Source organism: Harmonia axyridis, chromosome 5 (assembly GCF_914767665.1).
Source record: "Harmonia axyridis chromosome 5, icHarAxyr1.1, whole genome shotgun sequence".
Taxonomy (NCBI): Eukaryota; Metazoa; Arthropoda; class Insecta; order Coleoptera; family Coccinellidae; genus Harmonia; species Harmonia axyridis.
The window spans coordinates 22853782-24007214 of record NC_059505.1 but is presented as its reverse complement, the minus strand read 5'-3'; the positions used below and the strand labels follow the sequence as shown (position 1 = coordinate 24007214).

The 1153433-nt window shown below is 34.7% G+C and overlaps 18 protein-coding genes, 1 long non-coding RNA gene and 1 other non-coding gene across 41 annotated transcripts; 8 read left to right on the top strand and 12 right to left on the bottom strand.

Moving 5' to 3' along the window:
* Window positions 1-69967: 69967 nt before the first annotated feature.
* LOC123680890 (transient receptor potential cation channel protein painless-like) lies at window positions 69968-73799 on the bottom strand. The gene is given in 4 exon segments (XM_045619009.1): window positions 69968-71437; window positions 71509-71616; window positions 71619-72557; window positions 73769-73799. Coding segments are annotated over 4 exon segments (2127 nt in total). The 3' UTR covers window positions 69968-70388.
* A 45638-nt stretch (window positions 73800-119437) lies between these two features.
* LOC123681189 (POU domain, class 6, transcription factor 2) lies at window positions 119438-233451 on the top strand. 3 transcript variants are annotated; one of them, XM_045619440.1, is made up of 14 exons: window positions 119439-119927; window positions 148706-148803; window positions 152302-152432; window positions 220039-220201; window positions 222124-222261; window positions 222315-222539; window positions 223828-224007; window positions 225721-225949; window positions 228476-228708; window positions 229597-229777; window positions 229976-230032; window positions 230237-230320; window positions 231723-231859; window positions 232188-233451. In XM_045619440.1, the coding sequence occupies exons 3-14, from the start codon at window positions 152325-152327 to the stop codon at window positions 232310-232312; spliced, it is 1860 nt and encodes a 619-aa protein (XP_045475396.1). In that variant the 5' UTR covers window positions 119439-119927; window positions 148706-148803; window positions 152302-152324; the 3' UTR covers window positions 232313-233451. The 3 variants fall into 3 exon arrangements, with proteins under 3 accessions (XP_045475397.1, XP_045475396.1, XP_045475395.1); XM_045619439.1 differs by lacking the exon at window positions 148706-148803 and having other exon boundaries at window positions 119440-119927; XM_045619441.1 differs by lacking the exons at window positions 148706-148803; window positions 229976-230032 and having other exon boundaries at window positions 119438-119927.
* Window positions 233452-268994: 35543 nt separating this feature from the next.
* On the bottom strand, window positions 268995-269762 carry LOC123680889. The gene has a single exon (XM_045619008.1). The coding sequence runs from the start codon at window positions 269760-269762 to the stop codon at window positions 268995-268997; it is 768 nt and encodes a 255-aa protein (XP_045474964.1).
* A 2862-nt stretch (window positions 269763-272624) lies between these two features.
* LOC123681187 (CUGBP Elav-like family member 1) lies at window positions 272625-790673 on the top strand. Of its 6 annotated transcripts, none has more exons than XM_045619438.1 (8): window positions 272688-272820; window positions 303849-303968; window positions 307075-307113; window positions 595532-595800; window positions 659650-659732; window positions 684831-684879; window positions 780679-781362; window positions 789489-790673. In XM_045619438.1, the coding sequence occupies exons 4-8, from the start codon at window positions 595542-595544 to the stop codon at window positions 789758-789760; spliced, it is 1347 nt and encodes a 448-aa protein (XP_045475394.1). In that variant the 5' UTR covers window positions 272688-272820; window positions 303849-303968; window positions 307075-307113; window positions 595532-595541; the 3' UTR covers window positions 789761-790673. The 6 variants fall into 6 exon arrangements, with proteins under 6 accessions (XP_045475392.1, XP_045475394.1, XP_045475390.1 ...); XM_045619434.1 differs by lacking the exons at window positions 272688-272820; window positions 303849-303968; window positions 307075-307113 and adding exons at window positions 428688-428853; window positions 430341-430570; window positions 436818-437082; XM_045619433.1 differs by lacking the exons at window positions 272688-272820; window positions 303849-303968; window positions 307075-307113 and adding exons at window positions 428736-428758; window positions 430341-430570; window positions 436818-437082.
* LOC123681185 (piggyBac transposable element-derived protein 3-like) lies at window positions 281037-283374 on the bottom strand. Its single transcript, XM_045619431.1, has 2 exons — window positions 283139-283374; window positions 281037-282920 (listed from the first exon to the last, which is right to left on the bottom strand). Exons 1-2 carry the CDS (start codon window positions 283156-283158, stop codon window positions 281102-281104), a joined length of 1839 nt encoding a protein of 612 aa, XP_045475387.1. The 5' UTR covers window positions 283159-283374; the 3' UTR covers window positions 281037-281101.
* On the top strand, window positions 463267-463340 carry Trnat-ugu. The gene has a single exon. It is a non-coding gene; the product is annotated as a tRNA-Thr (tRNA).
* LOC123681186 (radial spoke head protein 4 homolog A) lies at window positions 639052-640934 on the bottom strand. Its single transcript, XM_045619432.1, has one exon. The coding sequence runs from the start codon at window positions 640891-640893 to the stop codon at window positions 639121-639123; it is 1773 nt and encodes a 590-aa protein (XP_045475388.1). The 5' UTR covers window positions 640894-640934; the 3' UTR covers window positions 639052-639120.
* Window positions 754674-759785, bottom strand: LOC123681184. 2 transcript variants are annotated; one of them, XM_045619428.1, is made up of 3 exons: window positions 755581-759785; window positions 755158-755493; window positions 754674-755076 (listed from the first exon to the last, which is right to left on the bottom strand). In XM_045619428.1, exons 1-3 carry the CDS (start codon window positions 759769-759771, stop codon window positions 754798-754800), a joined length of 4806 nt encoding a protein of 1601 aa, XP_045475384.1. In that variant the 5' UTR covers window positions 759772-759785; the 3' UTR covers window positions 754674-754797. The 2 variants fall into 2 exon arrangements, with proteins under 2 accessions (XP_045475384.1, XP_045475385.1); XM_045619429.1 differs by having other exon boundaries at window positions 754896-755059.
* A 48067-nt stretch (window positions 790674-838740) lies between the features above and the next one.
* Window positions 838741-887398, top strand: LOC123680277 (inositol polyphosphate 5-phosphatase OCRL). The gene is made up of 16 exons (XM_045618090.1): window positions 838741-838972; window positions 839136-839316; window positions 839520-839654; window positions 839713-839801; window positions 842868-842992; window positions 843051-843221; window positions 844108-844270; window positions 846711-846883; window positions 849121-849268; window positions 850476-850662; window positions 851483-851685; window positions 854586-854682; window positions 857786-857997; window positions 862539-862710; window positions 864296-864423; window positions 886631-887398. Exons 1-16 carry the CDS (start codon window positions 838901-838903, stop codon window positions 886877-886879), a joined length of 2505 nt encoding a protein of 834 aa, XP_045474046.1. The 5' UTR covers window positions 838741-838900; the 3' UTR covers window positions 886880-887398.
* Window positions 887180-888073, bottom strand: LOC123680278 (mitochondrial transcription rescue factor 1). The gene has a single exon (XM_045618091.1). It carries the CDS (start codon window positions 887986-887988, stop codon window positions 887503-887505), a length of 486 nt encoding a protein of 161 aa, XP_045474047.1. The 5' UTR covers window positions 887989-888073; the 3' UTR covers window positions 887180-887502.
* A 256-nt stretch (window positions 888074-888329) lies between these two features.
* LOC123680275 (Ca(2+)/calmodulin-responsive adenylate cyclase-like) lies at window positions 888330-1029801 on the top strand. Of its 11 annotated transcripts, XM_045618089.1 has the most exons (22): window positions 888330-888755; window positions 924592-925213; window positions 929537-929686; window positions 935742-935860; window positions 939703-939814; window positions 940569-940855; window positions 943605-943749; window positions 951573-951755; window positions 956034-956117; window positions 964139-964324; window positions 965230-965508; window positions 970385-970647; window positions 971280-971529; window positions 978102-978483; window positions 980539-980841; window positions 994873-995216; window positions 996335-997857; window positions 1001899-1002025; window positions 1003078-1003095; window positions 1015813-1016059; window positions 1016116-1016146; window positions 1028620-1029801. In XM_045618089.1, the coding sequence occupies exons 2-22, from the start codon at window positions 924635-924637 to the stop codon at window positions 1028630-1028632; spliced, it is 5625 nt and encodes a 1874-aa protein (XP_045474045.1). In that variant the 5' UTR covers window positions 888330-888755; window positions 924592-924634; the 3' UTR covers window positions 1028633-1029801. The 11 variants fall into 11 exon arrangements, with proteins under 11 accessions (XP_045474045.1, XP_045474038.1, XP_045474036.1 ...); XM_045618082.1 differs by lacking the exon at window positions 1016116-1016146 and having other exon boundaries at window positions 951597-951755; XM_045618080.1 differs by lacking the exon at window positions 1016116-1016146 and having other exon boundaries at window positions 978117-978483.
* On the bottom strand, window positions 924998-927715 carry LOC123680279. Its single transcript, XR_006747495.1, has 2 exons — window positions 927042-927715; window positions 924998-926271 (listed from the first exon to the last, which is right to left on the bottom strand). It is a non-coding gene; the product is annotated as an uncharacterized LOC123680279 (long non-coding RNA).
* Window positions 1029802-1036023: 6222 nt separating the features above from the next.
* Window positions 1036024-1039382, top strand: LOC123680888. The gene is made up of 2 exons (XM_045619007.1): window positions 1036024-1037514; window positions 1037619-1039382. The coding sequence occupies exons 1-2, from the start codon at window positions 1036024-1036026 to the stop codon at window positions 1039380-1039382; spliced, it is 3255 nt and encodes a 1084-aa protein (XP_045474963.1).
* Window positions 1039383-1052759: 13377 nt separating this feature from the next.
* LOC123680594 (large subunit GTPase 1 homolog) lies at window positions 1052760-1061098 on the bottom strand. Of its 2 annotated transcripts, none has more exons than XM_045618574.1 (6): window positions 1060924-1061098; window positions 1060442-1060689; window positions 1059111-1060162; window positions 1057801-1058000; window positions 1053916-1053992; window positions 1052760-1053077 (listed from the first exon to the last, which is right to left on the bottom strand). In XM_045618574.1, the coding sequence occupies exons 1-6, from the start codon at window positions 1061008-1061010 to the stop codon at window positions 1052969-1052971; spliced, it is 1773 nt and encodes a 590-aa protein (XP_045474530.1). In that variant the 5' UTR covers window positions 1061011-1061098; the 3' UTR covers window positions 1052760-1052968. The 2 variants fall into 2 exon arrangements, with proteins under 2 accessions (XP_045474530.1, XP_045474531.1); XM_045618575.1 differs by having other exon boundaries at window positions 1060442-1060625; window positions 1060924-1061070.
* Window positions 1061099-1068439: 7341 nt separating this feature from the next.
* Window positions 1068440-1079362, bottom strand: LOC123680591 (large subunit GTPase 1 homolog). 2 transcript variants are annotated; one of them, XM_045618568.1, is made up of 6 exons: window positions 1079176-1079362; window positions 1078792-1079039; window positions 1077461-1078512; window positions 1076221-1076420; window positions 1069612-1069688; window positions 1068440-1068610 (listed from the first exon to the last, which is right to left on the bottom strand). In XM_045618568.1, exons 1-6 carry the CDS (start codon window positions 1079260-1079262, stop codon window positions 1068502-1068504), a joined length of 1773 nt encoding a protein of 590 aa, XP_045474524.1. In that variant the 5' UTR covers window positions 1079263-1079362; the 3' UTR covers window positions 1068440-1068501. The 2 variants fall into 2 exon arrangements, with proteins under 2 accessions (XP_045474524.1, XP_045474525.1); XM_045618569.1 differs by having other exon boundaries at window positions 1078792-1078975; window positions 1079176-1079316.
* Window positions 1079363-1079451: 89 nt separating this feature from the next.
* Window positions 1079452-1082327, top strand: LOC123680593 (mediator of RNA polymerase II transcription subunit 9). Of its 2 annotated transcripts, XM_045618573.1 has the most exons (4): window positions 1079452-1079587; window positions 1079642-1079760; window positions 1079819-1079924; window positions 1081600-1082327. In XM_045618573.1, exons 2-4 carry the CDS (start codon window positions 1079654-1079656, stop codon window positions 1081741-1081743), a joined length of 357 nt encoding a protein of 118 aa, XP_045474529.1. In that variant the 5' UTR covers window positions 1079452-1079587; window positions 1079642-1079653; the 3' UTR covers window positions 1081744-1082327. The 2 variants fall into 2 exon arrangements, with proteins under 2 accessions (XP_045474529.1, XP_045474528.1); XM_045618572.1 differs by having other exon boundaries at window positions 1079565-1079760.
* Window positions 1080051-1081549, bottom strand: LOC123680592 (protein adenylyltransferase Fic). Its single transcript, XM_045618570.1, has one exon. The coding sequence runs from the start codon at window positions 1081381-1081383 to the stop codon at window positions 1080067-1080069; it is 1317 nt and encodes a 438-aa protein (XP_045474526.1). The 5' UTR covers window positions 1081384-1081549; the 3' UTR covers window positions 1080051-1080066.
* A 5399-nt stretch (window positions 1082328-1087726) lies between the features above and the next one.
* LOC123680590 (GTP-binding protein 1) lies at window positions 1087727-1114611 on the bottom strand. The gene is made up of 10 exons (XM_045618567.1): window positions 1114449-1114611; window positions 1113833-1114046; window positions 1107199-1107379; window positions 1106735-1106929; window positions 1106491-1106654; window positions 1101458-1101696; window positions 1091044-1091188; window positions 1090801-1090983; window positions 1090614-1090749; window positions 1087727-1088463 (listed from the first exon to the last, which is right to left on the bottom strand). Exons 2-10 carry the CDS (start codon window positions 1114019-1114021, stop codon window positions 1088189-1088191), a joined length of 1707 nt encoding a protein of 568 aa, XP_045474523.1. The 5' UTR covers window positions 1114022-1114046; window positions 1114449-1114611; the 3' UTR covers window positions 1087727-1088188.
* A 218-nt stretch (window positions 1114612-1114829) lies between these two features.
* LOC123680589 (acylamino-acid-releasing enzyme-like) lies at window positions 1114830-1133512 on the top strand. Its single transcript, XM_045618566.1, has 11 exons — window positions 1114830-1115322; window positions 1115379-1115530; window positions 1115585-1115715; window positions 1117326-1117593; window positions 1125307-1125452; window positions 1125510-1125684; window positions 1125909-1126160; window positions 1128785-1128922; window positions 1129142-1129442; window positions 1133047-1133256; window positions 1133312-1133512. The coding sequence occupies exons 1-11, from the start codon at window positions 1115114-1115116 to the stop codon at window positions 1133418-1133420; spliced, it is 2091 nt and encodes a 696-aa protein (XP_045474522.1). The 5' UTR covers window positions 1114830-1115113; the 3' UTR covers window positions 1133421-1133512.
* A 13401-nt stretch (window positions 1133513-1146913) lies between these two features.
* LOC123680607 (activator of basal transcription 1-like) lies at window positions 1146914-1148972 on the bottom strand. The gene is made up of 3 exons (XM_045618592.1): window positions 1148900-1148972; window positions 1147554-1147770; window positions 1146914-1147412 (listed from the first exon to the last, which is right to left on the bottom strand). Exons 2-3 carry the CDS (start codon window positions 1147735-1147737, stop codon window positions 1146976-1146978), a joined length of 621 nt encoding a protein of 206 aa, XP_045474548.1. The 5' UTR covers window positions 1147738-1147770; window positions 1148900-1148972; the 3' UTR covers window positions 1146914-1146975.
* Window positions 1148973-1153433: the final 4461 nt, after the last annotated feature.

The following is a 1153433-nucleotide window of genomic DNA, read 5'->3' as shown; positions in this document are numbered from 1 at the left end:
AATTCGGATACTTCAGGAGGAAACCAATAAAATTGGAATATGACAGTGACGAATATATCTCTTGCCATAAGGCCAGGTATCTAGGACTCCGTAGCGACAGTCAACTGAATTGGAAAAATTTTGTAGATGAGATGGCTGCCAAGACTGCTTCATTCTGTTACGCACTCAGAACTATCTCGAGAGTGGTGATAGAAGGGCCTGCTTTATCGGCCTACTAAGGCTTTGTTTAATCTTGGCTGAGTTATGGCATAATATTTCACACAGCAGATTTGTGGTTAACAGAATACTCAAAAACTCGCCTTGTTTGTATGTTCTTCAGTGTGCATTGTTTGTAAAGTCCAACACTGATATTTTTAGACAGAATGAAATATCACCATAGTCATGATATTCGACGTAATTCGAGAAGACTCCTACCGAAAAAACTATGATTCACAAGAGTGTTGAAATACCCATAACCATTTACCAAGTCATATGAAAATGAAAGAATTTGAAAAGGAATTGACGAATATACATATACTTTTCAAAGAAGGATTTTATTCCATAGAAGTTTTTTGAATATAAATTTTATTGAATGTGAAATATGACCGAGTGTATCGTTTTGTGTGATTTGATCTATATTTTGTGATTGTTCATTATGTTATATTTTTATATACTATGTTTAATATGACTAACGAAACTATAGCTATACTTTCTACACCTTGCTACAAAATTATAATGATTCTGTCATCTTTGCTTTCTAAGTCCAGAAGAAAAATTCGAACAAAAACCATAATTACTTGGAAAACCCCATTTGTTCGAACTCTGTCGCGAACCTATTTCAAAGGAGCATACACTACTCGATAAAATCAGAACACTATACTACTCAACAAAAGGAATGTATGTAAAAGGTGAGAATAGATTATTCTAACTTTTAAGGTACCTACATATACATAAAAAGTATTTTCTGCATATTACAAATGTCAGTATTAATTACTGCAATATTCAAAATAGACAATATCCAGCATATGAACATTGTTTGGTTGTACTGCATCTCATTCAAAACTAATATAAATGTTACAAATTCCGGTTTTCGTTCATTCATTAAAATTTCGAGGAGGCTAGGAATATTTATCTTTCCAGGATACGCCACTGTTTCTCACTTTTATCAAATTACCGATTTGAATGTAACATACTCAATTCAATCAAATAATATGAATCATTTGAAAATCAATTCGAATTATGAAGTACATTCCATTGAGGAGCGATAACTTTTATTCGAACTTGTTTTTGACAACGGAAAATTGATTTATTCTATTCTTATGCATTAATCAAATTCTAATTAACTAACTCAAAGATATACCTACTGGTAATATTCTGAGCTTGAAGTGGATGTTGGAATATTCAATTACTACAAGTACGGTAAACATTCAGCAAAAACGTCGAGATAACGTATTTATATATTCAGGAATTATTCCGATTCAAATATAAAAAAATGGTGAGGGTTGTACTGTTAATCCTCGAGTGTCGAAACAAGCTATCGAGTTGGAGTGAAGGGATGATGAAATTAAGCACTATTAAGCTTTGTAGAACGGCGACGAAAATAAGAAGAGCAAGGCCTGTAACCCGTCTTTGAGCCATGAAATCAGCATAATGAAACATCTAAAATTCCATAATTTCGAATAACAATAATTACAAAGAAGGCGTCGCGAAATAATTGCCGAGATAGGCCGCACAAAACTCGCTAATTTATTCGCAAAGCTAATTTAAACTTGTATTTGACTTGCACATAAACGGTATTATTGGAAAGTTAGTTAAAAGTTGACAACCCCATCTATTTCTGCGGAACAGAACCGGCTGTCGGTATTCCGTATATATTATATTTTCGTATAAAAGATTCTTTTGTAGAGTGAAGCATATATCTTCTTGAAGAGATGTAGTGAATAAGGGTGCTTTATAGTTATTCGAATAAACGACTTAAACATGGCGCCTATAAAGTAGTGTGAGAAATTTGAGGCATAGTCAATTCTAATAGAAGATTCGGAAAAAATTTTCAATTGTACCGTGATTTGTACCTCTATCATTAGGATGTAATCATTGACAACCTGCCTCACTGTATACATAGACTATCTTTGAAATTTGATCAATTTAATTAGAATGGTGACATAATAATATTTTGCTACAACTGCTATGAAAAGTAGCGTATTCTTCATAGCTTATTTAATTTCAAAACTATGTATTGCTCATACTGTGGAAAATATTATTCCTCACGGCACTTTGCCCAAACCTCGCTTGGTAGACCAATGAAATTCGGCTTGAAATCCGTGATAATATGTGATTCTTTGATACCTTATAAAACTTTCCAGGTAGAATTGAGAAGTTTAGATGTTGGAAGCAAACCCCTTCATTGATTTTACATAGACCTTTTCAGCAATAGTTAATACAAAGTAACTTACCGTCATAAACTATAGTGGCGAGCTTTTTAAACCTTAAATTTGAAAATAATATTTATGATTTCAATTCTTTCAGAAAATTCGGGACGTAATAGTAATTTACGTAACAAGTCCGGAAAATAGGGTTTTTTTGGACGAATAGACAAAATCTATCGATTACGCTCGTCCTGGAAGTCTGTGAGTCCAAAAAAAACCATTTTCGGGCGTGTTGCGTACAATATTTTTTCGGCAACCATGTAAAATAACACTATCGCTGCTGCTTTACATATTTTATTGCGATTGCGATCAAAAAACATGCAAATTTTTGACATCTAATTTCATATGAATTGTCAGCCGTTATCTCGATTGCTATGGATTCTATGATTCTTTTCCGGCCTAGTCCGGGAAGTACGTACTTTCCGGACTAGGCCGGGAAATGCTACTATCTCAGAGAAAAAGCGTCCTGGAAGTGAGCACTTCCCGGACGGTTGCCGAAAAAAAATATTATCTATACAGCTGCTTCTATTATGACTGATTCCACTTTCATCAATTGTAGGTTGAAATTGAAACAATTCTAGTTATGTTAAAAACTCAGACCTTATGGTACTTGACTCGTTTAGTAAATCAATGTTAAAATCACCAGCAATTATAACTAATTCATTTTCTTCATGCACAGATGACAGAACTTTTTCCAATTGCTCAAGAAATACAACCACTGAATTATTGGCACCACATGTTCTATATATTGTGAGCACTATAGCACTCTGATTGCCCAACCTACATTCACAAGCTGCACATTCAAATTGACCTAAGATTGACAGATCCTCAAGTTATTTTTCCTTCTTTTACTTTCAATCTGTTCATGTACATAGTTAGCTGCACCACCATGCTAATTTTTCTCTCTACATATTGATGCAATCAAATTGTACTCCTTTATACTAGTCACCAGCTCACCTTCATCTTTACAATGTTCAGTGATGCACAAAACAGAGTAGTCTGGATGGCTGAAAAGAAGGTGCTGTAGGGAGTCAATACTGTTTCCCATCGATTGGACATTTTGGTGAATGATGGTTCATTTGTTGGTGCCACCTAAAACGTACCAGGAGGGCAGTTTTTTGTATGCCTGGATATGGAATCTTTTAATCCTAACATTCTCTGGCCAAAATTCAGATTTGTACACTTCTTTTTATGGAAAGGTATCTTTACCGAATAACTTTTAAGGTCACCCTTTTTTCTCTCAAATTTTAATTCCTCAACTTCAATTGTATCATTTTCAAAACTATTTTTCGATTTTATATATGTTTCTACAATATCCTCAGTGACATTACTTTTGATACGATTAATGAAAAACCAAGCCTTTCTTTCTTCACCCAAAAAGACTGAATTATTTTCAGTGTTTTTAAACGTACCCAATCTTGGTAGCATAAACTTTCTTGAGCGTCTTTTACGCTTTTCTTGCCAATCATTCTCATTCTTATTTTCTATCATTCCAGTCTTCTTATCTGCTTTAAAATGCGAAGGAATTATTTTTTCTTCGATGAAATTGGTGAGATTCACTATTTTAGTCATTTTATCTTGTGGCGGCTTCTCATAAAGCTCCACATAGCAACAATAAACACAGCACTCGGTGGCCTAGAGGTTAAGACTGCAGACTCACTCACCGAGATGCGACAAGGTGCCGGGTTCGAGTCCCGGCGGCTCCCGATAATAATAAATTCCCCAAGCGTCTGTGACACGGCACACAAAGTCACAGTGATGAGTCCGGTGTGTGTGCCAGGGACGAAACGCATGAGTAGGCATACGTGAAATCCTACATTGGTGACCCCGACGTGATGGGAATGGCCGTCTTAACAATGTGTCCTGGAAAGCAGAAGGTTGATGCGTAGCTCCCATATATCTGCAATTTCCAACGAAACTCTAGACGCCCATTCCCATGACGTGCAATACGTGCTCCTTGGTCTGCCGCGGTCTAGCGGACCTGAATAGGCGACATTCACCGTCCGCACGATGCCGCGAGGTGCAGCTCTGATTAGGCGGTAATCACCCGGCTGCACCGGTGACCTCGTAACACGCATAAGTTTCGTTCCTCCGTCACTGGGGAGGGAGTCATGTGGCGGCTTGTCATAAAGCTCCACATAGCAACAATAAACACAGCACTCGGTGGCCTAGAGGTTAAGACTGTAGACTCACTCACCGAGATGCGACAAGGTGCCGGGTTCGAGTCCTGGCGGCTGCTGATAATAATAAATCCCCCAAACGTCTGTGATACGGCACACACAAATATACCAAAGTCACACTGATGAGTCCGGTGTGTGTGCCAGGGACGAAACGCATAAGTAGACATACGCGAAATCCTTCAATCTCTTTGCATTTTTTCTAGTTCAGCTAATTTCTTGTTCTGTATTCTTGCACTCGATTTCGTTCGATGTTGTTGATTGTTTATGTTTGGATCTTTAGTTACCGAAAATTCAACATACCTATACTCAGCTGTTACTTTCTCGTTTTTATTTTTCAACTGCACATCTGGTTTATTTTGAACCTGAAGTGATACACCTTTTTTTTTACAAAGATGTTTATTCTTTTTTCAAGTTGTAGGATTTTCTTATCTCTATATGCGATTCCATTTTCTAATGTAGAAATTTTAAATATCAATAAACCATTATTTTCATTTGCTAAATCAAATTTTTCCTCTAATTCTGTCAAAATTTTGATTAATAGCTCTAGATGTGTCGTTTCACTGTTTACGCGTATTTTATTACTTCTCATGTTTGATTCATTGCTATCGTTTTCACTTTCCGTCCTTCCGCCGGATTCTTTTTTATTTTCACAACTAATTACTTTTACACCCCTTAAACGCATTGAACAAGATGGGCGATAAGCACTAGCACATTTTGATGATTTTATTACCTTTCTACAGCAATATTTGCAAAGCACTTCGCTCGTATCGTTCTCACTTTCTGCCATCTTGAAATAATTTCAATATACAGTAGGATCATGATATTTTGAATTTTTACATTTCATTACAAACTTATAAGTGATGGAGAGAGTACCATTCTGTCTTAACAGGGAGGATATGTTTCTGATTGAAAAATCTCAATTAGAATTTCAATATTTGCGTGATCGAGGAGAGTCAAACAAATTTTCGAACAATTGAATATTGAAAAAATTTAAATGTATCTTACTTAACCACGGCATGCGTCAATTACATCCCAAATTTCAATAAATTCCGCCGATAATTCTGGTTTTGATGATGATTTCATTATTTCTATGAATATGAAAACTCACCCTGTAGCTTTCTTAAGAAAGGCGGAAATTGATTTTTTGCATTCAATACGTACTCACCTACTCTACCTCTGGTAAGAGTATGTACAGTTACTCCTGGGACACCGTGTATATACACGGTGTCCCATGTATATACATGCAAAATCTCGAAACGATCAAGTCTTAGTCACAGATATATTGGCTTGTTCTTCTCGAATATTATTCTTGACTTTTTCATGGCCAATTTTGTACAGTTATGGTGATATTATCAACATGAAATTTCTCACCACAGAGATTGAAACTGTTCTTCTCTAGATACGCGCGAACTTTCAACTCGATCGGATCTGTTATCATTGAAATATTAAGTATTTATTTTCTTATTCTTTTTCAATTTTTCATGGTTCTGGTTATGCTCTATACACGAAACTGTGCAAAAAGCTTGAAATTGTCATTTCAAATTGTCATTGATATTGATATGCAAAATCTCAATTGGATCTGATCTGTAATCACGGAAATATTGAGTATTTTCAATATTCATTTTGACCTTTATTTAGTTCCTTTTGCATAGATCTGATGACAAGATCAGCCTGGAATTCTGCACGCAGCTTATAATTAGTTTTCTTCATTGAAAACTAAAATCTTTACTCCGTCGGTTTTGTGGTCCCGGAAATATTGGGCATTTTTTTTCGATATTTTGTTCTGTTCTTTTTGAGCGAACAACATGAAATTCTGCACGAAACTTTTTATTTGTATTTTCCAACCAAATGAAAATTTTCATACCGATCGAACCTGCAGTTTCGAAATCAACATGAATTAAAAATTTGGAACGGCCTTTGGAGACTAAACCATTTGAGGTCTTCAATAGCGTAATTGATGGATGAATGAACGAACACTCAGAAGTTTCTCAGTTTCCTAATTTTTTAATATATGTGTACCATGACACTTTCTTTCCACACCTTGACAATCTAAATTTATATTTTTTTTGATAATATTGTTATTGAGGCCGAATATAGAGGTTCTTCTTTCTCCAAAACATTATTTCAAAATATCTCCGCAAAAAGTAAATTTGCCTTCTCAGATAAATGTAAATGAGTGGTGCACCGAAAGTTGGTTGATACATAAAATATACATATAATTATGTTCCGTTGCAGCAGGAATTTAACCGTAAATTGATATTACCAACACTGACTTGTTACCCGAGTTTTGATGTACCTACCTCCTTAAAAAGTATATGAATGATTAAGACAAAACTTTAAAATATAATTTTTCCATGATTTAGATATATTCAACCTCAAGTTGAGGAAACCTCAAGATGATAATTGGTTGGAATCGTATCTGAGTCGAAAACATATTATACTCGTATTGCAATATATCCGCTAAGAATTATTTTCTCGAGCACTCGCTTTACTTAATTCGATAACGGCTATCGTGATTGATATGCATTTAGCCTCTTCATCGGCCTGCTCTGCTTCGTAGACTAGATAATATGTACTGCAGAATTTAAATTCACATTGAACGAAATGATGCAAATCAGTCCCATATATTGCTGGTGATAAAAATCGCCGAGAGATTAAAGTGGTTTATTAAACATTAATAAACTACTGAACAGTGTAGGCAGTGGCAGAAATGAGCGGCTCGTAGCTAAATGAGTTTTACGCACACACAGCTTCGAGAGGTCAAGAGATAGAGTGAGAGAGATGGGATATAACACAGAAGTTTAAAAAATATTTTGTTATTTCTCATGGTGGGTTATTTTACTTCAATAATTAATAATTCAATGATAATTTTAAGACCTATCATATCATATTGCGCCCACTATTGTAACAGAAGCTCACAGGAAATTTTCCACCGATGAAGATCATATTAACAAATCTGAAAATATACAGTAGTTATATCTCGAGTGCTTGCCAAATACTCGAAAATTCGATAATTTGGCAAGCACGAGGTATATGAAGGACTATTCTCCGAAAAAAATTTAATTCAATTTCAATTGTTCAAATACTAACAGTAATTCAAACGAATAAGATCTTTTCGACAATTATCCTTAATGTTTTCGATGGTTCAAAACGTCACAAAAATATTCAACTAAAGCACACGTGCGAATAACTGGATATTTTCACGCTGCATTGATATTCATAAATATTGGTTCGTTCATGAGTAATTTGTATCATATACGTTAATGTGATTGGTTGAAATTTCTTGAGGGGTATAGCCATACAAATTTCATTTTTCATTTGAAGAATAATTCCGAAATGTTGTTTTGATTATTCCGAAATGTTGTTTTGATTATTTTTTTCACATGTAAAAATCTGACATTTTGGTGATTTCAACTAATAGCAATGTATTATTCCAGCCAATCATCCTGAAATTTTTTGACCTCTAGTGGTATTACTAGTGATTATTTTTTTCACATGTCAAAATCTGACATTTTGGCGATTTCAACTAATAGCAATGCATTATTCCAGCCAATCAATTGTTTACATTGAAACGTCAAAATTTTACTTTGAATTCGTCACTATTGACAGTTCAAATTGCATTATTGAAAAATAAACACAAACCAATTCAGTGCCATCACCCAAGAGAATATTGAGCATTTAAATTGCTGAAAAAAAAATTCTCAAATACAACTCCAACTCATTTGTTTCAGGCAAAAACATTCAAACAAACCGAATATAGATAAAATCACTCGTCCTAATGGACTCGTGATTTTATCAATCGGTTTGTTTTCATGTTTTTGCCAAATAAACAAGTTTTCGTGGAAAAGAAAACATTATCGATGATATTTGAAGCACTCGTGCTATTACCTATGATAATACTACCTCCTCATCGATAATACCTTGTTTACATTGAAACGTCGACATTTTACTTTGAATTCTACATTATTCACAGCTCAAAGTGCATTATTGAAAAATCAACAAAAACCGATTCAATACCATCACCCCAGAGAATATTGAACATTTGAATTGTTGAAAAAATATTCTTTTCAAATATAACTCGTTCTTCAAATTTTATCAGGTAATTTTTCATTTTCTTCACTTAAACGTTTTAATTTTTGGCAAAAACATTCAAACAAACCCAATATAGAACCAGTCGTCCTAACAGACTCGTGATTTTATCAATCGGTTTGTTTTCATGTTTTTGCCAAATAAATAAGTTTTCGTGGAAAAGAAAAAATTTACGATAATATTTGAAGCACTCGTGGTATTACCTTTGATAATTCCATTCGGTTCAACTAGGTACCTCCAGGTTACATTTATGGCTTATCTTTTAATTCGTCCGCGTGTGTAGTCACAGATTGATTTCATCATATCGTTAAATTTGGTCTGTTTCAATTATATTCAAAGTATGGAAATTATAACTGAAGAAGTTATACAGGTTACACTTTTTATGTGTAAAATGTGTTTATGGATATCGTTATACACAATTTAAATCATATTTCCTCCGGAGTTTACGGCTGATCCGTGAATATGCTTTGTTCGATCTCGTGAGCTTTTTCACTCGATTTAGTGGTGGGTTTGATTGTATAACTAACTTTCGTTGGGTAATAATCTAGGTTGACACTAAAAACAGACTTTTTGAGTAATATGATTGTATTATTATATATGTATGTATATAAAAATAGGTAATTTAAGATTAAGAAGTGAATAACTGTTAATGATGCTGTTAAGCTGTTTTTCTCGAGCCAAGTTACGAGGTGTGACCTCTCCCAGGGGTTTTGTGTTTTTTGTGTCCCGAGATCGCTTGTGTACTCGTCAGTAAGGCTATCCACAGACAGTGTCACTACATACTCTCCCCTAGTGCCAACGACCTTCCAGCAGAGGAGGGCCGCAGGTGCACTCAGGTATGAGAGAGCGTAAGCGAGCTGTGAAGCGCAAGGCACAGCGTGCCATTGGCGAATCTTTTGCGAGCCAAGTTACGAGGTGCGCCCTCTCCCAGGAGTTTGTGTTTCGTCCCGAGATCGCCTTCTCACACCATCGTGGAGAAGTAACTCTCGTTGCAACGTGACGAGGGCCACCAGGGCCGATGTAGTGTGCAGACAGAGTCACTACAGTGTATAATATGCTCGCTTGACGATTGGACGAAGCTTTGGGGGTGGTCCCTCAAGCTCAAGGAATGCTGATTATGCTCATGGCATAAATGAAGTAATTCGAATTCGATAGAAAACAATACATACCGCCCCCTTGAGAGGATCGGCTTTCAAAATAGTATAATACAATTGTCTACTGTCTCTCCTTATCTAAGAGTTTAGTGGTAGAACACAGACTTTAGTCTCTTGTCGTTTCAGAACACAATTAGCGGTTTTCACTTTAACTAGGCGCAGTGTTCCGTCTTTACCAGGAAATACCTCGATGATACGGCCCATTTTCCAACATATAGGAGCTGTAATGTCGTCTTGAGTAGCACCAATGTTCAAGTTTCCAGGTTCAGGTGATATTGTCTTTGTCAAAAATGTTGGGTTTGTCGTTGAATCCTTTGAAATGGGAAAGGCGGTTGCCTGCAATATGTCTTACGTCATCTTGCGGTAAAGTGGGGAAAAGAAAGCCGGAAATTCGCCAATAAGGAAGTGTGTCGGTGTAAGAGGTGAGAGATCATTGGGATCGGATAATAATCGGGATCTATGGACTGCTTCAATTTGAGTTATTAGTGTGTATAGACCATCAAAAATGAGATGTGAATTGCTAGCTGTATTACAGCTTAACTCTTCGAATGGAATTTTGTCGATTTTACTCTTGATTCCCACAAACCTCCGAAATTAGGAGCATATGGTGGAGAAAAATGCCAATTTAATTTATTCAAACTGATGAATTCATTGAAATGCTTACTATTCTTGAGTTTTAATAAAATCACTTTCAATTCACGTTCGGTGCCGATAGAATTTGTACCGTTATCACTATAAATGTCGGTACAAACACCCTTCTTGACACAATTCATACGACATATTCGATCGCACTGCGGATAAACTTTCGAGAGGTTCATTGCCATCACAATTACTTGCCTCAGATTTATGGTTGCACGGTCCCGATTTTCTTCTTCAATCAAATCTATAGATCTGATATAATCTTAATTCAAAAAAATCATTGCAAATCTCCCTGATCAAAGAAAAGTAGTCCATCTTGTCCAAAATGAGACAGGTATTTATAATATGTTTACTCAGTTTTCTGATTTATTTCGCCTTAAAAGGTTGATAGCATACTGTCTGCGATTCATCAACAACTCAAAAAAAGCATCTAAAAAATTAATTGGTTCATTTTTTGTTTTTGAATTGATTTCGGCAGAAAAATTTCAAATCTATCAATAAAAATATTTTTCCGATGAAATCGAAAGCATTCAAAGGGGAAAAATCTTAAAAAATAAAGATGTGCAAAAACTGAACATGACATGAAATACTGACGGGGAAGTGTTATTAACAACAAATGAGATCCAAGTAAAGAAATGAAGCCGAGTAGGTGAAGCAAGAATAACTTAAACGAATATGAAAAAAGCGTTTTGCACAATCGGCGTTAATATCGATTCAGAATGATAATGTTAATATGTTAGGTTTTCCCTGTACTCATGTACAGAGTTGAATACTTGAGATTAATAGATACTCTTCTGAAGAAAATATAGAATCCTTTAAAATATGGGCCTATTGAAGGATTCTGAAAATAAGCTGGATAGACTGAATAACCAATGAAGAGGAACTACGAAGACTCAATAAACCGACGAAACTGATCAATATCATAAAACGCCGTAAACTTGAGTACTTCGGGCACATTATGAGACATACAGAAAAATATGGCTTGCTTCATCTCATCATCCAAGGAAAAATAATAGGGAAAAGAAACCTTGACAGGAGGACAACTTCATGGCTGAAAAACCTCATAGTTTGGCAGATCAACAGCACAACTGTTTTGCGCTGCAGTGGATAAAGTGATGGTAGCTGATTAGCGGACATCATCATATTATAGTTAACCGGCAAGACACTGGAAGGAGAAGGAATTCTTGTAACAATTTGATAAAACTTGAGTCATGGATTATGAAACTCGCATTCCATTCTTATTCTTCATTTTATTATTAATTTATTTTCATGAATAAAATTACAAATAGAGACCCATTAGAGAAAAAGGTTAAAAAAAATATATTCAAAGAAAAGTTTATTGAAAAAATCAAATAAATATAACCATAAACAGCATAAAGTGTAAAATAACAGAAATTCAATTCAAAAACATTTGGTACATACTTTTTTCGCACATTCTATACATATTGAATTTTTTCACATCGGGCAATTGATATTTGTTTTTCTGACTTGTTAAGCAGGACATATTGATTATTTTTTGTGTTTGGAATTCAAAACAATTTCTGAGGGTTCAATGGGATGTTCGATATAAATTTTGAAGATTTTCGAGGCCACATCTCGTAATTTGCGGTTCAACTTGGAATTGCCTACTCTATGCCAGATCCTCGGCCAGATCTATGGTTGACATAATGAAATCCCAAGTTCTTTGATATATTGGGATCTCTATTCTTCTTTTCCAGATGAGGATAAACGATATAGAACTCTTATCATTGACGGCTGAAACATTGAGAATCATGGAAAATATTGCCATTAGCCATCTACAGTTTCGCCTGGATGTCGATGAATTAGCATATTTTTGATAGAGCGTATCGACACCTGCCTTTGTGCTTTTATGAATAAGAATTACATCAGGTTCCTTGATTTCCTTATCAACTCTGCCTGAAAACCAAAAACGGATTCCTGTTCTCCTCATTTCCTTTGAGGTGAAAATTCAGGTGAAATGAATGTTTTTCTCTTGTTCACAGTTTCAACAATAGTTGACTTCTGCATTAATAGTTCATTCGGTTCAACAGAGGTGAACAAATTGTTGTTATATTTCTGACTATAAATATGACAACAATTTGATTAGTATTACCAGTACGTACATAATACAATAACAATAACAATAACAATAAATTTATTTCAGAAATCTTGTACATAGAATCTGGTACAAAGAAAAGAAATACGTCAGTTAAAGAAAACAAAATCAAATATTCTTACAAAAAAAATCGAATTCTCTCATAGAATAGGGTTCGCATTCAATAATAAGTGATTGAATCTCTCCTTTGAATAATTTAGGTTCCATATTATGAAATTTTCTAGGTAACAAATTAAACAATTTCAAACATATATAAGGTACATTAGACTCCGTTATACTCAGATGATGAGAAGGGTATAAGAAATGTGAGCTTTGTCTTGTTCTATTGATGTTTTTAAAATTCACAAAATAACTTGGATTCTCACATACAAATAATAAACATCTATATATATATATACCTCTAACAGTCATCAGTTTATTCGATCTGAAGACACCTCGACAAGATTCTCTGAAAGATAGACTGAACATTATTCTTAAAGCTTGTTTCTGTAAAACAAATAATTCTTGAATGCCATTGGTACCTCCCCAAATAATTATTCCATAATTTATTATGGATATGAAGTTCGAAAAATACAAATTTTTCAATATAGAGATATCAACCTGAGATTTCAATACTCTCAACGTGTAATTAGCAGATCTTAGACGATTTGAGATATGTTCAATGTGTTGACTCCACTTCAAACCTCTATCCAGCCACACACCCAAAAACTTTACACAGTTATTGACCGAGATTTCTGAACTTCCTACATTTATCTTCTCTGGAATGGTCAAATTTGATCTATCTGTGGTGAAAAAAACACATTCCGTTTTTTCGACATTCAACTTTAGCCGGTTCTCAGTGAACCACAATTCCTTTTTCTGCATTTCTCTGTTAGAATCGCATATAAGTTGTCCAACATTTTTTGATTTTATAATTTTATTGGTATCATCCACATACATATATAAATTTTGAGAGCTCATATCATTATCTGGTAGGTCATTGACATAGATCACAAATAGCAGAGGTCCCAGTATGCTACCCTGAGGAACCCCATCTCGTGATACTTCCTCGCACGATTCAATCACTTCTGCTTCTATCTCCAAAGCAACACGTTGTCTACGATTTTCCAAATAACTCTTGATCAGCAGCAGTTGATTGTCTCTGATAGCATAGCTTTCTAATTTATCCAAGAGAATTTCGTGCTTGACGCAATCAAAGGCTTTGGACAGGTCAAGAAAAAGCCCACATGTTGTTTCACCTCTCTCAAAACCCCCACAATGCTCTCCACAAGCTCAAACATAGCTGTCTCCGTACTTCTGTTCTTGATGAATCCATGTTGTGATGTGTTGAAAATTCCAAATTTACTGAAAAACTTTACCATTCTATCTGCCAACAATTTTTCGAAGATCTTAGAAAAAGTTGACAAGTGATTGATAGGTCTATAATTTATTATTTCTTCTTGGTTGCCTTTTTTGAATAAAGGTTTAATTATAGAAACTTTTAGAGCATCCGGAAAAATACCCACTGTAAAAGATCGGTTGATGATGTAGTATAATGGTTCAACAATTATACTTGCAGATCTTTGGATTAGATTAAGTGGAATGCCATCACATCCAAAAGCTTTTTTATTTCTGATTCTATATATTGTTTTCATTATTTCATGAACTATTTTCTTGACAGGGTTGAAGGTCAGGTTGTTGGAACAAAAACCACTTCTCAGACCATTGCCGACATGTTTCGATTTTATTCAAAAATCTTCTTCAGGGCTCTATAATAAATTACAAGATTTTTTTTTTTTTTAAAACACTAATAAATAAATCATGTTGGAATATACAATGGGACATTACAATTGAATAAATAAATACATGAATATCTGAACAGTACAATGCAAAAAAGGAATTTTTTAAAAAAACGAATAGTGAGAGAAACACTAAAAACAATCCAGCCCAGCATACAGGTACTTGATGATTTTACATTAAAAAGGGGAAACCAATTACTTACAGTCTATTTGCGGTTTTTTTGTCAGAATCATGAAATATATGAAATAAATATCACTTTTTTACACCATCAAATTATAATCTAAAACGAACGAAATGATAAAACGGGAACAGACCACTCTGATAATACATATGCTATAAGTAAATAATGAATAATGTTTATATCTACATACATGACATTGACATTCAATTTGAATAATTAGTTTAAGTTATTTTTCTTTTTATTTTGTTGATGAGATAGTAATAGGCCGTATTCAAACTTTCAATGTCTGTTCTCCTGTTAATGGATTTTCATCTTGTTTAATTGAGATCATTTCATGTAGCAAGCGTTTCTTTAAAATTTTTTGGTGTCCTAATATTTTTATTGAATCGATGTTAAAATCAAAAGAATGGAGTGTATTTGACACATGTTCAGCTAGAGCGGTGTTGTTCTCCTTTTTCTTTTTTAGAGGGTTGAGTATGTTGAGGGAATCTCTCTTATATTCAGAGATTCTGTCTTTAAGATATCGACCTGTAAAATAGATTTTATTTGGTTGAAGTTATAACTTGAACCAAATAAAATCTATTTTACAGAAAAATGACTATCCCACCAAGATTATTGAAGAAATTATTTACAGGAGAAATCGAGAACGGATTCAAGACGAAATAATCGAAAACAAAAAATTTTACGCCTTGACTTACGTTGAGGGTTTATCTGAGCAGATCAAAAGAATTATTTCATCGCTTGGTGTCGACATAGCTTTTCGATCTGATAACACAAACAGAAAGCTTTTCTCAAGGTTAAAGAGTACAACTCAAAAAGAATTGTTGAGTAATGTTATCTACAAGATTTGTTGCAAGGATTGTCAATCTACATATATAGGACAAACAGGTCGATATCTTAAAGACAGAATCTCTGAACATAAGAGAGATTCCCTCAACATACTCAACCCTCTAAAAAAGAAAAAGGAGAACAACACCGCTCTAGCTGAACATGTGTCAAATACACTCCATTCTTTTGATTTTAACATCGATTCAATAAAAATATTAGGACACCAAAAAATTTTAAAGAAACGCTTGCTACATGAAATGATCTCAATTAAACAAGATGAAAAATCCATTAACAGGAGAACAGACATTGAAAGTTTGAATACGGCCTATTACTATCTCATCAACAAAATAAAAAGAAAAATAACTTGAACTAATTATTCAAATTGAATGTCAATGTCATGTATGTAGATATAAACATTATTCATTATTTACTTATAGCATATGTATTATCAGAGTGGTCTGTTCCCGTTTCATCATTTCGTTCGTTTTAGATTATAATTTGATGGTGTAAAAAAGTGATATTTATTTCATATATTTCATGATTCTGACAAAAAAACCGCAAATAGACTGTAAGTAATTGGTTTCCCCTTTTTAATGTAAAATCATAAAGTACCTGTATGCTGGGCTGGATTGTTTTTAGTGTTTCTCTCACTATTCGTTTTTTTAAAAAATTCCTTTTTTGCATTGTACTGTTCAGATATTCATGTATTCATTTATTCAATTGTAATGTCCCATTGTATATTCCAACATGATTTATTTATTAGTGTTTTTAAAAAAAAAAATCTTGTAATTTATTATAGAGCCCTGAAGAAGATTTTTGAATAAAATCGAAACATGTCGGCAATGGTCTGAGAAGTGGTTTTTGTTCCAACAACCTGACCTTCAACCCTGTCAAGAAAATAGTTCATCATTAAAAAAGGTCTCAAACCAATAACTCATTTCATTATTTCCTCTGATGATATCTCGAACATAAAGAAGGACTTAGAAAATCTTTTGATTTTCTTGGAATGTTGAAGTTGCGGAATATTCTGCGTTAATTTAGATGCTGCATTGAGGAAAAAATCATTAAAAGCGTTCGCAACTTGCCTTGGGTCACCTGATATCATCTTTTTCGAATTTGAGTTTGTTTTTCCCCTCAAATTGTTTATGATCTGCCATACAGTTTTCGATTTGTTTTTTGAATTATTAATTTTCTCACCAAAGTAAGCCCGTCTAGATTTTTTCAGTTCTCTATCGAACTCACCTTTGATGGTTTTATAAAGGTTGTTCATATAAGGATTCTTCATTGCTGCAGTATAAACTTTGTCTAAAAGATTCTTCAATTCAGTTGCTCTTGGTGATCTCTCATAGAATACCTTATTTTCTTTAATATCCACTTTTTTTAGAGGAAAATGGTTGTCAAACGCTGACTTATAACAATCAAAGAATCCATCCCACATCTCGTCAATGTTATTCTGCGGGACATCCTTCAAAAAACTCCAGTCGATATTATTTAGATCATGAAGAAAATTGACAATTGACTCTTCCTTGAACTGACGCATTATAACTTGCTTAGAACACTTCTGAAAATTTGATAGAGTTTTCACATCAGATACCAAAGCTAAATGATCCGAAATATGAGACTGAATCGTTCTACTTTGACAATCAATAATATTGGTTATTATGTTATCGATACAGGTTTCCGAGTGATGAGTGATTATCGTTGGTTCATTGATCAATACAGAACCTCCAAAACTTCTTACAACTGATAGAAAATTCATACTATCTCTATTTTTGTGCTTAAGGATGTCAATATTGAAATCTCCCGCAATAAAATACGAAAAATTTTCATGAAAAATTTTGTTGAACAGTCTGTTTAAAATAAATATGAATTTATTCATGTCAGAATTTGGTGTACGATAAATACAAATGAAAATATATTTCTTTGTCCCCGAAACAACTTCAACTGCTGAGCATTCAAATATATATTTTTCACCAAATCCAGAAATATCTGTTCTTACTTTATATTGCATATTTTCCCTACAAAATATGGCGCATCCACCATGCTCACCTTGATCCCTACAGAAAGCATCCACCAATCCAAAACCCCGAATGTTGTACTGCCCTAGTTGTTCTGCAGTTTTCCAATGTTCTGATATCATAAGAATTTGAGCTTTCTCGGAATTTGCGAAATTTTCCAACATCACATGCGAGTTTCCAATTGATTGGACATTCTGGTAAATAATCTTTATGTTCTCCTTCTCAATCATCGATTTTGATTTTCTCTTGACTTTCGGTGGAAAAAATGATGTATACGGGCTTTATTGGGCCAATTTTTTCCATCCATGGCTTTTTCGTATTCTCTACTTGGTAACATAATCCTCTTCTAGTAGCAGGACTGTAACTAGTGGCGTGCCACAGGGTTCTGTGCTCGGCCCACTGCTATTTCTGATTTATGTGGCTGATCTTCCACAACTGGTATCCTCTGAGTGTTCAGCTTATGCAGATGACTTTAAATTGTTTGCCAATGCTTTCTCCTTTACAATCCAGAATGATCTGAATCGTATCTCTGAGTGGTGTCAGGAATGGCTTCTTCCCCTAAATATTCAGAAGTGCAGGGTTTTACATTTGGGCAGGAATAATCCGAGGAGACAGTACAACATTGATGGTGTTCTACTTCAAGCTGCCGAACAACATGGCGATTTAGGAGTGATCATGTCATCTGATTTATCTTGGTCGGCTCATGTCGATGGTGTTGTGTCAAAGGCGAAGAGAATGGTGTACCTAATAAGAAGGACCTTCCCCAGGTGTTCTGTGAGTACAGCTAAGACCCTGTATACTACTTACGTGCGGCCCATCATGGAGTTCGCCGGTCCTGTTTGGGTAGCGGCACTCGCGGGTGATCGCGAGAGGCTCGAGAAGGTTCAGCGGTGTGCAACGCGTGTGCCGTATGGTGCGATTCGCCCGAACTATAGCGAAAGATTGCGCCTGTTCGGTCTTCGTTCTTTCAGTGAGCGCCGTGAACGTGGCTATTTGATAGTGACCTATAGAGCGTTACACGGTCTGTTCGGTTGTGATCTGAGCAACTTGTTTGCCCTCAATACTAACAATCTTCGTGGCCACCAGCTGAAATTGTACCACGAAAACTATCGGACATCTCAAAGGCAACATTTCCTCTGCAACAGGGTGTTTGATAGGTGGAATTCACTACCAGGCTGGATAGCGGACGCCCCAAGTGTGAATACTTTTAAAAATCTGTTGGATGCACTTTAATGTCGTTTTAGCATATTCTTTATTTTAGGGTATTGGTGTTATGTAAATTTTTCTGTATTTTTTTCCTGAGAGTTATAGGCTTGTATGCCTCCTTTCTTATCCATTTTGTAATAATAATAATAATAACTTTAAATGATGCATAAGCTTCCGGAAATTTCGAAACTAAAGCCTCACACTTTACCTCTGTGAAGTTTTTATCTAAGAAAACTTTGAGTTCATCGGCCGTAGTAGTTGGTTTCAGATTTGTTACATGAAAAGCCCTCAGTTTCTCAACTCCTTCAACATTCGTTTGACCTGAAAAATTTTCTCGTTACTAGAGCCTTCCGTATTTTCTTCTTATATTTCCTATCTACTACTTTCCATTCATCTTCTTTCTGTAAATGTTCTTGTTTAGTTTTTGAATCTTTTAATTTTTTTGAAATTTGTGAATTACAGTCATCTTCATTGTCATTCCTTTCCTTTCCAACTGTTTTTGTTTTCATAACCTGAAATCCTTTGTTTACGTCGCTTCCATTCAACATTTGCTTCGCGCTTGATGTTTGCGCAGATGGTTCATTTGTTTGTGCCGGAGTATTAGATACATTCAAATCAATTTGATTATTCCATGCATGTTTTTTTGCCGTGTTGTTGTCAGCGCTGTGTTTTTTACTTGATGTTTTAAATTTCACGTTGAGTTCTGTTATCATTTCATCCTTCTTTATGATTTCTCTCTCTAACATGGAAATCTTATATTTCAGTAATTGGGCATTTTCAATCAAAATAGAATTTTTACCTTCCAATTCTGAAATTATTCTCATCAGAAAATCTTGTGATGAAAAATCTTTCATCACAGTTGGAGATTTCGGATTTAATGTAACGTCTGATTCCGATGTAGTTTTCAGGTCATCACTGTTCTTGTCGCTCACTGAAATAACCATCAAATCTCGATCACAACATTTCCCAAATTTTGTTCCACAACTACTGTGAAATACTTTAGGGCAAGTACCGCATTTCACGGTTATAATACTGGTTGATTTACCAGTATTATGTACGTATTGGTGAGAAAATGGTGCAACGGTCTTCCCCGGGACATGATCTGGTTGTATTCGCGTTCTCATATTTATTCAGATGTTGCTTTGTCCAGTCGTTTCCGCTTGAGAGCTCTTTCAATTGTTGAATGGGAGAGGGTGAAGAACGCTTTCTTGATATGTAGTGTGATAATGGAGTATGCTTGTCTGTTTTCTGCGATTTTTTACGGCGGTATGGAGGGAGATATTGTTCGCGAATACTCCATCTATTTTGACGAAACCTCTTTGGTGCTCATGGATGGGAACAGTTGCTAGTCGTTCAGCGACAATTTTATTACATACCCTAAGGAGGAGACTTGATACAGTGATAGATCTCCAACTGTTGACCTGTTAGAGTTGACCGTGCTTCTTGGGTATAAGGGTGTTTTTGCTATTCTTCTTGTAATTTGTCACCTTGTTAATTATCAGCATAGAGTTGTAGAGGAGGACTAGTTTTTGTTTTGGAATCTGTTGCAGATGACGGAGGGTAATTCCATCTGGACCAGCTGCACTCGGCTTGAGTGTTGCAATGGGTGCAGCTATCTCTTCATCAGTGATCGGTTGGTATGAGGTTATCTCATTAGGTTCTTGTGCCGAGATCCAGTGATCTGGTTTTGATGGGGAAGAGAAAATTTTTTCGTATTCTTCCCTTATCTCTTCACTTGAAAGTTTTATGGAGGATATGGCTGGGTCTACTTTATCTATCATCTCGGTGGCTAGCTGTATTTTATTTTTGTTTCATTTTCTCTGTGTGGTGCGGAACTGTGCTGCTCTCCTTTTTCGTCTTGTAGAGGGTAAGGCTATTTCTGTGTTGGACGTGCCTGTTGTTCTTGGCCTGATTCCGTACCTCCCAGCTATTATGTTCGCATATTGATCTGGTGCGTCTTCTTTGTTTTCGCCAGCACATAACTCAGCGGCAAATCTTATGTCCTCTTCTTCCTCTAGAAGAGTGGCAATGTCCAAGATATCTTGCATTACCTGATAACGACTGGGCGAAAGTTTTCCGGCAGGGGTGGTGATGCAATTAATTCCTCCTCAACATTTTCTGGATCGGATCGTATTATGTACCTACGTATTGGTTCTACTAATCTGAGTAGTTACCACTTTGGTTGCATCGCCTTATTCATTTTTCCTAATTAATGGTCTATTCGACATTCTGAAAAATGCATGTTTACACTGATTACACATCGATTGTCATCACATATAAATCATATCATATTTACCTCGTCATTTCTTCACACCTGAGGTAAATGTCCGAATTATCGATACAATAGCGTGCTCGTGAGAATGAAAAATAGTTTTCGAACACAAAGGCAATTTTAATTTGATTGCAATATACATTATCCCAATCTTTAAACTTTCTATTTCAATAAGCAGAAAAGAAATTGAATCAGGATATAGTAAAAATAATTTAAATTGAATGAATGAAAACGCAAAGCAGATGTCCTAATGATCAACACCTGAAAAATATAAATAACCAATCATCGATATGTGAGAGGGCCAATGTTCGACACTGTGACAAATCGAAAACGGGTATACGTGATATATTTATATTTATACAGGGTGAGTCTTTGACTTGTACATATATTTCAACCGAAGATTCCTGAGGTCAAGAGAAACACTTTTTTCCTTTATAGTTTTTTCCGATTCGGCCCGGTTACAAAGATACAGGCTGTTGAAAATCGATAAAAAAATGTGATTTTCAGCTATATCTCGTAAATGGTTCTATTGAAGGAAATGATTTTTGGAATATAGCTTTTCCTTGTTGTGATACATCTTCTCCAAACACAAGATTCCCTACACATCTTACAGTTTCTTCATTATGAACATTACATCACATAAAAATACCAGAAATTCGAAGAACCCAACTCTTAAAAGTAATTTGAACATTCATTGAACAATATTTGGCTAATTTGGAAAATAAAAGTATTCCTCATATTTTCTCCTACAAAGCGCCGTTTTCGAGTAACTTGATCTTAAAAAAAAAAATTATCTGTGAAATTCGAAAAATTGGGTACTTTGGCTAAATGCAACTCTGTTCTGTTGTGGAAAAAACCACAGAAATGAATATTTACTACGATGTCATGTCTCAGATTTTAGAATTGAAGTACTAGCCAACTTAGTTTGAAAATGAAGTTATTTGAATAAACTCACCTCAACTCTTCTATTTGATTACAAACTTGCTTTGACACAGCTCTTATAATAAGAAGATACTTCATTAAAATCAACATTCTTTTTTGAAAAGTCCAGATTTCCCATAAAGCCCATGTTTAAAAAAGTTTTCACAAAATAGTTCCATTATAATGACAACAGTCAATATCCCACTAAAGACTGCTGCTATCAAACAATACTGTATTCTTCGAGGGTCATTCGAACTCACATCGAAACATACCACTACTACTAGGTACATACTAGACAAATTTTCATGTGATTGAGATTAAATACTTTTATTCTTTTGCTATTCCATAAATTCATCCTAGAGCATATGATTGACATACTTCCAAGAGTGCCATAATTGTTTTAATATGAAAACAAATAGGTGAGTTGAAAGAAACAGGATATTCAACTGTGGATATTTATATTGAATACTTCTCATTTATTTTCAATGGCAAAATCAAGAAGATTCAAGTAGTAGAGTTGGCTATAATGTAGGTACATATTATAGAACAAATTTGATTACAAGTGGAGTCTAACATTTTCCATTGATTACAGAGCCATAAAACTTCATTTCCATATTTTCACACTGATGGCTCCAAAAATATTGAAGCAGATCATTATTTTTATTTTTATGAGATAGTTGGAACAAATCATATGCTTCATTTCATAAAGGAATTACTTTCTATCAGAATGCACACTTATTTATTTTGTATCCACAAAATTATTTTGGAAATTGTTTTTAAATTTCTCGAAAATGTGTATGGAACTTCAATATTCTGTTGGGATTCTTCAAATCTTCGATGATTTTCATTTCATGTTAACATAATATCATAATAACAACAGTGTAATCTGTAAATGAATATTTTAGGTTAGAACATAGATTATTCGAACTGCTGTGTTTAAATTTGCAACACTCGAAGTTTGAGGTTCAAACTTAAAACCACAGACTAGAACTTTTACAGATGAATGAGAATGTGAGGTTAAATTGTACGAAATAAAATAAACAACGATATGTTATAAATGCGATATAATAAATGAATGGATATGAATTATGAGTATCAGAGCTAAGCTAATATGGGTGGTAGCGAGTTCAATTCGTTATGATTATCGAAAATGAAATAGAAAATCAAGAGAAAAATATTTAATCTTTATCGTCAATGAAATTGGGATAACTCATTTATTGTATTATAAATACTACTTTGTTCAACAAATGGAATGTTAAAAGTGAGTTTATGATGGTTTTTCCAATCTAGTAGCTTATTTCCAAGGTTCAAATTGTATATTTTATACTTGCGAAACATTCAGTGTTCCGGTTCCGGGGTGAATTAGCTCATTATGAAAATTTAAAATGGCTATATCTTTTTAACAGGGCCGAATCGGAAAAAATGGTAAATGAATAAAGTGTTTCTTTTGACCTCAAGAATCTTCGGTTAAAATATATGTACAAGTCAAAGACTCACCCTGTATATATATTGTGAATGAAACATTATGAAAAAATATATTTCAATCTATAATAAATAGCATAAATAAATATATCATTATTATTATCTATAATGGATAGCACATTATAAAAAAAACTAGTAAATAAAACTTCTGAATGAATCAATATAAAAAAATATATTTAAATCTATAATAAATAGCGCAGTATAAAAAAATATATTTCAATCTATAATAGATAGGACAGTATAAAAACAAATAAATATAAATTCTTGAATAAACTTAAAAAATAACAAAAAAAATTTGGCACAAAATCAATTTTCAGGATTAATTTTCTCCATTACAGGTACTCCATATATTTCCTCGTTTATTTTCTTTTTTCTCCATTCTTTTTCTGTGATCTTCCTTCCAGCTTGAGGAAGATGCAACTGCACCTAATTCTTCCTTTTTTTGGGGTAGTTGGCTGGACTTCTGAAGAAGGCCAGAACAATGCTCTCTTAAAAGAAAAGGGAATATTTTCTTCTCCAGATATTCCTCTAATTGGTGTTTTTTTTTCACTTAAGTTTGATGCTGATTTATTTTTTCCTCTAGTGTTACTTGATTTCTTTCTGTTTCTATTTCTTCATGAAGCGTTTGAGAGCCGAATGCAGGCGCGGATCCACGGGGGGGGGGGGGGGAACTGGGGGAACGTTCCCCCCCCAAATGGCCCGGGCACCTCTTAAATTTTGCCGGCCCTTCTAGAATTTGACATACTAAGGCTCAAATAATTACAAGATCAGCAAAAATTTGGCGCAATTTCTGAAACAAAGATGTTGAAAGTACGGATACGGAATGGAAATGCAATAAGGTTAGAAATAATATGAATATGGACGAATATATAGGTTCAAACGTTCCGCAATAAACACGTTCAAAGATGCCGCAATTGGGTCATAAATATTACTGTCGCGCGTCGGCATGTGATTCTCTGCTTACCCCGATTTCCAAGAGTTTTTTTGCGCTTCATAAATCCTGTCGGTAACTCTTTGACAAACCATCAATTTTTGTGTGAAGTGTGGCTTCTTTGGTGGGTATAGATCTTTAGGCGTTATCTCTGATATTTCAGCAATTGTTTTTAATTTCAATTCACCAATCAGAATTATGAACCCCAAGAAGAGGGAAAGGGAAAAATATATGAATACTAGGAGTGTAGACGACCAGAATAAGCAGTTGTTTTCTATTTATTAATTTGTACATTGTGAAATTTTTTTGTGACCCCAAAATATAATTGTTGTATTGTACTAGTACAAATTTAGTCTCAACAAGTCTTTGATGTTCTTATTTTTGTTCACCTGCCCAATATATATAAACGTCTGTTTGTATAATGGTGAAGATCAAAATATTTCATTGGTATTCCACTAATGTTAAATGAATATAATTTGAGTACGCATTCTACCAATGCAACAATTTTTGACATGGTGCTGTAGTAACATCTGAAATCGAACAAATTTTTATTATAAACATACCTCAAACTTTGGCTTTTTGCATTTCAAATCACGTTGAATCCAAATCTGCAATACAAAATTAGTTAATCCGCCTTACGCAAGCCTTTTAGTCCGTCGAGAGAGGAGGGGGCGAGTGTGATTTTCCCCGGGGCCATGATTTTTGGCAGCCTGTAATTTTCAACAAAACAATTCCTGAGTGAATTTTTTTTACTTATCACATGAAACATAACAAGACGTTGAATATTTATTTTATATCGGGTCGAGGCCCTCCGCCTACCCTTAACATTATCTATTCCTGTTATTCGGGTCTAATGATGTTTTGAGTTACCTTGAAAGAAAAAATAGAAGGAAAATCACGACATGAGGTCCAGAAAAAATTCAAGAAGAATATTTGAAAAAAATCCTGTAGGTAAATCAAATACAGGGTGGGCCAATAGTGCTCGATCAGTCGATGAAATTTTGGGATAGGAGAATGATTCAAATTTTGAAGGAATCGATAATACTCAGCACATAAGCTCAAACTATTTTCGACTCTACATGCTGTTCCGAAAGTGGTGAAACACGATACCTCCCTCTTCTATCAAATGAGAATACCTAATTTTCATATCATACTCATCTCCATGACATGCTGATTTCGAAATAAACCACTTGTGATCATTTATCTATGTGGTACTTTTTGACGTAGGTCACTTTTGTAGTCAAATTTCATGGATATAGTAATGATATATACTAAAGATCATATCTTGAAAACCATCGAGGGAATTGAATGTTTTTCATCTAACTCCCGAAAAGTTTTCAGGTCAGAAAACTTGTAACTTTTCGAAACTCAGAGAAAACATTGATGCCACAGGTGAAGAACTGAATGACTCCGGATGTGCGTAACTGATGAAGCGATTATTTTGAATAGGTTGCGTTCAAGCCAATAGGCAAATCAAAATAAGCGCTACGCCACCTGGTGACAATCAGAGTAACTGAAAATGTTGACATAGTTCTTGCATTCTGCTTTGTGTTTGTGTGATATTCTACAAATATTTATATTTTTAAATGATTTTAATAGTTATGAGTCATTCAAATAGCTATTGTTCAGTTCTTCAGTGTTCTCCCTGGGAAAAAAAGTTCAAATATTAATTTCCATGCTTTTCCTCAAACTGGTGATAAATATCGTGTTTGGGTGGAAGAGAAATTGGGGAATAAAGTACTGATGGATCGACAAAAAGCTTGGCAACTGTAACTCAAATTCGGTAAACCAGTGACAAGAAATATGAAAGTATGTGTCCTGCATTTTATCGGATTATAAATGAAATTTCGGTTATATTTATGGGGATAATCGTTTACAAATTCCAGTTCTACACAAAGAAAGTTTTTGAAAAAGACTGCTGTGCCTTCCAGAATTCTTCCTGTTGGATCTACTACCACAAAGGAAGATCCTGAATGTTCTAGTAATAGATCTGAAAGATTGAGACAAAAAAGTATCAACAAAGAAGAACTTGTTGCTGAAGAATGCTCTTGTGAAGAAATCATACCTGCTGTACAAACTTCTTCCCAAGATAAAATCGAAGCTGCTCACAGCTTCTTCAGGGTCAGCCTGATTAAAATTGGCATAAAACTTTCAAGGATTTTGAAGTTTTCGAAGTGTCTTCTTTGTGGGACCTGATAACAGATAGTGTTCTAAACAGTTTTACTGGTCTCAATAATATAAAACGTATTAAGATACAATAGTAGAAGCATTACAATATGTTTACAGTGATCAAAGATCACATCATTCAAGAAACAGCGTATTGCTTTAGTACTAACAAAATTTAAATGTGATTTTACATATGTCGAATGGATGATTTGAAGTATTGTCTTCGTTTTCATTATCTTCTTGTTCTGTGATTTCTTGACGTATCTCTGAAAAGTTATTATTAGTATCAGTGAAGTCATGGAGGTCATTACAATCTAGTAGCAGATCTACATTCAAATTTTCTGCCGTAATATTCAAAAGTGACGAATCTAAATTGCACAGAGAAAAATAGCCATTTCTATTGAACTGGATTCGAGATCATCATTTGAAGCATCAGCATATGTTTCTGATAGAGCTGTGATTGTACTGGGCTTCTGAATGAAATCCGGTACTGTCACAATATCCTTTATTTGTTTCTTGTCATTATTAGCTACTAAAAGGGTCGGTGTCTGAGATATATCACTATCTGCTAGTGATTCGCCTGGTGCTTCGGAAAGATCATGCTGTATCTGTTTCCAGAACAAGAATAAATTTTTATCTTCTGTTGCTCCAGTCCATTCACCAACTCCTATAATGCGGAACACGTCCGTTTTCTCTTTGTTTTTCGATTAAAAAAAACCTGAAATCTGTTTCATGTTCCACCTTTGAAACCTATTTCCTTTTTCTGTGCCTTGACTCGACGTTCCTGTATGGACAATTTGTTTTGAAAAATTTATCATATTTGATATTATTCGGCTGAAAAGGATACAATCCACAACTGCGGAATCCATTTTCCAAAATATCAGATGTACTTTTGAATATATTAGGAACTGTGTGAAAAAAAAAGAAAGAAAACTTCTTCCCTAAATCTGTCTCCTTGATTTTCCATTCGTCAGTTGATAACTGCTTTTTTCCATTCATTTTTCAATGAAGGAAACAGTGCCACATCCAATGGTTGGAGGATGTGAGAGGCATTTTGAAACAGTTAGATGGTATTTTTGCTGTGATGTAGTGTGGTTACCTTGTATATGCAAACATTTACATTGGACATGGTAAACCTTCTGTATTGGACATTACTAATGTAGTCACACACTCTTTCTCGTCATTATTGATAAAGGAAAAAATGGCTCTATCTTCTTTTTTCACGAGTGCTTTGTCTCCTTTGGGGCTGAGAAAAAAGGCTGATTCGTCACAGTTGAAGATCCTTTTAGGAACATTCTTCACGTCAGTCAAATTGCTGTCGTCTATATACTTTTGAATTTCAGAAAACCATTTCCTTATTTTCAATTCTGTAACTGAAGATTCGGTCTTGGTCAAGTTTTGGGAAACTCTTTGGGAAATTTCTGGGTGGCGTTTCAAAAATAATTCATACCAGTGCCTTCCTGGTTTGTCATTGGTAAATGGTGTAACGCGGTCTATTTTCTTGAGAAGCATTTGGACACTTTTCAGGAGAACTTCTTTCTAGATGAGAAATCCACATTTGGCCACTTGAAACATCCATTTCACTAGTTATGATTCTTCTTTTTTTTTCAGTATGGTTTCTCGATCTATTTTTTTGTCTAGTGGAACCCTTTCAACAACTTTATCCAGAACTATCGTTCTAGGGACTCTCTCTGAATTGTTTGGAAGCTCTTAGAGCTGGCATTCCAAAATTAATGGTGGACACAGCATTATTCATGTCTTATTTCGTGTATTGTGACCTACTGGCCAATTTGGAAATGTATTTATAACTAAAAATTAAATATAACCAATTCCTGGCAAATGAATGAGAAATTTTTTGAAGAACGGTTAAAAAATCATGAAAATGAATCAAAACCGAATGTCGATTGATGTTAGGGGAAATTTCCAATATTCTTTGAACGGATTATTATAACAGAACTCGAAAAATTATTATTAGTTTTCCGTAAAATTGATAATTGAATCTTACGTATTCAGTCTTAGTTATTGACATAAGGTCTCATCATTTATCGACATGAGGTTGTACGTAGTATCGACACCAACATTGTTATTACTTTCTTTTAATAATTTGACGAAAAACTATATATCGATAATTAGAACATAAAAAATTTGAGGTTTTATCGAACATACCAATGAAACAATCGTTGGATGGAACATTAAATGTGAGTTTTTGATAAAAAATTATCTTGCGAGTCCCTTTTATCGATATATTTGTCGATATTTAGAACACAGCTTATTTCAAATGAACCTATTATCAACACCCCAATTTCTCATTAAATATAATAATAATAATAAGACAGTTTATTCAGACCATAAATACATAAATAAACTATATAATACTGTAGAGTTAAGTTTGAAATATTAACTGTGCACAGCAATCAACATAACAATACATTCTTTAAGTTAGCCGCAAAATAATTCATTTTCTGGTTTATGTACAACTCCCAAGGAAACGTGTGCTCGCCCCCAGATATATGCGAGTAGATACAGTGGTTATCTTCAATCTATATGTCGATCATGTTGTAGTGTCCAATCCATTTTATAAAACTATAAATGTCAAAATCAGGTAAGTGTCGAATCCAGTTTCTTAATTTTTTTATCTATATCGGGTAATTCACAATTTATTTTTGCTTCATTATCTTATGTAATTTTGTTCTATCAAGATTCCGTATCCATTTTTAATTCCGTTTTGAAAGTTATCTTATTACATGAATTGATTACTTCTTCAGGTAGCAAAGAAAGTAGCCTTGGGGCTATGTAGGCGCAGCATCTTTGGCCAATTCTTTTCATCAATCTAGGACGTTCAAAATTTTTTTCACCTGCTATAGTGCGATACTGATGATTCTTTTTCTTTATGTTAATTTTTCTCTCAAAGATGTTAATAAAAATCTTCATTGCATACATCTGTATAACATCCGGTACCTTGGTCAGTTCATAAAGTTGTTTACTAGATTATGTTTGGGGTTTACTGTGTATTATTTTGAGGAAATGTTTCTGTAATACATCTATTTTTCTCTTGTGACTGTCCAGTACTCCGCCGCAACCAATCATGCCATATGATAACTGGGGTTGCACGAGAGCATTATATAATATGTTCAAGTCTTCAACATTTTTTATGTTCTTCTTCAAGTATTTGAACTTATACAAAATACCACGTAGTTTTTTAGATATGTGAATCATGTGTCTATCCCATTTCATATGTTGATCGATTTCAATGCCTAAATACTTCACGGAGTCTGCTTTGGGTATTTTGATGTCATCATTAACATGCAAATCTCCAAGACCTTCAGAACCAGCTTTACTCGACGTGAATGATAAATATTTGGTGTTACTTTGATTTAAGGTGAGTAAATTTAGCTGCAACCATTTACTAATTTTGTCGAAATCTCTCCAGACTTTTGTTTCCAAATCTGGCCACGACTTCTCCTCGTACACAACAACAGTATCGTCAGCGAATCCTATTAAGTGTCCTTCCCCTCCCATTTCTAACAGACTGTTTATATATATAAGAAACAGAAGTGGACCGAGCACTGTACCCTGGGGAATACCGTAAGTAATATTTCTTTTTCACTGACTCTACCATTCACCATTACAACTTGCTGTCTGTTGTTGAGATAGCTTTCAATCAAGTCATATATTGATCCACGGGATCCATAGTTGTATACTTTCATTAATAGTTTTTCAAGACTCACCGTGTCAAATGCTTTCGCAAAATCAATGAATATGGCAAGTGTTGGTATATTTGTATCTAAATTTTCATAAAGTTTTGATGTCAAGGTTTTTATTGCATCCTCCGTTGAAAACCCTTGTCGAAAACCATATTGCCCATTGGATAAGATCTTATTTTTTTCCAGGAAGTTCGTCATCCGCACTTTAAGCAATTTTTCAAGAATTTTTCCCACATTCGATATCAAGGTGATCGGTCTATAATTAATCATTTGCGATTTATCTCCATTTTTGTATATTGGTCCTACGATTCCTACTTTCAATATATCAGGAAAACAACCCCTCTGGAAGCAAGTATCAGCCAGGTAAATCAGCGGTTCAGCTATTTCTTCTTTGATTTCCTTCAGCGTTTCAGCTCTTATTCCATCGAAACCGGTTGACTTTTTAGATTTTAGTTCCAATATAACCTTGATGGTTTCTGTGGGTTCCACTGGTGCTAGATAAAAAGAGCCATCAATTCTGTGATCAATTCCAATGAAATTTTTTGAGCTTTTTATTTTACTAGCATATTTTCCGCCTAATTCACTGTAATGATCATTAAAAGCTTGCGCAATCTCATAATCATCGTCAATCTTCCTTTTATCTATCTGTATATAATTAATTCTGGTTTCAGTTTTATTTTCATTACAAGATGTCTTTCACACGGTCCCATAAGGCTTTCGATTCTGAACTCTCTCGAATGCGATTTTGAAAGTAGTGGTACTTAGCTTCCTTTATTTTTCTGTGTACGTCATTTTTATATTTTAAATATTCACTTTTTAAGTCTAGGTTATGTTGTTCATTTTTCAATTTACAGTATGATTTGTTTTTATGGTTAATCAATTTACAAATTGCAGGAGTGATCCATTTTGTTCTCATTCTGTTATTTCTTTCTAACTTAACCGTATTTGTTCTATCTTCAATATGTTGAGCTAAAAGATCGACAAAGCTGTCAGCGATCTTATTAACATCACTATGTTCATATACCTTTAATCATGATTCGGATTTCAATTTTTTTTGAGCATATAATAACTGATATATCTTTTCACATTTTTTGGATTATTATTTTTGAACTTCATCTCCAGATCCAGACCCAAGATAACAGGGTAATGGTCCGTCACAAGATAATGCAAAACACTCGCATCAGCATCGTCATCTAAAGGGTTAAAACCTCTTACAAAAAAGTGATCGAGACAAGTCCCGCTCTGCGGACGTGTTGGGAGATTTATCATCGAAACGAATCCATATGAAGATAAAATGTTCAAATATTCTTCTGCTCAGGTATCATTACTGAGTATGTTGATATTCATATCTCCCGCAATAATATGTTTCATATTTGAATCTAAATTTTCTAGGTACTTAGATATCTCTATGTTAAAAGAAGCTAAAGGTGTCCCTGGTGAACGATATACTGCAGAAAGTTTCAAGTTTTCACCATTTATTGTTTTTATATTAACATCTACTGAATTTAGGTCATCAATTTTAACTATTTTGTATTCATAGAGTATGTCTTCTTTAATATATATTATTACACTATCATTGTTGTTTACTTTTCCTCTGTTATAAAGGATATTATATCCCCGTTTACTAAATAGCTCTGGGATCTGAACATGATGAGTCTCCGTTAAGATTATAACATCATATTGTTGTTCCGTTCTATCCAATAACACCTCCAACTCATCGAAATTTTTTTGAATGCTTCTTATAATCATTTGAAATAGTTTAAAGTTTTGTTTAATATTGTTGTTAATCTTATGTACATTCTTAACCGCCTTAGTATCATTGTCATCGTTGTAATAATCTCTGATGAACTTATCCATATTTGATTTATAAATTATATTTCAGTACTTTTTTTTGTTTTTTACTATATCAACCTAAACATCCGACAACCATACACACACCTCGCGAGAAAATTATTATTGTTTACTCACAATTTACTTTTCAGGTATTGCTCTAGCTCGAAGTTTCATTACTTTAACTGCAAGCCCCTTTGATGATTTTTTTTCGGTGAAAATTTATTATGGGTAGTTTGCGGCGTGACTGTCTTGGGTGTGAGGATTCTGCTAGTTGAACCTCCAGCCTCATCTTCGGTAGAATATGCGCTCTCCTCTTCACTGGAACTCAGCTCTTTCTCTCTCAGAGGTGTATGAGGAGCACTATTTGTTCTAATCTCCTGTTCGGTATTTTGAAGATCCTCTATAGTATATTCTTTCCCTTCAATTAACAATTTGCTACCCTTGATGTAAGCCTCACGCCCTTGCAGTCTTGCGTTCTTAAGGAATTTTATTTCTTGGCGTTGTTGCAGTGTGAGGTCGTTGGTTATAGACACACCCGTGTCCTTCAACTTTTTTGTGTTTTTGAAAATGAGCCTTTTCTTTGAATGAGATATAAGCTCTACTTTGATGAGGCAATTTTCAGTTTTTCCTAGCAAGTATATATCGCTTAAATCCGATTCCTCCAATTCAATTCCCAACAGGCTTGCAAGTTCTCCACAGACGAGTGGTGCGGTTATTTCTTCCCTCCTCTTCTTCAGTCCAAATACGATGATGTTATTTATTTTTTTTTTTGTTTTTTTAAACGACTTTATTCTTCAATTAGATATAACAAGGCGACATTTAGCTTGAAGCTACTCTTACATGCAACCTCATCATACCATAACATGTACAACACATCCATGACCTAGCCGGGATTCGAACCCGGTACCTTCGGCATCACAGCCGTCTCTCAAACCACTGCGCCACCGAAGGTAGACGTGCGTTTGTGTGCGTTTGCTTAGTTCTAGTTGCTCTCTCAGTTGTGTGTTCTCCTTTTCTAAATGGGTTAATCTTTAGACCTTGAATTTTCAAAATCAATCTTGCCTCGGATGCCGCGATACTGTTTTTCACTTCTTTTCTATTATTTATGATTTCAACAATTGCTTCAAAGAAATTTCTTCCTCTACCCTCTCAGACATCTCACCTCCAATAAACCAGCTACTGTGTGGAACTCTTTATTACCACTTATCTCGTCTCACACCTTCAGGGCGTGATAACGAATTGAGAGAAGTTTGATTATTTCTGTAAGAAGTAACCGATTTATTTTCAATTTGCTGTCTTTTTTCACGTTGTTTGAAACTTATCTACATACATGCACGCATCCCCCTTCAGACATCTACTTATACGAACCTCTGCCCACTTTTTAGTATTTTTAAATTTCTGTTATCGTTGAATTCAAACCGTTTTCATGGGATCACTTAATACACGTACTTATTCTGCGACAGTTGGACGATAATATGAAATGAACATTTAATTTCACATGAAACTAAAGATGATCGACTATATAGAAGTATGTTTATATTCAACAAATTATAATTCACTAACAATTTGTGGTTTCAGGGATAAATAAGTAAAGAGTGCGCTCTTACCAGATCAACAAGGAAAACAGTATACACTCGATGACGACTGACACTCGACAGATCATCAGCTGTTATTGTCAGAGGGATGCTTAGGAGAAGGGGGAGTAGGTCTACTACCTCTGCTCTGGTGCAAATAATTTGATTCGTCTTACAATTGTTGGACGATTCAGAGGAAGCAATACTAACTTGTATGGACTTGACGAAGGCTCCCGATTGCGTCAACCATGAAAAACTTCTATCCAAACTGGAGTATATCGGCATCAGAGGCCCAGCATTCGAACTTTTTCGTTCATATCTGCTAAATATATATCAAATAGTAGATATTAGAGGAAATGCATTGCTACTGGTGTGCCCCAGGGGTCTGCATTGGGTCCGATATTTTTTTCAATATTTTAGGCAATATAGTATATAACGTTGCCGCGGATGAGAGTATTATTTTCGCTGATGATGCATCATTTTTGAATAGAGCACAAAATAATAGAAAACTCCAGCAAAGAGCTGAAAAATCGGTTAAGAAAGACGTAGTTCTCAAAAAATCAAACCTATTGAATTTATTCAATTTAAAGACATCCACGAACATTATCTAACCATTAGACGTGAAAGAATAATATTTCGTTATTTAGGTCGGGTTGAGAAGTACATTTGAAAAAAAAAATTAATTCTTTGGGATGAAAATGATTAGGAGCTGCGGCTGGTGAAAAGTGCTTCAATTAGGCTCGGCCATCTCTAGAAATTCTCATTATATAAAATTTGCTGTCGAGCGAAAAGGTTACAGCCCAATTTATGTCTTCGAAAGTACTCCTGAAAGGACAAATGAAAAGCAATCAGAACTAATATAATTATAATATTCGAGCGATTCTCACTTTATAAGCAGGAGAGGAGTGAACCGAAATGACTCACGCAAAAGTAAATTATACATTGAAAAGGCTTTAATATAATGAATTCATTCATATGCATGAGGCGGAGTAGAATGCTGGAGCAATATTTGGTGGCGTAATGAAATGAATTTATGCAGAGCTGTAATGCTTGAATATTTAGCACATACCCCTTTGCTTCTCCAGAGCAGAACATTGTGTGTTCCCAGCTTCCTTGATAATGCGACACTTATAACGCCACCTCCGAAAAGCGCTACCCCTCATTTATATCTATCGGTATCGGAACCTTCCCCTTCTTCATTTCTTCCTACTTGCAAGTTTCTCTCCGTTAAATTTATGCCAGTGAAATGAAAAGTCGATCACTTTCGGGAGTAGGCAGAACTTTGATAGAATCATGAGATTTATGATGGTTTTCATTAACCCCCTCAATTTTATATGTTGGTGAAGACGTCAATGCACCCGCATCAATAATATGCGATATTATTCAAGTTTGGAACGTGCAACTATAGAGTTTTCAAAAATGGAGTTTTAAGTTCGACTTCGATTATAAAAAAGGATGTCATTTTCGGGAGATTCAGTCAATTTACTTTAGAAATTTCAAAATAACGTTCATGGCTTTATGATATGATATTTCCACATGTCTTACCCAATTAATTCAATGCTTAAAATAATTGAAATCTTCTTTCAAGCATATGGCGATTGAAGAGTTAACGTGTATTTCTTGAGCACCCCGTTTTAGTCGATATACGTAGATATAAAATAAATAGTAAATCTGAACTTTGTTCACCGAGAAAACTAAAAATAAAAAGTGTTTATTGAACCTGTTAATGGACATACTCTTTTTCAATGGTTCACATATAGGTTCATTCACGGCCAAAAAGAGGGGATAGTGATCATTGAAAAGAGTCTCCAGCTTAATCGCTCTAGGATGTATATCGCTGGTCTTGAAACAAATATTATCAATACAGGAACCATGACTAGGGTCAACCACAGATGGCCTTGTAATAGTCTGAAAGCCAGGGATGAACCCGAGTTCCATACAGTTATTCGAATGTTCCTGGCCAAAGCGATCACTCTCAAGAATGTCAATATTAAAGTCACCAACTGAGATATAATTTTTTATTTTCCTTCTTGCATCCAAATAAGACTTTAATCCTGCTATGAATTCATCTTTGGGCAGGTCATGAGGTCTATAAACCGCTGATATTTGCAGATTAGTGTTATTATTTCATTGTAAACATGAATTTAAAACATTTATTCTTCCCACTTTGAGAACGTTAGTATCTTCGTTAATTGAGTCCTTAATATACCTACATTACAACTTCATCCGTTATATTGATGTTTCCCCGATTATAAGACATCTTATACCCACCCTTATGAAAGAACTCACAATGAACCAATTTTTTTGTTTCAACACAAACTATAACAGAAGGTTTAGCCACAAGTCCCTTAACATACATTTGTGAGCCCTCAAAATTGGCATTCAAGCTCTTTATATTTACCTATAAAATCAGATTTTGAAAATTGTCAATCTGCCCATTGAGAGTCTCTAGAGTCTAGATCATGACAAAGTTTGTCTTTATGTACAAAATCATTTTGTAGGTCATCGACAATTTCTATCTATTGGTTACAACTGTTCATAATTATACTTTTAATTCAGTTATCTTGTAGTCCGTTTTATATTTAATATTGTTATCTATGCAGTTAATACATGAAAAATTCCTAGACTTAAATCCTTATAACAATGTACATCTGCACACTGAGAACACTTAGTGGGGCCACTATACTTGCAGTCACTTATTTTATGATTGAATCCATACCACTTAAAACACCGTATCACCTTCACTTTCTCCAGTACAGGGCATCTTCTTAGTCCAATGTATATTCTTCCTTCTGTTATTAAATTCCTAAACGCTGATCCACTACTCTCAATAATTCCTTTCTGTTTCAAATCAATAATTCCATATTGAGAAGTATTTCTTCTGTTAATCTTGGCCAAAACCGAGGCCAAAACTAACTTCATTTGGTCAGTCTCATTGAGGAATGAATTTTGATTTCTTATGCAGCGATAATTTCATCTTTAGAAAAGTTTCACCAATATTTGAAATCAAAATACTCGGATTACGGATTTTAGTTTCTTTCACTTCATAATTTTCTCCCATTTCCGATGATAGTTCATTCTTCATTCGATCTGTTGAGCCACTTGTGTTGCATTTGATCAGAACACATTCATCCTTTCTTATCAGAACCGAATTTATTCCCACAGGTAGTTTACATAAATCATACTTATCTACTATATTTCTTTTTGTTTTAACGCAATCCTGTTTATTTTTTGGTTTGCACACATCAATGTCAGGAACATCAGGTACTAATTAATTTCCACTACCTGTTTTTCCATTCAGAGCCTCAGCATATGTGAAATGGGTGCTTGGAGCCATATTAACCGCAATTTCTAGTACTTCCCGAATTTTTTTATATCATCTTCTAGAAGTTCAACAGAATCACCTCGGTTTCCCTTCAATTCGATCACCGCGATTTCGGACGATGTCAAACTGGCACCTTGTTTACATATATTACGCAAACATCCATCTTAGCTAACCGCTAATCGCGAAGTTGCAGTTTTCTTGCATTTCACACATTCCATCTTCTTTCTTTCTCCACTATCTGTATTTAAGAACAGATGTGGATTTCCATCATTTCGAAGAGACAAATTCCATCAAATCAAGTCACATATATTCCGATAATCAGGAAAAGTCTTACAAAATCATTTAATGTCATTTAGATACACTTTTTATATGCTCACTGTTGGTATGAATTAAAATCGGTATTTTCATTAAGCTAAACAACAGCAAATGAGGAGCGGTACATGAAACAACCATCTCTCTTGTATTCGGGATCGAGCACAAATCTCTTACTTTCCGTTCCTTCTATCTATATTCTGAATGTGTATTGGTTTCTTAGTATTTATTGATTTGGTCGTAGAAAAAGTATAGTATTCAACTTGTGGTAATGGTCATAACTCACTTCATGAATTATAGCACTTGCCTGCGGCTCGTGCTGCAAACTTCATCTGCGTGAGTTATGACCTACATTACAGCTCGTTGAATAATATACTATTATTCAATGCAACCTTCATTATTTCAATAAAATATGGTCAAAATCTCAGCGGAATAATTTGCCCCAAAGGTGGAACAATTCGCCCCAAAGCGGGGTTGAATGTTCCGCTCCGAAATTTTACAGACATTTGCTTGTGCAAAAACAGAATAACTACTATAATATTTCTAAAAACGATAAATGTCCGTTCGAAAATATCCCATGTTGAAAATGAATTCCTTCATTTTCATGATAAAATTTTGTTTATTTGAAAACTTCCAGCCCTCCGCTAATCGCAAATATGAAAGGTGAAAAGACTGAAAAAACAAGCAATTTTATATCAGGCGGACAATAAGGCTCGATGCACTCGTGCGATAGACTCTTCTTCTCGCCACTATTTAGCGGACCAAAGAAACCAATGGAACGATTCACACGTAAATGAAATCGCGGCGTCCTCGAAGCGAGCATGCCAGTAGCCGCCGGCAATCGCCAGCGATCTAGCCAGCGGTTAAGCTAGGTTGACATGGGTAATGCATGGCGTTCGTTGATTTCGCTTTCTTATTCACGGAAATAGAATGACGTATATTCGTATTTCAAGAACCTATTTGCCAAACTTATGTTGTCCCTTCGTCGGCACAAAGGGAAGCCGACCAGCCCTAATGACGGCACGTGTCTTTCAGCGTTAATCTGGATATTTATGACTATGATGCGGCACCTTTTTGATGAGAATTAACTTTGTCGGTATTCTTGCCTGTTGTTTATGAAGGTTTTATTTCTCATTCCGAATTTCTTAACATGTGATTTTTGTTGATCAATCATAAAACGTTTGTGGCTCTATGTACATAGAACTTTTTTATCCAAGGAATCCCTCTTTTTGTTTTCTCGTGCCTTTGATATTCTCACAAAAATGTTTAACTGAGAATTGTTTATATAGTTAGGCTATATACAGGGTATCTCGGGAAGAGATGCCTTGTGCTTAGGGAAACGGATTCCAAAGGCTAAGGAAAGGAAAACCCTGACAGAAAACCTAGGACGGATCTAACTGGTTACGACATGGATTATAATGGACTGGGGATGTGTGCTTGGTACTGCCCCAAATTTTCTTGAAGATGAAAAACAGCAAAAAAGGAAAAAATGTTACGGTGCAGGGATTGGACACCCCAGTGCCGGTTGGTGTTCCTGGTGGTAGTGCAGGCCAGGCCCGATCGATATCCAGCGACTGTACAGCGTCTCCGGTAGGCAACCAGGCCGAGACGCAGGTGCCAATGACTGGAAGAGGAGAAGAGGCAGAGAGCCGAGAAAGTGAGGTGAGAAAGGAAAGCTCGATTTTTGGAAAATCGAGTAAAATAATGAGAACTCCACCAGAAAAAAGAGAAGAGATGACCAAAAACATATACGGAGATGAAGGAAAAAGAGCAGAATCGCTTATTACGAGCTCTATGATAGAAGAAATACCAAAAATAAGGCATGAAAGAGGATCACAACTGTTGGAAGGTGACATGGAAATAATAGAGGTTGATATTTCCACTCCAGAAATTCCGGAAACACCTCCAGGGGACAGGTTTATTGACTGGATATGCACAAATCCATGCAAAAGAAAGACAATGGAGAATACATCAATCGATATCACAATGAACAGCGAAAGGTACGCTTCAATAATTGAAGTGATGGTAGCGGCAGGAGAGCTGATGGCAAAAATGAGAAAGGAATCGCAGACGGCACGCAGAAAGAAATAGGCAGGATAAGGGAAACAATATATGAGGAAATAACAAAAACACACAAGGCTATAGAACCCAAGGAGGGCGTCGAAATAGGAATACAGGTGGATAGCAGACAAATTGAGGAAGAATGAGCGATAAAAGAAATTAGAACACAAATCAAAGATTTTTCGGAGCCGGATGACCTCAAAAAATTGTGGAGAAGGTTTGGCCAGCATCGGTGTATAAAGTAGAAATGAATGAAGGTAGCATAACCAGCCTCGAAATAGTGGGGAGTTTAGCGGTGATGGCAAGTCCAAAAGCGATGAAAGAAATTAAATACCTCGCTGCGAGATTGCAGCGTGCACGCCGCGAGACGACCGCTCGTGTGCATCGAGACTAAGAAACGTGTAATATGGCACATCATGAAAGAGCAACTAAGTTAACAAAGCGAGATTGTAGTTGAAACAAATCGATTGAAACCAGAAGACTTTGGATCACATTTTTCATCGGAGACTTCACGAGGTGTTTGGTGGTTATTTGTCGACAACGTGTACTAGATCTGCCTTCATTCATTCGAACTCGATGTGTGTCTCTCTTGTTACATCAGATGAAATTATTAAAATTATAAATTCATCGAAGAACAGATTTTCTATTGGAAACGTACGATGATGTTTCAATAAGATTGTCAAAGAATGCAAATACGAAATATTTTCACATCTGGTTATGCAGGAAAATTTCCAGAAGTTTAAAAACCTCGTTAGTCGTTCCCGTACGCAAACAATTGAAGACTGATAGTGTCGACGGTTATCGTTCGATATGGTTCCATTTGAATAAATTCAGAATGCATAGAGAGAAAACACAATATATTACCCAACCAAATATAAAGTTTTGGCTTCATACGGAAGATTTCATTAGGAAATTGTCAGTGGCAACGTACACAATAAGAAAATTTAAACAGATTGCAGGAAACAAGCAGATCGACATGTATATTTTGGATACTTCCATAGTCTCATCACCTATGGACTATTGTTCTGCAAACTTGGAAGAGAGGAACAAAATAGACTGAAACAAGAGCTGAAAAAGATATTATACAAAAAAGCATACTACACAATTGACGAGTACTGGACACATCATCTTTGTTAGATAGTTTATCTCCAAATGTTAAAGTGTCATACCTTATTGTCGAATCAATATTGATGTAGGTATTGTTTTTTCTCAAATTGTCACAATGTACTTATTTTCTTGTGAATGAAGTTTATTATTATTATTATTATCTCTTCTGCCGACAATATCAAAACTTTTCGAGAGAGTTTTGGACGATCGGATTATGCCGTTTTTTGAGGAATTTAGGTTGCTCACTTCAAGTGAATACGGTTTCAGGCCAGGACTCTCAACAGAGCACAATGTATTGGTCTTCGTTGAGTTCGTACAGAGAGAACTTGATGATGGGGAGTATGTGATGTGCCTCTTTTTCGATTTAGCGCGCGCCTTCGATTGCTTGAGCAGATGAGTGTTTGCTGCGAAAAAGATGGACTGCTTGGGTTTCAGGGGATTCTTGAATAACATTACGTACTCATTTTTGAGTGATCGTAACAATAGCGTAGGTTCAACAATAATCTTCCGAGGAACAGTTCATGGGGACCATTAACTTTTTTGATATACATTAATGATTTCCCATTATTCATAAAGGATGGGAGAGTATTCCTTTATGCGGACGATGAATGTATAGTTGTCCATGATGTGTCCACGAGTATGTTGAAGGCTCTGAACAATCTTATTATGAATGTAGATAAGACTGTTATATTGGATTTGAGGAGACTAAAGACTTACATCGAGGTACAATTCGACAAAATTTTACTCAGACGCTCAAAAGAAACTTAGTTCCTTGGCGTCATATTAGACGAGCATTAGAACTGGAACGCACAAGTCGATGGTATCTGCAAAAGGCTTAATGGAGCATGTTACGGAATTAGTGTACTGAAAAATTCTTGTCAGTCTGACGTACTGATAGAGGCTTATTACGCGTATGTTTATTCCATTTTGAGCTAAGCAATAACTGTCTGGGGTAAGGCTACCGACACACAAAGTGTTTTTATCGCCCAAAAGAGAGCCATCCGATTAGTTTTTGGACTTCAGTAATGGTGTTGTAAGACCGAAGATGATTTACTGATTCTACAGTAGCTAAGGACGAGAAGGATAGTGCCAATCAGAGAATTTCGGTTTATTGTTTTCAGTATTGTATTAGAATATCATATCACGTATAAAAAATGCATATAAGGAATACCAATATTGAAAAATTCCAAGAATCCAGTCATCTCGTATTATTTCTCCTCTTCCGTGACAAAATCAACCCACATCGCACATTGCAGTAAGAATCGTCTCTTTAACTATCATCGTTCAAATTTTGTTTCGTAACATTTCCGAGTCCGATATAATTCACGTTCTCGTTGTGTGAAACGAAAGATTGTAGCGCCCGTCTCCGTCAATATTCATCCGCACTTGATTAATATTGATATTCTCATCATGGATTTCCCTGATTAGACACTGATTTTCTTTCAATTTCATCATTGAATTTTCCATGTTCCATAGTTTTGATGATGTAATAAGCCAAACCACCCCTATACATTTGTCGCAGAGTCTGCACGCATGTAATGTCCCTCATCATTTTTCAATATGTGCCCTGAAGTTGATTTCTGATTAAAATCGAAACTACTCAGCCTTTATCAAGAAGTGGGTCTGTTGTGAAAAAACTCACCTTTTTTTCTGTTAACCAACAATTAATAAAAGACTCAAATCTGCAGTTATATCAACATGACGTGCCTACATTTTTATTTGAGTCGAAATAGACCACAATTTTCTTTTTCATGTGAACTAATGAAAATAGAGAAATGGGATATGAAAAGGTAAACTCAGTCACATAGATATAATTGAGCTGAGGTCAGAGCGTGTGCAATGTTGAAAAAGAAAATGTGATAAATAATTAACACCTTCCTTTCAACCAAATTTCCACATCTGTATTCGGAAACATCAATATATTATAGTTCTCGAATTTGAAATTGTTTTGAATTTTTGTTTCTCAATGAATACAGATGATGACGTTAGGACAATCTGATAGCAATTTCGAGACTTCTGAAAAACAGATTAGTCAACATAGATCCTGAATGGTATAGAGTCAAAGAAAAGCAACGTATAAAAAGTTTCATAGTCTCCATTATACCCGAAACGTCGTGCTTTCAATTCATATTGCTCCCTTCTGTCATTATCTTATTTGGTTAAGAATTTTGGATCTTCTCTGTTATATATATAGGATGTATACGTAACCTGTTGGTAATTAGTGCGAAAATAACATGTAATTAGAGAAAATGTAACGTTTAATTGCTAATTGAGTTTCTGACCAAAACGATGCTAGTTCCAATTTTAATTGCCTAATTACTTGACTACATCAATACTTACCGAGTTTCCAGGATCTAGGTTAGCCTTGTTGCCTTCCCTTTTCCGTATTCATTAAAAGAGGAAATATCTCATTCCTAGATCTTTTGTGATGGGAATATTTGTAGAATGCATATATTGATCAATTATTCAAATTAACCACAAGATTACGAAAGGAGTAAGTACTATTTTGAATCATTTATATGCACTACAATACAATAAAAATGGGGAAGATCATTTAATTGTACTTTTATATTCATCGATGTTCAGGAATACTATGACCACCAATAGAGAAACCTCTTATCATGAAGAAATATCTCAGTAAAAATCCATAGAAAATTCTAATTCAAAGCTAAATTTTTACTCGAAATAGACAAAGTTCAAAGCACAAGGTACATCAGACCGATATGAAATAATGACTTATATAAACACATCATCAAAGGAATAATATATTGGGTATATAGTCACTTGAGGACCTTATTTGAGCTCTTCATTAAATTAGACAATGAATTATTGTGTAATTTAGGTTTGAATTAGAATATTTTATGGATTTTTAATCCATAGAAAATTCTAATTCACACCTAAATTTTTCTTGAAATAGACAAAGTTCAAAGCACAAGGTCCATGAGACCGATATGAAATAATGACTTATATAAATACATCATCAAAGGAATAATATATTGGGTATATAGTCACTTGAAGATCTAATTTAAGCTTTTTATTAAATTAAAGTACACAATAAATTATTGTGTACACTCAAGATAATTGAATTGTGGATTATACCTATTTTTTAGTTTTTAATTTTATGACCTGGAATTTTTATTTAGAGGTGACTATCATTGTTATGTTTGTGCCTGACTTTGTAAGGTTCAGATTAATTTGCCCTGAAGATGGCCATGTCGAAAGCTTGGCCAAATTTCATGAAGAGCTTAAATAAGATCTTTAAGTGACTATATACCCAATATATTATTGTTTTGATCTTGTTACAAAGTCAAACATTTTTTTCTTGCGATATACAGGGTGTTTCCTAAACATGCGGCAAAAATTCAGGGGGTTGTTCCTTGGACTATTTTAAGCATGTTTTGTCCCTGGATGATTTTTGAAACACCTCTTTGTTTCGAAGATACAGGGCGAACAACATTTTTCATATTTTTAAAATTAATAATAGTTTAAATAAAAATGCGTACCGCACTGTGTTTACTAAGTAGGTACAATTTATTTTTAAATTTGTTTAACAACATTCCAATTAGTAAAAACGGCCAGTTTTTTGACTAAAAATTGATAAGTTCAGATGGTAAAGGAATACAGATTAAACACGGTTTTCATTTGAATTCGTTTGCTGGGTGTAACTTAATAAGAAATGATCCTGGTGTTTTTGAAAGGGTTCGGCAGTCAATGAGGAGAAGATTGGATGCTTGTATGCTGGCTAGAGGTGGTCATTTTCAACAGTTTTTGTAGGTTGAGTTGAATTTTCATGTAATTTTTCATAATAAAATGTTATTATCTGAAATTTTGTTTCCCCTATATCTTCGAAACAAATAGGTTTTTCATCATCAAAGGACAAAATATTCTTAGAATAGTACAAGGAGCAACCCCCTGAATTTTTGCCGCATGTTTAGGAAACACCCTGTATAAATACATTTGACACAAAGTTATCCACAAGGAATACAAATGAATGAAAAGCTGCAGGAGGTGGAGATAAGAAATATATGAGCTGAATTTAAAAGTCTCCATGTCTAGAGGATACGAAACCCCTATTAAGTGAGCAAGAATATTTATTTGTCTATGTTTGTGATGAAGTGCAACAAATAAACCACAAAAGAGAAACTCATCAACATCGCAACAGACAGTCAAGCGTCAATGAATGATTTTATTGTGGCATCGAAGTCAATGGAAAGTCTGTTGAATAGCCAAGAAAGGGAAAAACCTTAATTTTTTTGTGGTTTTAAAAAAGACACCTGTAGTGCAACCATCTAGCAATAGCTGTCGCAGAGAAAGACACATTTCCGTATGAGAAATCCAAGACCAAATCTGAGAAAAAAATTGTCATCCTCCTACAAATAAAAACAAACTTCAAACCTCGGTCTACTGTTGGACTGGTGACAGGACACTTTCGATATAAATTCCTTCAATATCGGATGGGCCAGCTAGCATAGCATAAACTGCATCATTTGGTCAGTGAATTCGAGTTAGATTCAGCAAGTCAGTGGGGGTTTCTACTAATTTATTATCAATTGATAACAGTAATAAACGGCACCCCTTCCTTAGTACATACATCATAGTAACTTTCAAAAGAGGAAAGGAGGGGTACCGATTGTCAACGTATCAATCGATAATAAATTAGTAGAATAACCAGAGATCAGCAACAGACACCGTAGAAGGGTTTGAATTGATTACCAGCAGATTTTCAGAAAATTGATATTAACTGTTCTACATATATCTTCTTGAAAAAGAGACCAATCAGAAACCGAATGGATAAGTAAACCAACAATCCTTAAAAAGTGTATATCCACAAGGAAAGAAATAACTCAGAGTCTAGTCCAACCAAGTATCCCAAATGCACAGGAAGAAAAAAGTGATGCCTCTCGTGATGATCGCCTTTGGACTAACATGGGGAAGAAAATCTACTAGTAGAAGTCTAGTTGCATTCGAATACGCAGCAGTGTCAAAGATGTCAGGTATTCCACCAGGTACATAGAAACTGCAGAGCAGTCTCAAGACGTGCAAACAGTTACAAGATGTGTCAAGTGAGGACGCAAGAATACATGGAAACTGCAGAGCAGTCACAAGACGTGTCAAGTGAAGACGCAAGAACTCAATAAGAAGGTGGCAATTTCATCAATTAAGTGCGTCACATGCTGTGGTCCACACCAAGTCAAGGAATATCCCAAATACCCGAAGCGTGAAAAAGTGTCCCTCAGAGCAATACCTCAAAACCAAGAAGGCCAACAACACCCCTAAAAGTCTGATAATACCACTAAGGCAGGAACACTGCGTTCTTCATTCTGCATTCCTTGAAAAACTCGAATTTTATAAATTTGACAGCATCAAACTCATTGAGTCTTTCTTGAGCAATAGGCTTCAAGCTGTGTGTGTTGATGGTCAGTGGTCCAGAGAAAGAAATATAACCATTGGGGTGCCGCAGGGCTCAATCATAGGCCCTTTTCTTTTTCTGATTTTTATAAACGATTTTCGGGATTTTCTTAATCACTGTTTGACGATTCTTTATACTGATGATACAACTATTAATATATCTGAAATGATTTCAGTAAGGGGATTGAGTTGTACGAGTGCGCATTTTGAGGCATTAAAATGGTTTTCTGGGAATGGTTTGAGTTTGAATAATGATAAAACCGAATGGATAAGTTTTTCACTGAGACCTGTTGATGAAGTTGGAGTTGTGAGGTTTCTCGGCTTATGTCCGGACACTAAGCTCACTTGGAGTGCGCATGTTGGCTTTCTGTCTTTTCGAATATCAAAGAATATATTCCTATTAAGAAGTCTTGCACTCTCTTTATCTCAGGATGCACTAAGGACATCTTACTATTCGCTTTGTGAGTCCCATTTAAGGAACGGCATTCTGGTGTGGGGATGCTATACGGAGTTTTAGAGGTTGTTTGGATTACAACGTAGGGCTGTTAGAATTTTAGCTAAAATTAAATATCGTGAGGATTGTAGGAAATATTTCACTAATCTGAGGATTCTCATTCTGCTTGGCGTGTTCATTCTGGAATGTCTCCTATATGTTTATTCAAACCATGGGGAGAGACAGTTGGGTGCGGATGTTCACGATAATGACACTAGAGCCAAGCATGATATACGTGTGCAATATTACAGACTGAGGAGATCGCAGAATGGACCCAACTTTTTGGCCTTCAAGTTTCTAAATACTCTGCCTGTAGGTTGGAGATCGCTGCCACCTACCCATTTCAAAAATAAAATTGAAGCATTGTTACTGGATAAGGCTCCTAATAATTTTAATAAATTTTTTAATTTGAAGTTTGATTGATTGCTTTGGAGACTTACATGTTTTTTTGTGTGATTTATAGTTGCATTTTAGATGTCTGACGTGTGTAAATTGTACTATTGTATATTAACACCAATAAAGATTAAACACTGAAAAGCAAAGAAAGAATATCGTTGATTTGGAGACAATAAGAAGAAAATCAGCTTAACAAAAAAGAACAGCGAAACACGATACCAGTTTACCGGCATAATCAGTAAATGCCTGAATTTTGAAAAAAACTATAAACATGAGTAAGAAATGTTCCAGAAAAAATACAATTTCTTCACATATCGCCCTCTGGAATGCAGATGGTCTCCGAGCAGCGAGAGATGAACTAAAAGTGTTCGCATCTCAGCTCCTGAGATGAGAACGCCTAGATTTAAACATGATAAGAGAGACCAGAACTGAAGTAATCCCCCGGGGCCGTAGGATCCAAGAATACGACCTGTATCGTTTGGATCGACAAAAATTGAAAAAAATACTAGGTGTCTAATTTGAAAAAATAGACCTGTATCGTTTGGATTCCAACAATTGAAAAATATACTAGGTGTCTTATTTGAAAAAATAGACTTTTTTACAATTTTGTAACTTGGCAAATGATGATTTTTTTTGGTCCGTCCTGTATTATTGACAACCATAATTCAAAAGCAGTGACACAGATCAGATCAATATCTAACGACTTGCAAAATTTCTGAATTAAATCTCAAATATTGAGCGAATTAGAGTCATTTTCGTAATACGCCAATTTGATCTAAAATTTCGAAAAATAATTAATAACTCAAAAACCGTTAAAGATAGGGATGGAAAAGTAAGAGTGAATATATTTAATATTTTATGGAATATCATAAAAAAAAATAGAAATACCGAATGTCCCATTTAAAATAACAAAGTTGTTGCCAAATTGTCGTACATCCGGGAACACTGGAAATGTGAAATTATTTTAAAAATGTACCTTACATGGCCAAATATCTATCCACAAAATTTGAAATCGTCACCATCAACAGTTTCCATAATAATCTAATAGGCCACTCACCTTGGGACACCCGATATAACTTTTTATTAGGACAAATGGTTGAAAAGAAAAGTTTCATGAAGAAAACATTATTCTCTTGAAGAACTAGTATGAATGAGAAAAGAAAAAGAAGAAAAAAACGAAAAATTTCCAAAGTACAACAAGAAACGATTACGAGTAGAAAAATTTTCAATTTTCACTTTATTTATATGCGAGCTCACTCATTAGAATCGAAGTCAACCAAAAACTATACCTACTCTCTTTGAATTGAAAATAAACGTTACGTTATTAACCAAAAATGTCACGTCGACAGATATCTATGGTATATTTTTAGTAGTCTGTGGTATATTCATAACCTCAATTATTATCAGGATAATAAGAAATCAAATATAAGTGTGACAAGTCGGTAAGTAGATTTAGTAGACGCTTGTAAAAAAAAGTTCGTCCTAAAGGTCTCTTGATTTTCAGGATTTTCTGTCCAAAAAGAAGGTTCTGAAGCTTTAATGAAATATTTATTCAGCCGTACTATGTAACTTCAAATCGAATAGAGATGGTATGAATCGAAATGCACCTTTCGAATCGGAATCGTTTCGAATTGGTATTCTATAACTCAAGTCCTTTTCAATCATTGAAATCTATGATAAAAATCGAAAAAACATAATTTCGATCGCCTAGACCCGAAATCTTTCTTGACTGATACATCAATTCTTTCTTACTGAATGAACAGATTCAGTCTCCTTTATAGATTTTCTTATCTACAATCCTAGGTGAATAACAATTCAATAAAAAATGAAACAAAGGATTTTCATAAAGATGAAATGTTGAAAAATTCCGTAATGAATTTCTTAAAGAATTCGCTTCATCGGTGAACAGAATAAACATCAGGAGTTGAGAGATTTGAACCTTTGTGTGCAAAAGCCATTGACAGAAAGCAATGCTAGGAGGAAAATCAACAGAAAGAAGTGCTTGAACGCGTTGTATATGCAATGGATACAACAAATTCCTTCAGAGGGTGCTCTTGAAGAAGTCATTTTAGATATAAGGTTTGCTTAAGTTACCCCCACTATTTTTGTACGTAGGATCGACTGAAATAATAAAAAATATGGGTTCTCATTTGAAAATCTTCAGTTTCGATGAATGTTGGGTTCATGATCTTCTTATGTACACCCTCTACATATTTGGTCCAAACCGCAAACAGTCTCATACTAGTACGTATTTGCATAATCAAAAAAAAATAAAATTCGAAAGAAGCTTTTTCTGCTGAAATATTCGAAAAAATGTGAGTCCTCATCGTCACAAGTTTTTTCATAAGAGTCTCATTAACCGTTGAGTTTTTACCCAAGATATGGCATATTACCGAGATTGTCCTCAAAAAAGCTATCTAATGATGCAATAATATGTTGGGTGTGCCATTTGAAATAAGGAAGTAGGAAGTAAGGAAGTCTCAGAGATCTGAGAATATTTTAGGCAGAAAGATCATAATTTCAAACTCCAATATACAAATTTTCAGCTCTAAATTATGATTAGTTTTCCATGAACCTATAATAGGCTATCCCGGTGAATCATCTCGTATATATTTATTATTATTATTTTTATTATTGTTTCAATAAGAGTAGAGGTACAAATAGCTATAAACTCAAACTTAAAAAAAATAACATTCGGAAACTAAATATAACTCAAAACAAAAATTATGGTTTACAATGACAATGAATATAATTTATCTATATATTAATTTTTTTCTTCTACTTCAGTGGATAATTTCATATTTATCTCGATATTATAATCGGGTATGAAGTTCCTAATAAAACACTGAAATCTTCTCCATCAAATTCAATGCAGAATGATTCAAAATGGAAACAAACTGAACCAGATGCTGATGGAATAGCTACTTCCTTTTTGCTTCCTTGAAGATGTAAAAATTAGGTACTTACTTCGTTGGAGACGCATAAGTACCCGAAAAACTAGCTACCAGATATTCAAATAGGTGGATAAGTGTCGGCGTACCTCACATAAAACTAACATAACTCTTCTGGGAATATAAATAATAATTGGATTCCTTTACGGAGGAGACCTCATGAATTAGGTTCAGAAATGGCGATCGACGTGTCATCGTCCATCAGTCTGGATCGAGTGGGCTTAATTGCGCCCTGTATTACCGACCCAATCCTTATAACTCACTAAGAAATACTTTGATCTGCTTTATGTATATTTGTTGCCATTAATTGAAGTTTATAGGCCTTGCAATTATCATAAGATAATGTGGGGAGTGACCAGCAGCAGCCACTCCGATGCTCTTAGACCCACCGTCTTTGTAGATCCGTAGGGTGGGGATTCACATAGGCGTACATCGAACTAACTAGATGACTATTTTATTTTAGCAATGAAATTCAAATATTCCATTCTTCTATTGATTTTTGTTCTTACTCAGTATAACAGGCATTCTGGAGTTGGCTGGACTTCGATGAAATTTTAAGTCCGGAAAAGATTCATCACATCAGAATATATCAGATTCACCCAAATTCCGTGTTTATATTTTATTATAATATATTGGTACTTTGAACTGTCCCGTCACGGATTTATCTGTCACTTCATCGTTCATTTTCATTACCTCTCAGAAGTCAAGTCAAGAACAACAACAATATCTACTCTACACCTATATAATCCGTTCTGGAATTATTGACATCCCAGGTGGCTGTAGAAAATCGAAATTAAGTTATGGCTCATTCAGTAATATTTGGAATTACTGAATTCGGGTTGGTATTGGAAATGTCTTTGACAGAAGATATCAATAATAATCAGGTTTTTCGCTGAAAATCGAATTATATTTGAAAGTTCTGTTTGTGTTATTTCTTTTGATCCAAGAAATTTTTATCAATTTTGATCATAGAATGCATGCATGAGCTGCCTACACTTTTTCGTCAGCAATGCTGCCTGCGCCTCCCATCGTAGGTATTCATCTATAACCACCCCTACATATTTGACCTGATCAACTCTCAAAATAGATGGACATGTGCACCCCTGAAGGTTACACACTTCATTGTGAATGAATAGGAAATTTTCATCGGGTTGGTTCTCGCAGGTAATGGAAAATGTGATAAGTTTGCTCTGATTGGAGTTTAATGTGAGCAAATTGATGTTCAGCCATCCACAGATATCAGCCAAATATTTCTCGGCAGTTCTATAAAGTGTATCCCATGACTCACCTATAAAAACAATGGCAGTATCGTCGGCATATGAAATAATTTTACCAGGGATGTTTTTCAGCTCAAGAATGTCATTCATGTACATCAGAAACAACAATGGCCCCAACACTGTTCCCTGAGGCACCCCCATTAAAATCATTGACGAATTGCTAACATAATAATCAATTTTAACGTATTGAGTTCGACCCCTCAAATAGTTCTCCATTAATTTGTGACCAACACCTCTTATACCCACATTTCTCAGCTTTGCTAATAAAATTTCGTGTGACACAATGTCAAAAGCCTTAGCTAAGTCAAAGAAAACTGTCATACACTTCTTCGATTCATCCAAACTAGTAACAAGATCTTTTACTAAACTCAAAACTGCATCTTCAGTACTGACACCCCTCCGAAACCCAAACTGTCTGTCCGATAATATCCCCTGCTGTTCAAAAAAAAATAATAGAAATCTTCTCTTAAGGCACTTTTCGAAAATTTTTGCCAAATTATTGAGAAGTGAGATTGGCCTATAGTTAGATGGATCATGTTGTGTACCACCTTTAAAAACAGGAACAACGATTGATTCCTTCCATTGTTAGGGTAGTGAACCGGACGAGAATGCCAAATTAATTATATGACAGATTGGTTCGGTGATGTGAATGTGAATTGCTTTTATTAATTTTACTTGTATAGCATCGCATCAGGTCCAGCTGAAGTGTCGTTTTCAAGACTTCCCATTACCTCTATCATTTCATTCTCAATAACCGGGGTGAGAAAAATAAATTCTTGAACAATCTTGTTGGAGCCCATTTCCTTCAGCATTCCAGGATTGCCGCATTTAATTTTTTTTGCCATCTCTGAACCGATATTAGTAAAAAATGTATTGAACAAGTTTGCCTTTTCTTCATTGTTTATTATTTCACCCCCTCTTCATCCCTCATAGTTATCTTACTTAAACTGGTCCTTGCCGATTTCGAATTAGTGGCGCAATTAATAGTTCTCCATATTTTCTTGAAATTATTAACAAGCATTTTCCATTTGTGCCCTATAATGTTTATCTTTCGCAATTTTTAGTAATCTGTTAAGTCTATTTATATAACGACAGTATTGTTCCTTGCGTTCAATTGAGAAATTTTTGATCAGAATTCTCTTTAAACGGTCTCTTTTTCCTATTAATACGATCGAACCCCTCGTTATCCAAGGTTTTAGCTTAATGCATTTTTTCTTGAGTATTTTTTCTCTTTTGCAACTTTGCAGAAAATATTTTAATTTATCAATGAATATATTGTTACTTAACTGCACATCCTCAGTCCTCATTACATCCTCCCAGCTTTCATTAACTAAATGTCGTTTCAGCCCGTTAAAATCAACTTGATGTATTTTTTTCTGATTTTCGAGCGAACGATTAACTATTGCAGAACTAAATGATACAAATATCGAATAATGATCAGTAAAAGCTGTACGTATTACCTTTGGTCTCATAGAGACAGCATCACCCACGCATCCCATCCTCCGAATGAAAATATAATAATAATAATAAGAGAGTTTATTCATGAAAATACGTTCAATAAACTCAATCAAGTATACTCTTTGATGTCTCTGATTCCCTTGTTACCTCATTAATACACTGCGCAAAAAAATTAACGCACATTATGGAAATCTCAAATTTATTCTACAACTGAAGGTGTTCTCAATGATAATTATTTTTATCAGAATAATGCATGCATATGTTATCCACATTCAACGTTTTTCTTCAATACAGAAGTTTTTTTTCAGCAGGAATAAAAAAAGATGGGATTATCAGATTTTGAATGTATTGGCTCTATTCTGAAATCAGTTGTTCTCGATCAATTTTAGTGATCAATAGTTTTTCTTTCGTTTGATTTTCTACACTCGATCGCTATGCAACGCGAAACATGCAATTTGACCCAAGAGGAATGTGCCCAAACGGTAGTTTTGCGAGAAGAAGGGTGGACATACACAAGAATTGCAGAAAGGTTTGGAGTTTCCCATACAAGTGTGTCCAGAATGTTGCAGCGATTCAGGGAGACAGGTATGAATGTCCGAAGACCAGGACAGGGTAGACCACGGGTAACAACTGCCATTCAAGAACGTTACTTGAGAGTGTCTTCGTTGAGACAACGGTTTGCAACCGCTCGCCTCCTTCAAAATCAGCTTGAGCAAACTCATGGGGTGCAAATTAGCACTCAGACAATAAGAAATCGCCTCAGAGAATATGATTTAAGGCCTCGTGTCGCGGCAAATGGCCCAGCTCTTACTCCAGCCCGTCGAAGGGCGCGGTATGGGGTGGAATATCTTAGACTGCTCGCACAGACCTAGTGTTCGTTGATAATGGAGCTATGAATGCTGATAGGTAAATAAGGAACATTCTTGAAGAGCATGTAGTGCCATTTGCCCCATACATTGGTGGAAATTTCATTTTTATGGACGATAATGCCAGACCCCATCGTGCGCGCATCGTTCAGGAGTACCTTGAAGAGGTTGAAGTCTCTCGAATGGAATGGCCAGCAAGAAGTCCAGATCTCAAGCCGATTGAGCAGGTTTGGGACAACCTCAATAGAAGGCGGTGAAGTTCAGAAAATCATCCAGCTACTCTTAATGACTTAGGAATCCAACTCAGAGAAATCTGGGAAGGATTAGATCAGAACATTTTAAGATTACTCATTTTGAGTATGAACCGTCGTTGCCGAGCTGTAATTAACGCAAGGGGTGGAAATACCAAGTTGGTGTTGTGGACTTGTAATCACTAATTATTATCTAATTATTTGCTATTTCTTCTCTTTCTATTTTGTTGCTTTTCTTTGAATAATTTATATTTGACTTGTCCTATACTGTACTGTCTTAATGGATGAATAAAGTTTATTTATTTATTTATTTATTAAATCAGCATTCCAGTATTTTGAAAATGGTTTATTTCTCTTCTTTCACATAAGATTCAGTGAAATCCTGAATTTTTTTTCCATTTAATGTGTCTCGTTCCGTTCAAAACCTTCCCGAGAGAACATGAAAAATAAGTAATAACTTTCGTTAAAATTGAGATTTTCTGAATGTGCGTTAATTTTTTTGCGCAGTGTATATTAAATGAAACCATTTTCACACAACATACTTCACGTCACGTCCGATTATGATGAATACCCTAATAAATTGAAATTTATATCACCCAAAAATATCTCAATAGGATTTTTCTTCATTGTGTTATTATATTCGTGAACATGCTGAATGTAAACCGAAGCATCAGTAGCTGGAGGGCGATAAGAAGCCGTGATACCGAATTCAAACTTTTCAGTTTTCAGAATTATCCTACTCAAAACAGATTCCGTTAAAGAAACAATTATCACCTGTGCTGTCAAAGTATCACGTTTGTTCTCAATTAACCCATCATTTTGATCAAACCTGGATTCATTGTAAAAAATATTGAAATTTGGAATAGAAAACCGACTTACTTCCTTCACCTCCCAGGTCTCAGACAAAATTATCACGCCAACTCTTTCCTTGACAGTCTCTAAATATACAAGTAATTCTTCGAAATTTTTATTGATACTACGAATGTGACTATGTATGATCGTTAGATCATCCGCTTCTACTTCCCTAAATGCCTCCCAAAAATCGTCCACAACCTCAGTTTCAATTTCATCCACCGCATCGAGTTCATTCAATAATTCCAACATATCTATGAATGAAATTTACATATACATATATGCTCAGCGAGTATATCTCGAAATATTTATATATACTCATTTTCAAAAAATTTTTCAAGTCTTCCATCTTCAGGATTTTACAAATAGAGTTATTTTTCTTCACAAAAACATTCCCATTTTGAGTCCAAACACTTTTAATATTCGTACACTTTATTGCCTCTTACATTTTCTTCAATCTATTTGCCGTGATATCTTCTCTAACAACCAATCCAGTGCCCTTGAGGAATTTCTTGCTATTATAAATTTTTTGTTTCATCTCAAAATTTTTCAACTTGAGGAATATTCCCCTTTGCTTTTCCTTCTTCAATTTTCCAATTCTGTAGCACTCTTGTATATCTCTTTCATCGAGCCCAATATTCATTTCAAGGTTTAAAATTTTTACAACAGCAGTTGCAGTATTTTCGTCCTCTTTTTCCTGCAAATTAAAAACTCGAAGATTACAGCATCGGCTAATTTGATCGAGTTGCTCCACTCTTTGTCTGAGTATTTTCATTTTCATCTTTGAAACATTTTAATTCCGACTTTGCTTCAAACATGTCAGAGTTATATTTGTTTTCAATATCAATCAGCTGTTCCTCAAACATCAACAACTTCTCATTTACTTCTGTCGAAATTCCATCTGCCACTTTAAACTATCATCTTGATAAAATCGGGATCTTCCACAAATGTTTTAATGAAGCATTCACTATAGATTTTAATTCTTTCGTTTGGTCCCGTGTTAAAGGCATTTTTGAGAAACTGTAATACTTTATCTTATAGTATATTTAAGACGCAAAATCCCTATCTCAAATACTAAAATTTGGTAGAGTTAGGGATTTATTCTTTTAATAGTCAAGAGCTCGCGTAGAAACACACCTACTTGAACGAGAGCATGTGTTGGAATGTAAGATATCTCTTCTCTTCATTGGAATGTCTTGAAATTTGAAGGCATTCCACTATATTTTTTGCTGATCATGAATCGTGGTGTAGTTTCAGCAGTAACTAGTGTTGCATCTTCGTCCGTAACTTACGAGTGGTTTATTGCTTTCTGGGACGTTTCAAAAGACGTTTGCCCTTTTTTTGGCTAATATGCAATTTCAATATTTTATCCCGCACTCATGATCCCGCAGAATTTCAGAGGGATCCCGCATTTGCGGGATTGGATTCTCTAACCGAAAGTGATAGGCTGATATAACTCAAAATGCCCTTTTTTGAGTTATCTTGTTGGCAACGATATGACATACGTTTGTCATTGAATGAAACTATTCATCGAATATGCATTACACAGAAGCGGAAAAATTTGAAATATTTCCACTTTATGTGAAGAACAATAAAAATAAGAAAACTACAAGGAGAGAATATATGGAGTTGTATTCAAATCATCCAATTCCAATTTATAGTGAAAAACGTATGTCATATCGTTGAGATATAACTCAAAAAAGGGCATTTTGAGTTATATCAGCCTATCACTTGAAAACTGGTAACTGAGCATGCCAGGTAGTTCTTAAAATTTGAAACTCTGTGGTACTCAGAATAAGAGAGATAGACCAAACATATGTTATATATTCGAAGTCAGGGGAAAAAGAGCTAGTAAAATATAGAAAAATAAACAGGGTGTTCCATGTGAAAAAATGAAGTTGCAATCAATATGTTGCCCACCCTGTATATATTTCATTTTGTGAAATCAATTCAGAAAACACTAGTAGATTTCGTGAAACTTTTGTAGAAAACTTTTTTTTTGTACCTCTTTTAGTAACAAAGTTGAAGGGGGGGGTCAAATTAAGGTGAAAAACCCGGTACATATTACCGAAAGTTTACTTCATTTTTATTGATGTCGTAGTTTTTACTTGTTCAATGTTAAAAGACGACAGATTCAAAAGTGACAGCCGCCCAGATAATGTGTAGCAAAATACAACCTCTAATTGAAAAACCCTGTGTATTCAAAATCCTTACGAATGGAATTATACTAGGAATTACATAACTAAATTTACATTCTCAATCTGTCGAACACCCAATACCAATAATCCGTGGATTTGTATTTCTGCTGAAAATAGTATTCGGTCATACAACATCATAAAACAACATAAAAAATTCCATTTTCCGAGAATCATGAAACGAATTTTTTACGCATTCTGAAAATTATCATACACGATCAATACAATCCAAATAGCGTCTGCATCCGAACGATTGAAATGCAAAAAAGTGCTGAGCGCATCAGGAACAACAAAAAATGTAATTATAAATTTTCACGATTGTAATTAAGGGCAGAGCGTGAGAGAGACAGAAAGAAAAAGGGTGGCATTTCGAGAGCGTCATCTATCAAATTGAACGACCCTATGCGACCGTGATATTTACAGAGGAAAAAATAAAATTTAATTATATGCTACTCAAATTAATGGGTGAGCAGAAGCTTGATTAACATAAGATGATTAGCATTTAGATTAAGTTTACACCATCATAATGAAAATAATTCATGAGGTATATTATGAGTAATGCAAGTATGGAAATATATTTATTGAAAAGTATTTTATGACCCCAGTAATTTGTTTGCACATTGTCAGTTCTTTGATGGCTGATGCAAAAAGGCTGAACATAATTTCAGCACAGGTTGTTGAACAAATAATCGAAACTTTCATTTCCTTCAATGTTTTTTCATCCATCATAATATTATAAAATTTTCGTTGATACAACGAATGAATGCTAACATAATATATACCCTATTAAACGAATGAACTGACCGAGTGGATATAAATCAAATAAATTTAGAAAATCGAGACTGATAACAAAAAAAAGCTCATAAACGATCTTATATAGGTGACAAAATATGTACATTGAGCAAAAAACAAGAATACTTAGTAGGACACAATCAACTTTTCAGGTATATTGGACAATTCGCGTCGCGTCTGGGATTCTGTTTGTTCATTCAAAATAATAAATTGGGAAGTATACTAGTTTATTTCGAGCTCAGAATGTTGATATTGTTCTTCTATTTTGCATTTGGAGATATATTAAAATTTAAATTCATTATTACTGGTAGGTATGGTCCCTTTTTGTGAAATGATTTGCATATGAATGAAAGTAAACTAGCCGATGTTCAACTTCTTACGTTCGTGTATCCTCTTCTTGGAAGATCTTCCTATTTGTCTGATGCAAATTGGAAAGCAATCATTGCAAGTCAACTTGTACACATCGGAATTATTACATTTACTAGTTCTACCTTTATTATTTCTGTAACACCCAGAAGGAGCTGTTTAAATTATATTTTTTTGGTAGAACATATATAAAGGGTGTTTTTTAGAGCTATAGAACTTTAAATTGCAATAAAACAACGATGGATTATTCGATTGACATGAATTTTATTTATCCGCAAGATAATCTTGTGGCATTACATTTTAAATATGATTTCTGGCATATGACCGCCACGGCTGGCTCGGATGTAGTCCAATCTGGACGTCCAATTTTCGATGACTTTTTCCAACATTTGTGGCCGTATATCGGAAATTACACGGCGAATGTTGTCTTCCAAATGGTCAAGGGTTTGTGGTTTATCCGCATGGACCAATTACTTTACATAGCCCCACAGAAAGTAGTCTTCTGGTGTTAAATCACAAGATCTTGGAGGCCAATTCACAGGTCCAAAACGTGAAATTAGGCGGTCACCAAACGTGTATTTCAATAAATCGATTGTGACACGAGGCTGTGTGAGATGTTGCGCCGTCTTGTTGGCATCACAGCTCGTGACATCATTGTTGTTCAATTCAGTAATGAAAAAGTTAGTAATCATGGCTCTATACCATTGACTGTAACGTTCTGCCCATCATCGTTTTTGAAGAAGTACGGACCAATGATTCCACCAGCCCCTAAAGCGCACCAAACAGTCAGTTTTTCTGGATGTAACGGTGGTTCGACATACACTTGAAGATTAGCTTTACACCAAATGCGGCAGTTCTGTTTGTTGACGTATCCATTCAACCAGAAGTGCGCTTCATCGCTAAACAAAATAAAATGGACGTAGTGCGCGATACGTATTCCGCACAGAACCATTATTTTCGAAATAAAATTGCACTATTTGCAAGCATTGTTCAGGCGTGAGTCTATTATTGATGAATTGCCAAACCAAACTGAGAATTAATCACTTGACAGCTGTTAAATCGGTCGCCATCTTGATCAGTAATGCCAACTTAAAGTTATATCTTGACAATATGTCATAACAGTAGTCTATTATGAGATGTTGTCAAGCGTGGTTTGATACTGCCCAAATTTGAGGAAGAGTAGGCACCGGACGTCAAAGGCACAAATTAAGTTCAAGATCGACGTCTAAGACTTATGGCCATTAGAGACCGATTTGCGACAACTCGATCTTTGGCTGATGAGTGGTAAGGAAAACAAGGACATTCTGTAACTGTCCGAACGGTTTACCGCCGGATAAGGTCTTTTGGACTGCAGGATTAACGACCCTATCTTGTGTTACCTCTCACGGTTGAGCATCGCCGGCAACGATTACAGTGGTGCAGAGAACGTCAACATTGGAATGTGGAATGGCATCAGGTCGTCTTTCCTGATGAATCTCGATTCTCTTCGGTGCACATGATGGCCTAAATAGGGTTAGAGGACGTCGGAGAGAAATACTTGAACCTCGGTTTGATGTTGAGCGTCATGTACCGAGTTTTTCACCATAATTTGACTCCTCCTTTAACTTTGTTACTAAAAGAGGTACAAAAAAATGTTTTCTACAAAAGTTTCACGAAATCGACTAGTGTTTTCAAAATGATTCCACAAAACGAAATATATATAGAGTGGGCCTCATATTGATAGCAACTTAATTTTTTCAAATGGAACACCCTGTATATTTTTCTATATTTGACTAGCTCTTTTTCCCCTGATTTCAAATATATAACATATGTTGGGCCTATCTCTCTTATTCTGAGTACCACAGAGTTTCAAATTTTAAGAACCACCTGGCATGCAAGCTGGCAGTTTTCAAGTGGTAGGCTGCGATAACTCAAAATGATCTTTTTTGAGTTATCGCAGCCTACCACTTGAAAACTGATTACTGAGCATGCTAGGTGGTTCTTAAAATTTGAAAATCTGTGGTACTCAGAATAAGAGAGATAGGCCAAACATATGTTATATATATGAAATCAGGGGAAAAAGAGCTAGTCAAATATAGAAAAATATACAATTTCATTGAAAAATGAAGTTGCTATCAACATGTGGCTCACTCTGTATATATTTCGTTCTGTGAAATCATTTTAAAAACATTAGTCGATTTCGTGAAACTTTTGTGGAAAACATTTTGTTGTACCTCTTTTAGTAACAAATTTAAAGGGGGGGTCAAATTATGGTAAGAAACCTGGTACACCGGAGAGTAGGCGTTATGGTATGGAGTGCCATTGCACATGGAAGTAGGGCACCTTTAGTCTTTATATGAGGTAACATGTCAGCGCTGCGTTACCTTCAAGAAATAGTGGAGCCTTTGTTCTCTGTTACCTTAACCGGTTCGAGAATCCAATATTTCCGTAAGATAATGCCCGATCTCATGTTGCCAGAGATAGTTTGAACTTTTTCGAAGCGACCCATTTGAATCTGTTGTCATGGGCGCCTAGATCCCCCGATCTTTCGCCCATAGAGCATGTTTGAGACATCATGGGTGGAAAGCTTGGTAATTTACCCCAGCCCCCACTGACTTTGGCGGCTCTGAGACATAAAGTACAGTTAGCTTGGGATAGTATCATTCAAGAAAATATATACCATCTTATTGCATCAATGCCGAGACGTGTTGGGGAGTGTATAAATAATCGCGGTGGACAAACACATCATTAACAAATTTAGTGAAAACAATTGTAAACCCTTCGTTTTTTCTCCAAATTTCAATCATTTACTCCTTGCTATACTATCTAGGTTTCACCAAAAAAAAATAAAATTTAAACAGCTCCTTCTAGGTGTTGCAGTTTTTTTTTCAGGTAAACAAAATCAATCATATCTTCCCAATAGGTTTATCGATGAAAAATGAATGATTGGGAACATGTTCTCTTTTCAGCAAAAACTAAAAATAAGAAATTATTTATTCAAACCTGATTCGATCTTAATTATCGAATTAGTTGTTTTCTCTGATTGAATATTGGAGTTACACTCACTAGACTTGTTAATTTATCTGTCGGGTCAAACGAATCGACTAAATTTTTTCAATACATAATATAAAAAATATAAAATAACTGGATATTCATTATGATTTGGATATTCCTGAGGTTTACTAGAACTAGAGACCTATTTGAAATGTTTATCTCGAAATCGATAACAGATACGACAAAACTACCAGAGTTTCTTTTTACATTTTTCTAAATTACCAGTGGTTCACCAAAAAATAGTTCTGGGGAAAAGAAGAGGAAACCCTTTCAGAAAAAATATTACTCTGTAGATGTGCATTCAAAATTAGCATATCACTTAATGAATACTCAAATTAGTCAATTTATGTCAATTTTAAAGGAAAGTGAAATAATTTTTGTTTCATTTTATGGAAAAAATTTTGTTCTTCATCTTTGCAAGAATTCTGAAATTTTATATTTTGGAATTCTTGGGGGGGGGGGTGCTAATTACCCCCAGTACCTCCCATTTCTACGCTCTTGTGGAAATCAATGATCTAATAATACCATTGGATTAAAGAACTTGTTCTACAGTTCAATGAATAATACTTACATTCTGTAAGTCTCGTTAGTTTTGAACGATACTTTAACCAATATATTGCCGAAAGTGAATACATTCAATGGTATTTGTAGGTACTCCAAAGTATTATTCAGTATGATAATACGAAACCATGGATTCGTCAACACTGTGAAACTCTTCTGGTGTTGCTAACTCTATGTATTTTTTGTTCAAAGTTAAAAAAAGAGGTGAAAGCTTTGAAAATTTGTTGGTGCTGTCCGAATGTAAGTTGTTAGCAAAATGCAGATTTTGCATTATGTACGAAAATCTATTCCTCGATATTGAATTTTGGATGAGCTTATTACCACAATCAGTACAAGGCTCTTCTGGACATAGTATTGTACCCACTGACCAACAATACCCCAATGAAGCACATCATTTCATCGGATGTCACATCTCCAATGCGTCCTTTCTGGGAAGCATATAAATTTGTATACTGGGTTATCATTTCGATAACTTCGGAATCTAAAAATTGTCTGAATTGCTGTACTGGTGTGAGGTTATTCTTAGGACCAATTGGTTTGACATAGTTGGGTATATTTTTCAAAATAGTCTCACCGCTTTTTCATGGATTCGACTTTTTTCTTTTCATTGTTGGAGGAAAAGTTTCAGCACTCCTAACGAAGGAAGGTCATTTTCATCAGAATACTCATCATTTCGTGTGTTTTCGGCTTCGGCCCTTAGATTACTACTAGGTAGATTTTGAATAGTAACTACATCCTCGATTCCGGAATCTTCATATGTAATTACGGCATTCGCATTTTCAGGTGGTAGCAAAATAATTTAATGTGGTGTCACGCAATCATGTTCTATTTTTTCAATTTCCTCCAGTATTTCATGAAGGCGCAGAGGACGTTTGTAAAAACTGCAAAAGCAGATAAATTGTCAAATTGTATTATCGAGATATCATCATTGCACATAATACCACGGTCCTTTATAAAGGACGACAACATTTACGGAATGCAACGAAATTCATATTGATAATGAACCTTACTCTATTCCTAATAAGTTTATGTGGAAACGGAAACAAAGTATCATACAATAATCTAGTATTGCTCACCTCCACTTATCTGTAGCCGCCATTCTTGAATCGCTCTTTTGAAACCTGCACTTTTATATTCAAACACAGTTGAGGGAATGTTAATAAACAAACCACAGGAGGATAAATATTCAGGGAATAGATACATGTATCTGCCATCATTGACGAAGAAGAATAAACTCTTGTAATACAGGTTTTTGTAGCGATCCTTTTAAAAGGACCCTGGTATAAACTGGGTTAAAAAGTATTGATAGTATGGATAGTATCGAAGCGAGGAGTACCGATACTGATAGTTACGCACAGGTGGTTAATTCTAGAATTGAAAACCTCTATTACTCACCATGCTTATTTATGTTGAATAAACATTATGAGTATGATATCATATCGCAATCGCTTGTAACGATGTCTTCTGGGGCGTTACGACGCGTCTCTGATAGTGCCCTTCAGCACCCTGAAGCCTTACCTCGAGCGCCAGCCAAATTTAAGGGAGAAATTGGCAAACCCTACCAAGGTAACTCAGTGAACACAGGATCATTTGTCACCTTGGCTGGTAGAAGTGATCAAGTAACAAACAACGCAAAAGAATTATTAAATTTACTGATTCAAATTTACAATACAGATTATTTCAGAAAAACGGTGAATAATAAAAGTACAGACTGTATCAATATATAGTTAAAATCGGTTACTGAGATAATTGCACTGTCTACAACTACTGTTTCCTTACCTCACCTATGTAAAGTCAGTCAGAACCGTTACCGGGTTAGTCGGAACTGGAAGCCGAGCAATGATATGGAGATGCGTTCGTGGATATGCGGAGTCGGAAAGGAACGAAAACTAATCCTACAGCGTTGAAAACCCCACCGGTACACCACCCTCTTGATGTCTCTATCAAATGAAAACCCCTGAATGATCCCTTGCAAGAAAAGAAATGAGGATAATGAGCAAACCCCCCGGAATATGACTACAAGGCAAACTGATTGACAGAAATGGCGGAATACTATCAAAATTGACTAAGTCAACTTATTTTTAGTGCTGAAATAATATCTCCGGTCTTGAATATCCCGCGGGACTTCCACTCTAAATAATGCAGAAAACGATCTTATTCTGAATGAGCGAAGTTATCTGAATGAACAAATTAACTATGTCATGTGGTATAAAACCTGAATGCCTATTTTCGGCCGGTTACAACCTTTTATAACCTCGGTGGAGAGACGGTGACAGAATGCAGTCCACGTGACTCCTCATGTACCTAAAAACCTCGTTTTCAAGACAATTCTCTCTGTGGAACGCAATTTACATCTGGAAATATATCGGACGCAAACACGTCGAAATCAATAATTTTTTATGTTAATTCGATCCGATAATTTTAGATCTCTGTAGGTTGAAAACATGAGACATGGACTCTTTTCATTATCGCGGTAAATAATTAATAAATTAATTCCAATATCAGAATAAATAATTTCAACGGAAAATAATGAATGATTCTTTAGAAGGAGCCTGATCATTTTTATTGGAATAATCAGACTTCGTTACACACTTGTAAAAAATCGATACATTAAATATCAAATAATTTATATTAAATATAAATAAAAAAATATATGAAACTGTGGAATTTGAGTATCGAGTTCAATAAAGAAATTTTGAAATTATTATTTTTCAAATTTGATGACGTAATATCATGATATTTGTTATGAATCCAACGTTTTTCATCTTGAAGTCTTAGCACAATAGTTTCAACGCTGATTTCGTTAAAATCGAGTAATTAAAATTTTTCAAATAGGTAACCATTTAATATAAATCAATGAAATACTATATTTAGGAGAGGGGGCAATTCAAGAATTCATAACTCCGAATAAAGGTATTGGAGCAGTGCAAAATGATCAACGCAACATACTTTTAGGATCTCATAATCTTGTGTATAAGTACAATATCTTTCAAAATGGATTTCATTCAAATATACACTGCGCAAAAAAAATTAACGCACATTATGGAAATCTCAAATTTATTCTACAACTGAAGGTGTTCTCAATGAAAATTTTTTTTATCAGAATTATGCATATGCATGCATATGTTATCCACTTTCAACGTTTTTCTTCAATACAGATGTTTTTCCCAGCAGGAATAAAAAAAGATGAGATTATCAGATTTTGAATGTATTGGCTCCATTCTGAAATCAGTTGTTCACGATCAATTTTAGTGATCAATAGTTTTTCTTTCGTTTGATTTTCTACACTCGATCGCTATGCAACGCGAAACACGCAATTTGACTCAAGAGGAATGTGCCCAAGCGGTAGTTTTGCGAGAAGAAGGGTGGACATACACAAGAATTGCAGAAAGGTTTGGAGTTTCCCAAACAAGTTTGTCCAGAATGTTGCAGCGATTCAGGGAGACAGGTATGAATGTCCGAAGACCAGGACAGGGTAGACCACGGGTAATAACTGCCATTCAAGAACGTTACTTGAGAGTTTCTTCGTTGAGACAACGGTTTGCAACCGCTCGCCTTCTTCAAAATCAGCTTGAGCAAACTCATGAGGTGCAAATTAGCACTCAGACAATAAGAAATCGCCTCAGAGAATATGATTTAAGGCCTCGTGTCACTGCAAGTGGCCCAGCTCTTACCCCAGCCCGTCGAAGGTCGCGTTTGGATTTTGCGAGAGAGCATATCCATTGGGAAGAGGCTGATTAGGAAAGAGTTCTCTTCACAGATGATTCTGCCTCTACCATTGTGATCGACGTTCCCTTGTATACAGACGTACACAGAAAAGATATGCTAAGTGCAATTTCCTGAATATTACTGATAGGTATATAAGGAACATTCTTGAAGAGCATGTAGTGCCATTTGCCCCATACATTGGTGAAAATTTCATTTTTATGGACGATAATGCCAGACCCCATCGTGCGTGCATCGTTCAGGAGTATCTTGAAGAGGTTGAAGTCTCTCGAATGGAATGGCCAGCAAGAAGTCCAGATCTCAATCCGATTGAGCAGGTTTGGGACAACCTCAATAGATGGCTGAGAAGTTCAGAAAATCATCCAGCTACTCTTAGCTACTCTTAATGACTTAGGAATCCAACTCAGAGAAATCTGGGAAGGATTAGATCAGAACATTTTAAGATGACTCCTTTTGAGTATAAACCGTCGTTGCCGAGCTGTAATTAACGCAAGGGGTGGAAATACCAAGTATTAAATCAGCATTCCAGTATTTTGAAAATTGTTTATTTCTCTTCTTTCACATAAGATTCAGTGAAATCCTGAATTTTTCTTCCATTTAATGTGTCTCGTTCCGTTCAAAACCTTCCCGAGAGAACATAAAAAATAAGTAATAACTTTCATTAAAATTGAGATTTTCAGAATGTGCGTTAATTTTTTTGCGCAGTGTATATTAAATGAAACCATGTTCACACAACATACTTCACGTCACGTCCGATTATGATGAATACCCTAATAAATTGAAATTTATATCACCCAAAAATATCTCAATCGGATTTTTCTTCATTGTGTTATTATATTCGTGAACATGCTGAATGTAAACCGAAGCATCAGTAGCTGGAGGGCGATAAGAAGCCGTGATACCGAATTCAAACTTTTCAGTTTTCAGAATTATCCTAAAATTATCATTATCATTATCATTAAAATTGAGATTTTCAGTATGTGCGTTAATTTTTTTGCGCAGTGTATTTCATTTCCTTAAAAACATTAAAAATGAAAAACTGAACGTGATATTTATATCTAGCGTTTTCTGCTTGTTGCACTAGTGCTGCACCGATCGAGTGAGTCGTTTTCCGCTTACTTTTTCGGTGCGCACCATTTCAGTGTTCACTTTTTCTGCTTGTGCCCTGGTGCGCCCTCAGTGCGCACCTAGTTCAACTTTTCGACACTGGTTCTGGGAGTCGGTGCATCATTTCCAGCGCAAATATGGCGGATAACAATAAGATAGGCAGAGCATTTAGAATCATCTTCATCTTCAAGTGATGATGAATTAGAATTTTTGACCAAGGAAAATCTAGAAAATGAATTTTATAATTCAATTTCTATAACTTTACATAGTGTTATGGAATTTTCTCGATCAAAATTTCTAAATCATGGATTTCGTAAAATATCTCTATTGGTTTCAAACGTAATATTAAGATTTAGAAATGATAGATGATTTGCGAGATGATTTGTTATGTTTGTGATGATAGTTAAAATTAAGTTTTGAAATATATAAAGAAGTAAAGGTAATAAAATGAAGGGTTTGGCATGAGATTTTAAAATAGGAATTATTATTGGAAACAATAAAGCAGGACTGAGTGAAAAGAACATTGAAAAAATAATTTAAATATAGGTGATCTGAATAATTTAGTATTTTGTTGTAAAATAAATTTCAAATTTATTTGAACCCAATTGAGAAAACAGTTGCATTTATTTTTTGTTAATTAATTTATATTTTATTTGGATCTATCTCATTTTTTTTATTCAATATACAATTTTTATCCATAATAATAGGTATAATATGCTTACCTAGCAATGCATTTTGGGTTTCCATCATTAGATATCTGTATTTTTATTATTATCGAATTATAGTGAATTTAGGGTTAGATTGTTTGGTTTGTGTGTGAAACGTCACGGGAGGTCTCTGGTAAAAGTGCACTGAAAGAACTTTCGTTTTCAGCTTCATTAGTCAAAATTTCTCGGGCAACCCGTAGAAGTGCATAACGTCACAGGTTGCACTAAGTGCACACTTGCCCTGGTGAATCAGTGCGCACCAGTGAAACAAGCAGAAAACGCTATTAGATAAAAGGAGTACAAAACGTAAATTGCTGACATTTCAGAGGATCTTTAATGATTTCATCTTTACTTGTTGCAACGGTTCATTATTGGGAATGAATAGACGAAATGAATTTTTTGAAAAAAATGTGGATGGAGATCCATTCCCACCATATTTTCTAATAGCGAAACTGTATGAAGACTGTATTCGATGGAATTATTAATACTTAGACTGAAACGAAAAATCAACTTTGAAATTATTTCTTATTATAACTTTCTGATGTTTGAATTGTACCTAAATGTTCGTGATATTATTCTAAAAAAAAATATATATAAACAATAATAAGAATAAATAATAGTTAGTTATCATAGAAGCAGGGAGGCATTAGGGGTGAAACAAAGAAGCGTCCGTTTCAAACTCCTTTGTTTGAGAGGCGGCAATTCATCCAAGTTTGCTAGCCGCCTTTTCATATTTTATCTCCGATTCTTAAAAATAAGATGAGGTTGTTCCTCTCTGCTGGGTTTGTGTACATTCCCTGCAATCTCCATACCGCCTTCAATAATTTGCCTTTATAATAAATAACATATTGCAGCCCAACCAATATCAACAGAATGCCCTGTTTCCCTCATTGAAAGAGGGATAAAATCATTATGTATGTCGCAAAGGCGATACACACTTTTTCGCTTTCGAATAATTTGGGAGCAGATGTTTACACATCCCACATATGAAAAATGTCTTCGATTTCGCATTCGAAACTATGTAGTTATTGTTAAATGCCATGTTTTCAGCGGAACATATGTTTCACTACACTTGCAAGATTTTTCATCGAAAGAAGAAAGTTCTGTATCATCATCGGAATAGCTGCTTTTTTTTTTTTTTCTTATTGATGCTTTTACAGTAGAGGCACCCAAAAATGATTTGCTTCAGGCCCGCATAAGCCATCTTCTTTCAGCAATATGCCATACCTTGAATGTAAAAACTCAACGGTTCATGAATCAATGGGATTCTTATGAAAAATATGGTGGCAACAAGGACTCGGATATTTTTGAAAATTTTTACAGAAAAATATTTTTTCAAAAAAACATTTTTCAATTTCGATTCTGAAAAATTATTATGAGACTGTTATATGATTGGTCCAAAAATGTGCAGGGTTTTTATGAGAATATCATGAACTTGGACAACTCAAATTTATCAAAACTCAAGATCTTCAAATTAGAACCTATATTTTTTATTATTTCAGTCTATTCGTTCGTATTAAAAGAGAGGGGGATACCCAAGCAAACCCTAAACCCAATCCTAAAATGAATACTTCAAGAGTTATCGAAGAAAAACTTTAAATGAGAAAAAAACCACAATTTCTAACTGTGTAGGGTAGTCTGTGACTTCCGGAAAACATAGAAGAAACTAAAATTCGATGTTTCGACAACTAAATTTGATATTTCATGAATTGTAATTCATTGTGCGTTGGGATTGTTGAGGAATTCATAAATCAATTAAATTTTTAATTTCGATTAATTTACTTTTCGAATTTTATTCTCTTGCTGTGTTTTCTGGCCACTCCACATAGTTAGAAATTGAGGTTTTTCCTAAATTTCTTCTTAGTTTTCCATAAACGTCTATATCAATCAGAAAACCCAGGCATCGTCACCAAGCCCCGAGCCATCCTGTCTATAATGAGGAAAGAGGATAATACAAAATAGTGGCCTATTTTTTTTTGTATTTTGTATATATGTTTGTTCGGGTTTTTTTTATTCATAAAATGAAAATTCATTCAATGAAATTATAGTTGATCATAACTATTCCACTCGTTTCAAATCATTCCTGCTACCTCTGAAAAGTGGAACAACTTTTTATCAGAAATGTTTCATTAAATTTTCAATTACTCGCAGATGTACAAAGCACCTGACATTTAAACCTTTTTGAAACTTTGTTGCAACATCAACCTCTTGAAAAAAAAATTTTCAATTATATGACAGAAAACTTTCGTCAGCCCTCTCCTGTGAGCCTTTTATAGGTATTTCATGAATCCAGGAATTTTCTTCTGTCATACATTCAGAGGAATTGTGAAATTTTGAATCAAAAAAGGCAAAAGTACCCTCATTCATCTACAATTGACATCGCATGAGCCTTTCACCTTCCAAACTCATCTCAGAACTTCATTTCAACCCCCTTCATCTAAATTAAAATTTTGTAATCAAGAAGGATTTTTATTTATGCTGCAAAATTATATGCATGCAAATTGGGATTAGCAATTGATACAGAGCTTAATGAAGCCAAGACTTTTTATTATGCAAATGATTTGTTTAATATTCCATGTTTTGTAATTGGCCATTTCGGTAGAAAAATATTGAAATAAGAATTCTCTGTTATGGTCACTGATCGGAAAAAATGAAGTTGTAATAACTCAGTGAATCGATTTCTGTCCGAGACTGCGTTCGTCTCCTGAATTCGATTCAAATATCGAATACAGCGATGATTTTATATTTTTGGAAACACTTGAATCCATTTTCATAAATTATTTTAATGTTAGATAAAATAAATTGCTGGAAAATGAAAAGAAAATATACATTCAAGAAACAATTTCTTTTGCTCTTCAAGATGAATTTTCTTCATTCGAAAATTGAGATAATCAAAACGATATTTGTTGGGTATATGATTTTTGCTCGAAAGAGGGTTCTGGAGTTTTAAAAAAATCTACCCACATATTTGTAGAACAGTTGCAGATTGAAGAACAAAAAATATCTTCAATACTGATGCGTGAGAATTCTTTTTGAGGCCAAGACTTTTCTACTCTTCCCAAACAACACACTTTGATCTGAATGATATCTAAGGGGATGATCACCTGAACGATAAAAGAGAACTCATGACTATTTTTTGCTCATCAAAAACACTTTTTTCGACCTGCAGTACAAGGACACTTTTCCTGTTACCAGAGGTCATGCTTCTGAGATAGGTTATTTAGTCAACAATTATATTTAAAAAAGAAAATAATCGAAAAATAAGCGTCTGTCATAGAAAATGCATAATTCTCCACAATGATCAACGAAAATTAAAATATCTAAAAAGAAAAAATATTATGAAAACGCCATTCAAACTGTCTGGCTTAGCTTTCAACAAAATAAATCACGCATCTTGTTTCATTCTCCTCTTAATATCTTCAAGAATCGTTAGAATTTTCGCTTGGTCGTTTTCTATCTGCTTGATTTTATTCTTCACAAACGTCTCATTGCTGGTCATCTTCTGATTCTGCATGACCTTCCTGATTTTCCTCTGAATCTTCTTGTCCAACTTGAGGGAGTTGAAAACAGCCAAAGCGCTCTCTTTCTTGCTGCCCTTCTTGTCCACCTTCATCATTTCGAAATCGTTGGACATAGGGATTCTGATCTCAGTCTTAGGATACAAACTAATGTATGATGTGTTTGGAGAGCGGTTGGCTTATAATAATTTGCAGGTTTTCTTGGAATGGAATGCAACAACACAGTTCATTCAAGAAGTTCAACACTGTGGTTGGAAGAATGTTGCCCAAGACCATGGTTTCCATATAGTGGATGTGTTCAGTCCTGGCCTTCAGTCCCACGCACTCTGCGTCATTTTTTATTCTTTGGGTGTCGCTAACCGCCAAACCGTTGAGAAGATTCAAGAGGATCAAAGCGATCATCAAGACGAAAAGTATAAAGATCACCTTGCTGGTTATGGGAAAAGAATGGAAGTTCATATCACTCGCGTCAAATTCACCAGTCAACATCACCAAGGTTTTGAACAGGGCTCCACCAGGACTTATGAAAAAGTTTTGATTCTCTTCGTCACCTTCCCCATTTCCTTCTTGTTTCTCCTCGACGCTCTCACTGAAAAGTATGAAGAAACTCATGGCAAAAGCAGCGATCAGCAAGAAATACCAGGCGAGGAATTTTATGAAGTTTTTTGAGACCCTCTTGAACATCACCGTTCACACAACGTTGGTTGTGAGCCTAGGGTATTGCCCAACCATTAGGATCAACTCGAAAGTGGATAGTAAGATGGCTAGGGAGGAAAGCTGCTTTCTTGTGTCGTTGGTGGGGTCCTTCAAGAAGATCATGAAACCGACGATGAAAATCAGAATCACCTCGATCCAGTTGTCGATATCTTTGTAATAGTCCATCGGATTGACTAGTATTTGAAACAATTCTCTTAACACTAGCAACACGTAGGTAACACAAAGTATGAAATGGCTAGCATTCGCCAGAGTGGCCAAGGAAGATTCATTCTGCGAAATATAGTGAAAGTTTCCAAATGAAGAAAATATATAAGTAACAAGCGATGTGATGAATAGAAAGTAAAAGAATAAATTCGTGTAGAAGATCATGTTGATCTTGTGCCACTTCAACAGCAGGAATGTATCTATCACAGGGTGGGTTAAAAGGTGCTTTAGGTAGGGTGCCTGGCACATGTACAATACGGCGTCGGTTTCAGGGGCTAGATTTTGGGTATATGCAGGTTTTCCTTCCTCGCAGCCTTCCACAGTTGTGTTCAGTTCTGAAGGAGACGCGGCAGCAAAGTCTTGTACTTCAAAGTGACGTAAATGTTGTTTTTGTCGATATCGTTAATATCCACGCAGTCGTCTAAATATTGTTCCAGCACGTCAGCTTCTATGTCTCGATGGCCATCACTCCAAACTCGTTCTTGTTAGCAAGGGAAGAGCCTTTGCGAAGAAATTCTAAGATGTGCTTGGTCTTGGCGAACTTCACAGCGTAATGCAGAGGGGTCTGCTGGAAATTCTTGCTTGATCCAGAATTCAGAGATGCCTCATCCTGGTTTTTCATGAGTTCCTCGAAGCACTTCTCGTATTTTCCGCCAGATTCACTGAGGTTCATCTTGTTCAACAGGATCGATAGTGTTGAGCTTGGGACCTTCAGGCTTTTGGCCTGGTCTAGGAGGAGTTCTACTATTTCGAAGTGACCATGTTCACCAGCTAACTCCAAGGGGGGACTAGGCTGTTTCTGCGTGGTTCTACGGACGTCTGCCTTGTTTTCTAAGAGGTGCCTTGTTGCTTTCAACAGTCCAAGTTGGCAGCTCATCTGAAGAAGGGTTAGGGTGTAGTCGTCTGCATCTTTGTACTGGGAAATATCACCTTGGTTGTAACTGATGAACGCGTTTTCATTATAGGACTTCAAGTACTTGAAGAGGAGGTCTTTGGGGCTGGCAATGGTGGTGAAATTGTCTGGTAACACTAGATCACCAGGATATTTGGATAAGATCAGTTCTCTGGCACTTTTACCATTCATTGTGTAGTTGTCGATGTCCAAATTGAAGCTGTTGTTCAGGAGCACCTCAATGAGATCCCTGTAGTCCTTCTTGATGGCCCATAGGATAGCAGTGAAGTTCTTCAGGTCAGCGTGGTTGACTTTGATGCCGGATTTAACAAGAATTCTTGCACATTCCAGAAATTCAGTCCTGTAGCTGTATTCTCCCTCTTTAACTAGTAGTAACAAAGCGTTGTTGCCTCGGTAAGTGTGATTTATCTCTTCTCTGGTCAAGTATTTGACGAGTATCTTAAGAACTGCTGAACAATAGATCCATACATCCAGGTCAGATTCTTGAGTTTAGAATTCTCAATTCAGATAACATAGGAAGTGATCATAGTTTTCTGCTATAGTACTATAACGTTCTTCTGATTGATTGGGGGTTCTTTATGTGTAGCATATTGGTTTAATAGGTCCTTGCAATAGAATAGCTTCAATTGTTACGTTTGTTGCATCTGTATTTCCTATAAAATTTTTACTAAATTCGGGATATTGTAAAATTGTTGGTCAATATTTCCTTACACTTGTTGAATGATTTTATAAATTCTATCGTGATTTTAGCATAATCTTTTATAAATTTACGATAATAACCTGTGAATCCAAGGAATCCTTTGGGTTGCATTGGGTTCGAGTCCTTCCGGTATTATGATGTGATCTAAGAATTGAACCTCCTTTTTAAGAATTATGATTTGTCCATCTGGATTTTTAAATTTTCCGCTCTATGACGATCAAATACTTTAGGTAATTTTTCTATGTGTTTTTGTAGTGATGTTGAGAATATTACTGTCTAAATAAACTACACAAGCATCATTCATAATACCTTATAAATTATTGTACATTACTCTTTCAAATGTTCAATTCGAAAAAGAGTATTTTGTATTAATTATGACCTCTTTCTATGGAAAATGCTATTTTAGGTATATCTCTACTCTAGGATGCATTTCGATTTGGTGGTATCCTGAAGCTAGGTCAAGTGTGGAAAAATATTTGCATTTTCCCAATTTGTACAATACATAGACGGTATTTTTGTTCTCCGGAAGCATCCATCTTTTTTGGAACTTCGATGAGTGGGCAGCTCCATAGGCTGCTGTATGGTTGAATAATGTCGTTTTTCAGATGTTCTTCTACATGTCTTTCAACTTCCTTCTTCTGTGTTTCTAGCGTTCTATAAGCCTTTTGAAATATTGGTGTTTCGTCTGTGGTTTTTATTTCATGTTTTACTACTTTAGTAAAACTCAAAAGCAATTTCTTCCAATGAAAAATATCCCTGTATTCAAAGCAAATTCTTCGGATTGCTTCTTTTTCTTTTTTATTCAGGTGCTCTAGACATTTTTCAAATTTTCTTTCATTGAATTTACATTTATTTTGTCTTTTAGGATTACCGCTATTGAAGATTCTTAAATTTCCAGAATTTTAAGTGGGTTTATTGTGATTTGTGTGTCACTCTCATTGCTATTGTTCAATTATCTTCTACCTTATGAACTACCAAAGATTCACTTCTCACCTTTTCTACTAGTACCATTAAATTCTTGCATTTTTATGTAGTAATAATAATAATATGTGTAGTCATTAGCGTCTCCTATACGATATAAATATTCGTTACCGTTAAATTTGCTTCATTATTTTTACTCTTACTAAACATTGTGAAATTTTGATCCCTTCTGTTAATTTTAAATATTCTATAATTTATTCCTTTTTTTTCTATTTATTACACCATTCAACAGCCTAAGCCAATTACAGAATGGGCAAAAAAAATTTCACGAAATCAAACCTTATTAAACTAAATACATTCCATGTGAAAAATAAAAAACAAAAGAAATCGAAGCCAAGTGCGAGCTTTGCAATGATTATACAGCAAAAATAAAAATAAGAAATGCCCACACCTAGCTTCACGTTTGGTAATTTAAATCAGACAAATGATCCAAGAATAGTCCTCCTTAGATGGTCTACTGTGGAAGATATCAAAAACATCCTGAACAGAGAGGTAGCTCTGACATATCCGGTACAGAGGCGAGAAGAGGAGTACATTAGTGCGTAGAATAGGAAAGTAAAAGGTAGTCGGAACACGCACGGGCAATCTTGGCACATGTAAATTAATCAGAGAAAGTATACTTGATACTTGATACCTTGATTGACTTCATTTGAAATGATGGGGGCTCTAATAATTTTTTGAGATCTAGGTGGTAGAGCGTATGAATAAGAATTTCGTTCGAAATATAAAATAATAGGTTCTTAGTACACACCACATTTTTCTTAAGATCGATATTGGCATCTAAATGTGTTATTAAATCCATTCCAATCAATCGATCATATTATTTGTTAAACTCGAAAATATGAAAGTTAAAATGTTCTTTAGTTTTGAAAATTTTCGGGAGAGGTATATGCAGTATGCATAACGTATTCGTGAAAAGTGATTTTTATGAGCTGTTTTCATTTTGAATATAGCTTGAATATAGCATATTTGATATAATTTTGATAAAATTGTTCAATAACAGTTCGAAGACTAATTATGGTTCTTGAGCTTCCAGTATCAATCATGAATTTCAAACCGACTCTAGGAATTTTTATATGTATAGGGCAAGGGGGAATTATTGACAATCGTGATTTCATCATGTTTAATTTTGGTGGGAGGCTGGAACATGAAAATTTTCCTCCGGCGAATTTGAATATTGATTATCATTGGAGAACTATGTAACCTCATATTGATCGTTTCGATCGTAATCGGAGTTGGTATAATAATCATCGTAGAAATAATTATTTTCATCATATTTATCTATTCCCACATCGTCTTAGCAGTTGCTAAGCCATGCTACAGGGAGGCCACAAAATTTCATCTCCCCTTCCGAGTGAGGATATGTGTGGTGCAAATATTCTCTAACTAAAGTGTGCTGGGCAATCGTAGTGTAGAAACCACAGATCAAGTCGCATTTCCAATGGTATATCTCCGAAGAGTAAGGGAACATTGTTCCTCAAAAAATCTAAATAGTTGGTGCGTTTAGTGATTGCGGCAATTCTTTATTGATTAATTTTTGATTGGGACCTTTCCATTGCTTTTTTCAGGTATTTGAGCTCGTACGCACTGCTCATCACAAATAGTTACTAATATCATTATCAATCAACTCAGTAAGTAAATTGGCACCTCAATAACATTTTATTAATGAATTCATTGACTATTTCCAGCAGGTTGTGTAAAATGAAAGATTTTGTGCAAAGGGTGATAAAATCAGTTTTTCACAGAAATGTTCCAGATTCGGTAAACATTTCAATATCTTCTCTTTTGAATAAGGTTATCACCTCTGCATATATTATCATACCTTTTGGTGGTAGAGAAATTAATCCACAGAAGACTGATAGATTTCGTAGAAAAAAAGAAGATAATTCCAGATCCTCTGTTTGGGTTTCGTAAACAGCATTCAACGATTCATCAACTGGTACGCCTAACGGAAAATATTAAGGAGCAAATGAACCTCTCTACAGATACTGGTGTAATATTCTTCGATATAGAAAAGGCATTTGATAAAATCGTACCTGGCAAATAGAAAATTTAGGGTGAATATCGATAGTACCAGGTCAACGATCAGAGAAATAGAAGCCGGAGTTCCCCAAGGATCGGCGATAGGACCGCTGCTGTTCAGCTTATACATGGCACACATACCTAGAATGAATAGAGGCAAGATTGCCTAGTTTGCAGATGATATTGCCATATACTATCACAGTAGAATGCGGAAAACAATTACTAGGCAGTTACAGTAGATAAACCGATGGAATACTTCAAAAACTGTAGATTCAAAGTGCATCGAAGACAGTTGCAATCTACTTCGAAGAAACAACAGTAAAGAAAGAGAAAGCAGGAAACGTCAAAATAGGAAACCAGAATGGAAAAAGGAAGCAAAATATCAGGGAGTAATACTAGATGAAAGAATGAAATTTAATTATCAGATAGAAGAAAACAGAAAAAAGGCAAGGCAATTGCACGGGAGACTGTACCCGCTGCTCAACCCTAAGAGTTAATTTTTCTCAGAAAATGATGATCATCAAAATAGTGCTAATGCCAAGCATAACTTATGCAGGAGTAACCTGGTACAATACGAAAGACAATAATAAGGATCAGTTGCAAAGTACGCTAAATTCAGTAATCAAAAAAGCGAATGGTGCCCCATGGTATATAACTAACCAACAAATCAGAGAAGAACTGAAAATTGAAACTATTGAGGAAATAGTCAACAAACAAAGAAAGAACACAATAGGGTCGCTGAGAAAGCAGGAGAATAAGGAATTAAGAAAGATACTACAAATCAAAATAAGAATGACAGATAAGAGGAAATACCTCTTTCAAAGAACTAAATAGAAGAAAAAATTGACATGAAATAGGGAGGAAAGTCTTCCGATCAGACAGCAGTAGAAAATAGGAGAAATTAAACTAGAGGCGTAGGGAATTTAAATTCCGGACCTCGAACAAAATGAAGATCTGAGTTACTGAAAAGTTAAATAAATAATAATAAATAAATAAGTTTATTGAAGCAGAAAAAATATAACAAAAAACAGTTTCTGAAATACAATCAATTCGTAAGGTACGCATCAATAAACAAATTACAACCTACAAAAGTATATACTTGTTCATGGGGGAATAACATAAAAATCAAAAAAACTCCAAAAAAAAACAACTACCAATGAGTTTAGATAAAACAAATACAATATAAGTACAGTTTCTTGAGATATGTTACTGAAACATTTCTCTAGATATGTCTCACTGAATTATAAATACCTATTGTTGGACAAGGATATCGTAGATTTCTCTGAAACATCTCCACACTATGAAAGAAACGTTTCATGTTGCAAGTGTAATATTATAAATTTTGGGAGATATATCGACTAATATATGAGACAAATTTTTGCTCGAAGGATTATCTTGCATATCAAACAAAATAAAATTTCCATCATACAAAAAAAACACTAATAACCAACGAGATCTGGCGACGATAACGATAATTATGAGAGACCCAGAGCAGAAAAAAGAATAGAAAAAGATATAGTGAATAAATAGCTGCAAGATTATACCCGATCGTGCCAAAATAAATAAAAGAAAATAATAATAAAAATAAATTCAACAAAAAACTAAAGAGATGGCTGATTTAACAAGACCGAACTGTGATACATAATATTATAAATTCCACTTAAAAAGAAAAAAAAGAAGGGAAAAACGATGAAGAGAAAAACACACCGCTAAAAACGACAGGGGGGAAGGATCTGAGAGAGGATAGTCACCGATGAAGACGAAGTAAAACTGATAGAGAGACGTACCTAAACAGACTGAGACAGGGATCACTCAGAGTTGGAATTAATTTATCATTAATTATGTATAGTGACTAGTTCTTTCAGTTTTTTTGTTGCCGTGGAACAGGGAATTAATAATAATTTGAATGCTGTACACAGTTTTCACCTCAGTGTGAATAACTCACAGCTTTATTTTCTGAGTTTATTGTTTGTATTTGTACTGAATTCTATTATATTCAGAAAGGATATATATGAACTTTTAATGAATAGTGAACCTTATGATATTGGAGAATTTTTCAATTTTTGTAGTTATTAGATGAAGGTAATTTGACTTGTTTCATTTTTGTAACATGAAGTTGTTCTCAATTATTGAAATGAATGTATCTGTCTAATAAGGGAATAAAAAAATGTACCTCCAGTCATTCCGACCGATTGAAAAGGAAATAACAGACGATAGCGGCCATCTCCCCCTACCCGGAATTGATTAAAAAAAATCCTCCCCTGGAATTCGTTCCTGTCCGGCTGACGATCCGAGAGCCATACATAAAAAATATCGTGGTCCAAATATATACATTTTCACAATTTCACCCTCGCGCAGGCAGAGTAAACGACAAGCAGCAGAGAATAAAATAGATATGCAAGAGAAATGAGGGCTATGATAAATAGCCGATACCTTTGTTTCGTCTGATGCGGTCGGGCGCGAAAAAAATCGGCCACCGAGCAGCGCCCTCCGCTCGAGTAGGTGTCCGGGCGTTAAAAGGGGGATGAGGACTCGGACCGAGGGCGGGAGTGAGACATCGCTGGAAGGGGGGAGCCCATTAATACTCCCGATATTGAATGATGTATCATTCGGCCATAAAAACCCAGGAAATGTGATATGGGAGAGCGGGCTGCATACACTACAGAAACTAAATTACTGGATTTTTCGAAATGAAAAATAACAAATAGCCAGGCTTACTCCCTCTCTGACGATATGATGGCCATAATTTATACTCCGCGCTCTGCCGTATATGCTACACCGATGAACATTTATTTTCATTTTTATTATCGGGAGATTAAAATTGTTGCAGTGCATCGAGTCATTTGAATATTTGGAGGATTTGCTATCAAGTTTTGACGGAATGAGGTCCTCATATACGGAAATCGAATGGTGGAGGGGGCTCTAAGGGTAGAGAATACTGGGGCTTGATGGCTGAAGGGGTAGGTTGACCAAGGGCGTAGATATGAGGGGGTGCTGGGGGTAATTACCCCCCCAAGATTTTCAAAATATAGAATTCCAGAAATCTGGCAAAGACGCAGAACGAAAATTTCTCCATAAAATGAACCAATAATAATCATTCTACTTTCCTTTGAAATCGACACGTCAGTAAAAAATCGGATCCCTTTACGATTTATGAGTTTATTATTGCTTTCAAGATGAGTACTTTTATTGCACCACGAGCTCGTCTTTGTCCGAGGTTTATTATTTTCCTTTATCTATCCGCTTTCTCGGTATCGTCCCTTATTTTTATTCTCGTTACAAAACTTCAATATGTAGTTATCAAAGAACTGAACTGTGTAATTCGTATCGAAAAATTGTCTGGGCTGTGTTGTACAATTTATTCTGTTTCATTCAAATTGCAACTTATTAGTGAAGACATCAGTTTTGAATTGACTATATCTACAAGGTATTCCTGAATTGGAGGTATAAATTGAAATGACAGATTTCTCAGACTATTTTAAGAGAAAAAGTCCTATTACATGAGTCCCCAAACGCTTTGTTTTCAAGGTACAGGTGTTGAAGTTCAAGTTTTTCTCTAATAGCAACTTCCCTTTACAAGATATTTACCTAACTTGAATTGGAGTAGATATTCCAATTTAAAGTTTTCATCATGTGATACAGGGCGAATTTTCTCTGGAAGCGTGCCCGCTTCTTTCCTCCAGAATTATTTTTTTGTAAACCACTGGTAGTTTGAAAAGAAACTCTGATTCAGTACTACACTTTTTGGTTTGTTGTAGTTTTGTAGTATCTGAAATCGATTTCGAGAAAAAAATTCAAACAGCTCTCTATAGTAATTCTCAGTAAAATCCAAATTATTATAAAGATCCAGTTAGATAGCTGTGATAAATGAATTATAAATTTAGGTACTTATTCACAAAATCTGTAGCGAAGATTAATAAAGATTCGATAAACTGGTTACGCATCACAAAACAGTAGGACTACAAGAAACACCCTGTATCACGAAAAAAAAAGCGTTTGCGGGCTCATATATATGGGCCATTTTATTTATAAAATTACCCAAGGAATCTCTCATTTTCCCTGGTAACCCGAATTGGTAATAAAATGAATTATATCGAGTAATTTGGTTCAAACTTCGTTATCCAACCGCTATTTCACACATTATAGATATGAGTAAACAATGTCCTGGAAAAATTTGTTTTCGATTACCCCCTCCCCCCCCAAGAAAAAAAAAAGTTCTACGCCCTTGAGGTTGACACAGAAACCATAATGTGAAATTACGCCGTTGAAACTCTAACGAATGTAACAAAGTCACTGACTGACTGAGAAACCAAGGGCATAGAAATGGGGGTGGTACTGGGTGTAATTACCCCTCGAGATTTCCAAAATATAAATTGCAGAATTCTCGCAAAGACAAAGAACGAAAATTTTTATATAAAACGAACCAATAATCATTTTACTTTCTATTGAAATCCACATGGCAGTGAATAATGAGACCCTCTTACGTAGCCCGTAGTTTAAGGTTTTTTGTATTATTCCCGTCATAAAATGTCAATACTGTAGTTATCAAAGAACAAAATTGTACAATTTCTTGTGTTTAATTCAAATTGCAATTAATTTGTGAAGACATCAGTTTTGAATTCGATATATCTACACGGTGTTCCTAAATTGGAGGTACAAATGAAAATGACAGATTTCTCGGATCATTTTACCTATAACATGAGTCCCCAAATTCTTTTTTTTTTGAGATACTGGTGTTAAAGTTCAAGTTTTTTCTCATAGAACTTAACTTCTCAAGATATTCAATTTGAATTGGAATATCAATATATTCCAATTCAAAATTTTCATCATGTGATATGCTTATTTTGAATGCGAATCTTCAAGGTGATATTTTTTCTGGAAGGGTGCCTGCTTCTTTCCTCGAGAACTATTTTTTGGTGAACCGTTGGTAGTTTAGAAAAATATGTTAAAATAAAATCTGGTCCAATACTACACTTTTTGGTTTCTTAAAGTTTTATCCTATCTGCTATGGATTTCGATAAAATAATTTCAAATAGCTCCTTGGTAATCCTCAGGATAATCTGAATTAGTATAAACATCCAGTTTGTAAACTGTAATGAATTAATTAATTATAAGTTTCGGTACTTATTTACCCACTATGTTGCGAAGATTAATGAACATTTGATAAACTGAAATAAGCATAACTAAAAAGTACGACTAGAAACACCCTCTATCTCGAAAACAAAGCGTTTGCGGGCCAAAGAATATCTCATTTTCCTACGTAACTCAAATTTAGGAACACACAGTTTAAGGTAAGAACAACCGAATTGGTAATAAAAAAAAATTATTTGTAGTAATTTGGTTCAAACTTCGTTATCGAACTTCTTTTTCTCACATTACAGATATGAGTAAACTTATTCGTCAAAAAAATTTTATTTCGAATACCTACCCCACGCCCAAGATAAAGAAGATCTACGTTCTAGTGAAATGCTATAATAAATATAAAAAAATTGTGCCGTTTGACGGTGGAACGCCAGTGAATAAATTTTATCCTCTCGTTGAAACTAACAAAAAAAATTTCAAATGTTTGTTGGATTGCTAGCTCAATGTATGGAGATATTTCACATGAAAATATCGAGTTGTTTTCACGCAAATCAATTATATCCAAAAGAAATGTTCTGGGGTAGATTGATACAGACTTTCCGGGACAGGTTAGCACACAAATTCAAAAAATAAAAAAATCAAGAGCTTATCTCTAGAAGAAGCTGTCAATTTTTTCTGATGAACCAGTTGCAGGTCCTTCTGATTTTATTTGTTGATTTCGCCGTCTAAAAACCTCTGTTACACTAAAGGCATTGAGGTAATTTCTGATGGCAGCACCCAGAAAAAAAATCAACAATATACGAAAACGATTCACGGCTATTCTGAACGATACTTCAATTAAAAATTGATTGAAAATTGAACACAACTCAGATAGTCTAGAAAATATCCAAAACTCAGCAGTGCAGAAAATGAAAAGGTCCGTATTTAAGTCAGAAAATCCAAATCCAAATATGAAAAGGACGATTCAGATGAAGATGAGGAGGGCTATTTCTTTCTTGTGTGTACGGAAGAATATTCCAATAGTGCATCTGGTAAGAAATGGGTCCAGTACACAAGATGCCTAATGTAGAATCATGAGCAATGCAGTGAGGAAGACATATTTCATATCTATGAAAACTGCGATTCAGAATGATTTTCTCATTATAAATTTTTTTCTCATTTTTGTTTAGCACGAAATTTCCCTGAGTAAAAAGTTTTCCTTATAACTTAATATTGATCTATTGCAGAGGAATTACAAAAGCGCGATGGCCTGTTTGAATGACTATTTGGGCTTTTTGAGCGAGTTTGGATTTCGATATTATATAATATTATATTATATATTATATAAGCCTACGATGGAGTTAGATTCGCAAAAGGGGTGCATTCTGGACCAAGCGGTTGTTAGAGTAGATCGAGGAAATACCCAAACCAATCCCGCTGTGATAAAGCTTGATCTAACTGACCACAATATGCTATTCTTAAGTTTCAATATCGATACAAAATTTGGAAGGCAAGTACCGAAATTGTTCATTTAGAATATAATTGATTTCGAGGGTTTGAATCGGGCTCTTGCTGAGGAGAATTGGGAGAGTATCTTTGATGATAATGATCCAGAATTGTGTTATAAACGGAAAAATTCGATATGTGAAAGGAAATACTTCAACAAAAGTTATCTCAAACAGAAATCGAAAACTCAAGCCTTGGATATCGCAGGGACTGATAGTTTAAATTCGTCATCGCGATCAAATGAAGAGGCGATTAAAAATGTTGTAGATATAGTTTAAGTTTCGGAATATAAGGTATACAGTAATTACGTCACTTAATTAATAAAAATTGCAAAAAACAATTTCTTTAGAGAAAAAATCGACGGTGCGCAGGGTAATGTGAGGAAAATATGGCAAACAATCACCCAAGTCACTGATGGCGGAAAAAGGGGTAAAAAGGCGAAAATTGTATTGGAGGATGGAGGGGTGATACATTCAGTACGGACAAAGTAACATTGCCGAATAAATGGCTAGCAAAAAAAAAAAGGAAATGACGGATACCAGTTGAACAAGGTTTTGATGATGGCTTGATATTTTTGAACCCTGTTTCTGAAAATGAGTTAATATCCATAATTAATGGCTTGAAATCAAAGTCTTTCCCCGGTTCCCCGGTGAGTTTGAGAAAAAATGTCATTTATACCTTCTGAAACCGTTTTTGTATATAAACATAAGCGTGCATATATACATATATATTAATATTATGGATTATAATTAGAGATCGATTATCATTAGAGATCACGCCGAATAAAAGGTTGTATTGTGTTCAGAGAAGACGTATTTTATCTAAGGGTTTAAACACACTACGAGTCTGACCACTTCATATTATAATGTCCGCAAGTGAAAATGAAGTTTTACATAAAGCTATTCGTGATTCACGTGACGATATCAAGAAACACTTCGATTCGGTTATCGCAGGTTTAACCTCTAGCCTTAATGAAGCCAGAAATAAGATATCCCATCTCGAAGAAGAAAATTTGAACTTGAAAAGAGCTGTAGAGGTTTTTGAGAAAATAGAAAGAACAATTTGATCATTTCTGGTCTTCAAGTGAATGATGAGGTGTCTGGGGATCGCTCTCAACGATCTGATACCATTGTGAATTTCTTCAAGGAATATCTTGATTTTGTTTTGGAAAAGCATCTAATAAATAATATTTATTGCTTGGGTGGAACTAATAGAAGCGATATAAAATTGGAGTTGAATTCTTTTCTGACCAAGGCGCAGATTCTGAAGACATAGGGTAATCTGAAGAAACTAGGATCTTTATAGGTCACGATCTTACATTTGAGGGGAACAGGGTTCATAAAATTCTTCTGCAACATCTCAGGTCGGCGCGTTCTAAAGGTTTAAATGCGAGAATTGAAAACAATGCTTTAATTGTTTACTCTGTTGAAAATTTGAAAGAAAGCAACTTGTATTTTTTACCCGAACAAAAATCTAGTAGTGCTCCGCGAACACCGTACCGTAACGCCCATCATTTGGATTATTACCAAGACTCGTATGACTCAGAAATCCAGCCTTCTGAATCACGGATTGTATCTTTGAAGCCCAAGCCTACTGGGACCGGAGAGAAGGACCGATTGCCCCGCTCAATCAGCATAAACAGCTGAAGAAAGTTAAAGCTGCTGCTACGGTAGGTGCTGAAAAAAAGGCGGCGCTACGCAGTGCTTCCACTACTAAATCTCCCTCATTGAGATAATTCGGACGTTATAGAAGTCATAAGGTGGGTGGAACGCCTTAGAATTTTGATATCCCGTGTCGTGTTGATATCTATATTTCACATGTAATTAACTGTTTTTATCATATATTGTGCGATTCGTTTTTGCTGATTTCTTCCTAAGAATATTTATGAAATTAATTGGAGCATTATAATTTTCAACTGAATTGTAAATTTTCGCCTGTTTATTCGTAATAATTCCTCATTGTAACCCTATTCATATTTCATATTGTTCGTATTAAGTTTATTTTAGATTAGTATATATATATATATTTTTGTTTCGTGAGAGATGGGACTCCATCATTTGAATGTTCGCTCATTATTACCTAGTTTTAGTGAATTCAATGATTTGTTTTCATTGAATAATTTTGACATTATTGGTGTGACGGAAACGTGGATGAGTGGTGATGAGCCTTCCAATTCAATTTCTTTGTCAGATTACAATTTATTTAGGAAGGTTAGGAGTTCTAGGGGGGGTGGAGGAATATGTGTTTATGTCAGAAAATGTTATCGTGCAGAATTATTTCTATTGATTTTAGTGTCGGTAAGTTCATATGGTTGAAGATTAAGTCGGAGCATACTGAGTTCATCTTGGGTGTTATTTATAGGCCACCAAATAAGAAGAAGCGCTCATCTAGAATGTCCTTTTTTGTTAGTGATGTTGATGGAATGATAACCCAGATTCTTCCTTTGTCAAATTTTGTTGTCTGTATGGGTGATCTCAATATTGATGTTTCGCTAACCAATTCCTTGTAAGATTGTTTTGGAATGTATGGTTTCAACCAGGTTATTGCTGATCCCACTAGGATAACGGATCGTTCATCGTATCTCATCGATCCTATCTTCGTAAGTTGTCCTGAAGAATTCGTTGAGAACCTGGGTACCTTAAATGCTGATTGTATAGGAGACCATAGTCTGGTCTTTTCTGATTTATGTGTCGATTCTCGCCGCCGTGAGCACAACTTTGTCACTTACAGGGATTTTTCTAGCTTTGATAATACTTCCTTTCTTCGGGATATGCGGAGTCAACCATGGCACTGCTAAGGCAGCCTGATGTTAACAGAAAGGTTGAGATGCTTAACAGTTTCTTAATTCGTACCTTTAATTCGCATGCACCTGTAAGAAGAAGAAGGGGAACTAAGTCGAAAGCGCCATGGCTTGCGACGCCCATCAATGATTTGATGAGAGAGCGAGATTTGGCTCTTTAGAGATTTAGGAGAACTGGACTTGGTACTGATTGGTCTACTTATAATAAACTTCGAAATCGGACATTGGCCGAGGTAAGAAAAGCTCTTTGATGATATGGGTACGAGTGGCCGTCGGGGCTGGCAGGCCCTCTCTGAGCTCAGGGTCACCGGGTCCGCTGTCATTCCTGATGAGTTTTCTGACCCAAATTTGATGAATCAGAATGAAAAATGTTGAGAGCTTTTCCGATTTACGTATAATAAGCATTATTTTTCAAAAATTTTTGAAAAGGCGCTGTATGAACAAATTTATACATTTTTTTCTGTAAATAACTTATCTTTCAGTACTTCAACACTTCAATTGCTTTAGCAACAGTAACTGATTCCATCTTTTATAATTAAGATAAGAAACTGGTCTCTGTCTCAATTTTATTAGACTTTCAAAAGGCATGTGACACTATCAACCATCATCTATTATGTGCAAAGTTAAAGTTTTACGGTTTTGCTCCTCTTTCTGTTGCTTCAATCAGATCTTTTTTGTCATTGCGGAGTCAGGTGGTTCAGGTTGATGGTAGTCTGGGGTGCCGCAGGGTTCTATTTTGGGACCACTTCTTTTCTCAATTTATACCGCTTATCTGCGTGGGGTTCTGAAATTTTGCTTGGCGCAGGCTTTTGCGGATGACAAACAGCTTATTTATTCTTTTGATATAAGAAGTTTGGGTTTGGCTTCCCAGCAGATTAACTATGACCTTGAAAATGTTTGTGATGTAGCAGCCTCACATAATTCAATATTAAATATAAGCAAGTGTAAATATTCTGTTTTTTCCAATGTTCTTCAGTATTCTGTAGTAAGGGACAACCTGCAATTGTGCAGCCTTTTACCTTGTGTGATACCGTAAGGAATCTCGGTGTAATTTTTGATTGTAGACTTGATTTTAGTAATCATGTGGCTGGTATTCTGAAGACAGCGTTTTACCGGCTGAGAGTTGTTTATGGGTGTCGTCGATTTTTTACCTTTGGTATAATGAAACGTTTGGCTGAGTCCTTGATTATTTTTTTGTTCGATTATTGTGACGTAGTTTATGGACCCTGCACCAGTACTTATGTGAGATGTCGTATTCAGCTTGTTCAGAACTGGTGTTGCCGATTCATTTTCGGTTTGAGGAAATATGATCACATTTCTCATAGGATTCGTGAGGTGGGTTGGTTGAGGATGGATGAAATAAGATCGCTACATTTTCGATGTTTTGTTTATAAACTTTTAACGACCCAGTATTGTGCGGCTCTTCATGGAAGGCTCATTCCTAGAAGTTTGGTGCATTCGGTCAACATTAGGCACTCCTTTTCCTTCACGGTTCCTCTGCATCGTACTGCTTAATTTCAGGGGTATTTCTCCTACAATGCAGTAAAAGTTTTGAATAGTATGGTCGGTAGTGTTTTCAGCCTCAGCTATTCACAATTCAGGCGTCAAATGAAGAGCTCTCTCAAATGATTTATTAAAGAAAATTTTTTTTCTCCATTCTCCTTCTCTATTTATATTTTCTATTTATATTAAACATATTTTCATATTTATATTATCTATTTGTTTATCGTTGTTTTTGTATTTATAATCGCTATTTATTCATTGTTGCTTTTATATTCTCTATTTATTTTATTGAAAAATGGCAGCCATACGAGGTTGAGTGTAAGAATAGTCTTTGACTAAACTCCGCCTCGGCATGGTTAGTACAACATCTAAACATATCTTTGTACATATTTCATTAAATAAAGTCGATTCATTATTAGGTACTATTATTATTATAAATACTTGCTTTTCTACGGGCTTGACACTAAGGAATCATTAACCACATCAATATTTAAGAGAGGTAGTAAAAGAAAAGCTAATAACTATAGGCCTATAACGCTGAATGTGATGAACAACTTCGCAAAAATATTTGAAAACTGTCTTAAGTCACGACTTGTAGCTTTTCTGGCCAGGAATCAGATCCTCAGTGAAAATCAGTTCGATTTTCGAGAGATTATGAGCACGGAGGATGCCATTATTGCATTGATCAAATCCATAATTTCAGCTAGTCACTCAGGTGGATGTGCCTTGAATGTACTTGGACCTATCTTAATGAACGACACTACATTGTTAGTGTTGGGGAGGAATAGAGTGAACCACTTCTTGTTTCCATAGGCGTTCCCCAGGGCACAGTGTTGGGACCAATTTTATTATTGGACTATATGATTCTGCTGACAAAGTCGCCTATAAAGGGTAAATACCGTTGTCATTATTATTATTATTGAGGGGCAGAATTAGGCTGCGTCCAGATATTTTATCGGTTCTTGAATGAAAGTCCCCTAAATCTGAATGTATTCAAGACTAAATTAATCACCTTTTCAGTGACTGCAGCGTATGAAAGCCAGTGCATGAATTTTTCGTAAATTTTTTTTAATTTTTGTAATTGTCAAGCGATTGTCAGAGAAAAACTGTGGTATATCTGGGTGTCGAACTAGATCAGCATTTAAATTTGAAGAAACAGGTTTATAACATGATCAGAAAACTAAGGATAGTGGTCTATGAATTTTACAAGTTGAGATTTATATTGGACAAAACAGAAGATTTCTACCAATACTCCTTCTGTGTACCGAAGTTGTTATTTATATTTTAATTGTACCATGAATAATTAGTAATTGTTGTATAGATATTGATGATGGACTATTTGTTAGCTAGTTTATTGGGCTATTACCATCATCTGTGCGGTTGGAAGTTTCCGACGTTTCGGCAAGTGTTCGCCTGCCGTCTTCGGGGCAGGGTGGTGGTCCTGGGAAGCACCGATTGTTTGGTTCTGAGAAGAACCATTTGCCATACTTGGTCTGTCTGGACTTGTACGCACCATACTTTTTTTCGAGTTCGTATGAGGGTATCGAGGTTAGGACTTTTAGTCGTGTCGGTTGAAATCCCTGCACTCCCACCACAGTCTTCAGAACCAGATAGTAATTTTTATGCATTAAGCTTAATTTAAGTTGACCTCACTTCCGGTATGCGCAGTTGGGATGCGCACTAGTCGACTTTTCGGGGTGTGCACGGTTATTTGTCCGAATTCCGACTCCTTTTTAATTTGGTGGTGTCGAGAAGCTACCGACCTGAACCGGGTTCAATTTCTCCGATTAGATCTTATGATTGGTGCCCAGACTTCCTCGATCTCCAGAGACGGTATGCTTATGGGAGTGATGGCCATGGAAGCTGCTTCATCATCTTGACACCACCAAAAAAGAAAGGATTCGGAATTCGGACGGATAACTGCGACACCATCTGCGCACCCCGAAAATTCGACTAGTGCGCATCCCAACTGCGCATACCGGAAGTGATTTGTAACTTTTATTGAAATTATTATATTATATATTATTATTATTATGAAAATTCAAGCCGAGTATCGTAAAAAAAATATCAAAATTTCAGTGATAACAGATCCAATCTAGTTGAAATTTTGTATATATAGAATATATTCAATAATAATTTCAAGTTCCATGTGAAAATTTTGATTCAGTAACTCCATCAGAATCATAAAAAATTCAAAGAGAATAATGAAAATAAATTAAGGAAAGCAGTGACGTGAAGTCTGGAGCTTCTGAGCACTCGTTATTATTAAAATATTATGGTTTCTTATTTCGAGCTTTCTCAGTTTAAGATTGTGTCAATAATTAAAACAGTACCTTGGCATTTTCACCTTTTAACAATAGCTGTTGGTTCAAGCAAGTTCGCAAAATTCAGAATGAACCGAACCAATCATGTGAACTTAATGAGTAGAATTATCGGGGAGCGAAATAGAAAGCTATTCATCTTTTGAAATCATACGTGCACAACTTTGGCATGTAATAATTCACCCCTTCAGTAGATCCGCTCTCCAAGCTCTTTCTCCCCTTCGCCCATTGGTTGGACAGGTATTGTATAATCCCAATACCGTTTTTTTCCCTTTATTTTTAATGTGACCCGATTTATTGTTATGTGTAGTTATGGCTTGCATTCCCAGTAATGCGAATATTTCCAGATGAATATTTATAACTCGTTCCGGCATTTTTTAAAACTGATTCACATACAAATGAGTATTTCCCGAAGTTATTTATTTTTCAAGTGTTTTTACGATCGATACATGTATTCGAAACGAATTTTTATAATACGCAGTACATGTCAGAATAATCTAACTTTATTTATTCACGCCAAAAAAGGGTTTGTCGTTTTTTTGCTATTCGTTTGATGCACAGTCGAATGCAATGCATTAAAATTTACCGATATTAATCCCTTTCTCTCTTCAATTTCAATTGAAATTTTTCATTGGTTAATTTTTCAAATACATACATCAGGCTTTTCAATTATTTTTTCTCCTGCTCATGCATAATATAAAATTGTGGGCTGTTGTTTGGAGTTACGTTCCTAAAAAAAAGTATGTTTCATTTGTATATGCAATTCCTCTGAACTCAATTTCAACGAGAATTGATTCGAACAGCAATGGCTTTGAGTTGAGTTGTTTTATGGTATTTTTTCTGTGGAACTAATGCATATGAAAAAGATTGAATATTGCGATGGATGGAAACCTGCAAATTTCACTTTATATTCGAAAAATAATTAATCGTTTTAAATTCGTCTCTTCATTATCTGGTGATAATTCAAGCTTCCTATAGAAAGTATAGAGCTGATGCCTAGTTGACAGATGATTACCGACAAAAACTCAAAAATTCACAGTGAAATGTTGAAGGAGAAATAGGTTGTAAGTAAAGAAAGAAAAATCCGAAAAAAGCTGAAATAAGGATTATCTGAATGTTTTTGTATAATTTATGCAATACAAATACAAAAATATTTATTTGTCTCCCGTGTGTGTACAAAGTTTTTCACTATCAATATATCAGTATGGAACAAATTCATTTTTAGCTAAATAATCCTGAAACACGTCGATTTTTTATTTTAATTTACCGTATTTTAAAATAATATTCTAATATACTGGGTGAATTACTTACGAGTAATGACGTCACCGTCATTTTTTTTTAAAGGAACACCTCCATTTTGTCTCAATTTTCTGATTACTCTAGCTGAGCTGATTTCAAAAATGTATCACATGTTGATTCCAATTGGTACAGGGTGGACAAAAATACAATAGTTTTGTGTGTGCTCATAAAGTAACGCGTAACATTCTTCATTAGTTGAATTAACAATTTTATCAAAAATACTTATTGTCTATCGGCAATTGGTTTGAATGTAAAACCTTGTAGTTTGTTACATTTTTAGATTAATTAAAATGAGCTGTTTCCAAAAATGTTTGGTACTTGTGGTCTAGCAGACAGAATATGAAAGAAATTATTTCTAATTTTTATATATTTTTATAAATCTAAAAATGTAACAAACTACAGGGTGTTACATTCGACCTAACGAACTCTTGATGTTTTATGTTTGTGTTTTCTTGTTGTTGCATTTGTTATTATTTCTCCAGTTTCGAATAATCTTATTGAAAAGATTATCGATCTATCAGTTAATACATCGACTCCATCAACACGAATCGTCTGCGTTGTACTTCAACTCCTAGATCATCACAGTTCACCCATTTTGGTCATATGTAGCATGCTACATTGCAAATTTGATTTACTCAACGAAACAGGAAAGTTGATGAAAATCTGGGCGTACGCCAATGCGTGAAACTGTGGTATCATTTTTTTTCTGGTTTCTTTGAATGTATATCGATAATTTACTTTTCCGGATATTCTAAAAGTGTGCTTAATCAAACCACTCTACAAAACTGGTGACAAAACTGAAATGTACAACTACAAACCTATATCATTGTTATTTACTATTTCAAAAATTGTTGAAAAGGTTCTGAAGAATGAAATGGTCAGCTCTTTAGAAAAAAATAATGTTTTCGAGGACGCTCAGTATGGATTTAGGAGAGGGAGGTCGACGGAGGAAGCAATAAGAGAGCTAACTGGACGAATATATGAATCTTTGGATAAACGGATTCCCAGCTTATGCATCTTTGTTGACCTTGCAAAGGCCTTCGACACCGTATGCCATGGGAGACTTCTCGACAAATTGTGGAGATACGGATTTGGTGGTACAAGTTATAAATTACTTGAATCTTACCTGGACAAAAGACAACAAATTGTGGATATAAATGGAAATCAAAGTTCCCCAAAAATGGTTAATTACGGCGTTCCACAGGGCACAGTGATTGGCCTGCTGCTGTTCCTGATCTACATCAACAGCTTGTTGAAGTCCGGAAGCACGGGTGGAATACTCAGTTTTGCTGACGATACTGTTATTCATTACACGGCTCCCACGTGGCATGAGTTGAAAAATAAAGTTGAAGAGGATTTTGATGTTTTGGGAAAATGGTTTGAAGCAAATAAACTCACACTGAATTTAAAGAAAACCAAATACATGGCTTTTTCCTCTTATGATTCAGATCTGCCATCAATGGGAGATCTTGAGATAAATGAAATTGTAAGAATACCAGAAACAACATCAATAAAATATCTCGGAATAATGATTGATGCTAATCTAAAATGGGATAAACACATAATAAATACGGTAAGAAAACTGAGAGGACTTCTATATAAGTTCAGACTTTTGAAAAAATATTTGAATGACACTAAACATCTAATGATGTTATTCAATGCATTAATACAATCCCAGATCAACTACGGAATTATAGGGTGGGGAGGAGTCTATGACACACACTTGAAACATCTGAATACTATACAGAAATGGATATTGAAGATAATTTATGGAAAAAAACTGAAATTCCCAAGTGATCAATCATTCCAATTAGCAGGGATTCCCGATATTAGACAGACATATGCACTCCAAATACTCCTGAACATCTTTAAAGGAAATATCAGATTGAATAAAACAGAGCATTTGTATTCTACAAGAAAAAAAGAATATAGCTACCAAACACCAAGAGCAACAAAAAGGATAAGACAAAGATCCTGTTTTTACCTAGCCCCAAGGATATATCAAAAAATTCCTGAAAATCTGAGAAAAATTGAAAATTATATATATTACAGAAGAAAGGCTGAACAATGGTTAATAGAACAAGGAAGAGATTATATAAGCAGAATAATCAATCTGGAAGATTAAAAAATAAATAAAAAAAATTAAATTAATACTTACAATTTAGACTTTTTATGAACCCGAATATGGACACCTACCTACCGATTGGACCTTCACCCCCGAAATTATGTTCACTCTAGAATGGATCTTAGAAACCCACTCGATTGGACTTTTACCCGGAAGTGACTTGTACTAGAACGTGAAACTATATTGTCTGAATGGAATGAATTCACTACTAATTTGAATATTATAAATAATGTATATTTCTTCGAATATTTTAGAAACACTTTTTATTTATAATTACGCACAGGTAAATATTTCATGAAATAAATACCTCTGTAACTTTTTTATGTTTATAGTAAATAAACATTATTATTATTATTAATTATCGTACCGAAATTATTATAATTGTTTCCCTCTATTATATTCGTAAAACCCTCAAAAAAGATTTTTTTTTTGTATTTTTTCTTCAATAAATTCCAGATTGGTGTTCCTGACAAACGCTGAAAGTGTAATTATTACATTGAGAGTCCTTCGTCAAAAGACAGTCCATCATCATTGTCAATTGTCAGCTAACAAGCAGCAGTATTTACTCTCCTAGCTATTGAAGAACTGTCACACATGAGTTCTTATCAACTTCGGTGGAGGAAGATTGGCTCAGTCTAGAGGGAAGTAATTTATGTACATTTATAAATTTCGGATTCACTTATATATATAAATCAAATAATTTGACAACTTTGTGTCTAATCCTTCACAATAATATATCTGTATGATATATTCAGTTTATTTTTGTCTTGGAATATATTCCAATTCTAAAAATGACAAATTTAATAATCAACCAAAAGACAAATTCAAAATGACTAAAACAGTACAAATTGAGTAAACGGTTAATAAATTGAACAACTAAATTAACATAAAGACAGACGTACGTTTCGGAATTTTTGTATTTAATAATACAATTTTTCCTCATCAGTGCCTTATAGTTCAACGGAATTATTAAATCTGAATATATCATACAGATATATTATTGTGAAGGATTAGACACAAAGTTGTCAAATTATTTGATTTATATTAAATATCCTTCATCAAGAAGACTCATTAAACTTTTATAATTCACTTATATATATTTCCATTTTGTAAAATATTGTATGTCAATTTTTCTGGTATCAGATATTTTAAAGATTCAGATTGTGAAATACTTAAATATAAATATAAGAGGTGTTTGCTCGACCTGGGTTTTTGACCCTTCCATTTGGCGAATTTAGAGATCAGAACCACGACTGAAATCAAGAGACTGTACTCGGCCATTTTGAGTTGTAACGAAGAGGTTACACATGTCATCAATTTATTTATACCATCCATCAAAATACTCTTAGAAACTATCTTAATGTTTTGTTTTCAGATTTTCCTTTGATATTCTACCTTCGGAGCTAGAGAAAACTTTTTTCAATTCCCTTCAACTTTTCACTTGACCTTCGAAGATACTATTTCAATCTGAATTGTATAAGACACTGCTGTCATGTAACTTTGAACTTTTTCATCGATTGAATCTTCTTTTTCTTCAAAACTCAATTCCAAATTATATCACAAAAATTTTTACTCTCGATAAAATATAATTCTAATTTTCAAAATATATATATGATAATTTAGTAATATGATCCTTTTTTGAAAAGAACCGTATTTGAGAGATTTATTTTAATTCGAAATTGGAAAGTAATCAAAAGGTTTTTTCTCAGTTATATCTATATCCCATTATTGTTTCTTAGAAAAACCATAACAGTACAGTGCATCCCATTTTGGGTGAGACTGCCAGGTTTCTCGCTTGTTATTTAAGATAGAGCCTTGCGGTTTTCACGTTCCTGTCCTACTTTTTCGTGAAACTCAAGTTGGTCTAATCAGATTTTGCATAACTGTTTCCGTTCAAAAGATACAGGGCGATTTTGGAAATTGATACTTTTCGGACCCCTCCTTTATCTCCGAAGTTATTCAGAATTCTGCGTAGAATCCAGTGGCGTACTCAATTTTTTTTTTCGGGGTATGGTTTTGAAGATTCAATACAAACCTATATTTTTTTTAATGGAACACCCTATATATCATTACTTCGTTGAATTCGTTATTTTTTTTCCTTCAAAATGATATATAATACTATATAGGTAGGATGGTCAGAAATGTTGAAAAATACTAAAACATCAAATAATGATGATTTTTTGTTAATAAGCAATGGATTTCCCATATGAAAAAAAGGATCAATTGGATAATTTTCATTTGTGATTTTTATTTATGGTAGAGTAAGCAAACAAAGATAAAACACTCATCACTAACATGAAAAACAAAACGTAGGTACCTACCTAATAACAACAAATGAATAATACAAACATTTATAGACATTGCATAATATCTTTCAGATTAAACTGTTCAAATTACTGTCCATTTTCCCTAAATACATAAAATATACTACGGTAAAAGACATAACAGTCCCGAATAACTTCGTGCATCAACAGAGGCAGTTTTCCAGGATTTACAAAACCGCCCTTTTATAATATTAAATGCACTCAGGCGTATTGAAAAATTTTGTCAATTATGTATTAGAGAAAAATGGAGAGTAATTTGAACAGTTTAATCTGTAAGATATTATGCAATGTTTATGAATTTTTGTATTATTTATTTGTTGCTATTAGGTAGGTACCTACGTTTTGTTTTTCATATTAGTGATGAGTATATTATTTTTGTTTGCCTAGTCTACTATAAATGAAAATCACAAATGAAAATTATCCAATTGATCCTTCTTTTATATGGAAAATCCATTGCTCATTAACAAAAAATCATCATTATTTGATGTTTTAGTATTTTTAAACATTTCTGACCATCCTACCTATATAGTATTATATATCATTTTGAAGGAAAAAAAATAACGAATTCAACGAAGTAATGATATATAGGGTGTTCCATTAAAAAAAATATAGGTTTGTATTGAATCTTCAAAACCATACCCCGAAAAAAAAAAATTGAGTACGCCACTGGATTCTACGCAGAATTCTGAATCAGACGTAGTTTTAACCTCACCATTATTTCTAATAACTTCGGAGATAAAGGAGGGGTCCGAAAAGTATCAATTTCCAAAATCGCCCTGTATCTTTTGAACGGAAACAGTTATGCAAAATCTGATTAGACCAACTTGAGTTTCACGAAAAAGTAGGACAGGAACGTGAAAACCGCAAGGCTCTATCTTAAATAACAAGCGAGAAACCTGGCAGTCTCACCCAAAATGGGATGCACTGTACGTATTATAGAAGAAGAAGACAAACACGATATATTTTTTTTATTTTAACTCTTTTTTTGAATCGCTGTTCAGAAGCATGATTACTCTGACTGTGAAATAAGACTTGACTTTCCTTCAGTGGAATTCAGAGTCCACTTCCATCTATCTATTACACAAAGTTCCTCGATCCTCATCTGTCATCGACGCTGAATTTCTCTAAATCATTCATCGCAGATACAGATCACTATCGATAATTACCGAGCTATCCGTGGACACTAGCAATGATATGTAACAAGTAGCTTATTGTCGACATATTTGTTAATAAATTACCACATATATGTATTTATTATGCGCGTCTCGCCCATCATATTCACCAGTAGCTAATAAACATTAAACATGAGGCATATTTCAGTCTTACCATTTCCCATTCAGTATTCAGAACTGTCCGAAGCACAGAACCGTAGATTTCTGATTGGGAACAACGCAGCATACATGACGTATGCAGCGATGTCACTGTGTTCGGGTTAATATGAAGTATATTAAGTAATTTATGTATGGCTGTTGGATTTCGAAAGGAAATCTTGAAAATGAATTTAGAATGAATGACCCATATTTGATTAATAAATAATCTATAAAGGTTCTCAATTCTTTTCGTGAGAATTAGTTATGTAAAAAAAATTCAAAGAAAAGTTGATGTACGAATAATTTAATGAAGAGGAAATTCCTTTGGGCGCCCTAGTTAGGGTTGCCAGATCTCCGGTTTTCGACCGGACAGTCCGGTTTTTTCCATGTTTGTCCGGTCGAAAAAATCTGGGTAAATCGGACAGAAGATTGTCCGGTTATCTGGCGCAACCACGTGACAACCAACAGTATTGTTTGTAGTTACGTAGATAGATATTGCCTATGTCACCTCCCCTACTCCTAAAGTCCTACGATTCCCGTATTTCGCGCCGTCTCGCATCAGTCGTACAGTCGTATCTCTCAATCGCGCATGCTCTGTTCCGTCGCTGTTTTGTTTCGTGGGGAGTCACGTTGTAATCTGGATTATTACCTTTATTATTTTGTTATTTTCCTGTTTCAAAATGGAAGATGAGGTACCATTTACTAGCAGAGCAACTCCTCCTAAGAAAGTGAGAAGAAATTGCCACTATAATATTGACTGGGAATCTCGTTTTTCTTGGTTAAATAAATTTGAAGAAGACAACACGAAAGCCTATTGCAAAGTTTGTAAGAGTAAGTTCACTGTGGCTTACGATGGCTCAAAAGCATTAACCCATCACTCTTCTTCAAAGAAACACAAAGATTGTGAAAGTGCTGTAGCTATGTCTCAGCAATTGAAGTCCTTCCTTATACCTAAAGGAAGCGCGCAAAGTGAGAAAGTAGCTATTGCCGAATTAACTACGGTTTACCACAGTATCAAGCATCATATTTCTTATGTTGCCCAAGATTGTTCGTTAAAAGTATTAAGACAAATAATTAACGATTCAAATATCGTGAAGCAAATGACAGGAGGACGCACTAAATGTACGGCTTTGGTCAACCAAGTTTTATTACCATATTCAATGGAACTGGTGCAGCAAGATTTGAAGGATGAAGTTCCTTTTTCCGTCGCTACTGATGCCTCAAATAGAGGAAATAGAAAATACTTTCTGGTAGCTATTCAATATTTTTCCACAAAGAACGGAATTTGTCATAAAATCTTGGATTTTTACGAAGATTCTTTCGAAGATTCATTATCTATCAAGTTATTGAAAAATCACATCTTACATGGAGCAGAGTGACTGCATATGGTGCGGACAACGCTTTTGTAAATTTCGGAGTCAATAAATCCGTTTTTCAAAAATTGAAATCCGAGGAAAACAACGACATAATTGCTGCTCATTGCAATGACCATATATTTCACAACTGCGCTAAAAATGCATTGAAAGTAATGCCTGTTGATGTCGAAAATATAGTAATGAAAGTATTTGCAGAGTTCTCTTGTTCCGCGAAAAAAACGAGAAGAGTTGAAGCAGTGTTTTGATTACTTCGAAAGCGAATACAGAGAAGTTATTCGTCACGTTCCTACAAGGTGGCTTACTTCATTTAAAGCTCTTGATGGAATGCTCTCATCATGGGGGCCATTGAAAAGGTACTTCTTAGAACAAGGTTCTGATAATTGTCCAGCAGCACTTTGGGCCATTTTATCAGACCAAGAAAACGCAATTTCATCAGAAGCTAATCCTACTTATAATGAGCTATATTTGTATTTTACTCATAACTTTATGGCTTCCTTTAAACAAATTTTTCTGATGTTAGAGAAACATTCCACAGCAGCATTCAATCTACATAATATAATGGTTAAATTTCGAGACACAATTGTAAAGAAAATAAGTGACAAATATTTCGGAATGAAAGTGCATATGGCATTGAGAAAAGGCTATCTTTCAGATCACGAAGTGGAAGAATTCATCAAAAACGCAACAAATATTTACAAAAGAACGCTAGATTATATAGAGAAGTGGTACCAATTTGAAAATTTGAATTTTTAAATTTTTAGTTATTTGGATATCGAGTGCGGAAGGTTACCCACGCTGGACCAACTGCTCGAACTATGGTCAATATCGCCATGGAAACAACAAACTCCTTCAGAAAATATTTACGAAGAACTGACTGTCCTTCAAAGGGTTTTTCCTTCACTTGAAGGCAATTCCATTAATTTTTGGTGCAATTTTTTCAAAAAAGCAGATGCACCAAATTTACTGAAAATTGTGCAGTTTGTCTGCAGTATTCCTGTGTCCAACGTTTTTGTGGAACGAATCTTTAGCGTTATGGGAAATCTATGGACTGACGAAAGAAATCGTCTCGACGTAAACACTGTAAAAAGTGAATTGTGTGTTTATTTCAATATGAATGCTAGTTGCACGGAATTTAAGGATGCCATCTCAAGCAATAAATCTTTGTTGAAAGCAGTCTCATCAAATGCTAAGTATACGAAGAAGTAGACTGTAAGCTTTTTTTTTTTAACTAATAAAAATTGTCCGGTTTTTTCCTCATATACATCTGGCAACCCTAGCCCTAGTTGGAATGAAATTGAAAATGAAAAAATTTTGTTCATAGTAAAATCACTTTTTTTTTTTAAAACTAGAATATCAAAAAAGATATTCGAGAAGTCTAAAATAGGAACAAATACTGAAGTTATTTTAATTTCTATCAAATCAAGCAAATTGACCTTAAATAGACGAAATCCAAGCAATTCGTAACATGAAACAATGAATATTAAAAATATCATCGTATTAAATATAAAAAATTTTATCAATTTTAGTTAATGTTAATTATAAATAAAAATTAATAAGTTCCAACTTATACCTCTAACAGCATATTGGATTGTTCGATCATTCAACATACAACCAAATGTGTTCGTCGCAGAGCTGTGACGAGCACTAAAAAAAAGTGTTTGAGCACTAAGCACTCAAAAAAAGAACTTCGAGCACTAAGCACCGATTTTCACATAAGACTCGCGATTACTAAGCATTTTGTAAAAGTTATTCGAAATTTCGAGCACTTAGCACTAAGCACTTTTGTAGGAACTGTGAGGTTTTTTAATCGGAATGAATATTGTCCCTATAAACATATGTAATATTATGGAAGGGTAAGAGAAGAATTTCACCAGAACTTTATAGAAGCGATCTGATTCAAAATATTCAAATTTTCGAATGAAAAATTGGGTTAATATTTTTCAGAGTTGACAATATAAACAGGATTATCAAAATAAAAAAGAATGGGCAAAATGAAAATGAAAGAGAAAAAGTTCAAATTCTTCAAATATGGATTTTGAACTTTAACACATAAATGATACTAGTTAACCAACATATAGATTAATAGATTGAATATCAAATGACAGGAACCTGCATGGAGGGGACAAATGTGATGAGTTATTTTTCCATACTTGAAAATATTTTTGAGCTGTCATGTCGTTCAGGTTTATTATTTCGTCATAATGTCTGTAATTTTGTGCCAGAGATGATCAAAAACAATAAGGTTCGACCGAGGGTTCGACTCACTGATGATGAATCTGTCCTGAAATTCGATTCTGTTCGTCCGGCCGAAAAGTGATAATTCACGAAGAGATATTCAAACTTATTTTAACCATTTTCTGTTTCAAATGCATATTTTCAAGATGAAATTTGTTTTTAAGAGTCCGTTCACGCGGCGCAAATTAAGGCGTTTTCTCAACTAATTCGTTCTTGATTTTCTCAGGAACGGTGGACGCTATCGAGATAATTCAAAATAATATTGGAATGTCTTCTCACCTAGTCTGTTCGTCTGGTAATAATTTTACTTCAAGTTGCAAATTAATTCTTTTATAGAGGTGGAAATTACGATTTTCAATACCAGTTTTGAATAATTTATTGTCGCTTCAGTTGACATCTATTCGAAAATCTAATACAACATGGGCATAGCTTATTTCTTCTTCTTTCCATTGATACCAATAAGTTATTATTACATCATAGTTACTCAAATTTCCATGTGACATTGTAAATCTGTTTCAATTCTCAGAATTGTGAACTGAAAGTCACTGCTCCTCCCTTAGAGGAGAGGCTTTCAGCTATCAGGACCTTCATTTAGGAAAAATAGTCGTGGAAACCTTTGATTTAAATATTCGTCACGAACAAAAAAATTATTGCTCTTGCCCCTTCACGTTGCAACCCCTCTGCTTCCCAAGCAGTGTGGTATAAACAGACTCTTAAACAAGAACAAATCTAATAGAACCGTTCTTTTGGCAAATCCCGAACAGCTTTTATGACTTTTTATGACCTATCCAACCCGCATCGAATGAGTGGAGAAAATATTTATTAACAACATCTGGTAAGAAAGATAGTTCATCTAAATAGAAATTCATTTTGAACCATCCAACCGACTCAAATTATGAACGTCTTGATGATCATAGGATTCCGTAACATCTGAACTATGGGGATTTATATGATATACAAGGTGAATGCAGTATTCGGAGAAAATATTTATCCCAAATAATGGCATTAACAACATCTGGTACCGTATTCTCGACAAGTGATCTTTCAAAACGTATACGTCCTTTCGGAGCTTTGAAGACTGAATGTACGTATACGATTAGAGAAAAAAGAATCACTAAGGAATTTTTTGTGTATGAATCTATATTTCGGGATTCTAAAAATGCAAGCCCGCATGAAATAAACCTGTTTCGAATCTCGGAGAAAAAATCCTAGAAGAATTTGTGCACCTGGGTCTACCATTTTGATTAACTTTTTACATAGAGTATATTTTCTATGATTATTGATGATGTTGAGGTTTGCTGAGTTCCCTTGTAAAAATTGCATTTGTTGAGTATTTGCATAAATATAAATAATTTTCAGAAATAAATTGAAGTTGGAATGTTAGAATATATACTCAAATAATTTCATTTTTTAGCCTTTTTGTGCCCTCTGTTGTATATGCTCCCCATTCTCCATTACAACACAGAGATCTGTAATATATTGTACATAATTCATGTACATAACACATGTATCACATCATTTGAAGAAAGAGGAACAATATAACATATTGTGAGACAGTCTACTGCAGAATTATACGAATAATTCATTGCTTTTATTACTTGTTCAAAATTGAAACTATGAATTTTGCTAAATATACCCACCCATTAAGAAACAAGTTTCATTAAAAATGTGCGAGTATTATGAATAATTTCTAGCTTTATCGGACTAAGTGATTAACTTTTATCTACACTAAATTATTTTCACATTGCGCGGTCATTATTTTATTGCTACCTGACAATTGGGCAATATGATAATAAAACTAAATTTAACGGGTGACACGTTTTGACCAATTAGAGACCACCACGCAGCATGTAGATCGTACGGCAAAGACTAGTGTTTTATAAATCAACTTTATCCAAGAAATCAATTTTAGCCCAGTTTGCAGATGACATCGCTATTTACTACCACAATAGAATGCGGAAAACAATTACTAGGCAGTTATAGATAGTCCTAGACAAACTAATGGAATACATCTAGAAATGGAAATTCAAATTTAAACATCCAAAACAGTTGCAATCTGGTACGGAGGTACAAGAGTTAAGAAGGAGAAAGCAGTGGAAACGTCGAAATATTTCGACGATAGAATTTAAAAAAGGAGCAAAACATCTGGGAGTAATTCTAGATGAAGGAATGAACTTTATTTAACAAACAGATAGAATAAAAGAGTAAAAGGCGCGGGCACGGGAGATTGTACCCGCCGCTCAATCCAAAAAGTGAACTTCTCTCAGAAAAGATTAAGATAATAAAAATAGTGCTAATACTAAGCATTAAGTATGCAGGAGTAATCTGGTATAATACGAAAAACAATAATAAAGATTAGTTGCAAAGTAGACCAAATAAAGTAAACAGAACAGCGGTTGATGCCTCATGGTGGTGAATAAGGAAGCAACAAATCAGAGAGGATATGAAAATTGAAACTATTCAGGAAATAGTTAACAAACAAAGATAGAAGACAAAAGAGACGCTGAAAGAGCTAGAGAATATGGAAGTAAGAAAGATACTTCGAATTCAAATAATAATGACAGATAAGAGGAATCACTCACATAACCCCCTAGTGCTGACAAACTCCTCAATTTAACAAAACAGTTTTTAACATCTTCAAACTTCACAGCTTCACATTTATTCTCCTGTATTGACTTAAAGGATGATCCCATATTCACGAAAATAGAAAAAGTCTAAAATTTTTTTTTCGATTGGAGAATTATTGAAGAAAGCCGATATTGAAATATGACAAAACTTCAAAATTTGAAATTATTCGGTCGATTAGTTGAGGAGTTATTGAACTGAAAAAATTTCACTCATAAGGGAATGTTTATTGATCACCCTGTATGACGGTGCCAAGTAGAGATTTAGAATTTTCATAATGAATTGATACTTTGTGGTTACGAAAACAGAAAAAAATCATAATGTTCACGTACTGGGTGAACCAATATTCACAAAAATAGGAAAAGTCTAAAATTTTCCTAGTCCGGATCTGATTTATTTGATTTCAGAAATATTGAAGTAATACGCTAGTAAAAGATGACAAAACTTCAAAATTTGAAATTATTCGGTCGATTAGTTGAAGAGTTATTCAACAGTGAAATTTCACTCATAAAATGAACATCATCCTGTATATCCCAAACGAAGGCATTCAGGCGATTGAAACTCCTTGATACGGGTCCTCCATTATGACCTCGATTCCTGGTATTCGTTTGTCGCATTCTTCTCGAGACACCCTGTATAAGATACAATGAACTGAGATAGAAAACAAAAAACAAAGGGTCCAATATTCTACCCTGTGGTAAACCAACTGTGGTAACTATGTCATCAGATGTAACTTTTTCTTCTTCAAGCTCAACAATGACCCTCTGCTTTCTGTCCCTTAAGTAACTCTGTATTAACTTCAACTGGTTTCCCCTAATTCCACAGTTGTCTAATATATCCAACAATTTTTTCATGTTCTACACAATCAAATGCCTTCGAAAGATCTAAAGAGAGGCCAATTGGTATCTCGTCTTGTTCAAGTGCCTCAACAACTTCATTAGTGAGTTCGAAAATATTCGTTTCTATATTTCTATTTTTTACAAAGTTGTACTGACATTTTGGGAAGATTTCAAATTTATGAAAAAACTTTGAAAGTCTGTTGTGAAGGATGCTTTCAAACAATTTGGAGAATGATGAAAGTATGCTTATGGGCCTGTACTTATCAGGATCTTCCACATTCTCTTTTTTATGAATGATTTTGATTGTCGCTATCTTAAGGTTGTTAAGAAAGATGCCCTCTCTGAAAGAGCGATTTTTTATTTGGGTGAGAGGTTCGACTATTAGATCTATGTATGTCTTGATGGCCTCAATGGGGATCTTATCATGCCACGTGACTCTTTATTTTTGAAAGACCACACAACAGATATAACCTCCTCCTGAGTGATCTCAAACATATAGAAAAAGTACGTTTTTCGGAAATAATTCAAAGATTCTGTTTTCGGTTGAATCGATCAACTGTAATTCTATTAAATTGGGATAATGAAACACCGGATTTCTAAACTAATATATTGAATTTGGCTGTACAAGTTATGTGTTTACAAGGTAACAGCTACGAGCGTACTGAGGTACCCCGATTTCCTGGGGATGTTAAGTGTCGCTTTGGATTTTGCAAACCAAAGCGCAATCCAGGTCCCTGATTGGTCCACGTCTTTGTTCCTTTGTTCCTACGATGTGACTTCAGGATGACCATATGTGGCGTCAACGTGGCGTCGAGGATGTACCAGTTCTATTTTTTGCCCTCGCTGTAACTGCAGGGGTTGGTTTTTCGACCTAAATGCGTCTTTCTGAATATTCAACTGTCCGTAAAGTTTGTGTGAAATTCACTTGACGCAACATACCGCCTCCCCTGAAAGCTCTGCCTTTCAACAACGTCCGAAACTGCAGGCAGAGTACCCTAACGCTCAAAAAAATGTCAATTTTCGATCAGTAAAACACAAAGTCTCGATACCGGTCGTTTAAATAATCCTTTAGCAGTTCTCACTGTCACAACACGCACTATACTGTCCTTACCAGGATGCGTTTCGATGATTCTGGCTAGGTCCCATTTTTGAGGAGGAGAGTTGTCCTCCTTTAATAATACCATTGTCCCTGGTTCCATGTTGCTAGTTCCTTGATTCGATCGCCACCTTGTTCTACCTTGAAGAGTTGATAAATAGTCCTTGGACCACCTGGTCCAGAAATGCTGTACGATTTGTTTCAGGTGGTGGTACTTCTTGATTCGATTTGGATTCTCGAATCGTAGGTCTTCTTGCGGTGTTGATAGAAGTGGTGATCCAATAAGAAAATGACCTGGTGTGAGAACATTCAGATCCAAAGGAGAGGGGTGTTAAAGGTCGTGAGTTTAAGCACGTCTCTACCTGTACAATGACTGTATAAAACTCATCATAAGTCAGCCATAAGTTTCACCCAAAAGTGACTGTCTAAGTAATTTATCCTATTCTGACTAGTATCCCGCCATAATACCTCCTCCAAAGGAGGCTCTTCTATGTGAGTAGAGCCCCTGAGGTATAAAATATTCGCGCAGTAATATGCAATATTTAGATTTTCAATTTCATCAATATAGTCATCATCTTTAATATTTGTAAATATATAATCAATTTTCGATGTACTTGTAACACCTCATTCATTAGTGAATACTCTTGATGGACTATCATTTTTAAAACACATCGAGGAACTGCGCATTAGGTCATACAATAGGTTCTCATTATAACATTTTTTCAACCAATCAATATTAAAATCACCCAAGAATATCAAATGATCAGATTTAACCATACAATAATTAAGAATTGATGTCATATAACATCTAAAAAGTTGAAATATTTCCGGATGGAGGTCTATAGACAGTAACAATAAAATATTTAACGTCATAATTACATTTACAATTGGGTGAATTTTTGTGCGCTGAGACTCCAAAAGATCTAAACGTTTTCCTTTAACACCTTTGTGTAAAATTTTTGTCTTATTGAAATCTATAAAATGATTGGAGGTGATACAGTGATAGGAAAAACCGGTTGTAGACTTATTTCGAAGAATCGAATTCCAATGTTCTTAAATTCTAATTCCGAGAGATCGACCGGTCTGACATCTTGATCTTATAAGGATGTGGACTGCTGTTATGGATCAAAATATCAGAAAAAGTAGGTTTTCTATATACAGGGTGTCCCGTAAAGACCACGTCAAACCGAGGGAGAATGTAGATCAAAAGATAACCCACCTGCTATGACAAAATTCCTATAATAAAAGTCTTACCGTTTTCGAGATATTTTTTGTTTTTGAAAATAATGAATTTTCGCCACTTTCAATGGTTTTGCCCTTACGGTTGGTACAATTTTACATCTTTCTGGTTAATTTTTTCAGTAAAATATTGCTGAAGAATGGTTTTAACGTTTACATTAAAAACATCCTTCGAAAATGTTAAAGGGGGGCTATGAGAAATATTTTTATGGGAAATTTTGGTAGTGGATTATTTTGTTCATGAAGTTTAGAACATCGTAGTGGAAAAAAAAATGTACCGAGCTACTGCTGCACATTACACCAATAAATTGTCTATTTTATAGTGATTTCACAGAGGTATCACATAAGTCATTTGTTATTCAAAGAAAAAAGATATGGCTGTTTTTAACCAAATGGGTACGTTTCTGACAAAATCAAGTTTGTCAATTCTGTTAAGAAATATTCGATCTTGCATTACTTAGTGAACAATGGCAATTGTTTACGTGCGAAAATATTACTCGCATAATTATTCACCTCAACGAAATTCAATTTTGCCGGCAAATTTTGGAAAACATCATGCAGATCCAGATTTTTTAATAAGATCATTTGGAGCGACGAGTCTTCCTGTACCAAGGATGGGTACATGAATCTTCACAATTGCATAGCTGGAATATCATTCATCCACACGAGGTGAGAGAAGATAGATCACAATATCGATTCAAGATCAATTTATGGACTGGAATATTTAATGGTGCAATTTTGGGCCTGATCGAACTGCCGCCATCACTGAACGCAAACAATTATTTGGAGTTTTTAACCAACCAGCTGCCCATTTTATTGGAAGATGTGCCACTGGCGCTGCGACGTAATCTCTGGTTTCAACATGATGGATGCCCAGCGGCCAGCACATTACGGACTCGAAGTTACCGAACATTCGAATAGAACTTATCCCCACCGATGGATTCGAAGAGAAGGTAAAATTTTGGGGCCTCCTCGTTCACCTGACCTGAATCCTATGGACTTATTATTGGGGCTGCCTGAAAGACAAAGTTTACGCAACACCCATACGTGATGATGCCGAATTGAGAGAACGCATCCGCATTTCGGCTTCATCACGTATGGGTGTTGCGTATACTTTGTCTTTTAGGCAGCCCCAATATTAAAAGTCTAGAGGATTCAGGTCTTCATGTACCCATCTTCGGTACAGGAAGACTCATCGCTGCAAATGGTCTTATTAAAAAAATCTGGATCTTCATGATGTTTTCCAAAATTTGCCCGCAAAATTGAATTTCGTTGAGGTGAATAATTATGCGAGTAATATTTTCGCACGTAAACAATTGCCATTGTTCACTAAGTAATGCAAGATCGAAGATTTCTTAACAGAATTGACAAACTTGATTTTGTCAGAAACGCACCCATTTGGTTAAAAACAGCCATATCTTTTTTCTTTGAATAACAAATGACTTATGTTGTACCTCTCTGAAATCACTATAAAATAGACAATTTATTGGTGTAATGTGCAGCAGTAGCTCGGTACATTTTTTTTCCACTACGATGGGCTAAACTTCATGGACAAAATAATCCACTACCAAAATTTCCCATAAAAATATTTCTCATAGCCCCCCTTTAAAATGTTCGGTGGATATTTTGAATGTAAACGTTAAAACCATCCTTCAGCAATATTTCACTGAAAAAATTAACCAGAAAGATGTAAAATTGTACCAACCGTAAGTGCAAAACTATTGAAAGGGGCGAAAATTCATTATTTTCAAAAAAAAAAAAATATCTCGAAAACGGTAAGACTTTTATTATAGGAATTTTGTCATAGCAGGTGGGTTATCCTTTGATCTACATTCTCCCTCGGTTTGACGTGGTCTTTACGGGACACCCTGTATATTAAATTCAAGATGTTCATTCATTATTTTTACCTGAATGTCTTCGAAATTCAAACACTTATTGTTGTCTTTTTTTTCTAAAGTGAACTGAATGGAGCTGTAGAAGGAATTTATCAACTCTAAAAAAAAATCTAGTTCTGAAGTCGAGCCAGTCCATATACAGAAAATATCGTCCGATATGTGGACGATATTTTCTGTATATGGACTGGCTGTATATGACTGGATGAGAAAATATCGTCCACATATCGCTTCCAGTACAGTTCATAATCGGTCAAACTGATATTGGCAGAGGAAAATATTTTCTTTTCTATGGCTGTCACGAATCTCTCACTACACAAATTGGATGAAGGGGAACCCATTGGTAGAACTTAAAATAGCTTTGCCTTAGACATATTTTAAGAATTCTCATTGTCTCCTCTTTCATATCTACAGTGATAGAAAGGTTTTCATTAAGATGTTGGTTTACTAGATACTCTACTTCTGTAGTTGGTCAACTGGATATTATTTTTGATGGAGTATATTGGACTATGTTGAATCATATTAGGCAATATTGAATTTAAATGTTTGCATAGTTTTGACTCAGGTGCATTGGTATAAGAAACAATGGATCTCATTGGGCAATTTCCTTTGTGAATTTTTGGGAGAGCTTATAAGGAAGGTATTGTTGAGTTCATCACAGTCAAAGGAATATTCACCTGAGATAGCATGATACGGCAATTTTTGATGGTCTTTCTGACTGCACTTTGGAGTTTTGATGTGGGGTCAGATTTTAATTGTTTGAGTTTGTTGGGGTTCAACAAGGCTTCCGTTTCTTCTAAGTAGTCATTTTTGCATAAAATAGTTACAGTATTATCTTTGTCAGCTTTTGTTATTATTAAGTCATCGTCTGTGGCTCTTTTCTTTATTTGTTCCAGAATTTTCAACTCGGTCTTATCATTCTGAAACGTTGAATTGGAGATTATATCTGCACAAAGTGATTTCTCTAAATTTTGTTTATTGGAAGATTAAATTTTGTTTAGAGCTAATTCAACATTAACAGTCAGGTCTTTGAGGTCAGCTGTATTAAAATCATTCGGGAAATACTTCAAACCTTTCCCCAACAAATGCATTCCCGATATTTCATATTGTACATTTGTAAAATTCTTCACCTTCCCATGAAAATTTATGTTTGCTCCACTCACCGATGGTGATGAACTATTCTCACACCTTTTCACGTTGTTCAACGGATTTTCTAGTTTTTTAAATTGACTTAGATATTGATTATGTCCTAAAAACCTCACTTTCTCTCTAATGGTAAAATCCAGATAATCAAATCATATCCAAGGGATATGCGAGGAATCAATTTCGTATAAGGCAATATTCACAATATTGAAAGAATGCTGCCAAATTTCAATACAAGTAGAGTCTGAGGATAAGGCCGGAAGTAATCCAGAGTTACCGATATCAATTAAACGGACATACCTACTCAAAGATTTTGTCACGCAGCCTACAAATGCATGAAGTGCGGATAACGGAATGCCCGAAACCCATGACAACACTACCGAAATGCGTCAAATGTGGAGGCGACCATCTTTCGAGTCTAAATCAATGTTCGAAATATGTCCTAACTATATTTGTTCAAGAGATACAGGATGTTTTATGTATTTTATCAATAACTTTCGATCGGCATCGTAAACGCCTGCATGGATCTTCATGAAAATTTGAGTGAATGAGCACAGACCAATGCCAAATGTTGGCCCATAATGACTTATCGATAGCATAGGTCCAGACTGAGAAAATTACATTCTTTATTCCACATCTTGTGAAATACCCTCTAAATCGAATTTTCGAAAAGTGATATTCTCCTCAAAATCTACAATGAATACTCTTTCAAACAAGCCTATTAGGATTCAAACAAGCCTATTAGGATCAATGGCACACTCCGCATCATTATTTTATGAACCATTGAATATTAGGAATTTTCAATTTATAGTAAACACGGACCTGTAAATCTCCGAATGATGCGTCTATTCATATTGAATCGATTGAAATTCTCAGAAACATGACTTAGGTATGGTGCTGCATCTTATTCCATCCAAATATAGAATGTACGGGCAACATCAAATATTTTTGCCAAACGGAATTTAACCGAAAACTCGAATTAACATTGAAAATTTAATTGGACTATTATGAAATGGACTTAATAATGAAAATATAAAATGTATCTTATAAACATGTGTGGAACCGAAAAAAATTGGGCAATAAATGAGAAATAAAATTATTGTTTTTCTCTCTTCTAAACATTATCTTGCTCTTCAAATGTGCTACAGCTTTCTTCGAAATTTTCGTTCGATTTCGTTTCGCTTCACATGCAGCTTGAATACGATTAATCAGATGATCCCTGTCTATGATTTCATCAGAGTGAACTTCATTTTATTTAAAGCCTCCAGAGAAAATAATCCAAGCATTTAAGATCTGGGGATCTTGCAGGCCAGTCATGGGGTCGCCCTCTACCAAACCAATGATCTGAATAAACATGCAAATGCGCTACAATTCATAATGGAATATTGCTTCCATCATTCAAGAGCCCTGGCAAATTCTCCATTAAAATTGTAGATATGTCCCTCCTTTCAAGAATATACAGGGTCTTTCACGAGGAACCTCACCCATATTTATACGGGAAACTGCTGAACGTATTTTCATGAAATTCAGCACTTATAAGTATTTCACGATGCTGATGATATCTAAAATATTTTCAAGGCATGCGCACCTCCGGTTTTTCCGGAAATGACGGCAACTTCCGTTTTTCAAATTAGAACACCATTTTTTTATTGCAGAAATAGATTCCTTAGAAAATTTCAAGTTATTTTGATGTAAAATTTTTCAGTATTGGTTGAAAAATTCTCTCTGAGCGGGAAAATTCGAAAAAAAAATCGAAAATAGAGCTCCGCTGAAACAATAATAACTTCGAGGTTTTTGGATGGAAAATTTTCATTTTTGGGATTTTTCAAGATGTAAGATTGATGTATCCACTTTAAAAATCGAAATTGCGATTCATGATACAGGGGGTGAAAAAATCGCTTTCAAAATTAGGGATGACAAAATCGTGAAAAATCAATTTTTCAAATCAGAACCCCATTTTTTTATGGCAGATATTGAATCTACGTTAAAAAATAATGTGAGTGTATGCATCACACACTTGCCCTAAATTGGATATTTTCTGAGTTATTCACAAAAAACTGTTTTTCGTCTTGAATTTTCAGCTATTTCTTTTCCCTTCACGCCAAAAAGATGAAATTTTCAGGAACTGTTACTTAAACCTTTTTAGATTTTACTACCCTAATATGCAAGAGAAAAAAGTTACAGGTTGTTCCTAAATAGATGGCGAATTTTGATTCGAATTTGTATCGGAAACCTCTTTATTTCAACTAATCGGCCATCGGTTTTCTCTCCAGTGATGAATAAATAATTCCTTATGAACCATATGCAAAAACTTACCATGTTTTACATCCTTTTTTTTTTAATGATAGATATCATTAATTACATCTGCCAAATTCCTCTTTATTCAGTAGCATTTTGTGTTTACTATTAATTTGGTGATAATTCGTATTAAGTTATAAAATCGATCACTATGCCTAATTTTACCAATGAAGATTATTTAAATCTCATTCTACTTCATGGAGAATGTAATAAAGTTGTAGATAGAAGATAGAACGATTCGACTGTTCATTGAGAGGTTTCCTGACCGACCCAGATTAGTTGAAATAAAGAGGTTTCCGAAACAAATTCGAATCAAAATTCGCCATCTATTTAGGAACATCCTGTAACTTTTTTCTCTTGCATATTAGGGTAGTAAAATCAAAAACATGGTTTAAGTAACAGTTCCTGAAAATTTCATCTTTTTGGCGTGAAGGGAAAAGAAATAGCTGAAAATTCAAGACGAAAAACAGTTTTTTGTGAATAACTCAGAAAATATCCACTTTAGGCAAGGGTGTGATGCATACACTCACATTATTTTTTAACGTAGATTCAATATCTGCCATAAAAAAATGGGGTTCTAATTTGAAAAAATTGATTTTTTACGATTTTGTCATCCCTAACTTTGAAAGCGATATTTTCACCCCCTGTATCATGAATCGCGATTTCGATTTTTGAAGTGGATACATCAATCTTACATCTTGAAAAATCCCAAAAATGAAAATTTTCCATCCAAAAACCTCGAAGTTATTCTTGTTTCAGCGGAGCTCTATTTTCGATTTTTTTTTCGAATTTTCCCGCTCAGAGAGAATTTTCCAAACAAAACTGAAAAATGTTACATCAAAATAACTTGAAATTTTCTAAGGAATCTATTTCTGCAATAAAAAAATGGTGTTCTAATTTGAAAAACGGAAGTTGACGTCATTTCCGGCAAAACCGGAGGTGCGCATGCCTTGAAAATATTTTAGATTTCATCAGCATCGTGAAATACTCATAATTGCTGAATTTCATGAAAATACGTTTAGTAGTTTCCCGTATAAATATGGGTGAGGTTCCTCGTGAAAGACCCTGTATAGTCCAATTAGGCAAATATTGTAAATTCCACACTAAATATTGACTGAACAAAAAAGTTGTAAATTGCGTTTCCTAGTCACTTTCGGATTTACTCTGGACCAAATATGTGCATTGCGAACATTCAAAATGTCATCCTTTGTTAAGATCGCTTCATCAATAAAAAGATGAAGATAGCTTGCTTGTTTCGCAAAACTCATCTGCAAAATAGCATCCTCAGTAGTTCATCGCCTGGCTCCAAGCTTTGGATGGATTGTAACTTAAATGGATGCCACTTTTCACGGTGCAGAACTTGCCAGACCTGACAATGTGGTGAATCTAAACCTGAACCAAGACGCCGAGTGCTGGTTGAGGTATTTTCTTGGAGAGCTTTTCTTGTCTCTTTATGGTTTACCATCGAACTTGCTCTTTGTGGCAAATCTAAAACTGAACCAAGACGCCGAGTGCTGATTGAGGGATTTTCTTGAACAGCTTATATTATCCCTTCATGATTTACCATCGAACTTCCCCTTCCTCGTTTATTTATTGACGGAAAGTGTCCAGTTTCACGAAGTGAGCAATTACCATGTTCGAATGTTTGGTGGTTAGGAATTCAACGATCCGTTTATAGCCTAGCAGCTCCACGACCATTGCACTTACAAAATCCATAAACTAACAAACATATCAGTATACTCAGTAAATGACGGCATTTCGATAATTCTCTTATTGAAAATTTTATGAAAACACAACAATCTACCACTTGTTTATTCTATTTCAATAATTAACCGACAATGGTTTGAAATGTTTAAATTTTTAGCATCAGCCATCTAGATTTTGAAATGGGTTAAATTCAAAATAAACGAATTTCTCCTGTAATCTTTCACATAGCAGTGAAAATAAATGATATTGCTTCAGATCGATTCAAGTAGCATGTTAGAAGATAAATAGTGGACCAGAAAGAAAGGCTAATGAAAGCTGCAGAACATTCAATACAAGAGCAAGCAGGTATCAAAAATAATAGGAAAATTTTTGAGAGCAAATCACACAAGAAAATCTATGGGGGAAGGGGTATGAATGAATTTATTTGCGAAAGTGTGAATGAGATGTCGAATTGTGCAACAAGGGGGGAAAGTCCAACTTTTCTCGCGAGTGTGGAAGCAAACACTCGAGAAAAGGACTTTCTCCACATGTTGCACACTATACTTTTCCTACAACTACAGACATTTCAATAATTCAAGTAATGGACTTGATTCAAATCAAAATGGCCTTCGTTGACAGTATGCGCCAATTTATTGCGTTTCCATAGAAACGACTCAAAAGCCCAATTTCATTGGTCTTCCAAGCGAGGTGTGGGCAAAGTACCGTGAGAAATAATATTTCCCACAGTCTGAGCAATACATAGGTTTGAAATTGAGTAAGCTATGAAGAATACGCTACTTTTCATAGCAGTTGTAGGACAAAATATTTTGTTTTGTATGCGTGTGTCTGATTTCAGTCAGTTAGTATTTTTTTTAAATATCTGAAATTTTTCTTTCGTTATGCTCGTACAACTGAAATTTTTAAAATGCATGTCTTCCAAGATCGGCATCCCGGCTACTTATTTTAGTTATAATTGTATGTACATCACTTTATCTTTGAATCTAACTGATTTTGATATTATATGTTTGTTTATAAAATTGTAAACCATTTCATTGATTGTGAATATTTATTAGGAAGAATAGGCCTTAACACGAATCATCTATCTCTAAGGTATCGCGATCTATTCAATATCCCTTTCAATCCAACTAATATAGTAGGAGACATGAGAGAGGCCAAGCGTGTTTAAGTCGATTCAATCCACATATCAATCTTTCAGCTTAAAAAAAATTTTGAATCTTTGTAACAGTGTTAAGATTAATCTCTTTAATGAACATATTCTTTTGTTTTTTTTTTACTCACTTTCAATGTAAAATGGCTTGTCCGTGAATTATGAATGAATGAATAACTACTGAGGTTTACAACTATCATTCTTAATTAATCAAATATCTAATTTTTGGAAGCACGAAATCGGATGTAAAATAATTCACGAGATCGAAAAATCTTCAATAAATATGAAAATAAGGTTCCTAAAGAAAACTCAAAAGGTACTATATTTCATCGTTTACATTTTGGTTAACTATGACGTATTGATCGCAACTTTGTTTGACTTCCTTCATGCGAATAGTAAAATTTTCATCGATATTTTTCAATTAGAAACATGTACTTCCTGTTGAAAGAAGAGAATGGTTATTGTGATAACTTCTTCATTACCTATAAGATTTGTAATGAAATGTACTCATTTCAAAATAAACTAATATTGCTTTATATACTTCATTTTATAAGAAATATCCCGTGAAATAACTGGAAATTCAATTTCATCTTCTCCTTCTTCTTGACGAATAAATCGATTTGATATTGAATTATAATATAAATATAAATTTCAAGTTATTTAATAAAACTCATCTGATATACAACTGCGCACTAAATTCATATGAAAGTGTCTATCAATGTATTGAATTTCAATGCATGATCAAATAATAATCAGATTATGTAATATGATCATAGGGTACTAAGGCGTCGGCACATGGTTACGACAAGAGATTACTGAGCACTGAGTCTTTTGCATAAGTAGATACTTCGATTACTAAGCACGAAGCACTGCTTTTAAAAAATGCTCGGGGTTAAAAAAAGGCATCGAGTGCTTTCGAAAGCACTAAGTACAATGCTTTGGCACAACTCTGCACCCTGTTTATCGATTTATACATACTAAATTCGAAGTTAAAGTTAGTCAAACAAATTTTCCTGTTGCCCAGTGTAGAGAGTGAAAATGGAGCCAATTTTTAACTCGACTTCGGCTACTAACGTTCATGCTAATCACATCATCAGAAGAAAAAAGGAAAATTTAGGAAGAATATTGAAATAGAAATAGCTAATATGTTCTTCACAATAGATTCGACCGCAATAAGATTTTGAGTGTATTTACAGAATTAAAATTATCGTTCAAATTTTCGTGATGATATCATCGTCAGAACTATATAAAATCTTGACAGGATATCCGCCAGATCCGACAATATTGAGATGCGTGTAAAATATCAAGTTCAAAATTCTTTCAAGAAAAAATTTTCAGTGACGAGAGATCCGATCGAGTAGAAATTTGTCGTGTGGTAATATAATAATTTGAATTATTTCATCATATTCGCAAACCAAATCATCCGAAATCCAAATCTGAAAATAAAATTTGATTCACTTAGAATAATGGTTATTTGAAGAATATAATCATTGCTCCTACAAATTCAAAAATTGATTTTCAATTAGTTTCAAATAGGTACTACCGTGTCGGAACTCATTTGATCCTTTGTGTCACCTTTAAAGTGTCCTCTCTAGAAAGAAACAACTCACCGACTCTAACAAATAATCATATTATGGGCGCATACTCAGAAATTGACATCACTAGTCTCAAAAGAGAATATTTTCAACTGAAATAGATCCCTCTTCTCCAAAGTTCTAGTCTCTATTCAGGGCCGCCGCCAGATATTTTAGCGCCCCGGCAAAATAAATTTTCGCCGCCCTGCTTTACCTGATTCATATGAATTTTGGTTTAAGAAGTCTCTGTTTTTTCAGGAATCTTTTCATTTTCATATGAAATCGTATTTTTTAACTCAAAATCTCCTCATCAAATTTATCAAACGACGTTTAGTCGATTTCATAAAAAACCAATCTGCATTGTTTAAAAGACGACGCTCTATTTATAAGTCCATAGTAAAAATAAGACGTAGATCTTGAAGATGCAACAAGTCTTGTTTGATTAACTGACTTTGCGCCCCTAAAATTTGGTTCCCCGGCAAATTGTGCGGTATGCCGTTCCTGGGGGCGACCCTGTCTCTATTTGACTCAAAAAATTATCATAGTGATAAATCCGCATTGGCAGACTATTTTTTGAAAAGCGGACATCCTCTTTCAGAAAGTTTGTTAGTGGCTGAAAGGTTTTAGGTGAGATGGAAGGTATTAAAATAATCAAAAGAAAAATTTTTCTCAGTGTGAAAGGTGACGGAATCGCGATGGTTGTAGTGGGCAAGTAGTGGAGTAGTTCGAGACTTTCCACCGAAATACCTTAAAGGTCGATTCATATTATCTGACACGTATCGCTCCAGACACTAAGCGAATCGTTTACGACAAATATCATTTGATGCGTTTCATATGAAGTAATTCACATTGTCTTTTACCGATCGTGTCATTCGCCATCCGTTCCGTTCAGTATTCCTCGAGAGAATATTTTGTCTGATTATCGTATGGGCGGTGTCTGTATGAACGTGTCGGAACGTGTCTGAACGGATAATGTGAATTAGCAGACAGTTGCGCTTAGTTCTGAAACAAGTTATTTTCGTTGGTAATGGATTCCGAAAAATTAATATTTAGTGCATGAGCGGAAAATTCTATACAATCTGAATTCTAAATCACAGATTTTAACATGATACTAATGAAAAGAAAAAATTTGGACGGCAATTGCCGACAAATTGAAACAATGTGGTTCTGTTTTTGAATATTGGGTGCACACTAAATCTTCTTACGGACTTTTCTATGGTTTCATCTTCATCCAGTAATAATGCAATAGTACATAGTGTTTTACGTGAAAGTTTTAACATTTTTTCGCACCTCAATTTATTCACTGACTGAATCAAACTGAAACGCTCTTCGAATGAGTATATGAACGCGCTCTCCGTTCCGACAATCGATTCGCTTGGTGTCTGAAACGATACGTGTCGGATAATACGAATCGACCTTCAAGGTATTTCGGTGGATAGTCTCAGTTACTTTTAGTTTCTGAAGATTACAACATCGTTGAAGAAAAGATTTATCCTACGTTCATAAATATTTAGTGGAGTAAAATGAGGTTAATATAACTTCACTATAATAATATATATCCACTCAAAAACCTTCAAGTTACTTCTTACATTGTCCTCTAATATAATTATATAATAATAATAATATAAGGTGTGTGAATAAGTCTTTCCCGTTTTTTTTTCAAATTTTGAGCCTTTATTGTGAAAAAATGGTTACAAATGAATTATTGAAAGTATTGGCCATCGCTAGCTACAACTTTTTCCCATCTTTCTGGCAACATACGAATCCCGTTGCGAAAAAATTCGACCGGTTTGGCCTCTATCCAGTCATCCACCCATTTTTTGGCTTCCTCGTAGGAATGGAAGTGCTGGTCAGCCAGGCCATGCGTCATCGATCTGAAGAGATGGTAATCAGACGGAGCAATGTCTGGACTATACGGCGGGTGGGGTAGGACTTCCCATTTGAGCGTTTCTAAGTATGTTTTCACCGGCTGTGCAACATGTGGGCGAGCATTGTCATGTTGCAAAATAACTTTGTCGTGCCTGTCGGAGTATTGTGGCCGTTTTTCTCGCAGTGCGCGGCTCAAACGCATCAATTGTCGTCGATAGACCTCGCCTGTGATCCTTTCATTCGGTTTCAGAAGCTCATAGTAAACCACACCTAGCTGGTCCCACCATATACAGAGCATGAGCTTGGCGCCATGAATATTTGGCTTGGCCGTCGATGATGATGCATGGCCGGGTAGTCCCCATGATTTTCTTCGCTTCTGATTATCGTAACGGATCCACTTTTCATCGCCAGTCACGATACGATGCAGAAAACCCTTTCTTTTATGTCGCTGAAGCAGCTGTTCGCAAGTGAAAAAACGCCGTTCGACGTCTCTCAGCTTCAGTTCCTACGGCACCCAATTTCCTTGCTTTTGGATCATTCCCATGGCTTTCAAACGCTTGGAAATGGTTGTTCGGTCAACTCCCAATGCTTCAGCAAGTTCTTCTTGCGTTTGACACGAATCTTCATCAAGCAAAGTCGCCAATTCTTGATCTTCAAAGATTTGCGGCCGCCTGGAACGCTCCTTGTCTTCCACGTCGAAATCGCCACTTTTGAAGCGTCGAAACCATCCGCGAACACTTGAATCATCGACACAACCTTCTCCATAAGCTTCCTGAAGCAACCGATGCGCCTCGGCAGCAGATTTCTTCAAATTGAACCAATAAAGTGAAACTTCCCGCAAATGACGTCGACTCGGCTCAAATTTCGACATTTTCACGATTTCAAAAATTTATGATGCGAAAAAATTTCAACTAATGTGTTAGTGTGGAATTGTTGACAGATGAATAAGCTTTGATTATGACATATGTAACCATTAAATACTCGCACAGTATTGGTGGCGCCATCTCTTACAAAAAACGGGAAAGACTTATTCACACACCTGATATAATAATAATAAGAGAGTTTATTCATGAAAATACATTCAATAAACTCTGTTATACTGTAGAGTTTTATAAAAATATAAACTGTGCACAGTAATGAACATAAAATTTACTCTTTATACACCGCAAAATATATTATCTTCTAATTAAGTGGAACAAACGTGTGCTTCATCACAGATAATGGTCGAAATCCTGTATTATATTTATCGAAAATCCTGTAGTATATCTGTCGAAATCGTGATTTTTGTGTCAGTTTCTGTATTTCTCTTTGTCATATTCGTGTGTACATTAATAGTTCTGATTTATTATTTTATGTAATTTTGTTTTATCGAAGTCTATTATCCATTTTTTCAATTTTCTTTTAAATGATATTTTGTTCTTCACATTTTTTATTTCTTGTGGTACTAGGGGAAAAAGTCTCGGGGCTATGTAGGTGCAACATCTTTGGCCTATCCTCTTTACTGATCTTGGGCGTTCATAGTTTTTTTCGGCAGTTCTTCTACGATATTGATGGTCGTTCGCTTTGACATTAATTTTTCGTTCGTAGATGTTCAGAACGATTTTCAGTGCATAAACCTGTCTTATATCGGGTACTTTGGCCAGTTCATAAAGTTCTTTACTGGGGAACGTAATTTTTTTCCGGTGTATTATTTTGAGGAAATACTTCTGTAGTACATCCAATCTTCTTTTATGACAGTCCAGTACTCCACCCCAACCAATTACACCATAGGATAGCTGGGATTGCACGAGCGCATTATATAATATGTTCAGATGTTTCAAACTATTTATGTTTTTCCTTAGATATTTGAACTTATATAAGATTGTTATCTAAAACCTTATATTCGATTCAAAACTATGCTGCATTGAAGAAACTGATTGAGACTATGTATGAAGCATTCAATTTCGAGAAAATAGTGAGATAGTAAGAAATTCATAACATGCAGCAACCGTTTCGGCAATCATTTTTTTCAATGGAAGTAATGAACTAATTTTTGGCGACAAAAGTTCGTGAAGGTCTATAGAAATGTAAACCGATTTTCTCGAAAATTCCCATTCAATACACCCGCTATATTTCTCAATCAAAACACCCTTCAGATAGTAATTCTGAAATATCACAATCATTACGCTCCCAAACTTTAGGAGGATTAACTGTGAAGTCTTAGCAGTAACTTCTCCTCTTCAGTCCATCTCTCTCTCATTTCTGTTCCCCTCACCCCCAACTCTTCGCAATAACAAACTGGACATTACGAATCTAATTATCATCTTTGCTCATGCGTAGCAACCGAAACGTAGATAGGGTTTAACTCATGGGGGATAGAACTGTGGACCGGTAGGGGTAAGTCTACGTAGGTTGTGGAAAGTCGAGACTCACTTGTTATGCACTGCCAGTAGCCTACTTGATTTCGAACAGCGACATAGAGATTGCGCTGCGATACACCGTCACCACATGCAACTTGCCGCGTCAATTCAAACTTTACTCTCCCGTTCATTCTCTATGTTCAAACTTGGATCTCACCCCCAGACTACTCCAATCCCTTGAAGTGACAATCCACCACGTGTTCTCACAGTGACAGTCGATTATAAACAATCTGAACATTGCATCGCTCTCGCGTGTGCTTCTCTACCAATAGGACCGCTTAATTATTTATTATTGTGAAGGAATTCAGTAATTTATGGTTAAATGGACTTATAAACAGTTCAATAAGCTGCTACTAGATTGAATAAGTAGCCAAGTTTGGATAGACGTGACGTAAAGACGATCAAGACGGCTTCCTATTTTCCAGATATTTATCGTTCGAAGTCGAGTGTCATTACTTCTGGTATGTTTCTGATATTTATCACATGCTAATTATTCAATATATCTAATTGCATGCTTGCATGACATTCTCATAATTCGGTAGTTTTTTCTGTTTATCTTCGTTGGATTGAATTAAATACTACATTTAAATCCACTTGGATTTAAAACTTGTTCACCGAGATGTTCATGAATTTAAATTGCCCCGAATATATTATTATTTAAGCCAACATTTTGCCAATAGCTAAATTTGAAAGTTTTGAAGAATTCCGATATGTCTTCTATTCATATATTCATATAAGGCAAAAATTGAAAATTACGAAAATCTCCCTGATACTATTGAAAAAGAAATCATAACCTTTCGTATATTTCGGATTTCATATGGGAATAGTTAAACTAGCACCTCGACTAGCACAGAGAAAACTGTCCGATTTTTTTCGCATAAGTACTTAAGTCTTTCTTTGCGGAAATTGCGAAGAATAAATGTAAAACGAATGAAGGTCAGATCAGCAGATAGATATGCATAGTAACATGATTATCCGATCAAGAATTCACAACTAGTCTTGAACTATCGGAAGGTGTATTCAAAATATTCTAAAACATATCATATTCATCTTTTTTCTTCATGAAATAATCTAACTGTCGCAAATGACACTATAGAGGGTTAATGTCTTTTTTTTTTTAATAACGCATCAACAAATATAATAACTACATTGTATTGTTTCTATCAATTAAATCACCCTTTATTTTTCATTTGAAACATTGTGATCTTTCTATGATTTATAAGGATGATATAGAAATCATCAATTCATGTTGAGAGTACCTACTGGTAGTACTGCTGTAGTATTCACTCAAATTTTTGTAACTGAGTGATCATATAAATATATCAAGGATATTTCAATGAAAATAATATTGTCGAGAATATTGTATTCAGCCCTTTTCTAGTAAATACTAATAGAATCATTAACAAAACGTTAATCATCAGGCTCATCCTTAAGAACCCATTGGAATTTTGTTTTTAAATTTGATGACAGGGTTTTTCACTCAAAGACTTTTTGGCTGAAATATTTTCATTTTAAAATTTTTGGGTTATATGAATGTTTATCATATGTGTCTTTTATGAATCTGATTACCTATCTACTTGATAAACTTGACATCATTGAATGAAATTTTCTTTGATATTATAGGAAGCTTTCGAATAAATAAGAGTGAGTTATTATATATTTCAAAAATTGTAAGTTCTTATTTTCAATTCGAAGAGGATTCTTCAATGACATATTAGACCCGAAGCCACGAAAATGTAAATTTGAAAAAAATTTTTTTTGTTTATTTTCAAACTGAAAAAGGCTACATTAATAGCATATTTTTTATATAACAAAAATTAATTGAGGATAAGTTTTCAAAAACAAAGATAAGATTTATGGCCATCACTCAAGGAAAAAGCGCTAATCGTGGACACGTGTTTGGGATTTCGGTCCTCATCAGTACGGTGAAAAAGTATTGAGATGAGCAACACTTGGTGGAATACAACGAACAAGCGGCGTCAACAACAGAAGTCAGCCAATCATCTGTGTGTCACTTGTCTAGCCTCAACTGAATCATCCGTTATTTCTTCAATATTTTTTGGCACTAATTCTACCAGAGAAGTTTTTATTTCTGCTATTGGCTGAGTGAAACTATATTGAAAGCTCTTGAACGATTTTATTGTTCATAAATCAAAATTCTTCATTAAATTTTGGGTTGACGCAATGGTGTCCGTCCAGGGTTCCAATACGTTGTCGACTCCAGATGATCTCCTTTTTAATTTCTTTGACTTCGACATTATTACGACTGCGGCATGTTATGATAATAACGAGGATAATAAGTATATTGAAGAAGTAAAATTGACTTCATTCAGTCTCAATTGACAACTGTCCTTCTTATTTCATAGCATCTTAGATAACTAAACTAATAATATAACAATATCACAGTTGAAGAATATTTTGAATTTCTACGAATGTAAGAGTAGAGACTACCTCCCAAAGAGATTTGATGGAGTGAATGGGTCTTGAAACATATTGATTTAGCTTTGTGAAATCTACACAAATTCTTATTTTCCCGTTTGATTTTGGTATCACTACCAAAGGACTGACAAAATAGGTGGGCCATCTTTGACAGGCTCTATAATACCTCTCTGAGTCATTTCATCAATTCGTCTTCACTTGCTGTCTTGCTTAGGTGGACTACTCATTAATTTCAAGATTTCGTCATCGATAACATCTTTTAATCCTTCATTAAGATTATTTCGGATTAAACTCACATTGTTCATTTGTCGTTTTGTCGAGAACTGTATAGGATCTCGATATATGTTTGCCGTTAAATATATTGGTAAAGGTTTTGGAAATTGTTGATGATTGATGCCTAGGTTAATCGAATTTTTATCGATTAACAACTCATTCACTCGAAGGGATCCAAATAATATATAAGGTGTTTTACGAAAAAAATATGTGCAACTTCGGATATAATCAGAAGTTGCATAGTGACATAGTTTACATGCCAATATCATTTCATTGAAATTGTCAGAAATGAATGTTTTTAGTTTGAGGATCCAACCTACATAAATAACCCGGTATATTCAATTTTATGATATTTATCAAATTTGAAATTTCATCATAATTAAATCTTTGATTTTCACCTCTGAAATGCAGCAAATTCAATCAAGCAACAAAGTTCTCTAACAACTTCCGTGCGAATACAGAAATGAATGCTGCAAATTATTTATAGGTATATAAGGGCTATTCTCCTCCTCAATACAGAATTTTTTCTGATATCTTGAGAGATACAACGTAAGAACCCTAGAAATTGTTGAATATTTCAATAATTTTGGTTTTTCAATATGGGTGAATTACCAACCAATAGCAAGTTGACTGAAACAGAAATTAGGACACACTTCTGACAAGATATTCGATTTTCTTTTAAGTTGTTATAATATCAAAGGTATTAGTTTGTTGACTGTGGTTTGTCGGAATTTATGACAAAGTGCGAATTTAATCTCCATGAAACATCCAGAAAACGGGGTAGGAATGGCAACATATCGTTTCGGTTTTTCCGAAGCGTTAGTGGACTGCAGATGATCAGGAGGTAAATTAAAGCACGAGATTCCACTACTTTCTGCATAAACAATCATCAGTATGTGTTGCCTCAATTTCCAATCAACATATCCACTAGGAACCTCGTATCCTGCCGATTAATTTTGACAAAAAAATCAAAAAGAAATCTTGATCAATATGTTCGATTTAGAAGATATGCTTAATGAGAGATGACCCCAATGACAAATGGACAATCGAACCTCATATTTGGGACCATATGGTTATATGAAGAATTCGCGTCACAAATAAATTTTCTCCTCTATGTCCATAACTTTTGGTTGTAGAAATTTTGGTGTAGACGTGGAAGGCTGGTCGAATCTTTGATAACTGCAATTGATAATCATATGGACATGCCCACATTCTTAACATCAGAGATCGCTTAACTCCTATCCTATTGATGGATCCGCTGTGTTACGCAAATCATGTTATGCCTTCCGACAATATCTTCTCATCATGTTTAGCATCTCTTATCTAAAACCATAGTGACAAAAATAATTTAATGGCAACACAGCACAAAGGATGTTCTAAGAATGCGCTAGGATCGAAGGAACTATTGATAATAGACTCCTTCCTCGATTCCATCATATGCAACCAAGCTTTCAAAGTTTCATAGTTGACTATAAGGTTATCGACACAATTCCACATGGCTGGCTGACGAAAATTTCGGAAAGATATAAGATCGATCCAATTACAATAAACTGTCTAAGTATGCTACGGAGAAGATGATTACTTAGCAGATTCCAATAGAAGGGCACTTGGTGAGTAAATATATATGTAATATAACACAAAAAGCTGTTTTTTGGGCTAAGCAAGAACTTTGGGAAAATTCTTAGGAAGCGACGGACAAATCAAAAGATCGACGGAATCGCGTGAAAGCGAACCAAAGGATCGACGAGGACCAGAGGGGTCACAAGGACCGGACACAACCGAGCTCTATTCTTCTGATATTTTAAGGATCCGGGATTGAGTGAATACTCCAATATTCTCCTCATCGGGGAGTGAGAAAGCAGACTGCGAATGGAGAGTTCTCCCTACGCTGATAGGCTAAAGTCGGGATAAATTCTACGAATCAACTGTAGTGTTATTTATTGGAAAACTGAAGCATTCGCAGAATATTACATTGCAATAATAGGTCCATCTGATTGAATTTTTTTTTTTTTTGAAATTTAGAATTGGCGTCAGAAATTTTTCAGCATCCGTTCATTCATGCGTCTTTTGGAGACTACATAAGTGACATTAGTTGTAATTTATTACGTTTTAAGAGTTGTCAGTTAGTTCATTCAGATGATGGGCTTTGATGATACGCTTCTCTTGAATACGATGGTTGCATATGATTCTCTCAAATTTAGGAACAATCGAGTTATTATTTTATTGTATCAACTGAATTCCAATTCACTCGAAAATATTGTTTTTTATTCAATATTCGGATTATTATCAGAAAAATTTCATTTTGAACCATATTCGAGTCATATCAACGAAGCCGCTAACCTGATTTACGCATTAACGAACCTAACCGCGGCATTCGATATCCGATCCTGAAGTTTCAAGTTTCTAAGTTCTTCTGTTCCAGAGTTGTGTTGTTTGTGGACGGAAAGAATTGAATTTTTCCACTTATTCGAAATCAGCGAGGAAATCGGTGAGTCGAAACTCATTGTTTTCGACCATAATTCGAAAATCCCAGACACGCGGTGACGAAATTACTAAGGACTTTATTCTCGAGTCGTCAAAAATGAAAAACTGAAGGTTGAACTTCTCGTGGAATGGTATATACAGCTTCAGTTTCCTTATTCACACTGAACTATAAGCCTATTAATTTAATTATATGTATATACAGGGACTCCCGGGAGTAACTGTATATATTCTTACCAAAGGTACAGTAGGACCAGATGAGATTGACTGCACAAAAATTAATTTCTGCCTTTCCTAAGAAAGCTACAGGGTGAGTTCTCATATTCATGGAAATAATGAAACCATCATCATAACCGAACTTATCGGTAGAATTTATTGAAATTTGGGATGTAATTGATACATGCCCCGAGGTCGAGACACTTAGCATTTTGCATTTGAAATTTGTTCATATTTTCAAAAATTACATAAATTCAGCTTCAATACGTCTCTTTACTGGATGTGTTCAGCATTATCCATATCCATCAATTCTTCCCATAAGAAATAATCAAGTTGGTTGAGGTCTGGAGATCGAGAAATCCATGAAACGGGTATTCCTCGACATATCTATATATTTGGATAAGTATTATCAAGGTCTTCTTCTTCTTCTTAATTTTAGCCTAGGGCTTGTATATTCCACTTTAGTCCTCGGTGGATGTAGATATCCAGGAGTCTTTCCAGCGCTTAGGGGGTCTGCCGACTGGTCTTCTGGTACCTGGGATTCCGTCTCGGGCTATCCTAGCAAGGTGATTTCTCACATCTAATCTGAAACGGTTCAACCCATCATGTTGAAAATATATTCCTGTAATTATGCTTTGCAGCATGTCAGGTTAAATAATTTGTAAGAAGTCAGGATGAACCGAATTGGCCAAGCAACCGTCAAAAATCTGAGTATTGAACTACCATCTTTGGTGAACTGAGCCTCGTCTATTTCCCTTAGGTACGCAAAACAAATACAAGAACATAATTTCTGCATATTCTCTATTTTTCAAATTGATCATTTGATGATTCCAAAATTTTATAACAATATGGAACATAACAAGTAAGTAATTACCATCTCAAATTACAGTTTCAATTTTCCAAGGAATAAATATTTTGTCTTTGAGCATATTATTTTTCTGCTTCGTATTGTTGTTTCATTGATGCATTATTTAATTTATTAGCAAATTATCATCATAAACTAAATGTTCACTGTGTTTTAAAGAAGATTTTTTTTCTTTATATTCATTCACAACTTTTAGGAGATGTCTCACTCCTGAATAAATCAAATTTTTCGAACTCTGTCCAATTTTAAAAATTCTTAAAGAAAGAATGTTAGATGTGACAACTTTGGGTGATAGCGCCCAAGTAGCTGACACTGAATTCATGTACTCTTTGATTGATTGATTTCAGATTCAAAATAAAAAGTGTTATTTTCAACCTCAACACTTCAAATGAGAAATAATGAGTCCGGTCCTGGAATATATGATGGTTTCAGTACTAATATAAAGTGTTATTCTCAACCTCAAAACTTCAAATGAGAAATAATGAGTCCGGTCCTGGAATATATGATGGTTTTAGTATTTCCATGGATATGCAAACTCACCCTGTAGCTTTCTGAGGAAAGGCAAAAATTAATTTTTTGCAGTTAATCCGTACTCATCTAATCCGTACTCACCTAGTCCTTCTCTACCTCTGGTAAGAGAATGTACAGTTACTCTCGGGACACCCTGTATATCTAAAAATGTTCCTTGTGAATTGAAAAAAAAATTCACCGCATCTGATATTGTTTACTTCAAGAACTGTGCGAAAAATGATAACATCATATCTTAGATTGAAAAGCCCGAGCTTTTCAGGGCCGATCCTGTCTGTAATTCAATATACACCCATAAATGAATTATCCCGATTTAATCATACAAAAAATCATTAGGCGGTGAAATCCGCCTCAATTACCGAAATTTTCTGTTGAAACTAATTACACACGGTTCTCGGCAATTTGTCGAGTTACCAATAATTAGCTTACTTTATATAATATAATTAGTTTTCGGAATTGAATTACACATTTCCTAAACTTTCCTCGTCATTTCGATTTCTAAACGTGCACATTGGTCCGCGAAGATTTGCCTCTTGCTAATGAAGATTTATCAAATTATTTTGTTGATTAATGACTTCAATAATAACATCATTTTGCGAACAACGGGTCCAACACCTTTTGATTTCATAAAAACGCGATTAGAGATATAACCTAACGATAATTTCGAAATGAGTGTAGATAATGATCATAATTCGTTTTGTATTTCATAATAGCATTTCTTTTCCTCTAGGGGGATCTATTGAATTGAATTTTTGGACTCCAATTGGGTCATATTCTTAAATACAAAGATTCTGATTAATGCAATCATTACGAGAAAAAATAGACAGGCATCAGAAATGCCTAGATATTTGCTGTGATTAATTGATGTCTTTTAACACTGATCCAATTGTTAGTTTAAATAAATTGGAATGGATTCTAAACAATGAGATATTTCTTAAGAAAAGATTCGAACTGAAACGAATATTCTGAAATAGCTTCTATTATCAACTAAATTTCAAAATATCCAAAAATTTATTGAGGACAATCATCAAATTCTCGATTTTTATCCATCGATAATTGTAGGTACTCACAGCTATCTTCTTATTAGAATTCCTTTTTGGTACATTATTTTTACTAATAATTAACCTTTGGAATCATTCGGAAAAAAATTCCAGCCTTCCTGAAGCTCACGTTCCAAAATCGTTCTAATTGAAAAATCTGAAAAAAAAATCTGTCCATGCGCCGTACGATATTTGAAACTTTTCTAATAACTATTAGAGATATTGGAATAAAATTTGCTTCAAAATTTGTTGCTGCAACTTCCTTACTCGAGAACAACTTCCATGATTCTTTTAAACAAATTTCAAGGATTCAAATTTAAATAAACTGTGACGTGAAGTCAGGGGATTAAAATTGTACTTCGACTGTCGTGATTTGTTTATATAACTATTCGTTATACAAATCCCAGTCTCCCAATTGACCTGAAATTTGGCAAGTTTTTGTTATGGGCGAAGTTGCAGAACCCATAATTTTGTTTTAAAGACTCAAGGAATTCAGCAGTGGGTTCTGATGTGAGCCTACAATGACCAAAAAATTATTATGCAATCCGATTTTTCTTATATAATATACTTGTATTTTTTACTGTCAGAGAATATCTATTAGAACCCATGATATTGCGTTAAACTGAAGAGCAAAAAACGTGTATAAGGGATAATAAATTAGCCCGAATAGAGCCTAAAATCACTAAGTAAGTGAATTTGTTCTCCGGAGTTTCTTCATTCATTCTACCTTTACCCTTTTTGAAAAAACGTATATATATATTAAAAAATTTGGCAATGTGTTCGAATGTAAACCTGAAATGGGCCTTATCAGGGATTACCTTGGTGATTCTGCTAGCTTAACTTTGAGCTAGCAGAATCCGCGATTTCTCCGACAATTAGAGAACATTTTTCAATAGGGTTATAAATTAACCTAAAATTATGACAGAGAAAATTCTGAAAATCCAAAGCGGTTCTGATAACTTTATTGTGGTAGCTAGTAGAGTTCGATATAATGTTTATTTGCTACGGCAAATTTTGTCTTTAGCCGGTTGATGTACACATTTTCTGAGACGAACCGGCTGAAAACGTATTCGATGGACACGCGGGCCGATGTTGTCGCGTGGTAGACGATGAGCGCATGAGGCAATGTTTTTTTTATCTTTCATGATGATTGCCTCTGCGCCTGTCTTTCAGTCTTTCAACATAAGATTCTTGAGGTTAAAAGCAAAACTTTTTTTTCACCATTTTTTCTGATTCGGCCTAGATGAGAAGATAGAGCCATTTTAAATTTTCGTAATGAGCTGTGCCACACTTGGAAACATGCACTCTGAAGTTTTTCCAAGCATAACATTATACCATTTGAATCTTGGAAATGAGTAACTTTATTAGAAAAATCGTCATCATCTCACTTTTAACATTTCATTTGTTGAACGAAGTAGTATTTATAATACAATGAATGAGTTATCCCAATTTCGTTGACGATAAAGATTAGATATTATTCTCTTGATTTTCCATTCCATTTTCGATAATAATAACGAAATGAGGTTGCCTACCATTAGCTTTGATAATTCATTAATTATCGTTGTCTATTTCATTTCGTACAAGAATTACCATTGAACCTTACATTTTGAAATAAATGAAGTTCATCTGTGAAAGTTCTTAGTTTGAACTTCAAATTTCGTGTGCTGCCAATGTGCATTCTGATGAAAAGCAATTTTTTTATGAAATGAAGCATTTGCATTGTTTCAACTATGTCATAATAGTATATAAAACAAGTTGGTCAATTGGGTCCTATTTCAACACGAATGCGAAATTCGAAAACGAGCGACGAAGGAGCAAGTTTTCGAAATCATGAGTATTGGAATTGCCTTCTGCAACGAGTATTAGACGATATTTTCTCTATTTCATTGAAGTTTTGTGGAATATTGTCGAAATTCAATGAAAAATTCAGATTATATTATACATCCTAGTGACATTTGTATTGTCTCTTGGCAGTTGGTGTGATTGTTACGTGTACGTGTACGTGATTCATCTTGATTTTGGCATTGAAAATAAACTAGACGTATTCAATATAAATATTCACAATTGAATATCCTGTTTCTTTCAATTCACTCAATTTGTTTTCACATTAAAACAATGATGACCCTCTTGAAAGTGTGTCAATCATATGCTCTAGGATGAATTAATCGAATATCAAAAGAATAAAAGTATTCAATCCAATCCCATAAAAATTTGTCTAGTATGTACCTAGTGCTATGTTCCGATGTAAGCTTGAATGACCTGAAGAAGAATACAGTAATGTTCGATAGCAGCAGTCTTTAGTGGGATTTTCAGATCTAGATTGTTGTCATTATGATGGGACTATTTTGTGAATTTTAATAATGGGCTTCGAGAGTGATCTGGATTCTTCAAAATAGAATGTTGATTTTAATGAAGTATCTTCATATTACCAGAGCTGTGCCAAAGCTCAGAAATTTATAACCGGGCCGAATCGAAAAAAAAAAATGGTAAAGGAAAAAAATGTTTTTTTTGACCTCAAGGATCTTCAGTTGAAATATATGTATATGACAAAGACTCCTCCTGTATATTCGTTGCCATGTAGACGCCGACGCAAAATATCACAACGCTTAGAACGAAGTTCTAACATCAAAACGAACTGATAATAGATTTTATTCGAATAACGAACAATTCGATAAAGTAATCCGAAAAGTAAAATTAGCAACACTCGCCGCTAAGCGTTCTACATTGCAGTACCGATGATTAACAAGATTTGATATTTGCATCATTGACGGCGTAGAAAAATAGCACCAGTGACTGAACAAAACAATAGTATATTATGTGAAAATTGCAGATCTGTTCGACGTGTTACATACCATTCACATTATACTGGTTATGCAGAAAGGAATCGCATGATGAATGAATCCAAAAAATTACAAGAATGTGAAACAAGAAGAAATATTATGGTATTTAAGTTCAAGAAAATCCTGTCACACATAATTAAAAACCAAAAAGAACGGAATAGTCCTCAATCCGAAATGATTCGAAATAAACACCAGGTGTCAAAGTTGAGTTTATTTAAATGCAGAACAGTACGGATGGTGATTTCAAATTCATTTTATTGTACCAACTAGGTACCTGAATTTATTCAAATTCGCCCTCTACTTACAAAAACGGCAACGAACTTTCAAACGTGCTTCTTGACATATTTTGCATATTGAGTGTAGGGATTCACGTCTTGGCTTTATAGTCAAGCTACTTGACTCAAGCTCAAGCTTGACTCGAAAACAACTCAAGTTCAGATCAGTTAGTAGTTTTTCTATGTTAAGTCAAGTACTCAATAAATAATTACTTGACTTGAGATTGAAAACTTACTGTTTGAGTTGATTTCAATGGGGTGCACCATCAATTCTACAATCCGAAAATGGAAGTAAGTTCGGCCAATAGCGATATAGTAGAATAATGTATCATAATTCAAGCCTTTTTTCATTCTTTCTAACTATTTCGTTATAAGTATATATTTACTGAGATGCGGTTTGACATAAAAGGATTTTGTATTGAAAAAAAAAACAGATTTGTGATGATGCAGTATTTTATATACTTAATTTTTCATCATTACATTCAGTTCAATTTATGTACTTCCAACAATTGAAGCATATAAAAACAATAGACCCAATACAATTTCAATTAAAACGTTTGCTAGCGTCGAGCATTTTCACTGAAATGAAACTATTGAATTTAAGCTTCCAGAAATAAAAAGTTCCGTGGAAGTTCTGAAATAAAAGTCATGTTGAATAAAGTTGAAGCAACATGAAAGGCGCGGCCTCGGCCATTAAGGAGTGGTAATAGATGATCAAGAACAGGTTTTAAGTGTTTCGAAAAAACAATCAGAAATGGCTTTTCCTATCCCGGAAGGAAAGTGCAACAATACCTACTACAAATATACCATCGATTGCTAAGAACTTTTGATATCACATCAGTTCTTTCCTCAATTTTTCTTATATATTGCTTTATTCTCTATGGTTTTCTGAAGATGCTATTAACATGAAATTTTGCGCGGCATTTCTATATACAGGGTGAGTTCATCGATCGGTCGATAAATTTTGGACTAGAAGAATGACTAGTACTCAGCGCATAAGCTTAAATTATTGTTGACTCTACAGGCTGGTGAAAAGTGGAGAAACACTATCGTGTTTCTCCACAAAAAATCAGGGTGGTATCTCACTCATATGATGTGCTCAGATGTCTACACACTTTTCTATTAAATTTAATGCAATTGAAATGAGGTGCAGTCCGATTTAATCCTGACTTCAGGAATATAATATAGCACAAAATGGATTGGTCCGAAGATCTAAAATACAAAAACTTAAAAGGGATCGATGGCCATACACAGGGTGTTTCAAGTTCGACGGCCTATTAGACGTTTCTGGAGAACGGAGCCGATTTGAAATCTGAAAATTTGGAATATGCCATTGTTCATGATGCTCTATTCAGCTAAAATATTTTCGAAGTTCCGGCACTTCCGGTTATAAAAGAATTAAAAAAAAAATTTTTCAAAAAAAGCTTTTTTTTTTCATTTTATGTAATTAGATATTCACATTTCTATGGTCATAGAGTATTATTGCTAGTCCGTCTGGATACTGATCGAATGAAATTGATCCTACGTATAACATAAATTCATAAAATCTAGAATAACTCTTGAATTATTGAATTTGGGAGCATAATCATATTTGGACACTACCCTTATTTTTCACCGTAGAATCTAACGAAATCACAAAAAAATAGGGTTCTAATTTGAAAATCGAAAGTTATAATCAAATTTTGTTAATAATTTTTGGCACAATATTTGAAACACCTTGTGATGATATTTCACAAGTTCAAGATATGCATGATATCCCTTCATCATTCTAGTTTGAGAAAGTGAATTGAGTATACGCATAGGATATTCACAGTAAAAATAATTCACGTAATAGTGACTATGGAAATTCTCTCTTTTTTCGGTTTTTCCTTAATATTTTGAAAACTATGAGGACTAACGCAATAATTGAAAAAAAAGTAATTGAATATGGAAATCTCGATAATATCTAAGACATAAAATAAAAAAAAAGTTTTTTTTGAAAAAATTTTTTTTATTCTTGTATAACCGGAAGTGCCGGAACTTCGAAACTATTTTAGTTTAATAGAGCATCATGAACAATGTCATACTCCGAATTTTCAGATTTCAAATCGGCCCCGTTCTCCAGAAACGTCTAATAGGCCATCGAACTTGAAACACCCTGTATATCACTGATTTCAATAGTAATACCTACACTGTGTCCGTAAAGTATGGAACAAATTCATTTTTAGCTAAACAGAAATAATAATAATACTTCACGGACTCAGTGTATAGTCCAGAAGAAAGCTATAATAGTTGTAACTGAAAGGAGGACCAAATAAACCATACATAGTTCAACGGTTCAAATGAGAAAAATGAAGCTCTCGAAGTGTTTTAAATATATTTAAACTACTAGAAATTTGGGTGATCTGAACTTGAAGAACTCATTGTTTCAGAATACTGCAATACAAATTCCCTCTGGGGAGAAATTAATGACGTGTTCACCAGAGCACATAAGTAGGTACCAACTTGAATTTTGCATAGAAAAATATTATGAAATCAACATAATATTTCTACCGTGAAGCAATTACAAATGATTTCGGCATCAACAGTCCTAATGTATGGTACTAATGAGACAATTATGCTCATTTATTTTGGATTATTGAAACTTGAAACATACGGAAATTTCTCTAGGAAATATAAATTAAATTCCAACTATGAACAATACAGGGTGTTTCATTGGGAAACGGAAATACTTAACAGGTGCATAGGTGGCACCAAGGCGGTTCTGGAGATACCCAATTTATTGGGTCTTACTGTCTTCGTAGCCGAGATACAGGGTGTTTTATGAATTTTGACCGTTTCTTTCAGAAGCCATATTAAACGAACCACCCGGTATATCTTCTTCATGTTTGGCAAATATTTTCCTGATTGAGAACCCAAACGTTTCATGGAATAACCGCCTTGAAAATCCAGGTCCGGGTTAACAAAAAATTATGAATCGTTTGAATCCTCGAAACAACATACTACATCGGAATTTTGAAAATATGTTGTAATATTCGGAAACACCACTAAAAACTTGACTGGGACGTGTACTTCAAATTTTCGCGCAGATGGTTTTACTGCACAAATTTTCAACGTGAAAGTGAAGTTTTTGAGAACTTGGATACCTGAAAGTGGTTTGAAGTGACTTTTAACAATTAATTATCAAAAATATTGAATCCATAATTATTTCAACATTACTTTGTAATTAATTTTCACATTGGTTTTCCTTTTTATAGCTGTATACCATTTCAGTTTTGATTTTTGAGTTACTCTCTCATCGTTTCTCATTGCTGCACAATTTTTTTTATGTCTGGGGTCACATAAAATCGTTAGTTTATTCCTCTGAAATCAATACTCGGGATCAGCTAATCAGAAAAATAGAAGAGGCTAGCCAGAAAATGAATATTGTATAATGTAAATTGAAAGGGCAAATTTCATACACTAATAACTACGTAATCAACTTCTTCAAGTTAATTCTACTTAATTGCAGTAAAATAATTCCTTCTTTATAACTTGGAAATAATTCGATAATTTGTACTTGAATTATTCAATACACTCAATAAATTCAAAGACATTCGAATAAATATTGATTGTTCAATGAGATATATATATTTAATCCCCAGCAAGAATATTTTTCATCAGGTTCTTGGCGCTAGAAAAGTTTACAAACCGCGATATAATCAATATTATCAGAGTGAAAAAGATTATTTCTTAATGGCAAAATCTTTTCAAAATGATGATTATTCTGTGACCTAAAAACTGGTTGTATACATACAATTGAATGAATTAGTTTAAATTGTGTATGAAACATAGTGAAATTTCACCCAATTGTTTTATCGTATTAACACCCGTTGTTCAAGCAACTATATTAAAAGTACTTACGAAGAGTGGAACATGCATAATCAACACAGTTCATATTGATCAGAATACTACGTAATATTCCTGGCCTATTATAAACATTGATGATCAGATATGAAAGTTAATTGAATGTAATGAAGGAATTCATTCCAATCGTTAGCTTAGCAACTTGAATCTCAGTAATCGTTAATTATATTAAGATGAACGAAAATGGACGAGACTACTCGAGGTCAATTTGTTCGATTGATATTTCGTGAAGAAATAGTGAAATATATTCATTTCGATCGACATACGCATATTAATCTTGGTGTGATATTTTTGTGTATTTAACACTCAATTCCGCAGAAAAAGAAAATTTTGGCGATTTCTGATATTTCTGGTTTGCCTTCAGTATATTGGTAAATTTAAAAATCCTCTGTCATGCTTCGACAATAAAAATCAACCCTCCAAAGTGTGTTATCGTCGGTCTCTGCAGTCTGCAGGCCACCTATACGCCTCTCATATTCCTAATAGTAATATATTTTCGTATTCCAGTGTTTGGGTATCCTCTCATCTTTTTGATTAGGGTTTCTGTCTGTTTCTTAATATTCTTTTTTATAACTAAATTCAGGTCGTCTCTTATCTGTCGGTTGCTCACGTACCATGCAATTTTTGAACCGAATTTTTCCTCGATGACACATCTATACTAGAGGCACTATACCCTGGCCGGAAGGTCACCAAATTTAACTTCATTCGACCTTTTTAAGTGTCAGTTGAATCCAAAAATTTATAGGTAGCCAAATGAGTGCGGTGTTATCGAATATGAGGATGTTTTTTATTTATATATTGGCTTTCAATGCTTTTTACCTGATATGATGTTTTAATTTATATAATGACTGTTAATGCTATTTATATATTATAATGCTTTTATTTATATTATTGACTATCAATTACTATTTATTAATATTATTAATAATTCAAGATTTTGTTTATTGACAAGCCATGTAAATTTTTGATGGCAAATATTTGTACATGTTAGGATTTTCTTGTGTGCAAATAAATATTATCATTAACCCCGACATTCGCCTATACGCGTAGGATTTCTCCTCGCCGTCGGCTTCTCACTCCTCGCTAAGAGGAACATTCACTCAGTCCCAGATATTTAAAATATCAGAAGGGGTAGAGCTCGGTCGTGTCCGGTCCTTGTGGTCCCCCTGGTTCTCGTCGAACTTCTGGTCCTCTTACACGCGTTCCTTGGACCTGTCCTTCGCTTCCTCGGAATTTTCTCACCGTCCTTGCAGTACCTAAAAGAACAGCTTTTTGCATTATATTACATATATACTCACTAAGTCCTAGTTGCTTGATATTTCTCTTGAGATTTTTGGGTACTATTCCTATTGTTGAGATGATAATTGGAATAGTTCTCGTTGATATCATTCCCCACTGGCGCTTTATCTGAAATTCGAGGTCCCTATATTTTGAAATTTTTTCGACCTCTTTTTGACGCATGTTGTTGTTATTAGGTATTGCTACGTCGATGAGTATTACTGCCTTTTGATGTTTATCAACAATATATCTGGCCTGTTGTGAGGGACTGTTTTATCAGTCAAAACTGTACGATCCCAGTACAGTTTATAGCGTTCGTTTTCCAGGATGGTTTCCGGTCGTTACTTGTAGTATGGCACTTTTTCAGAATGAATTAGTGTTAATTTAGTTACCATTTCTTGGTGTAGTATCTTTCCTACTGCATCGTGTCTTATTCTATATTAATTTCCTGCAAACATTTGACATCCTCCCGTGATATGTTGGATTGTCTCATTCGTTGGACACCCATAACGGCATCAATCGTCAGTAATAGTTCGATCCTTTATGATATGCTTGCAGTAATTTTTTGTTGAGATCACTTGATCTTGGATGGCTAAAAGAAATCCTTCCGTTTCTGGATACATTGCACCTGATGTGAGCCAATAGTTCGACGCTTCAATTTCGACATGATCCTGGTTCACCTCGTTGAAATGTCGTCCCTGTAGGGGCTTTTCTCTACATCTTTGCAGTTTTTCTTGGATTGTCTGGTGGTTGTATGACAATTGCTCCTTGTGCAGCTGTAAAGGTATTGATTCGTCTGCTGCACACAGTACTTTGTAGATCTCTGACATGCCTGATTTGTCTTTGAAGTATGTTTATCATTAATATTATTATTATTATTAAACATACTTAGCCGACGTAGTCTGACGCGACGTAACGCACGAAAATCTGAAGTACTCGACGCTAGTTGACGGTAACCGTAGGCTAACGATGTGGAGGAACAAGATTTTCGTCGAGTCGTCAAGATCATTCAAGCTCAAAGGGTGAAAAGTTCATTCAAGCTACAGGAAAAATCTATCGGCATTCTCTGTTTTCCGTGATAATTTGACTAAAGTCAAACCAAATTTCCCCTTATTCAGAAAGGTTTCGTATATCGAATATTATTTCCTGTGAGGAGATTTTACTCACATAGCTACTGTTGCTTCTTCTAACTCTGACTCACAATAGGAACTTGACGAACTATATGAGCAGAAACATACTTATTCGACGCAACGCAGACCGACGTAACGCACGAAAATCTGGAGCACTGGTTTCCCTATTACCTCCGGAAAGAAACGTCGGAACATAACCATATTTGGAATATAGATTACTAGTAGCGATGTTATTACAAATTGAAAAAATTATCAACTTCCCTTGGAATCCAGAGTTAGTTTCTCCAACCCTTAAATCTCAGAAATTCGTATCTTCGCAAATACGCGTCGTAGCATAACCACGTTTAGAACGAAGATTACTATAGCGATGTAAATCAAATGTGAAAAATGATTGACTTTCTTGGGATCCAGGGGGTAGTTTTTCCAACCCTTAATATTCAAAAATTCATATCTCTGGAAGTATCTGTCGGAGCACTAGCATATTTGGCACATAGATTAGTATCAGTGATGTGAATAAACTGGAAAAATCATTCATTTACCTAGGGATCCAGGGGTAGTTTTTCTAACCCTTAAATTTCGAAAATTCCTCTCTCCGAAAGTAAGTGTCGAAGCATAACCATATTTTGTACGTATATTACACTAAGCGATGTGAATTAACTTTGAAAATACCATTAGCTTCCCCAGGGATCCAGCGGTAGGTTTTTCAAACCTTTAATCTCCGACAGTACTTTTCGGAGCATAACCATCGCTAATATATTCGTACCCCCTTCGCCAAAGGCAAATTTGAAAAATAAATTGTTTAAATGACCGCATCATACTATCCTTAATCAAACAATTGGAGTTTATCTCTGTTCCTCGATCTACTCTATTGAGACGATCCTTGCCAATACTGCTTCTTAGATACTGTAAGAAGCAGTGAGATTGAATATCAAAATGCATAATAAAATCAAATAAAATATGGACAAAGGGCGTCACCTGTGGTATCCAGTGGCAATCACAGCAAACAAGCGGAAAAAAAATGAATGCTTCCATAAGCAGTCGACCATGAAGTATTCTGAAACTACAAAAAATAAGTACAAGTGAACTTACACAAATATACTGAAAAAAGACATAGACAAGACTGACAACTCAAACAGCTTGTCAAAATTAGCAACATATGATAACACTAAACATGAAGTCCAAATTCAACAAAACAAAACTGCCGAACATAAAATATACAGAAATAATAGCAGGAATCAAAGGAACGAGCTCATTACAAGAATTTTAGATGATGCTACAATGAGTGTATTTATAATGTATTTATAAATGAACAAATGGAAGAATTTGAATCAGAAGATGAAGCCAACCGGAAAAAGGTAGTCTACAGAAATAGAAAACAATATTCCACAAAACAGAGACTACTAGCTGCCAAACAACTCAGTTGCCTCTTTCTTTAGGTTTGAAACCAATATCAAAACCAAACAAAGTGAAAAATTATATTGAAGAAACATTTCTAATAGATGTTACGTGTGAATAGATGAAAAAAAAATACAAAAGCTCTTTCAATCATCAAATACCCTTTGAATCGGAGGCAACTGTAATGAATCCAAACAAGTGGGGCAAACGTACCGGTTTGAACCATTTTCTACATCTAAGACGATATCTCAACCATGAGAAGTAAATACATACTTCAATATACTAAATCAAAACATACAATACAAGATTCCAGAACTGAAAATATACAGGGTGCGGCTTTGCCGATTTACGAGTTTCAATTGGCTATAATAGAAAAATTATAGAAGGTGAAGAAAAACAGCTTCATTTATCGGAATCAGTAGGAAATATATTTTTTGTATTCAAGTTTTCAAAACGATATCTTCAATATAGCGACCGTCAGCAGCGTAACACTGAAGTAGCCAGTTTTCGACCACTTGGTAGATGATATGTAGGTTAGTTTTTGGGGTATTTGTTGGGGGTATAGTTGAGTACTCATAAGTGCATTATATTTTGTTATTTTTTCTTGTAACGTGATTTCTATCTGTGGATGTATGATGGATCAAATAAATGAAATAATAATATTATTATACATATATTTAGGTATACATTCCTTTTGTCTTTCAGAGTGCAATAGATGCATGAATGCAAGAGCACTCGAATGTTCCTGTTTCCAAGTCAGAGCCTTTGTTCAATTTCTCAATTTAAAACCTGTATTATTAGAAGAAATCTTATTTTACAATCACAAGACATAAATTTAGTCTAATATTTCATATTAAAATTGGAAGGACGTAACAACTTTACTAGGGGAAATGCGGACAAAATGAACTTTTAGATTTTTTCAAAATTGGCGCCGTATAGCTCGGGATCTTACAGTGATTCAGGTCCCGCTTGTGATGATAACAATCCTGCGAAGAAATTGACATCCTACTGTGTGTTTCACTGGTGCAATAGCTACTAATGTGTTTTGGTCGGTAGCATTTTTTTGTTTATTTTGTTTCTAAATTGCTTCTGGAGAGTGTCATGACAATCTTCGTTGTATATTGAATGCATTCTTGTTATTACGGTTATGACGTAATGATAAGTATAAGTTTGAAGATGAATATTGGTTTTGTTCTGAAATTGTGCTGCAATATTATAAAAAGTGTGTATCAGACAAAATGACATACTATCCTGATGGACAAAATGACATAGTATGTCATTTTGTCCGATACATGTGTAAAAAATATATTTTTGGAAATAATATAGAATTTTATAGATTGATTTTCTCGTGAAACTGATCAATAACATTTTCATGTTATTTTGTACATAGTTTGCATGCGCTATACATGATAGAACGTGAAATTTCTGGTATGTATCTTGTAAAAAATAAGTAAATTACCTATCGATTCCTGATGATTACAATATACCTATCAGGAACTTCTAAAGAATCATTATCTTTTCGTTATGGAATTCTTTCACCACTTCCTCGGGGACAAGGCCTACTTTTGACAAAATCAAGGCTAAATCTGTTGAGAACAATCCACCCAAGAAGAAGAAACAAGAAGTTGCTAAAATATTATTAAATGATACAAAACTCGGTGGCAAAGAAATCAAGACCATTGAAAAATAAACGAGTCGATGACTTCGAAGAATTCGACACTAAACCGTTTGAAAAAAAAGAGGATGGCGATGACTACCCCTGCTCTAATTGGAGTGACGTTTTTTTCGTTCCAAAACTGGTGGACAGTGGCTACGTTGCATTCAGGGTTTTCCCTTGGCTCATACATCGTTTGCTACTGTCTCGGAAAGAACCAAAACGTTCATTTGCGAACTTTCAATTCAAATATTATGTATGTCATTATGTCCATTACTAGTGTGTTATTTTGTCCTTAGTATACGGACAAAACGGATTTTGTTAGAAGTCTTATACTTATATACTTATACTTAACTTCTTATATCTTTTATTTTTGTAGTTCTATCGAATTTTCAGCTTATGATACTTGAAAACAATTAACCAAAGTTAGTATTTAGTACCAAAATGGGAGTAATACAATAACTAAAATATACGATTGAAAAACCAAACAGTATGTCATTTTGTCTGCATTTCTCCTATGCATAACCTGTAAAAAAGCTCATCATAATGATATTATCAGGTACAAAATATTGAATTCAGTGAAACTTATTTCATCTCCAATCGTCCTCCAGAATTGTGCTTATCTCGTCCCCCAATATACCAACACCTGAATTCAGAAATCTGACCCACTCTGGATAGCATAAAAGAAAGAAGTGTAGTAGAGCGAAGATTCCTCCAGTGCCAGACGAGTCCCGCGCGACGCCAGGGACTTTCTCCAACTCGACCTTGACGCCGTCGAGACTCTTTTCGTGAACGCCGCCGCTTGGGGGCAAAGGTCGCGCCTGCCGTGAACATGTGCTTCCTGAAGTATCGTCGTCACGTGGTGTCCTAGGTTAGGAAAGTCACTTTGTCGTGCAAACATTTGACGATCGCGCATTTCCGGGAGGGGGATCATAGAATGGGTCGAGCGAAAAAATTCTCAATGGAGTGTGTGGCTGGGGTTTACGAAGGAGATGAGGGAAGAAAGCGAAAACCCAGCGGGTCGGCTATGTGAAATTGTTCTCATGTTTACAATTCGGACTTTGTGTGAAAAGTTCATTCGGATTTTGATTGTGAAGTTCGGTACTATTACGCTTTATACGAGTTGGAGTGTTTTAATGATGGATTGTTATCTTTTTACTTTTGATATGCGAAATTTACCATTTTTCAGAATGTTCTGTTGTGGAACGTGATGTGTTTTATATTATGAGTAGGTAATATTGTTTCACTTTTATTGACTATTAACTGAATTACTTATACTTCTGTGTTTCAGATAGAATATACAAATATACAAAATATCTATTACCATTGATCTTTCCTTTCAGAGAATAGCTGCTACGTATAACATTTTTTATCATCTGGTTTCTTGATTTTATCTGCCGTAGTAGCAACATCCCAGAATATATAGATCCCTATCAACTAATATTAAAAATTTAAGAGATGAACAAAATTTCAAGACAATAATTATACATGGTGTAACATGAGTGACAGGCCATAGCCTGTGGTGAATGCAGCTCATTCAGGCCTTTCAGAAAAGTAACTTGTTTTGTATCCTACGACTGTTAGCTTCGGATATACAGGGTGATTCATGCAAATTGGCCTAAATTTCTGATTTATTACGGTTTATTTACTTCATTCAGCCCTTCAAAACTATTATTGTAATTTCAGTATTCTCAGGGCAGTACTCAGATTATTGAATTTTTTCCTTCAGACTTCGATATCTATATTTTTACAGGTTTTAGAGCAAAAATACATAATTCAGTCTAATGAAATCAATTTTCACTTTGAATCGCACACTTTTTTCAAAGGAGTAGCAGACAAAAGAATTCATGTGTTATGTAACTTTTTTGAAATACGGTCTTGTCTTTATTCCTTTTGTGATAATATTTGATGTAATCTGAGTATTTTTCATGTAATGTAGCTGGTTTGACATAGCTTCTTATAGAAATAGTTCGGAATTCTATTTATATATTTTGTTATTGTTTCTAGTTTTTTATGTAAGTACTGGATACTGGATATCTAACAATATTTGATTGGTATCTAAGTATGTAAGTATTTCTTTTTGAAATATTATTTGTGAAGGCTGCAGGGCAAATTCTCCTAGTGGAAATAACTGTGTCACTGTACGTTATTTTCGGTCTCAGCATAGCGGTGTTTAAGAGTTTTATCAAATGTTTTCCTCTTTTAGGAGTGAATATATTTATTTTTGATGAATTTATGGATAAATATTACTAGTTCTGTTTTGCTTCCATTCAAGGTTATTTTCCATTTCTTATAAAATTTTTAAATTTGCAGCAAGTTGTTTCTTAATAGCGATTTCGATGCTTGGGCGTACTGAGAATGTGAATAAATAGCTGCGTCATCAGTAAATAGCCCATATTTGATGTTATGGTATTCTTGGAAAACATGAATCAACTGTTGAAAAGTATCTATAGAATGTTTCTTGAATGGGGGAGTGTGACCTGAACTTTAACCGCAAATGCTCTGTTTTTTTTTAGGTGAAAGTGTTAAAGCTTGATTAAGGATAGGAAAGTTTCAAAATTGATCAATTTGAAGAACCATAGACCCTCGAGCCAGATCTTATCTGATGCCTCTTCTATGGCTAGAGCAACATTACCGTGTTTTCCGATTTGTTGAAATCCATTATGATATCAGTGCAACCTCATTTAACGTATTGTTTGCTGGGCTGGAGAAATTGTTGAAACTTATTTGAAGAAACTTGAAATAACACAGAAATGGATTCTGAAAGTCATATTCAACAAGACCTATCATATTAGATAGTTCATTGGGCCATTTCCATCATCTGTGCGGTTGGATGTTTCCGACATTTCGGCAAGCATTCGCCTATCGTCTTCAGGGTGGTGGTCCTGAGAAGGACCAATTGGTTGGTTCTGAGAAGAACCGTTTGCCAAACTTAGTCTGTCTGGACTTGTACGCACCATACTTGAACTCGTATGAGGGTATCGGGGTTTGAACCTTAGTCGTATCGGTTGCAATCCCTTCACTCTCACCATTAGTCTAGAGAAGCAGGTTCTGCTTCTGTAGACTAGTGTATTTGCTCTGCTTCATCCAACCTACTCACGTAATTTTCACCTTATAAAGTGGTAAATTCACTGAAGTCTGTCTCATTACTTTAGAAATAAATAAGACAGTCCGATTTCTAATGTTGTGAATGTAATAATAATTTGTCAAAGCTTCGCATTTTCTTCATTTTCTCTAGAGAAATGATGAAAGTTGATTTTCAAGAACCAGGAAGATGCTTGAATATCTATTTTTTCTCATAAAAAGGTCTTATGCTATTAAAAACATACTATAGCAAAAAACAGCTATCAAGTTTTGCCGAGACTAAACTCGAAAAATGTGCCGGCAAGTGCTGTCCGACAGTTTTTCCATCTAGAAGCCATTTTTCATTCAAAATTGAACGTTTGTGATTGGTGGAAATTAAGTCGAGAGTTAGAGTTGTAAACAGTTTCTAAGTATGTACTCGTACCCCTATTCCGTCTGCATTCAAAACGGGTTATTTCATTTTTTTAATAACTACTCGAGTGTTGTTCGTACTCGTGCTCGTACACAGCCATAGAAGATACCTTTGATTCTGGTATCCACGCCATACGAATAGTAGGATTCGATTCCTCTTCTGAATTCGAAGACGAAGGTTCACGTCTCCTTGCTAGATCAGATAAAGGTTCTTCATCCTCTTCATCCTTATCACCATAAGTGAAATGGTTTTGCGGTTTGGGATTGTGTTTTGTCTTCTAAAGATGTCTCTATTTGAAACTTGTCAGTCAAACTCTTAATTTCATTTTGTGATGTTGATTTGCTATGAAGTGCAAATGTATCTTCTTGGTCATTTGTACACATTGACTGCTATCCAAGAAATTCCAGATATTTGCCTGGATTTTCCAAATACGGTACCATAATTGTCATTAATGATCGGCGCTCTTTTATCCTAAAAAATAAAGCTTTGTCGAGTTATAATGACTTTCCAATTTGCTGATCATTAATCGTAGTGTAGTTTCAGCAGTAACTAGTGATGCATCTGCGTCCTTAACTTATTGGTGGTTTATTACTTTCTGGGACGTTTTAAAAGACGTTCGCGCATTTTTTGTCTAATACGTAATCTCAATATTGATTCCCGCAAATCCTGCAGAATTTCAGAGGGATCTCGCATTTTCGGGATCCATCATTTGTGGGATGATCGGATTCCCTAATCAACATTTTGGTGCCAAAATTTAGATTTTCAACATTAAATTCCTTAGATTTTGAAATGGGGCATACTCAAATAAATTGCTTCATACCATTTTTTTCTATTATATACATGAATAATTCATAAAATAGGGAGAATAAGGTATAATAAAACAACAATTGAATTGAAATCTTAACATTTTTGTATTTTCGAACACAATAAATAATAAATGAATTTAATTCAGTTTCGGAGTCAATTTCAACCCTAAATATTACACACATAGACCGTTATAACCAGTCAAACTGAAAACCCGAGTTTTCGCGTTTCACAGTAAATTTGTTGATATTCTCGTATTATTGAAACGCATGTAGATCTCGCCCCGATATTGTTCTACATATTTGGACAATTTGAATAATACACTTAATTATGCTAGAGAGGAAAGTAACCGCCTAACTGAGCTGAGTCACGCACCCATTGCATGCGAATATGATAATAGTAATCGTTTATTGCTGTTCCGATATCAAAACTTATATGCGGCATTCCAGATTGACATGTCGACACATAATTTTAACGGGCTCCCATTCCATGGGTGTGGATTCGAAATGTTTCATTACACTTAGTCTGCTTATCGAAAGGTATATCTGATTTGTTTTTCATTAAATGACAAGAGGAGAAAATAATTCTACAAATTTCAGAAAAAACTTCTTTATATCCTATTTCTCACGGAAAATCCTGAGTCATTGAAACAGAATGATTGACTGAAATGAATATTTGTGGATGTTGAGACGAAGACAGTTTCGGGATCTATTTTCTTCAAACCTAGTAAATGCATATCAAAGATTCTTCCAATCAATTTAGAAAGAAAACTTTCACAAAACATGACTTTTTGATGATGTTAAACTGTGTATCTGAGTTTGAGTAAAGTTGATCGGGTTGATATTCATTCATACTCACATGAGATTCTGATAAATTATGTAGCAAAGGCACGGGATTTGAATTTTAAAATTGATTTGAATTTTTAGTTCAAACTATGCTGTTCCTACTAACCGTACAAAGGAAATCACCACATTTCATATCGACTTCTTTAGAAATATCCAAATTTCTCACATAATATGAAAGTTCATCAAAATGAAGTGTAATCTATAATATAACGGACAAGCCTAAATTCAGTCAGTGAAAAAAGTTTGAGACTCGTTTTCTTAGATATATAAAGTCATTACGACTTGTGTTTATTATGTGAACCCCCATGAGGATGGACAAATTTGCTTTGTTGACAGATATTGCCAAATAGATTCAAATTACATAGCGAATGCAGATATTCATCAAAATAAATCAGTAGGTGAAGAAAATCAAAAATCTTTCCAATAGTTCTTTAGACATGTAATACCATTGCATGTCGTATCATATCGGTTAAAATTTTTATAGAAATAACTCCAAAACTGAATATCTCACCTCAAATGTTACTTCAAATTTTCAGAAAAATGAAAAATCGAATATAGATATTCTACTCAAATATATTTCAAAGAATTGAAAAAATAGGAAAGCCCTCACTTGAATTCATAAGATTTTAAGCGCTTTTCCATTCTTTCACCTCTGAAGACCACAGAACTCTATATGGGTTATATAATTATGGGATTTGTGCGATCAACTTTTCAAGAATCATTCAATAAAAATACCACCGGATCAAAATATACTTCCATAATATCAATGAACTACTATCAAACTTAGTATATAACAACATACATTAACAACATAGTCTTCGCCGATGACAGTCTCCTACACCTCCAGTGCTTGATGGATCTCATTGTTGGGCATAGCATTCAGTATGGCCTTCACATAAACATTAAAAAAACTAAGGTAGTTGTGTTCTCCAAGACGCCGAAGTAAGTCATCCTCCAAATCAACAACGAAATAGTGGAGCAAGTGTCACATATAAGATATCTAGGAGCCCTTGTCAACGAGGCCAGTCACCAAAAAAAAAAAAAATCCTTTCAAGAATCGAACAAGCTAGACGGTCATTTACTTCGATGAGGAATCTTTTTGTTGATCGAAACTTGAGCTAACAACTTCGTTCGCGTATATTACGCTGTTACATTTTTCCAGTCCTCACCTATGGATGCGAGAGTTAGACCTTCAACAGTACGCTACAAAAGCGCATCGACGCATTCGAGATGTACTTGTACCGCCGCATACTGCGTATATCCTGGGTAGACATTGGGTATGGTCTGTATATCGCCGAGAATTTCAGAGCGGTTACTAGTGGGTTTCAATGTTTCAGGTAACCTGCTTCGTATTTACAGACCGCTTGACAATTGTCAATGGTCAATTTTTCATTGACAGAATTTTGGAGGTTATAAATGGAGGTTACCGAACCTAGCCAGAATAAAAGTGCGGTTGCTCTGGTGACATAACTCACCGAAGTTTGAAGTAATAGTCACCGGTTTTTGAGGAATTTGACATATACGGACCACCAATTTACTAACCGTAGTAACCAAGGTGATATACGGACCATACCCAGAGTAACCATTGAGGAGGTACTTAGAAGAATGGCTAAGAATAAGAAGCTCATGACTAGCATCAAGGAGCGAAAACTACAGTACATGGACACGTCATGAAGGAGGACTGGATAGATTTATTATAGACAATTTCAAGTTTGTGTAGACTCTACTGATGTTCGCCTTTTGTTTCAAAAATGTTCTCTGAAGTGTTTGGAGTATTATGTTATTGAAGGTATTTATTGTATGGCATTGTTTACCCACGTTTCGTCACTGTATATAATACAGAAATATGTTTCTCTTATTTTCGGAAGGTGATAAAATTTTAAGAGGCGACGCACCGATCCAAAGAAAGGCAGGATCGCGAGAATGAAGATCAGCGGGATGATAAGGACCAGAGGGCAGAGAAAACTGGACATGACCAAGCTACAATCTTCTGATATTTAAAATATCCGGATACAAGCTAATATTTTCCTTTAACCGGGAGTGAGAGCGCCGATTGCAAGGGGAGTTCTCTTTTATAAGATGACAGACTGAATTTGGCGATCATAATAGAAATTAAAATGTTAAGCTGCGTGCAAAACTTCAATCTTATCATATATCATCAGAATCATTGAAAATTATATAGATGTTTAAATAGTAAAATAATTTCAAGCGTCGTGTTATATGCATATCGTTGTGTAAATATGTTGATAGCATAATATCACCTTAAAAGGCTCAAACAGAATACGAAAAAACTTACCCCATAATTCCATAAAAATAGAGGGAACAACAATTTTGAGTTATTCAAAATTTCATGTTGACCGAATCATCAGTATTAGGTATAGATAATTCAAAAATATTACACAAAAAAAATAGCCAATATTTTCGTGACTACAGATACAATCGGTTAGAAATCGTTAATATATTGAATATGAACAGCTTCGTGCAACATTTCGTGTTTATATCGTCATCAAATCTTAGCTAACTGAAAAAAATTTTCGACAAAAATTAGATTATATTTCGGTTACAAAGATACAACCTAATTGAGATTTTGAAAGTTTATATGAAATAACAGTTTTAATTTCGTGCAATATTTGGTGTCATTTGAACCACAGCTAACAGAAAAAGAATTTCAAAAAAAAAAAAAAAATCGGTTACAATGAATACGACCTAAGTAGTTGAGATTATGATAGAAAATATGAAATACCTAACACTTTTGAGCATCATGCCAAATTTCATCATAAAAAGATCAAGCAGGATACTAGAAAAAAATGTAGAAAGCACTGACGTGTTATATGGAGCTTATGAGCGCACATTCATTTATATCATCATTGCGCTCTTGGAGACCACATAAATACCTACCTATATATAGCACTCAATTGGTTCTGTGAGTTATTTTTTTTCAATTATCTAATGAACAATATATTCAAGATCAGTTCTCACCTCAGATCACCCTTCGTCCTTCCTGAAGATATCAAATAGTATGTTTTTTCTTTCGAGAACAAGACTTACCTGAAATTTGGGTATCATTTTTGTTATGAAACATATAAGCATATCACATTATTTCCCCCATGTACAGAAATGATCAATACATAAATCAAGAATATTCAGTTTTTACTGTAAATGTTTTGAAATTTTTGGGAATATAGTGAGCGTTATAGAGACATCCATTCTTGATAACATATTATTTCAATGACTACCCACACAAAGGGCTGCTGTTCTCGTTCCCTGACTGATTACTTCCAAGACTTCTCCCATTAGCATTCTCAATGCCGTCTTCTTCGCTTCATTATCGCTCTGCTATATAGGACGGTCACTCACCCAGGACAACCTGGCCGTCTCTGTTCTTAATTGCATTAGCATGACCCCACCCACCAATGCATATTAATAAAACACGTTCTTAATGATTTATTGACTAACTCATAAAAACAGGACGTGCTTTTACGAATTTAATAATTGCACTTTACAATTACATTTACTGGATGTTAGTTTTTTGTGCTACCGGGTGTTAGACGATTAGGTTCAAAAGGAGGCGGTACGAGTCTGTTTGTAGCTTGTGAATTGTTCTTAAAAATATTTATTCTTCCCAGAATATGAAAAGCCTTATCATAATACTTTTTAAATTGCATTCATGAATTTATCAATAAACTGAAATAGGGTACAAAAACACTGTAAATTTTTCGGTTGTTTCCCCTTGCAACGCAAACTATCTCGGCACGTGACATAAATATATAAATTGTAAATATAAAATTTTTTCAGAGCCACCGGCGGGATTTCAACTAGGAGTCGTCAATTCCGAAATCCGAATAAAATATCAAAAATTCATATCTCCGGAACTAAAAGTGCTAGGACTTTTGGTAAGAAGTACTATATGTGTATATAGAATAATCACATCAGTCTAATATATGTACATATTTCCATGATTTTGTGATTCTAATTTTTCGGAAATTGAAATATTCAATATTTTTCCATGAAACATGTTCTCGAGCTAGGAAAATCAATGCGGTACACCACCTGAGTATTTTCAATCAATTTCAGTTGCAGGCCAATATCTTTTATAGTTTCTGAAGAATACTCTGGATGGTGGACGGACAGATTTAATTTTGTTGAGTTTCGGACAATATACATTCCGAAATGTATACTGTGAAAATTTCAAGGGATATTGAAATAATATACCAAAATTAGTTTCTACGCCTCATCTATAATTTAAGTTTTAGAATCACACTTATTATTCGTGCAACATATGATTTTCATGCATTTTGATTCATTATAACATTTTCAACAACAAAGCTCATATCACCTTTCTTACTTAAGTGGAAAATGAGCGACTTATTTTGAAATATTTATTTCTTTGACAAGTACAAAAATTTATTTGTTTCGGCGAATAACACCTCATGATTGTCCAAACACCCATTTTTTGTACTTATACGAATGACAATATTTCGTAACTAATATCAAAATAAGACAGTAAAAAGAAAAATTGCGCTGGGATGTGAACTCGTGAAACCCGTGATCATCATGTCGCACCACGCAATTGACACCACTAAGCTATTTGGTATTAATATAAAAAACAATAATTTCCATCTTAAAGGCATTTCGCTAGCCGCATTCATTTTGTGAATCAATAGAAGGGCCCAAATATGTGTTCAAGAATAAGGCGGTGTTTTTGAACATTTACTCGATATTTTATGGCGCTTTATCAAATCCGTTTTTTATAAATTTTTCCTATTAATACAACTGTCTTATTTTCACCTTTACGATAAAAGTCAAATAAGCTTTGTTGTTGAGAATGTTATTACGAATCGAAATGCATGAAAAAATATAGGGTGTTCCTTTGAAAAAAATATCAATTTATGAAATATAATGACAACGCGACTGTCAATTTTTGTTTGTTTTCGGCGTCGAGAAGGCCACTAAAAATGCTACCAGTTTTCCCCCATTTAACCCACATCGTAGCATCAATAATAACAGAGTTGGTAATGGTGCCGACTTAATTTGGAACACCCTGTATATCGTGATCTTACTGTTGTGTTAGTAATCATTATGCAATTTGTAATTCACTTCCACAAAAAGGTATCTTTATTACCACTTAACATGACAAAGCCAGTATTCAAATACTTAAAATAGGAAAAACCTACCTGAAGCGTATTACGGAAAGAAGAGAACCCAACAGAACGTACTTAGACTTTTGGGACAAAAATTGTATAATATCTCGTCGGAAGAAATAAAGATATTGAACAAAAATGCTTTTAAAACGAAAGCTTTAAGGGGTTGCTACTCTCTAAGAACTATTATTCGGTTGAAGAAATTACGAAAAGAGATCGTAAAAATGCCATATTTATGTAACCGAATTTTGATTATTAAGAGATCACCCCACCACGTAACTGCTCAATTCAAAACGAAATCACAAACAAATCATCGATATTTATGGGGTTTTCACATTATTTCCTTCAACAATAATTTACATCATATATTATTGAACAATTGCCATTCTTTCAGAAATTTTATTGTTGCTTCAATTAGTGTTTCTGAGCTGAGGTTGTCCTTTATATTTTCTTTGAGTCCCATTCGACGACGGAGTTCATCATAATGTAACTACAGTAGTAGTACTACGTTTCCTTTTCTGTAAATACTCATATTTTGTAACATTATTACCTCTAATACTTGGAAGAATAGAACATTGTGCGCGTTCAGCAGACTCAACAGTTGTGGAATAGTTGTCAATATTCTATGAATTTTCTGCTGAACGCAATCAATCAGTTTCGAATTTATTTTATTCTACCTTTTAGTAACATGTTGAGTACCTAACATTAGTGAAAGTTGTGGGAGTGTTTTGGGACGAAATTTAAATTTCAAATATAGCAATAATAGACAATAAAACATACACTGGGTCCGTGAAGTATGGAACAAATTCATTTTTAGCTAAACTGACCATTTTAAGAAATAATCCTGAAACACGTCGATTTTTGATTTTAATTGCCCGTATTTTGAAATAATAATCTACTATACAGGGTGGACAAAAATACAATAGTTCTGTGTGGGCTCATAAAGTAACACGTAACATTCTTCATTAGTTAAATTAACAATATTATCGAAAGTACTTATTGTCTACCGGCAATTGGTTTGAATGTAACACCCTGTAGTTTGTTACATTTTTAGATTAATGAAATTGAGCTGTTTCCAAACATGTTTGGTACTTGTGGTCTAGCGGACAGAATATGAAAGAAATTATTTCTTATGAATAAAAAAAAACATAGCCGTCTAGTTTTTTGTGGATTGTCATTATTTGTATACCGTTTGGGTTACTGCCGAATTCAGCAAGGGCTGCAGTTCGAACATTATGAAGTCATGTATTCGATCAATAATATTATCTATCATTATTATCATATTGTATTTTTGTCCACCCTGTACCGATTGGAATCAACATGTGATACATTTTTTGAATCAGCTCAGCTAGAGTAATCGTTAAATTGCGACAAAATGGGGGGGTCCAATTAAAAAAATGACGGTGACGTCATTACTCGAAAGTTATTCACCCTGTATATTAGATTATGTTTTTAAAATAGGGTAAATGAAAATAGAAAATCGATGTGTTTCAGGATTATTTCTTAAAAAGGTCTGCTTAGCTAAAAACGAATTTGTTCCATACTTTACGGACACAGTGTATACATTCCTTGAAGGATAATATGGTTCGTTATTCCTGACACAATATTTCACGCTTACGATCAACACATTTTGCAAATTAAAAGTCAAACTTAACAAATTCACTAATAAAACAAAACGTAGTGCTGCTCAGCATCAGAGAAAATGATGCCAACAACACAATAAGTACTGAGAGAATCGAGCTGTAAATTTACTTTCTCATTGAACCAAATAGATTATTCTTACCAAAGTTTGACTGATACACGGAAAACCACGTGGTGGTAATCCCTTTCAATCAATCAATATTTTCAATCAAGATATTTACGAATGTACGTTTTAACGAGGCCTTTTTTGTTATCAGTGAGTTGAACGTCATCGTTTGGAACCATTTTCGGTTTAAAATTAGACCTTGTGGCCAAATGATGCTTCTTGATATTTATCCTATAGAAAAGCGGATCACTGAAGAAGTATACTTTATCGAATTTTGGGTTATCACTCTATCTGAAATAATAAACTTTTATTGAGAATTAAGTTTTTAATTAAAACTTGTCCACAACTCTTTCGACCTGCTGAGTGACTGCAAATCATGAATACTGCGTGATTTATTTTAGAACTAAGTTAGTTTACTTAAATGATTCAATATCTGAAGTTCATCAAAAATTTAGATCAATAGCAATTATTCTGAATTCCATTGATGATATTATTTTTTTCAGACGAATCAGGATGCGAGACTGACATGGCAGAGGGCAGTGTAGAAGAGGATAACAGTGACATGCTAGGTCCGACAGCGCCATCTATACAGCAAACTCACGTTCCGCCAAGTTCTAATGATATAAAAGATGAGGTGAGTTTGGTGTATCAAAATATCAAGAAGCCGATTCTAAAAATGTACAACTAAAATCAATGAAGTCTAATGACATTTGGCGAAGTTTCGTGATGATGGCGTTACCCGAACGGAGAAAAAATAGAAAAACAACGATGAAAAACTCCATGTTTCAGTTAAAACAGATATAATTGATTTGAGATTTTGCGTGCAGATTCAGAATACATTTTCAAGCTTGGTGAAAAATTAATCATTCTTAGGTTCTCAGAAAATTCAGACGGAATATCGAAAAAACCTAATATTTCATTGACAATTGATCCGTCTGACTTGAAACTGCTTGTGGAAATACATTAATTAATAATTTCGAGCTGTATATGAAATTTCCGTGACACTAAATTTGACTATATTGAAATTTATTATTATTTTGTGTTATGTTGAATATCTTTTGGGATTTTCATGTTAACTATTAAGAGGACCATGTTGTCACAAACTATATGTCTTCAGTTGTATCGTTTTCAACAGTGTATGAACGAACCAGGGTTCAAAATGAAGACCGATTCCATTGACAATTTGAATTTAGCTGTCAATCGACAGAATAACAGACTACACCCAAGTTCTTGGGTACCAGTTGACTTTATTCATTATTCATTTAGCTTGAAAATAATGAATTTATTAAGCGTAAAAATAATGAATACCCTATGCTTGAATGGTGATTTCCTTTTAGTCCATAAAATCCATGTAAGAACATGGATTTACTATATGTGATAACCTTATTTATCCACCGATTCACATCTTGTGTGAAGATAAAAAATAAAAAAAAGCATTTTTAAAAATATCTCTTTAATGCTTGATTTTTCCTGTAAATTGGAAAAAATACTGACAGTTTAGTTAAGGCTTATCTGAATAAAGAAAAATATTTAAAAGAATAAAATTTCCGCTTCAATCATTTATTGGAGAAAGAAGGTGATATCATGTTCGAACCAAAGCAACACACTTGTCAAAAAAATCGGTATGTATTCTTGTTGAGGCATAGGTCCATAATTCTTCCGACTTCTCTCTGAATTTTAAAGTCTCAGGTCTTCCAAATTATCTGGCCGATTTTAGTAAACATCACTCTTCAAATGGCTCCTCAGAAAAAAGTAGAGAAGGTTCAAATCTGGAGATCGGGGTGGAAATTCGAATGATCCTCTCCTACCAATCCATTTCTCACGAAATGTGCCATCAAGATACCGCCTCACTTCATTTCCATAATGCGGAGGCGCACCATCTTTTTGGAACCAAATATTGTCAGCTACTTGTCCATCATTCACACATGGAAAGACATCAATGACTGCAGGTAATATTTTATTCCTCAGTAACTCTAGATAAGAGTCACTAGTCAATTTTCCTTCTATAATGTTAATGTTAATAAAAAAAAGTCCAATAATATGATGATCAATTGTGCCCAATTACATTTAATTTTTCGGGATGTTGGGTGTGAATGAGGATTTGTCCAAATGTGGATAAGAAGCGACAATTATGTCGATGGACAGACCCATTCAAGTAAAACGTAGCTTCATTCGTTAAAATAATTCTTGATAAAAAGGTATCATCCTCATTGCATCTTTCCTGTATTACTTCACTCAGTTTTTCTGCTTACTCACATGGAATTCATCGACCAGTTTTCGTGTAGATTGTTCCGGATTCTCTTCTATGGAAAGTTAAATATCGAGGTCCTTATCGCTACATGTCATATTGAAGGTCTACCAGATTTTGGAGAGTTTTTAACATTTCCAATGGTAAATGTTTAACTACCCGACAAACAGTAGTTTTACTTATGGGATTTCTGTCTTGATAACGCTCATTGAAAATTTCGCACACTTATTCATAGGTCTGCTAGTCAATAATTTGAATTTCTCCAACAATCTATCAATTGACTCTTCAACAGAAGTAACCTCTGCCTCTTGCACAATAGCAGTTTCATAGCATTCTACAGCAGATCCAATATTTCCCCGAAACTGTTCCAAGGTTGCTCTGCATTCCCAGTACTGTGGATCTTCTACAATTGAAGGGCACTTGACACATATAATGTTCAACCATGCTCCACATTGTTCTTTAGGATATCCGTCTGACATTAAGCAATGCAAATCCTTCATAGCTTCTTTGGCTAATTTATCTAAATCAAAAGGTGCGAACAATAATGTCGTGTCATCCTCATTGGTATACAAAGGTTTATCAATTTTTAAATCTTCATAGCTGCCTTCTCTTTGAATACGAGAGGTATTGACATTTTCCTTATTTTCTTCTTCTATCAAATCAATTTTAGGCACACCAAAACCGTTGAGATGCTTGAATGAGGAGAGTTTATTCATTTTTTCAATCAATCAGACAATCTCCATCTTAAATGTTGTGGGGCACTTGGGGTAATATTAAACAATGACTTTTCATGACTAGACACACTTGCATTGAAAGATTTTTTTTTATCTGAAGGAGTCTGTATATTTCTTGAAGCTTCATTCACCAAACTATGTGGAATGTTATCAAAGGACACTGACCTGTTCATGATTTCTTGGTCCTCAGTTATTGTCTTTACAATATCTTTATTTGGTCTCAAACGGGGAGCCGACATAGATCGTCTTACCACTTTCTTATTTAAAGTTTCTATTTTATTAGGCCTAACTTTGTGTTTTCTTTGTTCATGATTCTCTTTCTTAATTTTGGAGCTTGAATACTTCTTTGATTCTTCGTTAGGTATTAGAGTTTTCCTCACTTTCATTTCTTTATCAATATTTGATGAAATTCCTGCTGCTTCATCCACGACGGATTTTTTTGTGAGTAATACATTATCCAAGTTCAAACTTTTAGCCATTTCCATGTTATTTGTTTTTTGGATTTGATATTTAATGATTGGGTTTGCCTTTAACAATCGTAAGCGTGCTGTTTTTGTCATTCTGGCTACAGGAACTTTGGCTTTGTTTTCTTCACTCATATTTTCAAGAATAAAAAATAATCAATAAAAATAAAAATACTGGGTCAATTGGTGGCAAGTAATATGTGTAAAACTCTTGCCACTCCCACCTTGGAGTACACTCTAAAATACAATGTGCACAATTTTCAATTTATTTCATGGACTTATAATTCCTTCTTCTCTTGAAAAAGCAAAAACTTATTTAAAAACCACTGAGTAACCGATTTCCTTAACGTTAATTTTTGATAACCATATATTTTGTCATCTTTAGTTGATCTGCTAGATTGACGAAAAAATATTTTTTCGTCAATCTAGCAGATCAACTAGAAACTTTAAATAAGAAAGTGGTGAGACGATCTATGTCGGCCCCCCGTTTGTTACCAAATAAAGATATTGTAAAGACAATAACTGAGGACCAAGAAATCATGAACAGGTCAGTGTCCTTTGATAACATTTCACATAGTTTGGTGAATGAAGCTTCAAGAAATATACAGACTCCTTCAGATAAAAAAAATCTTCCAATGCAAGTGTGTCTAGTCATGAACAGTCATTGTTTAATCTTACCCCAAGTGCCCCACAAGATTTAAGAAGGAGATTGTCTGATTGGTTGGAAAAAATGAATAAACTCTCCTCATTCAAGCATCTCAAATGTTTTGGTGTGCCTAAAATTGATTTGATAGAAGAAGAAAATAAGGAAAATGTCAATACCTCTCGTATTCAAAGAGAAGGCAGCTATGAAGATTCAAAAATTGATAAACCTTTATATACCAATGAGGATGACACGACATTATTGTTCGCACCTTTTGATTTAGATAAATTAGCCAAAGAAGCTATGAAGGATTTGCATTGCTTAATGTCAGAGGGATATCCTAAAGAACAATGTGAAGCATGGTTGAAAATTATATGTGTCAAGTGCCCTTCAATTGTAGAAGATCCACAGTACTGGGAATGCAGAGCAACCTTAGAACAGTTTCGGGGAAATATTTAATCTGCTGTAGAATGCTATAAAACTGCTGTTGTGCAAGGGGCAGAGGTAACTTCTGTTGAAGAGTCACTTGATAGATTGTTGGAGAAATTCAAATTATTAGACATTGAATCTTCATTAGATCAAAAAGAACCGCAAAAAGAAAGAGTCAAAGCTATGAAAGATTTCAAAAATGTTTTCACATCAATGATTATTAAATTTGCCATTCAGGAAAAAACCATCAAGAACACGTCAAAGAATAAGCACAACCAAATTGAAGTTCCTAATTCATCGAGTAGACTACTGGTTACTCCTGTTCGAAGGAGCACAAGATTAAGTAGGTCCCTCTACACTTCAACTCCGGGAACTAAACTTTATTCTACCATCCAAGAACTTAATTCTGATGAGAAACAAAAAATGACATTTCAACCAAACTCTGCTCTGTTGAACATGTGATATGAAACACTGAAATATAGTGATTACTCAACTTGGGTTTGGGAGAAAAATTGATATATAATTTCTAAATTGAGTTTTGCACTGTTTGTATATTTTACTAGAAGTAGCCAAGTATATGCCTTTCTGTTGAATGTAATATACCAATTTTATTTTGGCATGAGTGATTTGTTTTAGATGCTAACTGATCTCTCTAAGGCGAATAATATCATATTTCTCGAGAATTTTAATTCGATATGAATCAATTGAGTGAAAAGCAGCGAATATAAATCTTGATATTTCTAGGACAAGAGGATCGCACCTTTTTTCTTCAATAAATGATTGAAGCGGAAATTTTATTTTTTTAAATATTTACTAACTAAAAATTTTCGTAACCTCCTCACCTACATCCTATGGGCTACCCTACAGGCAAAAGAAATTCTGGGCATGCCTTCTGAAAAAATGGACTTATTGACATTATTTTAAAATTGCAGTCTTTGGGGATCACCTTTAGTTATCTATAAATTTGCAGAACACTTGAAAACTTTTCGGAAATACAATGAAAATTATTAGTAAAACTATTTTGAACGGTATGATCTTTAGTTTAAACCATTTCGAAAAAGTGGCCTGCGTCAAAAAGTACCACAGTTGAGTGATGATAAGTGGGGTATTTCGAAATTAGAATTTCATGGAGATTATGAGTATGATATAAAAATTGGGTATTTCCATGGAAAAAAAACAGGGTGGTGTCGTTTTTACCACCTTCAGATTAGCCTGTAGACTTGTAGAGTCAACAATAATTCAAGCTTATCCGACTTCAATAGACCAACTTTCCTCTATTTCCCTTAAACGGTTATTAAGTTCTATGGTCTGTTAAGACCACATGATTCATGAAAATTACTAAAGAAAACATTTGAATTTCAAGAATATCTCGACCAGAGAAAAAAAACGAGCCCGCAATTTTGTATTGTCCGCCATCATGGATTTCAAATGACGTCATTTAGCTACTCATCCGTTGTCATCCTGACCTACCATACTTACGGAATTTCATCGAGATCGGTCTTGCAACTAAATTTTGAAATTTAGTTGCAATATTTGAACCCAAATAGCTTATGAAAAAAAGTACGTAAATCAGCAGAAAAGTTCCATAAATCATACACAAATTGTCAGGACTTCACATGACTTCAATTGAGTACTCATGACCTTCTTCCTGAGGATTTTCCATGACTTCCCATAAAATGTACAATGACTTTTCAAAGCTTTTCGCCCATCGGTTGTAATTAACTTACACATATCTCATCAGATTGAGAATGAGTGTTCTATAAACTCAAATTGTTGAACATTTGAAATTTACATTAGTAACAAGTCAGCTAGTAGTTTTAGTTAAAATGAAAAAAAAAAATAATGTTAGTGTTGATGACGGATATAATGATTCTTTTGAAAAAGAGAAAAATGGTTAACTTCAAATAATGAAGCAGTATCGATAAATCTCAGTATTGGCAGAGGAAATGTGAACGGTTCATCATACATTTCAACGTATGATACAAGAGAACAGTTAAAAACCTCAGCAGATTTGGTATTAAATTAAAATGATAATTAATTGAATCAGAAGTACCTACTCATTAGAATACCTGGTATCGATATTACTGAAATATGTCGTATTTAATTAGGTGGTTTTTTGTAGTGGATTTTTTATTAATAAATGATAAATTATGTTAATTGCAAATTGTTTACTGCAACATTAACTCACGGAAACTACTGAAAGTAAGATATGTTCTGATGAAATTAGGAGCCCCATAAAATCATCACATTAAAATATGGGAGAATGCTGATTTGTTCATTAAGTTATATAATATATGAAGTATATGTTTGTGTTACTATCAATATAGCATTCAAGTAAAATCAAATGAGGAGTTTTTTTCACTATAGTACAGTATGAACCTTACGTACTTTGTCATTCAATAACTTTTCGGAAGAAAACAAAAATATTAGGGAATACTATTCTTCTCAACAATGGAATGAAATTATTTCTCATTCTAGTGAGTACTGTGGTCAGTGCGCAGTACTTATTGCAATATTTCCATGCAGAGATGCAGAACTGATTTGAGTATGTATGTCTTTCTTCATCAATTATCAATAGTTATGTATTATTTAGTTGAACTTGATAATCTGATTCGATTTATTGATCATATGATCATATACGTAGGTACAAATTTTAAGACATCTTCAATGTAATCCTTGGAAAATTCTCTATCTTTTTGAATTATCACTGTGACTGTAAGATAATATCTTGTTGATTGAGGATAAAATATACTCATGATAAATTTGGTTTTGCTGCTTTCTACAGGAGGCGCTAAGTCAGAAGTTCATTGTTTTGTTCATTTTACTCCGAAATATCAAATGTAATGATAGGATTTTCTTGACAGGAACAGAACTTCCATCAAACTTTCATGCAAAAACCTGAAGGTTGCAAAGCGATAGTTTTTCATTGCTTCAGTTGAAAAATATCTTTTTTCGGCCATAACTTCAGAACGCCTGAAGCTATCGCTTTGCGACCTTTTGGTTTTTCCATACAAATTTGATGGAGTTTCTCTTTCTGTCAGAAGTTAAAGAAACAATTTGGGTTTTCAGTGCACCAGTTGAAGAATATCTTTTTTCGGCCATAACTTCAGAACGCCTGAAACTATCGTTTTGCGACCTTCAGGTTTTTTGCAAATTTTATGGATATTCTGTTTCTGTTAAGGAAATCCTATCATATATTTTAAATTTCGGAGTAAAATGAACTTCTGACTCAGCACCTCCTATCGAAAGCAGTAAAAACAAATTTATCATGAGTATATTTTGTCCTCAATCAACAAGATATTATCTCTCAGACGAGATCTAATTTGCTCAAAAATGTTGAGCCGAACTCAAGTTATAGGCATTTCAATCAGTCAGATTTCTCCCTTCCCCCTAACCTTATTTGATGTCGTGAATTCGAAAATGACAAATCGAAAAGATCGACAATTTTCCGACGAGTTCAGGCGACGCAGCTAGATTACGCTATGTTCGCCTATTGTTGAGGGCTTCGTGGTTCTGTTACTTCATTAGACCAAATACTATATATGTATTTATTTTTTTTTACTTGACATTATTAATACATATTTGAATTATCAACTACAGTTATCAGTGTAGTAGTTATTCAGTATTGTTTTGCGTCCCCAGTATTTCCAGCTTATTAATAGAGATTTACAGACGTTGTATGGGGTGAACAAACAGTTAACAGTCTCGATATTTTTTTATTCCTTCGTTACTTGGTAGGTTGGTGTTGTTTAAGGTAGACCTTGTAGGGTATTTGCTGAAAAGTTGCATGTACATGGCGCCCATCGAACATCTCTTTGTAGCTGATAGGGATACACTGTTTAGCTTGGCCGGTAAATACCCACCTGACTCGAATGGAGTGTTGACAGCTGAACCTGTGGCCTTGGTATAATTAGAGTGAGGTCGCACTTTGTTTAACTCGATGCCAACTAGATGTATTCCCATAAATATTTTTTCTTCATATCGTATACGTACTGAACGAAAAGTGTACGTAAATACATTAAAAAAGTACGTTGAGCAATAAATTCATTCATAAAGCCGATGAACGCGTTCATTGTGCCAACGAATTATCATACATTGAGGCAGTAGACCGAATGTTTTAAATATTACTACTATGATACATTGGTTCAACATATGAAAATTCATCGGCCAAATGAATGAGTTTCGTTGTCCCAATGAAATTTATTCATTATATTAACGTTCGTTGGCACAATGAATGAGTTTAACGAAACTCATTGGTAAAACGGGACCAATGTTGTTCATTGAACGTTCACGTTGATTCAACGTAGGTTTTCTTTGCATAAATGGGCTGGCTTAGTGCAATACCTGCAAAGTCTGATTTGAATGAAGTTTAGAAAATAGCCAAAGGTTCATACATATCACATGGGAAACTATAATTTTATCCGAAATATAAGGCCGTCAAATATGGACGTCATATATCGGCATATTTCTTGAATTCTTGCAAAATGGACACATGTGTGACGCTAAGACTTTAGATGATTTTCATAATTTGACAAGAAATTCATCTATCATGTTATATAATTTTTAAAAGAGAAAAAAAAGCAATTTCATTTGTTGTGAATATTTTTATGCTTCAGATCAAAAAAAATATAGTAGTTTGTATTAAAATTGTGTTGAGTATATCGGTGTGAGGGGTCCAGCATTGGATTTGTTGAGGTCGTATCTGAGTGATCGGTACCAGGTGGTGGATCTGGATGGTAAGAGGTCTTCCAAAGTTAAAATTACTGCAGGAGTTCCCCAAGGATCAGTGCTTGGGCCCATTCTATTTCTCATATTTATCGATGACCTGACAAGTAACGTTGCTGCAGACGATGAGACTATCTTTGCTGATGATACGTCATTTTTGAACAGAGCAAAAGACAGAAATTTACTGCTGAACAAATCACATGGAACGATTAAAAGTGCTATCGAATGGTTCCATTCAAATGACATGAAAGTAAATGAAGAGAAAACCCAGGAGATGGTAGTGAGTACAAAACTTCATGAAACGAAAACTATTTCATTGCTCGCGGTTTCAATCAGCGGAAATTTGACATGGATGAAAAAAGCTAATGAGTTATGCAGCAAACTATCCTCAGCATTATTCGCCATACGATGAATAAAAAATATATTAACAGAAAAGGAAGCGTTACTCACATATCACACACACTTTCACAGTAGGATGATCTACGGCATAATCCTATGGGGTGCATCTCCTGAAGCAAATAGAGTGTTCCTGAAACAAAACAGGCATTGAGGTTGATGGCGGGAGTAAGCCAAATCACAAGCTGTAGACCTCTTTTCAAGAAATATGGTGTGCTTACCTTATCATCCTGTTATATCTTAGAGTGCCTACTATATGTACACAAAAATCGGGACACTTTCCAAAGACATTCGGCGATTCACAACCATAACACCAGGTTCGGAGACAACCTTATAACCCCAAGGCATAGATTGACTTAAACCCAAAACACGCACATCTTTAATGGAACGAGATTTTACAACAAACTTCCCCAGCGGCTAACATCGCTGCATGACATAACATTCAAGCGTCAAGTCAAAGCGATTCTCATCGAGGGTGCATTCTATTCCATGGATGAATTTATGGCATACCAGTTCTAGTCACTATTACATCGTATTTTATCTAATTTATTTTATTTTTATTTTTTATTTATATATCTCTGTGTTTTTAGTTTGTCCAATATGTTAAAGTATTGTTTTTTATTAATTTGTATATTTTAGAATTGACATTATTTAGTATTCCACATTTATGGATGATTTTTCTTGAAATATGTATTAATATTTCTTGATTGTTGACATTCCCTGTAAAATTTTGAGGGTGACGAATAAATTTGAATTTGAATAAATGTAATAGTAATCGCACTAAAAATATCCCATGTTTTGGTGGAATACATTACAGAAGCAGTGAAGTCAATTAGCATTGATTCGGTGCTATTGATGAAATATAACTCATCCTCCAAGTGAACCGAGTGACACTTAGTGTTTGGGTCATTCTTCGAGGGCGTCATATCATTATACAGTTTGACCGTTACTTACTTCATTAGAGGTTTCGGTAGGACATGGTAATTCCTGGAAAAACCGGGAGCAGCAGCATCTCGGCGTCTATAATTTCAAGCCGGGACCAGCTAGTTGAGATGGATGTGGGAAAGCGAGGGTTTGCCCTGGGGAAGTCAGTACAGTAATTTCACGGTAACGTGCATCCCAAAACCAGTCCATGTTTCGGAGACGGACTTTGGCTACCCTTTACAGGACCGTATGTAGTTCAACTAGACTGTAGGCCAATTCATTTGCCTTTTTCTGAAGAAAAAATGGGATTTTTTTGACTAACGAGAAAACTTAGCAGGGAATATAAAAGTCATACCTACCCTTCAGTTCTGATTCTGAAGAATTAACCTACACCAAAACTGAGGCTAAGAGATTAGTTCAAAATAACATTAAGTTATAATATCACAAGAACATGGACAACATTCGATTATACACCGAGCTTCGAGAGGTAGTTCGCGAAACATCAAGAGAGCGCAGATCGAGTGGTTATTCGAGAAATACGTCGAGTGAAGAGTGTATAATCGAAATATATTGTCTATGCTCGAGTTGGTATTTGTTATGATTATATAACGAATAATATTTTTATTTCTATAACTATAAAATCAAAGCAATGCATTTTGAAAAATTCAATGACATTTTTCGGAGCTACTTCTTTTTGGCGAATGTTACTATGGAAATGATCAAAATATGACAGGAGGCAAAACACCGAAACGATTATGCCACGTCGTCAAGGGTATATTCACTCATCAATAGGCAGTAACCATGGGAAATTCACGGATTCTATTGGTTCATCAGAACAGGTGTTATTTAATCACTTTTCCTTAAACAAATACACAAATTCATACACAATACCTTTACAGGAGACAAAGTTTTTTCTGAGATTTTTACTTCTTCTGCGTATATATAGGTATGCAACCCTCTCTGACGCCTTTGAGGATTTGTATGTCCGATGATGTCCTACTTCCAATTTTTCTATGAGCTGACTGGTTTCAGTCCTTATGTCCCTTCCCAATTTGTTTAAGTAAAGACATTAGTTTGTCGTGTCTTACGTTGTCAAATGCCTTCTCGTAATCTATAAAACATGCGAAGGCATTACTATGCTCATCGAGGCATTTTTGGATTAGTATCTGCATCGAGAAGAAAGCATCTCGGGTTCTCAGACCATTTCTAAAGTCAAATTGAGTTTCACTTATATTCTCATCACTATATTGACATCCTAGTGTCTACTTCACTGATGCAGTAGCTGCAAATGTATTTAGGTCGGTTGAAATTTTTTTGTTCACTTGGTTTCTGAATTGCTTCTGGAGAGTGTCATTACAATATTCGTTGTTTTTTAAAGTATTCTTGTTGGTACTGTCATGACGTAATAATATGTATAAGTTTTAAGATGGATATTAGTTTTTTTTTGAAATTATGCTTCAATATCATAAAAAGTATGTATCGGACAAAATGACATACTATCCTGATGGACAAAACGACATGGTTTGTCGTTTTATCCGATACATGTCAAGAAAATATATTTTTGGAAATAACATGGAATGTTGTTGATTGATTTTCAGGTGAAGGTAATGAGCTCATTTTCATGTTGTTTTGTACTCAATTTGCACTCACCATACGTGATATAACGTGAAATTCTGGTATGTATCTTGTAAAAGATACGATATCCTTTCCTATTGAAATTCTTTCACCACTTCCCCAGGGACAAGGCATAAGAAAGCCAAAAGCTCACAAATGCAATTGTCACTTAACGTTAGCGCCTTATTTTGACAAAACAAAGGTTAAACCTGCTGCGACCAATTCACCCAGTAAGTATTAAACACCAAAATGGTGGTATTTTTACAATAACTAAAAATATATGATTGAAAAACGCTACAGTATGTCATTTTGTCCGCATTTCCCATACTTTCCTCAACCAAAATTAACCATTTGAAATTTTCATTTATTTCGAATTGGCTCTCATAACGGTATGAAGGCAAGGAGTCTTCATAAGGAATGCTGATCTTTCACAAATAAACGCGAATCAAGAGTTGTTTCAATCTTCCTTCAATACACACACAGTAAAAGCATAATGAAATATGTTGTTAGTTTCAACAACTTAACATCAACAGATTGTAGTTAATCCGAGGATTTGTGATTCCACATTAACCGAATAAAACGTAGTCCAAAGCATTCACCATCAAAGGTGCTTTACGGCCATCACTTGACCATAAATTCAAACAAGGCTAGGAAGGGTGGAAACGCTGCCACCCTACGGCCAACTTATCGCCGCTACTCTCTGAATAAACACAAGCTAATCTACAATGTTGTAATTTAGCCAGCTATGCTCTAATATTAAATCTACTGGGTAATGTGGAACCCCTGAACAAGACCTGATAAATAGATTTTGCCTGGCGAGGATATTTGGATTCAGCTGGGACGACACAACTCTTCAATTCGAATTATATCCTACGTATGAACACCCCGTCACAGGGATGAGCTGGATGGGAGATCAAATCGACCCGAAACAATTTCCACGGATTGATTTTCCAACATGCTTAGCTTTCCACACGTACTTAAATTAGTAAATTGAACATCATATGGTATATTTCTCAAATTATAATCCTAACCCATATATGGCGATGCAATAACTATCAGAAGACATAGTCTATGATAACAACCAAGACAGAAGACAATAGAAACGCGGAAGGAGCATGAAAATAGGAAATTCAGAAAGATGATACAAATCCCAATAAGAAAGACAGATTAGAAGAAATAACTCATTCAAAGAACCAAATAGAAAAAAAAGTGAGATGCAGAAAGGAGAAAAGTCTCCCAATTAGACAACAGTGGGAAATTGGAGAAACTATAGTAGAGGTGTGAGGAATTAAATTCCATTCATATTGAGGAGAATGCTTTCATTGACAATGTCATTTCCATCGATTGATTTTCAGCACTTCAGTTAAAAAAATCACGTGATTTATCTAATCCATTAGTTAGAGAATTTTAGATACCAACAATAAAATATCCCTACAAAGAAGAAAGCTATCATATTATGAATTCCATCACATATGGAATTAATTAAATCTGGCAATGAAAAAGCTGATCGAGAGGCAAACGTCGCTAAATATTCGGGTATTACTTTAAAAGCTTCTACAAGAGAACCGTCAAAACGAATGGAACACAAAATGGCAGCAAACACACTCTAGGCTCAGACAGATAGAGCCAACCATCCAAAACCACACTTCGATATTCGTAACCAACAGAAGAGATCTAATACACTACAGAGATTACGAATCGGACAGACCATAACAACACACTTCTTTTTAATAAAGAAGACGCACCCAAATGCACCTTTTGCAATGTCCATATCCCAGTTGAGCATATTTTAGACCAGTGTCCAGGCTCACATACCAAAAGAAAAATCCAGGATGTTCCTTCGAAGATAGAAGACACCTTCAATTTTAATAATCCTCAAGTCTAGAACAACCTGGATTTCATTAGAGACATTAATTCTAAAATATAATTGTTTAGTTAGTAACTCACCGTAATATTATAATGTTATAATTTAATGTAACATAAACGATAATGACCTAATTGTCGGAGCATTTATTTAATAAATGAAATATATATTCTCGTAAGTGAGCTCCCGCAAGATTAAACCTTGTGTGAGAGTTAAAACAGAAAAATTGAAGTTTATAGGTCTTGACGTCACGAACATTTTTTAACAGACGTCAGATAAATTATTTGCCGAATTTTGCTGATTGTTTTTAGTATCAAACTACTAAATTCGAGCATTTAACTACTAATAAAGATATTAAAATATGCATTAAGTTATCAATTTATGAATATGAATTTTATTAGTTTTATGAGAAAAACTAAGTCAATGTTATGTGGAAAGGGATTTTATAGTCTGAATGGATACCTGAATGGTAACTTGATGTGTTTTTCTTTCATTTTTTCCGATTTGAAAATACTGTGTTCTTTTTTTCTTCATTTCGACCTGTTTCATACATTTTTATGTCTTAGGGGCTGAATAAAGCTTATTATTATATGATGGCCACGACGTACCTCTGCAGAAGTTTTTTCAAGTGCATAAGCGTCGAATCGTTTCGACAGTCATCTTCAGAAATTGCTATAACTCACAGTTACAGTAACTTTTAGTTCTACATGTTTCAATTTATATTTTGAGCCATCAGGCTTTTTTTACAATACGAAGACAACATTGACAATCGAAATAATTGAACTGCAACTTACAGTTAGAGTGACTTTGAGTTTCTGTAAGCAGCAACATTGTTTTCGAATGAATGCGTTGAACGCTTATAAAGATTATGTCGATTAGAGTGGGGTGATTACAACTCTTTACATTATCAATGGAATACATTCATGCAAATTCTTAATTGTGTTCGTAAATATAAAAGGACCTACAAAACCCAAAAAAAAAAATAGAAAAAGTTGTCTATGTAATTATTTTATGTGGAGATTGTGTTTGAACTGATTAGAACAGATGCTGAAGACAGATAGGAGAGAACTCTTTATAAAAGACTTATTGAATATTCATCGTTTCAATACAAATATAATTGGTATTTAACTAATTCTTTCATGGTTTTTGGACCCATTTCATGTTCGATCCACGATATTTTCAAGATTCTCCGGTTTGATTCCATTGTTTAGATACCTTTCTGCTTAATTTTCTTGTTTTAGTGGATCCTTTAGATCGCACTTGCAAATTCGTTCCCATCTTTTTCATTCGGACTCCTATCAAGGGATTATGGTCTGATTGTTTATCGGCTTCCCGGTAGGCTTTCACTGCTCTTCACCTATTTCGGAATCGTTAGTTTACGAGCATGTATCTAACCATCTGATTTTTTATTGAATTTATACCCATTTATATCTATAGAGGCCTTCCATGTACATAACCTTCTAGGAGGAAGTTTGAACCACGTATTTGCTATCACTGATTCCCGTTCTTCTGCAGATAAACTCAAAAAGTTTTCTCTTTCATTCTTTCTCTCATACCCTACGAACCTATAATATCTCCAACCCGCTCTCTCCTAACCTAGGCATTGAAATCTCCCATAACCAGTGTCTGCGCTTGCTTGAGCAGTTCCTTTGATAGTTGTTTTATTTGAGCATATAGTTCTGTTACTTATTCTTCGTTATGTTGGAATGTTTGTGCATACACCTGAATTATATCGGTGCTTTCATAATAATAAACTCGATGTTCATTGATTTTGCAGAAAGAGGATCCCGGCCATCTTATTACTCTGCTTTCCAGGTTGTTTATCATCAATCTTTCTATTTCTTAAATGGCGTTGTGAACCTTTTCAGCCTGTGCCAAAGTCCGAACATTCCAGGTGCCTATCCTAATATCCGATTTAAACTCAAACTTCTTTGGATAATGATAATACGTCATCATTATTCAAAACCTCTGGAGATCCGATTGGGGAACTTGAAACTCCGGTCAATAACATATTGATAGTGCTAGAGATACGGTAAAGCGGTGTGACTTTGCCAACGGAGGGACTTTGCCGAACTGCCTAATATTTTAAGTTTCACTTTGTTTTCGTAAAGTTGCCAACATCTTACAGAAATCACGAATTGGAACCGTTAACCACACTATATACTCACATACTGCAACCGTCGCAGTCGTCTGGCGTACTTTGAATGGTGTGCTACGGTATGTTAATATGTAAGCGGGTAATTTTTTAACGTAGGTATATATACATGCGAAATACTAGAAGTTGTGCAGAAAATATGGCGAACGGTACATCGAAATATATTTAGCAGCTTACTTTACATCCATTAAACGTTATGTGAAAAAAAACTGAAAACATTTGGTTGAGAGGATTTCGACATTTCGGGAAATTTTTCTATTGTGGCTCTTTGACGGGGGACATTGCCATATACCAAATTTGTTTCACCTGTTTTATTTTGAGACACAATTATGGGTCGTCGATACAAAAAGAAGTTGGATGCAACAAAATATAGTAATTATACGGAAAAAACACTAATCCGAGCAATCAATGCAGTTCGAAATGAAAACATTTCAATACAGACAGTATAGAAGTGTACAACATTCCCAAAAGAACTCTTTGGAATTAAATTAACAAAAGATATATAGGTGAATCCGAAGGCATTAGTGCTCTAACAAATACATTAGCACTTCATTAAATTCCCAAAAAACGTGAAACGTAATTTATTTTTAAGGCATTGTAGAAGTTGCGACAGTTGAACAGGTTCGCATACGCACCGACTGACGAACAGATAAAATTGTTCACAATTTTTTCAAATGCATTTTGCGAACAAAAATTCTGAAAGTTCACAGAAATAATCACAAAACTTTATCTGCCTTCGGTAGACTCGGGAACAATAAAGTTTCTGCCTTCGAATTTGCATCTCTTTGAGCATAACATAAGAAATGAATGAATTTGGAAATTCGAATTGAAAATGAATTCTTGAAGGACTTTCGGTGCATTTTGCGAAAAAACATAAGTCATTCCTGTCATTTCATCTAATGAAATTTGTCGATCATCTAAAAATTTGCGGTTAAATCCTGTTTCTTTTGCCGAAAAGATCAAACAATACACGAAAGCGTTAAATTAGTCCTCAGGGTAGAAAAAAACCGCTACTAATGACCTGAGAGCATTCGTTCGAATGAAATTTAAAAATTACCTACACGCAATTACATTCCATTCCGTAGAACGTCGTTCATAATAAAACTCATGGTAATTATCATAACAAAATGAAACATGTGTGCTTTCACAAATAATACACCGTTCTCACATCATTAATTCATGAAAGAACATAAGCACATTCTGTCGCAGGTAAATTTAATGACTTTATAAGTAATATTCTTTCTTTATACATTTTGTGGAGTAAAATTTCATTGGCTTCTGTATATCAAACTTGGTGATATGATATTTGAAATTCAGAAAAAATCGATTCGTAAAATGTAATTGATATAGTATGATGACTTTATCATAATCGATAATGCCATTATGTAGCCAGGTGTAATTACAGGGTTCCTATTCAGAAGAAAGAAATACAAGATCATTAGAATGTGATATAATATGTTTCAAATTATCTGCATTTTTAATTATGGAAGTAGTCTTTTTTTGTAATCTTGTTTTATCAATATCAACTTTTCCTACACGTAAGCGTGAAATATTGTATCAGGAATAACGAACCATATCCTTCAAGGAATGTCTACACTATGTCCGTAAAGTATGGAACAAATTCATTTTTAGCTAAACAGTCCATTATAAGAAATAATCCTGAAACACGTCGATTTTTTATTTTCATTTACCGTATTTTAAAATAATAATCTAATATAAAGGGTGAATAACTTTCGAGTAATGACGTCACCGTAATTTTTTTAAATCGAACATCCCCATTTTGTCTCAATTTTCCGATTACTCTAGCTGAGCTGATTCCAAAAATGTATCACATGTTGGTTCCAATTGATACATGGTGAACAAAAATAAAATAGTTTTGTGTGTGCTCATAAAGTAACGCGTAACAATCTTTATTAGTCAAATTAACAATATTATCAAAAAAACTTATTGCCTGGCGGCAATTGGTTTGATTGTAACACCCTTTGGTTTGTTACATTTTAAAAATGAGCTGTTTCCAAACATGTTTGTAACTTGTGGTCTAGCAGACAGAATATGAAAGAAATTATTTCTTATCAATTAAAAAAAAAACATAGTCGTCTAGTTTTTCGTGAAATGTCATTATTTGTTTATTGCCGCTAGACAATAAGTATTTTTGATAATATTGTTCATTTAACAAATAAAAAATGTTACATGTTACTTTATGAGCACACACAAAACTATTGTATTTTTGTCCACCCTGTACCAATTGGAATCAACATGTGATACATTTTTGGAATCAGCTCAGCTAGAGTAATCGGAAAATTGAGACAAAATGAGGGTGTTCCATTCAAAAAAATTACGGTGACGTCATTACTCGAAAGTTATTCACCCTGTTTATTTATTATTTATTTTATTATTATTTTGAAATACTGTAAATTAAAATAAAAAATCGACATGTTCCAGGATTATTTCTCAAAATGGTCTGTTTAGCTAAAAATGAATTTGTTCCATACTTTACGGACACAGTGTATAGCTGATGAATATATTTGAAACCTACGAATTTTTTATATTTAGTTCAAATGGGGTTGACACACATTATGAATGGTGTTTTGAGTTTAATGGGTAAGCATGTTTTTTCGGACGAATACTATAATTAACAATTATTAATTGAACATCTTATGATTTGTTTTATGTTAACAAAGTTGGCGACCTACTTATTTTTGAGAAGTTTCTAAAATATCCAACTTTTAGAAATAATTATTCTTTTGATATTGTAGTGATAAGATTTTTACGAAATTTTGCGTCAACATTCCAGTCGTCAGCTTACAACTATCCTATTTAATTCAATTCAATAACAATTCATTGTTATTCTGTGCAATACTGGAAATATGAAACTTCAGATATCTTCGGAATCATTGAACTGATTGGGCCGATTCTAACTTATCTGACGAATTCAAATGTAACTACCCTAAAACTTCTAGTTCTTTATTTTAGTGATTCTCCATAATAGAGAACAAATCCAAACTCGAAGTCACTACTCTCATTTCAGATAATTCAATTGAGGTTAAATGAAAAAATAATCTCAAAGTCCAGAATATAAGACGATATGATGTACCAGAATTGAGAAATTTTGATAATGTACAAGTGGGAAGTGGGCGTGATGACCAATTTGAGCTGGAATTTAATGCAATTAGCACTAAACTCGAATGTTCCTTGAATAAGTCTACCCCTAGTAGCCAGGGACGCTCAGCAGGTGGCTGATGAAAATGCACCCCCGTCAACATAATTATATTTCTTTCCATCTACTCGGCTCACTACACTTTTAATTACGAACAACTTATAAAGGATCTTAATTTACACACCCAAACGATTCATCAACCCTTTTTACAAGTCATTTCTTTCATCTATGAGTCACAGACTTTTTGTTCGGCAGCGTTCGATTCAAAATTCATTAGGAATTATTATTTTGCCTCTTCATATGGCAATCGAGAATATAATAGAACGCAATTTTTCAGGGCCAGGGCCGCAATGAGATATATATTTATTATTTATTTATTACCGGATAGGATTCCGTGGTTATAAATATTTGAACTTTGTGGGTTCCGGATTGTACCGTGTCTAATATTTTGTCGTGTTCGACGTTTCGGCTCCGATTTTGGAGCCATTCTCAAGAACCGTTGAATTTACGCCGGGGTATCAATCTGCCTACTCCCAAGGAATCATCAACGACAGTATTCTCGAGATGTGGATATCTTCCAGCGAGGCGACTCGCTGCTGGCATCAGCACCCCATGAATAATCAGATATTATTCCTTGACTTCAATTTCTAACGTATATTTTTCAAGTGAACCTTGAAATTCAGAGAAGAATCAAGTTTAACTCCAAGATATTTGGAAGTATAAAATCATGATTCAAGACAGAATTATTGAACGTTACTTTCAATTTTCTATATTCTTGTTGATTATTCAATTGAAAACAGGAAACTTCTGTTTTATTCAGATTAGGAAATAGGTAAGCGCCACTCAAAAAAATAATTAGTAATTTTCCTCAACTTTTAGATTTTCATTTGAAGTATTTTCATGAACTCAGGATACATTCCATCGTGAACCGGCAGCTTTTCTAGTTGTTGTACATCTAATTGTAGATGTCAACTCTTCCATACTGAATGGACGAGAAATAACATCTACAACAGATGACGATGACCTTAATCTATGTAAATTTCTCCTCATGTCTTTCAGTAAGGTAAAATGTCATCAACAATATCATCAAAGATCTGGAAATTTTAACTGAATTAGAAACGTTCACAAGTCGGCGAGAAATTAATTCTGGATTAATTTTAGAAGTTGATTCGACAATAGGAGCAGCTCACCTAATTTCCGTAGAACATCCTAGGAATTTCTACTGGAATGAGTGAAATTTATGTTAGATAAAACAGAATTCCATTTCTCCTTATGACCTGTATTCAAAGATTCCAATAAAAATTTTTTCAGAAGTCAGTGATTTTTTGTAATCCTCATACAACATTTGCGTCTCAGGAGACCAACCGGGAATATAATTCTGACGATATTTTTTTTCGCAGCAGCTTTTACTGCACCCATAAATCTAAAATAATTCTGAGAACAAGGACGAAACCATCTAATATCACTATCAACTATATTTTTGAAATAATCCCAACGAGCTTCACTGAAATTCTGTCGAGCCTCAGGTAACGAAACATTAATATGAAGAATATTTCCTATGCGAATTGAAATTGATCTATGTTGGCTATGTGGAAAATCATTGAGAACTTTACGACTGACATTAATAAGTTTATAATCAGTATCTCCAGAAACTATAATCAAATCTGGATTATATCCTCTATTCCATCTTGAAGAATGGAAAGTTTGTTCAAATTTTCCATTAAAAATAAATTTTAAATTATTATCTTCAATCCATTCAGTTGATTCTATATCATTAACTGCACCACCACATTTCAAATGGTGACAATTGAAATGACCACAATAAATTAAAGGATGACAGAGAAAGAAATCGAATTCTTTAGGCCAAAGAGTATCAAGGGGTTTGTATATTTCAATGACGAAAATATTACAAAATTTGAAAGCCATAAAAAACACACCGTCAACTTCACCTTTCCGGACCAATTCAACATTAGTAATAAATGATTTTTCAACATTACAAGCCAGACCATAACCATGACTCAATAGGAATTCTAACAATACCTACATAACCTGCTGTAAATGCTCTTGCACAGAGTTGTTCTTCAGTTGCCGTGTGGGTTTCTTGTAGAAAGATCACCTCCGCGTCATTATCTATAGCCAAAAATGGACGAAAACCATTCAGAATGATAATTTTGAGTTTTAGATTTCTACAATATTTTTGTGTTCGATATTCTATTCGAATTATCGTCCTTTTTCCTTATAATCGATTTTCCAAAGCTCGATTGGAGCTGTTCATTATTTAAAGCAATGGCTCCATTCGAAATTGAAATGATGAATCGAATGATTGGATTTATTTTATTATATTATTTATTTATTATTTTATGATAATCATCAACCAAATCATTATAAATCTGACAAATCGACTGAAAACACACGAGGACATCAAAATTTCGACCACAGAAATTTTTATTCTCTGACTGAACAAAATATATGGAAAATATCATTCAGCTTGATTTTCAACCTAACTAACGCCCTTCTTCGATCAAAACGATATCGAGTTTTTCCCGAAATTATGAGGGGCTCGAACAAAACTCGACATCTTACTGCGAATTCGATATCAAAAACAATTATTTGATGATTATAATCATCAAACCAATATCATTTTCAGGGTTTTTATTATGATGAAGATCCTGAAAATGATGTTGGATTTTCCAGAATGAAGGTTCGTTTGGACGAAACTTCTTGTGTCGGTTGTTTAGTATGTTGCTTATGTTTGATTCACAGGCATTTCCTAACAAGTATATACAAATATCTAATCACACTTTCTTATCCTCAAGTAATCAAGAGTTTTTCAAGATTGAAAAGAATTTTAAAACGTTTCACATTTTTCTTTAATCGTTTTCTGTAATGTCTCAATTGTTATTTTTCCGTAATCGTTATTTTTTTTTAATTTTCAAGAAAATATATATCAATAAGAAAACGTTTTTTCCATAAAAAAATTAATCTGGCTCATCCCAAGAAATATTTGCCCGGTATGACTCTCGTCGCCAGTCTAACTGATGTCATTGTCAGAAAAACAAAATTTCGAAGACCAAATTCACGGTTTTTTTCCTTTTCAAGATACGCATTAATTGCGTTCGATGAGGGTCGTCTGTAAATACAGACGGCCGTTATCGAACGTTCAACTGAACTCTTTAATATCCGCAATGGTCATCTTTCGGGATGAATCAATTTATTTAAAACACTTTTTCTTCAAAATTCAGATTTTCCTTGTCGCCACTGTGACAAATTATTCAATTTGGATGTATCTCCAACGAGGTTTACATTAAAACGGATTTATTATATCTGTAATATTAACACATGTGAAACAATGTTTTACCTAAAAAATAAACTCATAACGTTACACAAAATAATGAATTATGCGTTACTCCGCCTTTCTTTCGAGTGAAATATTGCCAATCATGTTGTTTAAAGGTATTGTGGCGCTGCAGGAGATATCTTGAAAGAGGATGAAAACAGACGTCGATAGCAATTGGCCAGCGGTCACGGTGTCCGCACGACGACGTCAATTCCAACTTTAAATGAATACTTCTTGATCTGTATTTTTTTTTTTTAATTATCCAAAAATTTTCTATCCGAATAACCATCGAACATTGATAAATGCTCAAAAATTTATTAACAACATTCTCAAGCTTGTTGCTTATAGGAAACAGACCGACGCCTGCGGCGTCGGCGTTTGTCTGTTTCCAAGCAACAAGCTCGAAATCTGTTTTTTTTTTCTTTCAAATATCAATGTCTTAGGTTTAGTACTACTGATAACAGACGATCTGATAGATACTACAGAGAACATAATAAGCAAATGACCGAAATCTGTTTAAATTTTTTTTCGAATAATTATCAATATCTTTGGTTTAGTACTACTGATAACAGATGATCTGATAGATACTACAGAGAACATAATAACCAAATACCTAGATATAAGTCTCGAATTCAGGGACTTATAATGTGGGGTTTTCTTTGGAGATGATATCCAAATTTAAACAAATATGTATTGATGTAGTTCAATAACTGTAAGAAGAAATATTTACAATATTGAACAATTAATGACTCTTACAAACTACTAACCTGAATCGATACGAATGTCGATATTTCACAACTAGATTTAATAAAACATGACATCTCACTCATGACTTGTGTCGTGATTAAGTTTGGCAGGAATATTCAAACTTACATACACATAAGTTTATTGGAACGAATGAGAACTTTCAAATAGCGAAATATGGAGGAAATTGGAGATTCCGGTTAGAAAGACTGAGAAGATGGCCTTCTTATGCCGCATAAAATAAATACAGAGAGCAGTAGATACCTACAATGAAGCTTACTCCGAAAACACAGAAAGAAAAAAGGGTAAAAAATTATAACAATGTGTAATAGTTGGCGGTGTTTTCAAGTGCGATTTTGAATCTAACGCCGGCCGCTCCGAATATTCAATAATTGTCATTATTTGGGAGAATTGTCAAAACTGTAAGTTTTGAAAACCTTTCTCGATTCAAATGAAAAAAAACGGAAATTGAAAATTAGTTGAATAATTGATAAAGCATGTAGAACAGAATTCGAAGCCAAAATAAATTCGTCGACCGGATGTAAAAATTGAGTTTTAATATTGATAAATGAAAATGGTGGTCTGTCATAGTAGAAAAAAAGAGGAAGGGAAAACAGCAGCGAAATATTTTTCATCATGGTAATGCATTCCTATATATAACATTTTGCTATGCGAATGACAATGGCGGTAATGGCGAAAAAAACATAAATGTATTCTATAATTAGTTAATTATGCAGCATCTGGCCATTACCGATTGCGATTGCCATTGGCCGGACGCGTTACCAACCGAAAAAATGAATTTTATTAAAAATCAATACTAACATTCGCGTGTTTTTAAATTACTGATTGAAGCGTCCACCATAAAAAAGCCATGCGCGAAAAGAGTAAAACGCTGCGGACTAATCACAAAGAATAAAAAATGCGGACGTGTATCGGGGGGTCGGGGTGGCCACCGCGCCCCTATCGTTTTGTACTCCTAACTGATTTTCGAACATACACTCATTTGAACAACGGACAAAAGCTAAAAACCAATAGTCCTTCATTTTCATTTATTCACTGGATAGCGCTGTATTGGAAAAAGGTTTTTGTTTGCGTGGGGTGGACGGGTGCTTTCACCCCCCTCGCCGTTCCCTCTTGATTAGTAGCGAACGCTGCGAATTGCCGGGCGGTCGACGGCGGCAGCGGCTGCCTGAGGGGAGGGGGAGAATTCGGACGGTTGTAATTATCATAATTAATTCGCCCGTCGTAGCTCCTTCTTGCTCTCTCTTTGTCGACCAGTGGCGGGCGGGAGACTCATTACGCGGGAATTGTGTTGGGGATAGGTAAGTTCTAATGAGGGTTTCGACCTTTTTTTTATCTCGACGTAATGGTCGTGAACTCGATACGAAACTTCAACTTTACGACGGTCTCCAACGATTTCTTCTTCTATTTACATCGTCTTTCTCTTTATGATTCGAGGAGTAATTACTTTGCTCTATTCCGCCCTTTGGTACTTATTTTTTTGAATTGTAGAAAAGTGCAAAATGTTCGATTTCCTCGAAAAGCAAATTTTAACCTTCAGATTGAACGTAATTCATATTCCGACATAAACATAATTTTTACTAATATTTACCTAACTAAACTTCAATATTTTGAATTGGTTTATCGGGGAATGAATCAAGTGATACTCAATACCATCTTCATTTCATTACTCTATGCTTTCGGCTAAATTCTTAGCCTTATTCAAAGAGCTTGATTCGAGATAATGAATTTGTTATATGTATGTAATCTCTATTGCATGTACAAATTGTGGAATTTTTCAAAAAAAAACAATAAAAGAAATTAACCAATACTTCTATTGCATTTTGCGAAATATTTCATCATGTTTCTATATCAAATTCTGTATTTCTTTCTCTTCATATACTGTTCTTATTTCGTATTTTATCTATATGATGAATGAACATTTGAACTATCCTTGTGATTAGATGTAATTTACAACTTGAAATTTTCGACGGCAGATTATCGACCACATAATTCCTCAGAAAGTACTCAAAAACCTCCATGTTGTATGATACAAAATGTTTTAAATATTCCGGTATTTGGAAACAATTAGTATTCTCACATGAAATACTATTTTTTTTTTTGAAAATTCATTTCTTAATATTGTGGGTACAAAATCATTCTAGAAAATATATTCATATCATTAAATTGAATCTGAGTCTTATTGTTTCCTTCTTTTTCTGTCCTTGCTATATCAATTACTTAATTTCAAAAAGGAAGAATGAAATTCCCTGATGACATAAAACATTAATCTTAATCTTTATTCTATTACTGTACCTATATCTAATGCGTAGATAAATTTCAATTGTACATTAAGGTACCCGGACGGTCAAATTATTTTCATATAAGTATTCAGATTTTTTTTAGGGACAAGCTTATGTAGAAGACACAAAATTTTTAACCAATTGAAGGAAATTGCCACGCCAATTTTCATTTTCCTTTAGTTGAACAGATCTAACTGAAAAGGTGAACTGATTAAAATCTCAAAAAAGTTCACAAAATAATTTTGAATGACTGTTAAGTGAAGTTGATCGAGATAGCAGACATTGTAAAAATATCGTCTGAACGTGTACCTATATCATATCATCCACGAATATTTGTATATGAGAAGCTGTGTGCAAAATGGGTGCCGTGCGAGCTAACAATCGATCAAAAGCAACAACGTGTTAATGATTCTGAGCATTGTTTGAAGCTGTTTGAGAGCAATTAATCTGAATTTTTGCGTCGATATGTGACAATAGATGAAATATGGCTCCATAATTTCACTCCAGAGTCCAATCGATAGTCAGCTGAGTGGACTGCACACGATGAACCGAATCCAAAGCGAGGAAAAACACAACAGTCAGCTGGCAAGGTTATGCCATCAGTATTCTGGGATGTGCAAGGTATAATATTCATTGATTACCTCCAAAAAGGCTAGACCATATACAGCGATTATTATATAGCGTTATTGGATCGTTTAAAGGATGAAATCGTTGAAAAACGGCCCCATTTGAAGAAAAAAATATGCTGTTCCATCAATACAATGCGCCGTGTCACAAATCAATGGCAAAATATATTGAATTGCTTCTGCATCCACCGTATTCGCCAGATCTGACACCCAGCACTTTTTCCTGTTCTCGGACCTCAAAAGAATGCTCACTGGAAAGGAACTCAGCGCCAATGAAGAAGTAATCGCCGAAACTGAGGCCTATTTTGAAGCCAAAGACAAATCGTACTACTATGTTCAATAATAAAATCGAATTTTGACAAAAAAATGTGATTTACTATGGTAGACCAGGGATTTTTCAATTGGCCTGTTATGAAAAGCACTAAAGTTCCTGAACTCACATCAGAATTTCTCTTATCTTCTCCAAATATTTTCAATTATTTTCATATTTCAGGAGCATGGTGTGAAATTCGCAGTGTTTTTCTAGAATAACTTAAGGTCAATCAGTTTAATATGAATATTCTGAAAAAAAAATTCGAGGCTATGGGTTAATGACTGAACTCGAAATGTTTCGCAGTCTCTTCCTTCCGTTCCGCCTTTGATCTGTGTTCTAAATGCTTTGTGAATAGGCGTCTCTCAGTACTGAAATATATAGCCAGCGGAGCCACGGACCAACACGAGTCATAGTTGGCCACGGAATTTCTAGCGGATTTATTGATGAATTCGTCGAACATCTCACGCCTCCACTCGCCAGGCACTCTACTGAGATGTCGTTTACTGCTTTATTTAATAGGTCAGGAGTGACGATTGATAAGGCGTTGAGCCATGTTGGTATCTGATATTAAAAGAAACTTAAATTCGATTTTCTAAACTTGGATTGTGTTGTTTTCTCATCGGCGATTTCGATCAATTAACTCATCATTTCAATTATTGGCACACTTCTTCGTTAAAGTAATAATCATATACAGGGTATTAATTGAATGTCAATATTTATATGTGTGATTTTTGGGCACATATAAAAAATAATTCATATGAACATATGTCCTAAAAGTCTTTTGAGATAAAATTTTCAAAAATAAATCATTTATTATTAATATCTACAATACCACTACAGATATTTCAATAAAATTTGTCATACATGTTCAGTGCATCCCATTTTGGGTGAGACAGCCAGGTTTCTCGCTTGTTATTTAAGATAGAGCCTTGCGGTTTTCACGTTCCTGTCCTACTTTTTCGTGAAACTCAAGTTGGTCTAATCAGATTTTGCATAACTGTTTCCGTTCAAGAGATACAGGGCGATTTTGGAAATTGATACTTTTCGGACCCCTCCTTTATCTCCGAAGTTAGTAGAAATAATGCTGAGGTGAAAACTACATCTGAATCAGAATCCTGCGTAGAATCCAGTGGCGTACTCAATTTTTTTTTTTCAGGGTATGGTTTTGAAGATTCAACACAAACCTATATTTTTTTTAATGGAACACCCTGTATATTATTACTTCGTTGGATTTGTCATTTTTTTTCCTTCAGAATGATGTATGATACTATGTAGGTAGGATATTCAGAAATATAAAAAAACACTAAAACATCAAATAATGATGGTTTTTTTGTTAATGGGTCATGAATTTCCCAAGTTTCAATAAGAGGATTATTACTTTTGATTTTTAAAAAGTAGTAGGTCATTGATGATACAAACATTCTTGTTGTCATTATGGCTACTATGCATTTGGCAGCATTGTTTTATCAAGCAAGCATTGGGAAGAAAAAACCAATCTGATCTAGCTGTCATCGCAATGAATTATTATTATTATTATTATTGATTCTTTTTTATATAGGAAATCCATTGCCCATGGATCAAAAAAAAACCATCATTATTTGATGTTTTAGTGTTTTTTTTATATTTCTGAACATCCTACCTACATAGTATCATACATCATTTTTAAGGAAAAAAAAACGAATCCAACGAAGTAATAATATACAGGGTGTTCCATTAAAAAAAAATATAGGTTTGTGTTGAATCTTCAGAACCATACCCCGAAAAAAAAAATTGAGTACGCCACTGCATTCTACACAGAATCCTGATTCAGATGTAGTTTTTACCTCAGCATTATTTCTACTAACTTCGGAGATAAAGGAGGGGTCCGAAAAGTATCAATTTCCAAAATCGCCCTGTATCTCTTGAACGGAAACAGTTATGCAAAATCTGATTAGACCAACTTGAGTTTCACGAAAAAGTAGGACAGGAACGTGAAAACCGCAAGGCTCTATCTTAAATAATAAGCGAGAAACCTGTCTCACCCAAAATGGGATGCACTGTACTATGAATCAAGAGGAATTTTTTAATGTATCACTTTAATTTAAATTTTCACCAGTGACATTCGTACGTAATTTGACCTGCCTATTTTGGCAGACATTGATGGTACCTGAAATAAATTATACCTGAATACCTGAAATAAATTATACCTGAATACCTGAAATAAATTATACCTGAAATAAAAATTATTTTTGAAATTCCTAATCATTTCTCACCAAAGTTGAGCACATGACTTTTTTCAATCCGATGCAAGGTTTCCGCTTAAAAAAATGAAAACCGTTTCTCTGCATTGAAATAAATTACATTATGTATGTGAGAAAGAATTGTTACTTATCGTAGTAGACTGTGGCCAAGAATTGATACTTCTGTTGTCAAGGCGGTTTTCATTATTATATGTAACAGTTCATCAGTCTTTAAATTCAGTTCTTCGCGTCTTATAAATTTGGTGTTTAAAATACCACCCAGTATCTCAAAAGGTGAGAGCTTTAGGACATATGTTCATATGAAGTTTTTTCCTTGAAATGGGCCCAAAAATCACTTCCATAAATATTGACATTCGATTATGAAACACTCTATAATGAAGGAATCGTTTGATATATTTCGATTTTTTTTTTTTATATTCGTGTTAGGTGCAAAGAAAGGTACCTACAATCGTGAAATATTTCAACAATTTTGGGTGAAATTTTTTTCTTTGCTTCAAAATCAAAATTTTTTTCACAGAAATTCACAGAAAATTGAGATCATTCGGAAAATGAAATGAAAAAAATCTCAAACATCGTCGTCATGTTGAATTTTTTTTTCACGGTTCTCCCCCTCTTTTGAATTGAGCACCCAAAAATACTTCGACACAACCAGAAAGAAATTCGCAACTTCTTTTTGATTACGCCCCCCCTCGATCACACCAATAGTCCTAATGGCTTTATCCGCACAAATTTCATATCTTTGCATTATTGCAAAACAAATTTTCAGATTTTGAAGTTCAAAGTTGATTGTATGATCATAAAAAAATAACAAAGTCTATCGAGGAGCAGAACAACAATTTTGTTATCAAGAAATATACATTTAACATCTAATAGAATTTGTGGATCACAATGCATAAGGTGATCATTTTATTTTTTGACTCGAAACGGTACAGAAGTTCATTCGAATCAAATCCAAGATATTGAGTTTGGTAGGAAGCAGTAGTTTTGTCGAGGTAAATCAAAAATGGAACGTCTGGTCACCGTAAGTATACATCAATTCGAATATTCTTTCGATAAATTCCAATTCACTGGGTATTATCTGCCTATATAACCTAACCAGTTTTTCATACTATTGAAATAATATATTTACTCTTTTTATCGAGAAAACCTTTATACCATCAAACCAGAGCGGTAGTAAATTTCAGCTTCTGCTAGAATTTTCAAAGCATATCTTTTTCCGGTTTCTTCGATATTCTTATCGAAAAATCAGGATGACAGCACTGCTATTCTTTCAGAAGCTTGCAGCATTAGTTTATTCATGTGCCCATTGCGCTCTTGGAAATCACGGAATTGGCGAATGAATAGCGAGACTTCAAAAATTTCTGACTTCACAAGAGTGCTCTCCTCAAAATTTTTCGATATTCTTCTGGAATTTTCTATGGACTTGGTTAAGTGATCATCTTGAAATTTCGAACGTAGCTTGAAATTATTAGTTCATATTAAGACACGAAATCTCAACGTTTTGTGCAAACGAAGTTATTAATTTTTTTCGCTATCTTTTCAATTTCCTCTAGTTCTGGTGACGTGATCAACATTGGATTCTGGATAAAGCTTTAAATGATTCTTCGGTATATAAGCGCAATATATTATTTCGACCGAATCTGTAGTTTTGAAATTATCAGGAGGACAGAATTTAGAACCCCCAATTGGATTTTTCCCATTAACTAATATAATCAGGAAATGTTCAAATGAACAATATTTCAAATTTCTATACATTCCATCAAGATTCATCGTGTTCACGTACGGACGGTGAGAATCGAATTTAAGGACGAATTCATCATCAGTCAGTTGAAACCTTGGTCGAAACTTATTATTTGAGATCATTTCCGACTCAGAATCCGAAAAAAATATCAATTGTGACGAATGATCTCTTAATGCGTACATTTTCAAAAAGTTGTTTTGATTCAATATACATACATATGTATCGGTTTAAAACATGCGACGACGTTGTCCGATGCCTAGATTCAATTGCTTGCGATCTTCCCATTGCCCTGCTTTCAAGTTTCCATCACTCATTGCTTTTCGTATTCCCTCCATCAATATTGATTCAATATTCCCGTACATAATTGGTTGAAAGTTCTCATATCACTTTTTTCCTCTACTTGGTTCTTTGAAAGAGATATTTCTTCTTCTCTGTCTTTCTTATTGGGATTTATGTTATCATTTTCAATTCCCTATTCTCATTCTCTTTTATAATCTCTATTGTCTTCTTTATTTATTTGTTAACCATTTCCTCAATAGTTTAAATTTTCAATTCTTCTCTAATTGGTTGGTTACTTTTATAAGAAAGGACGCCGAATCACTATATTCAGTGTACAATTTTGTTATACCAGAGCATTCACCGATGCTTCAACTGATACGACTCACTGAAACTATAAATTAAGGAGCAAAAGAACCTCTCTACAGACACTGCTATATTCTTGGACATACAGAAGGCATTTGATAAAATATGGCATCAAGGTCTAATATACAAAACGAAGTTGATGAAATTTCCACCCAAACTTCAGAGATCAATAAAATCGTATAGTATATCCAAAAGTCACTTGAACTAGTCCATAAAAACGCTTGGCCAGATGTACCTTTGAAGTGAATACCTCGATCCCCCAAATACCGGGGTTTATTTGAAAGTATTGTAAGACAGAAAACAGTTGCAATCCACTTCGGAGAAACAACATTAAAGAAACAGAAGCAGGAAACGTCAGAATAGAAATCAGACTATAGGATGGAAAACGGAAGCAAAATACCCAGCAGTAACTCTAGACGAAATAATGAATTTCAGCAACAGATGCTTAAGAATCTAATAGCTTAACATTTCACACACCCATATAAAAATGGCAAGAAGACTCAAAAAGAATATTGAAAGTTATGGAAGTAATTTTACAATAACAAGAAGAAAGTAACTTTGGAGATAAAGGTAAAGGAAGTCGTACAAAATATTCTTTCAATTTTTCACTCTTCTGGAATTCATGTTCAGAAAACGTTCTTTTCTGCATGAAACAAAATGACATAAATTGAATATGTACTAGGGCAGATGTCACTTCTTCATCCACGATATCGGAATATCCTGCTGAAAGCAAAATAATTTGCCTACGTTCTTATGGTTGCAAAAACTTTTCTGCTACTATGTCACCATAATTTAATGGCAAATTCTATTCAATTTCTGAATATTTATTTCCTGCTATCTGTAAGTGACGAAGTCCAAATATTCTCCATATGACATCCATTAAACATTCCACTCCTCGACAATAAGATGATTTTATGGTATTCTTCGGAAAACGGAGTAATTTCGCCGGCTACAAAGGACTCATAATGAGAAATGAGGATAGTAATCCAGTCGGCACCGAAAGCCAAGAGCTGTGGTAAGAGAAGAAAGGGGTTTGAAATTAATGTTATGCAATTCTGCAAAGGTGGGAGAGAGTAAATGTAATTAATTATCTCTGTTAGTAATGACTCTGACTGATGAGGTGTTCAAGCATCGCGTGCAACACCCCCACCCCACCAACTTTCGGGATGTTAAGGGGGTTGTAATCGACCGAAAGCTTCATACCTAAACTATTGGCATCTTAGGTTGATTTCTAAAAGATTGAGAATAGAATATTCGCTATTTACAATTACCACAATGGATATAAAGTGAAAAGTTTCGATTGATAAAAAAATTATAAACCAATGAAGTGTATTCCCTATATTTTGTCAGTCAAAATGTCAGAATACAATTCCTCTAATTCTGTGGTTATTCCGTTCATTCTTCCACATCTTGTAGAGCAAAATCGTGCGAGAATATATTAGAAACGCACAGTTTTCATGGTTATATTTTATTACTCTATGTTGGTACTCCGAACTTTCCGCCACGGCTTTATCTGTCAATTCATCAATTTGCCTTAAAGAAATCAGTTCTGCCAACCAACATTTTTCAATACAAAAATCACTAAATTATATTTATGGAAATATTTCATTAATTTCAATGAAAATGCAATGAATTAGAGAATATAATGTATAATACTCGTACAGAAGGCTCATTCTACCACTCGTTCATTCCAAAACTCGCCAGTTCGTGGCTCGTTTTTGAATTTTGATCTCGTGGAAGAATATCAATGCCTTCTGCACTTGTATTATAAATAACTATATTCGATTACCTGTGCAGTGACGTCATAAATACATACTTTATCTCACAATATTTTTTCGGCTCTAATCTTGTCTTTACTAATTTTCTTCAATTGTTCAATTGTCTAGTTTTCGTCGAGAATAACGCCCAGATATTACTTGTATTCGATTCTTGCTACTTGTATAATCTCTTCCGGAATATCTGAAAAAAAAAATAAATAAGCACTAAAGTGTTCCTAATAATGGAACTACAGATCCCAATGGCTCTAATGGTTTTATAGGGCATCCTAAGCTACAATCGTGTTTTGAGGTACTGCGCTGACATACTGTCATCTTGATTTTGTTCACCATTTAGAGATTCATTTGGTTATGAAAAATTTTACAATTCTGTGTCTGAGAAACTACTTGGAGAATTTTAAACTTGTCCTATACAGATATAATAAGAAACTCGAGTCATGTTTTTGGCATTCTTCAGTTTAAAAAACGTTTGTTCAAACTGAATAATATTCAATAATCAATATACAGAATAAATACTAAACCGAAGATGATAATATATCAACTATAACTAGGTTCTTCTCTTCTTTTGCCACTATTCAAATTTCTCCCATAAATGTTGGAATAAGAGTATAATTCCCTTCTGAAGCTAGGATCAAGGTTCATTTCGGTTATACTTGGACTTTTATCTGTTTCAAATATCGAAGTAAGTGTTGAATTGTATAATTTCAACTCTATTCGAAATACAATGATCCATAAACCATTCTTGGGTTGATTTATATCGGCATATTTGACTCATTGGTTTTCCAATGTTGTTCATTTTTTTCGTAAATGCCATGAGTTATGATATTTGCATGCACCCCATTCATTTCGCCAAGAAATTGTCCATACATAAAACTGTATTTAGATGCGATATATTTACATCAGAAGCGGCATCGGTATCGTCTTGTTGAACGGTATAAATTGAAATATTATACGGAATCGACCAGTGTCCACAGACCTAGCAATGCATAACAAATATACCCCAGGAAATCCTCCTGCTCGGCTATCTCCTTATGCCAATAAAGGGATACTCAACCCCTGAGGGATACAAAAAGCATTACAGTGGCCTGGTCACCACAGTTTACACAGTCCCCTATGCAAATATGAATAAGATTGTCTTAGATGGTCCTCGAAACTGACTTCGAGGGAGGGTTTGTTCTCTAGGATCTCTTTATGATGATGACAAACAGGAAAGTAAAAATGTTGGACCAATAATGTCCCAGTTTCCTGATATATAGTTTACTATTGACCCGACAGGATGCCATAAGCCAACTTATGAGTGGTCACTACATTTTTTGAAATGAAGAGTTTGTACAAATATAAGCCTTCAGAATAATTTATTTGATGTTTCTAGGGAATGTAGATTGCAACCCTTATCTTTATGATTACTAAGACTAAGACTACTACTAAGACTTACTAAGACAAAAAAGAGCCACGGTTAATTATTTAATATGACTTATCAATTTATCGTAACTACAGGAAATATTGAAGAGCACTCATAATTGGAATTCTCTAGGTCCGTATGGAATTCAGAATTTCTGGTTGAAGAAGTTTTTTCAATTTTATGAATAAATTGAAAATGAGTATTGCTAATAATATTGTAATTTTGTTAACTCTAACATAAAATAAATTTTGCTGAGAGAGTCTCTGAGATAATTGAATTTGACTATTTTTTGACAATCTTCTCATCGTACCGTCCATTGGGAATAAGAAAATATCAATCAGATTTCAATTATAATAATCTGCCGTTTCAAAATGAGGAAATGACTCAAAATTCTCTCGATTTTTCGGAAGCAATTATTAATTCTATATGTATTGAAAATTTCGGCATTTCAATGATTTGTAATTATGATTATAATAAAAAATATTCCAAATGGATTTTCATTCCTTCCTTTCAAGCGAGTGTTTGAACACAAATAGTAATGAAGTCATATTTTAAAAATTATATACTTATCGAAGGAGACAATTCGTTGTTTGAAAAAAGTTAATCAATTTCACATTATTCCAAAGAAATTCGAAATGACTCATTTTTTACATATACCTGATTGTGTTGTAGAGCCTCGAATTTGGCATTTCGCAAAAATACTTCGTTTTATTCCAAGAGCCTTGGTCCAAGAGCAATTCACTGAATATTCGACTTATATTGTTGTCCCTGATGTGCTGGGTATTATTCTGATTGAAGATAGATCTCCATAATTTTTGTTTCGAATGGTACATTGCTTGGCAACCAGTTTCGTAAATTCCAGCATTGCCATGAAAGATTCCAATCCATCTATGAGGATTTCTGCCGAGTGTTTTCTACTTCTAAAATAAGTACGCTTTATTTCACGTTATTAATCTTCGATTTATATGAGTTTTTCAATATCATTCATTTTAAAGGGTTCTTCTAATTCGTTAATGTCAGCCCTCAAGCGAAATAGAGCATTGCGTCAATGGTGGAACAGCCTGTATGGGTAATGAAAATGATTTCAATTTATCAGATATAAGCCATCGTTTTATTGCTATAATACTCCAACAAAGCTGAATATTTTTTTTATGAATGCAATGTGCCTTCTAAAAGAGGAAGAAGATGAAGAAAATAAACATATCGAAATCCGGCAAAGAGGAAATATTCCGAACTCATTATTTTTCATAATTGTCTATTTTTATTGCCTTCCCAGAGTCTTTATAATGAACATAGGTATAAGCGAGGGTATAAGTAATACATCATTAGACCCGAGGACCAGAGATAGATAATGTTAAGCGTTGGCCGAGAGTATCGACGTAAAATAAATATTCGACGTCTTATGATGTTTCATGAGATTAGTGAAAAAAATCACTCAGGTACTTTTTTGTGCATCTATATTACGGAATTCTGGAAATGCAGGCCTGGCTAAACTGAACTTGATCCTAAAAAATCTTCAGATAGAAAATATCCTAGAAATGTTTGCACCCGGATTGCCAATAACAAAGAAGGGTAATATGATATTAAGTGATGGTTTCCATAACAACTGAACGAAGAAACAAGTTATTTGACAATTCTGGAACCAGCCTACTACTTTAACAAAAAAATTAAAAGGAAGTTCAAATTTGTGTATCTAGACTCGATATTTTTTTGGAATGTAATATATTGTTGAATTCGTATATTCTTTTCTCTATCACCTCATAAGGAGAACCAATATGGTGTCCATAAGAAAAAAATATGACTATCGCGCCTCTGAAACAATGAAAAATAGAAAAAATCTGATGACACCATTAGAATCTCTATATTGTATTATGGCTAAAAACCGAACTTCGTGAAGTTATCTCCAAAAACAAATGAGTTATACAGAAAAAAATCTCGTTATTCAGTTTTTTCAAGATATCTCGAGAACTATTGAAGATATTTTGGATCTGTTAACACCAACACACTGATCCCTAAATAGAGCAACTTTTTTCTAATCTAAGCTGCCCTGTATCTCTTACAGTTTTCTATATCCCTTCTGAATAGTTTCAACTCTGTATAGTCCTTCGAACATTTTCCCTGTCTTTGAGCATTCTGGAGAGTAACATATTATACCTATGTTTTTAAGCTTAAATGGCTAGAATATCTTTTTTTTTGGGACACTATTTTGCTCATTTCCGCTCATATTGAAAGGAAACTATGTAAAATTAAATAAAGAAGAAGAAGTGGAAAAGTTGTCATTTATCAATATATTATATCTAAATCCTTCTAATTTTTGAAATCCTAAACGTAAAATCATATCAATATATGAATATAACGTGAAATTTTAGATTTTAATCAAAGGTTGTTTGAAATATCAAGTCAAACTCTGTAAAAAAAATTCAGATTATATATTTATTTCAATGAAAACACTTCACAGGAATATTTCCATGAAATAACAATATACTAGCAAGAGGTTCACATCTATCATTCATAAATAATCAAATACCTATCTCAATTTTGGAATATCATCATTGGATGTTGAAAAATGTCTTTTTTCACAAGATCAAAATAGCTCCATTAAAATATGAAAACAAGGTTCATAATTGAACTGAAAAGGTAGATATAGGACATAGGTATACTATATTTCTTGTTAATATACATACAATACAAGCATAAAAAATAAGGAAATTATTTCGGAAAAGTTATTGTGACCGAGTTATATGTTTCTCGACACAAAGCAATCATATTTCCAGTAATTTAAACAATTTTATCGTTTACATTCTCGCTAACTACGCTGCATTGATCGAACGTTGTTAGGCTTCGTTCTATCATGGAAATTTCTATTGATATTTTTCAATCAGAAAAATTAGCTACCTGTTGAAAAGAAGAGAATAATTTTGTAATAACTTTATCCATTAACTTTAATATGTGTAATGAAACAATTTCAAAATATCATAGTGATATTCACTGTATATACTTTGTTTTATAAGTAATATTACATGAAATGTTTAAAAATTCCATATCACATTCTCTTCGACATTCTCCTTCTTCTTGACAAATGAATTGATTTGTTATTTCATTAAAAAATATAAAAAGTGAGTTTCGAGGTACATAATACCTAAAACTCATCTGATCTATACGACTGCGTATTAAATTCTCACAAGTATCAGATATTTGTCACTGTATTGAATTTCAATAGAATATCAAAGAATAATCAGATTATGAATATGATAATATGGTTTCAAGGCGTCGGAACATTTTCATGTTACGACAAACATGCGGAAGTGCTCAGTGCTTAGTAATCCACAAAAGTGCTCCGGAGAACTTCAGTGCTCGGCAGCACTTTTGAGATTTCTAAGCATCAAGCCTTTTATTCTAGTGCTACGATTACCAAGCACTCATCACTGTTTTTGAAAAGTGTTCGGGAGCACAAAAAGGCTTCATGTGCTCTTGAAAGCAGTAAATAAAATGCTTTGGCTCAGCTCTGATCTTGAATGACAACCAATTCATTTCAAATCGACGATTTATTTCCCATATAGTATCAAAAGTCACCTAATACATTTCAACAAATTTTTGTTTCATTCATATCAGAACCAAATTGAAACATTCGGGAATAGTAATTTACGTAACAAGTCCGGAAAATAGTGTTTTTTTTGGACTAATAGACAAAAAAGTCTGTGAGTCCAAAAAAACCATTTTCGGGCGTGTTGCGTACAATATTTTTTCGGCAAACGTGTAGAATAACATTATCGCTGCTGCTTTTCCTATTTTATTGTGATTGTGATCAAAAAACATTATTATTAGTATTAGATTTTAGCTCTCGGTATTTTGTCTCCCTCCGCTTCGCGTCGGGAGACAACATAACCTCGAGCTAAAATCTAATACTTTTTTCCCTTGTATAATAAATAACTATTTTTCGATTAAATTAGTGAATAATTTGTTACAAAAGTTGAATTCCTAATACATACCTGTTTGAAACCCTAATCGATCTCTCGCGTCTGACAGAGCAGGCCTCTGTGGTCAAGAGATAAGACCTCCAGCACTAGAGGACGACATAATACATCCCTGTATAAGCGGCTCAGGAATAAAATGATCGAGGGGGTCCATCTTATAAATACGGAATCGGAAATCAACATAATGGTTAGTGGTTTGAGGATAACTCCGCAGTATAAAATGTTTTGTGCTAACTTAGGAACACTAAAAATAGATAATTCTATTTTTCTCCTTTCTATATTCATCGTTGCTCATGAGGGTTGTGAATTGAAAACAAGAAAGGATTAAATATTGTTTGACAATAATCTCAAGAGTATTCTTGGGAAAGCAAATGTTTCGTAAATTGCTATCATTTTCTAACAAGAAAAAAATAGCATTATTCGTTTTTGGCTTATTATGTTCAATAATGATTCTTTAGAAGTGTCTGTCTCGTAGAACTTTTCTCGAAAACTATCAGAGCTATTAGTATGAATATTCAAAATTCGTTTGTTATATCGCACTGATAATCCCAACTCGAGAACACGATACATATAGCTATTAATATACATAAGTTAATATAACGAGATTACTATGCGATTTATAATAGTCGAGGACATTGCTAGGTTGCGAGGGGACAACAGCCGAGTGTTTCTGGATTAAAATCCATATGGAAAGGAATATCGGCAGTTTTGTGGGAGGTGCAACAAAGTACATGTTCAAGGTGCAGAAAAAACAGTGTCTCTAACGTTACGGATATTTCGTAAAACATTTTGAGGAATATTCTGCTTCATCATTACGGTTGAAGTATTCCATAATACGAGCGAGTTTGGAACTGAAGGAAAAAGTGGAAATCGACAGATACGGCGTCTCAATACATTTCATCCAGAACAAAAACTTTAGATATAGAGCAAAAAAATAATATTCACAATTGAACAAGTCAACGGATTTTCGCTGTGGTATCAGACAGCAAATTAGGAAAATCAAGGCCAGTCCATGCTACTCAGACTCACCGAAGATTGTATCGTATATAAAAGGGAAATGTGGGATACAGTCCTGCCATATTCATTTCTTCTATTAAATAGGTACTTCAAAAAATAGTTTAGTATCTCTTACTTGAAAATCCTGATCTGTATACTAGTCACTGCGTTGTAAGATCTTCGGTAAATTCTCGTGTTAATGGTGGAGGAGATATATTAGACCTATACAGGGTGGCCACTTCTTCAATGGGATTGTATTGGTAACTTTTAAACCATAAGAGTTGGAAGGTCACTCAAATGGAGAAAAAGTTGCATGCATAGAAGCAATATCAAGCAATTCAAACAAATCGAGATTATCAGGGCCGGTTATTTAGATATCATAAGAAAAGTAATTTCTGTCATTTTGATTTTTCTTTTTTTCCCACTTTATTCCAAATATTGACAAAAAATGTTACAGGAATTTTTTATTCGACAGTAAATTTTTCTCAATTTGACGTAATCAGATTTCGTATCCAACGTTTCGTGCTCTCTGGGCCACCCTCAACCTCATTTTTTTCAATACGGACCTGTATATTATATGACACTTTTCGAAATAACTTTCAACGCTAAATTCAACGATATATCATACAATGTAATTCAAAGTTGACTTTCAGGTAATTTTGACCCTTATCCAAATTTCTTTGGGTCGGATAAAATGACAGCAATTTGATATCAAATAGATTTCCATCAAGGGAAGATTGACTGTTTTTATTTCAAGGAATTGTGCATCTTTTTAGTGAAGAGATAAATATCGAATTTTGTGGAATCTTGAAATGCCTAATTTCAAAATTGTTGGATCTGTATTCATGAAACTATTAGTTATGTATGAATCTAGTAACAACATTTTATAGTTCTGGCAACACGATCTATACAAAATTGTGCACACAGCTTGAAACTGTTATTTTAATTATATTTTATTTATATTCACTTTCAAAATCTGAACCTGTTTAGATTTTGAAAGAAGATCTGACCCTGGTCAGATCTGTTAATAAAAAATTTTTTTTTCGAGTATTCTGATCGAATTTTCTCTGGTTCTGATAACATCATCAACACGAAATTATATTGATAACTAGAACTTGATATTATTATATTCACTTGCGAAATCTCAAGGGAATTTTTGTTTTGGATATTTAGCTCATATTTTCTCAGGTTTATGTGACGCTATTAAATTCAGCTTGAAATTGGTAATTTATATCTAAAAGCAATTTCATCTTGACCAGAGCTGTAGTTCCTTAATCATTTGAAAAACAATATTCATGAAGAGATCTTGACGGAATTTCTAGTCGAAATTTGCCCATTAACGAACTTAATCTCGGCATTCAATCTTACGTCAAATTTTATTTTAAAATAGTGACGTTATGAATTTCTAACAAGTTTGAAACTAATCTGAGGAGGAACGAGGTGCAACGATGTTTAGATAACAAAAAAAAAAAACGAAGAAAAGATTTTTTTTTCCTTATACACTGAATTTATGAACATAACGTTAATAGAATAAGTAGAAAGAAAAACAAAATTGAATCACTCAAATCTAATAAATGAAATTTCTGTCCAAAAATCAATGATAAAATATCTTGTTTGTATTTATCACGTTTATTAATGAAGGTACATACCACAACATTAAAACATCAGAAAACGGCTCGAAATTGAACAGAGTAACTTTATAAACATGGTAATGTTTGTATTTATTTATATTTGTTCTTATGAATTTTCTGAAAATGATCGTGAATACTCTGCAGATAGAATAACTATGACTATTGAATATCGCTTCTGGAATTAACGTCAGAATTGTGAAATTTGATGTTTAAGATGGAGAAGACGGTCTTGGAGAGGCGGCTCTCTCTTTAACATTTTCAAAATCGAAAAAATCATTTCCATCTTTCGAAAGAAAAGCTGTTTAAGGCTGTTTTAGACTCAGTGATTCAATTGAACAGAGCGTGTGTTTTCAGTGATGTGATTGTTAAGGTATCGCTTCGTTTGTCCCATATAAAAAACAAATTATATATCGAAATTAACGACAAAATTCCCGCTCATGCTCTTTTTTTTTATGACGAGTGGGTATAAATAGGGGGTGAATAAACAAAGCGACCATCCTTTTTTTGGATGACGGTTTGAAAAAATTACCTGGTCCAGAGGCCAATAATGATCATTCATTTCCTGCAAAAATTGTAGGCTCTCCGCTAAATGACAAATGTTTTCTGTCATCTGAAATACTGGACATGTACAAGGGAACAGATGAAAAAGTCTGGTATGCAATTCAAAAATTGGTTAGTGTTATATTTACCTTATACTGGAAATTCCTGAATTAAAGGTACGGGGGAAAATAAGAGATTCCTTGGATAATTTTAAGAATAAAAAGTTCCATGAACATGAGCCCGCAAACGCTTTGTTTTCGAGATACAGGGTGTTTCTAGCGTGTCGCACTTTTTAGGGATGCTTATATCAGTTTATCAAATCTTTATTAATCTTCGCTACAGAGTGGTAAATATGTACCGAAACTTATGCTTTATTCATTCATTACAGCTTTCTAGATGGATTTTTATAATAATTTGGATTTGGATTTTCCTGAGCTATTTGAATTTTTTTCTCGAAATCGATAGCAGATACGATAAAACTATCACAAGCGGTTCACAAAAAATTGTTCTGAAGGAAAGAATCACTCATCCTTCCAGAAAAAATATCACCCTGTGGATTTGCATGCAAAATCAGCATATTTCATGATGAAAACTTCAAATTGAAATATCTATGGCCAATTCAAATTAATTATCTTTTGAAAGGAAGGTTCTATGAGAAAAAAAGCTAAAACTTTTACACTTTTATCTCAAAAACAAAGTGTTTGGGTTTTCTTGAAATGATCCGAGAAATCTGTCATTTTCATTTGTACCTCCAATTAAAGAACACCGTATAGATATAGTCAATTCAAAACTGATGTCTTCATAAATAAATTGCAATTTGAATGATACATAATAAGTGTTACAACACATCCCAGACAATTTTTCTATGCGAATTACTCAATTCAGTTCTTGATAACTACAGTATTGAAATTTTGTGATGAGAATGATACAAAACAACGGGTAAGTGTAAACCGATGACGAATGCAAAAATCACAGATGGCTAATGAGAGGCCGACAAAGCGGATAAATAAAGTAAAATAATAAACCTCGGACATAGACGTGCTCGTAGTGCAATGAAAGTACTCATCTTGAAATCGATAATAAACTAATAAACCGTAAAAGCGTCCGATTTTTAACTGCCTTGTGGATTGTGAAATAAAATTTGTTCATTTTATACAAAAATGTTTGTTCTTCGTCTTTGCGAGAATTCGCAATTTTATACTTCGGAAATCGGGTAATTACCGCCACTACCCCCCATTTCTACGCCCTTGCCCACTATTCAACGAATTTGGGATACCCGATACATTTTTGACAAAGATCAATCTCAATATTTTGTAGCATTCAAGTAAAGATTTATTATCTGCCTGTACATTTCTGTTCAAAAATTGGGGTATTCCAATATTGTACTATTCTAGTTGTGGGACATTTTGACTATCTCTGTATAGATAATATAGTAAAAGTAAATAACTAGATTTTGTGACAAAAAATTTTCAATTCTATTTGAACATTTAAGGAAGGCAGTCGTGCATTTGTTTCTCGGCTTGCACTTGGTGAAGAATGAACCAAAATGCATGGCGGGCACGCAAATATATAGATTAGTGAAAATCCGGGTTCACAAAATCGATGTATTAAACTCACAACAACAACAACCGTCGCTTTAGGGTTGTGGACAACGATTTCGTCTCTCAAAATCTATTAATATCTTTAAACCAACTGAAATCGAAGAGATGGTCCCAGTAATTCGCCTCCGCGTGTTTCGCCACGGCTCCATTCGTTCCTGGAACTGTAATCTTATTAAATTTACATATTAATCAACGGATTTTAATTATCCTGGCCCTCCACCCCTCTGCCCTGCCACTGAGCACAACGCGTCCTCGTAATTTACATTAATCCAATAATTGCATGGAGGTTTGCTAATTAGAAATTCAAATGAGGTGGTGCTCGCACAGAGAATGAGGACTATGTGCCGGGAAACCCCCCTAATGCCTTGCCTCTGGCCTCCCTTGGCCCACCCCCCGCCAACACTTGCGATTACGGTCCGAATTCGATCGATTTTCTATTGCAAGGCAGAATTAAATTCTGGATAGAAGGGGTTAAGGTATTATCATGAAAATAGGACGTCGTAATTATCCCGAAGATATTTCCTCTTCTTCTTTTCGATCTTCTCTCTCTAACCGCGCTAGGAATCAAATCACGAATAGTTCCACATACGAAATGGACGAATTATGCCTTTCATGAAATCTTGATGAAGGGATCCATATGCGCTATAATATATGAAGGACATCATTATTCAAACTTACTTATACAGGGTATTAAAGATTTGTGGAAAACTAATCATAATTTTGTTCTTGAATTTTGGATAGGGGGGTTTGAGAGATTGATCTACCTCCCTAAAATATTTTCAGACTTTTCCAACTTCCGGTTATACCGTATACAGGCTACTACTTTCTTATTTCAAATGTTACATCCAGTATATTATTGCATCTGAAGATAGCTTACTTGATGATAATTTCAACATTATTCCATCACTTGGGTATAAACTCAGCGGCTCGTGAGTTAATAAGATTTTTATGGAAAAACTTTTTTATTTTCGATTCTGCCAATATACAGGGTTATTCACCGGGATGACCTATTAGGCGTTAATGGAAAACTAACCATAATTTTTGAGCTGAATGTTCGTATATTGGGGTTAGTTTCTTTCTGTGTTGTCCGGAAATCACAGACTACTACACACATTTATAAATTGCGGTTTTTCCTCATTTGAAGTTCTTCCTCGATAACTCTTCAAGTATTCATTTTAGGTATAGGGTTTGCTTCATCAAAGAATCTATCTTATTATGTAATAATATACTGGATGTGCTATTTGAAAAAAGAATAAGTAGTCTGTTTCCAGTATAACTGGAGGTTGTGGAGATCTGAAATTATTTTAGAGAGAAAGATCATTGTCTCAAAACCCAATATGCATATTTTCAGCTCAAGATTATGATTAGTTCTCCATAAACGTCTAACAGGCCATCCCGGTGGATCACCCTGTATAATATAATAAGACTGTTTTGGACCAAAAATGTACAGGATGTTTATGAGAAAATCATGAACTTGGAAAACTCAAATTCATCAAAACTAAAGATTTTCAAATTAAAACCTACATTTTTCATTCTTTCAATGAATTCAACGAGTAAATGAGGGATGTTATACCTCAAATGAACTTTAAAAGTTATTCAGGAAAAACTTGAACGAAGGAAAAAAGGCAATCTCTAACAGAGTGGAGTAGTCTGTGAGTTCCGGAAAACAGAGAGAAACTAAAATTCGATATTTCGATAACTAAATTTGACATTTGAATCGTGAAAATGCAAAAAGTATTCGTGCAAAAATCTTCATCTTTGATACGGATTTTTGTTGCCACCTGCACTCATACTTCTAGTTGAAATATTACTCAGCAATGTGTTTTTTCGAATCATTCATATTCGGTTTCGCCTAATGTAGCATCGAGAATTATGATACATTTTTTCATTCGAAGATATGCATTTGATGATTGAATGGGACTTTCAATTTGATTTGAATATTTACACTCGAAATTCGTTAGTCATTACTCATTAGCAGTTGACTGACAGTGGCCACCAGTTTCCACGCCAGGGAGTGGCATCTAGCGCCCCAAACCCTCCAATCGACTTCCCCATCTCCCTGCCAACTGTCACTGTGAAATGTTTAAAAATTGCCAAAAGCAGACAATTGTTGGATTGTTTGTTCCGTCGGGTGTTTTCGGAGCCATCCAAAATGAAAGTACACGCCACTTTATTTTTCAAAAGATTTGATGATGACCTAAAAACTCCTTCAGTTTGGCAAATCAATTATTTTTGGATCTGTGTCACAAAAATTCACCAAAATTTTCAAATCAACTTTTTTGTACCGTTATTCTCATCGGCTATATTCGATTGAATGAATGGAATGTTATTATACGCTTTTCCAACATTCATACATTAAATAAGAGCCTAGATATGTACTTCATTCTTAGGTGAATTTTCAAAACTTAACTAATTTTGTCTGAACATTGATAAAATCATTAGCAATTTTATAAGAAGGCTACAGTTTTTATGATCTCATTTCAGCGATAATCATAAAAAAATATATATAGGTATTGCTTTTATCATGAGCTAACAGCGAAAATGAAATGGTATTCACAAATCACCCCAATAATTATTCTTCCATATCCGTATCTTTGGTCAATTCCACCATCCACATTTTATGGGCAAATTTTACATGAAATTATATTGTGTGCTTCAGGTTCAAATGATAATAATTTTGTGGAAATTTAGTTTGCTTTGAATGTTGTTGAAACGTAAATCAAAAAAATATTTTGTTTGTTTAATAACGACAGAAGGATCATTTGAACACAGTACTTTGTTTTCTTTGATTTAAGTTGTTATCACATGTACTATTTTGACCAGATCAAGATTGAATTTTGTGTAGACATGGAATAAAAACATTACATTTTGAGTAGTTTCCGTCTCTTGTCAACACATACCTAGATGTTGAAAGCAATTTTTCGAAATTGAATTTCTCATTTCGGTATTGAAACCTACAAAAAGGACAGTGTAAACGATGGCAGATGCGAAGCCTTATCAGAAATGATCAATTTGACAAATAGAGAATATGCTGATATTATGTTCGAGTATTTGTTATGCGTAAGGCAAATAGACGAGGTTCAGTTCACCATAGATAGTGTGTTTAATAGGTACTTAGATTTCTGAAGTCACTTGACAAGTTCGCTTCATACTCTTACAAAATATTTAACCCAAAATGCTACAAGGCATTATTAGGGGCATATATTTTCAACATGATGGGCTGGACCTTTTTGCTCATCCAAATAGAAATATATGTCGGGGAAAACCCGTATTTTGGTCTTCTCGGTCTCAATCAACTTGATTATTTGTTATGGGTAAAATTGAAGGATAGATATGACTAATGTTGAACAGTGAACACATCCAATCAAGATACTAGGTGCATAAAATAATTAACCGTTTTAATATATTAAGAAAACGAATGGTCTCCAATTCGAAAAACTCTGCAAATAACTTCTTTCGAATTCCAATATATAGAATGCATTCGTTTTCTTTCGTTGTTTTATGACTTATTACTGTATTTCGATTTTTTCATTTGTTGTTGTTGTTTCATCATTCAATGAGTTTAATGAAGCACCTGACCTTCTAAATAATTTTTCAGAAAGAATTTAACGTTTCATGTTCAATCAAGAGATATCTCAGTCCTGTTTATGTGAATGAATCAAATTTTTCGAACTTTGTCCAATTTCAAAAATCTATAAAGAAATAATGTTAGATGTAACAACTTTGAGTGATTTGAGCACTTTCTGAAAAATAAATAATGAGTCCGGTCCTGGAATATTGAAGAAATTAACATGTCCCTGACGCGACCTCGACATATGTCCCTATAATTGTGGCATTCGGCTCTACTGTCCTTTTTGTATATAGAGGATGTATGCCACCTACCACTGGCAAAAACTTCCTGACCATTCAGATACTTATTTAAGATTATTGAGCTGATATCAGTTTTTCCGTATAGTTTTTCAACATTTCAGAGTATACTCCCTCTGGTCTAAACGTTTGTCAATTTTTGTCTTTCTGTACTTGTACTTCGTCACACAGAACTCTATAGAGAGTTTGTTTTCTATTTTTACTCTCGTTGTGGCATTTTTGTGAAGATTTTTCAGAGTATTTATTAGAGTTTGGTTAATGAAAGTGTTTTGTAAAATTTCCCATATCTTGTTGGTGGGTATATTATCATATGCTCTTGAAAGATCTATGAACAATATATGTGTTTCTAATTTAACAGCAGATCTCTTCTCTATTATCTGTTTAATTGTGAAAACGTTATCTGTGCACGATCTGCCAGATCTGAACCCACACTGTTCATCTTCTTTTATAATTTCTGCTTCCATAAGATCTCTCAATATCCTTCCATATAACCTGCTTATGGAGCTTGTCACTGATATTTCCCTATAATTGTGACATTCGGCTTTATTGTCGTTTTTGTACTCGTATATAGAGGATATGTATGCCACCTCCCACTGGCAAAGAACTTCCTGATCAATCAGACATTTATTCAAGATTATTGAGCTAATATCAGTTTTTCAACAATTTAGAGTATACCCCCTCTGGTCTACATGTTCGTCCATTTTTGTCTTTGTATACTTGTATGTACTTGTTCTCCCTCAGTGTTCACTGGCATATTCTCCTTAAGTAGACTACTTCCTTGTTCCTGTTGAAAGATCTTTTTTGTGTTGCATCCATACTCCGCTGATATACTCTGAAAGTGAATATTTTCAGTGCCTGTAGTTCTTACCAATTTAATGAATCGTCATGCTTATGCGCATCTTCTGCCCCCGATATATCCTTGGCATTTTTCATCACAAATCTCATTCTTCTGGTGATTTATTTTGTGCTATCTCATATGTCCACCATAGTTTAATGCTTCTTTCCTTTCATTTTTCTGTGCCAAATGCGTCTTGTACAGATTTGTAAATGCTCTCTGTTATGTTTTTGTAGCTTCAAATATTTATTCGCAGATAACGTCAAGTATTCATCTAAACCCCTTTGGTAAACTATCTATTGCTTTCATTGATCAGACTGTCGAATTTGTATTTTGGATAATTCTCGAAACTGTCGCGGCTTTCACTGTTGTTTCTTGAAGTCGTAGGCCTGGAAAACGAATTTAAGGTCTGACCAAATAATGGCCGGTTCTACAAATGGCTCTCCTTTGGACCCTAATATTAAGTAATTGTAAGTTTATTGACTGCTTCACAATGACGAAATCTATTTTAGACTTGAGGTTTCTTGTTCTCTGTTTCAAGGTATTTATGTTTGAATGAGCCATTCGTTATTTTTAATTCCTCTTGTCGTTTCCCATTAACATTTATAGGTTCTTCACTATATGATCCGTCATTGTCATTGGGTTTCTTGCCAATTCGGCTGTTGAAGTCGCCTAAAATTATTATTTCTCTCGTATTCTCAACACTGAATACAACTTCATCAATTTTTTCGAAGAATTCATCTTTTGCTTCTACCGGTTCATTATCGGACAATGCGTATATTCCAAGTAGATGCTGTAATTCTTCTGGCATATATATCTGGATTCATTTTTATTTTGTTCTAAATGGGTTGCCAATCAGTAATATTCCCCTTTAATTTTGTGTTGGTAATAAGCCAAACTTGGCTTATCCTTTGATACCCCACTAAACAAGTGAGTGTAACCTCCAACAAGCTCTGATCCATTTCCGTTACGTTTCGTTTCGGGCTATAATATTATGTCCATTTGCAGCATCAATTTCTGATATTATTTTTTCTTAGTGATGAACTCCCAACCTGGAGGACCAGGAAATTTGTTTTGGAAGTTATTTTATTCGAGCCTTTGATGTTCCATCATCGATAATTACAAGGCTGCAGTTTCATCTGTACCCTAGGCAGGGGCCCTATCAGGGTGCTATCATACGGGCCAGATGAACCCTGGTTTATTAGCCAAATGTTCTCCTGGATCACCCTTTTTTTCTCTTGCTAGAGAAATTCCCAGGCTTGTGACAGGCATAGCGGAGTGCATAATAATCGATGGAATTAAAATCAGTTGATCTCGAAGGCCAGTTGTGAGGGCCCCCCTAACCAATCCATATTAATTACGAGAATTATCTTTCTAAAAATGAGCCTTTAGTGATTGTATTCTTTTCATTCATTTCAATAAAATATTCAAGCTCTCAATTTTGAATCATAAACATAGAGTTTGCCAATTTTTCTCCTTTTAACATCATCATGATCATGGCAATTTCGTTTAGGGGGAGAACATGGGAAGTTGCATACCAGAGTGCGATTTAGGGTTTGCGAGTAGTCTGCGATTCACTATCGGGCTGTTTGTTGACCCTCAATATAGACAAAACTGAGTTTATCGTATTTTCATTTACGACGATTAGTCAAACGGAATGTCAAACAACACCCATTCATCTGGTGGACTAGGAGACAATCTGCAACTAAGGGACTGGGACTATATATTGACCAGCATGTGAGATGGGCTAAACATGCAAATTATCTTGTATGAAGAAAGAATGAGAAATATGTACTACAAATTTTTTTGATGTAAGAAATGTTCTCCCTAGAAAGGCGTGCTTTTGAATATATGAGGCTTTGATTTTGTCGATTCTTAGGTATGAATAACGAATATCTAAAAATTCTTGAAGTGGCCCAAAAAACAATGCAGAAAATTATTTAGAAAGCGAGAAGAATCTATTCATATGATTTGTTCATTTCACACACAAGCTGCTGGTCTTCTTGTAAATGAGCGTCGAACTCTAACAAGTGTTGCTCCATCAATTGAAAGGAAGGCTTCCGTGATCCTATTCTTCATTTCATTTGCAGTCGTAGGTCGATCTCTGAAAACTCTTTCTTTTACGTAGCCCTAAAGAAAGAATTTATAGGATATAGACCTAGGCATCTCGCAGTCCAACAAATGGTTCCTCTTCGGCTAATCCAACTATTAGGATAGGATTGGTCCAAATGTTTTTGAACTAACTAGATAATATCATATGGTTATGCACAGGAGCACCATGCAACCACATGGTTCTTCGGGTATACAGGTCCACTTCTTCTAACGTTCCAGGAAGAAGTTCGCTAAAAACATGTGATTAACATTCACCATTCAGCACATTATCGAAGAAGTAGGCCAAATAACATGATGTGCAATATATCGTCGCCAAACATTGAGATACCATCGATTTTGGTGATCAACTGATCTCAACCAATGAGTATTTTCGACTGCATAATAAATGCATACTATGTGTGTTGACCGGCCCACTGCTTTTAAACGTTGCTCCATCGAAGAACAGAATTTTGTTTGTTTCTTCGTCAATAATGCCATTCATTTCGATACAACACGCAACTCTATTAGCAAAATCACTACCATACAGTTCTTAATGTAGGTTCAGATGAAAAGGATGATACTTGTGCTTCAATATCATGTGCTCACCTCAGGATTTTTTTGTAGCATCAATGAAACCTGTAGTTCATTCTACTAATCAATTCGACCATCAACACTTTTTTTTAGGATAGGAGTTCAAATCGATCTCTCAACTTTTGGAATGTGGAGTTCTTCCTTCCGGATATTCTGTGTGATAGTAGTGTGATAATAAAACATTTCTATCAGCTTTGCCATTACAGTAAACCATTTTCACTAATTCTTCGCAGTGAAATTCATTATTGTTTTTATTTCGACCAATTGAATGAATATTCTATAACTTCAAAATTCAAGGATTTAAATGATAAAAATACTTCACATTTATATTTATATCCGAAAATATCGGTTCGTTGCTGAGTGTTTTGTATCATATAATAATAAAAATTGTCTTTATTTTCACATTTTCAAACTGTTACATGATAATCACAGGTATACTAATAGATATGAGAAAAGGCGAAGTCCAGATATATGTGGAAATAATCAGCTGCACTTAACCCATATGTGTTAATATGATTGGTAGAAATTTTTGCAGGGGAATAGTCATTGATGTTTTAATTTTTTTCAATTGTCTATTTCACTGATTCCACTGAAACTTTTATATGAGCGTTTCAGCTGAATTCTCTTCCGAATGATCAGAGTCTGTAGCCATCACAAAATAAAACAAATTAAATCAATCACAGACAAAAGAACGGAAATACTCGGAACAAAAACCAGGGAACAAAAAGTGGAATATATTTTCAATGTCTCATATCAGTTTAATTTTAACGAACATGCAAGCGGTTTGAATGAATTTGCAATTGATGTGTGAAACCCAAGCCGTGTGTGTTTAATTAAAAAATCCTTTGTTTTTAAGTTTAATAAGCACTCCGTTGGCTAAGCACACCCCATATTGAGGTTCAATAGAAAAGCACGAATGGTCTGGTTCAAACGCGACTGAACAATGAATTCGGTTTCTCCAATGGGGCTCGAAGCTTTCCCTCATCGACTGAATGAATTTCGACAGTGGCACACTTCTTTTGTAGTTTTGGCGTCGAGGTATAAAAAATTGAAAAACCGGGTAAAGTATTCAATCAGACCAAGAGCTGATATTTTGATCAATACTCGCTATAATACAACGCTATACTCGTAGCCACTGCGAATTTTTGATGACTCTTGATCGCTCAGAATAACACATCAAAAAACTTTAACTGTTTTTCTGAATCTGGATTTTATACAGAAGGTCCCAGAGTAGGCGTGAAAATTATTAGAAAAGATAGAACAAATGAAAATAAAAACTGCAGACATGGGTCCTGCTTTGACTTCCAAAATGCATCAGAAATGGCAAAAATAACTTGAATAATGAAATGAATAATATTAATAATTATAATTGGAGCAATTGACTACAGTTATTTATTTTATTATTTCAACTATTTTTTATTTCAAATCGAATATATTTTGATGCTCTTCATTACTTGTTGGATGTGAACTTTCAATGTTTCTTGCTTGTTTTAAATAATTAAATACCGTAAATACACTACTTGATTATTTTCTGAAAATCGAAGCCTTTCAAGCACTGAAAAAAGGTTAAATAATATTTCATATAGTAGTTTCGATGTCTTAAATCAAAATATCACTGAATTCATCCGTGGTTGCTTTTCAGTTTTCTCTTTCAGATCGAATATTTTAGTGCTTTGACACATATTTTCAGGGGCTTTAGTATTTTTGAAAACCACCAGGTGCCCTCAAATTAGCTTTTTTTTTGAATTGTCTGAACTTACCCCCTTCTCAACTGCAGTTAAGTCGCGAGCTGTCTCCTGAAAATGACTTATATGTTATCATATCTGAGAATACATTTTGAATTCAGTTTACTCGTAACAAAATTCACAAATATATTTATTAAATTCCACCTGGTCTTATCAACCGTTGAGAAAGGTTTAAGGTTACGATATTCTATTAATTTAAGTATAATCGAATGGTAAGTATCGTTGCAGAAACCACAAATAAAACCATAACATTTGTTGTATTTCTTAAAACAATCAATTGAAAAGACGATCAATCAAAGGATCTAATATTCGTTTGATCGAATAAGTTGATACATAACTATGAATTTAACACAGATCAGTGTACTTTATTAGCCTGATATATCGTTTTTTATTGTTTGCAAAATGCTTTACACTTCTTTCGTCAGTTGGAATAAAAATAATTCGGCTATCTGCCATTCATTAAAAATTTACTTGCAAAAGCCTGTCGGCAAACTTATCCCTTGAGGAATTAAGTAGGAGCATATTTAACAAAGCAGATAGGTATAATATGTCTCCCAAAATCGTCCGTTCTGCATAATATCAGGAATAATCAAAATGCATATCACGTAGTCGTTGGGGCCACGATTCTGATTCCTCCCAAGTCCCAGGGTCATACCGCTCACTCCTCCAATAGGGGGTTCTTCGGGTGCCCGAACTCCAACTAAAACTTAATTATAATTAATTAATGCGACTGCTACTAAGTCTATAGGCTATGCGCTATGTAATTAGAAACCTTTATACAAAATGAATACTGTTAATTGAGGAACTAAAAAGATATTACACCTTGGATTGTATAGAAAACAACCCAAACCTTTCGTGACATAGGAAGAAACTTTGGGGACTTAATGGTTTTTGAGATTCGAAAGGAAATTATTTACAGATTCCAAGAATAAATCATTGGTAGTGAATATTTTGAAGTAACATATTGATTCATGAAATGATAGTGCCATGATTCAAGTCTAAGTGAGTGATTATATGTCAAAAGTTATCCAAAATCAGGTTGATAACTGCAGGATTGAACAATAAAATTTCTTCACATCAATCATTGGAGTAATCCCAGAAAATGCCATTGAAATAAAAACTAGAATTGCAGGGAGTGAATTCGAAGTTATATACGTTTTTCATCAAAAAAATATGAAAGTTGGAAATGAAAGACTGTAAGCAGTTGAAAAGGAAAATTGAAAATGAGAGACTCAAATTGTATAGGCCAAACATTTTTTTTTTGACTTGTGATCGAGCTTGTGATATTCTTTCGAGATAGAGCAATACCAAAAATTAAAAAACATCAGTGTACCTTTTACCTTTGCCCATAGACCTGGCAAATCTTTTGGTTCTACTGATGAATAAGACTGCCATTTTTGAAAATCTGAGTTTCATTCAGATAAATGAATTTCACATATCGTTGCAAATATTCTCTGTATTTACCACTTTATTTGTTATATTTTTCTGTTGATCAATAAGAATTTTTTTTTGATTAATTGTTTTGAACTTGTCACCAATTACTTTTTGTAGGTAATGTTGTACTGATTCATTGAAATCCAATTTTTTTTTTGGTCGAATGCTATCCAGACTAATTTTTTCGTTGCTTTTGATTCTGGTAACATTCAAATCATTCATTGATTCTTTGAAGGTGAAATCGTATTGCACAGGTTTTCTTCCACTAATAATCTGTATTGACTTGCCCTCTTCTTTTTTCTGGAAGAAATACTCAAATCTAATCGATCGGTATTAAACTCGATACAATTAAGTTTACAATTTCTTGGATTAAAACCAATAACAATAAAACAAACAAACTTAACTAAAATCAGTCTTCTGTCATTGACATTTCCAAGACCGACCCGAATTGTCCAATTCAAAATATTACTGAATGTGCAATTACCAACTTAATTTCGACACCCACAATACCTGAGTACCTAACACTTATTAGCACATCAATAATTTCGTATCTATCAAATTGTTCAACTACTTCTCGAAATCAATAACCTTCGGTTCCGGCCGCGCTGCAATTTTTTATTTGCTTTTTCTATTAGATAATTTTGGATTTTTGGGACTCTGGGCTTTTTAGCCCAACTGCTGTAACTGTAACTGTCTGAGTCGGATTTTTAGTGAACCTAGTCGTATCAGCAGACACACGCAATCATGCATTGATAACATTTTCACAGATTATGACGACTCTACTTACCAACACAAAACTATTGATCCATATTTTTCAGATCATCGTGCCCAGATCGTATCAATGCCTCTTGTTGTATCTGGAAGTAAATTAGTAACTAAAATGAAGTACAGTATAAATAGTCGAAATATACAAAGATTCAAGAATTTACTGGCTGAGATAAACTGGGAAAGTATAAGGGATAATAATGCTGCAAAATACTATGAGAACTTTCATTCTGTACTCCAAGGCTGTTTTGATGACTGCTTCCCAAAAATAGTCGTTAAAAACACCAGTTCTCTGGGAAATTCTGAGAAGCTCAAAAATAAGAACGAGGGACTTCACAAGGCAATCGAGGCTGCTCAAACAATATATGAGGTACGGAAGGATAAAGCCTCATGGGAATTACTGAATGTTCTCAAACGTCATCTACGAGAATATTACACGAATGTTAAAAAGTGTCAGAATGAGATGCATGTACAGCTAGCTGAAAATAAGACTAGAGCTATTTGGAATATCATCAGGAACCAAACGGGTAAATCGAAGGGCAATACTGAGAATGTCAGTGTCTTGAATGCTGAGAAATTCAATAAATTCTTCTCGGAAATTGGAGAAATTATCTCGAAACAGTGTAACCCCTCTGTGGATCAGGCATCAACTATGTTGAAGAAGGACAAAGGCAGGTTATCATCCTCCTGTCAGTCAATGTTTTTAGAGCCAACAACAGCTAACGAAGTGTCGAATATTGTCTGCAATCTCAAAAATAAAAAATCAAGGGATGTATATGGGCTCAATTCTGAATTGTTCAAGCAGATATATCCGATTCTTTCAAATGCTCTCTGTGAAGTGTTGAATGTGTGCATGGAACAAGGAGTATTCCCTCAGGAATTGAAAATTGCTAGAGTGGTCCCAGTTCATAAAAAGGATGATGTGGATGAAGAGGGCAATTATCGCTTAGTGTCGATCCTGCCAATTATATCTAAAGTTTTTGAGGAAGTTCTGAGGAAACGCTTACTATCCTTCCTAGATAAACATTCCTATATTTCTGACTCTAACATGGTTTTAGATCGAAGCGATCCACTACTTCAGCAATAGTTGAACTCATTGCGGGAATCACAGAGGCTTTAGACCATCATCTACACCCTGAAATACTTGCGTTAGATCTCAGTAAGGCTTTTGACTGTGTTGACAGGGAAATACTGCTTGAGAAGATGGAGTACTATGGAGTAAGAGGTATAGCTTTGAAATTCATCAGATCATACTTAACTGATAGAGGGCAGGTGGTCACATGGAGGGGTATAAACTCCGGAATTAGAGAGATAAATGTGGGAGTCCCACAGGGATCGATACTGGGTCCGTTGTTGTTCGTCGTGTACATTAATGACTTACCAGGAAATGTTCCGTGCGACGCAACGAGTTTATATGCAGATGATACATCTTTTCTCAATATTGCTTCTTCACGGGAGGAACTGGAGAGTGTGTGTAATGAGACCCTGCGAGTTGCGGAGGACTGGTTTACCTTTAATGGTCTAAAATTGAATAGAGATAAAATTCAAAGACTGAATTTCAATTTAAACAACAAAGAAAAACGTAGTTTGAACCTACTTGGGATAACCTTGGAGAATGATCTTTGTTGGAGGGCGCATATCTCATTACTTACCAGGAAACTGTCGACAGCCCTTTTTACTATGAGGCGTATGAAGGCCATCTCTACCGATGATGTCTGTAAGCTGACTTATTTTTCCAACTTTCACTCTGTGGCGACATATGGGATACTAATATGGGGGCATAGTCCAGGTCTTGATCGGATTTTCCTGAAACAAAAGGAGGCAGTAAGAATTTTGAGTGGTGTACCAAAAACACATAGCTGTCGAGAACTATTTAAGAAGCATAGGATACTTACCATTGTCTCCGTTTTCATTCTGGAGTGCTTGAAATTTGTTCACTCAAACAAAAATAGTTTCACTCAGGTCAGCGATTGCCATTCGTACAACACCAGACACAGAGATGAGTTCAGGAGCAATTTTCATAGAGCTAAATCCACTCAAATTGCAGTAAATTACTGGTGCATTAAACTGTACAACAAGCTTCCTCAATCTATGAAGAGTTTGCCAAAATCGGTTCTTCAGAGAAATGTCAAGAATTTGTTGTTGGAGAACGTATTTTATTCTGTTGACGAGTTTTTGAGATTCGAGTTCTGACTTGTGTTGTCTTCAGCGTGTTGATGGATTAAATTTTAACTTACATTGAGATATATTGTGCTGTGTTCCTGATGTTTATATTTATATTAGTATGTTTTTTTCTCATTATGTTATATTGCTGAATGTGTTTATATGACGTGCCATGTAATTCTTTCTTGATGGCGAATAAAAATTTACTATTTACTATTTACTATTCAATTGCTGGTGGTATATTGGAGTGCGGAACATTCATCGTCGAGTTACAATCTATGATCTAGAAAAATCTGAAGATGTCTACCGTAGATACAGATAAAACGTCAGGTGTAAAACCTATCAAACTTGAGCTTGGCTTGACTTGATTTTAGATATTTATTGCTTGACTTGTTATCAAGCTAATTGATATTAATTGAGCTTGATATGCACGCGCCGGATGGGATCCATTTCTGCAATCTCGTTCGCGCTTAGACTGAATAAGGAGATTCCATGAGAGACGAGAGACTGAAGCATTCACCAGTGTGACTTTATTAGCAGTTTTCTCACATTTGTATGAAATCTATTGGTAAATTTTGGTAATTTCAGAAATATCTCTCCTAACTTGGCCAAAATAGCCAAGAATTTTTATCAACGCCAGCATCTTCAGCCCCTGTTGAAAGAAAATTTTCCAGAGCTGCTCTTACAGTTACAAAAACCCGCAATAGGTTAGGCGACAAATCTATTAGATGCCTCATGTGTCTTAGATCCTGGATGGAAAATTATTAAATCAAACAAAGCCTGGAGGTTAATCAATATTGAGAAACTTTTTTTTTTATTATTTTTCATTTTGTTATGATTTATCTTGATTTAATTCATGTTTCTATTTCAAAAAAGTTGATATTTTCGGTTTTTTATACAATAAGTTTAATACATGAAAGTGTTTTTTGCAAGGTTCTTTTCCATTTCATCATTTTTTTTATTGATGTGACACTACACAATAAAACTGCTAAAAATCAAGTAGCTTGCTATGATTCAAGTGCTTGACTTTGAGATTGAAAAACTACTACTATTGAAAAACAAGCCAAGCCGTGAATCCCTAGTGTTGAATATTGAATCGTACGATTTCGAACCGCACACTAGAAAAATGAAGATTGGCTCTACATTGATATTAAAAAATTTATTCAACTCTAAGATATCGTCCAATAACATCAAGCATCAAGCGTCAAATAATCTATCCGAAAGAGCGATTACGTGATTGCGAATAGTCCAGTACCGAATATGTTCCAATTCTGTTCAAATTTAGCCTTACGGACAGTTAATCAATAATCTTAGCAAAGTCCTATTATTATGCGGTTTCAAAACAGGCATTGTGATGTAAGGAAAGCGTCTATTCGCCGATTCTCAGTTGTAGAATCATAGGGTCACTTCCTAGCGTCGGTCGCTGCTGAGCATTCTGAGAACGGATAGAGTATTGTTAGTTGTTCTCTTAGCAGCCGAAGGAGATACCACAGTTGGAGAGTATACAGGGTGTATATGAATATTTGCGAAACAATTTTGGGGGCGATTCTTCGTCAAAAAATAGGGTGGGTCTTTCATATGAACTTTTTTTGTGTACCCCCTGCTTAGTTACAGACCCCTAAAGATGGCGCCCGAAAAGTAGTTTTTAATTTGTGAAAAGTTCATAATTGTTTTTTTTTATACATTTATTTTATATTTGTACCAGATCTCAATATCAAGATGACATCCGTCTATTGGATGAATTTAAGGTCGAAAATAATTCCAGCCTCCACAACTCAGGCGTATTATCTGCTGATAATTTTTTTTCCCAAAAACAGTGAATTTTAGCAACAAATTAGAAGAGACCTAATTCGTTAAGAATTAATCGGTCTTTCTAAAATTAATTATCTTATCGTAACGAATTCGCAAAACCTACGCCACTGCCTCTTTCTCAAAGGTACCGGACGCTCCGACAGCTCGATAGAAAGATCAAGTCCCTTCTAGAGAAAGATGCCAGCGGTATATAAACCATAGTAACCATAGTTATAAGGAAAGGATAGTAAGCCAGTGTAGTGCTTTTTTCGATTTTGTTGATGTTGAGCGCCATCTAGTTGTACTCACGTTTTACTCTAATTTTACTGTCAAAAATTGGTCTGTAAAGTGGGGCCCTCTGAAAAAATCGTTGTTATTTTGAAGAACTAAAATATTTGAAATAGAGTGGTCAGAAGATTTCTATATTTTGATATTTTTCTGCTCTGTAATAAGCATTTACGCCAGTGGCGTGTATTTGTGATAACTTAATAATAACATAAAAATTGTTGGCAATGTCATGCGACCCCTTTTCAACCACGCCACTGAATGAATTATCGCATTATTTCTGCGCCATCTATAGCTCATGATTCAGCGCTATCTATTATCGAGTTACTTCTCCAAATCCAACTACAGTAGTGACCCCTGGTGACCATTTCCTTGCCGTCAAACGGCGGTTGGCTTACTATCCTTTCCTTATACTATGTATAAACAAATGGCAGAAGCAGAGGAGGGCAGTGTCGACGTAAACGGCAATCAGTGCCGTACACTCAAGTTGATATAAATAAGTGGAAATAAATAATTGTTGTAGTTGTAATAAATTATCTGTACCTAAATAGTTGTATATGGTTGTGTACCTGTATGAAATAAATTAGTGTTTGTAAGAATTACCGATTTAATTAACCGCAAAACGTTACAATATGAATAAAGAAAAAGTTATTGCGAAACAAGGCTTTTTCTACCCCTTGGAATCATAGACGAACACCACTAAAATTTATTTTGAATGCCTTCTTGCCCGCATAAAATGTCATATATTACCTATATGAAATGTTTTCTATTCTGATGATGTTATTTTTTAATATCGTGTGATGGAAACTTCCCACCACTATTGTTGCCCTCGTTGTTTGCTTCCTCCTCAACATCACCACAGTCTGAGATGTCTATTTCCACGTACTTAAACTTCATCTCTTGTAGGACAACTTTGCCTTTAACTTCCAGTTTGCATCTTAGTGGCGTTTTTGATGTCATGCATTCAGTTTTCTGGGTTGATATTACCATATTGGACGTCTTGGTTATCCAGTTGAATCGATGTGATGAACGCTGTAGATCATCTTCACTCTCTGCCATTATTACGGCATCATTGGCATAGCATAGTATTGCTATTTCTCGGTTACTCATTCTGTTTCCCTTCAGTGCAAGTACATTCCTTATGACCTCGTCCATAATAATGTTGAATAGGAGAGGGCTTGGGGAATCCCCCGTCGAATGCCAAGACCCACAGCTATTGGTTCAGTCAAGACCGCGTTTATTATTGCTTGAATCCAATTTGCCTCATACATATATGTCCTTAATATTTTGGATTAAGTTAGTCGGGATTTGCCTGTTATGAAGTAGGTTATCTGTACGTGATAGAACACCTTCTCTAAAACAAAACACATGTATGCTGACCTGTTGTATTCTATTAATTTTTCCCTTACCTGTCTTATAACGAAAACCGCATCCGTATATGATCTGCCCGATCTGAATCCCTGCTCTTCGTCTGCAAGGGATGTTGTGTTGTTAATTTTATTTGTTATGATTTTAGTGGTGAGTTTGAGTGTGATGCTTAAAAGATTTGCACCTCTGCTGTTTGAGAGCACTTTCTTATCTCCTCTAACATAAGAATAGTGTTACTTGTTGGCCATTCATCGGTTATTTTATGATGGTGGATAATTATTTGAATTTGGAATTCATTCCTGTCCTGGGCTCTCACTGTTCTTTAGTTTTTGGATGGTTGTAAGTACATCGGCTGTCTCAATTTGTACGTTGTCGTTCATCAATATTGCTTGTTTTATATTTAATGCTATCTCAATTTCTTCTGACCTATTATTCAATAAAATATTCAACCCACGTGTCTCGTTCCATATAATTATTTCGACCAGATCATTGATTTCTTTTCTTCGAGTTCTAATGAAGCGTTTAAATTTTTTTTGAAGTCTGTTGAAATCATCCTCCAAGCGCCCTGAGAAAATGTCTCAATGATGAGTTTTTGTTTGTCTTACTAGTGGTGTGGTTGCGTTTCGGATTTGTCTATTCTTCTCGTATATGATTCTGGTGTTCTCAATGCTCTGTAGATCAGATATGTTCCTTCTTTACTTTTGTATTTTTCTAGATCTCTGAGCGAAATTATGGGGTCTTGCTATTCTAACGTTCTTATTTATTTTCTCAGTTCTGGTGCCCAGAGCGTCATATTCAGAGTCTCCCAGGAAGCGTTTATGTTATCTTTTTCTCTTATTTTTTCTTGCAGTCTATTCTCGTATAATTGCCCGATTGTCCTGTAGTAATTATATGTTTGTTCTTGTTTCTTGATTTTCTTGTACTATGCTCTTTTCGGGGTCAATTTTATTTGGATCTTTGCAAGCCACAGACTGTGATCGCTGTCTACATTGGCAGAATTCAGAGTTCTAAAGTCTTGTATTTGAAGTGGGTGTATGAAACTGTTAGTTACAACTCGATCAATTGTAGATCTGAAGGCCCCGGATTTACAGAATGTGAACTTATATTGAGGTCGAAATATATATCGTTGACACGCATCTCATTGAAGATGCATAGATCGATAATTAGTCTTCCATTATTATTCAATACAGTTTCATTGAATTTTTGCTTAATTCCAAGCAGCATTTTTTTCCGATACGGGAATTGAAATCACCAAGTATTACCATCTGCTGGTCACCTGGTAGCGACTGAACTGTATTTTGTATTTGATCATATAAAATTTCCTTTCCTAGATCCTCCGAATACATTTTAATGACCAAGATCCGCGAAAACACGTTATTGCTCTGGCACTTCACAGATACTCCGACTATCACTCCCTCCTAACCCCTTGTCTGCTTTTTCACTCCGCTGTAAACCACCAGATAATCTCAGTATTCTTGTACCTGTCCTTTACCCTTCTTCTTGGTCTCTTGCATAGTGCATATATGATATTATCCTTTAATTCCTTCAGAGTTTCTCGATCCCTGTTGTTGAGTGATTTTATATTCCAGATGGCGAAGCTCATCATATATTTCCTTTTCCAAATCATTATCCTTTTTTTTTCGTGGGTCGTCATCCGTAAATCAGTCCTGTTCCGAGGCAGAGTATCGGATGTGTGATCTACAAAAATTGGTGCTGGAATAGGTAGAGTACCAATCTTGTTCAGTTATTCTATAAAATTGTTTCATTCTTCACAGTTATTTAAAAAAGTAGACAATAATTGTGCACTTTTATGAACAATTTCAAAGGAACAGAATATAAATTTTGTCATCTTGTTACACATCGAACAAGTTGACTGAATTTATAATCTGTACACAATATTTGTGCCCTCGTGGATTACGGCTGTTGTAATAAATCCTAAATTTATCTTTTTTCAGTATGTTGGTGGAATACCAAACTCTTAATATTTATATTGGGATCATCTTCAAAATTTATTCTTCTTCATTGAGAATCATATTTGATAGATCATTCACATATTTTAGAGATGATGATGAAGTATTATTACTTTTCCTCCATTATGGTAGAATCGAATCAGAACATAACAAAACACTCCCTCAGACTAGTCATCTCCTTTCATCCGAAACGGTAGGATTGAAACTCTAGCAATAATATATTCGTCGGAGGATAACTCATTGTGCCATAATGATAATCAAGCAAGCACGGAATAGTGTATATCCCTAGTTTCGGCGACCAAAAGAGGGGCTTCAAGGGGTGGGCTTACCTCGGCCAGCGTCCGAGCGAGGCTCTTTGTGTAGTTAGCGTAATTAGTGCGCCCCTCCGACGTTTTCCCCCAGTCGAGTACCTTATTTAAATGCAAATGAGGTTCATTTCGCAATATTAATGTGCCTCATCCCTTCCTTGATTCTTCCCCTGCCACCCGCACCTACCCCCTACTTCACGAAGGGTTGGACTGGCGAAATAATAGGGTTCGATTCGAACGAACTTTCGAACGATGAATATCGAACGGTAGTTCCATTGAATGTCCTTAGCTATTTATCTCCTCTACTGCCCGTCTAAACCCAAAAAATAAAAAGACTTATACTGCAATCATTTACACCTATCTATTTATCTTTGAATCAAGAACCATTTTGGGTTCTCGAGTATGTAGTTTTAGACACTCCTGACATTTTAACCATGACATTCTGTGATGTTTCATTTTGTTCTCTTTGTTCCCTTTTATGTTATAGAAAAATAATATCATAAATTGTTAAATACGTAGAAGATTGAGAAGATTATGAATTTAGATTCGTTTGAACTACCAAACGAATTGTTAATTCAAAAAGGAATAAATAGTATATTGTGCAACAAGTGGGGAAAGTCCAACTTTTCTCGCGAGTGTGGAAGCAAACACACGAGCGAGAAAAGGACTTTCTCCACATGTCGCACACTATACTTTTCCTACCACTGCACAAATTTCAATAATTCAAGGACTTGATTCAAATCAAAATGGCCTTCGTTGACAGTATGCGCTAATTTATTGCGTTTCCATAGAAACGACTCAAAAGCCCAATTTCATTGGTCTACCAAGCGTGTTGTGAGCGAAGTACCGTGACAAATAATATTTCCCACAGTATGAGCATAACATAGTTTTGAAATTGAGTAAGCTCAATTGAGAAAAAAACCTCAAATTCAGTAAGTGAAATTTGTATGTGTAAGATTTGAAGATATAAGTTTGTAGATGTTTTTTTGTAATTCATGTTGTCCGGTTATTGTAGGAACCCTGAGAAAGGAACAAATTTAGTTCAAAAAGTTTGGTGAATGAATAAAGAGAAATAACATCTGTTTATAGGTCAATATACTTTATCCCAACTATATTTATTATTATTTTTTTAATTTCATACGTTTGTTGTGAAGTTACCCAGGCTACCCGGGCTAGTAAGCCAAGGGCAACCTGTGAGTTACTGAGTAAGGGTAGATGCGAACCGTTCCCAGTACCACCGCCTTCTTCATCCAAGTAATCGTTGTTGGCCATATGCATATGCGCTTATATATTAGGCCAATTAAAGAGTCCCCGGTATGATGCATATATGGCGGTGCTAATATTAAATCCATATGATTTTTGGTTAGTACCAACCTAGAAACGATACGTGTCAAAATTTGACAGCAGTCCGACCATTAGTTTGTGAGATATTGCGTTGTGAGTGTAGCTACTTTTGTTATTTGAAAAAGGATTGAAAAAAAAAATTTCGTGTGCTGATTAAATATTGCTTTTTGAAGGGAAAAAATACAGTTGAAGCAAAATCTTGGCATGATTACGAGTTTCCGGGGTCTGTAAAAGGAAAATCAACCATTATTGATTGGTATGCCATGTTTAAAAGTGGTGAAATGAGCAACGAAGACGGCGAACGCAGTGGACACACAAAATAATTTTGACTGACCGTTAAGTGAAGTTGATCGAGAGAGCAGACATTATGAATATGTATATCATTTGAACGTGTACATCATATCATTCACGAATATTTGTACATGAGAAAGCTGTGTGCAAAAAATGTGCCGCGCGAGTTCACAATCGATCAAAGACAACAACGTGTTAATGATTCTGAGCAGAGTTCGAACTGTCAGCTGGCAAGGTTATGGCATCAGTATTTTGGGATGCGCAAGGTATAATATTCATTGATAACCTCCAAAAGGCCCGATCAACAGCGATTATTATACAGGGTGGCCATTTGAAAACGAAACAGACGAGATTACAGACGAAATAAAGTTTTTCGATAGAAATGCTCGGGCAGGTCGATTTCTGTTTCGAGGGGGACAACTTAAGATGTAGGTTACGGACGCATAGCGCTTCAACCCTTGCTGCTACAACCCCCACCCCCAATTTTTGAATAGGGAAGATGGGGTGAGTGATACCTCAATTTAAAGGTATTTTTATACTGATTTCAGCACAGTAATTGTTTTTTCATTTCATGCATTAGTTCTCGAAATATTCATGCGTTTGTTAGTTAGGAAGGAAGCCACAGTCATGGTTGTTTTGAAGCTCAAAATGTCGAACACTACAAGTGCCATGAAAACACCACTTCATTTTCAAATACTTAGTTGAGAATATTTCGAGAACTAATGCATAAAATGAAAAAACAATTACTGTGCTGAAATCAGTATAAAAATACCTTTCAAATGAGGTATCACTCACCCCATCTTCCCTATTCAAAATTTGGGGGTGAGGGTTGTAGTAGCAAGGGTTGAAGCGCTATGCGTCCGTAACCTACATCTTAAGTTATCCCCCTCGAAACAGAAATCGACCTGTCCGAGCATTTCTATCGAAAAACTTTATTTCGTCTGTAATCTCGTCTGTTTCGTTTTCAAATGGCCACCCTGTATAGCGTAAACGGCCCCATTTGAAGAAAAAAAGGTGCTGTTTCATCAAGACATTGCTCCGTGTCACAAATCAATGAAAACAATGGCAAAATTTCATGAATTGGGCTTTGAATTGCTTCTGCATCCACCGTATTCGACAAATCTGGCCCCCAGCGACTTTTTCCAGTTCTCAGACCCCGAGAGAATGCTCGCTGAAAAGAAATTCATCGCCGATGAATAAGTCATCGCCAAAACTGAGGCTAAGTTTGAAGCGAAAGACAAATCGTACTACGAAAAGTTGGAGTATCGCTAAAATCACTGTATCGCCCTCGAATATGTGATTTTATGTCTCTGGAATCAATAGCCATTCTGTCGAAATTATGTATCTGTATTTCTTATTATCTCGCTTGGATCATTTACAGAACCTACGTCACTGTCTTCCGAACCTCGCGCATACTTTGAACCGTTCCAGATCCAGCATATGAAATGTATGCGGTGTTCTATAATTGAATTGGCCAGAATGTTTAATACAAACTGCCTGCATAATGTGAAGGGTTGCTAATGTTTATTCATCTCTGAGAGCCCGCGTGTGCTCCACACTTCACGTTTCTCTCTCAGACCCTTTTCCTCTTTGTCGTCACTCTTGTTGAGAGGAGAACTTATCTTTATGCTAATCCCAGTTTTCCGATTGAAAAAATTCTCCAAAACATCATTTTTCTGCAGTCGATTCCCTTATTTATAATTTTGAACCGATAATAGTCTTAAACGATAAGGATGAATTTGCTCTGACAATTTAAGAGGAATATTGAAAAAAAATTTAGAGAGTACTGACTTCAGGAGCTTTCGATCCTTTTTCATTCATGCACCAATTGTAGACTTGGATGCCACATATATGGTCATATTATATCGTACAGTTGAATTAACACATGCTTAAATGAGTACCCAAAAGCTCCCGAATGCAGGTCAGTGATTTTATTATTTTTGCATACTTAGGGCCGGTATTATGAAAGATAACCGGCGGTTGAACTGTGCGTCAACTACCAAATTACGTATTTCTAGTAAGGAATTTGCTGATTGACCGCAACAGCCCTTGCATATGGACTCTGAACTTGAAATTAGTAACTAGTGCCATCTAGCTTCAGCTCATATACTTGCATTTCAGTTTTCCGCTCGACAACAGATACCTTTCCAGTATTCTACATAACATCGGAATATGTGTCAAATTGCAGGTATCTATATCTTTGAATAAATCTGAGTTGAAACGATATTTGGATATTGATGAATAACTTTCAAGATGAAGCAAGTTTATCAAGGCTACAACTTCATCCCACAGCTCAAAATCTCAGGTGTCTTTAAGGATGGAATGTTTATTTCAGATTTAGTTTCACCTATTCAACATATACAATTCTATCGTAATTGTATATATACAATAAAATGAAAATTAAGGAGGCAATTAAAAGCCGCATACCTACCTCAAGCGTCTTATATATTATATTTTTATCTTCAGTATGAGATCATGGCACACAAATTTTCAATTTGAGCCCGATAATTTTTCTCAAAGTTGTTTTAAAATCATGACCTTAGAAAATGTGTAATCCATTAGTGGTGAATGAAATTATAATTTTCATTTTTATCGAATGAAGGATTGTTCATCTCCATTTCTATCAATGTTAGTAAGATATTTGCTGAATTGGACTATTATGGGAGAAGTGAATCAAACACAAGTTCCAGAGCCTTCGGTTTCCGAAATCCCAAATATTTGATCTTTTTTTTCTTGTTGTAATTGTTCCAGGTTTGATTCCGTTTTCTGAAATTTTAACTATAATTCCTTGGAAGCTTTTTGAACTGGAGTGATTTCATCTTCTTTGAGTCGTGACTGTAGTTGTTTATATTTTTTTTTATCCTTAATCTTCATCATGACCTGATCAGCTAACTTATCAAGGTAACAATCAAGTACTGAAATGACCGTTTCCTCTAAGATTTTCCTTATTTCATCCTTATTTTCACGGGTTGATACCATTTTCCAGTATTGTCAATAATAATAATAAATATAATAACAGAAACTTAATTCGAACTCAAAATACTTTTTCTTGAAGTGAGAATCAGAAAGGTAGGTATGTGTTTTCTAACTGCAAAACAACATAGGGACCTCATATAATATATATATATATAAAATTTGGAATAATGATATCGAGATGAAAGGATCATTGCTTCCATTTCCAAGTTTCCGCATATAAGCTTTTGTGTACAAAAGATGCTCAGTTGATCAGCACTCATCAGTTTGATCAAAATAGATATTCCATTAGCAAGCATCAGAAAGCTGATGCATGTGAACTCATGCATTTAACTGTTTCTCATAATTATTTCACTCGCCAACTCACAGTCAGTTCATGGAGTTGAAGGCTAATTGATACATAATAAATGACCGAATTACTGAAGTGCCTGAATAGCTACAAATTTAATTACAACACCTTCTGAATGCACTCAAACAACTGGGTAGTGATAAAGTCAAAGTTATATGGGTGTTAAAACACTTTGGAGAATATTCATCGAAAAGTTCATTTGGTAGGAAACGTCCAATGTTATTGCCATAGTCTGGTTATACAATTCTTACGGTGCCTATCAAAAAAAAGCCCTAGCTACCTATTTGAATATTTTCAACAATTACTATACTAGGTCAAATATGGAAATGCAATTTTATTACGATCTCAGAAAGATTCGAGGAAAATAAAATGTCATAAAATTATGTACAATTAAGTTTTTCCAATATCCTATTAATAGAGGAGTTAACAACTTCGAACCCAATATGAAAAATGTTGAACGATTTTTTTTAAAGAGTTATGTAGGTATAGTATATCCAAAGTCACTTGAACTAATTCATAAAAACGCTTGGCCATAGATGTCCCTTTAAAGTGGATACCGCGATCCGCTAAATAACAGGGTTTAATTGAAAGTATTGTTAGGAAATAAATTCACTGGCCCAAAAGAATTTCTAGAAACTTGGACAAAACTTGTACAATCGAAATATTCAGCTTCCTCCAAGTGACTTTATGAACATTCCTATTGAAATTTCGTCCAAAAATCAGCTGGAAAACTATTTTTGCATACAAGAATACCCATCCCAATCTTCAGACTGCAACCTCGGGAAGACCATTTTGATCATTCATTATGACAATTTTCAATTCAGTATTTTTCATTTCCAATTTTTATTACAGGAGAGTGACTGTGATAGCATAGTTAGTTCCCCAGAACCAGCCTATACTATGGGGATCGATTTGGGATCTAATAATGGTAAATCTTATTCCAACAGAATGAAAGAAGAAGATGCAATAAACGAACCACAAGTTCCCCCTCACAAATCTCACATGAATGGTGCAAGTAAGTCCATACTTGATTTATATTGAATACTTATGAAAAAAGCTTTAGGTACTAACAACTTCTCCATAATACTGTGAAAAGGCAAATCTCTTGATTATCTATTGATAACCTAGCTGAGTAACATGATTGATTTATACGTTTTGTATTCATCTGCACTCTCTACTTCAGCAATAGCTGAATTTCATGAAATGAAGTATGGTTCCATATGTTATAACAAAATACTTCTGCGAATTGTGTGGCATTATGCTTCCTCATCCTTCGCCCTCAAAATGAGAGTTTTATATATGCCCTTATATCTTTTAAGATATGAAAATTATATAAGAGGCAAAGATCCTTGCTGTAATATATGCGTAATTTACCTAAATTTAAATTAAGAGAAGCAGTTATAGTAATTTTAGGACAGAAAATATCGGTAAAATATGTTTCATTATAAACTGGACAAATGTATATAATCGTATAGATGTCACCGGCAGAATCATTTTTGCCTTATGACATATGCCTCGTTTTCGAAGCATAACCGAGATACAGAGAGATATATTGAGTGTGGTCAATTATGAAGTTATGAAGATACGATTTCTGGTTGTATAAGAGATTTTTTTCTCGGTTGCCAAAGTGAATTTCATTTTCTGAATAAATTCAATTTTCCTAGAATTCTGTGAAAAAATTTTCTCATATTTTTTTTTTCATGTAGTGGTACAACGAGAAAAAATTCCACTCGAAATTGTTGGAATGTTTCACGATTGTACTTTTTTTTTAATACCTAACATGAATTAGAGAACCGAATCGAGAAATATAAAACAGTTCTTTTATTGAAGCCATTAATATCCTTGGATTAGTTCAAATTTAGAGTCCCAACAGAGATTCATTGATATTACAGTGAGGTAATGAATTTTTATTACCATATGGAATGTTTTGACAGTCCAATTTCAAAATTTTAGCCCTCATAGCCCAACTAGTTGTTTTCCTAAATTATGTTGGAGGTACGAAGTAGAGAATTGATTGACTATAAAGGAGGAACCGTTTGATATTGTTTGATTCTGTTAGGTATAAAAAAAGTGTAATCGTGAAAGATTTCATCATTTTCGTGTCTAAAGTTCATTTTCACAGTAGACATGTGAAAAAAAATATGTATATGAATTTATGAAAAATTCAGAAAATGAAATTCAATTTGGCAACCCGTAAAACACATCCCGAACGTTTCAGGTTTTCCACCATTTTGAATCTTTTCCTTCAGAGACTTTCACCTTTTCTGATTTGAGCACTCAAAGATACTCTTATATGACCAGAAATCGTAAAATCAAAGGTTATATTACATAACTGACCACACTCAATAGATTATTGCACATATATGACGTTGCATATTTACACACGCTGTTTCTTACTTATGCTTCAAAAACTAGGTATACTCGTATGTCAAATGATTTTCCTGCTGTCAACTTTGTACATTTTATAATGAAACAACCTGTATAATTACAAGAAATATGTATTATCTTACTCAATAGATGATTGCACATATATGACGTTGCATATTTGCACACCCTGTATCTTACTTATGCTTCAAAAACTATGTATACTCATATGTCAAATGATTCTCCCGCTGTCAACTTTGTACATTTTATAATGAAACACCCTGTATAATTACAAGAAATATGTATTATCTATTATATATTATTAAAATCTGAATATTTCATTCCAAAACAACAACAAAAATCATTCTGTCATTACGAATAATCTCCTTCATTGATGGTATCGATTCCTGATTTAATGAAAAAACTTCGGCATCAATATGATAAATGTAATGTAATAAGTGAAATCATTGAATATATCTGTAATGACTGAAGTTTAGAAATAATATATCTTTTTATACTGAAATTTTGCCATATCATTCTCTCGAATTGTAATGAGGCCTTCGTTTATTTCAGTGGCTGGTCTGATGACATTACAAAATTTGGCTTCAATTCAACAAAATTTACCCTTGGCGTCCAATGTGCAGAATATAACTTCAATTGGTACAAATAATTCTGCAAATACACCCCTCAATCTCAGCGTCAGTTCTTCTGGTGAGTTCCACCTAGAAAATAATGAGCTTTGTTTTATTTACATTTTACTCCAGCTGCAACGCCTAGGAGTAACCAAATCTCAACACACAAAATGGAGAATCTGTCGAATATGCTGCCTAATCCAATATCTCAGCCTGCAGCTGCCAACGGTCTTCAAGCAACTCCTAACCCAATGCTTGCGGCACAGCAACCTGTACTTATGCCTCAAATGATTTTAGCATCAGGACAACTTGTACCTGGTATACAAGGCGCTCAGCTCTTGATTCCAACATCACAAGGTAACAAAAATTGACAAAACATTATATATACAGAATGATTCACCGCGATGGCCTATTAGAAGTTTATGAAAAATAAATCATAATATTTTGAGCTGAAAATTTGCATTATGATGTTTGAGATGAGGATCTTTCTCCCTGAAATATTTTCAGATCTTTACAACTTCCGGTTATGCTGAAAGCAGACTTCTATTCTTCTATTTCAAAGGCACTCCCAGTATATTATCGCATAATTAGATAGCTTATATGATTGCAATTTCAGCAATATTCACAACACCAACCAAATATTTGGGACAGCTGAAGTTGCCTTCGAGCGCCATCTCATTAATGCAATCTCATTTTGGGAACGGTCAATATAATACGTCAGGTTGTAGTATTACGAACTGAAGTAATCTTGAAGTATGCGTCTGGTTATTATTTGCAGAGTACACAGATTGTTTAAAAAAAATACAAATCGATTGATATTGAAATGTAAATCCTAGAAGGAATTAATGATGTAGTTAAAGAACTGAATACCTTCGGATGTGGACAACTCATCAATTTATTCATACAAACAAAGTTCAATATTTGGACAAGACACCTAAGCCATGCTTGTGTTGTGTAACTTCGTCCAAGTGTACCTAATATAATGAAGCTCAAGCCAGTTGCAAACAATTCTCACATTTAATTCAACAATATTAACATATTGACAATAAATTTACCGAATAAAAGTCTAGAAATGAGAATCCCAGAATGTGCTCCATTTTGATTGAAATGTCAATATTTCTTTTCCTCAGAAAATGATATTTTATCGAAAATTTTACTTGAAAGCCTAACTTTTGGCATAACATGCCGAGTTTGTCTAAAATCATTCTTTCATAACAGAATCGAAATTGGATGACGAAATTTGAAGAGTTGAAAGTTGGAACCATTCATTTTTTCTGAGCATAATAACGCACCTTGGGATAATCAGAAGAAGAATAACAAACTACCAACATTTATATTTGTGGCACTCAGAACAATGACTAAGGTATAGATTTTGACGATTTCGATAAAACTGTCGATGTTTTAGACCCTTTTTTACTAAAATCACTTTTACTAAAACCCACTTTGGATATTCTGGTCGGGCATTACCTAAGCTATCACCATTCGCCAGGTTGACGTCGTTTTACGGAACATCCTGTATATATAAAAGCTACAATTCTTCTCATTGGTACATGACTTACTTATTGTCTCTTGTTATAAGTGAATTATATCAAATACGATAGTATATTTTTTATTGAAACTTTATTATTTCATGTTATATTTGCAGGTTTAGTGACACAGACAGTCCTTACAATTCCAGTTAGTCATGTAAATAGTGAGGATCAAGTGGTCAATCTGGCTTTAAGTAATGGTCAAGTGGTTTCGACAACTCTCGCCAATCTTCAGGCCATGGCTCACACTAACTTATTAAACAATACAGCTGCAGCGGCTGCAGCAGCTAATCCAGGTAATTCATTTAATACTACTTATTGAAACCCATTCATGCCAAATAACCAACCTATATGTAGAACTGTCGATTGAAGACAGGACAGCCTTCGTTGCAAGTGACAGTCACAGTTCAGTTCTACAGTCTTTTGTGTGTTTGACGCTATAAGAAATAAATGTCCAATATTTTGTATTTGACTGCGTTTTAATACTTCTTTATCCTAAAATCGCAAAAAAACTCAAACAGAAAACTCATTGAATCAACGTTTGAAGTTGACCCACTCTAACTAATTTGAATGGTTGATAAAATGAACTACGTTTTCATTTAAGGGAGGAAACATTTGATTGGGATGATGAATATTGTTTATTGAGTTATTTCAGATGCCTTTAATGAACTATGCATCGAATTGCAGCGTCAGCATTAAAGGAGTCAATGAACGCATTGCTAAAATTAAATATACATAATCTAAATGTGCGGAAGATTGATTAAAGATATTCATTGATATCAGGAATATTATAGCTTTCACGAGAGCTTTCATTGATACCATTCATCCCTTTTTTTAAATATTTTCTGAGTACCAAAAGCCATATGTAAATAATAAATGCTTACTTTGGAGGGTTACTTTTTTCTTCCTTCGATATAAGTCATTGCTATTGTCATCAGAGAAAGGCATTATTATATCTTTTTATGATAAAATCCTTAATTTTTTTGAAATTATCAATTTTTCGAATTGAATGCTGCATTTTCTTGCCATGAACTGGACATCCCCGAACATTCCATTGTTGTTATATCTTTTCGCATATTGGCTTCCTTTAGACACTGTTTTCGAATTAAAGAAATAATTCGAAATTGAACAATCGTAATCAGTGTTCCCTGAAATGTATTCTGTGGTCCACTGGAACAGCAGATCCGATTCATCTTTGAATATATTTTTTGGATTTTGTTCTATTGTTTGGGAAGTTTTTCAATCAATTAGAACTGAAAATTTTTTTCCATATGTATAACTCCAGAATCATCTAAAGGATTTTGCCCATCAATGAACTCAGCTTACATATTCGTACCCTGATCATACTCATAAAACTTCTCTAGCACATTAATTTTGACTTCTTCTTCTTCTTCTCTTTAATTTAAGCCTAGGGCTTGTATATTCCACTTTAGTCCTCGGTGGATGTAGATATCCAGGAGTCTTTCCAGCGCTTAGGGGTCTGCCGACTGGTCTTCTGGTACCTGGGATTCCGTCTCGGGCTATCCTAGCAATTCTGCCTGCGTCCATTCTGCTGTCGTGGTCGTTCCAATATCGTCGTCGTTTTCTTCCCCATTTAGCTATGTCCTGAGTCTGGCATTCCTCTCGGATGGCTGTGTTCCTCTTCCTATCTCTCAGCGTGTATCCAGATATGGTTCTCAGTATCTTCATTTCCGTCGTTCTTAGGATGGATTTTGTCCTCTTGTTGTCTGCTCGAGTTTCTATGCCGTACGTCATGATGGGTCGAACACAAGTTTTGTAGATCCTGGCTTTCGAATGTTTACTCATATGTTTGTTGTTGAATATGACGTCGCGAAGTGCACCGGCAACTCTGCATGCTTTCTTTTTGACTTCTAGTTCTAAAATTGAAAGATTATAGACATTTGGCTGAAACAATAGCCACATATTCTCCTGGAACAATAGTACAAAGCTCTTAGTACTTCAGAAACTTGACTTAATGCATTATGTTGAGTAGTACTTTTCTTTTTCAGTCACGAATGGGGCTATAGGACCTAACATGCTAGCCAATTCTGGACTCTCGCACCTCCTGAACAATGGAGCATCCCAAGTTATTCTGCAAAACTTTCCGAAACTCTTGACCCCGCATTCTCCATCACAGTCTCTGCTCAGCAGTATAAATCAACCAGCTGTGATTACTTCACAGGCGCAAATGGCTTTGCATAATAATTGTACTAGTCCACTTAATACGCCTCCTCATAGGTAAGTATAGTTTCTTGAATGGAATACATCTTTAATTTCATCTTTCAACGAATATGTATGTCTTCGCTTTTTTGTCGATTCAAACAAATATTAGTGGCACAATGTGTATGGCAACTTCTATTTCCATAAAATAATTTCGGATGATCTTCTTAGAGTTTGGCACAAATGCATAATTTTTAAGGGAATAATAAGGTATGTTCGAAACATCCAAATCGTTGTAATAATTTACATGTGAGAGTTTTTTTGCATGATCATATATACAGGGTGAGTCCCGGTGAATGGTACCCTAGACTTTTACGGAGAACGGAAGGTTCGAAGATTCCTCATCTAGAGGAATCTGGAAGGAAAATTCATTTAGATCAATAGAACTGAGATATTTGGCGTCTCTCAATTGATTCAAGATAGAATCTATGAGGGGCATAGGATAAGTATCATCCGCTGTAACCTCTTTCAATTTTCCTACATCAAAACAAACTAGGGTAACACCAAGGGTGTTTTGATGGTTGTATTACTTTAAGCTTAAGCATTTAATTTATTTATTCATTCAAGTTGCCATTCGGAAGAAGATCGCTTGATAGTTCCTACTTTTTGGATTTCGTGTTAAACTTTTGAGTTACTTGCTTTTTTGAATGAGGGTTTACTGAAATTCCGGTACTTTTGTTGGTGACAAGGTTCGGTTGTTCGTCACCCTGATGTACGTTTTTTCATTGCACCCAGAACATTTCGATTTTACAATATTCAACGTTAACATACGAAGATTTATCTCCGAAAAATTGTCGAGAGGTTGAGACACGAGAATGAGGGGCGACATGAAAAGGCATACAAAGATTAGACTCCAACAGCCCAGTATGCGTAATGGAAACGAGACTCTTCCAACTTTTTGCAACAAACATTTTGGCCCCACGTTGGGCGCCAAATTGTCTGGCCTCTCCTTTAGCAAAACTCAACACTCTGGCCTGTCGACTTCTCAGTTGTTGCGTTGAGGGGGAGTAGTATAATTCGAGAACGAGAACAGAACGCTAACAACAGATAATATTTACGAATGATCTGATTTTTCTGCTTGGAATGGATTCTTCAATTCCGTATGTGTCTGGGGACTAGGGTTTCACAGCTTCCCTAGATATTCAAGCTACTTGGCTCAAGATCAAGTAGCTCGAGCTTGAATCAAGTCAATTAGTTGTTTCTCAATGTCAAGTCAAGTATTTATTCATTAAGTACTTGACTTAACATTGAATATTACTATTGTAACAATACTGTACAAATTAAAATTATTATTATAATTTGAAAGTTCTATGATTAGATTTTCATGAAATGTCATGGAAATCTGAAATACATGTAGGTATCTTAATATGGGCATTGGGCTGAAAACTTTGCATTCACTGTTTCACTTAGGAAACCTCTCGGGAAACCTTACAAGTAAGGTATAGGAGCATATTGTATCGTCTAAAGGAAATTTTATTTTCTTTCAATACATTTTATGATATGTAGGCACTTTAATCATTTTAGTCTGTGGAAGAACTGTATATGATTAGAAACGTATTTTATCACTCGCATTTGATACACGGCATATTGGTAATCCATACCCGAAATTTCAGCTTTCGAGGATCCCAAGTAGTGAGGCTAAGTGATGACTGCTTAATTAAAGCTTTATTTTGCAAGGAAAAAGTAAATAGAAAAAATATTCGAAAACAGTTAGAGATAAGAACAATGAAGTAAATAGATGAAAAAATCAAGCGGCTACCAAAAAAAAGGATTATATACAGGGTTTTCTATTCGAAATATCGAAGTTTTCAGTACTTCTGATATAAACAGCTCAACGCTAAAAATACTATAAATCGATACTGTAGTGGTTTCAATCCAACCAGTCAAATTTTCTATGAAATCGTTTCTTTTGTTCCCCGTAAAAGTTCGGGGTATCATCGAACGTGTCCCACTCTGTATATAATACTTAAAACTGTTTTTCTTCGATGATTTTTATCCCCTGGTTCGAGTTTCTGTATTATTTGCTATTGATGTGATGTTTTCCAAAAAGGAGATTTCGGAACCCCTAAAGCTGTACTCATTTTCTCGAGACTGTTGTTATGGCTATTCTTCAATTCAATACTTTTCTTAATAATTTTTTTTCTATCTCAATAGCGCAGAAATTTTTCTAGTATATCTCTTCAAAAAATTCATCTTCTTTCGGGATTTCCCTGAATAAATTTTTTTTTTTAGTGTTCTCATATTAGGTACTTTCTTCAGGAGTAAATAATTAAAAGTGTAGAATCCCTTAGAAGATTTCTCAACTGCAGGTTTGAATGGTCCTAATCATCAATAAAGTATGGCTGAGTAGTTGGGGAACATCCTGTAAATGGGTTCGTCTCGATACTGGCCAAAAATTCTAGGTTTTTGAATGAACCGAACTAATTCTCTTCGAAAACAATTATTATTTATATCAAAAGCTAAGGCAGAAGCTAAATCGACTGATTATTTTTATTGCCTGATCTCTAACCAGATGGAAATATAAAGTCAATTGAAATTTTTTAGGAATCCAATGGCTCCTTCGAATCATTATGGCGAATCCAAGTTACATCAGTCATCTCTGCCACAGAGCTGCACTCCTCCAAATATATCCTCTTTGCCCTCTATAAACGGAGAGCTGACAATAACTCCAAGTCATAGTCACAATTCTAGTCAGAGTTACAAGAGATCGCCGCCAAGAAGTGAATCACCCTATGGAAATGACAACTCCTCCAACGACCTCATGATTGATTCTCCAAGTAAGTGTTACTTTTAATGGCTACCTTCCCCTCTGAAGAATTTTGAAATGATTGTTCAGAATATTCGTTTATTTAGAACTGAGAATTGAAGACGTCATTTCAATATGCGATTGGAATCACTCTCAATATGATATATCTACCTGAAATACGAAATTGACAAAGTGACGCCAAGGACAAATGCAATATTTAGGTACATAAGTATATGTTGAAATTATTTTATTGTAATTTTTTTTCCTTTATGGGAAAACCCCGCACAAATTGTTAACACGAAAATTATGAAATGATGAAATGATCATATGACCCCAACGGAAAAAATCTGATAGGATACAATCATGTTAGTGAAATTTCAATACGCATCACGATGCGTATTGAAATTTGATATAGTGATAAGAAATGAAAGTATTTTTTTTTCTCAATGAAATAAAAATTATTGGTTAAAATAAGAGGGAGAAATTATATTAGGAAAAAATGATGAACCAGAATCAATATCGAAGATCCTTTACATTCAAGGAATAGTTCAATAATTGCTGAAATAAAACAATATACAATATACAAAAAAATTGTGAATGAAATCTTGTATATTAATGGTTTAAGATGAGAATCACTCTTTCTGTTCACATCTTTTAGATATTCGAGGATTTTTCTCTCGAATACGAATACGGTGGAATTGATAGGCGATCTTTTCATGTCTAGAATATTTATGGCAGTCTTAATAGCTAACTAAACACAGAAAGATTTACCATTATTACTTATCCTTTCCTACGAGTTGTCAAGTCTAAAGCTATTACTTCTCGTATGATTTCTTTGTTCCATTTTTTTGCGAATGAAATATAAAGACTGAAAATTTGTGGAATAGTTTATAAAGATTCTATATTCACATCTTCACAGATCAACCTACCATAAATCAAGCAAATAGTAATGTTATTGATGGAATCAATCTGGATGAGATCAAGGACTTCGCTAAAGCATTCAAGTTGAGGAGGTTATCTTTAGGATTAACCCAAACACAAGTTGGACAAGCTCTCAGTGTAACTGAAGGCCCAGCTTATAGCCAGAGTGCAATATGCAGGTAAATAGTAAAATATAAAGCAACAATATTATACTTATGATATTTTCATCATCTGCGATCTAAACCTGATTATCAACTGTGAATCAGGCACAGGGCACAGGCATTCTGAAGCATTATCTTAACAGAAATTATTTTATTTTGGTGTTATTGCTGTTCGTTTCTATTGGGCCTTTTCTAATTGAATTGATTTTTTCCCAGTGCCCTGGCTTCACAGATGTTTGCAGCCGCGCAACTCACTTCTCAGCAGCAAGCAATGTACGTAAAATATGTATGTTTGTTGATTTTAATGATTTTCTCAACGCCAGGGCACTGGCATACTCATAACATTTCTGAGCTAATTTTAGCAGCTCTAAAGCAAGAATGGCAGTGTCCTGTGCTTGAAAACTGAGTTAAAATGGTATTTTATCATTATTTTTATTATATATCTCAAATGTAAATCGATCATTTTTTTCATGATAGGTTCGAAAAGCTGGATATCACGCCAAAAAGCGCACAAAAAATCAAGCCAGTTCTAGAAAGATGGATGAAGGAGGCTGAAGATAGGTGAGAAAAACTAATATCGACTAGGGGTCGCCAAATTCTTGAAAATGTCAAGATCTTGTCTTGAACTCAAGACAAGATCATGACAAGAAGCTTATATAGATTTCAAGAGAAGACCAGAAATTATATTTCAAAACCTGAATTTCTTGTCAAGATAACATGAAATCTTGAGATATGTTGACCAACAATGACAACGAAACATATTTATATGTGAAAAAGGTAACATATTATTAACATGACCTTACTTATTTCAATTTATTGAACATTTTCACGAGAGTGTTAATCAGAAATTATAAATGTTTATTCTATTGAAACTAGAATTTCAAACTGGATTTTTAAATATATCATATTCAACACTTTTTCAAAATCGGAATTCATAAGCCACAAATTTAGACTTCCTATGTCCCATGCTTTGATTTTAAGTATCTTTTCAATTCAGAAGTACCGAAATGTTTGATTTTCAGGTGAACAGTTTTGTTATTTCTTCAAACATTTTATACATTCGACTAATTTATCATTTCAATTTTTGCCGTTGGTTCTAGAGTCCACTTCAATGTCACGAAAATTACACTGAATTTCTTCCTGGTTGTATGGATACTAGTACCACCATACTGTGTTGGTAAATGCTGATGCTTTTTCCTTTTTAGCCCCTATCGCAGGTAGCTACTGTTTCAGACTCTGTTTTGTCATTCTCTGTTGTGTCGTAGTAGCGTTAGCCACAATAGTTATTTTAAATTTACTAAAATCGTAACGCTTACATTTCTACATGTTTTTTGTTGATAAATGTTCCGAGCCAGAATCGGAGCCAAATGGCTCTGCAGACGTATTGTTTACTGAGAGTTAACAATACGTCTGCTACGTTTTAGTAAATGTAAAATAACTAGTGCGTCTAACGCGAGTATGACACGACAGGGAATGACAAAATGGAGTCTGAAACAGTAAATACCTGCGATAGGGGTAGCAAAAGGAAGAAGCATCAGCATTTACCAATTATTATTATTGCCAATTATTATTATTACAAAGTAGTATCAGTATCTAGTCTTATTTTACCATGATTTGCAGTGAGTCTTCAAGTATTCACAGTTCCTCGCCTGTGATGAACAACGTGTATCGTGACTACAGTTCACAGCTGTGATATCATAAGCCCCACTTAAAAACTGATCAAAATACAGTTGGGCTACATTTCTTTCTATCAGTGCTTATGTTAGTTCGAAACATATTCCAAATCAAAAATTAATCTTCATAAGTCAAGAACTATTGGAATATCTCTTTTGTTTTCAAAATCATTCTATTCATCAATTCATATTTTGTTTCAGTACGTTTTCTGTATGAGGAATTTGTTATAATGAACAAATTTTAAAGAATACTATAATGACAATGATTTTATTGAAACTCATCATTTCAGATACAAAAGTGGACAAAACCATTTGACTGACTTCATAGGGATTGAGCCTTCAAAGAAGAGGAAACGACGGACATCTTTTACACCACAAGCTTTAGAATTACTCAATGCACACTTTGAGAGGAACACGCACCCGTCGGGTAAGATTAAAAACCTAATATTATAGGCTGACTAATGTGTCCCATTTATTAAGTAAAGCTCACTTCATAAAAACAAGTTTGAAACAACTGGTTTGATATATTAACCACTAAAAAGAATATCAGTTTGGTTGTATTAAAAAGAATTTTCGTGTACAGAGCAAGGTTCAATCATTTGATCTTTGTTATTGTTTCCAATGAAAATTTGTATCTATTTTTAGTTTTGCTAGCATAAGACAATCTATTCCATTTTCACAAGTTCAAATACAAAATTTTGAAGTATCAAAAGCATACCGATTTGTTGTCAAGAGTATATAATTTTTTTTTTCAGGTACCGAAATAACTGGTTTGGCTCATCAGCTAGGATATGAAAGAGAGGTGATTCGAATCTGGTTCTGTAATAAGAGACAAGCTCTGAAGAATACTGTGAGGATGATGTCAAAGAGTGTAGTTTAAACCTGTGATTCACAAGAAACAATTATTAGTTTGTACAGTGTATATAATTTATACCAACCAACAATGTATATTATATCAATAACTTCAAATGCTTGAATCATAAATGGGTATTATTTCTATGAATAGAAAATCGAATGAAAAATAATAATATGAAATACATGTCAATATTGCTTATTGATTCACAACTAATTGATATGGTTATATATTTTTTTTGTATTATTTACGTCATCATATTATATTTGATAGTCCCGGAACTTTTCATTGTTGAAAATATTAATTTATTAGTTTATTTCTTTACTGTTTTTCCGAACATTAATGGCATTGAAGATTTGCATCTAACGATCTCCACATTTTTTGATGTGAGGAAAAATAACCATAGGTATATGGTTATTGTTTCTACAAGAATGTCTTCCACAAGTTTGAATTTCATAAACGATATTTTGAGATGAGTGAGATCTATCTAATTTGGATCAATGTGAGAGAAAGATTGAATTAATCTTATGAACATTCAATTCAGATTTTGATTATTGGGAAAGGAGAAATCCACATTATACTGTATCCATGAAAAAAGTAACAAGTATTTACTGAATGCTTGGATGATATAGAAGTGAATCTCTGAATTTGCCTAATCGAACATCATAATTGTCGTATCCAGTATATAAATTTGTATTCATCGATTGATGTATATTTGAACATAATTAATATACATAAGGAAAAAACTAGCAAATTAATATTTATGAAATTCAAGTGAATCAAAGAGGGTATGGATAAAATGTGATAATTATCTATATCTTGAATTTGGAGTTCATGCCGTTAGTTATATCAAAAATCGATTTGATGAATAGAAATGATGACAATTTCAAACTTATGGATTCTACTAATAAACAATTCTCTGTCATTGCTCTCCTTTGAACTCCCTTCCTTATTTATTTGATTGAGGTCTTGTGAAGTCCCATCAAACAAACCAAAGTTCCTACTAGTTTTATACTGTAATTTTGTATATAAACCCTATTGGTAATGAATATAGACGGCTAGAGAGAAGTGTTGGATTAGGACTTATTGTGAAACTATCAAAAATAATATCATTGATGTGAATGTACTGTTTGTTTGTAGATGTGAAATAAAATATCTCACTGATATTCTTGAAAATTCTTTATTTTATTTTGAAGACAGTCTGGATCTGTTTAAGCTAGCATATAATAATCAGGAGTTTGATTACGACGACATTATGTAAGAAAGTGATAACAATTTTTTGTTACTTAAAATTTCGAAATAGGTCGATACATGAAACCGATTTTAAGATGTTCTATACATCGAAGATGTCACAAATGGCAGACAAACATAAATTGATTCACTTGGCAACAGAAAAAGAAACAGGTACTCAATTTGAAATTACCCGAAGGGAGAAATCGTCTAAAATCATTTTTTCCTATTCAGATTGACACAGGCTGTTGAAAATATATAAACAAATGTAATTTTCGGTTATATCTAGTGCCAAAAAATTGGAGAAAATAGTAAAGGAAAAATGTGTTTCTTTTCACAATAGGAATCTTCGGTTGGAATATACTCACCACAGGGAGCTTTAGCTTTAGCCCAGCTTTAGCTGGGAGCCTATACTGATAGGCTTCCGGCTAAAGTCCAATACACAACTGTATTTGAAGAACGTCTATATTTTGTGTACCGAATGGACAATACCAAAGGGTCTATTCGATAAAAATTACATTGAATCTCAACCAGACAAGAAACAAAACCTTAGATTTATACAGGGCCTTCTAGAATTCAACCATTGTAATGGATGGTTATAATCAGAAAATGAAAACAGTTGTTCAGGAAAAAAATGAATGTTAACCTCTTTCTTTCTTTCAAGAATTCATATTTAGTTGAACGACTGACGTTTTCAAATTGTTTATTTCTTTCGAATCAGTAGTGATCTCAGCGCTTGGTTTCTGAATGCAGCGTGGTCTTTTCCCTCATTACCTTCCTGTTATGGATTTGATATTTTTCCACGTTCGTCACAAGATATTGTGGGGGTATACTGGTTCCTAGAATTTCTGTTACTTCCAAGTTAGAGGCGTCAACATGTTGCACGTGCTTTCGTCATCAGTTAAGCAGTCGTAAATGTTCGCTTGATGAATTGAGAGAACACACATCTGCCTAACTGATGACGAAAGCACGTGAACTTAATAAAAAACAAAGATAATAACAGGTGATTTCAATGCCAAATCAAACGAATGGGAAAATCATAAGGAAAACGAAAGAGGAGATATATTAGCACAATGGATGGCTGCAAACAGACTCGTAGTCCACAACAACGACAAGCGACATTCGTGAGAGGAACTCAAAATCTTTTATAGATTTAACGATCATGAATGAAACTGTTGGATTTATAGGTTAAGCAGAGGATTCACTAATACACAGTTAAAGTTTTAATAGTTTAATATAATCTCTACAATGTCCCTCTTCGAGCAAGCTCGAGGTCGAATAGATTCATCTCTTAGGTTAGACCTCTGTCATTCGCTCTAGATCATTGAAGATCTATTCTTGTGACCGTCTGATGGTTAAGGTTTTGCCATTATGTCTGTCACATTCTCACCATGTGTTTCAGCCATATGTCGTCTAAGTCCAGATGTCTCTCTATCTAGTAGATCGTCATTTATTACCTCTAACCGATCATCGAATACCTTTAGTTTGTGATCACCATCTCTCTTGGTGCAGTCTCCTGCGGATTTGTTATCACACCAGACTGTTATAGGAAACATCGGTTTTTCTATCACAAATCTAAGTGCCTTGTCAAGAGATTTTAATTCTTGACAGGCATTACTTATGGCTAGCTATTCGGCTCGACAAGTGGAGAATGTGACATAGGTTTGATTATGGCTTGTCCAAACTATTACATCTCCAAACAGTCTAATAATATACCCTCCAGTTGATGAAGAGTCTGTATGGTCTTAAAGGTTTCATCGGTAAATACCTCTAAGTCTTCAGTTTGAGTAGTGGATTTAAGGCCTAAATTCAAAATACATTTCAAATACCTGAAGATTCAGGAGAATCTTCAGGTGTAAGGATACACCTTTCCAATCAGCTTCGATGGGCTTTATTTGTTTTCTCGTTACATAGTTCACGACAAACGTAATGTCTGACCGTGTACCATGTGAGAGATACATTAAGCTACCAATCACTTCTCTATAAGGAACTCTATTCATCTCTAATTGATCTGAGACATCTTGTAGATTCTATGATTCATTTCTCTTAATCCTATTTTCAACCTGTCTGGTTACCATAGGAGTGTTTTGGGCATTGCAGTCAAGCATATTAAATCTCTCTAATGTATTAATGATATAATTTGATTTGATCGATTTTTATTTACCTCTCTTCTCGGTTTTTCCCTATTTTTATACCTAGAAAGTTTTTAGTTACTAGCTAGCAGTATATCATCTACATACATATATGTCTAGTAGTACTACTTTACCATTTCTCCTCCAAGTATATAAACAAGGTTCATATAAAGCATTCTCTAAACCAAGTTTCTTGATCTCTTCAGTGAATCTCTTATTCCATCCCTTTGGACTTATCATCAGTCCATAGAGGGCTTTCTGGAGTTTACATACATGAGATCGTTTGATCTCATTATCGATATCTACTCCATCAAGAATCCCCATACTTATAGATTTTCTCCTCTATAGTGCCATTTAAAAAGGCAGGTTTTTACATCTAATTGAGAAGCATGTAAATCATACTCATCTATTATTGCAAATGTAGCTCTAATTACAGGAAATCTAGATACTGGTGCATATGTCTCTTCAAGGTCATAAATATTTTTGATCTTAAAGCCTTGTATGACTAATCTTACCTCGTATCGCCTAAGACCATTTTCCTCTAATTTTCTCCCAAATACCCATTTCGAGTCTATAGTATTGGCCCGTTTTCCAGATATTTGAAGATTTTCTTTATCTACCACTATCCGAACCTTATTTCGTATCATGGAATCAATTTCTTTTTTTATAGCTCTCTCCATAAGTGGCCTTCTCTAGAATTTATAGCTTCCTCAAAATTTATGGGTTCTCTATTTAATGAAGAAATAAGACAAATCCTCAATTTTCTTCTCTATCGGTTTTCTCATATTTCCCTAAAATAATAATATTAATAGCCGATCTTTATTGATCCCTTAGAAAAAGTTCTAGGTTTCAATCTTCCTAGGAAAATTTGGTGTATTTCAAATCGACTTAGAACTGGTCATGGTCGTTGTAATAGTACCCTCTTCAAATGGCATTCTATTGATAGCCCACTAAGTGAGTGTGGTGTAGAAGAGACCATTGACCACTTGGTGAATGATTGTCCGATTTATAAATTTCATGATGGTTTCCAAGCTATCCATTCAGTTTCAGATTCTTTTTTAGAATGGGTAGTTAACTTCAAATCGATATAATGAAAACTATAATAATATTTGGTACTCCTTTCTGCTCCTTTTTTTTTGTTTTAGGATCCAATTGGAAATTAAAGAGTCGTCAACCGAAAAGAGAGGATGAAGAAAATTTTGTTTTGGTTGAAGAGGAAGTTCTTCAATATAAATAATGTCAGCTTATTCTGTAAACGTTTACACAAACCAGTCACTGCACCGATACGGGGAGACAGAGTTTTTGCTGAGGTTTTTATCTGTTCTTTTGTATCATACGTTGAAATGTATGATGCCCCGTTATATTTCCTCTGCTAATACTGAGATTCATCGATACATATGCTTGATTGTTTGAAATTAATATTTTGTATTGCTCTTTCTCAAAAGAATATATATATTGATAACTAGTTATCGAAGGACAATCGACCGAGGTCCATCAGCCCATTCTCTAAAATATTATTCTCTGAGTAATTAAGAAACCTTGCATAGCTTACGTCCTCCACGATTCTCTCTGAGTGTAGCAGGGTACTTGCCTTTTTATCGGCAGTTCCCTTATTTTGTCTCCTCGTATACGGTTTTGTGATATTTAGCGTATCTCAGATTTTTGGAAAATTTGATTAAGTTCCTTTTCTGGGCCTGCCTCGTTTCGTTGGCTGAACCTTCTCTCCCTCTTGTTGTTCCTCATTGGTCTCTTTGGAGTTTTTCATCCAATCCCAGTCAATTACATTTTCCTGGGTCTCTAATTTTTTTCTAGTGTCATCAAGTTGTTTGTTTCTGTAAACATCTTTGTAGACAAGTTTCTCGTTAAATTTCATATGTTGAGATTCAAAGGATTTTCCCGAGCTTGGATGTCACGTCAAGTATCCTTAGCGGGATAACCCACTAGGACAGCTTTCAGGGCACATTCTCCAAATTTCAAGCTGGGTTTTGGAATTTTAATGTATGCAAACATTACAATACATAATAATACATATATATATATATATATATATATATATATATATATATATATATATATATATACATCCAATCACCCACATCTCTTAATTTGATCAAAGTGGCATCTGAATCAATTTGAGACGATGAGTATGCGAAATCTCTACATTTGCATAATCAGAATCTCTTGATGGTGAACATCATCTGAATCTGTAAAACATGTGTATAGTGAAATATCTCATTTCTCCAAGCATCAACGGTCAATAACCGTTAAGAATCAAAGTTGATTCCTTCTCTAATAGATAGGTAAACACATTATTTCTTAATACAGTATATAATTTAAAACAGAAATTCTCTATTTCAGCAATGAATATGAAATAAATCATTACCATTCACTGAACTAAATAAAATATCTCTACCCTCGTAATTAAGTTGAAATTCAACTTAACTCAATTCATTTTTTTTTCTCATTTTGTACACAACAGATTTTCAGCATAAGTGTTTACCTCATTGCGCAGTGGAAGCGTGCTGGGCCCATAACCTGTTGGATTTATAGGTTCAACAGAGGATTCACTAATACACAGTTAAAGTTTTAATAGTTTAATATGATCTCTAGAATGTCTCTCTTTGAGCAAGCTCGATGTCGAATAGACTCATCTCTTAGGTTAGACCTCTGTCATTCGCTCTAGATCATTGAAGATCTAATTCTTGTTCTCTCTCGATAGCCTCGTCACTCGCTTAACGCTCGCAACGCCGCGGTGACGAGATGAAGTAATACTACAAGTGGGTAGGACGTAATGTTGGTTGTCTCTCTCGTAATTTGTTCGGATGAAGTAATATTCTAACAGAAGCATCACATAAAAAAATAAAAAGGTGGCATGTTGCAGAGGTGGAGAATCTTGGCCACCACAAATATATATTCTTCCAAATTGAAGAACCGGTGAAGAAAAACCGGGAGAATAAACAACGTAGATATAACATGGATAAGATGGATCTTGACAAATTAATCCAAGTGGCAGATGAAAGAGGCAGACGAATAAAGAAAAAAGATTACCAATGGATGATTGAAACCACTAAAGCAGCTCGCAATGAGAAGAACAAACACATTAAAAAGTTTGTAAATAGACGACCTTTTTTGCATCAAGGTAGGAGTGAGCTTGACAATATATTCATGATACTGAGTGTTGGGGATTGTGTGGTTTTAAATTCAATTGTAAAACTTAAAACTGCGTTTATTCTGCTTAAGAGCATACAGCGTTAAAATGTATTAAAATTAGGGTAAAATCAAGATGTTAACCCCTAAATTGCTAGCTGCATACTGCCTCCTCGTTCCGTCTTCAGCGTCTCGGTGGTACTTGAAGTTCGGGGTCAGGGGTTGAGTATACAAGGTCGGAGTTAGGCCTGAAACAGGGTCGTATTTAGGCGTAAACACTAAGTAAGGCGGATAAAAATATGAAATTCACATATGAAATGGAGAGACAGGAAACTGAATTATTTCGATTTATTTTTTGATTCGGATTGGAGATAGGATCTCTGTAGACTGGTGGTGGGGAAATTCTTATCCTTTCCTCACCACTGGAGCAGACCTAATTGTCTAGACTTCAACTCCAAGTAAGTTGTAATAACTAATAGTCTCTAGCTTGGACTAATTTACGCACTTTATATGTGAATAATTTCCACTTGAATTATTGCAAAGGGTAACAGTAATAAATACTAAACAACTTACTCGGTAATAGGTTTATTTTCTGTGAGATAGAAAATATTGATTTAATGCACGTGTAACACAAGGTGAATACAGAACAGAGTACACGTGGAATACAAGCTGAATACAAAACAGAGTACACGTGGACTACAAGATGAATAAAAGCAGAGAATATACAAGACATGAACGTTAAACTAGGTTAAGTTCGGCCATAGAACCTCAACTGCTTCATTCTCAATTCTTGTCCATGCATTTATAGAAAATCATATATTATCATACAAATTATATAATAGTAAAGAAATGAATGTAATGAATGATATTATCAGATGAATAAGATAAACGTAAATAATTATACAAACAAAGTAGAATAATAAGTGAAGATATTTGGGTAGGCAACCCAAAAGACATATTGGAGAATTGTGAGTAATATAAAATTCTCCAACATACTCCCCCGCCAAAATGAAGGATCCCTTCATTTTAAGACATAACAAAAAAAATATAGTAACTATAATTTTAACATCAGCAAAGTTTAGGAAATTTCTTTCGTTTTTAGATTCTATTCAAAATCAAAAATATCAGTAATACAACTTCCATCTTCCTCTTTTATGTTTGCATAATTTTCTTTATTTCTTCCACATCCTGCGTCTGGAAAGCAAAGGTACTCTATATTATGAGGAACTTCAACATTGTAAGGATATATGAACATAATTCTTCTCACATCAGCATTCCATTCAACAATTAGGAAACAATTAAACAAAGAACTCTCCTTCAATTACCTAATTTTCACGTAACCTGAAACATTTCTGACATAAGTTCTGAATATGTCCATGGTAGAATCATCAGTAAACATTTTTCTGTCAGACAAACTTCTTTCCCAGATACTGGTTGAACCTGTCTCGTTTGAATCGAAACTATCGTCCATTTCCTCTCGTCTGACAGCCATCGTTTCATTTTCATTATTGGTGTTCTCAGGTACATGAATCTCTTCGTTGTGAGCTTTGTTCAGATCAACGTTATTTGAGTTTTCATTATCATTACTTCCTATATCTGAACTGTATGAAACATCACTTCCTTGTTCAATTTCATTTTCATCATCAGAATCTGCATATTCCATTCGATTGGTAAATTTTTCTGCATACTTCTCATCCATGTCTTCTAGAAGATCAATATTAGAACCTCTTATTTTTTTCCTTTCGTTGATCTCTCCATGATCACTGTCTTCACTATCTGGAGTGAAAACTTAAGCACTAATACAATGTGTATCATCATCTTCCTCAAATTCTTGGGGTTCAGAATTAAAAAAGTTGTCAATGTTTTCTGATTAAAGATTTTTCTTCCTTTATTTTCAATCGAAATACTTCATAGTTGATTGATTTTAATTTCTTTAATAACTTTTCGAATCTTACCTCCAATTCTTCAATGTTATTTTCCATTGTGTCTCGATCTTCGCTATCGAAGGTTTCAAATTCTTCCATTTCTTCAATGGAGTTTTGCCACTTCTTGTATTCTTTTCCTGCTGCTACTAATGCCTTATACTTTTTGAACAGCATCACTTCATCTTCTTCATCTGGTTTTCCATTTAACCAATGTTGGAGCCTAGTAATGGATCGCTTCACAATCGCTCTCCTGGATTTGAACAGACTGTATTTTTCCATTGCTTCTAGTATACGGTTATATACGATTCGAAGGACCAAAATATGTTGGGTAATATAACCGGCTCGAAGGATAAAAAAATGATGAGTAAATTCTTCTAGTTTTATATATATCCGGCTCGAAGGACCAACATTTTAAGGTCCTTCGAGCCGGATATATATAAAACTAGAAGTGTGTGAATAAGTCTTTCCCGTTTTTTTTTCAAATTTTGAGCCTTTATTGTGAAAAAATGGTTACAAATGAATTATTGAAAGTATTGGTCATCGCTAGCTACAACTTTTCCCCATCTTTCTGGCAACATACGAATCCCGTTGCGAGAAAATTCGACCGGTTTGGCCTCTATCCAGTCATCCACCCATTTTTTGGCTTCCTCGTAGGAATGGAAGTGCTGGTCAGCCAGGCCATGCGTCATCGATCTGAAGAGATGGTAATCAGACGGAGCAATGTCTGGACTATACGGCGGGTGGGGTAGGTTTTCCCATTTGAGCGTTTCTAAGTATGTTTTCACCGGCTGTGCAACATGTGGGCGAGCATTGTCATGTTGCAAAATAACTTTGTCGTGCCTGTCGAAGTATTGTGGCCGTTTTTCTCGCAGTGCGCGGCTCAAACGCATCAATTGTCGTCGATAGACCTCGCCTGTGATCCTTTCATTCGGTTTCAGAAGCTCATAGTAAACCACACCTAGCTTGTCCCACCATATACAGAGCATGAGCTTGGCGCCATGAATATTTGGCTTGGCCGTCGATGATGATGCATGGCCGGGTAGTCCCCATGATTTTCTTCGCTTCGGATTATCGTAACGGATCCACTTTTCATCGCCAGTCACGATACGATGCAGAAAACCCTTTCTTTTATGTCGCTGAAGCAGCTGTTCGCAAGTGAAAAAACGCCGTTCGACGTCTCTCAGCTTCAGTTCGTACGGCACCCAATTTCCTTGCTTTTGGATCATTCCCATGGCTTTCAAACGCTTGGAAATGTCCCAATGCTTCAGCAAGTTCTTCTTGCGTTTGACACGAATCTTCATCAAGCAAAGTCGCCAATTCTTGATCTTCAAAGATTTGCGGCCGCCCGGAATGCTCCTTGTCTTCCACGTCGAAATCACCACTTTTGAAGCGTCGAAACCATCCGCGAACACTTGAATCATCGACACAACCTTCTCCATAAGCTTCCTGAAGCAACCGATGCGCCTCGGCAGCAGATTTCTTCAAATTGAACCAATAAAGTGAAACTTCCCGCAAATGACGTCGACTCGGCTCAAATTTCGACATTTTCACGATTTCAAAAATTTATGATGCGAAAAAATTTCAACTAATGTGTAAGTGTGGAATTGTTGACAGATGAATAAGCTTTGATTATGACATATGTAACAATTAAATACTCGCACAGTATTGGTGGCGCCATCTCTTACAAAAAACAGGAAAGACTTATTCACACACCTGATATATCCGGCTCGAAGGACCAAAAAATGATGGGAAAATTCTTGGTACTTTCGTCAACACTTGAGCAGACCTAATTGTCTAGACTTCAACTCCAAGTAAGTTGTAATAACTAATAGTCTCTAGCTTGAACTAATTTACGCACTTTATATGTAAATATTGGTTTAATACTTTCGTTGAATACACGTGTAACACAAGGTAAATACAGAACAGAGTACACGTGGAATACAAGCTGAATACTAAACAGAGTACACGTGGACTACTAGATGAATAAAAGCAGAGAATATACAAGACATGAACGTTAAACTAGGTTAAGTTCGGCCATAGAACCTCAACCGCTTCATTCTCAATTCTTGTCCATGCATATACAGAAAATCATATATTATTATACAAATTATATAATAGTAAAGAAATGAATGTAATAAATGATAGTATCAGATGAATAAGATAAACGTAAATAATTATACAAACAAAGCAAAATAATAAGTGGAGATATTTGGGTAGGCAACCCAAAATACATATTGGAGAATTGTGAGTTGTTCTCCAACAACTGGTATAGGAAATAGATATCTTCGAAAAAATATTTAAACTTCAACTCTGAAAAGAAAGCTAACTTCTTGGCAATTCTTTCAGTTAATTTCTCATTTTATATTTGCTGAATAGGCCATAGATCTGAAATATTAAATCCTTGTATAACGGTAAGGAGTAATACAAAACAAGTTCGTTATTGGAGGGTAGGATCTCAAATTGTGGAATATCTTTTATCTGTGTGCTATACATTTAACAGTATGTTCAAAATTTCGACCGGATATGAGTAGTTCACGAATAATCCTCTGAGTTTATTCGAATTTTTACGGATGAGAAGAGGATTGATTATTTCCAAAGTCTTATTTTTCATGCCATATACTAGATTTATTATCTTTATTATTAATGAAAATTAATTGTTGTTAACTCGTTGTATATTACTCTTTACCATTATACAAGGATTTACCATTAAAGATCTATAGCCTATGTAGCAGCAAGTATTTAAATGAGAGATTAACTGAAAGAATTGCCAAGAAGTTACCTTTTACATTAGGAGACATAGTTTTTCAAAGATCTAAGATAAATTCAGTTTTTAATAGGAGAAATGCCATCTTCATATTAAAATGCAAATACTGTTACAAAGATTCAGTACTGAAAGGTAGGAATCCAAATATCCGAATTGAAGACCATAGTAAGAACTGTAGGACTTTCAGAAAAGTTGAGGACTATCAGATCTTGTTTATGAAACCGACTATGAGATAAATTTTTCAAATCCCCTGATTTTACACGCACAAACAACAGATACAAAAGAACTTTTCTGGAGACCATAGAAATTCACAGTCGTGATAATAATTTTAACATTAGGGCGGTTTCAATATTTGCTACCCAACGGGGTAGGTGTGGATCTTTATTGATCGTGAAAACAAACAATCTTTTGAATGATCCAGCTAATCATTGTTCATCTTATTCTATTTCTAAAATTTTTTCCGCTATTGGGAATAAGAAGGTCTCTGAATGATTTTCGCAAATGTGTATGACATTATTTTTTTGAAATAAAGAAAATGTGTACTGATTGAATTATTGAAATGAGAACACTCCCAGAGGAATGAAGAATAAGATCTCAAACGCTCTCCATTGAAAAATCATAATTGAAATCATAAAATTATCAAACAACTTTTTGTTCATATCACATGCCTAAGAGTTTTCGAATAACTTGGTAGAAGATCTCTGACGAGAAAACACACAAATACGGATGAGGCCGTATTTGTGTATAAATTCAGAATTGAAAATGGTTCATAAACCAAAAACCATGATATAGGAAAATACAAACAGTTCATAGGCGAATCATCGAATTATTGAAAACGAAAATTGTCAGCCTATTGATCGGTGTGTACATCACATTTTTAGGCTTCACGATAATAAGGTCATGTAAAAACTGCTGAGTTTCTGGTCCGTAAATGCGTCGAAGGCAAAATATGTTTTCATGATGAGTTTTTATTGATATTATTAAGATTTTTTTTAAGAAATTTTGCCGCCCGGGTGTGACGTATTACTTTCGCCCCTGCATAGAATTTACTTTTTTTATTGAAACTCAATGTCTGAGTAAGAAGAAAATATTCCAATAAAAACACAGAACCTTTCAAATATATTTTATTGATAGTAACCGGTGTCGAGAAGCTAACAGCTCAACATCCTCAGACCTTCACTACAAAAAAAATTTTATTGTTATGTTCCTTTTGTTGTCAATATGTTTTCTTGTAGTGCAGGTCTGAGGATGTGGAGCTGTCACCACAAAAAAAATCATGATAATCAAGAGTGAAGCAGGAATCACGTCCTTGGTTGTTCATACTTTGACAGGAGCTAGAACAGGTGCTGAAGAACAAGACTAAGGTGAACTAAATACCGACGTTTCGTCCGTATATTCGAACTTTTTTTTTATGTCAGCCTGAATGAACTTAATGAGTTTGTGTACCGCAGTTCTACCTAATTTAATTTCTTATCTTTGCATATTTTGAGTATAATTGTTTATTTTTCATATTTATTGATTGATAACATAATTTATCTGGATTGCATAATTTTGTACTTATGCAATTTATTATTGTAATTTGCTGTCATTTTGATTGTTTATTGAATTGTACTGATGAATGTTTGTATCTTTCTTGTATACAGCCTTGAAAAAGTTCGAATATACGGAATAGAAGAAACGTCGGCATTTAGTTCAACTTCCTAGCAATCCTAGCTTCTGTCAAAGTACTCAGCATAATCAAGAGTTTTGAATACATATTTGGAAGTGGATCACATTAATGTTTCTCTTCTCAGCTCATTTCCATGTCACGTGGCAAGTGCGATCATAAAATGGCAAACGAGCTCCTCTTCTAGACTTTACGGGCAGAACCGTACAACTGTCCTGAATTATTGATAGTTTAATTCGGGGAAATGCCGTAGCATGAATCTTCTATCCTTGTAGTCAGAGGCGGGTATTGCTACTTGAACCAACATAAGATTTGTCCGATCCAATGAATTTCCGATGAACTATTCATCTGGATATGATATAAGAAGTAACCTCGGAAGTAACTCATCAGAAATGGCGACAAACTATTTTGTGGTAATTTTTCTATAAATTTCAGTAATGAGATTTCAAATCGTTCAACGCATAGATCGAGAAATAAATAAAAAAAAAATTTTTCATAAAGTTGCCAGCATATCCTTATAAAATTGAATTGAGAACATGTATTCGGACGAAGAATCATAATCATAATCATAATCATAATCATAATCATCTTTATTGGTGTTAATATACAAAAGTATTTACACACGTCAGACATCTGAAATTCAACTACAAACTACACAAAAAAAAAACATGTAAGTCTCCAAAGCAATCAATCAAACTTTAAATCAAAAAACTCATTAAAATTATAAGGAGCCTTATCCAGTAACAATGTTTTAATTTTATTTTTAAAATGGGTAGGTGGCAGCGATCTCCAACCTACAGGTAGCGTATTAAACTGAATATCATATTGTTTACTTCGAAATGTACTAGGTCCTATGGTTACGTTGATTTAGAAGTAATCCAAAAGTGTTATACATCTGAGAGTTCGTTCTCAATTTATGCAAATCATATAAAGGAATTAGATCCCACTTTTAGTAACAACTTTGAAATTCTCCCTTTAAAAATAAGAGCGTAAGATTAACACTCTTAGAATCCCTAGAAAAAACAGGTATAATACCCAGAATATTATGTTGAACGAACAAACAGATTATTTTTTAAACAAACGGAATATTTTTCTAAACTCATTCCCTTGAAGTTCTTCCCAAAGTTTCGAAATCCCAGGCGACAAATTTTCCAATGTAACTTTGAAGTTTATGATATCCTATCGAATATTTTTCTGCCAATGTCGAATTTTTGTTCCTATATAAATTTCCGAAAAACTCTGTATGCTTATCATTCAGAAATGTAGTCTGATGAAGCCACAGTATGGCGGAACAATTAAATAATCCAGTGTAAATTATTTTGTTTTATTTTATTTTTAATGCTTTCCAATAGGTAAATTATCGTCGGCCAGTCCGGTGAAAAGATGGATATCACCAATCCAAAGTAAATGTTACCTTTCAAATCTTAATTGGCATCGGTTCCTCTCTGACATTTAATAACTACAATAATGTCAAACATCGGCATAAGGCACAAATGAAAACCATAAAATATAGGGGAAATGTGGACAAAACAACATACATATACGGACAAAATGAACTTTTAATTTTTTTCAAAAGTGGTGCCGTATAGATCGGAGTTTCACAGTAATTCAGTTTCTGCTAGTGATGAAGGCAATCCTGTGAAGAAACTGACATACTACTGTCTGTTTCACTGGTGCAATAGCTACAAAGGTGTTTACGTCGGTTGAATTTTTTTTGTTCACTTGGTTTCTGAATTGCTTCTGGAGAGTGTCATTACGATATTCGTTGTTTTCTTGATGTATTCTTGTTTGTAATGTTATGACGTAATAATATGTGTAAGTTTTAAGATGAATATTAGTTTTGTTTTGAAATTATGCTTCAATATCATAAAAAGTATGTATCGGACAAAATGACATACTATTCTGATGGACAAAACGACATAGTATGTCATTTTGTCCGATACATGTCAAGAAAATATATTTTTGGGAATAATATGAAATTTTGTTGATTGATTGCCACGTGAAACTAATGAGCTCATTTTCATGATGTTTTGAACTCATTTTGCACGTGATAACACGAGAAATTCTGGTATGTATCTTGTAAAGAATTCGATATCCTTTCCTAATGAAATTCTTTCACCGCTTCCTCAGTGACAAGGCATAAGAAAGCCAGAAGCTCGCAAATGCACGTTAACGCCTTATTTTGACAAAACCAAGTCTAAATCTGCTGCGACCATTCCACCCAAGAAGAAAAAACAAGAAATAACTGAAACATTATTCAATAATAAAAAAAACCCTGTGGTAAAAGAATAAAAAAGTCGTTGACGATGAAGAATTCGACACTGAACCGTTTCAAATTAACAATAAAAATGAAGACATTGATGACTGCCCCTGCATTTATTGTAATGACGTTTTTTTTCGTTTCATACCTTGTGAGCAGTGGCTGCGTTGCATGCAATGTTTTCACTGAGCTTATACATCGTATGCTACTGTCGCGAGAACCAAAACCTTCATATTTTCGAACTTTGCATTCAAATATTATGTTTTTCATTATGTCTGTACTAGAATGTCATTTTATCCTTAGTATACGGACAAAAAGGATTTTGTTAAAAGTCAAAATAATTTCTTATATCCTTTATTTTTGTAGTTTAATTCAATTTTCAGCTTATAATACTGAAAAACAATTAACCAAAGTTAGTATTTAGCACCGAAATGGGAGCATTATTGCAATAACTAAAAATATATGATTGAAAAACAAATCAGTATGTCATTTTGTCCGCATTTCCCCTAAGTTTTATAGTTCAACTATTTGATTGTTCCCCAGATAGAAATAAAACGGTGTGGAATATTGCAAATAATCTTACTGGAATATCAAGTGATGGCCGAAATGATGTCACCGTATATTTGAATGAGATTATGTGTGGTGATCCAAATAGTTAAGTATTTCTGCAAGACCTTTTGTCACAATTATTGCTTCGAAATTGATAGTTCGTTATGGAGATCAGTTATCACAAACTTGCACATTGACACCTATGGAAACAGTAGTTTTATCTTCAAGCCTGTCTGTAAATTTGAAGTTGAGGATGCCATTGAAGCTTTGAAAAATGAAAAAAAAGCGTCGGTATCGATTTCATTTCTGCTAAAGTTTTGAAGACCACAGTTCAAATTATTAATGAACACTTCGGATATCTCATCAATATTTCAATTTCAACCGCGAAGTTTCCAAATATTCTCAAGAAATCCATAGTAATCCCGGTATTGAAAAAAAAAACCAATCTGGATGAAATAACGATTTATAGACCAATATCTATTTTAAGCGTGTTTTCCAAGGTATTCGAAAAAATTGTTTTCAACAGGATGATGTGTTTTATGAGTCAACTTTCCACCCAGATGGGTTTGAAATGTGGATCCATTAATTCTGCATCCTTTCAGTTTGTTCATTACAGCTATACCAAGTATTTAGAGGAAAAACTTCACTGAAGATCTTTTCGTAGAACTTATCGAATTATTGTGTACATTTAATATTTGTCGGGGTTGAAAATGAACATTGAATGGAGTTTTTTTTGTTTTAGGTAGGTTTAAAGTATTTGTGTTATTGATTCAATTGAATAAATGTTACTGAAGGAAAGTAACATTCATTCAATTCAAGTTTTGTCACTATTTACTATCGCCTTCAATATTTCTGAAATCGGTTGAATCAGATCCAGACAAGGACAATTTTAGACTTTTTATATTTCGTGAATAATGGATGACCCTTTACGTTAATATCATGATTTTTTTCGTTTTCGAAACCTAAAAAAGTAAATTCATTTTGAAAATCCAAAATCTCCTGCTTGGCACCGTCATATAGATTGATCAATAAACATTCTCTTATGAGTGGAATTTTGCAGTTCGCCATTCAGTAGGAAGGGAATCAACAATTCCCGTTATTTTCATGTATGGGCTCAGGATAATCCAAAATCAGTGATTCATAAAAATTCCCAAGTTAGATTCTCGATTAATGTTTGGTGCAGTATCTACAACAGTCGTTTGATTCGCCCTAATATTTTTGAAAATATGTAGACAGAAGAATTTTATGAACATTTTCAGAAACATAATTTTGTTCGTTAAAAAACATTGCAATGGAAACATTGTGGCTGCAACATGAAGGAGCTAATGTGCACTAACAAAAAAAACTGCTCGAATGTTTGACTTTTGAAAACAGATGGATTGGCAGAGTGGAAATGTGGCTTGGACTCCTGGATCCCTTGATCTGACACCTATGGATTATTTGTTATGGGAAGGTCTATGCGGTTCAGACTAACAGTATGGAGCAACTGCTTCAAAGAATTATTGATGTTTGCGATAAAATTAAATCTCATCCGCATACGATATCGAAATCTGTGTAACAACTATATCAATGTGCTCACAGATGTAGGTATTGAAATGGAGGAATACCATTCTGAACAATTCCTGCTTATCTGAAAATATTCATTCATTTTATTTTAGATTTATTGTTTTCAAGTTCAAATATTTTCAATTTATTCGATGGTTTGGTTCCATCCTTTATCCAGTTTGTTGATTAAAAGTTTTTTTGAATAATTTGAAGAAAATTTAGGGAAGGCATTCGTGAAGGATGAAAAAACTGCAATTTTCGAAATAATTCTACCGATAAATTCAAGATATCTTGAACTATGAAATTTCTTTCATAAGGAAATATTTATTGATTATAATAATTTGAAGATTGAATGAACTCCCAGTCCATATTATTGAAAGTACAATTATTGAAAACTTTGATTGTTATATTAGAATGTACGAGGGCAGTTTGATAAGTCAGTGACTTCTTGAATTTCCTGCGCAGTTACTTCTAATGCCGTTATCTGTAATCTATCAGTGGGCAATATTCTAATTTCCAGCAAGAAACGACTTGCAGTTGCTGTTTTATAGCCGTTCAAAGCAGACAACATCGTGAATTTATCGAAAATTGAAAAAAGTGAATTGCGTTTGCTGATTAAGCATTACTTTTTTCGTAAAAAATCGATCACTGAAACTAAGGAAAGACTCAATAAATATTATGAGGACTCGGCACTACCAATTTTAATGGTTAAAAAATTGTTTACAGAGTTCCGTTGTGGTCGTACCAGCACTAGTGACGCCGAACGTTCAGGTCGCCCAAAGGAAGTGATCACGACGGAAATCGTCTATTAAATCGATGAAATGATATTAGAATATCGGAAAATGAAAGTGCGTGAGTTGTTTAATGCTGTATGTATCTCTACTGAACGGGTACATCTTATTTTACACGAATATTCGTACATGAAAATACTCTCCGCGAGATGGGTGCCGCGATTGCTCACACTCGGCCATAAGCGCAATCGTGTGACCACTTCAAAAGTAATCTGAAGGAGTTTTTGCGCCGTTTTGTTACTGTGGACGAAACATGAATCCATCCCAACGCTCCAGAGACAAAGGAACAATCGAAATAGTGGGTTGCAGGGGGTGAACGTGGACCAAAGAAGGCAAAACAGACTCTGTCAGCCAACAAGGTCATGGCCACAGTCATTCACATTGATTACCTCGAGAAAGGTAAAACGATCAACGAAAATTATTCAAAGCTTTTGAACTGATTCGAGGTTAATTTGAAGCAAAAACGGCCGCAATTGGCGAAGAAGAAAGTGCTGTTCCATCAAGACAATGCACGTGTGCACACTTGTCTAATCACGATGAACAAAATCCATCCAGCTTATTCTCCAGATTTAGCCCCCTGTGACAATTTTTTGTTTTCAAACCTCAAGAAATGGCTGGACGGTAAGAGATTTGAGTCGAATGAAGAAGTCATTACCGAAATAAACGCATATTTTGAGAGCCTCGAGGAAACCTATTATTTGGAGGGAATAAAAAATTTGAAAAATGCTGGACTCATCAAACCACCCTAGTATAATGCATCCCTGCATTGAATGATACTGCAGGTTGAGTGGTTACTTTTGTAGTACCTTTGCCAATTGTATTTATAATGGAATATACCTTGACATCGAGAAATTCAAAATTCAACTTTTCAATGTCAAATTTTTTTAAAACCTCAGATTTTTCTGGAATATATTTTTTTTACAAAGATTTCAATAAAGATTGTCATTTTGAATGATTTTCGGAAATAAATATTACGTAACAGGTTGATCATACATTTCATCGAATAAGTTTTCTGTTCCACGAATTTGACCACATTGAGCCACCAATTTTTGAACATAATTCAACAACCTACTTTTCCCTCCGGCTGAGGAGAAGTAGAATTTTTCGATAATCCTGCCAGTCGAGAATAACAACATCATATGTTGTTATTCTACGTTTGAAAAAAAAAATCTTTCTTGAAGGGGATTATCCTCGGAAGTCGTTCATGCAACATTTAATTGAGAAATACCCTATTTTGTAAAATAGGTGTGTTTCTCGGATACGGCTGTTGCCGTATCGGCTGTGTGGCAAATGTGGTGCGCTCTAGAATTATCCACATAGCTTTGCAGGGGTGCATTAGAATTCAAAGCTTAAGAGCTTTTACTGTTCCCAAAGTCTTACAACTAGGAAAGCTTCTTTTGCAAGTGTGAATACATAAAGCTTAGCAGGGAATATAAACTTCTTTACGACACACTCACTTCTTTTCAACCAAACTGTCTATTTTAGCCTCGCCGCTGAAAACATCTATTCCCTCCATTTATATAATCGAATATTGAATGCTTGGGACTTACATATTCATAGAAATTTCGATTTTCACAGGGTACTTTTTATTACAGAGCACGAAAAGCGTATTTACAGTTTTTTAGTTGAATTATTTTTGACAATGTATCGCTTGAAAACCGGAATCTTTAGAAGATGAGTCACTTTTCTGGAATATTCTTCAAAATATGTTGACGATTGTCAGCTGGGTATGTTTGTTCATTATATTTATGAAAGTTTCAGTTTGAACTACAAACTGATCTCATGTGATTTTGAATGTTTTTTGTATAATGCATTCATATAAGCACGGTGTTTCAAGTTCAACTGCCTATTAGACTTTTCTGGAGAACGGGGCCTACTTGAAATCTGAAAATTCGACATATGATACACTCTGACTGATTCTCTGACCCTTCCGGTTATACAAGAAATCAAAAATGTCCTCAAAAACCTTTTTTTGAATATTGTCAAATTATGGAGAAGTCCTTACAATCTTGAAATTCATTGGAAAAAAGTGAACAATTCACTATTTAGTTCAGTAAATAAATACATTTTACCTTGAAAAAATTCCGAACTTAATGAAATTTCTACAGGTCGTTCGGGGATGCTGTTATCCAACACGAGGACCCTGTGCTAACTTGAGGAGGGTCGAAGAACCTCAACGTTCATATTCAAAGTAGTAGACCATTAAATTCTCTATAATTTTGTAGTTCACAGACTTTTTCGTAAACCCAATAATAATTGAGATATAGTCGATCAAAATAATAGTCCAGTGACAAAGCAAAAAAAGTGGGGTCTGCTGGAAAAAATTCCGAACTTAAGGAAATTTCCGAGGAAATTTCTACAGGTTGTTTAGGGGTGCTGTGGGATGATTCTTTCAAGTTATTCAACACAAAGACCCTGTGCTAACACTGCTAACTTGAGGAGGGGCTGAAGAACCTCAACATGTTTTTATGTTGTACGTATGGACAATTTCATCCAATCTTTTTAAAGAACGTTTTCAAACAATATTATATGGGCATAGCGCATATAAAATAAAACTTGAAATTATTCTACAAGATAAAGGTGTATTCATTATTGAAGCCAATAAAATAATTTTTTTTTACTGAATTATTCATATAACTATATTTGAAAGTATTTCTTCAAATTCTTTTTGGTGCGGAAAATTAGAAGTTCTTTCTCAATTGTAAATAATTTCATATTGTGAATAAATGGCATTCTCGAAAATTGCAAAAAAATTTTCAAATTTTGTAATCACAAAATTTGCAAATTTCATTTCAATTTTCAATTATACAGGCTGTCCCGGGAAAAATGCATCAAACGGATACCATGAATGAAGGTCATCACGACACTACTTTGAACTATATCCAAATATAAGATCATTGAAAGAAAAAATTGAAAATTCAAATCATAACACGAAAAAATAAAACAGTCCTGATCCACCAATACTGACAGAAACTTGGCTTCAAAAATTGAAAATGAACTTATATAAAATCAATGGTTGCACAAGTGTGCATGACTGCAGAAATTAAAGAGGTGTGCCTATATTCTTGAGAAATAACTTGAAATATACAGAAACTAAAGGAATCAAAGGTATGTTAAACAATGACTTCAACGTATTAACATTGAAGTTAACTAGTAGATACCAGAATATAGGGATAAATTTCGTCTCAAGAAAGTAAATTCAGACTTGAGCAGAAGATCTGCTGTTTATTTAAGTATACAACTTACCTTTATCTTTGAGACTGTGTGATAGTAATTTAATTTTTTTTAAATGTATCGAATATTATATTCTACGGGAACAAGTTGAGTTGTAGATTGAATGTCAAAATATTAGCTTTTGAACCATTAATTTGAAGTCATGTTTTATTTATGTTTTTCTGTTTATTATGATCATGAATTGTCCTTCGAGAATAGTAATTCACGAAACAAGTCCGGAAAATAGGGTTTTTTGGACGAATAGACAAAATTCCAGGACGAGCGTAAGCGAGTCCTAGAAGTCTGTGAGTCCAAAAAAAAATTTTCGGGCTTGTTGCGTACAATATTTTTTCGGCAACCGTGTAGAACAACAAATCGATGAGACGACACATTTCATTTATATACATTTCAATTCTTATTTAAAAAAACATGCAAATTGTTGACAACTAATTTCATATGAACTGTCTTGCTATGGTAATAATCAACTGCATTTATTAAAAATATAGCTACCAAGATTTTCATATTCACAATGACACAAATGACGTGATTCTTTTCCGGCCTAGTCCGGGAAGTACGTACTTTCCGGACTAGGCCGGGAAATGTTACTTTCTCAGAGAAAAAGCGTACGGGAAGTAAGCACTTCCCGGACGGTTGCCGAAAAAAATGTTTATACGTTTCATAATTATTCAATTTTGACGAAATAATTGATGAACCTGACGAAATTTCTTTTCGATTACTCCCAACCCATGAAAAAACTATTCCCTAGGAGATGGTGACATAAAAAACATAGTTGGCGCTCGTTTGTTCGTATTTCTTTGTCTTATTATATGTGGATTCGTCACAAAGTCACTTCATTCGGCGTCAACTTCAATTTTAATTGGTAGAAAACAAAGTGATATCATTATTCGTCGAGATTATTTCATCATGGTGGAATGAATTAATCATTACAATTAATCACGCCGATTAATTCTGGCTGTCTACCTCATTCTTCGAAAATTGTTATAATTATTGATTTTTTGTCGAACTAAAACATTTAAACACTCCATGCGATCATTTCATATTCCTTAAGACTATTCATATATCAATAAAAATCAGAATCGATTATATGCATACTGTGAATATACGTCAAATTATACCTACAGAATTCAGAGAAATGTAAATTTAGGTGCTTCCTAACAGTAAATATTGCATCAGGGCATCTAATGATACAGATTTCTTTATGTTGAACGGTAAACTTGGGTATATAAAAATATACCGATCCTCCGACTTTCGATTCAAGTTTGTGACAGCAGCACGGAATAGACAAGATGATCAAGGTAAGAGATTTTTTTCTTTCTGAATTTTTGTATTCAAACTTGCCTTGGGAAGGTTTTTTTTTGTCATCTCTATGTACGGCTTTCCATAAGTCAAATGCATATGATAATATCATATAGGAATTTACTATTTATTTTTATTCATTCAGTACATATTGAAAATACTGCATTTCGTGATTCTTTTGCTGTTTTTTTGTAGTATTATGTTCATTATTATTTTATCGCGGAAGGAATTAGGTACCTAGATTTCAGGGAATGAAATTCATGCAATTATTCTGAATATTCTGAATCTAAACTCATTAATTTAAATTGGATAATTTCATGAAATTACTTTTTAAATTTAAATTTTAAAAAATGTTACTTATTTACATTCGGATCACCAGAAGTTATTCACCATAACATGTGGTTACTGTTCAGTAGCTACTTATTCATAAGTAATTGCACAAGTGCATCAAAATTACCGATAATTTTGCATGACAGCGTGTTGTCAATAAAATTGGTTTCTCAATTATAAATTGATCTCTATAGTAGGACAATATTTGGACTAGTGTGATATTGAATTGACGACTGATAGAACTGAATTTATTATGGTCTTCGATGTTTAAGTTAAAATATAATGATTATGAAGGTATTTTTTTGCCAACATTATGCCTAAAATGTTCAATAATCCGGATCTATCTCATTGATTGATATTTGATGGATCACGTCCTCACTTGATGAGAATTCATTATTATAGGTAGATAAAATAATGAAACAATGATATTTCCACTAATCTTTCACTGTTCGCGAAAATTGTTTCGCCAACATCAAAAGATTGGTGGAAATTGATTTGTTCAATTATTTCACATATAATTTTATGGCTACATCATAGTTAGAGAATCGTTTAAAAAAAACAGAACTAGTGAATACAGAACAGAACCTGATTGGCCTTCGAAAGAAGCGAAATTCTTGCAATTGTGTTTCTGACTCTCAGCATATGAATTTACTTTTATCAGCTAAAATCGAAGTATGCGATACTTTGCGGAATATTCACTCATTATATTGAAGTGTTTTGATGAATAATTGAATCATCAATACGTCTGATAGACATAAACTTCTAGATTGGTATTATATCGATTTTTTTTATACAATTAATGATAAGAAGGATTATACAACTCATGTTCTGATAAACCAATAGAATCCGTAATCGGTACTACTTGACGACTTGGTATAATCGTTTTGGTGTTTCGCCTCCTGCCATATTGTGATCATTTTCATAGTAACATTCTTGGACGTTCGCCAAAAACTGAGTCAAGCTCAGTGAAATGTCATTGAATTTTCAAAATGCAGTGCTTTGGTAATAATTGATTATTGAAATTATTCGTTATATAATCGTAACGAATACCACTCGATCATAGACAATATATGAGGATAGACAATATTGAGGATTATACGAACCTCTTTACTCGAGCTGCGCTCTAGTGATGTTTCGCGAACCACGTCTCGTGCATCGGTGTATGTTGTCTTTGCTCTTGTGATATTATAATTGAGTATTTTAGTTCAGAAGTTTTTGATTTGCTTGGAAGTTTGTTGCATTCCCGAGATTTATTTGTTGACAAAATTACCCGCCTTGTGATAGGGTCGATGAATTGATTCAAGTGATCACTGAATAATATAAAATTGAATATATAGACAAAAATTCCTAATTATTTCTTCACTTCAACTTGTAGTTTATGATCACCTGAAAAAGATATTATTATTTTTTGCAGGCAATTTTTTGTATTCTCTTCATTGTTAATGCAACATCAGCTGTGCCAACGTTAAACCTCAACAAATTGCAAAATATTCAAAGGATTATCGACGATCTGGAAGCACCGCCTACAATATACCGAAGCCCATTTCCCTCGACTTACGGAGCTGGACTCAATGGATATATCCATCTTCCAATGATTCGAGCTATACCAACGTTGAGATTCAATGGAGTTAGTTCGTTTTATGTCCCACCACAAGGTTATTATAGCCAGTTAACGGGACAGGTTCTGGGATCAAACGTGCTGCATTATCCCAGCTATGCACACGGGATTGGGTGGAAACACTGAATACGATTCTTATGAAATTGATAGAAGAATGTACATATTTGAACGTATTGATAGAAATGTGATGAAACGGAAAATGAACCTTTTGGCTAGCTTTAATTTTATTTGTAGTAATAGGTAATTTCAAAGACAATAAAAATTACCTTCTAATAATAAGAACCTCTAGAATGCTTATTTTTTTTTGAGTGATTATTCCCAGTACAGATCGCAATAACATTTCGACATATTGATTGTCATTTCGATTCCGGAATGATCTCAAAGGTAAGGTTTGAGTCACCAATAACGAATTCGTGGTCAAATTCAAGAATGTCCGTCCGTACTTGCCCTAAACTTCCGGACAAAGAGAGACAGACACCTGAAATGTTCTGGGTATATTCGGAATTTTAGAAAACTGAGATTGTTTCCCACGGAATATCTGTATAGAGAATCTCAGTTACTGAAGGTAAGAGATCTCTATATAAATCAGTGTTTAGTCTGGGTATTTGAGAACAAATCTGTTTTTCAAGAGGAAAAGGAAAAGCCCACAAGATTTGTGACAAATTCATGCTTAACTTATCCATTCTTCAAAAAGAGTCTCACACACAGTTACCATAAAAATTTTTTCAAATTTCAATATATACAAAAACTCAAAATTTTATCATGCTCAACAGAGAAATTTTCAATTTATTTGGTTTGATTGGAAGTGGCTGTCAGCGTGGTAAATTGTTTTTCCTTCTCGAGTTCTCTCTCTCCCTCTTTCTTTCTATCTATATTTTTGGTTGTATATTTTGCTTGAAAGATCACCAGACTCAATGTTTAGCTTGTATGTGAAAAGAATAAGTGTGTTCAACTAAGGTAGATTACATCTTCACAACTGTTGATTCAGATTTACCCATAACGCTTGTAATTGAATTGAAAAATTGTGTTAGCAGATCGAATGGTTATGCCATAAGAAGCTCTCGTGTGGTGTCTGAGGGAAATCTTGATTATCTCCGATTGTTGATGTATGACGCTGACTTTGACATCGTATATCGTTGCTTGGATGTGGATACCATCTTCAGTGGTTTTTTTTTAGGATACTAACATCTTTAATTGACGAATCTTGCCCCATCAGACGTGTTCCATCCGGTCGTCGTCAGAGTTGGGTCACTCCTCAGATCACAAAAGCTTCTAAGGATCTTAGAAGTTTGCACTGGTTAAGAGTGAACCTGAAATCCATAGAGATGTATAATAGCTACAGATCTGCAAAAAATAAGTATAATATATTACTCAAGACAACAGTGACGGCTCGTGCCCTCGAGATGTGGGTCGGCCACACTCCAGAAAATTACGAACGTATATATCAAATTTATTAAAATTCATTAGTTCCAAAAAATGAAGTGATGAAATGTCTTTAAACCTTATTTCAATTTGAGTTATAATTAAATCCAGAATTTCACAAAAAAGCCGTTTCATTGAGGAATTATCCGTGAGCTGAATTTCGGAATCTATTTTATGTTTTCGACGTCTAGCACTCGGTGGCATTACTTCTGGGAGTTTTTCTACTTCTGAATATAAGCGAATGAAATACTTATCTTCTGTGCGAAATTTTTTCAGAGTCGATAATAAAGAAGTGATTCTGGCGTTGCAATAAGTTATATCTGATAACTTATGCTGGATTATAGAAAAAACGGGATCTGTGTATGTAAAAATCAAATTAAAAGAGTGGAGAATGAACAAAAATTCGAAATCATTCAACATTTTCTTCAGACCGGTAGCTTCACGTATTGTAATATCATCCCATTCATCTAAATATTCTAAATTGTCGCTGATATGATCAAAAACTTCAATTAATTCTTCTCTCTTATCGAATATTGTTCTTACAGCGCGAGATTTGAAATTCCAACGAGTTTCCGAGCTAGAGGGTAATCTTTTTTTGCAAATTTCGTCTAGAATATTAGTGCGTTTACTTGATTTAGTGAAAAACGACGAAAATCCTGAAAGATTCGAAAAAAACACGCGACACTCATTGATTTTCTTGGTCGAATCTTGTAACACTAAATTCAATTTATGTGCATAACAGTGCGTGAATAGTGCTTGAGGAGCAATTGTTTTTATTCGCGCTTGTAACCCATTAATTTCCCCCGCCATCACAGCTGCCCCGTCATATGTTTGACCTACTAATTTAGTCGCTAAATTGAAATCTTTAAAATTGTCCAACAAGGTATTGAAAATATCATTCGCGGTTCGACCTTTACTAACATCGAAAAAACCCCAAAATCGTTCGGATATTTTACCTTCTCGAACGAAGCGGAAAATTACTGACATCTGACAAAAATATTTAACATCCGTTGTTTCGTCTATTTCCCAAGAAAAGCACGCAGAATTATTTATTTCCTCGCGAATTTTCTCCCTCGAAATTACAGAACTTTTGAAATCAGGATGTTTTCAAAGTTAGGAATATATTAATTATATTTTCATGATCAGACAATCAATACCTAACTACTATCGAACGGCATAAATAAGTTCTTTTCTGATTAAGAAGTAATATCCCATAATTAACCATTCATTTGAATATATTAATTATATTTTCATGATCTGAAAATCAATAGCTACTATCGAACGGCATAAATAAGTTCTTTTCTGATTAAGACATAATGTCTCATAATTTAATAAAAATATAAATAAATACATAAATTAACCATTCATTTAATTATCAAATATTTGAAATAAACTGTGAAAAGTTGCTGCTTGACGCTCTGCAATAGGATAACCGGCCAGCCGACCCTATGTATTGGGAAGCGACCTTACATCGAGTTGTTGTGCCGTTCTATTGAGTGGTCGTATTCTGGGCATATGTCGTAGTATCTTTTCCTTTACGTAGCGCTCTCGGTAGCGCTGGTTCCGCCATCGGCTCTTGGCCGACCTAACGTGATGAGATGCTTTCAGTGACATTCCAGGGGTTGCAATTGTATAATTGTAACATTTGTGTTACATTTCAGACCTAATGTTACGGTGTTACGTACAATTCTGAAATAACCTGTTTGGGGTGATGTTACGAAAAGTAACCATTTACTATTGTGGTTTGTTACAATTTATGAAAGGGAATAACAACGCTGGATGCTTTGGAAATCGAATATTAGGTGGGTCCGAAAGAAAATATTGGCCGGTATAAGTTATATTTTCCTGTTCTGAGTGGAAATATTCATTACCGAGGGAATTTGGATATCGAAATCGATAACTCCGATTGAGTTTGAATGAATTGAATATCTAGAATTATTTTCTATTTCCCGATAATTTTTGGGTCGGCCCGGCCGACCCTGCCGACCCTGACGAGCCGTCACTGCAAGACAAGTAAGTTGTCATTTTATGATGAAATATTGGCTGCATCAGACAACAAAACCAAAACAATCTGGAAGCTTGTGGATAGAGATACTGACCGAAAGAGGAACTCTTCGAATGATATTGTTTTGAATGTTTATGGTCGCATTCTCCCTGATCCTGTGGATGTCGCGGAGGAATTTGAAAAATATTTTACATCTATATGTGCTCAAAGCCTACGGCAACATTATGGAGATATCGGGTTTTCCAATAGTGACTTGACAACTTTGAATTCAATTTGTAAACGCACCCTTTCAGTGATCATCGAACTGTTACTTCCAATTTATTCAGTAAACTTAACATTTTCATCATGGTAAAGTACAAGAACAAACAACGTCCGCAAATTTTAAAAATTTACTACAGAAATTCGGAGTTAGTGACCGCTACTTTCAGAGCGTTAACCCCGATTTTCGGTCGTAATTCTTGCCCTAGTAGACAGGCAGTAACACGTTTAGTGCAAAAATTTGAGTCTAAATATTCGTTGTGTGATGTCGCCGTGACAGTGAGACAACGGGTTGATCGAATTGTCGAAAATTTCGCTGCCGTTGAAACGTCCGTAGAAAATGATCCAAATCAGTCAATTCCACGGCGTTCTCAAGAGTTGGGCATGGCCCAGACCTCTTTATGGCGAATTTTGCATGAGGATCTTGGTTTACACCCATACAAGTTCAAGCTAACTCAAGAATTGAAGCCGATGAACCATTCGAAGCGACGTACGTTCTTTGATTGGGCTCTGGAAAAGATGCTCCAAGATGATCAATTTAACGCCTTTAGAATTCTTCAGTTGGGGCCACGTTAAGTAATTGATCTATGCCAACAAGCCGACGACGTTGGAAGAGCTCAGAGCCAACATTGAACGCGAAATAGAATCCGTTTCGGCTGAAATCTTTGGCCGAGTCATCGAAAATTGGGTCCAACGAATCGACCGCTGCAAACGTGCCCGCGGTGGTGATATGAACGAAGTAGAGTTCCATTCATAAATGTTTTGGTTGTACTTCAACCCGATTATAAGGTTTTTGAAATACCTCAAATGGTTTGCATTTCATTTTGAAAAAAAGTTGTCAAGACCTTATTGGGAAACCCGATATAACATCTAATTCCTGTACGACACAAGGCTTATCTGAGAATATATTCTTTTTCTATCCTGTCTTACCCGGAGAGGTTCTTCATGTCATAAATGAAACAACGCCAGTCCTGATCCTGACTTTTCTCTGTGAAAATTATAAAAGAAATTGCACCACCCATTTCGGAACATTTATCCCATTTGATCAAATTATCGGTGACATCAGGAAAATTTCCCTCCTTATTGAAAATAGCCAAAGTAATTCCGGAATTCAAGAAGAACAAGTCCTCATGCTTGGAAAATCATCGCCCTATTTCTCTGCTCAGCGTCATCTCTAAAGTCATGGAAAAAATTGTCTACGGCAGAATGGCGAATTATCTAGAAAAGTTCTGTGTAATATCAGGCTCCTAGCATGGCATCCGCAGAGGTAAATCTAGACAAACTGCCGTCTGCCAATTTTTGGAGTTCATATATGCCAGTTTGGATAGTGGACCCTATGTTGCCGGTTTATTTTTTGATCTTTCACGAGCATTTGACTGTTTATAGTTCTCCTTCATTGAAGATAAAATGTGCAATATGGGATTTCGAGGAGTTTTTCTGAGAAGGATCTCTAGTTTTCTGTCTGACCGCAGTATCTTTGTTGAGAATAAGAGTTGCAGGTTGAGAAGTTATCCCCTATCTAAGGATTACCTCAGGGATCTGTATTGGGACCTTTAATTTTGTTGTTATTCGTTAACGATGTTCCTGATTATATTAAGGCCGACGCTATCACTCTCTTCGCTGATGACACTTCGATGGGGTCTCAGGAAGAACAAAAGAAGAGCTTGAAACGAAATGCAATAGACTTATCCATCAATATTTCGATTGGTGCTATCGAAACTCACTTATGTTGAACCTAAACAAAACAGAGATATTTAATTTCTAATCAAGAGAATCTATTACTCAAGTGCCTTTTGTTATCGAATACAAAGACAGACAACTCAAGTCAACTGATACTGTTAAGTTTTTGGGTGTGGACGTTGACAGCAGTTCAAGATAGCACTACCATATTGATCATTTTGCCCATTTGAAGTATAATGTTGTCCTATGGGGTAATTCAACAGCGAGTACCAGAATTTTCATAACACAAAAAAGGTGTATTCGACTTATATTCAACCTAAGACCACGAGAATCATGCAGGCCGATATTCATCAAGCTTACAATCTTCCCATTGCCTTGTATTTATATTTTGAACTGTCTGCTGTTTGTTCACAGTAAGTTGCCGGAGCTGGATACAACTTCTTGTTTCCATAACTACAACACACGGCATTCCAACCAATTCCACCATCTGTATTTCGACCTATAAGACATCTAGATTTGAATGGTCTCCAACATATGTGGGGATCAAGCTGTTCAACCATCTCCCCAACTGGATCAAGTCCTTGAATCCATCGAAATTCAAGAAGGAAGTAACCAAAATCTTGTTTCTTAATTGTTTCTATAACCTGGATGAATATTTTTCAACTGAAATCAGTTATAATGTAATAAAATCTATTTTGTACTTAATGGACTCTTTATTTAATATCTACTCTACATGATCAGGAGCTCTACAAAAAGTAAAAAAGAAATGGACATGTGATCTCCTTGCAACAACAAAATGGGGACTCACTTGTCAAAATATACAGGTATCAAGTATCATATAGTTTTTGTCTTTTTCATTTTTTACAATATCTTGAGGATTGAACAAAATTTCCTGGTTTAATTCCAATTCTAACAGAATAATCTCTCTCTCAACTACAATAATCATAAATTGCATCGACAGCGTCATACATCTGATATAATTGACAATTCACAGAATATCAAACAATGACATGACATTTGACATATGCAACAGCAACGTTCCGAACAACAACATACAAAACGAATAATATTATATCAGACTCTCGAAAATGGGGTGATAGCTGAGGTGAGATTCGACTTGTGTATTAAGGCATTTATTAGGACATAATTTTAAACTTTTTGCAATCTCATATATTTCCATCAAGTCAAGCAGGTTACCTCTATCTAAGCTGTGTAGAATTTCCACATTTTCATCCTTATCAAATTCATGGATGTTAACTTTGAGATGTTTTCCAAAGGAACTTTTGTTATAGATAGATAGATAGATAGCTGGTCTTTATTTGCAGATCATTATCACAGCAGGGCGAAGTCTAGCAAGCTATTCAACTTAATCCCTGAAGTGATAGAAAATACACAATAAATTTTCCAAAACTTAAAAAACAACCAAAATCCATTTTCAGAATGTACAATACAGGTGTGACTAAGATACGTTAATACTTATTACAGAATTTGGACAAAATAACAGAATCAACACAAGTCATATAACAGATTATAAACAATATTAACCATTATTGATCCTATTATTACACATCAGAAAGTATTTGACTTTAGTTCGGAACCTGGCTACAGGAAGATTTTTGTAATCAAGGGGCAATCTATTATAAAACTTTACAGCATTGTATACGAATGATTTTCTAAATAGCGTTGTACTATATTTTGGCAGGTGAAGATTATCATGATCCCTTAGGTGGTGGTTTCCCGATAGTTGATTTCTCATAATTAAATTTTTTCTGAGATTTCCGGGTAGGCCGGTGAGCAAGATGTTATGCGTTAGTGTCAGAACGCCAGCTTCAGTTCTACTACCCATGTTGAGCCAACCCAATCGACTGATATCATCAGAAATACCGCGCGAGAATTTGGGGAGATTGAGAACAAAGCGACAACATCTATTCTGCAACTTTTGGACTCGAGAGCGATCAGAACTATCGAGACAAGTCCCATATTATTATACGTATATCCCATAGTTAAAGTTAGAAAGCACTAGGCTCTCACATAGGCGCTTGCGAAGATTCGCATCGAGAACTTTTCTATTGATGTACAGTAGCTTTAGTGCAAAAAATGATCGTTGGAGCAGTTTATTGACGTGCAGAGTGAATTTCAATTTATTATCTATTATCACTCCCAAATTCCTACTATTATCAACTCTTTCAAGTTCTTCGTCGCCCACGCAAATTCTCAAGGAATTATTGAGCAGATTCAGGGAATTTGATGGACCAAATATCATGTATTTACACTTAGAAGAATTAAGTTCCAAATTATGCTCTCTAGACCAGTTCAAGACTTTCTGTAAATCAGCGTTCATCTTAGCCATTGCATTCAAGTAGTTGGTTGGCTTGAAAGCTAAATAAATTTGAGTATCGTCGGCAAAGCAATGTAATTGGTAGTATTCCACAGTATTGAAAATGTCTGCTGTATACAATATAAACAAAAGAGGTCCCAGTATTGAGCCCTGTGGAACTCCAGCTCTTATATCAAACCGGTCAGAGAGCTTATCATCCACCTTCACTATCTGTTTTCTCTCAGTGAGGTAATCACGAAACACCTCAATCGCGCTCACTTCCAGACCATAATATTTTAGTTTCGCTAACAGTAGTTGATGATCAATAGTATCGAAAGCTTTGCTGAAGTCTAGAAGTACAAGAGCCACCGCAAAACCCTTGTCCCTCAAAGATATTATATCCCCTACTACATCTGCCAAAGCTGTACCTGAACTATGAGATCTTCTAAAACCAGATTGTTTTTCAGGTAATAAGTCATTATCTTTGATATAACGAATAAGTTGTTGATAAATTACTCTTTCGAAGATTTTTGATAATGTACAGAGTGAACTTATTGGCCTTAAATCATTGAGAGAGGTCGGATTGCTATTTTTTGGAACTGGGATAGTTAGAGAAGTTTTCCAGGCGCTAGGAAATTTAGATTTTTCGATACATGAGTTGATTAAATGAACGAGGTATTTGTCAATGACTGGTGTACAGAATTTCAACATGGAAATTGATATATTATCAATGCCACGTGCCGTGCTTTTTATTTCCCGAATAATTTTAGATAGTTCGACTGAATCGATCATGGTGAACTTAAAAGAATGATTAGGGTTTCTTAATCGATTTTGATAGGCCTTGATGATCTTGTTGTTATTTCTCCCACCCTTACTTACATTGGAAAAAAATGAACATATTTTATTAGGATCTTTTAGACTTGGAGGAATTTTATATTTATTATTTTGCTTAGCTCCTATATCTCCCAAGCATGACCAAAGCTTTTTTGAATTCAAATTGTCATTCGAAATAGACTGTATGTATGCTTTCTTTTCCGCTCTGACTGTGGAAACCGTAGTATTTCTCAAACACTTATAATAATTCCAATCTTCAGAAGATTGTGATTTCTTGTACTTCCGTAAGGCGGTATCTCTTTCCCTCATTAGGAGACGAGTATTTTGGGTAAGCCACGGTGCTCTTGGTTTAGTTATTTTAATTTTTTTCAGAGGAGCATGTTTGTCAAAACAGTATAAAATATATTCAGACAGAATGGCAACTTTTTTATCTATATCTGGTTCATAAAGAAATTTTCTCCAATCTAAGTTTTCCAAATCTCTTTGAAAATCAACTTGCTCAAAACTTTGGAAATCACGAATCTCAACTATTCTTTCCTGCTTTTGGTTAACCTTTAAGTTCACCTCGCAGTAGGTCAAACTATGGTCGCTCAAGTTAGTCCTAACAACACCACTGCTAATAACCAGCTCTTTATTTGAAATTAATATAGGATCCAACAAGGAAGAACTATGTTTCATCACCCTTGTAGGAGTCTCAATGAGCACTAAGCCGAATGAATCAGTACAAGTTAAAACTGGATTTCCCGCATTTAAGAAGTTGACATTAAAGTCGCCAAGACAAATCAATTCATCAGCAGTAGGGAATACGCATGCGAGAATATCGTTTAGCTCTTCAACAAATTTACTGACTTTACTGTTAATAGGGCGGTAAATCGCACCCACACTGATATTTTTTGATATAGAATTCAAAACCGTCGATCTAATTGAATCATTAACAAATATGCAGACGCCCCCGCCTCTGCCTTTATTACGCACCCTGTCTACTCTGAAGAAACTATATCCTGGGATATTGGGAACAACTAAGCAGTCCTATAGCCATGTTTCCGTTACACAAAAAATATTATATAAATTACTTCGAAAGAAGTCCAAAAAATCATCATAATCACCTAAAAGAGATCTAACATTTGAATGTGCTATAGATAAATTCTGACTTGAATTATTCATATAAACAAATTATAATCGAAAAATGAATGAGTGAAAGGAAAAATAAAATATTTCAAACAATTGAGGATAAGAAAAAAGTTATCTGTTCGGAGACGTAAACACCACATATGGCCAGCCCGGAGATAAACAAAACATTCCCGATTAGCAATGAACGCAGGAGAACAATTATACATTCTATTAAGATAACAATTAAAATAATTATAGTTTAAAGAGTTTATTTTTCTTGAGTTGAATTGGAACATATTTTTTCGAATACATGGTTTGAATTGACTAAGGTTTTTATATTACCATGAAGTACAAAAATATTACCATTTATTGTCCAGCAATTTCTTTTGAACTTAGTTTTGCATTTACTGAATAATTGTAATTGACCCGAAGTTAGTACCTCGCTTAACATAATTTTTGTCCCTTTGAGATTTTTCTTATTATTGAATATTTCATTGCGTTTCCATTGTTGACAGAATTCAAGGGAATTTTAACGGAAGATTTACTAGAAAATTTATAGCAGGCATTAATATCACTTTTCGTTATATTGAAGGAGTATCCCCGCAACATATCCAGCACAGCATCAATTATGTCACTTTTTTCATTGAAAACAAATCCATGTAATAAGAGCTTACTGCGATTTTCCTTTCTCTTGAGTGAACTTTGAAACTCCACAGACAGTTGGGACCTCTTGTTCAATTCCTGAATTTCAAGCCTAAGTTGATACAACTCCCCTTCAATTCGTTTTTGGAAGTGTAAAAATCTCTCCCGAAGATCATTGCCCATCTCAGATTCGGAACCTGGTTTTTCAACAGTCGTTTCCAAATGTTATTTGAACTGCTCCATTTCTGAAGAAAATTTGGCAGACAAATTTTCTACTTTATCATTTAATGTAGAGACATCCTTTGAACCAGTTCTTTTAGGTGGTTTCATTATAACAATGATAGAATATAATACAAGTTCGAAATCAAAATAAACAAATTCAAGATATTATCGCCGGAGCCAACGTACGTGTTCACTCGATGAGTATCATCTGCAGAATTGTCGTTGTAGTTCCTTATGTGTTCATATACCCTTGTGCCTAGGGCTCTAAAAGTTTTACCTATGTAAAACTCATCACATGTCTTACAGTTAAGTTTGTACACACCGTTCTTTTCCAATATTGGGGTCATATCCTTACAATTTAGCAAATAGTTGTAAAGGCAGTTCTTGGCCCTGGACAACGCCGGTAAGGTTAGCTCCCGGCCGGCCAGCTCCACGGGCACCATTCATTCCACCACGGTCAAACACACTTTCGTCATTTTCGATATTTGAATTTCTAGATGCGTGAATGTAATAAATTGAGGTTCATATTATAGAGAAATGAAAGATCTAGCGAGTAGTGATTTTTCGTTTACATAAGCCACATATAGGGATCAATTTCAGGATGGAATTGAAGAATTTCATGCCGGCCGAAGAGATTTTCATAATTTTTATATTTTCCGAATGAGCGGCCAAAGATGAAATTTAGTCCATGGTATGAAGGATTGAAAAAGCCATAAATATCGAAATTTTCGTTCGCATTGGTTAACCTTATGGCCCCAGCTCTACGACCTGAATAGTCTGATATCGTGCCTGCCGGATAGTCTTTCGTGTTTTTTATGTTCTTCGAATGAGCGGCCAAAGATGAAATTTAGTCAATGTTATGAAGGATTGTAAAAGCCATAAATATTGAAATTTTCGTTCACATTGGGTACCCCTAAGGCACCATGTCTATGTTGTGCCCTCTAAATACATTCGCAATGGGCTAACACATCTTACCGTAAAATGGTAGCGATAATCTCTTCACTGGTTGTTTATTATCATACATCATTATTGTGTAATTTTATAAACTTCCTCATTAACAACCGGTCAACCACATTTGATTCGTAACCATTTTTGTAAGCAATATACTTGATTATTTCCAACTCTTTATCAAAATTTCTTCTACTCAATGGTAAACTCAATAGTCTGTGTAAGTAAGTGTTGAGGGCAGCAAACTTGTGGTAAGCAGGGTGGTTTGAGCTTTCATTTATTATTGCTACTGTTTGGGATTATTTTCTATATACATCCACAGATATTCTGTTTTCTTCCAAGGTTAGTGTCAAATCTAGAAAATTGATATGGTTGAAACCAATCTCCAACGTAAAGTGAATGTTTTTATGTAGTGAGTTGAACAACTCCAACAAAACCCAAATAAGATCTGTGCCACCTGTAAATATGATGAAAATATCATCCACATATCTGTAATATTTGAAAATGTGACGTATTATGGGAGTTCTCAAATTAAATAATATTTCCTCCAAATGATCCATAAAAATTTCTGCCGTCAGGGACGATAAAGGTGCACCCATTGGTAAACCTTTATATATTTCATTGTTAAATTGGCAGAAGTTTTGTCCTAAGGATATTTTGAAAAGGTTTGTAATATCCTTTTTCAATTCAGGTGTTACATTTTTTTCTGTTAGCTTTTTGTCTAATATTGTAATACATTTATCTGGGGGAATAGAAGAATATAGGTTTTTAGCATCAAGGGAAATCAGTTTAGCACCCTCCGAATTTGTAAGTTCTTCAATGACTCTGCCAATTGACCACTATTCTTTATACTATAGGTGGGTTTGAACTCTGTTAAATCTTTTAACTTGTCACTTAGGAACTTACTTATTTTGTAGACAGGAGTATTTATGAGGCTTACAATGGGTCTTATAGGTATATTATCCATATGGAGTTTAGGAAGACCGTATAACTTAGGAATTTTCGGGTTTGAAGGAATCAGATTCTTATATTTACCAAACTTATCTTCAAACTCTTTAGAAACTCTGAAGTTCTTCACTTTGTTGATAAGTCGTGAAGTGGGGTTGTTATCCAGTTTTACAAATCCATTTTCATTCATAAATTCTTCTACCTTATTGATGTAAAGATTCCTATCTAAAATTACCATGCATGATCCCTTATCTGCCTTAACCACTGTCAAATTATTGTCTCTAATCTTCTTCTTAATGTTATTGACCACTTTTATGTTTTCCTTCGTTTCTTTACCTTGCTTCGATGTTCTCCTCCTCTCGTTGAGAAAATGGCTTGTACAATTTGCTCTAATTTCATTTTTGCTATCTATGTGTAAGTTCGATTTCTCCAACACAGCGTCCACATTCATTGCAAATGTTTCCAACTGTTCGTTAGATGGGTTTGATATGGAATGTTTGAGAATACCAGTTTTCCAGATTCTTAAAGTCTCCACTTTATACCCAGTCTTTTCGATAATTTGTCTGTGCTCGTGATTGCTCACGCTGTCTAGAGTTTTGATCATGTTTCCTAACAATAAGTTACTGTTTCTGAGTTCGGTATAGTGAATTTTATTACATTACAGTGGACCCCCGGTAATCCGGCAAACATTATGCAGGGCAGTGTCGGACTATCGAATTTGTCGGATTATAGAGCACTGCCTAAGACCCCTTAAGTCCGGATTTTTTTACGAAAGAGTACCTTGTAATCCGACAAATTACATATCTAATGACGAGAGTTAATATATTATGCGTACATATGTATGTACTTTGAAGTACAAATCAGACTTAATTTATGTAAGTCGAATTTAGTAAATTAAATAACAATTGAGAGCTTACGTTTTATTATAAAAATAAGCATAAATGCACATATATACATATCTACCAAAATAATCAAGAATTATTAATCAAAATCATGTAGTGAATACTATATCAAATTATGAAGCTTTGAAATATTCATCAATTTTTTTTTGTTTAAGGTTGTTATAACGCGAGATCAGAGCTTTGTCCCTCAGTCTTCTCAAAAGTAAAAGTTCGTTGTAGGATGTACCATTCTCTTCAGCCCATTGTAAACCTAGCTCAAACGCGTTAACTGCGTCTTGATCTGTGACTTGTGGAGCAGTTGCAATCACGTCGTCGTTATCTTCCTGATCGTTTGTTGTATTATTAGAAACCTCTTTTATAATATTTTCGTCAGGCATTTCAAGAAAAACATTTTCTTCTTTATCCATTCCACGGCACCAGACTTCCAAATCTTCCGGACTTATCTGTGTTTCAGTAGAGACTTGTTCTATAACTTCCGAAGTTACACTGATTTGTGGATCGTTGCTAGGAGTGGTGATTATATCTGGCCATAACTTTTTCCAAGACGATTTAATAGTTGATGACGGTAACCGGTAACGCACTCCACGACTGACTAAGAGCAAAAACCAAGTCTTTCATATTAAATTCTTTTAAAGTTTTTTCTATTGGTTGGTCTTTTGATACGGCTCTCAAAAGTAGGTTTTTTTATAGTCTTGCTTAACAAACTGTATGATGTTCTGGTCCATTGGTTGAATCAGTGCAGTGCAATTTGGCGGAAGAAACATCGCAGTGATGCATTTATCCTCAGTTGTCAGTTCTTCTTCAGACGGATGACCGGGAGCGTTATCAAGAAGCAACAACGCTTTCCATGTTTTCCAGTTTCCATGATTCCTATGATCTTGCTACTCCCATATATGACTCTATTTCCCGACATTTTCTCTCCCATGTTTCGTTCCTGTTTTATATCACCATTCTTTTCAACTCCTCTCGTTCATGTTAGTGCTTCTTTGACAGCAGAGTGTAACGTTTTAACTATGTGTTCATATAGTGCATTTAGATTACCTTCTAACAAACTTTCATTTAGTTTTTGGTCTAGGCGGCTTTGGTACAGTGTTTTAGTGCTCTGGTGGTAGAATCCGACCAAATTGTATTTAATAAGTTTTTCTGCTCGTATTTGTGCTTCGTTCTGTTCTTTAGAATAATATACTATACTGGTATAAAGATGTGAGCCTTTATCAGATAATGATCCGACCCGCAATCTGCTCCTCGGTATGCTCTCACGTCTCTGATTTTCCATCTGAGATTTTGTTTCACAATCACATAATCGATTGAAGATCGTAGGCCTCTAGTTTGTTGGCGCCAAGTGTACTTGTGAATATCTCTACTCGGATAAAACCCATTTAAAATTTCAAGACTATATTGTTCGAAGAACTGTATTAGTCGTTGTCCGTTTTTATTCAGGACTTCTTCTCCGAATTATCCCGTGACCTTATAATTTTTCTTTCGTTTTGTGCGAGCGTTGAAGTCACTTAAAAGATCAATTCACGTTGATTACCGTCCTTTACGAGTACATCCTCCAGTTGTTCTTGAAACTGATCCTTTTCAAGGACAGTGGCATCTTCGTTTGGAGCATAAACACCTATGACAGTTGTTCTGTATCATCTTACGTAAATATTTGCAGAGATTATTATTTCGTTTACAGCTTCCCAATCGATTAATTTATGTTTAAGTTCTTTTCTTATTAAAAAGGATACTCCCTCGCTTGCTCTACTGCTTTTAGGGACTCCGCTGAAATATGGATATAGTCTCCAACTCTTCTTGGTTTCGGTTGAAGCAGCAATGCTGTTTGATAATTTTCTTCCTACAATTTAACCTTCAATCCTTGAACATTTCATGTGCCAAAAATCATTTCCTTATGTCGTTGCAGTCGTCGCCGTGAGTTTCCATCCAAATTCCGAGGCTGCTTTGTGGTTTTTTTTGCTGTATTTTTTTTTCAGAATAATGAAAGCCGACCCATTCCTTCAACCCCCAGCTTGAGAGTTCAGAGTTCTCCTCCTAGCCTTTGGTGAACCAACGTCATAAACTGCAAAGCAGCAGCTTCGCCTGTACCCTAGGCAGGAACCCTCACAGGGTGCTATCATACGGGCCAGATGAACCCTGGTTATTTAGCGAGGTATAACTCCTTGATCCCTCACCCTTTTTCACCATGGCTTGGGACAGGTTTCAGTTTCTCGGATCAGTATTGTCAGAGATAACCACTTTATTGTTTTGTCTTGTGGAACTGAAAATTTTGATGATTTTCATTGTTTGATGTGAAATTTATAATAACAAGCATTATATTTTTGAAAATGTTGAAATTAAGCAATATCATTTATGCTTTCAAATGTCCAGACATGTAGTAATTTATATAATTAAAATTAACCTTTCAATCACTCAATTCTCGCTTTTGACAATTTATGACGGAGTATAATATAAAGTGAATTTCTTTCGAGAATAATATTTTTATTCTATGATTTAATATGCTTTTCGTAGTTTACTTTGACAGTATGCCTATAATTTTAAACTTCAAAAAGTTATCAGTGTGTGTGAAGTGTCAAATCAGTGCGTGTCAAAATTTAGGAGTGATTGTTTTTTCAAAATTCGCCGTACTTATTTTCATTAAATTAATCATAAGATGTGGAATGAAATGTGTTTGGCCTGTGAGACCTTCGAGGAAGAATATCAGGATGGTCAGAATGATGAAGATGGAAGATTCCTGATGCCATGTTCATCGACTTCAAAGTGAGTTTATACCAAGTCAAAACATGAGATAAATTATTATCGACTATGGCAGCGATTCGAAATATTATCTAATTCCGGAATCCTTTTCAATATCAATCAAAATAGCTCGATTTTTCAAAGAGAGAAATCACCCATATAACAATAAAATATAATAGGACAACTCAGAACTACTTCAAATTTTTCATTCTGAATGAGAGAAACCAGTATTTGTAGAAAACATGGATTATATTTTACTGCCTGTGGTACACGCCAGTCCCGCAACTATCGAGTTATTTCGTTATTACCATTTCTTTATAATCTTTGTATACGTATCCAAATTCACTTCGCACTATTCACATCATATACTTTGCATAAGAAAAAATTTGAAAGTAAAAAGTTCATGCGAAAATGGCACAATAAAAGACCACTGATTCAAGAAAAATCAATTTCTGACAAATGAAAATACTGAAAAATAATGTTATTGTTATTGTATGCTGAATAGAATATTTCATAAGAAGTGGAGATAAAATAAAATTTCAACTTAAAAAAATAATGTGTGTGATTTATCGATAATAACCTTTTCTACACAAAAATTATATAAATATGACTATCTGAAATGAATAATTCATTTGAGATATCGAGCAATAATATTACCTACATTGTGGAAGAATTGCTACCTTGAACTTAATCATCAAAATTATTGGAATTATACAACTTGATGAATTTTTGGAAACAAAAACGTGCTTTTGAATACTTTGCAATTCATTTATATAACAAATAGCTCATTCGATTGAACAGCTCTTGTTCGGTACTGGAGCGTTTTAGTGATGCTCTGATTCGAATAATTTCGAACTCGGAGCATGCAGGAAATGAGAACTTTCGTGTGACTGCACGGGCACGATGCTTTGCAGATTGTTCTGTGATAATTTGCTGTCTTTAGACTAGTATAAGAATTTAAAATTTGAATGAAAATAAAATAATTAATTGAAAAAAAAAAATAAAAAATATATAATAATAATATATAGAAAACTTTGAATTCCAAAAACCCATTAGTTTTTATGATGTAATTTTCTCGAATGATGTGAAAACTGTCAAAACGAATTCCTGGAAAATTCTGAAATCAAATTTTAATTTTCAATTGTTGAATTCAAACTTTATGAAGAAAAAGTTTAAATAATTTGAGATGAAAAATAAAAATTCATTTGAATAAAAAAAACTCTTGTTTGACCGAGAGTACACAGCAAATCTGGGTACATGTTGAGCGGACCCATAAAATCCACTATCGTGGTTGAAGAAAAAGAAGAAAACTTTGAATTGCTTTTCAACATAACACGAATATTATTGGGTATAACGAATTAATTATGACAGGATCACGCTTATTTGTCACCGTCGAAGTTAAGAGGGCAAATTTCAATGTTTTAGCACTACAACTTCGGAGCTTCGAAAATATTTTAGCAGAATATCATGAACAATGTCATATTCCGAATTTTCAGAATTCAAATAGGCCCCGTTCTCCAGAAACGTCTGATAGGCTGTCGAACTTGAAACACCCTGTATAACAACATAAGTATCCTTCTAACAATCTGATTATTTCTATTATATAATTTTTTCATTTCAAAATGGATTCGAAAATAACGAAAAGATCCACATCTAAATATGTAATGATTTGTGACATTAAGATTTTGTTTCTGGGGACATATTAAGGCAAACCTTACAAAAAGAGTTACGAAAATAGTAATTTACGTAACAAGTCCGGAATAGGGTTTTTTTGGACGAATAGACAAAATTCCAGGACGAGCGCAAGCGAGTCTGTGAGTCCAAAAAAACCATTTTCGGGCGTGTTGCGTACAATATTTTTTCGGCAACCATGTATAATAATAATAATAATAATAATAATAATAAGTTTATTCACTTTAGTTTATAACACTATCGCTGCTGCTTTTCATATTTTATTGCGATTGCGATAAAAAAACATGCAAATTTTTGACAACTAATTTCATATGAACTGTCAGTCGTTATCTCGGTTGCTATGTATTCTATGATTTTTTCCGGCCTAGTCCGGGAAGTACGTACTTTCCGGACTAGGCCGGGAAATGCTACTTTCTCAGAAAAAAAGCGTCCGGGAAGTGAGCACTTCCCGGACGGTCGCCGAAAATATAAATTAACTTAGAGAAAATTTCCTAGGTTGCTTGAACACAGTTGCAAATATTCATCTATTCAATTCGGTGCCGAGAAGACCTGTCGCCTGTGAGGATGGGTTACGACTTGAGCATCTTCTGTAAAAACATTCAAAGTTATCACTGACCGTTATCATTTTTAGGTTAATAGTATGAGTATTCTAGAACAAGTTGCGGAATTTCAACGCGAACGTAAAATTCGAAAACGAGCGAGTTTTCGAAAGCATGAGTGTTAGAATTGCAAAGAGTAGGTATTACACGATGTCTCCTCTATTTCAGTCAATTTTTGTGAAATATTGTCGAAATTTAAATAAAAAAAAAACAAATTTTACGTCCTAGTTACTTTTGTTTTGCAACTTTGCAGTTTGTGTGACTGTTACGAAAACTGACAGATTATGGAATTTGAATCGAACCTTTCGAATTTCGAAAAAAATTGTAATTACATACGGATTAAATTCGTGAATTATGTCTGACGAAATCGATTTAACAACACCAGAATTAAGAGAAATGCGAATAATGTGGCAAATCATTCCACTGTATCCAAATCATATCATATTGACATTAAATTTATGTATGTTGAAATTTTATAGGATCGGAAGTCAGTGTAGACAACCAGAAAACAAAAAATAAACTGAAAAAATGCTGTACCTAATCACAGCTCTGTAATATTCTTGTTTGTTCCTTTCCTAATTGAATTGTTGAGTTTAATCATTGAACACGTTTATTTCATTTTCTATTTGAAATTGATACTTCCTTGTTCGTATTCCGAGGCGTATTCATTCTGGAGACCTATGAAAATAATCTGATGCATCCATCTCCGAGTCCATCTCATCACAACTCTCTCGATTGAAACATTAGATCATGTGGATTTCTTCGTTATTTCCGAATCCATATTAAAATGAAAAATTTATAAAATATATCTAGATTCGAATTTTGAAATAATCATAGCAATAATCAGGTTGAAAAAAGGAAATAACTGTTTTTATAGGAAACCGGTGTGAATTTGGCAGACCGTTTCCAGCAGACTGTTTGACGGAAACACCCGAAGTCGGTGACCAGTGGCGTGCGGCAAACGATTTATTATGGAACTATTCACTAGATCGGATAGAAATTCAGGAAGTGGGTTCTGTATAGTATTCAGAGTATCCGTTGGAGGAAATATTGATTTTCTATAGATCTCGGGATATTTGAGCAACGTTTTTATTCAAATTATCATCAGTTTAACTTGATTATTCATATCTACGGAAGTACGCGTCGAAGCATAACCATATTCGGAATGTAGATTACTATTAGCGATGTGAAAGAACTGTAAAAAACTGATTGACTCCCCTAGGTATCCAGGGGTAGGTTTTCCAACTCTTATATTTCAAAAATTTGTATCTCCGAAAGTACGCGTCGGAGCATAACCATATTTGGAATGTAGATTACAATTAGCAATGTGAATGAACTGTGAGAAAATGATTGACTTCCTCAGGGATCCAGGGGTAGTTTTTTCAACCCTTAAATTTCGAAAATTCGTAACTTCGGAAATACGCGTCGGAGCATAACCATATTCGTAATGTAGATTACTATTGGCGATGTAAATAAACTGTGAATAGCTGATTGACTTCTCTGGGGATCCAGGGGTAGTTTTTTCAACCCTTATACTTCGAAAATTCGTATTCCATATTTGGAATGTAGATTACTATTAGCGATGTGAATGAACTGTGAAAAACTGATTGGCTTCCCTAGGGATCCAGAGGTAGTTTTTCCAACCCTAATATTTCAAAAATTCGTATCTCCGGAAGTACGCGTCGGAGCATAACCATATTTGAAATGTGGATTACAATTAGCAATGTGAATAAACTGTGAGAAAATGATCGACTTCCCTAGGGATCCAGGGGTAGTTTTTCCAACCCTTATATTTTGAAAATTCGTATCTCCGAAAGTACGCGTCGGAGCATAACCATCTTTGGATTGTAGATTACAATTAGCGATGTGAATGAACTGTGTGAGAATGATTGACTTCCCTAGGGATCCAGGGGTAGTTTTTTCAACCCTTATATTTCGAAAATTCTCAACTTAAAAAATACGCGTCGGAGCATAACCATATTTGGAATGTAAATAACTTTTAGCGATGTGAATACACTGTGAAAAAATCATTGACTTCCCTTGGGATCCAGGGGTAGTTTTTCCAACCCTTATATTTCAAAAATTCGTATCTCCGAAAGTACGCGTTGGAGCATAACCATATTTGGAGTGTAGATAACTATTAGCGATGTGAATAAACTGTAAAAAAAATCATCGACTTCCCTTAGGATCGAGGGGTAGTTTTTTCAACCCTTAAATTTCGAAAATTTTTAACTTCGGAAATACGCGTCGGAGCTTAACCATATTTGGAATGTAGATTACTATTGGCGATGTGAATAAACTGTGAAAAAATGATTATTTTTTTTTGGGAGCCAAGGGTATTTCTTCAACCGCTAAATATAAAGAATTTTCATCAGTTCATCCGATACTTGATCTAATTGGCATTAAAGAGAATCGATTTGAATTTTTGCACTCATTTCCACACCACCCGAGAGGTAGAATACAAGGGCGTTTTTTTCACATGGTTTTCCCAGTAGGCATAATCCATTATTTTAATGGTAATTGGATCGATTATATTATTATATTATCGATTATTATATTATCGATTATCGATTATATTATCATTATTTTATTATTATTACATTTTATCGATTATTCGGGTGGTCCACTAAAGACGTCGATCTCATTATAAGGGTGTTAATGAAGGTATTCTGAAATTTTTTTTTCGGCGGTTTGTATAGCATAGTCAGAAGTACAATTCAAAATTATTATATATCTACAGGATGTTGTCTTTGGTAGGTCATTTAAAGCATAACATCTTATTATTTATTATTCCTGCTTATTCTCTTTCAAAAATACTCCATCAATAATTTCGACACAAGTCACATATGCTGTTTTTAAATTCGATTTCAGGTTCAGTTTTATTCGTTAGGCAGGCAATATGACATTTCCTTTTGCAACTTCGGCATGCATAAAATTCTATTTCTGTCACTTTCGAACAGTATAAGCACTTATTTTGCATCGGGGATGATTTTTCCAAGAAAAACCTTTTTACTTCGATTCTGAATTGATCCATAGCTTTCTCCTCATTCAAAGGTTTCCTTAACAAATATTGCCGAAAATAATGTAAAACATACATCCCGCAATTGAAATTAGCGTTTTGATCTACTATTTGCCATTCATTTTGGTTAATTAGGGGTAGCCCTCCGCCATCTGAAAACAAAGAACTTGCAATTTGGACGGATAATTTTTGAAAGGTATCCTCGATATCAATAAGACATATGTAATTGTCAAGCACAAAACTTGACAAATATTTTCCTCAATCGAGGCTGAGGTAACCGCTTATCTCAATTTCTGATACAGGACAAGAAGCATTATCAAAACACGCAACAATATAATTTCGTTGTGTCGATCTTCTAGCCGTTTTTTCGATATGCAAACGATCAGGTTTACTTTGATAAAAACTAATGTCCTTCACCAAGCCATTAGAAAAAAGTTCAATATTTTTCAGAGGTCTCCATTTTCTATTTTCAAAAGTTTCTAACGGAATATGTCCATTTTCAATAATTCTCGGCAGAAAATCGAAATAATAAAATGATTTCAATTTGGGAAGCATCATGTTTTTCCAAAACTCTTCATTTCGCTACACTCTAATGATTTTGATGCCTCCAAATGTATATATGATCAAATCACACCATATTCGTTCAGAAATATTCAATAATCCTTGAATTTGATAATAATAATCGGAGGTGCTTTCAAGCTATTTGAGTCATACAAGAATTTTAATTGGACCTTATTTGGATCCTCATCGTATACTATATGGACCTTTGATTTCGATCATTCCCTCTAAATTGATCAAACCATCGGGAGAACATGCTAAAAAGGGATCTATTTTGTCAACTATCAATCCGCTCTCTTGACATTCAACTTGTGAAATTTTGCAGTACTTTTCTCTTGCGAATTTTTCATTTCTGATTCCATGATTGATAGCAGGAATATTTAGGAATGGAGGTTCAGTTATTTGCTTGAAAATATTTTCTTTCGTAGATTCCCTGCATCTACATATCTTGAAGAATTGCGAAGCTGTTATTCTTCGTGTTATTTCATCTCGCCACATTTTGGAATCCCTTTGCAAAATTGTTGCCTCAAATAACGTGTTTCGTTGTACAGAGGTTAATGAGATCTTTTTAATTTCCTCCATGCATAGTTCATGAGGTTTAGTATTAGGTTCTTGTTTTATTATTGAGGGATATTCAACTTCATCGGGGATAATCAGTTCCTCCATATCATCATCCTGGATTATTTGTCGTTGCTCCGCCAATGATTCAATTCCTTTTTTTATATTTTTCATATATTTCCCGCTGAAATGGGAACATATTGATTTTGGCTTTCTACACCAATTTTCTTGAGAATTCTTTTCATCATTCTAATCTTTACTTTTCGGTTTCCTATTTGTCAAATTCCCTTTCCTAATATTCATGCGTGCTTCCCTGCATAAAGCTTTTATATCATTTTTTGAGCTCTAATAAATCTGGAGCATTTCATATTTCTACTGCCTTCTAATATGCTGTATTCCAAATACCCAAAATAATTTTCCATTACAGCATTACTCAATCTCACTTGATTGGCTTCCAAAAACATGCAAGTTCATAGTGGAGCAAACGGTATATATTTCCTTAATATAATTTCAAGAAACCCCTCATTTGCATACATGTTCTCTTCTGGCGAAATTTGTAAAAAAATTATTTTCTCCCTTATTTCATCTGACATTCTTCTATATCTTTTATAGTACGGACAGGAACGGAAGAGAGATTCCGATGAATTTTCTTTTTCCTGAAGGTTACCATCACGCTCATCAATTTCTGCATTTGATTTAATACCTGCACATAATGCTTGACTTTCTTCCAAGAGTTTATTCTTAGTTTTGCTACAAAGCAGAATCGTAATATTTTTGAACCATTCGTCCAAATCTGACAACTCACGAATATTAATGGCAACAGCTAAAATTCCTTTGAAGATGAAGAGAGATTTCTATCGAGTATTTCTTTCAGTGATTTCAACATCTCTACAAACCATTTTCATGAAATGAGAACAACACAAGTGAATGGTAGCGAGTTGAGTTCTAAGTTTTGAACGATTTTTATTCATTTCAAAACAGGCCTCTAGATATTCAAGCAGAGTCATCCTGTTGAATGCTTTGATGGCGGCATGAATTGAAGCAAAAATGAAATCGATTACAAATCCTGAAAATAATGGTCATTTGTTCTCTTCTTCGCAAAAATACCTAGAATCACTGAGCAATTTGAAAATTGCGTTCGAAATATGTTCAGCAGAAATCAACGATAAAACAGGAAATATTCTATTTATTTTTAGAGTTACTACTGCAGTGTATAGATAAATTATTTTCTTGGTACAATGAGGTCGTCGAATGATCGATCCAGTTGCATCGAAATGAATGAACGTATCACCAGAGTTCGTAAGGAATAAATCATACAGTATCTGAATTTGTTCTGTAAAAAACATTTTGATTTTCAATGGAAATGCTAATTCTTTGATATAATTTCTATTATCAGATTGTAATTTGATCAAATCTAATAAATCATTCGTGTCCCTATCGAATTGGGCCAGTTTCTCAGACCTCATTTTTCTGACAGTTGTATCGGACACAATATTTTTGAGATTTTTGGTCTTCTTTATAAAAGATTAATCATATTTCGTTAGGATTTTCTTTTTATAATTCAAAGGTTTTCGTCTTTGTAGTTGATTCTTGACCATTTCTCGCTCCACCCCTTTAACCCATTAAAGCCCATAATTCCCCCGTGAAGATTTTCAACTGAAACTTTGTCTGATGAGTTATTTAGACTCAAAAAGTGATATTGTGTTATAAAAATAATGATCGAACATGCAGGAGAGTTACTATGAAGCGGCAACTTAAGTTGCCACTGGGATAATTCATGAAGAAATTTTCCAAAGTACAATAAAACTAGCATATCAATCGTATACATCTATTGTGATTCAACCGTATAATATTTCCTATGAAATTACATAAAATATTATTATTTTACATCATGAAAAATTTTGAAACACTCATCAGGATGAACAGGAACTTCACACTTCTTGCATACAAAAATTGTACGCCTGCCACATACTTTACAACGGCGATACTTGGATTCACCTTTTTCGATGAAATGATCTGTTCGATCTTTTCTTATTTCTTCGAGAGCTGGTGTGAACTCTAGAGATGATCGAACTCCTGCTACCATTGGAGGACTGCCGTAAGACTTCAGAATGAAAATAGCACACTGACGTCTGAAATCCAATAGAGGAATATCATGCCCAAGGCGACGATACAGTAACCAACCTTGTGTGCTGCATACATCCACAGTCCAAGAGAAATAAGGCCACCACCATTTTTTCGACCTGATTCTGTTTCGGTAGGAAGCCAAAAATTGATCAGAAAGATCTACTCCACCCATGTTACTATTGTAACGAGCAATAGGACCTGGTACTTTGACAGAAATGACCTTCTTTTCAATTCTGGAGTATCGGTTTGACTTTGACATAGGATGTACATTATCACAATTAGTAAGTACAGTAACAACATTGTTGTCATTCCAACGGACTGCTAAAATATCTCCTGAAGAACTGGTGGATGTTTCACCTCTGGGTTTATTTTTCCACGTTTTTTTATCTGGAAGTTTCATTGAAACACTACAGCGATTCTCACGCAGAGTACCAGTTCCACCAAGTCCTCTAGAACTAAGCTCTTCCAACAACCCAACCGATGTAAAAAGATTGTCAAAGTAGAGTCGAATACCCTTTGACAATTTCATGTGGTCTACAAGTCCAATTACTACGTCACCTCCTTGACCGAGTCCAGTTTCTGGAAGACGAGTTGAACTTCCACAATAGGGTTCAACATGATGGATGTATCCAGATGGATCCGCGGCAACCCATAACTTGAACCCAAATCTGATAGGTTTTCCGCGAATAAACTGTTTGCACCCATGCCTTCCGTAATAAGGAATCATACTCTCGTCGATACTAATAGTGGGCCCAGGACTGATTTGTTTGAAAGAGTTGTTGAGGTGATCAAAAATAGGTCGGACCTTGTACATTTTATCACTTCCATCATTGTTTTCATTGTTGGCAAGGTGAATAAAACTTATCAGTTCATCGAATCGGTTTCGACGGATGGCATCGGAAACTAAGTGCGAATGAACATCTGGATCTTGTTTCCAGTAGAGTCTTCTATATGGAAGAGGGTGGTAACCTGACATCAACATAATTCCGACAAATGTAATCATTTCTTCAGCAGTGGCATTCAGGTTGTGAACGAGTTTCTGCATAGCATAACGATTAGTTTCGGTTACGATATGACTCAATAAATCTTCCGAGAAGTAAGCCCTAAAAGCCTCAATAGGGCTTTTTACCGTTTCTTTCAGAAGATCTTCTGCTACCGGTCGGTATTCGCATTCAAGTTCAGGAATACTTGAAGATAACCCATTCATTTTCGGCTTCCAAGTACGTTCTGTGGGACGCTTACGTTTGGTGCTTCTTACTCTTGTCTGCGAAGAAGTCGTCGGTCTAGGTTCTTCTGAATGGTTCTCATCTTGGACGACTGGATTGCCGTGATCATCATCGATTTCTGGATTCTGCATTTCCACCTGAGAGCGTAATATACGGGCAGGAAGGTGGTCAAAATCTCCAACTACCTCTTCATCCGATAAATCAGAGTCCTTATCTGTATCTGCACCAGGAAGTTCATCAGGTGGACATATGGCTATATTGGTGGCTGATATGTCCTCATCGTTCTCGATAAGGTCAATTAATTCATGAAGAAGTAATCCAGTGCCTGATCTTCCACGAGTATACCTGTCGAAATCATTCAGTAAGAAATGTAAATATTGCAGAAACCGTTGTCACGTGTTCCCGTTGGCCACTTTAGTTGCCATCAAACTTTGCCCGTATGGCAAAAGCAAAATATTGCATGAAAATATTACTGTGAAGAAGAAATATACTGCTGAATTCATATTGAATAAAACTGGTACAAAAATACAAATGTGCATGCATTATTGAAATAGAATACTTACAATCTCTCATCGACGGCCATTATGGTGAATGAAAAAGTTCAAGAGCTCTGAATAAATCGTTATACACTAACTCACTGTTTGACAATATCTGACTGACGTTTGTGCTATTCGAGACAGGACATATCACATGACCGGAATTTACCAATGGAACTTCAATATCTATGCGCGTGCGCATAGAATGTAGTCGAATGCGCCGTGGCAACTTAAGTTGCCACGGGGCTGTAATGGGTTAATATGTCCAGTCAAGTATTCTTTATGATAAAAATTGAAAGAGGTGCTGTATAATTTCACCGATTCAGATATCGTGGAAATAATAATTTTAAACTTTTTACATTGTTTATGTGAACAAGTAGCATAAATATATATCGATGAAGTTCTCAGAATATATATATAAATGAATATATTAATAGCACTTGTATATTTGTTATCCGTTATAAAAGAAATCTTTTATAACGGATAACAAATATACAAGTGCTATTAATATATTCATTTATATATTTCTTCAAGACGAAAGGATATGATGAATCTAATTTCTGATCTATATAAATTTGTTCCCATACCTTCTTATATATTTTATATTGTCCTTCTAATACCGTGCAATTTTTGAAACTACCAATAATAGGTTGTGCTCCGTTTATAGAATTCAGTGGAATGATCACATTATGATTTTTGCGTTCTCGAAATAAATTCATTATATCTGGAGGACAAATTGTTGTTTCCTTTGAGGAATCCAAATATTTTAAAGAAAACTCCATATCTATTGAATGTTTTTTTGTGTGTTCTCGGATTTGAGACACTATTGAAATAGAATTTTCACTTGATATAAGAGACAACTTATCGATAGAAGATGAAGCCAGAGGTTTTTTATTTTCAATGTCGTCAGAAATGGATTTTTCAATGTCCGACAATGATTAATCTATTTTGTTATCTATCGAATTGAATATGTTATCCTCCTCATAATTCTTATTAATTTGAAGTGTTGAAATGGGATCTGATTTGCATGAAATATCAGAGTTGATTCTATATTTTCCAAAACCATGAGCTTCATAGAATGCGTTAACATTTTTATAATATAATTTATAGAAGATAAATCTCTTTTTGATAGTAATTTTTTCGCCGAATTATTTACAGAGATATGCATAAACTGAATTTTTATTTCTATAATTTAAAGTTATTTCATTTTGATCATCAGAACAAATCTTTGGACAACCTTTGTATAAATTTTTGAAAGTTTCATTTTCTAAAAAAATTCTTCTCAACTGACTTGGATACCATTTTTTATTTTTATTACTTATTGTCAGACTTATGTCTTTCAATATATCGTCATCAAATATTAAAACCGTAGGGATATTATCATATGATAGATCTGGAAAACGACATTTTAAGGTGTCAACCAATTTAGTTATTGTACTATTATTCATTTTGGATTGAACTGAAAAATATCAAATTGTAATAATAATGTTGTTCAATGAATTATCATTGAACTCCACCTCAATCAGTTAATCAATAAAAAAAATAAAAAAGAAAAAATATAACAAGTACCTCGAAGTATACGAAAATAATTCACAAAACTTTCACTTTCACTTAAGCTGTTGAAATAACTTCACTGAAAGAAATTGACGAGTTTTAACAAAATTTTTGTATGAATCTGGCCTACCAAGTGCTTGCGTGAACGATGGTTTTTTATTGTTTTACAACAAATAGGCAATTCATCCAGAATCAGGTACAACTCATTTCTTAAAGATATTTAAAAGAGAGGTGTCATAAAATACAGGCTTTTCCTTCAGAACATTATCGTTATTTTCGAATTCATTTATTTGCTATATTTCACAAAAATTCAATTTCAGACCTTTCTATTTGACATGTTTTGCATTAGGTTCTCCCATAATTTGTTTTCCGATAAATGTATTTTCTAAATTTCTACCTGCACTCCTAAAATATAATTTAGGGCAGTGTAGGCAATTATGTTGATAAATACCAAAAAATTTAAGAATTATTCATTTGGATTTTATGATTTTCTATTAATTTCTATATTATTTCTACTATAGATAGATCACCTTGACGGCTACAATAATTTCTTCGAAAGTAGTGATTTCAATTGCATACTGATATTTTCGGAATAAGTTAAGGTAACATATCGGTTTTATGATAAATCATAACTTAATGAATGTATTCCTCTCAATGTAGGTATTCTGCAATTCCTGTTGTTATATAATTATTTTTTCGATCAGACTTGTATAGTATTAATTATTATATGATATTTGTTCCATAATATTTTTCTTTTTTTTATTCATAAAAATATAAATAAAAGTTTATCAAGGTGAAAAAATTTGCTATAAAACTTCGATTCAATTTATGGAATGTTGAATAAGTATGCATTTTGATTTCGGTAATGGTTGAAGATTTAATCAAAATAACAAAGGCTGATTGTCTTGTTGTATGAAATGACTATTTTTAGCGTCGCTGTACTTGTATATCAATATTGATAAATTTCACCAATCGGTATAAATTACAGAAATATTGATGTAAATGTGATTATGGTTGGACAGAATATACTAAAAGATGGCCAGTTTCTATAGCATTAATTTCCGATCTACTCAATAGGTATGTCAAAACATTATAAAATTTTGTGGAATATTCAACAATCGGTGTACCACACCATAGTATGTCACTTACTTTTGCGTATTTTTGACTTTTGATTATTCCAATTAGGTGTCTGGATAAATTGAAAATGAGGGCTGTAAAATATAGAACTACAGATCTGATAGGGTAATTTTCTTTATGAAATTTAATTAGTGAATATGACTCTGATGATTGAGAGTTGCTAATAATTAATTACAATTTTTCTCTTTCTGTGATAATAACTGTGGAATTAGGGAGCTTCGTTTCTGATAAGTCAGAAGTTTTGATTGGAATTACACTTCCGAATTCGTTTCCGATAATTTTGAATCGAAGGTTGAGATACTGAAGCAGAGGAGTCCTTGCCCCGGGCGACAAATTTAGGGGTCGAAAAATTCAAACTTGGAGGACAAGTACTCTAGGTATTCAGCAGGTTTATAATAAGTAGCTATAATTATTAACAGCCAGCTCTTCAAATTCAAATATAACGATTAAAGAAACGTGAGGATAAACGCTTGTCATAAAATTGGCCCGTAATATCTCGTTCGGAATTTCTGAACTCAAATGAGGGTTTTCACGAACGCATTCGTTTATTACCCTCAAGTTTACAAGCATCAGTTTACTGAGAGTGAATTGAAAGCAAATGCAGTAGAGCATTTGGAATTACCCCAATTTGTACCTTTTGCGAAATTCTTGGAATTTCAAACTAGGGTTGTTTTGGATCACTTTTGTGGCACCCCTGACAATGCGACGCCTTATGATAATTGTATTTAAAAATCTTTATAGGATAATAAAGGAATTCCACATTATTTCGAATAATCAATACATTCATAGTGGTAGCATGGGCATGGCATTCTTTATAGCATTTTTTATGATTTCATATGAGTTATTAATTTCGACAATGTCTTGTGTCAGAAATTGAAATCAGCGATTGCCTAAGCCTCGATTAAGAAAATTATTTGTGCTTGACCATTACATAAGTCTTAGTTATACTCAAGAGATCTTTCAAAAATTATCAGTCTAAATTGCAAGATGTATGTTTTCATATGGCGGAGAGACAAATATGTTTACCAATAGTCGATTCATTCTGGTCATAATCGACGTTGAAGCGAAATAGAATTTTCCTATTGATAACTTGAAAAGATTAGAAAATATAGAGAACGCAAGAAAATAAAACTATTTCTTAAGGTTCGAACAACATTTTCATAATAACAGTATTCACTGAAATGGATGTTACTCATCAATAGGATAATTCTAATTGTGAAGAAGAATAAATTATGAATAATGTTATGAAAAATATAAAAAAAAACTTTTCAGGAATGTGGACAATGCCTTTATTCTTCTGACAAGTTTACTTTTGCCAACGTTTTGGAGGCGATTTCCTCCTTCTTCAGGGCTAAAAAACAAAAGTACTTTTATCAAACAATAACAGGGACAGATCCTGAAACTAACCTCAAGAATATCAAGTGTTCGAAAAAACAGTAATCAAGCAATATTTCATAAATTATTTGTTGGATTAAATAATAATAGGTATAAAGTCGCCAGAATCAAAACAGAAATGTCAAACACAAAAACATAGACAAACATGAAATTTCAAATGTCAAGTGTTACAACCATAGATAGATCTTTTTATTTTTGTTAAATTATATTCTACGTGTATTTCTTTGTTGTGTATCACGTCACGCCCAACAAGATATCATAAAAATAGCTGAGGTTGTTTACATCTTCTCTAAAGTTTACAGTGTTGTTTCTCCTGATGGAAATCATCTCACCTATATTCCTCTTGCAACCATTGTTCTCCACATCTAGTATTTCCACATCTTCAAAGTTGGAATTATGACCATCACTGAACACATGATAAGTTAGGGCAGTCTTTTCCTTGTTGTTTATATTTCTTGTATCATATTTGTGTTGTTTTATACGATCTTTTGAGTACTGCCGAGTTTGTCCTATGTAACTCTCGTCACAATCCAAGCATGATATCTTGTAAACCACAGATGATAATAGTTCTTTTTTGGTGATTTCCTTTGATCTTGAGAAGAATCTGTTGGTGGTAGAAATGTTATAGAAAGCACATGTGCAATTTAACTCCCTGATAATGCTTTGAATTTTGTAAGACAGGCCCTCGATGAAGGGGAACCTGTGAAAAGATTTTGTGCCATCCTCTGAGATGGAACGTGATGTATTGTCTTCCTCCCTATTTTTAATTTTCTTGATAGATCTATTTATGAGGTATACAGGATAGTTATTTTGTGTAAGAATATTCTTTACACTCTTCAAATTAGTCTTATGATATTCTCCATCACTCAATTTCAACGCTCTATTAATCAAGTTGTTTACCACGTTTATCTTTTGTGTGGTGCTATGGTTGCTGAAAAAATTCATCAGCCTGTTGGAGTTGCTAGACTTGAAGTACCAGCATGTTTCTTAAGGTTGGTGGATGAATGTTTTGTTTTTTAATTGTTTGTTAAATGACCTTTTGTTTTTTTTTTAGCCCTGAAGAAGCAGGAAATCTCCTCCGAAACGTTGGCAAAAGTAAACTTGTTAGAAAAAATAAAGGCATTGTCCACATTCCTGAAAAGTTTTTTTATATTATATTGTGTATCATGGACGAATACCAAACTGACGTTATGAAAAATTTCTATCACTTGTATCAAGTATTATGCCTACCCGAGACTGGGAAGAAGGGGTTTAGGGCTGCAGCTCCCCCAAGGATACCAAATATTAAAAATTTTGCATTTAATAGTAGAAATAAGTGATAACTACTGAGTAGCTTTTTGTTCAGTGTTAAAAAACCTAATCTCAATCGAGATAAATTCATTAGTCAAATGTACTCAGAATCTATTTCCTGACATAAATAGCGATTACTGATTTTACATTTCCAAATACGCAACTTATCGAAACGTGCTTTATTTGTGAAAGGAAGTTTTTCAATGGAAAGACCATTACGTCTCCAATAGATATTCGTTTATTATTTATAACACAGCATCATGCTTTGCTTCGGTCGGCAACTTCTATATAGAAAAAATTTCTTAGGGGTTGTTTGTCAAAGATAACCATAACATTCAAATTTTATTGCCACCACCTGTCAGGTAGAAACTTAGTAGTTGAACACTATGGTTCAAAAGAAATATAATTATTTTTTTATATAAGGTATTATGGTTGAGCACGTTCCAAAAACCGACAAAGTTGCCAACCGATGCTGCTATTGCTCTGTCGTGTAGAATAAGCTATTATGTAACTAGAAAAACGTTTTATTTCCGTAAAATGAATGTTTTGTTACTGAATTATATGTTCTGTTCTTAATCAAGTTTCAAATAAGGCATAGTAAAAAACCACTGATACTTTCTGAAAATGATATTTTAGTTATAATGGAGAATCAATAGAAACTATTCGAATTATAATTACCTTAGAAAACTTGAAAAATGGTTATGGTTATGCTCTGACGCGTATTTCCGAAGTTACGATGTTTCCAAGTATAAGGGTTGAAAAAACTACCCCTGGACCCCAAGGGAAGTCAATGATTTTTTCACAGTTTATTTACATCGCTAAAAGTTATCTACGTTCCAAATATGATTATGCTCCGACGCGTATTTTTGAAGTTACAAATTTTCGAAATATGAGGGTTGGAAAAACTACCCCTGGATCACCAGGGAAGTCAATCATTTTTTCACAGTTCATTCACATCGTTAATAGTAATCTACATTCCAAATATGGTTATGCTCCGAAGCGTAACGAAATCAATCGATCGCATGGAAGTTGGAGTGAAACCCCCCTGAAAACAACAATCTGGCTCCAGTATCAATTCACACCGCTAATAGTAATCTACATTCCAAATATGGTTATGCTCCGACGCGTATTTCCGAAGTTACGAATTTTTCGAAGTATAAAGGTTGAAAAAACTACCCCTGGATTCAGAGATACTGAGCTCTGGGTATTCCAAATTTGTACCCAGTGGAGTCTTGATTTCGTTTGAGAAGATCTTCGAATCAAATTTCAAGTAAATGAGAGGACGGGTGGAAATTTATTTTTAATAATAATAATATTTATTTCGAAAATCTTACACATACACTTTTACGATATATATAGATATATGTATATAATTAGAACGAAATATATGTCAAAGAAAAAAACATATATAAATTCTATGTTGGAGAATTGAGATACTCATGGATTGTATATGGTTCAAGATCTAGTAAAAACTTGTGTAATTCTTTTTTGAATCTATTTTGTTGATCAATTTGCCTTTTTCTTGGTGGCAATTTGTTATGGTACTTCATGCAAGAATACTTTGCTCCTCTCTCCGTTACAGTCAATCTATGAACTGGATATACATTCAAACAATTTCTATTATTATGAGAATGTGATGGCAAATTTCAACTGAAGTAATCTCTATTCTTGAAAAGAAACATTATACACTCTTCAATGTGTAGCGCTATTACTGTTAAAAATTTGCTACTCTTGAAATAACCTCTGCATGAAGCTTTAAAATCAAGTTTATTTATTGTCCTGACTGCTCTTTTCTGTGTCTCAAATATATTGTCCACTGCTCTGACACTACCATAAAAAATTAAACCATATCTAACGAGGGATTCAAAATTTGAATAATAAATCATCTTCAGGCCATCTTTGCCGAGATATTGTGACATTACTCTCAAAGTATAACAAACCGAGTTCAACCTCTTATTGAGGTTTTCTATATGAGCTTCCCATGATAGAACTGAGTCTATCGTTAATCTTAAGAGCTTAGTTTCAGTACTTATATTGAATTCAGATTCATTTAGTTTTATTGTATTTGGACACTCAAGGTTAGATCTGTTGGTTTTGAATATGACACAATTCGTTTTATTTTCATTTAAAATCAGTGTTTCGTTTGAAGTCCATTCAGATAATAATTCAAAAATCCTATCCGAATCATTGAGTAATGATTGCATTTCTTGAGCAGTTATTAATATGTTCTTATTATGGGCATAGTTAGTTAACAAGCAATTCTGCCCAACAATACACTCCCGAGAGTCATTAATTATATATATTGAACAAAATTGGACCGATTATACTTCCCTGTGGAATGCCCATCTCAACCATCCCTATCCTTGACTTCACAGATACTCCTTTTTCAGTAACAACAGTCTGCTGCAACCTTCCCGATAGATACGACCTCAACCAGGAGATAACAACCCCAGTTATCCCATACAGCTTCAGTTTCTTCAACAAAAGCTGATGATTTACACAGTCATAAGCCTTTGTCAGATCCAAAAATAAACCCATCACGTAGATTTTATTCTCCAGGGCTTGTAAGATTGACTCAGTAAATTCATACAAAGCAGTCTGAGTTCCCCTTCCCTTCATGTAGGCATGTTGGCCCCTATAGAACATATCATTATCCAAAAAGTACTTCATCAATCTGATACTCATGCATTTCTCAAACACTTTGGAAAAACACGGCAGCAAACTTATCGGTCGATAATGCTCCACACCTGACCTATCTCCTTTTTTATGTAAAGGCCTTACAGTTGCCAGTTTTAATTTGTCTGGAAAAACCCCTGTTCTGAAAGATGTGGTGATGGCAAAAGTTAGGGGTGAAATGACCTCATGAATACAAAATTTCATCAAAGAAGTTGGTATTTCATCATAACCACTACTGTGTTTATTACTCAAGCTATTCACTACTTTTATTATCTCAGTTTCTGTTATTGGTTTGAGAAACATTGATCTATCTGCTTGCTCGAAATAAGTTTGGTGGTCTCCTACAGGTGAAGCAGACAACAAGTCTGCTGTACAGTTCAGAAAGTAGCTGTTAAAATGATTTGCAATCATCTCACCATCTCCATCCATCTGGATATCTCTGGGTATACCTGAACCACTCTTTATGTTATTTATTATTAGTATTTTTATGCACAACCCAACGGCTTTGAGTAAAATTGTTATTAGTACCATGATCATTATGATCCATAACGGTTCGACAAAAAAGAATATACATCGTCGAAGAAGAAGTATTATATTATTATCAATTAAACTTCTATTCCAACCATTTAATTGCGATATTCTGTAGATCATTGTAGCTTGGGTTAATTGGGAAATTTCGAATCTCCGAAGGAGGATACGTCCCTTAATATTTCCCTGGTGTGGATTTCTCGATGTTAATTCGTCCTAATAGATGAATGGATGGTACATAAAATATCACTTAACTCGGGCTCCGATTCATACTCGACCTCTAGATTGAATCTGCGAGCATTTCGATGGGACGGTAGACAGAAGAACAACGTCGTTTCGATTCGGAAAGCACCAAATTGAGTTTGAAGTGCTTGAATTCGCAATATGAGCAAATTCGAATGTTTTACGTCGATAGACGAGACATGCTGTTGCTCTTATTATCACAATTCGCTGAAAGCTGAATTGTGTAATTTGGACCTCAAGAATATTAATATATCTTTCATGATAATTTAGAACGATCGTTTCCCGAACAGATCACGATCACGATGATGTGATCTGGGTTGCCGGTCAAATCCGTAAACACGATAACTCTTCAACGGCTCAAATTTAAATCTTTAAATTTTAGGGAATTACGGGTTTCAACACCCCTATAAAGTTCGTGAATTTGCAAAATCCGACTAGGTTTTCCGAATATACTTCTATTAGAAATTTTGTGGTCCTGATCATAACTAATGGAAATGAAATTGTAATATACTGGGTATGACGTTGATGAGATAGTATAAGAGGGATATAACAGATGTCATAATCAGAAATAGAAATATTTATTCATTATCCAATAAACAATAAAAGGAAGGCATGTAAAAAAAAAGAAACTTTACAATCCTACATTATCGAAGATCTCCTTTACAGAATATGGTTCACAGCTTAAAATCTGCTTGTAGACTTCCTTTTTGAAAGACCTCAAGTTACTAAGTTCTTCAATTCTTTCTGGTACAGATTCAAATAGTCTTATTGCAATATAGAACATATTTCTTTCAGTCAGTTTTCTGGAATGCAATGGATAGAAGTATCTGATGTTCCACCTGGTGTCGTTCTTATTCCTACATTCTACAAAAAAGTGACTATGCTTTAAGAAGAAAATCAGCAGTCGATAAATGTATAGACCATAACATGTTGGTATATTGTTCTTTTTGAAAACACCACGGCACGACTCTCTGTACCTCAGTCCATACATTGCTCTGATACCCAGCTTCTGAATCAAGAAAACTCGTTCAGCCGACGTGCTATTAGTCTATTACCCCAAAGGGAGATACAGTAATTCATTTTACTCTGAAAACATGTAAAATAGACTGTTCCTCCCTAGGGGGCCTATCATTGATAGGCACGGGTGTGGCAATCCCGGGGCCTCAGCTGGTTACTTCACCAAAAAGGGCATGTGGTCCCTCCAAAAAAGGGCAAATATGAGGATTTATGCTGTTTAATGCAGCCTCGGAACCCTCGTTGGCCAGTCGAGGTGAAACAGACCCTATGGAATGCTGCGGTGCTGGGCAGACTATAGTAGAGCATCAGCAACCCGGGGTAAGTGGTGGACATGGCAGCGCCACCCCCTGTACTGTTACTGCTAATGCGGTGATGGGCCAGATGATGGAGACAAGTAGTCCTCGGTATCTGGTCATCAAAAGAATCGATGGAGCTGACTTTTCTATAGTCAGCCCATTCAAAATTGCGAAAATATTATATGGTATTGTTGGTGAAGTGAAAGAACTGAGAAAGACAAGTGGAGGACTTCTTATTGAAACTTCCACGAAGAAACGATCAATGCTCTTATCTACTCTGAAAAATGTTTGTGATTTCGATGTAGGAGTGACCCCTCATGTTCAACTGAATCAGAGTAAAGATGTAATTTACTGTCGTGATTTGCTCAATTGCACTGTAGAGGAAATAAAGGAGGAACTGAAAGAAAAAGGAGTAATTGACGTGAGAAGACTCAAAACTAAAAGAAACGGACAAATTATGGATACTCCCGGACACATTCTAACTTTTGGCACACCAAACCTATCGAAAAAAATAGATATAGCAATCCACAGAAGAATCGAAGTAAGTCCATATATTCCATCACCGATGAAATGCTTCAGATGCCAAAGATTTTGGGACGTCGCTTCGAGATGCACAAATGAGGAAATTTGCATATGTGGACAACCGAAACATCCAGATTCGAGCTGTGCTCAACCATATAAATGCCTTAATTGTCTGGAAAATCGCCTAAGTAATGATAGGAAATGTCCAAAGTATATTTTTGAAAAATCTGTTCAAGAAATCAGAACTCTCGAAAAAATATCATTTTCTGAAGCGAGGAAGAAAGCAGAAATAAAAACGCCCATACCTCGAACGTCATACTCCCAAATGTTACAAACAAAATTCGTACAGGAGAGTGAATTGACCTCAAAAATCATACCCGAATTGATAAGAACTTTTGAAACCATCGTGAAACGATATATCACCTCGTCCAATCTATGTTCAGATATAGAAACACAAGAAAAACAAAATCAACACAACATAGATCAATCAATATATGAAGATAGTTCAACTTCAAAAAATTTTAAACCAAAACTATACCAAAGACAAGATCGAAAAAAAATGAGTCACCAATTACTGGTGGAGATGAAACTAGTAACAATATTACCTGAAATTGTTATGCGTGGATTCAAATAGATTTAATGATTATTTAATTTTATGTTATATTCATTAACTTATTTATTTATTTAACTCTTTTTGTAGATTTTATATTTTCCTGTTCTATTTATTTTTATTTATACACTTTATATACACTTATATTGATATATTTACACTTGATGATTCTTTCTCTAATTCTGTGGTTATTCCGTTCATTCTTCCACATCTTGTAGAACAAAATCGTGCGAGAATATATCAGAAACGCACAGTTTTCATGGTTATATTTTATTATTATATGTTGGTACTCCGAACTTTCCGCCACGGCTTTATCTGTCAATTCATCAATTTGCCTTATAGAAATCAGTTCTAACAACCAACATTTTTCAATGCAAAAATCACTAAATGATATTTATGGAAATATTTCATTGATTTCAATAAAAATGCAATGAATTAGAGAAAATAATGTATAATACTCGTACAGAAGGCTCATTCTACCACTCGTTCATTCCAAAACTCGCCACTTCGTGGCTCGTTTTTGAGTTTGGAATTCGTGGAAGAATATCCATGCCTTCTGCACTTGTATTATAAATAACTATTCTTGCTTCTTCATTTTGTTTGAGTTCAGCTTCAAATATTTCTCTGGATTTTCCATTTTTCAGTGATAAATTTGTTATCCAGTTCTTTAACATTGCATTTTTCTTTAGTGTCTCTGTCGAACTTTCACTAAATAAAGTAGTTCTTTCAGACTCACATTCGGAATAATCAATTTCTTCCATAATCTTCATTTTATCGAGCTGTAGTTTTTTCGTTATCAAATTTTCTTTGATTTCTGCAACTGGTCTTTCAGCTTCAAACTCTATTTCTAGCCTTTTTCTTCCGGCAATACTTTTCTTACTTGCATTCGACAATTTCGAACCGGGTGTTCTTTCAGAATGTTCTGTTGCATTAAAAATGGTGTCTTGAATATCTCCTTTTTTAACCTCTTCGGATTTTTTAGCATTACCGGTGGTTAACTTGTTGAACGAATGTTCAGTGTTCTTCGTATTTTCTTTTCTAGTCAAATCACATGTCTCGAATTATGCTACTTCGACGTAGAACGTTTTCATTGGGCATAGGTACTTCTCGAAGTCCTGGCAATGTCACTCATCTGGTTGACTAAAATTTTCACACTTTTTTGTATCCGGCTCGAAGGACCAATGCTGACGTCTGCAACTTGACTTCTGAATGTCTTCCAGGAGTCTTTTTTGGAAAAATTCGACAACTATAATAAATGAGGTTTTCGGTCTGATTTTATTCGAGAAGTCTACTTGACAGTCAATCTAAATTAACAATCTAATAATGAACCCCCCCCCCCAAAATGGAGCAACCTGACACTTTATATGCATTTCGAGCAGACAAGGTACTGAATGGTCCCATTAAAAAACTTGAAGCTCATAACGGCGACTACAAAATTTAGGGCTGGGGCCGCCGTTGGAAAAAAATAAAAAGATTTGGTTTGGAAATGAGCGAATAATTAATTGGAAGTTTGATGCTTACCGGTTTAACGGAAAAGTATGAGCCCATGGTTATCGCCATTGAATATTCCAAGATTAATGTTAATGCAGATTCCATAAAATCTTTAATACTAGATATGAACGTAGGTGGCGCAAGTATTGCAGAAAACTCTGCAGCTGGAGCATTCGCTAACAGAGGGATCATTGAAGGAAACAGAGGTGGCAGCACTAAGAAATCTAAATACGAAGTCAACTATTATTTGTTTTGTTATTGTGGTTATTTCATGATTAAATGTAGAGAAAATAAAAAAAAAACGAGGATAATTCTAAAAGTGCATTCAATGTCGTTTTTCTAAGTGGTTCCCTTGACAAGTCGAATTGATATGTTGAATCTGGAACTGGATGCAGTATTCACATTACATCCAGAAAGGAATGGCTGAAGAATAGTATCTATAGTTGACCGTCCTTCGAGAAAATTCCTTCTCTACACCGAATCTGTCGGTATCTCTTCTGTATCCCTACAACAGGTATGTCTGTGTTAAGGGCATTGTGTAGATCTCGAAACTGCTTGTTGTTGTTTCAAAATAATGGAGGGGATAGCAGTGACGTCATAAACATGGCTGCCGACGGTTCAGTTTATATTGTTAATGACATCGCAACCATAAAGTCTATTTCCTTGTGAATGGTGTCTTTTGAAAGATTATTGAATGTTCTTCAATTTATATTCAGACATCTAAAGCGTATCTATTATATTTAAAAGAATAATCGTGGAAATATGATTTTTTTCAAGGCAATTTCAAAATTATTCTTGTTTTTCTAAAAAACCGATGAGTTCACGTGAAATGTGTAAAAATTATGCTGAATTCTATTACTTATGTATAATGTATAAATGTCAGTTTCTTTAAAATAGGACTCAAAACGATTGAGCTATGTAAATCTGAGGGCCAGTTGCACCATTTGCCTAAACATTGATTAAAATTTAACATTGATTAATTTCTGATTTCTCTTGAGAAATCATAGAGTAATCAACGTTTAAATTTTTAATCAATGTTTAGGCAAATGGTGCAAATAGCCCTTACCCATTCAAGCTGTTTACCAAACGTACTTTGTTCAACAGGTAAGGATGTGTTCAGGGCATTGTATACATGACAAAAATGTTTATATGCCGACGGTTTTTGTTGAATACATCGCATCTTTTAAGTTTATTTGCTACTGTATGGTGGCTACTAATAGATATGAATTGCATCGAAAGGTCACAAACTTTTCAAGACTTAAATAAAGTGAAAATTTTACAAAATCAACAAATGAAAAGGTTACAGTAAATAGAGATGCCTAGTAAGACAAATGTTTTCTGCTGTAAAAAATTGAAGAAATGAAATTGAGTTTGAGTTAAGCGATCCGCCCTTTTCTCTTTTCAATAAGACGGACAGCTCATACAGTGTACAAGTCAATTTTGGCTTACATTTCACACGAGAACAAACTGAGTTTGGATCTGGAAGCTCTTAACCTAAAACTGAAAATTCAGTAAGGCGCTTATCCAAAATATAGGTAAACCAAAAATGCCAAAAACATTCGAAATTTCGCAGACATTTTTTGGAAGATCATATCGCAATAAAAAATGATAAAAGTGAAAGCGTGCATGTGCTTTTTGGTTGATACATTGAAAATTCCATAAACTCCAGGATAAGAGAAAAGAGAAAGCTGTCCATCATTCCTGTGATAAAATAACGGGCGCTACTACTTCACTTCCAACTCAATCGGTTAATTTTACACTTATTCCGGCCAATGAATGAAATGTTATATTTCTTTCAAAATACATCTCCGATTAATCGACAAAAGTTAGTAGAACGAAATTGTGATGCTGGTGGATTTAATAACATAGCAGAAATAACGAAAAATCATCAGATTTGTCCTTCATTTAAGAATAAGGTAATCATAAAGAGGGCGACAGTCGTTTCTTTCTGCAATCTGCATTCTGCAAGAGACAGATTCTGCTAAAGGGGCTTTGAGACACTAATAGTTAACATCGGAGATACTGACGTATTATTATTAATTAATTTTTTTTTAAAAGTTACCAACGAAGGTCTGGATACGATGTAGGACATCCGCGAAGCCGAAATATGTCAAAGTTCGCAAATTTGTCGAAGCTTTCGGTCCAAAAAGACAAAGATAATTGGGGTACCATGCTCTGACGGGCTGCGACATAAAAAGTTTATTTTCAAGATTTTCAAAAAAAGAGTACATGGAAAATTTTTACCGAAAATTACGAATTACTCTTGAAAGGGTTTGAGACTGAAGCAGTACTGAATTCAGATATGGCACAAAAGAGCGAGAAATGGATGACATTGACAATCTTACGGCGGTAATGTTTCTTAACATCAGAAATCTTGATAAACTACCACCATCATTTACGCAGAGCAAATTGTGAAGCTCACGTTTGCTGATGTGGCGTTTCAAATCTTACCGCTACCATCAGGCACGGTTGGAGATTAGCGAGGAGATTAGTTGGCGAGAAGTTGTCACCAGTGGCAAGCTTAAAAGCTCCTTTTCTTAAAAAAAGCTAAAATCATGCCAGCATAAATCACTTTGAATGGGTGAGATTTATCTGACATAATTAAAATACACCATGGCTCCTTAGGCCACAGGTTAGACATAGACCAGTCGTTTATAAATAGGTAATGAAATCCAGCATAATTCCTAACTACTTTGAAAAAATTCCTTGTAAGTTGAATGGTTTCTCAGTAAAAACAGAATATTTTCGAAATCCCTCAAAAAAACTTCATTTTGTCGAAGGGTTTTTCGAATATAACAAATACGCTTTAGGTGTCTGAAAATAAATCGAAGAACATTAATTTGATGAGCTTTTAAACGACATCATACAGAAGCAAATGGGCCTAATGTGTGCGATGTTATTTAAAAAAATAAAAACCGTCGGCGGCCATGTTAATGACGTCACTGCTATTCCATTAAAACCAGAAGTTGTAATCTACCCTATCTACACAATGCCCTGAATATATCGATCCCTGTTAAAGAAAGCACATGTATGAATTGGTAAGATTTATGTGACATAAAAACAATACGCCATGGCACCTTGCGCCACAAAATTGCACATAGCTCAATCGTTTTGAGTCATATTTCAATAAAACTGACATTTATAAATAAATAATGGCATTCTAAAATTTTTTTACATTAAACACATTTGACCTAAACTCATCGGTTTCATAGTAAAACAAGAATAATTTTAATCTCATAAAATCCCATTTTGAAGTGTTGAGTATAAAATTGAAGGAAAAAGTCTATAAAACACTTCTGTTGTTGAAACCTTGTATATTAAATCATCCGGTTACATGTTTCGGCATATTCGCCATTATCAAACCAAAGATTCTGAAAAAGATTATACTCTTAGGTAGAATATATGAAGTTGAGCGAAAAACTTAAAGAAAAGGTGAAAAAAAATGGATAACATAATTCTACAGTTTGGTTAATAGCTCACTGAAATTTACGATTTTAAGGTTCGATAGTCATATGATAAAACATTGATAAAATAAGTATAAGTCACAAAGTGAAAATTAAAAATATAAATGAATAAATATCAAAAATACACTGGTCAAAAAGGCATACTGTGAAAAGTCAAATAATATAAAATGACAAACAAAACAAAACTGACGTTCATGTTGACGGATTCCTCTTCTTCCAATCAAGGTTGACTCAGGTGTTGCATTTCCTTATGATGCAGTGGCGTCCTCGAGGAGCATCAATATAAAATTTTATACGTGTCTTTGAAGTTGTTTGTTAACAAAGCATTTAGTGTCCTGTATTCTTTGTTCTTCATATGTTTAAAAATCTCCACCTCCTCCAGAATTTCTTGTTTGAAGCCGAACTCGCAGTGATGAATAAGTTTGGTGTTATCTTCCATATCAAAATTATGTTCTTCTTCCCTTACGTGAACACCGAAAATAGACTTATGGTTGTTTGGGTTCCTGGCGCTAGTTAGATGTTCTTTTGTTCTCGTTCGAATGGATCTACCACTTCTTTCCACATAGACTACATTGCAGCCTGGTTCGCCGCACTCCAATCTGTAGACGCCAGGTTTGTCTAGGTTATATATAGGGAACCTATACCTTATTATAAACTGACCCAAGATGTTATCTGATTTAAAAGACACTTTGGAGTTCTCAATCTGTCCGATTACGTTGGCAATCTTATGTGAAATGCTGCCATAGAAAGGAATGCAACAGTATTTATTATTCGGAGTTGTACCCGCTTCCGAAGTCGACAAGTTAGATCTTTCCGTGTTTTGTTTCCTCCTTCTCTCCTTAATAAGTTTATCGATGACATTCGGGTGGTAATCATTCTCCTCTGCTAAGTACTTCAGGGTATTAACCTCTTTACTAGAATCATCTTTACTCAGAGGAACAATGAGTAGTCTATTAATATATGTGTTAAAAGCAGCCATTTTATGACTCATGTAATGGCATGAATTTTTGTGGATGTTTGAGAGGGTTTCCTGTATATGCTAAAAATTAATCTATCTAGGTGTCTCTTAACTGTAAGATCTAGGAAGTTGATTTTTGTTCTGACTCGACCTCTAACGTAAAGTTGATATTCATATGGAGTTTATTGATCCATTCATGGAACGCTTTCAGTTCTTCCTCACTGTCAGTCCAAGCTATCAGAATATCATCCACATATCTTTCCCAAAAAAGAATTTTGTCCCTGAAAGGATTGTTCGCTATGAAAATCAATTTCTTCTCAAAGTATGATATAAACAGTTCTGCGAAGAAAGGGGAAAGGCAATCACCCATACTTAGGCCTTCTAGTTGTGTGAAAATTTCTCCTTCAAAATTGAAAAAGTTTTGTTGAAGGCATAATTCTGTGAGTTGGAATACACAATTAGTCAAGTCATCAGACATCGAAGAATTGATCAACTTGTTTTTAAATATCTGTAACGTTTGTGGGACTGGTACTGTCGTAAATATATTGCTTACATCGAAAGAAGCAAGTATAGAGTTGTTAGGGATCCGCAAGTCTTTGATTCTACTTATTAGATCTAAGGAATTATTAACGCTGAATTCGGACTTGAAATTGATGGCGGACATTAGAAGTTTGTTCAGATGTTTTGACAGTTTATAGGCTAAACTACCACAGAACGATACCACTGGTCTGATGGGGATGCCATCCTTATGGACTTTTGGAAGGCCATACAATCTAGGGGTGGTGAATGACATAGGCATAAGTGACTTCCAATTGTCACATAGAAATGGGCCAAGAGAAGAAAGTTTATTTTTGAACAGAATGTTGTACTTGTTGACGCTTGAATTCGTTGTTTTATCGAAACCATTATTGGAAAGGAATTCATGAACCTTATTAATGTATTGGGTCTTATTTAGGATAACTATACAATCGCCCTTATCTGCTTCGGAGAAGAACAAATTATTGTCCTTGATCGTTTGAAAAATAGTTGTGAGACTCTGTTTAAGATCATTTACATATTTATATATGCCGAAACATGTAACCGGATGATTTAATATACAAGGTTCCAACAATAGAAGTGTTTTATAGACTTTTTCCTTCAATTTTAAGAATAATTTTGAAATCGCCTTGAAAAAAATCATTTTTTGTCGAATATTTTTTTGAATATAACTGATACGCTTTAGGCTTCTGAAAATAAATTGAAGAACATTTGATGACATTAATAATACACGAGGAAATAGACTCTATGGTAGCGATGTTATCAACAAAAAACAAAACCATCGATGGCCAATTCCATGATGTCGCTGCATTCCCCTCCGCCATTTTGAAACATTACAACAAGCAGTTTCGTGATCTACACAATGCTCTGAACACATTCAAACCTGTTGTAGGTATACAGAAGAGATACCGACAAGATGTTACAAAATCGGGTTGTGCCGGTTTACTATACAGGGTCCTGCAATAGTGCATTAGGCTACGAACGATGACTAGGCAAATTCTTAAGTTAAAAGAAATTCTGATCGAATTCATATTTTTATCGCTTCTGGAAATCGGTAAAGGGCTTTTACCGAACTACATTTCGTCGAAATTTTGCAGTTTTTTCTGAATAACATCCGTACCGTTGGAAATATAAACCTAATATTTTGCATCATGATGAAGGTATTGAAGAGCATTGAAAATATGCAAAAATATAAGTCGTGTTCCATTCAAAAAATCACTCATTTGTTGAATAATTTTATTTGGGAACACCCTGTGTATCAGAAATGCAGTATCGGAAGTAAAAAGGGGATGCTTTTCAACTGAATTTCTAAAACGTCTAGTTTGGCAGCTATGAAAGCCTAACACACTATAGCAGGACCCTGTATAAACAATGATATGAAAATGGAAGTTACAGTGGCTTATTTTTTAGGTGCCTTCTTCAATACTGAAGGTTGGCGACAATTCCAGCGAACTCCTCCCTATTTAAAGCTTTTCTCAATAGGGTGTGTGTCCAACCCAGTCCACTCTCTGACATTTTTAAGCCACGAGCATTTTCGTCTTCCGGGACCTCTTCGGCCATCTATTTTCCCCTCCATGAGCATTAGCAGTGGCTAATGATGGTAAACTCGCCATAGAAAGCTCAGGTGCTGTAGAAATTGGGACTATAACCAATGAAGAGCAGCATTTTATTATTATCCATGACGCTCTTCCATGTTCCAGAATTTAAAACAAATTTCTTATGTGTAAACCAGTTGATAAAAAATGGAAATGAGGTAAACTCCAAAAAAAATGGAAGTGATATATATATAGGATTGTTGCGTCACTCACAATGATCCTGTCAATTTTTATTGCATTTGACACTAGTCTTGATCAAGTAATGCCTCCAATTCTGCATCTTCGAAAATCTTCTCTTTTCCACCGCCATGCTGGTCTTCGACGTCAATATCACCGTTCTTGAAGCGTTGAAACCACTCTCGACACGTGCTTTCACTAAAAGAGGACTCACCATAGGTATGTGACAGCATTCGATGAGCCTCAGTCGCAAATTTCTCCATTTTGAAGCCGTAAATTAAAACCTCCCGAAAATGACGAAAATTTGGCTCGTAAGCTGACATGTGTAATCGAAAATAACTTTATGATGCAGTCACAAATCAACTAACATGTCGATGGCCTTATGTTCACAAATACCTAAGCTTATTGTATGACATGACTACGATCTATTTATTTCGACTACCACTTATCGCTACATCGATATATTGCAAAACGGCGGAAGCGAAGTTGTACACCTAATAATTTCGGTGGAATTGTAATTTGAGGAATAATAATCGGAATATAAAATCTAAGCATAATGAAAACTAATGTCCACTATCCCATTAGAAATGCCTATATTTAATTGAGAAAAAAATATTGAATTACATTCTCTCGTCTCTTTATATTTTCCCTTCAAACTCTTCTTTTTTTCAATTTTATCTATTTCATTTTCAGAACTTTAACCCCTGGTTCTAAGAGTCATGGAACATCACCCTTTCAGAATATAAAATCCAATGCTCAATTTTTCTTTTTGAATACATATATACCTTCTAAATCTCTCAAATAATTGGACAATTAGCCGTGAAGTTTTGGCGACAGACATTCACAATTATGTTGTCATTAGTTTTTCATTGCAAGGTACCTTCAACATGTTCAACTTCTAGTATCACATCGGAATAAAATTGCTTCACAAGTGATTTTTTTCCTTTTAAAATTAACTAGTTAGTCATACAGAATAATTATCTCATATCAATAACCGAGCTGTAGCATTGTCATTGGCGAACTCGAGAAGTTTTTCAAAAATACTTAATTCTCAAAATCCATTTGTGGACAAGGTTCCACTTTTCTAAATGCCTAACATTTCCTACACCCCAATCCTCTTCAATCAATTGCAACTGGACCAACTCATAGTATACAATCTTCACCTGCTTCATGTCAAGGTTCTCTCTCAAGTGTTTAAATCTAAATAGCTTACTCCTCAGCTTTTTGACCCAACTATCTATTTGCAGGTTCCAATTGAGGTGTCGATCGATTATGATTCCAAGATATTCAATTGAATCAGCTTCTGGGATACATGAGTTTGGTCCAAACAATTAGTGATGGCAGCCCAATAGAATAAAAGGAAAAGGGTAAATATTTTGTTCTCTCGAAATTTAAAGTCAGTTAATTATATCGCAGCCACCTTTCAACATTAATGAAGTTCTGCTTTTAACAATTTTCATGATTCAGCTTCATAAAATACCACAGTATCGTTTATCAAGCTCATAATTTTGCCTTCAATAATAAGTTGATTTAGAGTATAAAAATAATTGGGCCTAGAACTGTTGGCTTTTGGTACTTCGACTTTCACGCATATAGGATCGCCGTGTTCATCATCAATACTCACTTCCTGGTCTCGTTTCATCCAAACGTCATCATCATCATTCTCAGCTAACAACTCATTGTCGGATAAGCCTCCTTTAGTTTTGTTCATCTCTCTATATATTTATCTTTCTACTTCTTTCAAGTTTCCCGTTTTTGAGCTTGCTGTTCCTAGTTTGTGCCAAGAGTCTCTTTATATCATCAGTCCGTCTAGTTTGCGGTCGCCCTCTACTTTTAGAATTGCTGCGTGGCCGCCATTTCACAATTCTGCGAGTCCAGCGATTATCTGACACTCTGGTTGAGTGACCAGCTCAACTGCACTTCAGTTTACATATTTGGGTAACTACGTATGTGACTCGAGATGTGTACGTATTTCTTCATTTCTTATATGTTCTAGTCGACTTACATTTAACATTCGTCCCTCCATGGCTCTTTGAGTGACCTGGAATTTGTGGAGAATTTCTTTGTTTAGTGCCCAACTTTCTGTTCCGTATTATTATTATTTATTATTACAATATGAATAAGACAGAAGGCATACAAGCCTATAACTCTCAGGAAAAAATACAGAAAAATTTACATAACACCAATACCCTATTTATTTATTTATTTATTTATTTAGGGTATGGCATACATGGGTTTAGTCATAATTAGTTAAAATTAACACATTCACATTACGTCATAAAACATATAAGTGTATACCTAAAAATAGAACCAATACCCTAAAATAAAGGAAAAAGAAAGTTTTCGATAGTTTTCGTGGTACAATTTTAGCTGGTGGCCACGAAGTTTGTTAGTATTGGGGGCAAACAAGTTGCTCAGATCACAACCGAACAGACCGTGTAACGCTCTATAGGTTACTATCAAATCGCCGCATTCACGGAAAGAGCGAAGACCGAAAAGGCGCAATCGTTCGCTATAGCTCGAGCGAATCACAACATACGCCGTTGCATACTGCTGAACCTGCTCGAGCCTCTCCCGATCACACGCGAGTGCCGCCGCCCAAACAGGACTGGCGAACTCCATGATGGGCCGCACATAAGTGGTATACAGAGCTGTACTCACAGAACACTTGGGGAAATGTGAATATTTAGGGGGAGAAGCCATTCCTGACACCATTCATAGATACGATTAAGATCACTCTGGATCGTAGATGACAAAGCATTGGCGAACAATTTAAAATCATCTACATAAGCTAAACACTCAGGTAAATCGTCAGGTCCAGGGGCACTGGAGGCATCAAGCTGGGTCAATAATTTTCTCACTTCCTCCTCAGTTACTTCCACAGAATAAAGAGAGGTTGTGGGCCGATGCACTCCAACCTCGGGTATAACTCCGGGTGGCTCATGAGTGAGCCTCAGCGAAGCAATCAGCAAACATGGTGGCTGTTTCATCCTCATCACGACAGTTTACTTCAGATGATCTTCGCAGCAGAGGAATTAAAACCTTTGAATTTAACATGGAGCGCACATGTGTGAAGAATCTCTTCCGATTTCCCGAGTACGCCAAACGATCCTCATAACTTGCTCTAGCCTTTCTGAGGATTGTAGATAGTCGATGACTATCATAATTCTCATGTGTTCTGTACCGCAGATAACGATGCCATAGGTTTGAAAAATCTTCTTCTATACTATTGGATAAGTTCGAGATTCGATAACACAGGTTCTACTTGATTTATTTAGTTCAAGTTCCAGGAATTTCGATATTACTAAGTGTAGAGTAGATATTGTTATTGTTCACGACTTTACTTTTTTTTCTCTCATCAATTGGGCTCAGCAGTAATGCTATGTACCCATAACCAAGTAATATAAGACACCGAATGCATAAACCATCACCAGAAATGTACAACATCCATGACCTAGCCAGGATTCGAACCGGTATATTCGACACCACAGCCAACTCTTCAGTCCACTGTACTAACGAGGTAGTCCACGACTTTACTTCTGAGCAGAAATGAAAATGAACGATGAAGTGATAGATAAATCCGTGACGGGAGAGTTCAAAGAACCAACATATAATAATAAAATAAAAGATGTGCAAATGTGATATATTCTCGTAGGATTTTGTTCTATAGTGGCACAATGAACGGATTAGCTCAGAATTAGAGAAATCTAATTGGAAGGTAATTTAAGGATCTCCAGACTTTTATGAATTTCAAAACGTTTGAAAAAAAATATCATATTTCGTTCGGAGTTGAAGTGACTCTTCATGGCTTGCTAAATTACCCGACGAACGGAGTGAGGCGGGTAAACACAAGCTCGCCATGAAAAGAGACACTTCTCTTCCTTATGAAATAATATACTATGTTTCCTCGTTGTGTATAGCAAAAAATTATATTTTATTGAAAATTTTACTTGAATTGCTAATACAAGGCATAACATGCCCAGTTAGTCTGATATAACTTTTTCATAGCAGAAACGATCAAATTTGGAAGAAGAAATTTGAGAAAATTAACATGTTGGAACCACCTTTTATGAGCATACCATACGCACCTTGGCAAAATCTTTAGTCATATTGGGTAGGGTGATACACCTCTAATTTTCGATCGAAAGAAAAATAGCAAAATACCAACATTTGTAGATGTGGCACTCAGAATAATGACTTAGGTGTATATTTTGACCATTTTCATCAAACTGTTGATATCTCTAAAACTAAGACTCTTTTACTAAAATCAAATTTGGTTATTCTGGTCGGGCATTACTTGAGCTATTAGCATGCGGCGGGTTGACGTGGACTTATGGGACACCCTGTATTTTATGTAGACATGAATTTGAATGTCTGAAAAATTGAAATTCTCATTTAAGAACATAGAGAACCTGCCAAACAAGGTATCCATCATAATCAACAAAGAATTAAATTAAATAAATGTTGTTTCAGTGACATCAGCCAGGACTACGATGAGAACACCGTTTACAAGTAAGTCTCAACTAAATTTAGCTATTTGCCTGGCTAGAAATCAAAATGCAATTTTTAAGACAATACATAGTCCTGTTTTCATTTCCTTACAGAGTGTGAAGTTATTAGAATCAGTGTTTCGTTTTGAAGTAGAACTGAAGATTCCCCAACAAGTGTTTTTAATATGTGAACAAATGATGCAACGCGGTACAAAAAAAGATTTAGAAGCAGATATGTGTGTTTTCAGTAGTAGCGACAAAGGTGAATTGAAGTGAAATTTTGCGATGGGTCAGTTGATTTATTTGATAACGAGAATGAGCACCTTGAGTACTACTAATTCACAAATCAAGAGAAATATCGTATTTTTTTATTGATCAAGGGGTGTCCTCATTGACGAACTACCCGATGAAAGTTCGAACAGTGTGAGACTCTGTGTTTTGTTTGAAGAACATAACTTACCCATTTTAGGTTTCTGTTCCGTTGAATTTCTGTTCCTTCAGTTTCGAATGGGAACTATTAGTTACCTGAAGGTCTGCAGACGATTTCTCCTGAACGGTATATATTGTTTTGACAGGCGATAATGTTTTTAGAAATGACTTTTTGAAAAACATTGGAAAAGAATTGAATATAGATGGTAAGTGAAGAATAATTAATTCCTTCATGAAAATAACATTCTTAAAGCAAATGTACATAATTAAAATAGAATTTTCAGATATTTTTCTGTTGCTATGGTATACTGCTAACTTCTGAACTGAAAAAGTTTTCAAAATTTTTGTTGAGCATGTATCAGCCATAGGTGATTATTTTTCTGTCCTCAGAATAAAACAAACATCAGTTATTAATCTGAGTCGTTGGGGATGCTTATTTTCATCACATTACAGTATTTGAAAAAATTTTTCTTTTCCTTGCAATTTTTACTACTCAAACAAAAAAACCCTTAAAAGTATTAAAATAATGATAAACCATAAAATCCCGAAAATTGATGAAATGGAACAACTTGGTCAACTCAAAAACGAATAAGTTAGATAGGTCATTGGGCTGTTTCCATCATCTTAACGGTGGGTTGTTATCGACGTTTCGGTAAGCATTCACCTGTCGTCTTCAGGAGTTAGTCCTGAGAAGGACAGAATTTTTTCTGGACCTCTGGGTCAAGATTTTTTCCATTTCTTATTTCTTCTGTGTTCCGAGATTGGTTGTTGTTCAAAAGACTTTGTATTTGTCTGTTAGGGTATGCATTTTCAGCCAAAATCTCTTTAGTCTGTTTGTGGCAGATTTTCTGAAAGTTTCATATGTTATATACAAAATCCTCTTCTTTAAAACCAACACAACATTGGTTTTTGTTGAGATGTCCTGGTAGGAAGCATAGTTGATATATCTTCCTGAGCTGATTGGTTTTTGATACCAGTCCGATCTGTTCCATCCAAATCTCTATGTAGTTTGGTATCCAAGAAAGGTATCATCATGTTTATTTTCTTTTCTATCGGGAATTGTATATTAACATCAAAGTCATTGATATTTTCTAAAATCTCCTGATCTGAAATGATATTCTTCGTAAAGTGAATTTTAAAAGATAGGACATCACCATATTAGCCAAAATGAGGATAAGACACCCTAGTAGCCTGATTTACGAAAGTGATTTATTTTTAATATTATTGTGTTTGCTTGGGGGTCTAGATGAAGGAAAAAATAGCTAAAAAAATCACAATATTTATTTTACATATTTATTTAAAAAAAAAACAGGTATCAATTTTGTGATACTTCAGGCATTAACGCCATAAAGAAATCAGATATACCTATGCATCAGATTTCCTCTGCATGAAATAATGCGAAACATTGATTGTTTTTATTATCGCATAACGACACTTTACACTTTTTACAGAACCAGGAGGTAAGTTTCCTACAATTATTAAATTTACACTTGTTTCTAGAATCCATAAATATTTTTTCATGACCAATACAATCGCAACGCACGGGGTCTTTTAGAAGGTACTGTAGTGTCTTGTCGACTATTGGTACTGGATCTTCCCCTTTTATTTTTCGAGTGACTTTGATATCTACATAAAGTATCGGCAAGCTCAGTTCTAAAATCTGCCAACTTCATAATATTCTTCTGAAGTTTTCCTTTCATTGTGTTTACCTTTTTGTATAGTACCCAAGCATTGATGACAGTCATGTCTAACAAGTGGTAGAAGAGCCTCGTTATCCACTTTCTCGACTTTATGCCGATGCGATATCGACAAATGAAACTATCCATATAATCAACGCCGCCCATGTGTTCATTATATTCTTTTATGACCCGAGGACATGATAATTGAACATTGGCCTTTAGTTTTTTTTCGTAGCGGGTTATAGTATCCGCTGGTTCAGCGACAACATACGTGGAAAGTAATAGTACTTGTTTGTTGTCTTTCCAACTTGTGGCCGAAAATTCGTGGCCTTCGTGAGAGGCCACATTTTCGTGATATGTTCCTCTGGGTACGTTAGACTTCATAATTTCCCGTTTCTCCGGCAACTTGCACGACTTTCCAAACGTGTTTTTCTGTACTGTTCCAAGACAATAAATACCTTCGTTGGTCAAGTAATGTAGCAGTGGAAAATTGGTATATAAATTTTCAAAATAAGTTATATGATTGACGTGCCTTGGTACCTACTGGTCATAACAATCGAATAACTGTATTGGATACAGCTCCGAGGTCTGGTTTGCCAGGTAAACGGTCTATGTCCTTAGCTCCTGAGTAAATCTCAAAACTGTAGGCATACCCAGACAGAGAGCATAAAACGTATAATTTGAATCCCCACTTATGGGGCTTGTTGGGTAAGTATTGTTCTATAAAATGTTTAATTTTAGTTGAACACATTTGCTCGTCTAGTGATAGACGATGCTCAAATGGTACAGTAATAAATTTCTTGTACGAATAATCTATCACTGGTCTTACTTTATGTAGTCGGTCGTGCTGGGGATGATCAATGGGCAAATGTTTAGAGTCGTCATTCATGTGAAAAATTTGTCGAATTTTATCAAATCTGTTGCGATTCATTGTTTGTGCTATGGGTTCAAACTTTGTAATGTTTGTAATTTTGGACTATGTCCATATTCATTACTCTCCACACTAAGTTTTTAGAGTTGAAAGGTGCAGTTTGCAGGTTGTTCTGGCTGCTGGTTCTAGGAGTTGGGCTTCGTTCAACAGTCTCTAAATTATGTTGCATGTCGGTATCTACATTTGCTGCAGGTGGATCTGCATCCAAGTTTGGGTGAGTGGGAAAATTACCTATATCCTCTTCATCTTCTAGCTCCATCAGACGATCTCTTTGGCTCGAATAATAGTCTTTGTCATCTTCATTGTCGGTGGAATCGTCTTCCGAAATTTCATCATTTTCTAACCGCTTCAATATGCTCTCAATCTCTTCTGGTCACATTTTTGTTGAATTTCTATAATAAAATAAAAATAAAAGTCATCCCAACACCAAGCTATGCAGAAAAATAATGAATCGGAAGTTCAAAAAGTTTTTATAGCTAAAGAATTAGTAGTTAGGTAGTAGGTTTTATGTAGGGCGGAATGCCTGAAGTATCAAAATTGATACCCACGAAAATAGCACTAGTTTCTTCAAGTAAAACATGCACTCGCAAAAAATAATTATTTCATAGCGAAAATAATATATTCACTTACCTCAAAAGTATTTATATTCTTCAGAAAAAGAAAATATATTAAATTTGTATTCAACAAAACTTTTAGTGAAATGTGTTTACTTGTTCACTTCGCCGCGCAAGTAATAGTCATAGATAAAATAAAACAATAATTACTTTCGATTTTTTTTAAATTTCGTTGGAAAGAATATTATACAACAGTATAATACGTACAGCCAACCTATAAAAAAAAACTAATAGTAATGTGAACATTCGGTTGAAAAGATTGGTATCAAAATTGAAACTCTAGGTTATTAAGGGTTTTGAACATCGCACAATCAGACTTTTGTCTATAAAAGCCTACTTTATAAACAAAATTGTTTTATTCAAATATGAACTCAATTAATGAAAGAAATACCTGTTTTAGGATCTCAGTGTTGGGGAGAATCGATTCCCATTCTCAATATATATAACCATAACTGCTTTTTTGTTAGTTAGTCAAATTTTCTTTTCTAGTTATTTCTTATCATGTTGGAGTGGTTATTGTAGGTTCTGGCTTGTCTTGCTTGATATTCACTACAAATGTGAATAGGGATCAAATTCTCGAGAGCTGCTGTGAATCGTTCTAGTTCTCTTCCAAGTTCGGCAACCCTTCTTTCTGCAAACTTAATCTCTAGAGATAGAACCTTCAAACTTAGTCCTACATTAAAATTTTCAATTTCCTGTATTGCGTGTCCTGACGTGTCCATGAAACCATAGATTCATTTCTTACCCTCCTTGTGTGCTGAGGTAATAAGACACCGTTGTTTTTGCATTGTAGCAGAAAAATCTTTTCATTTCTGAAATTTGCCAGTTTGGTGCTATTGGTTGCTAAGATTTCATACATATAATGTACAGCTTCTTGTGCAAATTAAGATACAATGTCTTGATAAAAGCCCATTATCTGAAGTATAAGTGATATGGTTAAAGTCGTTTTATATTGATGTAGGGTTTTTATATCGTTGTCTAGGGGTTTATATAAAAAGGCCGCCGGTACTAAACTATTGTTTATTTACACTATGTACAATTCAACGTCAATTGAATGTACAGCCACTGAAGTTTCGTCTATTGAACTATCGAAGTTATTTCATTTCGTATAATTCTTAATCGTCTAATTGTCTGATTATTCGAGTTGATCCGTCTATATCTAACGTCGAATTATCTAACTAGCTGCGTCTAATATATTTCACGTCGAATCATATTCGTCTATCACGTCGAATTCTTACTATGTCCGTCTATTCTCTAACGTCGAATTATTTAACCTTTTCCGTCTAATCTCTAACGTCGAATACCACCCTCGTTCCTATGTCGTGCTCCAGTCTCAGTCTTAAGTCTCAAGTACATCTTCCCCTTACGTCTCCCTATATCGATAAATCTGTATGGTCCACAGATTTAGGATCGATTTCGTCAAGTCAGTAGCGTATCATTCAGTTGGGTGTTAAGAATTCGGATCCCACATTGATATAGCCAATGAAATGGTCAATTCGTTCATGTACAAACATGCCAAAATTCAATATGCAATAAATTAATAAGGCTTAAAACTTTTGAATCATGAATTCTCCCACAGAGTAGAATACACCTTCTACCAGAATTTTTTATAAAGCATTTTTGAAGCGCACTCTGGATAGTGTTTTCAAATGCTTGGGTCGTATGTTGAACATTTCCAACCCATAATATATGTGCATATTCTGGGTTTTCTTCGGACGCTGAAATGGTGGCATATAAATGTCCTTTGTTCTGGTGTGGTGGTCGTGAACTCCTTGATGTTTATGGAAGTTGCCCATATTTTCATAGATGTACATAAGATACTCGAGTATGTAACATGACGGAGCTGTAAGTATACCATATTGTCTGAACACTGGTGAACAACTTGTAATTCATCAGCACCAGCAATCAATCCAACAGTTTTTTTTGCTTCAAGAAGATGCTGCCGGCCTGTGGAGATGCAGCCCATAGGATAATGATGTAGGTCATCCTTCCATGAAAATGTGCATGATATACAACGAGTGCTTCGTTTTCGGTAAGTGTGTTGTTTATTTGCCTTATTGCGAGCAATTCTGTGGAAAGTATTTTTCTTAGCACGGTCAAGTTATGTTCTCGAGTTAGAGTCGCATCAATTGTTACCCCAAGTAAGGAGATACTATCCGTACTGCGAGGTTTCGTGCTGACAACTATCTCTTGTGTCTTATTACCATTGACCTTCATGCAACTTTTTTTTGATACTTCTTGAATATCTTGAATACGGATGCTGCCATATTATATATGTCAATAAAACGGTACATGACGTTCTGCGCCGTCTTCCGATTACTAATCTCCATTCCTCTCTATCAGCTCACAAGTTATCTGATAGGCCACTTTCTCTAACCTGACCATCTATTCTTTCCCTACAGCTTTTTCGAGGTCGGCCTCGTCTTCTCCTTTCTTGTGGGGTCCCCTGTATGGTCTTTTTCGGTAGTCTGTCATCTGACATTCTTTGAATGTGCTCGAAGTCCGAACCCATGTGAGCTGTTTTGTTCTTATGTAGTCAACAATGTCGTGTTGCACTCACATTATTTCCCTTATTCGGATATAAGTCACTATTTCTAGCCTGGACTTTCCAGCTGATCTTCTCCAGAAATCAATTGCTGTGGCCCTGAGCATCATGAGCGTTGTGTCCTTCAATGGCCATACCTCGCAACTGTAGGTTATTATGTTATTTAATATTGTGTTATAAATTCTCTTTTCATTTTACTTTGCTATGTGTTTATCCCACCGAATGCTGTTCAACATTGAAATAGATCTTTTTCCTGTATGTTACTTACGCGGATCGCTTCCTCAATACTTACATCGGTAGAAACTTTTTATGCCAAATAATTGTACAGGGTGAGCAAATGAGTGAGGTAAGCGGCTATATCTCAGGATCCTCTCATCGTAGACACTTGCGGTAAAAATTTAAACACTTAAGTGTATAAAAAACACACTGGAAATAGTTGTGAAGTTCATACCTCTACCGCTAGGGGGCGTTATAACTATCGTCGAGTAGAAAAATGAATTTTACTCGAAAATGTTTCATATAAAGTTGAAGAAAAAATATCATCACTATAATCCTTGGAAAATTCTTTATGTTTTTGAATTCTCAGTTTCGATTCTACGACATCTTATAAGGGTGGGGGAAAGGGAAAAAAACTACAGTTTGTTTCAACATTTTTGAGCAAAATATATCTTGTTTGAGGGACAACATTTTGTTGATTGAGAAAAAAATATACTCATGATAAATTTGTTTTTGCCACTTTCAATAGGGGGCGCTTAGTCAGAAGTTCATTGTTTTGTTCATTTCACTCCGAAATTTCAAATGTAATGATAGGATTTTCTTAACAGAAACAGAAGTTCCATCAAATTTGCAAGAAAAAACCTAAAGGTCGAAAACGATAATTTCAGGCGTTCGGAAGTTGTGGCCGAAAGAAGATATTCTTCAACCGATGTACTGAAAAACCAAATTGTGTCTTTAGGTTCTGACAGAAACAGAAATCCCATTAAATTTGTATGAAAAAACTAGAACGTCGCAAAGCGATAGATTCAGGAGTTCTAGAGTTATGGCCGAAAGAAGAACCAATTTGGTTTTTCCGTTCATCAGTTCATAATATTTTCTTTCGGCCATAACTCCAGAACGCCTGAAGCTATCGCTTTGCGACTTTCTGGTTTTTCATACAAATTTGATGAAATTTCTGTTTCTATCAGAAACGGTAAAGGCACAATTTGGTTTTTCAGTGTATCAGTTAAAGAATATCTTCTTTCGGTCATAACTTCAGAACGCCTGAAACTATCGCTTTGCGACCTTCAGGTTTTTTCATGCAAATTTGATGGAACTTCTGTTTCTGTTAGGAAAATCCTATCATAACATTTGAAATTTTGAAGAAAAATGAACAGAACAATGAACTCTGATTTACATGAGTATATTTTGTCCTCAATCAACAAGATATTATCTCTCAGACGAGATCTAATTCGCTCAAAAATGTTGAGCCAAACTGAAGTTGCAGACACTTCAATCAGTCAGATTTCTCCTTTTCCCCCACCCTTATGAGATGTCGTAAAATCTAAAGTGACAATTCAAAAAGATAGAGAATCTTCCAAAGATTACAGAAATTCTATTTTTCTTCAACTCCATATGAAACATTTTCGAGTAAAATTCATTTTTCTACTCGACGATAGCTCTCACGCCCCCTAGCGTTAGAGGTATGAACTTCGAAACAATTTTCAGTGTGTTTTCTTGTACACTTTAGTGGTAAAAATTATTACCGCAAGCCTCTACGTTCAATTTTGATTTTGTCGGACAGCAATATATCCTGTTACGCTATAAAACTTTTCAATGAGTACACCCAACATATTTTGCAGTGTTCTATCTATATTTTCAATAGGGCCACCTTTTCACACACATTTTCCACCTGAAATGTTCAATATATTATTATAGTCATGAGATTATGATAGAATTTTCATCAACTTTTTCAATTCCATTCAAAAGATAATGCTACTAATAAATTTCCCAATTTCTCATTCTAATTTGTCAAGTACAATAAAAGGTGTTGCAATATACTGATAATGAAAGGAAGTGTGGAAGAATATGCAAAATTCAAAGGGTCCGTTCTTCATCGTATCTAATGTCATTATTGGAGAATGTCTATACATATCGCAGAATCAAACGGGCTGCTGTGGGTAAATTCTCCGGTCAATATTACTTCGTTAAGCCGGTATGAATATAATTTCGGGACTGGCTAGGCCGCCTACCAAGCGATTAATCCACTTTCTGTTGTTGGATAATTCAATAACCCGCAAATTATGAGATCCATTCGGCACACAATTCGCAATTTGATTTATACCGAAGCCGCCTTCGTTCGTTAGAAGTTAGATGAGTTCGGTCTTGGTTTGTTGGTTTTCGGTCCTATTATTAGAATTTTAGACGTCGAGTCGTTTTGATGAGGGTTTCGGCTTTCATATTTCTCTCGATTTTATCATTTTGGCAGTGATGAAAATTTTAAAATTGTTTTATCGATGAGCATCCTTTTACTTTTTATTTATCTATATCGATTTTATGTATATAAATAATCCGATGAGGAATATTAAATTATATTTGAATCTCCCCCTTGGACAGACTATAGTGATTCTATTATTTCTTGCATTTTAAATGTCAGCGAAATGAAACTCGGTTACTGAGATGCCCATACTGTCTACTGATACTGTTACCTTATCTCACCAGTTTATTAAAAGTCAGAACCGTTTCAGCGGTTATTCGGAGAATAATGTGGGAATTACAGTAAACTTGACCAAGTGAACAGATTTTCTGACTGGAAGGCGGAAATGAAAAAACCTGATATAAAATATTTGATGGGACGCTTACTCTAAGTAAGGCCGGTTATTATTTCAACCTCAGTGAATGGAGCTATCTGCATTGATATACTCACTAAACCAAATACTTTGAAATTGTCTGAACAAAAAAACTAAGCGACTAAACCTGAATATGGAATGAATCCTAATCTGAATAACTAAACTATCTGAATCTGCTAAACGACTTATTGAATCTCAAGCAACTTAACAGTGGGCTTAATCAATTTCTGAATTCTGATTACCTTAAGTTCGGCCAGTTACACCCGTTTATAAAATAGGAGAGGGGGGCGGTGAAAGAAACCAGTCCACGTGACTCCTCACCTCCACAAAAACCTCGTTTTCGAGAAAATTCTCTCGCCGGACCGCAATTTACATCTGTAACTCATTTATCAGTGGCAAAAACGCTTAAATCAAAAAAAATTTTTATTATGTTATTCCGGTGAGCTGAGATCCTTGTGGGTTTAAGCATGAGGCGTATTCCCTTCTATTATCGCGGTACACAGTTAATAAATTACTTCCAATATGTTCGGCAAAAAGAGGATTAATGTCAACAGAAAATTAATTATAAATATTTCAGACGGAGCCTGATTATTTCTATTGAAATTATCAGACTTCGTTACAAACTGAAGAAAAGTCATCGTGCGCCTGGAGATTCGACTAGAAAATCAACCATCCAAATAGTCAAAACAAGTATCTACTGTATTTCACGCAGACTCTTCTTGATGATTTATTGCTTTGTGAACATAATATATGATATCGTCCGACTAAATTTTATCTCGCATCAAGTCGAAGAATAGCTCAGGCTTGTTTATCGCAATTAATTATCAAAAGAAATAATATATCAGGCGGAAAGTCGCTTAAAGATCTTATTTAAGTTCATTATTAAATTTAGCCAAGCTTTCGACCATTCACATGGCCATATATGATTGCTCATCATCGCCAAACTGTTAACTCGACTCTCAACCAGAACTCCTCAGCCAAGTCTTAATTCTTCGCAGGGTGCTGAATGATCGCTCCACAATGCAAGTAGCGCGATCAAAATTTCCACTGCTGATATTGTGGACGCTGCACAGAACAGTTGGTAATAATATGCCATGACCGGAGGTTCTGGTCGTTCGAAAGAAATGGTGGAATTATATCTTTGATCATTATGCGCAGAATACGTCTGAGTTTTTTCGATGTCTTCAGTCTAGGAAGAATAGGTGGTTTAAAAGGATCAGTACCCCCGAATTTTATGAAATACCAATTCATTGTAGAGGATAATTGCTCTAATAGATACTTTGACCCTCTTCTCGGTTTTCGATAGTTGCGGTTTGTATATTCCGTCGTTGCTCATTTCTTACTGGTATCAAATCTCCGCTGTTTTATTCCTCAGTATTAATTTGTGCATTGATATTGTGTTGGTTTTTTGCACAATCGTAGTTTCCTTCAATTGTCGCTTCGTTGTTAGTGAGGTTCCTATTCCGTAGCCTCAGTTGGGCTTCATTTTTTATGGTGTTAAGTATCTCATCTAGTAGTTTACTTCTCAATATGACCCGGTATTGGTCGGCTACTCTTTGCTCAGAAACTTGAAGTTCGGGGTAGTTTCAATGGAGGTCTGCAAACAGCTTTGGCTGGTAGCCTATTTCATACTCTTCCATTTTAGTTACTTCATAGTATATGCGCAAGATCGTTTCATTTATAGAACTTCTCCATTTCATGCGTCTTTTTGGTAGACTGGATTGGGTAAGTGCTGGTTGGGGATCCTGCGCAGCACCTTCAGCAGTAAAAAAAACTCGTGTTATTCTTCTCCTAGAATGTTGAGATTGTGGGGGCGTAGTATTTTGTTCAAAAAACTCCCGTATCCTTAGCACACTGGCACCGACGTCCCGCATACTGTCGTGCCCATCGCCGGCTCCAAACACGCCCTGACGAACCTCAGGCAGCGGCTCTATATTCATATTCCTTAAATTCACCATCATTCATGAATTCTTCCTGTCGTAGAGGAGACGGCCTTTGATCGCTTTTTACGATCTGCAGAGCTACGGTGAAAGAATTCTTGCGCTGCTTTCCACACGGCTTCGTCCGTTACCCTGGACAGAAACCCTTCGACAGATTTCAGCTTTCCGAGACAGAGAGCTCCTGGAATCTGAGGTGGGAAGGAGTCGATTCAACTCTCCTGATAGGTGAATCGCTAGGGATTTCCTACCGCTACACATTATTATTAATATTTTAATATCAAGACAACAATTCTAATGACTAGTTTTGATTGGGAGTTAAAATTTGAATTTGAAGCTCCTTGACCGAGTCCTTTCCTTACGCGATTTCAAAAGAATAACCAATCATAACCGCGGTTATTTCAGGTCTGGTTCTTGCTTATGGCCCTTTACGAATAGCCACGATTTACTAACTTTGCTTGAATATAATGATAGTTTCTGTTTTCAACAAATTGATGTTGAAAATCGAATTATATTATGTAAGTGGCCAGATGAGACCTTTTTTTGAAGAGTATTATTTTATAATGAATCTGGATTCATAAGTTCTTGATTCCTGAGTTAATCGGCATAACATACACTACTGTAGTGCACATTCTCCGCGATGACTACGAGAAATCAGCACCCTTAGTCTATAAACGTTTGGTGCGGAATGATCGGTGAAGAACTAATTGATCCTTATTTTTTTATGGCGCGCCAAATGGCCAAATGAATTGAGACTTTTAAGATCATCAGTTACCAAGCCTGCATAAAGACCTAGCTCTTGGAGAAATACAGCGCATGTTGGTTCAGCATGATGGCTGTCGGCGCCTTATTCCATAACAGCACGCGAAATTGAGAACCGTGATTACAATAACCACTGGTACCATCACCATTACGTGGCCTGTCAGGTCGCCAGATTCAACACTTCTTTTTATGGCGTAAACTTAAAAAGCGAGTATACCAGACAGCTCCAACCACTCCAGAATATATGACAAAACGCATACGAAATGTAGAAATTTTCATGGGATGTAATGAATCATTCATTAAAAGAATTTGGAGAATGTATCGAAGTCCAAGTTTGTGATTTAAAACATTTACAGAAATGATATGAAGTCAATAAAAACATGTTCATTATTAAAATTATTTCTAAAACAAGTTTTTATTACTACTAAGTTTTACTACCAATTAAATTGGAATAAAAATTTTAGGATTACATTGTGTAACCGCAGTTTCGAACTTCTTCTAGTTCATCTTCAGACAAGATTCTACAAATTATACAAAACGTTTATGTAAAGACAGGTACAAAAAAGTGGTACTTGAGAAATACCCAGGGAAGAAGCTATAAAATTCGGCAAATATTTCTGACCGTTATCTGACTTCCAGGAATTATTTGAAAGCATTGAATATTTCAGAATAACAGAGTTCTGTTTATTCGTTCATAATTCCAGAACTATTTCTATTCAATAATCTATAAATTTCAATGGATTCTAAATAGTTTCCTGCCGTTTGATTCTACATTTTAAATATTTTTAAATAACACAAGTAGCTACACTCACAACGCAATATCTCAAAAATTGACGGTCGGACTTCTGTCAAATTTTGACACATATCGTTTGAAGTTTGATACAAACAAAAAATCATATGGATTTAATACTAGCACCTTCATTTGTGCATCAGATCCGGGACTTTTCAATTGGCTTGATACTCATCGTATTGTGGACAAATTTTGAAGTGATAATTCAACAATTTCTCAACGTTGTTGAAGTGTGTATTTTCCCATGATCAAATGGAATAAACAATAGAACTCCAATGACAAATGTCAAAAAATACTTAATATTGTTGCCATTATAATGATTTTAAATTATATTCTTTCAATTGGAAAACCCAGTATTATTTTCATATTATTAATAGTAGGGAAAGGATGATTATCATCGAAACAATTTGTTGCAAAGGTGGAGAGTCCTTGAATTGTTATTCCAATTCAATAGATAATAAGACGTAGTAGTAATAAAAACTTGTTTTAATCATGATCAACAACCAAATAGTAAGGGCTGAAACTTTTCAAAATTATTTTTGATTTTCACCCGATCGTTTGAATCAAATTTACCTCAATATCTTGAAATCCGATGAAAAAAAATTAGAAAAAAATCAAAAATAAACTAACGTTGAAGTCAAGGCCAAGTTACAATAAAAATGTTCTTTTCTGTCCCCTTTGAAGTAAATAGTTTTTGAGATAATTAACAGTCTGAAAATATATGCCGCACCCTGTAAAAAAAAGAACGTTAGGATTATTTCATTATTTCAATGTTTATCATCCTCTTCTGTAATAGCAAGCGACATCAATACCAGTTGAATTCATTTTTTCGTTTGCAACAGTGCAATCAAAAATCGAGAAGGAATAAAGTTCGGCTAGCTAGGATTCAATCCGCAGAACGATCAGCATCATAATTCTTTGGGTGAAACGCGTAAACAAACATATTATTCTGTTAATCCAAAATTATACGCGTGCAATGATTTCTCTTATCCAGTGCCGCGTTGGCGTATTCGACGGTGGAGCGGAGGACGTGCCGAGTAGAGGTCGGATCCCAAAAGAGTTGATGGCAACGTTCGGATTCTCATGGCTTTGTCGAATTCAATTTGGAAAACACCTCGTCACGGTCTTATCACGATTCAGGCCTTCTCTCCTTTATAGCTTTCGCAGACTTAATGGCGATTAGATTTGTGTACTCCGAGAATCGATTGGTATCTTGATGGGGACTCGTCGGACAAGAGATTCTTCCGATCCTTAGGGATGCTCTTGATCTTCGATTATTTATATATCGGTATTTCGCCAGTTGGGCATCGAGGGATTGGTGTTCCAACGATAACAGGACATTTTCTTTATTATTTTTTTTTCTTGGAGGGTTATGACCGATTCAATCCCACGAGTTATTATAAATTCAACATGTGGAACAGTGGTGTAATCGGTTGCTCTCAATGTTTGAATAGATAGACATGATTATTCTATTTATTGTAATAATTGTGAGAAAAGATCTCATATCAAATGTGTGATGTTATATGGTGAAAATTTCAATAAAATTCGTGAAATCAAATAAATAAACGGACTTGCGATCCATTTAGCCACCAAGGGTCCTGTGGTGGGAACCTACTGATTTATATTATTGATTGATACGTTAATAATCGCTCCTGCCTTCGCCTTTGGTATTGGAATGTCAATCTAAACAAATATAAGATATTAATGAAGAAATATGCATTATTTCAAAGAACAAAAGAGTCATCGCAGAAACGGCTGATTTCGAGATTCCACATTTTGGGATTTCCGAAAGGGGCTCATCTGAAATTTCAAGGTAATACTTTGATGACTCAGAAAGACCAAGAAAATGTCATAAATGAAAAAAGCAGTAGTGGAGACGGATGGAATACGTATAAACAATAAAGATGACTCTTCGGAGTCATCTGATAATCATAAGACTTCTCCCACAGTTTTACCGCCGGTTATTAGGTCATCCACATAAAAATCATGTTTTATCACATAGCTTATTATGGGATCTTCATCTTCAATATGTTTTGCAACCTCGTGCAATGCACGAATGCACAGATAGCTTGCGGATGAAGTGCTGTAAATAGCGGTATTTAATTCTTATTCCGAAAGCACTTTTCATTTTCATTTTAATTTTTTTTCTGGTTTTTGTAATTTTCATTAGCAATCAGAACATACATTCAATGAGATAATTCATTAACATTTAAGAAATAGCCTGACAAGTCCTCTTCATTGAGAAAATCTTCTAGTTCTTCAGTGAGTCAGCTGGCCATTACTCTTCTGTATCTTCTTGGCTGGTTGTATGATAGAAGTGATTGCAGAAGCATGCTCGAGTGTCCTTTCGACCTTGTGTGATGTTTTGTGCTTTTGTTTATTATGACTTCATGGACGTATGGTATTTTTAGATCTTCGTGTAGCGTTTGATTAATTATTTCCCAAAGTGCATTGGTCTTCATTAGAGATTTTGATTGAGATCTTTGGATAAAAGCTACGTTCGATTTGCTATCACATCCCCAAATTTCTATTCCATAGGACCACATATAGGTATGATGATAGTTTTGCACAGCTAAATCTTATTTTCTAATGAAAATTTTGATCTTTCTTAGATTTCTCTTCATTTATCTCGATTTTCCATTTCCTTGTTCATGTCACTAGTACATTCAAGTGGTCTTGAACCAGCTTAGTTGCAGTTGAGGGGTCTTCAATCATCAGCAAAAGTTCCAATAGTTATGTCTGAACATGTTGGAAGATCAGAAGTATTCAATAAATATAGATATAGGCCAAGGACACTTCCCTGAGGAACTCCTGCCTTTATGGGAAAGTTTCTGGATCCTGCTTCGCCTACTTTGACTCTGAATTCCCTATCTGTGAGATATGACCTTAGAATAGGATAATACTGAAGTGGAAGAATTGTGTAATAATCCATCATGCCACACTTTATCGAACGCTTGGCTTATATCTAGGAATGCTGAGGTGTAATACAATTTTTGTTCGAAAGCATGATTACTGTTAATCCATGTGTTTGCTGAGTTGTTAAGTGCCCTTGTGAAAATCCAAATTGATGACTGGGAGTCTATTCGTCAGATGTATCTAGATTTATCCTGCTCAATAGAAGTCTTTCCAGAATTTTATATATTATAGGCAATAAGCTTATAGGACGGTATGGTTTCAATATCAAGATAATTTCTGCTGTTTTTAGCAATTTCAGCCAGTGCTTCAGTCTTAATATACCGTTGAATATGTAAGTAAACAGGATGATACCATTTTTAGATAGTTCTTCAATAATTTTCGCGGTTATACCATCAATCCTCGGGGCCTTTATGACATTTAGGAGCTTTATTTCTACTTGAACCTCGTTTGTAGTAATGGGTTATAGAATTGGGATACCACGCAGGATGTGGGAGATGCTCCTTTCAATGTCTACATCTTTTGTATGGCCATTTGGTGTAAATACTTGAGCCAGGTAATCTGCAAATAAAATAGCCTTTTCAACCTCACTGTTTGCTCATTTCTGATTTGGTAGTCTTGGTTTTCTGATTGGTGCTATTTGTTCCATAGGTTTTTCATCAGATTTTATCAGCCTCCATATTGAGTAATCGTCTCTCTTCAAGCTGATAATATAGCTGGTGAACGGTTTATCCTTCAGCTCCTTGAGTATGAAAAATCCGGTGGTCTGTTTCACAGTATTGAGCGATCATTTTCTTCAGTGTCCGGTTGGCTCTTTCGACAAGGTTGCATTGTGGAGTATGTGTTGGGGTGAAACGGTGATATTCAGAGCCTGGAGTCTTTCCCTGACTGTCATAATGTTTGCCATTCTCAGAAATCACAGTGGCTGGACATCCATACTTCAGAATCACCTGTTCATATAACACTGTATACATACAGTGTCTGCAGCTTCTCTCCTCATTTTACATTTTACCCACGGTCTTGCATCACTATATCATAAGAGTTATCATCTCTGGAGAAAGGTAGAGGTCCTACCACGTCAGTTGATACTTCCTTGAACGGCGCATCACCATCCTACGAGGTCTTTCCGGGCAGTTGCTGTTGTGTAACCTTGAACTTTTGGGACGAAGTGCAATTACGGACATATTTCGCAATGTTTCTAAACATATGTTTATGACAAACTAAACTACATTATTATTATTATTATATCTGGTTTGGAGAGATCCAACTAATTGTCTTGGCGATTCCCAGATGACCAGCTAGTGAGGAGTCGCGGTTTACCTTCGGGACTTTTGTCCGTTGCTCAGTGGGTACACACAATTTCCAGGATTGTCTAGTCCCAGTTTCCCTAGCGTCTGATGACTCCCAAAAATTACGGTGCAGTTTCCCACCGATAATGGAGTATGGTTCTCTCTCTACTTCCTGAAATTTTTGTAACACAGTGATTTTTCTCTTCCTCCCGGTGAGCACTTTTAAACGCCGATAGTGGACTTCGAGGCAGTTTGTTTAGAGTACTGAACTTCAAAATCAAATTGTTGCAGAAACACTGCCCATTGGGCGATCCTCCCAGAGGGTGATTTGATAATGTTTAACCATTTCAAACCCTTTCAATTATGGCCGGAGCTTTTCTATAGAGAACACTATGGCTAGGCATTCTTTCTCGGACACGAAGTAATTCTCCTCTGCATGGTTCAGGCTGACAAGTGGATATACACGATCGGATTTTCACCACTAATCGTTTTCACGAAATGAAAATGAGAGAGAGTTCCTTCCTCAATGATTCCGGTTGTGCTCTTCGAAGTTGAAGATGGTGTTTCAGAAGTAATACCTATAAGGGTTGAAGGGTAGAAAGGATAAGAATGTTACTCCGATCCAATTCCGAAGATGATTCTCCGAACAAGAATTGACCCACAATGTCTTTATACTTGGTCTATTTAATGATGATAAATAAATAAATAAATATATGTTTATTCCCAAATAGATCAACAATTACATAGATGAAACAATACATAAAACACTGAAGGTTTTAGATGAAAATGCAAGAATATTTTTTTAGATGATTATGAAATATTTCAATTATTTAACGATGATAATCGGCGCACTAAACTGTCACTTTAGCGAAACGAACGAATGAATGAATTTAATCAGATGAACATATGAATGGCTGGTGAAATATAGGCCGGCGACGATTGATGTGTTGTCTATAGATTGCAGTTTTCATTCAGTTTTGGAGCGAACTAACAATAGGCGATGACCCTCTCTTCTCCCCCGACAGTTTGAGTTGAAGCTTCTCCCAGTCTTACGTCGCTGGCATCAGTCTGTGAAATAAATGGTTGTTTAAAATCTGGACATGCTAAAATTGGGGCCTCAGTTAATTTATGTTTCAGGATGTCGAAGGCCTCCTGCTGTACCTAGCTCCAGGTCCATCGTTGCTTCTTCTTCAACAACTGAGTTGATGGAGAAATTATCTCGGAGAAATTCGCAATACCACATGGTGACTACCAAGAATCGACGTACCTCCCGGTCTGTCTGTCTGGTCTGTCGGTCACCTTGTCGGGATCAGTACAGACGTCGTCTGAAGTGACGACATGACCCAAGTACTTCAATGACTTCCATACGAACCCACATTTGTCTGGATTTAGACGCAGTTTGGATTCCCACAGTCGTCGGACTACTTCTCGCAGATTCGCCAGGTGTTCCTCGAAGGTTCCTTCCAGTATTACTATATTATTCAGGTAAGCAAAAGCCTTTGGTTCCATTACCGGTCAGATAATGGTATCCAAGAATCATTGAAATGTCGCCGGGCTCGCATGCAGTCTGAAGGGCATCACAATGAACTGATATAGTCCTCGTCCAGGCACATTAAACGCAGTAATGGGCCGACTCTGTTTCTCCAGTGCGATATGCCAGTATCCCTGCTTCAAGTCCATTGTCGATATATATCTGGCCTGTCTCGGTTTGTTCAGAATTCCAGTGATATAAATGGCAGTGGGTACGCATCCCTAACTTGATGCCTCATTGACCGAAAATCTATACAGAACCGGTACTTCCTTTCCTCCTTTTTGACCAGATTCACGGGGGAGCTCCAGCGTAACTTGGATGGTTCTAGTACTCTTTCCACTTCCTGATTAAAGATTTCTGGAATTCTCGAATTCTGAGGTCTTTACCTTTGTTCGATTGGTTTGGTTCCGGGTTTCCGTTTCATCCTTGTGTTCTAACCAGTGGCACTCAGTCTGTTGAATTTTTTCAGTTCTTCAGTGGAGAACTGGTCCAGTCTAGTTCTCTGCGGTCCAGTTAAGTCAGGTAGGTGTTCGGCAGTCTGCACTTCCACAGCCTTTCGTGCAACATGTTCAGCCCTGGGTAAAAGTCGTCCTTCCAAGTAAACATTCATTCTATGAAGATCAAGAGGGAATTTGTGAATAGGTCCATCTTTAGTATTAAGTCCATCGGCAGGATAGGCTCCAACAAGAATTCTAGGTTCGTCAGGGCATAATCAGTTATCAATATCGCTTGGGTGTGACTGCAGTTCAGCCATTCGCTACTTTGACAGATTCTGTGGTTTTTCTCCTTTGAGTGCTTGTTTCTCGCACAGTTGAGCCACCTTCCGTCCACAGAAGCTCTTGGTCGCACAAAAACAGGAACAGTTTCGTGAGAGAATGTTCAACAACTTCAGCCGGACTGCTGTAAGATGTGTCGCCATCCTTCACCACACCAGAAATCCTCGTGCATCCCTTTCTGTCCCGAATAAAAGCCCAAAAACTTCTCGGATCATTACTTATTGAGCGTTTCGCCGACGATATGAAATTTCTGTAGAGTATTTTAGTTCTTGACTTAATAGTTGATCTGAGAGATCGGAATTAAATGATTGACCCTATTATAGCGTTTATACCTATGATGACAGCGCTCCTTCATGCGTACTAGCTTGATAAGCTCTGACGTATACCAGTGCGGAAATCTTCGGGTCCTCAACTTCTTCTAAGGAACAGTGGCAGTGAAAATAATATTCAAGACTGAATAAAGAGCGTCGCAAGCCTCATCAGGGTGGACAGCACCTATCACTTCAGACCACTCCTGGGCACCTATCATCTCATACATCATCCTAAAGTCAGCTTTCTTGAAATTGAACTCTTTATAGGAATCATGAACTCCAAAATTATGAGGATTAGGAGATCGTACACCGAAGTATATTAGGAGAGGGGGATGGTATGGATCAACATCAACTAAACCGGCTGCATTCTCCGGTGGTGACAAAAATAAATTTGTTAGTATAAGATCCAGCATTACAATTAACAATATTATTAAATTGGTTGAGTTCTAATATTTCAGAGAACATCGATACGGTAATGGACCTATCATCAGCATTATGACCGCTGTTGTACAAAGGAGCATTGAAATGAGATGAGATGAGACCTATAATGTTTCGAGCTAGAGAATGGTCTGCAGTTTCATCTCCATTGTCCAGAACGTTGGCAATAATAACATTATAAGATTTTTTCATTCGATTAAGCAATTCAGGGACAATTTCTGGAACATTTGATGGATTGGTTTCGGAGTTGGTGATCTGTGATTTGATGTCAGAAATAGCAAGAGTGAGTTCCACCTGAGCTTCAGAAATAGCTTTAATTATGCGTTGGTTTTTATCAATGCATGATTGATGCTTTGATAGCATCTTGGAATGTTCATTAATGACGGCATTACAACTCGAAAGTAGAGTAAGGATATCATTTTGATGTTCTTCTATTCTCACAACACTCGTTGCCATTTAATTAATTTTTTTCCATAAGTGTATTGAAATGGTGGAGGGTAATTGGACTGTTGTTATCGGAAACAGTCGGAACGTTATCTACTTGTATCTCCTGGCAAAATAGAACGGTTGCAGTCTGCGGCACTGCGTAGCGATCGCGACATTTTACGGGTATAGAAAAACAAATAATGAATACTTTCACTTTCTTGGGACTGTAAGAAAGATTTAACACAGAATAGGAGGGCCACGGATCAAGGATATTGAGAGTGTGATAGGAAATACTCAAATTTCGGCGGCAGCGGTAGCAGGTGATATATTCCTTCAGTCGAAGAGAAAAGTACTAACCACACCCGAACACCGTTGATGGCGATGTCGATTGATGATATCGAGGGCCTTATCGCCATATGTCGTAGTTGAAGGTCTACCCGATTCTGGAGAGATTTTAACATTTCCAGTTTTTTCAAAATGATTGACCACCCGGCAAACAGTAGTTTTCTTATAGGATTTATGTCTTGACAACGCTCACTAAAAATTTCGCACATTTTTTCATAGGTCCGCTTGCGATCCCCATGTCCCAGAAATATCAAGATTTCTATTCGCTGCTTTTCACTCAATTGATTCATATTGAATGTAAAATTCTCGGGAAATATGATATTATTCGCCTTAGAAAGATCAGTTAGCAACTAAAACGATACCATACATTTTGTCATCATTAGATGATCTGGTAGATTGACGAAAGAATATCTTTTCAACAAAAACTGGAGTTTTTTCAACCTCCTTACTCACTTTGTTTCGAGAACACCTACATGTGTGTGGAACCGACGCCAATATCCTTATCTGTTTAGTGTCTCTTTTAATAAGCTCTTCAAAGTCCCGATAAGACTATACAGCTGAATAATAACAATTTCAGATTCGATTTATCAATTAAAAATTTTCAAATATGTCTAAATGTTCAATTCGCAATCCTGGAAATACTTAATAATGAAATTTATATGACTCATTTTCAATTCTGATAAAAAATAATTGAAGATAAAGAGAGAGAACTGTTTGTACCTTGCTAAATTTTCGTAAAGTACAGATCTTTGATTGTTATACAAAGGACATTGCCATAATATGTGATCTAGGTTTTGTTCATTATAACCACAAGAACACGATGGACTTTCTATAATTGCTGAAGACGAAGCTAAATTGTAGTGGTTACTTCTGCAGCGGTTGATGCTAACCACAAGTTTTCTAGGTAGATTCTTTTTTCAAAACCAAGGTTTGGTTGACCCAAGATTAAATTTCTGAAAAAACAGTTTTTCTTTGTACTTCCCATCATTTATATTCTCCTTTTTTGTTTAAATATACATTTTCTGCTTATATTGTTCTTTATTAGACAGTGTATGGTATTTTTATTTTATTTTCGCTTTCGTTCTAAGCTGCGTTTTTAGTAAATTTATCAACTTTTTCGTTAATTTATATGTTGCTATGAGACGGTTTTCGATAAAACTCATTTTTTTTTTGGGTTATTCGAACTTTCTGTTTAGTGTTTTATTTGCGATCTTATACATTAATTCGCAGCTGTTTTTAACTTGTGTATAAATTTTTATTTTCATTGTAACATTTTTATTGCAAGAATTCCTGGTAAAATTCTATTTTCGTTCACATAACTAAATTGATCAACGAATGACCTTTGATGCGATACACAAACATTATTTTTCCAATAGGAAAAAATTGTTGAGGGTTAAGAGTATGAATTCCTAACTTAAAAACTGCATTTATTTCTCAAACTTCCGAAATAGAAAACGGCGGGTAGGAGGATATTTCTCGATATTAATTATTTCAAGGAAAAGAACCTGACACCAATAGTAATAGTAATAGTAATAGTAATAGTAATCTTTATTAATCCTTTAGATTGAGAACATTCAATATAGGACAAGTCATTGAACAATTATATTATAGGTGGTACACAATTAATTAAATTCACTATCATTCAAGAAATCATTAACATGGTAATAACATTTATCCAGTAACATATTTCTCACGCGTTTTTTGAATGCAGAAATATTTTTCAGATCTCCAATGGAGTTTGTAACGAAGTGAAATTCGTTACTAGAATCACCCGGTATAATTTAGCCCAGGTTAAGAATTTAGTAATTATTTTACTAGAATCACCTAGTATAATTTACCCCAGGTGTAGAATTCAATAATTATTTTATTAAAATCACCCAGTATAATTTGCCCCAGGTTTAGAATTCCATCATTATTCTACCAGTCATATGAGTAGGTGAAAATAAAATTTTAATTGAGAGCAGTGAAGGTATTTTTCGTCCAATTCAGAAATTTTCATTTGGAATAATTTCTGATTTATTTATTTCATGAAAATATAACGAAAATATCATCCTATGTATAAAAACTTCCGTGCGACACAGCTACAGACGTTATCTCTTCAATATGTTCTTTTTTACATGTTGTCGTTTGTTTTTCATATTCACACCGCCGATTTTGAGACTCGAAATTTTCCCCTTCCAACCGAGATTACAAGTGAAGTATTTCGGAACAGGAGAATTATTCTTGCCGGTGTCTTCGAAGTATCAAGATATTTTCCGATTTACTCCTGTCGGCGTCTTCGAGCTATATATTTTCATAGTTATTGAGCGGATTTTCTTGAGTAACAATTTAGAGTTTAATTTTTAGTTTGCAATTTTTCTTTTGAACGTTGGACGTTTTAGTGCCGTATTTTATATTCGTGAATTTGCACTTAGCCCGTACACGAAAAAAATTTGAGTTCGTGTAGTGAAGTGGAAAATTCTTAGGATTGGTAAGAACCGTTTTATTCCTGTCTGTATTATCGGTGACTTTCCTGTGTTCCATCGATACTTTCCGAGTGTGATTTATTTGTAATTTATTTTATTTCTTAGATCTTTCTTTCTCAAGTGGAGTTTGTCTGTTCGGTTCCTTATTGCGAGCAACTCTTATTTGGAACTACCAGGCAAAACTCCTTATCTTGGGGAGAGGGGTCGTTTATTTCCGATCTCCGGATCACTGCGGTCTTTAAGGTTAATTATCCTGTCCGGTCCGACTCGAGTCGTTAATTGGTGGATGCGCCGAGGTATACCGTAAGTGAAATTTATTTCTTTGATCTTTCTTTCTCAAGTGGAGTTTGTCTGTCCGGTTCCTTATTGCGAGCAACTCTTATTTGGAACTACCAGGCAGAACTCCTTATCTTGAGGAGAGGGGTCGCTAATTTCCGATCTCCGGATCACAGCAGTGTTTTGGGCTAATTACCCTGTCCGGTCTGACTCGAGTCGTGAATTGGTGGATGCGCCGGAGTAAACCCTGAGCGAAATTTATTTCTCAGATCTTTCTTTCTCAAGTGGAGTTTGTCTGTCCGGTTCCTTATTGCGAGCAACTCTTATTTGGAACTACCAGGCAGAACTCCTTATCTTGAGGAGAGGGGTCGCTAATTTCCGATCTCCGGATCACCGCGGTGTTTTGGGCTAATTACCCTGTCCGATCTGACTCGAGTCGTGAATTGGTGGATGCGCCAAAGTATACCCTGAACGAAATTCATTTCTCAGATCTTTCTTTCTCAAGTGGAGTTTGTCTGTCCGGTTCCTTATTGCGAGCAACTCTTATTTGGAACTACCAGGCAGAACTCCTTATCTTGAGGAGAGGGGTCGCTAATTTCCGATCTCCGGATCACCGCGGTGTTTTGGGCTAATTACCCTGTCCGATCTGACTCGAGTCGTGAATTGGTGGATGCGCCAAAGTATACCCTGAACGAAATTCATTTCTCAGATCTTTCTTTCTCAAGTGGAGTTTGTCTGTCCGGTTCCTTATTGCGAGCAACTCTTATTTGGAACTACCAGGCAGAACTCCTTATCTTGAGGAGAGGGGTCGCTAATTTCCGATCTCCGGATCACGGCAGTGTTTTGGGCTAATTACCCTGTCCGGTCTGACTCGAGTCGTGAATTGGTGGATGCGCCACAGTATACCCTGAACGAAATTTATTTCTTAGATCTTTCTTTCTCGAGTGGAGTTTGTCTGTCCGGTTCCTTATTGCGAGCAACTCTTATTTGGAACTACCAGGCAGAACTCCTTATCTTGAGGAGAGGGGTCGCTTATTTCCGATCTCCGGATCACGGCAGTGTTTTGGGCTAATTACCCTGTCCGGTCTGACTCGAGTCTAGAATTGGTGGATGCGCCGAAGTATACCCTGAGTGAAATTTATTTCTTAGATCTTTCTTTCTCAAGTGGAGTTTGTCTGTCCGGTTCCTTATTGCGAGCAACTCTTATTTGGAACTACCAGGCATAACTCCTTATCTTGGGGAGAGGGGTCGCTTAATTCCGATCTCCGGATCACAGCAGCCTTTTCGGCGAATTACCCTGTCCGGTCTGACTCGAGTCTGGAATTGGTGGATGCGCCAGAGTATACTCAGAACGAAATTTATTTCTTATATTTATTTTGGTGGATGCGCCGACAAATACCCTGATTGAAATCTGTTTCTAAGACCCAACTTTCTCAGGTGGAATCTGTGTGTCGGGTCCCTTATTGCGAGCAACTCTTATTTTGGACCACCAGACGGAATTCCTTATCTTGTGGAGAGGGGTCGCGTATTTCCGATTCACTGATCACCGTGGTCATTTCGGTGAGTCACCCTGCCCAGTCTGACTTAATATCAATTTTTGGTGGATGCGCCGATACAAGACCTGATTCGAAGATATTGTTCAGGCTTGCTGTTTCTAATAAAGAGGTATCGAACCGGACCGTACGGAACACAGGATAGGTAGTCACATCTGACTTATTAGACTGCATTTCACACGCCAATCTGCATGCTTTCCACGCTTGTCCGCACTTAACCGTTTTTATCATCGCTCAATTTGCTTGCTCACTGCTTACTCATTTCTGCTGCTTGATATACGCCACCTGCTCACCTCGCTTAGTTCTCGTTCCGTACCGTGTTGCATTGTAAATATTTGCTTTTGGTGTTTAGTAGCCTTTTGCATTATTGTATATATAGGATAGTATTGTATATAATTTGGTGTTGTACATAAGGGAACGGATATTGTTAAATATAGTGTGTTTCGTCAGGGTGTCTTTTATTTATCTCATAGACATTTACTGCCATTTAGCGAAATAAATCACCACTGGTCAATCGCTCTTACCTTAGATTGAATCGAACCCTTCTCCAACTGTTTAAAAGCTACCCAGGGTCGATAATAGTGAGCGACGTAAGGTATTGCGACCTTATAAAACCTATCGCAATTGGCGCCCGAGGTAATATAGGAGAGAAATAGTAAACAATCATCAATCCGAAGAAAGTCGCCGTCACAAGTTTGGTAGCTTATTGTATAGTAATATACCAAAGTAAGCTGGATTCTGTTCACAAATACTGAGATTATGCCTAGGTATACAAAATTTCTCACAATGCCGTGTGTAATACTTATGATAATCGCTATTCCTCCGAAATTTATCCAAGTTAGATTTAACAAATACAAGAATTTCCAAAATATAAATACAGGGTACTGTAAGCAATCTATACTCAATAAATATGTTTCTACATGGAGTATATCTTTGAACACCTGATATTATGCGTACAGCTCGCTTTTGAAGTTTAAACACTCTTAAACTAAGAGAGGAACATCCCCAGAAAATGATACCATATTTTATTCTGGAATAAAAATGAGAACAATAATAGGTCATTAATATATTCGCATTAGTTAATTCCCTCAATCTATACAAAGCATAGCAAGAAGATGCCAAGCTATTACATACAGTACTAGTATGGCTTTCCCATCCCAAGTTGTTCTCAAGCCATACCCCCAAGAATTTAGTTTCTGAAACCTGGTGTATACTTTTACTATTAATTTTTATCAGAAATGATTCCATGCTGAGTTTAGTTCGAGGGGTAAAGTTGATAAATACCGTTTTTTCTATGTTTAGGTACAGTCTATTATCTTTAAACCAATTAACGAATCCATCTAACATTTTTTGTGCATACATTATGAGTTCTTCTTTATTTTTATGGCTACATAGGTAGCTGATATCATCGACAAACATTTCAATCGAATTTCTCTCATCTATATCTGGTAGGTCATTTACAAATAGTAAAAACAATAGGGGTCCCAATACAGAACCCTGAGGAACACCAAACTCTATATTTTTTTCTTTAGATCTTACACTATCTATCTCCACTACCTGGGCTCTGTTGGTCAAGTAGGATCTCAGCAAATTATTTACTTGCCCTCTTAATCCATAGGCTATCAATTTTTCGAGAAGCAATTCATGATTAACCAGGTCGAAAGCTTTACTCAAGTCCATGAATATTCCTAGAGTTTTCATGTTTTTACCTACACTGTCATATAGTTTGCTCAAAAAGTCGTGAATGGCTGTTGTTGTTGATCTATTTTTCAGGAATCCATGTTGCGCACTGTGAAGGATATTGTTACTAGTCAGGAATGAAATAATTTTATCGAAAAGAATTCTTTCAACTATCTTAGATATGACGGACAGTAGAGCTATAGGTCTAAAATTTTCAACTTTTTCTATATCTCCCATTTTATAGATTGGAACAATTTTCGCCAATTTAAGAATCTCCGGAAATACACCTCGATCCAACATCAAATTTATGAGGTATGCCAATGGGTGGGCAATCAAATCTGCGCATCTTTTCAAAACTTCCGTATTTATGCCATCCACTCCAACGCTATTCGAATTTTTTAGATTTTTCAGTACATCCCTAACAATTTTATCATCTACTGGCGTAAGAAACATTGAATGAGTCAACCTTGAGGGCAAATCACAATTAGTAGGCGTTTGCGGCCGTTTTTTATTCAATTCGACTGGAATATTCACGAAATAGTCATTAAAATAGTTGACAATATCCTTTGTTTCCGAAATAGTGTGATTTTCTATTCTTATTTTATTTACTTTACGATTTTTGTTACTTTTATGTGAAATATTACTGCTGATGACCTTCCAAGCCGCTTTTGATTTACTTTCAGTTTGTTGAAATATGCTGCCTCTTTTTTGCTTCATTAATAACTTTGGAATAAATTCTTTTGTAATTTCTATAGTAATTTTAGTATATTATCGTCATAGTTGCTGTCTAATAAATCACAGTATATTCTTTTCAAGTGTTTTGATGACGTGCGAATGCCAGGTGTTATTCAAGATTTTTTGTTGTTGTGTAAATTTGGCTTGTATTTTCTGAGTGGAAATGTTATATCCGTGTAATATTTCATTGTTTCAACAAAATTCGAAAAAATTCAAAAATTGTTAATTCTAATAGCTTAACACCGCTCAATGTGCAATCGAATGTCCTTTCATATGATTTATCATAAGCCTATTCGAAAAACAGTAGAAGGATGTGGAGCGTAAATTCAAAAAAGCAAAGGAAGACCAGAAGACCTGCTTTTGAAATTAAAAATCCACGGATTCGTGGATTTCCCTCAATAATCACGGGCGTAGCCAGGTTTCAGTTTCGGGGGGGGTTTAAAAAAAAAGAAAGGCTAATGGCAGAAATAAGAATTTATTTCATAGAAATAAATGAGAATTAAAGAAGAAAAAGATCAATAAATTTCGACATCTTGAACATTTCGGGGGGGGGGGGGGTTTGAACCCCCAAAACCCCTCCCTGGCTACGCCCGTGTCAATAATAATCAGTAAAAGAATCATGATCTGATTGCACTTACTTTCAAATCACAAATGGTGAATTATTTCCTAATTTTTTTTTATAGAAAACGGCACAACCAATTCTACTTCTAGCCAAATCGCTTAATATATAACCATTCATTTGATGTATCATAATACATATATTCCCTTTTGAAATAATTAAGAAGTGGGTGTGGGGAGTAGGAGATGAGAAATATCAAATTCAAAAAAGCACAGAATGAATTGATTTCGAAATTAAAAATTGACGGGTGCTAGGATTTTCCTTAATAATTCTTCGTACAAAAATTATTGACGAGTTACATTACTTTTTTGGCACGCTTTATAGATTCGTGAGAGTTTTTCCAGAAGAGTAAATTAGAAAAAAAATTTGACAGCTGACATATGCATTAAATTAATTTTATTTTCACTCTCTGCATCTCTCAAAAAATGATACTTGATATCTATGTGTTCAGTTCTATCTTGAAAGACTAGATTACTCTTTAACTTTTGCCCACTCTGATTGTCGTTATATAGGCCGTCCAATATTCCCGTCAGCTCACATAGAACGTTGTTAAAAAAAATGGCTTCATTTGCTGCCTTACCTAGAGCCATGTACTCTGCTTCGGTTGTCGATAAGGCTACCGTCTTTTGCTTGCAGCTTTTCCAGGAAATAGATGCTCCTGAGAACTTGAAGATATATCCGGAGAATGACTTGCGATCTCTTATATCCGAACCCCAGTCAGCGTCTACAATACCTTCTAAATCAGATTTGTATCTCTAGAATTTCATGAAGAGATGTTCAGGTCCTTTCAGATATCAGATATATAAGCATACGCTTAACACCTTGCCAATTGAGTTTTCTGTAACATGAATTATATTGACTTGTGGCCAAAATTCGGTTTTCTTCCCGTCCGCAGTTCAAAACTTGTTTCCGGTGTCTTTGAACTAGCAGAACGATTCTTCAAATAACAACAGGTGCTTATTATTCGCAGGAATATTATTTGTTATGCTTCCCAGCTTTTATTTGTTTATGCAACTACTTTTCCCAAAATCTCATCAGAAATTAGACATTTCCATGCGTCAATTTCTGAACAAGCGGTGCCCAATAATCTTGCTGGACTTTTTACACCTGAAATATTCCAGGTGTAAAAAGTAATATGATGTTATGTCCTCTTGTACGCACATTCGTCGCGGACTGCGCAGCGCTCTATTTGAATATATTTTTCCGTAAAGTGATTTTGATCTTACTGTACTGGATGTCATGTTAATGGTTGCTGTATCTGTGTCTTCTTCATTATGTTCATTATTCCTGAAATTTTTCGTTGAAATGTCATTTTTCGTGTCTGCTGGACACAGGAATGAAAATAATCCTAAGGTTACTTCTGAAAAAATGTAAGGTTTTAAACTGTGTACATCATCATGAAAAAATACAGGATGTTTCATTAAAAAAACTCGAGAAGAAACAATTTTGAATTCATCATATTTGGACATTGATAACGGACACCCTGTATAAGAGAAGTTGATAATTTAGGAATAATGACTAGGCAATTTCTTAAGTTAAAAGAAATTCTGATCAAATTCATATTTCTATTGCTTCTGGAAATCGGTAAAGGGCTTTTACCGAACTACTGTTTCGTCGAAATTTCGCAGTTTTTCTGAATAAGATCCGTACCGTTCGAAAAATATTCGTAATATTTTGTGTCATGATAGCGGATTTGAAGAGCATTGAAAATATGCAAAAATTTAAGGGGTATTCCATTTGAAAAATCACTCATTTGTTGAATAATTTTATTTGGGAACACCCTGTATATCAGAAAATAATTTCCAGAGATGCAGAATTGAAATTACAAAGGGGATGCTTTTCAATTAAATTTCTAAAACGTCTGGTTTGGCAACTATGGAAGCCTAACACACTATTGCAGGACCCTGTATACGCATGATTGCTTCATTCATAGAACTTGTCCATGTCATGCGTCTTCTTGGTAGACCTGCTTGGGTGAGTGCTGGGCTGGTTGAGGATCCTGCGCAGCACCTTCAACAGTCGGTGAACTTTGAGTTGTTTTTCTCGTAGAACGTTGCGATTCTGGATTAATATTATTATAATATAGGTTATTTGGCTCAACATAACGCTTAATTTGAAGGATTGGATGGGCTGCATCTACCTCAATTTTCAGTGTTTTCACCTGCAATTTCTCTCACTTATATTTCCAATTCTTATTCGGTTTTCAGGAGAACATCGGTTCAACGTAGGTTTCATACAAAAATGCGAAATTAAAAAAAAATGATAGCGAACAAACAGGTCTTCTCTGTATGCACTTATTTCAACGGAATTTTTCCGAATAGTGGGTAGCTCTGCTCATTTCATTTCGGAATGAGGCCAACGAATAATCAACAACGAAATTATTGAATGATATTGAATCATTCAAAACGTTCATTGAGTGTCGTTGTTCATAGAACATTCAAATTCGCTTGGAATACTTCTCGGGCGTTCGCTGCTACAATCGGGTCTTGGGAATCCCGCAGGGCGCAGTTGACTTCATTAGCTCGCCTAGTAGGTTAAATAATTTACGTGCTTTGTTGCGTACCGGCCATACCTGGCCGCCGAGACCGGGGATAATTCCCGAATCCCGGAAGTGGCGGAAGTTACTTTGCGGCCAGCCCAAAGTGACCGAAACGCCGAGCCAACTACGCAAAATTTCAGGGAACAATGCTGCCTCCCTGGCTGCCCATTACAGGATTAGCTGAAATGTACGGCCACGAGTTTCCGCTCGGGTTGCAGACGTTAAATCAAAAGCTATTAATTGTTTCCTTTTGCGGTCGGTCTGGAAGCATAAATACGTCATACACGTCCAGGTACCCAACCTGATTCAGAATAAATGAAGTCGGCCCGAAGATCATCACAACTCGATTCTAATCCACGAAACTAAAATAGCATACGAACTACTATGTCGTGAAAACTTTGAATTACGTGTTAACAACATAACTATAAAGGTTGAGTCTTTGGTACATATTCTTCTGTATTCTTGAGGTGGAAAGGCACAATTTTTTCCGATTGGGCCTAGAGGAAAAGATATAGCCATTTTAAATTCTCAACCGGAACACTGAAGTTTTTCCAAACATAAGATATATCATTCGAGCCTTGGAAATGAGCTACTATATTAGATAAAACTCACTTTTAAGAATCCATTTGTGAAACGACGTAGTATTTGTGATAAAATGAATGAGTTATCCCAATTTCGTTGATGCTTCAGATTGCATATTTTTTTCTAGATTTTTTTTTTTCGTTTTTGATAATTACAACGAGTTGAGCTCGCTACCACCCATATCAGCTTTCAAATCTATTCATATATTATCGTTGTTTATTTTATTCCGTAAAAGAATTACCATTTAACCTTACATTTTCAAATACCAAAATATATACCTATGATCTATATATGTTCTATGTCTAAAATTCAAACCTTAAACTACCTCATGTTATATTTAGTCAGCTGTTAGAAGTGTGAATTGAGAAACCCGGAGAAAAGCATTGTTTTGATTTCTTTCAGGTTTGTAAGCTATTTTTTTTATTTTCTTTCTTTTATTTCTTCGTATGTTATCATATATTTTTTATTTGTTAGCTTGTTATATTTCAAACTGAATAAAATGAATTCAAATCGTCTATTTCTTCGATTATAAAAATAAGAATTGATCACATTCTTATAAACTTATATTACAGTGACAACCGATCTCACTTCATTGAAATTTTGTAATTAAAAATAAAATAAATATTCCGATCTCTATGCAAAAGTCGTATTGTTCGCATCTTCAAATCATTGAGAATTATTTAAGCAGAATATCGAAAGAATGGACTAATCAGAGGCAATCGAGCGCCTATTCATTCATGCATCAATTCGTAATTTTTTGTTAGCTTTTTTTAATATTTTTATTTTAATTTTCTCTATTGGTATCAATGGTGTATACCACATGCATGTTTTTTTCATTATAAAGCTTTTCGACAAGATCGATACAACCGAAATAATTATCAGGTGAAATAAATTGTGCTATTATTCTTTCAAAGTCATACTCATATCAACCAGTCTGAATGGTAACCCTTCTTTGCTTTGATGATCCATCTGGAAACGAAAATCATGCACGATGATACAAATAAGGGGTTCCTAAATCTTAACGTGAATAACGGATAATGAGCGGAATACCACTTAATTAAAAATCAATTTGAATATATAGCCTATCCAAAATGCTATATTTCGAGATTAATAAGAACATTCGCAACTCTCTTTTTCAAAATGTAATTCGGAACAACAAAACACACTATACTCTGAATGGATTCGCGACAAAATTTTGCTACAGAGAATTCTATTTTTGTGTTTGAAGACTTTGCTCGTAACGAATGGTTAGTTAGCTTGATATTCTCTGTATTCAGAAGCTTTGACTTGTTGAACGGTCCATTTGCTTACTGTATTGCGTCCAGTAGGAATATCTTTATACTATTTTTTGTGCAACTTCCAAGCGGGATTTACAGTGAGAAAGAGTCGTTGTGTTTTTATCCCAACCCGATATTCTAGAAATTTTTGGTACAGTCGTATTGGATACAAATTAGGATTGACTCTATTAATTATAAGCTATTTCAATGAAGCGCAAGGTTTTTTCGCTCCTTGCGTCGTCTTAGTAAACACAGGATCGTAAATAATTCTTCCTGTTTTTTCACCTACGTTATTTTCTTCTTCTTTAAAGTAGGAAATTAAGCACTCGTGTCCTTCTCCACCACGCCAAGCTAATTCAAAAGCCAAAATAAAAAATAACTTTTTCTGCAAACCATCCGGGGTGTTTTCGTCATAACCACGAACCATATTTTGGAATTCATCGTACTTCAGAATTACTGCACTTTCCTTTCTCTTCTGTGGATCTGTTTGAAGTTGTTTCCTCTTGGTATTTTTCGCATCTCTGGCTGCTTTGAACTCGATATCAGTAAAAGGGTTAAAATTGATGTTGTATTCAGTGAAATATTTTTCCATCAGTAATTTAGCGGTTTCGTTCCAAATCGTTTTAACTGAAAATTCTTTGTATTCATCACCATTTTGCTTACGCATATTGAATGCCCAGTCTTTTAATATTTCTGCTAAAACATCAATTTGAGTTTTTTCATCCAAAATATAATTTTTCTCAGCACAGAAGCTCATAAACTGACGCCACACGTATTTTCCGCTTTGTTCCGTGTTATTTGGCTCATTTGTCAAAACTTTTTCTCCAATAGCTTGTAATGAAGCACCACCAAAACGAGACATTTTTAATAATGTTTTCGACATTACTTGTCAAACTGCTGTAGAATAGAATTGCCATAGATTCGAACTGTGTAAGAAGCATAGAAACTATGCATCTATGAACAGAACAATTATCGCAGTGCTATTTCGCTTCCTACTATGCAATTATCGCTGAGATTTTCGATAATTGTTCTCCATATACATAGAAACTTTGAAAATCAGTTTTCTGGAGTTTAACAAGAGATTTGTGTCTAACGGTCGATACTGATTTGCATTTCAGTAGGCATATATCCAACTGCTTGTTGAAAGCATATGCAAGTTTGGGAAATTTATATTGATTCAAAGGTATTCTGAGTAAATCCAGTAAAATTCTGCTGTGTGAGTCTACGATACTATCATATATGAACTATTTTGATGCTGTCTACGGTCCCTGCTTAACTGCTTTCGATAAGAATAGGATTCAAGTACTACAGAATTCATGTCTGAGATTGATACACGGTCTACGTAAATATGATTCTGTAAGTTACATCCTTAAAACTACCGGCTGGCTCAGTATGGAGCATAGAAGACGTTTCCATTCATATGTTCTTTTTTGTAGAATCATCACTGAAAGATTACCAATAAACCTTTACGATAAAATAACTTTCCGTTCTGGTGTGCACTCCATCAATATTTTTTCCAAACGCACCATCTCAATACCAAAACACCGAACCGACATATTCACTAGATCGTACTCCTATCAAGTACCCAATTGCATGAATAGCCTATACTTTGAGTATAAAAGCATAACGCTTGATAAGTTTAAATTACATATTATGAATAATTTTCGGAACGACCCGCTTTATGCCTAGGCTAGCTATCGAACATGCTCGTGACTGTTTCTTTCGGCGTTTTCTTTTTATTTGTTTATTGAATTTTTGAATCTGTGTGTTGTCTGAGATGCGATATTGCAATTTCTTTATTTCAATTGTGCGGCAGGGTTTGGATCATATTATTGTTTTAGTGCTCATGGTGAAGAGTTTTGTTTTGTAAGTTAGGTTGAGGAGGTTTAGATGGAAGAAAAGATGCATGGTTAAAGTAGAAGGTTGATTATACGGTAGTATAATATAATATATAGTAAAATATTCTCTATCTAATTCCTGCGAGCTAAATCTCGCCCACAATAGTGTAGTCCAATGTGTTTTCTGAATTTTTCTGAATGAAGACCTTTATTACTTTTAATATTATTATTGGTGGATCACTTCAGAAGACGACCAGTTTTTTCAACGTACACTGCTCGAAAGATGGAAGAAAGTAGTGGCTGGCGATGGACAATACTTCGATTCACAAATGTATAACCAGTTTTTTACAATAAAGCCTCGAATTACGGAAAAAACGGCGGAAGCAAATTTACACGCCCATGTACAATAATAGTGATTTAATTTTTCCGCATACAAGCATAGAATACAGAGAAACATAGGAAACGATTTTACATTCCTGGGGATATAACCAAAGCAATCAATTCAGGATTAACTCTAGATGGAATACAGCAAATTCCTCAGCAAGCAAAACACCTTCCCTAATAGTGTCGCGTACGTCAACACAGGAAAACGATATTTCTTAACCGCGTAATGTTTGCTTAGTGGCGTGCCGGGGGCATATTCCAAGATTTCGGGGGTGTTGCGTAGACGGGGTGTATGTGCAAACACAGACGTCGCGGTTTAGCGGAAACGCCCGAGATCTGGTGTAGATCCACAGATTTACTACGAGGAACCGAAAGCGAACGCCTTAATTAAACTGTGATGGCTCTATCTGGCTTGCCAGTACCTGAATATTTCACGACTTCCCAGAGGACCCAGATCTGATAGTTTCCTGATATACATACCTTCGTATAACTTGTGGTCTGGAAGGGTTCGATGTTTGAAAAATTAATATGAGAATTAGGAGTATGCAGGACCACCTTTCTGGGCCAAGGAAATGTTCGAATCATTCAATTAATCAAAGTATAATGTATATGTACAGGGTATCCCGGGAAGAATGCGACAAACGGATAAATTTAAGTTAGCATGGAGGACACGTATCAAGAGGTTTCAATCGCCTGAGTGTCTTCATTTGGGATATATAATCCCATTTATAAAGAAAAAGGATACAAAAATAGCTGTGACAATTAAAGGCCGATTGCAATTTTGCCATGATTATCTAGAATTTTTGAAACGATATTCTCAGTCTCAGATGTACTGATTGGCTGAATATGAAACATAGAAGGCAGTTACACTCTCTCACGTTATTTTTCAATATAATCAAACGTAATTCACCTTTGTTGCTTGCTAATAAAATCAGGTTTCGTTCTGAAATGCACCATGTTAATGTTCGTTCAAAGGACACGATTTCTATTCCCAAACACTTCACCGCGCTATTTACTAGATCGTTTTCCTATCAAGTTCCGTATCTTATGAAAGGGTTGGGATTTGTATACAAGGGCTTAACTTTAGATAAATTCAAACTACACATATTAAACAACTTTCGTAATGACCCATTGTATTTATAGTAAATCAATGTAATTATTTCAACTAACTGATATATTATGTTCCTTTGAACTCAACATCTTGAAAATTTATTAATTTTTGTTTTTTTTTTTGTTGTGCTATGGCTGTATCTGGTGAATATTCTACAAAGATTTGCTTGTTTTGCTGCATTGGTGAGCTCATTCGATTCAAGTTAGTGGCTAATGTTCAAACATATTTTTCTTTCTTTTTTTTATCTTGTTTCTAGTTCAATTACAGAGGGTTAGGTGGAAGAATAGACGTGAGGTCTCGGGACTTTTAGTAGGTTTTATTTTCAAGTTATAATACCTGAGACAGCGCGAACTAAATCTCGCCCTCAATTCTGTTGCATTTTTTGTATCATAATTTCTATAAATAAAGGCCTTTATTATTATTATTATTATACTAAAGAACCAGATGTTGAATTGGATGGAAAAGAAAAAATATTTCAACGAAAATCAAAATGGTTATAGAAAAGGTAGGAGTACCACTTCTGCAATCATGGGGGCGTTAATAACTTTGACCTGAGCGAAGCGTTTGATACTGTTGCTCAGGATCCTTTACAGAAAAAATTAAATGGTTATGGTTTCAGGGGAAATGGGCTCACATTGCTGGAGTCGTATTTTAACAGGAGAAAACAGATAGTTGATTGGAATGTGGTTTTTTCAACGGAGAAGGGGGTTGAATTTGGGTACCCCAAGGATCAGTGCTGGGGCCCATACTCTTCCTTATTTATATTAATGATCTGATCATCACATCCTGTAATTTCTTATGTTTGTTCTGTGATGATACATCTATTATTGTGCATTCAAAGTGCAAAAAAGTACTAGCTATTAGAGAAGTTGAGAGATGAACAGTATCGTTGCAGTTTGGAGGCAGGGAAATCAGGCTTCTGTGAAGTTCCTAGGAGTTATAATGGACAATAAATTGAATTGCGCTGTGCATGCTGATTATGTTTGTGGTAAATTGTCTAGGTGTCTCTACCTTTTGAGAAGACTGAAGAAATGTGGTACTGAAGATATGGTCAGAATAGCGTATTTTGCAAATTTCTAGAGCATACTTCTCTATGGTTTCCTTCTGTGGGAAAATGCTTCAGATGATTCTGAAATTTCCATCCTGCAAAAAAAGCAATATTTATGATGTATGGAGTGACAAGTAGAATTTCATGTAGAACATACTTCAAAGATCATAAAATATTAACTTTTTCATGTCTACTCAACAGAGAATGTTTGAAATATGTGTATCACAGAGGAAATAATATGCCAAGAAATGGAACTTACCACAGTTTCAACACTCGATGCAGGAACGATCTTCTCACTCCACTCCACAGGAAAAAAAAATGAAATATTGGTGAAGGGTGCATTTTATTCTTTAGAAGAATTTTTATCTTCCAAATTTCAATATTATTGATATTTTGACGAGCCATGTAAATTTTGATGGTGAATAAATATTATTATTATTAATTTCAAATTCTTAAGTTTTGTCAACCATTACTATCGCCTTCCTTCAATAGTTCTGAAATCGAGTAAATCAGATCTTGACCAGGAAAATTACAGAATTTTCCCTATTTTCGAGAATATTGGACCACACTATACTAACACTTTTTGATTTTTCCCTAACCACAAAGAATTGATTCATAATAAAAATTCTAAATATCTGCTTGGTACGGTCATACAGGGTGATCAATAAATATTCCCCTAATATTGAATATTTTCAGTTCAATAACATTTCAATTAATTCACAGAATATATACAAATTTCGAAGTTCTGTCACCCTTCCTTCAATATTTCTTGAATCGAATAAATCAGATCAGGCGGGAAAATTTTAGACTTTTTGGATCACCTTGTACGTTAATATCATTTTTTTTCATTTCCGTAACCACAAAAAATTAATTCATAATAAAACATTTAACGCAGAATTGTAAATTTGCTTCAAGAAATGAAGGGATCCCCGACTCAAGCCTATACGCGTAGGAAAGAAAACTCCCCTCGCTGTCGGCTTTCGCTCACCGCTAAGAAAAACATTCACTCACTCCTAGATATTTAAAATATCAGGGCACAGCTTGGTATTGTCCGGTCCTTGTGGTCCCCTGGTTCTGGTCCTCTTAGACGTGGAATTATTAATTTTATTATAAATGATGAGATCCTATACTGCCTTTGTATGACTTAACCATTATATCTACTGAATAGGAAACTAAACATCCTAACAATCCACTAATCTGTTTTTAGATGAAAAAGGCATTTAAATCTAAAAAACAAAATAATTGAATTCCTGCCATCATTTTCTCAGTATATTTCAGATACAATAGAACCTCTCAAATAAGTTATTTTCCGATATAACGTTCTGGTTTCGTGGCTTGCGCTTCTCAATATGTACTCCATTTAGTTGCTTCCTCACAAGAGGCGAGAGAGGTGCCCAAGTACTTTCCAAACTTCCTCTTGGCGGTCGTTCACCACCGAATAGCGTCGATGAAGAGACGGTTTAATAACCGCCAACTTGCTGAATGGGAAAACTTCCTTAACAAAAAGTCGACGAAAAACTCGTATCGCAAATAATGGTGGACGGAGATCCACAAAGAGGGTTCTGTTCTATTTTAATCCTTATGTTGAAAAATTCAAGATCGTGGGGTTTTCCTTCGCATTTAAAAGACTCTCTCCGTTATTATGAAAATATAGGATGGCAGTCGAGGTCTCTTGGAAACTTTCTGGTTTTTCTCTTTACAAGGTTTTGTCGAAAAGGCAGCTAGCTCGAATCTTTGCTTTACTTATTTTTTATGACTAAGGGCGGGATGTTTGGATGGCGATTAGGTCAGCAGTAAGCAGTAGTTATTTACACTTTTACACATATGGCAATCTATACATACAAAAGAATTTGAACAACAAGAGGCAGTAGATAACACCGAGGAAGAGAGCTATAAAGAATTTCTGACTCATTCGGGAAGAACGGAAAACGACATTTGATCACGAACAGGGAGGACAAGAAAAGCTGGATGACCGATAACATTTTACAACAAATGGAATACAGGAAGAAAGTGAAACACAATAATGAGAGATATAAAAGTACTAGAAGAGTAATAAGGCGAGAAATAAGAAGAGCATACGAAAATTGGCTTGGCACAAAATGCAGGGAAATATAATCGTTTGAACAAATATACGACTCATTTAATATGCACAGGAATTTCATAGAGGCAGCCGAAATATACCAGGATGATCTGGGACACTACATTATGAAAGCGGAAAACCGACGTTCAACAAAAAATGAGCTACTTGAAGAAGTACATAGAAAATAGTAACGTTGTGAATGTGATTTAGATTCGCTATTTCGGATCTTGTTGCCTGGTTTGTTCTTGAAAGGAAAGATATTTGATATTCCCTATTTTTGTGCGGACGTCCTGGATAGGACGTTGTCAAGAGCTTTATTTACTTCGTAAGTTTATGGTTGTATTTTGACTGTCAGAGCAGTCCCTAGAGATCCGTATAGTCCCTAGAGATCCGTCTAAGTCAGTAAATTCGTTGTAACCGATCATTTCTGGATAAAACCATGTTGTTCGTCTATAAATACATTGTTGAAAAGGGGAGATCTTTGCAACAATTAACGAATCAAATAATTTCGAGATGTAATAATGTGAATTTTATGTTGTTGTGTATGGAGGTAATTTGGTCAAGGAAACAACGGAGTTCGTCAGATGTTCCTCTCCATACTATGAAAATATCATGTTTGTATCTGGTTTAAAATTTCATTTTAGAAGAACATCTGTCATACTGACATTGACGACATGTTTAGATTCGAAATGATTAATATAAATATCTGACAAGAAAGGAGCCAAAGCACAACCTCTCGAAAGCCCAAAGGGCTGCCTGTATACCATTTTATCATATTTAAAAATGTTTTGCTGGAGATAAACTCCTAACGAATTGATGAACTCCGTTTGCTCATTTGAATTGTTAACATTTTCTATTTCAAGCTTCACTGAATTGAGGACTACTTGAACAGATCTAATTGTTCAAAAATTTTTAACATTTGATGAAATCATTATGTGAAATCCTATTTATAGACTCTACATTTCGCGAAAGTGTAGTGTGAAAGAATTTCCACCGTTTAGTTGCGGAAAATAGTGAGTTATTTACCATACCTAATAAGGGTGAAACCGGTATATCGCTATCCTCCCTTGATGACATGCATTCTCCTTGGGTTACTTTCGATTATGAATCCTACGTAATGGCGTGGAGACCTTCTGTCTCACAATGGTTGTGTTGATGGCAGTTTTCTATTGCTGATACATTGACCAGATGAAATAATTAATATCGTATGATATTATTACTCTATTGGAAATTGTACTTATTTTTATTTTCATTAATTATTTCCAAATATTAGCCGTTTTATTTGTTATTTTACCATACATTGGAGACTTAATCAGTGTCAGTAAAATTATGAGTTCAACTCATGACTTTTATGCACTACTAGACCTGTTCCCAAAGGAAAATCCATTTCAACACTAAGTCTTGTCGCTAGTGCGACAGGCCTTACCCACACTTTTTCCCTCAATAAAGGAGAAAGATTCAACAAACATCTTTATAACAAATTACCATCCCTTGATCAGATGAAAGCCGCTCTTCTAATGATCACTAGAGGCGGTGGATTAGTACACTTGGTACTAGAGAGCCCATTTCGTAGGTGGTAGTTCTGGTGTCACATTAGAGTTGTTTTCTTTTAAACTCATGATTTTGAAAGTTATTTTTATTCAGCTTTTTAATAATGTTGGTCTCTAAGAGTTCGAACTTTTTATCAGTAAATCATTGTTATCGGATAATTTGTTATCACGATTTATTTTTTTTAATAAAAGGACATTGTTCATACTTAGCAAATTATTAATTTTCTTCAATTCACCTTTCAATTGCTTGAAATATGCAATATTCAACTGCAATTTCGACGAATCCTCATTATCACTTTTGTTCTTGTATTTGTTTTCACTTCTAGCATACGTTTTTCAACTTTCTCGCACAACTGATGTGTTAGATTGAATTACATCTACTACAAGAAACATTCTACATTTTTTGCCACAGCATTTATAAACTCTATCACCAATATTCTCGCAATTTTTCTCGCTATCAATTGACTCCTGGTCAGGAACAGAAGTATAAATTTTAAAGTTCATGCAAAATTTTTTGATTGCGTCATCAAAAGCATAGAATATTCTGAAACAGAATATCGAAAACGTAACCAAACACTTAAGTGACAACAAATCTCACTTGCTTGAGAGTTTGCAGTTCTCTGATCGCAAGGTACCTTATTTTCTCCTGGCTCTACTTATTTTTTTGTCTCAATATGCACCTCTCCTTTATCCTTTCTCAACTCATGCAACTTCAATCCATCGAGAAAAATTTTTTTTGAAAAAATGTGAACATTCGGACTCCGATCTGCGTTTGATTCCATTTCGAAATGAAATCGAATTCTTATCACATATAACCTTTTTATTCAGAATAATACATCATCAAAAATTTTCCACCAATGATCCATCGTTATGCCCATTTCATTAGAAGAATAAAAATATAACGTGCATACTTTCGTATGATGAATTCAAAAAGAAAAATTCAATAACGCAGGCGGCAGCACATGTATCGGATTTGAATAAAATATAACTTTGAACTTTTGCTAATGCTTTCAGGTACAGCGCGAGTAGAATATATAATTGTGATGAAATGGTTGGTGAATAATTCACCTGGATGCTTTCTGAATCTCGAGAAGGTTGAAGTTGGCCCTTCCCTTGCCCTTATATGGAGTCCCTGTCGTCTGGTTATACTTCATGAATTTCTAAGCGAAGAATTCGGTTTGTGAAAGAAATAAGAACAGATTTTATGTACATGCTGCTCAGTAATATCTTAGGTTAGAACATTGATTATTCCAACTTTTAAGCAACCTATTGTTATGGACTTTTCTCAATAAAAAGTCATGGAATATCCTAAAATATCTCAGTTGGTTTCATATATAATATTTAGATGAGTATGGAAAAAATAGATGATTGTAATGATATGAAGTATTGAATGTTCAAAATTAACCATATTCACCGTCGCCATATTGTTGTGCGACAATACCAACTACCCAGTGTTCCCAACGGAGAAATATTGCGTTTACTAGAAAAATACCGCTTATATCAAAAATAGCCATAGAGATTATTCTTCCACTGACTATTTCCAAAAATGGAGCGAAGCCTTCATTTATACACTCGGCCACAGTTAATTTGTATATAAAACTATCTTTCACTAATGTTTTTATTTCCAAAAGGTGAAATTTTTGCGAAATATTGTCCCAAACAAGCCTATCTGGCGTAGCATTTTTCTAGTAAACTCAATATTTCTCCGTTGGGAACACTTGGTAGTTGGTATTGTCGCACAACAATATGATGACGGTGAATATGGTCAATTGCATGATAGCAGTGTCATAGACATCCAATAAACTAAAATTTTATCATCGAAGGCGGAAACGAAATGTTTCTTGACGATCGACGATAGCGGCGTTAACATTGGAAGGAAGAAGTCAAGAGAGAAATTTTGGAAATTATGGAATAAAAAATTGTTTTCAATCTCAGTTGTATTAAATTGAAATAGGAGAAGTATAAATCTGATGATGTAAATACAACACTACTATAGAAAAGTTAAGGTTTCCATCTAAAAATAGAAAATTCAATGATAGAAATAATAATTAATTCTCAATAACAAAATTATAGAGATTCAAATAATTATAATGATAGAAATTACAGGAATATTATTCATCAATATTACAAGAATTTTAATTATAATTAAGTTGAAAATTTTTATGGCAGAAGATGGAAGAAATGAATTAACGATAAAAAAATCTAGACAAGAGATGTCGTAATGAAAGAAATCAATATAGTGAAAGAAAAAGAGATAGTAGAAACCTAAAAGAATTCTGTACAATTGTTAAATGTTTTTAACGTGATTGAAATGAATAAATACCATACCGTGTATATTTCGCTTTTTCAATCACAGTCAATTTTTCAAATCGCTCGTTAGGGACTCCACATACTTTCCTCCAACATTTCTCCACTTCGTAGCGATCCTTATATGAATCGCTATTTTTTTTCTCAAAGTTCAGGCTGACTGCATACTGCATCAATAAGTTGCTCCACATCCAAATCCATCTTGACTATTATAGACGATACTGATTGATTACCGGTAGAATTTTTGGCTCCTCGTGTGAATGCCCCATTCCTCCATTAGCATTTATAGCTGGGGTTCCCAAACTATTTTGGTCCAGAGGAGTCTTTTCAAATATGACGTCATTTCACCAAACCCCATTTTTCAAATTATGAATTTTTCTTAAACTTATTATCGATATTTTGATGTAATAAATAATTGTGCTTTTTATTCTTACAAATAATGCATGGAACAAGTTTACATTGTATTTTCGTATGTCCCGTGTGTAAACAATTTTCAAGGCCTTGATTTTCTGAATTAGAATATCAACAGGTGCATGTGAATGTAAACGAAAAGACACGTGTTAAGATTCATCTGATCATTTAAATTACGTTTCAAATTGTGAATTACTTTCGATAAACAATAATTGCGTGTTCTAAATAAAGTTCATCACTTTGAATAGGATCTAAAACTAGGAGTTCTTCGGAACTGAAATTCATATTAACTGTGGTTTTCAGTAACAGTGAATTCCATAAGTTGTTCAATGAAGTTATGAGGATGATGACAATTTCCGGCAATTACAAAAGACTGAGGCATGCCACAAACTGAAAGAAGCAAATAGAGAAATTAACGACCTGAAAATTGAAGCGAAAGCATAAAAATCAGAAACAATAAGAATTAGAAATAGAATTGGAAAAACGGATGCACCGAATGTCAACATAGATGTCTTAAATCTGAAACCTATCATGAATACAAAGTTCATCATCGAAGGATGGAATTCCGTTCTTCAATAACATGGCCGAAGTTTCTCATAAGAATACAAACCTTCCGAAAATACAGAATACTACTATTGCGGAAGCCACGAAAACCAAGGCTCACAGATTATGAAAATATGGAAAATCAGAGTACCTTATGATTCCGTTACCAAGCGAAATACCCAAATAAGCAAGTTTTGTGCAGCTTACTGTAGGAGAAAACTTGGAAATGGCGGAGTAGCTATATTTCGTAAAAATGGTCTAATTGTGGAAATTACTGATATTTTTTATCTGGTATCGAGGTCTCTAGAACATATACTATTATCTGTTCTTGAGACCTCCATAACCAAATGAGGAATACCAGTAATTTCTACACTCAGACCATTTTTTAATTCAATACCACATAACTCTTTAGGTATGTGGTATTCAATTAAATTTGGCGACAGGACAATAATTGAAGATTATGAGCTTATTATTACTGACTGAGTACGAAGGGACGCATATACAGTCTTGATTTCATAAATTAGAATTCATATTATATAACGTAAAAATATGGTGAAATGCTATCTCATTTCAAAGGAAATCAAATGAAGAGATAACTATTCATTTAAAGGTCGCCCATAAAATATCCCATTGAAGATCATTAAAATATTCATTTTCACCAAAGGCTCTTCAAAAATTGTTGCATTCTTGATGGACACTGGATACCAACATGCTTGCAAAATTCTTATCATATAACTCTTATGGATCATTTTAACTGTGGTGTCTAAACTGGTGAAGAAAACAGAAAAAACTGGTTGATAAATTTAAATAGTGTAGCTTAGTGAATGGAAGAGCTAGAGGAGACAGAAAATGAAATTCAAAAAATCCATTTAGTATATGAAGAATTTTAAAATCACAGTTGTATTGTAACTTTCCAATTGGAACCAATTTATCAGCCGATGTGTAAATTACTATCTGAAGTAACTATTTATTGGAACTGTTCATGACATGAATGATTGATTAAACTTGTATGAAAAATATAGATAGTAATTGTACACTCAAGTTTTCCATTTTTTATTGAAATGCTTTTATACTATTTACTATTGAATCACATAGAGTATTTTACCCATAACAGCCTTGATTCACTCACTGAAAGCATTTTTGCATTAAATTATTTTTAATTTGTGTTCACTGTTGACTAAGACTGCCATATTCAAATAACCAAGTTTTCCCCAGATAAATTAATTTCACATTTTGTTGCAAATATTCTCTGTATTCATCATAAAATTATATTCAACTTATTATATTTTTCTGTTTATCAATCAAGAATTTTTCTTTTATTAACTGTTTTGAACTTGTAACCAATTAATTTTATGTAATTTTGTCTTAGATTAAAATCCAGATGCTTTTTGGTAAAATTTTATCCAGACTGATATATTGGTTGCTTTCGGTAACAATCAAATTATTCAATGATTCTTTGAAGGTGAAATCGTTTTGCACAGGTTTTCTTCCACTAATAATCCAGGCTTTAACGACTTGCCTACTTCATTTTTCAAACAGTACTGTCAGAAATACTCAAATAAACTAATCAATGTGTGTTTGCAATTGATACAAGTTTTTAGTTTCAAAATTTTTTGGATCAAAACCAATAACAGAAACAAACTGAAATCTAACCTCCTGAGAATGACATTTCCAATGCCAACCCGAAATATTCAATTCAAAATGTTACTAAATGAGCCAGTACCAACTTAACTTCGATTTTCCACAGCCACCCGGGTTGTCAATAATCCCTGAATGGACTATATGTCCCAATGGTCTTTCAGATCATTGTTCGCAAGAAGTATCATTTTTTATTGATGTTGGTCCGGATCTTAGGGCTCATAGTTTCACTAGAGCGTTTAGCTCAGACAACCTTGAGGGTAGGTTCAGATGGTCGAGCGTAAACGCGCGATCCACAAACCGCACGACTAAAGATACAGAGGAGTCATATACAAATTTCCATATTGAACGCGACATCGCGCGTATGACTCCTCTGTATCTTTAGTCGCGCGGTTTGTGGATCGCGCGTTTACGTGCGACCATCTGAACTTAACCTAATAGTTTTCAATGTCTCATTTTCAGGGAGTCGTGATTGAATGTTCATGGTGCACAACCTGGTGATTAGGAATTTGAAATTTTCGACAAGAAAATTGTTGATGATCCTAAAATTGTATGAGATCATTTCAATAATAACCTTGTTAATTCACCCTCGGAAATGTAAAAAAATTGCATAATAGCTCCATCAATAGGAAACAAAATTTTGAAAATAAAATTGATGTTTCTATGTTCATTACGCCGGTATTTGAGACTGAAATTTAAAATATTATGGGCGGTATGAAGAGGTCATATTTACGGGGTGTTGATAATACCTCATCAATTCTGCTAAAAAACACTGCCGCCTGGCTTACACCTATCGTTATAGATCTCGTGAATGCGTGTTATCGAGAAAGAGCATCAAATGAGGAAAAACTGCATTTTCTAAGTATGTGGAGTAGTCTGTGACTTCTGAAAAACACAGAAAGAAAACTGAAATTCTATGTTTCGATAACTAGGATAACTGGAGCATACTCCAAACTATCAGAAAGTTCTGTTTTTTCTCATTTAATATTCTTCCTCGATAATTTTCAAGTAATAATAATCTACGAAATCATACGGTATTTCCAGAGGAAAATTCATGGTGATGAGGTGAATGTGAATACAGTTATATATCACAACAATAAATTGCACGCTATACAATACAATTTCATTCAGAAAATAAATTATACTAGGGTCAATCTATTAAACCCTACAATTGAGCTCGCCAAGAAAAACATATGTTGCCGAATATATATTTCCTCGAACCAGTATGAAAATGCGATCAGTTTTGTGTATTTTCTTTGGGAACATTCGTAGGAAAGAAGTTAGGGGCACGTTATTGAAACTATTCGTTCAGGGACCGTATTTTATGCAAGACATTCCACAGTTTTCGCTTTGCGGGGTCCCAAATAAAAGTCCTTCCTGATTGATGTTACGGAGGGAACGAACCAACTTTTATTCCGTCCCGAAACTTACCTTCGTGAAATTTCTTATCTTGAACTTCTGAAAAAGTTATGCGTGATAAGAGCTTTGTAATAGGGATTTCCGATATTGAAATATGTATCACTTCAACTTCAAATTGATTTCTACGGCATTTCAGTGGCGCTCCTCAAGCAAATTGTTCCACACATTAAACAACCATTGTGTAAGATGATCAACGATTGTTTCGAACAAGAGATATTTCCACAAGAACTCAAGGTTGCAGTGATAACACCCATATCAAAAGGAGAACCAATTGAGAATTTTTCAAACTATCGGCCTATTTCAATCCTGCCAGCCTTCTCAAAACTCTTCGAACTACTCCTAAAAGAACGATTGGTGGGTTTTCTTGAGAGCAATAAGTTCATACATGACTCACAGCACGGAATTGGCCTGCATAGACCTGAGTAAGGCTTTCGACAGCGTTTGTCATAGAATTCTCCTCGACAAACTAGAATATTATGGAATAAGAGGAAAAGCTCTTAACATGTTCGATTCCTACCTAGCATAGAGGTCGCAGGTAGTGAGGTGGAATGAAACGGTTTCCAATTTGAAGGAAATAAATGTGGGAGTGCCGCAGGGATCGATTCTGGGTCCGATTCTTTTTATCGTCTTCACGAATGACCTACATGCCAACTTGAAAGCGGATCAACTCTGCAGCTATGCAGATGACACGGCTTTCATGAATAGGTCGAGAAGTAAAAATATTATTGAAATAAAAACATCAACATCGCTATTGAGTGCTCAGAGTTGGTTCACTTCGAATGGTCTACTGATGAACAAAAATGAAACCCAGCAGCTCTTGTTCACTAATAAAGAAAGAACAAATAATTCATTGAAATATCTGGGTGTGACCTTTCACTCATCATTAAGCTGGAGTCAATACATAGACGAATTATGTAGCAAACTCTCGACCTCGATCTACTTAATAAAAAGAATGAGAGTTATTTCCAACAGTGACACAGCCAAACTCGTGTACTACTCGACATTTCATGCAAAAATGATATATAGCATTTTGGTGTGGGGACATTGCAGTGATGCACAGAGGGTTCTGCTGAAACAGAAGAAGGCCATAAGGGCTATTTTTGGGATACATCATACAGAAAGTTGTCGAGATATTTTCAGGAAGGAGGGTATACTCACCTGCTCTTCGGTTTTCATCCTCGCTGCCGTGACTTATGTCCACCGAAATCTCAAGAAGTTTCGAACCAACGCCGACTTCCACGAGTACAACACCAGAAGAAAACATTTACTTAGCATTCCTTTCAACAGAATAGCGAAAGCGCAGCAGGGAGCAAATCACATCGCACTGAAATTATATAATAAATTGCCTGAAAATCTGAAGAGTTTGAATGACCTGAAATTCAGTAAAAATGTAAAAAAACTACTACTGAGAAAGACTATTTATAAACTCGAAGAGTTTTAAATGTTTATTTCATCTGTGATGTATTTATTATGTGATACTCACCTTTTTAGTCCATTGTCGATATTGGCTTTTGCCTTCATATTTGTATTTTACTTTTCTGACAAGTCGTGTATTATTTGACGACAACTATTTATCATGTACAACATTCGCTTATTTATGACAGTTATTAATTATTTTTACACACTGTACATGTATAAATAAATAAAATCGATATGTAGCAGTCAATTCTAAAAAAAATTCGTCCCTAAAAAGGTGCATTATTCTTCAATTTTTAATGATTGATGTTATTTATTCTTTAAGGATTTTGTAAGAAAATGTACCTCTCTTACAGTGGTGATCTTCAAAACTACCTCGATACGCCTAGCAAATGAAACTAATGAATGTTTCGGGTGAATTTTTATTATTATCCGATTTTCTGATGAGTTTCATCAACCACTTTGTATCGACAATATATACAGGGTGAGTCGGGAGGAACGCGCCAAACCCCAGGAGCGTATTATACACGTGAAGAAATTTTTAAAAAACTCATGCTATTCTCATTTGTTTTCGAGATACAGTGTGTTAAAGTTAGAATATTTTTCAAAATTTTTTTCTCGAAATCGGTACCTATAGTATATCAACAAAGATTTTTTTTCAAAGGACCCCGCACGTTTAGTACGGGAAATGGCTTTCCGTGAATTTGGCTGAATTTTTGATATGTTGTAGTTCTTGATGAACTGATCAGAAAAGTCCGTAGCCACAAAGCTCAAAAATGGACAGTTTTCGAGATATGGAGCTTTGAAAATGGATTTTTTGCAATTTTTGGGGTTTTTGCTCATCAATCGGGGAGCTCTCATTTATGGTTTTGATGGAATTTGGATGTTCGGCGGCCAGAACCCGACTGAGAAATGATCTACCTTGGTTATATAAGGCACCGCCATCGATAATTTTTTATACACTACTCCACATTGGCTATGAAATGAGATACAAAATCCAAGATCTTCCATACATCTTTTCATGCCACACAGAATAATTCACATGACCGAGAAACGACATATTGTGAGATTTTCTTAGAGAGACCATAATAACTGAATCCTCATATATCTGATGTCCAATAATATCAAATATGTTAGCCAAAATGTTCATAACCAGGCACCGCTAGCTGTAATGGGGGAAAATGGGAAAATCATAATCATATATCCTCAGGGATAACAATTGTGATCACTATTGATGTCATTTACATATGATATGTGATTTGTTTCTCACAACTCTCGATAATCTGACAATGGGGTGCCAAGACATTTTCCTCAGAATGTCTCGAAATTGATGATAGCATCTCACAGACAAACGAATCCGTGAAAATGTCTGCAGTTTTGATACAATATAGTACTATCTGGGTAGAATATAGAAGTCCAAGTGTTGGAAGCTAACTATGAATGGAACATCCGATATTAACCCACGAATTCTTGAAAATAATTTTTTTTTTCTATGAACTTTTTGAACTTCACACATACGAATGAATACTATCTAATAATATGATCGTTGGCTAAATGAATGAGTAGATCAATCAAAAACAATATAATAATGAGAGTGACATTCTTAATAATAATAACAATAATGATAATAAACAAAAAACAATTTGAAATTATATTAGCAATCGCAAGAAATCATTTAGAATATTATGAATCGAATCGAGGGCAAAATTATCATTATTGTTATTATTATTATGAATGTTATTCTCATTATTATATTGTTTTTGATTGATATACTCATTCATTTTGCCAACGATCATATTATTAGATAATATTCATTCGTATGTGTGAAGTTCAAAAAGTTCATAGAAAAAAAAAATTATTTTCAAGAATTCGTGGGTTAATATCGGAAGTTCCATTCATAGTTAGCTTCCAACACTTGGACTTCTATATTCTACCAGGATAGTACTATATTGTATCAAAACTGCAGACATTTTCACGGATTCGTTTGTCTGTGAGATGCTATCATCAATTTCGAGACATTCTGAGGAAAATGTCTTGGCACCCCATTGTCAGATTATCGAGAGTTGTGAGAAACAAATCACATATCATATGTAAATGACATCAATAGTGATCACAATTGTTATCCCTGAGGATATATGATTATGATTTTCCCATTTTCCCCCATTACAGCTAGCGGTGCCTGGTTATGAACATTTTGGCTAACATATTTGATATTATTGGACATCAGATATATGAGGATTCAGTTATTATGGTCTCTCTTAAGAAAATCTCACAATATGTCGTTTCTCGGTCATGTGAATTATTCTGTGTGGCATGAAAAGATGTATGGAAGATCTTGGATTTTATATCTCATTTCATAGCCAATGTGGAGCAGTGTATAAAAAATTATCGATGGCGGTGCCTAATATAACCAAGGTAGATCATTTCTCAGTCGGGTTCTGGCCGCCGAACATCCAAATTCCATCAAAACCAGAAATGAGAGCTCCCCGATTGATGAGCAAAAACCCCAAAAATTGCAAAAAATCCATTTTCAAAGCTCCATATCTCGAAAACTGTCCATTTTTGAGCTGTGTGGCTAGGGACTTTTCTGATCAATTCATCAAGAACTACAACATATCAAAAATTCAGCCAAATTCACGGAAAGCCATTTTCCGTACTAAACGTGCGGGGTCCTTTACAGTGGCTTACCAAGAAAAAAGTTCTGACGGAAAATAGTAGACAGTGTTCCAGGGAAAATATCACCCTGTGGATTTGCTATCAAAATTCGCATGTCACATGGGTGAACTAACAATGATAATACTTTATGCCAAATTTCAGTTGAATATCTTGTAAAGTGTAGATACTATAAGAAAAAACTTTGAGAAAAATTCTAACTTTAACACACTGTATCTCAAAACAAAAGAGAATCGTGTAAGAACATATGAGTTTTTTTGAATTGTTTTCACGTGTACAATACGCTTCTGGAGTTTGGCCCTTTCCTCCCCACTCACTCTGTATAATGGTTATTTATAATACAAGTGCAGAAGGCATTGATATTTTTCCACGAGTTGAATGAACGAGTGTTATAATGAGAAGGTACCTATTATACATGATTTCTCTAATTCTCTGAATTTGTATCACAAATTTGATAGATAGGTAAATAAGTCCATGGCAGGACTGGCAGAGGAGTTTCGGAAACTAACAATTAATAATGAAATGAAAACTACAACTGAGTAGAGTAGTGTGCGATTTCCGAAAAATAGTCGATGAAAAATTTTATTGTAATATTATTCTTATAACCAATTAATAACAATTCATGAAATGTCAGGTTTAGTTATCGAAACATCGACTTTTAGTTCTTTTCTGTTTTCCGGGAATCGCAGACTACTCAGTTGTTTAGAGTATGGATTTCGTTAGAGGATATGAGCATCCAATATCCTACTTCAATCATTAACGTCACGAGATGTGTAATCACAGAAGAGCCCTGCACGGTGAAATAGATAATTCCTTCATGAATTATTTTTACGCAAATTTTCGATATTATAATGATTGTCCTATATATAGGTCAATACTTTCTGAAAATGATATTGAGCAGATACCATAATATAATTTCAAGGAAAAAATGAAAAGGTATTGTAGGTAATGAATAATCGTTGAGTGAAATAGAATAGAATAATAAATAACTTTTCTATATATTAAAATAGGAAACATTCGCAGTTCAGTTACTTAAACATTAATCTCAAAACAGGATGAATTCTTAAACGTATCATATAAAATATGGTCCCCTTTGATCCCAAGTATCTACAGTTGAGAAAAATCTATTTCACTTCAGAACTCCAAGGTGGACAGAAAAATAAATCAGCTTTAACATTTTACGTTTCTCTCAGAAGTTGTTGGAAATAAAAAGTTCGTCTTACGCAGAGTACGTGAGCTTTTGACTTTGAGTGCCTTTTAATAAATACAGAACCAGACCAAAAACCGGGCAACAGTCGAGAGAGGGCTAGAATCTAGAGCTCCTTCACGTCCCCCACATTCAACACTTGGAAATAATGGAGCTGATGTTTCATTCTTTGTTTGTTCGTTCGGTCACAATTACTTAATTGAGAGCCCAGTGAAGCGAATATGTCGAATTTTTTTTTCATAGCAGTTGCGTATCCAGGCATTAAATATTAGGAGGAATTACTACCAAGTTTTGTGGTAGCTGACCTGAGAACAATTTCATTTGATATTACCTATATCTGTCATTTTTAAGAACACCCAAGATGCTTGAATCTTAGCGAAGGCTCCTCGGTATAGGGAAAAACACTTTATAGCTAGATGATACCTGAGTGTCTATACCCTCAAACTTTTTTCTTCTAGAAAGATCGGGTCTGCATGGCCAAGGACTTCCTAGACAGCTGTCAGGAACATTCGGACGATTCCTGTGGTCCAGATTACGACCTCTCAATTTTTTATTCAGTTATAATCATTTTATTTAATTATTAATTTGTCGCTTCGACATTTATGTCATCAGCGGCATTGAATCTTTTACATGTATACTATGTGTGATGTCTGGGCCCTCCCCTCAGTCCAGTGAAGAAATTATTAATGAGGTGTTTGAAAGAACTAAGCGCTCCCATAACTTAATCATACATGGGAGTATTGAGAGAGGTGCTAACAGGCAAGACCAGTTGCAGATTGATTCTGATATGGTTCAATCAATTCTTAATGAATGTGTTGTTTCTGAGCAAAATTTTAAATTTTTCAGAATAAGAAAGTTTGATTCTACCTAGGAAACACGTTCTCTTCCTATAAAGGTTAGTTTTTCTTTACCTGATCCAGTGCCTGTCATTTTGCGGAAGTTCAAAAAGTTGAAGTCGAAGTTCGAGAATATATACGTTGCTCCCGATAGAACTCCACAACAGGTAGCATTTTACAGATCTGTTAGATCTGAGTTAGATCAACGTTTGGCAGCGGGAGAGTCAAATCTCCGAATAAGGTATATATCCGGGATTCCATCTGTGGATGAGTCGCGTTCGGAAAACTAAACTTGCCCAACCGAATTGTTTCTGCTGATCTGTCCCATGAACTATTAGAGGTCACTATTTTTTATCAGAATTGTAGAGGCCTCAATACTAAATTATTGCCATTTTTCAGATCAGCATGCGAATATACGTATGATATAGTTTGTATAACTGAGACATGGATTGGTGATTCGGTTTTTGATGGTGAATTGTTTCCTCCAGGATATAAAGTGATTAGATGTGATAGACAGTTTGGTAGGCTTAATAGGTCTCGTGGCGGTGGAGTTCTGATGGCGGCTTCTAACAGTACATCTTTCAGCCTTATTGATGGAGCATTTTTGATCGATCGTGTCCCCTTGGTGGATGTGGTTTTGTGCCGTTTTACTGAGCCCTTTACTTTTATTGTGTGTGTGGTTTATATTCCGCCTGATATTACTGTTTTTCAGCTTGAGACCTTCACTACTGCATTGGAGTTGAATTTTTCTGGAGAGACTGTGTTCCTTGTTGGTGACTTCAATTGTCCTGACTTTGTTCTAATCGTGGTCCTAAAATCAATTCTTTTGCGGAACTTCTGTGATCTCCTGGGTCTGCGTCAGTTCAACTCCGTTCTTGTCGGGGATCTCAGGCTGCTGGACTTAGTTCTAGCGAGTAATAATTTTGAGGTGTCAGTCATTCATTGCGACTCTCCTTTTGTTCCTGAGGACCCATACCATCCTGCTTTGAATATGGTTTTATCTCTGGAATCTCCCAAGCGTCGGGTAAATTTTCCGAAGAAGTATAATACACTTTATAACTTTAAGAGGGCTGATTATTCTTTTTTGTATACGGCAATCAATTCCGTTAATTGGGATATTAAAGCAGAGTTCAAGAGTGTCGATGAAGCTTTGGATTTCTTTTACGGAAAACTTTTTGAGATTCTGGATGACCTTGTTCCTAGAAGGACTATCTATTCGGCAGATCCTGACTTCCCTGTCTGGTTCACGAGAAAATTAAAACGTGATATCCGCTTAAAGAACTATTACAGAGTGAAGTGGCGTAATGGTGGTGAAAAAATATATTTTTTCGGCAACCGTCCGGGAAGTGCTCACTTCCCGGACGCTTTTTCTCTGAGAAAGTAGCATTTCCCGGCCTAATCCGCAAAGTACGTACTTCCCGGACTAGGCCGGAAAAGAATCATAGAATCCATAGCAACCGAGATAACGGCTGACAGTTCATATGAAATTAGTTGTCAAAAATTTGCATGTTTTTTTATCGCAATCGCAATAAAATATGGAAAGCAGCAGCGATAGTGTTATATTACGTGGTTGCCGAAAAAAAATTGTACGCAACACGCCCGAAAATGGTTTTTTTGGACTCACAGACTTCCAGCACTCGCTTACGCTCGTCCTGGAATTTTGTCTATTCGTCCAAAAAAACCCTATTTCCCGGACTTGTTACGTAAATTACTATTTTCGGCAACCGTCCGGGAAGTGCTCACTTCCCGGACGCTTTTTCTCTGAGAAAGTAGCATTTCCCGGCCTAGTCCGGAAAGTAAGTACTTCCCGGACTAGGCCGGAAAAGAGTCATAAAATCCATAGCAACCAGATAACGGCTGACAGTTCATATGAAATAAGCTGTCAAAAATTTGCATGTTTTTTGATCGCAATCGTAATAAAATATGGAAAGCAGCAGCGATAGTGTTATTTTACATGGTTGCCGAAAAAATATTGTACGCAACACGCCCGAAAATGGTTTTTTTGGACTCACAGACTCCCAGGACTCGCTTACGCTCGTCCTGGAATTTTGTCTATTCGTCCAAAAAAACCCTATTTTCCGGACTTGTTACGTAAATTACTATTTTTGAATTTAAGCGATTGAGAGCACTGGTCAAATCTGAAATTAATTTGGAGTACAGCAGATATCTGTCCGAGGTGCAGAGCCAAATAAGATCAAACCCCTCTTCATTCTGGAAATATCTGGATCAGAGAAGGGGTTCTACAAGAATACCTGGAGTCTTTCATTCTAATGAACGTCTTTATGACGATCCCAGAGAAATCGTTGATTTGTTTGGAGCTCATTTTTCTAACGTGAATAACCTGACTGCTGCCAGTGTTCAAGATTCTGATGATTCGACGAACTTTCCACCAGTCTTTGTTCCATCAGTGACAGAGGATGAAATAAAGTCCATTATGGAAAAATATCCTGACCGGTTAACATCTGGTGACGATCAGCTTCCAGCTGTGTTCTTGAGGAAATGTAGCTCTGCTCTGGCCGGACCTCTCCACCGTATATTCTCCATTAGCCTTAGTTCTTTTACTTTCCCTATGAGATGGAAGAGGGCTAGGGTAGTTCCGGTGTTCAAGAAGGGTGACTCGTCTTCTGTGGAGAATTACAGACCTATTTCCATTTTGTCGAACTTTGCCAAGGTATATGAGGAGGTTCTGTATTCAAGCATTTACCATCATATTAAGCAGCGTTCATCATCAGCACAGCATGGTTTTGTCCGGGGAAGGTCGACTGTAACTAACCTAGCCACAATTTCGCAGGTCATAGCAGAGTCCCTTGATGATGGAGGTCTGGTTGATGTGATCTATACAGATTTCTCACTCGCCTTTGACACCGTTGACCATAATTTGCTTTTGAACAAGCTAGCATCACTTGGTTTTGCGCCTGACTTTGTGAGGTTGCTTCGTTCCTATTTGAAGGGTAGAACTAATTATGTTTTCTACAATGGATTCAGATCTTTTGAGTATGAGCTCAAGTTTGGCGTTCCTCAGGGATCTAACCTCGGACCGTTGCTGTTTATAATATTCATTGATGACCTTTAATGCTCTCTCAATTGTGAGGCTCTAGCCTATGCTGATGATCTGAAGCTGTTCATGAGAATACATGGAATTAATGACCAATTACTTCTTCAGTCGAGTTTGGAGTTGGTTCAAAGTTGGTGCTTGCGGAATGGACTTATTTTAAATTTGAAGAAGTGTTTTAAAGTTACTTTCACCAGGAAGACGCAGTCACTAGCTTTCGATTATCACATTGGTGGTGATTTTATTGCGGCTGGAGATCACTTTCGTGACCTGAGAGTTTGGTTTGACAGTGAGCTGAGTTTTGTTCCACATGTTGAGGATCTGTGTTCATCTGCCTGTAGGTCTTTGGGTTTCCTGTTCAGGAGCTTCCGTGAGCTAGACGATCTGTCTGCTCTCAGAAATGTCTACTTTTCCCTTGTTCTTAGTAGGTTGGAGTACACATGATTTGGTTCCCAATTTATGCAACGCATCTTACTCTCATTGAGCGAGTTCAGAGGAAGTTCCTGAAATACGTCGTTTATAGGAAGACAGGCATATATCCGGAGCGTTGATCTTTCCGGCATAATGGAAGAGCTGAGGCTTTCAACCTTATTTGAGCGGCAGGTTCAGCAGTGCGTGAAATTCGCCCAAAAACTCTTAGGTGGAAGGATTGACTGCCCATTTCTACTCTCTCGGGTGAACATTCACGTCCCGAGGATGGCAGCCAGAAGTTCTCCAACATTCAGTCTACCCACGCCTCGGACCAACATACTCCAGCGGGCACCAGTGTATAGGCTTTGTGATTGTGCTAACAAAGTCAATATTAGTCTATTGTAGTTGTTCATTTTAAGTTTTTTTTTTACTTCTTTATATCTATCATTTTTTGGAGTACTTGCCATTACGTTTAGTTTTTTAGGGAATTCACATGTATTTTCTTTAAGTTGATGTAATTTGTTACCCTGTTACTGGGAACTTTCCTGTTGGGTAAATAAAGTTATTATTTATTATTATTATTATTATTATAACACAATATTGATCAGAGCTGTGACAAGAATGAACAATAGTTCTTCCAGCACTGAACACTAAACACTCGAAAGAGTCTTTCAAATGTTATATAACATGAAGCCCTAGTTTATGGCAATATAAAAATTAAGAAATGAACAATATTGAAAAATTTAAAATCAAATTTCTTAATTATATTTGGGGGGATTTAAATCAGACAAATGAGAGGCCTATCACTCATTCGTCCGATTTATATTATTTATAAATATTTTTGAATGATTATACAAATATATTAGAAAATTCCTAAATATGAGAGTAAGCTAGCCAGTTGAGAACTTCAAAGACAGAGATTTTTTCGCAATCAATACTTAAATATAGATACAACAAGGAAAAAACCTATTGATTACTTTCAAATTCCAAAATGAGAAAATGAAATTCATAGGCAATTTTTCGACTTATATTCAGAATTAGAATTATGGTTCACCAAAAGTATTTAACATTATTTAAAATTAATTGTCTTCTTCTTCTTTAGAAGGCGTACCGCCTGTTTTCTCCAGTCTATATCTCCTGTGACGTGGTTTTCCAGCTATCTCGCCATGGTTTTGGTGGACACCCGATGGGTCGTCTTCCGAATGGTATGTTATCCCTGGTGATCCTCGCCATTCTGCTCGCATGCTGGTTCCGTCCACTTAGCACTTCTCTCATAACAGACACACTGGCTGTCTGTCAGCCAGTGTGCTGACAGACGCTCCGCACCCCTCTACTTGATTTTTCAAATGGGAATATGTGGATTGTGATACATCGAATGAAAAGTAATTTGATAACCTTGTCAACGGTACAAATGAAAGGAAAATTGGTTTCGCCGGTTCTTTTCATTGAAACATCAAAAAATAATCAATTGGATATGGTTACACAATTTTTGAAATCGATGAAGTTTCCTATTCAAGGATGGACAATAATTTTAATGAATTAAATATTGGAATTGGACTGCTCGACAATGTGCTAGCCGTTTTTTGAAACTCCTCAATGAATTATTCAACGCAGTAACAGGTATTCTTCCGACTTCTCTATGAATTTTAAGTAGTAGGTCTTCCAAATTATCTGGACGATTTTGGTAAAAAGTACTCTTCAAATAACCCCACAGAAAATAGTCAAGACAGTTCAAATCTAGAGATCGGGGTGGCCATTCAACTGATCCTCTCCTACCAATCCCTTTCAAAGGAAATGTGCCATCACTTCAATTTTATAATGCGGATTTACTGTGGACTAAAAGCGACAATTATGTCGATGGATAGACCCCATTCAAGTAAAACGTAGCTTCATTCATTAAAACAATTCTCGATGAAAAGGGATCATCCTCATTGCATATCTCCATAATTACTTAACAAAACTGTGCTGTTCGGTCGAAATCGTCATCAAACAATTCTTGTCTGCTTAAAATCCTGTATGGGTGATACTTAGTTTTTCTGAGAATATTACAAACTCACATGGAATTCCCTCTTTTAAATTTTCTTCAATATGTACCAAATTGCAGTATATTACACATGATGACAGGGTTGATATATTGAATTTTATAAACCAATTCTTACAGTTCTCCATTTGCACTACCCCAGCCGAAGCTCCGATAGCTAGCTTTGGAATCGTGAATATTCTCGAAATATGAAAAGATGTGCCTCAGTTTATCAATCCATGAGTTAACTGTGATACATTGCATGATAAGCCGTATGGACCGCTTCATTACCAACTTTATTTTTTATCTGCCTGATTGCATAGAACTTGCATGATGAATTTTTTGCTAGTTTGTCAATATGAGGTTTCCAAGACATTTCACATCATCTGGGAGATTATGAGACAGCGAGAACAAAAGTGTTTGGGTCGTGCTTTTATTCACAAACAGGCCATTCGCATTGAACCAGTCCGTAGCTTCTCGAATAACTCGCTATTCAAATTCTGCTGAATCTTCATTCTTCAGGAAGGCAATTCCATCTTTCGAAAATCCTATTCGAAAGGAAGTTTCTACTGGGAGTCGTGCGAAAATTTTCCTTTCGTAATTTCAAACGGTGTCCCCGAAGACGCGAATCGTTGTTGAGCAGAAAAAGGCTCGATAGGTCTAATCCAAAAAGACCATTCAACACTCTGAATGTAATGATCATATCACCACGTTGCTGCCTATTTGTGAAACTGAGTAGACCTAAAATAGACAGCTTTTCACCATAAGAGAGGCGTACAAAACCAAAGGGGATGCGAGACGCACGTCGAAAAGCACCTCGTCGCGAACCAAGTCCACACTCCACACGGGTCCCGCAAACTCCAAAATTGGCCTCACATATGTTTTTATGAGCATGGAACATGTTTATGGGTCACAGCCTCGGAAAGACTTCTGTAACATGTACACCATTCGGTTCGCCTTGAGCGTGGTATTAGTGATATGCTCCGACCAGAATAGCTTTTCATTTATTGTAATGCCCAAGTCAACGTGGCTACTTGCAAAAGAAATCAGTTGGCTAGCGAAGTAGGAGTTATGACACGTCATAACTCAACCCATCACAAATACAACCCACGGGTTGTATTTGTCGATGTGGAGAACCACACTTGAAGTAGATGAGTAGAAGCCACTTTTGGGACCAAAGAAACAAAGTGTTCAGATCATCTTGCAAAACACAGTCCAGTGCGTTATTGAAAATCTTAGTATCGTCGGCAAACATAAAAGGCAATGAACGAACATCACTGAGGAGGACAGATGTGTATAAGAGGAACAAAAATGGCCCAAGAACTGATTCCTGGGGAACTCCACTAGTTACGTCGATATTTATTGTATAGTCCGCTAAATCAGGATTTTCGACTATTGGAACTAAAGTATAATATATTTCGTGAGGTCGAAATCATAATGCGAAATATGAAAAAATATCGAATTTGATACTCTGAAATCTATATAAATATATCGATCATATCGGTTGCAAAAATATCGACGATCGATAGTATCGGATTGGAAAATATCGACGATTTTTATCGAAAATTTTTCGAAAAATATCAACATTTCGATATATCGCTATTTACTGACCATCCCTATCGTTCATTGGTTTTACCGAAGTTGGTAGTCATCCTCTCTCACTTCTTTCTGTCTCACAACACAACACAACGAACAACGACAACAGTGCCAAAAATTTTCAGAAATAAGTCAGCTCGTAAGCGTACAAGACGTGCAAATATTTGTGTCACATGTCGGAGATGTTGTGAAGTGAGGTGAAATATAAAAACTATTCAAAATAAAACGTGAATACAGTTGTGAATAATCGTGAAAAGAAATAATAAGTACCTACTAACGAAGGTAAAAAGAAAAATTACTTGTTGTTTGAAAGAAGTAAAAATTGTGAAATAACTTCGTGATGTCTGCAAGAGGAAGAGGTAGAGGTAGAGGACCCACCAGTAATTTCAACAGAGACCAATTGAACGCTCTAGGCGCTACAGGCCCAAAAACTGAACCACAACAATTTAGAATTTTAGAACCTCCACCTCTCTTTCCACCTTCACATAAAATCCCAGTGACATTAAACTCATCTGAAACTTCAGACTTAGGAATAGTTCTAAAAAATTCCTTTGTGAACTACCTAAAGTTAACTTACTCCTACATGAAAATGCCACCAGATCAATCTAACGATGACTCAGAAAAGATCAGAATTCCTGCTCCGAAAGACATGACTTACGATTGGCACTTGTTACCCTCAGAACTACGTCCAAAATTGGAGGCGAAAAGACAAGTCAAAGCTTTGAAGAAGGAGGACAAAGACTTCTTGGCGAAACTGGGAAATTTGGAGAAAATGGAGAGTGAGTCTTGGTCTGAAGAGGTCGAAACTAAGCCTAAAGATGGAGATGAAGAAATGGAGCAAGGAGATGAAGATATGGAGGAGGAAATTGAAGATGGAGATGATTATGGCAATAATTACTTCGATAATGGTGAAGATTATTGTAACGATGAAGATGGCAACTTAGATGATGGTGCTATATATTGAAATTTTTATCGTGTTATGTTTCATTATGTATTTATTTTTTTATTGTGTTATTGTTTTGGAAACGTTTCATGGTGTGAAAACTGAAATGCGTTGATTATCTGTAAATTATTTTTGAACTTTTTGGTTCTTTTCTCTCATAGAACTATGTTTGATGTTGTTCTGTTGAATATATTCCTATAATTATTCGAGTACATATATTTATTTAACGAGAGAACTATTTTTGTCTCATTTATGTCTTGAATTCATTCCAATTAAATTTCGAACTAACGTTTTTAAGAAATTCGAAACTTCAAAGAAATAAATAAATGCACTGAGAGAAGTGTTTATTTGATTTATTTATCGGAAACTGATTCATGTACTCGTACACGAAAACTTCGCGAAGAAAGGAAAGCCTCTATCCAAAGCAATAAATCTGCCCGTAATCCAGATCTCCACAGATCCCAGAAGATTAGTGGTGATTGAGGTTCGGCTCTTTCTTTTGGAGCCCATGCGCATGTGCGCGGATGCTCTGGGTGGGATTTTCTAGACAGCTCGTCGGATTTACTTCTAACTAAAGAGAGGACACTTAGCTGGACGTTATGGTGAACTTTAGGAGGAGTAGGAGCCCTGTGGCGATTTGGATGTCAGGAAATGTACCAAATAAGCGACATACAAGTGAGCATTACGATTACGAAAGGTGAAATATCAAAGACAGACTTGATCTGCATATACTCCTTAGTCAATAGCTGCCTGCCGACGTTGCTACCCTTCCCCGGCACGCGTGCCACATAATCTGCGGATAAGAACTTAGGAAAGAGATCTAAACGTTATGGACGTGATATTTTATGTGTATTCGTAATGTGTTATATTTTAATTTTTTTCAATGCTGGTGTGAGAATTTTCTTTTATTGTCCCACACAGCTGCGAGTACAATATGCATCCATGTGTATGCGGAAAGTCCTACGTCACAGAGAGGGGGTCTCAAAGATCACAAAGGGAAAAACTGCCGGGGGCCACCCAATGAGGCGTGCCCTGAGTCACTATGCCAGTAATACGGTCTTAATTTCAAGAAATCGAGCCGGGCGAATCATCGAGATCTCCCGAGGTTTACAAGCCACACCCGAGACGAGAATCCCTGGGCAGATTGAACCCATTCGGCAGGATCGCGGCTGTGACGAAATCAAGAAAGAGGCAAGGGATCCAAGGTTGAGACATCTCCTGGAGATTTGCAAGAGCGACTGAGATCTGTCGGCTAGTATGTATGGAAGTGGAAGGCTGCAGGGAGGCGTTTAATGGCTGGGTGGAGGAGATTTGCCGTAAAAACGGTAGACAGTCAGGTGACCTTTGAGGGCTGGTGAAACCTCAGTTCAAGAAGGCGAAAGAAGGAGGATGAGAGCTTTTCAATTCAAACTTATGCAGCACAAATATAGGACGAATAGGAAGCAGCTAGCGAGGGAGATTCTAGACGGTGAGCATTCTGGCCCACATGCAAACATTCCTAAGAAGGAAGATATCATCCGGGAATACAAGAGGACCTTTGAGACACAACTGCCAATTGACAGCGCTCCAATAACAGATGCAAAAATAGAACAATGCATAGTATACAGCCCCATCGACTCAGCTCCCATCTTAGAGACGATTAAGGATTTTGGAAACACATCTGCTGGCCCGGACGGCATCGACTCGGCACGTCTTAGAAAAATCCCAGTGCATCTTTTGGAGTTCTCTTTTCATCTATATTTTTTATCTATGTCCCAAAGATACTGCGCACCAGCAGAACGGTTTTGATCCCAAAGGGGGTGATCAAGACAGGGAAAATTCAAATAGTTGGCGTCCTATTTGATGTGTCATCTATCCTTCTAAGAATGATAAATAAGATGATAGCTAGGAGGTTATCTGGACGATTAGTTCAGATGAATGTCAGAGGGGATTTACCAGCGTCGACGGGTGCTTTGGCAACAACAATACCTTTCAGACCATCATAAAGGGTGGAAGAAAGGCAGGTGAACCAACATCTTTGATAACTCTAGATTTGAAGAAGGCATTCGATAGCGTCTCTCACTCGTCCATCAGGAGAACGCTACGGAGATTCAAAATAGATAAAAGCACGTCCGAATACGTAATGGCAAACTTCGAAGATCAGAAGACTACGTTATTTTGTGCGGGAGTGGAGATTGGATCGGTGAATATTTGTACAGGTGTCAAGCAGGGTGACCCCCTATCGTCGATTTTGTTCAACATGGTCTTGGATGGACTGATTACCTCGTTAAAAATCAGGAAGGGTATCCAGATTGTCGAGACCAACCTGTCGGTCTTGGAATACGTTGACGATCTTCTTTTTATGGCCGAGAATACCAAGGAGGCCCAATTTCTCCTGAAACATGCGTGCAAATTATTCGATGACAGATCTCTTATGCTGAACCCCGATAAATGCTCTTCTCTAACCCTGGCTATGGTCCCTTCGAAGAAAAATTTATACCTTCACCCAACCCAAGATTCTACGTTGACGGAAAACCTATACCACCTATTAAAACCGTCACAGAAACTTTCAAATATCTGGGACACCACTATACCCAGGCTGGAGCTACCCCCTGCAACCTAACCGCCTTGAACTATCCACTATCCAAAATAATGAGAGCGCCCCTCAAGCCTCAAAAAAAGGTGGTTATGGTAAAACAGTACCTTGTGTCGTGCTACATTCATTCACTGCAGTCACCATCTATTAACCTCAGAATACTGAAGAGAGCCGACCGAATGATTAGGAGATCTTTCAAGAAAATTCTAAAGTTGCCGACGCACATCATCGATGAAGCATTGTATACTCCCGTAAGTCTGGGTGGCCTAGGTCTTTTCTTCTTTGCTACAAAAATCCACATCATCATGCTGAGAAGACTGAGCAAAACAAGAGACTCCTGTCCCTTTTTCAAAAAGCTATTGGGGAGGGACGATACATGGCAGGTTAGAATAACGAGGATTCTACCAAACAACGCGACTACCAAAAGAGCGGTTGATAGGAGCAATGTGGACACGCTGGAGCAATTGTTTTATGGCGGCAGAACAAAGCAAGCCGAGAATAACAGCGCTGCCAATTTTTACATCAACAACACCCCCCCCCCCATGTGGTCAGAGAGAGACTAAATAGCCGCCATAAAACTAAGAACCAACACCCTTTTCACCAAGGGGCTTCCTTACGGTCCTAGAGAGGCTAAATTTTGTCGCGCGGGATGCGGGAAAGTGGAGTCTTTATGTCATGTTTTACAGAACTGCACACTCGGACACACTTAGAGGAAGAACCGCCATGGTTTTATGGTCAGGCGGATAATCAATATGGCACAAAACAGGGCTTGGACAGTAGAGGAGGAACCACATACACGGGACACAAGGGGTAGACTGCAAAAACTCGACATGATATTGTGTTCTAAGGAAGAATAATTGTCGCTGACAAAGGTGTTTCGTGGGAGTCCCCTCGTTTGTTGTACAAAACTTATTCCCTGAAAAAGGCAATATATAACCATCCAGAGTACCACGAGGCCTTATCCCATCGTCATGCGGGCAGGAGAATAGCGGTTCTTCCGTTTATTATTGGTGCAAGGGGTCTCTGGTGCCGTGAAAGTGACTCCCTCCTAAGCTCTTTCTCCATCATCAACCAGCACAATAGAAGAGAGCTTGTCACGACCACAATACGGGGAAGCTGGTCTATTCACATGGATGTATCCCGCAGAACTTCGGATTGACTCCTTTCGTGTTGCCTCCTTCACAATCCACGGGGATGAGCAGTACTTGTGCGGGTTATAGTGCTCGTGTGCGGGCTTATTGCCTTTTCCGTGAGTCGAGGTGAGAGTGAGCGCACATGTGACTGTTCCAGTTGATTTCGATCATGGTCCTTGGTAGAGTCATCACTTGGACATGGATATGGCGCAGAACATGCTATTAATCTTCAGCTACATCTGGCAACAACAGGAGAGCGAAATATATCTTGTGCGTGTGTTTGTGTTGGCAAGAATCCAGGCTGGTATCAGGGATTGAATTGTTTTCAAGGGCAAATTATCGCACTCTCTACATCACAATAAGCTCACAAACCTTGGAAACGATCGAGACAAGGCTGATCGGATGATAATTTTCAGCACTCAGTTTATGTCCTCTCTTTAAAACCGGAGTAACCAGAGAGTGTAGCCAGGATGACGGCAAGGTGTGAGATGAGAACGACTTGCGGAAAATCCTCGACAATGGAAATTAATTCTTGGGAGCAAAATTCTTCAACATAGCAGCAGATATGCAGTCAGGGCCCGGAGCTGATGTTATGTCGAGAGATAGAAGATGCTTCTCTATGAGTGCCATGGGAAAATCGATCTCAAAAGGTGATAAGGATGTACGAGGAGTAGACAATGTTGGCAGTTGATCACTTTAATGTATGAATGCTGATGCGAATGTCTTGGCGCACATATTGGCACTCTCTTTATCACTTGTGCATGTAGAACCATTGTTGTTGCGAACTGAGGGTGTTTTAACTTTGGAGCATAAAGGAGATCTCAAATGCTCAAAGAATTTCTTGCGGTTATTGGAGCTTGCAAGTTCCCTCTCATAGTTTCTCCTGGCTTTGCGAATTACACCCGATAGATGATTGCTATAGTTTCTGTGTGACATATAGGCAGAATGCAGCTGGCGCCGAATGAACCTTTGCCATATCGATCTTTTAAGCCTAATCATCCCGAGTATTTCCTGACTAATCCAAGATTTTGATGGAACATATTTTATCAGCTTGGAGGTAGTGAACAATCAACAGCCTCTATCAACGTACTCAAAAACAGGTACGACATTTCCTCTACAGTTGAACCTGAGGAAAAGAGGGTTTAACAGTTTTATCGCCAAGGACTGTGTTGTAATGTTAATCATCAATAATTTTGATTGAGTTCTTCTTCTTTTTCAGATTGGTGGGTATAGTCAGCTGAAGTTCAATGAGTATTGTGACATGATCTGATCTGCCAAAAGGGGGAAGGTAGTGTATGTCCGAAACAAGATCTGAGTGACTCACAAGAATGAGATCTGAATGTGAGGGGATTTGATTTATTTTGTATCGGGATAGACAAGCTTAAAATAGGCAGATGTCCTGTAGTAGATGACATCGGCCAGTGAATATCTGGCAAGTTGAAATCTCCAGCATTGAAAATAGTCTTCTTGACATTCAGAACACTTCTTAAATACTCGGCAAAATTTAAATCATAAGTTGATGGCCGAGGCCTGTAGACACAACAAATTGTGAGGAAAATGTTGTAACCAATAACGAAATCGATAAATATATTGTCTCTACCCGGAAAAGCACAGGAGAATGTGGTAACCGAAAACTGATCAATTACAACATTGCGAACAAAGATGCAAACTCCGCCATGAACAATGGTTGTCAAAGAGTCTTGCTTGAAAACCGAATATCCGGGTATAGCAATGGTATTATAAGTTACTGCATCATGAGGCCAGCTTTCAGAGTATTCCAGCCTTGGCAAAGCTTATCAACTCCAGATACCTTGAGTGGAGTGATTGTATGTTAGTATAGGCCACACGTCACGATGTGAAGTTGGTATTTAGTTTTTTGCATGAGCAACGTGTGCAATATTGACAATCGTGAGAACTCCCTTCATAAACTTGATATCAATATCAGTTTTCGCCAAGACATTTCACATCATCTAGGAGATTATGAGACAGCGAGAACAATAGTGTTTGGGTCTTGCATTTATTCACAAACAGGCCATTCGTATTGCACCAGTCCATAGCTTCTCGATGGAGGAACTGTCATCGACGAATAGAATTGTGAACGTTGTCATTGAAGTTGGCAAGTCTTTGATATAATAATAATAATAATCAAAAAAAGTAGTAGCCCAAGGACACTACGAGTACGACACCATTCAAGATTGTTTGTAAGCTACTGAGTCCTTCATTATATAATACACATTGCTTTCTTTTATTTAGATATGATGCTAGTAGATTGTGCGCTATGCCTTCAAAGCCGTAGTATCCCAGTTTTTATTATTATTATTATCATACAGTAAGAGTTGAAATAAAAACAAAAACATGCTACACTGATATATATCCGCAAAAAAAAAAAACAAATTAAGTCTTTCGCTGAAGATATACGTCCAGTCGGTTCCTGAAAGTATTCACAGATAACGATTCCGCAATACAAACAGGAAGGCAATTCCATCTTTCGAAAATCCTATTTGAAAGGAAGTTTCTTCTGGAAGTCGTGCGAAAATTTTCCTTTCGTAATTTCAAATGGTGTCCCCGAAGACGCGAATCGTTGTTGGGCAGGAAAAGTAACGACAGGTCCAATCCAAAAAGATCATTCAACACTCTAAATGTAATGTTCATATCATCACGTTGCCGCCTTTTTGTGAAACTGGGTAGACCTAGAATAGAAAGCCTTTAAGGGGATGCGAGACGCACGTCGCTGTACTCCCTCGAAAAGCACCTCGTCGCGAACCAAGTCCACACTTCACACGGGTCCCGCAAACTCCAAAATTGGCCTCACGTATGTTTTTATGAGCATGGAACATGTTGATGGGTCACAGCCTCGGAAATACTTCTGTAACATGTGCACCATTCGGTTAGCCTTGAGCGTGGTATAAGTCATATGCTCCGACCAGGATAGCTTTTCATTTATTGTAATGCCCAAGTCAACGTGGCTTCTTGCAGAAGAAATCAGTTGGCTAGCCAAGTAGAAGTTATGAAGTGGGTTGTATTTGCCGATGTGGAGAACCACACTTCTCTCAAAATAGATGGATAGAAGCCGCTTTTGGGACTAAAGAAACAAGGTGTTCATATCATCTTGCAAAACTTGCCCACAGTACAGTGCGTTATTGAAAATCTCAGCATCGTCGGCAAACATGAAAAGCCACGAACGAACATTACTGGGGAGGTCAGATGTGTGTAAGAGGAACAAAAATGGCCCAAGAACTGATCCCTTGGGAACTCCACTAGTTACGTTCGGAAACTGATTCACCCACTCGTACACGAAAACTTCGCGAAGAAAGAAAAGCTTCTATCCAAAGCAATAAATCTCCTCTTAATCCAAGATGTTCCAACTTCTGTAAGAGGCGTCTGTGGGGGACCTGGTCGAATGCTTTGGAAAATCCAAGTATATGACGTCCACGGCTATACTCACGTCCAACAAACGGGTCTGGATACCAGAAGATTAGTGATGATTGAGGTTCGGCTCTTTCTTTTGGTGCCCATGCGCATGTGCGCGGACGCTCTGGGTGGGATTTTCTAGACAGCTCGTCGGATTTACTTCTAACTAAAGAGAGGACACTTAGCTGGACGTTATGGTGAACTTTAGGAGGAGTAGGAGCCCTGTGGCGATTTGGATGTCAGGAAATGTACCAAATAAGCGACACACAAGTGAGCATGACGATTACGGGAGGTGAATATCAAAGACAGGCTTGATCTGCATATACCCCTTAGTCGATAGCTGCCTGTCCTTCCCCGGCACCCGTGCCACATAATCTGCGGATAAGAACTCAGGAAAGGGATCTAAACGTTATGGACGTGATATTTTATGTGTATTCGTAATGTGTTATATTTTAATTTTTTTCAATGCTGGTGTGAGAATTTTTTTTTATTGTCCCACACAGCTGCGAGTACAATATGCATCCATGTGTAGGCGGAAAGTCCTACGTCACAAAGATCACAAAATGAAGTACTGTCGGGGGCCACCCAATGAGGCGTGCCCTGACTCACTATGCCAGTACTACGGTCTTAATTTTAAGAATTATTTGTCCATGAGGAAACATCTTATCATGACCCATCCGCAAGTATATAACCAGGAGTTGTATATCGAGGTAGAGTCCAGTATTCGACGTCTATTTTGGAAGGTCGACAAAATCGAAGAGATAGCAAGGCTGGAAGACACCTATGAGGGGATGGACCTCTGGCCTATCTTGCTTCCAAGACCGATAGACCCAGAGAGGGTATAAGGAAGAAGCATTACAGAATGCAGAATAAAAAACCCCTTTGAAATCATCAAACGAGAGATAGCAAATCAAGATTCCAAAAGAGCTATTGGCTGCTGGTCTCTCTAGACTGAACACTAGGTCTAGAGCTTCCTCTAACCCTGTCGGTGTTAGGCCGCTTTTGCTGCAAGAGATCGGGCATTGTCGGAACTTGCGGAATCCGTTCCTCCTTCACCTTGCACGGATGCGGTTTAGTCTCCCGAGGTTTGCAAGCCACACCCGAGATGAGAATCCCTGGTCAGATCGAGCCCATTCGGCAGGATCGCGGCTCTGATGAGATCCCGGAAGAGGCAAGGGATCCAGTGTTGAGGCATCTCCTGGAGATGTGCGTCACTTACATCGATGCAAGAGTGTCGGTTTTGTTTCATTTCTAGGTATTTATAAAGATCGTCCGATTTCATTGCTTCTATCTCCTGTCCATTGGAGAGAGCTATCGGTTCATCTTGGATTTTTCCACGCACTACGCTAATATTACGACACTTGTCCAATCCGAATTTTATCCCCACGTCTTCCTGAAAATTTTTCACCAGACTGACCATAATTTGCAAGTGGTTTTTGTTGCCTGTTATAAGTTTTAGGTCATCCATGTATAGCAAATGATTGAGTGCAATAGTATTTCTGTTTCTATTGACATTGAAACCTTTTTCAGTAGCATTCAGTTGTTTAGAAAGGGGGTTCAGCGCCAAGCAGAACCATAAGGGACTCAACGAATCTCCTTGGAAAATCCCTCTTTTTATTGGAATATCTTCAGTAGTTATGTTCGCCGTAGAGAGTTCGATATTCGTTCTCCAGTTGCACATTGCATACTTCAGAAAGTTTATTGTAATTGGATCGATCTTGTATATTTCCAAAATTTTTGTCAGCCCCCCATGTGGAATAGAGTCGAAGGCCTTCTTATAGTCAAAATTTGTCATAAAAAGATTTCTGTGTTTTTTGAAGGCTTGGTTGCATATGATGGAATCTATTATCAGCAGTTCCTTCGATCCTAGTGCATTCTTGGAACATCCTTTCTGCTGTGCTGTCATTATATTATTTGTCTCGCAATGTTTGTAGATACGAGATGGTATACATGATGTGATGATTTTATATATTGTTGGTAGACATGTAATTGGTCTGTATTTTGATGGATCCGCTGTGTGTTGCATATCCTTCGGTAAGAGGTAAGTGGTCCCTGTTGTTAAAAATTTGGGCATTTCCGTTGGATTACTTATAAAATCATTTATGGTTTCAACTAGCCTGCCGTGTATACACCAAAATTTTTTCAACCAAAAGTTGTGGATTCCATCTGGGCCAGGTGATTTCCAATTGTGTGTGTTTTTCAATATTTCATGGAATTTTTCTATAGAAACTGCGTTATGCGGCATTTGTTCCATTGTCTCACAGGATTTCTCTTCACTTCTTATCCAATCAGCCTGGGAGTTGTAGGGGGTTGGTATAGCCAGTTGATCTGTCCAAAAATTCTCAATATCCTCGACGGTTGGATAACTTCCTGGTGTTGCTGACATATTATTGTTTAACATTCTATAGAATTTTCTTTCGGAGTTTTCAAAAATCATATTATTCTGTTTTCTTCTATAACTCTCATTGTATCTTCTGAGTCTTTCGGAGTACACACTAAGTTTTTGTTTCAGTGTGTCTAAAATTTGTTGAGCATTTTCATTGTTTGGATCATACGTTGTATGTTGTCGGTGACGATCCATTATTATATTCACCATTTTTTGTAATCTTCTAGACGGCGAACCTTTTGCATATTGGGTGAGCCTCCCAATTTCTTGGCGAATGCTATGAACTTTGTCTTCTAGCCTTTTTTGCCAATGTGGTTTATTTTGTGGTTTTTCTCTGGCTGGTTGCTGACTTTTAGGTTTTGGCTTCACACCTAGCACTGTTGTTATTGAAAATGTTATTATTATTATCATTACCTATGCGTGCTTTCAGATGTCCCACTATTCTTATTTTTTCGTGTTGTGCTATTTTCTCCAGCTCTTATTGCAGAGTTTCATAGAAGTCAACTGGTCTTTTTTCGGATTCGCTAATTGCAGCTGCATATGCTGATATTAATTAATACAGAGTTAATTAAGAGTTGAAAAGAAGAAAATTTCTATGATGAAAATTCAAAATTGAGTGACAGTAGTGCCCTAGACAGAAGATAAACTAAGATAGTATCATCGAAGACTGAATGGAAGATTTATGATCGACGATTGCGGGGAGAACATTAGAGGAGAGAGGTCAAGTGAGATTTTTTATGAGAATATCAATTCGAGAGCTGACTTCAATAGCTAATAGTAAGAAAGTATGTCTTCTTCTCTTCTTCTTCAACCTGCAGGTTGAAGAAAGTATGTAGGAGCATATAATAGAAAGCTGAAGGAAAAAAACAAAAAACTAATATTCAGAAGAAACTATTCAATCAATAATATAAGGAACGAAAACGGAAAAGATCATTAATTCCAAGATTTCACTTTTATTTGTTGTATGAGTTCGTTTGATGATTCAAATTCAGTTTCCGACTAGTATCCACCCCAATTTTTAAAATTTAAAAGAAATAAAAATAAACATAAGAAGATAGATTTCATATTGAGAGAAATCATATCAGTACTTATGTTCATAATTTTATATTCAGTTTTGAGAATATGGAATGTAACCCGAAACATGTCGACAAGATTTTATATTTTTTCATTGAAAATGGTGAAACATACAGTCCAGGGGCGAACAACCTTTTTTTTTCTTCGGGTTCAAATCTTGCAACTGCATTTTGAAAGCAAATACAGTAAGTTTGAATGACAATGCAAGTAACCAACTGAAATCATTCAAAATCCAAGATGGCGGGCTCGTTGTGTGCAACATAGTGTCATGGGTATGAAACAGAAGGGTTTGCTTGAAACAATATAACCGGTAGATCAACATTATTTCCAATCAAATATGGCGGACGGTATAAGATGACCGACTAGTTGTTCTGAAGTGTACCATCAACAAATAGCAGTTTAACTCAAGGCAACACCAACATTTTTTCAAGTTGAGATATTCCGCCAGTGGGAAAGAATATTTAATCTATGAAAAAACCCGCAGTGTTTTTTCACAAAGTTTTCGAACCCTATCCGCTAGTTCTCGTTTGCCGGTGAGTACATAGTATAAGACATGAATAAAGAATACTCTCAGCGAATTTCTTTCAGATTATTCCACAGAGATGAAACTGATATTTCAAGGTGATGAGAATATCCGAGAACTGTTGTCTTGTTTATAATCAGACGTCGGGCAAACAGAGTGGGCGCGTTTATAAGCAGTGGATTATTAATTTTTGTCTGTACGGAGGAAATAGCTTTTATATTTTATCCCATGCTCTCCTCTCCGTCGTTTCATTCATGATGCGGAGCAAGTCCTTCGTTGGAACTTACGGGGTTAGAAAGTTCTAGCAAGTTTTCCTCAGAGACGAGTCAAGTCAGATTAGCGGTCTGAGGCAATTAACGTTAGCCTGGTATACGGCACACCTGATACGATTCTGGGTTCCCTATTTGGGGATTAGAAGGCGAGAAATGAGTTACATCGCGTGTAGATCCAACCCTTCGTGACTTTATTCGCCTAGGGTGGAATGTTTTTTTTTTGGTATTAATAAATCCCTGATTCTGAATCGAAACTGACTTAAACAAACAGGGTCCATTTGAAGCCTCTACTTCTTTTTATCGTCCATGTTTTCCTCAAAAATGAATATAGTAGGATGAATAAAAATAACTTGTGTATTTATGAAAGAAAAATTATAAATTCACGAAGGATCCAGGCTTAACACTAATAATTATCAAATTCGTTCAAAACTTCGTGATAAATCCCTATGCATTATACAAAGAAAGTGGACCTATTATGTCTTCAGAGATCAATAAATATTTTCATTTTCAAATTGAATATAAATTTGGTGATAATTTAAATCATACCAATTCAAATCAATTTCGCGTTAAAATGGAAGATTTCATTGATTCAGCTAAGGTGTAAACTCTTATCTAAGAGAAATTTGAGAATGTTTTTCGTCACACATGGTTCTCGGCACGAGAAAAAAACGCGTTCGTTTCAAACCGCTATTGCACAAATACAATAATACCCAATGCACTACTCGTTTTTTCCCCACCCCTTTACGGCGCCCTCTAGACGTCCAGTCTCGTTATTGAATAGCCAGGCCTGAGGCCTCGTATTCTCACATATGTTAACAATAATAACAATAACAATAATATTTATTCATCTCAAAAATTATTCACAACATCAAAATCAATGCAAACGAAGACAAGTCATAAAAGAGCTTATTTTCTACAAAATGAAATAAACTCATCAACTGAATAAGGTTCACAATCCAAAATATAATTGTAAATGCGCCTTCTAAACAAGATTATATCTTCAACAACCTGTAATTGCTTAGGAAGCAAATTAAATAAACGCATATAAAGTGGTCCCCTTTCAAACCTAGCAGTACTGTGAATAGGAAGAAGGAAAGGATGAACATGCCGAGTATTATTTTTATTGACATATGGCAAAAAATAGCTTTTCCGTAAATTAAGAAAGATAAATAGGCGATAAATATAAAGACCAAAGACGGTTTGGATTCCATTGGATCTGAAAACTCCGCGACAGGACTCACGAAAGCCCAACCTACTCATTATTCTCATCACTCTTTTCTGAATGAGAGAAATTTCATCAGCACCAGACGAACTGCCCCAAAAAATAATTCCATGTGCCAGCACAGACTGGAAACAGGCAAAGTAGAGAGCTCTCACCACAGCACTTTCCAACTTGTCCCTGATCATGAAAATCAAGTAAGTCGAAGAGTTGAGAGACATTCCCAACTTAGACACCTGATGATCCCACCGCAGGTGTTTATCTTGACCGTTACCATGACACAAAAAAGGTGGATAGTTCTTCAACGACTGGCTGTCATAAAAGAAAATACCCTGAGTCTTGCCATGATTTAGAATGAGACAACTTTCATTACACCATCTATCAACAGACAAAACCGTATCCATTCCAGCCATCAGCATAAAGAATCGACTTACAATTAGAAGAGGTCTTAATATAACAAAGAGAATTCACAAAAACAATAAAAAGCAAAGGGCCCAGTACACTTCCCTGAGGAACGCCCCTAGTAAGAGATCGTTCCCCAGAGAAGTGGACTGCACCATCTAGAGTGAGGTGAGTGCTCGATAGAATCAAAAGCCTTGGTCAAATCGAACATCAAAGCCAATGGAACTTCATCATTCTCAAGCGCCAAAAGAACAGAATTTAGCAACTCAAATATAGCAGTCTCGGTACCTTTATCTTTCGTGAAACCATGCTGACTATCAGCAAGAACATTAAATTTTCGGAAAAAACTGATGAATCTGACGGCAAAAACCTTCTCAAACATCTTACCCTCTCGGAAAGCGCAATTAATAAGATGAGCAAGAGGGCCTCCTATTATATGGATGGATTTTTTTATTATAAATATCGGAATTCCATCATGACCTGAAGAGTTAGAGGTTTTCAGCATCTTAACGGCATCACTTACATCTCTCTCTGTGACATCAAATAAATAAAAAGACTGGCTCATACTGTGAGAAGTTTTTAAGGATGAGATTGCTCCAAAAATCTTAATATTGGTCTGGTTGGCAACGTCTCCCACGAACATATCATTGAAACTGTTGCAAAGATCAACAGGATTTCCTGATTGAAAAAGCAAGCTTTTTTCAGTGCTTTTACCTGATAGTGATTGAATCACCCTCCATGCCGCCTTTGATTTGTTCTGAGAGTTTGCTATGAAGTTGCTGTTATAAGATTTGATTGCTTGGGTAATTGAGCTGTCATATTGTCTCTTAAAAGATCGGTACAGATTTCTGAATTCTGGTCGTGATTCAGAAATAACAAGAAGGTTATCCAGTATTTTCTTTTTCTCGACAATATGCGGACTTAATTTGCAAATATCACTCCGTGATCTGTATTTGACTTCCTTCAGGGGTCAATAAGTATTAATAATAATAATAATCATCAATCGCTCCACAACACGCACCAAAAGATTATTTCCTCTGAAGGCGTTGCCAGAGGTAGCGTAACCAATTAGCTCCAGTATCTGCGTACGACGTCGGAATCAATGGACCAACTGCCTCTCATGGTTGTTGACACCAGCTCTCGCCTGTTGTTAGGTGTGTTGATCGAGAGCTCCTCAAGGAGACAGGAGCTTTCGCGGCACCAAATGCCTCGAGCCCCTATAATGAAGGGAAGGACTTTTATATCATTGCCGGGGTGACGTTGTTCCATGATAGTGAGGAACTCTGGCTGTTCGTAAACTGCTTTCTTGCACAGATATGACTCGCTAAGAGAGCGGGGGGCCTTCCACGATACGCCCACGTCCGCAACTATTACGGTGTTGTTTTTTATGCACACCATATCCGGCTTGTTGAGAACTCCCCTTGAGTCTCTGATGTGCGGTTCTTCAGAAACCTCACATCCTTTTCCTCGGGCCATTCTACATATACGCCGCACTATATAATTGTGCCTGATTGATCTTTTAGTGTGACCTAGGGGGCATTTTTGGAGTACATGGCTCAGGGACTCCACTCGTCCGCATCCCGCTCTGCACATTCTCTCCTTCCTTGGGCCATAGGGGAGTCCTCTGGTGGGTAGACAATTCGTTCTTAGTTTGATTGCCCTGATCTAGTCCTTTCCGGTCCATGAGGCCGGCGGCGATGAGATGAAAGCGCTAGAGGCGCTGTCATTACTTGTTTGCTGGGTACCGCCTCCATAGAAGGAATCCTCCAATTGGGTTGCGTTTGCCCTGTCGACTGCCTCCTTGGTGTTTAATTGAAAGCCAATCATTCTGGACATCTTCCTTTCCCAGTATTCGGTATTTCGGATGAGGCCTGCGAAGAGAGGAGAGCGCAGCTTCGCCTTCCGAAGTCTTCCATTCATAATGATCGGGATCTTTCTGGTGAACGAAAACAATCCCTTACCCCCTAGTTTGGCTGGGGTATACAAGGCCTCGACTACGATGTGAGTGGGCATCTTGAGGCATTTCTTCACTGTGCGCCACAGAAGTTGGTCAGCTTTCTTCAGTACACCGAGAGCGACGGAAGGTGACTGCAGCGAAAAGATGTATCTCGGGATCAGGTGTTCTCTAATTATCGCCATCTTCTGTTGCGGCTTGAGCGGGGCGCCCTGTATGCGCCCAAGTTGGGCGTCCAGACTGGCAATGGAACAGGGAGTGGCTCCTGAGTTTGTGAGATGATAACCCAGGTATTTGTAGGTATCTTTAACACTCTTGATGGCCGATATTGGGGCAGAGGAGATGTAGAACTTCGATGTGGTCTGCAGATACAGATTTCTCTTCGACGGAACCACGGCCATGGATATGGAACGACACTTTGCTGGATTCACGTCAGGTTGCGGGACTCCATGAATTCGCATGTCAGCCTGAGCAGGAAATGAGCGTCTTTGTTGTTTTCAGCAAGCAATAGGAGATCATCCGCATATCCCAACACCGAAATATCCAAATCGCCGAAGCCGATTACCTTCCTGATCCTGAGGCCGGAGATGAGCTCATCTAAAACCATATTAAAAATTATTGGAGCCAACGGATCACCCTGTTTCACCCCTTTCCCCAGTGAAAGGGTCACAACCTCGACTCCGCCGCAGTATATTGATGTAGACTGGTCGAAGAATGTTGCCATGATGTAATCGGCGGTGTTTTTATCCACTCGAAAACGCCTCAGTGCCCTGTCAATAGAGTGGTGGGAGATTCGGTCAAATGCTTTCTGTACGTCCAGGGATATGATGGTGAAAGGGCGGCCTTGTTTCCTTCTTTCTTTGATTATCGACTGCAACGTTATGTTGTTCGCGAAGCAGCCGTCCAACCTGGTGAAACCTCGTTGACATTCGTCCAGGGTGATGGAGTTGGACAGTCTTTGCGCCACAATCCTGTTGACCAGACGAATCAGGATGGAAGTGATTGTTATTGGTCTCCAGTTTCCCGCAAGTTCGAGGTTGTCGTTGGACTTGGGAATGAGAATCGTGCGGCTTCTTCTCAGCGGCTTCGGAATGTATTGCGAGAATAGCACCAGGTTTGCCAATAGTTCGAGGGTGACAATGGGGATCCTAGCTAGTCTGGTGGAGTCAATGCCATCAGGTCCTCCGGTGGTTTTTCCCATTTTCTTAATGGAGTCGGCGATCTCAGGACGACCTATGGGCGAGTATATATCACACGGAGTGGGGGCGAAGTCGCGAACAGGCGTATCGTCTCTAGGTGATTCACTTGAGAAGAATCCTTCAAAGTGCTCTTTAATGGCCTCGGTAGTGGGTCTAATATCCTTGTTGTTGAAATCTTCTCCGTCTATCAACTCATCAGCAAGTTCTCGTTTCTGATGAGCGTACTTGGACTGCATGTATTTGTAGTGTTGAGCCCTGTATCTTCTGCCGCTCTCCTGCCTTATTGGTTTAACCGGCCCGGCTCTTGTTCGAGTGGCCAAAGTTCTTCCATAAAGGCTACAAATCTTTTCCACCCATCCGTCAAACACCTGCTCATGCCCTTCGACGCGCATGCATACAGCTTGACAGGTAGCTATAGCGTCCTGATCATGGCTCGATTGGCTGCATAAGGTTAGGATGTGAAGCAGCACCGGGTCTTCAATCGTCTCCACCCCCACGCTGGGCTCGATGTGGCCAGTTAGATCTCCGCCGATCCAGAAGCCGCGGTAAGGTCCGCGTCCATCGGGCCTCCAGTTTCCGGTATTAGAGATATCAATTCTCGCTCTCTGAAGGTCTTGAGTTGTTCAACGACATCAGCATATTCCTGCGCATATCTCTTTTTTCTTGCGCCCTTTTTTGGTCTATTGAGGGCGGAGGCCAAAAAGTCCAGAATACTGTCGCCCTCATAATCGAGCTCCAGACGTGCCATCTCCTGTAATTCTCCGGCTGTCCGTCGGCCTTTACGGGTTCTATCCTCCACTTCCGATTCAAGGTCGGCATTGTAATCGTCGGGGTGGGATAAGCGCATATGTTGGCGCATGGAACAGTATGAGGCGTACTCTTTTCTGCACACTGGACAGGTTCCCTCGTCCCCTGTCACAGGGCCCCGACAAAATTGTCTTTGATGGTCTCGCAAGTTCTTCTCAAGGAACTATTCCTATTTTCTATTAGTTCATCAGGACTCTGTGCTGAGACCGCCATCGACGTGTCATCAGCAAATATAGACAGGATACCTACATGAATATAATCCGGTAGATCGTTTATAAACAAAAGAAATAGGAGCGGTCCCTGCACAGAGCCCTGAGGAACTCCTAAATTAATTTTGCATGAAGGGGACGAAGCAGCACCCACTCTTCTTCTTCTTCTTCTTAATTTAAGCCTAGGGCTTGTATATTCCACTTTAGTCCTCGGTGGATGTAGATATCCAGGAGTCTTTCCAGTGCTTAGGGGGTCTGCCGACTGGTCTTCTGGTACCTGGGATTCCGTCTCGGGCTATCCTAGCAATTCTGCCTGCGTCCATTCTGCTGACGTGGTCGTTCCAATATCGTCGTCGTTTTCTTCCCCATTTAGCTATGTCCTGAGTCTGGAATTCCTCTCGGATGGCTGTGTTCCTCTTCCTATCTCAGCGTGTATCTAGATATGGTTCTCAGTATCTTCATTTCCGTCGTTCGTAGGATGGATTTTGTCCTCTTGTTGTCTGCTCGAGTTTCTATGCCGTACGTCATAATGGGTCGAACACACTAACAGTCATATTACGATTAGTGATGAAACTAGTCACCCACTCAAGAAATATGCCACGAAAACCTACATTATATAGCTTACTCTCTATGAACTCACGTGAGAGAACATCGAAAGCACGTGACAAATCAAAAAAGAGGCCTGCAACGAAAAGCCTCTCGTCTTATTTTTTATAAATGAAGTTGACAAATTAAAAGGCAGCTGTTTGAGTGGACCTACCTTCTCTGAACCCATGTTGGCTGTCTGTTATTATTTTAAAACGAGACAAAAAATAAATCATCCGGCCATACACAATTTTCTCAAATACTTTGGAAAAAACGCTTAAAATTGAAATGGGGCGGTAATTAGCTATATTATGAGGATCCTCTTTGTTATGAACAGGAATTACCGAAGCCATTTTCAACAAAGTAGGAAATTTCCCCCTATCAACCGAAACATTAATGAGATGGGCGAAATGATCAGCAATAAGACCTCCAATACTTTTCATCACATTAACGGATATATAATCTATACCTGAACTTTTTTCATTTTTGAGAGTTCTGATGGTCAAAATTACTTCATCTCTAGTGACAGGAAAAAAGAAAAAAGAACTGACTCTCATGGCAGATGTTGTGCAAACGTTTGAAAGAGAATTACCATAATGGTTTCTCAGACAACTCTCAGCAACAGTGCTGAAATAATCAGCGAACATACAGGCAACTTCATAAGTCTTTTCATATAGTTTACCAGCCTGATTGAGCTCTATGTTATTGCGAGAAAACGCTTTACGACCGGTTTCCTTGTTCACAATATTCCATACAGCTTTATTTCTATTCGAGGAAGAATTTATACAATTTTTATAATAGTCAGACTTAGTTTGCTTCATCAATAACCGGTAATCAATTTTGGTTCTGTTATGAATTTCATAAGTCTCGAAGTTATTGAGATTTTTGTGCAACCAGAACAACTTGTTCAAGTTAGCACTAGCTGTTTTTATTTCTGAATTGATCCAATTTTTCCTGTTATGTGTCGATATCCTTGAAAATCTCATAGGACAAGTTCTTTCAATAGAAAATAATATTATATCAACAAACTCAGAGAAACGGTGATCAATATCAAAGTGTGAATATATGTTATCAAAACTTACATTACTCAAATATTCGACTAAGGCATTCAAATAATGAGGAGTTATACTTCTGAAAGATATTCTTTCAGAGTCCAGCTGTCAACAATAGCCGGTTCATTCATCATATAATCCAAAGCTAAGACTATATGATCACCTATGTGACCTTCAAAAACTCGAGCTCTACAATTTGAAGCATCATTAGTAAGAATGTAATCAATTTTAGATATAGAGGTTGAATTATTTATGTTAGTAAAGACTCTGGTCGGATCATGAGAAGTAACCTTCAAATCAAAACAACAAATCAAATCATCAAACAGCTGTTTTCGAGAACAAGTACCATTCAAATAATTGATATTGAGGTCACAACATGAAAATAAGACCTTTGAAAGTTTGATACATCTTTGCAAAATAAAATTTAATTTGTCAAGAAAAAGAAGAAAGTCACCGTCTGGAACTCTATAGGCACTTATTACACAAAACTTTTTATCATTTTGTACCACTGTAAATCCACAAAACTCAAACTGCATTTCATCAGAGAACTTAGATATTCCTATTTCTTTCACAAGTAGATCATCCCTTGTGTAAATAGCAACGCCACCATGTTTATATGGGTTAGTCTGCAATAGGAAGCCACACATACAGAGCCATGAATAGTAATGGACTTTAGCTTTTCAGTATTACACCAATGCTCAACAATACTCACTACGAAAGGGCGCTCCTCCTCAAACAGCAGCTCCAATGTGTCAACCTTGTTGATGAGGGATTGAACATTTATATGAAGAATCTTGAAATAATGTGAGATTTTTTGTTTAGAATTATTATCTGGCTCCGGAAAAAATAATTAACACAAGCATTCTTCGGCCTATTTTTAGCATCCTGTACTTTCTCAAATTCACTGACAGGTACGAGAACCTTGAAGGATGCGTAGATCTCCGGATAACGTGATTTGAGGATCTCGCATTTCACATTTTTGAATTTTTGTACAAGAAATGTCTGGAGCTCTTCAACAGTGGTGGAAGGGTTCAGCCTAGAAACATGAAAGGCTTTAAATTTTTCAATACTTTGAACAGTTGTTGGTTCCGAACACATTCCGATAACCAAAGCAGGACGATTTTTCCTTTTTGCCTTTTTTAGAGGAACAGTTTTCCAATCACTTTCATTGATTACTTCAGAATTTATGGTACTCTGATTAATTCCTTTACCTAATTTTACATTCATGACAGCTTCACCTGTTTAATTGTGATCTGATTTGTTTCTTGACTAGATTTCATTTGGGGGATTTCCGTATTGGACGATCTCAACACAGATTCACGGTGAACCCTCAGGTCATTAACCTGCGCAGGATTAACAGCTGCCGCACTCGCATTGCAATCATCGTCACGAATCCTCACCTTCACAGCCTCTCGGTTGTTTACATGTTTATTATCTTGTTTGATAATTTTTTCACATCTGCTACATACTTTCGTTCTCTTATCCATCAATTCACTTTCTAACCATGAAATTCTGTATTCAAGTAATGACGAATTTTTCTCTAATAGACGATTTTTGTCCTGCAATTCGTGTTTTATTCTCAATAGCACTTCACGATCAGAAGAATCTTCAGAAATTTCAATAGTTGGCTGGAAATTATCAGTCAAAGATTCAGCCTCATCCGACATAATAGCGAGAACAGAAGTGATCTCCTCCTCGCATCACCTTTTTACCCTAAATGCACATCTACGATGAAAGATATTTGGACAATTGTTACACTTTAGTCCACTTTTCACAATTGAATTTTTGGAGCACGCGCATTTTAAAGAATTATTACGCGCATCGCTACCGAATCCGTCCGTCTTGTTCGCCGACATGATTACTACATGATTAAAAATGTATTGAAAAATAGAGATGAAAGAGGACCACTTCGTATTGACATCTTTTGATAAATGATAGATGTTATCCCATGAAACAGTTGACAATGCTTCAAGAAAGTCATTTACAACTTCTTCATTCATTTGTCTTATAGAAAACTTTTGTATCTGACACTTATCAACTAAGATATCAGGAACTGCCAATTTCAAGGCAACATGATCTGAGATATGGTACGGCAATGTTTCACAGATACCGCTAACATCGGATAACATATTATCCAAGCATTAGCCTGATAAAGTACAAGTAACACATGCAAAACTTAAGCTAACACTAAACATTTCAATTAAAGAAAGAAATTCTCTAGAGTCGCGGGAGTATGACAGAACGTCAATATTGAAGTCACCAGCAATTATAAACTTACCATTTTCAGATCGACATTTTACAAGTAAACTGTTAAATTTTTCAAGAAAAATATCCATATCAGCTAATGGTTTTGAATTTGGTCTATAAATACAAACAATTACTAAACCACTTTCACTGAGGTTTATTTGGATTGCTGAGCACTCGATCACGTTAACTACACTCAGTTTCACATAGTCTGTTCTTTCAAAAGCATTCAAGGACTTTGCACAATAAATGGAATGAAGGAATGAAGTATGTGGTTTGGATGTAGACAATTATAGGAATAAACTCTCTGCACTCCAGTTGGTTCAACAGTTTTGTCCGGAGGCGAAAAACATTTATCATGGATTCAAGAGAGAATACAACAATTTATTAGCAAGAAAGCGCTCAGAAATTTACCGAGAGAAGATTTCTCTATCTGATAACAAGATGAAATGCATGTGGGGAATTTACAGAGATGTTGTTGGTGAGGATTACCATGACAGTTCTTTTTTTGAGGGGAACCCTTCAAATGTGGCTAACATGTACAATGATTTTATTCTCAATGTGATTCCTAGCTTATTTAACAGTGTGGGACCTGTCTCTGATTGTAACATTCGTTATAACCAACGCTCAATGTTTCTGAAACCTATAACAACAGAGAAAATCCAATTGATGGGAAGTAAATTGAAGAATAAGTACACCAGCGGAGCGGACGAAATACCGGTGAAGATCATCAAGCAATGCATTAATGCCATATCTGAGGTCCTTTTCTATGTAATGAATAATTCCTTCAAGTATGGAATTTTTCCGGAACAACAAAAATTAGCAATAATAGTTCCTATATACAAGAAGGGGGACCATAGTTCGTTTGAAAACTATAGACCTATTAGTATCTTGCCATCATTCTCTAAGATTTTCGAGATGGCTATGTGCAGTAGGCTGGTTGACTTTATGACTTCATGCAGTGTACTGAGTAGCAATCAACATGGCTACATAAAAAGAAAAACTGTACTAACCGCCATAACAGAGTTCACAAAAAACATTGTCAGGTCATTTGAAGATAATGAGATTTTGCTGGGTATATTCTTAGATCTGTCGGAAGCTTTCGATTCACTTAATCATGAATCTCTACTGATCAAAATGAAGAGATACGGAATTCGAGGAAATGTGCTGAACTGGTTCAAATCTTACTTAAACAGGAGGAGACAAAGAACTATGGTGAAACAAAATGGGAAATTTGTAAAATCAGAAATAAAAGAAAACCCCTGGGGTGTAGCTCAGGGTAGCATGTTAGGACCCATATTATTTGTTCTCTTTATGAACGATATTGTCACTGCTCTTGAATGTGAGAAATCTGAGACCGGGGAAGCTGTTTCTGAAAATCTGGCCAATTGTCACATCACAAATTATGCAGATGACACCAACCTGCTAGTCTCTGGCTCAAACTATTCCCAACTGATCAGTACTGCTTCTATGTGATTGAATAGAGTGGAGCAATGGTTTGAAAGGAATGGCTTGGTTTTGAACCCAGATAAAACTAAGCTGATACTGTTCAGAACACCACAACAGAGAATGGAGACACCAACCACTGTAAGGTTGTTGAATAGAGATCTGAACACTGATCGTACTAATAAGTTTCTAGGCATCTCCATAGATGAACACATGAATTGGCACCACCATATAATTGGTTTGGGAAAGAAATTGAATTCTGTCGCATATAGTTTGAGAATAATAGGTCGATACTTAGAAGTGAATTCACTCAAGATTTTTTATTTCGCCAACTTTGAGAGCTTGATGAGGTTCGGTTTGATGTTCTATGGTGTCAACTCAAACACTCTGGATATTTTTCGTATTCAGAAGAGGGTTATCAGAACTATATTTGGTCTGGATTACCGTCAATCATGCAGAGGAGTCTTCAAAAGGAACCATATTCTCACTGTTTATGCTCTCTACATTTACGAAGTGCCAGTTTTTATGTTTAAGAATTTGGAACATTATGAGCAGTGCGGTTCTATGCACAACTATAGTACGAGAAAATTCAATATCATAGTCATCCGATACATAGACTCACAATAACGGAGAAACACCCTTCTTATTCGGGTATTAGATTGTTTAATGAACTTCCCGAGAACCTAAAAATGTGTGATAGTAAGAAAGTATTCATGAGTAAAATTAAGGAATTGTTGATTGATTTAGAGCCTTATTCTATAGAGGACTATGTGCGCGTATAGTATATGCATTGTGGGGATGATCGGTTTTTTTGTTTTGTTTTTGGTTATATGACATTGTTTCATTTAATGTTACCAAATTAACATCCGTATGACACTGTAACATTCTCTGAAATATATCTACTCATTATTATTACTATTATTATTAATGGCGCTACCTCCATGCCTGCCATGTTGACGACAAAATTTGGGAAACCAATTTATAGCCCCAATCTGATATAATTTTATTTCCTCTAAGAATTTCCAGTGTTCAACAATCATTAGGATATCGACTTCATGTTCAAAAGCTAATAAATTCAATTTATTAAATGCGGCGCGAAGACACTGCACATTCTGCAAAACAAGCGATAAAGAACTTGATAGGTTTAGTCCCTTCTTTCTTGAGGAGCACCTACTTCTACTGGGGGTGCCTTCTTCTTGAATAAACAATATTTAGATACTAGAGACCCTTGGGGCCAGATTTCTTTACGCCAGGCATCCTTGAAATGTTCCTGATATATAACAACTTTCATAGGAGAGTAGATTTGAGGATGTTTAGATTGAAGGGGCTCAACTTCAACCTCAGGAAATTACTTGAAAAGCAAATTCTTCAGATCATCTGGCTTAGTTGTTGGATGAAGCCTAGACACATGTAGATAACTGAGCTTAGGAACAGTTTTTACTCCTGAACTGAATGAAGCATTACCCATGACAACATTTTTATTTCTTTGTTTGCTTCGTTTTTTGACATGCTGCCATTTAAACTCAGATGGCGCATTGTTTTGACTGTCCACATCAATAGTTTGCAGCTGTTCAATTGTTACTTGTTGAGCAAACTCTATTGCAGAATTCACCATTTTTTTATCAATAATTTTTCCATTTTTGGATCTACCTTTACTTAAATCAGTCTTCGAAGTATTTTTTTCATAGAGAGAAATATTAGTTTGATGTATATTAGATTGTATTTTTGCAACACTGTAGTTCAAAGTCACATAAGAGGAATTATGTTGACAAAAACAGATACCCAGCGTTTATTTCAATTCAAAAAATTTGGCCATTGGGAACTGACGAAGGAATTCTCATTTTTGTATTCGAATAAAGCTTCAGTGTTGTTCAAACCGTTATGAAGAGAGTTGGTTGTATGTTCGTTTGTTTTCAATAATGACAAGAGATGTTCAATGAATTTGCAATCGACTTATTAGAAGGAAGTTGTTACAAATATTCATTCATCATATCATATTCATTGCCATCTTTGTCATTGATTTGTACGAATTCTGACTCAGTTCTGTAATGTTGAACAATATCTTCGTCTGTGGTAATCTCTGAAGTAACAACGTCATCCAAATACAGATAATCATGAACACCTTGTGAATATTGCTCATTTTGTTAAATAGTTTATTGGGCTATTTCCATCATCTGTGCGGTCGGATATTTTCGACGTTTCGGCAAGAATTCGCCTTTTTTCATAGAATGTACCATTTTAGAGTACAAAGCAAATACTATCCACGAAAATCTACAAATATCAATTTTTCAAATTTTCCCATTAGTAGTAGTTTTATAACGCTTTCAGATGGAATTCACTTCAAAATAGACATTTGTCAGACACTCATACAATGAAAAATATTCACAAAAAATTGTTATTGTTTGACAATTGTCTAATTTTTTATTTTTTTCAAACATTAACACCCTGCATCTCTAAAACGGAGCTTGTAAGGAAAATATTCATATGAACTTTTTTCATGAAAAGACGCAAAATTTATTGAACTAAAATCTGGACCACACTGTATTTTTATACTCTTTGGGGAGAAAGATTTCACTGTCTGTCAGGTCGAGGGTATCGACGTACCGGTCTAACTTCAGAAGTATAAACTTCTGAAACTTCAAATAATTCTATGTACAATAGTTGGTTTATTCATGTTTACAGTGTAATATGTTTATTTTGATATTATGTATATGTATTTCTTCGGTTGCGCTAACTTATTTTATTCGAAAACCTTGAAAACACAGCTTTTCAATATTCTTCATTCACTAGAATTTAATTTTTGTCACGCGCGATTGCAAAATTCTTCATTGGGAGAAGAATGTTCTGTTTTATCATCGGAGCAGGTGCTGTATTTTTTTGGGGGGTTGTTCTGAGGGAGGTCATGTTTTTACTGATGTGTCTTCGCTTCAGGCGCAAAAATCACTCGCGCCGGCCCTGCCAGTTAGATGGATTCAAACTAACGAAAGTTACGCCTGCCAAATTGAAGTAGTAGTCATTGTACTTCATTTGAGTTATAAAGCAGAATTTTGTTATTTAGTCGATGTTATCGAGCGCGGTTATTTTCCGAAAACGGCACTCAAGCCAATATTCCTGTCCCTACCACCAGTTTCCACGAAATTATGGGACAATCTCTCATCGCACGTTTCTGAAGAGCCCGTCAAAAACAAAAAGCCCTTCTAGTTGCCGCGAATCCGCTAATATCCGAGCCGCAATTACCGAATAAAGAGCATCCGAGCAAATCGTTATTTCACTCCCACTCCGCTCATTTGTTCATTCAATATCCACGCAATCTTGACAAAATACGTGATTTCATCACCCAGACGTTCATCAAGGTCGAATGCAAAACCTTTAAACGAAACTGTAGCACGAATATCTAACTTTCTACGGTGAACATAACTACTAAACAGATCTGAACAAGAAATTACTGCAAGCAGATATGCAGACATAACTTAAGATACTTATTCAATACCCAAATTAACAAAATGAAAATTCTTAGGTGAGAATTTCTGACGTGAAAAAAAAACTTCCAATGCCTCATCTGCCCCTCATCGTGCTGCAAGTGAGTCTTTCTACTTTTCGATCATCGAGGCACTATTTCAACACACATTCTCCTTTAAAATTGTCTCAATTTGTTTCGTTATGATGTGTTTTTTCTTCATCTGATATTGTTGGTGGTTTTCCGGTAAATTTTATTTTTTGTCCTCCTATAACAAGACGAAAGTTGTATCCCAATAAATATCCATATCATCTTGAGTTTCACTATTTTTCATAAAGTTTTTCATTGACACCACGAGGTAATTGATTCACTCGTGAACTGATTCATTATTGCCGGATATATTGCCGGTCGAGGGAGATATTGCGAAATTCGACAAATTCAAAATATTCAAAGACAAGCAGTTCTCAGCACACCATCTCTCCAATGCCTCCAAATCGTAGTGCAAACAAATAATGTCTTAAATGGACTTAACCGAGATGAAAAGATTCAGGTCATCGGCTAATAAAAGGATCGCGAAACCAATATCATTAATAAATGTAAGGACTAACTTCGGTCCCAGATGACTACCCTGGGGCACTCCTGATGTGATGATATATGTAATATAATGCAAGAAGCTGTTCTTTTTTGATACTGCAAAGACGGGGGTCCTAGGAGGTGACGGACAGGTCCAAGGATGACATGTAAGAGGACCAGAAGTTCACCAAGAACCAGGGGGACCACATGGGACTGAAGAGCCCGTCAAAAACAAAAAGCTCTTCAAGATGCAGCGAATCCGCCAATCACCGAGCCGCAATTACCGAATAAAGAGCATCCGAGCAAATCGTTTATTCACTCCCACTTCGCTCATTTGTTCATTCAATATCCACGTTATCTTGACAAAATACGTGATTTCATCTCCCAGAAGTTCATCGAAGTCGTTAAAACGAAAGCAAAACCATTAAACGAAACTGGAGAACAAATATCGAACTTTTTACGGCGAATATAACTACTAAACAGATCCAAGATCTTGGATGGCTGAAAGAAAACCTTCCGTTTCTAGATATGAGCTAAAAGGGTCGAACTATTTCTGATGATGTCGATATGGGTGTCCAACGAATGAGACAATTCAACATGTCACGGAAAGATGTCAAATGTTTGCAGGAAATTAATATAAAGAGAGACACGATGCAGCATGAAAGAAACTACAACAAGAATTGGTAACTAAATTAGAACTAATTCATTCTGAAAAAATGCCATACTCTAAGTTCCAACCGAAAAACATCCTGGAAAACGAACGCTATAAACTGTACAGGGATTGTACAGTTTTCACTGATGAAATAGTTGCTAACAACAGGCTACATATACTGCTAGTCGATAAACATCAAAAGACAGCAGCACTCATCGACGTACCAATACCAAATAACAACAACATGCGTCAAAAAGAGGTCGAAAATATTTTGAAATATAGGGACCTCGAATTCCAGATAAAATGGCAGTGGTCAACGAGAACTCTTCCTATTATCATCTCAACAACAGGAATAGTACGCAAAAATCTCAAAAGGAATATCAAGCAACTAGGACTTAGTGAGTATATAGGTAATATATGTCTACTATGGGTACCAGGGCACTGTGGGGTTGAAGGAAATGAGAGAGCGGACGAGCTTGCAAAAAGTGCATCAAGGTTAAGACCTGCTGGACCTGAGCCTCTCTGTGGGATAGGAAAAGAACAATACAAAGCTGCGGTCCAGCTATGGGAGTTGAACAGTAGGACAATCCACTGGACTAACACTCCTAGACTTGCTCAGGCAAAGAAATTCGTGAAGATTTCACCTACTTACACCAGAAAACTCCTGAAGCTGTCACGAGCGGAGCTTCGGGTGATGGTGGGACTGCTGACGGGGCACTGTCGGTACAAACATCATTTGTACCGTATGGGTAAGTCAGCAGACGAGATTTGCAGGCTCTGTGGATCGGAAGTAGAAACTTCTAAACACTTGATATGCAAGTGTCCAGAGCTGGCTGGCCTAAGAACCATTCACATGGACAAGCCGGTCCTGGATACCAGAGAGGTAATGGCCAAGGCCCCTAGGGAGGTTGTCAATTTCATTAACGTCGTTGACGACCTCCCTGGGTTTCTATGAATGAGTAGGGTAGTGAACAAAAGATCTGCATGGTCGCAGTTCCCGGAAGGCTCACCGAAGCAAAATGACCCCAGTTCAAATAATAATAATAGGTAATATAATTCAAGCAATAACTAAGAAGACCGCAAACCATTTGAGGGTGATGCAGAGAGCGATAGAACGAACTATGCTCAATGTCAGTCTTAAAGTCAGAAAAAAGAATGAAGAAATCCGAAAAAGAACCATGAACCATTGATGATATAAAACAATATGCGGGAAATAGTTAGTTTCGGATAGCTCAGGATAAAACAGCATGGAGTAACATCAAAGAGGCCTACATCCAGGAGTGGAAAAGGGAAGGCTGCCGAAGAATCCCAGAAGCTGTTCTTTCTGGTACTGCAAAGACGGTGAGAAATTTTCTAGGAGGTGAAGACAGGTCCAAGGATCGCGGGTAAGAGGACCAGAAGTTCAACAAGAACCAGGGGGACCACAAGGGCCTGAAGAGCCCGTCAAACACAAAAAGCCCTTCTAGATGCCGCGAATCCGCTAATATCCGAGCCGCAATTACCGAATAAAGAACATCCGAGCAAATCGTTATTTCACTCCCACTCCGCTCATTTGTTCATTCAATATCCACGGAATCTTGACAAAATACGTGATTTCATCGCCAAGACGTTCATCGAAGTCGTTAAAACGAAAGCAAAACCATTAAACGAAACTGAGAACGAATATCGAACTTTTTACGGCGAACATAACTACTAAACAGATCCAAGATCTTGGATGGCTGAAAGAAAACCTTCCGTTTCTAGATACATTGCACCTGATGTGAGCTAATAGGATGGAACTATTTCTGATGATCGATGTCGATATGGGTGTCCAACGAATGAGACAATTCATCATAGCACGAAAGGATGTCAAATGTTTGTAGGGAATGAATTTAAAGAGAGAGACGATGCAGTAGGAAAGAAACTGCACCAAGAATTGGCAACCAAATTAAAACTAATTCGTTCTGAAAAAGTGCAATACTATAAGTACCAACTGGAAACCATCCTGGAAAAGGAACGTTATTAACTATACTGGGATTGTATAGTTTTGACTGAAGAAAGATTCCCTCACAACAGACCAGATATATTACTAGTCGATAAACATCAGGAGACAGTATTACTCATCGACGTAGCAATACCAAAAAACAACAACCTGCTTCAAAAGGAGGTCAAAAAAATTTCAAAACAAAGGAACCTCGAATTTCAGATGAAGCGGCAGTGAGGAATGATGTCAACGAGAACTCTTCCAATTATCATCTCAACAACAGAAATAATACGCAAAAATCTCAAGAGGAATGTCAAGCAACTAGGACTTAGGGCCATTTGCACCATTTGCCTAAACATTGATTAAAATGTAAACGTCGATTAATTTCTGATTTCTCTTAAGAAATCATAGAATAATCAACGTTAAAATTCTTAATCAATGTTTAGGCAAATGGTGCAACTGGCCCTTAGTGAGTGTATATGTAATATAATGCAAAAAGCTGTTCTTCTAGGTACTGCGAGGACGGTGAGAAAATTCTTAGGAAGCGACGGACAGGTCCAAGGATCGCGTGTAAGAGGACCAGAAAATCAACAAGAACCAGGTGGACAACAAACTGAAGACAACACAACTGAACACAAGGGCATGAAGAGCCCATCAAACACAAAAAGCTCTTCTTGAGGTCGCGAATCCGCTAATATCCGAGCCGCAATTACCGAATAAAGAGCATCCGAGCAAATCGTTATTTCACTCCCACTCCGCTCATTTGTTCATTCAATATCCACGGAATCTTGACAAAATACGTGATTTCATCGCCCAGACGTTCATCGAAGTCGTTAGAACGAATGCAAAACCATTAAACGAGTTTCGCGAAAACCTTTCATTATTTAATCCTTGGCCTGGTCTGAATAATCGGCCGGTCGCGCGCGGAATGGTAATGCCTTCCCGGTCCGAGGTATTTATGCGTGCCAGACTCGGAATCGATGTTCATTCGTATGCATGGCGACCCGACGAGGCTGCTCCCTGCCTGCCTTCGGGGTCGAAACAATAAAAAAACTTGTTCGGAACTGTGGAAATCGGCCCATATTTGAATATTTCATGTTGGCGAATTGAGTCGTCTTCCTTCCTGCCGTTTCAGAAGTCGATTCGGTCCTACGGATTATCCAGTAGATGAGGTTGATCCGGTGATATTCATCACACTTCCTGATGATTCGTATACGTACTTTGGAAGAAAAATATTATTATATGTGTAGGATCCAGTCATTGTTCCCTGTAAATAACACAGGCCAACACACATTTTGGTGCCTGCGAATTTTTAACTGTTCCTGAGTAATTTTTGGATGCAGAATGTAAAAAAGTTCTCAGATTTTGTCTATCAGATCTAGCTTTTGAGATTTTTAAAAAAATTGTGTATATAATTTACGTTATAACTGTTATAATATATAATACACATGGATTTAAGTATTTATTGCAAAAACTTAATTCACATAATTACATTAGTCACTAATCACATAAAAATTTTCTTTTATACTATTTTCTAGAATGGAGTTTACTAGGGCAGTCTCGCTGAAGGCTCCAGCAGTAGTCCGCCATCATGTGGCTATCCCATCGTCCTTGATAACGATCTTCCATAGTTTTAATATCCTGGTGGAATCTTTTCCCCGGTTCTTCACTACAATCACCTAAGTTTTCTGGAAAACGATCTAGGTGGCTGTGGAGGTAGTGAACTTTTATACTCATGTTACAGCCGAGAATATTAAAATTTGAAAGTATAGATTCCACTAATTCTACGTAATTCTCTGCTTTATGATTGACAAGAAAATTTGTACTACTTGAACAAATGAACTCCAAGCGTTAGATTCAGTCTCGTTCATTGATGTGGTGAATTGTGGATCTTTAACAAGTTGCCTTATTTGAGGACCATCAAATATACCAGCTTTTAGTTTTTCCGTGCTAATGCCAGGAAATTTACGTGACAAATACCCAAAACAATTTCCATCTCGATTTAAGGCCTTCACAAATTGCTTCATTAGGCCTAGCTTGATATGCAAGGGTGGAAGTAAGATTTTTTCTCTTGAAACCAAAGGTTCGTTGATCACGTTTTGTATTCCTTGAATCATGACATTTCTTGAAGGCCAATTTTTGTTAACCCAGTGCTCATTTTTAGCTCTGCTGTCCCAAAGGCACAAAAAACAAGGATATTTTGTATAACCACTCTGCTGTCCAAGGAGGAAGTTAACCATTTTTAAATCAACACAAAATGACCACTGATGTTCTTCGTATTTAATTTTTCTCAAAACTAATGCTATTGTTTCATATTCTTCCTTCATGGTAGTAGAATGACCAATAGGAATTGAGCCATATTTGTTACCGTTATGTAAAAGAACATATTTTAAACTACGTTTTGAACTGTCAATAAAAAGGCGCCAATCATCTGGAGTGTATTCAGGCAAACCCATTTTTTCTAAGAGCCCTTTTATATTGTTACAGAATACCAAGTCATTTTCCTGAGTGAAAAAAAGCAGCAGATCCTTATCTCTTTTACGATAAAATGTAATATTAGTACCTCGACAAAGTAGATTTTTTTCTTTTAATCTGGATGCAAGTAATTCAGCGGATTCCTTTGAGAGATTCAGGTCTCTTATAAGATCGTTTAGTTCTTCCTGATTGAAACACTGCGGAGTTGCTAAATCTGCTTCAAAATCGCTGTCGTTTTCTGATTAAATTCTTCGTCAGACGTTGATGTTTCTGAATCATCTTCTGTCAGTTCGGGTAGACTGCTGAATGATGGAACGAGTATTTCTTCCGAATGCACTACAGGCCTTCTTGCAGAATCTAGATCAGGATATGTCCATTTGTGTTCAACACATGTTTTACATATGAAATGTGGGGCCCAAGATTTATCTTGATCTCCTAAATGAACGCCAAAATAGGCAAAATAAGCTCTTTTCACAAAGTCAGAAATCGTTTGTCTGCTCTCTTTCAAAGTGTATTCACCACACACATAACAAAAAACATCGGGATGATTTACACAGGTACGTCTGCTTGTGGATGCCATTGTTTCAGTTTAGTGTCTTGATACTACAAAACGACCAAAATTTACACAGAATGATAGCACAACTTTACTAGGGAAAACTCAGTAATATACTAAATCAAGTACAGCCAAGCAGGTATAGAAGGATCGGGTCATAGGCAATTACAGGTATAAAAGTAATTAAGAGCGCATTGTATTGAGTAGTTCCTAGTATAGGAACATTGGGTCAGGGACAATTCCAGGTATCCATTTGGCTAATTAGATTCTGGGAAATTTCTATTTTGACGATTAAGTACATATTTATCTCTTTATTTGTTGTCCTTTATCAGGAAAAAATATATCATTTAACCTGTAACGTGTATCTCAAAAACTAGAGCTGATAGAAAAATTTGTTGGCATTTTTGGAATCAGCACATTAAAAACATCTAAAATCAGATGTTAGATTTCTGGCACCAAATTTTTTTTTTTTCATTTTGTTGGCCTGTGTAATTGACATGGTCAACAGGATTCTTGGAGACCTATTAGTTTCTTCAAGCGTCGAGGGCATGACAGTTTCAATAGATTCACAATGAACGAACTGTTATTGTGAATAATGTGTGAAGAAAGTCTTAATTCTTCGAGGTGACGAAGACATGTCAGGTCGATTGTAAATCTCAAGAGGAGGGTCTTGGGAAAGCTCAAAAACGAGACTGTATTACCGGATGTCACATCTGCGTGTCACGTGCTGGTCCTTCGAGAATGCATGGCTGAGATTTCCAGGAATCTGCGAAGAGCTTTGTGGGTGGTACGGCAAAACTCTTGTTGGACTAGGGGTGGTACTTGGTACTTTCCCCCGATATCGGGGTGATGCTAAGGGTGTGGCCAAGTCGGAAGAAGGGAAGTCGATAGCCAGGGGAAGTCAGTAAGTTCCAGTCAGAAAGAAGTCTAAGTTCGGTCTAAGACGAAGTAAGTTCAGAGTCGGTCGATCAATCGTAAGTTTCTGCCTAAGTCGAGATTCGATCAGAATAAGACGTAGAAGACGAAAAGACGGTTCGCGGACTAAAATAAGACGAGCCGCGAACGAATTAAAGACGAGACGACCGAAACTTTGAATAAGACGAAGACGAGATATTCGAAGACGTTTCGTAATTAACATTCGACGATAAGACCAAATTTGGTACCTTATATGCTGTGTTTGTATTGTAAGTGTGACTTAGTGAATAGATGTACTTCTTCTGGTACCATGACAAACCGGAGAAGAACACGAATACCTCTAGGCGATCGATTAACCAAGCCTACATATGTATTTGTGGTTATCAAAATACTTTTTGAATAATACTAAAATCTAACAAGGGTTCAATTTATACCTTAGGAAGAGTATCATATGGGCTGGAGCGATCAAATGTTTCTTTACACTCTATACATAAGATTCATGGCTTGACTTGATGTTCAAGCTACTTGACTTGAAATAATATTTATAATATAATAATAATAGTCTAGGATCGAAGGAACTGATGATGATAACAATAATAATAATAAAGCATTAGACCCATAACCTCGGCATTCAGTTCGCCTGCTCACAAAGTTTCAAGAGTAATCAATCAGATCATAACAAGTTACTCTGCTGAATTGGTTAATGTTATTGAATCCACCAATCTGCGTTCACAACAAGTATTTTCTGGTATCGTTCGATATTGTAAACCTTTACACTAAAGTTCCAGTTGTAGAATCCCTAAATTTTTTTAGAGAATACCTAAACTACTGCAATTCAATTGAAAACTTCGACGCCACTCCCAAAGACATACACACACTAAGAAATCTAATAGAGCGCATTATAGAAAAAAATTTTTTCACGTTCGAAGAAAGTGTCTACACTATGACAGACGGATTGGCCATGGGTTCACCATTGAGCGGTCTTCTTGCCAATATCTTTGTGGACCATTTAGAGTCTCTGATTTGTGTACACTTTTTCTTCCAGAAGATTTTTCTTTGGAAGAGATTTATGTCGACGACATCTTTTGTGTATGATGTTTAACCATCCAAAAATTAAAATCTTTCCTAGAGTTCATCAATTCACTCTCCAGAATCAAGTTCACTGTAGAGATTTGAAAAAAATAACATCAATTTCATAGATATGAACATAACCCTTAAACCCGATAGTACGTTCTAATTTAACATCTATAGAAAGCCTACTCAAACCGATATAAATATTTCCAAATACACATATCATTCTCCTCAAATCTAAAGACCGCCTTTCACTTTCTTTTAAATTGTCTTTTCAATATCCCACTGTCTGAAGTGAACAATCACAGAGAACTAAATAATATATATATATATATAATATCAACTATAAATCATTACTCAAAACAGTTTATCGATGTTATCTTGGTCTCGTATAGTAAAGAAAAGACTTCTCAAATAGATACTCCCTTATACCGCTATCAAGGTGACATACGTAACCATTCCCTACTTCTCCAACCTCAACAGCAAACTAAAATCATTGTTGAGGGGTTTTGATTTGAACCATGTCAACACATCACATGAACAATAGAAAGAGTACTTGTCGATAATAAGCCCAAAAAGGGCAACAACCAAAAAAGCTTTATACAGGGTGTTTCCTAAACATGCGGCAAAAATTCAGGGGGTTGATCCTTGGACTATTCTAAGAATATTTTGTCCTTTGATGATTTTTGAAAAACCTATTTGTTTCGAAGATATAGGGGAAACAAAATTTCAGATAATAACATTTTATTATGAAAAATTACATGAAAATTCAACTCAACCTACAAAAACTGTTGAAAATGACCACCTCTAGCCAGCATACCAGCATCCAATCTTCTCCTCATTGACTGCCGAACCCTTTCAAAAACACCAGGATCATTTCTTATTAAGGTACACCCAGCAATGATCCGATTTCGCAAGTCTTCCACATTTTCTACTGGAATGGTATAAACTAATGATTTTAGATGGCCCCATAGGAAATAATCTAAGGGGTTTAAGTCCGGGGAACGAGCAGGCCATAAATGAGGTCCACCTCTTCCAATACAGCGATCTCCGTATGTTAATGTTAAAAACTCACGAGCAACATATGAAAAATGTTGTTCGCCCTGTATCTTCGAAACAAAGAGGTTTTTCAAAAAGCATCCAAGGACAAAACATGCTTAAAATAGTCCAAGGAACAACCCCCTGAATTTTTGCCGCATGTTTAGGAAACACCCTGTATATAGGATAACCTGTGAACTGCAAAGATCATATTTAATGATCACATAAAAAAAAGACCTGCTTCTGACATGGAAAATCATCTAGTTGAGAGCAAACACTCTACCTCACTAGAGAAACTAACCTTTAGTTATGTTTATTTTCAGCTGATCTGATGATGGCCTAGTGCCGAAATCGATAGTCTGTCTTAGAATATAATTATATTAAATAAGTGTGTCTTCCATCTCTTTCCTAATTAATGATGATGATAAGAGATTCCATCATATGCAACAATGCCTTCAAAAAACACAGAAATATTTTGAATATAAGAAGGCCTTCGACTCTATTCCACATGGCTGGCTGACAAAAACTTTGGAAATATACAACATCGATCCAATTACAATAAACTTTCTGAGGTATGCAAGATGCGACTGGAGAACGAATATCGAGCTTTCTACGGCGAACATAACTACAAAACAGATCCAAGATCAGGTGATCTCAACAAGAAATTACTGCAAGCAGATATGCTCTCAGTGATCTCACCAAAAAATTACTACAAGCAGATATGCTTGTTAAGATCACTTGATCTTGGATGGCTAAAAAAAAAACCTTTCGTTTCTAGATATATTGCACCTGATGAGAGCCAATAGGATCGAACAATAACTAACAATCGATGTCGATATTGGTGTCCAACGAATGAGACAATCCAACATATCACGGAAGGATGTCAAATATTTGCAGAAAAAGAATATAGAAAGAGACACGATGTTTTGACTGATAAAACAGTCCCTCACATCAGGCCAGATATACTGCTAGTCAATAAACATCAAAAGGCAGCAATACTCATCGACGTTGTAATACGAAATAACAACATGCGTCAAAAGGAGGTCGAAAGTTATTCAAAATATAGGGACCTCGAATTTCAGATAAAGTGGCAGTGGGGAATGATATCAATGAGATATCTTCCAATTATCATCTCAACAACAGGAATAGTACGCAAAAATCTCAAGAGAAATATCAAGCAACTAGGACTTAATAAGTGTGAGTAGGGGAGGGTGTGGCAACTGAGATACCTTAAGGTTTAACGAGGTATAGCTTCCTCAAAATTGCGAATAGAACAATGTTTGTTGATTGAGACATAACTTTAGATACTTATCCAAAAGGAATATTATGCAAAAATCTCAAGAGGAATATCAAGCAACTATATACAGGGTGGCCATTTGAAAACGAAACAGACGAGATTACAGACGAAATAAAGTTTTTCGATAGAAATGCTCGGACAGGTCGATTTCTGTTTCGAGGGGGACAACTTAAGATGTAGGTTACGGACGCATAGCGCTTCAACCCTTGCTACTACAACCCTCACCCCCAAACTTTGAATAGGGATGATGGGGTGAGTGATACCTCATTTGAAAGGTATTTTTATACTGATTTCAGCACAGTTATTGTTTTTTCATTTTATGCATTAGTTCTCGAAATATTCATGCGTTAGTTAGTTAGGAAGGAAGCCACAGTCATGGTTGTTTTGAAGCTCAAAATGTCGATTTTTCACAAAACACTACAAGTGCCATGAAAACACCACTTCATTTTCAAATACTTAGCTAAGAATATTTCGAGAACTAATGCATAAAATGAAAAAACAATAACTGTGCTGAAATCAGTATAAAAATACCTTTCAAATGAGGTATCACTCACCCCATCTTCCCTATTCAAAATTTGGGGGTGAGGGTTATAGTAGCAAGGGTTGAAGCGCTATGCGTCCGTAACCTACATCTTAAGTTGTCCCCCTCGAAACAGAAATCGACCTGTCCGAGCATTTCTATCGAAAAACTTTATTTCGTTTGTAATCTCGTCTGTTTCGTTTTCAAATGGCCATCCTGTATAGTGAATATACAGAGAGGGCCATTGAAAACGAAACAGCGGCTCTGTAAGTCGGCAGAACCGAGTTATATAAAAACGCTCGGACACGTCAACAACATTTTCGAGGGGGACATCGTTCGCGATGAAATTCACCCGAAATACATTCCATCCCTCGGAGCTGTGACCGCCACCCCTAAATTTTTAAATGGCACCATATGGCAAGTGATACCTCATTTGAAAGGTAGTTTTCTTCTCAATATCAAACAACAGAAATAAATTAATTCTATCGATTCGTTTTCGAGATATAGAAACTTGAAGTTGGGAAATAACTTTTTATTCACTCAATCAATAAAAATAAGATCTAACATTGCAACTGTTTAAAGATAATTATCATTGTCAAGGAATTAAATGATCTAACTGTTTACCACCCATTTCCATACAATAGTACAAGTTCTGTTCAAAATGAGACCTCACATTTCGTAGCATTTCCGGCGTTATTCGACGGCATTCTTCAATAATTCTACGTCGTAAATCTTCCAGAGATTCTGGTTCGGTTGCATAGATTTTGTTTTTCAAGTGACCCCACAGGAAAAAGTCGAGTGGGGTTAAATCTGGAGATCTGGCTGGCCACCCTATAGCGCCTCTTCTTCCAATCCAATTTCCAGGAAACATTCTATCTGAAAACTTGTTGAAATTTCAAGTGCTCTTCATGGTAACGATTGAGTGATTAAAAAGTTATTTCCCAACTTCAAGTTCCTATATCTCGAAAACGAATCGATAGAATTAATTTATTTTTGTTGTTTGATATTAAGAAGGAAACTACTTTTCAAATGAGGTATCACTTGCCATATGGTGCCATTTAAAAATTTAGGGGTGGCGCAGGGGCGGATCCAGGGGGGGGGCCATGGGGGCCATGGCCCCCCCCTCGCGGACCTTATAAATTTAAAAATATATCCTGAATCATCGAAAACAATGCATATGGGCACTCAGAAGTGTGAAAGATTGGATATGATCTAGAATGGTTGAATGGATCTAAAGAGGTTGAATGGTTTGGCATTAATGCATATACACAGGACCATTTGCAGCAGTCTGAATGTTGAAAATACATATTATCCGAAGATACGCTAATCAAAAATAGGAGACCAGAATTTGTTATTGAATTTTTAATATTTGATCATATGTTTTTATTTAATAGGAATCCATTATGTTTTCAATGCTGGCTTTAGTTATTTGTATCTCGCGTTGTACAAGTCCGATCAGTTTCCACTATATGGCGTCAGAAAAATGAGATTTCGCACTACAAAATCATTCTGACAGTTTTGTGATGAGTTGACTCAGTCAAGTTTGAGCGCGCCACAAAGATAAACACAAGCAGAAAAAATACGCTATTTTTTATAGTTTTTCTTAGATAGAGGCAAAAAACAAGCCAGGCGGCTGAAAATGTGAATAGTGTTTATGGACCTGATACTGTAATAGCCAAACATGTGCAATTTTGGTTGCGTCGATTCCGTTCCGTAGTTTCGATGTCAAAGATGCACCACGCACTGAAAGGCCAACTGTCGTAAATATCGATAAAATCATGGACATTGTCTAGTCCTGTTTCGATTGCTCAAGAGCTTAAGAGTGCACAATAAACCGTTTGGAACACTATTTGCATAAGGCTGATCTCAAGAAGATGCTAGATATATGGGATCCACATGAATTAACGCAAAACACCGCATGGACCGAATTTCCACTGCGAATCACTGCAGAATCGCAACAAAATCGCCCCATTTTCGAAACGCTTGGTAACTTGTGATGAAAAGTGGATCATTTACGACAACGTCAAGCAAAAACGGTCGTGGTCGAAACGCGATGAGCCATCGGAAACGGCCGGGAAGATTTTGCTTTGTGTTTAGTGAGATTGACAAGGAATTATCTACGAAGAGCTGCTCCCCTAAGACACAACTGTGCACTTGGAACTGTAGTTATCAAACGAAACAGCGCATATTTGACCTAAACTGGATCATTCTAACTATGGTAATTGAAGCCTCGTTCTTTATGCAGAAATAATGGATTTCTTCTTACTACTCCTTATACTTTCATGCGCCTGAGTTTTCTTGTGAAATAAATTTACATATATTTATGAAATACATAAAATTTTTGGAACTTGTTTTTGTTCTACAAAAATTTTGGAAACTGAATATGATATGATTTACAAAAATCCATCTTTCTTTAAAAAAACTCTTGATCCAGTAGGTACAAAAAAAAAATTCCGCCATTTTTCTAACCTATATGAGCCGTGACTTTCTATGGCCCCCCCCTCAAACATCGCCTGGATCCGCCCCTGGGGTGGCGGTCACAGCTCCGAGGGATGGAATGTATTTCGGGTGAATTTCATCGCGAACGATGTCCCCCTCGAAAATGTTGTTGACGTGTCCGAGCGTTTTTATATAATAATAATAATAATAATAATAATACTCTTTATTTCATAATATGTCTGTACAGTGTACTATACATAAAAGAAATAGTGTCAAATTGCCAAAATCCACAAAAATACTAAAATTAACTTAAATAATCATAAAGAGAATATGGTTCTAAACAAATCAAATAATCTCTGACATTTTTCTTAAAATTCTTAAAATCATTCAACAGTTTAATCCTATCAGGTAGTTTATTGTACAATCTAATACACATGTAAGATGGGTGCTTTTCTGATAGAGATAACCTATGTATAGGATAATGTAAGTTCTGCGATCTTAAAGGGTAATTACTTTTAATTGTGTGAACTGAAAAAATATCTTTGTTCTTGAAAAAGAAAAGCAAACATTCTAATACATAAATACCAAAAATTGTTAAAAGTTTATTTCTCTTAAATAATCCCCTACATGATTGAATTGAAGTCATTTTAAAAATATACCTCATCACCCTTTTTTGCAACACAAACAATTTATTGACCTCTGAGCTTGATCCCCAAAAAATAATTCCATATCTTAAGAGGCATTCAAAATTTGCAAAATAAACTGTTTTTAAATTATTTAGACTCAAATACTTTGATAAGGTTCTGATTCCAAATCCTACACTACATAGCTTCCCTGACAGGTAATCTATGTGATATGACCATTTAAGAAAACCATCCAAATATACCCCCAAAAATTTAATTGACTCTTCAATCTTGACATTACAACCATTTAAATCCAACACATTTTCCCTCATTTTCTGCGATCTGCTTGTGCTAAATAGCACAGCTGATGTTTTATTTTCATTCATAAATAATTTATTCTTTGTAAACCACGATTTTAATTTATTATATATTGAGAGTGTTTTTGCCTTGATATCATCAAAATCATTTCCACCAATCATCAAATTTGTGTCATCAACAAAAGAAGTTAACAGTTTTAGGATGTCTTCAATAACATCACATATATCTATTATAAAAATTATGAATAGGATGGGTCCTATAACACTGCCTTGAGGTACCCCATAATTTGATTCAATTATATCTGATTTTACATCTTTGCCATTTTTAACAATAGACACTCTCTGCGAACGCTCGGAAAGATATGAAGCTATCCAGTCTTTTGCACTACCTCTAATACCCAGTTTTTCTAGTTTTATTAAAAGAAAAGGTCTGAACAAACAGTCATAAGCACTCGCCAGATCAACAAACAAACCCAACCCAAGTTTATCCTCCTCCAGAAGTCTTATAACCCTTTCTGTAAACTGATATAATGCAGTCTGAACAGATCGACCCTCCAAGTAGCCATGCTGAGAGTCATTAAACAGATTGCACTCCTTCATAAATATCAACAGTCTTTCACACATTACATGTTCAAATATTTTGGAAAAACTGGACAGTATACTGATAGGTCTGTAACTTTCAAAACAAGTATCATCTCCTTTTTTATAAATGGGTTTTATCAACGCTAATTTCAAGTTCTTGGGAAAAATTCCAAACTTAAGAGAATTGTTGACTATATATGAAATGACACCCTTTATCTCATCTGCACAATATTTCATAATATTGACAGGTATTCCATCATCGCCACTACAGTATTTATTCTTTATTTTCTTAATTATTTCGACTATTTCATTAGGATTAGTTGGATGTAAAACAATTGATCTGGGGTTATCTGGTGAATTACAAGCAAATACTTCATCACCCAAATCACTTAGCATAATGGGAATTTTATCAACTAAGAACTTATTATATTTTTCAGCTATACTATCAGGACCTTCATTGAAAAAATTATTTTTATTTTTACTTTCTGTACCTCTAATATCATTACAAATCGACCACATTGTTTTATTTTTATTGTCTGATGACTGAATTTTCACATTATAGAAATTGGTCCTAGCTGCTGTGAGGAGTTTATCATAATTTTGTTTTTCACTATTGTATAAAACTTTATAAGAACTATCATGTGATTTTAAAGTGAGCAAAATGTCTAATTTACACTTACTCTCCCTCACATCCTTTGTGTCATAATAATTTTTCAAATTCTTTTTACCCAATTTAACCAATTTCAATGGAAAATGCTCCTCAAATATTAAGCATTATTAAGCAGGATTTCATAAAAGACTCCCACTGTAAATCAATATTAGATTCTTCAATCGAAAATACTGCTTGCCAGCCCTCCTGTTTCAGACCATCACGGAAATTCATTTTATCCTCTTCATTATAAAACCTACGATAGACTAACCTATTGTTATTATTTTCTTTACTCATGACAGTAAAACTTATTTTTTGTCCGAAATGATCTGAAACAGTAGTACTGAGCACTTCTGAATCAGCATCAAAATTAACAAAAATATTATCTAAGCAAGTACTTGTACAACTTGTAACCCTAGTAGGAACATTTATTGTGGGAAAAAGTTGGTATAAACCCAATAATGTAAGGAAATCCGACCTTTTACTAGTATTCTCCAAAATGTCAACATTGAAATCTCCAGCCACAATGATGAACTTGTTTTCCTCAATAATCACAGCAAGAACTTTTTCTAGTTGTGATAGAAACACCTCTATGTCACTTGCCGCACCGCATGGTCTGTACACTGATAGCACAATAAAACTTTGACTGCCCAGTGATAACTCAGCAGATGCGCACTCAAACTGACCAATTATGGAAAACTCTTCTAATTTCTTTCTCCGCTTGCATTTGACTTCTTCATGGATGTATATTGCCGATCCACCGTGTTTGCCTCTGTCTCTGCACACATATGATATCAAGTTGAAGTTATTCAACTTGTGCACTAATTCATCTTCACTTTTCCAGTGCTCTGTTACACAAACAACCTTGCAGGTAGGCTGTGTCAAGAGAAAATGTTGAAAAGCGTTGATACTATTGCCCATAGACTGCAGATTTTGATGTATAATACTACACTCTCTATTGGCTGTTTCATTTCTGGTTTTGACTTTCTGCGACTTGTTTCTTATAAAAAATCAACCGCAGTATTATTTTTTCTATACACATGCATGTTGAATCTTTTTATAACTACATTCTCAGGCCAAAATTCGGGTTTGTATAATTCATCCTTTTTAGTAAAAGGAACTTTCACTAGGAAACTCTTTTGAGCACTTTTTTTATTTTCAAAATTTAATTGATTAATTTCCACAACCTCTTTAGCGAATCCTGGTTTCTTTCTTATATATTCCTCAATTATAGCTTCAGTGACATGAGCTTTTACTCGGCTAATGAAGAACCATGCTCTTTTTTCTTGCCCAACGAAGCTGTTTTCTGCAATACCTTCTGTCATCTTACAGGTCCCAAATCTAGTTGGTCTGAATTTTCTCTTCTTTCTGCTATGCATTGTTTTCCATTCTTCTTGATTTTCAGGCGTTAAATGTGTTCTGTTATTAATTGAGTCTGTGTGTTGACCCAGATTTATTACTTCTTCCATTTTTTTTCTCTGTGCTGTTTCCAACTGATTGTAGTTGTCCATGTCTCCAGAATTATTTATATTTTTATTGACAGAGTTTACATTGGAGTTGCTAATACTAAGGTTATGTTTTTTAGGGTTAGGTCTCATGTCACTTCTCTCAGATGTTTGAACTACAATCTGTGGAACGTTTGGAACTATTTTGTTGACAATGTTGACATCATTATTATTTACGCGCTTGACAACGTTTGCATATTGAGATTCACTTTTTGTCTCACTTTTTTTATGAATGGAGTTTAATTGTAATGTTAATAACCTATTATTTTCTTTCAATAGGGAATTATTTTCTTTTAAAACATCATTTTTATCTTGACATTCAGCTAGCAACTTACTCAGATATTCAATTTTCAGTTCTAGTATTTCTTCTTTATTCAACTTTTTGTTTTCATCGGGAATCTTATCACAGCATTCAATATGACGTTTGCTTAAAACTTTGATATTTTTCTTTTTCACGCAGGAACCGTGAAAAATTCCTTCGCAATTTATACACACTTGTATAGTACATGCCTTCTTGGAACAACATTTATAATAATTGTCTATTACACTGCTACTTTTATCACTTTTTATGCTCTCGTCTTCACTACGATCATCATCGCCCGACGCCATCTTAATAATATAACTCTTAATCTTAATTAATATAACTCGGTTCTGCCGACTTACAGAGCCGCTGTTTCGTTTTCAATGGCCCTCTCTGTATATGTAATATAATGCAAGAAGCTATTCTTTTTGGTACTGCGAAGACGGTGAGAAAATTCCTAGGAGGCGACGGACAGGTCCAAGGATCGCGTGTAAGAGGACAAAAAGTTCAACGAGAACCAGGGGGACCACAAGGCTCGTACACGAGCGAGCTCTTTCCTTCAGGTATTTTAAATATCTGGGATTGAGTGAATTTTCCTCATAAAGGGGAGTGAGAAAGCCGACGGCGAGGAGATTTTTCTATCCTAAGCGTAAAGGCTAAAGTCCCCGACTTTAGCTTATACGCTAGTCTTCATTAATCCTCTACAATAATTGTAAACAAAGAAGCAATGGCAAGTCCATTATATTTCATCCTACATTTATATATTAACTCAAAATGTTCATTTAAGTTATATAGTTCACTATTTATATGGTGCTTGGTTAGTTCTTCTTCAAATAGCTTTTTGTTACCTATAACATGAAGGTTCCTGGCCAGGGAGTTGTAGACCTTCATACACATATTTTTCCTCGTATATTTCGTACTACTTTGTGTGCGTGATAGATGTCTTCTGGGGTATACATATGTATGGATATGTTCTGCTTGAATTATGTTAGTTTTTATATTGTTCAAATAGTTCGTTGTTCTTAGAAAAAAAACATAAATTGCTGTCAAAGTCAAAATACCTCCTCTCATGAAAACACCACTACACGATTCTCGGTATTTCACACTGTAAATTGCTCTCAGAGCTCGATTTTGTGTTGAGAATATTCTGCTCTGCAGTGTGCTATTTTCTAAGAATATAATTCCATAAGAGATAAGCGACTGGAAATTGGCAGAGTACAATATCTTCATCACATTTTTTCGAACAAGGTGCCTCATAAAGTTGAAAGTATAGATGACTGGATTAGTTTTTTGTTCAAATTCTCAATGTGTGGTTTCCACTTCATTGTCTAACCAGATTCCTAAGAATTCAACTTTTCCTCTGGGTACTATCTCCGTGTTACCTAATGATTTATGTTCGGATATTACGTACTTTGTTCTCTCTGTGTAGAAGATGGTGAATTCTGTTTTATCAGTATTCAATTTAAGTCTGTAGTTCGCGCACTAGTTTTCTACTCTGCCGCCGATGTCAATACATTTGTGTCATCTGCATACCTGAATTATGATGTTGGTTTTACATGATTATGAGATTTCTTCCGATACTTTTGAATTAATAATACAGGGTGGCCATTTGAAAACGAAACAGACGAGATTACAGACGAAATAAGGTTTTTCGATAGAAATGCTCGGACAGATCGATTTCTGTTTCGAGGGGGACAACTTAAGATGTAGGTTACGGACGCATAGTGCTTCAACCCTTGCTGCTACAACCCCCACCCCAATTTTTGAATAGGGAAGATGGGGTGAGTGATACCTCAATTTAAAGGTATTTTTATACTGATTTCAGCACAGTAATTGTTTTTTCATTTTATGCATTAGTTCTCGAAATATTCATGCGTTCGTTAGTTAGGAAGGAAGCCACAGTCATGGTTGTTTTGAAGATCAAAATGTCGATTTTTCACAAAACACTACAAGTGCCATGAAAACACCACTTCATTTTCAAATACTTAGTTAAGAATATTTCGAGAACTAATGCATAAAATGAAAAAACAATAACTGTGCTGAAATCAGTATAAAAATACCTTTCAAATGAGGTATCACTCACCCCATCTTCCCTATTCAAAATTTGGGGGTGAGGGTTGTAGTAGCAAGGGTTGAAGCGCTATGCGTCCGTAACCTACATCTTAAGTTGTCCCCCTCGAAACAGAAATCGACCTGTCCGAGCATTTCTATCGAAAAACTTTATTTCGTCTGTAATCTCGTCTGTTTGGTTTTCAAATGGCCACCCTGTATATCAGGAATGCCGAGTCCTTCTCAAGCCAAGTTACGAGGTGCTCTCTCTCCTAAGGGTTTTGTGTTTCGTTCCGAGATCGCTGCTGGACGGACTCATCAGTTGGGCTATCCAGTGATCTGTGCCGTGGACACACCCTCTCAAGTGGAGAGGTGACCCGGTTGCGTTCATATTCCCCTTTAAATTCGCCGGATTCGAGTCATTTGAGGCTCTGCCAACATAAAACCAGGCTTCTCTGTAGGCTCCCTTGAAGCTGCCTTCCTCTCCAATTTTTGATTCACCTCTTATGATTTCATTATTCCTAACTTTCTTGTTCTTACTTCTTTTCGATATCACTTGTTTCCAGTCCACATTCCAATCACTTCCAGCCGCCACCACTGATTGAAGGATCTGAGTAGTTCCAATTTCGTGTGTTGATTTAGAATTATTTGGGACATATGTGCTACTACTGTCATCTGCTACAGTATTTTTATCAGCCTCCTGTTGTGACAGTGATATATATTCTTTTGTTTTGGTTTTGGTAACCTCACTTTCAGAATGATCAGACCTTAAATCGAATATATTGCCAACCTGTCTCCTAAGGATTCCTATTGGCCACTCCTGCTCTTCGGTTCTCTCCTCTAATTGATGTTGAAGCTTTTGAATTAATTCGTTAGAATGACGTATCTTTTCATTTTCCGCTTTCAGTGTTTGACAGTTCCCGCTACATCCTCCAGTAGCCTGGGATTCTTCTAAGGTATCCGTATTTTCCATATCGAGTGCAGCACATAAAACATTGTTTGTTTTAATGCTATATTCGGCACTCTTTTATTCACCATGTATTCAATCAGCTCATTCTTTTTCCACTTACTCAACTCGCTCACAAACTGTGATTTTGTTATCGACGCCATTTCAAGCAATATTTAAATAAAATATTGGATTCTTGTGGCTTCCTAGAGGTTAATCAAATAGATATTAATAGGACAAATAATTGTGTCCAGTATTTTTTGCACTTTCTAACTTCGACGGCTGAGAAAATATCAAACCTCTTCGAAAAATTCACAGGTTCTCCAGCGTTACTCATCGTTAATGAAATGTATCTTACCAATTGCAACATTATGTAAACGAAATAGAACTGATAATGATCACCCCTTCTACTCAGAGTCTGTTTCAGTTGGAAAATGCGATCAGGCTTTCCATTATTCAGCGAACCCAAATAAATGAGGCCTTTCATTCGGAAATTTCAGATTTCGCGCATTGACCATCAAACCTCTATGATGAATACCTGCCCGACACACTTGTGTTGTATGTCCGTGCTTTCCGGAAGAAACCCCGGCAATCTGTAACGATAAAGATTGATTTTTCGGACGTTGGGCCTGTCACCGTGAACAAATTTTACGTTTCCGTAAAATGCCATCTAGACCGACGCTACCTTGTGACAATCAATTACGGGGTCGAAGAGTGCGTTCGAGAGACGGCGCATTGGTTTCCGAAGAAGATACCAGTTCGTATTTCATATCGTTCTTACGAAAGCCCTAAAGTCGATGGCTTGATTGGAATGAAGATTTCACTTCTGGGTCATTCTACGCAAACTATCATTTTGAGTTGAAAATATTGGGATGATAAAATTTCGATGAATTCATTCCATTGTATTGATGCGAAATAATGACAGCTTCAGACAATTTCCTTTAATCTAATGAGATTTTTCGAAAATATAAAAAAAATTGATTCCGGAGGATTCCAGAGTTCTGATGCCATTGTTTCCTTTTAAATTCTTGTTTCCTTTTACTCAGTTCGTTAATAGATCTTCTAATTTTGTGTTTCTTTTTCTCTAAATATTGATCGTGTTCCTTTTGTCTTAGGTTTTCTCATTCATCTGGACCCGCCTTCAATCTCTCATCCTTCTTTTTCAGCTTCCCTTTTCCGCTTTATTTTTTCTTTCCTTGACAACGACATATTACCCTCAAAATGAATTTGATTTCCTTCAATAGAATAATAAGATGATTTTAAGCTTCAAAATTAGTCCGTTTCCGATTTTGATTGAAATATTCGATAAATCCGACCCTGCTAAATATTTCAACCTAGTTTTTCTCAGGATTGTTCTTGAATTACTTATAATGATACAATGATAATTATTTTTATCAGAATAATGCATGCATATCTTATCCACTTTCAACGTTTTTCTTCAATACAGATTTTTATTCCCAGCAGGAACAAAAAAAGATGAGATTATCAGATTTTGAATGTATTGGCTCCATTCTGAAAACAGTTGTTCTCGATCAATTCTAGTGATCAATAGTTTTTCTTTCGTTTGATTTCCTACACTCGATCGCTATGCAACGCGAAACACGCAATTTGACCCAAGAGGAATGTGCCCAAGCGGTAGTTTTGCGAGAAGAAGGGTGGACATACACAAGAATTGCTGAAAGGTTTGGAGTTTCCCATACAAGTGTGTCCAGAATGTTGCAGCGATTCAGGGAGACAGGTATGAATGTCCGAAGACCAGGACAGGGTAGACCACGGGTAACAACTGCCATTCAAGAACGTTACTTGAGAGTTTCTTCGTTGAGACAACGGTTTGCAACCGCTCGTCTCCTTCAAAATCAGCTTGAGCAAACTCATGGGGTGCAAATTAGTACTCAGTCAATAAGAAATCGCCTCAGAGAATATGATTTAAGGCATCATGTCGCGCAAGAGGCCCAGCTCTTACCCCAGCCCATCGAAGGGCGCGTTTTGATTTTGCGAGAGAGCATATCCATTGGGAAGAGGCTGATTGGGAAAGAGTTCTCTTCACAGACGAGTCTAGATTCTGCCTCTACCATTGTGATCGACGTTCCCTTGTATACAGACGTCCACATGAAATATATGCTCAGTGGCCTCAGTGTAATTTCCTGAATACTACTGGTTTCGGGGGAGGATCAATTATGGTATTGGGTGGAATATCTCTGACTGCTCGCACAGACCTAGTGGTCGTTGATAATGGAGCTATGAATGCTGATAGGCATATAAGGAACATTCTTGAAGAGCATGTACGCCATTTGCCCCATACATTAGTGGAAATTTCAATTTTATGGACGATAATGCCAGACCCCATCGTGCGCGCATCGTTCAGGAGTACCTTGAAGAGGTTGAAGTCTCTCGAATGGAATGGCCAGCAAGAAGTCCAGATCTCAATCCCAATGAGCAGGTTTGGGACAACCTCAATAGAAGGCGAGAAGTTCAGAAAATCATCCAGCTACTCTTAATGACTTAGGAATCCAACTCAGAGAAATCTGGAAAGGATTAGATCACTCATTTTGAGTATGAACCGTCGTTGCCGAGCTGTAATTAACGCAAGGGGTGGAAATACCAAGTATTTAATCACTTATCAGCATTTCAGTATTTTGAAAATTGTTTATTTCTCTTCTTTCACATAAGATTCGGTAAAATCCTGAATTTTTCTTCCATTTAATTTGTCTTGTTTCGTTCAAAACCTTCCCGAGAGAACATAAAAAATAAGTTATAAAGTCAATGTAAAGTTAACTTTCATTAAAATTGAGATTTTCAGAATGTGCGTTAATTTTTTTGCGCAGTGTATATCATCCATTAGAAAAAATAAACGAATGATTTAACGAAATATAATTAATTTATAACAAAAGGCTAATCTACTGCACGTGCTTATCTTGAAATGCAAAATGTCAACTTCTAAATCGTTAGCTTATTATAGCTCCATCCAGCTTTATGTAATTTTCTAGTAGAGCCAGAGGAATGACTAACGTAGACGGCTTCATGATGTATTGGTGAATTTTTCCAAAATATTTTTTCTCAATAAATTGGAAATATTCACAAATTTTATTGTTTATTTGAATCCTTATTGGGAGTATTGCTATTATATTAATATTTCAATAGCATAAAATAATCAATTCAATTCGGAATCTTAGTGCGGTAACATGCCAGAGAAATGACTTTCTAGAAGAAAAATACGGAATAAAATAGTAATTTATTATTCTCAATTATTTTGCTGTTCAAACCCTAAAAAGTTTCCAATGTATCTTACATATTCCATAGTCGTAATCATGGTAAAATAAATACCAATTAATAAATCTGCAGTTATACTGGTAAACTGATAATTTGCGTAGAATGACCTTTATAAGATCACATGAATTGAAATATATTGATATTTTTAAATGAAATTGAATCTTTTTTCGCCTCTCTTTTTTCACGATCATTCATATTTGATACTTTGAAGGATTCACGAAGAATGCGCTCTATTAGTGATGACGTCACACACCGCCATTTTAGTTCTCCTGTCTGTGTTCGGAATCCAAACAAACGAATCGTCATTCGAATTAGTACGTTGTCGTTGAAGAAATTGGCTTATTTTGATAAATAAGATTATTCCAGGAACGATTCTACTTTGAATTGATAGACAGAAGGCACGAGATTAATGCCAGTAAGTTCTAACTTGAAGTTCAACTAATAAACCCGGCTTTCTACAAAATCTGGGGAATGATACATGATTCAAACTTACTGGTATTAACCTCGTTCCTTCTGTCTATCAAATCATACTGAAGTCGTTCCTCAAATACTCTTATTTATGAAAATAAGCCAATGCCTTCAACGACACCGTACTAATTTGAATGACAATTTATTTGTTTGGATTCCGAACACTGACAGGAGAATCAAACATGGCGAAGTGTGACGTCACACTAATAGAGCGTATTGAATCATTCCGCAATTATTCGTTTCAAACATATAACTTTGTGTAATATAATATTGTGTTCTTAAATAAATTTCCTATCATCTTTATGAACACTTGCGCACTCTCAAAGTGCGTATCAGGGTATTGAGGTTTGAACTTGAGTCGTATCGGTTGCAATCCCTTCACTCCCATTACTAGTCTACAGAAGCAGGGAGTAGTGAGAGTGAAGGGATTACAACCAATACTACTAAAGTTTCAACCCCAATATACCCTCATACTAGCTCGGAAAAAGTATAGTGCGTACAAGTCCAGACAGACCAAGTTTGGCAATCAGTCCTTCCAACACGTTGAAGATGGCAAGCAAATGTTTGCCGAAACGTCGGAAACATCAAACCGCACAGATGATGGAAATAGCCAAATGAACTATCTAACATATAGTCCATCATCATTATCTAGATAACAATTATACTTGGAAACGTTGAAATGGGGTGTCCTACTCGGTCCTCCCCACCCGCCATATTCTCCATAACAGTCGTTGCTCCCTCGGAATATCACTTGTTTCAATCAATGGCATACGGCTTGGCTGACAAGCACTTCCTATCTTACGAAGAAGTTGGTCGCTTCAAAAGATGACCAGTTTTGTCATAGCGGGATTCGTATGCTGCCCGAAAGATGGGAGAAAGTATTGGTCAGCGATGCACAATACTTTGAATCATAAATAAATAACCAGTTTTTCACAAATAAAGTCTTGAATTTCGGAACAAAAAACGGAGGAAGCAAAGTTGTAGGACTATGTTTATAGGTTTGAAATTTTATCTTTCAATCTGCTGAAATGTTTGTGAACAGAAGATGGAAATTTTAATGTGAGGAATATTTTGTAAAATGTGGACTAGGTTCTGAGGCAGTCCCTGAATAAGGGTAGGGAAACATTTTTGGTGGTAGTGGTGTTTTGAGAACACAATTGATATTACATTAACGGTGGGTTTGAGAGTTCTAAGTTGCTTCAAAACACTTGGAAGGAAATGGTCTCGACTAGCCGATGTCCAAAAAAGGAAGGCTGTTATCAGTCTTCTCCTCTACTGTGGAACCGATATGCCCACCGAAAGTATTGAATACGCTAAGTATTTCCTCTGTTCCATTTCCAGGAAGTGATAGAAGATCGATCCTTTACATTCTAAACAAATAATATTGAAATGAAAACTTAACTCAGATCAGTTTTTAATGAATTACTATGCTATTAGGATGGAACCTGTTCTGTGGATTATTTTCAGCCTTCTAAACTCCAGATCTTAGCAGGAAGCTATAGTAATCCAATTCTCATTCAACGAAGTTGATATAATAACGCTAGGTATTACGCAGGTATTCTCTCAGTTTCAGGAACTAAAGTGATTTAACATATGTAGGTTCTATTCCAAATTCTATATCTCAAGGAAGTATTTCTTGATATTTTTCAATCCCAAGAGAGGTTTCTGTTGTTCCAATCCCACGCCAGGTCCTTTGGGAAAATGAACAACGATATTAGAATATGTTTACCTGAATTTACAACTCCTTTCCAGATTTCTAACCAAGAAATTATGAAGAAATGATTACATTTATCATAAAACAAACCTGTGAAGGAGTTTTATTGAAAATATTTGACACAAAAAGAATTCTACCAAACTTGAAATACGTTTCTACGAGATGGATGACTCTAAAAAAAACTACTGATTCAAAATTAATCAATTCTTCCTGGTAAGATTATTACTTGTTGAATGCAAATATTCATGTCAACACTTACCGAGAATCCAGTTACAATTCTTGACAATAAATTAAATTCTAAATCTCAAATCAAACTAGTAATAGCTGAAATCTAATACAGGGTGCGTATTTTTCCTGAAGTCTCAATAATTAATGAAAATATTTCAAAAAATTCTCTCTGTTTCCTTCTCTAGATAAGCGCATGCGTTGGCGCTTCCTCGGCGACTAATCGCATACGATGAATTGACAAATTACCACGTGTTCGAAAATTTCAGTAACATAACATGAATTGAATCGTGCAAAATCGTTGCAGTATAAAAATGAATGATATAATTGGTTATATTATTTCGAAAAAAATTCTATTTTCCGATGAGGCAATGTTCAAAAGAAGTGGATCGGTCACATAATATGCATTATCATGCAGTCGAAAATCCTCATGGTTTTAGAAGAGTTGATCACCAAAATCGATGGTGGCTCAATGGGCAGGATATATTGGACATTACGTTATTGGACCTTACTTCTTCGACAATGTGCTGAATGGTGAACGCTATTCACATTTTCTTCGATAATTTATTCCTGGAATGTTGAAAGAAAACCACGTGGTTACAGCACAATGGTGCTTCAATGCATAACCATTAGATAGTTCGACAATATTTAGACCAATCCTATCCTAATCGTTGGATTGTCCGAGGAGGAACCATTCCTTAGCTCGTGCTATCCCCAGATGTAATTCCTATAGATTTCTTTCTTTGAGGTTACGTGAAGGAGAGATTTTTCAGAGATCTACCGACAACTGAAAATGACATGAAACATGGGATCACGGAAGCCTTCCGTTCAATTGATGGAGAAACTCTTGGTAGAGTTCCATGCTCATTTATAAGAAGACTAGCATTTTGTGTGGGAAATGATGGCGGTCTATTTGAAGATTTATAAAAAGGTTTTCCTCAACCTTTTTTTCACATGGTTCACATTGGTTCACATGGTTTTCACATTGTTCATTTGTTTTATCGAAAATTAAGTGCTTAATCCAGAGATATATGAAAGATAGGGGGTTACCCTTTAAAAAACCAAAACTATGTATGTATTTCATTTTCGGACATACTGTATGTGGATAAAAGTATTTTCAGGATGTGCATATTAGGCACCTATCGTTTGGTTAAAACAATCAAGTCGATAGCTTGAATAAAAACTTTTTTATGGACCATTTACGCACCCCGGGGTCACCCAGTATATATGCGAAAACTTCAAAGTGGGTGAAAATATACATTTTGCAGATATGCGGGTTTGATTGATTTCACAGCCTCGAATTATACAATTATCCCAGAATCAGGTGTTAGTATTTCTAGTTATATCATTCTCAACTTTAGAACTTCATGCCAAAGACCACCTCATAAAAGATTCAACTGACAACGAAAAAGGTTCAAATGTTTTATTTTGTTCCCATTTCTGATCCGCATTTGGTGTGAAAAATAAACTTTCCAAACCATGGAGTTTGCAGAGAACACGTGAGACCGAAGGGTAGGGTAGTCGGTGTATCCATTTTGGCATAAATCATTCAATGTCAATTTCACAATAGTGCGTCATTCTGCACGGAATATGGTCGACAAAGAAGCGTTCGGGTACCGCATATGATGTTATCTATCATGTTTTTTAATTAAATCGTCTGGGGCCTACCAACCGTATGTGTGTGATCGTGTGTGCAAAAGAGATTTATGCGCTCGCATAAAAGCTTCAATTCATGAGCTCTTGAGTTATGTTCAATATGTTCAAATACAATATGTTGAAAAATAAACGTAGTTCCATTACACGCGCGTTAATTTCCGAAGAATAAATTGGAATTATCAATAGATGACGACGAAGATAATATTTGGAAGAAATGATCTTTTGGAAGATGCATAGAAAATGGTCTGTAGTGTACTAGCATAGTATAAGGAATGGATACTATGACATTATAACCAGTTTTCGAGATGGCACCGGGTACACATGTATATATGATGTAATGTAAATTCGAGATACGTAAAGTATGATTACTGTGAAAATCGATTTCATCTTGGTTGTGTAAAACTGAAGGATTTATTAAGTTGAAGGAAGAATGCGGTAGGGGAGACCGGGGCTAGTTGGCCATAGGGGTAAGTTAGCCAACCGGGTTTAATTTTTATCCATATCATCAGATAGCGCTAGTAGTCATAAGGAATGTGTTAAACATCTTTCCGAAACATCTGCATTACACGTTAGTCTCGTACCAGGACCTACAGAGATTGTACATCATTTTTTCCGTTGGCGAGTGTTCGTGGTAAAATAATCATTTTGTAGTTTTACTGTGTTTGTGAACTCAAGGTGAGTTTGTTTCTTATGTTTTATATTTATATTGATTGGAGGGTTTTTCGTCTACATTTTACATCTTAATTGAAAGATATAATCCATCTGAATGAAAAAGTAGAAAGCCCTTTAGGCAGTGATGTCAACTGGGGCAAGTTGGCCAAAGAAAACAGGGTCAAGTTGGCCATATGGCGAATTTGCCCCGAAACGTAAGATTCATTTAATTTATTATTTTTCAGGAAATAGAAGCATGCGTACCTATAAAAGGAAAACAGAAAGAGGCAAAACACCGAAGGGGGTCATGCTGGAAGCGGTGTCTGCAGTTGTAAAGGGAAAACAATCAGTTAGGAAAACAGCTTTCGATTTCAACATTCCTAGAAAAACCCTTTCGAGATATGTTAATAAATTCATAGAGAACGGTGGCAGTGAAGGCAGCGTACCGGAAGAAGAAATTGAAGTAGGATATGCGAAATATTGGCAGGTATATCGAGATGGAAAATTTTTTTAATCAATATTATGATAATATTAATAATAAAAATATTATTATCAAGTGCTCATCATCAAAGTATTAGTACATACTAAACTTTCCGTTACAGGTATTTCCTCGGCAACAAGAAGAGCATTTGGGTAACTACCTGAAGAAAGCAGCAGACATATATTACGGTTTATCACCGAAAGAAGTCAGAAAATTGGCTTTCCAGTACGCAGTTGCTATAAATGCTAGAATGCCAAAAAGTTGGTTGGAAAAAGAAATGGCCGGGGAAGATTGGTTAACAGCATTTATAAAAAGGAATTCTTCTCTATCTATAAGGACACCGGAGGCCACCAGTCAAGCCAGAGCATCCAGTTTCAATCCGACAAACGTCTCAAAATTTTTCGATAATTTGGAAAGAGTAATGAGAAAATACCAGTTTCTCCCGTCTGATATATACAATATGGATGAAACTGGAATAACTACAGTGCAAAAACCCAACAAGGTAATAGCTCGTCGAGGATTTAAACAGATTGGAAGAATTACATCAGCTGAAAGGGGATCTCTGGTGACGATGGCTCTTGCTGTTTCTGCTGCAGGAAATAGCATTCCTCCTTTTTTTGTCTTTCCGCGGGTCAACTTTCGAGATTATTTTCTACAAAATGCTCCAATAGGTAGCGATGGAGACAGCAATCGATCTGGGTGGATGATTGAGGCAAATTTCATAAAGTTTGCAAAACATTTCATTAAATATTCTCGAGCATCTCAAGATAAACCTGTACTTCTGCTCTTAGACAATCATGATTCACATCTCTCGATTGAAGCTCTAGATTTGTTTAAAAAAGATGGAGTGATAGTTCTGTCATTTCCTCCTCACTGCAGTCACAAGTTGCAGCCACTGGACCGAAGCGTCTATGGTCCCTTCAAAAAATACATAAATACAGCTGCAGATGCTTGGATAACAAATAATCCTGGAAAAACAATGAATATCTATAATATTCCACAGTTAGCCAAAGAAGCTTTGCCATTAGCCTGTACTCCAAAAAACATTCAATCCGGTTTTCAAGTAACTGGCATATCTCCGTTGAATCGGAATATTTTTACTGAGGATGATTTTTTACCAAGTTATTCAACCGATAGACCTCTGGAATCCACAAATATTAATCAAGTAGATAATAATTCGAATTTGGTCGATGATACATTTGAGAATAATATCACTGCAGCTGACCGAGTAGCTGCTGAGCATCATATTACTGCTTTATCGGATATTGCTACTGAAGCGCTTCCTCCAGAAGAAATAAAAATGAGCAACGGCAATAATAGTGTTCAGGTTAGGGCTTCCAGCTTTTCCATTTCTCAGAAGGATTTGCTGGAAGCTGGCCCCTCAGTATCTAATGCAGGTTCATTTTATCTCGAACAATTGCGACCATTACCGAAAGCTGAAGCACGAGTTCCCCAAAGCAACAAAAGAGGTAGAAAACGTAGAACCACAGCTATTTTGACGGATACACCAGTTAAAATGGAGCTTGAAAAAGAAAAAGAGCGATCTGAAAATAAAAAAATCCCCAATAAGAAAACGAAACCAAAAATAAATTCCAAAGTTAAAGGCGCTACAAGAGATTTGTTCAGTGGAGAAGGCAAAGAAAACTATTCAAGACAATCCAAGGTGCCTAAGCAATTATGCGATGATGAAGAAAACGATAGTTTTTGTCTTGTGTGCCTAGAATTATATACTGACAGTCGTAGAGGAGATAAATGGGTTCAATGCACTCGTTGCAAGAACTGGGCTCATGAACTTTGTACAGATGGAGACATTTTGTTTTATATTTGCGAGAATTGTCAAGCAGATGATTAATTATAATGTCATATTATGAGAAGAATATTTATTTAGTTTTTCGAATTGTTATTGTTTTGACTTCATTTTTTGGTTTTTTAACTTTGTTATTTGTTAATGTTCTCCCTCAAATCTATTTTCTGTTTTTTTTTCATCAAGAAAAATATTATTGAAGTTATTTATGAGATTTTATAATTATTTTGAAATGCCAAAGTTTAGGTTTAGCAATTTTATAATTGTCACTCAAATGTGTGTTAAAAGTACCTATATATTGTTCAGATAATTATTGATTTTTCATTTCTTCTTGCATCTTACATATGGAGCAAATTACCCCAGACTTAAGGCCAACTTACCCCTAACCCGGGGATAGTTGGCCCACTTGACATCAACACATATAACTAATTATTACACTGAAAACCTTTGAATTACAAATTACTTTGAAGTGTTTTAGATAAGCCCAAACTTGAAGCATTTTAACAAAGTTTTGCTCACTAAGCAATTTCAATTTATTCATCTTAAAAAGGGAAAAAGTTTAAAAAATGGGCCAACTAGCCCCGGTCTCCCCTACCATCAAATTATTTTGTGGTGGATGTTTACAAACTGCAGAATCAAAACTGAAAAGTTAGACAACAACTAATTTGAACCAAAGGACCGAAGAAATATGGAATAAAACTGAACAGTTATTAAACATTATGCAGCATTCGAAGCAGCCTTCATTTGCAGAAATATCAAATAAATTTTCGTAAAATCTCAAATAAAATTGAACCTTCAATTATGAAATCGAAAAATTGTAAACAAAACAGTATTATTACAAGAAATGCGTTAGAAGATGAAATTATTCCAGCTGATATTGTGGTATCGGTATCCAAAATCAGAAAAACGTCGAACGGATGTGTTGTTGTGCATTGCGAGGATGAACATTCTTTTGAAAACTTGAAAATTAAAACACAGAGTAAACTTGGAAAAGAGTATGAAATATCTACGAGGAAAAGGATGAACCCAAAAGTCAAGTTGGAAAATGGTAATCTGAAAGAGGTTGGAGAATTTTTAGGCATGATAAAAATTCAAAATTTTACTGAAAATATCTCAGATCAACTCAAATTGATTCGTGAATATCAAAGTTATTTTGAAATCATCCGGTGAACAGTTCTTTGTGTAGGGTGGAAAAGCTACGGGTTTTTTTAATTTGTGAGTGTACTGAGGTGTTTTCGATGTTGGAGATAGGTATCGTGCTGATAAATGTTCTTTGGAGTCAAGTATGTCCTAATTGTAATAGAAAGCATGAGAAGAAGGTCTGTACTAAAGATCGCCTAGAATGTACAAACTGTAAATATGCTATCAATGTTTATGTTTAATAAAATATTATTATTATCCCGACTTTTGCCTATACGCGTAGGATTTCTCCTCGCCGTCGGCTTCTCACCCCCCGCTAAGAGGAACATTCACTCAATCCCAGATATTTAAAATATCAGAAGGGTAGTGCTCGGTCGTGTCTGGTCCTTGTGGTCCCCCTGGTGATCCTTGGGCCTGTCCTTCGCTTCCTAGGAATTTTCTCACCGTCCTTGTAGTACCATAAAGAACAGCTTTTGTATTATATTACTCACTAAGTCCCAGTTGCTTGATATTCCTCTTGAGATTTTTGGGAACTTTTCCAGTGGTTGAGATGATAATTGGAATAGTTTCCGTTGATATCATTCCCACTGACCCTTTATCTGAAATTAGAGGTCCCTATATTTTGAAATTTTTTCGACCTCTTTTTGACGCATGTTGTTGTTTTTTGGTATTGCTACATCGATGAGTATTGCTGTGTTTTGATGTTTATCGACTAGCAGTATATCTGGCCTGTTGTGAGGAACTGTTTTATCAGTCAAAACTGTACAATCCCAGTACAGTTTCGTTTTCCAGGATGGTTTCCGGTTGGTATTTGTAGTATGGTACTTTTTCAGAATGAATTAGTTTTAATTTGATTGCCATTTCTTGGTGTAGTATCTTTCCTACTGCATCATGTCTCTCTTTATATTCTTTTCCTGTAAACATTTGACATCCTCCCGTGAAATGTTGGATTGTTTCATTTGTTGGACACCCATAACGGCATCGATCGTCAGTAATAGTTCGATCCTTTATGATATGTTTGCAGTATTTTCTCGATGAGATCACTTGATCTTGTATAGCTAAAAGAAATCCTTCCGTTTCTGGATACATTGCACCTCATGTGAGCCAATAGTTTGACGCTTCAATGTCGACATGATCCTGGTTCATCTCGTTGAAATGTCGTCCATTCAGGGGCTTTTCTCTCCATCTTCGCAGTTCTTCTTGGATTGTCTGGTGGTTGTATGACAATTGCTCCTTGTGCAGTTGTAAAGGTGTTGATTCGTCTGCTCCACACAGTACTTTGTAGACCTCTGACGTGCCTGATTTGTCTTTGAAGTATGTTCGTAGGCATTAAATTTACCCATGGGTAAGTTCCATGATGTCTAGCAGACCTCTGACTCCCTCATTCCTCGGCAGTGTCGTCCTCAATGCTACTTTTCGGATGGTGCTTGTGTGCTTTTGTCATCAAGGTTCTCATTTTGCGTTGCTGGTTTTCTATATCTGTTTTGCTCCATGGAATTATACCGAAAGAGTATGTTAGAATTGAACATGCATATGTATTGATAGCTCTCGTCGTGTTCTTGCTGTTGAGGTTTGTTTTCGAAATTTTAATGATTCTCCTAATGAACTCAGTTGTTAAGTCTTTCTTCATTCTTTGATGGTTTATTCGTCGGTTTTGTTTTATTCCTAGGTATTTGTAAAGATCGTCCGATTTCATTGCTTCTATCTCCTGTCAATGGACAGGAGAGAGCGATTGGTTCATCTTGGATTTTTCCACGAACTACGCTAATAGTACAACACTTGTCCAATCCACAATTTGCAATTGGTTTTTGTTGCCAGTTTTAGGTCATCCATGTGGAGCAAATGATTGAGTGTAATAGTATTTCTATTTCTTTTGACATTGAAACCTTTTTCAGTAGCATTCAGTTGCTTAGAAAGGGGGTTCAGCGCCAAGCAGAACCATACGGGACTCCTTGGTACAGGAAGACTCGTCGCTTCAAATGATCTTATTAAAAAAAATCTGGATCTGCATAATGTTTTCCAAAATTTGCCGGCAAAATTGAATTTCGTTGAGGTGAATAATTATGCGAGTTATATCTTCGCACGGGAACAATTGCCATTGTTCACTAAGTAATGCAACATCGAAGATTTCTTAACAGAATTGACAAACTTGATTCTGTCAGAAACGAACCCATTTGGATAAAAACAGCGATATCTTTTTTCTTTGAATAACAAATTTCTTGTGTGATACCTCTTTGAAATCACTATAAAATAGACAATTTATTGGTGTAATGTGCAGCAGTAGCTCGGTACATTTTTTTTCCACTACGATGGGCTAAACTTCATGAACAAAATAATCCACTACCAAAATTTCCAATGAAAATATTTCTCCTAGCACCCCTTTGAAATTTTCGGAGGATGTTTTTGATGTAAACGTTAAAATCATTCTTCAGAAATATTTTTCTGAGAAAATTAACCAGAAAGATGCAAAATTGGACCAACCGTAAGGGCAAAACTATTGAAAGTGGCAAAAATTCATTATTTTCAAGGAAAAGAAAATATCTCGAAAACGGTAAGATTTTTATAATGGGAATTTTGACATAGCAGGTGGGTTATCCTTTGATCTACATTCTCCCTTGGTTTGACGTGGTCTTTACGGGACACCCTGTATATTTCTTATATACATGTATCATATTTGTTCCATTCATTCAAATCTCTCCAGTGAAATGTAAGAAAAAAAATGTAGTGCATGTTCGAATATGTGGAATACGTGGATAATGAATGTCAGTGTTTACCTGAGAGCGTTACATAATTTAACTATTGCTTCGCGAGAACGTCGAAATACCCCACATACCTTATTCATTACTCCTATTTTTTCTCCAATTTACGTAATTAGCGAGGCCTGATGAAAGCGAAAGAAGCTTCTACCCAATATCGGTTTCACCTTAGCTCACCTGGAACAACGAACCGTCTCCAGACGTCTATCATTCGTCTCCTTCCCTCCTCCGTCGCACACCGTCGTCCAGACCTGGCGCGTGCGTCTCCAAGCACGCGTCGCCTCGCGCCGCCTTCAGCGTCGGTGGTCAGTGCAGTGCGAAGCGTCGTGCGGGACGGTATGTGACGTTGAGGCGCCTGTACATGAGCGGCTGACACAGGGACAGGTCACCGGTGCCATGGAGCGATTTCGGCCAATTGTGGGCCAAGTGGGGTATTGCTACGGATTTGTATCATCCCCCGAGAAGACCTGAGGGATGCTGAAAAATGCAATCTTGACATGCTAAACGGGAGGATATTTGGGATATCGGAATCCACATGTTGCTGTTCCAGATATCTCGTGATACTTTTCTCTAAGACAGTGAGGTTCTTAATCATATTTGACTGAGCATTCTTTTACGTGCCATGTTCTAAACCTCAAATTATCGCACATTCTTGTTCCACGCAAAAGAACATGAACCGATATAAACTCAATATTCAAAGGAGAGGAAGAACATGCTTGTTTTTGGATTGAAATGTGGATGTAACTTCTGACTGGTGCAGAAAATTGTTCATTGTTGAATCAGACTAGATATCGTCCTCGAAATTTATCATTCCTGATTTTAACAGTGAAATATTGGCATTGATACGCTATACAACACAAAGAAACTATATTTTGTGACAATGTATACGCTACGAATATCTACTTTTTCATTAATTGGGTGGACTCGTAAACATTCCTCAAGAGATTCAAGAGTTCATATTTGCTTTATTAGGCTTTCTTGTATTGTCAAAAATTCTCAGAAACAACTGAACTCTGAATCGAGTTTGTGAGAAAATGAACTTTCTTTTCTGAAAGGAATCAGATTGTTTCAGAAGTGTTTCATTGGTGAATCACATTCATTCAGAATAAAGTCTAATCGAAAATGAAAGTTGTCAATCTTTTTTTCGATCTCAGTCCAATCAACAGAAAGCTCAGAAAAAACCTTGTTTTGCTTGCTGTATCGAGTGACAAAGCTTTCATTTGTTGTTTTATCAAGGTAATGCATCATTCCATATTGGTCAGTTATTCATCTAGTGCATGCTCCCTATTCAGTGACTTTTTGTTCCTCAAGTCTAACTTACGAGACAAAATGTATCAATGTGCATAAATATTGATATCGGCAGCACATTATTGATTAATATTTTATGTAGAGAGAAAACTGGTTTCATGCAATATTGGATTCAGATGAAAAAAGTGATTATCTCATTGGATTCTGAATGATATTTTCGAATTAAAAAATGAACTATGTTACGAACATTGTCCCGTTCAACGTGTTGCATCCAACATATCTTCTATGGGGAGATCATACAAATCCTAGTGAAGAATGTCAGGGGATTTCATATATCGTAGTGAGCTATCCGCTTTTCATTTCTGTCGCATAAACTAGTGTGCTGTTGTCCTTGTCCTTCCGTCAAGCCGCGATGTATCGGCCCGCTTACATACATATAAGTGGTTTCAAGGAAGAAAAAGTTCGCATTCATCCCTCCAGAAACATATATCTATCCTCTATAACATTCATCTTTGCTTTTTACTATCAACCTGTATATTCTTTGAGACCACTTATATAAAGTGCCTGGTGCTGTCGCACATAGTGTTCCATGGTTGTGCGACACGCACTTGTACCTTGTCTGTTCGAAGTATGTAGAGCGACTAACAAACCCTTTGTGCTTTTTTTACAGAGACTTGATAAACCTTACAAACCTCTCTAGAAGTACCTGCCAATATCCTTTTGTTGCCATCTTCTTATATCTTCTTTTATTGTTTTGAATACAGAAAGGGGTTTCTGTGCTTGTGTATAAATCAGCGTGATCCCTGTTTCGAGGTGACCAGAAACAATGACAGTTTTAAAGCGTTCGTATCGATTCAAGTGTTCGTGTGTTACGGCGTGAAAGTTCACCAGCCTCGGAGAGTAAGTAGCAGTGAGTTGTATATCCTTATATGTTTGTGGAGATAAGTACATGCTCTTCCAAAATGAAGAGTCGATTTTCTGATTTGTTTCTGAACAGAAAAATCAAAAGTCTACACAATTTGAAATGTTGATACCTTACTTATCAAATTTCACTATGTGAAATTTTTGTTCGATATCATTTATACCCATTACATCGGACACAGTTATGTATGAAGACATATTTTCATTTATGTTATCATTATTTAAGCGCTTGTTCAGACTACGACTTAGTCCGCATGAAAGATCATATTCTAAAATTACTCTCAATGAGATACCTAATGAAATGAAATGAATGTTCAGTTCACAGAAACAAATTTTGAAAAAGTTCTTCTTAATGTTCTGTTATATCCTGTTATGTTATCACTCCTACTCATTGTCGGTTATACATATTAAATCGAACGTACAGATGCATTTACTGCTTAATGATGTAGATATATGTATAGTTGTTGATGTATTATATAGTTTTTTCCTTTCACATCGAATGTTTGAAAGAAGATGTTCAGATTTGGACGGCTTTTAACTACTGAACACCAAAGACGATATTTTCGGTCAAACTCTTATTTATTGTCATATAACTGTCAGTCATCTATTCTATATTTTTTAAATACTAACTTGATAAACAAATAAAAAATTCTATACTGAGGTAGATAATAAACAAAATAATATGGTGATTAGTCTTCAATTTTGAATATGCTTAAAGCGTCTCTCAGTTCCTTTGATGCACCACGAACATTTGTTCCGTTATCACATAATACATTTTGGGGCATTCCCTCCACGTCTAGAAACCATTCTTATTATAGCTTGAGTAGCTGAATCAGTAGTCACAGAATGAGCGATTTCTGAGTCCATAGCTCCAACCGCTAGGCAGACGAAGAGTATCTCTTCCCATCTTCTATCAATTTTGATGGAAATAGATCCAAAAAAAGACATGCCAAAGTTGATGAATGCTCTTTTCACTTTTTGCAATCGTAATGTAGGTAATTGACCCATCAAAGGTCTAATTGGCTCAGCTTTTGTAATCTCAAACATTTTTGAAACACAGATTTTACAACCCTTCGTCCATCAATGATTAAAAACTGAGGTCCATATATCCAGAACTCCATATCTAGCTCTGTAGGTGTCTTTCTTGTTGCTAAATCTGTAGGATTTCCTTTTGTAGGAACCTACCTCCACTTATCTATAGTGGATCCAAGTACACACATTGAGTCTGTCCAAAAATAAACTCGGTTGATCGGTATTCCTAATGATTCTGTTCAACTTGTAGCAATTCTCCTTCCTAGGATTGTAACGTGTAATTCGAGTCTTGGTACAGATGATTATTTCATTGGAGCAACCCTGGTCTCAGAAATTACTATCATTGTCCCTATTTCATATCTTGATTGACCCTGTGATAAGAGATGGCTACAAGGGCTTCTTTACTACTGTCTGTGAATTTGTGTAGTTCTATATTCTCAGCATTTGGGATGGTCATGCTATAACATCTTGGTACACTGAAATTATGTACCGATTTGAGATTCTCCAGCTTCCAAATGATCTTGAAAATTTCTGTTGATTTCTGCATCCAATCAATTCAAGTTTTCCATTTCTGTTTTTTTCTTTTACAGTTAAATGAGAAATTAATTTAATGTGATCAAATGATGTCATAATCGATTGTGAAACACCTGTTTTAAAATCCAGTAGGTGAGGACCAGTCAACAGCATATCATTCAGACTCATACTCTTGAATTTTGCTGCTGGTTCATAAACAATCCTTACTTTTTTTTTGTTTGGATTCACCACTGAAAAATGAGGTAGATTCCATACCCTTGGACCACCTCTTGATGCTTCTTCTGTCAGTTTTCGGAGGTATCCTTTCTGAAAACAGTGTTCAAATTTTTCCTGGTATTCTTCTTTCAACATTGAGTCTTTCCTGCGCACATTGTAAATTATGTATTGCTTGTTCCCCATTTTTGACATATATCTTCATTTCGCAACAGCAGACCGATTCCATACCCGTTCTCGATATTTTTCATTTTACTATTCATCATTGTCTTTTCTTCCTCAATGTCTTCAGATTCTGATAAATCTGGCGTAACAACTGTTTTCCAAGTTTTTGTAGTGAATAAATTCAGCCTTAATTTTTGAAAGTCATTTTGTATCAGTTTGGTTTTCGTCCATGATAAACAATATAATATAAAAAACTTGTCAGGAATGTGGACAATGCTTTATTTTTCTCACAAGTTTACTTTTGCCAACGTTTCGGAGGCGATTTCCTCCTTCTTCAGAGCTCAAGAATATCAAGTTTTCAAGAAAACAGCAACTAAGCAATATTTCATGAAATTTTGCAGGATTAAATTAAAATCAGGTATAACGTCGCCAGAATCGAAACAGAAATAATTTCTGTTTTGTAATTGTAGATTTTGCAAATGGCCAACATAATTTAAAGATTTCATTATAGTTACAATATTAGTAACTTCGGTCGAGAGGTTTATCAATTTCTCAAAATTTGTATATTCGATTCGTTGAATGACTCTAGTTTTGGACAACAGCATCTCTATAATAATATCAGGTCGGCCTAAGGTTGCAATAATTTTGTTCACATCAGAAGTCAAAATTATGCCAGCAACTGCTGCCTTTGCTGGGCATTCCAAACATTTCTGAAATTTAAAAACAATTTCATCGGCTGAATAATTATATGAATGAAAACTGGCCAATCAAGAGGATTTTCATCGAAGTAAATAAAATATTCTTCTGAAAACTCACGTTTTTCCGGCTCTACATGCTGCTGAACGGTATTATTCACCGAGAGAAGCATCTCATTTATGATTTATGGTTTCACACAACATCTTCACACTTGTATCACGGTGCTGTAGCAAAGTGTTGTTCGTTTTTGCGTGGTCGCCAATTTCTTCTTTTTCTCTTTCAATCCATCGTTTCATCATGGTACTATTATAATATTTGTTTTCGATATCTTCGCTTTCTTTATCTAATTCTTCTCTCAGATCCATTAGTCTCGAAGCATTATAAATCTCCAAATTCTTAATTTTTTTTCTAGATTCAAGGATGACTATTTAGATCATTATAAAAAACTGAAGCGATCTTATGATTTGGCATTGAGCTCCAAAAGAAAAATTATTATGGTAATGCTATTGAAAAAGCTGATAATAAAACTAAGGCTATCTGGAATGTATTAAAAAATATTACAAATCGTAGTAGAGAGCCTTCCACTGAATACCCACCAAAATTCACCAGTCACAATAACACCATTAGCAGATGAATTCAACGATCACTTCACTGAAGTTGCATCAAGTCTCAGTTCTAAATTGTTCGTTCAGAGCTGGAATTTTTCCTGATGCTCTTAAGGTTACATTAATCAAGCTATGTCATAAAAGAGGTGACCTCGACAACTTCATCAACTACAGAGCAATAAGCTTGATTATTTCATTCGCTAAAATATTTGAGAATATTCTTGCAAAACGTCTAGTGAACTTCTTGTGTAAATCTACGATTTTATCCAACAACCAACATGGATTCACAAAAGGTAAATGCACAGAAACTGCAGTATTCGAATTCACACAAAGAATATATTCATCTCTTGAGGAGGAGATGATTCCTGCAGGATTGTTTGTTGATCTCTCTAAAGAATTTGATAGTGTTGACCATAGTCTACTTTTTCGTAAACTAGAGAATAAATGAATTAGAGGCATATATCTTAAACTGATAGAAAGTTATCTCAATAACAGAAGACTAATTTTGGTTGTAGACATGAATGGCGAAAAGTTTCTATCATCCGAAAAAGTCTTACATGCTGGGGTACCTCAGGGTACTATTGTTGGTCCTATACTATTTATAGTTTATGATGACGACCTCCCAGATGTTCCAGATGTTTCGGAGAAGGATATCGATCTCCAAAAATTGACCCACAATCAAGTGCGGTCCTTTCCTTGAATTTTGGGGGTATCGCCGTTGTGGGCTTCAAGTTTTTTGATGGGTACTTTTCGTACCTTGTCTGTCAAGAAATATGACTATTGCAGGAATCCCATGAATATCTAATCTATGTGTTTACATAGATAAGAAATTGATGGGATTCTTGCAATAGTCCTATTTCTATATTTCGGTATGTCATTGCAAGTACTGACTTCAACCATTCAGCACGGATTTGTATTTAAAATATAAACAATTACAAACTAAGGCCCAGTTTCACCAAACAGCACTTGATCCCAGATTGATTAAACCCCGCTTGTTACTAAAGCAGGCTTAACAGTGTTTTCTGTTTCACCATGCATCAACCCGTCCGAAGATGATCGCGATTAACTAAATCGCGATTAAATAGTCAAACCATTTGGCAACGTTGTGAACAAGAAGTTATATAGTGTTCTGTATCGTATTAGCAGCGATGACCACCATTGGCGCTAGGTGTCAGGTGTCATTCATTCATAACTCATAACATTTCAAATAATTTGTCATCTTGTAAACAAAAAACAAAATTAATTTTGCCGAAAATATCGAGTGATGTGCTTCGAAATGTCGGAAACTTGCAGAAGTTAAAAAGAAATTATCCCATTTCACAAAACCACATTCTGGAAAAAAAACTATATACGTAATTTTATTAACTTATTTATTTTTATTAACAAGTTTAACTGCTTCTTAAATAATATTTCAATCAAACATATCAATAAATTATTCTTTGCAATAAATTTCATAAAACACAAAAACAAAGTTTACGTGTATTTTAAATGGGAAATATTGAGCCTATACATATAGTCATATTTTGATGAAATTGACCCAAAAATTAGAAATTTGCGGAAAAATAATTACATAGACAAGAGTTCCATACTGATAAATAATTATTAATCTCAACTTGAAAGGTTATAATCCTCCAAAAATGGCCGATTAGTGCTAAATCGCGATTGGTCGATTAAATGGCGCTTTGGAGTGTGGTGAAACGCTACATTACATTAATCGTGATCTAAGGCCTCACTTAAGAGCCAAGTCAAGATTAAAGCATTTGGTGAAACTGGGCCTTAGTGAATTTCACACGATTTACTTCGGAAGTATTAGAGGTTAATGCACAAAAAGATTGCTCATAAATTGTAGCATATAGGTTTTTGAGGCTATAGCGGTTGAATTCATGGGGTCCGAATTAATATCTAGTACTCACTTTGTAGCTCATTTTGAGTTTATTTTGGCTTATAAATCAATATGCACATATCCAAAATTCAGACGGGGTTCGAATCTTGAACCGTTATTGTTTCTTCTTTGTACAACTATCTACTTGAAAAAAATAGTTTAAGAAGACTCTGCTAAACGAATAACTTGTGGCTCTTTTCTATTATCAAAAACCTGCAACTTGTGACGATGGTGCGTGGTGCAATGGTAATAGATAGATATTAAATATAGATTGCTTGCATATTGATAGATTATCGATAGGTTTTTAATAGGTACGAATAAATATCTTTGAAGAAAACTCACAAATTTTTCAATAACTTGCTTCCTAAAGAAATGTATAACAACAACAGAAATAGAATTAAACCATTTCAATTTGTTCCAACTCAAGACATTTTGCGAATTGTTTGTTTGTTGTTGTTATTGATATTCCATTGAAAATTTGTTGTTTGCTTAATACCGTTTAAAAAAAATGTAATGATCTGAATTTTATTGTATCTCAATAAATATGATTGTACTTTTTTTTAAATGAGTTCCTTCATTTTCCGCAAACGAAAATTATTCTAAGGAGGAGGGAGTATCATAATTATAAATAATTATCAAATTGAAAACTAAGAGCATCAAACACAATAAATGAAATAATGATCATCGAATATGTTGCGGAATTTGAAATAATTCTGATTTTAATAAATTCGTTTTGAGAAATAGGGTGTTGTGGATGTACCCATCAAAAATTTTCAACAATATACTCCTCATGAACATTTCAAGGATTAAGTCTAGGATAATTAATAATATGCAGTTATACCTAATAAATAATCAGTAGTAGGCTGGAGGACTCCGGTCGATGGCCAATAAAGAACAGTTAATATTATTATTAATCAGTAGTGCATGTTCTGATTGAGAAAATTATTTTTTTCATGTTGACTAGATTGAACCTAAAATTTAAACGGATGTAGGCGTTTTAACACACATAATTTCATGGGCTGTACTTATCTCCTCATTTACGACAATATACATAGATAACACAGGTGCCTTATCTACTTATCTTCTTTATCTGTATCAGAGCATACAGGTGAGAGGTCCACATCAACGGGGGGATAAGTTCAGTTGAGTGGTCGCGACCAGCCGATGATTATGTTACGTTCGCTGGAAACGTTGGCTTGTAAACTGTCGCCGGGTGGTGGCTCAGGTAGCACTTCTGTGGCTGGTGATGGAGCTGGTGGTGTTGGTGGTGCAGTGACGAACAGTCAGGATAGTGCCTCGCAGACGTCTCTCGATTCTAATGCGAACAGAGTTCATCCGTACCTGAAGCAAGGAAACGCTAACAAGTGAGTTTGACGTGTTGCATGCATCTTGTTGGAGACGATTGTATAAAATAATTCATCCTTTTTTTTTCATCCGAATTCAATGTTTTCTCTTTCAATTTGATGTGTAATTTTGGTAAATATAGGAAAAACCCCCAATTTCTCAAATGGAACATTTTTTTAAGATAAACATAAATGAAAAAGAATAGGGAATTGTAACTTTATAATTGCCCACTTGGTTTGGCTTACTTGGCAACAAAACTCCAAGTCAGGTCTTTACAGATTTAATAAAATCAAAATATACAGAAATCGAACTAAGACACCCCCACCCACACCATCGTGGAGAGGTGACTCTGCTGCAACGCCGTGACCTTTATAAATCCGCCGCAGCCAAAGTAAGAGTGCCTCGAAACCCATAACCTTTCATCTATTCACTGAGCTTTCACGATGGCTGATGTGGAACATACTCTGCATTTAAAACATCAGATCTTCGGGGGAAACTACAGTAATCCAATGCCCATTCACCAAAGTTGGTGTTATAACGCCAGAAACTAACTCTTCATAAGCAGGTATATTCTCAATTTCAACGAGAAAGTATTCCAGGAACGAGATTGATGATGTATGATTACTCCAGTTCTAAGGAATGTTCTTGCACTTGATGTTTTAATGCCTAGGGAGGTTGTTCTTATTCATAATATTCCAATATTCTTTTGTGGGATTTTCCAATACCTTTGCTTTGGGAAAATGACAGCGATATTTAAATATATTAACCTGAATTACTCTCTAAAATTATAAGGAAAAGATGTATCATAATATAAACCCGAGAAGGAATTTAGTTGGAGTTACTTGACACAAAAAATTTCACCAAACCTGAAATACATTTCTACAAAATGGATGATTCTAAAAAAAAATGTTATAAAAATAAATTAATTTTTCCTTGGTATTTGCTTTTTAATGCAAATATCAAGGTAGGTAAACACTCGCCGATAAATTATATTTTAAATCTCAAATACAGTTGGTAATGGCCTAAATATGAAAGTACCTCAGAATATAGATGGAAGGAGCGAAAAGTAAACATTTGTGCTCGATCCCGAATACAAGAGAGAGGAAAGTTTAGTGTCACCAATCACAATCTGGCTAGCCGATTGTGTGGGCGAGCCATACATAGGCTTGGAGAATCCTGATTTGATTATTGAATGCTTTATCAGGTATCCTTTTCTCATAACTTCACAATAACTTAATCCTTGAACTGGGAATAACATTGACCCTTTTGAAACACGAAAGAATATCTATGAATAAATCATATTGTGAACTATTTTTGAGCATGAACTGATAATTTCGGAATCAATCAAATTATGTTGCGCTACTGCTAAAGAGCCGTCAGACAAGGAGTGATAAATGTTGGCATCAAAACAAATGCATCAGTCACAAGACGATTTTCGTTCCTCTTATTAATGTTCTAAGGAAACTACGTACATACGTATCTGAGTTGCAAGTCTTAATTATCGAAATCATCGAAAAAATCCTCTATATCTTTCTCTCTAGCTGCGCATACTCGTTGCTCTTTTCATCGGCCACAAATTACGTACGACGAAAAAAACTACAAATTACCGGGATTTTGACAATTCCAGTATCGTAGCATAAATTAGAAGAGTGCAAAATCGTTGCACATAACTCTCACCAGGAAAAAAGAAACATTTACCTGAGGTTGAAAAAAAACTTACAGGTATTCGATACACAAAATATTTTCAAGTCATTCACTTAAAATATAAAATGAAAAAAACAAAATATAGCCAGGTCTAACGTAAATAGAGTAGAACTGATTCAGTTTAGCCAATTAATTGGTGGAAGAAGAATTTCATTTAAGAAACACAGAATTCTTAAATGATAACATGATAAAATAGCTCATTTCATTTCAGACATACCTGATTTGAAAAACTTATCAAACATTCTTTCTAAACTCTCTTCCGATCTTTATACAATAACTATGAAATGTCTCAAATTGGAATTTTGCAGCCAATATTAGGTATCCAGTTCTTACAGACATTGAAGTAGGCAGAAGTTTTCCCTAGCAATAATTGTTGCCCTTAATATAATTTCAAAACGTAACAATAGGTTTGAATACTTCAATGAATTCCTTCAAGTATTCTAATTTTATAGTATTGTCAGTCGTACCCAACTTATTCAATAAATCATTTAGTTCAAACTTCTCATTAGCTGCATTATGGAATCATAAAGAGAGTTAGGTTCGTCAAGTTGGTGATCCATTCATTGAATTATGGTAACATATTGTCAAAACTCTTGGACCCCCTATCAAATCTCAACTTGTTGAATGTAATATGACAATTTTATGTGTGTACAATCTTCGGGATTCGAAGGTAATCAGTTTTCAGCGAATAACGAGAGTTTTAATAGTGAGAATATTCCGTGGAAAATGCCGGGACTTCCAATTTCTCAGTTTGACCGAACAAGAATTGTAGCCCTACATCAAGAAGCTTTGTCGAACCACTAGATGGGGCGCATAGTGGTACATTTCCTGGAAACTGGCAACGTTGCACGGAGACCTGTGCCTGGACGACCCAGAGTAACATCTGCAAGGAAAGACCATTATATAGCAAATTTACTCGAAGGAATCGAACGGCATATGTCATAGCCCTTCGACGTAATTTTGTGAGGACCTATAGAAGGGCAGTCACAACCAATATCATAAGGGGACGGTTGCATTCCTCGAATTTAAGGGCAAGAAGACCTTTAAGATTACCTCGGCTATAACCTGGACATAGAGTTACACAACGGCAATGGGCAAAACACCACCAAGACTGGCTTTTACCGCAATGTAAAGTAAATGTGAAGTACTTTCTTCGGACGAGTCACGATTCGGTTTACAAAGTGATAGTCGACGAGAAAGAGTTGGGAGAGATTCAGGCAGACTAGAGCGATTCAATTTCACCCGGGAAGTTGTGCCCTATCAAGGCGGATAAATAATGTGCTGGGGGGTATAATGTTCCGTCGCCGTAACCCTTTCATTATCGTTGAACGAACAAAGACTAGTGCCATCTACGTAGAAAACATCATTGAACCAATAATTGTTTCTCTGCACAACGAATTCGGGGATAATTTCATTCATCAGGATCAAAATTCCCCACCACACCGCACAAGTAGGATTTGAAACATTCTTCAAGAGAACAATATCCAGAGAATGAACTGGCCAGCAAACTCTTTAGATATAAATCCAATTGAGTGCATATGGGATTACTCAGGGAGAGCGATATCCAATCGCCAAAACCCATCTTCAACTATTCAGGAATTGAGTTTAGCCCTTCAGGAAGAATGGAACGATATGCCTGAAAATTTCATTGATGACTTGTTTCATATAATGCCTAGGCGTAATGTGCATGTTATTGAAACAAGAGGTTTAATACGGACTATCGAATTTGGATTCAGTTGTGAAATAACCAAAAGGACAAAAATAAATAGGTGATTTTCCTATTTTTTGTCATCTTGCTTGAACCAAAGATTTTCTATCAAATATGTTGCAGTTGAAATAGAGGACAATAATCATCTCATTCTTCAGAAACTTAGGGGGGCAAAGACTTTTGGCGATGTGTGTATTTGGTGCCAATTTGTGCCATATATTATGAATGTTGTATACCCTCTCAGTTTTCGAGTTTTTCCCGTGAGTCGCCAACTTGACGTTGTGACCTGTGACTCCTATATGAACATTTTATTCTTGTGATGAATTTTGCTCATTTTGTGCCGTATGGTATGGATTTTATGTCCCTATAATTTTTGAGATATTTGGAGTTATTCCAGTGAGATGGATAAATATAGCAGAATTCATTGACAGGCATTATTTGTATAGGAATGTTATAATGTAATGTAATTCTATTGATAATAACAATATGTATAAATAAATTATGTTTATTCGTGAATAATATCATTAAAGCTTCTAATTTTTCAAGAAAAAAATCGAAAAATCACGTTGCTTAGTACTATTTCAAAAAGAAGCATAGGTGCAGGTGGCAATAATAATCCGAGTGAAGACAAGGATTGTTGCACCTGCAGGAATGCCTTTTTGAAAAATTATTACTTTGCTTTGTGTTTTTTTCGATTTTTTTCAAAGGAAGAATTGAATGCTCGAATGGTATTCGACAAGACTATTTCATTCAAAGATATTGTAATCTTAGATGTCAACAGCTGTCAACGTCTAGTTTTGCCGCGGGTAAACTCGAAAAACAGCTGACAGTGCTGCCAGTGATTTTGGAGATTAATACTCGAGAGAAAGTATTAATAATTCTCAATCACAGATTTTTATAGATTTGATGAATTTACCAACCTTGGCATAATGTATGAGTTGTTGCATTTACAGGCATTCGATAGAAGTAAAACCCAATTCCAATGATTCGACGTTTCAAGACTTATTCATCTTCAGGTATATCTCTGAAGTTAGAAAGATCAATTTGACATATCTATCCCCTGTCATAGTGTCTAGAATGGGAATAATCTCGGGAATAATACGACGACAATGCATTATGCCTCCTCAAAAGATTTATCCTCCTTGGTATGAAACGACTCCTCTGGTAAAAGGAAGTATTTCGAGTTGCCCTGGCCCTTTCTAAACTTTGCTTGGCCGACTATCACTAACTACCAATTCTAGTTTCGTCCGACAAAAAGAACATTTCGCTACTGTTCCAACATTCAGTCTCTGTGTTCCTTGCCTACTGTAGACGGGCGGCTATGTATCTTGGAAGTAACCTGGGTGGTCTTCTTGGTCTCCTGGATCGCAAATTGGCTCTAGCAAGTTTCCGCCATATTGTGGCATGGGATATTAAGACACAAACGTTCTTCTTGAGTGAGTTCGGACAGCTGAGTCCGTTATAATTCAATTTCGTACATATCCTGCTAGATACCGATCTTCTCCTGTATTAGTTACCATATGACGCCCAGGTGCACTATTCATCCAAAGTCACTTGAACTAGTCCATAAAAACGCATGGCCATAGATGCCCCTTTGAAGTGGAGATCCGCTAAATACCGGGGTTTATTTGAGAGTATTGTTAGGCAATAAATTAACTAGCCCCCAAAAGAATTTCTGGAAACTTGGACAACCCTTGTATAAACGAAATATTCAGCTCACACCAAATGACTTTGGATATACTTTAACTGAAGTGCGGGGAATTCTTTGTCTATCCGCACTGACAAGCTATAGCTAGGCATTATGGCAAAGAAAAACTCAAGAATAACCCAAACACGCTGAAGCGATATGACCAACATTGGTATATAAAATTGAAAGAAATTGTTTTTGTACACATTTATGTATATATTGCATATGTGTAAGAAATAAAACAAAAACCAATCTATGATAAATATTCGTTTCAATATTTACGAGGGGGGTCTAAACATTTTGGCGATATGTGTATATTCCGTCTTTGCTTATCTCTTGCTGTTATCAAGTTGTTTTGTTCCTCAGTATTCATTTGTGTATTGATGTAGATGTGTTGGTTTTCTTCACAACCTAGGTTTTTCTTCAAATTTTGCTCCGTTGTTAGTGAGGTTTCCGTTCTATAGCCTCAGTTGGACTTCATTTCTTTTAATGTTTAGTATCTCATCAGGTACAAGTTTATTTCTCAATATGACCCTGTATTTGTGGTCTACTCGTTGCTAATGAAGTTAAAGAATTATCATGTGGTATAATAAATGATTTTTGAATCGGCGGACAGACGAATCCTTCCATTCGAAATTTGAATGCTATACATTCGAAATATAAACTGTGACAATTTCAGTTTTTTCGTCGAATGATTGCAAAGGTTTATCATTGAAAATAATAAACCAAAAGAAGAAAACAAATCTGCAGTATTGGTGATAACTTGAAAATAGCTGAATTTTTCATATTCGATATAAGTATCCTTGTGTAATGAACAACTCGAAATAATTAATGTATAAAATGTTTTTAATAATGTTCTGAGGCAGTCCAAAGACAGGCAATTTCCATCGTATTCGTAATTTCCATACGTAAATTACATTTCCTATATATATTTATTTAGAATACACTCAACTAAACATTATTTCAGTTAGCAAAACAAAACAACTTCAAAAAAGGCTTTATTGATATCAATAGATTAATAGAATTAACTGATGAAGAATTTGGAGTTAGCCAAATCGATGGACCAAACTAATTTGAAATATTTCAAATTTATATATCATATTACAGACAGTCTTATTCCATAGAAATGCGTTCCCTTGAAACTACAGGGTGAAGTACGGTAATCTCGCTCACCAGATTAGATTAGATGGATCTTCATTTGCAATAAAAATTACAAATGGTGTCGACAATGATAAATAAAAAATATCACAGTGGTAACAAGGTAACAATATACAAACAAACACAATAAACCAAAGAAAACAATCATCAGTTATCACATTTTCTTCTTTAACAAGAACTCTCCTATGGAATATATAGTTTCATCCAAAATCAACCTTTTGATTTCCCTCTTGAAGTTCATCAGGGGCCTGCCATGAAACTCAGAAGGAAGTTTATTATATAGTTTGGGCCCCCAAAGTCAATTCCCTGCTGTGTTCGATTCAGACGATACATTGGAATCTGCAAGGTGTCTTTATTTCTTGTTTGATATTCATGATTTACAGAATTGGTCGGAAAATCCTTTCAGTTCTGACGCACATAACACAGTGAGATGTATATGAAAAGTGATGGCACTGAAAGTATTTCATGATCTCTGAATGCCTTTCGGCAGTACTCATTGTAACTCAAGTTGAACATAACTCTGATTTGAAGAAATAGAACTCAGTCCAAAGTTCGGTTTCAATTTTTTGCGACGCGACGTTACAAAATACATAAAAGTATTAAGTGTGAAGAACTGATATCTGACAATATCATATCAGTTTGATTTATTTTGTCAAAATATGAATTTTAATTTTATGTATGTATGTCTGTTTTGTTTTTATATCAGTTTTCGATTCTCCTCAAATATTATATTCAATAATTTAAATCTCATGGGGTTAAATTGGTTAGCAAATTTATAATATTGTTTAGTGATATAACCATAGTATTCTCAATAGCAATTTCTAGATCTAGTTTCTAGATCAAAATATAACTAATTAAACGAAAATTATTTCAATTCGTTTAATTATACAGATTGATAATGTTTTATATTTGGATGGACTATGAACACACGTTTCAATAATGTAACATCAGTTTTCAGGAGCTGCCCTACGGGCCAGTTCGTAATTAAATATAGTTCGGTATTTACAGCGAGCAATGTGGTTGGAATGATACGGAGAAATTCTGCACGGTTTTGGCACAGACAGAGCCTTCCTCGTCTCGCGTTGTATATTATTGTTTAGGTAACCTCATTCTGATGAGGCGGATATTTATTATCGCGGGAAATTGAGTCATTTATGCCTACTAGATATTACCTGAAAAAAAAACAGATAAACTGTTTGCCGGCGACATTCGAGGTTTATTTATGGCGTTCCAAGGTTTGAATAGAACCATTTGATAATCCGGCAATTTTAATAGTGAAATCTTGAACAGTTCATCTATTGGTTGAGAATTGAATTCTGTCATCAAATAGGGATTTATAGTCTTATTTCGAAGTTTAATTACACTAATGAACTATTAAAATTAGTTCAAAAATAATTTTAGTGCTTGCTAAATTTTCTTAGCTCACTTTTTCAATAGTTGTCATGGAAAAACATAGCATTTCCACCTTTAATTATATAATATAACAATTTTTTCGATACACAGTAGCTTCTACAGATATTTTACATTTTTGAATAACTAACATTATCACGTGAACTTATTCCTTATATTGATGAATATAGGATAAGTTAGGTAGGTACAAGGTATTGACAATGGATTTTGGGAATTCCCGTAATAAATATTTACAGTAAGATATTCGAAAGCGACGAGTTGTTAATGTACACTTGATCGTTCAACAATATTCCAACTTTATTGTAGCGGTTTATATCTAACGCTTCCAGGAAAATTGAATCATAATTTTTATTCTCAATATGTAGAATTTCGATATTTTGATTAAACGTATGTCCTAATTCTAACAAGTGATTGGAATATGTTAAACTGTTCTTATTGTTAAGGAATATTTTCAGATGTTCATTAGTTCTACTTCCAAAAGATCTGCCTGTTTATCCTATAAATACTTTTTGGCAATCATTACAGGTTAACTGCTGATTTGTATTGTTATTTTTGATAAATTCACCGAGATTTGAATTTATTCTAAATGAAGTTCTTGAATTAAATTAATTTTAAGATATGTGGCAATTGGTTAATTACTCTATGGATCTTACCATTATATGTTGATAATTTTTGTTGAAAGGGATGATTTGATTTGTTATGTATGATGACATCAGTATTGGTTGGTTTGTGATAAATTTAAAATTCATGAAAATGAATCTTGTGATTGTGAAATCAAGAATATTAATTTTTTCCTTAGTTTCTACTTCCACTGTGAACGTAATTGAAGAATGCAGGTTGTTCCTGAAGTGAAGAAATGTATTCAACTGTCAAAATATCTAAACCAATAAAAGAAATATTCAGCTATTGAGTTCCGTTGAATTTGTATTTCTAGATTATTCATACAAATCTCAGCTACTAAAGGGCTAATAGGGTTTCACATAAACAAACCTTCTTCAGATTTGTAGATAATATATATGTTTATTCATTCGAAAAATTAACAAAAAATTCTTGTTATTAAATTGAAAATAATTTTGGTTATACAAATTTTGAGGTTTTCTAAAATATCTCTTTTTATTATTATATTGCATTTGTTAGTATTCAATAAATCATTTACTAGCTCCATAGTCTTATTAGGTGCAATACTGGGAAAAAAATTTTGTACATCGAATGAAATTAATTTGGCATTATCTGGTAATATTTTTTATGTTGTGGATTAGTGCATTGAAATTTGAATTGAATATTCCGCTTAAAATTCAATGGAATTTTGGATAATTTTTATTAATTCTTCGGATAGTTTTGCTGAAGGAGCAGTTAGAAAGTTGTTTCATTTCTAACTGCTCCTTCAGCAAAACAATTCAGTCAACAACGACAATCATGTCGTCGTAGAATGGCTTTTTGTCAGTGGTTCCTCAATGAATTCAGTAATAACTTCATGAACGTTTTTTTTTTCTGACGTAGCCCAGTTTATTCTTTCTGGGTATGTCAACTCACAAAACATGAGTATGTGAAGAAGTGAAAAACCAGAAAAAATTTTTATTGAGACACTCATTCATTCATAACGTTGGGGTTTGAGACGCTATGAATCGGATGTGGATGATTGGCCCAATTTTCTTCAATGGAACATTAACGACAGACCGCTATAAGGAAGAAGTTCTTGTAGCATTTATTGATGAATTGAATTTTGTGGAATTGACTGAAAGCTTCTTTCAACAAGATGGTACAGAAGCAAACATGGCGACAGAAATTTTAGCCTTTTTGTGGAATGATTTTCGGGATCGTCCTATCAGTCTGAACACTGAGCATAAATTTCCTCTTGATTTTTTTTTGTGTCCTCATTTGAAAAAAAGTATTTTTCAAGTACCTACCAATACCTGATTTAGTCCAACTGAAAGACCGAATTGTCGAAAAGGTCGAAGAACTTAAAAATTCACTCCATACATTGGATGGATAATTTCTTTAATGGGGTCACAAAAAGATATGAAACATGTTTAGAGCAGAGAGGTGGTCATTTCCAACAGCTCCTAAATTGAAATTATGTGTTCATATGGTTATTAGAATTAAATGAAATTATCATGTTTTCTCCTTTATTTTTCGCATAAATTCTCAGCTCGTTCCAATCCAAATGAAAATATTGAGCTGATTTTTTTAAATTCCTATGTAGAAAGTTGTCAGAATCCTCATATCATATCGATTCATGCACATTTGCCAGTAAAATTTTGAAGTTGCTGGAAACTATTTATCGAATTGAGGGGTAATTAGCTCAATGAAGTCGAAAACTGAACTGGAGGTTTTGTCACTAACATTTATTTACATACTCGTATTTCGAATCTGAGAACTATATGGTACAAGCTAAGATGCATATAAACCCTGCTGTATCTATTTATACCTGTAAAACTTTCAGGCAAAACGGGAGATTTTTCAGATTTATGCCTACTTGATATTGAGAGATTATGACAGCGTTTACATTTGATATTTCTCGTGATTTTTGACTCTCGTGACCTTTGAGTAGGTATCTCGGAGTAATAATATGTTTATGACTCTATGGTAGGTATAGAATAAAAATATTTTATATTCTATGCTCGTCACACTCTCTACCAAACCAATAGCCGTCTTTCATTGTATTCCATTCATTTCATTAAAAATTCGTTATGAACTGTATTGTAATTTCTTGTGAAAATTTGCATTGTTTTGAATTATTATTTCATTCTTGAACGCCGCCAGACAGATAGTGAGAATTCAAACAATTCTGAAGAGCGCCACCTTACTGAACTCTGGTAGGTTTTCACCAAACCAACAGGTGGATTATCTCAAAAAGTCTAAAAGAAAATCGGATTCTATGCATCTCAATACAAGCTAGGCGCTACTTGAACAGACGTTATATTTTATATTCTATGGTTACATTTCCAGTAAGTAGCAACATGAATTCCATGAATTCTTCAAATCAAAATATTACGGATTGGGCCATTACCATAAAAATAACCATCGAGAAGAAAGTTCGACTCCCGTGCTAAAATTCGTTGATACTGTTTCTAGATACTAGCGTCAGCGCTAAACCACTATAGCACCGGTCAAAATCTACTGTTCAGCGGCTATAGGCAGCGGACCATTTGAGTTCTTTCCGTTGTTTGTTGAGATTGTAAACCTCAGTAAATTTTGATTCGTCGTACATTGAATTAGAAAGTATGACGACGAAAAATCTACAGAGGGTCTCAATCTTATATTTGATTAGTTATTTTTTTGTTGTTGTTGAAGGCAAATAAATCCCTAAATCTCAGTCGACAATCGAAAAATATTCCAAGGTTCCTACAGCAGGAGGATGGAACCTTCTCAACACCTATCATAACCTCAACCTCCGCATTAAACGTTCTCGGAAAGAAGGGTATATAGAAACATTTTTTGACATTTATTCTCAGATTGTTCCTTCTGCAATACTGCACAATGCTTGACAAGCAATCAACACAACATTCATAGATGTATTGAAGCAATAGTCCAGTCCTCGTAGAACTTCATCGATGAATCTCTGGAAGGTCTGGGCAGCCTTCTTGAGTCCAAAAGTCATGAACGGAAACCCGAATACCCTAAATTGAGTCGTGATAGCTGTCTTAGTTATGGCTACTCCGTCTAAGGTAATCTGATTGTACGCTCACACTAGATCGAGGGTCGAGAATATTTTCTTTCCTCGAAGGATGTGAGCATAGTCATGTATGTGCCTCACAGGGTACTACTGGTCGGGTATAGTTCAGGCGTTCAATACTCGATAATCTCCACACGGTCTCCATTCTTCTGAACCCTTCTTTGATGCGAAGTGTAGCGGGGACGATCATGGACTGTTGATCGGACAGGCGATTCCCAGTCAAACCATGTCTTCGAACTCCTTCTAGGTTGCGTTGAAATTCTCCGGAGCCAAGCGTCGTGTTCTCGATGCAACTAGTGGTGCAGCTTCTGTCTATCCGGGATCGGTCTGCGTAGGCGACCAGCTCCACTCTCAGTGTTGCAATCTCCTGGTGAAGTCCTAGGATGAGCTGTGCTAACTTAGCCTGATTATTGCCTCTATGCTGATCGTCTCATTTATCTTTTGGTCGGAAAGTTTCCTTGATGTGGTTTGCGTGGACTGCTTAGTCTTGGAGGCTTCTTTTCTTACGATGGCTAACGACACCTGGACATATTTGAGCAAACGGTTCATTCATAGAGATTTAATCAGGCTCTCCGGGACGGTTGGATCAACAAGACACTGTGAATGGCGAAGAAATTGTGATGGCTCACGGTGTCCCATTTCATCACGCACCAGGAAGCATCGAGTCTTCTCTTCTTGAGTTGTAGGCAGGCAATAAATGACAGTTATCTATTTATTTTCAACCCGCTAAGAGAGTAGATAATCTTTTTCTTTATCGTGATTTTGAGGGCGTTGGTGATTCTCGGGTTCACCCCAAGTGATTTTCAGCCAGTCTCGGGAACAAATATGGAAATCTTCGATCGTCTCGTTGTCGGAGGTATTTACCGCTGTTCGTTGCAAGACTGCAAGTGTGACACGTATGTTGTGTGACTGATATTTTATTCCCTAGGCCTCTACTATCATATAATTTCAATAATTCTCTGTTGTTGTTCATTTGGGAGAATTTCCTCCCTTTTGCGTGACACTATTTTTCTCTTAAGTATTTGATTCTTTGAAAGAGGTATTTCCTCTTGTCTGTCTCTCATGTTGAAATTTGTATTATCTTTCTTAAATCTCTTTTCTCGTGCGCTTTTAGCGTCCCTATTGTCTTCTTCATTTGTTTGTTCACTATTTCCCCAATAGTTTCGATTTTCAATTCTTCTCTGATTTGTTGGTTGCTAATATACCATGGGGCACCAACCGTTGTTTTGATTACTGTTTTGAGTAGAGTTTGCAACTGATCTTTCTTATGGTCTTTCGTATTATACTACGTTACTCCTACATACACAATGAAGGAATTATTCCGAATTCTTCCGTTTCTTTTGAAATTCAATTTTCGGACTATTTTTACATGTTGACAAAATTTTTAAGTTAGCGTCATAAAGACCACCCCAAACATCTGTCCAATATCTCCCTGAGTTGAATTTCTGATGTTAGATATATTGCATGTTAATTCCATTTTAAATTTTGATCCATAATTTTTTCCAGTTACTTGATTTCACTAGTTCTTTTTAGTTTTATACAGTTACATCTTTCTTTATTACTGCAAGTTGGAACATGGATAATAAGATATTCCGTTTTAGGTTGATTGTCAGAAATTGTCATGAACTTTGGTTTTTCAAAACTCAAGTCTAACCTTGTCATTCCTCGATATACAGCTTTCAAAACCATTTCTGCCAGATAATACACTTCTTCCCATTAAGTAGCTGGAAATAGAAGAAAAAAAAAGACAGAAGAAACAATAATTTACCTACTGAATCTTCCTATCATATATCTTGGTGACCACTTTACACAGATGAATTTATTTTCTTTGCAAGTCCAATCTTCGTTTCCTTCAGTAATTCGAAAATGTCGAAAGTCATGGTATATCTCAAATTTGACAATTGTGTATCATGTGTCTCTCTGTAGCATGATTATGCCTTTCTTCTTAATATTAATTTTAATTTTATTGTTGAGTAGATTGAATACCTTCTTACAAAACGCCCTCCCGGCCGACCACCAAAGAGATGGTATGAGAGTTGGACGTCAACATCGCAAGAGGCCGGATGAACAGAAGATGACAAGACATGGTCTTAAAAATAAGGAAAAAGAAGAAGAAGAATACCTTCTCCTGTGCTTTCTCTTCAATATTCTCATTTAAATTATGAATGCAGATATTATTCATTTTACCTCATAATAAATGATCGATTCGATTTTCCAACTGATGAATTAATGTTTCTTGTTGTTTATGGTTCATGTTTTCATGAAAGTATATAAGTAATTATCACAAAGTATGAGATCTTTTTCTAGGGCATGGTTGCACATCATTGAAAAAAGGGAAATCTAATCTAATAATAATCATTTTCATAATACAGCATTGTCACCTTGAACCTTCTTGAGAAATTTTTGGTAGGTTATCTTCTGAACTTTGTCGTAATACATGAATCCTCATGATCTCTTGCGCTAGACAAATGGTGCATTGTTTGTTCAGGATTCTGATTCATTACATCATATCGCGTATAATCCTGTAATCCGAATGGGGACGAATTGATGCCATTTGTCTATACTTATGTAGATATATGCGATGAAATCTTGAAAACAGACAAACTTAGGTCTGAAAGTTGTTTTGAGCATCGTAGTAGGTATCAACTTTCAACTCCATAAAACGAATAGTTTCCGAAACTTATTACAAATACATGAATAGCCTGGAAAATCTCGATGAAGATTACGATCACATCCACCGTGTATCATATGACGGTTGTGTGTAAACATTTTTATCATGTTTTATCTGGGAGAAGCGAGATTCTCCGGGTTATATTTTTATCGCTCTGGGCAAACAAATGACTCGAACGTGTTCTGGAGAGAAATATGCAGTAGTGCTTTGTAAGAACGACATGATCCTAAGAAGAGAATTCTTCGGGCAATCTGAATGAATGAGATTCGGATTTGGTTCGTTAGAGTAACAAATTTCGAATCATTGCTTTGTTCGTGCTGGTTTCCTCTGTTTGTATTCCTTGAAGTTTGATAGGTAGGAAAAGGCAAGGGAATATTAGCAGTGGCCTTGGAGGGAAAATATATAGGGTATTTCATGAATGATACAGTTCAAGTTCAATAATCTCAATCAGTGTAGAAAATTGTCGTTGAAAGTCTATTCATTCATGAGATACAAAGTATTCAACATATACATAACTCCCAAACGTTTATACATACAGATTTTCATGAATATTTCAATTTTTCTATCAACAATTACCAATTTTCGATGCCAGCTAATGTACAACATCGCCTGTCCTGAGAATTTATATTTTCAATGTCACATCTCGTAAAGCACCCTGTACCTCAATCATTCCAAAAACAAATATACGATGATAAACTAAATAAAATACTATGAGTAACAATCCTATTGGCAATAGTGTTGCACTTTGTATTCACATTTCATCACATTAAATATCGAAAATAATGGCAAATACGAACCTATTAATTTCTAAATATTGCTGCAATCCATCTTTCTCAACATTTAAATTTTAAATTTCCCTGTGAAACGGCATGAAGAATATGCAGCATAGTCTTTACTACTTGTCTTTTTGAGATTTCATCATTTTATTGTTGTGTTGAAAAATGACTCGCATCCACTTGAGGTGCGGCTGTTTTGAGTGACATTGAAATTGTGAATTCCTTCCAAAAAATGAATATTTTATTTCAAATTCTCTATAACTGTTGTGAAATGAATCGAGAACTGAATTTGTTTTCATTTTCATTATTACTATCTATCCTTTCAATTTGTTACACCTCCTCAAGTCAAAAAACTCAATATCTTTGAAAAGAATTACAGACTTAATTTTTGGTGGGACACTAAATATAAATATTTGCTACAAGGAAGAAACACACACTCAACTTTAATCATAATAATCTATTGGCAATCAATTTCGGCTACATTGTCATCATCGGGCCAGCTGAAATACAAACAAACACACAAATAAACAAAACATTTTTTTATGATGAAAAGATGGTTAGTTAATTCAATAACATTTTTTTGGCGTTTACATGGCCACAATTCTTTGAAAAATTAACTTTCACCGCAAACTATGAGATGCCATCAATTCTAAACATTCCCAGAAATCAATACAGATAAAAAACCACTTCGATTTTAAGTGATCAAAAATTTGAGATACAATATTTTTAATAAAAATTTAATATTAATGAACAAGTCGGGGGAAATAACCAGAATGAACGATAGACACATGAGAAGCTAACATGGTTGTCACAAAAGTCGAACTGGGCAGGACCACAGAGCAATGAGATAACATTAACCTAATCACTTCAATATAATTGAAAGATTTTTTCAATTATTATAAGGATGAACAAATGTCTTTAAGTTAACTCAGATATATCATTTAAAAGGAAATTATGGTTTTAGTTTTGAAAATAATATATTTTCATTTATTGCGATATTTATATCACATTCTGTATCCATCGTAATTCAGTTACGTATGGACATTTAATTAGAAATTAATTATCGATTCCGACATATAGAGGAGTGTTGATGTTTTTCAAATGGGTCATCATATATGAATAGATTGCAATTCTTCAATGAACATAATGAATGAATTAAATCTTCAAATAAATGAAAAATATTTTTATATAGACTATCCCATTAAAATAATGGATTAAAAAACTCAATGTCTTTGATTACAAACTTCATTTTTTCGATGGGATTTTTCATATATGAATATCTTTCATTTATTTTGATATCTAATTCATTTTGTGTCCATTATATAATTGAAATCATAATCAAGACCTATGCAGCGGGCCCCATTCAAAAAACACCAACTCTCCTCTATATCTCTAAAACGGTTTTTAAATTCTTTGATATATTATGCGTAAAATTTGAACCATAATAAATACTCAAACAACATAAATGAATTAAATCTCAAAATTGATGAAAAATATTCATATATAATGTGTTCAAAACAATCAAAGCAAAATTTATCTCTGAAACGGATAACATTTTTTTTAAATCGAATAGACGCTTCGCTGTAGGTGACTTCTATAGATACAGGAAATCTGTACTGACTCTCCAATTTGGTGTCTTGTGGAGTAGTAGTGCCTCTCATAATTTCTGGAGTTTCTGATTCGATGTATCAGACAGTCAGAAATATAGAGTTGTCGTATATTTGCTCTATTGGATGTATTATACAATTTTTGGGAACTCTCGTATATTTGCTCTATTGGACGTTTTATACAATTTTTCGGAACTGTTTGTTTTTCGTACTTTCAAGATTACTTTTCATATATATTTTTGCATTATTTCCAATCCATCCAGAGCATTACCAAATAAAATCCTCCATATGACAATGGAATATTTCTGTAGCGATTCAATCATTAACCAAAGCATCATAGATTTCAAGCCCACAACATGCCCTAGTAGCATCACGAAAATTATAAAAGATATGAAGCCACACAGCCATACATCCTTTATCCACGTTCATTGATTTAACAATGAAATTCATGAAGTATATTCCATTGCATCCTGAGTTGATAGATTTTCATCGAGTTTACACTGTTCAATATAATTCCTGAATTTATTCATAAACCCTTTAAAAGCTATTTGAAAATCATTAGTCTCGACCAGTACATCTAACCACTTTTCATTTTCCTGTCTCCTATTCAAAGAATCATAAAACAACATTTAGTGATCTAATAAATAATCAAGTCGCATTATGATCAGTGATCAAGTTCTAAACACTCAAGACTTGATTTGAACCTTTTTTTGCATGGCAGATTTGTACCCAAGGAAAGTATGGTATAAAATGCTTGTAGAACATTCAGACTGTCTAGTTTCTTTATTGGTATATGAGACAAAGGCTTAGATAACATTGATAAGACATAGAATTGTTATTATCATCTGCTAAATTTGTGTTCATATCACCTATAATAAATTTTACATCACATTTAACAAGTTTAAAAATATAGTTATTCAATTCAGTTACAAAGTTACTCACGATTGATGATGGTGGTCTATAAGTCGCCGATATACCGAATGTTTGATTGTTTATTGCGAAGTTTATTCGAAGTAGATTTATTTCACCTATTTTCATTATTTTGAGCTTTATTCTTAGTTTATCCTTTACATACGAAATCAATCCATCGTTCGGATTAAACATTGAGTAATTATATAGAATATCAAAACCATTAATTCCAAAACATTCCAAATCATGGACCCTCCAACATTCTGACAGTACAATCACATCTTAGTTTTGATACTTCATCGATTGCAAACACAGCAAAAGTTCATCAAAATTCTTTTTAATAGTTCTATTATATATTAAAATGAACTACATCCAACTTTGTCTGACCTCTCTCTCTCAGCCTATACAGAATAACAATATACATCGGTCTTCCTCTCATTTATTTCGTGATCAGTACTATTCAACAATTGAAGACGAGTGTTGAAAATCAAAAGTTTATTTTTATAATTAAATGAATCAACAAAAAAAAACAAGTAAAATCTACTTGCACCCAATATCGCTTATTTTATAAAAAAATATATCATGCTAAAGTTAAACAGGATAATATGCAAATAGAAAACCGATTTAACATTAGTTTTTCATACAAAATGCAGGTAAGTGAAAATTAATATCTGAAATAATGACGGACAAGAAGAAGTCCAGAGGGTTTAGGTCTGGAGATCGGGTAAGACACTCCATAGGATCTATTCTTCCAATCCATCGACCAGAGTATTGCTAATTGAGGAATTGGCGAAATGCAATTGTTGTTCAAGCAGTTGAGGATCGTTTTCTGATTTTTTTGTTATTAACGGATCAATCGCATTTTCCAGCATTTCGAGATAAATTACGCTTTTAAACTACCAGGAATGAACATATATTCAGATTGTACATCTGAAATGGTGAACGAATATCGAAAAAAATACGGATCTATTTTGAATGAACCGAATTCAGTGAGAAATTTGGTGTGGTATCTTGTCGATTTATTTTGATTATAATTATCGTCATCCTCTTTTTATCCCATCTGATGATATACCGACTCATTCTCAATATAGTAACACTTTCGCTGGCCTTATTCCAGTTTCAATTGGAAACGAATCTCACTTCCGAATTGAGTAGATGCAAAGTTGATGCAAATCTCATCGATAAAATATCAGATACAGAGCAATTTAATGCTGAAGATTTGGGAACAAGGCATTCTATTTCGATTCCATGAATACTGTTCAGAACTTAATCAGTAGGAGGGATTTCCATTAATATTGAATTGAATAGCTTAACCAACAGCTTCACGAATGTTCCCAGACCCAGATCCATTTCCAAAAATTTAGTTAGTGGAGATAAACTATTGAATTATTGTGTCATTATATAGGAATCCTGATAATTAACTTATTTCCTAATGTTTGATTCTTATGATTTCATAAACTTAAAACAACAGAGTAAAGAAAATTTTGTAATATACAGGAAAATGCATTTGTGAAGATATTGAACGTTCTTCCAGCAAAACCACATGGTCCAGTGGAGCCTAGACCAATATCTTACTGCACTGATGGGTTATATTTAGTATTTAACCCTTATTGGCACAGAGATCAGCGAAGATATTCTGCACGGGTGGCACGACAAATAAAAGTTCATAATTACTTATGTTTTTGTATTTATTTAGGAAGAAATATGAATATATAATGAAAAATCAATGTAAATTTTTTTCCAAAAAAATCGTGGGACCCTATAGGAGGTGGTACATATAGTGTACCACTATGCCTGAAAGATAGAAATGAAAGTTACTTGTCGAATTATTTACGATGAGTAATTTTACCTTTGAGTGGAAATCCTGGAAGTATGTTTTCGTTTTGGACGAACACAAAGGAAATTTACAAATTGTACAGGTCCATTCAGTTCTCACTTGATTAATGTTTGTGCTGCATACTGCGCATCTTCTTCTGGTGCCTCTTCCAGGTTGATGTGCTGAACTGTCAAGTCTGACTTCTATGGATACTTGCGTTTTATGCTTCTTAATTTCTAATGGACTGTTGTCTCGTTTTCTTTTTAATGAGACAAGTCATCACTGATGTCATCTTCGACGTCTTGAACCAAATTTTCGATACAAATTTCATTCCGCAAGGGATGTTCTGACTCGTCAGCTTCGTCCTCGTTAACAATAGATTCTGCATCAGATGGAATATTTTCTATTTCCTCCATAAGCTCAGCATGGGTTAGTCCTTTCAATGTGAATGGCAAATATTCCATTGTATCTGGAATAATAGTTCATGACCAACCTTTATATACGTACGGCGCAGTGATACATATAAAGTACCACTACATTCTAGACAAAATATTGAGAAAATTTAAATATACTTACTTGATGAAAACTATTCTTGAAGCTTATAGGATAAACACACTCAACAAATAAATTCAAATGAAAAAAAGACGGTACTTATTCACAAAAAAATTGGTTTGCATATAAACGTGTACTATCCTGCAAATGCGTCGCAGAAACTAATGTTTGATAAAAGGGATGTTTACGTTTGCTCACAAGATATGCGTATTATGCATATATGCACGCGATGCATTAGGAGGTACACTTTTAAAGTTGCCGTATCAAATTTGCGATAAAATGAGTGGTATGTTATATGGACCACTGTGCTGCGCTTGTTCGGGAAAAGGTGGTACAATTTTTGTACCACTGTTCCAGTAAGGGTTAAGGAATGCCATAACTTATCAGTATATTAGATACTGCTTAGTATTTCTATCTTTCTTTTTCATCACTGTGTCACAGAATTTCATACGCTTCATTTTATTCATATGAAAACCTTACCAAATCGGTAACAATTCCTTTTCAAAACAGTTCTATCGCTCATATTGACTTGTTCAACAATTTGTTTACTCGAACAAGGCTCACTGGTTTTAACAGCAGCACACAAATCTAATTCTTCGTTCAGACGATTTTCATTGACGGTTTTTGGTGGTTTATCGATCTTGCAACGAATGCATCCACATATCCCAATTTTTTTCAAAAATTATATCAGAAATACCAATACTAGGAGGTAGCGACCTATCTTTGAAGCCAACAATGAGGGAATTGATTTACCACCGAAGTACTATTTTATAATTTGAATTATTTTTCACACAAAACATTTCGATTTACGAAGAATCTAGTTCGCAGATGTTTTGATTGTTGCACTGGACCATAAGTGTTCTCTGGAATATTCTTTCTTTCCAAATGTATTCTACAAACCTGTATATTAGCCGAGTGTGAAGGAGAAGATAGCCCAATGAGCTAGAACGTCTGAGAATAGGTAGACAAATTCTTATGCAATGACCAATCGATTTGTGTAAAGAATGCAAATAAAATATCCTATACCACTATTCTATTATAGTTATTCTATTATCATAGTAATTTTTTGTTTTAGTACCTCGCAAGTTATCGACTTGTAACGGAACTATAAATCAACTTGACATAATTGTTTTCAGAAAGACATTGGTTTTCTCATTGTTTGGTACTCAAACAAGTTACTCCTGTTGAATATATTCGTGTGCTTCTGTAAAATCATAAAAATTAAATTTTGATAATTTTAATTTCACTTTTGATAATTATTCAGTAAATTTATGAATGTTGTTCCGCATGAATTCAATACAATACCAGATTTATTCATGTAGTCAACAGTTTGTTCAGTTTAATTAATCTATCAGCAAAATTTACGCTGATAATTTACTTCCTTATTGCTGCCAAAGAATTTAGCTTTCCAAAATCTTTATTTACTTTTAGTGACTAATTATATGACGCCGCAAAGATTTATTAAGTCTGTGATTCTATGTAAATACCTTCTCTCTATCATTCTCAAATTATTTTGTGATGTTATTCTCACTGCATCAAGAACGCACAACTCAAGAAACGCTTCAAATGATTCTAACAACAATAACGTAGGATTACATTGTTTCTTCTTTATACAGGGTGTCCCGTAAAGACCACGTCAAACCGAGGGAGAATGTAGATCAAAGGATAACCCACCTACTATGACAAAATTCCCATTATAAAAGTCTTACCGTTTTCGAGATATTTTTTTTTCTTTGGAAATAATGAATTTTTGCCCCTTTCAATAGTTTTGTCCTTACGGTTGGTACAATTTTACATCTTTTTGGTTAATTTTTTCAGTAAAATATTGCTGAAGAATTATTTTAACGTTTACATTAAAAACATCCCCCGAACATTTTAAAGGGGGGCTATGAGAAATATGAGGAAGACTCGTCGCTCCTAATGATCTTATTACAAAATCTGAATCTGCATGAAGTTTTCGCAAAATTTGCCGGCAAAATTGAATTTCGTTGAGGTGAATAATTATGCGAGTAATATTTTCGCACGTAAAAAATTGCCATTATTCACTAAGTAATGCAATATCGAAGATTTCTTAACAGAATTGACAAACTTGATTTTGTCAGAAACGTACCCATTTGGATAGAAACAGCCATATCTTATTTCTTTGCATAACAAATGACTTGTGTGATACCTCTTTGAAATCACTATAAAACAGACAATTTATTGGTGTAATTAACAGCAGTCGCTCGATACATGTTTTTTCCACTACGATGGGCTAAACTTCATGAACAAAATAATCCACTACCAAAATTTCCAATAAAAATATTTCTCATAGCCCCCCTTTAAAATGTTCGGAGGATGTTTTTGATATAAACGTTGAAATAATTCTTCAGCAATATTTTACTGAAAAAATTAACCAAAAAGATGTAAAATTGCACCAACCTTAAGGACAAAACTATTGAAAGGGGCAAAAATTCATAATTCTCAAAAAAAAAAAACATTTCGAAAACGGTAAGACTTTTATAATGGGAATTTTGTCATAGTAGGTGGGTTATCCTTTGATCTACATTCTCCCTCGGTTTGACGTGGTCTTTACGGGACACCCTGTATACGCAAAATTTCTGACCTCTGAAATTCAGTTTTGCATTTTCCCAAACATAGGTATCAGCCGTGCTAGAATTTTTTGTCTCTTCTCAAATTGTCAGCCTTAGTAGATTCAGCGGTAAACTTCAGACTCGCAACAAAAAGTAATGCATTTACTGGTAATGAAACAATGTATTTTTTCCTACAACTGCTATGAGAAGTAGCGTATTCTTTATAGCTTACTCAATTTCAAAACTATGTATTGCTCATACTGTGGGAAATATTATTTTTCACGGCACTTTGCCCACACCTCGGTTGGTAGACCAATGAGATCTTTTAAGTATGGAAAACTATGGAAACGCAATAAATTAGCACAACGAAGGCAATTTTGATTTGAATCGACTACATTACTTGAAATATTGAAATTTGTGCAGTTGTAGGAAAAGTATAGTGTGCAACATGTTGAGTTTGCGTGTGTTTGCGGCACTCGCCTTTCAGGCTCGTGCCTCACTCGCGAGAAAAGTTGGACTTTCACCACTTGTTGCACTATATACTATTTATTCCCAGATGAAGCAGTGGAGCATATTTTTCGAATGATCAATTCCTCTTCCCATGGTCATAGGTGCCACCCCTCGCGGACCTTATAAATATAAAAATGTATCGTGAATTATCAAAAAAAATGGGTGGGCACTCAGAAGGGTGAAAGATTGGATATGATTCAGAATGGTTGAATGGATTGGCATTAATGCATATACACAGGACCATTTGCAGCAGTCTGAATGTTGAAAATATTGTCCAAAGATATGCTAGTCAAGAAAATAGTAGACTAGAATTTGTTATTAAGTTGTCATATGTTTTCATTTAATAGGTGTGGTAAAAAGTAATACATTGATTTTCCAATAGATGGCTTTAGTAATCTGTATCTCGCGTTGTACAAGTTCGATCGGGTTCCACTATATGGCGTTAAAAAAATGAGATTTCGCATAACAAAAAAATTCTGAAAGTTTTGTAGTAAGTTGACATAGTTAAGTTTGAGCGCGCCACAAAGATGGACACTAGCAAAATAAACGCTATATATTTTATAGTTCTTCTTAGATAGAGGCAAAAATACAAGCCAGGCGGCTGATAATGTAAATAGTGTTTATGGACCTGGTACTGTAATAGCCAATCATGTGCAATTTGCGTTTCGTCGATTTCGTTACGGTAGTTTCGATGTCAAAAAAGCACTGGATGGCCAATTGTCGTAAATATCGATAAAATCATAGACCGAATAACTGCAGAATCGCAACAAAATCGCCCTATTTTCGAAACGCTTGGTAAATGATGATGAAAAGTGGATAAATTACGACAACGTCAAGCAAAAACGGTCGTGGTCGAAACGAGGTGAGCCATCAGAAACGACCAGGAAGATTGTGCCGTGTGTTAAGTGAGATTGGCAGGGAATTATCTACGAAGAGCTGTTCCCCTAAGGCGCAACTGTTAACTTGGAACAGTAGTTATCGAACGAAACAGCACATATTTGGTCTGAATTGGATCATTCTAACTATGGTAATTGAAGCCTTGTTCTTCATGCTAAAATAATGGATTTCTTTTCACTACTCCTTATACTTTCATGCGCCTGAGTTTTCTTATGGAATAAATTTACATATATTTAAGAAATGAGTGAAATTTTTTGAACTTGTTTTAGTTCTCCAAAAATTTTGGAAACTGAATATGATATGATTCACAAATACCCATCTTTCTATGAGAAAAACATTTGACCCAGTAGGTACCAACAAAAATTTCCGCTTTTTTGCTGACCTATATGAGCCGTGACTTTCTATGCCCCCCCATCCTCAAACATCGCCTGGATCCGCCCCTGTAAGAGACATCATCGATGAGTTCAAAGGGCAAAAAAACAACTAAACTTTTGAGTTGTTGCCAACTTGAAAGAACTGCTACGAATAAGAGACTATTTATTGCACAACATGTAATAATATTGAAAAGAATTTGCGATGTATGCAGTGTTGACTCCAGGGGGGGAATTGCATATTAGGGGGATAGTCAAATTTTCGTTTCAATTCTAGCAGATAGTCTTTTTCTTTTCACGGTGAAAGCATAGCCTTCCGAGAAAGCCCTTGGATTCAATACTGGATGTCCAAGGGAATTTCTAAGCCGCTTGTTGGAAAATACTCCAGTTCAGCCGTCTTCCTATCAGAAACCACTTGATCGTAAACAGTCCATCCGTGGAAATGTTCATAAACGTCCGTTCCGTAGGGGCATTTGATACATTACGAGTATTATGACCGCGCTCAAACTAGTCTTAACACACACAGGACATTAATCGCTAACGTGAGCACAAAACAGATTATTACAAGGGAGATCTGTCCACCCATTCACGGTCGCGCCGCCACGTTGGAAAATAATTAATTCAACTATGTGTGGCCATCCCGTAAATTATAATTATACAGTATTTACGATATACAACTGCCGGAGTTTTATCTGCGATCTACGATTCCCGTACGTTCGCGTGCAATACGTTTTGTGGCGGGTCAGTACGTTTCGCTTTTTTGGCTGGAAATAGCAGTCGTTCGCGTGGCTGTTATTGAAATATGAACAGGACAGGGTCTGAATAATTTGAGAACAAATGAAGCATGAAAACCTCAAGAGTCGTCTACGAGAATTCTATTGAAACATTTCATTCTTCACTAATGCACACAGCTGTTTTTCTGCTTGAAATCCGGCTTTTTCTACAATCGATTTCCAAATCTTCGAATCATATCTAAATGAAAGAAAGAAAGTTGTCGTTTGGAAAAATAAAATGTTCACCATGAAAGAAATAAATTAAGGAGCGCCACAAGGTTCTATTCTTGGGCCAATAATGTTCATCATATATGTAAATGACTTGCCTTAAAATATCTTTTGTCATTCTACTCATTTGTATGCCGACGATACCAATATTCTTAACTTAACATCATCTCATGAAACATTAGAGAATTCTTCGGCGGCATCCCTGAAGTCAGCAGAGTTCTGGTTCAAAGCCAACGGACTGAAACTGAATATCAGTAAAACGCAGATTTTGAAATTTGAACTCAATAATTCTGCAAATAAAACTTTGATTCTTTTGGGGATTACCTTCGAAAATGATATGAGAGTTGGAATTGTCATATTTCATCTTAAGCGAACAAGCTATCAACAGCTCTATATAGCATGCGACGCATGATGGCAATTAGCTCAATAGACACTTTTAAATCTACTTACTGCGCAAATTTTCACCCTATTGTATCATTTGGAGGCTGTGAGAATTTTAAATGGATTATCAAGAACAACCAGTTGTCGTGAGTATTTTAAAAGGAAGGGAATACTCACCGTGACATCTGTTTACATACTTGCCTGCCTCAAGTACGTCCAATTCAATAAACACCACTTTCTGAGAAACAGTGACTGTCATGGCTACTACACAAGAAGAAGAATCGGCCTTGTTATAGAATACCATCGCCTTAAAACAACCCAATTCTCGGTAAACTATTGGTGCCTAAAGTTTCACAACAAAATTCCTGATACTCTGAAAATATTAACACCAGAAAGATTTACCCGTGAAATGAAGAATTTCCTGGTGAAGAATCCCTTCTACACAATTGATGAGTTCTTTAGTTCCAGTAACTTATTATAGACTTTCAAATTTCTTCTATGAGTGTTTGTGATATTTAATTATATTTTGATATATTTCAGTGTTGTGATCGTACATAATTTTATTTCTGACGTGCCATGTAATTACGTATTTTCTTATTGATGACTCAATAAATATTATTATTATTATGAGTAGGCATTTGTTCTCCTATTTGACAACGCAGACGTCATTTTTTCGAGAAATGTCACTTATAGCGCTTATAAGAGACTATTTTGTAGAAATATCACCGCACTTTGAAAATACGAACAAATTGAAAAACATCAAATGGACTCTCACCGCCTCCGAGGAACTTTCAACTTTCTCGGTAGCTCAGTTGGTTAGCGCGCTGGACTTGTGATTCGGAGGTTGCGGGTTCGAATCCCGTTCGAGAAGTTACTTTCAACAGAATTGAAAAATTGTCTGCAAGCAATGATATTATTTTCTTATAATCAAATCTGTAAACAAAGAAGAAAAGAACCGGAAAGGAGTAATAAATTATATATGACATCATCGAAACAAAAAAAATATATATTTTTCTCACAATCCCTTCAATATTCGAGTGAATGATACTAAATTTTCTGCGAAGAAGGGAGGGTTTCATCAAGCAGGACTGACTTTCCGAGTGATGATTTTTCGAATCCTACTGGTGTACCAGGATCGCTACAGGTCCCTTATATTGGGGAATCATCTACCATTGTGTTATATTTATTTTATTCCATCGAAAAAACATTATGAAAATACGAAGTGAAATGACAATTTCCTGACACTGGGCTAAAAGTTATATTTCTAAGAAACGCACGCAAACAGCCAGAAAAAAATTATTTTTGATAAAATCTAATGATAAAAACAACGATGCAACAAGTTGCATATACAAAATCATACTTTGTAGCAAATCCAACTCCGTCAATTACAGGAAACCACAATTCTGGTATATGGAAATTTGTAATCCATCCATAAAGCCGAGTAAAATCCGGCCGCGTCATATTGCTCACGGAAAATCCCCCGTCTCAGCTGGCACTCTAACATCGCTCCACGTATTCGTCGTGCACTGGAACGTAAAAACAGAGATACCAGATAAACCCTCATATACTTTATCCGGACCATCCTCTAAATCTACCATTCCGGCCCTGCGAAGAAAAAATATGATATTTATCGCTAGAACGAGCGCCTTATCCGAATAACGGCTGTTCGAATCTCCGTTTTCGAGGAAAGGAAGGCCTAACCAGTGCGAAGTAAGAAAAAATAAATGGATTTAGCCCTATATGATTTCCAATATAATTCCATTTCGGAACAATCTTGGTCGAAATGAACACAATTAGAATTAGCACACCGGCCCACCAAGCCAAAATTCGGGACCACCTTTGTCAGTGTGGAGAAAGGGGAGACTTACAACACATTTTCTTTTCATGCTCACTTAATGAACAAAAATGTAGAAACTTATATGAAGACCTCTCTAAAGTGCCTTAAAATCTTCTCTTACCACTTAGCATATAAGATCAAATCTTCTCTGAGAACTTTTTAGAATATAAATCACTCTACGGTTTTTTGAATTCTTGTGGATACAAGTTGTGATGTTAGTTCCTAGTACTAATGATCCATTCCTCTTCCAGTTTACCGAATAGTGTATTTTATGTCATCCCCCTCACCTTTTTTATGTCATCCCTTCCACCTTCAAGCTGATACGTAACAACCTCGAATAAAAACTATACATGCCGTCATATCGAATTGCATAGTAGGCATTTTGGTTGCAATTCATACTTCACAAAATGTTAATGTTTTTGTTGTTATTAATTAAAAAAATACCAAGTATGTGCTATCGTTGCATTCCAAATATTATAGAATGACAAGCAATTTTCACTCACAATATTCAGGGGATGCCACGTCTCGTTTGGGATTATCATGTGGACATTGTGGCAGGCAAGCTTGTAAGAAATATCTTTGTCTTGAGAAGTTTGTCAGGTGATGTCTCAGGTAGAATACTCAAAGTTGCTTATCACTCTTTGATAGAATCGCATTTGCGATATTGTGTCATTGTCTGGGGTAATTGTTCGGGTCGTGGAAGGATCTTCCGTTTACAGAGGAGAGCTCTACGCATTGTGGCTGGTCTGAGCTATAGGGATGTTTGTAGGAGGGAGTTTAAAAGATTGAGGATATTGACTTTTCCATCGATCTTAATTTATGAGTGTGTCATGTATGCCGATCGGAGGTATTATGTCTTGACTAAAAATGGCGACACTCATGGTCATAACACTAGATATAAAGATGACGTGCGTGCGCACCATGTAAGACTGGAGAAGTCGAGGAAGGGTTATATCGTGTTGTCATGTAAATGTTTCAATAAAATTCCTCAGGATCTGCGATGTTTGCCCTTGAAACACTTCAAGGAAACGGTGCGGCGATATTTAGAGAATGAAGCATTTTACTCATTTGATGAATTCCTAGAGTCGGGCGCTACACCGTCACTGTGATATTAGTACGGGAGCCAGTAACAGATATACATGACCAAGTTCCTCTCCAAAGGTGATTAGTAGAATGCATCAGATAATAGTGATAAAAAGCCTCGCGAACGTCAGCTACGACTCGGCTGGGGGGAGAGCGGCGGCAGCCCCCCAAACACGAGAAAAAAAATTTATTCAGTCATTTCCTCCCAACTGAAAATTTGTCAAATTGTAGCTTACCCAATATCTAGACGAAAAAATACAAACAGCTGGCTATAACATAGTGTATTATACGTCAACTGGTGCCTCAAACATGAAAAAAAATTATATTTTCAATGAATATTTTTTTTTTCTTCGTGTTTGGGGGACTGCCGCCGCTCTCCCCCCCAGCCGAGTCGTAGCTGACGTTCACGAGGCATTTTATTAATATTATCTGATGCATCTCACCAAGTATCTCTCGAGAAGAAATAATCAACCAAATTTGCACCTGGCTCCCGGACTATACAGGGTGATTCACCGGGATGGCCTATTAGACGTTTATGGAAAACTAATCACAATTTTGAGCTGAAAATTCGCATATCGGGGTTTGAGACAATGATCTTTCTCCTTGAAATTTTTTCAGATCTTTACAACTTCCGGTTATACCGGAAACAGACTACCACTTCCTTATTTCAAATGGCACAAACAGTATATTGTTGCATCATTAGATAGCTTTTATGATGGCAATTTTGGCAATGTGCCATATCTTGGGAATAACTCAACGGTTCATGAGTTATTGGGATCTTCTGAAAAAAATGATGGCGATGAGAACTCAAATTTTTTTAATATTACCGCAGAAAGAGCTTTTTCCAAAAAATTTTTTTTCTTTTTCGATTTCGCAAATACGTAGTATTATAAGACTGTTTGCGATTGGGGCCAAACATGTACAGGGTGTTTATAAGAGGATCATGAACTTGGACAACTCAAATTCATCAAAACTCAAGATTTTCAAATTAGAACCTATATTTTTTATTATTTCAGTCGATACTACGTACAAGAATAGTGGGGGTTACTAAACAAACCCTATACCTAAAATGAATACTTAAGAGTTATCGAGGAAGAACTTTAAATGAGGAAAAACCGCTATTTATAACTGTGTGGAGTAGTCTGCGATTTCCGAAAAACACAGAAAGAAACTGAAATTCGATGTTTTCATAACTAAATTTGACAGATCAAGAATTGTAATGAATTATTCGTAATGGAAAATTGTATTGATTTATGGATTTCTCAACAATCCCAACGAAAAATTAATCAAAATTCATGAAATGTAAAATTTAGTTATCCAAACATCGAATTTCAGTTTCTTTCTGTGTTTTCCGGAAGTAACAGACAGTTATTAACACAGTTATAAAAAGCGGTTTTTCCTCATTTGAAGTTCTTCCCCGATAACTCTTGAAGTAATCATTTCAGGTATAGGGTTTGTTTAGTAACCCCCACTATTTTTGTACGTAGTATCGACTGAAATAATAAAAAATATAGGTTCTAATTTGAAAATCTTGAGTTTTGATGAATTTGAGTTGTCCAAGTTCATGATCCTCTTATAAACACCCTGTACATTTTTGGTCCAAGCCGAAAACAGTCTTATAATACTACGTATTTGCGGAATCGAAAAAAAAAAAAATTTCGAAAAAAGCTTTTTCTACTGAAATATTCAAAAAAATGTGAGTCCTCATCGCCACCTTTTTTTTCATAAGAATCCCAATAACTCATGAAATGTTGAATTTTTACCCAAGGTATGGCATATTGCCAAAATTGCCATAAAAAAACTATCTAATGATGCAATAATATACTGGGTGTGCCATTTGAAATAAGGAAGTAGTAGTCTGTTTCTGGTATAACTGGAAGTTGTAGAGATCTGAAAATATTCTAGGGAGAAAGATCATCGTCTCAAACCCTAATATGCAAATGTTCAGCTCAAAATTATGATTAGTTTTCCATAAACGTCTATTAGGCCATCCCGGTGAATCACCCTGTATATGTATGTGTGTATATATATACTTTATATATGTAGCTATATGTTATATTCTTATATATTTTTGTACAATATTTATATTTTTGTTCAGTCCATTTTATGAGCTTTTAATTCTATATTTCTCATTGTTTTATTTGTATAGGAAATTTATATTAATATTATTTTGACGAGTGTAAACAAACTTGCAAATTGTTCGTAAATAGCACAATAAAATTATCTTATCTTATCTTATTTGGAAATAAAAAGTTAGGGGTATAGCTACCACAAGGCTGTCAAATGTAAGAACTTTTTCTATACATCATATTCATTTTTCTAATATCTTATTAAATAAGCTAGATATTGTCTGTGTAGGATAACTTGGGACACCTGGTATGTAAATGTTCCGAAATAATCATTGTCCTAGTTACTATCTACTTCTTAACTGGTTAATACTCCAGGCCCTTATTCTAAGACCACCATCATTACTATCGAAACTCTCTACAGGCGATTGATTGAAAAGCTCATTATTTTCAGCAATCGCTGCAGACTGTAGCGCTAGTTCAGCTCGTTCCGAGCACACTTCATTATAACATTTCCTACAATCTCCCGAAGACATCTTCAAATTCTGCCACAGCCTTGTTCGTGAAGTAATCGTATTTATCGCCAGAGCGAACCCGATCCGAAAAACAGCTCTAGCAACCGCCCTTCGTGGAAAAGCTCGATTTTGGCACGGCAAGCAGCAGACGTTTAAATAAGCGGATTTCACCTTCCTAATATAAAAACGTTCCAAAATCCTGATGTGTCGTACGATGCGACGGCAAAGGGAATTAGAGCTTTTATTTGTGGGATACTTGATCGACGTTGACATTTCAAACGATGCGGTTCCTACGTCTGCTATAGAAAACTACTAATGAAGTTCCGACAGGGCGAGGAAGCGATTTAAGCTTTATAGTTTTGTGATGAAATCTATTTTGGAAGATCATTGAGTTTAATTTATTATGTTGAGGTTTATTAAATACGAGAAATTGGAAAGAGTCTATTTTTATCATAGTTTACAGCCTGGGATAGGTAGAAGCTAACTTTTCTAGTGTGTAGCAGAAATACGTACTGTTTCAGTATTTTTTAACTCTTTAAACTCTTTAAATGTTTTGTTAGGCAAAAATATACATATAATTAAAGTACTTTATCAAAATGGTCCATTTTATATGTGAATAACGACTTAAAGGGAAATATAAGAATATCCATGAAATCTTGTTAATAGAATAAACAATAAATAGTGCATTGAAATTATTATAAATTATCATTTATCGGTCTTTTATGTATTTCTTTGAGTAAAATTAAATAAAGAACAAATTTTGCACGGATATCAACGGATATTGTGTAAATTTTTTCTAATTTCTTTATTACCTATTCAAAATTAAAAAAAATATAAAATTATCAGTAATTTATCTAAATATATATGAAGATTGAGAGTATATCTGGAAGTAATCCTTCATTAATGGAATCGACTCTGATTTAATTTATTTTTTTGGTATAAATTTGGTGATTGTTCTATTTGTTTTCTTCTGGAGTATTTAGTTTTCATCTGTTCCGAGTGATTACTGTTTTACTACAATTTTTAATTTAGAAATTCCTTGTCTCATTGAATTTATACGCATTTAAACCATAAGTGATTATATACCTTATACCTACTTGCATTTAGTGTTCTTCAATTGTTTGCAAATAACATTAACCGCACTTGAAGACATACTTTCATAATTTTAAACTTTCATACTTATTTCAAGTTTCTACATAGCCTACCACACTAATATAATGCCTTGAATCTACCTATTATAACATTTCAAGTTGACATCGAAGTGAAAAGGAAAAATCAATTGAATATACCGTCCCATCAGATCAGAATTATTCTATGTCCAGAAATGTTATTTTTAAGACGTTCTTTCACTTCAAATCTTTATTTAGATATATTTTTGATTTGGCGATATGAATTAGTTCTCTCAAATGAACGTATTTAATGATTGTCGACTATGAATAAAGTCGAAAGACGCTTTAGGAAAAAGGAGGAATTAGGACAGCTCTTAACTATTCTATATATAGGGTATTTCACATAAGCGGGTCACTGGATTATACTTTGAGTGATATTGAAAAGTGACCCATCAATATTATAGTATTTTTTACAGGCTATCCAAATATGTTAGCGGAAAAATTATGGAACAAAGGCATGGAAAGTTATTGAGGAAAAACAACTTTTCCGAAAATTTTTTTTTTGCAAATTTGACTGGTTTTCAAAATAAGAAGGTCTAGGGACAATTTCTCATCGATTGGTTTTTTCATTCGAAATTCCGGTTTTCAAGAAAACAGAAAATTTTTCCTTGCAAAATACACTTCATAATATTTCCCCATATTTTCTGAATGTCCAATCGATTCTGAATCCGAAGATGTATATAAAGTGGTAGTTCTTTATTTAATTCAATCAATTCCATTCAAAATCAACTCGAGAAAATTCAGATTTAATATTCGGAAAATAAATCCATGTTGTCTGGTTCTATAAATATTTGATTATCAAATTTTGAATTTTTCATTTACGATCATATTAAAAGCTTAAAAATAATAAGCATAAATTTTCATTCGAAGCTCTCAATATGTTTACTCTTGAAAATATTTTCCAAAATAACACTCCTTTCTCCAAGAGTAAACAAATTGAGAGCTTCGAATGAACATTCATGCTTTATATTTCAGCTTTTATTATGATCGTGAATGAAAACTCAAAATTTGACAAAAATGGTTTTACTTATCCAATAGATGGCAAAATGCCGAGTTCAAGGGGGTCAGGTCTACAGTATTCTCTAGTACTTCCGGAGTCCCTCAAGGAAGTAACCTTGGCCACTCCTCTTTATAATATTTATTAATAATTTGGCGGAGGTAGTTGATGTCGACTGTTTGTTATATGCTGATGATTTCAAAATATACCTGAAGGTAAGCAATGTATTGGATTGCTTGCGGCTCGCCTTTAATTTGCAACGTGTTGAAGAGTGCTGTAGGAGAAACGGTTTGATTTTGAACGCTGAGAAGTGTAATGTTATGTCATTTACGAAATATAAAATAGTTATTTATAATACAAGTGCAGACGGCATTGATATTCTTCCACGAGTTCAAAATTCAAAAACGAGCCACGAAGTGGCGAGTTTTGGAATGAACGAGGGGTAGAATGAGCCTTCTGTACGAGTATTATACATTATTTTCTCTAATTCATTGCATTTTCATTGAAATTAATGAAATATTTCCATAAATATAATTTAGTGATTTTTGCATTGAAAAATGTTGGTTGGCAGAACTGATTTCTTCAAGGCAAATTGATGAATTGACAGATAAAGCCGTGGCGGAAAGTTCGGAGTACCAACATAGAATAATAAAATATAACCATGAAAACTGTGCGTTTCTGTTACAAGATGTGGAAGAATGAACGGAATAACCACAGAATTAGAGAAATACTATTCTTTTTGATTACACAATAGAGATCAAAGTTCTCCAGCGTCCATCGGTGTTAACTGATTTGAGAGTAAAATTTGATTCGAGACTTTCGTTTGTGCCACACATTGATGCTAATTTTTCTGCTGCGGATGGGATGTAAGGGCTAATTTCTCGCGATTTCTCTGACAGAGTCACATTAAAAACCCTTTATTATGCATATGTCAGATCAAAATTAGAATACACGTTTTTAATATGGTCTTCCTGCTACCAGTTCCATATTAAGAGAGTTGAGTCTGTGCAGCGGCGTTGTTTTAAACTTTTTTCATAAAGAGCAGATGATGTTTACCAGCCTATCGGTTTTCCACAGAACCTGCTTTTGAGCAGACACTGCATGAATAGTTTGAAATGTAGAGATTGTCATTCAATTGTATTTACTCACAAACTAATAAACGGTATCATTCAGACTTTTGCATTCTCGAAAAACTAAATTTTGCTATTCCAAAACCAGCTCTAGAGTTAGAAATACATTTTTTCGGCGACCGTCCGGGAAGTGCTCACTTCCCGGACGCTTTTTTTCTGAGAAAGTAGCATTTCCCGGCCTAGTCTGGAAAGTACGTACTTCCCGGACTAGGCCGGAAAAGAATCATAGAATACATAGCAACCGAGAAAACGACTGACAGTTCATATGAAATTAGTTGTCAAAAATTTGCATGTTTTTTGATCGCAATCGCAATAAAATATGAAAAGCAGCAGCGATAGTGTTATTTTACATGGTTGCCGAAAAAATATTGTACGCAACACGCCCGAAAATGGTTTTTTTGGACTCACAGACTTCCAGGACTCGCTTACGCTCGTCCTGGAATTTTGTCTATTCGTCTAAAAAAACCCTATTTCCGGACTTGTTACGTAAATTACTATTATACGAATATATTGAAGTATTCTCTTCTTCATAAATTATGTGACGCCTGTATCACTGTTCTAACTTGGATATTTTTAATTGTTCCATTTCAAATATCAAATCTTATTATTTTGACCAGCTGAGCATTTTTTGTTACCGTTTATTTCCTCAGAATCTGTAATATATGTGTATAAATTATTTTTCCTTTGCTCCTTGTCCTGTAGTTGGGTTTGAACCTGTAGAACATTGTATATATATATATATATATATATATATATATATATATATATATATATATATAAACAAATAAACAATGGTTTAAGGGGTGTTGGAAAACTTCAATTGTTACTAACTTCTTTATTTCATCAGTCGACGTTTCGATCCTTGGTTGGGATCTTCTTCAGGACTTCTATAAAACAAACAACATACAAATATAACAAACATTGCAGAAAAGACAACATGTTAAAACGCACCGAAATGCGAAGAGTTACCAGATCTTAAGTTGCACTGAATCTTATACAGATTTGGAGGAAAAATTATTAATTAACTTGAACACAAAATAGTCTCTAATACAATAACGTCTCTTTTTTATATCACACACTTCCTTATTCTCTTGAAAACTTATTTTTGAAATTCTTTCTTCATCCATCTGACAACTGCGTAAAAAACCGAAAGGGGTTAGGTCGGGTTCATAGAACATCATAGATCTTCAACTGACATTGGAGAACATAGAACTTGAGATCAACAACTCACTCTCACTAAGTTGGTTTGAATGTATCAGATATGAATAAATGTTGCTAATGTTCTCTATATCCTTTCTGTAGTTCATGGAATTTTCATGTCGCTTAATGTGAATCATCTCCAGGAAACATCTTTTTCTCATATTCTCCTCGCACTCCAAGACTGTCACCGAATCATAGTCCATTCGATGGTCAACTGATCTTACATGTTCTGCCAGTGCACATATTTTTCTAGGATTCTTAATGTCGCTGATATGTTGAGTTATTCTTCTTTTAAGTTGTTGGGATGTTTGTCCGATATACACCTCATCACAATTTTGACAGGGTATTCTGTATACAACACAGCTTTTCTTATCAGTTTCTATCCTATCTTTCAAATTACTATAAAGTCTCTTTAATTTGAATTCAGTTCTAGGTATCACTTTGATGTTATCAGTTTTTAATAAGTTTATTAAGGATTTTGTCATTACATTAATCAGTGGAATGGAAGTAAATATAATTCTCTGATCTAAATTGGTGGATGCGATTTCGTCATTATTCTGTGGCTGTCCAGAATTCGATGAACTGTGTATCAATTTCTTTAAAAGGTTCTTGGGGTAACCATTCTCAAGCATCAACTGATATAATAGTTTCATATTCTTCTCCTTCAGAGTGGGGTGAGATATTCTTTGTATACGATTCTTCAATCCTGTAACCATATTGATTTTTTGTCTCTGAGGGTGGTTGGAAAAATAATGCAAGTATCTACCTGAGCTAGAGGGCTTTCTATACCAATCAAGAATCAGTGTATTGTCAGGTCTTCTAATGACTAGGGTATCTAGGAAAGGCACACTATTGTTATTTTCTAATTCTATGGTAAATTTTATAGACTCACTCTGTCTGTTGAACCTTTCAAGAGTGTAAGATGTCTTATCACTGGGAACTGCACAAATGATGTCATCTACATATTTTTTAATAAAAGGCATCTCAAAGGGGATATCTGTTAGGATGCCATCTAGGAGGAAATCCATCACTACCTCTGCAATGGAAGGGCTGAATTTAGACCCCATTGGGGAACCTAGTATTTGGTTGTAGAAATTACCTTGGAAGATGAAATAGTTGGAGTTGAAAAGAAATCTGATGATGTTGATGAAGTCTTCCTTAGGTATTGTGGTGTGGCTACTGATTGATTCCCATCTGTGTTGAATTGCAGACAGAGCTAATTCTAATGAAATATTGGTAAAGAGGGATACTACATCAAGGCTGATGAGGACATAATCTTCTGGCAATTGGAATTCACTAATGACGGTGGAAAAAGAGAAAGAATCTTCTACGTAATATCTGCCTCTAGAAACACTTAAATAACTTGAAATTATTTCAGATATATAGCCTGATATCTTAGATGTTGGTGTATTCAAAGAGGAGATGATGGGTCTGAGGGAGAGAACAGGTTTATGGACTTTAGGTAGTCCACAAAATCTTGCAGGAATGGAGTTATAACTGTACAAGGATTTTCCTTGCATTTGGGAAATATGACCACTTGTTACCAATTTTTTAATCAATGTGTTACCTTTAGTTTGTATAGTAGTTTAAAAAATTGGTAACAAGTGGTCATATTTCCCAAATGCAAGGAAAATCCTTGTACAGTTATAACTCCATTCCTGCAAGATTTTGTGGACTACCTAAAGTCCATAAACCTGTTCTCTCCCTCAGACCCATCATCTCCTCTTTGAATACACCAACATCTAAGATATCAGGCTATATATCTGAAATAATTTCAAGTTATTTAAGTGTTTCTAGAGGCAGATATTACGTAGAAGATTCTTTCTCTTTTTCCACCGTCATTAGTGAATTCCAATTGCCAGAAGATTATGTCCTCATCAGCCTTGATGTAGTATCCCTCTTTACCAATATTTCATTAGAATTAGCTCTGTCTGCAATTCAACACAGATGGGAATCAATCAGTAGCCACACCACAATACCTAAGGAAGACTTCATCAACATCATCAGATTTCTTTTCAACTCCAACTATTTCATCTTCCAAGGTAATTTCTACAACCAAATACTAGGTTCCCCAATGGGGTCTAAATTCAGCCCTTCCATTGCAGAGGTAGTGATGGATTTCCTCCTAGATGGCATCCTAACAGATATCCCCTTTGAGATGCCTTTTATTAAAAAATATGTAGATGACATCATTTGTGCAGTTCCCAGTGATAAGACATCTTACACTCTTGAAAGGTTCAACAGACAGAGTGAGTCTATAAAATTTACCATAGAATTAGAAAATAACAATAGTGTGCCTTTCCTAGATACCCTAGTCATTAGAAGACCTGACAATACACTGATTCTTGATTGGTATAGAAAGCCCTCTAGCTCAGGTAGATACTTGCATTATTTTTCCAACCACCCTCAGAGACAAAAAATCAATATGGTTACAGGATTGAAGAATCGTATACAAAGAATATCTCACCCCACTCTGAAGGAGAAGAATATGAAACTATTATATCAGTTGATGCTTGAGAATGGTTACCCCAAGAACCTTTTAAAGAAATTGATACACAGTTCATCGAATTCTGGACAGCCACAGAATAATGACGAAATCGCATCCACCAATTTAGATCAGAGAATTATATTTACTTCCATTCCACTGATTAATGTAATGACAAAATCCTTAATAAACTTATTAAAAACTGATAACATCAAAGTGATACCTAGAACTGAATTCAAATTAAAGAGACTTTATAGTAATTTGAAAGATAGGATAGAAACTGATAAGAAAAGCTGTGTTGTATACAGAATACCCTGTCAAAATTGTGATGAGGTGTATATCGGACAAACATCCCAACAACTTAAAAGAAGAATAACTCAACATATCAGCGACATTAAGAATCCTAGAAAAATATGTGCACTGGCAGAACATGTAAGATCAGTTGACCATCGAATGGACTATGATTCGGTGACAGTCTTGGAGTGCGAGGAGAATATGAGAAAAAGATGTTTCCTGGAGATGATTCACATTAAGCGACATGAAAATTCCATGAACTACAGAAAGGATATAGAGAACATTAGCAACATTTATTCATATCTGATACATTCAAACCAACTTAGTGAGAGTGAGTTGTTGATCTCAAGTTCTATGTTCTCCAATGTCAGTTGAAGATCTATGATGTTCTATGAACCCGACCTAACCCCTTTCGGTTTTTTACGCAGTTGTCAGATGGATGAAGAAAGAATTTCAAAAATAAGTTTTCAAGAGAATAAGGAAGTGTGTGATATAAAAAAGAGACGTTATTGTATTAGAGACTATTTTGTGTTCAAGTTAATTAATAATTTTTCCTCCAAATCTGTATAAGATTCAGTGCAACTTAAGATCTGGTAACTCTTCGCATTTCGGTGCGTTTTAACATGTTGTCTTTTCTGCAATGTTTGTTATATTTGTATGTTGTTTGTTTTATAGAAGTCCTGAAGAAGATCCCAACCAAGGATCGAAACGTCGACTGATGAAATAAAGAAGTTAGTAACAATTGAAGTTTTCCAACACCCCTTAAACCATTGTTTATTAATTACTTTAGGAAATTATCACATTTTGTATATATATATATATATATATATATATATATATATATATATTGAATAAATTAATAAATAAATCACTTTTGTTACTACTGTAATTATCGCCAACAAAAACTTCAAAATCTGTATCATTGAGATCGTCATCGTCATCATGAAATGAATCTGTGTCTGATGACGAAACGTGAAAATAGTCTTCCAGCATTGGAACAGTATTCGATGCAACTCCGACTCTGGTAAATTCGTAGCAAATGAACTTGAATTACCTAAATGTACTATTTGTGTTTAACTCTGCCACAAATTCGTCAAGCAAGTTGTGTGTATCCAGCCTTGGAACGTTTTCATTTACCTGAAGGTTGTAGTTTCCTATGGAATCAAACTTTTGGGTAGCGGCAGATTTTCAGAATTACTCGGAGATAACCAATTATTTTCTTCGTTTTTGGTACTAACAATATCTATATTGGAAACAAAATAGAATTGTATCATCAACCTAACACAATCTTAATGTGTTATAAAAGTAATAAACTCGGTAATAACAGTATAGAACAGGAATGATGAAAAGTCTAAGAAGCTGTTATAGTTAATATTCCTCAAAATATAATATTACGTACTAGCATACGATCGAAATCCCAAAATCGACGATTTCGGACTTGAAATAGTTCTGATACCGTGCGAGAAACATAAAAAAGATGAATTATATATATGCTATAAATCTACTGAATGCAAATCAATTTTTATCATTATGTCAACATCTGAATTCAATAGTATTAAACAGACAATTTTTAACCTAGAAATCTTCGGTGGAAAGATTTTGTATGTACTCAATTTTCAAATTTGAAATGTTTTATATTACTTATATTGTAAATCATAGTGAAAATGATATCATAAAATCGAAAATTTGCTTGGATCCTAGTGGATTTTTAAAGAGACCATATAATCAAATTTTCAAGGTCTGACAACTAATAAACTTGGGTTTTTTCAAGATCTCTCATTAAATTTTTCATTAACTTGAAAACCAAATTTAGTCACACTGGATTTTCCTAATCCGTTGTTATTAAATAAATAGGGTCTTAAAACATTCAAAATTTACTTTTGGGAGTATTCACTCAAAGATAATAAGAAACCAAATTGAGAATGTCCGAACCGAAAAACCCGACTACAAAATAGATACTTTCTTCTACCTTCAGTTGAATTGCCGCAGAATTTACCTTCTATCTGAAAACCCATTTCATGCTGATAGTGTCATAACATCGAACTCAATTTTCCCGGAAGTTCCATTTTCTCACTCCCCTGATATCCATTTTAGATCGAGCTACCAGTGGGCGAAGGAGATACAAATATTGTGTCAAACTTTCAATTTTCCCGTATCGGTTGTATGGATTTGCCACGATCCGATCCATTTTCGTCCCAGGCGGGAGATGTTATATTCTAGGGCTGTGTGCAGAGTAAACATTACTCTTTTCTCTATATAGACTTTCATCCTTATTAAAAGCAAACCAATAACATACTTTCGCTAGTATTCTGAAGTGAGCATACAAACAGAACCCTCCCTTCTGCGAAGGAAAACATGTCGGCACCTCGAACCTACAGCAATTTCAATTATGAGCAATGAAATATTTTCAATTTAACCGAAGAGCTCGGAGGAAGAATATATTTTAAAAGATTAGGTCCTAAGTATCCACTTCTTTTCGAAGAGTCAAATTATCAGAAGCATCAGAAGAAACACATTCAAATGATCGTAAGAAAGCGGAGGGGGCGCATAATGTAAAGTCACAGTTTCTTTGCTATCCTTATCTCTGCTGCGAATTCACAGTTGAAATGATTCATATTTTATGTATTACAACGAAACTTGAGGAATATCCAATGCATTGTATTCAAGGAAGAGGAAGAAATTTTGGCGAAGGTAATGACAGCTTACAGCACTTTGATTGATCATTCAATCGCTCCATTACTATCGCAATACTCCTGAGATTGGAAAAAACTAAACTTTCACACTTACACTTAAACTACCTCATACTCGAACTTGTACGTATATTTTGATATGGGACATTTCGCATCATCAATTATTGATTTTTTTCAAGAAAAATTTTGATTTACCACCTTATTGCATGAGATATATGACACATTTTGCTATGAGGGTAAAAATGAAACTTTCATGAACGAAAATCTTTATTCATCCCAAAGAAACAAAGAATTCAGCGAAAAATCTTCAAATCGTGCTCCGCTTCTTTTCACTAACAGTCTGATTATTGCAATTTCTAGCAATTTCTATAAGCGATGAATGTGACATTTTTTAGTCCAGTGGGGACCATTACTCGAAAAATGTCGATTTACTGTCCTATTTACGTAGAAAGTGGCTTCGTGGGAAAAAACGATATACAAAAATGGTGTCTTCATCTCAGCGTAACATTCATTCTTCGCAAAAGTGCTAACACTAGTCTGGGTCATCCTTATTCAATTGGTGGATACTCTCATTCTTTGAGGGTAATATTTCAATTTCTTGAACAACTTGGAGACAAAAGAGTGGTCCACGTTATGATTTGGTTATAGCAGTTTTCCAGGAAATTTTTAATTTGTTTTTATAACATAGTGTTATAAAATCATATTGGTCATTACCAAATGGTTGACGGATATCCATTTGCACATTTGCCCTAAATTTTCTTCTTGTGTATTTGTATTATTGTATATTATTTTTATTTTTGTTGTATTTTTTACCCGACTTTAGTCTATCAGCATAGGAGAGGAGAGTAACTCCTCTCGCAGTCGATTTTCCTACTCCGCTTTTAGGGCAATTTTCATTCAATCCCGAATATTTAAAATATCAGAAGGATAGAGCTTCGTTCTACAGCATGGTCTCCGGTCGGTACTTGTAGTATGGCACTTTTTCTTTTTCAGAATGTATTATTACAAAATTAGTTGCCAATTCTTGGTGGAGTATCTTCACCACTGCATCATGTCTCCTTTATATTCATTTCCTGCAAACATTTGACATCGACCCGTGATGTGCTGGTTGTTTCATTCGTTGGACACCAATATCGGCATCGAGAGTCAGTGATAGTGTAAGGGCCTCTCTCCATCTTTGCAATATTTCCGAGATTGTCTGGTGATTGTATGAAACTTGGTCTTTGTGAACTTGTGAAAGTGTTTATTCTTCTGCTTCACACAATATTTGTTAGACCTCTGACGTACTTGCTTTGTCTTTGAAGTAGGTTCTCAGGCATTCTATTTGTTCATTATCAAGTTCCATGATGTTTAGCAGACCTCTGCCTACTTTATTCCTCCGTAGAGTAGCCCTCGCAAAGCTGCTCTCAATGCTTATGTGCTTATTCCGTATACGTTGCAGGATTTTTTTATATCTGTTTTGCTCCATAGGATTATACCGAAAGAGTATGGTTAAGATTGAATATGCACATGTATTGATGGCTCTCGTCATGTTCTTGTTGTTGAGATTTATTTTAAAAAAATTTTTGGTTCTCCTAATGAAGTCAGTTGTTGAGTCTTCCTCCATTCTTTTATGTCTTATTCATCGGTTTTGTTTCATTACCAGGTATTTGTGAAGATCTTTCGAATTCATCCCTTCTATTTCTTGTCCATTCGGAAGATCTTGATATCTTCATCGCACTATGCTCGGGGTACAACCCTTGCCCAATCCAAATACCATCAACACACCCTTCGAGAAGTTTTCTACTAGTTCGACTATAATTTGCAAGTGGTTTTTGTTGGCTATTATTAGTTTCAAAATATCCAGGTATAGCAAATGATTGAGGATAGTATTTCTGTTGCCTCTGAAAGCTTTTTCAGTAGCATATTTAGTTGTTTTGCTCGGTTTTGATAGGCAGTTCAACGAGAAGCTGAACCATAAGGGGCTCGATGAATTTCCCTGAAAAATTTCTATCCTGATTAGAATCTGCTCAGTGGTTATCTTCACTGTTTTTATTGTTATTATTTTAGGAAAAATTTCCCCTATCTTTAGAGTCCTTCAACATATTTCTATAAAGGGCTTCTGAGGAAACCTAAGCCACTGAGCCACCTATGCTCACAAAATTCGCATCATCTTTCGAATTAATTATGAATATGATAATAACATTGTTGTCCACAAGGTTTTAAAAGCTAGTGCTGCGTTCATAGAGAACTTCAAAATATTTTTTATCACATATATAATTATTTTTCTAATAGAAGAACAATCCTTAAGTTCAAAAATTTCACATTTCAGATGAGGCCAAATACCTCTTTGAGCGTGACCGATAAATTCATAAAATGAATGGCCCTCATATACCAGCGAAAATCAATAATGGAAACCAATCCTTCCTGAAATGAAAATAGGACGGTTAACGGTCTGTCGCTCTTGGAGGAAAATAACCTAATCGGTGGATAATTATTGATTTTTATATTCCACCCCGCTCAATCAATTTTAATAGGAATCCGCATCAGGGTGACACGAGGGAGCAATTTGAGTAGAAGATGGAAAATGGTTATGAAAGGGTCGTCCGGACTCTTCAGTGATGGTGAATAATCGATGGTTTGATTTTATCGATTAGTTGGCCAACATCAAGTTCCAGAACGTTATCACTGGAAGAAACTATAATAAAACTAATGAAATGAAAAGTTGCATAATTTCAATTCGAAAATCACAGTCAATAAATATTAATCGTGTTTGAATATTGAGGGGATTTTATGAGGGATTATAAGATTTTTTTGTTTATATAGTTGAATATTAATGAAAACACTAAAACACTAGACCATACGTCCCACAATTTCAATGAGAATTATATAATAATAATAATCTTTATTTCTTATGTTCAATATACAGAGCGAGAGCATTCAACAAAAGAAAACGTCAAAATAAATACATTCATTCAAAAAACTCAGAAATATGATTTGTCAATATAAATATAATTGACAACATTTAGTCTTTCTTCCTTCACACCATAATCTTCAATGAACATTTAATTAACAAATTGAATAACAAAATTAACAAAGCGACAGACGTACGTTTCGGAATTTTTATATTTAATAATATAATTTTTCCACATCTAACAGATGTTTTTTTTCGAGGTATATAACTTTCAGTTGGTATTACTGTTCAAAATGGCGACCGATTTAACAGCTGTCAAGTGATTTATACTCAGTCTGGTTTGGCAATTCATCATGAATAGACTCACGCCTGAACAACCTTTGCAAATAGTGAAATTTCATTTCGAAAATAATGGTTCTGTGCGGAATACGTATCGCGCACTACGTCCATTTTATTTTGTTTAGCGATGAAGCGCACTTCTGGTTGAATGGCTACGTCCACAAACAAAACTGCCGCATTTGGAGTGAAGCTAATCCTCAGTTGTATGTCGAAACACCGTTACATCCAGAAAAACTGACTGTTTGGTGCGCTTTATGGGCTGGTGGAATCATTGGTCCGTACTTCTTCAAAAACGATGATGGCCAGAACGTTACAGTCAATGGTGATCGGTATAGAGCCATGATTACTAACTTTTTCATTCACGAATTGATGTCCAGGAGCTGTGGTTCCAACAAGATGGCGCAATATGTCACACAGCTCGTGCCACAATCGACAACAATCGACACGTGTGGTGACAGCTTAATTTCACGTTTCGGACCTGTGAATTGCCAAAAAACGCATTTTTAAGGCATTGGCCAACTTGCACCGATTTGCGGGTAACTTTGCCAAATTTTTAAAATTACCAAGAAAAGAAGTGTGAACCTTTTCATCTGATTCTAACCACAGCAGTCGACAACTGAAATTAAATTAAACATACTTTGCACAGAAATCATTTCACAAAAAAACGAAAAAGTTACACCAAGAAAACTTTAAAAAGTGGTGCAAAGACACACCGCTCTACGATACCTAGGAATTTTTGTTATTTTAGTGTTATGTGTTTAAATTTGGCATTGGCAACACTCGGCAACACAATTTGACGTTCAGAATCAGAACTGTCATAGATGAATATCGTGAAAGAGTTATTGTCTTTTAGGATCAGTAGCCATTTCGTAGAATATAGTCGACTTGAAGTCCAAAAAGTAATGAATGATATTATACTAGTGAATTACTCGCAGTTAGGAAACGCTAACAAGAATCGGGAACGGATACCCGGAAACAAAGACCTTCGCTCGAGGTTCTCATAATGAAGTCCGCTTTGTTGGCCGAAATCAGAGGGGGCACAAAAACTTTACGATGCTGAGTGAGCGATTTATAAATCAAAACGCGACAATTAGTTGACTGATTTATTTTGCGGATTTCATTCGCAGGTGACAATTTTGCGCTTGTCGAGAGTGGAGAGGGGTGCACAACGCGGCATCGCTCTGACAGATAAATTCATCAGAATAAATCACTATGAAAATACCAGCCACACTTTCGAAACAGGCGTGTGATTCAATTTCCGATCCGATGAAACACGCTCTTCTGGCTGGTTCTCATGCGCCTAAGGCCAATCGATTGTTTCGCGTTGTGTCAAAACGCGAATCCCGCTGTATCATCACCTGCCCGTGGCTGTTCACAACGGTTTCTTTTTTTATGGACCTAAAAATCTTCCTTTTTACCGCTACAATAGGGTTGTTGCCTATATTTTGAAATTGCTTTCAATTTGTAGATAAGTCCTATATAAACACGAAAAAAAATATTTTCATGGAAAAATATAGAAAGTACCAATAAAAAATACGTAAATGAAAAAAAATTTCAAAATTCCCGCTGAAACGCTCCATTCTGTCACGTCACTGCATAATAGAGTCACCACCATAGACAAACTAACTAGTTTATCTATGGTCACCACGTGCTAACGTTCTGCCAAACTGAAGTGATATCTGCTGATATTGACAGTCGGTTTGATTATATCATCTGACGTTCTAAACCATAGGGAAACTAGTTCTAGATAAGATTAGTTTGTCTATGTTCTAAACGTTCTAGTGCTATGACGTCAAATTGCTCTGATTGGCGTTCGCAGTCACGTGCTAGTCGATAAGAATTAATACAATTTAAATCAATTTTATTGAATTGACTATTTTCAACTATTCAATTATTCATAGTTGATAATGAAAATTCAATGCAGATTAATAATATGTTTCATTTTACGAAATATCGAATAATTATTATTCAATTATACAGACATGGAAAATCATTCGCCCAACATAAGGAAAAAATGAGGGAACTTCTTAGCGAAGAAATAATACAAGGTCTTGAAAACAGATTCCACTGCAAAGTTCCAACTCAAAAATAACGAACTTGTTAATGAGCTCTCAAAATAAAATATAATAAATTCCTTCAAGATTGAAAAAATTGAAAAAACACAATGCAAAATCTCCAAGAATGTATACTTTAAAAAAACACATAAAATGAATACCATAAGTTTGTTGTAGGTATAGGTTCGCCAGTATAAAATTTATCATTATAAATCCACGAAATTACCCTCGATTACAACATTCGATCAAAATAAATTGTGATTTTTCAGAATTTTTCTGTTTTCTATTGTTTCAGAGAAGCGATAGTCAAGTGATGATTTCACATAACAACACTTCTTCTTTATCCCTTATAACGAAAAACCAATATAAGAAGAAGAATTGACTATCACATCTCTGAAACAATTGAAAATAGAAAAAATCGGAGGACACTATTAGAATCTCTATATTGGATAATGACTACAAACCGAATTCCGTAACGAATGAGTTATACAGAAAAAAAAATCTCGATTTTCAGTTTTTTAGAGATATCTCGGGAACCATTGAAGATATTTGGATCTGTAAACATTTACACTTATCCCTAAATAACGCACCTTTTTTTCAATTTAAGCCACCCTGTGTCTCCAACGGTTTTCGATATCCCTGTAATCGTAGGACCTTTATTATCAATATTAGTTATTTATATTATTATTAGTATTAATCCTAAACAATACAAAATATTTTTTGAAATAATTCACAACAATTATATATACCTACCTAGTAATTCATCAATGTGTAAAGTACTCATTCGCAAGTAATTCTTGAAATCCTCCCTGTCATTTTGTCGAAGTTCTTTCAGTAACGACATGTGCCCGTATTTATTTCTATCTTGAACCCATTGCTCCACCCATTAGATTCTACAAATTGTTTTTTTATTTCTTTTGACTATTTATAACATACACAAACCCAAGACCAAATGTCTTTTTTCGGCATTTTGAGAACGATATTACACAAAACCTCTCGTCAGGATTTTATACACGTATAAAATATCTAACCCTCCGTCCAATCCCCTCGAACTTTAAGAGAATTTGCCACTAATTGACATGCTCTGTCACATATCAAATATGTTGATATTATAAAAGACGAGATATGTACGTTAATGCGGAATGAAATATATGATCGGTGACCGACCAGATCGGCGGTAGCGGAATTACATATCTGGACTGCGGATCAGATCGTTCAGAAATTCCTCTCTGCGTGCCTTGCTATTATTGTACGTCTCTCTTATTCAATTTAACATTTGACGAACACCAATCAAATCAATGGTAGAGGCACTGAATTGGATGATTGTCTGACAAAGAATCGATTTCAAAACATTAGATTTCTCATACAAAATTGAACATGAAATGTTATCATATTATTTATCTGAAAAAACTAGATATGTTTCTGAGGTTCATCAATATGATACCAGAAATCAAAATATTATATTCTTCGAATATCAACATGATTTCTACTTTGAATATGTGAATATTCTGAATAGGAAAAATAATTACTTTAAAAGATGTAAAAGTGAAATGATTCAAATTTCAGTAAACAATACATAAATTTAAAAACTGATAAAGAATCGCTTAGTGTTGTACACAGTAATTTGTTAACAAAAATTTGAAATTAATAAACCATCTAATTACTTCATTTCCATCCTCAATCCCCCTATATCTATATTATTTTCCTTATTTCCCAGAATAGACAATATATTCGACTATTCGAATGAAAATTGTTCGGGATTTTTTCCCGTATCATATAAAAAGTAATTAGTGTCATGATAATATGTATCAATAAAGTAAATAGAATGCTGAATGATAATATGTATTTTTTTGTAAATTTGCCAACATCGTACCGAAATAGAACACGTAATAATATGTTATGCTACAAACAATTTGTGAGGTTGAGTTATTGTGAATGATAGATGCTACATGATAGTGTTCATGTCTCTGAAGTTAATCGTGTACTTCGTCTGTTATAGATAATGCTAGAAATCAAATACCTGATAGATATACATACTCACAAAAATATGATACAACTGATTTCAGAATATTTCCTATATACGTAGAAATAAAACGTAAACAAAGAGTGATAATGGCATATCATGAACTCTATACTGAATATCTGGCTTCTATATTTCCCATTAATGATAAAAAGTTATATAGTATTACTTGAACCTACTGCCAACGAAAATACTATTTGCGGTGTTATGGTAGTTTTAAAATTTATATTTACATACAAAATATGCGAATGAATCTTAAATTTCAGCAAAACAATTTATTTATTTTTTTGTCAGAATGATTCACTATTTAATTGAAAAAATATTCTGGAATGACCTCTTAACCGGAAAATCTACTAAATCTGTATCGTTCTAGGAGGGAGGTATATCAATATCGCCATTCGCATTTCCTGCAGGTATGAGAATGATCATCATTTTCCCCTGAAAGACGGTATGATAATTGAGTACTATTTTCTGAAACAGATGATAAGTTACACGATTTCTTTTGAATGTTACTTATAACGGTTTAAACTTTCTTTCTGAAATTTAACAATGTTACTACATCTCTTTGAATCCCATATTCTTTTTTTTTTCATTTAAAATGTAATACACTTCAATTCATGTATCGACTCAATGTATATAAAATTGGTAGTAGCCCCGAATTGTCTGACAAGAACTGTTGCACATTTGTGCAATTAGGTGTTGCAGTTTTCAAGTTCGGTATGTTATCAATTATTCATGGGAACAAAACCAAATGCAGAAACTAAACACACTAACAAAGAGAATATTTATAAGATTTTAACGAACGTCGCGACATTTTAAGAAACTACAAGTTCATATCTCAGCATTCATAACTTCAATTGTCAGATTTTCCAAAAGGTTATAAGAACAATAGATTAAAAATGTTCGCAGTTCTGAAATCTGAATCCTAGCCAATCGAACCCAACGTCCGATGATGTAATCTGATCTAATCTAATCTATAATTCCAACTAGATATGTGTTAATGGAACTTACAGAAATACACGAGGGGTGAGGATTGAAAATAGAGAATTATTACTATTATTATGAGGGCAAAACTTCTGAAACTTTTAATGGAAAAAATTGATCATCAGAATATTATGATAGATTTGTTGACATCGACAAATCAACATTCATATATAGTTTTCTATAAATTAAAACTCTAGCTATAAGAAGAAATGATTTTGATATAATATATATAACATAATATAATCAATAATTACATTGATTGTGAATATTTATTATCTAGGTTGAAACTGAATGCAAAAATGTAATCTTGAGACATGGAGATATCTTCGATGTCGAATATATCCCTATTAACTATGAACAAATCATGAACAATCCTATTGAACGAGCGATTAAAGAGACAAATTAAATAGAGACTGATTTATTCCATATTCTGTCACAATTTGCATTAAGATACTGTCAATTTTTTTATAGTGTTTTTATTGGATTTCGACATGGAATAGTTTTTTGATTTTTTATTTCATCAAAATTTTATAATATTGGAAATTACCAAATATTAGGAATTGGCTCTACCGTTTGTATTGAATAAAGGAATAAATAAATCAAAGCGTAAGTGGAATTGAATCAGTTCACCTTATCAAAGGAAAACAACTCTCCTTTATGAAGAAGAGTAGAGTGAACGGTGAGAATAATAAGTACTCCAGCAATAATAGAGAACACAAAAGTTTCAGTGCAATGACCAATGAATGACAGAAGCACAAGTCCTTCGTTGAAACAGAAATCTCTTCGTCAATTGCAGAGCAAAATTGAATGAAACACTGAATGAATTGAAAAATAATTAAATTACAAAACATCTTAACATAACCACCAAAATTTAATATAGGGAACAAATAACAGGTACCCTTCAACTGTAACCTCAATTCAATACATGAGCAGTGTAACTGTATGAAAGGAATATAAAAGTGGATGAGATTTCCAATTTTAGCCTCGAGGCGGTCTTGAGTTCGGCATCCTTTGGGAACTGTTTCCTGGTATTCCCGGTAATTCCCGCTCGAAAAATCCCACTATTGTCACAAATATGTTACTTCTCTCAAGGGCCAATATGCTCCGTCCTCTCGAGTTTCTCCATGTATTCTCTCTTAGGATGTAATAAGTCCTTATATACTCCGTCTTGATGAAGCCAACCGTAGCATCGGTAGTCATTATACCAAATATGTAACTAGTAATTAGGAAACCACGTCTGGTGAGTCGGAGGAAGCAATATGAATCTTCAAAGGAAACATCTCTTCTGGGAAACGTCTCCTCAAGGAAATGTTTTCCGTCCCGGCTTCAAGATACAAAATATTATATCAACATTCCGATTCAGTTTACTCTGAAATTTGGTCTTCCCCGTTCATTTCGGTTTATTGAGCTGCCGGATATTACCAAGTTCCTTGAATTTCCAGGGTTACGAGTATCGATTGAAATTGTTTAGTAGGTTAGAACCCCTTCACTGGAAAAGATGATTTCGTTTGATTGAAGAGCTGTATGATCTTTTCTCAAGATTAAGCTGCATAGATTTTAGAATGTTTATTGTTTTGAGTACCTACGCTTTCTGACTCATACCAAAGAATCATTCAATGCCCTATGTCCAGCCGGTTAAATTTTTTTGTTGGTGAATATGCTACAGTTTCTCCTATATATTCTTATAATATTTGATTTTTTAGGCAAACATCACTATTGAGTCAATAAGAATAATATACAGGGTGTGACGTTAGTAACTGGCCATAGCCTAGTGGTGAATGCAGGCCATCCAAGTCTGTTAGTTCCAGAGATACAGGGTAATTCATGGAAATTGGCCTTAATTTCTGATCTCCAACTTGAAAATCAGCTGAATGCTCAATCGATTCTGAATCCGAATATGTGAATATAGTGGTAGTTTTATATTTTTTTCAAGTTATTCCATTCAAAATCAACCGGAGGAAATTCAGATTTCATATTCGGAAAATATATCCATGTTGTCTATGGTTCTATAAATATGTGATGGTCCAATTTTCAAATTTCCATTCTCGATTATAATAGAAGCTTCTATCATGGTTGAAGAAGAATAATGATAGAGATTATAATAGAAGCTTAATATTTTAGCTTTCATTATAATCGAGAATGAAAACATCAACATTTGGCAATCATATATTCATTGAACCACAGACACATGGAAATATTTTCCGAATATGAAATCAGAATTTTCTCAGGTTGATTTTGAATTGAATTGCTGGAAATAAAATAAACTACCACAATATTCACATATTCGAATTCAGAATCGATTGAGCATTCAGAAAATATGGGGAAAAAATTATGAAATATATTTTGCAAGAAAAACTCTTTTGTTTTCTTGAAACTCAAAAGTTCAAATGGAGGAACAATTGGTGAGAATAGTCTCTAGTAGTTCTCATTTTGAAAATCAGTCGAATTTTCAAAAAAAAAACTGTTTTTGGAAAAACGGTTTTTCCTCAATAACTTTTCATGCCTTGCATCGATAGTTTTTCCGAAAATATATTTGGATAGCCCATGAAAAATACTATCATTATGATGGGTCACTTTTCAATATAGCTCAAATGATAAGCCACAAAATCCAGTGATCAATGTTTCTCCTATTCTCAGCAATAATGGGGCTTTTCAATTTTCTGATCACCCTGGAAAAATTCACATCTCTTCTATCTCGCATGATTTGAACTCCTCGCGAAGTGAGTCTGGATTACATCGAATTGTTGTCTTTTTCTTTTTGGAGAATCTACATATTGAATATGAAATATCGATTGATGATAATTGCTTCAGCATTATGATTTTTATTAGTACTAAATGGGGGTCGTTACGGCTCTGTTAGCCATCCGGGAACTGCGAATAAATTGATGTTTTGTCCTTAACCTTACCTATTCATACAAAACCAAGGAGGCCGTCGATGCTTGAACTTACACACAAACCTAAATTTAAAGAAAAACAACATCCCTATGTTTTAGAGATTATGATTACGGTGCTGCCTCCCTGTTCATTTATTAAACTCGCTGAATACACGATTATCAGACCATTACGAACCACCGAAGATACTGAACGCCCGAATTCGGCAGAAAAACATCGAAAAAGTCCTTGAAATTTTGTGTGAACATTTTTCCATGAAAAATCTCCATTCAAAATACTCTCGTACTTGTTTACCATTGATCAAAAACAACAACGCATCGTCAAATCCGAACGCCGTTCAGATCTGTGAGAAAAAAACAGAATTTTTTGCATCGATATGCGGCAGTAGATGAGCATGGATTCATCCTATACTCCTGAGTAAAAGCAGTCGGAAAAAAGCCGTCCAAAGCGACCAAAATCCCAAACATCAACTGGCAAGGTTATAGCATCTGTAGTTTAGGACGTGCATGGGAATTCTTGGATATAGAATGGACATTCGATAAAATGTGGCGACAAGGTCTGATATACAAAATGAGGTCGATCAAATTTCCAACCAAACTTACGAGATTAATACAATCGTACCTGACAAATAGAAGAATAGATCAGAGAAATTGAAGCTGGAGTTCCCCAAGGATCGGTGAAAGAACCGCTGCTGTTCAACTTATACATGGCAGACATACCAAAAATGAATAGATACAAGATAGCCCAGTTTGCAGATGACATCGCTATTCACTATTACAGTAGAATGCAGAAAACAATTACTAGGCAGTACAGATAGACCTAGATAAACTGATGGAACACTTCAAGAAATGGAGATTCAAAGAAAATACGACGAAAAAGTTGAAATCTACTTCGGAGGAACAACAGTAAAGAAAGAGAAAGTACCCGCTGCTCAAATCAAAAAGTAAACTTTCCTTAGAAAACAAGTTGAAGATAATAACAATAATACAAATGCCAAGCATTCTGTTTGCAGGAGTAACCAGGTATAATCAATGCCAACTTGAAAACAGAACTGTTTTCAAGATGGCATTGTATAGTACGAATAACTATGATAAAGATCAATTGCAAAGTACACTAAATACAGTAATCAGAACAGCGGTTGGCGCCCTATTGTATTTAAGCAACCAACAAATCAAGAATTGAAAATAGAAAATATTGAGGAAATAGTTAACAAACAAAGAAAGAAAACAATAGAGACGAAACATTACGAAAACTTATGTCACTTCGACGATGATGATGATACTCAAGGTCTTAAGTTTTTGCTCAACTCGCTATTTGTTTTCTTTTTTTAGTGGTACTGCAGATTTCCGAAAACGTTATACTGTATTAGATTCAAATAGTTGTGTTTTCAAGAAAGAAGCAGAAGAAGTTAACTTTCAATAGCTCTTTCATTATTCCCGCAAAAAGTTGAAATATGTATAACAAGTTAGAGTTAGTTTTATTTTTGACATTCATTCAGGTATAATATAATAAGGGCCAGTTGCACCATTTGATTAAAAATTTGAACGTTGATTACTCTATGATTTCTCGAAAGAAGTCAGAAATTAATCAATGCTTAAATTTTAATCAATGTTTAGGCAAATGGTGCAACTGGCCCTTAGGGTTATAACGCTGTTCATAAGGGTCTTTAGTTTTGATTATTCAATAAACAGTATTACAAGTAATTGTTGTATTACAACTAAAGAATATCCTAACCTCATATACCGAATATAGACATTGAGTACGGACATTTTATTCTTATTATTATATTAAGTATTATTTTTTCAGTGGTCACATACTACTAATTAAAGCCTCATTAAATTCAAACTTTAGAATAATATCATTCTAACATTATCACCGTAATTGCATTTTCAACTTATTGAACCTACGGTAGGAGACGTTTTGTTTGACGTAGCTGCTTGAGTTCGAATGAAAGATACATCAAACAATATCTGAGCCACCATTTTTTAAGATTTGAGGTAATCTGCAACAAAGAAGGAAATAATAAACTTTACTGTAGTGTCAAGATTGTAAAGTTTTCATAAATGTCCTTCGTTAAGTTAGGTAAGTATATTATAAAGTAGAAAATAATTATTTATTTATTCAATTCTTTCAATAGGAAATGGGAAATATTTCGAAACCGTTTCATATTTTATATTTAGTTTGGTACAATATGTTGTGTTAATTATGATGAAAAGTTTTCGGTATGGAACAGTGTTTCAGTTTGCCTCTCTACGCATTCAATAACGTACACAATTGGTTGGGGACAGAACATAAAAAATCAACGAATTCGAGTTCAAAAGTAAAATTCATGAATAGGATGCATTTTGGTCTTTTGTTTGACCAGATTGGATTGCCGAATAACTCCAAGTCGTATTGAACGAATTAATTTTTTCGTTAACCATGTTATAACTACGTAGTTACCAATTCATTTTCGGAGATTAATTGAATTATCAACGGATTCACTAGTACTTCAAAATTGAGTTTGGCCTTTTTATCATACCGGTTTCAACACAATAAAGCTGTAGAGTATATGGCCCAACAAACCCAAATTTCTATATCGGTCGTATTCCAGCGTATTCGATTAGTTGGCATAACCTAACTACGAATATATGTAATGGATTCAGTTCATATGAAATGAAATTGGATAAAATAATTGATCCACCTCACATTCTACAATTAAGAGTTCAGACTTTGCTCAGAAATTGAACCTGGCCTGAAAATGGCACAAATTTTTCAAAAATTATATCGACATTCAATCATTATAGGGAATGTATGATGAGAAAATCAAGACGAGGCTAATACGGTTCATCCTTTGTTAAATCATGAATTTTACAACATCACAAAGGAATTTTTCTGTAAAGTAAAGTACGAATACTAGAGTCCCACTGTTCCTGTGCGGGTATTCAATAGAGGTCGTAATGTGATAAAATATGCGCCTCACTTATCGAAGTATGTAATTCAAATATTAAGATGATCAAAGTTAATAATAATGAAGGATTTATTATTCAGCCAATTCGACGATTGGAAATGTAAATTCGATTAAATCGACCATATTCTAGTTCTAAACCTCGATAACGCACCATCTGACATTACAAATGAATTTGTCGTCTTATACTCAAATCATTTTAAACAATAACGGAGTTATTCTAAATAGTGGCCTATAATCATTTTTTCATTTTTCTCAATTGGTCAAATATATTGAACCGAAATGATAGAAAATCTGGAACGACCTCAAAATATATACCCCACATTCAGTTCATTCAAATTGTTCTTAGTGAGATGTGGATCGACGCTCGTTTTTCATGATGAATTCTTTCCAAATACTGAATCAGTAGGAATATATTGATAATTTCATAATTGGAATATATTGACCCTGTTAATGAACATAAGGGTTAGACTCAATCAAATAATTGTCGAGGAAAAACAAGTTGATACAATTCACGATTCCAAATTTTGATTGGCGCCAAATCGTTCAGTCGGAAGAAGGTCGGCACAAAAGTAAATTTTGGGATTCGTTAAATTCAACGACAGTTGAACAAATGTTATGATTGAATTGAGTCCCTGGTTTAATTACTTCCAATAAAAATACATTTCGAATTTCATTTCTCGATCCTATCTATAGTTCATCCAAAGTAGAAACTATCCTTTCTGAACCAGAAAGTATTCGACAGCTAATAAAATATAAAAAAAAAAAATTTTTTATTTGTTTAATGGTCATGGGTGAATATTGATGGATATGCGAATTGAATGATAAATAAAGGTATTGAATGTTTATCTATTATATATCCATACAATTTGAGAGGCGGTGATAAATGGAAAAACACCATGAATTTGCTACGAGAAATGCTTCGTTCAGAAAGTTCTTCTTCTTCTTATGAACTGAAAGTTGGCGACAATTAAAGCAATTTCCTCCTTATTCAATGCTTTTATTACTAGGGTGTATATTTTCAACTCATTCCACTATCGTTGGACTGAAAAAAATTGAATGTATTAATTTTCTAGATCTTCATTACCAACATGGCGGCAAGTTTGTGATGTAAACTAATTTTTTGTCCCAACAGTGGCGTCCTTTCAAGCACGTAACAAGGAATATTGCAATTATCATCTCAACAACTGGAATAATACACAAAAATCTAAAGAGAAATATCAAGCAACTGTGACTTAGTAAGTATATAATGCAAAAAGCAGTTTTTTTAGGTACAGCGGGGACGGTGAGAAAATTCCCTGAGGGCAATGAGCAGACCCTAAGATTAGTGAAATCGCGAGGACGAAGACCAGAGTGGCGACAAGGACCAGAGGGGCCACAAGGACAGGACACGACCGAGATCGATCCTTATGATATTTTAAATATCCGGCATTGAGTGAATGTTCCCTTCAGCGGGGAGTGAGAAAGTCGACTGCGAGGGAAGTTTTCCCTCCTACGCTGATAGGTTGAAGTCAGAGATAAGAGAGTTTATTCAATATATTATAAATACTATTGTTTTCGATCCAGACCTTAAACTAACCAATTTTATTAGTACATTGAATACATAAATAATAAAACTAATAAATATAATACCCCTTCTTACCACATTTGAATCTTTGATGTTGAGGCAATCTACGATTTCGTCGAATAGGATGAAATGAAATATTCACTTGCTTAATATTTCCTCATTATGAACATAACTATAACTTGAAAAAATACACTGAGCAACTATGACTCGGAAGTGATATGAACGACGTGAACTAAAAAAGGGATAAAAAATATCGAATCTCTGTATTTACGGACTAGATTTAATAGCTCAAGCCTGATGAACATGCGGGGTGTGGGGGAAACTTAGGTGCTGCCAAAATGATCCTTTTATCCGTTGCATTGAACGAAGTGATAATTCATTGGGAATTTATGCAGAAGTGGACAGCACTCTACGAAGGTAGATTATTAATTTCAGGAATTATCACAAAAAGTGATTGTTTTTTGTCTTCTCTTGTTAACCTTTAAGAATATTTCTAAAATAAATCTGTTATCCGAAAGGATAACCTACATTATAAAACTATAAAATATCGGTTATAACATTATAACCGATATAATAAAAATAATACCCGCCCTAAGGCGATATACTACCCCCCTCGTTGAGTCTCTAGGATTTGTTTAATATTCGGCTAAAATTTATTCTTCATCGGTATTTTTTGACTTCGCCTTGTGGTCACTTAACACCAATTATTCCTAAGATTGTATAAGTTTTAGGTGATCATTTTCCTTCGTGAAAGGAACCCTCATTTCTCAGCTTTCAAGAAAGTACAAGTTGAATTTTTACTGAGTAATAATATATACACAATTAGATCTTTTCCAAAACATATCAGAGATTATTCGGAAAATCCATCTATTGTTGACCCCTAGTTGACTGATCTCAATTTGTTTCAAATAACCTCAAGCATAAAACCTTCAAAGGATAACGTCGAATTTCCAAACACTCTGTATATCTGAAACTGTTCTTTGCAACTTAAAATTCACTCAAATTGCCTCTCCACATATTTGAAAATATTCCATTGCAATTATCATTTTCAGAAATTTCTGTCGGACTTCGATGTGTATAGTATAATATAATAATAATAATAAGTTTATTCACCAAAGTTTATTATCCAAAGACACTTGAACTAGTCCATCAAAACGCTTGGCCAATGATTTCACTGGTCGCAAGGGTATTTCTGGAAACTGGAACAACCCTTGTATAATCTATTTTCTCTATTCTCCGAGTAACTTTGGATATACTATACCTATCTAAACTTATATTATTTTTCAATTCATCTTGAATTGATACGTTATACAGCGAAATTTCCACATTCCAAGTTTGCCCCCATTATTCTATTTCTCTACTTGATTTTCTGGCCAGATTTTTAATTATTTCATTCGCCATCAGATGAGAATTTGATTTTTTCCATGATATGTAGGAAGAAATTATATATTTATATTGAAAGAAGAAGTCATGTAAAGTTTCGAATTAATGAAGGTGCTGGAGAAACTCTCGGAATGTTGAATCGAATGTTATAAATCCATATTTTCCAATATGAAATTTTTTTATTCAAAGTTTGCAAATACTTACTCCAATCTTATATTATTTAGAGAAACATCTAACGGTTAGGTAGGTCTGCGAAGTAAGTAGCACTATACATATTGACCATTAACTTTGTCGGTTGGCTAGATACAGATGTATCACTCTGTTTGCTGCCTCACAGGTGTGAGGTAGCCAAATCTGTTGGCAAAGTTGATCTTGGAGCAAAGTGGCGCGTGCTACTATTTTTGTACGTTCTCTACTTCTATTTGAATATTTATAGGGAATGCTGTGATTGTATCTCATTCCATTTTGATTATGAAATTGCTAAATTGTGTATTGAAAAACTGAAAACAATATTTTACACCTCAAAGTTCTTCTAATTGTATTTGTGTGTTGTATTTGACTCGAGATTGACTTTCACACCCCCACGTGCGTCTGGTTATGTCTTGTGGATTCAAGGCGCTTGGCTTTCTAGTGAGCAGTTCTAAGTGGTTAATCGATTCTGGAACCCTTTTCGTTTTGTTTAATGCTCTCATGAGGTTTGAGTACGCGTGCGTTGTCTGAAACCCGGGGTACGGTGTTCACATTTCTGGTTTGGAAAAAGTGCATAGGCGATTTGTGAAGTATGTTAGTTTCAGACTTGATGAAATCCACCCTAACTGTGGTGTAGCACATAAACGGCTACTGAGCAGATTTAAGGTTGATAGTCTGGATGGGCGTCGCACCTATATGGCCCTAGTACTTCTTCAGAAAATTCTTTGCTCAGGGATTGATTGTCCCTTCTTACTTTCTCTGATTAATCTACATGTGCTCAGATTGCCCGTGCGTGTTTCGACTATCTTTTACCTTCCTTTTACACGCACTAATGTAATTCTCTTCTCGCCTCTGTACCGGATATGTCAGAGCTATCTCTCTGTTCAGGATGTTTTCGATATTTTCGATAGTAGACCATCTGTTTTAAGGAGGACTATTCTTGGATCATAGTCTGATTTAAATTACAAAATGTGAAGCTAGGTGTGGGAATTCCTTATTGTTTATTTTTTTGTATTATCATTTCATGGCTCGCACTTGGCTTCGATTTCTTTTGTTTTTTATTTTTCACATGAAATGCATTTAGTTTAATAAGGTTTCATTTCTTGTAATTTTTTTCCATTTGTAATTGGATTAGGCTGTTGAATGGTGTAATAAATAGATAAATGAATTAATAAATAAATGAATAAATAAATGAATACATTAATGAATAAAAGAATAAATGGTTTGAGAAGTATAATTCTTGAAGATTTCTATCGAAATATAAATGCCGTTAACGCAAATAAATTATGAATACTAATCGGCTTTACTGATAATTTCTATGCATTGCCCTTCAAATCCAACACTACGAAAATAGTTCTAAAAAACTGAGTACATTTCCCTCAATCACCTATTTTTAAGGGTGTATTCGCCAACATCGACTAAATCCCCGGTGAAGTCGGGGGTGAAGACCCCTTATTCTTCCTGCACCTTCTGGATCATGAAATAATTGCCGGAAAACGTGACGACCACGTCACGTATGCCATTTTTTTGATGGGTTCTGGTTCCCAGTTTTGCATTTCCTGGACTTTCCCCTCAGGACCGACACTAATTGGAAACGTACACCCTTCGAATATTCGATCAAGGGAGGATGACGTGACTGAATTCGTCATTGGAAAATCCATCTCGTCTCGCAACAGAAAAGATGATCCTGAATGGAAAGTTTCAAGCTCTTTGGAATCGTAAAATTCGGGTCGATCTAATCTTATACGACCTTTGATGAATATTGTAGTCGATAGTCTTTTACGACGAGTTTGTCAAGGATGTTTTAAGGGAATTTGAGTGCTGCGAATATAACATCGAATATTTCCTTGATTATATTTCAATCGGAAGAAGAATAAATGTACCGGGTTTTTCACCATAATTTGACACCTCCTTCAACTTTGTTCCTGAAAGAGGTACAAAAAAATCTTTTCTACAAAAGTTTCACGAAATCGACTAGTGTTTTTTAAAATGATTTCAAAGAATAAAATATATACAGAGTGCGCAACATATTGATTGCAACTTCATTTTTTCGAATGAAACACCCAATATATTTTTCTATATTTGACTAGCTCTTTTTCCCCTAATTTCGAATATACCAACCAGATAACTCAAAAAGGGGCATTTCAAGTTATCGCAGCCTACCACTTGAAAACTGATTATTGAGCATGCTAGGTGATTCTTGAAATTTGAAACTCTGTGGTACTCAGAATAAGAGAGATAGACCAAATATATGTTATATATTTAAAGTCAGGGGAAAAAGAGCTAGTCAAATATAGAAAAATATACAGGGTGTTCCATTTGAAAAGATGGAGTTAAAATCAAAGTGTTGCCCACTTTGTATATATTCGTTTTGTGAAATCATTTTGAGAAACACTAGTCGATTTCGTGATTTTTTTGTAGACAAATTTTTTTTTGCCTCTTTAAGTAACAAAGTTAAGTGAGTTTCATATTATGGTGATAAACCCGGTACCTCTTCTTCAATGTTATGAAAAATAATTTTTCAATCAAGAATTTTACCAGTGCATTCATCGGTTCCATTGTCACCAGGGTTTATTAGTTGACAGAAGGAAGAGAAAATTTTTGATCTCTGATTTAAAAATTTCGGCTCAAAAATTACAATTTTGAAGTTAATAGGAGATTTTGAAATATTTCTCTCTTCCTCTTCGGTTTAAGTATAATAGATTTTGGTAGAGATATCAAAAATTCAGATGTTCCTAGATGAAAGTCATATCATATAGTCTGGTAATAGGAATTACAGAACTATCCATATCCCCCTGCTAGTTTCGGTTTGAAAATTAATATGTACATACAGATTAGGGAGTGAGTGGATTGATAGGAATTCAACCTAATGAGGGAATTGAAATTACGAAAATTCCATCTCGATCTATTAAATAGTTAACAAATTATCAGAGAAATAAACATTTACAAACACCTACCCTGAACCATCCGATATTCGAAACTCTCGCGAAAATTCAAAATATATCCGTATTTCTATGCGTGAATTCAAACACGGACTTATCAGTAAGTCGAACTCTATCGTTTGAGACATAATGACGAAATTATATATAGCGCCTTGTTCAGGGTACGAGCACTCAAAAACAACATGCAGGATCTCGGAAAATTCAATGAATTAATGATTCATTAAATGGAAAATATTCACGATTTTCCCAACTAGTATCTAAATGAAAGATTTTCTCTCTTGTACCGCATAAACAATCACAAAATTTGTAATTCCACACGAGCTTTTCTTCGATGAGAGTTTTTGATAAGTTGTCAAGTGTGTACCGTGTGCTTGTTATGAATTACCACATTTGACACAACAGTATCATTTACATATACAAACAGGTATTCATTATTCATGCAAATTCCTTTCAGTATAGTAAGTAGATCGTGAATTTTGTTCGGGGATGTTATTATTCAGCATCCCTTTTCCATTAATTTATTGCCGTTTTGAAAATGTTGTTTTCCTTAAATGAAAGTATGTAGGTACCTCAGATTGGGTTGAAATATTAACTTAATCATTCGAATCATTGGAAAATAATTCATTTTGGGATATAATATTGGTTAAATAAAAGGAATAAAATATCTACTATTAACACAATTTTGTGAAATTCTGAAGATTGTGAAACTTATATGTAGTCACGTGTTTTATTTCTTTTATTGATATTGAAATAATAATTTACTTTAAGTGATAAACGAGGAGTTAATTTCGAAAATCGTTGTTTTTTATAGGAATTCATATATAGCCATACTCCCTTATTAAATATATAGGTACCTAATAATTCTTTATTCTGTTTCAGGTGAGTTTACCCAATCATCGATATATTCTACCCAGCGGTGAGTCATGTGAAATATTTTCAATATATTATTTTCATAAATTTAGTTTCATATGCTTTTCAAAAATCTTCTGGAATTCTAAAACTCAATTTAAAACAATTGATGAGAAGTTATTATTGATCCAATTGAAAACGAGATTATTTGAATTACTGCAGTATTCAAACAAAAACTTTATTCACCAAAAATTATCATTATATTTCGTTCACAATGAAGTTGGGAAAAGTCAAGGGAAAAACAGCTCAATAAAACTGCAAACATATCAAATCTGAACAGTGTAAGGTTCATGTTGAATCAAAAGGCTGTGGACCTCTTCGCGAAATTTTATTAAATTGTCAATCTCTTTTATATGTCTTGGTATTGCATTGTACAATTTAATAAACATATACATTCAAGGTCTTTCGGTAGAAGTAAGGTTAGGCTGAGGATCAATGAAATAATCGTTCCTGGTATTATGTGAACGTGTCTTTAGATTTCATTGAAAGAATTGTCGGTGCCTTGGACGGGTCGGAAAGGCATTCGACACAGTTTCCCATAGCTTGCTGCTGAGAAAACTTGAGAATTATGGTATCAGAGGTATTGCACTGGATCTGATGCGGAATTATTTGTCACAGAGATCGCAAATTGTTAAAATCGATTACTGTCAAAGTGAACCTGATGTTGTTGAAATTGGTGTACCACAAGGCCAGTCTTGTGTCCAATACTGTTTCTTGTCTATATCAACAGTATTGTTTCTATAACAAATTTCCAAGGCACTATAATTTCATATGCCGATGATACGGCAATTGTATGCACGGAAAACACGTGGCAGCAATTGCAGGCTGACTCAGAAGAAGACTTAAAAAAGTTACACATCTGGCTGAACCATAATCTTTTGAGCCTAAATTAAAAAAAAAACTAAATTCATCTCAGTTTCGACCTACAGAACCGGACAACCTCTCTACAATTCTCTAAAAATACATGGATGGTATAACATCAATACATGCCAATGCCCTGATATAACAAAAAAATCGAACATCAAATATCTCAGCATTAAATATACTCGATCAGCATCTAAGGTGGGAAGAACACATAATACATATCATCAGGTTGAGAAAACTAATTCAAAAATTCTATAATATTAGGGATATCCTGGACAAAAAAAACCCGATCATATTATATAACTCATTGGCTGAATCGGTTATTAGATACTGCATTACAGAATGGAGAGGCTTTTTCAATCACACGATCACTAAACTGCAGTCCATACAAAACACTTTGCTTAAAATAATATTTTTTTCTGATCGAACCAATATTGAGCTATATCGCCTTAGTTACCATGTGTCATAACACACTCATATTTCCCAAGGGAAATATGAAACGTCAGTTCATATTTCCCTAGGGAAATATGAAACTATTTCTTTATTTAGTAACAAAATGGAAACTGCAATTGTTGAAATTTCCACTAAAAGTATTTCCACCAGATACAAAGGAAGAAGAAATATCTTGTTCATAATTATTCGACGACGAGACTACAGTTTTCTTGAGAACATTCCTTGCAGCAGCAGTCTCGGACGATTCTCCCAAAACGGTCTTCAAAGATTGTGATGCTGCAGATGGCTCACCCTCCACACCTGCTATCATCTTCGCTACCTTATTTTTGTGCAGCATACTGTCCGCCAGATAGCCTTCTGCAACAGACGAACTTTTCCAACCACCATGTCTCTTGAGTGTTGTCATTGAGGCTCCCGCATCGGCAACCAATGTCGCGGATGTTCGTCTTCCACAATGACCTGTATAGGTTTTCGGATTATCTAAACCCAACCATTCAGCAACCTTACTCGGAATTTTTCCGAAGGTATTTTTGCCGACAGGCTGAAGAGTACACTTCTTATTCCTATAAGCTACGAAGAACCTAAGAACGCCTTGCGGGCGCAACGCTGAATACTCCCTCACCAAACGAGCAGCACCCAGATCTTCTTCATCAATTATAGTGAATATTCTGTTTATATCATTCTTAGTCTTTGAGACTTTGATTATGATTACCGAACCACGATCTTCGATATCTGAAGATAGCATATTCACCAACTCTCGTGTTCTGCAGGCGCCAAAGATTTCCATTATTAAAACAACCTTCAAAATTATGAATGTAAAAATCTTATCAACAGAGGAAATCAAAATGAAACTTTTACCTTATACATCAAAAAAACGTCATTAGGAGCTTCACTCAAGAATGTCTTGAGCTGCTCCCGGGACAACACTGATGATTTTTTAGGAACGTATCCTTTATTTTTGTTCTTAACAAATGCTTCGACTTCATCGAATAATTTGACATCAGTTTTTTCCTTCAAATGTAGCATTGATCTTAACATCGATAGTTTCGGCCATAACGTGTTTGGAGAATATTTCTGGGACTGGGGATCGAATGAATTAATCATACATCAAGAATAACAAGAATCAGAGCAACATACCAAATCTTGGAAATATGCTAACAAAATACTATCGCTCACACCGTCCACCAATTTTTTTCTTTTCCACTCCTGAAAGCATTCGTACTCTTTACTGTAGGCAGCTTGAGATTTGGCTGGAACCAAAGATTCACGGGCCTTTGCCGCTTGAGTTTCGACGTAGTTCGACATTTTTTCATTAATTTTATTTTTGACAAGACGTCAAAATGAAACCAGTCAACCAAGATTCTCAGAAACATGGCCCATAGCAACGTTAAAAATTTAATTATTACAAAAATATACAATCTAATAATAATTTTTCCTTATCAGATTGTTTCAATCAGAAAAAAACTATTGATTACACCACGGGAAATATGAATACATTTCCCTCGGTTGTCTATACATCCCTCGGGCTCCGCCCTCGGGATGTAACTTTGACAACCTCGGGAAATATACTATTCATATTTCCCTAGTTGTAATAATAGCTATAAAAAAACAAGCTCTATTCCACCGATCAACTGTATAAGGTTTAAGGATATACACATTATGGATGTTAGAAGCCTTTATATTTACCAATGTCCCATTTGGATGTTCTACAATAAAGAGAAATATACCACCCAAAGATCCAAATACACTAGGTTTGTCGAGGACAAGTCCATTGTCTTGCCAATTTTTGGAAAACCCATTCACAGAGATCTTTTTTTATGAACCGAAATTGTATAATTATTTGTCATACGATATAAAACTATCAATAGACTCAATTGAGAAATTCATATTTCAGTATAGAAATATACGAGACATCTTCGGAAAAAATTAATATACCAAAAAAAATCCTGCCATTTCATCTATTTCTCCGCTTAGTATGAAAAGGAAGAATGATTTATGAAAATTTCAAACTACGAGGTTCATCTCTCTCACTTTTATTATTTTTGTCAATTTTGTGCATTTTATTGTCATTATTGTGTGTAAGTCATGTACCTCACATGCTGTGCTCCTGCTGATGCAGCAGGTTTATTTTATACCAAACTCAGGCCCAATCAGAGAGCAGATGACACCACAATTCAAACATGCTAATTGCTCATTTGGGTCAGCTGTTTTCAGAAGTGGAATCACAAAAAGCGTACAATTTTAGTTATTGTCTTGCAACTCCTGATACTCGCAGTTAAATTGCTTCTCCCAAATAAATTATATGTATTCTTAAATTGCTTTTCCCAAATAAATTATATGTATCAAAAATTATATAAACTAAATGTATATGTGTGATATTTTCTGAATAAATTCCATTCTGAAAAAAAATATTACACTATTGGCATTTTCAAAGGAAATTCTTGTTTATTCTCCTGAAAAAAATAATGGAGTAGGTATTGTTGGTCCCGCCGTCAATATAAATATTTTCGACTTCATATTCACAGCATTCAACAGGACGTTATCACTGCGAGATCTCCACGCCACTAACTGAACATGAACTTCCGCTCGCCTGATGAGCTTCTGTATTCAGGAAAGTTTACGAAATGAACATGTTGACGGTCACCATCGAGATATGTCCGAAATTCCTGTTTTTTCCTTTTGTAGGCGCCTGTGAATGACTCACGTCTACAGGCAGCTATAATGGCAGGTTTGCACGAGTGTATTCGTGTTTAGAACTTGACATCAATGGACGCAAAATTGCTTTCTACTTCATATTCTTGAAAACGTTGAAGTGGAATCCAAATAATTCAGTATTGAAAGAATAAAAATTCGTTCCAAATTACCTCGTTCCTGAATGCTTTTACAAATGCAGGAACGCTCCAAGCGAGCAGTTCTATACCCTATTGAAAAAGCATTATTAATAAGATATAAAGATTCAATAAAGTAGAACGAAATGACTAATATATAAAATGTCGTAGGAATTAAATGACGAATATTCTATTTCTACAATTGCCATTCAATTTCTATTGAAATGAATTTCCATCAAGTGTAGACCGAATCAATCCAATATTTGAGAAATGTCGTAAGTGTTTTGGCGGTGTACTCGAGTATGTGATAATACTAATGAAAACATATATATCCTTCAAGTATTTGATTTCGATATTCGATAGAAAGTTTCAGGCTTAACAGGGACCTTCGGTGTCATTAAAAAAAAAACAACTCGAGACGAGTATGCCAACTATACTTACTTGCCAAAATATATTGTTTTTTCATCATCTGAGCAAAAGGACATAGTATGAGTTTTCGAAATGTTGATAGCGAAAAACGGAAAAACAATGACAATCAACTAAGATGAAAGCGAAAACACCAAGGCAGGGCTGGCGTTAGGGGTGAAACAATGAAGCGACTGTTTCAGGCGTTTTTTTTTCGAGGGGCGGCAATTTAGCCCAGTTTGTGGCCGCCCTTTCATATTTCTGAAAAAATATAGTCTTGATTCTTAAAACATCAACATGAGGTTGGTCCGCTTTGCTGCGTTTATCAACATTTCCTGCAAAAAAAATTCCAAACCGTTTTAACTGAGCCGCCTGTTCAATAAATAACATAATGGCAACTCAACTAATATGAGCAGCTTTGCCTTTCACCCTAATTGAATGAGGGATGGAATGTATTTCACAAAGACGAGAAACAACACTTCGAATTACGTGGAAGTTGTTTACACATTCAACATATGGAAAATTCCTACGATTCTGCATTCGAAACTATTAACTGATATTATGCTAAATGTTTTCAGGAACATATATTTTTAATCCCATTTAGTTTTAAAAGCTTTGCATGCCTTACCGCCCTTTATATCTTGTGGCGTGATAGGTTATCTTTCATCGATCGTACGCAGTATCTTGTGAATGTGAGAAGCATATATATTACTTACGCATTGTTCATCGGCGTCGAAAAAATCCAGGAGTTTATTGTAGGTAAAAATGTAAAAAAAAGAAACCCAGTGGAAACGAATTAAGAAGTTAGAAGTTTAGAAGTGGTTTTTGTTGGGGAAGGGGGTGATTGATTTTTTTCAGCAGGGGCACCAAAAAATTCTTTGCTTCAGGCGCCAAAATCGCTCGCCCGAGCCCTGCACGAAGGAAATATAACTCACGCGAAGAATTTCCTCAATCTGAAGTCGTCTAACCAGCCGAGTATAAACATACAAAATAGCAACAAAAAATGACAAAAACATGTATGGATGTATGAGCCTATCAACGAATAAAAACATAATATATTGTCATAAAATAGTTATTGAAATAGCAAAATAAATATATTAACAACAATGACACAAGGAACAATAAACACGTGAAAACGTAAAACGAGCAAAAAAGTCGTCAACATATTTTGACCAACGTAGGATCACGTGACGGAACGATGTGATTATCTTATTCTACATGATCCACAAAAGCATTAACAGGAAAAGAGGTTTGGCGATTAGTTCTCGAGCAAACTACGTAGATGCACCCCCTCTCTGTGGATTGAGGTGTTTTCTCGGGATCGCTGGCGGAATCGTTAGTTTGGCAATCCAGCGATGTCTGCCTAATATAAATTCCCTCTCCATCGTGAAGGCATGACTTTGCGGCGGGGCCGCATTAGAGTATGATGTGAAGCCCATAACGCCATCTCTCGGTCATGCTCAGACACACTCCCTCCGCCCCTACACCGCCCCATCGGTTATTTTCAAATCAAAATATTCAGAAAACGATATATTGTATCGAGTTCAACCAAGAGTACTTTTTTGGTATAAAACTGAATGGTGCTTATAATTTCACTTGAAATTTTAATTAATGAATATAACCTTAGAAAATGATGTTCAATACTTCCTACTTGGTATGAACCGTGTAACTAGCACCTTCTATGAGAGTAAGATATAAACACAAGTTCATGGGATGTATCAGGTTCCGAAAAATATCCGTATGAAATTTTATTACAATGTTGCCAGTAGTTTCGATGAAATCATAAAAAATGTGAGAATATATTTTTTTCTGCAACGCCCTTTATGACAAATAAGGATGATTATTTTTCAGTTTTCTACCTATCCTAGAGACGGGGTCAACTTTTTCTGAAACACCCTGTTTATATTGCTTTTTCAATTGAAATATACAATTGCCTTTCTGAATGCAATGTTGAAGTAAGACTGTTGACAACTGGATGGATAATAACTTTGAAAAATATTTCAAGGAAATATCAAATTGAAGTTATAAAATTTTCCCTATGTACAATCAGTCTTCATTATAAAATTTTCAGTTTCATAACTGTTAAGGCATTAATTTCTAACGAAGCTTGTGATATTGAATATATGTTTCTCCATTTCGTCGAATATGACCAGAGTTGGATGTGAAATTTCATTTATGGGGCAATGGATTCTGATATTTCGATAATAACATCCGAATAGTATCGAATTCATCAATTTGGAATACCGGGAATCTGTTTTTCCTGATAGCGCGAGTTCGTATTGATAATTGGTAGAACGAAGCTTTCAGTCCAAACCTGACATTTCATCTATTTAATTGAAGGATCATGTTGCATTTCAGAAAATTATACATACCAGTTAATACTTTATATACTATCCCGCAGTAATTCAAGGGATGCATTATTCCTCTATTAAATATATTCAGCTTTATTTAGCCATATCTATTCAATTAGAATCAAGGGTGTAAGAACTGCAATTTTCGAAAAATTTCCAAATATAACATTTCTTTCATAAGGGAATATTTATTGATCACTCTGTATGACGGTGCCAAGCAGAGATTTAAAATTTTTATTATGAATTAATTCTATCTGGTTACGACAATGAAAAAAATTATGATATTAAGGTACAGGGTGATCCAATATTCACGAAAATAGAAAAGTCTAAGATTTCCCTAGTCCGGATTTGATTTATTCGATTCCAGAAATATTGAAGGAAGGCGATAGAAAGGGAGGGGTGACAAGACTTCAAAAAATGAAATCATTCGGCGGATTAATTGAAAAGTTATCGAACCAAAAAAATTTCACTCTTTAATGGAATGTTTATTGATCACCCTGTAGGACCGTGCCAAACAGAGATTTAGAATTTCCATTATAAATTTGAAGTATAGTTATAAAAAATGGCAATTATGTTTTTTCCGCCGTTTTGCAATAGATGGCTGTAAGTGGTAGTCGAAATAAATACATATATCGTAGATATCATACAATAATTTTAGGTTTTTGTTAACATAACGCCATTGAAATATTAGTCGAGTTGTATCTGCATCTGTAGTATTCTCGATTGAACATCTCAGCTTACGAGCGAAATTCTCGTCATTTGCGGGAGATTTTAATTTTCTACTTCAATATGAAGAAATCTGCGGCTGAGCCTCATCGAATGCTCTCAAATACCTATGGTGAGACCGTTATCAGTGAAAGAAGGTGCCGAGAATGGTTTCAACGCTTCAAGAACGATGGAAGAGAGTAGGTTTTCGAAGATGCCGAATTGGAGGCATTACTTGAGCAAGACTCGTGTCAAACTCAACAAGAATAGAGAGGATCATTGGGAGTGACGCAACAAGCCATTTCACCGCCTGAAAGTCATGGGAATAAGAAACAAGGAAATTGGGTGCTGTAGGAGTTGGAGCCGAGAGATGTTGAACGGCGTTTGTTTGCTTGAGAACAGCTGCTTGCAGGGCAAGGAAGAAAGGGATTTTTCATCGCATTGTGGCTGGAGACGAAAAATGGCTTCATTACAATAATCCTAAGTGCAGAAAATCATGGGGATATACCATCCATGCTTCCACGTCGACGACCAAACCGAATATTCACGGTTCCAAGGCCAGTATTTGGTGTGACCAGCTCGGCGTCGTGTATTAAGAGTTGTTAAAACCGATTGAAACAGTGACAGGCGGTCGTTATCGAACGCAAATAATTCGTATAAGCCGAACGATGAAAGACAAACGGCAACAATACAACGAGAAACATGATAAAGTGATTCTACAGTATGACAATGCTCGACCCCATGTTGCGAAAGTGGTCAAGACATACTTGGAAACGTTGAAATGTGAAGTCCTACTCCATCCGCTGTATTCTCCAGACGTTGCTTCCTCGGACAATCACTTGTTTCGATCAATGGCACACGGCCTGGTTGACAGGCTCTTCCAGTCTTATGAAGAAGTAAAAGATTGGATCGATTCGTGGGTCGCTACAAAAGATGACAAGTTTTTTCACAAGGGATTCGTACGTTGCCCGGAAGATGGGAGAAAGCCAACGATGGACAATACTTTTAATCCTAAATGTATAACCAGTTTTTTTACAATAAAGCCTCGATTTTTGGAAAAACGACGAAAGCAAAGTTATACGCCTATGTATATGCAGGGTGTCCCGGTAAGAATGCGAAAATCGGATACGACGATAAGGTCATCATGGAGGACTCGTATCGAGACGTTTCAATCCCCAGAGTGCGTTATTTTGGGATATACAGGGTGATGTTCATCTTAAGAGTGAAATCTCACAGTTCAATAACTCTTTAACTAACCAATCAAACATTCCCCTAAGAGTGGAATTTTTTTAGTACAATAACTCTTCAATCCAATCCACCGAATGATTTGAATTTTTGAAGTTTTGTCACCCTTTACTATCGCCTTCCTTCAATATTTCTGAAATCGAATAAATCAAATCCGAACTAGAAAAACTTTAGACTGCTTCTATTTTCGTGCATATTGAATCACCCTGTACGTTAATCGTGTTTCGCTTTTTATAATTGCTGTTAATATTTAGATTTCTTACGTTTTCCAGGTCTGCGGTATGAGAACATTGGATAAAAAGAGATGAAATCTCAGTATTAGCAGAGGAAATGTAAACGGGGCATCATACATTTCAGCGTATGATACATGAGTATAGATAAAAGCCTCATCAAAAACTGTCTACCCGTAGATGATTGTAGAGATTGATTTGTATATTTGTTCACAGAATAAGTTGGCGACATGTATATTATAATCAAATCTGAAATCAAAAAAGAAAAAAGTAATAAATGTGATAGTTATAAGGAACGATAGATGAGGAAATAGTGTCGCACCTATTGGCAGATTATTTTGTACTATACAGGGTGTTTCCTAAACATGCGGCAAAAATTCAGGGGGTTGTTGCTTGGACTATTCTAAGAATATTTTGTCCTTTGATGATTTTTGAAAAACCTCTTTGTTTCGAAGATACAGGGCGAACAAAATTTTTCATATTTTTAAAATTAATAATAGTTTAAATAAAAATGCGTACCGCACTGTGTTTACTAAGTAGGTACAATTTATTTTTAAATTTGTTTAACAACATTCCAATTACTAAAAACGGCCAGTTTTTTGACTAAAAATTGCTAATACATCACAAAACGAATTCAAATGAAAACCGTGTTTAATCTGTATTCCTTTACCATCTGCACTTATCAATTTTTAGTCAAAAAACTGGCCGTTTTTAGTGATTGGAATGTTGTTAAACAAATTTAAAAATAAATTGTACCTACTTAGTAAACACAATGCGGTACGCATTTTTATTTAAACTATTATTAATTTTAAAAATATGAAAAATATTGTTCGCCCTGTATCTTCGAAACAAAGAGGTTTTTCAAAAATCATCCAAGGACAAAACATGCTTAAAATAGTCCAAGGAACAACCCTCTGAATTTTTGCCGCATGTTTAGGAAACACCCTGTATATACTATACTAAGTATTGAGAAATGTATATCCTTTAAAATTGAATATAATGAATTCAATTCGACTATCATTATCAAGAGAAGACGAATGTCTTCAACTATCTACATCGTATATTTTTCAACATCGTCGAAGGTACTCACAATGAAATTTATCTCAATTTCAATATCCCTGGAGATAACTATCAGAGCTGGACCTAGTTATCTTGGACTTGGACATCAGCCAACACAGTCCCTAATCATTTCATCGAACAGGAATTCCTTTCCTTGCGGAAAAGAAGTTCGGTGGATATCTAAGGAAATGGAATAATTCAAAATTAATTTCAAGGGAAATCTTCCACAAGTTCTGAAGCTTACAATAATAGTATGAAACTGATCACACTTGGAAATTGAGAGGCAGGGTAGATTCGTAAATATTCTATGGAGTTGAAGTTGATTTAAGGCTTTTTGTGAGGGAAAGCGGAAGTAGAAGAAACTGACTTCACGAAGTTATTGCTTGAAATCTAACCGCTTAGTAGGGAAATGATTCTTAGTTGTGGATGATTTTGCTAAACAGGTGACTAGTGCTTTATTGACATTCTATCACGGAATACTTGAATTATGCGACAATTTTGAACCAACTGTTCTTGGAGATGAGTTGTTTTTGCAATGCAGAATTCATCAAAATAAATTATTTCAGATAAATCGCTTATACCTACCTTGAGAAATATATCTTACAATATGAATTCGCCTTGTTATTACTGCACAAGTTACAGGTATACGATTTTCACAAGAATAATTCGAAATTTGGAAAAACAGTATAATTACAAAGTGTATCCTAGAAAATGAAGTTATTTGGAAACGAGGTATCCGTAAGCAAAATTATAATTATATATATTTCCGAAAAAGTTATCAGGTTTGCGGCTAGACGGACAGGGAGCGTATTCTTGACAAGTGATCTTATACGTATACGTATACGTTCTTTCAGTGCTCTGAACACTGAATGAACGTATACGTTTTGAGAGATCACTTGTCGAGAATACGGTCCCAGAATCGAATTTTGGGAAAGAATTCGTTATCAGTGGGTCGATTATTATGGTTGCCATCCTGGGCTCATAGTTCTACAATTAAAGACATTTTGGTATGTGTAATTCGAGATGTAATTATTGAGCGATCTCTCCGGTGATCGAGGGCTCAAAGTAGGGCCTGCTCTAGAGGCCGAAAACCGGCATTTGGCTGGGGTGGCAAATATTGGAGGGCAGCATGTTCTACTTTTCCCGAAAAGTCTGTATTTAACTATTTTTTTTCAATAACAAATTAACTAGTGCTCAGCAAGGGAGCATTTGAATTTATGATACTAGTTCATCCGCAACATCCGGTAGCGATCCTCCATAACTTCAATATCTTGGTGAAATATTTCACCTTGTTTCTTGCTCATGTCTCCTAAATTTATCTGGAAAACGGTCTTAGTAGATGTGTAAACAGTGTATTTTTATACTCATATTGCACCCTAAGGATTTGAAACTATTAAGCATCTTGTCAAACCTTTCAACATAGTTTTGAGCTCAACTGATGCATTTTACTCCTATATATGCAAGACATGACCCATTCTTACCAAGAGCTTTCACAAATTGCTTCGTTAAGCCCAAATTCATAGATAAGGAAGGAAGTATAATTTTTTTTTCTCACTTATCCGAGTTAAGGGATTAAAAGGGTCAGTTCAGGTGTCTGATAAGCAATGGTTTCACAATTGATAGATTTACTTGAAATTTACCTAATAACATACTGACAATGAAACCATTTCACCTACGTCAATGAATATATGTTAAATCATTTTAGAACTCTCATAAATGAATATAAGAAACTGCTGAGAGATAAAAACGGATTGATGTACAGATTTAGCGTCCCAAATCAACTCTAAAACCCAGGCACAAAAAAAAAACATTTGTTTTGTTGCCTTGTGTAATTTAACTTTTCTCTTCCATATGATTTAACTAACTCTTGCTGCTCTTCATTATGGGAATAACAAATTTTTTTCTTTCTTAGAATACTTTTAATCAAAAAAGCGTAATGTTCTTCACACTTAATGTCTGAATACAAATTTACCAATCAGCCACCTCTACCCCTCAATACAAAACCACAGTACAAAACCTCAAACCTGCAAAAGCACCGATTCGTATTTTTGCCGGGGCGGCAGAAATGCTAGAGTGGGCCCTGGCTCAAAGTAACCTCTTATGAAGTAACTCAAAATAGAATTGTCAGAATATTTTGAGAATGGATGTGATTCAATTATCTCATGATACAAAGCTGGGATCAAAAGAAAATCAGTGTGAATCTACCTTTATGCATCGTCGCTTTCTCTCATCACATTACTTCAAAATCAATTGAAAAGTTTCGTTTCGATATTGGCGAGTCGGTTAAATTACCTACAACGGCAATTTTGATCTATCCCCATCGCGCATTTGCTACTAAACGTAAACATCGAATGAAAATGGTAATAGGTTCCTATATGAGAAAAATAACAAGGTGTAGTTATTGATTTGGATCGAAGCTTTACAGTTGGAATTTGCATCTATTTCAAAAGGAGGAAACTCAGTAATTTTCAATAACAACTCAGTATTAGTTGAAAATTCCAATCATATTATGAACTGCGAGAAACTGAGATATCTGGCCGTCCCACTTTGGCCATCAATTTTGTTTAGCCGATGGTACAACGTTTCTGTATGATACAAATGTCTAACACTCTAATATCATTTCTTTTGAATTCAAGCATGAGATTCTAAGGATAATTTCCTCAGGATTGATGAAAATAACTCTTGTAGTATTATATTCATTGTTTCATTTTTTTAAGTCGGGATAATATCATGTTTCGAATCAGATGATAGTCCAGTAGATAAATTAAAAAAGTAGGGGCTGCTGGAAAAAATTCCGAACTTAATAAAACTTCTACAGGTTGTTCAGGGGTATTGTGAGATGACTCTGACAAGTTATCCAACACGAGGAAACTGTGCTAACTTAAGGGGGACCGAAGAACCTCAACATTTCCGGACTTTTTTCAGTTTTTTGCTCATAACCTCTAAACTAAGTAGTTTTCGACCAAAACTTTTATATTTATTGTTGTAGATCATTAAATTCTCTACAATTTTGTATCTACAAACTTTTTCGTAAACCTAATATCAATTGAGATATAGTCGATCACATTTATAGTCCAGTAGTCAAAGCAAAAAAGTCTGTTGAAAAAAATTCCGAACTTGATGAAACTTCTACAGATTGTTATTGATAGGAATTTACAGTAAGGTGATAACATGCCAGGATAACATTGAAATATCTACTCTTCACATAAACAAAGGTTTTTAGTCAAAGCTACCTCCCCCCTTCACCTCCTAATGTTCAATTTCTCGATATTGATGAGCAATTACTACCATAGAACGGCTGGTTATTGTTATTTTGAGGGGCAAAACCTTTGTTTTTTGCCAATTTTTGACCTTTTGAGGAAATTCCTCTAATTTTGGTTTGTTGTATCTCGGTTGATATAAGGTTTAGAAAAGAGTTTCGGGAAACAAAATAGGGACTTCAATTATCTACAACTTTGAAAATGAACGTTTTGGTCGAAAACTAATTGAGTTGAAAGTTATAAGAAAAGAACCGAAAAAAGTCCGAAACTGTTGAGGTTCCAGCTCCTCCTCAAGTTAGCACAGGGTCCTCTTGTTAGATAACTTGACAGAATCATCCCACAGCATCCCCAAACAACCTGTAGAAGTTTCATTGAGTTCGGAATTTTTTCCAGCAGACCCCACTTTTTTTGATTTGTCACTGGACTATTATTTTGATCGACTGTATATCAATTGATATTGGGTTTACGAAAAAGTTTGTAAATACAAATTTGAAGATAATTCAATGGTCTATAACTTTGAAAATGAACGTTCTGGTCGAAAACTACTTAGTTAAGAAGTTATGAGCAGAAAACTGAAAAAAGTCGGAAAATGTTGGGGTTCTTCGGCCATCCTCAAGTTAGCACAGGGTCCTTGATAACTTGACAAAGTCATGCCACAGCACCCCCGAACAACCTGTCGAAGTTTCATCAAGTTCGGAATTTTTTCCAAGTAAAATATATTTATCTACTGGACTTCTCATGTCTCATGCCAAAATTATCCGGTGGCGTAGGTATAAGGGTGCGATTATCCTTTTTCTACTGAAAATTCACGCCACAGCTTTCCTTTCGAAAATTATTTCATTTCTGAAATCAACAGAGTTTTACTAGAAAAAAGGTCTCCTGGATGTTTCCGAAATAAACAAGAACAAAGCAAACCTTCTACACAACAAATTATGGTTCGTCATCAAGTAAAGTTGTTCATTTTAACGTCGGTGTGAGATGTGTGTTGGAAGTTGGCAAAAATGGCACACATTTTGAAAAATTTTTGTCACAATTTTTTATTGTTCAAGTGTCTGATAATTTTTTTTTTCAATTTTAAATTCTTTCTGAAAGCGTTATAATAAACTATGCGAATTTTTGTACTTTCATTTATCACTAATAGAAAAATTAGAAAAATTTATTTTTGTAGATTTTTGTGTAAAGTGTTTGTTTTGCAAATGGTACATTCTATGGAAAAAACTCAGGAGGTTTTTTTCGCAGTACTACCCTGTTGATTTCAGAATTGAAATAATTTTCTCGAAAAGGAAGACAGTGGAATAGATTTTCAATGGAAAAAGGATCATCGCATCATATATCTGCGCAGGAGACAATTACCTAATTCGAAACATGCCATGATCTGCGCAGGAGACAATTACCTAATTCGAAACATGCCATGATCAATACCTAAAAATTGAAACAATGAATTTAATAATAACAGAGGTATGAATAGAAAACTGAGTTTTTTCTAACTTTAAATGGATCGTATCAGGTTGTATGTTTATATAATTTTTTTTATGAAAAAAGTTGTTCTCTCCGACTCTGAAGTTATTGTACCTACTAAAATGTGGATCGCCCTGAATCACGCATTCTGAAAAAATTGAATGTATTTCCTCTTATTCATGAGAATTAGATCTAACGCTGACTAAGAAAGGAAATAAAAATCACTTCCAAGACTCTATCTTTATAGGGAATGTTAAGATGATTGATTTGACTTTACTCTCTAGACGAAAATAATGAACAAACCACTAAAACTACAGGAAAACTTCCACCTGCGTCAGCAAGGCACATAAACACACTATATTAAATATAAACAACTATATACAGGAGTAGGTACATCCAATTTTAGTATCCCCATCAGCATGCCAAACTGATTCAAACTAGTCGTGCAATTCGTTGCAAACCATCCCAATAAAAAATTTTTTTGGTATTTATGATATGGTATGTCTGTAAAATCAAACTTTCTAGGGCAACCGTGTCAAAAATTAAAATCAATCATTGATTACTAACCTCCGACGCGGAGAATGCCCTTGAAGAAGATTTCACTGGGGTTAGTTTTGAACACATTGATACCACAAATTGCGATTGATTAGATAAAGTCGTCGAAACACAGCGGTCGATGAAACCGTACCTCAACACGTCGGTTTTCAACTACTCAACCAAACAGTATTGTCAGTATTGAACTGCCCTGTGCAACGCTATCTCATTATAAGCATTGTGTAACTAGTATAAAAGTCATAAAATCAAATCGTTATCGTTGCTTATTTTTTATTCATGTCGATCAAAATGATTGAGATATTTATAGCAGTAGAACGAGGCAAAAATAAATTAATGATAGTACCAAGAGCCTGGGAACGAAATTAGTAAGATCAGATCATCGAAACTACAGAGGGAAATAAATTTCAATTTGACTTGTGATTACATATCAATGTGATCTGTTCAAACAATAAGTACTCAAAATGAGTTTTTCTACATTCATGCAAAAAGCAAAACTTTATTGAACTATATTTAGAGGAAAAAAAAGTTCTTTATTGCACTAGTGCAATAAAGTTTTTATTGCACTCATTCTACTTCAACGTGCTGATCACATGCAAACAAACTCAGTGTTGCAAAACAAATATTTCAGCCTGAAGGAAATAACGTTGTACAGTTACCAAGTACTCGTACGTTTACAGCAGTAACAAATCAAGAAGTGGATTTAAAAAGTACTTCACTACGAAATATTCATATTGAAAATTGCAACAATGGTTCATTCACTTCCAACATTGAGGGTAAAAATAAAGTTTGAGTTGAATTGTTCGTAACGTATTAGTTCCTGTTTCAATGCAAATCGATATTAATAATAAAGTATTCAAGTTGCGCTTTTCATATTCCTACACCTAGTGCCGCACCTCAATAAATCATTTTTTGCTTTTTGCATGAACGTAGAAAAAATGTTGTATGCAACTCGTCCAAAAATTGTTTATTGCACTCGACATGTTGTCCAACTCGGCCTAACGGCCTGGTCGGACAATTTCACGTCGAGTGCAATAAACATTCACTTTTTGCACTTGTTGCAAAAATAACTATAATCGATGTAAATTCATGCATCTATTGAAAATTCGGCACTTTCAATGTTATCTTGTAACTTTCCACATTCTTTCAAAGTACACTCTGGTTTCGCTATCTCGATATTATTAAGTGATGGTGTCGTTATACAATAGCTTCATGAATTCTGCTCGCGTTTGTTTCGTTGAAGCATAGGTATATGCAAATATGAATTTTCGGAAATATTGCCACCGCTGCCTCCAGTGAGGAATTTCATTATAACACGGGTTCTCTTTTGTATAGGAGAGACTGATACGTTTCAAAATATCTGGAAGGTCGAATTCATAAATTGTGAGATTGAACAATAAATCTCGGGTAGAGAAACCGGCATTGAAATGATGAGGATACCTAATAACAATATGTTCAAATTGGGAATTTTCCAGGCACGAACACAAATTTCATTATCCTTCGACAAAATGTTCAAGGAACATGAACAAAATAATATACAGTGTGCGTCGAAATTATGGAACAATTTCATTTTCCGAGAAGAAAAATATTTGGCAACAAAATCCTGAAACAGGTCAATTATTATTTCAATTTTACCAAATTTTTATGCATTTTTGAATGATTTTTGTTGCACCCTGTGCTATCCCCATCAACCCTCTGAATTTTTTGAATAGGGAAAGTGGGTCATGTGGTACTTTTTTAGCAAGGTCTTTGTATCTTCTTCACAGGCATGCAGAAATTTTCGAGAAAAATAGTATATTGTGCAACAAGTGGGGAAAGTCCAACTTTTCTCGCGAGTTTGGAAGTTTGTGGTACGAGCCTGAAAGGCGAGTGCGCAAACACACGAGCGAAAAAACGACTTTCTCCACATGTTGCACACTATACTTTTCCTACAAATGCACAAATTTCAATAATTCAAGTAATGGACTTCATTCAAATCAAAATGGCCTTCGTTGACAGTATGTGTTAATTTATTGCGTTTCTATAGAAACGACTCAAATGCCCAATTTCATTGGTCTACCAAGCGAGGTGTTGGCAAAGTGCCGTGGGGAATAATATTTCCCACAGTATGAGCAATACATAGTTTTGGAATTGAGTAGGCTGTGGAGAATACGCTTCTTTTCATAGCGTTTGTAGGAAAAATTTGTTAGTTCGAAGAGGTTTTCAGTATTTGCACTTTGTCATAGGTCATTTACTTTGAGACGATGGTACCTGATGAAATTTGTCACCAAATTAAAGTCGACCATTACAGTTTTGTTCATGCACAACTTTCAACCCCTACGAACCCTCTAATTGAGGGGGGGGGGTGGTTTGAGGGGTTTGAAAGTTGTGCATGAACCAAACTGTGATGGTCAACTTTCATTCGGTGGCAAGTATCATCAGGTAACATCGTCTCAAAGTAAATGAGCCATGACAAAGTGCACATACTGAAAACCTCTTTTGTCTATTTCAGTATCGTAATGAGTTCATTACAAGTCTAAAAACAGTGCTGTAATGAACTCATTACAGCATCGTTTTCAGTTATATTTTTTGTTTTGTGGTTGTCTATACTGACTTCCAATCCTATCAAATTTCAACAAACGTCAATAATTGTCAATATAATATAATTTGGATAAAGTGAAATGATTTGCAATATTATTGCAATTTCTCTTAATTCTAGTGGTGTTAAATCGATTTCTTCAGACATAATTCTCGAATTTAATGCGTAATAAGAAATTGTTTCAAAATTAGAAAAGTACCATTCAAATTCATATTTCATAATCTGTCAATTCTCGTAACAGTAACACCAACTGCCAAGATACAATACAAATATCACTAGGATGTATAATCTCAATTTTTCATTGAATTTCGACCATATTTCACAAAACTTGACTGAAATAGAGATAATATTGTCTAATACCATAGTAAGGATATACCTTATACTATGCATATTCCAACACTCATGCGTTCGAAAACTCGCTCCTTCGTCGCTCGTTTTCGAATTTCGCATTCGTGTTGCAATATGAGCCTATTCTGCAACGTGTTTTAGAATATACTATTAACTAATCGATTTTTCAAAAAAAACAATTTTTTTCTTGAAAATTTCTGCACGCCTGTAAAGAAAATACAAAGACCTTGCCAAAACAGTACCACATGACCCACTTTCCCTATTCAAAAAATTTAAAGGGATGAGGGAGATGGCACAGGGTGCAACAAAAATCCTTCAAAAATGCATAAAAATTTGAAGAAAGTGAAACAAAGATTGACATGTTCCAGGATTTTTTTGCCAAATATTCTTCTTCTGAGAAAATGAATTTGTTCCATAATATTGACGCGCACTGTATAAACACTGTGTCCGTAAAGTATGGAAAAAATTCATTTTTAGCTAAACAGACCATTTTAAGAAATAATCCTGAAACATGTCGCTTTTTTATTTTACTTTACCGTATTTTAAAATAATAATCTAATAAACAGGGTGAATTACTTTCGAATTATGACGTCATCGTCATTTTCTTTAAATGGAACACCCCCATTTTGTCTCAATTTTCCGATTTCTCTAGCTGAGCTGATTCCAAAAATGTATCACATGTTGATTCCAATTGGTACAGATTGTTATGCGTTACTTTATGAGCATACACAAAACTATTGTATTCTTGTCCACCCTGTAACAATTGGAATCAACATGTGATACATTTTTGGAATCAGCTAGAGTAATCAGAAAATTGAGACAAAATGGGGGTGTTCCATTTGAAAAAAATGACGATGACGTCATTAATCGAGAGAAATTCACCCTGTATATTAGATTCTTATTTTAAAATAGGGTAAATTAAAATCAAAAATCGACGTGTTTCAGGATTATTTCTTAAAATGGTCTGTTTAGCTGAAAATGAATTTGTTCCATAATTTTGACGCGCACTGTATATATAGATCCGCTCTATAGCGTCCTACGCCTTGCGGTACCCAGTCTCCATCCTTCCCTACTCCATGAACAAAATAATCCGGATCGTAATGCCACTTCCGACTAGAATTTCCACCACACTTTAGAACTTGTCATCCGAATGACTTTTTGCGCGATTGTTTCGTTCGTCGTGGTAACGGCAAGTTAGCATTTTGTCTAATTGTAATTTTGAATTTTGAGATGAGAAAGATCATGTTGAGTTTCACTCTCTCATAAGAGGTGCGAAGATTTTTTTCAAATCATAATCCAAGCGACAATAGAAGGAAGAAAAACAATATCCAGTTTGAAAACCTGCGTATATGGTTTAATTTGACTTATTTAAGACGGTAACTTCCAAAATCAAGATAGCAAAGATGATAGCCAACCTCCGCAATGGAGACGGTACATGAGGAAGAATATATGTTCACCCGGACGTCGATCGGAAGGAGCTAGGGACTTGAAACTGTCAGGGTAGGCTAAGGGTCCAAATATCTCGGTTGAGATCGAAACTTGAACTCCTAAGTTATGTTCGTTAATGAGCAAGATCTGACTCATCATAGGAAGCCTAATTTGTCCATTATTGGGCATAGGCCTCCATTTTTTTGAGCAATTTATTTCTATCCTGTGCTGCTTTTTCCTGATGACGTCTATTCACCTATTGCGTTGTCTTTTTCTATTTTTAAAAGCTTGTCTTGGTCGACACTCAAGAATTGTCCTAGTCCCTCACTCGTTTTTCTTCCTTGCCACATGACCAGTCCAACTAAATTTCAAGTGGATAATTGATTCCTCGTGCTCCCGAATGACTTTAATGATCTGATTAGTAATTCTGCCCCTTAATGTGATTCATTACATCGATCTCTCCATCCTTCTCTACAAGACCTGTATTTTCTGGATGTGTTTCTTCGTCAGTGTCAAAGTTTCAAGTTTCATTTAGAAAAGGATTAAAGTCTTCATTTCCAAGAATAAACCTATTCTCCGCTGTATTTCATATGTTTCGTTGTTTCTTTATATACCTTTTTCCAACTTACTAGTTTATTCTTTCATAAGATCCCGATCGATACTTTTTTATTCCCGTTTCTGTCGACGTCCTTGTGTCCCTGATCGATAATTATTCATTCCCGTTCCAATTTTATTCTCCTTACGTACAGGACTGACAACTTATGTTTTTGAATATGAAGAATTAAAACGTTGTGAACAATCTGATTTGAAACTCGTATATGAAGAGATAAATAAATATAATCCAGTAGGAGATTTTTTTTCAATAGTTAGCAGATAATGCCTGCAAGTATCCAATCCTTCGTTAGCTGATAAATTGTTTTGCTTCGTCGTCTCTCCAAGAAATAGACAGGTTTCAAGTTATATTTATTATGTCTTGGTTGGCCGATACTTTTCTTCGCTCTGGTGTTTAATCAAGTCCTTTCATATGAATTTTTTTAGTTCAATAGTGTTCGAATTCTTCCGTAGTTTCTTGCTATTGCTGTTACTCTCTATCTATATCGTCTTTTTTGGACCATGAGAGCAACATTTGAACTGTGACAGAAACTCAAATGAAAATTTTCAGGTACTTCATGGCCTGAAGTATAATTTGCAGCTTAGAATAATCGCAGTCTCAATTATCTTTCCCCACCTTTTTGAGTATATGGTTAACAATTCGAAGAAATATTCAGAAGCCCCTCTCGTGTAAAACTCTTTCGTGGTATTCATACATATATTATACTAAAGACGAAACTTTTAAAATCAACTATGTCAATATTCTACGCCTTCATAATGATCTGTGGTCTAGATGGAAGAGAATCTTATGCCCCAAATATTTTACTTCGAATGAAGGCAGCAGCTCTAGTGGTTTGCAAATGAACTTAATGAAATCTGGGCCGAAAGCAGGAGCAGAGGGTTAAGATTATTTGATGTTTGTTTTGATATAGTCGTTTCCCCTTCATTAGCGAATTACGTCCGAATGATTAATTCAGTCAGTTCTATTGCCTCGAAAGTCTAGAAGGGAAACGAGGGAAATTTCAAAGAATAACTTCCAAAGTAGAATAACTGAAGGGCATCTACGATACACTTTGATCTGGATTTATGAGAAAGTCAATATCTTAGATTGAAATGAATGGAGACGTTTATGATGAACACTAAGAACACATGCACGAAATTATTTATCCAAAATTTCACACAATGGTTTATTATTTTATTTACAACCTTGTTGTCATTACCAACATACATTACACACCTCGACAGCTTTTTTTTGGGAAAATAAGCTATTGTATTATGCCCAATGACTTGATTTCATGCTATTCCTCCTCTAACTTGAACAAAAAATCTATCGAATTTTCTGAAATTTATGTAGTCTCGAATAATTTTCACAAATACTGGATCAGTGATGAATGATCTACTTGTATGTGTTTTGGAATCTGCAATGTCAACCAAAATTTTTTTCTTCACCAACGTCCAACATTTTCTTTTTCACCTATTCATCCGTCCAACGAGCCCCATATATGCCTATTCAATTATTGTTGCGATCTAAAACAATAAGAAGAATATAATACCATAAAACTTCTAACTGTGCACTTGTATAAGCTCAAACACGATTTTTTTTCAACTTATTGAAAGATCACAAACCTTTATCGGTAAAATATTATTTGGAGATTTTTTTAAGAAATCCTCTATATTATTCCTGGAAAATACGTACGATTTCTTGGGCCTGCAGTCAATACAACGTACGATTTCTTGGGACTGCAGTCAATACTTTGTCGTTTTCCGAAGGCCAGAAGTTTCCCATGTTTCGAAATATCAGTTTTTGCTTCAATTTGTAGCATCGCTCGTATCATAATGTACATTGCCCATAAAGTGGACGGCTTCTTTTGTCTGATTTGTTCTCCAAAATATGATGAGAGTACACTTTCGAAAATAGTATTCTTCACTTTTTTTCTTCGCACCATTTTCTATATAATTCAAAAGCTTCTAAGTAGCGATGCTTATTTTTTTCTGGCACCAAGCCGTGTGGTGCTGCGTCAACAGCCTGTCGTATTCCTGGCGGGGTAGAATCCATAAATTCTTCATGGAGGACATTTTTATCAATTTATTATTCCCGAACTTAATATCCATCCCAGTTTTTCTGACATTTATTTATATTGATGACAGTTGTTCATCGCATAGCAACGGTACCTGCTTGATTATTCTGAGAAAAATACCTGCTTGGTGATTTTTTGTTAAATATAATATGTATTTAGAATAAAAATGCGGAGAAATAGATGCATAAATAGGAAGAAGAAAATCTTCGGAAGTGTGAAAGTGAATAAAAATGTTGAATCAACAGGAAGAGAAAAGAAAAATCCCACATTAGCGTAATCCAACAACAACAATGCATACAACACTACACAGAATTACTTCAAGAACGACGTCCATCATACGAAGAAATGAAAAACCCAACAGCATTCAAGGTGAACAAATCGAAATAGATACAGAGATGGTGTTCAAAATTGTAAAAGGTATGAAACAATATAGATGCTGCGGTCCAGAAGGAATATACGCAGAGCTCATCAAGAACGGTAGTGAAAAAAAAATTTCCATCTACTCACTACAATATTCAACCGATATATCAATGGAAAAGATGTTCCACATACTTGGAAAGGAGTTTATGTGTCTTCAATCCATGCTCGTATGCTCGAACTACAGAGGTATCTCAGTTACAAGTAACACTCTTAGCAGACTGTACGGGAGAATTTTAAGAATCCTAATTGAAAAAATTTTGGTGAAGAGGAGGAACAATAAAGATTCAGAGCCAAAAGATCTTGCACCGATAATGTGTTCTGTATGAAACAGATAATTGAAAAAAGAAGTTCAGTTGATCAAGCAACACATATTTTGTTCGTAGATCTAACCAAGGCTTACTATTCAATACCTTGGTGTAAGCTATGGGAAACACTACGGAACACAAATATAAACCAGACTTTAAGGAGGGTATTGAAGAACTCGTTTTATCGCTCATCCTCCAGAATAAAAGTAGGAAACAGATTGTCAAATTTATTTATGTATATGAGGGAATACGACAGAGATGCACCATATCACAATTCCCAAAATTTTTCTAGTCCCCCAATATTCGTATGTTTCTTTCAGTTTACGTGTCAAGTATTAGAGATCTTCTCTGTCTTATGCGATTATTACCTGGTCATCCGCAAACTGTAAGGTGTAGATGTTCGTATCATTCAAGGGTATGCCAATCCCAGAACATTTTCTTCTTCAATGCATCAAAGCATGCTTTATATAGATTTCAAATGAAGTGGGTGATATGGTGCATTTATATATGCACTCTCGTAACAGAGCATGAATAAATTTGACATCGAATTTGGTGAAAATAAATAGTTAATGCTGAATACAATCATTTTACTATAACGTTCGACATATTGTTTAGTGGAGTTCAGTCAGAGCTGTCGCTAGCTAAACTGCAGCCCTAGGCAGAGACCCAATTTGTCGCCCTAACAGAAGCTTTACAGAAAGCTTAAACACAATTCTCATGAATAAATGATGAAATATATGAATTGAATTCAGGTTTCAGATTCTTCTGCTGAGTTTCGACTCCATAAAACACTCAAATATTCAGTTTTTCCTTCAATATGATTAAATAAAACAACCGGATGATGCGGATGAACCATTATTTTTAATTCGAATAAATGTTGCAGACATTCTAGATGGAAAAACGTTTAAGATTAGTCAATCTGACAAAAAAAAAAACTTTATGTAATTCATGTGTGTAATATCATACGATATTAATTATCTATCTGGTTAATGTATCAACCAAAATACCATCAACATAACCATTGTCAAACAGAAGATTTCCACGCTATTTCATAGGAATCATAAGCATTTTTGTTGATACATTAACCAGATAGATAATTAATATCGTATGATATTACACACTTGGAAATCGTACTTCGTTTTCTTTTTGTATTTTCTTCATTCATTACCAAGAGCAGTAGCCAATTTTATATTATTTATTATTTATGATATTCGTTGAAATTTAAAAAAATAATTACTTAATTAATTCTTCCAGTAATCTAGTTTTCTTGGAAAAAGTTGATAATGCCGCCCTCCGTTATTTGTCGTCCCTCTTCTGCTCAGTTTCGACTTCATAAAAAGCTTTAACATTTTGTTTCCTTTTCTTCAAGGTTATCGAGCAAAACAATCGAATGAACCATCATTTCAAAATCGAATGCACCCACGGCCAAACTAGTTAATTCGATATAAAGAATGAAAAATATCAAAATAATAAAACTTCTTATAATTCTAAAGGAGGATAAGTTGCAAATGTTGAAATAAAATCGTTTCTCGTATATTTTGCTTTCTATTCTGAGCAATCAACATTCTGATTATTGGAGAATTGAAAACAAAAATGATCCAGAAGCCGCCCAAATGGCAATAAAGTTCGGGAATCTTTAGCAAATCGAACACCGACGAGTCTGAAAAATTAATGTGTTTTTTAGCGTCGACTTGTAAACAACACTATGAGGGGATTACGCAACATCTGGTTATTTATGATTTAAATGCGGCAGCTTTGATGGTTTTTGATGGTAATTAAATTTGTCAGAATTCATTCCTGTTGTTGCTGACCGAATTGAATCTCATTCGGTACTTTCCATTACTACACATGTAATTTTTGTTTATCAAGCTTGAAATGCTGCCCTTGAAATTTGGCGCCCTAGGCGACCGCCTACCCTGCTTACCCCCTAGCGATGGCCCTGAGTGCAGTTAAGTTAGATGCTAAATGATATTAATTTTTAAATTTCAACCAGAAAATATTTAATTTTTAAATTTCAACTAGAAAATATCTATTCTACCTTGTACTTTGGGAGATATTGAGTTTCGCAAATTATATGGTCCACTAGAATTCCCGATCAATAGTTGACGAAAGAATAGAACAGTCTGAGAATAGCATAAAGGGAAGTCTCGGAACAGGCTCCTGGATATGAATTAATTCCTTCCTCCATTTCACACACCATATAACCTTTCCTTCCCGCCTCCATCGTGCCGGACCATAGCCACGAAATACGGGAACACAGAAACTTTTATTGCCCAGCTAAGTTCGTCTAACAGCAATCGTAATTTTCACTTCGTTGGTTCGGGCTTTTTGTCAACAAAATTTATCGTTTCGCATTTCCGAGGACCTGGCGGGGTCTACGGTTTAATACCTCGACGTAAAATACCCCCGCCAACGACGAACATTATTCTTCGTGGTCCATCGGACGTGTGGACCGCCGCTCTCTGGGATTTGATCGAGAAGCTGCCGGGCGTGATTTCATTAAAATTTCAGGCTAGACGAAAACCAGAAGTGATAAATCCGGAGATTATGGACAACTTCGCGGATTAGAGAGTGAATTTGCCTGATCCGGGGGAGATCTATCTTACCTGCATCGGATATGCAGCCTAGGGTTGGTGGCGATAAAGAGGGTCATCGAGAACACTAATTTATAGAGTGACGAATTACATGCGGTAGTCTGGAAATTACAAGCTGGTATGCATCTTGCAATTAACGAGGATATCGATGTTCTCTTCAAAAACTGGTTGAACCATCATTTTCAAGACAATTATTGGTAACATGTAACTGAGTGAACCTTTTTCCATGAAACATTATCCAAACCAGAAATGAGTTATTGTAAAATAGACAAGAAAACTAGACAATACACAGTTGAAGAATAGAATCATCGAAGGCGGAAGGCGTTATTAAAACCCACGAGAGTATGAAAAATATTCGAGCGTAGACGCCAAAAGGAAAAATCTAAAAAAGCATAAGTAGAATGTTGCGGTGAATTCAAGGCATAATAAATTACGTAAGTGAGAATTGTTAGAAAACAAAGAGCATAAGTTAACAAGTTACGTAAAATTGAGGAAAAGAAATTAAATAAATAATAATATAGTGAAAAACCTGGAATCAGAAATATATGATAAGTTCAAATGGAGGCAGAAGAACGAAAATAAAATTTGGATATTCAGAAGAATAGTGTGGAATCATTTATAATAATAATAATAATTTTTTTTATTATGACCAGAACCGCACAATAAAGAACAAATGATAAATAATTATTGACATCTCATTTTTACATAACCAACAATAATCTCAAATTTACATCCGTACTTACATCAAAATGATCTTCACAGAAATGGCTAGTACTTGTTGTCGATGAATCTGGATTACTTGTGCATTTGATGGCTTTTATTAAATTTGTTCGCAAGAAATCCGTCAAATATGTGTTCTCTCTGACAGCACGCCAAGTGACTTTATCGTATAGTGATGTAAGCATTAAATGTGGAGCGTTTCAGCGAGAATTTCGATCATTGTTTTCATTAACCTATTTTCAATTGTTATTTCCATGAACATTTTTTTTTCGTGTTTATATAGGGATTATCTACAAATTAAAAGCAATTTCAAAATGTAGTTAACATCCCTAACGTATAAGCAATGATGAAAACGGTTGAAAGCAGATAAACGTGGAAAGCATGCAGAATGGCTTGCGAAATGCAGTAATATGTGAGCACGGTGATAACCTATCCTTTGTTCCGCACCTACCATACCTACCTCCCGATCAAAGCGCGACCTCTCTCCTCGAGATAAGGAACTTTGCCTGGTGGTCCCAACCACAGAATACTAAATATATAAGAAGTGCTAACGCCGTGTTAAATCAAGGCAACAATATGGCAGATATTTTGTCCGCCATCACTAATTGTTACATTGCGGGAAAATTTGAACATGAAGGCATGGCAATTCATTGAAATTGTTGGAATATTTTTTGAATTTATTTTAGGTAATGCTGCTATAATTTCGAATTAAAACAAAAAATATCATTTAAAAGTTTTATTTATCAAAGTCAATTTACATATTTGCTTAAAATGGTAATTATTTATAAAAATCAATACATAATAATATACATTATATTGGGATATTTACACTATATCTGACTGAAAAAAAATACCTATTTATACCTACTTTATAAAATTATATCTGATGAACAACTGAATTGATACATTTCTGAAGCAATATTCAAATTTCTACACATACATGAAAGATAAAAATCTTCAGTTGGGTTAATCTATCTTCCTACGTTACAGTGCTCATTTCGTAATTCCCTTTAATTAGCACAGGTCTTCTTTGATACTTCATTTTCAGCTCATTTGGAGGTTGTAGGTGGATATGAAAAAAAAAAGATTATAAATAGCGATCAATTAGTAGGTAATTCATTTTAATGTGATATGATAATTCTGGATCACGTAGATGGTTATTGTTAGAATCAGTAATATTTTCCATACAAGAAACATTTGGGGAAGTTCTTCAATCATAGGGCTGATGATTATAAATTTGATACTTCAGTAAATGCCGAGGAACAGAATTTAACTTTAATATTATAGTTGGTTTCGAAGGATTATTATAATCACAAGTAAGGATCTCAGATATATTAGAACATTGAAATACAATATGAGGAAAAACCCGGTCTTATTTTGTTCTAAATTTATTTTCTCATGGATTACCTGACCTTACCTTACCTGAAACCTAAAACAGAACTTGTAATAAATAAGTGACAATATTCTACTTTATCTGTTCATTGCTACCATATAAGAATTACAAATACAAACACAATTTATTGTTGATTATAAAATCATATCGAAAAACTCGAACGCTAATTGGCTTATTATGAGAATAAAATTTTTACATCGTGATATGTATGCATGATGTATACCGTGTATGCTGAGTGTTTGTGACGTCACATCTGTTGCCAATGCTAGCACTAGCGGTTTCACCCCCCTGGTCCCAACTTAGGATTGATGCACAATAAGGAACCCGACGGATAAACCCCTCTTGAGAAAGCAAGCCTGAACAATGGCTGCGTTCAGCGGACACAACAGTTGTAAAATAGTTGAGCGCATACTCAACATGTTATGAATTACACTCACTAAACACAGATTTTAGACTTTTAGAGGTTACGTATTTTCTAACCGTTCACAAAACCTCGCAATGATCTCTTTAGGATCTGTGAGCTCTCAGTGATTAGATTTGCAACTGCTCTTCCCGCTGAACGCAGCCAATACATCTGGACCAGGACGTATATCCGCGTATCCTTCAAAATGAGACTCAAGTAGAATAGGGCGGAATACTCAGTCAATAAGTCGGCTGTAATCTGCAGATCGGAAATAATCGACACTTCTCCTCGAGACAAAGTTCATTTCAAAGAAGACCTGACTAAGAAACGATTGGATTTGTTGAAATATGCAAGTGTTAAATTTTGATCCGAGAATGTGTCGACCGGTGGTATTGTTGAAATGAAGATTGGAGGTGGAATAATTCCGGTAAAGACTAAAGATGACTGTGACGGATACAATGTTGGAAATAAGTGAGGATTCTGATTTTGTGTAATAATCACTGTTTTTTTATTCATTTTTCGTAAATTTATTGGTTCGTTTTACATGCTAATTTTATCGAATATGCTTTTTGAGGAAGGAAAAATGTATGTTCATATTAACTTTGGATTGTTTGTTTTTTTTTTATGTAAGCATCAGTATTTCGATACCTTTATTCTGTTTGGTGTCGCAATTTTAATGCTGTTCGCAATTCCCAGTTCAAGTAGTTCTATTTGACATTTTCATTTTTCTCCTGGGCAGGTTATTGTAAACCTTATTTCAATATTGATAATGCGAGAATCGTATTTGAACGGGATAATATTCTAAATATAGTACACTTCAATATAAGAAGTTTAAGACGTAATTAGTTACGAACTTGTGGTATATTTGGAATCTATGAGTTTTTTCTGAATGTTGGTATATACCTACGACATGAGACCGAATTTACTATTTCAGGTTACAATTCTTTATATAATCACTCAAAATATAATATTACCTCGAGATGAAATATTTTCTGATCAATAATTCCACCAATCCGATCGAGAAAAAAATTGTCCTGGTCGGTTTGAGTTCAAATTGGGAAAAAACTAGACTATAGTGGAATCTGCTCTCTCGTCTATGATTCTATCGCAGTCGTTTCTTCTTTATTACCCACAAACGAAGAGGGTTCGGTCAATCCGTTTTCTTGGACAGGTGAATGTTCGAATTCAATCATCAGCATCAGCATTCAACTGATTGATTCCGCAATCGGTGTGGACCCCTACAGCTTCAGCAAATGATATCATGCTGAGATACCTGCCTTTGGCTCTGCGTGTACTGCTATTGCAATAGATAATCGACCATTCCTGGAAATTTCAAAAACCTATTATTGGTAGTATTTGATTATGCTATGCTGATAATAATAATGTTTATTCATTTGAAGAGAAATAAACATGGTTTATGTTACAGAGATCATACATGATATCATCATTGATTCGAGAGAAAGATAATGATAATGAAGTAGTTATCATTGACTATATTTCTCTTCGATGTTAAAATCCACAAAAGCATTGTTCCTTAAGAGTCTTAGAGAAAAGAGTTCTGAAAGAAATATTTTCATGAAGGATACCCGTTTTTCTGGAGTATAGATGAATTTATGGGAAAACAAGAATAATTGAAAAAGTATGAATGAAATATTATTAGACCCATTTTTTTTACGAAAGGAATCATATATTTATTTATGTAAACCCCTTTTCTGACGTAAATTATTCATTTATTGACGAATTTTTTATACAGATTAGATAAACTCTTGCGCAATTTTGGTTAAACTATTGTTGTATGTAATAATATTAATTATATTAAAGTAATAATAATAAAAAAAAACAGTTATTGATCTCAACAATTACACCATAGTATATTTTATGTTTGAAAATCGAAACAGGTCAAAACAATACATTCAAACCATGCAATATTGGATAAATTCCTGAATACTATACGGTTCACATTTGATAATATATTCAAAGAGAGATTTTTTATAGGCATTCCCCAGAAATTTAATGCATGCGTCAGAAGTGACTGGAAATTAACGTGGTATAATGTCTGGAGAATGTCTTGATTTCTGAGCCTCAGAAGAGTTAAGATAGTTGAGTTGAGCCTCTTCCTTAGATATTCAATATGCGACTGCCAGTTCATCCGTTTGTCAACTATGATACCCAAAAAATCCACCGAATCCTTTACAGCAACCTCAGTGTCCTGAAAAGTGAAACTATCAGGAAAATTCCTAGTTTGCCTGATCATGTTGAAAATCATGGAGTTTGTTTTCTCAACATACATAAACAACCTATGCGCCTGACACCAATTTGAAACATTTAACAATATAACCCTTGCTTACTCCATTCACCATCAATGCTCTCTCCTTCCGCGACAAAATTGCTATCATCAATATAGTTTACGGATTTACAAGGTACTCTCAGTTGCAGTACTGCATAGCACAGGGTATTCACATAAATTATAAAAGGGAGGGGACCAAGTATGCTTCCCTGTGGTACTCCTAGCATAGTGTTCAGTTCCTCTGATGTAAATGAGACTTCATCTACTGTTAGCACAACTCTCTGTCTTTTATAGTATGAACTGAAAAAATTGAATCGATGAACGATATAAGTCTTTGAACATACACACAAACTTGAATTTGAAAACAAAAACTACATAACCCTGTTCAAGATCCTGTAATTAGTTTTGTAGCATACACCGTGTGCGGCCTACTTGTTTCATGTGCCTTGTTTCCCTTACTCTTGATATCTTTATTTTATTATTTTATGACAATTAGTTATGTTTTCATTCGTTGACGCAATTATTTCATACAATGTTTTATATTTTGTCAATCTTTTTTATTATTTCATTTTTTGTTTATACTCAGCTTGTCGCACGATTCTCAGAATGAGAACATCCTTCTTGTAGGTTATGTTTCCTTTGTTTTAATTTTTAACTGAGGGGTTGTTATTGCTTTCGCATCCTTCGCTGTCAACATTTTCGAGAACTTATGTCTCTTCGCTCTGAGGGTGGATTTGATGAGTGAGTGGCTGGCATACTGAGGTCTCGAATTTTTGCTCAACTCACTATTTTGTTTTTAGTGGTACTGAAGATGGCGGTTAAGCCGAAAACGTTCTACCAAAAAATTTTTGAATTAAATACTTGAAATACAAATCATTTCTTTCATTATTAAAATTGAAAACTCAATTCTTCCTTCTTGAAATAATCAATTTTTCTTTATCCAGATTTATGTTGAATTTACACCCTGTTGTTTCCACTTTATATTCGTCTCATGCAACATTTCTGAGGAAAATGAACGACGACAACCGCAATCAAATCAGAATCTCCATGTTTTGTTTGTTCCGCGACACAATTTTCCGAAGTGTATTCGTGAAATATTCACGTCTCGCGGCGTGAAAATCTAATAACGACCACCTACTAGGGGCTTTCGAGTTATCAATTCGAAGCGAGAGTTGAACGAATTCTTGTGCGATGGAAGAACCAATCCGGCACGAACTGAGCTGTCATATACAAAATATATACAGTGAGTCCCAACGAAGTAGGGATTCATCAAGCCAAGTAGCTTGACTTTTAACCAACTATTTGGCTTGAAAATCAAGCTTGTGAAAAATTACATCCTTGAGCTTGACTTAATTTCAGATATTAATTGCTTGACTTGATATCAAGCTACTCGATATTACTTAAGCCTGATATGCACACGTCGCACGGCATATATTTTTGCAAATTCGTGCGCGCTTAGACTAAATAAGGGGATTCTTCGAGCACCGAGAGGCTGAAGCATTCGCCATTGCGACTTTATAAGTAGTTTTCTCACATTTCTATGAAATTTTGGTAGTTTCAGAAATATCTTTCCGAACTTGGCCAAAATGGCCAAGCATTTTTTATCAACGCCAGCATCTTCAGCTCCTGTTGAAGACAAATTTCTAGAGCTGCACTTACAGTTACAAAAACCCGCAACAGGTAAGGGGACGAATCTATAAGATGCCTTATTTGTCTTAGATCCTGGATGAAAAATTTTGTAATCAAACAAAGCCTGGAGGACCTTCAATATTGAGAAACTTTTTTTTTAAGAAAATTTTCATTATTTTTTATTTTTTTATAATTTATAGTGATTCAATTTATATTTCCACATAAACATATTTCAAAAAAGTTGATATTTTCGATTCTTCCATAGAGTTTAATGAATAAAAGTGTTTTGCAAGATTTCTACACATTTCATCATTTTTTCAATGATGTGACACTACACAATGAAACTGCTAAAAGTCAAGTAGCTTGAGATGATTCAAGTACATACTTGATAAATAAATACTTGAGTTGACTTGAGATTGAAAAACTACTACTTGACTTAAAATCAAGTCAAACTAAAGCGAAGTAGCTTGGAAATCGAGCCAAGCCGTGAATCCCTAAAAATAAGACCCCCCAGAACGCAGAAATTACGCAACACCTGTTTTTTTAATAGGAATTTGATAAATAAATACTTGAGTTGACTTGAGATTGAAAAACTACTACTTGACTTGAAATCAATTCAAACTCAAGCGAAGTAACTTGGAAATCGAGCCAAGTGAACCCCTAAAAATAAGACCCCCCAAAACGCAGAAATTACGCAACACCTTTTTTTTTAATAGGAATTAGATGTGTTTTAATTAAATAGCTTTTTTTGTTCTCTAAACATCCTTGGCGAAATCTTCAAATTCAATTTTTTTTCAAGCAATTTGATATTGAACCCTGTATATACAGGGTGATTCGCCGCGATGGCCCATTACACGTTTGTGGAAAACTAATCATAATTTTGTGCTGAAAATTTGCATGTTGGGGGTTTGAGACAATGATCTTTCTCCCTAAAATATTTTCAGTTTTCCTTAACTTCCGGTTACACCGGAAACTTCCTCATTTTTAATGGCACACCCAGTATATTGTTGATTCATTAGATAGCTTTTTTGTTGAAAATTTCAGCATTAGGCCATACCTTGGAAAGACTTTCAACGGTTCATGAGTTAATAGGATTCTTCCTAGCTTTAAAGCTGGGCGTCGATTAGGCGGGTCGGGTCGGGCCGGGGCGGAAAAATTCGTCCGCCAACATTTGTATGCAACTGCGTTCACTACAGGGGTAACGGGCCGGGGCGCTGCGGAATCAGCCGACGGATTGCTCAGCGAGCGTTTTTATCCGTCAGAGCGACCCGTTCCGCCTGGTGGACGCGGGACTGGAGCAACGCACTGACGGATTGAATGTTCCTCTTAGCGAGGAGCGAGAAGCCGACGGCGAGGAGAAATCCTGCGCGTATAGGCAAAAGTCGGGGACATATATTCATCATCAAAGTTTATAGATACATGAATTAAACAAAAAGTACTCCCTCAAATTAAACTATCGATTTATATGAGGGACTAACGACATGAATATACAAAAAAAATAGAGAAAACCAAGTGAAATGGTTTTCTGTGAGTAATGGATCTATATAACGAATATGTAATACCACAGTTTACTGTGATATTATTTACCCAGCAATTATTTTTATTACATGACAACGTACAAAATACAATTGATAGCAACCTGAGTTGAAAGAAAGACAATAAATTTTAATTTTTGCTCCATGAGTCATCATTAAAACCAGGTATTTTTTGACACTAGCATAATTCTGAAATTAACTACAAATAAATGACTGATAAAAAGTAAATAGTCGAATTGAATAAAAGGAAGTCGGAAAAACAACACTTATTTAGTTACCTGGTGAAAAATATTTTCCATAGTACATTCAGCAATGAAAAATCTAGGATAATATTCCGTATTCTCGAATCTATCGATTTTAGAGTACCGGAGAGAAGACTAAGGAACCGTGATTCATTCGTGGTTCCATTCCGTAGAATGTATATAACCCAAAATTCGCCACTCTGTAGAATGCTGTCAACATTTAACTCATTTTCATGTGGTGTTGATACTTCCAACGTTCAACTCCATGAATTGAAAAGAATTATAAAATTAAAGTTGCCCTTTGATTTTTCAGTCTGCTGTTTGTTCTTATGTTCAATTTTTAGTTTATAGTTTATAGCATAGCTTGAAATTTGTTTTTATCATTTCAATATCTTGTATGATATATTAATTAATTATCAAACTGTGAATGCTGTGGGTTTTACCTGTTTGTATTCCTATTTGTCTCAAATGAATTCGTCCGAGTAACTGATGAAATATGAAAGACGACTGATAAAGTCAACAAAATGCAACGGATAATTCCGAACGATTAAACCGGTGAAAACCTCCCCCTGGAGTCAGCTCTCCTCAGTAAACAGCGCGAGAATATCCGTGCCCCTCTTCTTCAAACAGCTTAAACCAAGCGGGTAATGAACATCTCCCGGTAACGACTAACTACGCGACCAAGTTGGCGCATTTTTAAGCGACGACGCGTTGCCCCCGCGTCCTCCACCCCTGGGTTTATTAAATTAACGCGGTTAAAATCACCTACCACCATCGCCGATCTTCCTAATGGCGGCTCGACCGTGGACCTGTTGAATTTTAATAGACGCTGGGGGATCTCCTTGGCTTCAATGTATGAATACATATCTTGAATACATATTAGTGTATTAGTGTTGGGGACACGTCTGGAATTTACTATGACGACCGAGAAGCTAATTTTACCCCTTTCGGACGTGGTTAGTTCCTTTAAAATTGGTCTGCAGAAAATTACTTATACAGTGGACTCGAAATCCTCGATAACTCGAATTATTTTCAATCCCCTTGGAAAAACCTGTCTAAGCCGAAAAAATTTCCATGCATAACTGAAAACGATTTTATGGATTTATTTCACCATATTTACCTCTACACTATGTCCGTAAAGTATGGAATAAATTCATTTTCAGCTAAAAAGACAATTTTAAGAAATAATCCTGGAACACGTCAATTTTTTATTTTAATTCACCGTATTTTAGAATAATAATCTAATATACAGGGTGAATAACTTTCGAGTAATGACGTCACCGTTATTTTTTTTCAATAGAACACCCCCATTTTGTCTCAATTTTTCGATTACTCTAGCTGAGCTGATTCCAAAAATGTATCACATGTTGATTCCAATTGGTACAGGGTGGAAAAAAATACAATAGTTTTGTGTGTGCTCATAAAAGAACGCGTAACATTCTTCATTAGATGAATTAACAATATTATCAAAAATACTTATTGTCTAGCGGCAATAAACAAATAACCTGACAAACCTGACAACTCCTGACAAATTATTGCAATTATTGCGCAGGAGAATGAACTGCTCCTGCGCAATAATTGCAATAATTTGTCAGGAGTTGTCTGTTTGAAAAAAATGTCGCCTTAAAATAAACGAACAATAACACTTTGAATGAATTAACTCTTTTGAAGTTTTGGAGTCTGAATCAGATCCCTCCATCAGACAAACTCTTAAAATATTCAGAATTTGTCAGTTGGCATTTGTCAACACAAAGAGACGTTGATATATTTCATTATGAAATTTTCTATTGTCAATTCATTTTTCAGGAAATTCATCAAATATGTACGGTCTACTCCTACAATAGGAAATAAGTATGGCCATTCTTTACCTCTATAATTTGGCATACCTCAAAATGTCATTACCTCTGTAAGTTGAATTAAATCAAGAATGACCTGTATATCTCGAACCAGGCCTATGTCGAACTATACGTAACTCGACCAAAAATCTTGGTCCCGTGGTGTTTCCAGTTAACGAGAGTCTACTGTACTTCACAAAATCGATTATACGGTTAGACTTGAAAAGGGGTTAAAGAAACGGCGTTCTACAAATATTCATTGAGAGAACCTAGAAAAAATAACGATCAACACAGAACGTCGATTTCTTGGACCCCTAAAATCGAAATGCTTCGATGGAGACAAGAATATACCATTCCACAAAAGTTAAGGAAGTTCAGAGATTTTGAGACAGTTTCAAAAAGTTCAATTTCGAGGCGACAGTCGCCTCGAAGGACGGAAGATATCCACAACTGCGAGAATACTGTCGTTGATTATACCTGGGGAGCAGGCAGATTTAGACTCTGGCGGTTCTTGAGAATGGCTCCAAAATCGTATTTACTGAATAATCGTTGAATATTTACTGAATATTTATTGAATGATCGATTAATATTCATTGAATATTCGTTGAATATTCATGAATAATCAAGCATGAATATTCGTTTGAATGAATCATTCGAAAAATCGAATAAATTTAAAAATGAATAATCGAATGCAAAAATGCGAAAAAGTTTCAGATCTAGTTAATACCCGAACACACCGACTATCCGAAAACACTTAAAGAGTGGACTGTATCAACAATTTTATATCAATTTCTTAGAAGTGAATGTTATTACAAATGAATATGGCTGATTGTCTACCTGGAAACGCATTGCTGATAGGGATCAGTCCGTCATCTACACACATGTACTTAGCGTAATATTGTCGCAACAGTAAAAAAATAACAATGACAAATAAATTCTGATAAATATCATTATTCATCACTGATTTAATTATTTACCCTATTGATAGGCCTATCAAATGACAGTTTTAATCTTTAAACAATAAATATATTCAGAAACAACCCTGAAATCAAATTTCACCATACAATTATTCATTACCACCCTAGGGTCGTATTGAAATGCGGTTTTATTTTCACCAGAACTGAGAATGAAATGTGTTGGTTTATCTCACGATGAATTAGATGTTGACCTACAAAAAAGATTTTGGAATTAGGATTTGGATTAGGTCTAGTTATATCATTTATGTACGAGTGGTAACCTAAAGAACAGAATAAATGTTTGTATTCGTCAACAATCTCATTGGAAACATATGTTCATGTCACCTGTAGGTAGATATCATCCTATTTTATAATGAAGATCAATAGTGAAATTATTCGTATAGATTATCCTACTTTTTGTCAAAACAAAAATCGAAAAGAGCAGTGCACTAAGGATACTCTGGTCTTGTTAAAATTTGATAGCATTCAATAATTCACTTCATTGTTTAAATCATGTCTTGGCCGAGTTATTCTTCTCCTTTGCCAGTAAAAAAAGTAACTCATCATTCTCAGAAAACATTTATTGAATTAAATCTGAGGGAATTCCACTTATTAGTGTCCTCGGAACTATACTCATCGACTCGTATATAATATCGTACGTGTTTCGACTAGAGAGTGCAGTTATATCAAAACTTCCACATATCGATAAAAACGTTTATGTTTCATTTCATGTCGTGCTACCCCCGTTTTATTTCTCGGTAGAATCACGGTACTCGTAATAACTTCGCGCTTCGAGATGAAATCACCTAAGTCGAGTGAACATTTCGCGAAAGTGGAACAATACAGAATTGTTCACAATTTGTTTCGAACACTAATTTGTGAAAAGTCATTCGCTTCTGCGCAGTTGTTATGTTACTGATAATTCGAGTTTAAGTTATTTCTTGAAAATCTAAACATGTTCCTAAAGCTTCAACATGGTTTTAAAAAATTTAATGAACATTTCATTTTCAAAAATTTTGACGAAGCTTTGCAAGTTGATGCAGAATAAACATACTGATATTGCATAGGTGTTCGATATAATTGTTATTTAGATACGTCTTAACTTCAACGCACGAATGTGAAAGAGATATCAGTGCGTTAATGATATGGTATATCGTATGATATTTTATCATTAACATAAACTTTTCTGAAAATATGCAATATCAGAATGACACAATTCCGCCTGTGTCCTACGCTTGTACCCACAAGATTTTATCTATATCTAAAGATGTCATCATTTGAAGGTTTATCTGAGAAAAAATAATTAATTCAACATTCATCACGTTCAGAAATTCAGAGTGTGCTACCCTTGCAAAATCAAGGGACACAGGTAGAATTGTCACTATATTTCTCAAGACAATATTTATCAGTTTCATTTAAAGCGAATGTAGCATTCAATGTTATTTCTGGTCTTGTGCTAGATGAATCACAGAAGAAATACCAAGGTGTTTCTGATTTGTACGAAAAATGTTGCAGGGAAAAGAAATCTTAACATTACCAGCAAAAAAGTATAAATAGTATATTTCAAAACTACTTCCATTTCTGTGATATTATTATTTTATTCAATGTTGATATCACGAAATTAATTAAGTTGGTCGAATTCCTAAAACAAGAATCGGACGAGAGGGACATACCTAACAACTATTCCATTGAAGATTACACATGAAAAATTTGTATGCATGGAAGTGAATTATGGATATTTTTTTAGCTAATAGATATGCAATTATTATTTTTGGCCTAGCAGAAGCATGTTGAATGGAAGGAATCAGGAGTGTACTTCTTAAAACAATGAGAGACGAAGAACTATGCTTTGAAATAATTATCCCACCTGCCAAGACAAATATGTATAGAGAATTTTTTGTAACATAAAGAAATATCAAGTGTTTGAATCTCCTAGACGTCTCCCTAATTCTGTGGCAAATCCGTTCATTCTGACTTATCTTGTTGAACAAAATCATGCGGGAATATTCCACATTCACACAGATTTCATGGTAATATTTCTTTAATATATGTTGGTACTTGGAACTCTCCTGTGTCGGATTTATCTATTTTTTATCAATTCAGCGTTCATTTTGCCAATCAACATTAATTTTTCGATGCAAATATCATTAAACGATATTTATTGAAGTATTTCATTTATTCCAATGAAAATTCAGTGAGTTGAATAAAATAATGTATAATACTCGTACAGAAGGCTCATTCTTACTGTCGTTCATTCAAAAACTCCCCACTTCGTAGCTCGTTTTTCAATTTTGAACTCGTGGAAGAATATCAATGCTTTCTGCACTTGTATTATAAATACCTATTATATGGTGAATCGTTATGTGGGTTATGTGAATCGTTTTATAGAAAGTTTAGTTATTTTGAATATACGTTCCACGTTGCCTATGTATAAATTATAGTTTTTCTCTCAGAAACGGTGTTACTACTGAGTACTGGAACTAGAACAGTAGGTTGACTGAATCGATCATGATAAACACTTGGGTTTGTTCAAAATGAAATTTTCCTCTTCATTCCTGTTGGAAAGTCGAATTAGCAAATCCATTTTGTCAAGCGGGTTATATGTACATATATCACTTTGAATTCAGCTGACTGACTGCTCGTATACGTGATAACAGATTATGTTTCATTGCTACGTATAGATCTTCTCGCCAGGCTAATTGAAGAAATGCAACAAGTAAGACTTGAATTCACTGGATACTTTGGCATCCTGCCTGTTAGATTAGCAGCCAAGAGGGGACCTTCATTCCTAGTTTCTATTTAAAAATTGTTTATATATTATTCAACATGCATTGTACGTGTATTAATGAAAATTAAAAGGGTAATAAATAGTTTTGACAGGACTTTCTTGAACTTTTGTTTATAATGGTATATTTCTTAGGTTTTGCATTTTATTTCGACTATGAATAGAATATTACTTTTTGAATATTCCGATTTTTTCTTGCCAATATCACGGTACTAACAATAATATACAAGGAGTTCTGTTAACGAAGGTATAACTCTCATCCAGGCTAAGGTTTTATAAAGGTATTATAAAATGTGAAATGGTTGATTAATTCGGAAAAAATTATGTATAAGCGAATAATTAATCTAGGTCTTTCTTCAGTCGTTCATGAGTTCAGTAATTTATGAGTTATTCTCATAATTCTTCCGATCATTTCATGGAAGGATATTTATTTTTAATGGTTGATTTGCCATAGTGATTGAAGTGAAAAAAGTATTTCAATCTTTTCTTATGTACATGTAATAAACAATGACTCTATAATCACAATGATTTTTATTATCGCGAATCAGATCCTCAGATCGCGAAAGTGCCAAATCAAAACATCGAAATGCAATACCCGAAACCAAATAACTTGAAATCATAAAATGAAAATTGGCTAATTGTGGAACTTTAATGTTCTAAAAATGTTTTTTTGAAAGAACCTATTAAGGTACTTTACTCCATATCTCAGTTCTGTCAGGAACACACTTTTCATAATAATCTGATGATATTCCATAAAACAGTGAAAATTCTCCATCAAATTTATGTTGAAAACAAATGATTACACCGAATTCGCTTGATCTTGGCAAAAGATCCAAATTAGCCAGGAAACTAGGTCTTGACTGTTAATTTATCGCCAACTCGAGTCACCAAAGCGGAAAATTATCGCGATAGCGGTAAAATAGATAGAACATGTGTTCACACAATTTTGTTCCTCACAACACTTTTCGGATGATTGAAAAAATCAAGATCATTGCCAATGGGTAACAAAATCAACCACGCCTTAATGGAAAACGAAGATTTCAGGACAATTTATTGTTTAATATATGCATCACTCATTGATTTGGGTACGTACATGAAATATACATCGAATGGGCTCATTGTCCACATCGGGAAAAGTTGAGTACCATTTGATCTTTCGAAAATACATTTTTTTACGACCTTGTGTTTTTACGCACGTTTGCAAACATAGTAAAAATCTTTACCTATATACATCTTCCTAACGAAAAACATTATAAGATCACAGTTTGATACATTCCTCAGGAATTTAGTTATTTAGGGCCATAAAAATAATGTTCTAACTTGGATGATTATACCCATTTTTTTTGGTGAAGACTAAGATGTCTGAAATATTGGTGTATTCACTGATTAGATTTTGTTTAAGATCATTCTGGCGACTCGGCTGGGCGTGGGTTCCTTTTTCCTCTTCAAAGGAATTATATGAGACATCACGATAACTGCATAATTAAAATTAATGTAAAGCTGAGAGCTTGAATAGAACTTTTGTGGAGAAAAAAAAAGGAATTATTATCTTACTATTCATCACGATAGTGATAATAACTATCGTATCAACTGTCACCATAGTGATAGTGCTAGAATGCTGTCGTACTTTCACGACAGTTCTATCGCGATAGTTACTATCACCCTATTATACATCACATTCGAAAAAATATTCGGAGTGCTCCTTTCAAAAAAAAAAGAAAGAACTAGAATGAGGTGTTGAATATAGGATGCATAAATATCGCTAAGGCGATTAAGAACTATTTTCGAATAATTGAACTCTGAAAATTGTAATAATTTTATAATTGACCAAATGTAACAACACCAAAGAATAAGGCTTTTGAATCTTTTAATATTACCCATTTCATATTAATGACTTTTCACATCTTGAATACTCATCAATATTCATGATTATCCAGGATAACGTTTGGTATTGTTTGAAACTGGAGAACAAATGAGAATTCTCAGGGCCTCTAGCATCAAAACTAGCCTATAGAAACACATGTGCCTTTTGAACTTTTTGTTTGAAATGACTTGGATTATAACATATAAAAAAAATTCAGCCAATTTGACAGGGGGCCACTTTCTCTAATAAAGTGTGCGGTATTATTTGACATTGAACTCAATTATTCTTGTCTGACTTCGTACAATATTTTCTTTTTCAGATCAAATAATATTTACATTTAAAAAAGCAACTGGCAAACTTCATGCAATAGTTATTTGTTTTACTAGACAATAAATCATAGATAGTAGGGGAAATGCAGACAATATGACATACTGTTTCGTTTTTCAATCATATATTTTTAGTTATTGCAATAATACTCCCATTTTGGTGCTAAACACTAACTTTGGTTTTTGTTCTTAAGTATTATAAGCTGAAAATTGAATTAAACTTCAAAAATAAAAGAAAAGAAATTATTTTGACTTCTAACAAAATCCATTTTGTCCGTATACAAAGGACAAAATGACATACTAGTAAGAGACATAATAACAAACATAATGTTTGAATGCAAAGTTCGAAAATATAAAGGTTTGGGTTCTCGAGACAGTAGCATACTATTTATAAGCCCAAAGAAAACACTGCATGCAACGCAGCCACTGCTCACCAGGTATGAAACGAAATATGCAGTGACAGTCATCGACATCTTCATTTTAATTGTTAATTTGAAACGGTTCAATGTTGAATTCTTCATCGTCAATGACTTCTTTATTTTTCAACGGCTCTGTTTTTTTACCACAGGATTTTTTTATCATTGACATTGAAACATTGAACAATGTTTCAGTAATTTCTTGTTTCTTCTTCTTGGGTGGAATGGTCGCAGCAGATTTAGCCTTGGTTTTGTCAAAATAAGGCGTTAACGTGCATTTGCGAGCTTCTGGCTTTCTTATGCTTTGTCACTGAGGAAGTGGTAAAAGAATTTCATTAGGAAAGGATATCGTATTTTTCACAAGATATATACCAGAATTTCACGTTATATCACGTATGGTAGATACGTGCAAAATGAGTTCAAAACAACAAGAAAATGAGCTCCACGTGAAAATCAATCAACAAAATTCCATATTATTTCCAAAAATATATTTTCTTGACATGTATCGGACGAAATGACATACTATGTCGTTTTGTCCATCAGGATAGAGGATAGTATGTTATTTTGTCCGATACATACTCTTTATGACATTGAAGCATAATTTCAAAACAAAACTTAATATCCATCTTAAAACTTATACATATTATTACGTCATAAAATTATCAACAAGAATACATTAAAAAAACAACGAATATCGTAATGACCCTCTCCAGAAGCAATTCAGAAACTAAGTGAACAAAAAAAAATTCAACCGACGCGTCGGTTGAATTTTTTTTTCGTCGCGACGTAAACACATTCACAGCTATTGCACCAGTGAAACAGACAGTAGGATGTCAATTTCTTCGCAGTGTTGCCAGATAGTTGGCAAAAATATTGATTGTCAGAAAATGTCAAATGTTTTGTTCGCATTGAGAATAATAGTTTTGCTGCCTAGACAGTAAAAGTAATACTATGCTGACAGATGTGTCTGCAAAATCAATATTTGCTGTCAATCGGAGAAAAAAGCTGCATCTGCCCGCAAAATGTCCCTGTTCGATACTCGTATGTATAAAAGACGTCAGGTAGGTTGAAAAATTTATGCGATATTTTGCTAGTCGGTTTGATTTATGACTTCGAAAACAGCACCGTTCTCTCTGTTGGGCCACCGGCGCAGTTCAGTGTAAAACCTGTTGAGCATAATCACACGCCTGGGATCGGAGGTTACACCAGAGGGAAAACGAGAAGGCCTGATGAAATATGTCTTGTGTATGCACTTGCCATAACAAGTTAAGAACGTGTGCTGGATGTTACTTTTTATCTATGAGGATATGGTTTCTGAGTTAGATATTATCAAATTCTCTGCAGAATCTGAGGGGCCATGTCCATTCCCCCTCCCTTTGTGTTTAAAATAGCCGATTTTCATTCAACAGGCGGAATCTAGATACTATCCCACTGAATCTTGAAAAAATTGCATCCTCAGGTAAATACAATCAAATCAAGAATGACAATTAGAGAAAATCCATGTAAAAACCATCTTTTTTTTTTAGAAATGATTTATTGAATAAAATATACAATTACAAAAAAAAATCACATTCACAATCCTCTAAACAGTACCCTAAACTGGTATCGAGGATAGTAGATACAGAATTCCATTGAAATTGACCAGTGCCTTTGTTAGCAAGTAAAATCTTATTTCGTACATACACACCTGATGCTTGAGGAATCGCAGTTCCACATCAAGACAAATTTCAAAAATGCCAACTTAACATTCTATTGAAAAATCGGACAAAATCACATTACACCAACTCCAAGTATTCTCTTATTTGATCAGAAAATTTACCAATTGAACTGACAGATTTTATGGAAGTAGGTAATTGATTAAATATTTTTGAAGCTTGTGCTATTGGGTTATTCATCTAAGGTGATGAATTCTACAAGAGAGGCTACTAGTGTCCTTATTCACATAAGTTATTTGGATTTTAATTTTTCGAACTGATCGGAATTGATTTTCATTGATCTGGCCGACTGTAATTCAATTCTTGGAAGGGGTTTTTCGACGTTCCTGTAATCCTAGATGCACCAGTGAACAAATTATTTTCACTTCAAACAATGGAAGTCAAGGTATGAAGATAAAAATCGTTACCTTCGCTGGTCGTACTCCGAAAAAGAAGTGATAGTCAGTGGTTCATTAATCTTATGAATTGTTCAGAATTCTTCACTTGAAACTCGCATCGATCGCATATCATTTTGTCACAATGTTAGTATTCTAAAGAAGAGACCTATTTATATACTTTTTTCTTCTCATTGAAGTAATTCAAATTATATTTTATGTGCAGGTCTCAATCTTTTATGAGTACTCTGCAACTTATATTTCGAAGAAAAAGAAGTTTTTGTACCTTATTCTCTGTGTTTTTTGTTAATCTCAATATATTGGTATTTCGTTTTATCGATGAACAATTAGCCTTGCATTTAGACGGGAATATTGTTGTTGATGATGTCTAGATCAATTATCAGATTCATTCATTGACTAAGACCAGACGGAGCCGAATTAATAGTCTTCTGTTGAAAATTCGAGCACCAAAGCTGACGTATATAGTACATGCTGTGTTGAATCCTAACACCTACTAATCACTTCAACCCCAATGGGCACAGGTACGTTAATATAACGTTGTGAATGATTTTGTAACCATTATGATCATTAAAAATTCGTGGGAAATAACGTTTATTTGCTTGAAGTATCATATGAATATTTAACGTAGTTTTTAAAAGTATAAATACGTTTTATTATGATATCAACAAAAACGTTGATTGATCATTCAAAAACAAATAGACTATAAATTTCGGTTATAATTCTAGACCATTCTGAATATTTCAAATACAATATTTGGCGACAGGTGCTCGACCCAATCTAATTTTTTGAGGGGATTGCGTTATGAGATCACTGATAAAATCGTCAGTTTGGTACTCAGTGATCTTTGCCAAATACACCTTCCATTTCTATAGCGGAGGACTTTGCCTGAAGGAAATAAACATATAGCTTACAGCATGCAGAGTTCCTTATAGGTCTTCCATCCCATTCCTAACCGCGCTCGGTGCTACTTCAATATTCTAACGTGAACTAACAATTTCAATCAATTTCTTTCTATCGATGATTTTGCTGAACTAGAAGCGAGTCACTACAAATGTATACATAACAAAGTAAATAACCACTTGAGTAAATTTGTAAATGTTTGGTCATCAAAGATAAATATAAAAAATATCATTCTTGTACTTCCAGGTTACTCAAAATATTTATCTGTATTATAGATCTTCTTCCTCATAACAAACACAGGAGAAATTCAAATTTTGAACAAGTTGGTTCACGTGATTAAAGTCACTGGATTTTGTGAATAATTCTTTGAGCAGAATTAAAAAGTGAACCAACATTATGATAGTATTCTTCACGGGCTCTCCAAATATGTTATCGGAAAAACTATCGAACACAGGCATCAAAAATTATTAAAGAAAACCCGTTTCTTCAAAAATATTTTCTGCATATTCGACCGCTTTTCAAAATCAATTGGTTTAGAGACAATTTCTGAGAAATTCCATTTTTCATTGGAACTTCCGGTTTACAAAAATGGAAAATTTGTTGAAAGCTTCTGAGACAATAGGGAATAACGTTGCTTCATAATGTACGAATAAATAAAGATGAAATCCCATACAACAATGTAATATATTAACATGATTAGATCGTAGTCATATTATCGATTCAAAACGGATATTCCAATATCTCTATCAACCTTTTGAATCAAAAAAAGGTTGAGAGTTGGATTAAAAGATATATTCAATATGAATGATGGAATAATGTTGAACACCAACGTGTATATTACCGAAATAAACGAGTATGAATAATGAAACGAGTATGAATAATTTCTTTATTTCAACTTTGAATGGAAACGTGATGATATTAGTTATTACAAAACGTTATATCAACGTGTTCTATAGATATGTGGTTATTGATTGGTTTCAATGAACTGTTGAAATAACGTCCAATATCAGCATATTAATAATATGTAAGTTACCGGTTTTTAGATAGAACGCGTTTTTTCTAGTGAAAACTACTTTAGCATTTGTTATGACTAGGAAGACCCAGTTCATCTACTTATAAGTAGGTAAATAAAATAATCAAATAAATCAACAGAACACTACTGAAGTCTCAAAAAAAAAACATCGATTAACACAAAATAAAATCTAATCGGTCAAACTTAAACTTAAAGAAGGATGGGGATCTACATATTATTGCAAGACAAACTATCGTGGCATTTTGGATTACAAAGATAATCACTTTTCTTGCAGAGACATCTTTTTGGCATACTCGAAGCGGACCAAACGGAGAAAGTCCTTTTCTCGCTCGTGTGTTTCCACACTCGCGAGAAAAGTTGGACTTTCCCCACTTGTTGCACAATATACTATTTTAGGTACGAACGAGTTCCAACTGATATTTGATTTGGGAATTAGTTAATTTTAGTATCAACAAAGGCATCCATTAAAAAATAGTTCTAACTAGGAAAAAAGCTTTCTATCTAAAAACTCGTTATAACTGTAACATATACGAAATAACGTAATATAGTTATTAGAAAAGTAGTTTCAGTACTAACCGTTGAAACAATAAGTTAAATATAACTTTATGAATATGTATCTGAAACTTGTTAGGTTCTGAAACCCAAATGATAACGTTGAAATTTCAATAGGTAACGTTAATTTCAAGTATACAACGTTGAATCAATATACGTGTTCCCATTGGGACGGAATGTTAACAAATTCTTAGGGCAACTAGGTCTTATATAGGGTGTTTTTTTTCGAGGTATATAACTTTAACTGTATAACATTACTGTTCGAGATGGCGACCGATTCTACAGCTGTCAAGTGATTTATTCTCAGTTTGGTTTGACAATTCATCATGAATAGACTCACGCCTGAACAACGCTTGCAAATAGTGCAATTTTATTTCGAAAATAATGGTTCTGTGCGGAATACGTATCGCGCACTACGTCCATTTTATTTTGTTTAGCGATGAAGCGCACTTCTGGTTGAATGGCTACGTCAACAAACAAAACTGCCGCATTTGGAGTGAAGCTAATCCTCAAGTGTATGTCGAAACACCGTTACATCCAGAAAAACTGAATGTTTGGTGCGCTTTATGGGCTGGTGGAATCATTGGTCCGTACTTCTTCAAAAACGTGAAGGCCAGAACGTTACAGTCAATGGTGATCGGTATAGAGCCATGATTACTAACTTTTTCATTCCTGAATTGAACAACTATGAAGTCCAGGAGCTGTGGTTCCAACAAGACGGCACAACATGTCACACAGCTCGTGTCACAATCGATTTATTGAAAGACACGTTTGGTGACCGCCTAATTTCACGTTTTGGACCTGTGAATTGGCCTCCAAGATCTTGTGATTTAACACCGCTAGACTACTTTCTGTGGGGCTATATAAAGTCATTGGTCTATGCGGATGAGCCACAAACCCTTGACCATTTGGAAGACAACATTCGCCGTGTTATTGCCGATATACGGCCACAAATGTTGGAAAAAGTCATTCGAAAATTGGACGTCCAGATTGGACTACATCCGAGCCAGCCGTGGCGGTCATATGTCAGAAATCATATTTAAAATGTAATGCCACAAGATTATCTTGCGGATAAATAAAATTAATGTCAATCGAATAATTCATCGTTGTTCTATTGCAATTTAAATTTCTATAGCTCTTAAAAAAATACCCTTTATAACCACTCAAATTAAAATTCACTTTATTCTCCTTGGACCTGATGACAAGTTGAAATGTAATTTTTCCTTTCATGAACAAGAGCGTGAAAAGCTTATAATCCAAAAGATATATTATTTTCAAATTTTATCACAAACGCTCTAATACAGAATTTCACTGATTGATTTTCAGGTAATTCGAATACCTGTTTTTTATTTCGATTGTTACAGCAATCCGAATCGTTTTGTCAAAGAGAATGAAATGGATTACCTTATTATTCCTCATCAAAACCAGTGTAATAACCTCTTTTTATCATTTTATGTGGAAATACGTAATAAATACCAAATGCAATGTGCAAAACGAACTTGATATGTTTTCACCGGTAAATCCTTTACATCTGACCAAAGTAAAACCAACTGAACAGCGTTCCCATAACCGTCTATTGAAAAAAAAAATAGCAAGAAACACAGATATCGATATTCTCGTCAACCAGAGAGAATCATAGCTTGAACCGTTCGGTTTTTGCTGAGATCGGAAGGCATAAAAGAGAATAAATTGAAGAAAATGAAACCAGGCGATCTCCCAGTCTTATCTGCTTGAAACGTGGACGGTATTATTAGACTTAGGCCGTCCCTTGGGGATAAACCAGTCCAAATCACATGCGATATTTCTCCGGATGCTTTAATAGCTCTATATGCCTCCTGAGATAAAATAAGACAGAGGTATAGGTACTATATTGATTATACGTTATAAAGTAATCTCCTATCGTGGGATATTCGTTTGCTTTTTATTTTATGGGGATTACGAAATGCTTATCCGGATTTTCTAGGAGGGATGTTTATACTGTTTCAATCCCAAGAGTCCTTCGCTGCTCTCGACTTGGTTATGAATTCGTAGCAGGTATGTTTGATGGCAGTTGATTTTATGGAAATGTAGAACGGATAAACTGATCCTCTCATATTTTCGTGTTCCTCCAAAAAAAAAATCGAGAAAAGCTCTGGAGGCACGAGCTCTACTTATTTGTTTATCCGCTCATGCAAACTTGAAATTAAAAAATATTCCAGAAAATGTTTAGTATTAGGAGATATTGTAGAAATATTGAGTGTTCAAAAAGTTCAGGAATTCATTCTATATTTTTAAACCAATAATGAAAGCCGGACACATTTCTAATCGATAAACTAAGCGAATATTTTACATTTGTGAAAAATGCTAATGCTTATGCAAATACCTATCTACTAACAGTATTTGGCATGTAAATATTCCAATAAACAAATAATTCAAAAATTCTGAGTGGAATATCGCCCGATGAAATAATATAATCATTTGCAGGCTAGAGCTAATAAACATTTTACGTATTAAAGGGGATATCAACACAAATATGATTTTTATATTTCCAGTGTGAAATTAAAATATATCATTCATGAGCAAGTGAAATCAGAATATAACCGATACTATATTTTTATGTGATAATGAGTTGCAGCATATTATTTTTTTTTAAGATGAAATTGAATTGAAACAATGTATAGTATTCCTGAGTAAGAAATCAGAAACGATGAAAAAGCAAAATTTATGTATTGTATACATTTTGAAAATACTCCCTCTCGAACATAATTGTTGAGTAGGTTTTTTTTGTGATGAATTTGCTGCATCGACTGAGGTCATTAGCCAATACAGAAATACCTATAGAAAAATATAAAAACAGGCGAAAACACAAAAATATAAATCTAATGATCGTTATCAATGAAAAAAAAAAACAACACAAATATAGTTAAAAATAGAGAACAATAGAATAGATAAAACTGCAGAAAAAAGTATTGAAATGAAAGAACCGGTAAATGAAAGGTGTTAATATAAGAATCTGAAAAAAAGAAATTAATAAATGAATAATAAAATTAACACGAGCAATAAATCAATTAGAAAATATAACACGAAATATTGTAAGTTCACGATTCACTAGTTCAACACTTAGGTTGATTTTTTATTTCAATTTTAGTTTCCTACGGATATTTTAGTTTATTCAATTGTCATATTCAAAACACTCTAAACCAATGAAGAAATTATTTATCATAGTTAAGGTAAATCACATTTCAAAGAGATCTACCATCAGAAATTTTCGCATTTAACTTCATTTCTTTCTTATTCGATGAATTATATTTTATATTCATCTGCTTCATTGAAATATACCCACCAAATATAAAAAATTAGCATTTTTTCGAAACACTTCAATCTGGTGTTTTAGAATATCAGAATAAAAATTTCGAATTCAATTTGCTATTCGAGGCATATGAACTTTGCTTGAAACTGCGGCGGTGATATAAGGATATTATGAGATTTTTCTTGATTTTTCAAATCCGGTCCTTTCGGCATGAAATTTCAAAATATGTAACCAGCATCCTGCTGACATTAAATTGATTTTACTTCTGGATAACTAAACCGCCCATATTTTTTAATTGATAATTGGTTTTCAATACCCAATAAGAGATTTTTACTCTTTTGAAATGAATAACCTTGATTTCTGATCCATAACGAATTGTATTCACTAATAAAATGTCTCTTTTTAACTTAGATTTGGTTAGTGATTTAATGAACATTGAGTCAAATCAGAAACAATTACACAATATGAATAAGTATTCAGAGCAAATGTGGAATTTATGTGATATTTAATTAGGGTAGCTGTTTCCTATGACAACAATAGGGATAAACTAAAGTTTTCAGGAAATATTTATTGTTTTCTATTCAAACATCCTATACATCCAATAGTAGTCTTCTACTACTATTAGTAGAAGAAGACGTGACATCGAATTTCGTGTTGAGATAATCTTTTTGCCACAAATAGGATGCCCTTATCTTCATGGAATGTGAATAGTATAACAAGGAAGGTTTTTTATTATATTATTCCTTTTCAAGATCATATAATTCTCATGAACTTGTGATAATGTTCAATTTATAGTTGAAATATTATAAGATATTCTTCACATCTGTAGTTTTCCTTTGTGTTGGAAAAAATACTTGAAAAACCGTAAACATTCAGTTCTTCTACTTTGAAGTACGAGACTCGTTGGTGCCAATAACGAATGAAATTGTATGTACTATCCCCTCTGATACTTCTCTTTCTATTATCTTATTGAAGAAAATTTCACATGTTTGTCCTGTTTCGTCGGCTCGCGGGTTTTCAGGTTAGAACAATTGTTGTGTTGTGCATTAACTCGAAAAGCTATTATCTTTGATCGAGTTTATATTTCGCATTATTTATTGAAAACTCAAAATGTTAGAATACATGTTCCAAAGTGTAAAGGAAGATTTCCTTGGATCCAAGTGAGTTTTTTGTTGTCTTGAATTCATAACCCTACTATTTTTGTATTAGGTTACCTTTTAATTCGATTGATTTGAAACTTATTTTAATTCTACTAATAATGTGTTTTTTTTATTTCAGGTGAGTTAACACTATAATTTACAACAATTTCCGCTGTATGGTGAGTCCTTTGAAACAATAACGAATAGAGGAATTATTGATATAAATCACTTTGTAGTGTTGGAATGGAATATCTAATAAAATTTAAATTGTTTTTCACTTCAATTTTTAAAATAGGTTTAGGTATGGTATATATATTTACATCTCTTCATACGGAATATATTATCAGAAATATTCGATATAAACTCTTTTATATTTTCTTTTTCGAACACTCTAGATTTTTTTGGGTTTCATCCCACTTTTTGTCATTCAACGAAGAGGTTAAATTCAATGGCTGATTATTTTGTTGAAAACCAATGCTGGAAAAAATTATATTCACTCCTTTGCATGTTACTACAGGTCAATACGCATTCAAAAAATCAGGTTTTTCATAGTAAAAAATAGATAAACTCGTCAACAATTTCCTTTACTATATAAGATAATTATCGAATACCGCAAACCCACCTGAGATTTCGATATTATTTCGATAATATGGCCAATTCAATATAATACATGGATGAAATTTCGAATACATAGTTTCTCAAGAAGTTTGAGGAATATTTTCATCATTTTGATAGTCTAATTTCATCGAATAATATTAAATGATTTTATTATTATTTACAGTCCCCGAAGTTATTTGGTTTTGCAAGGTAGATTTAATTTTTTAGAATCCATAGTTCGCATTAGGCTGAAATTTTTTTTTTTTTTTGAATTGTAAGTATTGAGAAATCGAACAGAATCAAAATCAACAAAAGATCAAGGAAGATACTCATATTCAAAGGAATTCATTGGTTGAGGTACAATTAAAGGGAAAAGAAAATATGCAACTGTACTTTTTGATGATCTTTATAGAGGCCAAATATAAATTTTGAGCAGCATATGTCATCAGGAAATTAAGATATTTGCTTATTTTTTGATTGAGTTGTTGCATATCATACTACCCACTTAGACTCAATTAATTTCAAACGTTATCCTTTATAAATTCAAGCGACATTTTTCAATTTAATCAAATCTTTAGTAATCTGATTCTAGATTCATGAAAAAAGTGGAAATATATCATTTCATAATGATTTTCGCAGTAGCACCATGACGTTGACTTTCAGAATTTTTTTCTGGTGAGAAATTGTAATATTAGACACATTTTAATGTAGCTCATAGAGTGGGTTAGGTGGATCTTATCACACGAGTTATCTATAAAAATGAAACGAATTGCAATAAAAAACTCAAACAGGACAGGTTATTCAATAAAGCAATTATTTTTGCTTTATATTATAATTCGCAACATATCACAATTCATTCATCCTAAGTTAGCCGAAATGGATTATGTGGTGTTACTACAGCCAGAATTTTCATAATTACATAATTCATAATTTACATATTACAAAAATTTCTCATTTTTGCGAAGAATACTTTCACACCTAGTATCTAGTAGAAATAGAAATAGTAGACCAACAAAATTTGTACAGTGTAAGTTGGGCTTAATAGTAATAGTATAACGTGTATTATGTCATATTTTTGAATTTTCCTTTGGATTTGAATCATCCTCTTTAGGCTCGTTAACGCAATTGGTAAGAAAACATGGTTCATTAGTCATATCAGCAGAATGAATCGTACCAGTTAGTTTCATGCCATATCAGTGAGCCTAACCACATATTTCGATGATAAATTTTCAAAATTTCTATAAAAATTACAGGGCTTTTTTCATCATTCTTTTCTATATGATTGTTTTGACGTCCTTATTTGTCATATAGATTTAATTTGTTTAAAGAATAAGTTGACACCTATGTGGGGAGATAGAGGGGTCAAGTTTCTTAGGATGACGGTCCAATTTTAGGTATCTCGTCAAAGGAACACGAAAATAGTAAACACATACAGAACAAATAAATTTTTTCGTTCAATTAGCGAATTCAACTCATAGCCAGTCACTGATTATTTGTTGATAACTTTCATTCAGATATTTGTCAATTGTGCTGCATAAATAGACACTAAATTAATATATATCTTCCTATTAAAAAATGTCCCTATTTGGTAAAAAATTTTATATAAGTCAGCCTATTCATTGTACAGGGTGGGCAAATTTCGATGTTTTAGCTCTACAACTTTTAAACCAGAGGAGATAGACAAAATCTGATACCCACTTCTCGGTCTCTTTTTCTGAGAAACTAACAAGGGTAGTTTTCATTTTTGGCCACCTTCTTTTGTTTTCGAGTTATAAGCGAAAACTGGAAAAATGGCGATATCGAAAAAAAATTATATCTCTGCTAATACTGATGATAGAGCTCTGAAACTAAAACATTATACAGGCACTTTTTTACGTGGAATCCAGTGGCGTGCTCGTCTTTTCAAAAGGGTTTTTAATTACGAAGTTATGACCCAAAGTTATATTTTTTCAAATGGCAACACTAGATTTCTGTGCTATTTTTTGGAAGCTTCATTTTTCCTGATTTCAAAAATATATAACATTATATGGTTCGTATCAATATAAATAATAGACACTACTCTTGTTATAGGAAGCTCGATTTTTCTGTGCTCGTCAACAGTTGAAACCATAGAAATAATGAGAATCTTAGGTAAAAAAAGGTTTTTGACCATTTTCTATTATTTATATTGATATGAACCATATGATGTTATATATTTCTTAAATCAAAATTAAGCTTTCAAAAAATAGCACATAAATCTAGTGTTCCCATTTAAAAAAACATAACTTTGGGTCATAGCTTCGTAATTAAAAACCCTTTCGGAAAGACGAGCATGCCACTGGATTCCACGTAAAAAAGTGGCTGTATAATGTTTTAGTTTCAGAGCTCTATCATCAGTATTAGCGGAGATATAGATGTTTTTCGATATCGCCATTTTTCCAATTTTCGCTTATAACTCGAAAACCAAAGAAGGTGGCCAAAAATGAATACTACCCTTGTTAGTTTCCCAAAAAAAAGAGACCGAGAAGTGGGAATCAGATTTTGTCTATCTCCTCTGGTTTAAAAGTTCTAGTGCTAGAACATCGAAATTTGCCCACCCTGTACAGGTCTGATATTCAGTTCAGTTTGAATTTTTCCATTTTTCCGATCGTTCGTGAACAAAATAATTGAAAATTCATAGTTACTGATTGTATATGTATATGTGTATTATATGTTATATGATTGGAAGACTAATTCAATGAATTTTCTTCTGAATATTTCAAAAAATATAATCAAAGTACTATCGCCAGGATTATTATAATCAATGAATTGTTCATCCCAAACTTCACATCTCTGTGAAAAGCTGAATAATCCATTTAAAGATGAAAAATGTCCATAATATTTTCACGACTGCACTTTCAGACAATGTATACAAATTTTTTCCAATTTTGCATAAAATAAAAAATGAATATTGTGTTTCAGTTGGCATTTGGCATAAAATCAAAATAATCTGGCACAAAATTTACACCGCTTTAGTGCATCATTATCAGTAATTAAGAAAATTATTCGAATATGAGCCCAATTGAATTTATCATTTGAATTTGAACTTTCAAAAAAGCTGAGTATTTTTCCTACTAGTGTAAATGAAACACTTTTAATGAGAGTTCTCGTCTTGATACTGACTAACGTTATAAGAAATTAAATCTTTGTGCGCTCAGCCGCATAGAGAAACGTTTTGATTTTATGTTTGTCGCATAGAAATATGCCAAAATTTTATGATTGATACGACTCTTTAATATATACGTGCGGAAAACAGCCTTGCTATTCACTTTCCACATGCATATGCTTGCGGAAAGTGAATAGCAGGGCTTTTTTCCGCACGAATTTGGAGAAGTACTAATTTCCAAACTCAATGCGTGTGGAAAGTAATACTTTCGAAACGTTACGCCAGTAGGAAAAAAAATGCATTACTTCAAACAATGAATCATGTGTCGATAAATCTCAGTATTAGCATAGCAGCACAGGAGCACAGATAAAAACCTCAGGAAAACTGTGTCTCCCCGTATAGGTGTAGTGATTGGTTCGTGTATTTATATTGGAGGACTTCTTCTTCATCCAAATAAAATCCTTTCATCGTTTTTTTTCACCAGAAATTGACGACGCATAAGTTATAATTAAATCAGAATACAAAAAAGAAGAAACCATAAAGAAAAATGGCGATATCGAAAAAAATTATATCTCCGCTAATACTGATGATAGAGCTCTGAAATTGAAACATCATACAGGCACTTTTTTATGTACAGGGTGGGCAAATAAGCGAGGTAAGCGGCTATATCTCAGGATCCACTCATCGTAGAGACTTGCGGTAAAAAATTTTACCACTAAAGTATACAAGAGAACACACTGGAAATTGTTTTGAAGTTCATACCTCTACCGCTAGGGGGCGTAATAGCTACCGTCGAGTAGAAAAATGAATTTTACTCGAAAATGTTTTATATGAATTTGAAGAAAAAATATCATCACAGTAATCCTTGGAAAATTCTCTATCTTTTTGAATTGTAACTTTCGATTTTACGACATCAAATAAGGGTAGGTGAAAGGGAGAAATTTGACTAATTGAAATGCCTGTAACTTCAGTTTGGCTCAATATTTTTGAGCAAATTAGGTCTCGTCTGAAAGATAATATCTTGTTGATTGAGGGCAAAATATAGTCATGATAAATTTGTTTTTGCTGCTTTCGATAGGGGGCGCTAAGTCCGAAGTTCATTGTTTTGTTCATTTTACTCCGAAATTTCAAATTTAATGATAGGATTTTTTTAACAGAAACAGAAATTCCATCAAATTTGCATGAAAAAACCTGAAGGTCGCAAAGCGATCATTTCAGGCGTTCTGAAGTTATGGCCGAAAGAAGATATTATTCAACGGATGCACTGCGAAAAACCGAATTGTGTCCAGAAATCCCATCAAATTTCTATGAAAAAACCAAAAGGTCGCAAAGCGATAGCTTCAAGCATTCTGGAGTTATGGCCGAAAGAAGACGCAATTTAGTTTTTCAGTGCATCAGTTGAAGAATATCTCCTTTCGGCCATAACTTCAGAACGCCTGAAATTATCGCTTTGCGACCTTCAGGTTTTTTCATGTAAATTTGATGGAACTTCTGTTTCTGTTAAGAAAATCCTATCATTAAATTTGAAATTTCGCAGTAAAATGAACAAAACAATGAACTTCTGACTCAGAGTCCCCTATCGAAAGCAGCAAAAACAAATTTATCATGACTATATTTTGTCTTAAATCAACAAGATATTATCTTTCAGATGAGACCTAATTTGCTCAAAAATATTGAGCCAAACTGAAGTTACAGGCGTTTCAATCAGTCAGATTTCTTTCTTTCACCTACCCTTATTTGAAGTCGTAAAACCGAAAGTGACAATTCAAAAAGATAGAGAATTTTGCAAGGATTACTGTGATGATATTTTTTCTTCAACTTCATATGAAACATTTTCGAGTAAAATTCATTTTTCTACTCGACGATAGCTATTACGCCCCCTAGCGGTAGAGATATGAAATTCAAAACAATTTTTAGTGCGTTCTCTTGTACACTTTTGTGGTAAAATTTTTTACCGCAAGTCTTTACGATGAGTGGATCCTGAGTTATAGCCGCTTACCTCTCTTATTTGCCCACCCTGTAGAATCCAGTAGCGTGCTCGTCTTTTATCAGGGCTTTTAATTACGGAACCATGACTCAAAGTGAGGTTTTTTAAATAGGAACACTAGATTTCTGTGCCATTTTTTTAAAAGCTTAATATATCCCGATATAAATTATATACAGGGGGTCCGGGAAAATGTGGTTAATCTCTCGAATTCAGATAAAACATAAAAAATAAGATGACAAGTTCCCATTATTTTTGTCCTAGTGGCCCTCCCTACGGCCGGGCAGTACTTTACGCGGTCCCTTCTGCTGTTCATCATATCAAATTTTCTTTGAATCATATTAAGTATTTTGAAATTCTTTCCACTGAAATGGCTGTCTGGTCTAATTTATCATTTTAACTGTAAATACTTGACAAAAATTTTATTTATACACTGTGTGTTCAATGTTTTGTGTATCACATCATTAGCCGACAACAATTAACAAAGGACGAGTCACCACCTAAAATTTTTCAAAAATTCTGTATTGGTCTATTAGTCCGAGAGCCAGGTGCAAATTTGGTTGGTTATTTCTTCTCGAGAGATACTTGGTGAGATGCATCAGATAATAGTAATGAAAAGCCTCGTGAACGTCAGCTACGACTCGGCTGGGGAGGAGACCGGCGGCAGCCCCCAAACACGAAAGAAAAAATTCAGTCATTTCCTCCCAACTGAAAATTTGTCAAATTGTAGCTAACCCAATATCTAGACGAAACACAACAATCATCTGGCTATAGCATAGTGTACTATACGTCAGCTGGTGCCTCAAACGTAGAAGAAAAAATTTATATTTTCAATGACAACTCTGACATTGACTCTGAATTCTGATGTAATGATTCAGAGAGCCAAAGTGAATAAATAACATTGTAATCTTCATTGTAATTTTCAATCATTTTTTTATAATAAATATTGTTGATCGAGAACCAGTTGAATTAAACGAAGCTAATTGATCAATTATTCATTTAAATATATCTCAAAATATTCAATTATATTCATTATTATTCGTTTCAAGAATCTTGAAGTAAAATATTTATTTAATCCGAACACTCATATTTGAAATATTGGAGTGTAATGCCGAATACTTAAAGATACCTACGTCATTCCAGCTGATTATACTGCTGTGATAAATAAAAAAATAAGCTAGCAGTAAGTCGAGGAAAACCTGGTCAGCTGATGCATTAAGTGGGCAATATTTTTTTTCAAGGACAAGTGACCAAAATATATCGCCATAAGTCTGGTAACCAAAAGCGTAAGGAAAAATTTCGATTCAGCAACAGACGATTTATAATTAATTCGCCATTTTGTAATAGTCTGACTCAGAATGGAGAATGCGCCAAGGGTCCACAATTTCATATCCTCTCAGCTTGTAATTCCTGTCAACAGTTCTTATTATCATAGAAATACATGTTCTCAATGTGCCTCACTGGGTTTGTATGAATAGGAAGGGTTAAGAACAAAAGATCAATTTGATCGCAGTTCCGGTAGCCGTAACAACCCCGTTTCAGTGAAATAATAAAATCTCAATATCATAATTATACAGGGTGTCCGGGAAAATGTGGGAAATGTCTCAAACTACTTGATATAATTCAAAGAATATTTGATGTGATGAACAGTAGTAAGGACCTCTTAAAATACTGCCCTTAAATTTGAATTAGCTCTTTTAGTTTACCAGGGACAGTCTAGGTTGTACATTTTGATGCTTACATTTTCAACACCCTGTATATTAAAGAATAAAAAAACAAATTTGGCTAGCTTGAACATCAGGCTGAAAACAGGTATTTTTTTTTATCGTCGATAAAATGAACCGTTTTCGAAAGACAAAATATCATGGTTCTTTTTAATAGAAATAAAAAAATTAATTCCTTTATTTTTTTGTTTTTCGAAAACGGTTCATTTTGTCGACGATAAACAAGAGTACTTTTTTTTAGCTTAATGTTCAAGATATTCAATTTTTTTTTCTACATCTTGTCATACAGGGTGTTGAAAATATAAGCATTCAAATTTACAACCTAGACCGTGCATGGTAAATTAAAAGAGCTAATTTAAATTCAAGGGCAGTATTTTGAGAGGTCCTTACTACTGTTCATCATATCGAATATTCTTTAAATTATATCGAGTAATTTGTAATTTATTCCAGTAAAATGGATTTCCAGTGACGTCATTCAGGAGGCCGTATCTCCGTAGGGAGTGTCGCCCGAAAAAAAATTATGGGTACTTGTCATCTCATTTTTTTATGTTATATCTGAATCCGAGAGATTGCCCACATTCGGACACCTTGTATATATTCAAGTTTCTTACAAATTCAATTCAATAATTGGAAAGATTGATATTTTGCTCCCAAAATTATTATTCTGATGTCGGGAAAAGCTTTCAAGGGGGTATTCTTTTTATTATCTTCGATAAATGGGTGGTCGTTAATGAAAATGTGACATCCACGATTATCAATCGGGTCGCGAAGAGGTTCTAAAAGTTGAATTGATTCTGTCAAAACTCTATCAGTGTGGAAACGCAACTCCGGAATCAATTTTGGCCGCGCATAACGAAAAGTGGGGCCCCATAATTGATGTGCCCACGGGATATCGGCCTAATTATTATTCAAGAGTTGAAAGCTTCGGGGGAAGGATATTATACGTGACAGTGTTTCACGATCGTGTTTAGCACGGGTTGACTTTTCGCAGAGGGATGATGCGCGATCTGAATGGGGTAATTTTTAAAAGCGTTCCGTTGTCTATTTGGATATTCTCCCGGATCCGATGTAAAAGTAAGATATTCGTGATAGAGGCACCGGAGGGGACGCTATTTTCGGGGCAGGGAATTTGGTTGCCAGCCTATCGCCTAATTCCCGACTGGTTTTATTTGCTGAGATTGTTATCGTATATTGAATTACACCCTTTGAATTAAATCAGTTTTGTCATCTACATAATGTCCCCCAATTCGTCATGCTTTTAATCCAAATAATTTTTCTACAATATCAACGGCAATTATTCATAAAAATCAATTGAATCTGATGTTTTTAGACTGACTAATTATTGCGCATGTGGCAATATATTAGGCAGCACCCCCCCATTTTCGAAGATTTTTTTCATGCATTATATTTTCTTTTAGAAGTTTTTTGTTCATAATTTAAGTCATATTTTTTCATTAATGTCTCAAAATAATACACAATATTAATTAAACAGGGTGTATATGATAGTTGCGAAAAAATTCAGTTAGCGGTTCTCAAAAAATAGGGTGGGTCTTTCTTAAGAATTTTTTTTTGAGCCTCTCCCGTTTAGTTACAGCCTCCTAAATATGTCGCTCAGAAAGTAGTTCTTAATTTGTAAAAAGTTTGTATAGTCAATTCAGGAATTATTGACATCGAAGAAGGCCTATAACGTCCAATCGCGGCTTTATTTCTTGTTACAAAAATATCACTAAAAATTGCTATGGTTTCAACATTCCTCATTGAAATAACAGAATATATTATTATTCATTATTTTCATAATTTTTTTATCCCAAATTTTCGTAATTACGAAGGGAGGCATGATTCATGATTTCATATATAGGAATTCAGATTCTACAACTTAAAGAATATAGTGGAGTGTTATCACATTTCAAGGACATCCAATGATGATATATCATATATATGCTAACTGTTTACAGCTGTTTGAGAATAAAAAATCATTTTCTAAACGGGAAGGCACTACTTCAAAAAATATTTCTACAATTTCGATTACAGTTAATCATTAACTAACTGAAAAAATTCTCTATTCGGTCACATTCGAAAATTTTGATTGAATAAACTATGAAAAATATAGATACTATTTGTTCAAGTTTTTTATCTTTTATAGGAATGATTTTATACTATTTGCTATTAAATTACATGGACTATTTTGACCTTAACGGCTTTGATTCACTCACTGAAAGAATTTTTGCATGAAATTATTTTTAATTTGTGAATTTTAAAATTTTATTGCATTCTGTTCTTACCTTCAAGTGGTTAAGAGCCGAAGAAATTCTTAAATTTACTCTTCTGAATTAATCATTCCAATACTAACTAAGAATTATTGAAAGGAATTAGAATAAATTAGATTTTTGATTACACATCGGAGAACAAAAACAGATTTAACAATAGTTAATTTCAAAATAGAATTAAGTTCACTATGAAGCAATACCAAAACTTTTTAAACAGATCTTTTTTATATAGCTTGATATCATACAGCTTCAGTCATTTTCCAAAGAATTTTAAAAATTCATCATTTAACTATGAACACATTATTCCAATTATTCTTTGAGAAATTATGAATTTAACATTCCAATTATGAAATAATTTTTCATTCATATTTTTTATATAATCCTTTTCATCACCACTGGCAAAACATTCAGGTAACAATCCATAAATCCAGCATTCAAAATAGTGAATCTTCTACTTTTACCCTTGAATATACTTCTTTCTAGAGTCCTCTGTTGAATAAATCATTTTCAAATAACCAAGTTTAATCCAGATAAATGAATTTCACATTTTGTTGCAAATATTCTCTGTATTTACCATAAACTCAAACTCTACTCATTATATTTTCTGTTCATCAATAAGAATTTTCCTTGTATCAACTGTTTTGAACTTGTAACCATTCGATTATATGTAATGTTGTCTTCGTTTGCTTAAAATCCGGATGCTTTTTGGTCAAATGCTATCCAGTTTGGTATATTCGTTGCCTTCGATTTTGATAACAATCAAATCATTCAATAATTCTTTGAGTTTGAAGGTGAAATCGTATAGCACAGGTTTTCTTCCACTAATAATCCAGGCTGTAATGACTTGCCTTCTTCTTTTTCTAACAATACTGGGAGAACTACTAAAATCAACTTATCAAGGTGTGTTCAACATTGACACAACTTTTTAGTTTCATAATTTCTTGGATCAAAACCAATAACAAAATAAAAAATAAACAGAACTCAATCTAACCACCCGGAATGTCAATAATTTCTGAACGGATTAGAACTGTTTTTTTTTTTGTAACAAGTATTTTATATTTGTGTCAATAGAAATCTCAATAAAAATATCGTTTTAACATGCGCCTATTGGAAAAATTTGAGGTCGAAAATAATTCCAACCTCCACATATTGCTTTCACAAGCAATATCCCCCTTTTTTTGTCACAGCTATTCAAGAACACCGAAAATATATTCACTCATTTTGATTGAAACCATTGAAATACATATTTAATAAACATATAAAGAGATACATCCTGAGGATCTCCTCTGATTCAAAAGTTGTAATGCTAAAACATCGAAATTCGCCCACCCTGTATAAATGTAAATATTAACAAACGTAAAATTTTGTTGAAATAACCTTCACCATTAGATACGTTTTATTACCTGTTCTCAATGAATTTGTTGATTTGCTTGTTGCTGGAGATATCAAATTTTTTTACATTCTTCTCTTTATGGAATACAATAGCTTTTAGAAAAGTGGCTATGTTTACATTTTCCTTCAAAAATGGTACTTTTCAACATAGAGTATATAATCGGGAAATACCTACTTCCCGAGCTAGGTTGGAAATGCTTCTTTCTCGAAGAATACGCATCTGGGAAGTGGAAACTTTTTAATGAAATATCATCGAATTCTATTTATAGCTTTCTAGACTTCAGACCAAATATCCAAAAACCAGAATGTTTATATTCATTTTCATTTTCCCTAAGATCTCCATTTTCATCATGTTCATTGCTCTGTATAATTTTATCAGGCTATAAAATTGTTTTCCCATTAAAGTTACCTCATTTCGTATTCGCATATATGGAAAGTTTCTGTATGGATCCGCAGAATTTCAAAATATGAAACTCTTCTATGTCGAAAATATTATCGTATAGTTGGGAAAATTATTCACATTCTGCAAAAAATTTCCTCTCCTTCTACAACGAAGCTTTACATATACCATAGCATCCAACGAACAATTTATTGCATTCCGATCGATGAAATATGAATGGAACGTAGTCCACAAACATCCTCACGAATCCAACTACCCCAGTTATCGACATCAGGGATAATGGAATCTTCAGACTCGAACTTATCACTCGTTGACGTCCACGCGTAGGCCAGAAATACAATGCGATCCTAGGAACAAAGCTCTTTCAGTCTTTTCTCTCAGAGGCCCGAAAACGGAATCTCGATAATTTCCGTCCGCCGTATGATGTCTTATGAATGTCTCTGTGGAAGAAAACGTTTCACAGATAATCTCTAGCTCTAATGCTTTCCCAGGAGCATTGCTAAAAGTGAAATTTTTCAATTTACTTACAGTTCATTATATGAGTGGGTTTCTTACTTTATTTCTATTTTGATTTATACAGGGTGTTTCCTAAACATGCGGCAAAAATTCAGGGGGTTGTTCCTTGGACTATTTTAAGCATGTTTTGTCCTTGGATGATTTTTGAAAAACCTCTTTGTTTCGAAGATACAGGGCGAACAACATTTTTCATATTTTTAAAATTAATAATAGTTTAAATAAAAATGCGTACCGCACTGTGTTTACTAAGTAGGTACAATTTATTTTTAAATTTGTTTAACAACATTCCAATTACTAAAAACGGCCAGTTATTTCCTATGGGGCCATCTAAAATCATTAGTTTATACCACTCCAGTAGAAAATGTGGAAGACTTGCGAAATCGGATCATTGCTGGGTGTTACTTAATAAGAAATGATCCTGGTGTTTTTGAAAGGGTTCGGCAGTCAATGAGGAGAAGATTGGATGCTTGTATGCTGGCTAGAGGTGGTCATTTTCAACAGTTTTTGTAGGTTGAGTTGAATTTTCATGTAATTTTTCATAATAAAATGTTATTATCTGGAATTTTGTTTCCCCTATATCTTCGAAACGAATAGGTTTTTCAAAAATCATCAAAGGACAAAATATTCTTAGAATAGTCCAAGGAACAACCCCCTGAATTTTTGTCACATATTTAGGAAACACCCTGTATACTGTGCACGTCAAAATTATGGAACAAATTCATTTTCTCAGAAAAAAAATATTTGGCAACAAAATCCTGAAACAGATCAATTTTTGTTCCAATTTTACAAAATTTTATGCATTTTTGAAGGATTTTTGTTACGTCCTGTGCCATCCTCATCAACCCTCTGAAGTTTTTGAATAGGGAAAGTGGGTCATGTGGTACTTTTTTGGCAAAGTCCTATTTTCTTTACAGGCGTGTAGAAATTTTCAAGAAAAAATTTTTTTTTTGAAAAATTTGTGAGTTCAGAGAGGTTTTCAGTATGTGCACTTTGTCATGGCTCATTTAGTTTGAGACGATTGTACCTGATGAAATTTGTCACCGATTGAAAGTTGACCATTACAGTTTTGTACAACTTTCAACCCCCTCACTCCATTAAAGAGTTCGTAGGGGTTGAAAGTTGTGCATGAACAAAACGGTAATGGTCGACTTTCATTCGGTGACAAATTTCATCAGGTACCATCGTCTCAAAGTAAATGAGCCATAACAAAGTGCACATACTGAAAATCTCTTTGAACTAAGTAATTAAAGAAAAAAAAAACATTTTTTCTTCAAAATTTCTGCACACTTGTAAAGAAAATACAAAGACCTTGCCAAAAAAGTACCACATGACCCACTTTCCTTATTCAAAAAATTTAGAGGGTTGATGGGAATGGCACAGGGTTCAACAAAAATCCTCCAAAAATGCATAAAAATTTGGTAAAAGTGTAACAAAAATTGACCTGTTTCAGGATTTTGTTGCCAAATATTTTTCTTCTGAAAAAATTGATTTGTTCAATAATTTTGACGTGCACTGTATATTGGCTCTGGTACTGTTGCCCTCCACCACCTGCATTTTATTATTAATTTTTATCCAACACTGAATGACAGAATGTGAAGTTTTTCAAGTTCAGATTAGAAAATTTGTAAATTTCATGGTTATTTCAAAGTTATCCATTCGGTGTCAGATTTTTTTCTTAGAATGAGCAGCTAACTTTGAATCAATATAATGAAAACTGTAACTTTTATTTTTTTTTCTGGTTTTGTTTTTCTTTGTTTTCAAATTTAAATATAATATACGCGTCGCCAACTTTTGGTGAAAAGGAAGGATGAAATTTTTTTGTTTGGATGAACGAGATCGCTATATTAATATATCAGCTTATTCTGTAAACAAGTACACAAACCAATCTCTAAACCTATACGGAAGACAGATTTTTTGCTTATGTTTTTATCTGTGCTCTTGTATCATACCTTGAAATACATGATGCCCCGTTGGCAATTCCTCTGCTAATGCTGAAATTTATCTACTCATGCTTTATTGTTTGAAGTTTAAAATGTTCTGTACATAATATGACAATATTCTACTGGACTTGAGTTACCACGCTCTAATCCACAGAATCTTCATAAGCGTCAAACGGACTTTTCAAGCACGATAATAATAATAATAATAATAATTAATTCATCCATAGCGACATATTACAAACTATAGGTTCATATGCAGAATGGGTCTTTGACTTGTACATATATTGCAACAATATATTCCTGAGGTCAAAAGGAAGATATTTTTCCTTTAATAATTTTTCCTAATTGGTCTAGATACAAAGATAATAGACATTTTGAAGTTTTCTAAAGCGCTTAGCCACTCCTGGAAACCAGCACACTCAAGTTGCGTGAGCTCTTTCAGTTATAAAAGGAATGATAAAAAAATTATCCAAAAAAATTTTTTTTTATATTTTTGTTTTTGTTATGATCTAGTATTTCTGAATATCTTTCTATTTGAATCGTGGCATTCGTCGAAATAGTTTTCAATATATCGAAAAAAGGGGGAATATGTGAAAATGTGTATTATGCTCGTTAATCCTATTCTTAATAGCTTAAGCATTAACCGTTTTCACATGTTCGAAGTAGAAGAATGTGGGGATAGTGTGCGAATATTTATCACCTGAATTTTGGAAAACTAGTCACGGGGTGTTTCAAATATTGTATTGAAAAATTGTGATCAGAATTAGTCCATTACTTTTGTTTTTCAAACTGAAACACTTTTTTTTATGATTGCGTTGGATTTAGCTAAGAAAAATATTCATCATGCTCGTTATTCCTATTATTAATAGCTTAAGCATTAACCGTTTTCACATGTTCGAAGTAGAAGAATGTGGGGATAGTGTGTAATTTTGTATCACCTGAATTGTGAAAAACTAGTCACGGGGTGTTTCAAATATTGTATTGGAAAATTGTGATCAGAATTAGTCCATAACTTTTGTTTTTCAGACTAAAACCCATTTTTTTATGATTGCGTTCGATTTAGCTAAAAAAAAATAATGATAGTGTTCTAATATGTTTATGTTCCTTCATTCAAAACTCTTCAATTCATTTAGGATTTTCTGAGTTTATGTCGTAAATCATCAAACTCATAATATATCTTCCTTAATAATAAACTTTGTTCATAGAAGATAAATTATACCCAATGGACATTTTTCATATAAAAAGTGAGAAATTCGCGAAGAAAAGTGTTTTGAAACTTTGGAACATAAATATTACAAAATAGAAATACAAGATGAATCTTCATTGATTTAGATGCATCTTTCACCCAAACAAAATTTGCAGTTTTTAGATAAATAAAAATCCGCAGAACCCCCCATAAAATATATTTGAGTCGCTTTTGACAACTTGATTTTTGGTTGCAAAAGACAAATTTCGTTTAGGTATCAACACACTACTATGACAACTCGATTCGGCCTGTAAGGTAATATTATATATCATTCAGGATTATTTACATCCCCGAGTGAAAATAATGGTAGATTCGACCCGATCCCTTGGATCCGGTGTTTTTCGTTATAAGACATGGACGGCTCGTTCTTCCGGTTTCGTAATCTATGTGGCACATTAGTCGTTCCGGTCTACGTGTCCTGATCGATATTGGCAACTGTCTGCACTTCCCTTAAATTTACGACTCTGATCGTGGATAGTGCTCTCAGTTTGAATTGGCCGATTACCGAATAACTTAACTATATTTTCGTCATTTTCCAGTACAGGCAGTACAGCAGATTTTTACTTCGATATACTTAATTTAGTTGAATCAGAAGTCAAACTTTCTGTTTCATCTTCCATCATCAGAATGAAATAACACGTCACTCACTAAGTACCGGGCCTGGCGCAAAGATGAAAATTGAAGATGTGTGTCAAACTTTCGGAACATAGAGTTTAAATCTGGATCAAGCTGGATTGAGGCAGTTGATACAAGATATCTGGTAAACTATAGTTAATCTACACTGTTTCCGTAAAGTATAGAACAAATTCATTTCTAGCTAAACAGACCATTTCGAAAAATAATCCTGAAACACGTCGATTTTTGATTTTAATTTACCGTATTTTGAAATAATAATCTGATATACAGGGTGAATTACTTTCGAGTAATGACGTCACCGTAATTTTTTTTAAATGGAATACCCCCTTTTGTCTCAATTTTCCGATCACTCTAGCTGAGCTGATTCCAAAAATGCATCAAATGTTGATTTCAATTGGTACAGGGTGGACAAGAATACAATAGTTTTGTGTGTGCTTATAAAGGAACGCGGAATATTCTCCATCAGTTAAATCAACAATATTATCAAAAATAATTATTTTCTAGCGGCATTTGGTTTGAATGTAACACCCTGTAGTTTGTTACATTTTAAGATTAATAAAAATGAGCTGTTTCCAAATATGTTTGGTACTTGTTGTCTAGCAGACAGAATATGAAAGAAATTATTTCTTACTTTTATACATTTTTATTAATCTAAAAATGTAACAACAGGGTGTTACATTCAAACCAATTGCCGCTAGACAATAAGTATTCTGATAATATTGTTAATTTAACTAATAAAGAATGTTACGTGTTACTTTAAGAGCACAAACAAAACTATTGTATTTTGGTCCATCCTGGTTTGGTCCATCCAATTGGAATCAACATGTGATACATTTTTGGAATCAGCTCAGCTAGATTAATCGAAAAATTTAGACAAAATGGGGTGTTCCATTTGAAAACAATGACGGTGACGTCATTACTCGAAAGTAATTTACCCTTTATATTAGATTATTAGTTTAAAATACGGTAAATTTAAATAAAAAATCGACGTGTTTCAGGATTATTTCTGAAAATGGTCTGTTTAGTTAAGAATAAATTTGTTCCATACTTTACGGACACAGTGCATGTGCTGTATTCGTATGTCCCTTCAGTCTAGTATTCCATATCGTCCCAAGTATATGTCATGCTTTTAAAAACTACATCTATCTACATTTGTAAATTTAAAATCTGTTCCCATTCTCAACTTGTGTATTTATCTTTAGTTATGTAGAATTTTTCTTCAATAAAAAATTTGGGATACCTAATTTTTCATTCTTGTCTATCTACTTTTTTATTCACGACTGAAGCTCGTACGTACCGAATAAGATTGTTGCATATTAAATCCACATATAGGATATACTTACGTTGAGTTCATCTCGCATTTCCTTGGTCCTATCTCAATCAATAGAAACAGTTAGTAAATATTTTCACTAGTAATACCACTAGAGGTCAAATCATTTCCGGAAATTTTTTCGAGATCATGTATATTTTGAAAATTATTATTTTCTGAAAATTTTAATGACCGAGAAAAAATTTCCGGATTTAATTTGACCTCGTGTGGTATTCGGTTAGAAAATTTCACACCAAATTTGTTTATTTCCAACAACATCAATTTTGGTCTTCATCAAATACCCTAAACAAAGAAGAAGCAGCAACTTCCAATCAACCTGCCATAGTATAAAATAATTGCGTTTTATAAAACATTAATCATAATGGTCCAAAGAATTTAGAAAACATCTAAGCTTGTAGTTGAAATGAATCAAAATTATCATGTGAACAAATAATATGAGATTGCCAAAAAAAATATTTTGTCATAATAAATGTCAAAAAAAACATTAATCATAATGGTCCTAAGAATTTAGAAAACATCTAAGCTTGTAGTTGAAATGAATCAAAATTATCATGTGAACAAATAAAAAAGAGATTGCCAAAAAAATATTGTGTCATTATAAACGTCAAAAAAATTTCCAGTATAATTCGCTGTTGGGTTCTCACGAGGGAAAAATTTCCACTAAAATTCTTCTGTTACAATGGTGATCCGTCAGAAATACACGTTCTGATTGGTTAAAAATCACATGTGTGGAATTTTCATGAATATTTCCCTCCTGTCAAAAATTCTATGTATCTGGAGAACAATTATCGAAAATTACAGCGATAATTGCATTGTAGGAAGCGAAACTGCACTGCGATAATTGTTCTGTTCACAGATACATAGTTTCTATGCAACTTACACAGTTCGAATCTATGGCAATTCCATTCTAAATCAGTTCGACAAGTAATGTAACAGTTCATTCGGGAAATATTCATAAGTAATTGCACAAGTGCATCAAAATTACCGATAATTTCGCATTCCAGCGTGTTTTCTTTGAAAAACTGCATTCGGTCATTTTCATTTTTGGAGAAAGAGCCCGACACCGAAGGTGGAGGGCTCTTTCTCCAAAAATGAAAATGACCGAATGCAGTTTTTCAAAGAAAACACGCTGGAATGCGAAATTATCCGGTCATTTTGATGCACGAGTGTAATTCGGCGGAATATTTCCCGAATAAACTGTTACATTACCTGTCAAACTGATTTAGAATGGAATTGCCATAGATTCGAACTGTGTTAGATGCATAGAATCTAAGCATCTATGAACAGAACAATTATCGCAGTGCAGTTTCGCTTTCTACAATGCAATTATCGCTGTAATTTTCGATAATTGTTCTCCAGATACATAGAATTTTTGACAGGAGGGAAATATTCCCCCGAATTACACTCGTGCATCAAAATGACCGGATAATTTCGCATTCCAGCGTGTTTTCTTTGAAAAACTGCATTCGGTCATTTTCATTTTTGGAGAAAGAGCCCTCCACCTTCGGTGTCGGGCTCTTTCTCCAAAAATGAAAATGAACTCATGCAGTTTTTATGACAACACGCTGTCATGCAAAATTATCGGTAATTTTGATGCACTTGTGCAATTACTTACGAAAATTTCAGCTTATGTATATTTAGATTTGTGATGGGTTTTTCAACAATTTCAACTCTTTCGTATAGATACTGGATCTTACCCATGCGCAAACTTAACGAATAACGGTATTTTCCATTCGACCAGTCCAATTTTGCTGAATTTGGGCATTCGGGTTAGAGCGTTAGAGCTCCCATAGGAATTTCAACTCCTTTGAATATACGGTTTACGTTTAGCATGCATAAATTAAAACTTCTCGGGAGAAGCATTGTGGAGGGCTAACTTTTCGGGACCGAAGGGAGATGAAGCATAGTGTCACAAATAACGGCAGAGTGTTGTTGATGTCTTTGAATTAATCGAAATTATAGTGATAGTTGGTGAATTGGAGATTGGAAATTTTTCATCAAGAAGTTTTATTCGATATAATAGTAGTGTTCTGCGAATCATTCAATATTCACTGAATAAATGTGGAATTTCAAATTATTCAGCTGTTCAGATTTGGGTAAATCTTCACCCAATGAAAATTTCCATTATTATTAGATGTATTTATAAGGTGTGAACATGACTGATTGCTGAGTGGTTGGTCAGTGGTCTAGTGGTAAATGCAGGTCATCCAGACAGGAAAGTAGTTTGCTTTGTATCCTAAAACTGTTTGTTTCGGAGATACAAGGTGGTTCATGAGAATTGGCCTAAATTTCTCGAATCCTTCACTTGGGTATCAAATTTTTGTGGGTTTCCTCTATACAACACCTCTAAACGTTCCATGTGATTCTCATATTTTCAGGGCAATACTCAGATTATTGAGTTTTATCCTCTAGGCTCCGAATTCAATTTTTTTTTACATTTCACAGGAATGTCGTTATTGCCATGAATAAATACATAATTCAGTCTGATCAATTCAATTTTTTCTTTAAATGGCACACTTTGAGTGGCAATCGAAAGAATTCATGTTTTTATTACTTTCGTGATAATATCTGATGTTATCATCTGAGATTTAGAACTTTTTAGCATTTTGTTGAATTTTTCTTCTTTCTAAAACCGTCAGTACCAACTGAGTATAATAACACGTAGCATAAAATATAAATTGGAAATATGCAGGATCAAACTGAATTCTTTAGAAAGTAGAAATTAAATTCGGAACAAAATGACGTAACCATAACACCAAAACAAAGTATTGAACGAGGAGTGAGTATGACAATAAATTTGGAAATGAAGTCTCTCAATTTCTACATATTTCCTAGCTCTCATATAAGGGTTTATTGCTCTTCTAATCATATCGAGATTGTCTCTTTCATCTGCGCAAGCTTCTTTTATACTGTGCCGCAACTGATCCCATGGAATGTTTCCAATGGCATATATCTTTCAAATAACCCCACAGAAAATAATCGGAAGAAGTAAGATCCGGTGATTTGGTAGCCTTTCCACAGAACCACCATTTCAGGAATTGAAATAAATAGGTTTGAATAGACCCACGGTTTACTTTTCCAAGATGGTTACGTCATTTTGTTCAGATTTTAATTCCTAGTTTCAAAAGAACTCACAGTTTGATTATGTGTACTTCTTATCGATATTTTAGCAGCGTGTTACAAGCTACAACACTCAGTAGGTGCTGATGGTTTTAAAATGAAGAAAAATTTAACAGAAAGCTATAAAAGTCTAAACATCAGCTGATAACATCGAATATCATCACGAAAGTATAAGCACAGGATCGTATTTTGAAAAAGTTACATAAAACAGGAATTCTTTCTTTTGCTTCTTTTTTGAAACAAGGGTGTCATTTCAAGTAGGAAAGAGTGAAGCCCTTTCTGATGGATAGGCACAGAATATCTGACCTTTTCAAATTCAGTTAACTCTCTGTTGCTATATCTTCGTTTGTCTTGTTAGAACCTGCCTTCCCAAAACGCTTGAAAGAATGGAAAGGAAAAAATGTATATTTTTTTTGTTCAGTTGTGTGTCGCATATACTGGCTTTGTTATTTTACACTGTTCATAAAATTGAGAATAAAAATCAATTTTGTTGTTCATTCCACGGACAGACTAGGCCTTTTTGGGAATTTTGTTTGTTTGTAGAGTGTATGATATTTCTGCAAATGAATGTATTATATCTATTATTATTATTAGACTGAATTATTTATTCTTCCATGGCAATCACGACATTCCTCTAAAACCTAAAAAAATATATTATAATATAATATATTTTTTTAGGTTTAGGTTTTTTAGCTAAAAAAATATATTATAATATAATATATTTTTCTAGGTTTTAGAGGAATGTCGAAATATATTATATTTCGAATATTTTAAAGAAAAAAACTACTCAAAAATCGGAGTACTGCCCTGGAAATATTGAAATTACATTGAACCTTTTCGAAGACTTCCATAAAGTGAACTAACTTACAAAATTTAAACAAAATCAGACTATCCAATTCCGAGTTATGGATATCAAAAATTTAGGCCAATTTTCATCAATTACTCTGTATCTCCTAAACTAACCACTCATGGTACACCCTGTATATATATTATTATAGGGTCGGAAATTCGAATTGTAAATATGGCATACTTATCAATCATATCATTTCATCGACACATATGCTTGATTGTTTGAAATTAATATTTTGTATTTGCTCTTTCTCAAAAGAATATATATATATATATATATCATTTCTGAGAGAATTTCAAATATCTTATTTTTTTTGTCAGTTCGGAATGTTATCTCAGACATATTAAATTACTCCGGCGAATTTCCGTCGTGAATCCGACGACCTCAGAGTTGCCTCATCTTGCAAAAAATTATGCAGTATTGAAGAGGGCAGGGAGTCACGGTTCGGTTTGAATTAGCGGAATTTCGAATTTTCAGTCCGGACGAAATTTCCATAATGGCGTGTGTCAGATTCCACGTAATTTCCCCCGGAACATTATCATAATGAAGGCATTTATTCGTTCCTTCCTCTCGAATGAAGGTTTGGAATGAGGACAGTCCTTCCTGGGGGCTTCACATCCGAGGGGTCGACGGGTTAGGGAACTCTTGAATGGTCGAGGATTCTGCGAATACTTGCATGCAGACTCAGCTCCATTTTTCTTTTGACTTTGTGGAGATTGTGTGTTAACTCCAAGTTGAAAAAAAAGGAAAACACAGAAAGAATACTTTAAATCGATTCGGAAGAGTCATTTTCAAACGAAAGTTATTTTATTTCAGGCTCTCATTCATCTTAGTATAGGATCCCGATATAAAACGACCTTCACCGAGATGCTTATTCGATAAAACGTATTTAATATTTAATTTAACATGTCAATAAATATATACAATATGGGTTGCCTAACAAATTTTAGTTCAGAGTAGGTTTAATTGGGATTGGGACCTCTCAGTCGCACACATTCACTCGCAGCAATATTTAACTTTTTAAAATTCGACAACCGGGATTCTGGACTGATTTTTCGCAGGCAACCCTATACCACCGTGTTCATAATAAAATAATCTTTAATTTTATTGATTTTGATTCAATAATCAGACCGTTGCAAAATGCTAGTATAGATTGACCTGTTTATACCTGGCTACCCGAGGGTTGTGACCGGAAAAAAATAGGCAACCTAACGTTTGCACATTTTATGGACTTCATACTTTCGATTGGTATAGAATTTATCTAATAAGCAAACCGGTGAAATGTTTGAGAAAAAATTTTTTTTAATTATTAATTAAACCTACTCTGGACTAAAATTTGTTAGGCAACCCATATGTGATATATTTATTGACATGTTAAATTGAATATAAAATACGTTTTATCAAATAAGCATCCCGGTGAAGGTCGTTTTATATCGGGATCCTAGACTATCTTGAAATTTGTACGAATACAATAATACTTTATTTAACCAAATACATTGTTATTTAAATTAACACATGGGTTTTACGTTGACCAATTGTTACCTTGAAACCGTTTGTGTCCATTGAATTGACATGCTATCTAGGATGCTCAAAGTTTAAATATATGGAAAAGAACTTAATTCATTTAGTGATTCTATAGATTGACAATGAATATAAATCGATGTTTTGAGAAATTCATTAAACTGGCACTTTCTTAGGTGATCCTTTCCTAGAAATGTTGAGGTGTATCATTGTTGAGTAGGAATTTTTTAATCAGAACCGTCCAATGTAACATAATTACCGAAGCTAATGCAAGGGACCAGAAATACTCAGTTCTCATTATCTCATAAATTGCTTGGATCTACAGGGTGGAATGAAAGTGAATTGAATTAAGAAAAATTCAAGGAAATCACATACTTGGAATCAGTAGCTTTTGAGAGCTAGTTTATTCAAGATTTTTGTGATCTATAATCTATCCTTCGAACGACTATTTCACATATACAGGGTGATTCCGGAGGTGACCGTTAGATTTTAGGAGGAGTCTATACTATTCAAGACTTTATTGAGAGTCTACAGGGTGATTTGTCCGATTCGACCGATTTTTCTTTTATTCATAACTTTAATATGGCTTGATCAATATTGATGAAATCTTCAGTGTAGAACAACATGATTGTCTTCTTTCAATAATTGTAACACTTTCTCAGAAATAGAGGGTGGGGATTATGATAAGTTCAGTTTAAATTTGCAGGTTGAAAAAACACCCTGTACATTATGTTTTCAAAAATTCGCTAACTGCTTCAGATTTTACCATAAGTTTACATTACTGGAGCGTTTTAATTTTTTCCTGCAAACGTCCAGTTTTCCTAGAAAAATTTTTTAAAGGTGAACAATATCGTTATTTCGCTCCAAGGCAGTGAGAATATTCTGAACTAGATAGTAAAGCTGTATCGTCCAATGATACAAAGCTCTTCCTGAGTTCTAAAATAGTTTTTACAAATTCGAAATTCATTTTTAATCTCTCATATTCATATTCAATCCAGAAAATATCTTTATACGTACCTACGTAAACCAAAAATCTACAACAACTAATACAGAATAAACATTTGAAACATATTATGATAGGCAAAACTAAGGATTAACACAAAATTCACATAGAATGTTCGACAGGATTTCCTCTTTTTTGAATACATATTCGCGACCTTTTTATTGAATTACCAATTAGCCTTCTGATGAGAGATTGATTTTGCTTTGAGATATTATTATTACCTATTATTTGTAAATAATTGTGGCATGTTGAAATATACTTCTTGTGACAAATTATTCATTTAATATTCTCATTCTGTGGTTCACTGTGATGGTAAACAAGAATCTCAACGAACTTGAATTAAATTGGGATTTAAGTTTCATGGAAAATTTTCAATTTGATAAAAACAGTTTTTCATACATTCGAAAGAGCTATCATTGGACGATACATACTATATACTATATACATAGTTCACAATATTCTCACAGCCATGGAGCGAAATAACGATATTGTTCATCTTTAAAATTATTTTCTAGGAATACTGGACTTGTGCCAAAAAAAAAAAATAAAAACGCTCCAGTAATGTAAAGTTATGGTAGAATCTGAAGAAGGTAGCGAATTCCTGAAAACGGAATGTACAGAGTGTTTTTTCAATCTGCAAATTTAATCTGAACTCATCATAATTCCCACCCTAAATTTTTGAAAAAGTGTATAGATTTTCTTCTCACCCATTTTTTGATACTTAGGGTGGTTCCCTCAAGTTGTCTACGCAGTCCTGTTTCCAGAGACTTTTGAACCTTTTAATAGTTAACAGACAATCATCGTGCGTACAAAATTACAATGATTAAATTCGTATTGTTGTTCTAGTAAACAACCATTGTGACAATCCAAAGAGCCTCTTGTCCATGGACAATTGAATGAAATAAAAGCCTATAATGAGCAATGCAATCTATAATAAACAGTCAATCTCGAGATCATGATATAAACTCCAAGTAAGCAGAATAAAGGCAGCTGACTTCAATTCCGTGCTTTTATCGATTTTCAATCCCTGAATTTTGAGCCTATAAAGTTCTAAAATGATAAGATGCGGCGCAGTTATGACGAATGAGTCCTTAAATTCAAGTTTGTATGGTCGTAAACACGATAACTCTTAAAGAGAAATACTTTAGAACGGAATCATAACACGTCAAGTCGAATTTCAGGAGGATCGTACCATATAATAAAAATATCATCTCATTCTTTGATATTAAAATTGAATTTATTCACCTATAGGATCAGAATTCTACGTTGGGGTATTTGAAATCAAAAAAATTTCAAGAGAAGTACTTCTATTTTTTGAAAGTTTTTCAATTTCGGAACACCCAATAAAGAATTATTATAAAAAGAAATCTTAATCTCGATAAAAATACTTTTCTTGGAATTTTTCCAATTCCAAATCGCCTAACATAATATTCCGGATATCGCATAGGTTAATAAATTCAATTATACTATCACAATATGGGGAGATAAGGTAATCTACGCAAGAGAACATTCGAAAAAACAATCCAGAACATGTCAGGTATTGTCTGGTTGAAACCGGTATCTTACCCCCAACATGAACCCAGGAATGAACCAAACGTTGCGTTAATAATCGATTATTCCTCATCGAAAACTGACAACGGACGAACATCCGAACAACGAGGGAGGCTTCCGTCCCTCGTTCTACCCCTATCTCCGCTCGCTCTAGGTAATCCCCGGTCGACATGTTGCACACTCCTCGAAACAATCTTGCCATAACGTCGACTAGTTATTTCTTCGTGAGACGCAATCCAGCAAAATTCACTCGATGTCCTTTCTATTGCTCAAAATCCGATAGCGATGTCTACGACTGCAGTATTTTTATGCTTATTTGCTGTTTCACGCTCAGTGGCTGTTTCCTTTTCCGCAAGTCAGTTCTGCTTCCAGATTATTACCAGTCAATTTTTCCTTCGGGATACGTTTTGGGGGCATCGCATTAAAGAGGATGTCGATTTCACGCACTTTCCCCATTCTTCCTAACGCTTCCTATTTCCGTCTCTTTGAAGAGACTCTTGGTAGCTAGATGAAGTGAGTTCGCTCGTTCGATGCTTGTATTGCTTGTTTTAACGATGCTTCCAATCGAATTTCGTTGTCACAATATTCTTATATGTCGCTTCATTTCTAGTCGATTCGATAGTTCCGGCACCTTAATTTCTAATTGAAGATTTTTGTTATCGTTCACGAATATTCGAACCTAAAGAATTTACTACTATCAATTTATTACAGTATATTGAATCATTTACGAATATAGGTATTTAAACTGCTCCACATGAGTTAGGGATATTGACTTAAATTGCAAAAAAATATAGTTTAAATGAGATTTTTGTGATGAAAATTCATATTCATTTGATTTTAAGTTGCAGGAAATAAAATTAATTTTAGCCTGTAGGTCTGCAGCGTATACAGAGTGGTTAAGAAAAATCGAATAAAATAACGAAATTTTATTCTCAAAGAATTCAAGCATTTTAAGACTATCAATACAATGTATGGCCTCCACGGGCATCAATAACAGCTTGACATCTTCTTTGCATACTACACACGAAGTTGTTGAACATTTCTTGAGGAATTTGGTTCCATAAACAGAGCAGAAGCTCTCTCGGATCATTTAAGCATTCTGGGGTAGGTTGATGATTATCTAATCTACTTTGAAGCATATCCCATGCATGTTCTATGCAATTCAAATCTGGTGAGTGCAGAGGTATTGGTAAATGTGGAATACCAATCTCCTCGCGCGCATTCTCAACTATGCCTGCACGGTGTGGTCTAGCGTTATCGTCTAGAAATTGAAAAGTTTCACCAATAGCAGCGTGAAAATTTGGCACAACATTGTCAATGACATGCTCCCTATAGTGTAAGGCGGTCATATTCCCAGGATCAATGTGTAGATCTGTACGCCGTTGAAATATATCCCGGCCCATACCATAACACTGCCCCCTCGGAATGGATGGACTTCTTTGACATAGCGACGATTACGGGGTATGTGTGGGATTGTCCATACCCTTATTCTTCGAGAATCTGAAAATTGTCCATATTTGGATTCATCATTGAAAAGAACACTACGCCAATGATCATTCAAATTGATATGTTGCCTTGCCCATTCCAGTCTTTGACGCTTATGGTCACATGTTAATGGAACTCCTCTCAATGGACGTCTAAAACCTAGATTCACCACTCTCAAACTTGGACCCCATCTGCATTTTGAACAGTATTCCGTAGCATTCTACACGTAGATGTAGGGTTTCTTCTCGCCGAAACTGTGATGAAACGATCCTGAGCAGGTTGTTTTTCGTCGCTCACCAAGCCTTCGTCTTTTCAACACGGAACCTGTCTCCCTGAACCTATTCCAAAGTCGGGATATCACATTTCGGCTGACTTGGAGCCTCTCCGCTACAACAACCTGAGTAAGGCCACCCTGTAGCATTCCGATAGCCCTATTAGCCTCAGCGTTTGTTAATTTACGTCTTGGCATTTTCAGAAAACTCGTTTCAAATCGAAGACGTTGATGAACTAACTCCATTTTAAAATAAGAACATTCATGAAGCATTTGCATATGCTTCAACGAAACTTCAGAAAAAAGGCGTCCAGATTGACAAAATGTCTCATACTGATTTTTATTGGATCGATTCAAGTTATTGAGTTTTAAATGATTTTTCAGCAATTAGATACTTTTCAAAATGATTGAATACGATATCCCTAACTCTTTTGGAGCAGTATATTTCATATAACAACAGTTTTGGATTAATTACATGAATGAAAAATATAGAATAACGCCTACCGAAAATTTTCGAACGGATATACTCAAGAAATATTTTTCAGGTTCGGATCTCGAATTCCGTGGTTAAAAAACCTGCTACAGCTTCCGTTCATAGCCGTTCGTAAATTCATTTTACATATAATTTCATAACTGCGAAGGTATGGATATAGAAAAACCATTTCAATTTTATTAACAGAAAGATTTACCTATAATAATCATCGCTCCTAAATTATATACACGGTGTCCGTTATTGATGACCAAATATGAAGAACCTCAAATTATTATTTCTCGATATATTCAAATGAAACTACCTGTATTTGTACTTGAAGAGACTTGTGGACTTTTAGAGAAGAAGCTTGTTGCAAGGACATTTAGCTGCATTTGCAAAGTAACGGTTGCAACGACGTCGCTGTTGTCCTTACCTTCATCACAGCTGATGTTATTTTTTGTTTCCAAGTCAGCTTCTTGTCAAGTATTACTCCTAGTACTTGTGCTCGTTTTTCCATTTGATCCTCCTATCGAACATTATAACGTGTCCGTGTGATTTTTTCGTCTTTGGTTCTTCTCAGGGTTCACTTGGATTCTCCATCGAGCTAAGCGAACCATGATTGAAGTCTTAAAATGGCTTCTTCTTCGTGTACGGTTCTATAAGATTTGTTCATGTTCACAAACAAAGTGTATATTTGAAATCTGCAAATTGAACAGATAATTACTAAAATAAGTACTTAAAAATATCTAAAATCTGCATTAGAATATGCAGTTATGCGTATATTTGTATCGGAAGCCAAACTCTTATCTGTTACTAACTCGTCAGTTAGTGAAGTAATTTCAAACAGTCGTTTTACGTATAAACAGGATTTCACAAAAAGATGTACTGGTTCTCAGTGTTGATACAGGTCATTCTGGGGACACTGAAAGAAAATATAGGTATTAGGCTGTTTTACGTTTTTTATCAAACTTTGAATCAGCCTAACTATTGAACGGCTTTATGGTTTTACATGAACATTTCAGGTAATGAGTATATGATGGAGTCCAATGCTCACTTTCAGTGACTTATTGATAACGCAGATTTGGACTGAGAAAATTATATTTCCTTATGTTACTTCTTGTTAAACACTCTGATGTAGATCAATTTTTCAAAAAGCGAAGTGATTTATTAAAGTTTTGCCTATAGGCTAAACTGCCACACTTCGTATCAATATGCTTTCAATATCAGGTACCTATCTCTCAAACGAATATACTTAGAACATATTTCGAACACTAGTTCATACTCCTCATAACGTCTTGCATCTGCACTGGAAGGCTGTACAGGGTGGGCAAATTTCGATGTTTTAGCACTACAACTTTTAAACCAGATGAGTCAGACAAAATCTGATACCCCATTTTCGGTTTTTTTTTCTGAGAAACTAACAAGGGTAGTATTCATTTTTGGCCACCTTCTTTTGTTTTCGAGTTATGAGCGAAAATTGGAAAAATGGCGATATCGAAAAACATTTATATCTCCGCTAATACTGATGATAGAGCTCTGAAATTAAAACATTATACAGGCACTTTTTTAGGTAGAATCCAGTGGCGTGCTCGTATTTTCAAAAGGGTTTCTAATTACGAAGCTATGACCCAAAGTTGTGTTTTTTCAAATGGGAACACTAGATTTTTGTGCCATTCTCTGAAAGCTTAATTTTTCCTGATTTCGAAAATATATAACATCTTATGATTCGTAGTAAATTAAATAACAGAAAATGGTCAAAAACCTTTTTTTACTTAAGAATCTCAATATTTCTATTGTTTCAACTGTTGATGAGCACAGAAAAATTGAGCTTTCTATAACAAGAGCAGTGTCCTTCCGGCAATTCGATTATTTATATGCTTTTCACTCATTTCTACAAAATTCGAATCTATATTTATTTTATACAAATAGTTTCGAAGAAATAAACGAACTTGGAAAAAGTTTCCTAGGTAGCTTTAACACAGTTTAAAATATTCATCTATTGAAATATCGAGAATAGGTGTCGACTGAGCATTGTTCAATTGTTGTCATTATTAGGTTGAATATTATTTCTTGTTTGTCCCTTCTTAATTAAATTGTAATTTGTAAATTCAATCGTATATGCATTGTTTCATATGCTGTTTTAAATGGATTGGTACTTGTGCCTATTGATTCTGGAGACCTATGTGAATAATCTTCTGATACATGCATCTCAATACAACTCTTTCGATTGAAAAATTCGATCTTGTGGTTTCTCCGTTATTTCCAAATCAATTTTTAGATAAAAAATTTATAAAACATATCTAGATTCGAATTTTGTAGAAATAAGTGAAAAGCATAGAAATAATCAGATCGACGGAAGGACACTGCTCTTGTTATAGAAAGATCAATTGTTCTGTGTTCAACAGTTGAAACCATAGAAATATTGAGACTCTTAGGTGAAAAGAGGTTTTTGGCCATTTTCTATTATTTATATTAATCCAAATCATACGATGTTATATATTTTTGAAATCAGGAAAAATTAAGCTTTCAGAAAATGGCACAAAAATCTAGTGTTCCCATTTGAAAAAACATCGAAATTTGCCCACCCTGTTCATTTATTCCTGAAACACCCTTCATATTGAACAGAAAAATTTATTCATATCAATGATATTCTGTTCTGACCAAAAACCTTTTTTATAATGATTTCAAATAATATGCAACAATCAGTTGAATGAAATCAAATAAAAATGTTATTTAGAGGTACCTAATTCATACAAAGAAGACACGTCAATTCTTCATCCCTCTCGTAAGCTCAGTGTAAGGTAGAACGCTGCCAGATCATATTTCATCTACATCGTGAGGGGGTCTGATTCGGTAGGATGCTGCGTAGTTCCCTGAATCGCTCTCATGTTACGCTGGGTTTATATATGGCGCAAGTTTTAGCAATAGATCTTTTTACAACTCGGACAGGGTGTGTACAGAGCTCGAACCAAAGTTGGGGTGAACTTCGAACGAGATTCTCATATTACGACAACAATTGTTTAAGTGGAATTACTTTATCTGAATTGCGAAAATTATATCGTTTTACTACTGCTTATGCTTGTGTCGAAAAGTATTTGATGAACGTGAGTTTCGCAAAGTACCTGTATATCTGAGTACTGTACCGTAAATTTCTTACTCCGTTCGAATTTTCATAATTATGCTCTGGCCAATAAGCCACCTCGCCATGTCATAATGATTCAAATGAAGAATGGTCCCTATATCTTAATACTACATTAATACTAGTCTTATACCTTATACATATTTCCGCTCATGATTTACTTTGTTTGTTTTCATTTCTCTTTCCTTAGTTAGTTAGTTAATGTATTTCTCTTTGATCATTTTTTAAAATTATTATTGATTAAATATCGCGCACTGGTTATAATATTATATACCTCAGCGATGTTATCAGTTTATTAGGTATAAAATAAACTCATTTTCTTTCTTTCTTTTTCTTACATAATAATAATTTGTGGTAGTCATTCAGATCAACTGAGTGCTAATGTAAGTTCAATTTTAGAAATTAATTTTGGAAACGTTCTGAGTCTGATGTATATTATTATTAAATAAATTTGAATAGCACTAAAGAATATTTCCATTGTGTCGTAATTTCTTCGAGGGAATTAGGTAACAGTTCCATTTTTCAAGCTTGAAAATTACCAATGCGTTGTGGTACGGGTCTAGTTTAATGTTAATAGAGCTTAGCCACTACAAACTATCAGTCGATAATTGTGGTAGGGTGAGAAGCATGGCGAAGGTCACTATACATGAAGCCTCCATCAGCGAGTTATGACTTCAGAAAAAAAATAGGAAAAAGGGAGATGGAAGAAAGGTTACCTATAGTTTTTTTTCAAACCATATATTCTTCTTCAACTTCTTTTAGATCTAACTTAAAGAATGTGCGAACCCTTTACCCTCATCAGTGCTTGATATGGGTGTAAAAAAACAATTCAGCATCCTGCCCACTCAAAGTATTACCTTCTTACTCGAAGTGTACAAAACCGACATATAGACATACCTCTCTTCAAGAAAATTCAAATGCAAAGAAGTATATTTTATTTTTTCCCAAAACTTTATAATGGAAATGAGAAACTATAAATTGAAAAATTATAAATTAGGTATATAGGTTTGTAGGTTTTTTAAAACATATATTTCTCTTTCACTTCTTCTAAAGCTAACCTATAGAATGTGAAAACCTAGAGCTTGATATGGGTGTACAAGAACAATTAAGCGTCCTGTCCACTCAAAATAGTACCTATATTCTGGAAGTGTATAAAACCGACACATAAACATACCTCTCTTCAAGATAATTCATATGCAAAGAAGTATATTTTATTTTTTCCCAAAACTTCATAATAGAAATGAGAAACTATAAATTGAAAAAGTATAAATTTAAAATGAAGCAGTTTCAACGATAATAATTAATAATTGAATTATATACCTGCTGACAAAGAAATAGCAAGCTCTCTTCTCTGCAAGCATGTCTGATTTTGTTAATATTGTATACAATCAGGCCATGTCAGGAGAGGACAGGACACGAAACAAGCTACATGCACTCAGGTAACTACATCCCTCTCGATCATGGTATTGTTATATGATATGTTATTTTTTGAGGATTGTAAGTGAACAATAAACCAATAAATTGAAATTGGAGTTGAAATAGAAATCTCCTTTTCTCTCTTTATCTCTCTCATTATCTGTTTTTAAACTTCGTTCATAGAGGCATGCAATGTAGTGAAGCAAAATTTTGATGTTGGTCGGATTTCTCCACTCATTGAGTCAACGAATTCTTGCTAGGCATCATATATTCCTCGACTAGAAAATTCCGCTTCATCTCAACCTCAATTTCATCTACGTAAAATACCAGCTAGTGATATATGTTATCTTCCTTTACAAATATTGTTATAATGATGGTGAAAATGTTTCAAAAATATATACATAGGATATATATATATATATATATATATATATATATATATATATCTACAGAATATCAAATTAATTTTACGGCAGTTGGACAATTTTTTCAATTCTGGAAAAAATTGTCTGACTGCCGTAAAATTAATTTGATATATTATATACAGACGTGAATCCATTATTTATCTACAGAATATATCAATGAATTAATCTATGTTTCGTAATTCTTTGTAATGGAATTTGAACAATTGTATGCTTGCTTGATTTGTGGATGAAGGATAATAAGTAATGATTTTTACTTGTTCAATAGAGAGAACACAAACACTGAATATAACTGTAATGTTATAATAGTAATAACTTGTGAATATCAAGTGGATGAATACTTGTTTTTACTGAATACTTGTAATGAATATAAAAATCATGAATACTTGTTTAATGAATGGCTGATGAATACTGAATTATTGAAAGCACTCGCTAGAGGTGGAACCATGGTGCCAGAAAGCATCGAGTAGAATCACAGGAGTTCTTCTTCTTCCTCTGTAAGCCTTAACATCGCGGCCACCTCGAAAGGTTCAACTTTCAATAAAGGATTTTCATGACCTTCCTAATGTCAGGCGACATGTAATGACTTGATTCTTGCTAGATATTAAACCTCCATTGGCAGGGGACTGATTTTATGTATACTGCGTTTGAAAACACCATTCTTCGTCATGATGCTTACGACACGTACAATATTGTTCCTTCGTAGATGAAGATTCACAACTCTTCCAAACGCCATCGAAGTGGGGGAAGGTTATCCTTCTTCAATACAACTAATGTTCCGATCTTCAAATTCTGGACGTCGTCAATCTTCCATTTATGTATTTGCTGTAGAGATGTCAGGTATTCCGAAGACCAACGTTTCCAAAAATGTTGTGCAATTTGCTGTAGTCTTTCATATAATTTTAAACATGTAGAGGGAATTTCTGTGGATTCTCTTTGTGGTACAGCCATAAATGAGTCACCCACAAGGAAATGTGCAGGTGTAAGGGGGGATAGGTCATTAGGATCAGAAGACAATGAGGTGCGAGAAAGCATCGAGTAGAATCACAGGAGTTCTTCTTCTTCCTCTGTAAGCCTTAACAGAATTTGTTTGCATGTCCTGGTAAAAGATGAAACGCTTAACGGATGAATATCACTAAAATATCAGTTGTTATTTAATTCTCATTATAATGCTTAAACAGCTTATCCCTAAAGTATATTACATCAGACTACAATCTCCTTATTCACACCGTAAATTACACGGTAATTGAAAATTAAGTTCCTGCCGGGAGAATAGAACCTCAGGAGAACGGAATGGGACGTAGTCAGTGAAATTTGTGGTTTTAAGGTATGGCGACACGAACGGATTGAATAGGTACCATATTCGTCTGAGGTTAGGACTTTAGTTTTGGAATAGGTCAAGCAGTGAATAACAGTCATAAGTCGAGCCTTTGAAAATTTACAGAAACAAAAAGGATTACGTTTTCGAGGACTTGACCTAAAAATGGCTGGTCGCTTTTATCCTATCGAATGATTTTTATAACTAGGGAAAATTCCAGAATTCTGAACTTCGACAGAAATAACATTTCGATTCTGGAATATTCCCATACCTTGGAGTACGGAGTTTTACAGATACGTTTCAAACCAGAATACAGTCCTAATAACAAACCGAAACCAATCAATATATTTCTTAACTTTCGAGTTAAGTGTAACTGTGTACCGCGCTTTCCTCAATCCAAATTTTCGGTGAAATCTTGCACTATCTCACGGAACTAAGAGGTGGAATTTTTTTTCACTTCATTGGGGCAAAATATATACCGAATTTATAATAATAATAATAATTGTCTTTATTCTCACATCAATAAACTGTTACTTGATATCCACAAGTGTAATAATAGATATGAGAAAGGGCGAAGTCCAGACAAAATATGCGAACATAGTCTGCTCCACTTACCCCAATTATCTCAATTATTAATGTAGCCTATTACTGGACACTTTCAGTAATAGACCAAATGTATACCAAACTTATCTCAATTATCAATGTAACCTATTACTAGAAGCGTCCAGTAATAGGCTACATTGATAATTGAGATAAATTCAGTATACATGGTAGTGGAAAAAAAAATCAATCTGTGAATTCCACGGTCAATCCAAAAATATGACTCGAGAATCGACAAAAACAGTACAGTATAGTAAAGGATGAAACTCGATTCCTACTGAATCATTCAATAAAATGTCGCTCTCTTTTCATTGTTGAAATTGTTCTACATATTTCAAAAAACTCAAGTGATGGTTTCACATAACAACTGCCAACAAAGTTCAAATTTGCATAGATAGACTCGTTATTTTTGTTGATATAATTAGTAAGCTGGATCCTGAATTGTCAAATAACTTTGTTGACAGTTGTTATGTGAAACCATCACTTAGACACAAGTTTTTTATGATTATGTAGAACAATTTCTACAGACATTGCCAGTTGTACGTTATATAGAGTGTTGATATCACCATGATTATGTTTGGATTGGATGTTACTTATCAAACAGGATTCAGGTTTGTACAAAAATCAGGTGATGATTTTACATAACAACTGAACAAAGTAACAAATTATTTGACAATTCTGGCATCGGCCTACTACTCAAAGTAAAAAATAAAAAAAAAACTTCAAATTTGCGTAGTTGTAGATTGTGATACATAGCTATTGTTATTGAAATATAACCATATTGTTTGAATATTGAATATACAGGGTGAGTCTTTGACTTGTACATATATTTTAACCCAAGATTTCTGAGGTCAAAAGAAACACTTTTTTCCTTTACCATTTTTTCCGATTCGGCCCGGTTAAAAAGATACAGGCTGTTGAAAATCGTTAAAAAAATGTGATTTTCGGCTATATCTCGTAAATGGTTGTATCGAAGGAAATGATTTTTGAAACATAGCTTTGTTTTGATGTGATACATCTTCTCCGAACACCAGATTCCATACACATTCTTCTGTTTCTTTGTTATGAACATAACATACCATAAAAATACCAGAAATTCGAAGAAACCAACTCTTAATAGTAATTTGAACATTCATTGAAGAATATTTGGCTAATTTGAAAAATAAAAGTATTCTTCATATTTTCTCGTACAAAGCGCCGTTTTCGAATAACTTGATCTTAAAAAAAAAAAATTATCTGTGAAATTCAAAAAATTGGGTACTTTGGCTGAATGCAACTCTGTTCTATTGTGGAAAAAAAAACCACAGAAATGAATATTTACTATGAAGTCATGTCTCAGATTTAAGAATTGAAGTACTAGCCAACTTAGTTTGAAAATGAAGTTATTTGAATAAGCTCACCTCAACTCCTCGATTTGATTAAAAATCACTGAGCTTTGGCACAGCTCTGATAATAAGAAGATACTTCACTAAAATCAACATTCTTTTTGAAAAGTCCAGATTATTCATAAAACCCATGTTTAAAAAAGTTTTCACAAAATAGTCCCATTATAATGACAACAATCAATATCCCACTAAAGACTGCTGCTATCGAACAATACTGTATTCTTCTTCGGCTCATTCAAACTCACATCGAAACATACCACTAGGACTATGTACATACTAGACAAATTTTCATATGATTGAGATTGAATACTTTTATTCTTTTGCTATTCCATAAATTCATCCTAAGAGCTTATGATTGACATACTTCCAAGAGGGCCATAATTGTTTTAATGTGAGTTGAAAGAAACCAAATATTCTATTGTGGATATTTACATTGAATACTTCTCATTTATTTTCAATGCCAAAATCAAGATGAATTAAGTAGTAAAGTTGGCTATAATGTAGGTACACATTAACAACAAATTTGATTACAAGTGGAGTCTAACATTTTCCATTGATTACAGAGCCAGAATATTTTACATATTTCCATATTTTCATACTGATGGTTTCAAAAATATTGATGCATTTCAATATTTTTATGAGATAGTTGGAACAAATCAGATGCTTCATTTCATAACAAATATCTTATAACAATAACAGTGTAAACTGTAAATGAAAATTTTAGGTTAGAACATAGATTATTCGAACCGAACTGCTGTGTTTATATTTGGCATCACTCGAAATTTGAAATTCAAACTTAAAACCACAGATTACTATAGTCTGTGTTAGATCTTTCATAGATGAATATTATTTATTTGAGATTTTAAGGTTAATTCTTGCACGAAAAATAAACAACGATATCATATAAATGAAATATAATGAATGAATGGATATGAGTATCAGAGCTAATATGGGTGGTAGCGAGCTCAATTCGTTATAATTATCGAAAATGAAATAGAAATCAAGAGAAGAATATTTAATCTTTAGCGTCAACGAAATTGGAATAACTCATTTATTTGATTATAAACACTACTTTGTTCAACAAATGGAATGTTAGACGTGAGTTTATGATGGTTTTTCTAATTTAGTAGCTTATTTCCAAGGTTCAAGAGGTATATCTTATGCTTGAGAAAACTTCAGTGTTCCGGTTTTCAGGGGTGAATTAGCTCATTTTGAAAATTTAAAATGGCTATATCTTTTTAACAGGGCCGAATCGGAAAAAATAGTAAATGAAAAAAGTGTTTCTTTTGACCTCAAGAACCTTCGGTTAAAATATATGTACAAGTCAAAGACTCACCCTGTATATTCTTGAATTTGTTATGCTTCTGCTGAAGCAAAAAAACATATAGTTTAGAACAAAGTGTGAATTTGTTATTTTTTTATATAAACACATTCCGATCAAATATGTTGCTGTCACAGAAGTATTGGGTTTTTCTTTACAAATATTTATCTTAAATTTACTATGGTTCCTATGATGCCATGAATCCATTTTATATTCACTTCCGAAATCTCAACTATTCGAACTGATGGTCTCGGAAATATGGAATAATACGTTCTGCATATTCTTCTTGAATTTTCTCTGGTTTTGGTGACGCGATCATCTTAAAATTTTGTATGGAATTTGAAAATGTTATTCCACATTCAACTGTAGGATTTAAATCCAAGCCACTCAATGTTTCTGAAATTATCACAACAATTAAACTCCCTTTGTCAGATTTTGGTTGTCAACGAAGTCATCCGCAGCGATCGCAATCTAAACCTACTCTGATAGTTCCAAGTTTTTAGGTTCTTTTCGTTTGAAAGCATTGGCGCCCGCAGGGGGAGGCCAGGGGGGGCATGCCCAACCCCCTCCCCTTGAGATTTTGATTATAATAATAATAATAAAGGCCTTTATTTATAGAAATTATGATACAAAAAATGCAACAGAATTGAGGGCGAGATTAAGTTCGCGCTGTCTCAGGTATTATAACTTGAAAATAAAACCTACTAAAAGTCCCGAGACCTCACGTCTATTCTTTCACCTAACCCTCTGTAATTGAACTAGAAACAAGATAAAAAAAAGAAAGAAAAATATGTTCGAACATAAGCCACTAACTTAAATCGAATGAGCTCACCAATGCAGCAAAACAAGCAAATCTTTGTAGAATATTCACTAGATACAGCCATAGCACAACAAAAAAAAAACAAAAATTAATAAATTTTCAAGATGTTGAGTTCAAAGGAACATAATATACCAGTTAGTTGAAATAATTAAATTGATTTACTATAAATACAATGGGTCATTACGAAAGTTGTTTAATATGTTTAATATGTGTAAATGATTGCCTCATTTTTCAGCACAACACCCTCATAATAACTTTCTCAATCCAAAGGACAAGGAAAAAAGAAATGTAATGGATTCACAACAATTTTGCGGTTAACTATGACATTCATGGACGCCTTATCATTTTCAATAATTTTCATTTTGCCCCTCTTGAGAAAAATTTCTGCGGGAGCCCATGTTTGGGAGTTATCATGTTTACCATCAGTTACGCTGAATCATTAGGGAACAAGAAACGAGATCCAGACCAGACCATGAATTTCTGTTATGAAATGAACCTGTTGAAGTGCATTTTTACTTTTGAGCACAAGAAAAATGTCTGATGTTACGAATATCAGTAGAATCATTAATCATCATAAATTCCATTACAAAATACATTTAGTACGCCAACTGAATGAAGATGGTTATGATAAGCGAGATTAATTTTGTAAAATTATGAAGACAAGAATAGATGCTGATAAGTATTTATTTGATTATACATTCTTTTAGAATTCGACGCTGAATCGTCATACTTACTTGTCCTTATTAGTCAATCCACACCACATGGCTCCATCATTTCACTCCGGAGCCCAATCAACAGTCAGCTAAGAGGACTGCACGAGATGACCGAATACAAAGTGAGGAAAAACACAACAGTCAACTAGCAAGGTTATGGCATTAGTTTTCTGGGATGCGCAAGTTATAATATCCTTTGATTACCTCCAAAAGGGCCAGACCATCAACAGCGATTATTATATAGCGTTATTGGATCGTTTAAAGGATGAAATCACTAAAAAACGGCCCCATTTGAAGAAAAAAAGGTGCTGTTTCATCAAGACAACGCGCCGTGTCACAAATCAATGAAAAAACAATGGCTAAATTGCATGAATTGGGCTTCCAATTGCTTCTCCATCCACCGTATTCTCCAGATCTGGCACCCAGCGAGTTTTCCTGTTCGCAGACTTCAAAAGAATGCTCGCTAAAAAGGAATTTAGCGCCAATGAAGAAGTAATCGTTGAAACTGAGGCTTATTTTGAACGGAAGACAAATCATACCACAAAAATGGTATCGAAAAGATCGCTATAATCGCTGTATCGTCCTCGAAGGCGACAATATGTTGACTAACAAAATTGAATTTTGCCAAAAAAATGTGTTTCACTAAGATAGACCGGGGATTTTTTAATTGGCCTGTTAGTTTTTGGGGAAGGATATGCTTTTTGATAAATCGTTGTATACGGAGTTTTACAAGCTGTAATAAGGAAATTATTATTTTCTCAGTCCGGAATTGTGTTATCGACAAGTCACTAAAAGTATAAAGGGTGCAAGAAATATGCTGATTGAAAATTATCAATTAAATACACTAGGGGAATAAATTAAAGGTGCAAAATAAAATTCGAAATTTTATGCGGTTTTTCAAATGGCTGTATTTTCGATAACAATGGTCGTATCTCAATTGGAAAAATAGCTTTTTGAAGCTTGAAGTTTATAGTTCAGAGATCTTATAATGAAAAAATTTTCCAAGCAACGTGTACCGCTCAATCCTAATGAATAGAGTATCTAAAATTTCTGCGAAATTTTTTCAGTTTTTATTTTCGGCCTTCAGACTTGGGATTTTTTTCCAACTTAACCACTATATGGATGGAATAACTTGTTCATTCAGCTTCAATATTCTGTTTTCAAAATTCCGATACGAGCGTTTCTGTCTGAAATATCGATTTTTGAATTGAAAAGGACTTTTTTGCCTTCAACCATCAATATCTCACCAATAAATGTTTACACAGAAAATTTAGGGGATGTTTTGAAATAAAATTTTTTGAATAAATTCCTTACAAGAAGTAGCTATGGTATTCTCGGAAAAAAATTTCTTCGTTCTCTACATTAATTTGAGAAGTTGATAAAAAAGGGCTTTTGGAGGCTTTTTGGATTATCAAGCGCTGAATTGAAAATATCAAAAAAAAACTATCAATACCATCAATTTGAGATACGACTATTGTTATCGAAAATACAGCCATTTGAAAAACCGGTAAAATTTTCGAATTTTATTTTGATCCTTTAATTTATTCTACTAGTATATATAAAACAACATGTACTTCTGGACGAATGTACACAATATATATTATGAACACTGTTTCAGTTAAAATATCCTGAATCCGCACTGAAAGCATGAAACTCCCTGTTTATTTCTCAATATATTAAATCGTATAAAAGCTTTTTCATTTATCAGTTGACGGTACATTCTGAAAAATAAAATACCTTTTAACTTGTTCTTGTTTGAAAAATGATAAAATAATTAGAGCCACCCCAACAGTTCACCCCAGAAAATGCGATGAAAACTCCAAACGTGAGAACAGTGAAAGGATATCAGCGAGTTGTCACACTACCCACGGAAAATAGAACGCACCCCTTCCCAAGGTACACACAGATAAATGAAATTCTGTTCAAATATTTGTTCAATGAGCGATAATACAAGAGTGACAACGTGAATCAGAAACAGAGCCACCGTTGTAGATGGAAATTGAAGAACACAGACAAAATGAATACCTGCTAAGACTGAATAGAATCACGAAGTAATCTTTGTTTCTGTTTCACTTTGGAACATGGGCGTTGCTAAGGGAGAACAAGGGGGGTGCCACTGCCCCCCTCCCTCTAGAGACTCGACTTTTTTTTTTCAAAACCTCAATAAAATTGAATAAGAAATAACTGCACCTCATATTTAGAAAGTACCGATATTGTACTAAGTTTTGAATCGGGAATTATGATAACACAGATTATTTGGGAAATCTTTTACTCATTCGGAAATTTTTAAGCCAGATGTTTCTATTGCTTCGGAACTTATTGCGAGTAGCATAATTGCATATTTTTTATGATGAAGCATTCCCTGCATCCGTCGACAAATTCGTCGGCTTTAAGGTCGATTCATATTATCCGACACGTATCGAAAAAATGTTATAACTTCCACGTAAAAAACTCTGTGCTATTACATGATAACCTGATGAAGATGAAACAAGAGAAAAATCAGTAGGAAAATTTACTCTACACCCAATATTCAAAAACAGAACCATCTTGTTTCAATTTGTCGGCAATTGCCTCCAAATTTTTTGTTTTCATGATACAATCTGTGATTCAGAATTAAAATTATATAGAATTTCCTGTTCAATTTAGGAACACCCTGTATATATATATATATATCAATTTTTCGGAATCCATTACCAACGAAAATTACGTGTTCCAGAACTAAGCGCAACTGTCTGCTAATTCACATTATCCGTTCAGACACGTTCATACAAACTCCGCCCATACGACATCAAACAAAATTTTCTCTCGAAGAGTACTGAACGGAACGGAAGGCGAATGACACGATACGGACAATGTGAAATACTTCATATGAAACGCATCAAATGATATTGGTCGTAAACGATTCGCTCGGTGTCTGAAGCGATACTTGTCGGATAATATGAATCGACCTTTGGAGGAAGTATTTTTGTAGGACGCGTTCAACCACTAAACATATACTACTAACTACCTAATTGGTGGTGGTAATGTAATGAAATTAGAGCTACCGATCAGTTAATATCCAAAATGAAATCCTTAATATTAGTAAAAGAGTAATATCATTAGTGTGACGAAGTACTGAAAAGGGATATTATGGATAAAGTGAAAGTGGAAGAACATATAGTATATTAGCAGATGAGACGACAGACATTTCAGGAGAAGAACAGAAGAATCTATTAGAATTATATTCCAATTATATTATGATGCAAAGTGTTACAGAGTAAAAAAAGATTTTGTTGGTTTTGTCTAATCAGAAGGTCTGGACGTGAAGTATATGGCAGAGGCAATTGATCACTTTGTGTCCAAAGAACTCAATGCAGAAAAGTGCGTTTGACGATATCTAGGAAAGAAGGATCATTCATCACCCTGCGAAGAATTAAGACTTGGCTGAGGAGTTCGATGGTTGAGAGTCGACTTAAGGTTTGACGATGATGAGCAATCATCGTACAACACTTCACAACAGAGTAGTTAAATAATTTTCAAAAATTCGAGAAGGTTGTGTTTAGGTTAGGTTTCAGTTTTATGATTTTGATATATTCAAAATTTGAGTTTCATTACATTATCAGCTGATAAAACGTGATATCAAGAGAGAGAGAGAGAAACCACAACAGCTGACTTCTTTTCCGAAAAAACAATCAAATATTTCGAGTGAAAGAAATCATTTGAAATAATTCATATGAATGTTATTGCTATTAAAGCTACTTCCATGAAGGAAATAGCTGACTTAGCTTCATATTTAAATGGTTTATATGAAAAATATTGCTTTTCACTTATTCGCAGCCTTGTATAATATGATATTTTTTTTATTGTGAAACATCTGCTACGTCATCTGATGCTTGGAAAAATTAGAAGTTCTTATGTATTTGCTGAATAGAAAATTTTCGGATATGATATGAATGACGTGCTGAATTAACTGTGAAATATTCCATTTCCGAATTCAATAACGGAAAAATGTGAAAGCACGCATATTCGCATCATTCCACGCCCTTAAAAGGCGGGGGTGAGATCAGATGGAAAATAATTCATTTTAAAATTTTTCCCTCCCACACGGAGTATGCGGCAAAAAGGAAATGTAAAATTTTTTCGCGACGGGGGATTTCACAAATGATATTTCAAATTCAATTTGAACGATACCTACCTAAATCACGCATATAAATTCATCGTTTTCCGCTGAAAGCGCCAACCACCTTGAACGAGAGTATTATGTAAATTCAACACAAAAGGTTTATTTTTCCCGCTCTTATATCTATCTAAAATATCTTGAAGTTCTGTGGATTGTATGGGGGGCATTCTACGTAACTCTGACATTCAATAATGACGGACGAAAGAGACCTTGTTATGCTTTTTTAAATTTCAAAGTGTAGAAGTTGAATCTTGCATTCATTGCGCTCTTTCGATAGCAGAAAGTTATATTCTGTGAAGGGTAGTTCATAAACATGCATTCAGCACCGATGTAAGACAATTCGAAAAGTCTCAATCACTGTTCAAGATTGTCCTTAGTCTTGAATGATTTCAAAGATTTCAGAGATTTCAATGACAATTTCAAAAGTTCAAATAAGGCAATGATCAATATTCAGTCGTAGTGATATCAGTAGCGGGGGTCCGGACTTTACAATATTCAATGTAATTCAATTTAATTTATTTTACCAAATACAGTACAGAATTGTTCAAGAAATACTGTCAATTAAACCAATGGTTTGTGCCTGACAGTAACAGTTTTTACATCTAAACATATTGTTGATGTTACATCTAGTTAAATAATCTTTATTTTCATTGAGGGAGCTGAAAATAAATAACACCGTCGTTCATCACAAAGCCCAGCACAAGTAGACGTTCGAAAATATTCAGTAATAGGCATATACACCCTGCTGAAGTACGAGACATCAGAACTTCAAATTCAGCTAATGTCAAAAGTGATCACAGGCTACTGATGCGAAAAGTTGAACTGAAATTACCCCGAAAAAGAAAGAACAAAACAAATAGAGAAGAACAAAAACTGAACGTAAAATCTCTGTGGTACGACAAAAACTTTAGACCAATGGAAACTACAAAAAAAAATAGTTGTTGGCAAAAGTTGAAGACTAACATATGAGAAGCGGCGTATGAAGTAATGGGCAAATGCACCATAAATTCAGACAACAGAAGTAATAGAACCCCCTGGTTTACCGAGAAATCAAGAAAAAATGCAATGAAAAGATGCGAGCGTATTTAAAATTTCGGTCATGGAAGAGTCTATAAAGATTCAGGACTGCTGAGACAATAAATTTCCTGCTGACCCTGCTGCTTAATAAATTTCTGACTTGGAAAACTCTTGAATATTTGAAATATTCTGGCCTATTCAAGTGAGTTTGAATAAACTTCATAAAAGTAAAAATAAAAATACAAAATGAACTAAAACCTAGTGAAAGTGCTCATTTCAACTACGGACTACACTAGTCTATGCGAATAATTAGAAAAATATTAGATAATGAAGAAGTGACAGATGCTGCCAATGAAAGTAACCAAATCGGCATGCGGTGAAACGTGAACTATTTTAGCCGATAGAAACAACGTAATTTACATATTCTGGTTCCAGAGACGATCCGCCAAATACTTAGGTTCAAAAGTATTGTTAGGAAAATACCCTGTCTCCTAATGAATTGCTGGAAACTTGGACAACCCTTGCATAATAAAAACATTCTGGCTTCTTCCAAGTGACTTTGAATATACTATATCATTAGTTACTTTTTATTTACGGTTAGTTATTTTTATATTACGGGGCTGTGCATCGCTACGAAGAGCAGCTCCGTTTGATACATGAACCCAATTTATATTCAAGTTATTGTTTCATTGACCGATTTGAAAATTTTCATTGATTCTAGGTAATTCGGTTTTTCTTCATTCAACGGCTCCGCTAGCACGGTTGCTATTTCAACAATTAGGACGAAAGCACTGCTACGAGTAAAAGCTACCACAGTAATGGATTTGATTATACAGAGTGTTTCTATATTGAAGGTACTAACGAAAATGAGAGATTTCTCACAAACGTTTTATTGTCGAGTAAGAGGGTGTTAAAGTTGGGTTTTATCATAGCACTTTCCCTTCGCAAGATTTCAATATCTTGCGAAGTTATGTTCAAACTCAAATTTTGGCATAGATATTCAAATTTAAAGTTTTCATCATGTGATATGTTGATTTTGAATGCAAATCTACAGCTTGATATTTTTTCTGGAACAGTGCCTGATTTTTCCATCTAAAACTTTCTTCTGGTGTAGCACTATTTGTTTGGAGAAATGTGAAAAAAAACCTTGGTCCAGTACTCCCTTTTTTGGTTTCTTGTAGTTTCGTCTCCTCTGCTACCGATTTCGAGAAGAAAATGAAGGTTAGTAATCTTCAGAAAAATTCAAACTATTACAAAGATCCAGTAAGTAGACAGTGAGGAATAAATTGAATATAAGTTTTGGTACTTTTTCACCCAATCTGTAGGCAAAAGTAATGACAATTTAATGAACTGGTTTAATCCAAGAAAAACCCTGTATCACGAAAACAAAACGTTTCTTTCTTTAAATTATCCAAGAAATTTATTATTTTCCTCTGTACCTCTAATTCAGCAACACCCGGTATATAAAAACATCTTGACAGTATAACGAAATGCTTATTATATACGCAAATGACTAACTAAAGTAACCAGAAGTTGCGATTCTTTGATTCTGACCTTTTTTTTATATTTCAGCCCTCTTGCGATGAACAACAACAACCACAACACGAACAACAACAACAACAATAATACCAACAATAACAATAACAACTTACTGAATACCTCGCAGAACAACGTGAAGAACAATGAGCCTCAAGAGCAGCCAGATAGTGATACGATAAAGATGTTTGTGGGGCAGGTACCCAGAAGCATGGATGAAAATGATCTACGAAGAATGTTCGAGGAATACGGACGAGTACATTCAATTAACGTGCTGAGAGATAAGGGAACAGGAGCCAGCAAGGGTGAGTTATGATTTGTTTTATTTTCATTGGTCGAATGTTATTTGCTTTCAACCTCGCTTTTAACTTATATGTCATGTATACTAGGCAATCACTCATAAAAGAAAAATCATCAGTAGATACTAGATACTTTATCTACTATACTATATTATCAGTGAATACAATGTCTTCCAACGATGTAACTATGTCTAGAGCAAATTTGAAAGAGTGATTTTCCATTCATTCATTCGACGGGTTTCATAAAACTTTGATCAGCCGATGAACCTGTCGATCTAGTAGTTTTGGATCTATGGAAGTGTCAAGAATGAAATGAAATTTAACACTTGCCCATTCACAAACTAAAGAACGCAGATGGAAAAACACGGAGTCTACGCAAAAGAGGAGACACGACCGCCAAGCCAGAGAGCTAGGTGAAAAAGTGTGCATGACAAAGGAAAACTACCAATATTGGCGAAACTACAAGTTAATATCGTATGATGATAAGCAAGATCAAATATATCTTTCCTACATCAGAGCAATGAAAAACATACAGGGTGGCCACTTTCTTAATGGGATTGTATTGGCAACTTTTAAACCATAAGAGTTAGAAGGTCGGTCAAATGGAGAAAAAGTTGCATGCATAGAAGCATTATCAAGCAGTTCAAACAAATCGAGATTATCAGGGCCGGTTATTGAGATATCATAAGAAAAGTAAATTCTGTCATTTTGATGTTTCTTTTTTTCCCATTTTATTTCAAATATTATCAAAAAATGTTACAGGAGTTTTTTATTCGACAGTAAATTGTTCTCGATTTGACGTAATCAGATTTCGTATCCAACGTTTCGTGCTCTCTGGGCCACCCTCAACCTCATTTTTTTCAAAACGGACCTGTTAATTTTATGACACTTTTCGAAATAACTTTTAACGCTGAATTCAACGTTATATCATACAATGTCATTCAAAGTTGATTTTCTGGTGATTTTGACCCTTATCCAATTTTCTTTGGGTCGGATCTGTAGTGAATGCAATTTATCAAAAACTGCTGTTAATAAAATAGTCAAGACACGCGAATACAATGATTTTAAATTTGAATACCAAGCCTTGCGAAACTTATATCGTAATGATATCAAAATAAAGTCCGATTTTGTAATTTGTTTTAACGGAACAAATGACAAATCCAACAATAGTGATTTCTCGCGAGAAGATTGAGGATGTATTGGAAGGTATTCAAGAAGACGAAATAAGCAAATGTATAAGAAGTATGGGTTCCAGAACCGTTAAGTGCATTTTACAAAATGGTGGACATTTCGCACACTTACTTCATTCATTTTCATTTACTTTCGAATAATCATTCGATTTTTCTTTCATTAAATGATAATTCGTTTAATTATTATGAATTGAAATATGTAAATAATTATTACTTGTTTCTTGATTTGATTCTGATATGTTCCATTTAGTTCAAGATGAGTAAGTTGATTTTCTCATCGAAATGTATTGCATGTTGTTAATTAAACTAAAGGTACCTAAATGTAATACAGATCCGACCCAAAGAAATTTGGATAAGGGTCAAAATCACCTGAAAATCAACTTTGAATGACATTGTATGATACATCGTTGAATTCAGGGTGAAAAGTTATTTCGAAAAGTGTCATAAAATATACAGGTCCGTATTGAAAAAAATAAGGTTGAGGGTGGCCCAGAGAGCACGAAACGTTGGATACGAAATCTGATTAAGTCAAATTGAGAACAATTTACTGTCGAATAAAAAATTCCTGTAACATTTTTTGATAATATTTGAAATAAAGTGGGAAAAAAGAAAAATCAAAATGACAAAATTTACTTTTCTTATGATATCTCAATAACCTCTCTCGATTTGTTTGAACTGCTTGATAATGCTTCTATGCATGCAATTTTTTCTCCATTTGACCGACCTTCTAACTCTTATGGTTTAAAAGTTACCAATACAATCCCATTGAAAAAGTGGCCACCCTGTATAATGTTCGTTCGTGTATATATCTTTTAGTAAGAATGTTGAATTTTTTGTTGTTATTAATTATTGACGATTTCAATTTTATCAGCAAGTTTATTATAGAATTTCGAGCGAATAATGTGACAACTCTTTGAGTATGGGACTTTACATACAGTGTTGATCTCAATGATTCTGTTCTGATATTATATTTTAGCAGTTTATTATTATTTATTTATATTTTATTGTATTATCACTCCACACCAGGTGTTGATATAACATAATGCCCAAATATTTTATTTTTTTACATTTTTCATTGATTCGCAATGCTATGTTTCGAGCATCGTTCTTCATAAATTTTCAAATTTGAAATTCAATATATTTTGTGATGTAGATGTGTGAAAATTTTTTTTTCAAACTAAAATTACCATCTCGAGGCACACGATTTCAGTCGATAAAGAACTTAGGAACAAATAACTCAATTAGAGAAGGGGATTCATGGAAGAGCGAGCAGATAGCAGTTCGTAAGAATTAGTTCTCCGGTTTTCAAGACTACTGGCTTTATTAAGAGGCTGCTCTTGGTTCAATGTAATTATTCATTGCATTGAATTATGATTATACATATACAGTGGACTCTCGTTAACTCGAAACACCACAGGACCAAGAAATTTCGTCGAGTTATGTATAGTTCGACATGGGCGTAGTTCGAGTTATACAGGTCATTCTTGATTAAATTCGATTTACAGAGGTAAAATGAAAATTCAAGTTAGAGAGGTGAAGAATTGCGATATTTGTTCCTTATAGAAGGAGTAGATCGTACATATTCGATGAATATAATGAAAAATGAATTGACAATAGAAAATTTCATAAAGAAATAGACCAATGTGTTAACGAATGCCAATTGAAAAATTCTGAATATTTAAAGAGTTTGTTTGATGAAGGAGCCTGATTTATACTCAAAAAAGTTAATTGTTCATTTCTTTTTAGATAACATTTTTTAACCTGACAATTCTTGACGAATTATTGCAATTATATGGGCAGGAGCATTTCATTTAAAATTTTTGAGCTTGTTTCAGCAATTGAGACTGAAAACTCTAAATAAGTTTTTCTCAAAAATTCAAATCTGGTGAAATATATCTGTAAAATCATTCCAAGTTATGCATGGAGATTTTTTAGGCTTAGACAGGTTTTTCCAAGGGGATTGAAAATAATTCGAGTTATCGAGGATTTCGAGTTAACCGTACTGATAAATCCTGAACTTCTGACGGATATTTTGAATGCATATTCCAATATAATTATTTCAATTTTGGATAATTCATCTATTGACTCTTTTCAGTTCCATAGCTAAAACGAGAAATCAAAAATCACAGATGAGAAATAATTTGAAACTTCTTATCCAATCGAATCAGATTCACAAGAGAATTTACTGAGATCGATGTGATGTGATATCTATTAGGCTAATTGAAAAGTCCCTGGTCTGAAGCACAGATGACGGTGCTAGTAATAAATCCATATGATTTTTAGTTAGTACCAACCTTCATATTATACGTGTCAAAATTTGACAGCAGTGCGACCATTAGTCTGTGGGATATTGCGTGGTGAGTGTAGCTACTTTTGTTATTTGAAAAAATATGGAAAGAAAATAATTTCTTGTGCTGATGAAATATTGCTTTTTGAAGTGAAAAAAAAGAGTTGAAGCAAAATCTTGGCTTGATGAAGAGTTCCAGGGGTCTTCACCAGGAAAATCAACAATCATTGATTGGTAGCTAAGTTTAAACGAGGTGAAATGAGCACCGAAGACGGCGAGCGCCCGAAAGAGGCTGTCACCGACAGAAAAATCGAAAAAATTCACTAAATAATGAATGACCGTTAAGTGAAGTTGATCGAGATAGCAGATATTGTCAAGATATCATCAGAACGTGTATATCAAATCAGTCACGAATATTTGTACATGACGAAGCTGTGTGCAAAATAGGTGCCGCGCTAGCTCACAATCGATCAAAAGCAACAACGTGTTAATGATTGTGAGTAGTGTTTGAAGCTGTTCAAGTACAATAAACCTGAATTTTTGCGTCGATATGTGACAATGGATGAAACATGACTCCATCATTTCACTCCGGAGTCTAATAGACAGTCAGCTGAGTGGAGTGCACACGATGAACCGAATCCAAAGCGAGGAAAAACCCAACAGTCAGCTGGCAAGGTTATGGCATCAGTATTCTGGGATGCGCGAAGTAAAATATTCACTGATTACCTCCAAAAGGGCCAGACCATCAACAGCGATTATTATATAGCGTTATTGGATCGTTTAAAGGACGAAATCGTTAAAAAACGCCCTCATTTGAAGAAAAAAGGTGCTGTTTCATCAATGGCAAATTTGCATGAATTGGGATTCGAATTGCTTCTGCATCTACCGTATTCGCCAGATCTGGCCCCCAGCGACTTTTTTTTGTTCTCATACCTCGAAAGAATATTCGCTGAAAAGAAATTTAGCGCCAATGAAAAAGCAATCACCGAAACTGAGGCCTATTTTGAAGCGAAAGACAGATCGTACTGCAAACATGATATCGAAACGTTGGAAGATCACTATAATCGCTCTATCGCCCCCTTAAATAATTCAGAGTGAATGTAGAATTAAAACTAATTTCTTTGTTTCATTTCATCATTGCTTTATATATTTTTTTTTGTACATTGACGATGCTAAACATATGTGTATGTATCAAAGCAAATGAAGTTTGAATAATAAAAGGCAACTATGTTGAATAATAAAATCGAATTTTGCCAAAAAAATGTGTTTTGCTATGTTAGACTGGGGACTTTTCAATTGGCCTGTTACATATCAGGGTTTTACGCTTACGTGCACCCGGAGTATAGCTCCGTTATAATCATTCAATAATTCAAAGCTCGACAGAGAAATCAATAATAATTTTCTTCCCTTCTGTGTTCCTCCCATCGATTATATAATTCTTATAACCTCATTTATTCACGAGCTCGCGTTCTCCGCAAGCCGACCGACCTGATCGGCGGTATCGATCGAAGCGCCAACCCAATTTTTCCGGAAATGCACTAATGAAAGATGCGAAACAGCGATAAATCACAGTCGATTGAAAAGCGCATCGACATGAATTGTGGGCTTGCGAGCCTCGTTTCGCGAGATAATTCCCCAAAAAGACCATATTGATTAGCATCGGTTGTGTCCTATTAAAAATCAGAATGAGCAGACGACGACCCTCCGCTCGCGCAAACTAATTAGAGTGGAGATTTATTACAACAGCGCAATACTAATTTTGTTTAATACCTCCATGTTAAAAAGCTGAACGAGGAGGATTACTCGGTACCCAGTGATCTATTTCGAATAGACTGAGTGGTGCAGTTCATGCGGCTTTTCTTCTTCATTACTGACGTCGAAATTAATGAGGGATGACGCCGCCCGACATGCCTGCAAAATGTGGAGCGTTAAAGAATTATCTCTTCGATGTTGCCTCGTATTATCATCGTTGCGGAGAAGAGGCTAGTTCGACCGTTCATAATGAAGGGTGCATAAATCCTGAGTTGCGAAATAAATCGTTTTTTTTTCGTCGATTGAGTGTATCAACACGAGTGGTGTGCTACAAACATGACCCTTTGAATAAATAATGAGCTGTTCAGTGAAACTGATATAAAAGATATGAAATATTCAGAGTTTTCAGTACTACAGTATTCGGTACTATAAATAATAAGTTTGAACTATTTATTTACATTCAACATCCTTTCGACTGCGCTGTTGTGATCTGTTTCAAGAAACTAAAGATCATCAATTAAATTAAAAAAGCCTTGCAAAATGATTCGAGCTACTCTTATCACCATCGCGGTGAGTGTGTCGCGACCCTTCTCTTTGACTTGTCCAAAGCCGTTGATAGTGTAGATTTGGATTTCTTACTCAATAAGTTATACTCTCCTATATTAGGGCTAGAAGTATGCGTGTAAGGGTTGGTGACGATGTATCCGGGGAGTATTTTTTAGATATGAGAGTGCTCCAGGGATCTGCGCTGAGGCCACTGCTTTTCTTAATTTTCGTAAATGAAATACATCAATATTTAAAGCATTGTATAGTAATCATGTTTGCTGACGACAGGTCGGTGTTGGTCTCGGCGGGATCCCTGGAGGAACTCGAGTCTGCCCTGGTTAGAGTTTCAAGTGAGTTCAGTGTGTGGTGTGAAAAAAATAATATCATCATCAACATCAACAAGACAGTTTGCATGCATTTTCAAAATAGATTAATGAAAGCTATAAAGTCATCCAGCGGAGTGGCGGATGTAACTAACTTTTTGGGGTTGAGAGTTCATTGGTTTGGAGGTATTATATGTCTGCGCTAAATTGAGTTCGGGGTACTATGCCATTGGTAGGCTGATGGGAACAGCCTACTTGGGGACGATTTTTGTATTCTATAACTCACTAATGTATAGTCACCTGACTCAAAATGTAATTTTTTGGGGTATTATTGTAGATTGTGGGAGGGTTTTCATACTACAAAAGAGATTTCTGCGATTGTTATCGGGTCTTGGATTTACTGAGTCTTATAGGCCTTTATTTAGGGAACACAATATAATGTCTTTTCCGTCAATTTATATATAAAGTTGCCCTTTATGTGAGAGCTAATATTTACAATTTAAAAAACAAATCTGACTTCCACGACTATCATACAAGGAATAGGAAAGGGCTTGCAATGGATTGGCATAGATCGAAAAAATTTGAAGGCTCGCCGAATTATGTTGACAAAAAGGTATTGAATGCCCTCCCCCAGAAAGTCAGGTGCCTGCCTTATTCAAGTTGAGCTTGATGAAATTGTTACTGTCAAAGGCATATTATTCACTTGATGAATTTTTCAATAACTCTAATGTGTGTGTGTTATTGTCGTTTTTACATGATTTTGTGAATTGACGTGTACATATGTGTGAACAGCTAAAGTACAAATAAAGATGATCATGATTATGATTATTACCACAACTACTGAGTGTGGTCTCCATTTATTGTAGATTTTTTTTATTCCAAATTGTTGGAAAATTGTAAATAGACGAAAGTAAATATCCTGCTGTTGATTGATTACTACAAAGAAGGAAGGCAAAGGTTTAGAAATGTAAAACCTGAAAGATGTGGAATGTGATGTCATCTCAACCGAAAAATTAATGTTTCGATCGTTATTTGTGAAAATAGATGGAGAGTACTTAACAGTGATAATATGAAATGTATTGATAATAATAGAAGTACAAGAAGTGAAGTAAAATATTTCGGCTTTCTGAATGAAATTCTTATTGTCAATAGTGCTCTGCGACAGCTAAATTTTAACCTTCTTTCTAGTGAATTTGAACAATTTCATTACGTTGCTGAAGCGTGTATCGGTCCATTGTTAGTAATGGCGTAGTTTTAACTTGTTAATTTTCGACAGATGAAATTTTCAAAAGTGATAGGTGCCCAAATAGCGGGATAGTTAAAATGGAACCTCGTATTAGAAAACGCTCAACTTCAAATAAACTAAACTTTAGGTGACTCTTCATCCTTAAGCATAACTCAACTAAAAATATTATCACTAGATTCAAGGAACAGTTGGGTTATTCATTGAATAATAATTTCGATAAGTCTGCCTTCCAACTGGTTAGTTTGTGAAAATAATGAATATGTCGAACTATGGCTTAAACACTATAATGAATGCAATATTTCCCATTTTACTAACTAGAAAAATGTACTCCAGAGAGGTGACGGTTCTAACAGATAGGTAATAATATAGGTACTAGCAATAACAATAACTTTACACTGTGTCCGTAAAGTATGGAACAAATTCATTTTAGCTAAACAGATAATTTTAAGAAATAATCCTGAAACACGTCGATTTTTTTTTAATTTACCGTATTTTAAAATAATAAACTAATATACAGGGTGAATTACTTTCGAGTAATGACGTCACCGTAATTTTTTTTTTAAATGGAATACTCCCATTTTGTCTCAATTTTCCAATTACACTAGCTGAGCTGATTCCAAAAATGTATCACATGTTGGTTGCAATTGGTACAGGGTGAACAAAAATACAATCACACACAAAACTATTGTATTTTTGTGCACCCTGTACCAATTGGAATCAACATGTGATACATTTTCAGAATAAGCACACCTATAGTAATCGGAAAATTGAGACAAAATGGGGGTGTTTCATTTTAAAAAAATGACTCATTTTAAAAAAATTACTCAAAAGTAATCCACCCTGTATATTAGATTATTATTTCAAAATACGGTAAATTGAAATCAAGAATCGATGTGTTTCAGGATTATTTCTTAAAATGGTCTGTTCAGCTAAAAATGAATTTGTTCCATACTTTACGGACACAGTGTATATTCAGAATTATCAATACAAAAAGATAAGGAATTATCAATCATAGCAAAAAATAATGGATAACATATTTGGATTAATTGAGAAATTCAGAAATCGAGTAAAGAAATTAATTTCCGTTAGGTACCTATATTAAAAATAGATTGGGGTTGACTATTTATCATTTTAAGATAATTCCGTTTTTTTTTAGAGTCGATGTATGTTCGGGTAAACGGAACGTTTTTTATTATTTAGATATTTAAAACGTAAAAATGTAAAAAAAAGACTCCATTTTCAGAACGGAGTCAATGAAAATTTATTGGATTAAACTTTAGTTAATTTTCAAAACAATTTCATATAGATAGATGATTCAAGTAATTCAATCAATCGATGATGTTCTTAATTATCCTTCCCTTGTTTCCACATCTACCAATTTGCCAGTGAATAGTTAGATATCTTCAAACTACCGCAACCTAATGGAGAAGTGCCCTAGTATGTTAAAACTATAGGCTAGCCAACTATAGGGATAATGATCTCTAGAATGTTGGGACAAGAAACTCCTCTGAAACTTGGAGATAATTTTGCCTAAGTATTGATCGTCCTGGAATTTGTTTCACAGAACTATAAAAGTTATTTCTTCGTATGTGAGGGAATATTTAAATATATATATTTTTTTTGTGGAAATTGTAAATGGACGAGAGCACATACAGTGATTACTATAAATAATGAAGGCAAATGTTGGAAGTTTAGAAATTAAAAACCTGAAAGTTGTGGAATGTGATATCATCTTAATCGAAATATTAATGTTTCTATCGTTAATTGTATTCCAAAGATTGATTAGGAAATTCAGAAATCGAGTAATTGTGTCAGAACTATTATACTGTTAAAATTCATCTAATTTTTTTTTGAGAACTGGAAAAAAGGAGAATGGCGTAGGTACCAAAACTTTTTTGAAAATTTTCTTCGAATCAGTTGAGTATTTGTTACTTAGGCTAGGAACATAGTGAAGCGACCAAGAGGTGCGAAGAGGATAGCAGAGAGGATAGCGGTTTTCGAGATTAGCGGCGATGACGAGGTGTCATCTCATAGTGAGGCGAACAAGAAATCAAGGCGATAGTCGAGTTTGATTATTATAGAGGAGGCGCGTTTCCGAAAAATGGATTTATACTGTTAGAAAATTCGCTATTGACACGCTGGTATGTAATTAAAAAGGATGAAAATAGAAGAACTTGTAGTGTTCACGAAATTAATAAATCTAGGAAAGTACATGGTGAATTTCATCACTTGTATAAAGAATTACGAGATCATCCAGAGAAATATCTTTCATATTTCCGTATGAATATTGCAACGAGTGCATTCTGGAAAAAATTGAATCTAAATTAATGAAAAACTGGACTAATTTCATTCGCGACCCTATCACTCCCACGGATTAATTACTTGTTTGTTCAATTTCATCCGATACAGCATCCCATAAATTGTCCAAAATATATCAATTATGATGTTGAGCATCTCTCTGATTCCATAAATTACTTTTCACAAATATCGAACTTATGAATGCGTCAATATCCAATTTTATTTATTAATTGCCCAGCCGCGCGGCGATGAAAGAAAACAAACTTCCCCGATCTCGCCTCTATCCTCGCTTAACCGCCTCGCGCAACCGCATTCGGGATCGCTGCACTATGTACAACCCTATTAGAATATATTTGTTTGAATTCGCCTCTATCCTCTCTACTATCCTCTTCGCACCTCTTGGTCGCTTCACTATGTTCCTAGCCTTAGAAAAACTCCATGGAACTTGAAGTACAAATGACATACATCAATTTCTTCTTCTTCTTTCATTAGCTTTCTAGAAAGGTATAAATGTTAGAACCAACTCTTTCACGGGATCGGAAAAATGTCAAATGAAACGAGTAAATTACATGATTATAACCCTGACTATAATCAGGGCCGTCGTTAGTCAAACTGCCTTTCTAGGCAGAAACCCAATTTGCCTTGAAAATTTGTATTAGACAATCCAGGGCCCGCTCTAGCGTTTCTGCCGCCCCGGCAAAATACATGTCGGCAGTCGGCACCCTGCAGGTTTGGTGTTTTGTACTAATCAAAAGAACTGGGGGGAGGGGTGGATTAGGTTGAATTTGTATCCATAGATTCAGTGTGGAAAACTCCACCCTTTTTCTTGAAAAGTATTTCACGAAAAAAAATGATTGAAAACAACAATCTGATGATGCGGATGAACCATTACTTTTGATTTGAATAGATGTTCTCGATGTGAAGATGTTTAACATCAGATCATTCAATAAAAAAAAGGATTGTATTAACAATTGACCTTTTTTGAATTTCAACAAATTTTCGTTGAAATTAAAAAAAATATAATTCAATTCATTCTTCCAGGAATCTAGATTTCTCGTGAGAAAGAGATAATACCGCCTTTCATTATTTGCCGCCCCTCTAGACCAGTCTCTGCTCTATAAAAAGCTTGAAAATTTTGTTTTTTTTTCTTTTAATTTTATAGAGTAAAACAATCGGATTATGCAGATAAACCGTTATCCGACATTTTCACCAGAAGTCGATGACCCATAGTTGAATCTGAGAACAAAAAAGAAAAGAATCAGAAAGGAGTAATGAATGTTCTTTCTTTTTTTATTTTTTTTGTGTTTTTGTGTGACCATAAACTATTTATTGCTTTGTTGTACTTGTTCTATGTTTGTTCTTTCACACATATAATCAAGGTATTTTGTCATTTGCACGGCTGATGATTCTAGAAATCGATACCAAAAACATAATAAAAAAAGTGTTACAGTTTTCATCATATACCTCAACAAAAGATTATAATTGAAATCATCACAATAAATTGAGGGATAAATAAAAACCATATCAAAATTTAGAGGCCAGAGAATATCAAGGGGTTTTGCCCAGAAAGATGAAGTTGACGGAGTATTTTTTATTACTTTAAAATTTTGTAATATTTTCATCATTGATATGTAGATGATGAAGATATTACAAAAATATGAAAGTAATAAAAAATACTCCGTCAACTTCATCTTTCTGGGCCAATTCAACACCAATATTTAATGTTTTTTAAACATAATAAGCCAAACTATAAACAGAACTCAATAGGCAATTTATCAGTGCATAACCTGCTAAAAATCCTCTTTCACGGAATTGTTCCTCAGTTGTCATGCGGGTTTCTTGAAGTATCACCATTCACTGTCTATGGCGAATGTGGACAAGATAAATCACTCCTTATCTTAGAAATCCCTTCAATATCAAGTGAATTATACCAAATCTGCTCCGAAATCGGGAGGGTTTCTTCAACCAGGACCGATTCTCTGAGCGATGATTTTTCGGATCCTCAGGTGTATCAGGATCGCTGCAGGCCCCTTATATTGGGGAATCATCTCCCATAGATTTATACTGGTTGTATTTCATTAAAAAACATCGCGAAAATACGAAGTAAAAATGACAACAAGACATAAGATGAGTAAACATGAAATCAATTGAACATCCAATATAATATAACTGAACGTCATTATTTTTCTTCTTCACTTTTGAGTCCATTATCAACAGAACTGAATGGATTTAGAATTGATTACAGAGTGAAAAAACTAGTCTTTGATGCAAGAGGAAACGAAATGGATGCAAAGATCTCGATGGATTTGGTCGGGACTATTAAAGTAAGATAATTCTACCTTCCACCTCTTTGTTAGGAAGTTCTCGGAATACGCTGATGACAAAATCTGGCGTGGAACAATCGCAACGGTTCAGATTGTGTGAAATCTGTTTTTATTGTACTCTGGTCCAGCAGCGGAGAATTCATTCAATTAAATTCAGACCGTAATACAATGGCGAACTTTTCAGAAAGGAAAATGGCCCCGGGCCGAGCAAAACGACGACGCTCATTAGCAGACGAATAAGAAGGAAATTTAACTTTTGTTCCCTCTCAGTTCTGTTTATTTCGATTACAAAGAAGATTCTAACCTTCGATATGGGTAAAGTATGAACTCTGAAATGATTTGAGTACATTTAAATGTAGATTTGTGAATTGGTTCAATTTAATGCCACCTGAAAGCGTTATAATACATTTCGACAATTTTTGTAATTTCATTCATCACTAATGGAAAAATTTGAAGAATTAATTTATGTAGATTTTCATGGATAATATTTGCTTTGTACTCGTTTATCGCGAGAATGGTGAAAAAATTCAAGAGCATTTTTTTATAGTGAAGCTCTGCTGAACTCTTAAAAAAAAAAGACATTGCATGGTGTAGATTTTCAATAGTAAAAGGATCATCGCTTCCCTTTATCTACTCCACTAGATAATTTTGGCAAGAGAAAATAATAATAAGTCGATATATTTCTCAGAACTACTTACCAAATTCGAAACATTTCATTATCGAGACTTGAATACTTCAAAATTAAAACAATAAGTGTTATAATACAAGAGTTCCAAGTAAAAAACTGAGTTATTTTCAAACTTTAACACTCGAAAACGAAACTTGTGAGTATATATGCCTGTATGAACTTTTTTCCATGAAAAGAGTTGTTCTATTCGACGCCAAAGTTATTCAACTCAAATCTGAACAACCCAGTATATTTGACGAACTATCCATAATGATTATTTTGCAAATAAAATTTGTTGATTTCAGAAATGAAACAATTATCTAGAACAAAAAAATATTGATGTAGATTTTCAATAGCATTAGGATCATCGCATCCATATATCTACTCCACTGAATAAGAGATACCTCATTCAAAACATATCATTATAAGGACTTCAATATCTGAAAATTAAAACAATAAATGTTATAATTCTAGAATAATGAGTAAAGAACTGTTTTTTTTTTAATTCAACATCCTGTATCACGAAAATGAAGCTTTTTAGGATATAAACATGTTTATATGAAACTTTCTACATGAAAAGAGTTGTTATAACCGGCGCCAAAGTTATGGAACATAAATCTGGACCACCTCGTATATTTGGCGGAACTACCTATAATGACCTATTTGAAAATGAAATTACGGGTCATGATATCTCCGAAAATTGTTGGTATTATTCGGGATAGCATAAACATGTCATTATCATTCTTATATGCTTTTTGGCCGAATAAATAACTCAATTGAAAAAACAAAACTATTATATCGAAATCCCAGTACCTTCGCCATTTTGTCCACATCTACTTGTTTTCAAATTTGTTTCATCAGTCATGGAGATATCCGAGATAACAGTATAATCTTCTTCCTATACATACTAATGGATGTTTGCGATCACCTTATCAATCTTATATCTACTTCTCTCAGTGTGAATAGTATTGTTTTAAGTCCAGTCCACTGTGACATATTCCAGAGCCAGGACATCTTTTTCCTGCCAATCCATCTGCGGTCTTCTAATTTACCCTCAATCATTAGTTGTAGGAATTTGTACATTTTACGTCTCATGATATGCCCCGAATAAGCAGTTTTTCTTTTTTTAATTGTGGTTCTTTGCCTATTCGTCTGAGTACTTTGTTATTTGTCATCAGTCTAGGTAATTTTCAATATTCTGCGGAACGTCCATATTTCGAACGCTTCAAGTTTGTTTACTGCATTAATTTTCAGGGTCCACCTTTTCAATCCATACGGCAGTACCGACCACGCGTACTTAACATCTGACAAATCTCAATCTCAACTTTAGATCAAAGTCCGAGCACCTCAATACACTCCTGAACTTTTGGAACGCCTACCTAGCCTGTTCTTTTCGACTTTTAATTTCGATGCCGAACATCCAGTTTCCAGACAACCATGTCTCCAGGTATTTAAATTCTTCTACTCTTTCGATTGGTGTATTACCGACATTTCACCTTTCAAAACCTTCAAAAGCACAGAGGTTTCTCGTTATTACCATGAATTTGGTCTTCTTCATGTTTATGATCATGTCTATTGATCTGCAAATCTAAACCACGATATTAACTAACTGTTCTAGACTTCCAAGTTATCAGCAATCAAGATGGTATCGTCGGCGTACAGGATGTTGTTGACCCAAATCCAATTAACTTTAACTCCAATATCGGCACCATCAAGTGCATCTCGAAATACTGCCTCGGAGTATAGATTGAATAAGAGCGGTGACAGGGCGCATCCTTGGCGCACCCTTCTTCTAATGGGTATGCTGTTGGAGAGATTGTTGTCCAACTTTACCTTAGCAAACTCATGCCAATATAGATCTTCGATGCATCTAATGTCTTTCTCGTCTTTGTTCAGATTCTATGAATATGTATGAGTTTGTGGTGATCTACTTGGTCAAAGGCTTTTTCGTAGTCCAGGAAGCATAGATATATGTCTTTCTACACATCGTAACACGTAAACGGCATTTATCGCCAAATTCAGAATCACCCGTGTCTCTTCCGCAATTTTTGAGTATGCGTTGATGAATTATCTTAAGAACGTTTTTCAGGGTATGGCTTATAGGGCTGATAAGTCGATATTCTACACAAGTTTTGGCCCTGTTTACTTTGGATAGTGAGATGAGGATATTCCGATGAAATGTTATCCAGTCCAGGTTTTTGATGGTTTTTCAGGTTTTGAAGTGCTTTTTCTACTTCTTTCCTAGATATAGCAGGACCACTTACGCATTCGTTGCTCTCAGACCTTCTTTTGTGCCCGTTTTAGAATAGTTTTTAATATATCTTTCCCAGATTTTGTTTTTTTTCCTGAATTTCAGTAGCTGTTTGTCCGTTCTCGTTGACTCATATTTATATAGTAGTATGATCAGAAACTAAAATAATGATAGTGAACAAATTTATTTCATCAGTTTCATTCTTATGTTTTTATTGAAATCATATCGGCGGCACATCTAGAAATCGAGTCCGAATTTGAAGGGAAAGGGGTGGTAGTTATAATATTTTGGATCCTCAGAGTAAATTCAATTCTATATTTTATATCTGTCTATCAATCGTACATTTCTTATTGACATTTCTTATGTAATTTTTTTTCAGTAGGTAATGCTTTTCATCATGGAAATATACACGCTTCAACAACGCTTAGAAATTGTTGGATTGTTTTATCAGAATCAGTGCCTATTTCATAATACTGAAAGAAATTTCGACTCACTACACTTGAAATTTCTCGACAAATCTTCGATGAGTCGATTGATTAAATAATGTTGTCCATGAATTCTTTTATTTTTTCATTTTATAGATAAATCCAACAATTTCCAAATGTCGCCGAATCCTGCATCTTCTCATGATGAGAATGACAATACCTATTGTATATCAATAACATATGAAATGTAGAAAAATAATGAAAAATTTTGCCATTATAACAAATTCAACAATTTGAATATAATCATTCAATCATGAAAATATACACGATTCAACAATATTTAAAAATTATTGAATTTATCCATCAAAATCGGTTATTTCAGAATACTGACAGAAATTTAAGAAGATGCATAGAAGACATCATTCAGTTGATCCTATTCAGTTATTCCGATTGAAAAACAATTTTTGTTTTCACAGAAAGAGTGCTGAAAATTATTTTTCGCGAAACTAGATTGTTTTGCTAACATGATTAATTTTGTGCCTTCGTTTGATCCATCTTTGAATCAACCATTTTCAAAAATATGAAATTCATTATGTTCGATAGTTTTATTCATATTGTTGCGAGATCATTTTCGTGCAGAACTTTTAACACCGATATCAATTCGTGCAAAGCGCATGTTCGAAAAATGATGACACAGATTTTTCCCAGAATCTGAGGTTGCTTTATGAAGAAGAAGAAAAAAGTTTATTTCATACCTAATAAACTAATTACATCGCTGAAGTATATAATATTATAACCAGTGCGCGATATTAAATCAATAATAATTATACAAAATGCTCAATGAGAAATACATTGAATAACTAAGTAAAGAGAAATGAAAACAAAATGGAATAAACACACATTAGTTTTTAAGTTCCGTTTAGATCTTAGTCATACAAGATTAATCTTTTCGGACTCCGTTCCACTCCATTAAAATTATTAAACCATCCATTCATGAAGATTGTGATATGTAGTTTGAAGACGAAAATTCATTTTAAAAAGAGACTTAGAGAATGGTGAATCATATATTCATCTTTGTTCCTTCCATATTCTATAGAGAATAACAATTCTTCAATATTAAATATGTTCGAATTAAAAAGTTACTCATATCACTGAAATAGACCACTAGGAATAGCAACATGTCGTACGAAATACCAGATACTATAATTATAGCCCCAAATTATCTTCATTTTCGATATTCCCCGCAATAATCTCCCTTTACAGACCACTTAGATGGGATTGTTAAAAGGATCGAAAATAATAATTTCAAACCCACGGAGTTCGAAATTGTGCCTTAAGCGAATGATCCTTACGATTATGGTGGAAATGTTCCTTTATATAATTCCATTATTTTCGTTATTGTTCTCATTAGGACCTGGTAATGATCTTCATTATCATTGTAGTTATCAACATGATGATCCTCTTGTATAATAAAGGATATCGGTCATGAATTGGGAAATTGGTCTTCCAACAACAGAGAAGTTTTGCAAAATCTTGTTTTTCAATATATAAGATATTTCATTTTCATTTGAAAGAGTTTTCATCCAGCGGGTTATTCAAGTTATGATCAAAATCTATTTGGAAGAAGTATTCCGAGTCCTTCAATACCATGAATTTTTTTTGAGCGGTATTTCTGTATGATTTGGTCACAATGTTCGTACTTTTCGAATTTTGAGTCGGTAATATTACCAAACGATAAGTTTCGGATGCCGAATCCTTCCTCAAATTGAATTTTGTTTTTCCGTAAACATGAAATTCTGGAAAGGAAGTCCCTAGAAAATTAGAATTTATTTGATTTAAATTATAATTCAATTTTTTGCTTTAATATGATGGGATCTGCGGCTGAGGCTCATCGAATGCTGTCAAATACCTATGTGAGGCCGCTATTAGTGAAAGAACGTGTCAGGAGTGGTTTCAACGCTTCAAGAACGGTGATTTCGACATCGAAAACCAGCATAGCGGTAGAATTGGAAGCATTACTTGTTCAAGACACTTTATAAACGCAACAAGAATTGACAGGATCATTTGGAGTGATGCAACAAGCCATTTCAAAACACCTAAAAGTCATGGGAATGATTCAGAAACAAGCAAATTGGGTGCCGTACGAGTTGAAGCCGAGAGGTGTTGAACGGCGTTTGCTTGCTTGTGAACAGCTGCTTGCAAGGCAAAGACGAAAGGGATTTTTGCATCGCATTGTAGCTGGAAAAAAAGGGTTTATTACGATAATCCCAAGCGCAGAAAATCATGGGGATATCCCGGCCATGCTTCCACGTTGACGGTCTATTCACGGTTCCAAGTATTGCTCAGTATTTGGTGAAACCTGCTTTGCGTAGTGTATTATGAGTTATTAAAATCGACTAAAACAATCACAGGCGATTGTTATCGAACGCAATCAATGCGTTTGGGACGAGCATTGAAAGCCAAACGCCCGTAATACAACGAGAGACATGATAAAGTTATTTTAGAGCATGACAATGCTCGACCCTATGTTGCGAAAGTGGCCAAGACATACTTGGAATTGTTGAAATAGAAAGTCCTATCCCACTCGCCATATTCTCCAGACGTTGTTCCCTTGTTTTGATCAAAGGCACAAGGCCTGTCTGACCAGCACTTCCAGTCTTTCGAAGAAGTAAAAAATTGGATCGATTCGTGGATCGCTTCAAAAGATGACCAGTTTTTTCAAGGCAGGATTCGTACGCTCCCCGAAAGTAGTGGCCAGCGATGGACAATACTTTGAATCATGAATGTAAAATCAGTTTTCACAATGAAGCCTCGAATTTCGGAAAAAAACGGCAGAAGCAAGTTGTTTGCTTATGTGGCAATTTTCAAGAATGGTTCAACTCTCGAATGCCACCGTTAAATTCATTACTCGTCAAAAACTGAATAAGGATTATTATGACATTCCGCAATTTTGTTTCGTTGATAATGATTTCATATATGAAAAAAAAAGTCAAGATCGACTACAGATCTGACCGAGGTGAAATTGCGTATGTATAATAATAAGTTGAAAGAAAAAAGTATAACAGTTTTGTCCCAAAGACTGGCGGTATCGCGAGCAAAAGATCTTAAGTGTTTAAACAAATAGAACAGTAAAGAGAATATTATTATATTATACATAAACTTATTGAAGCTTTGGCCGCCATTGTTTATTATTTTTTTTTTCGATTATTTTGGCCTCCTTGTTGAACAATGACAAATGAGAGAAACAAGTAACATTATACAAAAAACTGCTGAGCTGATTAAAATGCCAAAAGTCATTAGAAATTATTATTTTCAGATATTATGAGTAATTTATTCCAATGACAAGAATCATTCGAGTAGAAAGAAAAAAAATTAATAGTCAATTCAGAAGAAACTTTTTCCTACCATCCGAATATTTGTAAAATTATTCAAGATTTTCATAAAGATTGACTTTTACCATGTTTTGATATTTCTTATTATGAATAACTTCATAAGAGAATATATTTATGATAAGAAATAATTAAAACATGATAAAAGTCAATCCTCAGAAAAATCTTGAATATTTTTTTAAAATTTTCGGAGTGCAGAGGGAAGTATCTTCTGAATCGAGTATTAACCCCTATACAGGGTGAGTCTTTGACTTGTACATATATTTTAACCGAATATTCTTGAGGTCAAAAGAAACACTTTTTTCCTTTATAATTTTTTCCGATTCGGCCCGGTTACAAAGATACAGGCTGTTGAAAATCGATTAAAAAATTTGATTTTCGGCTATATCTCGTAAATGGTTCTATCGAAAGAAATGATTTTTGGAATATAGCTATTCCTTGATGTGATACATTTTTTCCGAACACAAGATTCCCTACACATCTTTCAGTTTCTTCATTATGAACATTACATCCCATAAAAATACCAGAAATTCAAAGAACCCAACTCTCAAAAGTAATTTAAACGTTCATTGAAGAATATCTGGCTAATTTGAAAAATAAAAGTATTCTTCATATTTTCTTGTACTAAGCGCCGTTTTCGAGTAACTTGATCTCAAAAAAAAAATTATCTGTGAAATTCAAAAAATTGGGTACTTTGGCTAAATGCAACTCTGTTCTGTTGTGGAAAAAATCCACAGAAATGAATATTTACTATGATGTCATGTCCCAGGTTTTAGAATTGAAGTACTAGCCAACTTAGTTTGAAAATGAAGTTATTTGAATAAGCTCACCTCAACTCCTCAATTTGATTACAAATTACTGAGCTTTGGCACAGCTCTGATGATAAGAAGATACTTCATTAAAATCAACTTTCTTTTTGAAAAGTCCAGATGACATACTTCCAAGAGTGCCATAATTGTTTTAATGTGAAAACAAATAGTTGAGTTGAAAGAAACAGGCAACAGAAATTGTGGATATTTATATTGAATATTTCTCATTTATTTTCAATGGCAAAATCAAGATGAATCATGTAGTAGGGTTGGCTATAATGTAGGTACATATTACTTATAGTACAAATTTGATTACAAGTGGAGTTCAACATTTTCCATTGATTACAGAGCCATAAAACTTTATTTCCATATTTTCACACTGATGGCTTCAAAAATATTGATGCAGATCAATATTTTTATGAGATAGTTGGAACAAATCAAATGCTTCATTTCATAAAGGAATTGCTTTCTATCAGAATGCACACTCATTTATTTTGTATCCACACAATTATTTTGGAGATTGTTTTTAAATTTCTTGAAAATATGTATGGAACTTCAATATTCTGTTAGGTTTCTTCAAATCTTCGATGATTTTCATTTTATGCATACATAATATCAAATATCATATCACAATAACAGTATAAACAGGAAATGAAAATGAATATTTTAGGTTAGAACATAGATTATTCGAACTACTTTGTTTAAATTTGCAACACCCGAAATTTGAGGTTCAAACTTAAACCACAGACTACTAGTCTGTGTTAGAACTTTCACAGATGAATATTATTTATTTTAGAATGTTAGGTTAGGTTTCTTGTACGAAAATGAAATAAACAACGATATAAGTAATATAAATGCGATATAATAAATGAATGGATATGAATTATGAATATCAGAGCTGAGCCAATATGGGTGGTAGCGAGCTCAATTCGTTATGATTATCGAAAACGAAATAGAAAATCAAGAGAAAAATATTCAATCTTTATCATCAATGAAATTGGGATAACTCATTTATTATATTATAAATATACTACTTTCTTCAACAAATGGAATGTTCAAAGTGGGTTTATAATGGTTTTTCTAATTTAGTAGCTTATTTCCAAGTTTCAAATGGTATATCTTATACTTGCAAAAACTTCAGTATTCCGGTTTCCAGGGGTGAATTAGCTCATTATGAAAATTTAAAATGGCTGTATCTTTTTAACCGGGCCGAATCGGAAAAAATGGCAAATGAAAAAAGTGTTTCTTTTGACCTCAAAAATCTTCGGTTAAAATATATGTACAAGTCAAAGACTCACCCTGTATAGCACTAGAAGTTCACACTGATTTCAAAGGACATAAGCGGACAATTGTTGCTGAGATTTTTGCCTTCTGATTTGCTACTCGTGAGAGGAGGGAAAATGGGGGATATACGTTGACGGTGTTAACTTGTCCAGTGCAAGACGTGGCAGGATTCGAGATAAAAATCACATTTGAAACCAATTAGGATGATTGGTGAGATTGCAAGACGTGTTGATGAGGGATAGCGATGGGATTGAAGATAGGAAAATTTACTAATAGCTTACCTAGAACTTCCATAAAGATGTTTTCGATTGAATTAATGGATCCGATTTAATAACAAACACTGATTTAGAGAGCTGTAGGTTTTAATGAAGATATATGTTGAATCCGATGAAAGAGTGTTGAATAATAAGTAATGAACAGAGTACGTAGATATTCATATATTGTACTATATATAACAATACAAAATATCTATCTACACCACTCATTAAATTTCAATTAAACTTTTTGAATGCACTACCACCAAAGGTTTTCGGCTCAATAAAAACCGAGATAAAAACTATTCACCAAGAAGTTGGAAACTGGCGTATTCGCCATTTTGTAGAAACCACAAAGCCGTTGCTAGGAAGCCTTAACAAAAATGATGTGTTTGAACTACTCAAACATATTTCAACGCTACCAAGGAACTGTAAATATAACAGCTCAGGTGAAATTATTATTATTGGAAATCCAAGTTCAAAGATTAATCTGAAAAAATACCGAAATTGTCATCAATAATTTGAGTCTGCTTCATAGAAGATGTTTTAGGAGCATTGAAGTCTATAGAATATATGTAACGTACTGGAGATACATTTTATTCGTGTATTCAATTTTAGTGATTCACTACATTGTCATTACAGGGAAAGGCACATCAGATATAATTCCTAAAATTCATCAACCCTAAACACGAATCTTTGGCATTAAATAGAATGTATCAGTGTTCAAGATTGCAATCTCCCAAGAGATGGCCCAACAACCGGAAGGGTAGAAGGATTTCCGTAATCAGGATAACTCGAACAATGTTCTACGATTATTTCGTTTCGGACGGAAGTAATTCTTCAAACAGGCCATTACAGGAATAGGGTTTCATGGTATCGATCCGTCGGACATGTCCACGAATAAAAAGGTTTGCAATTCAAGAGATTCACTGATAGAGAATTTCTAATGTTTTGTTTTGATACCGTCAGTCCAAAGAAAAATTAGGGTGCATCCTTGTCGTATTGATGTTGAAAGGAGTTTTCTTTTATATTATATTATAATACTAGCTGACCCGGCGAACTTCGTACCGCCCTATAATCAAGAAATATCTGTTACCTTTTTATCTTAATTAAGTTAATTTCTTTATTAAGTATTGCTGTTGGTATATTAGTAAATCAAAATTCTTCCAAAAACAAAGTGTTTATTATTCTAATGCTTTATGATACACAATATTCTTAGTTTTATTCTCTGGCGCGTATATAAATAGTGTTGTTGGTATACCGACACGGGAACAGGCGACATATAACTGGCCATGTGAAAAACATGAATTTTCAAGATTTCATTTTTAAACTTAAATGCCTTGCAATATTGAAAAACAACGTTCATTGGTCCAATAGCAACGATATGCAGTGTTCTGTAGTCAATTTCTTTGTTATAATTAAATGCAGCTCTATAGGGGTTAAACGCAACACTTCTATTTTGTTGGTTCCGGTTCCATCGATTCCGTTCAACTTTATTCCGCGTTTCACGTTGCTCATCAGTTTGACTTGCTTTTGCATTTCTTTGACTTGCAGCATTACGGGTTCTGCGACTTAAGTTTGTACGTCTAATTGCCGGCATTTTCAGAAACAAAAATTCAACTGAAAATAAAAAAAACTATAGTACCTATTTTTTTGTAAAAGTATGAAAATGGTCTATCAAAACTTTCCAACACTATATTAATTTGACTAACCTTGTTGAACAAACACTTCAGAAAAAAACACACACTACAAATTATCCTGTAGAAACCAATGTGAAAACTAAACTAAGAAATGGTAAATGAATTATGTAGGTATCTTGTTATTATAACTCCGACCACAGACCAACTCCGACCAATTCATTCATTCATTCTTTCTCGCTTGTTGGGCTCAACCTTTGGTTATGTACCCAGTCACAAATTTGTTGGATTTCTCGTCATTTTCCCACATGTATTACATATAATTCACACTCGCATTCATCCTTATGTCAACATAAAATTTTTATTTTTCCTCAAGACTTGAACAACCACTAAAAATCCATGCTCTAACCGGGATTGGAAGCTGGACCTTCGGTGCCACAGTCGAGGTCTCTGTCGACCACGCCACCGAGGTGGCTCCGACAGATATATTTGCAAAGAGCATATAAACATTATAAACTACGTTTCTTTGTTTCAATGTCAACTACGTGAATTTTGCAACTTTTGTATTTTTTTTTCTTACATAAGAACCTTCTCCTAATAATAACAAATACTACAAAAAAAGAATTAGTGAAATCGGTCCAGCCATTCAAGCGTGATGCCGTGACCAAGGAAAAAGGGATTCATTTTTATATTTAGATAGATGTATAAACATTTTGATCGGTTCAAATAATCAACTAGAAAATATCGAGTCTGTATTTGTAGCAAATAACATATTATTCAGTCGTGGAAAAAATCAAACTCACACAAACGTAAACATTTTTATACATACTAGTATACAGGGTGAGTCATCGATTTGTACATATATTTTAACCGAAGATTTTTGAAGTCAAAAGAAACACTTTTTTCATTTACCATTTTTTCCGATTCGGCCCGGTTAAAAAGATAAAGCCATTTCAAATTTTCATGATAAGCTAATTCACCCCTGAAAACACTGAAGTTTTTCCAGGCATAAGATATATCATTTGAACCTTGGAAATAAGCTACTAAATTAGAAAAACCATCATAAACTCACTTTTAACATTTCATTTGTTGAAAAAAGTAGTATTTATAATACAATAAATGAATTATACCAATTTCGTTGACGCTAAAGATTAAATATTTTTCTCTTGATTTTCTATTTCATTTTCGATAATTACAACGAATTGAGCTCGCTACCACCCATATTAGGTCTGATATTCATAATTCATATCCATACATTTATTATATCGCATTTATATTAATTATATCATTCAACACAGTATCATGTCAGAACAGAGTTGCAATAAGCCATAAGCCAAAGAACCCAATTTTTTGAATTTCACAGATATTTTTTTTTGTATTATCCATTGAAATGTATGATGCCCCGTTCACATTTCCTCAGCTCATACTGAGATTACATGTAAATACACATGCTTTGTTGTTTGAAAAATCGTCTTCAAATCATTTCAAAAATTCAATTTTCTGTGAGAAACAATGATAATCAATCGAACAGGAAGTCACCTCAACCACCCAAGCTAGAGGAGAACAATGAGGAAACTTTAAAATCCTTCCGTGCACGCAACGTTCATTAACGTATCGAAACTGGCGTGGAATTGGTAGATAAGAAACTTCGCGTTCCGAGAAACCTATATAAAAATGTTTTTGAGGCTTTAGTTGTATTGGCATCAACAGCTTTTGGGAGTTCTTCCATTCATCCACTAATTACGCCCTTGATGACAACATGTATACAGTTATGTGGTCTCCAAATGTTTAATCGGTTTATGAATGAACCAGCGCTGCTGACTTCAAACCAGTCTATTTCATTTGTTTCGATTTTCTGCTAGCAGATTCAATGATTTTGAATCCGATATCATTACAAAATTTTGAAAAGATCTAGAAACTACTGAATATATTGGCAAAGTTTATGTTGGATTGGATCGGATGTTGCGGAAATATTAGATTTATGTTTTGCAAGAAATTCCGCTCGAAATTTGCAATGGTTTGACTTTTATTACTAAAAAATCTCAACGTAATCGAATGAATAAACAAGGGAATATACGGTTAATATTCCTTTTGTATTCTAGTGTTCTATAGTTATGCTATCAAACGAAATTATGCACGAGACTTGAAATTTTCTGCATCCAACCAAATGAAAAATTTTTATTTCATATCGAAGTTGAAATCGGCATTCGAGATCCGACCCTATCCTAAAAATTTCAAGTTTCTAGGGTCGCAAGTTATTGTGTAAATATTGAATAGCTTCAATGTTTCCAGCATTTTTCATTATCTCATACGTAGCAGTAGATTTATCTATTTGTAATTGATCCGTTTAAAAAGATCAATACATAGTATCGGTAAGGACTCGTTGGCAAATACATATTTATTGTAAAACCAGTCTTATTTTGGCCTGCAAAAAATGGCCTGAAACTTCGAAACTTATTTTCTGAATCATTGAGCAATGTTCGTTACGTCTTCGAAATAGTAATATTCCACAATGTTAAGTAAGATCAATCGGCAAGATGTATGCGGCGGGCAAAAATATAACATGTGAAAAATGGAATATCTCTCCGCCTGTATCGCGTAGTGTTATTACAATAATCCATTTCCTTCAACGGGCTCTGCGAGGAGAACCCAAAGAAGCGTTCCAGCAGAAAATAATTTATATTCCCTCAAAACACACCCCTGGAAAGGTTCTTCACGCCGTCGCCGCGTAACAAATTCGTTCGAAAGTCCGGATTTGCCCGAAATTAATGTCGCATGTTCATGCATATGAGAATTTTTCAATGGCTGCCATCTCGGAGGGCTACAGAGGCCGACGGCGGCTAGAAAAAGAACAACGTATGCACGATATGGAAATGTCACCCCACAGCGTCACAAGGTACGTCATTTCGGATAGGCTAATGGCGTCCGCCACGCATTGTGGCGTCGGGGGTCGAGGATATGGAAATATGAGAACTCGAAACTCGTCTCTCGTTTTTGAATGAGCATGGTGCTGATCATAGACTTATTATCCTAAGGAGACGAAACATCCCCGTACTGGGACTCGCTTTGTTGTGAAGCAAACATTCACATTGTTTGGATAAGGACGGCTATAGTACAGTTAACGAGTGAGACAAGGATGAACAATTCTCTCAGCTTCGAGTCGGCAACACTGCAAAAGAATTATCTGTTGAAATTGAAAACACCATCCATGGGCGTGCGAAAATCTTTTTCCCATTTTATTGAATGAAATATTTGGGCCGCGTAGGCGAAAAGTTGGTCGGTATTTGTTTTTGAATATATATATATTTTAAATATTATTTTTGGGTGGATATTATTTATGTAATTTAGAAATTGATTTAGTTGTCTGGATGTTTCAGAAAGGAAAGCAAGTTTATGTAATTTACAAATCGATACCGAAAGTATATTTTTACCACTTATTTTGAGCTGAAAATTTTATTTTTTATATAGGACATGAAAATATCTGACATTAGGCCCACTTCTCGCAGATATTTTCATGTCTTATATAGAAAATAAAATTTTCAACTCAATAAATTACCGCTAAAAATATACTTTTGGTATCGATTTGTAGAAAACATACGATGCTTGCCTTTCTGGAACATCCAGGGAACTAAATCAATTTCTAAATATACTTAAATAATATCCACCCAAAAATAAAATTCGAATTGGAAAAGGAAACAAATAATCACATAACATTCTTAGACGAATGTTGTATGATAAGGTGATGGGACAACATCTGGCTTGAGGAATTTTCCATTTGGCCTTATTTCAATATCGTCTGGATTGAAATGGTTCGAACAAATAAATACCAACTTCTTAGTGAAATTAACGCTTTCAAATCCAAGGAGCGAAGCCCAAATTCGTCTCTTTTCGGTATCAGATGGAAATCTGAAATGAATATTCAATCACATTATTCTAATTCTACATAATTTTATCTACCTACGTCACTGGAATATATGACATTTTTTACTTACTTATGAAAAGATAAATCCGGATGGGAAATCTTACTTTTCTTACAAATTTCACACTGACGAATCATATTGAAATATATATTCAACTAAATTCAGCCTAAAACGCTCAAATCACGAAATAAATATTAAAGCACACAAATTTATTTCCTTAAATCTCCTTAAATATCTCAGGACTCGTGCTGACAACGATGCAACAAATGTGACAGACCACGTGAAAGAAACCTGCCATCTTGACGATTTGCCTATATAAAATAAGAACAGTGTTGCCGCACTTCCCCAGACGCCGAATCATTCAAGGGTTGCGTTCTTAAATTTACTCCGAATAAGCCGTGATACTCGAAGAGCATACTCGGAGGAAGGAATAGTACGTTTGTGAACGCGTTTGAGTAATCATAGCTTACTCGGAGTAAGTTTAAGAACGCATAGACATGAACTGCGGACGAAGTTTTGAACCGAAACATCAGCCCAAATGATAAATCTGGCAACAGTGCTTTCCCCCAGTGAAATAGACCAGATTACAGTCGGCCAGTACAAATAGTGGACTAGTGAATGTTCGCCTCACTTTCAAATGTAAACAATCAGGTCTGTTTTGATACGTCTATGGTGCTGATAGAGGGAGACTGCATAATGGGAATGCCGCATCAGGGGTTGGAGGTGACTTGGGGGCTTATTTGTGAGGATAATCGGAATGTAGGTACATTATTTTTCTGGATAATACCACACCGGACTCGGATGGAATGAGGCTGTATTTTTGCACGCTTGTTTCAGAGAAATTTAATTTATCTGCAATTTTTTACATCGAACACAAAAGGGTTTTGAACAATTCAGTTATTATGTATGTTCAAATTACTTCTAGTCAGTTCAGCCATTAAGGCAATAACTTCCGAACTACGTATTTCTCGAAATTGGTCAATGCAAACGTCAACTTGTTGTCAGATGCTGCACAAAAGTCTAACGAAAGCATTATTATAATACACACTTTGAATTCTGTTGAGTTAACACTACTAGACCCTGCCGAGATTATTATGCCATATATTCGCTACTTCTTTCGGCAGAACGCAGAAAAGCAAAGGAGATTATTTAATAATTTCTTAACAACATATCCGACCGAGTAAAGATTCTGCAAATAAATAATGAATAACAATTTCAAGTTTTATGCAACATTTCATGTTGATCACGTCGTCTGAAACATAGCTAATATAAGCGAAATATTTTAAAAAAGAAGATAAGGAAAGCACTGACAAGAAACCAGGAATTTCAAGCCCTCTTTCATTCATGTGTCTATGGCGCTATGAGGTCACATTAATCTATAAAAAGTTATGTGGGCGCAATTTGCTCATGAATAAACGAACGCTCAAGAGCTACTGACACCTATTCAGTGTTTTTTTTCTTCGATATATCAGCGCTGGTTCCTCGAACGAAACGTTATATCATTCCGCCATTCTTGTGATTTTAAGCCAGGAATTAGCCGAAACGATAAGGTTCGATTCACCTATGACAAATCCGTGGTTGAAGACGAGAACTATTGAACGGAACCACCTAATTTGGAAGTTTGGAGCTTCAATGCCTTTCGAAATTTTTTTCCTTATCATTTCAAAACTGCGAATTTGAGCAATATGTTAATCTGCATTTCAATATTCAATACTTATTTCAAGCTTCACGAAAAATTGTATGTAGATCGCGTTATCAGAATTATCAAACAGTCGATCGAGAAAACATCGAAAATAGTATATTATTTCACAAGGAGGAGAAGTGTCACTTTTCATGGCGAGCTTATGTTTGCCCGCCGAACGGAGTGAGGCGGGCAATTTAAGCGAGCCATGAAAAGTCACTTCAACTCCGAATGAAATATGCTATTTTTTTTCAAACGTTTTGTAATTCATACAATCAAATTCTGAACAAAATCGTACGAGAATATATCAGATTTGCACAGCTTTCATGGTTATATTTTATTATCATATGTTGGTACTCCGAACTCTCCGTCAGCCGTCACGGATTTATCTGTCACTTCATCGTTTATTTTCATTTCTGCTCAGAAGTCAAGTCGTGAACAATAACAAATACAATCTCTACTCTACACCTATAGTACTATCGAAATTCCTGGAACTTGCCTAAATAGAAATATATCAAGTAGATCCTATGTTAACTCGAACTTATCTAATAGTATAGAAGAAGTTGTTTCATAAAATGGAAGGTAGAATCAAGCAAAATTATTACATCTCGTATGACTACTATTCACATTTATTTTGCAGAATTGTTGAACTCTCCGGGGTGAAAAAAATCGAAAATACTAATATGTACAATCTACACATACTTATTTATATATTTAATAACTGCATTGGATAACCAAAAGAATTGAAATAACTAGAAATATTTTCGATGAAGAATATTGTTTACAATGTTTTCTTTACGGATAAGTTATGGAAAGGCATTGATGAAATATATTGTAATATAACTAACCTAAAAATTTTAGCATAAATATCATTAGTGTTCAGAAAAAATGATTGAGAGAATTATTATTCTCATCAACAATATTAATGCACCTATATTTTTGATTACTAAAGAAGAATTACTGCAATTGTGCTAATATGTGATTTTATGAAAATAAATGAGATTTGTTTTGATATATTCTATTCATTCTATAATAATTTGAAGATTGAATGAACTGATATTTAAATGTATTCATTGATAATTGTGTCTTCAACACTTATTGAATTTTGAGTTTGTGATACAGACATCTGTTCTGCCAACCAACATTTTTCAATGCAAAAATCAGTAAATGATATTTATTGAAAATATTCCATTAAATTCGATAAGAATGCAGTGAATTAGAGAAAATTATGTATAATTCTAGTACAGAAGGCTTATTCTAACACTCGCTCTGCTCGCCGAAGGGGCTCCGCCCCTTGGACCCCGTCACTATGCCGGTAGATCCTTCACTGGGTATCCCTCTAGAAAATAAAATATTTTTTTCGGAAACCTTGTATCGTTAGCTGATTTTAGACGATTCACTCGGTATCCTATGCTGATTCTAGGGTAGAATTCTATATGACTTCTTTCCTAGAACATACCATTTCGCCCTTGCTCACATGAAAATATTTGATGCAAATAACTTTCCATGACGACAAATCAAGGGCGGTCCTAGCCTTAAGTTTGAGGGGGTTCGCCGTTAAGGGTTTCGAGTTTTTCTATGGTACCAAATCCCAGATTACACCGATATCGAGCTTAACCTCTCGAAAATATTTATATTAAGATATTTATATGAATATTTATACAGGGTGTTTCAAGTTCGAAGGCCTATTAGACGTTTCTGGAGAACGGGGCCGATTTGAAATCTGAAAATTCAGAATATGACATTGTTCATGATGCCCTATTCAGCTAAAATATTTTAGAAGTTCTGGCACTTCCGGTTATACAAGAAAGATTTCCATTCTCAATTACTCTCTGCTAAAATTATTGCGTTAGTTCTCATAGTTTTCAAAATATTAAGAAAAAACCGTAAAAAAGAGAGAATTTCCATAGTCACTATCACGTGAATTATTTTCACTGTGAATATCCTATGCGTATACTCAATTCACTTTCACAAACTAGAATGATGTTGGAATATCGTGCATATCTCGAATCTGAAAAATATCATCACAGGGTGTTTCAAATATTGTGCCAAAAATTGTGAACAAAATTTGATCATAACTTTCGATTTTCAAATCAGAACCCTATTTTTTTTGTGATTTCGTTGAATTCTACGGTAAAAATAAGGGTAGTGTTCAAACATAATTATGCTCTCAAATTCAAATAATTGACAGGATCATTAGGACTACAAGCCATTTCAAAACGCCTGAAAGTCATAGGAATGATTCAGAAACAAGAAAAGTGGGTGCCGTACGAGTTGAAGCCGGGAGGTGTTTGAACGGAGTTTGTTTGTTTGTGAACAGCTGCTTTCGAGGCAAAGACGGAAGGAATTTCTGCATCGGATTGGGACTGGAGACGAAAAACGGGTTCATTACGATAATCCCAAGCACATAAAATCATGTGGATATCCCGGCCATGCTTCCACGTCGACTGCTAAACCGAATATTCTCGGTTCCAAGGTCATGCTTAGTATTTGGTGGGAACAGCTCGGCGTAGTGTATTATGAGTTGTTAACTGAAACGATCACAGGCGATCGTTATCGAACGCAATCAATGCGTTTGTGTCGAGCATTGAGAGACAAACCGCCGCAATACGACGAGAGAGTAGATGAATGGATTTTACTGCATGACAATGCTCGACTCCATGTTGCGAAAGTCAAGATATACTTGAAAAAGTTGAAATGGGAATTCCTACCCCACCCGACGTATTCACCAGACGTTGCTCCCTCGGACTATCACTTGTTTCGATCAATAGCACACAGGCTGGCTGACCAGCACTTCCTATCTTATGAAGAATTAAAAACTTGGATCGATTCGTGGATCGCTTCAAAAGATGACCAGTTTTTTCAATTCGTACGCTGCCCGAAAGATGTGAGAAAGTATAGTGACCAGCGATGGGCAATATTTCGAATCATAAATGTATAACCAGTGTTTTACAATAAAGCCTCAAATTTCGGTAAAACAATTTGTACGCTTATGTATTTGTTATATTATAATATATTTATTTACTTATCACGGTTTTAGCCATTCAGGTAGAAATTAAAAAAAAAATAGTAAATCTATTGTTTCATATGAAAAAAAAAGAAGACAATTGGCAAGTATAACACAAAATCTAATTTGGTCTGTGAACCCTTTGAAAACCTTGTAATCACAGCGTCCTCGTCAACATCAATGTCCCTGTATATGTTCAGGAGGACTAAACTGAATCCTATGCCAATATCGAAAAAACCAGAATAACACCATATGAACTACCATTTATTCATTTCGAAAATAAATTTGCCGAATTTTCTGCTCGAATAGCTGTGCGAAAATTATGAGTTTCCATACAGTTTTATAATACGTCATAATCTCAAACAATCTATTAATATGAATTTCCACCAAGTAAAAAACCGATCCCATCAAGAAGATCTGGCATACAGGCAACGTCGCAGATTATTTCGCATCTGACCATAGACCTAATATCCGTATTAGGATATTAGGTCTATGCATCTGACAAACGTTACGTATTAAACATGATGGCCGCCGCCATATATAAACAATCGATAAAACTATCGATTTTGACGAAAAAAAGGCATTTTTATGTCAGGGAAAGCTTGAAATGTGATTAATTCATCATTTCTAACGAGAATCAGTTAATAAAATACAAGAAAACTAGCTATTAATGTGGATAACCTCACCTTCATTAGGCCAATTTCACAATTAAAAAAAAAAAAATCACAATAAAAAAAAAAAAACTAGCTGGATTAAGTAGGGATGGGAATACCGGTTACTCACCAGTCGCGTTACATTCGCGACCGCTCCAGAAAAATACCGCTCCAAAATACCGCGATTTTGTAACTGTGGTTACAGGTAACAAAACCGTAGACGATTGCAACTAAGTTGAGTCCCAGCGACGGAGGAATGAAGGAAACGAGACCGTTGGGATACCTAGACTAATTGTGGACTGTCCTGTTGAATGATAATTCATTGTTCATTGAGTTTCTACGTAATTCTAGAAGGACGTATGCAAGCATAACAAAATCATAAAACCATAAAATTTTTTTGGTGGCTGAGAATAACAACAAAGGTTAGAATCTTCGAAGGGCACCTCATTAAAAGCAGATGGTGTAAACTCCAGTGGAAATATACCATCATCGGGTAATCTAGGTATTACGTGAAAGAAATTATATCTATATGTGCATCTGGAATTTCATTGTCAAATTGACTGAATATTATAAATTGATATATACTCATTTCACATACAGGGTGGCCACTTTTTCAATGGGATTGTATTGGTAACTTTTAAACCATAAGAGTTAGGAGGTCGGTCAAATGGAGGAAAAGTTGCATGTATAGAAGCATTATCAAGCAGTTCAAACAAATCGAGATTATCAGGGCCGGTTTTCGAGATATCATAAGAAAAGTAAATTATGTCATTTTGAGTTTTCTTTTTTTCCCACTTTATTTCAAATATTATAAAAAAATGTTAGAGGAATTTTTTATTCGACAGTAAATTATTCTCAATTTGACGTAATCAGATTTCGTATCCAACGTTTCGTACTCTCTGGGCCACCTTCAACCTTATTTTTTTCAATACGGACCTGCATATTTTATGAAATAACTTTTAACGCTGAATTCAACGATATATCATACAATGTCATTCAAAGTTGATTTTCAGGAGATTTTGACCCTCATCCAAAATTAAAGGTGTGTATGTAAGAAAAAACAAGTATATTAACGATATCAATGTTCTGACCCTAATTCAATTGAACCCAGAAATAAAATCGAGAACTGAGGCCAGTCAATGGAATTTTTCAAAAACTGCTCTTAATAAAATAGTCAAGAGACGCGAATACAATGATTTTAAATTTGAATACCAAGCCTTGCAAAAATTATATCGTAATGCTCTCAAAATAAATTTCGATTCTGTAAATTGTTTCAACGGAACAAATGACAAATACAACAATAGTGATACCTCGCGAGAAAATTGAGAATGTTTTGGAAGGTATTCAAGGAGACCAAACAAGCAAATGTATAAGAAGTATGGGTTCCAGAACCGTAAAGTGCATTTTACAAAATGGTGGACATTTCGAACACTTACTTCATTCATTTTCATTTACTTTCGAATAATCATTTGATTTTCCTTTCATTAAATGATACTTTCGTTTAATTATTATGAATTGAAATATTTGAATGATTATTATAAAAGAAGAACCAAGAAACCAGTATACTGGTTTCTTGCTTTGATTCTAATATGTTCCATTTAGTTCAAGATGGGTAAGTTGATTTTCTTATCGAAATTTATTGCATATTGCATGTTGTTAATTAAACTAAATGAAGGTAATACAGATCCGACCCGAAGAAAATTGGATAAGGGTCAAAATCACCTGAAAATCTACTTTGAATGACATTGTATGATATATCGTTGAATTCAGCGTTAAAATTTATTTCGAAAAATGTCATAAAATATGCAGGTCCGTATTGAAAAAAATGAGGTTGAGGGTGGTCCAGAGAGTACGAAACGTTGGATACAAAATCTGATTACGTCAAATTGAGGATAATTTACTGTCAAATAAAAAATTCCTGTGACATTTTTTGATGATATTTGAAATGAAGTGGGAAAAAAAGAAAAATCAAAATGACATAATTTACTTTTCTTATGATATCTCGAAAACCGGCCCTGATAATCTCGATTTGTTTGAACTGCTTGATAATGCTTCTATGCATGCAACTTTTTCTCCATTTGACCGACCTTCTAACTCTTATGGTTTAAAAGTTACCAATACAATCCCATTGAAAAAGTGGCCACCCTGTATATATCTAGAATCGATTTTTTGTTTACCGTTATTCTACAGAGAATTTTTAAGTATATTTGCATTTACGATTGATTCAATTGAGAATAAGGTTCAATAATATACATTTGCTGCAACCAATTTTTATCAAAGGAATTATCAAAAAAATATTAAAAAAAAAACATCGAAAATATTGAAAATCATGAATCGAATTGACCATATTCACCGTCGCCATATTATTATGCGACAATACCAACTACCCAGTGTTCCCAACGAAGAAATATTGAGTTTACTAGAAAAATTCCACAATATAAAGTTTATATGTGAGTTTTATGTGTACCTCTTCTGGCTGCTACGCCAGATAGGCTTGTTTGGGACAATATTTCGCAAAAATTTCACCTTTTGGAAATAGAAACATTAGTGAAAGGTGGTTTTATGAACAAATTAACTGCGGCCGAGTGTATAAATGAAGGCTTCGCTCCATTTTTGGAAGTGGTCAGTGGAAGAATAATCTCTATGGCTGATAGTATTTTTGATATTAGCGGTATTTTTCTAGTTAACTCAATATTTCTCCGTTGGGAACACTGGGTAGTTGGTATTGTCGCATAACAATATGGCGACGGTGAATATGGTCAATTGTTTAGTTCTAATTTTGGTAGATACCATAGAAAAAAATATATTCCATTAGACACTAAAAACACAATGGCAGAAACGATTTTTAAGAAGTTACAGGTAAAAGAATTTCTTTTCATTGAACATGGCGCAAATGAATGTAAAAAATTTTAAAAGCATTGACAGCAGGAGTTTTTGAGCGATCATAATTTAATTTTTTTTTAAAAGCACTGGCGTACTATTTTTTTTCACAAATATGAAAGTCAATGCCAATACGCACAACACTGTAGTTGCTGAAGACGTGGTATTCAACGTGAAACCTTAATGAGGTATCCATATTTATCAAACCTCGTTCAACTATCCCAAACCGTTTCGATGTTATTATTCGAAGTCCGGTCCCGGTGCCGGTACGCCGTAACTATCGTTACTTTGGGACCGGTTACTTTACGTTTGTGGAACGCGCGATTACGTTACTCAAAAATACCGTTCCAAAATCGCGGTTACTGAAATACCGTCCCATCCCTAGGATTAAGGAATTTATGACAGCGGATTCGTGATCTAAGACCCAAAATAAGTAAGTCTGCAAAATTTCATCACTTTTGAATCATTATTAAAATTAATTCTATATAGTAAACATTGTTTTTCTTTTCAGAAGATGGATTATTTTCGTTTGTATGGATAATTATACAGGATACTTATTTGTCGAATATCAATTAGAAGTATCTAGAGATGTTGGATCAATTTAAGTCTGAAAATTGAGATTAAAACTTCAAATTATTAACTAATTTGTAAAGAAATACACAATATTTGATCAACAATTATATAAGGTGTATATATATTTGAAGTAGTAATTAGACATTTTGAAATCTGAAATTCTCATTTCTCTAGAAATGGCAATTTCTTTCTTCTTTAAAAAATTTGGGAAAAATGCATAATCAAAATGTGAGAGTTATTATCAGTCAATAGAAATACCACCTGAAATAAAGAAACTGCATTCAATGTTTATTTTCAGTTTTGACAAATATTGAATTTACATAATCATTCGATAAGATCTATGAAAAGGCCTACAGTGAAATTTTGTTTTAGGAATATTCAGTATAGCTATAATGAACTGAAAAGAGGCAGAATGAATAGATCTCCTTTCAAAAACCCATGGCTTATGTTGCCTTACAAGCAATCATATTATTTAGGTGTAACATCTTTGAGAAATCAGGTTATAAGAAGTCCCTCATTTCCAAGGTTCATCAATACTTTTTTCAGTTGAGCAACAAATTATTCTTCTATTCCATAATTTATTAAGAAATACAATATATGATCAACAATTATATAGGGTGTATATATTTAGAATATAAGGAAGGACACCTTTTGAAATCTAAAAATTTGGTTGATGGTAGGTTATTTTCAATAATTTATAATATCGAAAGACCAATTGGACATTCCTGAAGAACTAAGGCGTTTTTAGAATCTGATTATTGTATCGATGAATTTTGCATACTCTTCTGTTGCATATTTCTTGAAGGTATAGGGACAAAAATGATTTTTATGGGTTCTGGTGAATGATCAAAGGGATACAGGTAACAACTTCATTAATACCAGTCGAGATGTAGTTATCATAGATAAGGTATGATATAGAAATTTCACTAGATAATTCTGATTTAGTGGAGGACATCTGAATGATGGTTCGCTACGTTATAGAGTAAGCTTGTAGCTCTGGGTTTTACTCAGAAGTAAATTGAACAGGGCAATATATATAGTAAATAAAATTTTGATAGATATTAGTTAAAAAAGATCAACAATTGAGCATTGTATCTACATAAAATCAAAAAATAACTTGCTAACTGTTGTTGCATTGTACGTGGATGACTTTTTCATTTTAACTAATGTTAATTCTGAATGAATATAATATCTGATAGAAAATTCAAATGATAATTTTATCATAAAGAATTTATGGAAAGCTAAAAAATGTTTAGGGCTGAATATCACTCCTTTGAAAACTCAATTGAAATTTGATTCAACAAAAGAGAGTTGTAATGATGAACCATATAAGAAATTAATAGGTTTATTAACGTCTTTAGCAGTATTAACTAATCCTGATAAAGCATACTGTTAATTTCTTGAGTCAATTTAAAAATTATCTCATTATTGAACACTGAAAAAGTGCAAAATTCATTTCAAGTTGCAAGTAAAAAAAGGTCATTGTTCAAGTTTTACTTCAGTCAGAAGATGTGTTCAGTATTTGAAATGACTGCCTCGGTACTAAAATTGTATCAGCCAATACTATTGACCCATGTTAGTGGGTTGATTTTTTTCAAATTTTAACTTTGGATCTGAATCAATTAATAATTTAATTTTTACCAAAATCAAAAGCAATGAATAAATCAGTAGGATAGCATTTTCGAACTGGCCATAGAGCAACTATTCCTATAACGATTGAAAACTTTAGTGAAATAGGTATCTACATGTTTAATCATTCATTCATGAGATGGAAAGTTTTGATGAATAGTTACTTTTTAAAGTATTTTATACCTACATTGAATTGCTGGAAAATTGATACCAATTTCAAAAGTAACTGCCATGTTGAAATTCTTCATATACTGAATGATCCTTTAAATTTTATTTCTGTCGTAACATTTTGACTAGTATTTCAACTAATTTTTTATATGTATATCCTAGTATAGCTTTAATAAACAAACTAAAAAGAGACAGAATGAATAGACTTGCCTTTCAAATACCCATGGCTTATGTTACCTCATAAGAAATTTTAATTTCTTATCTTGGTGGAACCTTTTTGGGAAATCAGGTAAAAAGTTTGAGTCTCTAATTTCCAAGGTTTATTAATACATGTTTCAGTTGAGCAGCAAATAATATAATAGATAATATATAGTTGAAATTATTCGTATGGAAGATTTCACAACGACTTGACTTATTCATTATAAATTCAACAGCACTGCACTCAAATTCTTCAAAAACGGATGGGTCATTTATATTTTTGCACTCTCCTGTCGTAAAATTTTTGAATGTCATCTGACTAACTTGGCTCTTTTTCCAGTAATAAAGACAATTGTGAATTATCTATAAGGAGTTTTTCTATCTGTTTAATACATGATCAGATGATTCTTCTGTTCTCTTTTGTAGTCCCATCTTCTGTCGCAATAGATTCAAATTCTCACGAAAGAGAATGTAGTTTTATAGTTTGTGGAAAATAAACGAAAAATTCCTGAAATAAAGTAACATTCATCCAATGGAATCAATAATTATACAAACCCTTCAAACGAACCTGAACTGAAAATGCATTCGATGATATCAATATTCATTTCCAAATTTTGACAAATATCTATCGAATTTTCGATTCGCCGAAGACTTTGCATTTTATCTGTCGGCATTTATTAAAATATTGAATAACAATTTTGGAAACTGCAAACTTTTTCAAGAACTTTCATATATCGAAATGGAATATTTATTATTAACATGACACTGACAGTCAAATTGTCCACAGATACCACAGAAATATGGGACTTGAAATGTCAAAATGTTCCGAAACACCCCGTATACTCGAAAACCGCGAGGAGAATCGAAGGTTTGGGATTTTTCCCGGGATCTCCAGACGATTTTGAGGGGGATCTTATTCTTGTCATTTTTGCTCTAGATGGTCCCGTTTGGGCTGTGATTTTACGTTTAAAGTTTGACGTAAATGTGCAAGCGGTTTTATATATACTTAGACTCGTTCGTTCAAATAATGACGTTTAAATCAGAATTATTTATTCTTGTCCATGGTAACTAATTAATCGTTTCCGTAGCAACCACTTTTCCCTCCGCCGGAGGGAAAAGTATTTTTCCCTCCGGCGGAGGAAAAGTAGAACTTTTCGATGATCCTGTCAGTCGAGAAATGACGTTATTATGGTACGTTTGAAAAAAAAATCTATTATTTCATTGATTCATTCGTTCAAATTTCCTAATGATCGGCTCATCCAAATCATCAAAAATTTATTTAGACTATAGAAAAAGAAAACAATAATACTTATGTAACACCAAACGGAAGACAATGTAAGAACATGATCTTTCATGTTCTTTCAGAGTATTCATTCGGTGCAAATAGGTATTGGTTTCTTAGTCCGAAAGTGGATAACGAAAGGCTGAAAAAGAGAAAAAAGAATTTCCATGACAACAGACTAGGTTGAAATTTGATATGTCAAATAATTATGCTGAATTATTGCTAAATTTCAGAAGAATCGTATCATGAAAACGTTTGGGTTTTTATGATACGATACATTTCATCTAGACTCTGTTCTAGATACAATGAAATTGAAGCTGTCCGAAAACAGGAATATGGTCACTCATAATTCAATAGATAAATGATCGCATAGCCCCATAATGAGGCTCAATAATGATAAATGATATTTATCATAACCTCAAAAATATTGTTTCTTGATTCAATGGTTATATTTTTTTTGACTAATTGTTTTCAATTTGTATGATATTAACTCTATCATTTTTGAATAATATTTTCTCAGACCATCTGGCTGCTATTCAAATATATTTGCTAATGTCTTCCATTGATTAACCGTACAATTAGTGCGAGTTGAAATTCAAGTTCTTGGCCATAAATCGGTATATAGTATAAAGATAAGGATGATACGACCAAATGGAGAGTAGATATTATTATTATAGCACTTAGCTTCAGTCAACCTGCATCGCATGCCTAATCTAACGTTTTCAATTAATTTTCTCATATTAATTAATTATTATTTATCTAGGTACTAAAAATCACAATATCCCTTCAAGAATTTTTTCATCTCGATAAATGTATGACAAATTTTTTTCGTGTCGTATTTGAATTAATTAATGAATCTGTTCGTGGTATGCCAGCTGAAATAACAAATCAGTGAATGTGAACTGTTTATCGTAAACACCTAATATCAAGAGCAGCAAAACAATACCCGTCCATCGTAAAAACCAATTTATTTTCATTAGGACTGGAATAAAGAGGGAAAGGGAATCTTGAAGCCTCTCCTGAAAATCAAGAGAAGAGTAAATAATTTCTTTCTCCACGGAAATGAATCCGATAAAATAATGATTAAAACGAGCCTTTTCCATAGATTTGAAATATCTATACAAAACGTAACTGAAATTCAACTGAGATGTTTATAATTTTCATCACCTTATATTATATCTTTAATTTTGAGATAGAGCTTTACAAAAATTGCCAACTTTAAACAACAAAGCATGGTTGATGTAATTTCAGTATTAGTAGAGGAAATTTAAAAGAGGCATCATTCATTTCAACGTATGATACAAGAGAACAGATGAAAACCTCATCAAAAACTCTCCGTATAGGTTAAGTGACTGGTTTTGGGGTTTATTCACAGAATGTAATATTTATATTGGAGAGCTTCTTCTTCATTCTAACAAAATTTTGTCCATCCTTCATCTTCACCACGACGACTGTATTATTAAATTTGAAAACCAAAAAAAAGAGAACCAGAAAGGAGTAATGAATGTTAATTTCCATTATAGAAGTTAGCGACTCATTCAAAAAAAGAATCTGAAACTTAATGAATAGTGAACTGACATTTGCAGCGTGCTTTGAGTGACTTTGCTGGACTAGCAAAGAGTCACATATGTATATACAGGGTCCTGCAATAGTACGTTAGGCTTCCATTGCTGCCAAACCAGACGTTTTAGGAATTTAGTTGAAAAGCTTTCCCTTAGTACTTTCAATTCTGCACCTCAGGAAATTATTTTCTGACATACAGGGTGTTCCCAAATAAAATTATTCAACAAATGAGTGATTTTTTAATTGGAACACCCCTTATATTTTTGCATATTTTCAATGCTCTTCAATTCCTCTATCACGACGCAAAATATTAGGTATATTTTCCAACGGTACGGATCTTATTCAGAAGAAACTGCAAAATTTCGACGAAACAGTAATTCGGTAGAAGCTCTATACCGATTTCCAGAAGCGAAAGAAACATGAATTTGATCAAAATATCTCTCAACTCAAGAATTTGCCTTACGCATATTTCGTATTTTTCCCAGAAAGTTTATGATAATACATTGATCGAGAAATCAAGTATTAATTCGAGAAATTCTTATTTAATTTGATGGATTTCCTCTTTTCATATTGAAAATATATTCAAGGTCATTTCATTATTCTTCTTCTTTTCAATCATTTTGACTGCTTGGCAGCCTTTCTGCGCTCAGCATTATCTGCATATTCAATCCTGATCCATTTTATAATTTATTTGACGGGGATAGTAGGAATCTGGTAAGTATCAACAGAAAACCTATTTTTAAAGTTAAGCACCATCTATCACAAAAATCCTAAATTTTTAGAATTGCGCTATTCAAACATCATCCAACGTTTTGTTTATTTAGAATATATTTAACCCAGATTTTTAATGCGTAATTGGATGTGAAGTCTTCTTCTTCTTCTTCTACATATTTTAAGCCAGTGGCTTGTAGTTCCCAATTATTTATGCCTCTTGGGAGATTGACGTCCACGAGTCCTTTCACCGTTTAGGCGGTCTTCCCAGCCTCGGAATACGATGGATACAACGGATGTGAAGTAATAAAGTTATTTCAATATAACAACCATTTCAGAACTATGAAATAAAGATTCTGAAAAATTCAGAAGGGTTTCTCAGAGTGCCAAAAAATATCATCAAATTTTTGTCAATTTCAACTGTGAATACAAGGGAACTTGAGGTTTAGACAGCTGAATATTCAATTTATACCAGCTGGATCGTACCCTATACGAGGAGAATCCAGCAGACGTAGCCAGCTATCCCGGGAATCCGTCTAGTTCTCGCGACGTTTCACGTCGAAACGTCGAATTATCCTCGACGTTATCTGTCAATCCGGCTGCGACGTCGATCGTCTCGAGGATAGTGATCTTTTCGTCACGCTAAAGTTCCTAGCCATTATCGAAAGGAGCTTTTTTGTGTTTCTGAATCGAATGAATATTCGGGCTTCTTCTTTTTTTGTGACATTCCATTCCAATCCGAAACAAGATCTGCCGGACTGAAGAATGAACGCGAAAAGTTGAATAAAATGGACGGCATTGAAATTCTATGGAGCGGGTCATTGAGAACGAAACAGCGGCTCTGTAGTTCGGTAGAATCATAAACTAGTGGAAAAAATTAAATTAGCGGTTTTTCAAACGTCTGTATTTTCGATAAAATGGTAGTATTCCAATTTGAAAAAAAACTTTTCGAAGCTTGGAGTTTATAGTTGAGAGGTCTCATGATAAAAAAATGTTTCAAGCAATGTGTACTGTTCAATCCTTTTTTGGATAATCAAGCGCTGAATTAAGAATATCGAAAAAACCATCAATAATGAGTATACGTTTTACAGTTCAATATTACCACAAAAACCTCACAGAGTATCAATTTGATCCATGGAGCAGTTTTTCTGTTTTATTCGATCGAATTTTCAATAAAATTAAAGAATAACGATTTTTTGATTTGAATGTTCATAATCTCCCACAAAAAGGAGAAATAAAAATTTCAAGTTTTTTATTGCATTTTTATTAATAACAGTGTTAAAATTCATGTGATGATTAAAATTTTAAAAAAATATATATTTTTCACTTTTTTTTTTTTATTTACTTCAAACGATTCAATAATTCAAGATAACATGTTATTATCATTTCTATACGATTTCGTAATTTCATTCCATGGTCTTGATGACAAAAACCATATTAATTTCGTGAGAAATATGATATACCTACCCAAGGGAATTTCGAACTCGATCTACTCGTTTTTCAGAAATAGCATATCTCAACTTTCCATCTATCCAACTTTTACAACGCTAAAAAAAACCAGTTTACTTTCAAAACGAATTTGCAAAATTTGAAAATTTTTGATTCCCCATCATGGTTACAAGGCGTGATCCTTTATTTTTTTTTCGATCGAATGAAACGAAAAACCGCTTCATGGATTGAATTGAAATTCTGTGGGTTTTTTGTGGTGAAACTGAACTGTAAAACGCATACTTAATATTGATGGTTTCCTCGATATTTTCAACTCGGCGCTTGATTATTCAAAAAGCCTCGGAAAGCCCTTTTTTCTCAACTTTTCAAATTAATGTAGAGAACGAAAAATTTTTTTTCCAAAAAAGCAATAGGTACTTCTTATAGAGTATTGATTCAAAATTTCAAAACATCCCTTAAATGTTCTGTGCAATCATTGACTGGTGAGATATTGATGGTTAAATAAATATCTCAAAAACGAATCTATAGATTTTTTTTATTTTTGTTGTTTTATATTATGGATTTACGTATCACTTGCGATATGTTTTCATCAAAAAATTTAGGGGTGCCGGCCACAACTCCAAGTTCATCGCGAATAATGCCCCCGTGTAATATGTCTGTATTAAATTGATTAATTGAATTATTTAAGGCAATTAATATAATTGCATAGAAATATACCAGCCCCCATGATGATATTTTCTTTGAAGTTATTTAGTTTTGAACTACCTCTTTCAAAATACATACAGCTTTTTTTTAAATTAGACCATTTGAGTGACAAGAAATTATTCCCGTCATTCAAATGAAAATCATTTCAACATTCAATATTATCAACTTAATTTATTAAATTTCGAACTTAGGTAAACAATCAACAAAGATTTATTCAATTCAGTTTTAGTCCTCTTCGTCCTCTTCTTCTTCCTCTTCCTCCAACTCTTCCTCTTCCCCTTCTTCTGCAACCGGTTTAGGTTTCGGCAGATGAGCAATCCTCCAGTCTTCCTCCTCAGCACCGGTTGGATCGAACATCTCCATTATTTCAGGACCAGGTGGGTAGTCTTGTTGAATTGGAGGTAATGGGGTCGGTGAGAAGTTTGTGACGAGATATTTCAGACCGTTTCCTAGATAAATATTCTGGAAAAGCTTGCCTTGCGTAGCAAAACAGTACGCACCTGGCCATAAATGAGATCTCACTAAAGCGACTGCGAATTCCTCCAATATTTTTGAGGATGATCGAACAGACCAGGCTGGAACGCTTTCTATCTGGGCATCCTCCGAAAGTGGGGTAAGGAGTGGTGGTCCAGTTTCTGCTTCTGGACCGGCTGCTTTTGGTCTATCTTCTTCTTCCTCAGGTTGGGCTTCATCTTCGGCTTCATCCATGTGTTCGGGCTCAGCTGCTGGACTCCACCAATTGTTTCTTCCTTGAGAAAGAATATACTGAGTATGATGGACCCAGAAAGACATGGATTCATCAACGAGGTCCTTAAGAGGATGAGGTTCATACTTCGGGTTGACTTTGTATGATGTCTTAGGACCTTCCACCTCCTCATCTTCCACAGGTTCTTCTTCATCACCCTCTCCAACACTCTCTACACCGAATGAAAAATATCCTAAGGGAGAAATCTGAGTACCAGCAGAAATTCTCGCAATTTGAGCCCTAAGATAGTTCTTTTCTCTTCCTGGAAATTCGGGATAAGTTAATATTTCCTGGTCCAATTTTCCTGTGAAAGATTTGTGGATTTGTCTCGCTACACGTATCTCTTCAGGTGTTAAATCTGGAAGCTGTTCCCACGGCTGTGTTAAGTCTGTGGTAACATAGTAAACTTTGGAATTAACTCCAACACCTGAAGGCTCAGGAGGTATCTTTGGCGGTTTCTCGTAGGTATTGAGAGGAAGGGGAGGAAGTGGTCTCGGAAATTTTGAATCTTCACCACCAAGTTGCTGTTCTCGCGCTAGTTGATGAAGTCTTACAGTAATTTCGTCTTCTTCGTATACCTTATGAGCTATTTCAACATTGGTAGAGAGTATATTTTCATCGATTATATTCAGAGGGGTATCTTCATTGAAATTCTCATTCCTTTTCATATATTCTTCCTCTTTTAATTCAGTTTCTACTATATAATAATTATCATACAAACCGTAAACAACACCCCAAAATCTAATAGAAGCAACTGGTTCACTATGAACGAGTTTTTTCATGGCAACAGTTAAACAGAACATTTCATTTTTAGGCAAACCAAGACCAACGTGTTCGAAGTAAAAAAGAAGTTGCAACATATTATTTTGTGTCATATCTGCCAATTCTAGATCAGCTGGATCCATCGTTGTCTGTTCTTCTAGTTGAATAGGTTTCAAAAGTTGCATGAGTTTCGTCGATAGAACATATCTCCCTCTTGACACATAAATGTCTTCCAGATGATCCAAACCGGACTTAAATCTTCTTTCTTTTATCTTCCTGCTATATTCTTCGAAAAAATCGATTACATTTTGAGGTCGTTCGGACAGTATTTTATTCAGGACATCACTCAGATGATCGTATAAGTTTTCGCCAGTGGCTGAACTAGATTTTTGAAGGAATGCCTTTGCATGAACGTATTCATTGTCAGCATTTAAAGATCCTGAAACGTCTCCTTCTTCTTCGCCTTCTGCAGGTTCATAATCATAAATCATTTTTCAAGACACTTTTTACTGAACGAATTGTCAATTTTTGACAATCGTGCATTGATTTTGCCTGCACGGAAGCTATGATTTCATTAATTCGAATGAAACAAATCTTCGAGTTGTCCAATAATCGGGAATGTCTTGTTGCACTTTCGACAGGAGTTACTATACCTTAGAAATGTTATTGAATTCAAAAATGAATTCAATTATTTCAATGAAAGAGTACTCTTTCAACTGTCTTGAAGGTAGAATGGAAATTTTCCCATAAAAAATCAATTAACGAATTTTCTCGAAATATGATAAGAGCTGGAACCTCGTTGAAATTGAAGCCTGTATTTTTGGTCATTATCATTATAAAGTATCCTCCAAATTAATCGTTCAAGAAGAATATTGAAAGAAAAGCAATTCCGAAATGTAGTAAAAATATCCAGCCAGAGTTCTTATAAAGTTGGGGACCTAATAATAGTGTAAAGTATCATATAAACTGTACGCAGTCCTAGTTCAAATATTTGGAAAAATTTCATGTCAAATTCGAGAACAAATACTTAGGAATTTGAAATTTGGTTTTGTGTTTTTCCTCCTGCCTCACAGAATACCCTCACAATTCAATGAAAAAACTATATAATAAAAATAATGCCGAAGGGTTTGAACACAAAATTATTGATTCTGAAGTAATATGTATTAATTTCATTACTTTATGTCTTATCGAATATCATAAAAAAATCAATATAATAATTTATTCTGCAACATTTCAGTTTAGTGAAATACGATTAATTGAATAATTGTTGAATTCAGTAGGAGCAATTCGCTGTGAAATATGTTTTATTGAGTAACATCAAATGATAACGTATTTTTCTTTCAATATTTCAGTTTGATTCTGAAGGAATTCATTTCTATTTCAAACCATGAAGAATGAGATATTTTTTGAATTTCAGGAGGAGTAACTCAATCGCTATATTATTATTCTGCTTCATGAATTCATATTTCTCCTATCTTCATTAGAATATTATTCCACATAAAATTCAACCACTCGAATCTGAAAATTCTAAATTATATGCACAAGTGTGGAAGAAAACTGCTACCGAGTGTCAATTTTCCGAGGAAAATGTAGCTGAAATACGCTTTTGGCGTATACGTGAGCCAAATTCTCCGGCATAAAGCACATCACGCTACATATGCATAAAACTTCCATAACAATGAAATTTTTACACCTCCATATACTCGGCGACGTTGTCATTACGGTCGTCAATCCTACCCCAAAGGAGTTTTACCCGTAACATCAGCCCAAAAGTTTGCCAAGTGACTAGGAGAAGGGGAGCCATCCTAATATCTGGCACCTGTTTTCTTGGCGAACATCATTAATATTTCTGGAGTATCTCCTTCTAGCGCGGGCTGTCAAATGTTTCCCACAGGAACGTATACCCTTACTTCCCGAGTTCTTGTGAACTTCGTCCGTCAAATTTCTGGATGGACGGGGTAATTCTGTCTCTATATTGAAACTTAACAATAACGGAAGTACATTGACAATTGTTATCGATGTGAGATTTGATACGGAAATCGATTGCTACACAGATTGAGGAGTATTACCACATTATTCTGATTGAAGAAGAAATTGAAGTATTAGATGTGATTGTTATCGGTTAGTATAACAAGATGGAAATTCTGATCAAACGATCCTCCTGAAATTCGACACGAATATAGAATTCTTTTCCTAGAAGCTAGTGTTCTGACATCTGATATCTCGCGGTTGAGTCATCTAGACTTGTGAAAAAATTACCAAACTATTTTAAGAATGATAACAAGACAGCAGAAGACAAAAAAATTATCATCGTAATTGTAATTCATAAGTCACTTTCCACAAAGATGAAATATGTTTTTGATAGCTCAAAAAGTATTTGAAAATATCCAGCCTATTTTGGTTGTTGCAAGTGTATGCCAGTATAGGTGCAATGTTGCCGAATGTCAAAACGCAATATAGGTAGAAACTGCTGGGATTGAAGAAGATGAATAAAGGGATTTAACCGAATAATAAAAATGAAAATCTAAGTCATTGGCTCAACAGACAATTATTCAATTCCGGAAAAAGTACCTCCCCGAGCGGGACTCGAACCCGCAACCTCCGAATCACTAGTTCGATGCTCTATCATTCGAGCCACCGAGTACCGCTCCGGGAGGTACTTGAGCAGTTGTCGGTTAAGCCATCAAAATATTATACTATTACAATTAATTTCAGACATCAACCATTTTTGCTCATCTAATTCATTGGTCTTTGAAGTGTTAGACATGTCTTCAGGTGAAGGAGGCTGCGATGAGATATGGTATGACGGAGCGGCTGATGAATTTTGAACTAAAAAATGATATTGTCGCCAAATATGATTTTGAGAACATGATAAACCATTATTTTGGGTGATACATCGTTTATACTAGCATACCTAAGAGAATAAAATACAAATATATTTCTCTGACAGTTACTGAAATTTAAAAGTTGATGACACAACCACGAGATGCCTGAAAAAGAATTATTTTCTTACTCTACCTGTAGATGATCAAGCATTATTCAAAAAATGTCTAGCTTTGTGGGTATTTTAGCGTGTGTCAGTGTCAGAGCAGTAATCCTTGATTATTGTAAACTTTTTATCAAATTATAAGCAAGGATCAAAGGTTATTTGAACCGAGCACCGTTAAGCGAACGAACTCCGAACGGAGCAATGATAGAATATAATGAATGTCCCTCTTCTGGTACGACTGGGGAGGATCTCCCCAACCAGCATATTCGCTTCCATGTCAGAGGCGTGCGTTTGTTATTCCCTCAGGTAATGCAGTGGAAAAGGGTTAGTTGATTGAACCGCCCGCTCTCTCACAAAAAAAACATACTTAAAAAATGTTTTTTATTTTCGATTTTCTATTTCTAATAGGTATATAATTCTTTACAGTTCTTTATTGTTCAAAAATAAACAAATGGCCATCGACCTAAGGTCCTTCAGCCTTGTTATATTATATTTACAATTTACAACAATAATGACAATTTCTTGATCTTTCTGGACACTTGACAATGTGTATAGGCATTTGAAATCCGCCAGGGATAATTTACAAGTTATTTTTTACTTTTCTATTAATTTAAGATTAAGATTTCAAATGATTAAACAATCTGATATACCTCGATATAGTGGAGAACGTTCGAGTCCGACGGGTAGGAAAAAGAAACATTAATTACGTGTTCTATGATGTGCGAACTAGCAAGTTTTTTCCAATTAGTCTCATTAACCTTAGTATATATGAGACATTTGAATGTGGTATACATAGAAGTAACAGTAATTGATAGGCGACAAATATAGGCTGACATGATGCGCGAGGGTTCAAACTTAAAATGAGATGTATTACTCTTTTCTGTGCCACAAGAACTTTAGAGATCCCTAAAGCAAAATGTTTTAAGAGATATGACAGTAAAAAAATGCTGTAATAAAAATCAATGAGAAAACCCTAGAAGTTTTGAGTCTACTTATAGCGAAATAAGCGTTATTGATTTTTTTGCAAAGGACAACATCAACGTAAGTTGACCAACTAAGAATTCGATCCATGTGGATTCCAAAGAATTTAGTATAATCTGCTGGAATTATAGTAGTACTCAGACAATTCATTTTCAACAGACTTCTTTTATAGTTTTTCAAGCTGTCTTACCTATTGACCATCAAATTGTTACGGCGGAACCATGAGATGAACTCAGCCATAATTTTTTCACAATCTCTCTGGGCCTCATCACAACTTCGAGCCTCAATTACGACACATGTGTCATCAGCAAATAATATAAGTAATAAGCAGAATAAATGAGGGGGTAAGTCATTCATAAACAGCAAGAATGATAGAGGTACCATTACAGAGCCCAAAGGAACACCCGTATCTATATTATGTTAGACCCCAAATGTAGCTTTATTTTGATCATATTAGAATTTTATATTGAGTTTGAATATTGGCTATTGTTTTTCTGTACTATACAGGGGTCAAACTCACTTTGGTCATTTTCGATTTAATTTCTGGATGCGCGATTGTAATAAGGAATGATATAAATGTTATGAAGAAATGAAAGATCTAGCAAGTAGCAATTTTTCGTTCTTATAGGCTACATCTAGAGACCAATTCCTGGATGGAATTGAAGAAATTCATGCCGGCCAAAGAGATTTTTGTGATTTTTATATTTTCCGAATGAGCGCCCAAGAATGACGTCGACTTCATTTTATAGAGGAATATGAAGGCTATAAATGATAAATTTATCGTACACATGGGATGACCATATATTGACTACAATTTCTAGCTCTAGAGTTTTTTTTTGTAGAATTTGCATTGATGAAAATGTATTATCATTAATATCATCGTCTTAATAGTAACACAGTGACATATTTTTCGATGCTATATAATTTCTTCTCCCAAGGTTACGAGGAATATTGGGTTTTACTTGAAAATTCTAGTTTCAATAAGACAGCCACTTTGAAAATCGGATTTTCCCAAGTGGGTATGCGTCCATTGAAAAACTGAAGAAAAAAACAAAGGATTCCGCGAACCACTCATCGACATGGCATGAAAAATTTCCAATCCAAATTACAGTTTTTCAAAAACAAACTGAAATCACACTTCTAGTGCTAATACATTTGATGTTGGCTTTTCAATGAAGTTAACGATTATTGTTCATTTTTTTAATCAATGTTCAATATTTCGCGTGTATAACAATATCTATGGTCCGAAAATTGAGCTTTCCGACGAGTTAAAAAAAAAATGAACTCAAGGCGCAATCCCCGAAACATGTCAATCTGTCATTAGGTAGGGTCAGGCAGGTAAAGAGGAGACAGTAGGATAAGAGCAAAAAAGGCTGTCGAAGTTCGACTCCTTTCCCAAGTTAAATAGATATCGCTTCCGGCAGTAAATTCCCGGAGTTATCGGCCTCAATCGCGGCCCAGTGCTCGTTGCTCGTTCTTCCGTAACAAATTGCAATTGCTCAACTTGCTAACTGGCTCCGAAGTTCGGCAATTTTTCAAGGTGTCGGCTCTATATTGGACTAGGTGGAAACAAAGTGACGCTCTCCCGGAAACTCCGGGATCAGGAACGCTACGTCTTTATTAAACACTTTAGCAATTAGACCGGGACCATTATGGAATTTTCCGAAAGTTATAATTGTATTGTCTGAAACGCGATCGTTTCCGTATGCATGTATTTTCCGGTTCCGAATCGATGAAGAGTAAAAACTCAATTATGAAATTTCCGCTTTCTCGCTTTCCGGGCGCGTTAGGATTGATGTTAGGAAACTTCCTTCATTAAGTTTTATTCCCCGACTGTTCACCCTTCGCCTCAGCGAACGATGCCGATAAATGGAAAACTTTTGTTTATGATCTATGTTTGGAATTATATTTCTATTCTTTCCGACATTGTTAGCATTAGGCGTCAAATTTCATCTCAATGGCTAAATAATCGATGAGCCTCAATTTGACCTGATGGTGTACGGTAAATGGATACCTGAATGTTGCATCATCAAATTAAACAAAGTGTCCCATCGGAATCAGACGTTTTGTGAATTTTCGTCACTTACTCATCCTTTAACAACACATGCTTCATTGTTTGAAATAAACAATTTGTATTTGCGCATCTGAATATTTGAAGGTGAAATTTCTGATTATTTTTTTCATTCCACTCGGGGCCATCGCTAGGGGGAGGGCAGGGTAGGCGGTCGCCTAGTGCGGCAAATTTCAAGGGCAGCATTTCAACCTTGATCAACAAAAATGACATATGTAGAAATTCAAAGTACCAAATGAGATTCAATTCGGTCAGTAACTTCTGAAGAATACAAATCAAAAACCATCAAAGGTGCCGCATTATACCTTATACTCATAAATATCCAGATAATAATAATAATAATAATAATAATAATATAATAATAATAATAATAATAAGGGGTAGCGGTAGGAAATCCCTAGCGATTCACCTATCAGGAGAGTTGAATCGACTCCTGCCCACCGCAGATTCCAGGAGCTCCCTGACCCGGGAAGCTGTAACCTGTCGAAGGGTCCCTGTCCAGGGTAACGGACGAAGCCGTGTGGAAAGCAGCTCAAGAATTCTCCCACCGTAGCTCTGCGGATCGTAAAAAGCGATCAAAGGCCGTCTCCCCCACGACACGGGGGAACCCATGAATGATGGTGAATTTAAGGAATCGAAATATAGAGCCGCTGCCTGAGGTTCGTCAGGGCGTGTCTGGAGCCGGCGCTGGACATGACAGTATGCGGGACGTCGGTGACAGAGTGCTAAGGAGACGGGCGTCTGTCGATCAAAATGCTACGCCTCCACAATCTCAACATTCTAGGAGAAGAATAACACGAGTTTCTCCGACTGCTGAAGGTGCTGTGCAGGATCCCCAACCAGCACTCACCCAAGCAGGTCTACCAAGAAGACGCATGAAATGGACAAGTTCGATAAATGAAACGATCATGCGCATATACTATGAAGTAACTAATATGGAAGAGGATAAAATAGGCTACCGGCAAAAGCTGTTTGCAGAATTCCACAGAAACTATCCCGAACTTCAAGTTTCTGAACAAAGAGTAGCCGACCAATACCGGGTCATATTGAGAAATAAACTTGTACCCGATGAGAGACTTAACACAATAAAAAATGAAGTCCAACTGAGGCTACAGAATAGGAACCCCACTAACAACGAAGTGACAATTGAAGAAAACTACGATTGTGCTGAAAACCAACACAACATCAATGCACAAATTAATACTGAGGAACAAAACAGCGGAGATTTAGCACTAGCAAGAGATGAGCAATGGCGGAATATACAAACTGCGACTATGGAAAACCGAGAAGAAAGTCGAAGAGATCTATTAGAGCAATTATCTGTTACAATGAATAGATATTTTATAGAATTCGAGGGTACTGATCCTCTTAAACGACCAATTCTTCCTAGACTGAAGACATCGAAAAAACTCTCACATATTCTGCACATAATGAACAAAGAGATAATTCCACCGTTTTTTTCGAATGACCAAAACCTAGAGTCATTGCATCTTATTACCTACTGTGCAGCCTCTACAATATCAGCAGTGCTCGGTGTGAAGCCAAAACCTAGAAGTGAGCAACCAGCACAGAAAAAACAGCATAACAAACCACATTGGCAAAATAGGCTAGAAGCAAAAGTACATAGCCTCCGACAAGATATAGGACGGTTAACACAATTTGAAAAAGGTTCTCTGTCGAGAAAACTACAGAAAATAGTGGATGCAATTATGGATCGCCATAGGCGACATGCAAACTACGACGATAACAATGAAAGTGCTCAAGAAACTCTAGATACACTCAAACAAAAATTAAGTGTATACTCTGAACGACTGAGAAGATACAATGAGAGCTATAAACGAAAACATGACAATATGATTTTTGAAAACTCCGAAAAGAACTTTTATAGAATGCTTAATGAACAAACGTCAACTAAATTAGTGAGTCCTCCAAGCGCCGAAGATATGGAGAGTTTTTGGACCGATCAACTGTCAACACCAACTCCTTTTAACTCCAAAGCGCATTGGATAAGAAGAGAGGAGAAATCATGTGAGACCATAGAAAATATGCCACATAGTGTAATAACGTCTGAAGAACTACAGGAAATATTGAAGAACACTCACAATTGGAAATCTCCAGGCCCAGATGGAATTCACAACTTCTGGTTGAAGAAGTTTTGGTGTCTGCACGGCAGGCTAGTCGAATACATAAATAACATAATACATAATCCAACAGAAATGCCAACATTTTTAACAACAGGTATCACTTACCTAATACCGAAGGATTTTCAAAACACTATGGATCCATCAAAATATAGACCTATAACATGCCTACCAACAATATACAAAATCATCACATCATGTTTAGCATCTCGTATCTACAAACATTGCGAGAAAAATAAAATAATAACAACACAGCAGAAAGGATGTTCCAAGAATGCACAAGGATCGAAGGAACAGCTGGTAATAGATTCCATCATATGCAACCAAGCCTTCAAGAAACATAGAAACCTTTTCATGACTTATTTTGATTATAAGAAGGCTTTCGACTCACTTCCACATGACTGGCTGAAGAAAATTTTGGAGATATACAAGATCGATCCAATTATAACCAATTTTCTAAAGCTTGCAATGGACAATTGGAAAACGAACATCGAGCTTTCCACGGCAAACATAAAAACCAAACTGATTCCAATTAAGAGGGGAATTTTCCAAGGTGACTCCATGAGCCCTTTATGGTTCTGCTTGGCGCTGAACCCACTCTCTAAACAGCTAAACGCTACTGAAAAGGGTTTCAACATTAAAGGAAATAATAATACTACCACCCTCAATCATTTGCTCTACATGGATGATTTGAAACTGATAACAGGCAATAAGAACCACCTAGAAATTATGGTCAAACTAGTGGAACATTTTTCGAAAGATGTAGGTATGGAATTCGGTTTGGACAAATGTCGTACTCTCAGCGTAGTGAGAGGAAGAATACAAGATGAACCGATCACTCTCGCAAATGGACAGCAAATAGAAGCAATGAAGTTGGATGATCTTTATAAATATCTTGGAATGAAACAGAATCGACGAATCAACCACCAAAGAATGAAGCAAGACTTAACGACTGAGTTCATTAGGAGAACCAAAAAAATCTTAAAAACAAACCTCAACAGCAGGAACATGACGAGAGCCATCAACACATATGCATGTTCAATTCTAACATACTCATTCGGTATAGTTCCATGGAGCAAAACAGACATCGAAAACTTGCAACGTAAAATGAGAACGTTGATGACAAAAGCAAACAAGCACCATCCGAAAAGCAGCATTGAGAGGACTACACTGCCGAGAAATAAAGGAGGCAGGGGTCTTACGGACATCATGGAACTTGCTAGTGGGCAGATAGAAAGCCTACGGGAATACTTCAGAGATCAAGCAAGTACATCAGAGTTCTACAAAATACTGTGTGAAGCAGACGAATCAACACCTTTACAACTTCACAAGGAGCAATTTTCATACAACCACCAGACAAACCAAGAAAAATTGGATAGATGGAGAGAGAAGCCCCTGCATGGAAGGCATTTCAACGAGGTGAACCAGGATCATGTCGACATTGAAGCGTCGAACTATTGGCTCACATCAGGTGCAATGTACCCAGAAACAGAGGGTTTTCTTTTAGCCATCCAAGATCAAGTGATCTCAACTAGAAATTACTGCAGGCATATCATAAAGGATCGAACTATTACCGACGATCGATGCCGATATGGGTGTCCAACAAATGAGACAATACAACATATCACGGGTGGATGTCAGATGTTTGCAGGAATAGAATATAAAGAGAGACACGATGCAGTAGGAAAGATATTACACCAAGAAATGGCAACTAAATTAACACTAATTCAATCTGAAAAAGTACCATACTACAGGTACCGACCGGAGACCATCCTAGAAAACGAACGCTATAAACTGTACTGGGATCGTACAGTTTTGACTGATAAAACAGTCCCTCACAACAGGCCAGATATACTGCTAGTTGATAAACATCAAAAGGCAGCTATACTCATCGACGTAGCAATACCTAATAACAACAACTTGCGTCAAAAAGAGGTCGAAAAAATTTCAAAATATAGGGACCTCGAATTTCAGATAAAGCGCCAGTGGGGAATGATATCAACGAGAACTATTCCAATTATCATCTCAACAACAGGAATAGTACCAAAAAATCTCAAGAGAAATATCAAGCAACTAGGGCTTAGTGAGTATATATGTAATGTAATGCAAAAAGCTGTTCTTTTAGGTACTGCAAGGACGGTGAGAAAATTCCTAGGAAGCGAAGGACAGGTCCAAGGATCGCGTGTAAGAGGACCAGAAGTTCGACGACAACCAGGGGGACCACAAGGACCGGACACGACCGAGCTCTACCCTTCTGATATTTTAAATATCTGGGATTGAGTGAATGTTCCTCTTAGCGAGGAGTGAGAAGCCGACGGCGAGGATAAATCCTACGCGTATAGGCAAAAGTCGGATAATAATAATAATAATAATAATGTTTATTCAAAGCAATCATATAAATAAACATAATAAGTTACAGAGGTCTCCATTTCAGAGAATGGATGCCTGTGCGTAACATAAAACTTAACAATTTTCTTAACTGTGGTGATTATAACTAAGGTTTAATTCATGTATAAGAAAAACTAATTAACAACAATTTTCAATCATTGTACAGTCTGAAATGCGACAAACTCCGGAAAATTCAAATTAATACTACGTACATTCATATGCAATATGTTAAACTTATCATTAAAATTATGACTTTTTAGATTTACAATATTTTCCATAGGAGTATCGTATGTTTCACATTCATAGTCTCGGATATACTGATTCATGGTAAGGAATGCTAAAGATATGACTACATGTAATGTTCAACAAAGCGGTGTAATTTAAATTGTTTAAAGAGTTAACTTACTTGATATGATTAATGTATTTTTCAGTCTCTCGAAAGTTTTTTAACACTGCGTTGATCCATGTCTTGGTCTCAATCTTGGTTGATCGTTTTTCTTCGGCGAAATTTTCTTCTTGAATACTTTATAGTGAAGCGTTGACTTCGGTGTTGTTTTTGCTATTTGGTGATCTTTTTTTTCTAGATTTGATTTCGATGAACTTGTATCTTCTAGAGTTTCCGTATCCTCCCAGATTGACTCGTTCGTGTTTTCGTCTTCTTCGTTTGTTGCGCTTCCCCCGTGTTTGCTTGTTGATGGGGTTGGTGGTGCACTGCTTGCTTTGTTTTCAACTTGTTTATTGATAAGATCTTGTACAGTGTATATGGCGCTTCCAACTATGAGACGGTTTCCTCTTATGAAGGATTTTTTTTGTGGTGCACTGGCTTTGGCTTTCAGTAAATTGCTCTTGAGAATTTTATATTCCTCGCGTTGCTGCTCTGTCTGATCATTGAGGATACTCAGATTAGTTTGCTTTAGAATTTTTGCATTCGATAGTATCTCTCTCTTTTTCAGATAAGAAATTAACTCTATCTTGATAGGAGCGTCTTCGTTTTTCCCTAATTTATAACAGTCGTTGATATCGTTTTCCTTAATTTCTATTTTCAGAGAACGTTTTATTTCATCGCAAATGAACTGTGGTGTTATTTCGTCTGCTGTTTTTTTGAGACCAAAAAATATTATGTTGTTCTTCTTATTTATGCGGTCAAGATGTTCAATCTTATTTTTCAAAAACTGGTTTTCGGCTTCAAGTTGTTCAACCTTATTCTTTAGAGCCTGAAATTCTAACAAAATTCTCGTTTCGCTGGCTGCAATCGAGTTCTTTATTTCCTTTTTTGAGTTAATAATTTCTTCGTACAAATGCTCCGACGTAATTGGAGAATTTCTTTCCGTCATTCTAAATGTAAGAACGGGTATGTGTTCCTTTAGAGACGGCCTGACCGATTATATTTACATATATACTTTTTGTACCCGTGTGAAGAAAATGAACTGAAAACACTTTCACTGTAGTTTTCTCGTTTAATATTTCGAAAATCACCTTTTAAATTACGATTTATAATGCCTTTACTGTTTATCTAGAACACTGCTTTTATTTGAAATTTGTAGACTCCGATTAACTATATTAATTTGCAACTTTATCGAGTGTACAACGAATACGTCTGTACTCAACCACACGATGAACACCAGATGTGGCGTCAATTCTTATAGTGCTGTTTACGTCTTATTGACACTAAAAAAACACATGCACTCATTAGGCTTGTCGGCGTTCGCTTTACGTTGCCGAATTTTATTGCCACTTGGGGTTCTGGATTATGTTCTTTTCAATTCTCTAATCAGAATGTTGATTCCTCAGAATGGAATGCAAAATATAAGAAAACAATTCCATTTCATCATTTCCAACTGATCCTTCATATGAAATATAGGAAGTTTTATTATTTCATACCACATTCCATCATTTTATAATAATCTTCATTTTCATATCAAATTATCTAGTGTTGGGCGCATTCGAATTAAGTAATGGTTCATCCGTATCATCCGATTGATTTACTCGACAATCTTAAACGAAAAAAAACAATATTTCAAGCTTTTTCTAAAATCGAAACTGAGGAACCTGGAACTGAAAGAACGAATTAAATAATTTTCTTTGATTCGAACGAATTTCACTAATAATTTTTTTCATTAAATTTACTGATCTTGAACGTCTTCGCATCATGAATATCTGTAATATCTATTCGAATTTAAAATAATTGTTCATTCGCATCATCCGGTTGTTCAATTCAATCATATCAAAGAAAAAAAACGAAATGTTCGAGCGTTATATGTAGTCAAAACTCAGCAGAAAGATCTGAAACCTGAATTCAATTAATATATTTTACCATTTATTCATTAGAATTCACTTGAGCACGTTTATTGTTTATTGCATTCAACTTAGTACAAAATCGCAAACCTAAAAGGTTTCCGATTTGTATTTTTGCCGGGGCGGTAGAAACGTTTGAGCAGGCGCTGGACCCCGTTCATCCAATATTAATTTTTAGTATCTGCAGAGTAAATTTTGTTAGGGCGGCAAAATTGGCCTCTGTCTAGGGCGGCAGTTTGGCTAGCGACGGCCCTGATTCCACTTTTGTTCGATGATGATATCATATTTGTCTACATTTCCAAATAGGTTTACGTTTACAACATCAAGTGAAACTAATGCGTGGTGTTCAGGAAGTTTTAAGTTATTTACTATCGTTGCGCAGTGTCTTTAACAAAATATTCGTTTCCTTCAATGTATGCGTCTTTGATTATGTCAGCAATGAAATTATATAACGTGTTCATGGGACTGTTTATGCTTGATATCATAGGTCTCATAGGGTATCCATCTTTATGTACCTTCGGATTTCCATAAATTCTTGGAGTAACCAAGTTGTATGTTCTCATTTTTTGGCTTGTTCTTTTGTAATATATTTCAGTTTGTGTAGGATCTCTAGGCAGTGGTCAGCAGTGTCAACATCACTTTTGGGAGCATTGTAGTAGGTGATGATCTCAGGTTTTACTTGTACTCCAGTATTTTCATCGATGACTTCATTATCGTGCATTGGTGAAACAAGTATCACACATTTATTTTTGCGTGGTCAATACTCTACCGTCATTGAAACCAAAAAGACTGGATAATTGGTCTCTTTCATTTGTGTTGACTAAACCAGCTGGTAGAGCTCTTTTATTCTTCCTCCCTGTACCCACATATAAGACTTTCTGCTTTCTCAATTCATTGGAAAGTGAAAAATCAGAGAACCAATAATCAGTAACAACATTACGACCAGTTCCCAACACAGGTTCTACCATTCTCATACCAACATCACTCGACTTATTGCTCAACTGGTACGGACCATCTGGCTGCTTTCCAAGATGAACCTCTACATTTAGGGTGTAAATCATTCTCGAATCTACGAGAGCAAAAATCTTGATGCCATACTTGTTTGGCTTAGAGGGGATATATTGGCGAAAGGAGCATCTTCCCCGGAAGGCAGGCAGCATTTCGTTAATTGTAAAATTTTTGCCAGGGATTTAGCACTCCTTGCAGTTTTTGACAAAACTCTCAAAATTATCACGAACTGGGGCGAACCGATCAAGCTGTTTCCTCTCATTTGTTGTACTTTTGTCGTCGAAACCAAGACAACGCAGTATAAACTTAAATCTCTTCATATTCACCACAAGTCGAAATTTTTCGATACCATCACCATTTTTCCACATAATTCTTCAAGCAATAAACGGTATAGACCCCTGTCAAATATAGCAAACCAATGAAAGCCTTCAGTTCGATGAGATCTATGTGTTTCACGTATCTCTCCCTGCCGAATTTATCTTTCACCGAACCGAATCAATGTGCTGACTATGTGAATATTATTTAAGTATGATAAATTCAAACAATATCATGTACAAAATATTGAAAACAATTAGATAGTTAAAAAGATTTGTGTATTTCACAATTATTTCAACCAATTCCTCCAACATTCAATATTTTTCAAAAGTTTTCTTATTTTCAAGTTGTAGGGAAAGGGGCTCAGAATAAAAACTTATAATTATAATTGATATTTTCGTCGTTTTATCAAGTCATTATTTTCCTCACGACAATTAAAAAACACTCTTTATATGTCAATATTCTCAAGGAAATATTTATGCGAATTTTGTTACCATAACTTCGTTATACACTGTGTCCGTAAAGTATGGAACAAATTCGTTTTTATCTAAACAGACCATTTTAAGAAATAATCCTGGAACACTTCAATTTTTTATTTTAATTCACCGTATTTTAGAATAATAATCTAATATACAGGGTGAATTACTTTCGAGTAATGAAGTCACCGTCACTTTTTTTAAAAGGAACACCCACATTTTGTCTCAAATTTCTGATTACTCTAGCTGAGTTGATTCCAAAAATGTATCACATGTTGATTCCAATTGGTACAGGGTGGACAAAAATACAATAGTTTTGTGTGTGCTCATAAAGTAACGCGTAACATTCTTTATTAGTTAAATTAACAATATTATCAAAAGTACTTATTGTCTAGCGTAAATTGGTTTGAATGTAACACCCTGTAGTTTGTTACATTTTATACTAATAAAAATGTATAAAAATAAGAAATAATTCCTTTCATATTCTGTCTTCTAGACCACAAGTACCAAACATGTTTGGAAACAGCTCATTTTTATTAATCTGAAAATGTAACAAACTACAGGGTGTAACATTCAAACCAATTTCCGCTAGACAATAATATTTTTGATAATATTGTTAATTTAACCAATAAAGAATGTTACGCGTTACTTTATGAGCACACACAAAACTATTGTATTTTTGTCCACCCTGTACCAATTGAAATCAACATGTGATACATGGTGATGTCATTACTCGAAAGTAATGCACCCTGTATATTAGATCATTATTTTAAAATACGATAAATTAAAATGAAAAATCGACGTGTTTCACGATTATTTCTTAAAATGGTAAGTTTAGCTGAAAATGAATTTGTTCCATACTTTACGGATACAGTGTATAACGAAGTTATAGTAACAAAATTCGCATAAATATTGTCATGAGAATATTGACATACAAAGGGTGATTCTTAATTGTTGTGAGAAAAATAAGGTCTTGATAAGACGACGAAAATATCAATTATAATTATAAGTTTTATTCTGATCCCTTTTCCTTACAACTTGGAAATAGAAAAACTTTTGAAAAATATTAAAATTTTGAAAAATGATTATATGTATTTGTCTTCAAGTCTCTTATTGACACTAACTCGTTTGATATAACCTAATCAATACGAGTGCATTTGAAAATTGATAAAATGGACACAGTGTATGCAATTTCAGATTATTCGTGAAATTTTGAACCGAGTCACGTATCGATTCGAATTCGGTATGAGATCCATGGGAGATGGAACGGGGAGGAATCGGTCGAAGAGATAGTTCGAACGACAGAACTCTGACAGCATGAATTAATAATGGGGCGACCATCGAATTAATATCGGCGAATAGATAAGGGGTTAAAACAAATGATATATTGAACGACGAAATATGAAACTGTTCAACAGCTGTTGCCATTCCGCTTCCATTCGATACAAACTAACAATAGAGGACCGAATTTATAACGTCGCCTCACGAACAGGAAACTTGCTTTCTGTTTTGCATTTGCTGGCGTGGATTGTACCGAGAATTTATTGTAGTTGCAGCAATGAAATATCAAGTGGATGTGGGGTGATGAATAGTGTTCAGTATTGGTTTATTATGTCCCATAATAAACCTTGGAATAAAATTTTTAATCCCATATACAGTTGGTTATCGTCATAACGGTTTTAAAATATGGTTTATTATTTCCTCTTTCAAGGTACTTATCTCAACGAATGAAATTAATGTATAAAAATATAAATGCGAATAATTTCAATCTGTATGAAGCGGCATGATTCGAACTTAGTATTAGTTGTTCCATGATCCGAAAATAAATATCAAGAAATTATAACTCGAGAAAAATATACATATCTAGTTCCATGAAAACATTAGATGTTTTCTATTTTCTGATAGAGTCTCCTAGATCCTCAATTTTTAACTTTCGAGAATTTTGGATTATATCCTTGAGCTAAAGGGACCAATTTAATATAGCAAGTTTCATCGGAATTTCTGCTATAATGAAACGCATAAAATATTCAAGAATATCAAAACAAAAACACTAGGAAAAGCACTGACAAACAAAATCTCAACCCGATATGAAATCAAGGAAATATTTGTTTTTTATTCCAATTTTATTACCGAATTTTCTATGGAGTGTGCGCTCGTGGAAGTCAAGAGAGGGGAAATGGTACAACACTGCAACAACAAAACATTTAACTGGGAGATGGTCGAGAAGTAAGAATTTTAGGAGTTGAGGACAGTTACAATTACCTAGGCATCCAACAAACATATGACATACGAAAGCAAGATAACAAACGAGACGAAGAAATCGAACGAATCAGAAGAGTGCGTAGGGTACTCGGAACACAGTTGTCAGGGAAAAACATAATAATGGTAATCAATATGTGGGCCCTGCCAGCCTTCACGTATACCGCGAGAGTTCTGTTATGGTCAAAACGGACCTGGAAAGATTGGACAGAAAAATTAGAACGGCACTCACTCAACATGGCTTGCTCCATCCCAATTCAGCTGTGGAAGGAGTATACTTACCCCGAAAAGTGGGTGGACTGCACAATCAGGAGGAAGCCTTTCGAAAAAAGAAAAAAAAAATTAAAGACTACTTCCTTAGAAGAAACCACCAGTGCACCCTACTTACCATCAAGCATTCAATAGAGCGGGAACATCACTTCCAGAAAAACCTGAAAAAGAAAACAACTCATAAAATCTCAAACAAAGCTGTAACTCTAAATCACTGCACGGTAGATTCTATGCTAGCCTGCAACAAGAAGAAGTGGACAAAACAAAATCGCATACTTACCTCACGAAGGGCTATTTATAGGTCCAAACTGAAGGAACGCTAATGGCGATTCAAGACCAGGTGGTGTCAACTAAAACATATGTTAAGCATATCATGAAACAGCAGGTAGAAACAACTAAGTGTCGTCTCTGCAAAAGCGCTGAAGAAACAAATCAACATCTCTCTTTAGGATGTTCACAGATAGCCGGAACAAAATATCTGGCCCAGCATAACGAAATGGGAAAGGTGATACACAAACACATATACCTCCAAGAAGAAATGCTTCAACACTTCACTCCTCATCACTCGTATTGTCCAAAAGCGCTACTAGAGAATAACGAAACCAAGGTCTACTGGGATCTAATGGTGGTAACTAAAAGACGAAAAGAACATAATAGGCCAGACATGATAATATGGAATAAGACAAAGGCATACGGAGAGAAGATAGCTAAATCTGAATCCCTCGCTCGGCAGATCAGGGACATGTGGAAGTTTACATCTGTCAGAATAATCCCCTTGATCATAAGCGCAAATGGCCTGATCCACCGAAAAAGCACCGCACACATAGAAGAGCTTAGTCTACCTCCAAACACGATCACTTGGATGCCGAAGGCGGTGATACCGGAAACGGTTGGCATAGTCCAGCAGATTATCTACCCTTACTGAGTATCTCACAGATTGCCTTTGGCTAACGAGCCCTGGTAGCCTGGAAAACTCCACAACAATAGTGTGAAATTTAAATATTTATGCATATATATTTTGTTTTAATTCCACACGTCGGTGGTGGGGTTGAACAGGCTACCCGGGAAGGTAAGCCAAGGGCAACCTGTCAGTTACTCAGTAATGGTATAAAATCTGCCGGACTATGCCAACCGTTCCCAGGATCACTGCCTTCTGAATCTAGCAGAACACTCAAAAGCTCCTTTCTGACTTCTCGTGCTTTCCACATTGTTTTCTATCGTTTTTTTTTCGATTTCGAATATTATGTTTTGCCACTTGACTTTAACTTCAACAGTCTCATTGATCATCAGGAGTTCAAAATTATTTTATCTTAGTCTCCAAGTGTAATCTTTGCGAAACCTCTCTTTTTCCTCAAGAAAATATGAATAATTTCCGCGGAGTAATTGACAGAAAAATTAATATGAGAGTATTCTTTTCTTCGAAAACAAAATAATGATTTCATTTATGTCACTTCTGCCATAGATTATTGTTGAAAAAACATGATTTACTTATAATTCTTATTATTTGATATAACTGAACGGAAGAGTATTTATAACTAATGTTCTTATAATTCAAAGTTTGAAACCACCAGTCAGTAAAGCTACAAAAAAACGAACATTTCATTCAAGAATGGATTGTTTTTTTTTAAGTACTTCGTGTTTTCCAACTCATACAGAGAAGAAATATTCCAAAAGAATGTTATTTTTTTCAAATCATTATATTCATACCGCCAACTCACGTTATATCTCGAAAATATATATAATTCATTGAACGTTGAATGTGGAATTATTTCGGCAATTTTCTGTGGTCTCTGAAGAAACAATTGAATAAACATGCGCTTAATAGACCCTGGCTTCAAGTCAGTGCCTACCTCATTTCTTTATTTATATACAAATACAAAAATGAGGAGAGCATAAGTTATTAATTAATAATTAAAACTATGTACTTATAATAATTGAATTAATTAATTCGTAAATTATATAACTGTATTATTTACTCAATTATATCATCCAAACCTACCTCATGTATATTTCCCTTTTTAATTCAAACATCTTGACGAATTTCTTTTTTCTAGGTTGTTGTTTTGTCACATTCTTCACAAGAAAAGCTGCTCTCCAAGCTCAGGATGCCCTACACAACATAAAAACGTTGAACGGGGTGAGTGAACCATCTTTTCTTATTATGCAAACAGGATACGGTAGTTTCGAAAAGGCCGTGACAGCGAAAAGTTCCCTCTCTTCGCTACTCTTTTGGATTGATTTTCTATATGCGTTTTTGAATACATATTTTCCACATCAAAGTTGACCTTTGTCAGACGCTCCCTGCTTTGTAGCCAGAAAAAAGCGCGTCCTTTCACTTCATTCGGAAATTCGGCAGATGAAAATGTTGGGTGTACCATCGCCCTTTTGTGTGAATGCTCAATTTGAATAATCACAAAAAGAATTCTGATTGAAAAAAAATTCCATTCAAAACGCAATTCATCGACCGAGGGGAGATAAATAGATTGAATACGAGAAATTATTATGAAATATTAGAGCTTCCATCGATTCATTAGGTATTGTCTCGAAAAATTTATTTTGTATCTAGCCTTTTTATGGAAGTATATTCTGGAAGTGTTGGCTTGAACTTTAAATGTGTTCTGATTTCCAATAGTTTTATACTTGTTACAAGCCTTTACAATTCCAGAAACATCGAATAAAAAGCATCCGTTCCAATGCTGATAAAAATCAGAGGTTTTATGAATGTGCGAAATATATTTTTTGAATACTCCAATATTTTAATATTACACTCACCGCCCCCCGCAAAAAAAACCAGCCCCTAAAAACTCCCCCCATTCCAAAGTTGACATTGATTTTTTTTTTCTTGTAGATTGATTTCTCAGTAACTATGCTATGTCAGAAATTTTCATTCAGATTTGAATTTCAGCATATGTATACGGGATCCAACAATGCTATGAAGTTTCTTTCGCGAAATTTGAACACTGCACACCCTGTAGAGTGCAACAGCTACCGCAACTTTCGTCAACTGGAATTATATTGAACCCTGATCTTTCCAGAACATTCTGTATTTTTGATCACCACATTATATTTGATTTTACTGGTGATAAGATACACTGGCCCTTAAAATTTGTTTACTATTTATTCAAATTTTTTTGTTAGTTTTTAAATTAACGTTTTGATGTTTATTTGTTGTTTTCACAGCTTCATCCGAGCTGTTCGTTTACCTCCAGTAAAAACAAAGATAATGCCGTAATTAAAAAAACAAAATGTTAAGAAGAGACAAGGTTTCAATGTGATTCCAGTTGAAGGCAGTTGCAGTCCACTCCACAAGGTTTTACAAATTTCAAGAAATGAACTTCGTCAGATTGTTGCACCCCGTATATGAAATTCAAATCTGAATAAAAATAACAATAGGGGAAACTGGGGAGGGTTGATACATTTTTTACAATATTGTTAATAAAATTTGTTTTTAACATTTACCAATCCATTTATGTCAGAGTGAAATTTGAGGACTTTCCTTAGACATTTAGCAATATTCAATAACTGAAAATGGAAATTTCAAGCTTGATTATGAGTTCTTGAAATGTTGGTGCAAAGTGTCACAAACCTCCCTATACATGGGAGGCTTGATACACTAAAAATTGGGTTTGATACAATAAGAGATAAGGTACAAGCCATATTAAGACATCAATATTTTATTATCATAACACTTCCTAACTCCTACATAATTCTCAAGTAAACATTTTTATTTTACTACTGACACTTGCACAGGCCGAATGGCACTCAATTCTCTGATGAAGATGACGATCCAGCTTGCAACTACTGCAATTCATTATTTTCGGCGTCTCCTTTTCGAGAACCATGGATTCGTTAAATACATGCGAAATATATAGAGAGGTTCAATACGTGTATCATCCCTCCCGACACATACTGTATGAAACCTCCCTAGAAGACAAATTTAGAAAATATATGTTGTGAACATATTTTGATATTCGATTGGAGATCTGTACTACTGATGGCCTATATGTTCTCAATGAAAAGCGCATCAAGAATAAAGTAACGAATTTCGTTAGTTTTTCTTGATGAAGAGATGAAGCCGACTATGTAGGAAAAACACATTATGCTCGAAAACTCTTGTTCGTGACGCGATCGTTGCTAAATTTGTACTGACACTATTTTTACACTCATAGAAGCACTCCACGCGATTACGCCTTCTTTGAAGAACCGAGGCGCGAGATTTGACCGTGTATCAAACCTCCCCTTGTATCAACCCTCCCCAGTCTCCTCTACAATTGAAAAAATCATCAATATCAAATAAGCGGTTCACGCTGAAAAAATCGCGCTTGATTGTAAAACCTTAAGGTCCTCTAAGCGAAGCTCATCAGCATCTTTTGTTCAGAATTCTGAAATTTATTATATTATTCATTTATATTTTTTGACTAACTTCCTTGAAATTCCAGAAGCACCAATCAGTAATTCAGATCATCCAATTAGCTATACCCCAATTGACTCCACTCCATACCATAATTATATGTCAGAATTAAACACACTATCTTTCAACAAACCAACTCGGAGTAGTTGAAGATTTAATGTGGAGAACATGAATTTTAACAAGGAACGCCCAAGTAAAATTGGAGGCGAAAGTTTAATATCATGTGATGAATGACGCGCGCAGCAATTTCGCATTGCGAAATAGGTATAAGCAGATTAAAGTTTAATAAGAGCCAAATCGGCTTTCTCGAAGGCAGCTCGCTAATGAACATCCCAGTTTTGAAAAATTACGCCACAATATTAGTCTCCGGCTGTTATAGTCTGTTGGAGCGATCGTAGACGTTCTTCAGATCAAGTAGAGAAGTTGGTAAAGCAAAATCTAAGATTATATTTAAATCTATTCTTAATGTTTCGAGTGCTCGTTTCTCGAAGAGAGTGCTATATCATTTCGTCACGATAGCTGCAATTTTCGAATTTTGAGCCGGTAATGTTCTTAAATGATAAGGTGTGAATAATCTGGGGTTAAATTATATTATAACGTTCCATGAACACGAAAACTCTGAATTAAAAACCCAGAAACTTGAATTTTGTAGCATAAGTTCAGATTTCAAATTTTCTCGTGGGATTAGATTAGAAGTTCGGTAACAGTATATAAAGAGTGATGAACTGTATATTAGACGCACTGATGAAAAAAATGTGTTTTTCTATGAATGCGGAGTTGCTTTACAAGACGCATTAACTGGCCAATTGAGAAGTACCCGATCTACCATAGTAAAACTCATTTTATGTCAAAATTCGATTTATTATTCAACATAGTTGCCTTAGAGGGCGATACAGCGATTATAGCGATTTTCCAACTTTTCTATACCATTTTTGTAGTACGATTTGTCTTTCGCTTCAAAATAGGCCTCAGTTTCGGCGATTGTTTCTTCATTGGGGCTAAATTTCTTTTCAGCGAACATTCTTTTAATGTCTGAGAACAGGAAAAAGTCGCTGGGAGCCAGATCTGGCAAATACGTTGAATGTAGAAGCAACTTGAAGCCCAATTCATGCAATTTTGCCATTGTTTTAATTGATTTGTGACACGGCGCATTGTCTTGATAAAACAGCTTCTTTTTTCTTCGTGTAGGGCCCTTTTTTCAACGATTTTATCCTTTGAACGATCCAATAACGCTATATAATAATTTGATGGTCTGGCATAACCTTGCCAGCAATGCCAGCTGACTGTTTTGTTTTTCCTCGATTTGGATTTGGTTCATCGTGTGTAGTCCACTCAGCTGACTGTCGATTGGAATTCGGAGTGAAATGATGGAGCCATGTTTCATCCATTGTCACATATCGACGCAAAAATTCAGGTTTGATGCACTCAAACAGCTTCAAACACTGTCAGAATCATTAACACGTTATTGCTTTTGATCGATTGTGAGCTCCTGCGGCATCCATTTTGCACACAGCTTTCTCATCTAAAAATATTCGTGAATCGTGAATGATGTGATGTACACGTTCAGAGGATATCTTCACAATGTCTGCTATCTCGATCAACTTCACTTTACGTTCATTCCGAATTATTTTGTGAACTTTTTTAATTTTTCCGTCGGTGACAGCCTCTTTTGGGCGTCCACTGCGTTCGCCGTCTTCGGTGCTCATTTCACCACGTTTAAACTTAGCAAACCAATCATTGATGGTTTATTTTCCTTGTGCAGACTCCGGAAACTCTTCATCAAGCCAAGATTTTGCTTCAACTGTATTTTTTCCCTTCAAAAAGCAATATTTTATCACTACACGAAATTCTTTTTTTTTCATCTTTTTTCAAATAACAAAAGTAACTACACTCACAACGCAATATCTCACAACTTAATGGTCGGACTGCTGTCAAATTTTGACACGTATCGTTTGAAAGTTGGTACTAACTAAAAATCATATGGATTTAATACTAGCAGCGTCATCTTCGCATCAGACCGGGGACTTTTCAATTGGCCTAATATATAGGGGAAATGCGGACAAAACGACATATGCGGACAAAATGACTTTTAGATTTTTTCAAAATTGGCGGCGTACGGCTCGGGGTTTTACAGTGATTCAGGTCTCGTTTGTGATGATGACAATCCTGCGAAGAAATTGACAACCTTCTGTCTGTTTCACTGGTGCAATAGCCACAAAGGTGTTTTGGTCGGTTGAATTTTTTTTGTTCATTTTGTTTCTAAATTACTTCTGGAGAGTGTCATGACAATAATCGTTGTATATTAAATGAATTTTTGTTATTACGGTTATGACGTAGTAATATGTATAAATTTTGAGATGAATATTGGTTTTGTTTTAAAATTGTGCTTTAGTATTATAAAAAGTGTGTATCGGACAAAATGACATACTATTCTGATGGACAAAATGACATAGTATGTCATTTTGTCCGATACTTGTGAAGAAAATATATTTTTAGAAATAATTTAGAATATTATTGATTGATTTTCACTTGAAACTAATTCTCATATTATTTTGCACATAGTTTGCATGCACTATACATAATAGAACGTGAAATTTCTGGTATATATCTTGTAAAAAATAGGTAAATTAACCATCGATTCCTGATGATTACAATATACCTACCAGGAACTTCTAAAGGATCATTCATGAAATTCTTTCACCACTTTTCCGGGGACAAAATCAAGGCTAAATCTGCTGCGAACAATCCACCTAAGAAGAACAAACAAGAAGTTACTAAAATATTATTCATTGATAAAAAATACCCGGTGGTAAAGAGGACAAGACCATTTAAAAATAAAAAAGTCGATGACCACGAAGAATCTGACACTAAACCTTTTAAAATTAAGAAAAAAAAAGAAGATGATGATGACTACCCCTGCAATAATTGCAGTGACGTTTTTTTCGTTTCAAACCTGGTGTACAGGGTGGGCAAATTTCGATGTTTTAGCACTACAACTTTTGAACCAGAGGAGATAGACAAAATCTGATACCCACTTCTCGATCTCTTTTTCTGAGAAACTAACAAGGGTAGTATTCATTTTTGGCCACCTTATTTTGTTTTCGAGTTATTTTTGCGAAATTGGAAAAATTGCGATATCGAAAAAAATTTATATCTCCGCTAATACTGAGGATAGAGCTCTGAAGTTAAAACATTATACAGGCACTTTTTTACGTAGAATCCAGTGGCGTGCTCGTATTTTCAAAAGGGTTTTCAATTACGAAGCTATGACCCAAAGTTATGTTTTTTCAAATGGGAACACTAGATTTTTGTGTCATTTTCTGAAAGCTTGATTTTTCCTGATTTCAAAAATATATGATATCGTATGATTCGGATCAATATAAATAATAGAAAATGGCCAAAAACCTCTTTTCACCTAAGAGTCTCAATATTTCTATGGTTTCAACTGTTGATGAACACAGAAAAATTGAGCTTTCTATAACAAGAGCAGTGTCCTTCCGTCAATCTGATTATTTCTATACTTTTCACTTATTTCTACAAAATTCGAATCTAGATATGTTTTATAAATTTTTTATCTAAAAATTGATTTGGAAATAACGAAGAAACTACAAGATCGAATTTTTCAATCGAAAGAGTTGTATTGAGATGTATGTATCAGGAGATTATTTACATAGGTCTCCAGAATTAATATGCACAAGTACCAATCCATTTTAAACAGCATATGAAAAAATGCATATATGATTGAACTCAACATTTTAATTACGAAGGGACAAACAAGAAATAATATTTAACCTAATAATGATAACAATTGCACAATGCACAGTCGACACCTCTTCTCGATATTTCAATAGATGAATATTTGAAACTGTGTTCAAGCTACCTAGGAAACTTTTTCCAAGTTCGTTTATCTTTTCGAAACTATTTGTATAAAATAAATATCGATTCGAATTTTGTAGAAATAAGTGAAAAGCATAGAAATAATCAGATTGACGGAAGGACACTGCTCTTGTTATAGAAAGGCTCATCAACAGTTGAAACCATAGAAATATTGAGACTCTTAAGTAAAAAAAGGTTTTTGACCATTTTCTGTTATTTATTTTGATACGAATCATACGATGTTATATATTTTTGAAATCAGGAAAAATTAAGCTTTCAGAAAATGGCCCAAAAATCTAGTGTTCCCATTTGAAAAAACATAACTTTGGGTCATAGCTTCGTAATTAAAAACCCTTTCGAAAATACGAGCACGCCACTGGATTCTACGTAAAAAAGTGCCTGTATAATGTTTCAATTTCAGAGCTCTATCCTCAGTATTAGCGGAGATATAAATGTTTTTCGATATCGCCATTTTTCCAATTTTCGCTTATAACTCGAAAACAAAAGAAGGTGGCCAAAAATGAATACTACCCTTGTTAGTTTCTCAGAAAAAGAGATCGAAAAGTGGGTATCAGATTTTGTCTATTTCCTCTGGTTCAAAAGTTGTAGTGCTAAAACATCGAAATTTGCCCACCCTGTACAGTGGCTACGTTGCATTCAGTATTTTCACTGCGCTCATACATACGTTTGCTATTGTTTCGAAAAAAACCAAAACGTTTATTTGCAAACTTTGCCTTAAAATTTTATGTATGTCATTATGTACCTTACCTACTAGTGTGTCATTTTGTCCTTAGTATACGGAAAAAATGAATTTTGTTAGAAAATAACTTCTTATATCTTATATATTTTTGTTGTTCAATTCAAATTTCAGCTTATAATACTTGAAAACAATTAACCAACGTCAGTATTTAGTATACCAAAATGGGAGTATTATTGCAATAACTAAAAATATATGATTGAAAAACTGAACATTATGTCATTTTGTCCGCATTTCCCCTAGTCCAGTTGCTGGTTGTATGAGAGTTTCTTTTGTAAGGTGAATCCCAAGTATTTTACTTGGGATTTTCAAGGCACATCACGTTCGTACATTTGGACCTGGCCGAACGGTTTGACTAATCTCCGTGAAAAAGGAAGAGCAGTGCATTTTTCTGGGTTTCTTTCGATAAGTCATTCATTGAACCATTTTTCTAGATAGATTTCAAAATTTTCTACCAACAAAATTCGAGCGTTTAATTTTCAGTCAACAGAATTTCCTGTGGTCGTTAGTCGGTATTATTAAATCGTATTCTATAGTTTCATACAAAATATAATCATTCACCAATCTTTCATAATGGTTTGAATTATATACGTCGAATTTCCAGCCTATAAACATCTTACGTTTGCTGAGCAAATAGTTCGTACTAAATGCGTGTTATTAATGTGCTTTTCGCGTGCTACGTCGTCAGTTAATGTTAATGACACCTTTCGTGTTATCGAATGTAGTTATTGAATTTTGTCATGAATTCAATGGAAATATAATTTTTTCAGTAAATACCGTACTAGACTTTAACTTCCACTCTCCTTTGGAGAAATTCAAATTCAATATAATGTTTCTTAAAAACAGGTTAATCTTTCAATATCATTCGAAAAATGTTATAATAGCTCTCTACGGGGTTATCTATTAACTCATCGACAAAGTTTTCTATGTAATTTCGAACAAAAATCATTATGGAAAGACTTCTCTGATTTCAATCATTTAATGAAATAAATGGCAAATAGTTTCATTCAATAAAACATTTTAGATAAGTAATTAATACGACTTCTTCATGAATATTATACTGGAAATTGTCGTTGTTCAGCGGATCTGATCTTCTGATTTTTCTTCTTTCTCATTGTGGTAGTGATAGTCATCAAAGATCGAAAAAAATAGGATCAAACTACTGAAAGTATCCTCAATATTTCCATCTTTCGAGAACATAATATATTCTTCTTGTGCATGTTGAAATTGTCATACTTTTGTAGTTGTTTTATATCTCCGCATCTTTCACTCGTCTATTCTTTTTTTGCGACTCTGATTTTTTACTTTGTCGCCCTGTGTATCTTTTGGTATTTGGCCGAATCTCTGCTCTTCCAAGAGATCAAGAATATCACCCGTCATTCATTTCTTCTTTCTTTCTATGTACTATGTATATGTCTTTTCGGCGTTTCGGCAATGTTGTGTTGTACCAAATACCATTTTTCTATAAAATCAGTTATACTTTCAATCCTCTGAAGCCCTAGTTGTTAGTGATTGCTTTACTTACTGCTTTATCTCCTAATGTTGAAGTATTTTCATGTTAAGCATTTTACTTATTCTTCGAATAGCTTATCTTCTTCAATCATACGTTCAGTTGGCACACTATAGGCTAGTGATCAGAAGGAATGTCAGTTCTGCGATATGTTTTAGTTAATTTGACCCAATTTTGGTATTTCTTATCAATTTCGATGTAATCTATTTTGTTTCTTCTTATGTTTTCTTTTTGTATGAACTGTGATCTTCATGTATAAATTCTTCTCAGTGGCAATCGAAAGAAAGTTTTGCAAACAATTAGTCTTCTCCCTACGCAAAACTAAAAAAGTTGGCCTATTTAATTTCTCTCTCCCAGCACGTTATCTTCGGCTATATCATCTTCTCGTCCTTTACCAACCTGAGCATTGAAGTCCCTGTTAGCTGTTCGTGAAAATTCTCAATGATATCGTCATCTTTGTCAGATGTCGTTGCATATATCTGAATAATGTTTATATTTCGTGGAGATGAGCTCAGCTGTACTAGTGCCATGCGATCAGACTATGGCACACAGTTTTCAAGGTATGGTCTCAGTTTCTGTGAATTATAATACTCCTCCATTCCAGTGCTCAGGATCGGTATAACCGGAGTGAAGTGATCTTGGATAGTATTTCCACCACTCTTAAGTAATTTTGTCTCGCTCACTCCCATGCTATTGATATTGAACCTAATCATCTTCTTTGTTGGAGTTAAGATATTTTTCGCTCTCATACAAACTTTTGACGCTTCAAGTTCCAATTCTCAATGTTGACATTTTTAAGCTTATTCACGTTGTAGGGATTTCGCTGGATGACGACAGGGTAATCCCTAAAGGATGGTTATTCCCCTGCAGGATCTTCCGAATCCATGATCATGTTCCTTCCTCATCATCAGTTTTGCAAATCATACTGGTTATATACAAGTGGTTTTCTCTTGACTTCTTGATTCCAGTGCCACTGACTACGATTTACATAGTTCCTTCGTTTAGGGATCGATTTCTCCATCCCAGAATCCTGTGTCCTCTATACCTTATCAATATGTTGGTGGTTTGCTTATTCTATCTACCCATGAGGAAGTTGTGAATTCCATTTTGGTCTCGGTATTTCCAATTGTGAGTGCTATTCAATGTTTCCTGTAGTTCTTCAGACGTGACTATATTATTCAGCATATTTTCTATCCTCCCTATGATTTCACCTGTCTTCTTATCCGATTCGTTTGGAAGGAGTTGAAATTGACAGTTGACCTGTTCAACAATTCTATATACTTTTGTCGATTGGAGAACGTTTGCTGACCATTCTATAAAATTTCTTTAAGGAATATTTAAAAATCATATTGTTATGTTTTTATTTGAAGCCTATGTTGTATGTTCTCAGTATTTCACAGTAGGTACATACTCAATTTTTATAGCGATCCATCACTACACCCACTATTTTTCTATGTTTTCTCGACGATAAACCTTTTGCGAATTGTGTAAGCAAGGAGGCTTTGTACTTTGACTTCTAGCCTTATTCGCCAATATAGTTTATTTTGATCTTTTTTTCTGGACTGGTTTGGTAATTTATACGTTTTGGCTTCACACCGAGTATATTTTCGAGACTGCACAGTAACTAAACGGGGATTTCACGATCCGTCTAAGAGCACCCGTTGCCTTTCCAGGTTCCGAGCCTCCTGTCACTGCCTCGGTAGAGCGTTGAATGTTCATAACCCGATCTTCAGCGTCCCATCTACTGCTCAGTTAGAATAAGTTGCTTTTAAAATTTCCTTTTTCATTTCATTTTTGTATTTTCTCTTTTTAGTGCTGCAGTCGGTTTAATATTCTCAGAGCCGCCCCCAGAAATTTTGGCGCCCTGGCCAAATAAAATGTTGCCTCCCTGCTTTGTAGTCCAGTCTATTTATGCTCACAAGGAAAAGTTTTGAGGTTGTTTGGATTTTTTCAATTTGAGATGTTTTTTGGGGTGCTGAATCCGAATCTGAGGTTTGCCACCAAAATCTCAACGGAACATTGAAAAAATGCAAAGAAAGGCAGAAAATTACATTTTTTGGCGGATTTTTGCATATAACTCGGAATATTTAATTCCTTATGAATGACCTACAAATTTATGGTATAAAGTTTTCTGTCCGATAAACCGTTTTGGTTCAACCGATAGTTGAAAATTTATTTATTCAACCATAAACGGACTTGACATTCCACAAATATTATGAAGTATAAAATAAAAATTAACAGAAATTCTTTGAAAAAATGAACAAGCGGAAACAAAACCCAAACCAAAAAAGCGTCCAAACCAGTGAAACACTTTAAAAAAACGCTTCAGTTGAAAAACTGTAACGTGAAACAAATATAGTAGCACGTAGAGCTCTATCAAGGGAGTTGTTCAATTGGCGTATTTTATCTGTCACTGCAAAAACCCACAATGGGTTAGTTTTGATTTCTTAGATGCTATATGTTTTTTGGGATGCAAAATCCGAATTTGAGGTTTGACACCAAAATTTCGTGACGGAACATGGAAAAAAATGTAAAATATTAAGTTTTTGGTGGTTTTTGACATATAACTCAGGAAATATCACCTTCCTATATAGTCTGAGAGCCAGTGAATGGCAGACCACAAATATTTTAGGAAAGCCCAAAATTTCCTCAGTGAGTCTGTTGTACCTACCGACTATGAAATGGGGGTTAGCTAAGCGCGGTTGCCTCAGCTGTAGTAAAGAGCGACAGGTGGAAAAATTTCATGAAAAAAAACATATTTTAGAAAAGCTGCCAATTAAATATGTCAAAGTACACTTTTATCTTATGTTTATATGAACTTCTTCTCATAAAAGCAGTTGTTCTGTCCGACGCCAAAGTTATTGACCTAAAATCTGGACAAACCTGCATTTTTATACTCGCGGGGGAGATAGATTTTTTTGTGTGTGGGAAAATTTCATGATTAGAAAACATATTTTAGGAAAGCTGCCGATTTGATTTGTCAAAATACACTCTTATCAGAAACGAAAAGGCAGACGATTATCGCGATGGCAGAAATTTTCAAAATAAAATAAAAAAATTTTCAAACTTATTCTCGATTATCTGGAAAATGGTTCATTCTAGAAAAAAATCAGGACACCTTATTTTTTCAGAAAACACCTGTTGATTTCATATGAAATAATTTTTCCTAAAAAATGACAGTGGTGTAGATTTTCAATAGGAAAAGGAACGTCGTACCCCTATATCTACGCCACTGGATAATTTTGGCCGAAGACACTCTTTTAATTCGAAACATCACATTATCTAGACCTCAATACCTAAAAATCAGAACAATGAATGTAATATTACAAGAGTTATTAGTAAAAAACTAATTTTTTTTTCAAGAAAGCGATTTTCCACATCTTCATTTCAAAGCCGGCATATCGAGGAGTTAAGTTTTCGTTGGACCATACTGTATAAACATCCTTTATTAACTAGTTCTTATTTCTCCACCGATATATTAATATTTATGAGGAATATAATGCAAATAACCTCATATTTAGTCGTGGTAATACAGTCTGCAGGTGAATCGAAAATTGGTCATCGTCCGTATTCGTCTGTCCGAAAATGCAAAATATGCACTTCTTGCACGTGTCCGATCCGAACTCAGGTAGACGGCAGGAAAAGAGGCATTTGGGAAACGGAAACGGCTACGTGGCCTGAATATGCAAACAGGAGAAGATTGTACGAACTTTTGGTGGAATAATATGAAAGCAGTCAGTAAAATGTAACCCCATAAAAAGCTGGAAGCTTGCCTGGCAATTTGGATACTGTGGATTTTGAGTGTTGATGAAAGATAGGGTTAAAGAGTGACCAAGGGCTACTTCAACGGATCCCTATTATGGGTGTTGGGGTAGTTTTATTTGTCTAAAACAGAAAATCGAATTATTTGAAATCTAACGGATTATTTCCCAAATAAAATCCGGAATTTTTGATCGCTTATTCAAACTCGAATTCAATAAAGACATGTAATTTTGTCCAGGAAATTCCAAACTGGTTGAACTTTCCATTCGTTTAGTTTTGTTTTAATATACTCACATGGTAATAGAAAAAACATTCATTACCAAATAAATGTAATTTCCTTGATTCTCCTGATATAATGCTATTTTGGAATATTCTGAAACTGCATCCGATTTGAATATAAAAAATAAAATAAAATAAGCTGCGTACTTCTATCTATCAGATTATCAAACAAGGAGGATTAATTCAAAATAAACGCAAAATCTACATATTTATAACCATAAATGGATAATCAATAATAACGAATTTTTTTTTATCTAATGATTGAAATGGTTCAAGACATGTGATCGAAAATAATAACTAAAATTAATTTGTTCTGAAAGTATATAATTTCGACTATTTAGAATGAAATGGACTAGTGAACTCACTTCAGTAAGAATTTCCTCAGTTCGTTATACGGTTCTCAAATATAAATTTTTTATCGCTCAAACATTTCGTGCCTTCTGAGTAAGGCGAGCCCCAAAGTTTGAGAACAGCTGGTGTGATTTAATTTATTTCTATTTGAATCAATTAATTTTGCATGAAACAGCTGGTAGCCGATGAAAGTTTCCCTAATCTTCAGAAGGCCTCATGGACAATAAATACAGAAAGAACAATTGAGTGCTCTAAGATTTGAAAAGAAGAACGGAAAATATTCGAGACAGGGTCACACATTGGATAGATATATCAGAAATGAGTTCGACATCGTAAGGGCATCAAAACTTTTTCAAAAATCCCCATTATATTTTTTACAGTTTTGAATCGCTCAGATACGTTTTTATATACATACAAAAAATCTAGGTCTTGATCGATTCTTTTGGGGTGGCTTTGTACTTTACCCTTTTTTGGAATCATTGTTTATAGCCTCCCGTCAACTTAACAGCAGAAACCCAATTCAACTCGAGAAATAATGATATGATTTAAGGAACTGAATATTTCTGAAAAAGATTTTTTTTGTTTAATGAAATAAAAAACCTTGAAGAATGATATTTGCATTGCGTTGTATTCTACAATAGAAATACGCGAAATAGTTTGTCTCAAATTTTCTATTTACATTCACATTAAATATTCCTAATATTTTGAAAACTATTCTTTCCTATTAATACTACCAATATTGTGACCGAGACATTGTTCGATTTCGCGTGAATCTTTCATCATTCTTTCTATACATGCCAGTGACTTCTATTTCAGGCCGTTAATAGCCTTCTTTTAAACTAAATACTTTTTGTCCTGGGTTTTACAGAAACCATCATATAATACCAATTATATACGATCAACCCTTTGAGGAAGTCCGTAGATAACAAAACTTCAAAAACTATATACTATGCTAACTTACAATAAATATGGGCTATGGTATTATTTTCTGGTGACAAATTACAAACACTAGAGACCTGTTTATAAAATAAAAAATGGCCATAAGTTACATATTTGGTCTCAAGTATAGAGAAACCTGCAGAGGTGTTTTCAGGTCTAATGGCGTGCTTACATTGACAGGTTTGTATATATACCGATGCCTTATATTTATATATGAGCACCAAGAAATATTTCAAGAGTCGAAACCTATATGCATCCATTATATTCTTTGACCTCATCCCAAGTGAATTTTATAATGCTCCACCTAAGGAAAAGAAATGTAACAATGAAAAGCAGTTAAAAAAAAATACTGACTGACGAAGAAACAGCCACACCCAGGAGGAGCTGTTTAAATTTTAAAATTTTTTTTGGTAAAACATAGATAGTAGAGCAAGAAGTAAATGATTGAATTTGGAGAAAAAAATCGTGGAGGTTTTTTCATGTAGAAAATTTTTGTTATTTAAATATTGTAGTCGTTTTTTGCAAGTTTTTTCAATTTTACAACCAACCAGCTGTTCAAAGAGATCCAAAGTCGATGTTTAGTTGTTGTTAAAATGACAAGAGCACGTGTACGCGGAATTTATCGCCAGCTATGTGAATTTGAAAAAGGTCGAATTATTGGTCTACGGGAGACGGGGTTGTCATTTCGAGAAATCGGTAACCGTGCGAACAGAAATCCAACTACTGTTATGAGATGGTGCCAAGCGTGATTTGATAATGCCCAAAATGGAAAAAGAATAGGCACCGAATTTCGAAGGGGCACAAATGAAGTTCAAGATCGACGTCTTAGACTTATGGCCATTGGAGACCGATTTGTGACAACTCGATCTTTGGCTGATGAGTGCTTAGGAGAACAAGTCCATCCTCTAACTATCCGAGTGTATAGATAAACCCTTCGTTTTTTTCTCCAAATTTCATTCATTTACTCTTTGCTATACTATCTATGTTTTACCAAAAAAAAATTTAAATTTAAACAGCTCCTTCTGGTTGTTGCAGTTTCTTTGTCAGTTAGAATATTCATAAGTTTATAACCTGCGCTGAGCTATATAATATTACAGAATATTTCACCTATCGTAAATGTTGATGTGAAACTTATTGACGTTGCTTCCTACTGTACCTATATGTATGACTGTGAAGAAAATAAAGTTATGCTATTATATTCTATAAACTGCTTCAAACAAAGTACCAAAAAAAACACAGACTTTTTACAGGGTAATTCATTTGTAAATTGGAAGAAGCTAAGGGTAGATAGAGGACACTGAGGTGAGTCAGAATAACCTATATTTGAAGGGTTTTCCTCTCTTTATAATTAAGAGTGTTTTAATGATTTTGTCAATTTCTTCAAATACTTGTTCTTTCTTCAGTTACCCACTCTCGAACCACCCTATATATTTTCATGATATTTGGTACGTTTATTCTCTGCAACGATGGTGCTGCACTTCATTTCAATGCCATTGTGACCAATTTCTTGAAAGAAAATTTTCCGAGTCATTGGATAGGTAGGGGTGAACAGAATGAGAACCGAAATGCATTGAGCTGAATGGTAGCCCTTTTTGAGCTATCTTTGTGAAACTTTTTTTCTCTGTTTCAAAGGCTTTTTTATAGCATTCAGCATTATTTCATTGAGATGTTTTGTTTTTCAGAACTCATTTCATTGTTTATTTTTAATCTAAATATTCGATAAATAAATGTAATCCTCGACGTTATCTTTTTCAGTTTTGATATCACAAATTGAAATCATTAAAGATTTATCCTTATTTATCCTCTGAACAACTCTGCATTTCGTTGTGTTTCAATTTTGTGAACCAAAGAAAAATCAATTGAATTGGTAAAATTACTAAATACCGAATGAAATTTATTAATTTTTTTTTTAATTTTCGTTACTGTTGTCTGAATATTAAGGTTTGACTACATTCATCGAGTTTTGAAATCGCATATGGTTTGAGAAATACCTATCAAATTCAAGGAATTTTTATATCCAGAGTGTTTTTTTAGGTTGAATCATATTTATCAATTTTTCCTAGGCTGGACCTGAAAAAAATTCAGTTGCTATGTCTGTATAAATTAGTTGTTGCAGAGAATAAACGCACCAAGTTTCATGAAAATATATAGAGAGGTTCAAAAGGAATGGGTAATTGAAACAATTGACAAAATTAATAAAACGCTCTGTATCTTGATTATAAAGAGAGATGTACCCTTCAAATATAGGTTATTCTGACTCGCCTCAGTGCCCTCTATCTATTCTTTGGCTTGCGCCCATTTATATTTACTGTAGATGGGTGAGGAATTCCTAATGCTAAATTGACATAAAATGCATGTAGTAACCTAAGGCAGAATGTCTTATAATAGGTGAGAAAGTTTTCGACAAAGTCTGAACCTCTTCTTAAGTGAAGCCTTTCGCCACTAAATCATCTGAAATAATCTGAATGTTTCACTTATATCGTGTCCAAATTTGGTATTATGTACCCAATTCTTCTTCTATCCCCAAATGTAATTTGTACTTGATATCCATAGTAATGCTACCCGAGCTACAGAACAATTCGAAACGATTTCGATTCGACGGTTGCATTTCTATTCGATCCATACCATCCCTATTCTATTTTAAGTTACAGAATAGGACCGATTATAGCCATTTAAAATTGTATCATTCCTTTTGAAACCCTTCATAAACATTCGATGGTATTTTCCTGGTTCATTTTAGAACTTCTGTTAATATATTCCTTATAGTGGCGCATTAGTAAGCATGAAACATTCCTTGTCAACCTATTCTTAATTAAATAAGATGCGGAATGACCGTCCATCAGGCAGTTGCTCACCTAATAACTACATATTGCAAGATACAACGCGAACATTAGTCCCATTGTTTAGAGAAGCAATATCAAGACATATGTCCTCGCAGACACAGAACGGGCGTTTACCTCGAGTATTTGATCAAACAACGGAGGATCACGACGCGCTCGGCTCAGAATGTATAGCGTAATTAGATACCTGAATAGTGACAACTGATAATGGAAAGGCACGTGGTCCAGAATTATCCAAACAGCGCACCGGATGGGGCCCCGATAAGACATATAGACACGCTAGCGTGAATCAGCCTATATTGTTGCGGGCTCGGCATGCCAGATAATTTCATTATCTCCGCTGAGGAAAACGGCAAATAATAGTCGGTGAAAGTGGCGTGAATCGGGAAACTTGCAAAAACGGCATGGGAAAACACGCAGATCTTCGGAAGGCTATTGTGTTACGGTCGGGGTTAATGCAAGCTTTGATCGCTGAGCGATTTGAAGGTGAACAGAGCAAACGTACATCCTTTGTGGATACTTTGATATCGATCTACGCTTGCCCTGTCCAATTTAAAACTTCTCATGAACCACCAGCCGAACATCGCAATTGTGCATGCTGCTAATGGCATTATCGAAAGCATTCACTGAAATGGAACGCTGCAGATTTGACACAAAGGTCTATTAATAGGCAAGATGATAGTAGAGAAGACTGGGTAGGGTTGATACATTTTTTTTCAAAATTGTTAATAAATGTAAAGCAGTGTATAAAAAATTATCGATGGCGTTGCCTAATATAACCAAGGAAGATCATTTTTCAGTCGGGTTCTGGCCGCCGAACATCCAAATTCCATTTCAACTAGAAATGAGAGCTCCCCGATTGATGAGCAAAAACCCCGAAAATTGCAAAAAATCCATTTTCAAAGCTCCATATCTCGAAAACTGTCCATTTTTGAGCTTTGTGGCTACGGACACTTCTAATCAGTTTATCAAGAACTACAACATATCAAAAATTCAGCCAAATTCACGGAAAGCTATTTCCCATATAAAACGTGCGGGGTCCTTTCAAAAAGGTGTTTTTTTATCAAATTTGCTAATCTCAAACATCTTTGCATCGTGAATATCTGTAACATCTATCCGAATTAGTTTTAAGTTTAATTCAATCATATCAAAGAAAAAAAACGAAATGTTCGAGCATTATATGTAGTCAAAACTCAGCAGAAGGATCTGTAATCTGAAATCAATTCATATATTTTATCATTTATTCATTAGAATTCAGTCGAGCACGTTTATTGTTTATTGCATTCCACTCATCCTAAATCATCTATTGAATTTAAATTTGAATCCATAAAAAAATAATTACACTTAAAATACATTTTTTCCTTCCTAAAATATTTTTTATGAAAAATTGTGGAGTTTTTCACACTTCCACACTGAATCTTTGAAAACAAATTCACCAAACCAACATCCACCACAAATTCCACCCCCCCCCTCCGCTCTTTTGCTTAGTACAAAATCCCAAACCTGAAAGGGTTTCGATTTGTATTTTTGCCGGGGCGGTAGAATCCCGATTATTCATAATTAATTTTTAGCATTCTGCAGAGTAATCTTCTGTTAGGGCGGCAAAATGGTTTTCTGCCTAGGGGGCAGTTTGGCTAGCGACGGCCCTGAACACAGCTGGACTCAATTCTTTGTAATGATCTGGAAGTTTGTTATAAATTTTTAAACATGTATGATTCGGACCTTGTTGGGTCTTCTTTAGTCTTGCAGAAGGGATAGCAAATTTATTATTCTCGCGTGTATTATATTCCTGGAAATTTGAATTTTTCGGAAACATCATGGTGTTGGTGGACGTAATTGGCGCAAGTGAGTTTGAAGGCTGCCGTTATAGTCAAAATTCTCTCTCTCTTGGTGTTTACCTACTTCGCTTGAATTGATAAGGTACTTTCTAGAGCATTCCCCATCTCAATCGATAGAAACGGAATATACTTGAGAATCCCGAACAGGATCGAAAGTTTCCACGAAATCCGAAACAACTTTAATAGAGTAGCAGCATTCGGACATATACTACATATTTTCCATATGTTCAATCTCGTCCAACTTGGGGGCACGTATTCGGCTTAGGGACGTAGATTCAGGGAAATCGGAACGGAAGATAACAAGAAAACTCGGAAAGTTAAAATCACCCACATTCTCTTCCATTCTATTACTTCCGTTATTCCATCGAAATATGTAGATTTCTACTTCCACTTCGACAAAGTGATTTCGCCTCTAACTTGTCAATATTCTGGTCGAGAAATTACCGCCCCTCTGACAGAATGAAACAAATAAATTGTCAATTGGATATTCTGGAGATTATTTTTTGGATATCAGTTCGACAATTCTTCGGATTTCTATTCAACATAATCATATCGACGCAGCGCCTTGATTATTATCATCACGTGAATTAGATATGAATTGGACAAAAATTTATTGCAAATTCATTTCACAAAATTAAATTTTGTTAAAAGCAAGATATAGAATAGATATTCTAAATGGAAGGAGCTAATATTAAATGACGACAAGCTTCTCGAGTTCCCTCTTCTACACACCCAAATATGTCCTTCTCAGATTCCAAGAGTTTCTTCATTACAACCTGTGTTTTCTACTGTTTAGCTCCTATCCCTCAAAACGATATCGATATTCCTACTTGATTAGACGTTTCCTAATTCGAAAATCGAAAGAATTTGGATATTATCTGTTAAAATAATATCCTAATTTTAGAGTTTTTCTAAAAGTTCCAGGTTATCACTGTTATTGCCGGATCTTTAACTAGGTAGATTGCGTCTGGTTTGAGTTATAATATGTAAAGTCAACAGAAGACAGTCAAGAAAAGACAGTTGATATCGAAAGTAGTAATTAGCCTAGTGTAGGATACAGTCTACTCATCATTTACCTCCATAAGGTTTAGGCTATGAACCACAGATATCCTAACTCGACAACTGAAATTTGCTTTCGGAATACAATTCCTGAACCTGAATAATTAAAATAATTATCTATAATGGAATTGGTAATTGGTGATATTTCATATGATAATATAGTAAAAACTATACATATTTCATAGCGAAATCGACATGAACTGCAAGCATGTTCTTCTCCTTTCCCTCGCTTTACAATTCAATAATTGGATAGATAACAAAATATAGGTATTTTATTCTTTTGAAGATATCCCGACATGGAAATCCAAAATGAGAGGCATATTCTTCTTCACCATGTACCCTTTCAATTACGGAGGTAGGCTGGCATCATTGATATCTTGATTTTGTTATATGTGTAATATGTAGGTATATTCTTATTGGAATTAAAGTGCCAAGTTGTTGTTCTGTAAAGAGATTATTTATTTCAACAAACGAATTGCCGCCGCAACTTACTTTTACACTCAAATACACTATTACTAATTACTACATACTGACCTGTAAAGAGAAACAACATTGAAAGCTATTGCACCAATATTTTATAATATTATTACAATATATTTATTTATATTAACACGTTTCTTCAATCTCTAGATTCAAAGGCAAGTTTTTACGAATTCTGGAATGACCTTATACCATTAACCCAACCCTTATGCGCGGGTAATTTAAATAAGAGGAATGAAGATCTGAAAGAGCTTATTTACATATGTATAAGATAGTTAAATTTCCAGCATCGCTTGATAGTGAAATCTTAGTTAAAGTTCTATTTATAGTGATTTCCAAAAAAATTTCCGGTGGTTTGTCAAATGTTCGTCTGAAAAATGAGTCAAACTCAATATAAGCAATAGTTGATAGGTCCGATAAGAATTGAATGTTTTGAAGTCATTTGGTAGCAAATTATTGTGCGTTATCCAGTTTTTCCGAACGTTAGGTTGATATTCTTCTTCTGAACATATTCCAACAGATGGCTTTTGTTTAAACCATCATTTAATTTCAATTTACATTACTGTCACTGAGGGTTTCCTCAGATATATTCTGAAGAAGCTCTCCTCTTGAACCTTCGAAACAATGGCGACAAACTAGAATATTATCAATATCTCTCTATGAGTAGCGTCGATGATGCCTACATAATAGCAAATACCTCATCTCCACTTTGCTGTGATAGCTATAACTGCAAGATTGGAACGTGTGCCCTGTTCGATGAATGGTATTTCCATTCATAACCTGAAAACGATGAGAGCAAGTATCTCAGTTGAATAACTCCCCCAACTGTGATAAGGATGGCATGAGATACAACAACGGAGTCGCTAACCTACGTTTAGTTACATTCTAGGAATAGTTTGATATTCCTTTGAACGATAACGAATTATTCGAGCAGTTTATAAATGAGAGAGTAAACCAAGCAGAGCGCTCAACTTCGAAGATAGAAGTTAGTTGGGAGTTCATCTGAAATTACAAGGTTTGTTTTCAGGAGCAAATCTCTAGATGATGAATTGTCCTTTTCGCCAAATCTATAAGAGCTTTTACCGTAAATGGAAAATCATGAGCCTCATGGGCGTTCGTGATTCTTCAGAAGGATATTGAATTTATCATTGTTTATTCAAATTGAACATTCTGATGAACGTGTGATAGATTATCTAATGACAAAAATTAGGAGCGGACGATTTTCACCAAAAATTTATTATTTTCATATCAACAAAATCGATATCAGAATATTCGAACAATCGAATATCAGCTATTGATTATAAAATTTTTCATTTTTTATGGGCGCTCTCAAGTGGTCTCAAACTATAAGATTCGACTGAATGACGACAAATTCGTTAAAAAATTCGATACCGGTCGTAAGTAAAATAACTTTCTAACGGAAGAACCTAGAACCTTAGCAGGGTAGGGTCGGATCTTGAACACTGCGGTTAAGTTCGTTAATGGAGAAATACGCAAGGTGTCGAAAATATGGCGATTGGAATAGAACTCGTATATTGTGAAACAAGTGGGGAAAATTCAACTTTTCCCACGAGTGTGGAAGTTTGTGGCACGAGCCTGAAAGGCAACCACAAGTTGTTGTAGGAAATAGTATATTGCGCAACAAGTGGGAAAAGTCCAACTTTTCTCGCGAGTGTGGAAGTTTATGGCACGAGCCTGAAAGGCGAATGCCGCAAACACACGAGCGAGAAAAGGACTTTTTTTTTCCTTTTTGCTGAGGTTTTTATCTGTTCTCTTGTATCATACGTTAAAATGTATGATGCCCCGTTACATTTCCTCTGCTAATACTGAGATTCATCGACACATATGCTTGATTGTTTGAAATTAATATTTTGTATTGCTCTTTCTCAAAAGAATATATATACAGGGTGGCCATTTGAAAACGAAACAGACGAGATTACAGACGAAATAAAGTTTTTCGATAGAAATGCTCGGACAGGTCGATTTCTGTTTCGAGGGGGACAACTTAAGATGTAGGTAACGGACGCTTAGCGCTTCAACCCTTGCTGCTACAACCCCCACCCCCAATTTTTGAATAGGGAAGATGGGGTGAGTGATACCTCAATTTAAAGGTATTTTTATACTGATTTCAGCACAGTAATTGTTTTTTCTTTTTATGCATTAATTCTCGAAATATTCATGCGTTAGTTAGTTAGGAAGGAAGCCACAGTCATGGTTGTTGTGAAGCTCAAAATGTCGATTTTTCACAAAACACTACAAGTGCCATGAAAACACTACTTCATTTTCAAATACTTAGTTAAGAATATTTCGAGAACTAATGCATAAAATGAAAAAACAATTACTGTGCTAAAATCAGTATAAAAATACCTTTCAAATGAGGTATCACTCACCCCATCTTCCCTATTCAAAATTTGGGGGTGAGGGTTGTAGTAGCAAGGGTTGAAGCGCTATGCGTCCGAACCTACATCTTAAGTTATCCCCCTCGAAACAGAAATCGACCTGTCCGAGCATTTCTATCGAAAAACTTTATTTCGTCTGTAATCTCGTCTGTTTCGTTTTCAAATGGCCACCCTGTATATTGAGTGTATTCCAGTAAAAGGGATTTCCAGTGACGTCATTTAGGATCCGTATCTCCGTAGGGAGCCCCGCTAGGAAAAAAAATGATGGGAACTTGTCATCTTATTTTTTTATGTTTCATCTGAATCCGAGAGATTTCCCACATTTTTCCGGACACCCTGTGTCACAGCCGCGACTGGTGGACGGATAAATAAATAAATAATAAATAAATAAATAAATAATAAATAAATAAATAAATAATTTATTGAATCTCTTAGGACAAATTATGTATGAGATAAGTCAATTAAATACAATATAATGCGACATATACTGGCACTAATAAATAATTATGTAGATATATAAAAGTACAATATACAGATAATATAAATACAAATACAAAAAAAAAAAAGAAATTTGACATCAGGACAGTTTGTCATTCAGAAATTCAGCAACACTATAAAAACATTTTTTCAAAAGCATTGACTTAACAGTTTTTTTGTACCCTCGAGAGTCCATGCGTTTAACATTTTTGGGAAGGTGATTAAAAAACTTAATGCCCTGGTACAGTGGAGAATTCTCGAACTTGGTAGTTCTATGCCTAGGGAAGCACAACATATCATCATTCCTGGTGCCATAACTATGATGATCCGAAAATTTTGACATCAGGGAAATGTTATCTCTAACGTATATCAGACAACACAAGATAAATATACAAGGGAGGGGCAAAATTCTATATTTTAAGAAGGCGGGTCTGCATGACTCAAGCGGACCCAGACCGAGCATCATGCGAATAATGCGCTTTTGCGCAATGAAAATACGGCCGGCATCTGTCGAATTTCCCCACAAAATAATGTTATAACTGATGTTACTGTATACCAGGCTGTAATAAACATTAAATATGGATGTCAAAGGAAGAGAATTTTTCACTCTATTTATAGCAAAGTATGATTTGCTCAACTTTTTGCTGAGGTTATCTACATGATCGCTCCATCTGAGTCCGCCATCGACATAGACACCCAAAAATCTAGTGACGGACTTTGAGGTTAATGTTCCATGATCATATTTAATGGTCAAAGGATGATTCGAGCGATTACTACATTTGAAAAATAAGCATTCCGTCTTGGATATATTCACCATTAGATTATTCAAATGACACCAGGAACAAAAGTCACGCATGATCAGGCCGCAATTAACAGTAAGCTCCTCAACGCTCCGTGCCGTAACCACCATCGACGTGTCATCAGCAAACAATACTAAAAAGGATGCCCCAACGTATTTAGGTAAGCCATTAATAAAAAGTGAAAAAATGAGAGGTCCCAACACGGAGCCCCGAGGAACCCCAATATCAACAGGAAATCTCTCTGAGGATGAGCCCTCAACTCTCACATAAAATGATCTTCCCGAGAGATAACACATCATCCAGTCTAAAAAGACACCCCGGAAGCCCAAATCATACAACTTGGTCCGAACAAAACCAAGGCCAAGACTCTCGAAAGCACGCGCGAGGTCAAAAAATAATCCCGCTACAAACAATCCCTCGTCTGAACGTTCATAGACACACTGGACAAATTCACCTGCTGCCGTCTGAGTAGATCGTCCTACTCTGAAACCGTGTTGATTTTTACAGATAATATCGAATTTATTTAAATAATTCATTATTCTGTTATGAACAATCCTTTCAATGATCTTAGAAAACACGCTCAGTACTGAAATCGGTCTATAATTTGTTATATCATCAATAGCATTCTTTTTGTGAATTGGCGTTACAGCTGCGATCTTTAACCTCGTCGGGAACCTACCGGAAGCAACTGACAAATTCATGATATGTGCAAGTGGTCTTGCGATAGCTGAGCTCATAGCTTTTACTACTCTCGTAGACAAGTGATCCAGTCCAGTACTACTTTTATTATTTAAGTTCGTAATTGTCGAAATTACTTCCTCCTCGCTAACTGGATAGAAAAAAAAAATAAACAGAAGATAAACAGAATTGAGTTCAATCAGTGGGTCTATCCAATAATTAAAGATCATTTTTGTCTCAAAATCGACAATTTGAGACATTTGGATTGAATGATATATAGCTGTTCCCTTGAAACAATCGTGCAAGAAAAGTGAAAATTTCTTCTGGTTTATACCTTCATCTGATCTCATTTTTGGAATTCTTCCTTCAGCATCCTGCTCAGAAGAAAAAATTAATTCCAGAAATTGTGTACCTATATCTAAGAGAAATATTACCATCCAAATGAATTCAATGAATTTTCCGAAGAGAGTTCCTATAATTAAGTAGCCCAGAATAAACCAAATATCATCTGAATACACAATAGAAAATTTTAATTAGTTCGGCATCTCCGTTCCAAGTTGTGAACAACCCGGTGCACTCAGATTGAACACTCGAGATGGCGGAGGGTTCTCTGAAGCTACAGTGCTACAGAACCCCAAGGAATGTCCCCGTATCTTGCGTCAAGTTTTCATTCAGGCCGTTTGGAAGTAGTGCATCAGAGCTCAACGTCCTGAGCTATGAATACGACTTCTTTTCCCGTTAATGATCCATTAGACTGATGACGTTCCTTTCTGTTTCAGATGCACCACCCTATCCAAATGAAACCTGCCGACAGTGAGAATAGAAACGGTAAGTTGATAATTTGAAATTCGGGCACAAATTTGACTTCTGGGATTTTCATTGAAGCAGGAGGAACAAAATATTTTCGTTATGTTTATGGGTATGAAAGGAGCTTATTTTTTTGATGAGATGCAGCAATTTTCATTGATAACATTGGCTAATTACTAGACGAAATAGACTGAGATGTAGACTCATGTTGCATATATTCATCAGCTCAGCCATGTTTTAGCGATCAATTATTTTTATTGTACTGTACTCAATTTTTAACAGCTTTCCGGATTTTTTAATTACAATTCTCTATATGAATTCAAAGAAAAAGCTATATGAGCTATTTCTCTCGAATCAGATCAGTTTATTTTTTAAGTTGGTGCTTTTTGTAGGACTGATTGTCATACGTATGTTAAATAGAGGTTGGAATTATTATTCAAGAATTTATTTTCTATTTTGTTTTTAAAATGATATTGTCTATTTATCTTGATATTTCATATCGAATTTGATATTCATGAATAGGTCAGTCCCTTTGAACAACGAAAATAACGTTTATACCCATTTTGGAGTATCACTTTTCAGTTGGCCACGATGTAATATTTGTTGGTTTTTTCTAGATATTAGTACCTTATCGGTACATGATGAAGGCATTTGCAGGCAATAATTAAGTTAGCACAGGGTACTATTTATGATATCCGTGTTTTTCACCTGTAATAACAATTTATTCAGATGGTTAACAAAATTCCACTTTTTATATTTCCGAGGAAAAGTTAAGTGATAATTTTATGATATTTTTTTTAGTTCAATCTAAGTTTTTCATCTCGTTCAATTAATAAATCACATTGGACATTGTGTCCCTTATATTTTACGGAAATAAATTCAAACCTTTATAGCTACCATCTTTCAAATCTCTAAAAATTGTTTTCTTCGAATTCTAGAAATATCATAGTACTATCATTGTTTCCATTATTTCTATTTTTGGAAGACATTCACTCAGCTCAGAATACTCAATCAAAATTATAATCAGTAGTATATTACTAAATATCATCGCGAAAAGTAGGCCGATTAAATTCATAACGAAACTGATTTGCTTATCAAGTTTCTCATTAGAATAAAAAATTATCGATAATTAAATCATGAATGGAATTTCCTTAGACAATTTGACAAAATGAAAGGTAACAAATCTGAAATGACGTCAGAATTATTTATAATTGTAGTTTGATCAGGGCCCCCGCAACCGCGCGTGCAACGCGTGCACCGCACGCGGGCGCCACTCTAAAAGGGCGCCAAAACCTCTTATAGACCGCATGAAGAACCGATGGACCAAAGGTTTTCGAAAAAGATTCTTTCAAATTTTTCAACAATTTTTTTTTTCAAAACTTCTTTCTTGCAATGTATACAAGTTTCCGAACGTCGCAATCGGCATGAAATAGCCAGATATTGGTTTACAAAAACGCATACTCCTAGGGCATTTTTTGCGCTATGTTGCTGCACACAGCTTAAATTTAACTGAAAATGATGCTGCTAAGGTTTCAAATAAAACAGTGGACTCTTTTGTTATTGTAAAAAAACTTTATATATATTTGTCTTCATCCACAAAGAGATTGGAATGTTATAAAGAAGCATGATCCTCAGTTACGTCTAAAACCCCTAAGTGATACTAGATGGTCAAGTAGAATCGATGCTAAAGTTTCATTTTATTCAAATATGTCATAGCCTTTTAGAAATAGCAGAAAATGATACTTTCAACATAAAAACTAGACATAAAGCAAGTTCTCTTTTATTAAATATTCATTCTTTTAAATTTATTTGAAGTATCATAATTTCTTATGATGTTTCATTCCAGATTAATATTGTAAGCAACATGATGCAAAGTGTAGCGATTGACATTAAAGTGTGCCAAAACCATTTGAAGAATTTAGTTGATCATTTCAAAAATTATAGGGTTGATAATGTTCTCGAGGAAAAATTTGCGGGAGCTGGAAAACTAGCGGCTGTTCTTGAGATAGATCAAGATTTTTCTCCATTATATACTGTAAGACGAAAGTATAAACCAAAACTGTTCGATTATGAACAGACGGAAGATCCAAAAATCGCTTTTAAAATAAATTTCTTTTAGATAATAATGGATCAAACACTAAGTTCCTTAAATAGTAGATAACGTTAACGTTTTTTGTTTTATTTGTGATATTCTTAAATCAAATGACAAATATCTATTGAAATGCTGTCATGCTCTTCAACAAAAGCTAACTGATGACAGGAAAAAAAGAGACTGAAATGAAAGAAAATGATTTATTCAACGAGATAAAAGCCCTAAGATTGTTTTCATTATCTGAAGCGAAAATCCTCTTGAAATTCTACAATATATTTTTGAAAATAATCTAACTTCTTCTCTACCGAATCTTAATATTGCCTCAAGAATCCTTCTCACTTTACCTGTGTCCTGTGTCTGTTGCTTCTGGTGAGAGATCATTCACTGAATTAAAAATTTTTAAAAACTATTTGAAGTCTACCATGTCTCAAGAAAGATTTTCTGGATTGGCAATCTTAGATATAGAGCAAGAGATACTCGATAAAATTAATTGATTGATAATATAAAAGAATTTGCAGCAGCCGAATCTAGAAAAACATCCATTCAATTTCTGGATTGATCCTAATTAAATGTTTATGCCTTTATGAATAATTTATAGAAGAATACAGCTTAAGTTTTGAAACACATTTGAAATGTATTATGTTACAAATAACACCATAAAGTTCTTAAGGCAATGAAGGTAGCTGATAGATTTTCAACCATTCTATACTAAATTCTCAACAAAACTTCAAAAAAAAAATTTCCGATTATACAGTAGTACTTTTCTCCACCTCCCCCCTTCGAGGGGCGCCAAAATATGTTCCGCACGCGGGCGTTGATGTCCCTTGCGGGGGCCCTGAGTTTGATTTCCACATAAGTGTTTGAAAGCACCTCTAATCATATAGCCAAGATTCATGTTTAGACTAGAGCTCCTGATCGGTTCATTCAAGAAAAACGTGAAATGAAATTTTATTTATCGTGGACACATTATACTTCCATAGAAACCAGAGAATAAAACAAACTAATTCTCGCTACGCCACTGTTCCTGAATATTTCTCTTTCCAAAATTCAGTTATTGAAATACATAAAAGGTGCGAGTTGATAGCTGACAATGAATTCAATAAAGTTTGGACAATTGAATTATTCGTTAGCAAAAGTGTATAATTTTATTTATGGCCTACTTTGAAAGAATTACGATGCGATAAATTATTTATGCGAATGGTCTATGCTATACCTACTCACTACATTGAGGCTCACATAACTTCTGTTAATTCCAAGGCAAACATTGAAGATATCTTTACTCAATTCACTATGCTCCTCAATCAAGCAGCAAACACGTCGATTCAGAAGTTTTTTTTTGGTCAGGTCACAGAAAACGCATATATTTGTGGAATGTGGTGGAATGAAAGATGTAAAGCAGCAACTGAGGATAATAAACATGCTTTCAACCAACTGAAGAGATATTTCACAGTAGAGAATCTTATAGAATATAAAAAAACAAAAGCTAAAGCACGCTATATAATTGAAGAAAGCAAAAGAAATTCCTGGAAGAACTATGTTTCCTCAATCATTACTATTACCAATTCATCTGAGGTATGGAGGAAAGTCTAACAATTAAATGACAACGCTTTATCTAATAATAAACAAGGATAATGGGAAGTAGAACATCCAGTGAAACACAACTCTTCAACTGACGTTTGTATATTGAGATTTCTTCACAGCTAGAATACAATAATAGACTATTACAGAATCTTTGAAAAATTTTAAAGTTTTTCAAAGTAGATTTCTGTCATCCTCGCTTTTTGAAAGATGGTCACACTGAGTTAATCGTTAGTCTCTCAGTACTCTTTTCTATAATGACCGGTGCCACACATCAGGTTGTTCAAGTGAGTTCGCACAACGGCGTATAGAGAATTACATCATTTCCAATAGTGGAATGGAAAATCTCATTCAGGTTTCTTGAGATTTGATTTTTTCTGTAATTTGGCTGCATTCTCGTCAAATGATTTCACAGTCATTCTGAATTAATTAGAAAATTTTTTTCTCGTAAATCTGCGAAAGAAGTACGAAAGCTAACCCTGGAAAGTCTCAAATCTGTGTAGGGATGTACCCAATAACGTCTGTCTCGTTTGTAAAGGTACTGTTTGTACACAAGGTGGACAAAAACGTTTTTTTTTTTTTGCGATGGTCGTCCATCGTAACCTATCGAGCGCCGATCGCACACAACTTGCTGTATTTGAATAAACTATACCTTTTCAACTCAAATTGAGAATGATCAATATCAAATTGGAAATAATCAATATCAAATTTAGACATTTATTGCTATTTAATTCCATTTTTTCTATGAAATTCACTTATCTTTGTATGTAATAAGGGAGTAGCGAACGAACCTATATCAAAGTTTAATTCAGAAAAATGCTCTACCTATATCAAAATGAAAGATCCAAAATATTTTCAAAATAACCTTATTGTGTTTTACAGATACAAAAAGTGTAGAAATGGATTCACATAGAAATGAATGTTGTCCTAATTTGAATTTGCTAAGTCTCAATTTGAAGTTGAAAAGACAAGTGTGCATGAGGCGGCCCCGCAACGGCAACACATCTTAAAAAATCGGATTTGTACACCGGGCCCAAGCTTGAAGAAAAATTTTCACAAAGTGCCATATGCTCAATTGAATCCGAAACTCTGCAAATAGTATCCATATTATATGCTCGGATCAACCATTATTTATTGGTTTACCTGTCAGGATTTTGTTAATTTATATTCCCTATCATTTCCTTGAAGTAGCTACCTTTATACCAATTTGGTAATATGAAAAATTGAATTTCGTTCGAAATAAATCTTTTTTCTATTAAAACCCTTTTCAACATTAGGTACCATTTGCTTCCTCAATTCTTAAGATTGAATTTGAATTTTATTAATAAGCATCGAACCGTCATAATGAAACGTTCAAATTGAAATACTTGAAGTAATTGATGACAAGAAACTGGAATAGGTGAAACATATGAATGAGATCAGACAGACTCGGTTCCTGAGTGCAAAAGCCTTGCAAATGCCTATTTCCTCAGGTGAAGTTACTCAACAATATAGGGACCCTTCTTGAAACAATGAAATTAATTATCCTCATGCCTCAGCACTTAGCTATAATGCTAGGTAACTCACCTTGCCTTTCATATTGTAATTCAAGCGAAACGAAAATCCAATTCGGTTACCTATTCATGAATTGGCCTCGTTCTCTACTAGGGAGGTGAATCCTTAGATTAAAAGATGGCGAAAATTAATCCAATTCCGTCTGACTAAATATGTATTTCCACTGAGAGGAATATTATCTTTTTTGTATTTCGTTCACGGTGACGGTGCTGGGTCCATCTTTTATTATGCTTCTACAGGGTATTTGTGAATGCGTTTAAAAAGTCGTTTTTAGGTTTTACTGATGAATTTGACATGAAAAATCATCATGTAAAGAGAATACTCAATCTGTTATTTTGTCAAATGTCTATGATTTTTCGGGAAATTTAAATTATTGGGTTTGACTCGCTGAAGGTCCATCCGGTGTACCACCGTGTATACGTTAAGACGGAATATGCGTGAATAATATAAACCTATACGGGGTGTACACTTTTAAAACGGCCTAACTTCAAGGGGGGAATATATTCACAAGTGATTTGCAACAAAAAATGCCTTATAACACATGGTCGAAATGTTGGTGGTTTTTATTCAATTTAACATTTTTTGATTTCACGGAATTAATACTTTTTTCCATAAAACCAATTATATCTCATTCATTTCTGCGTCCTCATCGAATTTGATCGTATATTCCGAAAGTTCATTAGAATTGCCTTAATATGAGGAATCATGAGTGGCAAAAGAGTTTTACTGACGAATATGGTGAAGTGGTGAATACAAATATTTTGAAGAGAGCGAAATAAGTCGTATCTCTTCAATTGTTTTATGAATAAAAAAACTACTAATGAGAATATGTTTTCTTTGTGATGAAAACTTCTCCATTTTGCAGGCTTTCGAATGACATATCAAGTTTTGTGCTAGCCAATCTCCTTCTACTGTAATATCATGGCTAACGTGATGGAAAAGACGAAAATACTCAAACTTTCCTTTGGATATTGAAATAATTCTCATGGAAGTACTTATTTCTCTTAAACTCAATGTTTAATAAATAAATGAATCAAATTTCAGTCACTTTCACCGAATAAAATGATTAAACCAAATAAGTTCAAATGCCACCTGTTACTTGAAATAGCCATTTATGGAAAAGGAAAAACCGACATGCGTCTGTTGTCTATTTGTCCCATTTCCAACATGAGTTAAGGGTAAACGTATGGTTGGGACTGATGAGGGGCGAACTTTTTGGTCCAGTAATTCTTCCAGATCTTCTCAATTCTGTAGAATTCAAAAATATTATCATAGAGAAACTACCAGGCATATTAGACCAAATGAAATGAATATGTCGTTCGAAAACCTGCTAAATGAATAAGTTTTTACTGCGAAGAAAACATAAATAAATGGATTTATTATTATAATTATATTCTCAGTAGTAGTTTTTCATTCATAAAACTATTGGAAACATACGACTTATTTCGCTCTCTTCAGAATATTTATATTCACCACCTCACCACACTCCTCAGTAAAACTCTTTTGCCACTCATGATTTCTCATATTAAGGCAAATTTAATGCTTTTTCGGAATATATGATCAAATTCGATGACGATGCTGAAATGAAAAAGATAAAATTGGTTTTATGGAAAAAAGGGATAAATTCCGTGAATTCAAGAAATGTTAAATTGAAGAATAACCGCCAACATTTCGACCATGTGTTATATGACATTTTTTGTTGCAAGTCACTAGTATAATCTCCCCTTGAAGTTAGGCCGTTTTTGAAGGGTACATCCTGTATACGACATCCCAAAAAAACCAAGAAAAGTATTAGCCCTATATGCAAATCATATAGGAATAAAAATCAGACATATCTATAGACGAACGGACGTCATATATAGTAGACTGCGAGGAGTACTAGAAGATAAGACGAATGGTTAGTTGAAAAGTGTAACGTAATTTTAATCAAATGGAGGAGAGAGAATCGCCGATAAAATTGGACACAAAAAAATAAACAGACACGCCTCCCGGCATCAAACGGAGACGCAATCTTATCGCCTGGCGGTAGGCCACACAACATACATCAGCCTAGGTACCACTTGAAAAATATATCCTCATTATGGTTTTGGTACAATGTCAATTCTGTCATACAGAAGGTGAAAAGATAAAATGAAAACACAATTTCAAGTAGCTTGGTGCAATTCTTGATAATAGAGTAATAGACTCACATGAAAAACCATATTAAAAACGAAGTGAATAAAACAAACTCAGCAAGGAGCTGACTTCACTCATTTATAGGAAGAAGGATACAAACGAACGAAAATACGAAACAGAATAATCAAGTCGAAGGCAAGATCTGGATTAGACGCATAGGGCTATGCAGCCAAAAGCCATATCGAAGAGAAGAGACGAGAAAGGAAATGAACTATGAATAGCTGCGACGAATATACAAATATACTCAAAGAGAAATGTTGAAAACAAAGAACAATATAATTCAATAACTGTGTGGCATAACTTGGGGAGCATCAGATTCTACTCTGCGCTCTATATTGATTGAATATCCCACATGTATATAAAATAGATGTTATAAGTAACAACATCAGAATGATTGCTGGTGTCATCAAACCAACTCCCACACAATGGGTTTCAGTCCTAAGTCACATCCTAACCAACTGCCACGAATAAACTCTTACGAATGAGGATCAATAGATAGAGGACAATAGAAATTTACCGATCCATCAGAACATCAAAGACGCCAACGTTAACTGACATCGCTCTAGACGACCACCAACAAGAACGATAAGGATGGCTGTTCTATTTCTTTTTATATTTATACAGGGTGTCCCGGGAGTAACAGTACTTGCTCTTAGCTGAGGTAGAGTAGGACTAAGGGAGTGAGGATTGATTATAAAAATTAATTTCTGCCTTTCCTCAGAAAACTCTGTAGTAAGATTTGTTATTCATGCAAATAATGAAACCATCATCAGAACCAAACTTATCGGCGAAATTTATTGAAGATGTTATTGACACATGCCGAGGTGGAGTCAGAGAGATATACTAATTATTTCAATATTCCAGGACTGGTCTCTTCATTCCTAATTTAAAGTAGTCTTATTAAATATAGCTCTTTTTATTTTGAATTCACATTTTGATGGTGTGTTTATTTCAACGTTTCGACTACAATCACATGTTTCTGCAATATCTGCAATTCCAAGATTACAACATTCGTGTTCGATTTCAAGGATCTTCGGGGACAGCCCGCAAACACAATAACTTCCGAACTAAAATACCTATAAAACTTAAAGTTCACACTTAGCTTCAGGTCTAGAATACCTCAGTTAAGTTTTTCAATGGGCATTTAGGGGTTTCGTGTATATGCCTATTCGAAATCTGCTTATTAATTAAAGAACTGCATATTCGAGCAAAATGATAATTTGCACATTGTGAATTGAAATATTCAAAGTTTCAAACTCTGCTCACAAGCTCCTGATTTTTGGTAAATTCTTCCCAAATTTTTTTCGATATTATGCTGGCATCGCAGATGGGAGGTTTTTTTAATGTGACTCTGGATTAGTCAAAATTGTGAAGAAATACTGGAACGATCTGTTCAAGGGAAAAGCGCACCAAATGTTTTCTTCTTATATCTCGTCTGTTTTTCTTTAGCAGATCTTTGATATGAAATTGAGTTCTAGTTGCAGCATCCTATTGCCCTCCGTTTTCATTATCATTCCTTCTTTCTCATTTATTCTGCTTACTTAACTCAATCACATCGACGATGTACAGTTTTTTTATCAACCTGTTATAGTTTGTGGGTAATTGGAATATTCTTCCCTAAATCACAATTTCATGAAATATAAAAATATTTATTTCATAATTTGATTTTCATGATATATTCAACTAACCAAATATAGGTGTAGCGCTAAGACTCAATTAAATTTATTGCAGCATTTTCATTCAGATGATATACAGGGTGTTTCCTAAACATGCGGCAAAAATTCAGGGGGTTGTTTCTTGGACTATTTTAAGCATGTTTTGTCCTTGGATGATTTTTGAAAAACCTCTTTGTTTCGAAGATACAGGGCGAACAACATTTTTCATATTTTTAAAATTAATAATAGTTTAAATAAAAATGCGTACCGCACTGTGTTTACTAAGTAGGTACAATTTATTTTTAAATTTGTTTAACAACATTCCAATTACTAAAAACCCTTAGATTATTTCCTATGGGGCCATCTAAAATCATTAGTTTATACCACTCCAGTAGAAAATGTGGAAGACTTGCGAAATCGGATCATTGCTGGAAGTAACTTAATAAGAAATGATCCTGGTATTTCGAAAGGGTTCGGCAGTCAATGAGGAGAAGATTGGATGCTTGTATGCTGGCTAGAGGTGGTCATTTTCAACAGTTTTTGTAGGTTGAGTTGAATTTTCATGTAATTTTTCATAATAAAATGTTATTATCTGAAATTTTGTTTCCCCTATATCTTCGAAACAAATAGGTTTTTCAAAAATCATCAAAGGACAAAATATTCTTAGAATAGTCCAAGGAACAACCCCCTGAATTTTTGCCGCATGTTTAGGAAACACCCTGTATATCACCATATGAAACTCTTTTCACTAACATATTCGTACTTTTCTGGTTCCTTCTAACAATGATTGAATTATAGCCACGTCCAATCTACAGTACGGAGTAATGAGCAATCGGTTATCATCTTTAGTTACGTATCTCTACATCCTGATATGATAACTTACTAAGTAAGCACGTCCTGGGCCTCATGTGGTCGGTGAATAGGGAATTGGATCTGCTTTATCAATTACCTTAATTACCAATAAACAACTATGTACCTCAAAATGGTTCGATACTACCAATAACTAACGATTATGCGCCTCTCTGATTTGTTTGCATTTGCTCGGTGCAATGTAGATCTACCATTCTGAAGGGGAATCGAGAACTGTTCAGGGCGGAATACGTCATCTTCCTATTTTTGATGCTGCCGAATACTTTTCAAGTATGTTAATTATTTGAAAGTTTGTGGAATATTACGCAATCAATTCGATGATGATATATTTCATTCAGAAATTTTATATAAGTATTTGAAATATTTTTTCCTTTATGATATGTATTCATTCTTCTTTCAGCTCCTACAATTTTACTTGAACCTTCCTAAATTTTGTTGGTTTCGGCAAATAACAATAATAATATAATAATAAAAATTTTTAGCGTCTTAATATTGAGTGACCTTCAGACCTTATTCAGTCTCTTATTTTAAGCATGGGCCATCGTTTCCAAAGAGTTATTCGTGCCTGAGTAAAAAAAACTCGCTACTAAAACTACCGTTTAACTTGTTTCTTCTTATTTTGTTTCGTGTTTAGGTTGCTAAGTTTGGATCTTAATTTTCCATTAAATTATGTTATGGTATGAAATAGTGTTTTTCGAGTAATAATAAAGATAATGAAGTAAATCAAAAATGAAAATGCAAAAAAAGATAAGGCTGAAGTGTAAGTTTATTCCAACTTGATAATATATCTGGTACACTCCACAGAGTTTTACAAATTTTATTCAAAAAAACATACTTTAATTGGAGTTCTAGGTTTGTAATACGCAGAGGATTCACTAATACACAGTTTTATAGTTTGATATAATCTCTAGAATATCTCTCTCCGAGCGAGCTCGTTCTCGAAGGGGCTGATATCTAAGGTTAGACCTCTGTCATTCTGTCAAGATAATTGAAGATCTATTCTTGTTCTTCCTCTCGATAGCCCTCGATGGCCTCGTAACCCGCTTAAGCGCTTACAGCGCCGCGGTGGTGAGGTGAAGTAATGCTAAGAGAAGGTGGGATGTAATGTTGGTTGCCTCTCTCGTAATTTGTTCAGATGAAGTAATACTCTAACAAATTGCTACACCTGGTGTTTCTAAAATAGAGGATTTTAAACGTATACGGTTTAAACACTTAACAGAAAAAAAATGACCTGTCATTCACGACCATTTACACGGTATAATAACTGTGAACAAAATTCAACCATAACTTTTATTTTTCAAATTGAAACTTGTCATTATAGTATTTCAACATGATTACTTATATTCCTAAATTCAATAATTTCTGTGTTATCTGAGATTTTCTTAATTTAAGTTGTACCTACGGAGAGTAAAATTCTGTCAGTCTTGTTGTTGGAATGTATTTCATTAAAATTTTCCGTAATCATAGTCATAGAGGATACCGAAATAATCTGATTATTTCACCAGTGACAGCTGTTATTATTTATAGTAATTATTACAGTTGGATTTCACAAAATAAATCCTGGTCATTTAAATATTGAAAATCTGACTATTCAAGAATTCAGCTATCTAATTTTGGCACCGGATGAACAATAAAAATTTTCTGAATTCATAATTCTCTGAACTACAGAAAACCTCTTAGTGGACGGATTGGTTTATTTCGAATGTTTTCGGTTATTTCCATCGATGATCGAAGAAATGCTAGGGAGGAAGAAGATACAAAACGACAAAATTTTTGAAAAGTTTCGAGTTCATGAAATTTGTAAATTTCAATGAATATATTGATTCAACTCGAAATGGTCAAATTACAAACTGTTTCAACTGTTTTTCTGACATGTTACAATAGTATGTATGGAATCTCCGAAGCATGTTTTCATTATTGTACTATGCTTTTTACTTTCTTCGAAAAAATTGTTCCAAAAAAGTGATTGATGACATAACTTCCCAGTATAAATCTATATTCATAACATATCACTTTGCAGGTTAGTTCAGTAACTGTCAATATTCAGTAATATATCCGAAATTGTAGAAAACAGATATCAGATATCTACCAAGCGATTGTAAAAATAAGGGGTTGAATGTTCATGCGTAATTTCAGGGAAATTTGACAGAAATCCGAATTTTGAATAAGCGCTTGGAAGCTCTCGCCCTAATGTCAGTGATTTTTTCATTTTATCATTTAAGGTTTATCGAAATAAAGCGCAATGTTACGTTTCAACAAATTCATACATTTTGAGCACCAACATATTCAACCGCGACTTCATTGATCACAAGAGATCACTGAAAAGAGTATAGATTTAGGTATTTCAAAGTCTATCTCCTTTTTTCTCATCGGTTAGCCATCAAGAAGACAGCAGACAAAAACATACCGCGATAGTTGCAACTTTCGATATCATTAAAGAGGAAAAATAGAGGAAGTAAATTGAAACCGGGGGAGGTTCCGTTCGATAACCGGAAAATAAAAAGTATGATTGGACATGCATGACGTACGGGACGTGGAACTGTAATATGGCAAGGGCGGATATCCCACGGGAACATGCCGGGGTATTGTTCTGTTCAGAAATTCAGCAATTGCGACTTTCATTTCGTATAATATATGTTCAATCGTTGGAATCGCGGATTGTCTTCGGTAGCTCGATATTTCACCTGAACAGAGAGGTATTCAGGATAAGAAAAGAGAAATATACAAAGTTGCTCTTCTATTGAAGGTATAATACTGATGTTTTCCTTAGTTGTGTTTAACAACGCGAGATTTTTTCGTTTTTTGGTCCGCATATGATATTACTCTTCAATGTCTTAGAATACGTGTGTACCATGCAATTTTCATACATTAATTTCTATAGATAAGAGGAGCATGAACAAAACATGCATTAACAAAAAAAAACAAACGGAAATTTTATTCGGAACTACCGAAAGATTAGTAGTAATGCTCATCATCATGCTCATATTTTGAAATTACATAATCCGAAAACAACCTGAAAGCAATAGTTCCCTATGAAAATGAATCATCATAATTCAACGGACTCAGTATTACGGCACAAAAATATATTGTATGGAACGAATAGTTGAATAATAGATGAAAAATCGATGACCCGTATTAAGTGAAAATTTGTAGACGTTTTGAATATTTCCATAGATTTAAATTATGATCTTGTTTTCTAGGAAGAGTTCACTCGAGTTGAGATATTAGAAGTCATTATAAAAAATAACAATTTCATGTGAGTTTCATTTTAACCGCATCATCAGAATATTTGAAAATTCAAGAAGAATACCGAAAAAAAATAATGTGCTTTTTTTTCGAGTGGTCGGAAGTTTTTGCGCTCTTGGATCACAAATAGCTATATACAGTACTGAAAAAAAGTTACGGAACTTGCACATAAAATATATATCATGCAATAATTTCAAATTACTAATTTCCCAAATATTACAATCAATGACAACTTCCTAAATACGTTATGAGCAAAAACCTTTCAGCACAAATTAAACTGAAAAAACGGGAAGCCTATAGCTATTGTAGTTTTCGAAATATCGCTCGATCAGCCAGAAAACGGACCAAGTGAATACGTAATATGTATTTTGTTGCAAAATGCTTCTATTAGGACGTTCTGGTTTCACCGACGACCTCTCGGATTGCTCTGAATCGTTTGTTTTTGTTTATTACATCTTACATCCAGATGATGGAGAATAAATAAATATTCGTCGGATTCTTTGAGGGCTGGATATTTCAGTGCCACAGATGGATAATTGCACACACTTGTCGAATCTTATCGTATAATCCGTATAAATGTTCGGCATCAGCAAGTAGTAAAGAACATTTTTTTTTCAGTTTCTTCTCGTACCTCGTACGTATAAGCCTATTTAAATTTGAACGCGCATACGAATAAAATCAGTTGCTAACACCTCCCCCCCCCCATGAAAAAGAGCTATATCTGCCCTTGTATACATTTCTGTGGTCTACAAGGGCATAATTGTCAAATGAATGTAAGAGCACTCGAAAACTCCTGATCTCACGAGAATGCTCTGTCCATTTTTCTTCGAAAAATTGAGATCGAAATACAATGAAGGTTTGGATAATCTATCAGAGAATAACTCATCTTGTAAATTGATATTTTACAGAAAAAACTTTAACAGTTCTTAGCAATGAAGACGTTCGTTCAAAATGTATTTGAAAAACGTTTCAATGATTGGATAATTCACTGCCATCAATAAGCTCATTTCACGAACCTGAGGAAATATTTTTAATTTAAATTTCTCCAATTCCATTTCAATTTGATGTATATGATTCACGATAATATGCATCAATTAGCATTATACTAGCTTTCATATTCAATACATTTATTCAACTCTTTTTTTTCAGGTGAGTAACACAAGAAGATGGAACTTATCTTCACGAATGTACGTAAATCTACCTACCTACAGATTCATCTTTCTTCAACTACATTGAGTGTTTCATTCATCCATTATATTTAAGATGAAATTAGCAGATGCAAATCTAGTTTTTTCATCAAATACTTTGGAAACTTTGAACTGTTTTGGAAAAAAAGGCAAAAGACTATTTCGAGTGTTATTTTCTAATGAAAAAAATGAAATGAAAATCATTTCGCTACTAATTATCGAAAAAATTCGCTATTATTCCGTTTGAACCAAAATCTCCTATATCGATCAGAAAATGAACTCGTTTCTTCATTAATTGGAATTAGCAGCCCATAGACGTACAATAATATTGTACAATATTATGAGTAGTGCAATAATATTGAACGTGTGGTTATGATATTGAAAGATGGCTCAATACATTGTACGAAATCCAAAAATTTGATATTAATTGTGCAATGTGACTCACACACGTTCAATATTATTGCACAATATTATTGTATGTCGCTTTGGAAATCACTTTTTCTGTAATAATTCCATATTATCATCGGGACAAGGCGACGTAACGCAACGCACATGGGGCCTCACTTTCAGGGCTGCTGGAACGATCCCGATGATAATATGGAATTATTACGAAAAGAAATAATTATATCTGTCTTTGAAGGGCATACCCACCAATAAGTAACTCTAGTAGATACATACTGGTATGCATAATTATGCATAATTTCATCTAAGAGATCTAAGATCTGAGAGATCTAAGATCTAAGGTAGAGAACAGTGGAAAAAAGATTTTTCCCTAAAAAATTTTTCACCCTGTATCTCAAAAGTTAGGACGTTCTCGACTAAGATATTTTCAAAAATCCAATATTCCCTCCTTAAATAGCAGCATGTGTATTAGGAACAAATATATATGTTATTATTACGAATTGTTGATAGTGATGAAGATGAAATATTGCCAAAAAATAGGACCTATGTTTTTAGTCCTAACATATAAAATAGCGAACACTCCCTCTTTAAAAAAAATACGGAGCAAAAGTTATTATTAGGTCGCAATATAAAATAGTTATTTACTATACAAGTGGGATAAAGGCATCATTACTGTATGAGTTTGTAAGTTGCAAACGAGTGCGTAGCACGAGTTATGTAAGCACACGATTCACGAATATAGTCAGTACTATACAGGGTGATTCACCGGGATAGCCTATTAGACGTTCATGGAAAACTAATCATTATTTTGAGCTGAAAATTTGCATATTGGGGTTTGAGAAAATGGCATTTCTATCTAAAATACCGGAAACAGTTTACTACTTCCTTATTTCAAATGGCACACTCAGTATATTATTGCATCATTAGATAGCTTTTCTGATGACAATTTCGGTAATATGCCATATCTCAGCTAAAACTCAACGGTTTGAAAGTTAATGGGATTCTTATAAATAAAATGATGGCGATTAGGACTCACAGTTTTTTGAATATTTCAGCAGAAAAATTTTTTTCCAAATTTTTTTTTCTTTTTCGATTCTGGAATTCTGGAAATACGTGGTATTATAAGACTGTTTCCGGTTTGGACCAAAATGTACAAGGTTTTTATCGGGTTTTTTCTAACTGTGAAGTAGTCTGCGACTTCCGGAAAACACAGAATGAAAATGAAATTCGATGTTTGGATAATTACATTTGACATTTCACGAATTGTAATTAATTGTTCGAATTGTTGAGAAATCCATAAACCAGTAAAATTTTCTATTATGAATAAGTAATAACAATTCATGAAATGTCAAATTCGAAAGCGAAACATCGAATTTTAGTTTCTTTTCGTGTTTTTTCATAGACTACTCCACAGTTAGAAATTGCTGTTCATTCTCATTTCAATTTCTTCCTCGATAACTCTCAAACTATTTATTTAAGGTATAGGGATCGTTCAAGTAAATCTTTCTTTTCTTCTACGTAGAATTGACTGAAGTAAAAAAATTGTTTTGCCGAAATATTGAAATCTTTAGTTTTGATTAATTTGATATTGTCCAAATTCATGATCTTCTCATGAACACCCTGCACATTGGTCCAAGCCGCAAACAGTCTTATAATACTACGTATTTGCAGAATCGAAAAAGAAAAAAATTTTTTGGAAGAAAGCTTTTTCTGCTGAAATGTTCAGAAAAATGTGAGTCCTCATCACCATCATTTTTTTCACAAGAATCCCATTAACTCATGAACCGTTGAGTTTTCAAACAAGGTAATAAAATCGTACTTAAAAAGCTATCCAATAATGCAATAATATACTGGATGTGCCATTTGAAATAAGGAAGTAGTAGTCTGTTTCCGATATAACCAGAATTTGTGGAAACCTGAAAATATTTTAGGGAGGAAGATCATTTTCTCAAACACCAACATACACATTTTCAGCACAAAATTATTATCAGTTTTTCATAAACGTCTAATAGGCCATCCCGGTGAATCGCCCTGTACAAGAAGCAGTGCCTGTTATTGGTTAGGTACAAATTCATTTATTGTCTGAATTCTTCTTCGAAAAAATGCGTTTACATAATGAAATTTTAGTTTTGTAATAAGTTTCATTACATAACGCAAATGCAGCAAATTCAGTGATCTAATAGCTTCAAAATGATGCAGTCCTAGATAAATAACTATCTATACCTAGTTCAGTTATTAGTGTATGGTGTTCGGGGGCGCTGATGAAACATCTTCTGATATTTTTGAAATTCAATCGAAACAATTAAATCCTGTAGTTCATCTATCTAACAGAAATGACACCAGAATATTTCGATTTCCTGCAAACTATGAGGGAAAAATTTGAGATTGGCTTTTCAATATAAAATTATTTTCAAATTCAAAGTAAATTTTGTATCTTGTTGAACGAACTTGAATAACATTTAGTCCCTATCATTCCTGATAGGAATATTTCACAAAAAAATTATGAAAAAATGCAAACAAAAATTATAATAAAAAGTATACTCTGAATATTTCAACGAGAAGCAAAATTATCATCACGAAAACACAAATTCACACGATGGCTCATAATTGTCGCATCCGTTTCTAATTTTATGATTGTACATCGAAATATCCTAACAAAAACTATTTTGGTTTTATTGATCAGATACCTAAGTATACAATTTCTCCCTAATGTACATGAAATTTTCCGCAAATTACTGCTTTTAATGGTCGACTTTCAGTAATACATAAACATATAAATACATTCTAACCATTTTCACTAAAATGAAATATCTTTCTTATTGCAGATATAAATTTTTTTTTATAGAAATCGCCGATTTATTCATTTTTCATGAAAATGTCCTGACATATATTGAAAGACATTTAACACAATGGTTTGTTTCCTACTACCAACTACCTTCATGAATAATTCAAATGTTTTGACTTTTCTGTAAAAACAAATTATAAAAAAAAAAAAGAATATTTTCGCAGTCGAACCTGTTGCCCCCAGAAACTGTCCGATTGTTCTAGAACCTGAATTTGTCGACGGGATTGAAACACTCATACAGGATTTTCCACATTCGAGTGCCTCTATTAGACGTTTCTGGTCTTTTTGAATGATAAATATTGGGATTATGATATTATCCTATATTTTCGACTAGCTCGAATATTTTCAAATTATACAGGGAATGAATTTTATTATTAAAAAAAAAATTGAATTTTTCTTTCGTGATATGATTGATTATTCAATTTTGAACAACGCTCTATTGCATTGTTCCAAATAGTTTTTGAAATATCAATAGATTCAACTGGTAAGATTATGGGTAGACAGCATTTTGTTCATTAGACTTATTCTCAATATCCTAAACATAAACTCTCCACGTTTCGAAGTAGAAGAATGAAAATATCTCGAAACTTTATACTTGAAAATCGAAAAAAATTTGTTGATGACAATTGACAATGCTCATATCTGTAATGTGAGACAAAAAGGTTTAACAACGAAGTTTGAACCAAAAATTTCTCGAAATAATAGCATTTTTTTTATTACCGATTCGATTTTTCTTACCTTATACAGAGTATTCCTTAATTGGAGGTACGAAGATAAATGAGAGATTCCTTGAATATTTATTTATCTTTTGTACAGATTGGGAAAATAAGTAAGTACCAGAACTTATATTCAATTTTAGTCATCACAGCTTACTGGATCTAATTATATTTCGAATTTTCCTAAGGATTATCCAAGAATTGTTTGAGAAGAACCGACAAGAAACCAAAAAGTTAGTACTGGACCAGAGTTTTTTTACAGTTTTCTAAATTACCAGTGGTTCACCAAAAAAAGAACAGGTGGAAAGAAGCGGACACTCTTCCAAAAAAAATACCACCCTTTAGATTTGAATTCATAATTAGTATAACACATGATGAAAATTTTAAATTGAAATATCTATACCAAATTTAAATTGAATATCTTGTGAAGAAAAGGTGCTGTGAGAAAAAAACCTGAACTTTAACATCTTTATCTGGAAAACAAATTGTTTGCGGACCCATGCTATAAGACTTGAATGAAACACATTAAATAATTGTAATCCAGACAATATTTCGATGCGAATAATTTAGTTAAGTTCTTTGATCACTGCAGTATTAAAATGCAGTATTTAATGATTTTTTGTAAGTATTAAATCGTATTCTCAACTTAGGAGTATCAGTAATATGTTCATTTGGTTAATGAAGAATTCGCACGAATCTGGCAAAAAAATTGTTCATAAAAACTTGAAATAGACAAGATTATACAGTTGCACAGTTGTAAATTCGATTTTTTGCAATCAAAACTGGTCAAAATTAATTTAATCTTTAGTTACTTAGGGGGAGATATCTCCAAGATTTTCGAATGGTGTTGTAACTTGATAATTCTCTATGTATTATCACAATACTTTGAAGGAATATACCCAGTGGGTTCGTTTGGGATACATCTTTTGTGTCTAGAACTCTTTCCGCCAATTTCCTAAATCAATTACATTTACATAGATAAAAGAACAATAAACCTCACATAACTGAATTTTGTTTCCTCTTTCAAAAGTTCTTTCTATGTTAGTTCTGCACAATCCGTTACAAAATAAATATAGTGGCCATATTATCCATTACATTTATGGTTTCGATCTGCCATTTCCTTAATTGCTCCGCTATTCTGACTTATTTCTGGCTACGTTGTTTTATTGGTCGCAACATTATTAAGTACGTAGTTTGACTCGACCGTAACCATACAAAGCAATTATTCCTTTCCGCTTTTATTCGTCATAAAACGGTTTCTTATTGGCCCTTTCGTTACTCGATAAAGATTAATTACTGAGGCAGAACGCGACATAAAATTGAATGATCGGGTACGGTCAGAAATATAGCAGAGAATGATAAGGTTTTCGCGCAGCGAAATTAGGATATATCCTCGTAAAACTCGTAAACTTCTCCGAGATATCATGAGGCCGATTCGATACGACTGAGGAATAATAATGAGGTGTTTCAACGTTAGAACACTAAGAAAACACTGCAAACTTTACACAATATGGTTTATTATGTCGTCGTATCTCTTGTAATTTGTAGGATTTGAAACAAAGTATACTGTAGTAAAAAGAAATACATTATTTTTCCAATAGTTTTAGTCACGGTTTTAGTTATCTGCATCTCACGTTGTATGAGTCTGATTAGGTTCCACTAGATGGCGTTGAAAAGATTAGATTTCGTACTATCTACTACAAAAACGTTTGTGACAGTTTTGTGTGCGTAAAAATGGACACTAGCAAAGAGAAAATACGCTATATTTTATGTTTTTCTTCGATAATGGCGAAAATACAAGAGGTGGTTGAAGATGTAAATAGTGTCCTGATACTGTAGCAGCCAATCACGCGCAGTTTTGGTTTCGTCGATTCTGTTCCGGCAATTTCGATGCATCACTGCAAAGATGCATTACTCAGTTGAAAGCCAATTGTCGAAAATTTCGATAAAATCATGGACATTGTCGAGTCCTTTTTTTTACACCTCCGCCGAACCCGTAGGGAAAGATTTCAAGGACGCCAACCTTTCTCTTACGCGTTCAGCCGGCCGGGTCACCGAAGGTTTGATATTCTACGGCGGAAAGGTCCGTATTTGTGTGACGCTGTCCTGTCCTAGGAGTTTCGGATTGGACAGAAGCAATTCGTTTTGGTGGTAGAGCCATTCAACAGGTAGCCTAATAAGCGTGAGGCAACTACCCGTCAATGAGCTCCTTCGTTCCGTGGTTTCCCTCATAGCCTTGATTACGGAACTCAAGCCTGAGGTAGTCCCCCGCAGGGACTTGGTCGGCAAGCCTCCTCCCTTCGAACTTAATCTTCCACGAGGAGACGCCTCTTGAACCTGTTCTTACGACCTTTGCGAGCTTACAAAACTAACACAAACCCTAAGTCCTCACAGCAGAGGACCAGCCTCAGTTCGTGCAGGGAATTTATAAGGATGGGGATTTTTAGAGGAAGTTTAGTAATTTTGACTTTGAGCAGTAGAGTTGAGCAGAGTACTAACATACTTTTTTGTTATCATCGTCTCCTAAGATTCGAGGTCATTAAAGTCATAGTTACTCCTCGAATAGTGTACCGAGAATTACACTTGAGGTCCTAAACTGGCGCCCGCGGAAACATAAGGAACACCTATTCTACCACGTACTCACAGCCAAATGTTGGCATCTTCTTGCTTCCTTCTCCGCCTCTTGTGTCTCGGTCAATGATTTCCACCTATAGTATATCCAAAGTCACTTGAAGTAGTCCATAAAAACGCTTGACCAGATGTCCCTTTGAAGTGGATACCGTGATATGCTAATTACCTGGGTCAGTTGAAAGTATTGTTAGCTAATAAATTCACTGGCCCTAAAGGAATTTCTGCAAAATTGGACAACCCTTGTATAATCTAAATATTCTGGCTTCCTCCAAGTGACTTTGGATATACTATACCTTTATGGCCTCTATCTGGTCGGTTCTGCGCCACTCTGGTGGATCCTGCTGGCCGGCTAGCTGGCTGCTCTACTTCCCTTCTCGTGTTACTCGTTCTGCTAGAACCTGTCGTTTTAAAGAGTAGAGATAAGGGGATGTTCTTAGGGGTGTGATGTTGGGGCGAACATGGGATTGTTGAGGTATGAGGAATGTAGCAGGCTGGGATTAGCCACGCCACATTTTTTGGTCAGTCTTAGTTTCATTGTCTACTTTACAGCAGGCAGTTACTACAAGCCCTCCCACCACGACAAGGTGCTGACCACGGAAGAGACATTGTCGAGTCCAACCGTCATGTACCTAACCATCGTTTCGATTGCACAAAGATTGCATAAAAACCGTTTGGAATTATTTGAATAAAGATTGTCTCAAGAAGCTCGATGTACCATCATCTCATGGACCGAGTTTTCATCTACGAATCGCTGCTGAATCGCAACAAAATCGACCCAGGCTATCATACACATCGATTGCTACTTGTCAGAAGCTCCGGGAGCTTGGTTACGAGGTTCTTATGCATCAACCTCATAATAGTCCGCACATGACATCAAGTGATTATCTGTTGATGTGAATGTAAAGTTCTCATAACTTCTTTAATATTGATATGAAACGAAAACACATCAATTAATGGACCAACTGTCCAACTTCCAACTGTGAAAATTTTGGGAAATAGTTAAATTACCGAACATTTCAAACCCCTGCAGTGGGAAATAACTGGCACAAATTCGTCCCGAAGTTCTGTTTTGGAAAAAACTCTCATTGGTCGAAAAAAACTTATCGATATTAGAAATGTTTCTAAGAGCAAATTCAATTTTGAAATTTATCTCCAAGAAGCATGGCGTCAGGAGAGAAACATAATCATATCTCGTGAACAAATTCAAAGAGAGTTATTATTTCACTGACGAAGGGGTAACATGTACTTACAGGTATTTCTCAATTAAATACCTCATCATGCTACGATTGGTGGATCAATTAATAAAACTCCAGCGAAATCAATACTCAAGATCAGATTTTGCTATAAAGTCAACAAAGCCAAAGTTGACTTCAATTCAACTCTAATTCCTTCCTCCCATTATCTTCCGATCTGTTTGTCGATGGGAGAATGTCGAAGAATGATTCACCGCTCAACAATCTGAAATAATTATCAGGAGTGAATTTCCAGTTGATTTCAATGCCAGAGAGAATTCAAGTCGAATCATCTTGCTGTGAGAATATTTTATGCCGTCGGATTAAGTTTCAACAGCTCTTGTTTCCCAAATTATCGTACTTTTTTCAAACTGAAATTGTAAGGAATAAATTAGAAAAAAAAAATGCTGACAATGTGTTCTTTCAGCATTCAGCATGAAGGAGTAAGGTCGTACACAGGATTAATTAAGCAATAAGCAACTAGCAATGGCCAATGATAATGAACAACGGGCAATGATAACCGTAATGTCACGTTGCGTCGGTGTACGAGATGCCATACAAATGGAAATGACTGTGGAAATTGTGAAAAACATACTGTCAGTAGTATTGCTTATTGCTTGTTGTCCATTGCTTGTTGCGTAGGTTGCTTATTGCTCCGGTGGCGACCCTACTCATTTGAAGGGAAGTAGAATTGATAGTACTTCTTTCAAACTAAAATTGTTCGTTATAAATTAGGAAAAACATTGCTGACAAATTGTTCTTATAGCATTAAGCATGACAGATAATTATGAAAATATGCTTGTAGTACCTAATCTATACAGGATATTAGGCCAATTGAAAAGTTCCCGGTCTGATGCACAGATGGCGGTGCTAGTATTAAATCCATATGATTTTTAGTTAATACCGACCTTCAAACCATACGTGTCACAATTTGACAGCAGTCCGACCATTAGTTTGTGAGATATTGCGTTGTGAGTGTAGCTACTCTATAATGATCATTTATAATTAAAGGAAGGAAGAATTGCAATATACAAACATCAAAGATTAAAATATGAATTCATGAATTTAATGGAAACGAACAATATTTCAATTTTAATTTTTTTCTCCGTTATATCATATTTTATTTTATTTTATTTTTTTTATTATATGATTCAACTGTTTGATTTTCCAGTAGAACTAGAAGAGGTATCTTACAATCTGAAATTCGGGTTGATTATGTAATTTTTTGTGATCTTTCATTAACGAATTCAATGAATTAGGTTCTCACTTGGTTACTCCATTAAAAAATAAAATAAATCAAAATAATTTTCACAATTATTTTTGTATGATAACAACAATTGTTTCGCAAATACTGTGACTTCTTATTATTATCATTATAATTTTAAAGTCTCATGAACGCAGTCCTGCAAATGCTTTTCACCAAAATTGAAGAAGTTGAAGTTAAAAAAAAACATTTCACTTCCAAATTTTTGAAACCTCAAAAGATTTCAAAATGACATCTCAGAAGCATTGTTATAAATTTCCAAGCTTCACAATCTAGTATCGAAATTCGCCTTAAAAATGATCAGGACCGAAAATTACACCGGTGTGAAAACAGCCAAATGAGATAACTGAATTTGACCATTCGTACTCCACTGTATATTGAACGGATGCCGATGCACACAGAATAGCACCGTAATGTATCTCATATCTGAAAATCTGTTTATAGGATTCTGATTTTGAGCATATGCTAACAACGAACAACTAATAGCAGAACATAGTGACCGCATCCATTTGCACCTCAAAATATTTTACATATCTGAAAATCTGTAAATAGGATCGAATTCAGATTTTGGGGATCTGTTGACAGACAATAGCTGAAAATGGTGGCGTTTAACGCATCCACTTGCACCCTCAAAATTTGAATTCAATCCTATGCACCAGTGGCGGATCCAGGATTTCTTCAAGAGGGTTGTGCACAGTACCGAATTCACATATAAGTTATACATACAGAAGGAATTTTTTTCGATTCATCAACATCAAGGGCGTAGAAATAAGGGGTATTGGAGGTAATTACCCCCCCCCCCCGCTCAAGATTTTCAAAATATAAAATTTCAGAAATCTCGCAAAGATGAAGAACGAAAATTTCTCCATAAAAGGAACCAATAATAATCATTTCACTCTCCTTTGAAATCGACACGTCAGAAAAAAATCAGACCCCTTTATGGTTTATGATAATATATAATAAACCTTCTTCCGAGGTTTATTATTTTCCTTTATCTATCCGCTTTCTCGGCATCGCCCTTCATTTGCCATCTGTGATTTTTGCATTCGTCATCGGTATATACTAACCCGTTGTTTTCGGTTTTTTGTATCATTCTTGTCACGAAATTTCAATACTGTAGTTATCAAAGAACTGAACTGAATAATTCGCATCGAAAAATTTTCTGGGCTGTGTTGAACAATTCAAATTGCAATTTATTTGTGAAGACATCTGTTTTGAATTGACTATATCTACAGGGTCATCGTAAATTCACGGTACAAATGAATATGATAGATTTCTCGGATAATTTCAAGATAAGAAGTCCTATAACATGAGATACAGGTGTTAAAGTTCAAGTTTTTTTCTCATAGCACCTCCTCTTCACAAGATATGTAACTCATATTTGGCATAGATATTCCAATTTAAAGTTTTCGTCATGTGATATCGTAATCATTGAATTTTTTCTGGAAGGGTGCCCGCTTCTTTCTTCCAGAATTTTTTTTTTGTGTACCACTGGTATCAGACAAATTTCAAAAGAAACTCTGGTTCAGCACTACACTTTTTGGTTTGTCGTAGTTTTGTTGTATCTGCTATCAAACCTCTTTTTCTCGCATTATAGATATTAGTAAATAATGTCGGCAAAAATTTTTTTCTCGATTACCCCCCAAGAAAAAAAAAAGATCTACGCCCTTGGAATGAAGTGCGCAAAAATTACACCAAATACTTTTGAGGATATAGCAGTACTGGGCTGAGAACTCAAGGGCGTAAATAAAGTATGTTTAACGAATTATCTGCAGGACGAACGCCCAGGCAATGCATTTACAGTGGTGAGGCACTGACTCAGCGAGAGGTGTATAATAGCGATCCAAAGAACTCGAATAGATGATTTCCATTTTCCTTGAACGTTTTCTACAGATTCTACATATCAAAGGAATAGTATTTTCGAGTCGACTGATAGAATGGTGCCGTCTTGCGGCCAGCGGACGTGAAATTTGTTATCTTGTTCGAAGCTTTTTCTTTCGCTCCATTGGCATTCAATCGCTCAATTCACGTAGCGCAAACAAATGGAGGTATTGTTATGCGTTTTGTGAATCGTTTAGTATGCGTTGCGATGTCCGGCTTTTGAGATACAATTTCAGTGGCGTAACAAAGGATCGAGAGATGAGATCACCTGCCCCTATGACAAATTCATGCGATATCCTTCTATTTACCAAAATGAGGACCGATTTATGAAAATATGAGATGGATGATATGATAATCTCTAATCATATTCTTGCTGAGATACTATAATTGATTTACCATATTCATGTTCAGAAAAATGAATAGGCATTAGTTTTTTTAACTATAACCAGCACAGTGTAGTAGAGGAAAGAAACTTTTAGAATTGATTATTTGACCTCGACTATCAATATTTCATTTACACAAGTAAGGAACAATGTAGAATTCACTGGAATTCAGCCTTGTATTGTATGTATTCATTAGGACTGCTGCTGTTTTTAGTCCTTTTTGTTTTTCTTTCAGAATATTTTCCACTATTCTGGTTAATTGAGGACCAGTTCCGTGGCCTCTTCTTAAGCCATGTTTCTCTTCTGGTATAATTTCTTCTTCTTCGAGTATAATTTTTCGAACAGTTTGCTTAGTCTTGTAAATAATCTTATCGGCCTATAAATATTTGAGTCTGTGTTGGATTTTCCTGGTTGAGGTAACATTATAGTTTTTGCAATTTTCCATCTTGTTGGGAAATATCTTATGATAAGTATGCTGTTGGCGTTATTTTTTTATTTCTCTCTTGCGATATCAGGGTTCTTCATTGTCCGCTTCGTAATTTGATCCAATGCTTTTTTATGGTTGAGGTTTTTGGTTATTCCTTGAATTTACTTTGTGGTAACTTATTCAAAAGTGTAGTTTTCTCATTTTTTTCCGAGATGAGTTTGTTCACTTCTCCTTTTGTTTCTTTGTCATTGGATTGATTTGGTTCACGTTTTTGTTGCTGTGTCGTCCCCCAAGTGGAACTCCAAAAAATTCCTTGATTATGCTGTTGCGTTGGTTGTGTTGCTGTGTTCTCCCCCAAGTGGAACACCAAAATGCCCTGAATACGCTGAACTCTGCTTACTTTTGAACTTGTACACCTTAGCGTTGTTTTCCGATTTTACAACACTACCCGTTGAAATCTTTCGAAATGTTCACTATCCGATGCAAAGGACCAATGTTTTTTTTTGTTGAATCAATCAACTGTAATTCTATTAAATTGGGATAATGAAATACCGGATTTCTTAACTAATATATGGAATTTGGCTGTACAAGTTCTGTGTTTACAAGGTAACAGCTACGAGCGTACTGAATATGGTACCCCAATTTCCTGGGGATGTTAAGCGTCGCTTTGGATTTTGCATACTAAAGCACAATACAGGTCCCTGATTGGTACACGTCTTCGTTCCTTGCCCTAAGATGCGACTTCAGGATGACCATCTGTAGCGCCAATGTGGCGCCAAGGATCTTCTTCTTGTTCTATTTTTAGCCCTCGCTTTACCTGCGTGGGTTGGTTTTTCGAACTAAATGCGTCTCTCTGAATATTCAACTGCCCGTAAAGTTTGCGTGAAATTCACTTGACGCAACAGTTTTCTTGCGAGATTCTCAAGATCAAAGTGATTTTTGATATGTTCGGGTAACTTTCTTTTTTTCTCTTATTTCTATTTCCGTAGTTGATTTCTCGAGTGAAATTTTTATGATTTCCTCTAGGTCTGTTGCTTCACATTCAAGTTCTTCTTTGTTGTTGATATCTTTTTATTTTGGTGAGGTTTGTTACGGTTTCCTTGAATTCTGCCCAGTCGTTTATGGTCTGTTTTTTTCTTCCTCTCTTCCGATGATAATATCAATCGGGTGATGATCTGATGTGATATCGTTTATCACTTGTATTGTTATGTTGTCGCTCATGTTTTGTTGGAAGGAATGTCCAATATATCAGCTTTTCCTCTGAAGATATTCAAGAAAATCTATTATTTCTGATGACGTATCATTTTTCTTCATTAATTTATATTCGAAAAAATGGATCTTGATTCTTGAAGTTTTTCAGAAGCCTACTCGTCAGATATAAAATCTACCTGGACGACTATAGCTTAAATCCGAACTATGTTGAATGAGGGTAAAGTTTCCTTTCTTGAGCGATTTGATATCTTCAACAATGCCTGTAATTCTCGAATTTTGATTCGGGTATGTTCGATACGATTCGACTCGCTGATGACAAATCCGTGCTACAATTAAATTGTCCGTTCGTCCAGCCGGCCATATTTGAACGAAAACTTTCAAACGGAAGGTCCTACAATCTTGAAATTTAGAAGGTAGGTTTGAATCTTGAAGGCCCCGATTCTTTAATGAGGATAATCCGAGTGGAGGTTCCGTAAATATAACACATCAATATTTCCAGAGTATAGATTTCACAACGATGAAAAATTTGCATTTCAATGAAGAATCACAACTCTAATCCTTGTGCAAAATTTTATCTTGATCATGTAACCAAAACTATGGAAAATTAAAAAGTATATTGTGCAATAAGTGACAAAGTTCAACTTTTCACAAGATGAAAATTTGTGACATGAGTCTTGGAGGCAAATGCCGCAAACACACGAGTGAGAAAAAGGACTCTTTCCACATTTTGCCCAGATTTTGTACTTTTCCTAAAACTGCACAAATTTAAATTATTTTAAATCGCTTGGTACCTTTTTGCCCAAAACTCAAAAGGGGCGATATTTAATAATCATTTCATGAACCGTACAAAGTTTCGTTGTAATAACGTCTTTAGAATATACAGAACGTAACAAATATCGAAAGATAGAACTTTCGTTCATTCATCCGCCACTTACAACGTGAAAGACCTTATATAGGTACACCTATATATAGTTAGGTACATGGTCTGGTATAATTGGCGCATGAATGAACGGAAGCTCCAAAATTTCTGAATTCACGTTAGTACCTATTTTATTCATTTTCTCTTGTAGTATTCAGCGTTTCACTAGAGACGGAGGACTCTTTCCGTATTCCCAAGGCAGTAAAGCTTCTTATTTCTTTATCTGATTGAAAATGAACTCAATGGCCACTTTCGCCTACTGTCTATCTACTTAAAAAATTGCAATTATTATTTATGTTGGTTTTATCATTCACGTTGGAACTGTCTACATGCTTCGAAAATGTTACATTGAAATTTTTGTCCTCATACTTATTCTCTTTTCAAAAATCTCTGAGGTTTGAGAAAATGGTTAATCCTTCAAGGAAAATTTTTTATTCTTTTTCTTATGGTGTCGAATAACTTACAGCATTTAAATTCACTACATAATTTCCACATACATTCTATTTGGTAATTACCTCGGTAATTACAGTGAATAATTTCGAAATCGCATATTGTTTGTTATCAACTTTTTCCACATCACATGAAATAATATTTACATACATCTGAAAGTGGAGGAATTTAAATGATAGCCAATTACGAAATTCCAGTTATTTGTGTGAAAGGTATATGTGTTCGGAAAGAATAAAGGATGATGAGTTCAGAAGAAATATCTATTTTTGGTCATGTTGCAGTCGATTTTTTTTTCTATCTTCGAAGTTTTTTTTTACAAAAAACACATATATTTGTGCAACGATGTTGTGACATTTTGTACTAAATAATAACTATATTTTCATGTTACAGATTTAATTAGATACTGACTGTGTAATACGTGAAATTAATATGATGAATTCGAGTCAGAAGTAGAACAGTGCTTAGGTTCTGGTTAGTATGTATTTTTCATATTCTGAGAAACAAGAATAATCATGATTCTTCAAAAAATTATCCTATTAGTATCTATTATACCATGTCTTGAACGTTTTCAATAAAAATAGACATATATGTCTCTTGCTTCATTCAAAAATTATTTCTGATTTGAGTTTTTTGAATGATTTATTTCATTAGGTACTGATGAAAACAATTCGAGATATGAAATAAACATAAGATAAGATTCCAAAATTGCGAGGAACTTTCTTCAATTTTTTTTATGCTATTGTGTTATGCAAATATTGAGATCATGAAAAGTATAGGGAAAAACATCTAGATACTAAACTCCCCAAATGACTGACTTGAATTAGTGACTTTTTTCATTTTTTACGACGACTTAAACTTAATGGCTATTAAAATTCATATCACTAGCATGAATCTACTGAGAAATATTGAATACGAATATAAATTTTCTTCTGGAAATTTCAATACTGTGTATTTTTGAAACGTATTCGTTATGATTACCTTGACATTGCACATTAAACGATTAAAAAAATATTATCATTGATTGTGATATGAAATCAAAACACTATTTCTTTTAATGTTGAAATGAAAATGGTGAAATGGAATCGTTTCTCCAATTCTTTGCATTCTTAGGAGTCAACATTCTGATTGGTGAATTTTAAATAAAATTATTCTTGAAACATTAAGCCCCCCCCCCCAAGAAAAAACGGAATAAAAGTCGGCAAAGTTCATTAAAGAGAACACCGACAAGCATGATGAGTTCATAAGTTTTAGTTAATAACTCTTAAAAAAAAACTGGTAGGGGAATTACGCGTGATGATGCATAATCCCGTGATGTCTCTCTCTCTCTCTCTCTCTCTCTCTCTCTCTCTCTCTCTCTCTCTCTCTCTCTCTCTCTCTCTCTCTCTCTCTCTCTCTCTCTCTCTCTCTCTCTCTCTCTCTCTCTCTCTCTCTCTCTGTCTAACTACTAGATAAATATAATTTAAAGAAAACTTGATATGATGAACAGTAGTAATAACCTTTTAAAATACTGCACTCAAATTTAAATTAGCTCTTTTAGTTTACCAGAGGCGGACAAGGTTGTACATTTTAATGCTTACATTTTCAACACCTTGTATGATAAGGAAAAAAAAAATAAATTTGGATAGCTTGAACACTAAGCTAAAAAAAGGTTCCCTTGTTTATCGTCGATAAAATGAACCGTTTTCAAAAAACAGAACAACAAAATAACAAAGGAATCAATTTTATTATTTCTATCAAAAAGAACCATGAATTTTATTTTTTTTGTCGGCAACGAAGTGTGATACGAGAGTTATTCAAGGAAAAAAAGTTTGAGTTTATGTTATTGAATTCGACAAAATTACAAAGATTATTAACTATGCAGTTTTGGCACAGAAAGGCACGTTATAGTTTATAGTTATTAAGGGGTTACTAAAAGAGCTAATTTAAATTTAAGGGCAGTATTCTAAGAAGTCCTTACTAGTGTTCATCCTATCAATTTTTTCTTAAATTATATTAAGTAGTTTGCAATTTATATCAGTGAAATGGATTTCCAGTGACGTCATTTAGGAAGCCGTATCTCTTTGGGGGTTAGATTTTATTTTATTTATTTTTTTATTTATTTGAGAAAACAGGATTACAAACAGGATTTCCCACAGCAGTATTCACAATTCAGAACTAAACAATGTATCGTACAAAAAAAAATAAAAAAGAAGAAGAGCCAAGTGCTTAATTCAATCACAAAGAACTATGCAGCTACAGAATCCGCAGAAAATAACTTTTGAGCCTATGTCTGAAAGAAGACAAGGAGGTATTAAACAGATCGATTTCATTGGAATCAAATTCATTTGCTGAGGACATCATTCTACACAATACAATATTTTTACACACATTCGTCCTCCTGAATGGAATATAAAACACGCCATGAGATCTAAGTCTAACATTCGTTAACATTGATCTGTATTCTCTCTAGCAGATCTGAAACTTGTAAATAATTGTTGATAATTTTGAATACAAAAACGACATGCGAGATCTTCCGTCGATGCTCCAGAGCAATGAGACCAAATCTTTTACGAGCTTGTGTATAATCATGGATGAGTATTATGAAACAGTGATACTGCGAATTCCATATTACAGATGCAAAGTTCAATCTATTGTAAACGAAGGCATAATATAAACGCATAAAAGTACTGTTGCTACTGAATGATCGGCTTTGTCGAAAAATATAACCCAACATCTTATTGCATTTACTTATTATTGATTTGATATGTTGATCGAACAACAACTTGGAGTCAAGCCTCACCCCCAGATCTGTAGTGAAGGAGACTCGACGAAGCAAACCATTGAGGGCAGAATAAGAAAATTCGAATTCATTTACGTTTCTAGTATAAGTGATAACGAAACATTTCTGAAAATTTAAAAAAAGGGAATTGATTCTACAATATTCCTGAAGCCTATCCATATCTCCCTGAACCAATATGCAATCCTAAAGACTCTCAATCCTCCGAAAAAGCTTGAGATCATCAGCAAACAATAAGAATTTAGAATGATGAAAGCAATTCGAGATGTAATTGACATAAATCAAGAATAAAAGTGGTCCCAGGTGAGAGCCCTGTGAGAGATTGAACAGTACGCTCAATGCAGTGCGCTGGATCCCGCTTTTTCAAATATTTCTATAGTTGTAATGTTATTATTTTTCATGAAATTAATTGAATAAAGACCTTTATTATTATTATTATTATTAAATATCACCATAGGGAGGGCCGTTAGGCAAAAGAATAATGGGAATTTGTCATCTTATTTTTTTATGTTTCATCTGAATCCGAGATATATTTCACATTTTCCCGGACACCCGGTATATCGAAAAGAAAACTACAATTTCCATGGAACTGAACACCGAAATCAAGAATTTCCTGGAAGTTATCTTCGTAAATTATTCATTCAGATCAATTCGAGCGAAATAAATGCCGATCTCTGCGAAATTAACCCATTCCAAACACCATTCGGGAAATGAGAGTCAACTACGCTAATGTTCGACTGTCGATATGTATGTATTCACTTATTCACTATTCAAGTCCGACGTTTTTGTCGTCCTCAGTATTATGTGTATTTGTAATCGTCACATTACTTTGGCTTGCAGCAATACACGATGTGTAGATGCTAACGCAGCACCTATCGCATACACACGCTCTCTATTCAGTTTTCAGTTACCGACGAGCCGGCCGCAATGACACGTTAAACGATGACCGTTCCTAGTTCCTGGGTGTGCATTACGCGACGAGACCTAGTCGTACCGTTGCACCTGTGTGCGCTCGCGTGGTCGTTCCAGTGACCGCGAGATGCGACAGGGGTTAGGCGGGGAGTGCATCGGACGGTGATCATACTACTAGATTGTGCTCTGCTGCTGATCTGGGACGATGATGAAGAGCCGGCTGTCCTCCAAAGGATCTTATCCTGCAATCACGTCGGCCTATTGGCAAGCAGCGCCGCAAAATACGCCCTATCTATATCCAGGTCAGTGCGTTCAAGTTGCTAGCGAATTGTTGTCTAGTGACGGTCTTGCGGAAGTTTTGGATCTCTTGTGGACCTCTGAAATCTGCAACAATTATTCTTGTACTTCTCTGGTTCGTCTCATAGTTCGTAGTTCACTGTTACGTACCAAGAATATATATCGTATTCGGTCTTGACAAAAACTAATTAGGAGGGAGTAAGTCGAGAGTATTGACACCTCAAATCTACTCCTTACTCGATTATTTAAAATAAAATGAAAACACCAAAAAAAAACTTGGCTGCAAATTTCAAATTTAGAATGAGTCATTCCGGAACTATCAGATTCAATAACTCAGGATCAAATATTCTACTCTACTCTACACATTCTATTTCACGTTTGCAATTTCACGAATATATAACTAGATATTGGTATGATATCTATCAATTATTTTGAATTTTTTGAGAATTGGGCTGGGTTCTAGTCACTCAAAATAATTTTTTGAGTATTCAAATTTAGAATTATATGTATTTGTTTTGAAGAAACACAAGAATAACTTAACTCAACTAACTAATTACTTATCTAAGTCTTTGTAATATTATTTTTCATGCGATGTCCTTTTAAATTAAGTTGAATATTTCTTCAAAAATTCCATTATATTGATTTTCCAAATTTAATTATCTTTGTTCTGCCTTCTATCAAACTGATACTATCCTTCAGCTTCCAGTTGATTATTATATTGTTATTTGTTCAATTTATTCAATTTCCTTCAATTTTACACTTCTGCCCTTTATATTATTTTTCATATTGACGTCTTGTTTCATTTTTTTTATTCTAGCTTAATTTTTCTATCTTCAATGTTCTATCTTCATCTGTGTTATATATGAAACTGCTTTCTATGGCTTATCTATCAAACGACTGTCACTTGAAATTTTGGAATATCCTTGAATCAAATTTTCTTCAATACGCCATACTTAATCAAATTTGTACTATCTAAACTTAATTCTAAATAACATTACAGAAAATTTCAACATTGATGATATATAATTCTAATTTTGAATTTATGAACAATTTAGAAAAATTACCTATGAATATTTTTTATTTAAATTTGGAATTTGGAACTAATTAATAGTTTTTTTCCTAGTCATAACGTTATTTCAATATTAATTCCGGAAAAATCATAACAGTATATTATGTTGAGTTAATACCCTGCATTTGTAATTAGAAGAGCCACCTTGAAAGGATTTACGAAATTCTTTTTGCTGCCGATATGACTCAACTTTTTTCAGTGCTCATGGTGAAATTTTATTATAAGGTGACATTTGGTCCGTTTACCGTTCTCCATTTCGTCAGTCCTGCTCAATAGTATTTTGGGATTCTATCAAATTATATCGAAGGGAAAATGTGATAATTTTCAAAAGAAAGAATTTTACAGATGTATTTTGATAGATCAGTAGTTTCAAAGCCCGATTGCTCCAGCTAGGTTAATAATCAAGTTTCAAGAATGATGTTATTTATCAGGAATCTTGACATATAATATAGATAATTCCGAAGATGATTCTGATTTTCTTCTCCCATCACAAGGCTTACTCTTGGCAGTTTCAACATATGAAGTAACCACTACCTATTTCATAAAAAAAGACTCGAAATTGCCGAATTTCAATTAGGGATAGGCGGACCTCAATTACCGACTGTTTTTATTAAAAATTCCCATGTTAAAGTTCTTAAAATTCCAAAGCCCAAACTGAATTTGTGTGGAAATTTTCTTGATCTGTTGAATATATCTACCTAATTCAACGATAATATTCTATATGCTATTGATATTCAATATTAGGAATAATTCCGATCAGCTCAACAACTGAGAATTCATTTCCTTATCATTCATTTTTTGTCAGACGAAATAATATTTTATTATATCTCGGCAAATATATAAACATCTCGCCATTGTCTCACGAGATTTGTAAGTTGGCTGACTCATAGAACACGTAGCAACCTGCTGACGTGGCAACTTCGATTTGATATGCATTTGAACACGATAAGTTATTATTTCTGAATTAGGAATAGTTAGTTATAATACAAGTTCAGAAGGCATTGATCGAGGCATTGATATTCTTCCACGAGTTCAAAATTCAAAAACGATCCATGAGCTCCCGATTTTTTGAATGATCGAGAATGAGACTTCTGTACGAGTGTTCTACTAATTTTTTTCTAATTCACCGAATTTTTATTGAAATTAATGGAATATTTCCATAAACATCCTAAAGTGATTTTTGCATTGAAAAATTTTGGTTCCGATAGATAGTTTCGAGTAACAACATATAATAATAAAATATAATCATGAAATCTGTGTGAATCTGAGATATTCTCGCATGATTCTGTTCCCCAGAATTAGAGGAAGTAATATCCGAAATCTTCATAGGTACTCAAAAAACATAAAATGGGATTTAGAAAAATTTAAATTAGTACTAGTAATTATTTGATTTCATAACGGCTATAACTTGTTTTTAATAATTTGAAGAATAGGAATAGAACATATGTATTCATTGAATGACAGTTATACAGATATCAAAAATTTTCAACATCAATGAACTATTGCACCTAACTGCCCTTTTAATTTTTTGAACTACTCTAAAACAATCCTTCAGTTGTTAATTTTCCAAACCGAATCCAATTATCAAAAGTATTCGCGCCATTAGAAGTAGGAATCAGTTTTTGATGCATCTGAACTGTTTTCACCTTAAGAAATAAATATACCTTTTTTTCTATAAAAATCTATAAATATTTTTCCACATTTTTAGACTTGAGTGAATATGAATCAGATTCTCTTACTCCAACTCGAATGATTTATCAACCAATTTCCAGGTCGAATATCACGCATATTGACCAGAAATAGTCTCAGCTTATGCTAGAAATATAAGGAAATCAAAGATAGACTGAATTAATAGACGCCTGATGCTGTGCACAGTTTGGAGTAGTTAGATGCATGAAATTGGATCAGAAATCGATTACTTCATTATATTGATCGCCTTTAGTAGGTAAAATCCATCGATTGGAGTTTATGAATGAAAAAACTGAAAAAAAGGGGGTTCCAAAAATGATATAGGGATGTTAAAATGAAAAAGAATTTCTCAAAATGTCAGACTTTCAATAGTTTGGAAGTTGTGCAATTTTGATTTGGACATTCGCGACAAATAAACTGGAGTATATAATATTTATTATTAGACTCGTTATAAGATGATATAATAATAATAATAATGGAGTTTATTTCGGTAAATAAACAAAATACATCACTGTATTGTTTATATTGTTTAATATAATAATATACAAAGAAAAGAAGTTCTCAAAAAAGACAAAGTTTGATTTCCTTGAATTATAATATGTAAATATAAGTATTGTATTATTATTTTGGAAGGAAATAGAATATTCTGTAGGTAATATTAGATTCTTGAAGACGAACAGAAAATCCTTCAATTACACAAAAGTATCTTCAGCTCATTCCAAGAGCTTTATGTTAGATACTCACGCGTCATTGAATTCACAATAAAAATATACATATATATCAGATGATGCAAGTACAAATAATGAATTGAATACTGAATAAATATATGCCGAAGTTTCTAGCAATACAATCTCTTCAATAAACATATGTGCCGCTACATTATTCAGGTTAATGTTGTGTAAATTTCTGTGATTGGAAACATTCGAGTAAACTCTAAAAATTACCTCTAGAGTAGTAAATCATTGACATTCCACTTGAAATATTCGTATCATTCGGAAGGAAAAACTTTACTGCAATATGTTTAAGAGTGGACGCCACATAAGGTGAAAAAGAATACAGCAAAATTTCATTTGAAATTGAATTATACAATTAAGCATTCCATTATGTGAGCGATTTTCACGTTTCTACATATAATAATTAAGGTAGAAACCTTTGCATCAGAGAAAATTCACTGATTATCAAGTACAACGAAATATATACATATTGCTGGAATAATTCGAATGAAATGAATGTATTCCCACCTTGAACAATGGACAGTGACGAATTTTCGAATATTCTCGTAATTCACAAGGCATTTCCAAATAGCTTCATTCTCGGCTTCACTGCATATGCCTTTCAATGGTTCGGAAACAGCGAAAAGCCTGCGAATTGAACAAAGGCCTATTATTCCCACGTCACTCCAATATTTTGTTTGTGCGCAAAGTATTTCACTATTATTTCAACTAATTCTTCATCACGGAAAAAATCGCAGAGTGCTTGAACCCTGATAAATTTTATGTTATCGATCAATTTTCCCTATTTCAAAACCTATACATAGCATCATACATTTAAATTTATTCTGTGATTTTCATACATCTGTGTTTTTCATTTCAATAGAAATGGAATTGAAATGAAGTGTATCGTTCATTTTTGAGCGGTCGTTGCGTGAATATTCGTGAATGTTCATTTCGTCACAATGTCTGTTATTTTACAATTTTGAGCCGAAAGTGGTCTCGAACGTAAGGTTCTCATAATCGATTATATCCGTCCGGCCGTATACACGATTACTTTCGGGAAGAAAGATTTAGAAACTTTAAATTTGCAAGGTTCGGATCTTGAATGCGACGATTGAGTTCATTAATGACCAAAATCTGATAAATGGTTACATAAATATGGACGTAAATATTGGAAATTCCATTTTCCTGTTAATTTCGAAATTAGAGATTCGATGAAGATGAAGTTTTCATTATGATGTGAATTGACAATTACAAGATTCTTGTAAAATTTCGTGTAGATCGCTTAACCAGATATTAAAAAAGTCAAGAAATGTCGAAAAAAAAAGGAATATTTCCGTATAAACAATAACTGACCGATATTTTGGGTGCAGATATGAATCAATAGTATCTTGCTTTGTGCAAAACTTTAAGCTGATTAATCATCATCGAAAATTTAAGAGAGTATTGAAAAATGAACACTCAATATATATTTCCGTGCCAACAGATTTGATCGGGAAGATATTTTGGGCGAGATAATAAATTTCATGCAAAAAGCAAAACTTTATTGAACTATATTTAGTGCAAAAAGAAGTTCTTTATTGCACTAGCGCAATAAAGTTTTTATTGCACTCATCTGTCATTCTACTTCAACGTGCTGTAACCAATTGTTCATTCACTTTCAACATTGAGGGTAAAAATAAAGTTTGAGTTAAATTGTTCGTAGTATTAGTTCCTGTTTCAATGCGAATCGATATTAATAATAGAGTATTCAAGTTGCGCTTTTCATTTTCCTACACCTAGTGCCGCACCTCAATAAATAATTTTTTGCTTTTTGCATGAACTTAGAAAAAATGTTGTATGCAACCCGTGCAAAATTGTTTATTGCACTTGTTGCATAAATAACTATTAAACTTCGTATCGATAGTGTCATCAGAACCATAGAATAGTGAAGCAGAATGTAAAGAAAAAAAATCCTAATATTTCGATCGGGTTGATATTTGGGTGTGTATATAAAAAATAATTTTGAGCTTCATATAAGATGGCGATTGCATTGTCAAAGCCATCGAAAATCCAAGAAGAATATCGAAAAAAATCGAGAACAGCACTGACTCAAATCAAGGACCTTTTTTCGGCCATAAAATAGTTTTTATGTCAATAAGACAAGTAATAGAGTACCAGCATTTCATTTCTAGAATGTAACATATAACAGATACCTTAAATAGTAAATATTATCTAATAAAAAGTCCATAAGTGTTCCACTTTCTATTCGATTTAATGGCCAATAATAGCTGCGTTAACCCGAGTCTCAACAAAGATCGTTGAATACGGAATACAATATATATTTGAACACTGAATATCGAAACCTCGGAATCGAAAAATGTTAATCTTTTAAATTATCAGTTCAGAGGTTTTACGGGAAAATATGAACTCATCAATTACTTCATTGAAATCGGTAGCTTAACTTTATAAATCGTTTCAAATTCCAATCGATATTTCAATTTTTTGTTATTCATAAAAAATTACATATTACTCAATTCTTTGATATCCGCAAACTGAAATGTTTTGGGTGAGTGGAATTGATTCTTCTTCTGAACTGCAGTTCATGAAAAATCGTTAAACAGATTCAAGGACCCATTGCAGGTGAGAAATGGTAGCTGTAGTAATTTCAACTGGAATTATTTCAAATCCAAGTTCATTTGAATAATATTTTATTATTACGATGAGAAAACGCCATATATCCCTACCCCATGAAATATTGTCTTCTTACTTAAAACATGCTCCAACATGTTTTATTCCTTTCTGGTCAGACTATAAGTCTGGAGTTCACTTTTATTGACTTTAGATATGAAAGGACACCTAGTGACATTTAGGTATCAATCAAAACTTTTTGTTACTGCTACTGTTGCAGTATGGACGCACATACATAGAAACAAATGCTTTGGTGATCATTACTAGAAAAAAAACTGAGATTTATCTAAACATGCTTTACTGTTTGAAGTTGATAATTTACAAAGAAAAATATCACAGAAACATTTTTTTGATATAAATGCTCGTCATCAAATCTAAAATTACTGTTTATAACTTCATTTTTCTATGACGCCCATTCGTATTTATTTTGTTTGATAAAACACAAAATAATTAATTGCAGAAGCTGCAGAACAGGTAATGCGAATCATCCTAAAATGTGACATATCACATACATGTTGAACTCGTTAAATGGGGATAACAATAGTGGTACAAAGGTTGTATTACATGACAATGTTGTTTATTTTTTTAATCTTACATGGTCTTTCGTCATTATACCCTACCTTTGGATACGAGGTGCATGTATATCCAAAAAGAAATAATAGTAAAATCTACATATAATGCTGCTGCTACCATGGAATCTATTCTTCAAGGGGTTTAATTTATTCCAAAACTTAAGAATACTTGTTTTCTCTCTTTTTTCAACACTGATTCGTCTCATTACCGTAAAAAACTAAATTTAAATCAGTAATGATATTACATAATTCAAATTAAATGGTATTTATTATGTTCGATAGTTATAATAAGTACTTTTTGTGGAATTTATTATATTTGGATTGGAGTAATCGATCAAACTAGTGAAGAATATAATTGCTGTATGTAATTATATTAGCAGATATCCATTCGAATGCGGTCATTATTATTATTTTTTTTTATCCTCATGAAATCAGGCATCAATATTCTACTGTTTATTTTGCATATATGTACAAAGAAAAATTCAACCTAGTCGAATATTTCGTTACTGAAATAATGGATGTGTTTTTTCGATATTTTCTACATAGATCTCATTCTGATCGATTGCGTAGTAAATTTTGAACGATAATATTTTCCGAATCCCTAGTCTCTTGTTACATTTCTTTCCATATTCTACGTGGTGCGATCAACATGAAATTGCACCAAGCTTGAAAGATTTTTATTTTAAATGTTCGGTCGTATTAGTTGTAACTGAAATATTGAGTTCTTTTTATATACTTTGTTCTAATTTTCTATAGTTTTAATATAGAAAAGAATGAGGAAAGCACTGTGGGAAGCTTTCTAACTTGACATTTGCGCCATTGGAGGCCACATATGTACCTATATGCAGTTATGTCGTCTCCAAGGATGCAATTGATACATGAACGAGCGTACAAAAGCTTCACGTCAGAGTTTTCCTCATTTTTTTATGTCATTTCGATACAATTTTTGATATGAAACTTATTAGGAACTTTAGAGGATGGATGGGAGACATTTTTCAAGAGGCTCCAGATGCCTAATTCTGGAAAATATGAAAGCCGAAATATAAAATGAATCCATCGGAATTTCACGGTAGACACGGATGGCTCATGAGGCTATCCATCTTATTCAGCCTCCAGAGACCGATTTTCCGTATTTTTTGTTCATTTCCATCTTGAAGTAGGTGAGCCAGAGAAAAGGGATATTATTGATGGTGCCGTGGACAATTCGGCAGGTGGTCCTCTACAAAATATTGTTTTCGATCAGATCATATTTCACGGCAATTGGTGGGCGTTATGCACGCCATGGTATAGATTACACATATGGAAACTTCTTCAGCTTTTCATATTGATTTTTTAATCGCGCAATAATAACCCACTCTTTTCGTTCTTTACTGTTGATGAATTTTTATTGCATTACAATTACAGTTTGCAATGACATATTTTCATAGATATTATCATTCAGAAAGTTAATAGAGGTGATTATAAAAGGTAAAAATTTAATCTGAATGCTTATGAGTTTCTAACATACATTTTTTATATTCGCTTCCCAAACTAAATTCATGTTTTCGAATATTGGGTTTTATATATCAAATTGCTTTGTTTCAATTTCATAAATGGAAAATACTTTATGAAAATATTCTAGTATAAGCAGAATTTTAATGAATTCCAGGAAGGTAGAAACGCAGGGCTTTTGCCCTGCGTAAAATAATGCCAAAAGAAGTGTAACTTTCCACATTATTGAGCTTTTTGAGGAATAGAAATAAAAACAGTTACCAACAGCATATTTGTGTTGAAATATGCCTAAATCAATAACTATGGATGATTTTGATGTTATATGTCATTGAAATATCACATTCAGATTACTGACATATTATTATTGGGGAGATATAAAGCTGAGTTTGCATGTGAATAATAATAAATAATTCAATAATAGTGCCAAAAGAAGTGTAACTTTCCACATTATTGAGCTTTTTGAGGAATAGAAATAAAAACAGTTACCAACAGCATATTTGTGTTGAAATATGCCTAAATCAATAACTATGGATGATTTTGATGTTATATGTCATTGAAATATCACATTCAGATTACTGACATATTATTATTGGGGAGATATAAAGCTGAGTTTTCATGTGAATAATAATAAATAATTCTTTCTTCATACAAAATTTCAGCAAAATGTCTTTTGATTTTTGAGATATAAGGCTGTCCAAATATAATTGTTGTTATCTCCGTGCGAAACGATACAAAATTCATGATAGCTATATAACTAAGAAATTATTTTGGTAAATTTCGTTCAACCAAAGCTCATAGCTCAAAAGTTTTTTCTGAATATTTCAATTATCTCTTGACATACTGACGACAACTCGAAAATAAATTCTTCATCAGTTATTCCGACCTATTCGTTGGAAACCATAGGCTCAAAAGAAGATAAACATAATATTATGTTGATATTATGATACTTTGGATTATGCAACCCAACAATTGAACTATGCTCATGTATGTATACTAACAATCCAAGTAAAATATTGATTCTTTTTGGTTACATGTTAATTTTGCCAGCAATAATGATGGAATAATTATACCAGAAAAGAAAATTAAGCTTTGAATATTGTTGGCAGATATGTTCTGAAGAAATGCCTCAAATGGTCATAAGGTAAGGAAAATGAAATGGAATAGAATGCATACATTTTTGTGAGCATATTGCATTTTTTTATGAAAATGTACATTTCAACGTGTATGATACAAGAGCCCAGATATAGGTGTAGTGACTGGTTTGTGTATTTGTTTACAGAATAAGCTTCCTCTTCATCCAAACAAAATCTTCTTCATCCTTTCTCTTCATCAACGGTTGACGACTTCATAATTAAATCTGAAAACAAAAAGAAAAGAACCAGAAAGAAGTAATCAATATTATTTTCCATTATACTGATTTGAAGTTAGCGACCCATTCTAAGAAAGAATCTGAATGGATAGATTGGAAACCACCATTAAATTTATAAATTGGGCAAGTAATCACCAAATGGTCAATGGTTTCTTCTACACCACACTCAGATAGTGGGCTTACAATAGAATGCCATTTCCTAAGTCGATTTTAAATACACCAAATTTTCCTAGGAAGATTGAATCCCAGAACTTTTTCTGAAGGATCAACGATTAGACTTTTGTTGAAGACATTACAAGAACTCCATTCCGAACGACAACTTTTCTTGTCGCATTCATTAGATTGAAGGAAGGTATTAATCCATAAAGGTTTGCGTGACTTTAATCTAGCAGTTCTAGTATCTGGTAGGTAAGATACAATTGGAATTAAGTTCGGTACTGTACTAATGAGCTCAAAAAAATGGAGAAACGGCCAATCGCTACCCATCTTCAATGACACAATTGACACATTCACTTTGGTAAGAATTTAGATTTTCGCTAGTCTGTATATACGACCCTAATGAATTGTTTAGGTTTTTCATGAACGTAGAACTATTGATTGTATCCATCTAGTACTTAATTGTTATTTGCGCATGACGTGTTGTCGAACTCGGTCAGATAATTTCAGGACGCATTCATTAAATACTTAATTTTTGCACTTGTTATATAAATAATAATTTTTGGTAGATTTTGCTGCATAAAAACATCTTATTCAATTCAGGTGTCAGATTTGTGGACAAATAAAATATGTTCCTTTAATTGAATGAAAATGGAAATTGAAATTATTTTTGATTTCATCATTGGAAATTGATGAATTGATTTAGAAAAAGCAAATATAGGAAAATATTCGAATGGAAATCAATAAAAATATGGCAAAATCTTCGAATGAAAATCGATAAAAATATTGGAAAAATAGACACTCGAACTTGAAACACACTGTATATTATATTATAGAAGAAATACCATACACAAAAAAAAGAGAATTTCCTTTTATAATTTCTTTTAATATTGAAAATTCTCGATTGCTTGGAATTATGCGAGAGATATCGGAAAATCTGAACCAGACACGTATTTGTAAGAGAAATGATTCATAAGTGTGACGAAATTATAAATAGATTGAAAGAATACAGACTGTCATTTAAAAATACAAACCTTTCAGGCTAGATGCCTGATGTTACATTGTGTTTGGGATCCCTCGTTGATTTGTGAATATGGTAATTGACGCTAATTGATTTCCTCTAATACTGCAATTTACTATTGAATAAAGTCTTCCATCCTCATAATGAGATTGTCTAGTACTACGTAATACTGAGAGATAATTAATCTTCAAGGTAAATGAAAAGTGTAAATACCTACGTAGTCACTGTGTTAGTCATAATCATTGGGAATCATACATGTACAATATACATATAAAAATAGGCCAAATTTCCGTAGATCACAATCTTCAATTTTACGAAATAATAATTTTATCTAGACTAGGCTCTTTGCTCCTGAAATTCGGCATAAATAATTGAATATTTCTTTTCTTCTTCTTTCGATCTTGATGGATAATTCTAACGGAAGTATTTGATCTCTCTTAAAATCCCTGAATTATTCTGTATTTTTTTCAAGTATCAAATATTGGATTGATTCGGTCTTCACTTGATGGAAATTCATTTTAATAGAAATTAAATGAGAGTTATATTTCCACTTTTAATTATCTGATATAACAATTGTTTCTCTACACAGTAGTTTCTTTAGAATTATTCAAAAATGTAAAATATCTGAAGAAACTACAGTGTAGCGTAACATTTGTTATATCAAATCGAGTATTAAATAATCCAAAGTGGAAATAGGATAACTGTCATAATTTTCTAATTTCGAGCAGAAAATATTTGGGATCTCGAATGGCATTGTTGAATAAATTAATGGACAAATTTCGACTAGGGATTCCGTGAATATGACCTTTCAAAATTTTCGAAATTTTTTAAACTGTACCTAGGTTCGATCGATGAGGAATTCGTCATATTCGATTCTCTCCGTCCGTCCGCTCGATCATGCATCAATTGTGGCCTTGGGGAGCACATAACTCTATTATGTGTGGTCTTCAAGGGAGCAATTGGCGCATGAATGACGGGCGCTGAAAAGCTATTTTCGTATTTTGTCGATAAACGAACTATCGTGTTTACGGCCGGCCTGCAGCTTCTTGTCAGAATCTGGTAGGGGGTAGGGGAAGTTAGCGACGGTTCCGCAAGGCAGCGTTTTGGGTCTACTCCTGTTCTCCCTTTATGTCTCCTTTTTGGCCCATAATATAAGCAGTAGATATCACCTCTTCCCGGACGATTTTCAAATCTATCTTCATACCAGGATTGAGGAATTTGTTCAGTCCGTTCGACTTTTAAACGAAGATCTTTCAATTATTACCACCCCTGCTTCCCATATGGGTCTCGTTTTAAATACAGCCGAAACACAATCCATCGTCATTGGTACTAAAAGATGTTTGAGTAAGGTAAATAGACACGATCATGAAATTGTTCCGTGTGGGGAGAATGTTCCCTACTCTTCGAAGGTGAGAAGTCTGGCTTTGATTATAGATGAGACGCTTTCTTGGGATCCTCAGATTACCAGTATAAGTAAAAAGTTTTACCAGAGCCTCCATCAACTTCGTCTCTTGAAGAATTTCCTACCTTTCCAAACACGAAAGACTCTTTTTTTTCACACTATTGCTCCCTATTCTGGACTATGCTGACGTGGCCTTCATGGGTCTAACGGTAAGCCTGTTGGGTAAACTCGACCGCTTACAGAATGTAGGTATTAAATTCGTGTACAACTTGAGAAAATTTGACCACGTTAGCCAGTTTAGAGATGCCCGCAACCTGCCCCCCATTGCATTGCGTCGTAATTGGCATACTCTGCTTCTGGGCTATAAGGTTTTAAAATGTCGTATACCATCTTATTTGCACTGGAATATTCGACCTCTCGGAGGCGATGATCATCATACGAGAGCACTTGGTAATCTCACCTTGAAAATAAACGCTCATTCCACCAATTCTGTTCGTAACTGCTTCTCTGTGAGATTCCCTCAACTTTGGAACCGCATCCCCGTGGAGATATCTCATGAGCCTACTTTCAGATCATTCAAAATAAGCCTCAAAAGATACTTAAAACAGACCATAGGTTGAGGTGTTTTTCTTCCTGGTTGTTGTTTCGTCGATATCTTCCCTCATTTTCCTTTCCAATTCATCCCTCCTTTATCCCAAACAGGTGACACAAACATTATATGTATTTTCTTTTTTCAAATTAGGTTTAGTGAACTCCTTACATGTAATGGAAATGCTGAGTTGTAAAGGGTTGGCAGGAAGACATCGCTCAGCGATATGCCCACCCATTGCACATTTTCAAACACACTTCTGTTATATGTGAATTTGCAATAAAGAGTTCTAATAATAATAATAATCTATCTTTATGGCACTGTTCGGCGACCAGCGCTTGAAATGTAACTAGTTTTATTCAAATCATTGTGTTGGCGTGTGTACCTATTTCATTCCACACATGAGAAATTCCGACCAGAATTTCTCTGGAATGAAAACATCCAATCTCCGTTTCTCATACACATCTAGAACATTCGACGAAAACAAAGAGCTCTTCCTCCCACGTTTCGAATCGATTGATCGATGGAAATAACGACGGCGTGTTTCACTCAATTCAAGCGTAATATTTCATTAGGAAACTCACTGGCTCGTTTTACTACCTTGCTGAAATTATTCACTTGTACGTGGCGTTATCATCGACAGTGGAGTTTTTCGGCTGTGACCGAGCGTAGAATCGGTGCGATAAGCGCACTTGCCAGCCATTGTTTTATCATTTTGATTAGTGGACAGAATCATTAGTAATGGGAATATGATAGCAAGGGTTGCCTGCGTTATGGCTGACAACGATAAGGTTCTACTTAAGTAATTAGCTGACTGCTTGTTGTTCTATATCACCCGCTTCGTGAACTCTCATAGGTAACCTGCTTTTAAGCACATACTGGTCTCGGAGAAGAAGATATTAATCTATATTTACGTTTTGAATGATGTGAATTCGGGTATGGAATGTTCAAATTGCATATTCTCATACGAATTGAAAAATTATAGTGTTGTGATACATATTTATACGAGTTTACTTGTCCCAATATAATATACAAAATCTTAATCCAGAGAAATAAAAGAAATCGAATATTTTTCATTTCAAACTCACAACAACAACGTAATATTTTGACTGACAAGTTACACTTTTCCTCCGCCGGAGGAAAAAGTGTTGCTTTGTCAGCGTCATGGTCAACGATGAATTGCTTTACCGTCCGCCGGAGGGAAAAGTGTTGCCTAGCAATGATAACTATCAACTATTATAATTCATGCCTATCAAAATCAATTTAACGTGACAACCGTAACTAGGCGAACTTTTCATTGATCAATCAATTATAACTATCATTAATACAAATCTTATTTCAAATTTTTATAAATTTAAAAACTTTTAGAAATAAGAAATGAGTGACACTTCTCCTACTTATGAATAATATACTGTTTTTCCGCAAATGTCGAAAAATTACGATTTTTTTTAACGCCAGTACATAATATATGATTTCACAGACAGTCATTTTTCGTCCAGCCGTGAGAGTATAAAAATTATGCTTTTCTACGCTGGTATAAAAAGGTAAACCACAGAATAAGGTAGAAATTCGTGGAAATATATTTATGGTAATAATTATTGATTTGTGAAACTTCAATTGTTCAGAATTGCACAACAATTCAACGAACTCCCTGATTTATTGATTTCTAGTTCGACCTTGCATTTTGTGCAGTTTGTCAATAAAATAGATATCTCTTGAATGCTCACAAGTTGTGTCATCTGTCAAACTAAAGTCGATAGAATTTATTTCGTCAGTAACTATGCAGTAAATGAATAAAGAACTACGAAAAAATTCTGATAGAACTCAATGAATCGTTCCAGCTAGTTCAAGTTGTACTTTTTTGCTCGTGCAATATATCAGGGGGGCAGAAAAAATTCAGGATGGTTGTACCCTGCCCCCCTCCCTCTAGCGACTCCTTTGCTTACTTCATTTTTCTCCATTCATTATTTGCGAACTTAATATCCACATGACTTTATTTGGCATTTATTTATATTACTGGCAGTTTTTTATCGCATAGCAACGGTACCTGCTTGATTATTCTGAGAAAAATGCCTACTTGGTAATATTTTATTGAATCTAATATTTTAGGTTTGTTCAAACAAAACGAAGATTTTATTGATAGTGATCGAAATATAATGGTTGTAAATAAAAAAGTATACAAACGTCGGAATCATTTCTTTCTCGAGATCATAGCTAATCTCGACGCTTCGCGTCTCTGAAAGTCCACAGTTATGGAATACTTCCCACTTAGGTGTATAATATACTATTTCAATATTAAAAGAAAATATGTCAAAAATAACTCGTTTATAAAATTTATGAAACTTTTTTTGTTTCACGAAAACCTATAAAAGACTTGAATTTGATAGTATCGTATTTTTTGACGTTGAGATGTATGTACAAGAATAGCATTCCAAATAAAGAATGCAGAACACAAGTGGAGAATCCGGAATTCATCAAATATTCAAAAACGACATTGATATTGTAAGCATTCCCTCCGCTTTCCGTCAAGAGGGAATGAAGAAAGGAAACGAAGCTTAAAAAGTCATCTACCTATAATATAATATTATTATCGAAGGTTTGGCCCGGCCCCATTGGTTTTTGCCTGTCTTCTTTTATTGAATAAAATATTCATTCTCTGTTATTGATTTGGGTTCGGTGTTCAGTTGCCAAAGCATCTGTTCCCTTAGCATTACATATCGTTGAACCCTAAGGATACGTAAAAGAAAAGAACGCATATATACTGGCGTAAGTTAGGTATATAAATTCATTTTTTTTCGATGAAAGAATGATTATATCAATTATCACAGAACTGACAGAATTGCATCATTCATGTCAAAAGTATTGTGAAGCTGCTCACTAAGATGCATAGAAAACCTGGTGTGTCTACTTATACCTGTAAAACTTTTTTAGATTTATACCTACTTGATTTCGAGATATCGCGGTCTGTTTCAGATGGCGCATACATCGTTTACATTTGACATTTCTCTCAATTCTCGACTCTTGTGAACCAAGGGCGTAGATCTTTTTCTTCTGGGGGGGGATAATCGAAAAAAAAAATTTTTGCCGACAACTTCTATTCATATCTGTAATGTTAGAAAAAGAAGTTTGATAATGAAGTTTGAACCAAATTACTCGAAAAAATTTTTGTTGTTACTAATTCGGTTGTTCTTACTTTATACTGGGTGTTCTCGAATTAGAGTTACGAAGGAAAATGAGAAATTACTTGGATAATTTTGGGAAAAAAAAGTTTCATGAATATGAGCCCACAAACGATTTGCTTTCAATAAACAGGTTCTTTCTAGTGTGTCGTACAGTTTATCAAATATTTATTAATCTTCGCTACAGATTGGGTAAATGAATACCAAAACTTATTATTAATGCATTCATTAGGGCTTACTAGCTGGATCTTTATAATAATTTGGATTTCCTGAGGATTACTAGATATTTTTTCTCGAAATCGATAGCAGATACGACAAAACTATCAGGTGTGTGAATAAGTCTTTCCCGTTTTTTGTAAGAGATGGCGCCACCAATACTGTGCGAGTATTTAATGGTTACATATGTCATAATCAAAGCTTATTCATCTGTCAACAATTCCACACTAACACATTAGTTGAAATTTTTTCGCATCATAAATTTTTGAAATCGTGAAAATGTCGAAATTTGAGCCGAGTCGACGTCATTTGCGGGAAGTTTCACTTTATTGGTTCAATTTGAAGAAATCTGCTGCCGAGGCGCATCGGTTGCTTCAGGAAGCTTATGGAGAAGGTTGTGTCGATGATTCAAGTGTTCGCGGATGGTTTCGACGCTTCAAAAGTGGCGATTTCGACGTGGAAGACAAGGAGCGTTTCGGGCGGCCGCAAATCTTTGAAGATCAAGAATTGGCGACTTTGGTTGATGAAGATTCGTGTCAAACGCAAGAAGAACTTGCTGAAGCATTGGGAGTTGACCGAACAACCATTTCCAAGCGTTTGAAAGCCATGGGAATGATCCAAAAGCAAGGAAATTGGGTGCCGTACGAACTGAAGCTGAGAGACGTCGAACGGCGTTTTTTCACTTGCGAACAGCTGCTTCAGCGACATAAAAGAAAGGGTTTTCTGCATCGTATCGTGACTGGCGATGAAAAGTGGATCCGTTACGATAATCAGAAGCGAAGAAAATCATGGGGACTACCCGGCCATGCATCATCATCGACGGCCAAGCCAAATATTCATGGCGCCAAGCTCATGCTCTGTATATGGTGGGACCAGCTAGGTGTGGTTTACTATGAGCTTCTGAAACCGAATGAAAGGATCACAGGCGAGGTTTATCGACGACAATTGATGCGTTTGAGCCGCGCACTGCGAGAAAAACGGCCACAATACTCCGACAGGCACGACAAAGTTATTTTGCAACATGACAATGCTCGCCCACATGTTGCACAGCCGGTGAAAACATACTTAGAAACGCTCAAATGGGAAGTCCTACCCCACCCGCCGTATAGTCCAGACATTGCTCCGTCTGATTACCATCTCTTCAGATCGATGACGCATGGCCTGGCTGACCAGCACTTCCATTCCTACGAGGAAGCCAAAAAATGGGTGGATGACTGGATAGAGGCTAAACCGGTCGAATTTTTTCGCAACGGGATTCGTATGTTGCCAGAAAGATGGGGAAAAGTTGTAGCTAGCGATGGCCAATACTTTCAATAATTCATTTGTAACCATTTTTTCACAATAAAGGCTCAAAATTTGAAAAAAAAACGGGAAAGACTTATTCACACACCTTATATAATAAACCAAAAAGTGTAGTACTGGACCAGAGTTTTTTCTACATTTTTCTAAACTAACAGCCATTCACCAAAATATAGTTTTGGAGGAAAAGAGAAGGCATCCTTCCAGAAAAAATATCACTCTGTAGACTTGCATTCAAAATTAGCATATCAAATGGTGAATATTTTAAACTGGAATATCTATGGCCAATTCAAATTAAATATCTTGTGAAGGGAAGGTTATACGAGAAAAAAACTTAAACTTTAACACATGTATCTCAAAACAAAATGTTTGGGGACTCATGTTATAAGACTTTTTTTTCTTAAAATGATCCGGAAATCTGTAATTTTCATTTGTATCTCCGATTTAGGAACACCGTGTAATTACCCCCAGTATCCCCCTATTTCTACGCTCTTGTCGTGAACTTTGAGTATAGAACAATAATATTTTATATTCTATGGTCTGTCATTATATTCCATTCATTTGATTGAAAATTTTAAATGAACTGAATTGTAATTTATTGTGATTGTTTGCAGTGTCTAAAATCAGTATTTCCTTTTTAAAAAGCACCAGGCAGATAGCGGGAATTCGAAAAATTTTAAAGAGCGCCACCTTACAGAACTCTGGTGAATCAGACCACCAAAGCAACAGGTGGGTCTCCCAAAAAGTCTGAAACAAAATCAAATCAGTAAACACACCAGGTATTCTATGCATCTTACTGCTCACTAATAACTATTGACATTTCGAAAATATCCTTAAAAAGAAGAACTCGACTTATTACTAGTTGTCATACTATCATATTTGACATGATTCGACTCGAATGACTAACATATCGAAGCATATTAAATCACAATGAAGGGCTTACTCAGGTTCAACGACGACATAGCAACTAGACCATTTTACACTTTCGGATGACGAAGTCGAAGCGTTAGTTAAATTTTAGCTTCCTATCCAGGTTTACTTCCAATTCCCAATTATTTTACTTGGCATTCTCAGGGGATATCACGCCCGAAAATTTGGACATGACCGAAGATTTGACTGAGTGTCCGTGAAATTAGCACCAACTTCTTCGAAAATGAAAAAAAATTTTTTTGCATTCGTTAGTAACTATTTGTAACACAAAAATTTTTGTTTGTAACCTTGCCTATAATGAAAAGATATCACTCCTAAAATGCTAAGTATTTTTCTACCAGTATCCTTGGGGTACAAACGAAAATGTTGATGTTACAAATAGTTACTAACGAATTACTGAGGAATGCAAAAAAAATCTTCATTTTCGGAAAGTGGGTGCTAACTTCGCAGTTTAGGGGTGCTGTTTTTCTATCATAGTTCAGGTTGTACGAATGTGCTGAAATGAGTCACATTTGCTAAATGATTTAAAAGTTGAGGTCCGACCTGCAGAAATGAACCGTTTCGGTAGAGCATAATAAAAATTTCAGAAAAGCACTGACTCTGGGTTAGACGGCATTTTGTATAAGTCATCGAGTAGTCATCGGTTTAACAGCTAAGTTTCAATTATATGGACTTTGTTCTTACAGACGTGAAAAACAAGTTTCAAATTTCTATTCTAGTGCATTTACTTAGATCCTACCGTTTATTAGATTAGATCCTACCGTTTACTTCGCATTTTAGGCTGAAACACTAAAATCGTCCTTTGAAACTTGTTTCTTATGTAAGAACGAAGTCTTCTTCCAGACAACTCACGAGTACTCAAATTTTGACCTCACGTTGAACAGCGTTAAACAAAACGAAAAGCGTTCCAGAATCGATTAACCACTTAAAACTCCTCACTAAAATGCCAAGCGCCTTTAATCCACAAAAGAAATAAACAGACGCACGTGGGGTGTGAAAGTCAATCTCGAATCAAATACAACACCCAAATCTCTGTATGTACTAATCCACCACTCAATTGGTGCCATCCTTCGACTGAATTAAATTAAGCAGCATTCATTTATGTCGATAGGAATTGAATTTCTCGCGCACCAACGATTCAACCCATCAATATCACCCTGAAGGTCTCAACAATCCTCAACCGACAGAATCCGCCGAAACAAGGTGCAGTCGTCCACGTAAAGTAGACATTCACTCCTCAGGAAACGGCAAATGTCATTGATGAAAATGACAAATAAAAAGGGACCCAAGACCGACCCTCGAGGAACACCAAATGATGCCATAAACTGCGCCGGAGTGAACCTGAAGTACTGAACCCACAGCATCTTGTTGGTGAAGTACGACTCCAGAAAAAGAAGAAATTGAGGGTTAATCCAAATGATGACAGTTTTTGTGACAGATGACAGATGAATATATATCATATAAATTATATAGGTCATTACATAAAACCGTCGGAATAAGCGAAATTCATATTATCTAATTTGCTCAATCATGGTGTTCGCGACCACCCTGTGCATCATATCAATCGTTTGTCCGACCATCTATGTTACACTGTTCAGTCAGCGTAGACCGAGGCGTCGAGCAAATCGTTGCAGTATCCACTAAGCAGTTTCAGTTCAATAGATATCTGATCTGCCGAGTAGACAACTATTACATAATAGCCTATGTATAATTTAATGCACATTAAAATGCAATTAGCAAATTGGGCAGAACTGTTCTACTGATCCATCAATAACTAATGTGTTTCGTCTATCGAATTACAATCACACGTGTATCCTTGGCTTGAAAATTCGCATCAACTTATGCGACTATTATTTGTTCCTATTCATACTGATCCATTGCATTTGTAACGATAAAAAAATTATTTTTCACTAGTTCTACGTCGGGTTTCATAAAATGTTAAATGAAGGAATATCAGGAGCAAGATAATGGATCATAAGATGAAAAGTAATAATGGGAGCATTACAATAATATTAATAATTATATTTATTCAGCAGAATAGCTATTGAAAACATTTGAAAAAATAACAAGTAAATCCAACACAAAGATAATTGATTCCGTCAGATAAACACATAAACAGAACTGAAATATCTCATGATTGAACTTGAAACTTGAAATTATTTCTGAAGAATCATCTACATAGAAAGTCAGGAGCTTCAATGAACTCATTTGATAATGAATCACCAACAAAATGAAAAACATGGAAATGCAGTAATAATTACTTATATTGCCATCCAGTTCTTTGAAGATTTGTTCGAATTGAAAACCATTTGCCTCTACTCATTTCTCTTGTCGAATTTTCAGATTGGATATAACCGAGGATATAGCCCTATGAATCATACCGCCATTATTTCTTAATATATCGGGTGTCCCAAACTCGATGGCCTATTAGACGTTTCTGGAAAACTAACCATAATTTTGAGCTGAAAATTTGCATGTTGGGGTTTGAGACAATGATCTTTCTCCCTGAAATATTTTCAGATCTCTACAACTTCCGGTTATACCGGAAACAGACTACTACTTCCTTATTTCAAATGGCACACCCAGTATATTATTGCATCATTAGATAGCTTTTTTGATGGCAATTTCGGCAATATGCCATACCTTGGGTGAAAATTCAACAGTTCATGAGTTATTGGGATTCTTATGAAAAAAAAGGTGGCGATGAGGACTCACATCTTTTTGAATATTTCAGCAAAAAAAGCCTTTTTCGAAAAAAATTTGTTTTGTTTCGTTTACGCAAATACGTAGTATTATAAGACTGTTTTCGGCTTGGACCAAAAATGTACAGGGTGTTTATAAGAGGATCATGAACTTGGACAACTCAAATTCATCAAAACCCAAGATTTTCAAATTAGAACCTATATTTTTTATTATTTCTGTCAATTCTACGTACAAAAATAGTGGGGGTTACTTCAGCAAACCCTATACCTATAATGAATACTTCAAGAGTTATCGGGGAAGAACTTCAAATGAGGAAAAACCGCTATTTATAACTGTGGGAATAACTGTCTGTTATTTCCGTAAAACACAGAAAGAAAATAAAATTCGATGTTTGGATAACTAAATTTTACATTTCATGAATTTTAATTAATTTTTCGTTGGTATTGTTGAGAAATCCATAAACCAATACAATTTTCAATTACGAATAATTCATTACAATTTTTGATATGTCAAATTTAGTTATGGAAACATCGAATTTTATTTTCTTTCTATGTTTCACGGAAGTAACAGACAGTTATTCCCACAGTTATAAATAGCGGTTTTTCCTCATTTGAAGTTCTTCCCCGATAACTCTTGAAGTATTCATTATAGGTATAGGGTTTGCTGAAGTAACCCCCACTATTTTTGTACGTAGAATCGACAGAAATATTAAAAAATATAGGTTCTAATTTGAAAATCTTGAGTTTTGATGAATTTGAGTTGTCCAAGTTCATGATCCTCTTATAAACACCCTGTACATTTTTTGTCCAAGCGGAAAACAGTCTTATAATACTACGTATTTGCGTAAACGAAAAAAAACAAATTTTTTTCGAAAAAGGCTTTTTCTGCTGAAATATTCAAAAAGATGTGAGTCCTCATCGCCACCTTTTTTTTCATAAGAATCCCAATAACTCATGAACCGTTGAATTTTTACCCAAGGTATAGCATATTGCCGAAATTGCCATCAAAAAAGCTATCTAATGATGCAATAATATACTGGGTGTGCCATTTGAAATAAGGAAGTAGTAGTCTGTTTCCGGTATAACCGGAAGTTGTAGAGATTTGAAAATATTTCAGGGAGAAAGATCATTTTCTCAAACCCCAACATGCAAATTTTCAGCTCAAAATTATGGTTAGTTTTCCAGAAACGTCTAATAGGCCATCGAGTTTGGGACACCCGATATAATATCAGAATCATGTATGTTTCAGTTTGAAAATACTGAAATACTTGTCTCTTGACTGGATGTGTTCGCTAATGGAATTATTTCATACATAACCAAATTTTTATCATCTACTAGGTTCACTGTGTTTTCAAGAAGATTTTTACTCTTCATATTCATTCAAGACTTTCACGATATACCCGAGAATATACCTCAATCCTGAATAAATCAAACTCAACATAATGAATGAAGAATATTGGAGCTGAAAACTTTGAGTGATACCGCATATTGAAGCGGAATTTATGCTGGAAATCTAAACCATGATTTCAAATTCGAAATACAAAGTGATATTTTCAACCTGAACACTTCAAAAGAGGAATAATGAGTCCGGTTCTGAAATACTGAAACAATTAATATCTCTCTGACTCGACCTCGAGATGTGTCAATAACGTCCCAAGTTTCAATAAATTCCGCATTTAAGTTTGGTTCTGATGATGGTTTCATTATTTCCATGAATATGAAAACTCACCCCGTAATCTTCCTGAGGAAAGGCAGGAATACATTTTTAGTAGTCAATCCGTACTCACCTAGTCTTACTAGCTCTGAATATCTACAGTTACTCCCGGGACACTCTGTATATCACAGTTTTACTACTAACGTTATTATTTTATTACTTTTATGGAGGGAGACGAGAAAAATCAGAATTTTCTTCGCAAAATATTTGAGGGCAAAACTGAATAATCGATATTAGTATATTTGAGAAAAAATTGAGATGATATTTATTTTCACATAAATCTCATTTGAATAATATTCGGACATATGTGACTTTTTATATAAAAAATTTCTCAATTGAAATTATAAATTTTGCAATTCTGTATCAAAAATTCTCTGTATTATTGTTAGTTCATCAATTTGCAGAACATTTTCTCCGAGATTTTCTCCTTTATCTTTACTACTACCTTTCAAAAAATTACCGATTACAACAAAATAAATATAAAAATTTGAGAAAAGCACTGTCTTGGCGTCCAGAGCTTTTGAGGAGTCATTCATTCATGCGTTAAATGCACCTTTAGAAACCTCAACTGTATACAGTTATCTATGACATTGAATGTAGGTATTATATTGTCGACTAGTTCATCATTCAGAACCCTTCATCTAGACTAGTCTAGATGAAGGGTTCTGATGATATAATACTCCTTAAATTCGGCAGGAACATCTGTAACTTGTTGAATTTGTCTTCATTAGATAGTTTTTTCTTTACTTTTAGTAATTTAATGGTAATATAAGTTTTGATTTTATGTTTTTTCTATACTTCTGATTCACTATATTTTTTGAAACCCTGATAATGCATAAATAACATTTTCGAAATGTTGTCCATACAAAAAGTGATTTCTCCATTTTACGTTCAGCCCTCCCAATAAATTCCAACTTTGAATTAGTATTTAAATTCAAATATCTTCTCATGAATTTGTAAAATGGACTAATATATTACTGGTTTAGCAGTAAACAAAAAGGTGCCATATGCTCTATTTGACCATTGTACCTATTTTCATGGAAGAATATAATCCTGCATGTGAGTACCTATACTTAAATGCAAACAATTCATTTTGAAACCATCATGGCGAACAGTGGGAAATATTGAAGGTCGCATCACAAATACATTACGTAAATATTTCTATTAGGTACCAGAAAATACTAAAACATTCGGAATAGATATTTCATTGGCGTACTAAACCTTTCCTTGGACTCATATTACATAAAATTTATTTCGAGCAATATTGCATTAATCATAATACTTACTTATACTGAACTTCAGAGGGTAATTACTTAGTTGGGTCGTTTAAAAAAACATATATCCGGGTTTGTTTTGTTTCTGTGATACGATGAAGTTAAAAAAAACGATATTTATGAAAAATAATCTCGAACCAATTTCTTTGAAATTTGGTTTAATTATTTGAAGTTATTGGGAAATATGTTCGAGAAAACTGAAATTCCGTTGGAACCATTCATGCCTCAACATGATACACATATTGAATTTCATCGGAATCGTACTATTAGAACGCGAGATATTTAGGCTGACCAGAAAATTGCGTCTATCGAAAATGTAGTGTACAAAATATTACATAGTGGTCTGGGTAGCAGCCATCTACTTCAAATAAGAATCCGCTTGAAATGTAGACCGGTATATGATAATAGTTATTTATAATACAAGTGCAGAAGGCATTGATATTCTTCCACGGGTTCAAAATTCGAGAACGAGCCAGTGATTTTAGCACTGACAAATTTTGGTTGACTGAACTGTCTTACGAATCACAAATGTGACAGATAGTAGATCAAATCGTGACAAGGGAGTCTCCAGTACCAACATATAATAATGAAATATAACTATGAAATCTGTGCGAAACGCTGATATTGCCGCACGATTTTGTTCTACAAGGTATGGCAGAATGAACAGATTTGCCACATAGTTAGAGAATAGTTATTGATAATACAATTCCAACAGGCATTACTCTTCTTCCACAAGTTCACAGAATTTTTATTGAAATAATCGAATAAATATCGCTTGGTGGTTTTTGCATTAAAAATTTAATAATGAAATAAAAAGATAACCATGAAATCTGTGTGAATCTGAGATATTCTGGCACGAATTCGTTTAACAAGATGTGGCAGAATGAACGTATTAGCCACAGAATTAGAGATAAGAATATAAGATTTGGTTTTATTATTTCGGTCAGCCTCACGCATGACCGCATGCTCGAGTAAAATATATCGATACTTACTTGCCAATGTATCGTGAGTGACACCATGCGTTTTTTACAGGAACATCCTTTTTTACGATGGAAGGCATTTATGTAAGGTTAAAAGTGCTATGACTTGGCCACAGGAGCTTTGGAGACCATCTTCTTCTTCTTCAAGTACCTCTCTGATTCGAATGTTGTCAATTATATTGGCAACCATAATTTTGTTGGAAGGTTTTTTTACGGTGGAAGGCATTTATGTAAGGTAAAAAGTGCTATGGCTTGGCCACAGGAGCTTTGGAGACCATCTTCTTCTTCTTCAAGTACCTCTCTGATTCGAATGTTGGCAATCATATTGGCAACCATAATTTGATTGGTAGGTGCACAAAATAATTCTGCTGAGCTTTTCCCAAACCAGGCTCTCAAATCATGATATTCTTCTTCTTCCGGGCTCTTCCTTACCTACAACTTTCCCTTGAATTACATTCTGCAGTAGGGAGTGTCTCTCTTTATTGCTCATAACATACTTTAGGTATTCGAGCTTTCATTTCTTAACTCTATAAATGATTTCCAGGTCTTTTCTCATTCTCTCTAGAGAACATAGAACGTATATATGAGATGTAATGTGTTTTATTATGTCATTCTTGTCGGCTGATTCTAATAGATGAGTGGTTTAGATTATATGATGCTTTGGAAATTTGTGAAATCTCCAATTTTGAAAATAACCATTTTGAGACCATTTCCGTCTCTGAACTTGAAAATTACATATTCATTGTGATTAACAGATGTAGCGATATGCTCGAAGAACGCGTGCTCAAAAATTGAGAGATATCATCATAATGTCTAACTATTCCAGTGAGAGAAGTAGTAATCAATTCGCTCAGTTCAGAAGTTACACCACTGCTTGAACGAATAGATACCAAGCACGTCAGCATTAACCTGTACCCTGTACTGAATAGTATGTATGTAGTAGCATTGTCCAGTATCGATGCATAGTGCCATAAAATTTGCTATCTATGTCGACTATGCAATAAGAAAATAAGAGTTATGTAATTCGAACCGTACACTTATTTCCTTGATCATATGGTGTGAATGTTCTTGTCAAGATAAAATGTGTTGTTTATCGACCTCAATCAGATAGCGCAAAGAATTTTTGCTTTTGTTTATTCAGGCCCTGTAAACTATCGACTTGCAAATATATTCAGCAGCACCTTGCAAAAATATGAAATTCCGTAATGAAACATCGTCAGAATCATAATAAATTCAAGAAAAATATCCAAATATATATAATATAATTACGAAATATTGGGTATTTCTTTTTCAATATGCTTTTTGAATTCTCTATGCTGAATTCAAGAAAAATATTCAAAAAATGAGAAAATCTGAAGACCGATTGGATCTTGAATTACAAAATCTTGGGTGTTTCTTTTCCAATGTTCTATTGAATTCTCTATGATTGTGATGAGCACAGTTAATACTAAATTCTGCATCCTAAAATTATTATTTTATGTTAACTTACAAAGGCTCAAATCGGTATGAGAGTTGTTATTAATTAGTTGGTTAATTTTTTTATATATTGTTCTTGAATTTTCAATGGTTTTTATAACACCATAACTATAATGCTTCATAATGCATGAAATTGCTATTCTTTCTATGTTTTCAGGCAGAATCCTAATCCTGTAGTTACTCCTATAGTTACCAAGGAGGAGACGGGAGAGGTACCGCTCGTTAACATATCAATCGATAAGAAATTAGTAGGATCCAGGCTTTGATTCGATATGTTAATTCAAAAATATCAATTGTTTCCTTTCCACTATTTCTCTTGAATTTTTTTGTTATATGAATATGATCTGCTCGAAATTTTGCACGAAGCATAAAATATCTACACCAAAATTTCAACTGCATTGGTTTTGTGGCACCAAAAATATTTGGTAATATTCTCCTTGAAATTTCTCTTGTTCAATTGTCGAATTGAATTTCGCATTAGGCTTGAAATCGATATCATACAAAATGAATAAATGAATTGAAATATCAAAATTCTGCGATATTTTATCAGCAAAAAATCATAAAAGAACATTCCTCATTGACAAATTCAGATGAAATCGATCGATTCATTGAAATTAACCAATTTTCTTCTTCCATCTTGACATTTATTTGAGCGAAAAAATTCAAGACATCTTAGTCTGTCCTCACTTCTCGTACTGTATTTTTAGATGACTCATTTGAAATGAATGAAATTTTTATACATACAATAAATTTCAATAATAAAAACAATTTCAATGGAGTCCAACCGACAGATCATAAGATTTCGAAATTGTAGACAAAAAAATTCAACATGTCATTGATACGATTCTCACAAATTTCATATGAGCATTTATTTCATTATTTTTCAACTGATTTCGAACTTGCGATTTTGACCTAACTTAATCAGTATATTTTCAAAAATTTTTTCCGAGAAAAAAAGAGTCATATTGTTTTAACTCCGGAACTATCTAACGGATTATGATATTTAAAGTCTCTAGTAATTTAGCACATTCTGTTCGAGAGTTGTAAGTCGAATTCAATTAGTTCAAAACACTAGTAGTGTCAAAAATGGTAAACTGCATTTTCCACAATATTCTATGAAAAACATTGAGAAAAATAGTACCACTAATAATAATTGTAAACAACCTCAGATGTCTCCACGTTCATGGAATGAAATTTTCTTATTCATTTTATACTTATTCTAAGGTAATTGAGGTTTATTGACAAGACGAACTACATGCTTGTGTTTCATAAAGGGTAATAACCTAACAGAGTAGTTATGCAATCCACAAGGAAGGTGATTGAATTTTATTATAGTTTCATCGTTGTTATAGCCCAATTCGAATGTTGAAAAAACCTTGGCTTTGCCATTGTTCGTCGATTATTAAAACGCATTTATTCCGTAGACTACGGCAAAAGGAAACAATAACGTATAGATTCATGACGGAATATATTTCAATGTTTGAAATTTCAAATGCGAATGATGTAATTAATGCCGCTACTGGTGCTGGTATTGTTTCGTGCAATATCTTTCACAATATTCAAAATGTCGATGCTAGGGAATGAACGGAAGGTTCCATAAAACCTGAATAAATTTATTTTCATAATGTTCGGAGTCATGAATAATTGATTACGCTCTCTAAGCGTTTGCATTTCAAATCGACATGACAGTCGATTATTTTTTTTTTCATGTGCATGTGGTTACTGCTGCGACATTAACTTTTTTGTATCGAGGTTACTGACAAGAAGATGTGATGTGAGCGAATTGCTCATTATATTCATCTTAAAACTTTCTTCTGTCTGTAAATTTCCGATTACACAAAAAAAACTTCCTGTGACTTCCAGTCGAGCAATATACAGGGTGGCCACTTTTTCAATGGGATTGTATTGGTAACTTTTAAACCATAAAAGTTAGAAGGTCGGTCGAATGGAGAAGAAGTTGCATTCATAGGAGCATTGTCAAGCAGTTCAAACAAATCGAAATTATCAGGGCCGGTTATTGAGATATCATAGGAAAAGTAAATTCTATCATTTTGATTTTTCTTTTTTTTCGACTTTATTTCAAATATTATCAAAAAATGTTTCAGGAATTTTTTATTCGACAGTAAATTATCCTCAATTTGACGTAATCAGATTTCGTATCCAACGTTTCGTACTCCCTGGGCCACCCTCAACCTCATTATTTTCAATACGGACCTTCATATTTTATGACACTTTTCGAAATAACTTTTAACGCTGAATTCAACGATATATCATACGATGTCATTCAAAGTTGATTTTCAGGTGATTTTGACCCTTATCCAAATTTCTTTGGGTCGGATCTGTATTACATTTAGGTACTTTTAGTTTAATTAACAACATTTCGATAAGAAAATCAACTAACTCATCTTCAACTAAATGGAATCTATTAGAATCAAAGCAAGAAACAAGTAAAAATTATTTACATATTTCAGTTCATACTAATTAAACGGAACTATCATTTAATGAAAGAAAAATCAAATGATTATTCGGAAGTAAATGAAAATTAATGAAGTAATTGTTCGAAATGCCTATCATTTTGTAAAATGCACTTTAAGGTTCTGGAACCCATACTTCTTATACATTTACTTATTTCATCTCCTTGAATACCTTCCAATACATTCTCAATCTTCTCGCGGAGAATCTCGGGTTCGTAGTATCATCAATTTTATTTTTGAGATATCATTAATTTTCATCTAGGTAGTTACTTTCGAATAAAAATTTGATTTATCTTTGATTAAATGATAGTTCCGTTGAATTAGTATGAACTGAAATATGTAAATAATTTTTACTTGTTTCTTGCTTTGATTCTAATATGATACATTTAGTTCAAGATGAGTTAGTTGATTTTTTTATCGAAATGTATTGCATGTTGTTAATTAAACTAAAAGTACCTAAATGTAATACAGATCCGACCCAAAGAAATTTGTATAAGGGTTAAAATCAACTGAAAATCAACTTTGAATGACATCGTATGATATATCGTTGAATTCAGCGTTAAAAGTTATTTCGAAAAGTGTCATGAAATATGGAGGTCCGTATTGAAAATAATGAGGTTGAGGGTGGCCCAGGGAGTACGAAACGTTGGATACGAAATCTGATTACGTCAAATTGAGGATAATTTACTGTCGAATAAAAAATTCCTGAAACATTTTTTGATAATATTTGAAATAAAGTCGGAAAATAAGAAAAATCAAAATGACAGAATTTACTTTTCCTATGATATCTCAATAACCGACCCTGATAATCTCGATTTGTTTGAACTGCTTGACAATGCTCCTATGAATGCAACTTTCTCTCCATTTGACCGACCTTCTAACTCTTATGGTTTAAAAGTTACCAATACAATCCTATTGAAAAAGTGGCCACCCTGTATCTACAGGGAACGAGTATACCTATGAGGATTGAAATATTTCTTGAAATATGTTGGTTTATTGTGTTTAGTGTCCTGACATTTATTTTTATGATCAACTTCCTAGTACTAAATCAAATTGAAAATTCGAGGAAAGCACTGACTGACCTAGTCAGTGCATTCCTCGAAGCTTTTGGTTCTAATGACGCAACTATCTATTGTGGAATTGTTAATATATAATGATATGATTGTACATAACAGATAACACGATGCAAAATCCCAACACTTAATTTTCCATTGTTAGTATAGTTCGAAAACATGATAGGGAATCTTGACTGTAGGCCTTGCATTCAAACACCATGCGGAATAAGAACTATTTCCATTTCTCGTACAAGTTGTGCTATTTGGATGGAAATAAAAATGTATCTCCGTGTGGAAGTGTCAGTATTTCTATTTTCGAAGGAAGTAAATACTTTTCTTTTTTCGTTTACCATCGGGTTATTATTGCTGTAAGTCAATTCGATTTACATAATTTTCGAATGAAAAAGATATCATAATTTTCTAGACGAGGAATAAACTTATTATTATTTTTGAAGTGATTTCACAATGATACATATACAACATGTTGCTACACACTCATGAATGTTATTGGATTTCGCTTCAAAACTTTCGTATTGTATATTTTCTGAAGAAAAGTACCCCGAACCCTCTATCTAAATGTATTCAGTTTCTTAAAACTTCTTCATTTTGTCATAATTTTTTAAGTCATTTATAGGCTCCATTGAACAAATCTGCAAATAGTTAGTTGAAAAATTTTAAAAAATGGCACCAGTTAATGGCCCAATAATTCGATTTTCTGAAATTCCACACCATATGTTCGGACTCTAAAGGCTTGATGCTGCACTTCTCGCATCCAACTGCAAGACCAATAATGTGAGTTATGTCGATTGACTCTCCCATCGCAACGAAAGGTAGATTCGTCGGTCCTCAAAATTTTGTTTAAAAATTTCTATCTTTCCTGATCATTCCTAGTATCCAGTGACAATGATTCAATCTATAATCGAAATCTTCATAATTCAGGGACTGATGTAAGACAATATGGAAGACTGTTTGAACATTTGAAAAAATGATGTGTGGCCATAGAACCTAAAGACACAATTTGGTTTTTCTGTGCATCAGTTTAATATATCTTCTTAGGCCATAACTCCAGAACTGAACCTGAAGCTATCGCTTTGCGACTTCCAGGTTTTTCCATGCAAATTCAATGGAATTTCTATTTCTGTAAAGAAAATTTTATCATTACATTTGAAATTTCGGAGAAAAATGAACCAAACAATGAACTTCTGACTTAGCGCCCCCTATCGGTAGGAGTTAAAACAAATTTATCATGAGTATATTTTTTCCTTAATCAACAAGATGTTATCTCTCAAAGGAGATCTAATTCGATCAAAAATGTTGAGACAAACTGAAGTTACAGACATTTCATTCAGTCAAATTTCTTCCTTTCCCCTACCCTTATTTGATGTCGTAAAATCGAAAGTGACAATTCAAAAAGATATAGAATTTTCCAAGGATTACAGTGATGATATTTTTTTTCAACTTGATATGAAACATTTCCGAGTGAAATTCATTTTTCTATTCGACGATAGCTATTAAGCCCCCTAGCTAGAGGTAGAGGTATGAACTTCAAAAAGTCTTGTACACATTAGTGTTAAAAATTTTTAACGCAAGTCTCTACAATGAGTGAATTCTGAGATATAGCCGCTTACCTCGCTTATTTGCCCACCCTGTACGTCTTCTCTATGATTAACAGAGTAATTTCTTTTTATATGGATAATCTCACTTATATTTCTTCTATAACCAACCTCTTCCCTATAATAATCTGAACACTATCAAAATCAAATTTATGGCCCATAGTCATTGAACTAGGAAAATTTCTTAGGTTTTGATGCCATAAATGTTCAAATAGACCACCCCATTCATTTGTTAATTATTCCGTTATGGTGCAAAATATGTATTCTGAGGCAGAATATATTTTTTCTTGATGAAGCTTCAAACATTTATGAGAAACATTTGCGAATACATGTTCCTGAAGTTATCTACTCATAATTCCAAGACATGCTCATCAATTGTTGTCACGAATGGAAACTACTCATTAGTTCACAATTAATTCGAGGGCACTAACTAGAATGCTGGAAGTGTCTTTTGTGAAATAAAAATTGAAGATTTACCTAATACAAAAATAATGCTTTAACATAATATATGTGTATTAATATAATATGACAATTGTCTGGAAGTCGTATTTTCAAAGATTTTCAAGATTTAATGTTTTCCTCCTGCTGATGAAATGTCTATGTGAAGACGAAATAGTTTTTAAATTCTTTGTAGAATATAGAAGTGTAAGACATACATTTGAAACTAGGATGTATTCGGAAACATAAAATTATACTCGTTGTTTTCGATTTAAATATTTTTGAACGTTCTATTGAACAGTGAATTTTTTTTTTCAGGTGAGTCGGTACTACTATTTCCAAATACATACTAGCTGGTAAGTTCTACTCTGTAAAATACAGCATGATTGAAAATCTACTACGAATATGAATTGTCCTACTTCAAAGGGAGCTTCAAAAGTTTTCACTAAAATGGTTGCTTCAGTCGATTACATTTTCACATAAGTCCTTTACTGCAAAATGAAAGACTGACGTGAACTCAAGAGCTTTTGTATCCTCGTTCATGCATGCGCCAATTGCGTCGTTGGACACCACAGAACCTACTATGGGTATCACTTCACATCAGTGCTTCCCTTTGTTTTTATGATGACCCGATCTACACGATATTTTGCATCCAACTTGAAATTGTTATTTTCTATTTACTTGCAGAATCTAATTTCAATGGAATCTGTTGGTACGGAAATATAAGTTTTTTTTCGATACTATGAATTCTGCCTATATATTTTTTGGTTCTGATGATGCGATCAGCTTGAAATTCAGCATGAAAAATTGTTAATCTTATCACACACGCAAAATCTTATTCTGATCGTTTGTTTCGTCACGTAAATATTTTTTTTTTTCCAATATTCTTTTTGAAATTTGTATGGTTTTGATGATGTTATCAACTAGAAATTCAATTCATTTAAATCATTATTTTATATCAACACTTATAATTTCAACTTCATCGGTTTCGTGATCAAGGAATATTTTTTCGCGAAAAAAATGAAATTTTACACTAAGTTTGCAATTTTTATTTCACATGTAAATGCAAATTTTCATTTCAATAGAACCTGCAGTTTTCCTAATTCCTATAATCCTAGTCCTACCTTACATCGGATAAGAGTATCTACATAGTTATTCCCGTGACACCCTGTAAAATATCTGAACAAAGAATCGCCTCGTGTGTTCCTCTATTCTTGAAAAGTGATATTGATTCGTGAATCAATGCGAGACTCGGCCATTCATTCAATTATTCATTAGTCAATAAACGACAGAAGCCTCTAATATATGATGCACCCTATTCTTTTAATGAAAGGACAACCAGTAACTGCTGGAATTCTTAAATTATGAAGCCCCAATTTTCTTAATACTCGGTAGTTATTTGGTAGTATTGGTAGTAATTATTCATCATCGGGCATCTGGAAAGTTTAATAGCACCGAAAAACTATTATTTCTTCCTGAATGATGATGGACCCGAAGGGATTCATCAAGCCAAGTAGTCTGATATTTTAACCAACTACTCGACTTGAACATCAAGCTCGCTCGTGAAAAATTACATCTTTGAACTTGACTTGACTTGATTTGAGGTATTTGTTTGACTTTATATTAAGCTACTTGATATTGAACTGTTTAAGCCGTTACTATTCGGTAGTTGATCATGACTGAAACAAGTTTTTATTACTAATAAGTTTTACTACCAATTAATTAGTAGTAAGAGTAAGTAGCGAGTCGCAGGTCATATATTTCTGCAAGTTTATGCGCGCTTAGACAGAATAAGGTGGCTCCCTTAGCTCCAAGATGACTGAAGCGATCGCCAGCAGGGGCGTAACTAGACTGGACTCATGGGGGCATTGACCCCACTTTGAAAAAGCAGAATCTTTAATTTTTTTATGACTTTAATTTCAAATTGTTGATCACATTTTTTGTCATTTCTTCTAATCAACCAATAACCAATAATCTTGTGATTCTTGCCTCAAACACGTTTCAAAATCAAGTCATAATTTCGACATTCTTTAGATTTGCGTGATATTCTGGTTCATTATTTCCAATACTGAACATTTAAATTCGTTCAAGGAAAAATATTCTTTCATTCCCTTTGCAATTATCATATTTCATGTAGAATTCAAAAATCAAACAAAAAAACCTTCTGTCCCCTGTCCAGAAGTTTTCATAGGAACTATTAGAGATACATATCTTCATTAGTTTCATACACAATGAATTTTGAAATGAAATTTTGGAAATTCATGTCTCCAAAGTTTTACTACACGGAATTATTTCTGCGTTTCATTGCATGCGCCAATTATAAAGTTTTGAAATAAATTTTTCTATACTTACGGTGGAAAATAAAAATGAGAAATTTTAAATGAAATTGCAAAACTGATATGAGCTTCCCATGGTACTATTTATTTCATCCATGAATACATAAATTTTCTGATTAAGGGAGATGGAGAGAAATGGTTATTATGCATCGGACAACGTTCTGAACCGATTGATAAAAAAAAAGTTCTGATTTTAAGTCAAGTTGATATAATTTAATGAATATTTACTCTTTATACCATTGAATCATCTGTGCTTTGTCCCATTACTTATTCCACGTTTAAAATTTTTGTGTTAGTTCATTGGTTCGATAAGATTTAGATAGGAACGACAAATATATTTACCTGAATCGAAACCAACAGTTGAACTAGTAAACTCTCAGATACAATAAACTCAATTCAAATCAAATAAAAATTCATTTGCGAAAATTAAAAAAAAAGCACAATAGAATGAAAAAATATTTTAACACTATAAAATTCAATCAAATAGTATATTATTCAACGAGCGGTAATGTAGGTCATAACTCACGCAGATGATGTTTGCAGCACGAGCCACAGGCGAGTGCTGTAATTCATCAAGTGAGTTATGACCATTACCGCAAGTTGAATACTATACTTTATCTACGACTATATCAATAAATACTAAGAAAAAAATACAGACTTAGAATAAAGACAGAAGGAACGGGAAATAAACATAATGTGCTCGATCCCGTACAAGAGAGATGGAAACTTAGTGCTACCAATCACAATCGAACTAGCTTCGGCTAGCTCGAATCCAGTACAGAGTACAGACATAGAAATTTATTGAAAAACCTTAATAATTGCCTATAAAAATGCATTAAAATATACCAAAAAATATTCCCTGTAAACGATTACTTTTTTTCGGGCAATTAATTCTGTATGGTAACATTAGCTGTTTGTCTTTTGGAAATGTATACCTTTATAATATTTCATCTTCACTATCTGAATTAATCGTTTTCAGCAAAACATTCACAATAATTAGATATCAACTTAATTTGAAAACGTCAAAAGTGACATTCCCTCGGACATTCCTCCCCTCAATAACAATAATGGAATGTTCCCTTTCGGCAATCGAATAGAAGCAGAGAAGTATAGAAGCACAGATCCATATTTTCCGATTCATAATAGTGAGTTATAGTAGTGAGTTATTATAAATCACGCTGTTTGTTAATATATACTATTAATTGCTCAAAAGCAGTTGAATAATGAGTTATGTTTCACCTTCTTGAGGCTAGATACGACCCGGAAGGAGTCTACATGGCCAAATGGAAGGAAATGAAGAAAAACACAGATGAAACAAAGGCTTGACGCAAATTTTAGTTTGTAAGAAAGAGAAATAGGAGTAGATAAATATGATTATTCAATATGAATATAAGGAAAATTATTAGGATCTTGAAATTATTTACAGTATTTTCGTTTGATCGTATTGCTGTCATTGCTGACATATTTTTCTTCTTCATATATTATTGACGTGTCCTACTTTGAAACAAATAGTCCAAGAAAATGGCCAATGAAATACGAATTTTGAGGTTAAAACTTGAATTTTGGATATAAGTTACTTTGAAGCATCTAAAAACGAACTGTGAAAGGTTTTTTCAAATTCACCCCCGGGAAGGGGTGAAAAAAAATTAAAAAAGGGGTTTTTTTGAAATTTTGGGGAAATGGTAAGTGTTAGAAAAAAAAGTTTCGAATAAAAGTTGTAGAGCGTAAAATTTTACATAAAAATGTTCTCACAACTTTTTTTCCTAAAATTGAAATTAACTGAGATATGGTAGCTAAAAGCTAGGGGATGATAACAGGAACTTTAAAAAATCATAAGTTGTTGAAAAATTGAAAAAACTCATAATTTTTTTTTTTAAATTACTTATATGATTATAAACTTTAATTCTAGAGAAAAATTTTTTTTTTTTAATTGTTTATAAAAAAGTTATAACAATTTAAAATTTTTATTTTCAAATTAAATCAACTTTAACTGATGAAAATATATATATATTTTTTTTAATAGATTAATATTTTAAGAAATTGACCATACGCGTTGAAATTTAATTTTTACCTGTTCTTTTCAAGCAGATATAAAATAATTTACCTGGTTAAAGATATTGTGTGGCGGCCATTTGCTTTCACTACCGACTTCGGTACCTCATGCGCATGCGTCAGTTGTTCTCAATGCGCCAGTTGTTCTCAATGCGCCAGTTGTTCTCTGTGTGTTTACAATATTCTCCATTTGTTTTGAGTGAATTGATTAGTGCTGTTAATTTGGAAAAGGTAATTATTTAAGTGATGTTCAATTTTATATTGAGAAACCGCATGGTCAAAACATAAACACATGCTTTTTATTTACTTTGTTATAAAAATCACCATCAATCATTTTATATTATTTAATTTTGTAAATACTATTGTTGAAGTATCTACCTAGATTAGTTGATAATGAATTAATTTTGTACTTTTCTTGTTTATATAGGTTGAAATTTCAACATGGATCAACAAGCATTATGCAGTATTTGTGACACAGTTTTGATCAATGACACCGACACTGTTGTTTCAGTGAAAGAGAGAGGATTAAAAAAGTTGATTGAGAAAAGCATTGAGAAGGAAGACAGAAAAAGAAGACAGAAAAAAAATTACTTATATGATTATAAACTTTAATTCTAGAGAAAAATTTTTTTTTTTTTAATAGATTACAAAATTGTATTACAATTAAAAAAATTTGAAGAAACTTCCTAAGAGTAATTGATTCTCTAATTATATAATAAATAAAAAAATATAGATTTTGCAATTCCAAAAATTATATTAAAATTTTTCAAAGTTAATATAAATTTCATCAAGTGGACTGCTGTCTCTAACAGTTGAGCTTCCTTCGTTTTCTTCTTCAGTAGGTGTTTCTTCGTCTTTATCGTTAGCTTTTGTATGTGTCTCATATTCACTATCTTCATTGGTATCAACGCCTGCATTTATACTGTTATTGCATGTATCACCATGACAAAACTTGCATAATTCATTACATTTGAGAGAACTTTTTCTACAACTACATCTTGCTGATGCACAATTGGTTCTACAACCACAAAAAATCTGTGAAGAATACAAGAAAAAAATTATCGTCCATAGCGTAAAAATTAACTAAAGAAGAATTTTATTTGATTGATATTATACCTTTTGTGTGGATACTTTTGAACGAGTGTTTTTAACAGTTTTACGTCCTGTACATATAGCTTCATTTTCTTGTTCTCCGTCTTCGACAGTAGTTTCTTCTTCACCATCATTTTCATCCTCATAAACATTTCCATCATCATCATTTTCATCATCACTATCATCTCTTTCTTCATCTTCTTTATCTTCATTTTCATCATCCTCAAGATTAAACGATCTTGCAGAAGCGTTATCACAGCTTTGGCCTTGGCAACTTTTACAAAATTTATTGCATTTTAAACCACTTTTTTTGCAACCACATCGAGCTGATAAACAATTCGTTTTACAGCTACAAGAAACCTGTTAAAATAAAATGCAAAATGAATAATTTATTATTACTATTGGATAACACTAAAATAAGATAAGTTGGTGTGAATTGTAACTTACTTTATCTATTAACTCCTTTGGTGCTGGTTCCGCGTTTGACATGATAGGTATCATCATAAATAAGGTTCTTCTCCAACCCCAATCGTCCGGATTTAGATTGTTGCCTAACCACTGTTGAATTTGATAATACACTCGTTTTGTATGTTCTCGTAGGGCTGATTCAGTCGGTGGTAAAGAAGCTAAGATAACTTCTTTTTTAAAAGCAGCAGCCGATAATGAAAATATCCTATATCTTAATTCACCAAGTGTCAGTTCATCTGTAATACTTTGACCATAGAGATGGAATATAATTTTTTCAGATACTGCGTATAATTCCTCAATTGAACGATTAGACTCATAGAAAACAGAAATTAGAGCTTGCAAATCAGGTTTTTTTTTCAATAAAGATATTATACTTTTTTTTCCTTTTTTAAAAATTGCACTTGTAGTGTCGCAACCTGCAAATGCATGCGCAAAAAGCAAAAAAGGCTTCAAATTTTTATCGTATTCCGTAGAATAAATAACATTAGCTTGTTTTCCTGGTGTCATTTTATAAAAGTATATTACCTCTTCGTCAGAGACAAGTGAAATCAAAATGATAAGTAAGTCAATATCATTACCAACTATCGTCACGGATTGATTTCTTCTTCTTTTTAAATCGATTGCAGTTTTGACAATTAAAAGATCCGCGTCTTCTGAAGCTATATTCGTGCTAATACCACGGTTTTGAAGATTATTACTCAGTAAGTTTACAAATTGTTTCTTATTTGCAATATTGGACAGGAACTTCTTTTGGGTCAAGGTCACGAGATTATCTTCAGAAATCTCAACATCTGCAGCAACACATTTTTCTTTTCTGCGATATCTTTCGTAGGACTTAATTCCTATTGTTTCCTTCGAGTAGCCATCGAATATGACTGTCACGTTAGATCCAAAATGTTTAATAAGATAAGAGTAGTAAAGGTTACAAATGTCTGAGTATTTCTTTCCATGCGGCCAAACATAGCTATGCAGAAGCCAGCCACCATCAATTACAAAAATTGATCCAGATCCAGATATTAAGGCAGGCGATTGAATGTATGGCTGGAAAACGTTATACAATTCTGATTTTGGTGTTTTTCTCATTAATCCATGTTCGTCGAATAAGCTCAGAGGAAACGGTGACAACTCGTACTTCAATGCATTGCGTGTTTCTTCAACATTGCCATGAAAAAATACTGATATTCTCTGAATTAACAAGAATGAGTCGACAGCAACAAAATCATCGCCAATATGCATACCACTTTTCGCATTTGCAAGTGTTTTCACTTTGAACGCGTTAGACAAAGAAACGTTATCAATATTTTTACCAACCATGGTAGCTATACCTTGCAATCCAACTTCTACTGCATTATGACAATTAATTGTTGGTCCACCTATGATTCCAGTAGAGAGTGATACTAATGAAGTTCTAACCTCAAATGGATTTCTTTCATCAAGCCAAAACAAAAATTTTTTAATTCCTACTTCATCTTTTGTGATTCTACTTCTTGAAATATCAACATGTTGTTCACTGTTGCTTGATTCAATCTTGCAATATGTCTCTAAACATTCCATGATATTGAATGCTGATGGCATTGCTACTAAATATCTTGTTACAACACTGGAAGTAACACCTCTTCCATGCTTCAAGTCAGTACCGAAGAAACGATTGAGGGTCTGTTCAATAACCATGTCTGACCAAATTCCAGCCCATGCTTTTTCGGATCTACGAATTGTAAAAAAACCTTCCTTCGTGAATTCGTCATATTCTCCTGGATCCATAATTAACTCGAGGTCAGCCATTTGTTGCAAATAAATTTGAGCGTATTTCGCATATGGATAATGTCCACTTGCATGGAAGAATGGTAACATCTCTTTGACGCTTTGTAAGTGTAGTTCCCAATTGCCTAATCGTTCCGCTTCTAAAAATTGCAATGCAATAATAATGCTTTTGAAATACTGGATCCATAATTTAGATGTTGGACCATTTTTTTCCATCACTGCCAGTTGCTGTACAAATCTTTCGCACATATCAGTTATTACTGGTTCGTCATCACAATCTGTTAGAAGTGGAGGTTCTGAATCCCACGTACCGAAAAACTTTTTAATAGAATCTTGGAATTCATCCGAAGGTTTCAAGCTTCTACAAATTATAATACCAAGTGCGGTGAACGACATGATATGAGCTCGCAACGCTCTAGCATAAGCATGACCAGTTAACATTTTCTTTACAGAATCACCTGCATAGACTGTTGTCCATAAATCTTCAATTCCACTCTCAGACATAATGTAACCGATTGCTCCCAGGTATGACATTAACAGGTGGAAGCCACCAAGACGAACGACAACATTTTTTAATTCTTCACTATTCGATTCTTGTACTATCGAAAGAGCTTTAGCATATAATGGCTGGTCATATGTGACAAAACATGTCTGTCTATTTAATTTACGAGTTTCAGCTGCTGCATAGTGTAAAGAACTATTTAATGTCGTCAAATTTGACGGTGGTCCATTTATAAATGGTAAGCAAACAATTTGCGACATTGTATAAGGAATCCCGGAAGACAAAACTTCCATATATCCTTTCCAAGATGGTACGTTTTTAACCTCGAAGAACTTGGCCCAAAGATACGCAGAATAATAAGTTGATATCACAGGTGATTTTCTCACTGGAATGTTTTTTATCGCAATGAATTCTAGTGATTGTAGAGCCTTAGTGTTAAAAGACCCGTAAGGTAATTGGGGAATAACGTGTTTTGATACTAATTCCTGAGGTTTTGGCATTTTCTTAAATTTAACAATATTTTCTTCGAAGCTTATAGACGATTCAGGCGTATACGCTACTATTCCACCAAGGCAATGAAAAGTCTCTTTACCATCTAATGTTTTAGCATTGTGATCAGTATTATCAAACACAAATTGTGCAAATGGCTTATCACTATTAATTTTAAGAGCTGGAGGATTAATAACTGTACAAGCTTCATGCAACTGAATGTGATAATATGAGGCACAAACACCTAATTTGCTCAACAGATCAACAATTAGTCTGGAACCAGTTTTTCTGTGGACATATGAACCAACTGCCAATTGGAGAGATGATATAAATTGTTTGGGACGTAAATAACTGACGATGGAATGTGCTATTGAATCTCTAACAATAAAATTATCACTGTATTGGTCACTGTTATCCTTGCATAGTAAATTTCCAAGGAACGAAGTTAATAATGGCGGAATTGATGACACAACATCGTCAAGAAAACTGGACGCAGGAGGGTACGATGTATTACGATAATCGTGTTTAATAATTTCATTACGGAGTATTTTGACAGCGACATTCAAAATTGTTTGCTTTTGTAAATCATCCATTTCATCGCCATCACCAGTGAACCAATCGCTACAAATTTTAGAAATATCGAATGTTTTATAATAGATCATTGGTTCCTTACCTCGATGATGAGATATGAAGATATCATCTTTATATTTTTCTTTCAACATTCGAAATAAAACAAAGTGACTCAAGGGATCATCTCCCATGATATCTTTTAGTTCCCGCAAACTAAATGTATACTGACAGCTTTCTTCAATGTGTTTGCAAATTTGATTAAAAATCCTAGCTGTTTGTTCTTTAAGGGTAGAGATTTTTGGTTCCTTCACGAGCTTATTAAAATTCACGTAGCATTTATGATGATAACTAGCTTTACAGTCAACTAGGTTGATGTCTTTAATGCGTTTAATCAATTCAGTACTAAACTCATCATTTTGCCTCCTGGCAATATCCAGTATCTGGTCTTGTGTGTACTTATTAGCTATCAAATGGACCCGTTTATGTTTGCGATCCAATGACATTTTACAAAAAAAACATAGATTTACAAAATCAAAATTCAAATTTGTTGAAGTTGACGCTGGTAGTATACTTGGTCCAACTACAGATGATGTAAAATGTGATGAAGATGGATCAGTAGATAATTTTGATTTTCTCTTAATTGAAGAGGTAGACATAGGATACGACTTCCTACATTTTTCATGAAAACTTACTTCAATCTTTCCGAGCCATAACTCGCTTTTTCTGTCTTCCTTCTCAATGCTTTTCTCAATCAACTTTTTTAATCCTCTCTCTTTCACTGAAACAACAGTGTCGGTGTCATTGATCAAAACTGTGTCACAAATACTGCATAATGCTTGTTGATCCATGTTGAAATTTCAACCTATATAAACAAGAAAAGTACAAAATTAATTCATTATCAACTAATCTAGGTAGATACTTCAACAATAGTATTTAAAAAATTAAATAATATAAAATGATTGATGGTGATTTTTATAACAAAGTAAATAAAAAGCATGTGTTTATGTTTTGACCATGCGGTTTCTCAATATAAAATTGAACATCACTTAAATAATTACCTTTTTCAAATTAACAGCACTAATCAATTCACTCAAAACAAATGGAGAATATTGTAAACACACAGAGATCAATTCACTCAAAACAAATGGAGAATATTGTAAACACACAGAGATCAATTCACTCAAAACAAATGGAGAATATTGTAAACACACAGAGAACAACTGGCGCATTGAGAACAACTGACGCATGCGCATGAGGTACCGAAGTCGGTAGTGAAAGCAAATGGCCGCCACACAATATCTTTAACCAGGTAAATTATTTTATATCTGCTTGAAAAGAACAGGTAAAAATTAAATTTCAACGCGTATGGTCAATTTCTTAAAATATTAATCTATTAAAAAAAATATATATATATTTTCATCAGTTAAAGTTGATTTAATTTGAAAATAAAAATTTTAAATTGTTATAACTTTTTTATAAACAATTAAAAAAAAAAATTTTTTCTCTAGAATTAAAGTTTATAATCATATAAGTAATTTAAAAAAAAAAATTATGAGTTTTTTCAATTTTTCAACAACTTATGATTTTTTAAAGTTCCTGTTATCATCCCCTAGCTTTTAGCTACCATATCTCAGTTAATTTCAATTTTAGGAAAAAAAGTTGTGAGAACATTTTTATGTAAAATTTTACGCTCTACAACTTTTATTCGAAACTTTTTTTTCTAACACTTACCATTTCCCCAAAATTTCAAAAAAACCCCTTTTTTAATTTTTTTTCACCCCTTCCCGGGGGTGAATTTGAAAAAACCTTTCACAGTTCGTTTTTAGATGCTTCAAAGTAACTTATATCCAAAATTCAAGTTTTAACCTCAAAATTCGTATTTCATTGGCCATTTTCTTGGACTAAAACAAAAAGTTCCTCACTTAGAGCGTTCGCAAACTCGGATCATTTTTACGTTCTTCCTTCTTCAACTTCGTGGATTTTATAGTACCTACCGTAAGAAACTTTTAAATATATAATATGAATAAGTGAAGTTAAAAAATAAAATAAATTGACTATTTGATATTTTTTTCGTTTTCTTCCATGTCGTTTCTCATTTGGTATAAACATTCTAAACTGAAGTTCAAACAGTTCAAGAAACGTTTCTGTTCCAATGCCGCTTTAAATATAGGGTGATGATTCAAAAGACCATTGGTTAGATTATTTCAAGGAAAGACTCGAGATGAACAAGTGAAAATCGTTATTAAGCTTTCTTGGGAGGAATTTATTTTTGGAAAAACTTGAAATTATGATCAGGAATGAAAAAATTGAGTGTTACGAAAGTTGGTATAATTTCCGGTGAAACTGAAAGTCGAACTAATCCGATGTTTCTTCCAAGAAAAAAGCTTAACTATAAAATTTCAGTGTTTACCTCGAATCTTTCTCTGAAATATTCTAACCATCGGGCTTCGCGAATCACCCTGTATATCTTGACTGAATCTATTAGTCAATGACATGAGAACTATATAACTTAAATTTGAAAAGTGACCATTCCTGTGAAATTTATGGACCGTCTCTATGAATTGTTTTTTAGGCATGTTGATTTTTTTTTGTTAGAGCAGAAAGACGGTTTTCAAAATGACATTGATAAGCCTTCCATTCTTGATCGATTGGCTTCTTCAGCTGGACAAGTCTCTTAACTTATTGAATTAACACGTTCATGATAAAAATGATTTCCTCTTCTGCTCTGATAACAATTTATTGGAGTATATTAGAAAAGATGGTGTTTGTAAGGGATGCAATGAATAATATTCCGTTGTGTTCGTCTCTAAAGAGAGATGGTGCTTGTTTGATTTTGTAATCATCGTTCTCACATTGCGTTGAAAGTTTTAGATGTAGAATAGAATTGATAGCTCTCGTCATGTTCTTGCTGTTGAGGTTTTTTTTATTGTTTCATTTCTCCTAATGAACTCAGTCGTAAAGCCTCGTTTCATTATTTGATGATTGATTCGGTTCTTTTTCATTCCAAGGTATTTGTGAAGGTCGTCCGATGTTGCGTATGATATTTTCATTTATAGATGTATCAAACTCGACCATTTCATGTCTTCTTGGTAGACCTGCTTGAGTGGGTGCTGGTTGAGCAGCACCTTCAGCAGTTGGAAAAACTCGTGTTATTCTTCTCCTAGAATTTTGAAATTGTGGAAGCGTAGCATTTTGTCCAACAGACGCCCGTCTTCTTAGCACTCTGCTACCGACGTTCCGCATAAGGCACCGGCTCCAGGTAGCGCCTCTATATTTCTACTTCTCGAATTCACCATTGATGGTAATATATATAGCTGATTCTTGATATGATAATGGACTGTATAAAATTAGAACCGTTAATGTTAAAATCTGACAAAAACTTTTTTTTTATTGAACCAAAAGAAAGTAATGGAATGGAATAAAATCCGGTTGATCTGAGGAATCCAATATTATTTTTTTTCCAACTACTTCCCCCCCGGCTTGATGTATTACATCAGAGCAAAATGGAAGTGGACATAGTTTTGTTATAGATTCAGTTAAGCTTCCGTTCATTGTCCTAATTTTTACTACTCGAACCCTTTTATCGGGCCCAGGAATAACTTCTACAATGCGAGCTAGTCAACCCTTAAGTTGTCATATTCCATTTCGGTTTATGTTGAAGTCTTGTATGGACCATCGGTTCCAAAATGAATGTCTCTTTTTTGACAACAACCATCAATCATGGGTTTCACATGTTTTGGGGTAGCCTTTTATAGCTTTCCACAAACGCAAAAATACCGTGGAAAAATTCTTGAGATGATTTCCTCACGGCTTCGTTCGTTACTCTGGACAGAGATCTTTCAATATATTTCAGCTTCCTGGACGCATTTTTCCGTTTCCTGTAGGGCTAACGTAACCAAATGCACTTATCCATTAGGAAACGGATTTCTGATTTCGTTTCAAGGTGACAAATAAATATACATTCAATGGACATAAATGTTCAAAAAAAGGAATAAATATGGATAAATGGAAGGTCAGCTTAGCGGAAAATGAAGAACATTGAAACGATGTTTCGAGATTTTTCACCTTGTGTATCGATCTACATATTATGTCCATAATTATGCATTATCCATCGAGCATGTACGGGTATAGTCAATATAATCAAGCTGTAATAACCAATTATTTTACATGTTCAGTACGGATTTCGTATGTGGGACTGTATATGCGAATAATATATTCAGTATGAAATTGCTTTCCGGGTCTCATTGGATTACAATGTAATCAGTGTAAATTCCTATAATACACCTCTGACAAATATTCGAAAGTTGACCAATATGGAAATCCAAAACGGGGAGATGCACTTTCTACTCAAAGTTCGACCGCTTTTTCTACAGTTCCATTAAAATTGGAAAATTTTTGAATCTATGAAGATTCAGATAAAGTGATGTTTGGTTGGTGTGAAGTTAAACAATAATCATTACACTTCACAATTATCAATATCAAAGAAAGTTTGAAGGAGCCCATCGGTTATTTATAATTGATTATATTAGTTTGAATATTTAACAGGGTCTTCACAGATGTTCGTATTTGAAAGCCACCTATTTCACACTGAAAATTCAGGATAATTATTATTTCTTAAGAATATAAAGAAAGTCATTATGCTTGTCATAGTCGGAGGAAATAAAATCTGTGTCTGAGAGAGCAATTATAAACAGTATGTATGTGAAGCGGGAAAAAGGAGATAAGATAATTATCAGAAAAACAAAATTTAAAATTGCTATATTTACGAAACTCTTAATCGGATTTTGTCCCCTCACGAACTATTCTTCTGGTTTTTGTGTAATAATTGTATTTTCATTTAGTCGCAATTTCTACACATGTAGGTTCAGTTGGTTACTTATGAGTAAACACTGTGTTCGTTGAATCAATATCGACTCTATGTAAAAAAAAAATTAGTAAAGCACCGAAGTGATCTCATAAGCCCTTGAGCGCTCGTCATTCATACACCAATTGCGCCCTTAGAGATCGCACATATCTAAACGGTGTGACTGATTTCAGATTTTTCTGAACTTAAATTGAAAAAATGAGGACTGCAGTAGGAAAATTTTCGACCTTTTCTATTCACGTTAATATCAAATCACCCTGTAGAGGAATACTATTCAATTTCTTCATTTTATTATTTCAGAAAAGCAAATCGATAAGGAAAAGTGAAAAACTTTGCTTGGCCATACAAATCTGACATTCCTTATAGAACAAAATCGTGCAAGAATATCTCAGATTCACACAGGTTTCATGGTCATATTTCTTTATTATATATTATTATATATATTGGTACTATTATATATTTATTATATATATTGGTACTCAGAACTCTTCTGTCACGAATTTATCCATTATCTGTCAGATTCGTGATAAGGAAAACAGTTCTGCCAACCAACATTTGTCAATGCAAAAATCACTAAATGATATTTATGGAAATATTTCATTAATATCGATGAAAAATCAGCGAATTAGAGAAAATAATGTATTATACTTGTATTGAAGGCTCATTGTAACATTCGTTCATTCAAAAACGGACCGAACCGAATCTGAGGACGGATTCGTAATCACTGGGTGGAACCTTATCGAGACTATGTATTTCCAACTCGTAATTCGAAAAATAAAGATTTGTGTTGAAATGATAGAGCGACCTGATATGTGAACTGCCGCTTAAATATATGGGACTATCAGAAAGTATTCATTATGGCTGAAATTTTTGTAGGCATATAAGCAAAATAGATAAAATGAAATAGACAAGTTTAAATATTAAATTTTTGTTTCTCGACTTCGAACCGAAAATAATGGCTTAGGTATATCGAAAAAAAAAAAACTTTTTACCATGCATGTTCTTATTCTTATTTTCTTTCTCGTTTCCTTGAAAAAATTGTTCCGAATAGTAATGAATAACAGCTGAGAGTATCATTCTGCAGGGTCTTTCATTGGTAAGAGTACATACGGTAACCTGAAATGAAGCTACCCTAGACGAGTCCAAAGAACTTATATATATATATAGAATATTGGAATTTGGTTGAAATCTTCGGGAGGAGCAGAAAATTTTCAATAGGGATCAATAAATTTTAGTGTCCCGCATGTCACGAAAATTTTGGCGAAAAATTCAGTTCAATATAGTAAAAATTCTCAGCAAAATCTTACATTAAGAGGGAATGCTACCATTTGACTGCCCAGTTCAAAACTTAAAGGAGAATAACTATTCTTGCAGATCACCGATTTGTATGGGGTTTTCTGATAATTTCTTCAAACAATGATCTGAAAGGCAGGGACGGGCTATTTTTAATTTGCGAATGAAAAAACAAAAAAAAAAGTTGGTAACTTTTCGTTTTCCGCAAAGGAATTGATGATATGTATGAAAGGGCTTATCACTGATTTATTTTAAAATTATTCGTAAAAAAAAAACTACAGAAAAACATTTCAAAAGAGCTGAAATCACTTCGTAATAAAAAAGAATAATCGACCGTCGTATAGTGCTGCCCCTACTGTATAAATTCGCAACGAATCACCAGATTCTTCAATACTACCTACAATTTGATAATTCCGGCAACGTTGCTGCGTTATGAATCAGTTCTCAGTTAGAGTCGTAAACAGTATTAGGTGAATAGAAAGATTTCCAGCTTGTTCGTTTCTTTTCGAACGGTTGAAGGTATGAACAGATCGACGCGGGACTTCGGGAACGGGAGCGATGCGTTCAGCGGGCAGATTGCATAGCATGCACACCTACGCGAAAATAATGAGACACGATTATTAGTATGAATCTAAAATTATCTATGAAAATGACAGTTTTTCGGAGGAAGAAGTTTTACTGCTCAAAGCCGTTGATTTCCATCCCACAAAAGTTTTTTTCCCGCTCCCGCAGTCACGCGTCGGTCTGTTCATACCTTTATTCAGTTTAGTTAGCTGTCAATTCTTTTCGATATGGGTAACAAGAGATTCAAGGATTTATTTATTCTGATCCTATTACTTGCTTTTTGGGAGTATCATGTAAAAATATCAAATTTGATTTCTACAGGAAAACAAGAAAAATCTTATTAGTTCATGGTCATTCTTATGATGATACTATTAGTTTTTTAATCATGCATAATCTGTGTCATCTTTCAGTGTATGGGAAAGAGATTATATGTTCATGCACAACATGATATAACATTTCAGTTGAAATGGTAGATAATTATATGGTAATATTGAAGTTCAGTACTACGATGTTACGATGTGAGTCAATTTCTGAACATGAGAATTTTTTGAAATTTGAGAACCTTTTATTGCCTTCAAAATAAATGGATCGCAATTCTGAGCAAGGAGAATCAATGCGATATTGCGATATAACAACTGATTTTTGTACGAAGTCAATTTCTGAAAATGAGAATTTTCAAAAAAGATTTTAGTCCTTTTTTTGCCTTCCAAATTAATGGATCGTGATCCTGAGTATGAAAGATCAATAAGTGATATAAGAACTGATTTTTTACCAAATTTCATGTTTATAGTTTTCACATTTTCCGAGAATAATCTCATTAGTACGTGGTCATTCAATAATTATGACAACTATTAGTTTTTTTAATCATGTAAATTTGTTCCGTAGATATTCAGTCAATCCCAATTTATCTTTCAGTGTATGGAAATGTGATTATTTTTATGCACAACAAGAATTAATATTTCAGTTGAACTCGTTGGTAATTATAAGGGAATATTGAAGGTCAGTACTAAGATGTTATTATTGTTTAGAAATTTCTTGATTCTGCATAGTCAATTTCTGAAAATGAGATTAGAGTCCTTTTTTTCTCTTCAAAATTGTTGGATCGTAATCCTGACCATTGAGAATTAATGCGATATTTTGATATAACAACTGATTTTTGTATGTAGTCAATTTCTGAGAATGAGAATTTTTTATAATTCCATTCTTTTTTTTGCCTTCAAAAAATGAATCGTAATCCTGAGCGTCCTGAATATTAGAATCAATGCGATATTGCTATATAACAACTGATTTTTGTACGTGGTCAATTTTTGAAAATAGGCTTTTTTTTCAAATTCCAGTACTTTTTATGCCTTCAAAATTCATGGATCGTAATCCTGAACATGGAGAATCAATGCGATATAACAACTGTTTTTTGTACGAAGGCAGTTTGTGAAAATAAGAATTTTTGAAAATTTTAGTACTTTTTTTTTGCCTTCAATATAAATGAATCGTAATATTCAGCATGTTGATCAATACGATATAACAACTGACTTGAAATGAATATTGGTCATAAATGACCATGTTCCATCATTCATCCGATATCATATTTGGATGACCATCATATTGATGGTTCATTTTGATTTGGCTAACCATATGTGATCCGCTTATGTGAAAAGTTTCGGTGCATTTGTTTTGATTTTTTTTATTATTCCACTAAATACGTTTTTGAATCAAATTAATTTTCGTAAGAATGAAGGAATCTGAACAAATTTAGCATATACATTTTTTCTCGAACCCATCTGATAATAGTCGATCCTAACTGATATTTCTCACAACCCTCTCTAAAATCGGTTTTATTGCCCATCATAAAAAGCGAGTTATTCCTTTCAAAACATCTGGTCAATCCGTCCTAGAAGATACCTAATACCATCTCTGTACCTGTCTTTCGAGCTCGAAGTTGCTGCATTGCCAAATGTTCGAACAACCGTTCGTACAGTTCACTGCGATTTCATTGGCTGGCGTGTAAGAATTGAATGCCGTCAAACGTATCTGAATTCTTAGATGTGGTAGAAAAGGATGGAAAATCATAAGAACGTTTGAGATTGCTCCACTCATCCTTAAAAGTGATGGCTTCTCAGAGGGGCTGGAGGGAGCTGAATAGGTAAACTTTGACAGATGCGCTCAAACGCACGTGGTACCATTCCGTCTTAAGATTAAATTGGAAAAATTTCTTGTTCTGCTGAATGCATATTTTTTTTATATTCTGATATTTTGACAATTTTTTTCTGGAAAATATTTTCCATCAAAATAGAATTTCGAAAAATTTATTTGTGTTGAATCCCACAAGAATGTTGAATGCTGAATCCCCCGCTATACAGATGTTTCATAACTTCTCGAATTAAGAATATTCTGATTTCCTAGTCCTGTTTGGTTTTTGTGGCGGTTACGGTAGAGCGGGTTATCAATCAAGATTCCCCAAATTCCCTAATAAAAGATTACCACATCAAGAAACTTTCCGTCCACTTTTCAATTATATTATTGATTTTATTTATTGGTTGTATTCCATATTGTTATGAAATTTGGAATTATCAAATTGATCAATTTGGCAAATAGAGAATATACCGATATTATGGTCGTTTATTTTTTATGCGTAAGGGAAACAGATGAGGCTCAGTATAGCTGGTGTGTTTAATACATCTGATGACGGTCGCTTGGTAAGATTCCCAAGACTAATTGTTCTCAATTCGCCGATTGGCGATTACACCAAATGGTTTGGATGACCTATCAGCACCGCGGGAGAAATTCACGAGGACCTAGAGACGTTGAGCCATTGGTGCTGAGAGTGTCAGTTCCCCCTCAACCGGGAAAATGTGGTGTTTTACAACTAGGTTTCCTCAATCCTCGTCATGAGTACTATCTGGTCGTTGCCTTGGCAACGACGGTCCATACTTCTTGAATTTTTTCGTGACAGAAATGGAAATAATCGCTACTGACACTTTTGTTTAACTTGTTTCTTTTTATTGTGTTTCGTTTATTCGTTGGTTAATTTGGATCTTCATTTTCCATAAAATCATGCGATCCTACTTCCGTACTAAGAAAATAATGAAGTGAATCAAAAATAAAATTGACGAAAAAGATAAGGCTGAAGTGTAAGTTTAATTCCAACTTGATAATATAAGTGTTACACTCTACATAGTGTTAGAAATGTTATGAAAAAATCAGGCTATAATCGCGACACCCGGTATTTTTAAAATAAACGTTCAGGATAATGAATATCATGTTAACTTCAATTTAGGATTTTTAATATATGAAATTAATACTACAATTTTATTGAGTTCATATTTTAAGAATGATACATTATTAAAAAAATTACATAAATTAAAGAAGTTCCAAGCCAAAGCCTTGATGTGGAGCTTTTTTCGGATGCCATATAAAAGCTATTGGTGGGAGAACTTTGTTATTCAGCATTGGTTCTCCTAGCTCGAAAATAGGATTCAAAAATTTGGAGATCGATAATTGAAGCTTCAAATTTAAAAAATTAGATCTCAAACTACTCAGAATCATGAAATTCAAAAGTTATGTTCCATCCAAAATTCTAACCCAACATGTTCATGGTTGAGAATTTTCGAATCAACTCTATATCTAGCGGACCTGGCAGACGTTGTCTAATCTATGATTATATGAGAATAGTTTCAATAATTTGAAGTAAAATGGAGAATACTTCGCTATATTTCCTTTATCGAGAAATTTCCAAAAGTGTCTTCCATAATTTGATGAGTGATTAGCTGACTATTTTAGTTTTACCAAGAACTGAACAATTGGTACTGAGTAGGCTTTTTGTAATAGCTACATAATAATCGAAGGCAGTTTGATATTTCTATCTGCATTTTCAGTAATTACAATTCCAATTATCGAAATTCAATCAGAAGACCAATTCAATTCATTGTTTTGAATATATACATCATTCCCTGAAATTATTACATTTAACGACGATCATCATCATCAAAATAGAATAACTAAAATAAATAGTTTTTATTGATGAAATAATGAGAGTATGCAATGTGCATATCATCAAAATCAACAAATAATTAATAACGAGAAATGATCGTACGGATTGTTATTTCTAGAGAGTTTTTATTATTTACATTCATTGAATTAATTTGTTATTTTCATCGAAAACCACTGTTATTGCAGTGAGAATAGAATTCAGCAGAATGAAGTTAATATTCTCACATTGGAATTGCCTTCTGCAACGAGTATTGGACGATATTTTCTCTATTTCAGTCCAGTTTTGTGAAATATTGTGCAATTCATCCTGGTGACTTTTGTATTGTATCGTGGCAGTTTGTGTGACTGTTACGAAAATTCCAATCATTACGGAATTTGAATTTGAATCGTAACTACGTTTCGAATTTTGAAATAATTTACAATTACGCATTAAATTCGTGAATTATGTCTGACAAAATCTATTCAACACCACCAGAATTGAGAGAAATTGCGAATAATATTGCAAATCATTTCACTATATCTAATTTATTAAGGGTGTTTTTTTAGAGCTATAGAACTTCAAATTGCAATAAAACAACAATGGATTATTCGATTGACATGAATTTTATTAATCCGCAAGATAATCTTATGGCATTACATTTTAAATATGATTTCTGGCATATAACCGCCACGGCTGGCTCGGATGTAGTCCAATCTGGACGTCCAATTTTCGATGACTTTTTCCAACATTTGTGGCCGTATATCGGCAATAACACGGCGAATGTTGTCTTCCAAATGGTCAAGGGTTTGTGGCTTATCCGCATAGACCAATGACTTTACATAGCCCCAAAGAAATTAGTCAAGCGGTGTTAAATCACAAGATCTTGGAGGCCAATTCACAGGTCCAAAACGTGAAATTAGGCGGTCACCAAACGTGTCTTTCAATAAATCGATTGTAGCATAAGCTGTGTGACATGTTGCGCCGTCTTGTTGGAACCACAGCTCCTGGACATCATGGTTGTTCAATTCAGGAATGAAAAAGTTAGCAATCATGGCTCTATACCAATCACCATTGACTGTAACGTTCTGGCCATCATCGTTTTTGAAGAAGTACGGACCAATGATTCCACCAGCCCATAAAGCGCACCAAACAGTCAGTTTTTCTGGATGAAACGGTGTTTCGACATACACTTGAGGATTAGCTTCACTCCAAATGCGGCAGTTTTGTTTGTTGACGTAGCTATTCAACAAAAAGTGCGCTTCATCGCTAAACAAAATAAAATGGACGTAGTGCGCGATACGTATTCCGCACAGAACCATTATTTTCGAAATAAAATTGCACTATTTGCAAGCGTTATTCAGGCGTGAGTCTATTCATGATGAATTGCCAAACCAAACTGAGAATGAATCACTTGACAGCTGTTAAATCGGTTGTCATCTTGAACAGTAATGCCAACTTAAAGTTATATACCTCAAAAAAAAAAAACACCCCTTACTATATTGACAATTATTGTTGTTTGTTGAAATTTGATAGGATTGGAAGTTAGTATAGACAACTACAAAACGAAAAATATTATTATTATATTAATCATTATAAGTTCAAGTTTGAAAATTAACAGAAAAATCAAAATTCGAAGATCCATGTATATGGAACCACTAGTCGGCTTTTACCAATAAGAGAGGTTAACCCCTGCTTTTGAGATCCGAACCTGTCCTGAAAATCTCAAGTATCTGAGACCTTCCTCCTGAAAGCTATTTTTTATATAGACGGATGAACAAAATGGAATTCGAAAACGGATTTATTATTCCATTCAAAATCCGAACCTCTTTTGAAATTTTGAAGTTTCTAGGTCTTCCGTTTAAGAGTATTGACGGATTCTTCATCATTAAGTGGAATCCTAATGTGTGAGACCAACTGCTCAACTGTCTCAAAGGCAATTCGTTGTTGTTTTTTGTCGAAGGATCACTTCATTGACTATATTGCATTCATTTGGAAATATTCTACAGAAATTAATTATTCATTTAACTCACAAATATTTCAATAATAACACTGAAAAATTATCTGAAGAAAGAAAATTACTGACAAACATTTCGATGAGTTACTTTAGAATATTGAAATTGATTCTGAAATAATTTTTCTCTATTTCAGTTTAGTAATGAGTTCATTACAGTTCTAAAAACAGTACTGTAATGAACTCATTACAGCAATGTTTTCAGTTGAGTTTTTCGTTTTGTGGTTGTCAACGCAGACTATCTCATTAAATTTCAAGACAAGTCAATTGTCAATATGATATGATTAGGATATAGTGAAATGATATGCAACATTATTCGCAATTTCTCTTAATTCTGGTGGTGTTGAATCAATTTCTTCAGACAATATTCACGAATTTAATGCATAATTATAAATTATTTCAAAATTCGAAACGTACGAATCAAAATCAAATTTCGTAATCTGTCAATTTTTGTAACATTCACACCAACTGCCAAGATATAATACAAGAGTCACTAGGATGTTAAATCTGAATTTTTAATTGAATTTCGATAATATTTCATAAAATTCAACTGAAATAGAGAAAATATCGTCCAATACTCGTTGCAGAAGTCAATTCCAACACTCATGCGTTCGAAAACTCGCTCCTTCATCGCTCGTTTTCGAATTCCGCATTCGTGTAGGTATAGGAGTCTATTCTGCAAGTTATAATATATTATTAATGATTTGTATGCACCACAATCTTCATCTATGAAATATGATTCACACACTTACTGTTGTCATAGTAGCGTCATATCCTTCACATTCCTTCACCATTCCACTGGAAGTAGGTACTATATGGACAATCATAAATCCGTGGTAATTGGCTATGAATTCCACGGAGCCTAATTGTGATTCTATGTTCGTCTTCGACTGGCCGTTTGTGTCCTCCGCATGACCGCAACGACTGGGCTCAAATTCGATCAGCCGTTTCCTTAGTTTTCCAATAAGCACCAAACAAGTTCGTGCCTTACTTGAATCCCCTACGGGACTACAAAACTTAGATGTGTAAAACTTTCTGACATCTGACAAATGGGTCGAATTCTGACTGACCCGTTCCTTTATTTCCTAATTCGCCTAGTTACCGAGAGGATTTCCATCGTGAAAACGTTTACGAAAATAAGGGTTCTCCCGTGAAGGATGACGTGTTCAGAATTGGAACTGAACTTTAGTGTGAATGAATCTCGGTTTTTTGGGACTGAATTATTCAGGTTTGAGTCGAGATATTTTACAAATAACAGGAAATAATAAATCATTCTGAAAAACTTCCGGTGGTAAAACAATACGGACGGCATCAAATCTCGGATTCACTTGGAAAGAATTATTAATAGAAAACTGACTATCGTGTTTATAACTGAGGTTATGTTTTTTATTGCATTCACTTCATTGAGTGCATCATACTGAGATGAGAGACCGACTTAAAAAATTCAGTAGCATAATTCCACAAGTGAGTAGGCGAAATGCGGACAAAACGACATATGCGCACAAAATGAACTTTTAGATTTTTTCAAAATTGGCGCCGTATAAATCGGGGTTTTACAGTGATTCGGAACCCGCTTTTGATGATGACAATCCTGCGAAGAAAATGACATCCTACTGTCTGGTTCATTGGTGTAATAGCCAAATGTGTTTTGGTATCGGTTGAATTTTTCTTGTTCATTTAGTTTTTGAATTGCTTCTGGAGAGTGTCATGACCGTATTCGTTGTATATTGAATGTTTTCTTGTTATTACGGTTATGACGTAATAATATATATAATTTTTAAGATGAATATTGGTTTTGTTTTGAAATTGTGTTTCAATATTATAAAAAGTATGTATTGGACAAAATGACATACTATCCTGGACAAAGCTACATGTCATTTTGCCCGATACATGTGAAGAAAATATATTTTTGGAAATGATAGAATTTTATAGCCTGTGTCCGTAAAGTATGGAACAAATTCATTTTTAGCTAAACAGACCATTTTGAGAAATAATCCTGAAACACGTCGATTTTTTATTTTAATTTACCGTATTTTAAAATGATAATCTAATATACAGGGTGAATTACTTTCGAGTTATGACGTCACCGTCATTTTTTTTTATTGGAACACCCCAATTTTGTCTCAATTTTCTGATTACTCTAGCTGAGCTGATTCCAAAAATGTATCACATGTTGATTCCAATTGGTACAGGGGGTGGAAAAAAATACAATAGTTTTGTGTGTGCTCATAAAGTAACGCGTAACATTCTTTATTAGTTAAATTAACAATATTATCAAAAATACTTATTGTCTAGCGGCAATTGGTTTGAATGTAACACCCTGTAGTTTGTTACATTTTCAGATTAATAAAAATGAGCTGTTACGCGTTGCTTTATGAGCACACACAAAACTATTGTATTTTTGTCCACCCTGTACCAATTGGAATCAACATGTGATACATTTTTTGAATCAGCTCAGCTAAAGTAATTGGAAAATTGAGACACAAGGGGGTGTTCCATTTAAAAAAAAATTACGGTGACGTCATTACGCGAAAGTAATTAAGTAATACATCATTATTTTAAAATACCGTAAATTAAAATAAAAAATCGACGTGTTTCAGGATTATTTCTTAAAATGGTCTGTTTAGCTAAAAATAAATTTGTTCCATACTTTACGGATACAGTGTAGATTGATTTTCACGTGGAACTAATGAGCTCATTTTCATGTTATTTTGTACATTGTTTGCATGCACTATACGTGATAAAACGTGAAATTTCAGGTATGTATCTTGTAAAAAATAGGTAAATTACCTATTGATTCCTGATTATTAAAATAGATCAGGATCATTATCCTTTCGTAATGAAATTCTTTCACCACTCCTTCAAAATCAAGGCTAAATCTGCTGCGAACAATCCCCAAGAAAAAGAAACAAGAAGTTACTAAATATTATTCAATGTTAAAAAAACACCGGTGGTAAAGAAAGGAAGACCGTTGAAAAATAAAAAAGTCGATGACATCGAATAGTCCGACATTAAACCCTTTAAAATTGAGAAAAAAAATGAGGATGACGATGACTGACAATGCATTTTTTGCAGTGTCGTTTTTTTCGTTTCAAACCTGGTGAACAGTGGCTACGTTACATCCAGTGTTTTCACTGGCTCATACATCGTTTGCTACTGTCTCGAAAAGAACCAGAACGTTTATTTGCGGAGTTTGCATTTGAATATTATGTCTGTCATTATGTCCATTACTAGTGTAATTTTGTCCTTAGTATACGGACGAAACGGATTTTGTTAGAAGTCGGAATAATTTCTTATATCTTTCATTTTTTTAGTTTTTTCAATTTTCAGCTTATAATATAAACAATTAAGTTTAAATTAGTATTTAGTACCAAAATGGGAGTATTAATGCAATAGCTAAAAATATATTATTGTAAAACTAAACGGTATGTCATTTTTGTAATTTTTTGTCTGCATTTCCCCTATGGGTTCTTCGGAAAATGTGTGACATTAATCATTATAACACGAAACTTTCCGTTTTAGATTCATTGAACATATTTTCTGCATATAGTGACTTTATATATTCAACTTCCCCAAGTATTCCGGGGAAAATCCTGGACGGCGCAGGGTTAGTAACATTTGTTAGTAGCAATTTGACACAAACATTCTGAATTCAACTCTTCTCTTCTCGAAGAAAAAGGGCTTTTCTCGACGAAAACTTGAAAAGCTGTACTGTAACAACTGTTCACATGGGAAAAAATTATCAAGCTGAGACTTCATGACAAACTTCTAGGGTTGGTTTGTCTTATTTGGCTACGAAACTCATACTCAAGTTTTAACAAATTTAATGAAATCAAGATTTACATTAGTAGACCCTTTCACTCCATGAAAAATTAGACAAATTAACTTAAATGAATCGGGTGTCACCTCGACTCACGACGAATGAATTCAACCTTCTCCAGCAGATCATTTTCATCTTTTAACCCATTAATGCCCTGAACTATGAACTCGTTTTAAAATTATAAAGGTTACTATGTTTTGTCAGAAAATGATTGAATATGACCTATAATAATGTTGAAAACATCTTTCATTATTATTTATGATTAAAAGCAAGGGTCGTTAACTACCCCTTGGGCACTTACAGGACAAAAAAATGTTCAATATATTTTTATTCATATGATTTGAAGTGAAAATAAGAAGGAAAAATCATTCAAATTCATGTAATTCTTCAAAACAATTATCATGTAGTGGAAATTTACGACTTTCACATGCCTTAGTTGTTTTATTTTGACAAAGCGAGCATCTTGCTTGGTGGACGATTATAAAGGGTTTCATTTTATGCCTATGATAATTTTTTTCTGCATATCATGAGTTCTACTTCTGCTCTAAGCTGTCGGCAGCTCAATATAGCTAAATATGTTTCCTCCTCCTGAATCACAGTCCGTAGTTTTGTCATTATTTGCAGGGGAAGTTATATGTATATATTTCTTCAGGAGGAATTGGTGGATCATTGATATCCAAATTCTCCAATTCTTCTTGAAGTTTAGTCACTCTTCCTTGAAAGATAAAACAGAAAAATGAATAGTTCCATAGATGCCCAAAGGGTTGTTAACCATTTGGTCATCAGACCAAAATAGCTTGTCATCCTCGTATATCTAACTCAAATTAAATCGAATGAAATCATATATTTACAAGAACATCTTACAGAGATATGAATAAAAATGAAAAAAAAAATTATAAAAACATGGATGCTACTTACCAATAATAATTTGTACACCTGATCACTTTTCTCATAATCGTCGGTGTTTACAAGCACCTAGAAACACGTATATGCTTCTGTGCTTAGCGCGTAAATGTGAAAGAGATTAAGGAAGTATAATTTATTTTATATCAATGCAATGGTCGCACCATCTACCACTTGCACTGCGTGATAGAATAATTCCTAATATATGGGTCATTAACGACCTCTTGGGCATCAATAAGTTAAAATAATAATAATAAAATAAAATGCATATTATTTAAGCACGAAATCACAGTACTCCGATTCCAATTCACAGATATATTTTCAAATTCAACAGGAATGTGTTGCAGGTATAATGAGTTGGTTCGATGTATTATTCCAATCCAAATGAAGGTTCTTGTTGTTTAATATTTCAAAGAATGTTCTTTCTGGGGTGTATCAATCCCAAGGAAGGTTCTTTTTTGTGATATTTTTATCCCAAACGTGGAATAGCTTTCTACAAAATGGATGACACTAAAAAAAAAACTATGATAATAAAATTGAATAAATTTCCTGTTGAGATTTTCACTGTTTAATGCAAATTCTCGCAGATGAATCTAATTCAGCAAGTAAATGGCCGAAATCTAATATATTTTCAGTTATAGTACCTATCACGATACGATTGCGAGAGTGCTGTCATGACAGTGCCATAGTAACTATCAGGTATAGTCCGTTCAGGAATTATTGACATCCCGGGCGGCTGTGGAAAATCTAAGTTAAGTTGGTAATGACTCATTCAGGAGTATTTTAATTGAAAAATTCGGGTTGTTATCGGAAATATCATTGACAGAAGATTGATTTTACTTCAGTTTGTTTGTGTTATTGGTTTTTATCCAAGAAATTGTTGAATTAATTGTATCAATTTTGAACACACATCGATTAGGTAATTTGAGTATTTCTCCCAGTACTGTTAAAAAGTCATTACAGCCTGGATTATTAGTGGAAGAAAACCTGTGCAATACGATTCCACCTTCAAAGAATTTGATTTTTACCAAAATCAAAGGCAACGAATATATCAGTCTTGATAGCATTTGACCAAAAAGGATATGGATTTCGATAAATCAAAACAACATTACATAAAACTAAGTGGTTACAAGTTCAAAACGGTTGATCCAAGGGAAAATTCTCATTGATAAACTATTATTATTGGTAAATACAGAGAAATTTTGTAACAAAAGGTGAAATTTATTTATCTAGATGGAACTTGATAATTTGAAATGGCCTCTTCAATTTATAAAATTGTTGAAAGTAGGTATTCTCTGTATTCACTACAAAATCATACTCTATTATATTTTCCTTTTGTCAATTAGAATTCTAATTCAATCAATTTTTTTCAAATTTTAACTAATTAATTTTATGATTTCGAGTAATATTGTCTTTGATTGACTGAGATCCAGATGCTTTTTGGCCTGTTGAAAAATGCAATCCAGACTGATATATTCGTTGCTTTTGATTTTATTATCCAGGCTTTAATGACTTGCCTTCTTTTTTCTTCAAAATCCTCCTATCAATATGGGGAATAATCTGAAGTTTCAAAACACAGTCATCATGAACCTTGAATAGGTGAATCTCAGTTTACCTGAAAAACTGAGGAAACACGATTTATGCTATCTGCTGAAACTCTGAACAACTAGCCGTGACACCCTGCCTGAAGTTCTCCGGTTGATAGGCCTCATTAATTCCACCCATTTTTAATAGCTCAAGACTGAAGAAATACTCAAATTTACTAATCGATGTGTGTTCAAAATTGATGGGTGAAGTATTAACACTGCTGTGCCTTAAGTGACAAGACATATAAATAAGCTCTCACAAAACATAGCCGATTTTGCTATTTCGTACAAGCTCCAAGCTTCTGAGAGGTCCAACAGAAACTTAGGAGAGTCGGGATTAATAAATTGTCTACCTCTGATCCAGAGATATGTTGGTAGTATTGATAATAATAATAAAGGTCTTTATCTAGAAAAAATCAGAAAACACATTGAATTATACTATTGAGGGGGGATTTAGCTCGCATCAATTAGGTAGAGAATATTATCTAGTACCGTACAATCAACCTTAAACCTTAACCGAGCGTCTATTATTCCATCTAACCCTTCTCAACCTAACTCACAAAACAAAACAAAACTCTTTTCCATCAGCTCTAAAACAATAATATAATCCAAACCCTGCCACAAAATTGAAATAAAAATTTGAAATATCTCATCTCAGACAGAACACAGATTCAAAATTCAACAAGCAAATAAAAGGAAAACGCCAAAAGAAACAGTCCAAGCATTTCCGGAAAGCTATTCGGTCATTAGCCTAGGCATAAAGCGGGTCGTTCCGAAAATTATTCATAATACGTAATTTAAACATATCAAGCGTAATGTTTCTATACTCAAAGTCTAGACTATTCATGCAATTGGGTACTTGATAGGAGTACGATCTAGTGAATATGTCGGTTCGATGTTTTGGTATTGAGATGGTGCGTTTGGAGCGAATATTGATGGAGTTCACACCAGAACGGAAAGTAATCCTATCGTAAAGATTTATTGGTAATCTTTCAGTGATGATTCTATAAAATAGAACATATGAATGGAAACGTCTTCTGTGCTCCATACTAAGCCAGTCGGTAGTTTTAAGGGTGTAACTCACAGAATAATATTTCCGTAGACCGTGTATCAATCTCAGACAAGAATTCTGTAGTACCTGAATCCTATTCTTATCGAAAGCAGTTAAGCAGAGACCGTAGACAGCATCACAATAGTTCATATACAGGGTGTGGCGTAATTAATGGATAATCCTGTACTGGCGACTAGGGGAGGTCATGGCCGACGAGAAAATGTAAAGTTATGTTCAGTAAAAATATCATAGTTTTCGAGATATCGGACAATTTCATTTTCTTCTAAAAAGTGCACCTTTACTCACTAATTTCAATGCTGTGATCACAAATCTTGTTATTTCTTTGGGCATGGTTTTTTATTTTACTCTCAAATAGCTGTACTAAGAGATAAACTACCAAATTCCTACCATCTTGCTTAATTAAGAAAAAAAAAGTAGGATTATCCTCATGTTTGCAAATTCACTTTCTTTTTTCTTCAAGCTTCAGTCTTTATGGTGAAAAAAAAATGTATTGAGACCTTTGTGAACATTTCATAAATAAATTGATTATTTCATTGCGGTTCTAAAATGGTGTAATACATGTTATTCTTTTATTGGGTGCTCGGAGTACGTTTCATTATTACATCTGAGGTACTAAAAAACAACAAACATGAGGTTTATCCTACTTTTTTTTCTTAATTAAGCAAGATGGTAGGAATTTGGTAGTTTATCTCTTAGTACAGCTATTTGAGAGTAAAATAGAAAACAATGCCCAAAGAAATAACAAGATTTGTGATCACAGCATTGAAATTAGTGAGTAAAGGTGCACTTTTTAGAAAAAAATGAAATTGTCCGATATCTCGAAAACTATGATATTTTTACTGAACATAACTTTACATTTTCTGGTCGGCCATGACCTCCCCTATTCGCCAGTACAGGATTATCCATTAATTACGCCACACCCTGTATGACAGGACCGTAGACTCACACAGCAGGATTTTCCTGGATTTACTCAGAATACCTTTAAATTGATATAAATTCCTCAAACAGGCATAAGCTTTCAACAAGCAGTTAGATCTATGCCCACTGAAACGCAAATCAGAATCGACCGTTAGACCCAAATTTCTTGTAAACTCCAGAAAACTGATTTTGCTGCCATCCATGACAACATCCTTGCTATAAATCTCCAAGAACCGTACTATATCATTTCAACGACCAAAAAGTTGACATACTGATTCACTCGCGTTCAAACAAAGACAATGCTTTTTCGAAATTTCATAGATATTATTCAGATCATAATTTAGGGCTACTACAGCCTGTAATGACTCGCAAGGGTCAAACGACAATTTGAGTTGGCTATCGTCTGCATAAAAGAGAGAAGTTACCGAAACATATACCGAGATGAAACACGAAATATAAATGATGAAAAGAAGTGGTCCTAATATATATCCTTGCGGAACTCCACTACTCAAACCGAAAAACGAAGACACAGTGCCATCAATTCTAATCAGCCAATAAATTTATCGCTGAAGTAATAATAAATAATAATATAATATATGCGTATTAATTAGAATAGGATGAATACTGCACAATTTTCACTCTCATGGCAGAATTACGCAAACTCGAATATCCTGAGAATGTTGACAAGTAAATTCGAATGATTATCATCGTGTTATTATTCACTGAGCCTGTCTGAAATACATCCTTTTTGTTTCAGAACGGAAGCTGTTCGTTGGAATGCTGAGCAAGAAATTCTGCGAGAACGACGTCCGCGCGTTATTTAGCAGCTACGGTGTGATCGAAGAGTGTACAGTGCTAAGGGACCCGGTAGGTACGTCACGCGGTTGTGCCTTCGTTACTTTCGCCAGTAAACAGTCAGCCCTTAGTGCCATAAAAGCCTTGCATCAGTCGCAAACGATGGAAGGCTGCTCAGCGCCTCTTGTAGTCAAATTTGCCGACACCCAGAAGGAAAAGGAGCTGAAGCGCCAGCAGCAGCTACAGGCCAACGTGTGGAACGCCCTCGGAGCGCCCGCACTGACAGCGCCCAGTCAACCTTTCAGTCCTGTACTGGCGGGGGATGCGGCCACTTTACAGCTGATCCATTCAATGGGCGGTGCGACCTTACTGCAGCAGCAACAGCAACAGCTGTTGACGGGCACCGAGAACCTTTTGGGTCCGATAGGAGCCAACTTGGTGACGTTGGCGGCGATGTCGCAACCGACGACACCACTTTGCATGGGACTTTTGGGTAAAAGTGCGGGAATAGAAAGAACACTAGGCGCTACGGGTGCGGGACTGCAGCCAGGACTTACAGCACCCGATCTGACCGCGTACGGATCGTTGTTCGCCAACGCCACCCTCAATGCTGCTGCCATTGCGGCTGCTGGCAAACAAATCGAAGGTGAGTATCTTCATGTAAAAACATATCAGGTTCATTTCAATATTGTATTGATCATATATTAGATACTAAGACTATAAACTCCAAAAAAGCTCTTATATACAAGGTGGGCTTTTGAAAACAGACGAGATAACAGGCGGGATGATAATAATAATAATAATAATAGTTTATTGAACATAAACATTGATCGCAGAGGCAAGAGCCTGTACGCGATTAATTATTTACAATTCTTCAAAGATTTACAGTACCCAATGAGTAGAGAAAAAATTTAAAAAAGAAAAAATATGAACTCCTGCGAACATAAAAATAAACCAAAATTCCCACATATTTTCACTTAAGAATAAAAGATAGAGGAAAAGTATGTAAGAACCAACAAATCAAGGACTTCCAGTACCAATATAATTCCCCAGGAAGATATGTAATTTATTGCCCAGAATCATCTATTAAGGATTGATAAGCAAGTGGAAATATTGTCTGTCTTTCTCATTCACCCATGCCCTAATTCTGCCCTTTCGTTTCTTAGCATTCTGTTTTTTTTTCATTTCCTTTGGAATCTCGTTATAAATGCGTGGAGCGAGATAGGTGTAACATCTCTGACCAATTCGTTTCCTTGGTTTTGGAACCCAGCATTGGGTATTTCTTCTTCTAGTTTCATAATTATACGTATTCAGTTGGAGTTTTATCTTTTTGGAATAGGTTGCAGTTAGTATCTGAAATACAAATAATTCATGAGGGCTCATTGTTTTCGAAATGGCATACAGATCCTCTGACGGAAACAACTGTGGCTTCCTGTGGATAACTCGCAACAACCATCTTTGCACCACCTCAACTCTTCTCATGTGACATTGATATGCTCCACCCCAGGCCAGTATTCCATATTTTATATGATATTGACAAAGGGCAGTATATAATATCAGCAGTTTTCTTTCATCTAGGTATTCTCTGGGGTATCTGAATCTTGAAAGAATACGTCTTAGTTTTCCCACTAAGCTGTCTATATGCTTGTCCCATTTCAGCTGTCTGTCAATTGTTATACTCAAATACTTCATATACTCAGCTTCAGGGATTGATATTCTGTTGTCAACTTCTAAATTCCCAATATTTGGAAGTCCTGTTTCATAACATGCGAATGGTAAATGTTTCGTCTTTTTCATGTTGATTGTCAACTTATTTTTTTTGAACCATTGCATTAATATAATGCAATGGTCAAATCTAATTCTAAGAAAGATCTTTATAATAATAAAGATCTTTCTTAGAATTAGATTTGACGTTTTACCAGGAGCTGTCTCCATACAATATTGCAGTATCATCTGCAAAACTGATGATTTTGCCTTTCACATTCATAAAGAGTAAGCTGTTCATATAAATAATGAACAGAACTGGTCCTAACACGGTGCCTTGTGGTAAACCATACTCGACGGATTATTTTTCACTAATATGACTACCTATTTTTACAGACTGTACTCTAGTCAAGTACTTCTTGATTAAGTGATATACATTTCCTCGGAAACCATAATGATGGATCTTATGGAGGAGAATTTCATGGGAAACCGTATCAAACGCTTTTTCGAGATCCATAAAGACTGCTAGACCAACCTTATCTCCATCTATTATCCATCATCGCATGAACGCACTCAAAAAAAAATGCTCGGACACATTGATTTTTGATTCGAGGGGAACAACTTTTCAGATCAAATTCACATCTATATCCTTTCAGCCCTCAATGCTACAACGCCAACCCCAACCAATAAATTTCGAATAGGAAAGATATGGTAAATGATACCTCATTTGAAAGGTCTTTTCATCCTGAGTTCAACAAATTGAATTTTTTCTCATTTGATCCGTTGGTTTTTTGTAAATTTTGAACATCAATGGTTTTCCTGCCGGGCATGCTATGTAATCAATAGAATTTATTATTAATTCATTCTGTAGTTTTTATGATGTTCCATAACTGTCAAGCACCTGACATCAATATACTGTCAGTTTCTTCCATCAATAATAATATTTTCATTTTAGTAAAAGAAAATGATTTCGATTTTCAATTTTTCGAGAACCTTCGATGAAACAGTTGTCTTCTTGTATAGATAATTGCTGAAACACTGTTAAATGATAGACTATCGGGGAATTAAATGAAATATTAAATTAAATGTTCAAACGGTCCTCTTACTTCACCCATACACAGAGATTCGGCTTCAATCTAGTCCTCACGTTTTGTAACATTATTGGCCTTATTTTTCTACATTCTTCCATAATTTTTCGCCTCAACTGCTCCAATGATACTAGCTGCGTGAGTAGATTTTGCTTTTCAGATGACTCCTGAGAAAAAATTAAGCGGTATAATTTTTGTGCAAGCTCTAAATATATCATAGATCTGGCCACATGGCTACAATCGTGAATTTCTCAGTGAATTGAATGAAATAAATAAAAATTAACTAATCGAAATAATTTTTTGCAAACGTTTACCAGACGGTGTAAGTGTTTAGGAAAATGTGAGAAGACATATAAACACTGTGAATGAGCTTGGATTCTTTGATGCATCTAGATTCTAGAACAAAACATATATCATATTAAACAGAAAAGTGAAATGGAAATCCTTAGGGTTAAACTGGAAGTAGCAAATGAAAAAGTGAGGAGTTTGAAAGACATAATTACTCATCAAAAAAGTATTATTGAACTACAAAACACATTCCCGAATTTGAACAAAGTAGATAAAATTATTTAAAGATAAATTGCGTCGTTGGGAATGTTGAGGGATTCATAAACCAATACAATTTCAATTACGAATAATTCATTACAATTCGTGAAATGTGAAATTTAGTTATGGAAACATCGAATTTTAGTTTCTTTTTTTTCCTTTTTGAAGTTCTTCCTCGATAACTCTTAAAGTATTCATTTTTGGTATAGGGAGTGCTGAAGTAACCCCCACTATTTTTGTTCGTAGAATCGATTGAAATAATAAAAAATATATGTTCTAATTCGAAAATCTTGAGATTTGATGAATTTGAGTTGTCCAAGTTTATGATCTTCTTATAAACACCCTGTACAATTTTGGTCCAAACCACAAACTACGTATTTGCAGAATCGAAGAAGTGCAACAAGTGGGGAAAGTCCAACTTTTCTCGCGAGTGTGGAAGTTTGTGGCACGAGCCTGAAAGGGAAGTGTCGCAAACACACGAGAAAAGGACTTTCTCCATACTATACTTCTCCTACAACTGCACTTTCAATAATTCAGGTAATGGATTTGATTCAAATCAAAATGGCCTTCGTTGACAGTATGTGCTAATTACTACTTCAGCCTTATCTTTTTCGTCAATTTTATTTTTGATTCACTTTATTATCTTTCTTAGTACGGAAGAAACACCATTTTATAGGATCGCATGATTTTATGGAAAATGAAGATCCAAATTAACCAACGAATAAACGAAACACAATAAAAAGAAACAAGTTGAACAAAAGTGTCAGTCTCAGTAGCGATTATTTCCATCTCGGTCACGAAAAACTTCAAGAAGTATGGACCGTCGTTGCCGAGGCAACGACCAGATAGTACTCATGACGAGGATTGAGGAATAGTATATTGTGCAAAAAGTGAGGAAAGTCCAACTTTTCTCGCGAGTGTGGAAGTTTTTGGCACGAGCCCGAAAGGCGAGTGCCGCAAACACACGAGCGAGAATAGTTATTTATAATACAAGTGCAGAAGGGATTGATATTCTTCCACGAGTTCAAAATTCAAAAACGAGCCACGAAGTGACGAGTTTTGGAATGAACGAGTGGTAGAATGAGCCTTCTGTACGAGTATTATACATTATTTTCTCTAATTCATTGCATTTTCATTGAAATTAATGAAATATTTCCATGAATATAATTTAGTGATTTTTGCATTGAAAAATGTTGGTTGGCAGAACTGATTTCTTTAAGGCAGATTGATGAATTGACAGATAAAGCCGTTGCGGAAAGTTCGGAGTGCCAACATAGAATAATAAAATATAACCATAAAAACAGTGCGTTTCTGATATATTCTCGCACGATTTTGTTCTACAAGATGTGGAAGAATGAACGGAATAACCACAGAATTAGAGAAAAGGACTTTCTTGACATGTTGCACACTATACTTTTCCTACAACTGCACAAATTTCAATAATTCAAGTAATGGACTTGGTTCAAATCAAAATGGCCTTCGTTGACAGTATGTGATAATTCATTGCGTTTCCATAGAAACGACTCAAAAGCCCAATTTCATTGGTCTACCAAGCGAGGTGTGGGCAAAGTGCCGTGAGAAATAATATATCCCACTGTATGAGCAATACATAGTTTTGAAATTGAGTAATCTATGAAGAATACGCTACTTTTCATAGCAATTGTAGGAAAAAGTTTTTTCGAAAAACGCATTTTCTGCCGAAATATTAAAAAAAAGTGAGTCCTCATCGCCACCATTTTTTTTTTTCAAAGAATCCCATCTACCATGAACCGTTGACTTTTTACCCAAGGTATGGCATATTGTCGAAATTCTCATCAGAAAAGCTATCTAATGATTCAATAATATACTGATTGTGCCATTTGAAATAAGGAAGTAGTATTATGTTTCCGGTGCAACCGGAAGTTGTAGAGATTTGAAAATATATTAGGGAGAAAGATCATTCTCTCAGACTCCAATATTCAAATTTTTAGCTCAAAATTATGATTAGTTTTCTATAAACGTCTAATAGACATTCCCGGTGAGTCACCCTGTATATATGTATGTTATAAAGATCCTACACCAAGAATTGGCAACTAAATTAAAACTAATTCTTTCTGAAAAAGTGCCATACTACAAGTACCTACCGGAAACCATCCTGGAAAACGAACCGGGGCCATCCCGGTGAATCACCCTGTATATAAACTTTATTACTGACGTGTTTTCGTCATTTCTGAAAAATAAAGAGATCAATTGAAGCCTTTCTACCAAGGAATAAACCATTTTTACCTCAATTATTGATGAAGATAATGGAGAGTAATTATTTCATTGTCTTTTGTATGGCAGTTGACGATAGTCATCGAAACCACATAATAAATTAGTAAAAATTTTCTTAATTCACATAACATGCTTATCGACAAAGTTGAATTTGAATATCTCGAAGTAGAATTAATAGAATGGAAAAAAATTAATATGTTGAACTAGATAGAATGACCTTTCAAATGAGGTATCACTGATCCTATTTTTCTTATTCCAAATTTAGGGGTTGTTGTTCTAACACTAAGAGTTGAAGCAATATGGTTTTGAATTTGATCTTAGAAGTTGTCGCCCTCAAATAAAAAAAACGCCGTGTCTGAGTATTTTTCGAAAAGATTCAATTCGTCTGTTATCTCGTCTGTTTCGTTTTCAAAGGCCCACCCTGTTTATAACAAAGATTTTGCGCAGATCAGCAGAATTGATATAAAAATCAACAGTTACCGATATTTAGATACATCAAGTTCTTCCACTCTCTCAATTTTAGATCCATAATATTTTACTATCTGAAAAATAAATAGGTCAAACTAGATTTAAATGAAACCCGAAATTTCCATTCGCGGTTGGAAAACAGCTCGGCATAATTTGTTTTCTTTGCTTTATTATCTTTAATAATATTCGTCGGTTCTATCGTAATAGAATTTTCAATAATATTGAGAATGAAATAATTTTCTGAATTCATTCGAATATTAAGTGGAATTTAATGAGGATGAGAGAAAAATTGGTCCGAGGTTTTTGGAGGCATAACTTTTTTTCTCGATAATTTAATAATTTTAATCTGGTCGAATTAAAGCACAGTTCTCAATCGTTGAATAATGACACAAAAGTAACAATTAGTAAAATGTTGATATCTAAAAACTATTTCACAGATTTCATTGAAATTTTATTGAACATCTAGAAACTGTTTTATTCGAAAGTCCATCGACTAGCCATTGAATAAGGCTCGGGCCTCTTTAACATGCACTTCGTGCTTGTTGGGGAAACTGAACAAATCTTATTCATGCTTTCCGCCAAAGATGAGCCAGCCTTCAGCGAGTTCATTAACTGAATAGAATAACTTAAATATTAGGTATTGTATTATAGATAGATTAAAACAAGTTTTATGATTTTTATGTTTCTCTTCCAAAAGAGGTATGGTATCAACAATTTGGATATTACATTGTGTAACCGAACAGTTTCAAACTTAGTTGAAGTATAAAACTTGTTTGAATCATGATCAACTGCCAATCGGCAGTTGATTTTATTACCAAAAATATGTTATTGATAATTTTCCAGATGGTACTACTAATCAGTAGTAACGGCTGGAAAATCGTTTTTTGGTAGTAAAAACAATTAGTAACGACTAAATCAATTCAATAATATATATAGGTTTGAAGTGCAAATGGGCAGATAAACGAGCAGATGTTATGAATCAGCCTGTTTGTCATGTAATAGTAAAACATTTCTCTCAAACTCTTTTATATCTTATATATATTTACGGGTTCTCCTTTATTCCAATGAGCATTTTACGTTAGTTAAAAGAATACATGAACCTACGATCGAAAAAAATTGAGGAAAAAAGAGTTTAAGGATTTTCAAAATATGGTAAATTCGAACTATTACTTCACAAATTTGTAATGGAGATATGTTCATATCAAATAGTCTTTTTGAATTCTCCTCCTTATTTTTCATATTTCATTACAATGTCTGCATGAAAATCCCTTTTTTATGAACTAAAAAGCATTCAAATTCTCGTGATTGAAACACGCGGTGTTACTATACAATGAAATCGTTGATATCTCGTCCAACTTATTCAAGTCTTTCATTAACTCTTTTATTTCCAATATAAATTTTTCTATTACTTACGTGTTTGGATTCAGCATCCTTATCCTTTCGAATGAGAACAGTCAAATAGACAGTTCACAAAAAATGTATCAAACATAATACTGGTCTAAAATTAATTTCAAAGATGACTTTTATTATTATTATCATATTTATTTATTGAAGTTATTAAGAGCTTATATTCAACTTTACTTTGAAGCCTCACTTCAGATGTATCACAGTAGAGGAGATTAAGGCGGGGAATTGTATTGTGGTCGATTATACGAAAATAATTTAAACGGTGATGGCTAAATGAATATCTCTTCTCCTTATGTTGAAGATGCCCTTTTAGTGGTTTTACAGATTTCTTTTTTGACGACTTCACCTTTTTATTCACGAACCCACTTGTGAAGTAGGTACAGTTTATACTTAAGCTAAGTAAGTAATAAGGAGCTCGAGGCCTTCCATTCGATAGGTGGTCAATTCGATATATGCTCCTGGCTCCAGGATGGAATATATATTGCATGAACTTCTTGGGATGAAGGTTCTTCTTTGTTTTTACAAGGGTCAAGAGAAATTCTTCATCATTAATGACATTAGAAATATGTGTTAAAAATTTATAAAATTCAAATTCAACTTCAATTTTATTTATATATAAATTATATTGTTTCATTAAAAACAAGAAAAGGTTAAGAACACAGTTAACTTAGCTTATGTTACAATACGGAGAAATCTTTGATTAGTTATGCTGTAAGTGAATGGGGATCCGATTGACCGGCGGTTGTCATGCTTGTTTTGCTTTCTTTCATTAAGCTGTTCCGATTTTATTTTTATGCTTGAATCCTTTCATCAACGAGAGCATAACACAAGCACTCTTTTATTATTTATATTTAATACTCATGTGTACATAAATCGAAATTGAATTTGATTAATTAATTCTAATACACAATTAATTTTCATTAAATAATATATAATATTGATGAACATTTATCTACGTCACATGTTTTCAAAGAATCTAAAGGAAATTTTTTTTTGTTATTTGATGCTGATCGCTATTGCAAAAATTCTGTATAACTAGGTTGATGTCATGAAACTAATAACAGTCACATTATTCACATTAGTTTTATGACGAAATTTGGAAAGTTTATTGTGGACAGCTCATCGAATAAATAATTATTTCAATAACAGTCTTCAGCAGGAAAAATTACAGTACTATCTATCTTTACATTGTCATTTATCAATGAAAATTGATTAAGAATTGAAAAAAATCGAATTTATATTTTTCTCAAATGCTAAAAATTTAATTCTTACAACTTGAAACTTAGCCATTCTGTTCTGTTTGCAGGTCCAGAGGGTGCCAATCTTTTCATCTATCACCTTCCCCAAGAGTTCACCGACACGGACTTGGCTTCAACTTTTTTACCATTCGGCTCTGTGATATCCGCCAAAGTGTTTATAGATAAGCATACTAACCTGTCCAAGTGCTTTGGTTTCGTGTCTTTTGATAATGCGAACTCAGCCCAAAGCGCCATTGCCGCAATGAACGGCTTTCAAATAGGCACGAAAAGACTTAAAGTTCAATTGAAAAGGGCGAAAGACGCTTCGAGGCCCTACTAACCAAAGAATTCTAGCCAGTTTTTCAAACCTACCAAAACAGTCCCAAAGAGGTAGAGACAAGGAGACAATTTCATAATTTTCCACTCCGACTCCTCTGGCAATCATTTAACCTGGCAACATTGAAACTTCAATGAGTTGAAATAAATTCAGCTCTTTGTGATTCAACTTTTCATGAAAAAGTTGTTTTGATTAATGGAATTAGTAGGGTTTTGTAGAAATATATAAAGAGTTTTTTGATAGGTATATTCTTTCAATTTCAAGGAATAGGTATATCTTATTGATTTTTTTTTCGTCGAAATGGTGTTCGATAATTCAAATATTGTGTCTTGCATAAAATGGAAGTTAGTGATTTGTTTTGTATGGTAGGAAAAATGTCGTTTCGGGAATGTTTTTTATTTTGTGTTATTCAATAAAAATATCGATGTTGTCAAGTTTTAACGATTGTCCGCGGTACGACCTCCACTTCACTATAAGTCTCCTTGCCTCCACTAAAGTGCCAGTGTTTGATCCCGAACTCAGGATATCGAAAAAGTAGCTGCTAAAAACGAACTGTGAGATATTTTTAATAGTTGACTGTGGTCACCTGACCACCTTTTAATCAATTTATGATTTCACATAAAATTATAAGAATGAAGAGGATGTTTGATTGAAGTGTTATGTTTGATTATGTCATGTTTTGGTTCCGAAATTGGTAATGGTTTTGTATAAGAGATTTGTGTCCGTGCTTGCAAGCGCGTAAACATCCTCTGTTGTTTAGTTCGTGTTAGGCTATTATACATGTGGTGATTTTCCCTTTTCTTTTCTTCGTTTAGTTGGAGTCTTCATTATTGAAAAAGTATCTTTTATTTATATGAGCATGTATTGAATTGTACCTTTTATTTTCTATTGTTGATTAAACCAAAGTTAGACCAAACTGTGTTAACGTAATTGTTCATCAAGCACAATGTTCCCCACATTTTACGCCATTTTATTCCTCCTCAACAGGCTTTCTATCCTTACAAATATATATTCACTCTATCTTCCAAAATACTGCAGGCTCTGTCGAGTTGGCATGATGACTTAGAAAAAAAAAGCAAATGAAATAGGTTTTGTGTTGTAGTACCTATTGCGATTTTGAGTCATTTCGAATATCACAGTAAAATGAGTATTATAATGACGGATCATCTAAAATTAATTTAAATTCTCCCAACTAAAACAATCTCGCACATTTAGAGCAATCTTGGCGTCAAAAATACCATATCATCTCAACAGAACCTGTGAAAGACATGTTTTTATATTTGTATTCTTTCAGTTTATTTTTGAAGTCGTATTTTATTCCAATTCTGGTAAATAAATATAAAGACGATATTACAATCAGTTACAGTCGAAAGAATTCATATAAATTATTCAAACAGTGATAACAGCCCAATGGTCATTAAAAGATTCGAGCATCACAAAAAAAACAACAGACTTTCAGTCATAACTCATACTGCATATCTTTAAACTTTAAGAGTTGGCAGTGTCTTGATTGATTTTGATTAATTACTGTAGTTAAATCTTTGGGTACATATTCCTCGGTCAATGCTGGTCCAAATTTTCTATTGAAAGATAACTATTTCCGCCCATTTCACTCCATTTTGTAATGATAACATTTATTCAAATGAATTTATTTCAAACTCAATAAATGAAATAAATAAATTTTCTCTATTTCCATATCGTAATGACGTCATCACAGTTCTAAAAACATTGATTTAATGAACTCATTACAGGATTGTTTTCAGTTCTCAATTTCTCTTTATTCAGTTGGTATTAAATCGATTTCGTCAGATATAATTCACGAATTTGATGCGCAATTATAAATTATTTTGAAATTCGAAATGTACAGGGTGGGCAAATAAGCGAGGTAAGCGGCTATATCTCAGGATCCACTCATAGTAGAGACTTGCGGTAAAAAAATTCAACACTAAAGTGTACAAGAGAACACACTGGAAATTGTTTTGAAATTCATACCTCTACCGCTAGGGGGCGTAATAACTACCGTCGAGTAGAAAAATGAATTTTGAAGAAAAAATATTATCACTGTAATCCTTGGAAAATTCTCTATCTTTTTGAATTGTCACTTTCGATTTTACGACATCAAATAAGGGTAGGTGAAAAGGAGAAATCTCACTGATTGAAACGCCTGTAACTTCAGTTTGGCAACATTTTTGGGCAAATTAGATCTCGTCTGAAAGATAATATCTTGTTGATTGAGGATAAAATATACTCATGATAAATTTGTTTTTGCTGCTTTCAATAGGAGGCGCTAAGTCACAAGTTCATTGTTTTGTTCATTTTACTCCGATATTTCAAATGTAATGATAGGATTTTCTTAACAGAAACAGAAGTTCCATCAAATTTGCATGAAAAAACCTGAAGGTTGCAAAGCGATAATTTCATGCGTTCTGAAGTTATGGCCGAAAGAAGATATTCTTCAACTGATGCACTGCGAAAAACCAAATTGTATCTTTAAATTCTAACAGAAACAGAAATCCCATCAAATTTGTATGAAAAAACCAAAACATCGCAAAGCGATAGCTTCAGGCGTTCTGGAATTATGACCGAAAGAAGACACAATATAGTTTTTCAGTGCATCAGTTGAAGAATATCTTTTTTCGTCCATAACTCCAGAACGCCTGAAGCTATCGCTTTGCGACCTTTTGGTTTTTTCATACAAATTTGATGGGATTTCTGTTTCTGTCAGAACTTAGAACACAATTTGATTTTTCGCAGTGCATCAGTTGAAGAATATCTTCTTTCAGCCATAACTTCAGAACGCATGAAATTATCGCTTTACGACCTTCAGGTGTTTTCATGCAAAATTGATAGAATTTCTGTTTCTGTTAAGAAAATCTTATCATTACATTTGAAATTTCGCAGTAAAATGAACAAAACAATGAACTTCTGACTTAGCGCCCCCTATCGGAAGCAACAAAAACAAATTTATCATAAATATATTTTGTCCTCAATCAACAAGATATTATCTTTCAGACGAGATCTAATTTGCTCAAAAATGTTGAGCCAAACTGAAGTTACAGGCGTTTCAATCAGTGAGATTTCTCCTTTTCACCTACCCTTATTTGATGTCGTAAAATCGAAAGTGACAATTCAAAAAGATGGAGAATTTTCCAATGATTACAGTGATGATATTTTTTCTTCAACTTCATATGAAACATTTTCGAGTAAAATTCATTTTTCTACTCGACGGTAGTTATTACGCCCCCTAGCGGTAGAGGTATGAATTTCAAAACAATTTCCAGTGTGTTCTCTTGTACACTTTAGTGTCAAAATTTTTTACCGCATGTCTCTACGATGAGTGGATCCTGAGATATAGCCGCTTACCTCGCTTATTTGCCCACCCTGTACGATTCAAATTCCGTAATCTGTCAATGTTCGTAACAGTCACACCAACTGCCAAGATACAATACAAATGTCACAAGGATGTATAATCGGAATTTTTCATTAAATTTCGACAATATTTCACAAATCTTGATTGAAATAGAGAAAGTATCGTCTAATACTCATTTCAGAAGGCAATTCCAACACTCATGCGTTCGAAAACTCGCTCGTTTTCGATTTTCGCATTCGTGTTGGAATAGCAGCCCATTCTGCAATTTGTTTTAGAATATACTATTCTGAAAAAATTACGAACAACCTATTCCATGAAATAAAATAAAATGATTCATTATCCAAACGAGGTATACGCATCACTCGATACGAATACGAAATAACAACATGTTCAAGATACAAATGTTCAGTACGTAAAATTGTGTCTCACATTGGAATATATTTATTTCAAAGCAATTTATTGAGTATTTCACTTACTAGCCATCACAATATGCTCCATAATTCAATAGTTTAATTTGTTTGGATTTCGAAATACTGAACATATTTATGTTCAGTATCGATGAAAGAAGATATCGAGCATAATAATGACTGACTTTTTTACTGAATTTTGTGTGTTCACCGGTGACAGGTTTTTATTTCTTATATTTATTTTTTATTCATCAAAAGTTGAAGGAAACTTCAAACATTTTCGAGGTGTTATTCTTGGAATCAATGCATCAAACGAAAATTTTCTACAGCCTAACGTTGAATAACAATTCATTAAACACATTCTTCAATTAGTTTTCAAAAATTTTACGTATATTTTCTCATGATTTTTTTTATTTCTATTCTCATGCACTATTATCAAACTACAGATAACTAATCTGATCAGAAAATCATGGTTGCTGCATATAAAATTATTGAGATGTATCGAAAATGACCGAAATGCAATCAACAAACTAATACATTTGAGAATATAATGAAGTAATTCGTGCAATAAAAAAGGGCAAAACATATATATTCTTTTATTTTCCAAATATTATCGACATAAGCAATTCATGATGCTCATTACTTGTAGTTTCTTCGACCAACTGATTGTAATAAAAAACGGATAGTTCTTGTGAAGGCCTACTTCAACCCCACTATCAATATGGATCGTACAGATCGTGATATCCTGCTTTAATCGTATGTGATCACTAACGTGAACGTCTTCACCATGCTTCGTGCATAGTAAGTGGCTAACATCATGGTTAATGCTCCTTTGTGTTGATTTGAGTTAATTTGTGTCTTATTGTCAGCTACAGCACCAATGGTGCATATATATCTTCTGCTGAATAGACGTTGTTGTTTCATTTTTTAAATAAGAAACTAAATGATTTTTCAGATCGTTGAAGGCCTTATGGAACCTTGGTGCTGATTCCACTTCGATATGTTTCTGGAATTACGAGAAGACATCTGCCAATATGTATAGGTGTCTCACATTCAATACTCACCGAAAACATATTGATAACTATAAGACTTAAAGAAAAAAAATCCCTCGACCTCGTTTATCGAAATACATGAAAAGATATCAGAAAGCAGATCAAAGATATCTAGATTCGTTCTCGAGTTACAGGAAGTTTCTGAAAAATATATTGACAATTATTTTTCAGAAACGTATAGTTGGTTTCTGTTCGAGATATTCCTTAAATTATGAAACGTTAATTTTATGGTGTATATGAAATTGATAGAAAAAACTTACCGTTCTAGAGACATAGAGGAGAGAAGAGTAGTTTCGAATGGGACACCCTAAATTTTTTAAAACAAATCTGTCGAAAAGTATCCCGTTATTGGTTTTTCAAAAATGCCATCCGTTTTGAAGATATTGTGTTTTTCGATCTTATATATGGATATTTGTTTTATTTCGAGATTAAATTCATTTCGTGTCCAGTGTATATTTGTTATCAACTAACATACAGGGTTAGAAATATTTAGAGGGACACTACAGGCATAACGAAAACCGTTAGCAATACAGGGTGACTTGAAAAAACAAAAAAGTTGCGTTATTTAGGTATGAGTGTATTGGTGTGAACAGATCTAAAATATCCCCAATGGTTCCCGAGTTATCTCGAAAAAACTAAAAATCGAGATATTTTTTTTCTGTATGGGTAACTCATTTGTTTCTGGAGATAACTTCAGGAAATTCGGTTTGTAGTCATTATTCAATATAAAGATTCTAATGGTGTCGTCAAATTTTTCTGCTTTCCATTGTTTCAGAGACGCGAAAGTCATTTTTTTTATGGACGCCATATTGGTTCTCCTCATAAAGTGATGAAGAAAAAGATTACGAATTCCACAAAAATATCGAGTCTAGCTAGGCAAATTTGATCTTTTTTTTTTTTTGTTTAAACAGACTGGTATAGTATATCCAAAGTCACTTGAAAGAAGCTGAATATTCCTATTATACAAGGCTTGTCCAAGTTTCCAAAAATTCCTTTGGGGCCAATGAATTTATTGCCTAACAATAATTTCAAATAAACCCCGGTATTTAGCGGATCGCGGTATCCACTCCAAAGGGACATCTATGGCCAAGCGTTTTTTTGGACTAGTTCAAGTGACTTTGGATAGACTATACCAGAATCATCAAACTTGTTACTTCGTTCAGTTATTATGTGAAACCATCACTTAATTTTAGTGAAAACTTTAATCCTGTTCGATAAGTAACCTCCTAATAATCCTACATAATCAACACTCTGCATAGCGTAAAACTGGCAATGTCTGTAGAAATTGTTCTACATAATTTAAAAAACTCAAGTGATGGTTTTAACATAACAACTGTCAACAAACATAAACAAAAAATAAAAAGGATGCCTAAATATTTGTAGAATGCACTCACAGAACTCTTCAAATGGAATGGTTGTGGAAATACATTGTTATATCAACAAGATAAATGATTTACGTAGTAGTCTGGAGCCAGAATTGTCAAATTACTTTCTTGACAGTTGTTATGTAAAACCATCAGATAAGTTGATGTCTGTAGAGATGATAGAGTAAAACGCATTACATGTAGAGATCTAGCGTCCCAAATATAGCTTAAACCAGATCTAAAATCCCAGGCAACAAAAAAAAAAATTTTTTTTGTTGCCTTGTGTAATTCTTTGTGACAGTTGCTCCCTCTACTATTAGTCTGTACAACATAGACCTACCCATAATAAATAATCTAAGGATGTCACATCAAGGGATCGAGGAGGCCAAGCCACATTTCTACCTCTGCCAATCTATCTGAGTCAAATATTCACGCTCTGCTTTTGGATACTGCAACATGATGGAGCTCCTTGAAGCTCCATCATGTTGTAATTGTAATTGTACATACTCTTACCAGAGGGAGAGTAGGACTAGGTAAGTACGGATGGACTGAAAAAATTAATTTCTGCCTTTCCTAAGAAAGATACAGGGTAATTTTGCATATTCATGGAAAAAAGGAAACCATCATCACAACCAAACTTATCGGCGGAATTCATTGAAACTTGGGATGTAATTGACACATGCCGAGGTCGAGTCAGAGAGATATTAATTATTCTTTGTTCCACTCATTATTTCTCATTTGAAGTGTTGGGTTAAAAATATCATGTATTATATTTGTATTTTGAATTTGGAATCATTGTTCAATTTTTCAATAAGTACATAAATTCAGCTTCAATACGCTGTATCACTCAAAGTTGTCACATCTAACATTCTTTCTTTATGAATTTGTGAAATTGAACAAAGTTCGAAAAATTTGATTTATTCACATAAATAGGATTGAGATATATCGTGGTTGAACATGAAACGTAAAATTCTTCCTGAAAAATCATAAACATTCATTTCATTGAACATTCTTTATTTATGAATTTTTGAAATTGAACAAAGTTCGAAAAATTTGATTTATTCACATAAATAGGATTGAGATATCTCGTGGTTGAACATGAAACGTAATGATAAAACAACAACAAATGAAATTTGATGTTTTTCATTTGTTGTTGTACGAAAAAAAAGGAATGAATTCTTTATATTGTAATTCGAAAGAAGTTATTTGCAGAGTTGTTCGAATTGAAAACCATTTACTTTTTCTTAGTATATCTCAACGATTAATTATTTTATGCAACCAGTCTCTTGACTGTTTGTTCAGCATTAGCCATATCCTTCAATACACCCCATAAAAAATAATCAAGTTGGTTGTGATCTGGAGATCGAGAAGACCATAATACAGGTCTATCTATTTGGATAAGTATTATCAAGGTAAATTCTCCCTTCTAAACCGAAAAGGTGCAGCCCATCATGTTGAAAATATATTCCTGCAATAACGCCTGTAGCATGCTGACTTAAATATTTTGTGAGAGTATGAACCGAACTTGCCAAGTGACCGTCAGAAATCTAAGTATTAAACATACCATCTTTGATGAACTGAGCCTCGTCTATTTTCCTTACGCTTAACGAATACACGAACATAATATCACCATATATTCTCTATTTTTCAAATTGATCATTTTGATAATTCCAAAATTTTATAACAATACGGTTTCCGTATTGTTTTTATTTAGTTCAACTGACAGACCGAATTGTCGAAAAGGTCGAAAAAAATTAATAATTCACCCCATACATTGGATAATGTCTTTAATGGCGTCACAAGAAGATGTATAGAATGTTTAGAGTAGAGAGGTGGTCATTTCCAGCAGCCCCTTAATTGAAATAATGTTTTGTATGGTTAAGATTGAAATTAAATGATCATGTTTTTACTTTTTTTTTGCATGAATTCTCAAATTGTTTCGATCCAAATGAGAATTTTCAGCTGGGTTTTTGAAATTCCTCGATCGAAAGTTGTCACAATCCTCATAGTTTATTCATTCATGCAAACTTGCCAATGAAATTTCCAAATTGCAGAAAACTAGAAAGGAACTGAAATCTATTCTCATGAAGAAGGCCTACTACAGAATAGAGGAATATATGGAGGATACTTTTTAGAGCCCTTGATCTCATACCTCAATGTTCATTGTTTGTAAATGTAATGTTTTTATATGTTTTATTTCTAAATTTGATCGCATATTGCCGTTTTATATGTAGGCATTATAATAGTGATAGTTGACATGAAAGATTTGACACCCCATGTAATCTTTAATGGATTTTAAAATGTGTTCAAAACTTTGTATTAAAATTTTGTTCGAATTGAAATAACTACATAAAGAGTCTATTGAACTCTGAGTTGATTTGAAACGGATTCCATGTACACATCAGTGATGGCTGAAAAAAGTGGATATCCCATGGGTGCCCATTTCACTTGTTTGTAAAATGTACTGGGTTTTTTCACCATAATTTGACCCCCCCCCCTCAACTTTGTTACTAAAAGAGGTACAAAAAAAATGTTTTCTACAAAAGTTTCACGAAATCGACTATTGTTTTTTAAAATGATTTCACAAAATGAAATATATACAGAGTGGGCAACATATTGATGGCAACTTCATTTTTTCAAACACTCTGTATATTTTTCTATATTTGACTAGCTCTTTTTCCCCTGACTTGGGATATATAACATATGTCTGGTCTATCTCTCTTATTCTGAGTACCACAGAGTTTCAAATTTTAAGAACCAACTGCATGCTCAGAAATCAGTTTTCAGGCTGCAATAACACAAAATGCCCTTTTTTTAGTTATCTCCTTGGCAACGATATGACATACGTTTTTCATTATAAATTGAGCCCCCATCGAACTATGTTACAAAAACAAATACATAAATATATCATACAAAAATTGTACGGAATCAAATAATTTTTTTGAAAACGATTACGTCAATTGGAATAAATACTGTGTAGTGCATATTTGATGAATAGTTTCATTCAATGACAAATTATGTCATATATCGTAGCCAACGAGATAACTCAAAAAAGGCATTTTGAATTATCGCCGCCTACCAATTGAAAACAGATTACTGAACTTGCCAGGTGGTTCTTAAAATTTGAAACTCTGTGGTATTTTGAATAAGAGAGATAGGCCAAACATATGTTATATATTCGAAATCGGGGGAATGAGAGCTAGTCAAATATGGAAAAATATAAAGGGTGTTCCATTTGAAAAAAATTAAGTTGCAATCAATATGTTCAGGGCCGTCGCTTCGCTAGCCAAACTGCAACCCTAGGCAGGGGCGCATAGATAACTCTGCAGAATGCTAAAAATTAATATTGGATAATCGAGGTCCAGCGCCTGCTCAAGCGTTTCTATTTTTCATGGATTCAAATTTTAAGCCAATAGATGATTTAGGATAAGTAGAATGTAATAAACAATAAACCTGGCAACGTGCCCAACTGAATTCTAATGAATAAATAAAAATATATGAATTGAGTTCAGGTTTCAGGTGCTTCTTTTTTTTTCTTTGATATGATGCATATTTATTCACGATGCAAAGATGTTTGAGATTAGTAAATTTGATTTAAAAAAATCATCAGTGAAATTCGTTTGAATAGAAAAAAATTATTCAATTCGTTCTTCCAGTCAATGTAGATAATGTCGCCCTCCATTATTTGCAGCCCTTCTAAAGTGGTCCCTGCAGTTTCAGGTTCCTAGCTCAGTTTCAATTTCAGAAAAAGCTTGAAAAAAATTTTTTTCGTTTGAAATTATCGAGTAAAACAATCGAATAATGCGGAAGAAATCATTATATAATTCGAATGCGCCCACGCCCAACACTAGTTAATTTGATATAAAAAATGAAGAATATTATAAACTAATGGAATGCGTATGAAATAATAAAACTTCTTATATTTCCTGAGAAGTATCAGTTGGAATTGATGAAATGGAATCGTTTTCTTATATTTTGCATTCCATTCTGAGAAATCAACATTCTGATTAGGGAATTGAAAAGAAAATAATCCAGAACCCCAAGTGGCTATGAAATTCGGCAACGTAAAGGGAACGCCGACGAGCCTGATGAGTGCATGTGTTTTTTAGCGTCAATAACTCGCAAACAGCATTATGAGAGGATCACGCCACATCTGGATATTTATGAGTATAATGAATAATGCGGACCTTTCATGCCCGCCACTCACAAAGCGTTTCTTCAAGCGTTTGGTAGCAAGCGTCGAAGAGATTCCAGTCATGCCCGCTACTCACGAAGCGTTTCTTCCAGCGTTTGGTAGCTAGCGTCGAAGAGATTCCAGTCGGGCAGTCAAGTTCATACTCTGATTTACAGTCGTACGGCCGTGTCCCGAGCTGTCTGACTGGAATCTCTTCGACGCTTGCTACCAAACGCTGGAAGAAACGCTTCGTGAGTGGCGGGCATTATGGTTTTTGATGTTATTTAAATTTGTCGATATTATTTTCTGTAGTTGCTAACTGAATTAAATCTCATTTGTTACTTTGAATTTCTACACATGTGATGTTTATTGATCAAGCTTGAAATGCCGCCCTAGGCGACCGCCTACCCTGCCTACCCCCTAGTGACGGCCCTGAATATGCTGACCACTCTGTATATATTTCATTTGGTGAAACCATTTCAAAAAACACTTGTAGATTTCGTGGAACTTTTGTAGAAAACATTTTTTTGTACCGCTTTCAGTAACAAAGTTTAAGGGGTTTCAAATTATGGTGAAAAACCCGGTACCTTGAAAGAGGAAGTACGATGGGTCACCACCTCAATTCGTTCAACAGGTGCATCAGTTCTTCGATTAAAATTTTCCTCACGCCTGGAATGGAAGAAGAAGACATATCGAGTGGCCATCCAGATCACCTTTTCTGGATTTTACAATGGGGTCACCTGTAATTCAAGATTTACGCTACCCAGCCTGAGTACCTGGATGATTTGCGAACTAGGATTATTAATGAATGCCGTCAAATTACACCAGAAAGCTTGAGTAACTTACGTGAAAGGTTTCAGCAAAACTTACATTACTGCATGGTGATGAAAGGTGCCCATTTCCTGCATTTAATAAACTAATTACAAAAGTACTCTTCCACTATTTTACCTGTCATTTCGTTATCGAAGGGAATTTTGAATCGAAATTTCAGGATGAGATAGGTCTCGATAAGATCTTGAAAATGAGGTGTAGCAACACCTCTCACTCCTATTCAAGATCAAAGGGTTGTAGTTATCTCCATTAGAGGATTGCAGTAACGGGGATGCGAAAAGCAGAAAAGTTTATCCCCCTCAAATCAGAAATTGACGGGTCCAAGCAATTTTCATTTCAAATCCGGAAAATCTAGGTGTTAAGTTTTCGTTGGACCACACTGTATAAGTGTGTTGTTCAGAAAATTCTGAGTTCCCTAACTTTTGAAGAGTAGTTTAGATGGATAGGGCGAGGGAGGGCACAAAATCGGCCTACGAGGTCACCATATTGGACATTTCCAGATTTTTTTTTGTGGGCTTATGTCCAAAGCTTCGTATATCAGAGTCCTATAACAACTCCTTAGAACATGAAAAAGGAAAAAAGAATATTTTGCTAGAATAACTCCTCGAGTATTGAATAGGGTAATATTAAAAACTCTTCTCTTGAAAGAATTCGTTTATGTATCGAAAAAGATGGAGAATCATTGGAGCACTGTATATTTCAATTTAATGGATTCTTGATATATTATATGTATTCCTATTATTGTATTTCAAGTCTGTAAGATAACTATTCAAATATTTTGTTGTATGTATCTACCTGTTTCAAATTGATAATAATAATAATAATAGTTTATTGATCCTTTTAGACAAACAAGGTATGTATAGGACAAGTCAGAAATGCAAAAATAATAACAATTCAGACATTTTCTAAGCTATCATTATAGTACTCATTAACACTATAAAAACACTTCTTGAGAAGTAAAGACTTAACAACTTTCTTAAATTTAAACAAATTGAGCGACTTAATGTTACTAGGTAGATGGTTAAATAACTTAATACACTGGTACTTAGGTGACATTTCAAATTTTGATGTCTTATGTTTGGGAATTGACAATATTTTCTTATTCCTAGTGTTATGGGAATGAAAGCCTGACAATTTTACAAAACTTTCCTCATTTTCCTTTGCAAAAACCAAACATCTCAATATGAAAATGGAAGCCAGTGTCAATATCCCATTTTCTAAGAAAACTGGTCTACAAGAGGATCGTGGAGATACGTTGAATATCATACGTAAAATTCTTTTTTGTATAATAAATACTCTATCAGTTTCTGTTGAATTACCCCATACCATGATATTATACGATAGGTGACTAAATACTAAACTATAATATACATTCATCAGTGAGCACAAGGGAAGTAGATACCTGACTCGACTTAAAGCATAATAAGAACTGTACAGCTTTTTACATACTTCATCAACGTGTGAATTCCACTTTAAGTGCCTATCGATGTAGATACCTAGGAACTTCGTGCAGTTCTTTGATGCAATAATAGAATCTGAATGTCGAATTAAAAGGGTACTATCATTATTCGAAATCGAGAAGTAAACGCATTCAGTCTTGTTCACATTTATCATGATAGCATTAACATAGCACCATTCAACGAAGCAATGAACCAATAAATCGCACAACCCCTGTAGCTCCTCCAAAGTATCCGCAGTAACGGCTAATGAAAAATCATCAGCAAACAAGATTGCTCTTAGTATCTTCATCAGATCTGGACAAGTTTTAGACTTATTAATAAACAATCTCAACAAATTCTCAGGCAGATCGTTGATAAATATCAAAAACAAGAGCGGTCCCAAGACAGAGCCCTGAGGCACACCTAACTTCAAATTATGTTTACTGGATGAAGAATTTTGAACTCTGACGGATGCAACTCTGCCCTCAAGATAACTTCGAATCCAGTCATGAAATACTCCCCTAAATCCAAGATTGTAACATTTGTCTAATATGAATTGAAAGGAGATACTATCAAATGCTTTAGAAAGATCAAAAAATAATCCGGCAACATATGAGCCATTATCGAGGCAGTCGTATACAAATTCAACAAATTCCAAAACTCCAGTTTGAGTTGAGCGACCTGATCTGAAACCGTGCTGCGCAGAGGTAAGCAGTTGAAACTTATCAAGGAATTTCATCATTCTATTGAACACTAATCGTTCAAATAGTTTGGAAAGACAACTGAGAACAGAAATAGGTCTATAATTACTAATATCATATACATCACCTTTTTTATGAACTGGAATAATAGTGGCCTTTTTGAGGAGATCAGGAAAAACTCCTGTGGTAACCGACATGTTAACCAAATAGGCGAAATGTCGACTGATATCAGGACCTATCAACTTCAAGATTCGCGCAGAAACAAAATCAACACCTGAGTCATTCTTAAGAGATTTCAATACGTCAGCTACCTCATGATCCATAACTGGATGAAAGAAAAAGTTATTATTCAGCATACATGAAGTAGTACATGAAGTGGACAATGAATTATTATAGTAACGGTTAAGGCTTATCTCCGCAACCGTTGTAAAATGGTTGGCAAACATCTCAGCTACAGTTTTGGCCTCATCGAACAAAACACCTTCAACAACAAGCTCTATGGTTCTTTGATCATTGCTTTTTCGTCCGGTCACAGTATTGACCAGATTCCACACTGTTCTATTTTTATTAGTAGATTTATCAATGAGATTACGGTGGAAATCTAATTTAGCATTTCTTAACAGATTATTATAAGAATGTTTGGCTGTTTTATACAAATAATAGGTAGATTCACTCCTGATATTGATATGTAACCAGTGAAGATTTTTCAGGTCTCGTTTCGCCGAGATAATTTCTGGAGAAGTAAATTTTTTGAGAACATTGGCATTGTTGACATATCTTTTGATAGGACAACAAGTTTCAAAAGAACTTTGAATCAAATTAACAAACACTTCAAAGCATTCATCAACATGTGGATATTTATACATTTCCTGGAAATCACAATTTGAAATACAATATTCAAAATCCTTCAGATTTTGGGGACAAAGGTCTCTAACTAACTTCGATACATCATGATTTTTTAGGGGCAAATTTATTTGAAACTCGAGTGTAATAGCCCGATGATCACTAATATGAGGTTCGTAAACTTTAACATTACAATCAACTAAATTTGCATTTGTTAAAACATAGTCAACTTTGGAGATTGATGTGTGGCCAGTGACATCCGTAAAGACCCTGGTTGGATCATTTGAGGAAACATTCATATTGAAACAATTCATTAAATCAACGAGCAACTTACGATTTGCGGAATCAATTTTCAAAAAATTGACATTCAAATCTCCACACACAAAAATTACATCAGCTGAAGTGATGCAATAATTGAGAGCAACCGAAATCCTGTCCAGAAAAATCTCGAAATCTCCAGAACCAGGCCGATAAACACTTATGATGGCTATTTTAACATCACATGCAACCACCAGAATTCCACTAATTTCACACTCCATTTCTTCGGAAAAACGCGATACACCTAGATTCCTCACAGATAAACCAGCTCTAATGTAGACCATGGATCCTCCGTGAGCTCTCGAGGGGCGGCAGTAGTAATCTGCTAGGATGTAACCAGGAAGAGTCATAGTTTTTACACTATAGGGATTACACCAGTGCTCAGCAAGACTTAAGACATCAGGTTTTTCATCCGTTAAAAATAATTCAAGTGCATCCAATTTATTTGAGACGCACTGTACATTCAGTTGTGTGATTTTCAATTTTTCCTTAGTGACAGCAGGCAGACCAGATGTTGTGTTATTTATGAAACAGGGTTCTTCATAGGTTTCGGCTGAAAAAAACGGTGGACACTAGCCCTTTTTGGCCAATTGGATGCATTCATAGCTTTTTCATAATCTGAGCCAGGCAAAAGAACTTTGAACGACGAGTAACTCTCAGGATATCTTACACATCTTACCTATTGTAAGATGTTGAAGAAGGTACATAAATAATAATAGTTTGAACAAGATGCAGCTATGGCCTATCTGGTTCGACATCCAAATGAAAAATCACTCTTTTCTGGCTTTCTAACATTTTAGCGGAGATATGTTGCACATTGACACCATTTCATTTTTTTCTGTGGAGGTACGTCAAAATTGATTTATACAAACTTTTGGCCCCGAACATCAATTTTGTTGATGTTATCATAGATGGTGGTATGAGAAATGGTGGATAGGGCATGGGAAACACTGTTAAATATTCTTTTTCAACGTTTTATTATCCAAAATAGTGGAACAAAAGCTTTTAATATTCACAAATTTCCCCAATGATGATCTCTTTTTAGTTGACCCGATATTTATCGTCCCTCCTCAAAGAAAATCTACCTAACTTGGTCCCTTTATAAAGAAATCCAAACTTTTATATATGTTTAATGCGGTATTACTTCATAGGTTTCTCCCGCCTCGGAAAACTTTCAAATATGAAGTAGAACAACATTTCCATTCGTGAAAGTTTTCGAGGCTTCCAGTTCTCTATATGTCCCCTGGGATTTGCGAAAGAAAATGTAATGATAACGTTGAGTATGGTGGTAGTAAATAAAGATAAAAGTTTCAGTTGGAACATTATGAAGTTATTGGCCCAGGGATGGCGATCCGACTTCATTTATACATGTTTCGCTGGATGTTGAGTTTTTCGTTTTGCACATCGCTTATACATTGCTATTTTCGGGCTTTGAATATGTTCCAAGTATGGATAAAAGAGAAATGTTTTTCCCTAGAACATATTTTCTATACATCAAACGTATATAATGTGATTTACGCAAATAAGATAAACTTCTAATATGTAGAATATATACATTTTGAGTTTTCAACGAAATTGAGAGTTTTATGTTGCCTACTTCATCATTCCCAACTATTATTCAGAGAAATTACTTGGTAAGACGAAATGTGAAACCTTCTGGAAAGTCTTACGTTTCGAATTCTGGAAATAGTTACATAAAAAATTAATTATTTAATCGATTCGATCTTAACTTTAAATAAATCCATTCAAATAGACATAAGATTCCATTTATTATGTACAATCTAAAGAAGCTGATCTCAAGAAGCTTATCTGTAGGAAAGTGATTGTTATTTATACATGGTGTTTCAGGTACAAGCTGCCGGTGCAAATGAAGGACATTACGGGGTGTCTGAATCAGTGTTCCAAATATATCCGAAAACTGTCAATCGGCATCATCTGACCATCTAACACCTTTATGGATTTTCTTGAAAATTTCAGGAAATGACCAATATTCACTTCTAGTGATTCAGCGATAACACAGGTCTAGACTGAGAAGATCATATTTTTTACATTACATCTGTATATCATATTTTCAAAAAACGAAATTATTGACATAAACAACATTGAAAACCTTATCAAACCAGAGTATTGGGACACCGAATGAATAATTTATGTAGTATTGAATATCGGGTAGGTATCTATATATCAATTCAAAATAAACGCGGACATGTGAATCTTTCAATACCTAATGCGTAAATGCATTGAACGCTTCAGTGGATTTCCATAAGAATATAAAAAAATGAGTCGAATATAATGACCAATATTCACTTTCATTAACTTGTTAGCTTAGCTCCTGACAGAGAAAAATTTATTTATTTTTTAAATTGGTTTTTAACGTCTGAAATTCATACCTCCTTCTTCCGGAATCAAAAATTGTCTGTGAGCTGTCAAATATTTTTTTATGCTACATCTTGTGAAAAAGCCTGTACATTAATTTTCAAAAAGGATAAATAATCCTCAAAAGTTACAGGTAATACCTTATCAGACAAGCCTATTGGCAAGACTTCCACACTTCCTATTTCATGTATCTACCTACAATCGAAAACTTTGTAGGTATGTATATTTAATTTCATCCACGAAACAAATTCAAGACGGCCGTTACGTCTAAAAAGTTTTCTAAAACTATTAGTCGTAATGATGATTCGATACCATGTTCTAAAGATAGTTCAAACTTGTTTCATATTTAGTGATTCAACGTTACAGAAGTGAATTTGGAAACAATGAAAAAAACAGGAACTCCTAAGAAGTGGTTGTGCTAATTGTTGATTAGTAAACATAACTTCCAAAACTGATATGTCGAATAAAACACCGACAAATACTGAAATTTTTTATGAAGACCTCCTTAAAACCATAGAATTTATTGTTACTCATACCTTTAATACACTATTTCTGCCCTTCGTAAAGGAACTGAAAATTGAAATAAGAAATCTTCAATATCAGGTTTTCAGTCTTAGAGCTGAAAATTCAAAACTAAAAATTATAATTCGAATTTTTGTCGAATCACGGCAGTGCTCAATTCTTCAACGAGTATTTCAAAAGTAAGGAAAATTAAAAAACCTCAAGTTCAATACCGTTTAATTGATTAAAGAAAACATCAAACCTCAAGTATTGAGATAATACCTACAGGTCCGTCGCTAGCCAAACTGTCGCCTTAGGCAGAGACCCATTTTGCCGTCCTAACTCTGCAGAATGCTAAAAATTAATATTGGATAATCGGGGTCCAGCGCCTGCTCAAGCGTTCATACCGCCTCGGCAAAAATACAAATCGGAAACCTTTCAGGTTTGGGGTTTTGTACTAAGCAAAAGAGGAGGGGGGTTAGGGGTGGATGTTGGTTTACTGAATTTTTTTTCAAAGATTCAGTGTGGAAGTGTGAAGAACTCCACATTTTTTCATAAAAGATATTTAAGGAAAGAAAAAATGTATGTTAAGTGTAATTATTTTTATGGATTCAAATTTTAATACAAAAGATTTAGGATGAGTGGAATATAATGAATAGTAACATACTCAACTGAATTCTAATAATGATAAAATATAAAAGTTGAATTCAGGTTTCAGATCCTTCTGCTGACTTTTGAATACATAAAACGATCGAACATTTTTTTTCCTTGATATGATCAAATTAAACAACCGGATGATGCGAATGAACAATTATTTTGAATTCGAATAGAAGTTGCAGATATTCACGATGCAGAGATATTTAAGATCAGTAAATTCGATAAAAAAATAATCAGTGAAATTCCTTTTGATCAGAAAAACAATATTTAATTCGTTCTTCCAGTAATCCAGATTTCCCAGAAAAAGTAGATAATGCCGCCCTACATTATTTGCCGCCCCTCTAGAGTGGGCCCTGCAGTTTCAGGTTCCTAGCTCAGTTTCATTTCAGAAAAAGCTTGAAAATTTGTTTTTTTTGTTTGAGATCATCGAGTAGCACAATCGGATGATGCGGATGAACCATTATTCAATTCGAATGCGCCCAGGCCCAATACCATTTAATTTGATATAAAAATGAAAAATATTATAAAATAATGGAATGCGGTATGAGATAATAAAACTTCTCATTCTCATGGATCAGTTGGAAGTGATGAAATGGAATCGTTTTCTTATATTTTGCATTCCATTCTGAGGAATCAACATTCTTATTAGGGAATTGAAAAGAAAACAATCCAGAACCCCAAGTGGCAATAAAATTCGGTAACGTAAGGCGAACCCCAACTAGCCTGATGGAATGCATGTGTTTTTGTTGGCGTCAATAACTCGTAAACAGCACTATGAGGAGATCACGCCACATCACATGGATATTTATGAGTTTAATGCATAATGCGGCACCTTTGATGGTTATTGATGCTAATTAAATTTGTCGGTATTCCTTCCTGTTGTTGCTGAGTGAGGAATTCTAGTTGAGACCTTACTTTATTTGAAATGTAGTGCAGATGGTCGAGTACTATAAAATTTAAGTCCATACATGATAACTGAATACAAACTATAGAACAGGGTGTAAGGAAACTGATGGAAAATGTTGGTATCAATTTAAGATCAATTAAACGATCCTTCTATTTGAAAAGTGCAAAGACTAAAGAAGATATCGAGGTATGTTAGAACCCCAATTAGAACTCAGTTTTTTATTTGATCGAAATTTAAATTGTATAAACCTAATCTTTTGGCGCGTGAGTCATTAGTTTACTTTGTGAGGTATAAAACGGGTATGAAATTATTCCAATTAATGTTAAAAAATGGTATAAAAATAAGTAAAATGTATTTAAAAAGATTGAATGATATTTTGATTGAAGGATACTAAATAATATTATAGGGGGCACCCTTTACTATTAAAGGGTGTCCATTTTTCATGGAGGATGCAGGGTTATTAGTAAAACTAGAGGACTGTGGTTTTCGCCCTGTTTCTCGAAAACCAAACAGTTTTGTAAAATATGTTCAATGCATCTTTCGTTTCTTGAAAAAGTAGCCTTGCGAAAATCGTAGACCTCTAGTTTTACTCATAACGGAGATACCTGCAACAATAATAAAAAATGGACACCCTGTATAGTGTCGTAGAATATTAATTAAAATTCATCTTTGTCGGAGGCAGTAACCATTTTCGATTCGTTATCTCTTGTGGTCCTATAGCTGCGCTGATGAGATCTAATAGGTCGAAACGCGTCTGCAGATGGACTTGCAGATAGAATATAAAATTGTGTCTTGAAATTATATTTTGTTGAAAAAGTTGTGTGTACTATATCTTCAAAAAAGGTTCAAACGTTTTTGTTAGTTTCTGAACTCAAGGCCTTTGGCCTAAAAACGTGAAATTACGCTAGGTAACAAATTAGTGTGCAGCATTGATTGTAAGAAGAGGACTTTAAATAAGCGTTCAGCCAACGGCTGTTTTCAGGCGAAAAACTAAAATGTGTGGCAAAGGAAAACTCGCGAGAAGACCTTCTCTTGGCATCATGAAGAGGAGCTTCTTATTTTAAATCTATGTGTAGAGAATAATCGTGGTTTTGGATCCACTAAGCCCAAAAAGTAAATCGCTTGTGTTCATTTATATTCCTTATATGCATATCTCATAAATAAAGCGTTATTAATGAATTTGATATTTCTTCTTCTTCGTATTTTTCTTTTTTTACTTCGAATGAAGGCATTGACTGGTATGGTTATTAGCCTGTGTTAAAGTAAAAATATACAAAAAAGAAATGAATTCTCAAGCACAACCGCCTTTCAAAAATTACAGGATACAGGATACAGGCCAACAAACAAGTGACTATAAAAATAAGTTGATCTATGAGTATATCGGGTGTCCCAAGGTGAGTGGCCTATTAGATTATTATGGAAACTATTGATGGTAAAGATTTCAAATTTTGTGGATAGATATTTGGCCATGTTAGGTACATTTTTGAAATAATTTCACATTTCCAGTGTTGCCGGATGTACCACAATTTGGCAACAACTTTGTTATTTTGAATAGGACATCCGGTATTTCTATTTTTTTTATGATACTCCATAAAATATTAAATCTATTCACACTTACTTGTCCATCCCTATCTTCAACGGTTTTTGAGTTATTAATTATTTTTCGAAATTTTTGATCAAATTGGCGTATTACGAAAATGACTCTAGTTCGCTCAATATTTGAGATTTAAGTCAGAAATTTTGCAAGTCGTTAGATATTGATCTGATCTGTGTCACTGCTTTTGAATTATGGTTGTCAATAATACAGGACGGACCAAAAAAAATCATCATTTGCCAAGTTACAAAATAGTAAAAAAGTCTGTGTAAGTGAATAGAAAAATTGTAGAATGTGTTGTACTGATTCCAAAAATTGAAAAATATACTAGGTGTCTAATTTGAAAAAATAAATTTTTTTACAATTTTGTAACTTGGCAAATGATGATTTTTTTTGGTCCGTCCTGTATTATTGACAACCATAATTCAAAAGCAGTGACACAGATCAGATCAATATCTAACGACTCGCAAAATTTCTGACTTAAATCTCAAATATTGAGCGAACTAGAGTCATTTTCGTAATACGCCAATTTGATCTAAAATTTCGAAAAATAATTAATAACTCAAAAACCATTTAAGATAGGGATGGAAAAGTAAGAGTGAATAGATTTAATATTTTATGGAGTATCATAAAAAAAATAGAAATACCGGATGTCCCATTCAAAATAACAAAGTTGTTGCCAAATTGTCGTACATCCGGCAACACTGGAAATGTGAAATTATTTTAAAAATGTACCTTAACTGGCCAAATATCTACCCACAAAATTTGAAATCTTTACCATCAATACTTTCCATAATAATCTAATAGGCCACTCACCTTGGGACACCCGATATAAATATATAACTATGTAAATAAATGAATATATAAATAAGCGTAAAGGAAAATTTGAACAGATAAATATATAAATATGTGAAAGAAGTGTAAATAAATAAACAAAAAAATAAATATCTGTGTAAATGAACAAATTAAATGTATGAATAAATATAAGAGAAAATATATTGAATTTTTTTTCATTAACCCAATTTTTCGTAAGAATTCGATTTCTTTTTTTTCAGATTCCTGATTCTCTTTCAAAACCTTCCCTATAGTTGTACCTATACCCATGGGCGTCGCCAAGGGGGGCAGGGGGGGGCGTTGTCCCCCCCCCTAGAGGTTCTCTGATTAGACTCACGAATTCAAATTCTTCCTCAAATTCGAATCGGTCCGTCTGTAAAAAAGATAACAACCGAACGAAAAAAACTAGAAACTTGAAATTTTCGGGCTAAGTTCAGATCACGAATGCCGCAGTTCATTGATTGGCAAAATCTGTGCAGAGTAAATATGACCGTTAAACTTTTTTTCAATTTTTATAAATTTTGGAACTACACCTTCGATCCAGATCAACATTTGAATTTGAATGCAGAATGACAATTTTGAGCCTCGTGCATTCAGAATCATATAAAATTGAAGAAGAAAAATTAAAAAAATTGACCAATATTTACGCACCACATGCACAACAAATGAAGAACGAAGTTCATTTTGGTGTTGAGATATAAAATACCGATTGCGAGTTACATGCAAAATTTCAATCTGATCACTGATCTGATCGTAACTACAGATCAGATCGAGTAGAATTTTTTTTTGTATACCTATAATGTAGAATGATCATTTCAAGCTCCAAGTAAAATTTCGTGCGAAATTTACGAATCATCGTGAATTCAAGAAGAGTATCGAAAACAAAAATTTATATGGCATATGAAGGCTGATTTATTAGCTCACCGATAAACTCTGCCATATAAAAGGGCATGTAATTTATACAAAAAACATTATGGGAGCATATGCCCGAAATAAATGATTTAAGGGTATATATGGCTTCGAAAGTAAGATTGATGTGTACTTCTATTACTATGATTAATTTATACAAAAAAGAATGCTTAGAAACAAGCATTTCAGCCAAAAATAAGTTCTGTTGAAGGAGTTCTTGGTTCGTTTATCGTCAGACCGTTCTGCAAATACAAGACTATACACGAGAGTTGCAGAAATCATGTCAAAACCCAACCCATTTTGTCAAATCAAAAGGTCTGGAAGCGAAGTCTATCGCAAAGGCAATTGATCAGTTTGTATCCAAAGAACTCGATCCAGAAAAGTGCGTTGGCGTTGGATTCGACGGCTGTTCGATGATGTCTGGGAAAGAAGGTGGAGTATAAGCAATCCTCCATCAAAAATACACCAAAGCTTTATTTTTCCATTGTGCGTCACATGAACTGAACTTGGTGATTAACGATCTCAATGCTCTATCTGATATCCGGATCACAATGGAAACCACCAAAGATATAACTTCTTTCGAAAATCAGTTTTACGAAAAAAACTGATACCTAATATTTCAAGACTCTGTGAAACAATATGGAGTGAAAAACAGAAAATCATAAGATTTTTCGAAGAAAATTTCCCTACGATAATGGAGGCTCTAGGAACTCTATCCCGAGATGGAAACAATGCCACTCGGAAGAATGCTTTCCAGCTCCACGCCGCTGCTTCAAAAGATGCTTTTTTCATTTGCCTTGCTTTTATAGCAAAATACTCAACTTTGTTACAACCTGTGGTGAAGGTTCTCTAATCCCTATCCTTTGATATATCGAGGGCTTCACAGCAAATGAAAAAAATTTTGCAAATGAAAAAAATTTTGCAAATGATCAAAAGTCACCGTGATGATACAGAAAAGTAATTGAGGAAATAATGAAAGATGCCTTTACTAACGACGGAAAGCTCAAACTAGAAATAGAATCAGAGGCACTGTCGAAAGACAAATTCACAGGAGCAAACAACCAGCCATTAGCCCATCTGAGTACTGGAGGAGGTCTATAATTATTCCGTACTTAACACGGGACTTTTTTTTCTGAGACGGGAAAAGCTTTGAAATTTTGATCGCTTTACCGTGATCTACTTGCACTGGGGAGAGATCATTCAGCACCCAGCAAAGAATTAGGACTTAGCTAAGGAGTTCGATGAGTTTGGCGATAAGCATTCATCGTGAAGCAACAGGCAGTTGAAGAAAAATCCGAGAAGGTTGTGTTTAGGTTAGGTTAAAGTTTTATTAGGTCATCTTTTATTTGGTTTTATTTAGTAAAATAAATTTGATATGATATATTCAAAATTTTAATTTCATTAAATTATCAGCTGGTAAAACGTGATATATCATGATATCAATAGAAAGAGAGAGAGAGAGAGAGAATTAATTTGTTTTGTTGCCCCCCCCTGCTAGCCCAACGGCTGGAAACGCCGAGGCTCATCCATACCCAATACATTGCGAATGCTGTAATATTTATAAGAGTCTATCAATATATGCGTAACGGTAAGTACTTCATCACATTTTAGACACCTGGCTTGGTTGAGCCCTCGTAGCATATAGAGCGAAGTAAGCATAGAGAACTTACTTCGCAGAATCAGCTTCGTTAGTTCCATACCCTGCCCATAAGGGCGCCACAATAAGCGTGATTGTGGAGCCCTTATGGGCAGGGTATGGAACTAACGATCCTGATTCTGCGCATTTGGCGCCGTAAATCATAATTCGAAACAATTTCACAATTTAAATGAAAACCTGCAATGAAAATTGTGAAAAAAATTTAATATCAGTTACAGTTTTTTCAATATTTCAGTGAGATTTTGCATCCAACTCAATTTTTACCCAAATAATAATACTCAACGAATTTTGGAATACTTTTTATTGCACATAATTATACAAATTGATATTTATGAGAACAAATTAAAGAAATAATTGAATCAAATCAGATATATAGTATTTTATCACTTAACCATTAAAAAAGAAAACATTTCATTTGAAGATTGACAGTAAAATAATTATTAATGTGATTACTGACAAAAATCCAGGAAATCGAAGGATTGATTCAGAATTGGAATCTTCAATTCATTGGCAGAACTCCAACGTAAGCCGTTCGAAACCTGGAACAAAGTGAATAATTAATGGTGATCCTGAATTATTGAAAGTATATAAGGTGATAACAATATGAAGTGAAAATCTAGCACTCTTTTCTTCAATCTAGACAACTGCTCTTTTTGACATTACTAATTTAAAACATTTCTAAAAAGATTCATTTAACATAATTATAGATTAAATGAATCTTTCCCTTGATATTAATTTTAAAATGCCTGATCTTTTCTTCACAAGAGGGAAACAGTCACAGTACTCGGTTGGTTATTTCTGATATCTGAACTTGAATCTGTTAAACTAGTACTCGGCACAGAATTATTTAAATTATTCTGATCTGAAAGCAGTGCATAATTTGGAAAATCAGGCAGAGTTGGAGGTAAAAGTTTTTTTTTAGGTATATTGAAAAAATTGTCTTCACTGAAATGGTCCTCACATATTCTACTGTTCATCTTCATATTTATGTTGCAGCTGGAATGCACAGATTTAATTGCTTTATCCCATTGAAAAATTCCATACTTATACGAAAAAACTAGAAGATAACAAACTTGAACCTACAAGAAATTTTGAATCAGGACTGAACTGAAACACAAAAGAGAGCCTGGAATTTACGTCGAGAAATATTTCATTTGACATTTCATCATTTTCAGTAGATAAAGATGAAATATGTTCTTGTGTGAAATAGCGATACATTAGTAATAATAATAATAATGTTTATTTATTCCATAAAATTACACATAAAGAAGTAAAGATAGAACAAGTCAAAATACAAAAAACGTAACTATCTAATCAACTAAATTTTACAAAACTGTTTGAAATCATCAATATTGTAAGGCTCACAACTTAAAATTAAGACATATAAAGCTTTTCTGAATTTGATGTGACAAGAGAGATTTCTTATTTGTGAGGGCAATATGTTGAATAAGTTTACTGCCATACATTCAACACTTTTTTCCCTTAGCGTGGTCTTATGAACTGGTACATAGAAAGGGAACATTCTTCTTGTATTATTTAAATTTTTAAACGATTCAAAATAATGATTTTGTTTACTGAAGAAGATCAACAATCTATAAATGTACAAACCAAAGATGGTAAGTATTGTTTTATTGCTTCTGAAAAAAACCCTGCAAGACTGTCTATAGCCTAAATTTAATATAGTTCTCAATGCCCGTTTTTGAATCACAAACATGAGAAGCATTACCCCAAAAGATTATCCCATATGATAGAATTGACTGGAAATTAGAAAAATACACAAGTTTCAACAAATCAAAATCAACCTGATTTCTCAACATAAAAAGCATGTAACATACAGAATTTAGTCTTCCTCTAAGTTGTTCAATGTGAGGTCCCCACTTCAAGTGTTTATCTATTACAATTCCCAAAAAAACAATACTATCCTTGACCATGAGATTATTACCTGAAATATTTATAGACAATGGATGGTGGTTATACATTTTTATCTACATTGTATTTGTTCCTTGTCTACATTTTGTTTATACACATTTTTTAAAATAGAATTAGTATTAGTATAGCAGCCAACATCTTAAATCCTGACAACTCACGCACAGGCAATCTGCCTTAGTGAGTTTTTTGCGGTTTATTGAAACAATATTTCAAATGTTATCGATTTTTTATACAAATTGTACTTTTTCAATAAACTATATATTATTATATTATATTATTATTATAATGGATGGTGCAGCTTAGATCTTTCACTATAAAAGAACATACATTGTGTCTTGTCAATGTTCAAGATGAGCTTGTGGTTACGAAACCAGTCTCCAACCGACTTCAGTACATTATTGGAGTCTTCAATAGCTGTTGAAATATTAGAGGATTTTAGCCTATAGTTGGTATCATCTGCAAACATCCCCATTGAGTGCCTTGCTGAAACTTTTGCCTTTGGTAGCCGATTGATGTTAACAATAAAAAGGATCGGTCCAGGAATACTTTCCTGCGGTACGCCCATAGTAATCTCTCTCCTCCGACGTCAATACTTCACCATCCACCTCCATAGCAACCATTTGCTTCCTGGATGACAAGTAGCTCTCCATTAGTTTTAATTGATTATCTCTTATTCCACAATCTTCAAGAATTTCCAGCAATCTTCCGTGCTCCACACAATCGAATGCCTTGGAGAGATCTAAAAATAATCCCATAGGTACCTCACCTTGCTCGATGGTAACTAAAACTTCTTTAATTAGTTTATATATGGCAGTTTCAATATTTCTGTTCTTCATGAAACCATGCTGATTAATCGAAATGACATTAAATTTGTAGAAAAAATTCAGCAATCTGTTAGACAAAATTTTTTCGAAGATTTTAGAGAACGAAGACAAAATGCTAATAGGTCTATAGCTGTTTGGATGCTCAACAGGACCTTTCTTATATAAGGGTTTCACAATGGCAATTTTCAGTAGGTCAGGAAAAATGCCCTCTCTGAAAGAACGGTTGATAATAAAACATAGAGGGGGAAGAATAACTTCTACTGACAGTTTGAGAACTTTCATTGGTATCTCATCATAACCACATGACTGTTTACTTTTCAAAGATTTTACGGTTTTCAGAACTTCCTCGTGTGAAATGTCAAACATGTAAAAAGAATTACCAAGCCTATCCCGCTCTTCACTGGGAGATTCACTCAAGCCTTCGGTGAGTATAGATGGATAATCAATGAAAAAATTATTGAAATCATCTGGCATCAAAGAAGAATTGTCATGACTACCAGAAACTGCCGAAGACATCTTGCCTGTTGTGAGACTATTTATGACCTTCCAGGAAGCCTTTGACTTATTATCTGAGTTCCTTATGAAGCTGTTGAAGTAATCTTTCTTAGTTTTGGATAATAGAAGATCATATTGTTTCTTGGTGGATTTATATGTGGCATTGAATTCAGGTCTAGAAAAAGAAATTATGTAGAGTTCCAAACTCTGCCCCTCGGGTCGCCAGCATCAACATTTCAAACGATTCTACGCAGTCGTCAGTCTTCTCCTTTCTTTGTCAATGGAAGTAAGGTTTGTCCCAGTATTAGGCAACCCCGTTGACACTGTTTCTAGATACTAGCGTCAGCGCTAAACCACTATCGCACCGGCCGAAATCGGAACTACTGTTCAGCGGCCGTAGGTGGCTAAAATCAATTCGTTGTTTGTTGAGATTTTGAACCTCAGTAAATTTTGATTCGTCCTACTTTGAATTTGAAAGTACTTTTAATTTGAAATTACCATGATGAAAAATCTATTGAGAGTCACAAGATATTTGAGGTTTGATGTTTTTTTCAATGATGAAAAAAGGTTCAAACGTTTTTGTTAGTTTCTGAACTCAAGGCCTTCAATAATAATAATAATAATAAAGTTTATTTCGGTAAATAAACAAAATACATCACTGAGGTATAATACATTATTAAATTCTTAAATTAGTTCCATGCAAAAATTATTGGGTAAAAAATTAAAAAATTTCATTCATTTATAAAATCAAAAAAATAACCACTTATATTGTCCATGAAGGCAGAGTTTGAAAGAAAAGATAAATAATAACTAAAGCAAACAAAACGAAAGTTTTTGCACTGATTACATTTGTTGGACATATCATTTTATATTCACACTCGACACATTATGAGGTGAGAATGCGTGTCATAAATGTCATTTTAGGGTGTAGTTTGTCTCAATTCAAATCAAAGTCATTCTTAATCGTGTTATATAGTGTCTAAATCGGTTCTGAAATTTCTGTCACAGTTGAGGGTAGGTATTTGTCATAATTCATGCTTTGGTAGTTTTTCAATTATTATTTATTATATTATTGATTATTTCCCTAGTTTCACCAGTCAACCAAGCTTTTATTCGTTTTTTGAACTTTCCTATGCTTTTTATATTTTTTAGGTGATCAGGGACAACATTCAAAATTTTTGGTGCTAGGTAGGTATAACTTCTTTGTCCTATACTTTTTTTGCATCTAGGTAGCAGGTATGTATGATCTTTTCCTCTGGTTATATATTCATGATGCAACGTACTGACGTGTATTTTCTTTGACATAATGTTTGTGAGAATTTTTAGAGCATATAATTGTCTAACATCTGGTACTTCAGAGATCTTGAATAACCGCTGGCTGGAAAACGTGCGCTTTTTTTTATATATTATTTTTAATATCCATTTCTGGATAACTTCCAAGGGCTTTATGTGGTTGTTGTAAGCACCACCCCATCCAACTATGCCGTAGCTGATTTGAGATTCTATTAGGGCCTGGTAAAAAATCTTCAAATATTTTATGGAGTTTATATAATTGCGAAGGTACCTAAACTTGAAGAGAAGGCCTCTTATCTTGTTAACAAGATTTTTCACATGTTGGTCCCATCTCAATTGACTGTCAATCGTGATTCCCAAATATTTAATATATTTCGTCTCAGCTATGCAGATCTCATTGTCAATGTTTAGGTCTCCGAAAGTTGGAAGACTTTGTTTGCTGGAACCAAAGACCATATATTTTGTCTTTTCAGTGTTCAAGGTTAGTTTATTGTTTTTAAACCATTTTATTGTTTCAGCAAACTTCGATCTTACGTTCTGCTTCAATTCTTCCCATGTATTTCCTTGATATCGAATAACCCCATCATCAGCAAAACAAATTGCTTCTTGAGATTCCTTCATTTTCAGAAAGCTGTTTATGTATATGAGGAATAAAATAGGTCCTAATACAGTACCCTGCGGAACTCCGTACTCTACTGTTTCCTCTTTACTCTGGGAATGCCCAATTTCTACAACCTGCTTTCTGTTTGACAAGTAGCTTTTTAGCAATTCATATATTGGTCCTCTAAATCCACAATTTCTCAACTTCTTGAGCAAACGAATATGGCATACAGTATCGAATGCCTTACATAAATCGATAAAAATACACAGCGTAGGAATCTTTTCATCTAGACAATCATACAACCTACCTGTTAGTTGTCTTATCGCATCTTCTGTAGATTTCCCTTCAGTGAATCCATATTGTTTTTCATCGATGATATGATATTTCTTCAGATAGTTCACTATACGTTTTTTTATGGTCTTTTCAACTATTTTTGCCAAATTTGATATCAGGGAGATGGGTCTGTAGTTCGTGATCTGTGAACGGTCGCCGCTTTTATATATTGTCCTAATTATACCTAATTTGAATGCATCAGGAAAACATCCATTTTCAAAACAGCTATTCACTAGATATGTCAAAGGTTCAGATATTTCTGATTTAATTTCTTTCAGAGTTTCAGATCTTATAGAATCGTGCCCTGCAGCCTTTCCGGATTTCAGCTGACTTATGGTATCCTGTATCTCCATTGGGTCTACAGGAGTCAAGTAAAATGAATTGCACTGTGAAATGTCAACTTCCTTGAATTCATTGGGAGAATCAATTTTTTCAGCATATAATTTTCCCACACCAGTGAAATACTTATTAAATTTATTCGCTATCTCCTTTTCCTCCCGAATAAGAGTTCCCTCACATTTGATATGTTCGATTTCCATTTTTTGTTCATTGGAATTCCCGCAAATACCATTCATGCAGTTCCATATAGCCTTTGACTCGCTTTGACTGTTTTTCATTATTTCTTGTAGATAATTTTTTTTTTGAAGTATTTATAAGTTTTTGAATTTCATTTTTGATTCTAGTATATTTCGATTTTAAGTTTGTATCATTTGGACTTTTGTTCAGCTGTATATAGAGGTTATTTTTTTTGTTAATCGCTTTCAGCAAGGAGGGTGTGATCCACTTTTTGCGAGTTTGCTCATTTTTTTTTACCTTCACGAAATGTGTGTTTCTATTTAAGTGTTCCATCAGTTTTTCAATAAAAGAGTTAGTCATATTATTAACATTTTTCTGTTCATACATTAGTGACCATGTTTCTTTACGTAGATTTTCTCGTAATTTCGAATAGTTAACATATTTTTTTACTTTCCGTTCCTCCTTTTTATGAAATAATGTTTTATCCCCTGACTCAAAAGTTACCATAATTGGAAAGTGATCTGTAATTAGATAATGCAAAATATATCCTTTTATGTGTTGTAATCGATTTTGAAGGTTGACGTCTTTAAGGAATATATGATCAATACAAGTGTTTCCTCCAGGCCTAGTTATTTCATTTATAACAGACATGTATCCGAATGTACACATTATGTTTTTATATTCTTCAACAAACTCATCATCTGCTAATAAATTAATATTCATATCTCCAACTATCATATGTGTTTTAACCTGGCATTTACTTTCTAAATAATCAAAAATATTTGTATTAAAGGTATGCACACACGTTTGAGGCGATCTATAAATGGCAGTCAGTGTAAGGCTATTATCCCCGGCTATATTTATTTCTACAGACTTGTTTTCACCTAAAGTTATTATATTGTGTGTACATTCTATATCCTTTCTTATGTATACTAACACACCGTCATTTTTATTCAATGTTCCGTTGCTGTAAATTATTCGGTATCCACTTATGTTGAAAATTTCTGAATTATTTATTTGGAATGTTTCAGATAGTACTATTATATCGAACTTTACTGTGAGGTAGTCAAGCAAGATTAGTAACTCATCAAGATTTTTTGCAATGCTTCTAATATTCAAATGTAATATATTAATTTTTCCAAGCTTACTGTCGTGTTTGAATGTGTGAATATCTTCTATTATCCCCGTTTCATATTTAACATCTTGATACTCTCTTATATATGGATTCATTTTACTCGTGCGATCAACTTAATTTAAACAAAACAATAAAAGAAATGATAAACAGTCAACTTAAGATCTTGTAGATCCATTCCTTAGTTCCCTACCTGGTTTGGGATCCTTTTTAAGTGGTGATTTCTTCTTGAGGACTTTGTTAGTTCTTAAAACTCTATGTGAACCAGTGAAATTGGGAGTTGGTGCACTTGGGCCTGCTGTAGCTGTACTGCTAATTTCCACATTGTCCTCTACAGTCTCCCATCCTGCTTCATCAACCTCTTGATTCTCATCGTATAGTATATGTTGTCGTGAACTCTCTGAGGCTGAAGGTGTTGAGGGCGCACTACACGTCTTCTTCTCCTGGAGGGAGTTCAGTAGATCATCGACCGTATATTCTTTTGTGCCAATTATGAGGCGGTTACCACGTATGTAGGATTTGACCGATGTATTCTTTCTTGCCTGGAGAAGATTTGTTCTCAATATTTTGAACTCTCTGAGTTGATTTTCCGTTAGATCATTAGATAAGCTGACAGATGTTCCCTTCAATTGCTTGGCCTTGGAGAAGATGACTTTCTTCTTCAGGTTCGAAGTCAATTCTAGCTTGATTGGCGAATATTTGGCCTTAAAACGTGAAATTACGCTAGATAAAAAATTAGTGTGCAACATTGATTGTAAGAAGAGGACTAGAAAGAAGCGTTCAGCCAACGGCTGTTTCCAGGCGAAAAACTAAAAAGTGTGGCAAAGGAAAACTCGTAAGAAGACCTTCTCTTGGCATCAAGAAAAGGAGGTTCTTATTTTAAATCTATGTGTAGGGAATAAGGATTTACTCTTGTATTGTTTCTTTTCTCTTTGTTTTAATAACAATTCTGAAAATAAATGGGTATTATTATTATTATTTTCCCAACACTAGGCTATACGCGTAGGATAGAAAAATCTCCTCGGCGTCGGCATTCTCACTCCCCTCTAAGAGGAACGAACATTCACTGAATCCCAGATATTTAAAATATCAGAAGGGAAGAGCTTGGTCGTGTCCGGTCCTTGTGGCCTCCCTGGTTCTCGTCGAACTTCTGGTCCCCTTACACGCGATCCTTGGACCTGTCCGTCGCTTCCTAGGAATTTTCTCACCGTCCTAGCAGTACCTAAAAGAACAGCTAAGTCCTAGTTGGTTGATATTCCTCTTGAGGTTTTTGGGTACTATTCCAGTTGTTGAGATAATAATTGGAATAGTTTTCGTTGATATCATTCCCCTATGACGCTTTATCTGAAATTCGAGGTCCCTATATTTTGAAATTTTTTCGACCTCCTTTTGACGCATGTTGTTTTCATTTGGTATTACTACGTCGATGAGTATTGATTTCTTTTGAAGTTTATCGACTAGTAGCTCTGTTGTGAGGATCAGTCAAAACCGTTCGATCCCAGTACAGCTAATAGCGTTCGTTTTCCAGGATAGTCTTCGGTACTTATAGTATATGTCATTTTTCCAGAATGAATAAGTTTCTATATGGTTGCCAATTCTTGGTGTAGTATCTCTCCTATTGCATCGTGTCTCTCCTTCTATTCATTTCCTGCAAAGATGTGACATCCTCCCGTGATATGTTAGATTGTCTCATTCATTGGACACCCATATCGGCATCGGTCGTCATTAATAGTTCGATCCTTTATGATATGCCTGCAGTAATTCCTCGTTGAGATCACTTGATCTTGGATGGCTCAAAGAAAACCTTCCGTTTCTTGATACATTGCACCTGATGTGAGCCAATAGATCGACGCTTCAATGTCGAAATGATCCTGGTTCACCTTGTTGAAATGTCTTCCATGCAGGGGCTTCTTTCTCCATATTCGCAGTTTTTTTTGGTTTGTCTGTTGGTTGTATAAAAATGCTCCTTGTGAAGTTGTAAATGTGTTGATTCGTCTGCTTCACACAGTATTTTGTAGACCTATGGTGTACTCTGATCTCTGAAGTAATTCCCGTAGGCTTTCTATCTGCCCACTAGCAAGTTCCATGATGTCCGTCAGACCCCTGCCTCCTTTATTTTTCGACAGTGTAGTCCTTTCAATGCTGCTTTTAGGATGGTGCTTGTTTGCTTTTGTCATCAGCGTTCTCATTTTACGTTGCAAGTTTTCGATGCCTGTTTTGCTTCATGGAACTATACCGAATGAGTATGTTAGAATTGAACATGCATATATTATTATGATCATTATTATTATTATTTTATAAGATTATTGTGAATGACTGCTGGCAATCATGCAATCTGAATATATACTGTATACCTATATGATGTTTATTATTTTCACGGAAGTTTATGAAATTAATTTGAATCCTATTGCAGGATATATCTAGAATAATTCATCAAATTGTTTTAAGTTCATTATAGTGTTCTTCCGATTTCAAACTGGGTTTTTCTATTTTAAATTTGATGGTGGTTTCTGTAGGTTTTCAAGGCTTAAAATAAATTTTCAAACGACCTGGCGTCCTTTTTCTTTCAATCTTTTTGTATTTAAGAAACCACTCTCGTCTCCACTGCAGTCAAGCAGCGAGCTGTATTCTTGAAAATAAAATCTGTTATCGTTAATTTCGGGAAGTTTATTTAAAATCATTCAAACACGTAACAATCTCTTTTGATTCTATCTACTTTAGGTGAATTACATCGTAGGTATCACCAATTACCAAAATATGCTCGAAAATTTTAAATTATAAAGCTCCTATTCATCACTCTATCTTCTTACTATTTCAATTATCCTTTGGGTTAATTGAAATAGTAAGAATAAGATGGGGCAGTAAAATTCACCGAGAAAGGGCGGTAAAGTTTATCAAAGAGAACACCGACAAGCCTGGAGGGGGCATGAGTTTATTGTATAATGCTAATGCATGACACGGCACCTTTGATCTGTATTCCTTCCTGTTGTTTTTGAATGAATTACATCAGTGCTTTAAATTTCTACACATGGGATTTTTGTTCTTCAAGCTTGAAATGCCGCACTTGAATTTTGACATCCTGATCAGTCGCCTACTGTGCCTACCCCCTAGTGACTACCCTGTCCATTTGTCGAATATGAAGTTATTTTCATCGAGCATATGGCGAGTGAAGAGTAGACGTGTATTTCTTGAGCTCCCCGTTTTAATCAATATACGTAGATATAAAATAAATAGTAAATCTCAACTTTGTTTACCGAAAAATCCAAAAAATAAAAAGTGTTCATTGAACCCGGTAACAATGGTTTTGACACGCGATATAAAAGAAGAAATTGAAAATTCAATAAGTGTCGCACTCAACAAGTGTATAAAAAGCGATTCATTTATCAAGTCGATGGTAAACGATGTTACTGAAGCCGTCATAAGAACTATAGAAACAAGATTATCGCAAATGGAAAAAACAGTGAAGAAAATTCAGGACAAACAAAGTGTATTGAAATCTAATTTTGAACATAAAATTCAATTTTTGGAAAAAAAATTAAATGAAATAAATAAACTGAACTCTAATATGGAGGAAAATATGGATAAATTGGATCAAACGAATAGAAGAATGAATCTAAGAATATTCGGTTTACAAGAAAAACATAAGGAAAACACCAAAAATGAATTGATTGAATTGATGTGTTTTATCCCAACTTTATTAAGCCTCTGAGAGACCTCTCGGCATATTGGAATTTTTTACGAAAAACTTATTTAAAGTTTTCACTCTCAAATTCTGAATTGAGCTCCTGCACAATAATTGCAATAATTTGTCAGAATGGCAAAAATGTTACCAAATAAGAAACGAACAATAACACAATGAATTAATTAACTCTTTTGACGTTTTAGAGTCTAAATCAGACTCCTTCATCAGATAAACTCTTAAAATATTCAGAATTTGTCGATTGGCTTTTGTCAACACAAAGACACGTTGATTTATTCCATTGTGAAATTTTCTATTGTCAATTAATTTTTCAGTAAATTTATCAAATATGTACAATCTACTCTCATTATAGGGAATAAATATAACTATTCTTTACCTCTATAACTCGAATTACCATTTAGTTTACCTCTCAGCTTACCTCTATATCTCATTACCTCTGTAGGTCGAATTTAATCAAGAATGACCTGTATAACTCGAACTACGCCTATGTCGAACTATTCGTAACTCGCCGAAAAATCTTGGTCCTGTGGTGTTTCGAGTTAACGAGAGTCTACTGTACTATGTTTGAATAAATTTTGATTCGATTTGATTTTGAGTTCTCTATTATCTTGTCTCTCTTATACCATATACAACAGACAAATTTCATTCTCAGAATTAATGAACATAAAATTCCCATTTTCGTTTCTCGACAAACGAATTCATATAAAAAGGAACCATCGGGAGATGCACTACTTCCGTTTATATAAAATTCGATACACCAATCAACGCGACACATCCTATTACAGGAAACGAAGGAATCAATCCCCGCAATGTCTGGAAAACAGCCGTTTCCAGGCCCGATCCCAACGATTCAATTCTCCGATATTCGGAACAACTTTCGCGATTCAACGGAAAATAATTCCGAGAAGAGATTTATTCTAGGGCCATAATTTAGTCAGACTAGCGAGAACGCATATACGGCACAAAAGGACGAGTGTCCTGTTCCCACCCAGATAGTCAGATCCAAAATGTAGGACTACTCGAAAGAAATAAATAACTTTATCTAAAGGAAGATTCCCAGGCCACGTTTTCTCATTTCCTGAAACGACTATTCACAATAGGTAAATCATCAACAAGAATTGTAATATCTTACCCTTGCACACTCTGCTGTCAAAAACTAGGTCAATGGTTTTCGACGATAGTCAAATAGAATAATGCATCCTTTAAGACTTAATGAATAACTTTGGTAGCTGCATCTTCTACCAATACAGGGATGTATTCAGTGAGTTCAATTTCATAGGCATGTGCTATTTTTGAATTCATCATTCAATTGAAAAACCACTCAAATTTTGAAAGTTATATAAAAAAAACTATACGTTTTTTTGTTGAAAAAAATTTGTGAGTTTATTGTAGAATGCCATACGAGGGTTTCTCCCAAAAATTTAAAGAATCGATCTAGCGATTTTCGCACAGAATCAATATGAATCTGTCCTGAAGAACTAAGTGAGAAAGATAGTGTAACGGATGTCCCAAATTCGTTGTCCATTGAGAGGAAAGCAGAATCCTTTGAGCTAGAAAAAAATGAAAAGCACATTTTCGGGCTTGATTTTTGAAAAAATGAATTTCGTGAAAATCCCAATCTTATAGGTTACATCATCTTCAAATTGATAAATGTTGTTCTTTAAATGTGACCAAAAGAAAATATCTAACGTAACGCCCTTCAAGGCGTTATCTATATCGACGCGACGAGAAATCGAGAATATTCCTACGACTTTGAAGGCGACTTCTTAAGATAGATTTGAAGCATGCCTCCATCATCTGTCTTTTCCTAGAGACACTATTCGGGTTAATCGGGAAGTGAGAAATAATAATAATAAAGGTCTTTATTTATAAAAATTTAGAAAACACATTGAACTAGGTACACTATTGTGGGCGAGATTGAGCTCGCATAAGTTAGGTAGAGAATATTGTCTAGTACCGTAGATACAATCAATTTCAAACCTAAACCTTGTGTCTATTATTCTATCTAACCCTCTTCAACCTAACTTACAAAACAAAACAAAACTCTTCACCATGAGTACTAAAACATAATATAATCCAAACCATGCCGCAAAATTGAAATGAAAATTTGAAATATCTCATTTCAGACAGCAAATTCAATTCAAATTCGAATTCAAAAGAAAACAAGTAAAGCAGAAAAGAAACAGTAACAAGCATGTCCGGAATGCAGCTCGGTCATCAGCTTAGACATAAAACGGGTCGTTCCGAAAATTATTCATAATAATATATGTAATTTAAACTTATCAACCGTAATGCTTCTTTACTCAAAGTCTAGGCTATTCATGCAATTGGGTACTTGATAGGAGTGCGATCTGGTGAATATGTCGGTTCGGTTTTTTGGTATTTAGATGATGCGTTTGTAGCGAATATTGATGGAGTTCCCACCAGAATGGAAAGTAATCCTATCGTTCTGTAGTACCTAGTTGAATCCTATACTTATCGAAAGCAGTTAAGCAGGGACCGTAGACAGCATCACAATAGTTCATATATGACAGTACCGTAGACTCACACAGCAGAATTTTACTGGATTCACTCAGAATACCTTTAAATTGATATAAATTCCTCAAACTTGCATAAGCTTTCAACAAGCAGGATATACGCCTACTGAAACGCAAATCACTATCGACCGTTAGACTCAAATTTCTTGTAAACTCCAGAAAACTGATTTTGCTGCATCCATTATAACATTCTATCTATTAATCTCCAAGAACCGTATTCCATTTCTACGACCAAAAAGTTGACATACTGATTTACTCTCTTTGAAACGAAAACAATGCTTTTTCGAAATATTATTCAGATCATAATTTAGGATTACTACAGCCTGTAATGACTCGCAAGGCACAAACGACAATTTAAGTTGGCTTTCGTCGGCATAAAAGGAAGAAGTTACCGAAACACATACAGAGATGAAACACGAAATATAAATGATAAAAAGAAGTGGTTCTAATATAGACCCTTGTGTAACTCCACCGAAAAACGAAGACAAAGTGCTATCACTTCTGACAGCCTGAGATCTCGACCCGATATAATTAGCCAATAAGTTTATCGCTGGCTGAGAAAGGCCTAAATAATGTAAAATAGCGATCAAAAGCTGATGATTAATTGAATCGAAAGCCCTACTTTAGTCTAGCTGGGTCAAAATAGTCAAATTGCCTTGATCAATAGACTTTAAAATTTCATCAGTGATGTTGAGCAAGGCTGTGCAGCAACTATGGCCAGGTCTGAATCCATACTGTGTGGAGGGAATGATCTTATTCATTTCTACATTTTCTTGTAATTGTTTTTGCATAACCTTCTCAACAATCTTGGAGAGTACCGGGAGTATGCTAATAGGCCGCAAGTCATCAAATGTATTCGGATCCGAGTTTTTAGGGATTGGGATCACCAATGCCTTCTTCCACGAGGAAGTAAAAACGGAATGCCTGATGGAGTAATTAACGACTCTCTCTCTCTCTCTCTCTCTCTCTCTCTCTCTCTCTCTCTCAAATTTTGAATATATCAAAATCATAAAACTACAACGTTGCCTAAACACAACCTTCTCGGAATTTTTAAAATTATTTAACTACCCTGTAGTGAAGTTTTCACTAAGTGCTGTACGATGATTGCTCAACCATCGAACTCCTCAGCCAAGTCTTAATTCTTCGCAGGGTGCTGAATAATCGCTCCACGGTGCAAGTAGAGCGATCAAAATCTCCAAAGCCTTTACCGTCTCAGGAAAAAGGTCCACTGTTTTTTTCATTGAATAAATTACGGTCAGCTGCTTGAAATTGAGGTCAGGTTTGTCCTGCCATATCTTTTGCCACAATTCGAGTTCATCTCTGATGTTTAGATTATAAAACCTGGAAAAAGTGTCACAAGCATTGGAAAAGGAATTAATTGTCTTGCATTTGAGCAGGGTATAGTCTGCTTAATGTATGTATACGTTGTTGTGTTTTCTTCAGGAAATCTTCTGATGATGAAATCCAAGTAAGGAATAATTATAGACCTTCTCCGGTACTCAGATGGGCTAGTGGCTGGTTGGTTACTCCTGTGAGTTTGTCTTCCGGCAGTCCTGGCAATGCCTCTAATTATTTTTCTTGTCCAAGATTTTCGCGTTTGTAAAGACGTTTTTCATTATTTCCTCAGCAACTTTCTCTGCATCATCTTTTGATCATTTGAAAAATTTTTGTTTGTTCCGGATATCAGATAGAGCATTGAGATCGTTAATCACAAGGTTCAGTTTATGTGACGCACAATCGAAAAACAAAGCTTTCTTTTCATAAGTTATTAATGATTTGTTTTTTTTTTCATGAACACTGAGAAAAAACAGTTCAAGTATGAGGCAGCCTAAAGTACTGATGACTAAATGAACGATGAGCAATGTGATATGATGTGATTAATAGGACATTTTTTGTATATAATATGTTGTTTTGTATATAGTATGTTTTTTTTCAGACTCATCTAATGTGATATTTTTTCAGAAAGTTTTTTTGTATATACTATGTTTTTTGTTGTTGTTGTTTGAGCTTTATCTAGAAGGCAATTCTATGATATTGTTCATTTGTTGTACATATTTTATTTCTTGTTCATTTGTTGTACATATTATTTATTATTTGTTAATTAGTTGTACATATATTATTACTTGTTCATTTGTTGTACACAATTTATTTCTTCTAAAATTTTTGTGTTATTTTATATCATGTTTTTATGACTCTTTAGTGATATTTTTCAAGTTATTCTGAAATTGTGCTATATTCAACTCAATATTTCATTTGAAAATTTTTTAGTCACCGATTATTCTAGAAAAAAAATTGTAAGTAAAAATAAATCTTTGATTGGCTCCAATCAATTTTGTTCATTTCTGGAGGTTGTTCGATAATGTATTCTAAGAACGTCTAATTAAAATTCTCAATCTTCACAAAATGTGTTTGTATTTTACTTATACATATAACACTGAAACAGCGGTCTTTACATTTATTGAATTCGTTTATAAAAAATTAGATGAAGATCATTTTGTTGCAGGTCTCTTTTTTGGCCTGACACGTGCTTTTGATGAACTGTCTCCCGAGTTTTTGGAGAGTAAGCTCTATAATAACGTGGGTTTTTGCGATCTGTTCTTAAAATGAATCAAGATTTATTGTTGATCGTACTTTATCTGTAAGAATTGGACACTTTACATCTTACAAAAATAAAATGTTACTAGGGGTTCCGCAGGGCTCTGTTCTGGGACCGCTTTTATTTCTTCTTTTCATAAATGTTTTACCTGATCATATACGTCGTGATCTGGAGGTAAAATTGGTCATATTTGCTGATGACACATCAAAGGCGGTCTCAGCACAGAGCCCTGGGGGCCTCACATGATGATGATTCAATCAATTTTGATTCATTCGAATAATCCCTTTGTGATGTAATTTCAGATTCTGCCGTATATTCTATTATACTTTTGGTCCCTGTGATATTTACTTCAACATCTAATTCACCAATTTCAATTTTACCTATTTTTTGGGAATTTACTTTTTTCATAACATCTATCAAGACAATTTTACAAGTTTTAGTTTCAGATTGAACTTGATTATCATCTGAATTAATTACAGGTTCCAATTTATTGGTGGAATCTTCTGTTGAATTTATTTTATGTTGTAATTTCTTTCTAGGACATCTTATCATCCTGATCAATTCGGGTTCAGAATCTGATATTGTTTTATCACCTTCTGATGTTAATCGATTAGGTTTCATATTAGATTTTAACTCTGTGCTATCATCTTCCTTGCCTTCTTTTTCACACCTATCCCTTTTCACAGATTTTAGACCAGGTAAAATGGGATTGAAATCGAGAGTCCACAGATTTATAGATACAGTAGGTACCTCTAGATCTAGTTCTAGGGGAATTATGACTTTTGAGTTTATTCTCTGAAATACCATCATTTACCTGTTGAAATACTTCATCATCCATTTTATTTTGACTAGTTTCAGAATCACCTTCTGTTTCAGAATTTTGTCCTTCAGATTCACTAGAAGTTCCCGTTTTAAGTTTTTTAATAGGTGAATGGTGTTCGTTTGAAGTTTTTCTGATTTTCTGTTTGACCATTTTAGAAGATCTATCATATTCTCTCTTCAAATTAGATCGCTTCAGTCCTAAATTTTCGCGTCAATGAAAGGATGTACGCATATCTCAATAATACGTCGAAATATTTTGTCAACTGATGACTGAGAATCAGTTCAGAAAGGTTATCGAATCGCTTGAAACTGAGTAGGAGATAATAGCTTTATGTCAACCCGAACACGAGAACGTTAGCAGTCAAATTTAAAAATACTAAGTAAAGGGTTTCCAACTGGATAGCTGGACTGCTAGTTTTGTATATTGGCAAATAACATCGAGATTCATCAATTCATGTTAAACAGGACATCTACCGTGTAAGGAATGATCTGATCAGGATATCAGTGCACAAAGTAATTAAGATATTTGCTATCAACTTGAAAGTGGGAAAGAATTTCATCACTGTACACTTGTATTTGAAGTAAATTTCGTTAACAGTTGAAGAGCGGCATATTTATAGTATCTTGAAAACGATTCTAATAAAATAGCCCCTCATCAAAATGGAATAAATTGATTCATTCAAAATATTATCGCGTCTTCTCCATGATTACCAAGCATATTTTTTGTGTAGCTGGCTGGAAACAGTGTCTGCAGGAAGTGATAATTTAAATTGAATAAATAAGTAATTTCATGAGGATCCAAGAAGAACTGGTGTTTCGGAATGACAATTATTGAACCTGGTGAGATAATGACAGCAATATATGATGATACATTATCGTGGAATCAGTGGGTAATATGTCTTACCTTTTTAATGACATTCTCTATTTCTTGTTCTGCTCTGCTTATCTCAGGCTCCTTATCCTTATCCTTGACTTCTTCTAATGGAATGTTTTCATCAAACTCAGCCAAATCAGCAACGGCTTCGGCTTCGGCTTTTGCAATGCGAGCAGCCTGTACGTCTTGGCCATCTTCACAAGCAGCCAAAGCATTTTCCAGTGCTCCAATCGCAACTTTTTTATCTCCGGATATGGTCGATGAGGAAGTTGTTCGTTTTGCAAGAGCTTCAGCTCTATCTTTGATGCTCTCAAACCTACTAATCAGCTCATTGCACAGTGTCCTGAGGCCCCCAAGGCTCTGTGCAATGAGCTGATTAGTAGGTTTGAGAGTTGGTGTTGCGCTTATGCACTGATACCATCGAGAAGATGGAATGTCTATATTCTCGTATTAGAAACACTAGTGGGGAACGACTGAAGGTTGAATGTTTTGGTGAGCAGATAACATCTGGCGAATCATTTAGGTTTTTGGGAATTTATTTTCACTCAGATGGGATCGACAGGTTGGGGTGGTCTACAAGAAATTAGGAAGCTCATGTTATGCGATCAGCAGGGTGAAGGACACGCTTCCTTTCCATTCTGTAATAAGTGTATACAACAGTTTGGTTGATAGTTTTTTACGTTATAATGTTTTACTGTGGGGTAATTCAGTGGACTCCAATGGAGTATTTATTGAACAAAAAAGAATTATACGTCTAATTTATAACTTAGATTCTCGTAGATACTCTCATGTAGGCCCATTTTCACAAAACATGAAATTTTCACACTAGGCTGTTTGTACATATATGTATAAATGTTTACTCTATGTTGAGGAAAATGAAAACGTTATGATCAAGTTTTCTGATTTTCATGATTATTCTACAATAAATTCGGCTATTTTGTGCATTCCTTCTCACACAACTGCCAAATTTCAAACATCTCCTGCTATTAGACGTTTCTGGAGAACGGGGCCTATTCGAAATCTGAAAATTCGGAATATGACATTGTTCATGATGACCTATACAGCTAAAATATTTTCGAAACTTCGGTACTACAAGAAATGAAAAAAAAAATTTCAAAAAAATATTTTTTTTTTATGTCTAAGATATTATCAAGATTTCCATTCTCAATTATTCCTTCCTAAAATTATTGCGTTAGTTCTTATAGTTTCCAAAATATTGAGAAAAAACCGGAAAAAAGAGAGAATTTCCATTGTCACTATTCTTCTTCTTCTTCATGTGCCCTGTCAGTTTTGTCCGACGTTGGCGATCACCATTTAGAATTCTTCTCGATCCTGTGCCATATGCAAAAGTTGTCACTATTACGTTTATTAATTTTTACGGTGAATATCATATGCGTATACTGGATTCACTTTCTCTAACTAGAATGATATAGGAATATCGTGCATATCTTGAATTTGAGAAATATCATCACAGGGGGTTTCAAATATTGTGCCAAAAATTGTGAACAAAATTTGATCATAACTTTCGATTTTCAAATTAGAACCCTATTTTTTATGATTGCGTTGGATTCTACGGAAAAAATAAGGGTATTGTCCTAACATAATTATGCTCCCAAATTCAATAATTCAAGAGTTACTCGAGATTTTATGAATTTATGTTATACGTAGAGTCAATTTCATTTCATCTGTTTTCAGGCCGACTAGCAATAATACTCTCTGTGATCATAGAAATTTAAATGTCTAATTATTTTGAATGTGACTGGTGCTTTCATTATCAAAGCTACACTTATTTGATTTCACTATTTCAGCTATTCAAATGACAAAAATCTGGATATACTTTTCCCTAATTATGTGGAAAATTTTTCCATTCTGGCACATCTTGTAGAACACAATAGAATAGAACGGATTTATTTATTATCTGTCAAATTTGTGATACAGAAAACTGTACCGCCAACCAACATTTTTCGAATATTCAAAAATCACTATACGATATTTATGGAAATAATTCTATAATTTCAAATAAAATTCAGTGAATTAGAGAAAATAATGTAAAATACTCATACAGAAGGCTCATTCTGCCACTTGTTCATTTTCATTTTGAGAAAATCAATACCCCCTGTACTTGTATTATAAATAACTTAGAAATAGAATTATTGCTAGAACTCATCGAACAGTAAATCAGAAATTTCCTCATCTTCATCACTTAAACGAGAAGATCTTGAAAGGATGTTTCATACTTTGTGAATATCCATTATACCTACCTACTGGAGTTCCTACCTAGAAAAAAAAAAATCTGTACCATATCGATATGAGATAAAATCATGCAGCACTCCTGTGTGCCAAAGTTGATGAATATTTTATACATATAAAAAAGCGGTGGAAAACATTTTATACTTCCGAAATATCTTTTCGTTAATTGGTGATAAATATGGATATTTCTGATTGATTACTCGACAAGTTCTCGAAACAATTCTGTTGCATTCATCGTGGATATGGAATAGACCCAGAATTTCATTATTTAAATGACAGGGATTCATTTCGTGAAATTATAATTAAGATGTCTAAAAACCTGGTGTATGGGCTTATTAGCTTTTGTTTTGCCAATTTTGAGAATATTAGTTCAAGCTTCTGATTGGCTAGGATCAGGTTTTAATTGATGTATCCTGTCAAAATCAAAGGAAAAAAGATGGGAATGAAAGGTATGACATTGCGGCGCCGCCACGAAATAATATTTTCAATTTGGTCGAATGTCATTCCATTCAAAAATTGACGAGTGCATTCACCATGTTTTTAGACATCTTAATTATAATCTACTATCTTCAATAATGAATACATCTGCCACTTTGAAATAATAGCATATTTTTCAATTTCTATGATCATAGAAAACTGATTTGAAACGCACTCTAGAAACTTAAATGAAATTGACCCTACGTAAACATAAATTCATAAAATCTGGAATAACTCTTAAATTATTGAATTTGGGAGCATCATCATGTTTGGACACTACCCTTATTTTTTTTCGTAGAATCCAACGCAATCATAAAAAAATAGGGTTCTAATTTGAAAATCGAAAGTAATGATCAAATTTTGTTCACAATTTTTGGCACAATATTTGAAATACCCTGTGATGATATTTCTCAAATTCAAGATATGCACGATATTCCTGCATCATTTTAGTTTGAGGAAGTGAATCGATTATACTAATAGGATATACATAGTAAAAATAATTTACGTAATAGTGACAATGGAAATTCCCTTTTAATTCAGTTTTTTCTTAATATTTTGAAAACTATAAGGACTAACGCAATAATTTTAGTAAAGAGTAATTGAGAATGGAAAACTTGATAATATCTAAGACATAAAAAAAAGTTTTCTCTGAAAAAATTTTTTTCATTTCTTGTATAACCGGAAGTACCGGAGCTTCGAAAATATTTAATCTGTATAGAGCATCACGAACAATGTCATATTCCGAATTTTCAGATTTCAAATAGGCCCCGTTCTCCAGAAACTTCTAATAGGCAGTCGGACTTGAAACACCCTGTATAATCATGTACTATCAGTTGTTAAATTATTTAGAAAGAAAGAATTCAGCAAATTAGTTAAATGTGAATTGATTAATGAATTTTATTATAGCATTAAGGAATATTTGATGGATAATAGCTTCCTGGTTGGATGGATTAGAAATAGTTTTTAATTTTGTATAACCTTGACTTGTACATATTTTGTTATGTCTCAAGAGATGAATAAAATTTTATTATTATTATATTATAATAGTATTATGAATTAATATTTATGTATTTTGTACTTGGGAGTAATTCCATCTTTTGTATTTGAATAATTTGGCAACATGCAAGCTTGCTTAGGAATATTGTGCATTTTTATGTTGTTATTACTCACAATAAATGTAATTCTTAAATATGATTGATTAATTGAAATATCATAATACTGTGTATTGTTCATGTTCATATTAATATATATTATTGAATATATTTCTATTTCTCTGACTCGAATAACCCTTCACGCATAGTTTGAGTCAGAGTCAGTTTAAAAATTGGGTGTTTGATATCGCTGTGCGATATCACACACTTCATTTTTAAACTGGCTCCGACTCTCATTCACAAAAGCAAGCATTCTGAAAGGAATCCCATTTGAAATTCCCGCTAAATCTTTCAGTACCAGCGTGTTACCGTTTGAGGCCGCTTAGGCTAGCCGCACATACAGTGACTTTATTACCACAGTGGCGACAACTCGTGTCTCATTTTCTATTGGTTGGCCGCCATATTTCGTCGGAGTTGCGCAGATTGCAGATTTAGTTTGTTTATGTTTATTTGTCAAAACGTGTTCAGCAGTTGAGTTGTCAAGTTTGTGGAAATTACCAGCTTCGATTATCGATTATAATAAGACGTTTTGTTGTCTACAGATTAAGAATGATGTCGAAAAACACGAGTTATGGCCAGTAAGCCCATGGCTGATCATTCCAGGTGAATTTATTATTGGAAAATAATAATCTTTACTTGTGCATGTAGTTGTTGAGTTTTTCCTTGATAATAATTTGAGTTAGAACTTGAAGATATCTAATATTTTTGATCTGTATCTTCGGAAAAATAGATAGCACGATTCAGTTCATTTCAGACGTGATACATTGGATCGATGATCGAATTCAAAATAATAAGACGTTTTGTTGCCTACAGATTAAGAAACAGGTCGAAAAAGACTATAGAGAGTTATGATAGATAGATAGATAGATAATTTATTGATGCTCCTTTACAAAAATTCATTGTATTGCACACGTCGCAGGATTCGATAAAAAATACAACTTCGAAATGGTATAAATCATTTCTCATCATTGTCAGAATATAAAAATAGTAGAGATAACTCAATAAAGTTATACAATTCTTAAATGATACAGAGTATCATTGTCAAAATATAAGGCATTACTCAATAAAGTAATAACTTCGAAATTGTATGACCATTAAGGCCATGGCTGATCATTCAAGGTGAATTTATTATTGGAAAATAATAATTTTTACATTTGTATGTACCTAGTTCTTGAGTTTTTTCTTAATAAAAATTTAAGTTAGAAGTTAAAGATAACCAATATTTTCGATCTGTATCTTTGGAAAAATAGATAGTACGATTCAGTTCATTTGCAATGTCGTACCTTGGATCGAATTCATGAAACATAATGTTACTTTCTAAAGAAATTGAGACCCATAATATGAATTATTGCCGTAAGTAACCGATATACAATTCAAAAATACCGCCAAAAACGTCTTGACGAAACATGGCAGACTTTTGACAGTTTTATGGCCAGTTGTCGCCACTATGGTAATATAGTCACTGTAGCCGCACATCGAGGGCAGCGTAGCCTATCACAGCAGAGCGGAGTTACTACAGAGGAAAACTATTCCTGTGCTCTGCCTGAACGATGCCCGCATATTGAGAGTAGTGGAGCCTAGCACAGCACCAAACACCGCAGCTGTAGAGGAAAACTAATTTATGTGATCCAAATGAGCGATGCGCGCATATTGCTCAGAGATATAGTTGATTATTTCTGTGGGTTTTTGTTTAGTTTCTTACAGAAATATCCAGCCACTCAGTTGAACCTAATTTTGGATTCGGAAATAGAAAATATTTTGTGTTTATATGTATAGTTTGTCTAAAAGGCTTAAAAATTCAATATGGGAAAATGATTATTTGAGGACTCGTATTGTAAAGCATCTTATTTTCAGGAACCATTTCAATTAACAATTCCATTTTCATGAAATTTAACCGTTTCATTCAAAAAACGTGGTCACTCTGCAGAGGAAAGTATGCGCACTCCACAACCGTCGCAGGGCGGACAGAGTACTCCGTTACTACGTCGCGTAGGCTTCTGCTCTGCTCTGCGACGTCCAATATGCGCCGTTCTATTTAATTTCATTTGTTACAAAATCCTCTACTAGGCTAGGCTCTGCGATGCTGTGCTGTGCTGCCCTCAATGTGTGTCTAGCCTTAAAACATCCTCTACTAGGCTAGGCTCTGCGGTACTGTGCTGTGCTGCCCTCAATGTGCGGCTAGCCTAGTTTATCTATAGCTGCTTTCCAGCCACTATTCGGAGATCCTCGGTACAGCTCCGAATCGTACCAGTCAGTACGCATTTGTACTGTTCCAGTCATCGAGATAGAATAGATAGATAGATAATTATTCTATCTCGATGGTTCCAGTTAATAGAGCGTCGAGCCCTCGCGTTACCTTCCCATTTCTCCTGACGCACTCCCCGCGTTTGCGGGGCGTCGAGCCCTGACAGGACTGAGAGAGAAAGAAGATCGGTACTTCCGCATAAAGTACGAGACAGCTGTAGAACGCTGGTTTGTTTACGTATAATTTGACAGTTTGGTTTTGGTGCGTTCCACCAATAGGTGCTTTCCAGCCAACGTCAGGAGCTCCTCAGCACAGAATAGAGAGGTATTAATACCTCTCTAGACTACCTCGGTAGTACAGTGGACTGAGAAGTTGGCTGTGGTGCCGAAGGTACCGGGTTCGAATCCTGGCTAGGTCATGGTTGTTGTGTATGTCTGGTGGGGGTTTATGAGTTTGATATAGTATGTAAGTATGAAATGTTCGCTGTGTAGATGGCCTTAGTAGCCAAGCACATATAAAGGAAAAAAAAATACCTCTCTATTCTGTCCTCAGTACAGCTCCGAAGCGTACCGATGCGCACTTGTAGTGTTCCAGTAAACAGGACGTCGAGCCCTGGCGTTACCTTCCCCTTTCCCCTGAAGCACCCCCCGCATTTGCGGGGCTTCGAGCCCTGACAGGTGTGAGAGAGAAGACGTTTAGTTAGCATAAAGTACAAGACAGCTGGTTTGTTTACGTTGAACTTGACAGTTTCTTTTTGGCGCGTTGCACTCATAGCAAGGGCTCGACACTCTAGTGGGCCGAGCCCCGGGGTGACACACTCCTGACTGGAAAGCACTTTATGGTCGAAAGTCGAGACCTCGCGTTACCTTCCCCTTTCTTCTGAGTTCTCACGCAGCCCCCGCATTTGCGGAGTGTCGAGCGTTGGCAGGTGTGAGAGAGAAAGAAGACCGTTACTTTCTGATTTCTTAAGAGAAAGCAGAAAGTATTCAATATTTAAATTTTCAATCAATGTTCAAGCGAATGGTGCAACTGGCCAATAAAATCATGATGTACTACATACATTTTTCGATGTTCAGGATTTAACTGTAGGACCAATGACTAGAGTTTTCATTTTCATATAGATTGAAAAAATTCAAGAAACAATATTTTCACAATTTATAATACCTATTTCATAACAAGAAAAACAAAATATATTTTATTGAATTTTGACTGCTAACCACAGAATACTAAATATATGCTTCTATGAATGATCTGTGATTCTAATTGAGGTTAAACCAGAAAATTAGATATTTATTTGAAGTTTTGTTTTATCCACAGACATTCAAATCAAATCACCTTTTCTGAAATATAATATGTATATTTATTTAAGCTTGAATGAGTAAACCTGATTATTTCTAACAATTTATAATGAAACTCTGGTTGAAATGACGAATAATGTTATCAGTGCCTAGGGATGTACTTCAAATAATACAGGCTAAATTCTCTTCATTGGAAATTGTTCAAAGTGTATCCTTATAAAAATCATAATTAAAGATCGATAATCTAATGCTAATCCTGGTGTACCCTAATCCTTTTATATAATACAGTTTCAAAATTACCGAATTTAAATTATGCTGCAAATGAAGAACTTTTCATTAATTTTTATAGATTCTTCCTTATAACAGCATAGCTCCATTTGAATGTATCACTAGCACATGATTTCTGGAATGAAGATTTTCATATTCTTGCTATAGTAGTTAAAACCTCAAATTCTGCTTTGTTTTTGTTTTCTTCCAAAAAATCACAACCTGCTCATTTATCTGATCTACAAATTGAGAGTGTAATACCAATAGATGAATATTTTGACTGCTGTAAGTATATGTCATTGTTTTCTGAAATTTCAAATGAAACCAATTTTTATACTGTTTACGATTCTGTTTGTACCTTCAATTTTAAACGAAATGGAGGTAACTGAATTTGAAAATATCAAAATAATAGATGTAACATTAAACCAGATTAATAAAATGCTTTTATGATTTTGTTATGAGAAATCTACATTTGTAATCATTTTTAGTTTCAGAGCCACTACAAGATGATGAGAATCATCTTCTATTTACAGTGAAATATAGAAAGTCAAAGCTTGATTTCAAAATAAGGGTTGGTCCAGAAAGTTCAGCTTTTGCTTCAGCATTAATAAAATCAAGAGAAGGTGAGCTCAATATGAATTCAATCCATTCTAATGCCAAAAACATATTTTGCATTCTCAGGATCTCAATGTGGTGAAACCGATCATAGTTGGCTGCTCAAGTATACTGATTTGTATGATTGTTTGAATAATATGGATTTCAAATCACAAGTAAGGGTTTATGAAATTTTATGAATGTCTTTCATGTGTGTGTGTGTAGCTGCATAGATAGAGCCTATCAAAATCATGAGCACTTTCAACTATATGTTGCAATTCACTGTGTTAACTCTGTATAGCTTTTATATATTTGTCGTTGTGTTGGTATTCTCATTTCTGATTATGTCTAACCAATCACAGTCTCTTCATATCCCTTTCGAACAATTCCCGACACAGTCACAAACGTACCCTAAGGGTATGGTCTGTATATCGCTGAGAATTTCAGAGCGGTTACTACTAGTTTTCAATGTGTCAGGTAACCTGCTTCGTATTTAAGGACCGCTTGTCAATGGTCAACTAAATTTTCATTGACAGAATTTGGAGGTTTTAAATAGTTGATCTCTTTTAATTTGTAAATAACTAATATATCTCTGAAGGTTATTTGTTTCATAATTAAAATAATAGAGTTCTTAAGTGTTAGATATCATGGAAATAATTCATAAACAATAATCTGAAAATTAAAATGACAACTGCCAACCGGAGTGGGCGTGGTTACCGAACCTTACCAGAATAAAAGTACGGTTGCTCTGGTGACAGATAACTCACCGAAGTTTGAGGAAATAGTCACCGGTTTTTGAGGAATTTGACATATACGGACCAACAATTTACTAACCATATCAGGCCTGAAAGGGATATAGGTTTATTCAGTAATCTAAGAAAAAAACACTAACAATCAGTCACTATCAATTAATTTTGAATTAGGTAGGTACAAACTATTTTACTAAACTGTTTTCTGTTTGAGTGATAAGTAGTAGTATTAAGAAAGTTGTAAACTAATCGAATTCGAAAAAATTGACTGTTCAAAAAAATGTTATGTACATTTCAATCTTTCATATTGCCTGTCAAGTTTACTTTCCTTTTCATTGTTATAAATCATGTATTCCTTCTTTCATCTATCACTGGTAGTAATATTTAAATTTTTCCCAATAATGACTCAGAGCATCCCTCGTCACTCCAGTGCTAAGTTTCAGAAATCGTTCACTTACCAAGCCGCTAAGATGTGCAATACATTTCTCATTGATTATTTGCATATCTCCTAATTCCGGATGAAGCGTGTTCTGAGAGCTAGACTCCTTGAGTTATCGAGTCAGTATTCAATATGGACTCTTATTTTTATCTTTCCTGTTAATTTTTCCCTTTCACAATACTAATAATGTTGAACTACTACTCCTTATTATAATAGGTATGTTGTTTTGATTTTAGTTTCATGATACCTACTGACATGTTTTCTTTTATTTCTCTTCTCTCTGGTGTATAAAACGCTATTATAATATTTGTATGTATAGGTATAGTACTGCACAGGTTAAGTGTAAGAATAGACTAAGGCTAAACTTCGCTTGTGTTGTATTGAAAAGGGAAAAATAGAGACGTTTATTATTATTATTATCACTTTAGCCTATAATCTTAAGGTAGAAAAATCTCCTCGCCGTCGGCTTTCTTACTCCCCGCTAAGTAGCCCAGTCATATTAGGGATTTCACCTCTGAATGAAAGATAATAAGCTGGAAATTGGTATAAACCTTTGTTTTGTCGTTCTGAATGTTGTCTCAAAAGTCACAAGTGCTATCCTGTCCGCGTCTTCAGATATTGAAGGTCAAAGCTCATAAAATCGGGTTTTCGTTATTATCTCGCTTTCTATTGCTTAAATGAGATTTGCACTCATTATAAAAGTTGTAGAGCATAAAATTCTCTACAACTTTTGTTCGAACTTTTTTTTCATACGATCAACCGTTTTTGCGGTAGACTGCGAAGAGTGCGCCGCGTACAGTCATATATATGGCCTAATGCAAGGTCAAGCGTGAGTTACGATTATCAGTAAGTTGTATAAAGTTAATTATTGATAAAAAAATTTCTTGCCTGCTTGGCACAATCATTATACATTTTCAGTAAATTATTAACTTTATACAACGTACTGATAACCGTAACTCACGCTTCACGTTGCATTAGGCCATATATTTTATATTAAAAAAATTTAAAAATTTAAAAAAATGAGTAGCACTCTTCGAGGTTTACAGCAAAAACGGTTGATCGTAAAAAAAAAGTTCAAACAAAAGTTGTAGAGAATTGTATGCTCTAAAACTTTTATAATGAGTGCAAATCTCATTTATGCAATAGAAAGCGAGATATTCGCGAAAAACCGATTTTATGATCTTTGACCTTCAATATCTTAAGACGCAGACACGAAAGCACTTATGACTTTTGAGGCAAAATTCAGAACGACAAAACAAAGGTTCATACCAATTTTCAGCTTATTATCTTTCATTCCGAGGTTTACCCCTTCTTTTACTTAATATGACTGGGCTACTGTCCCGCACTCTTGGCTTATCGACGTCCTTGAAATGTATAAGATAGAACGGCGGGTGATTGATATACTTCACCACATAGCGAACAACCTTGACAGCGAGTGACGGACCAAACTCCTACGATACACAGGTAATGAATATCAGAAGAGGCATCTTCCAGGGGGATGACCTGAGCCGACCCTGATTCTGCCTGACTCATATCGTCTTCAGTGAGAAATAGATCTGCATACGGACGTATCCGTCTTGTTCGAACAAGACTATCGCACCTCTTCTTCATGGACGTTTTGAAACTTTACGCGAAGGGGCGAGCATAACAGTAGGGGGAGTTGGAACTGGTCAGGAAGTTCAGTGAAGACATAGGCATGACATTGGGGTTGGAAAAGTGTGCAGCGATCATAGTGAAGAGAGGAAAATGGCGGAGGGGGAGAACATGAAAAACTAAGGGGCGGAAATGAAATAAATAAGTATTTCGCGATACAACAGACATATGAAATTAAACAACAAGGAATTCGCAAAGTATAAATGTATAAAATATATACATACATAAAGTAAAATAATTATAAAATATATAATTATATGTTTTGTCATACATGTAAAATGCCTTGTCTGTAAATTATAGATTAATACATCATACAGATATATATTTAAAAATTTTGCATCGAATTCCTTTTAACCAGCTCATAACTTGTCATGTGTGCTATAGTTTTTGTACAATTTCAGTCTCCTGATATATCGTTTATAAGACAGAAAATGGCCCAGAATCAGAATGCTGTAAATAGAGAATCGATGCTCAAGTATCAACTAAAATTAAAAGAACCTGAGTATACTCAATATCAGGAGTTCAGGTGAGTTCAAAGAGAAAAGATTAGAGAATTTTATTCCATAAAATATGTTTTACTGTAGAATCTTCATTGGAACTTGGAATGTGAATGGTCAATTACCTTCAGTTTCATTAAAGCCATGGCTCAGCTGTGATGATGATCCACCTGACTTGTATGCAGTTGGTTTTCAAGAAATAGATTTAAGTAAAGAAGCATTTTTGTTCAACGACACTCCAAGAGAAGCGGAGTGGGAGTGAGTAATATGATTTTATTGAATGAATTATGCCACAATTAAATAGTTTCTAGATCCCACTTGCATATTGTTCAAATTCAATAAATTTAATTATAGTTTTGATAGTTGTCTTCTGAAACAGGGTTGATTTTAGTTAAACGCCTGAAGCTATCGCTTTGCGACCTTCATGTTTTTTCATGCAAATTCAATGAAATTGCTATTCCTGTTAAGAAAATTCTATCATTACATTTGAAATTTCGGAGAAAAATGAACAAAACAATGAACTTCTGACTTAGTGCCCCCTATCGGAAGCAGCTAAAACAAATTTATCATGAGTATATTTTTTCCTCAATCAACAAAATGTTATCTCTCAAATGAGATCTAATTTGCTCAAAAATGTTGAGCCAAACTGAAGTTACAGACATTTCAATCAGTCAGATTTCTCCCTTTCCCCTACCCTTATTTGATGTCGTAAAATCGAAAATGATAATTTAAAAAGATACATAATTTTCCAAGGATTACAGTGATGATATTTTTTTATCAACTCGATATGAAACATTTTCGAGTAAAATTCATATTTCTACTCGACAATAGCTATTACGCCCCCTACTGGTGGAGGTATGAACTTCAAAACAATTTCCTGTGTGTTTTCTTGTACACTTTGGTGTTAAAAAATTTTACCGCAAGTCTTTACGATGAGTGGATCCTGAGATATAGCCGCTTACCTCGCTTATTTGCCCACCCTGTACATAGTTTGGATATGCGTTAAAAAACGATTCCTTAACAATGTTGTCAACTTTAGAAACTTGAGATCCTCCAAATCGTTTTTTATCCTAGATGTCCTATAAAAAATTAATGACTAGAAATAAACAAGTAGGTAAATTTTCAATTAACAAACTGATTTTAGAAAAATGGTTTATGATGGTGTTCACTCCAAGGCTAAATATCGAACTGTAGCGCTTACTAGACTAGTGGGCATTCAATTGATAGTACTTATCAATGTGAAGCATTACCAATTTATCAGGAATATTTCAGTAGATACTGTAGGAACTGGACTGTTAGGAAAAATGGTAAGTAACCGACCATAAATGGTATCCTCACTCTACTTGAATATTTTACTCAAACCTATCTTGTTAGAACATGGAAGATCGCATTACCAATTTTTGATGTTCCATTTGTTATATTTCATTCATTGATAATATTGTTAATCAACAATTGGTTGTTATCATAGATATTAATTTCTCAAATGTTAATCAATACACAAAGAAAAAATAAATATGGAATTAACAGTTTTCAAGATAAGTTCTCAGGTTTTTATTGAAAGAGTGATATATGTTAGATAATCTAATTGTCTCAGGAAGTTCATTGTAAAGTTGATATCTTGTGTTGCTTCGTCTTCTTCTGCCATAGTTTGAACGGATGTTTTTATTCAAAGTGAATCTGTCCCTATGTCTTGTTGCATAGTCACGAGAAAACTTTTCAAAGCAGACCTTAGTTTTCAGTAAATTATATTATTGTTATTATTATTTATGTTGAACACTAACGCACACAGTTCCTGTTTCATACGTTTTTTAATTGGAAGGATTGGGTATCGTTCATAAAGCAAATATGTGCTTGTTTCATATTTGAGATTAAAAACAGTTTTTACTGCTCTGTTCTGTAACCTCTGAAGCCGATATATATATGAAACTGCGTGGTATTTCCCCACATTGCCAGTAGATATGTTAAGATACTGTTAATATGTTTGTTCTTCACATTACTTGTACAGTGCATCCCATTTTGGGTGAGACAGCCAGGTTTCTCTCTTGTTATTTAAGATAGAGCCTCGCGGTTTTCACGTTCCTGTCCTACTTTTTCGTGAAACTCAAGTTGGTCTAATCAGATTTTGCATAACTGTTTCCGTTCAAAAGATACAGGGTGATTTTGGAAATTGATACTTTTCGGACTCCTCCTTCATCTCCGAAATTATTAGAAATAATGCTGAGCTGAAAACTACGTCTGAATCAGAATTCTGCGTAGAATCCAGTGGCGTACTCAATATTTTTTTCGGGGTATGGTTTTGAAGATTCCACACAAACTTATGTTTTTTTTAATAGAACACCATGTGTATCATTACTTCGTTGAATTCGTTATTTTTTCCCTTCAAAATGATATATGATACTATGTAGGTAGGATGTTCAGAAATGTTAAAAAAAACACTAAAACGTCAAAAAATGATGATTTCTTGTAAATGGGCCATAAATTTTCTGTTTCAATAAGAGGATTATTACTTTCGATTTTTAAAAGAAGTAGGTCATTGATGACACAAACATCCTTGTTGTTATTATGGCTCCTATGCATTTGGGAGCATTGTTTTATCAAGTAGGCATTGGAGGGAAAAAACCAATCTGATCTAGCTGTCATCGCTATAAATTATTGTTATCATTATTGATTCTTCTTTTCTATGGGAAATCCATTGCCCATTACCAAAGAATCATCATTATTTGATGTTTTAGTGTTTTTTTAACATTTCTGAACATCCTACCTACATAGTGTCATATATCATTTTGAAGGGAAAAAAATAACGAATTCAACGAAGTAATGATACACATGGTGTTCCATTAAAAAAAACATAAGTTTGTGTGGAATCTTCAAAACCATACCCCGAAAAAAATATTGAGTACGCCACTGGATTCTACGCAGAATTCTGATTCAGACGTAGTTTTCAGCTCAGCATTATTTCTAATAATTTCGGAGATGAAGGAGGAGTCCGAAAAGTATCAATTTCCAAAATCACCCTGTATCTTTTGAACGGAAACAGTTATGCAAAATCTGATTAGACCAACTTGAGTTTCACGAAAAAGTAGGACAGGAACGTGAAAACCGCAAGGCTCTATCTTAAATAACAAGCGAGAAACCTGGCTGTCTCACCCAAAATGGGATGCACTGTACAACAGTTGCTCACTCTTTTCATACAGTTTATTAATCCAGGCAGTTTTCCCAAAAATCATGACAGTTTGAAGATCATGTACACTATTTAAGTCTCATTCACTACTAGTTTGTTCCGACACAGCCATTGGTAAAATTCAAATAAATTTGTGTTGATTTTCATCTGTTGGCTTTTGAGGTTATTTTCATGAAATACCAAAACCGTATCATCAGCAAACTTATAGTTCTCCGCACTCAGTTCGATTTTACCAAGACTTTCCACATATAATAAATAGAGCAACGGTCTAAGAACCGATCCTTGAGGTAAGCCGCATATGACTCTTTGCCTCGGACTTTTTGTTTTATTCACAAATACATATTGCTGTCGGTTCTGTAAGAAGGAATGGAGAAGGTTCCAAGCAGCATGTGAATACCCATATTATGTAGTTTCTTGAGGAATATCTGGTGATCCACTGTGTCAAACGCCATTCTCAGGCCAATGAAAACTGTCGTTCTTCTCCAAGTGTAATATATTAAACTTAACATTTACTTCCTCAATCTGTATTCTTAGTTTCCTTTGCAAGTGATGTTATATGGTTCTAGGGTAACAAAGGAGGTGTAGCTGTTAGATTAGAACTCCACAATACCTCTCTGTGTTTCGTAAATTCGCATTTGGCTGCACATGTTGAAGAGTTCGAAAGGCGGAATCAAGATTATAAGGACATCAACGCCAGAATTTATTTCAAGAGATTTCCTTCTGCAATTAAAAACCATGAGTATGTATGTAGTTTCTCAAACTTTATGTATTTTGATCTATCATATTAAGCAAAGCCATTATTTCAATGTATGTACATACTGTTTTCTTTATGTTTGCTCTAGAGAATGCAAAGAGAAAAGATGCTATAAATTCACTAGTTTCATCACTATAAAAACAATTTGTTTTAGGCAAACTTAAACTGTATTGATCAAGATACATTATTCAAGAGTTCAGTAGTGCTCTTCCTATATTATTATACCTGTCTGTGCGTTTGTTCCAGAAGAATAGTCGGCAATTATTTTGGCTAATGTCTGTAATTTTTCAATTTTGGCTAAGGGGAATCTCAAACAATTAAGTTCGATACATTGATGATGAAATCAAATCAAAACACATTTCTTGCAGATGTAAAAAGGGGTGTCAGAAAGCTGGGTTGAAAAGAAGATTGCGCTGAATTTCTAAATTTGGAATTCCATGTGAATTAAGCCTACAAGAGACACCAAGATAAAAAAAACCCGCTGCGTACTCTACCTAGAGTTTCATGTTATGTAACCCAATCAACGTTTTTTCATTGGGGTAACTTATACCTTATAACTCATGTGTAAACGTGACTTCAATTTTTCATTAGGTCTTGGTATTTAAGTCAGCTTGTAAGCCATTTCAAAGCAATTTCAGCTCTTTCGCATATACAGTTTGGAAAATGCATTTGAATTTTTTGTTGTCCTTCAATTCGAAAAACAAATTTGAAAATAACCTTTTTTTGATAGTCTCTTCTCTACAATTGTATGTATGCACATTCTCCTTTTTTTCTTTTCTTTTATCCATTTCCATAGTAAATATGTAGTCAGCAATTTTGTTAAGTTTAGCATTTTTCCCAATAATTTGAAATGAGAGTTGATATAACCCATTTATAAAAAAGGAGATGATACTTCTTTTGGAAGTTATAGACCTATCAGTATACTGTCCTGTTTTTCCAAAATATTAGAGCATGTAATGTGTGAAAGACTGTTGATATTCATGAAAGAGTGAGTACAATCTATTTAATGACTGTCAACATGGCTACTTGCAGGGTCGATCTGTTCAGACTGCATTATATCAGTTTTCAGAAAGGGTTATGGGACTGCTGTAGGATGATGAACTTGTGGTGGATTTGATATGGCGAGTGTTTATGACTGTTTGTTCAGACCTTATCTTAATAAAACTCGAAAAACTGGGTATTAGAGTGCAAAAGACTGGATAGCTTCATATCTTATTATTTTAATTATAATGTGACCATTTTAATGATTTAATGTTCCATCATCAATAGTGAAACATAATAACCAACCTACTGTTTTAAACCTATTTTGAGAACTGACAACAGACTTACTTCCTACTCATGTCTCACTTCGTTAAAGAGTCAGCACGTCGACTCGTCGGAATTGGCCTGTGTGTTGGCTCTATGGAGCCGTTCAAGCCGACCCGGCTCATCATTCTACCGCTGGGCGCTGACTGCTGAGGGTATCAGTACCCTTATACTAGTCACTCCACATTGTCATTGAAAGAGAACACTCGTTTATTCGATATCGTATCCCGTTGATGTTTTGAAAGTTGCACTGTTCCGCTATCACTATGAGTGTTCTCTGGAATAACGTTGAATATTCTATCTTTCCAAATGTATCTTTCAAACGTGTATAGTACGAGTAGCGCACTAACTAACCTGTTTCAATAGTCTGATAATCAAATTGGTTATGAGTATTTAAATGTGATACTTGAAACTTCTCGGAAGTATACAAAACCGAAAATTTTCAGAAACGGTGGACCATTGATAATTATCCATGGTTACATACAATAAAAATTGACATAGGCAGGAACAGATAACCAAGAGGAAAACACATCATGATGTCAGTTTTTATTGTATAATAATTGTGTTCAGAGATTTAGTGTGTAATATTCCGAACTTTTCTATATAAAGTATTTTTTTATTGTATTAAGTGCAATTATATTTCATGGATTCAAATTTAAATAAATAAAAAATAAACGGCGTCTACTGAATTCTAAACAATAAATGATGAACTATATGAATTGAATTCAAGTTTCAGATTCTTCTGCTGAGATTCTATTTTATATTAAACACTCAAACATTTTCGCAATTGAATGATGAACCATTATTATCAATTCGAATGCGCCCACGTAGGGGTGTAAGGTGAAGGGGGCGGTCTCACTATATTTGTACCCTATATCTCATTATATTAATGGTTATTAATCATTCATTATTTTTAGCCAAGTTTTTTGGTTGGGAGATTTGAATTACCGAATTACGGAATTAACCACATCACAAGTCAAAACTCTTTTATTGAGAAATGAAATGGCAACATTACTCAAAGCAGACCAATTGAATCAGCAGAAGGAAAGAGGAAATGTACTATTAGTAAGTAAATCATTGTTTGATATCATAAAATATGTTATGTTTGTTGTTTCTTCTATTTTATTTATTCGATACTTTGAGCAATACATGGTAGTTTTTTGGTGAACATATGTCAAAATTCAGTAGGTGATTGCTTGATACAAATTAAGAACTGTTATTCTTATAATTTTTTTTTGAATTTGTCTCCCTTTAAAAGTTACAGCTACTAATTTTTCCCAAGAATAATTCTTATGTCTCAATTTTTTTTATCATGTTCAGTTGGATGGTCACAAAGTTCTGCACCTCTGTTGAAAATTAAGGTTTCATATTTTTGAGCGGTCGTTCCTGAATAAATCCGACTAGGTTGTAAGTTTGTTTGCATATGTGAAATTACACCACATGTATATACACTGTTTTGAGGTCTCCAAGAGCGCAACAGGCGCATGAATAAATAAAAGCCTAAAAGTTTTGATGTCCAAGTAAGTGCTTATCTTGATTTTTATTATTTATTTTGTCGATTGTGTTGACAATCTCCTCCATATTTCCAATCAAGAAAACCAAATTGTCATTACAATTCTATAAATGCAGAAAATTCTTTCTTATCTTTGAAGGACTCTAACTTCGGAAGAAATTCAAATTCGAAAAATATTATGGATACAATAGACATTTCTTTCAATCAAGGAATCACCTCCTTCCTGAATTTTTGACATATCTTTACCCAAGATTTTATATGTAATGTTTTCGAATTTTTTGGGTCAAAAATTATCAAGCCTCTGTGAATTGTTTATATCTGTAGATATTTCTTCACAGGATAAACTATATTATTTTATTATTATAATTAATAAATCTGGATTTGGAAATGAGTTATTTATACCAACCTCTTCAAAAGAAAATCATATTTTTGTTCATTCATATGTAGTGAGCGCTCCCTGCAGAGCATACTGAATTTGTTTAAAAATTCAGATTTTCCAGGCAACTTGAGAATTTATGAACTGATACTGCATTAATTTCCATTTCAATGTACGCAACATCATTTATGATAAACAGAATAATATGCTTCAATAGGTAGGAAAGTTTTTTCCTCTGCTATCAACCGTATTGATGAACTTGAAATTTGGGGGACTCATCTCTCCATCTCTTTACACAAAGTAATAATTTCGCTGTTGACACAAAATTCCATTGTGCATTTTATTGTTCAAATTAAGAAATAATAATTGAAATTCCATTCCAGGATTATAATGAGGGAGATATCACATTCCCCCCTACATATAAATATGATTTGAATTCAGATACTTTTGATACAAGTGAGAAAGCTAGACCACCTGCTTGGACTGATAGGATTTTGTACCGAGGGAGAGGTATCTATCAGATGTCATATAGAAGTCACATGGATCTCCGGATAAGTGATCACAAACCTGGTAAGACCTTTAAAAATCTAATTCTCGAAGTCAAGATAAATTATTGTGAATTGCTATTTTTATTTTGTCTTGGCAGTGTGCCAGTGTTAGTCTACTAACTAATTGGGTTGACCCAGTCTTTACTTGGTTTGAAACTGTTCAAATTGAATTTCCACGTTTTATTATATAATTAACAATTGTTTCGCTACTTCAGATTATATTCCTGTAATAAACGTTTACAGAAAGATACTTAAAAGCGGCAAGTAAACCTTAACCTTAAATTTTATTGTGTCTATTAGTAGAGCACTAATAAAGACTAATTGTAATATAATGAATTATTGTTGCTATGAAGGAAACTCTTTGGGTGTTCATACATTTTTATTTGATTGTTCAGGAACATGGAACAGAAAGCATGGTCTCCCAAGGGAAACCATTATTTTTTGTAAAGTGGGCGTTCATTTTTCAGCTTTCAAGAAAGCATCAATTGAGTTTTCAGTCTTACATAGTTTTTACACCATTCTCTTCCAAAACAACTCAGGGATTTTCTAAAAACTCTAAAAAACTATATAGCTTAGTAACCATCCACTTTTTACCCCTATTTGACTAGAGTTAATTTGCAAATGATCTCAAGTATGCGCCATTCAAAGGATTGTGTCAAATTTCCAAACACCCACTATAATTAGTAGAAATAGAATAACATCAATTTAAGTTTGTGCTATTTTGTACTATTATCTATAAATTATATTCTATTTTCTTAATATTACTAGTTCAAGCCAATTTTACTGTAACATTGGTAACATTGATGAATTGGATGAAAATTTTACAACTGAAAACATTTCAGTGAGTGCAATTTTCAAATCTGAGATAAGTGTCATAGATCAAGCCAAATTTAGAAAAGTTCATGAAGAATTGTTGAAACGGATGGACAAATTGGAAAATGAGTTTCTACCTCAAGTCACAGTAGATCAAACTGAAGTCAAGTTTGATTTGGTTAAATTTAGGGAACCACAGTACAGGGATATAATTATAGCAAATACTGGCCAGGTGAGTAGCAATATGTATTAGAATATAAATAATATAATGAAATGCATTTATTATTATTTTGTATCTGTTTAGTACTTGGTTTTGAGAAGGTCCAATCACATACTGTGGTTATATGCAGATGTTATTATGTCCTTCTTGTAATATTGCTAACTAGTTACTGGAAAAAAGTTGATTCTTATATGCAGGTTCTTAAAATAATTCGCTGAATATCAAATTTACATTCTGTGAATAGAATAAAATATTTATTGGCACACGAAACTTCTTATCTTGTAGTAAATTTAATGCCATTTCCAGATTTGTTGTCATATTTGATGTTATTACAAGGATAACTATTAGTGTCAAGGCTTTGGATAGTTTTTAGAAGAAGGTTTTTTCGAAAATTTGATTTTAAAGATCAAATGATTCTTTGATATATCGTTTGTAATGCCCTAGTATAATAAATAAATAAATAGTCGTGTTAGGAGGTAAAAATGTAAGGGTTATGCTTCTTAGATCAGTAATTCGTGGATGAGCAAGATAGTTGTCAAACCAAGAGAATGATTATCTTGTTCTTTCTTGAAATCTCAGTATTCCATGCTCGTACCCATTTATTGAAAATATCAACAGTAATCCAAGCCCTTTGATTGCTTTCATAATCTACTGGTAAATATTGTACATTTTTGAAAAATCTGCGATGTTCTCACTTTCCAATAAAAAGGAGTTTTTCTTTACTCTATCACTCATATTGGTTTAAAGATATATCTAGAGTCAATTTATTGAAATTGAATTGAATTTATCTTCATTTGGAAATTGTGAACACAAATTGGGCCAAACTTTTTCCAACCAATCCTTCACATCAGTCTGTTGTACTGACAATTTATTGGTGGTTGGATTGAATCGGGTTTATATTAGAGGTTGACGAGTTAGTGCGTAAATTAAACTACGACACGTCGTTATAACCGGACGATTCATCAATTCTATCTTCAAAATAGATCGCTATAAGAGGTTGGTCGCTAAAACCGAAATCATAATAACCGCATGTGATTGTATAGACATTTCTATGAAACCAAACTTGAATCAGCAATCACGTCTCTAAAAGCGGTTGGTCGTTTATACGGATTCGTTATTTTCGGATTCTACTGTATAGTGAGAGAGAATAATGACGCAAAATTGGTTGTCACACAGCTGTATGAGTTGCTATGTGATATACAGTATTGGCAACGATAAGTATTGATATTGTAGATATCCAATGCCAGGAATAGAGATGAAATCCTATTAGAATAAAGATAGAATGATGCGGTCATTTGAATTTTGAACAATATCCTTTCCAATATCGCTTTGAGGGAAGGGAAGTACAAGTAAAAGTATTCGGTCTAGATTATCTGAATTCTGAGTTAGTATTTTGTAGGAAACGAAAGTGATGTATCTTCATATTTTTATTTCTCCCCAAAAAAACAGTGCATATGTAAATTTTTAGGATATTGCATGCTTATTGTTACGGTCAAATATAAAGTTATAAATTTGAGAATCACTTACGAAATTTCAACTGTATGATATAGGATTAGATTTTTTATTTGCATTATATTTTTAAGGAGATAGAAATGTTAAATGAATTTTTTTTCTAAATTTCAGTAGCACCTCCTAGTGAGTCAGTTCATTGAATTGTTACTCGTTAGTTTCTTGTGTTTATCAGTACTTAGTATTTTTTGCATGTGAAATACACGTGAAACAATCTCCATCATAAACTGGGTAAACATATAATTTTTGCCTCATGACATATACCTCGTTTTCGAATCATAAACGGCATATAGGGTTTTCAACGTCATTTCTGAACAATACTCTATTGAGTGTGGTCAGTTCTATATAACCTTCGAAGTTAAAATTTTTGATCAAATCATGGTATTTTTGAATGATCAATTCAGAAAAGGTGAGGAACAATTTTCTAAGAATTTCTGTGAAAAAATTTTCCCATAAATCGAAGACATGTCTAGGTACAGTGAAAAAAAAAATTTCACCCGAAATTGTTGAAATGTATGAAAATTATGTTGAAAAATATGAAACGGTTCCTTTATTACAGCCATTAATATAATTGGATTAGTTCAAATTTACATTCCACAGCACAGGTGATAATAATAAAGTTTTTTTCGGTTAAATAAACAAGATAGTACCTCAAGGTCGAGGGTTCGATTCCTAACAGAGATTCATTGACATAACAGTAAACATTTTTTTCGTGATAACTTTATATTACCATCTGGCATGTTTCGATAGCCCAATTCCAAAATTTTCTTACAATCATGTCAAGAGGACCGAAGGAGAAATTTGGATTGCTTTGATGAAGGGACCGTTTAATATTTTTCGATTCTGTTTTCATATTTGTATCATTTATGAAAAAAACGATAATAGTGAAACATTTCAACAATTTCGAGTGGAATATTTTTTTCGCTGTAAACATGTAAAAAAAATTTTCTTCGATTTATGAACAAATTTTTTCACAGAAAATTGAGTTCATTCAGAAAATGAAATTCAATTTGGAAACCAAAACAAAAATCACGAACATTGCAGGTTTTCCCGTTTTTCTGAATTGAGTACTCGAAAATACTCTGATGTTACCAGAAACCGTAACTTCAAAGGTAACTTCAACTAAATATTTCTCGGAGATTAGTTGAACATTCTGGTTCTCGCTTATGCTTCGAAAATGAGGTATACATAAGGCAAAAATGATTTTTCTGGCGTCATCTATGCGACTATACACGTTTGTCTAGTTTATGATGAAACACCCTGTATATACTAAATTGTTTATATTACTGAAGTCTTTCCCCTTTTCATGCAATCCACAGTCGTTTATTCGGTTTGAAAATAATGTCAGCAGACGTTATTGAAGTTGAGGTTATCAACACTTATGCAGCCTTTTTCATTTTTAGGTACCTGCAGAATTTGAATTCATTAAAAAATTAGATGAACAAAACTATTGTAAAGAATGGTTACGAATAACACCTTATTGTGGAACTGTTAATCCAGGTAAATTATTAGAGTATCTGATTTAGAATATTTCCTTTCAAATTGAATTAGTATTCATTTCTTCATAATACCAACCATTTGCTGTTGGGTAATAATTAACAGTGGTGTGCCTAAAGTAGAATTGGATAAAGTAATGAAGCCTAAACGGAACCCTATTCACCGGGCCGGAGCCATTTTGTGACTTCCCAGCTAGTCATCAAGCGATGGCCGTTAAAGAATGGGAACAAAGGAAAAGCTTGCGTTCTGGCGGACGATCAAAGGTCAAAGACAGGCCAAGTCATCTCCTACTCAGAGAGCTGGACTAAAAAAATTCTCACACTCAATAAGCAGGAACTTATGAAACTGACGATACCTGTGAGGTATCATCTGAAAAACATGGGAAAAACGTCCGAGGCTACATGTCGCTTCAGTCAAGAAGCCACTGAGATAGGCAAACATTTGCTATGCGAATGTGAATGTGTTCACCGGAAAAGACTACTGAGAGGTCTAAAAGAGACCTTCGAAAGGTGGGATAGATAGCAAACACTGAAATTGACTTAGGTTGTTACGAAATTCAGCTGCAAACTTATAGCTATAAATTCATTGATGTTAGCAAAAATTTGGTTTTTTAATTAATATGTTCTTTTTGTTATCATTATATATACAGGGTGAAGAACCGGGATGGCCTTTTAGACGTTTATGGAAAACTAATCATAATTTTGAGCTGAAAATTTGCATATTGGAGTTTGAGACAATGATCTTTGTCCCTAAAATATTTTTTACCCAAGGTAAATCTAATACCTGATCAAATAATATACTGGGTGTGCCATTTGAAATAAGGAAGTACTAGTCTGTTTTCGGTGTAAAGATTAATGTCTCAAACCCCATTATGCAAATTTTGAGCTCAAAATTATGATTCGTTTTCCATAAACCCCATAGGTCATCACCCTGTATTATAGGTGTTCTATACTAACATGAAGATTGAGAAATTTATGACATGGGCGATAGCAGGTCCTTTTTGAAGTGTTTCGCCTCAATATTGCCCCATCAGTAAGATAATTCTAGAGGTTTATGCGGTGATGAGCCTGAAGCAAACCAATTTGATTATTGCTCTTGAGGACTGGAATGAATATCATTTGTCTTGCGTCTCTTTAATCAAATTTGTATCCTGTTCGCTGATTTTTTTGTCATTTGGTATTTTAGTTGTATCCTACAATATGTGTACGGATCGCGAACGTTGGCACAGTTCCTTTAACATGTGTTCGAAAAAACAACACGCGCCAGTCAACTCTCGCTCCTACGTTGGGGTCGATGCTATTTTCTAGATCCACACGTTGGACGAAAGAATGTCTTTGGGGTTTACGTTGAAGCAAACGTGTGGAACCGGGGTGAATTTTCTGTCAAAAATTTTGAATATAACTTCTTCTTTATATGTTCCTGAAATAATATGACTTTCGAGGGTTTTATGCTCAGGATCAGTTCGATATTAGTCTATTTAACTTCATACAAGCTGCTCTTTATAAAAGTCTAGCCGAATATTTCCGTAATTATGAGTTCATCGGATAAATGCCGAGTTAAGTCAATTTTTATTTTTAAAGGGACCTCTTGTGATAAGTAATTTCGTGGGTGCGATATCATACCCTAAGTAGGGTATATGAAAATGGGTTTTCTATACAAGAATCATTTTCTAGAATTTTCACGAAATGTGGTTAAGATGAAATCTTGGAATATATTCTCAGAATTAAAGGATATGAACCACTTCGCTATATTCATTCACGTATTTTTTAAACCTTCATTTAGAGATAAATATTTGCTCTGAGGATTTTGTACTGCAGTGATTGTTGTGAAAGTGCATCACGGCTGACTTACTGGACTAGGGCAAGATTATAGTGTTAGTATGTTTTGAAATATATCCTGAGATGTTCACCAAAGACATTTTTACTATTTGATCAATAGGTAATTTGAACAACTTATTGATTGAAATTGTTCAAAATCTCTACCACCTAATGCCAATCATCCGTCACTCCCGACGATATTCTTCAACGAAATAAACGCAAGCAATGGATGATCGTACATCCACGAATTTTCAATCACAAAAAATTTTCCTACAAATAAAATTTGACCTGCGATTTCCAGACAAACTCATAGTTTCGAATATATTCGGACTGTTTTATATAGCACACCATTATAATTATGGATCATAGCATAGATGTAAGAAACAATCGATTAGAGTACACGGGTGAGAGGTGGTCGTGTTCTGCGTGTCCATCAGGTGATAGACCTCTTCGCAACAACTCCCAGATCAGCGCGAGATTAGTCAATCTAATAGCGTATTCGACTGGCTGCACCAGTGCGAATTTTTTCAGTGCTAAATGACATAATTAGCTCGAATTAATTCGAACTGGTGCAGCCAGTCGAATACGCGATGATGCACCATCAGATGGGGATACAGTACCTGATGAAAGTGAAACATTTTGATCTACTGATGCGCAATATTATTGAACACTTCTCGAGTTGCTCCGAGGCTATCGCTTTACACTTTAAGACGCATGAAACCAACATTTATAAATAAGTAATGAAATTCTGCATAATTTTTACATCGAACCCATTTAACTCATCGGTTTCCTAGAAAAACAAGAATTATTTTGAAATCGCCTAGAAAAAAAAAAGATATTTTGTCGAATATTTTTTTAAATATAACAGATACGCTTCAGGTGTCAGAATGAATTGAAAAACATTTAATAAGCTTTCAAACGCCAACATACACCAGGAAGTAGACTTTATGGTTGCGATGTAATTTACAAAAAAAAAACCGTCATCGGTCATGTTTATGACGTTACTGATTTCCCCTACACCATTTAGAAACATTACAACAAGCAGTTTCGTGATCTACATAATGCCCTGAACACATCCATACCTGTTGTAGGTATACAGAAAAGATATCGACGAGATTCGGTTTAGAGAAGTAATTTTCTCAGGTGGCCGGTCTACTACAATCATGTTTGATATAATTCATGCCATCTTTTTCCATGAAGACACCTTAGGCGATTTCACGCGGCTTCAGTTCTTGTGCCAAGCCTTCTCCATGTATACTAACATAAAAATAATTTCCTTCTTTATTCAGGTGAGAGAGTTGATGTACGCTTAGAGGTTAATTTAGACACTGATCTGAGAGAACTCGAGGATATTTTGGTTTTGCATTTAAATGGTGGTAAAGATATGTTCATAATAGTTAGTGGAACCGGCCAAAAGTCCTCTTTCACCACTACTTTGTCCGCTCTATGTAGGACACCTATTCCAATTATGTATTTAACTGATGAACAATGGGTAAAAATAGTAAGTATATTCAAAACATTAAATTTTTTTTTTCAAGCATCACCTTTAATTAAATTGATTTAGGTTGACTCAATTTACCTGCATGTTGATAACTAAAGAACCAAAGAATATTTGTAACACAACACTTCATTGTTTCCTCACTAGAAAAGAAATTCATAAGAATTTCAGCTCATTGATAGGAGGTCGTGGGTCATACACTGATCTCTATATCAAATTTCATCAAAAGCTGAACGCGAGTTATTAGCGCCTCGAACATTCCATGCTTGCTCAATATGCAGCGTACATTTGGAAGAGCTGATGTTTTGCATAAATAATAATGAAAGTGCCTTCATTGCAAAAAAATAATGATAATGCTTGATATAAGGGCGAAGTTTAGCTTAAGCTATTACACTTAATCCCAAAATAAAAAATAAAATACAAATATCCAAGAATATACGACCTCATTGAACAGGTAAGCTGCAGCTTAAAATCCAGACCCCCCTCCTTGCTACGTCCTTGATAACATAGAATCAATTCATAAACCAACAAAAAAACTAGGACAAGTTTGAGGAGATGAAATTGAAATGCTTTTTACAGCTGACGGGTATTAGACCACCCTGTTACTGTTTTCACATTGAGACTTTAAAAAGAGGCATTCGAATCCGGGTCTGAGAACACGACTAAGCTAAACCATAGTAAGTCTGTGGCATTCCCCGAACATATTTTGAACGACGTACAGAACATCCATCCCCAAAGACTTATTGACTTATATTGCCTAGATTATAATGCAGGGAAGGTATATATAATGTTTATTTAATTTCATTTGTGGTACTCTGTGAGTTCATTGAGAAAAATTTTGAAGGAAAAGTTGTTCAAGGAAAAGATGATTTGTTTAAGATGAGTTCACTATTGTTATTATTATACAGGGTGGTCCAGATTTTAGTTCAATAACTTTGCCGTTAGATAGAAAAAATTTTTCATGAAAAAAGTTCATATAAACATATATCTTAACAGCCTTCTTTTTCGAGATACAGGGTGTTAAAGGTTGAAAACAAATCAGTTTTTTACTTATAACTCTAGTATTATTACAGTCATTGTATTAATTTTCAGGTATTGAAGTCTAGATAATGGAATGTTTCGAAATGTCACCTGCCAAAATTATTCAGTGCCGTGGATATAGGGGATTTATTTTGAAAATGAGAGTTGTTAGGATATATGGTTATATGAACTTTTTTCATAAAAAAGTTGTTCTATTGGACGCCAAAGTTATTGAACTAAAATCTGGACTCTATAGGTATATACGGGGTGTTTGAATTAGGTTTATCCCAGATGATTTTATGGACTATGGGTCTCTGACGCATTGTTTCAGAGATACAGGGTGTTGAAATTTAGATAAAATTGGTTTTCCGAAAAAAGAATATACCATACATATTGTTTCTTTGAGTTTTGGCAGGTTATGAGTACGCGTACGCATTAAAGCACATTTTTTTCAATTGAAAATTATATTTTATTATCACCAGTGGCGTGCGTACATACTTCAGTCTAAATAAATTAGGTGAAAAAATGATACGCCAATACTTCAAATTTAAAATTATTTTTGTAATTACCACATAATTCACAGAGAGAATAATATTTTGAGCTTTACACCTTCGATAAATACTTTCTGTGATAAAAAATAAAATACATTTTCATCTGAGAGAGCTACCAATTTTTGTATTTAATTATTTTCGTAATTACCACATAATTCTCAGTGAGAATGGTGTCTTGAGTTTTTTACTAGCGATAAATATTTTCTGAGTTGAAAAAAATGCAATTTCATCTAAGAGAGTGTTACCATTTTTTTTCAAATTCAACACTCTGTATCTCAGAATACTTCGGAGACCAGGGGCGGATCCAGACGATGTTTGAGGGGAGGGCCATAGAAAGTCACGGCTCATATAGGTTAGCAAAATAGCGGAATTTTTTGTTGGTACCTACTGAGTAAAGTTTTTTTTTTTATAAAAAGATTGATTTTAGTAAATCATATCATTCAGTTTCCAAGATTTTTGTAGGACAAAAACTTGAAAAAAAAATTTCACATAATTGTTAAATATATGTAAATTCATTTCATAAGAAAAGTCAGGCGTAAGAAACCTTAGGTGTAGTAAAAAAAACCATTATTTTTGAATGAAGAACAAGGCTTCAATTACCATAGTTGAAATGATCCAATTTGGGTCGCTGTTTTATGCCCCCCCCCCTGTATCCGCCCCTGTCGGAGACCCATAGTCGATAGAATCATTGTATCATAAAATAATCTGAGGAATAAGATCCCGAATTTACGGAACCTTATTCTGAAACACCCCGTATATAGTATATATCATTCTTGCTTCATGGTTATTGTTTCAGTTGTGTCTGTATTCTCTTTAATTTTATTATTGGGGATTAAGCGGAGCAGCTCAAGCTAGATTTCGATCCTATATTATGAATTATTCTTCTTCTAAATAAGAAATAAAGGCACTAGTATTATCATCTCAAAAACACAAATTCTGTCGAATATTAAAAGCTATTATCCGAAAATCAATTTGGGAGCTACATTGAAATATACAAACATTCGAATAACATCAACAGTATAGAGAAACTGAGAAAACACCAATACTCATATACAGGGTGGCCACTTTTTCAATGGGATTGTATTGGTAACTTTTAAACCATAAGAGTTAGAAGGTCGGTCAAATGGAGAAAAAGTTGCATGCATAGAAGCATTATCAAGCAGTTCAAACAAATCGAGATTATCAGGGCCGGATTTCGAGATATCATAAGAAAAGTAAATTATGTCATTTTGATTTTTCTTTTTTTCCCACTTTATTTCAAATATTATCAAAAAATGTTACAGGAACTTTTTATTCGACAGTAAATTATCCTCAATTTGACGTAATCAGATTTCGTATCCAACGTTTCGTACTCTCTGGGCCACCCTCAACCTCATTTTTTTAAATACGGACCTGCATATTTTATGACATTTTTCGAAATAACTTTTAACGCTGAATTCAACGATATATCATACAATGTCATTCAAAGTAGATTTTCAGGTGATTTTGACCCTTATCCAATTTTCTTCGGGTCGGATCTGTATTACCTTCATTTAGTTTAATTAACAATATGCAATATGCAATAAATTTCGATAAGAAAATCAACTTACCCATCTTGAACTAAATGAAACATATTAGAATCAAAGCAAGAAACCAGTATACTGGTTTCTGGGTTCTTCTTTTATAATAATCATTTGAATATTTCAATTCATAATAATTAAACGAAAGTATCATTTAATGAAAGAAAAATAAAATGATTATTCGAAAGTAAATGAAAATTAATGAAGTAAGTGTTCGAAAAGTCCACCATTTTGTAAAATGCACTTTACGGTTCTGGAACCCATACTTCTTATACATTCGCTTGTTTGGTGTCCTTGAATACCTTCCAAATCATTCTCAATTTTCTCGCGAGGTATCACTATTGTTGTATTTGTCATTTGAATCGTTGAAAAAAATTACAAATTCGAACTTTATTTTGAGATCATTACGATATAATTTTTGCAAGGCTTGGTATTAAAATTTAAAATCATTGTATTCGCGTCTCTTGACTATTTTATTACCAGCAGTTTTTGAAAAATTCGATTCACTGGCCACAGTTCTCGATTTTTTTTTCTGGGTTCGATTGAATTTGGGTCAGAACATTGATATCGTTAATAGACTTGTTTTTTCTTACATAAACACCATTAAATTTGGATGAGGGTCAAAATCACCTGAAAATCAACTTTGAATGACATTGTATGATATATCGTTGAATTCAGCTTTAAAAGTTATTTCGAAAAATGTCATAAAATATGCAGGTCCGTATTTAAAAAAATGAGGTTGAGGGTGGCCCAGAGAGTACGAAACGTTGGATACGAAATCTGATTACGTCAAATTGAGGATAATTTACTGTCGAATAAAAAGTTCCTGTAACATTTTTTGATAATATTCGAAATAAAGTGAGAAAAAAAGAAAAATCAAAATGACATAATTTACTTTTCTTATGATATCTCGAAATCCGGCCCTGATAATCTCGATTTGTTTGAACTGTTTGATAATGCTTCTATGCATGCAACTTTTTCTCCATTTGACCGACCTTCTAACTCTTATGATTCAAAAGTTACCAATACAATCCCATTGAAAAAGTGGCCACCCTGTATACCTATCAGAAGTAGAGAGGAATGGATTTTTCCAAATCTACTAATCTGGCCGTAAAAACCTTGAGCATTATATTTGATTGAATATTATTTATTCTCTTTTTAATGTTATTAACTTATAAGAAAGAAAAAATGCAACAAAAGCTAATTGGCATAATAACATAAAATGTTCAGCACAACAAGATATGCATTTTCATGAGGAATGGAAAAAATATATTGTTTGAATTGAAATTAACTTTAATGACATTTGTCTCATTGAGATTTGATTTAAAATTTACGTATTTCAATTTTCCTTACAATTTTCTCTCTCAGATACCATTGAAGCGAAGAGTAAATTCGATAATTCCCTTTTTTATAGGTGGCTCTGGAGAGCGAGGTGTTGTATTCGGTTCCAAGAGAATTATGGTTACTGGTAGATCATTTATATAAATATGGATTAAGGGTGAAAGAACTGTTTGAATCCAATTGCACCCAAGAAAATTTTGTGAAGATAAGGGATTGGTTAGACTATGGTTCAACAGATGAAATACGTATCCTTTTCATTAATCAAATATTACAATCAAAATTTCGTTGCTTCTTAATCTAAAGAAAAACTCATTTGGGTACTATTTATGGTTTTAAGTCTTTCACTTTCTCAGAAATTTTGTCAACTTCGGTTATTAATAACACCACTTCCTGCAGGGAATATTTCAAAAAATTAAGAATTGTTACCTTCCATTCCCAGTTCATTTTTTCATGTCTAAATTACATACATGAATCAATACGCTACTTGCAATAGAAATGATCTCTGTATTCCATATCATAGGATCGAAAATGCACAAAAAGCCACTAACTATTTAGGCATAAAGTTATATATCCATCTTCCTGTAGAAATTTGATGATTTCGAAGGCCTATTATTCTGTTGAGGAGTTTCTGTCCGATGTACTTCAGTGAAATTCTCAATACTCGTAGTGAATATAATAATACATGTGTATTCATTTTTGATATTGTTTTCTGTTTCAAATGTTTTGGTATATATATATACAGGGTGGCCATTTGAAAACGAAACAGACGAAATAAAGTTTTTCGATAGAAATGCTCGGACAGGTCGATTTCTGTTTCGAGGGGGACAACTTGAGATGTAGGTTACGGACGCATAGCGCTTCAACCCTTGCTGCTACAACCCCCACCCCCAATTTTTGAATAGGGAAGATGGGGTGAGTGATACCTCAATTTAAAGGTATTTTTATACTGATTTCAGCACAGTAATTGTTTTTTTATTTTATGCATTAGTTCTCGAAATATTCATGCGTTAGTTAGTTAGGAAGGAAACCACAGTCATGGTTGTTTTGAAGCTCAAAATGTCGATTTTTCACAAAACACTACAAGTGCCATGAAAACACCACTTCATTTTCAAATACTTAGTTAAGAATATTTCGAGATGCATAAAATGAAAAAACAATTACTGTGCTGAAATCAGTATAAAAATACCTTTCAAATGAGGTATCACTCACCCCATCTTCCCTATTCAAAATTTGGGGGTAAGGGGTTGTAGTAGCAAGGGTTGAAGCGCTATGCGTCCGTAACCTACATCTTAAGTTGTCCCCCTCGAAACAGAAATCGACATGCCCGAGCATTTCTATCGAAAAACTTTATTTCGTCTGTAATCTCGTCTGTTTCGTTTTCAAATGGCCACCCTGTATATATATATATTTTTTTTTACTAGTAATTGTTACCTTTGGCTTTGTAACTATTTGTGAAATAAATTTGATTTGATTTGAAACACAGTACCATTTCTTCTGGACCGGCTCGTCTATCTAGATATTGCAATGTTAATGATTGCATAATTTTTAAATTTTTTTTTTTATTGTTTAAATGCTCTACTTGATGGAATATTTGAAGTTGAAAAAAAGTTCTGAGAAAGCGAAAGACTTAAAAAATAGTACCCAAATGAGTTTTTTTTTTTAGATAGGTGAGCCGGTTCAGAAGAAATGGTACTGTGTTTCAAAATGAGAGACGAATTTTGAAACATGGTATCATTTCTTCTGGACCAGCTCGCCTATCTAGGTGTGCTTATGTTCGAGAAAAAACATAACTCTCAATATTGATATTTTTCCTGAATAATGTATATATAGCTGTTTCAGTTGAAACAGTAGCAGAAACGTTACTTATCTTTCTGTCCTACACAAAGGAACCTGTAATTCCTTTCAATCTACATGATGCTGCAATAGCTGCTTCAAGTAACTATCAGAATTGTAAAAATGTGAGTATCTAGTTATAACTATATCTATTTTATTGGAGGTTAATTTTCAAGAAGCGGTATGATGAAAAACAATTAAGTGGTTCGATTACATATTCAGAAGTGTTTATATATTTGAAGTATTTGGTAAATTAAAGAATTTTGAATTTATCAAACTTCTAGTTAACCGGACAATACGCTCTATTAGTGTGACGTCACACACCGCCATTTTGGTTCTCCTGTCAGTGTTCGGAATCCAAACAAATGAATTGTCATCAATGAAACATTGGTTTAATTTCTAGATATGATATGGGTGTTTCCAAAAGAAGCCAGCGTGTTAAAATTGGCGACGTTGTAAGCACCCAGCGAAGTGTATCGCAGGGTACCTTTCTTGGTCCAATATTATTCCTTGTATATACAAATAGTATGGCTAGCATTAGAGATTTCGGGGATCATCTGATGTCATTTGCAGATGATACCACTATCATTTTCAGGTGTAAGACATGGGAAAGAGTATATAAGAAAGCGGAGAGGGTCTTCATATGTGGCTATTTAAAAATGTTCTTAACATTAATGTTTAAAAGCAAAATTTATTATATTTACCCTAATAAAGAGCCTTCGATCAGGGAAGTTTGACATCGGTGTGCATACACCAGATTGCGCAGATATTGGGTGTGAGCGAAGGTGTGAGTGCCCAACTATCGAAAAAGTGCCGAATATAAAGTAACTTGGCGTGGTACTAGATCAGCACCCGAGATGGGTTAAACATGTGACACATGTCGTAAAACACTCGGAAGTAGCCTACAAAATATATGATTTGAGGGATATGCTATAAAGAAAGAATTTAATTATGGTTTGTGACTGTTTGATAGAATCGGTGATCAGATACTACATTACTGTATGGGGGTATGTTCAAACCGTACAAAATACCACATTATGAAAATTATATGCATATGTTTTTGATCTTGTATTGAAGCTATAGGGATATTTGAAGTTAGGTTGGATACTGATTTTTGAGAAGATTTATAGATATCAAGCTTGGTCGAACGGTAGGATAGGTGCAAAACAAGCCACTTACGCTTAGATAGTCTCCTCTCCATGTGGTTTTAGAGATCTTTTTCTATTGATTGTACCATATTTGTACTACACATAAATAAATAAAAAATAAGTATGCTTTATTTGTTGTTACAGCTAGCATCTGATCGGATCATATAGTACTGTCACTAATCTATTGAAAAAAAGCTTAATTTTATCTATCGAAAAAATTATATTGGATAGTTATCGCCAACTTAAGCCTATCAGCGTAGGAAAGAAAACTCCTCCCGCAGTCGGCTTACCCACTCCTCGTTGAGCTAAACATTCATTGAATCCCTTCTTTTTCTTCCTCGTTTTCTAGAACATGGTCCTGTTTTATAGCAACGCCTTGGCTTCATTCTTGGGAGGCTGATTTCCAGCTTTCGTACCATTTCTTCGGTGGTCTGCCTTGAGGTCTTCTCTTACTTCGTACACATTCCTCGACAATTTTGGCTATCCAATCTTCAGCCAACCTGTCTACATGATTTCTCCAGCCTCTCCCTCTAACGCTACCCCATCTGACAATATTCTGACAATTTTTAGTTCGGAGCGTTGTCTTATCTCATTGTTCCTCTGGTGGTCCCGCAAAGTATGTCCCGTTATCGCTCACAGTATTCTCATCTCAGCTGTCTGGATTTAGCGTTTAGTTTCGGCTTTTGTTTCTGCAGCATATGTCATGATATGTCTCACACAGGTTTTGTAGATTCATGTTTTGCTGTTGATTGACATATGCTCATTTCTCCAAATGATGTCCCTCAAAAAGCCCAATGTCATAAAAGCCCTCGTCACCTGGCTCTTCACTTCCGTTGTCAGGTTTCTGCTACTAATAATGTTGACGCCTTGGTATTTGAAACTCATTACCTGATTCACTGTCTGATCGTACACAGCTAATTTAGAACGCCTTGGTTCCTTGGAAACATCCAAGGAAACTGAATCCCTTACAACAATATAGGATTCAGTTTTCTGTACAAGGTGGGCAAATTTCGATGTTTTAGCACTATAACTTTTAAACCAGAGGAGATAGACAAAACTCATACCGCCTTCTCGGTCTCTTTTCTGAGAAACTAACAAGGGTAGTATTCCTTTTTGGCCACCTTCTTTTGTTTTCGAGTTATAAGGGAAAATTGGAAAAATGGCGCTATCGAAAAACATTTATAGCTCCGCTAATACTGATGATAGAGCTCTGAAATTGAAACATTATACAGGCACTTTTTAACGTAGAACCCAGTGGCGTGCTCGTCTTTTCAAAAGGGTTTTTAAGTACGAAGCTATGACCCAAAAAAAAAGTTTTTTCTAATGAGAACACTAGATTTCTGTGCCATTTCTTGAAGGCTTCATTTTTCCTGATTTCAAAAACATATGACAACGTATGGCATCAATATAAATAATGGAAAATGGTCAAATACCTTTTTTCATCTAAGAGCCTCAATATTTCTATGGTTTCAACTGTTGATGAACACAGAAAAATTGAGCTTCCTATAAACAGAGTAGTGTCCCTTCATCAATGTGATTATTTTTATTTTCACTAGTTTCTACAAAATTGGAATCTAGGTATATTTTATAAATTTTTTTATCTTAAAATATATTCGGCGACCAGTTGGTAGGCCCCCAAAGCGTTGGTACGATAGCTGGACGTCAACATCGCAGGAGGAGGGAAACATAATCGACATGACTATTACAAGAGGAGGAAAAAAAATAGATTAGGAAATATCGAAAAGATCCACAGGATCGAATGTTTCAATCGAAAGACTTGTAACGAGATGAATGCATTGGAAGATTATTTTCATAGGTCTCCAGAATGAATACGCACAAGTATATAATTCATTTCAAATAGCTTATTAAACAATGCATATAGGATTGAACAATTTAATTACGAAGGGAATTGGTAAAAATCATAGAAATAATCAGATTGACGGAAGGACACTTCTCTTATTATTATTATACCCGACTTTTGCCTATACGCGTAGGATTTCTCCTCGCCGTCGGCTCCGCACTCCCCGCTAAGAGGAACATTCACTCTTCTTCTTCTTCTTCCTAATTTAAGCCTAGGGCTTGTATATTCCACTTTAGTCCTCGGTAGAGGTAGATATCCAGGAGTCTTTCCAGCGCTTAGGGGGTCTGCCGACTGGTCTTCTGGTACCTGGGATTCCGTCTCGGGCTATCCTAGCAATTCTGCCTGCGTCCATTCTGCTGACGTGGTCGTTCCAATATCGTCGTCGTTTTCTTCCCCATTTAGCTATGTCCTGAGTCTGGCATTCCTCTCGGATGGCTGTGTTCCTCTTCCTATCTCTCAGCGTGTATCCAGATATGGTTCTCAGTATCTTCATTTCTGTCGTTCTTAGGATGGATTTTGTCCTCTTGTTGTCTGCTCGAGTTTCTATGCCGTACGTCATGATGGGTCGAACACAAGTTTTGTAGATCCTGGCTTTCGAATGTTTACTCATATGTTTGTTGTTGAATATGACGTCGCGAAGTGCACCGGCAACCCTACATGCTTTATCTGCCTGTTTACGAACCTCGTGTGTTCTATCTTGGTTCGAGGATATCTCCACGCCAAGATAACTGAACGACATAACTTGTTCTATAGGTTGGTCTGCAATGACAAGTTTGCATCGTTTTGGTTCTTTGCTTATGACCATTGATTTTGTTTTTGTGATTGATATTTGCATGTTGAAGTTGCATGCCTCTAGGAAGAATGAATATAACAATCTCTGTAGGTCATCCTCACATTCAGCCAAGATCACCGCATCATCGGCGTAGCAAACGATCTTTATAGCCCCTGTGCTTAGTCTATATCCCATTCCACAACTCTTGACGCGATGTATTATTTGGTCCATTATGATATTGAAGAGTAAGGGGCTTAATGAATCTCCCTGTCTTATACCCGTAGGAGTTCGAATTTCCTCAGTTAGATGTTGGTTTACAGATATATGTGTAGAGGTATCAGTGTTGAGTTGTTTCACAATCTTCAATATAGGTGTTGGTAGTTGTTTATCCTTTAGAATTTTCATGACATCCTTGAGTCTTACATTGTCGAAAGCCTTGGTGAGATCTATAAAGCAGAGGAAAGCGGGTTTTCCGTATTCTATTGACTTTTCCGTGATTTGCCTCAGTATAAAGATGGAATCCAATGTTGACCTGTTCCTCCTGAACCCCTGCTGTTCCTCTGATATGTTTATGTATCTGTAGATTATAGTCTCTAAGATTTTTGTGAAGAGTTTCATCACCGAACTGAGCAATGTTGTACCTCTATAATTTTCTGGAACTCTTTTGTCGCCCCTTTTGAATATCGGAATGGTGATGCTTTTCTTCCAGCTACTTGGTATCTTTCCAGTCGTTAAGATTTTATTATAAAGTCTTGTGAGTTCTTCCAAAAGACCGACTTCGCCATACTTTATGAATTCATTTGGGATATCATCCAATCCAGGAGCTTTTCTATTTTTTAATTTCCTCGCTGATTCAGCAGTCATTTCAGCAGTTACTTCCACTATGTCATGGTTTCCTTCGTCGTCTACAGGTGGGGTGTCCTGATCAGAATTGTATAGGTTTCTGAAGTAATTCTTCCAGGTATCCTCGTCAATTTTTTGTGTTTGTGCATATTCGTTCAAGTCTAACTTTCTCCTCCTTAGCATTCCCCAGATTTTCTTCTGCGCTCCGTATAAGTCATGTTCCATTTCTGAAGAGAATCTCTCCCAGTATTCCCTCTTGATGTTTCGAATTTCTGTGTTTACTCTGTTTCTTATTTGAGTATAGTGTTGTCGTTCCTCTGGTGTTCTATTACTTCTGTATCGTAGATATGCGTTTCGTTTTCGTTTTGCCAGTTCCTTGATTTCGGGTGTGAACCATTGTTCAGTTTGATTGTGTTTGTTTGTATTGACTATTCTCTTCCCGATGGCTTCATTGGCTGCAGTCAGAACGTTCAACTGTATTTTATTCCAAGAGTTTTCTACGTCGTCCTCTTCCAAGATGGAGTTGCTTTCAATTTTTTGATATAATCGAGTTTGGTAGAGGTCCCTGGTTGATGGGTCGTTAAGAGATTCTATGTTCCATTTTTCTTTTTCGGGGCTTACATAGAGTTTCTTCTTTTGTATGTAAATACGCAGTTTGCAGAGCACCAAGAAATGATCAGAGCCTATGTTGGCTGATGTTAAACTTCTCACATCCAATATCTGGTTTGGATGTATGGCTCGGTTCGATAGAATATAATCTATTGTTGAACTCTGTCCTCGCGAGTTTTGCCACGTGATCTTATGTTGTGATCTATGCCTGAAGAAAGTGTTGTTTATTCTGATATTGTGACGAGCACAAAGGTCTACCAGAGCCTCTCCGTTCTCGTTGAGATGTTCCTCATTAAAGTGGTGTTTGACTCCTTGGATTACATTGTTTCCGATTCTGGCGTTCAGGTCCCCCATTATCAAAATTCGTTCATTCTGTGGTATCTTAGATATTTCTTCTTCTAGGGTTTCATAGAATTGGGCTGTTTCTTCTCTGGGCTTACTAATGTCCGGGGCATACACGCTGAAAAGATGCAGCCTACCAGTCTCGGTATTCAGTGCTACCCTTAACAGTCTTTCATTAATGTAGTGTACTTCCTCAATAGACTGCTCGTATCTATCAGATAGTAGAATTCCCACTCCTGCAGTTGCCCGTGATCTATGTGAGACACCGCTGTACAGGAAAACGTAACCAGGAACTTTAATGCTACATTTACCCTTACGTTTGGTCTCAGACACAGCACAGATGTCTATTTTGTGCTGTTCCATCTCAAGCAAAATCTCTGTGTTTTTCCTGTTCCAAGACATTATATTCCAGGTGGCTGCTCTTATTACCTTTTTTCTCCAACGCTGTTTTCTTTGCGATGTCTTTGTTTTTGAGATCGTTGTCCTGTTTCTCGCATGAGTCGTTACCGTGTTATCCGTCCAGTTCCGAGGCCTATCGTTGGTGCTTTGAGCTATGGATTCTTTTTACGTCAGGTAGGTAGCTAGCCTTGCCTGACAACCTTCCTCCTTTCTCATCCTGGACTTAGGACCAGGCAAAGGTGGAGTTGAACATTCACTCGATCCGAGATATTTAAAATATCAGAAGGGAGGGTCGTGTTCGGCCCTTGTTGTCCCACTGGTTCTCTTCGAACTTCTGGTCCTCTTACACGTGATCCTTGGACCTGTCCTTCGCTTCCTAGGAATTTTCTCATCGTCCTTGCAGTACCTAAAAGAACAGCTTTTTGCATTATGTTCAGTCGTGAACTACGGTCGTATTTCTTCTCGAACGACCCCGGTAGAATCTGATTTCGTATCGGCAGTCAGCGGAGAAACAGAACAGATTTTAATATCGATCGTACGTGCTAATTAGAAAAGTTTCAAAAGAGACAAATCAATTAATCTTCTGATAAATAATCATAATTAAGTTTGATTTATTTTCATCTATCTTCTGCATCGTCTTCTACTAGTGTTAGTGCACAAAATAATATTGAACAACTATTCGTGAAGTGCCCTGAATTCATCATCAACCAGGTGAAGCCATAGGTACTTAAGGGAGGTAAATTCCCCTGAATTCCCTTCCTTGGAACCTCCTTTTTGGAACCAGATTAGCGGTGATTCGCCTAGTTTTCTTCTGCAGCCCGTTGGGGTAAGTTGCATTTCACAATTTTTTGGTTGTTCAATATTAGTAGCAAAATTCATCTGAAATTGACCGCAAACCCCCTCTTTGCGGACAATTATTGGTGCCGAAACCCGGGAGCATATCTTAAAACCCCCTAAATTCAGTCTCATTGTCATTTCCGTTCATCTGATTGAATTTGTGATTTGATTTTCATTCATTAATTGGGTAGTTATTGAAAATTCATAACACGGTTATCTTATCGCGCGTCATCTGTTCATCATCTTCAACGATAAACACATCGTCTGTTCTTCTTAGATTTTTCGGAATTAATTTATACCGATATACATACCGGGGTCATTCGACAATTTAAAATGCCGTCAACGGATAAATTGAAGGCCTCTTTAGCAACATCTGTCATTAAGCGCGAGAATGCATTTTCTGCGGCATCTACTCTTCTTAAATTAATAGAGGATTTGACCACAGAAGTCGATGTGGCCAACATGTGTCTGGCTGAGTTGGTCAAAGTGGAAAAGACTTTCAGGGAGGCTGATGAGTTAGTTGTCCAACTCAATTCTCAGCTAGAGGAGCCTGGTCAGATCGGATCACCATCAAAATTCGAGGCATTTTTTGAAATTTGCCTACATGTACGTGTCGCCCATAGTCGTCTAACCGCATCTACGTCTGTTAAGGCGCCATCATTGTCATCGGCTGAGCTACCTATTCCGCGGGTTGACCTGCCTTGCTTTCAGGGCAAGGTTGAGGAATGGCCCGGATTCATCGCTCTATTCGATGCCTTAGTGCATCAGAACATTTCCCTGGCGCCCGTTCAGAAGTTTCACCTCTTGGCATCTGCCATCTCTGGTGAAGCAGCATCTGTCATTTCTGGCTTTCAATTAAATTCGGTGAATTACCCTCTGGCCTATCAAGCCCTTCACTCCCGGTATCAAAACCCTCGTCGGTTGGCGAATCTTTATGTGAATCAGATCTTGGATTCACGGCCCGCATCTGTGTCTTCCTTACCACAGTTGAAGAAATTCGTCACGACGCATCAGAATGCCATTCATGCCATCAAGGCATTACCCATTTCAGATCTGGCTGACTTCCTCTTGTTTTCTCTAGCTTTGCGCAACCTCGATATACCATCTCGCCACTTGTTTGAGGGGCAGTTATCCTCTGATGACTTTCCCACTCTCGCTCAGTTGCTCGAATTCACCAATCGACAGTTGCGAGTGTTGGAGAGCACTTCCGTCACCTCATCCATTGCGCCGAAGGGATCATTAAGACCCCAATCTCCAGCAGGCTCAGCGTCTGTTTCCCCATCGTCTGTGCCTTCATCCTCTGGTGTGTATCCTCGCCGCCCTGCTTACGCTGGTGCGTGCCCTTCGTCGTCTTCCGCGTGTGTGTTTTGCTCGGCGAATCATTCTGTTCGCCAGTGTCGTGAGTTCAAGGCCATGAACGTTAATCAGCGACGAGCTTTCGTGACTGAAAGGCGACTATGTAGAAATTGCATGTCGTCTTTCCATGCCACCGCTAAGTGCAGTTCGAGTCAGAGCTGTCACACATGCGGGGGACGACACCACACAATTCTCCATCTGGCATCTGCTGCCGCGGCATCTGCTGCCACTGCATCCCCTTCCGTTTCCTATGCTGGAAGGAAATCCCTTTCAACGGAAGAACGTCCTTCTTCGCCCTTTGTTTCATCAGAGGAGCCAACCCGTGCTTTCACCTCTCGGGGCACCTCAATAAGGGCTCGATCAGCGGGGATCTCGCTGATGTCACGCCGGAGCCCTGAGGCGGCAGGTTCAGTATCGTCTCGAGCCTCGCCAGCTTCACCACCCCTTCATTCTTTCCACTCCTCTGGAAGTGGTTCCGAATGACTGCACTGGTCATCTCGCGGTTGTCTTACTCCGTCCAACAAACATCTGTCTTCGTCTTTCCGTCTGTTCTCTTCTTATCATCTGTCTTCATCTCCGCGGTCTTCTTTGCGTCAGACCAATAATCCTGACTATCTCATGCCTATCGCTTGGATACGTCTTGATAACCGGCGGAATGTCGTGTTCGGCCGTGCTCTCCTAGATTCCGGCTGCCAGCACACCCTTATCACCCGTGAGTGGGCCTCCAAGCTTCGTCTTCTCATCCACCCTGAAACCATCCAACTTCGCACCTTGAGTAACGCGGATCAGTTTCGCATTCAGGGGTACGCATACGTCACTCTCTATCACCAAGGGGATCCTCCCAATCTCATCATCAAAGCTTACGTTATTGACAGCCAAATAGATCCCCTTCCTGTCAGAGCATTCAACGGCCGGTGGCCTGAGTTTCAGAAACTCAGCCTGGCTGATCCACTCTTTTTTCTTCCTCGTGCCATTGGAATGTTGATCGGCTCGGATGTGCTTCCTCATCTAGTCCTTCCTGGCACGTTGTGCCCATCGTCTGAGCTTCCAGGTGCATTATCTACCACCTTAGGTTGGGTACTTTATGGGCCGTATGCTCGCCATCGGAGGAATACAAAACACGTGTCTTTTTCACCGGCCACTGGCCATAGTCGCATTCGACCTTCTAGTCAAAACACTTTTCCGTCATTTTCAGCAGGGTCATCATCTGCTGTGTCTTCTCCATCCCCTTCTCAGCCCAAAGTCCTTCTATCAGAGGCCGCCTGCCATGTTCCTTCGGACAATACTGATTCTTCTGATGCTTCTGCCCATATCTCATCATCTGATGTGATAAGTTCTCCTGTCATCACGGACCCTCTTAGCTCCCCACGTCATTCAGATCAGGAACTTGTCAACATCGTTCGACGTTTTTGGGAACTCGATAAAGTACCTGACGTGCTTCCTTTGACCCCTGCCGAGAAGGAGTGTGAAGTTCTGTATCGCGCTGAAGTCACTCGTGACTCCACTGGCAGATACATTGTTGGTTTGCCCTTCTCATCTTATCGTCTGGGTACCTCTGTCAATGTGGCGACTAGGCAGTTTCTTCGATTAGAAAATCGTCTAGAAAATAACCCTGATCTTCGTGTCGCCTATCATGAGTTTATGCGAGATTATCTCTCGAGTGGTCATATGGAATTGGTTCCTGAATCATTTGACCATCCTCGATATGAACCTAATTATATTCCTCATCATCCTGTTCACCGTCCAGATGATCCTGCTACTAAAATTCGAGTTGTCTTCAACGCCTCTTGCGCATCTGCTAATGGCAAATCCCTCAACGATCTTCTGCTTACCGGCCCGAAGCTGCAAGCGGACATTTCCACTCTTCTGCTTCGTTTTCGTCTACATCAATTTGTTTTTACTGCCGATATCAGACAGATGTATCGACAGATCCTGATACGCCCTGAGCAAAGGGATTATCAACGCATCGTCTGGCGTTTCTCCAAACGGGAACCCCTCCAATATTACCGTCTGAACACAGTCACCTATGGAGTTTCCTCGGCTCCTTACCTAGCACTTAGAACCCTTCATCAGCTAGCTTCGGACGACGGACTCAGATTTCCTATGGCAAGGCAAGTCTTGCTGGATGAAATTTATGTCGATGACATCTTGACCGGCTGTTCATCCGAATCTGAAGCTCTTGAATTGCGAAAGCAGGTTCAAGACCTGCTCATGGCGGGTGGTTTTGAGCTGCGTAAATGGGCTACTAATCATCTTCCCCTGCTAGATGGTATCCCATCTGATCATCGTAGGGAATCCTCCTCTATTGACCCCCTTCTTCTTGACCGTGAACCAAGTCTCAAAATTCTGGGACTTGGATGGAATCCTGCATCTGATCACTTCTTTTATTCCGTCCGTTTAAACTCAACGACAGTCACCAAACGGAATGTGCTGAGTCAGATGGCTAGAATCTTCGATCCTTTGGGATGGCTAACTCCGGTCACTTTCTATGCCAAAATCTTCTTTCGTCAGCTCTGTCTACTTCATCTAGAATGGGATCAACCTCTCTCGAATGAGATTCAAAACCGGTGGTTGCAGTTTCAATCCCAGCTTCCCACTTTGACAGAGCTTCACATACCACGATTCATCCCTGCCATTTCTTCTTCTGCTCATCGCTTCATCGGCTTCTGTGATGCCTCTGAATCCGGCTATGCTGCAGTTGTTTATCTAAGCACTCCTACATCGTCCGGTCGATTCCACGTGTCTCTTCTAGCGGCCAAATCCAAAATTTCTCCTTGTAAGGCAATGTCCTTGCCTCGTCTAGAACTCTGCGGTGCCCATCTTCTCGCAAAACTCATGCATCATTTGTCTACCCGCGCTTTACAGAATCTCAGTGCTGACTATATTGCCTTTTGCGATTCTTCTGTTGCCTTGTCGTGGATCCGTGGTGAGAGTCACAGGTGGAAGACATTTGTTGGCAATCGAGTCGCTGAGATTCAGGATTTGATTCCTTCTAATTGCTGGAGGCATGTGATATCTGAAGACAATCCAGCTGATTGCGCCTCTCGAGGATTGATGCCCTCAGATATTCATCACCACCCATTGTGGTGGCGCGGTCCTCCTTGGTTGTCTCTCGACCCATCATCGTGGCCTCTTTCCTCTGTCGATTCATCTCAAACTGAACAGGTGGACGACGAAGCAAAGCCGATCTCCTCCTTAATGTTAGCGGCCATCTCCAATGAACCCACCTTCATAGAACGTTTCTCTTCGTATCTTCGTCTCAAGCGCGTAACTGCCTTTTGTCGACGTTTCATGGTAAATGCTCGTCGTCCATCTTTCCCTCGCTCAGGTTTCCTCTCCTCTATTGAGCTTCAAGAAGCTGAAATTTGTTTGATACGCCTAGTTCAGTCTCTGCATTTCGCTGAGGAGCTAGCTGAACTTAAAAAACCTTCTTCTCGTCATCGGCTTGTCATGAAACTCCATCTATTTCTCGACAATCATGAACTTATACGTGTCGGTGGTCGCCTTTCAGCCTCCTTACTACCTTATAAACATAAACATCCTGTTCTCCTACCCAAAAATCATCATCTCACGCATCTGATCATTGATGATGCCCATTATCGTCTACTTCACGCCGGTGCTTTAGCTACGCATTCGTTCATTCGTCGACGGTTCTGGATCTTGGATGGTCGCAACGTAGTTCGTAACCGTCTACGAAAATGTAACCGATGCTTCTCCTGCAAACCTCGTCCTCTCATTCAGCCAATGGGCAATCTTCCGCCTGAGCGGTTATCTTCTGCTATGGCTTTTCTTACCACTGGCGTTGACTACGCCGGTCCATTTTACGTGACGAGTGCGCGACTGCGCGGAGCCGTCAGCACCAAAGCATATCTAGTCGTCTTCATCTGTTTCACTACTAAAGCGGTTCACCTAGAGTTAGCGTCTGAGCTATCCACTTCAGCTTTCATTGCTGCTTATCGTCGCTTTGTTGCACGCCGAGGTCATCCTTCTGTTATCTTTTCGGATAACGGGACCATGGGTGCGCATAATTACCTTCGTGACCTTGGCCGCTTATTGGCTGCTCCACAACATCAACAAAGTCTGTGTGATGCCGCCTCTTCCTCTGGCACTGACTGGCGATTCATACCTCCTTCCAGCCCTCACTTTGGTGGCCTTTGGGAGGCTGCTGTCAAATCTGCTAAGCATCATCTCACTCGCGTTATCGGCGAGCAAAAACTCACGTACGAGGAGTTTCTCACCATCTGTACTCAGGTGGAGGCAATTCTCAACTCTCGTCCTCTGTATCTCCCTTCGTCTGATCCTTCTGATTTTGAAGCTCTCACACCAGGGCATTTTTTGGTTTTTCGCTCCCTCACCGCTCCTCCTGATAACGATGTGAGTTCCGTATCAGTAAACCGTCTGTCTCGCTGGCAACTAGTCCAACGATTTCAGCAGGACTTCTGGAAGCGTTGGCGTACGGAGTACCTGCACACCTTGCAGCAACGTCACAAATGGTTGCACCCATCTACTTCTATCCTTCCAGGTACCGTTGTCGTCATTCGAGATGACAATCTTCCTCCTCTAAAGTGGTCTATCGGTCGTATATCATCTGTTTTTCCGGGAACTGATTCCACAACCCGCGTTGCTGATGTTGCCACTGCGTCTGGGACAATTCGGCGACCAGTCGTTAAATTGTGTCCTCTTCCAACCCAGTAGATTGCTCCTGAATTATTCCGTCTGTTCACTTCTTCAGTTCAGTTATCTTACTGAAGGGACACTTCAGGGCGGGCGGCATGTTCAGTCGTGAACTACGGTCGTATTTCTTCTCGAACGACCCCGGTAGAATCTGATTTCGTATCGGCTTTCAGCGGAGAAACAGAACAGATTTTAATATCGATCGTACGTGCTAATTAGAAAAGTTTCAAAAGAGACAAATCAATTAATCTTCTGATAAATAATCATAATTAAGTTTGATTTATTTTCATCTATCTTCTGCATCGTCTTCTACTAGTGTTAGTGCACAAAATAATATTGAACAACTATTCGTGAAGTGCCCTGAATTCATCATCAACCAGGTGAAGCCATAGGTACTTAAGGGAGGTAAATTCCCCTGAATTCCCTTCCTTGGAACCTCCTTTTTGGAACCAGATTAGCGGTGATTCGCCTAGTTTTCTTCTGCAGCCCGTTGGGGTAAGTTGCATTTCACAATTTTTTGGTTGTTCAATATTAGTAGCAAAATTCATCTGAAATTGACCGCAAACCCCCTCTTTGCGGACAATTACATTATATTACATATATACTCACTAAGTCCCAGTTGCTTGATATTTCTCTTGAGATTTTTGGGCACTATTACAGTTGTTGAGATGATAATTGCAATAGTTTTCGTTGATATCAACTGACGCTTTATCTGAAATTCGAGGTACCTATATTTTGAAATTTTTTCGACCTCCTTTCGACGCAGGTTGTTGTTATTTGGTATTGCTACGTCGGCGAGTAATGCTGTCTTCTGATGTTTATCGACTTGTAATATATCTGGTCTATTGTGAGGGACTGTTTTATCAGTCAAAACTGTACGATCTCAGTACAGCTTATAGCGTTCGTTTTCTAGGATGGTCTCCGGTCGGTACTTGTAATATGGCATTTTTTCAGAATGAATTAGTTTCAATATGGTTACCAATTCTTGGTTTAGTATTTTTCCTACTGCATCGTGTTTCTTTTTATATTCATTTCCTGCAAACATTTGACATCCTCCCGTGATATGTTGGATTGTCTCATTCGTTGGACACCCATATCGGCATCGATCGTCAGTAATAGTTCGATCCTTTATGATATGCCTGCAGTAATTTCTAGTTGAGATCACTTGATCTTGGATGGCTAAAAGAAAACCTTCCGTTTCTGGTACATTGCACCTGATGTAAACCAATAGTTCGACGCTTCAATGTCGACATGATCCTGGTTCACCTCGTTGAAATGTCTTCCATGCAGGGGCTTCCCTTTCCATCTTTGCAGTTTTTCTTGGTTTGTCTGGTGGTTGTATGAAAATTGCTCCTTGTGAAGTTGTAAAGGTGTTGATTCGTCTGCTTCACACCGTATTTTGTAGAACTCTGATGTACTAGCTTGATCTCTGAAGTATTCCCGTAGGCTTTCTATCAAAAAGTTCCATGATGTCCTTCAGACCCCTGCCTCCTTTATTTCTCGGCAGTGCAGTCCTCTCAATGCTGCTTTTCGGATGGTGCTTGTTTGCTTTTGTCATCAACGTTCTCATTTATCGTTGCAGGTTTTCGATATCTGTTTTGCTCCATGGAACTATATCGAATGAGTATGTTAGAATTGAACATGCATATGTGTTGATGTCTCTCGTCATGTTCCTGCTGTTGAGGTTTGTTTTTAAGATTTATTTGGGTCTCCTAATGAACTCAGTCGTTAAGTCTTGCTTCATGCTTTGGTGGTTTATTTGTCGGTTTCTGTTATTAATATTATTATGATCTTGTTATAGGAAGCTCAATTTTTCTGTGCTCGTCAACAGTTGAAACCATAGAAATATTGAGACTCTTAGGTCAAAAAAGGTTTTTGACCATTTTCTATTATTTATATTGATCCATACGATGTTATATATTTTTGAAATCAGGTAAAATTAAGCTTTCAAAAAATAGCACAGAAATCTGGTGTTCCTATTAGAAAAAAACATAACTTTGGGTCATAGCTTCGTAATTGAAAAGTCGAGCACGCCACTGGATTCTACGTAAAAAAGCCTATATGCCTATATGATGTTTTAATTTCAGAGCTCTATCATCAGTATTAACGAAGATATAAATGTTTTTCGATGTCTCCATTTTTTCAATTTTCGCTTATAACTCGAAAACAAAAGAAGGTGTCCAAAAATGAATACTACCTTTGTTAGTATCTCAGAAAAAGAGACCGAGATGGGGGTATCAGATTTTGTCTATCTCCTGTGGTTCAAAAGTTGTAGTGCTAAAACATCGCCCCTGTACAGATATGCTGAAATTGAATGTCTCTGATACTTTCTGGAATTTGTACAACATTATCTGTAAATCGTCCTCATTCTCGGCTAATGAACTGCGTCGCAGATAATTTTTATAGCTTGGTGTCCTATTGAGTATCCCCTTCCTGCGGATTTAACCTCGGTGATTATTTCGTCCATGAAGAGTTGAAGTTGAAGAGGATGGGGCTAAGGCTGTCTCCTTCCCTTATTACGTCTGCAATTTTCGGATCTTGTTTTTCAAACTGTCTTCGGTGAAACGGAAATCATCAGTCCAGTTCTGCTCTTCACAAACACTGGAAGGTTCTTCCTGGCCAATTCCACCAGCAGTCTCATAGAAATGTCTGAAATGCTTCTCCCATTGGTCAGTGGATATTGAGGACACCCGTATATACTCGCTTACAGGCCTCTTCCTGTTTCTCAACATTCCCCACACTTTCATTTGGGCCCCGTATTGTCATGTATCAATTCTGCACAAAATTTCTCTCAGTATCTCTTTATTTCCTTTATTGCGCTGTTTATTCTTGTCACCTTATAATCATCATATGCGATCGCTTTGTTTCGATATTGAATATAAGATTTTTTTCTTTTCTTCCGCCATCTTTTTTACCCTTACGAAAAACCATGGTTTTCGATGTTTTCCTCTAAGATATTTTACCTGTCTTTTGCCCAACGCCTTCCATGCGGCTCTTAAAATGTTTGTTTGTGTCTTCATCCACGCTATTACAACATCACCATCTCTTATTTTGTTGTCTCCTATTATATGGGCTAGTCGTTACTGGTGAAGATGTTTCGTTGTATCGTTAACAAACGATTCCACATTGAGTTTCTCTACTATTTCTGTGTGTTTCTGTTTCATAGAGATTGCGCTGTATCTCATTTTTGCAAGAACCAGATTATGATCAGTTCTAGTATTTTCCGAGGTGGGTACTTTTACATCTAGTACTTTGGAGGGGTTAATATTTCTGTTGGTTAGCACAAAGTCTATTGCCGATTTGTTGTTTCTGGTGATCTGAAACGTCCATTTATGTTGTGGTTTATGAGGGTAGAATGTATTATTTATACGCAGCTCATTTTTGACACAAAAGTAAACCAGCATATCTCCATTTTCATTACGAACATCCTCATTAAGGCAATGTTTTATTTCTACTATCACATCATTTCCAACCCGAGCGTTGAAATCGCCCAGGATCACTACTACAGCGCTGCGTTACCTTCAAGAAATAGTGGAGCCATATGTTTCCCTTACCTCGAGAATCCAATATTTCAGCAAGATAATGCCTGACCCCCACGTTGCCAGACTTACATGGTTTGTTTTTTCGAATCGACCCATGTGAATCTTTTGCCATGGCCTCCCAGATCTTTCGCCCATAGAGCATGTCTAGGACATCATGGTAGAAGGCTTGGAAATTTACTCCAGTCCCCACGGACTTTGGCGGCTCTGAGACATGAAGTACAGGTAGCTTGGGATCGTATCCCTCAAGAAGAAATAAACCATCTTATAGATAATCGCGGTGGACAAACACATTATTAACAAATTTATTAAAGAAACATTGTAAATCCTTCTTTCTTCTTCAAATTTCAATAATTTACTGCTTGCTATACTATCTATGTTTCACCAAAAAAAAAATAATAAAATTCAAACAGCTCCTTCTGGGTGTTGCAGTTTCTTTGTCAGTTAGTATATATAAAGGCGGCCATCAAACTGGGCTGAATTGCCGCCTCTCAGACAGAGGCGCCTGAAACGGTCGCTTCACTGTTTCACCCCAAGCGCCGGCCCGGTTGTACACCATCCATTACAACCTACGGAAGAAAAGTCAAAAACCGAGGTCATAAGAGTAGGAACAAAACGAAAAAACCAAGAAAAACGTAGATATATTCAGTATAGTATACATTCCACCCGGTAATGACCTGGCCGAGAAAGGACGCTATACTGAAAACCGGAAAGAAAATAAAATCTGCCGGAGATTTCAACGCGAAATACACGGAATGAAATTGTACAACAACGAATAAAAGAGGCAAAATGCTAAGAAGTTTCATGGAAAATAAAAACCTTCAAATAATTTCACCAACAGAAGGTACCCACTCGGCCAGAGGCAAAGCAGACATTTCAGACATCGTCCTGAACAAAAAAATCACCGAAAATAATTCAATAGAATTTCTAAACGACACCACCAGATCACCATCCGGTTAAAATCATGACCAATGGAGAAGAAACTATAGGCGAAAAAAATCATACACGATTGGAAAAAATCCAGAGAAAAAATTGAGAACCTCTGAGAAATTGGAGAAATCAATAGTGTTAACCACAGAAACAGAACTTGTAGATAAAAGAATCCCATTATGTTATTACAATAAGAAATACAATAGACTTTATTCAATCTACATTGACAACTGTCATTCCTATTTTATAGCATTTTCGATCACTAAACTAATAATATAACAATATCACACATTACCTGAGGAAATCAAAAATCTAATTGACTTGAAAATATGGCCAGAAAAGAACATCCAAGAACACTGGCCACGACACCATGATAAACAAACTCAACAATATATGATTAAACATCAACTTAGAAATCACTACAATAGAAAATGGAAGGATACTCTATATAAACTAACTGAAGATAATCAACCACCGTGGAAAATTGGATAATCTCTAACCAAAGAAAAAGAACAAAAATAGAGGATTATATCAAAACACTGGCAAAAATAGCCTTCGACAAAATCGAATCACATGAAAACAAAGGCTTGACAACACTATTGGAATATGACAGCAAAGAATGCAGAAAAAAACAACGACTGAAAACCATGCTCTAAAAGCAATATAGGTAAGCAAGCGACATCTTCGCAAACTGAAAAATAAAAATCAAAGATAGCAGAAAAAGAACACGAAGTTCTAAAACTGCAAATACACAATGAAACAGGAAACAGTCGGAATTGCGTTCTTGACCGTTCACGTCACACAATAAAACCGGGGTCTGGCACCCAAATGAAAGATCAAGTGCCCTACAACTTTTTTTTCTTAGTATCAAGCTTCAAAAGATGCCTCCTAAAATTTCAAAGTCTGGATTAAGTGACGCTACAATTGTTTAAAAATAGATTTAAACGAGTTTCTTGTATTGATAAAACGTTATTTTTTTATGGAAAAAATACTGTGGAAGAACAACAACAGCTGGATAAGTCTCATTCAGCCTCCTGAATCAAAAAGAGCGTCGGCTGAGTGAAAATCATTAGGGGAAAGCCCTCCAAAGCTAAAGAGTGTGTGAAGTATTTTGAACCAAAAATAAATAAGTCCGCCATTTTCAAATGATCAATGACAGTTAACGTACTGAAAACGAATAGTTCAGCAGAAAACGTCCCAAATTCATGTGAATGTTTAATGGAACGGATACGTTCACACGGAAAATTCAAACTCGGATACAAAGTCAACTCTGACGATTCGTGAAAAAAATTTCGTTTAAAACTTGTTTTGCCATAGAATAAGAATGTGCAACAAAAAAAACGGGGTTCCCATTTGGAATAAAAAGGAAATGATACCCGTACCCTCCACAAGGACGAATTAAAGAGGTTCTGGCATGAATCTACTTCCCCCTTAAAACGACCAACCATTCATTAGAAACATTTTTCCGTTTCCTTTTCGATATTTTTTAAAGATTCAACTTTAAAAATCACCCGGTATAACGCACAAATCTGCCCTTCAAAATTCGCAGCATCATTCTTCTTTATACATATAAGACATATTGTTTGAATAATAACAATAAATGAGGATTTCTTCAGAATCATTTACTTGCTACTGAAAAATCAACAAATAATTAAATTGATTCATTTCATGTCAACTAGAAATCGATAAATAAATGCCAATTCGATATTGGTAATTTGAAATAGCCTAGAGTCAGTCTAGTTGATAATAGTCAGTTGCTTATGATTATAGTCAGTTTGCTTTTGATCAATGCTAATTTGAATTTGCCAATTTGATTTTGACTAATGTCATTTATATTATGAGTAGCGCCAATTGGAACTTGAAAAGGTAAAGTCAACTCATATCTACCGCGTTTTTCGAAGAAAGAAAAGAAATTTAATTGAATCTGGATAAACTTTATATTTATGAACAAGATCTAGTTTTCGTAATAAAAGTTCATCTGAAAATAATAAGTCTTGTGATTTTGAATATAATAAGACATTGAAATTGTTACCTTAGCGTGTTTTAACAATGGTAATTCTGAAACCAAATAATTTTTTTCTTGATGCAACTTTCAGTAATTACCCAGCAAACACAAATACGTATCATAGACATAACATATATATTACAACGATCTATGTTACATAACAATGTAACATACACGCGCCTTTCTAGTACCGCTCAACGACCGCTCTATGTCCGCCTTCCGTTACATAACATGTAACAAAATTGCCATGTATCATGTACAGATCATGTAACATACATGATACATCGCTGGTATATTACATCTGTAATATTTATGGTACATCCTTTATGTATCATATACGTAGCTGTTACATTTCATGTAACATACATGATACATCGCTGGTATATTACATCTGTAATATTTATGGTACATCCTTTTTATGTAATATAAATATATACAGGCTGGCTCAGTTTTTTGTAGAATAACAGTTGTGAGAGTTTTCAGTTTTTAAGATGAAAACATAATATGAATATGGGTCGTAATTTCATAATAAGGAAGTTATATCGAGGTTGTTCAAGTTACCAGATTTATCAATAAAATCTTTAATTTTGAACAACCTGATGTCAATAACCTCCTTATGTTTTTGTGAATTTATTGACCTATAAAGTGACTATGACGCTTTCATCCTAAAAGTGGATACACCAAGTTACTCTACAAGAACTGGGCCAACCAATATATGGTTATATTACATAATATATACTCAGTAAAAAGTTCACCATGCAATATAAAAAAATTTATCCGTTCTATGTGATATAACCAAAAGAAATATATCTGCTACAAACAAGAGACATAAGAAAAATGTAATAGTTATCTGAATGTTTATATTACATATAGGTACTCAGAAGTAAATTCTCTATGCATTTCAAAAACGATACATACCTGTACAATTCTTTCTGGAGGAAAAACTAATCAAACTACATATAAAAAATCTAAATATGCCGACACCACACAAATTATGTTTTAGTGAATTTGTTGGAATTTTTTTCAATACCTTCCAAACAAAAATATAACAAATGATACACAATACCAATTGAAACTAAAACTGCTGGTATCTAGCCAACATCAATTAATAAGAGATATATCACTTATAAATTACATGAAAAGAGATACTTATGAATTAAGGTGCATTCCAAAAATATATATTTGAACTCCATCTTTCATTTTTTGCTAGAAAGATATTTTTTAGTCAACAATATTATTATTTTGAACCTAGAAAATTCAACAAAAACCAGATTCCTACGTTTGGTATGCACCACATTTGAAATATTACAAATAATTTATGAATAGTAAAACAGGATTTAATAATTTAACAATTGGGTGTTTGTTAAATGAAAGATCATAGAATTATTGAAAATTTTTAATGTAATCAAAGTACCTACATCAACCAAAACTTATTTTTGTCTCTTGATCCTCAATGTGGCCAGCCTTATCCACTCGTCTGATATCTATCTTCTCAAAGTCTGCACATTGGATAAAAGATTGAGATGCAAAACCTAAACATATTGGAATGTTATTAAAAAATGGTATTTACAATTAAAATTCTCAGTAACGAGGTTTCCTGATTGGATAAATAACAAATTTCTTACATAATATAAAGTTATGAAAGTTTTGAATACATGAGTAAACTTCAGGAGGTGATTCCTCACTCTGAAACAGCAAAATTATTTATATCATACTAAAACATTTGATTAAACTTATCAGAATCTATTTCTCAAAAAGCATCCTTATGTGATCTGACATTGGTCATTAATAATGATGGAAGAAAAGTGTATTGTGCATATATGAAATCTAGATGTTTTAATTTCACGAATAGCAGAGAATAACATAGGTATATACATCACAAACATAAATAAAGTATAGCAGAAAAATAGTCTAAGTAGTAAAAACTAGCGCACTATTCAGATACTTCTTATTTAGATGATAAACCAATTGTGGTATTACTTCAGAACTATATACACCCAAATGCAAATTACCATAAAAAGGAAAAATATCAAAATGCATATAATTTGAATGAAGAAGACAGAAACCATGCACACATTCCATTAACGATCCACAAAAACATGCAGCAAATATACCTATGCTATTAACAGGCATGCAAGTACAAAAGCAAAATGAAAGGCACATACAACAGCATTTATATATCTAAATGTAGTTACGTTGTCGAAGTATACTTATATTCACTTACCTCACATATTTTCACTATGAAACTAATCTGGAATTGGTGAAAAATCATCGAATGTTGAATATTATTATTACAGTTTTTCACTTCTTATCTCACATATTTCCACGATGAAAGTAATCCGGAATTGATGAAAAATCAAAGAATATTGAATCTTATTATTATTATAGTTCATCACTTCTAACTAACAATCAAAAGCTAGAAAATGCATATCACTTTTCACTGCACTAGTCCTGGCAAAAATCTCCTAAACAGTTCAACTTTAATAAAGGTTATGTATTATAAGAGTACTTGTATAGATCTGAGTAATATATCATGAATATGCTATATTTACATAGCTTTTACATAATATTAGCAATGTAAAATATATATTGCGAATGTTACATATATGATATGTAACTATATTACACACTAGTAGATATCAGAGTAATATTGTTTTTAGGGATGCTGGAAGATGTATCATATACGTAACTTCAGTAATATAACAATGTTACATATATGATATATGAATAAGTCAAATAATTTCATGGATATATGAAATGTTATGTATCAGATACATTAGTTTTGAGATGTATCAGGTATATACCTCATTTCTTAGGGATGTTATGTAACGGGAAGGCGCATATAACAACATGGTTTGCTGGGTATATACTTAATCAGTCTTAAAGATGATTAATCCATCAATTCCTTGCATCCGTGATAGGATCATAGCAATTTAATCAAAGAATGTTTACTTTTACTGGGTTATTTATATATATATATTTCAAAATGTATTCATATAATGTTATATCTTTTTCAGATAATTGATCAGAAGTTGCCAGATACCCATAGAAACGTATTTTTGTACATATGTATGTTCTTGCAGGAGTTTCTAAGACATTCTAATGAAAATGGGTATGATGCTAAAACTTTGGCATCCTTATTTGGAGAAATACTTTTAAGAGATCCAATAAGAAATTCAAAACCGCAAGCAAGCAGAGGAAAATCAAATTTCATATATAACTTTCTTGTGAATGACCTCAGTACTTCAATAATTTTGATGAAGTGATAACTTATGAATTAATAATTTCCAATCACTGAGGATATTGATACTTATCACCTTTATGTCAAAGAAATTAATTATTTTCAATATTTATATTATTTGATAATACTCAAATTTTGGATGTTCATTTACAGTTGAATAGAACCCACCAACATTTCTTAACTTCAATGTGAAGGCTTTTAAGTTGTAATATAATTTAGGAGTTCAATACTAGTCTTGGAGAATGCCTGTGAATTTTTTTACTTCATTATTTAATATTTCATTGTAATTTGTTCTTGAAGGATTATTTGTTACCATATAAAACCATTCTATATGCATATATAATTTATAATGTAATGCTTTTTAAGCGATACAGGAGAATTCAATATAAAATTGATTTAAATAAAAGAGCATTTTATAGAAATTATTCAATGTATGAATATTTAGTTAAACCAAATCATTCTTTATGAAGTAGCATTAAGAATTGTAAAGTTTTGTAACAATTCTAGAATGACATTGAAATACTGACTACTAATAAAAGGCAAATATTTTCTTATTTATATCCCATCCAATCTTGGCTGAGCCTGCTCTTCTGATTCGATATTTTCCCAATTAAAATTTTATTGACTACCACTAATAATGTGAATATTTCAATAAGATTTGTTTTCAACTAATAAAGACCTGCTTCTTTTAATTTTCACAGAAATCGTTTCTTCTTCAGGTTTCATTGATAATACTTCAACTCTTGCAACTACTAAAAATTCTGGGTTCATTGGACTAGGTCCCTTAATCACATCTATTTCGTCTCCTTCTTCCACTTGTTCACTTTTTTTTCCTATTTTCTGGCCGTTTATTCTTATTTTGTTCTCGTAAAACAATTTCTCTATTTTGTTTCTAGCTATTCCTAATCCTGATTTTATGATTAAATCCACTCTAGTATTAGTAACTTTGATTTTAGTAGTTGTGGTGCTCTTGTCATTGGGAGAGTAATCTTCACTATCTTCAGAATTTGAACTATTACTAAGATTATTATTCCTTTTAGATTGGAATCTAACAAATCCCATGAAAGTGGAACCAAAATTATCCTTTAGGGTATAAGATGCTAAAACACGTCTAATCGAATTAACTGCTAACATTGTGCAGAAAAATTCTAACTTAATTCAATATACAAATATTTATATTTAATAGGTTATAAATCATTTCTTCATTCTTTGACATCTCATAGAATTGGGTTAGTAGTTTCATAGAACTACGATTTAAATTAGTCATTTCGAACCAGAGAATAACATGCTTTTAATATATCTTTTTATTTTTGGTAATTCACTAATTTTTTCAATAAAATTCGAGCAATTCCTAGATTCCAGTAAAAAAAATTGAATTCTGATTTTTCGGTCACCGATGTTGGATGAGAACACAAAGTAAAGTAGATTTCTGCGCAAGTCTCTCCGTTATCTCTGTCTTTTCACTGTATGTCTTCTGCTCACCAAAAATTAATCAACTTTGTATTCAAGTATTCGTCTAAGGTTTAACTCTAGCGGATTACTATCGACTTATTGACAACCAAAACCAAGTCAGTTTAGCTGGTTTAATGGATCTTACTGGAAGTCGTGTTTCTATGAAAATTTGAAAGAGATGTTATTCCTGAGTGTTCCGAAGGGCTGACAGGAGGTGTGAACTCGATGTTTACATCAATTTTTGTGGACTAACCTTTTTGACATAAATTAAACATTAGTACTGAATGCATCGTATTATTGTTGAGTGTTGGTGACTGTTCTTTGTTTTTGTGAATCAACTAGTAATATTCGTTTTTGGAATTATTATTTGCTGATATAATCTAATCTGGATTTATAAATGGGAAAGTGACATCTTTCGAAAAATCATAACTGGGAGATAATGTAAAAAGGTGGGTATTGTTATTTTGTGATAGAACATCTTTATGGTATTTCTTTGAACCTTGCTTACAATTTTAATTTCCAGGCGATGTGTAACCTTCCTAATCCTCTTACATTCCACTGGGTTAATTTTTTGGTTAACAATACCGTAATTTTCATTGCTCGTCTCTAAGTAACTCATACTAATGTGAAATCTAATTAAATTTTTTAAATACTGTTTTCCTCATTTTAATTTAAATGTACTCACATATATTGTCACAATCGACATTAGAATTATATTTATGAAAAGGGTATTATTATTTTATCTGATAATAAATTTTTATATCTTTTTGATGAATTTTATAATTTCTGCTACAAAATGACTAATCAAGTATTTATTTAAATGTGTAGGAGTGAGAACTCGCCTATTTGAATACCAAATTTAATTTATTCGGTGTCTTTCCAGGTGATAAATTCTTGTTCGTATTCATTTGAGTGTAAATTATCTTGGGTAAAATCAAGAATAATGACATAATTACTCCATTCCTATCGCTTTTTTGTTTTCAATTTTCGAATATTGGATAGAGTTATTGATAAAAGGAGATTTATCCATTTTATTCCATTTTTTTATGAATTTCATAAGAGGTTTATTTTGACAAAATTTCTATTCACCAAATTATTGTGTAGGAAAATCAAAATTTTATTGTCAAGATACAGAATGTTAAACTATATAGGAACTAATGTCATCTACATGAATACTAATTTAGGAATAAAATGTAATATGCTTAAAAATTATTTTATGTGGATAGGGTCATGTCCCAATACACATTGATTTTCAAATTTTGATCACTTGTATAACAAGCTTATGCAAATTAGATTTGGGTTCTGTGCAAGCTGCTCCGCAAGCTGTATCATTCATTATTTACAATAACAATATATAAAGTAATATTTCTGCTTCCACTGTTAATACCGAGGTTAATACTAATTCATGAGCTATATATTATAACCTATGAATTATATTATTCTTCATCGTCATTTTACTGGGAGTCAAAAAAGTTGTATACTTATACTTACTTAGGTATCCCATGTTAATCGTTTCTAGTATACTGAAGGATTTCAACACAGAGAATTTCGCCTTTCAAACCTAGGTCTGTTCGGTTTTTCACTTATAACTGCAGTTTGCATATTCAGTATTTTCTCGGTAGTAGATTTTCGCCCGACACTAGATTTCTCCAAATTAGCAAATCAGAAAAATATAATGTCAGGTTACAATTTAAAATCGAAAAACCTCTAAAGAAGTCTACTGTAGTTGAAGGTGAAACAATAGGTGAAAAATCGATTAGAACACGTCTAGAAAGCGCGGACTTATCTAACTCTGTTAATCGTGTTTGATAAACATGATATTATGTGCCTCTCACTTAATAATGAAGCATTAGTAATTTTGTCTTCTTCAGATAAAATTTCTGGAAAAACTGGTCGACTTGATTGTTGGCCCTTCTGATGAGGTGGTATAGATTGCTTTTTGGATATCGTATTTACTGCTAACCTATATCGAGAAAGAAATACCTAAGTTACTAAGCTAGGAAACCTGGAGAATCCTACGCACTTTTTTCTTCTCCATAAATTCAATGAAATAGTCAAACCTTATACAATAAAGCAAAATACAGGTTGCAATTCCAATGTGACTTTTTTATTAATTAAGCATCTTGCAGTAACCTTAAAAATTTCAATAGAACTTGAAAATTTTTGTTCCAATTCGGGTAAACCCAAATTCGATTATATCGAGCTCATCACACCTTGGATTACGTCGGAAAGAAAAAACAGAGGAAAAAACCTGTATAATTGAAATTTAAAATGTACATTTGACGTAAGAGTACACCTGTTGCCGCACGAAATGCAGGTGTATCACATTAGTCCAGTAGACATATACAAAAAAGGTGGGTCTGCTGGAAAAATTACGAACTTAATGAATCTAGATGTTCGGGGGTGTTGACTCTGCCAAGTTATCCAACACGAGGACCCTGTGCTAACTTGAGGAGGGCCGAAAAACCTCAACATTTCCTGACTTTTTTCAGTTTTTTGCTCATAACTTCTCAACTAACTAGTTTTCGACCAAAACGTTCATTTTTAAGGTAATAGATTCAGAATTTTTATAATGAATTAATTTTTTTTGGTTACGGATCCGAAAAAATCTTATTGTTCACGTACAGGGTGATCCAATAAAAAATAGAAAAAGTCTAAAATTTTCCTGGTCCGGATCTGATTTATTCGATTTCAGAAATTGTGAAGGAGGACGATCGTAAAGTGTGACAAAACTTCAAAAATTTAAATTATTCGGTGGATTAATTGAAGAGTTATTGAACTAAAAAAAATTTATTCTTAAGGGAATGTTTGATGATCACCCTGTATGACCGTGCCAAACAGAGATTTTGAATTTTCATTATGAATTAATTCCGAGATTAATTCTTTGTGGTTACGAATACGAAAAAAATTCTAATGTTCATCACATACAGGGTGATCCAATATTCACGAAAATAGGAAAAGTTTGAAATTTTCCTCGTCCGGATCTGATTTACTCGATTTCAGAAATAGTGAAGGAAGGCGATAGTAAAGGGTGACCAAACTTCAAAATTTGATATTATTCGGTGGATTAGTAAAAGAGTTATTGATCTGTGAAATTTTACCCATAAGATGAACTTCACCCTGTATATCTCAAACGAAGGCACTAAGGCGATTGAAACCTCTTGATACGAATCCTCCATGATGTTCTTAATTCATGATATCCGTTTGTCGCATTCTTCCCGGGACACCCTGTATAATGTAATAGCATTTCTTCGTCTTTTAATCGTAATTCAAAATTCAATCAAACATTATATTCTAACGCAATATTCAACTGAAAAATTGAGTCTATGAGGCTAATGTGGCATTCTTAATAATAAAGAGAATAATTTTAAAGGCGCATACAGACTAGGGAATCCAATCCCGCACCAAAATATCAATCCCGCAAATCCGCGTGATGAAAATTATCAATCTCACGGATCCGCAAGAATGCGGGATTGTTAACAATATATATACCTCGATAAATCCTTCCCACATGTATTATACCTCGATATATACTCTTTGTACTCAACCTTTTAAACATGCTCATAAAAAGGACTTATGCTCGGAAATGCCCATTCGATGTAGAATGCTTAACGTATAGATATGAACGAATCCCTCAGCCAGGATGTTCAAATTTAGCCATTTCTCCCGGATTCTATAAACTTAAAAGAGGGGACCGAATGAGTTGCAGAGGAATTGAAGAGAGAAATAACCAATCAGTTTGTTGAAAGCGAGTAAACATATCTGCTGTCACGTGCCGTTTGTATTTCCTTCTCAGTAATTATGTTTTATCAGAGGTACCACTGTATTCTTAGAGAATTCTTGAAAATTTCCTTATAAATCTATTCATTTTCACGTGATATTACAACGATATCACTAGTTGTTGGATTTTGGACTATAGGAAGTCAATCTTTCCTTTTCGTTTACTCTCAATACTATATGGAACCCACATCCCAAATTGTACTCGATCTAATGAATATTTCAAAAAGAAATCAGAATTACCTGGCCACACGTCAATCGTTCGGGTGTTTCTGTCAAACAGTGTGCTAATATCACACCCATTTGAATACTGTGTTTTTCTCATGACATGAACCATATATTTTATTAGCTTAAAATGGTTTGCTTATAAATACAAGCATTGAGGGATCGATTCAGTTGTAACACTCTTTGTTTACTAATTCCTAGGTGTCGATACATCGATGACATAATCAATGTGTTATTATAACAATAAAAATGGGCAGCATTTCAAACCTTATATCCGCCACTCACGAGGCATTTTCTCGAGCATCTGGAAGCCAGGCACCCAAGAGATTCCAGTCGGGCAGTCAAGTTCATTCTCTAATTTAAAGTCGTGCGGCCGTGTCCCGAGCTGCCAGACTGTAAGGTAATTACGCCTCCCAAGATTTTGAAAATATAACATTTCAGAAGTCTCGCAAAGACGAAGAACGAAAATTTTTCCATAAAATGAACCAATAATGATCATTTTACTTTCTTTTGAAATCGACACGTCAGTAAAAAATCGGACCCCTTTATGATTTATGGGTTTATTATCGCTTTCAAGATGAGTACTTTTATTGCACTACGAGATCGTCATTGTCCGAGGTTTATTATTTTCCTTTATCTATCCGCTTTGTCGGCTTCGCCCCTTATTTGCCATCTGTGATTTTTGCATTCGTCATCGGTATACACTTACCCGTTGTTTTCGGTTTTTTGTATCATTCTTGTCATGAAATCTCAATACTATTAGCAAAGAACTGAACTGAGTAATTCGCATCGAAAAATTGTCTGAGCAGTGTTGTACAATTTATTGTGTTTCATTCAAATTCTAAAACATCAGTTTTAAATTGACTATATTTCTCGCTATATCTACAGGGTGTTCGTAAAATAACGGTAAATTAACTTGAATTGGTATAGATATTCCAATTTAAAGTTTTCATCATGTGATATCCTAATTTTGAATGCAAATCTTACAGGGTGAATTTTTTTCTGGAAGGGTGCCTTACTTCCTCCAGAATTATTTTTTTGTGAACCACTGGTAAAACTAAAAAACAGAAAAATTTAAAGAGAAACTCTGGTTCAGTACTACACTTTTTGGTTTGTTGTAGTTTTGTCGTATCTGCAATCGATTTCGAGAAAAAATTCAAACAGCCCTCTATAATAATTCCCAGGAAAATCCGAAAGATAAGAGTAAATAATGTCTTTTACAAATTTTTTCTCGATTAAAAGCACCCCAAAAAAAAAAGAAGGTCTACGCCCTTGTTTTGGAGATCTTAAAATAGGATTAATCTCAACTTCCTATTTACTGATGTGAACACATCATTCGAAAGTGGAAGCCGAACTATGAATTGTTTATGTTACGATTATTATTAAATCTGTCCTTGTCCTTGTTGAATATGTATAGAATGATCTAATAGCTAACAGAATCTTACCCAAAGTTGTCGTCGAAAAGCGATTCTTGACCTGTATACTTCTACAAGAATTGAAAAATCAAAATCGCGAAACAAATATTAATCATCCTTTAACTTTCAGTGTTTTTTTCATTATACCTGAAAATTGGATCGAAATATTTAATGGTTTATACACCTCAATTGCTACATTCGAATTGACTTTGCTAGTATAGGAATATGATTCAACTTCTGCTGTTGATATCATGTTTTTATCCTGAACGAAACATTTGAATGGCTGTAGTAACGAAACCGTTCGATATTTTACAATTCTGTTTTCATATTCGTGATTGATAATTGAAGGAGTACAATTGTACAAAATTTCATCCATTTCGGGTGAAATTTTTTTATCGCTGTAGACATGTAAAAAAAAATTTGTGTTCGATTTCTGAAAAAATTTTTGCACAGAAATTCTTAGAAAATTGTGTTCATTCAGAAACTAAAACTCAATTTGACCACCGGAAAAAAAAAATTAGGAACGTTGCAGGTTTTCCGTTTTTTCATCAACTTTTCTGAATAGAGGACCCAAAAATACTGAGATTTGACGAAAAACCGTTTCTTTGAGTGTTATACAAAACTGACCACACCCATAAGAATCTTGCTCAAAATTGACGTTTAACACCCTGTATCTCGCTTATGCGTCGAAAACGGGATATATTGTATAAGGCAAAAATGATTCTCCCGATGTCCTCTACACGAATATATATGTTTGTCCAGTTTATGATGAAACACCCTGTACATATAATGGATATTCCTTGGGTACGCCACTGATCGTGAAAGTAGATAGAAATAAACATTAGAGAAATATTGAACCAAAAGAGATTGAATTTTAATTGTCCTGACTCGTGAACACAGATTTATGAAGAAATTTGACGGTCATTTATTTGTTAGTATGTAATGAGTATAATTCTCCGGTTTTTATGTAATTCGGTTTTTTTATTGGATATTCTGCTATATTGCCACTTATTAGTGGAAAACTGCTGATGCCAAATAATCACCAACTATACATATTTTTGTGAAAAAAAGAATAAAAAAAGTCATTAACTATAGAGGTGCAATTTTTTTTTTTCAATTTTGAAAACCGCCTTTGGTTATTCTGGGACTGTTAAAAGATAGAACCGATTAATTTCATGTTCATTTTTATTCCATATTGTATATTCGAAGTAGAATGGTCTCAAAATAAAAACGAACACCCAGTAACATTGAACAAATTGTTTAGCGTGTTAGAACTCAATCAGAGTTTCGTTACTTCCACTCATTTATTGGCCAACATTATTGATCAATTCTGCTTCCCTTTTCGATCGAGCATTTAGCACCCTTCTTTCAACCATGCCTGTTTCAGGAAAAAATGTAAGATTTGTTTTCCTGTTTCAGGAAAAAATGTAAGATATCTAGAAACAGTGTTGCAAAACTTTTGTTAATGCATAAAACTATAAGGAAAGTCAACTCGAATCTTTTTGGTTATACACTCCCACTCTCCTCTGATCTTCCCATATTTATTTGAATTGAGCTTATGGAATCCTTTTGTATTATAATCATAATAATTTATTTGTCATTCATTACAACAATATGGTCAACAATATGTATTCTTGTGGAATTAAATATTATTTCGTTACCTGTGACATGTAGGGAAACACCGAAAATATAATATAATAAACTAAAATATTACCAGGACAAAAATCATCGCTCAAAATTTATTATTTATGAAAAAGTCCGGATCAATAACCTTATCTATTCCTATTGAATTATATATTCATTATTCAACTGCTTTTGAGCAATTAATAGTATCTATTAACAAACAGCGTGAATTATAATAACTCACTATAATGAATCGGAAAAGATGGATCTGTGCTTCTATAACTATCTGTTTCTGTTTGATTGGCCGAAAGGGAACATTCCATTATTGTTATCAAGGGGAGGAATGTCAGAGGGAATGCCACTTTAATAATTTTGACGTTTTCAAATTAAGTCGATATCTATGATAATTATTGTGAATGTTTTGCTGAAAACGATGTGAAGATGAAATATTATGCATTTCCAAAAGACAAACAGCTAATGTTACCATATAGAATTACTTGCCCGAAAAAAATATAAAGGAGTTTACAAAAACTTTCAAGATTGGTGTAGCAGTGAGAACATCGAGTCGTCGTTTACAGGGAATGTTTTTTGGTATATTTTAATGCATCTTTATAGGCAACTATTATGGTTTTTCAATAAATTTCTGTCTGTACTCCGTACTGGATTCGAGCTAGCCGAAGCTAGTTCGATTGTGATTGGTGACACTAAGTTTCCATCTCTCTTGTACTCGGAATTGAAATCTTGAAAATATTTTACTGATATTTGATTTGATTTTTCCCTGGTTCTGGTAATACCTCAAGGTTCATTCAACCTATCAATAATTTCTCAATAAGAATATAGAGTAGAATATACCATAAATTGATTATCAACAGGAATAGATGTATAGTATATCCAAAGTCACTTGAACTAGTCCGTAAGAACGCTTGGCCAGATGTCCCTTTGATGTGGATACTGCGATTCGCTAAATACCGGGGTTTATTTGGAAGTATTGTTAGGCAATAAATTCACTGGCCCCAAAGGAATTTCTCTAAACTTGGACAACCCTTGTATAGTCGAAATATTTTGGCTACCTCCAAGTGACTTTGGACTTTACGATGGGATGTGGAAATGATAATTTCATATAAAATTTTCTTTTTTCTTTCAATAAAGAAGCTTTCAAGGAAGGTGATTCATCGTAACCCTTCAATATCTCTTAAAATGAAAACCTTCGACAGAAATGGAATTTTCTTCGATCGGTACACGTCTATATTTAGCTTTATGCACGTCAGTTCCCAATGGCACAGAGACGTTCATTTGGCAGCTACCAGCGGTCGATTCTGCTACTGAAAGGTGGATAAAGATTTCATGTTTACATCTGACAAGCGAGTGTATTGAATTGAATCACAACTTATAGGTGTTTTGGCCGTCTCGAATTACCGAAATAAACATTAAGATACGCAAATAGACAGTACTCAATCATAAAATGAACTTGTAAAGTAAGCTTATCTGCCGATTGAAAAGTTGAACGACTGAGCATACACTATACAAGTTTTACTCGAGGGTTAATCAATTCCATTTAGGTAAAATTGTTTTCTGGATTTGTTTCGTCAAGTTTACTAATTATATACTGTTTAGTTACTATAATATACTTTTAGTTACAATAATATATAAAATAATAACCTTTTATTTTATATTCTAATAATAGTTCAATTTTGTTTCATAAACAAACAGTAGGAACCGGAGTGTCTGTATATTTCATTAATTCATTGAAGAATTAGTGTGAGATAAACGAGGACAAAAGAAAACACAAAAAGTTTTTTCCGAATTAATGTCCGTCCTTCTTTCTGTACGTACACGTTAACCTTTCAAACTACTTGATGGATTTGATTACGGTTTCCGCAGAAAAATTTTGCTCATATTGGAGCAACACAAAGGTGAAACCAGTTTTCATAATTTAAAAAACTATACAATAAGAAAAATTACGAAATATTGCTTTTTAGCCGAATAGTTATAGCTTAGATAGTTTTAGATTTATAAATTCTCAAATTGGAACTATTAACTTGATTTCATATATTTATCATATTTGATAGCAAACGTTAAGACATGCCAAGATCAACATCTTGGTCCCACTCATCGCTTTCGAGTCCACCGAAGATTGAGATCACTTTTGTGATGAAGAAGACTTTTCGGGATATAAAAGTGTGGCAAGCCAGAAAATACCGTATTGGGAATTCTCGATTTATTCTATATCGAAGAACGGGGAAGCATTGTGCCAAACACATAGGCAGAGTTATTTTTTATCTTTCAAGCCACTTCTTTGAATTAATTGATAATTTCCTTGAAATTTCCGGAGGAAACGCTATTTCATGCAATTTCCGCCATCAGTTGCTTGAGATTTTTATCATAGGTTTTTCTCCGAGGTTTTCTCTCTTCCTTATTTTGGTTGGTTTTCATTTATTATTGTTCTGTGAATTATTCAAAGCTTTTCGTTACATTGACGATTCCAAAGGTTTATTATTGAAAATTATTCAACAAGATCTATGAAACACTATCCACCCCCAATGAATTATGGAGTTTTCGAATTAAAATTCGGATAGATCATTTTTATAGTTTCGCGAAAAAATTTCACCAGATACTTACTTAAATTAAAAGAAGGAATTTTATACAAATAATTTCCATATCGAGTTGAAATTAAGAATAGATAGAGAAGCCAGAGACATAATGAACTTAAGTACAAATCTACGGTATTTTTTTATGTTCTACGAGAATAGATAAACTATGAAACTCAAATAATGATAATAATGGGAAATAACTTCATATTTTGTTTGCCAATGGCATGTAATATTTTTCCAACAAGCGTGAAAATGATAGAATGATATACACTGTAACGTCGCCAAAATATTTATTTTTAGATGCAGAGAAAAGTTGACTGAGTAGGCGCGTTTTTACCGAGGTTTTTACTTACATTGAAATGAATAATATAATTAAGGCTTGAGGCCCACAGCCAGTGCAAGACATCTTCCTGATAACACAAATTTCTCTATTTGAATCACTTCATTATTGCATCACGATAGGTATCTATAATTTTCGAATTTACAGACAAAAATTCGTTTATGAATATGAGTTTTTTTGAGTTCTTCCAATATTATAGGTAGGAGAGACTGGGGAAGGTTGATACATTTCTCACAAAATTGTTATTGAAAAAATTGTGTTTAACATATACCAATCCATTTATGTCAGAGTGAAATTTAAGAACTCCGCTTAAACGTTTAGCAATATTTAATAACTGAAAATGGAAATTTCCACCTTGATTATGAGTTCTTGAAATTGTCGGAGCAAAGTGTCTCAAACCTCCCTATACATTGGAGGCTTGATACACTAAAGACGGATGTTTGATACAATAAGAACTGGGGTACAAGTAATAATTATAAATTAATTTTTTATTACCATAATACTACATAATTCGCAAGTACTTAAACATTTTTATTTCACTACTTACACTTGCACAGGCTGAATAGCACACCATTTTCTGATGAATATGATGATCCAGCTTGCATCTACTGCAATTCATCATTTTCGGCGTTCATCAGAAGATGGATTATTTTCATTTTATCCTCAGGATCCAAGTCATCAAACACACTTTTTTTTGTTTTTGCATTTCTGTTTAAAACTTTTCTTTTGAGGTGAGATTTACTGTATCAAACCTCCCTAGAAGACAAATTCAGAAAATATAGGACGTGAACATATTGTGATGTTCGATTAAAGATCTGTACTACTGGCATATATGTTCTCAATGAAAAGAGCATCAAGAATAAAGTAATGAATTTCGTTAGTTTTAGTTGATAAAGAGATAAATCCTACGTTTGTTATGCAAATTCTTACATCGAATATGTAGAAATTTTGAAATTTTAAGCTTGAAAACTCTTGTTCGTGACGCGATCGTTGTTAGATTTTAAATTGACACTATTTCCACACTCAGAAAGTCACTGCACGCGATTACGCCTTCTCTGAAGAACCGAAGCGGGAAATTTGAACGTGTATCAAACCTCCCCTTGTATCAACCCTACCCAGTCTCCCCTGCTGAAATTTCAGTAACCACATTCAGTATATTGATACCGAATCTCGAGCTGAATCTATAATTCTGCATCAAGCTTGAAATTATTATGTTATATTTAGTTGCATAATCTCCACTTGGGTGGAATGAGTTGTCACTGAAATATTAAGTATTTCTTTTTTATTACCTATTCTTCTTGAACTTTTTATAATTCTTATGATTTGATCTGATTTCATTTTCGCACAAAGCTTTATATTGTTATTTTATATCACTCAAAATTTCTTCTCCGTCGGTTTTGTGGGAGTATTTTGTATTGGACCATTTGGCTTTCAAAAGCTCATGTTATTCTTGATCAAATTTGCTGTTTCGAAATTAAAAGGAAAACAACATTTGAATTGCCATCAGTGCCATTTCTACGCAAATGACAGTGTGTTATTCCTATCAACTAACAAAACCTCGCCATTCGAGATTCGAACCCATTTTGAAAATCTCAAATTGCCAAGTCTTTTCGTTGTTGAATTATCCTCTTATACAATATGGTATATTTCAGCTTTCGATATAACAGGTTTTATTTAATAGGAAATATTTGATAAAATTATTTTTTAACCTTTTCTAAGGGTTGTAAAACAAAAATAATAATTGGTTTTGACATACGTTTATTATTATTTTTTTCTGAGTATCTCACTAATATTATACATAATATATTGCGATTCAGAGAAACTATTTCAAATCTAATCTTAGAATAAATTCTACTACTATTAAAAAAAATCTTTCGAATCTAAGTAGTCGAAGTAGGTACCTATTTTCCGAGATATTGACATGTCTGACACTATTTGTGGGATTTCGCATCAAGACCTTCACAAAATTGCAGTTCGGATCTCTCAAAAACGGAAACCGTCATTCATATATGAATTTCGAAAACTGAATTATTCATTGATCGAAAATCAATCCGTCAAAATGATAATCATGAGTTAGTCGATTCTTCAACCTGAGGTCACCGGCCACCGCTGTGCGGTTTCTGGACTCAAGGTGTGAAATGTACGGATATATGCTAACTAGTTTCTCTGGCCTGAATTTAAAAAGAATGTTGACATAACCAAAGTTCTTGACTTGTCACACATCTCATGAGACTATTGATTGCAACAACAATTTTCTGATGTTATTTTAGGAAAAACTTTTGTCACCCACCAACTACCAACAGCGTAGTACGCTGTTGAGAATTCTGTTGGAATAAAAATTCTTAATTTTCTACCTGAAATGATTTATAATTATGTTTCATCATTCTCTTGGCAATAATTGCCGAAAACACTCCTCAAAATATCTCAATTCGTGATCCTATCAAAATTAGTCGGACCATAAAAAAATTGATTTTCATTTTATTCTGTCTTCCCATTTTTATCTGATATGTTTACTATCACGACATACGGAGGGACATACATTCTACAAATAAACGCACTGTGAATATCGATGTTGATATAGTGTGTTGTGTATGTTTCGAATAATCGACATCAATTCGTCTTGTTGTTGTTGATTACGAATTGAAGGTTTCAATTGACTGAAACAAAATATTTGTTCGTCTTCCTAACGCCATCTAGATATTTTCCATCAGGCCGAATATTTAAATTTGCAGACTAGACGGATATCAAATGACGAGGTTGAATTTGTAAATGGACAAAATTCTACTAAGTGTTCCGTAAATATGGCCAATCGAAATTACTGTGGTTAATATTAAATAACAATTGTAAGCTCCCTACAAAATTCCAAGATGATCACATTGTCAGAAATCTATTGAAAAAAAAAATCCCCTTATTTCAGTGCTTACAGACCCGATCAGGTTGAGATTTTGCATGTATATGGAGAAATAACAATATAAGTCTCCTGTTGTTAGCGCCATCAGGACTGTAAAAAAAATTTGAGCAGAATATCGAAAATAAAACATATTAATAAGGTGTAGTAAAAAGATTCATTATTTTTGCATGAAAAACAAAACTTGTATTACCAGAACTAGAATCACTGCGCGTGATTGGCTGTTACAGTATCAGGACCATAACACTATTTACATTTTCAGCCACCTGGTTTCATTATTTCCATGACTATGCAAACTCACCCTGTAGCTTTCTTAGGAAAGGCAGAAATTAATTTTTTGCAGTCAATCCGTGCTCACCTAGTACTACTATCCCGTGACACCCTGTATATTGAGTAAATTATCACAGGTTTCTAGGTCAAGGATTTTTCACACAAAACCAGCTTTTTCCCAAAAGATCTAAATAAAACTCATAGGTTTGTTTTTAAAATAATAACATCAAAGTCCGAACAGAATTTCCATAACATCCTATCACTCGAAGCTAAGATAACTATCTTGTTTCTACCGAAAGTATGAGACCCATTGTGAATACTTTTGAGATAAAAAATTCCCTCATCCGATTTCAAAATTTCCATTTAAAAATGCATTTCAGACATTTCTTATCATTTTTTTTTGTGTCTGTTGGTCTGTGTCCGCAAATCATTGTAACAGCTTTTATCCGTACAATTTTTAGCCAATTTCAATGAAATTTGGGGTTATATAATTTTTGGGGCTTAGATAAAAATTACACGTTGGCCAAGAACAAACGTAATATACCTGAGATATATTGGAAACTTGAAATTCGGACCTTGGTCCTCAAATTTGCGTCAACATAACTTGATAACTTTTTTAGCTTTCAATGATTTGATATTGTAGCATTATATCAAATGTGTTGTCACTCGCAGTTCTTAGCGAAAGTCGAATACATTCGGTCTTAACGGTATTATCAACGTTCATGACTAGTGCATATTCTCTGCAACAGTTTTCAAATTGTTTATTAGGGACGTGCAGATGGCTTCGAAATCTTTCAGGTCTGAAGCAGAGACAGCAAAAATTATTTATTTGATCAAGATTGATACCAGATATTCGGCTAGATCATTTATGGAAATAATGAAAAGCAGTGGTCCTATTATAGAACCCTGTGGTACTCTCAGGTCGCATACACACCTGTTTGACCACTGGCTGCCCACCTTTACAGAAATGGTACGCCCCTCGGTACGCCCTGTAATGAAGCTGCATCTGCATATCCAATCTAGGAAAACCTTTCGTGGGAACCAGAACATAAAAAAAACTCCTCGAAAGCCCAGAGAATAGAGTTTATTCAGTATGAACTTGGGTGTAATAAGTTAAATGCTCTCGAGAGGTCAAAACACAGACCTGCTACATGGAGACCTTTAGACTCATAGACGCACTCAAAAAACTCAACAGAAGCTTCTGGGTCGATTTCCTTTCCCTGAATCCATGTTGGCATCCCGTCAAAAGGTTGTACTTATTGAGGAATCCAGACATGCGATTTAGTACTATTCTTTCTATGACCTTGGAAAGACACTCAGAATGGAGATCGGTCTATAAATGTAGATATCTTCTACATATTTTTTTATTGGTATAACCGAGGAGTGTTTTAGCGAATTGGGGAAAATACCGGATGAGACCGAGAGATTGATCAATCGAGAGAGAGAGAGAGAGAGGGGGGGGGGGGGCTCAGATATATGTTTGGAAGTCGCTTCAATATTTTAACTAAGACGAAATCAGCACCAACACTGTTTTTACTTTTTAATGACCTGATCGTATCCAAGACTTCGCAAGTGATTAGAAAAGAATGTATGTCCATGTTGTTATTGCCATATCGTCCAGCAATACTTCTGCTTGCTACAGACGAAAAATGGTCTGCAAAAGACTCAGGTATAAGTAGAGGGTCAGAAACTTGAACAGCAGCTATATTCAAGGTCATGTCTAATCCCTCATTATTTGTTTCCCGTCTGACTACCTATGTTCCAGGCTGTTTTGCTCTGGTTATGAGATGAACATAAGAGTTTGGCATGAAATTCAAGCTTAGCATATTTTAGAAGTTATCTACAGTGCTTTTTAGCGTCTCTGTATTCGTCAAAAGAATATGGACCCCTACGATTAAGATGGAGCCAGTACAGATTCTTGAGATTTTGGCTAGCTATTCGAACATCTGACGTAACCCAACCTGAATTTAGACGATTTGAGACACTTCGATATCTAAATGGACAGCAGATATCCATGTAATAATTTATTATTTCCATAAAAGTGTCATAAGCTGTGTCTATGTCAGAGCACAAGTAAACAGTTTGAAAAGAAGTTCGAGAAATAAGTGAGCTGAGCTCGTTCAGATTGTTAGCTGAAATAGATCGACATAATTTATCAATTTTACTCTTATTCGGCGGCTTAACAGAAATACATCTAAAGGTGAAATTCAGAAAAAGTGCTTTGTGATCGCCAATATGAGATTCAAAAATTGACGTTGAACAGTTTTCCGTAGTTACATGTTACATTGGTTAGCATATAGTCTACCTTTGTAGATAATATACTGCCATTTCTGTCAATAAATCGGGTTGGCCCCAAGTTGGTCATAATTAGTTTGAAACAGTCTAATAAATCATTGAGAAGTGATTTCAGCATGGAACTATATCCTTCAAAAAGTCTATATTTAGATCACCGCGAAGGAAGATGTGATTCACCATTGACTGGTACTGCTGTAGTTTATATGAGGTCTTGCTAAAAATACGCTTTTTAACTCCTGTGACACTCCCGATATGTTCAAGTCACTACCCTGAAGACCGATCCTTCTACAGAAGTACGACATCAACGTATAGCCAGGAATCACCATAGTAGTCATCCCATCGGGATCGCACCAGTGCTCAACTATGCTCACTATGTCAGGGATGTGCATATCGGGTATCTGGCTGAAATGCTAGGAACTTATTAATAAATTCTACCAACTAAGAGCTATATTGGATGAAAAAATAATTAAAAACTGTTGACGTTGCACTAGCAGAATCCACAATTAGTTATTGTATCACAGCATGGGGAGGTCTTGCCACAGCTCATCTCACTCTTTTGGAGGTTGCCCAGAAAACTCCCATAAAAATAATTTTGAAGAAAGGAAGAAGATTTCCTACAGATAACCTTTACAAAAGGAATCCGGTTTTCGCGAGGTGCGAATGATATACATTTATTGCTGTCTTATAAGATTATTGAAGTCACCATCTTCAAAATATCATACCCATCCGGTTTCTACTCGCTCTAGAGTAAACATGGCTCTAGTAGTTCCATTGTACAGAGAAAAGCATACACAACATTACATTTCGTATCTGGGACCAAAATTCATTAATATATTGACTACTTCATTGTGAGATATATGTACTAAACGAAAAGTTGAGAGATTAAAATTATTCTTAGTGGAGAATATCACAGTTTTTATGGACTTGTTTTAGATTAAATTTCCGCCATCCCCTGCCTCACCTGCTTTTTGATTTCTCATCCCGATTTTGGTATGTTTTCATTATTTTATGGATCTGAATTTTTTTTCGCAATTGATCTTATCTAGTATTTTTTTTTTGTGAGTATATTATTAGGTACACTTTGACGAAGTTAAACAACACAAGCCTGGCTTAGGTGTCTCGTGCAAATATTGAACTTTGTTCGTATACAGGGTGTTCCTAAATTGAACGTACAAACGAAAAAGGGAGATTCCTTAAGTGAGTTTAAGAAAAAAAAGTCCCATAAACATGGGGTCGCAACCGTTTCGTTTTCGAGATACAGAGTGTTGAAGTTTGAATTTTTTTCAAGTTTTTTCTCGAAATCGTTGGTAGATACGACAAAACTACAAGAGACCGAAAAGTTTAGTATAGGAACAAAGCTTCTTTTTACATTTTTTCAAATATACAGTTGCTCACCAAAAAAAAGTTCTGCAGAAGAACAGGTGGCAGTGTTCCAGAAAAAATATCACCCTGTAGATCTTCTATCGAAATTGTCATGTCACGTGGTGAGAACTCTCAAATGTAATATCTATGCCAAATTTCAGTTGAATATCTTGTGAAGTGTAGATACTATGAGAAAAAAACTTGAAAAAAATTCAAACTTCAACACTCTGTATCTCGAAAACGAAACGTTTGCGACCCCATGTTTATGGGACTTTTTTTTCTTAAAATCACTTAAGGAATCTCCCCTTTTTGTTTGTACGTTGAATTTAGGAACACCCTGTATAACTCTCCTGAATAAATTGATTTGATTTGATATTTGGCTTGGATAAACCTGTGGAATCGGTCAAGGGTTCTAAAAGTTTGAGCATTTTTCAATATTTTTTTCATATTATTACCTATCTCAACTACATTTCCATTATAATTTAGTGATATAGGTTTTTATTATATTATGATTATTTTCATGTCTTGAAATAATTTGCTAGAAAATAATAAACCATAGAGTAAAATATGCAGGTTTTTGTATTTCATATACCTACAGATTTGAGACAATCATAACGTCAACTCCAAAAATTGTAATGTCAACTCATCGAACGATTCCAAATATTGATTTTTGGTAACGAAATGAATCTCGGAGAGCTACACAAGCTTCCTAACATCGATATAATATCGCACCAGGGCCGGCGTTAGAGGTAAAACAGTGAAGCAACCATTTCAGGCGCTTTTATTTGAGTGTCGGCAATTTGGCCCAGTTTGTTGGTCGTTTTTTCATATTTCATCCTTGATTCTTGAAAACAACATAAAATTATTTCTCTCCGCTGCGTTTGTCACCATTCTCTACAATAAAAATCTCCAAACCGCTTTTACTAATAAATAACACATGGCCTATTATATGCCTGTATAATAAATGGCAGCCCAACTAATATAAACAGAATTCCCTATTACTCTCATTGAAAGGAGGATAAAATCATTATGTATTTCACAAAGACCAAAAACACCACTAGCCTCGCTTTCGAATTATTTAGATGTTTATATTCAAATATGAAAAATTCCTACCATTTAATATTCAAAACTAGTTACTGTTAAATGCCAAATATTTTCAGCGGAACACTTGGAAGTTGGATTTTTTTATGTTTACGATATACTGAATATGTGTATTTCGATATTTTTGACTTATGTATATGCATTTGTTCTGTTTTGCTGTTTTATTTTATTCAAAAACCTTGAGAAACATTTGATGTAATTGTAATATTATATTGTCTAGAACATTTCAATATTCTTTATTCTCATGAATTTAATTTTTTCACGCACGATTGCAAGATTCTTCATTCGAAGCAGGTGGTGTGTTTTTGTGGGGGTGGTTATGAAGGAGGTCATGTTGTTTTGATGATTTTTCATCAGGGCCACTAAAAAGTTCTTTGCTTCAGGCGCCAAAATTACATGCGCCGGCCCTGTATCGCACTGTAGTCAGTGTTGTCTGCAGCAAAGTTGCTCGAATCCGCGAAATTGACTCTAACTTGCGATAATTGGACGATATACGAACGTGTCTGATCACAAACGCCATCCCCAGATGTTTGTTCATTATTTTTATGCTATTCATTTTACGAGCGAGATGAGACTTTCAGGAAGGTGGCATTTTTTCAGAACAATGATATAAACTCCGACGAATTGATGTCTTGTTAGCTTGATATATTTTCATTTTTTTCTGGTTCATTAGTTTCAACAATATAACTTTGAAATATTTGGGCCAACAACTAACACGAAAATATTACTAGTGAATAAGGCTTGTTATAGTGTGAATGAGTATTTGTGAAGGCAATAAGTGTCGGATGAAACATAATTGTTAGGTTTTTGCAGGACTATTTATAATACGCTAAGGGCCAATTGCACCATTTGCCTAAACATTGATTAAAATTTAAACATTGATTAATTTCTGATTTCTCTTGAGAAATCATAGAGTAATCAACGTTTACATTTTTAATCAATGTTTAGGCAAATGGTGTAACTGACCCTAAAAATGAATAAAACGAATTGAATGAATTGGATCTTCGGAAACTAATAGACATACAGCCAGTAAACAGAAAACGTATAATGATACGTTTATATTGAATGAAATTTTGTTGACCCAAAGTAGATATTGAGGCCAACAGGGTCGAATTTGAAATTTTTAATAATGATGGTATATTCTGAAACAAGTTGCAGAATGGGCTCCTATTCCAACACGAATGCGAAATTCGAACGAACGACGAAGGAGCGAGTTTTCGAACGCATGAGTGTTGGCATTGCCTTCTGCAACGATGACGATGTTCATATTATGTATATAAAGATGTGACTTTCAACTGAAAGTCCCGCATCGCGATTTTGTGATGTTATTATATCACGCCAAATTAATTTTTGGCAAAATGTCTCATAAAACAATTTATTCGATATAAATGAAGTGCTTGAGCTTTTACTGTTGATCATAATTTACTGGATATGCGAAGGAACATGTTGCTTATGCTGTGCAGCCTACATAATAGTCTTTATTAAAATGAGAATAATGCACACTTTAATTTTTAATACTTAGTTTATTATACAGGGTGTCCCGTAAAGACCACGTCAAACCGAGGGAGAATGTAGATCAGAGGATAACCCACCTGCTATGACAAAATTCCAATTGTAAAAGTCCTACCGTTTTCGAGATATTTTTTTTTTGTTGAAAATAATGAATTTTTGCCCCTTTCAATAGTTTTGCCCTCACGGTCGGTACAATTTTACATCTTTCTGGTTAATTTTTTCATTAAAATATTGCTGAATAATGATTTTAACGTTTACATTGAAAACATCCTCCGAAAATATTAAAGGGGGACTATGAGAAATATTTTTATGGGAAATTTTAGTAGTGGATTATTTTATTCATGAAGTTTAGCCCATCGTAGTGGAAAAAAATGTACCGAGCTACTGCTGCACCATACACCAATAAATTATCTATTTTATAGTGATTTCAAAGAGGTATCACACAAGTCATTTGTTATTCAAAGAAAAAAGATATGGCTGTTTTTATCCAAATGGGTACGTTTCTGACAATATCAAGTTTGTCAATTCTGTTAAGAAATCTTCGATGTTGCATTACTTAGTAAACAATGGCAATTGTTTACGTGCAAAAATATTACTTGCATAATTATTCACCTCACCAAAATTCAATTTTGCCGGCAAATTTTGGAAAACATCATGCAGATCCAGATTTTTTTAATAAGATCATTTGGAGCGACGAGTCTTCCTGTACCAAGGATATGTATTTTGAAATATTTTGATTTTTAACATGTTAAAGATCAATATATTTTTCTTAACGAATATGTTGCAGAGAGTTTCGGACCCCTGGCCATTCTTTCTGTTTTGGAGATATAAACGATTAAATATCTGGCTAGGTATTCTAGGAGATCGTTGGTTAGGACCAGTAGTTTTACTGAGCCTGGCGTGGTATAGTATATTCAAAGTCACTTGGAGGAAGCCAGAATATTTCAATTATACAAGGGTTGTCCAAGTTTACAGAAATTCCTTTGAAATTTATTAAATAACTGCTAACAATACTCTCAAATAAACCCCGATATTTAGCAATTTGTCTTGAAAACAAGAATGTCCCGATTTGATGTTCCTTATTGGCTGAATATTCCCTGTTCCACTTCGGAACACTCATTAGCTGCATCTATCTTTTATTTATTACTTTCTAATGACTCGTATAGACCAGTGTGGTCCATAGGGGTATTATTGAAATGCATTTTTACTTAGTTTTAGTTCGTTGTGTAACTGATATTTTTAATGATTTCGACTATGATGTTTGGCAAAATTATATGACTTCTGTAAAAAAGATTAATATTTTGCGATCAAATTTATTCCTCCATTAACTTTCAAAGTCAGTAATGATACGACAAGTTCTGAAGAAAATGAATTCGCATCCTAAGGATCTTCATACCACTGAAGAAAAAAATTTTGGTGCAATACGAAAAGATTAGGTGATTTTTCATCACATTTGCTGATTTTATCAATGTTATTACTAGTTTGAGGTAATCATGGAAAAAAAACATATGACCTTGAGGCTCTCAAATTTGCTACGTCAAAATAGCCGCTACGTAGCTAGATCGAAAAATCAATCAAGTATTCCATAGACAATAGAAATATTTCACCATTTCCCGCCATTAGTCGAGAAAGTTATAATATTACGAGTAGGATCCTTATATCTTTGAAAATTTATACTGATTCTGATTTTCCCAGAAAACTTTTTCATAAGATTTTTTTAGCAGAATCTCATTAACTCATGAACCATTGAGTTTATACCCAATTATTGGCATTTTTCTGAAATTGTCATCAACAAAGCTATCTGATAATGCAATAAAAAACTGGGCGTGCCGTTTGAAATGAGAATGTAGTAGTCTGTTTCCGGTATAAGTTGTATAGGTCTGAAAATATTTTAGGGAGAAAGGTTATCATCTCAAACCGCAATATACAAATTTTTAGCAAAAAAATAATATTAGTATCATAAATGTCTTATAGGCCATCACGGTGAATCACCCTGTATATCATTATCATCCAGCCTTTTGCTTCCACGTTGGACATAAACTTCGCCTAACAATAACGAAGAAATAAAATTCAATTCGGCAACGTAGCTGCTGATTTGACGTAGAAATTTGGATGTCATTCAAGGATCTCAAGTTCATGCATCTATTCTACCCTAGTTTGTATTATCTTCAGACAGAACATTTCCGAGTTCATCTCAAACATATTCGTGCTCTTACAATTTTATGCAACGATTAGTTGATAATGTTCCTTTATAGTATTTTACAGGTCGAGAATAAAGAATAATCAAATTACACCGTAGAAAAACATATTATCATTTTTGATGTGACGACAAAAGGTATTCTCGTCGTAAATTTTCTTAAAGAATCGACATCAGAGTCCCATACATACGCATAAATATTATTGTCAACTCAAGGGTTTAAAAAGAGTGCGCCTGTGGTTTATGACTGTTTTTCAATAATATCTAGCCATGCTCGAAAAGGCCAGAGTAGCATTCATTCGAATGAGAAAACTCCTCACAAATCACGATCTGAACAAAAAAAAAAATTATAAGACTTCTGAATGTTATGTATTCTCTGTGCTTCTGTATGGAATAGAGTATTGGACGCTTACGGAAGCTTCTTGTAAAAAACTAGAAGAGTTCGAGATGTGTCTCTACAGAAGAATGCTTTGAATCAGATGGACAGAGGGCATAACCAATGAGAGTGTATCAATATTACTTAATGAGAAGACTGAAATTATCATCATTGATATCATTATCATAGCATTCTTTGAATATGGTCTCTCTTTTGATAATGAAAAGTGGAGTTCGCATAATTTATTCGTTCTGGATGTAATGTCACTGAGTATATTACATTCTATAGAGGATGGAAAATCTCAGGACTGAACAGATTTTCCTCGAAATTCTTAAACACTGTCCTCTATTAGTTTCGACAAAAATTAAAATTAACTGTCTTCGGATAATTCACTTCAAGAGTTATAAGCCTCGTGTGAAATTTCGTGTTTATAGCGTCTTCAGAACGATAAGAGAATCAAGCAGCATAAAGAAAAAATATAACCAATCAAAATATCTCAACCCGATCGAATTTTCTATGGTTATGATGACATCATCAGCTTTTAAGTTCAACGGAATACCTACTTAATGATGATTAATATGATTAAAAATAATAGAAATATCAATTATTCTCGATCTTTTGCAACTGACGTTAATAGGGAAATTTGCATGAAATATTTCGTTTCCTGTTAGCCATTGATCCGGTTTGTGTTTTGAAAATCGTGTTCCAATTCAAAAACGCACTTTCGACGAACATGTTTATCAGGATATCGTTAAATGAATGAGCTGTCTCGATTTATTTGCATAAAAAATTTGTATGGCAGGTTTCTTCAATTACCTAATAATGTAGTTTGTTATCGCAAATTTGAAATCGTGTTTACACATAAAAAACGGCACACCTTTCTTTGAAGTTTCCTCGAAATCAAGTTCTTAGAACATGAACTACTTATTTTTCAATCATAGATAGTCTAAGTTGGTTTCGAAATCTTTGACGAAACCAAAAAAAAAGGTATTGAGATACTAAAAATATAACAGTTACGAATATTTTATAACTAGATTGCAATGGAAAACTTGTAATTGTGGGCAATTTAATAACAAAATATTTCATTTTCGGAAGTAGTACCGCTTTCTGCTTTTAGTTTGTAATAAATAGAGGGAAAACTGAATTAAATGAACTTCCAGCTGAAAAATCATAACGTTATTATATTATGAAAGAATACCGCTTTCTGCTTTTAGTATGTGGTGAATAGGGGAAAACTGAATCAATTGACATACTCCATAGTTTGTCAGGCTTCGGAGCCATCCTCGAGCCCTCACTAAAATACCCCCAAAATCGGATTTACCCCCCTCCTCGAGGGCTGACAAACTATATCAACTATGTCATTTGATTCAGTTTTCCTCTATTCATCACATACTAAATGCAGAACACGGTAGTCCTCCATTCAAAAAAGTTATGAATTTTCATTCAGAAACGGCCCCTAAAACAACAGTAACAACCCTCTGAATGGCTAAAAAATGTTCAAGAATAGACAAAAATAGGAAAAGTCTCTATTGCTTGATTCAAATAATAAATTCCTATCCATTTCCATAATGAAAATCATAAATAAAAAAAAATGCAAAAAAATTAACGCACATTCTGAAAATCTCAATTTTAATGAAAGTTAACTCTACATTGACTTCATAACTTATTTTTTCTGTTCTCTCGGGAAGGTTTTGAACGAAACAAGACACATTAAATGGAAGAAAAATTCAGGTTTTCACCGAATCTTATGTGAAAGAAGAGAAATGAACGATTTTCAAAATACTGAAATGCTGATAAGTGATTCAATACTTGGTATTTCCACCCCTTGCGTTAATTACAGCTCGGCAACGACGGTTCATACTCGAAATGAGTGATCTTAAAATGTTCTGATCTAATCCTTCCCAGATTTCTCTGAGTTGGATTCCTAAGTCATTAAGAGTAGCTGGATGATTTTCTGAACTTCTCAGCCTTCTATTGAGGTTGTCCCAAACCTGCTCAATCGGATTGAGATCTGGACTTTTTGCTGGCCATTCCATTCGAGAGACTTCAACCTCTTCAAGGTACTCCTGAACGATGCGCGCAGGATGGGATCTGGCATTATCGTCCATAAAAATGAAATTTTCACCAATGTATGGGGCAAATGGCACTACATGCTCTTGAAGAATGTTCCTTATATACCTATCAGCATTCATAGCTCCATTATCAACGACCACTAGGTCTGTGCGAGCAGTCGAAGATATTCCACCCCATACCATAATCGATCCTCCCCCGAAACCAGTAGTATTCAGGAAATTGCACTGAGCATATCTTTCATGTGGACGTCTGTATACAAGAGAACGTCGAAAACAATGGTAGAGGCAGAATCTAGACTCATCTGTGAAGAGAACTCTTTCCTAATCAGCCTCTTCCCAATGGATATGCTCTCTCGCAAAATCCAAACGCGCCCTTCGATGGGCTGGGGTAAGAGCTGGGCCTCTTGCCGCGACACGAGGCCTTAAATCATATTCTCTGAGGCGATTTCTTATTGTCTGAGTGCTAATTTGCACCCCATGAGTTTGCTCAAGCTGATTTTGAAGGTGGCGAGCGGTTGCAAACCGTTGTCTCAACGAAAAAACTTTGAAGTAGCGTTCTTGAATGGCAGTTGTCACCCGTGGTCTACCCTGTCCTGGTCTTCGGAAATTCCTACCTGTCTCCCTGAATCGCTTCAACATTCTGTACACACTTGTATGGGAAACTTCAAACCTTTCTGCAATTCTTGTGTATGTCCACACTTCTTCTCGCAAAACTACCGCTTGGGCACATTCCTCTTGGATCAAATTGCGTGTTTCGCGTTGCATAGCGATCGAGTGTAGAAAATCAAATGAAAGAAAAACTATTGATCACTAGAATTGATCGAGAACAACTGTTTTCAGAATAGAGCCAATACATTTAAAATCTGATAATCTCATCTTTTTTTATTCCTGCTGGGAAAAAACATCTGTATTGAAGAAAAACGTTGAAAGTGGATAACATATGCATGCATAATTCTGATAAAAATAATTATAATTGCGAACACCTTCAGTTGTAGAATAAATTTGAGATTTCCATAATGTGCTTTAATTTTTTTGCGCAGTATATATCATTTTTTGCTTGGACCCTACTTTCGCCTCGGAGTTCACTTGTGGATATAATAATAATAATAGCTTTATTGTCCAACAGTTTAACCCATTTACAGAACAATGTGAATATAAATTACAAAAAACAACAAAAGATAGCATTGAAACAAAAAATAAAAAACAAACATTTTACATGATCTAAGATACATTCCCGGAAAAATAATGAATTGGCGACTTGACCAAATTTCTCCTTGATGAGGGGAATATATTTTGGCCATCACAAAATAAGTTGAAGTTCTCACACATTTTTGTAATAGGTGCCTTTTGCAGAATGTGCGTTCGGGCTTTATCTGGCTTGAAAACCAGGACAATTCTTGAGTTGAAACTTGGAACGCTAAAGTTGACTTTTGACAATATTTCTGAACAATCAACATTATAATGGATCACATTAAAAAGGAATGATAAAGAAGCAATTACCCTTCTCATTTCTAAACTCAAATATCCAGTTCGCTCACACAAGATTGCACCGTCACCCTTGGGATGGATACACTCCATCAGTCTTAAACAGAAGAAACTTCATGAATCTTCTTTCAACATTCTCAAGTTTTCTCTTATGGCACTCATATATAGGACTCCACACCACACTTGCATATTCTAACTTCGAACGAATAACTGCATTATGCAAGATTTTAAGGCAGTTCATCTCGGTGAAATCCCTACAATTCCTAATCATGAACCCATACACCTTAGCAGCATCCAAAACTATCTGTGAAATGTGCTCAACAAACCACAACTCCATATCAAACGAAATGCCAAAATCCCTGAGAACAATATGCCTTTCAAGTCCTTAACCATTGCATTCATAATCGTAGGAATATATTTCAGTCCTTCTGGAGAAAGTCATAATTTTGCATTTGTCGACGTTCGATCTCAATTGGTTCTGCTCAAACTAACTCAACACCAACATTAACTGGACCTTAAAGTTGACGCAATCGTCGAAGTTCCTTATGATAGAAAACATTTTCAAGTCATCAGCATAACAGAGTCTTCCGCAATTTATCAACTCTAGAAGATCATTAATGAACAAAATTAATAAAAGTAGTCCAAGATTTGAGCCCTGCGGTATACTGGATGATGGAAAGTAACCGACAGTACTGTATCCATTATAACTGACAAAATGATCACGTTTGGACAGATATGAATCAAACAGTCTAATTGCTCCTTCGTCCAACCCATAATTGCTCAACTTGTGCAACAAAACATCATGCTGAACCTCGTGCTGAACTCTGTCGAAAGCCTTAGCAAAATCAGTATAGATAACATCAACCTGGCCATTCCTATCCAATACCTCTGAAACAAACTGTGGAGGTAACAAGATTTGTAACCGTTGAACAGACCCATGTTGAAAGGCTGATATGAAAGACTGCAGAGAAATAAGAATTCCATTACTCAAAATGGAGATGGGCCTGTAATATTCTACCATAGATCTGGATCCAGACTTGAAAACAGGACATATCACACCGGTATAGTATATCCAAAGTCACTTGGAGGAAGCCAGAATATTTCGATTAATTATACAAAGGTTATCCCAAGTTTCCAGAAATTCCTTTTGTGCCAGTGAATTTATTGGCAAACAATACTAACAATTAAATAAAACCCGGTACTTAGCGGATCGCGGTAACCACTTCAAAGGGTAATCTGGCTAAGCGTTCTCAATGACTAGTTCAAGTGACTTTGGATATACTACATAATATATACTATCTTCAATGTAATCATACCTAATGTAAATATTAAAGGCCTCACAACATGTTTATGTTAATTTTATTTCGGATTATTCCTTTCAAAGTTCATAAAGTGTTCAAAAACCAAGGATTATCTGCTAACTAACGAATATCAGTGACCTTACCCTCAAACTATAATTTTCAATAAGTAGTGGCTTATTATATCTTTGAAAAACCCTACTTTGATGGATACATTTGCTCCAATCGAAATGAAAGATGTTAATGTCACAATATTTTTTTCTCTTTTTTTGTTGAGAAAAATATCTGCACATAATGTTTGATATTTTCTCATAGGTCATACCTATAATATTATTTTTACTACGTTTCTATCACTTAATAACGGATGAACAATAATTAAAAAAATGCATAAAGCAATCGAAACGCTAGCAGTAATAACAATTAAACATAAAAGCGCGACTCGAGTAATGAGGTATTATTATACATGGAATAGAATGTTGTACTAAGTAAGTATATGGGTTAAACTTAGAAGTGACGTCCTTCAATCCGATTGGTGTAAAATAATATTTCCTTGAAACCATTAGTTTTGATTCTTTAATATTATCATCTAACCTGTTTTCACTTGCAAATATATATTTTGGACAATTCTGAATGACTTCAGTTTTTTGTATCTTTTCTATTATACTTATCTGGTTTCGATGAAATTTGAAATGTAATTCGTGTTAGGCTATGAGTGATCGCATAAAAATTTCAGTGATAAAGAAAAACAAGAGTCACATTTATAATCAGTTTTTGTATTTTCTCTCATTTCAACAATATATCCACTCATTCAAAAAATTATTTTAAATAATATAACGCAACAAGGATATGAATTAATAATTCTGAAAAATATTCAAACTTCAAAACCTGTCCTTTAGGTAGAAAATAATATATTTCAACTGATTAAATTTTGGAAGGTACACGCTTTCTTCTTGGAATCGATAAAAAGTCTGTCATTAAATTCGTTACAGTTCGTAAATAAGACAGAAGATAAGATCGTCACATCTTGAGGTGCCGATGTTTAAATTGAAAGGTTAAAATCAACGAGTTCTAAAATGTATTTTGAAATAAAATCGAACAATTGAAATGGTGGATACAAGATTATTGATTGAATATTTTCACGAAGCAATACAAGTTTTAGACATATTCTTAATATTTTGAACAGATGGTGAGTATTTAACAATTAAAATTGCTAGTACTCGATGGATAGCGTTTCAGGTTGCATTTTCAAAAAAAAAAAAAATGCTCAATGTTTCAAAACTTTCAATGTAAAAGTTTTAGATGCTATATTTTTCAGCGAATAACCCCAAATATTTATTTCTGAATTTGATAAACTAAAATCGATAAAAATCAAAAAATATCACATTTATTAATTGACCCTCGGATTACAGTTTCCGTTGTCCAAACAAGAAGTTGAGGTGTGTTAAATCAAATTCAGAATATATAAGGAGGAATCAGTACGTGTTCAACCTTGATTACTTTTAGGAGGTTTCTTATGGCATATGAATGTAAATGAAATGTAACATAATGTGATATTATGTTCCCACGTGACTATCGCAAATTACGTAATACTGACATAAAATCAATTGTGAGCCCACACTGAAACATATTTCTACTTTCAAAGTCAAATGTATTTATTTACTGTCTTCACAAATCACACTTCATTTCAGTTGCTAAACTATACGAGTTGGTCTTATCCAATTAACTTGAATTGATTGCAAAATTATATTAGAAAATGTTTTCAAATGTGAAATTTGTGTTTGGTGTTGACATAAGTTTTAACACACGATTAAAAAAATATTTATCATCGGGATCAATTAAAAAGCTCACTTATTTCTTGTCACTTAGTGGTTACTACTGCACTTTATACTCACGCATTTGACCCTCATCAGAGATTTTTATATACTACCTACTTCATTTTGCGACTTGATGTTTTGCGATTTTTACGATGGATAAATAGATCGTACTATAAGAATCGGCCTTACAATTCACCTTTCAAACTCACTTGCTTCATAGAATTGAGTGGTGTGACTTGGGGTGTGACTTGGGATCGATTGAATTTTACTCGGAATTTTATTTTCGTTATTTTGCTCACGAAATTTGTCACAAAGATTGAAATGGTTATTTACCTATATCTCCACCCAAAGTCTCTCCTAGATCAGAGTTGTCAGGGAAATATTTGGAATTTCTTTGGCATTATTCTTCTTTAATTTTTTGTTGTTGTGATGATATCATTGAAATGGCACTTAGAACGAAGCTTGAATTGATTATGTTTAAAATAACCAGGAAAACAACAGTTCTAACAGCCATTTTCATGGAACTTTTAGTTGGATTTTGCCCATTAACGAACTTGAGCGATGCATCTTATATCCGAACATACCCTTAAAATTTCAACTTTATAGGTCTCTGCGTTCATGAGTTATCGTGTTCACGACATGGATGGATATAATAAAATTTTAATGCGGACCAGTCATCAGGGAGTCGAACCTTATCGTTTGAGACCATTTTGGCTGAGAATTCGTAAACCAAAAAATATGACGAAATGATAGGACGATATGTTCGATGAACAAGCGCTCAAAAATTGTTCTTGAAGACACTTCAGTACTTTACTCAAGTCCTGCTATCACATTGGAAGGGCTCTGAAAAAATAATAGATCTAATTGTAATTCGATATTAAATAGAATGCAACCTTATTCCATTATCCACATTTCGCTTTCAGGTTAATAGTATAAAAATCAACTCGGTGTCCTAGATATTCCTGAAGTTTACAGTGTTGAACTGATGCGATAAGCGTTTGCTCAATAAACATTAATCCTGGTTCTGCACAAACCTGTCCTGGGCGTTGATTCGAACTTCGATACTGCAGCTCATTCGATCAGCTAACACGGGTGTGGACATCACAAAGGGATTCGCAATTTGAACCTAGCTGGGAGGCCTCAACATCTAATTTGCTCTTACACATCGGCGGTCAAACGCGTGAGCGCGAACAACTTTATCAGCCGCATTGCTGATCCAATAGATCGAATCATGTTTTTTCTAAAAATATTATCCCTTTTGTTTCGGCCAAAATTCAAACGGATTTTTTTTTCAGCACCAGTAGCTTTCTGTGCCGATCTATTCGACCGCGTAATTCACATCAGACGATAACATATCTTCATGTGTGTGATGTTTCTATTGTTAGTTTTAGGAAGCGAGAGTATGCATTGAACAAATTTATCAATACTGCTCATGGAAGCTTCGTTTGGAAAACTCAAATATTCTGCCAATTGGTGTGGCACTATAGCTTCGTCTTTGGCTTCTAGAAAGTAAGCATGACGCAGTATTTCATTCTCAATATTGTAAAATGTATCTCCCATGAAGTTCCACCCTACACCTACCAAATTTCTCAGATATAAAGCAAGTAAAACACAGGAAATTCCAAGTATTTTTACTTTTTGGCAAGTACAAGGAGTATCATCGGTATTGTAGAAATAAGGCTGTTACAAGTATTCGCGTTCACGGAGACCAATAGGCAGACACGAAACCAAAAGTTGTTCGGAAGGGTCTGAATTGCATTTTGTGTATCTTCTTCTCTGAAGTTATTTCCTTCAACAATCGATATAGTCAACATATTTCATTTTCGGAACTAAACAAACACAAGGTTAAAATTATCTATACCATGTGCCTTGGGAATGCAATCCCGCACCAAAATATCTATCCCGCATACCCGCGGGATAAAAATTGCCAATCCCGCGGATCCGCAAGAATGCGGGATTGGACAATATACATACTATTTGTACTCAACCTATTAAACATGCTCATAAAAAAATGTTATGCTATTAAAAACATACAATAGTATAAAAATGTTTATTTCATGGCAACATCTTTGTTTTGCCGCGGGTAAACTCGAAAAATCTGCCGACAAGTGATATCTCACAGTTTTTCCAACTAGAAACCATTTGTTATTCAAAATTGAGCGTTTGTGATTCGGGGAAATTAAGTTCCTCGACGCCGATGAACAATGCGAAAGTAATTTATCTGATTTTCACATTCACAGGACACAGCGTACGATAGATTTCCTATTATTATTATTATTATATTATCGACTTTTGCCTATACGCGTAGGATTTTTCCTCGCCGTCGGCTTCTCACTCCTCGCTAAGAGGAACATTCACTCAATCCCAGATATTTAAAATATCAGAAGGGCAGAGCTCGGTCGTGTCCGGTCCTTGTGGTCCCCCTGGTTCTCGTCGAACTTCGATCCTTGGACCTGTCCTTCACTTCCTAGGAATTTTCTCACCGTCCTTGCAGTACCTAAAAGAACAGCTTTTTGCATTATATTACATATATACTCACTAAGTCCTAGTTGCTTGATATTTCTCTTGAGATTTTTGGGTACTATTCCTGTTGTTGTATTATATTATTATTATTATTATTATATATCACAAAACAAGATACAAAAGGCGGTAGGGATGCAAAGCTTCGAAAACTAAATGAGATTAAAACATGTGTTTCGCTGAAAACATTTGGCATTTAACAATAACTAGTTTCGTATGCAAAATCGTAGGAATTTTCCATATGTTGAATGTGTAAACATCTTCCACATAATTCGAAAGCGAAGATAGTGTTGCTTTTCGTCTTTGTGAAATACATTTCATCCCTCTTTCAATTAGGTTAATATGCAATGCTGCTTATATTGGTTGGGTTGCCATGTGTTATTTATTGAACATGCGGCTTAGTAAAGACGGTTTGGAGATTTTTATTGTAGGGAATGTTGATAAACGCAGCGGAGCGGACCATCCTCATGTTTATTGTTTTCTGGGATCCCGCATTTGCGGGATCTAGCATTTGCGGGATTGGATTCCCTACATGTGCCCTTTCAGAGACAAGAAATGCTATAAATTTCTATCAATTATTAGCAGACCCGGCGAATAGTGTGCACCCTAACAGTCCTAACAGGCAGTGAATATTATGTAAACTCTAATTCAGGATATTGGACGTAATAAAATGAATACCAGAATTTGATTGAGTTAAATTATTTAAAGAATAATATATAACTAAAAAAAATATTCTCGCAACTGAGTTCCAACCCTAAAGATTAATTTTCACGGTGATAGTAACTATCATGAGAGTTCTATCGTGATTGTGCGACAGCACCCTCGCACTATCACGATAGTTACTATCAAGTAGTTTATGGGCCTTTAATGTCGAGTGGTGAAATTAAAAAAAAAATATATTTTTATGTGTTCTGCCGACATCTTTGTTCTTTACAATCGAAATCAGAATAATTTTCGTGTACTCTCATTTTCTTTTCACGTCACCGTGGAGCCCCGTCGAGTCCCCTGTGGATCCTGTGATACTTTGAATAGGATGCTAAAGCTCGTAACATAACGTAAATTATTAGTAACTTGAAGTCGAACAAAAAATGCATAGCTCCTACAAATTCTGCAAAAGTAAGGCATAAGAGGCTTCCAAACTTTTGAAAAGCTACTTATTGGATGGGTATCAGATGAATGACTATTGTTGTTCATTTGCTGGATCAATTCCGTATTGAAACTGTCCCGTATTCGTGGAATGGTCATCTCATATGGTGATTTTGTGGTACCTGTTTTTGGACTGTACAGACTAAATATTGTATTGAAAAGTTCCCGGTCTGATGCACAGATTGCGGTGCTAGTATTAAATCCATATGATTTTTAGTTTAGTAGATATTGCGTTGTGGGTGTCGCTACTTTTGTTATCTGAAAAAAGATTTAAAAAAATTCGTTTCCTGATAAAATATTGCTTTCGAAGTAAAAAAATACAGTTGAAGCAAAATCTTGGCTTGGTGAAGAGTTTCCAGGGTCTGAACCAGGAAAATAAACCATCATTGATTGGTATGATGTGTAAACGTGGTGAAAGGAGCACCGAAGACGGCGAACTCAGTAGACGCCCAAAAGAGGCTGTCACCGACGAAAAAATCAAAAAAGTTGGCAAAATAATTTTGAATGACCGTAAAATGAAGTTGATCGAGATAGCAGACATTGTGAAGATATCATCTGAACGTGTACATCATATCATTCACAAATGTACCGGGTTTTTCACCATAATTTGACCCCCCCTTTAACTTTGTTACTAAAAGAGGTACAAAAAAATGTTTTTCACTAAAGTTTCACGAAATTGACTAATGTTTTTCAAAATGATTTCACAAAACGAAATATATACAGAGTGGGCCACATATTGATAGCAACTTCATTTTTTCAAATGGAACACCCTGTATATTTTTCTATATTTGACTAGCTCTTTTTCCCCTGATTTCAAATATATAACATATGTTTGGCCTATCTCTCTTTTTCTGAGTACCACAGAGTTTCAAATTTTAAGAACCACCTGGCATGCAAGCTGGCAGTTTTCGAGTGGTAGGCTGCGATTACTCAAAATGATCTTTTTTGAGTTATCTCGTTGGCAATTTGACTATATGTCATATCGTTGCCAACGAGATAACTCAAAAAAGAACATTTTGAGTTATCGCAGCCTACGATCGATCGATTCTCGAAAGTCAACACGACGCCAACGTCTTGTTGTAAACTATCATCAAATGTCCAATGATGAAGCTATCTCCTCAACTAACTTCCACAATCAGGAACTGACAATTGAAAATAACAAGATTTAACAGGTTGAGTTTTCAGTCATAGTTCAATCAGAAGACCGAATGAAGCTTGAGAATTAGACATAACGCTTTGGTGTCATTTGAAATGGATCAAACAAAACAAACATAATTCATTAGCATACTGAATTTGAGGGAGGAATAGTAATTTTTCGGCAACCGTCCGGGAAATGCTCACTTCCCGGACGCTTTTTCTCTGAGAAAGAAGCATTTCCCGGCCTAGTCCGGAAAGTACGTACTTCCCGGACTAGGCCGGAAAAGAATCATAGAATCAATAGCAACCGAGATAACGGCTGACAGTTCATATGAAATTAGTTGTCAAAAATTTGCATGTTTTTTGATCGCAATCGCAATAAAATATGGAAAACAGCAGCGATAGTGTTATTCTACATGGTTGCCGAAAAAATATTGTACGCAACACGCCCGAAAATGGTTTTTTTGGACTCACAGACTTTTTTTTTTTTGTGTATTCGTCCAAAAAAACCCCATTTTCCGGACTTGTTACTTAAATTACTATTGCGTAACAAGTCCGGAAAATAGACAAAATTCAAGGAAGTAGCCTAGTCCGGGAAGTACGTACTTTCCGGACTAGGCCGGGAAATGCTACTTTCTCAGAGAAAGTGGGAAGTGAGCACTTCCCGGACGCTTGCCGGACGGTTGCCGAAAATATATTTTGTTTCAGCAGATTATACTCTATTGGATTTCATGACACCTTCTTCATAGAAATAGCTCATATTCCAAAATCACTTGATGAGCTGGATTTTAATTTGGATATTGTTGTTTTAGTATTAAATGTGTTAATTTGATAAATAAGCAATATTTACTCGTGACAGGATAATTTGGGCATTTCTTAACCCTTATTATATGTGTAAATATATGTAAATATATGTGTAAATGAGACAATACGATCAAGGTATCAGTGATTCTCCCTGAACGTCGATTTGTTCTTTTTTTATTGTGATGACCACAAGAAATAACTCCGTGTTATGAAACAGCCAAAAGTTATTAATGGGTGCAGATAGATTGGATAAACCAAAATGCTCGAGGGAGGTGAACATTTACATCTGAAATTCAAATTACCTATCAAATATTATCAACATTGGTATTAATCAATGAACAGTGATGATTCCTCTTTTGTGGAAGGAGTTAATTCTGAAATACTACTGTATTATGAATGTCATTCATCGTTTATTTTATTTCGGTGGTCCAACTAAATTCTCGAGCGCCTTTGAATAATTTATCAATAAAATTTAAATTAATTTACAATAATTAGATGGTTCACAACTATCGCTTGCTACCGTATTATTTATGAGGAGCATGGTAAATTTCGTTACACATTATGGTTTTTTCAGATATCATTCCAGTAAGTTTTCTTTTCGACCTTTTTGGATATTGAAAAATTCTCCTCAAATGTCAAAAATATAATTATTTTATAAAAAAGAAGTCTTAACTAATAGAATTCGTCTCTCTAATCCAAAATTTTTTATTGACTCAATTCTGTTCGGCGGTCTGGCTGTAATAGATAAGCTTGGAAAAAAAGTACTAGAAACTTTCCTTGGTAGGTTTGAGATCAGGGATTTGTTGAACTATACTACTCTGCAACTTCTCACTTTTCAAATAAATTACCTTGCCGGCCGTCCATCTGTAAATACGATAACTCTCAAACGAAACAACTAAAAAACTAATTGTTGGTTGTGTTCTAGAATCAGAACAAAATTCTACTGGAGATGCTGTAATTATGGCCGTTCGAAAATTTTTTCCTCATAATTTCAAAACTTAGAATACGACCGATGTGAAAATATGCAGTAAAATTTAAAATATCGGTTTCTTTTCTAGCCTCATACAAAATTTGATGTTTTGCCTCACCAGAATGAGGAACAATTCATCAATAAGAATAAAAACTACTTAATTTAATAATGACAGATCCGACCGAATTGAAATTCACAATCAAATGAAAAATATCAGATTCAAGTTATTGTTGATCATTAGAATCATATAAAATTGAACCAGGAAATTGAAAAAAATCTAAATTAAATGCAGATTCCAAGCTGAGTACAAAATTTCATTTGGATCCTGATATTTCCGTAACAATAGATTGCACTTTAGTATCTACGTGTATGTGAAATAACTATTCGAACGTTTGTGCCAAATTTCAAGAGAATCGTATCATCTGAACTTCCTCCATCTAGGTGAACTAACTGATAACAATGACATCATGATAAATGATCCTATATATACAGTTATGTGGTTTAGGACTGCGTATATAAATTAACAGAATCCGGTAAATTAATGGGAAAAAATGAAAAAAGCACTTCAGGAGATTTTGCGCATTTCGAAATATTCATTGAAACATAAAATAATCGTCCCTATGTGTTTTCTTGATTTTGGTCAAACTATCAGCGAATTAACCTACAGCGATTTGATTGTTTATAGTAGTCATTGCACTTTGTGATGAAAAATTTCTGGCGTTGTATTTGCTCCTCAATAGAGTGAGAAATAATCGTTCATAGTATTGAATGAATGCATGCTTATCGGGATTTTTTCCCGATATGTGCCATTTTATGTGAGCACCAAATTATGGAAAGGAGACATTACCTGGTCTTTGAAACCAGATATCAATATTACTAATTGAAATTATTAAAGTCGAAATTGTCCGACGTTTGTGAAAAAATTATTTATTTGCCTTCGGTGGGCTTTTAATATTCATCAATTTGCAAAATCTCTCGAATTTACCATTATCACTTTTTATTTGGATATTAAGGTCAAAAATATTAATTATTTTCACCTCATTTCAGAGATGGCTCGACGTCGGAAACAACGCATCAAACCGACTCATTGATGCAGCGAAAGCCAACAATCACCATGGATCACAGCGTCAAAGCCATGACCTCCCCACGGGTTTTGTCTCGTGTGGTGGATCCCCACAGGTTCGAGAACGATGAATTGGAACAGCTCTACCAACGCTACATCTGTAAACTTCAGCATTCCAGCGTTGCCGCTGTAGTTGGTCTCTTCGTCATCCTTACCGCAATCTTGGCCAACCTCAGTTTTTTCTACCATCAAACAGCAACAGCCCAAAACGTTTATCATGTCGCACATTGTATTCTCTTTGCGCTGTTGCTAGGATTCTTGCACACGAGGTTCATGCAAGACAATTACCTTCTCTGGGTCTGCTACGTGGTGCTGTTTTTCCTGGCGACGTTTTGCGCGTTAGCCCTGCCGATTTTACCGGCCGAGTTGACTGCAAAGGTAGCCGCTGAGGGGACATGGCAGGTTGTTTTTGTTATATTTCTGGCGTACTCAATGATGCCACTGAAGAGTTGGATAACAGCCCTTTTCGGACTCATATTATGCGGGGCGCATTTTGCAGTTGTTGCAATCTTCAGTCAGGATTTTCAACAATTGATGTGGCAACAGGTAAATACACACATTCACATAACGCACTTTGTGAAAAAATATAAATCTACACACATAATATAACAGTAGAAATCGGTGGTAGAATCTTTTGAGTACTTGTTCTAATTCATCTTGCTGAATTTTTTCACGAAATCACTCATGAACCTTCCAACCGTCATTGCTCCGAAACTGAAAGAATCATTCTGATCACTTTGGGATAAACACTTTTTTGGTCTCCTAGTTCAAAATTTCCGCTCGCAGAATGCATTTCAATCTATACTAAACAATTTTGGATTCTTGTCCGTTGGAATAAATACATTATTGATATGCACTCCTGCTACTGATTATTTTAGTTACCTTAGGTAACATTGACAGTAGTTTTTTTGATGTCATTAAAATGTTTTATAATAAAATATAGCTTCAGTTCATCCCTCTTTAAACTGCGTACCTACTAATATAATAACTACAGGTTATGGGCTCAGGGATTCAATTTTCTTAAAAAGACCCCAGTTTTTGCAACTGTTGAACAATAAACCACGTAAAATTCGACAAATTGAAATATCGTAAAAGAGATCGAGGAAAATGGCTCAGGTATCGACAACTTATAGAATAAAATCATTGAAAAATGATAACTATGATACTTGGAAGATTCCAGCACAAACAATTTTAAGAAGAGCTGGTTTTTGGGATTATGTGTCTGGAAAGAAAATGAAACCGGTAGACAAAAAATAAATGGATTAACGATGATTTTAACGCAAAATCAGAACTTATTTTGATAATATCTCCAAATGAACTGAGACAGATTAAAAACTGTTCAACATCAAAAGATATTTGGGATACATTGAGCAAAATTTACCAAATTCTAGAACCTGCTCGTTAAGCAACATTATTAAAAAGTTTAATTTTCCAAAAAATGAATGAGAGGGACAATATTCGACAACATCTGAATAAGTTTGCTGATACAGAAGATAATTTATCCGAAATGGATATCCAAATTAACAATGACTTACTCAGCATTGTGATGTAACAGAATAGAAAGGTATTACAGAAGCGACACTCTATCTTTTCATGGTCTCAACCTCAGAGGAAAGAAAAGATAGAGGTGCCCTTAGAAGTCAATAGCGTTGTATTGTAATCAATTGCAACAGTATGATGATAAAGTGAGATAGGACAACAACAAACCTGCAAAATTGACAACTAGAGGGGCGGTAAACATTTCAGTGGCGTAGTCAATGGTTCTCTTACTGCCTCTTATTAAGTTTTCGGTGCTGAAATGTTTGGAACAAACATTTGCATATTTCGGCAAATTGTTCATTTGCAATATTAATACGTGGCACCATATTTTGCTAAATTCTCTATTTGAAGGAAACCTACAAATGTTAGCTTTGAATTAAGTTTTCGATATCTCACAAATACTACGCCATAGACGAGATATATTCTACGCCTATGGACTCAAAACGTGAACTTACCTATGATAGGTTAGGTTTTCATTTCCGATGTTTTACACACTATACATGTTTTTCGAGTATTTACCATGATTAAAATTAACAATGTGAAACTTAAAATTCACAAACTTGTATGAAATAACGCCGATTACAAACGTGAAATTAAAATGAACAGTTAACCCTTAACGCACCTCTAGTTGACACGTGCAATAACAACAACAGAACCGTGTTGCCAAATCCTCAGAATATTCGCAAAACATCTATGCCACAGTACGGAGAAAAGATTACTTCTTCCTCAGAATGGCATCGCAGTACATTATAAGTGCTTGTAAACAAAAGTGTTATAGCGATGTCAACAAATGCTATAAGGCACCTCTATCTTTTCTTTCCGCTGAGGTCTCAACCGTCATTTTGTTAGTAGTTTATTTCCACGTGTTTCGGTGTTCGAGTTCATTGCCTTTTGACACAAGTATTGTTCGGTCACAGAATAGAGAGGAAAGACAATCGAGCCACGTCACAGAATTGAGAATTTTTAATATAGATATTTACTATTCTGTGGCCATGTACAACTACCAGCCTTTTGGTAGTTTTTCAAGGTCACCAAATTTGGTTACATCGAGAACAATGGAAATGTCAAAGAGCTTCTGGAATACCTCTCCATTCTGTGATGATGTTATACTCTCTTCCTGTGTCATATGAAAATTTCCGAATAAACATAGAATCCAGAGATGATTTACCTAACCAGAAAATTTAAAAATAAAAATTTTAGAAGAAAGTGAAGCCAGAACCAAAACTTATTCAACTATCATAAGTAACAGCCATGTAGAAGAAGCGCATCTTGGAAGAAACCGAAGATATTGAAATAAAGGATTCAAAAATTTTGGAACAGAAAACAGATTCTCTAAGAACAAAACCTTCAAGCAAGAAAATAGAACAAATTTTAAAAATTGTTGTCGTTTCAATCATAGAACCATAGCAGGGCTAAAAAAAAAAGAATGGAAATCTAAAATCTTTTAAAACCGAGTGAAGGACCCCGCACGTTTTATATGGGAAATGGCTTTCCGTGCATTTGGCTGAATTTTTGATATGTTGTAGTTCTTGATAAACTGATCAGAAGTGTCCATAGTCACAAAGCTCAAAAATGGACAGTTTTCGAGATATGGAGCTTTGAAAATGGATTTTTTGCAATTTTCAGGGTTTTTGCTCATCAATCGGGGAGCTCTCATTTCTGCTTGGGATGGAATTTGGATGTTCGGCGGCCAGAACCCGACTGAGAAATGATCTTCCTTGGTTATATTAGGCACCGCCATCGATAATTTTTTATACACTGCTCCACATTGGCTATGAAATGAGATACAAAATCCAAGATCTTCCATACATCTTTTCATGCCACAAGATGACGCCAGAATAATTCACATGACCGAGAAACGACATATTGTGAGATTTTTTAAGAGAGGCCACAATAACTGAATTCTCATATATCTGATGTCCAATAATATCATATCAAATATGTTAGCCAAAATGTTCATAACCAGGCACCGCGAGCTGTAATGGGGGAAAATGGGAAAATCATAATCATATATCCTCAGGGATAACAATTGTGATCACTATCGATGTCATTTACATATGATATGTGATTTGTTTCTCACAAATCTCGATAATCTGACAATGGGGTGCCAAGACATTTTCTTCAGAATGTCTCTAAATTGATGATAGCATCTCACAGACAAACGAATCCGTGAAAATGTCTGCAGTTTTGATACAATATAGTACTATCCGGGTAGAACATAGAAGTACAAGTGTTGGAAGCTAACTTTGAATGGATACGAATGAATAGTATGTAATAATATGATCGTTGGCAAAATGAATGAGTGTATCAATCAAAAACAATATAATAATGAGAGTAACATTCACGATAATAATAAACTTTATTGTTAATATTAAAAAAAAAGGAATTAGGGAAATTTGAGCAGAATGATAGCAAGAACACTCTTTTATCAAAACGGTATGAGGAAAATCTTTAAAAATGTCACACTTTACGATGTCGACAATAATATCAAATTTACCATATTGAATCTGGTGTGGTCATATCTCAATTCTTACGTAGCAACTCTTGTAGAGCGCTGAAGAAGGACATAAACATGTCCGAAAGCTAGGTTGTACATGTATATTCAATAAAGAGTTTCACATTTCATTCGACTTCCAACAAGAACGCGATAACCTTCAATATCCATTAATTCCATGTTGATTGCTTTTTTGACTCAATAATTTTTTTCATGAAAGCAATTGATTTTGATGTCAATTTCACTTCATTATTTATGCTAGAAATTCTGCATTCAAACGAAAGCAGAATTTCTGGCAGGACAACCAGTCTGCTACCGAAACCGGTAGAACAATTGATTTCGATAATATGAGAAGCATGCAATCATTACCCATTTTAATTTCAATGTATTCCCCTATTTATATTTGCATTTTCTAACAAATTTGGTTCATTCGAATTTTTCAACTAATCTGATTCATCTTCAGTTGAAATCCCAAACTTGTATTGAATTCTGTCCCATGCAACTTTTGAATGTCGAAATCCTAGATTCTTAGAATCCATGCCTGACGTCTACTATCGTTATAAATAATTTGACGTCACCCGGGTCATCATGTTGGTGATTCTCCTATTTCTGGAATAGTTAGAATTTCGTGTAAAAATTGTATCCCCTCGTCGTGTCGTTCTCTTTCAATTTTCATAGATATTTTTTGGTATTATTTTGCTATCCTAGACGAAAAAAAAATAGATCATAAAAATCAGCCTAGCCATCATGACTTATAAATGGTGAAACTAACCAGACTTTGTTATATATACATGTAGGTATAGATTTATATATATATATATATATTTTTTTTTCAGTTGTGTGCTAATCTTGTGGTATTCATTTGCGTTAATGTTATCGGCATTTTCATTCACAATCTAATGGAGCATGCCCAAAGGAAGGCTTTTCTGGATACTCGGAATTGTATAGCTGCCAGATTGGAAATGGAAGATGAGAATGAAAAATTGGTAAGTATGAACTGAAATTTTCAAATAATACATATGAATACAAAAAAAAAAACAAATAACGCCCTACTAAAGCAAGGCTTTTGTTGATCCATATAGAAATACCCATAAAATATCATTTTCGATCAAGACATACGAAATAATCACACGGACTTAGATCCGTCGATGATCTATCATCAGAATTTGAGAGTTAAAAGTATATTTCTTCAAGTGTATACAGTATACAGTGTACAGTGTATGATACTTTTGAATTAACTGCTTAGTACTCATTATGCTTATTTTTATGATTTATTTCAAAGGTCCAAGCCAGTGATATGTTCTCTGGCATGGATATGGATTCAAATGAATTCCTGCATAAAATTCTAGCATTTGATTCAACAACATTAAGTTCTATCCATGATGAATTTCCAAAAATAATCAGGTACTAGTATATCCAGTTATGGCTTTTAATGTATAAAAAGGATGTACAATCGAGTTGTCTTTGTCAAATGAGTTAGTTCTGAGCTAATGGAGTTTTCTATAAAAGAGGAAATTATTTTTACTCGTTTATTATTGGACTTTTAATCAGATTGGCCTCGGAATTGAGAGAATATACATTAAATAAACAAGTTTTGTTTCATGAGACAGTTATTTATAATGCATTAATTTGCTCTGGAAAAGACTTGACTGAGTTTTTACACTAAATTTCCTGTCACTTAGTGTTGCATATCTGTTCATGTGTCTTAAGTATTTTAAAATATTTCGCATATACTATTAATTTTAGTGTGTAGTCCGTATTTATTTATTTATTTTGAATATGAGTCACTGCATTGATATCATTATTATTATTTGCTCTTTCTCGTATAAGAAATATTATTGATTTTATACTCGGAATACATTCCATAACGAATCGGGTATTCATAATTCAAAAAGCCTAAATAGGAATAGTTGAAATGGTTTTTTTGTACGATTCAGCTTTCAAGATAACTTACGCTATTTTTGCCAAGACGATAAGTGGCTAGGTTAAATGGCGAAACGTAAAATATCAATTGACGTCTTCATAATAATATCTCCATTTAATTTCACAAAAATTGAGAACTGAAAATAGACCATTTCAATATAGATATTGAAAAAGTTACTCAGTCACATTGAACGTAGACGTTCCAATTATTCCAAATGTTTATTGTGATAAAACGTGTTAGTTTTAATATTCACCGAAATTGAAACAACGTGAATATCACTTTCATATAACTTCCACTTTAAACTTTGTAGTAATTTGATTGAGATTCAAAGGATAATGTGAGCTCAGCCTCACTTTTTCTTTTACAACAATGCCTCATTATACATATACAGTACAAGCTTAGAGGAAAGTCACCAAATATGGAATACCATTTTGTTTTTGGGATATAAAAAAAAAAAAACTTCATATAAATTAAATCAGTTTAATGGTTTTTCTAATCAGTCATACATTTATATGTAGTAATCAACAGCCTTTAATCAAATATATTAGTTATAAAATTAAAATCTAACACATAAAACAAAATCACAAATGAGTAACCAAATATGGAATATAAGCATAAATCAACATAACAATAACAAAAATGGACATCAATATCTTTGAGATCAATTGAATAAATATAATATATTGTGATAAATGAAAGAAGTTACATAAATACTTGCAAAAGTAACAGAACCCAGTATCAAACTCTGGACCAGCACAATCATAATGTGCCCAGAGCCCACACATCCAGCATTTAATCCAGTTTTCTCCACTTTTATCCATGGAAAAAAGTCTTGAACACAACATACATTCTGCATCAGCAGAGTCAGGAAGTAATTGGTCCATCAACTCATCATGTTTACTACCATCATCAAACTGGATAACGTCTAGTTCCTCAGAGTCTTCTTCTTCACTATCATCCTTATTTTTCTTCGTTTGTTTGTTTCTCTTCGCTGTTTTCTTCTTATTCTTTGTCTTGACTAGTTTACTTTCTTTTTCCTGTCTCTTCATATTTTTATTTTCTAAATCATTTTTGTAGGAAGAAGATGTTATGACTGCTGCTACAGCAGCTTTTCTTCCTCTGCTAGATACTTTTCTTCGTTTCTCTGGCACTGAATCTATGGCATGCGGAGACACCAGACCCAAACTGCTTCGATTAAGCCCAGAAGTCGAAGGTGCAGGTTCAGGTTGTAAATTAGCAATTTGTGGTGCAAGTATTTCTACCAGAACTTGACCAGTTTCAGATCTTGATTCCAGGGATATTGATTATACAACCGTCTATTACAGCATTTTGTTGCGCAGCAATAAACTCCACATAATTGAAGACATTTTTATTTAAAAGCCACAATCCAGTGACTTTGAACCCGTTGGCTCTAATTTCGCCTGTTTTTACTTTCAAATAGGATTTGCCAAACAGCTCCACAATATCATATGGACTTAGAGGTCGGTTGTTGTCCCTAATCCACATACGTATTTCCTCACTATAGTATGTTTTTAAAGGCCCCATGGAAGTCTTATCTAACGGCTGCAATTTTTGAGTCATGTGAGGAGGTAACGAAACTATGTCCACGTTATTTTCCCTAGCAATATCTATTATATCGATATTGTGAGTATGTCCGTCTAGTATTAGTAAAACCCTCGATTCAGGAGTCGGGTTGGTGTGTTGAATAAAGTGCTTGAACCAGTCTGTAAATATGTTCATTTGTATCCACCCTGATGGATGTGCAACTCCGACTGATCCTGGAGGACAGCCTCTCATTAGCTGAGCACTCATATTTTTTCAGGGAAAAATGAATGAACGGTTGCACAAAATGACCAGCAGCATTCGTGCAAACAACTATTGTCATCAGAGATCCTCTTTCTGCTGAAGTCAGTGCAGCTACCTGGCGTTTACCTTTGTGGCCGATGATTTGGGTATCTAACTTTGTACTATTGTGAGGCCTGATTCATCCACGTTGTAAATACGATTTGGTGGATAGTTATTTTTAGTGTAAAGCATTTCAAGGAGGTTGAAAAAGGCTTCCACTTTTTCTTTATCAAATCCAAATGCTCTGGCTAATGATGTACCAATTGGTCTTCTCATCGAAAGTTTATCTTTATGACGATTTAAAAATAACTTTAACCACTTTTTTCCAGCCATACCTGATTCACCGAAAGGATTCTGCAAATTGTTTCGCTTTGCTAGCATGAACGCCATACGGCGAAGATCAGTTCTTGTTAAACCGTGAAACTTGCTCTCCATTATTAGTATGTATTCTACTAGCTGACCTTCAAGTTCGGAGCCCAAGATAGTTTTTCGTCCTAATGTAGTAGCTACTGCCACTTCTGGAGACTGTTCATCTTTTTGGCAGAGACGAAATTAAGTTGTCCTAGGCACTTGAAAATGCTGTGCAGCTTTCAAATACCCCCATTTTTTTTCCCGGACGAATTTTATAGCTTGTGCCATTTTTTCTTCATTCCAGGTTTGGTTGATTTTGAACCGGACATTCTAAAAACAAACATTACATATATTTAATAATATATAATAATAGCAACTTGGCCGCTGTAGTGATTGCAGTCTCTTCAACGTGAAAATTGACCAGGTCCCAATTTATATTTATCTATTGTATCGCGCAAGAGGTCAAAATATTTATCGACTACAACATTATTGAAACCCGTAAAGTAAGCTTCCGACATAGCTTCTGGCTTTCGAAATGGAAGTCTCTTGTGTCTGCCCAGAAAAAGTTTCAACCAGTCTTCGCGTGGCATCTGATTTTCAGAATTGAAGTTAGGCCAACTAATTACTAATTTTTGCATATTAACTATTGTCATTCCGAATAGACGCTGTTGCATTCCTTCGACAAAATTTCTCAATTTGATTTCTTGGTGAGTAGTAAAAATATTCTTGAATGTCCAATCCATTTTTGAGGAAAACAAATCACGAATGATGTTTTCCATCTCCTAAATTCAGTTACTCTACGCTGAGGCCCCCCCCCCCTATAAAGTCAGCAGCTGATCTGTAGTAATTCATTTCATTTATTACTGCAGCCATATTTTTTAATTTAATTGAAACTGAAATCAGTCTTGCAACCCAAATATCTATTCCGTGAAGTAGGTCCACCGGGTTAAAATATATACCCCGATCTTTCTGTCACACCATTAGTTATTCAAATTATAAAAATCAAACTACGTTTTATGCAAATTGAATTTTAGTATAAATTGCAGAACTTCAATAAGCTCTTTCAACACTCATTCAGAAAATGTCGTACCGTTACCAGAGAAAATTGAAAACGCTCTTATGGATCACAACTCATCGCACTGAGGTGAGCGGAAACCGAGGCGGAAACTACTGTAATATAACTAAAAATTCTATTACAGATAGTAATAGACTTTTCTCTATTTCAGTATCGTAATGTGTTCATTACAGTCCTAAAAACAGTGCTGTAATGAACTCATTACAGCATTGTTTTCAGTTATATTTTTTGCTTTGTGGTTATCTATACTGACTTCCAATCCTGTCAATTTCAACAAACTTCAATAATTGTCAATATAATATAATTTGGATAAAGTGAAATGATTTGCAACATTATTCGCAATTTCTTATAATTCTGATGGTGTTGAATCGATTTCGTCAGACATAATTAACGAATTGAATGCGTGATTGTAACTTATTTCAAAATTCGAAAATTACGATTCATATTCAAAATCCGTAATCTGGAAATTTTCGTAACACTCACACCAACTGCCAAGATTCAATACAAAAGTCACTAGAATTTAGAATCTGAATTTTTCATTGAATTTCGACAATATTTCACAAAACTTGACTGAAATAGAGAAAATATCGTCTAACCCTATGTCCTAAGTGAGCGACTAATGTAACGACGCGAGCGACGCGAATTTTATGTACTGCGAGGGCGACGCGACCAGCGCGACTTTCAGTGTCCTACGCTGAAATCTACAAACGCGACTTGGCGAGACAAATATATGGTTGGGGTTGGGATTGTGCATTGCGGAAGATCAGTCGCGCGAATTTCGCGTTCAACAATTTTACGACCGATACGACGGCACGTAGGACAGCGCTATTATATTCCAAGGTTTGATAAATTCGCTTTGGCCGCGTCGCTCGCAATAGTTTGCTCACGTAGGACACAGCGTAATACTCATTGCTGAAGGCAATTCCAACACTCATGCGATTCCAACACGAATTTCGCATTCGTGTTGGAATAGGAGCCCATTCTGCAACTTGTTTTAGAATATACTATTTAGTATTTATGTCGTTCTTTTTGGTTTTTATACATTTAACAAAGTTTAAATGTTGATTTCCAATATTCTATCTAATCAAAATAATTATTTTTATTGGACTAAATGAACTTGCCTTTATAAAGTCTAAATATACGTATAGACGAAACTGGTCGTCTGGTTTCAATGGTCCTAACTCTGTAAATTGAACTGCTATATGTTTACTCAAGTACTCGAAAACACCGAATCAATATTTTCGGATATATTCAGAAATAGCAGAGTGGCCTGTCAGGAATTTCATTTTGCAATGACTCGACCGTCACATATTTTGATACGGAGGCAAAATTCATTTTATCATCTCCATTTCCATTTATATCCGTTTCGACAAGAAAGTGGACACCTTTATCTAATTTATTCAAGAGATGTTTCAAATGATCAATAGATCAAATATTTCTTGCTTGATAATTCATTGGCGCAGTTTGTCTACTAGCAATAGAAATATTTTGTATAACGAATAGACCAACGAAAATTATCACTCATCTTTTCCTCATTTATTGTATCCTACTAAAAGACCATAACTTAATATCTTGAAATCTGAAACGGCTAAAAACGAGTGTCAACCAATTCGGTGACCATTTGCTTGGCTGATTTCGAAGTTACAAATCGTATGAGAATATCTGTTTAAGACGTGAAGTGAATGGATTTTTCCGTCTGATTCCATTTCAACATCGATATCGCTTTGACAAGGTCCAGCTATCCTAATTTTCGTTTCACAATAAAATACTAAGATATAAAATCCCCCTTTTCCTCGAATCCTATTTTCGTAGATGTTTTTCATTTTCCACTATTTTATTTTTGCAGGAACGGTTATTGTTGTCCGTACTGCCGCAGCATGTCGCCATGGAAATGAAAAATGATATCATCTCGCCGGTCGAAGGCCAATTCCATAAAATCTACATCCAGAAGCACGAAAATGTCAGGTAGGTTTATTAAATTTGTTATACTGAATAGATATCCAGATTGGAGAAGTCGGCGATATTGTTATCGATCGATAAAGGATTGGTATTATGTTCAGATTTAATACGATGAATAGGAACGATTTTTTCGTTTCATGCTCTCCTGGAATTACTGAAGTTTCTAGTTAACCAAGTAAGCTGAATATCTACCAAACATTTTCGAAATATGATATTGACATTGCTTTTTTTCTCAGAAATGATGGGGCCTTTTACATGAAATTTGAAACGAAAATCTATCGTTATACCGTATTGATCCTCCTATACAATATGAAGTATCAAAGAAAAAACAAAAAAACCAAGTAAAAAAGCTCATTGTTCGAAAACTTAACAATACAAACATAAATTTGAAAATATTTATTGCTATAAAAATATTTTTACCGGAAATACCTAGTTTCGTAGTTATGAATCCTTAAATAATATCGTTTCGATATGATCATCAGAATCATACAGTGTAGTTACAAACAGGTACGCACCTTCTGTGGGGGACCTGAGTTCGTGTCCTCCGTAATCCTATCTTTTTTAAGTTATCCCTCGGTATGAGTGGGGGGGGCCCCTTCTTAACATTGCTAACTTCTTATGGATAGGTATTCTTGAGCGTAGTCCTGCAAGCGGCCGTTTTATTCTAAAGTTTGTAGTAACAAAACTAATTTTGCCAGGGTAGATCCACATAAAAATCTAGACATAAGGAAATTTGGCAATTATTGAAAATAATCAGCTATTGTTGGTATTTTTCCAATATATCTTTATCACATTTATTTAATTCCATTCTGAACATACTTTAGTTCAGCAACTGATACAAAGAAAGTATGTACTGTCTGCAAGTTGAACTAAAAGTGACAGGACAGCGAAGAGATTTTTTAAGCCTTTTTAACTCAAAATATCAGAAGCATGTGCTTTAAATACGGCATTTCATTGTTGTGTTATTTATAAAATACATTGAGATGATATGATTTATCGCAAAAAAAAAACAAAACTAGAATACATGTTACCTCTTATCCTAGAACTACCCAATTACAAAATACCAATTCGAAAAGATTTCAGTGCATTTCTATTCGATCCATACCATCTCTATTCAATTCTAAATTACAAAATAGGGCTGAATATATTTTTTTTACCTACATTTGATGAATTATCATCATTAATAATTATTATTATTGAAAAAAAAATAATATTAGTTTCTATGAGTATCGATATATTATAAATCTCAAATTTCATAAATTTTCGCAGAATATAGAAGTGAATGAATTTTCTATTGAAGCACGACTGAAATGAAAAATTCTCTGGTAATTTCAATGTACTCCAGCAATTATTAACGAATATCTCCCTCATGGCAGATACCTCTATGAACAATGCATTTTTAGATTGATTGCTGCGATAATTGCATTGCACCAGGATATTGAGTTACATCGTAAATTGTATTGTTGACTGCAAAGTAGCTCGTACATGATAGAAATGGCAATTTGCTAAATACTGAAAATATAACAACACGTTCGCACCGGCAAAACCTGACAATTATTCATTGCATATTATATCCTCTAATTTTTCAAAAACTAAAAAAAAATCAGTTTCTTGGAAAATACGGTGGTATCTCATTTACGTTATTCGATTTTTTGTCCAAATTTAAATTGAAAGGAAATGAAATATTTCATATGGAAAAATTTTCATGAATAAAGACGTTATTTATTTATTTATTTATTTATTTATTTATTTATATATCAGATCATCCAAATAGTTTTCATTTTTTTTTCAATGAATAAAGACGTTATTTATTTATTTATATATCAGGTCATCCAAATAGTTTCATTTTTTGCGGCCTTATTTCGGTGCAAGGCGAACTATCATTTTCCGCTATTGTCTGTATTTTCGAAATTTGAACCGAGAATAATCTTAAACAATTAGTTTCGATTCACTGATGAAGAATTCGAGGTCAAAATGAATTATGTCCGGCCAACTGGCCGTCATCTACAGGTTGACTCCAGAACACGATGTGCTAGTAGCTAGAGACTATGAACATTTGAAACTTAGATGCAATATTTATTCTTAAAAAACATAATTTCAATAAAAGGAACGATTTCATCCGAAATAGACATTTTAAAGCAAAATATTAATGGCTATGTATTGAAAGCAAAATTAATTATGTTTTCATGTCACATCTCTTTTGCATATTATATTTGAGTAATTGTATCGAATTAAAAAGGTTTAAAATTTATGCGAAATTTCTTGAAAAAATTACTAGAACCCGATTATGAATAAGCTCGCAGGACCGGCATAGCAGACATTCTGCCGGGGCGCAAAATTGTAGTTATAAAAAAGTCAGTTATTGAAACGAGACTAATTTTTTGACACAAAATATTTTCTCAGAAAAAACTCCACTCTTTGTAGTAAATTAAAAATTGCCGAGCGCCAATTTCATTGGAATCGAATAGGGCGCCAGGGCCGTCGCTAGGGGTGAGGCAGGGTAGACGGCGCGCCTAAGGTGCCAAATTCAAGAGCGGCATTTCAAGCTTGATCAACAAAAATCACATGTACAGAAGTCAAATTTGTTCTTCATGGACTTCATAGTAGCGCGAGAGCTTGACACTCTGATTACTGGCACAGTAAAAATGCGGAATGGTACGGTTCTATGTTGTACCGAGTAGTTTCAGTCGGTGAATGGGAAGCACTCATAATGGAGTAGAGATCCTGTAGTAACATATTCGTAAGCCTCATTTGTTGCGGTTCTGCGAAATCTCTTCTGAACTTGAATTGCTCTGATTGTTTGAAATTCAATGCTTCTGTTTGCTTCTTGTAATAATTTCCTCAACCATAGTGGGTTGAATTGCTGACTGTAGACTTAATTGGTGGAAATTTTCTATCTTTTCCTGGTTTATTCATCACAAGTAGTTTTTCATCCTTTCGGACAGCGTTCTATTCTATAACTCCATTGGCTATATTGGTTAGTACTGTTATTCATTTCTTGTCATTTACAATAACTTGAAATTTGTTATTTTATCCTTTCCTGGTTTTTCAATTTCTTGATGACTTCGTTCATCTCTGTTGGTTCTGGATTGGAATGGTATCGCAATTCATTGGTTCCAAATCACATCTTCATTTTCCTCTACTTCTTTCAAGGCTTCATTTTCAATGTTTTCTCTGTTTATTCTGGTTTCTTTCTTGATTGTTCCAACCAGAGCTTTGGCTTTTCAAGCTTTGAATTTGCCATCCCACCTGCTCCGTTTAGTGGTGGAAACGGCGTAAGCTCTTTTGCATCTTCCATACTGAACGGTCTATGGTATTCAGCTCTTCAACCCTCGTATTCCATCTCTCTGTCATCAGTTCTTTCAGAGCATTTGTTAGCATTTGGCTGTGTTTATTCATCCCTTTCTTATCTTCTTCTCTACTTGAAATTCTGTAGATTTCCTTGAATATTCTATTCCCTTCATCACATCTTTTATTGTTTTTGCGGTTTCATCAAGAGAATTCTTCGGGACTGGCCTTTTGATTCTGTTTGTACTCTGCTCTGCTATCAGTAGGATTTCAGTGTTTTCTTCCTGGAGTTTTTTTTACTCTTAACAATCTATTAGGTCTTTCGTTTGGAATTCTTCTGTATTCCACACCGTTTAATCACAAGATATGCTGTATACATCAGCTATAGAAAGGGTCAATTTAATTTTTTACACTTCGAAAGACTTCTCCATGCCTTCTCCAAGCTACACCGAAACTTGAATCAATCTAAATTAATACTGATATAGAAATGTTGTTTTGTGAAAATAAAATTTTTTTGAGCATAAAGTTACAATTCTGAAAGTATTCTCTATTCTTTTCAGCATACTTTTTGCGGATATCGTCGGATTCACTGTGTTGGCTTCACAATGTACTGCCCAGGAGTTGGTTAGGTTACTCAATGAACTTTTTGGAAGATTCGATCAATTGGCAAACGTAAGTTTCATTTCATTTATAAATTCTCACTGAAGAAGGAATACTTAATTTATTTTAGCAAGGAAGTTTCTAACTCAAGGTATACTCAATTTATTTTAGCAAGGAAAATGCTAAATGTCTCTTACTGCTTGCAAAACAAATTTTGAAATTTCCGTTGTACTTATGCAAGATGATTAATTCAAATTATTATTTTGAAAAGCTATAAGTATAGCAGATGAAAATTGAATCAAATGCTCGGTTTTGTGTGCGTACTCGAGAAGAATGAATTTGGCATTTAAGATTATCTATATTATTATTTAAATAAATATCGCTACGATGTCTAAAATATTGTTATCCACTGATTAGATTCTATTTAAGATAATTCTGGAAGAAGTGAGACCTACTGTGACCAGTAGGACTCTATTCTAAAACTCTTAGATCAAGCCCATTTGCTGTTTATCCATATCGCTTAACCCGCCAGCAAAGGTTTGAACTGTAAATTGTTCTAAGAAACTGTCCGGTGCCGTCAGATAAATCAAATTCTCCAAGCGTGCCGTATCGGCCTAGAATTCTTGTATGATTTCTTATTTATTTTTTTTTTGTTGATAGTTTTCAATCTGCGCATGATATATCTATTAAAGATGTATATCACCATATCGCATCGCTAGTTTAGCTATCAGAGCTTCGTAGCTGCCTTGCTGGCATCATTAGCAGGACGTTCATAATTGCTATTGATTAAGTTTTTTTATTTACTAGTGGACAATTGTTTTTTCAGGATAACCATTGCCTTAGAATCAAAATTCTAGGTGATTGCTACTACTGTGTATCAGGACTACCAGAACCAAGATCTGATCATGCACACTGTACAGTAGAAATGGGCTTGGATATGATCGATGCTATAGCAAGCGTTGTTGAGGCTACTGATGTTCAATTGAATATGAGAGTGGGAATACATTCCGGTAGGGTATTGTGTGGTGTACTTGGATTGAGGAAATGGCAATACGATGTATGGTCAAATGACGTAACACTTGCTAACAATATGGAAGCTGGCGGAGAACCTGGGTGGGTATGCATATTCAGTCTTCTTTTAAGTACAAAGAATCGCACAAAACATCACAAAATCATTTTCTTCATATATATTAGATGTTGAAATTTCGCGAGGAAATTATAACACTGATTTTCTTCATGAACTGAGTGGAATGATTTGATTTTGCGGTCAGATGAAAAACTTCTTACTCAATCCACACTCCATTTTAATAACGAATTATATTGTTTATGAACAGTTAAATTTTTCCCGTTGCCAATAACATTCATTGACAATATTTTTCATTATACGGAAAATGAATAATTATCAACATTTATTAATTAAATAAACCATATTTTTGTTGAATTTTCGGGAGTTCCAAATGTTATTGAATATGAGAAACATTGAATATATTGAAGGAAAATTGTATGAACCCTTTCATATGTATATATATAGTAAATAGTATTTTCTTTATTCGGAAGATTTTCAACGATGTTGTTTATTCCATATAAAAATATATAATTAGACGTTTCGGAGAGTCTCTCCTTCGTCAGTAATTTCAATCAACAAATAAGGGTAGATATTACTTAATTTTTTTATATCTGTTCAATAGATTTTCTTGTTTATCAATATGAATCATCTCTAATGTCTTCCGTTCATTACATTTTTTATTTTTATCAAGTATTTTAACATTATCATAATTTATCTCATGTTTCTTATGTATTGCATATATATTTCAAATAGATTGACTACATCTTAGGAAACCAAGGTCCTGGAGTAATATGAAATTGTGTACATATTCTGCAAATGCAAATGAATCTTCTGTATAGTATTCGTTATCAGTATCATATGCTGTTCTTAATATATTTGCTAAATATATTTCAGTATCATATGCTGTTCTTAATATATTTGCTAAATATTCTGATAAATTTGTTGTAGGGCTCAGCATGCTTGACACTATTGGTCTTAAGGGTATATTATTCTTGTGCACTTCCTATATATTCTTGGACAAACAGACTATACTTCTTCATCCTTTTTGCAGTTTGTTGATCAATATATTCTCTCTCAAAAAGTTCTTTAAACTTCTGTTTAGCCATACTTTGTAATGTACTGGTTGGAGCTCTTTGAATTTTTTTGAAACAATCTGCATTGATCAATGAGTACATTTTTTGTTGCTATTCTTCCTCCTTCATCATCACTATCACTGATTCTTTGTCACTATCTATTACTATCCATTCTGGATTTTCTCTCAGAATTCCTTTGATTTTATTTTTTTATTTTATTTTAATTTTTTTTATTTTATTTATTGGTGGTGGTTGGTGAAATTTTGTATCATATCTCTCTCCATACACATTAGTTGGTAGACGACTGTCCCCATATTGCAATGACGTGCCAGGTATTTAGTTCCCGCAATGGACGAGCACCAGAGGCTAGGGTTTGTCTCTTCTGCGGTATTATATACATTTGGTAGTTTTTATTTGATGCTTCATTATATGTATACTTCGTGTATGCGTTTGTTAGTACTACCTAGTCCCGGATTGGAAACAATTTCATTTCTGGTTGAGGGAATAAATAACCTTGTTTCAAATAGGCGTTCGAGGTTCAAGTCCATGTCCTCCTGGTTTACGCTCTAATGAAACCTTTCATGCATTGGTTTTGTTTTCCATTTTTAGTGAGCTTTATTTTACACTAGAGACTATCGATGTATACACTAGGGGAATAAATCAAAGGATCAAAATGAAATTCGAAATTTTAAGTGGTTTTTCAAATGGTTGTATTTTCGATAACAATGGTCGTATCTCAATTTGAAAAAAAAATGTTGAAGCTTGAAGTTTATAGTTTAGAGATCTCATGATGAAAGAATTCCTTTGAAAATAATATCGAATGAAACAAAAATCCGCTCCATGGATTGAATTGAAATTCTCTGGGATTTTTGTGGTGAAGTGTAAAACGCATACTCGACATGGATGGTTTTTGCGATATTCTCAATTCAGCGCTTAATTATCCAAAAAGTCTCCAAAAGCCCTTTTTTTATCAACTTTTCAAATAAATGTAGAGAACGAAGAAAATTTTTTCCGGAAATACCATAGCTACTTCTTGTAGAGAATTCATTCAAGATTTCAAAACATCCCCTAAATTTTCTTTGCGAACATTGATTGGTGAGATATTGATGATTGAACACAAAAAGATCCTTTTCAATTCAAAGTTCGATATTTTTGAGACAAATGCTCGTATCAAAATTTTGAAAAAAGGATATTGAGGCTAAATGAACAAGTTACCTCATCCAAGTTAAGTTGGAAAAAAAGTCTGTAGGCCAAAAATAAAAACTGAAAAAATGTCGCAGAAATTTTAGATAGTGTATTCATTAGGATTGAGCGGTAAACGTTGCTTGAAAAATTTTTTCATCATGAGGTCTCTGAACTATAAACTTCAAACTTCAAAAATCTTTTCTTCAAATTGAGATACAACCATTGTTATCGGAAATACAGCCATTTGAAAAACCGCTAAAAATTTCGAATTTTATTTTGATCCTTTAATTTATTCCACTAGTATATAAGTTTTTCACTATTATTCGTTTTAAAGAGTTGACATTGCGTAAAGTCCCTATTTATTAATTTTTTGGAATGGAAAAAAATGATATGAATTTTTTATTGAAGATTAAATATCTGCATGATGAGGAGCATATTAACCAAGAAAATTATAGGCTTCATTTAATATATCGAAAGAAAGGGTTTATGCAACATTCCTATAATTTTAATTTCTCCTTACTTTCTTTTTGTTCTTCAGGAGGGTCCATATAACTCAGTCCACCCTTGATTATTTAAATGGCGAATATGAAGTCGAACCTGGTAATGGCGCCTCTAGGAATCAATATTTGAGGGATCATTGTGTAACAACATATTTCATTGTACCACCAGCGAGACGGAGAAAGGTATTTAGGGAATACGCATGTTAACAATTTTTCTCTGATTGAAAGTTTGAAAACCGACACAAAGCCAATTTAATATAGAGATCAAAGCAGTTCTATCTTCCAAGTTCACAATAAATTATGTGTACTATTATACAGTATTCAAATAAACAAACGGAAATCGTTTATTTGTTTTCGTCTTGAAAGAACCATTTTTTAATATAATTATAAATGAATTAATTGAAATTATCGTCCAAAGCAAATCGCTATACACATTCAATACATTTAAAACTTTCAATACCTTTAATTTCTGTTTAATGGGATTAATCACTACAACTTTCTACAATACTTTTCATCAAGAAATTTTAATACGAATTAATGAATTATTTGCACATTATATATATATATATATATACATTAAATAATTCACAGTTACCAAATCAACAAATAATGTCTAATTTGTCCATTTATTATAATAGAGTTCACCTTCCTTCTTCAAGATTCAAATTTATTCATATATCAATCATCAATTAGTTCATTTTGATCAAAGGAAAACACTACTTTGATCTCTAATATTTGATGGATTTATTTATTTTTTATTGTTCGAGGCATGTGTAAGTTAATAATATAAATAGCAGGTTCATCAAAAAAAATCTTTCCATTGATATGCGTTCAAACGCGATCTAATATTCTGTCCCTTGTTCCGTCTGAACAGGAAGATCCAGAAATTTTGTTTTGTTGATAATTTCAAAACTATTTGATCTACATGAAATATTACATAAAGAGTGAAATAATAATTTCAATCAAATTATTGGTGATCGCGTCACGATAACTTTAGAAAATTCTAGAAGGATATCGAAAAAAATTACCTTATTGGTATTTATGTGACTCCAAAACCGACGTAGTTGAGATTTTGGGAGTAGAGAGTAAAATAAGAACTCCTTGCTTCATGCAAAAGTTCAAGTTGATCACAAAATCAGAATCATAGACAATTCGAGAAGAATGTTGGAATAGTTATTTATAATACAAGTGCAGAAGGCATTGATATTCTTCCACGTGTTCAAAATTCAAAAACGAGACACGAAGTGGCGAGTTTTTGAATGAACGAGTGGTAGAATGAGCCTTCTGTACGAGTATTATACATTATTTTCTCTAATTCATTGCATTTTTATTGAAATTAATAAAATATTGCCATAAATATCATTTAGTGATTTTTGCATTAAAAAATGTTGGTTGGCAGAACTGATTTCTTTAAGGCAAATTGATGAATTGACAGATAAAGCCGTGGCGGAAAGTTCGGAGTACCAACATATAATAATAAAATATAACCATGAAAACTGTGCGTTTCTGATATATTCTCGCACGATTTTGTTCTACAAGATGTGGAAGAAGGAACGGAATAACCACAGAATTAGAGAAAACAAATTTCTAATATTTTCGTCACAGCAGATCCGATCGGGATTTGAGGTTTATGGCCAGTTCACCATTTGCCTACACATTGATTAAAAATTTAAACATTGATTACTTTGTGATTTCTCAAGATAAATCAGAAAGTAATCAATGTATAAATTTTTAATCAATGTTAAGGCAAATGGTGCAAGGCCATTAGAATTACAATTTCAAACTTCATGTAAAATTTCGTGTTGATCGCTTCATCAGCAAATTCAAAGAGTAGAATCTATTAAGATCCTGCGTGAATGGAAATTTTGTAATTAGGATAAGATTCAAAAGCGCTTTAAGGTTGAGTGCCAATATTTATATTATATATGGTTTTATACATGCCTCGAGTGTTTTTGTATATATGATAGTATGTCAATTTGAAAAGAGATCACCCCTTGGGCCTGTTTCACCAACGCCCCGGATAGCCTAGTCATAACTTATCAGACAGATATCACTAAATTGTGTTTCACCAGTGTCAGATTGGTTAAATTGGCCACTTAACTTCCGGATATTTTAACTGCTGGATCCGGTGGCTTCTATCTTATTAGCCAGCAGACAACCGAACTGACTCTGATGAGTCACGACAGATCCTAGTCATGACAGGCCAGTGGCGGATACAAGATATGAGTAAAGAGGGTAGTCACCGCCCAAATATCGAAATATTCTTAGTTTAGAGCGGAAACTGCTTTCAACTAAGAATAAATACTTTGAATATATACAGAATGTTGTTTGTTCCAGTTATTATTTATCTGATAATAGAAAAAAATATATTTTTTATCCCCCCTAAACACTACCATGGATCCGCCACTGTGACAGGCATCATTGCCATTTTGTCTTCGTCTTGAATGAACGAGAATAGGTTATATTTCAATATTATTTTGTTGAATTATTTTTGGTGTAACAACGTGTTGTATGAACATGGATCTTTTTAAAGACGAATTTGACAATTTCCTTGCTCATATATATCACGTCCATGAAAATATTTATATGGAAATTATTTTTCAATTCGAGTATGATGAAACCATATATTTTTTCTACTACCTTACATTTTAGAATTAAATAACAAGTCTAGCCCCACAAAACATGTTGATTGTTAAAACAAATTATCAGAGCGATATAAATAAACAAGTTAAAAGGTCTCACCTTCTTCAACAAGTAGCAAGAATATATACGACGTTGCCAAATCTTCCTTGTCGGCTAGATATTTGTTACATATTTTATCCGGCACCCTAGTGGTGAAACGGAAATAAGTTATCCGACACCGTTATTTAGCATCCGCTGCATTCCGGCTACATATCCGAAACTTTTATAGAAATTGGTGACACAGACCCTTAATATCTATGCTCGCATGGAAAATCAGAAAAAATGCAAAAGAGGTAAACTTTGGTTCATGGGGAGATGGGGTGCATTTGAAAGGTTGGTATCAACCCTGTGAGTGTGATGACATCAAGCCATTTTCAATGGGAAGGTGGATTCAGTGACACCTTGTTCTAAAGGTAATTCAATTCCTTTTTCATGTCATACACTCGACTTTTTATGTTAGTACTTTCGAGAAATAGAAAAAAGAATATAAGTCCCGGTGTACACATCCGACTTTCAAGTTGCGAGACCGGATAAATTCAATACACACTATTCCAGCGTGGTTGCGGCCTTGAGGGGAATAAAAAAAAAATGACCGCAGATGGCCGTTGCGACGCCCCAACGGGACGGCGGGTAGTGTAAGTGTACATGCTCCCATTGGATTCTTCGTAACTCAGACCGCAAGTGCGGCGCCGCAACGTGACGGCGGGTAGTGTACATGCTCCATTGGATTTCTTCGTACCTCAACCCCAAGTGCGGCCCTGCAACGGCGCCGCAACTTAAAAAGTCGGATGTGTACACCGGGCGTAAAATGTACCTTATGATCCTAAGGCCCGGTGTACACATCCGATTTTTTATGTTGCGGGGCCGAATCAATCTAATGCACACTACTACGGCGTCTTTGCGGAGCCAGATCATTTCAATGCACACTATGCCTTTTCAACTTAAAATTAAGACTTAACAACTTCAAATTAGGACCAAACGCGTTCAAATTGGGAATAATCAAATTCAAATTGGAAGAACATTCAATTCTATGTGTTCATCACTTTTTGTATCTGTAAACCACATTCAATAAGGTTATTTTAAAAATATTTTGAGTCTCTCATTTTGATATAGAGCTTTTTTTGAAGTACACTTTGTTATAGGTTCATTCGGTTCTCCCTTTTGACATACAAAGATAATTTCATAGAAAATATCAGAACAAATAGCAATAAATGTCATCCTAATTTGAAATTGATTATTCCCAATTTGAATTTATTAATTCCCAATTCCCGATTTTGTTTACCTTGTGTACAAACAGAACCTTTGTAAATGAAACATCCCTTTTTTGGGTACATCCCTACACAGATTTGAAATTTTCCAGGGATAGATTTCGTACTTTCCTCGCAGATTAACGAGAAAATCCTGATAAGTTTTATAATTACTTCAGAATGACTCTGAAATTATTTGAAGAGTCATTCAAAGCAAAAATTACAGACGAAATCAAATCTCAAGACACCTGGATGAGACTTTCCATTCAACCATTGGAAATGCTAGCTGTACTTCCCTATCCGTCATTGTGCGAACTCACGTGAAAAGCCTGATGTTTGCACTCGTCAATATAGAAAAGAGTATTGAGAGAGCGCAGATACGTTTGCGGTCCCGTTGCAGCCTAGAGGGAAGTGCTAGGAAAAGATGAACGTAGATGGACGTTGCGGCACAGCAATGGAACGGCGGGTAGTGTACATCCTCCCATTTGTACTTCAGACCGCAAGTGCGGCCCCGCTACGGTGCCGCAACTTAAAAACCCGGATGTGTACACCGGGCCTAAGTTCACCTCTTTTTGCATTTTTACTGATATTGGATGTTAAAGGGGCTTTTTCAAATTGACAAACTCTATATTCGTTCAAATATTTAAATCTCTTCTTTGTCTATTTAGGGAAATCTTATTTTCATCATATTTTTCAATTTCAATTTTTTCAGAATTGAATTCTAAAATATGTTCCATTCAAATTTCAATAACTGTCGAATAAAAATATTTCATCCCAATAATTTCAATATTCATGAACTGAATTTAAAATCTATGCAAATTGTGCTCATCTTAAATTCAAATTGATCGGAATTTGCATTGTTTGATTCCCTTGAAATAGGCAATAAATCCTGATAACACTGAATGTTTCAAAATAGATGAATAATCCACTTTCTCAAAAAACCATTGAAATTTTGGATATTCAATTCTACTGGCTTTCATTGAAAGTCCGGTGTTTATGAAAAATGTTCATACATATAAACATCTCTGAGAATCTGAATAATATAATAACATAAGATAATAAGTTAATTTTCTCATCAATTTCAATTACCTACATTCTTTTCAAAATGGAAGTAGACGAATAAAGAAAAAATTGATCACCAGAGTAATAAACATATACAGAGGAAGTATTCGCCATTTTCAGTACGCTATTATTGTTCCCTTAATAATTAACTAACAAATGTAACAGATGGATCGAAAGCAAAACCAAACATTCAGGAATAGATATGTCTATGATGCCATATTTGACTCGATATACGGGTTTATCTACAAAAAACATTCTTATAACTTTTCATATGATTGAAAATTTAGCAATAACTCAAAAAATATGAAAAATATTGAATTAAATAACTAGAAATACTTAAATCACTGCAATCTTACAATACCGATGACAGATCGCGGAGAAGAATGCAACATATGTAGGTAGATACCTTAGAATATGGATAGAAGGAACGGAAAGTAAACATTTGTGCTCGATCCTGAATACAAGAGACATGGAAGTTTAATGTCACCAATCACAATCTAGCTAGCCGATTGTGTGTGCGAGGGATAGGCGTGGAGAATCCTGATTTGATTATTGAATGCTTTATCAGGAATCCTCCTTTCATAACTTCACAATAGCTAAATTATTAAACTGAGAAAAACATTGACACGAAAGAATTTTAATGAATAAATCACATTGTAAACTATACTATACTACTACTACTACAGTGTCCCGTCACACAAGGAGTGACGAATATTAGCATCAAAACAAATGTATCAGTTACAAAGCGATTCCCATTTTTCTTATTATCAGATACGTACCTATTTCGAATGCGAAATATTCAATTCTTCATGCGAATAAACTTATTTCATTCAATAAAATGAACATTTATGATAATATAATATCATTGTCCATTGGGAAATACATATATTACAATTTGACAATGTCGACGTCATCATGACTTGTTGTACACTTTAGAATTGCGTACACTCACTCTACCTATATTTATTACTCTGTGATTAACACTATAAGAAGGAAATACTTAGGGCCAGTTGCACGATTTGTCTAAACATTGATTAAAAATTTAAACATCGATTACTCTCTGATTTCTTAAGACAAATCAGAAATTAATCAATGTTTAGGCAAATAGTGCAACTGGCCATTAGTATTCATGAACATTAAACATTATAGTGGAAATTCGTAATCTTTGATGTCCCATCTTGAATCGATTAGGTACTTGAACATTTCTATCTGCGAACGAAGAAAGTGAACTATTCATTTATCCCCATCCATATCGCACTAACCTCTGCTTATTTGGTCATCATTTCGTTGCTTGTTCATTTCCTTATATTTATCGTCCTATTCATTCAGCGAGATTTGATTAACTTAACAGTACTGTTTCCATGTCAAAATCTTTGGATTTTTTTTTGCTTCACTGAAAATGCATTAGCGTCTTCAAATAGAATGAACAAATAAAATTGATTCATTGTTTAAATGCAAATCTTTATAAAGAAGATATGGTATCGAAAGTTTGATTGCAAAATATAGTTTTTCTACTCTCCCCACATAAAATTACGTAAACCGTACACTCCACCAACTATTCAAGCACTGTGCAACGTAAAACTATGATTTACTTACCGTAAACAAAGAGTACGATCAACGACCAATACGGTAGTATCTGTGTAAAACGCACGGTTAATAACCAATAAGATAAAACCTTTAGTAGTTGGAAACGAATAACAAACAGTCCGCTTAGCCGATATCTTTTTGACTTTTCGTAATTGAGTTATACTACCTAGTATAAGGAATTTCTTATACTATGGTAATATACTATTTTACCACTATAGCATTCCATGGTTCCTTGTTGGGTTGTTCCCGAACAAACTAAAATCAGTGTAGCGGGTAAACAGTAAATTTATGTGAATGTGCAACAACTCATCAAATAAATAGTTACCGAGATTCTGATTTCGGCATCCACTTGTAATGTTACAGTTGATCAAGCCTTACATTGGACGACAATTGCATATCATATTATTTGTCTGATACAGATGTGTAATAATTGAACTCGAGCATTGGATTCTGAAGCTGATTTTTTCAGGGGATGTGTAATCACTCTGACAAACGAAACCTCCGGATTTTTCAATTCATAAACATTCTATACATCATAAATTGAAGAAGAACCTTTCAAATCTATACAATTTTTTTATTTACTTATATCAACCAGATTGTCGGATATTACTCGAAAATACTATTTATGATAATATTAATTTGATATGGATTAAATATTTATTTAAGCGAAATTGCATAAATTAGTTCCAGGCATGCGCGCATCTATACATCAAGCAGCTCTATGCACGAACATCAGCGTCCGAAACGCATTTTTCCGTTTCCTATAGGGCTAGCGCAACTACTCCATTAGAAAACGTATGCGCGCGAAAGAATTCCGTTCCTAACTGGTTAACGCACCTCATGCATCTTGTAGCCTACTAACAGATAAAGACCAAATTTAACTGTACTCTGAATAAGAAATTTTTATGGAAAAGTACGAACAACTATTCAAAATAAAATTTTCAAACCAAATATGTATATCAACTAAACCAAATTCAAAAAAGAATGAAATGAAATTTGAATTGAAATAGAAAAAAATGGCACATAACATACTGAATTGATGGCAACAGGAGGTCGAGCAAATATCTCCAGATTCATGAACGCGTTAACCAGTTACAAGATATAAATTGGTTAATACTGAAAATCTCTCTATGTGTGGCGCTATTGCTAAAATTAATTAACTTTTGATATGGCAGCAGTAAAATATTAAAATTAATACTATTCCATTTAATATGAACTTTTCACAACATAGCAGCTTCTCAAATAAATAATCACAGCACATATTCTTGTTGTATATTAAATTTGTAATCCTATCTCCAAAAAAAAATGCTGAATCAATAGTCGGTAATGGAACGGAAAATCACTTCTATCCTTTCATTAGAATGCTTGGCTTACCCCTTGTGACTAACCAAAAACACTCCCCCACCCTCCCCGGTGGATTTATTCCAGCCACTCTTGTTCAACACACTGCAGGTGCGATCGGCTCTTGGCGCGGCTCAGAGACGCAAGCTCAGCTTCAAGAACGTATCGAACGTTGTGGTCCAGCTGCTTCACTCCATCAAGTATTCCATGGAGGTACCTTTCTCCAACATGGCCATCCAGCCGGACCCCAAGGCAACGAACTCACGAAAGGTAAGCATTATTGAATAGAAAATGTGTCTGTCTGATTTCTTTTCTTTTTTGGAACTTTCCACGAACAAAGCGTTATTTCATATCGTCCTTTGGTGTGTAATTTTCGAGTTTTTAGACGGATATGGTCTCAAACAATAAGGTCGACTCACTGATGATGAATCCGTGGTCAAATTCCATCAACTTTCGTTAAAATGTTGTTACTCTCGAATGAAAAGAAACTTGAAATTTGTATGTGCTGAGTTGGTTTGGAATTCGTTATAGTAGGCAGAATCCGACTGAAGATTCCTTAAATATGCCAGTTCTGAAATTTGTTCTTCTGAAATTTTCAAAACTACAAAATGGATCAAAAAGTAATGTTGCAATTAGATGTGACAAAACAAGCTTCATGAAAAATATCATATTGATCGCGTCACTAGAAGCAGAGAACATTAAAAGTAGAATATCGAAAAAAAAAACAATATTTCAACGATAGCCGATTAGTTGAGATTAGGCAAGTAAATGTCTATGTCTAAATGCCTAAAAATACATTTCTTATTATCTTAATCACATCACCAAAGTCAGAGAAAATTCAAGTATAGTCCATTCAAGAATTATTGACATCGAAGTAGGCCTTGAACGTCTAGGCGCGGCTTTATTTCTGGTTACAAAAATATCACTAAAAATTGTTGTTGTTCATCATAGAAATATTCAGTTTATATTATTTCTATCGTTTTTGTATCAGAGAGATCCCAATTTTTTTTATATAGCTTGATATCATTTATAGCTTCAGTAGCCCTCCAAAAAATGTTCTAAATTAATCATCTGAGCTCTGAACATATTATTCCAATTATCTGCAGAGAAGGTATTAATTCAACTATACAATTATGAAATAATTCTCCATTCATAGATTATATAATCCTTTTGATATGATCATCTCTGCCAAAACATCCACGTATCCATCAATTCCTCATCGAAAATAGTGTACCTTCTATCTTTATCCATGAATATACTTGACAAAGCTTTAAGGTTTTTCTTTCTAGAGTCCACTGTTGCATAAGACTGCCAATTTTGTTGCAAATATTATCTGTATTTACCATGAATTCGTACTCTATTTACTATATTTTTCTGATTATCAATAATAATTTACCTTTTATCAACTGTTTTGAACTTGTAACCCATTAATTTTATGTAATGTTGTCTTTGTTTGATTAAAATCCAGATGCTTTTTGGTCAACTGTTATCAAGACTGATATAATCGTTGTTTTTGATTTTGGTAAAAATCAAATCATTCAATGATTCTTTGAAGGTGAAATCGAACTACACAGGTTTTCTTCCACTAATTCCATGCTGTGATGGCTTGCCTTTTTCTGACAATACTGGGAGAAATCTTAGACTATATATAATCTTAGGAAGAAATACACACATCAACTAATCGAAATTTATTCAATGAAGTTTCACCATTTTTTGAATCAGAAGCAATAACAATAACACAAACTGAACCAAGTTCAAATTCAATGACATTTCCAATACCTACCAACCCGAATTCTCCAATTCAAAATATTACTGAATGAGCCATTACCAACTTAATTACGATTTTACACAGCCAACCGGGATGTCAATAATTCCGAACGGACTTTAGTTAGAATATCGAGAGGGAGAGAGAGAGAGAAAAAAATAATATTTCAGTTATCCGACGGAAATTAAATTTTGAAAATTGATTTTTATTATGATTGATATACTTGGCAACTGCCAATTATGAAGATTAGCTTTTTTATTTCAGTTCGTGTAAAATTTGTGTTTGAGTAAAATTATTACTGTTCTGAACAAGGTTATAGTTATTGAAACTAAACTATTTATATCTATCATATATCATTCCTTTCCTCATTGCGACTTGGAACATACTTTTAGTCCAGTTATAATTCTATGAAAGTTCCAGCATTACTGATCGATTTTCCTGTATCATTGATCATATTCAAGAATGGGTACTTGGCATGATTATTAATTTTTTTGGATTTTAGGACGCGGTAAGTGTCATTTATCTACCGTAACGACTCCGAATCTTTATTCTGTATACAAATACAGCAAAATTTTATTGGTAAGTCGCAACATTTGCTGGTCGTGCCCCTGAAATATATTCACTCTGTTTATTCCGGATAACCCATAGATCCCACACGTATCCAATTGGTTACTGTCTCTTAGTATTTGCACTATACCAATCATGAAAAAAGAACAATTTTTATTAGTTCTATCAATTATATCTCCAAATAACAAAAAGATAGATGCACTTGTGATCCTATTCTCTAGCAGTTAAATATTTATTTGCACTCCTGTCGGTAACTGTATTTTGTTAATCATATAGTATAGTATAAACGTTGACAGTGAAGATCTTACTGATTTTTGTATTACCAGCTTTCTAGAACCATATTGGTTCCATAAATTTGTCGAGTTTTCAGTTATATCAGCAATGGAAGATCGTTTATTGTAGATCTAATTTTCAATGTCTAGTGGTGATATTTTCTTTATTATATTATGAAAGAAACGTAAGATTTATTTGGTGTACTACTGAAAAGACGTAACTTATATGCCAGTCAAAATCAACAACTGATTTTTTCTGCAAATAATAACTATATTTTTATTATTATACACGGTGTCACATTGAAAATTGAAATATTGAAACTGAAATCACAAGAGCTGAAGAAGATTGTTGAAAATGCGTTATCGAACACCTGTTTCGGTTTGGTTTTTTTGTTCATCTCAATCAGAATGATATTTTACATTTCTACAAACATTATCAATCATAATTAATTACATTCAATGGTTTTTATTATCGATAAATACAACAAAAAAAGCCCTGAAGTTCCCGAGAATACAGTACAGAAACCTGAATTTTTATTCAGTCACGCAAACTTAATTTACTGAATTTGAGCATTTTTTGAATTCAGGTCACTTATCCAGTTTGCCATTGTCTCATGGAAATGGTAATCATTTGTATGCTCTAGATGAATTGAGATGAATTTTATTTGCAAACCAAATATTGCGTAGTAAACGAATAATCAGATCTCTAAAAAAATTTCTCTTTCCTATTCAAGAACAAAAAACCTCTTCAACAACATATTGCATGACCCCATCTTCCTATTAAATTAAAGGAGTTGGAGATTCCGCGCAGAGGGATGAAATTATGTGTTGATGTTTTTTATGTGATCAAAGTGCCTCTCACGAACAAAATTGCCGGGTCCGATCGATTTTCAAATACTACTACTGAAAAAGTCCTCTGTTTCTTTTTCATTGTGACGCCGTGTATATGAGTGGACAACCGATAGTCCCTCCACTGCGCTATTGTGGATAAATTATCAACTTGGCCATTTTCCATCAACAGAATCACCATAGTTTTCACCACATATTTTTGTTACTTTGAACAGTTTTACATTCAAGCATGTTTCGGCTCGACTTTGATTAAAGCTTTCAGACCTAGAATGTCATGAACAAGTTCTTTATATCATCGACATATTTCACGTTAGATAGTTACTCAAAAGGAGTAATTTTCTTTCCACTAATTTCTAGAAACGTATTTTTATCCTGAAAATTACATCTACTAAATTTGTTCTCCTCAATTCACAAAAATTTGGCATTGGCATGTTTCGGCACTGAAAAGCATGGTTAGGTATACCTTTTGTTAAGTCCACATAATTTTCCATCTTTAATGTAATTCACAATCACTTCTATAACTAGTGCGGAAAGTTATGCATTCACGCACGTCTTTGTCCTCCTTTATTTCATTAAATTATATTAAATGCGGTAATCATATCTACTTTTCGTTCGAATTGCTGAGTAATTATTTGAAACTGTCCACTTTCTCATCATTGCTCTTGATTTCAAAATACATTGTAAGAGTTGTTTACCAATATAATGCTCTTGAAAGATGAATAATAAATAAAAAAAAAACAATAAACTACCTCAAACTTACTTCAATAGAACATTTTCTTAAGAAATCAAAATTATGATCTTTAATTGATTCGATAAATGAATTTTGTTGGTTTTAAATTGGACATTTTAAAATTGTATGATCTAAAATATCATGTTGAAGTTATATCGGATCACATTAGTCATAAGAATAATTCTAGTTTGATAATGTAACAATTTTGCAAATATTTATTTTATTGCACTTGAAATCTATTTGTGGAAATTCATCTTAATTTAGGGTATAAGTAAAATACAAAATATATTAGGGATGTTTAATTATCTACGTAGACAGCGTCATGGTTCAATCAATTTGTACCTAGATTGATTATGACTTTATAGGTACAGGAACTGCAGAGGGTACTCCATGCAGAAATATCTACCCCCGCAACAGACCTGTGCCTTCCAAATGTGTCAGAGACCAATGTGAGTCGTGCTCACTCAGATGATGGCTTGTGTGCTTTAAGCTTTCTTTGAAATATTGCCTTCTCTCTATGAAAACTTTAAATATTTCCCTTCTTCATATTTGGGACCGAAATGATTTACTCTCGCATAAATCCAAATCAAACAAAACTTTATTTAAATTTTATTCAATAATCTGAAATGACTGTAAAATAGAGTTTTAAAATTGCATTTGGGAGACCAAAACCTTGTTTAACTATCGAAAAAGTAGACTCTCCTCCATTGTTTGCTAATCTGACATCCTAGTGCGAACCAATACCAATCAAATCACGTAGATTCAGCCCTATTCTGTAACTTCAAATTGAATACAGATGGTATGGATCGAATAGAAATACACCAGAATCGCTTCGAATGGGTATTCTGTAACTAAAGTAGAATTACTAGAAATTATGAATATCAATTGCTGATTATATTTGGCGATAAAAGAAGAATTTAATACAGAACACAAAACGCGATAGAAGTGAAACATTCCGTTTTCTCAGATTAGTTCGTTTCTATTCGAGTTGCAGAATCGTCTTAATGATTACAATTTCATAAAGAATGAAACTGCAAAACTGCTAGTCGAAGGACAATATGTGGCAGAAATCAAGATCACGGTAAAAATCCTAAGAAATTCATGTAGATCGTCTAAATATCATATCTCTGTCAATAATGATAATAAATTTTCTGTTGATACCATCAATATTCTCGATTGAATGAAACATCTTATTCCAATAGACTCCAGCCTTTTCTAGATATGCCTCTACCAGCTAACTCTGATTCTTTGTGTCGAATCGTTGAAATGTTTTCCCATTGTTCGAAATAGATTCCACGGATTTTCAGAAAAAATACATCCACTGGTAAAAGCAAATAGTTTCTCTCTGAATTGACGGAGCTGTTACTTCACCTGGTCCCATTCTGATAAAAAGCAGGTTCGTGCAAGTAAAAATGATCCATTCTATTGAAAAGTGTATAATATTCCATTAAACTTTTGAGGAATATAGATTTTAATTATTCTTATTTGGCCGCTTCATATAAGTACTGTTTCCTCTTTCATTCTCATGACCGTGCTCATGGGAACCACATGGAATATAAATAAGCTGGCCTTGAAAAGCTCAGCTATCGGGGCTATAACAACTTCAACACCTTTCTGAAGCATGGCCGGAAAGATACCATCCATGCCTGCTGATCTGAAAGGCTGAAAGCTTTTTATCGCCCATTCAATTCTTTCTGGTGTGAAAAGTCTACTGGCTTCTGAGAATCCCACCTGGTGGGGTTGTATACCTTCCCAGCGGGGGCTTCATCTTCGGTGGTAAGCTGCCTGGAGCCAGGAAAGTGAGTCCCTAGCAGAGCTCTTCAAGATCATTCATAAAGTCCCCACATGGCTTCCTTATTTGTACTGGCTTTAATTTCAATAAATTTATTCATTATTATATTTTTATTAATTGGGTTGGAGTGATTCTCAGATAGTACCTTTGAAAGTCTAGCTACTGTGACTGTTTCATCTATTCCCTCGCAGAAACTTCTCCAGGACTGCCTTTTGGCTTTCCTGACCTCTTTGTTGTAGTTGCCTTCTCACTTAACCTTGTTGAAGGCTTTCCTAGCCGTTGTCTTGAGGTTTTCGAAATGATTATTCCACCAGGGAACGTCTCTGGAGATTCTTTTCTTACTGAGTGGACAACTATTTTCGAATGCATTTTCTTAGTCATGGGGCCAGGACTTGCGCCCTGTTCCCCAGGCTTAATGAGGCTTTGTTCTTCATCACTGGTTGGCACATTAGGGCTAGTGCCAGGCCCTTCTCTTTTGTTCACTTGGTTCATATTAAGTCCCACGAGTAGCTAGGGAATTTCAGTCACCAGAGGTAGAGCCCCGCATTACCCTGGAAGGTCAATTAAACCAGAGGTCGCCTGGTAACTGGAGTTCGCATATTCAGGACTAGATCTTCCCACTAGCCATGCATATCCTGTTCCACCTTGTCTTGAGGAAAGTCTTTATTCTGTCTTTCGTACACTTGGTTCGGGCGGTTAAGCCAAATCCCCCGGTATGTGTTCTCTGCCCACAAGACATGACCCCCAGACGTCAGATTCCACATGTCGGTATATCAGACATGAAGGTGTAGGTCCCTCACATGCCTAGAATCGTTTACCCCCGTGCAATACCTCAAGCCACGACAGCAGGATGGGGGAAGGGTGTCGCACCGCATTAGTCAGTGTCAATCGACCACTGTCCAACTCTCGCCACGAGGAGGCTGCGGTGAACCATGCCAGTATAGACATTGACGTGACTAGTGTCGACTTATCCCAGAGAGAGTCTATTGGAGTTCATTAGAACTCTGCAACTGGAAGGAGAGCTGTAAATCACGTTATGGAGGGAATAGCTCTGATGAGGGACACAATAGACCATTAGGTCTCAGTGAAACGAAACCTCCTCAATTAAATCTTAATCTTAAAGGTCCCAACTCTATATCATTATCATCAAATTTGAATTGTCATGAAATTGACGGCCATAACAATTCAAAATTCTATGAGTCTTCAGGTTCATATTTTTTTACATTTTCTTTATATCCTGTTCATTCAATATGCGACGAAAGTCAGAATGCTTCTAGTCGATCTACAAGAATTACAATGAAGCTACAAGCCCAAACACTGTTCTCCATAATGTGACTTGCTTGAAGATAAGTTACGGAGGCGATTAAATCATTTATTTATCTATCACAATAATAATCAACCTAAGAAATTCATTAAATTTCATACAATTTACACTCTCGTTTTTATTAAAGGTCCTGCATATAAATTGGTATCACACGTAGTATGTGTGTTTGTAAATAAGACTTATATCCTCCATTGAATAGAAAAAAGTTGCTGGTTAACCTTACTAATATAATTATTGAACTTGAATATTTTCTTATAAGAGTGTTTTGGCTTGTTTCTGCTCATCTGCTTCGCATTTTTGCTTCAAGCCATTCTCTTGTAATTCGCTACAACTCTTGAACATTGGAATAACCGACTGCCGTGGTGCAGAAAACAAATATTGGAACCAGAAATGTAATATTGTTACATTACCTCATTATCAAGTAACAGAATTGTAGGTGCAACATTTACAAAACAGTCAAGTCAGAACTATCGAACTTAGTAACTCTATGAATCATTAAAACAATCAATATTATAAGTACAATTCATAGTACATCTTTATATAACTTTCTTTCGATACAAAGTAAATTATGAAATAATGGAGCAGTGTCAGCCATGTCACAACGCAGCTGCTAGGGAAGACATCTGATGCTTCACATGACTGGAATTAGATTCTGATAGGTCACTAGGTGGAAACAGTGTAACTTGTGCATATACAGACGAATATTGAATACATTTATAAACCGGGTTATTTTTTAATGAACTTTGGAATTTCAAATGGGAACAAATAAGAGTTTTCCATGCTTCCTTCCATGCAGGTGTTTTCGGTTCGCCGTTAATATATCTGGTCATCATCTCCTTTCGGTATTTTATCAGCTTTTTTGTACCATTCTTCAAGATTTCTGCTGGCCCTGTATTTCTTCTAGTCCTGGAGCCTTTTTGTTCTTCATAGATTTCACAGCTTTTTCTATTGTATCTTCGTCGACGGTTATAGCTTATCATTGTACCTACAGTGCATCGTGTAGGTGAATTAGTAAGATATTGCTGTCTGTTCTCTCTTAGCTCTTGGGCGTAATGTTTTTTGCATGTATCCATTGATATTGGCTGTATATTTACATTGTGAAATGTTTCCTTCCTTAGTAACCGAATCAGGTTCCACGCCTCCTATGATTTTGTACCACACAAGTAACAGTCCATCTCTCTACATTTCCTATCCCATGTTTCATCTTTGTTCTTAGTTAATACGTCTTCATATTTACTTTGTTCTCTTCTGTATGATATGTAACCGCTGGTGTCTGTTTTACTCAGCCACTTATTATATGCTCCTTGTTTACTGAATTTCTGCTCTTCTAATTCTTCGTTTCAGGTTAGATTTTGGTTTTTATTGTTGGGATGGCTTTCTATTCCGAGGAACTCCATTATATTATGCTTTTTTTCCTTCGTTAGGTACTGATCATTTAGTTTTTGATTCAGCTGGTTATGAAATAGGGTTCTAATGCTCGCTTCACACAGACTATCAAGGTTATATTTATTTTTTCTTAGTTTAGTTTTTGATGTGGTATCCTTCGTTGTATGTCTTTCTATGTGATACCAATTTTTGAAATGAGTAAAAAATGGTCTGAGCCAAATCTGAGGCAAAAGACACAAGAATATATACTCTTGTGTTTTTTGCCTGCCATTTGTTATAGGATTACATAACCAATTATGGACTTAAGGCCCCTTGTGTCTTGGTGCCATGTGTATTTATGGATATTTTCATGGTCATAAAATCCATTTAGTATTTTCATTCTATGTTGTTCACATCTTTCTAGCAGTATCTGTCCACTATCGTCTAGTGTTTCTTCTCCGTACATTCCCACTATTTTACTATCCCTCATTCTACCTTCTCTGGCATTCAAATCTCCTAACACTACTATCTTTCTCTGGTTTCTTGAGGCTGTGGGGCTTTATTCAATGTAATTTATAAGTCATCTTTCTCTGTTTATCTTTAGTCATCATTAGGGCCGTACACGTCAATAATTGTTGTTCTATGTCCTTTGATCTTTATGTTCACGGACAATATTCGTTCGTTTATTGTGTTCCAGTTGTCGACTTTTTTAGCGTATTTCTTGTTCATTAGTAAACTGCGCTCCTTTGCTGGCTCTTTCATTTTTTTACTTCACTGTAAATATAGCTTGAAAGGTATTCAATTCCACTACCCCTTTTTTTTGTTTCAGTGAGTACCGCTCTGTCGATCTTCATATGTTCTAATCCTTTAACGACATCTTTCCGTTAATTTCTCGTACATTCCAGGTTTCTATAATCGTGTTCTTATTTCGGTGCCGGGGTCGTATCCGTTTATATCTACATTCTGGGTTGGGGTGCAGCATATGATTGCCACCTCAACAGGCTGAAAATAATACAAAAATCATTCTTAAAAATTATCCTAAGAAAAAGCAGAACGTACAGCAGTGAATGGACGTATAAAGAAGCGGAAGTTATGGATCTGGCACAACTATATGCATTTAAGACTCTGATGGATAATCATAAAAATAAAAATGATATAACACACTCTACTCATACATATCCCACGAGAATAAAAGGTACTCGTCCCACTACTATAAGAGCTGAAAAGACAATTGGCCAAAGATGCAACCAATACTTGGCTCCAAGAATATTCAGCATTCTACCTGAAGATATAAGGAATATCCAAAATTGTTATCAGTTTAGATACAAGCTAAAAATATGGATAAAAAACACCGAAAGAACACTGCTCTACAATATTATAAACTCTAAATAAATAATAAAATAAATGTGTGTATATATATATATGTATATGTGTGTATATATTACTTACCCGAATCTTGACCAACTACTCGATAACTGAGAATTTACCCGAATTGTGACATAATACACGGATATGGATATGGATCACCGAATTGCGACACTGAACCTGAATTGGACTATTCACACTGGATTGAGAAAAGACCGAAAATGGAATGATACTCTGCATCTACTTACCTACACATTAAGGCTAATGTAAAATTTTTTAATATTTGTGATTTCACTCACAGAAAACCATTTTACTTGGTTTTCTCTATTTTTTGAATATTCATTAGTCCCTCATATGTATGTTTATGTATATGTAAACTTTGATGATGAATATATTATTATTATTATTATTATTACGAGGCTGTTCATTGGTTTGTTAGCATTTTTCATTATTACTTGTAATTTGGAGCTAGCTCATTGCCAAAACGCCTTACTAGGAGAATCAGGAATTTATAATCAAGGTCCTTTAGCCTTTGATGACCCAACATCAGTCCTACAAGGCAGCAGGTTTGCTGTACCCTGGCTGGGGACCCTTACAAGGTGCTATCATCCGGGTCAGATGAACCCTGTTTTTTTTACCAGGTCATTACTCCCCCGATTCACCCTTTCTCAACCTGGCTTAGGACATACTCTGTGACTCCCCTGTCAAAAGTTATAAGCCTCGCAAATACGGGACTTCACATATACCGCCCTATATATACAAATATATCTTCATTAATGTATAAATATATAAAATATTATGAATATTCATTGATTGCTCAACAGATATATTAAAACTCTATAATATACATTCAAAATCTGCATTTATTTTGCATGGTAACAATTTCAAAAAAGGTGAGAATTAAGAAATGTTAATTCCGAGGTTAATTCTATTCATCGACTGGTTTCGATTGATGCATGAAGTTAGTACTTATCTCCAATTCGAAGTTGTAGATTTTCCGCTTCTTTGAACTGAATGCACCTTGTTTTTATCAGACAATGATTGTAATATCATATTTTATGATAATCAATTCTCTTTTCTTACAGCTTTCAAAGATGAAATGAAGTGAACTCTCGAGGATATATATGTAGATAAAAGCTTTCATTTCAATCTCGCAGGATTTACAAAGTTTTATACAACCGTTATTCGAATTCAATTCATTTCACCTGAAGTGAACTCACCAATATTATTATTGGTTATTTTTCATAGCATTTCACACTAATTACTTATTTTCGTTTATAATAGGAAATTCTCCTCGATGCGAGTTATTTCAAGTATTACAAATTTCAACTAAATGATTTTATGATTATTTCGAAGGAATTTATCAAATATGATGCAGAAATTATTCTTCATCAATTTTCAAATTTATTCTTCATTTCATATGTTGTTTCTAGTTCTAAAAAAACTTTTCCTCCTATCCTAAAATAATTCTAGTGTAAATATAAATGCAGTGAGAGGTTATGGCAAAGTAATTATTCATTCAAGAACTAGACTCTTAGTACGAAATATATCAAACTATAAATTAGGAAAATTTCCTTCTTTATTGATTGTGTCTCCTGGTGCGAAAAAACGCCATGTTTTTATAATGATAATATTTGTAATTTTAAAGTATCTATGATATTTACAGTTTCGGAACGATGGAACCCTTATTTCTATTCCGTAAATGTATTCATCTTTATTTTCTCTACAATTGCAATGTTTTCTTTAAAAGAGTTTTGAATGCTATATGATATTTTAAAAATTCATAAGAAATACTCCGTTATTGTCTAAAGGAGAATTACCTATCGAAAATATTTTTGTTTCATAATTGATGATTGCTAATTTAATATCATTTTTCGAGAGCATATTGAACTCATCATATGAATATTCATTCTTTGAAAATTATTTTGAAATTCCAAAAAATTATTTAAAAATTAGATGACAGTTATTTTATTTCCACTTTTCATCATATGAATAGCAATTATTCCGAATTAATTCAAAATGTTGAATATGAAGAAAGTACTATGTAGCCAAATAATTATTATTCATATAATAAAAATCAGAAATGGCATAGCTTTCATTTAATTTAGAATTGAATGCATTTCCATCGGTAAAGACCGAGTCAATACAATATTTAAACGTATCATCGAAAGATTTAACTCGATGAAAATATTGAGGACTGGAGTTTACAACGAATTGTTGAAAAAAACCAGAGAAATTGGTGTACCTTCCAACCTAAGATTCTCTCGAAAACTATATGGACTGAATGTTTAAAATTTGTTACAGAAGTTTATTGTGTTACCGTGTTTTAAAAATCTAAAAATCAGATTTTAAAGGCTAAAATTCAGGCAACTTATATACAAAAACTTTTCATTCGAAGTGAGACTGATGAATATTCATGAAAATCTGCTACAATTTCAAATTACATAAGAAAAATTATTTAAAAACATCTTGATGAGTTCTTTATAGTTCAAAGTCAAAAATTATCACTCATGTAGGCTCTTGCCAAAACTGTCTCTTTTTTTCACCAATATCTAGGTAGGTCTGCACTTGAATCGTTAAATTTTTTTATTTTGAATAGGTCAAAAGCATTCTCTACTTTTCAGACGAAGGTGACTGAGAGGTGTAAAAGGCCTTTTACAAAAAGACATTCCACAGTGTATCATCAAACATCAAATAGGGTGAACAAATACTTATCACAAGCAATAGACGCAAGGAGTGTTGATAGGGAAAAAACTGTTCATGTCAATCTATTTACATTGTGCTTCAAAGACCCGAATAAAGAAAAACAGGTGAGTTGTTTTCAATATAGGACGATATTTGAAATTCTTAAATTCTACTGGAAAGATAATAACACATCTTCACATTATAATATTGAAAACCACGATCTAATTTTTCTAAAGAATTTCACCTGACATTTCGCATACATCTGCAGAGATTTCTAAGTCAAAAATTATAATAAAACGCAGTTCGGATTATTTTAGGGTCGAGTTACAATCTACCATCCAAAAAAATCTGATAATTCTTACCGCAGGTGTAGGCGACACGTCAGAGACAGGGGCAATACGCTCTATTAGTGTGACGTCACACACCGCCATTTAAGTTCTCCTGTCAGTGTTCGGAATCCAAACAAATAAATTGTAATTCAAATTAGTACGGTGTCGTGGAAAGAATAAGAGTATTTAAGGAACGATTTCAGTTTTAATTGATAGACAGAAGGAACGGATTAATACCAGTAAGTTTGAATCCTGTATCATTCCCCAGTTTTTGTAAAAACCCATTGTTATTAGTTTGAACTTCAAGTTCAAACTTACTGGTATTAATCTCGTTCCTTCTGTCTACCAATTAATAGTAAAATCGTTGCTTAAATAACCTTATTTATCAAAATAAGCCAATTTCTTCATCGACAACGTACTAATTTGAATGGCAATTTATTTGTTTGAATTCCGAACACTGACGGGAGAACTAAAATGGCGGTGTGTGACATCATCACTAATAGAGCGTATTCCGAATAGATCGAGGCTAAAAAGTCAGAGTTAATTTCAGCCACAGACGTCTTCAAAGAAGGCTGGGGTTTAGCGATGCGATCGCATATGTTGTCACATATAGTAACTTGAAGGTTTCAATGTTCTCTATAGTATTGAATACAATATACCTGTTCTCCCCAAAATGCAAATAGAACAATTTTTTTTTTCAGTACAGAGGTGATTTAGATGTAGGATACAGTTCATCATTAGCTTGTGCGTTAGTACTTTTGATACTACTAGGAACCCTTCAAGCAATGATACTGCCAAGAACTGTTATTCTTCTACTGTTATTTTTGACGTCCTTCATCTGGATATCAGTGGTTCTTATGTTACTGTTGGCAGTTCGTCTAAGGTGGATCATATGGGATATATCACATAGTTTCGTACTCAGATTGGCAATAACAGTTTTTACTATAGTTTTGATATATACAGTAGCTCAAGTCAATGTGGTGAGTTTTGTCCTTATTATACAAATTATGTCATATATGTCCTTTAACTCAAAAATTAAAAAAGTATTACAAAAATGACATGTCAACTTCAGAATAGATATGGAATTATTGTGACAATTATCATAAAATATTGTGATAGTTATTCGTAGGAGCTGAACCTAATAATAATATATAATAATAATAATGAGTGAATGTTCCTCTTAGCGAGGAGTGAGAAGCCGACGGCGAGGAGAAATCCTACGCGTATAGGCAAAAGTCGCAAGGGGGAATAATAATAATTTGTTCAGCTCCTATGCAGAGGTAGCCACAATTGAATAGCGAATGATCTCAATGCTCAATGCCCTCTTCACGAATATAATGTCTTTTGTATACATACATAGGCTGTCCAAATCGTTTTGAGTCGGAACGACTGCAAAATCTTGAACGGAAAGTTCATACCTTATGAAATCAGGTTATAGCTCTAGGTTTGGCTTCTTTTGCATAATTTGCGAAGATATACAGTATATGGAAAACATTTATACAGGCTGTTCTAGTACCAATTAGACGTCTCTGGAGAATTGACAATTTTTGAAATCTGATAATTGAGATTATAGCTCGGGGTTATTCTATCATTGCATAATTTTTGAAGGTATACAGTAAGAGGTTGACGATCTAACAGGGTGTATCATTTCCATAAAGACGTTTATGCGGAAACTGTGACCTATTGAAACCTCGGACTTTAGGTTCAGGTTTTTTTTTCATAATTTGTGGGGAATTGTAATAATTCATGATTAAAAAATTATACAGAGTGTACAAATTTAGGCTTCCAATTAGATAATTCTGAACAATTAAACATAATGAAATCTGAAAATTGGGATTATAGCTTAAGGTTAGTATCCATAACAGATTGAACTGTACGATTGTGTTCGTATTGCTCTCTCTTTAATCGTAAATATATCGTAAAATTGCAGTTCATCTCAGCTTCGAATTTATTCAAGATTGTGTATTATCATATCAGAAATTGAGTGGTGTAAAGACTTTTCTACTGAGTTATGTCGGTGCAGCGGTCCAGCAATGGGAATTGAATAACAGTATAAGGGACAAACACTCCTGGACTTACACAGGCCAAGAAATTCGTGATGATTTCACCTACCTATGCCAGAAAACTCTTGAAGCTGTCCCGAGCTGAGCTTTTGGTGATTTTGGGACTGCTGACGGAGCACTGTCCGTACAAACATTATTTGTATCATCGTATGGGAAAGTGAGCAGATGAGTTTTGCAGGCTCTGTGGATCAGAAGCAGAAACAGCTGAACACATAATATATAACTAAAACGATGATCAATTCAAATTGTAGATAAGTTGGAGGTTAAAAAAATACGTACATACAAATTGTTATTTGCTTAATTGATTTCGAGACTCTGTGAAATATTTTGAATAAGTGTCCAGAGCTGGCTGGCCTAAGAACCATTCATATTGGGGAAGCCGGTCCTGGATACCCGTGAGGTAACGGCCAAGGCCCCTAAGGAGGTTGTCAGTGTTATCAAGTCCATTGACGACCTCCTTGAGTTTTCATGAATGAATAGGGTAAATAACAAAAGATCTACATGGTCGCAGTTCCCGGAAGGCTTACCGAGCCACAACGACCCCAGTTCAAATAATAATAATATGTCATAACTATAAAGTTCCTCAAAGGAATAAATATCAAGCATTACTGATATAACCACTAAGAAGCAGCCGAAAAACTAAATAACGTTTTGAATGAGTGGAGTGTTCTTTACACGAATGCACAGTCTTTAAGCTCAAAGTTTGATGAACTTTCAACTTTCATCAAGCTGAATAAACTTTCACTCATTCTTATATCTGAATCATGGCTGAAGCCTGACATACCCGACTCATTATTACACCTATTACTCATTATATAGAAGCGACAGCACAACTACCATAGGCCATGGTGGTATATGTATATACATTGATCAAGATATTGTCAGGTCGTCCTCCATTACCACAACAGTTTTCAATACCCCAAGAATAGATAATTTGTTTGTTCATGTGATTTACAAAGGTTGTCCAATTAGTATAGGGTGTATTTATCGACCTAGGGCTTGTGCATGTGATTCTGATTTTTTCAATAATCTATCGGATATGTCGAAGAGCAGGGAAAATGTTTTTGTTGCGGGTGATTTCAATTTTCCGGACCTCAGTTGGCCGTTGACATCGCACTCGACCCGGAATCCTCATCTTCGCTGAGATGGTTCGAACTTCAAATTTTTCTCAGCTGGTTACTAGACCTACAAGGTTCAGACAGGGTCAAGTACCATCACTTCTCGACCTAGTTCTTGTCAACGTTCGCTGTCTCGTTTCAGATGTTGAGTATATGCATTTGGCAAATCGGATCATGTGGCCGTCGTATAAAAACTTCAGTGCCACACGCATACTAAGCCACATGCAATTATCAAGAAAAGTGTTAGGATTTTGGAATATGAAAATATTGACGAAGAACTAGTGAACATCCAATGGAGGGAATGTTTTTCGGGCTTGGACGTTGATGACATGTGGTTGGAGTTCACAGGTATTCTGAGTCGTGTGCTGACTGCCAACACTCGGTACAAGGAAGTGAAAACAGTCTTGGCCAAACCGTGGATAGACGACAAGCTTCTTAGAATGGTTGGACAGAAGAGAACCCTGTGGCAAAGATATGTTAGAAATATATCGACAGAGAATCACAGTATTCATCGCAACTACTCCAATATGCTGTCCGCATCCATTCAGGAAGCCAAGAAGCGATATGAATCAGACATTTCCAAGTCAAAAATAAGAAAAAATCCACAAATACGTGAGGTCGCTTCTGAAAACCAACTAGCCCGAAAGTTAGAAACTCACAGGGTTTGATATCCAATTGTGAGGCGGAAACTGCGGAAACTCTGGCTGAGAACTTCTCGCATTTTTTTACGGTTTAAACCTCTGGCCCTATACCAACCATAGATGTCAAGAGGAATAATGAGGAGATTAATCATATCTTGTTCAGTGAGGAAGCTGTCTTGGAACAGGTCCGTTCCCTCAATTCAACATCAGCACCAGGCATGAAAGGCAATGAATTTAAACCATAATAGAAAATTTCAATAGATTAGCTTTTGAGCTAATCCATTGAAATCTTCTATTATAGTTTAAAGCTTTCCTAGGTGAGAGACAATTTAGCGTAAGAGTATCAGACAGCCGATCGAGTTTCCATCATGTTCAAAGTGGAGTGCCACAGGGTTTGGTTCTGGGCCCCATTTTGTTTCTCGTTTATATTCCTAGAATGCTGAGAGCCACATGCTCACAATATGCTGACGACAATGAAAATATTTGGCAACCCAATAGGAAGAATGTACTGCAGGAAAATCTGAACAGGATAACTGATTGGTGCAGGGACTGGCTCATACCCATCAATTTGAAAAAATGTGTCGTGATGCATATGAAAAAAAAATCCCCAAGTGTGAATACAGGTTGGGTGGACACGTTTTGAAAACTGTTTCGAGTCATGAGGGCATGGGCCTCACTGTGAGTGACGACTTGAGTTGGTCTGATCACATTATGCACATTACAAACAAATGCAGACGGATGATTTACCTTATTAGGAGGGCTTTCAGTGGATGTGATGTGGGCCACTTATGTGAGACCACTTCTCGAATTCGTTGGACCAGTGTGGCACCCTGGCCCTGGTCTTAAACGAGATGTTGAGCTTCTCGAAGGGATTCAGAGACCAGCTACACTTATTCCATACATAAGAGTCCATCCTAGTTATAGTGAGCGTCTATGCATATTTGGCTTGAACACCTTTGAAGACCGACGTATGAGGGGGGACCTCAAAAACAGATACGATCGTTGCATGTCAGACCGAAGGTTTTAGGTTGTGTTGTGCGGGTTCATTGACTTTCCTCTCTTCTCGTTGTCAATTTCACCGTTCATTTTGTCTATTTTACCAATAATTTTTTTGTTTACTAGAATATTTTGTATTCTGAGCGGCAATAGGTTTTTGCCTTCGCTCTCAATCATAACAAATAATAGTTATAATAAAAAAGTCATCATATGTGTGAAGAGGCCATATCAATAAATCAATCTCATTAACATTATAATATAATGTATAGAACAGGTCAACATAAGAAAAAATATAATCAAAGAAAAAGCATATTATCATAACAATTAATTAAAAATAGTTCGAACAATATACGAAACAAAAAGAAAAATTCCTCAGTGCTCTAAAAGCATTTATCAATTAACATTAATTAACATATCAAGCTTTACAAAAATGCATCCATTCGGAACAAGTTCTATATTACAAAAACGGCGAGACATGTCGACTTTAGAATTAAGGGGATCCAATTTTGTATTAGGTTAAACAAAGAGAGCTTGCTTCCTTTGTTGAATCTACAACAACATTGATCTTCCTCCTTGTAATGAGTTTTTTATTTTCTAGTTATTGGGCATAAATGTCCCTTACAGACACGCCAAGATTATATTCAAGGTTTTCCAATAAAGGACGATATGTGTTTGAAACTTCAAAAGATGCCATTTGATTTATATTTCGAATAATTCGAAAGTTCACTTTTTGATAACTTCTCACTATTCCTCATAATATTTAAAAATTAATAATGGGTACTCCATGTGATCTTCATGAAGTACCTATTTAAAATGGGCCTATTGTGTTGAATTAGTAAAATTTTTGGGAAATTTGAACCAAATTTTATTATATTCAATACCGGAACACAAATAGGAATACAAAAGTCAAAACAAAAGATTTGAAAAATGGGGCAACGATGAATCAGAAATTTCGTCTTTAATTAAATTTTCGAAGCATATCATCCTTATTGAGAAGAATATTGCAAGATATAAAATTCAATTCAATTTACTTTTCAGTTCACTTGCCGATATGAAGAACTAACGAAATGTAGTAAAAACTTAACTACATCCAATGAAGTATTTGATAGTGATCACAGAGCTTGTCCATTACCACAGTATATCGTTTTGTCTTGTGCCGTTGGGTACTTGGCTGTTGCAGTTTTTTTGAGGCTTCCTATAGTACTCAAAGCTTCCTTACTCTTGATGATGACAACTGGATATATTCTCCTGATTGAATATTCACATGTGGAACTTTTTTTGTGTTATGATAAGAGAATCAGGTAAATGGTGGTATTTAATCCAGAATTTCATAACATTGATTCTATTTATATCGAAAATTATGAAAAAAATCATAAAGATCAAGAATAACTTATTTAGAAAATCCTTGAAGACTGCATTCCTTTCAAAAAGACATATCATATCGATCTCAATATGATGACTGATGAGGATTACTCGACGATTGACACTCTTTTTCCTTAAATAACACCATAACAGCAAGCATCTTTCATAACGCCCTCTTATAAAGCCCCAGTATAATCGTCGAATTTATTTTCTAATATTATTTTCATTACTTCCCAATAATTTCATTAATCATCATTTCATTATTAATTACTTGAAATTTTGGAACATTAACGTATGAAGCACTGCAGTCGTTGGTTAGATGACTCTTTCAGTCTTGATAAATCGGTCAGTGATTTCGATTACTTTTTCGGTCGGTTGGTGACTTTACCATAGAATAGTTGAGTATATATCCCAAGCGCTGTCGTTCTTCCGAGAGATGCGCAGTTCTAAATGCCAACTCCCGGGCAAGCAGAGATTCACTTCAATTAGATATTCATATTTCATACCCATGGTCTTGATATAATCACTTTGATTTGAGAAAAATTATTGAAATGATGACACTTCTCTTTAGTTATCTAGGTCCTGTGATACCTCTACATGTGATGAGTGTAGTACAAGTGATAATGTTTGTACTAGCTGTCCTTCTTCATGGACGTCAAGTGGAGTGGACAGCTCGATTGGACTTCTTATGGCAGGTTCAAGCTAATGAAGAGAAACGAGAAATGGATGCACTACAACATTCCAATAAAAGAATTTTATTTAATTTGTTACCGGCCCATGTTGCTGCGCATTTCTTGGATAATCAATTCAGGAGCAATATGGTGAGATTATATTTTGCTACCTATATTTATATTTACAAAAAAAAATTAAAAAGGCTTGTGAACCTAATGCCATGCTAGCTGATAAGTAGGTAGTTAACGACGCTTGCGGATTTTGTGGTAATACGTTGTTGTTAAAATTAAGAATGTGTATTCACCCTAAAACAGGTTTTCTGACCCCAAATCAAGGATTAATTTCCTTAACAGGTGATTCACGAACGTTCCAAATGGGATGTCATAGCCCAACCTTAAACAATGTTGTGGTAAGGAATACCATTGCACCTATTCAGGGTTATTCACGAGTGCTCCATTTCAAATCATTATTTTTGACATACGATTCCATCATCTGAACTTGCTGTTCAACTTATAAAATTTCGATTTGTCCATACACATAAACGAACGTGGATAAAATATTAATTTTTGAAAAGGAAACAATAGCTAAGTTTAACTGAGGGACGAAAACATCTATATCATCAGGGCCGCCGCCAGGACCGGCACACCGGACATTTTGCCGGGGCGCCAAATTTTAGAGGCGCAGTCAGTTAATGAAACAAGAAAATTTTTTTGGAACAAAAATTTTTTCTTAGTGAAAATACCACTCTTCGTAGTAAAATAATAAAATTGCCAAGAAGCAATTTTTTTTCAAATAGAACAGGCGCTCTCAACTATAGTTAAAAAAATACAAATAGGTACTAAAATGCACTTTTGAGAACTACGTCGTCTTTTTACTATAGACTTATAAAACGTCGTAATTTTAAACAATGAGGGCAGTTGTCAGATGAAGTCGACAAAACGTCCTTTGATAAATTTGACAAGAAAATTTCAAGATAACATTCACGATTTCATAAGAAATGGAAACCATGCCTGGGGAGAATAACAGAGGCTCCTTCAAAGAAAATTCAAATAAATTAGGCAAGGTAGGGTGGCGAAATTTTATTTTGCCGGGGCGCCAAATGTCTGGTGGCGGCCCTGTATATCATTTTAGTGCTTTTGGTTAGGCCGTTCATCAAGAAAAGAGATCATGATACTGCACATTATTTCCTTCTGAAAGGCTTGCCTCGTCCAAGATTCTCAGCTACTGGGGTGAATTATGAAGAACTGGAATTTGTCACAGTATTCAAACAACTCAAAGAACTAATCGAGTTTATCCCTCCGTTGAACTCTTGGAGGGTGTATTTTATTGTGATGATTCTCATAATAATGTCATTCGTATGTTCGAAGGCTGATCGAATTTTGGTAAAATTCGCAGTAAAACTATATAAAACTTCCCGCTTTCACATTAACTGACGCTTTTTCACGCCATCACCCAGTTTCAGGTTCATGATTCACCATAGTAATAACCGGTAGGTAGCTCAAAAGCCATCGTGACAATGTTTATTTATCATGCCATCATTTGGCTTGATGGAACGCTCGTGAATGACGTCGAATCCTTATTATAAGTGATTTGACAAAAAAACCTAACACTTTTGGAGATAGAATGTCTCTCATTATCTCGTTAAGCTATTGCTAAATGATAGATATTTAAATTTCGGTTAAACTAGCTGAGGTGCTCACTTTCATTAATCATCGCAGCATTACTTATAGAATTGATAGTTATTCGTTCAGAAAGTATAGTATAATTGCATGTTGTGTATGTTATTCAAATACAGATTTGGAAAATTCACTCAAAAACCTAGGACTCAGCGTACAAATCCCATAGTCGCTCTGGTTCCAATGGAACAGTGGAAGATTCGAAACATGAGTGCGATACCATATCAAATAAAAATCTTGTCTTCGCGAACGGCCGCTGGCAAGCTCGACCTGCGTGCTCGATGAAATTAGTAGCAATCCAAAAGTGATTTGCATTCGACCATATCGGTTGGAAAATTAATTATGTTCAGTTTACAGGAGAAAATTCAAATAATAAAATGGTATTTTGGTGGTCAATCAATTCAGGAGACAATAAATTCATTCATTGTTGCCTTTGAAGGTAGGACGATACCTTCAAGATCCGCTGTTTCGAAAATAATTAAAAAATTCGAGACATGTGGATGTTTACAACAATGTAGTCATTGCAGAATTGATAGACCTACATACCAAAACCATAAATGAAAATCGTCTGAATAGAGAGGTAGATGTGTTGAAACCAGAGAACCTTCTTCGAGTAATCGAATTGCAGAACAAGTCGATATGAGTGATAGAACTGTTCGGAATATTTTGAAAAGAAATGGTTATCGATCTTATAAAGTTAAAACAACTCAGAAGATTTTTCCAGAAGACCATATAAATCGAATTGAATTTTGTGAAACGATGATGGAAAAAGAAAATGAAAATAGTTCATTTTTGAACAATGTCTTATTTACTGATGAGTCATCATTTTCCTTGAATAGAAAACATAACCCATCAGTAAGATATTGGTCTAGAAAGAATAAACGTCTGAGTATTCCTGTGCGTACCGATTATCCTAAAAAACTTAATGTTTGGACTGGAATACTGCGGAATTACATCATTGGGCCATTTTTCATCGACGGTAACCTAAACGCTGCAAAATATTTGGAGCTTTTTTTAGAAAATAGAATTATTCCGACAGTTCGACAGCTACCAATTGACTTCGATCTTGTCTGGTTTCAACAGGATGACTGTCCAAGTCACAAAGCACGAGCAGTCACACAATATTTCATGACGACATTTTCTGACCGTGTCATTTCTACAAATGGCCTCCCAGGTCACCTGATTTATTTCCCAATGATTTTTTTCTTTGGGGATATCTGAAAATTTTGATTTATGGGCATGAAATTGACAGAGCGACAAATGTTGTTGAATTAAGGTCCAAAGTAATCAAACTTTGTGCTAAAATAGTAACTATGCCGAATCTGTTCAGAGAGTTGAGATTATCTCTTTATAATAGATTTGGCTACTATTTGGCTCAACAAAGTGGTTTATATGAACATTTAATTTAAATTTGTCGATCTCTCAGTTCTTAGAATTTGTTTTTTTGTTTTTCAATTTTTTATTATGTAGAATTTATTTCATTTTTAAACCAGTTATGGCGAAAAATAACCTGATTCACTCTGAGGAAATTATTTGTTGCATTTATTGTGGCAAATAAATTCCTCGCATACACACAACAAAATTATCGTAATAACATTCAAATCAAACCGATACGGCCTGACGTCCTACACACCACGTTTGGAGTGCGAATGTTTACTGATCGCGGTTCGCGGACCGTCAAAACTTCAGAACAACACATCCCCACTACGCCTGCCAGCGGCCGTTCGCTTTCCAGATTTTTTTTTGGTATGGCATCGCACTCATGTTTCGATTCTTCCACTGTTCCATTGGAGCCAAAGCGACTTGAAGATTTGTACACTAAACCCGATATTTCCGAGTGAATTTTCCAAATCTGTATATATATGGTTAAGGGAATAAAAAGGATACTCTTTATTCTACGCCGAGCTTTCGCATTTTCTTAAATGCTTCTTCAGGGCTTGTACAAATAATACATGTAATCAATATTTTAAACAAATTAAAATCACAAATTACTGAATGTGAGATTTATATAAATATACATCTAGCCATAAACCATACGTTAAAAATAATATACGATTATTTTTCTTTCTTTATTCATGGAATTTGCATGAACACAAAAACGACATATAAAAACATCCAATTTTTTTAGTTTTTTTCGTGTTCAACCGAATCTACATCTAACAAATCTTTTATGAAACGTTTACACTCCTATATGTTCCTTATTCTCTCTACTTAAAATAAAAGCCATTCATTTTAAACTTTTTCATCAAATAACTGTATATGGTACTCAATTTGTTTGTATCTGTCTTTTTGTTCACAGTGTTTTTCTCTTTGTTTATATTAATCATTTATTCATTATTATATTGTATGTTTTTATATGTCGTTTTTGTGTTCAAGAAAATTCCATGAAGAAGGAAAGAAAAATAATTGTATATTGTTTTTAACGTATGGTTTATGGCTAGATGTATATTTATATAAACCCCACATTCAGTGAGTTGTGATTTTAATTCATTTAACATATTGATTAGATGTATTATTTGTAGAAGTCCTGAAGGAGCATTAGAAAAAATGCGAAAGCTTGGCGTAGAATAAAGTGTAACCTTTTCACTTCCTAACCGAGTCGATAGACTCTCAGTACCGTATCTAGGGCGTGGCAAAGGTGGCACTTGCCACGGGCGCAAGGTCTGCAGGGGCGCCCAAAAATATCAAGAGAAAAAATATTGGAGCAGCAGACATAATAATTCGAAAGAACACAACTCGGTTTTCATGTATACGCCTCGCAACGAGCAATTACATGATTATTACCAATTCGATTGTTCTCACCTCATACTGGGTTTTCCTAAAACGGAGTTACGAAAGATAATATTCCTTGGATATTTAAAAAAAAAAAGTTCCATAAACATGAGCCCGCAAACGCTTTGTTTTCGAGATACAGGGTGTTTCTTGTATATTCATACTTTTGAGTGATGCTTATATTTATCATTATTGTGAGTCATAATGTACATATTGGGATTAATAAACCTTATTATTATTATAAGTTTATCAGATCTTTATTAATCTTCGCTACAGAATTTGTTGATAAGTACCATAAGTTATAATTAATTTATTCATCACAGCTTACTAACTGGATTTTTATAATAATCTGGATTTTCCTAAGGATTACCAGAGAGCTTTTTGAATTCGTTTTTCGAAATCGATAGCAGATACGACAAAACTACAACAAACCAAAAAGTGTTGTACTAGACCAGAGTTTCTTTTCACATTTTTCTATAAAACCAGTGCTTCACCAGAAAATAGTTCTGGTAGAAAGAAGCAGGTACCCTTTCGGAAAAAATATAACCTTGAAGATTTGCATACAAAATAAGCATATCACAAGATGAAAACTTCAAATCGGAAGATCTATGCCAATTCAAGTTAAATATCTTGTGAAGGGAAGGTGCTATGAGAAAAAAACTTTAACACCGGTATCTCAAAACCAAAGCGTTTGCAGATTCATGTTATAGGACTTTTTTCTCAAAACGATCTGAGAACTCAGCCATTTTCATTTGTACACATTAGGAACACCGTTTAGATATAATCAATTCAAAACTGATATCTGCACAATGAAATTGCAATTCGAATGAATCACAGTAAATTGTATAACACGGCCCAGACAATTTTCCGATGCGGATTACTCAGTTCAGTACTTTGATAACTACAGTATTGAAATTTTGTGATGAGAATGAAACAAAAACCGAAAACAACGAGTAAGTGCATACCGATTACGAATGCAAAAATTACAGATGGCAAATAAGCGGCGACACCGACAAAGCGGATAGATAAAGGAAAATAAAAACCTCGGACATAGATGTGCTCGTAGTGCCGTAAAAGTACTCATCTTAAAAAAAAATGCTCATCTTGAAAGCGATAATAAACTCATAAACCGTAAAAGGGTCCGATTTTGTACTCCGTGTCAATTTAAGAGGAAAGTAAAATGATTATTGGTTCTTTTTATAGAATATATAGTGAGGGATAATTACCACCCATTTCTACGCCCTTGCTGGAAACATTGAAAATATTGCTAACTTTCCCTAGAGTTTGCGTACTAAGCATAAAATAATCACAAAATATATGACTTAAGTTATGAACAAAAAAGTACTATAAGAAAATATAATCGACGAAAAAAAATCTTCGAAAATGAGGGGCGCTGTCTAAGATATTGCCACAGGCGCAATAGTACCTAGATACGGCTCTGTAGACTCTTATCGTTTTAAATATATAAATAGGCCATAGGCATCCTAATGCAAGTCTTAGCACCATAACTCTAGTTCACAACAAACTAGGGACAATTTTCATCAGTTTAAAATCAGGTTGTTTCAATGTATGGTATAAGTCATATGTTAAAAAGTCCATGGCCTAACGCGAGTGCGATTTTTATGGACATCTGATACCTGAATAAAAAAAAATCATTAATATTTAGCCTATTAAAATCATGTGTTTTGGTTTTGGTAGGTTGGTATATTTATATTAAAAATTTTGATGGCATTTGTCTTTTGAGATCAAATATTAAAGCGATGGTCTTAATTTTAAGGAAATTATTAATGATAAAATCAATGGAAAAATCAAATTTCTTTGGCAATATCCAACTTTGAAAGACTATTGAATAGAGTTTTCAAGTGATCAAAAGGGTGCAATTTCGAACTACGGGTCGGAAAAGACATTTTTTTGGTTTAAGGAGTAACGTAAAAGTGGCCGTGGGACTCAGTATAAAAACCTACAAAATCATTTCTTCGAAATTGCACAAGCTGTGAACATCCAAAAATCTCATCAGAGACATAATAAAGTCAAGATGAAAGCATTAAAAAAAAACCTCAACTGTTCATTATTCGTTCTAAATTTGAATGAAAGTTCTAAACTTCTCATTTTCGGAACTATTGTCAAACTGAACAGATAATACAACCTACCAAATAAGTCTCATTTATTGTCTGGTAGAGAAGTAGATTTTTCAGTTTTTATTTCAATTTATTTTTGAAGCTGTGCGCTTGGCTCATCCCGTTGTTACAGATAAGAATCTCATTCCATTACAGAATACTTTATCACAGGAACTCTACTACCAAAGTTATTCGAGAGTCGGTGTTGTTTTTGCCTCCATTACCAACTATCATGAATTTTATACAGAATTAGATGGCAACAATCAAGGAGTCGAATGCTTGCGACTACTCAATGAAATTATAGCCGATTTCGATGATCTACTGAATGAGGAAAGGTTCAAGGCCATCGATAAGATAAAAACAGTAGGTTCGACGTATATGGCAGCTGTTGGTTTGATGCCCGATCAGAGGATATTGGATGATGATGAAAACACAGCAGGCATTCACCTCAGTACTTTAGTGGAATTCGTATTTGCTATGAGAGATAGATTGCTGAATATAAATGAGAATTCCTATAACAATTTCATGTTGAGAGTCGGTGAGTATGTGAGCATAATATATATTATATATTAATAGTTTCAGTTCTTCTATGCGACAATGACATAAAAACAAATTTTATTGAAGTGGCACATAAGTATCTCCCTAGTTTTCGATTCATATCATTATAAATTGGAATTGTGTCAAATCAGCATAATTCATAATTCCAACACTGTACGATCAAAAATACTCTTATGGCATAGTGTGCTTCCTCGTCTTTTGCTCTTGAAAAATTTGGCTTCCACTGTATGTTATTCATTTTTTATTTATTATCTCTGAAATCCCTATAGTAACTAATGTTCTAACCCGAAAATCCATCCCATATTTCGTCAAAATCGGACTGCAGAATATGAGATTATGTACAATAAAAGTATACGCCTGAGCATGGCGTGCCGATTGTTCAGAAGAGCTGAAATACCCACCGAAATATCACATGCAACCCAATCCAAATATACACAACAAATTTCATCAACATCGGGCTAATAGCAGGCAATATATGAAAATTCTGAAATGGATGAATTTAGTAGATTTATTTTTGATAAGGTCTGAACTAAATCGAAACCGTACGACGCATGCTCATTTAAATATTAGCGTTCTAGCACAAACGGCTTTGATTCATAGTATGCAGCGTTAATCCTCCTCATTCCCAATGGGTTGGGAGTCCTACAAATTTGCTATGGATTTGTTTCAGTTGTTTAGAAGTTATCTAACTCCTCACAATATAAAAAAAAACTAAATTTTTTCAGAAACTTTTCAAAAAGGTAAGGTATCATATTATGGTACTTTGGAACTGAAAAACTACCAAAAAAATTTACATTGATTAATTTATTATATTCAAAATATGTTAAATATTGCTTTTTTTGAGCAAACAGAAAAAACCTTAGATTATACAAACATAGGAGCAATTCCTTCACAAATACTATACTCTACACCTGTTCCTAAACCTTAACATGACTGACATCAAATAAAATGTAATTTAAAAATTCATTACTTATTAGTTTTTGAAAGCTTCTTCTCGAGAAAACTCATGTTGTACAAAAAACACTAAACATTTATGAACAAAAATGATGATAGGATAATTTTCTGGACGGCACTCCGATTATTCAAGCCTCTGGTAGTAATATATCGTATATGATATACCCAAGAACAAGTTTAAAAACAACGTAGTGTTCGCATGAAACAATTTACAACCATTGTATCGTATATGATACCTGGGATCTGAGGAGGTTATACCAGTCCAAGGCATGCCTAAATGAAATTTATAATCTGTCGTCGATATTCAAGGTTGAAGTTCATTTTGAATTTTGAGACTTCAAACTTCCTACAATTTGTGTGAAACATTTATTTTGTGGTCAAGTTGCATTTTCTTGTAGGTAATCGCATTCCACAACTTTGTCAGGCTTTTATTTCTCAACTCCCTTGCTCTATACTGTAATAATCAGTCAACAACATAGTATTTGGTCTTATTCATTTACAGTTTTTCAAAAATGTGAGAATAATGAAATCGAACTTGCAGAATCTGTTGTCACAGTTCAGATTGTGCACAATGATTCCGCACAGTTATAGAGGTTTTATCTGTTCTCTTGTATCATACGTTGAAATGTATGATGTCCCGTTACATTTCCTCTGCTAATACTGAGATTCATCGACACATACACTTGATTGTTTGAAATTAATAATTTGTATTGCTCTTTCTCAAAAGAATATATATATATATATATATATATATATATATATATATATATATATATATATATATATATATATATATATATATATATAGATCAATGAAATAGGATCTTCGAAAAGTCTTTGTTATGTATACGCAAGAAATATACACTGTGTCCGTAAAGTATGGAACAAATTCATTTTTAGCTAAACAGACCATTTTAAGAAATAATGAAAAATGTATCACATGTTGATTCCAATTGGTACAGGGTGGACAAAAATACAATAGTTTTGTGTGTAAATGGTAGACCTTTTTTAAATTTATTCTTTCATTTTCTACTGAAATAATGTCACATTAGAGATAATAATAAAGTGAAATCTTTTTTAGGAATCAATGTGGGACCTGTGGTTGCTGGTGTTATAGGAGCACGCAAGCCCCAGTATGACATATGGGGCAATACAGTTAATGTTGCTAGTCGAATGGATTCAACTGGTTTACCCAATCATACTCAAGTCACAGAAGAAGTATATCAGGTTTTGAAATCATATCCCTATGAATTTCAGTGTCGTGGAAAAGTCAAAGTAAAAGGCAAAGGAGATATGACTACATATTTTCTGATAGATAGGAAGCAGCCTGGAACATTGAGGATTGAGGAATTGAATAATGTAAGGACCAGTGAAGCCACAACAAGTGAGTAGTACGTTCCTTGAATTAATATACTGGAGTTCACAACTAATGAAACACATTGTAGGGTTATTGAGTTGAACTAAAAAATATATCTGTTTTGAGCTGATATTAGAATTTTTTGGTTTCTTCTGCAATTATCTTATATTTTCGCAGCTTCATAGAGCAAGTTGTTTTTAACTCTTTCATTGTATCATTTGGTACAATGGTGATGGTGTGCATCAGTTGTTATTAATATTGACATATTATTCACAAGTCATTCTCATTTTTTATGAAGGAGGTGGAATTCGGTTTCAGGGAAACAATACGTCGGCTAAGAGTGTAAATCTGCTATGTCCATAATGAACAATTTCACAGGAGACCAAAAAAACCGTACAGTACAGTGTTATAATAATAATAATAAGAGATTTTATTCATGAAAATACATTCAATAAACTCTATTGAATGTATGCTATGTCCATAATGAACAATTTCACAGGAGACCAAAGAAACCGTACAGTACAGTGTTATAATAATAATAATAAGAGATTTTATTCATGAAAATACATTCCATAAACTCTATTGAATGTATTTTCATGAATAAACTCTCTTATTATTATTATTATAAGAGATTTTATTCATGAAAATACATTCAATAAACTCTATTGAATGTATTTTCATGAATAAACTCTCTTATTATTATTATTATAACACTGTACTGTACGGTTTTTTTGGTCTCCTGTGAAATTGTTCATTATGGACATAGCAGATTTACACTCTTAGCCGACGAATACATAGACTGAAAATAAGCAAATAGGCATTTTGTTGTATATTTCACTATATCATATCTATATCATACTATATAATATCCCTGTACACAGGGATATAATTGGATTGTCATTCTATGTCATATACTGTCAGACAAGTAAAGCAGCATTTTTCAGTAGTTTTTCGACTATAAATTCGAATATCTATACCTAATAGTTTGACCTTCAGAAAGAAACTGTTGCTAGTTTTCTAACACATTTAGCCCGAAGATTACTGTGATGTGCCTAGTATTCTGTGGTAATATTATTAGTAGGTATGACAGTTGTCAATTTAGATGGAATAAAGTATTTGTATTTCTCTAATTCTGTGGTTATTCCGTTCATTCTTCCACATCTTGTAGAACAAAATCGTGCGAGAATATATCAGAAACGCACAGTTTTCATGGTTATATTTTATTATTCTATGTTGGTACTCCGAACTTTCCGCCACGGCTTTATCTGTCAATTCATCAATTTGCCTTAAAGAAATCAGTTCTGCCAACCAACATTTTTCAATGCAAAAATCACTAAAATATATTTATGGAAATATTTCATTAATTTCAATGAAAATGCAATGAATTAGAGAAAATAATGTATAATACTCGTACAGAAGGCTCATTCTACCACTCGTTCATTCCAAAACTCGCCTTCTGCACTTGTATTATAAATAACTATTCCTGCATACTTATTATCATAACATGGCGCAGTCGTAATAAATAATAATGTCGAAGTCCAAGAAATCGAAAAGGAGATCATCTGGAGTAAACGTTTCAGAATTGCTCCATTGCTTCCACCTAAAGTGCAATGGAGAATTTGGAATAACGAACAACAGAATCGTTCAAGAGCATTCAATATAATTTCACTCGGCAAATATCTGAACTGAAAAATTGAATTAGTGTCGAAAAAAATATTGAAGATGATTCTCAGATGAGGCTAGACAAGTGATTGATTCCAATAATGAAATATTACAAGACATTGCACAATCGAGTAGGATGGATAAAAAATCCGTTGACCAAGTGGAATACCTGGCCCAGGACAATTTAAAGATTGGCGACAGAAATTTGAAAACCATCTGTTACTCCAAGGTTTGAACACAGAAAATAACGGTCAATCAACAGCACTTTCAGTGTCCTTTTTCAACCAAGAGATATCAAACGTAGTTCGACTTGTTTTGAACATTCACGATTTGAGTAATTTGAAGGTCCTCGACATTTTATGTAAGCTGGAGGAATACTTCAAGCAAAAAGGAAACGGACGAATACGAAGAAGTCAATTCATGAATAGAAAACAAGAAGGAGAACCATTCCTGAATTTCTACAGGGAGAAACTCAAACTTTTTCAAATTACTGAACCTTGTTTCCACTGCTACAATAAATGTTTATCAGATCACATTATTGAATCCCATCACCACTCAGATTTGAGGAAAAAGTGCCGTATTCTTCCAGTATAGAGGAAATTATTGAAATTTGCGAATTAGAAGAAATAGCAAATAAAGAAAAATGTAACTATTATAATAGTTAGAAATATATATATATATATATAGAAAAATGTATAGAAAAATATTCCTCAGAGAAAATGCCCAAGATGTGAAAATAGTTGGCATAAGACTCTCAGTGAATGTCCAGCAAGAAATTATATTTGTAAAAAATGCAAAACCAAAGGATATTTTTCACAGTTTTGTCGAAAAAAAAATTTCAATCATGTGAACTATCCTGAAATAGAGCAACTTGATGAATCTTCGAAAATCGGATTTTTAGTAATAAATTCACTGGAGGAACAACATTCATCAGGGAATTCTTGTCGCATTTGAGTTGATTTTAAATGGTTATGCAGCAATAATCCTAATATCGCCACCTTTAAGGTTATTCCAGATACAGGAACAGAGGTGGCAATTGCAGGTGAAGACTTTCTGAAAAAGTAATCTATTCCAAAACAAAAATTACTTCAGAACAACCTGAATTTGATGTCGGCAAATTCATCTTGTTTAAACGTTCTTGGCTTTATAAATTGTGAAATATATTATGGTACACTCTCCACCACGACAAATATATATATTTTCGAAAGTGTGAATGAGTTGTTAATCGATAAAAATTCGATGATTAACCTAGGCATCATACATCAACAATTTCCATAACCTGTACCAATATAATTAACGACAAATATATCGAGAACCCATACAGTTCCCGACAAATCGACAGATGTGAGCTATTTCAACATAAGCTTGTTGAAGAATACAAAGAAGTTTTCGAAGACCAAATCTTGAAACCAATGAGTGGCCCACCCATGCATATTCATTTGAAACCTGATGCTGTTCCATTTACAATTACATGTCCAAGAAAAATTCCATTCGCGTGGAGACAGCACTGATTTTGTCAGTCCTTTGGTAGTGGTACCAAAATCAAATGGAAAAATAAGAATTTGTGTAGAATCACAAAGCTAAATCAATATTTTTTAAGACCCATTCTTCTCTTCAATTCTCCTTGGGAGGCAGTCTCTAACATTCGTAAAAATTCAGAATATTCTCCAACATTAGATGCAACCAGTGGATATTTGCAGCTGGAGCTGGATGAAGTTAGCAAAATGCTCACAACATTTTTCACAAGATATCTCTTTTTGAGAGCTCTAATGGGTTGAATGAGCTCAGGAGATGAATTTTGTAGACGTAGGGATCAAGCTTTATAAAATATAGAAAACCTCGAAAAAGTTGTCGATGACATCACAATATATGATGAGACTTTCAGTAAGTAATACGAAAGAATCATTGGATTATCGAAACGTTGTAGAGAAAGCTCCATCACACTCAATCCAAATAAATTTTTGTTTGCCTAAAAAGAAATTTCTTATGTTGGCTACATCGTTGGACAAGCTGATCCAAAGAAAGTAGAAGCAATAAAAAATTTTCCTTGGCCAAGTACACTAACTGAGCTCAGATCATTGTTGGGTTTGGTTAATCAATTGATTTCATTTTCTACTGACATAATTAAGAAGAGGACCCACTAAGGGGTCTTCTGAAAGTGAATAATTATTTCTTATGGACTCAATATCACGAAAAAATATTTAAAAAGGTGAAAAACTACTTTTTAAAGTGATGCTGCCCGTTTGAATTGTTTGGGTTATGAATTACTGCAGAAACATGAAGATAGCTGGAAGTTAATTCGATGTGGTTCACGGTTCATATCAGAAACTGAAACACGATATGGTACGATAGAACTTGAGCTTTTAGCTATTACCAGGGCTGTCATGAAATGTCGTTCATATTAATTGGGAAACGATAACTTCATAATCATGATGGATCATGATTTTAAGACAGCAGACACTGGATATCATAGAAAATAATCGATTACAGCGTTTGAAAGAAAAATTACTTAAAGCAACAACATTATGCTTTTTCAAGTCTCCTACATCTTATTTTCATTTACAATGACGATCTTGTTTCCAAGTAATCGTTTGAAGAAGTTTATTTCCTTAAGGTATATAAAAATAATAAAAATTCATTAGAAATTGTATCGATCACTGATTCCAGCCTTATTGCTGTTCTAATGGGTTTATTGCCAATCTGCGACGTTTTATTATAATTTTTTTCATATACGTATTAAATATCCTATATAGATAAACATATTTATATTATGAATTATAGTGGTGATCTTACATTCTTGATAGGTACTCACTTTGTTGAATAAAAATGTGCATTGTTCATATTTTCAAAGAAAACTTGTCTTCTGCCAATTCACTCACTTTATCGAAGGAAAAGGTCTTACTACTTTCTTTACTTTTGATCTCTGGAAAACTAAACTCAAAACATTAGTTGAATGTAGGTATGAAATTTCATTATTTTCCCTAAATTCACTTCTAGATATTCACAGCTTGCATTTCTACGATTTATCATAAATTTTATCTAGTGTAGTATACCCTTATATTTCTTCAATCCATTTTTCTAACACAGAAAGAAATCTAGTGATACTGCTTATCTCTTAAATACTCAGATCGTTCGTAAACATGTCTTGGAAGATTTAAAACGTATCCATTTCCAGCTCTCCATTGAGAATTCTATTTAGTTGATAATTCCAATCCAAAGAAAGTAGAAGCAATTCCAAGATAATTCCAAGTTAGTTTTTGATTCTACTGAATAAAAACCGTTTGGAATTATCAATTCAATAATTTCTCTAGTATTACTATCTCTTGTATGTATGTAGTACTAGTTTATTTTGCCAGCAGAAGAATTATGCCCTTTTTATCTAGGTTATGTTCATAAAATTCCGCTGCCAAAAACGATTTATGGTAATGTTCATAACATTGTGGCCATCAAATTTACTCTTTGGCGACACTAGGGGAGGTCCAGGGGGGCCCCTCTAAAATTCTGTGGCCCCCCCTAAAAATTTGACATACTAAAGCTAAAATAATTAGAAGATTAGATGAACTATAATTTCGCTTTACTTCGTAAGTGGCTATTGGATGTATACAGGTGTCGAAAACTCTTCGTTTGAGGACTGATGTTAATAGTTTAACTAACTATAACTATTCCAGAACTCAGCCTGAGCTAACATTATTTTTCTTTTAATCTAGGAAAGAAGTCCATACTCAATTTAATAAAAAATTTCTTTTAATCTCTGCTGACTGGTTTTCCTTACATTTGTAATTTTGTACCATCTATGTTTACGTTTTTTCATCCGGACTAGCGTCGGAGAGAACTATGTATATCGGTGCTTCGGTGCTTCATACTATTTTGGTCTATTCTAGCTATTCTTACGTCTTCCAAACTTGTAAGAAGATCCAAGATTCAACAGAATCGAACGAAGGGGTATGCTATATTCCGTTGTCTTTTTTATCAATTCTAATTGCTTGTAGCTGATCTGTAATTATGAAAACTTTGCAGAAACTCGCTCATTCTGCCGGGTGGTATGCGTTCATTTTATTGGTTTGTCTATTGGTTATTATCTTGGTGAGGAGTTTATACATATGGGATAAAAGCAGATTGGCCGATAGTTTTCTATATTCTCCTTAACTCCGTTTTTGAAGAGCATTTCTGCATTCTTCCATGTGTCCGCGGAATATTGTCTTCAAGTATACAGGGTGGCCATTTGAAAACGAAACAGACGAGATTACAGACGAAATAAAGTTTTTCGATAGAAATGCTCGGACAGGTCGATTTCTGTTTCGAGGGGGACAACTTAAGATGTAGGTTACGGACGCATAGCGCTTCAACCCTTGCTGTTACAACCCCCCACCCCCAATTTTTGAATAGGGAAGATGGGGTGAGTGATACCTCAATTTGAAGGTATTTTTATACTGATTTCAGCACAGTAATTGTTTTTTCATTTTATGCATTAGTTCTCGAAATATTCATGCGTTAGTTAGTTAGGAAGGAAGCCACAGTCATGGTTGTTTTGAAGCTCAAAATGTCGATTTTTCACAAAACACTACAAGTGCCATGAAAACACCACTTCATTTTCAAATACTTAGTTAAGAATATTTCGAGAACTAATGCATAAAATGAAAAAACAATTACTGTGCTGAAATCAGTATAAAAATACCTTTAAATTGAGGTATCACTCACCCCATCTTCCCTATTCAAAAATTGGGGGTGGGGGTTGTAGCAGCAAGGGTTGAAGCGCTATGCGTCCGTAACCTACATCTTAAGTTGTCCCCCTCGAAACAGAAATCGACCTGTCCGAGCATTTCTATCGAAAAACTTTATTTCGTCTGTAATCTCGTCTGTTTCGTTTTCAAATGACCACCCTGTATATTGATTTAGAAGAATTTGTAAGGATCTCTCAATAGCCACTCCTCACATTTCCAGCATTTTACATGTAATGTTGTCCTCTCCCTATTTTTCATTTACTTCGGGGTGGCCTGTATTTCCTGCTTTGATATTTCAGGAACGTCTTCGGAGCCTATGTGGCATATAAGCGTGTTTAGCTCTCGGATCTGATCTAATAAATTTATAAAGGTGGGTGTAAAAATCTTTGATGTGTTCCGCAATCCTTATGCTATATAAAATTATGATACCCTGCTTTTATTTTTTTTAAGTGATTTCGCGTTTGCCAATGGAAAGTGTTGACCTTGAAATTCTTGTTTGTATTGCTATTTCGATCATCTTGGTGTTATAAGCTGAGATTTTCTTTTCCACTTCCTTGTGTGTTCTCTCATTTAGTTCCGACTAGCTTAATGTATCATACCTCTGGAAGATACTGAATTCTGTAATCCCGAAATTGTTAATATCATATTTTTGGAACGAAACAGAAATTATAAAACTTATTTTAATCATGATCAATTAGTACGGGAGAAACAGTTTAATATTTAACAAACTGATGTATACGACTAGCAAGGCATTAGTTGAGGTGTTCATTCTTAACGGAAGTCATCCTAGCTGGCATTGATGCTTATCATGGTATCTGGATTCATTACCTATAAAGTTTATGAAGGATGCATTTATAAAAGCTTTTCAGAGTTAGCTGGATCTGGACAATCTGGGATGTATTTTGTAGAAGCAACCTAGGACACTAAAAAAGACATATTTAAAATCCTGTCAGAGAAAACTCATAACAGAACTTTGAAATTAATTGAAGATGTGATTGTTACTTGTTATAGAATTTCTTTGAATCATTCATATTTATGTTTATTAGTATCAAGACCTTCATTTCAGTTTCAGTTGGCATTATATCATTCTTTCAGTGCTCAAGAAGTTGTATTATCATTGATTTGTATTAAATATTCTGAATAATGTTTACACTATTTACCTTTACTTCATGTACTGTCAATACTTCTTTGGGGTCAGTCCTTTTGATTTTTTTTTCATAAATAAATAAAGAAGACATCTTAAATTCATTTTTTTCTGTCCTGTACAGTAAGATTATGTTTTGATATACTTGATCAATCGATATAAATGTACTTTTTATTAATAGGCCATCACACGATTACTGAAAAGACGTAAAAGATAAAATTCTGTATTATGTGTTACATTTCTTCCTGAGCTCCAGTATATAAAAGAGTATTGTTAATATATTTTTATAAAAAAATATCGAGTTTATTCAAACATTATTATCTATTCATAGGATCGCAAACCGATCATTCAATAAAAAACTATACAAGGATTATTTGTGGAAAACAGTCATTCATATGTCGTATAGACAGCAAGGAAATGTTACAACTAACCACACAAAAAATTACGCAAATTAGTGAAAATGTAATGTCATAAAAACAAAAAATATAATCTCGTAGCTGCATCCAGCTACGCGATTGCTAGAATTGATAAATTTGATGTTGCTTTTGACATTTAATTGGAGAGTGTAGCGTTTTCAATTCTATTTTTTTTTACTTTGAATGAAGGCATCGACTGCTATCGTCATTAGCCATAATTATTCTTATTATTAGGTATGGTCATCCATATCGAGGTTGTCTATCTCAGTATTTCACTAATATAATAAAGATTGATTTGAAAGAATCAGATCATTTAAGATTCACTTGTATAAACAAAATTAGTGTTATAAGTAGATATTTTCCTAATGAAAATGCCCGAGGAAATCGTAGTTTTTGACGGTAATGCTGTTAGCCCGGCTGCATATTGAGGCACGATAGCATGAATTTGTGTATTTTTGCTATAACTGCTATGAAAAGTAGCGTATTATTCATTGTTTACTTACTTTCAAAACTATGTATTGTTCATACTGTGATGAATATTATTCCTCACGGCTTTTTACACTCACCTCGCTTGGTAAACCAATGAAATTGGGCTTCTGAAAAGTCATTTCTGAGGAAGCGCAAGAAATTCATAGTTACTGTCAACGAATGCCATTTTGAATTGAATCAGGTATTGAGATGCTGTAGAAAAAGTATAGTGTGCAAGAAAGTCCTTTTCTGACTCGTGTCCAAAAGTTGGGCTTTCCCCACTTGTTGCACAATATACTATTGTGAACCACTATTCCTAATAGGGAATCGCATATTGAAGCGTCAGAAGCAGTACGCAGGTAACGACTCGTGTCGAACGTGTGATGCGTGGGATCTGGGATCGTACAGTTGTGATCTATGAAACTCAATGGTAGGGATGGGATTGTATTTCAATACCGCGATTTTGGAACGGTATTTTAGAGTAACGTTTTCGTGCGTTCCACAAATTAAAATACCTGTTCCAAACTAACGATAGTTACAGCGCAAAAGTTCAAATTGGCGTAGCTAGACTCGATATTTTTGTAGTATGTGATACATTGTTGAATTCGTAATTTTTTTTCTTTGTCACCCCATGAGGAGAACCAATATGGCGTCCATAAGAAAAAAAAATTACTATCACGTCTCTGAAACAATTGAAAACAACATTAGAATCTCTATGGATAATGGCTACAAACCGAATATCGTGAAGTTATCTCCAAACACAAATGAGATTCCGGGAAATCTCGGCAACCATTGGAGATATTTTAGATATGTTTACACCAACACACTCATACCTAAATAACGGAACTTTTTTGTAAATTAAGCCACCCTGTATTTCTAACGATTTTCGATATCCCTGTAGTGTCCCTCTAAATAGTTCTTACCTTGTATACACACTCATACTATAATATTATACTATATTATAATACTATTACTGCAGTAATATTACTGCCCTAAAATTTCGGTAATAAGTATATTACTTATTGGAGTAATAAGTATATCCAAGGCCGCCGCCGCCGCCAGGACCGGCGAACCGGACATTTTGTCGAGCCGACAAATTATAGGGGCGCACAGTCAGTTAATAAAACAAGACATACCTTTTGACATAAAACGTTTTCTCTCTCAATATAATAAAATTGCCAAGAGCCATTTTTTTTATCGAATATGCGCTCTCATTTATAGTTATGAAAATATGTACTTTATAGGTCCTTTAATGCACCTTTGAGAAATCGAATAGGTGCCCTCAGATAGCAATGAAAATACAAGTAGGTACTAAAATTCACCTTTAAGATCTATTTTTTTTTTCAAAAAAGAACCCTACTTTCAAACAATTCAGGACGTTTTTTGATGAAATCGGCAAACGTCCTTTGTTAAATTTGACAAGGTGATTTCAAATAAAAAGTAACAGAGCCTCCTTCAAAGGAAATCCAGATCGACAAGACAAAGCAGGGCGGCGAAATTTTATTTTGCCGGGGCGCCAAAATGTATAGCAGCAGCCCTGATTATATTACTTATTGAATCAGAAAATCCAGGGAAATATTCACTGATAAATGGTTGGTCTACAGATCCCTCAGCTACCAAAAACAATATCCTAGTAAATAACAAGACATACCAATTTGATAGTCCCACAAAATTCGATCAAAAGGTAAGTACTAAGACCCTTTAATGAATTAACTCTGTATTGAGCCAGATAAATAAGGCATAGCAGAGCGGCGAAATTCTATTTCTATTAAATTTCTATTGTCAGGCAGCGGCCCTGGTGTTATATTACCAAAAACATATACAGGGTGGCCATTTGAAAACGAAACAGACGAGATTACAGACGAAATAAAGTTTTTCGATAGAAATGCTCGGACAGGTCGATTTCTGTTTCGAGGGGGACAACTTAAGATGTAGGTTACGGACGCATAGCGCTTCAACCCTTGCTGTTACAACCCCCCACCCCCAATTTTTGAATAGGGAAGATGGGGTGAGTGATACCTCAATTTGAAGGTATTTTTATACTGATTTCAGCACAGTAATTGTTTTTTCATTTTATGCATTAGTTCTCGAAATATTCATGCGTTAGTTAGTTAGGAAGGAAGCCACAGTCATGGTTGTTTTGAAGCTCAAAATGTCGATTTTTCACAAAACACTACAAGTGCCATGAAAACACCACTTCATTTTCAAATACTTAGTTAAGAATATTTCGAGAACTAATGCATAAAATGAAAAAACAATTACTGTGCTGAAATCAGTATAAAAATACCTTTAAATTGAGGTATCACTCACCCCATCTTCCCTATTCAAAAATTGGGGGTGGGGGTTGTAGCAGCAAGGGTTGAAGCGCTATGCGTCCGTAACCTACATCTTAAGTTGTCCCCCTCGAAACAGAAATCGACCTGTCCGAGCATTTCTATCGAAAAACTTTATTTCGTCTGTAATCTCGTCTGTTTCGTTTTCAAATGGCCACCCTGTATTTGTATCAAGGCAAGAAATTGCTGTTATGACGTTACAAAATAAAAACAAACATTCGATCGACAGCGATTTTATATCAATGATATATTTTATGATAATAACCCCCTCACAATAATCCCTAATTCGAAAACATGCAAGACTTCCTCTTGAACGAGATAGAGAGATGTCATATCTCCAAAGTAATTCACAACGCTTTTGGAATATATGTTTAAGAGAATTGATTTTGAAGAAATGGGAATAAACTTAAATGGCGAAAAATTAAACCATATAAGATTCGCCTACGGCATCGTTATAGTCGCGGATCGTACCGATGAAGCTAGAGATATGTTGGAAAGGCTATAGAGTGCGTCTGGGACGGTGGGGCTTAGAATAAATGCCGAAAAAACTAATTTCTCTATACCAACGTCGTTATGAACTACTGAATAGTAGCTCTATAAGATAAACCAGCTCGTATAAATATCAGGACCACGAAATTCGTATTGGAAGGGACAATCAGACCTAAGAGATAAAACGCATAATTGGGCTAACTTGGTGCGCCTTTGCATGCTGAAACGTATCTTCAAATCAGATATACCACTATGCCTGAAGATAAAGGTTTTTGATCAGTGTGTGTTGCCAGTGCCTACTTACGAAGCAGAAACTCTCACCCTGACAAATCAGTCAATAAAATACGTATTGCACTTGCACAAATACCATTGTAAAGATCGATGCTGGTCCTTTCTTTCAGAGCACCCAATTCGAGGTTGAAGCCGTTTTTGATCATTATATTGATAATGAGCTACATTACACTTAGGATGGATGTTTTTGTTATTTTTTTTTAATTCTTTTTCTCAGTCTTTTTTCACACCATTGTTGGGTGTGGAGGCTGTAGCGTCTAAAAAAATGAGCGGCTTTAAACGATGTTGAGAACTGGTTTTTGGGAAATGGAGAGTATCTTAATAAATTAAATACGGTATTACGGTCCATCAATACTTCACTCGCAACCGAGCTGCCTTGAGAACACCGTACAAAAGACTAAATATTGCCAGGAAAAGTTTTAATTATTGGGTTGTGTTTTTCAACCACCTACCGGAAACTGTGAGAAAATCGTGAAGCTTCAAAAGCAGTCACCGAAAAATGTTGGTTGATTCTACTTTCTGCACAGTAAATGAATTTCTTCGTTGAATGGAACCAGATGGTCCAATTAAATTGTTGAGCATTTGTTTCTGATTTATTGTTATATGTGTATTTTCAGTTCGTAATTTCATTATAGTAATTTTAACACGTAAAGTTGACTATTAAGTATTGCCTTCTGTTCTACGATGCTTTGTTAAATGAATTATTGATTGAATATGTAGACATAATTCTAATAATAATAATAAGATAGTGGAAGATGACAGGGATTACTCATGCAATTTTAAGGATAACGACTGGGTGGGCTATGTGGCTAGGTTCAGGGATGGACGCGAGACAAAAAAATATTCTGGAGTACAGACCTCGACAGGGCGCATATCGCAGTAAAGGATATTAGATAACTAAATGAATGCTGCACAGGATCGACAAAAATGGATTTGAGTCCTATGTCCAGCAGTAGACTCAGGCCGAATGATGATAAAATTTATAAATGGGTCTTCTTATTTATTTTCTGAACTAATTTATAAATCACAACTAATCTTTTTGATAGTATCCCACATAAAATTCACTGTACAAACTCCCATTACCTTAAACCTTATCTTCTCCTGGGGCCTTTCCATTTTTCATTTGTTGGAGAGCGACTTTAATTTTGGATGGCATTACTTCATGAAGATCTTCAGGAGGTGATTGGCATGTTTGTTCCCTTTATTTATGGGGCTTGGAATGGTGGATTTACAAAGTCTCTCATTAAATGACTGAATTTCTCTAGATATTTCTGCTTTGTGTGATAGTAAAATTTCATGTTCACTCCTTCTCTTTACAATTTTTGTCTGCCAGTGAATCTATTAGATTTCAGAACTTTCATATTTTTATTGTTCTCTATGGTCTCCAATATCTTTTTAGTCCTGTATACTCTTAAATTGCCCCTTATGTTGCTCTTAACTAACACATCCAATGCTTTATAGTCTGGATGGTCTCTATTGGTTACCCTACGCTCATGAAACCCATGAAACAACAATAATCCAAACTCAATCTTACAATAAAAACTCAAAATTTATCAGCCAATTGAAATTCAACATTCATAAATTCCTTAATAGCATAATAAGCCCTAGAAATCAAATAATTTTTCATAACTGTTTGAGCTTTTTATCACTATCATTCACTCGATTATGTTGTAGTATCTTATTGAAAATGGTGGATAATCTGGTTATTTTTTGTTAATAGGAAAATTTAATTTTTGATGGTCTTAAATCATGCTTAATAATAATAAATGATAGTTAAAAATTGTATTCTTAATTTAAAAAGCTTAATTTTATTGAAAGACTAAAGTCCCTATAGAGTTCAGTTCGAATTAAATTTCAAATTAAGGAATTTTATATTCTGTTTGTTATTTTGAATTCATAATAAATTTGATTGGGGTGATGCGACCGATTTGGTAAATTGTTCTCATCAAGTATCCCAAATTTCAGTTGGAACTTGTAAAGGTAAAATGGTAATTATAGTTACAATTTTTTTGGCATAAAAAACAGGAACGATCATTTTCAATTCCGAACTAACTCATCCCAGAACACTCCTTCTATGAAAGTGACTTTACATATCTAATTGAAAAGTGAATAAGAAACCTAGAAAGAAATATTCGCATCTTCAAATTTCTTGATTTTGCAAAAAATGTCGCAAATGTCACTAAAGCGAATTACAAACTACTGTCAATTGTGCTTGCACTTGCTAAACATTTTTCTAAATTCGCTAGAATCCTGCTATTCCATGTTACCCAAAACTTTGAATTTTAAGTGTACTTGATTTATCCTAACTTGATTATTTTCATGTCTATGTTAATAATATCATTTTCCTCCCTAAAAAATTGATTGTATTTCATTTTACAAAAATAATATTATGCGAGCATAAAGTGTTCTGAACTGTTAATTTCTTTTAACATCATGTTTGTATTAAAATGTGAATTTTCAATTTCCGAACCCATTTGTGGTTTGAATTCTTTAAACTTCCAATGAATACAATCACAAAATATTGTCTTTTTCAGGCATGAATGCTATGTATTGTGGAGTGGCAACACCCTTAGCACTTCTACATCACGCAGAGCAGAGTACTAGTAGTAGACCGTCTGTAACGAATAGGACATATCCAAAAGAGGATAACTACAATAATAGTTTGAGAAGTGCCATACGTCTACCTCCCCTCAAACAATCTGTACAAAGAGATAAATTGCATGGAAATAATGGCTGTGAACATGAACCCTTGTTACCTTCTCTCTCTTGTAAAACCAGAAATGGCAAGCATATTTCTCAAGATGATAATGCTCCCCCTCCTCCTTTACCACCACATAAAACTAATTACCACCCATCATCAATGCAGCAGAATACTCAGGTATAACATTTGATTACTAGATGTATAGATCATTGGAGTAACTCGATGAAATTTATCGAGAAGAAATGTGTCAATCGACATTCTATAATTATAGTTGAGAAGATTCTCTAAACCATTAAATAAAGCTTGTTTAAAATTCTCTATATCATCAAAATTAACAAATAATCATTCTCGAGATATAAGTAACAGCTTTGTTCTATTTTCCTGTTTAATTCTGAAGTATTGCTTCATTTTCATATATTTTTTTATTGTATTTCATTCAAATATTTTGGTTTATTATATTCAATAAACATCATTTGGAACCAAAGAAGATAAATTTGGACTACTTTGCAATTGGAATTTGTGGAAAAAATCCATCTGTCAGACAAACTCTGTTGTGAACTCACTTTTCTATAAATAGGCCATCTAATGAGCTTATGTTGTAGAAACATCCATCATAGTGAGGTAGATTTTCGACTAAAAATAGAAATTTGTAATTTTTGGCTTTGTGTTCAAACCAATCAAATCTTGTTTACTAGAGATACCATTCCATACATAGATCATACTGAGTACCAAATAATCTTTTCGTTAACACACTTACCTTTTCGGTTATAAATAATAAACCTTTTTTTAAATTACTAGTTAATAAAGACAGGTTTTCATTTAAGTTTTTTTATAATAATAATCTGAATAACATTTGGATTAATTTATTTTACCGTAATTTCAATAGCGGTAACTAAGGCACGATCATAATGATAAATAAAGTTATAGCAACCGCCCCTCAGTGAGTGCGCCTACATCTATATGATCATAGACCAACCCATTTTATTCATTTGGGTTCTGGGAAAGATTGACAGTTATCAAAATATAAAGAACAACTATAGTGGTAGAGTCCAAGATTGTCGGATTCAACTGTTTTTTTTTATTGTTGTTGCATGTTATAGTTCGCCAGTGAGTATTCAACTCTATCTACACATTTCGATATTGAAAATTATATTAACGTCACATGCGAGTAAGTTCTTTTGTGTTCGAGGCTCTTGGAATGCGCTTTCATTTTTGCTTCATTCAAATGATTTGACTGCGTTTCGTTTTCAATTTCAAATTATTTTCTTATCGATTTTTTTTTTTTTTTATTTCAGGACTCAAGGTATACTCCACCTTGGCCAAGGGTACCAAATCCTTATGCAGTTTTGAATATTCAACCAGTAAATGATATGAAACCCTACTTGAAACCACTTCCAAAATCTCCTGGAAAAAATTCTTCAAACAGATATCACAGAAAAAATTTCGATCTCGAAGTTACGCCCAATCAACAACAAAATCAAATTTTCAAATCAAATATTTCTTATTCTCCACAGTCTTCATTTACTGAGCAAACTCCTGAACATCCTCGAAAAAAGCTTCAAATGAACCATACTTCAGAGAATCAAAAAAAGAACCTTTCTAACTCTAGGAGTAGTCCACATCATCAAAGACGAAATAGTCCATTGCAAAGACATTATTCAGACGAAAGTCTTGGGGGAGGGTTTACAACAAGCCCTTCTCGAAGAATTCACTCTTCTGCTGATGAAATCAGCAGTTTGAACCATTCCCCAAGTATCAGTAGTTCGGATGAGAGCTATAGTAGAACGACAGATGCTGATGTTTCACCATGTGTATCGCCGCCTTTGATGACAGATACTCAGCAATTCTTATTTCCTTCAGATATTCAAGTTAATCCGTGCTCTTCTCCAGAGGTCTCTCCTGAGGCAGCTTTGAACTATATGGCTCCAAATTGTTCCTTGAAAAATATATCTGCCGAAAAAAAGATCTCTAAGCTTAATAATTTGCCGCCCAATGCTGTGCTAGCAATAGCTGCAAACTGCAATACTGTAGATTCAACGACACTTTCCCTTATGAATGAAGGAGAAACTTATAAAGGAGACAGTTGTGCAAGTTTCGAATTTTTAACCAAATCTGTATCACATAAGCCACATAGTTCTTTACTTCGGGCGATAAGTGCTAATGGTGCTGGAGTCAGAAATCACAAACAAAAAAATTCTGAGAAAAGAATTAGAAATGATAGTGACTCCATATTGGAATGCAACAAACAATTTTCAACTCATCAGTGTGTTATGAAAGAAGCTGAAGAAATTAGTCAATTAATAAAAGAAGATAACCTCAAAGTGACCTCTCCTCGAAATGGCAAGAAAGATAACTGTTGTCAAACCGAAAAAGAAAACATGAAACGATCTCCAAAAGAAAATAAAAAGGAAAATGATGATAATTTAGCTAGTCCATTTGAACGTGAAATACAAAAAATGTTGGATGAGCAGAATCTTCTGCAGAATATACCGCCAAAAATCGAGTTGGATTCTAGAAATAAGGATATTGTTTTGGAGCCGTTAGTAAGGTATGCCCCCTCCAATAATAACAACCATCAGGTGGGGCTCGCAGCTATACAGGCTCTAGCATTAGGCCTAAGGGTGAACTCGCCAAACTCCTGTACTATGAATTGCGTTTCTCCTACAAGAGCAAGCAGCAAAGAAGGTTCTCTTAAGAGGGGCGCATCACCTGGGCCTTCTGAATGTGTTAAACAGCCAAAAGTGTCGTCTCTTGACAGGTATTTTGCGTCTTTGGATATCTTGAATAAGAACACAGACTCGTCTTATCTGAAAAACAGGTAGAGATATAATCTTATTAATTTTTACACTGGTTTATTAGTTTTGGATACAAATCTCAAATTATTATGAAATAATTTGGAATATTTAATTGATTATAGAAATATCATATTTGAAGACGTTAAAAGGTGTCTCAAAAGTTTTTACAGTTTTTTTTTTTGGCTCGGACACTACCCTGAACAAAAACTAGAAAATTCATTAAAAATACTTGGTCAATTTCTCTAAAAAATTGTCATTGGAAATACTCCACCAAAACATTTTTATTGATTGCTGGCATTCTTTATTATTTAGTTTTACATAAACTGAATGATGAAATAACACAATTATACACAAAACATTGATTATTTTATAGTTTTCAATATACATTTTCTACGATAGGAAATCGAAAGAACATATTTCTTCTCCATGTTGGATTGTGGACATTCACTTTTTATACATACTTTAGAGATAATGGATATTCTCATATAACTTGTAGGTTTAGCTAAAGTGCCTCAAAATCTAAAAAGAAGCATTTGATTTCTCAGTCTTAGCAAAACCTAAATTATTTCCTGAAATTTTATATGGAGAGTCCATGATTGATAATGATATTGACTCTTCTGTTTTGAAAAAATTTTTTTCTTAATCATGCAATCGATTTTTCATGAGAGTTGACCTTATTATTTACCATATTCGCGTTTATTATTTCCAAAGAATTGTTTGGATGGTTCGGCAGAAAACACTCTCCCAATAGGAGTGGCAAAACCCTCACATATTCTTGGCTCATTGAATTTCCTATGAAATCACTTATGACCCAACACTAATTCCTTCATCAAAATCGGACCCTTAAAACAGAAGATATTGAGGTTCCGGGTATTCTACAGACGAAAATATAACCAATATTGTTCCAAATGTTCTGAAATGCATCTTGTGAGTGAAAATTTTGAATTTAGAAGCCAAACATTTTTTGCCCTTAAAGTTATCATAAATCTTTCCTCTTTCGGTAAGAATGGAAGCAAAATTACTTTATACTTTCTAACAAAATGTACCTAATTATGATTTTTTTTCCGGAATTCCATTCTGATTGTTTTTATCTTGTTGATGAGATGTCTGCATTTTTCATGATGTGTTTGAAGTACTGTAGTTCCTACTTTTCCTTTATCTACTCTTGTTCAGTATTACTTACCTTGGACCTCTAGTGAACGAGCAGTGGGATCATTCGCAGGAAATACAAAGCAGAATTGACAAGTGTTGACAGTGTTGCCTTCGGCAAGATGAAACATCTATTTACAAGCCATCATATAACATTGCATACCAAGATAAGGCTCTTGCGCTGTTACCTGTTCTGTTTTATGGTGTAGAGGCATGGACGCTAACTGAGCCACAACGAAGAAGTTGAAACCATTGGAGTTACGGTCATATTGTAGAACAGTGTTTTTCAATCTGTGGGTCGTGACTCCTTACTCGGGGGGTCGCCGGCTAAAAGAAAAAGTCGAGGTTCTTACACAATAAAAACACAATTTTAGTGAAAAGGATGTGCTTGTTTATCAAATTGTGGTGCTATTTTTGAAATGTTAATAATCAAATCATTTTCTAATTGCAGTCTATGTCTACCATTGAAGAAAATGTCAATTCACACAAGTATGAAGTGCCGAATGGCACTAATAATTTAAGAGTTTCTTCTGCCAGCTCTGGATATTCGTGTTTTCTTTTTATCCAAAATACGTCGACACTTTGCGAATAAAATTCTATTTTAAGCATGCCATCAGCAGCTAAATCTAGAAAACCTTCTTTCATTTTTGTGGTGACATCAACCAGATCTATTGATTTGTCCGAAAAAGGGTTTAAAATCCATCTACGCCCATTGTCAGCTTCAGAGTGCAAGTCTGGAAAGTATGTCAAAAGTTTCTCTTGTAAATTATGCAAGCTCAGTATCATGCAAGGAATATGAGCCGATAATGCAAAACCTTGGTCTGTTGCATTATCTTCAATTGTTTTCTGAACACATGGAAAAGATTCGAACATTTTGTTTTGCAGAGAGGTTGACCACAAACGAAGTTTTGCGTAAAATGCTTTTGCATTATCTTTGGCTGTTAAAATATTTTCTTCTCTTCCTTGAAGGTTGTTGTTCAAATTGTTAAGGTGGCTAAAAAAATCTGCCAAAAATGCTAATTTCAAGAGCCAAATAGGGTCAGAAAAACGAGAAGCATATTCAGATTTTGCATCTTGTAAGAACATTAACAATTCAGCTCTCAGTTCCAGAACTCTTGTCAATACCTTTCCTTTGGATAGCCACCTGACCTCTGTGTGATAAAGGGGATTTTGATGAAGCACAAACGTTTAGCCGGTTTTGCAAAGCTTTACCTTTGATAGAATTCACAATTTTTATGACCTCCGTGAGCACGTCATTTAAATCAGAAGATACTACCTCAGCAGCTAGAGCCTGTCGATGAAGAAAACAGTGTGTCCAGAATATGTTTGGCATTATCGCTTTTCATCTTGCAATGAGTCCTCTATTTTTGCCAGTCATAGCTTTAGCGCCATCGCTACAAATAGATATACATTTTTTCTAATCAATATGGAAGTCGCAAGTGTTTTCTAAAAAATCGTACAAACACTGGCCAGTAGTGTTTGCTGGAAGTGCTTTGCAAAATAAGATTTCTTCCATGGTACTGTCATCTGCTTCAAAGCGCACAAATACTACAAAATGTGCACAGTCGGAAACATCTGTGGATTCGTCAAAGTGTAAAGCATTTTAAAATAATTAAATTTTTTCTTTGGCTTTCTACTTCATAAGGGGGTCGCCAGAATATTTCAACCTGTAAAGGGGTCGCAAAAAAAAAAAGATTGAAAATCACTGTTGTAGAATATTGAAGATTCCATTGACGAACCACATAACAACCATGGGCAAAGACCCATTCTGCCTTTTTTAAGGGAGGTGATGAATACTGTGAAGGCATGAAAGCTCCAATATTTGGGAGCAGATTTCACTTACTGCAGACCATCTTGCAAAGAAAAGTACTGGGAAAACGGAGTGCGGGTAGAAGACGAATTTCATGGTTGAAAAATCTTAGAACCTGGTTTGCTATGAGTACAGCTGAGTTGTTCCGAACTGCAGTGAACAAAGTTAAGATAGCATGTATGATGGCCAACTACCAAAACGGATAGGAACTATAAGAAGAAGAACTCTTGTTCTTTATTGTATCCAAATTATCCTAAGAGGGTGATCTTTGTTGATTATATTCGGAGAAGAGGTCCAATTTCTACACCATACAAAACAGTTTAAAAGTGGCTTTTAGTTTTCGTTTCCTTAGAACGAGCTTTATCTGTATTATTTCTACTTGGCAGGGAATTACACCATTTACATGTTTCATTACGAGCTATCTCTACAGCAGTGTATTTGTTTTCTAGGTCTCCTTAAATTTGATGATATACTTACAAGCGCCCATTCATCCACGATATTTATAGTCTGAGCTAAGGAAATATTTCTGTAATCAGAGAACGAAGTCTCTTTTGTAATGCTTAGTTTCACTAAAATAAGAAATTGCTCGTTAATCATTTTCCACCTAATTAAAATATCTTGACAGTTGGAAAACCTAGCCTGGAACAATTATGGCACAAATCCCAAATTCTAATATTCTTATTTAAATTTTCGAAAATGAAGAGACTTCTGCCTTAAATGAAAGGTTACTTTTGGCACACCTATATACGTCAGATAGTGATATATTTTAGAATGAAATCTTTGATGTATAAATCAAACAGGTGCACACAATTTTCTCTTTATTCTTCGTTAAAGTGTCAGACGGTTTATTCTCTACCTGAGTTTAATTTTTCTATCTGGTGCTTCCCAAAAATACTAACTTATGCTGCTTGCTCATCTCATAATGCTTTATTTTGGTTTACAAAATTTCTAACATTACCATAGTAAAACTAATTCCCTCATTCATAACTAATAATTTTTTTCACTAAACATTATTTTTTATTTGAACCCTCACTACATATATTTGGGAAATTATTAAAAATTGTTGCATATTCTAAATGAAATTAATTTCTACTTTTGATTATAGAATACCGAAAGCAAACCCAGATATTGGTGCCTGTGATATATTGGAATTCAACAGAATAGATGAAGAGACTGATGATATCGAAAGTTTTGAAAGAGAGGAAAAACGAATGGAGCAAGAAGTTAGTAGGGTAAGTTGATTGAATCTAACAAATTTGAAAACAGGGCGTTTTACCTATTTAAATTCATAAGGCTCTGACAAGCAGAAGGCGGAATGACTATACGGTCTGCCCATTCTACTACCGAGAACTTTGTACGGAGGAATATTGCATTACCCTAGCCAAACAGAAGGCAGCCTGCCGCGGCCAACTAGTTGAGTTCGCAGCGGACAGGTTGTACATTTTTACTGTCTGTGTGCGGACAGAAGCAAAACGAGTGGTGAAAGATAAGAGATTAATGAAAAGTTGATTTACTCCGCTTGCCTTCTAAATCAAATAAGATAGTAAACTTTAAAGACCGATACTTACACGTTTCAGTCCGAGCTATCAGTTCTGTGGGCACAAGTCAAGGAATCAAGATGATTTCTTTTGAAGAAGGTTAACAGAAGAAGTCATTCGGCGAGTCGGTGACAATCACGAGAACACTACACGGCGGCCCTTTTCTTGGCATGAAAGGCGCATTCGATAACATGTGGTGGCCAGCGGTAAAGCGAAGACTGAAGTCCAGCTTACCAGGTTCACTAAAGATTTGAAAATTAGAGTCGCACCTGTCTCGATAGTTATATTTACTTCTCACAATAGGGTAAATAGCAATGAGACAACATGGGTTGCTCAAAAGAATTGGTTTTCGAACCTTCCTGTGGAACCTTACCCAAAGCATACGTCGATGACATAGTATCATAGTACGCGCAGGAAGTCGTAAGGCTATTGAGTCCGTTCTTAAACAATACATCTTTCATAATTGGAAAATATCTTAACCAGAACAAGCTCTCACTGTTCCTAAAAAAGAACAAAGCGGTTATTTTGAGAGAGAAATTGAGCGTGTCTCGTCCAGTTTTAGTATATCTCTCCGGAGGAAATCTGAGGTGGACAAATAAAACTGTGTACTTGGTACTCCTAGGAGCCATATATAATGCTTTGTGGAAGGAGAAGTTTCGAATTCATTTTCTATTAACCTCAAACAATGTTTTTTTCAGATGAACATATATTTATATTTCTGATTAACTTATATTCCTTTCATGCAGCATGTTGATGAGAAATTGGTAAATATATTGGTTTCTGTATATTTTTTGATGTAATATCTCGCCTATAAAAAAGTTATAGGATAATGCAAGTGTGTATGTTATATGTAAAATTTGTAATTGACTTTCCTTTTTTTTTATTTTTGTTCATTCAATTCAATTATTTTCATCATTAGCAGCAAGATAATTCAATATTTTTTACACGAAATTGATAATATAATAATAATATATATACTGCGTTCGGTATATGTCACACCGTTCGCACCATTCCCACCGTATGCTCCCTAAGCGTTCGGCAAATCACACCTTTCGCACCGTCTGCACTTTTCTGCGTTCGGTAAATGTCAACCGAATACACCGGTGCTAAGATGTCTAAAAACCAGGTGTATGAACTGATTAGCTTTTGTTTTGCCAATTTTGAGAATATTAGTTAAGCTTCGTTATGTCAACTGTAGGCAGCGCTATCAACAAATTAAGATTCTTGTTATTTATTATTTATGAGTTTTGTGCCATTATGTACCTATACATATATGTATATCTTTCATTATAGTTATGATCTATGGAAGTAATTCTTGTAATTGAAATACCAATAAACTCTCTCTCTATTACAAATATTTGAATTCATTCCAGTAAACGGTTCGTGTTTTGTTTCACGACTTTGCACGATCATACTCGGTTACACATCGCTTTGGATTGGTCAGTATCGGGTTTTAATTAATGTATCCAATCAAAAACAAGGGAAAAAAGATCGAAATGTCAAATATGACATTGCGGCGCCGCCACGAACTAAAACTAATATTTTCAATTTGGTCGAATGTCATTGCATTCAAAATTTGACGAGTGCATTCACCATGTTTTTAGACATCTTAACCGGTGCTTAACCTTTCGCACCGCCTAGGTAGACGGAGATTATTATATTATTAATATTAACATAAAAATGAAGAAAAGAAGTACGCCAAATTCTGTGGGATAGGAATTTTTGATTTAAGAGGTTATATTGAACACAAATAAGTTTTATATTCAGGACAATACAAATGAAAATTGGAGGCTTCACAATAAGAAAAAAATTTATTTTTATAGAGGAGACTAAACCGGGCATTACAAATGTTACAATTGATGCCTTTTTTGATAATATTAATTTTCTCTTGAAATCCGGTAGATCGTATTAAGCTGTGAACCTAACAAGGTTCAAAGATGTTCAAGATGAACACATTATGTTGAATACATCCTGATATCACGAGGAGACAAATTAAATCTAGTCTCGCCGTCTCCAATAATTTCAATCGACGAAATTAATTACATATTATGGCGTTTGAAGCGTAAACACGTATTGTAACTGCTCCGCTTAGTTTCGAATATTATTGAAGTATTTCCAAAGGGGACTTCCATTTGAGTTTCTCAAGTTTCTGACTAAAATGGGTGGTACAAGACGAAACCCTAAGACCGAAGACACACTAAATATCAGTGGTAGAATGGCCGAAATGGAAACCAAATTCCAAAAAGGACTAGACAAACTGCGTAAGGACTACATTGAGCAGACCTCCTCCACGCCGAAACAAAAAAATCCACCAGATTTTGAAGAAAAGCTGAAACAATTCGAAAACAAAATCAAGGAAGAAATAAAAAATTTGAAGGATGAAATACAATTGATTCATTCCAGAGTGCAGAAGGCTGAACAAAACTTCGAAAAAATTGTTAACGAAAACAACCGTAGGAAAATAATATTGAGGGGCATTCCTGAGAAGGAAAATACGAAGGAATTGACAGGGGAATTGTTAAATATATTCAACAATAAAATGAATCTGAACATTCAAAGAACTGAAGTAGTCACCTGTCATCGTCTCCAAAAAAACGATAACAAACAGAAGGAAAACAAACCGTCACCAGTTGTTGTAGAATTTGTCACCCAGTGGCGGCGAGATGAAGTCTTCTACAATAAAAGACGACTGAAAGGATCCAATTTCTCGATCACCGAAGTGCTGAAGAGGAAAGAAATCCAACTCTTCCAGAAGGCGCGAGAGATTTTTGGGAGGAACTCCTGGACAAATAGGGGTAAAGTCTTTATATACCATGATAACAAAAAAATACATGTTCTTGAGGAAAGTCAATTGCATTTTTTTAATTGACGGCGGAGTGGAAGCCTGAACTGTTTATTTGTTTCTCACATTTTTTTAAACTGAGTTTTTTGTAATTTTTGTTGTAAAACTGCGTCTGTGTTCGCTTTTTCTTTCTATTTCTGGTTATTTTTTTTTTCTTTTTTTCACACACGGTGAACAATTGAAGTAACTAAACCTCAACCGCAAACGAATCATTTGCATCAACAGAATCATAAAAAAGTACCTAAAATAATTCTTCCTATTACATATTAATGAAAAATCACAACTCCAAACTTGGACATATTAATATAAGGTCTTTACTTCCAAGTCTTGAGGATTTTAAACAGTTCATTACCACGAATGATTTTGACTTTGTAGGAGTATCGGAGACTTGGCTCAGTGATCTTACAAACTACGAGGACATCAAAATTAACGGTTATGAGAGTGTATATCAAAGCAAACATGGTAGAGGTGGAGGCGTGGGATTGGTTGTTAGGAATTGCTATAATTTTACGAGAATAGAAAATGAATATACTAAAAACTCCAACTTTGAGCAAGTTTGGATACATATTCGCGTCGATAAGGCAGATTTCATTCTAGGTTGTATATATAAACCTCCACACTACAACCAGTCTGCCTTTCTAAGAGACTTCGATGATATTTTGGCCTCGTTCGCACCTTTATATGACAAAATTTGTTGTGTAGGAGACTTTAATTTAAATTATATGAATTTCTCATCGAAGGATGTCATGGAGTTCAACTGTTTGTTGAATTCCATGGGATTGTCGCAAGTTATCACTTTTCCTACTAGAATAACTTCACAAACTGAAACTTTAATTGATTTAATCATCCTGTCTGACAATATAGAAACTGTCAGATGTGACACTATACCGTCAATGTTTTCAGATCACGAATTTATTTTCTGTGAGTTTCAGTCGCCCGCTGTGAGAAAGGAAGTAGTATACAGGGAATGTAGAAGTTATAATGATATCAACATACATCAGTTCGACCAAGATTTGCGCTCCATTCCATGGCGCAACATTTACGATATTGATAATGCCGATGGTAAGGTTGACTTCATAAATGAGAATATAAACATACTGCTTGACTTACATGCACCGAAAAAAAAGATTAGACTATCAAAACCGAAAAAACAACCTTGGCTTGAAAATGTTAATTATTTAATGAAACTACGCGATAAAGCTTTGAGTAAATATAAAAAGCACCGAACTGAAGAAAATCGAGCCTATTATAAATCGATGAGAAACTTAACTTCATCAACAATTGAACGGGAAAGAAAAGCTTTTCTACGAGAAAAATTATCAGTCAATAATAACTTCTGGCGAGATCTAAGGTACTTTTGCGGTAATTCTAAAGGGGGCCACACACGGTTACCAGGCAGTTTGGGAAACCCTAATGGTGTAAACCAGGCATTTGTTTCGTCAATTCCAGATAGTCTGGTTGATCTGAGCGATACCATAAGATTCTATTCCCAAAATAGAAAAGAATCGCTGAACTCCTTGCTCAGTCTCAGAACAGTCTCGGAAATTGATGTGCTCAAAATCATTTCACAAATAAAATCCAAGGCGTGTGGTGTTGACGGCATCAATATCTATGTGCTGAATTTGTGCACTCCCTTCATCCTCCCATATATCACTCACCTCATAAATTATTGCATTACTAACTCGGTATACCCAACAGAATGGAAAAAAGCCTTAGTAATCCCCAAACCAAAAATAGCTTCTCCTAAAGACTACAGTGACCTGAGGCCTATAAGCATCTTACCTTGTCTGTCGAAAATACTGGAGAAAATAATTTATGAACAACTAATAAAACACATCACAAACAACAGTATTCTTCCTGAAACGCAATCCGGCTTTCGTAAATTTCACAATTGCTCTACTACACTTGCTGATATTACGGACGATATTCTTCGTGCTACTGATAGCAACAAACTCAGTCTACTTGTTCTCCTGGACTATAGCAGAGCCTTCGACACCCTCAATCGTCCACTATTACTAGCAATACTCCACTATATAGGCCTAGACGAAAACGCGGTTTCATTTTTCGACAGTTACTTTGATGGTAGAACTCAGAGAGTTATGATAGACGGAGAATTATCTGAAGAACTGTCAGTGACGAGAGGAGTTGCTCAGGGATCCATACTGGGAGCAATTCTATATGTAGTGTATACTTCTAGGCAGGCTGACTCTTTCAGCAGGTGCAAGGTCCATTTCTATGCCGATGATACACAAGTACTAATATCCTTCGACAAAGATGAAGCAAATGAGGCTTGTATTTTGTTGAACTCTGAGCTTGGAAAACTTGTTGAATATTCCTCACTGCACCACCTCCATCTCAATCACGAGAAGTGTGGTGCCTTACTTTTTGGTCCCAAAAACTACGTGGAACAAGTAAGCACGATTATAGACATAAAAATTAGAGATAAGAGTATAAAAATTGAAAACAGCAAACGTAACTTGGGACTCATATTGGACAGTAAACTCAGATTTGATGATCACATCTCGAGCTGCATACGTCGCGCCTATTTTAAGATGAGAATGCTGTACCGTTATCGTCATGATATACCACAGAAACAAAAAAAGTTACTATGTGACTCTCTTATTTTGTCTACATTTAACTTTGGGGACGTGGTGTATGGAGATTGCTTAACCGAAATTACTAAAAGTAGAGTTCAAAAAGTTCAAAACTCTTGTTTACGATTCATATATGGAATCAGAAAATATGAAAGGATCTCATACAAGCTGAGGGAGATAGGGTGGTTGAATATGAATTTCCGGAGAAAGCTACATTCGGCATGTTTCTACCATAATATCGTGATGAATAAACTACCTTGCTACCTTCATCGAAAAATAATCTATAGGACCGATGTTCACAATATTAATGTGAGAAATAAAGGTCTTATCACTCCACCCATTCATAAAACAAGTATTTTTGAGAGAAGCTTTACTTACAATATAGCCAAGATCTACAACTCTCTTCCTTTTAGCCTCAAGCTCCTAAATATAAAAAATTTCAAGGTGAGCGCTTTCCGATACTACCTCAATGAACAGAATAAAGAATGATTCTTTTTTGCTGTTTCCTAAGTCTCGTGTGTTTTTTTTCCTTTTTAAAATAGTGAACACAGAACGCCTTTAAGTAAATATGTAATTATGATTTTTCTTTTTTTTTTGGTTGAGTTTGAGCAGGATATGCATGCGTGCATGACTGGACTCCGCCTTTTTTCACAATCAAGCTACAACCTGACTACTATATATCTTTGTACTTCTATTTGTGGAAATAAAGTTCATTATTATTATTATTATTATTAAAAATTCCTTATTTTCTTTTCACAAAACACATTCAAAAATTCTTCGATATCAGCTCCGTTAGATCCGTCATCGTTCGGCAAATCAAGAACACACCTATTACTCCGTGGTCACGTGACCTATCAACCGTTTACACCTTACACCGCACGCTCCGCACCGGTGGGCATATACCGAACGCAGTAATAGCTGTAGGCTTGGTTAATCGATCGCCTAGAGGTATGATTCGATAAACTGGCCTTTCGTCTTCTCCTCCGTGACTTCGATCGAGTTTGTAATAATTAAATACTTTTAATTATATATATATTCACAAAGTCACACTCACAGTACAAACACAGTATTAAGAAGTAGCGATGGGACGAGTCGTATAATTCTCAACTCGATCTACTCGAGTTGAATCGATGGCCAACTCGGTTTGAAGGTCGAGTTGACTCGAGTCGGCCGCAACCGACCGAATAACTCGATGCGTTCACCGCACCGAGTGAAGGCTCATCGCGTCGACTTCGACTGCCGCCGTGAACCGAGTTGAACTCGGTCGACGAGTTGAAACGTTGAAACTCGGTTGAACCGAGTTCAGTTCGGTGAAGGGAGGTTTAACTCGGCGGTCGCTTCATCCTACCACCAATCACACGACGGCTTGAATCGGTTTACGTCGTATAGTCGTAACTCCCCAACTTGGGCCAGCCACAGCTCGAACTGCAACGGCAATGAACGGGGATTAACGATTTACCGAATCGTATGGTTTCTTCCGAGTTGACTCGAATTAACGCAAAGGTAAATCGATCTGACTCGTTGAGATTGCAAATCGAGTTAATCGAGTTGAACAGCTCGAGTTGCCCATCGCTATTAAGAAGATCTTAATTATCGTCTGAATCACAATTTCCCAATTCGGTACTGAATTTCGTGTCAAACTCGTCGAATGTTAATTACGAAACGTCTCAGAATATTTCGTCTTCGTCCTAATTCAAGTTTCGGTCGTCTCGTCTTCAACTAATTCGCGACTCGTCTAATTCTAGTTCGCGAACCGTCTTTACGTCTTACTTCTTGAGCCTTGACGGACCGATAACCATGAACTCAGACTCGGCTTAGACTCTAATCTAGGCTAACCTAACAATCGAGATAGAATAGAGAGGGAGTCGACATCACGTGACTTAAAGCGGTACTAGTACGCCTTTTTGGATATAGCTCTCAGTCAACTTTGACCAATAAAATTTCATAGTAGTGAACAGATCCGTATTCACAATTTTTGCATATCAGCATATCCATCTTCACGATACTCTAAATATATTAAAATTTATATGGCAGGATATGTTGAATATTATTTGAAACAAAAAATTGTTTGTGAACAATGCTTAGACTGTTTAAAAAGTGATGAACACGTTTTATTTTTGTATTCCTTCGTGAAAGTTTACTTAATCCGACCCTGATCTTTCTCCAATTTTAGTAATAGAATTAGCCCCGCCTACTGGTCACTTTTTTTCTAGCACGATAACAGCTCATAGCGTCTCCTTCTATTCTATCTCGATGAGGCTAACTAACTCTTAACTTACTTATCTCCTCTGGCTATTGACTTTCCTTTTTGGTCACACCCTTAGCAAGCAAGGGGTAAAGAACCAAGTACCACCCCTAGTTCAATGAGAGTTTTGTCGACAAAACTCTTCGCGGATTGCTGGAAATCTCAACCATAGAATATTCTCGAAGAACCAGCAAGTGATACGCAGATGTGACATCCGGTACCACCGTGCTCGTTTTCAAGCTTTCCCAACCCCCAGTAAATCTCTTAAAATTTACAATCGACATGACATGTCTTCGACATCTCGAAGAGTTAACACTTCCTTTACACATTATTTACAACAGCAATGCGTTCCCTGTAAATCCATTGAAACTGACATGCCCTCGACGCTTGATGAAACTAATAGGTCTCCAAGCATTCTGAGACCAAGTCAATTATATACAGGGAACAATAACTGGATCCTACATAGCTTATATGCATACATCAAGAAAACTCAGTAAATTACAGAGGATTTCATCAGAAATGAATCTTTAATTGCTTTTCCACAGTATCTTCTTCCTCGTAAGTTCATTCTTTAGTGGGCCTTTCCTTTTAGGTTTCAGACGTCACGTTGTTTTTTACTTATTTGTTATTGGTGTTGGCGATGTCCTGTTGGTTTTGTGCATTTAGTGATCCTCTTATACTTTCTCTACCATATAAACTTTGTTCTCCAAAATGCGGCAGTTCCCGAAATGTAAGATTTTTCCGTCGTGTTTTCTTTGGCTTAGAGCAAACATTATTCCAAGATTTTATTTATTCGCGCTGTTTTTGGGCCAAGTCGTCAGAAATATTAAAATGTTACCCTTTCAGATATTTGTTATTCGATTTTTTTTGGGAAAATGATTAATTGTTAATTTAATACTTGCTACTACAAAAAAATGTTAAAATGTTACCCTTTCAGATATTTTTTGGGAAAATGATTACTTGTTAATTTTTTTTTCGAGGTATATAACTTTAAGTTGGCATTACTGTTCAAGATGGCGACCGATTTAACAGCTGCCAAGTGATTTATTCTCAGTTTGGTTTGGCAATTCATCATGAATAGACTCACGCCTGAACAACGCTGGCAAATAGTGCAATTTTATTTCAAAAATAATGGTTCTGTGCGGAATACGTATCGCGCACTACGTCCATTTTATTTTGTTTAGCGATGATGCGCACTTCTGGTTGAATGGCTACGTCAACAAACAAAACTGACGCATTTGGAGTGAAGCTAATCCTCAAGTGTATGTCGAAACACCGTTACATCCAGAAAAACTGACTGTTTGGTGCGCTTTATGGGCTAGTGGCTAGTGGAATCATTGGTCCGTACTTCTTCAAAAACGATGATGGCCAGAACGTTACAGCCAATGGTGATCATCCCTGAATTGAATAACCATGATGTCCAGGAGCTGTGGTTCCAACAAGACGGCGCAACATGTCACACAGCTCGTGCCACAATCGATTTATTGAAAGACACGTTTGGTGACAGCCTAATTTCACATTTTGTACCTGTGAATTGGCCTCCAAGATCTTGTGATTTAACACCGCTAGACTACTTTCTGTGGCGCTATGTAAAGTCATTGGTCTATGCGGATAAGCCACAAACCCTTGACCATTTGGAAGACAACATTCGCCGTGTTATTGCCGATATACGGCCACAAATGTTGGAAAAAGTCATCGAAAATTGGACGTCCAGATTGGACTACATCCGAGCCAGCCGTGGCGGTCATGTACCATAAATCATATTTAAAATGTAATGCCACAAGATTATCTTGCGGATAAATAAAATTCATGTCAATCGAATAATCCATCGTTGTTTTATTGCAATTTGAAGTTCTATAGCTTTAAAAAAAAACACCCTTTCAGTGGCGGCTGGTGGGTCATCGAACTGGTGGTGCACTTTACTTGCTCACTAAGTATTAAGATTAGAAATTCTAATAAAACAACAATTTACATGAAATATGTTTATTTTTATTATTTTTTATACATTAAATCTATGAAGCGAAATGTTCAATCACCTTTTTATTAAAATCGGGTATAGTTTGTATAATTTTTTTTTCAATACTGAGCACACAAAGTGCATTTAGCCGATCCTGAGACATGGTGTTTTGCAGAAAAGTTTTAATTCTTTTCAGTGTCGAAAAACATCGCTCGCTCTCTACCGAAGTCATTGGTATAGTGCACAGAATTCGCAACAGTTTCATTGACTCTGAAAATGATTCAGTGAGGTCATTATTATAAAACAATTGTAAAATTGCAATTGCACTATTTGCGTTGATGAAATCGCCGCGATTGTATATTGCGGAGAGTTCGTTTTTCAATTTGTATTTGTCCAAAGCGTCGTAAGTGGAAACTGTGATCGTGACATCTTTATCGGGAAAAGTAGAACGGCCGCCGTCGCAGACCCGGCGAATTTCGTCAAACATCGGGTGCTCTCGCGAACCTTCGGTTCCCCGTGCGGCGCTCGAGAACAGACTCATTACTCGGTACATTTCTATGAACTATCTTTTGTCTCACTCGTCAGGCGTGCGCTCACCGAAGCGCACGAGAATGTTTCTTTACAGGGAAGATAAGTCTTAATAGTTTAGCAAAGCGCTTAAATTGCTTCATCATAGTTGGACATTTTATTTGTTATATTATGTTTTTGTATGTTTAAAAAATAAATATTAATATGGTAATTTAAAAATAAAGATGAAGTAATTTTTTAATTTTTAAATCTTTTGAATTGGTGGTTCAGCACACGAGCGCACTTAAGAGGGAATGCTACCATTTGACTGCCCAGTTCAAAACTTAAAGGAGAATAACTATTCTTGCAGATCACCGATTTGTATGGGGTTTTCTGATAATTTCTTCAAACAATGATCTGAAAGGCAGGGACGGGCTATTTTTAATTTGCGAATGAAAAAACAAAAAAAAAAGTTGGTAACTTTTCGTTTTCCGCAAAGGAATTGATGATATGTATGAAAGGGCTTATCACTGATTTATTTTAAAATTATTCGTAAAAAAAAAACTACAGAAAAACATTTCAAAAGAGCTGAAATCACTTCGTAATAAAAAAGAATAATCGACCGTCGTATAGTGCTGCCCCTACTGTATAAATTCGCAACGAATCACCAGATTCTTCAATACTACCTACAATTTGATAATTCCGGCAACGTTGCTGCGTTATGAATCAGTTCTCAGTTAGAGTCGTAAACAGTATTAGGTGAATAGAAAGATTTCCAGCTTGTTCGTTTCTTTTCGAACGGTTGAAGGTATGAACAGATCGACGCGGGACTTCGGGAACGGGAGCGATGCGTTCAGCGGGCAGATTGCATAGCATGCACACCTACGCGAAAATAATGAGACACGATTATTAGTATGAATCTAAAATTATCTATGAAAATGACAGTTTTTCGGAGGAAGAAGTTTTACTGCTCAAAGCCGTTGATTTCCATCCCACAAAAGTTTCTTTCCCGCTCCCGCAGTCACGCGTCGGTCTGTTCATACCTTTATTCAGTTTAGTTAGCTGTCAATTCTTTTCGATATGGGTAACAAGAGATTCAAGGATTTATTTATTCTGATCCTATTACTTGCTTTTTGGGAGTATCATGTAAAAATATCAAATTTGATTTCTACAGGAAAACAAGAAAAATCTTATTAGTTCATGGTCATTCTTATGATGATACTATTAGTTTTTTAATCATGCATAATCTGTGTCATCTTTCAGTGTATGGGAAAGAGATTATATGTTCATGCACAACATGATATAACATTTCAGTTGAAATGGTAGATAATTATATGGTAATATTGAAGTTCAGTACTACGATGTTACGATGTGAGTCAATTTCTGAACATGAGAATTTTTTGAAATTTGAGAACCTTTTATTGCCTTCAAAATAAATGGATCGCAATTCTGAGCAAGGAGAATCAATGCGATATTGCGATATAACAACTGATTTTTGTACGAAGTCAATTTCTGAAAATGAGAATTTTCAAAAAAGATTTTAGTCCTTTTTTTGCCTTCCAAATTAATGGATCGTGATCCTGAGTATGAAAGATCAATAAGTGATATAAGAACTGATTTTTTACCAAATTTCATGTTTATAGTTTTCACATTTTCCGAGAATAATCTCATTAGTACGTGGTCATTCAATAATTATGACAACTATTAGTTTTTTTAATCATGTAAATTTGTTCCGTAGATATTCAGTCAATCCCAATTTATCTTTCAGTGTATGGAAATGTGATTATTTTTATGCACAACAAGAATTAATATTTCAGTTGAACTCGTTGGTAATTATAAGGGAATATTGAAGGTCAGTACTAAGATGTTATTATTGTTTAGAAATTTCTTGATTCTGCATAGTCAATTTCTGAAAATGAGATTAGAGTCCTTTTTTTCTCTTCAAAATTGTTGGATCGTAATCCTGACCATTGAGAATTAATGCGATATTTTGATATAACAACTGATTTTTGTATGTAGTCAATTTCTGAGAATGAGAATTTTTTATAATTCCATTCTTTTTTTTGCCTTCAAAAAATGAATCGTAATCCTGAGCGTCCTGAATATTAGAATCAATGCGATATTGCTATATAACAACTGATTTTTGTACGTGGTCAATTTTTGAAAATAGGCTTTTTTTTCAAATTCCAGTACTTTTTATGCCTTCAAAATTCATGGATCGTAATCCTGAACATGGAGAATCAATGCGATATAACAACTGTTTTTTGTACGAAGGCAGTTTGTGAAAATAAGAATTTTTGAAAATTTTAGTACTTTTTTTTTGCCTTCAATATAAATGAATCGTAATATTCAGCATGTTGATCAATACGATATAACAACTGACTTGAAATGAATATTGGTCATAAATGACCATGTTCCATCATTCATCCGATATCATATTTGGATGACCATCATATTGATGGTTCATTTTGATTTGGCTAACCATATGTGATCCGCTTATGTGAAAAGTTTCGGTGCATTTGTTTTGATTTTTTTTATTATTCCACTAAATACGTTTTTGAATCAAATTAATTTTCGTAAGAATGAAGGAATCTGAACAAATTTAGCATATACATTTTTTCTCGAACCCATCTGATAATAGTCGATCCTAACTGATATTTCTCACAACCCTCTCTAAAATCGGTTTTATTGCCCATCATAAAAAGCGAGTTATTCCTTTCAAAACATCTGGTCAATCCGTCCTAGAAGATACCTAATACCATCTCTGTACCTGTCTTTCGAGCTCGAAGTTGCTGCATTGCCAAATGTTCGAACAACCGTTCGTACAGTTCACTGCGATTTCATTGGCTGGCGTGTAAGAATTGAATGCCGTCAAACGTATCTGAATTCTTAGATGTGGTAGAAAAGGATGGAAAATCATAAGAACGTTTGAGATTGCTCCACTCATCCTTAAAAGTGATGGCTTCTCAGAGGGGCTGGAGGGAGCTGAATAGGTAAACTTTGACAGATGCGCTCAAACGCACGTGGTACCATTCCGTCTTAAGGTACAGCCGCCACTGCACCCTTTACATAAAATATAAGTACAAAAGTATGAATATTTTAGTTGTTCTGCTTGGTATGAATATGTTTCAAGAAATATTTCCTGTTTTCTATTAATTCTAAAAATCAGGAATTAAATATTGAATACCATGGTAAAGAACATTTCAGAGGCTTTTCATTATAGCTTTCTTTTTCATTTTTAGTCTTTCATTTTATAGTCTTATATATTATTCTAGCAACTTGTAAATTTAAACTATGACGGTGTTTCCATCATATTAAAATATGCTTTGTCAACAGGAAGCAGAAATAAAAAAACTTCTTGAGGAAAAAGTACAACAAAAACTCAGGAATATTGGAAATGGTATTGCTAAAAGAGAAAAAGAAACTTATACAGAAGGTAGTCAGTCAGAATGGAGTGAAGACGAAGAAGCTGGTGCTTCAGAACCTCTTCTGAATGATAGAGAGTCCACAGGTTATACAACTGACGATCCTGCTCTAGAGAACATTTCTATGTTGAATGAAACTGGTCTCACAGATGCTGAAGGTATGTTTATAAAAAGATATTCTGAGTATTCGAATATTTGGATTGTTTAATTTCAGCTCAACATTCTTCTGGTACCAAAGATATAAGGTACAAAAAAGATCCTATCCCCATCACTAACTTCTGGATGTTGTTTTTCATTCCTATTAATCCTAGTGACAAAATATACAATTCTTTATTATGATCAGAAATAAAGTGATGAGACTATATTTTTGGTAGATGCAAATTGAATATCAAGCCATATTTTTTTGAGTAGTTTGTAAATATCAGACATAAATTTATTGTTTTCCATATCATTTTCTAAATTCCAATTTTTGTGGGAATATTTTCAGTCGTAAGGAATTCTTATGTCTACACTTTATTCAATGAGCGGATTTTTTAAAATTATATTACCTTCTCCGCCTACGGTGGGAGCTGGGTAGATTGAACAGTTCAGCGAACACCGTTGCTGGTCCCAAGCCCAGATGAAGGATGGGGGATGTCAGGTGAGGCCAGCCATCTGCCGGACGTAAAAACTAATACAACCTCGAAATAGGACGGACCAAACGATAACGAGCCCTGCTAGAAACTGGAAAACTAATACGGAAAACAAACTGAAGAAAAATGGATGAAAAATATAATTCGAATAGCTTGCTGGAATGTAATGTCGTGGAAAACCAAAGACAGCAAAGTACCTTTAGAAATGGAACAACACAGAATGATATGTTTGCGCTATCAGAAACCAAGCGCAAAGTTAACGGAACCATTAAAATACCAAACTACGTGTTAATATATAGTGGTGTCGCCAAACACAAAAGAGCTACAGCCGGAGTGGGGTTACTTATGGCTGAAAAATACGAACACCTTATACAAGACATACACTACGTAAATGAAAGAATCCTTAAAGTATCACTGAATGTAGGAACAGGAAACTTTAACCTTATCAGTGTGTATGCCCCAGACATTAGCAAGAGCAAAGACGAAACAGAAATTTTACGAAAATCTAGAAAATGAGATGAGAAACATACCGATAAAAGAAAAACTACTCATAATGGGCGTTTTAAATGCCAGAATCGGGAATAAAATATAAATTTAACGAAAACTACATCAATGTGAATGGAGAAGCGCTAATAAATCTGTGCGCACGTTATAACATGGGAATAAACAATACTTTTCAAACATAAACCCCAGCACAAAATTGCATGGCAGAACACCAGAGGCCAAAACTCAACTATAGACTATATAATATCGAACAGAGCTATTCACTAAACCCAAATACTAGACACAAATAGTATGACTTCGGCTAATATAGGATCCGACCACTTCTTAGTTGTTTGTAAACTGCAGATGAACATACAGAAGAAGAACATACCAGATAATACGACTAAAGAATAATGAAGATAGAATTCATCAGAGACCAATCAACAAAGGCATTATACCAAACCCGCCTAACTCATAGAACAGGATGACACAGAGAGATGCTGAGAAAAGATAAAAATAAACATTACCGACGCAGCTGTTGAGGCTCTACATAGGTCTGAAAAAAGTAGGACTTCATAAAAATTCTCGAAACAAAAAATGGTATACACCAGAAGTAAAAGCTCTGGCTAAAGAGAATCGGGAAGCATACTTAAGATACAACAACCAAATACCAGAAGGAAATAATCATTATATCCAAACAAGAAACAGATTCAACACAGAAATCAGAAACATAAAACCACTGGGAAAGATTCACCTGCGAAATGGAGCATGACGGAGCACAAAATAAGGTTAAAAAGAAGGAAACTTGACATCGAAGAATTCACACAAACTCAACAAATTGGTGAGTCTCACTGGAAAATCTATTTTGATCAACTGTACGCAGACGTCCCCGAAGAGAAGAACGGAAATGACAACGAAGAAGGAAGTGAAGAGACTGAAGAGCGTCCCGTAATACCCGAAGAAATTACTATAGAACTGACGAAAAATATTAAGAACAGAAAGGCACCCGGGCTAGATAATATACCAAGTGAGCTATTGAAATACGGAGGTCACAAATTAATGGTAGAACTCACAAAGCTCTTTAACAAAATATTGACATCTAAAAAGGTCCCTTATGATTGGAAAAAGTATAACCATTCCCGTATTCAAGAAAGGGGACTAGAAATCTCCAGAGAACTATAGAGGCATAACCCTACTCAACTCAGTCATGAAGCTCTTCACAACGATGATAGAAGCAATAATTAGCGAACATGTAAACATACAACAAAAATTAGCGAACAAGAATAACAAGGGTTCAGAAAAAATCGGTCTACTATAGATGATGTTTTCATAGTCAGGCAAGTAGTAGAAAAAGCTATAGAATACGGAAAGCCCGCATATATGTGCTTTATAGACCTCACCAAAGCGTTCGATAGGGTAAGACTAAGTGACGTAGTTGATATTTTCGAAAAGAAACATGTGCCGAGAACTATAATAGATATCATAAGACAACTAAATCACAATACATCTACCCATATATTAGTTCATCAAAAACTGATAGAGGAAATAAAAACACCAACTGGAATTCGACAAGGAGACTCTTTTTAAGCCCACAACTCTTCAATCAAATATTGGATGAAATAAAAAAACATGTCAAATGCAGTGGCGGCTGGTGGGTCATCGAACTGGTGGTGCACTTCACTTGCTCACTAAGTATTAAGATTCGAAATTCTAATAAAACAACAATTTACATAAAATATATTTATATTTATTATTTTTTATACATTAAATCTATTCGACGACATTTTTCTGAAGCGAAATGTTCAATCACCTTTTTATTAAAATCGGGTATAGTTTGTATAATAGTATATTCTAAAACAAGTTGCAGAATGGGCTCCTATTCCAACACGAATGCGAAATTCGAAAACGAGCGACGAAGGAGCGAGTTTTGGAACGCTTGAGTGTTGGAATTGCCTTCTGCAACGAGTATTAGACGATATTTTCTCTATTTCAGTCAAGTTTTGCGAAATATTGTCGAAATTCAATGAAAAATTCAGATTATATATCCTAGTGACTTTTGTATTGTATCGTAGCAGTTGGTGTGACTGTTAAGAAAATTGACAGATTATGGAATTTGAATATAATAATAATAATAATAATAATCGATTGAACACTACCAAAATTATGAGAATTTGCGAATATGTAACAAATCATTTCTCTATATCCCCAAATTATATAATATTGACAATTATTGACGTTTGTTGAAATTTGATAGGATTGGAAGTCAGCATAGACAACCACAAAACGAAAAATATATCTGAAAACGATGCTGTAATGAGTTCATTACAGCACTGTTTTTTAGAACTGTAATGAACTCATTACGATACAGAAATAGAGAAATTATTTTTCAGTACTGAGCACAGAAAGTGCATTTAGCCGATCCTGAGACATGGTGTTTCGCAGAAAAGTTTTAATTCTTTTCAGTGTCGAAAAACATCGCTCGCTCTCTACCGAAGTCATTGGTATAGTGCACAGAATTCGCAACAGTTTCATTGACTCTGAAAATGATTCAGTGAGGTCATTATTATAAAACAATTGTAAAATTGCAATTGCACTATTTGCGTTGATGAAATCGTCGCGATTGTATATTGCGGAGAGTTCGTTTTTCAATTTGTATTTGTCCAAAGGGGCGTAAGTGGAAACTTTGATCGTGAAATCTTTATCGGGAAAAGTAGAACGGCCGCCGTCGCGACCCGGCGAATTTCGTCAAACATCGGGTGCTCTCGCTAACCTTCGGTTCGCCCGTGCGGCGCTCGAGAACAGACTCATTACTCGGTACATTTCTATGAACTATGAACTATCTTTTGTCTCACGCGTCAGGCGTATCAGCTCGTAACCCATACATTTTGTATTAGCAGCCCTCGTGCGCTCGCCGAAGCGCACGAGAATGTTTCTTTATAGGGAAAATAAGTCTTAATAGTTTAGCAAAGCGCTCAAATTGCTTTGTCATAGTTGGACATTTTATTTGTTATATATGTTTTTGTATGTTTAAAAAATAAATATTAATATGGTAATTTGAAAATAAAGATGATGTAATTTTGTAATTTTTAACTCTTTTGAATTGGTGGTTCAGCGCACGAGCGCACTTAAGTTACAGCCGCCACTGGTCAAATGTATAGAAGGAGGATATTAACTCACAATAGGCGAAATCAAAATGATCAGTTTCGCCGATGACGCCCTAATTATAGCAGAGAACGAAGACAATTTGCAACGACTTGTATAGGCATTCTATAAAAAAGCTAAATACTTCAACATACAAGTATGCATCATAAAAACCAAAACCTCGTGGTTTCCAAATAACCAGTCAGATCTAAACTTTCTCTGGAAAATAAAACTATTAAACAATTTATGTCATTCGACTACCTAGGCATACAAGTTACCTCAAGTCAAAATAGAACAAATGAAGTAAATGAACAAGCTAATAAAGCCAGCCGAAAATCAGGCGCACTTCGTCAAATCGTCTGGAATAACACCAATATGAATAAAAGCTCAAAAGTAAAAATATTCCAAACCTGTGTCAGACCGGTATTGACATACGCTAAAGAAATGAGAGCTGACAACAAAAGAACGAAAAATATCCTTCGAACATCGGAAATGAAAATACTCAGAAACATTTCAGGGTACACATGAAGAGACAGAAAAAAAACACTGAAATAAGACACATAGGTAAGTTGGAAGATATTATCAGGTTGGGACGTAAACGTAGAAGAGCCTGGAATGATCACGTGGACAGGATGGCTCGAGGAAGACTAGTAAAAATAGCTAAAGATGGTGTACCACGGATACGGCGCCCCTTAGAAAGACCTCCAAAGAGATGGAAAGATTGGGCGAGTTCGGAAAGTCAGAACTGTCGAATGCGCATAAGTGTGATGTCAACAAAGCGGTCGTAAATTATCGATGATTCAGCGTACGATGGAAACCATCGGGTTCTTGAATTCAGCGCTGGATCGTTCGGTGGCACATCGGAGTCCATCGATTGCCGCGAAATGTTTCTGCTGCATGAGAGAGAAAATAGTATATTGTGCAACAAGTGGGGAAAGTCCAACTTTTCTCGCGAGTGTGGAAGTTTGTGGCACGAGCGAGAAAAGGACTTTCTCCACATGTTGCACACTATACTTTTCCTACAACTGCACAAATTTCAATAATTCAAGTAATGGACTTGATTCAAATCAAAATGGCCTTCGTTGACAGTATGTGCTAATTTATTGCGTTTCCATAGAAACGACTCAAAAGCCAAATTCCATCGGTCTACCAAGCGATGTGTGGACAAAGTGCCGTGAGAAATAATATTTCCCACCGTATGAGCAATACATAGTTTTGAAATTGAGTAAGCTATAAAGAATACGCTACTTTTTATAGCAGTTGTAGGAAAATAATGTTTTTGCAGTTATTTCTAGGGGTTGTCCTATCAGTTGTCACTGTGAAGTTAAGTTTGGTCAAGTTTATTATTAATATTATTTGATTATCGATTATTCTACATTTAACAGCTGTGTATTTGAATAATATTGAATTGTGGTGAAAGCTTTTTTACTCGAATTATAGAAGTAATAGATAAAAAAAAATGATGATATGAACAGAATTGTTTAATCATCAATAATAATGTATATTATTAATATACAACAACAAATATTGTTGTGATCCTCTACTAGAGGATGAATACTATATGGCACTTAACCATGGAAAGAACACAACACCTGGCTATGACAACATTCCAAGAAAAATACTGTGGAACCTAGACCCTTTAGTTCACAATATTATAATCAAAATTTATAACTACTGCCTTGGGGATGTTGATAAAAAAAAGGTATTTTGATTACCATCCCCAAGGCAAAGACAGATAATTCCAACATAGAGAACTACAGGCCTATTACACTTCTACCTACATTGGGAAAAAAAAGAAAGAATATGCAATGAGATATGAAAATATATACCACCATGTCAATTCGGATTCAAAAACAAGACATCGACCTTACACCCTTTAATTAGGGGAAAGTATTGTACCTAGGGACACTTTTTACAAATGAATTTTTAAAAATTAATTGAATGAATTTATTGAAAAATAATAAAATGTGGACGATTGATCATACATTTGTAAAGCTTATTCGAAAATGCAATTTTTCCAACTTATATATTTATCACTTTTTCAGCACTTTTTTTTGTCTATATACAAGTGTCCGGAGGTACAACCGGTTTGTTGTACCTACGGACTTGAGGAGTTGTACCTTGGGACACTAAGTGAAATACCTTTACAACCAGAATATAATATAAAAACAAAAATACTTCCTAATATTCGAAAGGTTTATTGAAGAAACGAACTGCAAATGATACAAGGACTACCCTAAATTGATTTTAGCAAATGATACTGGAAAGATAAATGTATTTGATAGCCGAGAAGATGAACCTGCTTTACGTGGTTGAGGAAGTTTTTGTACAATGTCGCTTATGCTAGTTGTATATTCTACTTCATCTTCAACTGTAAATGTGTAGCCATATGTGGAGGAATATGCTTTCTTTAGATATTTTACTTGGAATTCTGTTTCGTCCACCTTTCCAGAAATTGTGGCTACAAAATATCCTGACTGTTTTTTTCCTTTTAAGTGCACCAAAATGAAATTACCTTCCTGAAGGTCATCTGGGGTAAATTGAATGGAATCAATTTCTACTTCTGACAAGGAAGCATCATCTGAATAACTGCTGTCACTCCTAATCTCAAACTCAATCTGATCTTCCTCTGACGACGTTTCTTCGATATTTAACTTCCGTTTTACTGTCTTTGTTCTTTGCCGTTCCTTTTTACGCCTTTTTTCCATAGCTTTTGTCTTATCTTCCTTTATTTCATTAAGTTCAGGGGTATCGGTAAGGATGCGAGCCCTTCCTTTTTTGCGCCCTCTTGAAGCATTTCCTTTGCGCGGCGGAGCTTTCGGAATGGGACATACCTCATATGGTGAAATAATATTTGACATAACCGGAATTATTTCTTGAAAGACCGACTTAGCTTCTGGGGTGGAGGATGAGTTTAAACCAGAACCAGAAGGCTTAGGATCCATTTCGGAAGCATCACAAAAAGATGGATTTGGATCAGAAGAAAGGGTTGGTGGAGGGTTGTGTGATTGTGGATCCTCTCGATTTGTTACGTAAGAGGGCGAAAAATCTTGTTCTGTAAAAATATCAGTGTTTAAGGGATAAATACCGGATACTTGAAAGCCTTTGATTATATTGTTTGGACAAAAAGCCTTCAAGTATGCCGTATTTGCCAATTCAGCTACATCGTAAATAGTAACTGGTTTCCCTGCGTTACCCGGAGAACTCATCCAATTAGTCATAGCATTATTGTAGTAAGTCTTAAAGGGCCCAAAAACAGATGAATCGAGAGGCTGTAATCGGTGGGATGTATGAGGATGAAAAGTAACTAAAAGACTCCCGATCGTTTTGCCAAATTGATGGTGGGTATGGAAACATGGCTTTCATGGTTATCTAATAATAAAATAACCTTATCCTCCAAAGTGGGTTTTACATGTGATATGAAATGTTCTAGAAATTTGAAAAATATTTCTTCATTAGACCATCCACTCTGATTTGCAGCTCCGATTGCACCAGGTGGTGCTCCTTTTAACATGTTACTTTTAAAATTCACCCTAGGAAATACAAATAAAGGCGGCACAGTATTTCCGGCAGCATTAATACAACATATCATGGTAACTAGGACTCCTCTTTCTCCAGAAGTCATTCCTCCTATTTGCTTTTGTCCTTTTGGTGCTAAAATTTTGGGAGGTTTCTGCACCGTTGTAATCCCTGTCTCATCGACGTTGAAAATTTTTGATGGTTCAAAGTTTCCTTCAGCCAAAGCATTTTTGTATGATTGAAAGAAAGCAGCTACTGTTTCTTTATTGAATGCAGTCGCTCTAGCCAAACTTGTACCCTCAGGTTTTCTAAGTGACAGGAATGCAGAATGTCTGCTTCTAAAACCTCTGAGCCAATTATCTCCTGCTTCTTTTTTCTCATCCCACTGAGTAGGTTTTTTTTTTATTTTGCATTGCATATTCATATGCCAATTTTTTAACGTTGGCCAAACTCAAGCCATAATGCATTCGAGCAGCTGTTTTTAAATAGTTTACCAGCTCCATTTCCTCGGCTTCGTTGAAAACCTGCTTGACTTTGTAATTCGGATTATATACAAAATCATTTTGGCCTGATTTTTTGAAAATTTCAATGTGCCTTGCTAATGCAGACTTTGCAATTCCAAATTGGCTTGCGGCAGCACGGATCGAAAGATTTGAATTTATAACTTCTCGAACAGCATTCTCTACATTAACTTTTAAAGGTCCTGGCCTTCTCTTTTTTTCTTTACCTCTTGGCATGATGACTGATGAGTTCCTGAAACAAAACATCACAATAATGTTGTACCTGGGGACGGCCCCAGGTACAACAAAATATGTGTCCCTAGGTACAACAAGGAGAGTTTTTTTCTAAAAACAGTCAAACAAGTAGTTAAACATAACAAATATAATAGTTTGATTAATGGATTAGGAAGCTAACACTACGATAAATAGCACCGTAAAATCATTAATGTTAACAATCAAATTGATTATATGTAAAACAAACGAAGTAGCCGGTAAAAATACTTACGTTGAACGTCGAAAACTTCTAAATCACTTGAAACACCTGTTGACACTTCACGGTCATGCGTACAACTAAATAATATGAAGGAGAACAGTGTTGCCGATTTGTTTTGTGGATCTGAGGTTTGTCTGATATTTTGCTTGGCGGTAATTCAGACTGTCCCTAGGTACAACCGTCCCTAGGTACAGCACTTTCCCCTATACTCACCTCAAATGCAATAGAAAATGGGAAATAAAACAGTTGCTATATTTATGGACATTCAAAAAGTTTTCGACAGTGTCTGGCACGCCGGTCTGATCTCCAAACTTTACCATCTAAAGTGCCTCATCTATTTGATAAACAATTTCATTTTAGTCAGATAATCGCAAGTAAGGGTCAAAGTTGAAACTTCAGAAGAATTTACAACAGCACAATGCTACCACAACAAGGCTCGCCACTCTTTCCTCTACTCTACAATTTGTTCTGCAGTGACATTTACAGACAATCCGATTTCAGAAACCAGAACATCAACAGTCTGGAATATATTCTCCAATTTGCTGAAGACACAACTTTAATATCCCACCACAAAACATTGAAAGAATGTATGAAAGGACTACAGAAGTTGGCAGATGTCACAATGGCATGAATGAGACGAGACGTTGGAGAATACAACCCAACCAAACAAATTCAAAACTCATTTCCAAGCATAAAATCAATGTCAACCCAATATAAAACTTGAAATTGACACAATTTCTCCAGCAGATTCATGCAAATATTTAGGCATAAAGATTGACAACAAGTTGAACTTCAGAGCACACTTAAAACTCCAAAAGAAAAAAGCTATAACACGAGCTGGGCATTTTAGACCTCTCACCTATAAAAACATAGGAATCAGTATTAAAACAGCTAGTACAATATAGAAAATGATATGCAGACCTTTATTGGACTATGGACCATATTTCCAAATTCAACAAAAACATCTCTGAATACAATTGAAGTAGCGGAAAGAGTTTGCTGACATGCATTGCTGGAAGACTGCGCAGTTGATAGTCATTTTATTCCATGAAGTGCTTTTCAGTCAGGAGCGTGTCACCCCAGAGCTCGGCGCACTAGAGCCTCACGCCCTTGCTATTCCTGGAACGCGCCGAAACGAAACTGTCAAATCGAACGTAAACAAACAAGCGTTCTACTTCTACATCTGTCTCGTACTTTATGCGAAGTAACGGTCTTCTTCTTCTCTCACACCTGTCCCGACGCCCCGCAAATTCGGGAGATGCGTCAGGGAAAAGGGGAAGGTAACGCGAGGGCTCGACGCCCTGTTTACTGGAACAGTACAAATGCACACTGGTACGCTTCGGAGCTGTACCGAGGAGCTCCGAACGGTGGCTGGAAAGCACTTTAGATCAATAAATTTAGTTTCTCTCTCTCTCTCTCTCTCTCTCTCTCCCTCTCTCCCTATTGTTGTATGACAAGGTTGTTCAAGGAAATTGGTTTCACAAAACAATAAAAAAAACATATTTTCCAAATAATTATGTATTTGCTTTTTGAGGCAATGAATATTTATTTATTATTAAGTTAATCTATTTCATTTCCTCGCAAATGTTCAAAGGTCAAATTTAATTAATTTTCTGAAATACTGCTGGGCACGATTTTCAATAATTAATTATATGCTTCTTCAATATAGTTATTCATCCGCCTGAAGAACAGAATATATTTTTCAGAACGGCCCTTATTGAAATAAGAGAACCTACCTATAAGTATTCCTTATATCTGAAAAGCTTCCCACTGTTGAATATTAAGAACGATGCAATCCAAATACAATTTTTGTGTTTAAAAAAGATTTTCAGAGATTTTTATGATGGAAGAATCGATAGAATGAAGAATTCAAATGGAATTCTGTCAGAAAATGAAATTCTTATTTTGATACATAAAAAAATGTTATGGCTATAAATATTTAGTTTTAAAAATATAGTCCCACAGTGTTTAGTCTAGCAGTAATCCCTATACTAAATAAAACGTTAACCCAAATATTTGATGACAATCCTTTATCTTTCATTATTTTTTCTATGTGTGAAAGTAATTTCCATACATTATGACCCTATGTTCTCTCCTCGCACTAGTTGGTATGGTATTTCAATTTGATAATAATTTCTTCGATATATTTGGTTTCATTATTTCCAATTCGGTATTCGTATAATCATATTTCAATATTATCCAATTGCCTACTTTCACTGTGAGAGTTTCGTTAATTTCAAAATTGTCTGCCATCTGCACTATAAAATTGAAGATGTGTAGTGTACATATTGTTACGATACTAAATAGAACATTCTCTTCCAAAGTCGTACTTTGCCATTAATGAATATTTGTATAAAATAACTAGTGACGGGCATCCTCGGATAGAAATACTCGGTTAACCGATTTTTAAAATGCTCGGTAATATCCGAGCATCATAATGTTCGCATCGCTAAATACTCGGCACTCAATCTTCGGCGCGGAGACTCGCATCTCGAAAGCCTTCGTTTGAATTCGTTATTCCTATGCTGTATCTACTCGTACTCGACGAGGAGTACTCGTGTACGTTTCCGATTATTTAATTTACGTTACTCGTGCTCGTAAATTAAATTGTGTTGATGATAAGAATCGAATGGGATAAGAAAGAATTAGGATTTAAGAATAACGAATAACACAATAACAATAATATATGGATGATCTTTTTTTTTGGGAATATTTGCAGCACCTTATTGAAAACTAAGATGATGAATATTTGGATTTTTCGGCGTTGAATAACTCCAAAAAGTTTCAATTGCATTTCTATGCAAATTTCCCAAAAAAATAGGATCTAATAAATTGCCGGCATTCGATGCTTCTGTCATCTTCTTTTATATGGATGGGATGAATTCTCAAGAGATGTTGTCTGAGATCTTTGCTTAAGTATTTCCAAACAAACGTCTCTGGCTCCAGGACGCATTTTTATTTTCGGAAAGAATTAATCGTTCCAAGATGAAATGACTTTCGTTGGAACATTCAAACTGAAAGAGACTGAAATGTATGAGAGCTTATCCCCTTTTAATTTATAGGAATAAGGAAAAATGGTTTCTAAAAACTCATTCATTATATTATAACTTCCTACTTTCCTGCCTTCAATTCAGAAAATGTATTTTTTTTTGTTGAGATCACTCTGACATGGCTAATACATATTACATAATAATACAATTTATGAAACTTCAATTCCAGTTTCAAATAAATTAGGAATAGAAACTCAAGGATTTCCTAATTATTGGTGTGAATGGAATAAAAATTTTAAAATTTCATGAATGTCATAAATCTCAAGCATCCAGAGTGACTTCCCGATGACGCATATTCAGCTGAGTAATAAATTGTTCCTGGTGATTGAATGATCCAAATGTCCATCAAGGCATAAAATGTGTAGTTTATTACTTAGCGCAATGTATTCGGGAATCTTTGTCTATTGCCGACGACATTTCAACACAATGAAGGTCATATCGCATACGAGGATTAAATAAGGAATAAACATCCGATTTTTGAAATGCTCGGTTGACGATTAACCGAGTATTGAAAACATCCGATTATGCCCAACACTAAAAATAACTGTAAAACTCTGGCCTCAAACCTCGAGAATTTAATTATTCTTCAGTTTTGTCTTGTAGAGGATTGAGTAAAGCAAAGTAAAACGTCCAAATTTGCAGATATACCCCTATGTCTCCTATGTAACTCTGTTGGTGGTATTAAAATTCCAGTTCAGATATGTAGTACCAAAATTAGTATTGCATCATTTACCTCTGAATCCTCCTCCTGCCTCATGTATTTGACTACTGCGAAAACTATAAGCACATCCAACTTGAGATCCCAAATATATTGCGCAACTATTTTCTACCCAGCTCGTTCTATATGTTGTAGAGTTGAAATGTTGAGATGAAGATTTTAATATGATTTATGTATTTCAGGAGCCCTGAGTGATGTTAATTCTGCATACAACGATCACAACCATGAATGTGATCTTGATGACAACACCTCTATGTCTTCAAGAGCTTCATCCCGTATATTTGATTCAGATGCTATGATGTCACTAGACTCCCTCAGCGCCCTCTATGATTCAGAATATGATAATTGTTACCGAACTGACGACGATCTGAACGCTGTACCAGACCTAGACCGACTAAACTATTTTTCTGTGCCTGCCAATGAAGTACACCTGGCAAATATAAAATCGATGAGTGAAAGTATAACTAGAAACTTTGGTCAACCAAAAAGTGAAACTGATCCTGACAGTGATGTTTAAGTATTATTCACATTTTGTAAAAATTATTCATGAATTGAACAACAAGTATTTAAGCTTTAGAGGATTATTCATAAAATTTCGATATCCCCCAAAAATTTACTATAAATATCCAATTTTCAGTTTTGCTTTTGAAATATTTTGTTATTATCAGAAGGATGTTCCCTCTCATATTCCTTCTTATTTCCAATATTCAGTATGTCAAATTGATATTTTAGATTTAAGAAAATTTGTAAATATGGAAGAAAATATGTATTTATCTCTTTCCTGTAGTTTCCAAAGAACTTTTTTATTATTTCATGTTGCCAAACATCATATCATTTCAATACTGGGATGTTCAAATAAATACCAAAAGAAAGTTTTTTGAGGTATGCTCACCTGAATATTGCAGTATGTTAAGTTGTTGATAAGATATTTTTCACTTTCATCTGTTCTTCATTGAATGAACATTTTTTGAATAAATTGATATAATGCTCTCATAACCCATACTCTATTTTCTAATCATTAATTGAAAAAATGTTGAAATAGGATCTCACATTTCTACTACCATGAAAGCTCTATTTCAATTGTCTCATTCAATGTTGTTAAGAGCTGTGAGCAGTGGAAATACCAATAACAAAGTAACAACTGATTGAGAACTTCTCTGATATACAACATAAAATAACTTTTCGATCACTTATGACTAAATTATTTTTCACAAGAAAATAAGTTTCTGCAACATTCATTCTTGACTGTATTTTATGTTTATTTGTTTTTGTTGTTATTTTTTATGTTCAAACTCTAATATGTATGTTGAAATGTTTTAAATAATTTATTGAATAATTATCAATAAAAATTATATTTGAACAATTTTATCCATAAGTCTGTGAAAGAAATGAGCTAGAATAACAATTTTTATGTTCCAATACTAGGAATCAGTTATTTTCAAGTAAAAATTTTTGGGATACATCTTTTCAATATTATGTTTATGATTGGGTAATTACCATCCTCAGTAGATTTTGTTCTTGAGCTGTGGGAATCAATACAGTATGCCTGCCAGTCTCAGTACCAAATTTCATGCAAATAGCACTCACAGTTTCTGAGAAAAGCTCTGAATTGGGATAAGTTTCTTCAAACATGAACCTATGACTAAATTGATATCTCAACAAATTTAATAGCTGTTGACAGATAATTTTTTTTTTTTTTTTTATTACTAATTGCAAATTTACAATCTACTCTACATGAGTAATAAGCAAATAATTTATTCGAATATAGAATTATAGAAAAGAGGCAGGTGCCGTCCAGTGACGGCTCTCTGGATTTCATCTAGATAGATCTTCTGGCCATGTCCGTTTTAGTCTTCTTGTGGTGGTAGAGTTGAATAAATCGTTGATCAGTGTGTTCTCATGCCCATCGCTGCGGCTCTCATATTTTGCTGAATGGTGCTTGATAATATCACATACATATGGTATATCCAAATCATTGTGGAGGGTTTGGTTAGAAACATACCAGGGGGCATTTGCTATCATCCTCAGGGTCTTGGATTGGAATGTTTGAAGAATTTTGGTATTTGATGGCTTGCTGCACCCCCAGAGTTCGATCCCATATGTCCAGACTGGTCTAAGGATACATTTGTAGATGGTGATTTGGTTTTCTAAACTCAATTGTGAATTTCTTTTGAGCAGCCAGTACATTTTTTTCACCTTTAGATTCAGTTGACATCTTTTGGCATTGATGTGAGTTTTCCATGTTAATTTAGTGTCCAAGATACTTAACTTCCGACTTAGTCGGAATAGGGATATGGTTTAATGTAACCTGGGGGCATGTTGTCTTTCTAAGAGTGAAAGTGATATGGGAAGACTTGCTGTTATTCACTTTGATTTTCCACTTAACATACCACTTTTCCAATAAATCTAGGTGTGCTTGGAGATTATTGGATGCTTTTATTGGATCTGAATCTGATGACATTATGGCAGAATCGTCTGCAAAAGTTGCTATCAAAGTGTCATCAGTTTGGGGGATGTCCGCTGTGACTGATAAATAAGCCCAAAGAACTTAGTCACATTTCTATCATATAGAATTGAACTGAAAATATCAAAAAGTTGATTTTTATAATGATTTCTCCACTATCAATCATATCCAAACTATGCAGAGGGGAGTTTTTATTGATATTCACATTTGCAAATCATTCTCGTTTCAAGTATAGAAACGTGTAAACATGAGGCAGCCGCTCCGATAGTATTCAATTGAAATTAAAATTTTTCAAAAGCCATTTGAATGTTACAATCATTCATAACGACTTTATACTTGTTGTTATAGTTGAAATTTACTGACAAAAATTCTCTGACTACACTTATTTGTCCTTTGCTCCTAAAAACTCACCACAGTTTACAGTATGTTATTTTCGGTTTAGTAATACCATAGTATAAAGAATCCTTTCCTTAAACTATGGTAATAATAATAATAATAATACCATTACTTTCCAAGAAGTTCTGGTTCTGGCAACGCATTCCGTTCATTAAAAATAGTCGAAATTTCTATAGAATCTGTAGACAAATTTGAAAGTGAATTTTCCTTACACGATTCATAAGTACCAGTACCAAGTACTGAGTCGTACTTGATACCACTTTCAAGTTTATCTACAATATGTTGAACAGTCAATCGATTAACTTAATAACGTCGTTCATGAATTCTTCTTAAATTTCTCTCAGTATCACAAATGAGGTCTGATTTTGACCAAACAACTTCTAATCATTGTTGAAGAGTGTATTTTTCCCATAATCAACTGGCATAACCTATCAACCACAAATGACATAAGAAATTTCAAAAAAGTGTTCAGTACAGTGTTGCCATTATTACCATTTTAAATTGTATCATTCCTATTGGAACATCCTATAAATCGGAAAGCTAGTCTCGGTTCAGACATTTCCAGTTTCTGAAAATTAATGTTTAGTTTTGAATGCAAATAGTAGTAGTTTCATTTTCCGTAAGTTACATCGATCATCAGTAGTAGAGTAAATAATCAGGGCCGTCGCTATGGGGTAGGCGGTCGCCTAGGGCGGCATCTCAAGCTTGATCGACAAAAATTACATGTGTAGAAATTCAAAGTACCAAATGAGATTTAATTCAGTCAGCAACAACAGGAAGGAATACCGACAAATTTAATTAAACATCAAAAACCATCAATGGTGCCGCATTATACATTATACTCATAAATATCCAGATGTGGCGTGATCCCCTCATTGTTATTTACATTGCTGTTTAAGAGTTATTGACGCTAAAGAAAACACATGCACTTATCAGGCTTGTCGGCGTTCGCTTTACGTTGCCGAATTTTATGGCCACTTGGGGTTCTGGATTATTTTCTTTTCAATTCTCTAATCATTGATTCCTCAGAATGGAATACAAAATATAAGAAAACCAATCCATTTCATCAATTCCAACTGATCCTTCTTAAGAAATATAAGAAGTTCTATTATTTCATATCACATTCCATTATATTATAATATTTTTCATTTTTATATCAGATAATAAACTAGTGTTGGGGGTGGGCACATTAAGATTAAATAATGGTTCATCCGCATTATCCGATTGTTTTATTCGATAATCTCAAAAAAAAAAAACAAATGTCAAGCTTTTTTTGTACATGACAGTATGCGGGACGTCGGTGACAGAGAGCTAAGGAGACGGGAGTCTGTCAAACAAAATGCTACGCCTCCACAGTCTCAACATTCTAGGAGAAGAAACACGAGTTTCTCCGACTGCTGAAGGTGCTGCGCAGGATCCCCAACTCACTCAAGCAGGTCTACCAAGAAGACGCATGAAATGGACAAGTTCGATAAATGAAACGATCATGCGCATATACTATGAAGCGCTATGAAGTAACAAGAATGGAATAGGATAAAATAAGATACCGGCAAAAGTTATTTGCAGAATTCCACAGAATCTCTCCCGAACTCCATGTTTCTGAGCAAATAGTATAGCCGACCAATACCGGGTCATATTGAGAAATAAACTTGTACCCGATGAGAAACAACGTCATAAGAAATGAAGTCCAACTGAGGCTACAGAACACTAACAACGAAGCGACATCTGAAGAAAACCACGATTGTAGTGAAAACTAGCACAACATCAACACACAAATGAACCTTGAGGAACAAAACAACGCAGATTTGATACCAATAAGAGGTGTGTGACGAAAAAATATATATTCTGCACCCGTCGAAAATCCAGAAGTAGAGCAAAGAGAACTACTGGAGCGATTATCTGCCACTATTCGAATAGATGCGTCAAGATTTTGGCCAAATCTGCCAAGATTGGGGATATCCAAAACACTCTCACATCTTCTGGTCATGTCGAACAAGGAGATGTTAGTTAGTTTATTGGGCTATTTCCTTCATCTGTGTGGGTGGATGTTTCCGACGTTTCGACAAGCATTCGCCTGCCGTCTTCGGGGTGATGGTCCTGAGAAGGACCGTTGTTTGGTTCTGAGAAGAACCGTTTGCCAAACTTGGTCTGTCTGGACTTATACGACCATACTTTTTTCAAGTTCGTATGAGGGTATCGGGGTTTGAACTTTAGTCGTAACGGTTGTAATCCCTTCACTCTCACCACTAGTCTACAGAAGCAGGTAGTTATCTAGATGCATTAAGCTTAATATAGGTTACACCTCACATCCGGTATGCGCAGTTGGGATGCGCACTAGTCGAATTTTCGGGGTGCGCAGATGTTATCTCCGACTCCTTCCTAATTTGGTGGTATCGAGATGCTACCAACCTGGACTGGGTTCAATTTCCTCAGATCAGATCTTATGATTGGTGCCCAGACTTCCTTGATCTCCAGAGACGGCATGTTTATTGGATTCGGAGTGATGGCAATGAAGGCGGATTCTTTGAGTTTTCTCCGTTTGGATCTTTCTTTGATATTATGGAAGCTTCATCCCATTTGATCCTATGGTATTCCTCCCAAGCATGTTGGACTAGCCTGGGTTTATCTGTTTCCCCTAGTTGACCTAGTTTTTGGTGCTCTTTGACTCTTATGTTCAGGGAGCTTTTGTTCTCTCCAATGTAAGATCTACCACACTCGCATGGTATTTCGTATACGCAATTTTTGGTTGTTTGATTTTTGTTGTCAGGTTTCACCTCGGTTGGAACAAGGAGATCATACTCAAGTTTATTCCTGATTACCAAAATCTTGAATCATTACACCTTATTATCTAATGTGCAGCTTTCTCAATAGGAATAGTGCTTGGAGTGGAGCCAAAACCAAAAAGTCAGGAACCAACAACAAAATAAACCATATTGGAAAAAGGCTAGAAGACAAAGTTCATAGCATCGGAGAAGATATTGGGAGGCTCATCCAATTTGCAAAAGGTTCTCCGCCTAGAAAACTCCAAAAATTGGTGAATATAATAACATATCTTCACCGGCAACATACAACAATGATCCAAACAATGAAAATGCTCAACAAATTTTAGACACACTGAAACAAAAACTAAGTGTGTAATCCGAAACGCTGAGAAGATACAATGGGAGCTATAGAAGAAAACAGGATAATATGATTTTTGAACACTCCGAAAGGAAAATCTATAGAATGATAAACGATAATAATTTGTAAAAACATCAGGAAGCGTCGGGGATATTGAGAATTTTTGGACATATCAACTGGCTAAACCGACCCCTTACACCTCCCAGGCCAATTGGATAAGAAGTAAAGAAAAATCCTGTGAGACTATATAAAACATATGGCGCCTAACGCAGGCATATACTTTTATATATTCAATTACCTTCAGTTTCATGGAAAATTTGATATTCATTACATACTTAATGAGAAATTGGTACATTGGTAACATGCTGTTTCCTAAATATCGACTTATGTCGATAAATGAGCCTCGCAAGATAATTTTTGATTTTCTAACAGAAACTCACTTTTAATGTTTTATTACCTAATTTTTGTTTTGTTGGTATGTTCAATAGACCCCCAATTTTCTATGTACCAATTGACCATATTCACCGTCGCCATATTGTTATGCGACAATACCAACTACCCAGTGTTCCCAACGAAGAAATATTGAGTTTACTAGAAAAATTCCACAATATAAAGTTTATATGTGAAGTTTATGTGTACCTCTACTGGCTGCTACGCCAGATAGGCTTGTTTGGGACAATATTTCGCAAAAATTTCACCTTTTGGAAATAGAAACATTAGTGAAAGGTGGTGTTTAATGTGAATTAAACATTGAGGAATATTCAGAGGAAATCACATTTAAATTCAAATTCCATGGAAAATTATTAGGGAGCAGTTATCGACCTCATGAACTCAATACCATATCTAGGCCGAATAATGTGCGAAATTTGCAGATTCCAGCAACTCCGAAAGGCGGTCAATGACGAAAACTGTGTGTCGTCACAACTAATATAAAAACCATACTCATTGTAATTATCATCAACATTCTTTTGTTCAAAGTTTCACGTTAATAAATCATTTTAACTCCACCGCGAGTTTTACTTGGTTTGTAGTGGATTTACAACCCTCTACTCACCACAACTACTCACTGCTACTTCAACGGAGTTACGAACCGTTGAAGAAAGTAGACACATATCTTTAGAGGATATCCTCCAAAGATACATGTTCCTTCGAGCCGGATACAACCCAACATTGGTATTTCGAGCTGACACCAACTACCAGGGACTTTGGAACTTCAACCACTGCACCCCAGAGCTACAAGTCATTGGATTTACGACCCATTGGCACCAGGGACTTTGGAACTTCAACCACTGCACCCCAGAACTACAAGTCATTGGATTTACGACCCATTGGCACCAACTACCAGGGACTTTGGAACCACAACCACTGCACCCCATAACCAACAATCACCAGTAATTATCTTTCCTATCACATTTCATCATTTTTTCGAACCGATCCTGTAACCTTGTTGACAAGCTGTGGAATTAAGACTGCCCTTGAACTTCTGAGCCTGGTTGTTCAGTTTGTCGAACAAAATTCCTTCTCATTCGAACCGATCCTTCAACCTTATAAATCAATCCTCATATAACTAGACTTGACTAGACTTAGACTACTTACCTAATTCAAAATGGAAAACATCGTCGCAGATCAGATCAAAACGGCAGAAGCCATCAAAAGAATGCATACCAACATGAAGAAGGACTCCCCCTCAAGGAAAAATGCAGAATACTGCCAGAACAAAATGTGCCAACTGAAGGAAGAATGGAATGCATTCAATGAAGCGCACAAATATTTAATAGAACACATACCAGAAACTGATGAATATTTCACGAAAGACATATACGGGCAAGCAGAAAAGATATACAATCAAGCATTGTCCCACATTATAAAAATACAGGAAAAACTTCGAGACGACCAAGGAATTACAGAAGAAAAAGAAACGATGAACCAGCGACCTATGGATACGTTACGAAACAAACTGGAACTTCAAATTGCGGAATTTCATAAGCAACTAGCCAAGATTTGGACCCAGTACGAAGCCAATCAAAAACCCTACCGCTTTCAGAGAGAAGCAGTCCAGGCTCAATGGAAAATCATCTCGGAGTCCTTTCAAGAAATCCAATTAAATAATATCGACATGAGCCAAGATCCTTTGTTTCAAGAAACTTATTCAACTGTACATGACGAATACGAAGAAATTATGAAGAAATTCGAAGACGATGAACAACCAGACAGAACTTCATTACAAGGACGTCCCAATCTTCCAACATTGCCTACAGTATCAATACCAATATTTTATGGGAACTACGAAGCATGGCCAGCATTCAGAGACATATTTCTGCAACTCATACACTACAATAAATCAATTGGGGATGCTGAGAAAATCCAACATCTAAAATCCAACGTTCAAGGTGAAGCCGGTAAATTAATTCAACATCTTTCGAACACTGCGGCGAACTATGCAGGAGCATGGTCAATAATTCAGGAGCGATATGAAAACGAAAGAATTCTATATCGCAAATGCATGGATGCCATATTATCCCAGCCCATCCTCCAGCAGGAATCAGTACAAGGACTAAAGTTACTTCACGACGTGACAAAGGAAAATCTGAACGCAATCGAAAACATGGGAATCAACGTTCAAGAATGGGGTCCGATGATAACGCATCTCCTAGAATCCAAAATGGACCCTGAATCCTGCCGTGTGTATGAGACCACCTTAAAGGAACCAAAGAAAATACAGAAGCTAGAAAATGTACTGTCTTTCATAGAACGACGATTCCAAGCGTTAGAAGGAGGCAAAACACCAGCAAAAAAATGGGAACCTATTAGAAAGCACCATCCTTTCGAATCAAGAAAGTCATGGTCAGCTAACACAGCTCACCTACAAACAACCAAATGCCCATTATGCCAAGCAGGTCATGCACTGCGAGCCTGCCAGAACTACTTAGCAATGACCGTGAAGGAAAGACTAGACTACATAATTCAAAGCAAAAGATATCACAATTGTCTAGGACCACACCGAACAAGTTCTTGTTTAAGCAAAGTAACGTGTTTCAAATGCAGGAAGTATCATCATACAACACTTCACATATCTCTACTACTGGCAGCCAAAGTCGTAAAACAAACAACAAGGGTGATCAATCAAACTGGAAAACTACAGCAGCCACTTTTCGCCCACAACAGAGTACCCAATCCGAATCGACACAATTTACAACACAGAGGAACATCAGCAACAATGGACAAAATAGTTCCAATATGCAAATGGTACGAAACGAAACCATAGGGACGATCAACGGAAATAATGCCTATATCACTACAGGAAATAGAGAATCTCCGAAAAGGCAATTGCATTCAGTTGCTCTGCTTGCTACAGCATACGTCAGAGTTAAATCAAGAAATGGGACACTACAAACAATACGATGTCTAATTGACCCAGGATCTGAAGCATCGTTCATATCAACAAACGCGGTGCAGATACTCAAGTTACAGAAACACAAGAACGAAGCACAAATCATTGGCATAGGTCAGTCTCAATCAGGGTCATCGCAACACATGGTATTCTGCGAGCTCAGACCAAGGTTCCAGAGTTCATTTATGATAAACGCAGCGTTGCATGTACTTCCACGAATTTCCAACTCAATTCCGAAAGAAAAAATTCACAACAGTCTCATTACGGAATGGAATGATATACGATTCGCCGATCCACATTTCTCAAATCCTGGACCAATCGACATGCTTTTAGGAGTTGATATATACAAAGATATCATTTTGGATGGAGTAAGAAGATCAAACAATGGGATAACAGCGCAAAATAGCGAAATTGGATGGTTACTATACGGAAATGTGAAGAATATAAGTCCATCACTTCAGATAACTAGTTTAACTATCACTATCAATGATGAGCAGTCACTATCAAGATTTTGGGAATTGGAAGAAGCTGCAGACGAACGACGCTGTTCACCTGAGCATGAGCTTTGTGAGAGACATTACCAAAGCACTCATACACGAAATCGAGATGGATCATACACAGTCAGACTTCCTTTCAAAAGTGATGCTGAAAATTTGGGATTGTCCAAGAAACAAGCGGTAGCGCGCCTGCTGCAAATCGAGAGGAAATTCGAAACCAATCCAAGCATGGAACAGAACTACAAGGAATTCATACGCGAATACATAAAATTAGGTCACATGAAAACAGCAGAAGCTCAACCCCTCAATGGCATTCAAGTTTTTCTACCACATCAGTGCGTCATAAAGGCAGACAGCACTACTACTTCCACAAGAGTTGTTTTCGATGGATCGGCAAAAACAAGCACAGGATATAGTCTAAACGATGTTTTACACTCAGGTCCTAAGATACAACAGGATCTCACTGACATTCTCATCAGATGGAGAAAATATCGAGTCGCCCTCACTGCCGATATCGAAAAGATGTACAGGCAAATCAAAATAGCCGAGGAAGATCAACCATACCACAAAATAGTCTGGAGATTCTCAAAGGATGAACCAATACAGGAATTTCAGTTAACCACTTTAACTTATGGCACGGCCCCAGCTGCATATCTGGCAATACGCACCCTACATCAATTAGCTGAAGACGAAGAGAAAAATTTTCCAAGAGTCGCTCAGATCGCTAAAAAGGATTTCTACGTAGACGATTTACTCACAGGGGCGGACAGCGTCGAGGTAGCTGAGCAATTGAAGAAAGAAATTACTGAACTAATGAAAAAGGGAAACTTCAATCTTCGAAAATGGAAAATGAGCAAATACCCACAAAATGGGACGGATGAATTTATTCTAGGTGACAAATATGAACAAAATACTACGAAAACACTAGGCATTGTATGGAATACAAATAGCGATAGTCTGCTCTATAACATCAAATCACCTGAAATTGAAGCGATCACCAAAAGACGCATGCTTTCCCAGATTGCTGCAATATTCGACCCACTTGGTATGATATCACCAATAATGCCAAACTATTGATGCAAGAAATATGGAAATCTGGACAAGATTGGGATGTTACTCTTCCGGAAGAAATTCGCAAAGAATGGGCGAAACTGACTCAAGAACTTCCAACGCTTCGTGAAATATGCATACCAAGATGGATACAACACAAAAAGGGTTCAAAGATGGAAATTCACGCTTTTTGTGATGCTTCTGTGAAAGCATACGGTGCTGTGGTTTACTCCAAAACTATCGATGACAGCGGGCAGATCCACGTCAGTCTCTTAGTATCCAAATCCAAAGTGGCCCCCATAAAAAACAAGAAAACTCTTCCAAAGCTAGAATTATGTGGAGCCGTTCTATTAGCGAAGCTCGTACACAGAACGATCAAAGCCCTGGACATTCAAGAAATCCCTGTGCATGCATATTCCGATTCGACGATTACACTAGCTTGGATAAATGCTGATGCCGCAAGGTTACCTGCGTTTGTTGACAACAAAGTTCGAGAGATAAAACAATTAATTGGCAAGGTCAAATGGTATCACGTTCGGTCTGAAAACAATCCCGCTGATTTAATAACCCGAGGAATAACGGCATCAAAACTAATTAGTCACAAATTATGGTGGAATGGTCCAGATCAACTAAGTCAAAATCCCACAAATATTCAGGAAATGATACAAAGCTCAACATCCGCTAACGCACTAGACACCTCAAAAAGTATAAATAGTTTGACTACAACCACCATTGAAGAAAATCCATGCATCCAAGATACTCTGGATATCTTATTACAGAAATTTGAATCATGGGAGAAAACCATAAGAGTAACAGCCTACTGCCTGAGGTTCAGCAACAAATGCCAGAAACAACACAACGCTACAGTATTTCTGTCAAGAGACGAACTACAAAAAGCAACACTAATACTTCTACGAAAAATCCAATACAACGAATATTCGTCCGAATCTAAGGATTTAAGCAACGATCGACCTCTGAGTAAAAAAAGTAGTATCTTGAGTCTAAACCCCTTCCTGGATAACCAACAATTGATGCGGGTAGGAGGACGTCTGCAAAATTCAGCGCTAAGATACGACGAGAAGCATCCTATCATTATACCCAATAGTAGCCAAGCGACAGAGAAAATAATAAGAAATGCCCATCATACTACGCTTCATGGTGGAATTCAGCTAACCCTCGCATACATTAGACAGCAGTACTGGATTCCCCGAGGAAAAGATAAAATAAGGAAGATAATACGAGAGTGCAGCATCTGTTTGAGGCAACAAGCACAAAGTCATATTCAATTAATGGGATCACTCCCAGAGCCAAGAGTCACACCAACTAGCCCCTTTACTCACACGGGGGTAGACTATGCTGGACCCATAGCAATTCGAATGTCTAAGGGAAGAGGAAATAAGTCTTACAAAGGGTACATCGCCATCTTCATCTGCTTGACCACTAAAGCCATTCATATTGAAACAGTTAGTGACCTGACGACAGACGCATTCATCGCCGCATTCAGACGATTTACAGCTAGGCGAGGTCTCTGCAAAAACTTGTACAGTGACAATGGCACTACATTCATTGGGGCAAAAAACAAACTCGAAAAATTGTTTCCGCAAGAAATTCCCGAGAAGGATATTGAGCAAACGCTGTCCAGAGAATTCATCAAATGGCACTGCATTCCTCCCCTGAGTCCACATCACGGGGGATTGTGGGAAGCCGGAGTAAAATCTATAAAGTTCCACCTTAAGAGGGTCATAGGCGAGAATACTTTCACTTTCGAAGAAATAACGACAGTCCTGTATCAGATAGAAGCTTGCCTGAACTCCAGACCTTTGATCCCAATCGATGAAAATACGTCTGAAAGCGAAATTCTAACTCCAGGTCACTTTCTCATCGGAAGACCACTACTCTCTCTGCCAACATCCAACACACTCGAGGAAGATAGTTTTCCCCATAGTTATACCAATAAATGGAAAACCATTCAGAAAATCAAATACGACTTCTGGAAGAGATGGTCCAGCGAATATCTGTCACGACTACAGCAACGTACTAAATGGAAAAAAGTAGAGGACAACTTGGTAAATGGAGACATAGTGCTACTTAAACAAGAAGATATCAACCCAAATAAGTGGCCCCTAGCGAAAATAACAGAATGTCACCCTGGAAGTGATGGATTGGTACGAGTAGTGACAGTGACGACTGCGGAAAAGAAGAAATTCAAACGGCCCATCACCAAAATATGCAAATTACCCGTTCGACAGGAAGAAAACTGCCAAGGGTCATCAGATAAGAAGAAAGAAAACAGGAGCTCTCTGCGCATAAGCACTTTTCTCACTACTCTGCTCATTTGTAGCAATATTGCGGTGACACAAGCAAACTACACCATACAGCAACTCAAACCTGGATTATATATCGAACACTTGGGGCATGGCTACACAAACGGAGGAAAATTCAGACTCGAGCTGAAATTCCCATACGCTCAAATGGAAAAGGATCGACAGAACGTAAATCGTACCGTAGAAGAATTCAACAAATTGTGTGTGCTTACAAAGGGCATATCAGAAAGCGCACATTGTCCAGAATTCACTCACCATCTTCTAGAAATGAAAAGAGAAATCACAATGGCCATGGATAGCTTAGAAAACTCCCCCAGACTGAAACGAGGATTATTCGGTCAATTTATGACGTCAGTGTTCGGGGTGAACGATGAAGTCTACAGAGACATAAACTCCCTGGACGAAAATCAACACAGACTTATTCATACGGTAAATCAACAATCCAAGCTGATGATATCGAGTGTGGCCACTATTGAGGAAACAGAAAAAAGGATTAATCTGAAATTCGAAAGTTTTCGGAAGAAGTTCAACGAAGGGCTGAAAGTAGTGAATCAAATGAACGCATGGTTTCACTCTACTGACCACCACGATCTAAACATACACTCACTAACCATATTACAACTCGCTCAGAATTACCTTCAGGAGTTGCAGCTCAAGTACAAGAAACTAATGGACGTCCAGGTTCACAAAAGTACCATTTCTGAATTTTTGAGCACTAGTGAAATCCGAAGAGAAATACAAAAGGCAGCGGCGAAACTACCATCCCAGCTCACCATTATAGAACAGCCAACGGCAAACTTGAGGATGTCCCGTTCACAGAATGAAATGAATATTCAAGTATTTTTCCATATTATCTACAGCCAAAATTTCGACGTAGTTCAGACTACAGCTGTCCCAAGAAAAATCACCAACGATACGTTCATTGAGATCTACATAAGCCACCCATACCTAGCGATGGAGTACAATGTGCAAAAGTATTTCGAGCTCAGCAGCGAACAGTTCGAACAAGCTATACGCATCAGCCAAAATGAATATATTCTCAACCCGTCCATAATTAGAGACATGGAAAATGATCCGAATTGCATAATTGACGAAATCTACAATCGCACGGACAAGTCAACGTGCAGAAAAACCAATATACAAGTTAGTGACATAAAATGGAAAGAATTACGCAAGGAAAATACCTGGCTTTTCGTAGCCAATAATCCCCGAAGAATTGCCGTAATATGCGACGGAAAACGAGAGGACACAACCTTGAATGGAACTGGAGTTATTCATTCTACATCAGGATGTACTATTCAAACCAAGAAAAGCACCCTGCACGCCCACACGAGAGATGAAACATCCATTATAACCACGTTCAACAAAGAGGTGCCCCCTTACATTCTTTCATTCAAAAATGAAAAGGACAACCCGGACATAGCACTCGAGCCTTCTTGGAAAGCCCCGGATATGCTGGATCAACTTCTCATTGACCGGAACGATTTAGATAGCCAATCCGAAACTCCCTGGAAGAGCGTAACTCTTCATACGTCCATTACAAGCTTTGCAACTACACTTGCTGTCATACTTATAGCAATCACTATTTACGTAGGGATGAAAAAATTCACAGCACGCTACGAAAAAACCAGCAAGGAGGAATCACCGACCAGGGAAATACCTCAACCAGCACCGAGAAGCCAAAGGCCTGCCGAAAGTGCATCGCGTTTTGAACTTGAACCTATTTATTCCCGAGTTCAAACTCAAAACACAACATTAGTTTAGTATTACTTCAAGAAACCTGACACCTTACTATGCCCACAACAACTACCTGGAATCGGGTGTCATAGTAAACAGGACGACCACAATGCTGAAAGCTGCCTTCATCACTTCAAGGGCCCCCCGGAGTATGTTTAATGTGAATTAAACATTGAGGAATATTCAGAGGAAATCACATTTAAATTCAAATTCCATGGAAAATTATTAGGGAGCAGTTATCGACCTCATGAACTCAATACCATATCTAGGCCGAATAATATGCGAAATTTGCAGATTCCAGCAACTCCGAAAGGCGGTCAATGACGAAAACTGTGTGTCGTCACAACTAATATAAAAACCATACTCATTGTAATTATCATCAACATTCTTTTGTTCAAAGTTTCACGTTAATAAATCATTTTAACTCCACCGCGAGTTTTACTTGGTTTGTAGTGGATTTACAACCCTCTACTCACCACAACTACTCACTGCTACTTCAACGGAGTTACGAACCGTTGAAGAAAGTAGACACATATCTTTAGAGGATATCCTCCAAAGATACAGGTGGTTTTATGAACAAATTAACTGCGGCCGAGTGTATAAATGAAGGCTTCGCTCTATTTTTGGAAGTGGTCAGTGGAAGAATAATCTCTATGGCTGATAGTATTTTTGATATTAGCGGTATTTTTCTAGTAAACTCAATATTTCTCCGTTGGGAACACTGGGTAGTTGGTATTGTCGCATAACAATATGGCGACGGTGAATATGGTCAATTATCGACAAGCTGTTTTTCGTCAAGTTATCAAATAGGAGTACAACAAATTTTGGTGTCGATACAACGTACAACTTCATGTCGATAAATGGTGTCGATAACTAAGACTGAATAATCATCAATTTGACAAGAAAATTATTGATTATTATTCAAGTTCTGTTATTATATCCAGTTCGAAAAATATTGGAAATTTCCCCCAATATCAATCGACATTCGATTATGACTCTGTTTTATGATTTTGTGACCATTTTTTCAAGAATGTCGAGAATCGGATCATTCATGTGATGGTTATTAGCTATATTTAATTTCCAATCACAAAAACATTTCCAAAATGGTCAAAAGGTTACAGTATACAGAAGAAGACAAGAAAAATGCCGTGTCCGCTGGAAAAATTAAATCATCAAGTTTCAATAGAAAAAACATCAATTAAGTGTATAAGAAAAGTTTGTTGATGTCTGATTTCTTTTCCGGAGAAGAAAATATCTCCTTTTTTTCAAGAATGCTTTGTTTTGACCTTCTTCAGAAATAAAAACAACTACCAAAAACAAAGGGAAAATTAAATGCAGTTTATTTAATAATTTCATGAAATAAACGGGTTATACCCTTTTATACAATAATAACAAATAACACGAATAACAGTGTGGAACACAATGAAATTGACAAGATTCACAAATTTCAGTATAAGCAAAAGCAAAAATGATGGCGAAAAGCATTTCATAACAGCAAACAACACATATTATACAAAATTTAAATTTAAACTGAGGCGAAACTCGAAAGGCAGAACAAAAAAAAAGAAAAAGAAAAGTGTCTCAAAAATTTAAAAACAAAGTTCACGCAACGATCGCCTGATATATATCCTCCCTTAACCCCGAAAAAGACCGATCAAAAAAGTCAAGACAGATGCAACGTTGACCTGACTGCTAATCCTTGGAACAGGAGAGTTTTTAGAGTAATTATATTTATAACTATGGATATGAAGAATAGTTCTACCTCTGGTTCGCCTAGGAAGAACCAGAAAGCTGAAAAGCTCAAGCAGATCAGGGCAGTTTAGTGCCGCACAAATCAACTTTAGAAAATTTTACATCTCCACGCTTGCGTCTTAGGAACAATGAGGGCAGATCGATTGTAGATCTCATGAGCGAAGCTGAAAAATGTATCCTCTCAATGCCAAGGAGAAAGGAAATATACATAAGAAACATATTCTGAACCTTATCAATCCCCTCAGAGTCTGTGTAGGTAAAGGAGACCACACAACTGAAGCGAATTCCAAAGTCGGCCTAACAAACGTCACAAAAAGATACCTAAGTGTCTCCTCCGACTGGAAATCTTGCGAGTGTCTGATAATGAATCCAAGCAACTTTACACCTCTTTTTACAATACAATCAACATGAGGCTTGAAACTCATGTTACAGTCATAAAGTACACCCAAATCTCTGATTTGATCTACTCTTTCAAGGAAATGATCAGACAATGAGAAAGTGCAGTCCATTATATTCACACCATTTCACCAATCTGTCAAGATCAGCCTGGATATTGCGAGCGTCCCCTATATTGTCAATTGCAAGAAAAATTTTGAGATCATCCGCAAATATCAAGAATAGAAAATGCCAAAAACAACTGGATATATCATTTAGAAAAATTAGGAATAGTAGAGGACCCAAGTGGCTGCCCTGAGGAACACCAGAAGTTACCAGAATTCCGTCAGATAATGCATCCCTAATCTTAACAAATTGAGTCCTAAACCCAAAGTACGACGACAACCATCTGAGAAGAGCACCCCATATTCCAAATTGGAGAAGTTAGATTAAAGAATTGAGTGGTCGACAGAGTCAAACGCCTTCGAAAAATCGATATATATGACCTCAATCTGACGCCCACGCTCCAACGCATCAATGGAGTACTGCGTGAAATGTATCAAATTAGTTTCGATACTTCTGCATTTCAAGGAACCATGTTGCCGATGAGATATACCAGGCAAAATATTCTCATAGATTCTATCATACACCAGGAGTTCAAACAACTTAGGTATGGCACTTATGATGGAAATAGGGCGATAGTTACTTACACTAAGTTTAGTTCCTGATTTATGAATAGGCTTGACAAAGCTTTCCTTCCACTTGGATGGGAAGGTACCGGATTCAAGAGATCTGTTGAAGACTATTGGAAGAGGTAAAGCCAGGGATGAAGAACATCTACGTGAAAGAATAGTGGGAATTTGATCCGGACCCTTATCAATATCCAAGCTATTAAGTTTCCGCAGAACCTCGGTCAATTCAAGTTTCAAGATACCACCCACATCACAACAAGAAGTGGAGTCGCCCTGCGTCATCCCAGAAGATGCATAAGAGGCCGCAGCAAAAACTTACTGGAAATGATTTGCGAATCCGTTAGCAATGTCCCGATCACTGTTGAGCAAACTCTCACCATACAGTACTTCAGAAGGAATATCGTCATCATGACGTTTTCCATTAAAAAAATTCCAAAAGGCTTTAACATTATTTTTTATATGGCCCTCCACCCGATCAACATAGGAAGCGTAACAAGAATTAGCAAGCGACTTACATTGGGTTCGCAGATTGCAGAACACAAGATAATCATCCCAAGACTTAGATATTTTTTATGAAATTTTTTCTTCTCCAATACAAGCTGCTTCAAGTCGTATGAATACCATACAGGAAATTTAGTTATCTTCAAAAGCGTTTTAGAGACAAACACATTAATACCCTCGTAAATATAATTGTAAATAGTATCTACCAGAAAATCAACAGGAGCATCAAACGGCAACGAATTAACCCAATCAATTTGAACTGAAATAGACATTCAAACTCTCAAAGTCGCCATTCCTGCAATTATATGCAGAGATCTCATACTCATTTAATACATTACTGAAGAACTCGAAAGTAAACGAAAGTGCAGGATGTGCATCCAATTTGGAAAGAACATCAATCGCACAATCAACTACGGCATCGTGTTGTTGAGTGAAAACCAAGTCCAACACATTGCCATGAACCTTTTCTACTGCATTTGCCTGGTGAAGAATAAAACCCGAAGGTATCAAACAGAGCTTGAGCACGCAAATCGCTCACACCACCAAGACCAACACCCAAATCGTCATTCACCCACACACAATTACTTAAATTATAATCACCGGCTATAACTACATAGTCCGGCTTGACAGATTCCATGACATGTTCAAAGTTGGAACAATGACTTTCAAAATATTCAACACCAAGCAAAGGAGGCATGTATGCTGCACCGAACAAAACACTTTAAGTACCACGGACTAAGACAAATAAATCCTCCACGTTCTCATTACGAGTAACAATAATTTCAGATCTAAGACACTTTTTAACAGCCAGCAGGGCACCTTTTTAGAACTTGATTTATGCCAACGATCACAACGATAAATATTATAATTATTATGTATCTGAAGTTAAGAATTCTCAATAGATTGATCGAGCCACGTCTCAGTTAGAATAATAACATAATAAGAAAAGATGCTAACATTTTTATAGAACTCGTACATCTTAGATTTACCCCTTATACTACGCATATTCTGATAATATACTATAACTTCACTCAGCTCCCCCCCCTGCAGCACCAAGGGATCCCGTATATTGTTTTTTGATGATTTTACAAGTTTACGAACTCCGTTGAAATATTTTATAGTGAGATCTTCTCCATTAGAACTACGGCAGTTTATTTCCTTGCGTAAATCTTTCAAGTGTTGGATCTGCATGGAAGTAAGGTCCGAGTGAAGTTTTACACTTTTATCTGAAGTTTTGTTTATTATCTTCAAGACTTTGATTGCTGACTCAGAACTTTCCATCGTGATCTTCAGGGAGGTATCAGAAGCATTTCTCTTGCCAACCTTTACGGCCTTAATGGCTTTGAGGTTTGGATCAATTTCAGCTAGCATATGATTCACAGATGATGTCGTTTTCTATAGGCAAGTTATAGACCATAATGTTCCTTGACCTTCTGCTACGCTCCTCAATTTCAACATAATGTTCATTGGCCGAAGTTGGGTTATTTTGGCCTTCGTGAGGGGTCAAGTTACTCATTCGCTCAATCTGTGTCCTGATCAAGGATACAACATTATCGAGGGAAGAAAGCTGAGCAGTGTGAGCTTCCACCTGACGAGCGTGGTCTGCGAGAATCCGATCATGTTGTACTATGTTAGCGCTGCAACCTGCCACCTCAATCGAGAGCTGAAGCTGACTAGAATTAATGGACTCAATATCGTCCCTCATGCAAGATATATTTGAAGAGAGATTGTCAAGCTTTGCCATAAGAAGGTGAAACTCTCTCATAGTTACCTGAGCCTGCTGAGACGGAACTGACTAGGAGACTGAAGAGGTTGAATTGGATCTTTTATTTCTTCTGGATGAAGTTCAATAATGGCAAGACCATTTTTTATTAAGTTCGAGCAGCGTCTTAAGATCGGTGCTTGTTATATTTGCACATGCAATGTGAAAAACATGCCCACAAGAATGACATAGAACACTTTCGTCACTCTGTAAGATGGCTTTGCAACAACTGTGACAAGGCATTCTTCAGATCTGATGAACAGGAAACAAAATGAAAGGAGAGAAGTCCGCAGGTGTATCCTGCCTAAACAATCACATCTGAAGACAAGAGCATATGCTGTCGAACTGCAGGTAATTCAACAACGGGAAAAATTAAGGATTGCAGAAAAACAGAAATACCCAATAGAAGGAAAGTTTAAATCAACTGTAAAGCAGGTTGCGCCGAAGATTTCACGAAATTTTGAAATTAAATTCGCAGTCTACGTTACCAAATAACTGAAATTCTCAGGAGCACTTATCAAAAAATGTTCACGATCTAAAGCATCACACACAATCTGCACAGTTGCATTCAATGTTAATGCAAGAAGGCATATATATATCACAGCAAAAATAGAAAAAAAGAGAGACTGTGTAGAAAAAAAAATTAAAAAGAGACAGTGCAGAAAAAAGAAGAGAGAAAATTACCGAAAAAAAAACTAAAAATACACAGAAAACTTGAAATAAGGGATAGATTGTGTGCCAGTCTTTTTTTTGTTTTTCAAGTTTATTTGAGAATATATCTACCTTTCTGTTTCATTATAAATTGAGATATGTTTTTCTATACTGTTTCATTCACAATTTATGTATATATAAATATATCACGTATACCCGTCTTCGATTTGCCAGTGTCGATCATTGCTCCTCTCACATATCGATGATTGGTTATTCATATTATTCGGGTGTCGATCATTGGGACATCTGCGTTGTGTTCTTAGAGAGAGAGAGAGAAGAAAAACTTTATTGAAACAATGTTTCAAAGGGCTAGCGACCTAGGTCTTCCTGCCCATATACAAAGTCTTATTTTACAAAGTATAAAAATGTAAATTAAAAAAAAAAAAGAATTTAGTTTTTGAGGTGAGTGAATTCATTGTATGTATATTAAAAGAGAGTGTGTTGCGTTCTTCATCTTTGGTTCAGCAAGTGTTCGAATAGAGGTAGTTCAGGTAGTTTTCTTTTGGAGACCTGCAGGGGGGACATCTGATGTACAAGTGGCTCAATTATATTTAGGTTGTGTTGTTGTTTAATAAATTTCTTATTCAGTCTATGTATCCTGTCGGCTATTGGTTCTATTTGGGTTTTTTGATATAAGTACTGGTTGGACGGATTGTGGAGTGGATTGTTGGGATGTCTCAACTTGGTTATTTTCCGTAGACTGTTTCGTTCCGCCACCTCAATAATTCTCATGGTAGTTTTGTTGCATGAACCTAGAATCTGATGGCCATATTCAAGAAGAGGTCTGCAGATCATTTTGTAGATGTTTGACGCTGTTTTTGTATCTATGCCTTGATCTTTATAAGTGAGTGACCTGAAGTGACTGGCTCTCGTGATAGTGTTTTGTTTGGTGGAGTTGATGTGCATCTTAAAGTTGAGTTTACTATCAATTATCATGCCGAGGTATCTACAGTTTGTTACAGGCTTCAATGTAGTATTTTCCAGAGTAATTGTGGGCGAGTTATGGTGGATCTTGTGATAAAATAGAATAAATTTTGTCTTCTTGGGGTTTGTTTTTATTCTCCACTTGTTCATCCATTGGGTCATCTTCTCCTTGATCTCTTCCAGTCTTTTCATCGTGTCCGATATAGTTTTACCGTGTGCAATTAGGGTGGTATCATCGGCAAACTGTAAAATATATGAACTCATCCTGGTCGCGCGTTCTGTGTCGTTGATATCTGAGCAATATAAATTATACAAGTATGGTGACAGTGGAGAGCCTTGCGGAAGACCTTGCTTTGGGGAGAATTCGTTGGACAATGCGTTTTTTATTTTAACTTGTATAGACCTATTGCTAAGGAAGTCGTTTATTATTCTCAGCATATATACTGGGCATCCAAGCTTATGGAGTTTGTATATGAGTCCTGAGTGCCAAGTGCTGTCGAAAGCTTTTTGTATGTCCATAAATATTGCCGCAGAATGATGACCCTGTTTTCTCTTGCTCTGAACATTTTGAGTAAGTATGATCAATGGGTGGATAGTCGATGTTTTCTGTTTGAAACCAAATTGGAAATTGGGAATCTTGTGGCTTAGTATTTTCATCATCCTAGATTTGATTATTTTCTCAAGGTTCTTTCCAATTACTGGGAGTAGGGTTATTGGTCTGTAGTTTTCGAGCCTCCTGGTGTCTGCCTTTGATTTAGAGATTGTGATTAATAGTCCCCTTTTCCAAATTTTGTGAAAACAAGACTCCTGAATACAATAGTTGTAGATTCGGATTATTTCAAGATGTATTGATAGATCTAGCCTTTTTAGGATGCTTCTGGGAATATTGTCATATCCTGGAGCAGTGTTTTTACCATGATTTAGGGCTTCGAAGTATTCATTTTGATCTATAGGTGTGATATCATCATCAATTCTTAGGGTAGGAAAAATATTTTTGTACCAATCCTCAATTTGTTCCCTGTGGTTGACCTCGAATGTCGGATCTTCACATACTTCAAAAATTTTCTGGAAGTAGGTTGAGAAGGCATCGGCGATTTCCTGATCTTTGGTAACTGGTTTTCCATTAACTTCAATTGGTTCCGTGATTTTGTGCGAGTTATACTTTGAAAGTTTTTTTATTGATCTCCAGTAAGTTCTTCCCTTCTGGTATTCAATTTCCTTACATGCCTCCAAATATTTATGAGATCGATAGTTGCCTATGAGTTTATGGATATCTTTATTTAGGGCATTAAATTTTCTTTTTAGGTTGGGGTCGCTGTTCTCGCGAATTTCTCTATATAATTGTTTTTTGATCTTTATAAGCCTCAAAATATATGGTGGAATTTTCTGGTTGTGATATCCGACTATGATTTTTGGAGTTTGTGCTAGGATTGTGTCTGACAGTTGTTCTGTGAACCATGAAATATAATCTGGAGTTATAGGTGTTTCTGGTTTTATCATTCCGCGCATTTTTTCATTTACCTTCTTGATTTTACAAGCTGAGAAGTTATATTTTGTTTCCATGGGGTATGTCATAGGGCTACATTCCAGGTCCAGGGAGAATTCTACTGCCAGGTGGTCGGAACCCAAGTCTGGAGTTAATTCAATGTTTTTTATATTATTTAAAATATTCTTGGTGCAAATAATCCTATCTGGAGTACTGTCTGGGTTATTTTCCATTAAAAAGGTAGGTGGAATTCTTATTTCAACAAAGTCAGAGTTTTTGGTAAAGTTATTCAGTTGCTTTTTCTTCCGGTTAGTCATGTTTAAATCTCCTATTATTATTGAGTACTTGAATTGGGATGCCTTCACCAATAGATTTTCTTCAATGTAGGTACTTGAGTGATGCATGTATACCAGAAATATATGTATTTTTTCATTTTTAAAAGATATTGTAAAGTGTAACACTTCATTCCATGGATTATTGAGATGTGGTGGGTTTGATTTTCCTATTGAGACCTCTCTCCTGGCCTGGACCATGCTCCCTCCCTCCCTTGTGTTCTTATTTATTTAATTTAAACTATTTTCACTATTCCATGATTCTCGTTTTTTCTGTACATTGAAACTGAAGTTTCAAAGAATAGGAAAATGTATATTGCAACTACATAAAAATTGTCTCTGTATTAGAAAACCCTTTTGTCATTTTCACTAGAACACTATTGTGTCGATAATTGGGACATTTACCTTAATAGATAAAAGTTGTTCCTTGAAGTGTCTATTTTCCCCAGATTGATATCATTTCGTTTATCGCGTGAACAAGAAAGCTATAGATACATGCGCAACAGAGTCCAGTAACAATAATCATGCGGAAAGGGTAACGAGGGAATTGTTCATAAAACAAGTAAAAAAGAAGACATACCCTCAAGGGGAAGTGCTAGCCGTATACACGTGTTTCGGGCTTTCGGACCTCATCAGTACCGTGAAAAAGTGTCAGGATGAGCAACAATTGAAAGGAACAACAAACAAACGTTTTTTCTCAGTACTGAATGGCGCCGAAAACCCGAAACACGTGTCTACGGTTATCACTTCTCCTTGAGGGTATGTCTTTATTTTTTTCAAATGAATGAAAGTCTATAAAAATATTATAAAACAAAAATATCTTATTTATTTTGCACATTTTTAAAGATGTTTTGATATACAACAAGACTTTTAAACTTTAGACATTTTACTTTTCATTGAGATTATTTGACATCTGCAATTTAAAACATTTATGTTAACAAATTGTTTCGCAGAATAATTTTTTATCTTTCTCGAAATTTTTTTGAAGTAGAACATTTTTGAAAATAATATTATTGATCAGTGCTGGTCCAAGTGAGCATAAACTTTTCGCAGTTTCTCTCTCTTATTCTTATTTTTTTGTTTGTTATATTTTTTCCAGGGTTTTTCACAATCCGAATATGCAGCTCTGTAAGATAATAAAAATATTATTATTATTAAATCATATTATATTATTGAATCATTATCTATCTATTCTATACACTTCAATAAAATACAGCTTAGAAATTTAAGAATCCCTAAAGCGTAGGATGCGAAGCTCGCCGAAAATCTTGCCGCCACATTAAATTCGAACAACCAAGCCTTCCTCTGATTCCCCCTGTAGGTCCCTCTATGACGTTTCATAAACAAAACAAAAAAGAAACAATCAGAACAAATTTCGGATTTTATGTAAAATAAAATCAAGAAAAGCACCGACTTGTAGCTTTTGAACTCTTCCCATTCATGAAACCATAGAATTTTACCTTTTATACGAAATGTGATTTTCTTGAGAAAACGGATATACATAGAAGGAAAAAATGGGGGAAGAAGGAGAAAAATGGAGTCAGGAGCTTTTGAGAGCTCGTTTATTCATGGACGAATTGCAATCTTTGGGAACCACATAACTATTGAATATAGGTAGATACGTGGTCTCCAAGAGAACAATTGGCACATGAATGACGAGCGCTTAAAAGCTCCTCACTCGTGTCAGTGAGTATTTTCTCTGCTTCTATCAAGATTATTCTTAAATCTCTTGATAATTCAAAAATTTAATATAGATAAAATAATAAATTTTAGTGAGAAATGAAAAAAAAATAATAATAATTCACTGTATATTTTGCTTATTCATTGTTAATGCTGATGAAAAGTCACATCATATCTAATCACAAGTATTTGATATATCGACTTATTACTTTATTTCAAAAAGATATAACTACTTTCAAATTGACTAATTCAAGGTAGATTACAATGAAGAAATTTTTACTTACAAATTTACTTTCTTGCCCATTATCATTGCTCCACTTGCGTCACATCGTTTTTCTCTCTCTTCCACTGTGTCATGGGCCTGCAACACATGATCTACAATTTATTCGTTTCTACAAAATGCAACATTTTCTGAAACTGAACCTGAATGTTTTTGATTTATTCTTAACAGAAAAGACTAAAAAAACTAAACCACTCAAATTCTAAATATATTTCCAATCTAATAATTTTTATTTTTCTAACAAGTGTGGAAAGTGATACTTTTCCGCCAGAGACTGCCGTTGCAAGCTGTCGAGTGCGGAATAGTTATTTATAATACAAGTGCAGAAGGCATTGGTATTCTTCCACGAGTTCAAAATTCAAAAACGAGCCACGAAGTGGCGAGTTTTGGAATGAACGAGTGGTAGAATGAGCCTTCTGTACAAGTATTATACATTATTTTCTCTAATTCATTGCATTTTCATTGAAATTAATGAAATATTTCCATAAATATAATTTAGTGATTTTTGCATTGAAAAATGTTGGTTGGCAGAACTAATTTCTTTAAGGCAAATTGATGAATTGACAGATAAAGCTGTGGCGGAAAGTTGGGAGTACCAACATAGAATAATAAAATATAACCATGAAAACTGTGCGTTTCTGATATATTCTCGCACGATTTTGTTCTACAAGATGTGGAAGAATGAACGGAATAACCACAGAATTAGAGAAAAGACACTTTCCACATGAGTTAGGAACAATATCTTTCCTACTAGCGTAAATGAAACACTTTCACGGAGAGTTTTCGTCTTGATACCGTTATAAGAAATTATATTCCTCTAATTCTGTGGTTATTCCGTTCATTCTTCCACATCTTGTAGAACAAAATCGTGCGAGAATATATCAGAAACGCACAGTTTTCATGGTTATATTTCATTATTATATGTTGGTACTCCGAACTTTCCGCCACGGCTTTATCTGTCAATTCATCAATTTGCCTTAAAGAAATCAGTTCTGCCAACCAACATTTTTCAATGCAAAAATCACTAAATGATATTTATGAAAATATTTCATTAATTTCAATAAAAATGCAATGAATTAGAGAAAATAATGTATAATACTCGTACAGAAGGCTCATTCTACCACTCGTTCATTCCAAAACTCGGCACTTCGTGGCTCGTTTTTGAATTTTGAACTCGTGGAAGAATATCAATGCCTTCTGCACTTGTATTATAAATAACTATTCTTCGTTTGAATTTTATGATTGGCGCATAGAGACATACCAAAATTTTATGATTGATGGGACTCTTTAATATTTGCGTGCGGAAAAAACCCTAACTACTCAAGTGAATAGCAGGGCTTTTTCCCGCAGGAATTTGGAAAAGTACTACTTTCCAAACGTCAATGCGTGTGAAGAGTAATACTTTCGAAACGCTAGTAGGAAAAGCTTTTACATATTTTCGAGAACGGTATTTTTAATGATGTTATTTCAGTTACCTATCATCTAACAAAAAGATATGACGTCAGTTCTTATTTTTTTATAGATAAAGCAAAATATGTTCCTCACTCAAGATTCTATTTCTAGTAAATATTGTTGTATGGTACATACTATTAAAAATAATTGAGTTATAAAAATTAAACAAATTATTTATTGATGTTATTTTCATACTAATACATGAATTCAAGTTAAATATTTAATAAATGTTTTTGAGTTGATCTTATGATATACACATCCTAAACTCCTATTTTTCGAAAAAAAAAATCGGATCAACCGAAATTTCGATTATCCGAAACCCCTTTGGTCCACATTATTTCGGATAAGACTGTATTGTAGTCATGGGCGTCGCCAAGGGGGGCAGGGGGGGCCACTGCAACCCCCCCCCTCTCTAAGATGGTCACTGATTCGACTCACGAATTAGAATTCCTCCTCAAATTCGAATCGGTTCGTCCGTAAACAAGATAAGCCGAACGAAAAAAACTAGAAACTTAAAATTTTTCAGGCTAGGTTCAGATCTCGAATGCCACAATTCGTTGATGGGCAAAATCTGTGCAGAGTTTCCGTAAATATGACCGTTCAATTCTTTTTTCAATTTTAACAATTTTGAGCCTCTTGCAATCTGAATTATAGAAAATTTAAGAAGAATAATACGATAATGGAGACTGTAAAAACTTTCTCCCGAGATGGAAACAATGCCACACGAAAGAATGCTTTCCAGCTCCACGCCGCTGCTTCAAAATATGCTTTTTTTATTGGCCTTGCTTTAATAGAAAAATAATCAACTTTGTTACAGCCTGTGGTGAAGGTTCTCCAATCCAAGCCTTGATATATTCAGGGCTTCACAGCACATGAAAAAATTTTTGCAAATGATTAAAACTCACCGTGACGATACAGAAAAAGTAACTGAGGAAATAATGAAAGATGCCTTTACTAACGCCGGAAAGCTCGGACTAGAAAAAGAATTAGAAGTACTGCCCCGGACTATCGAAAGACAAATTCACAGGAGCAACCAACCACCCACTAGCCCATTTGTGTACTGAAGAAGGTCTATAATTATTCCTTACTTAACACTGCATTACTTGCACTGTGAAGAGATCATTCAGCACCCTGCGAAGAATTAAGGCTTAGCTAAGGAGTTCGATGATTAAGAGTCGACTTAACGGTTTGGCGATGATGAGCATTCATCGTGAAGCACTTAGAAGAATTCAACAACAGGGCAGTTAAAAAACTTTTTTTATTTGGTTGTATTTAGTAAAATAAATTTGATATGATATATTCAAAATTTGAGTTTCATTAAATTATCAGCTGGTTTATTTATGAATCAATTTACCAGATCTGAAAGTCAAAATCGAACCAAACGCAAGAATCGAAATTTGATTATGTATTACTATTTGCCACCGTATTCGAAACCCAAGTACCACAATCCATCCTGGTACTATATTAATGATTATTACGGCCGAGAAACAGACGTTCTCAAGAAAATCGGAAAACTCTTGAGAATCGCAAAGACTCGTGAAAAATATTTGAATATTTATACTTATAATTAATGATAAGATGAGGAGTTGGAAGAAAATATGAAATATCTTGGAGTCCTCGTCGATAACCAATTGAAATGGGAAAGTTATATAACTCATGTCAACCAAAAACTCAACAGCACCTGTTATACAACCAGAGCCTTGTCCAAATATTTGAACCAAGAAACTTCAAAAACCATTTACCATGCAAACTTTGAATCTCATAGATCTCTATAGAATTATATTCTATGGAAGCAATGGCGAAACTTAGCACCTCTTCATTACTCAAAAAGGAACCTTGAGACTACTTGCCAGGATCAACTATAGACAATTCTGTAGGGGTAAATTCAAAGAAAATAAAATCTTGACTGTGTAGGGGGTATATATTCAGGAATGTGTCCTCTTCCTATACCAAAATAAACATTTACTTGAAGCATACCTTCCACAAGCAGTTCGAAACACCAGAACGCGGGACTATAATTTCCCAAAGTACATATTAATGCTGACAGAAAAGGGAGCATTTCACAGTTGTATAAATAATACAATAAATTACCCAGGTCTGCTAAACTAAGCCAAAATTTGAAACTTGAACCGTATATCAACGAATTTTTAGGCTGAGCATTCCAAATTGACGTTTATTAATAATAATAATAATAATCTTTATTGTTGACCCTTAAACAGCAAAAACATTACTGGCACCAGGGCCTACTAATTATATTACTACTTGAAACGATTTTGTTTTTTATTGTGTTTAATGTTGCTGAAATGTAATATTCACATAATAAAAACATATTATTATTATACCCACTGCCTTATGCTGATAGGATGATGTTGAATAATATATTAGGAACAATTTCTACCTAATATTCATTTAGTTTGTAATTCATCTTATTACTTACCCCTAGAGTTCTCAGTGTTTTCGCTGGAATATGTTTAGGGAATTGTCTTCTCTTTTCCGGCCAAGAATGAAAAGATTCCTGGGGTATATCAGGTGGTGCATAACAATACAGGAGCTTGCCCTTTTGAAAATCTTTCAAAATATATCTTGCTGCTCGTGCATTATCTGGCTGACCATTCGCAGTCATAAATCCTCTGAAATCTTAAAAAGAAATATCAACACGAATCGTTCTTAACAAATATTTCAATATACAGCTTCAACACCATGCACAGTCTCAAAAAAATAAATAAAAAAAGGTTAATAATATTGAGGTTCTTCAAAAAAGAAGCTGAAACTCAGGAATGAGATTTCAATAGTACTAGGTTCGAAATCCAAGGTAATATGTATTACTTGATTTTTGAAGGACATGAAATAATTAGCTTGTAAAATTCATTTCTCATGTTGTCACTGACCGAATGGTTAGTAAACATGTTTGAACTCATCTTATTTGTTACTTATCCATTTCAATACCATTGAAAAATATTGAATCTTAGAAAAACATTAGGTACTGGTCCTTTATTGGAAGTGAATTGAATAATTAAATGTCTTTTCTGAATCTCAATTTAGAAGTTCATCCCACTCAATATTTTACTAGCACAAATAAAATTAGAGTAAGACTATGTGAGTCTTCTATAATAGTCCAGTTTGTTGTGAAGCCAATGATAGTCTATCTTGTTTTTTTTATTTGTGTGCAAAGGAAGGTGAGGAGAGAAGGGAGTTTGTTATGTTATTATGCGTATGATTCTGAAAGTAACTAAAGATAAGTATACTTTTGCTAATAGTGGGCGTCCAGAAATATCTGAAAATGTCAAAACTATGCAGTTGCAATGGTAACATTTTGAGGTGAATAAAAACAAGCTAAAGCTTTCGAAAAGATATGGAAAAGGCATCTAAACAAGAAAGATAATCTTTGATTTGCTTTCAAAATTGTAAGCATCATAACTAACCATCACCTCTCCTCATCTCCCCTTTCCCACAAATCAAAACAAAGATAGAATATTGACTTCAAAATAACCTGTAATACATATTATAGAGGCAGGCATTCTTATGTATTTAATTCTGAAAAAATTAATAAGAACATTAGATTGGCAGAAGTCTAAGCCAATCGGGAAATCTTGTGACAACTGGGGTCAGTAACAATAGATCGGTTTCTCTCTTATGAACAACCCAACATCGATGACAACCAAAGGGGCTATAGTCTTATTGGTCTATGGTTGCTCTTTGTTGAAGCCTTATTTTTTTTTTTTAAATTAATATTTGTGTGTTACTTACATGCATATGCATTCAATACTTCTTCTGCAGTTGGTGGTTTATCTAATTCCTCACTTAATTTTGGTATCATAATATTATATGTATCTTCTATAACATGTCTTGGAATAAGACATGCAACTAATGTTATGGGAGGCACATGATTCCTCATCTCATCAATTCTTAAAATACCATTTATAACTAAATCTGCTTTTGTGAAAGCAAAAGAAGGCATAACCAATCCAGGACAATCGCATAATAAAATATCAGTATCCAAATAAATGGTTTGCAAATGCTTTGTTTTACCAGCAGTACTAGAAGTGGAAACTTTTTTTTCGTTCAATAAAGAATTCAAAGTTGAACTTTTACCAACATTTGGATATCCCACAAAACCAATAGTTGTTATATTTTCTTTTACTTTTGGGCCTGTATGAATAGTTCGGAATAATTCTATCAGTTGCTTTTGGGAGAATATATTACTCGAGTTAATACTGCTATCATCACAGTTATCTTCAGGAATTGTTAGAGTACTTAATATTTTATCAAGTTTTTCTGCAGTTTCTCCTACAGCAATTTCCAAGTTTTTGAGTTTTTCCTCAATGTCATTTACAGGTTCCTGTTTCACAGCTTCAGATTCTTCATCATCATTTGATTCTTCGCTTTGATTGTTAGAATGATTTTCCAATTCTTTTTCTAAAGTCGCTGAAAAAAATATGGCTCTCACATTGATAGATGAAAAATAATTAGCCCACGATTTTCTTTGTGCTTCAGTTAGAAAATCAGCTTTATTTACTAACAGCAAATTAATTTTATTTTCTGAAACTTCCTTAACATATGCTTCAAGGTCTTCGCAGCGAAAAAGGAGTGGATTTCTCGCATCCACTATTTGAACAATAACATCACTTCTTTCTATAGTCCTCCATAGCTGTCTCCAAAATTCCAATTGCTTTTCGAATGGAGTCATTACTACATCATTACTTTGTTGGAAGAGTGCTAGAGATCTTCTCCATTCCAAAAAACCATCTTTTTCTTTTTCATCTAATTCTTCCGGAGAGGTTTCTGCACTCCATTTAGGCCTGGATATTTAAAAAGATAATATGTATGATATTATTGAATTATTATTATTAAAATGTTGCATTGAAATTAATTTATTGATTTATATTAAATATGTGAAATCTAGCCAAAGAAATAGCTAAAATATGCTTGTGTATTCCAATAGAATAATAAATCTGATGATTAGATTAGATAACTGGTTTGATTTAATAAAATTATACTCTGTACCAGCAAATTTTTGCTACTTAAGGGTTAGGAATACATTTAACTTAATATTATATTATTATATTTATATTTTTTACCTTCTAGGAATTCTTAAAAACTGTTTGTTATCTTCATGAAAATTCTTTATTCTTGTTGTATCTTCATTTGAGAGACCAACTAAATATGCATCTGGAGCAACAGTCTTGCAATTGAGTTTTTCTGCTTTGAATTCAGTTCTGGCTAACTCAGCTACTGACATAAATTCTTGAAGAGAAGATTCTTCTGTAACAGATTGGAGATTGAGCCGTCCCCATTCATATCCATCTTTAAGCTCTGTAGTATATAGCTAAAATAATTTGTATAAGCATACATAATGGTATAATCTGAATAGAATATAGGTTGGATCTAAATAATCAGTAACACAAGTATAAAACCATGAAGGCCATACTTTAGTAAAAAATAATTATGATATAGAGCCCACAACCTATATTCTATTGAGAATTTAAGGATTCTCTATTTTATACGAGGACCAAACCACACGAAATTAAACGAGTGAAGGACTTGGACATAATTTAATTACCTTCGATTTATCTCCACGTTGTTGATTCCTAGGATTAATTTTTTTCTGTAAAGCTTTTCCTAAATTAGTCTTGTTTTTTCCAGTCATTTTCAGACACAACTAATAAATAGTTGATTAAAAGTAAAAACACATTATTATCATAACCTGTCAGTTGAACCGTTTGAACCTTTTTGGTTAGAATAAGAGAATATAGAAGATTGTACCTTAAGTTTTCTTCTTCTTAACCGTTTCTTCCTTAGAGAGTCAAACTTCAAAATTTGCACCAGTATTTCATAGAGAAACATCATTCTATAAAAAAATTCATTATTCAGTGTTTGTGTTTATTCTATAGTTCAGAACATAAAATTTACTAGAAGTAAATATCGATAAAAATTCTGGCTTGAGGTTAGTAAGGAAGTACTTTTTGGCAGTCTATCGGTAATTTACTGATACAGGGGTTGATTTTCCATCCCTCATATCCGAAAATTTCATAAGTTGGGAACCGTTAGCCGGAGCATAACCATATTTGGCATGCGGAATCGTTATTCCGATATGATTAACCACAGAAATAATCAGCGACTCGCATAGGAATACAGGGGTTGATTTGTCATCCCTTATATCCGAAAATTTCATAAGTCGGGAATCGTTCGCCGGAGCATAACCATATTTGGCATGCGGAATCGTTATTCCGATGTGATTAACCTCTGAAAAAATATGAGACTCGCATAGGGATACAGGGGTTGATTTTTCATCCCTTATATCCGAAAATTTCATGAGTCGGAAACCGTTCGCCGGAGCATAACCATATTTGGCATGCGGAATCGTTATTCCGAATCTTAACCTCTGAAAAAATCCTAAAAAAAGAATCTATCGAGTCAATGATTGAAAGTTTCATAAAGTTTTAAAAGCTTTGTGTCCTTTTGCAAGTTACTGATTTTTTCAGAGGTTAATCAGATCGGAATAACGATTCCGCATGCCAAATATGGTTATGCTCCGGCGAACGGTTCCTGACTTATGAAATTTTCTGATTTAAGGGATGACAAATCAACCCCTGTTTCCTTATGCGAGTCGCTGATTTTTTCAGAGGTTAATCACATCGGAATAACGATTCCGAAGGCAAAATATGGTCATGTTCCGGCGAACGATTCCCGACTTATGAAATTTTCGGTTATAAGGGATGACAAATCAACCCCTGTATCCCTATGCGAGTCGCTGATTTTTTCAGTGGTTAATCATATCGGAATAATGAACCCGCATGCCAAATATGGTTATGCTTCGGCGAACGGTTCCCGACTTATAAAATTTTCGGATATAAGGGATGACAAATCAACCCCTGTATCCCTATGCGAGTCGCTGATTTTTTCAGTGGTCAATTATATCGGTATAATGTCTTCACATTCCAAATATGATTATGCTCCGACAAATAGTTTCTGAAATAGAGAAATGTAGATATTTATGAATTAAAACCTCATTAATTTCCAGAAATAAATTCTATAATTGATTTTTCTGTATACTATTTCATTGTTACGCTTCAAAATCATGAACTCCGAAATCCTCATGTCCTCTATTGCATGTTGTAACGTTATTTCAATACAAATTTTGGCTTTTGTCAGTACGCCACTGGTGACCGCGTTCGGGTGTTTCCGTCAAACGGTCTGCTAGGTTCACACCCTTAGAACATTAATATCTGTCTATCTATATTCTAAGTTCACACCCGTCTGTCGAACTGTTATTCATAGAACAAGTATATATTTTTTTTTTTCCCCTTCACACTTTCGTGGTTATATAGGATCAACCGGGTGGGAGCACCAAGGTAAAAATCCTGTCGTCACCTTCAATAGGAGTAAAGCACCTGGCGGATGATGTTAACCGTCCCCAGTACAACGGCCTTCTGCATCCAACAGATAGCATTGTTGGGAAGCTGGAGTTCCTGCAGATGCTGCACGGTTTTCTTATGGACGAGCCCATTACAGCTTATGATGAGAGGTTTTATTTCCACTCTCTGCAAATTCCACATTATCTTAATTTGCCTTGCCAGTGTCTCGTATTTTGCCACTTTTTCTCTATAGGATTTTCCGAGATTTTGATCTAGAGGCACTGCAAAGTCTATGATTATGGCACTATTTTTCTTTTTATCCCATACCACCACGTCAGGTCTGTTGTTTTCCACACTCTGATCGGTTATTATTGGGATATCCCAATAGATCTTGGTGTCGTTGTTCTCCAGCAGGGCCTGTGGACTGTACACATGGTGCGGAGTGAAATGTGGGACAAGTCGTTCTTTCAGGCATATGAGTTGGTGTACCACCTTGCCCATGTTGTTGTGCCTATTTAGGTATTTTGTGCTGGCTATAGTTGAGCATCCCGATGAGAGGTGTTGTATCGATTCTTCTTCCTGGTTACAGAGTCTACATTTGGTTGATTCTATGTTTTGTTTCATAATATGTTTTGTGTAGACCCGTGTTGGAACCACCTGATCTTGAATGGCCAGGAAGGTGCCCTCTGTCTGGGGAAAGAGGTATCCTTGTGTCAGGTAAGTGTTGGAAGTTTTAATATCAACCTCTGGCTGGTGCAGATTTGCGTAAAACCGCCCATGCAGAGGTTTCGCTTGCCATTGTTGTCTCCATTTCTCATCGAGACTCTCTTCTACAGGTTCCGACGTTTCGGCTCTGTCAGGATTTGCACATGCACCACCACTCAGCGATGACAATAGCCTATGGACAGGTAAGTAACCCTTATCGAAATATGTTTTAATTTTTTCGTTCTCTTTCAGGTAGGAGTTTTATATATATATATATATATATATATAGGTATATATATATATATATATATATATATATATATATATAGGTATATATATATATATATATATATATATATATATATATATATATATATATATATATATATATATATATATATATATATATATATATATATATATATATATATATATATATATATATATATATATATAATATATATATATATATATATATATATATATATATATATATAAACGGGAGATTTTTCAGATTTATACCTACTTGATTTCGAGAGATCGCGGTCTGTTTCAGATGGCGCATACATCGTTTACATTTGACATTTCTCTCAATTCTCGACTCTTGTGAACCAAGGGCGTAGATTTTTTTTTCTTGGGGAGGGATAATCGAAACAAAATTTTTGACGATAACTTTTATTCTATCTGTAATGTTAGAAAAAGAAGTTTGAACCAAATTACTCGAAATAATTTTTGTTGTTACTAATTCGGTTGTTCTTACCTTATACTGGGTGTTCTCAAATAAGAGTTACGAAGGAAAATGAGAAATTACTTGGATAATTTTGAGAAAAAAAAGTTTCATGAATATGAGCCCACAAACGCTTTGCTTTCAATATACAGGTTGTTTCTAGTGTGTCGTACAGTTTATCAAATATTTATTAATCTTCGCTACAAATTAGGTAAATAAATACCAAAACTTAAAATTAATGTATTCATTAGAGCTTACTAGCTGGATCTTTATAATAATTTGGATTTTCCTGAGGATTACTAGAGATTTTTTCTCGAAATCGATAGCAGATACGACAAAACTATAACAAACCAAAAAGTGTAGTACTGGACCAGAGTTTTTTTAATACATTTTTCTAAACTAACAGCCATTCACCAAAATATAGTTTTGGAGGAAGGAAGCAGGCATCTTTCCAGAAAATATATCACCCTGTAGATTTGCATTCAAAATTAGCATATCACATGGTGAAAACTTCAAACTGGAATATCTATGGCCAATTCATATTAAATATCTTGTGAAGGGAAGTTTATACGGGAAAAAAACTTAAACTTCAACACATGTATCTCAAAACAAAATGTTTGGGGACCCATATTATAGGACTTTTTTTCTTAAAATGATCCGGAAATCTGTCATTTTCATTTGTATCTCCAATTTAGGAACACCGTGTAATTACCCCCAGTATCCCCCTATTTCTACGCTCTTTTCGTGTACTTTGAGTATAGAACAATAATATTTTATATTCTATGGTCTGTCATTATATTCCATTCATTTGAGTAAAAATTCGATATGAACTGAATTGTAATTCATTGTGAATGTTTGCAGTGTCTAAAATAAGTATTTCCTTTTTAAACGGCACCAGGCAGATGCGGGAATTCGAAAAATTTTAAAGAGCGCCACCTTACAGCACTCTGGTGAAGCAGACCACCAAAGCAACAGGTGGGTCTCTCGAAAAGTCTGAAACAAAATCCATAGACTTATTGTTCGAATCAGTAAACACACCAGGTATTCTATGCATCTTATATATATATATATATATATATATATATATATATATATATATATATATATATATATATATATGTATATCCTTCTTTCTCTATGTATGTATAATTAATCTATGCTGTTATTGTCGAAATGCAGGTAATTCAACAACGGGAAAAATTAAGGATTGCAGAAAAACAGAAATACCCAATAGAAGGAAAGTTTAAATCAACTGTAAAGCAGGTTGCGCCGAAGATTTCACGAAACTTTTGAAATTAAATTCGCAGTCTACGTTACCAAATAACTGAAATTCTCAGGAGCACTTATCAAAAAATGTTCACGATCTAAAGCATCACACACAATCTGCACAGTTGCATTCAATGTTAATGCAAGAAGGCATATATATCACAGCAAAAATAGAAAAAAAGAGAGACTGTGTAGAAAAAAAAATTTAGAAAAGAGACAGTGCAGAAAAAAGAGAGGAGAGAAAATTACCGAAAAAAAACTAAAATACACAGAAAACTTGAAATAAGGGATAGATTGAGAAAGAAAATCAGTTTTTTTCGGAAACTGACCAATATGATATAGATGACTATGTTGATCGTGTCGATCAATCATATTGGTCAGTTAACTGCCACCTGTACAGCCGGCGGTCAAGTGACTTGATTCTTGAAGGGCCAAACGAAACGTGGCGTATCCCGCCACATATTGCTATGTGCTTTTCTCCACTAAATATTGATATATCATTGTGAAACAAAAGCGCTTATCAAAGTTTTGAATTTGCATTTATATACGGAAATAATTTTGTATTGGTAGCTGGCTGTACAAGAGAATTTCGTATTCATATTTTACCATTTGGCAGCCGGCTGTACAGAATGCCAATATTGGAAATCACTGAAAATCCTATGCGGCAGTTAAAGTGTTAATACGTTTCTGTTTAATTATAGACATCTCCCAACAATCATAGATTATGAAATCTATGGCAAGGCTTGGTTAGAATGGATATGGCCGAATGTCGATGATCTTTTAGGGTATAAACTAATCGTATGTATAATTGCGGAACCATAACAACTGAATAAACGAGGAAAATATGAAGTACCTGAAATGGAGAAAATAATTTCTGAAAATTGATTGTGTGCCAGTCTCTTTTTTGTTTTTCAAGTTTATTTGAGATTATATCTACCTTTCTGTTTCATTATAAATTGAGATATGTTTTTCTTAAGATGCATAGAATACCTGGTGTGTCTACTTATACCTGTAAAACTTTCAGACAAAACGGGAGATTTTTCGGATTTATACCTACTAGATTTCGAGGGATCGCGGGCTTTTCAGATGGCGCATACATCGTTTACATTTGACATTTCTCTCAATTCTCGACTCTTGTGAACCAAGGGCGTAGATCTTTTTTTTCTTGGGGAGGGATAATGGAAAAAAAAATTTTTGACAACTTTTATTCATATCTGTAATGTTAGAAGTTTGATAATGAAGTTTGAACCAAATTACTCGAAATAATTTTTGTTGTTACTAATTCGGTTGTTCTTACCTTGTTCTCAAATAAGAGTTACGGAGGAAAATGAGAAATTACTTGGATAATTTTGAGAAAAAAAACTTTCATGAATATGAGCCCACAAAGGCTTTGCTCTCAATATACAGGTTGTTTCTAGTGTGTCGTACAGTTTATCAAATATTTATTAATCTTCGCTACAGATAAGGTGAATAAATACCAACACTTATAATTAATGCATTCATTAGAGCTTACTAGCTGGATCTTTATAATAATTTGGATTTTCCTGAGGATTACTAGAGATTTTTCTCGAAATCGATAGCAGATACGACAAAACTATAACAAACCAAAAAGTGTAGTACTGGACCAGAGTTTTTTTCTAAACTAACAGCCATTCACCAAAATATAGTTTTGGAGGAAGGAAGCAGACATCCTTCCAGAAAATATATCACCCTGTAGATTTGCATTCCAAATTAGCATATCACATAGTGAAAACTTTAAACTGGAATATCTATGGCCAATACATATTAAATATCTTGTGAAGGGAAGGTTATACGAGAAAATAACTTGAACTTCAACACATGTATCTCAAAACAAAATGTTTGGGGACTCATGTTATAGGACTTTTTTTCTTAAAATGATCCGGAAATCTGTCATTTTCATTTGTATCTCCAATTCAGGAGCACCGTGTAATTACCCCCAGTATCCCCCCATTTCTACGCTCTTGTCGTAAACTTTGAGTATAGAACAATAATATTTCATATTCTATGGTCTGTCATTATATTCCATTCATTTGAGTAAAAATTCGATATGAACTGAATTGTAATTTATTGTGAATGTTTGCTGTGTCTAAAATCAGTATTTCCTTTTTAAACGGCACCAGGCAGATGCGGGAATTCGAAAAATTTTAAAGAGCGCCACCTTACAGCACTCTGGTGAAGCAGACCACCAAAGCAACAGGTGGGTCTCTCGAAAAGTCTGAAACAAAAGCGAATCAGTAAACACACCAGGTATTCTATGCATCTTAGTTTTTCTATACTGCTTCATTCACAATTTATGTATATATAAATATATCACGTATACCCGTCTTCGATTTGCCAGTGTCGATCATTGCTCCTCTCACATATCGATGATTGGTTATTCATATTATTCGGGTGTCGATCATTGGGACATCTGCGTTGTGTTCTTATTTATTTAATTTAAATTATTTTCACTATTCCATGATTCTCGTTTTTTCTGTACATTGAAACTGAAGTTTCAAAGAATAGGAAAATGTATATTGCAACTACATAAAAATTGTCTCTGTATTAGAAAACCCTTTGTCATTTTCACTAGAACACTATTGTGTCGATAATTGGGACATTTACCTTAATAGATAAAAGTTGTTCCTTGAAGTGTCTATTTTCCCCAGATTGATATCATTTCGTTTATCGCGTGAACAAGAAAGCTATAGATACATGCACAACAGAGTCCAGTAACAATAATCATGGGGAAAGGGTAACGAGAGAATTGTTCATAAAACAAGTAAAAAAGAAGACATACCCTCAAGGAGAAGTGCTAGCCGTATACACGTGTTTCGGGCTTTCGGACCTCATCAGTACCGTGAAAAAGTGTCAGGATGAGCAACACTTGAAGGAAACAACAAACAAACGTTTTTTCTCAGTACTGAATGGCGCCGAAAACCCGAAACACGTGTCTACGGTTAGCAATTCTCCTTGAGGGTATGTCTTTATTTTTTTCAAATGTATAAAGGCCTATAAAAATATTATAAAACAAAAATATCTTATTTATTTTGCAGTAGAACAATATAATATATAATATTACTGATCAGTGCTGATCCAAGTGAGCATAAACTTTTCGCAGTTTCTCTCTCTTATTCTTATTTTTTTGTTTGTTATATTTTTCCCAGGGTTTTTCACAATCTGAATATGCAGCTCTGTAAGATAATAAAAATATTATTATTATTAAATCATATTATATTATTGAATCATTATCTATCTATTCTATACACTTCAATAAAATACAGCTTAGAAATTTAAGAATCCCTAAAGCGTAGGATGCGAAGCTCGCCGAAAATCTTGCCGCCACATTAAATTCGAACAACCAAGCCTTCCTCTGATTCCCCCTGTAGGTCCCTCTATGACGTTTCATAAACAAAACAAAAAAGAAACAATCAGAACAAATTTCGGATTTTATGTAAAATAAAATCAAGAAAAGCACCGACTTGTAGCTTTTGAACTCTTCCCATTCATGAAACCATAGAATTTTACCTTTTATACGAAATGTGATTTTCTTGAGAAAACGGATATACATAGAAGAAAAAATGGGGGAAGAAGGAGAAAAATGGAGTCAGGAGCTTTTGAGAGCTCGTTCATTCATGGACGAATTGCAATCTTTGGGAACCACATAACTATTGAATATAGGTAGATACGTGGTCTCCAAGAGAACAATTGGCACATGAATGACGAGCGCTTAAAAGCTCCTCACTCGTGTCAGTGAGTATTTTCTCTGCTTCTGAAGGCGCGATCAATTCGAAATTTTGCATAAAGCCTGAAGTCAAGCGCGATCCAAGGGGGGGGAAAGTTGTAGTGCTAAAACATCGAAATTTGCCCACCCTGTACATAGGTATTATCAAGATTATTCTTAAATCTCTTGATAATTCAAAAATTTCGATAAGTGATAGCAAATCGATATAAAAAAAATTAATATAGATTTTTATCTATATTAATTAATTAATTTTTTTTTCATTGAAAAAAAATAGTAATAATTCACTATATATTTTGCTTATTCATTGTTAATACTGATGAAAAGTCACATCATATCTAATCACAAGTATTTGATATATCGACTTATTACTTTATTTCAAAAAGATATAACTATGTACTTTCAAATTGACTGTAATTCAAGGTAGATTACAATGAAGAAATTTTTACTTACAAATTTACTTTCTTGCCCATTATCATTGCTCCACTTGCGTCACATCGTTTTTCTCTCTCTTCCACTGTGTCATGGGCCTGCAACACATGATCTACAATTTATTCGTTTCTACAAAATGCAACATTTTCTGAAACTGAACCTGAATGTTTTTGGTTTATTCTTAACAGAAAAGACTAAAAAAACTAAACCACTCAAATTATAAATATATTTCCAATCTAATAATTTTTATTTTTCTAACAAGTGTGGAAAGTGATACTTTTCCGCCAGAGACTGCAGTTGCAAGCTGTCGAGTGCGGAAAAGACACTTTCCACATGAGTTAGGAACAATATCTTTCCTACTAGCGTAAATGAAACACTTTCACGGAGAGTTTTCGTCTTGATACCGTTATAAGAAATTATATAAGAAATGATGCGACTCTTTAATATTTGCGTGCGGAAAAAACCCTCGCTACTCAAGTGAATAGCAGGGCTTTTTCCCGCAGGAATTTGGAAAAGTACTACTTTCCAAACGTCAATGCGTGTGGAGAGTAATACTTTCGAAACGCTAGTAGGAAAAGCTTTTACATATTTTCGAGAACGGTATTCTTAATGATGTTATTTCAGTTACCTATCATCTAACAAAAAGATATGACGTCAGTTCTTATTTTTTGATAGATAAAGCAAAATATGTTCCTCACTCAAAATTCTATTTCTAGTAAATATTGTTTTATGTACCGGGTTTTTCACCATAATTTGACCCCCCCTTCAACTTTGTTACTAAAAGAGGTACAAAAAAATGTCTTCTACAAAAGTTTCACGAAATCGACTAGGGTTTTCTAAAATGATTTCACTAAACGAAAAATATACAGAGTGGGCAACATATTGATGGCAACTTCATTTTTTCAAATGGAACTCCCTGTATATTTTTCTATATTCGACTAGCTCTCTTTCCCCTGATTTCGAATATATAATATATTATATATTCGAAATCAAAAAATTTGTTTGGCCTATCTCTCTTATTCTGAGTACTACAGAGTTTCAAATTTTAAGAACCACCTGGCAAACTAAGTAATCAGTTTTCAAGTGGTAGGCTGCCATAACTCAAAATGCTTTTTTTTGAGTTATATCGTTGGCAACGATATGACAAACGTTTTTTCAGTATAAATTGGAATTTAGATGATTTGGATGCAACTCCATATATCTCCTTGTAACTCCTTGTAGCTTTTTTATTTTTATTGTTCTTCACATAAAGTGAAAATATTTCAAATTTTTCCTCTTTCTGTGCATGTCACGTATGTCGTTACAAACGAGATAACTCAAAAAAGGGCATTTTGAATTATCGTAGCCTTCCACTTGAAAACTGATTACTTAGTTTGCCAGGTGGTTCTTAAAATTTGAAACTATGTAGTACTCATGGGCGCCCGCAGGGGGGGGCCAGGGGGGGCCATGGCCCCCCCTGAGATTTTGAATGCCTCATTTTTCAGCACAACACCCTCAATATTACTTTCTCAATCCAAAGGGCAAGGAAAAAAGGAAAGTAATAGATTCACAACTATTTTCCGGTTTTCAATGGAATTACATACTATACATATAATCCATAATCGGCAGAGGTATTTTTTGAATTGAAAACTTTCTTAGGCGCGTTGAGCACTTCTTGGGTGGAGAAAATTCATGGAACCGAAAGCACTCCATGCGTGTCAATTTGTTTATAAATTCATCTTATACACTGCGTCCGTAACCGTTAAGTATGGAACAAAATTCATTTTTACCTAAACAGACCATTTTAAGAAATAATCCTGAAACACGTCGATTTTTTATTTTAATTTACCGTATTTTAAAATAATAATCTAATATAAAGGGTGAATTACTTTAGAGTAATGACGTCAGCGTCATTTTTCTTTGAAAGGATCACCCCAATTTGTCTCAATTTTCCGATTACTCTGGCTGAGCAGATTCCAAAAATGTATCACATATTGATTCCAATTGGTACATGGTGGACAAAAATACAATAGTTTTGTGTGTGCTCATAAAGTGACGCGTAACATTCTTTATTAGTTAAATTAACAATATTATCAAAAATACGGCAATTGGTTTGAATTTAACACCCTGTAGTTTGTTACATTTTTAGATTAATAAAAATGTATAAAAATAAGAAATAATTCCTTTCATATTCTGTCTGCTACACCACAAGTACCAAACATGTTTGGAAACAGCTCATTTTTATTAGTCTAAAAATTTAACAAACTACAGGGTGTTACATTCCAACCAATTAGCGCTAGACAATATGTATTGTTAATTTAACTAATAAAGAATATTATGCGTTATTTTACGAAACTATTGTATTTTTGTCCACCCTGTACCAATTCTAGTGATCTTTTGAAATTCAGAGTAGACGCTGGTGATAAATATAAATACAGAAATAGAAAGAAACGGAATACTGATGTCGCCTACGACAATCATGGACGCCTTATCGTTTTTCAATAATTTTCATTTTGCCCCCCCTGAGAAAAATTTCTGCGGGCGCCCATGGTAGTACTCAGAATAAGAGAGATAGTGGTCTAGACGTGACGATATAACTAAAAAAAAAGCATTTTGAGTTATGGCAGCCTACCACTTGAAAACTTAAAATTTTTCAGGCTAGGTTCAGATCTCGAATGCCACAGTTCTTTGATGGGCAAAATCTGTGCAGAGTTTCCGTAAATATGACCGTTCAATTTTTTTTCCAATTTTATCAATTTCGGAACTACACCTTCGATCCAAATTAAAATTTGTAATTGGATGCAGAATGACAATTTTGAGCCTCGTGCAATCTGAATGATAGAAAATTTAAGAAGAATAATCCGATAATGGAGACTGTAAAAACTTTATCCCGAGATGGAAACAATGCCACACGAAAGAATGCTTTCCAGCTTAGGGCTGGGAATCATGAATGAATGATTTGAATATTCGAATAATCATTGAATAATTATTCGAATAATTGCATTTTGCATTATTCGAATAATCATGAATATTCACTGAATAGTTGAATAATCAATGACTACTTTTCTATTCATGAATAATCGAGTATTCACTGAATAGTTGAATAATCAATGACTACTTTTCTATTCATGAATAATCAGTGAATAGTCGAGTATTCACTGAATACTTGAATAATCAATGACTACTTTTCTATTCATGAATAATCAGTGAATAGTTGAGTATTCACTGATTATTCAGTGAATAGTTTTCTATTCAGTGAGTAGTTGGATATTTATGAAGTTACGAATGAAAGTTTGAATGATCACTTGACTCACTATTCAGGAATGATTGAAACAAGGTTTTGTGATTCATTACGGACAAATCGTTTTATTAATATTAAAATTACTGGAAATTACATAATATTGAAATTGATAGATACAATTGGGTAATTCTTTACTTTAACGCCCCCTCGTATTTTTCACTTTTTTGTTATTTTTCATTGAAAATGTGCATTTTACAATGATTCTTGATGGTTTGAAATTATCCATTTAATAGTAGTAGAAAAAGGTATTTACCCAAAGAAAAATTAATAAAATTTGGATTTCATCAATGAAAAAATATAAAAATGGAATATAAGATTCTAACATATGAATTCAGCAATAAAGAGTTCTAATAATAATAATATAAGATTCTACATTCGAAAATGTAATCTTGCCTTCCTATTCCGTATGCATTGCTATTTATAGACATTGCTCTATTTCAGTGGTCAAATATTGTTTTATGTATTCTGAATTTCGAACTGACGAATCTTTATATTCTTTTAAATCTATGGTCTTAAAATGTACATACATCGACTGAAGTAACATCCTTCCCTAACAAAACTGAATCAGAAAACAAATTTTTTTGAAAATTCCGTATAATTGATCACAAAGTGTATTCTTGAAGAATTTAATGTTCTCAGAATCCGCTTGATCATTATTTTTGTACCTCTAGACCCGTAAAGGATCTATATAGATTGTATTGTCCCAGCGAAGGTTTTACTGCGTCTGTTTAAGGATCTATTGTATTTTGTACGTTGTCATGTGATAAAAAAATCTCTGTATTTACCAAACGACAATTTGATTATAAAAATGGGACAATTTTTTCGGTAAAACCAGAATACTCCCGACTTTTCCAGAAATAACGAACGTTTTTACATTTATGCATCAGATTATAGTAAACTTTGTTCAATATTACCTGTTCGATCTAGATCTGCTAGATCTTAAAGAAGATCTAGTCCAATCATGGCTGACTAGGTTTATTGAGTAGAATATTCGAATAAGTATTAACTGAATAATCATTGAATATTTTTAATATTTCTTGAATAAACATTTATATCATAAGAGCACAGAAAATATTCGATTATACATCGAGTCACGAGAGTCACTCGACTGGTGAATGACAATTTATTTGTTTGGATTCCGAACACTGACAGGAGAACCAAAAATGGCGGTGTGTGACGTCACACTAATAGAGTGTATATGGCGAGAGGCAAAACACCAAAACGATTATACCACGTCGCAAAGGGTATATCCACTCATCAAAACGCTCGGATTTTATTGGTTCATTAAAACATGAGTTTAATCACTGAATATTCATTGAATAATCACTGAATAATCATTGAATAATCACTGAATAATCATTGAATAATCACTGAATAATCATTGAATAATAATTGAATAATCATTGAATAATCACTGAATAATCAACGAATAGTTGAATATTCATGACTACTCATGATAAATCAAGCATGAATATTTGTTTGAATGAATTATTCGAATAATCGAATAAATTTATGGATGAATATTCGAATACAAAAAGGCGAAAAAGTCCCGGCCCTATTCCAGCTCCAAGCCGCTGCTTCAAAAGATGCTTTTTTTATTGGCCTTGCTTTAATAGAAAAATAATCAACTTTGTTACAGCCTGTGGTGAAGGTTCTCCAATCCAAGCCTTAATATATTCAGGGCTTCACAGCACATTAAAAAATTTTTGCAAATGATCAAAACTCACCGTGACGATGCAGAAAAAGTAACTGAGGAAATAATGAAAGATGCCTTTACTAACGCCGGAAAGCTCGGACTAGAAAAAAAATTAGAGGTACTGCCCCGGACTATCGAAAGACAAATTCACAGGAGCAACCAACCAGCCACTAGCCCATCTGTGTACTGGAGAAGGTCTATAATTATTCCTTACTTAACACTGCATTACTTGCACTGTGAAGAGATCATTCAGCACCCTGCGAAGAATTAAGACTTAGCTAAGGAGTTCTATGATTAAGAGTCGACTTAACGGTTTGGCGATGATGAGCATTCATCGTGAAGCACTTAGAAGAATTCAACAACAGGGCAGTTAAAAAACTTTTTTTATTTGATTGTATTTAGTAAAATAAATTTGATATGATATATTCAAAATTTGAGTTTCATTAAATTATCAGCTGGTAAAACGTGATATCATTATATCAATATAGAGAGAGAGAGAGAGAGAGAGAGAGAGAATGATTTTGTTTTGTTTGCTTGTTTTCAAGTAGTAACATGAGTTTATGAATCAATTTACCAGATCTGAAAGTCAAAATCGAACCAAACGCAAGAATCGAAATTTGATTATGTATTACTATTTGCCACCGTATTCGAAACCCAAGCACCACAATCCATCCTGGTACCATATTAATGATTATTAGAACCGAGAACCAGATGTTCTCAAGAAAATCGGAAAACTCTTGAGAATCGCAAAGTCTCGAGAAAAATATTTGAATATTTATATTTATAATTAATGATAAGATGACGAGTTGGAAGAAAATATGAAATATCTTGGAGTCCTCATCGATAACCAATTGAAATGGGAAAGTTATATAACTCATGTCAACCGAAAACTCAACAGCACCTGTTATACAACCAGAGTCCTGTCCAAATATTTGAACCAAGAAACTTCAAAAACCATTTACCATGCAAACTTTGAATCTCATAGATCTCTATAGAATTATATTCTATGGAAGCAATAGCGAAACTTAGCACCTCTTCATTACTCAAAAAGGAACCTTGAGACTACTTGCCAGGATCAACTATAGACAATTCTGTAGGGGTAAATTCAAAGAAAATAAAATCTTGACTGTGTAGGGGGTATATATTCAGGAATGTGTCCTCTTCCTATACCAAAATAAACATTTACTTGAAGCATACCTTCCACAAGCAGTTCGAAACACCAGAACACAGGACTATAATTTCACAAAGTACATATTAATCCTGACAGAAAAGGGAGCATTTTACAGTTGTATAAATAATACAATAAATTACCCAGGTCTGCTAAACTAAGCAAAAATTTGAAACTTGAACCGTATATCAACAAATTTTTAGGCTGAGCATTCCAAATTGACGTTTATTAATAATAATAATAATCTTTATTGTTGACCCTTAAACAGCAAAAACATTACTGGCACCATGGCCTATTAATTATATTACTATTTGAAACCATTTTGTTTTTTATTGTGTTTAATGTTGCTGAAATGTAATATTTACATAATAAAAACATATTATTATTATACCCACTGCCTTATGCTGATAGGATGATGTTGAATAATATATTAGGAACAATTTCTACCTAATATTCATTTAGTTTGTAATTCATCTTATTACTTACCCCTAGAGTTCTCAGTGTTTTCGCTGGAATATGTTTAGGGAATTGTCTTCTCTTTTCCGGCCAAGAATGAAAAGATTCCTTGGGTATATCAGGTGGTGCATAACAATACAAGAGCTTGCCCTTTTGAAAATCTTTCAAAATATATCTTGCTGCTCGTGCATTATCTGGCTGACCATTCGCAGTCATAAATCCTCTGAAATCTTAAAAAGAAATATCAACACGAATCGTTCTTAACAAATATTTCAATATACAGCTTCAACACCATGCACAGTCTCAAAAAAATAAATAAAAAAAGGTCAATAATATAGAGGTTCTTCAAAAAAGAAGCTGAAACTCAGGAATGAGATTTCGATAGTACTAGGTTCAAAATCCAAGGTAATATGTATTACTTGATTTTTGAAGGACATGAAATAATTAGCATGTAAAATTCATTTCTCATGTTGTCACTGACCGAATGGTTAGTAAACATATTTGAACTCATCTTATTTGTTACTTACTCATTTCAATACCATTGAAAAATATTGAATCTTAGAAAAACATTAGGTACTGGTCCTTTATTGGAAGTGAATTGAATAATTAAATGTCTTTTCTGAATCTCAATTTAGAAGTTCATCCCACTCAATATTTTACTAGCACAAATAAAATTAGAGTAAGACTATGTGAGTCTTCTATAATAGTCCAGTTTGTTGTGAAGCCAATGATAGTCTATCTTGTTTTTTTTATTTGTGTGCAAAGGAAGGTGAGGAGAGGCGGGAGTTTGTTATGTTATTATGCGTATGATTCTGAAAGTAACTAAAGATAAATATACTTTTGCTAATAGTGGGCATCCACAAATATCTGAAAATGTCAAAACTATGCAGTTTCAATGGTAACATTTTGAGGTGAATAAAAACAAGCTATAGCTTTCGAAAAGATATGGAAAAGGCATCTAAATGTATTTCGTCGAAACAAGAAAGATAATCTTTGATTTGCTTTCAAAATTCATCTCCCCTTTCCCACAAATCAAAACAAAGATAGAATATTGACTTCAAAATAACCTGTAATACATATTATAGAGTCTAGGCCAATCGGGAAATCTGGTGACATCTGGGTCAGTAACAATAGATCGGTTTCTCTCTTATGAACAACCCAACATCGATGACAACCAAATGAATATAGGGGCTATATTCTTATTGGTCTATGGTTGCTCTTTGTTGAAGCCTTATTTTTTTTTTTAAATTAATATTTGTGTGTTACTTACATGCATATGCATTCAATACTTCTTCTGCAGTTGGTGGTTTATCTAATTCCTCACTTAATTTTGGTATCATAATATTATATGTATCTTCTATAACATGTCTTGGAATAAGACATGCAACTAATGTTATGGGAGGCACATGATTCCTCATCTCATCAATTCTTAAAATACCATTTATCACTAAATCTGCTTTTGTGGAAGCAAAAGAAGGCATAACCAATCCAGGACAATCGCATAATAAAATATCAGTATCCAAATAAATGGTTTGAAAATACTTTGTTTTACCAGCAGTACTAGAAGTAGAAACTTTTTTTTCGTTCAATAAAGAATTCAAAGTTGAACTTTTACCAACATTTGGATATCCCACAAAACCAATAGTTGTTATATTTTCTTTTACTTTTGGGCCTGTATGAATAGTTCGGAATAATTCTATCAGTTGCTTTTGGGAGAATATATTACTCGAGTTAATACTGCTATCATCACAGTTATCTTCAGGAATTGTTAGAGTACTTAATATTTCATCAAGTTTTTCTGCAGTTTCTCCTACAGCAATTTCCAAGTTTTTGAGTTTTTCCTCAATGTCCTTTACAGGTTCCTGTTTCACAGATTCAGATTCTTCATCATCATTTGATTCTTCGCTTTGATTGTTAGAATGATTTTCCAATTCTTTTTCTAAAGTTGCTGAAAAAAATATGGCTCTCACATTGATAGATGAAAAATAATTAGCCCACGATTTTCTTTGTGCTTCAGTTAGAAAATCAGCTTTATTTACTAACAGCAAATTAATTTTATTTTCTGAAACTTCCTTAACATATGCTTCAAGGTCTTCACAGCGAAAAAGGAGTGGATTTCTCGCATCCACTATTTGAACAATAACATCACTTCTTTCTATAGTCCTCCATAGCTGTCTCCAAAATTCCAATTGCTTTTCGAATGGAGTCATTACTACATCATTACTTTGTTGGAAGAGTGCTAGAGATCTTCTCCATTCCAAAAAACCATCTTTTTCTTTTTCATCTAATTCTTCCGGAGAGGTTTCTGCACTCCATTTAGGCCTGGATATTTAAAAAGATAATATGTATGATATTATTGAATTATTGTTATTAAAATGTTGCATTGAAATTAATTTATTGATTTATATTAAATATGTGAAATCTAGCCAAAGAAATAGCTAAAATATGCTTGTGTATTCCAATAGAATAATAAATCTGATGATTAGATTAGATAACTGGTTTGATTTAATAAAATTATACTCTGTACCAGCAAATTTTTGCTACTTAAGGGTTAAGAATACATTTAACTTAATATTATATTATTATATTTATATTTTTTACCTTCTAGGAATTCTTAAAAACTGTTTGTTATCTTCATGAAAATTCTTTATTCTTGTTGTATCTTCATTTGAGAGACCAACTAAATATGCATCTGGAGCAACAGTCTTGCAATTGAGTTTTTCTGCTTTAAATTCAGTTCTGGCTAACTCAGCTACTGACATAAATTCTTGAAGAGAAGATTCTTCTGTAACAGATTGGAGATTGAGCCGTCCCCATTCATATCCATCTTTAAGCTCTGTAGTATATAACTAAAATACTTTGTAATGGTATAATCTGAATAGAAGAATTATAGGTTGGGTCTAAATAATCAGTAACACGAGTATAAAACCATGAAGGCCATACTTGAAATTAAACGAGTGAAGGACTTGGACATAATTTAATTACCTTCGATTTATCTCCACGTTGTTGATTCCTAGGATTAATTTTTTTCTGTATAGCTTTTCCTAAATTAGTCTTGTTTTTTCCAGTCATTTTCAGACACAACTAATGAATAGTTGATTAAAAGTAAAAACCTAAAAACACAATATCAACATAACCTGTCAGTTAAACCGTTTGAACCTTTTTGGTTAGAATAAGAGAATATAGAAGACTGTACCTTTTCTGTTTTCTTCTTCGTTAACCGTTTCTTCCTTAGAGACTAGTCAAACTTCATTATTTGCACCAATATTTCATAGAGAAACATATCATTCTATAAAAAAATTCATTATTCAGTTCAGTGTTAGTTTTTTGTGTTTATTCTATAGTTCAGAACATAAAATTTACTAGAAGTAAATATCAATAAAAATTCTGGGTTGAGGTTAGTAAGAAAGTACTTTTTGGCAGTCTATCGGTAATTTAGTGTTATTTTTAGTGTTTATTTACCATGGAAATAAACGAAGTGAGTCAAACTAGTCAGGATAGTACCAAACCAATAGCAGCAGAGGAGTTCAATTTTGAATTCCTTCCAATAATATACGCAATAATACGCAGGTAAAAACATGTTATGTTATCTAATAATTTATATAATCAATGATATTTTCCTAATTAGAATTGAAAAAGATCATCACGATACTGCTGCTAAGACGAAGGAATCTCAGGAGTGCGCACAAAAAGTACTAGAACTCCAGAAGCATCTAGACCAAGCACGAGCTCAGGTAATTTAATAATGACTAGATGCAAGATTCACCTCTGTTTATTCTTTAGAAATTTGACTAATTTCATCAATATTGTGATGTAAAGAGATGTATTTGAAAGTTAAGGTTTATAATGAAATTCGAGGATACTTTATTTGAATGTTTAATAATTTATTATTTCTTTTTCAACATTTCCAATTGACATAACTTCAGTTCCATACATATACATATCAAGAATTTGGATCGTACATTGTGCAATAAACCTAACAAATGGCCTCACATCCCCCAAATTAGCAGCATTCAAAGCATCATAGTATTTTTCCCTCTGATCTTTCAAAACCATTACAGGAGGGTATCCTGCCCGAATAAGTATTAAATTCATAACTAAACGACTTGTACGACCATTGCCATCGTGAAATGGATGAATATCCACCAATTTATAATGTGCTAATGCAGCATAACGAACTGGATGCAATTGTTGAGCTTCTTCAGAGTTTAACCAATATTCATAGGCTTCCATTAATGAAGGAAGTTCTTTAGGCGGAGGAGGAATGTGCTTTCCAATGAAGACTTTCTCATTACGAAATCGACCTGATTTGACTGGATCTACATGACCCATTGCTCGTCTATGAATTCCTAATATATCATTGACACTAATGTAGTTTTTTCTAGTTAACAATTTTACATATTTCATAGCTAACTGGAGTCCTATTACTTCATTATGTTCAATGATACTTTTACCTGAAACAACTTGCCCTGTTTCAAGTAAATATTTCAATTGATCAATAGTCATTGTATTTCCTTCAATGCCAACAGTGTGATATATATGTAAAAAATATGCTTGCTTCTTAATACTATCAAATGAGTTCTTACTGAACATTTCCTTCAAATTATCTCTTTTATTATCAATCATTTTCAACATTTCTAAATCCAATTTATCTACAACTTGTGCTGTCCTTCTTCTATTCATAAGAGCAGCTGGGTGATCTGGAGAATATGTGAGAGCCTTAAAATATAATTCATCTGCTGTGACCACATCTTTCTGAGTTTTTTCTAGAAATTCTCCATATTTGTTAAGTACATCTGCATCTGATGGTGCCATTGCTGCTGCATGTTCAAATAATTTCATTGCTTTATTTATTTTACCTGTGATGTGAAAGGCAAGAGCAGCTTGTAGTGTATTATGAACTTCTGTCTCAGTTGCTTGTTCTCTAGTATTTTCATGCAATTTTGGAGGATCTAAAACATCACTCAAACCCTGTAATATAGTATCATCCTCTAGGGAATAATAACTAAGACTTGTATCATCTGTTGGTATGAAATCATCAAATAAGGGAGGATCGTATCTTATTACAGGTTCTTTGAAATACTTGATGGAATAATAATGCTGCAAAGATGTTAGAATTGCACACAATACTGAAACAATAACGGATGTTATTATGATAAAACTATTCATTTCACAATACTGATATATGTGCATATTTCATTTTGCCAATTTTTAAAACTCTACGTAATTTCTTATTGTTGAAAACGTCATTGAATCTCTTCCATCTTCTTCGTTTTACAATATTCACGGATACGTATGCCATAACGTGAGCATTTCATATTGAAAATATTGAAAACTGGAATGTTTGACATTGACAGTTCATCATTTCATCTGTCGTTGAATAAACCCACTAATTTTTCTTCTTTACAGATATATCAGTTACGTGGAATCGACTATAATAAGGAACAACAGTTATCGAATTTGGAATCTTTGAAGATTCAATTAAAACTGAAGCAAGAATTATTGCAAAAATATCGATATATGCATCCTTACGATTCTATGACGTCCAAATAGACCTGTCAAGTATCAAGTCATAGATAAATAAAATAAAAAATATAAAAATGATTAGGTTTCTAATAAGACTTCTTGCAAATAATGAACAATTAGTACAAAAATTAAGTGAATCATATCCCATGAGAAGAGCAGCCCAAATTATTGTGAGACTTGCATATAGTGGAAAATATTACATTGAAGCTCAGCAATGGGACAAAAAGATGAACCCAGAACAATTCAGAAGTTTTATGAAAGATATTGCTAGAAATTTTCAAAACCAGATTAAAGAAGCTCAAGAAGAAATTAAGCGAAAAATGAAATAAACTTTCTCCCTGTTATTCATGATATGTATGTGTAAGATAAAAAATGTTTTCCATGAAGAAAGTTTGAGAATATCTAAGTTCGAATGAGATTTTATATACAAATGAAGAACTACTACAAACTTAATGGAATTTTTGTTTTTTGGCCAATGTGTTTTTATTTTCTCTTTAGGTTTCATCAATTTTGTGAAATTACTTAAATCTCACTTTATAATATTCACATGATTGAATAGTAATTTCAATGAAAATACTGTTATAATTTCATAAACCTAAAGTCTAATAATATGCATATTTGTTCTTCAATTTTCCAGTAAAATATTTTATCCTCATCTATTAAATATGTAGAACAGGGTTCAATAATACAAAATATCGCAATTCTTGTTGAAAAACAATTATTTTAATTTTTTCATCATTCTATAAAATACATTGAAAAATATAAGCATACTTTTATCTCTCATATTATTTCAAAATATACTTGCAACTAGATACAACCAGATTGTGCAGTGGTTCTCCTCAACTAGAATAAACAAATTTTATTCCTATTTCATTAAAATTTAATGTTTAAACAAATAAAGAAGCAGATAAATTACATTATTTATGCCTTATGCCATCTTGATGAATGAGAAAATAAGTTGAATTCATTAAACTACAATCTTTGAAAATAATATAATGTTCCATGAGGTAACTAGAATCCTATTGCATAATCATTTTCCATAAATTCTAAGCCTCAACTAGAAACATCCTATTGAATATTCAAGTATATATTCGTGAAGATGCTGAATTAATTCTTCAAACCTTACAATTCAATTTAGAGCTGTTTGTTTGAGTAAGTATCTAGAAACTAAAGTAGGGAATATAATAACTGAATAGGAGAAAAATATGATCCTAAAAAAAATTTTCATATTTTACAATAAAGTACAAGATTTCCATTTGATCAGATCTGTTATAGTTTAAGAAACATTGGGAGAATGAAATATTTAATCAAAAGGTGAATCAGTGAAATCAAGGGATTGATTTCACCCATTCATGAATTTGTTTTTCATAAAGACCTTAACTTATTAGACAAATATCGAGTTTTTTTTGGGATATTTAGAGATATTTGTAGAGCAGCTTTCAGAGTTTAGAAACGCTGGACAGTCATGAGTTAGAAGTAACTCCATCCAGTGATGCTGTATAATGTATACACTGTGCCCATAAAGTATGGAACAAATTCATTTTTAGCTAAACAGACCATTGTAAGAAATAATCCTGAAACACGTCGATTTCTTATTTTAATTAGCCGTATTTTAAAAAGATAATCTTATATACAGGGTGAATTGCTTTCGAGTAATGACGTCACCGTAATTTTTTTTTAAATGGAACACCCCATTTTGTCTCAATTTTCCGATTACTTTAGCTGAGCTGATTCCAAAAATGTATCACATATTGATTCCAATTGGTACAGGGTAGACAAAAATAATGAATTAAATCTAAGCAATAATTAAAACATTCACGAATACCAAAAATATTGTAGTACGAAACTGTCATTGAACACCAATAAATTACTAAACAAATAATGACATTTCACAAAAAACTAGACGACTGGTTTTTTTTTAATTGATAAGAAATAATTTTTTTCATATTCTGTCTGCTAGACCCCCAAGTAACAAACATGTTTGGAAACAGCTTATTTTTATTAGTCTAAAAATGTAACAAACTATAGGGTGTTACATTCAAACCAATTGCCGCTAGACAATAAGTATTTTTCATAATATTGTTAATTTAACTGATAAAGAATGTTACGCGTTACTTTTATGAGCACACACAAAACTATTGTATTTTTGTCCACCCTGTACCAATTGGAATCAACATGTGATACATTTTTGGAATCGGCTCAGCTAGAGTAATCGGAAAATTGAGACAAAATGGGAGTGTTATTTAAAAAAAATGACAGTCACGTCATTACTCGAAAGTAAATTCACCCTGTATATTAGATTATTATTTTGAAATACGGTAAATTGAAATAAAAAATCGACATGTTTCAGGATTATTTCTTGAAATGGTCTGTTTAGCTAAAAATGAATTTGCTCCATACTTTACGGCACAGTGTGTATGATGGTATCTATATACACATTTAAAATTTTATTTTTGCACATATCTCCAAAACTGCAGCTCCAATTGTGTGGAAATATGTTACAGAATGAATTAAAGACTTACCGCTAGGGTCGTATTACTTGAATCTAAATGAGACAAATCATAGTGGACACGTGGCGTGGGCGACCGCACACGGGCTCGCTCTCCAAAGAATATATCGGATAAATAATATAGTAATGCTAATAAAATTAACCTTTATGACCTATGATAATAAAAAATGTACGTGAAAATAATAAAATAAGAATGACCCGATTCAAATCTCAGTAAAAACTAAATAAATAAATCCCTGAAAAATTTGCACTTCCCCGTCTACCAATAATATAGAAAGTTAATAAACTCAAACATACCGACAGTAACTTACAGTACCATAATTAATTCTGCAATTTTAGTTGGAACATGAATACGAGGAATTGCTCTGAAATTGATTGGTTATCATTATTATTATTACATTGGATACAGAGTTGAGTATAAAACTATAAAAGTGTTAACAAAATAAAACCTAATGTGAAAAAATAACACCAAAACAATTCAGGAAAAACAATACATACTGAAACATCCGATATATGAAAATATATTTGACCTTATTCAAGAACTCTTGTCCACCAGAAGTCGAACCCATTCTTGAACACGTTCACCGACGCAGCTCCAACAAAATCATGCGTTAGTTGATTCCAACAGGCGAAAACTCGGAAGAAAACCAAACACAGGTTGACGATCACAAGCGAGGATAGATGACTCAATGAGTGGCATAACGTAATCAAGTTAGACCTCAATTTTTTGAGGACGGTATTTTGATTATCGAAGGGATTCCCTTTCTGTATTTAATAGTCAGGTCAGTCTCCCCAGAAGAACGTTTTTTTTCAAGCACCTTGCGAAGGTCCTGAAGCTGCTTAATTTGCCGTGGCGTCTTATCATCATCTATTGAAATCCTCCTGTAATTCTCAAAGGCAGCAAGGACCTGTCTGTGACGTAGGATATTGGCAGGTACCGCCGGGTTCGAAAACTCTACCTTAACCAATCTGGGCGCCCCCTGTCGCAAATTACCGAGTATTCTGGTCGCGATCACATTGCAGGGTGAGCCGTCCCTGATCTTCGAAAGAATATCAAGAATTAAAGCTTTATCTGTTGTAACATCTACAGACTCAGGAACATTTCGGACAATGAGATTGTGAGCTCGCTTAACAAGATCCAGTAACTCGACTGGATTAACGTACAATGAAGAGCCATCGGCTCCAGTTGCCGCTGCCGAGGTGGAAGAACCAGCGATATCTTTCAAGGTCAACACTTCACTCTTCAATATGAGGCTAGCTTTCTCCAACACCACGACATCAACCGATCCCAACTGATTCTTCAACCCCGAGACGTCCTCCCTCAAAACTGAATGGGAAGCTTTAAGGACACTGAGCTCACCACTGCATTGCTGCAATGATGATGCATGCTGCTTAATTCAACATTTTGCCATGTGCCTCTACACTTCTTACACAGCTGCTCAGTTTATCTGAAAGCTCTTTCTGTGCCTGCTTAATTTCAGCAATTTCTCCAGCGATACCGTCGAGGATAGACAATCTGGACAAAACCATGTCCAACTGATTCGATGAACCAGCGTTTGGGACTCCGCCACACCTGTCTTACTTCGAAGCGGACGGGGATTATTGCTTTGCTGGCTGGACATTATTAGGATGATCGAACTTCGAATAATAAAAAAAGGATAAAAAACAAAGGATACACGCTTCACTGAGCCGAGGCCGATCGGTGAGACTTAAATAAAAGTACAAGGTGGGCCTAGGATGAGAATAGGATAAAAGAAAACAGAGGATCAAAAACACAGGTGAAAATAAACAATAAGTAAGGATCTTTTCATCTTGTTGAACATTGATTCGAGAGAGGCGATAAAGCACTGAAGAAACATTCATATATCATATATTCGAAAGACAAAAAAGGCAAGGCTAGTCGATTAGTGATTGTAGTGATTACTTCATTTCAAATACCAAAGGCAACACAAACAAAGTTTTGAAATAATAAGTAGTGGTGTGTGAAGTTAATTATTAAATTTCTAATCAAAATATACAAACAGCTCATAACAAATACTGTTTCTATTACCTACGAATAAAATGGACACTTAGCTCCTTTAAAACCGATTTTAACAAAGATTTTGGAACAGGTGAATACAACCAGCAAAATCTTGCAATCTATATACTTGAACGTTTTATGGTGCCTGTAAAACCATTGTATAAAGAATAGATTCTATTCTATAATATGTAGTACAAAGGGTATACAAAATTACATATCCATGTCCTAGACTTATGGATGTCCATTCAACATGACGTTCGGAATTGAGCCTGACATAAAACGGACATCTATTGGAGGTCATGTGCGCTGTGAGAGCACAAGTTGTTCAGAATTGTCTGAAATGCATTTTGCGAGTGTAAATGTTTGTATGTATATAGCGTATCATGAAGAATTAGAAACAAGAGGAGAGTCCTCATCGGCCTTATCTCTGGTGTCAGTATGACACTCGTAGCGTACAGAGTTTCATTTTAGAGATTTGCAACATGGATACTTCTGAGTATCCTATACTATCGGTCATCAATACTTTTTGCACATCTCTATTTCATTTTCTTTAAACCTTACATTTGAGCATTTTGCAGGGCCAGAAACGTCATTCTAAAAAAAAATTATTCGCATCAGCGAGGATATGGTTGGGCGATTCATTTTTGCTTATCCTGTTCAACAAGTTCCTTGTAGTCCAACAGTTTTGAATATTTTTCATTGTTTCAAAAAATCTGGTTTCATTAACGTATGTATGTAATGTCGATAAAATCGGTTGATTTTAATTTATTGATTTATAATTTAAGAATTTTTTTGGGCTTGAGGCTAATTGATATTAGAAATTTTCAAATAGTTGTTGTATTATATCCTCGAATACAACAGTAATTAACATAAAAATATGAATTCAGATAATCTAGACCAAATCATTTCAAACAAGCCTACTTGTTTCCCTCTGCACTCAATGTGATGTTGAAAAGGGAATTGTTCAAATGACTGTATCATACTGATCTAATATGAGGAACAGAGATAAAATCCTATTAAATAAATAATATACATATATTATTCCTTGCATTAGATCTATTCTGTCGAGACCTATCTTGGATTGTTCTGAATAGACTTTTTTTATGATAACAAAGCTTCCTCTACCTTCTGTGGACTTCATCATAATTCAATAAGAGAACTCCCATTAACACTAACCTTCATATGTTTATATCATTGCTGCACAATTGGAGAGTTGTATTATTGCAAAACAGTCTTGTTGCTTTTGCTGTATTTCTTCACCAGGAGTGTTAGTTTCTGATCAAACAAAACTATTATGTTCAACACGGAAATCAGTGACCACAAGGCTCTTCTACCCAAATGTAACTTTGTCAAAGTTTTCTTCAAATACAAAGCCCATGTTACTCATTTTGAAGAGCTCAAAAATTATTACAGACTTCAGTTTTTACTCATAAGAAAAATATATTACAAGGTTAACTTTGAAATATATGCACTTAAAAACGTAAAATTCTAAAGATTTATTGCAGGTTTGGATAGTTCAACTATTCTATTAAAAGGATACAAAAACATTTGTACTTTGAATTCAAAATTGGAGGAAATTTAGGGTCAATTATTGGTTAAAATTTTCAGCATCAAAACTTAAAACTCCAATAAAATATAAAATAACAAAAAATATTTTCTGAACTACTGAACAATATTTACAATATTCACAGATTAGAGTCGAACCATTACAAAGTGGACATGTTAAATAAAGGATCTGTTCATCATAAATATATCAATTTGTGTTCAAAAGACAAAATCGTTGTTGCATGATATGTTCTAGAAGGTAACGAAAAACAAAAAATTTCTCATTTGTTGATCAAGTATTCAACAAACCAAAAAAGTTTTGAGCTACACTCAGTTAAAAAATTCATTATTACTTTCTTTCAACATTTTTAAAAATAATCAGTTTATTAAAATAACCATTAGTTGCAGCACTGAGCAGTAGCATTATATTTATTTAACTGTTTATTTTGCTTATTTCTATTTCCAGTGTGAGTAGGAGTGGAAGAGGTAAAAATCCTTGTAATATTTCCAACTGCTTTTGTACGTCCTTCTCTAAATACTAAACGCTGACCTGGCATCACATATTCAGGGTGTTTTATGAATCGGAAATGAATTAATGCTTTGTCACCAGTACGAAGGCAATCTTTCGACATAGATACAATACTGGCCGTTTGTCTTATACTTCCACAATGAACTGCAAATTAAATTATATATAATTAAATAAGATTTGTGTGTAACAAGTAGATAATTGATGAAAACAATGAAAATTTCACACAAAGTTTTATTATTTCTCTTATCTCAAGAAATTTTGTGTTCCTAAAAAATTAAAAATTACATACATATTTGAATTGAATGAGATATTGCATTTAGATGTGAAATAATAATTTCAAGCTTTATTAAAATTTTCATGTTGATCATTTCACCAGAACCAGAGAAAATAATCCAGCAGACAGAGCAAAAAACGTGGGGGTGAGCTGGAAGAGATTCCAAATTTAATGAAACTTCTACAGGTGGTTCAGGGGTGCTGTCGTATGACTGTCAAGTTATCCAACACGAGGACCCTGTACTAACTTGGGGAGGGTCGAAGATTCTCAATATTGTAGAACGCAATACTTCTACAATAAATGTAGAAAGATGGCGCCGAATAAAGTGGGCAGAGAAGAAGCGGAGTGTGAAGAATTCGAAAGAAATAATGTTAGAGGTGAAATTTATTATAACTGTTGTGTGAAAAAGCAATGTAAGACTCTCTTTTGTCAAAATTGTGAAGGAAATTTTCATGATTCTTGTGTAAACAAGGAAAAATTGAGAGTGCTCGGTCGGATACAGTGGTTGATACGGGCGAAACAGCGGCCGAAAATGAAACATTCAAAGTAGAAATTCATTATATGAAATATTATTGATGGAAATGGAAGATAAGAATAACGTTATGAAACAGAATAATAAATTGTTATCACAGAGAGTACAATACCTCGAGGAAAAATTAGAGAATTGCCAAATATTATGTAGAACTGAGAGAATGAAATCTCAGAAAAAAGAAGCAATCAACGTTGCTTCAAAAGAATCGGAAAATACAGGGAGCCGATTGGCTACAACTTCAATATCTGAAAACGTGAACAATTGAAAAAGACGTAAATCAGATAAGGAAAATAGTTCCGGTGAAGAGATAAACACGACATCTGATCAAAACAATAACAAACTTGAAATTCTTCAGTCCGATATAAATCGTTGGAAGAGCTAACTCTCAAGATCGAGGAGGAATCGACAAACTTTCGTCAAGACCTGTGCCTCTCCCTAGTACTACCGGGCAATGACTTGACCTTAGTTGTTTATTGTATTTCACTCCATAGAGGCTGGAAACTCAGGACTTTCGGGAAAAATTATACAATCTTCGGAGAATTCATTTCAACATCCTGTATCTCGATAGCAGAACCCTTCTGGACTTAGGTTCTTATGAAGTTTTCATCTTATTTTTCAACGTAGATTATACTATTTTATTTTTTAAGCTAATTTTGGAACACCCTGTGTTGAAGCCTTGATTTATTTGATAATAAAATAAGTTCAATTAAAACGACATTTCGTTAATGATGACAATTTAGTGGACTGTATGAATGCAAAAAAAAAACAACCAGAACCGTTTGATACCCAAATACACATACTTGTATGATACCTGGTACTATACATATAGGTCTTCTGATACTCTTACGATCTTTATAAGGTAAAATAGGAAGGCTTGAAAGGAAGGTAAGGATTAAAGATGATAAGATATATCCCCACAGTAACCAGATCCTTTAGAATAAATCCTATCCTTCTTCGAAAATCCAATAATTTCCGATGCTATATACCACATCATAAAATGTGATTACACAATTTAAACTATTGAAGTAATAGTCATGAAGAAAGATAAAATATCTATACGCGGAATTGGCGAGATTTCGAAATAAATGTGCGCGATTACAATGAATGGAGTTCATGTATCATAAACGACTGACTAAAATAAGCGGGATGAAAACGACTGACTCTTTTAAAAAAAAAGAGGCAATTCAGAACTCGCGTCGCACATACGCGTAGAAGACATATGATCATCCACGGATAACGTGGTTCATTTACGGACTGAAATAAAAAAATTAAGGAAAAAAATCAAGCATTGCCAACACCCAGTATAGTACAGAAATATGAGTTTCCATTCAAAAGTACCCAATTTGGCCCACCATATACATACATAACACAATGTATAAACTTGGACTTGGATAAATGTCGAAGGGGAAATAAATAACAATAAAATTAATTGCCTCGCTTTGTCTAACAATATTAGTGAATATTCAATTGAATATTTGAAAAACTCACCCATAGCTTGATATCTGGAACTTATGGTTGTTGGATGATGTAAAATTAAAATTTCACCCTCAAATTCCCAACAAGCTTGGGGATTCAAAGTAGGAGAAACCATAACCATTCCTTTCCTTATTTGAGATCTTTTGATCTGTAAAATGATCAATAAAAAAATTGTAGCAGTAATAACAAGATTACCTACTTTCTTCAGAGCAAAACTGGCAGTTTGTCCAGCCCTTACTTCCTTGACTACCATTCTTTTTCGATGTATACTTTTAATCGAGATTGGTTGGAAATGTCCTAGTAAATCAGGACCGAGCATCAAGGTATCATTAAGTCTTATAACACCTTTCAGTGTAGTTCCAGAAATCACTGTTCCTACACCCTGAAATTTTCAATTTCAATAATCATTACTAATTACAGTTCTATGAAGAATCATTTATACCGGCACTGAATAGGTGTCATCGATCTGAAACTCTGCAGGCTCATTCTCCTTGTATTCCATTTTTGTTGTAAGGAGATTCAAGAAAGTCTTAAGTAACTGGAGATTTTCACCACTAACGTTTGAAACTTGGAAAATTGGACATAACCTATGAAAAAACAAAATATTCATAAATGAATAAATTATAATGAGTCATGGTGACAAAGAAGAAACGGACAATTTTGCCTAATTTGAAGTATGAAGAAGGAGAAGGTATTATAATTAAAAATTGTCGTTGACCTTAAGTCCTTCAGCCTAAAATACATCAATTATATTTTGAGCGCTCGTTCCCCAACCAGATCGCTTTATCATTGAGTCATATGTTTGCATTTTTCGAATTTGAACCGAGAATAGTTTATAATGATACGGTTCGAATCTCTGATCACGGATTCATTTTCAAATTCGATTCTGTCCGTCGATATATAGTATACACTGGAAACGTAAAGAAGAAATTTAAAATTTTGAGTATAGATCCGTATCTTGCCTTGGTTAAGTTTGCTAATGGGCAAAATCCGACTAGATGTTTGGTAATTTTTGTTAGTCTTTTGAATTGCCTCGAATGGTGGATATATCAAACATTTGTAATTAAAAACTTATTTTTGTGAATGATCTTTTCATTTATATTAACAAAAAAGTTGATGTTGACAATTTGAGTTAAATAGTAATTTTGATCCGATTCTTGTTCCATGAAGGTATATCTATTATTTTAGCTCTGTGCCTTCGGCTTGACCTTTCGGAGATTACCCCGCTGATTTCTTTCATGAACATGTGACTATACTCACCCCTCTTACGCGCGGAAGCTACGCCAGAGAAGAGAACTCTCCCCTCCGTACCATTTCTCCTTTGCCGGCTAGGAGTGGCGCTGTAATCCACAGTGCCCGCGTTTCTTCAGTACGCTGTTGATTCTCGACTAGTGAACAAGTGAAATAAAAGCGTTCGTTGTTATTACGATCGTTTAACACTGTGTAGTGTTCGGAATTGTGAAATTATCTTTCCGGTGCCTAGGGGTCCCATTGGAAAGGTAAGTTTATGAATTATCCCTTTTTTCGTTGTAGGAAGCTACGTTCTACTAAGATCAGCCGATCGCCTCCGCAACCGCAGCCGTCCGTCTCCGAAGACGCAGCCGAAAGGCCCCGCAGACGCAACCGAAAGGCTCAGCAAACGCAGCCGAAAGGCTCCACAAATGCAGCCGAAAGGCTCCACAAAAGCAGCCGAAAGGCTCCACAAATGCAGCCGAAAAGCTCTGCTCATGCAGCCGAAAGGCTCCACAAATGCAGCCGAAAGGCTCCGCTCATGCAGCCGACAGGGCTCCACAAACGCAGCCGAAAGGCTCTGCTCATGCAGCCGACAGGCTCTGCTCATGCAGCCGAAAGGGCTCCACAAACGCAGCCGGAAGGCTCCACAAACGCAGCCGAAAGGCTCCACAAACGCAGCCGAAAGGCTCCATAGACGCAGCCGAAAGGCTCTGCAAACGCAGCCAAAAAACTCTGTTTTACTGAGGCAGTCGATCGGCTGTTCAGCTGAATATCTGTACCACTCTCTCAGGGTTAGCTGAGAAGGACTATTTGGTCTTGAACTTTTCAGACTTTCTAATTTAACTTTCTATTCTCCAGATGGCACTACCAACCCACTTTATTAAAATCGGTGAACTGCTTGAAGAATCTGCAGAGACAGAAAATGATAATCTGATTTTGGAAAGGCTGAAACTTTTGGCTCAGGAACACTTGTCAGAGGGTTGGACCGAGTGGAAGGTGGCCTAGCTGACGAAAGAACAGGTGCTAGGAAATCCAGTGGATCCCCTGGTCCTCAACAAAATCAGGTTTGCACTTCCTACTCTGGGAGTAGTGAGGGCTTTTTCTCCAGAAGCGGATCATCTGTCGGAAAAAACCTACAGGGACATCAAAATATCTATGTTAGAATGGGCCTTCTGCATGGCCCTGATTATGAGTCCCCTATTTGTTTCCAATCGAATAAGAGGTTCGGCCGCCCAATCCGAAATCTTCAATCAGGCGGTTAGAGATATGAAACCTTTGCTAATATCCAGGCAAGAAGCTTCAGGCCAGTTGGGTGAGAAGTCAGAAGCTGGTTCAGAAGAAGAAATGTCTGAAGACTCCCATGGTAAACGTCGAAGATATTCTTCAAAGGAGCAAGTTGTGAAGAGACCAAGGCTTGATCGAGTCACCCTTCTTGAAAATAAGGTGGATACAATGTTTGCTTCAATCTGCGCTCGCCGGGATGATTTAGCAAAAACTCAATCTACAGGGGTCGAGTCATCGGCCGAAGAGGAAGATGAGTTACCTTATAATTCTGATTAGGAGAGCTCCCAAACTTGGCAAGCGCCAGCTATTGATTTCATAGATAACCTAGATCTAGATTTTTTACCTGATGTAATGGAAGCTGCTCCGGACATTCCGGAGCCCAGTCCAATCATAAAGGCAGAAGGTATTGCCTGCCAACGTTTTGGTTCAGAATCGTGGAACAAAATTAGATATAAAGAAGTTCAGAAACGCTTGCAGGCGGCGCCAGTTTTTTGGCTCTCAAAGTTAACTCGCAGTTGGGAAGTTTAGCGACTAGGTCTTTCGCCTCGGACCTACTAGTAACATTTGATGATACATTAGGCACTATCTGCCATGGCCTTTCAAACCAAAGAAAAGCATTAGCTGAGGCTTTGAAAGGCCTTACCGCTAAGCACCCTGATATTGTCGACGACCTAAAGTCGGTTTTAATTGATACCAATTCTAACTTTAAGAACTATTCAGATGATCTTTTACAATTTGTATGTGCTCATAGAGCAGAAACCATTAAATTTAGACGTCAAGCATATAAAACGAAATCGGACTTTCAAACAGTCAAATTGAACCAAATTCCCCCTTCTTCGACGCACATTTTCGATGAAGAAAAATTAACAGATTTTTTAAAAGAACAAGGAGGTTTTTTCAATGTTTTTTATAAGCGGTCGGATAGATCCGGGAACAGAACATCTGTCCCTCAAAAAAAGACTCGGTTAGAGCACAAGAGACCGTCTAAATTTCAGCCATCGAAATCTAAGAGCTCATCTTGGCGAAATCGTTCGAGTCCTCATTTTACTACAGTTGCTTCATATAGAAATCGTCGAGAAACAAGGGGTGGTCACGTAGGAAGAACCAACAAGCCGCGTCGTCCAGAAGGCAAGAGGCGTCTTTGACGCGCCCTTTGTAGCAGGTCAGATCAAAGGGTACTCGAGCATCTGAAAAAGCTAGGCGCTCCACCATTCGTGATGAAAGCAATAAAAGGTTATTCCATCCCCTTTGTAAAGAAACCTCCTTCTGTTCCGTTGACAGGTGCTCTTATAAAAAAAAAATCACAAAAGTTTCAGAAACTATGTCAAAAGAAATCAATACTCTAATAAATCAACAAGTGGTGGAACCATCGGTGGCAAAGACCGGGTTCTTATCTCAACTATTTTTAGTCCCGAAACAAGACGGAAAGATGAGGCAGATTTTCAATCTTCGGCGTCTCAATGGGTATTTAAATCCCAAGCGTTTTCGTCTGGTGAATCAAAACAAAGTACCAGGGTTTCTTCAAGAAGGCGACTTTGTAGGGAAACTGGACCTATCACAAGCTAACTTCCACATTCCAGTAAAGGAAGAGCATCGCAGGTACCTCTCCTTCGCTTAAAAAAGGAGAGTATTTCAAATGACATGCTTACCATTCGGTCTGTCCAGTGCTCCTCTGATTTTCTCTCGAATAAGCAATTGGTTAGCGAGTATCCTTCGTGCAAAGGGTATTCGGGTAATCGTTTATCTGGACGATTTTCTTCTTGCACACCAAGATTCAACAACACTAATGAGACAGTTGGAATACGCAGTAGATCTTTTTCAGAGCCTAGGCTGGAAAGTAAACCTAGAGAAGTCCAATTTGGAGGCACTGAAATCAGTGGAGTTTTTGGGTATAATTTGGGACACCGAACAGAACAGAAAGACCTTACCCTCCAAGAAGACTCAACGAATTCGAGAGAGCTTACACCAGTTGGTGAGCAAGGGTACTTGGAGCTGGGAGTCGGGAAAATCCTTGATAGGCAGGCTAGGTTTTGCGTCTCTGGTTACCCCTATGGGTCGCCTCTTTACGAGAAGGCTTCAACGGGCAAGCAAACGGTTGCCAGAGATCCAACCGAGAAAGAAATGTCCGTGTCCCAAGGAGGCTCTAGCCGATTGTCGATGGTGGTTACAGAACCTTTCCACTCCCGGAAGGATTTTCATCCCCGAGCCGACAATGTTTTTGTGAACAGACGCATCGGACATGGGTTGGGGCTTTCAAATGAGCGAGACGCAGATGTCGGGGACGTGGACACAGACTCAGAAAGCCTGGCACATCAACAGGAAGGAATTGTTCACCGTGCTTATAGCCGTGAATAAATTGAAGAAATCATTGGTGGAAAAATCCCTGATGATACAGTCAGACAACAGAACTGTTGTGGCCTACTTGAGAAATCAAGGGGGGACGAAATCAAAGGCTCTTTTGGAACTAACGAGAGAGATACTTTCCATAACACACGAGTTTCGGATATCCATATTTCCCTACTACCTTCCCGGATATTGCAACACAATGGCAGATTGCCAGTCAAGGGGTCTGATTCTTCCCGATTGGCATATAAAAGCGGAGGTGACATCGATGATTTTTTCCAAATGGGGAATCCCGGAAATAGATTTGTTTGCGACGAATCGATCGAGAGTAGTTCCAGAATATGTAACGATAGATGCGAGAGACACGCGAGCAGTGTTCATAAACGCGTTCAGCAGACCCTGGGTGTTCAGGCTCGCCTGGATATTCCCACCACCTCCTCTAATTCCCAGAGTTCTGCAAAATTTGAACAAATCCCAAGGAACTTTCATTCTAGTAGACCCACGTTGGGAGAAGGTATTCTGGAGGGCAGACCTCAAACACAGAGCTCTAGAAGCTCCAATAATTCTAAGGAATTTGTCCCACGCTCTTATCGATCTTTCGACCGATCTTCTTCCGCCCAGATCAGAGGACCTTCGTTTGGAAGTTTGGAAGGTACGGGGTGGACTCCGTTAATGTCAGGTCTATCACCAGATGATGTCGCACTTCTTCAGGGTGCTTGGAGAGATTCAACTTTACGAACCTATCACTCGGCCTGGAAACAATGGAGGTCTTGGTGCGAAAGGTCGAGTGTAAGATCCAATGGACCAAGCGCATCAGATATTTGTGCATATCTGTCTTTTTTGTTCAGAGTTAAAAAGTTAGCTCTGTCGACGATCCTGGTCCATAAGTCTGTGGTGATAACTCTCTCTTCACCCGAGGGCGCGGAACGACTGTCAGGGCATCCATTGATTAAAACGATGTTGAAAGCCATAGGCCTCAAGACCTCGGCATGTCTTACGCCTAAGTCAACCATTTGGAATATCCTAGATCTAGTCAACTGGTTGAAGTCACATCCCCCGGATCAGAATAGTTTTTTTCAAGTATCACGACACACAGCCATCTTGTTGCTATTGGCCTCAGGTCGTAGGATTCATGATCTTACACTCATCAGCCTGGATAAAGATCACTGCCAGCTTTAGAATTCTACGATCACATTCTGGCCTATGTTTGGGTCTAAAACGGATCGGACCAAGTATCGCCAATCCGGTTGGGAGCAAAGAAGTTCGGGAGATGAACTCTTAGACCTGGTCAAATGGGTTAATCTCCTAATTAAAGTGTCTGAGCAGAGAAGGAGGGCTAAGAAAAATCTTTTCCCTCTTTTTATCACAACCAGAGGGGCAGTTAGAGCTTCAACAAGGACAATAATAGCAGGATGGCTCAAAGAACCTTTCAAGGATTTGAGAATTGAAATGGGTCCCGGCTCTATCCGTTCCGCAGTAGCATCTTTTGATTTTCAAAATAATGTTTCAATAGACTCCATCTTGGAGAAGAGTAATTGGCGAGGTTCAAATAACTTTTTCAAGCACTATTGCAAGAATGTTGAAAGACCAAGCGAATTTAAAAGACTTAATTTACGAAGTTCCTTCAATTCAGTATGATCCATCAAACTCGATGCTGTGATTTCTCATGTGATATCATTGGACAGATTTCTTGTTCATTGAATGAAATGTTTTTCTTTCAAACCTTTATATATATATATCTTTCCTAAATATATACATATATATATTTCATAGTTATATATACATACATTGTTACAGAGTTGAGTTTTGTTTTTTGTTTGTGAATCTAGAGAAATATTTTATTTATTTTTTTACATTATATACTTTGAGTAAAGAGGAGGTTTTATTCCTTACTCTTAATCTGATAGTCACAGTACGATGGATGCCGGCAGATGCCAAACTTTCTCCGAAAGGTCAAGCCGAAGGCACAGAGCTAAAATACAACCGTTTTCCACCCCGAAGGGCAAGAAAACGGATATTTTAGGTCTTGCCGAGGCTTGACCTGAGTAATGCCTTGCCGTCATTTTAAGAGAAGATACTGAAGAAACGCGGGCACTGTTGATTACAGCGCCACCCCTAGCCGGCAAAGGAGAAATGGTACGGAGGGGAGAGTTCTCCTCTCTGGCGTAGCTTCCACGCGTAAGAGGGGTAAGTATAGTCACATGTTCATGAAAGAAATCAGCGGGGTAATCTCCGAAAGGTCAAGCCTCGGCAAGACCTAAAATATCCGATTTCTTACCCTTCGGGGTGGAAAACGGTTGTATTAGTGATAAGTCTAATCTCCATTGAGGGTTGATAAATATTTTCACCGGGTAGGTGATCTTATATAAAGAAGTGCTCACATTTTTTGGCGACCGTGACAGGACTTTCCAAATGGAAAAATCCATGTTCACACGAGGTTATTTAAGCATTTACAAATTCAATGGCTGATCCAGAGATCATTACTGAAGATGCAGAACTCTTTCTTCGTGAACTATAAGTTAACAGTGAATAGTAATGTAGTAAGTAAGAAAATGTCTTTAAACGAATTCAAATATGCAGGCTTCAAAAAATCAGAATATCGAATAAATTCAAACCAGCAAAACGACAACAAAATGGAGGAAGCGCCTGAGGGCCCACATTTAAATATCTCCCCCGGGCCCGTAATTTCTGTCGACGATCCTATTTACAAGAAATGAGTTTTAAGAAGGTATCTGGCTTAGGGCTTGAGTGTCGTAACAGGAATAAGCCCATTTTTATTTCTTTTCCATCCCCATCGCGCTGCATTTTGTTCATTCCCATACTAATGGCGAACCTGGTGAGTGGTTTCCAAACGGGCCCGGGGGAGATATTTAAATGTGGGCCTCCAGGCGCTTCCTCCATTTTGGGATGCCATTTTTTCGCCGTTAATTAATATGGGTTTCCACAGAATGTATTGATGGTGATATGAATAGAATAAAAAATGTACCCATTCATTTACTTGTATTTTTTTCACTTATATTTTCCTTTCCGAATGTACCACTTTTTTCTTCAAGTATAAAAGAAACTAAATGCATTGAACGAAACTGCAGAACAGCTATTATACAGGGTATTCGTAAATTGGAGGTACAAACGAAAATAACAGATTCCCCGAATCATTTTGAGAAAAATTCCTATGGGCCCGAAAACGCTTTGTTCTCGAAATACAGGATGTGAAAATTATTTTTTTTTTTCATAGCACCTTTTTTTCACAAGATATTAAACTTAAATTCAGTATAGATATTCGAGTTTGAAGTTCTCATCATGCGATATACTACTTTTGATTGAAAATCTACAGGGTGATATTTTCCTGGAACAGTACTTGCATCTTTTCACCAGAACTTTTTTGTTGGTGGATTTCTGGTAGTTCAAAAAAAAGATGAAAGAAACTTAGGTCCAGTTCTACTCTTTTCATGGTTTCTTGTAGTTTTGTCGTTTCTGTTACGGATTTCGAGAAAAAAATTCCAAAACTGTTTTAGGTATTCCCTGGAAAATCCAAATTATTATCAAGATCTAGTTAGTAAGCTTTATGTTTTGATAGAAACCTATTCACCGAATCTGAAGCGAATATTAATATAGATTCGATAAACTGGTATAATTCTCACAAGAAAATAAGATTACAAATCGTACAAAAAACACCCTGTATCTCGAAAACAAAGCTTTTGAGGGCCCAATTTAGGAACACACGACATTTCAACTTATAAGAAATAGTTTTATTCCTATGATTCTCCAACAAAGCTAAATAATTTTTATGATAGCAGAATAAAATAGGAAATATACATATTGGCAAGTAGGCTGATTTTATTGAAAAGAGCATTATTTTTCAGATTTTTATTTTTTAAGTGAGGACATATTTATATATTTACTCATTTATTTGTTTGTTTCATTTCGATTAAATGATGTAGATTATTCCCATCACACTTTTATTTTACTTTATTTTGATTGTCAGGTTTGTACTGGACTGTTGAATTAATTCATTCAGGGTGGCGGATCAGTATTTTTGAGTTTTCATTTGATGCACCTCCCCAGAAAATTTTTATGATGAATGATGATTACAGGGGTTATTTTCGTTTGGATGATATGTTTTTCCCAAGTTGGTTTTGTAGACTAGCTATTTTGTTGTTTTTTCTTCTTTGGTTGGAATTGAAAACCGGTGGGAGTTTTGTTTCAAAACTCTCTTCGATATTCTTACCAATTTCTGACAACAGTTTATATATAATTTTTTTTTTGTACACACTTTTAATATTGTTAATAAAAGTGTTGTTGGAAATAAAGTATATTATTATTATTATATTCCGCATACACGTGTGGTTATTTTTCATTTTTCTTGCTTTCCGTTCCGAGAGTGTGCTTAGTAAACATCGGATGGAGTAGGTAAATGAAACACATCATTAGATCCGAATAACAGGGATAAACAATGTCAAGGGTAGGCGGAGGGCCCAGACGTAAAATAAATATGCAACGTCTTATGTTATGTTTATTGAAATAAGTGAAAAATTTCACTCAGGAATTGTTTTTTGTATACTTCTATATCACGGGATTCGGAAAATTAAGGCCGCCAAAAATACTGGACCGGAGAAAATCAAACACCCCTTCCTCTCGACGGGCCTGTTTGTAAATGTGAAAAGTGGTGTCAGAAGGCCTACGGATGCAGAAAAGTTGGATTAAAAAGAAGATTGCTCTATCTCAAGGTGGTGTAGAAATCATTTTTTTAGCCAAAACGCATATTAAGTATACGTTGCGGCACTTGAAAAGTCGTTTCTATGGAAACGCAAGAAATGCATAGATACTGTCAACGAAGGCCATTTAAAATTGAATCAGGTACATTAACCTCAAGAGTAGCAAATACTTTTATTACTTGTATTATTTGATTTTCAGCAGTTATAGGAGATAGTATATTGTGGGGAAAGTCCAACTTTTCTCACGAGTGTGGAAAAACACACGAGTGAGAAAAAGGACTTTCTCTACATGTTGCACACTATACTTTTCTTATAATTGCATAAATTTCTAAATTACAAGTAATGTACCTGATTCAATTCATTGACAGCATCTATGAATTCCTTGCATTTTCTTAGAAATAACTTTTCAAAAGCCCAATTTCATTGTTCTATCAAGCGAGGTGTGGACAAAGTGCCGTGAGGAATAATATTTCTCACAATAAGAGCAATACATGGTTTTGAAATTCTGTGAGCTATGAAGAATACGCTTCTTTTAATAGCAATTGTAGGAAAAGCATAGTGTGCAACGTGTGGAGAAAGTCCTTTTTCTCAGTGGTGTGTGTGCGGCACTCGCCTTTCAGGCCTGTGCCACAAACTTCCATACTCGTGAGAAAAGTTGAACTTTCCCCACTTGTTGCACAATGTACTGAATCTATATTCCGCTTGAATTTTCTGGTTTTGGGAGAGGAAAGCTAATTATTGCTCCAGCAGATGGATTTTCGCAGCGTTTTGAGGAATTTGATATATACGAACCACCAACTTACTAACCATATTAAGCAAGATGATATACGGACCAAACCCTTCATACATCACGTGAAACCTCAATTCGGAGTTGTTCTTGACACTGAAATATTTAGTTTATTTCTTTCGATATTTTTCTCGAATTTTCATGTATAATGATGATGTAGTCATCATCAAGCAATTTTGCGTGTTTGAAATTGTTATTTTACACCCAAGTTCTGTATCCGTAGTTTCGAAGTTATCAGGAAACTGAAATTTCCAAACCGATCCTGAGAATTTTAAGTATCTAGGTTTCTTGTTCGAGAGTTCGAGTGTTCACGATCGTACCGAAAGGACATCATTTAATTTAATCGCGGATTCGTCATTAGTGAGGCGAACCATATTGTTTCAGACCATACCCGTCTCAAACTTCGAAGAACACAGACATCGTGAAGAAATATTCGAGGAACGAGCACTAAAAACTGGAATTTTCTGAAAGAGTAATTGTTAATCAATACTCACCTTTCAGATACAAAATTGGTAGCACTCAAGACAACGTCATCCAACGATTTGACCATTACAGGAACTTTTCTACATCCGGGGGACTTCAGTATTTTCACTAGAGTCCTCAAGTTTTCCTGTAATATATTAGGAGGACACATATCGATTTTAGTAACCACCACAAAAACTGGAACTGAAAGAGCCAGAGCAAGGCCTAAATGCTCCTTGGTCATGCCTATTATACCAGCATTTGCGCCGATCTATATGGAAAAAAATGAGTATGAAATATTTTCAACATACACAAAAAAATGTTATTATCAAAATATTGAGTTCATAACATTTAGAATGAATATTATTCATTCTCGTCCTAACTTTGTTGAGACTACAGTGTATTGTAGTCTCAACAAAAATACCAATTCCAAATAGTAGTTACCATTCATGTTAAATGCAACACCCCGATTCTTTAGAAAATTCTAGATGAGTTTTTTACAATATACATATACTGTCTACGAGGGGGATAGTTCCAAAGTGTACTATCTTCAGTTCATTCACAACTGAGAAAAACAAAGAAAACGACTGAATTGAACTCAATTATTACTGGAGATTGTACATTCTGGAACTATCTCCAATTTCCTATGTCTAAGTCTAAAATACATTGGATATTGATCCTTCCAAGAAATGCCAGTATATTTGAACTAAGCGCTGAACAACAAAGCTAATAAGGCATCCATCCCATTTTTGTTGAAAATTGGAGATTTTACTAGGGTCATCGATAGGGGGTAGGCGGTCGCCTAGGGTGCCAAAATTCAGGGGCGGCATTTCAAGCCTGATCAACGAAAAATCCCATGTGTAGATATTCTAAGTACCGAATGAGAATGTAATTCAGTCAGAAGCAATAGGAAAGAATACAGACAAATTTAACATAAAACATCATCAAAATTGCCGCATTATGCATTATACTCATGAATATCTCAAATGACGCGTAATACCCCCGTACTCTTTACGAGATATTGACGCTAAAACTCATGCACTAATCAGGTTTTTTTTGGCACCGGTTAATATCTGAAGATGAAAGTCACGTAGAAGAGTTAGATTCAAGTTTTACGGCTTCGACTGCCAGGGTCATTAGCCGTATGAATAAAAGCTCAATTCGATGTATATTGTAGATTGATGTATATGGGCAAAAGAAAAAATATCATTTTCACAAGCATTATAAGACATAATAATGTGTAGATATAAAATAATAAATATATAAAATATTCTAGCAAGCTAATTAAGATAAAAGTAGTACATCTTTTTATATGCAGGTGATTCCATTCGAAAATACGCACTTCTTATCATTTCAGTATGTCTCGTTGAAGCCTCTCGTGATTTTAAGCCTGTATAATTAGGAACTTATTTATTATGTGTAAATGATATTGGTAATCCATACACGAAATTTTAGCTTTTGAAATCGATAATAAACTCATAGACCTTGAAAAGGTCCAATTTCTTACTGCTGTGTCAATTTACAAAGAGAGTAGAATGATTAGATTTTTCGTTCATTTTATGGATAAATTTTCGTTCTTCGCCTTCGCGAATTTTGAAATTTTATATTTTGGAAATCTTGGTGGGGTTAGTTACCCCAGTATTTCTACGCCCTTAGGGGCATCCTGAATATTTCCACATTTTTATTCCTTCGAAAAGTATACACAAGTATGCAGCGTTTTTTTTTAAATGATCATCAGATCAGGATGCAATAATTCATATTCTGATACTGAGGTTCTTAGTAATTATTCTCGTTGAATCGATCGAGCCAATCAGATTTTAGGTGCAAAAGGGCCTTATACGAGAATAGAGATGGAAACGGTGAATTTATTTGACGCACAGGTGGAAAATCGGAATTCTGATTTCGCCCGAAGAATCGATGGGCCCATCAGATTCCCTTATGTAGATGATTGTGTGTATGTTTGTGAATATTGTTGACTCATTTTTCAACTTTAACTTATTGATATAATTATTTTTATCAAGTATTTTATGCACGTATTTATGTATATACAGGGTGTCCCGTAAAGATCAGGTCAAACCAAGGGAGAATGTAGATCAAAGGATAACCCACCTGCTATGACAAAATTCCCATCATAAAAGTCTCACCGTTTTCGAGATATTTTTTTTTTTTTGAAAATAATGAATTTTTGCCCCTTTCAATAGTTTTGCCCTTACGATTGGTACAATTTTACATATTTCTGGTTAATTTTTTCAGTAAAATATTGCTGAAGAATGATTTCAACGTTCACATTAAAAACATCCTCCGAAAATTTTAAAGAGGGGCTAAGAGAAATATTTTTATTGGAAATTTTGGTAGTGGATTATCTATTCATGAAGTTTAGCCCATCGTAGTGGAAAAAAAATGTACCGAGCTACTGCTGCACATTACACCAATAAATTGTCTATTTTATAGTGATTTCAAAGAGGTATCACACAAGTCATTTGTTATTCAAAGAAAAAAGATATGGGTGTTTTTATCCAAATGGGTACGTTTCTGACAAAATCAAGTTTGTCAATTCTGTTAAGAAATCTTCGATGTTGCATTACTTAGTGAACAATGGCAATTGTTTACGTGCGAAAATATTACTCGCATAATTATTCACCTCAACGAAATTCAATTTTGCCGGCAAATTTTGGAAAACATCATGCAGATCCAGATTTTTTTAATAAGATCATTTGGAGCGACGAGTCTTTCTGTACCAAGGATGAGTACATGAATCTCCACAATTTGCATAGCTGGAATATCATTAATCCACAAGAGGTGAGAGAAGATAGATCACAATATCGATTCAAGATCAATTTATGGACTGGAATATTTAATGGGGCAATTTTTGGGCCCGATCGAACTGCCGCCATCACTGAACGCAAACAATTATTTGGAATTTTTAATCAACCAGCTGCCCATTTTATTGGAAGATGTGCCACTGGCGCTTCAACATGATGGATGCCCAGCGGCCAGCACATTACGGACTGGAAGTTACCGCACGTCCGCACATTTGAATAGAACTTATCCCCACCGGTGAATTGGAAGAGAAGGTAAAATTTTGGGGCCTCCTCGTTCACCTGACCTAAATCCTATGGACTTATTATTGGGGCCGCCTAAAAGACAAAGTATACGCAACACCCATCCGTGATGAAGCCGAATTGAGAGAACACATCCGCAATTCGACTTCATCACGTATGGGTGTTGCGTATACTTTGTCTTTTAGGCAGCCCCAATATTAAAAGTCCATAGGATTTAGGTCTTCATGTACCCATCCTTGGTACAGGTAGACTCTTCGCTCCAAATGATCTTATTGAAAACATCTGGATCTGCATGATGTTTTCGCAAAATTTGCCGGCAAAATTGAATTTCGTTGAGGTGAATAATTATGCGAGTAATATTTTCGCACGTAAACAATTGCCATTGTTCACTAAGTAATGCAATATCGAAGATTTCTTAACATAATTGACAAACTTGATATTGTCAGAAACGTACCCATTTGGATAAAAACAGCCATATCTTTTTTCTTTGAATGACAAATGACTTGTGTGATACCTCTTTGAAATCAGTATGAAATAGACAATTTATTGGTGTAATGTGCAGCAGTAGCTCGGTACATTTTTTTTCCACTACGATGGGCTAAACTTCATGAACAAAATAATCCACTACCAAAATTTCCAATAAAAATATTTCACATAGCCCCCTTTTAAAATGTTCGGAGGATGTTTTTGATGCAAACGTTGAAATCATTCTTCAGCAATATTTTACTGAAAAAATTAACCAGAAAGATGTAAAATTGTACCAACCGTAAGGGCAAAACTATTGAAAGGGTCAAAAATTCATTATTTTCAAAAAAAAAAAAATCTCGAAAACGGTAAGACTATTGTTATAGGAATTTTGTCATAACAGGTGGGTTATCCTTTGATCTACATTCTCCCTTGGTTTGACGTGGTCTTTACGGGACACCCTGTATATTATTTATACTGACAACCCATGTAATCATGTTGATGGAGAGGTTATTCATGAGTATTTGTACTCGGTGAATAAAGTTTATTTATTTAGATTTTGGGCCAAAAACGGCCTTATACATGATACGAGGCCCAACTTTGAAATTTCAAATGCAAACCCATCTTTATTGCAAATTCGGATTCAGCGGGAGATTTTACATATTCTGATACTGAGGTTCTTAGTAATTTTTCTCTTGAATCGATTGAGCCAATCAGATTTTAGGTGCAAAAGGGCCTTGAAATTTCAAATGCAAACCCATTTTTCTATAGCAGATTTCAAAGTTGGACCTCTTATCTTGTATAATGCCCTTTTGCACCCAAAATCTCATGGGCTCAATCGATTCAACGAGAAAAATTACTAAGGACCTCACATATGAATTTTTGCATCCTGATCTGAATGAAGGCCTCCGGATTTTTTAACAAATAACGCTGCATAGGGCCCAAAAATGGATGAAAAAATTTTGGTTTCAACCAATTCGGATGTAAAATCTCCCGCTGAATCCGAATTCGCTATAAAGATGGGTTTGCACCATCTTAATTAGGCGGTTATTAATATTATATTACCATAGAAGACTGAAAGAAACTGAATATGGCGAGTGTTGATGAAAACTTCAGTTCGTGAACAGACCATCTAGTCGAAATTATAGTTCCTGCCAGTATACCATCAACAAAAGAACTGAATATTAATAGAGGAAATAAAACATTTGACTTTACATTTCACAATTTCAACTGTTCTACCAAGCGAACTATGTCGAGTGTAGAGGTTTGTATAATTGAAATATATTGTCTATGATCAAATTGGTATTCGTTACGATTATATAATGAATAATAATGTCACTCTACAAATAGTGTGGAATTTTGAGTTGTGAAACATTTTATTTTCTTTTCCTTATTAGACCACATAACTCAACCTCAAAATAATAAAATGGGCAATATTAAAGCTTTAATTAAATATTAATTTTCCTCAAATGTGAAATTCATCAATAAGTAGTGATAGTCACTCAGCTTTCCAAATTGTAATATTACATTTGACTTACCATTAACATCCCAAAATCAGGTGCATGTCCTGTCATCCCAAAAACTGTGGTTTTAAGATATTTTTCATGTCCAGCCAAGTCTATGAAAGTGATGATTTTACAACTCTTTTCACAAATTTTAACCCAATCTAATGTTCCATGTTCTGGTTTATTCACAACTTGGCCTTTAGAGAAAAAATTTCTTCATAAGATAATAAATTAATTATATATTTTTTATTCATCTTCCCTAGAATCCTAAAATTACCTTCTTTATCAAATCCTAGGATGTCATTGCCAACAGAACTCGTCCTACCAGTCTCCATCTCATGTTTGTGACGAAATAATTTTTGCCGGGCAGTCCCTCTGCCATTATCCAATTCACCATGAGTTAATACCCCTAAAAGAGTTGACTTTCCAGCGTCCACATTACCAACAACTGCTACACGAATTTCTAGGAAATCTAAAAAATGAATAATCATAAATAGAAATCAATTCTTTTTCATTGAATCACAAAAGAGGTGGTCAAATATAACAGATGCTATCGAAAAAATTTGTTTTTTGTATTTTTTCAAAATATTCCTTTAATCTCCTGAAAAGATTATTGGAGAATATCAAGTGAGTACAAAATAAGAAGTCTATTTTTCAAACACTTATCAACATCTATATAAAATTGATTTTATGAAAAAAGTTCTTTGAAAAATTTTATAAGGTTGACTGCCAAAAAATTACCAGTAGGCTCTAATATTTTCCTGATTAAGTACTGCACCACTATACCCCTGGGTTCTTTTCTCTCTCTCAATTTAATGAGGCTACATTCGAGAGTTGTTGCTAAGGATTGTAGTGTTGCTGTAGCAGCATCTAACTCATCTGTTAATAATCCACTATCACTATACTCATCAGAACCTCCAATCTAAAAAAAGGTATTAATCCATCAACCAAGAGAAGTCTAATTTCTCCCAATAATAATTTTTCATCATTGTAATAATTGAGATATAATTGAAAAACCTTACAATTTTCAAGGTGATATAAAACAAAAACTCTAAACTTTTCATGAAAAAAATCTAGTTTATTCTAAACTGCCATACGAAGGTTTCTTCCAATAATTAAAAAAATCAATAAAGCGATTTGAGAAAGGGAGTGTACTGGTGTACACCCTCAACGAATAATGTTTGGAATTGATCGTATTCATTTTAATTGAATGGTATAAGTAATCAATGGGATTGGAATAGTTAGAAAGAACATAAAAATTCTTCAATGAGCGATGTTTCGCAACTTGAATGTATGCTTTTCAAGCTCTAAAATACTGTAGGGATCAAGCATTTCACGCCACTGCTTCCTTTGAGATAAGTCTGGAACCATAGTCTAGAAGGATCGAGTCCATAAAGAGCAGTGATTGAGAAGTGAGGGTTTGTTGTGCAAAGAGTGAACACGTGGAGCGAATGTAGTGTTCCGTTACAGCTCTAGAGTCATTGAATAAATGATTCCAACTTTTTAGTACTTGTGTGTTAGGGGAAATACGTGAGTGTAGTGGTTCCTATGTTCCCTCATAGCTCAAAGCATGGGTCCTACTAATTTATTATCGATTGATTCGTTAACGATCGGTACCCCTCCCTTCCCCTCACCATATTTACTGTGGTGACCACGACACTTCTGAAGCCACTTCAACTAATGAAGAAGCTGCCAATACCACTATTATCGATAAGGAAGTTGACCAGATCCTCAAAGGAGTCACGAAATGCCCCATAAATAAGATGAGCCCGCCGAAATGCGCGGTTTGTAATGCCCCCATGGAGGGATGTTCCAACCATCCCTCCAAGGTAAAACTGATGGTTTCCCTTATGAAGTGAGCCATCTCCCAAAAGGAAAAGGCTAAACTCGTATTGACCCTTAAAAAGACGGGAAACAGTCTTTTTACAAACCAGCAATGGACTTACTTCCTAAATTTGTACCAGGGTATCATCGATCGAACCTGTCCAGTCAGAAGATGGAAAATAAAATCTGCTCCAAAGCAGCAAAATAATCAAAAACTGAAAGATTGCAAAAAACAATTGGATATTTTGTATACCTGCAAGTCAGTGAATAAAACCTATGAAAATTTATATCAGGAGGAGAAAAAGAAATATGACTATTTACTGAGGCAGATAAAAAAATAGAATTATGAAAAAAATTAAAAATTCAGATAATAAATCCGAATGCATGTGGTCATTTTTCAGAGATATAAAGGGACAAAATCTGGAATCAGAAATTAAAATATCAGACGACCTAAAACTTCTTGTCAACAAATTCAATAGTCACTTGGGCACTGCAGCCCATAATGCCCTGCTTAACTAAACAAAGCTAAAGCTGGAGCACAATATAAAGTATAAAAACAGATCAGTATTCTTTAGCCGAACCAATGAAGTAGAACTCACTGAAATAATAAAATATTTCAAAAATAAACTTAGTTCTGGAGTCGATGGCATTCCTATAACTGTTTAAACTGTTTGACAATCAAATCAACATTCGAAGAAATTATCACTCCATTGTCAACAGTTCAATAAAATCCAGTATTTTCCCAGATTGTCTGAAGTTGGTGTTGGTGAAGCCCATTTTTTAAATGAGGAGACAGAGCTGAAATTGTAAACTATAGACCAATCTCATTGCTATCAAGCTTTTTTAAGGTTTTAGAGGCGGTGATTGCAAGAAGACTGACTAGCTTCCTGAAGAAAATATGTCCAATTCCCAACACAGTTTTATACAAGGTAAATCAACAAATACGGCTATACCCAGTTTCCTTCACAATATATACCAAGCTCTTGAGATTGGCAATATCACTACTGGTCTATTCCTGGATCTCTCTAAAACCTCGACTCACTCTCTTACAAATGCATACTAAAAAAGCTAGAGGCTTATGGAATTAGAGGACCAGGATTGAATTGGTTTTGATCCTACTTGGCTAACAGACGACAAATTACCACACTAACAAGAGATGGCGATACTGAAATGTCTGATATAATAAATGTAACACTTGGAATACCACAAGTTAGTATTTTAGGACCGATACTCTTTGTTCTGTTTACTAACAATTTTGACAACATCAAAGAAAATATGGAGAATGTTGAAATTGTTGAATGTGCTGATCACACAAATATTACTATTGAGGCCAAGTAATTCCTGGATTCTATTACAAAATCAAATTTGGTTGTGGGTCAAGGAAGTCGCTGGTTCAGGACTAATGGATTTATTACTGAACAAGGATAAAAAGTAGCTGTACATTTTAAATTGAGGTACGCTAGTTTCATTACACCTGAGGCAATCAACTTAGAGTCAACCACCATAAAATTGTATCCATATACAAAGTTTCATGGAATTCACTTGGATGATACCTTAAGTTGGTCTAAACATATAGACGAGTTATGCAGATCATTAACCTCTGTGGTCTGAAGATTCATTTCCTTGTGAGGTCATTGTACTTGATTTTCACAGGATTTTAGGAAAGTGGGTTATCAAAACTAGATCCAACTAATGCCAACGTTTCGCGGATATATTTCCACTTCTTCAGGGCTACAAGAGAAATTTACGAAGATTAAATAATGTACAATCATTTCTTCAGTTAACATTAAATTATCAATTTCTTAAACTGCTTCGAAACAAATTCTAATCACACATATACAATAAAAGATGATAAAAATATACTGATCTAAATACATATTAAAATTCTTAGATTCGATTTTTTTTTTTAATTTATCTTATTATGGAATTGACTAAAACACTACCAATTAACTCGTAAAACCTTACCAAAGTTGAAACTTATGTTTTCCACACAAAAGATCTCAATATGAGCTTGTTGAGCAAATTAAAACAGAAATAAACATCAATTAGGAGAATTCATCACCACATTCATCCCTGGACTTACTAATAAAATTAATATACTCATAAATTCGGTGTATAACAATGTGAAATTGGTTTCTTACAACATTTCAACTTGCAGTAGTTTGTTTTCTAGATTGAAGGATGTCGACCCCATAATAGATTGCAGTGAATTAATCTACAAGATTCCGTGCAACAATTGTTCAAAATGTTATATAGGTCAAACAAAACAACTTTTAAGAAACAGAGTAAGAGCACGTTCACATGACAAGCGGTCTACGCGCGGTTGAATGAGCGGTGGATAATTGGATACCGTTCACATGGAACGCGGTTGCCAAGCGGTGACCGCGCGTTGCCGTAACGGCCCGTATTCAGTTTGAATTCTACATTTTGGTTTGAATCTGGATTCAGTATCAGATTTAGGTGAGAATTAAACGTTTTTAAGTTTTGATAGGTAATTATAGATCGAATAGTTTCTATTAATCATCAATTAAAACTGATCCTACTCAAATCATCGTCCTAATAAGTAGCAACATGCAGGAATTGAGCGAGATGTTAAAACAACTTATTGATGCTCTGGATAAAGTCGGTTTGAAAAGTAATGTTTCGAAGACCAAACTTATCAACAACACCACAGAACACATAAACATTGACGGTACACAACTTGAAAATGTAGAAGAATATATAATATTTAAGACACTCAATAAGAATCGGCAAAGAAAATCAAACAGCAGAGATAAAAAGAAGAATCAGGCTAACTTGGATGACTTTTGGAAAGATGAAATATATATTCAGGAATAACGACATCCCATAAACCTTAAAAGGAAAGTTTTCGATGCCTGCATATTACCGGTAGCGACATATGGCCTGGAAACTATGGCAATAACCACCAACCAGCTGAGGGTGATGCAGAGAGCGATGGAAAGAACTATGCTCAATGTCAGTCTCAGAGACAGAAAAAGGAATGAAAAAATCCGACAAAGAACTAGAGTCGTAGATATTATAGCGCGTGTTGCAGAATTGAAGTGGCAGTGGGCAGGACACGTGGCTCGACAGGAAAAAAAAATGTAAATTATATTCAACACAAACAGCAGCTAGAATACAGTTGTTTAAAGTTTTTCAATAGACTGCCTAATGAATTCAAAGAAATAAATAATTATAAACCATTTAAGAATATAATATTTAATTTATTGTTGAATAATTATAATTAGAACCATATACTTAGTATAGTAGATTTCTGCTGTTAAGTGGTAGGTGAATGTTATTTTGATACTATTTCTCTTCATTTGTATTTGTTCTACGTGTATCTCATGATTTCTAAATAAAGAGCTATTATCATTTTTATGTGGTCACATAATAAATTTTTTTTCTTCATTAGCATCTCCTTCACAGGATATGATGACGAGTTCTTCCCAAGCCCGTCTCCTTGAGTTTTTATCCGAATAAACACTTCTTGTCATGTCGCATATTACAGGAAAATTCTCAATTTCATCTATGAATAATTTAGGAGCGTCCGGTTCCATTTTGAAATATTTCTGACCGAACGGATCGAAGGGAAATACGTAAATACGTCTCTGGCATCTATCAGCTCGTGCAAGCGCGCTCATCTGAACGGTTACATTAGAAACCTATGATCTCAAACCGCGCGCCAACGCGCGGTTACTACGGGCAAGCTCTAGAACCGCGCTCTACGCGCGGTCTATAAAAACGCGCGGAGGCATGTGTACGCTTCGAAGAAAATTCATGTACTTGTAAACGCGCGGTTTCAAACCGCGCGTAAACCGCTCGTCATGTGAACGGGCTCTAAGACAGCATAAATATGATTGTCACGAAAAATTCAAGTCCAAGGATGCCAAAACAGCCCTTGCAGCCCACTATTTTAATGAAAAACATCAATTTAATTTTCAAGCTATCACTGTGTTGGATATAGAAAGTAATTATATAAAACGAAACCTTAGTGAAATGATATACATTAAACTGAATGAAACTGTCAATTGCCGAATGGACACACAAAATTTGAACTCAATATACAACAACAATTTGAATCTTTTCAAAAACAGATATTTAACACAGTGAATCAGGATTCCTACATTCTAACAACATATTGCAGACTCAACCTGTAGTTGAACAGGTTCAAGAATAAAGTAAACACATCAGTTTGACACTCTCATTGATGGTGACATTTTGTATTGGACGATCGATTTCATGAAAGATCACGATAAAATTCTCCTAATTGATGTTTATTTCTGTTTCAATTTGCTCAACAAGCTCATATTAAGATCTTTTGTGTGGAAAACATAAGTTTCAACTTTGGTAAGGTTTTATGAGTTAATTGGTAGTGTTTAAGTCACTTCCATAATAAGATAAATTAAAAAAAAAAAAAAATCAAATCTATGAATTTTAATATGTATTTAGATCAATATATTTTTATCATCTTTTATTGTATATGTGTGCTTAGAATTTGTTTTGAAGCAGTTTAAGAAATTGATAATTTAATGTTAACTGAAGAAATGATTGTACATTATTTAATCTTCGTAAATTTCTCTCTTGTAGCCCTGAAGAAGTGGAAATATATCCGCGAAACGTTGGCATTAGTTGGATTTAGTTTTGATAACCCACTTTCATAAAATCCTGTGAAAATCAAGTACAATTAACCTCTGTGTGCTTTTCCATGGGAGTGTTGTCAAAGTACTTGGATTTTTCTACAATGAAAACTTTATATTTTGGAGTTTTTGAATTGAGAATTCGTTATGGGATTGTGTTTTATGGAACATCAAGGAGACTCAGTGACATCATGATTCTGCAGAAGCGAGCTCATGCTCAAGATAAAGACTACTGAATCATGTAGAGGCAAGTTCTAGAACAAGCAAATTCTAATAGTACCGGCCATCCAAATTCAAGAGTGTCTCTTAGACTTTCATAAAATAGAGAGCACTTTATCAGTTCCCAACCTAGAATCCATAATACACGAACATTGGAGATGTTTTACCCAAAACACCATCTTTCTTCTACAGAAATAGTGCAAAATATTGCAGTATTGAATACTTTAATAGATTGCCATTAACACTTGGGAGAGAACCGAACTTCAGGAGATTCAAGAAGAATCTATTTTCTCTTCTACTGGAATTAGAACCATATTCAGTTGATGAATTCATGAACAACTAGTTTTCAAATATTTTGACAATATTTCACTTCATTGATGTTTACTTTGTGAAATTTCATGATTTTGAAATAAAGGGTATTATTATTAAAAACAGGGGTTCCCATTTGAAATTACAAAATTGACCTTCCTCCCTAGCAAGGGTGAAGGAAAGGGAGCTGGTTATAGCATAAGTGGACTTCCCCTCAAAACTATGAACTTTTAATTCAAAAACATTTCTCCATAAGATGTTTCCTTTTGAGATTTTGAACTGATTCTCCAGGTATATTCATTTAAAGACCATCAATGCCAATTAAAGAGTACTTTGTATTTATTCAAGGGAAAAAGAACCTATTTATAGAGACAGTTAATTACCTCCACTATAATTTCCCCTCGTCCTTCACCAAGTTGCTGTTTAATTTTTCTAAGTAACAAATCAAATTGTTCTTCTGTTGGTGATATAATAACATCTCGTCTCAATATTTTATCGAAGTCAGCATGATGTTTTGGAGATTTATCCAAGAAAGTACTCAGAGATTCTCTTTGTTCAGGTTTCTTCTCCATGCTCAATGTATGTCAAAATATATTCCTAAAATAGGAAACAACAAGCATTAGTAAACATTTTCTTAATATTATATAGCTCATTTTGCAGTTAGTAGATTTTTTGAGTAAGCAAATGACATTCGTTTGTAAAAGAAAGATTCTCCTGTTTTCTACCACTTAGCATATAATTAACAATTGAATAAGAAATAAATATCGTAGGGTAATATGAATGAAATTTTTGGAATTGAAGTTTATAGTAGACGATATTCTACTTGTATTAATACTTCATTATCTTTCATAATCAAAACATATGGTTTTCCTAATTCGGATAGTACTTTCACTGAAGTTTTGGAAGTCTTCCATTTCCATTATCAATTCGGAATATTATGTTGAAAAAACAAAGGAAATATGTTAGGTATTTAAACAATTCAATTAAATGAATACTGACTGTTAACTAAATAATACTGAATATCTAATGAATAAACGAAAGTATCATTATATTCACAGCATGTCAATATTTATGTTGAGTTTCATCTGTTTTCATCACTTTCTTTTGAAATTACACCATAAATTTGTCTTCCAACTTCCAATCCAATGTCTATGAACATCACAAGAAATGTCAAAGGTTGAAAGGTTTACGTTTATGCAGGAAAAAGATTCAAATGAATAAAAAAAATTAAAATTTATACAGATTGTGAAAAATTCATGAAAAGAACAAATTTAAATCAATTAGTTTTTGATATAATCAATAATCATTGGTTTTTCTTAACCACAGAAGTTGATGAGTTGAGAAATACATCTTTGTGGTTCAAATAATAATAATAATAATAAAAATGAATATGAAACAATTTCATTATTAGACAACTCATTTTATTCTCATTTTGAATTATTTCTTTTCACTAAAACAATCAGAAAGGGATTTTATCATTTAATTGTTTCATTTACATGAAATGGTCTTATTTGTATTACTGAACAACAAATATTTGCATATCTTGAGTTTGAATGAATAGAATTGTTTATGAGTAGTTTACATACATTTTTCTTTGTAATAAAACTGAAGCGATTCTCCATATCTGAAATACATTGTATGAGAGAATATTCACTGTTCTTGAAATGGAAAAAATAGTTAATACTTATCGAAAGTTGTGTTTGATTCCTGCTCTAGTCGGAGCAAGAATTGATAAAAATAGAAGAATTGTAACTAGTGTTTGGTCTCATAGAAATTTAGAAAAAAGTAAATCAACGAAATTTCTGAAATACTTTCTTCTGTATCCAGATTTGCAAAAAGATCAAGAGTTAACGCCTGTTGATATTTCAAATGAGTAAATTAAACAAAGAATTAGAAAAATGAGCAGTGCTCATGAAAAATTTGTTTTAGGCTTTTATTTTCTGCATCTCCTTCGGAAAAATTTAAGGCAGTTCTCAGAGAAAATGATGAAAAGCAATTTTTAGAAATTTGGCAACAGGAGAATCTCTATAGAACAGTTGATTTGAATATATTGGATATTCATGGAAAAGTTTATTGCGATGGTAAATGGGAGAAAACCTTTGAGGGATATTTAAATCGGAATTGAACTTTTTTAGGTGATTTTTATACATTTAATTGGTCCCCTAATGAAACAAAGTTATTGTATGTTGCTGAAAAAAAAATGCCAGATTCAAAACCATTTTATAAAAGAAAAGCTAGAGAGGAAAACAATCAGAAGAAAGCTAATGTTAGTATATGATATGTAATACCTTTCTCTACAACCCCATTTCATTAATGAGGCTTCACATATCATAGAAGTATTCCGCATATTTAATTCTCATGATATTTAATACAAAACTAAGATGAAAACTTACAGGGTATACAAAAAGTTATCTGACTCCAGCCCTACAAAGGGGACATAGTTATTTTTTTAATCAAACAGAACAAGCCATTTTACATTGCCAGATATTTGAAATGATAGGAATGACTTCAATTGTGTCCAGTCCTCGCCCTCAAGTTTCATCCGTCCTTAGGCTGTCTGTTGTCTCCTAAGAATTTTTCCACTGTCTTTCCTATACTTGATGAAACCTTCTATATTATATTATCTAGATACTCACTGAGTCCTAGATTCTTGATATTTCTCTTGAGATTTTGGGGATTATTATTATTTGAACTGGGGTCGTTGCGGCTATGTAAGCCTTCCGGGCTTCAGGATAGTTCCCATTGAAAGCATTCCCCACTTGTTTTATGTGAAACACAAGGTCCCTATATTTTGAAAATTTTTCGAACCCCCTTTGATACATGATGTTATTTGAGATTGCTACGTGAATAAGTATTGCTATCTTCTGATATTTATCACGTAATAATACATCTGGTTTGTGGTATGACACAGTTTTATCAGTGAGAACCTGTAAAGTCTATACAATCACAGTACAGTTTATAGTGTTCATTCTTTCCAGAATGTTTCAGGTCAATACTTATATTGTAGTATGGCACTTCTTCAGAATGTATCAGTCCTAATATGGTTGACAATTCTTGGTGAAGTATTTTTCTTACTGCATCATATCTTTCTTATTCTTTATCTGCAAATATTTGATATACGCCCATGATTTTTTTGACTTGTTTAAAGGAGTAGGTAAAGCTAGACTTGGCCCCTATATCATGTATTACTATTATTTTTTTTTGCAATAAAAGCACTTTCCCCGACTATAGCCTAAAATTACACTATTATTTGTTGGATTGTTTTGTTTTTTTGGACTCCCATATCAGCATTGATTGTCTGTGATAGTGGGATCCTTCATGTTATGTTTGCAGTAGGGTCTTGGTGAGATCACTTGATTTTGGATGGCTAGAAGGATCACAGAAACCTTGTCATGACATATTTTGATTATAAGAAGGCTTCAACTCACTCTCCCCATGGGTGGCTCACAAAAATATTGGAAATTTACAAGATCAATCCCATTATACTTTAAGAAGTATGAGATGTCCAATTGGAGAACAAATATATAGCTAACGATGTTCAACATATTCAACAGATTCCAATTAGGAGGGAAATTTTTCAGGGGAATGAACTGCACTTCCAACTAGTGCAATTTTAATAAGATTAATAATCGACTTCATTGAAACAAAATATAGAGATACAATGGCATGTCTCCAATCTGGCGGAATTTAGTCAAATTCGGTTTTTTTAACTTTTAAATGGTGCTGCTGATAAAGTTCCTAAACTAGTATTCTATTGTAAACCAAAACAATGTGAAAAAACCATATTTGTTTTGTGTTATTGAAATATGTTTTACTTTGAGTTTTCCACATATTTAAAACTTATCAATCAGTTTAACATCAAATTCACTTTTTTAGCCAGGACAAGAGTATATCTTTCAGCAAGATTGGGGTGAACAAATGGTTGGAAAAAAAAATTCTGTTGTAGTTGAATACAATATTGAGAATGACGAACTAAGCCTTTTAGAGGGAATTCCTGATGACATTTGTCCTGGACAATTGAAGTATTCTCCATGTGGAGAATTTATTGTTGGTGTTGGTTATAAAACTGAAACAAGGAAATTAGGACTGATTTATTGCACTAACCGACCAACAGACATTTTCAAATTCAAAGATGGAAAATATGGTAATTCTTTTTATATATGTATTATTATGTTAGCGAAATATTATGATAATTGGATTGGTCCTATTTGAATCGCAGCTATACAGGATGTTTCACTGCGATGGCCTATTAGATGTTTATGGAAAACTAATCATAATTTTGTGCTGAAAATTTGCATATTGGGGTTTGAAATAATGATCTTTCTCCCTAAAATATTTTCTGATTTCTACAACTTCCGTTTATACCAGAAACATACTACTACTTCTTCATTTCAAATGGCACACCCAGTATATTATTGCATCATTTAATAGCTTCTTTGATGACAATTTCAGCAATATGATACCTTGGGTAAAAACTCAACGGTTCATGAGTTAATGGGAATCTTATGAAAAAATGGTGGCGAGGGGGACTGCAGAAAAAGTTTTTTTTTGGAAAAACCTTTTTTCATTTTCGATTCTGCAAATATGTAATTTTATAAGACTGTTTGCAGTTTGGATCACAAAATGTACAGGGTGTTTATCAGAAGATTATGAACTTGGACAACTTAAATTCATCAAAACTAAAGATTTTCAAATAAGAACCTATATTTTTTATTATTTCAGTCGATTCTACGTTCAAAAATAGTGGGGGTTACTTTGGCAAACCCTATATCTGAAGTGAATACTTTAAGAGTTATCGAGGAAGAACTTCAAATGAGGAAAAACCGCCATTTCTAACTATGTGAAGTAGTCTGTGACTTCCAGAAAACACAGAATAAACTGAAATTCAATGTTTGGATAACTAAATTTGATATTTCAAAAATTGTATTTTGAACCAAAAACAAATAATTTCGCAATTTCCAAATGATCAATGACGAAAGTTTTACTTGTATTATCACTTTACCTACTTCAATTTTCATTTGAAATGGACCACTCTTTTCTTCAAAATTACACTATTAACATTAAGCATAAAAACAGAATGGATTGAACTAAACTGCACTTCAGTGCTCGGGAGCACTTTTGGGATTATTAAGCACTAACCTTTTGGCAAAGTGCTTTGATTACTCTGACCTCCAAAGTGTGCACACGCGTTTTGATTGTCTCTTCGATTTCGTGAAAATTCGTCGAAATTTTGCAGTTTTTTCAGAATAAGATCCGTACTGTTGGAAAAATATCCCTAATATTTTGCATCATGATAGAGGTATTGAAGAGCATTGAAAATATGCAAAAATAAAAGGGGTGTTCCATTTCTTCTTCTTTATGTGCCGTCTCCTTAAAGAAGGTTGGCTATCATCATGGCGATTTTTATCTTTGAAGTTGCGGATCTGAACAACTCAACAGAGCTACTGTTGTACCATTTAACACCCTGTATATCAGAAAATAATTTCCAGAGATGCAGAATCGAAAATAAAAAGGAATGCTTTTCAACTACATTCCTAAAATGTCTGGTTTGGAAGCTATGCAGGACTCTGTATGAATTCTGTCGAATACTCTATAGAAATGAACCCAAAGTATTTTTGGAAATTTGTGAATGATTTCAATTTGAATAAGAGTCTTCCCTCAACTATGTATTTCCAAGATGAAATTTCAGATAATCCGCAAGAAAGAGCCGAATTTTTTGGTTCTTATTTTTCCAAAGTTTATAAAGCGAGCAGACCAAAACACTTGAATATACCGCAGGATCATCTAGTCGATATAAAAAATATATATTTTTCAGCAACCGTCCGGGAAGTGCTCACTTCCCGGACGCTTCTTCTCTGAGAAAGTAGCATTTCCCGGCCTAGTCCGGAAAGTACGTACTTCCCGGACTAGGCCGGAAAAGAATCATAGAATCCATAGCAACCGAGATAACGGCTGACAGTTCATATGAAATTAGTTGTCAAAAATTTGCATGTTTTTTTATCGCAATCGCAATAAAATATGGAAAGCAGCAGCGATAGTGTTATTTTACATGGTTGCCGAAAAAATATTGTACGCAACACTCCCAAAATAGTAATTTACGTAACAAGTCCGGAAAATAGGGTTTTTTTGGACGAATAGACAAAATTCCAGGACGAGCGTAAGCGAGTCCTGGAAGTCTGTGAGTCCAAAAAAACCATTTTCGGGCGTGTTGCGTACAATATTTTTTCGGCAACCATGTAAAATAACACTATCGCTGCTGCTTTCCATATTTTATTGCGATTGCGATAAAAAAACATGCAAATTTTTGACAACTAATTCCATATGAACTGTCAGCCGTTTTCTCGGTTGCTATTGATTCTATTCTATGATTCTTTTCCGGCCTAGTCCGGGAAGTACGTACTTTCCGGACTAGGCCGGGAAATGCTACTTTCACAGAGAAAAAGCGTCCGGGAAGTGAGCACTTCCCGGACGGTTGCCGAAAAATGGTTTTTTTGGACTCACAGACTTCCAGGACTCGCTTACGCTCGTCCTGGAATTTTGTCTATTCGTCCAAAAAACCATATTTTCCGGACTTGTTACGTAAATTACTATTTACGCCAGATGAAGTATTTAAATAATTGTTGACTTTGAAAGACACTAATGATTCGGGTGCCGGTAATATTGGGGCGATATTTTTGAAGCGCTGCGGTTATACTCGTATTTTGGTTGAGCATTTATGCTTTATATTCAAAAGCTCGATTAAATGCGGAAGTTATTCAAAGATCTGTAGAGAAAATTTTCGATAAGCTTATCAATATCAAGCTTTCACCCTTCTTGTCGCGTTTTTTTTTTATCAGAACAACACGGATTCATTAGCAAAAAATCGGTGACAACTAATCTTGTTTAGTATATAGACATCATTTCAAAAAGCTTTTGACACGGTTTCACATTGGTTACTTGTTGAAAAACTTAAAGAAGGCGGTGTCGGCTCTCCGTTATTGAACTGGATGTCTCAGATGTCTGATCTTTCGCGCGATGGTATCTTAAGGGTTAAGCTTGGAGATGATGTCATAGAAATATAATATAACTTATATTATATTTCTATGGATGATGCTCTGAACAGTTTCTCGTTCTTTCTTGGGTTAGTCAGGGTTCACCTCTTTCTACGATACTATTCCTATGTTTCATAAATGATATAGGAAAATAAATATAATTTCACAGAGGAAGTTTTATTTCTATTGTTCGCTGAAGATCTCAGGATCATTACATAAGAAGTATTCAAGATTGTCTTTCATTACAAGAAGATCTTAATAATATTGAAAGGTGGTGTGTAGACAATGAAATGTATTTCAATATCGTTGCTGCCGTTTGTAATAAACAAATGAATTACTAAGCACTGGTTTTAAAAAGTGCTCGGGAGCACAAAGAGATTTCAAAATGGAACCACCTAACACTTAATATGCGTTTCAAGCAGAAAAGATTCTAAATGGTCCCATCAAAAGCTTGAAGCCCATAACGGCGATCCCTCAAAATTTAAGGCTAGGGCCGCCCTTGTCTCGAAAACTATAAAAGACTAAGGCCGGTTTTTTATTGCGTATAAATAAATTTATTCCTCTTGCGCAGGTTTCATACGTAGATAAAACCTGCGCTGTATTATAGTTAATTATTCGCATGTGAAAAAACCGACCCTTAGGGAAAAAGTCTTCAAGAACGCCCGATCTCTTTTTTAGAACTGATGAGATATCAAAAAGCAGATCATAGATAGATATATTAGTTTCTGTTCGAGATATTAGGAAAATATTTTTTATGGTTTATATGATACAATAGATAATAAAAATCAATTATCGTTTAAGAGATATAGAGGAGATTTGGAATTTTTCAAATAGGACACCTATATTTTTTAGAGCAGTTTTTACCGCAGATTTCTCTAACAGCATCGGTTTTTCACAAATATCATCTGTTTCGAAAATTTTAGTTTTTGACTTAATTTTTATGATGGGACAATGTCTTTTCTAAATTGCAGTCTCTTCAAATCATTATATGTTCGATCCACAATCCATTGAGTTTTAGTCACAACAGAAAATTTATTGACCCAATCGAAACACTGGCGGTTGCAATCCTCAATAGTCATTTTGGTTCTAACTTGTATAGTATATCCAAAGTCACTTGGAGGAAGATGAATATTTCGATTATACAAGGTTTGCCCAAGTTTCCAGAAATTCCTTTGTGCCCAGTGAATTTATTGCCTAACAATACTTTCAAATAAACCCCGGTATTTAGCAGATCGTGGTATCCACTTCAAAGGGACATATATGGCCAAGCGTTTTTATGGACTAGTTCAAGTGACTTTGGATATACTATATCTCGTACTCGCTTTCACTTGTCATATGACATTTCAGAATTCGGCATTCACCATCAAACTCTTTTAAAAGACCACAATGAAAATAAACAAACAGATAAACATATGGCTTGAAGACAAGAACGGCGCAGACGCAACATTTACTGTTCGGAGTAGGCACAAGTTGCCCCCGACTTTGGCCTATACGTGAGTCGGCCTTCTCACTCCCCGCTATGGGATACATTCACTCAATCCCAGGTAATTAAAATATCAGAAGGATAGAGCTTGGTTGTGTCTGGTCCTTGTGGTCCTTCTGGTCCTCGTCAAACTTCTGGTTCTCTTCCACGCAATGCCGCCGATCCTTGGATCTGTCTTTCACGTACCAGGAATTCTCTCACCGGCCTTGTACCTAAAAGAACAGATCATTATTATTACATTGTTGTGGTAATTATAATAATAAAAAAATTAGTGTCCAATTTCAGTTCAGTTTTGGATCCATCTTAGAATTTGAGCCAAAATTAACAGATTGATGGGTTTATCAAAGTTTTGAAAAACCGTCACGAATTCTGGAAAATCGAGACATAAATTAACCAATGACACAGAACACTAATAATAATGCAGTTTTTCTGTAAAAACACACATTGTTTCAAAAGCTCAAAAATTGTACTGAGAACAGCTTTAGATCTAAAGTAGACATTGAGATTTTATCGTTTTTAAATCATTCACTTTTTGAAGTATGTATAAATAATTCATTTTATGATATAAAGCTAAAATAGTATTATTGATAAAGCTACTTATCAAAATAAACTAACGTTTTACAATAGCTCAACGAATATGTACACAAAAAAACACATTATTTCACGATATTTCTGTTATGTTTATGTATATTTGGTCTTATTTACAATGGCTGCTGAAACTATTGGATACTTTTGTATCTATTAAAGGCCTTCTACTACAACTAAGTTTTAGCAGTTCTGCAGATCTCGGATCTAACGATTCTTGTCTTTTCTCTTATCCTGGACACAAAAAGTCTTTGTAGTTTAATTTTCATGGAAGAACTTTTTGGTTAGCATGTAATTAATTTTTTCAAAACTGTCTTGTAATTACTTGCTTAGTCGTTTACTATAAAGAAGCATAAACCAAACCCCCTCTAATCATTGCAATACTCATACTTCTCATAATTCTCTATTTAATGTCAATATTCTCATTCATAATCAATCCGTACTCAGGTGAGTACGGATTGATTGCAAAAAATTAATTTCTGCCTTTCCTAAAAAAGTTACAGGGTGAGTTTGTACATTCATGGAAATAATGAAACCTTCATAAGAACCAAACTTATCGGCGGAATTAATTGAAACTTAATATTATATTATTGACACTCATTTCGATATTCCCGGACCGGACTTATTATTTCTCATTTGAAGTGTTCAGGTTGAAAATGTCTCTTTGTATTTCGAATTTAAAATCATTGTTTAAATTTTCAAAAAGTACATTAATTCAGGTTCAATACGTGATATCACTTAGAGTTGTCACATCTAACATTCTTTTTTTATGAATTTTTGAAATTAGACAATGTTCGAAAAATTTGATTTATTAACATAAAAATGACTGAGATATCTCGTGATTGAACATGAAACGTCAAATTCTTCCTGAAAAATCATTCAGAAGGCCAGGAGCTTCAATAAATTCATTCATTAATTAAACAACAACAAAATAAAAAACATCGAATATCAGTAATAATGACTCGACCTCGGCATGTGTCAATAACATCCCAAGTTTCAATAAATTCCACCGATAAGTTTGGCTCTGATGATGGTTTCATTATTTCCATGATTATACAAACTCACCCTGTAACTTTCTTAGGAAAGGCAGAAATTAATTTTTTGCAATCAAACTGTACAGGGTGGGCAAATTTCGATGTTTTAGCACTAGAACTTTTAAACCAGAGGAGATAGACAAAATCTCTTTTTCTGAGAAACTAACAAGGATAGTATTCATTTTTGGCCACCTTCTTTTGTTTTAGAGTTATGAGCGAAAATTGGAAAAATGGCGATATCTAAAAACATTTATATCTCCGCTAATACTGATGATAGAGCTCTGAAATTTAAACATTATATACAGGTACTTTTTTACGTAGAATCCAGTGGCGTGCTCGTTTTTTCCAAAGGGTTTTTAATTACGAAGCTATGACCCAAATTTATGTTTTTTTAAATGGGAACACTAGATTTATGTGCCATTTTTTGAAAGCTTAATTTTTCCTGATTTCAAAAATATATAACATCGTATGGTTTGCATCAAAATAAATAACAGAAAATGGTCAAGAACCTTTTTTTATCTAACCGTCCCAATATTTCTATGGTTTCAACTGTTGATGAGCACAGAAAAATTGAGCTTTCTATAAGAAGAGCAGTGTCCTTCTGTCAATCTGATTATTTCTATGCTTTTAACTCATTTCTACAAAATTCGAATCTAGAAATATTTCATAAAAATAGTTTCTAAAATAGAAATGAACTCGGAGAAATTTTCCTAGGTTGCTTGAACAATAACATCTATTGAATTCGGTGCGAAATATCGAGAAGATGTGTCGTCTGTGCATTGTGCAATTGTTGTCATTATTAGGTTAAATATTATTTCTTTTTTGTTCCCTTCGCAATTATATTGTTGAGTTCAATCATATATGCATCGTTTCATATGCTATTTAAATGGATTGGTACTTGTGCGTATTCATTCTGGAGACCTATGAAAATAATCTTCTGATACATCCATCTCATTACAACTCTTTCGATTGAAACATTCGATCTTTTGGATCTTTTCGTTATTTCCAAGTCAATTTTTAGATACAAAATTTATACAACATATCTAGATTCGAATTCTGTAGAAATAAGTGAAAAGCATAGAAATAATCAGATTTAAGGAAGGACACTGCTCTTGTTAGAGAAAGCTCAATTTTTCTGTGCTCATCAACACTTGAAACCATAGAAATAATGGGACTCTCAGATAAAAAAAGGTTTTCGACCATCATTTTTGAAATCAGGAAAAATTAAGCTTTAAAAAAATGATACATAAATCTAGTGTTCCCATTTAAAAAAAACATAACTTTGGGTCATAGCTTCGTAATTAAAAACCCTTTTGAAAAAACGAGCACGCCACTGGATTCTACGTAAAAAAGTGCCTGTATACTGTTTTAATTTCAGAGCTCTATCATCAGTATCAGCGGAGATATAAATGTTTTTCGATATCGCCATTTTTCCAATTTTCGCTTATAACTCTAAAACAAAAGAAGGTGGCCAAAAATGAATACTTTCCTTGTTAGTTTCTCAGAAAAAGAGACCGAGAATAGCCCATCAGATTTTGTCTATCTCCTCTGGTTTAAAAGTTGTAGTGCTAAAACATCGAAATTTGCCCACCCTGTACCCACCTAGGCCTACTCAACCTCTGGTAAGAGTATGTACAGTTACTCCTGGGACACACTGTATAATAATTTTCAATATGAGCATCAATTTATTAATATAACAAAAGTACAAAATTAATTTTTTGTAGAGATTGTTTCACCCGAAAATAAAGCATCAAGAAATCCAATATTTTCTCCTGATGGTAAATCAATTATCTATGTTCAGAGAGATGCTAAGGGACCCCATATGAGTGGAGTGAAATTGGTGCAGAGAGATCTTTCATCTTCTGGTGTAGTATGGAAGCCAATGTCCGAGTAAAATTCTATTGTGATTGTGTAAAATTGATTTCAGAGTGATGAGAAGATTTTGGTTCCTATTGTCCAAGAGGAAATACAAATAGAAAATAATGAAAAATTTTTTGGCCTATACAACGCTATGATAAGCAAAAGGTGTTGGGCAAGTGAAAATAGGTTGATTATTTCCACAAATCAGAAAAATACTGTTGAATCTTTTGTTATTGATTTAGGTAAATTGAGTATTTATGGAGGTGAAGTGTAGCCAAAGCAACTGCACCTAATTTCTTGTTTATTTTTTTATGACTGAATTGGAGTTTGTTTGACTAAATTTGATTGAAATGTGTTTTATGAAAAATAGTTTAATATTCTTTTCTCATCAATATAAAAAGTATTTTGGAATATTTATCTTTTAAGAGAGTTTCTTGAAATTTTTGCTTTGATAAGCTGATTTCAGATAGTGGAAAAATAACCAAATTGAAAAATGAAAATGGAAGTCTTGTTGTGTTGGATGTTTTTAATGATTTGATTCTTGCCAACAGTAGAAATTTCTTGAATAAAGATGTATTGATGATAGGAAAACTGCCTACAAAAGGTAAAGAGCAATCCATGTCTTGGATAGAATTGACCCAAAGAAAGAAGGTGGAGAATTTGGAAAATCATGAATATGAATATCTAGATCTGTGTCAAAGTGTTGAAGATGTTGTCAGTAAGTATTGAATAACTTTGTCTGTAATTCACAAGCAACTGGGTCCTATAGTATTTTGGATCTGTTTCAAATATACTCTCTACTAAGTGAATAGTAAATAATATTTTCAATAAGCAATAATTCATAACAATAATCACCCTATAGTGCAGGTACTATCAGGTTTCTGAGATCTATTCATTTCACCTCTGTTGTAAGATTTCATTGACAAAGTGTATTGGTTTTTACAGCAGCATGCAGCTGGAAGCTTTATTTATTTTATTAGTGGAATCTTAAACGCAGGAGAAAAAATTAACTTAGCTGGAATTTCTAAGGTTCAACAATTTTTGAATAGGCTTTAGAGATATAGTCTCATATTTATCGTTTAAGGTGACGGAATGATCAATATATATTGCATCTAATTCATTATAGTCATTTGAATGAACAACTTCCAAGCTTTTTTATATTGTATTATTAAATTTGCTATACAATAGATATATAGATATATATCTTCTTTAAAGCCTATGAAAAAAATTACATTGTTTTTATTAGCATGTACATTGAAATTTCCCTACGGAGATACGGCCTCCTAAATGACGTAATTGGAAATTAATTTTAGTGAATAAATTTCAAACTACTTAATACAGGGTGTTTCAATTTCGACAGCCTATTAGACGTTTCTGGAGAACGGGGCCGATTTGAAATCTGAAAATTCGGAATATGACATTGTTCATGATGCTCTATTCAGCTAAAATATTCTCGAAGTTCCGGAACTTCCGGTTATACAAGAATTAAAACAAATTTTTTCAAAAAAAACTTTTTTTTTTCAATTTATGTCTTAGATATTATCAAGATATCCATTTTCAATTAATCTTTTCTGAAATTATAGCGTTAGTCCTCATAGTTTTGAAAATATTAAGGAAAAACCGAAAAAAAGAAAGGATTTCCATAGTCACTATTACGTGAATTATTTTTACTGTGAATATCCTATGCGTATACTCAATTCACTTTCTCAAAGTAGAATGATGTAGGAATATCGTGCATATCTTGAACTTGAGAAATATCATCACAGGGTGTTTCAAATATTATGCCAAAATTGTGAACAAAATGTGATCATAACTTTCGATTTTCAAATTAGAACCCTATTTTTTTGCGATTTCGTTGGATTCTACGGTGAAAAATAAATTGGATATCTTGATAATATCTAAGACATAAATTGAAAAAAAAAGTTTTTTTTGAAAAAATTTGTTTTAATTCTTGTATAACCGGAAGTTCCGGAACTTCGAGAATATTTTAGCTGAATAGAGCATCATAAACAATGTCATATTCCGAATTTTCAGATTTCAAATCGGCCCCGTTCTCCAGAAACGTCTAATAGGCCGTCGAACTTGAAAAACCCTGTATAATTCAAAGAAATTTGATATGATGAACAGTAGTAAGGACCTCTCAAAATACTGACCTTAAATTTAAATTAGCTCTTTTAGTTTACCAGGGGCGGACTAGGTTGTACATTTTAATGCTTACATTTTGAACACCCTGTATGATAAGGAGTAGAGAAAAACCAATTTAGATAGCTTGAACATTAAGCTGAAAAAAAGGTACTCCTATTATTGTTGATAAAATGAACCGTTTTCGAAAAACAAAATAACAAAGGATTTAAAAAAGAACCATGAGTCTATTTCTATTTCGATACGAAAGTTATTCAAGGAACGAAAAATTTCTAGTTTATGTTATTGAATCCGACAAAATTACATAGATTCTTAACTATGCACGTTATAGTTTATATTATATAAAGGGCTTACAGTCCACTGCGACCTCAAGGTCTGTTGGCACGTTAACAAAAATTATTTTTTAGGAATGTTGCAGCGTATTCGTTTGGCTGCACCAATGCGAATTAATTCGAATTTTTGTAGAGCTATATGACATAATTAAGTCGAATTAATTCGCACTGGTGCAGCCAGTCGAATACGCTATAAGTTTACAATAATCAAAGATGAGAAGATTTAAAATTTACACGTCAATGCAAGTTTTTTATTACTTTGTAGTTACCATAGTAACGTTTGAATTCCTCCCCAGTTGATCTTTCATTGTGATGTGATAAGAAACAGATTTTGTCGGATTCGATAACATAAACTGAATTTTTTTTGTTCCTTGAATAACTTTCGTATCACACTTTGTTGCCGAATTCATTGTTCTTTTTAATAGAAAAAAAAATTTCTTTGTTATTTTGTTTTTCGAAAACGGTTCATTTTATCGATTATAAACAGCTGGATGTTCAAGCTATCCAAATTTGTTTTTTCTACTCCTTATCATACAGGGTGATGAAAATGTAAGCATTGAAATGTACAACCTAGTCCGCCCCTGGTAAACTAAAAGAGCTAATTTAAATTTAAAGGCAGTATTTTAAGAGGTCCTTACTACTGTTCATCATATCAAATATTCTTCAAATTATATTAAGTAGTTTGAAATTTATTCCAGTAAAATGGGTTTCCAGTGACGTCATTAAGGAGGCCGTATCTCCGTAGGGAGGGCCGCTAGGAGAAAAAATGATGGGACCTCTCATCTTATTTTTTTTATGTTTTATCTGAATCCGAGAGATTTTCCCGGACACCCTGTATATATAATTAATCAATGATATTTGATTTCAGCAAAATTTTCTGCGATTTATGTAGGCCCTGATTCTGGAGCTGACAAAAGTGTTCCTTTGATTGTTTACCCTCATGGTGGACCTCATTCTGCATTTGCCAATAATTTTTCTCTAGATATTTCGTTTTGTTTATCTAATGGTGAGATATTCATAGAGATTCTACGGGTTTCACAAAACTTTTATTTTTGTAATTGTGTTATCTAATAATTTTTAGTTCAGTTTTGATTCATTTTTGCATCCACTATAAATCTCAATCTAAAATCAACAAGTTTATCGATTAATAAAAGTTTTAGAAAACCGTTTTCAGGCTGTGTTTAACTTGCAATACCATTAATAAATCTGAATTTCAATTTCTCAGGCTTTGCTGTTCTACTTATAAACTACAGAGGTTCAATCGGAGCTGGAAATAACAGCGTAGACTTTCTTCTTGGCCGTATTGGAGTATCTGACGTTTCTGATTGCATTTTAGCTACAAAAGAGGCTCTGAAAAAGTATCCATGGTTGGATCCTTCTAGTATGGTACTGTGTGGGGGCTCTCATGGTGGATTTTTGGTGACGCACATAAGTGGCCAATATCCAGATATGTTTACAGCTGTGGTCGCTAGAAATCCGGTGATAGATGTAGCTTCTATGAGCATTTTCTCTGATATACCTGATTGGTGAGTGTCATTAAGTATTGAAATAATTCAATAGTTTTTTTCAATTATTCAAAATCACAAATTGAAATAATATAACACTACTATTTTATATATGTATTGAAAAATTGAATTGAATATTGAAATTGAAAAATTTCTGCTCTGTACGAATATTTCCATCAAATTCCAATATTCCACTATACAGGGTGTTGAATCATAGCTTGTGAATAGTCCCATATTTTTCTAATACGGACCTGATTTTTTTCAATTAGTTTAAGGATCAATCGAAGGACCTAATGGAGTAAATTGTTTGTTCCAAATATCAATCAAATATACTGAGTGGTTCAAAAGTTATAAGGAATTGAAAATATTGGTGAATTTATAAACCACCCTGTATCTCGGCTATGAGGCAGATAAGCCCTATCATATATAGGTTTTTTGGACTCGTCTAGGGTAGCTTTACCTCAGGTTAACGTATGTACATTTACCAATGAAACACCCTGTATAAACAGAAAGAATGAAGATCAAATCAAGGGACATAAAGAATGAGGAATTTTGATGAAATTATAATTTCACTTTAAAAATTGGTTAAAAACACCCATAAAATGCTCATTTAATGAATTTCGCAATAGATTAAATGTTTAAAAAACAAAAACTCTCAAAATACCAATTATGTATATGAAATGAAAGCCAAAAAATATATTTTAAATTTAAGGAAAAGCTTATGGCAATTATTATATTAATGATTCAGTCATGTCATCAATCTTCAATAATAAATTTTGAATAAATTCAAACAATTAATTTCATAAAGAAATTTGCATTGTCATGTGGCGTTCTACAGCTACCTTAGATTTAGACGAAAAAATCTATAATTTTCGACAATTGACAAAGATAACCTCAATAAAGTAAGTATATACATATATTTAAAATTAGGAGAAAGAGCTCTACCGATAAGGAAAATGAAATACAGGGTGTTCCATTCAAAAAATACCAGTTGACATAAAATTTTTATGTTTATATTGTTTTTTGCCTTTCCTAGTACTGAAATACCTCATATTTGAGTATTTAAATGTTTTTGCAAGACCAACACCAACTGAGATAGCTATTTTGTAAAATATAAACAATCACACGGGCGTAGCCAGAGGGGGGTTTTGGGGGTTCAAACCCCCCCCGAAATGTTTAAGATGTCGAAATTTATTCATATTTTTCTTCTTTTATTCTCATTTATTTCAATGAAAAAAATTCTCATTTTTGCCATTTGCCTTTCTTTTTTTTAAAACCCCCCCCGAAACTGAAATCTGGCTACGCCCGTGAACAATCACCTTGTACACGTGTCACAATTCGATGCTCACTGGAGCATATTGAGAGCTATAATGACTTGGAGAAAAACATTTTTTTTTGTTCTCGAGCTACAGGGTATTTTTGAGAAATGACATTCAATATTCCGTTATATCTTAGTTTCGAGGGTTCGAGATATTTGAAAAATTCTAAAATATTTGATTGTATTAAATCAAATAAATGAATAAATATTCATATACATACATAATATGTATATGAATCATTTTTCATATATATTGTATTCAGATTATATTATAATAAAGTGTTCCATTTGAAAAATGAAGTCGAAGATTCTTTGAAGAACTGGTAACGGGATGCTTTTCGACAAATCTGCAGCTATAAACTGTTGAAAAATAAAGGGTGTCCTATTTAAAAACGCTAAATCTCCTCAATTCCTCTGAAACGGTAATTATTTTCTATGATCTGCACGAGTATCATACATGGTGTCCCGGGAGCATTTTTCCGTTTTCTATGAGGCTAGCGCCAGTGGCGTGTCTAGGATTTTTGTGTAGGAGATGATATATGTCTTAATTGGAATACTTGGACACATACACTGTGTCCGTAAAGTATGGAACCAATTCATTTTTAGCTAAACAGACCATTTTAAGAAATAATCCTGAAACACGTCGATTTTTGATTCTAATTTACCGTATTTTAAAATAATAATCTGATATACAGGGTGAATTACTTTCGATTAATGACGTCACTGATGTTCCATGATAGCTCTCGTTGTATCTTCTCAGTTGTTCAGAGTATACACTCAATTTTTGTTTGAGTTTATATAGAGTTTCTTGAGCACTTTCATTGTTGGCGTCGTAGTTTGCATGTCGCCTATGGCGATCCATGATTGCATACACGCCCTGACGAACTTCAGGCAGCAGGCCCCGACTTTTGCCTATACGCGTAGGATTTCTCCTCGCCGTCGGCTTCTCACTCCTCGCTGAGAGGAACATTCACTCAATCCCAGATATTTAAAATATCAGAAGGGTAGAGCTCGGTCGTGTCCGGTCCTTGTGGTCCCTCTGGTTCTCGTCGAACTTCTGGTCCTCTTACACGCGATCCTTGGACCTGTCCTTCGCTTCCTAGGAATTTTCGCACCGTCCTTGCAGTACCTAAAAGAACAGCTTTTTGCATTATTATTATTATTATTATATTATTTATATTACATATATACTCACTAAGTCCTAGTTGCTTGATTTTTCTCTTGAGATTTTTGGGTACTATTCCTGTTGTTGAGATGATAATTGGAATAGTTCTCGTTGATATCATTCCCCACTGGCGCTTTATCTGAAATTCGAGGTCCCTATATTTTGAAATTTTTTCGACCTCTTTTGGACGCATGTTCTTGTTATTAGGCATTGCTACGTAGATGAGTATTGCTGCCTTTTGATGTTTATCAACTAGCAATATATCTGGCCTGTTGTGATGGACTGTTTTATCAGTCAAAACTGTACGATCCCAGTAAGTTTATAGCGTTCGTTTTCCAGGATGGTTTTCGGTCGGTACTTGTAGTATGGCACTTTTTCAAAATGAATTAGTGTTAATTTAGTTGCCATTTCTTGGTGTAGTATCTTTCCTACTGCATCATGTCTCCCTTTATATTCATTTCCTGCAAACATTTGACATCCTCCCGTGATATGTTGGATTGTCTCATTCGTTGGACACCCATAACGGCATCGATCGTCAGTAATAGTTCGATCCTTTATGATATGCTTGCAGTAATTTCTTGTTGAGATCACTTGATCTTGGATCAACCTCAGGCAGCAGGCTATTATTTTCATTATTATTTTGACGGTCCTTTTAAGATTATAGTCTCATAGTTCTCGATATGTTTTCAGTGAGCATCGCATTTAGGATACTCTGCATATTCGCAAGAACTGAAATTCCTTTCATTTATGTCTCAACTTGAATAGCCATATCGGATTTCACTAAAAATTGTCACGTTTGTGATTCATCATAACCAAGTTATATTTGAAAAAGCTGAAATTATTCTGGAACTATTTTTGGCCGATCTAAATACCCATACCGAATTTCATCAAATTCAGAATTGGGAGGGCAAATTGCAACAAGCTCTATATATCCAAAAGAGCTTAAATTTATACGAATATATAAGCGACTCAATCCGAATAACAAATTTCACCAAAATCGAACCTGGAGAACGAAAACTGTCGCTATCCAGTATCTCTCTTCATAATGGCTACATTGTGGTCTGTGAAGTACTTGCAAAATAGCATAATATGCAAAGATCGTTCACTTTTGGCTTCTTAATAATAATTCTACCTTTCTTCAGGTGCTATGTTGAATGTGGTAAAGAATATACACAAGTTGGCCCGGTTGAAGATGAAATATTACTTAAAATGAGAAAATGCTCACCACTGGAACACGCTCATAAAGTTAAGGCTCCTACGATGCTTCAAGTGGGCTTGAACGATTTAAGGGTTCCCCCGGGTCAGTCAATGGAATACTTTCATAGGCTGAAAGCTAACGGAGTCAATGTCTTGTATGATTTGTTATTATATTGAGTTTATACCTTCATTAACTATTTTTTTTTTCAGAATGCATACATATGATGATAATCATCCCATAGGACAAGTTAAAAATGAAATGGATAGTTTAATCAATACAATAATGTGGCTCAAGGAGAATATTGGGAAAAAAAATTAATATATTGATGGCTTGAATTTTTTTGTACTCTTAATGTATTCATTGCTTTATTTTTTTGCTTTCAGGAGAATAAACTGTACGGATTGCTTTTATGTTGTATGCTTTTCTATAAGGAGATTCAATAATTGACCATAGTTAGTTTAATTTATTAATGAAATTCATAACATCTCAAAATCCATGAATCTGAATTGAAGACATATGAGAATTTCAAAATGTTGACATTTCCCTGTTTGAAATACAGGCAAATGTCAAAATTTACCGTATTTCTATGGTAAATTGGTAGCCCACTCAATTTGTGCCCACAAGGTACCCCCACGGAAAGTTTTGATTTCTTCGATAAAATATGTTTTTTGGGGTGCTGAATCCGACTCTGAACTTTGCCAACAAAATTTCGCAACGAAACACTGAAAAAATTGCAAAAAACGTGAAAAATCCATAGTAGCCAGTGTCGTGGTTGAAGAAGTCTTTTTTTTTGCGGTTTTTTCATTTTACTCGGAAAATATCAGTGAGTAATACATTGGTAGAGGGAGTATACGCAATTTTTACATGTCCCCAACATGATTAGATTACGTTGTCGGATTGTGATATATTTTCTTCTTCTCTTCTTTCTCTTTTCTTAAGACGTAGTCTTGTTTCTTCTACTATTCAGCCTCTTGGGAAGCAGATGTCCAGCTTTCGTGCCATCTCTTGGGAGGTCGGCCAGGGGGTCTCTTTGAATTCGGTCTTCCATCCTTTGCCCATCTTGCCCATCGATCTTCCATCATTCTGTCGACGTGGTCTCTCCAATATCGTCGTCTAGCTCTCGAGAATCTTACTATATCATGAATTTTTAGATCTTCTCTTATAGCTTCGCTCCCCTTAAACTTAACCCTTCAATACTTCTCAATATTTTCATCTCTGCTGCTCTCATCGTCTTCTTCGTTTTTGTTGTGTCCGCTCCAGTTTCTACTGCATATATAGGGTGAGTCTTTGACTTGTACATATATTTTAACCCAAGATTCCTGAGGTCAAAAGAAACACTTTTTTCATTTACCATTTTTTCCGATTCGGCCCTGTTAAAAAGATATAGCCATTTTAAATTTTCAAAATGAGCTAATTCACCCCTGAAAACCGGAACACTGAAGTTTTCTCAAACATAAGATATACCTTTTGAACCTTGGAAATAAGCTACTTAATTAGAAAAACCATCATAAACTCACGTTTAACATTCCATTTGTTGAACAAAGTAGTGTTTATAATGAAATAATTGAGTTATTCCAATTTCGTTGACGCTAAAGATTAAATATTCTTCTCTTGATTTTCTATTTCATTTTCGATAATTATAACGAATTGAGCTCGCTACCACCCATATTAGCTCTGATATCCATATCCATTCATTCTTTATATTTCATTTATATGATATCGTTGTTTATTTCATTTCGTGAATTGCCATTTAACCTTAAAATCTCAAATAAATAATATTTATCTGTGAAAGTTCTAACACAGACTATAGTAATCTGTGGTTTTAAGTTTGAATTTCAAATTTCGAGTGATGCCAAATATAAACACAGCAATTCGGTTCGAATAATCTATGTTCTAACCTAAAATTTTCATTTACAGTTTACACTGTTATTGTTATAAGATATTTGTTATTATTTTACCATGAAATGAAAATCATGGAAGATTTGAAGAAACCCAACAGAATATTGAAGTTCCGTACATATTTTCAAGAAATATGAAAACAACTTCCAAAATAAATAAATGTGTGGATACAAAATAAATCACTGTGCATTCTGATAGAAAACAATTCCTTTATGAAATGAAGCATTTGATTTGTTCCAACTATCTAATAAAAATATTGAAATGCATCAATATTTTTGAAGCCATCAGTATGAAAATATGGAAATATGTAAAATATTCTGGCTCTGTAATCAATGGAAAATGTTAGACTCCACTTGTAATCAAATTTGTTCTTAATGTGGACATTATAGCCAACTTCACTACTAAATTCATCTTGATTTTGGCATTGAAAATAAATGAGAAGTTTTCAATATAAATATCAATAGAATATCCTGTTTCTTTCAAAACCTAATTTGTTTTCACATAAAACAATTATGGCCCTCTTGGAAGTATGTCAATCAATCATATGCTCTTAGGATGAATTTATGGAATAGCAAAAGAATAAAAGTATTCAATCTCAATCACATGAAAATTTGTCTAGTATGTACCTAGTGGTATGTTTCAATGTGAGTTTGAATGATCTGAAGAAGAATACAGTATTGTTCGATAGCAGCAGTCTTTAGTGAGATATTGATTGTTGTCATTATAATGGGACTATTTTGTGAAAACTTTTTTAAACATGGGCTTTATGAATAATCTGGACTTTTCAAAAAGAATGTTGATTTTAGTGAAGTATCTTCTTATTATCAGAGCTGTGCCAAAGCTCAGTAATTTGTAATTAAATAGAGGAGTTGAGGTGAGCTTATTGAAATAACTTCATTTTCAAATGAAGTTGGCTATTACTTCAATTCTGAAAACTGAGACATGACATCATAGTAAATATTCATTTCTGTGTTTTTTTTTCCACAACAGAACAGGGTTGCATTCAGCCAAAGTACCCAATTTTTTGAATTTCTCAGATAATTTTTTTTTTTTAAGATCAAGTTATTCGAAAACGGCGCTTTGTACGAGAAAATATGAGGAATACTTTTATTTTTCAAATTGGCCAAATATTCTTCAATGAATGTTCAAATTACTTTTAAGAGTCGGTTTCTTCGAATTTCTGGTATTTTTATGGGATGTAATGTTCATAATAGAGAAACAGAAGAATGTGTATGGGATCTTGTGTTTGGAGAAGATGTATCACATCAAAAAAAAGCTTTCTTTCAAAAATCATTTCCTTCGATCTATCGAAGGAAATCGATGTTCTAACATTTCACGAGATATAGCCGAAAATCACATTTTTTTAACGATTTTCAACAGCCTGTATCTTTTTAACCGGGCCGAATCGGAAAAAATGTTAAAGGAAAAAAGTGTTTCTTTTGACCTCAGGAATCTTGGGTTAAAATATATGTACAACTCAAAGACTCACCCTAAGTATAGGTCTTACAACAATATATTTTCAAATCCATAATTTAACTATATCGTTATGAATGTATATTATATTGAATGAAATATATTTATTTGAGTGATTCCCGATTGAATATGCAAATTTGAATATTTAGAATCCGATATTTTTCCTGATTGTCAAATTTTTAGTAAGCAGAATATTTATTGTTTTCTGTATATGACTGCTGGAATCCAAGGTTTGGCAACTATAGCGCGCTTATTGCCAACCTAAGTTTCACGTCGAATGGAATATGGAATTGAGTGGAATATGCTGCTCCAAAAAAGTTGAGGGAGTTTAAAATTTTTGTGACCGTTTCAGAAGTTGCTGATTCTTGTCCACCAAATATTCATTTATGAGAAATGAAATGTTTACTTCTTTATATCTGAATAGATCTTTTTGCTCCTCATTTGATAACTTCCTCAGTTTCAGGCATGTTCTTGTCGTTTGCGTTTCTAAAAATTTTGAATAATTTTGTTGTTTTACGTTCTTACAATCACCTTTGATTCAAAATCTGAAAATTTGTTTTGCAATAATGCCTTGACGTAAAATTATTGCGGATGAAGCGAATAGGGCTAATCAGAGAGATGGCGAAAATTTCTTTCAAGTTGGTGAATGCGTAGTTTTTCGACTCAACCATCGATATCGAGAAACTGGAAATGTGACCGAAAAACCAAGAAGTGGACGCCCAAGATCTGCCATTCATGCACAAGATCGGTTTCTGACTATCTACACGTAGAGAGCCTTTGAGTGCTTGTCAAATCATGCAACAGCGGCTTTAGAACGCTTCTGGTGTTTTGGTTTCGATTGAAACAGTTCGTCGAAGACAATCTACATTCACGACGATTTTGAAAAGGATTCCATTAACTTAAAATCATATGCGACTGCGATTGGAATGAACCAATGAGCACGTGAATTGAAACAATCAATGTAGGTCTGCATTGTTTACATGTGAGTCGAGATATGGACGGTTTTGGATAGTCGTCGTGTTCTGGTATGGACCCATCTGCCGATGCTCAGAAATCGCATATCGGTTCAGGAAATTCATCCGTCCAGAGGTGGTACAATTACGGTTAGTTGTTTGAATGGATGTGCCTAATTGTTGGTGCTTGATGCTACCATGAATGTGCAAATTTACATAGACCAAGTTAATGTCAAAATTAATCCATTGTTTCATGCTGCTATTATAGGCCGCAGTGCCAGCGATGATCCGACTCTCCAGGAATACGTCGATTTAACGTCTAGCTAATGCCAAGAATACGCCTATCCAATTAATCGGTACTACGCCGGTATAGATATTTCCCCAACAGTTAGTGTAATTCCACACACACACACAACGATTTTGGACGCCGATTTTTTACCGGCCCAATCGTCGTGTGTGAAAAGTTCCAATCTTCAGATGTAGTTCAATATTGGAATTTGGACGGCCGATTTTTTACCGGTCAACCAAATTCCAATAGTGAACTACATACATGTGAAATAGGGACCTTTCACACACGACGATTGGGCAGGTAAAAAATCGGCGTCCAAAGTCGGTGTGTGTTAAAAAAAAATAACTGTTTCAGAATTTCTATACCGACGTAATACCGTTTAATTGCATAGGCGTATTCTGTTGAAATATTTCTTGATTTTTGAATGAGTGACCCTTTAAAATCCAAAGTTATTAGAACAAGAGAATTTCTCGTTTTAAAAGAAAACCATATACGGTAACTTTTTTGAAGTATTTCTTTAGTTTGATCGGGCAAGTAGGGCAGATAAATAAACATCCAATTGAAAATGAAATTTTATATAATTTAACGAAAAAATATACTTCTTCAAATAACCATATTCAAGAACTTGATAAATGAAAATTTATATCACAAATATGAGGGAAATATATTATCATTATTAGAGCAACAATAAATTGCTTCCTTTCTCTTCAGCTCTTCTGGATCTGCCACCTAATCTATCACTGGCAGTGTGAAGTCAATTCATTATACAATGGTTAATTTCCACATTAGTGGCATGTTTTACTAATGGATTCCTCCTTACTGATCCTAGAAGATGAGGTTTCATTATTTATCTGAATTATTGAAATTCATATTAAGTTTGAAGTAATCATATCTCATTTAAATAAATTTGAAGATTAATTGATAAGTGTAGTTTTTCCTCCACGATAGAATATAATTTTAAATAATAAGTATCAATTTGTAAACTTTGGTTCTATGTATAAACTTTTTGAAATAAAATTGTATATGAGAGAGAGAAAAGGGGGGATATGAATTCATGAAAAATATTTTTATGCTTCATCTGTCATTTGTTTCATTAAATTATTATAATTACAAATATCGAATTAATTTCACGGCATTCAGACAATTTTTTAATTCTGGAAAACGTACCTCCCCGAGCGGGGCTCGAACACGTAACCTCCGAATTACTAGTCTGATGCTCTCGCCGTTGAGCTATCGGGGAAGTTGAAGATTCTCCGCAATGAGGAGAATCCCAGATTTGGTTGTTAATATACCTTACGAACTACTTGATGGAAACAACATAATAATAACAACGTCAGTGATCATTACGATTCACCTAACCTTTCCTCTCGCATCGTCGACATATCGCGACTTCAGCTCGATTCAGGTATTTGAATCTTCCCACCTACCTAGCAGTGAAACATCAGTACCGACAGTTTGCCGACGACAAACATTTAATGTTTGCTGGGATATTCCGCATTTGGCCTTGTCCTCTCGGTCGCCAGACCTCAATTCCATTGAACACGCTTGGGATTAGCTACAAAGAGCTTTAGATTCTTACCAATCACCTCCTCATACGCATCAAGAACTCAGACGGCTTTTACCACAACTCTGGATAGGAAATTGATCAAAGCTGCTTCAACAATTTGATTGGAAGTATGCAAACGAGTTGTCAAGATGTGGTTGATGTTCGAGGAGACAATACGCTTCAATGAACTTCATTTTTTAAATGAACTGATTTTGTACTACAAATACTAAAAATAAATTTTCAATTGAAACTGTGAAACTCATAAAGGAATGGGCAAAAAAATAAACTAGATAAGTGAGTAAACATTTAGATCTATCATATTTAAAAAATTGCTGAAAAAATGAAAATTTTTGAAACAGTCTTAAAAGCCCTGAACGTCCTTAACCTTTGTGGAGCAGAATATGTCTATGGAATTGAGTGAAATATATGACTGATATGTTTTATCATGTCAAATTTGATAGTTCATGTTGGGGACAAAATTTGCCTATTGAAAATGACATATGCTTCCTCTATCTATGTTTATTACTCTGAGGAAATAGTATAATGTGCAATAAGTGGGGAAAGTCATACTTTTCTCGCGAGTGTGGAAGTTTGTGGCTCGGGCCTGAAAGGCGAGTGTCGCAAACACACGAGCGAGAAAAGTACTTTCTCCACAAGTTGCACACTATACTTTTCCTACAACTGCACAAATTTCAATAATTTAAGTAATGGACTTGAATGAAAATGGCCTTCGTTGACAGTATGTGCTAAAATTTATTGCGTTTCCATAAAAACGACTCAAAAACCCAATTTCATTGGTCTACAAGCGAGGTGTGGTCAAAGAGCCCAGTATAAGAAATACATAGTTTTGAAATTATTGAGTAAGCTATGAAGAATGTACGCTACTTTTCATAGCAGTTGTAGGAAAATATCAATTTTTCCTTTTCGTGAATTACCTTCTCATACGAAAACAAAGTAATAAAATTAACAACAATTGTCTCATTAAATATTGTTTGTCAGATAAACCGTTTTAGCTCAAACGATCGTTGAAAATTGTCGTATTTTATCTGTCCTAGGCAAAATCCACTTTTTGGAGTAGTTTTGATTTCTTCGTTTTTTTTGGTGTGCTGAAACCGAATCTGAGGTTTTCCACCAAAATTTCGTGATGGAAAATTGTAAAAAATTCAAAAATTCATTTATTGTAAGGTATCTTTTTTTGGAAGGTGTAAGCTGAGGTTAACCAAATTACAGGTATTATTGTATGGCATCGACCCAAAAAAAAACCTTAATTGTACGTAATTATATATTAATTTCATTCTTCATGACAATATTTCGAAATCGGTTCTGCTTTTTTGTTGAAAAGCTTTTATAGGGAATTGTTATTTATAATGATATGGAATTGTTATAGGAATGAAATTAATTGAAAAGAATTAATCAAATATAAGTTGCATGCCAAATGGTAATAATAAAAGTTTCATTGTTTTATCAAATTGTTCCACTGATTTATTGAAAAGTATTTCTGATGAAAGAATATTATGGAATTTGTATGAGATAATTATGAAATACGTCCTTATTTCTAGGTCACTTTAATAAATATACTAACCATTGGTACATGAATGAAAATACTGAAAAAATGACTTCCAAAGCCACTCATCTCCTCATTAAAAATCTGAAGATATCTAAGAAAATTTTAATATACTTTTGAATTCCCGCTCAAATGAATGAATTAAGGTCCTATAATAACTTTCTCCTGCGCATCAAGCAATGCGCGAATTCTCGATTGGAACAAAATTTCAGTTAATTTTATCGAGAAAGTTACTACTGTCTGTTTCTTACAGTTCTTACATCTGGTATTAACCTCAGATTAATAAACATGTGTGTATTACTCTATATTAACCAACGTTACATACAGATAAGGTAGCCGAGCATTATGTTAGTTTGGGATCTTGCTAAGAGATGGCGCAATTTAATGAATTAAGTTTTTTTGTAATGTTGACAATTACAAGATAAATTACGAGATAAATCACCTCTAGGAAGGAGACGTGTTGGTCGACCCAGAAAGAGATAGAGCGATATCTTACGCACCGAATAGAGACATCATCGAAGAAGAACAGGCTCCAAGCCTATGTGAAAGAGGGATGGATAAATTTCCTGAACCGACATGCGACTTCTGGGCATCAGAAGATGGGTCTATACCAGAACACGTCGATTATCCAAAAGCCATCCATATCTCGATTCACTTTTGAACAATGCAGACCTCCATTGATTGTTTCAATTTACGTGCTCATTGGCCCATTCCAATCGCATATGATTTTAAGTTAATGGAATCCTTTTCAAAATCGTCGTGAATGTAGATTGTCTTCGACGAGCTGTTTTAATCGAAACCAAAACACCAGAAGCGTTCAACAGCCGCTGTTGCATGATTCGACAAGTACTCAAAGGCTCTCTACGTGTAGACACATTTAGAAACCGATCTTGTGCATGAATGGCAGATCTTGGCGTCCACTTCTTGGTTTTTTGGTCACGTTTCCAGTTTCTCGATATCGATGGTTGAGTCGGAAAAATACCCATTCACCAAGTTGAAAGAAACTTGCAACATCTCTCTGATTAGCCCTATTCGCTTCATCCGCAATTAGTTTACGTCAAGGCGTTATTGCAAAACAAATTTTCAGATTTTGAATCAAAGGTGATTGTAAGAACGTAAAACAACAAAATTATCCAAAATTTTTAGAAACGCAAACGACAAGAACATGCCTGAAACTGAGAAAGTTATCAAATGAGGAGCAAAAGATCTATTCAGATATAAGGAAGTTAAACATTTAATTTCTCATACATGAACATTTGGTGGACAAGAATCGGCAACTTCTGAAAGGAAATTAGTTGTGATGGGCTCATTCCACGAGATGCGCAATCGGCAGCATTTAACGAAGATGGAATATACCTCCATGAATCAGTAGCAACTAATTCCTGTATATGATGCACCCGATTGGCTACAAAGGTTTTCCAACGTCTTGGTAAAACATCGAGCCACGACTCTACCTACCTACTACCTGTGAATCAGTCCAGCAGGTAATTTGATCGAAAAGAAAACAGCCTGAAAAAGTATCAGTTACGATTTTGACCAAATCTGCTAAAAGCGCTGAAGCAGTTACCTCGAGCTTAGGCTCAACTTTTCCTTTAGAACAAAGAAGAAAAACACTTATCGAATCACCTTTCACCACTCTTACGTAAATTACTGCTGCATAACCAATTGTTGAAGCGTCACAAAAACCATATAACTCACACCTCTCGAAGTTATCAAGAATAATTCTTCTTGGAAGATTTATTCCAGGTAGTTCTGGAAGCTCCAATTTTAATTGGTTCCATGCATTTTGTATAGATTCGGGAAAGATTTCATCCCAATCTTTTTTCAAGGACCAAATGCATTGCATAATATACTTAGACTTTAACAGAATGGGGGATAGAAAGCCTAAAGGATCAAAAATCCGACCTATATCGGAGAGAATAACTCGTTTTGTGAGGCCCCTTGAAGAATGTTGACAAGAATACGAAAAACCTCGATACCACTGAAGACCGAGAACCTTTAAAAAAGGTGGTTCATCCTTATGAAAGGATAAAGGAATCTGACAATCAGATTGTCGAACAGAAGAAAGTAGGACAGGACAGGAGAATTATTCGTCCACTTCCTCAATGAAAAATCTCCGCGACTAAGCAGGTTAATGAGATCTTTCTGTAACGAAAGAACCTCTGATTCAGATGATACACCTCCCAGTACATCGTCAATATAATTTTTTCCTCTAATATCTTACTAGCTTTTGGAAAGATTTTTCTTTCCATGCGTGCTGCTAGTTCCTGAACAGTTCGTATTGCTAAATATGGGCTACAATTCAGTCCGAAGGTGACTGTATGCAAGGTAAATTCTGAAAGAGGATCGTTAGGATCAAATCTCCATAGAATTTTTTGGAAATTCGATCAGAGGGGGAGATCAAAATTTGTCTAAACATTTGTTTTATGTCGGCTACAAAAACCACAGCATCTAAAGAAATAGTAAAAGTATAGAAAAAATATCTTCTTGTAATTTTGGACCTGGAAGTAATGTAATCATTCAAACTTATAACTTTTGAGCCTTTCGCTGACACATCCCATAGGTACTACCCGAAGTTTTGTGTTTAAACTCTCAGGTTAAATGACACAATGATGAGGTAAATAACAAGATTCTTCGTTGGAAGTAACTAAAGACATATGGCCATTTTCAAAATACTCTCTCATAAAATCTGAATAAGACGAATATAAGGAGAGATTTTTTATTAAACGTTTTTCGAGTAAATGAAATCTGCGAAGTGCCTGAGTATAGGTCTCTCCTAAGAATGGCCTAGAATTTCTGAACGGAAGTGAAACTATAAATCTACCAGTTGAATCCCGAGTTGTCGTTTCTTTGAAGAAAGATTTTTTATCTTCAACCGAGTAAAACTGGTTTTCTGGAATTTGTTCTATTTCCCAGAATTTGGGAATACATAATATAATAATAATTTATTTATTCCTTTAGACCGTTTATACGGTGTAGGAAAATTGTCAGCAAGTAGGTAAAAAAGGTACATACATACATACCTACATAAAATCCAAAAAAATCATCATAGTTACAACGCATACAACAAAATATTCGAAGTACATTTTGACAACGACATCTGATTGGAGAAGAAAGGTTTTTGTTTCTGAATTTGAAGGAGGATTTTCAATTTTACCAATGAGCAACCAACCAAAAATAATTCCGATGTCAGTAGGTTGACCTAATTTAATTTCGAGCAAGTGCGCATTCCTTAACTAAGAACTAAGTTAGTTCAACTAACAAGAGTGGCATAAACGCCTCTGAATTCTTAGGTTTAGTTCTTATAGGAATGGTGCATAAACCCACCATGACAGGAGAGGCGGTGTGTGACGTCATCACTAATAGAGCGTGTTGTACAATTTTTGAGTACAACTAGATGGCGCTCAATATGAACAAAATCGAATAAAGCACTACACTGTCTTACTATCCATTCCTTATACTATGCTCATATGGTCCTCGTACCAGTCGTACCTTAGAGAATTCTACGACGTTTGTGTTACATAAACTTAATTGCAATCTAAACATCTAATTTTATAAATTCTCAAATTCAAATTGTCTGATGTTTTATCGAGCGTGTTTCCACATTTGTTGAATTTTTGTGTTGATCTTGAATCTAGTTTCAAGTTCTTTTTTTCGAAATTATTGAAAGTAAAGTCAAAGGAAAAATTATTCCTTTGACTTTTACATTAAAAACTCCCACAAAAATTAACAAATACTAGGAAACTCTTTCGATAAAACTCGCTTCAATTCGAAATTGGGAAGTTAAAACTTATGATATCAATAATATTAAGTAGGTAATGAACAACTATGTGGACCACAGATAAATACAACCGGATCCCTTATCTACGGTGTGGACCCTAGGATTCAAGGTACTGAATCACATTCAGGATACTTAAACGTCTTCAAGCACCATGCTAAGCAACACCAAGTGGGTAAACCACTACAAGGTGCACGCCCTGAGCCAATTGTTTGCATGAAATACACTCCAAATTCAAACCTGAACTACAAGATAAGCTACAACTGTGTAAACCTTTGGATCAGGAACTCAAATGAGTCGCCTTCAAATGAATAATTATGAATATGAATAATTAATTTCTAAAAATTAAAGACATATCATAATCTCTGGTAGTATTTGCTCTATCATAAAGAGGTGCTCCGCTATCATATTCTCTGATTTGCCTTTGCTTTAAATGAATTGCTGTTTACAAATTTTTATCCTTTCTAGACAGGTTAGTTACTGCAATTTCCAAGAATGGAGACAAAACTAATAGCGAATTCGACTGGGTGCACCAATGTGAATTAATTCGAATTTTTGTAGAGCTAAATGACATAATTAGTTTGAACTGGTGCAGCCAACCGACTACGCTATAACACTAATGGTGGGTTTCATAAAACTTTTATTGTGGTGATAATATATGACATTTTGCATCTGAGTTACCCAATTCTATAAGGTCCCATTTAAAATGAATGGTAGGGTAAATGCACTGATTCTCGACCATTTAACAGAAACATCGATTTCGAGCACGATTTTTTTCACACATAAACTTATCAAATTTTAATGGTGTTGGTGTTCATCGATTCTTTGGCGAGTTTTAAATGATTTGTCATATAATTTTAAGCGTTCTTTCCGCATTTAACCTTTGAAATGTGAAAACATATAGAAAATCTCAATAACCTTCGGTCTCGACCATTTTTGTGTTAGTTTTCGACCACTGATAATAGTGGCCGCTCCACTTAAAAATTTTATAAAAAACTTTAGAGCGAGATGAGTGATTAGTACTTACTTTCGTACCGTACTATCGACATCACTAACTCAAATGGGTTTCAGATGAGGTAATCAAGTAAGAAACAATCGGAACGTAAAAAAAATTATTTTGCAAAAGTTTCCACTTTCTATAAATATTTCAAAATAGCAACTCATACAACATTATTTGGTCATTTTGCTCTTAATATCTATTTAAAAACTAATGAGTAAATAAAATATAAAACACCGACCACCAGTGGTCAAGAATTAAGTACAATCAAATTGGTTCTCGACCGCGAATAAATAAAGGGTAGAAATAAGTGTTTCAACATTAATTCGGTGGTCGCAAACTGATATTCAGAAAGTAGATATATAAATGAATCAGGGTATCGAAAAAAAACGAAATTGATCCAACAGAAATATATCGGTTGAAATAAATAATTTTTGAAGAACATATTGGTCCTCGACCACTTTGGTCGAGAAATAAAAGATACAAATTTTCCAATACCAGTTCGCGACCGCCGAATATTGAACAAAAAAATATACATTTATTTGCTTCTTGATTGAAATACACTCAAAAATATATCTTATAGTTGATATGGAACAAAATATACACACATAATTCATTCAAAATAAGAAATAATTACTATTTTCTGGTCATATAACACAAAGCACTTTTCTAAGAGAGGACGAGAAAGAACCCTTTTCTATGATAGACGATTATAAACTAATTTTTAGCGCGAAAACTTTGACCTATTCCGCTACTATGCAAACTATCTCGGAAGGGTAGAATGGTCGAGAACACGTACCGCAAAAATATTTTGCACTACATGATATATTTTTATTATTATTTTATCTCAAATCACGGAATGGTCGAGAACCAGTGCCGGTCGGCTAACCAGTACATTTACCCTATAGTATATCCAAAGTCACTTGAACTAGTTCATAAAAACTCTTAGCCAGATGTCCCTCTGAAGTGGATACCGCGATCCGCTATATACCGGGGTTTATTTGAAAGTATTGTTAAGCAATAAATTCACTGGCTCCAATGGAATTCCTTGAAACTTGAACAGCCCTTGTAAAATCGAAATATTCCGACTTCTTCCAAGTGACTTTGAACTACTATACCTGACATTTGAAACAAATTTTGGAGATTTTTATAATCAATTATTGTAATTAGCAACTTACATGATTGAGAACTTTAAATGACTTATTATCTGAAATTTCATACAAATTAAACTACAATTTGTGTAATAATCCACCTTTTTGATTATTCAGTCTAAGGAAATATCTAATCCGGGAATATCAATTAATTCTGCAAATTAATAAGTCTCTTTTATTTACAATATTTATCAAAAACGTTGAAAAATTAATATTCAATATATCAACTGAATAACGATCCTAAAAATTCTTTTCTATCATCTGATTCAGATGTTTTATTTGTATTGTTTACACTGGTGGCAACTGTAAGATCTTCATATTCTTTGTTGATAATTTCATCCTTATTCTTTTTGTTCAAATTCGAAGTGAAGTAAGCAGCATTTCTTTTTGCTAACTGAATTTCTGCTCTTAATTTCTGTCTCTTAGCAGCTTTTTCATAAGCCAATCTTTCATGTAAATGTGTCCATTTAAAACCTGACAAATATTTGAGACTCCATAAGTAGTCATAATGAATGGATTTCTTTCTATTGCTCACTTGGGTATTATTTAAAGTTTGTGCAACTCGCTTTGCAATAGATTTCTTCTCGAATTCTATCCAACCTTCTGTAAACTTCTTAGCTGCTTTCTTCTTCTTTTTTTGTGGTTTTTCGCCTTTCCTTTCTGAAATGAATCTAGTTTTATTATTATTATAAACGAATTTGAAATAAAATAAAAAACAGTACCCAATTATTCACAAAATGAAACTATAAAAATCATCAATTGCTCTAAAAAATCAATAAGGAGTTTTATTAGAAATAATACCTTTATCCTGCAGTTGCAGATACACCCTTCCAATTTCACCAAACTCTCCAAAATATTCACGTATTTGACTAACATTCATATATGGTGGTATAGAAGAAATGTATATAATCCCACGTTTCGGTTTCTTTTGATCGTTTTCAGATCGACTACTGCTAGATGCACCATCTTTCTCATCGGGAATCATTTTGAAATACACTATGTTAAGGAAATTTTAGAACTGAAATATAAAAACATTGACAGAATACTGTGAATTGAGGTTAACGTTAATCTATTCGAAACATAGAATTAGATTACTTCAAATTCATAGACATATAAGTCTATGACAGTGTTACCAATGCTACTTCACTGAAAAACCCGAAATTTATGTCAAAAAATCCCAGGGTTCTTATCACAGAATACTAATGGTGGATTTATGCACCATTCCTAAGAACTAAGACCTAAGAATTGAACGCTAACAAATCAATGAGGGCGTTAATGCACATTTCCTAAGAACTAACACTAGCAGGCCAACTGTTAACTAAGAACTAAGGGATCAGGTAAAATATAGAAGTGCGCGTGCGCCACATAGAATTTCATATTAACAAGTACCAGTTTCTATCATTTTATGTTCTTTATTCGTGTTTATCGATGACAAGTTTTAGGTGTATTTGAAAAAATTGAATAAAATTTTTTCACAATAAATATCAATGTCAAACAGAACAAATAGAAAGTAGTTCGAGCACGTGCGCATGCCTTAACTAAGAACTAACAAGAGGGTGTATAAACGCCACTGAATTCTTAGGTTTAGTTCTTAGTCCTTAGTTCTTAGGTACGGTGCATAAATCCACCATATAAATATTAGTGATGACGTCACACACCGTCAGTTTAGTTCTCCTGTCAGTGTTCGGAATCCAAACAAACAAATTGCCATTCAAATTTGTACGTTGTCGTTGAAGAAATTGGCTTATTTTGATAAATAAGATTATTTGAGGAACGATTTTACTATTAATTGATAGACAGAAGGCTCGAGACTAATGCCAGTAAGTTCGAACTTGAAGTTCAAACACGGCTTTCTTCAAAATCTGGGGAATGATACAGGATTCAAACTTACTGGTATTAACCTCGTTCCTTCTGTCTATCAATTAATACTGAAATCGTTCCTCAAATACTCTTATTCATGAAAATAAGCCAATTCCTTCAACGACACCGTACTAATTTGAATGACAATTTATTTGTTTGGATTCCGAACACTGACAGGAAAACTAAAAATGGCGATGGGTGACGTCACACTAATAGAGCGTATTGACCCTTTGAATATAGATAGATTATTAATGTTCTAATGTATTGACCCAAGCCTGCCTCACTACCTGATTCTTAGGGAATCTGTGAAAACTCAATGTACTACCATCTGCAGAGTTAGAAGTCGGAGTATTACCACAAGGGGAAAGCTCCGGGTATTGATGGGATAAGATCTACTACTCTTAAACAAATTAAGGACCAAAGATTAAGAACCCATCGCATATTTGATCAATCTCTGCTTCGAACAAGGGTCATTTCCAAAAATATTCAAAACAGCTATAATAAAACCCCTTCATAAAGCTGGAAGTCGAACCAATATTCAAAACTATAGACCCATCTCTCTCATTTCAAACTTTGGTAAAATTATTGAAAAAATCATTAAAACACGGATGACGCAGTTTCTAGAAAAACATGAAATTATCGCAGAAAGTCAACATGGGTTCAGAAAAGGCAAATCAACAAGGGATGCCATATTCGAGTTGACAGATGGGATCTATAAGTTGTTGGATCAAAAGAGGGCCGCATTATGCATATTTATTGACCTGGCAAAGGCATTTGATACTGTCTCTCATGAAAAGCTGCTCAGAAAATTGTACGTGTGTGGGTTTCGAGGTAAATCATACGACCTGTTTGAGAGTTATTTAAAAAACAGGAAGCAAATAGTAGAAATAGAAGGGTATCAAAGCAAATCTAGGTCTGTGACATTTGGAGTGCCCCAGGGCACCGTTCTCGGACCTGTCCTCTTCTTGGTGTACATGAACAGCCTTTTGTTGATGCGACAGAATGGAAAAATCATCAGTTTTGCGGATGATACTGCGATCCTCTACACGAACGGCACTTGGAAGGGGCTAAAGCGGATGGTAGAGGTGGAGTTTAAAAAAATTAAAAACTGGTTCAAATACAATAAACTGACACTTAACATAGAGAAAACAAAGTACATTACGTTCGTGTCTTACAGATCTGGCGCTCCCAATTTTGGATGTCTGCGAGTTGATGAGGAAACTTGTATACCGGAAGCAACAGAGATCAAATACTTGGGTATTACCATTGATCAAAATCTGAGATGGGATAAACATATCAACAACGTTGTTAAGAAACTAAGAGGCCTATTGTATAAATTCAGATATCTAAAAAAATATCTAGACATTCCCCACTTACGACAACTATACTTTTCGCTGGTGCAGTCTCAGTTAACATATGGTATAATAGGATGGGGAGGCGCGTATGACGCCCACATGAATAAAGTCGAAACTCTGCAGAAGTGGATTTTGAAAATTATGTATGGTAAACCACTGATCTTCCCAAGCAATGAGATCTATCAATTATCAGGAATGCTGGAACCTTATCAATTATTCACAATGGAAATTCTTACAAACATTTTCAGCGGAAAGCTTCCTGTTAATTTGAGGAACCATCCCTATTCAACAAGAGAAAAGACGTCACAGTTTGAGAGTTCCATAGCCTCTAAAAGAGTTGGCCAGCGAAGTGGTGCATACTTGGCTCCACGGATATATGCAACATTACCAGAGAACATCAGAAAAATAAAGAATTTTAGTACTTTCAAGAAGCAGACAAAGCAGTGGATATTCGAGACAGGCAGAGAAGTCAATTTCAGAATAATAAATAGCTCATAGACGAGATAGTGAAAAATGATGGAAATGGAAGAGACATAACACCGGATGTGACAGACATTACTCCCGACAGTGACACTTTACTCCCGATCAAGACGTTTAACCTGGCAATGAAGATTATTTAAGAAATTTAGAATGATTTTTGTTTTAGGTTGTAGGATTAGTACTAAGTTGAATCATCACGAACAGACATAATATGTCTCTGTGATTATTGTTTATTCAAAACCTAAGGTCGAATAAATTATTTTATTTTTTATTTATTTATTTTAATATTTAACACAGCACTCGAAATGTCCTGGCATTTCTTGGGTTAAAAAAAAAGTTTAAATTTTTGGACGTAACGAGTGTAACGACAAAAGACAAAACAAAACTGAACTGACAATACTGACAAGTGACATGACATGACTTAATCACAGAATAGAGAGGTACCTCTTTATTCTGTGACTTAATTTCCCTCCAATGACGTAGCTTGCTCTCCCTTTCCCTTTCCCCTTTTAGTGACCCCCTTGTCCAAAACATTACATTACATTAGTGAACGTTGTCGTGATAGCATGCGAATGTGGTGTGCGTTATCAAAGTTTTGATTTTTTTTGCATAAAACGAGTGATGCACTAACTGACTTTTCTCAAGATAGTGAATTACTGACCCTTAAATTATTCTTGTCGGTTTGGTGCGAGAGATAATTGTAAGGTGGAAAAGTATCTTTTCTTGATAATTAATTCCAAATCGAGCACATAATTCCGATAGAAATCGAAGGAGATACAATACAAAGAAGATTGTACCATACATTCATTTTCATCGCATATGGCGCGTGGCGAGTAGTCCTGTTTATTTATGCTCCGTACCTTATAAAGTTTTCGAGAAGTATATACAATAAACTAAGTCAAGAAAATTTAGAAATAAGTTATATTCCTGGCTATTATTATTAATTGATCAGAATGGGCCCAAAAATCACCAATGAAATAAAAACATCCATGAGAGAAACATTAAAGGAAATCGTAAGTGACGACGAATTTATCGATAAATTATTATCGAAGTTCACAGATAAGATCCACACCTTGCAAGAAACCATAAACAAACAAGAAACATTAATTCAACAGCTGGAAAATCGAATCGATCATTTACAACAGGTCAGTAAGATGAATAATATTTGCATATACAATTTAGATGAGGAGATTGAAGAAAAAACATCAGAGCAAGTAATTAATCTACTCAATAATAGGATGAAAATTAACATTAAGAAGGAAGACATAATCAAGGCGCAGAGAGTTGGCGTAAAAAATGATAAAACTAGACCAATTATTGTGAAGTTTGAGAAATACCAGCATAAAGCCATGATTTTAAAAAATTGCAAATTACTGAGAGGAACAAAGATTGGAATAGCTGAGGACTTGCTAAGAAAAAAAATTCATCTTTATAAAGAAGTCACCAAGATGTATGATAGAAAGTTAGTTTTTACTCATTTCGGTGATATATTCTTGAGAAAAGATAACCGCATTAGAAAAATAAAGGACATTGAGGATTTAAAATTTACTGAATTCTAAATAAATTCAAAAAATTTCTTGTTGATATGTGGTAATAAACTTGGGATAAATATTGATATTTACTTTAGTTGTTTGATTTTTTTCATCATATTGATTTTGTGTTAGGTACGGAGTAGCTTGATTTGATTGGATTTAATTGCATATTAATCATTTACATTTATGTCACTGGACTATTTTAATGGAGTGGATGGGTATGGTAGTCTGGACACAGAGATCTTTGATGGGATTCAGAAGGTAAATTATTTTTCTGAACAAGGGAATTTCAATATATTGCACTTTAATATTCGTAGTATTCGTAAAAACTTCGATGAGTTAATTTTATATTTGGAACAAATAGAATTGAATAACATTGATATTCTTGTGCTATCTGAAACCTTTAGAGTGGATAACTTAGATCATTTTAAAATTAGAGGCTTTAACAGTTTTTATAATGAATCGTTGAATAATAAAAATGATGGACTAATCTTATATGTCAGAGATACATTAAATGCTAAATGCAATAATTATATATATCATGAAACAACTATTCTGAGATGTATCTTGAAAGTAAATGGTGAAGATTACGGTCTGTCTGCCTGTTATAGATCGCCTAATTTGAACCTCAGCAGTTTCTTGGACGATTTACAAAATCATTTCGGTCAAATTGAAACACTAAAAACTGAAATATTCATAGGGGATTTAAATATAAATATTAAAGATGAAAAAAATTTCGAAGTTAATACCTATTTGAACGTTTTGTCTGAAAATGGTTTGTTTTCATGCATCAATAAACCAACTAGGGAAAGTGAAGTCTCCTCTACCATAATTGATCATTTATTCCTTAAAACAACTGATTTAGATAATAAAAAAGATAGCATAAAACCTTTTATCATTCGGAGTTCAATCACTGATCATTACTGTATTGGTTTAAGTATAATTAATAAGAAAATATCTGATGAGGTAAACAAAACATATAATAAAAGGGAAATTAATCATAATAAACTATTTACAAAACTGAAAACTGAAACGTGGCGAGGGGTGTATGAAGCAGATAAATCTGTTGAAATAATATATGAAACTTTCATTGGTAAACTGTTGTCAAGCGTGAACCAATGTACAATTGAAAATCAAATTAACAGCAAAAATAAAAAAAGAAAACCTTGGGTTACGCAAGGTATCGTAAAATCGATAGAACATAGGGATAATTTAAAAAAACAGTTGATTAAAAACTACACTTCTGAATTAGCAACCAAATATAAAGAATATAGAAACTTTTTGCATAAATTAATAAAGATAACCAAGAAAACATACTATATCAAAAAAATTTCTGATTATAAAAAAGATTATAAAAAACTTTGGCAGACTATTAATTCGATAACTGATTCCAATAAAAACAAGTTTGGTCCCAGAAAATTTAGTATTTTTCAGGATGACAAGTGTTGCGATGG

Bases quoted from the DNA above. Each gene is read 5' to 3' on its own strand.
- LOC123680278 (XM_045618091.1), bottom strand. From the start codon at position 887,988: ATGTTAGCAGTTAATTCGATTAGACGTGTTTTAGCATCTTATACCCTA.
- LOC123681189 (XM_045619440.1), top strand. From the start codon at position 152,325: ATGGCAGAGGGCAGTGTAGAAGAGGATAACAGTGACATGCTAGGTCCG. The intron at 222,262-222,314 runs GTGAGTTCCACC...ATTTTACTCCAG, and splicing joins TCTCAGCGTCAGTTCTTCTG to CTGCAACGCCTAGGAGTAAC. The intron at 225,950-228,475 runs GTAAGTATAGTT...GAAATTTTTTAG, and splicing joins CTTAATACGCCTCCTCATAG to GAATCCAATGGCTCCTTCGA.
- LOC123681186 (XM_045619432.1), bottom strand. From the start codon at position 640,893: ATGATTTATGATTATGAACCTGCAGAAGGCGAAGAAGAAGGAGACGTT.
- LOC123680889 (XM_045619008.1), bottom strand. From the start codon at position 269,762: ATGATCAAAACTCTAGACAGCGTGAGCAATCACGAGCACAGACAAATT.
- LOC123680607 (XM_045618592.1), bottom strand. From the start codon at position 1,147,737: ATGATTCCCGATGAGAAAGATGGTGCATCTAGCAGTAGTCGATCTGAA. The intron at 1,147,413-1,147,553 runs GTATTATTTCTA...GATTCATTTCAG, and splicing joins TCTGCAACTGCAGGATAAAG to AAAGGAAAGGCGAAAAACCA.
- LOC123680888 (XM_045619007.1), top strand. From the start codon at position 1,036,024: ATGGAAAACATCGTCGCAGATCAGATCAAAACGGCAGAAGCCATCAAA. The intron at 1,037,515-1,037,618 runs GTAAAACAAACA...TTTACAACACAG, and splicing joins TACTACTGGCAGCCAAAGTC to AGGAACATCAGCAACAATGG.
- LOC123680593 (XM_045618573.1), top strand. From the start codon at position 1,079,654: ATGGAAATAAACGAAGTGAGTCAAACTAGTCAGGATAGTACCAAACCA. The intron at 1,079,761-1,079,818 runs GTAAAAACATGT...TTTCCTAATTAG, and splicing joins ATATACGCAATAATACGCAG to AATTGAAAAAGATCATCACG. The intron at 1,079,925-1,081,599 runs GTAATTTAATAA...TCTTCTTTACAG, and splicing joins TAGACCAAGCACGAGCTCAG to ATATATCAGTTACGTGGAAT.
- LOC123680277 (XM_045618090.1), top strand. From the start codon at position 838,901: ATGTTATCAGTGCCTAGGGATGTACTTCAAATAATACAGGCTAAATTC. The intron at 843,222-844,107 runs GTGAGTAATATG...AACTGATTTTAG, and splicing joins CCAAGAGAAGCGGAGTGGGA to AAAAATGGTTTATGATGGTG. The intron at 850,663-851,482 runs GTAAGACCTTTA...AAAACATTTCAG, and splicing joins GATAAGTGATCACAAACCTG to TGAGTGCAATTTTCAAATCT.
- LOC123680589 (XM_045618566.1), top strand. From the start codon at position 1,115,114: ATGGAAAAAATAGTTAATACTTATCGAAAGTTGTGTTTGATTCCTGCT. The intron at 1,125,453-1,125,509 runs GTATGGAAGCCA...AATTGATTTCAG, and splicing joins ATCTTTCATCTTCTGGTGTA to AGTGATGAGAAGATTTTGGT. The intron at 1,129,443-1,133,046 runs GTGAGTGTCATT...ACCTTTCTTCAG, and splicing joins TTCTCTGATATACCTGATTG to GTGCTATGTTGAATGTGGTA.
- LOC123680590 (XM_045618567.1), bottom strand. From the start codon at position 1,114,021: ATGGAGAAGAAACCTGAACAAAGAGAATCTCTGAGTACTTTCTTGGAT. The intron at 1,107,380-1,113,832 runs GTAATTAACTGT...ACCTTTTTTTAG, and splicing joins GAGGGGAAATTATAGTGGAG to ATTGGAGGTTCTGATGAGTA. The intron at 1,088,464-1,090,613 runs GTGAGTTTTTCA...TTTAATTTGCAG, and splicing joins TTCCAGATATCAAGCTATGG to TTCATTGTGGAAGTATAAGA.
- LOC123680594 (XM_045618574.1), bottom strand. From the start codon at position 1,061,010: ATGACTGGAAAAAACAAGACTAATTTAGGAAAAGCTTTACAGAAAAAA. The intron at 1,060,690-1,060,923 runs GTAATTAAATTA...AAATTATTTTAG, and splicing joins AACGTGGAGATAAATCGAAG to CTATATACTACAGAGCTTAA. The intron at 1,060,163-1,060,441 runs GTAAAAAATATA...TTAAATATCCAG, and splicing joins TTTTTAAGAATTCCTAGAAG to GCCTAAATGGAGTGCAGAAA.
- LOC123680275 (XM_045618078.1), top strand. From the start codon at position 924,635: ATGCAGCGAAAGCCAACAATCACCATGGATCACAGCGTCAAAGCCATG. The intron at 964,325-965,229 runs GTGAGTTGTTTT...TTTTTTTTTCAG, and splicing joins ACCCGAATAAAGAAAAACAG to TACAGAGGTGATTTAGATGT. The intron at 980,842-994,872 runs GTGAGTAGTACG...TGTCTTTTTCAG, and splicing joins GACCAGTGAAGCCACAACAA to GCATGAATGCTATGTATTGT.
- LOC123680591 (XM_045618568.1), bottom strand. From the start codon at position 1,079,262: ATGACTGGAAAAAACAAGACTAATTTAGGAAAAGCTATACAGAAAAAA. The intron at 1,079,040-1,079,175 runs GTAATTAAATTA...AAAGTATTTTAG, and splicing joins AACGTGGAGATAAATCGAAG to TTATATACTACAGAGCTTAA. The intron at 1,069,689-1,076,220 runs GTAAGTAATAAG...CATGTGTTGCAG, and splicing joins AAACACTGAGAACTCTAGGG to GCCCATGACACAGTGGAAGA.
- LOC123680592 (XM_045618570.1), bottom strand. From the start codon at position 1,081,383: ATGCACATATATCAGTATTGTGAAATGAATAGTTTTATCATAATAACA.
- LOC123681185 (XM_045619431.1), bottom strand. From the start codon at position 283,158: ATGGCCGTCGATGAGAGATT. The intron at 282,921-283,138 runs GTAAGTATTCTA...TGATTTCGACAG, and splicing joins ATGGCCGTCGATGAGAGATT to GTATACTCGTGGAAGATCAG.
- LOC123681187 (XM_045619434.1), top strand. From the start codon at position 436,883: ATGATTATGTTACGTTCGCTGGAAACGTTGGCTTGTAAACTGTCGCCG. The intron at 595,801-659,649 runs GTGAGTTATGAT...TCTTTTTTCTAG, and splicing joins GGGAACAGGAGCCAGCAAGG to GTTGTTGTTTTGTCACATTC. The intron at 659,733-684,830 runs GTGAGTGAACCA...TTTCTGTTTCAG, and splicing joins ACATAAAAACGTTGAACGGG to ATGCACCACCCTATCCAAAT.
- LOC123681184 (XM_045619428.1), bottom strand. From the start codon at position 759,771: ATGGATCAACAAGCATTATGCAGTATTTGTGACACAGTTTTGATCAAT. The intron at 755,494-755,580 runs GTAAGTTACAAT...TTATTTTAACAG, and splicing joins CAAAGGAGTTAATAGATAAA to GTTTCTTGTAGCTGTAAAAC. The intron at 755,077-755,157 runs GTATAATATCAA...TATTCTTCACAG, and splicing joins CAAAAGTATCCACACAAAAG to ATTTTTTGTGGTTGTAGAAC.